The sequence below is a fragment of the Ornithorhynchus anatinus genome, chromosome 2 (genome assembly GCF_004115215.2).
Source record: "Ornithorhynchus anatinus isolate Pmale09 chromosome 2, mOrnAna1.pri.v4, whole genome shotgun sequence".
In the NCBI taxonomy this organism is placed as follows: Eukaryota; Metazoa; Chordata; class Mammalia; order Monotremata; family Ornithorhynchidae; genus Ornithorhynchus; species Ornithorhynchus anatinus.
Genome location: NC_041729.1, coordinates 78753186 through 79759361, shown reverse-complemented (window position 1 = coordinate 79759361; position 1006176 = coordinate 78753186). Strand labels below are relative to the sequence as shown.

Here is a 1006176-nt window from a genome sequence, read left to right as displayed (position 1 = left end):
CTCTACGCCATGGTGCTTCACATGCACATAGATGCAAAGGATTATTTTGGTACCCTACCTCCTCCAATCTTGTCACCACAAAATGAAACTGCCACGTAACTTCTCACTAGATGGACAATTGTTTCCTTGGTCTTGTTGTCCCAGCTCTTTCTTCTTGCCCAGTACTGCAGGATTCCCCTCACTTAGTGATTTTCTTAACCAGGCTCTAATAATCTGCAACCTTCTATGGGATACTGTACACCAAAATCTTTAGTTGTTCGTTCATTCATTCAATTGTATTTATTGAGTGCTTACTGTACGCAGAGCACTGTACTAAGCGCTTGAGAAGTCCAATTCAGCAACAAATAGAGGCAATTCCTGCCTACAATGGGCTCACAGTCTAGTTATGGCATTTATTAAGTATTTTGTGTTAAATGTGCTGGAAAATCACTCAAAATCTGTGTCATAAAAGGAACTTGTGCAGTTTTAATAAATACCTTCTGATAGCTGGATTGATGGCCCTTGGAATTCCTTCCCTTTTCCTTCCCTCCTTTCTTGAACCCCAACTTCAAGGCAAGGCCATGGCCCACTGCCTGGGCTACTCTTGGGTCTTAGCTACTTCATGTTGGTAGTAATTGGTTCTGGTTCTACAGTCAGCGAGTGAGTAAAGAGTGAATCACTGCTTCCCAGGGGATTTCAGGATCTTAGATGGCTTCTCATCTAATAGGTTGCTTACTCAAGTTCGGAAAAGAGGGAGTGATCACTGCTGATCTAGCCACACTGGGCAAGCCTCAAAACAGGACTTTGCAGGGCAACCGGACAGACTACCCAAAAGCTCTACAGTTCTGCTGAAATTGTAATGTCTGGTCATTTTGCACTTGTCCCTTTCAAGTTTCTTCTAGTTTCAGTGTTGAAATGTTTGGCATTTTTGTTAGTAGGGTCTTTTGAACTCTTGAATATCTTCTTCATTCAGACACTTTGGTTCCATTACATTATAGGCATGGGGTCTGCAGTTTTCAAGATATGTAGTGCTACAAGGCCCTACACCTAGTTGGAAAAATTGATGAAAGACCAACATTTCTAAAGCGGGAATTAAACTTCCAAATTCCCAAACTTTAAGCATTGTTTTTAATGCCATCACTGAATCAATTCTGCTCATGACACATTCTGGACACCCCCCCCCCTTGTGTTTTGAGCATGGATTGGGGACCCAAGTGGTTGGAAGTGGCCTCAGTGTGACTTCCAGCAGTGTCAGAGTATGCCCTTTCTCCTGACAATAGAGATCGAAGATATTGGAGAAGCAGCACGGCCTCGTGGAAGTTATAAGAAAATAATACAGAGCATGGGCCTGGAAGTCAGAGGACCTGAGTTCTAAACCCAGCTCTGCAACGTATATGCTGTGTGACCTTGGGCAAGTCACTTCACTTCTCTGTGTTTCAGTTACCTCATCTGTAAAATGGGGAATTAAGTTTTGAGCCCCATGAGGAACAGGCACAGTGGATAAAGCACAGGTCTAGGAGTAAGAAGGTCAAGGATTCTAATTCCGGCTCTGCCACTTGCCTACTGTGAGGCCCTGGGCAAGTCACGTCACTTCGCTGGATCTGTTACATCAGATGTCATAGAGGTTGTGATCCCCATGCAGGACAGGCACTGTATCCAACACAATTTGCTTGTATCCACCCAGTGCTTAACAAATACCGCAAGTATTATTACTATTAACTTGGACTGTGTCCAACCTGATGATCTTGTATCTACCTTAGTGCTTAGTACAGTGTCTGGCACACAGTAAGCGCTTAACAAATACTGTTGATGAGAGTCTAGAATTCAGTGGCTAACAGCTTTCCAACAAATCCCTGCAGTGGCTTGAAATTTGGTCAGCATTGCTATCGGGTTCAACACTAGCTTGGTCAGTACCAGAATACTTGCTTTGGCATTTGGTAATTCCCATTACTGACTAATCTGGATCCCTGTGGGAGTGGTAAAAATAATAATTGTGATATGAATTAAGCACTTACTATGTGCTAAGCAATGTACTAAGTGCTGGGGTAGATACAAGATAGGTTGGCACAGTCCCTGTCCCACATGGTGCTCACAGCCTAAAGACAAGGGAGGAGAACAGGTATTGAATCCACATTTCACAGATGAAACAGCAGCAACATGGAGAAGTTAAGTGACTTGCCCAAGGTCATATAGGAGGTAAGTGGTAGAGTCAGGATTAGAACCCATTTCTTCTGATGTCCAGCTCAACTTGGATGGCCTTGGGTTTCCTGACTGTTCTAATGAATTGGGTGGGGGGGTTAATTTCTGAAATCAGAGAAGGCACAAGTGGGAGCCCCTCGTAAACTTCCCAGAGCATCAGTAACTCGGTTGCCTATCGACCTCCGCTCCAAACAAAAACTCCTCACTCTAGGCTTCAAGGCTCTCCATCACCTTGCCCCTTCCTACCTCTCCTCCCTTCTCTCTTTCTACCGCCCACCCCGCACGCTCCGCTCCTCTGCCGCCCACCTCCTCACCGTCCCTCGGTCTCGCCTATCCCGCCGTCGACCCCTGGGTCATGTCCTCCCGCGGTCCTGGAACGCCCTCCCTCCTCACCTCCGCCAAACTGATTCTCTTTCCCTCTTCAAAACTTTACTTAAAAATCACCTCCTCAAGAGGCGTTCCCAGACTGAGCTCCTCTTCCCCCTCTACTCCCTCTGCCATCCCCCCTTTACCTCTCCGCAGCTAAAGCCTCATTTTCCCCTTTTCCCTCTGCTCCTCCACCTCTCCCTTCCCATCCCCACAGCACTGTACTTGTCCGCTCAACTGTATATATTTTCGTTACCCTATTTATTTTGTTAATGAATTGTACATCGCCTTGATTCTATTTAGTTGCCATTGTTTTTACGAGATGTTCTTCCCCTTGACGCTATTTAGTGCCATTGTTCTTGTCTGTCCGTCTCCCCCGATTAGACTGTAAGCCCGTCAAATGGCAGGGACTGTCTCTATCTGTTGCCGACTTGTTCATCCCAAGCGCTTAGTACAGTGCTCTGCACATAGTAAGCGCTCAATAAATACTATTGAATGAATGAATGAAAGTGGCAGAATTCCCTGAACTCCCTCATGATTGCAGGAATACTAAAATGATTCAGAAAATTCTGAACATTCGAGGTGAATTGACCCTAATTGGCCCCCAACCCAAATTGTGTAGTTTCCACAATTTCAGTGAAAAGCAGAATGGTCTAGTGAAAGGAGCATGGACCTAGTAGTCAGAGGACCTGATTTCTGGTTCCAGCTCTGCCACTTGTCTGCCGTGTGATGTTGGGCAAGTCATTTCACTCCTCTTTGCCTAAGTTACCTCACCTGTAAAATAGGGATTACGAATGTGAGCCCCATATGGGACATGGGCTGTGCCCAATCTGATGATCTTATACCTACCCCAGTGCATAGTACAGCAGTATAGCATACCTTCGCGGAGGTTACCTTAGAATTTTGATAAACTTCTCAAGCAGCTAAATTTGCTTAGTAGGCTTCCGGAAAACTGCTTTGTTATATATACAAATATCATGTAGCTGTCTTAGTGTGGCTTCCAATATCTTTCCTGTTTTTCTTGGGTAGCAGATCTCACATCCCAAGTGCCACTTTAATATCTTTGTGATTGATAACTCTTAGTTGAGGATATTTTTCAGTATACAGGCTAAATTCCTTATGGGCAGGGATCATGTGTACCATCTCTATTGTACTTTCCCAAGTGCTTAGTAGAGTGCTCTGCACACAGTAAATGCTCAATAAATACCATTGATTGAATGACTGGAGAAAAAGCTATGCCAGACTAGTTTCTGAAGAATAGTTTCTTCTGATGGTGCTTTTGAAAGCCTGTGGTGTCTTTTAAAACTTGTGTCATTTCTTTAGTATTCCATCTGCCACAAAGAGTCTATGCATCATTCACCTGAACAGTACTTTCCTCCCTGTTTATCAATCAGTCATTTATTGAGCGCTTACTGTGTGCAGAGCACTGTTCTAGGTGTTTGGGAGAGTACAATATAACAGACTTGTACATTCCCTACCCACAACAAATATCTCTATGGTGGGCAATCAGATTCTGATCTTTACCACTCTTCATTGGAATGTTGACTTCCTCAGAGTTGGAGTTAAAGAACTTTTCACCCAACTTGTCAAATTCTCCATTCTCAGATAGGCTCAATCCTGATGGTGGAAGATGTGTTAAGGAGGCTGTTGAAGTGGTTTGCCATTTTCAAGGACTTCCTCCTTGTCTGTCAGTTAATTGAAACGATTCAGCATTGCTGGAATCCTGCCATGCATTGAAGTTCTCGGGTTGATTTGTCTGCAGAGCTTTGAATCTCTTTGATGATATACATGTCTCTTTCCAGAATTTTACATTATTATATAGGCTTCAGGACTTTTCTAATTTCTCTGAGAATTCAATCATTAAGATCTGTTATTCCGTATAGTTTGCTGTTTTGGATTGTGGTCACTTCTTTGTAAACAATTTTTCTTTAGACATTTTAGTACCTTACAGATGTCCACACAAATGTTTCAGTGAAGAAGATCTCGTATTCTGAATTGTCCTGTGGAATATTCAACCAGAGTTTTAATACTCAGTGTGAATTCACTGAACATAAAGTGTTTTTTGACACTTTCTTCTCAACTTTAAATTTGGCCTTTAAATTTGAATCTCAACTCCTGAGGTTGGCCTTTTATCATCAGTCTCCATTTTGCAAATTAAACCTGTGAGCCTTTAACTTTTTTTTGAAGAAATCCTTAAATTCTTATACAATGAAGTTTATTTCCTAAATTGATCTTACTGTAGTCTTTTCAACCTGTTATAGAAACCATTCTTATTTTTTCAATCATAATCTGGTTGCATTTTTTATTAAATTTGTTCAGTTTTAATCCCCTTTTTAAAAATGTACCTTATATTTATATTCAAGATTTAAGCACGGTGGACAAACTTTTTAAAGCTTCACTGCTCTGAAACAGGTTGAAAACTACTGCCCTGGCAGAAAAATGAATGAGGATACGATAGATATGGTTCAGGAAATTTGGGAAGGACACAAGGACTAATACCTTCTTGGCATTATAAGATATTTTGATGAATCCATGATGTTTCCATAAACTGATCAGATTGACTTAAAGGTTCTGAAGGAGGCCCGAACCTTTCAGTTTGTCCTGGGCCAGATTCATTGGCCATTGCAGCAGTGGTATTTTAATTGATCTCTTAGAGACTTAAAAACACATTCCTTTGAACAGAAAGTAACCAAAGCTCTGGGAAACTATAACCCCAGTTTCAGCTTTAATTAAAAATAAATAAAGGATCACTGTAGGTTTGCAGGTTAACCTGTGTGTGTGCCTTTCAATGAAGGTTTCTCTGTTTTATGTTTTAAAGAAAAAATCCAAAGGGAAATAGAACCAGAAGATATAAATTGTCATTCTTATTCTTTCTCTGCGTTTCAGCAATAAATTAATATCTATTGCCATCCTAATATACTGTACATGATCTAATACTCCCCAGCCCACTGTTTCACCACCTCAGTATCATTTCATGCTTATTATAGGCCCTTGAAAGACCAAAAGGAGCTAGAAATGTGACAGTAAAAGAATACATCCAGTTTGATATATTCCTTTCTAATCTTTCTTTATATAAAATCTATAAAGTGGGTTTTTCCCTGCCCCTGAACATTCTGATGGGCTTAGAGTTTGTGCAGAGGCAGTTATTGGCCAGAAAGACCAGAAGGCCCATCAGCATCTAAGCATTCCACCTCCTCATGCTTTATGTCATCCTTTCAGAGGAACAGAGATAGACAAAAAATGGCTTGGGGAAGTTACCTTCCATCTCCTGGCCCCCATTAGGCTCTGCTGTCATAGCTTTGATCCCCCACAGACCAGAGTGAGACTGGGCTACTTGACTAACCCAATAGGAACTATCAAAGCTATGGCTGTGACTGTGCAATGTCATTAAGAAGTCAAGAGGAATAATGGTGGTGAGTGTCTGACTCCTTTCCTTTTCCTCTGTGGGTCTCTTTCTGTCAACTTAAAGCACAGGTCTTTACTTAGTACTCTATATGGAATGACTAAAATAAATGCAACATAGAGCGAAAATGTCATTAAAATTTTGATCTAGGGACCAGGGGAAAAACCAAGATATGACTTGGTTTCATAGTGAGATAATACCTTAGATAAAGTTACTATAAATGCCACTTCAATAGAGGAAAGAGAACATGATATAAATAAAATGGTAATATATTCTACATTCAACCAGAAGGTAAAGTGAAAACATTTTTGCATGAGATTAATAGCATACTAGGTAAAATTCCAGCTAATCTACATTGTAAACCACTTGTGCTTTGCTTAGACATGTTGCATTTTCATCTGAAAATAGTATTTTTTGTTTTTAAAGGAATACTAATGTTCTAGAATTAGACTTGTAATATGTTTGGATATAGTTTTAGACTCAAATCATATTTTTTCCAAAGCCTAGTAGGCTTAAATTAGCTACAAAAGTGTAGAATCGTGAGACATGAAGGGATCTTGAGGCTAAGGCAGTTAGGGGAATCTCCTGGAAAGGCAAAGAGAAAAAAAAAAATCTCTGTCCTGGAAGGACCCCAACTTACATTGGCCAAACCACTGGGAGATCATCCTGGTTTTGACAGGACCTGAGAGTTTCTAATCAGAGATAAAAAAGATGGAGAATGTTGGCTATGTGTCCTGCTCTCTCTTTGAAAGTGGTCCTCCACAGTATCCATTTATTCCCTATAGTCCTTGATCCATTTTCACTCCAAATGGAAACCAGAGGTATTTACTTTTACAGTAGTCCTTGATGTTTGATGAAAGCTTAACTTGTAGGCCTCAAGCTCCTTTTCTGCCAAATTCTCACACTGCCGGGGGTGGGGGGGGGCGATGGTGAGGGGAGGGAAGGTGAGGTGTAGGGAGAAGGGAGGGGTGTGTGTGTCGTTTTCCTCCTAAAATTTCAACTAAGATTCATAGTAGCCTTAATAGGAAGCGTTCTTAGCTCTCTAGAGAGAGAAATGTTGATTCAATACATTGTTCTTATTGGGTTGTTATACATCTCTGTGGCTCCATATGGTTTGCAGCTCAAACTTTTTTCATGGACAGGAAGATTTAAATATTACATCATGATGATGATGATGGTATTTGTTAAGTGCTTACTATGTGCCAAAGCACTGTTCTAAGTGCTGGGGGAGATATATAATGATCAGGCTGACAATCTTAATCCCCATTTTACAGATGAAGTTACTGAGACACAGAGAAGTTAAGTGACTTGCCTAAAGGTCACACAGCTGATAGCGGAGCCAGGATTAGAGCACACGACCTTTGACTCCCAAGCCTAGGCTCTTTCCACTAAACCATGCTGCTTCTCTATATGTGGTTCCTTTTTTCAGTCAGATTTTTGGCTCCCTGACTACCATCTCAACCACATCTTGTTCTGTTTTACCTTGAGCTGTTGGGTCTGAAGCTAACTCTGTTTGACATACATGTCAGCAAAAAGTTTTGTTTTTAAAGAGACTGAAATAAAACAATATAGTTTAGTGGGAAATGAAAATGATTCTGGAAATGACAGAACTCAACATTCTGTTATCTGCCTCTTTCCAAAATGTCTTTCTGAGGTCTTAGACATCAAACAATGGTATTTAAGTGCTAACTGTGTGCAGAGCACTATACTAAGAACATAGAATACAATGCAACAGAGCTGGTGGAAATGTTCCCTACACACAAAGAAAGTTTAGGCATCAAAGAAATTAACAATGGAAAAGGGAACCATGGAGAATAAACACATTAAGATGGCATATGCCCAATAGTTCCCATAATGAACAGTCTCTGCTGAACTACATAAAATGCCTCCCTTATATTTGCAGATTTTGTATTCCAGCACCTCAAGAGATCAGAGATTGTTTCAGAAATTACCCGGGAAAGACAGTGGATCAAATGCATAGCAAAAACTTAATTATCTTCTTCAAAATAATAATTGTAACATAGGCTTGGTGGTGGCAATCTTTCTTGTAAAATTTGCTAGCTGTGACCTACCCCCTAGTAACACAGGTTGAATATCAAAAATGTATCTAAGGAGGAGGGAATCCTCCTATGCAGAAGGTGAGGCATGCATGGGAGCTGTGGGGAAACGGGAGAAACTTTTTTAAAATCATGAAGGGAACTGGGAAGGAATAAGTTTAAAATGACAGAGCAACCATGCAACAGCTCTGACTTTGCCAGTTGCCCCATCAGATTAAAGTTGCTTTCTTGCCCCTACTTCTTTCTGTGCTTCTCCTTTCTCTGTTTTCTACTTCAGTACTCTATCTCCATCTTCTACCTCTTGTTCTTTAAGGCCTTGGGAGTATTTTAAAGGTGTTCATAAAAGTCTGTGTTCTGTACAGAATCTGGAATTCTCTGGAGAAAAGACAGTATATAAATCCTCATACTACTGATGAAGGTGCACTGCTTGGAGTCAGTGACCAAGATTGCCAATAGATCTCTGACAATGTCACCCCAAGGAGTCGAGCCCTTGCAACCTCTAGGGTGGGGCCCTGCCTTTCTGTGTGAGATTAAATTTAATTTTTGGCATTTTTCCTGTGGAACTGCCATCTTGGAGAAAATTAATGGAAAAATGCTTCAAAATAAGGCTTAACTTTAAAACAAAAAATAAGAAATCCACAGGCTTTCCCATTCTTCTTCCTTACCCCATTAAATCCCCAAGATACTGCTTTGGGGAACACTGGGGGTGGATCCCTGGGCCACTAAATGTCCAGCTCTAATTCCATTTTCAGGAAGAGTTGAGGCACCAGCCAATCCCCTGCTCTGAACCAAATTGCTTTTGTAGCAGAAAGCACAGCACTAGATCTTAATATTAAAGCTCACCTAATCTATATTAGCTAAACATTCTCATTTGTGAATGTCTGATTAAGTGAAGATGACTATTATCTAAATGAAGAGTAGCTTTCTAAGCTAAAACCAAATGCGGTTGAGCCATTCGAGTGAAATGAGAAATGACATGTTACTTTCCATCTGACAAGCTGCTCTTATTTAGGCTGTAGTTTTACTCGATAGTGTTTCACTAAAAGAAATGATCTCATGGAATACAGTAATAAGGCATTTGAAGCAGAGGTTATGGACCGCTGATGAAATAAAAACAGCCTCATTTTATTCTGATTATTCTCCACAATGGTAATCACTATTTAATTATATTAGCAGGTTTTGTGATGAGCAACAAATCAAGGAAATTAAGTCACCCAAATGATCAAGTAAATGATAGCCTTCTTAAATGCATAAATCTATTTTATGCCCCAATATAATGTGGGTACTTGATCCCTTCTGCATCAAGGACTTTTAAACAGAAACTTCAAGATTTAAGAACAAAGGTTTCTCAGCTGGGGCTGTTGGGGAAGGAAGGAATGGAAAGTGGTACACACTTACCAGTTATTCCCAGTGGCCTATCACTCAGCAATTTGTCTTATCTCCAAACTTCAGGTTTTCCTGGCAAATTTGTTCTGATTTGAAGAGAGCTCAGAGCACTGACTTGATCGGTACTTTCGAAACACTGACATGTGTGGTGTTTTTGTAGAGCTCCTGCTAGGCTCACAAGACCAAGAATGGATCATCCCCAAAAGTCTCCTGGAGCAGGTGGGTTTTTCTTCCATCTCCAAGGAATTGTCTGAACAAGGTTCCAGCCTGGTCCAATCCTTCCTGCAGTTGAGACAGCATGTCATTTTACCAGACCACATCGTAAAACAGCTGGGCAACACTTCTGCTATACTATTATTGCACCACACCTCTTGGGAGTAGAATATTGTTCCCAATGGGACAAAAGATTCAGTCTGTTAGGTCCCATTAAGAACTCTCTAATACTTAATCTCACCTATGTGAAAGTGGAGTGAGAGGATAAGAGACTGTAGTTAAAGTTCCTTGTGGTCAGGGATCATATCTACCAGCTCTTCTATTTTCCAAAGCATTTAGTCCAGTGCTCGCACACAGTAAGTGCTCAGTAAATACCATTGAGGAAGGGAGGCGTAGGCCATGATTCACTCCACTAATTAAGAAGTCTTCTAATGTCCAGTTTGCCTCCCCATTGTACTATTAATGATGGTATTTGTTAAACGCTTACTATGTGACAAGCCCTGTTCTAAGCTAATCAGATTGAATACAGTCTCTGTCCCTCAAGGGGCTCACATAGTTTTAATCTCTATTTTACAGATGAGGTAACTGGGGCACAGAAAAGTTAAGTGACTTGCCCAAGGTCACACAGCAGACTTGTGGCAGAGCTGGGATTGAAACCAGGTCCTTCTGATTTCCAGGCTTAGGTTGTATTGACTAGGCAAGATGGTGCATATGCTTCAGCTTAAACACGACATCATGAAAGTCTTGATCAAAATCATGGCAATTTGTTTAGCCTCAATCCCTTCTATCATCTCCCTTATAGAAATATGTTATAATGCAATGGCACACTGAGAAGCGGTTTGAGTTCCTTTGATTCACAGCTCAGTCCAGTAAGTAGTAACCTAAAGAATCAGGATCATCTAAGTAGTTTTCCTGTTCTTTATCTACAATCCAGTTGGCCAGGAGCAGGAGCAACTAGAAGCAAAATTTTGGCTTTGTGTGTAGCTCAGTATAATCATTCTGGGTAGAGTAGTAAATGTGTTCTGTCTTTCCAAGCCAAGACACTTAAAATTGAACAATTCCTATCCGTTGTTTCTTTATCAGTTTGTCTTGATTCAAAACTATAATAGTCCTTGTAATTAATTCATTCAATAATATTTATTGAGCGCTTACTGTGTGCAGAGCACTGTACCAAGCACTTGGAAAGTACAATTTGGCAACAGAGACAATCTCTACCCAACAATGGGCTCACAGTCTAGAAGGGGGAGACAGACAAAACAAAACAAGTATACAGACATCAATAGCATCAAAATACATAAATAGAATTATGGATATATACACGTCATTAATAAAATTGAAAAATATGTACAAATACACAAGTTCTAGGGGGAGGGGAAGCGGGTAGAGCAGAGGGAAGGAGTCAGGATGATGGGGAGGGGAGGAGGAGCAGAGGGAAAAAGGAGGGCTCAATCTGAGAAGGCCTCCTGGAGCTCTCATAGGGCTTTGAAGGGGGGAAGAGAACTAGTTTAGAGGATGTGAGGAGGGATGGCATTCCAGGATGTGAGCCAGGGATCGATGGCGGGACAGGCAAGAAGGAGGCATAGTGAGAAGGTTAGCAGCAGAGGAGCAGAGTGTGTGGGCTGGGCTGTAAAAGGGGAGAAGGGAGGTGAGGTAGGAGGGGGCCAGGTGACGGAGAGCTTTGAAACCAGTAGTGAAGAGTTTTTGCTTCAGACTAAGGTCAATAGGCAACCACTGGAGATTTTTGAGGAGGGGGATGACATGCCCAGAGTGTTTATGTAGAAAGATAATCCGGGCAGAAGAGTGAAGTATAGACTAAAGTAGGGAGAGAAAGGAGGTTGCGAGATCAGAAAGGATGCTGATGCAGATGGGAGCTTGTAGTCTGATATGTAAATATTTTGAGGGCAGGGGTTGTGTCTGTCTATTATATTCTCCCAAGCACTCAGTTCTGTGTGCAACACACAGTACCCATTCAGATACCACTGATTGATTTTCACTTCTTTACTCTATAATAATTATGGCATTTCTAAAGATAGAAGGTTTGAAAGAAGACACAGTTTCCATCCCTAATGAAATTAATAATCTAGCTAGCTCATCACCACGTTAGAGATAAGAAAAAGGAGGTCCAGAAAGGTCAAATGACTTATCATGGTCACACAGTAGACCAAGGGCAAAACTGGTGTATGATCATTGCCTGATGTGCAAAATTATCAGACACTAAAAACAATTAAAATCCAAAATTGCCTTGTTTTTAGTCTCATTTTCAAATGTTATGAACTTTGGTAATGTCTCAGTACTACCCACTTAGAGCTAAAAGCAAATCACATTGTTTCTTTTCTTATTCCATTATTCTTTAGCAGCACTTGTATTCCAAAAATATAGGATCAATCTGCTATTTCAGCAAAAATCAATTGACCAGTTTTTTTTTTCATTTCCCTGAGTTACTTTATCTGGTGTACTTTATCTAGCACTTTGTATTTAAATTAGTATGTTTCTGGGGAATAGCTTTTAAGCTGAAAAATATAGCAGGGCCTAATTTTGAACACTTTACTCATCAGGTGAGCACCGAACCACCACTCAGAGTAATAGTATAACCACTTAGCATGTGCAGAACACTATACTAAGCACTGAGAAAAATACACAGGTGGTACTTAGATATGGCCCCAGCCCCTTGGGGTAGGAAGGGGGCAATTTAAAAATAGGGAGAAGGGAACAAAACATTGACAACAAAAAGACTAAAACAAAGCTCAGTAGTGTACTGAGGCTAGAGGAGCATAATTTCAGGCTCTTCATGGCTCAGAGTCCACAGTCACAACCAAGGCCACAGTGACTCTTGCAGCAGAAGCTGCCACAGCCTGCCCAAGGTTTTGTGGAGGTGGTGCCAGGGGCTGCGGCTGCTTCCTTTTTCTTGCCTGGGTGGTAGAAGCCAGGTGAGGATGGAGGGTTCTTGGTGATGTGAAGGGAAATTGGTGCACAATCTCAGGAAGGCAGCATAGCAGTCAAGTAGAAGAGGTCATTGAGGACCCTGGAAGCTGGGCTAGGGAGCAGGAGGCAAGTACCTTGAGGAGTCTTGCAGCTGTCTGAACCAGAAGTGTGAGGCATGACCATTGGCAGTTTAGGTCCATGCAGATGTCTCAGAATGTATAGGGCAACCTGCAAATAAGGCCCTGAGACCCTCAATGGAGACAGAAGGGCACTGTGGAGGAGAGGCTGCTCTGAGCCTAAAAAGGCAGCAGAAAAGCATTGTTTCTCTTCAAGAGGTTTCTTTGAAGCATTAGGTTATGTTTTGGGAAGAGCTGAAGGCTCTTGTGGGTGGTGGAGGTGGATGGACATACCCTGAGGTTTGGCAGGAGAAAACTCTGAGATGCACCCTTATATAAGGATTTATTTTTTTTTTTGTCTCTAAAAGATAGAACCGCTTTAGCCCCAGGTGGAAGGCAAAGGGGGGAGTGTCTGTCTAGCATTAAATTAGCTGTGCAACCAGAAGACCCTTCAGATTTCACATCCAATCCGTCACTAATGCCTGCCGGTCTCACCTTTACAATATCGCCAAGATCCGCCCTTTCCTCTCCATCCAAACAGCTATCATACTGGTACAAGCTCTCATAATATCCCGGCTGGATTATTGTGTCAGTCTTCTCTCTGACCTCTCTTCTTCCTGTCTCTCCCCACTCCAATCTATTCTTTATTCCGCTGCCCGGATCCTTTTCCTGCAGAAACGCTCTGGGCATGTCACTCCCCTCCTTAAAAGCCTCCAGTGGTTGCCCATCAACCTCTGCACGAAACAAAAACTCCTCACTCTGGGCTTCAAGGCTCTCCATTACCTTGCCCCCTCCTACCTCCTACCTTAGAGAAGCAAAGTGGCTCAGTGGAAAGACCATGGGCTTGGGAGTCAGAGGTCATGGGTTCGAATCCCAGATCTGCCACTTAGCTGTGTGACTGTGGGGAAGTCACTTAACTTCTCTGTGCCTCAGTTACCTCATCTGTAAAATGGGGATTAAGACTGTGAGCTTCACTTGGGACAACCTGATGACCCTGTATCTACCCTGGGGCTTAGAACAGTGCTCTGCACATAGTAAATGCTTAACAAATACCAACATTATTATTATTATTATTACCTCACCTCCCTTCTCTCTTTCTACTGCCTTCCCCTCACTCTCTGCTCCTCTGCCGCCCACCCCCTCACCGTCCCCCGTTCACGCCTATCCCGCCGTCCACCTATGGCCCACATCCTACCGCTGTTCTGGAATGCCCTCTCTCTTCACCTCCGCCAAACTAACTCTCTTCCCCTCTTCAAAGCCCTACTGAGGGCTCACCTCCTCCAGGAGGCCTTCCCAGACTGAGCTTCCCCTTTTCCCTCTGCTCTCTCCCTGCTCCCCCTTCTCCTCCCCTCAGCTAAGTCCCCTTTCCCCCATTTCCTTCTGCTCCTCCACCTCTCCCTTCCCCTCCCCTCAGCACTGTGCTCATTTGTTTATATTTTTATTACGCTTTATTTTGTTAATGAGTGTACATCCCCTTGATTCTATTTATCTTATGTTGTCTTGTTTTTCTCCCTCTGTCTCCCCCCGATTAGACTGTAAGCCCGTCATTGAGCAGGGATTGTCTCTGTTGCTGAATTGTATAATCCAAGTGCTTAGTACAGTGCTCTACACATAGCACTCAATAAATACTATTGAATGAATGAATGATTTGTAGTTTCTCGGCAGGCAGAATGGATGAGTGAGCATCTCTGTGTCAGGGTGGAGTTCTAAGCACCCTGGGAAATCTTCCATATACATCCAGCTTCCTAAAAAGGTCAAATAGTACAGTTAGTCAATAGTTAAGCATTAAACGATTTTTGTGACCTTATCTACATCTTAATTACCTTTGACATAATCAAGCTGCAATCTGATCAAGGAAAAGTAGCAGTAATTCTGGATCCAGTTGTAGTAGAAAATAACTAAGCTAAAATATTCAGATTTTCAGTTTTGGATACTCATTCTTAGCTCCAATAATCTCATTTTCATAAAGAAAAAACTTAAGTTATAGTACTAAAAAATTTAAAGACTGTGAAATAAGCATGTAATTTGGCTTTTCATTACATAATCAAAACTATTGAGCTATTTCCTGAAGCTCAGGCAAGAAAGAAGACAAGTGTTACTTACCATGCTTCCTTACGGAGATAAAGGATACATAGTCCTCACTAATCTCTGACTGTGACATCTAGACTTTTTTTCAACATTTTATGAATAAGATTTTCTCTGATACCTTGCTGGGAATCAGTGTAATCCTTATGGTCTATTGTAAACCTACTGTGTCGTCAAATGCTTCTGCAGAGACACAATTCTGCTGACTTGCTCCATTAGTGATGCTGATTGATGGGCTTCTTTCTAGTACATATGCTGTGGGAGCAAAATTTTCAAATTGTGCTTTGTCCCATTAAGACCAAGTCATGGTGGAATTTTTGTCAAATACCGCCATTTACATTTGCCTCAATTCACTTGAGCAACTGATTTGTACCAGGTGGGAAGTTTTATCATGGAAATATAGTTCAGCATATGTTCTTAGTTTAATTTATTGGGCCTATCTTGTAGTGCCCATTCAGTCAATCATATTTGAGTGCTTACTGTGTGCAGAGTGCTTTACTAAGCACTTGGTAGAGTACAATATAATAATAATAATGTTGGAATTTGTTAAGCGCTTACTATGTGCAAAGCACTGTTCTAAGCACCGGTGAGGATACAACGTGATCAGTTGTCCCTCATGGGACTTAGTCTTAATCCCCATTTTACAGATGAGGGAACTGAGGCCCAGAAGTCAAGTGACTTGCCCAAAGTCACATAGCTGACAAGCAGCGGTCCAGGATTTGAACCCATGATCTCTGACTCCCCAGCCCATGCTCTTTCTACTGAGCCATGCTGCTTCTCTAATATAACAGAGTTGGTAGACATGGAGTTTACAGTCTAGAGGAATTGTATGCCTTGTTCATACAATGTGGAGAGTTTGTTTCAACTTTTTGGGAAAACAATGAAAAATGGGCGTGTTGCTCTCTGGGGAGACACTTTTTCTCTTGTGATGGTCCTGACTTCTGACCTTGAACCCTTTAGCCCTATTGGAGTCCCCAGAAATAGAAAGGAATCATGGAGTTTACCCATTTCTGGGGTGGAACCCTGGTCCAATTTACCAGCTTCCCTGCTCCCATGCTTCTAGTTATCACGCTGGAGCTCCATAGTGTGAAAAGATTCAAGAGGTGTGAAAGGGAGAAGAGTTTGGGGTTTCTCACTCTATCAACACAAAAAAATTTTAATAGGCTGTATAGTATTTTGTTGATTCATTCATTCATTCATTCAATAGTATTTATTGAGCGCTTACTATGTGCAGAGCACTGTACTAAGCACTTGGAATGAACAAGTCAGCAACAGATAGAGACGGTCCCTGCCGTTTGACGGGCTTACAGTCTAATCGGGGGAGACGGACAGACAAGAACAATGGCAATAAACAGAGTCAAGGGGAAGAACATCTCGTAAAAACAATGGCAACTAAATAGAATCAAGGCGATGTACAATTCATTAACAAAATAAATAGGGTAACGAAAATATATACAGTTGAGTGGACGAGTACAGTGTTGTGGGGATGGGAAGGGAGAGGTGGAGGAGCAGAGGGAAAAGGGGAAAATGAGGCTTTAGCTGCGGAGAGGTAAAGGGGGGATGGCAGAGGGAGTAGAGGGGGAAGAGGAGCTCATTCTGGGAACGCCTCTTGGAGGAGGTGAGTTTTAAGTAGGGTTTTGAAGAGGGAAAAAGAATCAGTTTGGCGGAGGTGAGGAGGGAGGGCGTTCCAGGACCGCGGGAGGACGTGACCCAGGGGTCGACGGCAGGATAGGCGAGACCGAGGGACGGCGAGGAGGTGGGCGGCAGAGGAACGGAGCGTGCGGGGTGGGCGGTAGAAAGAGAGAAGGGAGGAGAGGTAGGAAGGGGCAAGGTGATGGAGAGCCTTGAAGCCTAGAGTGAGGAGTTGATGAGAAGCAGTGATGCTTAGTGGATAGAACATGGGTCTGGAAGTCAGAAGGACCTGGGTTCTAATTCTGGCTCCACCACTTGTCGTGTGACAGTGGGCAAGTCACTTCACTTTTCTGTGCCTAAGTTACCTCTTCTGTAAAAAAAAAAAAAAAATGGGGATTAAGATTGTGAGCCCAGTGTGGGACAGGGACTTTGTCCAACCTGGTTAACTTGTATCTACGCCAGTGCTAGAATAGTGCTTGGCACATAGTAAGTGCTTAACAAACACCATTATTATTAGGGAAAGGCCAGCATGGAGTTAAATACAGTTGACTGGACATGATAATAATAACTATGGTATTTGTGTACATACATCCAGCTTCCCATCCCCAGAGGACTGTTTGATCCAGAATGTAAACCAGACCTCCCGGGAACCAAGTCACCCATGTCTGAAAAACCCTTTCTGGAAGACTGGGCTGGGACCCATTACAGGTCAAGATTATGCCCCCTTTGCTCCACTGAGACCCCATTCTCCAAAGTCACCTATGACTTCCTCAGAGTCCTCAAAGCTAAATCCAATAAGCTCTTCTCTGTCATAATCTTCTTCTACCTCTCAATTGCCTTCAGTGCTGTGAACCAACACTTTCTAAGCTAGATACTATTTGATCTTCATTTTGACTATTCATCACTCCCCCAGGTCTCCCTCTAAGCCTCCAACCATTCCTCTATTTGCTTTATTGGCTCCCAGTTCACCTCTCATCCCCTTACCCTGGGTGTCCCTCCAGAATCTGGGCTCAGTCCTTTGGTTTTCTCTTCTACACCCACTCTTTTGGGAAAGTCCTCCACACTCATGATTTAAACTACCACCTCTTTTCAGTTGATTCCCAGGTCTACCTTTCTTGCCCTCCCCTGTCACTCACCCCAGCATTTTGCCTTATCTACAAGATACTTCCATGTAGGTGGTTCACTGGCCCAATAATGAATTTTTCATCTTTCCACAAACCCTGAACCCCCAACCCTTTTTTTCTTCTTAAGTTCCCCATTTCTTTTGACAATACAACCATCCTCACTGTGATCCAAGCCCACAATCTGGATGTGATCCTTCACTCCTCACTGAAATTCCATCCTTTCATCTAAATTACCCCCCCAAATCCACCAATTTTTCCTTCCTCTTTCTTTTTCACTCATAAGACCACTATTCTGGTTCAAACACTCATTTTTTTATCACTGGTCTCCCTGCCTCTATCCTCTTCCTACTTTGGGCCATACTTAAAATCCTGCCACCTAGGATCTTCTTAAAACATCCCTCAGCAAACATCTAGGTGAGGTTGACCATATTTCTCTACATCAAGCAAAGATTCCTGATCATTGGTTTTATGACTCTGTCAACTGTTTTTTCAAGATCTCACCACTTTATCATCTCTCCTTACCCATACTACTCTGCTGGTACACTTCTCCCAAGCTCACCTTCTAGCTGAATCTCATTTTATCTAACCCACTTAGATCTCTTTATCACATTGTTCCCAGGGCCTGGAACTCCCTTCTTTGACATATCAGCCAGACCTCAGCCTTCCCCATCTTTAAGCCCTTCTAAAAGTTCCACCTTATCTAAAAAGCCTTCTCTGACTAATTTTCAGCGTCCCCATTCTTCTGCAGCCTTTCATCCCCTTTTCCAATTATGTCTTTATGCGTCTTCTCAGCACTTTTACCCATATGCATATTTGCTATTTCTATGTCTGCTCCACAGCTAAAGTGCAAGCTCCTTGTGGACAGGGAGCATGTTTTTTCCTTCTGTTATGATTCAGTAGGTGCTCAAGAAATTCCATGACTACTACTCTTTCCTGAACCAACTAGCCATTCAAGGGATGCATATATCTGTATTTTCTTTTCTTTCCTCTATTTCCATTCCAAGTGAAAGAGAATATCCACATCTTGCACTGGCTATTTTTTTTAATGGTATTTAAGTGCTTATTATGTGCCAGGCACTGTACTAAGTGCTAGGGTAGATATGAGCTAATTAGGTTGGACACAGTCCATGTCCCACATGAGGGTCACAGTCTTAATCCCTATTTTACAAATGAGGTAACTAAGGCACTGACTTAATCGGCTCCATTCGGTCTGACCAATATGGTCTCTGTTTCTTCCTGATTTCATGAATGCATGTGACAGCAGGGTGTTTGGGGTTGGTTTCACAGTACAGGAGCAGAATTATACTAGTTTAATTATCCTCTTACTAGTTTTTAAGGCTCAGTCTTGTTGACTTTAATATCCATCCTTTTTCTGATCTGTCTGATGCTTCAAGACAAAATGTCCCAATCAGCTGAGTGTAATTCCTTTCAGTGATTATAATTCTTGGGCTATATGTGTGAATATATTCTCCTGCTTCATGTTCAACCTTAAGGGTCTGTTATTCTTTAGTTTCTTAAACTAAAATTAAACTTTTATTATTTACTACTACTAAGTAGCACAATATAATATTTTTTTAAACTAGAAAACAAGACAGATATGTCCATGGAGACATTCTAAACATGCACAAGTTACCACATTTTACTTCATCTCAAATCAACCCCCTCCAAATATCCCTCCCATAAATTAGGTCCTTGAATGTTTTATAGGAGTAAAAAAATTAGGGGAGCATTATCTTACACCAATTTGCTTTAAACCTCTTCAGGGAATTCAGTAAAATGAGTCCATATATTTAGAGTTACCTTATATACCTACAAGAATTCCCTCATTTATAGTTTAAAATCCAGGCTTTCTTTCTCTATCCTCTGGACTGTAAACTCATTGTGGACAGAAAACGTATCCGCCAACTCTGTTGTATTTAACTCTCCTGAGCACATAATCCAGTCCTCTGCACACAGTAAGTGCTCAGTCAGTATAATTGATTGACTAATTACCTTCCTCTACAACCTCATTTTTTTTCTCCAAACCTTAGGGTTGAGCAGGGCTGGAAACACCCCACTGAAATTACGTCATGAAGAAAGAAAAATTGGGCAACAAGCCATACTTTCCTGGCCAGTGAGCTGCTCTCAAGAGGTTTTCCTTTTTGTATACTGGGAGGAATTCACAGTATCGCCATGTAGACTGTCACTAGAAGTAAAATTCTCTTTGCACCCCATGCTGTGGGCTCACCTGAACTACAGTTTCAGCTTTTGTGAAGGCATATCTTCCTGACAATGAGCGTTTCAATCAGCAAGTGGTATTTACTGAGTGCTTACTGTTTGCAGAACACTGTACTGTGTGACTGGGAGAGTACAATACAACAGAGTTGGTGGAAACGTTCCCTGCCTACCTACAATCTTACAGCCTAGAAGTGTGTTCATAGATCTTAGATAATGATCAAATGTTGATCATTAAGATAGGATAGGGCACCAACTTAGTTTAGCAGAAAGATTACTAAGAAAGAAAACACATGGTGTTAATTCTCAGCATCTTTAAGCGTATTTTGTGCTAATTCTTCCCGCCTCATTTAACACTGCATTCTGTATTACCAGTAAAGGAATAGATCTCTTCTCATTAAAATGACTATAGATTTGGGGGATTGTTGTACCATTGCTGAAACTGAACCGTTTCTGAATGAATCATGGGTGAAGAGGCTGTACTCTTAAAGTGTACACCAGAAAATTTAATGGCCTAGAATGGGGTTGACAGTCTCCCTCCAGGGGAAGCCTGGGGGATCTTAAAGCTACAGTGTCTGACGGCTAACTAAATGGGTTTATGTGTAATGGGGCTTCCACTGGTGAAATAGCTCAGTATTCCAGCCAGAGTTTAGGCCCTTATTTACCCAAGGGCTTAGTGCTAGAATTTCTCTCAGCTCCATGTGTGCCTCATTTGGGCACTAAGTACTTGTGACTGCTCTCTGAATTGCTTTCAAATGTTCATATCTTCGAAAGAAAAGTTGAAATGCCTCTTCTGTCCCACCTACCCATAAAAGGGTTAAGGACTGTCTCTTTTTTTTTGCATCAGCAAAGTTTGGGAGGACTTGTTTTGATATTATCACATTCTTTTAGCTAAAGGAGGATAAATATGACTGTTTTCTAGGGGTCTGGAGTCTGAACACTGACATCTTTCCTGGGTTAATGAAAGATGAAAACTCAGGGTGAAAACTCCACTGAATTCATTCATTCAGTCATATTTATTGAGCACTTACTGTGTGCAGAGCACTGTATTAAGCACTTGGCAAATACAATTCACCAACAAATAGAGACAATCCCTGCCCATAATGGGCTCACAGTCTCTGACCCCAAATGAGATTTGATCCACCCCTAGTGCAGTTAGAGATCCCTATCATCCTTAATTTCTCATATCTATCTTTCCTATCATTCAGTATTTCAGCAGCTTTTTCTTCCCTGTCTCTCTGAATCTCATTATCAGTTCACCAGATACGAACGTCTGCTAATGAAATGGAAAAAAACACGACAGAGAAGTAGCTGTTGGCCAGCTTCAGAAAATAGGTATTGGAGAAGATGGTAGCTCTTCCACCAAATGCATAGCACTTCTAATGTTCCACTGGACTTTTCGTATTAGACCATTTCCTCAAATCTCTTTGGGATTTGGAATAAAGAGATCCTTTCTTCACTCCACCCATTTTTACACATCTCAGATTTTAGGGTTTAAAAGTCAATCCCATGACTCGCTTCATTTAATGCTCCCCTCTAATCAAAGCCCCATGGTTCTCTGCTTACTTGTTGTTGTTTTCTCAGCACTGAGGACAGGATTTAGGCCAGAAGGCTGGAAATACTGTAATATGACTATGCTGTTTGTATGATTCCCATTACACAGTCATTTAGGATTGGGAGGAAAACTCACTTTTCTCAAGTGGCAGTGCAGAATGCCCCCACCCAATGATCAAGCAAGTAACCTTGGAAGATTCCTATAATGATAAACAGAAGGGGGATGTAAAATCAAAAAGAGACAAAAGGTCATCAAATCTCCCAATTCTGCTCCCACATTTCGAGCCATGCATGGAAAAAGAATAATGATAATTATGGTAGTAAAGCGCTCATTATGTAGTAAGCACGAGGATAAATAATCAAGTCAGACACAGTCATTGTCCCACATAGGGCACATGATTTAAGTAGGGGGAAGAACAGGTAAATGAACCCCCACTATATGGATGAGGAAACTGAGGCACAGAGAAATTAAGTGACTTGCCCCAAGCATCACAGCAGGCCAATAACAGTGCAGGATTAGAACCCCAGTGCAGGATTAGAACCCAGTCCTCTAAATCCCAGGCCTATGCTCTTTCCACTTTAGACTATAGTTTCCTGCAATGGTTGGAAGAAATGAAACCATCAGGTTGAACTTAATGACTACTTTGGAATAAGATCTATTAGAGTTTGAATAAACACAGAATGAAAATTCAGAAATTATAAAGCAATTTTGTTTGGTACAAAAACAGTTTCAAAAGCACCTTCAATTTTCTCTCTTTTGATGTCAAATCATAAGCTAGGTGATGATTAACATCCTTTCATGTCTCTCTATGCTTTGAGAATTATCCCCCTCCCCCAAAAGGCAAACTCTAAATTGTCTACAGTGACTGAAAGGGAAAGGTTGCATTGACATGAATGCTCAGTTCACCTCTGGGAAAGTTGGAATTGTGAGTGACCCATGTGTATTCCTTGGCTTCATTCTCGAACTTCCAGCAGCAACTTTCTGGCCTTGGAGTAATGAAATGCATCGAGACAGTGCAAAATACATTTATTCAGCTTCTCGCCACCATAATGTGATTTAAATTGTTTTCCGTTTCATTATCCTCAGCTCTTAGGCCCTTTAGTTGAGGCAGATTTATGAGTATTTCATAATTAACAAGGATATCTAAGAGGCTATTCCCTGGAACAAAGGACTGTGTTTTGGCTTTTTGCGTGGGTGGAGGCAGGGGGCTTCTGCCCTTCCTTGCACCTGCGGGTTCCTCTTCAACACTTTTGACCACATCTCCATTAACTTTCAGAGTCAATTAGGAGTCTATTCTCCAAGCTGTTCCCACTTTCCTCAATTCTAAAAGCATTAATTAGTTAGCTGCCACGTTGTTCCATGGGCAGCCAGAGAAATGAAAGCGAACCACACTGAGACCTTGATCCAACCCCGGGTGAGTTGGATAAGATTTTATAAACGGAAATTACATTCAGCTTTGCAGTTCACGGCTGGGCCAGGTCCCATGGCCTTGGGCAGAGCTTGCCAGCTATTTACTTCTCATTCTCTTTTGCCTTTCCTTTCTCGGAATTTTTCAAATCCCCAAGGTTGCCTGGATTAGGCCATTGGGCTCTTTTCAACAAAATCCAGTTTTGTGATTCCTTTTCCTAACATGTTTTCTGAGATGCCTCCTGGAGTGAGAGAAAAGGAAAAGGAGGTGCCCAAGGTATAGGGTTGGATGGGTCTCACCAAGGTTTTTGAAAGCTGGTTGGATTTGGGATTGACGTGAGGGGCTTGTAGCTTAAGTAAAATGTGTTTTCCAGTTTGGGAGAGAAGGTTGTTCTTTATCAAGTCACAGCAACAGATCTGCTGTTATACCTTCTCAATCTACTGACTTTCAGGACTGGGCTCTGTTTCTATGTGAACTGAACCAGGTGCTGACATCTGGAGAAACCCCATCCCATCCTCCTGCAGCTTGGAAGTGCTAGACTTAACAGAAAGATACAACTCTATCAGTCATCCATACAGAGTACATTGTACCTATTTGTTAAAAAACAATTAATCCAGGATATTAATTATCTTCGAGATGTTAGATTGACACTGGTTTGTTAGATTTATTCCTACTTTGGGACCTTAGAGCGATCTCAGTGGAATGAAGGGAGTTGGAGGAAAGGGACTGAGGGCAGTGGGTGTCTACAGCACACTGGAAAAGTTAAAACAGGACAGGGAGGAGAGCCTGTAGACTGTAAACTCCTTGTGGTTGTGAATCCTTTTTTTACCAGCTCTTTTGTATTGTACTCTACCAAATGCTTAGTTATGGTGTTCTGCCCACAGCAAATTCTCAATAAGTACCACTGACTGATAGAAATAAGTGATAGCTGAATGTGCAATGAGGTCCAGGGAAATTATAATAGTAGCAGTAGTTAAAGAGATGAGAGATGGAATCAAAGCAATTATATCAAGTGTATCCAGAGCTCCTCGAAATATCAGAAGGGTTAAATGTATTTGGAGTAGCAAATGGAATTTTTAGGGGTCAGTTTCAAAATAGCCAGTGCCCATATTTTTATTTATTGCACAATTTTATTCATCCTGTATTTGTTGGCTTTGCAGGAACTCTGTTTACATGCAGGTCTTATTCTAATGTAGTCTTAGAAGTGAGTGAAGTTCTGGTAGGCTCAGAAGCTCCCAGTTACTTGAAATAAAGATACAGGTAGTAATTGTGGTGTTTAATCTGAATATAAAAATGATCTCTACCATAATTTGACTCCACATTTTTCAAGAATTCAAAATAGTAATCTGGTAACAACTCTAATTTTCAATATAATTCATGCATTATTTTTATGCTGTCCTTCTCTATGGGTGTTTGTAGCTTGAAAGACCCTCACCATTGGTCTGAGTGGCATTTTTATAAAAGAAGTAATAATTATGTTACTTGTTAAGAGCTTATTATGTGCCATGCACTGTTCTAAGCGCTGGGGTAGATACAAGTTAATCAGGTTGGACACAGTCCCTATCCCACATGGGGCTCACACTCTTAATCCCCATTTTACAGATGAATTGAGGCACAGAGTAATTAAGTGACCTGCCCAAGGTCACTACAGCAGGCAGGCGGTGGAGCCAGGATTTAGAACCCAGGTGCTCTGACTCCCAGGCCTGTGCTCTATCCCCTAGGCCCCGCTGCTTAATCTCTAAAGTAATCAAATGTCAAGATTGAGACTGTCCATCATAAGAAGACACAAAAAAATAATTTGGGGGCCAGGAAGATGTGTAATATGATTACTAGAATATCTCATTCTAAGTCTAGAGAATGTGCCAAGTTTACCAGTCAGATAATAACACTGATGGTGATGAGAAAGAGGATTCCTGTTGTTGGGTAGGGATTGTCTCTATCTGTTGCCGAATTGTAATTTCCAAACGCTTAGTACAGTGCTCTGCACACAGTGCTCAATAAATATGATTGAATGAATGAATGAATGATTCATGACTATTAGTCCTGTGAACCATATCCAAAATATCAGGACTCTTCCCTGTGAACCCCAATCCTAAAATATGCATTAATGCAATATTGCAGAAACATTTAAAGATTATCACTTGGCTTTTTCACTTCATTCTGAAAGACTACTTCCTCTTTTGCCCTTAGCAATTACTGTTTGAACAGCCACATTTGCAATAAAAATACATTAAGTGGCTTTGTTATAATGAAATAAAATGTTTCATGGTAAATTGAGTGTGAAAACCAAATGCCTAAGAAATACTTGTTTAAATATTTTAAATGTAATAACTCCATGTCACAAGTTGTCCAGTCTGAACATTATAATTTAAATCCAGTCAAGTAAGTCATGAATTTGTTGAGATATGGATAAAATATTTTAGCAATGTACATTACTAATTTATGAAATGATTCACTCTAAAAAATACAAAGCATGTCTTGGGAAGATTTGTATGTAACTCAAACTCATTTCTGATATAAATGATTTAATAACCACACAGGTTTTTTAAAATTCCATCTCCTTTATCAAATTTTTGGACTAACTTTTTTCTTTAAGCTATTAAAGAACAACAAAATGCTATTTTTACCAGCAGGTCTTCCTGCATTTTTAATATTATTTTTTTGAAATCCACCACAACAAAATGGTAAAGAAAGTTTCATTTTGAATCTTGTTTATCCTTAAAGTTAAGGTTTTGTGTTTTTTTTTAAAAAAAAACTCTCGTGAAGATATAACCAGAAGGGCAGAGTATGTTGAGACATTGTACAAGACTTAGAAAAATCATCATCATCATTAACATCTAATTCCCACAGTAAATCAAGAAAAGTAAAGAGTCTAATCTGCATCTTTTTGTATCTTTCTTACTGGTCTCTTCTATTCTTTTTCTCATGTAAAGTATTGCTCAACTCTGATCCCCAAAGATTTCTGAATTTGCCTCTGGGATTTAGTTCCTTTTCAAAGACATTAGTCAATCATTTTCAGAGATCTATGATTTCTGACTTGACCTTGTGATTAGTCCAGTACATTGCAGACAGTAAACTGTTAAGCACATTTTCCGTACAATTCTTAACCCTGGGAATGAGTGAAACAAGGGCAATAAAGAACTAAGATTAATAAATATTTCCATCTTCCTACACTATGCACTATCCTTCTAGACTGTCAGCTCCTTGTGGACAGGAAATGTGTCTACCAACTCTGTTACATTGTACTCTCCCAAGTGCTTAATATACTGCTCTGCACACAGTAAGTGGTCGGCAAATACCATTGATTGATCGACTCCTGAAAGTTGATAAAAACGTTATTCCTTTAATCCCTCGATCTAGAACTTCTGCCTCTTTACAACATACCAGTTTGAGTCAAATGTGTTGTTGAAATTTGTGCAGGTAAATCAGGTCACCACTTGGTGATTCTAGAAGACATTATCAAATCAGTCACTGTTTGTTGAACACTTGTGTGCAGAACATTGTACAAGAAGCCCTTGGGAGAGTACATTAGATGCGAAAGGCAGGTCCTACTTGCATGATATTGATATTACAGCAAAATCATTTAGAAACCAGTTGATTCCTTGCAAAACACTTCTTTGTTGGCTTCTAGAACTTGAGCTAGAGCGAATTTCCCTCTGGCCAAAAGTAGACTAGAACAAAGTAAACATAGATTGAAGACTAGCACTGTGGGTGCCTAAAATCATTTCTAAACCTCTTTTCAACAGTATCTTATCAAGTAAGAGAATGATCATAAATTACACTCTGATCTAATATTTTTCATCCAGGAAGAGTAAGATGGGAATAAATCCTGTCAGATTTTCTTCAGTTTATGTACTATGATAAAGGCACAGTTAAAACACTTAGAAATGCAATAAAGTGATTTGGGTTCATTTTTTTCCCCAACACCTTCTATTTTACAGTGCATTTTACCTATAATGTGATGTATCATAATGAAATATCTCATAGCTGCTACATTAAGATAACTAGCTCTCAATCACTGGATTCTGATCCATTCAGGGGCTCCAACACTTGCCTGCTGTGTGACCCTGAGCAAGTCATTTTACTTCATCTGTAAAATGAGGATAAAACATTTGACTTCACTCCCTCTTATACTGTGAACCCAGGTGGGACAGGGGATGTGTCTGAATTGCGTATAGTGTAAGTGCAGTATTTGGCACATACTAAATGCTTAAATACCACAATTATAATTACTTTATTAGTAGTAATAGTAGTAGTATTGTTAATAGTAAAATGTTTTAGAGGGAAATCCTGCTCACCGATCTACACAAGGGCTGATCTTCATCCTAATCAATCAATCAAAAGTGTTTATGGAACAGAAAACTGTAGTAAGTGTTTGCAGGACAACAATAAATTTAGACATGGAAAAACCTAAGGTATTTGTGTTGAATTATAAGGGAAAAAAAGGCCCGTTCAGAAATCCCAAAATCAAAATGACACTGGAAATATTATTGATGTTAATTATCAGGCAAACATACTCATTTTAATATTATAAACCTCCATCACATCTACTTTTTGGAAATATATATGTCTTTTTCACTATTTATGCTCTTGTAATCTGGAAAGGATTGTTTCTTTCTGAGCAGAGGTTCCAAGCAGAAAACCAAGAGTTAAGGATGAGAGAGAAAATAGCACTGAACCTATAGGCACCAACCAAGGAATTGGATTCGCAAGTGCTCAGTAGGAAGAGGACTGATGGTTATACATTGGCCTTTTCAGCAACATTCACACACAAAGACAGTGATCACTGTCAATAGAGTTTTCTTCAAATTCCCCAAACCATTCTATACATGCATAGAGAAGCAGCATGGCTCAGTGGAAAGAGCCCGGGCTTGGGAGTCAGAGTTCATGGGTTCGAATCCCGGCTCTGACACTTGTCAGCTGTGTGACGGTGGGCAAGTCACTTAACTTCTCTCTGCCTCAGTTTCCTCATCTGTAAAATGGGGATGAACTGTGAGCCTCACATGGGACAACCTGATTACCCTGTATCTACCCCAGTGCTTAGAACAGTGCTCTGCACATAGTAAGCGCTTAAATACCAACATTATTATTATTATTATAAGCCCGACTCATGCATTTTGTGTGACCAAGGCACAGAAAGAGTTGTGAAGAAGTGAGAGAAACATGGAAACACTGATGAGAGAAACAGCCCAGGGAAAAGGCAGATATTGCTTCTGCTTCTCTCTTTCAGTGCTCCCACCTCCAGTCTTGCTAGATTCACCATCATAATAAAAATAATAATAATAATTATGGTTTTTCTTAGCACTTACTATGTGCCAGGCACTGTACTTAAGTACTGGGGAGGATAAAAGCAAATTGGGTTAGACAAAGTACACCTGTCCCACATAGAGCTAATGGTATTAATCCCCATTTTACAGATGAGATAACTGAGGCATAGAAAAATGAAGTGACTTGCCCAAGGCCACACACAATACAAGTGGTGGAATTGGGATTAGAACCCATGACATTCTGAGTCCCAGGCCCTTGTTCTAGCAACTATGCCATGCTGTTTCCCATATCATTCTTATGTCATACATACCTCTGTATTAGAGAAGCAGCGTGGCTCAATGCAAAGAGCCCAGGTTTGGGAGTCAGAGATCATGGGTTCTAATCCTGACTCCGCCACTTGTCAGCTGTGTGACTTTGGGCAAGTCACTTCACTTCTCTGGGCCTCAGTTCCCTTAGGCCTGACAACCTGATCACCTGGTATCCCCTCCAATGCTTAGAACAGTTCTTTGCACAAAGTAAGCGCTTAACAAATGCCATTAGTATTATTGTTATTATTATCCCCTCTAGACTGTAAACTCAATGGGAACAGCATATGTGTCTACCAACCCTGTTGTATTGTACTCTCCCAATTAGTGATATCATGTGGTATTACTATGTGGTACAGTGCTCTGTGCACAGTAAAGCACAGAATAAATACTATTGACTGATTCTTTCTGGAGCTGGGGCCAAAATCAAGCCTGGAAAGTAGCTGAGATTGGAAAAAAATGTCTCCTTCTGGATTATTTTTGATCCATTTCCTGTTCTCCAAGAACTCCACCTGTCCTTCCCTTCCCCAGCCCACTCTTTTATCACTGATCTTCCTATTTAGCTAATCCCCACTTGCATACTTTATTTTCTAACAGTATTTCTACATAGTGCTTACTGTGTGCCAGACACTGTTTTAAGTGCTGCAGTAGATGCAAATTAATCAGGTTGGACACAGTCCATGTCCCTTGTAGGGCTCACAATCTTAACCCCCATTTTACTACTGAAGTAACTGAGACCCAGAGAAGCTGAGTGATTTGCCCAAAGTCACACAGCAGACAACTGATAGAGCTGTGATGAGAACTCAGGACCTTCTGTCTCCCAAGCCTGTTCTCCATCCACCAGGCCACGCTGTGAGCTGATCAGAACACTTGGAGGTGGGCCCCTGATGATAATAAGTTCTTTTAGTGCTTTTTCATGATGTTGCATTTTAATGCAGGTCTTTCTTATGGCACTCTTGTATACTGATATGGCACTCCAGTTTTGCTGTACATGTGCTCTGAACATATATTTACTCTAGGTGCTGAGCATACACAGGCCTTCTGGGAAGCCCTCGTGCACCACCACACCTAGCTGCCATGTTTTGAAGGAGTCACTCCTCAAATAAAGAAGCAGCGTGGCTCAGTGGAAAGAGCCTAGGCTTGGGGGTCAGAGGTCATGGGTTCAAATCCCGGCTCCGCCACTTGTCAGCTGTGTGACAGTGGGCAAGTCACTTCACTTCTCTGGGCCTCAGTTACCTTATCTGTAAAATGGGGATTAAGACTGTGAGCATCACGTGGGACAACCTGCTTACCCTATAGCTAGCCCAGCGCTTACAACAGTGCTCTGCCCATAGTAAGCACTTAACAAATACCAACATTATTATTATTAGATAGAAGTAATTCAGGATCTGACATAATGTGATTCTGCCACGTGTCTGCTGTGTGACTTTAGGCAAGCCACAACTTTTCTGTCACCTCATCTGTAAAATGGGGATTAAGAGTGTGAGCCCCACGTGGGACAATCTGATTACCTTATATCTACCCCAGTGCTTAGAACAGTGCTTGGCACATAGTAAGCACTTAAATACTATAATTATCATTAATATCTTAGTAACAGTGCACTGGGGACCAACAGGATGATACAACCATAACGCAGCAATCAGGAGGCCCTTTGAGCAAAAGATGTGGGAAACGATGAATAGACTTCAATAGAGGCAAAACTGAAACCAGTGTCAGGTGCTCCAAGTAGCAAACATCATAAGAGAAGCAGCGTGGCTCAAGGGAAAAAGCATGGGCTTGGGAGTCAAAGGTCATGGGTTCTAATCCCAGCTCTGCCACTTCTCAGCTGTGTGACTTTGAGCAAGTCACTTCACTTCTCTGGACCTCAGTTACCTCATCTGTAAAATGGGGATGAAGACTTTGAGCCCCACGTGGGACAACCTGATCACCCTGTATCCCCCCCAGCGCTTAGAACAGTGCTTTGCACATAGTAAGCACTTAACAAATACCATCACTATTATTATTATTATAAGAAATGAAGTCTAACGGTTAAGTGTGGTCAAGTATCTGGACTCAGGTAAACATCAGAGGTAAATGATGACCTTCTTCTCACTAAATCTAATGGCCTCTATCTACTCTGTCCTGATCCTCCTAGATCTCTCAGTTGCTTTAGACCCTCTAGAGCACTCTCTTCTCCTTGAAACTTTATCCAACCTTGGCTTCACTGACATGACACTGTCCTCTCTCGGGTCTCCTCATATCTCTCTGACCGCTTCTTCTCAGTCTCTTTTTCAGGCTTCTCTTCTGCCTCCCACCCTCTGAAAGTGGGGTGTCTTTCAAGGCTCAGTTCTAGATCCCCTTTTATTTTCCAACTACACCCACTGCCTTGGAGAACTCATTCCCTCACATTGCTTCAACTACCATCTCTATGTGGATTATTCCCAAATCTACGCCTCCAGCCCTGACATCTCCTGAAATCACGCATTTCCTCCTATCTTCAGGACATCTCTTCCTGGATGCCTCACTGATGACACATGTCCAAAACTGAACTCCATATCTTCCTCCCAAACCCTGTTCTCCCCTTGTCTTTCCCATCATCGTAGACAATATCACTATCCTCTCTGTCTCACAGGCCCTACCTTGGCATCATTCTCAATTAATCTCTCTCATTACATCCACATATGCCAAATCCTGTCAGTTCTATCTTCACAACATTGGTAAAATCCACCTTTTCTTCTCCATCCAAACTGGTACCATGCTGATCCAAGCACTTATCCTATCCCACCATGACTACTGCATCTGACTCCCTGCCTCTTGTCTCTCCCCATTCCAATCTACACTACACCCTGGTGTATGGATCATTTTTGTAAAAAAAAAAAAAGCTCAGTCCATGTCTCCCGCTCCTCAAGAAACAACAATGGTTTCCCATACACCTCCATATCAAAGAGAAACTTCTTACTGTTGGATAAAAGCAATCATCTTGGCCCCTCCTACTTCATCTCACTAATGTCCAGCTACAGCCAAGCCCACACTCTTCACTCTCATAGGGCCAGCTTCTTTGCTGTGCCCTGATCTGTCTATCTCACTGCCAAGTCTTTTCCACATCCTCTCTCTAGCCTGGAACGCCCTCTCTCTCAGTATATGCCAGACTCTCCCCACCTTCGAAGCACTATTAAAGTCATATCTACCTCCAAGAGGCTTTCCCAGATTAAGCCCTCTTTTCCCCAGTTCCCTCTCCTTCCTGTGTCATCTATGTACTTGGATCTGTGACCTTTGGGCATTTGATATTTTCCCCACCATCAAATTCATGGCACTTATGTACATATCTTTATATTTTATAAATTACATATAGGTCAATATCTGTCTAGACTAAGCTCATTGAAGGCAAGGAATACGTCTGCCAATTGTGCTCTCCCAAGTGCTTAGTAAAGTGCTCTGCAGACTGTAAGTGCTCAGTAAATATGATTGATATGGTAGCCCAATTCTTGCTTCTGAAGTCTTCCTTCCCCTGCTTCCTGCCTCTGGCTTCTGTGAGAAGGTTGGAATTTGGATTCCTACTATGGTGAAGTGGGCAGGGTAAATAGACATCTTTAGCATGGAAAGACATGATCTGTAAAATTAACTTTAAATTTGAAGCTCACTATCTAACCTCTACCTTGGATTAAATACGTAGTGAATCATTCAAAATTTGTTTGTACCTGACATCACTATTTTAAATTTTACCAGAGGGAGATGATTTGGGTGGAGAGCAATTCTCCAAAAAAAAACCCCTAGTTAGCAGTGTCATCTCAATTTCTTGGGGTAGCTTGTCCTTGCTATGATATATCACTTCTGACAGCATCAGTTGTACACTTCACTACATAACATTAGTAATCCAGTGAGACATGATGAAAATGACCAAAAACTGTCACTCCTTTTGGCAGTGATTTTAAAAAGACTTGACTTGCAAAAAAAAAAAATCAAGCAATATGGCTTACTGAGCATCTACTGTGTACAGAGCCCTGTACTAAGTGCTTGGGAAAGTAGAACAGAGGTAGAAAACCTGATTTCTGCCCACAAGGGGGCACAGTAAGAAGAGGTTAAAGCCATAGTTTGAAATTAAAGGATCATGTTATTTCTCTATCTACTTGCTCTAAATCATATTTTTATTTCCTCTTACTCAGATATGATAAATCCACCATTATGAGCATATCAGGAAACTGAGGATTGGCCTGTCCCGAATAGTTCAGAGGAAATATAGAGGAAGTGCATTGTTTATTAACGTAGTTACAAAAATCTCTTTTCCCTCACGTTCTTGAAAAGAATAGTTATGAACAGGTCTGATCACATTTAAACATTATTGTGTGGCACATTCTCTTCAATTCTGAGGATTACAGAACTTCTCCATCACAGTCAACATCATATATATTTTCCTATTCCTTCTTTCATTATCAGGGCTTTACCTGTGTATTCTGCGTCTGTGGCAGGACAAAACTGATCTCTTATGATATTTCTTTTTTCTTCTCAATTCTCCCAAACTTCTTTCTCCTCCTCCACCTCCTCTTCCTCCCCTCCCTATCCGCTGTTGGCAAGTAGAGTTTCCCACACCCAGTGCCAATTCACCAACATGAAATAAAGTGTCAATCCTTCCTGATTTTCCCAGGAAAATCCAAATATTTGAGACTTGCTGGCCAGCCTGCCAAAGACCGAGATATATTAAGCCAAATCCACTTGGAGCTGCAGATCTCAGAGCACACCCTTAGACTCTCCTAGGCCACTAGACTCCCTCTAGACTATAAACTCGACAGTAGCTCATGTAAGCTCGCTATGGGCAGGGAATATGTATTTTTACTGTTATATTGTAATCTCTCAAGTGCTTAGTACAGTGCTTTGCACACAGCAAGCATTCAGTTCATACAAATTGAATGAATGAATGAATGAATGAATGAATGAATGAATGAATGAACTGCCCTAGGAATGCTAGCCACACACCTGGTGCAGCGCCATTTATTATTTACTCATTCAGGGGTAGATTTGGGCTAGATCGATAGGGTCCAAGCTCAGGGAGCAGCTTTTTGATGGTGACAAATATCCAGGCCCCTTTCTGCCACAACTCCCTCCCTGGGGGTCCCTTCTCTCAGCCCTCTGGGGATCCAGACAGTAGTCATAGTCATTGTCTACTTAAAACTCACCTCCTCCAAGAGGTCTTCCCAGACTGAGCTCCTCTTCTCCCTCTACTCCCTCTACCACCCCCCCTTCACCTCTCCGCAGCTAAACCCTCTTTTCCCCCTTTCCCTCTGCTCCTCCCCCTCTCCCTTCCCATCCCCTCAGCACTGTACTCGTCCGCTCAACTGTATATATTCCCATTACCCTATTTATCTTGTTAATGAATTGTACATCGCCTTGATTCTATTTAGTTGCTATTGTTTTTACGAGATGTTCTTCCCCTTGACTCTATTTATCGCCATTGTTCTTGTCTGTCCGTCTCCCCCGATTAGACTGTAAGCCCGTCAAACGGCAGGGACTGTCTCTATCTGTTGCCGACTTGTTCATTCCAAGCGCTTAGTACAGTGCTCTGCACATAGTAAGCGCTCAATAAATACTATTAAATGAATGAATGAATGAAAGATGTGGCTTTTCAAGTGGGGAGAGTGATAGTCTGTTCATTTATTCATTCAATTCATTCAATCGTATTTATTGAGTGCTTACTGTGTGCAGAGCATTGTATTAAGCACTTAGAAAGTACAAGTCGGCCATGAAAAGGGAGGGTTTCCAGGCCAGAGGCAGGATGTGGGCAAGAAATCCGTGGGAAGAGAGACCAAAGTCTTCTCCCCCAAAATGGCAGGGGAAACACGATTCTACACAATCTCCCTTCTATATTATCCCCTGAAACGATGCTTGCACTCAGAAAATGGGAAGAATCCTCTGGCCATGCTTAGGAAATGTTTTCTAGGCTTCACACTAAGAGCTGGATGTCTGTGCATAGAGAGAGAGAGACAAAAAGAGAGAGAGAGACAAAAAGAGTGTGTATGTGTGATGGTGGGGGGTGTGGGGAGTAGAGACACCTTACATTCAAAGGTGAAGGTAGGTGAAATACGGTGCTCATATGTAAGTCCATCCTGCCTTGCTAAACACCCCCGAGAACCATGTTCACAGATTGAATTACATCTGTATCATATCCATCATATCCATATCCTCAGTGGGGAGGATTTTTACAGTGATCTGGTCTCCCAGGGGAGAGGTGTAGAATTGGGCTTGATCTTTATCTATGAGGACATTGACCGACATCAGAATTTCATTATCTCAGTCATTTAGTACTTCTCATCTCATACAGGCTTTGCTGTATTTTAGTCCTATTTATTATAAACTCCTGCTGTAGTCTGTAAACCCCCTCTCAGGATCGCACGTGGAGAGTTTTCAGTACTCTACCAGTCTTGGCTGCAGGAGGGTCAGCAGAGGCCTACCCATTCTATTCCTAGCTTGGGCAATGGCTAGCAAGTAGAAGCCAATCTGCTGCAAGTCAAAACTCACCTATGCTGGGCAGCAGCGGCACAGGAGAGAGTTGAAGGTGGAGACTCAAGTTTGCTGTATGGAAGAAGGTAATAGTAAACCACTTCCATATTTTTTACCATGAAAAGTCTCTGGATTCACTATCAAAATGATTGCAGGTGGAGGTGGCCTGTTCTGGGAGAGATGTGTTCCATGGAGTAGTTATGGGTCAGAAACGACCTGACAGATAAGACTGTACTGTAAACTCTTGGTGGCCAGCTTTGTTTTAACACTGTACTTTCCCAAGTGCAGAGTCTAGTGCTCTAAATACAATAAGTTCTCAATGAATACTACTGATTGATTGATTTACTTAGAGGTTGTTGCACCGAAGAACGTTTAAAGTTAACGTTTAAAGTTAGTTTCTTTGATGGTTCATTTTTGTTACAGGTGTATGAACATATATATTTATATATATATATATACACATATATATATATACACACATATATATATATATACACACAAACCTACACATATGAATACTGACACCAAGTCTTGGCCAAATTTCCATCCTGTAAGTACAACCATGTAAGAGTTCTCTTTGAAGTTAGCAGGGATTGTGTGGGTTTAGAGGGAACCATATGACTACTGCGTATCAGAAAAATCCCATTTACTTCAAAAGAATGTTTTCTGGAACAATATTAGCTAGGAAATCATTTTTCTGTAAGTTCACAAAATATTCTCAGCAGAGTCTTGTATCTTGAAATAGTTTTCTTTCTTCTATTTTAATTAAATGTCACCCTCTGAATTTTCAATTTAATGGAGATTTCAAATTCTCTGCCAAACTGTACCAATGAGAAGTTGGGGAGAATTTCTGTTCCCTGGCCAGCCTCAAAAACTTGCCAGTTGTCCTGTAACGGGTGCTTCTGGGCACAGAGGAGCTTGGGAAGAGCATGGATGATAAGTGCAAGTCAAAGTTCATTGTGGGCAGGGAATGGGTCTACCAACTCTGTTCTATTTTACTCCCCCAAGTGCTTAGTATAGGGCACATCACATAATAAGCGCTTAATAACTACCATAGACGGAACACTACTATTGCAAAAACAAATCAATTCCATGTCTTGCTGAGGGCAGGGTGCTTTTACAACCTCCTCCAGCACTAAACAAAAGACTTATAAAACTCAGTCAGCCTCGTTCTGGATTTTTGTTGTGAAGCAGCAAGACCATTCAACAGGACCACTGATGTGTAAGCAGCCTTACTTTTGGGTTGCAGTATTTGCTTCCAAAGTCCTTGGTGTCCTAGTATTTTGTGGGGCAGGGAGGGATTACACCAGCCAAGAGATGATCTCTTTGGTTCTCAGATGGAAATATACCATGGGCAGAAACATTCTCAGATGGAAATATACCATGGGCAGAAACATCAAACATAAAGGATGGCTTAATATATTGTTTCATTGTCTTTCTATCCTTACATCCAGCATTTCTCTCCTTTTCAGGAGATGTTTTATAGTTTATAAATTTGCCAACATTTGTTATATGATATTCTTTTCCTTTTTAGTTATAAATGCTTTCATTTTTTATTCAGGAAACATAAGCCTTCAAAACTTTCTGAAAAGAAAAACAATTTTATTCCCCCTCCATCATTTCCAGATGTAAAATTAAATTAACCCAATAAAATTTAAATTAAAGAAATTCCTCCACTCATACGGATTTCTTTATAGGTTTGGTACATTAAATTTATGTATTCCTTTTCCAGCAGTCAGCTGCTTGTAAATTGTTCTTTTATTTACTCTATTGCTTTTCAAGCTCTAGAGAAAGTTTTCTCTTCCTTGTGATTTATTTTTTAATTTTATGAAACCTTCCATGGAAAAAAACCCGAGTATTTTGAGGCAAATATAATTACTTTTTATAACAGATTTTTCTCTTGACATGTTAAACTGGTTTGGTTTTTTTTTTTTGGTTTTGTTCCTTTTTTTTTTTTGGCTTACAGCCTATGTTTCTCTGTGATTCTAATCTTATCCGAAGATTCTCTTCCAGTTTTATATTTCCGTTTATACACCACTGATATCTTGGACATTGCACTCATTCATTGTGAGAGTATAGTTTTTTTTCAATACCTCAAAAACGTTGCTACTGCTACTGAGATCTCCTTGGGAATTAAATTATCTTGAATTTCCAGGCTTGGCAGACTCTCTTTTGCTATCTTGGGGACTTTATTCTCATTGAAATGCCTTAGAATTTTCAACATTTTAGATTATGAAATGTTCTCAGATGGCACATTGGTGGTTTTGTTTATTTTTTCATTGAAAGCAAATTTTGCGATTGGAGATTTTTGTTCCATCATGATAGGATATTTTGAGTTGACTTCATTTTATTGTCTCTAGTTACTATAGCTTCTCTGTGATGCTTAAATATTTTAGTGCCCTCTAGGTCACCAACTCTTGAAACATTTTTTTCCAATCCTTTGTTCCTTTATGAAAGAAGAAGAAAGAGAAAAAAACTGGAATAATAATGATGATAATCTAATGGTCTACTGCTGCTACTCCCTGCTGTTCCCATTTTTTCCATATATATATATACACACACACATATATAATCATCCACCTGCATAATATGTGCAACTTCGCCATGTTAACAGACATCCATTCCTCTTTGGCTGTATTTAAGCTTTCAACCTTGTTGTTCCCTTAGAGCTGTACTCTAATAGATTGCTTGAAATATCACATGCCCATTAGTTTGATCCACCAATATCTCACCAAAATTAATTCTTCACCCTTTTAGCTCTTGGAAAGAAAAGACATGATACTGATTCTGGAGCGATAATTTTTATAATGCATTGCATTTTATGTAAGATGAATAAAATGTATCTTTAATTTTGTGCATTGTTATGCATCTTTAGATTCATGATAGTTATTTATTATATTACAGTTTTACACAGTGTCTTGAAAAAGATTCTTGAACTTGTCAAAATACAATATTTTGTATAGCATGAGAGAAAATTTCAAATAATACTCTGCCCTCCACTGACTGCTACAAATTTTGAAATTGAAGAAAATATAGGAAAATCGTATTTTGATATTTAGTTCCATTACAATGAGTAATCTTCATTATAATTGCAAAAATTGTATGTCTCCAGTAAGCACTCAGTGTTCAAGTAAATGGATGTCTAGCTATAATTTATTATAGAATCTCAGTAAGAGAATTGGGAAGTGGAAGCAGAACTTCTGTCTGAAGCACCTCTTTAACTGGCTCCAAGTGACTGATCCCTCTGACCTCGGGATACGGAATTACATGTACAAAACCAGATGTGTCCCAGAGCAGCCCTTGTGGATCTGTCCGTGTCTTTGGACAACAGTTTATCCCCAGTTCTCATGACTACCACTGCTTCAGAAAGTCTAGCTATGCATCCTTTAAAAACATGAGCAGCCTGGCATTAGATGGTCCCCTACAGGACCGCTGCCTGGGATCCCTGCCAAGGAAGACGTCTCTCTTTTGCCCATCCGGGGCCACTGATATTTGGGGACCAGCAGTCAGAAAAACTCCTGTATGGGTCCCCCAGAAATGAGAGATCTGGCAAGTCATTTTAAGAAGTGAAAACACTGAATTGTCAAGTAGTTCTGCTCCATAGATTGCCCTCTTCCTGTCAGAAGCAATCTGTGCTTGGGAATCCCACTTGCTTATTGCCATTCCTGTGGCTTTGGGGATGCATGGAAGCAGTTTATCCTAGAAGTCCTAAATATCATTATAATACTCAGCAAACCAGTAATACTACCAATTAATCAGCAGTATTTATTAAGCACAAACTGTGTGCAGAACACTGTATTCATGGCAGGGAGTGTATCTCTTCTGAGTATCGTACTTTCCCAAGCACTTAGTACAGTACACTGAACCCAGAGAATATTCAGTAAGTAACCTTACTATTACTATTACTTTTTGGACAAGTACAGCTTGGTCTAGCGGAAAGAGCATCGGCTTGGGAGTCAGAGGACCTGGGTTCTAATCGCTGCTCTTCCATATATCTGCTGGGTGATGTTGGGCAAGTCACTTCACTTCTCTATGCCTCAGTTACCTCATCTGTAAAATGGGGATGAAGACTGTGAGTCCTATGTAGACAAATTGATTACCTTGTATCTATCCCAGGGCTTAGAACAGTGCTTGGCACATAGTAAGCTCTTATCAAATAGCCCAATTATTATTATTATTGCAATAGAGGTAGGAGATTTGATTCCTCCCTGCCTCAAGGAACTTAGAATCTAATGAGGGAGATAGAAACATAATTATATAAAGATAAGAAGAATTTGAATGTAAATCAATTTTTACCGAATTGCTTGAGGGGCTGGGTATGCATAAACTCTGACATGATGCCTAGTCAGGCAGTCATGAAATCGGATCGGCTCTACCGTCACAGCATCTCTAAAATCCACCCCACTCCCCATCCGAATTGCCACCATGCTGATCCACGTACTTGTCATATCTGCCTCGAATGTTGCAACAGCCTCCTCACTTATCTTCCTGCCTTCTATCTAGTACCTGATTTACTCTGCTGCCTGGAACATTTTTCTAAAACAAAACAAAACATTGTACACATGGTTCCCCACTCCTCAAAAATCTCCAGTCGTTACCCATTCATTTCTCTACCAAATAGAAACTCCTTACCCTCAGCTTTAAGTCATTCAATCACCTTTCCACTTCACACCTAACCGCACTCCTTTCCCTCTACAATCCAGGCTGCACACTTACTTCCTCTAACACCAATCTACTTTCTGTGCCTCAGTCTCACAATCCACATCTTGCTCATGCCCTGCCTCCTGCCTGGAACTCCATCCCCCTTTATATCTGAAAAACCACCACTATCCCCACGTTAAAAGGTCTACTAAAATCACATTTCTTCGAAGAAGCCTTCCCTACCTACTCTCCCATCTCCTGACCCTTGTTTATTCATTCAGTCGTATTTCTTGAGCACTTACTGTGTGCAGAGCACTGTACAAAGTGCTTATCTTCTGCACCGCCTATACGTTCGTGTTCATACCCCAAGACATTTTGATACCTACCCCATCTCTTTCCCCTCAACACATTCATTCACTCATTCAATCAAATTTATTGAGCACTTATTGTGTGCAGATCACTGTACTAAGAGCATGGAAAAAACAATTCAGCAATGAAGAGAGACAATCCCTGCCCAAATCGGGCTTAGTCTAGAAGGGGAAAGACAGACATCAAAACAGGAAAACAGGCATCAATATTAATAAATAGAATTATAGATATATATGAAAATAATCTGATACTCTGTAACTTCCCTCTCTATAATTTAGTTTTCCCTCCACCTAGAGTGTAAGCTCCTTGAGGGGAGGGATCATATCTACCAACTCTATTGTACTCTCTCTCAAGTACTTAGTACAGTGCTCTAACTGCAGTAAGCATTCAATAAATACTATTGAGTAGTTAAGTGGATATGAGTTGGAACACAGGAAAAATAATTAGGGAAAGCCCCTCGGTGGAGATGGAATTTCAAGAGGGTTGTGAAGTTGCGGACAACTTGTCTGGTGGATCATATCCCGACTGGATTACTGCATCAGCATCCTTTCTCAGCAGCCAACCTCCTGTCTCTTCCCCCTTCAATCTAGACTTCACTCAGCTGCCCGGATTATCTTTCTACAGAAACGTTCTGGGCATGTCACTCCCCTCCTCAAAACCCTCCAGTGGTTGCCTATCAACCTTCCCATGAAACAAAAACTCCTCACTCTTGGCTTCAAAGCTGTCCATCACCTGGACCCCTCCTAACTCACCTCCCTTCTCTCCTTGTACAGCCCAGCACGCACACTCCACGCCACTGCCGCTCACCTCCTCACTGTGACGTCGACTCCTGGCCCATGTCCTACCTCTGGACTGGAATGCCCTCCTTCCTCACATCTCCCAAACTATCACACTTCCCCTCTTCAAAGCCCTATTGAAGGCTCACCTCCTCCAGGAGGCCTTCCCAGACTAAGTCTCCCTTTTCCTCTGCTCCCTCTCCCCTCCCCATCTCCCCTACTCCCTCCCTCTGCTATTGATGCCACGGATACCTGTTTACCTGTTTTCATGGCTTTCTCTCCCCTTTTAGACTGTGAGCCCGCTGTGGGCAGGGATTGTCTATATTTGTTGCTGAATTGTACTTTCCAAGCAATTAAGACAATGCTTGGCAGACAGTAAGCACTCAATAAATGTGGTTGAACGATTGAATGAATGAATGGAGTGGGGAAGGAGTTCCAGATAGGAGAAAGGATGTGATCTAAGGGTCTGAAATAGGAGTGCCTAGAAGGAGCCAAAACGAAAAATTTAACTGGGCAGAAATGAAGTGTGAAGACGACATGAATGGAATAATAATAATAATAATGTTGGTATTTGTTAAGCGCTTACTATATGCACAGCACTGTTCTAAGCACTGGGCGGATACAGGGTCATCAGGTTGTCCCACATGAGGCTCACCGTCTTCATCCCCATTTTACAGATGAGGTAACTGAGGCACAGAGAAGTTAAGTGACTTGCCTACACACAGCTGACAAGTGGCAGAGCCGGGATTCGAACCCATTATCTCTGACTCCCAAGCCTGTGCTCTTTCCACTGAGCCACGCTGGAAGAAAAGAGGAGTTTAGGAGAGGGAGAGAGCTGATAAAGTATCTCAAAGCAAACTGTCAGGTAAATCTGCTTGCAGTCAGCCAATCAAGGGTAATTATTGAGTACTTATGTGCAGAACACTCTAGTAACCTCTTGGGAGAGTACGCTATAACAGAATTAACAGACACATAGTGAAAAGATTTGTGTACTACATTTTCGAAAAATGGACAGCAATGTGTAAGTACAGACTTGAGAGGTGAGAGGCTGGAGGAAAGTAGGGCATTAAGGATATGATATGGATTTCGTTCATGGATATGATGAGCCCTTGGGTCCTTGGACCATAGTAGTGATCATTCGGGTGGAGAGGAAGGGGGTAAATCTGGGAAATGTTGTGGAGAAGACCAAGATCTAGAAATGGATTGAATGTGAGAGATGAAAGAACAAGAAGTGGAAAACAAGACCAAGTCTGCAGACTTTGGATCTAAGGAAGATGGTGTTGTCAATTGTGATGGGAAAGTCAGGTGGAGAAATGGATTTTGGAAGGAAAATGAGGAGTTTGGTCTAGACATCAGTACTGGTGGAACATAATAATAATTATAATTATGGTAATAATTATAATGATGGTATTTATTAAGCACTTACTATGTGCCAAACACTGTTCTAAATGCTGGGGTAGATACAAGGTAATCTGGTTGTCCCACGTGGGGCTCACAGTCTTCATTCCCATTTTACAGGTGAGGTAACTGAGGCACAGAGAAGGTAAGTGACTTGCCCAAAGTCACACAGCTGACAAGTGGGGGGAGCTGGGATTAGAACTCACGTCCTCTGAGTCCCCAGCCCATGCTCTTTCCTCTTCTTATTCCTAATTTCCTAATGGTGTTTATTAAGCGCTTACTGTGTGCACAGCACCGTACTAAGCATTTGGGAAAGTACAATACAGCAATAAAGAGAGACAATCCCTGACCTCAGCAAGCTCACACTCCGGGGGATGGGTTCGTTCATTCATTCATTCGATCATTCCATCGTATTTATTGAGCGCTTACTGTGTGCAGAGAGAGCACTGTACTAGGCGCTTGGAATGGTCAATTCGGCAATGGATAGAGACAATCCCTGCCCAACAACGGGTTCACAGTCCAGAAGGGGAGAGACAAGACAGCAAAACAAAACAAGTAGTCAGGCATCGATACCATCAAGATAAATAGAATCATAGATACACATCATGAATAAAATAAAGTAATAAATAATATCTTCAAATGTACACAAGTGCTGTGCGGAGGGCAAAGGGGTAGAGCAGAAGAAGGGAGTAGGGGGAATGGGGAGGAGAGAAGGAGCAGAGGGAAACTGTGAGCCCGTCATTGGACAGGGATTGTCTCTATCTGCTGTCGAACTGTCCATTCCAAGCGCTTAGTCCAGCGAGCGCTCAATAAACACGACGGAATGAATGAAAGGGAGGGCTCAGCCCGGGCAGGCCTCCTGGAGGAGGTGAGCTCTCAGTCGGGCTGTGAAGAGGGAAAGAGAGCTGGGGTGGGGAGACGGTCAGGCCCTGGACTTTGGGACAGGTCCTGGAGTCAAGAGGAAATGGGAAGGTTGCGGGAAGAGAGGAATCGGGGCTCCTGGGAGGAATTTGATATTCCTTGTCTGTTCTCCCGGTGAAGGCAGGTTTGAGGTCGGGAGGGGGCGCTCCGAGTCCGGGATTGGAAACGGGAAGAGTCTCCCGGCCGACCGCCAAAACGGGAGAAAAATCCAGGGAAGAGGGAGGGATTCCCAGCTCAGTTTCTCCTGCCCTCTTATAATTAATAATAACAATGACAATAATAATAATAATAATAGATAACAGATAATTATTAATAATAACAATAATGATAATAACAGTAACAATAATGATAATGTTGGCATTTGTAATAATAATAATAATGTTGGTATTTGTTAAACGCTTACTAGGTGCAGAGCACTGTCCTAAACTCCGGGATAGATAAAGTCTTCCCCTTGACTCTATTTATTGCCATTGTTCTTGTCTGTCCGTCTCCCCCGATTAGACTGTAAGCCCGTCAAACGGCAGGGACTGTCTCTACCTGTGGCCCACTGGTTCATTCCAAGCGCTTAGTCCAGTGCTCTGCACATAGGAAGCGCTCAATAAATACTATTGAATAAAGGGTCATTAGGTTGTCCCACGTGAGGCTCACAGTTAATCCCCATTTTACAGATGAGGGAACTGAGGCCCAGAGAAGTAAAGGGACTAGCCCACCGTCCCACAGCTGCCAACTGGCAGAGTCGGGATTCGAACCCATGAGCTCTGACTCCCAAGCCCGGGCTCTTTCCACTGAGCCACAATGTAATGGTGGTATTTGTTAATGTTGGTATTTGTTAAGCGCTTACTATGTGCCGAGCACTGTTCTAAGCGCTGGGGGAGATACAGGGGAATCAGGTTGTCCCACATGAGGCTCACAGTTAATCCCCATTTTACAGATGAGGGAACTGAGGCCCAGAGAAGTAAAGGGACTAGCCCACAGTCCCACAGCTGCCAACTGGCAGAGTCGGGATTCGAACCCATGAGCTCTGACTCCCAAGCCTGGGGTCTTTCCACTGAGCCACTGTAATGGTGGTATTTGTTAAGCGCTTACTATGTGCCAAGCACTGTTCTAAGCGCTGGAGGGGATACAAGGTGATCAGGTTGTCCCACTTGGGGCTCACGGTTTTCATCCCCATTTTCCAGATGAGGTCACTGAGGCCCAGAGAAGTGACCTGCCCAAAGTCCCACAGCTGGCAAGCGGCGGCGTCGGGATTAGCTTTGGGCAAGTCACTTCACTTCTCGGTGCCTCAGTTCCCTCATCTGTAAAATGGGGATGAAGACTGGGAGCCCCACGTGGGACAACCTGATTCCCCTGTGTCTACCCCAGCGTTTAGAACAGTGCTCGGCACATAGTAAGCGCTTAACAAATACCAACAAATACCAACATTATTATTAGAACCCACGACCTCTGACTCCCAAGCCCGGGCTCTTGCCACTGAGCCACGCTAATAGTAATAATAATAATAATAATGTTGGTATTTGTTAAGCGTTTACTATGTGCAGAGCACTGCTCTAAGCGTTGGGGTAGATACAGGGTAATCAGGTTGTCCCACGTGGGGCTCACAGTCTTCATCCCCGTTTTACAGATGAGGTAACTGAGGCACAGAGAAGTGAAGTGATTTGCCCACAGTCACACAGCTGACAAATGGCAGAGCCGGGATAATGATGGTATTTGTTCAACGCTTACTATGTGCCAAGCACTGTTCTAAGCGCTGGTGGGATGGGGGATACAAGGTGATTAGGTTGTCCCATGTGGGGCTCACAGTCTTCATCCCCCTTTTCCAGATGAGGTCACTGAGGCCCAAAGATGTGAGGTGACTTGCACAAAGTCACACAGCTGACAAGCGGCGGGGTCGGGATTAGAACCCAGGGCCTCCGACTCCCAAACCCGGGCTCTTTCCACTGGGCCACGCTGCTAATAACAATAATAATAATAATAATAATAATAATGGTAGAGAAGCAGCGTGGCTCAGTGGAATAAACCCGGGTTTGGGAATCAAAGGTCCTGGGTTCTAATTCCTGCCCCGCCACTTGTCAGCTGTGTGACTTTGGGCAAGTCGCTTCACTTCTCTGTACCTCAGTTCCTTCATCTGTAAAATGGGGATGAAGACTGCGAGCTCCATGGGCGACAACCTGATCACCTTGATTCCCCGCCTCCCCCAGTTCTTAGAACAGTGCTTCGCACATAGTAAATGCTTCACAAATGCTATTATTATTATTTAATGACAGCAATAATAACAGTGAAGCAGCTGGGCTCCATGGAAAGAGCCCGGCCTTGGGAATCGGAGGTCCTGGGTTCTAATTGCGCTCCCAAACTGGTCTGCTGGGTGACCTTGGGCAAGTCACTTCACTTCACTGTGCCTCAACGTCCTCCTCCGCAAAATGGGGCCTAAGACTGGAAGCCCCACGGGGGACAACCTGATGACCTTGTATCTAGCCCAGCGCATTGAACCGTGCTTGGCACCTAGTGAGTGCTTCCCAAATGCCATCATTATTAATGGTAACAATTATTATTATGGTATTGGGGAAGCACTTCCTATGTGCTGGGCAGTGTACTGAGCGCTGGTTGCAACCTAAACCGGTTCCCTGCCGCAGACCTCGCCACGTCCCTCCCGCTTCAGGCCACGGCCAATCATCTCATGTGGGACCACCTGATTCCCCTGTCTCTCCCCCAGCGCTTAGAACAGTGCTCGGCACATAGGAAGCGCTTCACAAATACCAACATTAGTATTAGAAAAGCAGCGTGGCTCAGTGGCAAGAGCCCGGGCTTGGGAGTCAGAGGTCATGAGTTCAAATCCCGACTCAGCCGCTTGTCGGCTGTGTGACTCTGGGCAAGTCACTTCACTTCTCTGGGCCCCAGTCACCTCATCTGTAAAATGGGGATGAAGACCGTGAGCCCCACGTGGGACATCCTGATTCCCCTGTGTCTACCCCAGCGCTTAGAACAGTGCTCGGCACATAGAAAGCGCTTAACAAATACTATAATTAGTAGTAGTAGTAGTATTGTTAATATTCTTATTATTTAACACCACACAACACCCACCTCAGGCCACGCCCCTCGCCTTAAACCACACGCCTCCAAACTCCCACTACGCCCTGCCCGCCTTCCTGTTACACCCCTCCTGTCGTCCAGCTACGCCCCTCCCCTCTTCCTATAACGCCCCTCCCGTATTCCTATTACGCCCCTCTCGTCTTCCTATGAACGCCCCTCCCGTGTTCCTATTACTCCCCTTCTGCCTTCCTATTACGCCCCTCCCGTCTTTCTATTATGCTCCTCCCGTGTTCCTATTACGCCCCTCTCGTCTTCCTATAACGCCCCTCCCATGTTCCCACTACGCCCCTCTTCCTATTACGCCCCTCTCGTCTTCCTATAACGCCCCTCCCATGTTCCCACTACGCCCCTCCCCTCTTATTACCCCCCTCTCGTCTTCCTATAACGCCCCTCCCCTCTTCCTATTACGCCCCTCCCATGTTCCCACTACGCCCCTCCCCTCTTCCTATTACGCCCCTCCCGTCTTCCTGTAACGCCCCACCCGTGTTCCCACTACGCCCCTCTCGTCTTCCTATAACGCCCATCCCGTGTTCCTATTACGCACCCTCGTCTTCCTATAACGCCCATCCCCTCTTCCTATTACACCCCTCCCATGTTCCCACTACGCCCCTCCCGTCTTCCTATGAACGCCCCTCTCGTCTTCCTGTAACGCCCCACCCGTGTTCCCACTACGCCCCTCTCATCTTCCTATAACGCCCTTCCCTTTTTCCTATTACGCTCCTCTCGTCTTCCTATAACGCCCTTCCCATCTTCCTATTACGCCCCTCCCATGTTCCCACTACGCCCCTCCCCTCTTCCTATTACGCCCCTTCCGTCTTCCTATAACGCCCCTCTCGTCTTCCAATAACGCCCCACCCATGTTCCCACCACGCCCCTCTCATCTTCCTATAACGCCCTTCCCTTCTTCCTATTACGCTCCTCCCCTCTTCCTATAACTCCCCTCTGCTCTTCCTATTACGCCCCTCCCGTGTTCCCACTACGCCCCTTCCCTCTTCCTATTACGCCCCTTCTGTCTTCCTACAACGCCCCTCTTGTCTTCCTACAACGCCCTTACCTTCTTCCTATAACGCCCCCTCTCGTCTTTCTACAACGCCCTCCCGTGTTCCTACAACGCCCCTCCCGTGTTCCCACTACGCCCCTCCCCTCTTCCTATAACGCCCCTCCCGTGTTCCTATTACGCCCCTCCCCTCTTCCTATAACGCCCCTTCCGTCTTCCTATAACGCCCTCCCGTGTTCCTATTACGCCCCCTCTCGTCTTCCTATATCGCCCCTCCCGTGTTCCTATTACGCCCCCTCTCGTCTTCCTATTACGCCCCTCTCATCTTCCTATAACGCCCCTCCCCTCTTCCTACTACGCCCCTCCCCTCTTCCCATTACGCCCCTCCCCTCTTCCTATAACGCCCCTCCCGTGTTCCTATTACGCCCCCTCTCGTCTTCCTATAGCGCCCCTCTTCCTATTACGCTGCACCCATGTTCCCACTACGCCCCTCCCCTCTTCCTATAACGCCCCTTCCGTCTTCCTACAACGCCCCTCCCGTGTTCCCACTACGCCCCTCCCATGTTCTCACTACGCCCCTCCCCTCTTCCTATAACGCCCCTCCCCTCTTCCTATTACGCCCTCCCGTGCTCCTATTACGCCCCCTTCCGTCTTCCTATAACGCCCCCTCCCATCTTCCTATTACGCTCATCTCGTCTTCCCATAACGCCCCTCCCCTCTTACTATTACGCCCCTCCCGTGCTCCCACTATGCCCTTCCCCTCTTTGTATTACGCCCCTTCCGTCTTCCTATAACGCCCCTCCCCTCTTCCTATTACGCCCCTCCCGTGTTCCCATTACGCCCCTTCTGTCTTCCTATAACGCCCCTCTCGTCTTCCTATTACGTCCCTCCCGTGTTCCCATTACGCCCCTTCTGTCTTTCTATAACGCCCCTCTCATCTTCCCATAACGCCCCTCCCCTCTTACTATTACGCCCCTCCCGTGCTCCCACTACGCCCTTCCCCTCTTCCTATTACGCCCCTTCCGTGTTCCTATTACGCCCCTCCCGTGTTCCCATTACGCCCCTTCCGTCTTCCTATAACGCCCCCTCTCGTCTTCCTATTACGCCCCTCCCGTGTTCCCATTACGCCCCTTCCGTCTTCCTATAATGCCCCATCTCGTCTTCCTATAACGCCCCCTCTCGTCTTCCTATAACTCCCCTCCCATTTTCCTGTTACGCCCCTCCCATGTTCCCACTTTGACCCTCCCCTCTTTCTATTACGCTCGTCTCGTGTTTCTATAACGCCTCTCCCTTCTTCCTATGAAAGTCCCTCCCGTGTTCCTATTACGCCCCTCTTGGCTTCCTTCAACACCCCTTCCGTCTTCCTATTACGCCCCTCCCGTGTTCCCACAACGCCCCGCCCGTCTTCCTATTACGCCCCCTCATCTTCCTATAACGCCTCTCTCTTCTTCCTATGAAAGCCCCTCACGTGATCCTATTACGCCCCCTCGTCTTCCTATAACGCCCCTCCCCTCTTCCTATTACGCCCCCTCGTCTTCCTATAACGCCCCTCCCCTCTTCCTATTACGCCCCTCCCATCTCCCTATGAACACCCCTCTCGTCTTCCTGTAATGCCCCACCCATGTTCCTACTGCGCCCCTCTCATCTTCCTATAACGCCCCTCCCTTTTTCCTATTACGCCCCTTCCGTCTTCCTATAACGCCCTTTCCGTCTTCCTATAACGCCACTCTCATCTTCCAATAACGCCCCACCCATGTTCCCACCACACCCCTCTCATCTTCCTATAACGCCCTTCCCTTCTTCCTATTACGCTCCTCCCCTCTTCCTATAACGCCCCTCTCCTCTTCCTATTACGCCCCTCCCGTGTTCCCACTACGCCCCTTCCCTCTTCCTATTACGCCCCTTCTATCTTCCTACAACGCCCCTCTCCTCTTCCTATTACGCCCCTACCATGTTCTCACTACGCTCCTCCCCTCTTCCTATAACGCCACCCTCTTCCTATAACGCCCCTTCCGTCTTCCTATAACGCCCCTCTCGTCTTCCTACAACGCCCCCTCCCGTGTTCCTACAACGCCCCTCCCGTGTTCCCACTACGCCCCTCCCGTGTTTCTATAACGCCCCTCCCGTGTTCCTATTACACCCCTCTCCTCTTCCTATAACGCCCCCTTCCTATTACGCCCTTTCCGTCTTCCTATAACGCCCCTCCCGTGTTCCTATTACACCCCCTCCCCTCTTCCTATAACGCCCTTCCCCTCTTCCTATTACGCCCTTCTGTCTTCCTATAACGCCCTTCCCCTCTTCCTATTACGCCCCTCTCCTCTTCCTATTACTCCCCACCCATGTTCCCACTACGCCCCTCCCCTCTTCCTATAAGGCCCCTCCCCTCTTCCTATAACGCCCTTCCCCTCTTCCTATTCCGCCCCGCCCTTCTTCCTATAACGCCCCTCCCGTGTTCCTATTACGCCCCTTCCGTCTTCCTATAACGCCCCTCTTGTCTTCCTACAACGCCCCTCCCGTGTTCCTACAACGCCCCTCCCATGTTCCCACTTTGACCCTCCCCTCTTTCTATTACGCCCGTCTCGTGTTTCTATAACGCCTCTCCCTTCTTCCTATGAAAGTCCCTCCCGTGTTCCCACAACACCCCGCCCGTCTTCCTATTACGCCCCTCTCATCTTCCTATAACGCCTCTCCCTTCTTCCTATGAAAGCCCCTCCCGTGTTCCTATTACGCCCCTCTTGCCTTCCTACTAACGCCCCTTCCGTCTTCCTATTACGCCCCTCCCGTGTTCCCACAACGCCCCATCTGTCTTCCTATAACGCCCACCCGTCTCCCCGTTACGCCGCGCCCATCTTCCCGTAACGCCCCTCCCTTCTTCCTATCACGCCCCCCGTGTCTTCCTATAACGCCCCGCCCATTTCCCTATTACGTCCCTCCCGTCTTCCTATTAACGCCCCACCCGTGTTCCTATAACGCCCCGGTCTTCGTATTACGCCTCTCCCTTCTTCCTATGAAAGCCCCTCCCGTCTTCCTACTACGCCCCTCTTGCCTTCCTATTCCGCCCCGCCCTTCTTCCTAGAACGCCCGTCCCGTCCTCCTATTGCGCCCCGTCCGCCCCTAGGGCCCTCCCGCCTGACAGCCCGCCCACCCCTGAAAGCCGCGCCCCTCCCGCCTCCCAAAACGCCCCCTCCAGCGGAGACCTCGCCCCCTCTTACGTCACGCCCCGCCCCTCTTACGTCACGCCCCGGCCCCGGCCCCGGCCCCGGCCCCCGCCCCCTCCCCCCCGCCGCCGGCCAGCGGGCAGGTGCGGCGATGTGGGGGGGGGGGGGGGGGGGGAGGAGGAGGAGGAGGAGGCTCCGAAGGGGTTCGTGGCGTGCGGACTGAGGGTCCGCGGGCCGCCCCCCGCCCGGCCCCCGGGCTTCCCCTCCCCGGGAGCGGGGTCCGAGCCGGCCACGGGGAAAACCTGCCAGGAGCCCCCAGAGGGTGGGCCGCCGCACTAGTTTTAGGGAGGTGGGAGACGCCCCTAAGGATGGCCGGTGCCCCCGCACCTCTGAACGCGCGTCTCCGCGGTCTCGCACCCCGAGCTTCCCGGGCATCCCGAGCCCCCTGAGCCCCCCCCCCCCCCGGGCATCCCGAGCCCCCCGAGCCCTCCAGGGCATCCCGACCCTTCTGAGCCCCCCGGGCATCCCAAGCCCTCTGAGCCCCTCGGGCATCCCGAGCCCCCTTGGGCACCCCTTGCCCTCTTGGGCACCCCAGCCCTCTTGAGCCCCCCGGGCACCCTGAGCCCCCCCGGGCATCCCGAGCACTTTAAGCCCCCCGTGCACCCCGAGCCTCCTGAGCCCCCCGGGCTGCCCGAGCCTCCTGAGCCCCGGGCATCCCGAGCCCCCTAAGCCCCCTGGGCACCCCGAGTCCCCCGGGCATCCCGTTCCTCCAACCCCCGGGCATCCCGAGCCCTCTGAGCCCCCCCGGGCATCCCGACCCCTCTGACCCCCCCCCCCCCCGGGCATCCTGACCCCCCCGTGTCCCCCGAGTCCTCCTTGTCCCCCGTGCCCCCCATGCCGGGCGTCCCGGGAGAGAGGAGAGAAACGTCTGAGTTTTCGGTCGGGCCCGGTGTGGGAGTCCGATTCGGGGAACCCCACGGTGCTCCGGACTCTGGGCGGGAGAGAGGAATAGGATCTGAAGGGTCATCCCTCGTCCGCCTCCACTTCCCCACCCTCTCCTCCCACTTAGTCATCCTCTCCCCCATTCCTCTTCCACTTCCCCGTCCTTTCCCTTTCCCATTTCCTCCTCCACTTCCCCGTCCTTTTCCTCCTCCACTTCCCCATCCTTTTCCTCTTCCCCCTCTTCCCCGTCCTTTTTCTCTTCCTCCTCTTCCCCGTCCTTTTCCTCTTCGACCTCCACTTCTCTGTCCATTTCTTCCTCCTCCACTTCCCCATCCTTTTCCTCTTCCTCCACTTCCCCATCCTTTTCCTCTTCCTCCACTTCCCCATCCTTTTCCTCCTCCACATCCCCATCCTTTTCCTCTTCCTCCACTTCCCCATCCTTTTCCTCTTCCTCCACATCCCCATCCTTTTCCTCTTCCTCCACTTCCCCGTCCTTTTCCTCTTCCTCCACTTCCCCGTCCTTTTCCTCTTCCTCCTCTTCCCCGTCCTTTTCCTCTTCCCTCCTCCACTTTTCCGTCCTTTTCCTCCTTCCTCCTCCCCTTCCTCGTCCTCCTCTGTCCGGGCGCTGCGCGCTAGGAAAGCAAGCGAGTGGCGCTGGTTAGCGCCGCAGCACCGGCCCCGGCAACCCCAGCTCCGGATCCAGCCCCAGCTCCAATATCAGCCCTCCCCAGGACCGGAGGGGAGAGAGAAGGAGAGGAGGGGAGGAAAGAAGAGGGGAGAAGAGGAGAAGAGAGGAGAGGAGAGGGAAGAGAAGGAGAGAAAAGGAGAGGAGAGAAGGGGAGAGGAGAGGAGAAGAGAGGATAGGAGGGGAGAGAAGGAGAGGAAAGGAGGGGAGAGGGGAGAAGAGGAGAGAAGGAGGGGGGAGGAGAGAAGGAGAGGAGAGAAGGAGAGGGGAGAGAAGGAGAAGAGAGGATAGGAGGGGAGAAAAGGAGAGGAGAAGGGAAAGAAGGAGAAGAGAGGAGGGGAGGGGAGAGGGGAGAGAAAAAGGAGAGGAAAGGAAGGGAGAGGAGGAGAGAGGATAGGAGGGGAGAGAAGGAGAGGAGAGGATAGAAGGGGGGAGGAGAGGAGGGGAGAGGAGAGAAAAAGAGGGGAGAGAGGAGGGGAGTGAAGGAGAGAAAAAGAGGGGAGGGGAGAGAGGAGGGGAGTGAAGGAGAGAAAAGGAGGGGAGAGGGGGAGAGGAGAGGAGGGGAGTGAAGGAGGAGAGGCTGCGGCCGGGCAGAAGCGGACAGAAGAGAAAGTAAAGGAGCAGGCGAGGGAGGCGGGGCGGCCCAGTGCCTTCCCGGGGCCGGACCTTGCGGGCCCTGCCGCCGTGGGGGCTGTCAGTCAGTCAGTCAGTCAGTCAGTCAGTCAGTCAGTCAGTCAGTCAGTCATTTATCCCTGCCTGCCTGCGTGCCTGCCTCCCTGCCTGCCTGCCTGCCTGCCTGCCTGCCTGCCTGCCTTGTCTCCTCTCCCGTCCCTCTCTCTCTCCCCTGCCTCCTCCCCGGCTCCGGCGACACCAATCCATCAGCGCCCCGGATCTGCGGGCGCCGGTCCGGGGACCCCATTTTCCTCCTTTCTAAGTGCATTTTTCTCTTCTCCCTGCCTCCCTGCCTCCCTGCCTCCCTGCCTCCCTGCCTCCCTCCCCCCGCCTGTCAGCCTCGACGGCCGGCCTCCGGGCCTGCCCCCCTCCCCGCGCCCTCTGGTCCCCCGGGAGAAGAGGAGGCTCCCAAGTTGCGGGGCGTCCCGCGGGCCGGGTGGGGGTGTCCGGCCATGTGCGCCCACGTAGTGTACGAGTGGCTGAAGACCCTGCGGCTGCCCCAGTACGCGGAGTCCTTCGTGGACAACGGCTACGACGACCTGGAGGTGTGCAAGGAGATCGGGGACCCCGACCTCGACGCCATCGGGGTGTCGGCCCCCCGACACCGGCGCCGCATCCAGCAGGCGGTGCGGAGGCTCCGGCTGGACGGAGAGAGGGCCTCCGGCCTCTACTTCACCCTGGAGCCCCCCCGGGACCCCCCGGAGCCCCCGGAGCCCCCCGACGGCCTCCGGTCCTGCCCCCGGGCCCCGCTGACCTACCCCAAATTGAGACTGAAGATCATGATCAGGGATAAGCTGGTCCGGGACGGCATCCACCTGAGCAAGCCTCCCTACTCCCACAAGGTAAGAACCGACCCCCGACCCCCCCCCTTGGAGTTGGAGGCATCCACGGATCGATCGATTGACTGATCGGTGGGCTGATCGATTGGACTGACCCACCTGGAGGGGAAGGGGGACGGTGGTGGCTCCCGGACGGCCGGGGGGGAGCATTCAGCTTCATTCAATAGCGTTGATTGATTCGTTGACTGATCGATCGATTGACTGATCGACTGATTGACTGACCTGGAGGGGAAGGGGGGCGGTGGTGGCGGCTCCCGGACGCCCGGGGAGGAGCACTCGGCTTCATTCAATAGTATTGATTGATTCATTGACTGATCGATCGATTGACTGATCGACTGATTGACTGACCTGGAGGGGAAGGGGGGCGGTGGTGGCTCCCGGACGCCCGGGGAGGAGCACTCAGCTTCATTCACTAGTATTGATTGATTCATTGACCGATCGACCGATTGATCGATTGATTGAATCGATTAGACTGTAACCCCGTCAATGGGCAGGGATTGTCCCTATCTGTTGCCGAATTGTACGTTCCAAGCGCTTAGTACAGTGCTCTGCACATAGTAAGCGCTCAATAAATACTATTGAACGAATGACTGACCGACCTGGAGGGGAGGGGGAGCGGGGTGGTGTCTCCCGGAGGCCCGGGGAGCAGCACTCAGCTTCCTTCAGTAGTATTGACTGATTGACTGATCGATTGATTGATTGATCGATTGATTGATCGACTGACCGACCTGGAGGGGAGGGGGGACGGTGGTGTCTCCCGGACGCCCGGGGAGGAGCACTCAGCTTCATTCAATAGTATTGATTGACTGATCGATTGATTGAATGACTGACCGACCTGTGGGGGGGGGGGGAGTGGTGTCTCCCGGACGCCCGAGGAGAAGCACTCAGCTTCATTCAATAGTATTGATTGATTGACTTACCGATCGATTGAGGGGGCGTGGGTCTCCCGGACTCCCAGGGAGGAGCACTCAGCGTATTTATTGATCGATTGATTGAATGACTCATCGACCGGGGGGAAGGGAGGGGTCTCCCGGACGCCCGGGGAGGATCACTCAGCTTCATTCAATAGTATTGATTGATTGACTGACTGATTGACTGATTGACTGACTGACCTGGAGGGGGGAGGCGTTTCCGGACACCCGGGGAGGAGCACTTGGAAAGTACAATTCAGCAATCAAGAAAGGCAATCCCTGCCCTACAACGGGCTCACGGTCTCAGCTTCATTCCTTCAGTCGGGTCTATTGAGCGCTTCCTGTGTGCAGAGCGCTGTACTAAGCGCTTGGACTTCAATCCTCTCGCTGGAGCTTGGCAAACTCCCCGGGGGTCAGGGAAGGCCGCGGCTCCGGGGTTGGGGGTTGGAGGTGCGGGATCTTTAAGTTCCCTCCCTCTTCCTCCCCTCGGGATCATTGCTATCGGATCCTTCATCCCGTCTTTCCCTCCCGGAGCCCGGGTCGAGGGAAGACCCGAATTTGGGACCCGGCTTGATGACTTCCAATTTGGGGCTTTCTCACCGGTGCATCAGGGATTCAGAAGCCCCTGCACTTGGCCATCCTCCAAGTGGACGTTTGAGCCTCGCCCATAAAGGGTCTCCCAAAGACAATGAATAAATATTTCTGTTAACACCTCTGATGCCCACCCTCCCCTATTTTCTTTCTTTTTTTTTTCTTGGCAAGTTACCATAGAAAAGTGGCAAGCGCTCAGTTCTTGCGTAAATGAGGCAAACTATTTAAAGACGAGGAGGGAGGGAGAATGCATTCAGATGCTACTGTGCATCTAAAGAAGAGAACAAAGTCCTTCACGACCTTCACCCGATAAGGAAAACCTCAGGGAGGCTTCCACAAACCAGAAAACCATACCTTAGTTGCCTCACGACAGCCTTGGGCAAGTGTTTGATTAAACATCCGAAAAAGATGACTCATTGGACGTACGTGGCTTAAACTTTCAAATACTTTTGATTTCATGGAAAGGAAAAAAATAACCCTGCTTAAGTCTATCGGGCCTGGGGGAGATTTTAGAGGAGAATGTTGTGGCACGGGTTGCTGAGTAATATGTGTCAACCCTGGAAGCTGCAGAAGGAGAGTTGGTTCAGTAAATAAAAACTTGGAATTGCGTGAAATTCTACGGGGGATTCACTTAAGGAGTTGGGAATAAGTGCAATGAAATTATTCAACTTGAATAAATCTGCGGTAAAATACTTCAGCAAAAATAGGTCATATACCCTGATGAGCTCTAAATTTATGAGCGCCTGTGGAAAGTGAATTGGGAGTTATTACAGATTAGTATTCTCTTGGGCAGCAGTGAACACCTTTATTAAAATCCAAATGGTAGGTGGGTCTATTAAAGGTTAACTAACTGAAGGTATCATACATACCATTATCTCACCATGAGCTTCACCGAGAAAGCTCTGTCCAATTTGGGTTGCTTCACCTCTAAGGATGGTGGGTGCTGAAATCGAAGACTTAAGACTTGTCAGAGGTTTAAAGATGGGTAAAGGTCACTTTGTAGCTACAGGTAAACATGAGGTTGGAATGGAGTGCCAGAGAAGGATATACCGACAGATACAATGTTGCTATTTTGTAACTTATCAGAAAAGTGGATCTGAAGCTTTTGTCAAAAGGAAGTTATCGTCGAGAATAAATACAATTGAATTCTTCTGAACAGTCAACCAGTATTGCCAGAGTTTATTAAATTGGGTAAATGTTCCTGGATTTTAAAACAGGTTGAATAACACAAACTTGGGTTCAAGGCTTGAGGCCTGGGCTTCTTCCCTCCCGGGAATGCCCCCTGCCATCCTGGCATCCTGGCCTGCCCACACTTCCTCCCCCCCCCCCCCCACTTTTTTAAAATAATCTTTAGTCCACTGGGACCACTGCTGCTTCTGGACTAGAAGTAGGTGAGGAGTTGATCAGTGTTACTGTTGGTATGTTATCTTTCTGTGTTTGTCTCTATCATCAGCCCAGCCCTGGAGTTTAAACCTCTAGGCAGTAATACAAACTTCAATTGATGTGTTTTTTTTGTATATCATTGAGTACCTAATCCAGTGTTATACATAGAATAGGTGCTTCGCAAATATAATCTCAATCATTAATAGTGTTTCTGATTCTTTCAAGTTAAACAGAAGTAACTCACCTACCTGCTTAGGGTGTAAATTGATTACAAAACAGATGGGCAAGACCGTTGCTGGATATGGGTGCAACTGTGGCCTTGAGCACTCTATCTTTTTCCCTCATTGCTGTATCTGCCCAGCTGAGATCTGGGATGGGGCTGCTGTGTGGGGAGGAATGTTAAATCCCTATTATTGTCTGCAACCAAGGTACCAATAATAATAATTGAGGCACTTGAGTGTTTACTGAGTGCCAGGTACTCTTCTAAATTTTGGGGTAGGTAGAGTGTTGTCAGTTGGGTCACAATCCCTGTCCCACATAGGGTTGACAGTCCAGGAGGAAGAAGAGGAATTGACTCCTCATTGCACATATGAGGGAACTGAGGCACAGAGAAGTGAAGTGACTTGATAAAGGTCACACAGCAGCCAAGTGGTGGAAACAAAATTAGAACCCAGGTCTTGTGACTCTCAGGACTCTACTCTTTCCACCAGACCACATTGCTTCCCATTCATTTTTCTAGCCACTTTCCTCTCTAGTGCCCACTCTACGGGTTTAGCTATGGAGAAGCCTCAGAGCATGGTAAAAGAATGGCTGGCTGCATATGCATTAATAGTTAATCAAATTCATTTCAAATGTATTTGCTTTCTTGGATTTTTTTTATATTGTTGCCAGGTTTGCATTTGATACCATTCAAGACCTACTGTGCCTGTGGAGTCCCATGCCCTGCCATGATTAAGATGTGTACCAGTCAATACGAGTTGGAGTTTTTCTCATTTCAATTCATCTTTTACTTTTCCATTGTAGTCATTTAAATCAGCAGTATCTGTGATGCAGGACTGCTAGATGAGTTTTTCATTCTCACAGTAGGTCAAATCAAAGGAGATTAAGGAGGAAAAGGTAAAAAGCCAATGGGGGTAGACAGGTTGATAAAAGATTGCAGACAATTATCTGGAATAATTACCTGACTAGCCCCAGCTGTTAAGAACCCTTAGTCAAAAGAGGCAATAAGTCATTGATGATGCTCTATCCAGCAACAGCAATTCTAAGCAGCTCCTCCCTGTCTCATACTGAAAAATGGACAAACCGTGAATCCTCCTGAAGAATTAAGGAAACTGTAAACTTCGGAGTTTGTTAAAATTCAAGGGGGATGGGGGACTGAAATGTGGGTCTAAAGGTATCATTTGTGTTGACAAATTACCGAATAAAGACTAGAGAAAATCAAGATGTTAAATTGCACCAAACCCTGTGCAAACTGCTTAGTTGCTGTGCTCAAAATTGTAAGAGTTTTGGATATGTCTGAAAAGTGCTTGCGGGGCAACTTTCCAAGCTAAGGAAGTCTGGTTTCCATGGCTTAAGGAAAACTTGGAAATTATTTCATCAGGTCACAATAATATTGTAGTACTACAGCGTGTGTAGAAAAATATTCTAGTGTAAGCTTGTTTTGGGCAAGGAGTGTGGCAACTCTGTTATAATGTACTCTCCCAAGTGCTTAGTACAGTGCTCTGCACACAGTGAGCACTCAGTAAAGAGGATTGATTGACAGTGCTTCGCACGTAGTAACGCTTAACGAATATCAGCATTATTAGATACTATATTTTAGTATTGCAGATCTTCCCTGCTTGGTATTCTTTCAGGAAGAAGAGGCTATTTTGATGTGTCGGTTTATCCACGATAAGGTCAAACAGTTTTCACGAGCAGTATTTTCGGAAGATCCTTAACCTGCTTTGGAACATCAAGGAGATGATGCTTAGGAACAAAAATTAATGGAAATTTGGGGTAAAAGATCTTGCATTTATGAATTGAACCATTTGAGGATCCTCTGTTAGTTTTGCAATCACTTACTGGGCTGATGATATATATAGAGAAGCAGCGTGGCTCAGTGGAAAGAGCACAGGCTTGGGAGTCAGCGGTTATGGGTTTGAATCCCTGCTCTGCCACTTGTCAGCTGTGTGACTGTGGGCAAGTCACTTAACTTCTCTGTGCCGCAGTTACCTCATCTATAAAATGGGGATTGACTGTGAGCCTCACGTGGGACAATCTGATTACCCTGTATCTACCCCAGCGCTTAGAACAGTGCTCTGCACATAGTAAGAGCTTAACAAATACCAACATCATCATCATATTTGTAGATGCTGTAAATCTTTTGAATAATCTGGATGACTGATGTGGGGTGATACCCAGTGGAAGGAGCACAGGCTTGGAAGTCAGAGGACAGAGGTTCTAATTCTGGGTCCACCACTTGTCTGCTGTGTAATCTTGGGCAAGACACTTACTTCTCTGGGCCTCAGTTAACTCATCTGTAAAATGGGGATTAAGACTGTGAGTGAGCCCCATATGGGACAACTGATTACCTTGTATCTACCCCAGGGCTTAGAAAAGTGCTTGGCACAGAGTAAGCGCTTAACCAATACCATCATTATTATTGGATGACACCTCTCTGCAACTCTCAGACCTCTCTGGAAGGAGTTTTGCTTGGAGCAAAAAGGTTCTGTGTCGTCCCCCTAGAGTTTTTCCAGCAAACACTGCAAACAACTTTTCCCCCAGGAGTCTAAAAGGAACACAGCTTCAATTGAGAGTGCTTTGTTAATATTGTCCTCTTCAACATCTATCATTACCTGACAAATGTATTAGTTGGGTAAGATAATGGCAATATATTAATACTGGGAAAATATGTCTTTTTTCTTAAAATTCACCACCTAAAAGAAGTATTCAGCCCTTTCCTTACCCGGCTCCGGATTCTCTCCTATAGACCTACAAGCAGGTGTTCCGGGCTTATCAAAATTGCCATATCATACTATTATTTCCCATTCTGTATGATCAGAAACACAGCAGCTATCCTAAGCAAGGTGGGTTTTCCTCATCAGGAGGTGCGGAGAAATCCTAGTGTCTCATAAAGGGCAGTCACTACTGCCTGCTTCAGTGAGGTCAGGGACAGAACATGTAATGGAAATGTGCAGTCATCAATAAGTTCATTTGGAGGCTCACAGGAATCCTTGCTCTGCCCACATTTAGAGCACTGGCATCTCTGTGCTCAGGTGCTGGGAGAAGTTCTTAATGGACAGTACTGAGCCTGCCTTTTTCCGGTCTCCCTTCCTATCATTCTTAGTCTGAGAAAGCTAATCATGAAGGCCCACATCCTTTATACACCAATTTTTTCTTGTATTCTCTTACATCCTCAGGCCCAACCTATTACCAATGTGGGTTAAAAACCTGGTACTGTAAATTATATTCCTTTCCCAGAGAGCCGCCAGGCCTGATAGACATGTATATCACCCTTCTTGTTCCTATCTATCTCCTCCTCCACTTCCCTCATCTCTTCCTATTCCTCTCTTCAGGTCTCTGTTTTGGGATAGTTGTTTCTATCCATGCACCTACCCTTGTGGATTGTTCTTTAACAACAATAATTTTGGCATTAAGTGTTAACTTGTGTGTGAACAACTGTACCAAACACTGGGATAGATACAAGACAATCATGGGAAATCGGCCCTGTCCTACATGGAGATCGTAGTCTATCCTTCAGTCAATAATTTCTGAGTGCTTTCTACGTGCCAAGTACTGTACTAGGCACTTGGGTGAATAAAGTATCAATCAATCATTCATATTTATTGACCGCTTACTATATTAGGCACTATATTGAGCTCTTGGGAAAGTACCATACAACAGAATTAGCAGATACGATCCCTGCCCAAAATGAGCTTTCAGTCAAGAGGAAGCTTGCAGTCCACAGTTACGTTGAAGACGTTCCCTGATCACAAGGAGCTTACAGTCTAGACGGGGAGACAGCCATGAAAATAGCCTACACAAAAGGAAATGGGAGTGTATTGAATTTCCAAGTTACAGTTGATGGAACTGAGAAACAGAGAAGTTAAGTGACATTGTGGCACAGGAGACAAGTGGTAGAAGCCTCTGATTCCCTGTCCCGGGCTTTTTTTCCACTAAACCAGGCTGCTTGCCTTTTCATTTTTCCATCTTTGGATAGCTCTGTGGCCTTTTCTAAATTGCCTTATTCCCTTTGAGGACATGGGAGTTGTTCCCCACAGCCTCCAATTAATTTTAGTTCCTGACTCCCCTGCCAGACTGTAAGATCCTCAAGGGCAGGGTTCCTGACCTAACTTGATTATACTCTCCCAAGTGATTAGTCTAGTAAGTGCTCAGTACATACCTCTGATTAGGAAGAGTGGCCAAGTGTTTAGAGTACTAAGAGGCATGGCTTCCCCTTGAATCCCCATCCCCCTTCCTATTTTTCTCCTGGTGCCCCCCATGACTTCCCATAACCCAAATCTCAGGCATTCATTATTAGATGTCAAAGTCACAGGCAATTTACTACAAAACATATTTAATTTTCATACAGTTGAACAGACAATTTCAATTGTTGACCTCATCAAAATGTTTCTCATCCCTACCAATTTGGCATAATGGCTGGCCTTTTATGTGTAGAGAACGATATACTGTTCTGAAGGGATAATAGGATCCATACGTTTCAGTGAAAGGGAAACATTTCTCATTCATCCATTTCTGAGAATGAGGCAACAGGAAGGAATGTATTTTTCCTGCTTAACCTAAGATTGATGTTATGGTATGAGTCTGAAGTAAACTCTTGAGGAACTCAAGTAGGGTAGAGGGGTCATGGGCAAGAATTCCTTTGCAGACATTATGGAAAACTGTGAAGAGCTTTACATTCTGGCTATAAAGAACACATGGCATCATTAAAGCAGTTTTCAATAGAGAAGAGACAGCTTATTAAGCCAAAACCCAGTATAGCTTATTTGAAAATAATTGAACCCACTGCAAGGAGATTTGTGACCAAATTAAAGGAATGTCACTATCAGCCAAATTTTAAGGTCTTTGCCATTCGTTATGCCACGTAAATTTTATGAAGAAATCCTTTTTTAAACAAACCGCCGAATACCACTCTGAAATAATCCTTTTTTTTTTGTCAATAGAAAGATAATTAAGGGCAAATAACTGTGGAACATGTCAAGAAACATTAAGAATACTATCGGTCTTATGTATAGACTAAGTGACATCTAATAGTTTAGAGAAATTTCATTACTGCATCTAATTGAAATGAATGGTCTAGCCCACTCCTGAAGAATCTTATTCATCCACTCTTATTTCAGCTACACTCCAGATTTTATTCATATGTAAGATTCTTTGTGTTAGCATGTGTATTTGTATATGTGTGTGTGTGTCTATATGTATATACATAGAGAGAGGAAGAGAGAGAGAGAGAGAGAGAGAGAATGTGAGCATTTACTGCATAACAATTAGAAATAGAATAATATCTTCTAAAAACACTTTCATGGAATTCATGGGGGACTGGGGAATTTCAAATTCATCTAAATAAGGATAATTTGTTTAAGCTCATTGTGGGCAAGGAATGTGGCTGTTATATTTTGTGTGGTGTTCTCCCAAGTGCTTAGTACCATGGCCTGAACACAGTCAACACTCAATCAGAACGATTGATTGAATGATTAAAAGGCTGAGTGTTCAAAGGAGCAGTATTTCCATATTTATTAAAATACAACTCCTATAGAAACTACAGCCTGCCACTGAAATCAACAAATGTGATCCTTTCCATTAGAGAGAGTTAATTAAAAAGTGATGCTGGACACTTTAAAGGAATCCACTTAAAGTCATGATTTATGCACAATATTTTTAAAGTCAAGAAGGCATTCATTTGTTTGGATAATTGGCTTTGAGGAATAGTACCAAACCCACGTGAGGAAGATTAAAATTTAGAAATTCCATATAAAAAATTTAGAATTTATATATAATGATAATAACAATTGTGGTATTTGAGGCGCAGCATGGCTCAGTGGAAAGAACTCGGGCTTGGGAGTCAGAGGTCATGGGTTCTAATGCCGACTCCACCACTTAGCTATGTGACTTTGGGCAAGTCACTTGACTTCTCTATGCCACAGTTACCTCATCTGGAAAATGGGGATTAAAACTGTGAGCCCCACGTGGGACTTATCTTGTATCTACCCAGTGCTTAGAACGGTGCTTGGCGCATACTAAGCACTAAACAAATACCAAATTATTACTATTATTATTAAGTGCTTACTATGTGCCAAGTACTGTTCTAAGCACTGGAGTGGATACAAGCAAATGGGTTTGGACACAGTCCCTGTCCCACATGGGGCTCACAATCTTAATCCCAATTTTACAGATAAAATAATGGAGGCCCAGAGAAGTTAAGTGACTTGGTCATGGTCACAGAGCAGGCACATGGCAGAGCCAGGATTAGAAGACAGATCCTTCTGACTCCCAGGACTGTATTCTATCCACTAGACTATGCTGCTTCTCTCCCTCTCTCCCTCCCCACTTCAATCATGTTAAAGGAAATTGCCTTATAAGTAGAATGACCGATTGTCTCATTATGGGTGGGGTAAAACCCTGCTAACTTGTAGGATCTGAGGCTTTCCATCTGGGAAACGTTTTTTCATATCAGTTTTGTTGAGGAGCTCTGGATCCAGCAGAGGAAATAGGTAGGTAATATCTGCAGAGCCTTATGGGAAATATAGTTTCACATGGAGCCCATTAATAGCCAAGATGTCCATCAGCCATTTTCAAAAGCTATCTGAACTCGATGTAGAATTACATCTATTATAAGGTTTCTTCTTCTCAATTCCTCATCATCGTGATCATCTGTGTTTGTGAGCCATTTTGGCAGATCCTCGAACTCGATGCTCTACAATTAATGTTAAATGTCAACCCTCACTAAAGATATGGCCATGTTAGGACTGCTCCCTAGTCCTTGTAATATCTTGTAATAGTAAAGAGTTAGCAACATACCCTGGGGAAATTTGCCCAGGGACCAAGTAGTAATACATTAACAACAGTAGCTTTATGATTATAAACACGTTTATTTTTTATAGTATTTGTTAAGTGCTTACTGTATGCCAGCTACTGTTCTAAGCACTGGGGTAGATACAAGCTAATCACGTTGGACATAGTCCCTATCTCCCGTGGGGCTCACAATCTTAATTCCCATTCTACAGATGAGGGAACTGAGGTACAGAGAAGTGAAGTGATTGCCCAGGGTCACACAGCAGACAAGTGGTGGAGACAGAATTAGAATCCAGGTCTTTCTGACTCCCAGGTCCATGCTCTATCCATGTGGACACACTGCTTCTCTATAGCTGTAGAACTATACATGTATAGCTGTACTGTATAGGCAGTAATAATGAAGAGAATAGAGGTGTACGAAAGGATCCTCTAATTATTTCTTTTGATTTTTGTGTGCTGACTATTTTCCTGTTTTGAAGTATTTAAGAATTGGCAACTCATTCATTTTATTTAAATTCACATTAAAATGAGAGGTCATGCCAGTAAAATGTAAAAGGAAAAACCACTACTGTATTTTGACAACTAATAAAACAATTCATTCAAGGTCAGGATCCTGCTTACTGTCCATTACAGGCATACAGGGCAATAATGGGTTGAATTTCAAACTTCTGAGGCTACAGTCTGCAGACCTGAGACTTGGGCTGGTGTAAGCATGAGAACTAATGACATTTTCAAGATATTCATACTGCCATTTAAATTAGACTGTGCTGGATGGTAGGTCCTTTGGGACCCTCTTTAATACTGAGGGACAGCGAGTGTGGCAGGATAGGGTGAAAGCATTAGCTTGGATTTTATTGCCTTGTGTCTTTTTAAATTAGATCTTTTACATTTTTTTCCTTTCAAACATTGCTATTTGGGTCAGCCTCTTTGTCTATGCTAATATGACATCTTGCATTGATCTACTTATCTTGACAAATGTGGTAGATTGTATCTTCAAATGCTCTTTGGGGAATATCATCTATTCAAAATGCAGCAGAGCTATGTTTAGCTGTTCTATATTAAAATTACTCTGTTAACAGGAAGTGGTGCATAACTTAGTCACCTCCAACACTGTTGTCCTCCCTGGATGCATAAATGGAAATACACGGGTGTTTATATTTTATTTGGAAAGATGGAGATATGGGATTCTTTTGTGGTGAAGGATGTGAAGAAAGCTGAGAGGTGGTGGAAAAGTGAACTAGTAATGGGCTATGTTCACAGCTTGTGTTGTGGTTTGTAGTGCTGAACTTGGGAGGCATTTTCTGAATCTAGGCAACCAGATGTTCGTTAGCTATGAATACCGACTTTTGTTTTCTGTCAGAATTTGAAATTGGAATGCATTTCAAAGGAATTGAAGAAAATGATTGATTTAAGTATCTATTTATGTCTACAGTTCTGAACATGCGTAATTAATTTGCATTTTCCCATAGGTTTTGAGGGATGAAAAAAGGATGTGAGAATGTGAAATTATGGTCAACAAGAATAGCATAGAAAACATAAACAATTCGTATTTAAACTCTGTGGAAATGATGCCATCCAGAGTGCCTGCCTCACTAAGTTGTTTATATGATCTCCTTAAGCAATGCTATTTACACAGAGAGTTAACTTTTTTATATTCATTCTTTAGGAAGGAGAATGGAGGGTAGGATCGGCTAGGTCTCATGAAGCAAATAGCCACAAATTAAAAACACAGTGCCAGAGAGAGCCATAGAATAACAGGAACCAAAATATCCTTCAACTGGAAGGGTGAGAAGGAATTCTGGAGGGAGATGGAGGTGGAGAGTGAGCAGCCCCGATGAGAAGAGGAAGCTGGTGTTGGGCTCCACCTCCACCTGATTCCAGGCCTTCCTAGAAAGAACTGCCGAATATGCATATCTATCTACCTACCTATCTATGCATATATCCATGTACACATAGGTAGGTAGATAGGTAGGGTAGGCACCTTATTTCTGAGGGTAGGCAGAAATAAGTGCAAAAGGTGAGTGGAAATACTTCTGTAGTGAGCCTCACCAAAAATAAGATGTGTGAAAATCAATCATCACTTTCTCCACTGTCCAGTTTTCTGTGAACTCTGAATAGGCTGGCTTTTTTTAAGTCTTAGAATTGTTGATTGTCAGTTGAAAAAAAAAGTACTTAGCTTTTTTCCTATATGAAGCGGAGCATTTGCATATCTCACTGGGACAGGTGTTAAGCTCACAGAAGGGGCTGGTTAAATATTAACAGACCACAACAAAGGGCAGAGTGTGTGGGAACAAGTAGTGGTAACAGGATTTATTAAGTGCTTACTACAGTGAGTAGCCCTAAACTAAGTCATGGGAAAGAATACACACCATTGTTTTGTTAGGTTTTGTTTCCATTGAGAAGAGGCTTCTAAAATTCCCTGATGAACAGCCCCCAAATGCTAACGGCCCCAAATGCTAACAGTCTCAAGGATCTTATCTTCTAACTCTGTTGAACTCTCCGGTAGTGCTTTATTGGGTGCTCTGGGGACACCTTTTCATGGTATTACTAGTGATTACTACTGACAGAGGTCTTTTCATTGACAAGGTAATGATTGAAGCCTCATCTTCCCCAAGGGTCCTAGTCCTCAAAGAGGAAACACCAGGGGCCCACTCTCTAGGTTAGGTTAAGATAGCTTCAGAGTGAAGTGGAACTTCCAAGGAAGTGCTCCATCTGTAGCTTTGGAGATGAGCCCAAACCTGGAGCCGACCCAACTCCTTTCTATCACCTCTACCTGCTTTCTCTCCCATAGCACCAGGCTGACTCTGAACTAGAGCAAGCCTCATATGCGTTCCCTCTGGGATCCCGGATCAGTCCAGAATTCTAGGGATGCCCTAAGGCACGGAGCTAGGGACTGTGGTGTTCTTTGCCGAAAATGTTGTGCCTTCCTCTGGAAAGGTTAAGGAATTGATCCTCATAATTGTTGCATTCATCAGGGTCATAATCTAATGTAAGAGGAGCAGTATGGCCTAGTGGCAAGAGCACAGACTTGGGAGTCAGAGGTCGTGGGTTGTGATCCAGGCTCCGCCACTTGTCCGCTGTGTGACCTTGGGCAAGTCACTTAACTTCTCTGTGCCTCAGTTACCTCATTTGGAAAATGGGGATATCAGACTGTGAGCCCCACATGGGACAACCTGATTATTTTGTATTTACCTCAGTGCTTAGAACAGTGTTTGGCACATAGTTAGCACTTAACAAACACCATCATCATTATTATTATTATTATGAGGAACAAAGAAGGGGCTAGAGTGGGGTTTTAGTATAGGGTTGGAGTACTTAGGTAGCGGGTTATATCGTACCTGCCAAAATGTTTTTGTCAAAACCCAGAGAAGCATTTCTTTTTTCCCCTTAGATTATCATGTGGAAAAGGAAAACTGTGTGGGTTCCTCCCCTACTACTCTAGCTAAGAATCTGATTTCTTGACCTCAGTATTATTTATTCACAAATAGGAATCTTTTGGCATGAAGTGTTTTATCTCTTTAAATTAGAAATTGTAAAATGGAATTGTAGTTTCAAAATGGAATTCTTAATCTTGTATTTGACAGTTATGTATATATGCAAATAAATTATTCCTTTATGCCTTTCTATTCCCAAACATTAAATGACTGGATGCTATTATCATTTCCTTACAGAGAACCCCATAGGATGCCTTTCAGGAGGTATGCATAAAGGAGATAGCTCTCCTTGGAAAATATTGAATAAACTCATCAGCATTAGTTCTCTTGGACCTTTTGTACTTTCTGCCTACTTCATCTGCATTTCAAAGTAATGGAGGCAGACTATTAAAATGCCTTTCATCCAATTTATTTAATTTTAGGTGCTGGGTTGGTGTGTGTTGGACTATCATCTCTGATAATATCAAAAGGCCCCTATCTAAATTTGGTAACTTACTGCAGAGTCTTTGAAGTATAATAATTAAAACTTATCAGAGTTTGCAGTTTATTTACATACACAGTTTGAATAGCAATGAGAAAAGTGGCACATAGTATAGCATAAGAATAAGGAGCAGCATGGCTTAGTGGAAAGAGCATGGACTTGGGAGTCGGATGTCATGGGTTCTAATCCCGGCTCCACCACTTGTTGGCTGTGTGATCTTGGGCAAGTCACTTAAGTTCTCTGTGACTCAGTGACCTCATCTGTAAAATGGGGATTAAGACTGTGAGCCCCACATGGGACAACCTGATTACCATGTATCTACCCCAGTGCTTAGAACAGTGCTTGGCACATAGTAAGTGCTAAATAAATACCATAATTATTATAGTATACAGAAATAATATGATCAATGATTGTAGTTTGAATGTTTTATGAGAGTGAGCCAGAGGTCAGGAAAATTTTTTACATGTTGTAAAATAATTTTCGATAGTTTGCAGGAGGAAAATTCTTCAGAACGCCTATTCTCCCAAAAGATGAAAAACACTGAAGCGATGAAGATCTAGTGTTCTCCTTGGGGTGGTCTGCTATAATGGGCTTTGGTTGCCATCCTCTCCAGCAGGTGGAAACTGAATCTTATTTTGTTTCATTTTGTCTTCATTACAATGAGATCAATATCTCTTAATTTTTCAATACAGACAGTACAAAATAGGTTTGATCAATAATTTTTAAGCCCCTTCTACATCAGATTATCGACTAATTGCCTCGTTTGTCAGATGTTTCCAAGTAGATATGACTGTATTCGCTACTCATGACATGAATGAGGCATTTCTAGATAGTGCTGTCTATCTATTGATGGTTTTGCTAAGGCTATACGGAAAGTCAATAGGATCCATTGGGTAGTACTTGAGTTTGGCTTCTCTGCTATGTCAGTTCTAACAGCATTATGGTAGTCAATCAATCAGTGGTATTTATTGAGTTCTTACAGAATAGTTTTCAGTTATAGCACATACGCCAGTTTTCTCCTCCACCGTGATATTGAAGGATGCCCGTGGGCGTAGAGACTAGATGAGAAGCTGCAAGTCTTCTTGTTGGTAATCCAGCGCTCTGTTGTCCTTTGAGACTTAGTTCAAGCACAAAAAACATGTTGGCTCTTTGCTACTACCACAAGAATCCTGAAATTTTTTCTGAGCTATATGTGTTGAACTGTAGTGGCCGGTAGCAGACCACCTAAGTCTCTACTTCTGGTTTGCCTGGGAACTGGAAGTGAGCATGGCCCAGTAAGCAGCCTTCACAGAAAAACAGAAAACCCTTTTGTCATCTGCCTTTCTGCTGCTGCCGCTGCTGGGCAATTTCTCCTGATAACTAAAGTGGCTATTTAAGGCATTGGATCTCCTCCCAGGCACCCTGACCCCCAAGTAGTTTCAAAACTGATATAGTCAGTGAATCCGAAATGACCAATTCTTCACGTATCTCAGGAAGCAAGGCTCCAGGGTTTGCATGTTTGCTTACTCTTGCCTTCTTAATTAATCTTTCATCAATCCATCCCTATCTTGTTTTCCCCCTTCACTTTTCTTTCCACCTTTCCGTCTCAGGTGTTGTTGCGTGTTCCATGGTTGATCTTTTTTCAAAAGACTGCCATAAAAAAGCCCTTTAAAAGCTTCCATATCTGGTGTCCCTTGTTATTTCATTTCTCTGCTCAGCTAATATTAGCTTTAGGAACTACAAAGCACCGACACACAATTCTTGTGTGTTACAAGCTAATCCTAATTAAATGTCTGAACTTTTAAGTGGTACTTTTACTTGGTATTTGAAATTACTTATACCATGCAGTACTGGAAGTATTAATAAATTAAACCAGGCAGTAATGTAAGTATTAATAAATTATTTTTCTCCCACTTAAAAATATTGAAATCTACTGTCTCCAGGGGACACAGTTAAACAGTCAAAATCATTCCAGGCTCCAGAGATTTACTAAAAAAACTTGCTTGGAAGCTGGGGATAGGTTCGGAGCACTTTCAGCTTCCCATCGGGAAATGTGAGACAGCAGAGAGGGAGAGCATCAGGCCTGAAGAGGTAGATTTGGGAATAGACCCAGATGGTGATTGAAACCATGGGAGCAAATGAGCTCTCTAAGGGAGTGGATGTTGATGGAGAATAGAAGGGCACCCAGCACTGAACCTTGAGACAGCCACACAGTTAGCGGGTGGGCAGCAAAGCAGGAGCTGGAGAGAGAGTCTGAGGAGCCACCAGAGGTATAGGAGAACCAGCAGAAAACAGTTTCATCGAAGTCAAGGTTAGATAATGTTTTCAGGAGAAGGGGATGGTTCACTGTGTTGAATGCAACTGAGGGATCAAGGAGTAATAGGAGATAATCAGATATAGGGTCTGTGCCACATGGACTTTACAGTCTGAGACAGAGGGAGAACAGGTATTTAATCCCCACTTTACATGAGAAGGAACGTGACCTACTGGAAAGAGAACGGGATTCTAGGACCTGGGTTGTAGTCTCAGCTCTGTGTGACTTTATGTGGCCTTATGTGACAGAGGTGTTTGTCACAGGCAGGGAATGTCTGTTTGTTGTTGTATTCTTCTCTCCCAAGTGCTTAGTGCAGTGCTTTGCACACAGTAAGTGCTCAGTAAATATAAATGAATGAGTTTAGTGACTTCATTAAGTTCAGACAGTAGGAAATGATGGAACCGGAATTAGTACAAGGTTTCTTGACTCCTTTTCTTGTACTCTTACCACTTGGCCATGATGTGTCATAGTTGTGTGTTTTCTCCGGTCCTCACTTTTCCTTGTATTTATCTGCATAAAGGTAGCTTTCACACTTCTCCATTGTCTACCATTATGGACTGGCAAGCTATTCCTTCCTTTTTCCCTGACTTCAATCAATCAATCAATCATATTTATTTAGTGCTCGCAAGCAGCGGTTAAGTGGGAAGATCTGTCCATGGGGCTGACAGTAGTTTAGTCATCATAGTTGATGAGCTAAGGAGGAAGAAGAAAAAAATTGAAGAAAAATAAAGTTCCTCAACCCAACCAACAATTGCTAGACAGGATGTAATATTAGAGCTGCATCAAGGAAATGCACTCCTCACTATTGGCTTCAAAGCTCTCCATCACCTTGCCCCCTCCTACCTCACCTTCCTTCTCTTCTCCTACAGCCCAGACTGCACACTCCGCTCCTCTGCTGCTAACTTTCTCCTTGGGCCTCGTTCTCTCCTGTCCTGCCATCGACCCCTGGCCTACATCCTACCTATGGCCTGGAATAATAATAATAATAATAATGTTGGTATTTGTTAAGCGCTTACTATGTGCCGAGCACTGTTCTAAGCGCTGGGGTAGACATAGGGGAATCAGGTTGTCCCACGTGGGGCTCACAGTCTTAATCCCCATTTTACAGATGAGGGAACTGAGGCACAGAGAAGTTAAGTGACTTGCCCAGAGTCACACAGCCGACAAGTGGCAGAGCTGGGATTCGAACTCATGAGCCCTGACTCCAAAGCCCGTGCTCTTTCCACTGAGCCACGCTGCTTCTCCGATGTTCTCCCTCCTCTCATCCACCAAACTAACTCTCTTCCCCTCTTCCAAGACCTACTGAGAGTTCACCTCCTCCAGGAGGCCTTCCCAGACTGAGCCTCCCTTTTCCTCTGCTCCTCCTCCCAACCCCAAAGCACTTGCATATATATGTACATATTTATTGCTCTATTTATTTTATTAATCACATGAATTTATCTGTAGTTCTATTTATCTATTTTAATGGTATTGATGCCTGTGTTCCTCATCCCTCCCCATTGCCCCTACTCATCGTGGCTCAGAGGAAAGAGCCTGGGCTTCGGAGTCAGAGGTCATGAGTTCGACTCCCGGCTCTGCCGCCTGTCAGCTGTGTGACTGTGGGCAAGTCACTTAACTTCTCTGTGCCTCAGTTACCTCATCTGTAAAATGGGGATTAACTGTGAGCCTCACGTGGGACAACCCGATTACCCTGTATCTACCCCAGCGCTTAGAACAGTGCTCTGCACATAGTAAGCGCTTAACAAATACCAACATTATTATTATTATTATTACTCCCTCCCTTTACTTCCCCTCCCCATAGCGCTTATATTTTTACATAGTTATAGCTCTATTTTATTAATGATATACATTTACCTAAGGTTCAATTTATCTGTTTTGATGGTATTGTTGCCTGTCTACTTGTTTTGTTTTGTTATCTCTCTCCCCCTTCTATCTGTTGCCGAATTGCACTTTTCAAGCACTTAGTACAGTGCACTGCACATAGTAAATGCTCATTAAATATGAATGAATGAATGAAGGAAGGAAATGAACTTGGCCACAAGAAGTCAACATTCTTTCTCCCTGAGCTTTGGAAAAACTGACTAAGCAAGTTGACTGTTTCTACATTGCTCTGCACACAGTAAGTGCTCAATAAATATGGTTGAATAAATAACTGTACTAAAAAAATTTCCAAGGCACAGGTCTTTTGGATTCTCATGTTTTGTTTTTTTTTTTGAGGGCTAAGAAGAATAGAGGTCTTGCTCTTTCCTGATTTTGACTCTATTTGTCGTGTTGCCAAGGTCCTATCTGCTGTGTTCACAACTTGTTCTGAATCCATATTGTGATTTTAGGTTGCCAACAGGGAGAAAAGAACCAAAACAAGTTTCACTGCCAGCCCCACCACCTGTGGCAGTATCTGGTGATGGTGGGAGGTACTGTGTAAGAGTGGGAGGAGGTGGAAGTGGGAATAGTTCACTTGCAGGATCACCCTACATGGGCCATGTCCTGTCAACGGAGGGCAAGGCTTAGAAGTCCACCCAGGCAGGTGTCTTTCCACCCAGGCAGGTGTCTTAGAGTGGTGTCACAGTGGGAAAGGCAGAGCGTGGCTACTGGCCACAGAAGGACTGAAGGAACTGGAGATGGGGCCAGGCCCATGGGGGCATCACCCTCTGACTGCCTTTGCAACAAAACAGTCTTCATACTGGATCCTTCTTTCAGTCGATCAATGGTATTCATTGAGTGCTAACTGTGAAGAGAGCATTGTACTAAACGCTTTGGATAGTACGACAGAGCTGGTAGTCTCATTCCCTGCCCACAGTGAGCTTACGGTTTCAAGTAGGAGTCAGATATTAAAATATGGATATGTACCTAAACGCTGTGGGGCCGAGGACGGGGTGAATGGGATATAGATCCAAATGCAGAGGCGATTCTCTCCCAGTCCCTTCTTTTACCAGGACTGAATTTGACCAGTTCTGGTTTACCTTCAGCTCTGGTAGTGCGTGGTAAACTCTATTCTTCAGTAATCTGGCCAGAAGTCTTCTGGTGGCAATAGAACTACATCCACAGAGAAATAGTGAAACCAAAAATCAGGGCAAACTATTTGAAGAGCTCTGCTAAAGAGTTCCTAATTTAAGGACCAAAAAGAACTTTTATAGAGAGGCTTACTAACTTAGTGAGTGAGGATCTATTTGGGAAGAATTAATTTCATCTTAAATGATGTATGCACTGGATACAGAGCCATGCTATTCCAAAATTAAAAGTGCTGAGAGATGGGGAAGATGTCGCAATTAAAGTAAAAAATCTTTGACCTCTAGTATTTTTTTTTTAAATACAGGCTTAATGCCTTTGATTAAAGAAATATAGGGATAAGTTTTCTAAATACTCAATATTCCTAGAGCTCAGTGAAATTAATGTCAAAATATATGTACATAGTACATGGTGAGATATACAGGAGGATGGTGTGACCTTGCTACAAGTTTAGGTGAATTTATCAAAGGAGCATAGTGATACTTTTAAGTCTATCCTTCATTAGCCACTGAAAGCACACCAGTTATGTTCCCTTTTTTGTTAGCCATAATGCAAGGCATCATGGATTATTTCACATTCACTGTGGTACTACAAAAGAATATTATCCTTTTTGATTCAATAGTATTCAATTGTCCTGTAACATCTTTCTAATTAAATTGCATGTCTTGGTGGCATGTGACATTCTGTTGTATGTAATTCATAAGAATAATGACAATAATAATCATCATGGTATTTGTTAAGCACTTACTATGTGCCAGGCATTGTACTAAATGCTGGTGTGGATACAAGCAAATCAGATTGGACACCGTCCCTGACCCATGTGAGGCTCACAGTCTCAATCCCCATTTTACAGATGAGTTAACTGAGGCACTGAGAAGTGAAGTGATTTGCCCAGGGTCACACAGTCAAGAGATAGAATCAAGATTAGAGCCCATGACCATCTGACTCCCAGGCTCAGGCTCTAATAGGCCACATTGCTTCCCATATTACATATTCATCTGTTCGTGTGTCTTTTTAGTCTTCGCTTAGTGTACTTTTTGGGAAATTAGGTAAAGAAAAAACAAGCATAGATTCTTGCCCTTGGATCTATTCTTATATTAAGTTTAGCAAAGGGTTTCTGTTATTAAGCTGGATAAAGTAAATACTTTCAAGGCTAATTCTACATAGTTGAAATTCTTGGCAACGAAATAATTCTGAATAGCACAATTTATGGATTTCAATTAGGGATTGTAGTGTATCATAATTTCAGTTTTATATACCATGCAGTTCAGTGTTTTGGATTTTTAATAGTGCAGTAATAGTAAAAGTGATTCAGAATGCTCTCAGTAATTACAGAGATTTGCTATTGCCCTTGCATTAAAAATGATGATGATTTATTCTTGAGAAAATTACTATCTTGGGCTGGATTTAGGATATGTTTCTATTAGGCTCCTTACCAGTTGCTATGGTCAGTGACTTAAAGTTTAAGAACTGCATATTTAAAGTCTTGTAAAATTATTTATTCCTTAATAGATAACAGTGAATGTGAAACAGATGTTATGCTAATTATAATATTATACTTTAAAGAGTTCATTTGTAGTTCTTTGTCTTTCATTTGGTAGCATGAAATTAATTTCAAGCCAAAGAAAGGTGATTGGATTAGTAGACAATTCCATTCCTTCACTGTTGTCTCTGGATTTATGTTTGGTTTGCAATTTATATGACTGCCTGTGCAATTCAATTCTGCTTCCCATTGAAAGTGAATTCTTTCCCCCATAAGCAATTGAACAAATGTTAGGTTGTATTTTGAATGCTCATCTGAGGGGACAGGGTTTAATTTGGCATAGTTTTGAGATGAATGCTGAGAGGAGGATGTCACAGGATCTCAGTCTAGGTGTATTTTTAAAGAGAGTGGTGGCAAGAGAAGTAGCTGGAACAATGTACAAGCACTTGACAAGCATGGGTTATAATTTTTTTAGGAATCTTTAAAATTCTGTAAGAGATAGGTTTTAGTGAGACAGCAGGCTATATCTGAAAATACAAACTGCATTTTCAAATCTATGTTGAGGTCTATTGCATTTTTACATGACATAGATTCCTTCCAAAGTGAATAGTGGAAAAAAATATGAGACTTTCATCACCTTTATGATAAGTTTAGTGTTCAGCCTCCTGTGCTAGAGTTTTGTGTTGCTCTGAGAGGGATATGCTATATTAAGCAAAAATCTGTGAGCAGCTGACTCTGGATAAGCTTGTTAATGCAGATGCCTGATTTTGAATTTATGCAAAATTGCAATTGGAAGGAGATCAAGTGGGCATGGCACTTTTTAGTTGGCTCTTAGTCAGGGATAATAGTCTTCCCATTGGCATAAAAGTTGTGAGGAAAATGAGATTGCAGGATCCCAAATTAAGTTTGCTATGAGAGAAGCAAGTCATTTTTCTAAATAACAACTGCTTTCCCTCTGGGTGCCAGGTTGTTGGCAGGAAGTGCTGAGCCTACTGCAGGAGAAGGGCAGGAATTCCGTGCCCCAAGTGTCCCTTGGGGCCTAGTAGAAGCTCTCTACTCAAAGCGAGTCCTATATTAGAAGGTTATAAAGCCCCTTACCTGAGAAGTTCAGCTATGGGTTGGATCATTATCGGGTAGGAAGTAACTTCAATACAGAGACCCTTACTGCTTTTCTGGTATCTTGACATAAAGTGCTCTTCTAGGCAGGATATAGGACCTGCATTTTCAGAGCAAGGTTATAGGTGATGTCAGCACAAGAGAGTCCCAGCAATGGGCATTATTTTCCTGCCATTTAATAATATATTGTAGAGCTTGGTACAAAGTCATTGGGACAGAACAATGGAAGTATGAGAGACAATATCTGACTTCCAGCTGCTATAAAATTGAGAAGATTTTTTGGGCATTGTGTTAGTCCTCCAATTTGGGAGCAGTGTGGCCTGGGGGTCAGAAAACCTGGACCTGGGTTCTAAACCTGGCTCTGCCACGTCTCTGCTGTGTGACCTTGGGCAAATCCTTAACTCTCTGTCCCTTTTTGGGACCTGGTCTAACCTGATTATCTTGTATTTACCCCAGTGCTTAGTATATTGGCTGATACATAGTAAGAACTTTATAGGTATAAAACAAACAACAAAATGCACGTGGGAAAATGATGCTTTGCCCATCAAGATTTATTGTTTTTCAATTAGTAATCTCAGACTCATAAATCTGTGGTGATCCCCAGTACTCAGATTCAACAGAGCATGATCATAGGTGGATTTTGGTCAGGTTTACTGGCCAACTATAGGAACCATGTTTTAGAGAGTAGTGACCCTCATAGACTATGAACCCTGAAACATTTCTGCCTCTCTCAGTGGCATCAGTGCTTAGAACCGTGCTTGGCACATAGTAAGTGCTTAACAAATACCAGAATCATTATTATTATTATCATCAAGCTTTCCCTCAGGCTGCTCTTTCATTTGCTCAGTATGACCCGCCAGAGTCCCTTTGATCAGAGTTGAGTTTCTCTGCTGACTGAGTAATCTTGAACACCAAAAAAACACCCTAGCCTCCAATTCTGTTTGTCTACTCTCAGGGCAGACATCCTGGGACTGGGTCCTGCTGGAAGTTACTCTTGTCCTTCCTGCAGCATCTTCAGGAAATGGTTGGGCCATTTCCAGATGGACCTTCAACTCCTGGTTCCTGAATATCTTAGTATCCCCCATTCTCTTCTCAGGACTATGGACTGCCCATCTCCATTTTCTCACATGTTAACAGGGCGATATCAAACACAGGGTATTCAGGTCTCAAAGAAAGCATAATGGCACTACTGATAATAATAATAATGGTACTTGTTAAGAGCTTACTATGTGCCAAGCACTATACTAAGTGCTGGGTCAGGTTCAAGATAATCAGGTCAGACAGTGTCTGTCCCACATAGGGGTTACAGTGTAAGGGGGAAGTAGAATGTATATTTTATCGCCATTTTATGGAGGAGGAAATGGAGACACAGAGAAGTTAAATGACTTATCTGAGGTCATGCAGCAAATAAGAGGATCCATGTCCTCTGACTTCCAGTCTCATGCTCTTTCTGCCAGGCCATTCTGCTTCTCAATTTTTTGATGTTATTTTATTTTTTATAGAATTTAAGTGCTTAGTGTGTGCCAGGCATTGTACTAATCCCTGAGGTAGATATAAGCTAATCATTGTTTACCAACTCTGTCATATCAGAGTCTCCCAAGCATTTAGTACAGTGCTCTGCACACAGTAGGGCGCAATAAATACCATTGATTGATTGATGCAGTCCATGTCCCACATAGGGCTCACAGTCTTAATCCAACTTTACAGATGAGATAACTAAGGCCCAGAGAAGTTAAGTGACTTGTCCAAGGTCACACAGACAGGTGGAACAGCTGAGTTGAGAAGCCAGGTCCCTCTATCTCCCAGCTTTCCCTCTAATCCACTAGGTCACGCTGCTTCCCTACTATTGACATATTGACTATGTTTTTACTGTGCTCTCATACAAAAGGCAGTCTACTTCCTCCACATAAAAATACACAGGTCCAACATGCGCATAGACATTCAACACTCTCCAGTACGTCTTTAAAATAGAGGGAGTGCTAATGTTTATTAAGGGTGTAGTCATGGTCAGGCATCCAGTAGGTCAAGAGCCTCTATTTCATATCAGGGTTTTTTCATGGAACAGAAAGAAGCTTAGAAATGTTGGTAAGTGGAGAGCAAGATAGAATTCCCTGTTACTAAAAAAAAAAATCTTTAAACAGTTACAATGCAAGTGCAATTTAAACTGAAACTTAAAAATCTGACTGAGGTGGCAGGTGTGATTCTATTCTTAGATTCTATTTTCAGAAATAAGGAAAGTGTTTTAGTTTAGATGAGCTATGAAAATTGGTTAAAACAGCAAATTTTTCCACACCAAATGTTCTGATGTCAACACTGTCTTCTCCCCCTAACTCCCACACCTCCCTCTCCCCACTTTTAAGGCAACAGTGCAAGCTGTTAAAAATTGTTTATTATTTGAAAAATAAATGAACAACATGAAGGAAGACATTTAGGACCTACAAACTAAACAGTTAAAAAAATCACGGTTGTTCATTTAAATACCTCATTTAGTTATTAAAACTCACTTACTTAAAGCTCAGTGCCTGTTTGGGGTGAATCCTTATGGGGAAATAGTACCTTAGCTCTAAGAATCTTGGATCTCCCTGAAAGAGGGCCTGGCCCTCAGCCTCCTTATCTGTACTTGGAGGTGCTTCCATAAATCAGAATTAATTTCCGGGGGGACAAAAATTTCCTTCTGTTAACTCTGGGGTGGCAGTTCATGTAGAAACCAGGTATATTTGTCTGCCATACCAGAACAATTGTAATGACTCGATAATGATGGGTCATGGGTCATATGGTGGTTTAAAAAAAAAATCAGGTTCAATTTTGGAAAAAAAAACAAGCATGCAGAAGACAGTGCCTGTACCCATTAAAAGTAATCTCAAATTCAACTCTTTCTTGATAAGAGCAATATTTTCAGGCACATATTCATGGTGAGGCTTTATTTTATTTTGAACAGATCAAATGAAATCTGATGACAATCTCAAAGTCCCGATATTTTTTCCCTGTGAATTTACATGTTCAGGCATGGCTCTTAATGGGTCTTCATGGCCTAAGTTGGTAAAGCGCAGGCCTGGGAGGCAGAGGACTTGGGTTCTAATCCTGGGTCTGCTACTTGCCTGTTGTGACCTGGGATAAGTCACTTGTTTTTTCATCTGTAAAATGGGGATTCAGCACCTGTTTTCCCTCCTACTTAGACTATGAACATCATGTGGAACAGGAGCAGCAGCTGGCCTGATTAACTTGTATCTGTCCCAGTGCTTAGATGTCATCTACTTGAACTACTCTCGGAATCTCCAACTAGAGATGGTAGTTGAAGTCCTGGGAGTGAGTGAGTTCTCCAAGGGAGTGGGAGTAGATGAAGAATAATAAGGGACCCAGAATTAGTCTTGAGAGACTCCTCCAGTTAAGGGGTAGGAGACTTAGGAAGAGTTCAGGCAAGAGACTGAGAATGAGTGAATAGAGAGATAGGAAGAGAACCAGGAGAGGACGGACACACACTTCTCTCAAGTCACTATGCGTTGTTATAGGCCCTCTCCCCACTGACCACTTGCTCACACCTTTCCTTCTGTTTGAAAGTTCCTTTCATTTCATTTCTGGCAGACCACTGGTCTCCTCATCTGGTAGACCCTTCTGAAATTATGTCTTCTAGGATGCCTTCCCTGATTAATATCTCATTTCAAGTCTTAACTACACTTCAGTATCATCCAAGCTCCTATGTAAAGCTCCTACTTACATTGCCCCCTTAACCTTTATAGCACTTATGTATGTGTCATTAAACTATTTTGCTTTCCCCCACCTGTAATTTATTTTTGTGTCCTCTCCCCAGCTAGATGGTAAACTCTTGGAAGGCAAGGATAGTATCTATTTTTTCTAATGTAGTTTCACCATCACAATTATACATTGATTCTGCTTAGAGTAAAGGTCAATAAATGCCATTGCTTGAGAGGCAGAATCCCTTGAATTAAGACAGTGAGCTAATTTGGATCTAATGATAATAATAATCATGGTAATTGTTAAGCACCATTTGTTATGTGCCAGCCACTGTGCTAAGCGCTCGTCTGGATCCAAGCAAATCGGGTTGGACGCAGTCCCTGTCCCACCTAGGGCTTATACTCTCAATTCCCATTTTACAGATGAGGGAACTGAGGCCCAGGGAAGTGAAGTGACTTGTCCAAGGTCATACAGACAAGTGGTAGAGCAGGAATTAGAACCCATGATCTTCTGACTTCCAGGCCCATGATCTATCTACTTCACCATGCTGCTTCTCTGAGATCTCTAAGATCTCTCTGCTTCTCTAAGATCCTGCAATGCAGATAAACATTTTAGTCATCTATTTTCCTTCCATTTGTTATAATTTCTCTTCCCTTTACAGTTTTATGCATGTATTTCTTCTGCTCATGCCTGGGCAAACACCATATCTCCTATCTTCCGTTTCCATTCTCCATTCAATCTCCTCCATTGATCCCCACTCCATACTAATTTTCTCTTACTCTGCTTTTTTATTTCCCTGCTGCCACAGCAAGAGAGTGAAGAGGAAAAAAAAGAGCCAAAAGATCTAAAAGATAGAGCTTTTCAATTCTGTCAGCCATAGGACTTAGCACAGTGTATGATCTGAAGCTATGATAAAGAAATTGTCTATGAATAAATGCTGTATTGAAATGGGGAAGCAGAAGGCAAGCACTGGACCTAGTGGAAAAGGGTGTGCCTGGGTGTAGGAGTCAGACAACTTGGGTTCTAATGCCATCTTTGCCACTTACCTGCTGTGACCTTGGGTAAATCATTTAACTTCTCTATGCCTGTTTTCTCATCTGTGAAATTGGGATTAAGCACTTATTTTTTCCTCAGTCTTACTCTGTGAGCACCATTTGGGACAGGGTTTGTGTCTGATCAGCAGGAGAGGTCTGTACGAGGCTCGATGAATTATTTGGCTATCCTCATGCCACCACAGAGACCATTTGTGCAGGAGTCAAGACTGGGTTGTAAGTGTTTTTCTCTAGGGTTGAATTCCTGTGAAGACCCAGACTATCGGCCTAGTGAATAGCGCGCAGGCCTGGGGCTCAGACCATCAGATAGGTCTGTGGATGGCAGAGTGGCTGGGGTTTTAAAAATTTTTTTAAATGGTATTTTTTAAGCACTTACTATGTATCAAACACTGGATACTGTATCAAACACTGGAGCACTGGAGTTAGTCTAAATTAATTAGATTGAGTTTGGAGTTGGGACTCACTATTAGCCTCTAAGCCCTCCATCACCTTGCCCCCTCCTACCTCACCTTGCTTCTCTCCTTCTCCATCCCAGCTTGCACACTCCACTCCTCTAGTGCCGCTAACCTTCTCCTTGGGCCTCGTTCTCTCCTGTCCAACCTTTGACTGCTGGCCCACCTCCTACCTCTGGCCTGGAATGCTCTCCCTCCTCTCATCCACCTAACTAGCTCTCTTCCTCCCTTTAAAGCCCTACTGAGAGCTCATCTCCTCCAGGAGGCCTTCCCAGACTGAGCCTCCCTTTTCCTCTGCTCCTCGTCCCCTCCCAATTGCTCCTACTCCATCTCTCTGTTCTACCCCCTTCCCTGCCCTACAACACTTGTGTATATTTGTACATATTTATTATTCTATTTATTTTATTAATGATGTGTATATATCTATAATTCTATTTATTTTGATGCTATTGATGCCTGTCTACTTGTTTTGTTTTGTTGTCTGTCTCCCCCTTCTAGACTGTGAGCATGTTGTTGGGTAGGGATTGCCTCTATCTGTTGCCGAATTGTACTTTCCAAGCGCTTAGTACAGTGCTCTGCACACAGTAAGTGCTCAATCAGTACGATTGAATGAATGAATGAATGACTTGATCAGCTTGAATCTAGCCCAGTGTTTAGTGCAATATGTGGAACATAGTAAGCATTTAACAAATAGCAGTATTATTATTATTTTGATGATGGTGAGGAAGGTGTGCAGATATCAGAATTCCAGGGCTGAGACCTAGAAATGCTTTAAAAAATTAATTTTTAGACACACTGAAAGCATATAGTCCTATCTAAATAGCAAGAACTGTACGCTCATTCTGCTCTAAATCATTTTCACTGTGTGGTGTAACTGGAACTCTGGGGAATTCGGTAGTGTTCTTCCAACAGCAGTCAGCCGGTGGTATTTCTTGAATTCTTACTGCGTGCAGAGCATTGTACTAAACTCAGTACAGCAGAGTGGGTAGACAGGTTCCCTGTCCACAGTGATTTTGCAGTGTAGAAGAAGGAGAAGTGTAGGAGAAGCAGCGTGGCTCAGTGGAAAGTGCACGGGCTTTGGAGTCAGGGCTCATGAGTTCGAATCCCAGCTCTGCCACTTGTCGGCTGTGTGACTGTGGGCAAGTCACTTAACTTCTCTGTGCCTCAGTTCCCTCATCTGTAAAATGGGGATTAAGACTGTGAGCCCCACGTGGGACAACCTGATTCCCCTATGTCTGCCCCAGCGCTTAGAACAGTGCTCGGCACATAGTAAGCGCTTAACAAATACCAACATTATTATTATTATTAGAGGACTGTAGCCTGAGCCGATTTGGATGCTGTGCAACATATTGTCCATTGAGACAGTTCTGCGTGGGTGTGTGCATGTGTATGTATGCAAGTTGTCAGACATATAACACTGAGGTATCACAGTCCATGTTTTTATTAACACTCAGCTTTTGCAAGAATGAAAATCATTTGTTTCAGCAGAACTTTACACTCGTATGGGAAAAGGCGTTTCAAAATTTAACCCACTATGTAAATATGCTATAGCCCCATTCTATGTAATGGTCCTGCCATGCTATCTTTCCTTTCCAGTCCACTTTCACTTCAAAAGCAGTAATATGTGCTTGTGTTCTCTCCTATCGTTATTTTTAAAAGTCTCTCCTACTTGTGGATTTCTTTTTCTGTCAGTCAAATGGAAGCACTATTTCTGAGTAAGCTTCCTTGCCACTAAGCCTGGGCTTGGGAGTCAGAGGTCATGGGTTCCACTCTCAGCTCTGCCACTTGTCAGCTGTGTGACTTTGGGCAAGACACAACTTCTCTGAGCCTCAGTTACCTCATCTGGAAAATGGGGATTAAGACTGCTTGTCCCACGTGGAACAACTGATTACCTTGTTTTTACCCTTCCACTTAGAACAGTGCTTGGCACAAAGTAAGCGCTTAACAAATACCATTATTACTATTAGTATTATACCACTGATAATAGTTTTGTTTTTAGATAAGCAGCATGACTCAATGGAAAGAGCATGGGCTTAGGAGTCAGAGGTCATGGGTTCTAACCCAGGCTCCACCACCTGTCAGCTGTGTGACTTTGGGCAAGTCACTTAACTTCTCGGTACCTTAGTTATCTCATATGTAAAATGGGGATTAAGGCTGTGAGCCTCACGTGGGACAACTTGAATACCCTTTATCTACCCCAGTACTTAGAACAGTGCTCTGCACATAGTAAGCACTTAACAAATACCAACATTATTATTATTATTGCCAGACTGAGGATTATTCAATATTTTTACCCCAAAGCAAGATTCATTTGTGATACCTGTAGAACTGTAAATTTTCACTGAACTCACTAATAAAATATTGAGAATTGTACCATTTTTTAACCACTCTTGATTTTAGTAAATAATCAGATTTTAGCCTAAATATTTTATTTGCATTGGATATACATGTTTGGTAACTTTGACTCTGTAAGACAAACACAAAACTATAGTTGACATCATAAGTACTTAGTACAGTGCTTTGCACACAGTAAGCGTTCAATAAATATGATTGAATAAGTAAAGACTTTAAAAAGTAGATCATTTCTGTTTTAGGCTGGTGAAATTTGCAACTGACTCATCGACTTAATGCGCTAGGCACCACTGTTTCACCTGCACTTTCATTAATGATGGTTAATAGTTTGAGTCATTTTGAGGCAATTATTGTACCAGGTCAACTCCAGGTTTTACTACTTAAATGACACTGTGGGCATGAATAAGGAAAGGAGGGCAGGCTGAGAATGGAATGCTATATCTGGATATAGGCTTAGCTGGGTTTGTTTGGGCTGGAGCATAATTGCCGATGTACCACTATGTGTTGGCATTGCCCAAGGCCAAGGGGTGGTGGGGAAGAGGAGGATTTGGAAGCTCTTGCTGCACACTTTCACATAGGGACTATCTATTAATTAGTATCTAGTGCTAATGTGTGTATGTGGGAAAAGGGAGAGGGTAGGAAGAGGCAGAGGGGAAGGTTGCGAGTGAGGGAGGGAGATAAATGTCTTGAGACTACCAGTCCCTAGATACAGGGACAGTTGAGCACAAGCAGGGATTCTTCATGATTTCATCATGATTGCTCCCTTCCCTCTACCAGGAATCTGGTTAATGCTAGTCTGGGTCTGGGCAAAGCTCTAATTCAAGATGGATCAGGATAGAGAGCCTGAGAGAAAAGAGGAGCAAAGAGAAGCAAATAGTGTCGGTAGGTTGTGAAAATATTCAGGCCCCAGTTGGAGGTGAAACAGTAATCATCATCTTCTCTCATGGGCACTGAACATGGCTAGTAATTCAGTTCTCAAGTGCTTAGTACAGTGTTCTACATATAGTAAGCTCTCAATAAATACCACTGATTGATGGATTTTCATCATTATCATCAATGGTATTTATTGAATGTTTACTGTACTAAGCACCAAATTAAAGGAGTAGACGTCTGATTCCTTTATCCCTTTCCTGGTAGTCTCTTTCCAAAGATCCAGGCAGTGGATAGGTGGGGGGTTATATTTCCCGTGATATTTGTATGGATTGGAACTTTCTGGAGGGAAGGGCACCAGCCACTCGCAAGCAGACAGATTTTTACATATAGTAGAGGAGGGACTTCAGCTTCATCTTTGTCTCTGTTTTTTCAGCCTTTGATGTATGAGCTTTTTCTACACTTCACTTTTTTTTAATGGAAGTTGAGATATTGTTTGAAGCTTGTATAATTGGGGGAATAAAGACATTTGTTGGTCCTTTCCTTTTTCTTCTACCTTTGTATTTAAACTAAACTCCTATGTATGTGCCCTTTGTGGTGATGTAGGGATAGACTAGAGCTACAAAGAATTATTCCCACCTTCCTCTCTGGTGCCCCACATCAACTAGCTTTCACTCAATGCCTTGTAGATAATTGGTGTGAAACCTAGATCCCAGCCACTTAAAGGAAAAGAGCCTTGAATGCTAATAACCCAAAGAATACCTTCTTTAAAAATAATTGTATGAAGTGAGAATGTCAGTAATTATTTAATTTGTGTTCTGTGCTAGATACCCAAATGTACTGGGAGGACTCTTAAATTGAGAAATGTGCATTGTGAAGGTGACTAAGTACTGAATAGCTTCTAAAGGTACCTGCCTTATAATTCAAATAGCATGGACATGCAGAGAATGCAATTAAAATTATCTAGAGAAAGTAATCTTTCCTGAAAGTTTATTTTGTGAATTGTTGCAGCTAGCAGTGTCCTGAAGATGTAACCATCAGTGTTTTTGTTTTTTAAATAACAGGAATTTGTTGATACCTATATGACATGATTAGGGGAGACTGTTTTATGTTTATACTCATGATTGATTTACTAGTGAACAGGTGCGAACATTCCACTTGCCCTGATAAAGCTTTTCTAGCATATCTTCCATCAGTTGAAACAAAGTGGATAAGTGATGAGTGAAGATTAAAAGCCACGTGGGTAGGGAGACAAGGAGTTGAAAATCACTGTAATTTATTACAGTCCATTTAATTTGTTCTTGGGACAGATGTAGTAAATCAGTAGTTACCCTTAGTACATGCCAAGAATGAGGACAAATTTGATATGTTAAACGGTAAGAACAGGCTTCAATTTTAACAAAATTTGAATGTTAGGGAGCAGCAATAGGATAATATATACTTCTTGTTGTCTATAAGGATCCCCAGAATTTATGAATATGTTTTCATATGTTGCTTTGGACTCTGCTTTCTCCTGCAAATATACTATCTTTTATACTTATGCACATGGGGCCTTAGGAAACGTAGTATGCTTCACTGAAAAGGCTCTGCTTTAAATGCCCATTTAGTTCCTATTAGGTTCTGGAAGAATGATTGTGAGCTTTCTGCCCATTAGAAATGATCCATTTGTATTTTCTTCTCTTTATAGCCTCACAACACCCTTCTCCTTGCAGCAGGTTAGTCCTAGGCTGTAATTGTCCACTGTCTTTCTATTACTTGCATATCTTGCAGTTGACCCCTCATCCATGTCCTGCCTCTGGCCTGGAACTCCCTCCCACTTCTTATCTGATAGACCATCAGTCTTCCCCCCCCCCCACACCCCCGCACCCCAACCAAAGCCTTATTAAAATCACACCTTCCCCAACTAAGTTCTCATTTCCCCTACTCCCTCTCCCTTCTCCATCACCCTGGATTTGTACCCTCTAGACTGCACGCAAGGAACGTTTCTGTGAACTCTTTTGTATTGTAGCCTCCCACAGTGCTCTGTGCAGAGTAAGTGCTCAATAAATATCATTCATTGATTTACTCACTCTGCCCTCAACCTCACAGCACTTCTGAACATATCTAATTACTTGTATTAATGTCTATCTCTCCCTGTAGACCATAAGCTCCTGATGGGCAGGGAATGTGTTTATCAATTCTGTTATATTGTACACTCCTAAGTGCTTAGTACAGTGCTCTGCACACAGAAAGCACTCAATAATACAGTTGATTGATATTCAGGGTTGTGACAGGGGAGTATCTTTAATTTTTTTTGCCACATTGCACTGTCTGTTGTAGTGTTCTGATTCCTTCTTACTGAGGAAAAAATTCCCACATCACTTGCCATAATAAAGTTTTCTGGATCTATCACCTGTGAATTTTTCTCTGTAATATGGGACTTGGGTAAAGCCTTTTTAAGTAAGAAAGAATTCAGCATCCTCTACTTTGGTAATCAGTAATGCTTATTCTAAATATCAGTCATTGCATAATTAATTGGAATCAGCAATAAATATTGAGCATAAATACTCTTTGTAGAGAACTGCTTTAGGCTTAGGGTAACATACTAAAGAAGTTAGAATTCATGCCATCATTGGCATAAGCTTATGGAGGTGAAAGAGTGGGTGCAAACAGATGAATCTACCAGTTAGAAATGTGATCATTTATAGTGATACAAGGGAATAAAAATTTAAATTCATGAATTCTGAGATGGTTGATGGAATAGTAGGATTAGTTAGGGACTGTCTCCTGGAGGAAGGGGCTTTGGCAAAGGGCTAAAAAGGAGGCCAGGTTCATGACAGATTTGCAAAGCTAAGGAAGGAGAGCACATCTTGTGGATGTAAGCAATCGATCAGAGGTGGGAGAGTTGAGAACTCAGCACAGTTGGGTACACATGGATGCCATAGAACATGGAACTCCTCTTTGCAGCTCCAGTGGGTGTGTATTGAATTATGCCGTCGAGTCGTCTCCAACCCAGAATGACGTATGGACACATCTCTCCCAGAGTGCCCCTCCTCCATCTGCAGTCATTCTGTTAGTTTATCCACAGAGCTTTCTTGGTAAAATTATGGAAGTGGTTTACCATTGCCTACTTCCATACAGAGAAGCAGTGCGGTGAGGTGGATAGAACATGGGCCTATGAGAAGGTCATTGGTTCTAATCCCAACTCTGCCACTTGTCTACTTGTCTGCTGTATGGCCTTGCACAAGTCACTTCACTTCTCTGTGTCTCAGTTATCTCATCTGTAACATGGGGATGAGACTGGAAGCTCCATGTGGGACAAGGACTGTGTCCATCCCTACTTGTTTGTATCCACCCAAGTGCTTACTACAGTGCCCGGTACACAGTAAGTATTTAATACATACCACAGTTATTATTATTATTATTGTTATTATTAATAAACTTGAGTCTCCTTCCTTGACTCTCTCCCATGCCACTACTGCCCAGCACAGGTGAATTTGACTTGTAGGAGATCTCCTTCCACTTGCTAACCACTGCCCAAGCTAGGAATGGAATGGATATGCCTCTGCTCGACTCTCTCTCCTGTAGTCGGACCCTGCTTGAGTACTGAAAACTCTTCAGGTACACCCATGAAAGGGGTAGGTACTGTGCCTAAATAAAATAATTGGTTCATTTGACCCAACCTCAACCCAGGACCTGTCACCTGCCAGAAGGTGGCAGGGTCGGCATATGTCCTTTTGACACCGTCAACTGACCAAGTAAGTGAGAACTTCAGTGAAGCTGATGTCAGGGAAGCCCCCAGATCCCTGGAGTTTTTGCTCTTGCTGTTGCTGCTGCTTCTGCCCAGGGCAAAAAAAAAAAGTCGACTTTTTTTATATCCTTTTCCCATTTGAGCCTGATTCCTTATGGATTGTGGCATTTTCATCAATACAGCAAAACCCTGTACTAGCTAGGGGTTTGTGAGTGTGCAATAGTAAAGATGTGTCCCCTGTCCTTGAGGATCATACAATAAGTGTGCCTCTGTGTGTCTGTGTTTCCTGCTTTTCTTGCAGCCTCTCTTTCCTGCCTTTGTTTCTCCACCCACCTTTGGCCTCTTCCCTAAATCTCAGCGACTTCTTGGGTTTCTGGCCCCTCCCCATGGAAGCTCCCTCCTCTAATAATCACCTTTTGGATTCAAAGCCCCGTTCCTGGGAAATGGGAAAAAGTGTAATGGTGGAAATTAGATGTAGTTCCTGGCCTCCAAAAGGCACACAGCTGAAGAATTAGTTAGGAAAGGAGAGGGCCGGTAACAGACACAGAAGGAATAATGCAACATCTCAGGCACTTCATGACTCAGATTTCCAGTCATGGGAACACCTTGGGAACTGCCTCAGCAGCTGCCTCAGCCTTCCCATGGTCTAAACCTTGGGGAGAGTTCATCCTGCCCCTGTGTCTGCCCTTCTTCCTACCTGACTGGCTCAGGGCAGGATGGGCACAAAGCCTCAGGATGGCATGGACTGGGGTTGACTACTGACAGTCTGGTGGGGTGGCCCACTGGCCCACTTTAGAAGCTAGAAGAACTGATTATTTTAAATATGCTTTCTTTTTTTGCCTATATCTTTGAATATCAGTTTGGAAAATTCTTAAAAAAAAAAGAGGTGTGCTTTCAGGGCACCAAAGATTGAGAGCTTGTTAAAATTCTGAGAAGGTAGCAGAGGAAAATTGAGCCTCTTTAATACTTAATAAATTGCAACTAGAGTTAACTATTTCACAATTCATCATGCTTGACATTTCCCTGCTTCCAATGCACATTGCCTGGTGAAGACTGGGCTGCTTGCAGGCTCTGGATTCAGTTATTGTGGCTCTGAGTGAAGGGCAGTGTGATGCTATGCTATGATTGAAAAAGGGAGAGTGAAAATGGGCAGTATGTTTCTGCACTTCCCTTTTGCTCTTTATTAAATAATAATAATAATAATGGCTTTTATTAAGCACTTACTATGTGCAAAGCACTGTTCTAATCAGTGGGGGGTGGTACAAGGTGATAAGGTTGTTCCACATGGGGCTCACGGTCTTCATCCCCATTTTACAAATGAGGTAACTGAGGCCCAGAGAAGTGACTTGCCCAAGGTCACACAGCAGACAAGTGGCAAAGCCAGAATTAGAACCCATGACCTCTGACTCCCAAGCCCGGGCTCTTTCCACTGAGCCATGCTGCTTCTCTAGCCATTCTACTTCTCTGTTATTCTGTTATCAGATTTAATCCCTCTGGACTGCGAGCTCCTTGCAGGCCAGGAATGTGTCTACTAATTCTCTTATACTGTACTCTCCCAAGACCTTAGTACATTGCTTGGCACACAGTAAGACTGTCTGGTAAACTGTTGCTCCCAGATCATTAGGGAGGGAGAAGAAAAACTAGCTGGGGTAGACAAAGTTTTATCAAAGCTTTCCTACAGGGGTAAATGTGCATTTTCTGAGTTCCTCTGCTTTTTTCTAAAGATTATTCCTGACAAACTCTATGTATTTTAGTTAAAAAAATTAAAAGCCATTCAGAACTAGATATCTAAAACTATATTTAATTAATGTTGCAGCAGTTGAATTTCCTGGGATTTCCTGGACCAGTCTTGAATTAATTACTTTCTTGGCTTCTAAACCAGGCCAGCCATGTATTGAAGGAAGAATTCATATACCCAATGATCAAATTATTGTTTTTCTTGGCTAAGTGGAAAAAAGTTGCATTAATTTTCTTTTCAGGAGAATTGAAGGTGATATGAAAAAAAAGTATTTCAAACTGGTAGGTGGAGGAGGCTGTCATCTGAAGATAGTATTTGTCAGTAGGAAGTGAAGAATTTTCCCTTCCTAGTAAAGTCTAAGAATTATTCCAAAAAGACTCTCAAAATCCTTGTTGAAATCAGAAGTGTTAGCTTCTATTCCACTTGCAGAGTAGAATCAAGAGAACATTAGAAATATTAGGTCTCATTGTGAGGGCAGACCAAACATTCTGTTAGTTACACAACGAGATTACTGAAATATATTTTATTACTGTGAATCAATATCATAAGGCTTATCATTTCTGATCCCACTGTGGGAATGAGATTCCACCGTAACCTTCATATGCCATTTGTGGAAGCCCAACAAATGAAATCCATTTTGAGGTAACCTAATGTGTTTTCTAATTTTATTCCTAGTGAAACCACAGACCAGTAGATGCTAGTGGCTGTCAATGTCCCACGAAACTTGAGAAACCAATTTACCTCAACCTCAGACCAACTTAATTTGCAGAGTTGTTTCTCACTGTCTAAATTAAAGTGGGGATTATTTTCTTCAAGTTTGTCATAGAGTTATAGGGTTGGATATATAATTTATTCCTTGCTTTCAGGCAAGAACCCTCCTGAACCAACCTACAAGGGATGAAAATCTTTTAAAGAAAAGGAGTATAGTGTTAGTTCTGAATATCAGGAAATGCTTACCATGTGCCCAGTGCTAAGTGTTCAATCAATCAGTCAATCTTATTTATTGAGTTCTTACTGTGTGCAGAGTACTTTACTAAGTACTTGGGAAAGTACAATATAATAGACACATTCCCTGCCACATTAAGCTTACAGTCTAGATGGGGAGACATTAATAAATAAATTACAGGTATATACATAAAGTGCTGTAGTAGAGCCATTCTTTTCTACCATCAGGTGTCTTCAGTACATGGTTTGGCGAGAACATTAAGGGAGTTCAGGAGAGCCTTTCCAACTAAGTGAAACTGCTTTGGTTCAGCATGAAGTGTTATCAGACAGACTGTGTATATGTACATGCTGGCATCATGAAGACATATGAGTTCTAAATGCAAGTTTTCCTTAGTGCAAGATTTTGCCAGACCATGAGAACTTGATGTTTTAACCACTTGTGTTTTAACAGCTGTCAGAAAAATTTTCCTCCCGTCTAATCTGAATTCCTTATTCTATAACTTAAATCCCATTTCTCTTATTCTTTCCTACTGAGAGAGACAGCTGCAGGTCCTAATCTTCTTTAAAATAAAAAATAACTCTCAATTTAATTATAAACTCCTCAAGGGCAAAGATCACTCACTTCTTTTATTTCTACTGCATGTTCCCAAGTACCTAGTAAAATGTTCTGAACACTATAGGCACTCAGTAAATACCATAGATGCTGAAGTAATTCTTTCCTTTAACCCAGATTTGGGTTTTTTTTTCTTATTGTGGTTTCTTCTGTTTTTTAATTCTTGTGTTTCCCATATATCATATATATTTCCATATATTTCCATATATATCTCCTATTGTGGTAAAATAAGGATGTCAATATTTTTGTAATGCATGTGACAATCTTAGTTTGCTGAACATTTGTGACTCGGGATTGGTTTAGATATAGTTTTATTTTTATTTTTTGAAAACTCCATTTGATTTGTGGCAGAGTTTCACTTTTTGATAGTGATTAATTTTTTAACAAGGAAAGTAACATCTAGAAATAAATATGAATGTCTTAGGTATGAAGCAGGAAAGAAAAGGTCTTTGTGGCCAGGGAATATGTCTGTTTATTGTTGTACTCTACTCTCCTTAATTAAGTGCTTAATACAGTGCTCTCTACACAGTAAGCACTCAATAAATATGATTGAATGAAAACCATCTAATCCCAAGAGGGAAAATGAGGGGAACATGTAGAAAACATATACTGTTAGCATCCATCCATTTTTGAAGAAGAGTTTTAGGCCAGTGTCCCACTGGAATTGAGCACAGGTGGGCAGGGGAATGAAGCGAGGAGAGGTGTGAGGAACCAGGAGGTGAGGCTTTGGGGTCCTGGTAGGTGTAAACCCCTCGGGAACAGCCTGGCTCAGGAGGCTATGCCAGACTATGCCTGTTCAGTTTCATTTTTTTGATGACAGAAGCCGGAAGAGAGGATGAGTACTATTTTTGACCATAAAATGAGATTTAGTTGGCTTTGTACCCTTTAAGAACTTTTATACTCACCCCAACCCCACAGCACTTATGTAAATTTTCTTATACACTACCATTTATTAATTGATTTTAATGTCTCCCCCAGTAGACTGCAAGCTCCTTATCAGCAGAGATCGTATCTACCAACTCTGTCATGTTGTACTTTCCCCAGGCACTTAGTACAGTACTCTGTACATAGTGAGCACTCAATAAATACCATTAATTGGGAAGCAGTGATGCCTAGTAGGTAGAGTCAGAGGGCCTAAAATAAATCCTGGCTCTGCCACTTTTCTGCCATATAAACTCGGGTAAGTCTTTTAACTTCACTGTGCCTCAGTAACATGTGTATAATGGGGATTAAGACTGTGAGCCCTTGTGGGACATGGACTGTGTCCAAAGCTGATTAGCTTGTATCTACCCCAGTGCTTAGGCACATAGTAAGTGCTTAAAAAATAGCATACAAAACCAAAACCAAAACCAAAAAAAAACCAACACTTCTCTGGGCCTCAGTTCCATCATCTGCAAAATGGGGATTCAATACCTGTTCGTTTTCCTTTGTTCTTAGACTGTGAGCCCCATGTGGGACCTGATTATCTTGTCTCTAACGGCACATAAGTGCTTAAAGCCCCCTTCCCCCCAACCTTCCCCCCCAAAACAAAACAAAACAAATTAAAAAAATTGATTGAACCTCTTTCTCAGTGTCAGAATGGGGGTCCAGACCCACCCTTAACTTTCAGTTCTTTCATCCTTTGCTAAAGTTATAATCTGGAAGTGGAGTAAATCCTACTCCCTTCCTTCAAATGGCATTGTAATAGGAATTTATTAAATTTGCCTGCAACAGGTGGATATTTTAGCAGGATTTTACATGGATAAAAATAATTTCAGCCTACTGGAAAAAAAAGCCATTTTGGAGAATTTTGGATGCCTGGCATGCATATAATTTTGCAAATGTATTACAAGTCTTTAGTATTGATGAAAAATGGGGTCTGGAAAACACATCAATTTTATTTTGGTATATTTATGACTATTCCAATCAATCTCTCTAGGTAGTTTGAATAATATTAAAAATCCTAGGTAACAGTTGGACTCATTCTCTATTTTCTGTCATTTCCCTCTGTTGGTACCTCTGCGGAAATGTTAAGGAACCATAACATAAGTATCAGCTTTGACAGATGGGAAATGCATTGTGAACCGCTGCTTGAATTCAATTTTGTAGTGATCGTAGTATCAGAGAAGGGGTTAAGACTGTCAACACCTAATAGTACTTGGAGATAATGAATGTAATATAAACCTGAGAACATCAATGCTGACAAAAACAGGACAGATGAATTATGCAAGATGTCTTTTTTTTTTTTAAAGCTTGTTGATTCCCTTTTAATCCCCCAAAATGTGATATAAGAAGAAATTACAATGCATTATAAACATTATTAGAAAGCACATTCATGAAAATGAAGCATTTGGAAGTATTATATCAAGGCAAGCAATTTATGCCTCACTTCTTAGTAGTGCAGTTAAAATTGCAGTTAAAATTTTTACTTCTTAGTAGTGCAGTTAAAATTGCACTTGAGTTAAAGCAAGGGTGAAGAGAACAGAGGAGTCTCTTGTAGATTTTTTTCCCCAACATGTTTTAAAAACTATTCTCCACCCATTCTGATTGTGCCTTTTCTGGTCTAGTGTGCACTTGATTTCCCACCATCACTCTGAAGAAGTACAAAGCACCTACTGGTTAAAGTCTGAAGTGAAAAGAGCATGGGGCCTTGAGGAATTCTCATAAATAAGATCAAAATGATAACAGAGATACCTTGACATTGAATTGGAAATAAAGATAAAAAGAAAATTTTTCCTCTTAACTAAATAGGGAAAGCTAATACCAAATGAAATTGAAAAGAAGAAATTTTAAATAGTTTTATCAAAAAATGTCAAGAAAAGTAGTGGAATATGAAAACAAGGCAAGTCAGTGCATGGATGCTGAACTGGAAGAGAGAAATAATTTATGAAAGACATTTAATAATCCAGATGCGTACAAATCCACTTTTCCCCGTGGTTTGTAATCAGCACATTGCTCATCATTACCATGGAGCTACTAGCCTACATTTTTAATCATTCATAGAAGACTGGTAAGGGAAAAACGATGGCTATCCTTCAAAAAGAGGGAAAAAAAATGATCTTGAAACAGTAGATCATCCTGATTTAACTTGCATGCATGAAAAAATACTAGAATAATTAACCAATTTAGTAATTTGCATTTGTAATAACTTATTTTTATAGATGAAAATTAGTGAAATGTCACATTATTAAAGGCAAAACATGTCAAAGAAAAACATCCATGAATTTTAAGTATTTTCCTACAAGCTCTTATAACAAAGAATGAAAATAAGTAAAATGTATATGTCAGGTTGGTCAAGGATTTTGTTAATCGATCATTGGTATGTACTGAGCATGTACTAAGTGCAGAGCACTGCACTAAGCTCTTGAGAGAGTACAATACCATAGAATTAGTAGGCATGTTCCCTGCCCATATGTCCCTTTATTTTATTAACACTTATTCCAGGCAAACAAGTTTATAACCAGATCACTTCTAAGTGGACCATTACCATGAAATTGATAGGCAATATTTTGTATTTTTGAATGAGTTTTTTCTTATAAAAAACCTTGAAAGCACAACATTATTTGAAGTTATCATAGCAATTATTATTATTATTGTTATGGTATTTAAGTGCTTACAGTATTCCAAACACTCTCCTAAGTTCTGGAGTAGATAACAAGATAATCAGTTCGGACAGAGTCCTGCCCTGTAGTGGGAAGAGCAGGTATTAAATACCTATTTTACGGATGAGAAAATGGAGGCACAGATAATTTAAATTCATTCTCCCCATCTTTAAAGACTTAATGAAAGGATACCTCCTCCAGGAAGCTTCCCTAAGTCCTCATTTCCTCTTCTCCCACTCCCTTCTGCTTCATCCTTGCATTTGGATTTGCACTCTTTATTCACCCTGTCCTCAGCCCCACAACACTTATCTACATATTCATAATTTATTCTTATTAATGTTTGTCTCTCCCCCCACCCCATACTGTAAGCTCACTGTGGACAGGGAATGTGTCTGCCAACTGTGTTACATTGTTCTTTCCCAAGGACTTGTTATAGTATATATTATTATATATTATATTATTATATTATATACTTGGGTCATAATGCTTTTCCTAGGACTGTAAGGTGCATACCAATGTAGTATTCAATCTTTTAGACAACCATTAATGACATTAAAAGACAGAGAGTCCTGTTGAAAATATATTTTCTTTCATCCAATTAAAATTTAGTGGTGGTGTTGATTTCTGATTCTAAAACATTAATGCTGATTTTTCTGCATATGAAGAATCCAGAAAAGAGACTGGGGCTCTTCTGTACACAGTCTGGGTTCAAAAATGGGGTTGCATGGCTCAAAGGAACAGAGCATGGAGTCAGGCAGGTGTGAGACTTGGATACTGTTAACCAATTTTTGTTTTAAGCCAGAAAAATATTAATCAGTATTTTTCTTTGTCAACATCCTTATCTGATACTTTTCTTTCATTTCTTGCAAACTGTACTACAAATTTATTTCAACGTTGGAAGGAGTACATAATGTCTGTGTGTAAAAAAAGCACGTATTTTTATACTGTATATCATCAATGGTACTTAAGTGCTTACTGTGTGCAGAGTACTGTGCTAAGTGTTGTTCTTGTCTGTCCGTCTCCCCGATTAGACTGTAAGCCCCTCAAACGGCAGGGACTGTCTCTATCTGTTGCCGACTTGTTCATTCCAAGCGCTTAGTACAGTGCTCTGCACATAGTAAGCGCTCAATAAATACTATTGAATGAATGAATGAAAGTGCTGATAGACATATTCCCTGCTCAAAGTGAGGATACTGTCTAGATGTATGTATAAACTCATCTGTGTTTATATATGCATGCATACACACAAGCATAGCTTTATATGTACATTTGCATAATTATACATGTTTTTTGCCACAACAAAGGTTTTTACTGCACATTTTGGCTAGAACATCATTATAGAGAAGTGTGGAATGTTCATCTGACAATGTGAACCTGTATGGAAACGGTCAATTGTGATACTGGAAGAAGCAGTTTCTGTGTGTGCCTGCAACATCAGTATGGTAAAAACCTCAGCATGAGTTTCTCTTAATAACTACAATGGAGAATCAGTGTATATGCTAGCAGAGAATTGAAGAAATGTTTATTAAGGAGAGATGAAGGAAGACTGGAACAAACACTGGCTCAGTCAATCATATTTATTGAGCTCTTACTGTGTGTGCAGAGCACTGTAATAAGCACTTGGGAGAGTACAGTATAACAACATAACAGGAGCATTCCCCGCTCACAATGTACTTCAATGATGGCTCTTTTGATGATGTGTGCTGATTGGCCAGCATCTGTCTCCTTTTAGCTGATGGAAAACTTATTCAACACCTGAACACATCATGATGAGTCTTGGTGGTAACTTGCCTTTGGTAGTGTTTGGTGTCTTTTCACTTCTGTATATTGAGATTAATATCTTCCTGAACCTGAACTCTGAAAGGTTCATTGGTTAGAAAACATTCAACGCCAATATTTGGATTGAGCTTCCAAGGATGGCACAGATAGCTTTGAGAGATAATAATAATAATAATGTTGGTATTTGTTAAGCGCTTACTATGTGCAGAGCACTGTTCTAAGCGCTGGGGTAGACACAGGGGAATCAGGTTGTCCCACGTGGGGCTCACAGTCTTAATCCCCATTTTACAGATGAGGGAACTGAGGCACAGAGAAGTTAAGTGACTTGCCCACAGTCACACAGCTGACAAGTGGCAGAGCTGGGATTCGAACTCATGAGCCCTGACTCCAAAGCCCGTGCTCTATGAGATATGGAGAGATATCTATGAGATATCTATGAGATATCTATGAGATATCTATGAGATATGGAGAGATATGGAGGAAAGGACATTTTAGGTAGGGAACACATCTACCAACTCCGTTATATTGTACTTTCCCAAGCAAGAGCACACAGTAAATGCTCAGTAAATAATATTGATTAGGAAAATCTCTTTCTGCCCTTCTTGTAGTTGTCAACTAGGAGCAGGCACACACTTGCTTCCAGTCTTCTGTCAGAACACATAAGGTAGCCAAGTGGAGGGATGATGCCTCCTGAAAAACCATTCCATCCTCCAACTTGCCCCCAGTGCACATTTAATAATAATTGTGGTATTTGTTAAGCACTTACTAGCACTTACTATGTGCCAGACACCCTACTGGGGTAGATTTAGGATAATTGGGTTGGCCACAGTTCCTGTCCCATGTAGGACTCCTAGTCTCAACCCCCATTTTACAGATGAGGTAACAGAGGCACAGAGAAGTTAAGTGACTTGCCCAAGGTCGCGGAGCAGACAGGTGGCAGAGCCAGGATTCAAAACCAGGTCTCTCTTACTCCCAGACCCATACTCTATCCACTAGGCCATGGTGCTTCTCACATTTGATGAAAAGTAGAAGAACTGAGTAGTCACACATCTGGTCTTTCCTTCTACTGCAACCTACAGTGATTTCTTCCTTCTTCTGTTATGGGATGGAGGGAGAGAGAGAGAGAGGAAACTAGACTCACTCTGCATTATTTTGCTATCTACTTAAAGTTTTACAGGCATAAGTTAGGGACATGTGCTTTTCATAAATCAGCTTCATCCATTGCAGCTCCAAGGGTGTGGCATCCTCTTCTCCCCACGCTCTCCAATTTTACAAATGAGACAGGCTGAATCCAGCTTGAAGTTGCTCATATAAGAGACTTTCCCAGACTTGCCTCCCGACTTTCTTTTTCTCCCACTCCCTTCTACATCACTCTGACTTGCCCCCTTTGTTCTTCCACCCTCTCAGCCCCATAGCATTTATGTACATATCTGTAATTTATACATATTGATATCAATGTGTGTCCCCCCATCCCCATACTGTAAGCTCATTATGAGCAGGGAATGAATCTGTTTATGATTGTATTGTACTCTTCCAGGTGCTTAGTACAGTGTTCTGCACCCAGTTAGTGGTCAATAAATACGATTAAATGAATGAATGATTCATTTCTGGCCGAGTCACCTAGGGAAGATCTTAGGCTCAGGGAGGTTGCTGATTGCTTTGAAAGGGCTGGCATAAGAGAACTGAATCTTTCAAGGTACTCACTAAGGGTTCAGTAGTTTGCAGGTACCGTATGCTCAACCTATTTTCTCAAGGGAAAAAATAATTATTGAAAAGTTTCAGGACTAGCCTCACACAAAAGACAAAATTTATTGTGGTGATAAAAGGCTTCATGTTTAAGGTCTCGTTTCCAAGTGAAATATATTTTATCTTCTTACAGACGTGCCTTAGTGGAACTGGTTGCTATGCAAGAATTAATTTCTGAAAAAGCCAATATTCTCATCAGAGTCTAGAAAAGATCCCTGCTTTGCATCCATTTCAAGTTGTTTGTGCTGCTTGAAAAAAAAAAAACTCTGCAATCAGCTGAAGTACTGCCTCTTCTCTTTGCTGCTGCTATTGGAATAATCCAGTGACCTCCCTAATGTCAGAGTTATAATAAAAAAAAGAGTAAAACATCTGATGTAGGATTTAATGGAAGCTTGAAAACTGCCTCAGACTAAGTCAGTGAAGAGAAAAACTGGAGGATTTGAAATTGGTTAATTCTTTCCTCATTATGAGTAGGGAATGTGTCTGCTAATTCTGCTGTAGTGTACTCTCCGCGCTTAGTACAATGCTCTATGCATAGTGTTCAGTGGACATGATTGATGAACTCAAATTTATGTCAGTGGGGATATTAGAGAAATCAATCTCTTCTGTTTACTCTCAGAAACTGCATTTGGGAGGTAAGGATAAATCTTAGGAGAATGTTTTACTTCTTTCTATATCCTTTTAATTTGGGAGAGGAAAGAAAATGGCAATATGTTAGGGTGACAAGGTGCTAGGGTAGAAGAACCATATAGTTGAAGTTTCCTTAATTATCTAGAGAGTGGCAGCAGATATGTGCATTTTTCTTTAATAAAAATGAGGGGTTTGGAATATAGAGGATTTAAAGCCAGGTGCACTTGCCCTACTTCTAAGCAGAGTGCAAGTATGTTCACATTAAACATACCAGATCTTTGCCTGACTTCGGGGCAAGAGAAAATGTCTACCAAATTATTTATTTCTCTGGGAGATTGATGACATTTATTAAGTGCTTACTTACTGCAAAACACTGTTCTAAGCTCTGGGGGGATACAAGGTGATCACATCATCCCACGTGTGGCTCACAGTCTTGATCCCCATTTTACAGATGAGGGAACTGTGGCACAGAGAAGTTAAGTGGCTTGTCCAAAGTCACACAGCTGACAAGTGGCAGAGCTGGGATTAGAACCCATGATCTCTGACTCCCAAGCCCGGGCTCTTTCCACTGAGCCACGTTGCTTCCCTAACAGAGATATACTCTGTTATGCTGTGAAATGTGTGAACATGTAGCAACTGCTTGTATGGTGGCTATAGTTAAAGCCCCTTTTGTTATGACCAGGAAAAGGGACAGTAGTGCCCGTTTACTGAAACAGTATTGTTGTCCGACTTGCCTCCTTGAAGGGGCAGCTGGTTGCTTTCTCTTTTTGTGTTTTGGATTCATTGCCAGAGCCATCTATTTTTTTCTCCTTCCATGAAAGATGAAAACAAAGCATGCATCTTATGAGACTATTTCATTTTCCTAAACAACCAATTTTCACATTGGTATGTGAAATCAAGGGAAGTGCTTCTTTCAAGTACTTCTTTTTGTTAGAAGCAAATATTTTAAAGACAAATGTTCCAGTTCATTACTGGTGTGTGGAGGTTTTGATCTGTGGGAATTATGGCACTGGGTAAGGAGGAGTGAACCTAAATGAGGACAAAATGGGGTTAGGAGAAGTAATCACAGAGGAAGAAAAATTGTATGTTTTTAGGGTCTGAAAAAGTCATTTTCTAGCTGGGAGGGCTTTTTTGTTTTGTTCCCTTGCATTGAAAAAGTTGATTGAAATGATCCATTTAGCAAAATGGTGGGAAAAGGATTAGGAAAATTAAATTCTAGGAAAAATTTTTCCTTTACTACCTGGATTTTTTTTCCCCCGCACATATCAGATTCACGTGCTGCTCAGGTGGTAGAAGTGAAAGTTTGAATGAAGTACTCGCACAGGACTGTGTGCAATTCAAGAGTTCTAGAATCTCCACTCAAACTCAATTGGTCAATGTAATATCTAATTTTAGGATTCCATAACGAAGCTGTAAAAGGAAAGCTTGAGGCACAACAAACAAATAAATGGTGTTCTAGATGATGAATGCCTAATTAGGTTCCTAAAATCCCTTATTAGCTTATAAGAATAACAATATAGTTTGTCATACCAAAGCAGACCAACATGGTTTTTCCATTGTCTTTCAAATTCATTCATTCAATTGTTTTTATTAAGTACTTACTGTATGCAGAACACTGTAATAAGCACTTGGGAGAGTATAGTACAACAATAACGAGTGACAATCCCTGCCCACAATGAGCTCACTGTTTAGAAGGGGGAAACAGATATCAATACAAATACAGAGACATCAAGTTTTGGACTAGCTGGTGAGTAGAGTTGTGATCATTTGTATTCACTCCCCAGTCATACTAAATGTTTCCTTTACAGCTCAATGACATGGCTGGCTATCATGAAATACGAGCAATTTTTCCTCAACACGGACAGTTTTTTACAATGAAAAAGAGGCTGTTAGATGGACTCTCCTTCCTTCATCTCTAATAAATGCAAATAAAAAGTGATCAAATGTTTATCTCCTTTAGTGAATAGTTGATAATGTTTTAGATATATTCATACCTGACAAAATAAAAGCATATGAAGGATAAGGAATGGAGGGGAAGGAAGCAAGGTGAGAACTTTTGAAGCTTTCTCTGTATTTAATAATAGGTCATCTCATATCTTCCAAGTGTTAAAAGTTTCTGGATGTAGAGGGGTTTTTAAACAATTTTAGGTTATGAAAGAAAGGTGATTTTTTAAAAGAAAGGAATGTAATGAGTTAATTTCTACATTAAGAACTGGTTTTTACTTTCCAACTAGATTTGCCAAAAGGTCTTTCCCTGGAACATGAGGAAGGAAATAAACTTTTAAACATAATTTAAGACGGGAAATTGCTTTTATAGGAACATTCAGGCTCATGTTTTTAAAGGTAACTTTTTACTACAATTCCACAAATTAAGTGCTCATTTTAAAATGTGGAATTAAAAATGGTGCATTGCCAGGACCAAATGGGTGGAATTTCAATGTTGTTTGTAACTGTTTTACTGTTTCCAAAGCTCAACTACATTTTAAATAACTACTTAGGCCACTAAAGTTTACATTAAAAAGATCTGTAAATGAAGAGGAATGTGTGAGGACCGAAAAGTCAACATCTGTGGGCACTGATTTCGTGATTCAAAACTACAATATTTTGTTTTGGATATATGACTTGTAACAGAGTGTTTTACAGTAATAGAATAAAGGGAGAAGAACACACCCAGTTAAAAGCACAATTAGAGCAATGTAAACCAAGTTAAACTTTGTTTGCAAAAGATACATATGTGCAGAGCACTGTTTTAAGCTCTTGTGGGACTACAATACAAGAGAATTACATATTCATCACTAAATATTGTATATTCCACTGAAAGCCTGACTTGGACTTTAGGAACTGCAGTGATATTTTTTACTTCTAATAATTAGTGGAATTTATTGAATGCTGACTGTGTGCAGAACACTATACACCATGCTAAGGAGAGTACAATACACATTACCTGCCACAGGGAGCTTATGGTCTTGTTGGGGAGCAGATATTAAAATAAATTGTGGGCATCTACATAAGTGCAGTGGGACTGAGGGTAGGGTGAATTATAAGTGCTTAAAGGGCACAGATCCAGGTGAGAGGGAGTAGGGGAAATGAGGGCTTAGTAGAGGAAGTCCTTTTGAAGATGATGTGATTTTAGTAAGGCTTTGAAGGTGGGAAGAGTGGTTGTCTGTGGAATATGAACAGGGTGCAGTTTAAATTTAGTCTGTGAACAGGAAAAGGTTATTACTGCTATCATGGAAATTAAGTCCTCATTTTTAAATGAAGTCCATAGCAACCACATTTAATTAAAAAAATAAATAAATTCACTTATAGGCATGAATACCTTGAGGTATATAATACCTACCTCAGTGCAGCTCCAGAGATAGCACCTTTTGGGCATACGATCTTCTTACCAAGTCACACTATTAGAAATTAAGAAAGTTAGAAATTGTATAAAGTATATGCAAACTCAGCAATTAAAGGAAATTCTCCCTAAGGTACCATGCCCAAAGCACTTATGCCACCCCACATTTCCTCCCTTGCCCCCATGCCATATCACTTCAGCTCATTTCCAACCCCTTCCCACTCTTCATTCACTCTTCCCCCTCTGCCCCTCAACCTCCCCCCCCCAGCCTCAGCCAGGTGCAGCCTGTAGAACCCCCATTCCATCATGGTGAAGCTTCCTTTCATCCTTAGCCTGTTTCTGATGCAGTCATTTGTCTTCCTTGCCATTGCTGAAACCTGGCTTTCCCCAGATGATCTGACAACCCACCTCTCTCTCCAGAGAGGGCCTCATCTTCTCTGATTCCCCTAGAGTCACAGGGAAAGGGAAAGGAGTTGGCTTCCTTCTTGCTCCCACAAAAAATATAATAATTAAGATATTTGTTAAGTGCTTACTGTGTGCCAGGAACTATACTAAACTCTCGGGTGGATACAAGCAAATTGGGTTGAACACAGTCCCTGTCCCATGTGGGACTCACAGTCTCAATCCCCATTTTACAGATGAGATAACTCAGGTACAGAGAAGTGAAGTGACTTGCCCAAGCTCACAGAGAACATACGTAGCAGAGGCAGGGTTAGAGCCCATGGCCACCTGACTTCCAAGTCTGTGCTCTTTCCATTACACCATATTCAGTCTGTTACCAATCCTGTCAGGTCTACCTTTGCATTTGCAACATTGCTAAAATCTGCCCTTTCCTCACCATCCAATACGATTGATTGATCTGAATTGCTACTATGTTGTTCCAAGCACTTATCCTATCCCATCTTGACTATTGTATCTACTTTCTTTCTGACCTCCCTACCTTCTGTTTCTCCCCACTCCAGGCAATGTTTCACTCTGCTGCCCAGATCATTTTTTCTTAAAAAAATTATTTTTATTGTTATGGTATTTGTTAGGTGATTACTATGTAATAATAATGTTGGTATTTGTTAAGCGCTTACTATGTGCCGAGCACTGTTCTAAGCGCTGGGGTAGATACAGGGGAATCAGGTTGTCCCATGTGAGGCTCACAGTTAATCCCCATTTTACAGATGAGGTAACTGAGGCACAGAGAAGTTAAGTGACTTGCCCACAGTCACACAGCTGACAAGTGGCAAAGCCGGGATTCGAACTCATGACCTCTGACTCCCAAGCCCGTGCTCTTTCCACTGAGCCATGCTGCTTCCAAGCACTGTTCTAAGCGCTGGGATAGCTACAAGGTAATCAGGTTGTCCCATGTGAGGCTCAGAATCTTAATCCCCATTTTACAGATGAGGTAACTGTGACACAGAGAAGTTAAGTGACTTCCCCAAGGTCACACAGCAGAAAAGTGGATGAGATGGGATTAGAACCTGCATCCCCTGATTCCCAAACCCATGGTCTTTCCACTAAGCCACGCTCCTTCACATTTCCCTACTCCTCAAGAACCTCAAGCAGTTTCCCATCTACCTTTGCATCAAACAGAAACACCTTATTATTGGCTTTAAAGCAGGGAATCAGCTCTATCCTCTTATCTTAACTCACTGATTTCTTACTACAACTCAGTATGCACACTTTGCTCTTCTAATAGCAACCTACTCTGTCTTGATCTTGTCTGTCTCACCACCAACCCCTTGCAAATATTCTCCCTCTGTCTTGGAAATCCCTCACACCACATATCCAACAGACCACAACTCTCCACATCTTCCAACCCTTATTAACATCACATCTTATCCAGAAGGCTTTTCCCCACTAACCCCTCGTTTTCCCTATTACTTCTCCTTTCTGTGTCACTTATGCATTTGAATTAATACCCCTTATGCCCTTGATATTCAACCCACCCTCAACCCCATAGCACTGAATGTATATATCTATAATTAATTGTAATGGATTTCTCTCCCGCTAGCTGTAAACTCACTGTGGGGAGAGAAAGCTTCTGACAAGTCCGTCGTGTTGTCCTTTCCCAAGCACTTGGAACAGTGCTGTGAGCACACAGTAAGCTGTCTGTAAATATCATTAATGGATTGATCAATTCTTGTTTGAAATTGAAGACCGAAATAGTTTCTAAATTCACAGAAAACAATAGAATCTTTTAAATCATAACATTTCCCTATATAATTAGAGCACAATATAATTATAATTAGACTCTCTTCTCTCCTTCTACAGCCCAGCCTGCACACTCCACTCCTTTTGTGCTAACCTTCTCACTGTGCCTCGTTCTTGCCTGTCCCTCAGTCGACCCCTGGCCCACATCCTACTTCTGGCCTGGAATGCCCTCCCTTGTCACATCCTCCAATCCTCCACACTTCCCCCCTTCAAAGCCCTACTAAAAGCTCACCTCCTCCAGGAGGCCTTCCCAGACTAAGCCCCCCTTTTCCTTTGCTCCTCTTCCCCTCCCCTTCGTGCCGACTCCCTCCCTCTGCTCTACCCGCCCCGTCCCAAAGCACTTGTGTATATATGTACTTATTTATTGTTCTATTTATTTTATTAATGATGTGTATATATCTATAATTCTATTTATATTGATGATATTGATGCCTGTTTACTTGTTTTGTTTTGCTGTCTGTCTCCCCCCTTCTAAACTGTGAGCCCATTGTTGTGTAGGAGTTGTTTCTATTTGTTGTTGAACTGTACTTTCCAAGAACTTAGTACAGTGCCCTGTGCACAATAAGCGTTCAATAAATACGACAATGAATGAATGAATGAATAAAAGACTGAGAATGAGCAAAAGACATGTTCAAAATTCCATAATAAACATAAGCCTAGTGCTGTCTTAGCAATGACCAGTTCTTATTTTCTCTAAGGACAGGATAAGATTAAATTATTTTAAATTACTATCAGAAGCATTTATATTAGTAAAAAATTTATGATTTTATAAGGAGTTTGAGAACCTATAAAACATTTCCAAAGAGAACTTAGAGTTTCTTTTTTTAGGAAATTCTTTAGGAAAAAGTGGAAAATTTCTCTTTGATATGGGTAAAGCACAGTTCTGCCAGGAAGCTGGTGGATAAGATAAAAGACCTTATAAGCTACCTTTTAGACCCTTTATTGTATGAATCAGGACTTTTATTCTTAATTCTGCCTCAGCAGTGTGAAATGCTCTTGTCCAGCACCTTTTTCAAGGATCTTGCGGTCTTTTTTCACCTTTCTAGGTTTGTTCCTGTTCAGTTTTTTTTTCTTTAACTTTTCAATTTTTTGTGGGAATGTTAAAAGAGACTCTAAAACTTTATGCATATAATGAACCTAGGGTTAAGAATCTTTAATTCAGTTATGTGGAAGGTATTTTTCTTTAGTTAAAACTGCTGACAACCTGGGCCTAACATGAAATATAAGCAATCTTATGAATCCTGAATAATAATTAATTAAAAAATAATATATACCTAAGCAGGAAACCTATTTTGATGGATTATACATTGGTATATATGGTGTAGAAGGCAAGATTTAATAAGCGATTAAATTCTAGCTTGTATTACTTTTGTTTTCATCATTATTTCAAAACAATGGAGCAAAATTTTTCAGGTGCACTAGGACCCTTTTGTGTCGGACATAGGCATAGTTGCACTTGAATGTCATAATTATTTATGATCTCTATTTGGTAAATTGTATGAATATAGTTATCCTGTAGATCCAGACTTAGAACATTGTTTTTCTCCCCAGATGACCACATTCTTTGTTTAAATTTGGCTAATGACTACTGTATATGGTGCATGAAAAACAGCATAATTCTGTGTTTAATGTGATTTCCGTTATCCATCATATAGGCCTCCCAGGCCTTTTTGGGGAATTTGAACATTTTAGTGGATGTAACTGAAAGTGGCTTTCAAACTAAATTAGTTGAAAATGGGTGGATGGGATAACACTAATAAATTGTGGCTAAACAACAATCAATATAATTTATCAATTTTCACCTAATTTAGTCATTGTAGAGAGCCAGTCAGATTATTCAGCCCTCAAATGAATTTTCTGACTAAAGTACCCATTGATGAATTATTGATTATTGGCTGTCAACATTGATAATATGAAGTGTATAATTACCCAAAATGTGTTCCACTTGATATTTGTAAACACAGTTCAAAAAATGAGATTATTTTATAGCTATAGTGACATGGTTGGCATTATTTAACAACCTGAATTATTAAACAATCATCTGAGTGCCATCCCTAGACTGCAAGTTCACTCTGGGAAGGAAATGTGTATACCAGTTCATGTTGTAATATCACAAAAACTTAGTACAGTGCTCTGACACAGTAAGTGCTTAGTAAATACCATTGCTTTTAGTCCATTCTATGATTGTTTTATATTAAATGTTCCCTTATTAACAACAGTGCTTTGCTGTGAAAGAGGTGTTTTGAACAATTTGTGAGTGTTTATTCTCTAGTTTGCCCTGAGAACTGAGTGTATTGTGTATATAAACAAGGGCACACATTGGACCAATCAACCCCACTTTAAAAATACATTCAGAAGACAAAAAACAAGATAGCTTTGAGTCTCTTTTGCTTCCAACCTGAAAGATGAACTGGATTAATTCAGAATATTGTAGTTTAAATCAATTCAATTAATCAATTTAATTTCAACTTATATTTTATGAGTACTAAGACAGAACTGCCTGATTCTGGGGAAGACTGCATATCCCCAGATCTTCTATGTGGTGGTGATCGCATTTTGTGCTGCAGTAATTAGCCATTTTGGTAGCCCACTGTATTCAAACAGACTTGTGCAGTTTAATGAACATTCCCTAATTCCCTAAAAAGAGTCAAGCCAAATCTTTTAGTTAAAACCCATGTTATGGCAGAAATGAGTATATTTTAGTATAAAGGATCAGGAGACAGGAACCTGGAATTCCAGGCCTGATCCTATGACTGGAAAGCGAGGTAACCCTAGGAGGTCCCTAAACTACCATAGGGTATTAGTTTTTTCATTTTTAAAAAGTGGGAAAATGATCCCCACCTCCTATGTGGAAAAACCTTGATCATCTAAGGGAGAAAGTTGCTATGCATTTAAGTTAGTAAGAGTGTCATAAAAATCTCTAGTCCATGCTATTTCAGTAAATGCTAATGGCATGAATTGGTTTCTGCCTCTGTGCCTCCCCCTAACCCAGCCCAGCTCACCCAGAGAGATCTGAGTCAATTTCTTCATGGCTAGCAGGAGGGGAGAGCCATTCCTTCTTATGGGTTCCATACCCACATTCCACTTTGGAGGAATGAGGGAGTGGAGCATGGGTTGATGCAATTCTATTGCCATTCAGGTTCTTTGGCATTCCTGATGCCATCTAGGTGGAGTCTGCCCAGCTGGCTGTACAGACTCTTCCTCTTCCACAGGTGTGGTGGATAGTAAAAGAGAAAAACTCCCCAGGACATATCATCCTATTATTCCCTACTGGCCCTCATTTCTCTCCCTCTTGTAATTCACCTTTCCAGTGTAGGGGAAGAGTGCTGCCTGGTAGCAGCAAAACCATTAGTTGCATTGAAGAATCAACTAATCATATTTATTATGTGCTTACTGTATGCCGAACAGGTACTAAGCTCTTGGGAAAATACAACATAACAGAGTTGGTAGATGCGTTCTATCACCTTTTTCTCTGACCCGCTTCCTTGCTGTGGTCAAAATACGTCTCTCTACAATTGAGAAGCAGCATGGTGTAGTGGATAGAGCACTGGCCTGACAGACCGAAGGTCTTGAGTTCTAATCTTTTACTCTGCCACTTTTCTGCTGTGTGACCTTCTTCACACTTCTTCATTTCTCTGTGCCTCAGTTGCCTTATCTGTAAAATGAGGCTTGAGACTGTGAGCCTTATTTGGGATAGGGTCTGATTTGATTGTATCCATCCAGTGTTTAGTACAGTGCCTGAAAGAAAGCAAGCACTTAACAAAAACCACAATTATTTTTACTACAATTTGTCAGTGGTTTTCAAGTGATAATTCATTGACTTTAGGTACCTCTTCAGGAGTGATATGAATTGTAAGATTTCTTGTTAGTGTTTGAAGGTATGCAGTTAAATGGGCTTATGAAATGTAGAGGTTCAAAATATCCTTTGGTGTCATTCAGTTGGGTTATAAAAGATGTTTGAAAACTTCTAAAACATCTTGTAAATTGGGAAGATGGGTAGAGGGATTATCAGTGTTTTTTGTGGTATTTGTTAGGTGTTTACTGTGTGTCAAGCACTGTTCTAACCACTGGGGTAGATTCAAGTTAATCAGGTGGGAGATGGCCCCTGTCCTGCGTGGGGCTCAGTCTAAATAGGGGGAAGAAGTGAAGAAGCAATATGGCAAAAAGGATAAGATCTGGAATTCAGTAAATCATAGGTTCTAATTCTGGCTCTGCCACTTGTCTGCTGTGTCTCCATGGGCAATTCACTTCACTTCTCTGTGCCTCAGTTGCCTCATCTGTAAAATGGGGATTGAGACTGTGAACCACATGTGGGACAGGGACTGTGTCTCTTCTGATTAACTTGTATCTACCTCAGTGCTTAGAACAGTGCTTGGCACATAGTAAGTGCTTAACAAGTACCATTATGTTATTGTTATTATTATGATCATTATTATGATTTAATCTCCATTTTACTGAAGAGGCAACTACTTGGTAGTGTGTGGTAGAGGGAGTTTATATTTTTTCTTCTGTGCTCTTAGAAAAGGGGTTTGTACCTTTACCAAAGTATTTGACATTGCATTCAATCTACCTGGAGGTAACACAGAAAAATGGGAAGAAAAGCCTTACGCTGTGGTCTTCTGAGAGTTGAAAATGGCAGGTGCATCTCAAAATTAGCTAATAATGCCTTGAATTTTTCCAAAGCACTTTTACCACAGCCATTTCATTTTCTTTTCTATCTTCATGACAGACCTCTGACTTTCCTAACCCCACTTTCCATACAGAGTACCTCTGTTGTGCCTCCCTTGAGTTTCTATCTTGTCTGTCTCTTGTAGAGGTCTAGTAGAGTCTTTAGAGAACTCTCCCATTTTACAGATGAGAAAGCTAAGGCAGAGTGGTTATGCAACTTGCCCATGGTCATATAGCAGATCATTGGCAGATCTGGGCCTAGGCCCTCTGGTCTCTTGACCCCCAGCCCCTTCTGGTAAACCGTGTTTTCTCTCTGGGCCCTGTTGCATGACGCTGATTATTTAGATGACAAATTCATTCAAATTGAGGGTATTTTCACATTTCTGCTTCTTTCCATTTCTAACATCTGAGTTAGTTTACTTGGAGTTGAGCTTAAGCCAGTTGGATTTAGTCCAAATGTGCATACAGCACAAGTAAATCAAATTAAGTGTCTTTAATGCAAAGTTAAATTTCAAATGTTGTAGTTTCAGTTGTAATGATGTTGTTAAACAAAGAAAGCAACAATAAGCAACATTTCCTCAGGGAATGTGAAAACTCAAAAATGACACATTGTTTGAATCTAGTTAGTGAGTTTCTGTTCTGATCATACTTCCCTTAACTGTAATTTGATTAGTGGGAAAATACCTGGAAGGAGCTGCTTGAAATGCCAGAAAAGCTGTTAAACATGCTTCATCTTAATTTATCTGTGAGTTCACTTTTCCTTTCCCTTCCATTTAGGTCTTCAGGATGTGTGTGTGATATTGAAAGAATCTACTTACTCCAGATAAATACTACAGTCCCTTGAAAAATAATGGTCTTTATGTCCCTCGTTTTAGACCTTAAAGTTTGTTAAACACAGATATTCCCAAGTGCTAGAGGAGATGTACATATGAAAACTGTTATAATCACAAGATTGGAAAAGAAAGGATGGAGAGGGAAGGGCTGTGCATCATAACCATTCACAGTATATACTTCTACTTGTGGTTTGCTGAGGAAAGTTAACTTGTGAAAAGGAGAAATTTGAATTCCCTTGTAAGCTTGTGATTGTTTCTGTGTGTGTGTGTGTTTCTGTGTGTGTGTGTTGTATTTCTAGAAGATCACTGGGCTGCAGCAACGGGAGATTTAAAAGGTTGCTGTATCTAAGCTTCTGCTACAGTCATAGATGGGTATGACATATGTTAGTACTCCAAAGCATAAGTACATCTGCCTCCATCCTCCTCATATGAATGGAGGTGGGTGGGGAATGTGTCTACCAACAATTATATTGTGTGTTCTCAGGCATTTAGTACAGTGTTCTGCACACAGTAAACACTTAAATATGATTGATTGATTGAAAGAAATGGGGAAAAGAAGAGGACAAGAAGGGGGAACTTGGAGATTAGAAATGTGGGCTAGAAGTGTGAGCTAGAGTTTCTGAGTGATCAAATCACAGATGTTTATGTCCTAAGAGTGGAAGAGGGCCATAAAGGGAAAAAGAGAACATGTGAGAGAAAATATAGGAGTGGATAAAGTTGGGAGGGGTTGGAGGAGAATAGGGAGACGGGATGAGGGAATAGGGAAAACATTTCATGGATTGATTCCTTCTTCTTCACCAATACAGCTCTACACTGAGTGCTCATCAGATCATAATTTTGGAATATTACATCAGTCTTCTCTCTGGCCACCCCTACTCCAGCATCTCTGCCTTCAGTTCATAGCGCTCTCTCAGTCCATAGCTCCACATTGCTGCCCAGATCATTCAAAATCCAATCTCTTCGAAGCCTTCCAGTTTTGTCCATCGCCCCCTGCCTGAAAAGAAAACTGCTTACCAATGGCTTTAAGTCTCTCCACTAGCTCTCTTGCCTCACCCCAAACTGTCCTGCTCATGCTCTTTGCTCCTCACAAGTCCAATAAGTCATTAGCATTGAGTGCTTATTGTATGCAGAGCACTGTACTGAGTAAACTCTTGAGGGAGTACAATACAACAGAGTAGGTAGACAGGATCCCTACTCTAAAGAAGCTTACAAGCTAGTGGAGGAGTACCCCTCTGTCATCTTGTCCAATTCTGACTCCTTGTTCACACTGTTCCCATAGTTTGGAATTCCTTCCCTTACCATATCCACCAGACCTCAGCCCCCTTTACCTAAAAGAACCCTCCTAAAATCCTATCTCCTCTAATTGCTTCTTGTAATAATAATAATAATGATGATTGTTTTTATTAAGCACTTGCCATGTGCCTGGCACTGTTCTAAGCGCTGGGATAACTACAAGGTTATCAGGCTGTCCCACACAGGACTCACAGTCTTAAACTATCAGTGCTCCACCTTCTATCAGTGCCCTGCCTTGTAACTATCAGTGCCCTGCATCAGCCATTTCTTGAACTTAGGTATTTATTTATGCTCATTTTCAGCTCTTTGTATAGTCAACTGAGTATTCAATTTTATTCTGATTCCATAGCTTGTGAAGATTTCTATGTCTTCTTCCTTGTTAGATTGTAAGTTCTCTGTGAGCAGGGAACATGTCTGTTGAACTTCCCAAGCTCAATGAAGTGCATTACACTCAGGCATTTAGTAAATACCATTTCTACAACTACATAGATAGAGAAAAGTGTTGGGTTGTGAAACTAGGACCTTTTCACTGACCTACACACCATAGGAGGCAAAAAGATTAGCCTTCTTATTCAGAAGCATTCAGGAGGTATAGTGGGTGAGGCTGGTCAAGATCTGAGAAGCCCTACTAAAGCTCTGCCCATGGATGAAAATAGACAGAACGTTGGTCAATAAGTAATTCAATCAAATTACAATGGAAAAAAATGCAAGTGGAAATTCAAATGGGATTGAAGAATAGGGCTTCTTATTTAATGAAAGCACCTTACTATGTGTTGAGAATGCATAGGGTGCCTTTTTTTTTGGAAAAGAAATGGATTTCGACTACTTAAACTGTGCACTTTGTAGGAGCAGGGCCTGTGTCCGTGCTATATATACTATAGCTACCCCAGCACTTTGTACAGTACTTGGCACATAGTAAGTGCTTCACAGATACCCCTGATTATTAAATTGAATGTAACCCTAATTTAAATTTCTGCCCAACCTATTTCACCACAATATTGACTAAGCAGAGAGAGAAAACTTACCACATGCCCCTTGAGCCAGCCTGGAAGCATAATGCTTAGTATCAGAGGGTAAAGCAGCAAGCAAAATGTCGGGTCCGGAAGGAGAGACAGATAGACACATTATGGAGTGCTGCACCTACTTATGGAGGCTTAACTTCACACAGAAGTGAGTGTAGATGTTATTCTTGTTAGTGAGGGCAATTTCTCCCATAACAAACCAAATGGTACTGGGATATTTAATTGCTCCATTTACTTCTTGGGACATGTAGCTTTCTCTTCTTCTTCTCTATAATTCCTATTCAACTGGACCAGCTTCTCAGTCAGTCAATGGTATTTATTGAGCACTTACTATGTGCAAAGCACCGTACTAAACTCTTGCGAGAGTACAATACAACAGAGTTGGTAGAGCTATTCCCTGGACACAAGAACCTTACAGTCTAGAGGGGGAGATAGTCATTAAAATAAATTATGAATCTGTACATAACTTATGTGGGGCTGAGGGTAGAGTGAATATCAAGTGCTTAAACGGTACAGATTCAAGTACTTAGGCCATGCGGAAGGAGGAGAAGGGACATGTGGACTTAGTTGGGGAAGGGCTGCTGCTGGAGGAAATGGAGTTGTTAATAAGGATTTGAGGATGAGGAGGGCAGCGGTCTATTGTATATAAAAGGGGAGGGAGTTGCAGGCCAGAGGGTGGACATGGGCAAAGTGTTGGTGCAAGGCAGACAAGACTGATGTGCAGTGAATATAGAGGAGCAAACTGTGTGGACTAGGTTGTACTAGGAAATTAGTGAGGTAAAATAGGGGGGCAAGCTGACTGAGTGCTCTAAAGCCGGTGGTAAGAGGTTTGTTTGACCTGGAGCTTCTTAAGGAGTGGGGAGATGAGGACTGAATGATTTTTTTTTTTAACATCACCCTGAGCAGCAGGGTGAAGTATGGACTGTTGTGGGTAGAGGCAGGAGGTAAGGGATGTCTGTGAGAAGGCCGGTATACTAGTGAAGCTGGGAAATGATGACCCAATTATTTAGCAGGCAGAAGAAATGGGAGAGGGGATTGTGGAAGGAAAAAAAAGAGGAGAGAGAGGAGGATTGGTAGGGAGTGGGTAAAGAACAGCTGAAAGAGAGAGAAAGGGAAACAAAAACTCCTCACCATTGCGTCTAAAATAGTCCACAATTTTGCTCTCTCCTACCTCACCTAGCTATTCTTCTACAACCCAGCCGACACACTTCACACTTCACTTCTAGTGCTAGCTTTCTCATCTCACTGTGCCTCAGTCTCGCCTTTCCCGCCATCAATCCCTGGCCCACATCCTACCTCTGGCCTGGAATGCCCTCCCTCCTCAAATCTAACAGACAGTTACTCTCCCCTCCTTCAAAGCCTTAATGAAGGCACATCTTCTCCAAGAGGCCTTCTCAGACTAGCCTCTCCATTTCCTCTTCTTCCACTCCTTTCTGCACTGCCCTGACTTGCTCCCTTTGTTTTTCTCCCCTCCCAGCCCCACAGCTCTTATGTACATATCTGAAATTTATTTGTGTAATGATTTCTGACTCTCCCCTCTAGACTGTAAGCTGTTTGTGGGTGGGGAATGTATCTGTTTATTAATGTATTGTACTTTCTCAAGCGCTTAGTATAATGCTCTGCACCCAGTAAGTACTCAATGAATATGATTGAATGAATGAAAGGGAAAAGGGAATGGGGGACAAGTAAAGGTAAAGGAGGGAATGAGGAAGACAAAATAGGAGGGAGGAAGGAGAAGCAGATAGGGAAGTAGAGAGATGTGAAAAGGGTGGTTTTTGGGGGGGAAGAGGAAGAGATGGACAGGGCAATAGATTTATCTTTGTCATTGGAAGCTCAACCACCTGCTGATTCTTGGTGGCATAAGACTGCCACTGTCATTACTCCGGCCACTCTGCCTAAGATGGAAGGCTTGAAAGTTGGAAGTTATCAGTCATCACCAGCAAAGCTGCCACTAAATCAATCTATCAGTCATATTTATGGAATGCTTACTGTGCAGAACACTGTACTAAGCACTTGGGAGAATTCAGTAAAACAGAGTCGGAGTCACATTTCTGGCCTACGAGCCAAGCAGCAGCAGTAAGTAGAAGGGCATTGTCAGGCAGCCTGTCCTGCTGCAGACAAATGGCTCCTTTGGACCGAACAAAGGATGAAGAAGAGTAGGAATCCTCCTCTTCCCTTTTCTCTTGACAAGAGCAGTTATTATTCCTGTTGTTGCTGCCACGATGCCACTACCAGTATAATCTGCTCTAAGGGGTTGTGGGAATCACAGCCTCTGGCAATTCATGTGCTGAGACAAAACCCCAAAGAACGTGGCCATTCTTGCCTAATGCAGGTGTCTGCTCACCTGGCATCAATCACTATTATTCCTAGTAATCGAAAAGTGGCTTGAGGCCTGGGCACCTAGAGGACACAAAATAAAAATATGAAATTTTAAATCTTTCTAGAAACTCTTTATGCTGATTATCTCTGCCTCCCCCCAATTCTCTAAGCCATTTGAGCACTAGACTGTCCCTGAATGTCTGCATCTGGGTGACAAATGCATCGTATTTTTGACAGAAGAGTCCTTGGATGTTGCCGGCAACTGAAAATGGTGTGATCTCCTATTGCATTAACTTCTCTTCCTTTTCCCAAGGTGATTAATGATATTTTTCTCCTAAGGGCCATTAGCTAGGTTCATCGCCAATCCATTGTTCTCTGGTTGCTTTTGGAAATTTTCCTCTGGTTCCTAGCTATAATCTAAGCATTAGCAAGGAATGCCTTTTCTTCTTGAAACTATACTTATGAGTCCTTAGAGGACACCTGGATAAGGTAACTTAATTATCTCTCTGTTTCCAGTGACCCGGATTCCATCAGTAATCTTGGCGGAATGGATAGTACAATATTCTTCAGCCTAGTATCCCAATATGTATTTTTATTTCCTTTATTGAAAAAGGAGCAGTGAATTATTTTCTCGTATGATCCTCATCAAAAAGAGTGGATATGCCGTGATTTAAAACATCCTTTCTCAAAAAAAGTATAGTTCATTTTAGAAAATGAATTCAGCTGCCTAAAGCACAATTTTTAGATAGGAAAAATTTTGATTTGTACTACTGAGCCCTAGAAACTACTTTCCATTCTCAATTCATCTGATTTTTGAACTGGCAGGCAGATGGATTCAGTCATTAAATATATCTTTAATTGCAAATATTTGATTAGCTGACTTTCTGTAATTTTTTTCTTAATCTCCATCAAAGTAAACTCAGAGACTGCATATGAAAAAATTAATTATTATTACTAATAATAATTATTATTGTTATTGTTAGGCACTTACTATGCCCAAGCACTGAACTAAAGAGCTGGAGTACATCCAATACAATCAGATCAGACACAGTCCCTGTCTAACATGGGGCTCACATAAAGCACAGAGAAGTTAAGTAACATTTCCAAGGTCTCACACAGTGGAGTTAGGACTAGAATTTAGGCTTCCTGTCTCCCAGTCCTGTGTTCTTAACACTAGGCCATGTACCTTCAGAGAGGATTTCCCATAACTGGAACATCTCACCTAGGAAATAAAGCTAGAATTCATGGCAAGGAGAATGTGCAGGCAACCAAATTTTGTAAAATCATCTACAACAGGTCCCACCCCATACCTTTCTGTGGGTTCCTTTTTGTCATCAGAACCACCTAGTTTATCGGCATTATTTCATGCCCATCCAGCTCCAACCCTACCCCTCTCACTCTATTGACGATTTTGGATAGCATCAGCTGTAGCATCAGCTCTCATAATATCCTGACTGGATTATTGTGTTAGCCTCCTCTCTGATCTCCCTTCCTCCTGCCTCTCCCCTCTGCAGTGTATTCTTCATTCCACGGCTCAGATCATCTTCCTGCAGAAATGTTCTGGGAATGTCACTCCCCTCCTCAAAACCCTCCAGTGGTTACCTATCAACTTTTGCATGAAACAAAAACTCCTCACTCTTGGCTTCAAAGCTCTCCATCATCTTGCCCCCTCCTACCTCACCTCCCTTCTCTCTTTCTACTGCCCATCCCGTACACTCCGCTTCTCTGCTGATCACCTCCTCACGATCCTGGCCTACCATGGACCTGGAATGCCCTCCCTCTTCACATCCGCCAAACTAACTCTCTTCCCCTCTTGAAAGCCCTACTGAGAGCTCACCTCCTCCAGGAGGCCTTCCCAGATTGAGCCCCCCCTTTCCCTCTACTCCTCCTCCCCTGCTCATTCCCCCTTCTCCCTCCCTCGGCTCTTCCCCCTTCCCCTCCCCTCAGCACTGGGCATATTTGTATATATTATTTATTCTCTATTTCATTAATGATGTATATATATCTACGATTCTATTTATCTTGATGATGTCTACGTCAGACTACTTGTTTTGTTTTGTTCCGTTTTACTTTGCTGTCTGTCTCCCCCCTTTAGACTGAGCCCATTGTTGGGCAGGGATTGTCTCTATCTGTTGCTCAATTGTACATTCCAAGTGCTTAGTACAGTGCTCTGCACATAGTAAGCGCTCAATAAATACGATTGAATGAATGAATACCCAAAGTACAGGAGGCTAGCAGAGGGGTGAAGTGGTAGCAGTAGTAATAGCATTAATCAAGTGTTTTCTATGTGATAAGCTCTGGGCTATGCAGTGTGTGATATATTTACAGGCTATCTGGTCTCAGACTAAGTGGCAATAAACTGCAGGACCAATATATTGGAAAATAAAATGGATTACAAAATTACCAATCCAAGATAACATTATACAAGAAAGTAGCTAGAGAATTCCTGGACAGAGGACTTCTCACCCTGTCCACAGCCTGAGGCACAGGGTTGGTTGTTTGCACACCAGCAGGCTGGATCAGTGCAGCAAGGACCCAGGCAGCAGCAAGGATCCAGGATCACCCAGTTTTATGGCAAACTCTGGCCATATATGCCCTCCCCAACTCCTGCTGGGTGGCAGAAATTCTGTTCCTCAAGATCCCGTAGGAACATGGAGCATGGCGGTTCTGGGTTCTAATTTCGATTCTGCCACTTGTCTGATCTGTGGCCTTGGGCAAATCACTTCAGTTCTCAGTGCCAGTGCCTCAGTTACCTCCTCTGTAAAATGGGTATTAAGACAGAGAGCCCCATGTGGGACAGGGACGATGAACAATTCCAATTTGCTTATACCCAGCCCAGAACTTAATACAGTGTCTGGCACATAGTAAGTGCTTAACAGATACCACAATTATTATTATGGTCAAGCAGCTTCAGACATTGGGACATATATGAGCATTTGAGTGACTGCCCCAACCTGGCTGTCTACACCAGTCTTGTTTGATGGTCTTCTTCATTATGAGCCAGTGAATTATTTTTTGAACAACATTTTTTAATCCAACATTTCCATATGACTAGGGCTTTTCAATGGTGCCCTCTCTCATGTATCTGTTGGCACTCCCCTCTTCCATTTAGAAGCAATGCTTATCATGTGCAGATCACTGTATTGAGCACTTGGAAGAGCACAAGACAGCAGAATTAGCAGATATTTTCCCTGCCAACAACAAACACTCCCTGTCTCTATGGGTCTGTCTCTCTACCCCTCGTGACTGTCTCTTCATCTCTGACCATTTCTGTGGCTTCCTCGCTCTAATAATAATAACCATGAAATTTGTTCAGCATCTACTATGTGCCAAGTACTCTACTAAGATGGAGATAAATTCAAAATAATCTCTCCGTCCCTCTTCCTCTCTCTTCATCTCCATCTCCCTGACTCTCTGAATGTCTCTCTAACTCTACCCCATCTCTGTAATTCACTCTGTCTCTCTTAATGTACAAAGAGAAGCATTGTGGCTTAGTGGAAAGATCACTGGCTTGGGAGTTAGAGGAAATGGTTTCTAATCTGACTCTGCCACTTGTGTGCTGTGTGACCTCGGGCAAGCCACTTAACTTCTCTGTGCCTTAGTTATCTCATCTGTAAAATGGGAATTAAGACTGTGAGCCCCACATGGAACAACTTGATTACCTTGCCTCTACCCCAGCACTTAGAACAGTGCATGGCACATAGTAAGCGCTTAAATGCCATAATTATTATTATTACAACTGTTGCTACTACTGGACCAAACTTCAGGATGAACAAAGAGAAGAATGCAGTTTTAGAGAAGCAGCATGGCTTAGAGGATAGAGCACAGACCTGGGAGTCAGAAGAAACTGGCTTCTAAGCCCCGCTCCGCTACTTGTATGCTTTGAGATAGGCAAGTGTCATCTGTCATGCGGGACAGGTTCGAGGATTGGCATGACGAGATGGAGAGACTGGAGTCAGGATGACCCGTGCAAAATTTATTCAATGTGGTGAATTGAACTTCCGTCTTGGGAGGGAATACACTTATGTGTTACTTGCATATGGCGAAGAATCTAGCTCCCACCCAAGAACGCTTTCCTATTGGGAGGAATACATTTATGCATTTATCACATGTGGCTCAGCACCTACCTCCTGCCCATGAACACTTCCCACTCAGAAGGAGGACCTCACTTATATGTTATACACAGAGTGAAGCACCTAGCTTCTAGCCCCATGAATGCTCAGCAGAACACTCACCTCACATAGCCCCTTACTTGGTGCAGACAGAGAGGGCATCCCATGCTTTGGGCAGAGGCGACACCCAGCCGGTTGCTGGAGGTCTCAATCCATCACACAGAATGTCGCAGAGGTCAAGTATATATTACCTGTCAGTCTGGGTCATTTGGACCTCCAGTTTCCTCTTATCTGGTTTCCGTTCCCCTGCCCCCACCTTCATCATACCCTATTTGGTTGGCACAGGAGCGGCACGAGGGATACCTTCTTCTGCATTCCTGGCCTGCGATGTCTAGCGGTTTTGGTTGAGGGAGTAGTGTCTTGCCTGTACTTCTGAGTACTGCTTTGCTAGTCCAGGCAGTCACGAAATAGCTTTTTGACCTTGAGATGGTGGGTGTCCTGGTTCACTTTGGAACAGCAAGTCATTTAACTTCCTTGTGCCTCAGTTACCTCATCTGTAAAATGGGGATTAAAACTGTGAGCCCTATGTGGGACATGGACTAGGTCCAACCTGATTAGCTCATATCTATCCCAGTGCTTAGAACAGTGCCTGGCACATAAGAGCTTAACAGATATGCCCCCCACACCCACCCCAAACACACACACACAGATTTATCTTTAAAGGCTCAAGCACACAACCTCTGAGACAATGCCAAGAAAATCTCCAAATAGAGAGACAAATATATTTCCCAATTATTCTCTTGGTTATCATGATTAGGGCTTAGGATATTGTGAAACAAAGAAATATCAGGGTTTGTTGTTTTTAGAGAATAGTGATGCTTAATTCATACACAGCTACAGAATAATACAGAATACAGAATTTAACAATGGGAAAGCTCTTTGTCCTTGTGATTTTCTATTTCTTAGCTCTTAGTTGAGCACAAGAATTTTTACCTTATAACTAAACATTATAAACCATAGGTTGACTTTGACTGAGATCACTTTTAGTTCAAAGGAAAATGGCAGTCTAAAGTTGAAATAAAATAAAATTATAGCATCTATGAATACATATTTAAAATTTGTATTTTAAATATTGCTTAATTTCAAACGAATCTAAGCTTTATCAGAAGTCCTGATAGCTATAGACTGCTATTAAAAATGAATACAAAAAGTTTGTCCATCAAAATAATAGATCTATTAAATAAATGAAATTTTAGTGGAATGGATGGGCTTTCACAGCTCTTTATTATGTGAAGAATTTTGAAATACAGTTATTACCAAGCAAGCTGAGATGTTGTATACAAGTAATTCAAGGAGCCACAATAAAATGTTACAAAATGAGTTTAGCGCTTGTCAGCATATATTGGTTTTCACTCAGTTTTATTTTAGTACAGTATTTCCCGAACTATTTAGTTTTAACTATTCAAATAGACCCTGATACGGTCAGTTCTTTAGTCTAATATTAGAATTGATTTCTTTTTGTATTCAGTTTTAAAGTAGCATTCTCAAATAGATGATTTTTGCTTTACTTTAAAACATACTAACATCCTTGTTCCATAAAAGGGTAAAAACCATGAATTAATAAATGGAAAAGCAGTGTTAATTGATTAGGAAACCCATTGTTTGAGATCAGCAACCTTCTTGGAGTCACCTATCTACTAGCATTAAAGAAGGGTAAAAATCGTCAAACTAAGGTATGATACAGGTACTTTAAGTGCTTGGCATATAGTAAATGCTTGACAAATATCATTGTTATTATTATTATTATTATTAGGCCATTAATGTTTTAATTACTTTTAATTTGAATGAATTAGGAAACACTTTTATTCAGAATACAACTGTGTTACTGGTTTAGATTATGTGGAAAAAAGTAACACTAGCTGGAGAAGTTTTATCTAACTAAGGAAAAAAAACTACATGGAATATCTGTGTGCTAAATTTTCTATTGAAAAATAAAGGTGGTAACAATGTACAAACAGAAACATGATTAAAACAGGACCTTAATCCTTTATCAAAGGTTATTTTTTTCTGGTTCTTGTGAAGAGTTTTGCAGGAAGGATGTTTTAATTACTAAATGCTTTAAGCCATATATCAAATCCTGTGATCTGACAACAGCATGCTTTTGGATCTCAAAGAGAGTTCATCTACAGAGCACTTAAAGAAAACACAAATATAGGCTTTTAATTGCTGGCTCAAAAGGAATAACGGGTGGAAGTGGTGGAAATGGATAGTCTTTAGACTTGGTCCTTTCTAGAAGGATATTGAGGGAACCCATGTGGTGAAGAGGCAGAAACACAAACTACAATAAATTTTGTACATACCATGCACAGGTGCTAACCATAGACAAACTATGTATGTGCTCAGAAAGGAAAAGACAGCTGAAATCAATCAATAGCATTTATTGAGTGCTTACTGTGTGCAGAGCACTTGGGAGAGTACAATCCAACAGAGGGGGTAGGCATGTTTTTTTCCTACCTACAAAGAACTCACAGTCAGAGTTCTTACTGACTTCATGGTAGCTTAAAAAAAAAAAAAGAGGAAGTTTCATCAACACCTTTCCCCACTCTTAATATCTTTTTTTCATGACTTCAGCAGGCACACTAATCTATCCCTTCTCACCCTTTTCCTTTATTTCTCTCCCCCTATTCCTCTTCACTGTTGGTGTTTTGGAAGAAAAATCTTACTCTTGTGACAGTGAATGTATAAACTATTTGTAGTGCTCCCTGCAAAAGCATGAGCCTAAAAGTATTTGATCCTGAAAACAGATACCACTGCAGCCCCATTTATTTCCTTTCTCAGCATTCTTTCTGGTCCTAAACTTCCTAGATGATATTTATGGACTTCTGAATAGTTGTTGAAATTACTTTTAAATTTGTTTAAAAGAATAAACTCTTTTTTCAAAAATCTTTTCTGTCAAAATCAATTATACTCTGAAGAGTGGGATTATAGTTGAGGAAAGCTGTTTTTAAAAGCATCAAGAGACTAAAGGATTTTTCAGCAGTAAGCTATTTTTTGAAGTCCTAAATGAGGGGGATTTTCAGGTTCCACCTTTGATTAAAAGCATATAACAAACAGAATAATTGATCTCATCTCTCCTCTGTGCTTTTTCAGAATGCTACACTGCTTTAATGAGAAACCTATGAAGTCTTGTCCTTGCTCATATAAAGTGCACAAGGACAAGGGGTGGTGACAAATTTTATGAAGAGATGTTTAACATTCATTTTCTACTAACAGTGTTTGGTTTGGGTGGTACTGATCCACAATGTTTGTGTCTCTAACTGGGCGACAATGAGACAGATTTTGCAAGTGGGGTATGATAGGACTTCCAAAGCCTCAGCTACTCCCTAGTAAAGCATGTCTTCAGTTAGGAAGAATGAAAAGGCAAGTAAACATTAAAATGTCTGAATGCATTGGGAAAGTCATAAACCCTTTCATTAAATAAAAAGCAGGATGATTAAAATTCATATTCAGCTTTTATCATGAGCATTTCATTACACGAGTATTCCTAAAGTAGGCAACCAAACAGATGTCTCTCCAGATGTCATCACATCAGAACTCAGATGGGAATAGTTGCTAAATCTAATTCTGCAGATAGATTTTTTGGAAAAAAAAATGGTACAAGATGTGTCGGGACTAATCACTAGCATTCAGTGATTGAAAACTTCTACACAGAGCATGGATCCAGTGTGAGAATTCAAATTGCTTCCTAAACAAATGAAAAAGGAATTTGTGAGACTTTTGGATTCAAAGTATTATTGTTGCGCATTTATTAAGGACCCACCATAAGCTCCCTGTGTAAAACATTATAAACTAGATGCCGTTTGTTTTTCTTTTAGTCATTTGTGATTGTGGGAGCTGAATGCTTTCAGTGAAAAGTTTAAACATATTTTTTATTTGCATGGAAAAGTGGATGTACAAAGTATAGTCATCGGCCTGACTTGGTAAGTTAAATCAGCATGCTGAATGAATAGGCTTTTTTTTCAAGTACCTTGAACTCAGGAACTCATAGGTGATTTTTCCTACTGAAAATGTTGTCTGTACGCAGAAAGTGAAAGACAACTCATAGCCTAATACTATCCCCTAGTAGGTGCTTATGAAACTACCAGCAAAAGTTATTTGCTATTCATTCTTTATTCATCTGCCTTTCTCCCTCTTCAGTGTTAGACTATTGGATGATGAAAGAAGAGCAAGAGGCCAAATTTACGTGCTTCTGGGTTAAAATAAATGATTCGGTCATCTAGAAATTGTACAAGGTAGGCATATCATTTTTCCACTGCACAAATGAGTTGTAATGGAAACAGACTCACCAGAATTCCCTTAAATGTATTTTTGCATCTACCTCATTCTAATAACAGTGGGAGAAATCATACTAGCATTGTTTTAGGCAAATTGTTTTTTCTATTTTCTATTCAGTTTTTTATTTTCTTCTGTTATTTCCTTTGAGAGGGCAATATCTTTGAAATTTTCCTCAAGTTGCTATTCATTAAGAATTGACACTGTGGACCATCCTTTTCTCCTCAGTGCATTATCCAATCTTGGCTTCACAAACTCTCCAACCTTGGCTTCCTGGACTCCGTCCTCTCCTGATTCTCCTCTTATCTCTCTGGCCATTCATTCTCAGTCTCCTTTGTGGACTCTTCATCCCCCTCCTTTCCCCTAACGATTGGGGTCCCTCAAGGTTCAGTTCTTGTTCCCCTTCTATTCTCCATATATACTCACTCCCTTGGAGATCTCATTTGCTTCCTTGGTTTCACCTACCATCTCTATGCAGATGACACCCAAATCTATATCTCCTCCCCCTGTTATCTCTTCACCTTCCAGGCTTGCATCTCCTCCTGCCCTCAGGATATCTCTACTTGGATGTCCTCCCACCACCTAAAGTTCAACATGTCCAAGGCAGAGCTCCTTATCCTCTCTCCCAAACCCTGTCCTCTCCTGAACTTTCATTCAATCATATTTATTGAGCACTTAACGTGTGTAGAGCACTGTACTAAGTGCTTGGAATGTACAATAAGGCAACAGATAAAGACAATCCCTGCCCAAAAATGGGCTCACAGTCTAAAAGGGGGAGACAGACAAAAAACAAAAAAAGAAGTCAGGCATCAAAGCCATCAAGATAAATAGAATCATAGATATGTACACATTAATAAAATAGAGTAATAAATAATATATACAAATATACACAAGTGCTTTGGGGAGGAGAAGGGGTAGAGCAGAGGGAGGGAGTAGGGGGAATGGGGACGGGATATGATGAGCCCTTGGGTCCTTGGACCATAGTAGTGATCATTCGGGTGGAGAGGAAGGGGGTAAATCTGGGAAATGTTGTGGAGAAGACCAAGATGTAGAAATGGATTGAATGTGAGAGATGAAAGAACAAGAAGTGGAAAACAAGACCAAGTCTGCAGACTTTGGACCTAAGGAAGATGGTGTTGTCAATTGTGATGGGAACGTCAGGTGGAGAAATGGATTTTGGAAGGAAAATGAGGAGTTTGGTTTAGACATCAGTACTGGTGGTACATAATAATTATAATTATGGTAATAATTATAATGATGGTATTTACTAAGCACTTACTATGTGCCAAACACTGTTCTAAATGCTGGGGTAGATACAAGATAATCTGGTTGTCCCATGTGGGGCTCACAGTCTTCATTCCCATTTTACAGGTGAGGTAACTGAGGCACAGAGAAGGTAAGTGACTTGCCCAAAGTCACACAGCTAAGCGCTGGGGTAGATACAGGGGAATCAGTTTGTCCCACATGAGATGATTGGGCGTGGCCTGAGGCGGGAGGGGCGTGGTGGGATCTGCAGCAGGGGACCAGTTTAGGTTGCAACCAGCGCTCAGTACACTGCCCGGCACATAGTAAATGCTTCCCAAATACCATAATAATAATTATTACAATTAATAATGATGGATTTGGGAAGTGCTCACTATGTGCCAAGCACTGTTCAATGTGCTGGGGTAGATGCCAGGTCATCAGGTTGTCCCCCGTGGGGCTCCCAGACTTAGTCCCCATTTTATGGATGAGGATGTTGAGGCACAGTGAAGTGAAGTGACTTGCCCAAGGTCACACAGCAGACCAGTTTGGGAGTCAGAATTAGAACCCAGGACCTCTGACTCCCAAGGCCGGGCTCTTTCCATGGAGCCCAGCTGCTTCACTATTATTACTGCTGTCATTAAATGATAATAATAGCATTTGTTAAGCATTTACTATGTGCGAAGCACTGTTCTAAGAACTTGGGGAGGCGGGGAATCAAGGTGATCAGGTTGTCTCCCATGGAGCTCGCAGTCTTCATCCCCATTTTACAGATGAGGGAACTGAGGTACAGAGAAGTGAAGTGACTTGCCCAAAGTCACACAGCTGACAAGTGGCGGGGCAGGAATTAGAACCCAGGACCTCTGATTCCCAAGCCCGGGTTTATTCCACTGAGCCACGCTGCTTCTCTACCATTATTATTATTATTATTGCTATTAGCAGGGTGGCCCAGTGGAAAGAGCCCGGGCTTGGGAGTCGGAGGCCCTGGGTTCTAATCCTGACCCCGCCGCTTGTCAGCTGTGTGACTTTGTGCGAGTCACCTCACATCTCTGGGCCTCAGTGACCTCATCTGGAAAAGGGGGATGAAGACTGTGACCCCCACGTGGGACAACCTGATCACCTTGTAACCCCACAACCAGTGCTTAGAACAGTGCTTGGCACATAGTAAGCGCTTAACAAATACCATCATTATCCCGGCTCTGCCACTTGTCAGCTGTGTGACTGTGGGCAAGTCACTTCACTTCTCTGTGCCTCAGTTACCTCACCTGTAAACGGGGATGAAGACTGTGAGCCCCACGTGGGACAACCTGATTACCCTGTATCTATCCCAGCGCTTAGAGCAGTGCTCTGCACATAGTAAGCGCTTAACAAATACCAACATTATTATTATTATTACTATTAGCGTGGCTCAGTGGCAAGAGCCCAGGCTTGGGAGTCAGAGGTCGTGGGTTCTAATCCCGACTCCGCTGTGGGACTTTGGGCAGGTCACTTCTCTGGGCCTCAGTGACCTCATCTGGATAATAGGGATGAAAACCGTGAGCCCCCAAGTGGGACAACCTGATCACCTTGTATCCCCTCCAGCGCTTAGAACAGTGCTTGGCACATAGTAAGCGCTTAACAAATACTACCATTACAGTGGCTCAGTGGAAAGACCCCAGGCTTGGGAGTCAGAGCTCATGGGTTCGAATTCCGACTCTGCCAGTTAGCAGCTGTGTGACTGTGGGCTAGTCCCTTTACTTCTCTGGGCCTCAGTTCCCTCATCTGTAAAATGGGGATTAACTGTGAGCTTCACGTAGGATGTTCTCTTCATCCTTCCAGGCTTGCATCTCCTCCTGCCCTCAGGATATCTCTACTTGGATGTCCTCCCACCACCTAAAGTTCAACATGTCCAAGGCAGAGCTCCTTATCTTCTCTCCCAAACCCTGTCCTCTCCTGAACTTTCATTCATTCAATCATATTTATTGAGCACTTAACATGTGCAGAGCACTGTACTAAGCACTTGGAATGTACAATAAGGCAACAGATAGAGACAATCCCTGCCCAAAAATGGGCTCACAGTCTAAAAGGGGGAGACAGACAAAAAAAACAAAAAAAGAAGTCAGGCATCAAAGCCATCAAGATAAACAGAATCATAGCTATGTACACATTAATAAAATAGAGTAATAAATAATATATACAAATATACACAAGTGCTGTGGGGAAGAGAAGGGGTAGAGCAGAGGGAGGGAGTAGGCAGGAGGGGCAGAGGGAAAGGGGGGCTCAATCTGGGAAGGCCTCCTGGAGGAGGTGAGCTCTCAGTAGGGCTTTGAAGAGGGAAAGAGAGTTAGTTTGGCAGATGTGAGGAGGGAGGGCATTCCAAGACAGTGGTAAGACGTGGGCCGGGGGTCGACGTTGGGACAGGTGAGAACGAGGCACTGTGAGGAGGTTAGCGGCAGAGGAGCGAAGTATATGGGGTGGGCTGTAGAAGGAGAGAAGGGAGGTGAGGTAGGAAGAGGCCAGATGATTGACAGCTTTGAAGGCACAAGTGAAGAGTTTTTGTTTCTTGCGAAGGTTGATAAGCAACACACTGGAGGTTTTTGAGGAGGGGAGTGACATGCCCAGAGTGTTTCTGTACAAAGATAATCTGGGCAGTGAAATGAAGTATAGACTGGACTGGGGAGAGACAGGAGGATGGGAGATCAGAGAGGAGGCTAATGCAATAATCCAGTTGGTATATTATTATGAGAGCTTGTACCAGCAAGGTAGCAGTTTGGATGGAGAGGAAAGAGCAGATCTTGGTGATGTTGTCCCATCACTGTGGATGCCACAACCATCCTTCCTGTCTCCCAAGCCCACAACCTTGGTGTCATCCTTGACTCTGTTCTCTCTTTCATCCCACATATCCAGTCTGTCAGCAAATCCTGCCAGTCTCACCATCACAACATTGCCAAGATCCACCCTTTCCTCTCCATCCAAACCTCTACCACGTTAGTACAATCACTCATAATTGCTGTTATCATTATTCCTTATGAGAAACAGGTATATATACGTTCTTCAACTGCTCAGTCTTTCGCTAGCCTCAAGATAACTTTACTCTGCTGACTCTACTGTTCCATCTCCATACCTCACTTTATGCCTTTTATCCTTCCTGGAACTCCCTCCCCTTTCAGATATCCCAACCACATCCCTTCTTATCTTTAAGGTCTTCCTGAAATTCCACTTCCACCAGGAAAGCATTCATTTGCTCATGTTATCCCAATGGCCACCCTTAACATGAATGAACATATCTATTTGCAAACACCATTTATCTGCTTGTTTTATTTGCATTATTGTTGTTCCCCGTTGCATCTGGACTTTTCCTCCTGTCTCAGTGTGTGTCTACAGTTTGTGGCTGCCAGACCTCATTAAATTGTAAGATCCACAAGGGCAGCTCTGCTCACATTAGGTACTAAATACATGTTACTGAATGAGTAATTGATGATACCCAATTATAGCACATATTACCTCCAGATTCTAAATAGGCTAGATAGTCTTCAAACTGGCATACATCAGGGACTCAGTTTTTCTAGAATAAAGTTACTAGAAGACAAAAATGATAGAGATAAATTTTAAAAAGCATAATGAATATCCCCAATATCCTAAGCCTTAAGAGACATATAACTGCAAATTATTGGTTTATTAAGTTTACACCTGTTTAAAGCAATGCAAACACTTACATAAATTTATCACAAATTTCCTTTTACATAAAATTTTAAAGTAGTTATACCAAGCTTTCCTATAACAAGGTGGTTGCATTCTTGCAAAATCTTGCATTCAGGAAAACTTGTGTGATAGTATTCATTCAACCAGTCCAATGCTGGGCACGTGGGCATGAGGAGAGGGAGTTTCTTCTTGTCACACTAAGCCCAAACAAGCTTGTTCTATCAGGAGAACCTTTTCTAATTCCCTAATTATGTTAGAGTTAAAATGAGTATTGAAAACTCGCTTGATAGCAGAATGGAAGGCATGATTTTTGACTGTGGTACAAGCCAAGCCCTGAAATTAGTCATTCCTTATTGATATAGATTTTCCATTCTTAAATGTTTTTTAAGGATGCTATAGGACATGTAAAAGACATTGTCCAAGTCTTTCAGGGGTTTAAATATTTTCCATTTCATTACTATTGACAATCTCGTTTCATGTTTATGGGAAATACATATCCTCTCCCAGATCCACTTGCTAAAGTGGGGTTCCTGGAAGAGTTAGAAAATAGAGTTTGAAGAAAGGTGGCTGCTGGGTGAATGGGATAAGGAAACTCTATGAGGCATAATGGGTGGCATTGTACATTAGACAAAAAACACAGACGTGGCCATGACAAAGTACACTTGGGGCAAAGGAGCTTATGAAGAAACAGAGTTGAACAAGGGCTTAACTAACTAGTATATCAACACATTCCATAGGTGTCTGTAAGTACTTCCCCATTCTTGACACTACATTAGAACAGTGCTTGGCACATAGTAAGCACTTAACAAATACCATCATTATTATTATTATTTCTTGTCATGGTCTCCATTTCCTCATCAGACCCAAATGCAGAGAATTTTACAATAGTGCATTTGCCATGAGGTGAAAAGAGAAGGTTGGATGCTGTCAGAGAGAAGAAATGTCTAGAAATTGTACTTCTTGCAGCCCATTGTATCAGTTGTGCAGGCTCTAAAATACTGTACTTCTACAGCAGGTCCCCAGCCATAGGGCAGTAGGTCACTTTATAGGGGGAGATGCAGGCACAGAAGGGAGCCTAGCTAAATCTGGCCCTGCAGGCCTTTGTGTAACCTGGTGCATAGATTCCAGGGACTGATCCAAGCCTTTGTTTGGCAGGTTGGTCTTTCCTTTTTCTGTTAAACAGGCAACAATAAAAAGAGGAGTTGTACTCTTTGAATGGGAATTTCAGTCTTTACCTCAGACACTGACTACACTCCCTTCCTCCATGCCATAATTGCATTTGCAACATCTATTTAAGTAGTGTATGGCTTTTCCCAGAAAGTCAGAGATAACACAATTGATGACAAGATTGTCTCCCTGAGGTTGAGTGTAGAAGAATGACCAAGGTGTGACCAACATTCATCGTTTGACTTAAGGATAATTGTGATATTTAAGTCCTCACTATATACCAAACAATGGACTATTTGGCATATAAAGGGAATATAGATGAAAAAATACTGCTTAGAATTTTTGTGGGTAGCATCGCAAATATTTCTCAGGTCAGCCCAGCTAAAGAGATTGAGTTATTTTTTTGTTTCCCCAAACCAGTGCATTTCATATTGAGGCCAGAAGTTTATAAATAAAAATGAATTGTTGGATTTAAGCACTTAGTATACACCATGCACCATACTAAGCACTAGGGTAGATACAGAATGATCAGGTCCCACATGGAGTTCACACAGACTAAGTAGAACCAAGGAGGTCAGACTTTGGGATTTCAGGATTTTGGAGTTATAATAAGCATGGATTACTAGGGAGAGAGAGAAAATTGCTCCAAAGTCTCTCTCCAACCACTAAGAAGGGATTTAATCGGTGATCACTTTGATCCATTGGTTCTGGACCTGATCTGTAGAACCAGTAAAAGTGGCATGGGGAAAGACAATAATATGTTACCATGTACAGCAAAGACTTGACTCAGGCAGTCTGGGAGGATAAGACTTCTATAGCAACTTGATTAATTAAGGGACCTGCCAGTCTTATGGGTTTGCAGAAGTTCTGTTGAAAAGGGCACAAGCCACTGATGTTTACATAGGGATCATATAATTATAGTTAGTGCTGTCACTGCTTTTCTTGGCAATGTCTGGCTTGTTGGCAAAGCATCTTCAATTATGGGCAAAGTGCCTGTCCCCATATCTTCACATATCAATTTGTCAATGTGCATGCTTTTGAAGGAGGGAAAATCAGAAATACTTTACTATTTTTAAATGATGAAAATAAAAATTAAATGATTTTTCTAGATTAGACACTATGGAGAACATCAGAGACTACTCAACTGCTATCACCAAGGACACATAGCACAGAAGCTGGAACAAAATACATTGCGTTTTAGGTCAAATAGACTCCATTATTCTGTAACATGGGAATTCTGATGTTAATGAGCCCCTTGGTTTAAGGAAAACTCTGTGTGCACATACACGCACATAATCTTTTATTTTGATGTAAACTCCTTATGGGCAGGAATGTGCCTTCTAGCTCTGTCATAATGTGCTCTCCCAAGTGCTTAGTACTGAGTTCTGAACACAGAAAGTGCTCAATAAATACGATTGATAATGATAATGTTGGTATTTGTTAAGCGCTTACTATGTGCAGAGCACTGTTCTAAGTGCTGGGGTAGATACAGGGTAATCAGGTTGTCCCATGTGAGGCTCACAGTCTTAATCCCCATTTTACAGATGAGGTAACTGAGGCACAGAGAAGTTAAGTGACTTGCCCACAGTCACACAACTGACAAATGACAGAGCTGGGATTCAAACCCATGACCTCTGACTCCCAAGCCCGGGCTCTTTCCAATGAGCCACACTGATCAATACTGCATTTTACTGTGTACAGATGAATATGCATTGTTGGAAGAATGTTCCAATTCACTAACGTCTTATCCAAATTCAGAATGAGAACATGTGTTATGGAAGAACTAAATAGACTTCAATTATGATTCTAAATACTTCTGGTTATTTAGCAACCATTGAAAAGTTTGGGAAGGTAGGGAGCAGAATGCTTAAAAAAAAAACAACTAAAATTCTATGTTAGCCATTAACACTGATAAATATGTTTAGAATGGATGTCTCCAAAGAAGGATTTCCCACCCTGACTCCATATTCTCAGGGATAATTATTGGAAGTAAGGTCTACTATGTAGATGTGGTAGGAAGCATTAAATAGCCGAACATTGAATAAAAGGAATTTGATGAAAGAGGAAAGTAAAATTGCAAAGAAATGTTTAAAACTAACTTTGCCACTTATAAGGCAATATTCTTTTCCTTCTCCAGCATTTAACAAAGAGAATGTGATGTGCAGTTTTCCTTTTGTCATCAATATTTATCGAGTGCTTACAGTGCATAGAGGACTGAACTAGACGGTTATGAGAATGCTGTAAATCAGAAATCATGAACCCTTCCCCTGAATTTACAATCCCATAAACCTTCTTCCTTATGATTCCAAACAGTATGGTGACTGGTTAAATTATAGGCTAGCACATATATCTAGCAGAGTGTGAATTTAATTTTTTTAGCACCTTTCACATTTGGCAGAGACCAAAAGAAGTATACTGAATTATAATGCACTAATTGGCAAGATTGATAATCCAGCAGTTGAAGGTGACTTCATTTAAGTGTCAATTATTCCTTTATGGAAGTCCAAGAATCTTTCTTCCTTCTGGGAGTTTACTGTTGTAATTAGGGGCAATGTTGCAAAGTCACATTTGGTCCTGGCTGGAAGAGTGTCTGGAGATATGATAGGGCTCTCAATCCTAAAAAACCCTCCTGTGATCCTACAGTTCTCTCCAGATATCATCCCACCTCCCTCCTATCACTTCTCTCCAACTCCTTGAGAGAGTTGCCTACACCTGCTGTCTCCACTTCCTCTCCTCCAATTCTCTCCTTTTAACCCCCTTCTGTCCCCTTCACTCCATGGATACTGCCCTTTCAGAGGTCACCAGTGATATCCTTCTTGCCAAATGCAACGGCCTCTACTCCGTCTTAATCCTCCTTGACCTCTCAGCAGCCTTTGACACTGACAATCACCCCTCTTCCCCCCTTCCTGGAAAAAACACAAAACATTGTCTAACCTTGGCTTCACTGACACTGTCCTCTCCTCCTCCTCCTCCAATTTCTCTGTCTGCTATTTCTCAATCTTTTCTGCAGGTTCCTCCTCTGCCTCTGACTTGCTAACTGTGGAAGGTCCCTCAGTGCTCAGTTCTGGGTTCCCTTGTTTTCTCTGTCTACACCCACTCCCTTGGAAAACACATGGATAGGGATTGGCTCTCTTTATTGCTGAATTGTATTTTCCAAGTGCTTAATACGTGGTCTGCACACAGTAGGTGCTTAATAAATACGACTGAATGAATGAATGATGATTCCCAAATCTGCAACTCCAGCCCTGTTATTTCTCTTTGTCTACAGTTCCATATTTCCTCCTATCTTGAGGACATCTCTACTTGGATGCCCCATCAACACCACAAATTTAACATATTAAAAACAGAAATCCTTGTCTTTCCACCCAATCCTGTCATCACTGTAACGTTCCCATCACTGTACACACCACCACCATCCTCCCTGTCAGCTTGGCATTATCCTCAACTCATCTTTCTTATTCTATGTGCATATTCAAACTGTCACTAAATCCTGTCAGTTCAACCGTCCTAATGTTGCTAAAATTCACCCTTTCCTTTCCATCCAAACCGCCACCATGTTAATCCAAGCACTTATTCCATCCCTTCTTAACTATTCCAACAGCCTCCTTAGTGACCTGCCTACCTCTAGTTTCTCCCCTACTTCACTCTTCTGCCCAGATCATTTTTCTACAAAACCTACTTTTCCCCACTCCTAAAGAACCTCCAGTGGTTGCCTATTCAACTCTGCAACAAACAGAAACTCCTTATCTTGAGTTTTAAAACACTCAATCACCTTGCCCCCTCCTACCTTACCTAGCTGTTTCCCTATTACAATCCAGTCCCTATTCTGCACTCCTCTAATGCCAACCTTGTCACTGTACCTTGATCTTATCTGTCGTGCCACTGAGTCCTTGCCCCCATCCTGCCTGTGGCCTGGAAGTTCCGCATGACCTAATGGCTAGATTACAGGCTTGGGAATCAGAGGTCATGGGTTCTAATCTCAGTTCTGCCACCTGTCCGCTGTAAGACCTTGGTCAAGTCACTTCATTTCTCTGTGCCTCAGTCAGCATGACTTAGTGGCAAGAGCACGGTCTTGGGAGTCAAAGGTTGTAGGTTCTAATCCTGGCTCTGTCATTTATCAGCTGTGTGACTTTAGGGAAGTCACTTAACTTCTCTGTGCCTCAGTTGCCTCAACTGTAAAATGGGGATTAAGACTGTGAGCCTCACGTGGGACAACCTGACTACCTTGTATCTCCCTCAGTGCATAGTAAGTGTTTAACAAATACCATCATTATAATTATCATTAAAGTGGGGATTGAGATCGTGAGCCCTATGTAGGACAGGATCTGTGTCCAATCTGCTTACCTTGAATCTAGGCCAGTGTTTAGAACAGTGCTTGGCTCATAGTAAGTGCTCAACAAATATCATAATAATCATAATTATTATTATTTTCTTACTCTTCCCACCTTTAAAGCCTTATTCAAAACATATCTCCTCCAAGAGGCCTTCCCTGACTAAGCCCTCAAATTTTCTCTTGTCCTCTTGGATATGCACTGTTTATTCACCCTCCTTCAGCTCCACAGCACTTATGTACCTATCTGTAACTCATTTATTAATGTCTGTCTCCCCCTCTAGACAGTAATAGTGTTGTGGGCAGGGATTGTGTCTACTAATATTGTTAAACTGTTCTCTCCTACATGCTTAGTACAGTGCACACTTGGCTCCCCTACTGCTAAACTTCTCACCCTACCTCGATCTAGTCTATCTTATTGTCGACCTCTGACCCACTTCCTGCCCTTGGCCTGGACCTCCCTCCCTCCTCATATCTGACAGATAATTACTCTCTCCCACCTTAAAAACTTATTGAGAGGGCAAATATCCTCCAAGAAGCCTTCCCTGACTAGGGCCTCTTTTCCTTTTCTTCAACTCCCGTCTGTGTCACCCTGACTTGATCCATTTATTCATCCTCCCTCCCAGCCCCACAGCACTTATGTACATATCTGTAATTTATTTATATTAATGTATGCCTCCCTTTCTAGACTGTAAGCTCGTTGTGGGCAGAGAATGTGTCTGTTACATTATTACTGTACTCTCCCAAGCACTTAGCATAATGCACTGTACACAGTAATAACTTAATACACACAATTGACCGACTAAGTCCATTAATTCAATAGTATTTATTGAGCACTTTCTATGTGCAGAACACTGCTTCACATAGTAAGTACTCACATACGATTGATTCCCTTGAATCAGGATAGTGCCACATCTTGGCGGGAACCTCAGATTTAAGCTGGAGCAGCACTATATTGGAGATAGAGGCCTGCACCATTACTTCCCTGAGAAGATTGCTTCAGCCAAGGATTTTCCCTGCTACTGCCCAACAGCTTTCTTGGCACCAGAACAGAACTGTCTGCCAAGGCCAGTGTCATCTGTTGGATCAATTAGTTGCATAGCAAAGGCCCCAGGGCTCACCTAGGGGAGGCATTGTGCTCATCACAGCAGGGGAAGGGCCTGTACTAGTGGAAGGCCTGGGACAACAGTCCCACTCCCTTCCTATTTCCTTTCACCTTCCTGGGGTCCTGCTCCACTGCAAATTCCAGAGGAAGCAAACTTAGGTGGCTGAAAAATTCTTACCTCTATAGTTAGAAGAAAAGAGAGAGATTCATATGCCAAGAACATGATTTGTCCTTCAATTTTATTTAATGAAAAAAATTACATTTGTTTTATTGAGATGCATGCTTTTGGGAAAAATTGAATTGAATTGAGAAGCAGCGTGGCTCAGTGGAAAGAGCACGGGCTTTGGAGTCAGAGGTCATGGGTTCGAATCCCGGCTTTGCCACTTGTCAGCTGTGTGACTTTGGGCAAGTCACTTAACTTCTTGGTGCCTCAGTTACCCCATCTGTAAAATGGGGATTAAGACTGTGAGCCCCACGTGGGACAACCTGATTCCCCTCTGTCTACCCCAGCGCTTAGAACAGTGCTCGGCACATAGTAAGCGCTTAACAAATACCAACATTATTATTATTATTATTATTAATTTATGATCAGATTAAGTAAAATTTTGTAATTTAGAGTTGATTAGATAGAAACCATAATTTAGCAATATATCTTAATGGTTATGGATTGTTGATCAAGTTTATTGATGTTCTAAATTCATGAATTGAAGAAGTTTTGCTAAATAAATAGTTTCACCTATAAAGAGCTTATTGTGTACCAAGTATTCTTCCAAGTTCTGGGGAAGATTCAAGACAATCAGGTTAGACGCAGTCCCTGCCCGACATGGGGTTTACAATCTAAGTAGGAGGGAGAATAGTTGGAGTTAGTATAACCTAAAACTTTAACTGTGGAACTAACCAATGGGAAATGTCTTTTTGTCTTGTTAAATCATAAATTGCCTATTTCAAAAAAAAAAAGGAGGAGGCAGGGAATATAATATAGTATACATGTTGCTGATTATTTTATTTGAATGCCATTTTCCCCCACTAGAGAGAGGGGAATTTAGAGTTTGGATCAGTGAGGGGCTACAGAAAATGATTTCATTTAGGTAAAGGGTATGGCAGGTGCCACATTTAGCCTTCTACATTTTTCTGACACATCTTCTTTTATCTGCGTTATCTTGTTAAAAGTCTGGTGTCATGCTCCATTAAATTAGAGCTGATCAGATTTATTAAATAATTCCATCAGAGTTCAGTTGAAACAACTAATGGTATAAGAGCCTTACTTGTTCCAGTGATTATGTCCTAGAGCTACTAAAATCGTGTAATCCCTTGCACTGTTAGGACTTTGATTTTCCCCTTATATTTATTGTTATTAAAGTTCTAGTTCAAGACAATGTCTAATGCTTTAGAAGATTAGCAAATAGTACACTGATACTGATCAATTATGAATTACTATCCATTCCATTTCAGGAAAATTATAATTTAAAGGTTTTCTGTCCGTGAATAAGTCTCACATGTAATTTTTCAAACAGTCGTATTAGGTTGATCACATTTTCCGTACTCCCTTGTGGGCAGGGAACATAGTCTTCCAGCTCTGTTATATTGTAGTCTCCCAAGTACTTAGGACAATGCTGTGCATACAGTAAACACTTAGTAAATGCGACTGATATATTTTTTTTTACTGACATCGCCCTCTACTTTACCAGTGCTCACAGTTAGACAGCCATGTCTCTACTACAACAGGCTTGACTGGAAAATAGCAGGGAAGGGAACAGGACAACCACCCCCACTTTTCCTCCTGAAGCTACTGGGGCATTCTTGGGGCGGGGGGACTGGCTCCTCTGCCAATAGTAACAAAGCCCCATCTCCCTAGGGCAAGACTGGGTTTTCAGGGAGAAGTCGGAGAGGAAATTCCATTATAAGATGCTGTGCTGCCTATGCTGATTATGCTGGTCAGCTCCTGACTGGGATGACACCATGAAAATAATTTTCCCTAGTAATGTACTTCCATTTAAGCTACACCTAGGGTAAAAGGGAAGCTAATTTAGGGTTAATTTTAGACTGAACCCCTTATTCTAGCCACTTTACCCAAGCAAAGCCGGCAGGTAGCCCTGTAGCCAGGCACATAGCCACTGGTTTCTAGTAAACAGGGAGTTGATCTGGGCATTTGGAGTGTTAAACCTCAGTGACTTTAAATATCTTGCAAAACCTCAGATTTGTATTTCTCTATCGTTGTGACTTTGAATATTCATTAAATCTTGACACTGCACATTGTCCCAATCAGTTCTGGAGCCATCCCAGAGCTATCAACAATACAGGTTTTCATCTGGTGATTTGGGAGTTTTTAATCCCACACATTCTTTGGATTGTTCTATATACAGGCTGGGAACTGTCTGTCAGATTTTAGTGTTTTGCAGCCAAGAAGCTTGATCTCAACCTTGTGAAGGTTGAGGAAGGTATATTTGGGCTGCACAGAGGAGACAGGAAAGCCTCAGTCCTGGGAACTCCTGGTTTTACCATTCAAACCCCTTCCTCCCACTGACATTCATTCATTCAGTTGTATTTATGCATTCAATCATATTCAATTGTATATGTTGGTATTTGTTAAGCGCTTACTATGTGCAGAGCACTGTTCTAAGTGCTGGAGTAGATACAGGGTAATCAGGTTGTCCCACATGAGGCTCACAGTCTTAATCCCCATTTTCCATATGAGGCAACTGAGGCACAGAGAAGCTAAGTGACTTGCCCAGAGTCACACAGCTGACAAGTGGCAGAGCTGGGATTCGAACCCATGATCTCTGACTCCAAAGCCCGGGCTCTTTCCACTGAGCCACGCTGAAGTGGCTTGTCTTAGTGGAAAGAGCACAGGCTTGGGAGTCAGAGGTCGTGGGTTCTAATCTCGGCTCCGCCACTTGTCAGCTGTGTGACCTCCACTCTACTGAGACTGCTCTCTTGAAGGTCACCTATGACCTCCTTCTTGCCAAATCCAATGGCTCCTACTCCATTCTAATCCTCCTTGACTTCTCTGCTGCCTTTGACACTGTCGACCATCCCCTCCTCCTCCATACCTGATCTCACCTTGGCTTCACGGACTCCATCCTCTCCTGGTTCTCCTCTTATCTCTCTGGCCGATCATTCTCGGTCTCCTTTGCAGGCGCCTCCTCCCCCTCCCATCCTTTAACTGTTGGAGTTCCTCAAGGGTCAGTTCTTGGCCCTCTTCTGTTCTCCATTTACACTCACTCCCTTGGTGAACTCGTTCGCTCTCACGGCTTTGACTACCATCTCTACGCAGATGACACACAGATCTACATCTCTGCCCCTGTCCTCTCCCCCTCCCTTCAGGCTCGCATCTCCTCCTGCCTCCAGGATGTCTCCACCTGGATGTCGACCCGCCACCTAAAACTTAACATGAGCAAGACTGACCTCCTCATCTTCCCTCCCAAACCCGGTCCTCTCCCAGACTTCCCTATCACCGTGGATGGCACGACTATCCTTCCTGTCTCTCAGGCTCGCAATCTCGGTGTCATCCTTGACTCGTCTTTCTCGTTCACCCCACACATCCTATCTGTTACCAAGACCTGCCGGTTTCACTTTTACAATATCGCCAAGATCTGCCCTTTCCTCTCCACCCAAACGGCTACCTTACTGCTGCGGGCTCTTGTTATATCCCAGCTAGACTACTGTGTCAGCCTTCTCTCTGATCTCCCTTCCTCCTTTCTCGCCCTGCTCCAGTCTATTCTTCACTCCGCTGCCCGGCTCATCTTCCTGCAGAAACGATCTGGGCATGTCACTCCCCTTCTTAAACACCTCCAGTGGTTGCCTATCGACCTCCGCTCCAAACAAAAACTCCTCACTCTAGGCTTCAAGGCTCTCCATCACCTTGCCCCTTCCTACCTCTCCTCCCTTCTCTCTTTCTACCGCCCACCCCTCATGCTCCGCTCCTCTGCCGCCCACCTCCTCACCGTCCTCGGTCTCGCCTATCCCACCGTCGACCCCTGGGCCACGTCCTCCCACGGTCCTGGAATGCCCTCCCTCCTCACCTCCGCCAAACTAATTCTCTTCCCCTCTTCAAAACCCTACTTAAAACTCACCTCCTCCAAGAGGCCTTCCCAGACTGAGCTCCCCTTCTCCCTCTACTCCCTCTACCGCCCCCCTTCACCTCTCCGCAGCTAAACCCTCTTTTCCCCCTTTCCCTCTGCTCCTCCCCCTCTTCCTTCCCATCCCCTCAGCACTGTCCTTGTCCGCTCAACTGTATATATTTTCATTACCCTATTTATTTTGTTAATGAAATGTACATCGCCTTGATTCTATTTAGCTGCCATTGTTTTTACGAGATGTTCTTCCCCTCGACTCTATTTATTGCCATTGTTCTTGTCTGTCTGTCTCTCCCGATTAGACTGTAAGCCCGTCAAAGGGCAGGGACTGTCTCTATCTGTTGCCGACTTGTTCATTCCAAGCACTTAGTACAGTGCTCTGCACATAGTAAGTGCTCAATAAATACTATTGAATGAATGAATGAATGAATGAATTAACTTTGGGTAAGTCACTTAACTTTTCTGTGCCTCAGTTGCCTCATCTGTAAAATGGGGATTAAGACTGTGAGCCAAATTGGGACAACCTGATTACCTTGTATCTACCCCAGCACTTGAACAGTGCTTGGCACATAGTAAGTGCTTAACAAATATCGTGATTTTTTTCATTATTATTTATTGAGCACTTACTGTGTGCAAACCACTGTACTAAGTACTTAGGAGAGTACAATATAACAACTAACTGACATCTTCCTGCCCTCAACAAGCTCACAATCTAGAGAGGGTGACAGTGCTAAGAACAGTGTCTGGCACATAGTAAGCACTTAACATATAACAAAAAAAAAATCTAGCATTTACTCTTTCCATCCAAACTGCTGCCACTGTGGTCCAGTCACGCTGGTCCTCTTCTGCTTCAGGTTCCTCCCCAACCTCTGTCTTTTCCTACTCCAGTCCATACTTTAATCTCTTGCATGGATCATTTTTCTAATAAAAAATTCTGCATATGTCTTCCCATTCCTTAAACACCTCCAAAAGTTGCCCATTCATCTCTGCATCAAACAGAACTCCTTACCATCAAGTTCAGGGTATTCAAAAGCTCTCCCCCTCCTACCTAACCTCACTTTCCCTCACTACAACCAGCTCTCATACTTCTCTCCTCTAACACCATCCTAATTACTGAAACTTAATCTCATCCGTCTATTTCTCCTATCCTCTCTTTGGCCTGGAGCTCTCTCCTTCTTGACATTGGGTAAGCCATCACTCTCCTTTCAAAACCCTCCTAAAATTACACCTCCAAAAGACCTTCCCTGACACATCTCTCATTTCCTCACTCTATTCTAGACTCTAAGCTCATAATGAGCAGGGAATATCTATACTAATTCCACTATATTTTACTCTCCAAGTGCTTCGAACAGTGCTCTGCGCGTAGTAAGTACTCAAAAACATCAATTGATAACCAATTTGCTGTTTCTTCTGGATTGCACTTGGTACCTCTTAAACACCTCGATACTCACCCCAGCCCAGCCCCAAAGCACATAAGAGATTCTTATACTCTGCTGCTTTCCCTTTCTGTAATTCATTTTAATATCTTTCCCAACCACTAGATTGTAAGCTTCCTGAGGGCAGAGATCATGTCTACCAACTCTATTGTATTTTACTCTCCTAAGTGCTTAGCAGAGTGTGCTGGGTCACCACTGACACCCTCGGGTAATAAGACTGTTCCACTAAATAGCCATTACTGCTGGCTTCACATGCCAGGATGCACCATCCCAGCATAGTCCCTCTAGACTGTTTGACCACACTGATCAACTTTGTTATATGCTACTTTCCCAAGCACTTAGCACAGTGCTCTGCACACAGTAAGCACTCAATAAATATGATTGATCGGTAGACACACACTTTTGCAGCAAAGGCCTGTGCCTTATATAAATAAAGAATTCCAAGCTCCCAGATGCTTCCTAGACTTCGACCCTTAGTTCCCAGTCCAACAGAGTCCTGCATGATAAGCAAGTTTCTCCCTTCTTTAGATGATCTTATGTGAGAACTCAAGGGAACTCCTTCTGGAAGAAATTCCTCTTTTGATGACATAGAGTATCGACAACTCCACTTTTGTTACTAGTGTGTGGAATCATTTTCCTTTGAGAGATCTCTGTTGTGATGCTAATGTGAATGAATCTCCTTGAGCAGTTCCAGAAGTGACCAGATTGTCTGCCCAGGTGCAATCTCTGTGCTGGTATCTCACTGCAATTATTCTGCAGCTGGCATGTCATGGTACCTGGTAACACCCTGCTGCACATTGTAAACTCTTAAAACCATTCATTGATTGGCAAGGATGAGTTAGAGGGATATAGACGGGGTGGGGTTTAGCAGAAAGGTGGTCATGTTCTTTGGGCTTTGCCAAGCAATATAGCAATGGGTACCTCTGTGGAGAAAATGAGAGAATTCATAGGAAAGTACTTTGAAAGTAAGAAGTCCTGTCTGGGGTGTCACATTCTAGGGCTTCCCCATATCATTAGAGAACATTCACATCTGTTTAGCAAGCATTCTGTTACCCTACAAGCTCAGGTTATCATGAAAAGTTGGAAATGAAAGGTAGCACAGATTGCATTCACTTAATCATTAAACTCTAATTCGTGCACCTTTTTTGGGAAACTTTACTTCATTACTTTCTTTCCCCTTTAAAAAATCTTTGTTATTTTAAATTAAAATATAAAATCTTAGTAGTTAGAGAATTTGTATGAATAAACTTTAATATTCTATTTATTCATTCATTTAATCGTATTTATTGAGTGCTTACTGTGTGCAGAACACTGTACTAAGCGCTTGGGAAGTACAATTCAGCAACAGAGACAATGCCTGCCCACAATGGGTTCAGTCTAGAATGCGGCGAGATACACATCAAAACAAGTAAACAGGCATCAGTTGCAGTTGCCTCATTATAAAGAAATAGAATTATATATATGCACATCATTCATAAATATAAATAGAATTATAATTATAAATATGTACATGTGCTGTGAGGCAGGGAGTGGGATAGAGCAAAGGGAACAGGCAATGGGAAGGGCAGGTAGCAGAGAAAAACCGGGGCTTAGTCTGGGAAGCTCTCAATATACTCTAGTATTCAAACCCCTTAAAGCACAATAAGAAGTACTTAGAACGATTGTTACTCTATAGTGGCTAGGATCAATTTAATATACAGAAGTGTATTAGGGGATTTAAATTTTAAGATAATTTAACATTGAGACTGATGCAGAAAGGATTGACTTGAACACCTTTTTCATTTGAATTGAGATATTAGTTGTTTTTTCCCTCCATTTTTCCTATCCCCTGATCAGCACTTTATCACTGTATTCATATTCATGCTAATCATTACACTATATAAAAGAACACTGAACCAGAACCTCTCAAGATGTCTTCCCTTGGGATCTCATCAGGGAAGCATTAAGTTATGTTAGTTAAAAAAAAAAATAGGATAATAGGCAGGAAAGCATCCTGACTGAATGAAAATGTTCATTATAAAAAAAAATTTCAAATTTTTAGTAGGACTAATAAACGTGTCTATGTGTATATTTATTTTATATGTATATGTGTATATACTAATAAATGTGTATATGTGTTATATTTAATACATACATAGTTGTGAACTAGTCAATTAAACAGTGGTCAATTAACTAGATATTTAATTTTTACCATTTGATATATGTTAGGGTTCCTTTTCTATTGCTTATAGGTGTTCTACAGGAGATTGCGAATCTGTAATTAAAAATTATATAGTCTTTCTCAATGTGCAATAATACCTATAATGCTATGTAAAAGACATGTGAGTGGCTTTCTTTATGTAACCAGTTAATTTCCTTGGAAATGCTTGTAACTAAATCATGTACCACAAGAATTCAGTTTCTCACCAAAGGTTGTATCACCCATGTGTATCATTATACCTCTTCTTAGTCATGATTCCTCACCCCTACAAACACCCTACATATCTCTTTGTTCCCTTTAGGAATATGCTAAGTATCGTAGAGTTTATATCTGCTAATTTTAACAAATCTGGATTCTTAGTCTAGAAAACTTTTAGCAATCTACTTTTACAGCATGTGTGTATATATATGTGTGTGTGTGTGTGTGTGTGTGTACATATATAAATTCATCTAATTTTAAAATATATTTTCCTTTGAAGCATGTACCAAATTTTCTTCCCCACCTAAATTGTCATTGCAAAGGCATCTCAGAGCAGGGTTTTTCATATGTATCTCCCTAGAAATCCTCATTATTAAGTGAGGTAGAATCTGAAATCTTCGAAGTATCCATCTCTTTACCAGCTGCTGACTGCCTCCTCAGCTTGTTCCCACTCTGGAATCCAAATTAAGGGTGATTATATGCTAGTCACAATGATCCATCCTGTGCTTCAATGACATTTGGCCTATTTTCAAATTGCTCTGGGGATTTCTTGGTGTTTACTATCTTTATTCATATGAGCTTATCATTTCTATGACATCCTAATAATAATAATAATGCTGGTATTTGTTAAGCGCTTACTATGTGCAGAGCACTGTTCTAAGCGCTGGGGTAGACACACAGGGGAATCAGGTTGTCCCACGTGGGGCTCACAGTCTCAATCCCCATTTTACAGATGAGGGAACTGAGGCCCAGAGAAGTGAAGTGACTTGTCCACAGTCACACAGCTGACAAGTGGCAAAGCCGGAATTTGAACTCATGACCTCTGACTCCAAAGCCCGTGCTCTTTCCACTGAGCCACGCTGCTTCTCTTGGCTGGCATAGTCTCTGTCTGATGAGATCACTAGAAAGGAGGTGCCCAGATTGTAGTGACATATTTGCATTTTCCTTATTTTGTATTGTGCCAGTTGTAAGGCGGGGTCAACATTAGGATCTTTAAAAAGCCCTTTCCTGAATGATCTAGCCTGAGGAGTACAATGATGCTTGAATTGCAAGATAAATTTGCAGGAGCCTCTCAAAAAACCAAACAGTTGGAAAAAAGAAAAATAATTTGGTACCAATTCAGGGGTACCAAAGATAGTGTTTAGTTTATCACTGGAAATGCATCATGCATGAACTGAAATTAGGGGACCAGACGGGCTGACTCTGATCACAGAATCAGAGAAGAAGCCAATTAAAGGAGGCAGTAAGCAGCTCAGCCATTTTTATGAAATGATTATAAAAGGGCATATATGCCCACATTTAAGATGTTTAAGGATTTTTTTAAGTATGAACAAAGGAGGGGAGCCTAAATTTAAAATCACTGGAGTGCAAGTGCTTAGTACAGTGCTCGGCACACAGTAAACGCTCAATAAATACGATTGAGTTGCTTGATTTATGCATTGATTTAAGTAGTGACTGCACCTATGTCCCCTTGGTAAACTTCACTATAAATAGCACTGCCTTTGAGTGCAAAGGACAGTCTGTAAACAATGCACACACATTTACAGACATCCTAAATGACTTACAAAGTCTCTCACGTGCAAAAGTAGAGCAGGATAGTGCATGAGAAGGAAGTGCCACGAGCTCCTGAGAATTGAAGCATTCTGGTGACACTACAGCAGGGAAAGGGGGGAAGAGGAGGGGGGAGAGTGGCCCAACAGTGACAGTTGTCTGTCCCCTAAAACGTGCTTCAGTGTGGGGCAGGCCGACAGCAAGGCCGAGTCACAAATAAGGAGGAATTGTCACCGTCCATCTTCCCGTCACTGAAGCAATGTTCATTGCTGGGTGGGAGAATAGATGACAGTGGGATATTCACTCTGCTGCTGTGTGGTGAGCTGAAGTGAGGCGACCACATGCAGGGAGGCCAGAGGAATGTTTAAAGATTCAGTGGAGCATAGCTTCAAAAGAAGCAACATCAGAGTGGCCTGCTGGGACACAGCAGCAGCCAACAGAAATGCCTGGCGTGAAACAATTCGCAATGGAGTGATTCTCCCCAAGCAGAATGTTTGGGGCAATTATGATTATAAAAACATAGGAACATAAGAACTGCCATTACTAGGCCAGACCAATGGTCCATCTAGGCCAGTATTCTGACTCTGACAGTCGCAACAAGATGATTAGAGGCACTGTGAAGTGGTTGCCCTCTGTGACAACCACACTAATGGTTATGGATGTCTCCTCTAATGACTGAAACATTTCTCTCTGAATCTCTGACTTTCCCCAATGCTAACATCCTCATCCATGAATTTAGCCAAACCCTCTATGAACCTCCTGATATTTCAGTTTCCACAACTTCTTAAGGGAACAAATTCCATATGCTTACCACTTACTATGTGAATCATTCTTTCCTTTGAATTTTTCCAGGTTTCAATTTGTATCCCCCTCTCTCCCCACCAATCTATGTATGCCAGAATAGGGGACCGATCCTTGTTCACACTGCCGGTACACTTTACCGTCTTAAACTTCAATCGTGTCCCCCTTCAGTATTTCTTTTTCCAGTCCTTAGACTCCTATGTTTTCAGTCCTATCTCATATTGAAGCATATCCATGTCCCTGACCAACTTGTTTTCCCTTCTGTGCGTCGTTTTTCAATTCCACATAAATATTTCCTTGGATATCATGATAAGAACTTCATACAGTTTTCCAGGTGCAGAGAAACCCTACCTTTATCTTGGCTTTTTTGGTCCATTCTGTTCATGCACAATATTAAAACTGCATGATTTACCACCAATTAATATATCAGTGGAGTCTCCCATCCAAAATGATGAGCGAGCTTTGGTCCGAGAACCTGCCCCAAAGGAATTGACTAGTCAGAGTATTTGTGCAGCTACCATATACTCAATTTTATCCCCATCAGTCATGTCCCTGTGTTCTTGTTAGCACCTAGAATGCAATGAGCAAATAGGCACTGCAAATAATAATCTTTACATGTGCCCAGTATGGAAAGTACTGTGTGTCCTACTTCGGTTTTCTCAGTCACACTAATGAATGTGGTATCTCCACTACTGTAAACTCCTCTAGACTGTCATCGTGGGCAGGAAATGTCTGTTATATTGTGGTGGTGTACTCTCCCAAGCATATAGTACAATGTTCTGCACACAGGAAGTGCTCAATAAATACAATTGATTGATGGATTACCCACTCCCATACACACTCCTGTATTCTGTTCTAATGTCTGTGTGTTTGGTAACTTTTGCATTTTAATTATTCTTAATTATTTGAACATAAAACTTAGTCTTCTTTAAACTGCACAGGTCCATTTGAGGTGGTTTTGGTCTGCTAAAGTATCCATTTTAGATCGGGCCAGAAAATAATTTGATATCATTTTGAGAAGCAGTATGGCCTATTGGAAAGAGCACAGGCCTAGAAGGCAAAGGATCTGGATTCTAATCCTGTTCCCACCACTTGTCTGCTGTGTGACCTTGGGCAAGTTGCTTAACTTCTCTGTGCCTCAGTTGTCTCATCTATAAAATAGTGATTAAGACACTGACCTCCAAGTGGAAATAGAATTGCATCCCACCTGACTGCCTTATATCTACTCCAGCTCCCAGTACAGTGCTTAAATCAATTTAACTTTTCAAACCCACCTTAATCCCTCTGCCCTGCAAATGCTCACTATATCCGTCTTATATTATTGGAGATGGTGACCCTTATCAAAATTCAAACGTCATCTTATTGAAGGTAATGATCTTATTTTATAGGACGAAGACCATGCAAACTAAGGTGCTTAATGGATACCATCAAGTGATGTCACAGCTGAATACTAGGAGTTCCTTAGGTTTCTGGGGAGCATTTTCTAACAATGCTTCCATTGTATCTACTGTACTGTCAGTTGTAGTTAGTGTGCTTTCAGAACTATATTAATTACACAGATGGGCATTTGGCTCTCAGCAATTTTTCAAGAGTAAGATTGATGATTTTCTTAGGACTAATTAAAAGGGTTATTAATCCAAACAAATTCTCTCCTAACCGTACAACTATCTAATGTATTAATCAGTGGAGTTCCAAATGTCTTTTGAGATACTGTCTCTTGAGCACTGGCATTTTTATGAGTATACCATGAATTAGTCTCTTGTATTTATTTAACTTCATAGTAAAAAAAAGAGCAGATTTATTAATGAAATAGTGGTTAACTTTTTAGTGATTAAAATTTATTTTTAATTGTTCTGGGTCACTCTTCTAGTCATGCGTCTGACTCCCATTTTTCAAATGAATGGATAATATATGGTAAGATCTAAATAACTATTCAAATGTCTTTCCTTTCACCATATGAAAAAAATATTTATGAAGATTAGTGCTAAGGTGAAAATACAGTGGTTGAATTTGCTTTCCATATTTCAGTACAGCAAGCATATTACTTTGACACTTTTAAAATCTGAACTTTCTATTTCAACATTTCTTAGTTTTTTTCATCAGCATTTGTGGTTTCTAATGGAGATTTTCTAGGCATCTTATTTATAGAAGTCACAATTAAATTTACTCTACTTGGGTTCATAATTTCAATAGAATCCTCTAGGCAAAGGAAAATAGTTTGTGTAGGAAGAAGTCATGATGTGTTTTCAGTGTGAATAATTTTTGACACACAATAAACCTGAGTATGTAATCAAAATGATGATTAATTTTTCTGTACTCTCTGGGAATTAAAAATAATCCACCTGGTCAATTTTAATTAATTTCAAATATAGTATCTTATAAATTTTGAACTATTCTAGCTTTGCTACTTGGGTCATAGAAAATGAAGCTTAAACTGGGAAAAAGAAAATAAAATAACAAATTTTCCCTATTTACTGAAGAATTCTGGGGAAAATTACTCTTGTTTGAAAGTACAGACTTTATCTTATAGCACTCTTGTTCCAGAACTGTTAATGTACTTGGATGGAGTTTCTAGTTCCAGCCTTTATTCTTCACTGTCAATGGTACTGCTTCTTCATACACCACCTCGTGCCTTTTCTGGTGAAGAGAACTACCTTTTGAGGATGATGGATTTACATATAAAAGTGGATGGAAAGTAGGCAAACTATTTACATAGATGTAGGCAGCATCGATTTTTGAGGCATGATCCTTTAATAATAACAGCAAATGTATTAAGTGCTTACTGAGTGTAGAGCACTGTATTAACCTATAGGAGAGAGTACACAGGCAAGAACAGAAATGAAAGTGAAAAGGAAAAGATCTTCTTGAGAAACACTGTGGCTTAGTGGTTAGAGCATGGGCCTGAGGTCAGAGGACCAGGGTTCTAATTCCAGCGCAGCCTCTTATCTGTGGTGTGACCTTGGGCAATTCATTTAACTTCTCTTTGCTTCAGTTCCCTCATCTGCAAAATGGGGATTCAATTCCTGTTTTCCCTCCTACTTGGAATGAAAGCCCTATGTGGAATCTGATTATCTTGTATCTATCCCAGTGCTTAGCACAGTGCTTGGTGCTTGGTAAGAGCTTAACAAACACTATTATTATTACTGTTATGACGATCACATTGTTGACTTCCAAGGTTTTCTAGGAGTACTGCCAAGTCTATCAACCTTGAGGCCAAGGGGTTGAATTATTCTCCTATATGGCTCTGACTCCCCCTCTCATTTTTTAATGGTATTTGTTAAGAACTTACTATTTGTCAAACACTGTTCTAAACACTGGGGTAGATAGACGTTAATTAGGTTGGACATATTCCCTCTCTCCTTCCCCCAGTCCTGTGGCCCAATCCCTAGTGCCTGCCCCCTGGAGTATTTAAAGTTTTGTTCACTAAAGTGTCAAGATGAGTCAGTTAGTGATCTATATTTATTTATTAATGTCTGTGTTCCCTCTAGACTGTAAGATTCTTGTGGGCAGGGAACGTTTCCCAACTCTGTTATGGTGTACTCTCCCACGTGCTCAGTACAGTGTTCTGCACAAGGAAAGCGCTCAGTAAATGCCACTGACTTACTGAAATTTTTGAGTATTTGGAAATCAATAGGATACTTCAATACTTTAAGCCAACTCTGGCTTCTAAAAGTTATCAATCATTTTATCATGAGGAAACTGAGGCTTCTTGCTTCTCTCTCACTACATCCCAGCTAACAATCCCATTCCCACCCCCCCGACCCACTGCATTTACCCAGATGTTAGTGCAGTGCTCCTTAAGTGCTCATTTCTTGATTGATCTGAGTGGCCCTAAAATTTTCAGCAGGAAGCTGGATAGAATTGGAGGTGGAGGTTGGGGTGGGTGGAGGAGGCAAATAGAAAAACAAAGATCCTACCCAGCTGGTAATTATTTTTCCGCACTTCTTGTAAGAGGGAGGCCTTGTGTCTGCTTGCACCTTCTCCCTCTCCTAAAGTCCCACCTCTGCTTGGAGAAGGCCTGTTAAGTAGTATGGAGCACTGACAACAGAGAGGAGAGATGGGAGATGGTACCAGACCTCCCCCCTTCCAGCCCCCCAAGGGATGAAAGCTGCTCTCTCCCAAAATACATTTTGAAGAAGTGATTAGGTAGGTAGGGTCTTTGATTTTCAAGCTTCTTCTCCCACATTGGAAGAACAGAAGTTTATCTTGTTGACTGATGGATATGAAACTCAGGGACTGCTTTATCAATTCTTTTATCATGAGGAAACTGAGGCACAATGAAGTTAAGTGACTTGTAGAGTGTAAGTTTGTTGTGGACAGGGGACACATTAAGTACAGTCCTCTGCACGCAGTAAGTATTCAATAAATACGATTGATTGTTCCTTGCTTCTCACTATACCCAGCTAGCAATCCCACTCCCACCACCCACAAATATTTAAGATATTTTCTCTTCCATATTGCCATATACTAACGTTTCATGTTCTAAAGTTTCTTCCAACCAGCTGCAAGGTTTTTATCCCCCAACACTGGGATCCCGACTCTGCCACTTGTCAGCTGTGTGACTGTGGGCAAGTCACTTAACTTCTCTGTGCCTCAGTTGCCTCATCTGGAAAATGGGGATTAAGACTGTGAGTCTCACGAGGAACAACCTGATTACCCTGTATCTACCCCAGCGCTTAGAACTGTGCTCTGCACATAGTAAGCGCTTAACAAATGCCAACATTATTATTATTATACAGAGATTCTCAGCCATTGGTAGGTCATTTGATAATTTGGTTTACCAATGAGAAGGTACTTTGTATGTGTTCATTCCCTCAAACGTTTTGGAAGTTATTTTGAGGGGTTTTTTTTTGAAAACTTCTGGGATGTAAAAAAGGTGTGCCTTTTCACAGTGCACATTCGCATCAGAGTGCTGGTGGAGGCAGGGAAGGACAATAATCAAACAAACTCCTTACTATCTGCTTTAAAACATTCAATCACTTTGGCCTCTCCCACCTCACCTCTCTACTCTCCCTCCTAAACCCAGCCACACTTTACACACTTTACTCCTGTAATGCCAACCTATGCAATATGCCTCAACCTCGTCTATCTCACCACCGACCTTTAGCCCACATCCAGCCTCTGGCCTGGGACACCCACCCTCTTCATTTCAGACAGACAATTACTCTCCCTATCTTCAAAGCCTTATTGAAGGTCCATCTCCTCCAAGAGATCTTCCCTATCCTTTTCTCCCACTCCTTTCTGTGGCATACTGATTTGCTCCCCTTATTCTCCTCACCCCTCAACCCCACAATACGCACATACTGTAATTGATTTATTTAGATTAATGTCTGCCCCTCCCCTTAGCTCATTGTGGGCAAGGAGTGTGTCTGTTATATTTTTATGTTGTACTCTCCAAAGTGCTTAGTACAGTGCAGAGCACACAGAAATCACTCTATCAATATGATTGATTGAAATAAAGCAATTGCATTGCTCCCCGGAGTGAGGGGGTCTGAGTCACAACTACATTATGGGGGAGGGCCCCTGAAATTCAGGCAACCTTGCAATATGAAGTTTGAAAAGATCTTGTGGGTAACTCCACAAACCACTGCCTAATGGGATCATCTCAAAAGATTATGCTTCATTAACATGTTGTAGAACAAAGTCTGGAAAAATGCCGTGTAGCTGAGCTTTTAAGAAAAAAATGAATTAACTTCTTAAAGCCCTTCTGAAATGCCGTCTCCACCAGGCCTTACCTTGTTTTTTTTCCCATGTTCGATCTTACCTAATACTGTCTCAGCACCCCTGTGCTAATTACACACTAGTGCACTCACAACCACTGCATTCCTATACATATTTTACATTCCTGATTACTTAAGCATTAACATTTTTAAAAATCAATTTCGCCCTCTTATCTGGAAATTATTTTTTTGTGTCTATCCCACTAAATTTTAAGCTCCTTCAGGTTAGGGAATTAATTTCTCTCAATTTAAGTCAATGATTGTATTTACTGAATGGTTTCTGGGTGCAGAGCACTGTACTAAGCACTGGGGAATGTACAATTTAGTATAGTTGGTAGACATGATCCCTGCCCACAAGGATCTTCCTTTGTACATTGGTACAGTAGCCCAATATATTATGCTAGTTGCTAGTATTTTAAAATCTCCCCCTTTCCTGAAAGTTTCTAATACTGCCACTGTGATAGTTTAGGATGCATGAACTATCCAGGATACTTCTGTTGACAGTGGGGAGACCTGCCATCAGGAAGTAAACACTTCTTGCTGAAGCATGAGGTGGAAATATAATCTTTACAAGATAAAAAAGGGAAAAAAACTGGTAAGGAAGATAATTCATTTCAGACATCTAAGAGATCAGTCTAATCATTACAGTTTATTGGATGCCTATGGCATGTGGAACATTGCACTATCAGCCTGAGAAGGAAGTTCCATCCATCATCATCATTGACTGCGGAAGTGAATATTGAGAGGAGCAGGCCAAGGCTTGAGTCCAATGCTATTATAGACCTGAACCATGCCAGAGCCCACTCACTGATGGAGGAGTTTGGCTGTTCATTCACATTTGGACAGAACAGCACTGTGGGTTAAGGGCTCCTCTAAAAACTAGTCCAATCTTTGCCTGGGAAGTCTGTCACTGTCCATCATAAAGGACATGCCTGGTCTCTCCGGCTCCTCGATGAAAAAAAAATAACTGATACTGAATCTGACCTCATTTATTTCTGTTGATTTTCAGGACAAATGAAAGAGATAGTTGGTAATTTGGGGTGGAGGGGAGTTGGGAGGCTCAGGGTGGAGAAGAGATGGGAGAAAGAGCCATTATATCAGCTCTTACATAAAATGACTTTGCATGATTAAAGGGAGTGTGCAGTGAGGGAAAGGTTTCTCAGTTCTTCTCCTTGATAAGTTCTTTGGGGAGCAAAGAATACCGTAAGGATTAATAGCATTGATTCCTGTATTCATTGATTCCTGTATTCTTTGTTCCAGAGTATCTGCTTTCATATCAACCCTACTGTTGGGTCCCATCCTATATCCTCTGTGTTTTTATATAAGGTCTCTTTAGGAGTCCATAGTAGGAGTGCACTACCCACTTTCTTCACTTTGTAGGCCAGGATTGTGCCTTTCTATTCTGTTGTATTCTCCCAAGTGCTTGGTGCAGTGCTCTCCACACATAATTAAGAGCTCCATAAATACCACCGTTTGATTGATTTGGCTTTAATCTCATACCCCATCTCTTATTGGCAGATAAACTCCCCTCTGTTCCCACTGCTTTCTCCAACTTATTTATTCCTACCTGTGAATAGGATAGATCCACATGTAAGCTCTCTCCTGGCCATTCTCTTTAATTCAAGGTAACAGAAGCATCACATCTATACTTGGATGTGTGTAACTCCCTCTCCTTTTCCTCCCTTCTCCCCCTTTGGAAACATATATGTTTTGACATCGTTTATCATGGGTTTGACAAATGTGTCACCCTTGATGATTAAAAAAGCATTAATGAGATGAGGCTTGTCAAGGCTGGAGCACAGCAGTCTCTATGTTCAGTCAAATGGTAATGGATGGCTTCAAGAGACATACAGAAAGCACAAAGTGTTGGAACAAATTACTGATTCTTACAGAGTGGAGCAGGAGGTAGAGGGGTGGAGGAAAGCCGGAGTTGAATACAGAAAATCAGAATCCCTTAAGGAAATCAAATACCAACATGACAACACGATTCTCGGTTGAGAGTTTGAATAGCGTATCAAGCAATCTGGGTAAAATGGAAAGACTAGAAAAAGCTTTTACCACAAGGATTCTTTATTTTAGCAGAATTGGGCTGTGAAAAAGCAGTGCTTACGGTTTTATTTATTTGGCAAATTGCAGCATGAATGGGCCATTCAGACACAATAGTGTGCCAGCAGGGCACTCCATGTGAAATAGGGAAGACCACCCTTTGAGGCAAACTGGCTGGGGTTCAGTAAAAATGCTCATTTAACTTTACATCTTGCTTTGGTCCTAATCTTTGTTTCTTGATCAGTGAAGCAAACTTGACATGTTTGGCAATAGTTGAATAAGAAGTTTGCAATGAAGATAAATGAATTACATAAAAAGAAATGAGGAATGTGGATTTATAATATACAAGACCAATACACTTTACTAACTTTGTCAATACTGATTTGATAGTTGGAGGCTTTCTGTTTCTAGTTTTGTGAAGGATCTTGCTGCCTTTGTTCCTTCACCTATGTAAATACAGAACTCTCTATAATTGAAGAAAAATATCCACTTTGTCCTAACAGAGAATACTGTAAATTGGTAAATGGTCTCTCTAAAACTCAGGAATCTAGCAAAATAGATTTAGTATTAAGCCGTTGAGAAGGACACTAATCATCCTTGGGTATGCACATATATCCTATTAGAATCCAGGGTCACAGAAACTACTTCCTAAGTACAACGTTATACAGTTTGTTTTTATGGTATTTTCTAAGCACTTAATAATAATAATAATAATTATGATATTTGTTAAGTGCTTACTATGTACAAAGCACTGTTCTAAGTGCTGGGGTTTATACAAGGTAATCAGGTTGTCCCACGTGGGGCTCACAGTCTTAATCCCCATTTTAGAGATGAGGTAAATGAAGCACAGAGAAGTTAAGGGACTTGCCCAAAGTCACACAGCTGATAAGTGGTGGAGCCAGAATTAGAACCCATGACCTCTGACTCCTACGCCCGTGCTCTTTCCAATAAGCCAGCTGATGCTCTATGTTCCAGGCAACACCAAGTGGTGGGGTAGATACGAGCTAATCAGGTTGGGCACAGTCCCTGTCCTACATGGGGGTCAGAGTCTTAATCTCCAATTTACAGATGAGGTAACTGAGGCACAGAGAAATGAAGTGACTTGCCCAGGGTCACACAGCGGACAAATGGCAGAGCCAGGACTGGAACCCAACTCTTTCTGACTCCTAGGCCTGTGGTCTATCCACTAGACCACGCTGCTTCTCTACACATGCCCAACTACACATGCCCAGCACAGTGTTCCTCACCCAACAGGTGTCTGCCTACTCTTGGTAGCAAACTAAGTTACGCAGCCTTTGCTTAAATGGTTCTAAGAATGAACCATTTAACTCAGACTCTAACATTGCTTCACTATCAATAATATTGATTGAGTGGTTACTGTGTGCAGAGCACTGTACTAAGTGCTTGAAAGTGTACAATGCAACAATATAACAAGACACATTCCCTACCCACAATGAGCTTAAAGTCTAGAGGAGACAGACTTTATGTGTTGTTAGAGTGTACTCACCCAAGTGCTTGGTACAGTGCTTTGCAACCAGTAAACACTCAATAAATATGATTGAATGAATAAATAAATAAATTATGGATATGTACATAAGCAATTTAGTCTGAGCAAATTGCTTCCAGAATACAAGGGAGATGGGGGAAAGTGGAACTAGGGTTCTGTTTGCATTAGAGGCTATTTCAAGAATTCCCTTTGCCGCCTTCAGTGGGACTAACACTGAATTACCCGAAAGAGAGTAGGTTCACTGAACAGGGGAGTCAAATCAGCAGAGTTTTCAAAGCACAGTGGCAGCCAGTTTCCTTTCTTTCTGACTGTGGGCTTACCCCTGAGATGGGAAAAGCAAAATCTGAAGTTTACAAACTGAATTTCAATCCTCTGTACTCATAGCCTCTGGGTTTGGGGCTAATTAAATATGCATCTAATACACACTTAAATTCGGAGCTATAACTTGAATTGAGGGCAGGAAGATAATTCCACATTCCAAAAATCTTTTTTTTTCCCATTTGAGATAGAAGGCATTGATGATACCAACTTTCTTGCTGACTTTTATTATGCAAATTCTACCATAGATTTTTGAAACAGCATTTTGACGGTAGTGCAAAATCACTGTAATTGAATGATATTGCAGTGTTAAGTTTGTGCAATTAATACTACCTTTTATTGTTGTTAAAATACAATGATTATATGCTGTCATTCCTTTTGCAATTTCATATGATAGGTTCCTATTTGCTCCCAGCCACTTAACAAGCACTTACTCTGTGGCATAAGGATAATTTTAAGCATAAGCAAAATTGGTAATTAAATTTTTAAAAAATGTTCCAAAGATGAAACAAATAAGGGTCTGAAATATGTAATTAATAGGTGCGTTGTTAAGTGTAACTCAAGGGGTCTTCTAAAAAGGATTAAATAAAATTCTAAAACAAGCTTAGCTATAGAAAAGCCAATTTTAGGGAGAAAATTCAAAAGCTGTATCAAAAAGCTAGGAAGATGGGACAAATTACGAACAGCTAGATTTATATTAACTTGCATAGAAAGACTTATGCACTCATTGTAGTAAAGTGAGCTTACTCAGCTCCTTCCAGGGGATTGTATCAGCCTAAGTTTAAGAGAATCACCTCCAAGATGTGTGCAATAGACCTAATATTTTGATTTAGAAAAGCATTTTCATTATGAAATATAGTTATTTTTGGTGATATTTAATTTAAACCTGATTCCAATGTAATCATGATCTTAGGTGCATCATGCATGCAGGTTATAAGTATTTTGTAATACACAAAGTTCTGCTAAAACACATGCTTCCATTATGCGTTTTGGCTAGAAATTAGGGAACAGTCATTCAGCAGTGCAAACTGGTTTGGATACAGCACAATAAGGTCCGAAGAACTGACTTGTTCGCACATCCATATATTGGATAATTACTACAGAATGAATTTTCCTTCACATGGTATTTTGCCAAAACTAATGTAACACCTGTAACAGACACTGCTTTTCAGTTTCATTAGCACCATCCAGCTTTGGGACCTACTACCTTTCATTCATTCATTCATTCAATCATATTTATTGAGCACTTACTTTGTGCAGAGCACTGTACTAAGTGGTGGGAATGTACAATTCAGCAACAGATAGAGACAATCCCTGCCCAACAACGGGCTCATAGTCTAAATGGGGGAGGCAGACAGCAAAGCAAAACAGAACAAGACAAAACAAGTAGTCTGGAGTAGAAATCATCAAGATAAATGGAATCATAAATATATATATACATCATTAACAAAATGAATAGAGTAATCAGTTATATATACAAATAGGCACAAGTGCTGTGGGGAGGGGAAGGGGGAAGAGCAGAGAGAGGAAGAAGGGGGAATGGGGAGGGGAGGAGGAACAGAGGGAAAGGGAGGGCTTAGTCTGGGAAGGCCTCCTCGAGGAAGTAAGCTTTCAATAGAGATTTGAAGATGGGAAGAGAGAGAGTTAGGCAAATAATAATAATGATAATGATGGCATTTGTTAAGCCATGAGAAGAAGCCTGGCTCAGTGGAAAGAGCCTGGGCTTGGGAGTCAGAGGTCATGAGTTCCAATCCCGGCTCTGCTGCCTGTCAGCTGTGTGACCCTGGGCAAGTCACTTAACCTCTCTGGGCCTCAGCCACCCCATCTTCAAAGTGAGGATGAAGACTGTGATCCCCACGTGGGACAACCTGACCACCTTGCATCTACCCCACCACTCAGAACAGTTGCTGGCACATAGTAACTGCTTAACGAATACCAACATTATTATCATTATTATTATTATTATTATTATTAAGCACTTAGTATATGCAAAGCACTGTTCCAAGCTCTGGGGAGGATACAAGGCGATCAGGTTGTCCCACGTGGGGCTCACAGTCCTCATCCCCACCTCACAGATGAGGCAACTGTGGCACAGAGAAGCAAAATGACCTGCCCCAAATCACACAGCTGACAAGCGGTGGACCCAGGATTTGAACCCATGACCTCTGAGTCCCAAGCCTGGGCTCTTGCCACCGAGCCATGCTGCTTCTCTTGGGCCCCCCAAGAGGGGTCCCCGATCTGCTCCTTCCCCTACTGTATGCCATACCCCAATTATACCATAAGCATTACTGCCTAATGCTTATGGTATAATGACTTACCTAAAGTTTAAGATAGAGGGTCATTCAGCACCCAGTAATTCCAACCAGGTACTCATAGGTTGACTCAAGTTCATTATTACTGCCAAATCCAGGTGCAAACCTGTTCAATCTTGGCTGGCTTCTAGTGAAAACAAGACCTTCTTTCATCTGTCAATGAATTTCAATATACCGATGATTCCCTAATGAGTGCTCACGCAGATGCCAATCTCCAAATCAGGGCTGACTTTTTAACTGAGGCATATTAAATTGGGGTTGCTATTTAGCATCCAAAAAGACTGTCACGTCATTAAAAATCTCCAAATGAGCACACTCCAACCCTAGCAGTTCAAAGTTATAGTGAGGAGTCCCCCCACACCCCACCTAGATTGTGAGCTTGTTGTGGGCAGAGGTTGTCTCTCTTTATTGCTGTATTGTACTTTTCCAAGCGCTTAGTACAGTGCTCTGCACACTATAATTGCTCAGTAAATAAGACTGAATGAATAAATGAGCTTGCTCCTTTCCAGATAGCTGACATGATGAAGGAATTACCCCCAAATGAATATGTGCATGTCCAGCCTTCAGACACCTGAAGAAATAAATGTTGAAAGGCTGGGGCAATAGACTTGACATCAAACTTGTGATTTATCAGTGATCTTTCCCTAACCTTATGCAGAGCAATATCAATAATTCTATTTATCTATTTTGATACTATTGAGACCTGTCTACTTGCTTTATTGTCTGTTTACCCCTCTAGACTGTGAGCCTATTGTTGGGTAGGGATTGTCCCTATCTGTTGCCGAACTGTACATTCCAAGCACTTAGGACAGTGCTCTCCACACAGTAAGCACTCAATAAATATGATTGAATGAATATAATAATAATATCATAATAGTAAATAATAGCTGTGGTATTTAAGTGCTTACTTTGTGCCAGGCACAGTACTAAATGCTGGGGTAGATTCAAAATAATCGGGATGGACACAGTCCCTGGTCCACATAGGGCTCATAGTCTTAATCCCCATTTTAAAGATGAGGTAACTGAGGTTCAGAGAATAATAATAATAATTATGGTATTTGTTAAAGGGTTACTATGTGCCAGGCACTATACTAGGTGCTGGGGTAGATACAAGCTAATTGGGTTGGACGCAGTACCTGTCCAAAATGGGGCTCACAGTCTTAAATCCCATTTTACAGATGAGTGAAGTGATTTTCCCAAAGTCACACAGCAGACCAGTGGTGGAGCCAGGATTAGAACTCAGGTCCTTCCGACTCCCAGGCTCTTTCTCTATCCACTAGCCCTCACTGTAGTGAAGTGACTTGACCAAGGTCACACAGCAGAAAAATGGTGGAGCCAGTACTAGAACTCAGGTCCTCTGACTCCCTGGTCCGTATTCTTTCCACTAAGCCATGCTGCTTCCCCGTATAGAATACATCTTAAGTTTCCAGGGGAAAAGATTTTTTTGTTGCAGGTGGATAGTTGTCTTTTTGATGTCAAATAGAGTAAGCATCACCTTGGCCTCCGAACACTCTATTGTCAGTGCCAGAAGCGGAACGTTAGTCTGGATGGATCATGTTAATACAAACACCCATCCTAGCCTGCCTGAATTACTGCATCAGCCTCCTTGCTGACCTCCCAGAACCCTGTCTCTCTCCATTCCAGTCCATACTTCTCAGCCATCTGGATCATTTTTTTTTTTTCAAAAATGTTCAGGATGTGTCATCCGGCTCCTCAAAAAACTCTAGTGGTTTCCCATCCACTTCCGCATCAAACAAAAACTCCTCACCACTGGTTTTAAAGTACTCCACTACCTTGCCCCATTCTACCTCACCTCACCTCTCTCTTTCTACATTTCAGCTCTCACACTTTGCTCCTCCACAGCTAACCTTCTCACTGTGCCTCTATCTCTCCTGTCTCACCATCAACCCCTAGCCCACATCCTGCCTCTGGCCTGGAACCCCCTCCCTCCTCAAATCCCACAATTTCTCTTTCCCCCTTCAGTGCCTTATGGAAGGCACATCTCCAAGTGTTCTTCCCAGACTAAGCCCCACTTTTCCTCTCCCAATCCCTTCTACATTGCCCTGACTTGCTCCCCTTTTCTCTTCCTCCCTCCCACCCCCACAGCAATTATGTACATGTCTGTAATTTTATTCAATTGTATTGATGTCTGTCTCCCCCACTCTCACCATCCCAGACTGTAAGCTCACTGTGGACAGGGAATGTGACTGTTTATTGTTAAAATGTACTCTCCAAAGTGCTTAATACATTTCTCTGCACACAGTAAGTGCTCAATAAATACAGTTGAATGAATGAATGAATGGTTGTGACCTGTTACATTTTCTCAAGGTCTTGTGTATTATAAGTTATATAGCAGGAGAAGTGTGATACTGTGAAATTTCAGCAGGCATTAAGGTTTTAAGGCAGCGATTAGTAAAACATCAGAACTGCTTATAGTTAGGGACCATGTCACTTCTTCTCTACCTTCCAAGTGCCCAATACAGTGCTCTGCACCAAAGTGAATGCTCAATAAATACTAATCCTAGTAGGTAGGTGTGAATTAGCATGTCTGATTTCAAAGTCCCAAAGCTACTCAAGCAATACCCAAGAAGAGGACAGAGATCTTAACTTTTTAAAGGGGTTCTCAAGTTTCCATTCAAAATAAATGACTCATGTCTTGGAAACAGGAAGCAAGTTCCATTTCCCATGAAAATCTAATCTAATCCGAGAAGACCAGTTTGGACACCTAATTGAACCACTGATAGGAAAGAGTGAGAAAAGAGAGCTAGGAAAGGAAAATTGAGAGCTCTGAACCACCCTCATCTGACATAGAAATGTTTTACCAAAAGGTGCAGCAAATACTGCTAGCTTTTGTTTCAGTCTTATAAATACACATGAAGTCATAAATAGCCCATGTAGAAAGACAAACTGATGATAGTTCATGAAATACTGCTGTTGATGACAGTAATTATGTGAGTGTGCATCTGTCATTCTGTGCTTTTACAGATATGCATACCCAGGATTTTCTCTATTAGGTACCACTGTTCTTTTCTTTATGCCTGACATTGTTGTGGTGCCAAGCTTTAACCAACGGCAGACACTTCAGAAATCTACAATCTGTCCTAGGATGAAGGTATGAGTTTGGTTTTAGAAAAAAAAACCCCAACAAACAACTCTAGACAGCTCTTAATCATCCAGTTTGAATTTATATATGTGCTAGACTTCTCCTTTACTAAATTGTTTTATGCCTTTTGGCCATTTCTGGGATTGAATGCCATTCTTTCAGCAGGGAGGAGTATGTCTCGATGTGCCAATATTGTTCCAAGTAATTCTTATTTGAATTGGGTAAGGGAAGGGAAGCAGTTTCAGCAATGGCTGACGTGAACATTTCAGTGGAAGATTTCACTTACATACACACTTTACTATTGCTTTATCACAGCTATTGAAAACTTAGACTGCAAATAGTTGTAAATGTAAATATATCATTTGCTGAAATTTAATGCAAGGCTCAAAGAGCTATCCTAATAGCAACTATTTGTGGTTCTCACAAAATCGGTCATTTAAATGCTTACATGGAGCTAAAATAGCCTAATAGGGTTTGATGTGGGAAGAGGGGAGCATGTGATCCTGTTGTTTTGTTTTAAAAAGGCACATCCTTAGTTTAAAAAGAGAAGCAACTGAGGTCTAGTGGCTTGGGAGTCAGAGGACCTGGGTTCTTATCTTGTCCGATGTGTGACATTGGGTAAGTCCCTTAACTTCTCTGTGCCTCGGTTACTTCATCTTGGTAAAATGAGGATTAAGACTGTGAGCTCCATGTACGACAGAGACTGTGTCCAACCTAATGTGTATCTATCCCAGCTCTTAGTACAATGCCAGGCATACAGCACACTCTGTTTATTGTTATATTGTACTCTCCCAAGTGCTTAGTACAGTGCTTTGCACTCACTAAGTCTTCAATATATTTGATTGAATGAATGAATGAACAAATACCATTAAAAACAATAAAGTAGAGAGGTCATCTAATTTAAAATAAAAATGTTGAAGTTTCTTGTGTGCTCTCCAGTGAAAGTTTACATTATTTTGAAAAGCAGTTTAGGTGGTTTGTCGTTTGAAAGAAAGAAGAGCTAGAGCAGGACAACAGAATAGCTTAAGAGGAGATTTTTGTTTGAAAGGGATATTTGGTATGAGAAAAATTAATGAAGTATCACCATACCTTCTGGCAACAGCTTGAGGTGAGATGACTCTAGCAATAGAATTTCAACAGTAGGATATGAGAAATTCTTGTGAAGGAAAAGTATGTTGAGGAGAGACATAAAATGGCTGCTGTTTGAAACTAGTACACTCTTACCCACTAACATTTTCCTTTCCCAGTAATATAGGGCATGTGATCCAATTCAGTTTCGTTCTGTTCATCCGTCATTCATGTAACAGACATGCTAATTTCTCACGATGAATGGAGAACTTATTTTTATGATACCAGGTTTACTCTGGTTAAATAGCTCCTGAGGGGATTCAAACTGCTTTGTTCACTGGGAGGCCTTTTAAACTAAAACAAGGTTTTCAATTTTTTTTATTTTGGAGGGGATGGGTGATGGGAGAATTATGGGTAACCTCAATCTCTGGAAAATAAATTTGTAGCTACCTAGAAGAACATGAAATGCTAAAAATTCTAAAAAGCACCTAGTCTAACTTTGTGTAGAGCAAATGATAGATTCATTTAATATCAATCAATTTTATATATTGAGCACTTACTGTGTGCAGAGCGCTGTAGTAAGTTCTGGGTTAGTACAAAATAACATTCTTCTGTGGCTGAATGACAGGCTATGTTTACGATAGGAAAACAATAAATATTAGAATCAAAGTATTGAGGGCTGGAAGAAAGCAGGGTATTGTGGAACTTTGGCTCATCCTCCGAAATCTAAATAAAATAAAATACAATTTTAAAAATAAAAATGTTGAAGTTTCTTGTGTGCTCTCCAGTGAAAGTTTACATTATTTTGAAAAGCAGTTTAAGTGGTTTGTCATTCGAAAGAAAGAAGAGCAGGACAACAGAATAGCTTAAGAAGAGATTTTTGTTTGTCTTTGTGTGCGGTCTTCTTTGGTCTCTAGAATATCCGTGCCACAACCCCACTGTTCTGTTGCAGTTCTATCAGCCTACCTTCAAGTATGACGCTAGGGAAGGTGCACAAAAGGGACGAAAACCCCAACCCTGTCCACAGTGGGCCTGAAGAGCCTCCATTATCACAGAGATGGTAGGCCAAGCTGTTCTAAGGCTAGGAGACACAGCAGCAGCAGACTCTTCTTCAGGGCTAGAATAGTCCTGCTCACTAGCTGTACATATTAAGTCTGTCATATCTGTTGAAGCTTCACCTCATCGATTGCTAAAATTCACCCTTATCTCTCCTTGCACTTAGATCTGTTGATGGTCGGACATTCGATCTTTGCCCCACCCCCAACCCCACAGCACTTGTGTACATATCTTTAAATTACATATTATAAATTATTCATATTAATGTCTGTCTCCCCCTCTAGCCTGTAAGTGTTAAATTTCAAATTTGAGTTGTCTGTGTGACATCCAAGTAGAGATGCCCCGAAGGCAGGAGAAAGTGCAAGACTTCAGAGGAGAATGGTAGGCGCTGAAGAGGTGGATTTGGGAGTCATCCCTTAAAGCCATAGAAGTGAATGAGTTCCCCAAGGGACTGGGTAAGATGGAGAGTAGCAAGGAACCCAGAACTGAGTCTTGAGGGACTCTCACAATTAGGGAGTGGGAGGTTGAAGACCAGTGAAAGAGACTGAGAAGGAACAGCCAGAGAGATAGGAGGAAAACCAGGAGAGGAGAATGCCAGCAAAGCTAAGGTTAGATAAGTTTTCAGGTAAAAGAGTTGGTCCACAATGTTGAAGGTAGCAAGATATTAAGGAGGATCAGGATGGACCCCTTGCTTATACGCTCCTTCCTGCCTGGAACTCCCTTCCCTTGCATGTCTGACAGACCACCATTCTCCCTATCTTCAAAGCCCTACTAAAGTCTTATGTGCTCCTATTCAGAGTATTATCAGTTATCCTATTAGTTTAAGAGCTGTGTAACTACAAAATTGCCTTCCGGAGTTTAACAAAAACATTTGGTGAGAAAACTGGAGTTTTTTCCCGGTGGCATTTATTCTGGTACATTTAAAAACTGCATTGACCTAAAGGCTTTGTGCTTGGAAAGTGAGTTGGAAGAATAATTTTAACTATTGAGCTGATAGATTTAATTCAGTTTTAGCATCATGGAATTTATGAATGAAAGTTGGCATCATATTAATTCATCTTGCACATCCTGCCTTCCCATGCAGTTTATCTGTTTCTTTCACATGTGCTGTTGCTAACGGACCAAAGACAAGAGTGGGAGTACCATCAGTGAACACTAGCAAGTGCTAATGAGATGTTTTCATTTTTACTTTAAGTGGTTAGACCTTTCAAAAAAATTGTAGAATATTGGGAAAGTGAAACAACCTATGGAATGAATTTATTGGTTTGTGCTTCCCAAGGTTTGAAGAGCCTTCTTCATATTTTATTTCAGTACATTATGCATGCCATACTTTTAGGAAGGAAGAAATAAATACTGAGCAATAATTGCTTTAGTCATGGACCTGCTGGTCCATTTAATTGAAGAGTGAGATCATAACTTTTTAAATGGTATTTGCTAAGTGCTTACTATGTGCCAGGCACAAGCAGCGTGGCTCACTGGAAAGAGCACGGGCTTTGGAGTGAGAGGTCATGGGTTCGAACCCCGGCTCTGCCACTTGCCAGCTGTGTGACTTTGGGCAAGTCACTTAACTTCTCTGGGCCTCAGTTCCCTCATCTGTAAAATGGGGATTAAGACTGTGAGCCCCACGTGGGACAACCTGATTCCCTTGTGTCTACCCCAGCGCTTAGAACAGTGCTCGGCACATAGTAAGCGCTTAACAAATACCAACATTATTATTATTATTATTATTTCGCACTGAGATAGATACAAATTAATCAAGTTGGACACAGTTCATGTCCCATAAGGGACTCATAGTTTTAATACCCATTTGACAGATGAGGTAAGTGAGGGAAAGGGAAGTTAAATGCCAGCAGACAAGTGACACAAGTGAGGATTAGAACCTAGGTCTTTCTGACTTCCACCGGACCATGCTGCTTCCCCATATGATTAAATCACTGGGAGTGACCTAGCTCTAGAGATACCTAATTTGTGTTTGGTAAAGTGGTTTCGTGCACACATTGTTTAGTACATGTTGAAAATAGATTGGTAATGGCAGAGTCATCAATGACTTTCAAAGGATGCCAAAAGTATGTTAGCCTGGGACAAGGACCTCAATCAATTATACTAAAAGTGTCAGATTTCTGAAGGGCAATTCTATTTTATCACACCTAATAAGGACTAAAGAACTAACCTGACTGGGAGATATCTATATATGTCTATATATCTATTATGAAGATCTGTTAGGATTTTGTTAAATAACTCCCAGAGACAAAATCTGACAATAATGTCCCAAAGTTATTGAAAAACTTATACCAATATCATAAACATAATGTAGTTAGTAATTTAAGAACTTTATTTGAATCTCTGTAGAAGTACCATTAAATGACCAAAACATTTTGAAATCATATGATTTTTAGAATTAGTGTTATTTTAACGTTATTTTCCTTAACTATTTAGTAACATGCTCCAGAACCATCTCCAAAATGATGACTGTCTCACACCAGTGAGCAAAAATGTACTGTAAAGCCATCTTTTCATTCTCTTTCTCCTTGTTCATTTTTTCCCCTTTTCCTAGGAGCTTCCTTGCCCCCTTTACCTGAAAATTGTTCCCCTCCTCTCTGTCTCCCCAACCTCATGCTCCAGTATTTTTAGTATTTGATTCAGCTCCTCTTCCAGCTTGAGCTCTTGGAGGGCAGGGCTTATATCTGCCAATTCTAGTGCATGATACTCTGCCAAGTGTTTACTACAGTGCTCTGCACACAATAAATACTATTAATTGCAAACTTAGTAATAGCTGTTGCCATAATCAATCAATTAATTCTCATCTTTTCCCCCCACCCCTCCTCATGTCCCAGTCCCAGCACCCACATCAGTATTGTTGTTCCCATCCTGTTTAGGTCTGTCCCTGTGGGTAAAGGGAGAAGGGGCCACAGGAGAGATATGAGGGGAGGTTGGGGGAGAGTGTTCTGCAGGGCACAGTCATTGTTGGTGATCTGACTGTGTTCTGCAGGGCACAGTCATTGTTGGTGATCTGACTGTGTCCTTGGTCCTTAATTATTGGTGAACCTACCCTGGAATTTGAGTATAGCTTGAAGATGACACTTATGAAACTGCTGTAAAAGCTGAATATGCTTTCTCTAGTAGGCCTCATTGCTATAAGTTTGTACATTACCGCAGCACTGAAGACTATCAATTTGGTGTGGAATGTAATGATAATAAATTATGGTATTTGTTAAGTGCTTACTATGTGCCAGGCTCTGTACTAAGCACTGGGGTGGATGCAAGCAAATTGGATTGGACACAGTCCCTGTCCCACATGAGGCTCACAGTCTGGATCCCCATTTTATGGAAAACCCTACTTAAAGCTCACCTCCTTCATTCATTCAATAGTATTTATTGAGCGCTTACTATGTGCAGAGCACTGTACTAAGTGCTTGGAATGAACAAGTCGGCAAGAGATAGAGTCAGTCCCTGCCGTTTGACGGGCTTACAGTCTAATCGGGGGAGACGGACAGACAAGAACAATGGCAATAAATAGAGTCAAGGGGAAGAACATCTCGTAAAAACAATGGCAACTAAATAGAATCAAGGCAATGTACAATTCATTAACAAAATAAATAGGGTAATGGAAATATATACTCCAAGAGGCCTTCTCAGACTGAGCTCCCCTTTTCCTTCTGCTCCCTCTACCCACCCCCCTTCACCTCTCCACAGCTAAACCCTCTTCTCCCCCTTTTCCCTCTGCTCCTTCCCCTCTCCCGTCCCATCCCCTCAGCACTGTACTCGTCCGCTCAACTGTATATATCTTCATTACCCTATTTATTTTGTTAATGAGATGTACATCACCTTGATTCTATTTATTTGCTATTGTTTTAATGAGATGTTCTTCCCCTTGATTCTATTTATTGCCATTATTCTTGTCTGTCTGTCTCCCCCGATTAGACTGTAAGCCCGTCAAAGGGCAGGGACTGTCTCTATCTGTTACCAATTTATACATTCCAAGCACTTAGTACAGTGCTCTGCATATAGTAAGCCCTCAATAAATACTATTGAATGAATGAATGAGGGAACTGAGGCACAGAGAAGTTAAGTGACACTCCTAGTGTCATACATCATATAAGTGGCAGATCCAGGATTAGAACCCATGACCTTCTTACTCCCAGCCTTGTACTTTATCCAGTGTGCCATTTGATGCCCTGTTGTTCCTCAAAAGAAGTATCTACTAAATATTCAGTTTGAAAAAGTCCAGGATTAACGTACACACAATAATTACAAAGGTAGTTCTTTATAAAAGAATTGGAAGATTATAAAAGCATAAGTAGTCAGAATCACCAGTGATTTTTACCATGCTGGAATTCTACCCACACCTCAATAGAGGAATCTCCAGGTCCAAGAGCAGACTCTTTGAGATTTGGCATTGAGCCCCATGTGAGACATGGACAGAATCCAACTTAATTAGCTTGTATCTACCCCAGGGCTTAGAACAGTACTTGACACGCAGACATTGACACTTAACCAATACCACAATAATGATAGTAGCAAACTTAACATTCCAAATGTGTTTCTGTGTCACGAAACTCTTAGAATCTTAATGGATAATTATGATAATAATGATAATTATGGTATTTGTTAAACACTTACCATGTGCCAGACACTCTTCTAAGCATGGGGGTAGATACAAGATAATCGGGTTGCACACAATCCTTGTCCCTCATGAGGCTCACAGTCTTCATCCCCATTTTACAGTTAAGGAAACTGAGTCCCAGAGAAGTAAAGTGACTTGCCCAAGGTCACACAACAGACAACTGGTGAAGCTGGTAGTTAAACCCATGACCTTAAAACTCCTCACTTTTGGCTTCAGAGCTCTCCACCACCTTGCCCCTTCTTACCTCACCTCTCTTCTCCCCTTCTACATCCCAGCCACATACTCTGCTCCTCTGGTGCTAACTTTGTCATTGTGCCTTGATCTTGCCTGTCCCACTGTTGACTCCTGGCCCATGCCCTACCTCTGGCCTGGAACACCCTCCCTCCTCAAATCCTCCAATCACTCTTCACCGCTTCAAAACCCTCCTGATGTCTCACCTCCTACAAGAAGCCTTTCCAAACTAAGCCCCCCATTTCCTAAGCTCCCCCTCCCTTCCACAACACCGCAACTCTCTCCCTTTTCCCTTCCCCCTCCCCGCCCCACAACACTTATGGATATATATATAGCTATAATTTTATTAATTTATATTGATGACTTTTACTTGTTTTGATGTCTATCTCCCCCCTTCTATAATGTAAGCCCGGTGTGGGCAGGGACTGTCTCTTTATTGCTGAAATGTACTTTTCAAGTGCTTAGTACAGTGCTCTTCCCCCAGTAAGCACTCAATAAATACGATCAAATGAATGAGTGAATGACCTTCTGATTCCCAGGATCGTGCTCTATCCACTAGTTCATGCTGCTGCTCCTATATAAAATTCTACTTTCACTAGACAATGAAAGGTAAGGGCAGATAAAAACATTTGACGAGTATACTATATTGCACAAACGTCCAACCTCTACATGGACTTGCCCAGCAGGCTTTAGCTACTGGCAATGATATACATTTTCGTTCCTCTTCTCAGATAACTTTATAGTGATGGTAAAGAACTGCTATAAAGGAATCGGTGAATCTGGGCCATGGAGTATATCTAACTGGCCCAGTGGTTTACCTAAAGATGTAATTATCACCCCCAAATCTTTCATTTCTTTGAGATGAGGACTCATTTTTATAAGGACATTTTCCTTCTATTTTTGCTCCAGTGAAACAGGAACAGCAGCAACCTACCCAAACAGGTTTATTATAAATCCTCTATAGCATTTCTATCAGCCATCCAACACATTTTGTTCAGACAAAACAGTATTATAAATTAAAATGGAAATAAGGACACCTGCAATGTAAGATGCATGATAAGAGGTCTGTGCACAGCATGGAAAGTATCTCATAAGTGCACAAATTATGTTCTTAGGTCACAGTGCACAGTCTTCAGCATATGTCATGAGCATCACATTGTATTGGTGGATATTTTCCAGTCTATTTTTGAAAACATTAAAACCTAACATAAGTTGCTAGAGAAAACTTTATTGGACTCATAGGGAAATCAAAATCTGTAAATGTTTTGAAGAAACCTATTCTGTCATCGACTCCATTTTCATTCAGTTCCTTTTTAAAAATAAAGTCCCACTGCATCATGTGGACTGCAGGCTGCACCAAGTATTGATTTTAATGGCTCTTCATTAAATCGAATGGTTTTTTTGTAAAAAAAAAAGAAAAACTACACACACACAATTTTCTCATAAGGGTATTAGTACATGATGAGCAGATGTTCTAGAGATTATCAAAATGCAAAGAATGACTCTAAGCATAAAGAAAACCATGCTTATGTATCGCTCTAGATCTGGAAGTGTTGTTGTTGTTGTCTTATGCTGTCAAGTCATGTCTGACCCATAGTGTCAGCATGGACACATCTCTCTCAGAGCCCCATCTCCAGTGCAATCATTCTGGTAGTGTATCCATAGAGTTTTCTTGGTACAAATACAGAAGCGGTTTACCATTGCCTCCTTCCACACAGTAAACCTGAGTTTCTGCCCTCGACTCTCTCCCATGCTGCTGCTGCCCAGCGCAGGTGAGTTTTTTCTTGTAATAGATTGCCTTCCTCTCGCTAGCCACTGCCCAAGCTAGGAATGAAATGAATATGCCTTTGCTTGACTCTCCCTCCTGTAGTCGAGACTGGTAGAGTACTGGAAACTCTCCAGGTGGACCCATAGAGGTGAGATCTGGAATATCCAATGTGTAATCAATGATTTTCATCAGTACAAAAGGTAGTGTTATTACCAAATTCTATTACCTATGCGATGAATTATCCTCTAGACTGTAAGCTCCCTCTTGACTGCAAGCTCATTGTAGGCAGGGAATGTGTCTGTTTATTGTTATGTTACAAGTGCTTAGTACAGTGCTCTGCACACAGTAAGCACTCAGTACAATTCCTTGACAATTACATAAATATACTTAATGTTATTATTAGTATTAATAACTTTTGTAATTAGTATTATGTGGGCAAGCCATTTTTCTACCAATGTGAGCCTGTTTCGATTGAATCAAACAGCCCCAAAGCAATAGTCAGTTACTGAAGATCAGGCAAGTCCAAGATTTTTCTGGGATTTGATGTCTGTAGTCAGAGTCTAGAGGTAGCAGCTGGCCACAGAACATAATATGCCTAGCTCCTATAGTGCTGGAGTTGTGCTTTTGCAAGAACTTACATTAAGGAAAACTGTGGCTGAAGTATTTACTCATTCTGACACTGGGCACGTGCAAACGTGCTGATTTTTCCAACAGTGTAGTATGTTGTATCCAAACAGACTTGTAGTCTGGATGAATTTTCCCAATTCTGAAGGAAAGTTCTAGCCAAAATGCCCATGTGTTACAGCAGAACTGGGTGTAGTTTTCAAGCAATCACTAAACAGTGCTGAAAGGATTCAAAGAACAGTGACTAAGTGCCAAATCTCTGATTTTCCTGTGACCTTCATGCTAGAAAAATTCCTACATGCCTCAGACCATATATGTGCTGAATCTCATGACCAATTCACGAAGGTCCACTAAGATTGTGAAACTAGTTTACATTAATCTTCTGACCAACACTTCTATATCTGACAGGTGAACTCAGGAAATCAAAGCAAATGTGGAGGAAAAAAGAAGATTGGAGGTGTGAAGGGGATTTTGTAGGTTTTCAAGGCCACTGGGTCTGTGCCAGGCAGAAATTATTCTACAGCTTAGGTCCTGCATAACAGCAGGCTGACTGATTTATATTCCCTGTTCTACGTCAGGGAGCTGAAAAGGATGGGAGAGAAGACAAATAGCTCCAAATACTCACTGCACAAATGTGGACTTTTAGTCAGGAGACCTGGTTTCTAATCCTGGCTTAATAATGATGGTATCTGTTAAATGCTTACCATGTGTCAAGCACTGTTCTCAGTGCTGGGGTAGATACAAGGTAATCAGGTTGTCCCATTTGGGGCTCACAGTTTTAATCCTCATTTTACAGATGAGGTAACTGAGGCACAGGGAAGTTAAGTGACTTGTCCATGGTCACACAGTAGACAAGTGGCAGAGAAGGGATTAGAGAACCCACAACCTCTGACTGCCTAGCCCGTGCTCTTTCCACTAAGCCACGCTGCTTCTACTTGTGGCTTGGGCACTTGTCTGCCATGTGATCTTGAGCAAGTCACTTAACTTCTCTGCATCTGTTTCCTTATCTGTAAAAGCGGGATTAAAAATCTCTTTTCCTCCCTCCATACTATTATCATTATTATTATAATCAGTAATAATAATAAAAAGCACAACTGCATACCTATGTAAAAGTAAAAAACAAGGAAGACTGCAATCCATGATTGAAAATGACTGATGCAAAATAGCAATAAAGCCTAATTTACCTAAAAGCAGCTCAAGTACCTAGGCATAAATATTCTTCGTCACCACTGCCTTGTGGCTGGAGGGAGGAATGAGTCTTTTTTTTTGAGTGGTTATGAAAATCCTTATAAGATGTCAATCTTATTATAGGAAGGAGAGACATGCCAGTTATGGGCAGGAACTCCATTACATCCACATGAATTGAAATTAAAAATTCAGTTTCTTTATGACAAATATGAGTGAATATGTTGAATTTGCATATGTAAATTTTAGAGAGGGTGAACAAAGGGCTTCATTTTCGTCCATTTTCAACTGGACTCACTTCTTGACCAAAGGTGAGAGCAGGGAATTTGAGTCCCTGTAGCCCTCTGGAATGAACATGTGTTTATTGAGCACATATTGTGTGCGGAGCACTGTACTAAGTGCTTGGAAAGTACAATTCAGCAACAAATAGAGACAATCCCTGCCCACAGTGGGCTCACAGTGTAGAATGGGGAAGGCAGGCATCAAAACAAGTAAAAAGGCATCAATAGCACCAATAATAATAATAATAATGGCATTTGTTAAGCACTTACTATGTCCAAAGCTCTGTTCTAAGTGCTGGGGAGGATACAAGGTGTTCAAGTTGTCCCACGTGGGGCTCACAGTCTTAAGGTCCATTTTACAGATGAGGTAACTGAGGCACAAAGTCACACAGCTGACAAGTGGAAGAGCTGGGATTTGAACCCATGACCTCTGACTCCCCAGCCCGTGCTCTTTCCACTGAGCCACGTGTCAATGTAACTAAATATAATTATAGATATATATAAATCGTTAATGTAAATAAGTAGAATTATAAATATGTACATATATACACAAATGCTGTGGAGTTGGGGGAGGGTGGTACAGCAAAGGAAGTGAGTTGGAGGGATGGAGAGGGAAGGGGGAGCAGAGGCAAAGGGGGTTTTATTCTGGGGAATATGAGTGGCACAGTGCCGCAGCAAGCACACACCCTCTCATTCTAACACTGTTTTTTTAAGGTGATTTTTTTTTTGCAGGGGTTGGGTTTTTTTGGTGGTTTTTTTTTTTTTTGGTAGTATTTGTTACGTGCTTGCTATGTGCCAAGTCCTGTTCTAAACCACGGGGTAAATAAAAGATAATCAAGTCAGATAGAATCCCTCTCTCATGTGGGACTCATAGTCTAAGTAGGCCTATAGAGGAAGATTTAGGGTTGCAGTGCTGAGGAAGGGGCTGAGCCTGGTCCTAACCTCAGAAAATCTAATTTAGGACCAACCCAAAACAACGTGTGATCTTATAACCTCTGGTTCTGAACTCCAGGCAATCTTCTATTTCCTTGTCTTTGGTTTTGAAGCATCAATATCCTTTTTAACAAAATACCTTAGATGTGTTTGAAAGGGGTGTTTCAGTAAAAATCTTTAAAGGAGGGTTTGGTGGGTATAAAAGAAGCTTTATTCAAGTGTTTTTGAGTGATTCTTAGTTTTGTTATATATAGATTAATCAGTGGTATTTATTGAACCTTTACTGAATGCAGAGCACTGTGCTAAGCACTTGAGAAAGTACAGTGTAATAAAGTTCATGGCATGATTCTTGCCCACAAGGAGCTTATAGCCTACTGTGTGCAGAGTACTGTGCTACTGGTCTATCAAGTGAAGCAGGCCCTTGGGTCTAAATCCCCTAACAGTTTACTCATTCTCCATTTATTCTCATTTAACCCACACAGTCAATCTGTCACCAAATTCTGTTGGTTCATCTTTCACAGCATCACTAAAGTCCACCCTTTCCATGCCCTGTAAACCGTTACCTCATTAATGCAAGCACTATCCTAATTTGATTACTGCATTAGCCTCCTTGCTGACCTCCCTGCTTCATGTCTCTCCCCAGTTCAGTCCATACTTCAGTTTGCTGCCTGGATCATTTTTCTACCCAACTGTTAGTCCATCTTTCTTCACTTCTCAAGAACCTCCAGGTGTTGCCCAGCTAAATCTGCATCAAGCAGAGACTCCTTACCATGGGCTTTAAAGCACTCAGTCACTCTACCCACCAACCCGCCCACAGCTCTGATTTCCTACTACAGTCCAGCTCACACACTTCACTCCCCTGATTCCAACCTACTCGTACCTCAGTTTCATCTATCTCACTGCTGACCCCTTGCCCGCATCCTGCCTCTGGCCTGAAATTCCCTCTTTTTTCATATCTGACAGACGATCACTCTTCCCACCTTCAAAGCCATTTTAAAAGCACATTTTCTCCAAGATGCCGTCCCCAACTAGGCCCTCATTTCCTCTTCTCCCATTCGTTTCTGTGTCATCCTTCTTAGCCCCGTAGCACTTATGTACGTAGCCATAATTTAATTTATTTGGTGAACCTACTCTGTGTGTGTGTGTGGTGTGTGTGTGTGTTTGTGTGGGTATGAAACTATACTTTTATGCTAACAGTTTGCTTAGGTGACTGGGAAATGTGACTTCTGGTTCACTGGCCTTTGGAATTGAATTCTGACTTCTGCAACTCCTCCTAGAATGTAATCAAATCTTTCCCGTTTTCTGAAGCTTCACATACTCAAATTTGAAATGCACGGATAGCGTTAAGGCATGAAATTGCTCCAGAAATTTTTTAAACTAAAGCTGTGGCATCAGTTACGTAAACATTTCTGCTCTGGTTGCTAAATTAAACTGTACCAAACTGGACAAAATGAGAAACCGGATTGGGTCATATAAGGACAAATAAATTGGCTAACAGTCTTCTTTGAGCCAGTTGATTTATTCACTGAGTGAGTGATTGAGGTTTTGACTGTCTTTTTGCTTGGTACTATTACTAGAACTTAACTAGTTGTTTTAATAAGTATTTTTTTCAGCAAAACATTTGAAACACTTATTAGGTCATTCCCCTTCCCTTTCCAATATCTGTCTGTAAATTGTCAGCAGTGCTTTCTTCCCAATAGTCTTCTTTACCTTTTCAGTGTCCTGGCTGCTTTCTGTTCTCCTCCAGCCCTTTCTTTTTAAATTATCTTCAGGTTTGTGAAGGGAGCGTGACTTCCTCTGGCAAATGATGGGAAGTGGGAGTTTTTTCCAGGAAAGAGTTGAATGGCTGAGAGTAAGAGTTTTTATCATTCTTGGAGCACAATGCCTTTTATATAAATTATTTTTCATTAAGCCATAACATTTATAGATGAGGTCAGGTCAAATGTCATTTTGCAGAAGGGGAAACTGGGACATAGAGAGAAATTAAATGGCTTTCTTAAATTCACTACTCACTGACAAATCCAGGAATAAAAACTGCCTTCTCATTCAATGGTCTTTCTAAAAGACTATAGGACTTCTTGTCTTTTATAACTTATGACAGTGTGAACCTGTTTCTGCTGTTGTGTTTAATTATTTCTCCAATAAGCTTCCAATGTTCAACCTAGAGAAACTTTTTATTTTAGTGTCATAAAGGCAATCCTAGATTTACGACTTTCTGCATTATGACAAATGTATAACCTATGCTCCTAAATTTACACCCTGTTTCAGCTTTACAGCACATTAGTTTTGACATATTGACGCCAGTTAAGAAACCCTGTCCCTTCCATCCTCTGACTGCTACCAAGTCCTCCCAGTTTCCAGCCTGCAGCTTTCCTGTTCCTTCTCCGCATGCTCCAATCCCACTTCCTGGTTCTGCTTGTACCTGTTCTCTTTCCTCTATTAAACTACTCTTATTTTTACTTCTAATAATAATAATAATGATAATTGTGGTATTTGTTAAGCACTTACTATATGCCAGGCACTCTGCTAAGCACTGGGTTGGATATGCTTAAATTAGGTTGGACAGAGTCCCTGTCCCACAAGGGGCTCATAATCCTAACCCCCATTTTACATATTGTGTAACTGAGACACAGAAAAGTTAAGCGACTTGCTCATGGTCACACAGCAGACAAGTGGCAGAGCTGGGATTAGAACCCAGGTCCTTCTGATTCCAAGGCCCATGTTCTGTCCACTGGCCCACACTGCTTCTATTTGTTAGCTACTCCTAACCCTGTTGCTCTTGCCATCGCCAACCTCACCACCACACAGCCCCCAACAACTTCCTTCTGAAGCCATATACGGGAACTAGGGCTGGAGAGGGTAAAGGTGGAAGGCATAGATAGGACAAGGGGCCTGTCACCTCAGGACCAAGCCCCTGTTAATCCCACCTCCTCTACCTCCACCACCTGCTGTCCCCAGTGTCACCCTTCTCCAGCCCTAGGGAGCAGGGGTGCAGGCCAGGGAGAAGGCTGATGATCAGCAGCTGCCAAATCAAATAATAGAAACTAAAAGGGTGGAGGAGAGGGCATGAAACAGGGAAACTAAGGAGTTGGCAGGGGTGGCGAGTTGAGGATATGGAGACAGGAATGCACAGAGACAGGGTAAAATAGGATCAGGAACCTGAGCGAGGAGCAAGAATGTACATTTATTAATGCCTAGTTTTTAGCTCACATGTGGACATGTATTTGACTACTCAGATTCCAACTGCGATCAAGCAGTAGACCTATTAGCAGTTTGAAGTACTCTGAATCATCTTCCTATAAGTCTTTACACTGATTTTTCAAGACAAGCTGGTTTCATGAGGGAACTCTGAGTCTAATGCTTGTGCTTTCGTAGTTAAGTGACCAAGGCAGGGCTAGTAGTGGAAAAGGAGGCAGAATAGTCTGGTCAGTGTGAGTGCTTTTATAAAACTATTTGCAGAAGTGACTTAGTTCTAGGTAGCCACAGAGATCTGCACATATCATGGATCCCGGTGGTAAGTAACTGGTTGGGCACTTTGCAAAGGGCAGTGAGATCAAAGTGATAGTTTTTATTGGAAATTTTAAGTTTAAAAAGAATGCTATTTGAAATTTAAGAACACTAATGTTGCTGTATTACCTATCCAGACTTCTGGTTAAGCCAAATATGTGACAACTTTGCAAAAGTAATACAGCCAACCTTGGTTTGGGAGCTAATTTTCCATTTGTTCTCATGGGAAAATTGGTTCTGGCTTGCATTTGATTTAAAGTGCAATTTTCAGGAACCAACTGTGTTGTACATTCAAGAGCTGGATGCATTATATTATTATTAGTGATATTCAGGGAGGAGCTATTCTTGTGATAATAATACTTTTTTCTAAGCAACTTAAACATATAGGAATTCAGCTGACAATGGCAAAAGTTATGTTAATTGCCTGATCTTTTCGAGGCACAGTTAGAGGAAGGACTAGGGTGGAGAGAGTAGCGGAACATGCTCTCTTCTCTGGTTTTCCCATGATTCATTTTCCTATTAGAAAGCGATGTAACTTCTTGCAATAGTTCCCTCAACAAAAAAAAAAAGAAAAAATATTTTCCTCCTAACAGTAACAGTACTGTGTAAGTGAATCTGTAGTTTTAAACCCTACAAAATTATTCATTAGAAAGATTTTAAAATAAAATCAAATGGAAAAAAATTCCCATTTCCAGTGGTTCAGGATGTTACCTTCTGGGATAAAGCTTTGAGATTTCTGCAGTAACCTACCAGCCACTTCCAAAGCAACTTCCCTGCTGTATTCCTAGAACCAGCTGTGACACTGGGTAATGATGAGAGTCTCCCATTGAAAATGATAGACAAGCCATCAAAAATGATAGATGAGCTTTGGGTCTGTCACTTCTAGTCTTGTCAAGAAGACTTCAGACCAAACACTTCAGACCATGGACAAGTCACTTACCTGCTCTGTGCTTCAGTTTCCTCACCTATAAAACAGGGGTAGAATATTTGTCCTCCCACCCCTTTGGCTATGTGTCCTGGGTGGGCTGACCATAGTAACTTATATTTACCAAGGTGCTTGTGTTTAACAAATGCTATAATTATTATGTGAGTGATTTGCATGCTCTGATGCATACCAGTTGTACTTCTACTGAGTCACAGCATGTAACAGGTGAGAGTAAGCAGGTAGAGTTGCCATCCATTGCATGCAGAACCCATTTACAGCTGAAATGGGTACAAGGTAGTGGGATGTTATGCTAGAGTGCCTTGATGAACAGGTGCCATGAACTTTGCCACATTTACTAGCTACTTTGAGGATTTCCAGGTAGGATGATGATGTGGTGTGAGAAAGAGAGCGTCTCTAGAATACCAGCGAACCCCAAAAGAAGGGGCCATTACCAAACGTAAGTCAAATGTTGCAATTTATGGTGTGGCATGTGCTCTGTCTCTTTCACTGCAGAGACCTCCCATGGAATGTTGAGGAGAGAATATTTTTAATGCCTGGACTAGAAAATATGCAAGAAATAACAGTTTTATTAAAACTTAGCTGGAAGTTTTCATTTAAAGGTGCTTATACTTTTTACTTATATCAAGATAAATAACATGGCTTAGTAAGAAGCAGTGTGACCTAGTGGAAAGAACACAGACCTGGGAGTCAAAGGACCTGGGTTCTAATCCCAGCTCCACACTTGCCACTTACCTGCTGTGTGGCCTTGAGCAAGTCACTTAACTTCTCTGTTACTCAGTTTCCTCATCTACCAAATGGGGATTCAATACCTGTTCTCCATCCTGTTTATACTGTGAGTCCCGTGTGGGACCTGATTACTTTGTATCTGTCTCAGTGCTTAATACAATACTGTGGTTGCCAAATACCACAATTTTTAAAAATTATTATTATTATAGTCTTCTGTGTGATCTTAAGCAAGTCAGTTAACTTCTCTGTATCTCAATTACCTAATCTGTAAAATAAAGATTAAGACTATGAGCCCTGTGTGGGACAGGAACAGGGACTAAATTATCTTGTATCTATGCCCCCACTTATTACAGTGCCTGGAACATAGTGTAAGTGCTTACCAAATACCATTAATAATGATATTTTAAAAAAAATTAAGCTCAAAATTAACTGGGAAGATATTCCTAGATAGTAGAATGTGGAGAGCAGTTTTAAAGTAGAAGAGCAGCATATGTGGGCCAGATCTGTCCATTACAATGAGGTTCTCTATCCTGTCTGGGAGAAACTGACTTACTCTGGTGTTACAGAAGAACTTAAGTAATGCTGTATTGAAAGACTAGTGGCCCACTTAGCCTAGTCCACTCTTATCAACATCTCACAATCAGCTTCCAGATCTTTACCAACTCTCTATCTTACATACTAGTCCTCTTGCCTGACTCCTTTCCAGCTTGCTCTTTTTCTTTCTCGGAAGCCAAACTTCTATCTGCCTCCACCCCTCCGTCACATGGTTTTCCCTACGAAGACCAAGCTGTCTTTTTTCCTAACAGGTGCATTCCTATGTTCACTGGACTATAGATACTACCACTTTACTAGATACAGAAGTTAAACTTGCTGGCATATATTTCCCCATGTCAACCACTTACATAGAGAATTTACACAGGAGGTAAAAATGGGTTAATTCTCATGATCAATTAACCAAAGTATTGAAGGGGAAATGTATTGGAATATCTCAAAGTATAAGATAAAAATGAAAGCCAAATATATTTTGAATTTTATTTGAGATAATATGAAGAGTTTGAGAAGCGATGTGATTTGCTGATCTGCCAATCTTGTGACACAGTGGTGATTTACAATACCTTTTACCCCCTACCAAGTATTCCCCAGCTTCACCAAATTATAAAATAGATTGCAAAACAATTTTTTTTAAGATCAGTTTCTTCTACTTTTAAAATATCCCCTTATTCCACCTCATCTTTTCCCAAAACATTGCCATTCTATCAATCTTGGATGTCTGCCTAATTTCTCTACTCCATATTGCATAAATCTCTTCTTCAGTTTTCTATAAATACCAAGTAATCATCCATGTCAGTTGTTTGGATCACTTCACTCCTCAAAACTCTTCACAGTGTCTCACATAAAATTCAAAATATCTTTGGGCTTGAATTTTTTATCTTATATTTGAAGATAACTTAATACATTTCTCCTTCAATCTTTTGAATAGCTGACAATGAAAATTAACCCATTTTTACCTCCTGTTTGCTGAACACTGTATTAATCATCTGAATGAACAGTTGAGGAAAAAAAAGCACAGTTTTCACCATCAAGGAATTTGCAGTCTAATAGGGAGACTGACAGAAAGTTACTTACAACTAGTGGTATTCATAAGAGGATAAAGATACAACTCGAATTATAAGAATAATGAATATTGGATAGGAAATGAATGAATTAGTATATAAAGCACTATACATGCATAAATAATAAGCTCTAACAATTTGCCCCACTTCTTCAGAGACAGTGATCAGAGCAGTGGTAATGATTCTCATTTCCCACAATAGTATAAATAGTTTGAAGTGATATTTTTATTGTTTTCAATTCCAGTCACTTGCTAGATGACTAACTTTAGGGAAGTAATATTCACTGTCAAGAAAATGGTTCCTGTGACTATCTTTCTTATATTTAATACAGTATAATGGCTCTGAAAAATCTGTGTGATAGGCCAACAGTGCTGTATATTTCATGAAACTATTTTTATTTTACCAATTTCTGTTATGCATAAATAACCCTTGGGGGATCTGAAAGAGAAAAATGAATTTAGTAAATTAGAAAAAAGAATCTCTCTTTTTAAAAAAAGTGCTTAAAGATAAGGAAAAAAATTATTGCAATAAATCATCCTTTTGCCTGTCTTATATTCCTCTAAATCCCTATTCTGAATAGGATCATTAAGCAGTCTCCGATGTGAATTTTAATGTGAGGAGAAATTTACTGTCCCTCTACAACAAATTCAGGTATTTACTAAACCTAATCACAATTTCTTTATCCTTTCTTTCTTTTTCTGATGTCCAATCTAAATTTCCTAAGGTTGCAGTTGGATAACTATTTTCAAGTCTGGTTCTAGACTCAAATTAGAATGTTCAAAAAATAAATGAGGTTATAGGCAAAGAAAACGCTTCAAAAAAAACTTGACTTGTTTTGTAGTTGCCAACTTCATGAGTTGAGAGTCATCGCTCAATTGGCCCCCCATTTTTATGAGCTGAACTTCTTGTCTTGCTGCTCCCAGGTCACTGACAAGACCTGAGGTTTACCTATCAGGACTGAAAAGCCTCAAAATATGAGTTTTCTGGCCTTTTCTTTAAAACTTATCCCTGCCACTCTCCAGCGCTTCCTAAATCCCTGTCCCTGTACTCAGAATGAAACTTTTGCATCCATAATCTCTAGTCCAGATGAACCCTGGGTTCCAGATGACTTCAATACAGAAAGTCTGGAGTTGCATCATATTTGGTGCTCAGAATCCATAAACCCTACCCAGCACTGAGAAGCAGGGAGGCCTGGTGGAAAGAGTCTGGACTAGGGAGTCAAGAGACCTAGGTTCTAATTCTAGCTCCACCACTTGCCTGCTATGTGAACTTGGGCAAGTCACTTTCCCAAGTTCAGTTGTGTCAATTTCCTCATCTGTAAAATGGATATCCAATACCAGTTCTGCCTCCTACTTAAACTGTGAACCCCATGTGTGATAGGAATTGGGTCCAATCTGCATATCTAGTATCTACCCCAGCACCTAGTATAGTGCCTGGCACATAGTAGGTGTGTAACAAATACCTCAATTATTAATAATTATTGACATTGCATCCAATCACTCCTGGAAAATCAATCGTTTGTGTACCACCCACCTCTCCACCACACAAACACACACACACCATTCCATTCCCACTCTTCCCTGTTCTGAGCTGTTTTCCTCCCCGTCAGACTCCTCATTCTGCTGCTCCGTGCCTGTCATCCCTAACTCATTGCTTAAAAAAAAAATAAAGTGACTAGCAGGGCCCTGTTCCAGCTGCTCTGTAAATTCTCACCTCTCTCACAGCTTCTGCCATTCTTTAGCAGCAGCCAGCATGGTCTCCATGGAGACAAGGGAGTGGTAAATCCCAGGACTGATGATTCTCAGCCATCAGCAGGAACAGAGCCACCATGGGAGGAGAGGAAAAAGGAAGAAAGGGAGCATGGTGATGTTGGCATCTGCAGGAGGACCCTGGAGGTCCTGGGGACCTGAGGCTGAGCAGGTGCCAAGCAGAGATCTAAATATTGGCTGCAGAGCCTGTGGAACCTGGGCACTGAGGGATAGAGACAGTTTAACAGATAGACACAGTTTTTATTGGGGGACCAGGGCAGAGACAGGAGAACTGCCTGCACCCAGCCAGAATCAGAAAAATGGCATCTTCACAATCTCTCATTCCTCCTTCACCACTCCTCAGCTTTTTCATCAGGCCAGGGTGGCGGCTGCTCTTGGGCTCGAACCTCCTTCCCAATGTGCTGCTTATCCATGGACGCTCCAGGTTAGATGGCCTGCTTTACACTGCAGGCTGTCCACTAGATTGCAAGCTTCTGGAGAGAAACGATCTTGTCTACTTAATCATTGGCATGGGAGTGGTGAAGGGGGTGGATCCCCTCCACAGGTTCCGGGAAAGGAAGAGCAACAGCTGCAGAGTCCCCAGCAGCTTAGAGAAGCAGCGTGGCTCAGTGGAAAGAGCCCGGGCTTGGGAGTCATAGGTCATAGGTTCTAATCCAGACTCCGCCACTTGACAACTGGGTGTCTTTGGGCAAGTCACTTAACTTCTCTGGGCCTCAGTTCCCTCATCTGTAAATGGGGATTAAGACTGTGAGCCCCACATGGGACAACCTGATTACCTTGTATCCCCCCAGTGCTTAGAACAGTACTTGGCACCTAGTAAGCGCTTAACAAATGCTATCATTGTCATCATTATTATTAGTCCCAGGAGGATGATCACTCAGGCATTGCAGGCTGGGTTCTCAGCCTGCCAAAGCAGTGCCAGGATAATAATGTTGGTATTTATTAAGCGCTTACTATGTGCAGAGCACTGTTCTAAGTGCTGGGGTAGATACAGGTTAATCAGGTTGTCCCACGTGAGGCTCACAGTTAATCCCCATTTTACAGATGAGGTAACTGAGGCACAGAGAGTGAAGTGACTTGCCCATAGTCACACAGCTGACAAGTGGCAGAGCTGGGAGTCGAACCCATGACCTCTGTCTCCAAAGCCCAGGCTCTTTCCACTGAGCCACGCTCCTTCCCCATGGTGGTCATCTTGGCTCCCCTCCCCTCCCTTTCTGGCTCCAAGGGATGGGATAGGCTATCTAGAGTGACCCTTCTGCCCAAAAGCTGTGAGGCCAAGTGTAATGGCATCATCCACCCTATGCCAGGACAGCAGGTGCCATCATCCCCTTGGCCCCAATGGTATTGGCCCCTGTAAGTGGAAGACACACTTTGCACCATTAAAGAAGCACATAAGATTCATCAGTCTTTTTTTTTGCCTTTTATTCGATCTGCTCTGCAGTTTTCCTCATTAGACAAATGTCAGTGCTTTCTGGATAAGTCTTTTTTCCTGTATGAGAAAAGCCAAAAAGCAAGGGTTTGGAAGTAGTTTGGACCAGAAAAGAAAACTAGCAGAAGGAGAGAAGAGGAAAAGTAGAACAGTGGGTTCTAATGGTGAGAACAATGCTATGGAAACATTTTCATTACTGGTCCTGATTTCACTTTGGGCACTGAATGGGATTTGAAATAAGCTCATATCACTGTTGGTGGGCCTTTCTGACAATCAGCAGAAGAAAGAATGCAGCTATATCATCAGTATCATCTGTTTGATGCTGGAGGGGGCAGGGGGCTTTGAAATATAGCTACTGCAGTCTTGAATTTTTAAAGCAGGCCAATAAAACAGTGTTTGAAAGTGATTTAAAATGTAGTCCATTTCACAGGGGTGGCATTCAATAATATTTCCTAATTATTAATGACAGCTAATGTTCTAGATACTTTATAACAATGGCATGTCTCATAAAGTAAAAGAAATTAATCTAGGCTACGAATTCAAAAGTGAATCTTTATAGTAAAGGGATTGAACTCCGCCCCTCCAAACCCTCACCCCATCCCTCACCCCTTCCTCCCTCCCAACCTGGGTTTAAATGCCATTCTTTCCAAAATGCACTGAATTGAGTATATTTTAGTTAAATGTAAAACTTAGCAGCATGTCTAGCATTATGATCCATTCAAATACAGGCTTAATTAAAGCATAAACTCCACTAGGCATATAGGCCTTTGCCTCATTTCTGATAGCACTATTTTTGCTATTGGGAGACACATATTTTGACACAACTGTCTTGTTTTACTTTGGAAGGAGTCTGTCTTTGTTAGCCAAAGAGTTGATGTGACCATGACTTGGTGTGCCCTCTTGGTGTCATAATTAAAAAAAAACCCAAATCTAGTGGGGCTTTACTCAGTGAATTGGAGTTACTGACATCATCTTAGACCTGACAACTCTATTTTCCTAAATAACTCCCTCGATGGAGGAATATCTTTTATGAGCAATTACTGTGAATTCTAAATGAGGGAAAATAATATTACTTCAATTGATTATTAAAGAAAACAGATATTCCCTTATAATAAGTTGTTTGGCTTCTAATTCATGGAGTAACTTGTCCCATCATTTGTATTTTAACCAATATTTGTCATAGTCCTATTTCTTGTCTTTATTCCCATTAAAAGTACAAGAGGGTGACCCAACGCCTGGATTTGGTGAAAAGAAAGCATAAATATCAATGCCTACAGTAATGTCTATGAAACCTAATATATGTATGTCTATTTCTCTGGATGGAATGCACTGTGCTGAGAAAGTGAAGAATACCATTTAATGAGTCAGCTAACATGACCCAGCAAGAAAATAACCGCCATCACTGGAAAGCAGTCCAACAATTCATCATTCTTGCAAGGGAATGCCAGGCTGTTCAGGAAAGCTTTCTGCCCAGTGAGTAAAAGGGAGCCAGCCGTTTTGAAAATGAGGAGGAGAGTTTGTGCTGAACAGGACTACAAGGAATTAGGAATATATGAAACTGTAGGGCACACATTTTTACATTCTACTCTATCATCCTTCCCTCCTCAAGTAAAAATCCTCATCCTTAATATGCTCTAATTTATGATTCTCCTTCTCCTATGAAGAGAGGAGGGAGAAGGGCCAGACATGGTTTTCTCATAGAAATATGATCCTTTAGCAATATAATCTGGATTTGAGCTAGTGAGATCTTTATCCCTTCATTTTCTTCTGCTTTTCCCACCAGAGCAGCTGCTTCAGGGAAATTAATGCCACCCCAGCCTGAAAATGCATTCGGGATACAGTTGCTCTTCAGACCCAAGACTCTTCATTGCTTTAATGCCAGTTAAAACTACATTCAAAACTAATTACATACATTTTTGTACTATCCCAGCCATTATTATCTTTCCCGGCAGTATCTCACAAGAGATCAATCATCTACTCTGAAAATCTTTCCCCTACTACCTGCACCTCTGGCCTCAGCCCTTCACACCACATCGAAACACTTTTCCCTTCCTGTCTTCTCTCCTTGATGGGCCCTCTTCAACGATTAACTTTCAGATGGCTTTTTCTCCACTGTTTTCATACATGCTTGTGTATCTTCTATTTTAAAAAACCCCACCCTTGACCCCACAGCTTCCTCGAGTTTTCGCCCCATCTCCTCACTACCACTCCTCTCCAAACTCTTTGAGGGAGTTGTGTACACCCGCTGCTTTCATTCCTTCTGTTCTAATCCTCCGATCTGGTTTCTGCACATCTTATCTCCACAGAAACTGCCCTCTCTGTCAACAACCTTCTTGCCAAATCCAATCCTCCATGACCTCACAGCTGCCTCTGATATTGTAGACTATCTCCTAATCTTTAAAATATTATTCAAGCTTGGCTTTACTGACACTGTCCTCTCCTCTTTTTTTAATGGCATTTGTTAAGCACTTACTATGTGTCATGCACTGCTGTAAACTCTGGGGTGGATCCAAGTTAATAGGTCAGACATGGTCTCTTTCCCACATGGGGTTCACAGTCTAGTTAGGAGGGAGAACAGGTATTGAATCCCCATTTTGCACTTGAGGAAACTGAGGCACAGAGAAGTAAAATGACTTGCCCAAGGTCACACAGGCAAGCAATGGAGCTGGGATTAGAACCTAGGTTCCCTGGCTCCCAGGACCATTCTTTATCCACGAGGCACATGGCTTCTTGGTTCTTCTCCTGTCTCTCTGAACACTCTTTCTCAATCTCTTTCACAGATTCCTCCTAATGCCTTCCACCCTCTAAAGGCTCAGTTCTGGATCCCCTCCTACTCTCCACACCCTTGGCTTCGTGGAAAGAGCATGGGCTTGGGAGTCAGAGGTCATGGGTTCTAATCCGGACTCCGCCGCTTGCCAACTGTGTGACTTTGGGCAAGTCACTTCTCTGTGCCTCGGTTCCCTCATCTGTAAAATGGGGATTAAAACTGTGAGCCCCACGTGGGACAACCTGATCACCTTGTATCCCCCAGTGCTTAGAACAGTGCTTTGCACATAGTAAGCGCTTAACAAATACCACCATTATTATTATTATTATTACCATCTCTACAAGGCTGATACCCGATTTACCTTTCTAGCCCTGATCTTTCTCCTTCTCTGCAGACTCATATTTCCACCTGCTTTCATACATCTCTACCTGGATGTACCTCTGGCACTTCAAACTAAATATATCCAAAACAGAAATCTTCATCTTCTCACCCAAAGTCTCTCCTCCCCCTGCCTTTCCAATCACTAAAGAAAATACCACTATCCACCCCCTTCTCCCCCCGTCTCACAAGCCTGTAACCTTGGCATTCATTATCCTCAACTCATTTCTTTCAATCAATCAACATATTCAGTGTATCACCAAATCCCTGTTGGTCCTCCACCCTTTCCTCTCCATCCAAACTGCTATTATGCTGTTTGAAGCACTTACCATATTCTACCTTGACTACTGTATCAGTCTCCTTGCTGACCTCCCTGCCTCCTGTCTCTTCCCTTGGAAGTGAAATTCCTATTCACTCTGTTGCCCATATCGTCTTTCTAAAAAACTTTCAGGCCATGTCTCAAAAACTTCTAGTGGTAACCCTTCCTCCTCCATTTCAAACAGAAACTCCTTACCATTAGATTTAAAACATTCAGGCACATTGCCCACTCCTTACTTCAATTGAATTCCTACTACAACCCAGCCTACACACTTCACTCCTCTAACACCAACCTATTCACTGCATTTCAATTTCATCTATCATACCACAGACCTTTAGCCCATGTTTTCTCTCTGGCTTGTAGCTCCCTCCCCTTTCAAATATGACAGACCACCACTCTCCCTGGCTTCAAAGTTTTATTAAAATCACATCTCCAAGAGATTTCCCCTATTGGGTCCTCATTTCTCCAACTCCCTTTCCCTTCTGTGAAGTCTATGCACTTGGCTTTGTACCCTTTAAGCACTTTGATCACTTTAGCTCCCATGGCTTTAATAACCATCTATAAATGGATAATTCCCCAATCTACATCAGCAGCCCTGACCACTCTCCTTCCCTGTAATCTCACATTTCCTCCTGCCTTAAGGATATATCTACTTGGATGTCCTGTCAACACCACAAATTAAACATGTCCAGAATTGAACTCCTTATCTTTCCATCCAAACCCTGTCCTCCCCTTGTCTTTGCCTTGACTGTAGGCAAAACCATCTCACAAGCCTGTAACCTTGGCGTTGTTCTTAATTCATCTATCTCATTTCAGCCATATATTCAATGTCACCAAATCCTGTTGGTTCTACTTTAATAACATGTTCTACCTTGATAAAATTGCTAAAAATGCACCATTTCCTTTTTATCTAAACTGATATCATGCTGATCCAAGCACTTATTCTGTCCCATCTTGACTACTACATCTGCCTCCTTGCTGATCTCCTGGCAACCCGGTCTTTCCCCACTCCAGTCCACACTTCACTCTGCTGCATGGATCATTTATCTACTAAAACATTCAGTCCACATCTTGCCACTCCTCAAGAACCTCCAATGGCTGCCCATCCTCCTCCACATTAAACAGAAACTAATTACCACTGGCTTTAAAGCACTCAATCAGCTTTCCCCAGTCTATTTTACCTCACTAATCTTCTACAGCCCAGCTCACACACTCCACTCTATCACCAGCTTACTCACAATGCCGTGATCTCATCTATCTAGCCACCGATCCCTTTCCCATGTCTTTTCCCTAGCCTGGACCTCCCTCCCCCTCCATATATGCCAGACCACCACCTTTTCTCCTTCAAAGCATTAAGGTGATATCTTCTCCAAGAAGCTTTCCCCAATTAAGCCTTCCTTTTCCTGGCTCACTCTCCCTTTTGTGTTACCTGTGCATTTGGATCTGTGACCTGTGGACATTTGATATTCACCCCAACCAACTCCACAGCACTTAAGTACATATCTGTAAAGTATATATTAGAAATTCCTTATTCATATTAATGTTTGTCTCTTCCTCTAGATTGTAACCTCATTATGGGCAAGGAAAATATATGCTAATTCTATTGTACTCCACTAAGTACTTAGTACTGTGCTCTGCACACAGTAAGGGCTCAGTAAATACCATTGGTTGATAGTCACCCCACCCTCAACCCCACCAAACTTATACATGTATCCATAATTAATTTGTTTTAATGTCTGTCTCCTCTTCTAGTCCATAAGTTCCTGTGAGCAAAGAGCATGTCTACCAACTCTGTTGTAGTTTACATTCCTAAGCAATTAGCACAGTCCTCTGCACACAGAAAATGTTCAATAAATACCACTGATTCACTGAATCTAGGGCATTCATTTCCAGTTCCTCTTTCAGAAAATTTGAATGTGAGAGATCATTTACCTTCTGAAAACTCCTTATACTCTGTTTTATTAATTTATGCTAACATGGAAATTTTTCAGAGGAAATGGCATTTTTGCCAGCAGAATCTTTGAAGAAGATATCTCAAATGAAGGAATTGCCGAAATGTGACATTCCTGAAAATAAATTGCTGGCTGAAATTATACTTGTGGTATATTTAATCTTATTTGTCTTTCAGCAATATTGGCCCAAGTATTTCCTCCTCTGGAATTTATTTCTTTTCAAAATAAGAAAATCAAAAGATTATATAAATAATTCCTTTCCTTAATGTACAGCTTGGCAATTTGATTTTGCTTGAAGGTAGCATAATTGCAAATTAAAAAAACATTTTCTGTGAATGGTAGCTACCTTTGGGGATTCCTCTGCAAATCTTGATAATGAATGGAAGATGCGAGTGACTGATGTGTGACTGTGTTGATGTTTTCCATGGCTCATACCTGGTTTGAAGTGCAGCTCCTCACAGAAGGAATTGCTTTGAGCTGCATGTAACTATTTTGAGAATTTTGTGCTTGAGCAACTGTGTATGCCATAGCCAATGGGCAACAGCCTGCCATCACTGCTTTTAGGTAAGTAAAACACCTGGATCACAATACTCCTAGTTAGTCACATATTTTATACTTATAATGACATTGTGTTACCATGTTTTCCAGAGGGTGACATTAGGATAGGGGCAATAAAGTTACCTCTGTATTTAATTTATTTATTTGATCCACGCATTTAGTCATCTCTCTACCCTTTAGACCACCCTTTGCTTCATTCTCTACCCACCTTATCTCATAGGGCTCTGTGTTTGTGGGAAAAGAATAAGGATATAAACCAATCAACAGTAAAATCAAGCTAAGATTAAAGAATTTAAACCAAATTAAAGAGTAGTTAGCGGAGAGAGTGCTTGAGCACCTCATTGATGTGATAAAATGGTCATTACTGAGAAACTACTATGGTCTTCCCAACATTTTAAACATTATAAAGACTATAAACTCATTATGGACAGGGAACGTGTCTACTAATTCTGTTGTATTCTACCAAGCTCTTAGTACTGTGCACTGCACGTAGAAAGTGTTCAATAAGTACCATTGATTGATTGATTGAAGGTGCTCATGCTTTCTCTATTTGCCCTTGGTAGTGGTGCTGATAGTTGGGGGCGAAGAGGCTGGGTTGGGGGAAGGGATATTTGCTCCTGGGGTACAGAATAGGGCGGTCTGCACCCATTACCCTCATTTTGTGGCCACAATTTTTAAGTGTCTATAGTGAGGTTAAGTGGAATGCTAAGGGCCAGAAAGCTGCTTAGATTTCAGGCAGATTTATTCCCAATCCAGAATTATCTTCTTTCATAAAACTATATGCATGCCTGTCCTATTGGATTCAAGAAAAATAATCTTAGGAAAAAACACAGAATGCACAGATTGCTTTTTATGATGGTTCGGATCCTTAATTTTTAAGACTTTTGTATATGATTCCCATCCAACTGTCTCAAATGCAGCTTTTAGCCCTCTTTGTATTCTACTCAACAAACAGCCACAATGCCTGTATGGTCCATTTATAATTTTGGTGGGAGGGAAGAAACGGAGAATTTGGTAATCTTTTACCTATAAACGTACAATGCATTATTTTTATGATTTTGTAATAAAAATTATTTGTTTCACTGAGGGTTTGAATTCATGTTTTATCTGGATATGGAGCAGTTTCCCCCTTCATTTGATGATAAAATAGTGTGCTTAGGGTGAAAGTAGTCTCCTGGGATACTCGTTTCTCTTTACTTTATCTGAAAGCAGTTTAGCACCAAGACATTTTATTTATTCTCCTTTATGATTGTTTTATTTTAACTTAGTAAGATCTAGAAATAGTCAATTATTCTTTCCTTCGTTTCCATTTTGTGTAGTGTATTGCTAAGTACTGGCATGAGTACATCTATCTTTTGTGGGATAGACTTCTTTTTGCTTTAGCTCTGAGAGACTCCAGATTATCTAAAGAAAATAGCCTTGGAAGGAAAATATAACATTTTAACCTAATTTTAATTTTTGGAAAAAACATGATTGTTTCTTCAACTTTAGCTTCTCATTACTCTGAAATACAGTCAGACAATTATTTGTTTCTAGCCTTTCTTCTTCATCTTCCTTTGTCCCTGGTGCATTACAAACTAGAAATGGAACGAGGTGGCTTGAAGTCTCAGGGTTTGTGCAATGGGGAAAGACTGTGCTGATGTCATCTAGTTGTCGGTGGATTGGCTGCTTTGTGGCCTTGGGCAAATTACTTAATTTCTCTATTCCTCATCTTTAAAATGGGGATTAAATACCTGTTCTCCCTCTTACTTAGACTGAACATGGACCTTAGTCCAGGGGATGACAGAGTCTCCCATAATGAATGAAGACAAGCTTTGGTCCAGTCATGAAGCCAGTGGGGACAACAACCTGTGCAAAGAAATGAGTTAGAACATCTAAATCTTACTTAGACTTAAACATGGACCCTGTTAGATAGGGTCTGTGTCTGACCTGATTAACTAGTATCTTCCAGAATGCTTAGAACTGTGATTGACACATAAGTGCTTAACAAATACAATGATAATAATAACAAAAATTGCTAGGTTCTTGTAAGCTCTAGGATGTAAGCTCATTGTGAGCAGGAAATGTGTCTGTTTATTGTTGTACTCTCCCAAGTGCTTAGTATTCATTCATTCATTCAGTAGTATTTATTGAGTGCTTACTATGTGCGGAGCACTGTACTAAGCACTTGGAATGTACAATTTGGCAACAGATAGAGACAATCCCTGCCCATCGATGGGCTTACAGTCTAACTGGGGGAGACAGACGGACAAAAACAAGACAACTTAATCACAATAAATAGAATCAAGGGGCTGTACACCTCATTAACAAAATGAATAGGGTAATAAAATAAATAGGGTAATAAAATATATACAAATGAGCAAAGTGCTGAGGGGAAGGGAGAGGGGGAGGAGCAGAGGGAAAGGAGGGAAAGGGGGCTTAGCTGAGGGGAGGTGATGGGGGAGCGGAGAGGGAGCAGAGGGAGCAGAGGGAAAAGGGGAAGCTCAGTCTGGGAAGGCCTCTTGGAGGAGGTGAGTTCTCAGTAGGGCTTTGAAGAGGGGAAGAGAGTTAGTTTGGTGGAGGTGAGTGGGGAGGGCATTCCAGGACAGTGGGAGGACATGGAACAGACGTAGGCAGCGGGATCGGCGTGACCGGGGGATGGTGAGGAGGAGAGTGGCAGAGGAGCGGAGCGTGTGGGGTGGGCAGAAGAAATAAGGGAGGAGAGGTAGGAGGGGGCAAGGTGATGGAGAGCCTTGAAGCCCAGAGTGAGAAGTTTTTGTTTCCTGCGGAGGTTGATAGGCAACCACTGGAGAATTTTAAGGAGAGGAGTGACATGCCCAGAGCGCTTCTGCAGGAAGATGATCTGGGCAGCAGAATGAAGACTAGGCTGGAGTGGGGAGAGACAGGAGGAAGGGAGATCAGAGAGAAGGCTGACATTAATCCAGCCGGGATATTATGAGAGCCTGTACCAGTAAGAATACAGGGGTCTGTGCACACTAAACATTCAGTAAATACAATTGAATGAATGACTAGGTCTCCTGTGACAGGGCCCAGTAATTAAAAGAAAGCCAAAAACCCGTAGACATGGCGCTCACTGTAGCAAGAGATTGTATAATTAAGTATATTTTATTTTTGTTTATAATTTCTGAGGTCTGCCCTTTGCCTTCCTGCTTCTTCTGTGTAATGAAATACAGTCTCCTAAAATTTACAGAAACTTCTAGGATAGCAACATTAATTGACAGTCTGTGTCCTTTCTTCTGGACTATTATATTTCATTTTTAAAAGGGAGTTTTTTTAAACAGCAAAAATAATTGGCAGCAGATGCAACCACTCTGTGGATAGTGTCAAATGTTTTAATGAGAGGTCAGAAATGATTGTCAAAAACAATAAGCTCCCTTACATCAATTTCTATTTCTCCCTATTTTTGTGAATTTCCAGCCAGTGATCTTTTAAGGTCTCTACTTGTGTGGCTATCAATGCTTAATGAAAAATTGGGTTTCAGATGCTGCCCACTTGAAACAATTAATTGTTGTGAAGTCAGTATGAGTTCACTGCCTGCATAATTAAGGAAGGCCAGTAACAAGGCCTTGGTTTGAAAAAGACCACTTTGATTTTGGTCATTAACTCTGCCTATTCCCTTTGCTAATGGGAACTAAATTCCACAGAATCATTCCTACCAAAGTAGCTAACCTAGCAACCAACAACTGGTCTATGATGCTAAGACTCAGCAGTGGCCCTATGCTGTGCTGTGCTCACTCTGACCATGGAGACGATTTGTGCATAGCGTCTTGTTTGCAATTGCTGCTCCACCCCACTACTTCCTTGATACAGACCATCCCCAGTCATGAATATGACTGTTAGTGAAGAGATAGTGAAATTAGGTCTTCACAAATTTTAGTGTTCTAATCCATTTCTTTGCACAGGTTGTCCCCAGTGGCTCAATGACTGGACCAAAGCTTTTCTTCATTCATAACTGGAGACTCAGTCACCATTATTATGCCACCACATTCAGATCCTAGATTCTTGACCTGTGACTTATATGAGTCTAAGTCGTCAGTTTTTGAAGGGTATCATCTTAATGCATGCCTTTCCTCATAGGTTTAATTGCTCTCAGCCCGACTTTCATCAAAAAGGAATGCGTCACTTTGGTGTGGCTAATGCATGTAGGAGTCCTGGGGTTGGATGAGGGATTAGGTAACAATCAATCAGTAGTATTTATTGCACGCTTGCTGTGTGCAGAACACTGTACTAAGCACTTGGGAGAGCACAGTACAACAGAGCTCGTAGATACATCCCCTGTCCACAAGATGCTTTAAGACCATCATTAATATTTTTTTCTTCCTTGGTATATTCCATGACTAGAATTCAGGAGACTCACGTGTTTTATACAGAAACAAATACATTCAAAGTGTTCTGGGCTCATGAGAGTTAATATAACAGTTTCCAGATAAACTGAGAAAATAGCTTGCGGGTTGTGATATACGACATGTTAGCTCTCAACTTGTGACTCACACATAGTACTTGCACTGTGCTATATAAAAGTGAGAAGAAGAGGTGCATCAGCTGTGAAGTAAAACAACATTTGAAAGTGCAAAATTTAATTACTTGTGTAATATTAACTGGTAAGTACCACTCAGTCCATAAAAGATAATGATAGGTTCTTACTTCAGTCTTGCTACAGCCAGGTATTGAAATAAAGTAATACTTTATCCTGGGGGTTGTTTTGAGGTCTAGCACCTTGAATTAATCAATTAATCAATTGTATTTACGGAGCACTTACTGTGTGCAGAGCACTGTAGTACATTCTAGTTGAAATAAATGTACTAAACAAATTTATATATAGTTGCAGAGTGGAATGATTCGATGACTGTTTTTGAGGAATGGCTATCATCACGTTAGTCAATTTGAAATCTACTTCATTGCCTCGAGATTGCTCCATTCCTGAGTCCCTTGTTTTACCCTGCTCCATCTTTAAATTACATATTTTTTTTTGTTTCATAAATTGGATGTCCCTTCTCACTTACTAATCATAACCTCAGACCACCATAGTTGTGGTGACTGGGGCTGGGAAGAGGCTGGGAGAGGACCACCACTATGGCCACAGTCATGGGGCTGGTCTGGAAGGGGAAGGCAAGAAGACAGTCTGCTTCCAGTTTTTGTCTCCAAGTCTGCCTGGCTGCATGGCTGGAGCAGACTTGGGAGTGACATTGTGTCTGTAGCCAGAAGAAGGCAGTCCTTTGTACCTAGGAGCTGTCCAATAAATACCATTGGTTGATTTATTGGAAAGGGTCTGGTTCTGCTGTGAAATGAAATAAAGCAAAAATCCTCAAAGAGACTCTGGGTTGGAGAGTGGGTTCATTCATCCTTTTCAACTGGACCTTCTATCACTTGGGACAGGGGCTGTGTACAACCCTATTGCTTCATTCATTCATTCAATCATATTTATTGAGTGCTTACTGTGTGCAGAGCACTGTACTAAGCACTTGGAAAGTACATTTCAGCAACTGATAGAGACAATCCCTACCCAACAATGGGCTCACAGTGTAGAAGTGGGGAGATAGACAACAAAACAAGTAGATGGGCATCAATAGCATAGACTGGCATCATTTGCTTGTATCCACCCCAGAGCTTAGAACAGTTTCTGGAACATAGTAAGTTCTTAACAAATACTATATTACTGTATGCAGAGCACTTAATAAGAGCTTGGGAGAGTACAATATAACAGAATCGGTATATACGTTCCCTGACTACATAAATGAAAGAAATAAATTTGTACATAATTGCTAAGGGTGGCATTTGGGAATATTTGATTAGGGGCAGTGGAAATCAGTAAAGAAATGCCTTCTGGAAAAGTGAATTTCAGGAGAGCTTTGACTAAGGTGAAGACTAGGGCCTGTTGAGTTTGAAATGAGAGGAACTTCTAGGCAGTTCAAGGATGTAAGCAATCAGTCTATGTTAGAGGAGTCAAGAGCAAGGTTGTTAAGAAGGTTAATTGTGGGATCTGGGATGCTAGCAGATGAACAGAGTGGATATTTAAGCAGACAGAACTAGTGGAGAGCCTTGAAATTGGGCAGTCATTCCTAAATAATTAGTGTTATCTGTGGTACTGAGGAGAAGCAGCTTAAGGTAAACCAGAAAACAAATTGAAGTCATTTTTTGGATTTTATTGTCTTAACATTTCTAGTGATCTGTGGCCCAGCATTAAAAAGGTATGGTAAGGAGCAGGTGAGGTTTTTTTTTAATACTACCATTATTCTCTGGCATTCCTTTTCCTTGGCCCGGATGTCTGCCTGATTGCTAGGGACTTTCTAGGACATGACAGCTTTTGAGAACTATTTTCAGTGTCCACTTTAGCTAGTCAACTTTATTCAGATTCAAGACTACATATATATTCACTGGACTCTACTTAGCAGTGTGCCAGAGAACTCATTCTGTCACCTCAATGTCAATGGCTTACAATTCTGTTACTCTAGTCTTGTCCTTTCATCATCTTTACCATCTTCTGGCTCCTCCTCCCTCTGTTCATGGTCACTTGGATGCTCTACTGGACCTCTAAACTCAATGCCAAAAAAATGAACTCACTTCCTTAATAAACCTCCTCTTGCAAATTTTTCCAACATGGTTAATGATATCATCATGCCCCCTGACTTAGAAGTTTTCAATGCTGTATCATCATCAGTGGCTGGCTTCTCTAACACTTACATAAAATCTGTTTTATGGTTCTTCATCTATAATGGTTCATTAGAACCATCTCCTCTTCATCTGTATTATTCCCACTGTAGTTCAAGCCCTCATCACCTTCTTATGGCCAAATCTAATGGGCTCTATTCTATCCTAAACCTCATTGACCTCTTGACTGCCCTCAACATAGTGGAATAATTCCAACTGCTTGAAACACTTGCAGGCTTCAGTTTTGCTGGTACATGGCAAACCAGGTTATACCCTCCTCTCTGACCGATCCCCAGTTTAATTTGCTGGCTCCTTTTATGCCTCTCATCTAGTAACTGGCAGCTTCTGGCAAGGTGGTTGGTGCACTGGTTCTCTGTAATCTTCTTGCTCTATACTCACTCTTCTGGAGTTGTAATTTGCCACAAGGCTCCTCACCACTTCACCCGACCTTAAACATCTACTCTCGTGATCCACTATTTCCCCAACCTGCTTCCTTGTTCCTCCTAAGCTAACTTTCTAACTGTACTACACTTCCTCCTTTTCCACCTCTGTCTCTCACTCTCACTCTTCCCCCAGTTTGGAACTCCCTTAGGCCCTGGATTCAACAGATCATAACTCTCTCCATTTTCAAAGCTGTCCTGAAATCTACTTCCTCCAGAATGGCTTCCCCAATTAAACTCCAGCATCCCTAGACAAGAACACCACACTTATGGACTTATACCCAGGCTCAGCAGTTATGTATATGTTTTTTCAATTATACGTTCAGTTATTTATTTTTTCCTTCATGCTTGCCTCCCTCCTAGGAGTGTAAACTCCACCTGGGCAGGACATGCATCACTTGCCTGTTTTGTACTAATGTGGCTTAGTGGAAAGAGCACGGGCTTGGGAGTCAGCGGTCACAGTCAGAGGTGTGGGTTCTAATCCCAGCTCTGCCACCTTTCTGCTGTGTGACTTTAGACAAGCCACTTAACTTCTCTGTGCCTCAGTTACCTCATCTGTAAAATGGGGATTAAGACTATGAGCCCCATGTGGGACAACCTGATTCCCCTGTGCCTCCCCCAGTGCTTAGAACAGTGCTTGGTACATAGTAAGTGCTTAACAAATTCCATTTAGAGAAGCAGCATGTCTTAGTGGAAAGAGCACGGGTTTGGGAGTCAGAGGTTGTGGGTTCTAATCCCGGCTCTAACATTTGTCAGCTATGTGACTTGGGGCAAGTCAGTTAACTTCTCAGTGCCTCAGTTACTTCATCTGTAAAATGGGGATTAAGACTGTGAGCTCTATGTGGGACAACCTGATAACCTTGTATCTACCAGCGCTTAGAACAGTGCTTGGCACATAGTAAACACTTAACAAATAACATAATTATTATTATTATTATTGTACTTCCCAAACTCTTACATCACGGGGTGTTAAATAATGATACCTCAACTTCTACCATTCAGTCTGTGCCATTACTCCCCATATCAAAAGACAATCCACTTCTCATATAAAACAAAAACTCCTTTCCATCTCAAAGTATTTTGAAGTTATCCACCATAACACTTAGTACAGTGCTTAGCACATAGTAATCATGTAAAAAATACCACAATTATTATCATTGTTAGCAGCGTGGCTCAGTGGAAAGAGCATGGGCTTGGGAGTCAGAGGTCATGGTTTCGAATCCCTGCTCAGTCACTTGTCTGCTGTGTGACCTTGGCAAGCCACTTAACTTCTCTGTGCCTCAGTTACCTCATCTGTAAAATGGGGTTTGACTGTGAGCCCCATGTGGGACAACCTGATTACCTTGTATCTACCTCAGCACTTAGAACAGTGCCTGGCACATAGTAAGCGCCTAACGAATACCATCATTATTAAATCCCCATATCAAAGTTAAGGAAACTTAGGCACAAAGAAGTTAAATTACATGCTCAAGGTCACACAGCAGGCAAGCGCCTAACAAATACCATCATTGTCATCATTATCAGCTGGGATTAGAACCCAAGTTCTCTGACTCCCAGGCCCATGTTCTTTCCACTAGCCCATGCTGCTTTTATGTGTTCCAGGATCTCATTGTTGGTAACTTTTTCCTGCTCTTTAATGCTAATTATGTTTCACCAGTGTTGCTATCGAAATTGCTGAAAAGGTCAAATATCCATGAAAAGTCCCAGTTTCACATCCAAATAAGAAAGTTGGACCTTTCCAGTGCTCTGAAGATTTTCAGTAGGGAGTTTTATGCTATGATTGTCCACACTTCTATCTGTCAGCCTTCCAAAGACAGGCTGGTTCTACTGCTTTGTCATTTAAGATGTCTTAGGCTACATTCTGTCTAATGTGGCAGAATTTCATGATAGCCTTCAGCAAAGTGCTGTCAGTGAAAATCATTGACTATGTTTTGTAGTTTACATATTATTTGCTGGTACTAACCCCAATTGTCTTCAGGCTTGTAATCAGTTCAGAGGGCTGTGCTGGCAGTTCAAAATGGTTCATAACCAATTTTATGTCTCTTTGCTTGCATACTTCTAGAGAGTGCAACTGTCAGCTCCTACATCCCCAATCCGAATGTTCAATGTCATGCACATCAAACTCTTTAATTGTAACCTGGCCCTTTTCTAGGGTTCATTTCTTCAGCAAAATAGAGAACAATTGGCCAATAGCCTATTAAAGCCCTTCCTATTCTGGAAGACAATAAACCACCGCTTGGCCTTCCCATCTAAAATTCAAACAATCCCAATTATTTGACTTCTTGCATAGCTCATTTCCCAATTTTATACCCATTTTGAATGGTATGAACTTTCTTAAGTTGCTCATAGTGATTCATAGAATGAGGCATGTAAAGTCAAATATATCAATACTGAAGTTTTTTAAAATGGTATTGGTGAAGTGCTTTACATGTTCCAGGCACTGTTCTAAGCAATGGGGTATATGCAAAGTACTCAGGTTGGACACAGTCCATTTCCCACATGGGGTTTACAGTCTTAATGCCCATTTTACAGATGAGGTAACTGAGACACAGATAAGGCAAGTGATGTGCCCAAGGTCATACAGCAGGCAAGTGACAGAGTCAGGATTAGAACTCAGTTCCTTCTGGCTCCCAGGCTTATGATCTATATGGTAGGCCACACTCCTTCTCCAACAGTAATTACTACCAATGATAAGTAAAATGTACCTAAATGCTTTATCAAATGCTTTATCAAATTTCGACCCCCACAGATTTATATTTTGCACATTTCTTCAACAAAGGGCATATATGTGGTTTCCTCATAAATTGGTTTTCCTTTGATAATCTTTTTGACACATCAACAAGTGCAGTGAATGAGAGAAAATAAGGAAAAGTAATCGGTATGTAACTTTGACATTTTAAAGTAAATTGGGTGCCAAAATTTCCCAGTAAATCCTTAAAGTTGGAACTGTCTGATCAAGATATTTCCCATTATTTTTCTTCCAGCAGAAAATTTGCCTGCTATAAAACATTTGATAGCAAACATGATCATTTTTCTTGTGTGGTGGCATTCAATCGAGCTTTAGCTGACCCTGTTGTTTACTAATAAAGACTGTGTCTAAGGTATTTGAGTTTAAGATGGGATGTGCCTCTATAGAAAGGGATGGTTTTTATAGATGAGGTTGGTTGTATTCTGACAAGCATTGTTTACATTCCATTTAATGTCTTCCATATGCCTATAACTTTTTGGATGTTAAATACTGTGCACTAACTCCCATTACCAGCTGTGCAATTTTAAGATCTGGGTAATAAAATGTTCTGCTCCTTCAACTCAAACAACTGGTTAGAGTAGAACCATAAAAGCTCAGATTCTGAGATATACATGAATTTAATTCATTGATTATTTGCTTTTTTAGATTAAAAAATTTGGAAACTAATATTTTATGGTGTTGAGAGCCAATATAAACTATATTTGTCATTTGGATACAGATGATTTGTACATTATATCTTGATTTAGAAAGTTCTTGATTGCTCTTGACAAATTTCAAACTGGATGATATAAAATTTAAAAATTCCTGAAAAAAATCCTAAGGCCATTATGTTTAATGACAAAAGCTATGTTAAAATATGTTTTTTTCCCCTCTTGAGACTTTAGGGTAGTTTTATTGTAATAGTGTTACATGGGAGATTGCTGCAGCAGACAGCAGACAGCCTGGCAGGTAGCAATTTGAAGAGGGGTTGCTCTCTTGGAGCAGGGGCTTTGTGAAGATAAGGAAGAAAGATATTAGAAAACCTCAAGGATTTGCTACCAACATTTTACAGGCAATTTTTTTTAACTTTTAGACTCATTTTCTATCATGAATTTTATGAATTTTAAAATAGTGGATTTGTTAAGATAGTGGATTTGTAAATGAATGCTTGGAATGAACTGAAGCTAAATTTTGAAAATTCCTACATCCATTCACCTCAGCCCATGCTTATGAAAGAAACTAGTAGTTAGGGTCTTTCAAATTCCACATTACACATTTTTTTTTTGTCAAATAAAATGGCCCATACAGAGTCATGCTTTAGATGGATTTTTGAGAATATGGGGACCATATTTTAAAATGGTCCGATGTGGCGATCAATCAGTGGTATTTATTGAGCACTTAATATGTGCTGAGCAATGTACTAGCACTTGGGAAAGTACACTAAGCAGATGTGATCTCTGCCCACAAAAGAAATTGAAGTTTGCTAGTTAATTTACAGTGAGTTCTGAATTTTCTGTGGTACTTGTATAAATGGACAGGATTAATAAGGATAATTTAAATTTTCAGATTCATTCATTCATTAACATTCATTCATTCAATAGCATTTATTGAGCTCTTACCATGTGCAGAGCACTGTACTAAGCGCTTGGAATGAACAAGTCGGCAACAGATAGAGACAGTCCCTGCTGTTTGACGGGCTTACAGTCTAATCGGGGGAGACAGACAGACAAGAACAATGGCAATAAATAGAGTCGAGGGGAAGAACATCTCGTAAAAACAATAGCAACTAAATAGAATCGAGGTGAGGTACATTTCATTAACAAAATAAATAGGGTAATATATACAGTTGAGCAGACAAGTACAGTGCTGAGGGGATGGGAAGGGAGAGGAGGAGGAGCAGAGGGAAATGGGGGGAAAAGAGGGTTAAGCTGCGGAGAAGTGAAGGGGGGGCGGTAGAGGGAGAAGGGGAGCTCAGTCTGGGAAGGCCTCTTGGAGGAGGTGAGTTTTAAGTAGGGTTTTGAAGAGGGGAAGAGAATCAGTTTGGCGGAGGTGAGGAGGGAGGGCGTTCCAGGACCGCGGGAGGACGTGGCCCAGGGGTCGACGGCGGGATAGGCGAGGCCGAGGGACGGTGAGGAGGTGGGCGGCAGAGGAGCAGAGCGTGAGGGGTGGCTGGTAGAAAGAGAGAAGGGAGGAGAGGTAGGAAGGGGCAAGGTGATGTAGAGCCTTGAAGCCTAGAGTGAGGAGTTTTTGTTTGGAGCGGAGGTTGATAGGCAACCACTGGAGGTATTTAAGAAGGGGAGTGACATGCCCAGATCGTTTCTGCAGGAAGATGAGCTGGGCAGCGGAGTGAAGAATAGACTGGAGCGGGGCGAAAGAGGAGGAAGGGAGATCAGAGAGAAGGCTGACACAGTAGTCTAGCCAGGATATAACAAGAGCCCGCAACACTAAGGTAGCCGTTTGGGTGGAGAGGAAAGGGCGGATCTTGGCGATATTGTAATGGTGAAACCAGCAGGTCTCGGTAACGGATAGGGTGTGTGGGGTGAACGAGAGAGACGAGTCAAGGATGACACTGAGATTGCGGGCCTGAGAGACAGGAAGGATGGTCGTGCCATCCACAGTGATAGAGAAGTCGGGGAGAGGACCGGGTTTGGGAGGGAAGATGAGGAGCTCAGTCTCGCTCATGTTGAGTTTTAGGTGGTGGGCCGACATCCAGGTAGAGACATCCCGGAGGCAGGAGGGGATGCGAGCCTGAAGGGAGGGGGAGAGGACAGGGGCGGAGATGTAGATCTGCGTGTCATCTGCGTAGAGTTGGTAGTCAAAGCCGTGAGAGCGAATGAGTTCACCAAGGGAGTGAGTGTAAATGGAGAACAGAAGAGGGCCAAGACCTGACCCTTGAGGAACTCCAACAGTTAAAGGATGGGAGGGGGAGGAGGCGCCAGCGAAGGAGACCGAGAATGACCGGCCAGAGAGGTAAGAGGACAACCAGGAGAGGACGGAGTCTGTGAAGCCAAGGTGAGATCAGGTATGGAGGAGGAGGGGTTGGTCGACAGTGTCAAAGGCAGCAGAGGGGTCAAGGAGGATTAGAATGGAGAGGAGCCATTGGATTTGGCAAGAAGGAGGTCATGGGTGACCTTAGAGAGAGCAGTCTTGGTAGAGTGGAGGGGAAGGAAGCCAGATTGGAGGGGGTCTAGGAGAGATTGGGAGTTAAGGAATTCTAAGCATCAATTGTAGACCACTCGTTCTAGGATTTTGGAAAGGAAGGGTAGTAGGGAGATAGGGCGATAACTGGAGGGGGAAATGGGGTCAAGAGCGGGTTTTTTTAGGATGGGGGAGACGTGGGCATGTTTGAAGGCAGAGGGGAAGGAGCCATTGGAGATTGAGTGGTTAAAAATAGAAGTTAAGGAAGGGAGGAGGGCAGGGACGATGGTTTTAATAAGGTGAGAGGGAATGGGGTCTGAGGCGCAGGTGGAGGGGGTGGCACTTGCGAGGAGGGAGGAGATCTCCTCTGAGGATACTGCAGGGAAGGATGGGAAAGTAGGGGAGAGGGTTGGTGGGGGGGGAGGGGAGAAGCGGAGGGGTGACTTTGGGGAGCTCAGATCAGATTGTGTTGATTTTCGTGAGGAAAAAGGTGGCCGGATCATTGGGGGTGAGAGATGGGGGAGGGGGAGGAATAGGGGCCTAAAGAGAGAGTTAAAGGTCTGGAACAATCGGGGGGGTGACGGGCATGGGTGTCGATGAGGGAGGAGAAGAAGTTTTGCCTGGCAGAGGAGAGGGCAGAGTTAAGGCAGGAAAGGATAAATTTGAAGTGTGTGAGGTCGCCTTGGTGCTTGGACTTAGGCCAGCAGCGCTCAGATAAACCCTCCACCTAGTTTTAAAAAGTATGTTAGGCTGTCTCCCTATACAAACCTTTTACTGGAGTGACTTTCAATTGGCAACAACTGAACAGTTTGAATTTCCTCTGTATACTTGTGATTAAATAGTCAAAGAAGACAGTAGGAGATAAAAACGGAAGTAGCAACAGAACTCAGTAAGGTGAAATTTGGATAAATATACCAGAATGCTTTTGCTGGATAACCATACATAATCAAACTCCAGTGTTATGAGGATAGGCTTTGAGCTATCAGTCACGAGTCAGGAAAGAACTATTTGGCATCATTATCGACTGTATTCTCAAATCATTGGTGTAATGATGGGAACAGCTAAGTAGGCCTGACAGATTCTGGACACCTTTAGGAAGGGATTAGAAAGCACAGCAAGAAAGAGAGTTGGCCACTTCCTAAAAAACATGTTACATTTGCACTGGAATGCTGATTGCTGCCTCTCAGAAAAAGCACATAATAGAATTTAAAAAGGCACATAGCATAAGGGTAGTAATTAAGGATCCCAGCTTTTACACTAGTCCCTCAACAAACAGTTGGATACAGAATACTGATCTGGATGAACATTATCTGTCCTAGTATTGCATTTTTTAAGATGTTAGTTGGGATGAAGCACATAAAGGAATATTCAGATAATTTTTCTGGTAATGAAAAGCTAAGGTTGTTTTAAAAAATAACTGTAAAGGAAGTCGAATTCTTTAACTAGATGATGATTACCTAAAAAGTGGGAATGTTAGAATATGAAAAGAATATTTCTGTCAGGGAAGTTTTTTAAGAACAAAAATGAAATTGTCCAACCGTTAGTAACTTTGATCAAAGCAAACAATATAATTCTCAAAATGCAACTGAAATTATGCAGAAGAAACTTCAGTAAACTGATTTTATATGAATTCATCTCTAGCCCCAACTATTGATCCTTTTTTCAGTTCGTGCTGTAGTAATTTTGTCTCATTGATCATTAGGATAAATATAATACCAATTATTTCTACCTGCCTAATTTCAAATGATTGAGGCACCTAAGATAAAAAGAAATAAAATCAGGATTATAATGGTACCTACCAATTTAGAGAATAGTAAGTGAGGAATCAACACAAACATCTTTTTACTTTTGACCATAACATTTTAACTCAGCCTGAAATTGTTAAGGGTATTATTACCTATGCAAGGAAACTGATTGTAAATCAGTTAATTGGTGATATTTATTGAGCACTTGCTTTGTGCAGAGCACTTTGCTCAGCACTTGGGAAAGTAAAATACAATAGAGTTGGTAGATATGATCCATTCATTCATTCATTCAGTAGTATTTATTGAGCGCTTACTATGTGCAGAGCACTGTACTAAGCGCTTGGGATGAACAAGTCGGCAACAGATAGAGACAGTCCCTGCCGTTTGACGGGCTTACAGTCTAATCGGGGGAGACAGACAGACAAGAACAATGGCACTAAACAGCGTCAAGGGGAAGAACATCTCGTAAAAACAATGGCAACTAAATAGAATCAAGGCGGTGTACAATTCATTAGCAAAATGAATAGGGTAACGAAAATATATACAGTTGAGCGGACGAGTACAGTGCTGTGGGGATGGGAAGGGAGAGGTGGAGGAGCAGAGGGAAAAGGGGAAAATGAGGCTTTAGCTGCGGAGAGGTAAAGGGGGGATGGCAGAGGGAGTAGAGGGGGAAGAGGAGCTCAGTCTGGGAACGCCTCTTGGAGGAGGTGATTTTTAAGTAAGGTTTTGAAGAGGGAAAGAGAACCAGTTTGGCGGAGGTGAGGAGGGAGGGCGTTCCAGGACCGTGGGAGGACGTGACCCAGGGGTCGACGGCGGGATAGGCGAGACCGAGGGACGGTGAGGAGGTGGGCGGCAGAGGAGCGGAGCGTGCGGGGTGGGCGGTAGAAAGAGAGAAGGGAGGAGAGGTAGGAAGGGGCAAGGTGATAGAGAGCCTTGAAGCCTAGAGTGAGGAGTTTTTGTTTGGAGCGGAGGTCGATAGGCAACCACTGGAGTTGTTTAAGAAGGGGAGTGACATGCCCAGATCGTTTCTGCAGGAAGATGAGCCGGGCAGCAGAGTGAAGAATAGACCGGAGTGGGGCGAGAGAGGAGGAAGGGAGGTCAGAGAGAAGGCTGACACAGTAGTCTAGCCGGGATATAACGAGAGCCCGTAATAGTAAGGTAGCCGTTTGGGTGGAGAGGAAAGGGCGGATCTTGGCGATATTGTAGAGGTGAAACCGGCAGGTCTTGGTAACGGATAGGATGTGTGGGGTGAACGAGAGGGACGAGTCAAGGATGACACCGAGATTGCGGTCCTGAGGGACGGGAAGGATGGTCGTGCCATCCACGGTGATAGAGAAGTCTGGGAGAGGACCGGGTTTGGGAGGGAAGATGAGGAGCTCAGTCTTGCTCATGTTGAGTTTTAGGTGGCGGGCCGACATCCAGGTGGAGACGTCCCGGAGGCAGGAGGAGATGCGAGCCTGAAGGGAGGGGGAGAGGACAGGGGCGGAGATGTAGATCTGCGTGTCATCTGCGTAGAGATGGTAGTCAAAGCCGTGAGAGCGGATGAGTTCACCGAGGGAGTGAGTGTAAATGGAGAACAGAAGAGGGCCAAGAACTGACCCTTGAGGAACTCCAACAGTTAAAGGATGGGAGGGGGAGGAGGCGCCAGCGTAGGAGACCGAGAATGATCGGCCAGAGAGGTAAGAGGAGAACCAGGAGAGGACAGAGTCCGTGAAGCCAAGGTGAGATAAGGTATGGAGGAGGAGGGGATGGTTGACAGTGTCAAAGGCAGCAGAGAGGTCAAGGAGGATCAGAATGGAGTAGGAGCCATTGGATTTGGCAAGAAGGAGGTCATGGGTGACCTTAGAGAGAGCAGTCTCGGTAGAGTGGAGGGGACGGAAGCCAGATTGGAGGGGGTCTAGGAGAGAATGGGAGTTAAGGAATTCTAGGCATCGATTGTAGACGACTCGTTCTAGGATTTTGGAAAGGAAGGGTAGTAGGGAGATAGGACGATAACTGGAGGGGGAAGTGGGGTCAAGAGCGGGTTTTTTTAGGATGGGGGAGACGTGGGCATGTTTGAAGGCAGAGGGGAAGGAGCCCTTGGAGATTGAGTGGTTAAAAATAGAAGCAGGTACATCTAGAGGGGAAGGCAGACATTAAAATAAATTACCCACAAGGGAAATCTAAACTCCTCAAATATGGGAATGCGGCTTTAGCTTTAGTGAATTCTCCCTAGTATTTAGTGCAGTGCTTGGCATCAATATGATTGATTTACCTATGTAAATGTTAATCTTTTGAATTAAATTTACAGCTAATGAATTTCTCCAAAATTCCATCCAAGACAGGATATGCATTCTAAACCTAATAAACACTGACAGAGGGTGGGTGGTCTTAATCCCCGGACCACCCCTTTATCCCCATGTCACCCAGACTGAAAAATAAATCATGTCAGGATTCATCATTCTCCATTCTTGCTTCATATCCTTATGTAACCTCAGGGCCTCCCCTAGAAAACAGCTTGGCTGACCTTGGTTCTTGCAAGTATCCCTTGGTCTTTCTGCATTCCTGTTCTTTACAAACTCAGTTACTGCCAGCAATTCTGCCTCCAGGAGCTCAATTTGAACAAAGGTGGGAGGAGGACAATAGGAAGGGCAATGAAAGAAGAAAAAGGGAAAACACTTAATACATCCAGCCTTGGGACACTGCTCACATTTCATGGAGGTGCACATTCTATTTTCTGGCTCTATACACATTCAGTGGTGCTTTGGACATCATTAAAACTTGAAAGTATCCATGCATCAGTGGTCCTCAGGGGAGCCAGAAGAGTTTCAGTATTACTAGTATTACTTTAAGATTCAAGATTCAAGTGCTGGGGTAATGCTGAAGGAAAAACTGTTAGAAACTGTAGAATGCCAGATCATTTGGTCTAGTTGCAGGTCCCTTCTTTGTTTTGATCTTCCCAAGTGTTTAATACAGCGCAGTGGACCAAGTGTGAAGTCAGCAAATACTATCACCACCACTACTGCTAGACTCTTTAATGGCTCTGCCACTTGCCTCCTGTGTGACCTTGGGCAAGTCACTTTACTTTTCTGTGCCTCAGTTACCTCATCTGTAAAATGGGGATTGAGACTGTGAGGCCCATGTGGGACAGGGACTGTGTACAACTCTATTTGCTTGTATCCACTCCAGTGCTTAGGACAGTGCCTGGCACATAGCAAGCACTTGACAAATCCTATTATTGTTATTATTATCATGAAGAAAATAACCATAAGAAAGTCACTGTCACTTGTGGCTGCCATTATGATATTCACGATCTTATTATTTGAACATTGCTCCTTGGTGCTCATTGAGACCAAAGGATGTGTCTGTTATATTGTTATATTGTACTCTCCCAAGCACTTAGTACAGAGTTCTGCACATAATAAGCACTCAGAAAATATGGTTGACTGACTAATATCAGACTATTGAATTTTTACCTTTTCAACTCATTTCATAACCTGGTGAATTTTTTTATTGAAATACCTCCATTTATTGAAATGTGCAGAAAGTTTGGAATAGGCAAAGTGTTGCCTCAAGCAATAAGTGGGAGAGGTCAAAGTTTATGCATATATTGAACTAACAAATATGCACATAACAGATAGTGCCAGTATATACATAAAGGTTCACATACTTCACATACTCTGCTTCACAGAGAAGCAGCGTGGCTCAGTGGAAAGAGCACTGGCTTTGGAGTCAGAGTCATGAGTTCGAATCCCGGCTCTGCCACTTGTCAGCTGTGTGACTGTGGGCAAGTCACTTAACTTCTCTGTGCCTCAGTTACCTCATTCGTAAAATGGGGATTAAGACTATGAGCCCCACGTGTGACAAGCTGATTCCCCTGTGTCTACCCCAGTGCTTAGAACAGTGCTCTGCACATAGTAAGCACTTAACAAATACCAACATTATTATTATTATACTTGTTGGTGTGTTACTTATTAGTTCCATATTGGATTAGTCAAATTGACTTCTTCATCTATTCAATAGTCAGACATTGATCTTTACTTTCTTTAGATAGCTGTTCAAAAGATTTATCATCAGTTAAAAAAAGTCTGGTAATGAGATTCTGTTGCATTATGCTAATACTTTGAGTTCTTGGAATTATTTGTCTGGTGTATAGCACATAAAATATAAAGGATTTTTCTTCTTTAATCTTTTTAAACTAGCTTCTATTCTCTGCATTTCTTGAATCTTTACAAACTGCAGAGCTCGTTTTCTATTGTTATATGAAAGTGTTGTGTGCATTTCTTGACAGCCAACTAATTGGATAGCTTTCCATTATTTAACCAAGCAGAAGCATAACCAGTCTTCTTTAGCTCCCTGCATATTCTATGATAAGTAGCATAGTTTCTGAAAAGAGGGAGTTGGTTGTCTGGCCTTCTTGTTCCATGCTCTTCACATCAGCTGTCATTAAAGAGAAGACCCCAGAGAGGCACAGGAGGGAGTTACTAAGAGAGTGTAATTAGTAGTTCAGTGTAATATTCACAATTAAGATGGAATAGTTTGCAATCAGCCCATTTTTGCCATTTCCCTTCATTTGTCGCCTGGATCTCCTCATTTATTAAGAAAAAGTTAAAGCAATCCTAATGGAGTTTGCAATGTACTTGATTTGGTGTTCTTATCTTAGGTGTTCCTGTTAATCTAAAACATATTTAATGAAATGTTGATATTCAAAGAAAAAATACCATTTTTTCTGGAAAGGATTTCTTTAGGAATTTAATTAGTGACCCAAGAAAAATGTATTCCTCCTCAGAGCTCCATTTTAGATCCTGTTATCTTTCTTTGTTCTTATACGTATAGGTTTCTGCTTGGGTGTAACTAGTCTGAGCATTTTGGGAAACTCTTTTTTCATGACTTTTAGCAGAATGATTTTCTGCCCCACCAGCCTGACCTGTTTGTTGAAAAGTGTATTGCCAATAATAAAAAATGCACCCAGGAGTCTTGACTTTCTTTCCTCTCAGAGATCATCAAAGATATATTTGCTAATCCATGATATTTGTTTAGTGCTTACTGTGTGCAGAGTATTGTACTTAACCATTTATCCATCCTTCTACCTGCACCATTTGGCAGGACCAGATTGGCAGTATCAATGCAGGAATGGTATTGGCTAACTCTAAAGAATTCGATGTTAATTGAATTTCCTAATAACTTACTGGTCTCCATCAGACTAAAAATAATTTAAGTACAAAGATTTTACATTCTGCCAGGGAAATTCATTTACTCCCTTTTTTCCTATATTACTCTTGCTCTTCCCTTTGTATTTTGAGAAACTAAATGTGTTTCTAGCACTTTATTTCTCCTTTAAAATATCTGCAAAGTATTATACATAGGATTGATAAAAATAAAGGATCTGGGCCCCTCATATGAATGTGTGAAACATGAATTTTTTTCCACTGCTAGCATAATTACAGCATAAAAGTACTGAAACTAATTTGGCCTATTCCAGAACGAGTCTTGAGCAGCAACCCCCTTGTAAGGATAATATGTCTTAGCATATAAATCCAGTTTGACTCATCTCCACCATTTTTTAGTGCTGCTTAAGAAATGAATATAACTAAATTGACAGAACATCCCCTTCTCAGCAAGATCTCAGAGCCACTATGCTGAGTACAATTTGTGTAACTAAATCAACTTTTGCAGGACCTAATTATCAGCATCATAGCATTTATGTAGTTTGTTAATTGCCGTTCGCAGCTGAAAATCCCTACAGTTCCCATGTCAGGTAATAGAAGAGTTTGCAAATGCTTCCAAAGTAAACAGTTAGCAATTTCTCATGATGATTCAGCAGTAGAATTCTGCACAATGATCAAATAGTGTTAAGAGATGTGCATCCCAAATTTGTAACGGTTTTGTATAAAATGAGGGCTTGTAGAATCGTCGTCACTATTGTTGAAGTGTCCACTGATGGAAAGGCCTGGGCCAAGATACCATTTGGATCCAATGTTCTATACTGCTGTGCTGGCATCCAATCAATCAATAGTATTTATTGAGTGCTTACTGTTTGCAGCTCACAGTCCAATAGATTCCGTAGATACAATCCCTGTCCTTAATGATTTTATAATCTATTTCCTGCTCTCCCTTCTGCTTTCATCTTTGACTCAAGCAATGAGGGCCCCAAGTGTATAGGTGGCTGGATGACAGCTGTGTATACAACCAAGATTTTGACTTGCAATCCAGCCTTTCCTTTTATACTCCACTTAGCTCAGCATGACCACTATAGACAAACTTGCCATTACATTCATCAATCAATCAAAGATATTAATTGAGCTCTTACTGTGCAATGTATTAAGCACTTGGAAAAGTACAATACAATAGTGTTAGTAGATGCTGTACATATGCTCATGATTTCATCATCTTCAGTGGTACTTGAGAAGCCCTTTCTGTGTTCAGAGCACTATAGTGACCACTTGGAGAGTACAATACAACAGAGTTGGTAGACACATTTCTTGCCCACAAGGAGCTTAGATGCCAGCATCCTCATATTTTTAATAAACACTTTGCTAATGACCACAGGTTCTCCATTTTTTATATTCACATTAAGGCCTTTTCCTCCTTACATTTATTTATTTTTCTGCCATGCAATTGCCCTATCAAGCGTCAATTGTTCTGTTCCTCCCCAGTATTCAATTGTTCTTGGTTGTGTTGGATATCTAATGCAGATATATCTAGGGAAGGGTCCTTTTGAATATTTCTGCATTTCATAAGCGCATTCTCTACACTGCCTCTTATCCAAGTCTTTGAAAAAGGTCAAGTAAATTAAGTTCTGTGCATTTACAGTTCATAACATTTGTCTCATTAAAAAAAATCAACAGTATTTGTCCAATTTAAAATGTCATAGCTATATGAAGTACTATACTAAGAAATAGTCCTATGCTTGTTCAATTGAAAGCAAATTCAGATATACTGAAATGACATTTTCATTGTTGATCGGTTTTCTGTTATTTAAAATGGCTCTGTGATGAAGTTCATATATTGGGAAATATAAAAAATAAAATTCAGTGTAAATGCTTATAGCAAATTGAGAGAAACAGATAAAGACATTAAATTCTCAAAGTGGTAAAACTACTGATTGAAGAAATATTATATGTGGGAAATATTAATTTGTATTTTCTAGTGGATTATTGAAGTTTGGGAAAACAGTAGGAAAAAGACAGACCAATCCCTTCAATTAAAAAGCAAGCACCCTTCTTTAAATATAATCTAAAATGCATTCATTCTATGAAAAGAAAAGACTGATTTCAACAGGTTTGACAGTAACACACAGTCACAGGCAAAGACATTTAAAAAGATCAGAAACAGACATGAAGGAGCAAGGTCTAGGGAAACTCCAAAAGGCATGGAGGGAAGGGATCAGAAAGATGGTGGGATGGGAGAGGAGACGCAGAGGGCTATTCACAGTGGAGAGAAGGCAAGATATGGGGAAAGAGCAAGAAATTTCCTTTATCTACTCCTGCTTCCTCCATAACAAAATGCAAAGAGCACAGACTTGGGAGTCAGAGGACCTGGGTTCTAATGCCAGCTCTGCCACTTTCCTACTGTGTGATTGTGGGCAAATCACTGAACCTCTCTGCCTCAGTTTCTTCTACTGTCAAATGGAGATTAAATACCAGTTCTCCCTCCTACGTATGCTCATCTGCATCAACCTCATCACTGACCTCCCTGCCTCTTGTCTCTCTCCATCCCGATCCATTCTTCACTCTACTGCCTAGATCATTTTTTAAAAAAAATTTAGTCATCTCCCCTCAAGAACCTCCAGTGCTTGCCTGTCCAGCTCTGCATCAAACAGAAACCTCTTACCATTGGCTTTGAAGACTCAGTCAGCTCACATGCCACCACTGCCCACTGCCCTCTAACACACACACATAAGCACCTTATCTTACTGATTTCCTACTACAATACGTACGCACTCTTCCTTCCTAAATAGAGCATGGCCTGGGAATCAGAAAGACCTGGGTCCTAATCCCAGCTCCACCACTTGTCTGCTGTATGATCTTGGGCAAGTCACTTCTCTGTGCTTCAGTTACTTCTTCTGTAAAATGGAGATTTAGTGTGAGGTCCATGTGGAATAGAGACCATATCCAACCCTGCACTTAATAAAGTGCCGGGCACAGAGTAAAGCACTTAATAAAGACCATTAAAAAAAAACTTACTGTACCTGAATCTTGTTTATCTTTCCCCCGACCCCTTGCCCATGTCCTCTCTCTCACCTGGAATTCCCTCTTCCTCTTCCATGATGCACCCTATCTTTCCCAATTGGATCTTGCCTGACTGAGTTTTTTGTGAGTGTATTGTGTTAATTCAGATTGTGTTTAGGTCAATTTGCTTCTGTAGTACAAACTGACAGGCCTGACAAAGCGATCCATAATTACGTGTAAAAATGTTTTCAAATGTTAGGGTTTTTATTAGCATATCAATATATAATTTTTCATTGTTTTCAGTTTGCAGTTGCCCAGACTTTTGAAAGTTTAAAAGAAATCTAGGCGTGCACTGAAAAGTATTATATGGAGAGCATTCTTGTTTTAGCCATGAAAGTGGGCAGGAGAAGTAAAGGAAGAAGTTGACTAGATGACCTAATAGACCATTTTCTACCCTTTACCTGTAATTATATTCAATCACTTGGCAATCATGATGCCATTAAAAGTAGAGTGACAGAGGGCTGTAAAGCTCTTAGCAAATGGCTCTAACAACTTTGACAGAGAGCTTAGGGGGAATAATTTTTGATGGGTTCTGAGAGCATGGATTCAGAACTGGAGCTGGAGTGATGAAATGTTAGAGTTGCAGAGCTGCTGTTAAGGGAGGTCTTACAAGATTTACTGCCACGTTTGGAATTTCTTGCGATGCCATATGTTTTCTGATATTGTAGAAGCACCTCTACCATTACTTATTGCTCACCGCTTTGGTAATGTGGAATGTTTATAAGATTTAAATCTTCATGTATTACAAAAGGGGCAGATTTATTTTGAAGTGTCTTTGTCTCTTATTAAAGAAAGGATGATACAGCTCACCCCCTCTACTTATTCATTCAGGCATATTTATTGAGCACCTAATGTGTGCAAAGCACTGTACTAAACAGTTGGGAGAGTACAATATAACAATGAAGAGACATATTCCCTGCCCACAATCAGTTTCCCCATCTCCCAGCCCTCTTTACCCCTTATCCACCCAACAGCTACACAGTTTTAATATATTCAGATGACCATTTGGAGAATCAGGCGCACTCTTATGCTTCTATCTTCAGTAGAAGCCAGGCATTCAGGGACGGTTTGGCATTGGGTCGACTAGCCTGGGGCTGTGAAATTCTCTTATGAAAGATGGTTCCTTTCAGTACCTCCTGTTCCACATTGGTAATATGTAGGAACATATATGTTCCTGGAAGTGAGCTCTCCTATTTAATCCTTAATCAGAGACTATAAACCCAGTGGGAAATAATAATTATTTAGATAAGATGTAAAATACCTTCTGGGTTACTTCAGAGAGTTGTAGAGCAGTTGCCATTATGGCAGTGGCAAGGACAGGTACACCTGTTGCTCTCAAAGTCAGTCATAATTACTGAGTGCTTTCTCTGTGCAGAGCACTGAACTAAGCACTTGGGAGAGTACAGTATAACAGTAGAACAGAGTCATTCACTGCCCACAAAGAGCTTACAGTCTAGAGAGGGAGATGTACATTAATATAAATAAATAAATGAAAGTGCTATGGGGCTGAGATGGGGGAATGAATAAAGAGAGCAAGTGAGGGGACACAGAAGGCCTTTGACACTGTCGACCATGCCCTCCTCCTCCATACCTTATCTCACTTTGGCTTCACGGATTCTGTCCTCTCCTGGTTCTCCTCTTATCTCTCTGGCTGGTCATTCTCGGTCTCCTTCGCAGGCGCCTCCTCCCCCTCCCATCCTTTAACTGTTGGAGTTTCGCAAGGGTCAGTTCTTGGCCCTCTTCTGTTCTCCATTTACACTCACTCCCTTGGTGAACTCATTCGCTCTCACGGCTTTGACTACCATCTCTATGCAGATGACACGCAGATCTACATCTCCGCCCCTGTCCTCTTCCCCTCCCTTCGGGCTCGCATCTCCTCCTGCCTCCAGGACGTCTCCACCTGGATGTCGGCCCGCCACCTAAAACTCAACCATGAGCAAGACTGAGCCCCTCATCTTCCCTCCCAAGCCCGGTCCTCTCCCAGACTTCCCTATCACCGTGGATGGCACGACCATCCTTCCCGTCTCTCAGGCCCGCAATCTCGGTGTCATCCTTGACTCGTCTCTCTCGTTCACCCCACACATCCTATCCGTTACCGAGACCTGCTGGTTTCACCTTTACAATATCGTCAAGATCCGCCCTTTCCTCTCCACCCAAATGGCTACCTTAGTGCTGCGGGCTCTTGTTATATCCTGGCTAGACTACTGTGTCAGCCTTCTCTCTGATCTCCCTTCCTCCTCTCTTGCCCTGCTCCAGTCTATTCTTCACTCCGCTGCCCAGCTCATCTTCCTGCAGAAGCGATCTGGGCATGTCACTCCCCTTCTTAAACACCTCCAGTGGTTGCCTATCAACCTCCGCTCCAAACAAAAACTCCTCACTCTAGGCTTCAAGGCTCTCCATCACCTTGCCCCTTCCTACCTCTCCTCCCTTCTCTCTTTCTACCACCCACCCTGCACGCTCTGCTCCTCTGCCACCCACCTCCTCACCATCCCTCGGTCTCGCCTATCCCGCCGTCGACCCCTGGGCCACATCCTCCCGCGGTCCTGGAATGCCCTCCCTCCTCACCTCTGCCAAACTGATTCTCTTCCCCTCTTCAAAACCCTACTTAAAACTCACCTCCTCCAAAAGGCCTTCCCAGACTGAGCTCCCCTTCTCCCTCTACTCCCTCTACCGCCCCCCTTTACCTCTCCGCAGCTTAACCCTCTTTTCCCCCCATTTCCCTCTGCTCCTCCCCCTCTCCCTTCCCATCCCCTCAGCACTGTACTCGTCTGCTCAACTGTATATATTTTCATTACCCTATTTATTTTGTTAATGAAACGTACATCGCCTTGATTCTATTTAGTTGCCATTGTTTTTACGAGATGTTCTTCCCCTTGACTCAATTTATTGCCATTGTTCTTGTCTGTCTGTCTCCCCCGATTAGACTGTAAGCCCGTCAAATGGCAGGGACTGTCTCTATCTGTTGCTGACTTGTTCATTCCAAGCGCTTAGTACAGTGCTCTGCACATAGTAAGCGCTCAATAAATACTATTGAATGAATGAAAGAAGGTGGGGGAAAGTAATTGTTTTTTGGATATGAGGAAGAAAGGCATTCCAGGCCAGAGACAGGACGTGGGCGAGAAATAGGTGGTGAGATAGATGAGATCGAGGTACCGTGAGAAGCGTTAAAGCATTAAAGGTTAACATTGAAGGAGCAAAGCATGTGGCCTGGGTTATAGAAGGTTGTTTGCTTAGGTTCTTGATGAGGTGAGGACTGCCAGGAGCCCAGTAAGAAGCAAAGTGGCATCTGCTTTGCCAGTAACACAGCAAGAAATGGTCTCTGAATCCTAGGTGCATTTACCTTGAAGAATTGCCAGTTTCTAAGCAGCATGGTATAGTGGATAGAGCAGAGGCCTGCAAGTCAGGGTTCTAACCCCGGCTCCACCACTTGTCTGCTGTGTAACCTTGGGCAAGTCATTTACCTCTCGGGGTCTCAGTTACCTCACCTGTAAAAAATGGGGATTAAGAGTATGAACCCAATGTGGGACAGGGCCATTGTCCAACCTGATTAACTTGTATCTACCCGAGCTCTTAGAGAGGTTCTTGGCACGTAGTAAGCACTTAACAAGTACCATAATAATAAGAAGAAGAATCTACTCTTGGTTGCCATTGTTCTGCCATCTCATCTCCAATCTAGTCAATCCCTTCTCAAACACACAGAGATTGAGTGGGGGTGGGGGGAGGAGGGGCGGGCCTGGGGAAGACAGGAGGGATTCTGTTTACTAAGTGACTAAAAAACCCCAGTTTAGATAACAAACCTAGTTTTGTAATTGATCCAAGTACGGCAAACAGAAACTTTTGCTGTATAACCTTTTTTATGGTATTTGTTAAGTGCTTACTATGTGCCAGACACTGTACTAAATGCTGGGGTAGAGACAAGCTAATCAGGTTGGACACAGTCCATATTTCACATGGAACTCACAGATGATCCACATTTTACAGATGAGGTAGCTGAGGCACAGAGAAGTCAAGTGACTACCCCAGTATCCCACAGCAGTGGAAAGAGCAGAGCAGTGGCTTGGGAGTCAGAGGTCATGGGTTCAAATCCTGGCTCTGCCACTTGTCAGCTGTGTGACTGTGGGCAAGTCACTTAACTTCTCTGTGCCTCAGTCACCTCATCTGTAAAATGGGGATGAAGACTGTGAGCCTCACGTGGGACAACCTGTTTACCCTGTATCTATCCCAGATTTTAGAAAAGTGCTCTGCACATAGTATGTGCTTAACAAATACCAACATTATTATTATTATTAAGTGGAAGATCTGGGATTAGAACCCAGGTTCTTCTGACTCCTTGGCCCAAACTCTATACACTAGCCTGCACTGCTTCACCAGAAACTTTTCTGTAACTGTTTTCAATCTGTAATCATTTAGAATATTTTTATAAATTTTTTTCCCACAAAAATCAAAAGTTAGGTCTTGATGTGAATTTTATGCATGGGGATTAAAGTGTATACAGTTAGACTTCTATTTATACATTATCTTTACTATATTATATATGAATTATATTGAATATAAGTATATAACTTTCCTTCATTTTTGAAGATGACATACCTGATAGTCAATCCTGTCCATTTATGCAAGTGTGGCTGAAAAGACTGTTGAACTGAAGGTTCCCCCAACTCTCTGCATATATAAATCCCTGCTGTCAGAGATGTTGAGAGTGTCTTCCTATTAAGAGACATGACATCGATATCTTTGCTACAGTTTAGACGATTCCAAATTTAACTAGGGGCAGTAGTAATCATATAATCACTTGTAACCTGAATCTTTCCTTTAGGAAAAGAGGCGGAATCTAGCATCACTCATACTGGTTAAATAGAAACAATCTCTCCATATGGAAATCTTCTCAAACAGGAAGAAAGAGCAGAGAGTCACTTACCAGAAAAGGCAAAAACGGCAAACAGGATGAGCCTTTCCTCTGAGCAATCCTTTGGGAAAAACTTTGCACCTCTTCGGGTCTACTCAGGCGGGTAGAGTTCTCCACTTATGGGAGAAGAAGAAAAGTCCTCCTAGAAGGCCTCTGGGAAATGTAGGCGCACCATCACTTTGGCTCTCTGGATGATGTAGTTTCTATCCTTTCCTTCCTTGCCAGTTTTCAGCCAAACCTGTTAGGGAGGTTTGGGACCATGCTGCTTCAGCCAAGAGATTGACTGTGACCCAGCTATGCAATCGACTTTCTCTCTCAGTTCTTATGAGTTATTTTGGATCTTAAATCCTACCTAAGGAAAGAGGGGAGGTTTTACACTTTGGTCACTTCAAATATATGACTCACAGTCCTGGTACTGCCTTTTTTTCAGTTAACTAATTTGGGAGTTGCTAAGGTGTGTGTGGTCTGATAATATTATCTAGTCCTCATTGTTAGATTTCAGTGAGATTTGGAAAGCTCATTGCTACTCAGTGCTCCTAATTGATGGGTTGCAAAGGATGGGTTGGTAACATGATAATGGAGATAAAGTTATGGGGCTGCAAGAGGGTTGGTTCTAAGAGGCACCACTTGGGGCGGGTGGGAAAGTGAGAAATAAACGATAATTCAGTGCTATTACTCATCTCCCATCATCCCCCATTTCAATGAAAGTAATCTTGGTGTCCTCCAAGAGGCCTTCCCTGAGCCTCCCTCTTTTCACCTTCCTATCCACCTTTTTGTATAGATTATGCTTTTGGCTGTGGACTCATTAAGCACTTTGATACACTTCCTTCATGGCATTTATGTATATATACTTACCATTTCTACCATTTCTTCTACCTGTAATTTACTTCAATGTCTGTCTCCCCCTATAGACTGTTAGCTTCTTTTTCATTAAAGGGCTTACTATGTGCGAGGCACTCTACTAAATGATTCTTGATTCTATTCTTGATTCTTGATTCTATTTAGTTGCCATTGTTTTTACGAGATGTTCTTCCCCTTGACGCTGTTTAGTGCCATTGTTCTTGTCTGTCCGTCTCCCCCGATTAGACTGTAAGCCCGTCAAACGGCAGGGACTGTCTCTATCTGTTGCCGACTTGTTCATCCCAAGCGCTTAGTACAGTGCTCTGCACATAGTAAGCGCTCAATAAATACTATTGAATGAATAAATGCTGGATTAGCAATATGCTGATCAGGTTGAACACCATCCATGACACATATGGGGCTTGCGGTCTTAATCCCCATTTTACAGATGAAGTAACTGAGGCACAGATAAGTTCCAGGACTTGCTCAAGGCCACACAGCAGACAAGTGTTGGAATCAGGATTAGAACCCAGGTCCTCCTGTCTTCCAAGTCTGTGCTCTAACTCTCTAGGTCACGCTGCTTCTCCCTGTGGACAGGGATCATGTCTACTAACCCAATTATGTTGTAATATCCCAAGTGCTTAATTCAGTGCTCTGCACTTAGTAAGCACTCAATAAATACATTCACTGATTAAGAGGTCCCTTTTTGTAGAAGATATTCACCTTCTCTGACATCTGTAGGTCTGCTTAGTTAACCACCTATATCTGTTCAACCCAAACACATTTCCGTGCCCGTGACCATACTATATCTGTATTTCAAATGTGACTTTTCTGTTTCATGGTCTAGATCAGTTTTTCCTCCCTCTCCCAAATTCAGCTTTCACCCAGCTTCTGTTGGTAGTGACACCACATGTGGGGCTTGTGATCTTTCCAGACTTCCTTCACTTTCAGACTCCTTCTTCTTTTTTCTTTTCTTCCTACACCTTCCCCTCATTTCCCATTTCTTCCCCGACTTTGCTCCTCCTCCTAACACACTTATGCACTACACTGCCCACTCTGAAATTCACACAGTCAATAGTATTATTGAGCACCTAATGTATGCAGAGTCCTCTACTGAGTGCTTAGGAAAGTATGATAAAAGAAAATGACACAAATACTATGAGGCAAAGTAGAGCTTCAAATTTTTGGCATCCCCAAACTCGTAACATTACATTTCTAGGGTCTCTTTAGGATCTCACCAATTCCACTTATCTGCCTATCCCTCTCCATCTAAATAGCTACTACATCAATACAAGCACTAATAGTATTCCACCTTGACTACTTCATTTGCCTCCTAGCTGACATCCCTGCCACCAGTTTCTCCCCACTTCATCCAAACTTCACTCTTCTGCCTGTTTCATTTTTCTAAAAAGAGTTCATTCCACACTTCCCCACTCCTCAAGAAGCTCCAGTGGTTGCTCATCCATCTTCATATCTAATGAAACTCCTTTTACCATTGACTTTAAAGTACTCAATCACCTTTCCCCCTCCTACCTTGCCTCACTGATTTCTTACTACAATGTCTGATTTCTTACTACAGTGTCTGTCACGTCACTCCTTTAATGCCAATTTATCATACCTTGATCTTGTCTTTCTTGCCGCTGACCTCTTGGCCACCTCCTCCATCTGACTCCAGCTCCCCCTCCCTTCTGTATCACCTCATGTTGCTTCCTTTGCTCTCCTCCCCCTCCACCCCATAGCACTTCTGAATACATGTTTATATCTATAATTCTATTTATATTGATGTCTGTTTACTTGTTTTAATGTCTGTCTCCTTCTAGACACCCTGGGGTGGGCAAGAATTGTCTCTCTTTACTGCTGAATTGTTCTTTCCAAGTGCTTAGTACAGTGCTCTACACACAGTAAGCGCTCAATGAATACAATTGAATGAGTGAAAGACTAAATCTGACTGGGAACTCACTCCCTTCTATATGTGACCCTCCCCATCTTCAAGTCCTATTAAAATCACATCTTCTCCAAAAGACCTTCCCTAATGAAACCCTCTTTTCTCCTACTCCCTCTCCCTTCTACATCACTCAATCTGTATCCTTTAAGCACTTAATAATAATAATAATAATAATAATAATGATGGTATTTAAGTGCTTACTATGTGCCCAGCACTGTTCTAGGTTCTGGGGTAGTTATAAGCTAATCAGGTTGTCCCACATGGGTATCACAGTCTTATTCTCCATTTTATAGATGAGGTAACTGAGGCACAGAGAAGTTAAGTGCCTTGCCCAAGGTCACACAGCAGAAAAGTGGTAGAGCCGGGATTAGAGCCCCATCCTTTGACTCCTAAATCGGTGTGTTTGCCACTAAGCCATGCAGCTTCTCCAGTCACCCCACCTTCAGTCCCACATTCCATATGTACACATCTGTAATTTATAATAATGTCTGTCTCCCTGCCTAGACTGTAAACTCCTTGTAGACAGGGAATATGTCTACCAACCCTTTTGTATTTTACTCTTCCAAACACTTAGTAGAATGTTTTGCACACAATAAGTATTCAGTAAATACCGCTGATTGATATCCCTATTTTAGTGATCATTCCAACTCAACAGACTGTGAGCTATTTTTGTTTCCAATTCAACCACTCTGGGGATTTTCCTAATTGGGATAATTTCAGAAGCAGAAGGCTAAACAATTCAAAGCCACCTTGTCCCACTGCAATTGTGTTGTCTCCTTATGCTTGTCATCTTTTAAAATTTATCTCATTGTTTTTATTTGTAACAATTTTCAGGTCCTAGGCCTGTGTATCTAAAATTCTGCCATAATTGTGTGTTATATCTTTTAGAAGGAATTAGAGTCAAAGAATGATGCAAATGGAATGGAAATTACAGTTGTAAAGTAAAAAGCTTTGAAGCACTTCAAGGTTTTTTTTTCCATGTATTATTTCCTCCAGTTTAGTATGGAAATGAAAAAAAAAAGCTTTCTTTAAAATGATGACATGAATCATATGAGAGTTGAGGGATAGGATAAGATGGGATGCTACATACAATTTTATCAACTTCCTAATTAAACTTAGCCTGGAGGTTCATCTACCTTTCAACTTCTAAATTAGATGAAGAAAATTAATGGTAAACCCAACCATGCTTGGACACAAATTATTCTTTTTGACTTCTGCTCCTCTTCTACTTCCTGTTCCTCTTCTTTCACAGTTCAGGGAAACACTGTATTTTTTAAATTCTGAGGACAAAGCAAACTTTAACAGTACCTAAAGTTGAAAGGTCTACCCTGGTTAACACAATTTTTCATGAATTCAAGTTTCATGGCTGTCTAAAGTAGGACCACTGAACTCTAAAGTGAGCAGAAAGTCTCTCCCAGCATTAGTGCTGGTGTGACAATATCGGGTATTGAGCAGAACTGCATACAGTATTCAAGGGCAGGAGGGGACCAGTGGTAACTGTGGCTTTTCTTTCATGTCTAACTCCCTTCTGGATAATTCTCATCTTTATCATCTTTATTGGCTGGCTTCATTAAAGCAATAACAATGAATCTAAGACTTTTTTGCTGAATTACTAGGGAGGCCACCATTGACCGTAAAAAATTCCAGGCCTTCTTTTGTTGGTTCTCCCACGGTTTTATTTAAATAAAGATTAAATGTCAAATTTAAAACCAGTGTTTTTTACCTTGAAAGAATGATCAGTATTTGCACTGCTGTCATGGGGGCCTACTCGGATGAGGGTGATGGGGTGAAGGCCCCCACAGCTTTTTGAGCTGGGCTCCCATACTTGCTCATCCCAGGCCTCTGACAAGACCAGAATTTTCAAATAGAGTTCATATGACCCTCAGTGGTGCTCTGTTAACTCTTTGAAGTTTATTCCCTCCTAATGCTGCCATCCTGTTTAGTTCCTTGCACTCAAAATGAAAACTGACATATATGCTTCAGTCTTTTCCTGATCCCATGAAATTAATTAAATATTTCTTTTGTTTTTGGAAACTGATAAGGTGATTACCATTGTCCTGTCTGTCCAGGTACAAGCAGCAGGCGTAACATAACTTTTGCTACTCAAAGACGCATACCAAAATGTTCTTTGCAGAAATTCACAAAACCAATGCATTACTAAGTGTATGGCTGGAAGGATTTCTTATCTATATTGCTTTGGAGCAGGTGAATTCCCTTCCCAGGACTCTGTAACCTCCGGTAATGCTTTGAAGCAATAGGACTCTGTCAGGAGCTAAGGTGGAGGAAAACTGAGGATTTAAAAATAGCAAAATTGGACATAAAGTTGTCTGATGCCATATCTGTATTAGTCAGGATACAGACCCACTAAAAAAATGCAGTGACACAAGTAAACCTAAATGAATGTTTTCCTAGTTGTGATATAACTGAAAACTCCTCATTTTCTAATGTTGATTTGCTTATCTGTTCCTGATTTGGCTCCTTTTTTTATGTTATGGCTTTCTCTGTGCCAGGCACTATACTAAGCACTGGATCTAGCGTGGCTCAGTGGAAAGAGCCCGGGCTTGGGAGTCACAGGTCATGGATTAGAATTCCGACTCTGCCCCTTGTCAACTGTGTGACTGTGGGCAAGTCACTTCACTTCTCTGTGCCTCAGTTCCCTCATCTGTAAAGTGGGGGTGAAGACTGTGAGCCTCAAGTGGGACAACCTCATTTCCCTGTATCTACCCCAGTGCTTAGAACAGTGCTCTGCACATAGTAAGCGCTTAACAAACACCAACATTATTATTATTATTATTATCTAGGGAAAGTGCTTCATTTGGGGATTCAGTAAACCTCGATTCTAGTTCTAATTGTTCCCGCTGGGGCTATGTGAATATTTTTGATTGAAAGACCATGTAGATATCCTTTGAGGTGGACAAGCCCTGCAGGAGTCTTAAACAATAGCTGACTTGTCGGCAGCAAAGGCCTTCAAGGCTGCCAAGGCAACTACCTGCTGGGTCATGGCACTGTGACCCACAATTGGCACTAGGCTGCAGTGACTTCAGCCTTAAATGGGTCCAGTGTGTAAAAACCTGGGCCTGCCCCATCCATTCAATGTGATTATGGTACATTGGTATGTTGAACATATATGTTACAGCATAACATATATCAGTGTCATACACTATGTCATACAAAACATTTTGTGGTGACCATTTCTCCCCCGCTGCTTGTATGATAGCCCCTAGGCCCAATGTCTTGGGCTTCAATATCCTCATCATCAGTGGTGAGCTCTTTCTTTGTGCAGAGCACTGTATTAAGCTCTTGGTAGATACAACAGAGTTGGCAGACATGATCCCTGCCCACAACGAGCTTACCGTCCAGAGGGAATATTCTCATCTGTGCCGTCTAAACAGATCCCTTCGGTCTTGCTTCCATCTCTGTGAGGAGTACCAGCACCACCATTATCTTTGAAAAGGCCCTGGTGTCATCATATTTGGAAAGTTGCAGTCAGACATTATTTTGGGGTGTCCTGAGGTGACGGTGTACCCCAACCATCTGAATATGGTCCAGCCTCTTCTTATTATGGTGTGCTCTATCCACTGGTATTGATGATACTGTCATTAATGTGCATATAATATATAATATGGATTCTTCATTTCAAACATCTCAAAGTATTCACTTATAGCATCTTTTATTCTATTTGCTTGAAAATTTGGAAATCTGTTTTCTATAATTTATAGGTAGTTACAGTAATTGAGATGCCAGATTTTCAGGCAGTTGCTTTGCCATTAGATAACACACCAAATAATGACCTAGTATCAGGTGAAAGTAAATGAGGAAGGACTGGAAAGGGGTACCAGTAAAAGGGTACCAATGCACCTGCACTTTTTACTAGTATCATTACTATTATTGTTAATATTATTGCATTTGTTAAGGGATTACTATGTATCAAAAGCACTTTTCCAAGTGCTGGGATACATACAGCATGGCTCAGTGGAAAGAGCCCAGGCTGGGGAGTCAGAGGTCATGGGTTCTAATCCCAGCTCCACCGCTTGTCAGCTGTGTGAACCTTGGGTAAGTCACTTAACTTCTCTGTGCCTCAGTTACCTCATCTGTAAAATGGGGATGAAGACTGTGAGCCCTACATGGAAGAACTTGATTACCTTGTATCTACCCTAGGGCTTAGAACAGTGCTTGGCACATAATAAGCACTTAGCAAATACCAGCATTATTATTATCGTTATTATTATTATTATACAAATTGAGCAGGTTGACACAGTCCTGGTTCCACAGTCCCAGGTTCACAGTCTAAGTAAGAGGGAGAACAAGCATTGAATCCCCATTTTACTGAGGAGAAAATTGAGGCACAGAGTGACTTGCTCCAGGTCACCCAACCGCAACTGGCAGAGATGAGATTAGAACCCTAGTCCTCTCACTCCCAAGCCAGTGGTCTTTTCACTAAGCCATGCTGCTCCATGTACCTGGATGCTTTTTTTTTTTAGTTGCTGAATTGTGACTGGTAACTCCATGATGAGGTAGGGAGTGGGCTTCCCCTTGCTGGCATGTGCTAGGAGCTGATATGACTCTGACACAATGCCACAGTGTGCAGCTCGAACTACCTGTATTCTAGGCTGTTGAGTATGTTTCTGCACCTGGTCAGGATGACTTCTGGGTAAAGCGAGGGGCCTATTCCAGGTTGTGAACCACCTCTCCCTGTTCTGGTGGGAATGTAGCAGCATGGCTTAATGGATAAAGCACAGGCTTGGGAGTCAGAAGGACCTGGGTTCTAATCCTGGCTCTGCCACTTGATAATAATACTTAAAATAATAATAATTATGGTATTTGTTAGTGCTTACTATTATCCAGGCACTGTTCTGAGCTCTGGGATAGATACAAGATAATCAGGGAGGACATAGGGGTGGACATAGGACCACATAGGGGTCACAGTCTTAATCCTTTTTACAGATGAGGGAACTGAGGCACGGAGAAGTTAAGTGACTTGCCCAAGGTCACACAGCAGAGAAGTGGCAGAGCCATGATTACAAACTGCTTTTATCCACTAGGCCATGCTGCTTCTGAGCCACTTGTCTCCTGTGTGACCTTGGGGAAATCACTTTACTTTTCATTTCCTCAGTTACCTCAGCTGTAAAATGGGGATTAAGACTGTGAGCCCCATGTGAGCCCCATGTAAGCTCATTGTGGGCAGGGAATGTGTTTATTTATTGTTATATAGTACTCTCCCAAGCTCTTAGTACAGTGCTTTGCATACGGTAATCACTCAATAAATATGAATGAATGAATGTGGGACAGGGAATGTTTCCAACCCAATTTACTGGTACCCACCTCAGTGCTTAGTATAGCACCAGCACATAGTAAGCACTTAATATATGCCACAATTGTTATCATTATCATTATCATCATTTTTATTGCATCACCAGGGGTATGGGGAGGTGAGCAGTGGGACCAGTCACTGTTGTTGGCTCCACCTATCTTGGCTGCATATAGCAAGGAAAGGAAGAAATTGGGGCAAGTGGTGAAGAGAAGGCAGGTAGGAGTGAGCAAAGGTTGTGAGGGGAAAGGCAAGGGGTGAGATGTTGCTAAACCTATTATGAGCTGGACCAGTAGGACACCTCATAATGCAAATCTCCTTCCCTATGATAGCCCTCCCCAGAGCTGCTCTCCCTCTTTGAGGCCCGACCTCCAACTCTCCTCTGGTAATGGCCATTATTCCAGGATCAGGAAGAGAGATCAGGTCAGAGCAACAACATCTTGAAGGCAGGGAAGCAAGGGATGAGTGTGGGAAGTCCTGCTTCCAGGCTTAGAGCTCACCCAGCATCCGTTCTGTGCCCTCTCCTTGACCTCACCCACCCACCTCTGCCATTACAGGCAAAGTCCTCAAGTCATTCTGGAAAAATTACCATTTTTTAGGATCACTCTTGCCTAGTAAATGCATTTTTTTCTTGGTATTGATTCATAAAACTTTATAGCAATTCTAACAGACGTGTACCTTTTTCAAGGACATTAGTATTCTTGTCTAATTTTAGTTTGAGAAATCTTTTTGGTGATGTCTAAAATCGAGTTCATTTGCAAAAGAAATCAGTAAGAAGAAAGTTAAAGACAAAATTCCTCCCTTGCCCGACTCCTGCCACTCTTTTAGATAAAGATTTTTCTTGCCTTAAATTATATTCTGCGATGTCAGTCCTATCAAAGTAAAGGGCATCTCTGCTAATGGTAACCATTATAGCAAGCTGAGATAAATACACTATAAGCTAACTTCAGAGTGAGGATGCTTAAGCTCATGTTTTAAGATCAGTTTTTTTTTAACAAAAAGGACATTTTCTCCTACTGTAGTTCTAGTTGTTCTGTTGACCTCCAAATGGGCACATACGTTGATTATTTTGTACAAAGTACTTGATCCAGTGTGCATTCAACATTGGATTGGATGCATAGTTGTGGCAATCATACACATTTGATGGGAAATTTCAGGCACCTGCAAAATGAAAGTTTTGGCCCATTAAATTTTTTTTCCCCCAAAATTGACATTGTCAATGTAATAATACTTTTTAAAAGGAGAAAGGCTTCAGTGATGATCTCTCAAGTCATATTGACTCAGGTGCTTACAGATTTATATTTGAGTGCTGTGGGGCTCGGAGTGGGGATTAATAAAGTCAAGATGATGCAGAAGGGGGAATGGCTTAGTCAGGGAAGGCCATATACAGGAGATGTGCCTTCAATTAGGCTTTGAAAAGGGGGAGAGTAATTGTCTGTTGGATATGAGGAGGAAGGACGTTCCAGGCAAGAGGAAGGACATGGGCAAGAGGTCGACAGTGAGATAGACGAGATTGAGGTACAGTGAGTAGGTTAGCAATAGAGGAGCGATTTTGCTTGCTGAGTTGTAGTAGGAAAGTACCAAGGTGAGGTACGAAGTGGAAAGGTGAATGAGTGCTGTAAAGCTGGTGATGAGGAACTTCTGTTTGAAGTGGGGGTGGAGGTGGATTTTTGAGGAATGGGGAAATGTGTCCTGAATGTTTTGTACAAAAATGATCTGGGCAGCAGAGTGAAGTATGGTCAGGCGTAGGGAGGGACAGGAGGCAGGGTGGTCAGCAAAGAGACTCATACAGTAATAATAATAATAATGTTGGTATTTGTTAAGCGCTTACTGTGTGCAGAGCACTGTTCTAAGCGCTGGGGTAGACACAGGGGAATAAGGTTATCCCACGTGGGGCTCACAGTCTTAATCCCCACTTTACAGATGAGGGAACTGAGGCACAGAGAAGTTAAGTGACTTGCCCACAGTCACATAGCTGACAAGTGGCAGAACTGGGATTCAAACTCATGACCTCTGATTCCAAAGCCCTTGCTCTTTCCACTGAGCCACGCTGCTTCTCAGTAATTAAGGTGGGATAGAATAAATCCTTGGATTAACCTGGTAGCAGTTTGGTTGGAGATTATAGTGCTTTGCACATTTAGAACAGTGTACACTTAGTACACTTTCCTTAGTACAGTGCTTTGCATGCAGTTAGCGCTCAATAAATGTTTGAATGAATGAATGAATAATTTTATTTATTGATATTAATGTCTGTCTCACCCATTCTAAACTGTGAGCTCATTGTGGGCAAGGACTGTCACCATTAATTGTATTTTCTTTTCCAAGTGCTTAGTACAGTAAGTGCTCTGCACACAGTAAGTGCTTAATAAATATGATTATATAATAAACAATTGAATGGAGAGGAAAGAGCAGATTTTAGACTTTTAGTAGACTTCACATTTAGACTGTGAGCCCATCATTGGGCAGGGATTGTCTCTAACTGTTGCCGAATTGTACATTCCAAGCACTTAGTACGGTGCTCTGCACATAGTAGGCGCTCAATAAATACTATTGAATGAATGAATGAATTTTAACAATGTTGTTAAGGTCAAACTGACAGGATTAAGTGATGGATTGAATAGCTCGGTTAAATGAGAGAGAGCAGTGAAAGATAATGCCAAGGTTATGGGCTTGTGAGACAGGAAGGATGGTGGTGTCATCTACAGTGATGGGAAAGTAAGGGGTAGGATAGGGTTTGAGTGAGAGATTAGGAGTCTATTTTAGACAAGTTAAGTTTGAGGTTTTGGAGGGACATCCAGGTAGAGATGTCTTGAAAGCAGGAGGAAATGTGAAACTGCAGAGAGGGAGAGAGATCGGGCTAGAGATATAGAATTGGGAATCATCCGTATAGTGGTGGTAGGTGAAGCCATGTGAGTGAATGAGTTGTCCTAGAGACTGGGGTGTAGATGGAAAATAAAAGGGACCTAGAACTGACCCTTAAGGAACACCCAGAGTAAGGGGATAGGAGGCAGAGGAGGAGCCCGCCAAAGAGACAGAAAAAGAGTGGCCAGAGAGATCGGAGGAGAACCAGGAGAGGACAGTTTCAGTGAAGCTGAGGTTGGATAATGTTTCCAGGAGAAGGGGATTCATTCATTCATTCAGTTGTATTTGTTGAGCACTTACTGTGTGCAGGACACTGTACTAAGTACTTGGAAAGTACAAGTCGGCAACAGAGACAAACCCTACCCAACAACAGGCTCACAGTCTAGAAGGGGGAGACAGACAACAAAACAAAACGAGTAGACAGGCATCACTACCATCAAAATAGATAAATAGAACCATAGATAAATGCACTTCATTACATTAATAAAATAAATGGAGTAATAAATGTACAAATATATACAAGTGCTGTGGGGAGGGGAAGAGGGTAGAGGAGAAGAAGAGAGTAGGGGCAATGGGGAGGGGAGGAGGATCAGAGAAGCCTCAGTCTGGGAAGGCCTCCTGGAGGAGGTGAGCCCTCAGTAGGGCTTTGAAGAGGGAAAGAGACTTAGTTTGGTGGAGATGAGGAGGGAGGGCATTCCAGGACAGCGGGAGGATAATAATAATAATAATGTTGGTATTTGTTAAGCGCTTACTATGTGCAGAAGCACTGTCCTAAGCGCTGGGGTAGACACAGGGGAATCGGGTTGTCCCACGTGGGGCTCAGAATCTTCATCCCCATTTTACAGATGAGGTAACTGAGGCCCAGAGAAGTGAAGTGACTTGCCCACAGTCACACAGCTGACAAGAGGCAGAGCCGGGATTCGAACCCATGACCTCTGACTCCAAAGCCTGTGCTCTTTCCACTGAGCCACGCTACTTCTCCATGTGTGGGCCAGAGGTCGAGGGTGGGATAGGTGTGAACGGGGGAGAGTGAGGAGGTGAGCAACAGAGGAGTAGAGTGTGTCGGCTGGGGCCCCTGTCCTCTCCCCCTCCCTTCAGGCTCGCGTCTCCTCCTGCCTCCGGGACGTCTCCACCTGGATGTCGGCCCGCCACCTAAAACTCAACATGAGCAAGACTGAGCTCCTCATCTTCCCTCCCAAACCCGGTCCTCTCCCAGACTTCTCTATCACCGTGGATGGCACAACCATCCTTCCCGTCTCTCAGGCCTACAATCTTGGTGTCATCCTTGACTCGTCTCTCTCGTTCACCCCACACATCCTATCCGTTACCAAGACCTTCCAGTTTCACCTTTACAATATCGCCAAGATCCTCCCTTTCCTCTCCACCCAAAAGTCTACCTTACTGCTACGGGCTTTCGTTATATCCCGGCTAGACTACTGTGTCAGCCTTCTCTCTGACCTCCCTTCCTCCTCTCTTGCCCTGCTCCAGTCTATTCTTCACTCCGCTGCCCGGCTCATCTTCCTGCAGAAACAATCTGGGCATGTCACTCCCCTTCTTAAACAACTCCAGTGGTTGCCTATCAACCTCCGCTCCAAACAAAAACTCCTCACTCTAGGCTTCGAGGCTCTCCATCACCTTGCCCCTTCCTACCTCTCCTCCCTTCTCTCTTTCTACCGCCCACCCCGTACGCTCCGCTCCTCTGCCGCCCACCTCCTCACCGTCCCTCGGTCTCGCCTATCCCGCCGTCGACCCCTGGGTCACGTCCTCCCGCGGTCCTGGAACGCCCTCCCTCCTCACCTCCGCCAAACTGATTCTCTTCCCCTCTTCAAAACCCTACTTAAAACTCACCTCCTCCAAGAGGCCTTCCCAGACTGAGCTCCCCTTCTCCCTCTACTCCCTCTACCGCCCCCCTTCACCTCTCCGCAGCTAAACCCTCTTTTCCCCCTTTCCCTCTGCTCCTCCACCTCTCCCTTCCCGTCCCCACAGCACTGTACTCGTCTGCTCAACTGTATATATTTCCATTACCCTATTTATTTTGTTAATGAATTGTACATTGCCTTGATTCTATTTAGTTGCCATTGTTTTTACGAGATGTTCTTCCCCTTGACTCTATTTATTGCCATTGTTCTTGTCTGTCCGTCTCCCCGATTAGACTGTAAGCCCGTCAAACGGCAGGGACTGTCTCTATCTGTTGCCGACTTGTTCATCCCAAGCGCTTAGTACAGTGCTCTGCACATAGTAAGCGCTCAGTAAATACTATTTAATGAATGAATGAATGAAAGAGAAAGCAGGTCAACAGTGTCAAAGCAGCTGAGAGGTCGAGGAGGATTTGGATTAGATTAGGATTATATTCTCTATCATAACCTGTTTGAAGATGATATGGTGGTGAGAATATACTGAAAAGAAAATGCCCATGGACATCAACAAGGGAAATGAATAGGCTTCTTGTAATAAATACCTAATTTTAAATATATATATGTATATAAATAATACCAACTTTATTGCACATACAGATAAAAACAAACATAGTTTAATGCACATATTATCACTCTACACATCTTACAAATTTTTACCATTTTGCTTTGTATTGAGCCTCTCTCTTTTTTATTCTGGCTGCTATTAGCATTCCTGTTATAAAAATAAAATACAGGTTGTGGAAGAATTCAAGTGTTTAATCTTCTGTATTTCATAATCACTCTGATTTTTATTTTAGGTGATATAGAGTATTAATAGTCTTATTTTGGGGGTGAAAAAAACTTGTCTATGATTTAGCTGGCATTGTTTTCCCAGTAATTTTGTTTTCTAACTCCTAATCTTAGATTTCCTTTTTGGCAACTGATGCAGCATTGTACTTAGTAGTGGATTTGACCAGTAAGAACACTGTTTAGATTTAAAGTTCCTCGAGGGTAGAGGCTGCTATTTTTTCCCAATGCAGTGCCACAGAACACAGCCTTGTTCAATAAATGTAGTCACTACTGCAGCTGCTGCTGACATGTAAGACTTACTACGACATCCCTACCTTTTAGGATTAGAATTTTTTTTTGAAACATCATATAGATCTTTCTTTATATAGTGTACTATAACTCAAACGTTGCTGTCATTTTTTATTGTGATAAAAGTAGGGAAGGTGAAGTTGGAAAACCTTTTCATTTTTATTTTGATGATTTTTCAAGAGCCCTGGTTGACATTTTGCACCACTGTATAAACAGATGGGAGCTACCAACAGGGTCTACTCATTTACAATAGAGCAGGTCTGTTGTCCCTAGTCTGACATTATACAAGCCCTTTTAAATCACACTTGATGGTTGTGCCAAAATGGAAAAGTAAAAAAGACAAAAGAAACTGAAATTCAAAAACCATGTTGGTAAAGCAAGTTAATCTTGAACATAAGAATTAGACATTTTTCTGCTATAACTTTTTCTTCTTTAGTATTGTGGCACATATTTGTCGTACCTAGTTATGGTAATCAGAATGATTGTTTCAGAAAAGCCATAGTAGTTTATCACGTAGTAGTAGTCTTAAAAAATTCAAAACGGCAATAGTCATCAGTGATACTGAATTATTCCTTGGATGCTAAAGATCTCTCAGCTACTCACTGATATCATCTCATTAAAAGCAAGCCCTGCCTTGCCTTGTTTTGTGACACTCATTTTAACACATTTGATGATTTTTCTCTGTAAATGTTGTTGCATATCACTTGGTGGTTCGTGATTTATTCTCATCAAGAAATAGGCAAGAAATGTATCAGGGAGTGCTCAGAATAATAATCACCAAGGAGGAGAGCTCCCTTGAAAGACAGAATGATTTTTTGTCATACTGGATTTTGAGACATTCAAATTGTATTTAAGGAACAGAGACAAATATGAGTGATGCTAAAATAAAACACCAACTCTTAAATTTCACTCCATTCAGTATATTTAATACCATATTCAAACCACTTTGTGCTATAATACAATTTGAATATAAATTCTATTCCCAAAAATTGAGTAGGAAGAGACAGAATGGGGGAGAATTTATGCTTGTTGTTTTAAATGCACATAACAGCAATTTTCTAATAATGTGACAGTACAAAGACTCTCTAAATTTAAGGCATAATAAATTTCTATGCAATCGCTGGTTATTTAGCACTAATAAATTAAACAAAAAGCAATAAATGTACTCTTTTATCAGCTATTTAATACATGCTTGTAAGAGTATGATAGCAAGCCAAGGGATTTAGCATGAAGGGACATTATATCAACTCCTGGGAGGTATGACCTTTTAACTGTTTATTTTACTACAACTGCTGACAGCATGAACTGCTTGCTCTTTTATGGTAATTGAAATTTATTGCCATCGTCATTCTTTCCTCGCTCTGTTGCCTATTTGTAAAATTACCAAAGTGAGAAAAGTTACCTGGACTTTTAAAGCAACAGAAGAGAGAAAGTGTTCTCTGAAACTGTGTACCTGTATGGGGCTTGAGGGCAAAGAATTTAGATAATGAAATATTTCCCCAAATGGAGATGCTTCCCTTTTTAGAGAGTTCAGTTACAGAAAGCAAGTAGCTTTCACAGATTGAGAGTATGAACTTTCCTTGCTCTCTGTAGACCTGATTCTTACCATATGCTAAACCTTCAAAACTGCCACAGAGTTTAATTTTTTCTTTTGTGGTAGCAAACTAAATAAAGCTATATTTATTACAGTAAGTGAAATGATCCTTGATAGGACTCCAACTTTGTAGGGCATAACTTATTTTACAGTTATTTCCCACAGCTGTGGTACTTTAGGTTCTCTTTTGAAGAAGGATTATTCTCATTATTCCAGCTACAAAATGGGAGGAATCCTGAACAGATGAGGGTTTTTTTTCTTCTTTTCTGAATGAGAACTCTGCTGAATTAATTCCTTTAAGAATCTGCAAATAGGAGTCTACTTTGAAAGTCGTCCTAAAGAAAAGTGATTGGAGATGAATGAGTGTCTGCTATAGCAACCTTTCATAGGAGTAAAATTCAATATTCTAATGGAGTTTCAGCTGTTGAGTGCTATAATGTACTACTATAGTAAGTATGTGCTTAATACGGATGCTTGGGATGCTTGCTTGGTTTTGGCAGGCATGTAGCAAAGAGAGAAGAAAGAAATGACTTATGTCTAAAATTCACTTAGTAGGCTAGGAATCTTTGTTGCCTGGTAGTTAGTAGTTTCTAACACAATTATGTAAACCCTGAGAAAAATTTAACTGTCTGCTGATGGGAATAATGCTGAGTGACCCAAGAAATCCTCAGGAAGTTTTGACAGTAAATTTATTAGCTAAATACACAATAGATAAGTCCAAATCAAATCCTAAAAGAACAACTAAAATGTAAATAATGCATACACAGGAGTAAAGAAGCAAATTATGTTTATATCTCTCTAATTATCTGGGTAGTCAGACTAAAGGCATTTTTTTGGGGGGGCGGGGGGAATAACTGGAAAATTCAAGCCCAAATCAATTTGGAACTTAATTTATGTGGATGATTAGTTAATGACCGCATCATCCATAATTCCAATAACCATTCCTTTTTACAACTCTGAATATTCATCATTATGAGTTGTTGCGTCATTACAAGTAGCTGTTTATATACTTCCATCATTGTAGCTTATTGTACTTTTTTTATTTGTATTGTCCAACCCATTATATTGTAGACTTCATAAACACAAAGATTATGCTTTTTCTTTGTCCTTGCGAAACTTAGTGCCAAATATATAGCCCTTCATTCAGTAAAAAAGACTAAAAAAATGCTGATGAATACTTCACAAACTAACATAGACTTTAATGTCCTAAATTTCTTGGAAACTCCTAATCCCCCAAAAGCTCAAAATAGGATTTTTTCCACTTTCTCTTTTAATTTATTACATTTGATTTTACAGGTAGGTGTGTTTTCCTTTTCCCTATGTCTTTTTACAGTAGGTATAGTGTACACATTTAATAACTGTAATAATTGTTCTTTTCATTATATTTAATTTTCATCCATCACAATTCTTCATGTCTCAGAAGCCTGCGATTCTGGTGTTACCTTCAATTCCTTTCTGTCCTTCAAGTCTCATATTGTCTATGGTCAAATCTTGCTAGTTCTTCCTGCACAACATCTCTCGGCTCCTCCCCTTCCTTGCTACCCAGACTAGCTGCTATGCTAGTATCAGCTTTAGTCTTATTGTGGCTAGGTGACTGCATTGGACTCAAGCTCCCTGAGGGCTGGGATCATGTATACCATTTCTAGGTTACTGTCTGAGGTACTCAGTAAAATGCTTTGCACACAGTAAGTGTAAGTGAGGAAAATATCACTGATGGATTAGTCTCCCAGTAGCCAGGCTTTGCTGCTTTTAAACAATATTACAAACAGTTGTACTGATCATCTTCCTGAAGATTCACCAGAGCCGTATCTCTCCTCTCCTCAAAGCCATCCATGTCTCTTCAGTCAAACAAAAACTTCTCAAAATTGGCTTCATGGCTTTCTAACCAACTTGACCTACCTCACCTATCTGCTTTCTTCACACTATTTACCTTGATCTCTTCACTCCTCCAAAACCAACCTTCTAGTTATACCTTGTTCTCATCTCTCCAACATTCTTCCCCTAATTCACACTATTCCCTTATCTTGGAACTCCCTGATTCCCAAGTCAGCAGACCACAGCTCTCCCCACATTCAAATCCCTGTTAAAATCCCACTTCCTTTAGCAAGCCTTCCTCAGTTAATTTCTCACCACCCTGAGCCAAATACACCCATGCAGCACTTAACTTATTTACACCCATGCTTGGTACTTATGTTTTATTTTTATTTGATTATACGTTTCATTGTTTTATTTTTACACTATAATATTTTTAGGTTTGCCACCCCTATTTGAGCGAAAACTCCTTGTGGACAAAGAATATGTCACTGATTTATTTTGTACTTCCCAAGAACCTAGTACAATGCAGTGCACCAAATTATCACTCAGAAGTGGCTACGATAAGTGAGTTCTGAACTCAATCAGTTGAAAGGAAGAGAAAATTGGTACAGTATGAAATTGGCATTGTGAAAACCTGAACTTGGCTAGAATCACTGACGTTTCTTCTGAGTGTAGTCATACTTCATGATCTGTTGTTCTTATTAAGGACTCTGATTATTTTGAATAGTACTCATTGCCAAGTAGCACACTGCAAGATTCAACTGTGGAAATTTTTAAATCAGGATTGAAGTAAATTGGTCAGTTTCTCTTTTCTTCAAAAGCACATTTATCTCTAAGCATTCCTGAAAGATGTGATGAAGGCTTGGAGAAGCAGCATGGCCTAGTGGAAAGATCATGGGCCAGAGAGTCAGAGGATTTGGGTTCTAATCCCAGCTCTGCCACTTGTCTGATGTGTGACCTTGGGCAGGTCACTTAATTATCTGTGCCTCAGTTATCTCATCTGTAAAATGAGGATTAAGATTATGAGAACCCATCTGGACATGGACTGTAGCCAACCTGATTAGATTGTATGTACCACAGTGCTTAGTACAGTGCCTGTCCTATAGTAAGTGCTTTAAAATATTACTCTAAAACGGTTTGGGAAAGATTGATTTCCAATTCTCAAGGTGTGATTTTCAATCCAATAGTTTTAATTGGTGAGCAAATTATACAAAATAGTGAATCTATTTTTTGAAAAATAGTGTCCAGAGGTGAACAAAAATAAAACACTACAATCAGTTAATCATAATAAAGATAATGAGTCCAAATTCCTGATCTATGCAGACCTTTTCTGGGAAACTTTATTTGTCTATCCCCACCGCCCACACCTAGATTGAAAGGGATAATTTAGCCATTGATAACTATCCTTTAAGAATTACAATTTCTCACTCTGCTGAAAAGAACTTTTCAGATTTTTTCAATCTCATTATCTTTTTATAGGACTACTCTCAAACTGTTCATATTATACAACTTAATTAACTATGCCTAAAATACACATGCAAGGCTTATAAACTCCTTATGGGCAGGGATTGCATCTACCAACTCTATTGTATTATACTCTCCCAAGAGTTTAGGTCCAGTGCTCAGTACACAGTAAGCACTCAACAAATACCAGTAATGGATTGATAATATAGAATACATAGAATAATTTTTAGTGAGAAAAAAGTCACCAAATTTTCCCTTCTCTTAAAGGTGCTTTGTGGTGGTATTAGCTAGAAATATGTGATTTCTGACCAGGACCTTTCTACATCATTAACAGTGTTTCCTTTCAATTCATCTCAAAGGAAGGAAAAGGCTCAATTAATTTGTAGAAAGAAGGTGTTTTTCTCACAAAGCTGCATCCTTATTCATTACGTTTGATTGAACCAGAGGCCCGCTGGATTGATAGCTACTGCCTGGTGGTTCTCTTGATGCTGCCAACAATCCTCTTGGATTCTGGGAATTACCCAAATGCAAAGTGTCAATCAAGGAAACTACATCAAAATTCCTGGCTCTGCATTAGCATATAGGGATTAGTGGAACATAGCCATAAAAACATCCATTATGTGTGTAAGGTTATTTCAGCAGTTAGTTTTGGCTCATCCAGTGTACCCTGTTTGGGTTTCACACATATTTTTCCGTTGCAAAACAATTTTTAGAAAATGCAGTTGTCTCCTGCAGGTATGGTCAGTGTCTAAGGTGGCCAACTGTCATGTTTCATACCTGAATTTCTGAAAACAGTCCTGCTTTCATCTGGCCAATTGTTTTTCTTACAGTCCTGGATGCCTTTATTTTGCTTTTACTTTTGTTTTGCAGGGGGCAAGCGACTTTTTCTGGTGTGGCACCTACAGAGAGTTCCACAGGTCAAACACTGTGCCCCACTTAACATTGATATTGGGTGGGAGGGGCGATGGGGAGGCTCTGAAACAAGTAAGGGTCTTAGGGCTCCCCCAGAAAGATGTTATAGGATGGTGCAAAATTCCCATACTGCCAACATCCCAAAATTCCCATACTGCCAACATGCCATATTGCTGTGCATAACGTGTGATATCAAGTGTGTTTCCTCATCCATTTCACAGAGACACATCAGAGGGCACCTTACCAGTTTCTGAGAGAATGCTGAGCGATCTCATGAACATATTTTGTGGATATGTATTCTTTGTTTAGCATTGCCCTGTTCATAGGAGCTGGGCAGGGAAACTTTTATCATTAGGAAAGGATGCTCATTAAAAAAAAATCAACTTAGAAAGAGATTCAATCCTTTATGTATAAAAAAACATTATTTACAATCCATTTCCAAACAGATCTAATGGTGGTTCATTCTAGTGTACACTTATAAACTATGATACGGTCATGATCTTCTCTGCCATAAGTGGACTGGAACCCATCAGCCCAGCACACTTCCAGGTGATTGAAGTACACTTGCCTTATCTTAAGGGTCATCTTATGTGATACTCAAAATCCCTAGTCATAGGGTTGGATTTTACCAAGCTCCAGCAAAAATGAAAAAAAAAAGGCATAATCTTTCTCTCATCTACACCTTTATGCAGGAGCCAGAACTCCTGCATAAGGGAGTGTGGTATGTGTAATTTGTAGTAAATTAACATAGACATTTATGGATACATTTTACTTTGTAACATTGTCTTGTTGGCATTTCCTATACTCGATTTACACCTCTCAAAGCAAACAAGACCACACTTATCTTTTCATATTCATTTCAATTCATACATATTCATTTATATTAAAATAGCATCTGTAATATTTCACAATTTATTATTAAAATGTGGAATTTATATAGGAATAAATTTTATGACTAAAACCTACTCGTCCTTAACCGTTACACCGTTAGAGCTTTTTTGTTGTTAAAATTTTAGTCTTATAAAATATATTGAACTTGATAGGTTCCGTTATATGATTGCAGAATATTTCATACACCTGGTGAAAGGATTGCATTTTTTTCTATTTGGCAGGCTAACTGCAGGTTTCTTTTCCTGTCAAAATGCTTGCTTCTAATGTATGTAAAAAGCTTAATGCTATGGCCTTCCTTTTGAGGCTTTTTTCCCTTTTTTGGTGGGGGAAGGGTGCTGGATATTCTATATGCAGATTTTTTTCCTTTGAACCTATATTTTTATTCATGGTGGCATTGCTATTTCTTTTTTATATTTTTCAAATCAGTGTACCATTTATGAAGAAGCTTAAATAAGGCGTCAGAAAAACAGTACAAAACCAAACAAGCACCTGCATATTATTTATCACAATTTTGCTGTTTTGTATTTAAATAAGGGTTCCTTTAAATCAAATCACTGTCTCTTTTGTTCTCACTGTATATTTGAAGAAGTTCAATTAGACCATAAGCATATGCAGTGGCCCTTCTGTTTTCGAAGATGACACTATTAATGGTGAGATCAGAGCCATATGTGTGTCACTGAAAAAAACAATGCGTGACCATGTTGAGATGGCTTTCTGAACAGTTAGCACATAAAGCTGCAACTCTACTGATACTCACCCCTACAAGTCCTGTCTGATTTTGAGCTTCCAGTTGGGATTGGAGGCTGGTGACAGGATTCAAAAAGTCCCTGAGAACACATGTTATAATGTTGGTATTTATTAAGCGCTTACTATGTGCCGAGTACTGTTCTAAGCGCTGGGGTAGACAGAAGGGAATCAGGTTGTCCCACGTGGGGCTCACAGTCTCAATCCCCATTTTACAGATGAGGTAACTGAGGCGCAGAGAAGTTAAGTGACTTGCCCACAGTCACACAGCTGACAAGTGGCAGAGCTGGGATTCGAACTCATGACCTCTGACTCCAAAGCCCGTGCCCTTTCCACTGAGCCACGCTGCTTCTCATGTTGTTAAAAGTGGGACACTGGCATGCAGTTGAATATGATGTCATATGTTGAAACATGGCCTAATGGAAAGAGCACGCGGTTGGGAATAAGAGGACCTGAGTTCTCTTCCTGGCTCTGCCACCTGTCTGCTGAGTGATCTTGGGCAAGCCATTTTCTTTTTCTGTGCCTTAATTACCTTATCTATAAAATGGGAATTAAGACTGTGAGCCCCATTTGGGATATGGACTGTTCATTCATTCATTCATTCAATAGTATTTATTGAGCGCTTACTATGTGCAGAGCACTGTACTAAGCGCTTGGGATGAACAAGTCGGCAACAGATAGAGACAGTCCCTGCCGTTTGATGGGCTTACAGTCTAATCAGGGGAGACGGACAGACAAGAACAATGGCAATAAATAGAGTCAAGGGGAAGAACAACTCGTAAAAACAATGGCAACTAAATAGAATCGAGGCGATGTACAATTCATTAACAAAATAAATAGGGTAACAAAAATATATACAGTTGAGCGGACGAGTACAGTGCTGTGGGGATGGGAAGGGAGAGGTGGAGGAGCAGAGAGAAAAGGGGAAAAAGAGGGTTAAGCTGCGGAGAGGTAAAGGGGGCATGGCAGAGGGAGTAGAGGGAGAAGAGGAGCTCAGTCTGGGAACGCCTCTTGGAGGAGGTGAGTTTTAAGTAGGGTTTTGAAGAGGGAAAGAGAATCAGTTTGGCGGAGGTGACTGTGTTCAACCTGGTTAGCTTGCATCCACTGCAGCAATTAGTACAGTGCCTGGGACATAGTAAGTGACTACAGATACCACAAATATTTTTTTTTTTTGCCATTTGCTAGAAATCCATTCATTTTGCCCCAAATGGACTAAACTCAAAAGGTTTTCTCTGGGGGTAATCTGGCCCTCCCAATTTTTCTACATCCTTTACATTCACTTTAACTTTTCCTTATTTTTTTTTCACTTTTCTTTGACTATCATTTCCCTTGCAGTCTTTTGCAGGAGTGAAATGTTTCCAAAGTTCTTGTGATGATATTGGAGTCTCCCACTGGGAACAAGGGGTGAGCCTTCATCCTGATGGTCATGAACAGTGGTAGTAGTAGTGTAGTAAGTATTTACTGGGCATGGTGCACCGTGCTAGAGACTTCATTCATTCAGTAGTATTTTTGAGCGCTTACTATGTGCAGAGCACTGTACTAAGTGCTTGGAATGTACAATTCGGCAACAGATAGAGACCATCCCTGCCCAATGACGGGCTTACAGTCTAATCGGGGGAGACAGACGGACAAAAACAAGACAACATAATCACAATAAATAGAATCAAGGGGATGTACACCTCATTAACAAAATAAATAGGGTAATAAAATATATATACAAATGAGCACAGTGTTGAGGGGAGGGGGAGAGGGGGAGGAGCAGAAGGAAAGGGGGCTTAGCTGAGGGGAGGTGAAGGGGGGAAGAGGGAGGGAGCTGATGGCAGAGGGGGAGCAGAGAGGGAGCAGAGGGAGCAGAGGGAAAAGGGGAAGCTCAGTCTGGGAAGGCCTCTTGGAAGAGGTGAGTTCTCAGTAGACTTGGGAACTGCAGAATATGGAATAATGAATTCTCATGGCCTAGTGGAAAGAGCACAGACCTAGGAGTCAGAGTACCAGGGTTCTAATCCTGGCTCCACCAATTGTCTGCTCCTTTGAACTTTGTGACCACTTAACTTGTCTGTGACTCAGTTTCTTTAATGGTAAAATGGAGTATAAATACCTGTTTTCCTTCCTACATAGACTGTAAGCACCAGGTGGGATTGGGACTGTGTCTGACCTAATTTACTTGTGTCTACCCTAGCCCTTAGAACGGTGTTTAACACATAGTAAGGGCTTAATAAATACCATTAAACAAAAGTTGAACTTTTCAGAGCAAATGAGTTCTCCAAGGGAGTGGATATAGATGGAGAATTGGAGGGAACCTGAACTGAGCCTTGAGTGAAACCCACAGTTAGCAGATGGGAGGCAAAAGAGGAACCTGTAAAGAAACTGAAGAGGGGTCAGAGAAATGGGAGGAGAACCAGGAGAGGACAGCATCAGTGAAGCCAAGGTTAGATTATGTTTCCAGGAAAATGGCATTGTCCACAGTGTTGAAGGAAGCTGAGGGGTTGAGAAGGACAAGAATGGAGTAGAGGTCATTTGATCTGGCAAGAAGGAGGTCATTGGTAACTTTTGAGAGGGTAGTTTCCCATCACATCTTTGCCATATTCTTCTTTACCCCGTATTTAGTAATAGAGAAGAGCAATTTACTGTCACTTAGACAATGTCTTTCTTTTGGTAGGTTCCGGACTTCTTTGGCTGTGTTTGTCTCACTTTATTTAGAATTAACTCCAGGGCTAAGTAAAAAATTGCTTTTGAGTGTATCAAGCATGGGAAGAGTGCAGAAGAAGCTGGGCTAGTATTGGCATGATCACATGTACATAGGAAACCCATTCAGTAACTCCTTTTGATTTTCCATTTCACATGGAAATAAGTGCTTGCTCCTGCCCTGCTAGGCAAACCCTGAGACTTGTTTTGTTGGGCAGTGTTGACCTTCTGAGGGCAGGGATTGGCAGCATGTTTTCCTCAGGAAAACAGATCTTTCGTTAGCTCTCTAGCAGGGAGGAAGCTAACAAAGGAGGTTGTGGAGTTTTATTTTGAGAGGGAAGAAGACACCTTAAAATAAATGTTGGAGAAACATTTACCCAGAATAAACCATTCATCTGTCCAGTGGTAAGGAAATAGATCAAAGAACTCTTTAATGGCTTTGTTTGTCCGATTCCAAGTGAAAACAGTGATTCCTGCTGAGATTCAAAGGGTCTATTTGCCACCTGAAGAAAGTTGTGTCCCAAATTATCCTTCAGCTCAGATTTCCCACAAGATATCACACTGAGCCTCTATCATGAAACTATAAGAACTTGTATATTAATCATCTGAAAGATGTGATAACAAGCACTGGCCCAGCATCAGTGAATGGAGATTGCCCAGATTCCCCAACCACATTTCAGAAACTCATCTTCAGCAAATGAAACCACCACAGCAATTCAAAAACTTTATTGGGATTTAAATCTGAGGTAGCTCAAATCATAATTGGGCTCAACTGGAGACAATCAGAAAGGATATAACTGCTCCCTAAAAATAGGTAAGTTATGTAAGCTCATCGTGGTCAGGGAACTTTCTATACAAACTCTGTTATGGTGTACTCTCCCAAGCACTTAGTCCAGTGTTCAACAGTCTGATAACACATATTTGGAGAGGAATTTTGGAAACGCTTAAACTGTAAGCTCATTATGGTCAGGGAACGTATCTGCTATTTTGCCTTGTACTCTTTTAAATGCTTAGTACAGGGCTCTGCACATAATAAATTCTCAACGAATACCATTGATTGATTGATTATGTAATCGCACTGGCGCCTGTCTTTGCCTGCTGGCACATTTCCTCTTTTTAATTTTCACCTTAGTTTTTTCCTTTAACCAGTCATTGACCTATCCGGAATCTTTAACAAATCCCTTTCAGTTTGAATGTGTGTCTCACATTCTATATTGTAATGGAAATGCAGTATTGGATTGGAGGATGCTGGTATACAATCTTTCACCTCTGACAGCATGTACTGCTTTCTGCACACAGCTGTCAGAGTAATGACAGGACTAGTGCAGCAGGATAATTGGGTACTTGAAGAAGATTCATAAGGCAATATGCTGTGGAGCACTGTGTTGTGCCCTGGGGCAGGAGGGGAGAAAAAGAGGGTACCAGAAGAGGATGGATAGAAATCTGTTCTTGGTAAATAATAATCTAGTTATCCAAGGAAATGAAGAGGCTTCCTGGTTTAACAAAGGAGGCTTTCCTTTTTCACACTTAGGAATTATTTTGTAAGGTTTCAAAGTATAGTACATGTAAGGTGAAATCAAGCTGAGTTGGTAAGTAATAGAATCAAAATTATTCAAACATACCACTTGAAAAAGGAATGAGTTCTGTTTCTATTATGTGCCTTTCAATATGAAGAAGGCTCATGTCAAAGAAAGCTCTAGTCCTACATTGTGGCAACTCATTTTTAAGAAACAAGAATTGACTTTAACATTGTACCATTGAGTTGGTTCATCTGAAAATAAAGTTATTCTTTCATTTGTGACAGTTCGCTAATGAGGTATTTGTCATAGGCTAAGTGTTATATAACATTTTAAAATGTAATCTGATAACAATTAACTTTTTTTCTCCTGATGATCTCTTTCAATTTTATTTTTAAAATGATTAATGAAAAGTGATGGAGATGAAAGTCTAGGAATTTATTTTAAATGTACTCTTTCATATAATGTGATTATCAAGCAAAGTTTGGTATACATTCCTTCAAATTTATATGACCATGTATCTAACATGTAACGATCCTGAGGTTAAAAATTCCTTAAAATGTCCAGATATTCATTCATTCAATAGTATTTATTGAGTGCTTACTATGTGCAGAGCACTGTACTAAGCTCTTGGAATGAACAAGTTGGCAACAGATAGAGACAGTCCCTGCCGTTTGACGGGCTCACAGTCTAATCGGGGGAGACGGACAGACAAGAACAATGGCAATAAATAGAGTCAAGGGGAAGAACATCTCATAAAAACAATGGCAACTAAATAGAATCAAGGTATTTAAAGTGCTTTTAGTATTTCCATTAGCATTCTCATTGAGTCTATAGTGAAACAGTCTATTCACTATACAACTAAATGTATATTTGGAAGCTTAAATAAGAATTGAAACTACTGTGTTAAGTGGATATAAAGTGAAAGATGCTTTGAAATTGGGACATTTCATTTCTCTTGATCCATGTGCAGGGATCATGTTTACCATCTCTCTTGTACTCTCCCAAGCACTTTATTCAGTGCTCTGCACACAGTAAGCACTCAATAAGTGCTACTGACCGATTGATCCCAAGAAATCTGGAATTTCCATATCCCAAGAGCCTAAAATGAGTCCATTTAACAATTTGTCAAGGCAGTGAATATTTAACAAACTAATACCAACAAAGGAGAGAATTAGAACTTGGAGAGCCTTGTTCTAGTCCCTAGTTTGAATTATTATGTACAATTTCACTTTCACCCAACACTTTGCCTCTTACTCTCTTTCTCCTCATAAACATTAAACTTCATTTAGCCTTAAAACTATATAAGAAATTCTCTGTGAATTCACCACATGAATGATTTGTATTCCTCTTTGGATAGAATGAAAATTTTTGTATCTTTTTAATGGTTCTGTCTCTAAGGTATCAATTAAATCAAAAAGAGAGATCTTTTTCTCAAGGTTATTCCTATAATTGTGTGGTCAATTTATTTAAAGAAGATGGTTTACTTTGAAAACCTGAAGGCAGAAAATATGTTTTTATGAAATAGGTTAGCTTTTAACTCACTAAAGAAGTTTTGAAAACAACAAAACGATAAATTGTTGAAAATAACCCTCGTCAATTGACTCATTGAACTGTGGGTTAATTTAGGCAGGTTGAAGGAAAATAATCCATCTAACCCTTTCCCCACCTCCTGCTGCAGTAATAATAATAATAACAATAATAATAATAATGATAACATCTTTGTTAAGCACTTAATATGATCCAAACATTCTACTAAGAGCTGAGGTAACTACAATATAATTGAATTAGAAAGAATTCCTGTTCCATAGAGGCTCACATTCTAAATCATCAATAGAATTAATTGAGCAATTACTGAGTGCAGAACGTTGTACTAAGTGCTTGAGAGAACACAGTTTGATAGGCCTGATTCCTGTCCTCAAGGATCTTAAAGTCTAATAAGGGAACTTACATTGTAAGGGGGAGAGAGAATAGATATCTAATCCCCATTTTATAGATGAGGAAGCTGAGGCACAGAGACATTAAGTGGCTTGCCCAAGATCACACAACAGGTAAATGGCAGAGCTGGAATTAGATCCCAGGTCTAATTTGATTATTCTTGAAGAGATCAGTTCTGACTTTCAGTAGTCTTCCTTTCCTCAGCTGTCTCCTTCTATTGTTTTGCTGCTTTTTTGCATAACCCCAAATTCTGCTGCTTATCCCCTGTCCCCACCTCTTCTCACTTCTCCTTCATGGGATGATAACCTCATCTTTCTCCTTGAGTTAGTTGTCTTATGCATTAGGCCACCAAAACTGCCCCCTCTCCTCTTCTCACTTCTTTTAAGGAACATCAGATGCCCTTGCTACTCCTCTCTTAGCCAGTGTCATTTTCTAGGTTGAATATGCTTTTATCTGCCTTGGAATAGCCTTGAAAATAGCTAAAGAGTAGGAAGAAAAGGAAGAAAGGGAGGAAAGGTAATGGAGGGAGGGAAGGGAGAGGTAGGAGGGAGGACTTTGAAGGTGGGGAGTGATTGCCCACTGTATATGAAGAGGTAGGGGCTTCCAGGCTAGAAGCAGGACTTGGTGAGTGGTCCGTGACAAGATAGACAAGATCAAGTCACAAAAAGTAGGTTGGCATTATAGGAATGAAGTGGGTGGGCTAGGTTGTAGTAGAAAAGCAGGGAGGTAAAGTAGGAGGGGGCAAGGTAATGAAGAGCCTTAAAGCCAATTGTAAGGACTTTTTGCTTGATATGGAGGTGGTGGGCAACCACTGATGGTTCTTGAGGAGTGGGGAGATATGGGCTGAATGGGTTTTTGTAAAAAAATAATCTGGGTAGCAGAGGAAAGTACGGACTTGAGTTAGGAGAGATAAGAGTCAGGGAGATCAGCATTGAGGCCGATGTGGTAGTCAAGGTGGAACAGGATAAATGCTTAGATCAAAGTGGTAATAGTTTTGGTGGAGAGGTTGTTGCTACTCTGTGTGAGAGAAAAGGGAAGATGTAACCAAAAGCAAGGAGAGGAGGGGAAATATTTTAAGACCGTGGTAAGACAAAGCCTCAGAGAGAGATAGTGCTGCATCTGTGCTGTAAACTGGGAGTCCATTGCTTAGGACAGACTTGCATGGCCCACTAACATCAATAAAGATTTGACTCTCTTCAAGGTAAAGCTTTGAAAAGAATGAGAGACAGGAGGTCACAGGAGAAAACAGTGTCAGGCACCACAAACATAGAACATGACCACAATAAAGAACAACTTTTTTTAATGGTATTTGTTAAACACTTACTATATAGCAGGCACTGTATTAAGCATTGAGGTAGATATAAGATAATCAGGTTGGACACTGTCCCTGTCTCATCCCTGTGAGGTTGATGCTAATGTGGCATGTATGAGTCATCCTCATAGAAACTGCATCTGAAGCCACATTACAGAATGTATAATGAGAAGAGTAGAGGACCTAACTGTTCATTAGTCAGTTTCTAGCCCCTAAAACTAAGTTTCTCAAGAAAAAGGAGCAAAACTTTCACTTGTATACTCCCCAAGCAGCCACTGCAGAACTCTTCACACAATAGAGGTTTACAGTATTAGTAATCGTGATATTTGTTAACTACTTACTATGTGTCAAGAATCGTGCTATGCATTTACATACAGGTAGATAAAGATCCCAGACACCTGGGATGAATACCATGATTGATTAATGGGGACTCATAGAGAAGGGGGAGGGAGAACACATATTTAATCCTCATTTTACAGTTGAGGTAACTCAGGCACAGAAAAGGTAGGTGACTTGCTCAAGACAAACAGTAGGCAAATGGCAGAGCTGGGATTCAAACCATGTGCTCTTTCCTCTAGATCATGTGACTTCTTTATCCTCTCTCTATAAATATCTTTGAGGATCAATCATTTATTAAGATTTATTGTGTGTACAAAACACTGTACTAAGCGCTTGGGAGAGGGCAATATAATAGAGTTGGTATACATGATCCCTGCCCTCAAGGATGATGATGATGATGATGATAAGGATGATGAAGAAATCTTTGAACTGTGAGCCCGTTGCAGGAGAAGCTCTGTGCTTGGCTTCACAAATACCGGACCTATAATTCTTGTGAGAAGAAACAGACCTCTTCTGAGTCCCTCCAGAAAATGTTATGCTTGAGTTGATCCTACCCCAGCAATATTAGGAACAATATATAAGTTGTTACCTTTGAGAATTCTTAAATGCCACTTAGCACGGAGTAAAATGATTGGGTTTTTTCACTCCTAATTATAATCATACAAGCAGTGAACTAAACAGTTGGGGGTGAAATAAAGCCTGATGATGTTATATATGCAAATAGTTTTCACACCAAATTAATTCATTTAACTAATAGCCCTGATCTTTAAACATTAAATGTTTGGGTGTGAAACATTTTATTCACAGGGGTAATGGTACCCATGAGGCTGTTCAGAAGCTCACTGTTAAAAAGGGATTTTAAAGTCAACAGGATGCATGTTGTTAAAGGAGCTTCGTTGGTGGCAAAATCGTTCAAACATTCCCTGAGGTAATTTACATTATGCACAACTAGCGCATCACAGAATTCTTTTTGGTTTTTTTTGCAAAATCCAAATTTCAAAAGTGGTGTTTTTTTTAAAGTTTAGAATAAGGGTTTTAAATTCAATTAAGGAAAGGTTGAAATTATAATGGGTGTTCAATATTGGAGCAGAGTCATTCAGTACTGGATTGTTAGTGATACGTAACCTCTTCAGTTTCAACACCAAATCCAACTTCCTTCTGCTTTGGAAGTCTGTTTCCAGGTGGGGAAAATAGTCTATCCTCAGTGCAGGTCTGGGATGCACTTTGGAGGGTATTTACAATGCATTACACTTGGCTGCTATGAAGCAAGAAATCCCAAATCCCGTCCATCCAGATTTGGCTCAGAAAGTAAGAGAGTATTTCAAATAGTTCTGGAAAATTTTAGGAATAAACAAACAAAAATACCCTCATGTGGACTCTGACTAAAGCTCTCAGTCTGACTTCACCAACCCTAAGTTATGTACCTCACAATTCCTTTCATTTTGTTTTGAAATTCCATTTTAATGTTCAGTTTTTAATCTCAGTTTCACCCCTCCTTAAAGGTTCTTTGTCTTCTTAGCAGTAGCGGAAGGTTCTAATTCCCAAGAGCCAGTGAATCCTGTTACGATCATCCTACTACACGATAGACTCTAAAAAGTAATAGAAATTGATTTTTTGAAGCCGTGGTGCATTCTTTTATTACAGGCTAAAGTCTCAGCCTTCGTAGCTGGCACTGTTCAAGAAGTGCTTCCAAGGGAGACCCAGCATAGAACTGCAGCTTAAAAAAAACAAAAAAACAGTAATATTAGAAATGATGATGGCAAATGTGATTTGCTGGTGGCAAATTGAAATCACAGATTAAATTACACCTCTGGTTAATAAATTCACTGGGAAGAGCAGTCCACAGCAAGTGCCAGCAGAGCACAGCCCTAAGGCATAAATAAAGGTTATCTGATTGATGAGGAAGATAAATCAGAGTAGAAGTAAGTGGCTTATTAATGTGCTTGTGTGGGATTGTTTGTAGACCCTTGAATCTCCCCCATCCACACACAGCCCAAACCAACCCATTAGCACACTGAGGTCCAGCAGTGAGGGTGGTTGAAGGGAATCCCAGTGAAGTGACTTGTAATAATCACCAATGATCAAAGGCACTGAGCATGGATGATGCTGTCCTGATCTATTAAGGATGTAACATTCCTTCTCATGAAATTAACAAACCATTCAATCACCCACTTGCTAATAATGGGAGTTCAGTGCCTAATCCTTGGCACTGGGAGAAACATAGACACTTTGGGAGGAACTTTGGCAATTTTCACTGCTTTTGGACTCCTTGAATATTTCAGTAGTGTGTGCAAAATAGTACCAAAATAGCACTTTGGGAAGATGAAGTGCTTTCCAGGAAGACCCAGCATAGAACTGCAGCTTTTAATAAAACAAAAGACAAAAAACACACAAATATTTGAAATGATGAGAACTTTGAGAGTTAGACAACTTGTATGTGATAAGATATTTTGACATTATTGTAAGAAAGATGTAACGCTAACCAATAAAGATGCTATAGAGGAAAAAGTGAAATTTAGCTATGATATGAATGTTGCCAAGAAGTAAGAAATCAAGTGTGGCCCATGCAGTGAATTCTTAGGAGGCAAGTGATGTAATTTCTCTCCAGTGGTGATAAAGTGTTAGGAAGGAAGATAACTTCACTGTGAGAGCTGGGATTTATGTTTTTTATGGTATTTGTTAAGTGCTAACTATGTGCCAGGCACCGTACTAAGTTCTGGGGCAGGTACAAGATAATCAGTTTGTACACAGTCCATATCCCACATGGGGCTCAGAGTATTAATCACCATGATGAGGTAACTGAGGCACAGGGAAGTTGAGACTTGCTCCAGGTCACACAGCCGACAAGTGGCAGAGCTGAAATTAGAACCCAATTCTAATCTTATCCTATTGAGATAAAGAGGAATGCGGGAGGAGATGCATGAAAAAACAAGGACTTTTCATCCTAAAGAGTATTAAATGAAAACCAAAGCCTGCTATTGATGATATCATATCATCTATATGTTAGTACCTAGAGTTTTTGTTTTTCACAAAGAAAGTAAAGAGAATACCATATATTCCATATATATATACTTTTTTTCCCAGGAGGGGTGATGATGAGGCAGGTAATAAAGCTTTGAATATTTACTTTTTTGTAACAGTAACTTTTATGTCTTTTCATGCCATCTAAACATTTCCCATCTTACTTTTTAAAAATTTTATCTCTATGAAGTCAAATTCTTAAATATGCATGTCAAGGACAGGCTGATGAAAACCAAATTAAGCTTCTCTGTTAATGTTCACTGTGTTTTAAACCAACTATTCATTTTTATATCAGATTATAGACCTTCCGCATCCCCTTAAATCAGAGATGTCTGATTTTGACAGCTTGGGTGGAGGAATAATATAATTATTGCTCTTATTCCTATCAACTTTGAAAAGTAGAACAGAATCTTCCTCAGTTGACATTGTAGAGCTTCAAAAGGCCCTGCAAAACTCACTCTTGGCATTTAGGATTTCCATATGATTTCTCGTATGGATTTCAAGTATGGATACGTGAGGGAGGAAAAACGGAAGACAGAATTTTTTGAAAGAACAGAAGGAGCTGGTGGCCCCAAATTCTGAAGGAAGTGCTGCAATAGATTGTTCCCAGCTCTCAGCGGAATAGTCTGAGAAAAGAAGCTTACTTTTATTGGCAGAGACCTATTCTTCCTCGGGGATAGGAAGTCATAGGATCAAAGCAACCTTACTGAATCACTTTGCCCCCTTGTTTAGATAGCACATCAGTTAAGTGGATACTTGTCAACAAGGCAAGACTCTCAGCAGTGTTTCTCTGCATTTTGTCACCAATAAGTGTGTCTGAAGACTCTGAGAAAGTGACATGGGGATTGTAGGGCAATAATTTAGGAGGGGAGGAAAATGAGAGAACCAGAATGCAAAAGAAGCTTCTTTTTCCACACTAGACAAATAGCATACAGGCAAACCATACAATAGAGAGGAAAAGCATTATTTTGCTACCCAATGAAGTTAGTTTTAGTGCTCTAAACAGTTTCATTTTTTTCATCCATGTACAACTCACCCTTGAATGTTGCCACTGTGTCTTGCTATTGAATGTATAAAAAACCAATGCATTAATACTGATGAAGTTGTTCCTTCAGAGCTAAATGTATTCTTTATAGTAAATGACAGCTTTATCGTATCTCCGGGGATTATTGTCAGGGTTAGACATAGTTATATGCCTCAACGATGTTACAGAAGGGATTAGATCTACAGTAAGAATTCTTAATGAGTTTACTGAATTGAAAAAGCAGATTAGAGTTTTCACTTTTAAAATAAATTAAACAAGGTTCTCTTTTAAAAATGCTAATGTTTTACTGAATAATTAGGATAAACTTCCAATAATAAATGGTAAGGGAACTTGTGTTTGTTGTCTTGTATAAAACAAGAATTTTGCATTACAAATGGGAAAAATGCTTAGGTGTATCGTGTATTAATCAATGAAAATGCAAAAAGTAGCAGGACAACTCTCCATAATAGAGAGACTATTCCTTAGAGGGGTGTTGCATTGAATTGTTTGGGTTTTGACACAGAAAAATCCAGCTGTCCAGCTACTGATTTGGACACAATTATCTCCTGTTTAATAAATTTTTCATATGCTTTGGAAAACGTTTCAGTGAACTATTAGTGAGATTAAGGGAAGTAGACAACTGTCAGAACTGAAATTAGGACTCCCTGAGGTAAGACACATCCTAATATAGTTTGGACTTTTGAATGACTCAAAACTATGACTCTATTCACCTATATTTTTAAGGGTGGGGACTAATAATAGGTGTGGCATTTGTTAAGTGCCTACTGTGTGCCAAGCACGATACTAAATGCTCTCATAGATAGAAAATAGGTCCCAAATGGGATTCATAGTTTAAGTGGGAGGCTGAACAGGCAGTGAATCCCCATTCTCTGGATGAGGGAACTGAGACACAAAAAAATTAAGTGATTTGCTGAAAGCCACACAGTAAGTGGTGGAGCTAGGATTAGAACCCAGGTCCTCTGTATCCCTTTCCACTAGGTCATGTTGGGAAAGTTTTTGGGGTTTATTTATGGTATTTTTTAAGTGCTTGCTATGTGTCACGCACTGTTCTAAGTACTGGGGTAGATACAAGTTAATCAGGATGGATTCAGTCCCTGTCCCTCATGAGTCTCACAGTCTTAATCCCCATTTTACATATGAGATAACTGAAGTACAGAAGAGTGAAATGACTTGCCCAAGGTCACACAGCAGGCAAGGTCCTTCTGACTCCTAGGCCCATGCTGTATTCACTAGGCCGTGCTTTCCCCAAGCAGAAAGATATTACAAACTAGAAAATACTGAGTTGTATGTTTATACACTCATTCCTAAACCTTCCCAACTTCCAAGCAAGGGAGAATCAGTGGTGTTAAGCCTGATCTCAAGAACTGTGCAATGGTTGAATGTATTGCAAATCATTCCCCATCCCAACTAGACTGACTTCAGGCCTGTGTACATCAGGCTGCTGGGAGGCCATGGGAACTGTAGTTTTGGCACATTCCTGGCTATTTAATCTATGAGTGAAATCGTTTCTTCTCTGGCCACTCAGGCACAACAGGGTATGGGAGAATCATGGAGCAGGGTTAGATAGTCAAGACCCAGACATAACTGGAATGGAGTAGAAGGTTACAGTGGAAGATATGAGAGGAGATCGGTGGATCTTCTCCTTGCTACATATCCACTGCTACACATCTGGAGGTGCAAGAGAGAATCAAGCTCCCTCTGTTTTAGCTTCTCTCTTACCCATTGCAGAGTGGGAAAGAAATGACAGCCTCTAGAAAGCTTTTCAAGTTAGTGATAAACTGCACTGCAGAACTGACTTTTGTTCAGTCATATTCCATAGACATAAATGAATTTTGGTCATAAGTGTTTCATGGCCATATTTGCTAAATAAATAATTGCCTTCACAAGTCTTTCATTTCGATAAACAGGGTAATGAAGAGCCCATTAAGAAAGGTTTTAACATAGGCCTAAAACCAGCATTTCAGAATTTGACATAGCAGCATGATTTGTACAAATTAAGGATGTCCCTATTTTAGAAACAAGTTGTGAATAATTAAAAATAATAAGATGAGGTTTATTTTCTGCAGGATTATTATTCCCTTTTGTGCCTCTCTTGATAGGTCCAGAGGTTCATCTAATCAACAGCTGTTTCTTAGAGAGGCTGGTGACTCCACAGTGCTCTTCTATCCCAGGGCTAGTTTGCCTGGATCCTGGGGACTTTTTTGGTCATCCCTGTCCATCTTCTGACCTGCCCCACTTCCCCAAACCACATAACATGGAATGCCTGCAGTATAATCAATGAATGAGGAGGTCAAGCTGATGTTTGGGTTCCTGTGGCAGGCTTTGAGGAAGAACAGAGAGTATGTGGTCCCAAAACCCTAAGGTAGTGTGACCACCAGACTGTTCCCCTTAATTTTAACTTGTCAGGTAGCATTTGTTCTGTCCCACACAGATTCAGGTCCAAAAGCAGAATTTTCCACTTGGAAAATTCCTTCCAATAATCTCCCTCCATCTCATATATCCTGCTGTTGAGAGAAGAGAAAAGTAGCAGCTAAAACTCTCGCTGCCATAAAGTCATTCATGATGACTTTAAAACAAAGTGCTAATTTCCCTTGACCTCACACTGTTTTAAATGCGACTCTTATGACTCACCCAGCTTCCTACCTAATGCACTTTGTCTAAACATAATCTCAGTGCCTATCTCTGTAATTAAATTACCCCTTCACTGTTGTCCAGCTCAGATTAGAAACTCCCTCAGTGACAGTGACCTTGTTTATTTAAATCATTTTGCAATAGCATCATGAGCAAATAGATATTTAATAAATGTTTAAAATAATAATGATTAAGAAGTCAATGATTTAATTTTTATTTTTGTTCCTTCTTCCTTCATTAAGAAGATATAATTCCCGATAACTGCGCAGCCATAGCTTGCTGCAATAGCCTACTGATCCAGGTAAAAAAGCAGTTGGGGGAGGCTCCCCATCTTTCAGATTTCAGGGTAAACCTGAATGGAAACTCCAGTCATACACTTCCCCTTGTTTATTTGGAAGAACTCTTAGCAATTCTAAATCATAGGCTTATACTAGGTTGTTTATAAATGGGTCCCTTTTGGGCCGATAAGGCGGGAGTTTAAAGGGCTAAATTCTGCTGTGTGATGTTGGGCAAGACAACTTCTCTGTGCCTCAATTACTTCATCTGTAAAATGGAGATTAAGCCTGTGAGCCCCATGTGGGACAGGGACTGTGTCCAACCCAATATGCTTCTATCCACCCAGCACTTAGTACAGTGCCTGTCTCATGGTAAATGCTGAACAAATACCATTAAAATAAAGCCCAACATAAGGGGTGGAGTGAGGGAAGCTGTCGTAAAGCCAACATTATGTACTATCATCAGTAATGAGGGTAAGAGTTGCCCAGTCCCAAAGGTTTATAACAGGGAAAGGGGTCAAGGAATGGAGACAGGGTGGAAGTGAGAGGCAAGAGGGAATGGAGAGCACAGGGAAGAAGAGAAGCATCTGGCCTATCTACACTGTCATTAATTTGAATCCCACAGGGACTCAAAAACATGTTTAATACAATGACACCATCAGACCCCCAAACACATCTGGCATTAATTGCTTCTGAGAGCCGGAGGACTGAGATGGAGGCTGAAGGGGAGGTGGGGATTGGATCTACACTATCACACTATTAAAGCAAGAGGTGGTGTTGGTCATGGGTCTTTCTAGATGGGAGCCTGTTCTTGATTCCCCACTCTTAGCTGTACCCCCAACTCCTAATTAAAGCCACTTTTTGACTCTACCTTGAACAGAAAGGAACACAAATGTAGAATCTTTCCTATTAGAAAATCATATATTTATCTTCTTTCCATTCCCAAGTGTGAATTGAGGGATCCTATCCTTCATTCTTAGTAGAAATATGTACTTGGAATAAAAATGCTAACACATGTTGCTGTTTTAAGGGTAAAGGCAGATATCAATTTGCCCCCTCTCCATTTTTTTAATTGCCACTGATTAAGCAGGGAGGCCAAAACATTAACATCCTTTGACAACATAACAACGAAGTTCCAGGACTAGAACCACCTCTTTTTTATGGAAAAAAACCCAAAAATACTTATACCCTCCATAAATTAATATGAAAAAAATAAAGGAAGAACCTAATGGAGTATCATGGCCTAGTGTGAAGGCCCAGGTGTTGCTCCATTTCAAAGGATTCTACCTCTACCATATTGAACCTTAAACTATGTTTGGATAGCTAAGAGAACTGCCATCCTGAAAGAATATTAATCGTACTTATACTGAGCATTTACTGTTCATTTAATTGTATTTATTGAGCACTACTGGGTACAGAGTACTGTACTAAGTGCTTGGGAGAGTACAATACAACAATAAACAGACATATTCCCTGCCCACCAACAGCTTACAGGCTAAAGGCAGGGAGACAGACATGAATACAAATAAATACAATTACATGTATAATAAATAAAATTGCAGATTACAGATTACAAATTGCTGTTTGCAGAGCACTACATAAAGTCCTTGTGAAAGTACAATATAACAAAGTTGGTAAATACATTCCTTGCCCAAAATGAGCTTGTGCCTCGTGGGGTGGACAGATGTTAATATAAATAAATAAATTACAGATATTTATAAAAGTGCTGTGGGGATGAGGAAGGGATGGATAAAGGGAATAAATCCAAGTGTAAGGTTGACACAGAAGGTAGTGGGAAAAGAGGAATTGAGGTTTTAGTCAAGAAAGGCCTACTGGAGGAGATATACCTTTGAGGTGGAAAGTAATATGGGAAAGGAGGGTGTTCCAGGCCAGAGGCAGGTCATGGGCAAGAGGTCAGTGGCAAGATAGATGAGATTGAGGTATGGTAAAGAGATTAGCGTTAGAGTATGTTGGCATTAGAATATGGAGAAATTGGCCAACCATGTCTAGGAGATACATTCATTCATTCAATTAATTAAACTGTGTTTATTGAGCACTTACTGAGTGCTGAGCACTTACTGTGTGCAGAGCACTGTACTAAGCACTTGGGAGAGAACAATATAACAACAAACAGACACATTCCCTGCCCACAATGAGCTGGAGATGACTGAACCTGTGAGAGAATGCTCCCTCTCCAAGAAAGTGGCTATATTAAATGGAGTCTGAAGCTGAAGAAATTGTTGGTGGTCATCTACAATGTGGCAACTGAGTTGAAGAAGGAGAAGGCATAGAAGAAGAATCAGTTAAGGACACCCCAAATGAGTACTTAGAAAGGTAGAAGGAGAACCAGCAGGAAACAGACCCATGGAACCAAGGCTGAGTTGCTGGAGAATAATTACCTATCCAGAAATACCAAACCATTTAATGTGGCACTGGTGTCCCAAAGATTTTGGTTTATGGAAGTTTTTCACCACCCCATAGCTTTCTGGTGGGCAGAACAAAGGCAGGAGAAGCAGCGTGGCTCAGTGGAAAGAGCACGGGCTTTGGAGTCAGGGCTCATGAGTTCGAATCCCAGCTCTGCCACTTGGCTGTGTGACTCTGGGCAAGTCACTTAACTTCTCTGTGCCTCAGTTCCCTCATCTGTAAAATGGGGATTAAGACTGTGAGCCCCACGTGGGACAACCTGATTCCCCTATGTCTACCCCAGCGCTTAGAACAGTGCTCGGCACATAGTAAGCGCTTAACAAATACCAACATTATTATTATTATTATTACTTAGGGAAGGTAGCATGGTTTTCAGGTTCTGTTTTAAATGATCTTAAAATAGTTTTCTTATAAAAATCCATCAATCATTGGTATTTACTGAATGTTCACTGCATGCTGGGCACTGTCCTAAGCATTTGGGGGAATGCAACAGAGTTGGTAGACACGTTCTCTGTCCACGAGGAGCTCACAATCTAATATACAAGGCACAATAACGTTAAACATTCTGAACCATGTTAAAAGTGCTAAAGGATCTGGTACTGAGTGTTTTGTGAACTTGGAACAGAAGGCAACAGGGATTCTTCTTGCTAGGCATATACTTTAGGGACCATAATGATTGAATGGCTGATCACAAACCTTGCTTGCTTGCTTTGCTTCAAAACTCTCCATTTTGATTATGTGAACAGCTGCCATTTTCCTTACACAAGACAATAAAAAGGTATGTTTTAACAGCTGAAACATTTGACTAATCCAGATTTTGGAGGGCTTTCACAAATATGGTAATCAGGCAAATCTCTTTTAATGATATATGACCACCATCATCATCAAATTATATTTAAGTGCTGTACCTTTCTGCACATAATATTGTCCTAGGCACTACACAAGCCATTCAAGAGACATGCTTCCTTGACTTCCAGACGTCCACAGTATTCTTCCTTGACTGACATTCATTACAGAACAGCTATCAAAATTCACATATCTTCTGTACTACTAGTAATCCAGAAAATGTATGCAAATTGGCTATATCAGTCATTTCTTTCTTCAGCATCAACAATATTGTCTATATCATAAAGTGCATGAGTAAGTTTTGCTTCAGCAAGCAATTTACATCGATTAAAACAAAGGCTATTGGATTTGTGTGACTAAGGTATATTTTAGACTTGAAAAGAAATCCAAAGTTAATAGGCATCAGACGAAAAAGCTGCATGAATACACATCATTATTCCAACTGGATAAGAACTCCAGAAAGTAAACTGGGTGGTAGATGGTGTGACCTTCTATCTGTTTGCCCATATTTGCTTGGTTTAGAAACCTTTATTTACTTACTGATTTAGATTTTCAGTTGCCATAAACTAGAGAGCAGTGAAAGTAGCCAACTATACAATGGGAGAGAGTAACAATCTTTATTTAAAATCTCCAGCTGGTCAAACAGGCTAACCACCTTTTCTGCTTTGCTGGGTGTTAATAATCTACCTGCCTAAGTACCAGTCATTACTACTTACAATGTCCCTTTGTGATTCATTGTGTTGAAGCTAGAGTTATGGTCCAGTTGATGATTGCTGGGGAGTTCCTTCCCTAGGTGGTGATCCAGAATTCTTGTTGCTTTTCAGTGTGTCAGGAGAGCTTTCTTTACACAATTGACTTTTTGCCTGATTAGCCTTCTGCAAAGTCTAAATGATAAAGGCTTAATAGTAGAAAACGCCTTTCATCATCCAAGGCTTCCTTTCCTTTAATGAATAACCCTGCTACCATCCCCTGTCTCAGGAAGACCTATTATTGTTTAATAAAACACTTTATGTGCTGAAAGGCAAAATGATCTAAGTGTTCTGGTATTGCATTCAATTTAAATATGCTGACATGTAATTGGAAAACACACACTAGACTCACAGTAAAACTTAGAAGGATTCATGAGCTCACTGTGGAAACAAAGCCAGGTCACAATACCTCCTCAGAGCAGATCCTGCAAGTGTTCACAGAAATGTCGGAGGGTGGTAGTGGGAGATTCAGAGGCTCAGAGCATGCTTTTCTTTCCCCCTGCACTTCTCTCTTGCATGTTGTAGAAGAGTTATTTTCACCACAGAAAGACCTCTGTAGCAGCCATTGTTGAGTCAGTCATTGCTATTATTGGTTTTAGTTTAAACATAGTAATGAAGATAATGATAATAATCAATAATTATGGTATTTGTTCAATGCTTACTATATGTCAGGCACCATTCTAAGTGCTGGGGTAGAACAGGTTAATTGGGTCAGATCCACAGTCCCTGTTCCATATGTAGATTAAAGTTTAAGTAAGAAGGAGGCACAGAGAAGTGAGGTAACTAGGCCTTGAGGTAACTAGGCCTGGGTCACAGGTAAGTGGCAGAGCGAGAATTAGAACTCAGGCCCTTTGACTGCCAGGTCCATGCTGTTTCCATGGAAACATGTGGCCATGTTGCCTTCAGACTAGTTTCAAGTTTTTAGGCCTACACAGATGCCCAAGAGAATTATACTGGGCCAAGGCCAGACTGTGAAGAGATTGATAAGACCAGGAGTCTGGTCATGATGGTTTGGGGCAGAAGAATCTGGCCAGGTTAGGAGCTAACAGGCACTTGTTTTAGGGATCGGTGATCTAGTCCAGTCCCAGCCAGAAGACAGAATTTAATGCTCAGAGGTCTAGAGGAATATAATAATTCCTCTAGAGGAATGTCAGTAATTAAATGAAAAATATTAAATGGAAAGAAGAACAGTTAATCCCATATTCATATTCAGGAGTTGGTAATCACCTTAAAAAAGCATCAACATCAGCTATGTGAAGAGGAAGCTAAAAGAAAGAGGGAATTTTCTAGTTTCCAGTCTCAGATTTAGAGCCCACTGTTTTGTCATCTCCTTGTAAGGCCATAAGAAGATGCCACTTTTTCATTGTAATGCAGGTAATAGTACCTATAACAATCACAGTAATGATAATAATTCCCAAATGTTTCAGAACAATAATGCCATTTTACCTTCCCTCACAGCATTCCTGTTAAGATTGTAGAAGCAGGAATTGCTATTCCCATTTTACAAATGAGCACAGTGAATCATGGAGAGGTTGTGACTTGCCTTTTGTTTCACAGCAAGCCAATGGCAAATCTGGAACTAGAATCCAGGTATTAGTCAAAAACATTTCTATATAGTACACATTCTGTTTGCAGACCACTCAACAAAAGTCTTAGGAAAGAACAACAGAGGTTAAGACATAATTCTTTCCCTCAAATAGTTTACAGTCTAATGGGAGAGGCAGGCTTAAAATGAATTACAGATTGAATGAAGAAGAGAAGAGAAAGATGGATAGGTGAATAAATAATATTACATATTGATTTGTACAAAAGTGCTATGGGGATTGTAAGGGCATGAGTGCTGAAGTGTCAGTAGGGTATGACTGGGGAGAAACAAAGTTAATTGGAAAAAACTTCCTAACAGACATGAAATTTTGTGGGTAGGAAATGGGTCTATCGACTCTGTTATTTTGTACTCTCCCAAATGCTTAGTACAGTACTCTGCACACAGTAAGTGCTCAATAAATGCAATTGATTAATTGGAGAAGGAGACTCCTGGTTTAGTTGGATTTAAAGAGAGAGAGAGTTCTGGGCAGAAGGATGGGCATGAGCAATAATGTCTATGTCCCCCTGAAGACTTTAAGCTCATTATGGGCAGGGACCATGTCTGCTAATTCTACTGTATTATACTCTCCCAAGTGCTTAGTACAGTGCTCTGCACATAGTAAGTGTTTAATAAATATCACTGATTGATTGATTGGAAGAGTTGGGAACGAGGTCCAATGAGAAGGTTAACTTGGGAGAAATCAAGTATGAGAGCCTGTTCAGGAGTTTCTGCTTGAGGTAGAGAGGATTAGTTAATCATTCTGGAAGCCGCTTGTTTTCCACATGGGGCTCACAGGCTTGTCATTTTACAGATGAGGTAACTGAAGTAAAGAGAATATAAATGACTTGCCCAAGGTCACACAGCAGACAGGTGGCAGAGCCAAGATTAGAACCCAGGTCCCCTGACTCCCAGGCTCATGCTCTTTCCACCAGGCTATGTTGCTTCTCCTCAAATATCAGTGTCAAACTCTCACCTGGGATTGCTCAATTTCTTCTTGCCAAATCAGCAGCAAAACTTGCCTGCAGGCACCAAGCAGCCTTATTGGAAAATTATGAACAATATTGGGGATAATTAAACTATTTAAATGACTTGCATTTGGATAAAAAGAACAGATGTAGAATTTTATAATTTTTGTTTTGTTTAGCAAGGCCAGAGAAACCCGTGCTCCTTGTGGTGCCCCCACCCCTTCCTGGGACGTTTTCACAAGCAGAGTCCTATTGAACTCCCAGAGAACTCTAGGGTTGATGAAGCAGTCAGGGGCTGGTAAATTAGATGCCATATTTTCCATTGTGAGTTAACACAAGTCAGGCTTGGGCTGAGTTGGTTCAGGGCAAGTTGGGTTCCAACAGTTCAGCCAATGCATTCACCCCTTGCTTGGGGAAAGCCCCTGGAGATAGATCTATACTCACTCCTTTGGTGAACTCATTCGCTCCCACAGCTTCAGCTATCATCTCTATACAGATGACACCCAAATCTATATCTCCTCCCCTGTTCTCTCCCCCTCCCTCCAGGCTTGTATCTCCTCCTGCCTCCAGGACATCTCCACCTGGATCTCTGCCCACCACCTAAAACTCAACATGTTTAAAACAGCTCCTTATCTTCCCTCCCAAAGCCTGTCCTCTCCCTGACTTCCCTATCACTGTGGACGGCACTACCATCCTTCTCATCTCACAGGCCCGCAACCTTGGTGTCATCCATGGACTCTGCTCTCTCATTCACCCCACACATCCAATCCATCACGAACACCTGCCAGTCTCACCTTCACAATATCACCAAGACCCTCCCTTTCTTCTCCACCCAAACTGCTACCTTGCTGGTACAAGCTCTCATAATATCCCGACTGGATTTTTGTGCCCACCTCCTCTTTGATCTCCTTTCCTCCTGTCTCTCCCTGCTCCAGTCTATTCTTCATTCCGCCGCGTGGATCATCTTTCTACAGAAACACTCTGGGCATGTCACTCCCCTCTTAAAAACCTCCCGTGGTTGCCTATCAGCCTCCCCATGAAACAAAAACTCCTCACTGTTGGCTTCAAAGCTCTCCATCACCTTCCCCCTCCTACCCCACCTCCCTTCTCTCTTTCTACTGCCCACCTCGTACACTCTGGTCCTCTGCCGCTCACCTCCTCACCGTCCCTCATTCCCGGCTGTCCTGCCGTCGACCCCTGGCCCACGTCCTACCACTGACCTGGAATGCCCTCCCTCCTCACCTCCGCCAAACCAACTCTCTTCCCCTCTTCAAAGCCCTACTGAGAGCTCACCTCCTCCAGGAGGCCTTCCCAGCCTGAGCCTCCCCTTTCCCTCTGGTCCTCTTCCTTTCCCTTCCCCCCCACCCTCTGCTCTTCCCTCTTCCCCTCCCCTCAGCACTGTGCTTATTTGTATATATTATTTATTACCCTATTTATTTTGTTAATGAGGTGTATATCTCCATGATTCTGTTTATCTTGATGATGTTGTCTTGTTTTGTTTTCTTCTGTTTTGCTTTGCTGTCTGTCTCCCCAGTTTAGACTGTGAGCCCGTTATTGGTCAGGGATTCTCTCTATCTGTTGCCGAATTGTACATTCCAAGTGCTTAATACAGTGCTCTGCACATAGTAAGCACTCAATAAATACTATTGAATTTATGAAAGAGTTGGCAGTAGCCCCAGTTTTTGGCCTGTTCTGAACTTGTCAGCTGCCTTTAAGGCTCCTACCAAGGGTTACTTCAGGGTTACTCCTTGAGGCAGCAACATCAGCAGCAGAAAACAGAGTCCAGAGTCTATAGTCCAGAGTTCTATTGTATAGCCACTGGCCAAAATCACTGCCTACATTTGTCTTTTCAAGGGGTGGAACCAGACCATAATTTCAGAGGTTGCACTTTTGTCCTTTCTTCCCCTCATCTGTGTCTGTGAGGACAGTACCCAGCACTAGACTCCTGGTCTCCCACTGGTTCCCTCCTAGCCTGAGGCACAGTGGAGTGGGGAGACATGCTTGGAGAGGCACAGGGAGGGATTCCTCTCTCTTGAGTCAAATTCACCAATTCTGCTTCTTGTTCATAAGGGCCAGTTGCCTGTGAAAAATTGGATATCAACACATCCAATTTTCTGACAGCATGATGCTACATTCTTGTGAACCCTTCCATTAGGGAAAATTTATGCCATTAGGAGTAACTTGTTCCGACATTGAATTTTTAGCCATTTCTTCTGCTAAAATGGCAGACCAAACCTGTGTGGATGTGCATTTTCTGAAGAATTTTCTTTAAATCCCCAATAGCATTATAGTCAGAATGTGGATAAAGAAGACAGGCTAGGATGAAGTGGTTTCTGCATTTCCAGAAGTTAATTTTTTTTCTATTTTATGTCTCTGTCCCCTCTCACCCTCCACTCTGAATCTTTTAGCTTGCAGTGGAAAATTGCTTTTTTTTTTTTTTTGAGTGACCGCATGATTATAGAGACCAGCATTTTCTTACTTCTTTCAAAGAAGTGTTGTGGGTTCTCATCTTTGTAATTGTTTCACAAGGTGAATTTATCTTATTATGATGTACACTGCAGGAGATCATGTCAACCCTCAAGAATGGGTTATCTACCAAATCATTATTCATTCATTCATTTATACATTCATTCAATCATATTTATTAAGTGCTTATTGTGTGCAGAACACTGTACTAAGCATTTGGGAAAGTACAGTACAACAAGGAACAATGACATTCCCTGCCCACAAGTAGATCGCAGTCTAGAGGGGGAGAGACAGACTTGATGTGCAAGGAATGGGGAGTTGAGAACTTGCACTGGTTACCCTCTGGGGGAGGGTCCTGCGGGCATCCACAGAAAAGGCATCCTTGCTGGCCTTAGAAAGGGATATGGAAAGTGATTATTTCTAGAATTTCTTTCCTTGTTCATGGAAGACTCTTCTTATTTGATCTTTGTAATGTGTTTTTCACAGCCTGCTGCAGGAGCTTGATCTGGATTGGACAGTTAAAGATGACCAGAGATTAGGGCAGGCATTGAGGGGGCAAATTGGTTCTGCAAATTGTTATTGGATTTCATTATTTTTTTCCTACCTCTGAAACAGTGGGTTTTTTTTTTAATGTTGACTAAGGTAGAACAACCACTTTCCTCGAGGTTGCTCAAAGCTTACACAGGTAACAACAATTAAGCAGTTGGGTTTAAACTAAGGATCCAAATGATATGCCTAACTATCATGCAGCTCATACCATGTAGCTAAATTTAGGCATTCCTGGTTGGTACATCAGTAGGGTGGGAAAAGGGGGCGTGGACAGCAGGGAAACATTGATTACAACCTCCCAGGAATGATGTGAAAATTGATTATCATTTATGCAGTGCCATAACCTATTCAAAGAAAGTAACGCCATAAAGATAACATTTCATTTTTAACCAAAAAGCAACAAAAACAATTGCATGAAAAGTTATGTACATAACTCTATGATTTTATCAGTATAAATGAAATGCAAGTAACCCACCTTTGTTTCCTGTTGAATTGAAAAATGATGAAAAAAAAACTTAGTAAACACCCAGTGGACTGTTTGTGATAACTTTAAATGTAGGAACTAATTACCATTAATTTGAAGTGCTACACATTTGAAAAGATTCTTAATTTATTTTTCCAGTAGGATAAGAAAAAAAGTTTAATAATGTTTCCTTTGAATAGAATGCTGCTGGCAATTTATGTAAATGTATGCCAATGTGTCCATTGTTTTGCTGATTTCCTGTCTTAGAAGTACTTTATAGGTGTCGGTGATTACAGGTGTTTTCATTTAAAAATATCATTTCCCCTAAAATAGCAGCAATCACCAGCAGCAGCAAAACAAAGACGCGACATGCCAGCAGTATAAATGAGCTCAAGGGCACTCAAGGGACCTTCTCCCTGGGATTAACAGTGATAGGAAGTTGTTCTCTTCTGGCACTTCTGATTTATTTTATTGTCTTTAATAGGAAATTAGCAGTAGGCAGTTCTGCTCCTAGATACTGTGAAAGGCTCTGCACAGTGATAAAGTTGCTAATTCCATCTTCTCTCAAAAAGCTGCTTTTTTACCTGCTTTGGCAGTGGGACAAAAAATGAATGATTCGCTCCCCGCCCCCCTGTCTTTTCCTATCCTTCTTCTAACTCATTCTCAGGGAGGATTTCCCAGTGAGCTTTTACTTGTTAATTTTAGGTGATGTTTTTCCGCTAAAGATTCAAGGTGCCCAAGGAGACTTTAAATCCTTAACAAATATGGGGTTCAAATCTCCTCTTAGATTCAGCGAGAGAGCTCTAGAGATGGCTCCCTCATGGCTTCCCTGCTCAACTCTCTCCTTCAGAGCTGAACTGACTCCTGATGAGGGGAGGAATTGTTATTTTATAAACAATATTCTTTCTAGAAAACTCACTGAAATCTGTGGCAGAGATTCAGCAGTAGTCATGGCAAAGACTGACAAATCACAAGGTCGCAGATGGTCACCTGCCCTGCACCAGAATCCCTAGCAGTGGGTGGGGTTAATAAATAGCCTCCAAGAATACTAGATGGGGAGGAACACATGACATTATGTGCTTTTGCTGAGCATGCAGTGTGACATAACACCATTTGGGGACCATTCTGCAGAAGCACACTTGGGGACACTTGAGCAGCGTAGGTCAGTGGCCAGAGCCCGGGTTTAGGAGTCAGAGGTCATGGGTTTGAATCCTGGCTCTGCCACTTGGCAGCTGTGTGACTCTGGGCGAGACACTTAACTTCTCTGTGCCTCGTTACCTCATCTGTAAAATGGGGGTTAAGACTGTGAGACTCACGTGGGACAACCTCATTCCCCTATACCTACCCCAGCGCTTAGGACAGTGCTCTGCACATAGTAAGCGCTTAACAAATACCAACATTATTATCAGAGTATTTTAGTGGAAGATTCTCCAACCCCTACATGTTCCAGAGTACTTCCATTTCCTTCTCTCACCCCTCTGACCCCACTTCTGAACTCAGGAGTTGAGCAGTAGGTACCAAGGCAGAGGGAGACAGAGGGCTGAAAATAAAAATACTGGACATAAAGGGCATGTGAAGCCTTGTCTGTACCAGACAGGGGCAAACCAGACTTTTCAGTACAAAACCAGAGGACTGGTCACTGTCCTTTTAGAGGGTAAATGCCAAAGAAATTAACCAAATATGGAAAGGCTTTGACCTCCTTTTCTAGCACTTACTTATACAGGTTGACTGCCCACCTCTGCAAGAAGTAAACATTGCAAAACATCAGAGTAGCAACGGAGATGTATTATACTCAGTTAACCTACATTTGTGGGGTGCTGAAACCCAGATATAGGAAATCCTAAATTTGAGAGGGAAGATAGCCTACTGGAATAGAGCATGGACTTGGGAATCAGAGGACCTGGGTTCTAAACCCAGCACCACCAGTGGTCTGCTGTGACTTTGGACAAGTCACTTAAATTCCCTGTGCCTCAGTTACCTAATCTGTAAAATGGGGATTAAAATTGTGAGCCCCATGTAGGACAGGGACTGTGTCCAGTCTGATTAGCTTGATTCTTCCCCAGCACTTAGTACAGTGCCTGGCACACAGTAAGTGTTTAACAGATACTATAAAAATAAATCCTGCCCCAGACTCTTGTCGAATACAATGCAGTTTTGCACAACTATTACCTCTCACCATGTCTGGACAGACACATCATGTCAGGAGTATATCCCAATTTTGGTGTCACTCTATCCAAAAATGTAAAGTGCAAATGCCCATTTTATCAGAACTGAGTATACACATGCTATTTTAAAGCAAGCAGAAGTAACAACTTTCTCTTCCTCTCAGTCTGCAGTGACCATGGCTGTCAACATTATTGGTATAATTAAACCATTCTTTTAGACAGTAAAAAAATAAAATCATTTTGATATACTATATAAAATGAATCACTTCACCACAATCTCCCCTGTTGAAGCACTCAAAATTACCAGATAAAATAATTTTCACACTGATTACCTTTGCATTTTTTTTGGCCTCCACTACAGTGCACTTTATAATGCTGAGGAAAAGTGGAAGCCTAGTTTCTCTCCTGCAGTTGAGGAAAAAATCAATTTTCATCTACAAAAGATGTAACTGCTAAGCAAGATATTGACGTAGAAATAAAGTATGCTTCCCAAATATGTTCCACATCCTGTAAATGTCATATTCAAAAATCTAGATTTTGATGATTTCAGGTTTATTACCAATTTCTGAGTAGACATATATCTGTGTTTAGATAATTTAATTATTACTGCCATGGAAGAAAACCACCACTGTTTATGCACTGCATTTTCCATATCTACTGGTTAAAATTGATAGCATCGCAGGGTAGGAGCCATCAAAACTTCCAAAAAGTAAATATGGAAAGCATTTTGTCCTTCACATCCAGCTTTTGCAATGTGCCCAACTGTGTCTTTAAGTCTTTTTGAAAGTACTGTATATTTTTAACAGTGATGACTATGCTACTACTAAAGTGCAGAATGTATCTAGGAGTGAGACTTCAAAGTAGGAGAAGCACATGGTACCCAGAGAGAATTTTCAAGGTCATAGTGTCATAAGTGTTTGCTTGAATTAAACAGTAGTAAAAAGAAAATTAATCTCCAGATATTAGTGAAATACTTTAATTTAACCTTCAGTTGCACAACAGAATGTGATCTAATAGCTCACTTCATTTAAAGCTTCTGGTTTTAGTTTCTATCAATCTTCACTCTGCATGCCCTCCTTTTAAACTCTCCACTCATGATCATTTTGTATTGTTGCTACACTCATTTTATCAAAGCTCATGTCTTTCTTTTCTAGTTATGTGTTTGGTTAGAAAGCATGCTAAATTGCAACTGTGGCTACAGAAGGAATCTGTACCGATTCAGATAGTATGCAGTATTTTTGAAAGACACATTATCTGCCCACAAGAAGAAGCAGTGAAGCCTAGTGGAAAGAGCACAGGCCTGGCAGTCAGAGGACCTGGGTTCTAATCCCAGCTCTGCCACTTTTATGCTGTGTGACCTTGGGCAAGTCAATAACTACTCTGTGCCTCAGGTACCTCATCTGTAAAATGGGGACTTCAACTTTTCCCCAGCATGATTAAAGACGGAGGTGGGGCATCGTAGGAGAGATGTGTCCATGCCATCACTATGGGTTGGAGACTACTCGATGGCATAAGACATTAAAGTGCACTGAGTGCAGGTCGAAAAAAATGCAAGGGTGGTAAGTATGAAAATTATTTTATCTGAAAATCTTGAGTGCATCAACAGGAGAGACTCTGGTGAAGTGACACTCACTTTATATACTATATAAAATGATTTTATTTTTCCACTGTCTAAAAGAATGGTTTAATTATGCCAATGATGTTGACAGCCACAGTCATTCCAGTCTGAGAGGTTGAGAAAGGCATTACTTTTGCTTGTTGTAAAATAACATGTGTATACTCAGTTCTGACAGAATGGACATTTTCACTTTGTATTTTGGATGGAGTGACACCAAAATTGGGATAAACCCTGACAACATGTGGTATGAGACACTGAGTATGAGGCAAGATTTTTTTTTATGGTATCTATTAAACGCTTACTCTGTGCCAGGCATTGTACTAAGTGCTGGGGTAGATACAAGCTAATCAGGTTGGACACAGTCCCTGTCCCCCTGGGGCTCACAATTTTAATCCCCATTTTACAGATGAGGTAACTGAGGCACAAAGAAGTTAAGTGACTTGTCCAAGGTCACACAGCAGGCAACTGAGTGCACTGATTAGAACTCAGGTCCTTCTGACACCCAGGCCTATTCTCTTTCCACTAGGCCTTACTGTTTCTCTGTGGGCAGAGAATGTGCCATTCAATGATGCAGCTTTGGGGTTCAGGTAAAGCAAAGGGGAGCACACAGGGGGTGTATTATGGATGGGAGAGAGGGGATAAAGGAAGATGAGGAGGCTAGGTAAGAAAAGAAAAATCAAATGAAGGACTTAACTGCTTTGCCTTAGATTGTGAGGCCCTTGTCAAAGAGGGACTGTGTCTGACCAAATAATATTGCATCTACCGGAATTCTTGACACAAAGTAGGCATTTAATAAAAGTCATAATTAATGAATTACATGGATGACAGTTTATTAAAGAGTCATATTTTATCTATATTTTCAAAAGAATATTTTGTTTACTCAATTTCAAAGCCAAAAAGTCCCTAAAAAGTTTTAGCAGGTCCAGTTTTTGAAGGAGAAGTCCCTTAAAATCATCGAAGATATGTGGTCTTCCTACAGTCAGGACACTTGATTATTTGATACTGGAGGAAAAATCAGCCACATAAATAAATACATTATAGCAATAATGAGTTTTTTAATTAATAAATGGAAAAGGAAAACCTAAAATATTACTGTTAAACAGAGATTTGATGGAAAGCAATTATTTGAATTGAATACATTTTATCAGAAGCACAGTTTAAAAAAAAATCCACAGGAATACCTCATTTTGCTTTGTAATTGTAATTTCTAGGCTATCTGAACAATTGTGTGACCCTCAAGAAGAGAATTAGTGATTGCAATCATATTCACCTAATCATGCATCTTGTTAGGAGCAGTACTTGAAAATCTTCCATATTTCATAGGGCATATCAATTGGGTTTTTCATGTTTTTTTCTCAATTTTCTGCTAGAAAGTCAGTTTTTTACATTGCTAATTGCTTTCGGTGAGTGAATCAAATGTAAAAGTGAAGTCAGAGAGACGAATAGAAAATGTGGAAGCTTCAGTTTAACACTTTTGCAGCAAATGTTCCATCACCTCCTTTTGGAAGGAGTGTTTCAAGATGAGAGGTTGGTATTCCAGGTTGGGCTAAAGCAGGAGAGTTGGGAACACTTCTTGAATTACCTTAAAAACAATGCTGGCCTTAGCACCCCCATTTGATATTCTTATATAAGAATATTTGTTACTGAACATTTCATAGGACACATGTCTAAGATTCATACACTAAAGATCTTTCCTTTCCTCTCTCCTCATATAATCAGTCATTCTCACATAGCAGCAAAAGAGCAATTTATATGGATAAGCACCTGTTATTTGGCACAGTATTTTAAATCAGTTGTTATAATGGAAGACTGAACTTGCGAGTGAATTATTCACCATAAAATGGAAAGCTGAACTAGGTGGTTACAATTTGGAATTTACCAGGGTACTTTCCTTAAAAGATGCTATGCCTGTTAACTCTTTCATTTAAGAAGGGCCTTTAGCATTCCTAAAGGCAGAGCATCTTTTCTCATTCACAGGAATGATGTAAAATGTCATTTTATTTAATTTTTTTACTCTACAGCATACCAGGATTACTGACATTTGACTGAGTCATTTTGTCATTTTTGGTTCAAGTGATTTCATGTGAAAGGCAGGAATTTGCAAGCAATATTTAGCCTCTTTTGAGAAGAACAGTAAGTTGGATCAGATAAATTCTTTACCCCTTTTGATTATTCTAAGCCAAGTCTTTACTGTGGATGAAGCAGAGAATTGAGTCAGTTCTACATATTCATCCAAAACCCCAACATTCTTTTTTTCGATTTTGCATTTCTTATCACTAGTCTAAATTTGCCTAAACATAATGGTTTTTGTAAGCTTTGTGTTATAAAATAATTAAGAGTCTATTTGAATTTTATTTATGGTATTTGTTGTGCTTAAGATGTGCTAGGCATTGTTCTAAGCCTGGAGTAGATATGAGCAAATAAGGTTGGGCACAATCCATGTCCCCCTCTAGACTGTAAGCTCACTGTTGGCAGGGAATATATTTATTATTGTATCGTACTCTCCCAAGCACTTAGTACAGTGCTCTGCACACAGTAAGTACTCAATAAATATGATTGAATGAATGAATGGGGCTCACAGTCTTAATCCCCATTTTACAAATGACGTAACTGAGGCACAGATATGTTAAGTGTCTTACCCAAGGTCATACAGCCAACAAGTGGTGGAGCTGGCATTAGAATCCAGATCCTTCTGAGTTCCAGGCCTGTAATCTATCCACTATGACATACTGCTTCTTTATCACTTGAAATAGTTCCTTATAAATTATGTACTGTGGATTACATGTTTTAATAACCCCTAACATTTTATTTTGCTCTCCTTTTGTCTTTTATGTCAGTGTTCTTTTCTGTTTGTGATTTAAAATACAATACTGCAAGAACTGAACTGTGACCACCAAACTAATTTCACTTTGGTCTTTTTTCACATCAGTGATCAGAATTACTTTCAGTCACTCCAGTCAGGAGTTAAATCCAGCCATATTCTCAAAGGTGAAAAGTCAGTGAGTTATCTATTTAGCCTCCCAGTCCTCTGGGTAACATTTTGATAACAGGAACAATTATTATCATTCTCTTCTCCCTCCTTCCTATAGTTGATTTCTTTTCATAGCTTTGTAGTAAATTATATGTTGAGGGAGGGGAGGGAGGTTAAATTTGTTCTTAAAACAAGAAATGAGCATTGAAGTTCGTAACAGTGAAGATAAGCAGCATGACTTAATAGAAAGAGCACAGGTCTGGGTGTCAGAAACTGAATTCTAATTCTGGCTTTACCATTTGCCTTCTGGGTGACCGTAAGTAAGTCACTTCACTTCTGTTTCTCAGTTTCCTCATCTGTAAAATTGGGAATAAATTATACTCCCTCCTCCTTAGACTCTGAGCCACAAATGGGATAAGGACTGTGACCAGTTTGACTATCTTATATCTAAACCAGTGCTTAGCACAGTGCGTTACATAGTAGACACGTAACAAATGTAATAATGATAATAAAATAAACAGAACAGCTTCTTTTACAGCCAATTTAGAAAGGTTTTGCTAAAGGTTTAAAAATATATATTGTGTAGCAAAGGATGAAGACTGACTTTTAAAGATAAAATGTCAATTGTGGATTTCCAATTTTCTCTAAAAAATGAGGTTACTATCATAAATCTGATCAATGCTTTATTTTTTTTCTTCAAACTGTGGATTTTCAGTTCTGAGCCTGAAAGTGACAGGGAGAGAGGTTATAAGAGTCTTCGATCAGTGATCATGTCTGTTTCTTTGTTGTTTTTTTAAATTAAAGAATCAGCTGTGTGTGTCAAGCACTGTACTAAGCACTGGGGGCATATGCACACTAATCTGGCTGGACACAGTCCATGTCCCATGTGGGGCTCACAGTCTTAATCCCCCTTTTACAGATGAGGTACCTGTGGCATGGAGAAGTTAAGTGACTTGCCTAAGGTCACCAAACAGACATGTGGCAGAGCCCGGAGTAGAACTCAGGTCCTTTGACTCCCAGGCCTGGGCTCTATCCACTAGGTCATGCTGCTCTCTTATTCTGCCCTGTGTGATTCCAAATCTCTAATGCAGTTCTCTGCATACAATAGCTGCTCAGTACATGCTGTTAATGATGATAATTATTGTTTCAGAGATCGGTGCCAGAAGCTATGAATAGCTGTTTGGGAGTGGTCAGGTCAGAGTGGCTCTTTAAAAAAAAAAATCCTTTCTGTCTGCTTTGTCCTGCAGTGGATGCTATTCTCTCATTGTTACTGCAAGCATTTTTTGAGAAGATATTGTATTATTTAGCCAACCAGTTAGAGAGAAAAGTGAGCGTTTTTTACCTTCCTGTTCCAAAGAAAAAAATATCGACATAGTATGATGGTATAAACCATTATATTATTTTCATGCAGCTTTTTGTCCTGAAATTTCTAATGTAACATAAAGACTTTTAATTGAAATTACATGACTTGATTTGGTTTCTTTGAATTATTCAAGTGTGAGTTTGCAAACAGTGATGATGATGGCATTTGTTAAGTGCTTAGTATGTGCCAAGGACTGTTCTAAGCACTGGGTTAATCAGGTTGGAGGCAGTCCCTGTACCACGTAGGGCTCACAGTCATAATCCCCATTTTACAGGTAAAGCAACTGAGGCACAGAGAAGTGAAGCGACTTGCCCAAGGTCATACAGCAGACAAATGGCAGTGCTTTGATTGGAACCCAGGTTCTTCTGACTTCAGGCCCATGCTCTAGCCACTACGCCATGAATCCATCCACAGTACTTATTGAGTGCTCAGTCTGTGCAGAGCATTGTACTAAGAATTTGGGAGAGTTCAATGGAGTAAATAGGCATAATCCCTGCCTTCAAGGAGCTAAACAATCTGGTGCCTTATACAATATTTTAATTTCCTATTGACCCTACTTTTTCCAAGATACAAATTATACATGCTAACAAGTTCAGTGGTTCCCTGAGGATTATTGTGGATGGGGTTTTTATAAAATTTTTTTCACTGAGAAATAAGAAAAATTAACTTACAAGATATTACAGAAAAAATCAGAGCCAAATAGTAGTACTTCAAAAACCTAGGCACATAAAATATCTCTATCATGATCATTTTTCATATCAATCAATCAGTGGTTTTTATTGAGCTCTTACTGTATGCTGAGCACTGTAACATTTGGGAGAGTACAGTAGAACAGAGTTTGACAATGAAATGATCCACATCTGGGATATGTCCACAAAACCACAGTTTTTATTTCATGAAGCCACCACAATTGAGAACCCAGTATTTGAACTATATTTATTTATTGGAAAGTTGATACATAATGGAAAAGCTGTCAAGACATTCCTGATATAAAAGTCTAGTGTTTGCGAGGAATCTGTAAAATTGTCTCCTTGCCTTCTATAATGACATGGTTTCAATTATGTTAAAGTTGACAAACTGTAATCAATACATGGTTATTGGTGTGGTAATTAGCAGGTGATAGCTTGTCTCTATTGATGGCAACTTTTGCATTAATTAATATTTGTTTTGATTGCTTGGTCCCTAGTTGAAAGAGATTCCTATTATGAAAACATATGGCAAGAGATGATGATCTTTTTAAAGCTTTGAATTACTAACTGAATGAGCTAATTCTTCTATCTTTGAGATGTCTGATTTCTCTTGATATTGGGTTTTCAAATACTTCCCATTATGTGGGCTTAGTGTGAGGTAGGTCCTTAAGTATTTCTTACTATTAATTTAGCTAATGAGTTATGTTTGTCAGTTTAGTGGGAGAAAGATAAGGCTTTAATATTCCATTTTCTATATTTAAGGTTTATAACATGTGACTCCTGAACAAGGTCCAAGGGGCCTGATTGTGCTTCCTCTTTATATTTTGATGATGAAAATGATCTGCACTTGTTTATTTTCTCATTTCATTTTTTGAAGCTGGAAAAGTTGCACACACTGATGTCACTGTCAGGCAATGTAGTGCTTAAAAGGCAAAATTCCAAATTTAGAGTGGAATGTTGAGCTGATGTCTATTATCAGAGGCCCTGATGATTTAGGCAGAAAGAATATCAATGCAGAGTTAATGACTTGGAACAGAACTGTGTATTCCATCAGGAGTTTTCTGCTAGGTTCGATCAGAGCACAGAAGGGTCAAATCCCACTCCGCTTCTCTCATTCCCTTGTTTCTCTCCCTGACCCCCAGTCTAGTCAAAGCTCTGGCTTGATTATCCAGTGCTTAGAACAATGCTTGTCACACAGTAAGTCCTTAACAAATACCATAATTATTATTCATTATTATTGTAAGCTTAGGGGCCCCTCAAAATATCACAGTGTTCTCATTTGTACAGTTCATTCAGAGATTTTTCACCTGGATGCCTTTCCCAAATCTATATTCTTCCCACTTCACTGTACCTTCTCCCTATGATTTTGCTGGGCAACACTTAATTAAACTTCATTTCCTTTCTTTACGCTTCAGGTATTATTATGTGGTTCCCTTCAAGAGGTAATTTGTGTGCTGTTTATTGAAGCTGTGAATTTAATCATCTCAACCCCATGCTTGCAGAATGGCTATACTAAGATGTATTGACATGTCTTAGGAAAATAACTATTTTTCCTCCATAGCATGTTGTTATGCCAATGTCTTAAAGGTAGTGTTTGTATTACAACCTTTCAGAATGAAAAGTAGTGCCTCTTCTTAGCACAGTGAGGCATTTGACTCACTTGCCTCCATAAATATACTGAAATCCAACTCTCCTCCACCACTGGTTCTATAGCTCCAGTGGAAAATTGATAGATCCTGCCCCTTCAACTGTCCCACATTTCCCAGCACTAAATAGAGGTAATATCCTGCCTTCTTTCAAAATCCACCCCCTCAACCTGTGTATCTAACCCCATTCCTTTGTACCTTATCAAAACGCTTGCCCCCTCCCTTTTTCCCACCCCGTCATCTCCAACTGTTCACTCTCCAGTGGCTTCTTCCCCATTGCTTTTAAACATGCCCATTTCTCCCCATCCTTAAAAAAAAACTTCTCTCAACTCCACAGCTCCCTCCAGTTATCACTCCGTCTCCCTCCTACCATTTCTCTCCAAAATCCTTGAGCGAGCTGTCTACACCCACTGCCTCAAGTTCCTATCCTCCAATTCTCTCCTTTATGCCCTCCAATCCAGCTTCCATCCTCTTCATTCCACAGAAATCACCCTTTTAAAAGTTACCAATAACTTCCTCCTCCCAGATCCAACTACCTCTACCCCATCGTAATCCTCTTCAACCTCTCTTCTGCCTTTGACACTGTCAACCACTCCCTTCTCCTGGAAACATCATCCACCTTGGTTTCAATATCACTGTCCTCTCCTGGTTCTCCTCCTGTCTCTCTGGCTGCTCATTTTCAGTCTCTTTTGCAGGTTCCTCCTCTGCCTCCCATCCCCTGACTGTGGGTGTCCCTCAAGGTTCAGTTCTGGGTCCACTTCTTTTCTCCATCTAGCTAGACCCACTCCCTTGGAAAACCCATTCACTCACATGGTTTCAACTATCACCTTTATGTTGATAACATCCAAATCTACATCTCCAGCCCTGATCTTTCTCTCTCTCTGCAGTCTTGCCTTCAAGACATCTCTACTTGGATGTCCTCTAGTCACCTCAAATTTAATATGGCTAAAACTGAACTTCTTATCTTCCCACCCAAACCCTGTCCTGCTGTTCACTTTCCCATCACTGCTGTCAGTATCACCATCCTTTCTCTTACAAACCAGTAACCTTGGCATTATCCTTGACTCCTCTCTCTCTTTCCACTCACATATTCAAGTCATCCATTAGTAGAAGGATGAAAGTCAAGGATCTTGAGAGAAAGATACCATTTAATTTAAAATATTCTTTAACTGTTAGGTTGTATATAATATATAAATGAGGGTAACTATCACACAGTTTCTTCAGTAATGGTGATATTTACTAAACACTTACTAGGTGCCAAGCACTGATTTAAACACAGGAAAGATACATAACCTTATAAAACACATAGGGCTCACAGTCTATGAGGGAGGGAGAGCAGATTTAATGTCCCATTTTTCATATGAGGAATTTGAAGAATCTGACTTGCACAAGGTTACAGAGAAGGACAGTGGCAGAGCTAGGATTAGATGATTCCCATACACTTGCTCTTTCTACGAGGCCATTCTGTCTGCATACTGCTGCCACTTTCAGAAGCCATATTTGGGGCTGCTTTGCCTATTTAAAAATGATAGTATATATCATATTTGTATTGTTGTGGCCTGTTGTTTCACCTCTACTCAGTTCTTCTAATACTGTGAGGTTGTGTTCTCGCAAATCCTCCATTGAAATTCATGCTGTGATACGGCATCCGATGCCCCCTCCCCTTCCCAACACACACACACACACACACACACACACACGCACACACGCGCTGTTTCTTATGACTCTGCAGCATCCTGAATCAAAGAGGCCTAAGTTGTCAGAGTTTCACTCCTTACCTCCTCAACATCTTTCTGGAGAACATATGTACTTCTGACTGAGCTAGTGTTTTTGCATTTGGCAGTTTTCTTTGGTTTTTGCCCTACAAATTGTACATCCTCTGGTTAGTCTGCTTTCAGTGACACTGCTAAGATTAGGGTTGCCTCTTCTATTCTCATCCCTTTCTGATCAGTTTGTACCTAAACAGGACTCTACAGATGTCTAGGCATTTGGAGCTATGATCAATCAATGAAATTTACTGAGTGCTTTCTATGTGCAGAGCACTGTACTATGTGCTTGGGAGAGTACAATACAACAGAATTAGTGGACACATTCCCTTCCCATAACAAGTTAATCTAGAAGATGCAGGTATTCTCGGCCCCATTTTCCTTATGCCAAGAATACAGATAGTGATAGGGCTAGCCAGGATATGGTGTGGTGCCTGATGCAAAATAAGATATCTCCATCATTTCCCCTTAGCAGCAGTTCCTGTTACACCATCACCAAAGCCATTGTTGAGAGTGGTATTTACTTCTGACAGCCAAATCAGTGGAGTTTTAGCAACTTAACTGAACTAGGTGTCAGAAAGTGACCTGGATGTTGCACATTAAAAGCCCTCACACAAATATAAAAAAAGTACACAGAGGATAGGGGATAGAGTCCAAGAAGTACAGATGAGCAAAACTAGGAAGTTGGCGGTATAAATTAGGAGGTAAATATTGTAAGAACACAGTGAATTTAAGAGTGGAAATAGAGAAGGGGTCAGATGAGAGAGAGGCTCAGGTGGCTGGATTGTACAGTTGGGAATGGTAAAATTTTAAAGAGAGAAAAGGTAAACAAAGTAAGTTTATGATGGGACCAAAGATGCTATGGCTTAAATAAAGCAGATGCCACCAAAGCTGCAGAGAATAAAATTCCAATGAGATAGGCTTGGAGTACTAACTTGAAGAATCTTCTTTTGGATTGCTTTTGAAGTAGATGTTATATTCCCTTTTTCCCTCCACTCCCTCTACCCCCCCCCCCGCTTCACCGCTCCGCAGCTAACCCCTCTTCTCCCCCCTTTCCCTCTCCTCCTCCCGCTCTCCCGTCCCACCCCCTCAGCACTGTACTAGTCTGCTCAACTGTATATATCTTCATCACCCTATTTATTTTGTTTATTTTGTTTAATGAGATGTACTTTACCCTGATAATATTTATTTGGCATTGTTTTTATGAGATGTTCTTCTCCTTGACTCTATTTATTGCCATTGTTCTTGTCTGCCTGTCTCCCCCAATTAAACTGTAAGACTATCAAAGTGCAGGGACTGTCTATCTGTTGCCGACTTGTACATTCCAAATGCTTAGTACAGTGCTCTGCACATAGTAAGCGTTCAATAAATACTATTGAATTAATGAATTCCCTTTTTCCCTTTGTATACATGTATAACTCTCCATGTATACTACAACTACCATTTATGTGGATTGAAAATTTATCACCTGGGTCTCTGGATCACATTAGTTTTATATCATTACTCTGAGATGGTTCTTAGACATGCTGGAAGACTAACCAATAATAATTTTCATATGAATTGCACAGTTGAAGGGAAACTGTCCTGAGGCTATTTCCGTATGATGATAGATCCAGCAGGCAATTTCTATCACACTACAAATTATTTTCAGATAAGAACAAATAATCATCCAAGGGAAAATGTTTGAATTTTTTGTTGTAGAAGCTGGAGTTCAAATTTTTTCTTCACCTAGACTTATGTTTGAAAGCACTAGGGGTGACTATAAAAGAACAAAAAAAAATTGAACAACCATCAATTTTAAGTTAGCTGGAGGGAAAAAAAAGTGTGAAAAAAGTAATTTCCTACTTCCAGAAAGTGGATGAATTTGGACCACCAAACCTAAAAGTGTAACTAGTGATATTCAAACATATGAAAAGGGAGGAAGTGTTCTTAAAACATAGAAAGAAGCTTTTTGCTATCTACCTCGTATATTATCTGGTGTAATAAATAATGTAACATAATATTCTGAACTTCACAATAGCACACTGAAAACTTAATCTTTTTACAAAATGAGATAAGTACATAATAGAACAGTCAACTCTAATACCATTTTTTTCATGAACGTTTTGGTAGTTCCTTAAATTGCATATTGAGGAAAAACTGAAATGCATTTAAATTAGGGAGTAGCCATAAGTTGTGTGTTTCTTTTAAAAAATATAGGCTATAAACAACAAAAAAGGCTGAGATAATTAATGTGATATTGTGTAGTAGTACGGGTTGAGAATCTTACTTCACATGTGGGCTTGCAAACTGTGAAGACAAGATCTATATTGTGTAAATCAACTAGATGGATGCAGCCATAGACAAATGACTTTAAAGCAAAATCAGCAAGTCGAATGGGGCCTTTAAGAGTCCTACAGATTGAGGTACCACTCAATCAATCAGTCAGTCACATTTCTTGAGTGCTTACTGTGTGCAGAGGACTCTACTAAGCTTTTTGGAGAGTACAGTATAACATTACAGACACTTCCCTGCCCACAACAGTATTGAGATTCAGACCAATCTAACAGTCTGCAGAGCAATTGAAGTGCCCAGCCAGCTACATGGCTGTGAAACTTCAATTCACCACAGATCTGACATATGACTTCCAGATGAATTCCAAACTGCCATCTCCACTTCCTCTCCTCCAAATCCTTCCTGACCCTCTACAATTCCATTTCCTCAGTAAGTGCTACTGATAATAATGAGTTCCATCAATGTTACATCTGTGTCAAACTTAACGACAAGTCAGGATCACAAACCCTGAAGTCCCAGAATCAATCAGTGCAGCATTACATATTGTGAGCAACATAATGTATTTGTACCTACCTTTGTATTATTTCTCAAGGTTTAGTACAGTGCTCTGCACATAGTAAGCCTTAATAAATACTATCACTACTGCTGACATTCTCACTCAGTTCACTAATGACCTTTGTCTTGCCAATCAAATGGACTTTATTTTGTCCTAATCCTCCTCAACCTCTATACTGTCTTCCACCCCATGGACCACTCCTTTCTTCTTGAAATGGTAACTAACCTTGGGTTTCCTGGCACAGTTCTCTACTGACCCTCCCCAGTCCCTTTTGCCAGCTCTTCTTCCTCCCATTCCTTGTTTCTGGGTGTTACTCAAGGATCTGTTCTTGGGCCCCTGGTCTGCTCAATTCACACCCACTCAGTTGATAATTCATTCATTAGTATTTATTGAAGGCTTAAAGAGTGCAGAACACTGTAATAAACATTTGGAAAGTACAATTCAGCAATAGAGACAATCCTTGCCCACAACGGATTTACAGTCTAGAAGGGGGGAGACCGACATCAAAACAAGTAAATAGGCATCAGTAGCATCAGTACAAATAAATAGAATTATAGATATATACACATCAAAACAAGTAAACAAGCATTAATGTAAATAAATAGAATTATAGATAGGTCCATATATGCACAAGTGCTGTGGGGCAGGTAGAGCAAAGAGAGTGTGTCAAGGGAATGGGAAGGGGACAGGGAACTGAGGAAAACGGGGCCATAGTCTGGGAAGGCCTCTTGGAGGAGGTGAGCCTTCAGTAGGGCTGCTGGGGATGGGGGGTTTCACATAACTCCCCAAATATTTCATCTGCCCATCTCCTTCTCTCAGTCTTACATTTCCCCCTGCCTCTAGCCTATGTATGTTCTGCTAGCACCTCAAGCTTAACACATGTTTACAGCATTTCCAGTACCCATTCTTTTTTTTAAATGATATTTTTTAAGCACTTATTTTGTGCCAGGTACTGTTCTAAGTGCTAGGGTAGGTAGAAGAATATCAAGTTGTACACAGTCTATGTCCCACATTGAGCTCACATTTTAAATCCCCATTTTACAGATGAGGTAACTGAGTCACAGAGATGTTAAGTGACTTGCTAAAGGTCACATAGCAGACAAGTGGTGGAGCCGGAATTAGAACCCAGAACCTTATGATTCCCAGGCCTGTGCTCTATCCTCCTTCCTCTCTGTCCATATGGCCAAACTGTCCAGCTCATTTTCATATCCTGGTTTGAGAAGCAGCGTGGCTCAGTGGAAAGAGCATGGGCTTGGGAGTCAGAGGTCATGGGTTCAAATCCCGGCTCAGCCGCTTGTCAGCTGTGTGACTTTGGGCAAGTCACTTAACCTCTCTGTGCCTCAGTTCCCCCATCTGTAAAATGGGGATGAAGACTGTGAGCCCCACGTGGGACAACCCGATCACCTTGTATCCTCCCCAGTGCTTAGCTTAGAACAGTGCTTTGCACATAGTAAGCGCTTAACAAATGCCATTATTATTATTATTATTATTCCTGTATCAGTGTTTATTCTCCCTGTCTCTTTTCTCTCCCCTCTCCAGTCCATACTACACACTTCTTGGTGGAACATTTTTCTAACCCATCATCTACACGTTTCTCTCTACTAAAGAACAATGGTTCCAATGGTTTCCTATACTTCTGTGTATTAAGCGGAAGCTCCTAATTTGCTTTAGAGCATTTAATCAGGTCTCTTCCTCCTACTTATTTCTTCTATTATACCACTACATCACTGTTCAAAATCTTCATTCCTCTCTAACCTACTACTGTGCCTTGTTTTCATCTGTTTCACCGTCGACCTCTTGCTCATGACCTCCCTGCTCCCTATAATTCCATCTTCCCTTCATATCCTCATACCTCATATCATATGAGAAGCAGCAGCCTGTGGGAAAGGGCAAGGGCTTGGGATTCAGAAGGACCTCAGTCAGTCCATCAGTCAGTCAGTTGTATTTATTGACAGCTTACTGTCTGCAGAGCACTGTACTAAGCACTTGGGAGAGTACACACACATTCCCTGCCTACATAGAGTTTACAGCCTAGAGAGTACTAATTCCAGCTCCATCACTTTACTGCTGTGTGACCTCAGACAAGTCATTTAATTTCTCTGTGCCTCAGTTATCTCATCTGTAAAATGGGAATTAAAACTGTGATCTCCATGTGGCAAATGGACTTCATCCAACTTTGTATCTACCCCAGCTATTAGTCCAGTGCCTGGCACATAGTAAGAGCTTAAAAAACTGTCATTAAAAAAAAATGACAGACCACAGTCCTCCCCATCTGTTCATATCCTTCAGGAAGCATTCCCCAAGTAATCTCTAATCTCACCTTGGGTCCTTGAATTGCCACTTTAGCCCCGCTGCACCACCTAAGCCCACAATTAACTATCTTATTACTCCCCTTAGCTGCAATTTCTTTGTCTGCCTCCCCTGCCAGATTTTAAAGGTATCAATTTCTGTGGTGCTTCCCAAAGACTCATAGTGCTGTGCACACAGGCTCTCAATAAATGCTAAATATGTTGACAGGTTCCATCAGTGTTACGCCTGTGTCAGGAACCCAAGCATGGAAGTCCCAGAATGAATAATCACAACAACAATGAAACACAGCAGCACTGAAGCAGATCTCATCAGACCTGCCTCGCTATGAAGGCCATGTGGAGAGAATGGGCAAGAACAGGCCAACTAAACAGCTATTGTACATTAAAGAGGGGAAGGAGTTCACAAGAAGACACAATCCAACCAACTTCAACCTTAGTCATATAAAGCAAGGAGGGGTAGCAGAAAATGGGCCAGGCTAGCATTAAGCAAGTAGACATAGATGTTTCTCTTTGAATAGGAGATTTAAGAAGATAGTGACACAAAATGGGAGAAAGAGAAATGTCAGGCTCGAGGAGAACAAATATGAAATTGCAGCAAGGGCTAATCTTTAATGTGTGCCCCTTGACAATCATCTGCCACACAGAGATCTTATCAGACACATCTACACACTGTGATCACAACCTCCCTATTGGAAATATCTTTGAACTTCAATAAGTATATATGTATTGATATATGCATACATATAGATCTAAGTATGTATCTATATCTGTATATATAATCACTCCAAAAGAAACATTGGTGCCTGAATTGCTGTGTTTTTTAGCAATCCTAAATATGAAGACAATTATTCTAACAATATTTGTGCTATTTTAATAATCAATTCATCAATATACATGACTTTCAGCTTCAGATGCATCTTACCCTGGGTAAACATCAACATATTATGAAAAATGTACAGTAAAGGTCCACTCCAGTTTTCAGAAAAATTAAGGATTATTTCATCATCTGAGAGAGACCTTTTTTTCACAGTCATGATATAACCAGAAAAGCAGATATCTCTTGCCATCTGCAAATAACTACTATCTACCTTTTAAGCAATCGTGTTGCCTAGTTGCAATAGCAGATTTCTCCACAGCCAGAGGGCAAAAACTCATTACTCTGTCCTTTTCGATACAGGGTCCAGCTGTTGTGTTGCTCTTTTACTTCGGACTTCGTTTTTCATTGCTGGTATCTAGAAAATGAGTGGCAGTCTCTGAAAGCATAAGACATTTACTGTTTTTTCTGTTCTAACATTAAATGGATTTGCTAGTACTAGCACTGATTCTTGGAACTGACTTTCTAGCCCCAAAACCTGATTATAGTATTGAGTTGGAACTATCTTCTGCTACCACAGGGTGGACAGAGCCAAACTCAGGGTTTTGCTTAATAAATATTGTCTGTTGATTGATTCATTCATTCCATCATATTTATTGAGCGCTTACTGTGTGCAAAGCCATGGACTAAGTGCTTGAGAGAGTATAATACAACAACAAATACACACATTTCCTACCCACAATGAGCTCACAGTCTAGAGATGATGAAGATGATGATGCTGGTAGTGGTGAATTAGAAACTCAGTTTTCTGTGTATCTAAATGCTTCCCCCAATGATTGGAATGTGTTCTTGAAATTTTTATGTGGATTCAGATTTTCAGCCATTAAATCAGGTAATGATAAGTAAAATACCTTCTGTTTCTATGGCCTTCTCTTCCATGTGAGTCTGATTTTAGTGTGGTTGGAGCCCTGAGCAGATTATCTCCAAAGGGCTTCTTTAATAGTCATTAGCATAGGCTCCTTGTTTTAATAGGGGTCTTGAAGTTGCAGAATCAGGGCCTGCTGGAACAGCCATAATATAATCTGGAGCAGGTCTAGAGAAAAGGAAAGACATGTGGGGCAATTTTTCAATCAGTGATTTTTTTTGAGTGCTTATTGTGTGCATCACACTCTGCTAAGCACTTGGGAGAGTACAATATAACAGAGTTGGCTGTTATCCCTGATTCCAGATTTCATGTCAAGGGACTTCATGTGATTTAGGAGCCTCAATTCCCCTATCCATGGAACAGGAAAAGCAGTAACTTGGATACTTTGAACTTGAAAGCCTTATCCAAATCATAAGTCCTCCAAAAGACCTTCCTGTCTAAACCCATATCTCCTCTTCACCCACTCCCTCCTGCATCACACTTTTAGGATTTTCACCCTTTATTCATCCCACCCTTAACACTATAACAGTGATTATGTACATATCTTCAATTCATTTGTATGATTGCTTTCCTCCCCTATGGACTGTAAGCTTGTTATGAGCAGGGAATGTGCCTACCAACTCTATTATATTGTACTCTCCCAAGCGCTGAGCACAGAAAGTGCACAATAAATACCACTGATTTACCTATAGATAATAATAATGATAAATGTGGTATTTGTTAAGCGCTTACTAAGTGCCAGTCACTAAACTGGGTGCTGGGGTAGATACAAATTAACCATGTTGGACATAGTCCCTGTTCCACATTGGGCTCACAGTCTCAATCCCCATTTTACAGATGTGGTAACTGAGGCACAGAGAAGCAAAGCAACTTGTCCAGTGTCAAACAGCAGGCAAGTGGCTGAGCCGGTATTAGAACCCAGGTCCTTCTGACTCCCAGGCCCTTGCTATGCCCACCAGACCACACTGCTTCTCAAACTAATACTTAGGCTGTGATCCCCATGTCCGACCTACTTATCATGGATTTATTCCTGTGCTTAGCACAGTGCTAAACATATAGTAAGCACTCAGTGAATAATGTGACCGTCATTACTTCTTGGACCAAGGCCCCCTCAGTGCTGCCTCTGTCATGGAGCCCCATTTATGAAGTGCTGAGAGTGGCAGGATGACATCAACTCTTCCTGCTGCTGCTGTAGTGTGGCTCAGTGGAAAGAGCACGGGCTTTGGAGTCAGGGGTCATGAGTTCGAATCCCAGCTCTGCCACTTGTCAGCTGTGTGACTGTGGGCAAGTCACTTAACTTCTCTGGGCCTCAGTTACCTCATCTGTAAAATGGGGATTAAGACTGTGAGCCCCACGTGGGACAACCTGATTCCCCTATGTCTACCCCAGCGCTTAGAACAGTGCTCTGCACATAGTAAGCGCTTAACAAATACCAACATTATTATTATTATTATTGCTCCTTTTAAGTTCTCTGATACTGTTATGGTGGCACTATAATTTGGTGGCCACTGTGATTTTCCCTTGGACATGTTTCTCTGGCTTTTGAGGTCTCTGGCCCATAGGCACTAAACCTAGGCTCTCTAGTCTGTGGAACCATCACCTTGTTCTCCAGGTGGTGGGACTTTATCTCCAAGGCCTGAGTTAGGCTTAGTTTAAGGACTGAGTGTCAACAGCTAGGGAACAGGCCACAGCAGTGTGGGCCCTGCTGGGTCATTGCCATGAGAAACGTGGCTTTGTCAAGCCAGGGAGAACTGGTCTGGAGGGGAACAAGATGGTGGAACCACAGAAGCCAAAAGTTCTCCCATCTCCTTCCAAGGCATAGGGTGTCCTCAAGGAAGCTGTGATATATCTATAGAGATGCGTGTGTGTGTGTTTGTGTAACCTGCGCTGGGAAAATGACAATAATTTAATCACTACCATGAAAATAAACAATGCTGAAGTAACATAATTATACTGCAAGAATAACACTTAAAATAACAGTGCACCTGTTATCTGTGTGAATGCACATCTTTACTGAGGCGTTTTGTAGCTCAGTCATGTTTGCTTCATTTGTTAAATCTGTGCTAAGTGCCAATGAAGTTGTGGAATAGAACCTATGAGAAGCAGTGTGGCCTAGTAGAAAGAGCATGGGCCTGGAAGTCAGAGGGTGGCCTAAGAGTCAGAGGGCCTGGATTTTATTTCCAGCTTTACTACTTACCAGCTGTGTGACCTTTGGTAAGTCACTTAAACTGTGTGCCTCAGTTTTCTCCCTTTCAAAGCAGGGATTCAGTACTTGTTCTCCATCCTATTTAGACTGTGAGCCCCATGTGAGATGCTATTCTCTTGTGACTTCCCCAGTACTTATACAGTGCTTGGCACATAGTAAGCACTTAACAGATATAATAATAATAATTGCTATTATTACTATAAGAATTGAAAAAAATGGTATTTGATATTGCATTTTATTTGTCCATATTCATAAGAAATGTGTTCAACTTTAATGTGACCCATCACGTATTGTTTTTATTGTCTATAATAGCTAGTAATTTAACATGAATTCCTCTAATCATCATTTTTGTTATTGTGAGGGAAGGGGAACACCTTTATTTTCTGCCCTTATCAGACAATGGCCTTGTTTTTTATTCCGTGTAGGCTGCCGTCAGCTAACCCTAACCCTAAAACTAGCCCTAAACCTCTAAACTGTAAGCTCACTGTAGGCAGGGAACATGTCTACCAACTCTGTTATATTGCTATATTGTACTTTCCCAAGTGCTCTGCACACAATAATCACTCAATAAATACTATTGATTTTTCAGCTTCCTAGGATCCCATGCCAAATGTAACAGGGGCTAATTTTGCTGTCGCTGGATCACTGGTTCCTCCACAAATGCCTCTGCTGCTTCCCTTAATTAAGGAACCATTGAGGACATATAAAGGTTCTTTTATGTCTCATACAGGCCCTGGGTAGTGCTTCCTCCCGGGATCAGCTCTGACCTAGAGACCAGTGAAAACACCACTCGATCTTTGCTACTTATGGATTCTCTTAAGAGAATCCATTGCCTTCATACGCAAGGAAATGGAATAATATTATGCACTTTGCAAAATGTAAAAGAGGCACAGTCTCCCCCTCTGGGAACTCACTTGTTGAAACTCAGTAATATTTTAAAAAGGGATAATAATCTTGCTGACTAGATTCAAAGACTTAGTAGTGGTAATTTGAATTTTAGTTAATATGCTGCAAATTATAGACCCTATTCTTATTCATTCATATCTTATTCTCTCTTTGACACTTGCCTCTGTGCCCTTGTAATATCCTGAAGCTAAGATTAATAATGTAACATAAAAAAAAAAGAATTGTCGGGCACTCTAAATTTGTTCCCTTCATTTCTTTGACACATCCTTTAGTTTCACCATTGGGAATCATCTTATTTTTCCAATGTACTAATTAGTAAGCATCATCAGTTATAATTTTAAGTACTTCCCTACATATAATATGTTGTTGGGTGCTATGCAAAATAATGAAACTGATATGGTTCCGGCCTTCCGGGAGGTGATCTGAAACAGGAAACATCAATGTAGATGCACAAACATATACGTTATACGTTGCTGGTGTAATGATTAGAGAGAGAAAATGAATATGCAATGATCTTTTAAATCTTTATATTAAGTTCTGGAAAGTGCAAAAGACCAACTTGGAAAGGGAAAATGTAGGCTTTATTGAACAGTGATGCTTAGAAAAGATAGGGTTTTATAATGACTGGGTATGATGCAGCAAGATTGATTTTATACCAGAGGGAGTAATTTCTTTCTGAGGCTTGGGGCAGAGTGTGGAGAGAGCTTTGGTATGGGAACACTGGAGCACTGAAGAGGTGAGGGCTCTGAGGAAGTGTGGCATGGAGAGAGAGAAATGGAAAGAAGGGAAAAGGAGGTAAAAGGGGTAGGAAGACCAAGTGTGGCCTAGTATTTACAACATAGGTCTTGGAACCAGAAGATCTGGGTTCTAATCCTGATTCTAGCATGCTGTGTGATGACCTTGGTCAAGTCTCTTAGCTTCTGTGTGCCTCAGTTTCCTCAGCTGTAAAATGGGGATTCCATACCTGTCCTCACTCCTCTTTGACTGTGAGCCTCATGTGGAAAAGGCCTGTATCTGGCCCAGTGAACTTGTATCTACTCCAATCAGTCATATTTATTAAGTACTTAAGATGGCAGAGCCCTGAACTGATTGCTCGGGAGAATACTACCAAAGAGTTGTTATATACGTTCCCTGCCCACATGAACTTACAGTCTAGTGGGAGAGAACAACATTAGTAAAGATAAATAAATTATGGATATGTGCGTAAGTGCTGTGGGGCTGAGGAAGAGGTGAATAAAGGGATCAAATCCAAGTACAAGGACAATGGAGAAGGGAGTGGTTGAAGCAGAAATGAGGGCCTAGGTGGGGAAGGCCTTTTGGAGGAGATGTAAGGCTTTGAATCCTCTTGGATATAAAGAGAAAGGGCATTCCAAGCCAAATAATAATAATAATAATAATAATGGTATTTGTTAAGCGCTTCCTATGTGCTGAGCACTGTTCCAAGCTCTGGGGTTGATACAAGGTAATCAGGTTGTCCCATGTGGGGCTCACAGTCTTCATCCCCATTTTACAGATGAGGGAACTGAGGCCCAGAGAAGTCACGTGACTTACCCTATGTCACATAGCAGACAAATGGCAGAGTCGGGATTTGAACCTATGACCTCTGACTCCCAAGTCCACATTCATTTCCACTAAGCCACATTGCTTCTCAGGCAGGACATGGATGAGAGGCGAGCAGCGAGATGGAGATGATTGAAATACAGTGAATAGGTTGGTGTTATAGGAGCGATGTGTGCCGGCTGGGTTGTAGTAGGAGAATAGTGAAGGAAGGTAGGATGGGGAAAGCCGATGGATGCTATAAAGCCGATGATAAGGAGTTTTTGTTTGATGTTGATGTGGATGGGCAACACATTAGAAATTATTAAGGAGTGGGGAAATATAGACTGAGTGAAGTGTGTACTGGAGTGGGGAGAGACAGGAGGCAGAGAGGTCAGTAAGGAGTGAAGACAGAATAAGATAAATGCTTGAATAAGTGGTAGCAGTTTGGGTGGAGAGGAAAGCGTGTGACCTTGGGCATGTCACTTCACTTCTCTGTACCTCATCTGTACAATGAGGATTGAGACTGTGAGCCCCACGGGACTCTGTCCAACCTGATTTGCTTGTGTCGACCCCAGCACTTAGCACATTGAGTGGCACATCGTAAGCGCATAAAAAATACCATAATTACTGTTATTATTATTTAGCATTATCATGAAGGTTGAACTGACAGGATTTGGTGACAGATTGAATATGTGGGTTGAATGAGAGAGAGGAATCAAGAATAATGCCAAAGTTATGGGTTTGTGAGACAGGGAGGATGACGGTGCTGTCTACAGAGACAGGAAAATCGCGGGGAGGACAGGATTTGAGTAGGAATATAAGGAGTTCTGTTTTGGATATGTTAAGTTTGAAGTGTCAGTGGGAAATCCAAGCAGAGATGTCCTGAAGACAGCAGGAAATGTGAGACTGCAGAGGAGGAAGGAGATCAGGATTGGGGATATAGATTTGGGAATCATCCACTTAGAGATGGTAGTTGAAGCCTTGGGAGTGAATAAGTTATCCAAGGGCGTGGGGGTAGATGGAGAATTAAAGGGGACCCAAAACTGAGCCTTGAGAACGGTGCTTGATACATAGTAATGCCTCACAAACAAACCAACATAAAAGGAAACAGTGTGGTCTACTGGAAAATTTATGAGTTTAGGAGTCAGAAGTCTTGGGTTTTAACCCCAGCTTCACAATTAATAATAACGTTGGTGTTTGTTAAGCACTTACTATGTGCAGAGCACTGTTCTAAGCACTGGGGTAGACACAGGGTAATCAGGTTGTCCCACGTGGGGCTCACAGTTTTAATCCCCATTTTACAGATGAGGTAACTGAGGCCCAGAGAAGTTAAGTGACTTGCTCACAGTCACACAGCTGACATGTGGCAGAGCCGGGATTCGAATTCATGACCTCTGGCTCCAAAGCCCATGCTCTTTCCACTGAGCCACGCTGCTTCTCGTGCTGTGTTAGCCTGCTATGTAACCTTGGTTAAGTCACTTAATGTCTCTGGGCCTCATCTTCCTTCTCTGTAAAATGGAGATGGAATAATTGATGCCCTCCCCCTTAGACAGTGAGCCCCAGTGGGACAGGGACTGTATCTGACTTGATTATCTTGAACGTACTGTAGCATTTAGAACACCGTTTGATGCCCAGTAAGCACTTAACAGATACCACAGTTAATATTACTATTAGGAGAAGATAGGGAGGGAGCAATGGGAGAGATGATGAAAGGGTAAGGAAGGTAAAAAGAGGTGTCACTGAATTGGCCCTACCACGTAACTCTGTTATAGTGTACTCTCCCAAGTGCTCAGTACAGTAAGTGCTCAATAAATAAGATTGATTGATTGATTGATTGATTGATTGATTGATTCCTCCATCTCCTTTGCTACTGCAGAGGGTTCTCTTGTCATCACCAAGCTGTGAGTTTGGGCAGAGGCTCCTCACAGTTCGAGTCCCTGACACTCCTTTTTCCACATTCAGCAGCAAAAATTATTTTTCTAAAAGCCTCAATCTGATGACATTATTCCACGCCTCCCAAATCTCATTTTCTTCCCACATCAAATCAATGGTGGACTTCATTCAAGTTTCAAGACTCTACTTTGAAGACACTCTACATTCTGTTCAAGCAGGCCAGGCCAGCCTGGAAACCGACTTATCATACCTTGGCCAAAATTCTCCCCTGCCAAGCCACCTTCATGTCATCCTCCCTACCTGAAAAGTTTTTCTCTCTTCTCTCCTGTCCTCTAAAATTCTCCTTAAATTCCTCCTTCCTGGAGCCTTCCCAAATTAACTGTTCAACTCCTGTCACTTGTCATACTTGCAGCTCTATATTTCAAGTTTTGTGTACTTGCATGTATTTCTTTTTTGGTTCTAATGAGCATCCTTAATATTTTTTGCCTCTGTCCCTAGCATGTTGTGTGCACTTGCAGTTCTTCCATAACATATGTTTTTATGATATACTTTTGGTAGAGATAGATTAGGAAATTAGCTTACTTATATGGCTAGAACACTTGGTCGTCACATTGAAAGGATGGTGGTCCTCTGCGCGTAGCACCTTTCCACACTTGCTTACCAATAACGGGACTTTTACTTAAAGCAGAATTTGTAAGGACTGTAACCTCCTGCATTAGAGAATTGAATCAACTTTTATATTTCTGCTTTTATTTGACCTTTCATTCCTATTTCACTGTAATCTCTTGGAGGTCGGGAACCCTAACAATCATTGAAGTATTTAAATGCTTATTATGCGCAAATATAGAACTGGCCTGATCATCTTATATATAAAACTTGGGACATCTTTCCCACCTTTGGCTTCCTCCAGTGGGCAGAGGAGTGAATCACTGCTACTGCTGCCTTACCTGAAATCAAACCCCTACCATAGGCTGGGCCCACACAACAGCAGGGTAAATAGATTTGCATGTGAACATCTACTATGCTCTAACAGTTACCAAAAGAAGTACAAATAGAAGTATATATGGGCCATGTACAAAAGCAACATCCGGGACTACTAAGGATAGAGAAACACAGAAAAACACACAAATGGTCACAAGTATATAAGGGTCCTCACTGATTGACCCAGAGCTAAACAGATACAAATGGTGACATAAAAATATATACATAAATCCTCTGTAAATACGTGGGCACACACACACACACACACACACACACACACACACACACACACACTCAGGATCCTTTCTCTTTACCCATGAAGGGAAGGGGATACATATTGATAAGACTATGAATCTCTTGTCCCGTATCACCACTCTCTGAGATAAACCTGCACTTCATCAACATTTTTGCTTTACCTTTTTTCCTTTGAGGATTTTGGCAATATACATTTCCTGAAGAACATTAAAACAGCTAAAGGGTAGAACTCAAATTTTGGGGACAATCCTCAAACATCCAGCTGTCTAGTGATGTTAGATTTAACTTTCCTTGAAAGCTTGCTTTGCCAAAGTTTTAATTTCAAAATTTAAATATAGCATCTCTGTTTACAGTTCATTCATGAGAAGCAGCATATGTTAGTGGAAAACGCATAGCCTAAGAGTAAGAAGGATCTGGGTTCTAATCCCAGCTTTGCTACTTTTCTGCTGTGTGACCTTGGGCAAGTCACTTAACTTCTCTGTGCCTCAGGTAACCTCCTCACTCTGCCTCGTTCTCGCCTGTCTAACCGTCGACCCTTAGCCCACGTCCTACTTCTAACCTGGAATGCCCTTCCTCCCCACATCTGCCAAACTAACTTACTTCCCCCCTTCAAAGCCCCAATGAAAGCTCACCTCCTCCAGGAGGCCTTCCCAGAATGAGCCCCCCTTTTCCTCTGCTCCTCCTCCTTTCCCCTTCACCTCTATTCCTCCCTCTGCTCTACCCCCTCCCCTTTGCACTATGCCACATGGCTTCCCATATGAATGTTATCCTTGATTGTACTCTTAAAGTTTTTCAATCAATTGCTTTCATAGAAATTTGGGGAAAATGGGAAAAAATGTTCCTAATTCTGTTGACATTTGCTCCAATATTTCCAAGCCCCTTTCCTAGAAACTTTTCAAAGACATGTAGGTAATTATTATGATACTTAAAAAATAGCATCCAGTGTGTAAGCCATGCACTTTGATTGCAAACTTGTAAATTATGGCTCTGAGCTGCTTGTATATGAAGCTAAAGAGATGTCCCAATTAAGAAGTTCCAGATTGTATTTCACAATAGGGGACAGGGCATAAAGGAGCTCAAAATACAATGTATCTCTGTGGAAGAACTGAGCAAATTAAAACACAAAGTACTGCAATTCAAACCAGTGGTCCATTCATTCCAGTATTCTCTCCCTGAGAGTGGCAATAGCATGTTTGTAGGAACAGTGGGATTGTTGTCCCTTTTGACATCCTTCCTAATGTTTTGGAATATATCACTCAAAAATCCCTACTACTTCCACAACTCTTTGTTTAACATGCCATCTGCTAACCTATTATGGGATGCTTCTCCATGAATTTATCCAAGCCCTTCTTTAATCTGCTCTCATTTTTTGGCCTGCACAATGCCCTGGGCAAAACATTCCATGTGTTTACCACCCTCTGTGGGAATAACGGTGGCATTCCCTCATCCTGCTGTTGTGCAACTGGGTGAACATCAGAAAACTCCTCATTCTCTCTGACTATACAATTCAAAGTTTAGTAACATGATGTAGTTATGAAATAAACATAAAGAGGTATGTTAAGAGGCAATTTGAAACTTGTCGAGATTTGTTTGGAATTCAGTTTTTGTAGTGCTACCTCGTTTATGGTTAGAGTCCTGGCATATATTGCAGCAATTTGTGAATTTCTACCTTTTATTTTTAATGACAGCCCTGAAGCTAGTAAATTACCTGTAGTACAACAATATTGGCATGTGGTGCATGTTTAGTTTTATTTTAGAGGTAACATGACCAATTTGACAGTGATAAAGCTAACGTTACAGGCAATACACTCACTGAAACATTAATATTATGGTTTTCTCTAATTCAGGTATTCAGTAAATCAACACTACTTTCCTCTGGTACTGGAATATTGACTCCATGCATGTCCTGGTAAATTTTATAATCATATGCCAAAGAGAATACTTTAGTCATTTCTATATTTGATAAATTAACAGTATTCATTGAACACCAACTGAAAGCACTGCACTGAACTGAACACTAAGAAGAATACAATAGATGCCCTTAAGGAATTTGTAATCTAATGGGGAAATAAGCACAAATTGACATGCAGGCAGAAGGGTGGAAGAAGGTCACAGTGTGGAAATCTATATGTACAAAAATGCTGTGGAAGTTTGTAAATATAGAAATTCATTCATTCATTCATTCATTCATTCCTTCAATAGTATTTATTGAGCGCTTACTATGTGCAGAGCACTGTACTAAGCACTTGGGATGAATGGGGCAAAATTCTTAGTAATCAATAATGATAACTGTGGTATTTGTTGAACATTGCTATGTGCCAAACACTGTTCTGAACACTGGGGTAGATAGACTATAACAATAATAATCGTTATTATTATTATTACGGTAGTCGTTAAGCGCTTACTATGTGCCAGGCACTATAGGAAACTGCTGGGGTGGATACAAACAAAACACGTTGGGCACAGTCTCTGTCCCATAGGGGCTTCACAGTCTCAATCCCCATTTTATAGATGAATTAACTGAGGCACAGAGAAGTATAGTGACCTTTTGACTCCCAGGCCTGTGATCTATCCACTAAGCCATGCCAGCTCCAGTCTAGTGAATCGAGCAGGGGCCTGGGAGTCAGAGTGCCTGGGTTCTAATCCCAGCTCTGCCACTTGTCTCCTGTGTGACCTTGGGCAAGTCACTACACTTCTCTGTGCCTCAGTTACCTCATCTGTAAAATGGGAATTAAATCCTACTCCCTCTTATTTCCTAGTAGATTGTGAGTCCCACGTGGGGCAGGGACTGTGTCCAATCTGATTATCTTGTATCTACCCAGCGCTTAGTACAGTTCTTGGTTCATAGTAAGCACTTAACAGGTACCATAATGAAAAAAAAATATAAGCACATCAGCCATAGTCCCTGCCTGACATGAGGCTCATAATCTGTGAGGGAGGAAGAGAGAACAGATATTTTAAAGACATTTTGCAAGATATGCAAAATGAGAAGCAGCGTGGCTCAGTGGAAAGAGCACGGGCTTTGGAGTCAAAGGTCATGGAGGTTCGAATCCCAGCTCTGCCACTCATCAGCTGTGTGACTTTGGGCAAGTCACTTCACTTCTCGGTGCCTCAGTTATCTCATCTGTAAAATGGGGATTAAGACTGTGAGCCCCACATGGGACAACCTGATTCCCCTGTGTCTACCCCAGAGCTTAGAACAGTGCTCGGCACATAGTAAGCGCTTCACAAATACCAACATTATTATTATTATTATTAAGATGAGGTAACTGAGCTGAATGAGGGCAAAGGAGCTGACTGTGGTGGCAAGGACTATGTTGAAGCAATGGATATGGGGACCAAAGAGAGAGGATAGGGAATTCATTCAATCATATTTATCGTATCTATTGAGTGCTTACTGTGTGCAGAACACTGTACTAAGTGCTTGGAAAGTACAATTTCATAACAGAGACAATCCCTATCCAACATTGGGCTCACAGTTTAGAAGGGAGAGACAGACAACAAAACCAAACTAGTAAACAGGCATCAAAACCAACAATATAGGTAAATAGAACCATAGATTCATTCAATAGTATTTATTGAGCACTTACTATGTGCAGAGCACTGTAGTAAGCTCTTGGAATAAATGCACATCATTAATAAAATGAATAAAGCAATAAATATGTACAAATATACACAAGTGCTCTGGGGAGGGGAAGAGGGTAGAGCAGAGGGAGGGAGTAGGGGCAATGGGGAGGGGAAGAGGAGCAGAGGAAAAGGGGGGCTCAGTCTGGGAAGGCCTCCTGGAGGAGGTGAGCTCTCAGTAGGACTTTGAAGAAGGGAAAAGAGTTAGTTTGGCGGATGTGAGGAGGGAGGACATTCCAGGTCAGAGGTAGGATGTGGGCCAGGGGTCGACAGCAGGACAGGCAGGAACGAGGCACAGTGAGGAGGTGAGCGGCAGAGGAGCAGAGTGTATGGGGTGGGCTGTAGAAGGAGAGAAGGGAGGTGAGACAGGAGCGGGCAAGGTGATAGAGAGCTTTGAAGCCAAATCCAGTTAGGTTGGTTTAGGTGGAGGCTGCCTAAGGATCAAAGAGGTTTTGGAGAATGGAAAACAGTGTTGTGGGGAGGGGAGAGGCCTATGTGATTTGCCCAAGAACACACAGCAGGCAAATAACTGAGATGGGGATAGAATCTAGGTCCTCTGACTCCCAGATCCATATTACTAGTAAGAAGATTAGGCCAGACCACTTGGAAAGATAGTTGGAAGGATGAAATCTGGAAAGAAGATAACTTAATTGGAGATAAATACCTGAAAGAGGTGAGATTTCAGAAGGACTTCAAAATAGGAGTAAGCTATGGATGGCATGTATTGAGGGAAAAAGTTCCGGGTGTGAACTAGTGGTGGGAAGTGTAAGAGTCAGGATTGAATCACAGTGAAAAGGAGAGCTTGGAACAACCAAAGTTTCTAAACTGACCTCGTAGTAAACTGAGATATAGTAAAGAGGGTGGATAGGTAATAAGAGATTCTGTCTGTTTCATAGAAGAATGGGTAACCATTGAAAGTGTCTGAGAAGTGGAAAGATGTGTGCAGAATGCTGCATTAGAATGAAACCTGCTGCAACAGAATGAAGTGTAAACTGCAGTGGCAGAGGCTGGAGGCAGCAAGACTAATGAAGAGATTGATGAAGTAGTCTAGTCAGGGTACAAGGAGCACCCAGACCAGGGTGATGGTGGTTTAGATGTGGAGGAAAGGGCGGATTCAGGAAATGCTGCGAAAGAAGAACGAAACAAGACTTAGTCCCAGCTTATTATGATAGTTGAAAGAAAGTGAGGTCATCCATTCAATCATATCTATCTTGTGTTTATTGTGTGCAAAGCACTATTCTGAGCACTTGGGGGAGTACACTATAATAATAAACAGACACACACACATTCCCTGCCCAAAACGAGCTTACAGTCTACAGATGAGCTTTATTGCAACTCTGATGGGGCCTCTGATGAAGGTGGTGGAGCCAGATTTTGTAAACAAGATGAATTCACTTGTCATCTTATTGAGCTTAAAGTGCTGGTGGAACATCCAAGTAGGAAAGAAGAAATTAGAGATTTCAAGGGAGGAGAGATTTTGGGCTAGGACGATAGATTTGGGAGTCATCCTCATAGAGGTAGTAGCTGAAGCCATAGGAGTGGAGGAGTTTCCCAAGAGGCCTGAGGATAAAGCGAGACAAGAAGGGAACCCAAAACTAACCCTTGAGGACATCCATGTACAGCTAAGGGATGAGTAGTAGAGTCATAAAAATAGACTGAGAACAAATGATCAGATAAAAGGCAAGAAGCCAGAAGAAAACTTATTGGTCAAACCAAGATTAGGTAGTTTCCAGGGGGAGGGAGTGATCTACAGTGTAAAAAGCAGCTGAAAGGTCAAGAATGATTTGGGTAGAGTGGAGACCTTTCTATCTGCCAAGGAGAAGGTCATTTCAGCAGCATGAAAATGGAGCAAATCAGTTGATAGGTGTTATAGGACTTTGGGAATGAATGGGAAGCAATAGAATGAGACAGATGAAGAGTGCAGAAAAGCATTTCTGGATATTCGAGCAAGTTGGAAGGGAGAAGGAAATGCCTTATCTGAGGGAACAATTCAAGATGAAGGTTAGGAAAGGAAGAAGGATGGGAAGAGGTTGTGAGAGGGTGGGGTTAGAGGTACAGTTAGAGGGAGTTATATTCTGAGAGAAGGAAGGAGTTCGTGAGAGACAGCTAGAAAGGTTGGTAGACTAGATGTTCAGGAGAGTGACGGGGGAACTTTGGGGAGCTCAGGCAAGATAGCCTTCAAATCTGTTGAGAGTTGTTAAAGAAACTGTCCAGGGGCATTAGAAGCTAAAGAGTAGGGAGGAGGGGACTTTGGGGACCTGAGAAGGGTGTTATGGTCTAGAGACAGTGGACTTGGAGTCAAGGGAGAAAAAGTAATGTTGCTGAGCAGAAGAAAGAGTACGCTGGGGTGAATTCATCTGGATTTCCACCAGCAACATTCTGCAGCCCAAACGCAGGTGTGGATGCAATGAATTTGTTGGGGTGATCCAGGGATAGTATTGGTGGTATTAAATCTATGGGAGGATAGGAGAACGAGGGCAAAAGAGTCAAGACTGGCAAGGGCCATGTTGAAAGGATGGATCTGTGCACCAAAGAGGGAGGACAGTAGGGGATCCAGGTAAGTTGGGGTAAGTGGAGGTTGTTTAAAGATCAGAGATATCTGAGAGCATAGAAATTGGTATTAGGAGTAGGGGAAAGGGTTGAGGTTGTGATTGGAAAGCTGAATTTCAGAATTATCAAGGTGAAAAATATTGTGGTGACTTGTGATAGTGAGATCCACGTGTATTCTGTATCCAAGTTGATAGGTGGATGACGTGGGGTACAGCAGAATGGAGTGGAAGCTCGGCAAAGTTGAGAAGGGCGAGGAAGCAGAGATGGAGGTGGCATTGGGAACATGCACATAGATGAATGCTGCAGTCCCAAAATCAGTGTGGGAGAGAGAAGGCAGGAGGTATGGTGTTCCCAGAGAATCAGTGTAAGAGAAAGATAAAGTAGGAGACAGAGTGCCTAGCTCATAGAAAGCACTTAGCAAATACCACGATCATCATCAGATAGCCTCAAAGTTGCTCAGAAAAGCAGAGATGGGACCCAAGTGGTGGTAGAGGACTGCAACTCGTGGTTGTAGCAGGTTGTGGAGGTGGTTGACAGGCTATGAAAGAGCAGAGGGTGAGGAATAGAGGCAGTGAGACCTATCAGTCAATCAGTGATATTTAGTAATAATGATGGTATTTGTTAAGCACTTGCTATGTGCCGAGCATTGTTCTAAGCGCTGAGCACTGTTCTAAGTGCTTACTGTTTGCAGATCACTGTGCTAAGTGCTTGGTAGAGAAATATACAACAGAGTTGGTAGACATGCTCCCTGGCCAAAACAAAGTCTAGAGGAGACAGTGACAAGGGGCCATTGGAAGGCAAGGAGAAGGCAATCTTCTCCTTTACATGTAATGTGGGGGGAAGACACCTCAGGAGAAAGCAGCAGGGAGCGCAGTATCACATGGAATGAACCAGAGGGTCTCAGTGACTTGGAGGGGGAGGAATGAATAGCAATAGGAGAATACAGTATAATAAAGTAGACAGCCACATTCCCCGCTAACAACGAGTTTACAGTCTAGAGGGGCAAGAATATGACAGAAAGAGGTCAAGGGTGAAGAGGGCTTCCACAGACCAAATCTAAATGGGGTATCGATGTGGGCAGGGAATGTGACTTCTTATTGTTGTAGTGTACTCTCCCAAGTGCTCTGTACACAGTAAGCACTCAATAAATACCAGTGAATGAAGGAATAAAAGAATGAATGAACTGTAGGATGGGGGATTGGAAAGGGGAGGGCACAGAGAAGGGAGCTGATGCTCTGTGTTGCCGCAGAAAGGAGGGAGAGGATGAGGTGAGTGGATGTGGTGTGTGTGGGTGGGGAGGGCTGCTGTTGAACTCATGAGCCTTCAGGAATGCGGCTTTTCAACCTTCTAAAAGCCGTGAAGTCTCCATGGGTGGCAGAGATTGAGGTGAGAAACAGGTTGTGAGCTGATGTCTAAGTCCCTCCAGGGTGGCTGCTGGGGATTTATTTCAAGACTCTAATGTAGTTGTAATTGCAGTATCATTTCAGTGGGTTCACTATATAAATAGTTGGCCAGTGTATTGATGCACACAGGTGGCTGAAATGAATGGTACACACCTGGCTCTGCCACATGTCTGCTGTGTGACCTTAGGCAAGTCACTTCACTTCTCTGCACCTCTGTTATCTCGTTGAAAATGGGGATTAAGGCTGGGAGCCCCACGTGGGAAACTTGACTACCTTGTATCTACCCAGTGCTTAGAACAGTGCTTGGCTTATAGTAAGCGCTTAACCAATAACATCATTATCATTTTTATGACTGACATTTCCCAGGGTACACATCAACAAAGTGCCGCATGTCACCCCTTCAAAACCCTATTGAAAGCTCACCTCCTCCAGGAGGCCTTCCCAGACTAAGGCCTTCTTTTCCTCTGCTCCTCCACCCCTCCCCATCTCCCCTACTCCCTCCCTCTGCTCTATCTCCTTCCCCTGCCCCACAGCACTTGTGTATATTTGTACATATTTATAATTCTATTTATTTTACTAATGATGTGCATATATCTATAAATCTATTCATATTGATGCTATTGATGCCTGTCAACTCGTTTTGTTTTGTTTGTTTTGTTGTCTGTCTCCCCCTTCTAGACTGTGAGCCCTTTGTTGGGTAGAGATAGTCCCTGTTGCCGAATTGTACTTTCCAAGCACTTAGTACAGTGCTCTGCACACAGTAAGTGCTCAGTAAATACAATTAAATAAATGAATGAATGAATGAATGAACTGGACCCTACTGTGCTCTGGGACTACTTTCCCATTAGAGGACCCATTTTCATTTTTTAGGTGGCTTTCTGGCACCCCTGTCTTTGAGAAGCTTTTGTTCATGGGGAGGAACCCTTCTCCCACTGACCCTTGTCTGTTTTATGTGTGTTTGGGTGGTCTTCCAGCTGTTTAGTCACAGCATTTGACCACATGTACACAAATGCACATTTAGACATGCTGTACCATTTGAACTCAAAGGACTCATACCGTTATACCTAAGACCATTTCTCTCTCAAAGACGGGTAGTGATCAGAAAAACAACAAAAGAGTTTATTCAGTAATTGATGTTGGTTAATGCTCTGCCTCAGAAAATTCCTATTTCACATATTTTCCCACTCAAATCTCAACAGTATCAGTTCCCTTAGTGTATTGCTTTTACTCTCCTGCCATCAGTGGAATTTTAATTTTTGCACTTAAAGGAGAATAGGGTAAAATGCAGTCTATTCTTTCATTTAAGCTCCTCGAGAGCAGATATTGTGTTTATTTCCTCTACTGTACCTTTCAGAGTGCTATATCTGTACTCTGCAAATGTTAAGCACTAAACAAATACCTTGATTTATTGTTAATTTGTTGCAGTGGCACTGCAAAAGATGACCCACACTCTAATCAATCCCTTTACATGAGCTGTCCGGTCTGAAGTTTCAGAGCCAAGACTCATCGGTCATTCTCGACATGAGACTTCAATGTTCTCATAGGCCAAAAACACTGAAGAGTGAACTGAACTATAAAATCTAATAAACGACCCCAAACAGAGCCTCAAAATAAAGATGGGATAATCACATATGCTGATTTAGCTACCTTAGGTTCATGTTTTGGTAGGTTTCAGGGCAATTTAAGAAAAATATATACATTCCCCCAAAATTAAACAATTCTAGCTAAGCTGAACCACACCAATCAACACCTGCTTTCCCTCCCATTCAGTATTTGGCCTGAAAGATATTCACTCCATGCTCAGCCTATGTACCGCATAGTGTGGACAGCCCAGAATGGTGGGGGACTGAAACAACAAATGTGTTATCATTTCCCTCCCTTCAGAGTCACTAAGTGAAAATAAAATGTGCAGGCAAAAATATCATAGCCCTCCAATTCAGAGAATAATTTGCTTACTATCTGTAGGCTGTGGAGTCCCTCAAATCAAAGCAGGGCATATACAAGCCACTCATTTCTCCTACTCTCTGCCTTCTGAGTCATTTAGATCTGAACCTTTAAAATGTTTGATATTCATCCCACCCTCAGCCCCACAGTTCTAATGTACATATCTATAGTTTATTTCAATCTCTGTCTCCCCCATCTAGATTGTAAACTCCTGTGGGCAGTGAGCATATCCACCAACTCTATTGTTTTGAATGCTCCCAAGCACTCAGTATAGTGTTGTGCACACAGTAAACATTTGATAAATACCAGTGATTGATTCCTCCTCCCCGCCACCATTCCCTTCCTGGACCCAGTCGGTCTACAAGCAGCATTGCTCAGTGGAAGGAGCCTGGGCTTGGGAGTCAGAGGTCATGGATTATAATCTCGGCTCCGCCACTTGCCAGCTGTGTGACTTTGGGCAAGTCACTTAAATTCTCTGTGCCTCAGTTATCTGTAAAATGGGGATTAAAACTGTGAACCCCATGTGGGACAACCTGATCACCTTGTATCCCCCAGAGCTTAGAACAGTGCTTTGCACATAGTAAGCACTTAACAAATACCACAATTTATTTATTTATTTATTTACAAGCAATATGGTCTAGTGGATAGAGCATGAGTCTGGGAGTTAGAGGACCTAGGTTCTAATCACAGCTCCACCCCTTGCCTGCTGGGTGACTTTGGGCAAGTCACTTCACTGCCCTGTGCTTCAGTTACCTCATCTGTAAAATGGGCATTAAGACTGTGAGCCCCATGTGGGATGTGGACTGTGTCCAACCTGACCAGCTTGTATCTATCCCAGCACTTAGTACAGTGCTTGGCACATTGTAAGCACTTAAATATCATTGTTAAAAAAGTTTTCAGTATGCATTTTAAAAACAAAAAACCTGACATTATTTTCTTTAGAGATTCTAAGACATTTTTATGAAACACCTAATTCCTTCCTGGAAAAGGCGGCTCTTGCCATTGCCATTTCCTTCTTCCCCATCTTCTTCCTTCTCCCTCCCCCTACACCCCCTCCTGCCAGTCTGATCCTCAGCAGGCAGATTGGCAGATGTGTCACCAAGCATATTCTGTCCAGGGGACTCAATCAGAGGAAGTGATCCATAAATGCCCTCTAAAGAAATACTTTTAATTGGTGAAATAAATATGATCAGAGAAGATCTCCCATGGTCCAATCATTTTGTAGTCCTTATTACCTTAGCAAAGTGCCTATCATGTGCCCTTCAGTATTTCTTTCTGAAATGCAACAGAGGCCACGAGTTTTGTTGACCACCCCTCCAGGTGAATCAAGTGAAAATTTGAGTCTTATTTTAGTAGCAGAAACCTCCTCCTGGAAAGCAACCTACCTCTGATTTCATAAATACTAGAAAATCAGTGTAAGTGGTGTAATTTAAATTCTTGATGAATGTTTAAGTTCTCCGAGCTCTCTCCATTTTCACTTTACCAGTAACAATCTGGAGTCTTCAACCTTTAGTCAAAAAAGTGGATTGCCGTCCAACAGAACACCTTAACCCTGAGTAAGAAGACAAGCTGTAAAATTAAATAAACCTGAGAACTTTTTCGTAACAAGACACCACCTGTTTATTTTTTCAGGACTTTCTCCAGTGTGGAGGAGGGAAATCAAATTATTGGGCCAGTCTTGTAGGGAATGTTGGCTGTGTGTGCTCCGATTTAGATTGTTTATCTCTAAGTCTATGCTAACTTAACCTTTTCACCATAGCTTTCATTTCCCCTTTCCAGAAAGTGCTAGAAATGCAAAAAGAGTAAATGGGCAATGCAAACTAGAACATTTTTCTCAATCTTGCTATCTTTGGCACCGATCGTCACAATTTTCTTGAGGTCATTAAAAGCCACAGGAGTCTATATTTTTCTCACACTCAAGCAATTTCCTGCTTGTATTTCAAGGAGGGAGATCAATGAATCAATAGTTTTTATTGAATGCATTCTGTGGGCAGAACACTGTACTAAGTGTCTGGGTGAGTACAGTGGAGATTGGTAGATGGTTTAAATTAGAATGGTCACAAACACTGCATGTCTTGCGAGGTTCTGTGTTTTGCTGTCTTGTTAGCTCGATAGAATTCAGGACTGGATCTGTGTTTAATTCTATGCCTAAAGAATATCCTTTAATTTGTTCTATAAATGGATTGAACCAAACAAGTAATTAAAATTGAATGCAATTGTTATGAGATAAGTACTCTTACACTGCCAGGATCACGTAAATGCTCCAAATGGCCAATAGTGTATCTGATGCATTCTGATTTCCTTGTTAGCTGTTGTGTCAACAGGACAGTGGTATTAAAACGTGAGATTCATGTCACCAGTGAATGATGATGAGTCTCATTTTTGTTCTCATTATGCTTATATGTGTCTTACTGGGCAAAGATTATTAACACTCAGAAAACTCAGCATCCACCTCCCTACCAACTATTTTCTCTTTATCATTTGTTGAAATCTGTAGATAATTCCAATTTTTTGGTTAAACCTAAAGACATACTTTGGAGCAGCAGGTCTCTTTTCTGATACAGCCTATTTCCCTCTGTGGAGTTTCCATTCTAGCAGTCCCCTTGTTCCTTTGATTCTTTAAATGAGTTTCAGCTTCATACATCTGTGGCCACCAGCATATAAAAGCTGTGAATTCTAACTTGTGTCTCTGCATCTCAACCTAAAAGAGAGGCACATCACCTGTCACCTGGACAGATTAGAGGACGGGAAAAATCTCTACAAGAAATTCTAACCCTGTGAGCTGTCTTTCCACCTTTCATTCCCCATAGGGTTTCTTCCATTCTTCCTCCAATCTTTAGTAGTGTTTCACTGCTGCAATATTCCAGACACCTTGCCAGGATTACACTCCCCTCTTCCTGCTGGTGAAATGTCTCTGGACTGACATGTTTACTTTCTAGCAAGAATAGCGTACTTAGGGGCAGCATATTTCTCTTCCAGCAAAACCATATAGAAACCCTCTAATCCTACCAGCAACCCTAGAGATCAACATCTTCAGTGACATTTCATATATATGCTCACAGGGCCATTTAAGTGCTTACTTAGTACATTGCTCTGCATACAGTAAGCACTCAATAAATATGATTAAATGAATGAATTTTAACAAGTATGTGTGTGCTTGTGTGTGTGTACTACTGTATGTGTTTGTGTATATATGGAGTGACTAAATGAACATCATAAAAACAGATATCATTTGGAACATGCAAGAAGTGTATGAAGTCTTCTTTTATAGAGTGTTCAAACAACAAGCTGAGGAGCATGTATCTGAAATCTGCAGTGCTTCATTGTTTGACTCCAGTGATTTGTGTTGTGTTTTGGACCTTCATGAATATGTATTTTTCCATACTTGGATTTCTTTATATTCTCTTTGATAAATATTTTTCATATGTATAGCTAGATGTTATTTATACTTACAATCTTGTGGTTACTGCATTGAATTTAGCACCTATGTTGTGCAAAGCACTCCACTATGTGCTGGGAAATAAAACCTGCATGAAGATTAGACATAGTTCTTAGCCCTTTGTGTTTATCTTCTCTCCCTGTTGAGATTGAAAACTCTTTGACTGCAGCAGCTACGTCTTGTACTTCCTTTGTAACTCCCTACATCATAGAGTGCAGTGCTCAGAACATGGTTGGTGCACATTAAATATATGACTGACTGATGTGCATCGATGTTTGTTTTATTGCACTTTGTTACAACATAATGTGCAAATTTCCTAAGGATTTTCAAGTCATCCTAGCAGGATAAGAGCATGTTCACTAAATAATTGCATATAAGTATTAAGCACAAAGTGGGAATAGAGGTAAGAGGGGAAGAGAAGAGGATCTAGATTTATTCGGAGGTAGTGTTGATGCACTTCAGTTGTTTAATTTTAATCTTTATAAGAGGTCCCCCATAGACCAGAGTCAGAGAGCAATACTGATAATTAAATGCGATCCAAAGTGAAATATTGGCTCAGGCATCTTGGCCTTTTTGATTTGCTTTGGTTCAAGGCAAAATTTTATGCATCACCTCTGCACAGCCGGAGATTGTATTTAAAAACTACAAGCAGCCTTACTAGGTGACAGGTTTGTATAACAGAGTCATAATTTATGGTCATTAATATGAAGATGTTATATCAATTACCTAAGCAAAAATACCCTGCTGAATTTATATCCTATAGTTATTAAAAAGGTGGCAGCTATCTTAAATTAGTTATTGAAAAATAAAGAATTTAGTGATGGGAATTCATCACTGTCAGATCACGAACATGAGCTCTGTTTTGTGATTCTAGGCAGTGCATTTGTTTAGCAAAGGAAAATTGCTATTATGGTCACCTTAATGAAAACAGACAATCAAACAAATCTTAATTTCAAGATTTCACACAGTCATAAATCACAATGGCACTGAGCTTTAAGGCGCACAAACTTCCATAAGGCCATGGTAGGAGCCGAGAATGACTAGTATCTACATCTGGTAAACCAATTCCAAACCCCAGTTTTTCCAATGCCAAAAACGTTTTGCTTTCTTGGCTCCTAAACTCAAGTGGTGAAACCATGGTTGTAGTTCTGCCCAGAATTGTGTTTGATCTGTTGTCCTGAGGTTATCTTTTTTACTAGACACTGACAGAATTTATACGCCATGCTCCTAAAGTGCACCTAAACAACATCTTTGTGGATATGTCTCTGCCTGGCTACATTTATATCAGCAAGGCTAAAAGTTTTTTTTAAAAAAATCAAACTGGAATGCTGATGAACCTCTCCCACTGCCCCAGGACAGGGAAATACAGATAGCAGTGCAAATAAATAAAATTACAGATATATACATAAGTGCTGTAAAGCTGGTGGGGAAGGGAAAAGAACAAAGGGAGCAAGTCAGGGTGTCACAGAAAGGAGTGGTAGATGAGGAATAGTGGGGCTTAGTCTGGGAAGCCCTCTTGGAGGAAATGTGCCTTCAATAAGGATTTGAAGAAGGGGAGAGTAATTGTCAGTCGGATTTGGGGACAGAGGGTGTTCCAGGTCAGAGGCAGGATGTGTGCCAGAGGTCAGCAGAGAGACAGGAGAGATCAAGGCACAGTAAGAAGGCTAGCACAAGAGTGAAGTATGCAGGCTATATTGTAGAAAGAGAGCAGTGAGGTGAGGTAGGAGTGGGCGAGGTGAGGTAGGCACGGGCAAGGTGATGGACTTCTTTAAAGGAAATGGTGTGGAGTTTTAGTTTGCTGTGAAGGTGGATGTCCTGAATGTTTCTGTAGAAAGATGATCCGGGCAGAGGAGTGAAGTAGGCACAGCCCCTCCCTGACCCAGCTCCACCACTGCTTATGGGCTGAGGCGTTGCACCCCGTCCCCTTCCCTGCCAACCTGGGACATCCACTCTGTGACTCTTGTACTGGGGCTGAGTTACATCAGAACCCTGTATACCTCCAGTGCTGTCTGTGTATTGGTTCCATCAGCTTTCAGCCCTAGAAATAATGTGAAGAAATTGTACTCAGTTTAGCATTCTCTTCGCATGATCACTCGTTTCCCGATCATATTGACAAGGAGAATAAGGGGCAGAAGGGTTCTTGGAAAACCTGCAATGGAGAGAGAGAGAGAAAGAGAGAGAGAGAAAGAGAGAGAGAGAGAAAGAAAGAAAGCACGTATGTGCATGTGCCCTGGGAGCAAGTCTTTTTTCTATTTTTCTGTTCTCTGGTTTTTGAGTGTGTCTTTGGATGATTCATTTGTTCTGAATTCCTCAATCCATCCACTTCCAAATGGTATTTCTCTGCTGGAAATGATTAAATTGGGGAGATATTTAGTTAAGAAAGGTGTAGTTTCTTAGTAGTCAGAGGTATCCTGTCAGCCTTATTCCTGGAATCTTTGAATCCCTCATTGGATTGGCTAAGAGTTGGTAAAAGCCTCAGAGTGGGAAATGGCTAAATTTGGGGAACCATTCCCTTATCCTAATTAGCCACAGCATTCTGCTATGTTTTTCCAGTTGTTATAATTCCTTAAAATTTTACTATAGGCAAATTCGATCATTATTGAGTCAAAAGAAATATTTGTTTATAATTCCCTAAAATTTTACTGTAGGCATATTTGATTATTATTGAGTCAAAAGAAAAATTTGTGATGGATAAGGACAATTGGTAGGTGTTGCCAATTCTTGGATACTAGTTTTTGTTAGAAAAGGAAATGGTCTTCATCTGCATTGCCTAAAATTGCCTTTTTTCTCTTAGGTTTTACTACCTGTCATTCATTCATTCAATCATCTTTATTGAGCGCTTACTATGTGCAAAGCACTGTACTAAGCACTTGAGAGAGTAAAAAGAAAAACAAGTCCTCCTAACTTCCATTGAACAGTGAAAGGTGAAGGTGGCTTTAGACCAAACGGAGTCATTCTAATTGACTTTCAAAAGTGGAAACCAGAATTACCAACTGAAACTGAAGCTTTGCCAAAGACAAGCATGGAAACACTTCATTGTCAAAGAGCTCATATTTTAGACTTAATGAGGATCTGGCAACATTAATTATAGCAAATTAAAAAGCTACTCTCTACCTACCAGAGAATCATGGCCTTCTGCTGGAACACCAATTATGACTGAATCCTCCTCCCAGCAAGACTTCCAATTTAAGAGTCGTGGGGGTTACTGAATGAGTGCAAGGAAGTGAGTCTTGGTCAACTAGATACTGAAATTGCCTAGAGGGAGCAAAGAGTATTTTTGAATTCTTCATACTGACTCCTTCCCTGCCAACTTTCTCTGTAGCCTAAGGCAAGCAGAAAAATACCATCCTAGGGTTCAAAAACAGACCCAGATATGCCTCCATATGAAACACTTCATAGCATATTATGTCCCCAGTCAGTGTTCTTTGCTGTTATTTTGGGCAAAAATAAATGGAAATAGCAACATTTATATTGGAAAACAAATAATCTGCTACCCAGGGCTAGCATGAGATGTTTTCATGAAAAGAAGCTGGAATTGAAATCAGTAGGAATTGCTAGCCAAAGAATGCCCCAGACAATTTCCTGATTTGCCTATATGGCAGAGCCAGCATTACTGCCAATCGCTATTGCAAGCGTTCTCAGTTGCAACTTGGGAAAAGCGAGACTCAAGGATCCACTTCAATTCGAAGTCATTGAATTGAATTTTTCACATCAATAAAACAAACCTAAGTAAAGCACTGATGCTAACAGAAATATATGTATATATGTAATTTGCTTTTGGACATCATGTAGAATGCGATATTTTTCCTGAACTGATTTTTGCTCTTTCCCAGCATAAGTGGCAACTCATTCAAATTGTCATGGGTCCACTGTGATGCCATGCATCCACAATACTGTAGAGGCAAATATGCATCACTGGGTTTGAACAAAGCTCTAACCTGGATTGAAGACCCTAGCCAACTGATGTCAGGCTGTGGAACAACAAAAGCAAAGGCTTAGGGGTGTCACTGATTAATTTTTGTTTCTATTCAAGAGTGCAGGCTTAAGCATTAATCATATTTAATTGAATGTCTTAAATGGTACTCTATTTGATAGGAGGGTAATGCTGTTTTTAGTTCATAAGAACTCCATTTCATGAGATGTAGGAGCCAAGCCTATATTACAGTTGAGAAAGTGCTGAAATGTGGATATCCACCTGGCCAATCGTGACACAGAATAGACCAATCTCCTATCTCCATATTCATAGCCAACTCCTTTGACTTTCATACTGTTTCTTTGGCTATATTTCATAAAAGGAAATACAAATCACATTTAATGTCTGAAAATAGTTTGTCATTTTACAATTTGAATGTAGGGTGTTAATTGTTTGTACCTGATGGTATTTATTATAATAATTTCTGGACCACATGATGACCACCCCCTTACCCACATCTGCCCTCTGGCACATCTCCCACCCCCTTCATATGTGACAGTCCACCCCATCTTTGAAACTATATAAAAGTCACATCTTCTCCAAGAGGTCTTCCCTGACTAAATCCTAATTTCCCTCCTCCTTCTCCTTTCTGTGTCACCTACACCCTTGGATCTGTACTCCATCCTCTGCCTTACAGCACTTTTGTACATTTCCACAATGTATTTTAATATCTGTCTCCCTTTTAGACTGTAAGCTCCTGAGGGCAGGGAACATGCCTACCAATTCTATTATATTGCACACTCCCAATTACTTAATGAAATGCTCTGCACGGAGTAAGTGATTGATAAATACTATTGATTAACATTTAACACTTTGAGTAATATTATGATGTTCTATCATGCCCATACAATTAGACTTATTATCGAGTCACTGCAACATGACTGTAAGTATCCATAATTTACAAAAGCCATTATTCCTGGCAAAGTAGTAATTCTACCTGATGAATACAAACGTGCACATACACATAAACACCTCTCTTTCCCTCTTCCTGCATTTCTTTCCCTGCTAAATTCTTCTGCTATTACTATTATGTTTTAATTCTTCCTTAAAATAAGATCTAATTTTCTGTGCGGATGGTAGTTTTTATTTTCTGTTCATATGTCTTGTACTTGAAACAATTTAATCATGTAATCCATGTCTTCCAATTATTTTGCTGATTGCTTCTGATGTGGAGAATGGGCCCTTACAATCCTCTATGAATGCTCAGTGGTTGACTCCTTCTTTTAGTTTGTTTCTGTTTGCTTTGCGTGGAATACTGGAGTTTCAGTTTATAGCCATAACTCCTTGGAGATATTTGCCTGAGGGCAAATAACTCACATTTCCTTGTCTGAATTTCCCCAGGTGAGCACAACAATATTTTTGCTAACATGGTTTATTTTGTCAACTTGATGAAGTAATCTTTTATTATTTTTGTAGCATTGGCCAACAATTTTACAAGTTGGTCCCAACTCTGCCCCTGTAAAGAAGTTATTTTTAATATTTACCTTGAACCGCCTCCTGCGTGGTTCTCATTTTCTCATAGCAAAAAGAAACTCAAATTTCTATGCTAAATTGATAAATTGGATAAGCAAAGATAGATATCAATTTTGATTTGAAATTTTGGATCTATGTGGGTTACACATGTTTTTCTGGAAAAGCCTACCATACCACAGTTTTTGTATATTAATAGGGCAGTTAAAAACACAGTAAATGCTCAGTAAATGGCCACAGTAGCAGCAGGAGAGCCAACTAGTCTAGGAGGATAAAAGTCAAAGCAGCCACCCTGACTTTGTCACCAGAAAATAAGTCCATATTCCAAAATTGAAGTGATTATGGAATCTTCCCATCCTTCACTCAACTCTCACTCCCAGCATCAAATCTGGAAATTGACTGTTCCAAGATCTTTTTAGTAGAAAGAAAGTGCCAGCCACAAGTAAAGTGAGGCAACTCACACTAGGTAAATTGGGGCCCTGGACTACCATAATTGATAAATGATTTGATGAGCCAGTGTGGCTTAGTGGAAAGAGCCCAGACTCAGACTTGGTAGAGTTCATGGGTTCTAATCCTGGCTCCTCCACTCGTCAGCTGTGTGACTTTGGTCAAGTCACTTATCTTTGCTGTGCCTCAGTTACCTCATCTGTAAAATAGGGATGAAGACTGTGAGTCCTACGTGGGACAACCTGATAACCTTGTATTTATCCCAGTGCTTAGAACAGTGCTTGGCACATAATAAGTGCTTAACAAATAACATCATCATCATTATTATTATTATCTAATCTGATACCCCAGGAAGAGAATAAGCAAATGACATTTCTTTTAGGTAAACATTAAAAACTTTTAAGGGTGAGGTTTTTTAATGTCAAGAATGTGAATTTTCATTTTAAATTTTCCTGTTTTATTACAATATAAATGGTGCTTGGGAACAGATCAGTTTAGTCTCTGAAAAATTCTCCTGTGAAGAATTCCCCTGCTTGCTGGCTAAGTAGAGATGCTATTTCTTTGGAGCAAAGGTGAAAATATGGTACTGCATAAAAATCTCAGGTCTGATACAAATTCATGAGTTCTTTAGGAGTGTATAATTGTCAGGAACAGGAATGATATTTATAAAGGATTATTTTTGTACAGCACAGTCTGAGATCTTCCTTTGACCACAGTCAAGTTCTAAAGGCAGAAAGTCCTCTAAGTATAAAGATTTTGTCAGCTTAAAGGAATCCAAATTGTCTGGCTGCACAAAAAGAAAATCCATAGGAAAATGATTTTTAAAGTACAGTTTCTCGAGCTTAAGGTCATTCTGTTCAGGCTAGAAGAAACAAGATTTTGAAATGGGTGTGCAATCCTTGCAGATGGGAATGCTGGTAGAAAAAGGAACTTTGTAGATACTATTCTAGGAAATTCCTCAGTCTTTTCAATTGCAGTCCTTATCCACTTGTTTTCTCCTTTCCCCCATTTTTTTAATCTTAATATAGAAACATAAAGATAAGTGGAATTAAAGTTACTTGAACATGGCATTTAGACAAAGTTGCTATTGATTAGGAACAATCATTTTTCCTCTCAGATTTACTGTTGAGTGCCTTTAAGTGATGGTTAGAACCAGGTGTAATATCACTGTCACTGCTGTATCTTGGAAGAAACATTGCTGATAAATTATTAAGGGCTCTATATATGTTAAAGTCATATTTTCTTCTGTTAAAAGGTTATGTCATCAAATCAAGCTGCTATGCTTATCTTAACAGTGTTATTAATTGCCAAACTATAATGATTATACAGTGTAGTATTTCTATAAATGAGACTTTCTCTCAACTTCAGAGTGGTGAGGGAAACATTAAAAAAGACCAAACAAACACCCAAAAACACCCAGCAGAAAAGACAAAGACATTACGTAGAAGGAAAGCAAAAGGAGTAATAGGGCATTGTGGCTAAAGGAGCAGAATTTCAGGCTCCTAGAGGCTCACAGTTAATGGTCATATAGCTGTAGCCACAGTAGCTGCAGAGAAAAAATGTGGCCTAATGGAAAGAGCTCGGGTCTGGGCATCAGTGGACCTGGCTTGTAATCTTGATGCCACCACTTATCTGCTGTGTGACCTTAGGCAAGTCATTTAACTTCTCTGTGCCTCAGTTACTTCATCTGTAAAATAGGTTTTAAGAGAAATATAATAATAATAATTGTGATATTTGTTAAGCTCCTACTATGTGCCAGGCCCTGTACTAAGTGCTGGAGTGGATATGAGCAAATCAGGTTGGATGCAGTCCCTGTTCCACATGGGGCTCACAGTCTTAACCCCATTTTATAGATAAGGTAGCAGCGTGGCTCAGTGGAAAGAGCCCGAGCTTGGGAGTCAGAGGTCTTGGGTTCAAATCCTGGCTCTCCAACTTGTCAGCTGTGTGACTGTGGGCAAGTCACTTCACTTCTCTGTGCCTCAGTTACCTCATCTGTAAAATGGGGATTAACTGTGAGCCTGACGTGGGACAACCTGATGACCCTGTATCTCCCCCAGCGCTTAGATCAGTGCTCTGCACATAGTAAGCACTTAACAAATACCAACATTGTTATTATTATTATAAGGTAACTAAGGCATAGAGAAGTGAAGTGACTTGCCCAAGGTCACACAATAGATAAGTGGGGAGCTGGGATTAGAACCAGCATTTAGTAGAGTGTCTGGTATATAGTAAGCAGTTAACTAATACCATAAAAAGAGGAACTTGTTTAGCCAAAATACTGTGACCAATTATTGTGATTTCAGTGGGAAGCCACACAGTGCCTAAGGATTACTTCACCGCTGTCTCCTCTAGCAACAAAATTATCTGAAGCAAATTGCTTACCTACAGTTTGGGCACCTATCAGGGTACCAAAAAATGAAATATGGTCTGGTCTCCTCCCTTTCACTCCCCACTACCTAACACACAACACAGAAAACAAAGTTTCAATCAGAGAGCCTCTTCTGGGATGAGAGAGCATAGATCTTTATTTTCAGGGGTGTATAGGCCTAAACAGTAATATTTATTGAATGGGTACTGTGTGAACTGCCTTGAACTAAACATACAGTAGAGTACAATAGAAGTAAAAGACATAATCCCTGCCCTCAAGAGCTTTACACCAAACACTCAGTTCTGACATTGCTGTTTGTACTTAACTGTGACACGGCTGAAAAGATAAATGGAATATTTGTAGCTGCCCTGCTTCTACTGCAGAAGAATGTTATTAATGTAATCTTATGTGAAGAGTAGTGTTTCGGGTCAATAAAAAGATATGGTATTCAATAGTAGGTTTTTCCACGTGTTCCACAATTTCGAGACTTCAGACTACATTTCATTCATTCATTCAATAGTATTTATTGATCGCTCACTATGTGAAGAGCACTGTACTAAGCACTTGGAATGTACAACTCAGCAACAGATAAAGACAATCCCTGCACAACGATGGGCTCACAGTCTAATCAGGGGAGACAGACGGACAAAACTAGACAACATAATCACGATAAATAGAATCAAGGGGATGTTCACCTCATTAACAAAATAAATAGGGTAATAAAAATATATACAAATGAGCACAGTGCTGAGGGGAGGGGAAGGGAGAGGGGGAGCAGCAAGGGAAGGGGAGGAAGGGGGTTTAGCTGAGGGAAAGGGAAGGGAGGAGGGGGAGGGAGCAGAGGGCAGAGGGGGAGCAGAGAGGGAGAGCAGAGGGAGCAGAGGGAAAAGGGGTGGCTAAGTCTGGGAAGGCCTCCTGGAGGAGGTGAGCTCTCAGTAGGGCTTTGAAGAGGGGAAGAGAGTTAGATTGGAGGAGGTGAGGAGGGAGGGCATTCCAGGACAGCAGGAGGACGTGGGCCAGAGGTCAAGGGCGGGATAGGCGTGAACGGGGGATGGTGAGGAGGTGAGCAGCAGAGGAGCAGAGTGTATGGAGTGGGCAGTAGAAAGAGAGAAGGGCGGTGTGATTGGAGGGGTCAAGGTGATGGAGAGCCTTGAAGCCTAGAGTGTGAAGTTTTTGTTTCATGTGGAGGTTGATAGGCAACCACTGGAGGATTTTAAGGAGGGGAGTGACATGCCCAGAGCGTTTCTGCAGGAAGATGAGCCGGGCAACGGAATGAAGAATAGACTGGAGCAGGGAGAGACAGAAGGAAGAGAGATCAGAGAGAAGGCTGACACAATAATCCAACCGGGATATTTTGAGAGCCTGTATCAGTAAGATAGCCGTTTGGATGGAGAGGAAACGGTGGATCTTGGTGATATTATAAAGGTGAGACCGGCAGGGATTGGTGATGGATTGGATGTGTGGGGTGAATGAGAGAGCTGAGTCAAGGATGACACCAAGGTTGTGGGCTTGAGAGACTGGAAGGATGGTCGTACCATCCACAGTGACAGTGAAGTCAGGAAGAGGACAGGGCTTGGGAGGGAAGATAAGGAGCTCAGTTTTGGACATGTTGAGTTTTAGGTGGCGGGCAGACATCCAGGTAGAGACGTCCTGGAGGCAGGAGGAGATACAAGCCTGAGGGAAGGGGAGAGAACAGGGGAGGAGATGTAGATTTGGGTGTCAACTGCATAGAGATGATAGTTGAAGCCGTGGGAGTGAATGAGTTCACCAAGGGTGTGAGTATAGATGGAAAACAGAAGAGGGCCAAGAACTGACCCTTGAGGAACCCCTACAGTTAGTGGATGGGAGGGGGAGGAGGACCCTGCAAATTGATTGACTAACAATAATCAGAAAGTTTGCCCACTGTTAAAGAATCTGGCTTCTAGAGTTCTAGGGGGAGGATTTTACCCATGCCTTTTTGAATGGCCATACTGCTATTTGGTGAAATTTTTAAAGACTCGGCACCCTGCAGCTGGCATAGTGGACTCACTCATGCTTTTCCAAGTCAGATTTTTGTTTTAAAATGTGCATAGTAAAAAACATTGCAGTCTATATGGGGAATCGGGGAGACTTTCAGATTAAAACTCACTCTTGGGTTGGGAGGTGATGTGGCAGTAGCTCTAGCGTTTGTTGGGAATTTCTTGTTTCTTGTTTTATGTTAAAACTGGCCTATAATCCCTGAACTAGACAAGTTCGGTTTTTTGTTGCTGTTGTTGTTGTTAAAATGTGCAGAGTGAAAACTTTGCAGTCCATCTGAAACCAGGTGGGGAACCAGCCCAACTCAATACAGAGTGGTCCCCGATGTGGTTGTGTAGCTGCCGTCCTATTTTAGCAAGGCGTGAGCCTCTTGTGTATCCAGGGGAAGAACTACTTTCCATTGTCAGAGAATGTGCCAGGGTCCTGGCTTTCATCACAGAGGGTCGGTATGGGTGTTTTATTGAATTCTTCCCCCAGGATCAGTAAACAGGATATTTCCTATATCTTTAGAATCCCTCTGGAGAACCAGGCTGAGATGAGCCCCTCACAACCTGACAGTTTAGGTGACATTAGCACCAGACTTCATGGTTGCCCTCTAGGTCATCCTGAAATATTGGCAACTTCTGTGGACCGTCTCATATGAAGCTGTTTTGAATTTGAATTCCCAAGTTACTTTTTTTCTCGTGAAATAATTGTGGTGTTCTTTGTTAGATTTTCCTCAAGAACATACTAGTAAGTGGGGACTACAACATTTTGGAAACTACTTTGCAGTCACTTTTTAAAATTAGTGCTTAAAACCATTACACTGGCCTCCTGAGGCTTTTGTGGTTGGTGTTTAGCCCACTGGAACAAACAACCAAATTCATTAATTATCTTAAATAAAAAGAAAGAGTTGGAGTAGCAAGCAGCACGGCCCAGTAGATAGAACACAGGCTTGGAGTCAGAAGGACCTGGGTTCTAGTCCTACCTCTGACATGTGTGCTCTGTGACCTTGGACAAGTCACTTAACCTCTCTGTGCCTCAGTTACCTCATCAATAAAATGGGGGTGAAGACTGTGAGCTCCATGTGGGACATGGACTGTGTCCAATCTGATTACTTTGTATCTACCTCAGTGCTTAGAACAGTGCCTGGCACATAGTAAATGCTCAACAGATACCATTAAAAAAAATGTACTTAAATTATAACACACTGATTGTATAGCCCAGGAAAATTATGAATCACAGCAGATTCCCTTTCAATGTGTTGTTTTAGTTAATTGCATTATAGCAGTCCTCCCACACAGGCTGATTACAAACAAATTGTTTTGATATGACCTTTTCTAGGTAAATGCCCTGAGGAATGTGGCTGATGCCACTGACTGGTGCTTGTCCCTGTAGACTACTTGCTAGAGAAAGGAAGAGAGAAATAGCATGCTAGTGCTCGAATTCTGCTGTTTACAGTGCCCCTGTGAAATGCACTTTTATAAAACTGTCATCTTATACTCCTAAGGAATCTTCGAAAGTCTAATTGCTACTCTAACCCAGTTTTCTGACTTAGAGACAAGTGCTCTCTGCACTAACAGACTGCTAAATCACATATAATGAGTTGCATAATGATTGCTATTTTTTCTTAAGTATATAAAACTTATGAAAATTTGAACACTCCATGTAAGAAAGGAATCTCGTCAATGTTTACATAACCCTGTAGTCCTACGATTAAAATCAAATGATATTTAAGAATTTGGAGAGTCCAAAGACTACCCCCAGCATCTCCTGTGTTTGAGGGCATGGAAATCATTTGAAATGTACTTGAGTTATTCAGCAGTGCTAGTCACCAACCATGGGCATGACAAGCCAGTCTAGGTGGCATACCTGCTGTGACATGGGCATTGAGTGCTTTGCCTTCACCCAGTTCCCTGACACTTGGGACAAGGAGATGGAGCATCTGGCCAGTGGGAGGATTCCAGCCAGGACCCCACAGTCACTGGCAGCAGAGGCACAGAACTTGACAGAGCAGGGCACCAAGAATAGAGCGGGAACAGAGCGAGAGTGCTTGGTACAAGGAAGTGCTCAGTAGAAACCGATGATGATGATGACTTCCAAACTGCCCAGTCCTCCTACCCCTATACACACTGTTGTGCCCCCTTTCCACCTGTGAGGCCCAGCCCATCCCACTGTTCCTATGTGGAGAGCAGAAACAGAATGGCATGAGGTGAAGATGGAGCAAAGAGGGAATTGATTTGCCAGGAGAGACTAGATACAACTTGTATCTACCTTGGAGTGTAGAACAGTGTTAATAAGTCTTAACAAATGCCATAATAAATTTAAAAAAAAATTGAATGGGAAGAAGTGCTTATGGATCTTGAGGTACTTCAATAATTTGTGCATGCCATCAATATGTATTTTACCTATTATGTAGTAGTCTAGGGGCATTAACAAAGAAAATGAATAGGTGTGGTGATAGTTTAATTGGCATTGTTGCTCTAGGAAGATGGCTCCTTGCAGTAAAGATCTAATTGTAAAATAATATTTTGTCATACTTTACATTTTTAGATTTTTAGATTTTTAGATTGAGCCCCCGAGAGTCAGGTACCATATATAGTTCCCACCTGTGTGTTCTTTCTTATGTACAGTGCTCCGCATACACTAAGCTCTCAATACCATTGATTGACTGATACTACTAGACAAAACCTGAACTATGCCTGTACTTTGCTAAGAGGTTTTCTTTAAAAAGTTTCATCATGTTTAAATATGCAGGAATATCAACTCGCCATGGTAATATGACAATAACACTGCTATGCATTTAAAGTCATAGCAAATTAAAAATGTAAAATTTAATAATCTCTTGAGCTTAAATCACTGTGACATTGCAAGTTAAGCGCTGACTTTTCCCCATCACCCAACTCTTGCACACTAAAGCAGAAGGTAAAGAAACGGCCCTGCTAAACCATGATCTCAGAAAGGCCTAGAACATGTGTTTATAAAATTTCTCTTTTGTGGACATGCTTAAAAAATTAAAGCTGCCCAAAATGGATGTTTTTAGTAAATTTCTCTGACCTTAAATGAAAGAAAAATATAAATTGCTCTTTTAAAAAAAATATATATATATATATATATATGTTAACGGGGGCTCAAAAGAAACAGCTATTTGAAAGGACATTTCCTGGAAAAACTTTGAACTGAGAGAGGTTAATGTCCAGAGGTAATGGACTTTCCCAGTGGGTCATTAATTCTGAGGAATTGGCCCAAGCTGCAAATGCTATTGCTTAAGCAAACAATAAATAACATCAAACAGATATGTAATGAACTATAAAATGACCAGTTGTGAACCTCTGCTATAGATATGCCTGCGGCAAACACAAGACCAGCTTATTTTAATCACCTCCCAACATGATTGATTAGCCTCAGTCAGCAGCCTGTCACACTTTTTTGTTTCAAAGTAGATTAATTTTGAATTCATGAGATGAGGAAATGGAAATATTAATTTAATCATAATACAAATGGTCTTTATGAATTGTAGTGCATACAAAAAAGTCAATCAATCATATGTATTGACCACTTATTGTGTACAGACAAACATACTAAGCGCTTGGGAGTGTACAGTATAACAGTATGAACGACACATTCCCTGCTCACAATTAGCTTACAGTCTAGAAGGGAAGACACACATTAATATAAATAAATACAATTACGAATATCCGCATAAGCATTATAGGGCTGGGTTGGGAGAGGGGCATATATAAAGGGAGCAAGGCAGGGAGATGCAGAAGGGAGTGGAAGAAAAGGAAAAGAGAGCTTATTCAGGGAAGGCCTCTTGAAGATGTGCCTTCAATAAGGCTTTGAACCTGGGGAGAGTAACTGTCTTTCAGATAGAGAAGCAGCGTGGCTCAGTGGAAAGAACACGGGCTTGGGAGTCAGAGGTCATGGGTTCGAATCCTGACTCTGCCACTTGTCAGCTGTGTGACTGTGGGCAAGTCACTTAACTTCTCTGTGCCTCAGTTACCTCATCTGTAAAATGGGGATTAAGACTGTGAGCCCCACGTGGAACAACCTGATTCCCCTGTGTCTACCCCAGTGCTTAGAACGGTGCTCTGCACATAGTAAGCGCTTAACAAATACCAAAATTATTATATAAAGAGTGAAGGCATTCCAGGCCAGAGGCAGGATGTGGGTTGGAGGTTGGTGGTGAGATAGATGAGCTCAAGGTACCATGAATAGGTGGCATAAGAGGAGTGAAGTATGCGGGTTGGGCTGTAGTAGGAAAGTTGTGAGGTAGAATGGGGTATGGTGACTGAGTGCTTTAAATCAAATTGTAAGGAGTTTCTCTTTGATGTAGAGGTGGATGGGCAACTCCTGGAGGTTCTTTAGGAATGGGGAAACATAGCCTGAACATTTTTGTAGAAAAATGCCCACAGAGTGAAATGTGGACTGGAGTCAAAAGAGACAGGAGACAGGTAGGTCAGCAAAGAGGCTGTTACAGTAATCAAGGCAGAAGAGGATAGGTGCTTGGATTAATATGGAAGCAGTTTAGATGGAGAGGAAAAGGAGGATTTTAGCCATGTTGTAAAGGCTGAACCAACAGGATTTAGTGATGGATTGAATATGTGGGTTGAATGAGAAAGAGGAGTCAAGGGTAATGCCAAGGTTATGGGCTTGTGAGACAGGAAGGATGGATGTACCATCTATAGTGATGGGAAAATCAAGGGAAGGACAGAGTTTGGGAGGCAAGATAAAGAGTTACGTTATAGACATATTAAGTTTGAGGTGATGGAAGGACATCCAAGTAGAGATGTTTTGAAGACAGGAGAAAAAGCAAGACTGCAGAGAGAGAGATCAGGGCTGGAGATATAGATGTAAATAATAATAATAATTCTGGTATTTGTAAGTGCATACTATGTACAAAACACTGTACTAAGCACTAGGATAGATACGAGGAAATTTGTTTGGACACAGTTCCAGTCCCACTTGGGGATCACGGTCCTGATCCCCATTTTCAGATGAAGTAACTGAGGCACGGAGAAGTGAGGTGACTTGCCCAGGGTCACACAGCAGATAGGTGGTGGAGGTGGAATTAGAACCCATGACCTTTGGACTCCCAGGCCTGTGTTCTACTCACTGCACCATGCTGCTCCTCATCCAAAAAAACTACATCCAAAAATTGTAGATGGAGATGTAAAAAAAGAAAGACTAAGGTAGAAAAATAGGCAGCATTCTGAAATATTCCTGTCTTGCAACTGCTTTACTAAATTTGATATTTTGGTGGAATACTGGGCATATCTACTTAGCTAAATAAATTAATGTCTGTCTCCTCTTCTAGACTGTAAGCTCATTATGGGCTGGGAACATGTTTACCAACTCTGTTTTACTGTACTCTCCCAAGCTCTTAGTACAGTGTTCTACACACTGTAAGCACTCTGTAAAAAAAATACAATTGATTGCTTGATTTTCATTAGATTTCAGTATCAAATGATTTCTGGGCCTATATCTGTAAGTCTACCTTTAAAAGTAATGAAGGACTCTTTTAGATTGAGAGCAGCATGATCTGCAAGCCAGAAGAACCTGGATTCTAATCTTGGCTCTTCCACTTGTTGCTGTGTGATCTTAGGCAAGTAACTTCTCTGTGCTTCAGTAACCTCATCTGTAAAATGAGGATTAATTGTGAGCTCTGTGTGTTACATGGATTAGATCCCACCTGATTATCTTGTATCTACCTCAGTGCTTAGTATAGTGCCTGGCACATAGTGAGTCTTAACAAATACTATTAAAAAAAATTGTGAATTTTGTTCACAATAGTCTTAATATATCATTTGTTAAATTGATCATAATATCTTTACCTTTTATAAAGCTGAGATAAATTGATTGTATGTTTGATTTAAGGAGAGAATTCTTTAATTTTTCAGGTACTTGGTGTTTGTTTTCAGAAGATATTATTTTAGTTGAAGAAATGAACAATATATTACCTCTTTAAACTTTTCAAATTCCAATGAAAATTTTAAAATACCTTGTAGAGCCTTAGTTTTAAGTTTTAATTCTCTAAATTCCCTTTAGCAATTATTTTTGGACCCCACTCTCATCTTACTCTGGACAGCAGCCTTTAAGTAGAAGCCTAAACACAGTTGCACCTATAGCCCTGTAAATATAGATTTATATATGTATGTAATATGTAAATTAAATATATAATTCTTAAACAGGGGTTTCAGAAGTGCTTAGAGAAACTTACTCTGACAAAAAATGAATATTGATTAATTTACATTTCAACAGCAAAGAATTATGGGAGGGCACTTTTAGAAGGCATAATTGTTTCATAATGAAGGAAACTGAGACACTGTTTAAACAATATTCTTTAATCTACCAAGACTTTTAGTGATTTTAATTTTAGTTAATTTCATGAACTGGAACAAGAAAATTGGGATTTTTTTTTCAATTGATGCCACTAGTTTTCCTAAATCATTGGGCCATTGCAGTAGCCAGCTTTTGCATAATCATGAAATCAGGAAAAATCAGGTATTTTTGTTTTCTGTGGGTTATTCAGACCCTACTTTAACCACTGCTACTTTACTGAATCAAAGTGATGGTGATGATTTTCTTAGTTCTGTTTTGATTTTAACACACCTGTGGTTTATCCCATGACTTTTTCAATAGAATATTTTTAATCTTGAATTTCAGAATTAAAAAAAAGGTTTAAAGTGACTTCAGTACTTCACCTCATTTATATTCAGAAGTAGAGAAAAGTAAAGTAGTGGTTGCCAAGAAGTAAAATAGAATAAAGATGCATGGTTCAAAAGTCATGTAAAGATACATACATTTCTGCTATAATGTTGTTTTCACTAACCATTTTGGCTAGTACACTACTAGGGAATTAGGTAACCCTACGTTAATGCAAGCCCATTTCCACAGAGTGTGCCCCAGTGTCAGAAGAGCATACGTGGACGTTTAAGTGTGGCGTCCAATTCAGTGAGCAGTATTGTTTGAGTTTTCCATTTAACATAAGGATTTACAACAGCCCAGGCTATTTTTAGACAAAATAGGCAGACTGATGTTGCTTGTTCCTTTCAGTTTTTATGTTCTCCAATTTATAGGCACAGATTTAATCTGGATTTGAATTTCTAATCAGAGTTCTTTAATTTGTCCTGAAATGGATACCATCTTCCCCCAGACCTCAGATGGTAACAGATCTTGTCTCAATCTGTTTTAAGGGGTGGGTGGCAGAAATGACCACCAAAATTCACAAAACCAGAATGGCACCAGCGTCTTTGCCAGGGATTTGGTGGTTCAGTCCGTACTCCTGCCAATCACAGGGTCTTGAGTGATTGAGGAGAAATTCTATGTGGACTCCTTAGTGCCACTCAAATTTCTATTTTATCAAGTTTCCATTTTGGAGTGAGTATAGCGAAGGTGCCAAAGATTCCACTGCATTCCTGGGGCACCCTTTGTACCAGCCTCCCTCTTTCAGCACATCTTCATGGCAGCCAAGATTGAAGTGAAAACTCACGTTAACCTTCTAAAATTCATTATTTGGAGAAGAAGATCAGAGTGCATCTCTCCGCCTTTGAAATTCCCATCGCCTTCTTCCTTCTCACTGAGGCTCAGTCTGTTATTCTTCAGGACATGATACAACTAATCTTTCTTCAGTTGCCACTACGGATGAGTAAAGAGTACCTTGTTAGACTGGCTTTAAACTTTAGGATCATCGACAAAATGCATTTTGTAGTAAAACATCTTTTTTGAATTAAAGTTCTTGTCACATAAAACATGTTTTTATTAATTTACAGAAACCTCTAAGTGAGCAGATGTAAATCTTAAAAGGAAAGAATAGGCAAATAGGTCACAGATTGAAGTAATTCAAAGAGATTGCGATTTGTATTGTATTTCAAGATTGAACAAGCTCATTTCAGTGGTACCATGTAGATGAAGTAACAAAGTTTCAACAAAGACGTATGTGCAGTAGTAGTCTCTCTTCATTTTTATCTAGGAAATAGTAGTAATTCCATGTACACACTTTGAAGGCAGGATATGTTTTATGAATGACCCTATCCAGGTTTAACTTTCCTATGGATTAGAGTGCAATAAAATAATAATCCATCTGGGGTTTAAAAGCTGTGCTTTGTAATTCAGATGTGAAATTCTGTATGGTGATGCTTACTCTGTACCTTTTTATCATTATAGATCTGTAATTCACAGTTGGTGGAAGTGAAGTTTTACCAATATGGTTGTATTGATCCTTGTGATTAAAAGGATTGTTGATTTGCTTGCCCAGAAAAAATTAACACAGGCACAAAGGGGCTGTTTAAAAAGTCATGTCCTATAACTCCTCAGTGTTGGGGGAGAGAGAAGAGAGCTAAAATAATCTGGGATTTCTGCAAATACTACTACTAATAATGAAATTTATTAAGCACATATTATGTGCCTAGTATTATTATGAGTTCTAGGGAAGGTTCCAGATAGTTAGATCAGACACAGCCTCTATCCCACATGAGACTTTCAATCTAAAAGGTAGGGGAGCAAATATTTTATTTCTAATGTACATATGAAGAAAAAGAGGCAAAGAGAGGTTAAGTGACTTGCCAAGTGTCACCTAGCAGGCAAGTGGTGGAGCCCAGACTAGAACCTGGGTCTTTTCACTAAGTCACATTACTGTACTTTTTATAGAGAGCCCTTACATACAAATTCCTAATTGAGCAATTGGACCATCCTAATGAATTTTTATAAAAGACACATTTTTGACAGGTTATCAACAGATATGTAATAGTAATATATAGTCCTGGTCTTAATAATAATAATGATGATGATGGTATTAAGCGCTTACTATGTGCCAAGCATTGTTCTAAGCACTGGGATAGATACAAGGTAATCAGGTTGTCCCATGTGGGGCTCACAGTCTTAATCCTCATTTTGAAGATGAGGTACCTGAAGCACAGAGAAGTTGAGTGTCTTGCCCAAAGTCACACAGCTGACTAGTGGCGGACCTGGGATTAGAACCCATGACTTCTGACTCTCAAGCCTGTGTGTTTTCCAGTAAACCACACTGCTTCTCTTCTTTTCAGAGGAGTACCGATGGATTTTGCAAATAGTATATGTGTCTCATTAATTGAAACATATATATTTTATTTGTAAAATAAATGATAAGTTCCTAAATCCTGTTCTGTGCGCTTCTGGTAGTATATATTAGTTGTCCTTTGTATTCAAAGACACCACTGGTGATAAAGTTTACCTATGAGTGCATGTGTGGCTGAAAAGGCCAGTGTGGGACTCACAGTCTTGACCACTTTGGGCCTGCCAAAAGGTTTGTTTTGCTTCACGTTTGGAGCATCTGGCTCTATTTTCTCTTTTGCCTCCTTGTCTCTTTTTAAACAAAGCTTTTGCCCAAAGAAAGTCATTTCCTATTTGCAGTGCGTTGTGTCGATCTGTCTTCAGCAGTTGATGTCTGTTTTCAGGTGGGATGCAGCACTGTCTATGGTTTTGGGTCATTGACAAGCTTCCTGTGCCCTCCTTGCTTTCAGTTTCCCAGTTCAGAGCCCCATACAGCGGCTGTTGGGTTATCCTGATTTTGCTCTTTCTTCTTTGTCCCACCAACATAGCTTTGTTTAGGTGAGCATTACTTTCTTAGTAAAAGTGGTAAAAACAAATGATATTTAATTCCTAAGAACCAGGAAAGCAGTTTTACCTGTTATGTTACTATATAACATTCCTCCTTACTTAGTATTTGGTTTTCTTCCCTCCTTGCTTTCAGTTTCCCAGTTCAGAGCCCCATACAGCAGCTGTTGGGTTATCCTGATTTTGCTCTTTCTCCATTGTCCCACCAACATAGCTGTGTTTAGGTGAGCATTACTTTCTTAGTAAAAGTGGTAAAAACAAATGATATTTAATTCCTATGAACCAGGAAAGCAGTTTTACCTGTTATGTTACTATATAACATTCCTCCTTACTTAGTATTTGGTTTTCTTTTCTTCAGTCATTGAATAGTCCCCTCCTAATCAAATGAGGTGGAGCCAACCACCACTTTACTCTGCTTTGTTAATATCTTCAGGTTGGGCTCTGGATAAAAGGAAGAAATAAAAGGAGATGGAGGAAAAAGATTTAAGGAGGGATTCAAAGAAGAAGAAAATAAATTTAAGGAGAAGAGGAAAAGAGGGAGAAATGATTATACTCTCCCAAGCACTTAGTACAGTGCTCTGCCCTCTGAAATACCATCAGTTGTTTGAAAAGTAGTACAGGACACACTGAAAAAGAAAGAAAAATAGCAAGGTTTCCTTTACATGCATGTAGGCAGAAGGAAAGTAGGAAGGATAAAAAGGATAGGAGAGACCAGGGGAGGCAAAAGAGAATGAGGAGGGAAGAGTACAAACAAAATCCACATCTACGGTAATTCTCATGGGTACTGAGAAATGACCCCATCTTTTTTCTCTTTTCTTTGGACTAGTTGGAGATGGAATATATTTTATGCAAATTTGTTGTGATTTAAATTAGGTTCTCCCTGGACCCTTGCTTAGTTTTAGTCTTAAATTACACACTATTGGAACCTGGTTGACTCCTCAGGCTGTTTTATTGCTCTTTATGGATAGCACCTTAGTGGCTTCAAGGTAATAAATAGTAGCACGGTCAGGATCCAAAGATTCAGTGCAGCTTTCTAATGTGCTTAAATTGGGGTTTGGGGGAGTAGTGTGACTTAATTAGCCAAAAACTGTGATTGATCAGGGTTTAAGTTTACCTAACCTGACTTGCAAGTATAGGATCCTGTGCAATAGATTCTGTTTTTATCAAGTAGTGGAGAGCAATTTGCTACAAACTCCCTCCACTGCCTCTCCTGCCATCAGGTCCTATAGTTTGGGAGTTGTGTCTGAATGAGATCACAAGGGAGGGAGTCAGCTACACAGTCAGCAACTCTCTCTGTTCTGTGAATTTCCACAAATGATCTTTTATGTGCATACTTAAAACACTCAAGTTAACAACTCTGGTTCAGTGATGAAGGTGTGAGCATTCCTCCTCTCATTTTCAAAACAAAAAACTTAATGTCAACAAGAATGGATAAAAGTACAAATGCAAGTGATTTCCACCTGGTAAAAAGCACGATGGTTTAATTGTTGATGTGTTTATAGTAATTCATTTTTTAAAAGAAAGTTATGGGAAAGTATCAGCAATGGAGTGTCTATATTTCATTTGTTGCCCTCAGTAGCCACCCTATGGACAACTGTTACCAGTTACAATTTTGGTTTAACAAACTATATTCTACCTCCCACATGCACACATTATTTCAACTGGACAGATTATTTTCTTTTTCATTCTCTTTTTCTGCTGTGGGGTGACAATACATAAAGTTGAAATGTTTGGCTTTTCAAAAAGCAGCATGACTTAATGGAACGAGCATGGGCTTGGGAGTCAGAGGACATGAGTGCTAATCCCGGCTCTGCCACCTATCTGCTGTGGAACCTAGGGCAAGCCACCTCCAGGCCTCAGGTACCTCATCTGTAAAATGGGGATTGAAACTGTGAGCCCCACTTGATTACCTTGTATCTACCCTGGATCTTGGAACAGTGTTTGGCACATAGTAAGCACTTAACAAATACCATAATTATTATTATTTTTATTTGAGCACTACTCATGCAGAACATTAAGTTCAAAAGAGACCTAAATTATAATTTCTGCCCAAATGGAGTTTACACTTTAACATAACGACGTGGCGCAGTGGAAAGAGCACGGGCTTTGGAGTCAGGGCTCATGAGTTCGAATCCCAGCTCTGCCACTTGTCAGCTGTGTGACTGTGGGCAAGTCACTTCACTTCTCTGGGCCTCAATTCCCTCATCTGTAAAATGGGGATTAAGACTGTGAGCCCTACGTGGGACGACCCGATTCCCCTGTGTCTACCCCAGCGCATAGAACAGTGCTCTGCACATAGTAAGCGCTTAACAAATACCAACATTATTATTATTATTAGTAGTACAGGTCCTTCTCTGGCCAGTAAAGTAAGCAGCTCTATCTTGCTTAAAGTGATAAACTGAATCAAAAAAATTTATATATCCTTTGGGAAACTGACCAACAGCATGTGGTGCCAACAGAACCAATGTGGCCTAGTGGATAGAGCATGGGCCTGGGCATTGGAAGGATTTGGGTTCTAAACCTGGCTCTGCCCCTTTTTTTCAATTATGTTATTTGTTAAGGACTTACTATATGCCAAGCACTGTTCTAAATGCTAAGGTAGATACAAGGTAATCAGGTTGTCCCATGTGGGGTTTACAATCTTAATCCCCATTTTACAGATGAGGCAACAAAGGCCCAGAGAAGTTAAGTGACTTGCCCCAGGTCATACAGCAGTCAAGTGGTGGAGCTGGGATTAAAACCCACAACCTCTCACTCCCAAGCCCCTGCTCTTACCACGCAGCGTGGCTCAGTGGAAAGAGCATGGCTTTGGGAGCCAGAGGTCATGGGTTCGAATCCCAGCTCTGCCACTTGTAGCTGTGTGACTGTAGGCAAGTCACTTCACTTCTCTGGGGCTCAGTTCCTTCATCTGTAAAATGGGGATTAAGACTGTGAGCCTGATGTGGAACAACCTGATTACCCTGTTTCCACCCCAGCACTTAGAACAGTGCTCTGCACATAGTAAGTGCTTAACAAATACCAACATTATTAAGCCATGCACTTATCTGCTATGTGCCTTAGGCAAGTCACTTCACTTCTCTGGGCCTCAGTTACTTCATCTGTAAAATGAGAATTAAAACTGTTAGTCCCATGTGGAACATGGACTTGCTCTAACCTGATTAGCTTGTATTTACCCCAGTGTTTAGTACAGTGCCTGGCATATAGTAAGCACTTAGCAAATGCCAAAAAAAAATAAAGCATCAAGATTCAACTGAAATTTTCTAAGACAATTTGAGTATGCAATCTCCTTTATGACTCTGAGTGGATCCTGTCAAATGTGAGAACCCGTTATTGGGCAGGAATTGGCTCTATTTGTTGCCCAATTGCACATTCCAAGCACTTAGTATAGTGCTCTGCCCATAGAAAGCGGTCAATGAATACGACTGAATGAATGAATGAATGTGACTTCTAGAGCAGTTCCATCCACGTTACCCATCTGCAAGTTAGTCAACATCAAATTGTGAGACAGGATCACAAACCACAAGGTATTCTTCACTTTAAATTTTTCCTTGACAGGCCTATGAGGAGGATGGACAGTAGTAGGTTATTCAAACTCCTGCTTTATGGTGAGCTGAAATAGAGTAACAATTAACAAAGCAGACAGAAGAAACACTCAAGATAGTGAAGGAACACCTTAAGTGATGTGACATAGGAGAACACAGATGGGAGACATGCAGAGTAGCAGGATAAGGCAGTGTAGTCTAACATTCAGTTGTGAGAAATAAGGTGACTTTCCTAGAATAGAGGCAGCAGGATGATTCTGACATGAAGATAAAGAAACAAAAAGTCATCAGACAACTGTATTTAGGGACAATCTTTACATGTTTAAAATGGGAACAGGGTTTTTTGGGTCAAGTGTTGGTCCTATCAGTTACACTTGCAAACCCATCGATAACAAAATAATATCAGTACTGTTAACCTTGAACCCGGAAGAGAGGTATATATTTAGCTATATCACATATGCGTGCATGTGTGTATGTGTGTGTGTGTGTGTGTATATGTATAATATATGAATAAATGTTATTTCCCATATTATGCAAGCCATACAATTTTGAATCTTGAATTCTTCAAAAATTCACTTTGATTTAAAAATGATTAGAGCTTGCACATTTTAGTTTTATTTTAACATTTCAAACATAGACAGTTATCCTAAAAATTTAGTGTTATGTTAAAAAAGAGCAACTTCAAATATATATTTAGTTTCTCTTTGATACATTTCATCAAGGCGTATCATTCCCCTACAGAGACCCACATGTTTGCCCAATTCTGAGTTGCAGTGTTAAACTGGTAATCTTCCAAAATGATCCTGACAATTTTATTTGACCCATATCCTGATTTTTGAGGAAGAAATAAAAGACTTGGGGTGGGTGGGGGAGGGTGTTTGCTTTTTTAAGGAGTGATAGTGATGTGTGCCACTGTAGGAAAAAAGTTAGGCTTAGGATTCTCAGAATCATGCTCCAGCCTGTTTTTTTGGTGAGGAATGTGTACCTGAGTATGACAGCATAGGAGGAGAAGGATAGGGCAGGGTCACTGTAAATAATTGAATAGCTACTGTTTGCAGCACTTGGGAAAATGCACAAGAAATGTGTCCTTTTCGTTATCCGCTCCTTTCCTCTGCCTTTTATTCCTTCTCCCCTTTTTTCCTGCTCCCCTTATTACTTAGTAGATTTGACTGCCTGCCAAATAGCTGCTCCCCTGATTTTAACGTGCAGAAATTAAACAAAAAGGTGAGGCAATTAGTAAATAAGGTCACCACTATTTTGTCTTGTGAGCTACAGTCTCAAGTGGGAAAGTCCTTTTGAGGTGGTGAATTAATTTCTGCGTGTCATTCATTAAAATGGATTATATTTCATCAGCTTGAAATAGAATGAAGGTCAGTGGAGTGGGTAGCATGGAACTCACCTGAATGCAAGGAAAGCAAAGGGTTTGCCAAAAATTGCTTTATAAATCTTACTTTTTGATCATTTCTGAAATTGAATTCAGTTGAGCTGAAGCCTTTATGGCAGTGAATTTCCATGTGAGTCAAGGACCAACAGACATGAATAAGAATTAAAGAGATGCAAGGAAGTATCCTTAATAAAAAAACACAGTACTTGGATATACCTCCGTTAGATTGAGTCCTGAATTGTCCTTGATGGGTTTCTCAATCTTGTCAGTAATGATGGTCTCCCATGGTGCCAGCAAACAGCGAGCAATTTTCTGCAGTAGCTGCTGTGACCAGATTGAATTAAGATGAAATGTTGTCATGAGACAAATATTTGAAAGGTTGCACTTGCTTCTGCCTGATGCAAGGCAAAAGACATTTTTTCTCTGCTTTGCCAAGTGAGAAGATCCTCCCTAAAATGGGATTGAAGAAAACAAAAAAACAAAAACAACATATTAGTGTTTGAGTTGCAAGGTGTTAATCCTGCCTTTGTTACAGATGTGGTGTTCCAAGAGCTTGACTGTTTACAAGGCATTAGAGGTCACTGGAGCATTTGGAAAGACTCTCGGGGCACCTTAACCCTTGCGGGATGATAACACTTTATTTGGTTGGTTGCCCAAATTTAGAATTAATAATAAGTGATCATGCTTCCTGATGTCTGTCTGAAATGCATATTTCAAAAATCTGAGCTTGAAATAAAATTTAGCCAGTTCAAGTTTCTATAGAATTTTGGAGTTCAGGTTGCAGGCATAGTTTATTCAAATTAGCAGATGGAGCTGAGTGACAGATGTCTGCCCCAAGTGGGCAACCGGATTCCCCTGTGCCTACCCCAGCGCTTAGAACAGTGCTCGGCACATAGTAAGCGCTTAACAAATACCAACATTATTATGCATCTTTTGTTTCTGGATTATTAGGAAGACAGTGCTTAAGATGCAGTGGCTCACTAGGAGAGGTTTCCCTGAATTTTGATTCCTTACCATAGAACTTCTAATATTTGTCAATTCCAGAGGAATTTCAACGTGACTTCTTAAGTGAACATTTCTCAAGATTTTTGGGATACCAATTCCTTAAACTGGAATTTAGAGATGTAGTAATATGCAACTACAAGGATTCGTATTTTGCCTCAAATTCCCATAAAGGTTAGAAATGCATATTCTGTCACTTCTGCCAGAATGTAATAATAATAATAGTAATGATAGTTGCAGTATTTGTTAAGCACTTACTCTGTGCCAATTACATAGTATGTAAGCAGATTGGGTTGACCCAGTCCCTGACCCACATGGGACTCACAGTATCAATCCCCATTTTACAGATGAGGTAACAGGCACAGAGAATAATAATTCATATTAACTGTGGTACTTACTGAATACTAAGCACTGGGGCAGACAGAGTAGGTCGGGTTGGACACAGGCTCTGTCCCACATGGAGTTTGCAGTCCGAATCCTCATTTTACAGATGAGGTAACTGCTGTCCAGAGAAGTGAAGTGACTTGCCCAGGGTCATACAGCAGACAGGTGGCAGAGCAGGGATTAGAACCGATGACTTTCTTACTCCCAGGCCTGTGCTCTATCTTCTACGCCATGCTAGAAGTGAAGTGATTTGCCCCAGGTCACACAGCAGACTTGTGGCAGAGCCGGGATTAGAACCCCTGACCTTCTGACTCCCAGACCCATGCTCTATCCACTACACCATGCTGCTTCTCATATCTTGTCTTCTCAGTACGGTTTGGACAGAATGGGATGGCAAAATTGGGGACCATCCTATAAAGCACATGAAGCAGTACTGAAAGAAAAGTTTTTGCCCTAGTATAGAGCATTAGGCAGAGAATATAAACATGAATCTTCTGCAATGTGAGGCTTTCAAGAACACAGTCTCCCCCCCCATGTCATAAAAGAGCTAACAATACTGTTAAATATAAAGCATTATGAGATCTTTCCTTTTACTCTTCTAAAGACCACACAAGCTCAGATCTTGCATTACATTTTCTCACCTTCTATTAAAATCCTTCCTTGATTAAACCCAGAAGAGCCTACTATGGTTTTACATGAGATTCATTACCCATTAGCAGTTGTGTGAATTCTACCCTATAGTACACCCTAATGAGAAAGTTTTCCACCGATAGATGCGTTTCATTTCCACATAGTATGAAATGAAGCACAATGAATATTGGTGAATGGAAGCATTTTTAAATATTTTTTTCCTTTATGTGAATTATATGTCTATAAAATACATTAAAGATAAGTGAAATATTGATTAAGCAAATGAATTGGTCATGTGGAGAAGGTAGGTTTCCCTATCTTTGATCTCAACATTAAGGATGTCATAAATGACATGAAAATTTGAGTACTTATCCTCAGGAATATCAGCTTACTCCCAGTGTCCCAGCAATTAGTACTAAGTTGTGGAGTTTATTCCATTCATATTGTATTCCTTGTTTTCATTAAGTACTCAGTTTTTAAGGAAGAATGTTAGGGGAGGGACAGGAAGCATTCCCACCCATGTTTTTAGTCTGTAAAAAACCTAACATTCCTGAGTCAGATGACAGGGTCATGCTTATGATCCATTAATTAATCTATTTGATGTTTGATTTGAAGGTGTTAGTGTCAGGAATGGAAAAGTTCATTATTTGAGCCTGAACTGTAATACTGCTATATTTGTTTGTATTCTAAGGTGGGAATTACAGTGTGGCTTAGTGGAAAGAGCCCTGGCTTGGGAGTCAGAGGTCATGGGTTCGAATCCCGGCTCTGCCACTTGTCAGCTGTGTGACCTTGGGAAAGTCGCTTAAATTCTCTGTGTCTCAGTTACCTCATCTGTAAAATGGGGATTAACTGTGAGCCTCACGTAGGACAACCTGATGACCCTGTATCTCCCCAGTGCTTAGAACAGTCCTCTGCACATAGTAAGCGCTTAACAAATGCCAACATTATTATTGTTATTATTATCTATTTGTTCCCGCTTTATTTCTACACCTTTGCTACTGCTGAATTGAGAGGCTTTCCAGACAAAAACCTCTTGGTTGGCACTCAGTGAGTTAGCACTGTACTACTGCTTTAGGTCTAATGAAGAAAGAAAAATAGTTACAGTCAAAATAATAGAGTAGAACTTGGAAATACTTGACTCATGCAAATCAGTTCAAACTGGTCTCCAAATCAATTTCCTTGCTATGACTACATGTAATAATATCGGCCTCCACCTGTCTGCTCAGAATATAAATGGGATTTAAAAAAAAAGTAAAGAATTTGAGCTCTTGAAGGCTTAAGGGTATTATTTTTATGGTGTTTAAAGCCCAAACATTTGATTGAAGACAAAATAATTAAGCAAGCCCAAAAAGTCACTGCAATACAGAATTCATTGTTGTACAGCATTGAAAATATTTATAGAAATCAATGAAAATAGACACCAGATGGTGATAATCCTTATTTTAGCATAAAAAACGGTCTTACAGTAATCTGACCCTATTAAAATCTTGATAGACTCTACTTAATTTTTAATAAAAAAGAATGGCTGACAATAAACACTTCTGCTCACTATTAACATCTGCCAGACATTCACTCAAGTCTATAGATGGCAACCAATATGGTATTCTGAAGGAAAAATAATCGGAGCAGAAAATGCCTTTTGCTTAACAGCTTTTGTGGTTCCAATTTCATTTTTAACCTCAAGGAAGAAGTAGTGATAGCTACATTTTTGAGGTCACAAATTTATTATGATCCAACTTAGCAACAAGAGTTATAGTTTTGCTTTGTGTGTTTCCTCTGTGCTATCACAATTAATACCTGATAGCCACTGGTTCTAGAATCCTGATGCTTTCCCTGTTGTGGCTCTCCTTGATTCATGGGAACAGGCCAACTTCCCACAAAGATGGTAGGGTGAAAATGGGAAAGGCCAAAAAGGGGTTATTGAAAAGTATGTCATTTGCTGAGTGCTTACAGAGCACTGTACAGAGAGCTGGGGTGGATACTATGCAATCAGGACAGATACAGTGCCTGCCCCATGTGGAGCTCCCAGTGTGAGGGAAGGTGAACAAGCATTAAGTCCCTGTTTCACAGATGAGGAAACTGAGCTGTTTAGTGCCATTGTTCTTGTCTGTCCGTCTCCCCCGATTAGACTGTAAGCCCGTCAAACGGCAGGGACCGTCTCTATCTGTTGCCGACTTGTTCATCCCAAGCGCTTAGTACAGTGCTCTGCACATAGTAAGCACTCAATAAATACTATTGAATGAATGAATGAATGAGACGCACAGAAGATAAATGACTTGCCCAAAGTGACACGCGGGCAAGTCATAGAACTAGGATTACAGCCCAAGGCCTCTAGCTCCCAGGCCTGCGCTCTTTCTACTAGGTCACATTGTTTCTCAGGTGGAAGCCTGAAAACTTGTACATCAGTCAGACTCAGGTACTCATGAACAAGAGGTGGGATTCATGAAGGGTGTTTCCCTAAAAGACTGTTGCATGCATGCAATCCAAACATCCCTAGTGTTAGGTGAATGCTAACTATCATATTCATGCTGCATAGAATAGAAGCTCAAGAAATTCCAGTTGGAAAAATGATGAACTACTGTATTATTGAGAGTTTCTAAAATTCTCCAAAATGCTTATAATGAGGGGTTGTCATTTCCAAAGCAACACCACCATCCTGCCTGTCAAGCCTAAAAACTTGGCATTATCCTGGACTCATCACTCTCTTTCAACTCGTATTCAGCCAGTCACAGAACTGACAAGATTTAATCATCACAACCTCTCCAGGCTTTGTTCCTTCCTTTTCCATCCAAACTGCTACCACACTGGTTCAAGCACTTTTTTTATCCCACCTCGACTATATCATTAGCTGCTTCTCTGTCCTCTCTGTTTCCTGTCTTTCCCCTTTCCATCCTATACTTCACTCTGCTGCTTTTGCTTGGCACAGTGCTCTGTACAGATAAATTGCTCAATAAATGCTACTGATTGACTGATTCAAAGACAACAATGTGGCTACAAATCACAATGGTGCTTTTGCTTCCTCTAGCTAAAATGAGATCTACCCTAGGCTGTATATCTTCCATGTCCTAAAGTTAGCACCATAATTTTTGAAAAATTTTTACTTGAGAGGCAAAAGACATGCTTAATTTCAAATTTGGAAATCCTTTCAAGAAAATTTCATGCTTTCAAAGTTTTGAGAAATTGCTCACAATATAAACTTATAATAAAGACTACTACATTTCTTTCCTATTTATTGTACAATACCTGGCTGTAGAATATAGGCCAATTATCCTTTCTGAAACATTTAATACAGTAACTGAAAATAGTTGTTTTTTGTGTAGAAAGCCAGTATAAAGAGGGTTATCTGGCATCTTTTCAAAATGAGAGCACCTGGAATCAATGGAAAAAGCCATTCCTGGATTTTCAGATATTGACTGGCTAAGCAATTTGGATCCTGCAGTGTAACAGTAAATGTAATTATAAAATGTATATCTCATTATTTCTTGAACTTCCCTCTGCTGCTGGCACAGTTACTTTATGAATGAACAATTGTGGTTGACAGACCAATGCTTGAGTAGCAGTACTGTCATACTTAATTCCCTATTTCTCCTTACAAGTTAGAATGGTCACTGATGGCACCTGCAAAATACTTGATGTACCTTTGTCAATCCAGAAGTGTAAAACAAGCAAGGATTACGTGCATACATTACACTAGTTAGAAACGTAATGTGAGTGCGATACATGTGATTTTGGAAATCGGCAGAACCTAGTGCTTGACCCCTGACCTCCCTCTTTGCTCCAGAGCTATTTTATTCCCTTCCTATGTTCCTAAAAATATGGTCCCACTTTGAGGCCATAGAACTCAGCAGTAGGAACTGAAGTGATGGGAAGTGTGCAGTTTAGCATTTCTGCCTGCCCTCAGTACATCTCTACTTAATGTCCTATTGATACTTAAGACCTAACATGTCCAAAACAGAACTCCATATCTTCCCACCCAAACTCTGTCCTCTTCCAGACTTTCCCATTACTGTGGACAGCACAACCATCCTCCCAGTTATGTGTCCTTGGCATTATTCTTGACAAATCTCTCTTATTCAACCAAAATATTCAATTTGTCACCATATCATTCATTCATTCATTCAATTCAATAGTATTTATTGAGCGCTTACTATGTGCAGAGCACTGTACTAAGCGCTTGGGATGAACAAGTCGGCAACAGATAGAGACAGTCCCTGCCGTTTGACGGGCTTACAGTCTAATCGGGGGAGACGGACAGACAAGAACAATGGCACTAAACAGCGTCAAGGGGAAGAACATCTCATAAAAACAATGGCAACTAAATAGAATCAAGGCGATGTACAATTCATTAACAAAATAAATAGGGTAACGAAAATATATACAGTTGAGCGGACGGGTACAGTGCTGCGGGGATGGGAAGGGAGAGGTGGAGGAGCAGAGGGAAAAGGGGAAAATGAGGCTTTAGCTGCGGAGAGGTAAAGGGGGGATGGCAGAGGGAGTAGAGGGGGAAGAGGAGCTCAGTCTGGGAAGGCCTCTTGGAGGAGGTGATTTTTAAGTAAGGTTTTGAAGAGGGAAAGAGAATCAGTTTGGCGGAGGTGAGGAGGGAGGGCGTTCCAGGACCGCGGGAGGACGTGACCCAGGGGTCGACGGCGGGATAGGCGAGACCGAGGGACGGCAAGGAGGTGGGCGGCAGAGGAGCGGAGCGTGCGGGGTGGGCGGTAGAAAGAGAGAAGGGAGGAGAGGTAGGAAGGGGCAAGGTGATGGAGAGCCTTGAAGCCTAGAGTGAGGAGTTTTTGTTTGGAGCGGAGGTCGATAGGCAACCACTGGAGTTGTTTAAGAAGGGGAGTGACATGCCCAGATCGTTTCTGCAGGAAGATGAGCCGGGCAGCGGAGTGAAGAATAGACCGGAGCGGGGCGAGAGAGGAGGAAGGGAGGTCAGAGAGAAGGCTGACACAGTAGTCTAGCCGGGATATAACGTATTACCTCCACGACAACTCTAGAATCTACCCCTTCCTCTCTATCCAAACTGTTATACAGCGTGATCCAAGCACTCCTCATTTGCCACCTTGACTACTACATCAGCATCCTTTTTTGCCTCCTGTCTCTCCCTCCTCCAGTCCATGCTATTCCTCTGCTGCCCAAATCATTTTTCTGAAACAAACATTCAGTCCATGACACCCCACACTCCAAAAACCTCCAAACGTTGCCCTTCCACCCCCATTTCAAACAGAAGCTCCTTACCATTGACTTTCAGGTAATCAATCAGCTCACCTTGTCCTACCTATGTGGGTTGAATGAGAGAGAAGAGTCAAGGATAACACCAAGGTAATGGACTTGTGAGACAGGAAGGATGGTGGTGCCATCTACGGTGATGGGAAATTCTAGGGCAGGGGGAGACAGTTTACTATTACCCCTGTCTGTAATATCTTTTAATTTTTGTAGGCCAGGGAGGGATTTTGTCCTCTGTTGTATTCAACTGTCCCAAGGACTTAGTACCATGCTCTGCACACAGTAAGCACTCAATAAATACTAGTGATTAATTGATAAAAAATCTGATGCCATACCAGTACTGGATGGCAGACGGGCAAGTGTAAACTGGACTGACCATTGTACAAGTGGTCTGATGGCCTGCCTATTTACAATCCTCCAAGAGTCGTTCCACCAACTCTTGAGTGAAGGACTGTCAGGCTATTGAAGTAATCACATAAAAGGTATCTAACAAGTTCACTCCTTTTCTCCCTTTCTAGTTTTCTTTTTTAGCCAAGTGATCGCTCAGCGTGGCTCACTGGAAAGAGCACGGGCTTTGGAGTCAGAGGTCATGGGTTCGAACTCCAGCTCAGCCACTTGCCAGCTGTGTGACTTTGGGCAAGTCACTTAGCTTCTTGGTGCCTCAGTTCCCTCATCTGTAAAATGGGGATTAAGACTGTGAGCCCCACGTGGGACAACCTGATTCCCCTGTGTCTACCCCAGCACTTAGAACAGTGCTCGGCACATAGTAAGCGCTTAACAAATACCAACATTATTATTAATATCGCTCCTACTGCCATACTCCCACTCATCCTTGGGCTCTTAGCCTTCTCCATACATTTCTCCATGACCATTTCCTCCATGCCAAAAGGCATTTTGTGTGAGTTGGTCACCTTTTGTACTACCCTCCCTCAGTGAGGGAAACGTATTGTTTCTGCCAATATTATTTTAAATTTGCTTTCAAGGATCTGCCTCCATCTTTTACTGTGCAAACGTTTGTACATTGTACTACTCAAAAGAATTAAAGAATGAAACGGTCTGCTTTCTGCACTAAATTTGAGGTTTCCATAATTTGGGGTGCTCTTTCTGTTCTCTCCCCCTAACTATTTTTCTTTTACTTTGCTTCCATTTCCTCCACTTGAGCAGAAATAAGTGCTTGAGAAGACTGAAAGTCTCAAAACAAATTTTTATGTATATTGTTACATTGATCTTTTTCAAGGAGCATATGATTTAAATTGAACTTTGTTAAAAAATAGCACAATATTGGTTTTCTTTTTTGACTTTGACCTTTAAAAGTAGGAATACTTTGACTTGAAATTCAGTTCAGAAAATGAAACCACGGTTCCTCTTAAGCCAAATAAAAGTAAATCTTTTATCAAAAAACGCCCCAAAACCAAACCAAAAATCCAAAGTTGTATGGATACAATAAGCTCCTTGTAGTTAGGGATAATATCTACCAACTCTATTGTATGGTGCTTTCCTAAGTGCTTAGTACAGTGCTCTGCACATGGTAAGCATTCAATAAATATCATTGATAAAGTATACCATTGTGTTTCTAAAGTTAGTTGGTAGTAGTATGTGTCTAGAATACTTAGTCTTCGAGTGAATGAAACGATTGTCCAAGATATTAAACTGCTCTTCCAGCTACTTGAAATCATTATGGTCTCAGTATCTAATGAACTACCATCATATGCCTAGGAAATCCTTGCCCCTAAAATGGAGTGTTTGATTAGAAGGCAGGAATGGAGAAGAAATTATTGTAATGAGCAAGAAATTGAGGTTAAGGAGAGGAATGAAGTAACTGCCTGCAGAAGATGAAAATATTCTTACCATTACTACATAAGATGCGAGAAGAATTTAAAGTGTTAGTGCTATAGGGCACCTAAAAGTGAACCCTGATTTAGGCAATCCCTCACTTTTCTCTGCTTTAGATAATATACAATATTAGAGAAGGAAATTCAGGTGCATAATTCTAATTAGGAAATAAAAACCAAGTCATCTTTTAAGATACGATCCCACCAGTAAATCATGAGATCAGATTTTCCTAAGTATAAGGCTATGATTTGGAGACAAAAAGAAAATAATAACTTACATGAGTAAGGATGGGATGCTCTGGGTCAGGAATGTATTTTCTTCTATTTTCTTCCTTCTTTTTAATTTTTCTGTATCATCTGAGAGGAAGTTACCCAGAATGGCAGAATTACTGAGAGAAACAGAGTGACTCAGTAGAAAGAACACGGTCCTGGGAGTCAGAGGACTTGGGTTTGAATCCCAACTCTGCCATCTGTCTGCTGTGTAACTTTGGGCATGTCACTTAAGTTCTCTGTGCCCCATTTTCCTCTTCTTTAAAATGAGGGTTAAATGCTATTTCCTTTTACTCTGAGAGTCACATTTGGATAGGGGTTGTGTCCAACCTATCTTGTGTCTACCCCCATTGCCTAGTATAATGCTTGGCATGCAGTAAATGCTTAACATGCCACCATTATTAATTGCTGTCAATCTTGTACTACACTTGGTCTCTTCAATATACTAATTGTCAGACTACAAATAATAGTAGTAGTGTTTTTCTTGACATGCAAAAGTGACAGTGCTGATTGTGAAAGCTCATGATCAGTGACTATGAAAGCCTTATCCATGCATGTCGTCATGGACTGTAAGCTTGTCTTCTAGATTGTAAGTGTGTTGTGGGAAAGGACTGTGTCTGTTATATTGTTATATTGTACTCTCCCAAGGACTTAGTACAGTGCTCTGCACACTGTAAGTGCTCAATAAATACAATTAACTGACCAACTGACTGACTGCAATAACTGACGTCTGGGCCAGGGGAAGGACCAGCTAATCAGCACAGTTTAGTGGATAGAGCATGGGCCTGGAAGTCAGAAGGTCATAGATTCTAATTCCGGCTCTACCACTCATCTACTGTGTGACCTTGTGCAAATCACTTCTCTGAGCCCCAGTTACCTCATCTGTCAAATAGGAACCGAGACTGTGAACTCCATGTAGGTCAGGGACTATGTCCAACCTAATTATCTTGTTTCTACCCCAGTGCTTAGAACAATGCCTGGAACATAGTAAGTGCTTAACAAATGCTGTAATTATTATTATTTTTTTCTTTCTGATAATCGATTCACTTTGATTAGAACCTCATTTATGCATTGATTGTCCAAGGATCTTTTTTTAATATATTAGCCAGAAGATCACTGCTGAAACAATGTTCTTTAAAGCCCTTTCAAAGAAGTCTTTTTTAAAAAAATGTATTTGTTAAGTGCTTACTTTGTACTAGGCACTGTACTAAACATTGGGGTAGATACAAGCCTATCAGGTTGGACACAGTCTCTGTCCCAGGGGCTCACACTCTTAATCCCCATTTTACAGATGAGGTAACTGAAGTACCGAGAAGTTCAGTGACTTCCCCAAGGTCACACAGCAGACAAGTGGTGGAGATGGACCTAGAAGCCAGGTCCTTCTGACTCCCAAACCCATACTCTATCCACTAGGCCATGCTGCTACTCAATGGCTCACTTTCCTCATTTGTAAAATGAAGATTGACAGCAGAATTGTCAGAAAAGGAGCAGAAACAGACTTTCCCTCAATCAACAATGGTATTTATTGAGTGCTTACTTTATGGAAAGCACGACTAAGCACTTGTGAGACTACAGTATAGCAGGCACAATCTCTGCCCTAAAGGAGCTACAGTCTAACTGGAAAGGCAGATGTTAATATAAATTATGGATAAGTGAAGGGAAGTATAAGAATATGTTCATAAGTGTTATGGGGGTAGGGTTGGGTGGGGCAGGTAAGTGCTTAGGGAGTGGGACTGAATGCATAGAAAAGACGGTGGAAGGCAAAGAGATTGTGGGATGGGAATTTAGTTCTTGAGGATTTCCTGGGGAAGATATGATTTCAATAGGGCTTCACATATGGAGAAAGAGCTGGTTTTCTAGGCAATAGAGAGGGTAGGAGCAAGGGGTTGAAAGCAGGTGAGATGAGAGTGAGGCACAGTGAGATTACTCTTATGCAGTAAGGGTTGTAGTGAGAGAGGAGTGCGGATAAGGACAACTAGCTTTGGTCTTGGTATAGTGTTATACTGTAAGCCCATCAAACGGCAGGGACTGTCTCTATCTGTTGCCGACTTGTTCATTCCAAGCGCTTAGTACAGTGCTCTGCACATAGTAAGCGCTCTATAAATACTATTGAATGAATGAATGAATGGTCCTGATCTCAACCTTGTGAAGCAAAAGCTTCTGTGTCTTTATCACCTAAAAGCGTGCATTAATAACCTCTATGCAGCCTATGCACTAGCTGTCCCCTAAACCAAATTGATGAGTACAAGTCCCTAAAATAAGTCAAAAGAGAAGAAGAGTGGATATGCCACTGAATACAGGATCTTGGGTGGGTTGGAAATTAATACTGATGGGTCAAAATACTTTACCCTATTTTCTCCTGTACAATTAACTTGAGTGCTGTAATAATCAACAACAGAAGGTTATTTCTCTCTTCTTCCTAATATACATCTGTAATTGAACCTGAAAGGGAACACACTTAATTTGGAAGTACTCCCCATATCAGCGAAGTGATTGCTGATGCCCATTTTCTTTTCTGTCAGGTTTAACCATATCCAGGCTCTTCCACCTCCTCCAGGAAACCTTCTGCAAATAAACGGAGGTGAAGTTCAGCTAATTCCTCCCCCAACAACCACTTCCCTTGCCACAACATCCACATTCTGTATTTACGTTTTTATTCTTCATTCATTTCTGATGTGTATAACCACAGGTGATTAATACATTTTATTTATTTATGATAATGCTTTCACTGGGATTAAGAAATGATGAGCAAATAGAAAAAGGAAGAAAAGGGAACCCCTTCTGATGTTTCCCTTGGCCTGTCTTCTCTGCAATAGATAGCAGCCTCTGCAGGGAAGTCAGTCACCAGGTCTTTTTCTAAGGTTCTGATTAGATTGTAAATGAGAGCCAGAGGCAAGATATTTGCTTATACTTCTACAGTATTGTAAATATGTGTTTGAGGATTGACACCAGCTGCATTAAAGGTAGTGTCCTTCAGCAGGCAGGTAGCATCTCAAGGACATTGTTGGCTTCATTCTATCCTGTGCTTCCAATTACTTAAAAGGAGTCAGCATTAACATGGTGACTTCACCAATGGTAACAGGACATTTTGATATTAGATGAAAGTTAAACTAAGGTATCTATGAGTCGGGATGCTTATGAAAATCTTCCTGAAATATTTTCATTTGAACTCAGACTTTGGGATTTGAGAGGTTTATTTTTCCATTTAAAAACGGATAAATGAAAAGGAAATAGTACTTTGTCAAAACTATTTCTTAATTTTACTAATGATATATGCACCTGTACTGTCAATTAATCAATATAATTTATTGAGTTATTGCTCTGTGAGATTCATTGTAATAAGCACTTTGAAGAGTGCAATAGAGTTGGCAGACATAGTCCACGCCCTCAAGGAGTTTATAACCTAGTGGGGAGACAGGAACTAAAATAAGTTACAGATGAGAGGAAAGAAAGGGGAATATATTTATGAGTCTTCGCTTACATAATAGGATATAAAAGATATATACTTAAGTGCTGTGGGAGGTTGGGGGTACTTAGGGACTCGGTTGGCACCAAAGAGCTGGAGTGGCATTAAAAAGACTATAAGCAGGAAGGATTAGGAGAAGCAGTGTGGCCTAGTGGATGGAGCATAGACCAGGGAGACAGAATGATCTGGGTTGTATTCCTGGCTCTGCCAAGTTGCTGTGTGATCTTGGGAAAGTCACTTAACTCTTCTGGCTTCAGTTACCTTATCTGTAAAAAGGGGATTAAAACTGTTAGCCCCTTATGGGACAGAGACTGCATCCAACCCAATTTGCTTGTCTCATCTCCAGTGCTTATGACAGTACCTGGAACATAGTAAACTCTTAACAAATGCCACAATTAATATTATTATAATAAAATAATCAAAGAAGTTCTCCTAAAGGAGATGAGATGCCAGAGATTTGAATATGTGAACTGTCAAATTTGAATCAATCAATGATGTTTATTGACTGCTTACTCTGTGCAAAGCATTGTACTATGCACTTGGGAGAGTACAAAACAACTGACTTGGCAGATACGGTCTCTGTCCACAACAAGCTTACAGGCAAGAGACAAGCTTTCAGTTTAGGGGGAGGAAATACATATGCAAGAGGGTTGTGGAAGAAGAATCAAGAAGAAAGCAGTGAGTAGATATTGAATGAAGAGTGTGAACAGAGGTATCTTGGGAGAAAAGCTTGATTACATAGGATGAGAAGAACAGATTCTGTGTCTTACAGCCAATGGTCTGGAATTTCTGCCTAATGTAGGGGGATAGGCAGGCATTTGAGGATTTTAAGGAGTCTTGCAGTATGGAATTCAAGAAAAGTAATCTGGGCAATAGAATCAATTATAGACTGGAGAGAGGAAGGACTGGCAGCAGGAAGGCAAGTGAAGAGCCTGATGTAAGAATCTGGTGGGATGTGGCAAAAGGAGTGAACTAGCATGATGACCACATGGATAGAGATGAAGGTGCAAAGAGATTCTAGAAATGTTGAGAAGGAACATTCACAATTCATCCACTACCATTGTCTCTTCGAGACAGCCATACTCATGGATGGAAGGAGCTGGAAAAGGAGCTTTGCCTTTGAGTAATCTATTTGTCCAAAGCAAAATCTAAATTTACCCACTTTTGCATTCAATGACTGAATTATCATCTTGAGCTAAATTTTTTTTTAAAAGTATTTAATCAGGAAGAGTTTTGTGGTGTGGGTTAGTGAGAGATGTGGCTTATTTTTAAAATGAATCTTAGTTCCCTGTCCTGTTTGGTGGGCTATTTGCACTCAGAGTTAAGGGTGAAAAGTTTGAACTGGGAATTTCTTCTGAAACAGGAGGTCTTATGTCATGACTGTTTTCTCCAAAGTCCTAACAGAGGCATTCATTTCACTTGCCCACAGCAGGTGCTGTCTTTTGAATCCAAAATCATGGTGCTCTCCCTGATTTGAAAACAAGGCATTTAGATATTTTCCAAGAAACCACTTCTACTCTAGGTTAGGTGGCTTCCAGGAGACAGTCTGCAGATCTGGCTTTTTCAAATCTAAAGGGAACAGAGTGCCTCAACTGAAGCTGCCTGCTGTGATTAATTTGTCTCACAGTCGTGCCCTTGAATCCCAGGCAATCAGTGGAGCATGGTTTCGGGAGATGATGATCATAAGAGAGAAACCTTGGGGAAAATAATTTTCCAGACCATTTTATTTCAATAGAACCAATGTAGTCAATTCAAATATAGCATTGTGAATGGAAAGTCACATTCTCTTCGTTTATAAAATTTGAGAATACACTAAAGTCTGAATTTAAACAAGTAAGCAATATCTATCTCTTTGTCACTGGGAACCTCATTATGATTTTTTTTTGCTTTTTTCATGGGTATTGTTTTTTTCCATGCTTCCTTGTTGCCTTTCTCATTGTTATTCTATCAAGGGGAATCAAGTCAATGCATTTTGGAGGCTAAAAATTAGAAATGAACAACTCTACCTACCTGAGTGTATCTCCTTGGGTTTGTGCCAGTATTAATAAATCAGTGTACAATCTTTTTCAGGAGGGAAACTCGGAGCAAGTTTTTCCTTAAGTAACTTTTCCTTTTGCTTATCTAAAATGTATTTTATACTTCACGATAGTCACTCAGTGTTCACTATAGAAGGGACCTGGCCTGTGGATGACTACACAATCACCTGTGGAATAGACCTTAATTATGGGGGTGCTGATTGAACTTGGCCCAGGACAATCAAAAGAGGCTTTTATAATGCAGTTGCATCTTCTAGAATGGAGGAAGGCTGGAAAGGAGCTCCAGAGAACATAGCTGCTCGTTCTGTTGTATTGTACTCTTCTAACTGCTTAGTACAGTGCTCTGCATACAATAAGCCCTCAATAAATACCAGTGATTGATTGATAACTGCAGAGCTTGGCCATTTCATATTCATACTGTAGAAGGAAACTTTGGCCACCCTTCTGTCTCTTTAACCAAACCCACACACTTGTATACAGTCTCATCTTCAAAAGCATCATCTTTGACTCTAGAGGATAGCTGTTGACATATGTGCCAATGAAAGTGTCAATAGCAGCAGCATCTGTGATTTCTGCAGCTGCCTGAATTGTCCTTTCCTCCTCTCCAAGTTCTTGGTTGCATACAGAGGCAGTTACTGGATTTCTGAGAAGTCAGAGAGGACAAGAGAGGAATGTAAGGTGGCTCTGCACTGCAGAGGTCTTAATCCCCTTAAAAATAGCCAATGCAGAGTGGCCTAGTGGATAGAGCATGGGACTGGGAGTCAGAAGGACCTGGGTTCTAATCCCAGCTCTGCCACTTGTTTTTTGTGTTGGTGGAGTCACTTGACTTCTCTGTGCCTCAGTTACCTCATCTGTAAAATGGGGATTAAGGCTATGAGTCCCAAGTGGGACATGGACTGTGTCCAACCTGATTAACTTGTACCTACCCCAGTGCTTAGTATAATGGCACATAGTAAATGCTTAACAAATACCATTTTAAAAGCAAACAACAACAACAAAACTAAAGGCTAACAGGTCTGCAGGCCAAGGGCCTCAAGTTTAATGGAGCTATGGTCGCCCCTCAATCATGCCTCCTCTTAATCTTACTAATGGCTGCTACTTGGGGAATTACAAAGTTGGTACCCTAAATATATTTTTCAAAATGGGTGCCCAAAGTATGTCTGGTTCATAAAGGGAATTTCGCCCCTTAAAGTGGTTATCTGGCTTGGGGCAGGCAGGAAAGAACCTGTATACCCAAGAGTTCACGCCAGAATGTCTTTGTATTATGGATTGTTGGTTTAAAATCTTTGATGCCTCTACTTTCGTCTTCTCCTTCTCAGTCCACCAGAGATGGATAGTAATTAACACAAAAGTGCTAACCATTATCCCCACTCCCTCGATATCCATTTCAGTGCCTCAGGATGGAATGTTGTTGATTTTTGGTTGTGGAAGGTCATTAAGCAGATAGTGGAGAGGGGGGAAATTGGGTTTGCAGCTAAGAGGAAGTTTTTAAGGATAAATCAGATAGAGCAGAGGTGACTGTGTGTGTATGTGAGTCAACTAGAGCAGACAGAGGATTGGAGGTGTGTGTGCATATTTTTGTGTTAATTCAGGGTGTTGCTCTACAGGCTGCCCCTCTGACAAAGGTGTGGGAGGGACTCCCCAGCTTTCCTGCTTCCAACTCCCTCACCATGCACCACAGCACACTTTGCTTTTGGGAGAACAAGGTGGAGAAGGAATGGGGAAGAAAGCCTACTTGGTCACAGTGAGGACTTCCAGATGTGAGTCCCCTTACTCCTGCTCCCCTGATGACCCTCCCTCTCCGACAGACAAAAGACTGCCCAGCTTCAGCTGCCCAGCTAGGTCTGCATGGCAACCCAAGGCCACCCACAGTTCCCTTCATCTTTGCTGCCATTCCAGATGGTGGCCCTGAAATGATGTCATCACACAGCTCTCTGTGAGATGTAATCTGCATCATGACTCATGTGAGTGGGTAGTCCTGCTAGCTCTGGTACTTGGTTTTGTTGGCATGCCTCTGAAATTGACTTCCACTGGGAAGTCAAAGGTGCCTACCACTTAGCTCCCCTTGCTCCCAGTGAAATCCCCTCTACTCATCTGCAATACTGGTACAGCTGTGCTGGTGTATGTCTGTGACAGGCAGTTCCACTGGCCCCACACTTTGGAGAGGGAGAAGGAAGCCAGGAGAGTCACCCCATGGTGTCACTCCCCAAGCCAATCAAAGAAAAAGACTGGGGATAAAGGAGGGAACCAGGTAGTTGGAGAAGATGAACCTTGGCCACCTTGAGGTAAGATTATAGTGACCTGCGTGTCTCGAAGAATGGGACACAGGAAAAGTTGATGTAGTGGACCATGAACACATGCAGAGCACATGGAGAGTTTGGAAAAGATCCCAGATTTGGGTTAGGACACCCTGATGTGCCTGGTCCACAGTTAGGACTCCAGAAGAGGTTCCTGCATCTGAGGGGCAGAAAGGACACTAAGATAACCTGCACCCTAAGGACTCAGAGAGGGTGAAAATGGGACCTGGGCTGCCCTGAGAGAATATGGTAAAGGACCTGAGGAACATGAACCTCTGATGCCTACATGGGAGTTCAGAGGGTTCTGGGGCAAAATGTATTAGATCCAGAGGAAGGCAGTTTGAGCTATATTTGTTTTCATAGTTACTGAGTAAAGAAACAATTTAATATAATTTTGATTTCAGATCTTGGGGTCTGCCTGAAGAAGGGGCTGGAGGAGAAGCTCCAGACACCAGGGAGACAGGTAGACCAGTGAGCTGTGGGAGAGGAAGAGAACGTTTGCTCTTCAAGCTTCCTTTAGGCAGTCTCAGGAGGGGATGGTAGACTGTAGATGTTCAAGGACTTGGGGAGCACTAAGTAGAGGTTTTAAAATTTAGAATGAAAGAGTTGAAGGGCTTTAGAACCCAGAGGAGGCTTATCGGGGTCCTGGTGCTCCTAAAGTGACTTTGGGGGCTCTTTTGGGCTTGAGTTAGTGCTGAGAACTCCTTGTAAGATCAAAAGAGCCCATAAAAATGTTATGGCAAGAGTAAAGTTCTGTGACATTTGTATGGCTATTTTACAATCATTCATCTGGATCTGTTGCTGTTTTTCTGCCATCGAGATTATCTTTCTAACACCAGACATTTGCCAGTGTGATTGGGTATGTGGCATTTTTCACTGCTATGACAGAGGCCTATTGAGTAGTTCATAAGCATTGAGTTTGGTAGTAATATGACAGATACTCATGATATGGACATGTATATGAAATATATGCAATGGACTTTATGTTTAATTTCATTTTGCCCATATGTTCTGTAGCTTGTCTGTCTTGTGGACTCTCTACTTACCTGCCCCAGGGTGGCCTAAGTACTCACTATTACTTCCCAACACACCTCCGAATTGAACATTCCAAGCACTTAGTACAGTGCTGTGCACATAGTAAGTGCTCAATAAATACTATTGAATGAATGAACCTCCAATTAGGCTGATCTGGAATCGAAAGTAGCTTAAAACCAGTTTTCAGAAACTCAAAGTGAACTATAAAGGCTATTTTGGAGATGAAGATAGCGGCCAAAATGACCATGAAGCCACATTTAATATCATTGACAGATAGACTCTCCACTGACTGTACTCCAGGAACAAATAGCAAGAGAGGTGCTGGCTACCGAATAGTAAACACTTTACAGTCTGTGAATAGGAACCTCTGATACAATGATTCATGTATTTCTGGCCATATAGGGAACTAATCCACAACTTAGATAGTGCAGCCCAGTCCTAAGTAGTGCAAGTGACTGCAAGGGCCAGAACTATTGCCATCGCTGTAGAAAAGAAAGGTGTGTTCAAACTTATCCCTTCAGGCACAGCCTCATCTGCTCCCATCCTCTCCTGTGCTGCTGTAGCTTTGTGGCCTACTACTACCTAGACTATTTTTGGGTGGCCGGCCAGAACCCCGAAGGTGAGATGCACAGGCAAATGTAGCAACAATCTGAGCTTCATCATCCTGACTCTGAGCCTACTCCTTCCAGTTCTCCCTATCTGCACCCTCTTCACTTAGGGCAACAAGCTCAGCAGTCACTCGCTATGCTCCTCCCCCTTAGCTATATTCAGTGCCAAAATATCACATACCCTCTCCCTTCCCCCAAAATTAGTGAAATCAAACTTTTTTTAAGCTTTGGAGAAAGCAACTTCTTTTCTGTGTGTATCAGCATGGGTATACTTTATCACTTTAAGCTTAATTCTTTATAAGTGTACATATAGTAGAGTTGCCTGGGATAACTTGTTTGAAATCTTAAGTTGTGTCCTTTTTGAAGATTGCCTCTCAGGTCTTTGTGGCCTTATCCTCAACACTAGCTCAACCTATTTACTATACTTTGATCTCATCTATCCCATTACTGATCCTTGCCCAACATACTCTCTATGACCTGGAACATTATCTCCATTGCATATATGGCAGACCACTGCTCTCCCTACCTTCAAAGCCTTATTAAAATCATAACTCCTCTGAAAGATCTTCCCTGACTAAGCCCTCATTTCTCATACCCCCTCTCCCTTCTGTGTCACCAGTGCACTTGGATAGGTACCTTTTATGTACATATCTGTATTATATTTAAATATTTGCCCTCCCCCCAAACTGCAAACTCTTTGTGGCCAGGGATTGTGTCTACCAACTCTGTTACATTGTACTCTCCCATGCAGAGTACTCCACATAGAGTAGGTGCTCAATAAATATGATTGATTGATTGATTCCAAGACCTACCACAGGCCACCATGAAACTGAATTTTTGACAGAATACCAAACTATTAGTGGGTAGCTCCTGAAGTCAATACAGTTACAGTCAGTCCTGACATAAGGCATGTTTATTCCCTATCTGATTATGATGTGGCAGAAGAAATAATGGAGAGAATGTATGTAGTAACAGTTAAGGCGTAATTGCTAAAGTGCAATTTCTCCTTAGCACGAGTTTCTGCTAACATTAAACAGAAAGTTTTGCTTCAAGAGATGGAGATTACGGCTTAGCAGAATTGCAGACTAAGAACAAGTTTGTAATCCAAGAAAAATGCATAATTAGAAATTCCAGCCAGGACCTAATAGATAACTCTATGAGGGCCCTAGTAATCATGTTTGAACCAGATTCCCAAGTAGATTAATAACTAAAGTTGAGAATCCATCAATTCTACAAATTGCAAAAAATAGCAACAGAAAGATACCAGAATGATATTTAAAGCCATTGTGGTTTAAAGTTTCAAATACCAAACTTGATGGCCTGATTACCAGAAACCAGTTACCATGTGCTTGCCTGCATTGCCACCTCAAGCTTTGCTTGAGGGAGTGGTTTTAAAAGGATTTAGGCTAAAAGAAAATTCCAAATTATTCTCTGTACTTTCCCTGGAGAGTACCCCATAAGCCCAAAACATGCTTCCTTGAGGCTTTCTTATCCAAAATGCTCCAATGTCATGGTAAAAAAAAATGGTAAAACTCATTCAATTGTATTTATTGAGCACTTACTGTTTGCAGAGCACTGTACTAAGCACTTGAGCACTGTACTAAGCACTTAATGCATCCCAATCATTTGTAATAGTGGCAGAAAATGAATAAATGGCATTTCTTTTCCAAAAATGAATTATGTATGTGAAAAGTTTTTCTTTTCTTTTCAGTATTCTATTTTTTAGGAGAGAATATTTTCCTTTGAAACTCCAACATACAGCCTTAACATCTGTTTTGAAGTGTGTTAAAATCGAGCTATGCAATGTCAATTTGATCTGACTTTATGGTATTGCTTGCTTGATTATGGCTCTCACTGGGGGAGTGGAGCTTTCCGATATCACACAAACCCCCTGAGCACAATTCTAAACAGCTGGTGTTCTATATATTACATAATTATGAAGCACACGGTGTAGTTTAGAATAGTTAAGAGGCACTGGGGGACCACTTCTCAAAATATTTACAGCTCTTTATTCTTCTAAAAACAATAATTTGCATGCTAAAAATGATGTATACATCCTCACTATGCAAATGTATTTTATTCTATGATTTTTAGAAAACGTGCCTTCAAAGTATCACTGTTTAGCAGTGAGTGGGCCAGAGGGAAAACAAGATGCCAAAATAAAAGGCCTTTAATGCTTCCAAAAGAGCTTGGAATGTTCAAGGATCTATGTGGAAAATCATGACAAGGGGAAGGATGGTGTAGTAGAGACTGGGCACGCTAGATGAAGAATTACTTTAAGAACCAGGTGCAAGACCAAAAGAGAGGAGTCACTTTTGGAGTCTTTTAACCTTGGGGTCCTTGAGGGAGCCATGCTGACTGATTTACTGATATCTTCTCAACTGTTTCTCACTGTCTATTAGAGCCAAAGCAAAGAAAAATATAAATGAAGGACTAGTTGCGGGCTCTCTGCTACACTGAAGAATAAGATATTGGATCCATATTTGGGTCGGAGTGACCTCTCCGTGCCCCTCCTTCCTCTTCTAGATTAGTCCACTGCCTGGTGCCAATGGGGTAGAGGTACAACAGCCTCCCTGAATCCAGTCACCGGTGCCAGAGCCTAAGAAGTTCACAGAGTGGGTTACTGGTTTCTGTGCCAGAAAGTCAGCAGCTCTCCTTAGATTTCTAACATTATCTGTTTTGCCAGAGAGTTGTCGACACCCCAATTCTTCAGCATTATAATCAGTCGATACTTACTGCATGGCACGGTGTCCTAGGTCAGGTGTGAAACCATTAATTCTCTTCCTCTCTGCCACAGATGGAATCTTGGAGTCTGTCCCTTGTCCTGGAAATATCCATCTCCACTATTCCTAACCATCACCATCTTTCTGCCACATTCTTAGAGGAATATAGATATAAAAGTTTAACATAACACGGAGTGGCTTAGTGGATAGAGCAAGGGCCTGATGGTCAGAAGGTCCTGAGTACAAATCCCGGCTCCACCAGATGTCTGCTAGGTATCCTTGGGCAAGTCACTTAACTTCTCTGGGCCTCAGTTACCTCATCTGTAAAATGGGGATTAAGACTGTGAGCCCCATGTGGGACAGGAACTTTGTCCAACCTGATTAACTTGTTGTATCTAAGTGCTTAGAACAGTGCTTGGAACATAGTAAGTGCTTAACAAGTACCGTAATAATAATACCAGCTCCAAGAGTTGTGAGTTATTGTTACATTTGATCCGAATGGAACATCGTCTCCCCCAACATCTAAATTTGCCTGACTTGGCTTTTTTTTTTTGAGAAGCAGCGTGGCTTAGTGGAAAGAGCACAGGTTTGGGAGCCAGAGTTCGTGGGTTCTAATCCCTGCTCTGCCTCTTGTCAGCTGTGTGTCTTTGGGCAAGTCACTTAAATTCTCTGGGCCTCAATTACCTCATCTGTAAATGGGGATTAAGACTGTGAGGCCTACATGGGAAAACCTGATTACCTTGTGTCTGTCTACTCCAGTGCTTAGAATAGTGCTTGGCACATAATAAGTGCTTAACAAATACCATCATTATTATCATTTTATTTGCCATTTATAAAGCAGTGAGGCTCTGGGGCTGTTTAGGAGACTTTGTAATCTATGCAGAAAGCACAGTCCCTGCTCTCTTGGCACGTTTGTCATCATAATAATAGTAATAATGGCATTTATTAACACTGGGTGCTCAGTGCTTGGGTAGATAAAAGTTTATTCAGTCAGGTACTGTCCTTGCCTTAGCATGGGGCCCACAATCTTTTATCAACCAATCAGTGGTATTTATTGGAGTGCTTACTATGTGCAGAGCACCTCATTAAATCCTTGGAAGAGTACAGTACAGTAGAATTAGCAGACACATCTAGAGTTATCTCCAGATATCCTTGAACTGGTACCCACAGAGGTTGTGACTTGCCCAAGATGACACAGCCAGCTAGTAGCAGAGCTGGGACTATAACCCAGGACAACTAAACTCCCAGTCTTGGGGTAAATATTTGATTTATCTCAGTTTATTAAATATCCTTCATGTATATGATATTACCATAAAGTCTTTCATGCCATTTATCTATTCCTTTTTTAGTCTGTGTTCCTAATAATATGAATGTGTGATATTTGTTAAGTACTTACTGTGTGGCAAGCACTATGGTAAATACTAAGGAAGATACTATACAATCAGATAAGAGTCCATCTCTGTGCCAAGGTCACACAAGAAGGAGAATGGCCTAGTGGATAGATTACGGGCCTGGGAGTCAGAAGGGCCTGGGTTCTAATCCTAGCTCTACCACTTGTCTGCTCTGGGACCTTAGGCAAGTCACTTCACTTCTCAGTGTCTCAGTTACTTCATCTGTAAAATGCAGATTAAGTCTATGAGCCTCATGCTATACAGCTATACAGACTGATTCCAACTTAATTAACTTCTATCTACCCAAGTGCTTAGTACAGTGCCTGGTGGCACAGAGTAAGAACATGGCTGGTGCTTTTACTGATTCTTTGTGAAATGGAAGAGATTTATTTATAAGGCAGTTTGCCTGATTGCTTTTACAATTTTTTTCCAATAAACAGGCATACTGTTCAGCAGCTTATATTATGCTATTTATGGAACAGAAAGAAAAAAATCTTGTTTCAACCAAAGGAAGGCAAGGACCTATCTTGTGTTCTGAGTATTGCTGAAAAGGTGCTATGGAGAAAGCAATTAGTTGTGGAGAGAGGATATGGTCAAATGATTATAATCACTATAGGGAGTCTGGCTTTGACATAGGGTCCAGGAAATGAATGGTTAGGAGAGTCTCGATGATTATCTCACAGTGCTCTACTCCCCCCATGAAAGTGTTATCATTCAATTTTCTAACAGCGGGGGTTACCATAGCTAATTGTTTAGATCCTGTTTGTCCCCCCAACCCAGTTGAAGTTGACCATTTTACATAATAACCTAAATAATAGAAGAGGGTCTTATAAATGTAGTTTGAAATCCTGCAACTGATGAGGTTGTCTTAACTGCTCCATAGAGTACAAATAAATTACATTGCAACTAAGACATCTTTTTGGCATGACTCATTCTAGGAAGCAATATAGCTTATTTTCATTGAGCCACTACTGCTCTTATATCACAATCTCTTTAAAAGTGTTGTTCATGGGATTTCAAGAATGAAGGACTTCAGCTACAGCGAGGCACTTTCTGTGAGTGGTAGGGTGTATCACCTCAAATCAGGATCTAAAATGTGACCTTAAATTTATTTGAAATTTAAGAGTTGTCCTATAAGATTGCTCTTTAGAGTAGGTCCAATAGTAGGAATAATATTTATTAACCAGCCACATGGTGTGGTGTGTTGTACTGGGTGCTCAGGAAACTGAGAATTAAGTGACACATTCCTTGTCCACAAGGAGCTTACACTCTAACTGGGGAGACAAACGTACCCATATTTACAACTTGGGAGCTCACAGAAGAGCAAATGACAGTTTCTAGCAATATTGGACTAGAAAGCATCATCAGTTTGATTCATGTTTCCCCTGGGAAACCCACTTTCTACTACTATTCCAGTTATGATGAAAATACTTTTCTCATCTGTGTCTTCATTTTTTCTTGCCTCTTCCTCTTCTCCACCTCTTGACGTTTATTTTTTGTTTGTTTTTTTCTTTTTTGGCACCGTTCTACCCATTAGGTGTTTTTAGGAACTGATTGCTTCCTGAAATAACCGGCAGTAACTCACAAAGTATGTTAAAAAAAACTTTGGACTTAAAGAAATTATAAATATTATTTGCTTTCAAATGATTTTATTTCATCCTGTTAAAATCTGCAATACTAATGATACATGAAGATAATTCCATGAATTAGCATATCTATGTTACAAAGTTAGGCAGAACTTTTAAAGTATCAAATTTCATATGATTCTTTTCCTCAAAAATCTCAAAGATGGGAAACCCTCATTATTCTTTGTGCGCATAGCATATCCTGATGTAATTAACTTCAATCCATACTAAATAGCCTTTTAATCTTTTTTTTTTTTAAAAAAAAGAAAAGCAGGGTTTTGCACAGCTTTAGTGATTTCAGGTAGGTCCTGCTAATTTTTTTTTAACCCTTACACAGATGCAAACGATACTGAGGCTATTTTGGTGAATTTAAAATTCATATTCAGAGCATTAACTCTATAAAGGAAGTTACCCTGCAGTAGCCCATAATAGCCTGGAACAAAAAGACTTCTATTGTCCAAAACCAATTTTCATCTAATCAAGTTGGGTGATGGCCTATGTTCTCTTGAGTGGTATTTGTCCAACTTTAGGTATGATTGAACCTGGACACAAAAGCCAGGAATTCTATACCTATCCTGTATACTCAAGCATTATGTAAAATTGTAGGTTGGAATTGTGCATATTGGATGTTTCAGAAAATTATACAGCTTTATAAAGTCCATGACTGCTAGTATAATTTTCTAAAATTAAAAACCATTGAAGAATATGCCTCACTGAAGTGACTTCCTTAAAAAAGCTTAAGGGTTCTTGTCAAGTAGTCAAGTTTCTAAATTTCAGTTGTAGGATTTGGATATGTTACTGTTGCTTTTTCTCTGGATGTTTCATAAAGAGGCAGTTATAAGACAGTGCACTGCAGATGTCATTTCATTTGGGTAACTGAAATTGAAAAGAAGATAGAGAGCATTATTTTAAGCACGTTTACAGAAGCATATTGCCTGCTGTGGAGCAGCATGCTTTAGTCTGATTTAAAATAAACCTGTTTTCTATAGACTTCCTGAAATCCAAAATAGAAGCTAAGATAAGACTTTCTTCTAAGGATAACAATCAGATAATTTATTTAAAAAGATATTTTTGGCTAATGTGTGTTTTTATAAAGCAGAAAATAGAATTTTGTTTTATATGAAATTAGAGACCAACAATGCAATGCTACCCAAGGAAATAGAAATCAGAATCAAGAAGGCTGGTAACATATTATCCAGCAAATATCACACTGCCCTGCCCTGAACACTTCACTACAGCGTTATCATGTTCTTATGAAAAGCAGCGTGGCTCAGTGGAAAGAGCACAGGCTTGGGAGTCAGAGGTCATGGGTTCGATCCCGGCTCTGGCACTTGTCAGCTGTGTGACTATGGGCAAGTCACTCAACTTCTCTCTGTCTCAGTTACCTCATCTGTAAAATAGGGATTAAGACTGTGACCCTCATGTGGGGCAATCTGACTACCCTGTATCTACCCCAGTTCTTAGAACAGTGCTCTGCACATAATAAGCGCTTAACAAATACCAACATCATTATTATTATTATTAACTTTCTCCTCCTTTGACTTACACCTTTATCACTGCTTCAATTTATGGGCCACAAAAAATATATTTTATTTCTTCCACAATAATGTGAGCTGGACAATGATGTGGTGGAGGCAATTATATAAGCAAAATCGATAGCTCCACTCCAAGTCCTTCTCAGAATAAATTCAGTGTATCATGTATACTTGCAGTATAGGGCTCTGCACGCAGGAAGCACTCCATAAATACAATTGACTAACAGGCTGTGGGTTCTAAGATTATAGAAATAAGACACTTCCATCATTCAAAAGCCTTTCTTCTCAGCCTGATGAGCTAATAATTTGATCTATGGCAGTTAACTAAAAATATCTGACAATTATTACAACTCTGCTCCTTTATAGCATTTCTAGACCTCTTCAAACATTCTCACTTATTTTTCCCACTCTAGTCTATAATGCTATTTTTGTTTTTTGTGTGGATTTTCTTTTACAAGGATTCCATTGTATGCCTCTCATATAATGAAAAACAATGTTTTACCATTTTAGAGTGTCCCTCATATAAACTCCTACATTCCAATCTGTGTGTTCCCTATCAGAAAGTTTTAAAAAGGTAGCAATGAATCCCAATAGTTAATCGTGGTATTTTTGTTGATTGCTTGATATATGCTGCTGAACAATGTGATAATTTTGTTTTGTAAAATTATAATAATGGCTTGGTGTTGGTTGAGCACTTACCGTTTGCCAAGCACTGGCCTCAAGACTGGCGTAGACATAAGATATCAAGTAGGACACAGTTCCAGTGTCATGTAGGGCTCAGAGTCTAAGGTAGGGAAAACCAGTATTTAATAGCCCATTTTAAAGACTAGAAAACTGAAGCAGGGTGAGGTTAAGTGATTTGCCCAAGGTCACACAACAGGTAAGCCGAGAAGCAAAGCCAGGAATATCAAAGTGTTCAGTGACTGCCATGTTTTCAAATTCTTTCATTCACTCCCTATTTTGACTCCATTTTGTACTTTGGTTATATTATCTGTGTAATGTATTTGATTTGATCAATGTCATATTAAAGTTTTCGTTCATTCTGGAGATGTTTTAGAAATGTATAAAGAAGGTTTTGTACTTTGTGACTGATCCTCACTGTAAATATCTGGTCAGGAACATAGTGTTGCAGGCGAACTGCTGTAACATTTTATCCTTTTTCTGCCAGTTCACCATAATAATTGGCTATGCGAGTATATGCACTGGCAGAGGGGTGATAAGTAGATTCTTTGAAAGTTTGAGTTGAAATTCCACAAGTGAGTTTTGCTAGGATTTAAGGGAAATTGTTGTAATGCAGCTTAAATGTTGCTAAATGGATTTGGCTTCAGAACTTTACTAGAAGTTCCCTGTTTCATCATTGCAGTGAAAATGTAAATTTATATTTATTCATATACAGTAAATTCCACTGTAATGTGGTGGTGTTAATGTAAAATATGACTAAAGAAAGATCATGTTGTTTTATTCATTCTTGAGATACTATTAAACTTCTCAGGCTCTCCAGGGCTAATAGGTTTTATGGAGCCCTCACGTGACATGTGCTGTCATTGCCTACCCCCTGCATAGGACACTAGGCTTTACCCAAGCCAGCCTCCACCCTCTATTTGGAGGGCAAGACCATGTGGTGCTAAGTTATTTTTGCAGTGACAGTCTCCACCAGCCTCATGCCGACTCTCAATTCTATTCTCCCATCCTTCCAAGGGGCCTTCCCTAACTAAGCCCCCCTTTCCTCTTCTCCCACTCCCTTCTGCGTCACCCTGACTTCCTCCCTCTACTCATTCCGTTCTCACCTATCCCGCCGTCGACCCCTGGGCCATGTCCTCCCGCGGTCCTGAAATGCCCTCCCTCCTTACCTCTGCCAAACTAATTCTCTTCCCCTCTTCAAAACCCTATTTAAAGCTCACCTCCTCCAAGAGGCCTTCCCAGACTGAGCTGCCCTTTTCCCTCTGCGCCCTCTACCCCACCCTTCACCTCTCCGCAGCTAAACCCTCCTTTCCCCCCTTACCCTCTGCTCCTCCCCTCTCCCTTCCCATCCCCTCAGCACTGTACTCGTCCGCTCAGCTGTATATATTTTCATTACCCTATTTATTTTGTTAATGAGATGTACATCACCTTGATTCTATTTATTTGCTATTGTTTTAATGAGATGTTCATCCCCTTGATTCTATTTATTGCTATTGTTCTTGTCTGTCTGTCTCCCCCGATAAGACTGTAAGCCCGTCAAAGGGGAGGGACTGTCTCTATCTGTTACTGATTTGTACATTCCAAGCGCTTAGTACAGTGCTCTGCACATAGTAAGCGCTCAATAAATACTATTGAATGAATGAATGAATGAATTCCCCATCCCAGCTCCACAGCACTTATGCATCTAAATGTCCATATTTATATTAATATCTGTCTTCCCTTCTAGACTATAAGCTCACTGTAGGCAGAGAATGTGTCTGTTTATTGCTGTACTGTACTCTTCCAAATGCTTAGTACAGTGCTCTTCATTCATTCATTCAATCGTATTTATTGAACATTTACTATGTGCAGAGCACGGGACTAAGCTTTTGAGAAAGTACAATACAACAATAAACAGTGGCATTCCCTGCCCACAGCATAAATCATCAATAAATACGATTGAATAAATCTTTGTCCTGCCTCTCCTCAGGCCATTTGAGTGAAGAAGAGCCAGCTGAGGGAAACTGGCAAATATTCTTGGGCTTCTTTGGGTCCTCCCAATCTTGTTCCTTCACCCAGTCTCTGAGACAGGGAGGGAGCAACGGCCACCCATCAAATGCTACCCTGCTCCCATTTCCCCCTCATCCCACAGGCCTTTTGGGTGGTCTGTGCTTGGTACACCCCTAACCCCATGCTTGAACATGCACTCCCACCTGGTGTCATTGTACGCTAGGACAGAATCAGTGTCTTCTGATTCCCACTCCCTTGAGAGGAGAATTTCTGGAGAAATCAAAAGTAGCTGCCTTCCAGCATGGCACTAATACTTGCAGGGGAGTGGATGTGAGCCGGGTGAGGCACCTTAACCCCAGCCCTACCCTCTCTCACATTGCACACAGGCAGCAGCTATTTTATAGTTCTCATGCAAGTTCCTCGTTAGACTATCCCAAGCAACAGCCATCTTTTTTTTATGGTATTTGTTAAGTGCTTAGTATGTGCCAGGCACTGTTCCAAGCTCTGGGCTAGATACAAACTAATCAGGTTGGATACAGTCCCTGTACCACATGGAGCTCCCAGTCTTAATCCCCATTTTACAGATGAGGTAATTGAGGCCCAGAGAAGTGAAATGATATGCCCAAAGTCACACAACAAACAGGTGTCGGAGCAAGGATTAGCACCCAGGTCCTTCTGACTCCCATGCCTGTGCTCTATCCACTAAGTCATGCCACTTCACTTTGGTAGTGTCAGGAGGGGTCAGGCAATTTATCACTTGAAGTGGCAGATCCTGTCCTTTGGTTGGAACTCCCTCCTCCCCCCTGCCCTTTAGCCTGGGATTGAGGGCTGCAGTCCTTATAGTCCTTGCTATTAATCCAGTTCTGCTCACACTGTGTCCATTATTGCCCATATGCACAAAACTACCTCTTTCCACATAACATTGCAGTGTACTCAGAGAACCATGTTTGTGGAAAGACTGTTTACTAATGCCCAATTTACTGTAGCTGAGAGAAATATTACTCCTTTAATATCCCCCTAACCTTCCTGAGAAAATGGTGTAGAAAATGTTTTAAAATATGTGAGCTGCCAATGATTGGCAGCAGAAGACGACAAAGTGGTTTCTTGGAACCACTGGCACCTTGTTCAGCATGGCAAAGCAGGCTTTAGAGAGACACTCACTCCCTTTGTAATTCCCCTCTCCTAGGCTCACAGGACTAGTATACATATCTGTAATTTATTTGTTTCTATTAATGTCTGTCCTCCCCCTTCTATAATATAAGCTCATTATGGGCAGAGAATGTGTCTGTTTATTGTTGTAGTGTACTCTGCCAAATGCTTAGTACAGTGCTCTGCACATAGTAACCACTCAATAAATACAATTGAATGAATATTCTAAGCTGAGGCAAGAAAAGTATTGGGATAAAACAGCTACAGCAACAGTAGTGATTTACAACTTGCTGAGCAGTAAGAGATATAAAGCAGATTAGAAAGGCGTAGGAAACAGAGACGTTCAGGCCAGAGACGTGTGAGATAGCAGCTCCTGTATTGTTTGGAGCAATATGAAAGGGAAAAATCTACCTCACCTGTGAGGTAGGGTTTCAAGAGCCCAAGCTTCAGGAGCAGTGGATCAATACGAGACTGTAAAAAAGTCTGTAAGCTCCTTGAAGGCGGGGTTCTTCTACCTCCATTGTACTCTCTCATACAATTGGTTCAGTGCTCCATGTAACTGTTGATTCCCAACCTGGATAGCATTTGGGGGTGGGGGCATAATGGCAGATAGAATTTGCTTGTCATAAGTTAATACTGGTTTGATCTAGCCCTCTAGGCTGCGAGCTCGTTTTGGGGAAGGAATGTGTCTACCAACTCTTGTCATATTTTACTCTCCCAAGAGCTTAGTACAGTGCTCTGCACACAGTAAGCGCTCAATATATACAATTGATTGATTGATCGGTTTCAACCACTAAGCCCATCATACCTAGTAATATTCTTGTAGTTATTTTATGTATTATAAATCAATTTGTTTTCTCCATTTACTCAGCCTGTGCATAATTTTCTACGGAATAAACCTGAGGAAGGCCATCTGATTTAGTCTCAGAAGTCTGAATGATAATTAAGGAGTTATAATGTGCTAATTAGAGTTTTCCCTCTGCTTTTAATGCCTTCTTTCCTCCTCCAGTGACTGGTGGAAAATATCATCAGTTGGAAACCCTAAGGAATATGAGGATCTCAGAACCCCACCTCTTAATAAGAAGGTTCCACAAAGAGGGGAAAGAGACAATTCATAGCATCATATTTGCAACTTTTAATTGAACAAATATTGAACTTTGTTCATTTCACCTGCAAGTCCTGTTAGACAAAAAATGTGTGGCAGCATTTAGTTCAGGATTTCAGACTTTGAACAAAAATGTTGCCATGGGAACCTGAATTTGCACCCCCACTGTCCTTTACATGAGTGTACCTGCCTTATGCTACAGGTTTCCATGGTAACATTTTTGTTCTGAGAATGTAGATCTTGAACAGAACATGCCACAAGGCTTTTTTAAATATGTGTATTAAAGGTGGCAATATAAGTTTGCTGAGTGCATACAGTGGAAATACAGGTGGGTTCCTGGTGGGTAGTAATGATGTTCTCACATCTAGTGACAGGGACCCCTACTGAGCCCGATGGCCACAATGCATCTGATTTTGAAATTACAGCAATTTTTGGTCTTTGTGCCCCTTTCCATTCCCCCGTGTGGTGAACTGGCCCTCGGTGGCTGTCATTACTGGAATATTACTTCATTATGCTGTTTTGCAAGAAAAAAGCACGTCAGTTTCAATTTTGTACCCTCCGTGTCTTTCTTTTTCAAGGGAACTTTAACCGTGGAGCCTCTAATTCTGCCAAACATGCTGCTAATTATTTTTCCACTTCCCAAGGCAGGTTTTGTCATACATTATTTGAAAGAGGTCAGAGGTTCCAGTAAACAGAACATGACGAGAAGAGGTTCAAACATTCTTTCCTTGTTCCCTCTGAACCACACTTTGGCACCCTCACCTCTTATAATAACAATCACCCTAAAAAAAATGAGGTGAGCAACTCCCATATTAAAGCAGTCCATATTTTTCTCTGCAAGCCATTCATTGGTGTCATATTGCATTAGGAGTTTAGTCCATGCAGGCAGAAGTGTGCTCTTGCTTTGCAATAAGTAATTTTAGGTTATCAGCATTGTTTTATTACAGTGCTATCATATCAGCTTTTCTATTTACTCCCATCCATCAGCGAATGCACTTTTATTGCTGCCAGGTATGTGGGCACATTTTTGCTTCTCTACATGTTTGCAAACATTGGCAGCTCTCTCTGCATCAGCCGTCTCTACTGCTGGCAGTTTGGAGAGTAGGTGTACTGTGTGGCCTATTATTAATGTCAATCATATTCAGCTGGCAAAGGTACAAAAGAAACCTTTAACCAACACATTGCTACTTTTAACAGGAATCATAATCAAATCACCTTCCTTGGTCTGGGAAAAGGAATTTGAAGGAAAATGAGATGGGTTAAAAGAATCCAGGCAAGTAAATGCATTCTGAGTGCATTTCTGACAAATTAGTTCAGCTAGAGATTGATTTGTTCTACCAAGTCAGATCATTACTCAGAAACAGAAGGTTAGGTTTCCCCTGGTGAATGGTTGCAAACACCAGGTGGGAAAATTTCAAATTTCAGGGCAGGTTTGCTAAGCAGTTCCTCCTCTCCACACTTATGTCAATGATTTGGGCCAGAAGTTGGAACTAAACTTTTGTATAAACCTTGCAGCAGGGAATCGATCACATCATCTCTCATGAGGATAGTCCTGATCCAGCAGCAGAGATCAGGTCTTCAAGTGACTAAGTGACTTAGATGTTCAGCCTCGGTGCTCAGCAAGGGTATCCCCAGACTGGATAGGTCCCCAGACAGGGGCAGGCAAAGAAGACCCAGGACCTTCTTCCCATGTTGATGCTGGCCTGATTCTTTCATTCATTCAATCGTATTTATGGAACAACCTCGCTGCTGTGTCTGGATACTCAGACTAGACTATACTAGATTGGGAAGAATCTGAATGAAACCTATTTTCCTATATTCACTTCATCTTCACCATGGTAAGGGATGTTGATATTTGAGAAAGTTATTTTAGTCTGATGCCAATGTTGTCTTGTGCTGTTTGTTCATCAAGACAGTACCATACACAGACAAGGAAATAAATATTCCACAGGAAGCTCTAGAGCTCCAGTACCCAGACATTAGTACTAGACAAGGGATGGTAATGCTATTCTAAGGGGAAGGACTCCACAATCTAAAAAAACAAACAAACCAAAATTACCCTGAAAATTTTTATCCTACAGGAATCAATAACAATAATAGTAATAATGATGGTATTTGTTAAGTGATTACTATGTGCCAAGCACTGTTCTAAGCACTGGGGTAGGTCATCCAGTTAAATCTCTAAGGTTTCAAAGGTTTCAGAGATCCTGCCCAAATCACCAAAGACACAGCAACTCCCTCAGAGAGACACACCCACACAGACATGCACCCTCATCTTACTAAGCAAATATCAAACATTCATTAAATTTCCCCACAAATACAGTCCAAATAATTACATAGACCTTCACTCCCCCAAAATATGTGCATAAATGCTTATTCACGCACAAACACACACTATTTCTTTACATAAGACTTTCTTGAGTAGTTTGCAGAGTGAGAAAAAGAGGAGCATATCGGAACAGAATTCCTCATATTCCCACCCAAACTCTGTCCTCCCACTGACTTTCCCATCACTGTAGACAACATCACAATCCTCCTTGTCTCACAAACCTATAACCTTAGCATTATCCTCAGTTAATCTCTGGTATCCTCAATTGGTTTTTTTATGATATTTGTTAACTGCTGACTATGTTCCAGGCACTGTAATAAGTTCTGGGGTAGATAAGAGCTAATCAGGTTAGACCCAGCCTAAATCCCATGTGGGGCTCACAGTCTTAATCCCCATTTAAAAGTTGAGGTAATTGAGGCATTGAGAAGTAATGTGACTTTCCCAAGGTGATGCAGCTGGCAAGTGGTGGAGCAAAAATTAGAACACCTTTCTCTCTTCTTTCCACTCATGCTCTTTCCATTATCCCATCCCGCTTCTCATTCAATCCACATTTTCAATCCGTCACCAAATCTTGTTGGTTCTACCTTCACAACATTGCTAAAATCTTCCATTTCCTCTCCACCCTAACTGCTACCATGTTCATCCAAGCACTAGTCATATCCCATTTCGACTATTACATCAGCCCCCTTGCTGACCTCCCTGCCTTCTGTTTTTCTTCACTTCAATCCATACTTTACTCTGTGGACTGGATCATTTTTCTACAGAACCATTCAGCCCATGTTTCCCAACTCCTCAAGAAGCTCCAGGAGTTGCCCATCCACCTCCATATAAAAGAAAAACTCCTTATCATTGGCTTTAAAAAACTCAATCAATTCATTCCTTCCTACCATACGTCTCTGATTCCTGCTAGAACCCACCCTGCAAACTTCACTCCTCTAACGTCAACCTTTTCACTGTCCCTCAATCAATAAATTAATCAATCATATTTATTAAGTGCCTTACTAGGCACTTGGGAGAGTACAACACAGCAATGTAACGGATATACTCCCTGCCCACAGTGAGCTTAAGGTCTACTGAGGGAAAAAGACATTAAAATTTAAAAAAATGATGGATATGTACATAAGTGCTATGGGCCTGGGCACAGTGGGTGGTGAATAAAAAATCACCCTTCCCCCCTTCAAAGTCCTACTCTCCAGGAGGCCTTCCCAGACTAAACCCCCGCTTTTCCTCAGCTCCCCTTCCCCTCCCCATCACCTCTACTTGCTCCCTATGCTCTACCACCCCCGCCCCACAGCACTTGTGTATATATTTACATATCTATAATTCTATTTATTTATACTAATGCCTGTTTACCTATTCTGATGTGTATATATATATATGTATATATATATATATGTATATATAATTCTATTTATTTATATTGATGCTATTGATGCCTGTTCACTTGTTTTAATATCTGTCTCTCCCCTTCTAGATTGTGAGCCCGTTGTGGGCAGCGATTGTCTCTGTTGCAGAATTGTACTTTTCAGGTGCTTAGTACAGTGCTCTGCACACAGTAAAAGCTCAGTAAATATGATTGAATGAATAAAGGGAGCATGTCAGGGCGGCATTCAACCTCATCTATCTCGCTGCCAACTCTTCACCCTTAGCCTGCCTCTTGTCTGAAACTCTCTCCCTCTTAAATACCACAGAGGATTACTCTCCCCACCTTCAAAGCTTCATTAAAAGCGCATCTCTTTGAGATCGAGGCCTTCCCCAACTAAACCGTCATTCCCTCATCTCCCACACCTCTCGTTGTCACCTTTGCACTTCGATTTGCACTCTTTATTCACCGCTGTTTTAGAACCAGAGCACCTATGTACATATATGTAATTTGTTCATGATATTGTCCCCCTCTAGACTGAAAGCTCACTGAGGGCGGGGAACATAGCTAACAACTCTATTGTAATACTCTCCTGAGCACTTAGTACAGTGCTCTGACACAGTAAAAGCTCAATAAATATGATTGATTGATTTAATTATATTAAGTTCTTGAGACCACATTAGGGTTGGTAGACATGATCTTTGCCCTCAAGGAGCTTATGATATAGTGGCTATTATAATTTAAACATTAAAAAAAGATTTATTGACTTCTATATTATTAATTGGACAAACCTCTGGGTCCTTTCTGTCAAGATTCATGGATTACTTTAGAATTAAAAACGGACTCTTATCTGGTGCCCTGTCTTACAAAGCTTGACTCCTGAAGGAAAATGTATTTAGAAATAAAATTAAAAAAACATAAAATTCACAATGCACAGCAAACATTCCTGAAGCTGGCTTGGAGAAAAGGAAGGATGTTTTCAGAAATTTTAAGAAGCTAACTGACTAACAGTGACAAGGTCATTGAGTAATCACTCTGGGTTTGTGTTTTGACTTGCTAACATTTAAAGTGTAAGGAAAAACACTTTAATTATGGTATATTAAGCACTTACTATTTGTCAAGCACTGTTCTAAACACTGGAGTAGATGTCAGTTTGGTTTGACATGGTCTCTTTTTCCACATCTGGCTCACAATCTAAATTGGAAAGAGAACAGGTATTTAGATTGTGGCTCAGTGGAAAGTGCACTTGGGAGTCAGAGATCATGGGTTCAAAATCTGGCTCTGCCACTGTCAGCTATGTGACTGTGGGCAAGTCATTTAACTTCTCTGTGCTTCAGTTACCTCATCTGTAAAATGGGGATGAAGACTGTGACCCTCATGTGGGACAATCTGATTACCCTGTATCTACCCCAGCGCTTAGAACAGTGCTCTGCACATAGTAAGCTCTTAACAAATACCAACATTATTATTTTTATTATTTATAGATGACTTGCTCAAGGTTACATAACATGCAATTGACCGACTCAGGATTAGAATCTATATCCTCTCGCTCCCAGGCCATTGTTCTTTCTGTTAGGCCATGGTGCTTCTCAAGCAATGTGGAATTTTTCAGTAACAAGGAAGCAGTTCTTTTTAAATTTTATGAATCACTTACTGAAAAGTACAAAATTCCCATTTGATTTCCACCCCAAACAGCATTCACTGAACACTTTGTAGGTGCAGAGTACTTAGCAGGAGCTTGCCATAAGTAAGGGATGCTTTTCCTTCAGTCAAAAACTTTGTTTACCCAAGTTTGTAGTTCAAAGGGAAACACATTTCATCTCCAGTTTTTCAAAACCTAAATGCATTATTTGGTACTTTATTTATTCCACATGATGTCTTTAGTCATTTTTTTCCTAGTTTAATGAATGTTCAATTCATAGATCATAGTGGTTTTAATAAAAACATTTTAGGTGGAATATTTGTTTCAAAAGAATCTGCTGCATTCTCCCCATTTCATGGAGTAAACTATGCTAAATCTATGTTGGTGCAGCCAGTATGGATTTATGACGGCAGGAGGGAAATCAATTCTTGCCTATTCAGGAGTGGAGAGATGCTGTGCTGAGTTTCTCCACTCCCTCAGATCCCTAGTGCGCAATCCCAAAATGGAGAGGGAAAAGAAGGAACAGCAGAATCAGCAGCAAGCGTATCTGATTATTCTCCAGGGCAAACTGCTGGCTACATTATGCTCCGTACACACTCCATATGGCCTTGTTAAAAGAGCCATTGGTATCTATGTTTAACTCAGTGGGACTATGGGACAAGATCAGAATGTGGGAGAGGGAAGGAAATTTTGTCTACTTACTCAACCAAGGCAGTGCATGCTTCCCAACATGAAGAATGCTTGAAGCTTAATTCCTTTCTTTGACTACTGCAAAACCAATGTTACAAAATTCAGTTGTTAGATGAGAAGAAGCACATTTCCATCTAAGAAACCTCATGCAGTTAATGTAATGCAAACACAAAATGAAGTTTCATCAGAGTGATTTCTTGAATAGTAAAAATTATTGAACTTTCATATTAAAGCCCAAGCATTTTTTTAGTAGAAATAAAGGAGATAAGTCAAGTTAGTGAGGAAAGAATGCTGTAGAGGTGTCCAAAATCAGATTTTAAGATGCTAAAGTAGCCAGTAAACAACTCTTGAGAAATGTCGAGTGCCATTTTTCAGGAATAAAATGTTTGAATGGAACTTAATAGCATATTTACTAGAAAATCATAAATGTAAGAAATGCTTTTCGTTTAAAATTCAATTGGATATATTTAATTTTCTTCCTAAAATAACAAGGTGACCTGCAAGTGACTGTTATTTTCCTGTACCTGAAGTTATAAGATTTTATGATGCTAAAATAAAATGAGAAAATATGTTGTTTATACCTAATCCATTTTGCTGTGGTAATAGCAGCCAGGTTTCTAGAAAGTGCTGGAGAGTGAAGCCAAACTGACAGGGGCAGGCAGAAGTAGAGCAAATATCCATCCATCCGTTCATTCATTGTCAAACGTATTGAGAGCTTACTGTGTGCAAAGCACTTTATTAAGCATTTAGGAGAGTACAGTATAACAATAAACTGACATATTCCCTGTCCACAGTGAGTTTACAATATAAAAATGAGTTTGCAGTCTAGAGACAAACTCACTGCATTAAGAATATTATGCATTCATGCATTCAGTTTGGCCTATTGGAAAGGGCACAGGACAGGGTCTCAGAGACCCAAGTTCTAATCCCAGCTCTGTCACTGGGCTTTGGACAAGTCACTTAATTTCTCTATGCTTTGAGATCCTTATCTGAAAGATGGGGATTCAGTGTCGCTTCTTCCTCCTCCTTAGACTGTGAGCTCTGTATGGGACAAAAACTATCTCCAACCCGATTATTATGTATCTACTCCAGTGCTTAGCACAGAGCTTGGTACATAGTAAAAGCTTAAGATACATTATTATTATTTTATCAATATTATTAATATTGCTATTAGATTCACATGCAGAATCCACTTCTTTGGTCACTTGGTCACTGCTTAGAGGTCAGCATAGCACTTACAGGAAAAGATGATAATTACCAAAAGTTGCCAGAAAATATTAGGAAGCCAGAAAGTGCATATCAAATTCTTTGACAGGGATGCTCTCTCTAGCGATTCCCCTGCATGGACTATGTACCCAAGCAAGTTGAGACCCCTGGCAGTTTAGGTGATAATACTGCTGCCATCTATGATGGAATTGCCCAACGGCAACATCTGATGAGCCTTTGTCCTGAAGCATCAGAACCAAGAAACCACTGGAATTAATTATAGATGATTGGGGTTTATGCAACCTGGAATTTGTGCCTATAGGTCAGGTTTCTCCTGGGGCATGGAGTGGTACTAACAAGTAAATGGGTATAAGAGTGCACAGTGAGAAGTGCATGCGAGAGGTTCGCATACAAAGCCCACTTGCCTGAAGTTACTCATGCTGAAGTGTAGGTAATTGTCCCAGTCTTCATAAACTACAAAATGTATTTTTGCTAGTTTGCTTTTCCCTAAACCAAGGTATTTGGGTCATTAGAATTCAGATAACTAGTATCTAATAATAGAAAGAAATTATTAGATTGTATAAAATAACCTGTGGCATAAGAATTTATACATAAAATTCCCAGAAATTGTGAAAAGATATTCTGCATTCAATTGGACATTTAGAGGCAGTCTAAGCACTTATCCTGTCGTGCCTTCACTATTTATTGCCATTGTTCTTGTCTGTCCGTCTCCCCCGCTTAGACTGTAAGCCCGTCAAACGGCAGGGACTGTCTCTACCTGTTGCCGACTTGTTCATCCCAAGCACTTAGTACAGTGCTCTGCACATAGTAAGCGCTCAATAAATACTATTGAATGAATGAATGAATGAATGAATGAATGAATACTGCATCTGTCTCCTTGCTGACCTCTAGGCTTCCTGTCTCTTCCCACTCTAATCCACACTTCATTCTGCGACATGGATCAACTATCAACACAAATGTTCAGTCCATGTCTCCTCACTCCTCAAGAACCTCCAGTGCCTGTCCACTTACCTCTGCATCGATCAGAAACTCCTTCCCATTGACTTTAAAGCATTAAATCAGCTTGCCCCATCCTTCCTCAGTTCATTAATCTCCCACTACAGCTCAGCCTGCAAACCCCACTCATTTGGCACCAGTTTGCTCACTGTACACTGATCTCATCTGATCTTGCTGCTGACCCTTTTCCCACATCTCCCCAAGCCTGGGACTTCTTCTCCCTCCAAATAAGCCAGACCATCAGTCTCTCCACCGTCAAAGCACAATTAAGCTCACATCTTCTCCGTGAGACCTTCCCTGTTTAAACCCTCTTTAGTCTTGCTCACTCTCCCTTCTGTGTTGTCTATACACTTGGATCTGTGACCTTCGGACATTTTATATCTGCCACAGCCCCACAGCACTTATGGTTATACCTTTGAAGTATTTATTTTAAATTATTTATTCATATTAATGTCATTCTCTCCCTCTTGACTGTCAGCTCCTTATGGGCAGGGAATGAGCAGTGTGGCTCAGTGGAAAGAGCGCGGGCTTGGTTGGGAGTCAGAGGTCATGGGTTCTAATCCCAGCTCCGTCGCTTGTCAGTGTGTGACTTTGAGCAAGTCACTTACCTTCTCTGTTCCTCAGTTACCTCATCTGTAAAATGGGGATTAAGACTATGAGCCCCAAGTGGGACAACTTGATCACCTTGTATCCCCCCCAGTGCTTAGAACAGTGCTTTGCACATAGTAAGTGCCTAATAAATGCCATCGTTACTATTATTATTATTTCTCTTGTACTCTCCTAAGTGCTTAGGAAGAGTGCTCTGCACATAGTAAGTGCTCAATAAAGCCCATTGATTGATCGATTGATGATAATATTTTTAAGCATTTACTATGTGCCAAATACTATATTAAGCACTGGGGTAGATACAAGGCAGCTGGACACAGTCCCTGTCGCATATAAGGCCCACAGTTTAAGGAGGAGAAAGAGCAGGTATTGACTTTCCACATGGGAGGGAACTGAGGCACAGAGAAGTTAAGTGACTTGCCCAACGTCTCACACAGCCAAAAGGTGGAGCTGATATTAGAACTGGATTTGGCATGTTTCAGTCCATTAAGGCTAAGCAAAAGTGTTTTGCACTTGTAGGTCAACTCTGATTTTATGAATCTTTTCACCACCCCAGATAGTGTGTGAAAGAAAGGACTGAAGAAATATTGGTAGAATGGAATTCTGTCCTCTACTTTCCTTCATCACCTGAGGAACACCTATCCCACTTCAACAGGAATGGGCCAGTGTTGCCTTTTCTGCCCCTGAAAGCACTAAACTTCCCAGACATCAGGATAGCTCATAGTTCCAGTGATATGTGTACTGGTAATCTCCGCTGAGGTGAAAGAATTAGAATTCTTTCAGGAGTATTACCATATAGAAAAAGTAATGTACTTTTTAAGACATTGTTAAAAGAAATATTAAAAATTGTGTCCTTTTCCACTAAATAGCACTCTCCATTAGTAAATATCTGCTCAATATCTGCTATCTGCTATTTGCTTCGAGGAAAGCACACATTGAAGTAAGTGGACTATGGCATCATACATATACACTGATATTTCTTTGACTGTTGCATTCCATTCTATTCAAATATATGCACACTGTTGGAACATCATATCCTAATTCCTTAACATCATTCTATCCAATATGAGTTGTGAAACAAGAATTGCTGAGGAACTCTGTGGGTTTATGTGGATAATATGTATATATGCATAGTCATTTCAATATGTAAAAAGGCAAATGCCAATAAAAAGTTCTTATTTCATGAAGCATTTTCTGCTGGGCACTGTGAAATTCAATAAGGGAGTGAATCTTTATTGATGCTTAGTTTTTGTGACCTTTTCAGTCTTGTGTTAGTGACATATTGGCCCTCCATCTCCAATGCATTGGGAATCGAATAGATAGAATGGAACGGGTCAGATAATGAAAGTCCTTGGTACATTAACTTTCAATTTCATGAATGTCTGAATTTTTCAGAGAAGATGAATAACAGGACTTTCTCTGCATTTATATTTTAGTATTTATAAGCTGGTTATTTTTTTCTATTACTTCAAGCAAGCTTACTTTATGACATTAAAATGTAATTTTGCATTTTTGACCAATATTATATGGTTTTGTATTTGGATAAACAGAAGGAGAGTCAACTTGTTGTTAAGCTGTATACCGATAAAGAAAGGATTTCATACCAAATGCAAACTTTCCACTTAAACGTATCATCCCTTCTGGCCTTTTTCTATTGACATGAGAGTAGTTTGACTTAGTGGGCTTTAGCCCACCTGATCCTTTATCAGTTGGATAAAAGAATATTTTAAAACCAACTTCATTGGTATGAGAAAGCATTAATCAATTCTGTAGACATAATAGTCAGCAGTACATACAAGAGATTGATGAATCTAATTAGAGATTCAAAAATTACAAGGTTATTGGAAATCAGCAGCAGCCAGTGAGCTGTTGGGAGAGGAGGATAGGGATGAGAAGATACACAGCTGTTAGTTCGATTGTTGGGGTTAGGATGATGAAATGTGAACTCATTTGTATTCCTTTGGGTTATTTTAGAGTCATTTCCTCATCTGCTCTGGTTCTCTTCCATTGTAACTACTGTATTGATGACATCTACTTTTGTAAAATAGGACTGGAATTAAACTTTCCAGGTTTGTCATTTAAATTTGATGTTCTTCCATTTGTCTTTGAAAGTGAGAGCTATTTGCAATATTTGAAAATATTTTTGGAGTAAAATATGTTCCTAATGAGAAATTAAACCATTAGCATGATGCCATAAACATTCCCTTTTGGCAACTCACCTGGACCAGATGGGAGGAAAAAAAATACTGAAACAGTTTATTACAAGTGTCCAGTCAGTAGCTTCCCTTTTTTTAACTGAAGAAGGCATTATTCCACTAGGAAAATATTCTCTTTGCTCTGTGATGCATTTCAGGTAGATCACATATAATAAAAATAATGATATTTTTGGCACAAAAGCTAAAAGAGCATTTCCATATAAATAATAATCTATTACCTGGTCTTAGGTTATGCTACTTGTTGTTTCAGTGGATACTGACTACAGCAGTGAAAGAAGACATAGCATCATGTAGTTAGACATGGAGAAACCATGTTAGAACAGAGAAGCAGCATGGTCAGAGTCAGAGTCCGGGAGTCAGAAGGACCTGTATTCTAATCTTCGCTCTGCCAATTCTCTGCTCTGTGACCTTAGGCAAGTGACTTAACTTAATAATGTTGGTATTTGTTAAGCGCTTACTATGTGCCGAGCACTGTTCTAAGCACTGGGGTAGACATAGGGGAATCAGGTTGTCCCACGTGGGGCTCACAGTCTTAATCCCCATTTTACAGATGATGGAACTGAGGCACAGAGAAGTTAAGTGACTTGCCCACAGTCACACAGCCGACAAGTGGCAGAGCTGGGATTCGAACTCATGAGCCCTGACTCCAAAGCCCATGCTCTTTCCACTGAGCCACGCTGCTTCTCCGTGTGCTCCGTGTAACTTCCCTGTGCCTCAGTTACCTCATTTGTATAATGGGGATTAACACTGTGATCCCCATGTGGGACAGAGACTGTGTCCAAACTGATAAGCTTGTATCTACCCCAGCACTTAGAACAGGGCTTGATACATAGTAAATGCATAACAAATGCCATCATGGTAATTATTATTATTACTATTATTATCAGAGGCTGCTGAGAATCTCCTGACAACAGAAAAAAGGAATGAAAATTAATCAAATTAGTATGGGTTACTCTAGTAACAAATATTGCACTATAACAGGGGGTGATCTTATCTCAGAAGCCACCCTTAGCACTTAGGTATATGTTGATTTATTTGTCCCATTTATATATATTCACATTATTTTTCCATACTTTTACTGTTGCCAATATCTGTCCTCCTGCTCCCACTGTACATATATAATTTGCATCTGCCTGTCTACCCCATTATTAGATTTAAGTTGCTCAAGGAAATGCAGATCATGTCTTTTACTTTCATTGTACATTTCCAAATTCCTATTAAATCATTAGGCACACAGATAATAATAATAATAATTTAAAAAAAAACTATGAAATTAATTAATGGAGGGCACGTTAGTCACATTCCTGTAGATTATAAGTTCCTCCTGGGCAGGAGTCACATCTACCAATTCTTTTGAATTGTACTTTCCCACGAGCTTATAGTTTAGTGGTGTACATACTGGGCAAAATGATTTTTTTTCACTCACACATACACCTGGATGATAATTCACATGATCCCATTGGGGGAGATGTATTGACATGTATTTATATAGTAGGCTCATATCAAAGCTCAGTTGGTATGTTTTACTACCTGTTTGATAGTACCTTTCATGGCAGCAATAACTTCTCATTTCCTAGTAAGAAGATTACTGTTTTTGATTTCCTTAATGACATGCTGACATAGTAATCGCTGTTGGTTTGGAAGCAAAAGAGCCTTTTAAAAGAAGTTTTTAGAATACAGTAAAAAGCTATTCTCTCTGACAAATGTTTTCCCTTCCCTAAGTAGTGTATATCAGAATATTTAATCATCTTGTGGTTTGGGCAGTTCAAATTGATTCGTAGTAAATTGCTGAGGTTAATTCTCCTCTCTGACCACTATTCAGATTTACACCTTGCTAAATTGCAAATGTCTAAACTACTGCCATCATCCTGAGCCTTACCCAATCTTCAGGAAGACATGATCTGTGCAAAGAGATAATGAGTCTCTTTCTGCATACAAGTGTGTCTTGGGAGTCCTTGAAAACTTTTAAAATATTTTACTTCCTTACTCTATAAGTTAAATAATGATTGGGCCAATTGTATGAAAAAGATTCCTTTGAACACACCAGCAAAATTTATAATACTGAATGAAGAATTTGAAGCATGCCAGGCTGGGAAGCATTCACTGTCCCTTACAATCATACCGCATTCTTTAAGAACAGCCACTTTAATTCAGAAGTGGAGGAATGTGTGCTTGCATACATATGTATGTGAATGTAGGTAGGTGTATAGGACACAGTGTATTCACAGTCAACAAATCATTTATGGCCCACAGAATACTTTAGGAGAAAGTTGGACATACAAATCATGTGAGTTTGGGTGGAAGAATCTGCTCTTGAACAGGGAAAGTTGCTGGCTTGAAGGAACCTTAATTGAATCTACAATGAGGGAAGCCCATGGTGTTCTTCATTTTCATTTGGTAACACTCTGAGATCCAGGAGCAGAAGCTGCAGAAACAAGGTGAGATTGGGGGAGGGCAGAGGTTTAAAGACAAATAAAGGAATGATATGGGTATCAAGTAGTAGGTCCTTATTTACAGATTTAAGAAGGCAGGTGTAGTTAGGCATGGTTAGATTGCAACAGAACCCAGAACACAAGCTCAACTTTCCACACTTTGGACCTAGCCTATAGTGATTGCTAAGGGTGAAGTTTGAGTCGAAAAAGAAAAAGGATTTGGGAATGAATAAAATATTTGCAAAATGTAATGAGTGAGGTTTAGTCCCACTCCACTCATCCCTGGTAAGGTCCTTAATGAAATAATGTGTTTAGTTTGAAGTGGTACAGTCTTAGAAGGGTAGGGAGAATTTGAGAAGGTCCAGAGAGATGAAACCAAAATGGTTAAAGATTCCTAAGGTAGGATGCCCAAAGGAAAAGTGAACAGAGTAGTTTGGAGAAAAGTTTTCTGGATGTAAATAAATGATTACATCAAAATCTGCAATGTGGTGAAAATGGGCATGCTGATCCCCATCTCCTCTGGAAACAGAAATAGAATGAAGAAATAATAATAATAACAGTGGTATTTAAGTGATTTCTGTGTGCCAGGCACTATACTAAACTCTGGGATGGATAAAAGCAAATCAGGTTGGATACAGTTCCTGTCCCACATGGGGCTCACAGTCTTAATTCCCATATTACAGATGAAGTAACTGAGGCACAGAGCAATGAAGTGACTTGCCCAAGTCACACAATGGACAAGTGGTGGAGCCGGGATTAGAACTCAGGTCCTTCTGACTACCAACCCTGTGCTCTATCCACTAGGCCACGCTGCTTCTCATTAGGTAATATTTCCTTCCTTGATAGTGAATTATTTTCATATACCTACTAAATTGTCCTGATACCTTGCAAGCGTTCTTTTGGATTTATATTTAACAATTTGAGAACTCTCATTTCTTTTACTCACATCATATTAGTTCTAAAGGCAATCTACAAGGGAGAATTTCAGGTATAGTAAAGAATGCTCTGAAATAGGATCTGGTTATACTGGATAAAGACTAAAAAGGGAAGTTGTAAGATTCTCTGAGGATCTTGAACATAATTTCAAAATGTTTTAGGCGAGGCTGACTCTGAGGTAGAGAGGAACTGATTGATCTATATGTGTATCTCCTGGTTCACTGATTCCTTGAGACAGGAAAATATGGAATCAGGAAAGGTTGGTTATCATTTGTCAATTCAGTAGTTCTGGATTTTTTTATCTGGGTATTCAACAAAGTTTCAATTTACCTGGGTACCTCAGTAAAAATTGTAAATCTCCTTGGCTTTATGTTATATTGTAAGTTCCTCAAGGGCATGAATCATGCCCAACTCTGTTGTGCACCCTGAAGTGCTTAATATAGTGCTCTACCTACAATAAACAACCAATAAATACCATTGATTGACTTATCTTGGGGTTGCATTGAAATCAAGGCAATGTAAAGCAGATGAGCTTAAAGTAAACCCAGATCCACTTTGAAAATTGGAGTTAGGTTCCAGTCTTCTTTAGTTTGAATTGAAACTCCCATTCCAACCACCTTTATCCACAGCTGAGTTGCATTTGTACCTAGTGGATAGAGCATCGGTCTGGGTGGGTCAGAAGGACCTGGATTCTAATTAGGACTCTGCCACTTGTCTGCTCTGTTACCCTGAGCAAGTCACTTAACTTAATGCTTTATTTTCTTTTTCGTTAAAATGGGGATTAAGACTGTGAGCCCCATGTGAGACATGGACTCTGTGCAACCTGATTAGCTTGTACTCTAGTGCTTTTTCAGTCGCTCTCTAATGCATTAATAAAAACCCTTAAATTCAACAAATGCATATACATATTTCTTTCCTTGATAGTGAATTATCTACATATATGCACTCAATTGCCTGATACCTTATAAGTTTTCTTTTGGATTTATATTTAACAATTTGAGAACTCTCGTTTCTTTTACTCACATCATATTAGATCTAAGGGCCAATAAAAAAATTCAAAAAAATCTAGTCAGGAGGCAAATTGCTTTTCCCTGAGATCAGTTTATTTTGCATCATCAGAAGAAAGTGATAATAGACAATCCTGTGACAGTAATCACATTTTTCTTTAGCCTTGTTGGAAAGTCACAGTAATCCATATTAATATTTCACACTAGTTAAGAGGGAGAAGTAAAACGATTCATTGAAACTCTTCAAGGAGGTGAGAGACTGAAAGTGAGAATTGATTTGATAGGAAAGCCACCTGGTATTAGAAAGTGTCTCTTCCTGGGGAAAGACCTTAGTAATGGATTTAACATAGAAACTACATAAACTATTTCAGACAATCTTTAAATAATGTAAGAATAAAAAGCAAGAGACATTTTATGTAGCAAAGGATCTGAGTTGGTTGAAATTTTTAGGCTTTCTCTTTTGTCTTAGATTAATTTAAGAGTATTAATGAAAAGAAGGGTAGAGTGGGCCCCAACCATATTGTTCTGTGAGTGATCTATTCCAGATATTGCAGTCATTTTTTAAATCATTCAGTTTTTTTTACTAAACATGGTTGGGTTCCCATATAGCCTTAAATATACTAAACTAGTTCTTCATTCAAAAGGCACACATTTTCAGGAAGTGGATTTAAAGTTTCTTCCCCTAAAGAGGGTTATATTTGAATGTCTTTACTCTTCATTAAATAAAACTTCTTTTGGAATTGAATATCAACTTTTGTAAATCAGCTTTGAAAAGTAGGAACAGATTTTCAATTTTCATTTCCTCTCTGAGTTAAGCATTTCAGAGATCCTCAGCTGGAAGTCATGGAGAAAGTTGTCACGTAGTTTTTCCCCAGATGTTTCTGTGTAAAAAAAAATAAAAATACTAGATTTCAATCTACCACAGCAATGGTAAAGAAAACCGCAGGCCAGTCCCATTGTGTAAGGTTCACTGGGAAAGGCTGAGATATTCACTATGTCATTATTTTTAAGTAGCTTGTTTAGCTGGTTGGCTGTCATTTGTTTTTGTTTTTCAATAGTGACTCATAATTCAGTAAGTACTTTTTTTTACCTTCTCCTCTAAAGGTTACATAGCTACTTAATGCACTTGAAAAGACTTCTTTTTTTCTTTAACCCCAGGTCTTTTTTACAAAGACAATTAAAGATACTAGGACATAGAGTTATTCACCTAAGATGTCGAGGTCATATTTTAATGTTATTAGTAGAGTGTCATGTTAGAACAAAAATGCTTAATGGAACTTAAGTTTTCTTTTAACGTGACTGAATACTGGCATTACATTTTTGCCATGCTTTAAAATTAGTCCTCCCAATTAGTATTAGTGATTCCAGCGTTCTACACAAGCATAATCATGTAAATGAACTGCAAAGTAATACAGATACCGGCCCCCCACAGTTCAAAGCTACTGTAACAGCTAATGGTTGTCCTTCCTATTACCTTACATTTTGTGTGTTGTGTAAATCTCCAGAAATGGTGAAATGTTTTATGTATGCTATTTGGGAAGTAAGGTAGGCACACTGTTTTGAGTCAAATGACAGGGGCATGAGTTTGTAGATAAGGTTGATGCTCCAACTTTAATTCTTTACTCATGCTGGGATGAAAATGAGAGCACCAAGAGGGTGCAATTTGAGAGTAAGCTGCTGCCCTGTTAGCTCATTAATGTCTTAGCTTTCATCTAGATTTAATTTTCACTTTCTACCTAAGGATTAGCTTCCTCCTACCAAGTAGTAGCATATAAATCAATCAATAAGTGATATTTATTGAGCACTTACTATGTGCACAGCACTGTTCAAAGCACTTGGAAGAGTACAATTCAAGAGAGTTTGCAGGCACATTCCCTGCTCATAATGGGCTTACAGTCTAGAGATAAGCATATTCAATAAAAGCCCAAAGAGTCAAATTAAAAAGAGCTGTTTGTTGGAAATAGAAAGTTTCTCAGAATAAAACTGGAAGTCTGAAGTCAAATGTAGTAATGTATTCATCCATTCATTCATTCATACATACATTCAATCGTATTTATTGAGTGCTTACTGTGTGCAGAGCACTGTACTAAGCGCTTGGAAAGTACAATTGGCAACAGATAGAGACAATCCCTACCCAACAATGGATTCACAGTCTAAAAGGGGGAGACAACAAAACAAAACAAGTAGACAGGCATCAATAGCATCAAAATAGATAGAATTATAGAATTATACACTTAATAAAATAAATAGAATAATAAATATTTACAAAGATACACAAGTGTTGTGGGGCAGGGAAGGGGATAGAGCATAGGGAGGAGTAAGGGTAATGGGGAGGGGAGGAGGAGCAGAGGGAAAGGGGGGCCTGGGAAGGCGTCGTGGAGGAGGTGAGCTCTCAATAGAGCTTTGAAGGGGGGAAGAGAGTTAGTTTGGTGGATCTGAGGAGGGAGGGCATTCCAGGCCAGAGGTAGGATGTGGGCCAGGGGTCATTGGTGGGAAGCTTCATGCTTAGAAGTATCTCATTAGGGAGACAAATTGGAGAAACAGCATGGCATAGTGGATAGAGCAAGGGCCTGGAAGTTAGAAACTCATGGGTTCTAGTCCCAACTCCACCACTTCTCTACTGTGTGAACTTAAGCAATTCACTTCACTTATCTGTACCTTAGTTACCTCATCTGTAAAATGGGGTATTATGACTGTGAGTATCACATGAAACAGAGACTGTGTCCCACTCGATTTGCTTGTACTCACCTCAGTGCTTAGTACAGTACCTGGCACATAGTAAGGACTTAATAAATAGCACAATCATTATTATTAAAGCAAGTTCATTTAATGTGAACAAGCTAAACAACTTATTCTGAATATCAAAAAAGCAGTCAATGAATGCTGGGTAGATATTTTTGCTTATTCATTTGAAAAATGATTCTTTTACATTTCCTAGAGATCATCTAAGTGGGAGACAGACATTATAATAAAATACAGGTAGGGGAAGTGGGAGAGTATAAGTGTATTTATGTAAGTGCTGTGGGGCTGGGACAGAATGAATAACAAGACCATAAGGGGTACAGATCCAAATACATAGGCGATGCAGAAGGGAGGGCGGATAGGAGAAATGCAGAGAGGCTTTTTGGAAAAGATATAATTTTATTTGAAGATGGGGGAGACGTGGTCTGTTACATATGATGGAGGAAAAAGGGAGAAAGGGCTTGGACAGTGGGAGACAGATGAGTTTGAGTTACGGTGAATGAATAGGCATTAGAGAAGTGAAGTGTGTGATCTGGATTGTGTAGTAGGAGATAAACAAGGTTAGGTAGGTTGGGAAAGAAGATTGAATGACTAAAAGTTAATGGTCAGGAGTTTCTTTTTGATGAGGAAGTAGATCGACAGCCATTGGAGGGCTTTGAAGACGGGGGAGGATATAAACTGAATGTGGTTTTAGTGAAATGAACCATGAAGCAGAGTGAAGTATGTAGGAGAGGGAAGAGACAGGAGTCAGGTAGGTCAGCAAGGACCTGATGCAGACATCAAGGTGAGATAGGAAAGGACTTGAGCCATATGGTTCCTAGCCCTTACTTTGGATTTGCATTCATTCACCCCATCCTCTTCCCCTCAGCACTTATATACATACATATTCAAAATTTATTTTGTATATGGAAGTCTGCTTCCCCCTCTAGACTGTATGCACTTTGTGGGCAGGAAATTTGTTTACCAACTCTGTTGTATTGTAACCCTCTTAAATGCTTAGTATGGTGCTCTGCCCAAGTAAGCACTTAATAAATACAATTGATTGATTGGTTACAATTTGGATGGAGATGAAAGCGTGGATTCTAGAGATGTTGTGAAGAAGGTAGAACTGACAGGTTGGGTGATATAATTTAATATGTCGGTTGAATGAGAGAGATGAGTCGAATGCCAAAGTTTCACACTTAAAAGAGAGGATGGTAGTGTTTGTAGTGCTTGAAAGTCTGAAAGGGACAGTGTTTAATTAGGAAGATGAGAAGTACTGATTCAGACATAAACTATCTTAAAATCTATATTTATTCAATCTTTTATCAGTTTTGCTATTAATTCTTTGCTAACTCTTTCTATGAATACATTTGCCTGAGTTTCAAGCTGACTCTTCTGATTGTAAATCCTGTCCATATATGAGTGTGTGACTGAAAAGCTATGAATACAACTAATATCTCCTCCCATAATACTTAATCTCCAAGAAGTACAAGTAGTGTTTTTTGCTGATATCAGAGCCCTGACCAAATACAGTGGAAGTAACATATGAAGCAAATTACATTCGATGGCTGTGTCTGCATAGAATGAAGCTAATGGGGCTTTAAAAAATAGCAGACATTGAAGAAACTTCATTGATTTTCACCTCAATAGGCTGAGAGTATCAGCAAAAAGCATTCAGTCAGTCAAATAGTCATCAGGAATGGCTGAATGCTGATGACTGTGTTCTCCGTGCACATATACAAAAATGCATGCAGGTGATAGTGAATTGCTTCTCAGATTAGAACTGTCTGAAGGAAAAATTATGTATTAGCCAACACCTGGCTAACCCAACCTGCTCCAAATTTTCTTTGGCAAGATAAAACTTAGAGTTTTATCCAATTCTGCACCTAAACCAGGACACTGTCCAATAAGGCGCAGAAACAGATAAAACAGGCCCACAAGGCTTTTTGGGAGGTAAGTCTACCCTCTGTAAGTTTTCAAGTTTTCAGGTTTCATGCCAAACTGAAGGTCCTCTATAAAGCTGAAGCAGCATCAACCTTCTAAACCTCAGTGTCACCTGGATTTGTGACAGAAGGCACATACAAATTCTTGAGCAGCTTCAACGGTGTCACTCTGAAGCCACCCTAACAGCAAATAGCAGTAGAAGATATCCAACAATGAGCTTCTGGAGCACAGTCACCTCTTTAGCACTGAAGCAATCCTCTTTGCTAATGGGATATATGAGGAATATAGAGATTGATTTTAAAACCAGCAAAAATTTAATGTAGGCATAAACTACTGAAACAGAATATGTTTATAATGTGGAATGGATTATTAGATATACATTGAGCAATTAGAAATGGGGTGACTGTATTAGAACAGAAGTACTAAGAGGATATGGCAACAAGAGGGACAAACAAAAATGTCAGGAGACCCTCTGAGTAACATGCAACAGCGATGATGATGGTATTTTTTAAGCACTTACTGTACTAAGCACGCTACTAAGCACTGGGGTATATACAGGCTAGACATGAAGCCTGTTCCAAATGGGGCTTACAGTCTAAGTGGGAGGAAGAACAGGCATTGAATCCCCATTTTACAGATGAGGAAACTGAGTCACAGAGAAACTGAATGAGCACCAAGAAGTTAAGCAACTTTCCCAAGATCACACAGCAGGCAGGTGACAGAAATGAGATTAGAACCCAGGTCACACCTGACTCCCAGACCTGTGCTCTTTCTACTAGGCCACACTGCTTCCCAATGTAGCCAGGAGTCATTTATATGTACATAGAATATGTAAAGGATCATTAGTCATACACTTATCTCATATCCTACTTCAACCCCACAATAAAAAAACTCAAAATCCTTTGTGCATCTTCCCAACCTAAACAACAACTATATATTGCATATCATACTTGGTATAATACTGGGTGTAATACATTACGTATGTAGGCATTGATTATAAGTCATAGCCTATGACAATTTCCCTTGGCCTTTCCTCGTCATTCTTTGCCTGTCTTTATGAGATTATGTGATCCCAGTGCATCGCTGGAAAAACTTTTCTCCTGCAAGTGAACAGACAAATTAAAATAATATTTTCCTGTAATGACTCGTTGGGCCAGTACAATTCTACTCTTAAGAAATCAACAAATGAACCAACCTGATGTAAATCAGAGTATGGCCCTTGTATACAGATTTACCCTTAGCCATTCAATTACTCTTTTTTTAAAGGGGAATAGACATTCAGGAGTGGGCTGAAGACTTTTGCAACAAGGCCAAGCTTTTTTCTGAACTGCTTGCCAAATAAAGTGCATTCTCATTTCCTTTGTCATGAATTAAAGGACAAACAAGTCCACTCTTTCACCCTTCTCACTCATTGGCCTAAATTCTGGAAAATAAACCAAGTTGAATCTAAGGTTTTTCTGATTCTTTAAATTCTGATGCCTCCATCAGTTTTATTCCAAAGAATGGGGAGGTGTGAATTGATGCTATATGACAGATCAAATCTGTTGAAGCCAAATAACATATACTGATGCTTTAATGCAGAAATTCCTCCCACTCCATATTTCCTTTGATTGTCAGAAATAGATCTGTCACTCAAAATCATGCCACTGGAGCCTCAAGAACCAACCTTTGACTTTTTCCAAGAGAGATCGAAATGGGAGTGAAAACTGCCTCGAATTGTCTATGCCCAGAATAGTGAGCTTTGTGATTTGAAATAAGCTGGCAGTATCTTCTTTTATGATTTTAGAGCTAGTGTCATAGAGTGTGACCTTCCATATGTACAGGCTGACTTCGCAATGACTTTTAGGGGCAATACAAGGTGTTTCAGCCATCCAATGGTCTAGAGTCACTTTTTATCAGAAACTGTTTTTATGACACAGCCTCACCATTCAATTTGCCATGGATAATAGTAACAGCACTGCACAGGATAGATGTTTGTAGTCTGTTTAAACCTGGCTTGGACCCAAACCTAGTTAAAGTTGACTCGGGCAGGAAATTAGAATTGGCCAAAGTGGAAGCAACCCAGGCTTCCCTTCCAAAGGATATAGCAGAGAAGCAGCATAGCCTAATCGAAAGAGCATAGGCCTGGGAATCAGGAGACCTGGTGCCTAGTTCTGACTGCAATTTCTCTACAGTGTGAACTGGGGAAACACAAATTTTCTGTGCTTCTGTTTCCTCATCTGTAAAATGGAAACGAAATTTTCCTTCTCCCTCCTGCTTAGGCTGTGAGCTCTATGTGGAACTCTGTCTTTTTCTTGTATCTATCCCAAAATTTAGCACAATAATAAATATATAATAAGCACTTAATAATAACACATTTTTAATTATTAACATTATTGTGCAGTTAGGGCCATAGGTTGTTGGGAATTTTAATCCCAACACTGGAGATGCAACATAACATAGTGGATAGAGCACATGCCTGGGAGTCAGAAGGTCATGGGTTCAGTCCTGGCTCTGCTACTTGTCTGCTGTGTGGCCTTGGGCAGGTCACTTTACTTCTCTGTGCCTCAGTTATCTCACCTGTAAAATGGGGATTAAGACTGTGAGCCCTGTGTTGGAGAAGGGCTATGTTCAAATGTTTTGGTTTTATCTATCCCCACACTTAGTACAGTATCTGGCATATAGTAAGTGCTTAACAAATACCATAATAATTATTATTAATTATCATTATTATTATCCTATGGGACAAAATAAGTTAATGCGAAACTACATTCATGCCTTTTGCCATTTTGGTTGGGAACTGCACTCAATCCTGGCCAACCTCCATACAGTCCCTGGCCCTAACCAAGGAGAAGATAGGGATGATAAAAATGGCAGTGGAAGAGGCAAGTGGACAAGATGGTGCCAGTAAAGCATCTGAACTCTACCCAGCTTACCCAGTGGTTAGCTTTGTGCCATCCCTTCCTGCTCCTGAGCTTGTGGGATCTCTAGCCTCAGGTTAGCCTATAAAGGGTTCTATCTAGTGCCTGGCACTCTGTTAGATATTCTGGGAATTGTATCTAATGTGGATAAAGTGTAAACCCTGTCATTAAAGATCATGCAATCAAATATTTGCTGTTGAATCAGCAATATCTTGTAAATCTCTAGGCTTTCTTAGAGAAGGGGATTAACCCTCCTAAATCACCCCTTTGAGCATTAGGGTAGCTCCAAAGACTGAAGGCTTCACGTTTATGCTTTGGATTCGGTTAATGTTTTGGGGGAATTTAGCAAGGATTGTTCAATTTGGCATTTATTGTTTTAGTACCTTCAGCAGTTTATTAAACATTAATTAAGAGCCTTGAAGGCACATAACCCCTCCATGAGTGATTTATGAAGCTTTAACATATTGTGGATATATTGATGCTATAAGCAAACAAACTGTAGATCTAGCAGTTTAAGAGAATCGATTTTTGAAAATGATAAAATGCTTGTAAATTGTACAGTTGATGACAGATCCACGATTAAGAGCTCTGGAGAAGAAATCACCCATCAACAGAAAAGCCAGGGGCACTGCTTTCCCATGTGAATCCTCCAAGATGCCTGTTTCTGTGTTTGGCTGGATCTTTCTGCAGAGGATTCATTGTCCCCTTAATCTCAAAACCTGCTAAATCTTTCACCCCTGGAGGACAGTGAAGATTAGGCCAGAAATTCATCCAGTTTTACAAAGCCCAATCTGGTTTTCAGCTGGCCAGCTCCCTGGCAAGTTCATATGTGGCACTAGATGGTTTCATTTTCAATTTTCAGCGTCTGATCTCAGAACTCTGAAGCTTGGACACAGACTCGAGTTCACACAAACCTGAGAAGAGAAAAGAAAAGTCCAGGAGAAAATTAGGGAGCTAGAGACTTCCTGAAGAGATGCCCTAGGATTGCCCAAACTTAGTAGGTTTCCATAAAATAGCATATGAGACATCATCACGTAATGCTGTGAGCCTGGTAGAAGGCATACGATGCCACAGATATCTCCTAGACCAGGATTTACTAGGGCTGTCGGTAGCCACTCTAGTGAACACCCCTCAAGAGCTAACATACTGCATCTCTTCGTGCTTATCCTGGTAGTGGTAAAGGCAATGATTTTTCCTCTTTTTGTGAGATATTGTGGTAAGAGGAAGTCAGCTTAACAAAGGAAGTTACAGTAGAAATTATAGTCTAGATTTCACTCAGTTTGGCAGATTCATTTTAGGCTCTGTAAGGATCTTTTTTTATTATTTTATGGTATTTGTTAAACCCTTACTTTGTTTCAAAAATTGTTCTAAGTGCTGGACTAGGTACAAGCTAATTTGGCTGGACACAGTCCCTGTCCTGCATGGGACTCACAGCCTAAGTAGGAGGGAGAACAGGCATCCCCATTTTACAGTTGAGAAAAATGAGGCACAGAGATCTTGGAATGAGCAGTTCCGTATTCTGCTCCCACCCCATCCAGTGTCACCCTTAAGTACACATTTCCACAGGCAGAGTGAATTTAGTTAGTCTTTTTCACCCTGGGACACCATGGATCTCAGAGAGGAAGGATCAGCCATTGATGGTTTCTATTCTTTCCATACAGTTAGAACACATTACTGTGTTCATCAACATGAAACCATATCATCTGCTAAATAGATAAGCAATATATCATGCAAATCCCAAGTCCCTGTGTATCTGAAAAGTCTTATTTTTTTTTTCCTTTCCTTGATGGAAACGTTACAGCATTCATATCAGTTTAGAATTCACGGGAATTATACTGTACTTCACACAAATTGCATTGTACTTCACAGAAAAAGTGCTGTGCCTATGGAAAAACCATCTATTTTATAGGAACTACAAAGTTTCTTGGGAAGAAACAATAAATTGAAATATCTACTGAACATACCATTTTCAATATTAGAAAACATGTGCTGGAAAGAAAGTTGTAAGAAAACATAAGATAGAGAGGTAAAATGATATTGACTCTCCTATTCATATTTGCAGAAAATTATGCAGCAAGTTGGTAGGCGATAGATAAAATGGTTGCCAAATGAGAGATCAACTATCTTTGTATTTATTCACCTTGAATGTCACCTAACAGCTCTGGAGTAACTAAAATATTGATTCTTAATTCACAACCGTAAGGATATTTTCTTCAAAAGGATTGTGTTTCAAGTCTTAGGATATGTTGACAGTGTTTGGTGCCATGTGCTAACGAGTTCAGATATTTTTCTCATCTTAAATTCTGAAATCTATTTTTAGCAGGAATCCCATTAATGATAATTATCAGGGGTCAGAAAGTAGTTTGTGATCATCCTGATAGACTGCTAAAATGACTTAAAAAATCAGATGCTAATGAAGAAGCCACAATTCTTTTAGAGCAGATTAACAAATTGTATGTGAAATTCTAGGGGTATTATCTTGATTAATGACCCTGCTGTGTTAACAGGCAGATTATCAATTGATGGGGTTTTTTTGAAGGTTAAATATTTTAAAGGAGACATTTAAATTTATCCATGCAAACTATCAATTACTATGATATCCTTGGAATTAGCATTATGCCTGGGTGGTTTTGAACTGCCATGATTTCATTAATTGCCTTTTAAAGATATCAGACCCATAATTCCTTTGGCTGGAACTGTAATGGATCTTGAAGCGTGGCACATAGTCATTAGCAGACTGCCACTCACTTAGGATGATCAGAAAAAGAGATGGATGGAATTGCCTTAAGCAAAATGCTGATGGTCAGTTTGACTCACATCCTTAACATATTTATTTCATTATATGTTCACAAAATAAAATTCATAAAGTTTAGAGAACTGAATAATAGGCCACACCAATAATACTGACCTAGTGTGTGACCAGCGGGTTTCTTCAAAGAGCCAAATTGTAAGTTATCTGAGCATTTCATGGTACATTCTGTTGAATTATTTATCATCATTAGAAGCATAAGCACTGACTGAACACCTATGGTGTGTACTGAGAACTATGCTAGGTTTTTAAAAAATTATTTTAATGGTAATTTTTAAGCACTTACTATGTACAAGGTCCCGTACTAAGCCCAGGGGTAGATATAGGCTAATCAGGTTGGACACAACCCATGTCCCACACAGAGCTCACAGTGTTAATCCTCATTATACAGATGAGATAACTGAGGCACAGGGAAATTAAATAACTCCCAGGCCTGGGCTCTATCCCCTAGGCCATGCTGCTTCTCTAAGTCCTTGGAAGGGTACACAAAACTGAACCCAGAAGTAAAGGAGAAAATAAAAAACTAAAATATCTTCAATTTTCCATTAGCTTCTAAATAAAAAAGAAAATGTGGGCTATGTGGTCATGTTTTGGACTTTCAACACATTACTCAGTATTTATTTCACTATATATTCACAAGACAAAACTCAGTATAATTTTCTAAAAACAATCATATAATGCCTTAATATTCCTATTCTTCACTTAAGGTTTCAGTGGTTGAGAGCGTCGAGCATCAGTTTGTGTATTTAAGCTTTGCAATCTAATTGCTTTTTGAATAATCACCAATTTTGTTTTTTTAAGAATTAAGACCTTATTTTGAATATGCCTCTAATCTCTGCTACATCACTGATTTCTGCTTTTAGTCTAGGACAGATGTTGGCAAGCCCTGACACACATCGTGGCTCAGTGGAAAGAGCCCGGGCTTGAGAGTCAGAGGTCATGGGTTCTAATCCCAGCGTGGCTCAGTGGAAAGAGCACGGGCTTGGGAGTCAGAGGTCATAAGTTCGAATTCCGGCTCTGCCACTTGGCAGCTGTGTGACTGTGGGCAAGTCACTTAACTTCTCTGGGCCTCAGTTCCCTCATCTGTAAAATGGGGATTAACTGTGAGCCTCACGTGGGACAACCCGATTCCCCTGTGTCTACCCCAGCGCTTAGAACAGTGCTTGGCACATAGTAAGCGCTTAACAAATACCAACATTATTATTAATCCCAGCCCTGCCACCTGTCAGCTGTGTGACTGTAGGCAAGTCACTTAACTTCTCTGTGCCTCAGTTCCCTCATCTGTAAAATGTGGATTAAGACTGTGAGCCTCATCTGGGACAACCTGATGACCCTGTATATACCCCAGCGCCTAGAACAGTGCTCTGCACATAGTGAGTGCTTAACAAATACCAACATTATTATGACCAACCAGGCCATGAGAGCCAGTTATAGTGACTCCAACCCAACACAATTGCAATATTACTGCCAGAGGCCCAGCAGGCGCTTGGGCCCAGCAATGCCATTAGTCATGGCATTTACTGGGTGAGAGCCCACTGAGTGCTGTGCACTGTATTAAGTACTTGGAAAGTTCCAGAGAATCACAAGACATGATCTCTGCCTACAAATGAGCTCACGTTGTAATGGGGAGAGACAGATAGAAATATTTACAGATAGTGGTGGGTAGTCAGTCAGTCAATCATATTTACTGAGCACTTAATGTGAGCAGAGAGCATTGTACTAAGCACTTGGAAGAGTACAATATGACAATGTAGCAGAAACATTCCTTGCCTGCAGTGAGCTTACAGTCTGAAGGTGGGGGAAAGAGACATGAATATAAATAAATTCTGGTAACAGAATAAGTAATTATAAAGTAATAATAATAATAGTAATTATTATTATTATCATTATTATTATTATGGTATTTGTTAAAAGCTTCCTTTGAGCCAAACACTTTATTAGTACCTGGGGTAGGCATGTGCTAATCAGATCAGACATGGTCCCTGTCCCATCAGCGTATGGGCATTCAATATCTGCTCTTCCTTCTTAGAATGTGAACCCCATGTTGAAAAGGAACTGTGCCTAACCTTAGTACTGTGCTTGGCACCTGGTAAGTGCTTAGTAAATACCACAATTACTTTTAATGATCATTTTTCTCTATCAATTGCTATGATCTCAAGAACTCATACTATGTCAATTACTGGGCTCACAGCACTTACATACGTATCCGTAAATTATTTACTCATATTAATGTCTGTCTCCCCCTCTAGACTGTAAGCTTGTTGTGGGTAGAGAATGTGTCTACCAACTTTGTGGTATTGCACTTTTCCAAGTGCTTAGATCAGTGGTCTGCACACAGTAAGCTTTCAATAAATTCCATTTTAAGTTACTCTCTTCAGAGTATGCAGCCACAGTCAGTCTCTCAACAATAGTATCAGTATCCAAGAGAAGAGAAGCAGTAACTGTTAATATGAATTTGGTCTGATTAGTCAGTCATATTTATTGAGCACTTACTTTGTGCAGAGCACTGTAGTAGTCACTCAGGAGAGTACAACAGTATAATAGATGCAATTCCTGCCCATAATGAGATTGGGGGGCTAGGGTATGGGTTTCGTTTTGACTGTAGTTTGGTGAGAATTTGTTCACATGCCTAGATAGGCTGGAAACATGCAAATTTTGGGGAATGTGGATTGGGATTATTATGGTGATTTGGTCCAGAAGTTTGGAAGTTGAAAAAGTAATGCATATGATGTTTAGAAACAACTTTATTGAGCACTACTTTTGTTAAAAATGAAAATGGTGATAAAGGTTTGAGGTTTGTGGGGTTTTTCTCTGTTTATTGAGGGAGAAGGTACTGTTCTAAGCACTGGGATAGATACAGGTTTATCAGTGGGGGACAGTTCTTTCCTATATGGCCTCAGAGTCTAAAGGACAGAGACGAAGAATTTAATCCCCAATTCATAGATGAGGAAACTAAGGTACATATCCTTTCCTCTTCATTCAAACAGTTACTTTGTTGATCTAAGCACTTATCCTATCCCACCTTGATTACTTCATTGGCCATCTTGCTGACATCCCTGCCTCTGATCTCTCCCCATTCTAGTCCTTACTTCACTCTCCTGCCCACATCATTAAAAAAAATAATCAGTCCACATCTCCCCATTTCTCAAGAGCCTCCACTGGTTGCCCATCCACCACCTCATCAAACAGAAACTTCTTACCACTGGCTTTAAAGCACTCAATCATCTTGCCCCCTCTTACCTTACCTCACTGATGCTTTATGGCAGCCCAGCCTGCACGCTTCATTCCCCTAGCGCCAGCTTCCACATATAGATGTGATCCGCTGATCACACCTATCTCACCACCAACCCTTTTCCCACGTCCTCCTTCTGGTCTGGAACTTCCTCACCTTCCATATACACTAGACAGATATTCTTCCCTCCTCCAAAACCTTATTAGGGTCACATCTCCTCTGAAAGGTCTTTCTCAATTGACTCTACTTTTTCCCAACTCCCTCTTTCTAGTGTGGTATCCATGCATCTGAATCTGTGACTTTGGGACCTTTGATACTCACTCCACCCAAAGCCCCACAGCACTTATGCACATATCTATAAATTATACATTACAAATTGCTCATATTAATGTCTATCTCACCTTCTAAACTTTAAGCTCATTATGGGCAGGGAATGTATCTTCCATCTCTGTTGTACTGCACTCTCCCAAGCACTTAATACATTGCTTGGCACACAGTAAGCACTCAATAAATACCTTTGATGATGATGATGATGATGATGATGAAGAATTGTCCAAGAACAAACAACAAGCAAGTGGCAAATTTGTCTTCAAACTAGGTCCCCTGACTCCTAGGCCCATGCTTTATTCAATTAGGCCACACTTCCTCTTATAAACACATCTTATACCTCTTTGAGGTAACATATTCTTGTCTTGTCTTATGCTGTCGAGGTAACATATACCAAATAATAAAATTTATTTTCTAATGTGCTATCAAGAAGTACTAGCAGCACATGGATAAAGGATGTACAAATGATTACAAATTATTTTGGAGATTTAACAGTGTGCTAAAGCCTACAGACTAGCACAGATTTTCATCAGTTAGTGCTGAATGTTGTCACTAAATGAATTCATCTGCATAGACAACCCACTATCCAACAATACACAAGTACACAGTGTAGATAATGAAGTGAAAAAGTACAAACTGAAAAGTTCTGCTGGTCTTTGAGAAACTGAAGGTAACACCAATATTTTGTAATACTTTGAATGAAACTGAAGGTCTACAGATCTGTGGTTATATCCTATCTTCTGCAGAACCATGAAATTTGGCCTTCCATTGAACTACCCCAATAAAATTTTCTGGGTATGAAAGAATAAAGAATACCAGCGAACCTTCACAGGTGTATCCAAAGAAGGCATAATACTTTAAAAATATATTTAGTGGCCTGCTGGCAATAGCCATACTAGACTGTCATACAAAAATAAAGGAAGAGGTTTAAAAAAAGACTTGGGGTTTTTGTAGTTCTTGGCTCTGTTTTGGATTCTGTGTTTTGAAATCAAATGAGAGTCCCCCTAAGTGTATAATTTGGAAGGGATTTTTACTCATGCATTAGTCTTTTTAGCCAAACCCACATGTGCATAAAATCTTATCAGCATTACATTCAAACCCAAACAACAGCTGGATATATTTATAAATGGGTGTTGTGTTACTGGAGGATAATGATGAACTTGCCACATTTAGAATTTGATTTAGGGTAAATATGCTGATTTTTGGAAATGTCAGTGTAAGAACATAACTTATAAATGTTGTTCTGGGCTTTTAAAATACTTCCCTTGAATAACAAAGGAAAAAGTCTGTATCTAATGTCCTTATAAATTTATAAATTGGAAATTCTCATGATATGAACAAGGCTTCAAGATACAATGTACTCGAATCTATTTTCTTTTCCCTTTTCAAATTGATCTTACCAACAAGGCTTTTAGAAAAGAGAGTCTTCACTTAGCAGGATCAGTCACAATGAGGGGTCATTTCTCATTTTGGAAGTCATATTTCTTGAAATACTGATGTAGTAAGTCAAAGAATGAGTACTCAGAAAATGTTTATCCTTGTTAAAATTAGGGTTAAAGGACTTGGATTTGTATTTTCCGAGACTGATTTATGCAGTTAGGGGCAAGCATAACAAATGTGAATGTCTGATTTAAAAAGCTAAAATCAAAGACTCAAGGATTGATTTTGTCATTAAATTGTATTTTTTGGACTACCAAAGGTAGACTAAGATTTAGGACACTCAGTCAGCTCTTTTCCTCCTACCTAAGCTTCCTGAACTCCTTCTACAACCCAACCAAACAGCATGGCCTAGTTGATAGAACATGAGCCTGAGAGACAGAAGGACTTGGGTCCTAATTCTGGCCCTGCCACTTGTCTGTTGTGTGACCTTGGGCAAGTCACTTAACTTCTCTCTACCTCAGTTACCTAATCTGTAAAATGATGATTAAGATTGTGAGCCCCATGTGGGGCAGGCACTGTGTCTAACTTGATTAGAGTGTATCTGTAACAGTGCTTAGTACAATGCCTGGCACACAGTAAGTGCTTAACAAATTCCTTAAAAAAAACAAAAACACAAAAAAAAAAACCCCACACATTCTGTTCCTCTTGTACGAACCCTCTCCTGTACCTCAATCTCGTCTGTCCTGATACCCACATCTTACCCAAAGTTCCTTGCCTGAGACTCCCCCCACTTCATATCCAAGTGTCCACTCTCCTCACCTTCAAATCTTCCTAAAAATCTAAGACGCCTTACCTGACAAAGCATTTTATTTCTCCTATTTGCCCTTCCTGCTGCATCTACTATATACTTACCTGTGTACCCTTTAAGGACTTTAATACTTACAGCCACCTAGCAATACTTATGAAAATATTCTTATATTATTCATCTGATCCCTAATCTATTTCAATGTCTGTCTCCCCCTCTAGACTATAAACTCCTTGTGGGAAGGGATCATGTCTACCAACTCTGTTGCATTGTTTTTTCCAAAGCACTTAATACATTCTCAGTCTCCTTCGCAGGCTCCTCCTCCCCCTCCCATCCTCTAACTGTAGGGGTTCCTCAAGGGTCAGTTCTTGGCCCTCTGCTGTTCTCCATTTACACTCACTCCCTTGGTGAACTCATTTGCTCCCACAGCTTCAACTATCATCTCTATGCAGATGACACCCAAATCTACATATCCGTCCCTGTTCTCTCCCCCTCCCTTCAGGCTCGTATTTCCTCCTGCCTCCAGGACATCTCCACTTGGATGTCTACCCACCACCTAAAACTCAACATGTCCAAAACTGAGCTCCTTATCTTCCCTCCCAAGCCCTGTCCTCTTCCTGACTTCCCTGTCACTGTGGATGTACGACCATCCTTCCCCTCTCTCAAGCCCACAACCTTGGGGTCATCCTTGACTCAGCTCTCTCATTCACCCCACACATCCTATCCATCACCAAGGCCTGCTGGTCTTACCTTTATAATATCGTCAAGATCTGCCCTTTCCTCTCCACCCAAATGGCTATTTTACTGGTACAGGCTCTCATAATATCCTGGCTGGATTATTGTGTCAGCCTTCTCTCTGATCTCCCTTCCTCCTGTTTCTCCCTGCTCCAGTCTATTTTTCATTCGCTGCCCGGCTCATCTTCCTGCAGAAGTGCTCTGGGCATGTCATTCCCCTCCTTAAAATCCTCCAGTGGTTGCCTATCAACCTCCGCATGAAACAAAAATTTCTCACTCTAGGCTTCAAGGTTCTCCATCACCTTGCCCCTCCTACCTCTCCTCCCTTCTCTCTTTCTATTGCCCACCCCGTAGGCTCCGCTCCGCTGCCGCCCATCTCCTCACCGTCCCTCCTTCTCGCCTATCCTGTCATCGACCCCTGGTCCACGTCCTCCCGCTGTCTTGGAATGCCCTCCCCCCTCACCTCCCCCAAACTAACTCTTTTCCCTTCTTTAAAGCCCTACTGAGAGCTCACCTCCTCCAAGAGGCCTTTCCAGACTGAGCTTCCCCTTTTCCCTATGCTTCCTCTGCTGCCTCTCTGCTCCCCCCTTCACCTCCCCTCAGCTAAGCCCCATTTCCCCCCTTTCCCTCCCCTCAGCACTGTGCTCATTTGCTCATTTGTATCTATATTTATTACCCTATTTATTTTGTTAATGAGGTGTATATACCCTTGATTCTATTTATTGCTATTGTTTTTGTCTGTCTCCCCCGATTAGACTGTAAACCCGTCAATGGGCAGGGATTGTCTCTATCTGTTGCCGAATTGTACATCTGAAGTGCTTAGTACAGTGCTCAGCACATAGTAAGTGCTCAATAAATACCATTGAACGAATGAATGAATGGAGTGCTTTGGACACAGTAAGTACTAAATAAATAACATTCATTGACTGATAGAAGTCCCCTTGCTATGAAAAGTTACTGGGATTATCTCATGTTTGATCAAGCAGAGAACTTTCAAATATGCATTTTATTTCACATGCTGAAGTCTCCTTAAATAAACCCCTGCGTAGGATCAATTAAATTACAATCCGTAAATATGTTTCTATCCAAAAGGCTTATTTAGATGAGATACATAAGGATGTGTGAGACAGAGGAGTTTATAAATTAGAATATAGTAGTGATATGTTTCAGCAGTGTTGGATGTTTATCCATTTCCAAATATCAAAATCTAGTTCATTATTGTATCTTCTTCAATAGAAAAAGCTTGACTTTTCTCTTGACTTTATAATTGTTTTTTTCTAAAAGCACAAGTGTAAATGAAAGCAAAAATTTTACTTGAAGGTCAAAGGAAATTTTATCTCCGTATTTCCAAGGAAACATATCATATTATAGTGAGAAAATATAGGATCAAACATGAAACAGTATTAACTTCTATATTATGAGGATATTAGACTGAATTATACTCTGACTTTCAGAAGCTGTTTAAGCTACAATTTATATGAGAAAATCAGTCTCTATCTTATTTTAAAATTGCAAGTATGAAAAGATTGCAAATAAGGAAGTTTTAAAAATGAGTACAAATAAAAATTGTAAGGTTTTTCCTCTTTGCATTTTGTGTAGTATCTTCTACGTGGAGTCTTTCAGAACACATATATTCCCTTTCCATTTCAAATGGAATCTGAAAGCCTCCCTTTCACCATTTAACTGTCATTATAACCCTTTATGAGCCCATTCTGTCTCACATCAATTTTGGTCTAATATCTGTCTTCGTAGCACTTTATTCTGCAGGAGTATATAAGTAACTTCCTCCAAGGCCCTTTTCAGTGTTCAGTAAGAATTGGCTTTTATGTATGTTAGAAGCACATACGTCTACCATTCTCCAGTATAAATGTCACCTTTGGGAAGCTCCACTTCCCTGGAGAAACTTTTCTTGACCTGACCTCTAGTCTCAGAGGCTGGGCAATGTGGATCCATCAAAATGTAGTCTCCCATAATCCTGCACTGCTCATTAGATACAATTTTCCTGTTTATTTAAAATACTCAGGGTAAACTGTTTATTTGTATCATATGAAATGAATGCAGTTACGTAGTCTTTATAAGTTCAAGTTTATTGTCTCATTTGCAGATTATTTTAAAAAAACAAGGTGGATTTTATTCAGGACATGCTTGCAAAGCTTGGAGCAGGTCATAGCAAAATCTGAAGCAGGATGAGTTTTTGCAGAACAGCCTGATGCAGCAGGTGAAAGTCTATTGTGAAGCCAGCTAAGCTTTTCCTTCTCAGAAGAGTCATACCCAGAATGGTTATCAGACAGGAGCATCATTGTGATTATACTGGAACTCACCACCTTTCTAGATCTAGGTGCCATTCACCTTTCTAGATCTACCATTTCCCCTTGGCCCCGCTGCAGTAGGGAGCTGTAGCGTACTGGGTTCTACAACCTTAGACTTTCCCCAGAAGAAAAAAGTGAAGCCAGAGCTCCACCATCCCTTCTGCTGCCCTAGAGTTTCCGAAGAAATGATTATGATAGCCAACTTACAAAACACTGCAGCGGAACTGTAGGGGCAGGAAGTACTCAAAAGAAATGAGCTACACATTATAACTATTTTTACACTGGTCATTTTCAGAGTCCCTGTTGTGCATGTTTTCTGAAAATTTTGGAAGCAGCAGTTGTTGGCTGGGATAAGTAGAACAGGCAGATTTTCTTCCACTTTGCTTGAAGTATAATAAAATACACAACCATTCTAAGAAAAATGGCCTTGCAAATTTTGTGCTCCATTGTAGTTTCAGGTTAGAAGGAATAGTTTGTTTTGCCTCTCAATTTTTTTTCCTCTGCCTGCTGCTGTGAGTTAATTCATTCAATTGTATTTACTGAGCACATTCTGGGTGCAGAGTACTGTACTAAGCACTTGGGAGTGGCCAATATAACAGTAAATAGACATATTCCCTGCCCACAATGACCTTTTGTCTTAAAAATCTAGCAATATTCAAACATTTTCACCTGACTGGTTTTATACAGATAATGAGTGTCAAACCTACATTCATATTCTCATGTTACCTAGAATGTTACTAATGACTTAAAAGAAAAATCACTTTTAAAAAGCTACACACACACCGATGTTCAAATTGGGTTAAATAAAACTAGAGCTGTTCACCAACAAGGAAGCAAAGGAAGGTTTAAGGTTTCCATTTAAAAGAGAAAAGATATTGAGTTTTCCCCCTGCTCAACTCTGCTTTTTCCTTCCCCTCACATTAAGAAATCTAATCGGTATAGTTCACATGTCCCCATTTCCAGTGTCCGTCAGGTACATGACACCTCATTGATTTTTTTTTTAATAGTGTCATAGAAATTAGAGCTGGAGGAGGCCCATTAGGTCACTTAATGCCAGTGCAAGATTGCTTTCCTCTAGTCAGCTTCCTAGCCTGACTTTAATGACCTCGGTGATGTGCCGTCCATCAGCTCTTCTGGGAGATCATTCTAAATCATTATGAAAATTCTCCTCTGTTAACTCCCGAATGATCTTTCCTTAATGTTATCTGAGAACACATACTCTTCATAACGTGCTGTAAACACTCTCCTTTTTCATCAACCCAAATACATCCTTAGAAGTTTGTTCACAGCATAAATTAATTCATATGCTTATTTTCAACGTTTGATTCAACTGTGCACATTTACTTCATTTCATATATATCCAAATCCTTTTTGCTCATCTTATTGCACTGTGTGAATTTATTCAGTTTGTTTTTACCAGGTGGTGAGCACAGGTAGGCTTTCGTTAAGCACTTAATGTTCAATGGATTCCTTTTTGGTCACAGCAAGTTTTTAAAGCATGCTGAAGATCGTGTAAATGAATGTAAATTCTTGGGGGTAAATGTGTGCTTCATTGTGCTTTCAAATGGTTTCTTGGATTATATAAATTTAGTTTGAGGTCATTATACGGATAATTTGTTACTAAGTAAAGTAGTTTGTCAGGTTACGAGACATTAATCTTCCAATATGTCTTTAATTAGGACAGATGCCCTAAATAATTCATAGCAAGACTTGGCCTGAAAACATTTATAATACTCAATTATACCATTTTACAGGCAATGGCAAATTGTTTCTTGTGTAGTCTGGACATTGTGGGACTTAATTAATTACCTTCAATGTTTTAAACATCTGTTATGCACTCCTTAAATGCATTAAATTGGCGACTCATGGAATGGCTAAAAATAGAGTTCACATTCTCCAGTTTTCATGGGGTGAAGATGAACTGTGAACTAACAAATAGATTCTATTGTGCCTGGGAAACCTGAAAAGTATTATAGATCTAACAACATTTGGCATGGATAGAGTTCACAATGTGTTGAGAATTTTCAGGATGGGAAATTTTCAGGATTTACAATTGTTTTCTCTTAAACACACTCCTCTTTCCTTTGCCAAGATTAGATACAGCAAGCAAAATGAGAAACTTATGAGGATGCAATTATAATAAAGAAGAGTCAATCTCTCATGAAAACACTGTACTGTTCAACATGTCCAAATGACGGTGGAACTTGATTGCTGTAAATTCCTTTGATTCCTCTCCTCTGCCCTCCCCAGCCCCCCAAAAAACTTGTCAGAAAAACAAGACAAAAAAAGACTACTGTTGCACTACATAACTCTCTCTGCTCATTTAAATGTTATGCATTCTGAAATGAAACAAATGAGAGAAGTTTACTGCATTTGTAATTAGATAGTGGAACAGATGGAGATAGCTTAGGACAGTATTCAAAGATGTGGTCATTTAAATAAACAATGAAATAAGTAAATGTTAACTTGATACTTCATTCTACAAGACTAAACCCTTCTGCCAACTATGTAAAATAGTTAATTTGGCATGGTTTTATAGGCAGTACTTAAAGCATCATGTATTAAAGAGTGGAGCCACTGGAAGCAAACTGTAGGGAAAAAGTTCTTGTACTTACAATTAAATTTACTTCCATGAGGCTGCCCATTTTCTGTCTAGAATTTCTCTTTCTCTCACCACCAAAAATTCTCCTTTTCATAAACATTAGTTACAGGCCCAAAGTAAAGAGAAGATTTGGCCATTATCTCTTTAACTTGATTCCTATTAAACAAAGAAGATCTCCTCCAGGGACCAGTTATGCATATGGACTGTCTACATGGAGAAAATTACTTGGAAAACGACCAACTTTCCACTTCCCACTGTTCAACAGAGAACTAGCCATAATGTAGCAATAGTTTGTGTTTAGCACTCTTTTCTACAAATTCCAATCTTCTAAACATATACACAACCATAATTTTTCTAATTGGATTTGTAGAATAAAAATTTTGGCAGTTCATAAAATAAGAAATTATAAGAATAATTTAAAATGTATTATAGACTAGTTCAAGCCCCACATAACTAAATCAGCTTTTAACACTTTATTTCACCCATATTTTAGTTTTTAGTCTTTTATAATAATAATAATAATGATGGTATTTGTTTCAAGTACTGTTCTAAGCTCTGGTTAGATAACCACAAGGTTATCAGGTTGTCCCATGTGGGGCTCACAGATGAGGTAACTGAGGCAGAGAAGTTAAGTGACTTGCCCAGTCACACAGCTGACGAGTGGTGGAGCCAGGATTAGAACCCATGGCCTCTGACTCCCAAGCCCGTGCTCTTTCCACTAAGCCACGCTGATTCACTATTTATACTATAAATGCTTGCACATGTAAGTATACATATGCTGGCTGCGAATCAGATAGTGGTATTTATTAAATGCTTACTGTGTACAGAGCATTGTACTAAGCGCTTGGGAGAGTACAATAAAGCAGAGGTGGTAGACATGTTCCTTGTCCACAAGGAGCTTGCAGTATAGAAACCTTTCTCTGTGAAGGGTCCCAGGGATTGGCTGTAATTCAGTAGACATAGTTTAGAAAATTCACACCCATGGCATGTGCCCAATATAATGCTACCTATCTTACTCCCTTTAACTTTACTGAAATCCAGATTTTTTCTGACCTCCCATTCTCTTTACATTATTTCCATTTTTCCATGCTTACTTTTCTAAGGTTAGTTTTCTAAGGTAATTTTTCGTATGCCTTTTTGAGTAATAATTATGGGTTTTGTTATTTACAAAAAATCTTTTCATTCTCCCACCCCCTTAGACTATGAGTCCCATGTGGGACAGGGATCGTATCCAACCTGATTGACTTGTACTTACTCAGTGTGTAAGTGCTTAACAAATAATGTAATAGTGATAATGTTTCTTTCTAAATAATAGTAATAGTATTTTTCTTTCTAACTGATAATATTTTCTGATATTATGGCCCAGATTTGCAAATTTGGGGATTCCAGTACATTGACAATTTCTCCCAGAAGATTTTAGCAATCTAGTTACAAAATTCCATTCTTATATGTGGCCTCATGGTATCTTGGAAATATGCAGACACCAAATTTAGTATCATCATTACTTTAACAACTGGAAAGTTGGGAAAAGGAAACTGAAATGTTTCTCCCACTTAGTGAGTCTCCCCCGCCCCCCAGTGCCTCCTGTCCCTATTAAGGGGAGTAAGGGGAACCTAAAATCTTTTGTAAACACGTGAAGTAACTAGGAGAAGACTGATAAATCTATATCCAGTGCAGAACTAGTGATTCTGTGGATTGTCTGTGAACCGGCTTGCAAATGGCACCTAAAACTGTTTGGAAACGTGGCAGGAGGTGTACTCATGGAAATTCTGCCAACAATTTATCTCCAGCTATTTTGGTCCTCCTCCAATATCTCATCAGCTCCTCTGAGTGTAGTTGGTTGGGGAGGGAAAGACCCAGCAGCCATATTGGTAGTAAAATAGGCATCTCCTACCTAAGGAATAATTCCTCCCCAGAAACATATTTGAAATTCCAGCAGAGATGTAATCGTGGATGAGAGCAGGCTGAATTCTGAGGGGATATTGAAGCTCAACAATAATAATACACATAACGAAACACACAATGTAAAGTTGGAGACTAGGACTCATTATTTTATTTGAGTAGGAAACACCTTCTCGTTAATATTTTAGACATTTTTAAAGGCTGCATAAGATTTTTTAGGCCACTGGGCTGCTTGACATGTGTATTAGACTTGCTGTAAAGTAAAATCCAGTAATTGATAATTCATTCCTTTTCGAGTCAGTCAATTGTATTTATTGAGTGCTTACTTTGTGCAGAGCACTGCACTAAGCGCTTCGAGAAAATGACCATAACAGTAATAATATTTGATTTTTTTAAAACACTTACTTTGTGCCAAGCCCTATCTGTGTTGCTTTTCATTCATATTTCTTTAACTTAACTGGTTCTGTTCCCAAGAAAATCAATTCTTGAAGCAGGTATTTTTTCATTTATAAATACTCAGATTATTCCAATCCAAGAAAATAAAAATCTTTGAGCCTTACTTAAAAGAAATTATTCTGCCAATTAATTCCACAGATTAGAGTTTATTTTATATAATGTATGTTCTGACAGTGTATTATTTTTGATTGTTGTTGAAATCCACATTTAGTGGAATTTTGAGTGAATGATCTGAATTTAACTGTCCTTGAAAAATACAATTGTCATGGGGAAGATTGAACTGGTAATTTATGAAAACATAACTTAATGGGAAGCAGGCCAGCCTAATGGAAAGAGCATAGGCCTAGAATTCTGAGGACCTGGGTTCTAATCATGACCCACCACAGGCCTACTGTGAGATCTTGGGCAAGTCACTTAACTGCTCTGTGCCTCAGTTTCCTCTATAAAATGGAGATTAAATACCAGTTCCTTTTCTACTTATAACATGAACCCCAGATAGGACAGGGACTGGGTCTGATTTGATTATCTCATATTTACCTCAGTGCTTACTACAATGGTTCACATATTGTAAGCACTTAAGAAATAGTTATTATCCTTAGGATTATGAATAATAAATGTCATTTCCAAGAGTCACATAAATATAATGTAGTAATACAAATTTCACATGCTGGCTTGGTTTACTTCATTTAGTTTTTTTTTCCCTTTGGCTTGTGTGGTCAAGGAACATCTGTTAAATCACTACCTCTACATCCTTACTGTTATGGAAAGGAAGATCAGGAAAAAGAGATTGTCTATCTCTTCCAGTGAGTTCTCCTTTCCTCCCTTTTACCTCCCTTTTGCTACTGAGTAAAACTCAATATCCTTTTATCTCATTTCATTTATTGTACTCCTGACTGCCCAAGGCAACTGATAGAAAAGGAACATTACCTTAAAAACTGTATGGGAAACTCTAACAGAGTATTAAGAACATACACTAAGTACTAGAGTAAATTTGGTTTGTAATGCAGTCACTTTGGTTCTCAACACTAATTCAAGGTGCTGATCATTTTCAAATATTACCAAAATCAATCAATATCAATCTGTTTTGGCTTTTTATCCCCAAATTCAAAAAAATTCAAGTACTAAAGACTTGAAAAGTAATATAAATGTAGTATAAATATGTTGATTCTGATGGTGCTTTATTTTATAGATTTTAATGGGAGATGAAAGCAGAGGAAAACAATATAATCTAGTACATATAAATATGATTTTAAAGGTCTTCACTGAGAGGGAAGTATAATAAGTGTATGTATATATGTGTAAGTATATAATAAGTATATGTGTTTTAAACACATTTCATTTATGACTATTTCATAAAATAAGTGTAAATTTCTTGGCAGTGGTTTTAATTCTATTAAGAGTTGTGAAGTTCCCTAAGTTAAAAAAATGTGGTGTTTTGTCTGACTGCCTTATAATTACAAATTCAATGATTCCTTGTAGTAAGATATTTCCACCTACTTCATTATATTAATTGATCCATTTCATAGTAATAGTTTCTTTTATTGTCTAGTAGACTTCATTGAACAATTATACATTTCTACTTCAGGAAAACAGGAATAGAGGTAGTTTTCAGTACGGAAAGGGTAACGGGTGAACTGTGCATTTCTCTTGTGCACTGGATAAAATTGCTATAGCACTTCTAATCCATTCTACCATACTTAAAGTGGTAATATTGTCTACTTGTTTGCCAAAAGTAGAGGAAACAATCACCTAAAGTTATCATTTTAAAATGCTCAAAAAGTGAGATACTTTTTGTTTTCTGTTGAGGAAATAATCTTCTCTTTTGCCTTTCAAATCCCATGCAAATAGATTTGCCATTTTTCGATTACCCAAATGTCTTTACTCATAGTAGTCTCCTTCGCTTTTCTCCATCCATTATATGTAAGACCTTAGAAACATTTCTCCATCCCAACATTGATCTAAACTGTCTCTAGCTCTCAAGGGTGAAGGACGAACATGTCCATGGGTTGCATTAGATAATTCCTATTATTGCACAGCTATGTTCAATCTAAAATGACCTTTTCATGTATTTATTGCTGGTCTAGCTTTACAACACATTAAATTGAAGCTTTTGTGCAAAGACTGAAAAGCATGTTGTTCTGCGGAGAATGACGCTCTTCAGTTTGTTTGCTCGGTTCAACCCGTTGAACAGACAGCTGGCTGCAAGACCCAGTGCGTTTTGGCAAACTCTCTAGCCGTCCATTCTCTGCTGCTTGTTATTAAGTCAATAGAAAAATAAAAGCCCTTTTGTCTAATTTGTGACTCCAAAGAAGGATGGAAAAGTGATTATACGCAATGAAAGTCCTTCCATGAAGAAGGGGGCCTATACTGTACTTACGCTTTATGGACAAAGTGAGGACTTCCGTACTTTTGAAGGTGTATAACAAGAAATCTTTTTTTGGCTGTAACAGAGACCCTTGGACTTTTGTAAGGGAAAAGTCCAAAGCACATAATGGCCTGAGTTCGAGTTTGTTTCCAATCTAGTATTCATTCTTTCTAACTCGATGGCAGCCATTTATAACTTTGGAATGTTTCAAACATCCTTTGGGGTTTATGTGTTTGGAAAAGTATTGCTTTCAGATCAACTTTATGGAGGATATATTGTCAGCTTTATTTAATTTTGTTGTGGGGAAAATGCCCATAATGTAATGGATTTAGCACTGATGCTTGGCACCAGTATTGTTTTAAATCATGTAGACTATATCCATTTATCTTTTAGTTTGCAATTTAAAAGTTGAACTCAATGAATATCTCTTAAAAGACCTACTGAATCATTTCCAGTCAATCCTATTTATTGAGTGCTTACTTTGTGCAGAGCACTGTAGAAAGCACTCTACCACTTGTCTGCTGTGTGACCCTGGGCAAATCACTTCACTTCGCTGTGCCTCAGTTACCTCATCTGTAAAATGGGGATTGAGGCTGTGAATCCCACGTGGGACAGGGACTGTGTCCAACCCAATTTACTTGTACCCAGCCCAGCGCTTAGTAGAGAAGCAGCGTGGCTCAGTGGAAAGAGCACGGGCTTTGGAGTCAGGGCTCATGAGTTCGAATCCCAGCTCTGCCACTTGTCGGCTGTGTGACTGTGGGCAAGTCACTTAACTTCTCTGTGCCTCAGTTCCCTCATCTGTAAAATGGGGATTAAGACTGTGAGCCCCACGTGGGACAACCTGATTCCCCTATGTCTACCCCAGCGCTTAGAACAGTGCTTGGCACATAGTAAGCGCTTAACAAATACCAACATTATTATTATTGTTATTACATTGCCTGGCACATAGTAAGTGCTTAATACCAAATTATTATTATTATTATTATTATTATTATTATTATTACAGTATAACAAAGTTTGTAGACATGTTCCCTGCCCATAACGAGTTTACAGTATAGAGGCGGGGACCAAATCTCTACTAAGCAAGAAAGCGACTCAAATTGAGGCTATTTATCCATAATAATAATAATGTTGATGGCATTTGCTAAGCACTTACTATGTGCTAAGCACTGTTCTAAGCACTGGGGAGGATACAAGGTGATCAGGTTGTCCCATGTGAGATTCACAGTCTTAATCCCCATTTTACAGATAAGGTAACTGAGACACAGAGAAGTTAAGTGACTTGCCCAAAGTTACACAGCTGACACAGCAGAGCAGGATTAAAACTCACGACCTCTGATTCCCAAGCCCGTGCTCTTTCCACTGAGCCATGCCGCTCCTGAATTAGGAGTTCATTTGATTCATTTTTGGCTAGGGTTAATGATCTTGGTTGTTCATCCCTCCCCATCTTCTTCACCCTATGCATGAGCATTATGACTCTGGTGCTGACACAGATTATGACTCTCTAAAATTAAAGTCCTTCTTATAGCTTCCAGTGCAAATCTCCTGAAGAGGGCACGGCTGGTGGCCTGTTCAGGGAGTTACCAGTAGTTGCATGCAAACTGGTTTCTGCTGCTTGGGAGAAGACACACTGTCTTACCCCAACTCTCACACCACAGTATAGAAGTTTCATTACATTACTCTATAGCAGAGTCACAAAATTTCCCCCCCAAAGCTGCACAGCTAATGTGCTGATCCAACTCTTATTCTCTAATTCAGCCAGACACAGGACACTGGCAAAAGAATTGGGTGTAGGGTCTGTCTCCTTTGCCTGCCGGATGGATATAGATAACTGATTCTCTACTGACATCGAAGAGGTTAACCGAGCTTAGTTTCAAAGTGAATTCATCCATAAAGTGGTCTCTGGGATGATTTATCCTGTTAGCATGTAATCTTGGGCCATGCGAATAGCTTTTTTTTTTTCAGGAAATCACAAAACGCATTTAAGGTGTCCTAGAGGAGGTTGTAGTTATTGTCTTCAGGAAACTGCCTGAAAACTGTTTAAAGAAATGGAGGAAAAAGAAAAAGCAAACTGCTATTTCCCAGAAATCACCTGGAAGGAAAAATGACTAATTTAAGATCTATCTGTTAGTAACACAGTTTTGTACTTTCCTCCCCAAATGCTAATTCCTAAATTTCAGGCTAGTTGGAGAAGTATCATGGCCTAGTGGAAAGAGTATAGCCTGAGAATCAAAGAATCACCATTCTAATCCCTGCTCTCCCACTTGCCTGCCGTTTTATCTAGGACAAATCACAACTTCTCTGTGCCTCATTTTTCTCACCTGTAAAATAGGGATTCAATATATGTTCTCCCTCCTACTACTTAGACTTTGAGCCCCATGTGTGACAGGGCTACATTTGGCCTGATTGTCTCGTTGCAATACTAATGATAATAATTATAACAATAACAACAACAATAGCAATAGTAGTATCAATTAAGTGCTTCCTATGTGCCAAGCACTATTTTAAGCACTGGAGTACAAAATAATCAGGTTGGACACAATCCCCGCCAAGATGGGGCTCACAGTCTTAACTGAAGAGGGAGAACGGGTACTCTATCCATCCCAGAACTATTGTATATATAGTATCCATCCCAATGGAGTGCTTGGAACAGATTAAGTGTTTAACAGATTAATTAGGAGATGAAGCTGAAATGTTTTTATTGCTTTTCTGACCAGCAACTCTGGTCTGTTCCACCAATCTCAAAAAGAAACACAGAAGCCTGATATTGATCAAATATTGGATAAACTTTCACCACATCTTTGGATGAAGAACAGCACACTAGACATTCTTCCTCTTGAGCTCTTGAGGTTAGAAGTGACTGCATCTCTTCCTGCTTTCAGGACATCTCTACTTGGACATCTCACTGACTCTTGAAACTTAACGTGACCAAAATAGAATTCCTTATCTTCCCACCCAAATCCTGTCCTCCCCATGATTTTTCCATCACTGTAGACAGCACCTTCCATCCTTCCTGTCTCACAAGCCCATAACCTTGGCTTTATCTTCAACTCAGCTATCATGCAAGTCACATAATCAATCACTAAATCCTGTCAGTTCAACCTTCACAACATCACTAAAATCTGCCCTTCCTCTCATTACAAATTGCTACCACGTTAATCCAAGCACTTATTCCATCCTGCCTTGATTACTGTATCAGCCTCCTTGCTGACTTCCCCACCTCCTGTCTTTCCCCACTCCAATTCACAGTTCACTCTGTTGCCTGGATCATTTTTCTTTAGAAACATTCAGTCCATGTTCCCCCATTCCTCAGGAATCTTCAGTGGTTGCCTATCCACCTCTCTATCAAACAGAAACTCCTTCCCATCAGCTTTAAAGCTCTCAGTCACCTTGCCCCCTCCTATCTTACCTGACTGGTCTCCTATTATGTCCTGCCTTTGGCCTGGGATGCCCTCTCTCTTCATTTATGACAATTACTCTCCTTATCTTAAGAGCCTTATTGAAGCCACATCTTCTCAAAAAGGCCTTCCTCAACTAAGTCCTCATTTCCTCTTTTCGCACCCCATTCTCTGTTGCCCATGCACTTGGTTTTTCCCTTTTTATTCACCCCTCCCTCAGGCCCACAGCACTTATGTATATATTTGTAATTCATTTATTTATATTAATGTCTGTCTCCCTCTCTACACTTTAGCAAGCTTGTTGTAAGCAGGGAACATGTCTACCAACGTTCTTATATTATACTCTCCCAAGCACATAATACTGTGCTCTGCACATAGTAAGTGCTCAATAAATATGATTGATTGATTACTATGCCTTGCTTCCATTCGCCCCTCTTCCCACACACTTTGTGCTTCTAGTGTGACTTTTTTGTCCCCCATTTCTGACATCTTGAACTCGCCCTCTTCCTTCCCCTCTCCTCTTGGTCCTCTTTGGGATCCTCTCTACTTCTCTCTACTTCCCAGTCTCAACAGGCCATTTATTTTTTTACTCAGTGGCTCCACGAGCACCATAGATGCTTCCCACCTTGCAACCCCATCTCTCAGAACTGTCAAAAATAGGAATTTGAGGCAGGGCAATGCGGGAGGGAGAAAAGGTGGTCGTCCTTCCAGTGCCTATTTAAACAAAACAAAAATTGCAAAAGAATGAAACAAGTCAGCGTCCATTATGGGGCCTGGCTTGGTGTAGGTGTGCCGGGTGGAAGTTAGAATACAAGAGTCCCCAGAGGATAAGTTAATATGGAAAGAAGTTGAGGCACAAAAGCTGAGATGGAGACTCATAGGGTACTATCTGGTTACAGTTACACTGAGTAATAAATACTGACCAAAAAAGTGAAATTGCCAAGCTCTTATGGTAACATTTAATTTTTATTGCATTTCAATGAGATTGTAATGATTACACAGTCCTAATTATAATAAAACTTGATCATATATGCTGTTACCGTCCAATTCAGGCATCAGCTCTAATAACTGTGACATTTTAATAATCAATATGTGCCAAGCACAGTGCTAAACTAGGATAGATATGAGATAATCATATCACACAGTCCACATCCAACATGAATCTCACAATATAAGAGGCAGAAAGAACACAAATCTTATCCCCATTTTCCACAAATAATTGCATTTGTTAAGCACTTACTAAGTGCTAACCACTATACCAAGTGGGTACAAGATAATCAGATAAAGTGAGGGGCCCAGGAAATTTAAATGAATTTTGCAAGGTCACATACCAGGCTAGTAGCAGAGATGGAATTAGAACCTGGGTCTCCTGACTCCCAGCTCTCCAGCTCTGTGGTTATCAACAATCTTTTCTTGTTGCTCTTCCACAATAGTGGACTTGAGGAAAGTGGATTGATTGTTTGTCAAGCTCTCAGAGAGAGTCTGGTTCAGAGTCCACCACTACTGCCACTAATTTGGTGCTGTGATTACCATTCCAGAGAACCAGACTTCCATTCTGAGTCCCCCTCAGAGCCCCTGCCATCTTCTCAAAGGCATGAAAGGACTGGGAAGAGATGGGGAGGAGATTGGGAGCTGGATGATGCACCAGGCTAATTACCTCCTTGACCCTCTTCCAATCTGGCTTCCATTCCCTTCATTCCACAGAAACCACCCTCTCAAAAGTCACCAGTGATCTCCTTCTTGCCAAATCCAACGACCTCTACTCCATCTTAATCCTCCTCGACCTCTCAGCTGCCTTCGATACTGTGGACCACCCCCTGTTCCTGGAAACTTTATCCAACCTTGGCTTCACAAAATCTGTCCTCGCCTGGTTCTCCTCTTATCAATCTGGCTGTTCATTCTCAGTGTTCTTCGCGAGCTCTTCCTCTGCCTCCCTCCCGCTAACTGTGGGAGTCCCGCTAGGTTCAGTGCTGGGTCCTCTTCTTTTCTCCATCTACATACACTCCTTTGGAGAACTCATTCGCTCCCATGGCTTCAACTACCACCTCTACATGAGTGATACCCAAATCTACATCTCCAGCCCTGATCTCTCTCCTTCTCTCCAGTCTCACATCTCTTCCTTCCATCAAGACATCTCTACTTGGCTGTCCTCCCATCACCTCGAACTTAACATGTCCAAAACAGAGCTGCTTATCTTCCCACCCAAACCCTGTCCTCCTGACTTTCCCATCACTGTAGACAGCACTATCATCCTTCCTGTTTCACAAGCCCGAAATCTTTGGTTATCCTTGATTCCTCTCTATCATTCAACCCATCACTAAATCTGCCCTTTTCTCTGCATCCAAACTGCTACCACGTTAATACATCACTCATCTTATCCCACCTGGATTACTGCATTGGACTTCTTGCTGACTTCCCAGCCTTTTGTCTCTCCCCGCTCCAGTCCATAACTCACTCTGCTGGCCAGATCATTTTTCTACAAAAATGTTCAGAACGCATCACCCCCTTTGTCAAAAAAACTCCAGTAGTTGCCCATCTACCTCTGCATCAAACAAAAACTCCTCACCCTTGACTTTAAAGCATTCCATCACCTTGTCCCCTCTTACCTCACCTGACTTCTCAACTTCTACAACCCAGCCCTCTTCTAGGACTAACCTTCTAACTGTGCCTCAATCTCATTCATCTCACTGCCAAACCATACCTCTCGCCTGGAACACCCTCCCTCCTCAAATCTGACAGACAATTACTCTCTCCCCCTCAAAGCCTTATTGAAGGCACATCTCTTCCAAGAGGCCTTCGCAGAGCCCCACTTTTCCTCATCTCCCACTCCCTTCTGTATTTCCCTGACTTGCTCCCATTGCTCCCTCCCCCCGCACCCACAATCCCAGCCCCACAGCACTTATGTACATACCTGTAATTTAATGTATTTGTATAACTCCCTGCTTTTAGACTGTAAGCTTGTAGGCAGGGAATGTGACTGTTTACTGTTGCACTGTACTCTCCCAAGGGCTTAGTACAGTGCTCTGCACACAGTGAGCACTCAATGACTCTGATTGAATGAATGAATGAATGAATGAATGAATGGAGTAGCCCACTTTAAACCAGAAGTGGCTTTGTGCTCCCCATAGTGGGCTTTGGGCCCCTTATTATAACCTGGAACTGGCCTGCTAGCCTAAAGGGCTTGGCAAACTCTCTTCACCATATGAGGTAGGTGTTTAAGGTGGCACTAACCATTGGAATAAATGAGCAATTATCCTTGCCAATGTACACCAGCTTACTACTCCAATGTTGGTGTCTGCATGCTCACAGTGAAAAATGAATACAGCTGGCTTATAACAGGCTCAGTGAGCAGCAGATACTCAAGAGATCATCTGGCCCTACTCCTTTGCCAGCTCACATAGGCAAACAACTAAATCTTACAACCTCGAGCAGTGACATAGTGAAGCAGAACAATCACCATGCAGCCCACTGTTCTGACTCCCTCAATAGCATTATATATTTATTTCAATTGTTTTATCTCAAGGTTTTCTATTTTATGTTTCTGTTGCACTGTTAGAGCAAACCTACTAATAAGTAACATTTTGTAATAAGAGTTCTTCCAGCCTCCCATCTTCCAAAGAAGAGTTGTTTTGTTACATAAAATGTGAAAGTTCACCCTTCCAAATTTTATCAGGAAAGCAGTACTTCCATACTAAAGTAATTAAATGCAAACATATGATTGGCATTGCATCTCAGACACTTTACAAACATTAGCTAATGGGATCACAGCCCTCACAACTGACCCCAGAGTCTTCTCTTCCCTAAAATTCAGATGTTTCTCAATGTACCCAAGCAAGAGTTAATAGCAGGAAACAAAAGAAAATCAGATTTTCTATACTCGGTACAAAGGATAGCAACAAATCCTAATAAGGCAAACATTTTATATGGTTATTATGAAAATGGTCTAGCTCTGCCATAGCTCAGAGGATCTCATTCCTTGAGCAAAGAAAGGACAAAATTAGGACAAAGAATATGTAAAAGCAGGCAAATTCTATACGGGTCAAGCCCATTACCAGAGCAAGAGTCCTAAAGGTGTTAACGATGTGTCAGGGGTTGTCAGTTTTTCACCATATTTTCATGTGTAGATACAATCTTACTTCCATCTTCAAAAAGGGACAGATATGTGTTTGTGTGTTGTGTGTGTGTGTGAATTCAGAGGGAATTTTAGTCTTCACTTGTGTCCATGTGTTATATATGCTTGAAGTGGCCAAGGAAGAGTTTCATGATGTAGCTGAAAATTGCAAATGTGTAGGTGTGCCCAAATGCAGTTGACTATACCCAGGGGATAGATACATCCCTGCAGCCTATGTTAGTGGCGATGTCTTATCCATGGCAGGGTTTGGTGGGGTCACTGTACAGAATAGCACATGGTTTAGTGAGAAGCATCGTGACTTAGCGGAAAGAGCACGGGTTTGGGAATCAAAGGATGCGGGTTCTAATCCCAGGTGCGGCACTTGCCTGCTGTGTAATCTTGAGGAAACCACTTAGCTCTGTGCCTCAGTTTCCTCATCTGTAAAATAGGGATTAGCACTGTGAGCCCCAAGTGGGACAATCTGATTACCTTGCATCTACCCCAGTGCTTGGCACATAGGAAGTGCTTAACAAATACCATTATTATTATTATTTTTAATAATAATAGCCCTTGGATCTGTGGCTGAGCTCCAAATGTGGTCCTATAAGGTCTTCCCCTGGGCACATAACGCAGTGGAGATAGTGGCCAGGAGAGTTGACCTTAGACTCTAGGCTGTAGCCCTTAAAGCAGGTGTTTAAGGGCAGCAGAGGTGGCAGAGACCAGAGTCTTGGTTGGGAGATGGTAAGTAATGGCAGTGATTGGGAGATGGTAAGTAATGGCAGTGAACAAGAGACTCCAGGGCAGGATTGAGTGGGGCCGGGCAGTGCATTTCTCCCCACCACGAGCCCCGTGGATAGGGGATTTCCGATGCTGCTGCCAAAATGGCTAGAGCCTGCCTTTTCTGTGGCCAAATGTTAATGTACACATGCGGCATAGTCCACAGGTGAAGACGAGTTGCAACCACTTGGTCATCCGTGGTCACGCTGTCCCTTTTGGTTCTATATGGGACACACCCCAAACATTTTTGATTCCCAGGGCAATGTTAAAGCCGGTTGCTATAGCTAAGAGACTACTGGAATACAACATGTGCAGTTCAATCGGAGACACGGAGATCCTAGAAGAATGGTTACAATTCCATAGCTATAACCCCAAAATGCCTGACAGATTATCTGTCCAATGTAGGAGCAGATTTTAATGCATCAAGTTTACATGCAACCTATCGCCCATGAAAATGTCAAAATCAAATCCAAAGTGTCAAGAAAATCAGGGCTTTTCACATTATGACAGAAAGGTTGTTTCTATTTAGGCATAACGGTATTGATCAGAATCTCATTAATTTACCATAACAAAAGGGAGACCAATTTCAAATTAGTGAGTAAGCAAGCATGCAGGTACAAGTGCATGTATGTGTGAAGGACAAGAATGTGGCATCCAAATATATTTGGCTCATTTATTTTGACAAGTGTAATTTAGCTTTAATTACTTATTATAATATTTTATCACAAGCCAACAAATGTCCAGTTGGGTATTAGTCTCACGCAAATGACCCGTTTGTAGACTGTGGCCTCACTTGTGAACCTCAACCATTAAATCATTACCCTGAATTTGAGAGGAAAAGCTCTTTTCTGGAGTTAAAAATACACCAGCTACTGAGAAGTAAAATATGTGTTTGGGTATTACATGCCTAATTGTGCCTGGTCTAATGATCTCTCTACTCCATCCAGCACATAGTGCAGTGCTTGGAACATAGTAAGGATGTAAGAAAAATCATATCCATTATAATTATTGCCATCATTATCATTATTGGAATTTGCACTCAGTTCTTTCCATTGCCCAAACACAGTACCGTCTTAAAACGTTTCTAAGAGTTGAGAATTGAGTTCAGATGTTCCTTTTCGACAAGCCTCATTTTGAAAAGAATTGGACCAATTTATAGAATGGTTCAGCTGAAGTCATTATTTTTCTGAGCAATCTGCTGACCTCAGGTTGATTCCTGTGAAGCTGGAAAGGGTGGTGATTGATAGATAAGGTAACATGTCACCCTGGAAAAACAGCCTGTTCCTAATGAAGCATCTAAACTCAAACCTATGCTTTCTAAGAGGATCAGGCTTCAGCCAGTAGAATATTGTTCAAACAGTCACAAATGCCATTTACCTCCTGTTTGGAGTCCATGTACTCCCCATACCAGAGCTTTGATGTGTTCCTTGAAAATGTGGGTATTTGCGAATAGTTTATTTTGGGCTACACTATCCCATAGACATTGGAATAATCCTGTCCCTATTTGAACTTTCCCCTCTATGAGAACTCATTTCTGCAAATCCATCTACTTTCTTTTAGAGATAACATACGGTCCATTTATTGTTGCTTAGTCTCAGACCAGATGGGCTTTTCTTGCTTCCGTCTGATGCTCACATGACTTTTCCGAGTGGTTGGGCTATAGTATAGAGTTAGGCATTAAACAGTTAAGTGGCCTCACCAGGATAGTTGTAACCTGAGTTTAAATATCAGTCAATACTGGATGTATTCCCAGGCTGTATGTATACTGGAGTGTCTGTAATGTGGGGAATTACACAGTGCCCTGTATTTCCATGGGCACTCTCTGTGGCGAGAGCTGAGGAAAATATCATCCATGCATTGCCCTTATAGTTTTGATTAGAAGTTGGTTCGTAGTTTAAAGTTCTGCATGTGGTATAATTTCAGAGGCTTTGGAAACTGTAATTTGAAAATACAGCATGGTCTCTGTTTACCATCTCTCTCTCATCTGGAAACATGGGTTTTTATGCCCTCCAATTTGTATCTGGAGTGTTTCCACTATCATGTAAATATCAGTTAGTTCAGTTTAACCTGTAGCAGAGTATGCTCAGACCTGTGATTGCCATGGTTCTTGAGAAGGAAAACAAGGACTGCCTCTTCGTCACCTGCACAGCCTGGTCTGGACTTTCCCCCTGCCCTTCCTTTATATTTCCCTCTTCTGGTACATGTCCTCAAAAATTCTTTTCAGGAGTGCCAATTTGAGGTGGGAGTCAAGAGATTAAGGCATAGAGAGAGCATGGCTTTGATTAAATCGTGAAGAAAAAGGAGAAAGGGGGAGAAAGATGGGAAAGACAAGACAGGAAGAAAAGGAAAACCAAGGGAAGGGACAAGAAAGAAGGGGGAGAAGAGGAAATGGAGGTGGTCTAAAAGTTCATAAGATCTTAGGCCAGTTATGCTTCTTGCCATGGAAAGCAGGGTAGAGGCTTTGAAAGTCCCAGTGTCTAGGAGAATGGCAGCTTCTCTTTCTCAGATTGCAGAGCTCTGATATGGTGGCAAAGTTTCCTATAAATGCTGTCACTGTTGTTGTTGTTGTTTCTTCCTGTCTGCTGGTCCATAAAAGCTGTGAGAATGAAATCATTAGCTTCACCTCTTCTGTGCCGTCCCATGGGGACAGTAAGACTCCTAAGCTTTAATCAGCATGGGGCTGGGAGACAGAGGACAAGGTTCTAATCCTCTTTTCCACCACTTGTGACCCTAGGCTAGTCACTTAACTTCTCTGTGTTTCAGTTTCCTCATCTGTAAAAAGGTGATTCAATATCTGTCCTCCTTCCTTCTTAGTCCATATGGAACAGGGACTGTATCCAACCTTTTATCTATTCCAGCTCATAGTATAGTGCTTGTCAGCTCCCTCTCAGTCATATTTATTGAGTGCTTACTGTGTGCAGAGCACTGTACTAAGAAGTTGGGATAGTGCAGTATAACAATATAGCAGTTATATTCCCCGGACACAATGAGCTTACAGCCTACAGGGGGAGGCAGACATTAATATAAATAAATAAATTACAGATATGTACATATATGCTGTGGGGCTGAGAGGGGGAATGAATGAAGGGAGCAAGTCAGGGTGAAACAGAAGGGAGAGGGAGAAGATGAAAAGAAGATTTAGTCAGGGAAGGCCTCCAGGAGGAAATTTGCTTTCAATAAGGTTTTGAAGCAGGGGAGAGTAATTGTCAGATTTGAGCTCTCCCTTCTCCATTGTGTATGCACTTTGATCTGTGATCTGTGGTCATTTGATATTTGCACCACTCTCAACTCCACAGTACTTATGTATGTATCTTTAAATTATATATTATAAATTATTTATATTGTGCGTCTCCCCCCCAGACTCTATGCTCCTTGTGGGCTGGGAACATATCTACCAACTCGGTTCTATTTTACATTCTCAAGTGTTTAGTACAGTGCTCTTCACATAGTAAACGTTTAGTAAATACCACTATTGATGTTAATAATGATACTTGCCCAACCATTTAGTACAGCTTTTTCACTTTGTAGGCACTCAACAAATGGCCCTTGATTGAATGACTGATTAGCCTAAATCCATTGGCTTTTTAAAACTTCTAAAGATCCAATATTGAAGTAGTGAAATTTTTGACACAAATTTAGTTGTTTTCAGGGGTAGGTTGATTATAGGATTATAGTGAAGAGTCAAATTTTGTCAGACTTTTAGGGAAAGACTAAGTGCTGGGATGGTGTCTTTCCTCAGTAAGAGCAACTAATGCAACACTCTAGACAAAATAGCCTATAAATATTAATTGGAAAAAAGTTTTCAACTGAAAATGACTTTTTTCCACAACTTTTCTTATCTGTAGAAATTTTCTAATCCCACCATTACAGTGCCACTGTCCAGTTTGCTACTCTGTCAAGAGTACTGGGAGCACTGTCTGTGATAGGCAAAAGTGCATACTACACAGCCATACAAATTAGCAGAGGCTTGGAGCCTAGAAGAAACCAGGCAGTATGGAAAGAAGAATTTTGTTGGGATTCAGATACTATCCATGGCACTGTTACTTCTGCAGGGTACCAGTGTCCATTGTTACCCAGAGATACTAATATGTGTGGGAGCGAAAGACAAAAAAACTATTTTCTGGGGTAATCAAGTCTTTTAATATGTCTGCAAGGCCGCTCTACTCCCTGAGAAGTATAGTATCCACACTGAAGGAAATATATACTGTCATTTTCAAAAATCTAACTCTAGGGCAGAAGGATTTATTAGTGTTTTACATGACTAGATCATCTGCCAATCTGCCTGAGTAATTATGAGCATTAATCACTGTCAGATAAGCATTCCTAGGGAGGCTCAACATTGCGGTATGCAACAGTAGTCCCACTTGGCTCTTCTTCATTTTCTCCAATTTAGCCCCAGTTGGCTCTTCTTCATTTTCTCCAGCTTATCAGTTGGGTTCTGTATCTCTGTGCATTATTTACCATTTGAAGTGTGGATTTTTATTGTTCTGGTAAGAGCCATTGCTTTCAAGGGACAAAACATTTTGTAAATTACAAGTAAATGTTTTTACTTGGATAGTTCTTTTGCGTCTGTGCAGAGGATCATTATAATTTACAAAAGAAAGAAGGTTTTTTTGGTGATTGAATGCAGCATAAGGGCTTGCGTTCCTAATTTCCACTTCATTTATATAGAATTCTAGCAGACGCAAGGGGACTTTTCTTATAATGGAAGTGCTATTTAAAAAGAAAATAAAATTACAATAAAAACCTAAGAATTAGTGTGCCATTTCTAATTCTGTTTCAGAGCTGCCCTTCCTATTGAGGTGGAATGGAACTGAGTGAGGTAATTTGATGGTGTGATGCTCCAAAGCTGCAAGCAATAAAGGCTTTACCCTAGTGACAGAAGCCAGATGAAGCTCGGAATTGTGCTTGACCAGACACAGTGAAATGAGTCTACCTCTTCCTCACATCTATGCACGTCAGATCATAATGCATGTTTTCAAATTTCATTCCTGCCCACAAAAAATATATACAGTTCTTTTTTCTCAGTGGGATTTGACTCTTTTCCATGATGGGCTACGTGGAAATGCACAGTTGTTGAATATTCCAATCATTCAATTTGGTCCTTTTTTGCCAGTAGAATATTTCCATGACAGAAACTACTACAAGTCTGTGTTGCATTGATAGTGAAATGGATGTGACATCTTGACACTAATCAGTTGCTAGGTGAAGAGAGGAATTCTGATTAAGGTGTTGTAATCTTACTTTTTTATCCCTGAAAATACAATAACAAAAGCCACTACTGGAATGTGAAAGGTTATACATATATTAGCCTTTCTCTAAGTTCTAAGTTCTTAACTCCAGGTTTGTACATTTTTCTCATCTATTCAATCTATAATTGTCTTATTTAGCGTACATATATACTAAATATATTTTTCTCAGTGCCCTTTTGCTTAGTGATTTACTGGTATAGAGGCCAGGAAATTGATCATTTTTACTCTGGGCTACTTCATTCTCCTTTACAATCATTTTATTGCACAGTAATTTATAGAGTTACAAAATGCTGTACAGTAATTGTTTTTATCACTTAAACCTTACCTTGTAGGGAAAAAAAAGGATTGCTTGAACACCCACTAATCACAGGTCCTAAATTTCCAGTTTGTTGCTTGCATGCTGAGTTACACTGCTTCCCATAATTAATAACATTCTTGTAAACACAAATTAGTTTAAATCTAAAGCACCCAAACTCATGTAATTAGCAGAAGTGCACGTGAGGAGTACTGTTTGTCATATTCTGCTTTGAAATGTAAGGAAATAGGTCAGACATATGATAAAAATCTAATATTTACTCTGCCTTGTTCCTGGAGTCCTACATACATACTGTGTTGCATGTATTTCATGCTGAGAAATCGCCCAAATCTTTCAGGAATCCTTATTGTTTTAATTACTGGATAAAGAGTGTGGAAGAAAAATGAGATGGACTGGTGATTCCTTAATGTATTTTCATTTTCCTGATTTTATATTAGACATGTAAATTATATGGGACCTGGAATCATCTCAATCTCATTTAGTTCCAATTCCATTGAGGGTCGAGTGAGTGCTGCGTAGTGGCTTGGAATGACAAAGTTCATTCATTCAATCACATTTATGTTCATTCATTAAATTACAAGTATTGAGCACTTACTGTGTGCAGAGCACTGTACTAAGCACTTGGGAGAGTACAATATAACAATAAACAGACACACTTCCTGTCCACAATGAGCTTACCGTCTAGTGGGGAATATGAATATGGCCATCCACTTTTTGAGTATTTAAGGGAGGGCAAGTAATTTAAGTTCAGAAAAGACCAGCATCTGTATCAGCAGATAAAATTCATCAACATTTCCTTATTGTCATCTCAAATAGTTTTCAGTAATGATGAAAGTGTTGGAGATGAGCGTGTTTTAGCAAAGACCGAATATATTCTGCCTAAAAACCTAATTTGGTTTGGATAACTCCCCTCTCCTCCTCTTTTCTTCTTCTTCCAACCCCTATTTTTCTCCACTGTACTGTGCATGATGATGGTTAATTACAGTAACAGAATACCAATGTATCTCAGAGAAGGTTAGCGTATTCCTTTCCAGTCTAATCTTTTTCAAGCTGATATGCTCCTAAAGGATTTTTATAATGCTTTTCAAGCACCCTAGAAATAAAGTTCATAGAAACATTATTATCAACCAGTCAATAAGTGATATTGATTAAATGATTAATCTGTGCAGAGCATTATTCTAAGCACTTGGGAGAGTACAGAGACTTAGCTAAAGAGAGCTCCTCTTGTAAATTTCCCTTTTATTAATTACTGGAATTACTTTGGTCAAATGAACTGTGTTGAGATTGGGGAAAATCTGCTGGCATTTGCAGACTTGTTTATGTAGGCATATTAAGCATTTCAGCAAAGGAACGGGATTTCCACCATCCCGTCCGACATTTGGTCAATTAATAGGAATGAATGGTCGATATGGGGCTGTATGATGAGATTGTATTTATTTGTGAAAAATGATTTAGCTTAGGAAATAAAGTTCTACATTTATCAACTCTAACACCCATGTATCAAAATGAGAGGGAACAGTTTGTTCGTTTGGCTTAATGTGTTTCCCATCAGAGTACTGGTTTTTAATCTTATTCTTTGCTGTAATAAAACTTCTTATTTTAGGTGTTACAGATAGTGATCCTGCCTACTTTTCTAACACTAATTGGAATAGTATTTGGAAATTGTCTATATCCTTTGACTATAGCTCTTCTGCTCCCTTGACCACACATGCCCACAAACATGCCTCCCCCTACGTGTGCATACACACAGAAACACACATAAACACACTGCTTTCAAATAATCTACATTATTCCTCAAATAACAAAAAGAAAACATGGTGCTACAAGATTTTCACATTGTTGAAAATGGGAGTACAGTAGTAGAGCTAGAAACTTTCTAAGGCTTTCCTAGGAGTGGAGAGATTAAATGGGTTAATGATGAGCAAGGAGATAATACTCAAGGAGTTGATGAAAGGAAGGGGCGGGCAGGAAAGCAATGATGATGCCAAGGGAGAAGATATTGAGCATTGACCCACTGCTGCCACTTACACATAGCAATTCAGAATGTTTTCCATGTTCCATTGTAACTCCTCCCAATGTTCCCCAGAGAATTGGGCCCTTCCATCCTGGATCATAGAAAATTGCCCCTAAGAGGATGAAAAGTTGGTTACAATGCTTCTTTGTTTTCTCAGCTCTTTCCAGGCTAGTAGCTCAAAGGAGACACTGTAACAACAGACCAATGTCAATGTTATTAACATTATTGATTAAACTCCCGTCTGTCCATTGCACCATACAAATTGGACAGGTTCGATGCAAGTGGGATGGTTTGTTTTCCTATTTGCAGGCCATTGATGAAAATAGTTGTAAGGGAAGTAATTGCTCTTAAATGAGCAACTCTCCTCAAACCAGTAACACAGAGTTTAGTAATTGACTTGCTGGGTGGAGGGCGGAGCTGCCCAAGTGAGCAAGGGACAGTCAACTTCACTTCTATCTCTTGCAAATTCCAAAGCACTCTCCTTCAGGCGTTATCATTTAGAATTAACAGTTGGAAAAACTGTTGATGTAACAGCAAAAACATTATTTTCCTATAGTTTCTTGAAAATACCTTTGTTTAAGCACAAAAAAAATGAATTAAGGACTTCTTTTGTGCCCCTTTAAACCTTTAACAAAAATATATTCAGGCCTCTTGGAGGCTAGATGTATTTTTGTCGGATCTAGTCACTGAAACAGGCTCACAAAGTGAAACTTGAGAATGGCAGTGAAAACAGAATCTGGAACTGGCACATTTTCTGAAAGTACCTAGAGCGAGAAAGACATTGCTAGCAATAACTGAAGTCGAGAATGTAGACCCAGAGAGGATATCGCTTGTGGCATCTGGTGCACCTTACTTAATCCTGCCATTATTCAACTGTAAAGCTGAGAAGAGAGTAATAAAAGATCTGATTATGCCAGACAGCCTATCATACCCCCAATCTGTCAATCACTTATCTCCAAAAAATTAATCATAGAGGGCAAATGACCTGACCTCAGTTGATGGAAAATAGAAGAAAGGTGGTGATTGCTTTGACCTACAAGACACTGAAAAATCAATTGACTATATTGTCACTATTTTGGGGTAATATAGATCTTTTTAAATATTGACAAGCAAAAATAAAAATGGCATAAATAAGAAGACAGATTTAGGAAACTTGAGCTGGGAAGTATATTCAAAAGGTTATTGAACTTCTGATAGTATAAATTCAAATTATATGTATATATATATAATCCTGGTTCTCCTCTTACCTCTCTGGCCGGTCATTCTCGGTCTCCTTCGCTGGCGCCTCCTCACCCTCCCATCCTTTAACTGTTGGAGTTCCTCAAGGGTCAGTTCTTGGCCCTCTTCTGTTCTCCATTTACACTCACTCCCTCGGTGAACTCATTCGCTCTCACGGCTTTGACTACCATCTCTACGCAGATGACACGCAGATCTACATCTCCACCCCTGTCCTCTCCCCCTCCCTTCAGGCTCGCATCTCCTCCTGCCTCCAGGATGTCTCCTGGATGTCGGCCTGCCACCTAAAACTCAACATGAGCAAGACTGAGCTCCTCATCTTCCCTCCCAAACCCGGTCCTCTCCCAGACTTCCCTATCACCGTGGATGGCACGACCATCCTTCCCGTCTCTCAGGCCCGCAATCTCGGTGTAATCCTTGACTCATCTCTCTCGTTCACCCCACACATCCTATCCATTACCGAGACCTGCCAGTTTCACCTTTACAATATCGCCAAGATCCGCCCTCTCCACCCAAACGGCTACCTTACTGCTACTGGCTCTCGTTATATCCCGGCTAGACTACTGTGTCAGCCTTCTCTCTGATCTCCCTTCCTCCTCTCTCTCCCCGCTCCGGTCTGTTCTTCACTCCGCTTCCCGGCTCATCTTCCTGCAGAAATGATCTGGGCATGTCACTCCCCTTCTTAAACAACTCCAGTGGTTGCCTATCAACCTCCGCTCCAAACAAAAACTCCTCACTCTAGGCTTCACGGCTCTACATCACCTTGCCCCTTCCTACCTCTCCTCCCTTCTTTCTACCGCCCACCCTGCACGCTCCACTCCTCCGCCGCCCACCTCCTCACCGTCCCTCGGTCTCGCCTATCCCGCCGTCAACCCCTGGGCCATGTCCTCCCGCGGTCCTGGAACGCCCTCCCTCCTCACCTCCTCCAAACTGGTTCTCTTCCCCTCTTCAAAACCCTACTTAAAACTCACCTCCTCCAAGAGGCCTTCCCAGACTGAGCTCCTCTTCTCCCTCTACTCCCTCTACCACCCCCCCTTCACCTCTCCACAGCTTAACCCTCTTTTCCCCCATTTCCCTCTGCTCCTCCTCCTCTCCCTTCCCATCCCCACAGCATTGTATTCGTCTACTCAACTGTATATATTTATTACCCTATTTATTTTGTTAATGAAATGTACATCGCCTTGATTCTATTTAGTTGCCATTGTTTTTATGAGATGTTCTTCCCCTTGACTCTATTTATTGCCATTGTTCTTGTCTGTCCGTCTCCCCCGATTAGACTATAAGCCCGTCAAACGGCAGGGACTGTCTCTATCTGTTGCCGACTTGTTCATTCCAAGTGCTTAGTACAGTGCTCTGCACATAGTAAGCGCTCAATAAATACTATTGAATGAATATATGTGCATCTTTTAAATAAAAAAATCTTAGATACACTGTCAATTGGCTTTGTGCTGTAGAGTTAGATTGAAGCTGGGAAAAAAAGACCCAGAGCTTCCCCAAAACTACTGTAAACATATTTACTTATTGTTTATAAGATTGTAGACTATAAACTCACTGTGGAGAGGAAACATATCTACCAACTCTGTTGTATTGTACTGTTTCAAGAAATCAGTGCAGTACTCTGCACATAGTAAATTCTCTATTAAATTCCATTGATTGACTGATTATTAATTAACTTCATGAAAAGCAGGGGAACCATGTCTCTCTCCTCAATCACATAAGGCATGGAAATCAGGAGTAGAACAGATTAGAATATTTGTTCCTGGTAATGAAACAATTTGACAAAAAATAAGCAAAAAGCATAAATATTCAGTAGAAACTTGCTAATAGTTTCATTTAATTCTTAATTAAATTTAATTTAATTAAATTGAGAAGCGCCATGGTTTAATGGAAAGACCATGGGCCTGGGAGTCAGAAGACCTGACTTCTAATCCCATCCCCACCACTTTTCTGCTGTGTGACTGTGGGTAAATCACCTAACTTCTCTGTGCCTCAATAATCTCATCTGTAAAATGGGGATTAAGACTGTGAACTTTACGTGGGGCCAGGGTCAATGTCTAACCTGATTATCTTGATTCTATCCCATAGTTAAGTACACTGCCTGGCACATAGGAATCACTTAACAAATATCATTAAAACAAAATGGCAGCATGAAATAGTCTCAGTGACTAGTGAACTTTTATCGGCAGTCAAATTTGCTAAGTAATGTCTAGATCCCAGATCTATTATGGAATCAAATGTTTTATAAGGTTTATGAAAACTGTATAGAAGGTCTTGGGGGCAGTTCCTTGTGCTTTTTCTCTATTCTTTAGACGTCAAATAGGAGTACTCTTGATTGGATCTTTCTGGCAATGGAGAGAAATTGGATGCTACTATAATAATAATGGTATTATGGTATTTGTCTGTACTAAGCTCTGGGGGAGATATTTGTTCTCTCACCTTTCTTCTTGAAGGTGGTGATAATTTGGGTGTTTTTGAGATTCTGTGCCATTTCCCCAAGGACAACTATGATGAGGAAGGGGCTTGTGTCAGTTTTTAAGGAGCTTCTCCCCTCTGTACTTGTAGATCTCAGCAAGTATGCTATCAGATCCCAGTTCTTTGTCATTCTTCATGTCTCTGATGACTACAGAGACTTACTGATATATCATATAAGGGCCTCATTTTCACATGTTTGAAGGTTTTATATCTTTTGAAAGGCCTTATCTTAAAAAGTAAAAGCAGGATTGAGGAGAACCTTGAAATATCTTGCCTGTGATGAGACTGGAGGTATTTTCATTCTCAAAAGATTCCGTGATGAAATGAACCAAGGCCAAATAATGTATTAAGCATTCTGCAATAAACTATTTAATTTCAGTGAGCCCCAACTGATTTCCCTTCCCCATCACTTACTCCATTTCTACAATCTTTCCCACCTGGTTCTTTTTTACTGAATGAATTCCAGTCCATTTTGATTCTGATGTGTTTGTTTTCTGTCTTGACACAAAATGTTCTCCTTCATAACTTAAACTTTATAAATGGACTTCAGTTCTTCCTCTCCAGATACCTCAGTCTCCTTTGTCCTCTGTTATTTCTAGTTAAGAATGCTACTGTTTCCATTTATAGTTATTTCATTGTAAAACAGAATCCTTTCTTGTACAAACTGTTTTCATTTATAGGCTTTCTATATAATCTTCAAAACTGAGGAAAGACTGAAACCCTAAGCTCTGCTTGGTGAAAATAACTCAGTACTCTTCCAGTGATGGAAACAAGTAATACTTGTTTGAACTACCAAGAAACATGACACATATATCTGTGGGCAATTGAAAAGGACTGGTAGTAAACAAACTCACAAGACAACTAAGGATTCATTTCCATTTGCAAAGTAATTGGCAAAATTCTGAACATGGGCAAAGTTATGGCAATGCTGCAGTTAATCAAGTTTAACCCTTTCAGAGTGCCTCACAAACTAGTCAAGGTTAAAAATCTGTGATGAAATAATGCACGTTTTATTGTGTTGGTTTTTTATGTCATATTTCCATATTCCTAATACATGGTTTTGGTTCTAAAGGATGTGACTCGAAATATATAGTCCCTCTAGACTCACTGTGGGCAAGGAATACATCTTCCAACTCTGTTGTATTGTACTTTCCCAAATGCTAGTACAGTGTTCTGCATACTGTAATTGCTCTGTATGTACCACTGATTGATTGGTTGATCATAGTAATAGTGATATTAATCAATCAATCCTATTTATTGAGTGCTTAATGTGTGCAGAGGACTGTATTAAGCACTTGGGAGAGTACATATAACAATATAGCAGACACATTCCATGCCCACAATGAGCTTACAGACCAGAGTGGGGAGACAGACATTAATATAAATAAATTACAGATATGTACATAAGTGTGGTGGAGCTGGGAGGGGGTGATGAATAAAGGGAGCAAGTTAAGGCAGCACAGAAGGCAGTGGGATAAGAGGGAAGGAGGGCTTAGTCAGGGAAGACGTCTTGGAGAAAATGTGCCTTCAATAAAGCTTTTAGGGAATGGAGAGTGGACTCTGTCAGATATGAAGAGAGAGGGCGTTTCAGGCCAGAGGCAGGACATGGGGGAGCAGTCAGCAGTGAAATTTACAAGATCGAGATACTGTGAGTTAGGCTGGCATTGGAGAAGCAAAATGTGTGGGCTGGGTTATAGTAGGAAAACAAGAGGTGAGGTAGGAGGAGGCAAGGATATTGAGTGCCTTAAAGTCGATGGTAAGGAGTTTCTGTTTGATGTGGAGGGGTTGGGTAACCACTTGAGGTTCTTGAGAAGTGGGGAAACATGGACTGAATGTATTTGTAGAAAAATGATCTAGGCAGCAGAGTGAACTATGAACTGGAGTGGAGAAAGATAGGAGACAGGGAGGTCAGCAAGGAGGCTGATAGAGTAATCAAGGTGGAAAAGGATAAGTGCCTGTATTAACATGATAGCAGTTTGGGTGGAGAGGAAAGAGCAGATTTTAGCAATTTTTTGAAGGCTGAGCCAACAGGATTTAATGAGAGATTAAATATGTGAGTTGAATGAGAGGGAGGAGTCAAGGATAACACCAAAGTTATGGGCTTGTGAGACAGCTTGTGTTAAGCACTTATTATGTAGCAAGCACTTTGCTAAGCAGTGAGGTATAGTCATTAAACCATATTTATTGAGTGCTTACTGTGTGCAAAGTACTGTACTAAGTGCTTGGGAGAGTACAATATAAAAATAAACAGACACATTCCCTGCCCAATGAGCTTACAGTCTAGAAGACGGGTATAAAATTAGATATATCTCTGTCCCACATAAGGCTCATAGTTTAAAGAGGAAAGAGAAAAAATATTTAATTCCCATTTTATAGGTTGGGAAACTGAGGCAAGGAGAAGTCAAGCAACTTGTGTAAGGTCACACAGCAGGCAATGATTAGATCCCAGACCTCCGACACCCAGTCCTGTGTTCTCTCCACTAGTCCATACTGCTGCTTCTAAGCAGCAGAATTCTGAACAGAATTGTATGATGGCATTTAAAATGTTTATTATTGTAGAATAAAAATAAAATGGAATGCAATTATAGGTGGTCTCCAAAACTTTAACATTTTAACTTTTCTCTGTGAGCTTCCCTGTTTTTCTATGATTTATTATGCATTTCTATAATTGTGCAATTATGCCCAATTATGTAATTTGCATAAATTGTATCATTATGAACGTTATTTAACTAAATGAAGAAAAATACCTGATGTAGCTACGATTTACTATTTTTTAAGTTCACAATGTCTCCCATTCTATGAACACATTTTCAAAATGACAAAAATGATTAGCTTAGCAAGGGTCATATAGCTGTAAAAAATGAGCTGAATTTCTTTTCTCCCTCCCGATTCGTGTAGCATGTAGCTGAAGCTAGCTTTCTCTTGGAGACTCTCTCTGTTCCAAAGAAACCTGATTTTAATTTCTCAGGAAAGCTTTCTTCAATTAAGCTCTTTTTGGAAGAAGTTATTCCCACCCTATTCACCCTCCCCTCTGTGTTTGTCTATGCATTTAGGTCTGAATCACTTCAAAAGCACTTTGATATTCACCCTACCCCCATCAAACTACAGTTAATATGTATACTCTATACTCTGCCACTTCCACTATCCATGATTTATACTAGCACCCTTCCCCCTCACCAGATAATAAACTCCTTGAGGGCAGGGATTATGTCTACCAACCTTATTGTATTGTACTCACTTAGGACGGTGCTCTGCCCACAATAAGAGATCAATGCATGCTACTGATGGATCAAAGTTTTGAAAAATAATTCTTTTCTTTAGGGCTTTGTAATTGGTCAATCTTTATCCAAGTTAACCTCCAGCTCTGTTTAACAGAAGCATCCCAAATATGGCAGCCATACATACTACAATATCAGTTTCTGCTCCCCAGTGCAAGACAAGAAGGATTGGTAAACAGCTCCATAGTGTAGAGGCAGAAAAAATGTTTGGGGCCAAACCACATCATACAGTTTGGAAATGTTGCCCAACACCAGATGATGCCCTGGAATTTACCTCAAACAGCAATTCCCATAAAGAAAGCATTAAACAGACTGTGACTCTTTTAACTTCTTTTAGTCTAGCCACTTACTATACTGGGCCCAGGCACTTCTGTTTTTGCTAATATGTGTGACTGTGGTAAATTGCTATGTAAATCCTGATAATTGCTAATAATCATCATCATATGTCAGAGACAAATATATCAGGTCTTTTCAGCAAATTCACTTTCCTAAATTATCTGAATTCTTTAATCAGGAGTGAAAGAGAGATGCCTCTTAAGTCCCTGGAGTTTACTATATTGATCCAAATTTGTTTCTTCCGCTGTAGTGCCTCTCTTTGTCTTCTTATTCATTTATTGACAATATTGACAAAATCCAGAGGGTGATTAAAAGAATGAATTTTAACTTTGTTTTCTTCAAAATAATTAATCTTCTTTACAATCTCTTTACAGTCTTTTGAAGGAAAGTGTGTTGGGTTATTTTATTTGTAAGATTGATAGGTATAAACACAAGCATACACCCTTCTCTGACCAAGCAGGAGAATTACTTTTGGAGATTAACAGAAGAAAGAGCCAGAGGTGAAGAAGAAATTCATTGAGGATTTCAAGTGACAAGTTCCTGTAGCAGTAAATCATTTTCGAAAGGGTATATTCTGGTCCTAGTAACATTTCCTTAGGCATTGAGTGTTGCTGGGAAAGGCAAACTAGATTAATAGTAAATTTTGTTTGGTAGGAGTCCAGTAATCAGCATTAGTAATCACAAAAGGACTATATAATTGCATGGGGAAAAACCTTTTAAGTACAACAGGGCTTTGTGTTTGGAATGCAGCATCATATAACATGGAGAAGGTGTCAGACTTCAGAATTTTTCTCTTAAAGGATCAAATGAATCCCTCTTAGCAATTGTTGGAGGTTATTGATGTCTTGCTCTTGCATAAATAAAACTGTTTTAGGTCCATATTGAGAAAACTGGAAAAAGTTGAAGAACTGGTTTCATGACAAAAACTTGACCAGTTTATTCCCAGTCCATGACTTCCACAGGTGGGATATTTGGGGGGGCCTTAGTAAGGGTTCCAAAGTTCCTGGGAATCTTGCCTTGAATCAGCCTTCCGGGTTTACGTTGTATCCCAAGATGCCACAGAATCCACCTGACTTGCCAGACAACCTCTAGGCAGAGGTTGGAGTGATCAGGTCAGACCTTCTAGGGCCATCTGGGGTCTGACACCCATCTAGCCTTCTCTCCCAGAGTTTGGACATAACCTAATGACCTGTGTGGAGATGTAGAGAAGGGGGTCTAAGGACTCAGCGTATCAATCAATCAATGTTATTTACTGAGCACTTACAGCATGCAGCACACTGTACTAAGTACAACGTAACAGAGTTGGTAGACGTAATCCCGGCCCATAAGGAACTTACACTTTAGAGGGGAGACAGACATTATAATAAATTTCCAATGTGTACATAAATGCTGAGGGTGGAGGGGAATAAAGGTTGTAAATCCAAGTTCAAGGGTGATTAGGAAGAGAGAGGGAGTAGGGGAAATGAGGGCTTAGACGGGGAAGTCGCCTTGGAGTAGATGTGATTTTACTTGGGCTCTGGTGGCGGTGAGTGGAGTGGTAGTGTATAGGATATGAAGGGGGAAGGAGTTCTAGGGCAGAGGCATGATGTGGGCAAGGGGTCAGCAGCAAGATATAAGAGATTGAGGTATAGTAGTAGGTTGGCATTAGGGGAGATAGGAGGAGGCAAGGTTATTGAATGCTTTAAAGCCAATTGTAAGGAGTTTCTGTTTGATGTGCAGCTGGACTGGCAACCACTGGAGGTGCTTGAGGAGTGGGGAAACTTGGCCTGAATGGTTTTATAGGAAAATGATCTGGTCACCAGAGTGAAATATGGACTAGGTTCAATAGAGACAGGAGGCGGGGGACCAGCAAAGAGACTGATGCAGTAGTCAAGGAGGGTTAGGGTAAGTGCTTGAATCAAGCACTATAAGTACTGTAATAGCAGTTTGATTGTCAAGGGAAGGGTTGAGTTTAGTGATGTGAATATGTGGACTAAATGAGAGAGAGAAGTTGAGGATAATGCCAAGGTTATGGGCTTGTGAGACAGGGAAGATGGTGGTGCTGTCTACAGTAATGGGAAAGTCAAGGGAAGGACAGGGTTTGGGTGGGAAAGTGAGGAGTTCTGTTTTGGATTTATTAAGTTTGAGGTGTCGGCAGGACATCCAAGTACAGGTGCCCTGAAGGCAGGAAGAAATAGGAGACTGTGGAGAAGGAGAGAGATAGGGGTGGAGCTGTAGATTTGGGAGTCATCTCTGTAGTGATGGTTGAAGCCATGGGAGAGAATGAGTTTTCCAAGGGAGAGGATGTAGAAGGAGCATTGAATTGAACCTAGAAATAAGCCTTGAGGGATTTTCACAGGTAGGGGCTGGGAGGTGGAGGAGGAGCCTGTTAAAGATACTGAGAATGAGTGTCCAGAGAGCTACAAAGAGAAGCAGCATTTGTTTGTTACATTCATCACACTATACTACCATTCACCAAATCACTCTCTGGACCAAATAAGTTTGGTATATTCAGTCACAGATAGCATTCACTCCTCAAATTCCTCTTGTGAATTGCTGGCTTGCTGCCTGCCATAAAAATCCTCTTAGTTTCTTTGTCAGACTCCTAGAGCAGATGAAGTGTCTTTAAGAAATACAACATGGCCTAGGGGAAAGAGCACAGGCTTGGAAGTCAGAGGAGCTGGGTTCTAATCCCAGCTTCCCCATGTGCCTGCTGTATGACCTTGGATAAGTCACTTAACTTCTCTGTGAATCAGTTTCACATCTGCAAAGTGGGGAGTCAATATCTTTTCTCCTTCCTACTTAAACTGGGAGTCTCATGTGGGACCTGATTATCTTGTATCTACCCCAGTGCTTAGTACAGCATCTGGCACATAGTAAGTGCTTAACAAATACCACAATTATTATTATTTTCATTATTATTATTAGGAATCTGTTGTTCATGGGACAAATCTTTTACAATATCAACCTGTGGCAAGCTTGCAACAGCATGAGCATGGCCTGACCAGATGGTAAAGGAGACTGAGAGCTGCTGGATAATTGCCCACCATCAGCAGGTCACGAGCGCCAACAAATCTGTGGGATTTATTTGCCATGATTTCTATGGACTTTTATGAAAAAGTATTTGGAGAGAGGAGGTTTTAATGAATTAAAACAACAGAACTTAAAGCTGTTGCATAAATCTTTGGTAAGAAATCCTAATTGTCACCCCCGATCAGTCACATAGTTATGAGACATTGGAGGATGCAGGCAGTTTAAGGTTTTAGATTTCATTTTACCAGATTACTGCTCTGATTTCCTACTACAACTCAGTCCACACACTTTGCTCCTCTATTGTCAATCTACTCACTGTACTTCAATCTCGTCTATCTTGCCACTTACACTTTGCCCACATCCTGCTTCTGGCCTGGGAGTCTCCCTTCATATCTGACAGATGATCACTCTCCCCCATCTTCAAAGCCTTCCCTGAAAAAGCCCTCATTTCCTCTTCTCCCACTCTTTTCTGCATTCATTCATTCATTCATTCATTCATTCAATCATTTATTGAGCGCTTAATGTGTGCAGAGCACTGTCCTAAGCACTTGTGGAGTACAATTCAGCAACAAATTGAGACAATCCCTGCCCACAATAAACTCACAATCTAGAAGGGAGGAGAAAGACATCAAAACAAGTAAACAGGCATCAGTGACCTTGGACCTCCATTTGTACCCTTTATTCCACAGCACTTTTATACATATGTGTAATTAATTTATTCATATTAAAATTATAGTGAGCTTTTTTGGCATAATGTCTTTACATCTAAAAATTGGGTTCCTCAAGAACTTTCAACCCATGCCTTCAAGATTACCATAGAATATTTAGAATGTGGTATGACTCAAACCTTGGGCTCTCAGAGGCATTTCTTTGGTTTGTAAAGAAATTTGAAGTGGATAATCTGAACAACTGAGAATTATTTAGCAGCAGTTTGGGAGGTGGTCCTGAGTTTAGCTATAAATTACTATTTTTGCTATTCATGGCAGGTGGCTCTCGATCATCAACAACTGTGATCTAACTAAAGACTCCCTTGCCTCTATAAATATGCAGATTGCTAAAATTACTAGTTTATTGCTATTCCTGCCAGCAAGATTCTTATTATTTCTATATGCTGGAGAAGCAGAGTGACCTAGTGGAAAGAGCAGGAACCTGGGAGACAGAGGTCCTGGGTTCTAGAGTTGGGATTAGAGCAGGCCACTTGAACAAAACACAATTTCTCTGTGCCTCAGTTCTTTCTCTGTAAACTGAGGATTAAATCCTACTTAGGGACCCAAATGGGACAAGGATCATGACCACCCTAATTATCTTGTATCTGCCTAGGCACTTATAGTGCTTGACACATAGTAAACACTAAACAAATACCATGATCATTAATTATTAGTATTTTGGTAGCACAATATATGGTGTTGGCAATAGTTTGGATTTGCTATTGAAGAAGATCTGTTCAGCCGCTACATATTTGTAAGCTTCCAGGTCTCCCCTAAAATGGAAAGGGGTGACAGTTTCATTGATATATTACCTAAGAAAATCTCAGACCCAGCACCAACATTGTTTATCCAGACCAGTCTAAGCAAACACTTTATGAACAGAAGCTTTCAAGCTTGAAGCTGTTGCACAGATCTTTGGTAAGAAATCCAAATTGCCACCCACTGATCAGTAGCATAGTTATGAGATGCTGGAGCACTCAGGCAGTTTAAAGGTTTCAGGTTTCAGCTCTGATTTCCTACTTCAACCCAGTCAACATACTTCTCTAATGCCAGCCTATTCACTGTACCTCAGTCTTGTCGATCTTGCCCCGACCTCTTGCTCATGTCCTGTCTCTTGCCTGTAACTCTCCATTCATATCCGACAGATCAATATCTCCATCTTCAAAATCTTCTCTGACTAAACCCTCATTTCCTCTTTTCCCACTCCTTTCTGCATCACCCTTGGACTAGTATTTGTACCCTTTATTCTATCCACCTCAGCCACACAGCACACACATAGATAGATAGATAGATAGATAGATAGATAGATAGATAGATAGATAGATAGATAGATAGATATTAAAGTCTGTTTCCCCCCTGTAGACTGTAAGCTTGTTGTGGGCCGGAAACATATCTACTAACTCTGTTATATTGTGCTCTCCCAAGTGCTTAGTACACTCAACAAATATGATTAATAGGTTACCTTGAGTAGAAGACAAGATAGAGCAGGGGTGAAGCCTCCAGTGGGGTGGAACTAAAAACAGAAGTGGAAAAAAGAGGAGTGCTAAACAGAAACATATAGAGAATTTGTATATTAGAGCACTCAGTTGCTCATCAAAAATCAAAACTTAGATGACAATTTACTTATTCCAGCTTTTAGAACAATGCTTGGCACATAGTAAGCACTTAACAAATGCCATTATTATTATTATTATTATTATTATTATTATCATTACTATTAAATCCCCAATTCTCATTTTAAGTTCTGAAATATGTGTGTGTTCTAATAACTATCTTTTAAAAGTTTAATGGTGACTTTCATTAGTTCCCCTTCCATGGCTCTATGCATCTAATCTTCCTGTTCACATTTTCTATTATTTTTAATGAAGTCTTCATTCTGGGGCTTCATTCTAAATCCAAAAATGTTCCTTTAATATTGAAACCAAGGCATTTGGTTGGAAATGTTGAAAGGTATTTTTGATGTAGACAGCAACTCAGTGTCATTCAGTGTTCAGTGCCCTAGCCTCTCCGTCACACCTATGTGGCTGGCACAGCAATGGACAGTGAGTGGCATCATAAGAGGCTGAAGGCACAGGCTCTTCTGCACCATACTTCATTCATTCATACATACATTCATTCATTCATTCATCCATTCAGGCATATTTATTGAGCACTGACTGTGTGCAGAGCATTGTAATAAGAGCTTGGGAGAGTACACTATTACAGTAAACAGACACATTCCGTGCCCGCAATGAGTTTATGGTCTAGCAGGGAGTCAGACATAAATAAAAATAAATAAATTATATATAGGTACAAAAGTGCTGTGGGGCTGAGAAAGGGGATAAATAAAGGGAGCAAGCCAGGGTAACGGAGTTGGGAGCATGAGTCCATTGTTTGGTAGGGATTGTCTCTGTTGCCAAATTGTACTTTCCAAGCACTTAGTATAGTGCTCTGCACACAGTCAGTGATCAGTAAATACGATTGAATGAATAAATGGGCACCTTAGAACCATAGCAGCAGCCCTTCAATCTCTGTTAACTATTCATTATCTCTTTCTATGACAAGCACATCCCTGACAGTGAAACAGGGGTACTGAGCAATGCCGAAAGAAAAGGAAATAGATGTGCCGCAGGACCCGTAAGTGTTTAGGTATAATACTACTTTGCTACTAGTCGTAGTAATGATACAGAATACCTTCGGAGAGTAATGCACTGTAATAAATGCTTGGGAAGGTACAAGCAGTAGTATCACTAATACTAGTTGAAATTAACTATAATAAGCTGGGGAATATGTAATAAGGAAGCACACTCAGATCTGCCCTAATGTGTTTTTTTCACTGTGGTTTTGGCTATAAAGTTGTCTAGGCAATCAGGGGAATGTTCATCTGAAAGCGTGAGCCTGTTTGCTCTCCGAGCTGTCAGAATAACTGATTTGTGTGCGTGTGCATGGTGTTCAATATGGTGAGTAATACAATCTGAGATTTCAGTAATGCAGGATTTTACAAGAACACAATCCTGGTGTTTTAAAAGAGCTGAATGTAGTAATCAAGAGGGCCCAGAAGAAAAAGAATTCTTACACGCATACACAAGAGAAGCAATGATGAACGAATGCCCTTGATTATTTGAGTGGAGATTCCCTATCTGTTGAAAGAGAGTTGGCTAAGTAGTGTGAGAGTTTCTATAGCGGTGATCATGTAGTACTTCCAATGTCATCCAGTACCACAATCTTTCCAATGATAAGGTATTCACAGCTCATACTTATTCCTTTTACTGAAAAATGTTCTTCGTTGTAATTGGTGTGTGTACCAGTCTTCAGCTTCCCAGTTGGTACAACTTAATTATCATGGTGGTCACTTAATATTATTAATAATAATAATAATGGCATTTGTTAAGCACTTACTATGTGCCAAGCACTGTGCTAAGGGCTGGGGAGGATACAATGTAATCAGGTTGTCCCATGTGGAATTCACAGTCTTAATCCCCATTTTACAGATAAGGTAACCGAGGCACAGAGAAGTGAATCAACTTGCCCAAAGTCACACAGCTAACAAGTGCCGGGGCCGGGATTAGGACCCATGACCTCTGACCTCCAAGCCCGTGCTCTTTCCACTGAGCCATGCTGCTTCTCTTCACTTGTAAGGTCCATGCCCAGATAAATGTGAGATTGCTGGTTGGCATTGCCTTTTAAGTGCCACACCCTAGAACAGATGGGAGGCTGGATAGCTACCAGATTTGGGGCACAAATTCACAATCCCAAAGACCTGGTTTGGCTCAGGGTGGTATCAGGGGTAGATAGCCATGGTGGCAGAAGGGAATCCAGCAGGATGAGCAGCAATTCAAACGAGCCGAAGATGCAACAGCTGTAGGGACAGGGCCACGCCCATTACCACCCTGTTCACTCCTTCTGCCGCTGCTCCGCTTTCCTCGTCTTTCTGCCACAACCACAGACTGTGTTTTCCCAGGAAATTTGCACTGAAAAAGACCTTGGAAATAAGGGATGTGCAGATGTCCACTATATGTGGGCATTGAGGCAGTTGCTCCCACACTATTTTGAGGTAAGACTCTGACTTGCTATTTCATGCCTCTGACAAGACCTGGCAGTTTCCCATCAGGGCTGAAAAGACCCAGAATGGAGAATTTCTGGCCAATTAGCTCTTTGAAGCCCTTCTCTTCCCCAGTCCACTTTTCATTCCAACCCTCAAAAATGAAAAGTTGGCATCTCTGAAAGTCTGTGGCATTGAGCAAGGCAGCAACAAGGTAATGAGGCCAGTGCTCTGTTGGCTCATTTCTTCTTCATTGCTGCTTCTGCTACTGTGTCTGAGCCTCTTTGTGAGGGCATATGCATATATACATCCTTTTCTGCTCCACCTTAATTGCCTGAAGACAACAAATGTAGCCTAGTGTAAAAAGCATGAGCCTTGGTTGTCAGAGGATCTGGGTTCTGATAAATTTTCCCCTAAACTTTTTTACAGAAAATCCGTTTCCACAAAAAATTCAATCCCTCTGTGAAAGAAAAGATTTTCTAGTAAAATAGTGTACCCCACCTATTAATTATGGAGGGTATTGCCTGCTTGGTATTTATAATTTTCATGTCTACAGCAGTGAATATTAGCTGCCATTTCTGAAGCACTTGAACATCATAAATTATTGAGGTTCCATTTCCTGTTGATTGGCAAGGACCAGCGATACTGGAAGAAAACAGTAATGGGAGAAGGGCATGAGTTCTGTACCATTAAGTTTTTCTGGTGTAAATTTCAGTTCAGTGTATTATACTGGCTTTTAACAAGTACTTATTGACATCAGCATTTGGAATTATATAGAACTAGTGTATATACTGTAGTTTTAAATATGTCAAATTTGCCATTTGGGCGAAGAAGTCAGAATCCTACCCTGCTTTCCCAGCCTCTGTGATGCTATTTTTTTTTTGTCTTTAGTCTTTCCAGTCTGTACTGCACAGAATATCTGTACAAAATGTCTCACATTCTTTCTGCTCTCATGGCTCCATTCTTCCAAACCTCCCAAGAAAGATCTGGCCATTTTTAATCTTTTCCGGCTTGCAAAGGTATGGACTTTGTTATAATTTTGAAAGGAGACTTTTGGTGAAGGTCTACTGGAAGGAGTGGATTTCCAGAAGGACTCTGAAGATGGGTATAGCTATGTTGAGGTGGCTACATTCTTGTGGACACTGATTTTATTCATTCAATAGTATTTATTCAGTGCTTACTATGTGGAGAGCACTGTACTAAGCGCTTGGAATGTACAAATCGGCAACAGATAGAGACAGTCCCTGCCCATTGACGGGCTTACAGTCTAATCAATTTTAGTATTCATTGTCTTCAGTACCTCTCACAAGCATGAGCACAGTTATTTCTTACTATGCAGCTTCACCCCACATCCAGATTGGCTCATGCTGTCAACAGAGCATTCCCTCATTTTGTTGCCACCTTTTTCAAAATGCCCAGTGAAAACATGCCTTTATTTTCTTAATGGTATTTGTCAAGTGTTACTATGTGCCAGGCACTGTACTAAGTGGTGGGGTAGGGACAAGCTAATCAGTTTGGACACTGTCCATGTCCCGCATAGAGTTCAGAGTCTTAATCCCCATTTTACAGATGTGGGAACTGAAGCACAGAGAAGATAATTTACTATCCCAAGGTTGCACAGCAGACAAGTAGCGGTACTGGGATTAGTTCCCAGATCCTTCTAACTCCCAGGCCCCCTGCTTTATCCATTAGGCCATGCTGTTTTCTGCATTCTGGCAGATCTACATACTTTATAAAAATGGACTGGAATTTGATCCCACAAGTGGGGTAAATCAGTCAATCACTGGTATTTATTGAGCCCTTACAGCATGCAGAAAGTACTGTACAACAGAGTTGGTAGGCACAATCTCTTTACATAAGGTGCTTATACTGTACAGGGAGAGACATACATTAAAATATATTAGGACTATGGGAAATAGCTGAGTAATAAAATAAACATTTGCTTTTTGTGTTATTTCCAAGAAATCTAGGGCTAGTATGTCAGATAATTATCACTTTTAGATTCATATAATAAAAATTAGGAGAGTTATGGACTGACTGAAGATTCTATTTTTACTGCCTTGCTGAATCTCTAGCTAAGCGAGATATCCAAAAAACTTATCTGTACCCACTATGAGATTTTCGTGAGAAAGAAGGGTAATGTGGATATGAGTGGGGGAGGAAATATTTTCAGCATAGGGAAAGAGAATTCAGCAATCAGTTCTCTGTAATTAATGCAGAATTGAAAGCTCAAAATCCAGACGGTCAATGATGTGTTCAATAACTCGTGGCGAGATCTCTTTCTCAGTAATGCTTATCTTTCCAAGGGGCATAGTTAATTTCTTCAGTAGTCTGTGAATTATTACAGAAATTACAAATCTACTAGAAAATCTATACAACTAATTGTAAATTAATAGATTTCTAAGTGTGAAGGAGCACGTAATAATGTAGATGAGTTCTTTAAAGAACACACACTTCTGTTATCAGGGACTCAGGGTCTCCAGCTGTTTTATATGACATCTTCAAGTGTAAACACATTTCTTTCTTTCCCCCCCACTACTGACTTAGTCTGCCACTGCAGTGCATAACATTTCCATTAGCCTCCTACTGTTAAATCATGGAGTAGCCATAATCAGGAAAAATATCCAGCATGCAAACAAACTAATAGAACAGCAACTGGGGCTACTGCCCATATCACAGGCATTTTAATGGGAGCCACTGGCCTTCAGGGTCAAGGAGGAAAACTTTACAATAACTGCAACATGATAGCTAGCCTGGATGTGTGTGTATATGTGTGTGTGTGAAAGAGAAAGAATGCATGTGTTTGTATGTACGTGCTCATCTTCTTATGTTGGAGATATAAAGACGGAGTTTGTAACTATCAGTGTTTCTAATATATCTCAGTCTCAGGTTCAGTAGCAGTTTTTATACAAATCCTGTTCTTTCCAGGTGATTTATGAAATCATAGGATTGTGGGTAAAGGACCAGTAATAATAATAATGGGCTTACTTCTATATTTTAGAGAGTTTCTATAGGATTACATAAAGCAAAGGCGATATATCAACAGTGATCAGTTTGACACTTCTGTCACATAGTAACCTATGTATGTGAACTCATCACACACTTTAGAAAAAAGGAGAATCAAGCTCAAGTTTACCAACTAAACTAGTGTAATTTTCCTACAGATACTGAATTTTCCTGTTGACTGATTATATGCATTTCAATTTGATTGTATTACTAGTTGAAATCAATCAATCATATTTATTGAGTACTTACTATGTGCAGAACACAGTACTGAGCACTTGGGAGAGGACAATATAATAGAGTTGATCAATATGTTCCCTGCCCATAGCAACCTTACGGGCTAGACAGAGAGACAGACATTTGTAGTAAGTGCTGTGGGCCTGAGGGAGGGGGTGAATGGAGGGATAAATCCCAATGCAAGGGAGTCACAGAAGGGAGTGGGAGAAGAAGAAATGAGGGTTTAGTTGGGGAAAGCCTCTTGGAGGAGATGAGATTTTACTAAAGCTGTGATAATCTGTAGGATATGAAAAGAGAGGGCATTCCAGGCCAGAAGTAGGATGTGGGTGAGGATTCAGCAGATAGGCAAGATTGAGGTACAGTGAGTAGACCGACATTAGAGGAATGAAGTGTATGTGTTAGCTGTAGTAGGAAATCAGGTGCAACAAACCAGATATAAAAGAGGTTTTTGTACATTACTTTTGTCCTGTGTGGTTTCAGAATATGACAGGCTGAATATATGAGTGGTCATTTCAACCACAAGTCAATAAAGGTAAATCTTTTTGATACGATGTAATTTTAAAGATTCCATAATTAACTATTATTGTTTTGTGGTTATGGAGCACCCAGCAAGTACTTGGTGAGGTAGCAAAAACCTCACAGCCTCTCCATGGTAAGCTTCTTGAGAACAGAGATCATATGTATATATATATATATACATACTTTACTGCTGTATTCTCCCATGTGCTTAACAAGTGTTTCCCTCACAGTAAGCACTTGATAATTGATTGATTGACTGGTTCCTTCCCTCTGTGTGCTTTCATTCTTCAGAATAGTGTCATACCAACAGGTTAAAACTCCCTGGCAGTCAAGCCTTGGGGCTGTCCAGATGATCATTTTACTGAAATTTCACTAGCTCAGAATGGTCCTCTTCCTCTTTCTCATTCTCATCCTGAGTACTCTCTTTAGGCTCAGGGGAAAGAGCACGGGCTTTGGAGTCAGAGGTCATGGGTTCGAATCCCGGGTCTGCCACTTGTCAGCTGTGTGACTGTGGGCGTCACTTAATTTCTCTGTGCCTCAGTTGCCTCATCGGTAAAATGGGGATTAAGACTGTGAGTCCCACGTGGGACAACCAGATTCCCCTATGTCTACCCCAGCACTTAGAACAGTGCTCTGCACATAGTAAGCGCTTAACAAATACCAACATTATTATTATTACTAAGGATGTCCAGAACTGACCTGATCAGAATCCCCATGTCTTTGAAAAATTTGCTCAGAACTCCACCTGTCATTTTCTGCATGTCCCCATGAGAAGCAGCATGGCCAAATAGAAAAAAAACAACCAGGCCTTAGAGTCATAGGACCTGGGTTCTAATCCTGGCTCTGTCACTTACTTGCTTGGACAAGTCACTTGATTTCTCTCAGCCTCAGTTTCCTTAACCATAAAATGGGGATCCAATGCCTGTCCTTCCTCCTACATTGACTGTGAGTCCCATATGGGACAGGGACTGTGTCTGACCTTTTTATCTGGTATCTACCAAAAGTAGCCTCAATTGCACAAGTCAAAGAGCTTTCTGGACAGGGAGAAGGCCCCAAGGGCTGGACAACCTCCCCTACGCCTCCCCACCCAACCCGCACAGTTTCATCAAATGACACCTAGCAGGGTGACAGAGGACTCATTTAGCCCCTGAATAACAGAAGCAAATGACTTCCTGCATCTGGCTGTGGTTGCACTCCATACTAATGCCCCAAACATTCAATTATTCAGTGACAATCATTGATATTTTTTAAATGCTTACTGTTTGCAGATTATTCCCAAATCCTTCCTATTATCTTCTGTCACATAATCACTCTCTTCCCTGCTCCCAAAAAATTGGGTTTCCCCACCTGGAAACTCCAACAACTTTCTTTCAGGACCTCCAACCCACATACTTTCCCAGAAGCCACTGAGGCAGCACCTGTTTCAGAAACTTCCACACCAGAGCAGCTCAGGTTAGGCTGGGTGATTACTTGAGAAACTAGGATGTCTCTAAGGTCACCACTGTCCTCCTGCTAGTCAAATCCACAGGTCTTTAAAACAGTCTGTCCTAATTCTCCTTGACTCTTTAACTGCTTCTGCCACCAGGGATCACTATCTCCTCTTTGAAACACTAGCAGGCTTCAGTTTTGGGGACGAGGTATTTATCTGACTGCTCCCCATTTTCATTCATTGGCTCCTCTTCTACCTTTTTATCCTGAATTGTAGGTGTCATACAGGCTCTGTTCAGGGTCCCCGGATTATGTCTCATGTCTTGAGCTTCCACTTGCAGGCAGGTGGATCTAATCTACCCCTACAGCACTTACCTCTCATCTTCATTCATTCAGTCTTATTTATTGAGAACTTACTGTGTGCAAAGCACTGTACTGAGCACTTACCTGACCTGCAATCTCATATCACCTCTTGCCTCAAACACTACTACACTTGGATGTTTTGTTCAAAATTAGCATGTCTAAAACAGACCTAATCATCTTCCCTCTGAAATCTCCTCTTCCTCCTCCTAACGCTCCTGTCTCTATCCTAACACCACCATCCTCCCTGTCTCTTAAGCCCTAACCTCGCCATCATCCTTATCACTGCCATCATCACCACCCTTTTGCTCTCTCAGTCTACTGCCAAATCATCCCAGGTCATCCCACACACATCTCCCTGATTGACTCCTATATTTTCATTCGAACAGCCACCTCTGGGGCACAAACTCTGATCGTAGCAGAGCTGGACTCTTGTATCAGCCTCCTCTCTTTCCTTCCTTCGGCACCTAGCAAAAATCATCTCATGTAGCCAATCTGTTCTCTTAATCCTGCTGTAACTCAACTTGCTCACTTCATCCCTCTAACCTACACTTACTTCACGCTGGCTGTTCCCCCCAGATTGAAACCAAATTACAGTGACTAGATTTTAAGATGCTTGAGAGCAGGGATCATGTCTATTTATTATTTTCTCCCAAGTGCTCAATACACAGTAAACACCGTTGATTGATTGTCTCATTAAAACTCCCTTCCCAAATATGACAGATTGCAGCTCTCCCTATATTCAAAACTCTTTCGAAATAATAATGATGGTATTTGTTAAGTGCTTACTATGTGCCAAACACTGTTCTAAACACTACAATCCCACCTTATCCACTAAACTTTGTGAATAATTCCCAGCATACCAAGTTGAATAAACCCATCAGCCATGTTTTAACACATTCATATTTATTTGTATCCATCTACTGCACTTCTGGGCTCCTCTCAGGGTGGCAACTAGAGAGTTTCCAGTACTCTACCAGTCTCAGCTATGGGAGGGAGAGTCCTGCAGAGACATACCCATTCCATTCCTAGCTTGGCCAATGGCTAGCAAGTGGAAGGCAATCTGCTATAAGTCAGAACTCACCTGTGCTGGTAAGCAGCAGCATGGGAGAAAGTTGAGGGCAAAGATTCAGGTTTACTGCGCAGAAGAAGGCAATGGTAAACCACTTCCATATTTTTACCAAGAAAACTCTATGGATACACTATCAGAATGATTGCAGATGGACGTGGAGCATTCTGGAAGAAATATGTCCATGGAGTCACTATGGGTCAGAAACGACTCGACAGCATAAGACAAAACTAGACTGCACTTCTGTAAATAAGTGTATGTAACATTGACATTCAGTTATTTTGATTTCTCTGTTTGTTAATACCTCTGTGTCTGCCTCCCCCCCTTAGAAAATAAGCTCCCTGTGGACAGAGGGTGTGTTACTTCATTGTTCAACATTTTCCAGGTGTTTAGTACAATGCATTGCACCTAGTGGGTGCTAAATAACTACTATTACCATTACTGTGTAGCCAAGCAAGAGCAATTTGAGCTGTGTTTTTTCACTCAGGACTTCAGTAGGAGTAGAAACCTCCCATCACTTCATCTCCCTCTTCAGATGGAGAGGACTCCCAATCCTCCTCAGATGCCTAGTGATGAAAATAAAATGATAGTAATAACTGTGGTGTTTGTTAAGCCCTTACTATGTGCCGGACAGTGTACTATGCACTAGAATAGATACAAGATAATCGGGTTGGACATAGTCCCTGTCCCACAAAGGGCTCACAGTCTTAATCCCCATTTTACAGATGAGGGAACTGAGGCCCTACATCACATACCAGACAGGTGGTGGGTGCGAGATTAGAACCCAGGTCCGCCGATTCCCAGCCCCATGGTATTTCCATTAGACCTAGCTGCTTCTCAATTATGTAGTGTCTCTAATACTGGGACCTAATTGCCCATGGGTTTTCTAGAGGACAAAGGAGGGGTCAGAGAGAAGAAAAAGGAATGTCTTCAATGTGCTGGTGTGCCAGCCAATTATACAGAGCTGTCTATATTTGAATAGAATACCCATATTTGAGGAAAAGGCAACCACAACTTTAGGACTAAGGATTCACAGTGTATTTTCACCTTGGATTTTCAACCAGAATTAATAATTTTTGTTACAGAGAGAGTTTTGTGATACTGGTATTTAGTGGGGAGGGATGACTCCTAGCTCACTCAGGCAATGTATTTAAATAGATTGCTTTTATGATTAATTTATACTTGTTGGGTATTTATGTCCTTTTTCCATTGACATAGCAAATACTGGAAGGCTGTGGGAGACAGGAATCCTTGTCTAATCTATCTAATTTCAGAGAACTTCCTATGTGCTACTACATTGCACTTTTTAGCCACTTTCACATGAAAAGCAACTACAGTAGCCATGTCATCTTCAGAAATGTAGACTAAGTATCTTCACCAGTTCTAATAGTGCTATTCGTTGAGTTCCTACTATGTGCCCAGCACTTGTGTAGATACAAGACAGGCATGTGGGACAGAGTCAGTCAGACAGGCATGTGGGACAGAGTCAGTCCCACATGAAATTCACAATGTTAAGTAAGGAGGAACAACAGGAATTAGATCCTTCCATTTTACATATGAGGAAACTGAGACTTGAAGAATTTAAGTGACTTGGGCCAAGGTTACACAGAAGGCACGTGACCAAACCAAGATTAGAACCCAAGTCCTCGGACTCCTAGAAGACACAAAATATTGTATGGAATAATCTGTGGTTCATCTGTCCTTATGTGCAATATCTAGTACAATACTCTGTACCTAGTAGGCCCTCATTAAGTGCTATTTGATGGTAATGATGAAATGCACAATGATCTGAAAGAAGTACTGGGATGGCACAAGCCTTTCTCTTTCTTCAAACATTCAATCGATGGTATTTATTGAGCACTGACTGTGCAGAGCACTGTTCTAAGTGCTTGGAAGAATACAATATAACAGAGTTGGTAGATATGTTCCCTGCCCACAAGGAGCTTACTCTCCCTCTAATCACACACATACTTGGAGCACATATTGGCTGACTTGGATCAGTTTTTGTTTTTCTAAAAATCTTCCTTTCAAATAACCTTCATCTCTTTGTGAAATCATACTGAATGAAAGCCCAAATCTAGTCTACCTCTTATAATTCCCTTTTTGACAATAATGGTCTTGTGCTATTCTCCATGCTACAATTCACATTTTTAAAAGGAACAACCTAGGGATTAAATTTTGGCCATTAAAAATGCATTGACAAGTACATCACCATCTCTGATGCCTTCTTTCACTGGGGGGTTTTAAATGGAGAAAATCCATATATTCCTATTTAACTAGCAGGATGGTTCCAAAACAGTGTGCTGTGAGCAGAAGTACCATTCTAGCTGGTCTGTTCTTTGTGATAAGAGCATCCTTCTTGGAATAGAAATTTTAACATGTATTTATCTTTATTATGCAAAAGCCCCTGGCAAGGAAAGGATGTTTGCATCTTTGGCTTTATGGGACTTTGCATGTCAAAAATATGCAATAATGTGGTGATAGATTGCTGAGAAATATACAGTTCAATAAGCATAACACTGATCCTAGCATGCCTGGACTGATAAGAGGATTTAAAGCAGTACCTTTTCCTGGTTTGACTTACAATATGCTTTAAAGTGAACTTTTTTATTTCTGCGATGGATTGCTGTGAAATTTTACATTGAAAGGCAGAGGAATGTTGTAATTTAACAATTTTGTACATCAGCATGTAGTCAATATTGTAAATATACCTCTCTACAATAATACATGGCTTATTCATTTCACAGACTGAGTTCCAAATACTAATGGCCAAGCTGTTTCATACTGTACACATTTTTTTGAACATAATGGATTTTGTATATGCAAGTTTAAATGAAACCATGATTCAGATTTACTTTGAAACCACCCCCGGGATTATTCCAGATGGAAAGACTGAAGTAGTAAGAAAAAATAATTCTCATTTCAGCCTCTCAAAAAGGAAAAATTAGCTTGACCAAAATGCCATTTTACATTTAATTTAACTCAACGTGACAAACCCAGAATTTTGTAAATCCCTCCTGCTGACTTCCACATTCATACCCGAATGCTTTATTCAAATGATGCCATGGAATTCAATTACAAAACTGAAGACATAAAAGGATCTCTGATTCCATAGATAGAAGACAGGACAAGCTAAGGTCACGGGTGAACAATCCTCCACAATGGAAAGATCTTGTGGAAATCCCAGTCCTGCAAAATGAATGACAAGGCAAAAATGATCTCCTAATAGACACAGCCACATGCCATTTGCATGAGGGAAAAAGCCAGGGGCTCCAGTATCCATTGTTCAAAAAGTAATACTATTGAGAAAAAGGATATGAGATAGCTAACTGGCTTCCTGAAAGGCACCACCATTCAGAGAATTCCTCCAGGATTAAATACTAAATGCTAGAGACACATTTTACTTAATGTTTGTAATACAAAAAAATTTTAGGGAAACGTTGCTAAAGGTATGTTGTAGTTTTGTCAAGGGATTGTTTTTAATGATATTTATTAAGTACTTTCTATGTATCAAGCACTGTACTAAACACTGGGTAGATGAAAATTCATCAGATCAGACACAGTTTCTGTCCCTCATTGAGTTTGCAGTCTAAAGGGGAGGGAGGACATGGGTATTCAACTTTTCATACAGTGTCAAGCATTCCCATACATTCAAATTGCAAAGAGATTTACATTTAGTCCTCTCCAACTGTCACAGAACCACAAAGAAGTGCCAACTGTCAACTAGCTCAGCATCTGCTGAAATAGAAAATATGTTTCTAGTAGCTGATGACCTTTAGTAACAGTAAGCTAACACTCTAGTTATGCTGTCTCATAACTTCCTACTACCCTTTAAAGGTCATTCACATGGGTATCCCATTTCCACAGGAATAAAATATGCCTATACTTTACCATTTTGACATCAAGCAAACTGTGCTGGAGAGGGACAATGATGCCCATACTCTGCACTGGAACACCTATACCCAAATATTTCAGGATTGTTATATATAGATGTAGTGTAGTGAAAAGAACCTTTGAAGTAATAAAGGAAGTCATAGTGGTGGATGTATTGAAAATAAATTGGACCTGGGTTCTAATTCCTCTTCCACACTTGTCTGCTGTTTGACCTTAATTTTAGTGGAATTAGGAGGATTTGTGCAAAAAAGGCATCTGTATGATGACATCACATTATGCTGTATAACAATCTAACAGGTGTCATCATGTGACTCAATGCAGTCTCTGAATGTCATTGCTGGCCACCTTAGTACTGCCAAGACCCTGATTTTCAGTGCCTCCAGATCCAGCTAAAAAGGTCAACTAAATTCTGGGCATCATTAGAAATGGAATGGGGAAACAACACAAAATGCATAGTTTTAAAACAGCATAAAACCAGGGCACATCTGCCCCTAGATTATTACTTGCAATTCTGATTACTAGGAAAATATAAACAGACAAGAAAAGATACTGAAGAGGGATGGAGGAACTTTGATGTAAAATGCTAGATTTTCAGTTGGATAAAACAGAATCTGAAACAACTATGACTGAAGTTTACAAAGTCATGAAAGGTTTAAGTCAAACCAAAGGAAATACTCATTATAATAATAATAATGATGGTATATGTTAAGCATGTACTATGTAAAATGGGAATTAAGACTGAGCCCCACATGGGACATCCTGATTCCCCTGTGTCTACCCCAGCACTTAGAACAGTGCTTGGCACATAGTAAGTGCTTAACAAATACCAACATTATTATTATTATGTGCCAAGCGCTGTTCTAAGTGTTGCGGGAGATACAAGGTAATCAGGTTGTCCCACGTGGGGCTCACCGTCTTAATCCCCATTTTACAGCAGACAAGTGGCTTGCCCAAGTTCACACAGCAGACAAGTGGCAGAGCCGAGATGAGAATCTACGACCTCTGACTCCCAAGCCCGTGCTCTTTCCACTGAGCCACACTGTGAACAGTAAGCATTCAAAATTTGGTATTACAGGAAGTTGTATCTCTAAACTAAGATCTAAATTCTAAGAAACATTCAAGTAAACTCCTGATTGGAGAGTTGTCCATGATGAGTTATTAGGAGGAAAAAATAGGAATGTTAGAGGTACATCTAATATTGAAGATAAGGGCAACCACCCCACTTTTTTCAAGAACTGATACAAGATAATGGGGACACAAGATAATCAGGTTGGACACTGTCCCTGTACCATATGGGACTCACAATATGAGGGGATATGATTTAATCCCCATTTTACAGATGAGGTAACTGAGGCACAGAGAAGTGAAGTGACTTGCCCACAGTCACACAGCTGACAAGTGGCAGAGCCAGGATTCAAACCCATGACCTCTGACTCCCAAGCCCGGGCTCTTTCCACTGAGCCATGCTGCTTCCCGACTTGGCAACAGAAGCTCCAGCAGAAGGGGATTGAGTACCGAAAAATTAGAATACTGGACATTATAGATACCTGCTTGCAATTCCATTCCACAATGGACAGTCTATTATAATACTAAATGACTGGCTACCTAGGTGGATAAACACAGCTATATTTTTAAAAGGCCTTCTTTATCCACTTGAATTTTCCCAAACTAAAGATTGTCTTTCCTCTTGCATGCTGATACATTTTTGAGCTCCCAACTGGATTTTCAGAACTTTTGTTTCCTGAGTTACTGAAACTCTGTTGTCATAAATTTCTACATAAGAGGAGCCTGGGTGTGCATTATAATCTAATAATAATTGTGGTATTTGTTAAGTGCTTACTATGTACTAAACACTGTACTAAGCACTGGGGTAAACACAAGGTAATCAGGTCAGACACTGTCTGACAGTCCATGATTTCAAATATGGCAGGTGGACCCGTATGGAAGTAATATTGTGACAGACACTCACAACCTGTTCTAGAGAACTTAGTCTCACCTTTAAGGCTTTCCTCCATTCTAAGTCTTAATAATAATAATGATGGCATTTGTTAAGCGCTTACTATGTGCCAAGTACTGGAGAGGTAAGCGATGGAGGGGTACAAGGTTACCTTGGGGATCACAGTCTTAATCCCCATTTTACAGATGAGGGAAGTGAGGCACAGAGAAGTTAAGTGACTTGCCCAAAATCACACAGCTAAGTGGCAGAGCTGGGATTAGACCCCATGACCTCTGACCCCCAAGCCCGGGCTCTTTCCACTGAGCCATGCTGCTTCCCTAGTAGGTTACAGCCTTCTTTAGGTTTGTTATTTCAAGTGATCAGTCAATCATATTTATTTAGTGCTTACAGTGTGAAGAGCACTGTAGTAAGTGCTTGGGAAAATACAATATAACAGAGTTGGTAGATATGTTCCCTACCAACAGTGAACTTACATTCTGGGTGGGGGGGAGGGGGGGACCCAGATATCAGTAAAAATAAATAAATTACAGATATGCATGTAATTGTTGTGGGGCTGAGGGAGGGGTGAATAAAGGGTGCAAAGTGACCTAGGTAATGTTTCAGGTGTTTCAGTGGGAAATTCATGGCTGGTTAAATTAAGTAATTCCTGAGCAATACTGAAGCTGGAAGCTAAGTAGGGCTTCCTAAGAATACAATGATTAAATGCTTGTAAAGCTATACCTTCTGTTAAACTTCTAAGAAATACTGGCTTAAACAAGGAGATTTCTATATTTAGGAGTACATGAATCAAATTAGTGAGTGGTTTCACTTATTATTTTGCAGATGAAAAAGATGTTTTTCCTCTATTATTTGTTGTGACAATAGACAATAAGACAGTAGAAATTAAATATTAGTAATAAAAGCCATGATGACATACCTATTTTTCAGGATCTTTATATTAGAAAATTTTAAACACTGGCTCAGGAAAGGTGACATTTTGCTTGGCATTTGCAAATAGAAACCTTATGCTTGGGCAAGAGAGGGTGATGGCACTAGAAGCTTGTGCCAGGGATTTGTTCAGAGTTGCTGCACTCTAATCCATCTTCCAGACCATAGCAGTTAGTTCACTTTCCATTCTAATTCATCTCATATTTAAGCCTCATACACTGTCATTTTAAACATGAAATATTTTGTTGGGATTGTTACTTACCAAATGTCTAGCATTTTTACAAAGTCTGCAAGTACATATGCAGGTGTTGTATTGTGAGGTGAGGGAAGAGTCGATGCATTATTTTTCAAGATGAAGTCAGTGCCTTCAGAAAAGAACAGAACCTTAAACTCTTAAAGGGTAACAAAAGCAATTTCTGGAAAAGAAAATTATCCTGAGAATTCAAGCCAAAAAAATATGATTGGCTTCTAACCAGATGTTTTGCTTGAATTATCGTAAGAGCAATGCTCAAGAGAATTGTCAGATGTTGAATTAATGCCACATACTCTGTGTATCAATCTTCCAAAAGATATGCTAGCTCCCTTGATTTATTTCTATTTTTATTTCTTTCAGCACATTATTGGCTGGTGTGCTATCTGGGAAACAAAATTCAGTGCTAGCTTTCAGATCTATACTACTAAAGAAAGCCCAAGCATGACCTTATGAAGGGTTTCCTGGTGTATGCTAGTAATATGACCTCAGTCTTCTGTACCTGTTATTGTTATTATTATTAGAGAAGCAGCATGGCTCAGTGGAAGGAGCACGGGCTGGGGAGTCAAAGGTAATGGGTTCAAATCCCAACTCCAACGCTTGTCAGCTGTGTGACTTTGGGCAAGTCACTTCTCAGTGGAAAGAGCACGGGCTTTGGAGTCAGAGGTCATGGGTTCAAATCCCACCTCTGCCACTTGTCAGCTGTGTGACTGTGGGCAAGTCATTTCACTTCTCGGTGCCTCAGTGACCTCATCTGTAAAATGGGGATTAAGACTGTGAGCCCCACGTGGGACAACCTGGTTCCCCTGTGTCTACCCCAGCGCTTAGAACAGTGCTCGGCACATAGTAAGCGCTTAACAAACGCCAACATTATTATTATTATTACTTAACGTCTCCGTGCCTCAGTTGTCTCAACTATAAAATGAGGATTAAGACTGTGAGCCCCACGTGGGACAACCTGATCACCTTGTATCCTCTCCAGCGCTTAGAACAGTGCTTTGCACATAGTAAGTGCTTTACAAATGCCATTATTATTATTATTATTAACTGCTTACTATGTGTCAAGCACTGCTCTTAGGGCTGGGATAAATTCAAATTGATCACTTGGGACACAGTCCCTGGCCCACATGGGCCTAACAGTCTAAGTAGGAGGCAGAACAGGCATTGAATCACCATTTTACAGATGAAGAAACTGAGGCACAGAAAAGTTAAATGAGTTGTGCAAGGTCACAGAGCAGACAACTGACAGACTCAGAATTAGACTGCCAGGCCCATGTCCTTTCCACTCAGTAGTTCACACACTGCTCCATCTCATGGTTCTCATAGTATTCTACCATTCCGCTAGGCTACAAGGTCTTTGTGGGCAGGGAATGTTTCCACCAACTCTGTTATATTGTACTCTTCCAAGTGCTTAGTACAGTGCTCTGCACACAGTAAGTGCTCAGTAAATACCATTGATTGATACTTGAACCTCTGCATACAGTATTTTCCATGTCTTTTGTGGGGGTGTGTGTGTTTAGAGATATAGTCGAAGTTACCAATGCTGTTATATTGTACTCTCTCAAGTGCTTAGTTCAGTGCTTTGAGCTCACAAAGTGCTCAGTAAATATGATTGATTGATTCTTGAGGTCTTTTTATGATGTTTGCATTCTCTTTAGTTAAAATAATTAGAGGTTCTCAAAATAGAAACACTAGTTTCTAGGAGTTTTATTGCACCACCCAGAATGGCTGCCTTAAGTAAATGGAATAATGCTGGATCTGGTTATAGCATTACTTCACTCTATGCAGTTGCCCATTCCTCTCTTTTTCAAGCAGAAATTCCTGATCATTGCCTTTAAGACACCCATTTAGCTCTCTCCCTACCCTATTTATATTTGCTCCTCTCCCTGCACACTTTGGTTCTCTAATGCTAGCCTGCCATTGACCTCTTGCTCACACCCTTCCTCCTGCCAGAAGCTCCCTCCTATTTCACCTCCACCACTGTCTCTATTTTCAAAGCCTTCTAAAATCACATCTCTCCCTGGAAGCCTTCCCTGACTAATGTCTCATTTCCCCACCCTATTTACACCACTGTAAGATCACCAAAGTATTTGATTAAAGCTCACCTCCTCCAAGAGGCCTTCCCAGACTGAGCTCCCCTTTTCCCTCTGCTTCTTCTACCCCCCCTTCACCTCTCCGCAGTTAAACCCTCTTCTCCTCCCTTTCCCTCTGCTCCTCCCCTTCTCCTGTCCCATCCCCTCAGCACTGTACTCGTCCGCTCAGCTGTATATATCTTCATCACCCTATTTATTTTGTTTAATGAGATGTACATCACCCTGATTCTATTTATTTGCTATTGTTTTAATGAGATGTTCTTCCCCTTGACTCTATTTATTGCCATTGTTCTTGTCTGCCTGACTCCCCCGATTAGACTGTAAGCCCATCAAAGGGCAGGGACTGTCTCTATCTGTTGCCGATTTGTACATTCCAAGCACTTAGTACAGTGCTCTGCACATAGTAAGCGCTCAATAAATACTATTGAATGAATGAATGAATTCCTCACTCCCTAGGTACTTACCTACTCACCCACTCTCTCCCCCCTCAACATTTATGTACATGCCTTTAAATCATTTGCTTCCCTCTATCTGCTTACATGTCTACTTTTCCCACTAAATTCTAAGATCTTTTAGGGCAGGGAAGGGGTCTACTATCTCTTTTGTAGTCTCACAGGCACTTTAATGTGTACTTTAGAGTGAGAAGCAGTGTGGCCTAGGGATAGATCACGGGCCTTGGAGTCAGAAGGACTTGGGTTCTAATCCCAGCTCCACCACTTGTCTGCTGTGTGACCTTGGGCAAGTTGCTTAACTTCTCTGTGCCTCTGTTCCCTCATTTGTAAAATGGGGATTAAGACTGTGAGCCTCATGTGGAAGAAGAATTTTGTCCAACTTATAGCTACCCCAGCACGTAGTACAATGTTTGACACATAGTAAGCACTTAACAAATACCACAATTATAATTATTATTACCAATTTTGCTTGTCACACAATAAATACTAATAATTGCTGAATTATTCTATTGATTAGAATTGGATCAGAAATTACGATATCAATGATGATATGACCAGCCATATCAGTATGAAATAGCTTTAAAATTTATATGAGTTTCTGAGAGAAGTCAAACATTCTAAGTAGCTGCTAGAACCTGGGATATTAATGATGTCACAGACTTTTCCAAGTAGCGTCATCTTTCAACCTGGACAGTCTTGTGTAAAGTTGATGAAGCCAGTATTGTGGGTTTGACTTTTGTTTTTTTGAAACTTCTCCTCCTGCCCCACAAAGACCATGCTTTCCAAACCCCCCTCCTCCCACCTCTGTTGCATTCTAAATCCACATTGCTATTCTGAAAGTGCACAGTTGATACTGATCATGATTCTCTGTCAGTGTTTGGTGCCATAATAATTGCTATAGCCAGAATCTTGTATTTCCCTTGATAGTGATATAATTTTTGAAGTCTTGACACATGAGGCATTTTAGATATCTAAATGCCTTGGCTTCCACCACTGTATGTTTCGTTTGCACCACTATTTGTTTACAAATATAAACTCTAGAGGGCAGGGATTAGGCCTGTGATTTGTATAATGCCTAGCACAGTGTCTGAGTACTTGGGGCTTAATGTACTGTTTGCTGATATACTGATATGTTGACTATTATTTAACACCATATTAATTGTAAATCATTTTTCCCAAGTTTCTTTCATTTTTGTTTTGCTTCCCGCCTCAGGAAAGGGCTGGTGACAATGCATACTGTGGACCTCATGTTTGACAAAAACAGGGTCCCTCTATTCCCTGTGTTGGCCCCTGCCCTGCTTAGCCAAAATGGGGCTGAAGTAAAGCGGGATCATTGGCTCACAATAGTCCAGGCAATTTCCCTGGACTAGACAGTACAGACAGCCAAATCCCAAATATCCAAAATTCCACGTCTTCAATTTTATTCCATATAGGAGATATTTAAAAGGATGTGCCTGCCACAAAAACACAAAAAGGGTAATGAAAAAAGTGTTCTTTGTTGACCTTGTCCAAGATGTACTCTCAGAGCCACCAAGTGACCAAGACTAAAAACTTCAAAGAGCTTTTTAACAGTAGTTTCATTTTCCTTTTTATAAACTTCTAGAATAAAAAAGCTGATTACAAGGACACAATTGCTCCCATAAAACATTAATATTGATCTGTACAGTTGTGTCTAAGAGTTCTCTATGGAAGTACAAAGACTCATAATAATCCTGACACATTTAAAATCTTCACTGTGAAAGCTCCAATCAGGATGAAGGATTAGGGGACACTTAATTCATCTTTCCTTTCTCCCTTTTTAGTGAAATAGAGAAATAAATTGTTGTACTTTCCTGAGAAAGAGATTTCATTTTCAATTTAAACTATATTTTATAAAGAATATTAGGTTTTTCTTGTTCTATATTTGATTTACTGTTTTCAAATTATAGTCTATTATAGGTGGGAAAATAAGTAATCTTCCATGGAAGTATTTAGATCCATCCGTATTTTACCATTTGACATATTGTCTATTGTAAATGGAGCTGGATGATCCCAGTGGTTCTGGAATATTTGAAATTTGGGAGTTCCCCATAAGATGCATGGTGCCATTACATCACTGTGCATTGCAATCAACTGACATTTTGATGCCTCTCTTCCTTCTCCACCTTCAAACCACAGCCTCAGCTTCTCTACTTCTTTTTTGTTGTCCCTGGCCTTGCACCCCAGCCAAGAAATATGAGGGGTGTCCAGGACTCAGCTTCAGGAGGCCTGCTGCCAGGAGCCGATTCTAATCTGCTACTGCCTGTCCTTGCTCAGGAGAGAAATACTTCCCCTCCTTCTCAAGCACAGCTGGGCAGGCCAAGCCAGGCATGCTTCCCTCCCCACTTCCATAGCAATGCTGAGGGAAAAGAGGGAGACTTGGACTCCGGCAGTCCCCAGAAGACATGACTTGGTATCCAAACCCAGGTTTGTCTGTGTTTCTGTCTCTGCTCTCTCTCCCCTGTGGTAACAAACAGGATGGTGAGGAGAGAAGAGGTGAGAGATGAAGAGAAAGTTGTGTGGGAACATGTGAATGAATGAGAAAGTGGGATACATAGAGTCAGGTTAAGCTTCCTGCTTATGGAAATTAAGCCCTCCATACCTCCTACCAACTGGGAGAAGGTCTCCCTGGGAATCTTCAGGTACTCCCCTCTCCAACTGATCCCTCTATGCCCAGGCTCCCACGTCATAGAGGTAGAGGAACTCCTACAGGTATGTACACCAGCTCCCATGGAAGCAGCATAGTGATAGTGTAGTGGATAGCACAGACCTGGGAGTCAAAAGGTCATGGGGTCTAATCCCCGCTCTGCCGCTTGTCTGCTGTGTGACCTTAGGCAAGTTACTTCATTTTCTGTGCTTCAGTTACATCATCTCTAAAATGGTGACTAAAACTGTGAGCCCCACATGGGACAATCTAATTATCTTTTATCTCCCCCAGCACTTAGAACAGTGCTTGGCACATAGTAAGCAATTAACAAATACCATCATTATTCTTATTATTCAGGCTGCAGCCCCTCTGTCCTGCAGACTGACCACATGGGCTGCAAGCTCATCCCTGGGGTACAATATGAAGGAGGGCTGTAGAGTTATTCAGGGTCATACTGAGGAGCCAGGATCAGTCAGGGCCAGGCCAAAGCAACACCATATTGCCGAGCCATAAAGCATCTGGGGAACTGGAGCTAAGATGGAGAAATGAAAGATGGCATCAGTGAAAGAGGGGAGCAGAGCAGGAGGGCGGGCAGAGTTTAGTTATGAGGTGCCCTACCCTTCTCTGATCCTGAGAAGGGACTGATACCATCTGGTTAGGGCTCCATTTTACAATGTCCCGTTCTTAAGCTCGTCCTCTAAACAGTATGCTTGTTGTGGATAGGGAATGTGTCTATTTATTGTTATATAGTACTCTCCCAAGAGCTTAATAATAATAATGTTGGTATTTGTAAAGCGCTTACTATGTGTCAAGCACTGTTCTAAGCGCTGGGGGAGATATAGGGTAATCAGGCTGTCCCTCGTGAGGCTCACAGTCGTAATCCCCATTTTACAGATGAGGTAACTGAGGCACCGAGAAATTAAGTGACTTGCCCAAAGTCACACAGTTGATAAGGGGCAGATCCGGGATTAGAACCTATGACCTCTGACTCCCAAGCCCTTGCTCTTTCCACCGAGCCATGCTGCTTAGTACAGGGCTCTGCACACAGTAAGCACTCAAGAAATACAATTGGATGAATGAATTAATTAATTAAGCCCTTTGAGAGTGGGAATTGTTTCTACCAACTTTGCTGTATTATACTCTGTCAAGTACCCTAGTATAGTATGGCCTCAAGAAGCATGGTATAAGGGATAAAGCACAAACCTGGAAATCAGAAGGTCATGGGTTCTAATCCTAGCTCTGCCACTGGTCTGCTTTGTGGCCTTGGGGAAGTCACTTCACTTCTCTGTACCTCAGTTACCTCCTCTGTAAAATGGGATCAAAACTGTGAGTCGCATGTGGGACAGGGACTGTGCTCAACCTGATTAAGCACTTACTACAGTGCTCTGCACAAAGTAAGTGCTAAATAAATATGAATTAATGAAATGTTCAAAATATACCATTGATTGACAGCCATACTGGTAGGGTCAGGTGGTGTGTGGTCCCCATCTGAAGCAACAGTGACTCGGGTCACGTGGCTGTGAATGGCAACTGGGTCCCCCATCTTAGTCCAGTGTTTAGGACTTGAGCCCCTAAAGTCTCTGCATTAATCCAGCCCTGACTACTGGGCACACATTTTCTATTCAGCCTGAGTGTTCAATGCTGAATCTAATTTGTTTTCTGTGAGAAATAAAATGTTACTCCTATGTGTAGATCTTTGCCTAACACTTCTATTGACCTTGTAGGGAGGGTGGTTAAATTGGCAATTTAACCATAAAGGAATTTTTTTATTAATATGTGCTTATTCTGATTCTCAGAGTTTCTGTAGGCTTAGCTTTTATAGCCTATGTGTCTTTCCAAGACAGCTGCGCTGTTTGCAACAGAAATAATTTTATGTGATGGAAATGCAAACGCACTGGGAGAGTTGATTGAGTGGACACATTTTTCCCTACAGGGTGTGGAAGGGAGCGTTTTAAATTTTCTGAAGAGCTCTTTCTACATCTGGAAAACTGTAAAGTCTACTGGGTTCAAGACAGTTAAAGATGCAGAATTGTGAAACCTAGTCTAATCACAATATGTATTTTCTCTTCAGAATTTTTAGTCTCAGGAATATGAACAGTATGAGGTTTATCAACTTGCAAAACAAAGGTTGAGAGAGTGTGCAATGTAAGATATAATATGAGAGTATGAATACAAATTCATATGGGGAAATAAAGTGGTTTGATAAATCTACATGTAAGATATTGGTCATTTCATTCTATTCACCAATACTGTTTATAAAGAAATTTATTCCATTCCAACTATAGGCCTGCTTTTTCCTGTGATCTGATGATGTTTGTTTTAAATGAACTCATATTTATTCTTTCCTTTATTGTGCTGCTTTCAGCTTTTCCCAACTACTACAACACAGAGGTGAATTCTTCACATAAACATCAGACTCGACTCTTGCTCATATTCTTTGACTTTTCAGTCTGTGAGGTCAGGTTTGGACTCCAGGGTTGAATTGACCCTGAGCAGCGCACCAAGAAATCCTGATCTGGAGGTTTGAGAATCCTGGCCCTAAGTGACTCTCATGAGCCGTGGTCCTCGGGGTTTTCTCAGTATCCCAACAAACCATCCATCCTTGCTTGACTCTGTCTGGAAGGCCAAATGCATGTTTTGTTTTTTCCTGAAGGTTGAGACAATCTGGGGAAATCATGTCTTAGATGATCCTCATCTCCTTGCTAAATACAAATTTTAGTTCTGTAAACAGCTGCCAGAGCTTGACTATTCACCTGAGAATGATCCAATTTGTGAATTATCCTTCCATTTTGTCTGCCTCTGGGATATTTCACTGATCATTAGCACCTCCACCAGAAGGAAGGCAGAGAAGAGAGAAATGTAAACTCAAATCCATCCATGTCACATAGAGTCTTGTGTTTTATATGGGTTCTACTCTTTTCTTGATTGTAGCACGCCAGTCTGTTCCATTGGCCACAGTTGTTTCCTTATCAGCCATCAGTAAGTCGATCATATTTACTAAGTGTTTACCACGTGCAGACCACTTTACTAAGCACTTGAGAAAGTACAGTATAACAGAGTTGGTAGACACTTTCCTGCCCACAGTGAGGTTACAGTCTAGAGGTGGTAACAGACATTACTCTAAATAAATCGCAGAGATATTAATATAAGTAAATCTGTAATATAAATGAATTTAAACATCTGTAATGTAATGTAATGTAGCTAGTTGATGTTATGAGTCGCTCTTACTGAGCAGAAACTTCAGAAGAAGTTTAAGATATAGAGGCGAGAATACAGAAGCTACACATAAGGAACATTTAATTGAGTACAGTAGGGACCATATATTGCCGTGCTCCAAACACAGTCGAGTACACTGCTCTCAATTATTCCTCAATTAATACCATTACTACTATAGAGTTTGGGGAAGCATGGTGTGGGTATGGACTTCTAGGCCCAAACTGGCCACTTCAGCATCTTTGGGTAAATTTCACCTTCTGTAGTTCCATCTTCAAATACACATAACGTGTATAGATATTAATCCATCACCATGCAGAACTACTCAAACACTTTCTAGACAGTTTGGAACAAGTAGGCATCCTTGATTTTAGAAGTTGTTTTTACAGAACAGCTATATAACTAAGCAAAAAAGGAAATCCACTTATGGTTTAAAAAATAAGACCAATGAACTGTGGTTAAGAAATGGCTTTTGTTGTAATGGAGTAAAAAACCCGAAGTGTTTCCAAAATATTATACATTATTACTTTGTTTCTTCCTTTGAAGATAATAGAATGGTGGGAAATAAAATTTTAGATAAATTCAAGATAATACTGTAGCAGAATTAGCATTTCAGTAGCTGCAACTTTTTCATCTATGCTCAACAGTATCCTGTGTATTTGACTCATGTGGTGACTTCTATAATTCTATCATCTTGCATTTTCAATAGAAATTTGCACTTCTGCTATAAATGGTGCCTAATTTTCATATTAGGTTATTTTGTTAATTCACACCCATTACCCTAAGTGTTCAAGAACTCTCCATAATTGTTTTTAATATCATCTTAATGTATCTCTATTTTCTTTCCCTAGGTAAGTGGAAATTTTTTTCTTCATTGCTACTGGGAGTGTTTGACTTATCTGGTAAGTTCTCTATTTGGACGAGTGATTATGATGATGTTCCTGGACTATTTATGAATTGACTGTCAGCACAAAAGGCAAACCTCACTCTTTTAGTTCAGAAACATTGCATATTCATCCTATTGAACTTTTCAGTGCATTGATATTTGCAATTTTAAAATCCTTTCTTCTGAGTTGTTTAGCGAATCTCATGTGGTTGGGTGAATGTTTCAGAAGGGTAATGTTTCAGAAAACTATTTACCTAGCTTTGCTTCATTTATGGGAAATCCAAACTTTTTTTCATTTATATGGCTACTGTGGAATTCTTCAAATTGTTTTCACCTTTGATTTTGTAACCTCCATGATTGACTATTGCTTAATTTATATTTTTTTGCTTTAAATAGTTAATTACATGTAGTTGCTATTTGAATGCCAATAGTTCAGCCCACTGCTTTTCCAAAGTCCCCAAAAGGATTTCTTTTCAGCCACTAACTTTAATGTATTGTAAAGAATGAGTGTTCTAGAAATTACTAAGTACCATAACACTGAAGGATTTCTTGGACTCCCATACCCTATATGTAATGGGCCCCATTTAATGTAACCTTTCAGATCCATGTTTTTCTACAATAGTTACTTTGGTTTTCATTTCTTGCCAATATTTACATATTCGATAAAAACAGGCAAGAGTAGAAAGAATACTTTTTTAAAAAGCTACTTTTGAATGAGAAGTCAAAGTCCATTTTAAAACTTACCTTTCTTAGGGTACATATTTATTTTTCATTCACATAATTATAGTTAGATGAAGCCAGAATAATGTTCAAGGCAAGATAGTCTGGGAGTAGGTCATTACTTTTTCTCTTGACAGGACTGTCTTCCAAGTTTCAAAGATAATATGGAAAAAAAATTTCCATTTCTCTGTGAATATTCATTTATTTTGTAAGTCAGTATTCTTTTATGTAACAGCATCTCTAGGCTTCAATAGCACATGGTTGGAATTCAAGCAATTCAGTCTCTAAATCCTGGTTACACCATGCTCTCCCTTTTGTGGCTTTGATGGTGTTGTTGATAGCCACTGGTTAATCAGAAATCATGTCTGCATCATAAAGTATGTGTGGAAATTTTCCAGGCTTTCCTCTTGGATTCTAGGAATTTTAAACCTTCCATTGGCTGAATTATCCTGAACTTGTGTAGTTTGTCATTTATAATTTACTTTAAGCTTAGAGTTGCCAGATAATTTTTCTATCATTTTTGATCATCTAACCTTTAAAGGCTGTCTACCTGGTGTGTTTTTTTATAACATGTATAAAAAAGATTACCCTGAGGTCAAGCAAATTGTTCTTGAAATGTTCAAAAGATGGCAGGTGTTGCTTTAAATAACCTGTGTGGGTTTTTGACCCCATGCTGTTTTCAGTTGTGCAACAGAATTTTTCTATTAAAGATTCTGGATTAAAAAGATCAAGAAGCAGGAGGTAGAAAGAAGGAAAGGTGAAGGAGGTTAGATTTCAAACTTGTGTAGGCTTTTCTCTTTGCTTTAAAGCATATATAGACATATACAGATGTGAGTCGAGATGTTATTTGAACAGCTTGCTCAACAAAGCATTGGTTGTGAACCACACTTTGAATTGACAAAGTCAACTCAAACTGTGACTTTCTTCTTGGATCCCTGGCCTTACTGGGTTTGACAACTGAATTACAGTAAAGTATAATTTTAACAGTCATATGTCTTTACACAACTTTTATTCTTTAGGAACAATGTTTCAGTATGATAGTATTTATATTTCCCCCATGAGTTTGAACAAGTATAATTAATAATCCCTGATTAATTTAATTTTCAATCTAGTATTTATTTATGATTTTTACCTGATCATTTAAAATTTTAAAAATTATATTTCTTAGTGCTAAAGTTAGGGAAGCCATGATGATAACACCACTCCCTTATATTTGATCATAATTAACTCTGTTCTACTTTCACTATGGATGGGATTTTAGCAAAGGGCACATCTGTGTGTGGGGAGTTGTCTAAAAGTCTAACAATAGTAGATATTTTAGTAATGAAAGCAAAATGAGCATTATGGAGGCACAATAGCTCTGATTCCTCTTCTATGCCTGCCATAGAAAGCCAGGAATCATCCTCTCCGCCTGTTCCACCTATCTTTTTTCTCCCCACCTCTTGCTGCTGTTCAGCCTGGTCCAGGACAGTGTCCAGAGTCCAGGGAGGCTGGCAATGCATGGAGGGTGAGGGGAGTAGGGAGTGGCGGGGCAGAAGAGGAGAACTAGGCAGAGAAGTGAAGTTGAGAGGGAAGAGGCATCCAATACACAGGCAGACTCTGTCAATTTTTCAGGCTCCTGTCTCAATCATGAAGGGCCCACAAAGAGTTCAATTTCTCCTTTACCCTCCTTTACTCCCACCAGATATATTCCAGCCTGAGTGTGATGAATTTCAACAGTTCCCATTCTTTTGGTGGAAAATGAGTAGGAACGTCGTCATCTTTGAAAAAAGTGTCATTTTCCCCAGCCAAGGTTTACAGGTGTCCCATCAAAGTAAACAGGTCTGTACCATGATTTCTGGATGAAGTTTCATATCAAAATGGATGAAATAATCTTTCTTAGGAACCTAAAAAGGCCTGTCTAGGAACCAGGGTCTAAAATGGCTCTTTATTTTTCAGACTGCTGTCAGATTCTTCCAACACTGTGTAGTGTGCTCATTCTTATTCTGTCTCCTTTACCATCCCATCTCCATCTCTTTCTCCCTGGATACCCAGGCAGTATTCTTTCTTACTCTGTGGTCAATTACTTTAAATCAAATTTAAAGACATAAAGCCCTAGTCCTCTACACACCAGTGACTGTGCATGCAGATTGCTTCTCCTCTGTTACTAATAAGGAGCCATTAGATCATGTTATTAATTTCATTTCATTTCACTAGTTCTCTCTTTTAGGTATTGGTACTGGTTTATTTCATCCTGAGGACAAAGATCAAGAATACTCCCTTACTCATTAAAGAATTAATACTTGTAAACTTAAAAAACACAAGAGAGAGCAGGAGAACATGCATGTTTGTGTGTGTGACTTTATGTGCTGTGTGTGTTTGTGTGTGTGTCTGTCTTGGCTTTTGGTTCAAAGGCAGTGGTAGTGACAAATAGAATCTATGGAGTGTTACAACTGAGAATCATTTGCATGCTATGACCATGAAATACAGTAGAGCACTTTTTCTGGCCTCTTGCTATTTGAGGTGAGCACTGCTTGGACACTAGGGGTATAAGAAGAAAAGGTATGTCCTACCAAAGGCGAGACAGGTATTTGAATTGATTTATAGTACTGGTAGTGATTTGCATCAATCCACCTAAACTCCATTGCCCAATCCGCCATGCCCTCCACTGTGCCCTCGGCCTCTCTGTGTGGTAGTCAGAGTGACTTAGCAAAGGTTGGGCAGTCTATTCGACTCCTTGCAAAAGTCAGGGGAAAAGCTTTATGGGGAGTCCACACCCCCATCTCCATCTCTTTCTCCCTGGATACCCAGGCAGTATTCTTTCTTACTCTGTGGTCAATTACTTTAAATCAAATTTAAAGACATAAAGCCCTAGTCCTCTACACACCAGTGACTGTGCATGCGGATTGCTTCTCCTCTGTTACTGATAAGGAGCCGTTAGATCATTAGATCATTAGCCATTAGAAAGTATCCCAGACACTTTCACTTCGATATGGGACTATGGCCCTTCACTTTTGACCCTTTCCCAGGATATTTTGGGTGCTGTTTTTACAGTAAGAATATTTTCACCTGTTCTCAGGAGGTGCATCAGGCCATTTGTCCAGCTAAAGTTGCCCTGAAACCAAAAGATTTGAAATATTGCGATCTAGAGATTGGCTTAAATGGCTTGATTTTGATTTATAGTAGCTAATCCAGGTTTTAGGTTTGGGTTCAGAGAGTTTTTGCAAGTTTTCCACTAAAATGTTTCCTGGCAAGTTCAGTTAGTCACAATTTCCTCTGGGACCAACCTGATGTTGAATGCCTTACTACCATGCATAGATGTGGACCTGTGAAAGGTGGCTCCACCAGGCATGCTAAATGTATGTGATAAGGGGCATAGATTTTATGAGCGATGAGAACTTCAAGGGGACCTGAGATGAGCAAGCCTGGTTTTCCATCTCTGTTAGCTGTAGGTAATAATAATGATGGCATTTCTTAAGCATTTACTATGTGCAAAGCACTGTTCTAAGTGCTGGGGGGGTTACAAGGTGATCAGGTTGTTCCAGGTGGGGCTCACAGTTTTAATCCCCATTTTACAGATGAGGTAACTGAGGCACAGAGAAGTTAAGTGACTTGCCCAAAGTCACACAGCTGATAAGCGGCAGAGCCCATGACCCTCTGACTCCCAAGCCCGGGCTCTTTCCACTGAGCCAGGCTGCTGGTCACCCCTATGGAGTTGGCACACCTCTACTCTTACATGTGAGCCCACTTGTGAGTTAGAGTAACTGCTTAATTGACAGAAAATCTCAAGCTCCTCCACCTCTTTCCATCAATCCCTTATTACCTGTTTTTCCCATCTTTCTCCCCATCCCAAGTGTTGTCTTGAATGACCTTAGGGTAGTCTCCAAAGTCCTGGAAAACCAGGAGCCCATGGCCAAGGTAACAGGAAGGCTGACCTCCAAGAGAATGGGGCCGGTAGACAGGAAGACCCACAGCACTTACCCAAGCAGCATGGTATAGTGGATAGAGCCCAGACCTGGGAGTCTCAAAGGCCTGCGTTCTAATTCTGGCTCCACCACTTATATGCTGTGTGACCTTGGGACCTTGGGCAAGTCACTTAATTTCTCCATGCCTCAGTTACCTCATCTGTAAAATGGGGATTAAGATTGTGAGCCCCATGTGGGACAGGGATTCTGTCCAACCTGATTAGCTTGTATCTTCCCCAGAGCTTAGTATAGTGCCTGGCACATAGTAAGCACTTAACAAATATCATCATTATTATACTGGTAATTTATTATACTGTCTCTCTCTCTCTCTCCCTCTAGATTGTAAACTCCTTGTGGGAAGAATTGCATGTACCAACTCTGTTGTATTGTACCCTCCCAAGTGTTTAGTACAGTGCTCTGCACAAAGTAAGCACTCACAAAATACTAGTGATTGATTGATCAATGGATTGATTCTATTCCTGGCTCTACCACTTGCCTGCTGTGTGATCTTCATTCATTCCTTCCATCCTATTTATTGAACACTTACTGTGTGCAGATCACTGTACTAAGCACTTGGAATGTACAATACAGCAACAGATAGAGACAATCCCTCCCCAACAACGGGCTAACAGTCTCAAAGGGTGGGGGTAGGATCTTGGGCAGGTCCCTTAGTTTCTCTGAACCTCAGTTTCCTCATATATAAAATGGGGATAAAATGCTTGCTCATCCTCTCTCTTAGATTACAGAGCATATGAGAAACAGGGACTGTGCACAATCTGATAATCTTGTATCTATCCCTGAGCTAAGCACAATGCCTGACACAAAAACAGGTAATTAATTACTTTATTATGATGATACTGATGGTGATGATTAAGGTCAGTCAGGAGACACACCCAGTGAAGGACAACCCACAGAGTTGTTTCTCTGTTTCCAAGAGTGCAACCCAGAGTTTTTCAGTGAAACAATCTTTTTTCTAAGGAATATACATTACCAACAAGAGGTGGCAAATTTTGATTGTAAGCGTGGAGTGAAAAAGATGCAAATATTTTAGGAGAGTGTTGAAGATTGGGAAATAAAAAAGACTTCAAATTGTTACAGGGACAAACCTCTGAGGCTTGTCATGGATGTCGAAAAAGTAAGTCTGAGAGTACAGCCCAGAAAACACCCTCAATAACCCTCACTCATTCCCTTGGAGTGCACTTCCTCCAGTCTCACAGGGTTTAATTTGAAGGAACCAAACTATAGACCTGAAATCCTTTGGGCAGAGAACATGTCTACCAACTCTGTTAGATTGTACTCTCCCAAGTGCTTAGTACAGTGCTGTACGAGATTTGGGAATTCCTTTTGTTTCCAATGAAAAATTGGAAATTGTGGTGGAAATTCAAAAAATTGAATACTTTGTAATTTTTTCTTTCAGAATGATGAGACAGATGCTTCTTAATACAGACAAGATATCACATATCACTTGTTTTTATTTTTCTGAGCTCATTTAATAAAAAAAAGTTAATTTGGGGGCTCAGCTATGAATGAGTTCTATTTAAATACTTTTAACCTATTTCTCATTAATTGGAAATGGCTAAAAGAATGCTTAGCTGCCTTCAGGTGCAGTCATTAACTAGCTACACCATCTGTCATGCTTATGTATTAAACCTTTGTATCACCGACATATAGCCCTCAAAAATGTCAGCCATCCCTCATAGACCTAGGTGGACAGATGTACATTTATTACTCAATCAGTCAATTGTAATTATTGAGTGCTTACTGTGTGCAGGGCACTGAACTAAAGACTTGGGAGAGTATATTATAACAATATGAGACACATTCTCTGCCCTCAATGGTCTTACAGTTTACTGACTATAGCATCATGTAATGACATCAGAAGGACTCACCAAAAGTTTCTTTGTGGAAATCAGCAGAACTAGAGTATGTCACGAAAGGGACTCCTGCCCCCTATTTGCTCCAGAGTCATTGCACTCTCTTCCAGGTCCCTGTAGACTTGGGCACTGCTTCTGGGATGAGGGTTCTAATCCCAGCTCCGCCACTCATCAGCTGTGTGACTTTGGGCAAGTCACTGAACTTCTCTGTGCCTCAGTTACCTCATCTGTAAAATGGGGATTAAGACTGTGAGCCCCAAGTGGGACAATCTGATTACTTTGAATCTACCCCAGCACTTAGAACAGTGTGTGGCACATAGTAAGTGCTTAACAAATCATTATCGTCATCATTCTGAACTGTGGGGGCCTAGCTTAGCAGCCAAGGCAGGCTGGGCATTTAACATTAAAATACTGGGCATGGAGGTGGGACACCTGCTCCCATAAATGGGCAAACCAGCTGTAAATATTGTCCGATATCAAACTGGATGAGCAGCCTCCCTCCTTTTGACTAGAGGGAGAAGAACTCTGTGTGAATCTGCAGAGGCACCATCAGTACAGTACCTGAATGTTCACGGACATGCATCGCCATACCTCCACACCTTCCACAGATCAAGGCAGATCCAGGGGATCTACTCCTGGTGAAACCTAATCCATCAATCAGTGGCACTCATTAAATGATTTCTGTGTGCAGAGCACTGTACTAAGCACTTGGGAGAGCACAATATAAGTTGGTAGACACAATCCCTGCCCTCAGGGTGTTTACGATCTAGTGGATCATTCAATATCTGGGAGTACTGTGCTAAATAAGTCCTTCATACAATAGACTTAATAGATATGATCCCTACTCTCAGGGAGCTTATTCATTCATTCATTCATTCATTCATTCATTCATTCAGAAGTATTTATTGAACGCTTGCTATGTGCAGAGTACTGTACTAAGCACTTGGAATGTACAATTCGGCAGTAGATAGAGACAATCCCTGCCCAATGATGGGCTCACAGTCTAATTGGGGGAGACAGATGGACAAAAACAAGACAAAATAATCAAGATAAATAGAATCAAGGGGATGTACACTTCATTAAAAAAAATAAATAGGGTAATAAAAATATATACAAATGAGCACAGTGCTGAGGGGAGAAGAAGGGAGAGGGGGAGGAGCAGAGGGAAAGGGGGGAAAGGGGGCTTAGCTGAGGGGAGGTGAAGGGGGGAAGGGGGAGGGAGCAGAGGGCAGAGGGGGAGCAGAGGAGCTGAGGGAAAAGGGGAAGCTCACTCTGGGAAGGCCTCTTGGAGGAGGTGAGCTCTCAGTAGGGCTTTGAAGAAGGGAAGAGAGTTAGTTCGGCAGATGTGAGGAGGGAGGGCATTTCAGGACAGCGGTAGGACGTGGGCCAGAGGTCGACGGCGGGATAGGCATGAACGGGGAACGGTGAGGAGGTGAGCAGCAGAGAAGCAGAGCGTGCGGGGTGGGCAGTAGAAAGGAAGAAGGGAGGAGAGGTAGGAAGGGGCAAGGGGATGGAGAGCCTTGAAGCCCAGAGTGAGAAGTTTTTGTTTCGTGCGGAGGTTGATAGGCAACCACTGTAGGTTTTTAAGGAGGGAAAAGACATGCCCAGAGCGTTTCTGCAGGAAGATGATCCGGGCAGCAGAGTGAAGAATAAACTGGAATGGGGAGAGATAGTGGAGACAGACACTAAAATGAATTACAGGTAGGTAAAGATTTGTACATAAGTACTGTTGGAGTAACTGGAGGATGGAGGAATGAGTAACCAACTGCGTAAATGTTGCTGAAATACTCACTGGTTTGTCCTTTGTGGAGCATACCTATAGGTGCCAGCTGCCCAACAGAAGCCCAACAAGGCTACCCCAAGCCTAAAGGCCTCCGATACTATAGATCAAGCCTATGGTCAGTCAGTCATATTCACTGAGATCTTGCTGTGCAAAGCACTGTACTAAGTGCTTGGGAGAGTACAATATAACAACATAAGAACATTTTCTGTCCACAGTGAGCTTACAGTCTAGAGAGTATGGGTCTCTGTCTTCCAGGAGCTGTGATTCAACAATGAAAGCAGACCTGTGCCTTCTGTCACCAAACTGGAAGTGGGGGTAGAGAAAAGTTGAGTCTCTTAAGGGACCTTACCTTTAATGATTTAATATTTATAGTCATTATTATTTAAATAAAACAAAGACATTTATATTTGCAATAGCAAGGAAAAGTAAGAATGTTCAGTTTTCGGGTGAAGGAATATAAAATGCATTTTAAATTTTTTAGAAAATTAATCTTATTTATTGAGAGCTTACTTTGTGCAGAGCAGTATACTAAGGTCTTGGGAGAGTACAGTGCAACAGAGTTGGTAGACACATTCCCAGCCCATAACGAGTTTATAGATTAGAAGGGATGAAAAGATACATCACTATCCTAGCACTAAATTGAGATCTGATAATTGCATATATGATATGTTTAAGTTTTTTTACTGAGTGCTCTTGTTACCCTCTTCGAAAAATGTTTCATAATTTCTGAAAATCTTACATACCTAGAAATGGTCTCCCATCTCCCATCTCCCATCATTGCATCTGCACAAATTCTTCCTTTTTGCATTTAAACTGCCACGCCATTACCTGATGTTGACTCAGTAATTTTCTGTTTTCTTACTGTATTAACCTTGACTGCATGTGCTCAAGTGTGATTCTAAACAGCTTTATTGTAGAGCGCTGATATGTAGAACTGATTTTATGCTTGAATCTTGTTGCTTTTCCAGTGAACACATTTGACACAGAATTCCTCTTAGGGAAAGTTAGGATCCTCTGGAAATTGAACTATTCTTCTTGGGGGAGCCTGTATTTTCTTAAAATAGATTTTAGGCCTCTTCTCTCTAGAGGAGCTAAATGAAAAGATTCAGAATGGCTAAGACCTCCTGGAGATTGTTCATTCGTACTTGTTATTTCTCAGAATATATTCATGGGAAAGGGTTGTTATTTATGGCTTCGTTTCCCTTTGATAAAGGCTTTTGTTCTACCAGGATTACTTAAAAATGAACACAGTGCAGTTTCCCTCTTGGAGATCAATGGATCGTTGAATTGCAGTCAATGGCCTGAATACCTGTTGTGATGCATATTACCTACCATATTTCACTGGCTGATCATGGTAGTTATATTTAGTCAAGGATTTTAGGTTCCTCTTTATTTGTTCTCACATTCCAAAAATGATGCGAATAGGAGAAAGCCAAAATTAGTTTCTTGAAAGAAAAACTTGGCTTGTTTTCCTTTTGCAAAAAGGAAGAAGGGAGGAGAGGTAGGAAGGTGTGTGGGGTGGGGGTCGGAGGGGGGGAGGGGATTGGGAATCTCCATTATAAGCATATTTTCAGTCAGAACACTTTTATAAAAAGCAGTTTTATAAAACTGCTGGAAATATTGCTGATCAACGGACATGACAAATATATTTATTCACCCAGATATTTGGAGTTCCCATTACCATGGCACCTGGTCTCAACACATAGTTTAAAATCCACAATTAAAAGAACAATATTATCTTCATAGTGCTGTCAATCCCTGTGATTTTGTTGCACAGCAGCTACATTGTTAGCACACAAGGAGCTGCCTCTGTGCCATATAAAAATTCAATTAAAAGCTGCAGATAAAGCCTTAATTAAAAGACGGCTGGAACAAATGCACCTTGCTCTGCGCCTTGTAGCCTGCCAAATTCTAGCTCTGATGAACCACCAGAGGGAGTGAATTCCATAGGCAAAGTGGCCCCTCTAACAGATTATGTCTGCCAACAGCTGAAGCTCCCCCAAAGTAATTTTGGCCCAGACATGCACATCTGGGAGGAGAGGCAGATTTTCATGTAAGCTGGTCCCCAACGTCTAATTTTTGAAGGGTGATACCCACCTTCTACACAATCCCCTGGAAATGAATAGACATCTAAGACAAAGAATAGCAGATTGGATATCTTTGCTCTTGAATTTGGTTCAAACTGGTCACCAAGGCAGTTGGCTGCAATCTGTGTTTAGCTGCAAGATCCAATTGGGGTTCAATCAAAACAATTTACTGTCTCAGTCAGTCAATTGTATTAATGGAGCGGAGACTGTGTGCAGAGCACTGTACTGAGTGCTTGGGACAGTACAACAATGTAACAGGCACATTCCCTGACCACAGCGAGCTTACACTCTAGAGGGGGAGGCAGATATTCATATAAATGAATAAATTACATATATGTACATAAGTGCTGTGGGGTTGGGAGGAGGAATGAATAAAGGGAAGCGAGTCAGGATAATGCAGAAGGGAGTGGAAGAGAGAGTTTAGTTAGGGCAGTCTCTTGGAGGTGATGTACCTTGAAAAAGTCTTTGAAGTGGGGGAGAGTAATTTTCTGTAGTTTATGAGGAGGGAGGGTATTCCAGGTCAGAAGCAGGGTATGGGCAAAATGTCAGTAGTGAGATAGATGAGATTGAGAGCCAAAACTATCCAAATCTCATGTACCTTAGGAGAAACAAGGGCAGAATTTAAAGCTACAATAATGATGTTGGTATTTGTTAATAAGGTTGGTATTTGTTGAGCACTTACTATGTGCAGAGCACTGTTCTAAGTGCTGGGGTAGGTACAGGGTAATCAGGTTGTCCCACGTGAGGCTCACAGTCTTAATCCCCATGTTACAGATGAGGGAACTGAGGCACAGATAAGTTAAGTGACTTGCCCACAGTAACGCAGCTGACAAGTGGCAGAGCCAGGATTCGAACCCATGACCTCTGACTCCCAAGCCCGTGCTCTTTCCACTGAGCTACGCTACATACCCACCACTGCCCCCTCAATGAGAAATAATGAGAAATATGTATATTTCAATTTAGACAGTAGTTCTATAGAATGTTTATCTTATTTTGTTTGGCTGTGTCGATGCTATCGGTTTATCATGAACTCTTTAGTTATATATTCAATTATTTATTCAGCTACTTCACCTTGGTATGGTTTTTACTATTCCCTTTTACCTCCTTGTTTCTTGTAAAAGTAAGTTTTGTCTTTCTCTTTCTCCCTGTACATAAGGTCATTAAAGCCTGAGAACGTCGCACCTCTTTTGTAGTATCCCAAGCACATAATATAGTGCTTCATACTCCGGAGCTCAGTAAATACTGTTAATTGACTGATTAATTTATTTATAGACTAGGGCTAAATTTGCTTAATTTGTCTGACTCCCAACCAGAGGATACCTAACAAATGCCATTTTAAGGAGGATAAACTCCATGAAAGTTTGTTGCCATAAATTAGCCTGGAGATGACAGAAACATGCAAATGGCATCAAGGCAAGCCAGGGGAAATCCCAAATGTACGGGCATCCTGAAGGGGAAGAATAGCAGGAGAGGCAAGCCCAGCGTGCTATGTGTCACTGCCCTAACAGAAGGTATAATTAACAGGCTTCTGACCTCTTTTTCCTCACAAGGAATACCGAAAAGGGGTTAGTTCTGCCTAAACTCATTAGATTTGAAAAGGAACTACAGCAGTTTGAGACTTCCTGAGAGGCATGCCTATGCCCCGAGGATCCAGACAGGGTCAACTCAAGGCACTACAGACCTCATGGAGGCTGGCGGTTCTGCCCCGCCTAGAGAAATTTGGGAAACTGCTTTGTTCAGACCCAGATTAATCCATGATCTAGTAGGTAACCTTCCCAACCAGAGCACAACATAGAAAGTACTGGCTGAAAAAGGCACATGAATTGACGTAGAATAACAGAGAAGTGGTGGATAAGAGCAAAATACTCTTTTTCTCTGCAGGATGTGGGTGAGAGAGCTGAGGCTAGATAGACAGCATTGAGGTACAGTGAGAAGGTTCTCATTAGAGAAGCAAAGTGTGCAGGTTGGTTTGTAGTAGGAGTGTAGACAGGTGCGGTAGGAGGAGGCAAGGTGATTTAGTGCTTTAAAGACTTAGGTCAGGAGTTTATGTTTGATGAGGAGGTGAATGGGCAACCGTTGGAGCTTTTTGAGGAGTGGGGAAAATAACCTGAACGTTTTGGTAGAAAAATAAAAGGCATCCCCCTTATTCCTTCCCATTTTTTGCCCCTGAATATTTTATCCCAATCAGTAAGGATCATGGTAATCTTCTGCAGCATCTTCGAAGTCCTATGGAATGGGGAAAATAATTTGAGTGAAAGGTCAGGGAGTGAAGGGAAAATGACTCTCCCAATTTCCTGGGTTTCTCCAAGATAATAATACTGAGTAATCAAAATACAGTTGTCTCTAACCATTATCTTCTTCAAGTGTCAGTAATTCATGACCTCCCAGCAAAGAGATGCTGGGGTAGATACAAGGTTATCAGATTGGACTCAGTTCCTAGCACACATGTAGCTCACAATGTACCATCACCATTTTGCATGGGGAAAATGAGGTTCAGAGAGGGTAAGTGACTTGCCTAAGGTCAAATATCAGGACAGGGAAAGATTATAACCAGGTCCCCTGGCTCTCAGTCCCCAGCTAAGGGTCATGCTAAGATTAATAAAATGTGATGGTCAGTTTACTGTTCACACTTTTCTGAAAGAAATCTGGAGCCCTAGTTAGCAGTTTAGTTTCCATCTTAAAACCCTGACCCATCTTGATATAGGGAATTTTAGTGTAGTTGATATTTTAGGGAATTAGCTTCCTTAGGAGTATTTGCAAAATTATTGTTTGTTCTAGAGCTACACACATAAATACTTGAGATTGTGATCTCTTTCAGTATCATTTTCAAACATGACAAAGCTAAAAGAACAAGAAACTGTGAAATATTTTACATGAAGTATATTTTACACACATGAAAAATAGTGTGGAAGTTAGATTTGGCAGGATGAGCAATGGCACACGGCTATGGCCACAGGATATGGCAGGATGTGGGTGAGAGATCTGAGGCTAGATAGACAGCATTTAGGTACAGTGAGAAGGTTCGCATTAGAGAAGTGAAGTGTGCAGGTTGGGTTATAGTAGGAGCATAGCAAGGTGAGGTAGGAGGGGGAAAATTGATTTAGTGCTTTAAAGACAATGGTGAGGAGTTTGTGTTTGATGAGGCAGTGGATGGGCAACTACTGGAGCTATTTGAGGAGTGGGGAAAATAACTTGAATGTTTATAGAAAAAAGCATATCTTATCCTATCCCACCTTATCATCATGGTATGACATGCCAGTATTGTCAACTTTGTCCCAGTGCATCTTTCCTACCGAAAAGGTTTCAAAACTGTCAGTTTCTGGATCCAAGCCAGGTAATGAAACATGGGTAAAAAGAGGAATATTTTTGGGTTATTTGTCTGGTCACTCTGAACAGCTATTGGAGACAAATGATGTGAGTGGCTCTTAAGAAAACTTCTCCCCATCTCGTCTTTTCCTAAACTGTTTGATCTCTTGCCCCCCTCTTTGTTTTTGACCTTACTGAGCACTTATTCTTTCCCAGATTGGAATGTTTCATGCTCTGATGTTGATTCTTTATTCAGTTTTGCTCAGATGAATAGAAAGTATCATTCAGTAACACTATCATGAAATCCAACAGCCTTTACTAGCTGTTTTTCACCTTCACCTAGCAAGGTGTCTTTACTATGTAATCCAATAGAAAAACAAAAAGGGGTGCTTTTTTAGGATAGACCACAGGAAGTTACCCTCACATGATCAACTTAGTTTAGCAATGTTATATGGCTGGTGTTGGAATCATCCAATAAACTTCCTTCTGCAGTGACATTGATCCATTGCTTGGATAAGGATTGGCATTTTATATGGTCATGGAATTATAGGCCTGGAAGGGGCCTCTAGAGATCACTTGGTCTACTTTCTTGCCTCATGCAAAGTCAATAACCAGCTCCCTCAGGGCAGAGAGAAGTCTATTTTTTTCCTTCAAGATTTTCCATGGTGGAAAATCTGCACTTCCCTATGTGACTTATTTCTAGGTTTATCATTACTTCAGTCAAAAGTTTCTTCCAGTTGCTTTCTTTACACAGAGGTAGTCGTACATTTTTTTTTTATGAATGAAATATACCAACATGGCTTCAGGGTTTTTCCAGCAAAATAATTCAGATGCTTTGAAATACAGTGTATACTATGAATGTAAATTATTCATATTATCACTCTATGGGGCTTTGTCTGGCGTTCTCAGCTATAGTCACAAACTAATCAGAAGGGTCTCAGATTTCCTTTAGCAAACTATATAAAGTCCCCTTCATCATGATTATTTCCCGGCGATTGCTTTTGACATTGGCTATTAACATCTCCTACTGTGAATTCAGTTTGAATTTTGAGAAATCACGTCCCTCAGGTGTTTTGTATACCTTTGCAAAAAAAAATTACCTACTGCTAGAGGAAACATTTAGTTTATTCATGAGTTTTAAAAACAAGGACAGAACACTATTCTGTTTGGCTTTGCCAAATTCAAACCCCAGTAAATACTGTCTTTGTATAATACTACTGCCTTTACTGCCTTTAAAGTGATTCCCTTGTCAGGATTGCACCTGGAGAGTTTCCAGTACTCTACTAGTCTCGGCTCACTACCAGAATGACTGCAGATGGGGATGGGGTGTTCTGGGAGAGATGTGTCCATGGAATCACTATGGACTCAAATATGGCTCAACAGCCTAAGGCAAGTAAAGTGATTTCTAGAATTATACCAACCTTTTCCATTGTTTCCAGCCAGAAGTGCATCTGAATATTTCAGATCAATCAGTAGCTCTTATTCTTGAGAAAAGTCATAGAGAGATCAATCAATCAGTGGTATTTATTGAGAACTTACTGTGTGCAAAGCACTGTACTAAGCACCTGGGAGAGTACAGTATAAAAGACTGGGTATTCACATTTCCTGCCCACATTGAGCTTACTAAGAGGGAGCTTGTAGTCTAGAGGGAATTCTTCAACCCTCAGTAAACTATTCCAAAGCTATGGAAAACTCATTAGAACATTCTTCCTTATACTCAGTGTAGCCTAAATTCTTTGTAGATATTTCAAATTTTCCTGAGAACTAAATCTTTTCTAAGGGACATCTTGAATGAAACAAAAAGGAAGTTCATATATTTTCATTATGTTATTGCCAAAGTGCATATTTCTACAAAACAGATCTCCTTCTATTAATGGCATGTTTCTAGAAGTAACATAAAACAATCACTTCTCTCATTTTCAAGATCAAAACTCAAAATGCTATCAGTGACAAAGAAAATGATCACATAAGGTTTTTAGTCTGGAAATTACTGACCTTTTCCTGTTAATTTACTTCCCCTCAACCATGGCCAAGGAGTTGTCTTTGGGTTTTTTTTCCCGATTTATTAAAATTTAGCAACATCTCATTATAATGGTCTTTTTTCAACTTAATTTCCATTTCTGTGGCCTGTAGTCCAGAGAGATTTTAAAAAATCAGGAAGGGAATTTTTAATTGAGAAAACACATTTTAACATCTTGATCGTATATTTAATGAACCAGGTTCTAAAAGTAAGTAGTTGTGGGACAAAGAACTTAGCAAAAATATTATATTAGCCCACCTCCTTTCTTAGATTGACTCAAAAAAGATGAGCATTTTTAGAAAAGCTGGCTCAGGCCTTCAGAAACTGTCAAGCAAGCTTGCTCAGGATGTGGAGTGTAGCGTATTGATTCAGATGTCATAATTAAATGAGCTTGGCACAGAGCTCAGAAAGGAGCTGCTTGGAAAGATGGGTACAAAGTCAGGTAGAAATGTGAATTGGAATCAGTTTCCCTAATAGCTCTTGTCAGAATTTCAAGGGTGAGAGACTCTATCAATTGGAACAAGAACTGTGCGAGTGTGATGGGGTTTGGCATTCTATCAATTCATGGCCTTCCAAGAGAGCATGTGTGTGACAGCTGAGATTTATTTCCGATCTACCAGGCTTGTGAGCATGAGTCTTGAGGCCGATGCCAAATTACTGTACTGCTCTACATGTTAAAAGACTGCTGCCTCATTTTCCAGAGAAGGTCAAAAATGTGTCAGTTTGGTAGGGAATTCTAAAGTGGCAACACGATGGTAGTGTTTTGATTTTAACTTATAAAAAGAGGTGGATGCTACTTTCCATGATACTCCCTCAAATTTTACTCATACAAACAAATTTTATTCTTGAAATTGCTTCTTTTTTCCAATAAGAATAACTCTTTCTAAAAGATAAGTGCTTGTTGTTGTTTTTTTTATCAGCATTCATCTTGCACAATAATTGGCTCTCTTTTGGAGGCAGCTGGTTCTAGTAGGTGACCAAATCAGATCTGCAAGGAAGAGAAAGAGAGCAACAGAGCAAACTATGAAACCAAGAGAAAGAATCCACTGGCATGATACAGAGAGACAGGAGATGAGGAAAAGACTTATGTGTGAGAAAAGAATAGATTCTTTTAGATTCATTAGGCACTCTGGATACCTGCCCTCTGTGTACCTGCCCTTATGTAGCTTTTGAGATTGAATGTATAGGGCCAAGCTTCAGACCAGACTGAGGTTCTGTGAAGCAAGTGAATAATCGAGGAATGTTGATTTGCCTGGATGGCTCATTATTTCTATTTATTTATTTTGTTTGTTTGTTAAGCACTTACTATGTTCAAGGCACTGTACTAAACTCTGGGATTAATCACTTTGGGCACAGTCCATGTGGGGCTCACAGTACTGATCCATATTTTACAGATGTGGTAACTGAGGTGCAGACAATAATAATAATAATGATAATAATGTTGGTGTTTGTTAATCACTTACTATGTGCAGAGCACTGTTCTAAGCGCTGGGGTAGACACAGGGGAATCAGGTTGTCCCACATGGGGCTCACAGTCTTAATCCCCATTTTACAGATGAGGTAACAGGCACAGAGAAGTGAAGTGACTTGCCCACAGTCACACTGCTGACAAGTGGCAGAGCTGGGATTCGAGACAAGTTCAGTGACCTCCCCAAGGTCACGCAGCAGACAAGTGGCTGAACTGGGGTTAGGTCCCAGGTCCTTCTGATTCCCAGGCCCGTGCTCTATCCACTAGGCCATGCTACTTCTCGAGATTTCTAGAGCTGCTCCAGTAACACAGCCTAAGTGGCATTCCTAATATCAAATGGCAAGGCAGGCTAACAAACCATAAAGTTCTGAAATGCAGTCAGTTCACTGGTATCAAAGCAATACTTGTCACATCACACCTTCACCGTATGGGACAAATGAAGAAAATGGATAACAGCAGGGGACATGCCAACAGCTGTGTAAAAAGAGATGTAAACAAGGAGACAGAAGGAAGATTGTGAAGACACAAAGAGGCAAATTCCCCGATGATGTGTCATAGAGTGGACAGGTCAGAGGTAGCAGCGGAAGATAGGCCAGCCCATAAGGCAGCAATTGCAATGGACTGTAAAATAGAGCAGATGTTGGACAAGAGCATAGCCCCAAGAGGTGAAAATTAACTCAGCACCAGGCACAGAAGGGGGCAAGTGCAGGGACAGTTGTTACATTTGCAAAGTGTGGAAGCTATTGTCAATCACCCATCATTGATGTCACACAGTGGGAATTTTACTTATAAGAAGCAGCATAAGAACTACTATATAGAAGACTGTGCTAAATATTGCATGGGTGATCAATAGAAATTTGAGTAACTGATTATCAGCAATACAGATAATTGGGATGGAAACTTTGTACTGACTGATGAAAAGTATTGCAAGATGGAGCAGATTTCTAGCATTTGTGTAACCCCTTCTGGAAGACATGGTCATTGCCTGCATATCTTCTTTAGTCTTGTGATCTGTTTTTTCCTCTTTAGTAGGCAAGTAGCCCAGTCCTTGGAATCTTTTAATGAATCTCAGTCAATCAGTCATATTCACACCATCTACATGCACTGCCCTGGAGAATTTAATCACTCCCACGGCTTCAACTACCATCTCTATGGAGATGATTCCCAAATCTACCTCTCCAACCCTGATCTCTCTCCTTCTCTGCAGTCTCACATTTTCTCCTGCTTTCAGGACAGCTCTACTTTGATGTGCTGCTGACACCTCAAACTTAACATGTCCAAAATGGAATTCCTTATCTTCCCACCCAACCCTGTCCTCCCTATGATTTTCATACTCTTGTAAACAACGCCACCATCCTTCTTGTCACATAAGCCTGTATCTTGGACATTATCTCTCAACTCATCTCTCTCATTCAACCCAAATATTCAATCTATCACCAAATCTATTCAGTTCAACTTCATACCATTTCTAAAATCCACCCTTTCCTCTCTATCCAAACTGCTATTATGTTAATTCACACACTTATTCTGTTCTGCCTTGATTACTGTTTCAGCCTTCTTGTTGACCTACCTGTCTCCAGTCTTGCCCATTCCAGTCCATACTTCACTCTGCTGCATGGATCACTTTTCTCCAAAAATATTCACTCCATATTTCCTCACTCCTCAAGAGCTTCCAGTGGTTGTCTATCCACCTCTGCATCAAACAGAAACTTATCTCTCTCCTACTAAATTGTAAGGTCATTGTGGGCAGGGAATGTGTCTGTTTATTGTTGTACTCTTTCAAGCACTTAGTAAAGTGCTTTGCACATAGTAAACCCTCAATAAATATAATTGAATTGAACTGAATCTGCTTTAAATCACTCAATCACCTTGCCACTTCTTACCTTGCCTTGCTTCTTTCTTACTTATAGTCTAGCCCACACACTTCATCCTCTAGTACCAACCTGCTCAATGTGCCTTGATCTTGTCTATCTCCCTGCTGAGCTCCTGCCTATGTCCTGCCTTTCCCTTAAATTGCCCTCTCCCTTTTTATCTGACAATCACTCTCCCCACCTTCAAAGCTTTACTGAAGCCACATCTCCTGCAAGAAGCCTTCCCTGACTAAACCCTCATTTCCTCTTTTCCCTCTCCCTCTGCATCACCCTTGCACTTAGATTTGCACCCTTTATTCACCCTTGCCTCAGCCCCATAGCAATTATGTATATATCCATGATTTATTATATTAATGACTATCTCCCTCTCTAGAATTTAAGCTTATTTTGGGCAGGGAGCATGTTTACCAACTCTATTATATTCTGTTCTCCCAAATGCTTAGTACAGTGCTCTGAACAGAGTAAGTAATAAATATAGCTGATTGATTACTTACCATATGCAGAGCACTGTACTAAGTACTTGGGAGAGTACAATATACCAGAGTTGGTAGACATAAGGAGTTTACAGTCCAGGGTAGTGTTTACATCTGTTTAACTATCACCTCAGTCTCTTTAACCATTTGATTCTAGACATCCTGCTTGAAGTAGTTGGACTGAACAAACAACATAAGATGTTAGTCACGACAAGTGTTTTCTATATCCACCCCACTCTTAGGAGGATTATAATTCAGCTAAAATAAACATAGTGATGATTATCATTGATACTTATTTGCACATGATACTTTTCCCTGTTTATCCTTCTTTGAACCTGGGGACAAATGTGAAATTCACAAGGATATTGAATTCCAGCCACTTCCTAGAATGTCACTACCTAAATGTAAAGATTATACCGAAAGGTACAATGAAGGCAAATACTATGAACAAGCATAAGCTGAATCTACAGCCTGGTTTCAATGAGTACTTTAGAAAAGGATCCAGCTTTTTGGGATAAAACACTTAGGATTTCTTCATTTCATCAGATTCAGAAATGCCACAAGAATAGATTTTGTAGGACACTTTAGTACCATCCAGGCCAAATCTGAGAATGAGAAAACAAACAATAATCGACCTAGGAATGTATTAGGTTTGTTCAAATGATTGTCCTGTTTAGATTTTCTAGTAAGAAAACATACCCATATGAGTGCTTGCTCTTGTCAGCTTTTCAAATTTCACCTACTCCTGTATTAATATATATTGATAAAGACAAGCTAACCTGTTTATATTATTTTTATTTAATTCATTCTTAAGCAGTATTTGATACTAACCTTATTGGTTGGCATCTGAATTTTACTTTGTTTCTTTGTTTGTTACTTACTTACTTACTTTGTTTACTTTGAGAAGCAGCTTGGCTCAGTGGAAAGAGCATGGGCTTTGGAGTCAGGGCTCATGAGTTCGAATCCCAGCTCTGCCACTTATTGGCTGTGTGACTGTGGGCAAGTCACTTAACTTCTCTGTGCCTCAGTTCCCTCATCTGTAAAATGGGGATTAAGACTGTGAGCCCCACATGGGACAACCTGATTCCCCTATGTCTACCCCAGCGCTTAGAACAGTGCTCGGCACATAGTAAGCGCTTAACAAATACCAACATTATTATTATTATTCTGTTATATTGGAGATTCTTGGCCTACTCATTTACCATGTGTAGAAAAACAAAAGACCTAATAATTCTAATTGTGGTATTTACGTGCATACTATATGCCAAGCATTGTGCTACAGCTCTGAGATAGATACATTGTGGCTACATTAGACACTGTAACCTTTCCCACATGAGGATCACAGTCTAAGAGGGAGGAAGAACAAGTATGTAATCCCCATTTTGCAGATGGGGAAACTGAGACTCAGAGAAGTCAAGTGATTGACCCAAGGTCACAAAGCAGGGAAATGGCATAGTCAGGATCTGGAATCGAGGCCTCCTGACTTCCAATCCTGTGCTATTTCTAATGGCAAAGCTGGTCTATAAAAGAACAGAGAAAAGAGATAGTTACCATATGCACATACATTTGATTCTTCCTCTGAGAAAAACTACTTCAAGCATCTTAAAGTAGCATAGATGTTGGCAGCACACAAATCCCCAAACTTTTTCAATAGAATCCAAACTAAATTGTCTTTGTATGAAATTTAATTTCTGGCATATACAGTTCTTACAGTACCCAGAAAAAAATGGCTTTCTTCTTTAGCCTATTGAACCCACCAGGAGATGGTTCTATTTAATTTTGGTTCCTGCAGCCAGTGATAGAAAATAGCATTTGTAGCTTGGATATTTGAGATAAATTTCACAAGAAGCAAGGAGTTTGCCATTGAAGGAAGATTACAAGTAGCTTTTAAATCTAAGAATATGATTTTTCTGTTTATTTCATTTATTTACTCTTCTTTTGCCCTATGCTTAACTTGGAAATAAGGTATGTGACCACAGTGAATTCCACACTTCCACATACAACACAGTTAGGTTTTATAGCCTTTTAGTGAACTGATTTATACCCAGTGCTCTTATGACCCCTGTTTTCATTTTACAATTTCTAAATAACATGATGGAAGAATTTTAGGGTATGTTTTTCCCAGAACATGAGGTTCCTCTAGTGTAACACAGCCCACAAGTTTGTGTAGTTAGATCTGATACAGGAAGAAATGGTTGAGCACATGGCTTTAGTCAAGGAGTGATGCTCCTACATTTCTCCACCTCTACATCTGCCTTACTAGACTGTAAAATACTTTGTGTTTCCTTGTTTTTACAACTTTACATCATTTAATACAGCAAAATAGTAATGAGTATCAAAGGTGTAAAGCATTCTGCTAGTGGTGGACATAACAATAATACATCCCTTTAGTCTGTAAGCTAATTAAGAGCAGGGAGCAATTCTTTCAACTCTGTTGTATTGTATTCTTTACAAACACGTAGTACAGTGTTCTGCACACAGTAAGCACTCAACAAATACCATTGATTGAAATATAGAAATTTATGGAGAAAAATGTCAGTTTTAGTGGAAGCTTTGAAACAACCTACCTCATAACCCATTAATTCGAAATGAATCAATGGTTACTATAATGTGAGATTCTTTAAAAACGCTACCTCCCCATCCGATGTTATAGAAGAGCTACATTCTCTTGGCCCATTGAGGAACTAGTTTAATGGGCAGAGAAAAAAACAATATAGCAACAAAAATATTTAAACCCTGTTGACTGTGATTCCTCTGCTTTTTATCAGACAAATTGTGACCAAATGGTTACATCACAGATGAAAATTGTTAGATGAAAATGAAATGTGTAGTATCAGAATCCATTTATCATGCTTAAAGGAAATTTTAACAATTCTTCCTGTTCTATGAAGGAAAATGTTCATAGTATTATTAGAATTCCTTCTAAATTGGCACAGTGTGTGAACTTGAAGGGTCTGTGCATGTGCAAGGAAAATCTGTGAAACTCTGAGACATACCAAAATCTTCATCAGATTGCTAACATTGTGTGCAGGAAAAAACAGTTTTGCAAGGAGAACTGTTTTGCTTACAGCCTTATTATAGAGAGTTCCTGTCTGTTGCGGGCTAGCACAGTAGGAAGTGAATAATTGCCGAGCAGATGTATTATCTCTAGAAGTAAAACGATCCACAGCACCTGCTTTTCCCCATGTAGAAAAAATAAAAACACAGGATATTGCCCAAATTAGGACCTTAACAGATAAGCAAGGGCAGAATAGATGAAACGAGGAGAATTGGTACTCCCAGTCAGCAATGCCAATGAGGCAAGTTTCCAATGCACATGAAGACTCATCTATGTTCTGCCTCAAACAAATAACTTTGATATAAATTTTGAAAAAAAAATGGTCGACTGCAAGCATTCATTTCCTTTGAAAACACTGTCTTCTTTAAAGAAATGATGTGGAAATTTTTAATCCAAAATGAATTGGTCTTGTCCCATGTAGAACATAGTGTCTTAATGCAGCAGTGAGTTGCCCATACATGATGCTGGTGCATCGGAAACACTGTATCAATTTATTAACATGGTACAGGGCACTCATAAGTATTTAAAGGTCACTGTTACCATAGCTTTAATGGAAACTGAAACCTAAGCTTTTAGAGATTAGTTCTTTGTATAATGCAAACAAACTGGTATTTTGGATTCAAAAATGCAAAGCAGTCTGCTGAAGCCCAGAGATCACTACCTCACTCTCTGTGCCATTTCAATTGTTTTCAAATCTTTGTCTCCCTTAATCAGTGCTGGAAGTGAACTGGGATGGCCCGGAATTGACTCCAGTAAAAGAAAAAGTATTGGAAAAACCACTGAGGTATTAAAAATTGCTCAGTTGGAGCAAGCATGTCAGCTGGTAGGCCCAGACAAGGCAGGGGTTCCTAAGTTGGGACCAAAAGGGTCTTCTGAGTTGGGACAGGTTGGGGATACTAGGGCAGGCCAGACAAGAGCAGCTGTGCCAGCTGCCAAAGCAGGAAGCCGGAAAAAGTGGGAATTTATTGCTGGCAGGCCACATGTTGGGGTGCAACCCATGATCTTGGCCAGTGCGTGGGTTGACTCCAGTCACACCTTCCCTGTCTCCCCACCCCTCTGGCTTCCAACACCATTCATTCATTCATTCATTCAATAGTATTTATTGAGCGCTTACTATGTGCAGAGCACTGTACTAAGCGCTTGGGATGAACAAGTCGGCAACAGATAGAGACAGTCCCTGCCGTTTGACGGGCTTACTGTCTAATGTGGCTATTAGAAAATGGGCCTGCTTTCAACCCTGCTCCGAGCTCCTTACTTACCACTGAAATAGTGTGTGTTTCCAAGAGTTCAGCTCTCCATCTGTAACAGGAATGACTGGAGAGGATTTCAGGAAATCTGATGGCTGGCACTGTTTTAGCCTTGAGCCTTACTGTTATTTCTACCTGAAGCAAATAGCTTCAGTTCCCACCCCTGTACCAGCTCTCCATCTTAATTTCTGTGGAGCCTTTTAGCTTCAAGCTGTGTACACTCTTCAGATGCATTTTTTTTTTGTTGGTTTTTTTAATGTTGTTTTTTACTACGTGTCGAGCACTGTTCCAAGCACTGGGGTAGGTACAAGTTAGTCATATCGAACACAGTCTCTGTCCCATATGACTTAAATTCTAAGTGAGTGTTCTATGAAGACTCTCTCTCCCAGAGCTCTGTCAGGGCAATCTTCCATTTATCTTGCACAAAGCAGGGTTTGATATTGATCTAAAATAATGGGCAAACAGTTCTCTGAAGGTAAACAGGGCCATAGTTCAGTCACAGACTTTCTCAGCTTTGGAGAGGTCTGTGTGTCCAACCTAGCACATCCTAGCTGCAAACCCATTGGGAGTTCCCCTTCTCTTAAAGAATGAGATTTAGAACCAAAAAAAAAATTCTGTGTTTCTTTATCACAGTGAAGCCTAGTGCTGTTTCATTTCTCCTAAAGCTTCTTCCCCAGTCTTTGATGTTACAGTCTTTCAGCATTCCAGTCCTAGCCAGGATTACGTTTCCCGTACCATTTGCTAATCTGAAGAGATCTCAAGGGAGTGATGCACTTCTTTCTATGTGACTATGCGAGGCAAAACTCTGACTTTTAGGTAAAAGGTTTTTTTGATTAAAGGTGCTCTCCCTTTCCCGATTATGCCATATGTACATTTATACAAGTATCTAGATATAGCATATATTGATATGTTTATGCTCAAATGTATATATGTATACACATATGGATATACACATATATGTATATATAATACATACCTGTAAGCACAAGGAAAATACACTCATAAACTCACACAAGTTAGAGCCAGCGCATCGTTAGCACTGAAGTAGCAAAACCTTTTAGTTTAAATCTCACTTCTCTAGTCACAACAAAAAGAAGTGGAAAAAAGCCAGGAACAAAATGCAAAGCACTTTTGACATCTGTCAGCTCTTCACTTTAGGAAAGAAAGCAAACTTTTCCTGCAAATTAGGACTTGTATTTCTGCCTCTGAAATGAACAAAGCACATCGAATATTGAGACAGCCCCTGTCTCAATACATTGCCAGGGATTAATAAACTGTCAGGCAGCAAATGATTCATCTATCATCCATTCAGGTGACATCTGGTTTAAGTGTGATGAATAAATGTTTATATAAATCATGAGCAATGGTGATAGGTGTTTGACAGAGATGTTTGCAAATATTGTGAGACTCCCAGGAGTGCTTGCTACTGAAACGTTGAGTTGGCTAAAAAGCATCCAACTTCTGTCCACCAAATTAGCGTATATCTCGGGGTCTTGGGCCCTCAGTCCCTTCAGCTTGTAGGATTTTTACTGTGCCTGCCAAACCATAGAAAGATTATGTGATGGAGCTACAGTACATTTTCAGGGCTTGTAATTGGTGTTGGCATGCTGATATGGAAGCAATGGCAGCAGAATTAACCATTTCTCAGCTTAAAAAAGGCATTCAACTTTATTTCTATGCTCTGGGTGATTGCTTTTTTTCTATTATTTCCTATTTAAACTCTATCTCAGCACTTTCATTACATATGACATTTCAAACTCCCTAATATTCAGAACAGTGCTGCAAATAACCCAGAAAAGGCTGGAACTTTGGCTGAGTTTTAAAAAAAAAAAAGCAAGTCCTAGAATGGCTATTCCAGTATGAATGTTGATTTTGCTCAGGCAAGATGCCCTCTAAGCTCTTTTGGTCACCAGGAGTACATCCCACCTGACTCATTTTTAGTTCAGACTGTGTCACTGGGCTGTGTCCTTGGAGCCAGGAGAAGCTGGTTTGGAGGTGGTCAGGGTGACTGCTCCACTCCTTCCCCTCTGATGGCAGGAAGTGGCCCACAACCTGGCCCAGAAACCTGTGAGATGATCTAGGTTCTTGCCCTAGTGATGGGCTGAATCCCCACCTCACCTCCTCCTTGCCCTTCTCCCCTCCCCTTCGCCATCCTCCTCCCTCTTTCCCACATCATGGAATGTCTACTTTCCCCACACTGAATTTTAGTGAGGGCCTGTCAAGTCTGAAGAGTCATCAGAGGTCCTCAGCTGTCTACCCAAAAGCCCAAATTCCAGCAAGCTAACTCCAAAGGTTAGGAGAGAATTGAGTTGGAACACCCCAAGATGAACCACTGAACTTTGGCAGCCCTCTGTCGGTCACCTCAAGCAATCCACTTCCCAAAGAGGAGGCCAGAGAGGAGCCGGGTAACATCTCCTTCACAGGATAGTGTAGGGCCATGTGATCAGAGAGCCCTATAGCAGTGGACTGTTATGGAATAGTTTTTATCCTTCCAGAAGGATCTGGGGATTGGGGGATTATTCTAGGAATGATCTCTAGTCAGAAAGGACCCTGGCCTAGTAGAAAGATCATGAGCCTAAAAGTCACAGAATCTGGGTTCTAATCCCAGGTCCACCACTTGCCTGCTGTGTAACTTTGGGCAAGTCACTTAATTTCTCTGTGCTTCAGGTTCCTTAACTGTAAAATTGGGATGAAATCATTTTTCTCCTCCCTCCTATTTAGAATTTGAGCCACATGTTGACTATAAGCTCACTGTGGGCAGGGAATGGCCTACCAACTCTGTTGCATTATACTCTCCCAAGCACATAGTACAACGTTCTGTGCACAGTAAACGCTCAATGAGTACCATTGATGATGATGATATGAGACTAAGTCTGACATGACAAAGTGCAGTCCATGTTTCTCATCTTCTAAAACCTCCAGTGGTTGCCTCTCTACCTTCTCCTCAAAGAGAAACTCCTTATCCTCCACTTTAAAGCAATCAATCACCTTGCCCCCACCTCCTTTCCTCACCAGCCCACACACTTCACTCCTCTAATGCCGATTTACACACTGTACCTCAATCTAGTCCACCTCACTACCAGCGGCTCACCCATATCCTGCCTCTGGCCTGAAATGTCCTCCCTCTTAATATCTATCCTCCCTCTTAATATCTAACAGACAATCACTCTCCTCACCTTCAAAACCTTATTAAAAGCACATCTCCTGACAGAGGCCTTCCCTGACAAAACCCTCAGTTTCTCTTCTCCCACTTCCTTCTGCATCAGCCTTGCACTTGGATATGCATCCTTTATTAACCCCTCCCTAAGCCCAAGGGCATAATGTCTGTCTTGCCCTCTTGACTCTAAACTTGTTTTGGTCAGGGAATGTGTCTCTTGATTCTGATATTTTGTATTCTCCCAAATGCTTAATATAATGCTCTGCACACAGTAAGCATTCAATAAATATAATTGATTGATTAACTTGTATCTACCCTAGGGCTTAGAAAAGTGCTTGATACATAGCAATTGCCTAACAAATGCCATAAAATAAAATAAAAAATGTCCAGGAGAGCCAAGCAGATGTGATCTGGGAATGTTGCTAATTCCCTTTACATCCCCAACCCCAGAGTTCCATCTGTAATCAGTAATGTGCTTCTAGATTTTTTAATGTCATGTTTATTTTCATTTAATAGTTGGTTTGTTTTAAAAACCAAATCAAATCTTTGACAATATTTGAAGAAACTCAGTTGTCATACACTACCCTGCCTTAGGTGCTCTGAGAAGTACATATTAGTCCAAGGCAGCCAATCTTTTTTTTTACATTTTTTTTAGTGAGGGTATTTTTTAAACACTTACTATGTGCCAGGCACTGTTCTAAATGCTAGGATAGATGCAAGATAGTCAGGTTTTACACAATCCATGTCCTACATGGGGCATATAGTAATTGGTAATGGCAAAATGACAGGTGGCACTTTAATCATCGGATACATTTTTTCTCATAAATATTTTGCTTCATCTCCATCAATGCCCCCCTCCTGTAAAATGGTTATGTTAATTATCTATCTCAGCTCACATTTATTCAAGTGTCTTTTCTCCTCATAAATGGTATTTATTGAGATTTACTGTGCTCAGAGCACTGTACTTAGCATTTGGAAGAGTCCAGTACAACTGAATTGGCAGGCACATTCTCTGCCCATAACAAGCTTACAGTCTTCCTACTTCTGTCTCTCAATGGGAGACCTCTTCTCTCCCACTAATGCTACTGCTGACAGGGGACCCACTTCAGCCAGCAGGTGGATCTGACAACTCTCAAGACCAATTCTGGTGAATTTAGAATCTTCTTCTCTCCCTGCATTTTTTCTGCTGAGTTCCCAGCAACTGAAAATAGCTGTAATCCAGCCAAAGGAGGACAAGGAGCGGAGAAGCAGCATGGCCTAGTGGAGAGAGCACAGGTCTGGGAGGCAGAAGAACCTGGATTTACTCCAGGGTCTTCTACTTGTCTGCTGTGTGTCCTTGGGCAAGTCACTTAACTTCTCTGGGCCTCAGTTCCCTCACCCATAAAATGGGGATTAAGACTATGAGCTCCATGTGGGTTATGAACTGTGTTCAACCTGATTATCTACCTTGCATCTACCCCAGTACTTAACACAGTTCCTGGCATATAGTAAGCTCTTGAGAAATGCCATATATGAAAAAAAGGAGCTGAGCAAGGGTGAGGTTTGGTCTAGGTGTCTACTAGTGTTCATGCTCAGGCCCCATAGAGTCCCAGAGTGATTTTGCCTTTGGCCTATATGCAACTTGAAGGGATGGGGATGGAATTTTTGTTTGTTGAGATGGAAATTATGTAGAATGGAGAGCCAGGAAGGATTTGAGAAGCAGTGACATGAAACCTACTGCCACTGAGGTCACCATGCACCTCTTCATCTTCTTAGCAATGGCTACTCATTTACAGCCACCTGAAGGCTTGGCACTATGGGCATCACATGGACCTTTGGAGAAGGGGCACAAACAAGACTTGCCTCTGCATGGTGTAACCATTCCATTGTGGGGGCAGGAGACCCTCTTCAGAGCTGCTGTGGCAGGGGCCCCAAGGCCTGGGGAGGGTTGCAGAGGGCTGTGCAGTTGCTGCTTGTGCAGCAGTAATGGTGCCAGGAGCAATAGACTTGGGCGTGGCTGACCGGCTCCAGATGTTCATAAGCAGTGTAGCCTAGTGGCTAGAACCCGGTTCTGGGAGTCACAAGGACCTGGATTCTAACTGCAGCTCTGCCACTTGTCTGCTGTGTGACCTTGGGCAACTCTCTGAGACTCTGTTACCCCATCTGTAAAATGGGCATTAAGACCATGAACTCCATGTGAGAAAGGGACTGTGTCCAACCCAATTTGCATGTACCCACCCCAGTGTTTAGTACAGTGCCTGGCATATAGTAAGCACTTAACAAATATCAGAGATATTATTATTATTATTATTATTTCTAACACTACCAGCACCACTGGCATCCCTCTGTAGCCTGCCCATCTATGCCAAGCAGTCGGCCTTCATTCCTGCAGGTGCGCACAGCAGCCAGCCTCACTGCCTCACAGAGGCAGCAGCCAGCCTTATGGCCTCACAGTGCTGCCCTGACAGGGACAGGTGTCACAGCAGCTCCAGACCCTCCACCCCTATTCACCAGTGGCTCAGCTGTTCAAGGCCAAACCAATCCTAGTTGGGGTTGGGGAGGGAGAAGCCCCACCACTCACATACAGACCCAGAGAGGGTGCCGTTAAGACCCAGAACAACCCAAAGTCACTGACCCAACAACAAGACCGGCAAATGGGAAATGCTCTTCTACAAAATTGTCAGATGGCATGATGACATCCCACCAAACAACGTGGGCTGGCCTATTTTACCACTAGTCATCAGGAAAGAAGCTTAATAGATAGATATCACAGTTTCTATCTTTGTTTATGATCAAGTTCATATCTACATTTTGCCTATGGATTGATTAATCAATCACTGGTATTTCTTGAATGCTTACTGCACGCGAAGCACAGTTCTAAGTGCTTGGGAAAGTACAATACAACTGACGGTAGATGTGATCCCTGCTCAAAAGGATCTTACTCTCTACAGGTATTAAAATACATTAGGGATAGGGGAAACCTATGTAAGAATACTTATATAAGTCTTATGGGTCAGGGATAAGGGTCGAAGTTCCTGTTCAGTCAATTGCATTTATTGAGCACTTACTATGTGCAAAGCACTGCACTAAGTAATTGGAAGAGTACTAGTGTGCAATAAGTGAACTATCACCCAAGTAGCTAAAAATAAACCAAATGACTTTAGAGAGGGTAATCCAGGGGAATTTATTGGCTTAATTTAGACATTATTATAATAAACTTAAATGCATATCTGTATGGAGTTTGAGACCAGGTGAACGACTAACTCTAGTGGATATTCAACAGCAAGGTTGTTGTGTTGGGATGCTTCTCAGAAAGTTCTGACATTCTTAGCATGCCATGGGCCAGAATGGCATGGCACACCTCAGGTGGACTGTGTGCTGGATTTTGTGTCATGCCGTGGCTCAGTCCTTTTATGCCCTTTTAAAATCGGGTGAGAGCAAAGAGATGAGATGAGAAGTTGTGCTCACTAAATGTTGAATAACTCCCTGTAAACCCAGACCACATTAAAGTTAAGGGAATGTATTCATTGGGCAATCTGTGGAATTCACCAGGAGAAATGCGCAACATATAAACTTCATAGGATCCCTTTATTACATTCCCATTTCTTCTTGTCTCCAAAGTGAGTGTAGCTTGGACACAATTCACAGAGGTTGTTTTTACAGTGACAAAGTGGTAGAAACATCAGGGAACATAATCTTTCCTTCACCCTGATGGATAATATTGACAGTCATCTTCATTTACATCTCCAGCTAATTGTCATAATGGCTTCGTTAAATGGCCTGCAAGATGCCATGCACTGTATTAGGGAAGACATAATGTCATCCAACGAGCATGATCCCTATTGCCTTCAAGGCTCTCATAAAGTGGCACACCCTCCATGAGTCAATCTCTCCAAAACCAAGTCCAAAATATCCCAAGTACAATGACTATGTACCTCACCATACTATAGCGTACCCCCACTTCTAAAATAGTTCAAACAATTAACAACAACTCCGGGACAAACAGCCCATTCTTAGACCCAAGGGACTTCTGTTCACTGATGTTCCTGACCGATATCCTAGTATTATTTATAATAATAATGACAGTAATTATTGTATATGTACATGGATAACTCTGGGGTGGTTGCAAGGTAATCAGATCAGACACAGTCCATGTCCCACAGGGCTTTCACAGTCTGAGAGAGAGAAGACAGGAATTTTATCCACATTGTACAGAAACAAGGGCCCAAGAGATTAAGAGATTACTGCCTTGCCCAAGGTCAAATTGCAGGCCGGTGCCGAATCTGGGGCTAGAACCCAGGACTCCCGATTTACCATCCTGTGTTTTCTGCTTTCCCTCTACTAAACTAGGAAAATATGAAGTCCACATGGTCAGAACCTTGTTGCACTTGCTGCCACTGCAAAAGGTACAGTCTCTTCTTCCAGGTCATGGTGGGATGATTTGGAGGGGCTGGTCTCAAGTCTCACCCACATTAATCAGGATCTCTGCCATCAAGTGGATCCCGGATTGTTTGGCTAGTTCCTCTTTTCAGTACAAGAGAGGAATCATTTTTCCAAGAGCTTTTCAGCAAATAATTTGCTTCTCTCTGCCAGCAAAAATGGTAATGCCTCTAGAGTCAAAATAAATCCCTTTAATAGAATAAAATACCCAAGGGATGTGGAAATTACCATATTTGATGCTTTTCATTCATTCACATCCTTTCAAATAGGAACTGAGATGTGCTGATAAATGGATTGAAAGGCAACCTAATTTCAGTAGCTTCTGAAAATGGCTTTTGAAGGCAGAGGAGAAAACTTACGTTTCACAGTAAAACTTCCCCATAAATGACAGCAGGTTTCATTGATCTTCTGCCAGCCCCTACCCCATAGAGTCAATGCTTTTATGGCACTCTAACTTCTTGGGTTGTAGATATCCCATTATAGAAAAACCATCAATGCATGAGGCATTTGAGCCAAGATGATGCAAGGAATGTACAAAAATGCATTTTACTTCAGAAACCTAGAAAATTGGTAAGGAATGAGGTTTTATCTAAGTTAGGGACATAAAGTTCCCTAGAACCATCTTGGGAAATTCAAGACAAGACAAATCAATCAGAGAATAGTCTCCAGCCCCCATGAGTGTTGTAAGTGATAAAGGGCTCATACCTTAAATGATTCAGACACCTCAAACAGAAATCGAATCCTCAGAAGGACCTTTGAAAATCAAGTGGAGTAGAAAGAAAGCGATGAAGGCCTTTGTCTGATTAAGAGGAATCCAGACAAAAGGAAGATCTCCTAAACAGAAGTCAAAAGGGTGTAAAGGATAATGAAGGTGATGACCTGCAATGCAGACAAATATGGAAACAGATTACACTTTCTGACCTAACCCTACCCTGAACATAGAAATTCAAAAATGGCAAACCTGAACTGCTTCTTTTGAGGACTGTTGTCAGGTAGGAAAAATGCTAAATTATCCTCTTCCTACCATACATCACCAATTCCTTCTAACTCAAAAGTTCAGCACCATGTTCAAATCCTGGACATTAAAATTTGCTGGGTATTTTCTAACTCCTATATTATAGCCTGTGCCTGGCAATTAAAGTCTCATATACAAAAGGAACTTCTAATACCAGTCGGAGTTATTGTTTGAAGTCAGGGAGAATGGAAGTCTTTTTATACATTAAAAGAGACACAGCACTTAAGAAGATCATTTATCTGGTCTACCCTTCTGGCTTCAGGCAGAGTTACATGAAACGTCCTAAGATTTCAGACCTTCTCTTTGAAACACAGGCCAGGATTTATTCCCTGCTTTTTGAACACCCACTATGTGCACAGCCTTATAGTAGGCACTGTGGGGAATGACACAGGATCAAACAAGACCCAGCCTCCCACCTTTGAAGGATTTGCCATCTCTTGGTAGAGACAGCATTAGCACAAACATAGAAGCCTACAAAGATCACAAGTTACAGAAGTGTAGAGCTTGAAAGATACTTAAATGTAGAGGTGAACAGGGAAGCAATGGAGCATTTGGAGAGATTAAAATGCTCAGCAGATCTGTTTTACAATTTTCCATATTTGTGCTTAATAAACATTTCAGTTTCAGTGAATCAATAAAGGATTTTGATCACATTGTTTGCAGAGCACTATACTATACACGTAAGGAATACAATTGAGTTAGTGAAAGCACTATGCCCATTGGCTTTAAAGCACACAATCAGCTTGTCCCATTCTACCTCACCTCACTAATCTCCTGCTAAAGTCCAGGCAACACACTTGGCTCCTCTAGCACCGGCTTAATCACTGTGCCTCGATCTTGTCTATCTCACCACCGACTCCTCTCCCACATCCTTCCCTTCGCCTGAAACTCCCTCCCCATCCATAGACGCCAGACCACCACTTTCTCCACTTTCAAAGAATTATTAAGATCACATATTCATTCAATCGTATTTATTGAGCACTTACTATGTGCAGAGCACTGTACTAAGCGCTTGGAATGTACAATTCGGCAACAGATAGAATCTCTGCCCAATAATGGGCTCACAGTCTAAACACCAAGAGACCTTCCCTGATTAAGCCCTCTTTTCCCAGGCTTGTTCTCCCTTCTGCATTATCTATGTACTTGGATCTGACGCCTTTGGATATTTGATTTCACCACACCCTCAACCCCCACAGCACTTATATATTGTCAATTATTTATATATATCAATGTCTGTCTCCCCCTCTAGACTGTAAATTTTTTTCTTTTTTTCATGGTATTTATAAGGTGCTAACTATATGCCAGGCACTGTACTAAATCCTGGGGGAGATACAGGCAAATCCAGTTGGTCACATTCCCTGTCCCACATGAGGTTCACAGACTTAATCCCCATTTTACAAATGAGGGAACTGAGGCACAGGGAAGTGAAGTGACTTGCCCAAAGTCACACAGCAAACATGGCAGCGCTGGGATTAGATTCCAGGTCTTTCTGACTCCTAAATCCATATTCTAGCCAATATGCCATGCTGCTTCCCTTCTAATGGGCAGGGAATGTGTCAGTTAATTCTGTTGTACTCTCCCAAGAGCTTAGTTCAGTGTTTTGCACATAGTAAGCCCTCTGTAAATATGATTGATTGATCAATTGCTGGAAAAGATCTCTGCTCTCAAGAAGCTTACAATCTAGTGGTAGAGACAGGCATTAAAATCATTTCCAGATAGGAGGAAGAATAAATTAGTATTTAGACAGGATATGTAAGTCTGTACAGAAGTTCTATACATATTTGTGACTACATAAGCATATCCTTGGGGCAGAAATGCTAGTTGCTTAAAGTGGTAGTTGGGGAGATAAAACCTGGTGGGAAAAGTTATTAATTGGGAGAGCTTTCCTGGAGAAGGTGTGACTATAGAAATGCTGTGAAGATGGGAAGAGCAGTGATCTACTGCATGGGAAAAGGTGTGAGGAAGAATTTGGAGTTGGGAAAGATGAGAACAAGGCACAGTGAGTGTGTTAGCTTGAGAGGAATAAAGAGAGCAAGCTGGGGTGTAGTGGAAGAAAAGTGGATAAGTAGGAGAGAGCTGATAGAGTGTCCTATAGCCAATGGCTAACAATTCTGTGGGTCCTGTTAAGTCTCTTTGGTCTCATATTTCCTCGCTCCATCTCCCCAGATCATGCCTTTCTTTTTTCTTATAGAAAAATTCTTATTATCTGAACGCCACACATTCCCTCAGCCCCTACTTCCTTCAACCTCTGTCTTTCCAGTCCCCAAGTTTTCCCAACTTCTAACTTCTCTGGCCCTTAGCCTCCATCTTCCCAGCTCTTCTTTTCTTTCAATTCACCCTCCATTCAGCTTCTGGCCATTCCTTACCATAGCTCCCTAGTGATCCCTATCTTTTCTGTAGCCTAGTAATCCTAGAACTCCATCTCATGCTATGACCTTAAGTGCTAAATTAATTCCTTAATTAATTAATGACCCATCTCAGGGTCATACCTGGAGAGTTTCCAGTACTCTACCCATCTCAACTATGGGAGGGAGAGTCAAGCAGAGGCCTACCCATTCCATTCCTAGCTTGGACAGTGGTCAGTGAACGGAAGGCAATCTGATACAAGTCAAAACCTACTTGTGCTAGGCAGCAGCAGCATGGGAGAGAGTCAAGGGTGGATACTCAAGTTTACTGCAAGGAGGAGGCAATGGTAAACCACTTTTTTTTTTTTATCAAGAAAACTACCAGAACAATTGCAGATGGAGTTGGGGCACTCTGGGAGAGATATGTCCATGGCCTTGCTAAGGGTCGGAGATGACTCTACAGCATAAGATAAGATAAGCACACAGTAAGCACTCAGTAAATCTCGCTGATGAGGATGACCTTGTGTCTACCATGGTGCTTTCTTCCACATGGCTATCTTCGCTAATCCTATTTCTTCTAACCCTTGCTCCTCTAAGTCTGTCTCCCCTGGATATATGCAGGAATATGTCTGTGAAGATATCAATATTTTTCACTAATTCAATCCTGGTCCATCTTTTTAGTATGTCTGTTTATATAATCAGTGATTTCAATGAAGGTGGAGCAGTTAGGAGGAGGTCAGGGCTTAAATAGTGAAGGTAAATAAGCCAAATTTTTCAAACATTATCCCTTAAATATGGTAGGGAATCTGGGTACAGATGTCTAGGAAATACAGGATTAGAAAGAGGATGAGAGGACAGGACTGGAAATTTAAAGACAAAAGAAATACTATTACAAATTCAGACCAATAGACCACTCTGCCTGTTCCTATCAGTGGAGGATTTAGCACTAGAAGTCATCCCTATATAACATGGATGTGGTCACTGAAATTGTGGGAGTAAAAAAGTTCTCCAAGAGAGTCACTATAAGGAGAAAATTGCTGAGACTTTAGGACAGAGCATTTGGAGTTGCTAATAGTTGAATCAAGAAACCTCACTTTTCTTCCAATGCATCCCTTTTCTGAGCCAAGCCACTTGAGAAGCATATTTTACCTGCTGCCCTACCTCTGCCTGCCTGCCTGCTTTTTCATTCATTCATCCAATCGTATCTATTCAATCTTTGTGCAGAGCACTGTACTAAGTGCATGAAAAATACAATTCAGCAATAAAGAGATGATCCCTGCCCATACAGGGCTTACAGTCTGGAATGGGGGAGACAGACATCAAAACAAATAAACAGGCATAAATATAAATGAATATAATTATAGATATACACACATCAAAACAAGTAAACAAGCATTAATATAAATAATAGAATTATAGATATTATAATTATAGAATCATAATAATTATAATTGTAGAATTATAGATATGTATATATGTTCATATATAGTAGGTGTTAAATCGAATCCTTGGCCCAAAGGGCACCTAGAGGTTAAATTTATACATGCACACCCATATGCATATATAAGAAACTATATGTTTATACATATATTAATTTACATGCATAAACCTATGTGTACATGTAGGATACAAAAAATCTAATTAAAATAGAAATATTTGAGTAGTTCTTTGATCAATTATTTTTCACAATTTCATTTTATCAAAGGGTTCCATTTGTATCGTGGAGAACTTGTAAAGTGCATTTTAGGAACTTGGGTATCAATCTGTACTTGAAAAATCTGTTCAGAACCTGAAGGTAATTAAGATTCCAGAACATCATCTTTAAACTCTGCCTAAACAAATCACTCCAGAATGACAACAGGAACAGTTGGGTTGTTTACATGTCAGGCAGTCAGTACAGCTTCTTAGCATATCTATTATTTTGGGTCACAGAATTGAATGGGTGAGCCTAATATGAATGTCTGTCACTAAGAAAGCAAAGAACCAACCAAACCATATGTTCCCTCAGCTCATTACCATCAATATTGAACTGCAAAATCATGAATATTCTGCTGCATTTTCACTTTTCTTTCATGACTTGTCCTATATGGATGCGAATGAACCAGTTTCACTCGTTTGTTTGTGTGCCCTCTTATTTCTGTAAATATGCGCAGGAAAGTAAGAGTTAAAAGAGTGAATCCAGTGCTTGAAGAAAGACTTGCATGTAGAATATAATGGCCTCACTGTATTTACTAGCATAATTGCTTTACTCCGATTTTTGAGGAGGAAAGGACACAAAAGATTGTTTTGTGTGGCCGGGGGGGGGTGGGGGGTGTCATAATTGTAAGTGAAAGCAGTGCGTGCCAGGTTAAGAGGAAGAGGAAAAGAAGCCAACAAGCAGCAGAGAAGGGATAGCACTGAGGAAAGGGGAGTTTGTTCATAGAGATGGGTGCATTCTAGGATAGGAGAAAGCGGCAGGGAAGTTAATTCATCCTGTGCCTATTGAATGCCTATTGTATGAGGGTATGCAATAGAAGAAAGAGACCCAGACTCAAGTGCCCTCTTGCCTTCAGCTCTCTTCTACCTCCTTTTCTCCCCCTTTTCCATTCCACTTTATTCTCCTCCTCCCCTTATTGTTAAACATAAATCTTTCATGACCCATATAATAGGACCACTCCTATTTTGGTGCCACAGAACTTATGCAACCAAGTGGGCCAATGGTGTAAGTAAATACGGCATTTCTGGAATCTGTCGATTTTTCATTTTTCCAGCCCTTAGGTTATGTTGATGAAACTGACAGGCATTGAAAAACCTTCTGCTGTCTTTTCCAGTTCCAACTTAGATTTTACCTGGAAGACATTGGTATTAATCAGTAAACATTTGTCTTGGCTGAAACCCGGAAGCCAATTTTCAGTGCAGCCCTTCATTCTTTTGATAGCATAATCCTAGTTAAAGCTAAAAGTCTGACTTTTCTGCTCAGCATCAACATCTAAGCAGAATGTAAAAAGGACTAGAGTCCCCATTAGCCTCCAGTGCTTTTCTGGGTGAATTTGTAAAACTTTTTTCAGGACCCCATTTGTAAATCCATCTTCCTTTGCCTCAGAAGTATTAAGATACACAGTGTGTTGCTGTGCAGAGAGTGGTTTAAGAAGCTTGGGAGGATTTCAGTGACTGCAGCCTTGCCTGAGACACTAGCACTGCTGCTAACAGTTCCTGTCAGCAAAGATTCAGGCTAGGAGAGAACTGGCAGATGATTTGTAGATTAAGAAGTACACAAATCTCTGGTTAATTCCTCTAAGAAAAAGAGCATTAAAATGGAGATTTAAATAGTTTGCTACCAGGGAAGCGTGGGAAAAAAACAAAAACCTGCCTTTAGTATAGCACTGTCTGCAACCCTTGAATCTATGGAAAAGATGATTCTTCAACTCAAGGAGCACAGGTTTTTAAAATAAGAAAGAGCAGAATCTGTTCACACACATCCCATTACAGTTCCCATTAAACTGGTTAAAATTCTAAAGAAATCCAATTAATTGTGAAGCAGATGTTTCTAGAGGTTACCACCCAGGCCCATTTTTAATTTGAAAGTGAGTTGTTATAGCAACAAGAGTAAAGCAAGTGAATATTTCTGGGCAAAATGTTGTGTGTCCCTTTCTGTCTGAAAAGAGCCATGGAAGAGGAATATCGGCCATGCAGATCCCCAAAACAAAAGAATCCAACTCTTTTCAAGGAGGGGAATCGAGTTTTAATTGTGCAGGCTTGCAAAAAAAAAAAGGCATTCCTCCTACCAAAGTTCATTTCAATTAACCTTATTTCCCAGTGCAAGAATCATAAATGTTCTAGCAGGATAAGAGTGAACAATGTGCAGTCTGATGAAGATGACCTTAGAAAAATATAGTGCCTTGTATTCAGCACTGAAGAATAGCAGCCATCCCGAAAGTGTCACAGGCCCAGGTAATGGTTCCTAAAGCCTTTCACCTCTAAAACTCTGGTTTTAATCTAGTACAGATTGGTAGCAGCTGAAAGACTTTGCCATTTTACAATCGTTCTGTGACCTGTAAGAAATTAGGTGCTGATCAAAGTCCAGACAAATATCTGCGGGATGATTGCCACTCCTATGCAGGTTTCTCTGGAGTGGCTTTGAGCTGCGTGGAACTAGAGACTGCACTGATGTCGTCCCTTCAGAACACAGAATCAGCTTCCATATGTGAGCAGATAGAAATGCTGTGATTTGTCCTTTAGGCCCAGACCATTATTAGAGAAGTCTTCATCAAACCTATCATTCTTGGGCAGCATTTCAGTTGAATATTTATAGCAAATAATGCATATTTGTAATAAATTTAAAAATGTTCATCCAGCTTAGTTGCTTAAATTTAAAACAGCCAAAAACGGAAGCTGTAAATTCTAGTTCATCCTGATCATTTTTCCTTTAATCGTCTTGGCTACAGAAAACCTATTTTACCCTAATATCTTCCTATTGTTTGGTACTAATCGCTATGTTAAATGCACACTCAGTCAGGTAGAGTCAGCACAGCCACGTATAGTGGGGGATTGAGCAAAAATAGTCCAATCAAATGCTTCAAAGCCCCAAGTGGATTTTAGCTAGCAAATCCAACTGAACTGTCCACAAGGAGCAAATCAATGGCATAAGTGTTCAGCGATCACATCAGTATGCAGGTCCAACTCCTGACTTTTGCAGTCTAAGGCATCTCCAGTTTACAGGTGAAGAGATTTTCATGGCTCTTCCAGCAACGTAGAAGAAGTTCATGGCAAAGCCACCGAAAAATGTGATTTAGCATTTCTAGTGTGTCTTTAAATTGTTTCCTATTTTCAATCCCGAGTAAACCATGAGAAGCAACATGGAGCAGTGGAAAGAGCATAGGCCTGGGAGTCAGAAGGTCATGGGTTCTAATATTGGTTCTGCCACTTGTCTGCTGTGTGACCTTGAACAAGTCACATTACTTCTCTAGGCCTCAGTTACCTCATCTCTAAAATTGCCCAGCTCTTAGTACATTGCCTGGTAAGTGTTCAAGAAATGCCATTATTATTTTTTAGAGAAGCAGCTTGGCTTAGTGGAAAGAACCCAGGCTTGGGAGTCAGAGGTTGTGGGTTCTAATCCCTACTCTGCCACTTATCAGCTGGGTGACTTTGGACAAGTCACATAACTTCTCTGTGCCTCAGTTACCTCATTTGTAAAATGGAGATTAAGACTGTGAGCCCCACGTGGAACAACCTGATTAACTTGTATTTACTCCAGCGCTTAGAACAGTGCTTGGCACATAGTAAGCGTTTAACAAATACCATCACTATCATTATTATTATTATTATGTGAACCAACTGGGGTCGCTTAAATATCCCACAGGCTAGCATGAACTCAATCGAGCACACTGCAAATAGAACTTGAAAACTCCTTCCTGAAGTCATCAATTAATTGATCAACAGTTTACTGAGAGTACCTTCTGCATGCAAAGCACTGTAGTAAGCCCTTAAGAAATTAGGGCAGAGTTAGTAGAAACCATCCCTGCCCTCAAGGAATTTGTAATCTAGAAAGAGATTACAGACATGAACAAAATTTACCAGTAGGAGGAAGAAGAAAGTGGATTTATGGATGGAGAGTGCTTAAGTAATAGGGAGTATAAGTTGATCTGTAGATAAGTATTACAGGTGGGTTTGAGTATAAGAGGAGTGTGTAATTGGCTCAGAAGAGCTGAAATTATATCCAGGGGAGATATAACCTAGGGAGAAAAGGAATTAATTGAGGATGGTCTACTGGAGTAGATGTGATTTTTAAAAGAAGACTTTTAAGATGGAGAGAATTGTTGTCCAGCAGATATGAATGGGGAGGGAGTTTGAGATAGGAAAAGGGACATGAGCAAAAGGTCAGAAGTGGGAGAGGTGAGTGTGAAGCAAAGAAGTAGACTGTCTTGAGAAGAATGAGCTCATGTACAGTGGCAGAAGAGAATGGGCAAGTAAGGGGGAAAAATGAGTGCTTAAAGCCAACATTCAGGAGTTTCTGCTTGATGCAGAGAAGGGCGACCTTCAGAGGTTTTTGAACAGTAAGGAGATGTATGCAAAACAATGTTTTAGAGGAATGATTCAATCAGCAGAATGAAGTATGGACTATATGTGAGGGAGACTAGACGTAGGACGCCAGTGAAACCAGAGGTCATCTCTGCGACTGCAGGTCTCAGTCGGTTTGACCTGTGAGAAGCTGGTTAATTGTGGGACCCAGTTGTAGATTTTTTATCCTCAGGAGAGTGGTTTAGTCTGACTGCCATAAGAACATCCCCACAAAACACAATCTCCCAGTAGGGTCAACAAAATGGAAAGTATGATCTCTACTGCCAAAACTAGCCTGAAGGTCAGGAATACCCCACAACCAATGTGATGATCGGCGTACATACATACTATAACCCTAAAGCACTTATGTGGCTTCTGGTTCCCATCAAATGCCAAATGCTAAGTATCTTTGGGAACCACTTAAATAATATAGACCTCCACTGCTAAAATGGTTACCCCATTTTTGAGGCATACTGCCTGACAACAGGATTACTCCAAAACAGAAAAGTGATGTGAAGTGGCATTACCATGCGAAGTAAGAAGAGTATATAACAGTAAGAAACAGTGCTTGTTTCAAAATTTCACTGGTATCTGGAAGGATGCATGTGAAGTCACATTGGAAGCAAAATCCATCAGAGGTAGTTATTGAGCCTTTACTAGGTACAGAGTACTGTACTAAACGCTCGGGAGAATACAGTGCAATAGAGTTGCTAGACACTCTCCTTGTCCATAAAGAGTTTTCAGCCTAGAAAAACAAGTAACTCTATGGAAAGCAGATTACAATTTGAAATTCCAGTGACTCTAACCCCTGATTATTCTATCACTTTCTGTACATGAGCAACTATTGCCTTTTGACAGAATCTGTTCTCATTAAATTCTAATTTTCACTTGAATTGTATTTTAAAGAAGGACAAAAAATTGGATCATTTGAAAGCATTCTAATGTGAGTATTTAATGAAATGAAAGTCACAACCTGATATGCCAGGAATACAAATATAATGGAATGGAATCTTTTTTAAATGACAATCCACGGCCTGTCAAGATGTTCATCCACATTTCTTTCATTTAATTCTAATGGTGGCAAAGCAGATGTGATTATTACTAGACCCATGGTATTAACTGCACTGTGAATGAAGCAAGTGTGAGTTCATCAAACAGATGTCCAGTTTTTTGGTGAATGTGGGCTACTTATTAATAATAATTGTATTTGTTAAGTGCTTACTATGTGCCAGGCACTGTACTAAGCGCTGGGTGTATATAAGCAAATTGGAATAGACACAGTCCCTGTCCCACATAGGGCTCACAGTGTTAATCCCCATTTTACAGATGAGGTTACTGAGGTCCAGAGAAGTGAACTGACTTGCCCAAAGCCACACAGGAGGCAAGTGGCAAAGCTGGGATTAGAACCCATCACCTTTTAACTCCCAGGCCCGGGTTCTATCGACTCACCATGCTGTTTCCCTCAGTCACCTTTGTACTGTTGCAAGTAGAATAAAGTTTAGGAGCATTTGTTATGTGCTTACTCCGCACAACAACACAGTGTCAACAAAAAAATACTCTCATGTCAGAGGCTGACTTATAGTAACTCAGAAAGAGGTTGTGAAGAGAATGAGAAATGAGAAGTTCCAAGAGGCAAAAAATTTCAATATGCACAAAGCAATCAAAGGCATTACAGCAAGTGCTCAGTAAACACCACTGATGGCTTGCTTGGTTGAGCGCTTAGTGTGCAGAGCACTGTCCTAAGTGCTTGGGAAAGTATAACAACAAAGTAGTTGGACCTGATCCCTATAATACTGACCTAAAAAAAAGAATTCATAATTTGGGTGGATGTTTGCTTTAATTCTTCCCTCTTGTATACCTTTTTATAATAATAATTATAATGATAATAATTGGGATATTTGTTAAGTATTTACTATGTTCCAGGAACTGTACTAAGCTCCGGGGTGAACACAGGAATATATGGTTAGGCATGGTCCCTGTCCCACGTGGGTCTCAGAGTCTCATTCCCCATTTTGCCGTTGAGGTAACTGTGGAACAGAGAAGTGATCTGACTTGCCCAAGGTCATGCAGCAGACAAGTGGTGGAGCCAGGATTAATACCCACGTCTTTCTGACTCCCAGGCCCATGTGCTATCCATTATGTCATCCTGCTTCTCTTTTCTGAAACGTGTTGGTTAACTAGTTTAACTCTGCCAAACATGAAATATCTAAGATAGTCAAGTCCAGAGGCAGTTTAAACATTTCACTGTTATTGTTGAAAAAGTTTTAAAATAAATTTCCTGAAACCAAACCCACACTCACTTCCCAAACAATAATGTGGTATTGCTTTATTTGTTTGTTGATCTTTTTTCAGTTGGGAGTTATTTTTTTAAGCACAGCTATGCATAAGAGTTGAAACAGCTTATGGAGATTCAGAAATCAACTGTCCCCCCTTTGATGTCTTTATCTGACAAAATCTATATGCTGCCGCATCTCCATGGCAACAAAGTAGGGTTGTAATTGTAGCCTTGGAAAGCTAATTTTTTTACTCAAATTGTGGCATTCCTTTAACCTGTCTGGAGTTTCAACGAACCATCTTTTCATGACAAGTGTTTTGAAAACCCCAATTCAACTTGCTTCCTTGATGGTACTTTTCTCCTGACTTCAGCTTACCGAACTAGATTTGCTGCTTTTCTCTCCCCGCCCCAGAGTCCCATGTTTTCTGACCTCACCAAGTTAAATCTGGCAGTTTATATTTGATGATAGATAGGTGTTCAGCAGACCCATATCTAACATTCTCTGCCTTTCTGTGCAGCAGGAGAGTGCAGCCTAGTCAGGGGATTCATTCATTCATTCAGTAGTATTATTGAGCGCTTACTATGTGCAGAGCACTATACTAAGCGCTTGGAATGTACAAATCGGTAACAGATTCTCAGGTTGCCTTTATGTCAGGGTGTGGAATTATAATGAAGGTCTTTCAGGGTGTCTATCAACTCTGTTATATCATATGCTTACAAGCACTTAGTACAGTGCTCTGCAGACATTCATTCATTCAGTAGTATTTATTGAGCGCTTACTATGTGCAGAGCACTGTACTAAGCGCTTGGAATGAACAAGTCGGCAACAGATAGAGACAGTCCCTGCCGTTTGACGGGCTTACAGTCTAATCGGGGGAGACAGGCAGACAAGAACAATGGCAATAAATAGAGTCAAGGGGAAGAACAGACAGCAAATGCTGAATAAATACCATTAAATGATTAAGGAGAAAAGTAGTTATTTATGGCCACTACCACTCACCAGCCTGAATCTAGTCTTTCCTAAATCCCCCAACTCGATTTTTCTCTGTCTGCTTCCAGATAATGGCAGCCCTCCCACCCTCCTGGGGCATAGGCTTTTCTGGCCTGTCGACACTGGCCCCGTGCACAGGAAATACAGCCCTGGCCTATGAACACATTCTGACTTGAATTCAAAACCCCCCCCAAAAAAATTAATTTATATTGGGAGCCCAGTTTCACTTCTGGGTGCTATCCAACAAAAATCAAATTTTCAGCATTCACCTATGCTATGTCAGCAGGATATTATGTTGATAGTATGGTTCTGTGTGTTTTAGATAGACACTATTAGAAGATGCATTAGGAAGTCTAAATACCTATGATGATTTCAGAAGGACAAATCTTAGTGACAGTCACAGGTGTAAGGTTAGTGTCAAACCTGATTAACTTGTATATATCCCAGTACTTTGTACAGTGCTTGGCACATAGTAAACACTTAAATACCACAGTTATTGCTTTATTATAATAATTATTATTATTTAATGTGTGGATCAGTTTTAGCCACTTGAAGTTATTCAGAGGGAAGGTGGATTTTTTTTCTCTGTATTTCTTCTTTCCGAAGAACAATGTTTAGACCTGTAAAGGAAACAGTAACATATGGAATCTTGAAGCATTATGTTGCCATTGGTAATTCAGAGCTTGCACTTAGTGAAGTTTCATTTAAAGTATGCCCAGTAAGATTTAGTTCCTACTCTGTCTGGAAAGCCAGGGGCATTTTTCTATTAACGTGCATTCTACCTAAATATACATTTTTTTCTGCACATAGTAGAAGAAACAGTAGCATCATTGGTATAGTCTATTGCTTTTACCATGGTGTTTCCCATGAACCATGAAGTGTGATATTTGTGGGAGATTTAGCAGTTAAATCTCAGAAACAACTAAGGTTCATGAGTTAGTGAGCAGTGAACCTCAGAGTAACTGAATTGCCTGATATCAGCTTCCATGATTCCTCGACAAATGACCAAATTGTGTGGCAGCACGTCTTATTAAGTGAGTGCCTATACTTCACTTTCATTACCTGCAAGTATTACTTCTTTTATCTGTTTCATGTATGAAAATGTCAAGGATGGTTTTCAGGTGTTAAATGCTATTATCTGGTAATATGCCTAAAGCAGGCACAGTATTAACCTTTAATTTTTATTGTATTAGCCTGTGCGGGAAAATCCACTGAAACCCACTTCCTGTTTATTGCCTTAGGTCCTGTCTATTGCTTCGCAATACTTCCATTTTAAGGAAAACAAGTCATTTATTTCTGTAGCATATACAACTATGAGACTAAAGGGGGCATTGAGCACTGAGTGGCCAACTTGAAATTCAAGATCTGTTACTTTGTTCCAGCAAAGGGTGTAAACAATAAAACAGCATGGCCTAGTAGAAAGAGCTTGGGCCCTGGAGATAGAGGACCTATATTCTAATCCTGGCTCTGCCAATTCTCTGCTTTGTGACCTTAGGTAAGTCACTTAACTTCTCTGTGCCTTGGTCACCTCACCTGTAAAATGGGGATTAAGATTGCATGTCCCATGTGGGACAGGGACTGTGCCTAACCTGATTATCTTGTATCGACCCTAGCATCTAGTACAGTGCCTGGTACAGAGTAAGCTCTTTACAAATGCCATATTTTTTAAAATTAACATTAAAAATGCTTCTCTTGGATGTTTTATTATTTGTTCATTTTTATTGACCAGGATACTTGGTCATTATCAATCAGTCGATTAATGGTATTCACAAACACTTAGTTTATGGAAAGAACTGCACTTAATGCTTGGGAGAATACAATGCAACAGGGTTGGTAGATATGTTCCCCGCTCATGAGAAACCAACAGTCTAGAAGGGGAGACAAAAATTAAAATAAATTATGGGTAAGGGAATAGAGCATAAGAATATTTACATAAGTACTGTGCGTCTAGATGAGTCACAGAGTTCTTAAACAGTAGACAGACAAGTGCCTTGTCAATGCAGAAAGTGGAGAGGGGAAATAATAGGCTTAATCTGGGAAGACCTCTTGGAGGAGATGTGATTTGTAGGAGGGGTTTAAAGGTGGAGGAAATGGTGGACTATTGGATATGCAGCATGGCTCAGTGGAAAGAGCCCGGGCTTGGGAGTCAGAGGTCATAGGTTCGAATTCCAGTTTTCAGCTGTGTGACTGTGGGCAAGTCACTTAACTTCTCTGTGCCTCAATTACCTCATCTGTAAAATGGGGATTAAGACTGTGAGCCTCACGTGGGACAACTTGATTACCCTGTATCTACCCCAGCGCTTAGAACAGTGGTCTGCACATAGTAAACGCTTAACAAATACCAACGTTATTATTATTATTATTATTACATGAAGGGGAAGGGAGTTCCAGGGCCAAGAGTAAAGGTGGGAAAGAGGTTGGTAGCAGGATAGATGAGATTAAGGTGCACAAAGTGAGTTGGTGTTAGAGGAGTCAGTGTGTGAACTGGGTTGTAGTAGAGCAATGAAGATAGGTAGGTGGGAGAGAGTTGACTGATTCCCTTAAAGCTGAGGATAAGGAGCTCTTGTTTGAAGTACTTCACTTCTCTGTGCCTCAGTTCCCTCATCTGTAAAATGGGAACTAAGATTTTGTGCCCTATGATTTTGTGCCCTATGTGGGACAGGGGCTATGTTCAACTTAATTATCTTGTATCTACCCCAGCACTTAGAGCAGTGCCTAGCACAGAATAAGTGCTTAAGAGAGTAAGCGCTCCACTAAGCAGTATGGCTTAGTGGAAAGAGCACAGGCTTGGGAGCAGAGGACATGGGTTCTAATCCCAGCTCTGCCTCTTGTCTGCTCTATGACCTTGGGCAAGTCACAACTTCTCAGCGTGGCTCAGTGGAAAGAGCACGGGCTTGGGAGTCAGAGATCATGGGTTCAAATCCCGGCTCTGCCACTTGTTAGTTGTGTGACTGTGGGAAAGTCATTTAACATCTCTGTGCCTCAGTTACCTCATCTGTAAAATGAGGATTAACTGTGAGCCTCACGTGGGACAACCTGATGACCCTGTATCTTCCCCAGCGCTTAGAATAGTGCTCTGCACATTGTAAGCACTTAACAAATACCAACATTATTATTATTATTCTCTGTGCCTCAGTTACCCCATCTATAAAATGGGAATTAAGACATGAGTCCCACGGGACACAACCTGATTACCTTATATCTACCCCAGTGCTTAGAACAGTGCTTAGCACATAGTAAGGACTTAATTATTATTTAGAGGTGGATTGGATGTAAAGGAGGATGGACAACCACCCAAGCTTTCTGAGGAGTGGAAAGGTATGGACTGAATGGAATTTCAGAAAAATGATCCAGGCAGCAGAATGAAGTATGGACTAGAGAGGTGAGAAATAGCAGGCCGGTGCAGTAATCAAGGTGGGGATAATAAGTGCTTGGATCAGCATGGTAGCAGTTTGGATGGAGAGGAAAGGGTGGATTCTATAGATGTTGTGAAAGTAGAAACAATGGGATTTCATGACAGATGGAATGTGTGGGTTGAAGGAGAGATGAGTCAAGGATATTGCCAATTTTACAGACTTGTGAGACTGAGGATGGTGGTGCTGTCTGCACTGATAAGGAAGTCTTGAGAAGGAAAGGTTTATGTGGGAAGATAAGAAATTCTGTTTTCGAAATGTCAGATTTGAAGTGTTGGCAGGACATTCAAATAGAGATGTCCAGAGGGCAGGAAGAAAGGAAAGAGTGCAGAAGAGAAGTAGAGGCTGGAGAGATAGATTTCAGAATCATCCCCATAGAGATAGTAGTTGAAGCCATGAGGAGTGAATGAGTTCTCCAAGGGAGTGATTGTATATGGAGAATAGAAGGGAACCCACAACTGAACTAGTTGCTGAAGCTCATTGCCTCTAATGACATCACCAAGCCTGAAAATTTCTACCCCTGAATGCCCTCTGAAAATCCCTTGTTCTAGTCTCTCATCATTGTAAATTTGCTAGCATGCTGAAAATAATGATAATTATCACAATTATTATTATTAGTATTATTATCACATTTGTTCAATGTTTACTTTGTGTCCAGCACTATGCTAAGCACTCAGGTAAATAAAAGATAATCAAGTTCACAGTCCCTGCCCCATATGGGGCTCAACAGTCTAAGAGGCAGGGAGAACACACATATAATTCCAGTTTTACAAATGAGGAAACTGAGGTCCAGAAAAGTTAAGTGACGTGCCCGAGATAACACAACAGGTAAGTAGCATTACCGAGATTAGAACCCTGGTCTCCTGACTCCCAGGCTCATCCTCTTTCCATTAGGCCATGTGCTAATTCCTGCTTAAGCACTCAGGAAATATGATTGATTAATTGATCACTGTCAGCATTACTATTTGAGGAAATGTACATGTGAATAAACTGTCTCTAAATCATTATAATTCAGGATTTTTTTGTATGAATCCAGCCTATAAACAACCAGATTCAGAGGCCCCCAGATGCAGTGGACCTAGGTAGCTGCCATTTTCCCTTCTAGGTAGCTAATTCAAGAAGGCCTTATCAAATCAGAATGGGGACAAGACCTTCTGACATGCTGTACACACACATTATGTACAAATATGTGCATGAATACATAGGCATAAGCAGGGACAGGCTAAATACCTCACCCAGTCTTCCCTGTTGTGATCATCTTTGCCATGCCCCTCCTTAAAAAATCTCCAGTGGTTGCCTATCAACCTCCGCATCAAACAAAACTCCTCACTATCGACTTCAAAACTCTGCATCACCTTGCCCCCTCCTACCTCACCTCCCTTCTCTCCTTCTACAGCCCAGCCCGTACACTCCACTCCTCTGGTGCTAACCTTCTCACTGTGCCTCCATCTCGCCTGTCCCACCATCAGCCCCTAGCCCACATCTTGCCTCTGGCCTGGAATGCCCTCTCTCCTCAAATCCTCCAATCACTATTCCCCTGTTCAGAGCCCTACTGAAGGCTCACCTCCTCCAAGAGGTCTTCTGAAACTAAGTCAGTCTTTTGCTCAGCTCCACCTCCCTTCCGCGTCACCTTGATTTGCTCCTTTTGCTCTTCTCTCCCTCTCCCAGCCCAACAGCACTTATGTATATTGCTGCCTGTTTACTTGTTTTGATGTCCCCACTTCTAGACTGTAAGCCCTGTGTGGGCAGGGATTGTCTCTCTTTACTGCTGAATTGTACCTTCCAAGTGCTTTGTACAGTGCTCTGCACACAGTAAGCCCTCAATAAATACGATTGAATGAATGAATGAATGATTGCTGCAGTGGGCCCCACAACCAGTGCTCATGTCATTCATTCATTCAATCATATTTATTGAGCGCTTACTGTATGCAGAGCACTGTACTAAGTGCTGTTCATGGTGAATCAATGCAAGTTACTACATCCTGGAGGTTTCTGGTGCGATTAGAAGCACCTCAACTTGGTCACGTTGGGAAAGACTACTTAGGCTGTGGGGATGGTAGCAGCAGCAGATCCTGTTGGGGAAGAGCAGGAAGAAGGTAGCCTTCTCCATTCCTTCATCACTCCCCTGCTGAATCACCATTCCTGGGCTGCACCTCTACTGTCCAAATGGTACCCTAATGGATCCTACCAGATGGGACATAATCCCAAATTTGTTACCATCCTATCTAGTACAGGATGTTTAATGCTCTGCACATAGTAAGCGCTCAATAAATAAAAGTGAATGAATGAATGAATGAGTCCCATTAAGCTTTTAATAAATACAGGGCAAATAATGAGGAGTAAGACACAGAGGAGATCTTTAAATTATACCCACAGCATTTAGGTACATATATTTAAACTATAAACTGTAACAACATTTCTATAGGAAATTTATCTTCCTAATTTTTACTACTAGGCAGTCAATCATTCATTTTTTTGGAGTGCTTACTGTGTGCAGATTACTATACTAAGTGCTTGAGATGATAAAATATAATAGAGTTAGTAGATTTGTTCACCGCATACTGAGCTTATCCAAGAAAGGCATTACAAAAAACTTACCCTGCTAGACTGATTTTCTCCAATATTTTGTCTGCCTAATAATTCTCTTGAACAATCCAGCTGTGAGCCCCCCGACCCATCCACCGCACTTTCCACTAAAAATTTAATAGCAAAGAATCTTTGCAAAGTTTCATGTTACTGAGACTTCATTGTTTTGACAAGGTAAGATCAGAATGATTAGAAACTAAATGACAATGTCAAAATAAATGCAACAAGCTTCATTTTCTTCTGCCATCATCTGGATGATTTCCGTTCATCTGTCTACACATTAATGGTGATTCACAATGGGCCTGTAAGTATAAAAGGTTATAGTTTACTTGGCAGTAACTCTCCTAGGATTCACTCACCCAAGAATTAACTGATACAATGATTTTTCGTAGGTGAAGCAGACAATGAAGAGGTATTGATCTAAGTAAACTTGAGCAGGACTAGCTGGTACAATTTTTAGTTTGCTCATTTTCACTTACTGCAGGTGGGCTCTCTGTTTTCCATTAAGTCTTTCACCATCTCACTGCTGAATTTCAGAGCCTTAATGCGCTTACTAATTGCATTGTGCTTAGTTACCTCTGTATTTGGAATGGTTGAAGGACAAGTGACTGATTAAAATGAGGAGTTTGGAAATGACTTCCTTTTCCTTTGTGTATAGGTCAATCAGTAGTTTTTATTGAGCACACATCTTATGTAGAGTACTGTTCTACACAACTGAGGGAGTACAGTACAATTTATAAACATGATTCCTGTCCTCATGGAGTTTACAGTTAGACAAGGAGGTAGATACTAAAATGCATTTCAAGAAGGAGGAAACAAGAGAGTGCATAATTACTGTGGAGGGGTGTGGGTATCCAAGTGCCTAGATGACATGGAATCACTAAAGTGGCAGTAGGTGGGGAAATAGGGAGATTGAGTGATTAATCAGGGAAGATCAACTGGAGGAGGTGGGATTTCAGAAGGGGCTCAAAGATGGGGAGAGCAGTGGTTTGCCTTATGTGAGGAGGGAGGGATTTCCAGGCAGGTAAGAGGGCATGAGCTAGAGTTTGGTGGTGGCAGGGACAAAAATGAGGCACAGTGAATAGGTTGTCTAGAGAGGTGCGAGTGAGGAAAAGTAAGGGTAAAGTGCTGATTGAATGCCTTAAAACCAATGGTCAGGAGTTTCTGCTTGATGTGGAGATGGATAAGCAGCCATTGGACGTTTTTGAGGAATGGGGAGGCACGTATAGAACAATGTTTTGGAAAAACGATCTGGGCTGCCAAGTGAAACGTAGATCTATGAAGTGGGAGGGAGGGAAGTCAGCAAGGAGGCTGATGCACTATTCATTCAATAGTATTTATTGAGCGCTTACTATGTGCAGAGCACTGTACTAAGCGCTTGGAATTAACAAGTCGGCAACAGATAGAGACAGTCCCTGCCGTCTGACGGGCTTACCAAGCCAGGATTTGACAGGTGCCTGGACCAGCATGCAGGTAGTTTGGATAGAAGGAGCAAATTGTGGAAATGCTGTAAAGGAAGAACTGACAAACATTGATGACAGACTGATTATGGGGGCTGAAATAGTGGAAGGAGCAAAGGATAATGCCATATTTCTGGACTTGAGAAATGGAGAGGATGTGGTATTAAAATTGACTCTTTTAATCAACTAACATTTTAATTGTGTTCCTGTGCAACTTTGTATACAATTTTGGTCACTGAAAGCCCATTTATTACCACTGAAAGGCTTTACCAATCACGTTGGGCTTCGTACCATTGATTTCAAGTAAAAATGCTCACATAAATTCATTTTAAGTGTCAGCATTTTGTTAGGTTTGGTGGAATGTCAATTTGAAATGCAGTACTCTGTTAAAAAAATTGTAGTTGAAAAATGTGTAGTTTGGATGAACTATTTGCTGACCTTACCAACTATTCAAATGCATCTGTACAAACTTCTTCAGAAAACTTGTTTCTGTGTATAAGGGGACTGGAGTAATAAAAGCATTGCTTCCAGATATATACAGAATGGAGCCTATAAAAAAGCAGTTAAATAAAAGAGGAGCAAAGATGGTTGATTTATTCTCCTTATACAGTGAAAATTACCTCCATGCACTATACGAAAATAAGTATATAGCATTTGAGGACTTCTTATTCTGTAGAATCCCTCCTACTTAGACTGTGAGCCCCATATGGGCCCCAATCATCTTGTGTCTATCCCAGGTCTTAGTAGAGTGCATGAAATGTAGTAAGCACTTAACAAATACCACAGTTGTGAATTTTAACCCAGACTTTCACCGTATTTGTGAAATGATATGATTATTTTAGAATGATATCAGCAAAATTAAATTGTATTATTTTAGTGTCTCCTTAAGCATAATTTCCTCATGAATGCAGGAGTGTGGAGTGATTTAGTCATCCTAATAGGAAAGAAGAGAAAATAATTTGGGAGATTAAAATATCAGGCAGAAATGAATTTAAAAACCTGAATTTTATAGCACAGAGAAGGTGTCATCTCTATCCTGATGATTTCCAAATCTACCTCTCCAGCCCTGATCTCTCTCCTTTTCTTCAGCCTCACATATCCTCCTGCCTTTGTGACATTTCTACTTGATATCCAACACCTAAAACTTAATATGTCCAAAACAGAAGTCCTAATATTTCCACCCAAACCCCGTCTTCCTCTGTCTTTCCCATAAGGAGCTGCATATAGTTAATGCTTAGGCTTTTTAGTCCTCCTATATCATAAGCTCACAGAAGGTAGGTATCCTCTACTAATTCTACTCTGTGCACCCAGATGTTTAGATCAGTGCATTGCACATGTTAGGGGCTTAATAAGTACTCTTGATCGATTGATTGATTGATTCAAAAGGACTCTGGAGATGAGGTCTGGCAAATTTAAAGGGGGAGGAAGTTTCTGGCAATAGGAAGGGATTGTAAGAGTGAAGTCAGCAATGAGCTGGTGGATGCAAGCAAATCGTATTGGACAGTCTGTATGCCACGTTCATTCATTCATTCAATAGTATTTATTGAGCGCTTATTATGTGTGGAGCACTGTACTAAGAGCTTGGAATGTACAATTTGGCAACAGATAGAGACAATCCCTGGCCAATGATGGGCTCACAGTTTAATTGGGGGAGACAGATAGCAAAGCAAAACAGAACAAAACAAAAACAAGACAACATTATCACGATAAATAGAATCAAGGGGATGTACATCTCATTAACAGAATAAATACGGTAATAAATAATATATACAAATGAGGACAGTACTGAGGGGAGGGGAAGGGAGGAGGGGAGGAGGAGAGGGTGGGGTGGAGAAGGGAGGGGGAGCAGAGGGGAAGGGGGCTCAGCCTAAGGGAGGTGAAGAGGGAAAGGGGAGGAGCAGAGGGTGGAGGGGAGAAGAGGGAAAAGGGGGGGAGCTCAGTACGGGAAGGCCTCTTGGAGGAGGTGAGCTCTCAATAGGGCTTTGAAAAGGGGAAGAGAGTTTGGCGGACGTGAGGAGGGAGGGCATTCCAGGACAGCGGGAGGATGTAGGCCAGGGGTCGATGGCGGGATTGGCATGAACTGGGGACAGTGAGGAGGTGAGCGGCAGAGGACCAGATTGTATGGGGTGAGTAGTAGAAAGAGAGAAGGGAGGTGAGGTAGGAGGGAGCAAGGTGATGGAGAGCTTAGAAGCCAAGAGTGAGGAGTTTTTGTTTCATGCAGAGGTTGATAGGCAACCACTGGAGGTTTTCAAGGAGGGAAGTGACATGTCCAGAGCATTTCTGTAGGAAGATGATCCGGGCAGCGGAATGAAGAATAGTCTGGAGTGGGGAGAGACAGGAGGAAGGGAGAACAGAGAGAAAACTGACACAATAATCCAGTTGGGACATTATGAGAGCTTGTACCAGCACGATAGCCTTTTGGATGGAGAGGAAAGGGCGGATCTTGGCGATATTGAAAAGGTGAGACCGGCAGGCATTGGTGACGGATTGGATGTGTGGGGTGAATGAGAGCTGAGTCAAGGATGACACCAAGTTTGCGGGCCTGTGAGACAGGAAGGATGGTCGTGCCGTCCACAGTGATAGGGAAGTCAGGGAGAGGACAGGCTTTGGGGGGGAAGATAAGGAGCTCAGTTTTAGACATGTTGAGTTTTAGGTGGCGGGTAGACATCCAGGTGGAGACGTCCTGGTGGCAGGAGGAGCTATGAACCTGAAGGGAGGAGGAGAGAACAGGGGAGGAGATATAGATTTGGGTGTCATCTGCGTAGAGATGATAGTTGAAGCCGTGGGGGCGAATGAGTTCACCAAGGGAGTGAGTATAGGTGGAGAACAGAAGAAGGCCAAGAACTGACCCTTGAGAAACCCCTACAGTTAGTGGATGAGAGGGGGAGGAGGAGCCCACAAAGGAGATCGAGAAAGAATGGCTCAAATGGAGCTCCCAGTCTCAAATCCCATTTTACAGATGAGGTAATAGGCACAGAGTACTGAAGTGACTTCCCCAAGGTCACACAGCAGAGAAGTGGCAGAGCTGGGATTAGAACTCATAACTTTCTGACTCCCAGGCCCATCCTCTATCCACTAGACCATGCTGCTTCTCTACACCATGCTGCTTTTCTGATAGCAGAATGAAATATGAACTGGAGAGGGGAGAGACTGGAGGCAAATAAACTGGTAAGAAGGCTGATGCAGTAGTCAAGCTGGGGTTTGACAAGAATCTGAACTACTATGGTGGCTCTTTGGATGAAGAGAATTGGGAAGATCCTGGAAATGTTGTGAAGGAAAAACTAATAAGATTGGGTGACAGACTGAATATGGTGGATTAGTGACAGGGAGGAGTTAAGGCTGATCCCAAAATTGCTATTCTAAAATTACAATACTTCATTGTACCAACCTACATCATTTAGTTGGTTTTTAGAGCATTTTACCTTTTCTATCTTGCCCTATGCTCAATAGAACAGTGCTTGGCACATAGTAAGCGCTTAACAAATACCATTATTATTATTTTTATTATTAATAATAATAATGAATAGCTCATTATTTGCTCATACAATAAAACTTAAATGGACTTAAAGACCATTAGCTCCTTTCTGTCTCTCAATCTTTGCTTCTTGAGGCTTAATTAACCCAACTCTTTTTAGTTTTCAGTCAAATAGCCTAATAATAATAATAATGTTGGTATTTGTTAAGCACTTACTATGTGCAGAGCACTGTTCTAAGCGCTGGGGTAGACATAGGGGAATCAGGGTGTCCCACATGGGGCTCACAGTCTTAATCCCCATTTTACAGATGAGGTAACTGAGGCCCAGAGAAGTTAAGTGACTTGCCCACAGTCACACAGCTGACAAGTGGCAGAGCTGGGATTCAAGCTTATGACCTCTGTCTCCAAAGCCCGTGCTCTTTCCACTGAGCCACGCTGCTTCTCTAAGCTTCTCTAAGCCTAAGAAAATTCACCCATCATCCATTTTTCTCTCTTGACTGCATTGCATTTTGTGTGGCTTCTATAGTATTATTTTATGATGACATGTTGAATTCTTATCTTAAATAGAAAATGAGATTGATGGGAACATAAGCTTAAAGAAAGAAAAGCTTTATTTATCCGGATTGAGTTAGTTTGTAGTTTTTAATATAAGATCGAGGTAGTTCTAACAACCTTAAGATAAGCTTCTGTAACAGGATGTATATGATAATGGTTGGAGATGCAAGAATTAAATTCAGAACCTTGGGGTTTCAGAGATTATTATTTTTGAAGCTGAATTTAGGTCTTAGAATTTTCCACCCATTTTTCTTTTTTTTTTGTTTGTTGTTTCTAATTGACCTTGGGTAAGTCACTTAAGTTCTCTGTGTCTCAGTTATATCATCTGTAAAATGGGAGTAAGATTTGTGAGCCCCATGGGGGACATGGACAGTTTTCAACCAGATTAGCTTATATCCTTAATACTTGGCACTTAGTCAGTGCTTAGTAAGTGCTTAAAAATACCATTAAAAAATTAAAATCTGGTAGAATTCACTCCTTGCCTTATTGTTAAATGTGCAAGCCATCAGTAGGCATAAATCAATAGTTAAGTGTCCAGGGATGAGATTACTCAGTGGAGACATAAACCATCCAACCATCCATACAGAGGAGAGTAGTCCACCATGCTCTAACTTCTTGACACTGGCCCTAAATTTTCTGAGTATCACAACGATTTAGTCAGACAACCCCTGTTGACTTTAATGAAGTAAAACCTCATGTAGCACAATGGAAAATTTAGGATATAGAGTATAAATCTGTTTTCTGCTTATGCGAAACACCAGGCTGTGCTGTGATTTTTCTGCATATTTTATAGCTTTATTTTGTCTGGTCCCTTTTGTCACAGTTGCATGCTGCTACGGGATTCAGTGCCAAACTTCTGTAATTGATCACCCCTTCCATTCATAATTCCATGTCCCATAGAACCTAAGCAGAGGTCCAGGCTCCCTTTGTTCCTTCCAGTAGACAAATAGGCCCTTATGTTGCCCTAAGAATAAGCATCCAGTGTCCTTTGTGATTGAACTCTGCAGCACTATGCATCGAGTGTTCCCCCAGAGATCGCTCGCCCTGAAGCATCTATCCTATGGCACTAAATGGAGCAGCAGTGCTTCACTTTACGTTCATGCCTCTGACTCTGGGAACTCTAAATATAATGTAGGAACTTTTATATTGCTCATGCTCTCCTTCACTTTTACAATTCCCTTGTTCCAATACTAGGCTAAATTCATTAGCTTTAGCCTCATCATCTGATGATTATTCACCATGTTTTAAGTTTCCAGAGCCACTCACATGAAGTCAGTCAGTCAGTCAGTTGCATTTATTGAACACTTACTATGTGCAGAGCAGTGTACTAAGTGCTTGGGAGAGTACAATATAACAATATATCAGATTCCCTGCCCACAACAAGTGCCAAATAACAGAACTTGTACCCTAAGCATTCCTAACAAATCTATATGGAAAATATTTGTATGAATTTTTTTTTTCTTAAATGGTACTTGCGAAGTGCTTACTATGTGCCAGCCAGTGTTCTAAGCTCTACAGCAGATACAAGCTTGGGCACAGTTCCTGTCCCACATTGAGCACGCAATCTTAATGTCCATTCTACGGATGAGGTAACTGAGGCTCACAGCAGTTAAGTGACTTGCCCCAAGTCACACAGCATGAAAAGTGACAGAGGTGGGATTAGAACGCAGGTCTTCTGACTTCTAGGCCCATGTTCTTTCCACTAGGCCACATTGCTTCTCCAGTTGTAGTGTGAATTATGTGGTTTTAAATGTAAAGCAGTAGTGTTACTACCACTCTGTTGTCTTTAAGCCGGTTGGTTGTTTCTGTTCAGTTGAGAGGCAGAATAAAAGTAGAATGGAGGAAGAGAGACTTTCTCCTTTCTTGGCTTCAGCTGCAACTGGATTAAAATGTTAATGAAGTAATCCTAATCACGCTACTACATTCATAAAAAAATTAATTATTAGCCACCTTGCTAAGCACTGGGGTAGACGTAAGCATAAAAGATCAGACTCAGCCCTAATGCCACTTTGACTCACAACCTTAGTGGGCGGAGGGTTAGACAGATAAAGACAATGAAACAATGGTTTGCAATAAGTAATAGTGAACAAGTCAGGACAACAATATGGAGACACTTTAAAAAATGGGTTTTTAGGATGGAGTCCTCAGACTCTCCACTGCCCTAGGCAGACTTTCTTCTTTACAGACTATCTGCAGCCTCCTCAGGGCTCTAAACATCACGCAGTCATCTTTACATAGATGGTGTACCTCAGCCCTGGGAGCTAGGGCAGATCCCGGAACTCCAGTCTCAAGGGGTTCCGAGCCATGCTCGACTCAGTCTCTGCCATGCAGCAAACGGGGCTTCCAGCACATGGTGTCTGGGAGCGCTGGGTAAGGCTCAGCTACAGTCGCAGACTTCCCAACATTTTTCAAAATGGAAAGACCGCACGCCGCCACTGCATTCTCCCTCTGCTGTTTAGAGAGAGGTTCTGAGAGCCCGGATGGTGTAGGGGTTGCCTGTTCTCACCTCAGGATGGCAGGGGAACAGCTAAGGCTCAGGCTGCTGCCATTGCTGGTTGTTCATCATCTACCTCCAACAAAGGGGAAGCAGGGAGGTTTAGTGGTTAGAGCACGGGCCTGGGAGTCAGAAGGACATGGGTTCTAATCCCAGCTCTGCCACGTCTCTGCTGTGTGACCTAGGGCAAGTTACTTCACTTCTCTGGTCCTCAGTTACCTCATCTGTAAAATGGGGATTAAGAAAGAGTGTGAGCCCCAGGAAGAGTGTGAGCCCCATGTGGGACAGGGACTGTGTCCAACCTAATTAACTTGTATCTCCTCTAGTGCTTAGAACAATGCTTGGCACATAGTAAATGCTTAACAGGTACCATCATTATTATTGTTAAGACAAGGTTGACCCTCCTATCTCAGGGAGATAAGAAGGCATTATTGCACAAGTAGTGGAGAGAAGCTGTTCTAACTTTACAGAAAACAAAATAAGAGTAATCAAGATCAAGTTGCAGCTGGAGAGATTTAAGTTAGACACTAGAAGAGACCACCAGAGGATGAACTCTTGAATGTGTTTCCAGAAAAGGCTGAGGGAAACTGCCTTTGGTAAATGTGGTCACTCTTACCAGGGTGATTAATGCTGTTTTACCTGGTGGGTCAAAGAAGAATCCTTAAAGCTGCTCATGTTCCCTTCCCAGCTCAATGATTCCATAATTGTTCCTGCATCTGCTTCATTCTAGAAGACTCTGTAGGTCAATGTAAAATGACATTGGCATCAAAGTCTTCAACACGCAGTGAGATCACACTATCACTGTAAATCTTGTAAATTGCTTTAATGCTTTATTAAATGAAATTCCATATTTCCCAAATGATCCTTTTTACCTGAGCAAAACTATAAACCAATAGTTTTATGTCCCGTGACAAAATGAGATATAGTTATAATACCGTTCATTATAATTATGTAGTTATAATTTTGCAGGACCTGGCTCATATCATTAAATGCTTTTTTTTACAATTTAGTATTTCAGCATTGCATTATTTGCTGCTTCCCAAAATACACTACTGTAAAAGGTAATGTTTGCCACTTTTGATAAAAATATGTGTTTGAAAACTTTGAGATAAATGTATTCATCATTAGTGCCAGTCTATTAGAAGGGTACCCAAGGCTAATGAAGGGAAGAACTGCAAATCAAAAATATAATATGGCCAAGAGCCACAGATCAAAATACATTAGTTTATCTGGAACAGCAAGTAGGCAGCCCAGGGTCTGTCTGTCTCCCCCTGTAGAACATAAGCTCCTTGTGGTCAGAGAATATATCTGCTAATTCTGTTGAATTGCCCTCTCCCAAGTGTTTAGTACAGTGCTCTGCACAAAGTCACCACTCCATCAGTGCAATTGATTAATAGATCAGGGCATTTGGGGCGAGTGACCTGGTAAGACATTCCTAAAGTGGGAAGAGTTGGTAGTTGAGTGGCAGGAAAGGGCTGGCCCAGTGGTACCCTGCAATCCAATCAATCAGATGAGGGTATTTTTTTGCCCTTACTATGTGCAAAGCACTAAGCACTATGTGCTTGGCATAGTGCAGTGAAATGGATTTAATAGGCCTGTTCCCTACCCACAAGGAACTTACAGTCTACAGTCCACCATCAATGACATAATAAATAATCAAGCATAAGTTAACCAGCTTGTCACCAGAAATTGCACAGCAAGGAGGATTGGCTCAATAGTTGCACTTCTTTTCTATTAGAATGAACTAAAACGGGTGTGCAGCCATACGTGCAGAGGGAGCCACATGAAGTGAAACCTTTGAATAGTCAGTGCCCTGAAAATGAACCATACAATTTATGGGCCCAACATAACAAGTGGCATTGTTTTGTCATGCTGGGCGTGGCGTCATATCATGATGGCATTTTACCTGCCACTGTTGCCTGAACCTGGGTTGCTATTGTTGCCAACTGGGAAGGAAAAGAAACAGGAGGCAGGACCAGGGAGAAAAAAAGAGGATGGCAGAGGGAGAGGGGAGGGATGAGGGATCGAACTGACAGTGGTTACTGTCTTGCCCCTAACTTCTCATCCTCTCCCCACCCACCAGTGTACGAGGGCATCATGAGTGCAGCGTCCCTCTGTCTTTTTCCTCTCCCCCAGGGACTACAGTAAGCTCTCCAGGGCCAGGAGGGTTCTGATCTCCTTAGCTCAGAACAAGACACTCATTAAGTCTTCCCACCCCACAGCCGCTGAGGACGTTCAACTGTGTGGCTCTGGGCCCAAGGCTAGGTCCTGCTCCTGCCTGCAGCCCCCACATCCCTCCTTCTTTCATCCTCCACAGAGTTGCTGAGCCCATGGGAGCCTCCAGGGAGGGCGGGGATTCATGCTGACTGGGCAGTCAGAGCTGCATAGGTCTGGTCCCACCTGGGGCCACCTAAGGGACGTAGGCGACCCCTGAGACAGGGCACTGCGTTGGTGCTCACCTCTGTCACCAGAGGTGGCACACCTCCATCCCTCTCCTCCTCTTTTCCTCCCCGCCACCTGAAGTATGGTATCGATAGCAACTTGGTGGCCCTGTACCATCTGATACAGCTGCAGTGCTGTGTGTGCGGAAGCAGCGGCTAGAGTTGTGGAATGTTTGCTGGGACAACCCCTTAGCCCAATCCCTTGCTTAATCAATCACTCATATTTATTGAACACTTACTGTGTGCAGAGCACAGTACTAAGCACTTGGAAGAGTACAATATAAGAGAGTTGGTTGGCAGAGATGTTCACTGCCCACAGGGAGCTTACAGTCCAGAGGGAGAGATAGATATTATTTAAATAAATAAATTACATACCTGACAAATGAATTATAAATAATGAGTCCCTTTAGACTCCAAATAGAGACTGGAATGGCTCAAGAGCCTCAGATGGCTGACTCCTAAACTAAAGCAATGTATTGAAGAGCTTGCTCGTTATCTGCACTTAAAGGAACATAATGTCATTGCCATGCATTCCTTAAAAGCTTCAGTTTATCATACATCTCATCATGCCAGTGCTTTGGACACTCCAATTTCTGTTTGTGGTCCTTACTCTTGAAACAGAGTCTGGTCTGGTTTTTGAACTGATAGATATTTAGATGACCTGGAACTTGTAATGAATCACTTTCAGGGGCATCATAAAGTAACTGTGCCTCTAGACTGTACGCTCGTCCTCTAGACTTTATGCTCATCTTCTAGACTGCTATCTTGTTGTGTGCAGGAAACCTGTCTACCGATTCTGTTATATTGTATAACATCTCAACTGCTAACCTCTCACAACTGCTTAGGATAGTGCTCTGCATACGGTAAGTCCTCAATAAATACGAATGATTGATTTATGAACAGCAGTGCTGCCATTTGGAGAGTCCTTAAAGATTGATGGCCATGAGTACCTCATATTGGTCCAACTCACTTGTTCCCATCCCCTTTGAGTGTCATTTTGGCCAGTGCTAGGAAATGGGGATGGAGCAAGGTGAAGAAGCAAGTAGTGTCAGATCTTCCTTTTGCCTCCACCTGTCTTCCCTCAGTTCCCCCACCTCCTCTCCTCTTCTCTCAATCCCTTTACAACCCCCCCACCCACCAAATTTGACCACGTCATCCCCTCCGGAGAATGATCTTTAAATTTGACCTGTGCTAGGGAACTCCACCTTCCCCACCACTGCCCACACTGCAGAGTTTTCACTATGCATGTTTTAAAACAAAAATCCTATCTTTTTTACTTCAGGGATTCTGGGACATTTTTAATTATGGAATAAAAGAAAAAAATCCGCATGGGAATCCTAATCCAAACTGGGCTAGGGAAGCCCCCATTCCCTATAAAGTCTGGCTTCCGCCACTGCAGTTTTGTCACCCTCCCAAAATTGAGCTTTTCTTATTGTAAAACAAAACTTTATCTGTTTTCCTCAAGAATTCTGGAATATTTTAAATTAAGAAACATGGATTCTCCAGCTGTTTCCAACATTTTCTCCCTCCTTTCTCCTCCCCTCCCCGCTGCATGCCCTGCCGTCTCCCTTATACACACTCCGCCAATCAGATTCTTTCTTGGGGAACCAATCAGGGGAAGTGCCCCATAAACGCCCTGTAAAACAATGCTTTCAACTAGTAAAATATGATCAAAGAGGATGTCCCAGGGACCAATCACTTTATAGTCTTCCATACCTCAGCAAAGCCCATCTTTCTCGTATACTCCTTTCAGGCACTCCTACAAAGGAAATGTGACCTTGTGGCCTCCTCGCTCTGTAAAAACAGGAATTTCTGCAGACATTTGGAAGACTTTACAAGTAGCTTGGCCAATTCACTTAACCTCAAATGCCCTTGAAGTTGCCTTGCTAGCCCAAGACAGCCAATCAGATTACATTGGTTGGAGAGTTTGTGATGAAGGCTAACATCCACCAGAGACTAGTAAGAGACCACAGATAAGCATTTCTTGTGATCTGAGGCAGATTGGATGCCAAGCCTCAAAAACTGAAAGACTAGTACACCAGTTTATGCCTCAGCTTTGGAACTCTCTCTCTCACTTGCTAGACATAGTTCCTGGATTACATTAAGTGATAAGGCATTTCAGAATGGCTAGGATTAAGTAACTTGGCTAACAAGTGTTTCATTAAAGAGAATAAAAAAGATAGACCGAGATATTCCAATAAAAGTTGTTATAGGATTTTAAATGCTTTAGAATAACTTCACAATATCTTGCTTTAAAAAAGATGGGTCCTTTGTGGAAGGTATTATTAGTGCAGTCCTTGAAGCAAGTGGTGAAAAATGAGTTTTTCATTACTTCACAGGCAATATTAAAGGACCATGAAGTTCAGAGCTCCTGATTCTATCACAGCTATTTTTATGTCAAAATTTAAACATCTTCTTATCAGACATTCTTCTATCCACTGGAGTTTAAGAAAAAAGAATTTAAATAATTGTACTTGGGTACTGGAACAGAGTCCATAGAATTGCATTGTGGTAGTAGTAATAATATTTTTTGAGCCCTTACCTTCTGTAGAGCACTGTACTAAGCTTTGGGAAAGAGTAGACAAGTGGAAATTAAACACAGAGCTTGTCCCTTGGGAGGTTTACGATCTACGAATATAGGTGGGGGCTAGGACTGGAGACAGACCCATCAAAAGCATTCAAACAATAAAAGCAATGAAACAGCATAAAAGAAAATGGCAAATACATAATGCACCAAAAAAAGTCAGTAGGGTCCTATGGCTAGAGGAGCAGAATTTCGGTTACCTCGTGATTCATAGTCCAAGATGCACCCAAAGCCTCAGCAACAATGTCTACAGCCACTGGCTGGACGCCTCATGCTGCAGGTGCTGTCCTCTTCCTAATAGGGGTGATGGAAAACAGGACAGGATGAGGTTTCCTCGATGGTATCCAAGGGAGTCAGTGCCAGTTCTCAGGGAGGCCATGTGGCTAGCTCATGCTGGGAGCAGTGGCCCTGGCAGGAGGGAAGGAAGGCAGTTTCCTCAGCCGTGATGGAGGGGAATGTCAAGACGGCTCTGCAGCAAGTTTTAGTATGTAGCTTGTAGTATGAAGTAGTTGTAGTTATAAATGAATCCTCAAAATGACACTATTCATGTTACAGAGAGGAAAAGTGTCTGATTTTAATTAAATGAGTAAAATATAGAATGTTGCATTGGGGAACAAGCTGTGAATTTGTGTTTATTTGTTGGTTCATTGGAACAGATATCTAGGTTTTAATCGTAAATCTATCTAATAGAATTTAAGTAATTGACAACTGCATGTTCCATACACTCTAAAAGAGGAAAACACAATTATCCTTTTTTTAAATCCTATTAATATGCTTCATGTACTGAGAGTGAGATTGTGCCAGACCTCTCCCCTTCTTTGAAGTCTCACATTTCCTCCTGCCTCCAGGAAATCTATACATGAATGTTCTGATGGGATCTCAAGATGATAAAGTTCAAAACTAAATGCCTCACCTTCTCTCCCAAATCCTCTTTGCCATACAACTTTCCCATCACAATTGACAGCTCCGACATTCTCCTTATCTCTCTTGACCTCCTTCTCTTTAAACTGCCATATTCAGGATGTCATCAAATTCTGCAGATTGTTCCTCCAAAATATTTCCAGAATCCACCCCATCCTCTCCATCCACACTGCCATCATGCTGACCCAATCATATTTCTGTCCCAACTCAAAAGACTGTGTCAATGACCTCACGGACTTTACTTGCTTCCGGATCTCCCCTCTCCAGTCCATTATTCTCTCTGCCGCCCTGCTGGTTTTTTTAATAAAAAAAATCATACTGTGCACATTTTCCTATCAATTCCTCTCTCCACAAGGAGCAGAAACTCCTGACCATTGGTTTTAAGGCACCAAATCAGCTTTCGCCCTCTGTGCCCCATTCTCATCTCTCCTCCAGTGGACTTCCTGTTCACACCATACCCATTTTTGGAAACTCCCTGCGCTTTAAGATCCAGGTCTTCAAAGTTTTTTGGAAATCAAATCTCCTCTGGGAGGTCTTCCCTGAGCAATTCCTTATGTCCCTAACCTATATCCCCTGCATTTGCCATTTTGGTACTTTGGTATCTGAGCACTTTTGCACTCACATGTGCCTGTAACACTCATATAGATAGCTTCAAATTCTCTTTCACCTAACTGTAATTTATTATAGGATCTGCCTCTCCCACTAGATTGGAAACTCCTCGAGGGGTATGGATCAGGTCTTCTAGTTTTATTGTATTCTTTCAATTGTATAGGACAGCATTCTGCCCACAGAAGGCACTCAATTACCACTGATGGATTGATTTACTGCTTGCTTAGATCCAGATGTTGACTATTCTTGTGCCACTTTCAGTAAGAAAAAAATAATTGCAGTTTAGTGGTGGTGGTGTGGTGTGTGTGTGTGGTTATATTTAGTGAAAAGCAGGATAAATGATAGCGGTATATTAGATGGAAGAATAATCTATTGTATTGGGCACAAAGACTTTTGGCAGCAGCATTTTATCATAGACTTAATAATCAAGGAGATGGTTGGAAGAGTTTATATTAACACACCCTCATATGCTTATTAGCTACCGTATTCTCTTCCGAATAAGCCTAAAACAGGCTGGAAAATCATCCTCTCAAATGAGACAGCTAAATGTTCACGTGGGAAAGTGCCTAAAAGGGGAGAGTTCGATGTGCAGTAAAGAGGGAGGAGAAATGTGAAACGAGGAGAAAGAATAGAAGAGAGGAGAGAAAAAGAAGGAAAGAGGGAAGGAGGGGGTGCTGAAGGGAAGATAATAATGATGACTATGGCTTTTGTTAAGGGCTTAGCACAGTGGAAGCCACGTAGTCTAGTGGGAAAAGCATGGACCTAAGAGTCAGAAGACCTGGGCTCGAATCCCAACTTTATTACTTGTCCACTGTGTGACCTTCAGCAAGTCACTTAACTTACCTGTGCCTCATCTGGAAAATGGTATTCAATGCCTGTTCTCCCTCCTATTTAGATTGGTAACCCCATGTAGGTAGGGTAGGGACTGTGTCCAACCAGAATGTCTTGCACAGTGCTTTGCACATAGTAAGCACTCAATAAATATGAATTAAGGAAGGAAAAAAAGTCAGGGGAATGATGGCTTAATTGGGCAAGGCCTCTTGGAGCAGATGTGACTTTAATAAGGCTATGAAGGTGGTGAGATTGGTGATCTGGCAAATACAGATTTGGGGTGGGGGGGGGGGTGGAAATCTAAGGCGAGAAGGAAGATATGAGAAAGGGGTCAATGGCGAGATAGACGAGATCAAGGTACAAGGAGTCAGTTGGCATTTGAAGAGCAAACTGTGGGCTGTAGTAGGAGATTACTGAGGTAGGGTAGAAAGAGGTGAGCTGATTGAGTGTTTTAAAACCAATGGTAAGGAGATTCTGCTTGATGTAGATGTCGAGGGGTAACCACTGGGTCTTGAAGAGTGAAGGAACATGGACTGAATGGTTTTATAGAATAATGATCTGGGTATCAGAGTGAAGTATGGACTGAAGTGGGGAGAGAAATGAGTAAGGAAGGTCAGCAAGGAGGCTGATTCAATAGTCGAGATGGAATAGGGTAAGTGCTTGGATCAGTGAAGTTGCAGTTTGGATGGAGAGGAAAGGGCAGATTGTAGTGATGTTGTGAATGTAGAACTAACTGGACTTGGTGACAAATTGAATATATGGGTTGAATGAGAGAGATAAGTTGAATATAATGCCAAGTTTATAGGCTTGTGAGATAGGGAGGATAGTGGTATTGTCTATACTGTCTGGAAGGACGGAAAGGAGAGGGGTTGGGTGAGAAGATGAGGAGTTCTGGTTTGGACATGTTTAGGTTAAGGTGTCAGCGGGACATTCACGTAGAGATGTCCTGAAGGCAAGAGAAGCAGAATTGAAAGAGCACAGGCCTGGGAATCAGGGGACCTGCATTCTAATCCTGACTCTGCCACATACCTGTTCTGAGACCCTGGTTAAATCAGGTAACCTCTTTTCCTTAGTTCCCTCTCTTGCAAAATGTATATTCAAAACCTGATCTTCCTATTACATAGATTGGGAGCCCCATGTGGGACCTGATTATCTTGTATCCAACCCCACACTTAGTACAAATCTTGGCACATAGTAAGCCCTTAAAAATATCATTATGATGATGATGAGCAGGAGGAGGAGGAGGACAAGGAAATGCAAGACTGAAGAAGAGGAGAGGTCAGGGCTGGAAAGGAAAATTTGGGGATCATTTTTATAAAGATGGTAGTTGAAATCATGGAACTAAATGAGCTCCCCAAGAGAGTAGATGCAGTTGAAGAATAAAAAGGGACCCAAGGACCCCCACTAGTAGAAGGTGAACAGCATAGGAGAAGCCTGCAAAGAAAACTCAGAATGAGCAATCAGAATGAGAGGAAGAGAACCAGGAAAGGACAGTGTCAATAAAGCCAATGTTGGGTGATGTTTCAAGGAGAAGGGGATGGCCCACAGTGTCAAAGGCAGCTGAGAGGGCTAGAAGGATTTGGATGGAGTAGAGGATATTGGATTTGCCAAGATGAAGGTCATCTGTGGCCTTAGAGAGTGCAGTTTCCATGAAAAAGCAGTTTCTGTAGAAGAGCAGTTTCTGTGGAATCTTCCTGGGCCATTCTCATATGTAAAGGACCCAAAATTATTCAGAATCATTAGCTTCCTGATGATTTCCTTCATATATAAGCTTGCATTTTATGACATTCTGGGCATCTTTCCAGATTCTGGTGCTTTGTGTTTGGATTCAGGATGCTTAGCTGACTGGGAAGAAACTTATCTCTGTCCATTTTTTTTTTCTTTTAATTTTACAGTGTCACTTAGAATCTTTCTGACACTTTAGTTTTAAACTGCCCTGAATGTGAGCCTCTCATTTGACCAGGAAAAGATAAGGCATGACATTCCTTATTAATGGGAAGAAAACCTTGGGAAAGCAGGATTCTTAGAAAAAGTCTAAGGGTTAATGAAGAGTAAATCAGGTAGGAGCTCACAGTGCCCCATGGCAGAAAGAACATAACAATGAGATGTTTTCTTTTCATTTCATACTGCTCCAATTTCAGCCCAAGGAAACAATAGTCTCTAGTGAGGCCCATACTACAATTCTCTAGTAATCTAAATATTGTTATTTAGAAGATGGGGTTGGGAAGGGGAGGGGGAGTTTAAAGAGAATCACCTGGAAAAAGCATTTAAAGCTGGATTGACTGACACTTACAATGATATACCCATTTTCATATCGAAAGATAAAACTTGGCTAAATAATGTCTAAAATGCAGTGATTATAGAAAAGAAAATGAAGGGTGCAAATTAAATGAGTATGTAATAACATTTGTTTATGTGTCATTATTTAGTTTGGGTTTCCAAAGGAGTGTAACCAGGAGAAACGAGTTCTATTTAAACGCAGGCCTATTTGAGCTCACTGTCAAAAAATATTGACTAATGAGGAAGTCTAATACATTGTGGAATAACTTTGAAGAGAAAATGATAGAAAATCTGTCATTTGATTCTTAAAATTACTAAACCACATGAGGTTCCTGAGAACTTATTTTAAGAATATTCTTTTAGCATTGACTAAGGATATATTTAATCATTAAATGTTTTATCATTTCCAGCTTCCAGGATTTCTTTTAGGAGCTATAGTTCCATTTCTAGAAAATAAATTAAAAAAAACTTGATGTTGAAAAGAAAGCAAGTTTCTTATTTTAGACTTCCAGAAGCCATCATTATCTGCCTAGAATTGTACAGTTTCATTTGGACATATTTTTCCCAATATTCTCTAAATTCATGGATTGGGGAGGCAGTATAATCTAATAATGTTGGTATTTGTTAAGCGCTTACTATGTGCAGAGCACTGTTCTAAGCGCTGGGGTAGAGACAGGGTCATCAGGTTGTCCCACGTGAGGCTCACAGTCTTCATCCCCCTTTTTACAGATGAGGGAACTGAGGCCCAGAGAAGTGAAGTGACTTGCCCACAGTCACACGGCTGAAAAGTGGCAGAGCGGGTATTCAAACCCATGACCTCTGCCTCCCAAGCCCAGGCTCTTTCCATTGAGCCATGCTAGTTGAAAGAAAATTGGATTGGGAGTCAGGAGACCTAAAATCTAATCCTACTTCTTCCACTGACCTGCTGTGAGACCTTAGGCAAGTTCCTTCACCTATTTCATCTCTCAGTGTTTCAGTCTTCTCCTCTGTAAAATCATGATAAGATATCTGCTCTCCCTACCTTTAATATCTTGACCCAGGGATTGTGTCTATGACTATATATCTACCATAGTTTTTGGCATTTAAGCACTTAATAAATGCCATAGTAAGAACAGTGATGCTAATAATGTTCTGAAGCAACCTCAATTTTCAGAACACTATGGGGTGAAAATTCATTTCACTCAATCATAGACAATCTAGAAGCACACTGAGGGAAACCACAGGAATCTGAAACATCAGCATCAATGTTCTCTGTAGAGGCTGTTATAAATCTTTTAGTAAAAATATTTTGAGGGCTTCAAATAAGATAATCATTAAAGGATTTTTGTGAATGTCATGTCCAAATTTTTTAATGATTGAAAAATCAGCTAGCACCAGATGCACTTTAAATTTCTTAAATCAATGTTTTGCAATCTAAGTAAGATGAGACCTTGAGTGTTCACGTAAGGAATAATATCACACCTGGGTTAAATCTGTGTTTCAACTGACTATAAAATGATAATGGTATTTAAGTGCTTACTATGTACCAAGCACCCTTCTAAGCGCTGAATAATGGTATTTGTTAAGTACTTCCTATGTGCCAAGCACTGTTGTAAGTGCTGGCGTAGATACAAGGTAATCAGGTTGTCCCACATGGGGCTCACGGTCTTAGTCTACATTTTACAGATGAGGTAACTATGGCACAGAGAAGTGAAGTGACTTGCCCCTTTGGGCACACAGCAGACAAGTGGAAGAGTCAGGATTCGAACCCATGATCTCTGACTCCCAAGCCCATGCTCTTTTCACTAAACCACGCTGCTAAGGGATAAATGAATAATGTTAATCCAAAATTATCCAACTCCAAACTGTTTTTAGTAAAAGTATAACCATGCCGTTTATCATATACTTTTTATGTATACTTTTTTATATATACTTTTATGATAGACATCATATCATATCAGACCTTAATCATATACAGTGGAATCCAACCTGATCATATCATTACTTCCCCAGTGCTTAGTCTAGTATTTGGCAAATAATAATCAATCGGTCACTGGGTTTTATTGAACACTTACTGTGTGCAGAGCAGTGTGAGAAGCAATGAGAAGCAGCCTCACCACTAGGAGAGAGCACAGACCTGAGAGTCAGAAAGACCTGAGTTTTAATCCTGGATATACCACATACCAGATGTGTGACCTTGGAAAGTCACTTAACTTCTCTGTGCCTCAGTAACCTCATCTGTGAAATGGGGATAGACCATGAACCCCATGTGAAACAGGAACTATATATAATCCAATTAGTTTATATCTACCCTATCACTTGGTATAGTGCCTGGCACAGTGAGTGCTTAGCAAATACCATAAAAAGATTAAAAAGACTCTGAGCCCCATGTGGGACATGGACTGAGCCCAACTTGATTAGGTTGTATCTACTCAGCTCTTAGTACAGTGCCTGGCACATAGTAAACAATAAATACCACAGAAAAAATAGCACTTGGGAAAGTACCTACAATAGAGTTGGTGCTATGTTCCCTCCCCACAAGGATTTAGATGGGAAGACAGGCAATAAAATAAATTATAGATAGGGGAAATGACAGAGGGTAAGAATATGTATATAAGTGCTTTGGTCCTGATAGTGAGGTGAATATCAAGTGTTTAAAGGGTGTATATCCAAGTGCTTAGGCCAAGTAGAGGACCAGGCAGATAGGGGAGGTGAGGGCTTAATCGTGGAAGGTCTCTTGGAAGAGATGTGATGTTAGGAGGACTTTGAAGGTAGGGAGAGAGTTAAGCACTTAATGAATACCACAATTATCATTACTATTAATAATATTAAGTGATCTTTCAAGAAGTATAATAAACTGAAGAATTTAAACTACAGAAAGCTATCATTTCTAAACCACTTGAATCACAATATCATTTGCTTTGGTTTTTGTTTTCTTTTTATGGTATCTGTTAAGCACTTACTATGTGCCAGGGACAGTACTAAGCGCTGGGGTACATACAGGCTAATCAGTTTAGTTAGACACAGTCCACGACCCACATGGGGTTCATAGTGTTAATCCTTGCTTTACAGATGAGAAAACTGAGGCACAGAACAGTTAGTTTCCCTACCCAAGGTCACACAACAGTCAAGCGGCAGCGTCTGGATTAGAACCCAGGTTCTTCTGACTCTCAGGCCTGTGCTCTATCCACTAGACCATGCTGCTTCTCATATTTTTATGAAGTAATCTTCACTTCTTATTTTGGGGAAATAGAGTCAAAATCATAGCCATAAAATGGCTGTGCTTTTATTAGCTTTAAAAAGCATTGTGTGTCGGAGGAAATAATTGTGCTCATGTACACAATGTTAGCCAAGGCACAGGAATTACAACCTAACTTTGCACTGATGCAAGCGTTCGGCAAGAATGTAAAGTCCTAATGTTTAAGTAATAAATCAGTAGTATTTGTAGAGTGTTTATTCAGCACAATATACCAAGCACTAGGAAGAGTACAGTAGAGTTAGTAGAAATGAATGATACCTGTCTGCAATGAAATACAGAATTATGGGAGAGATACTACTATAAATTTGAAGGAGGAAGGAGAAGAAAAAGAGGAAATGTATATAACTTAGTGCTTAATTAATAGAGTATGCAGAATATCTACAAATGTGCTATAGGAGATTGTGAAAATGCACACATAGGACAGAAGTGCTAAACAGGCAGCAGGGATATATAACCAAGGGAGAAACAGCAGCATGACATAGTGGAAAGTGGACTGGCCTGGGAATCAGAGGATCTGGGTTATAATCCTGGCTCCACCACTTGTCTGCTATGAGATTTACTCTGCACGTAGTAAGCTCTCTATAAGAACGACTGATTGACTGACTGACTGACTGATTTGGGCAAGTCACTTAGACTTGTAAGTTTGTTGTGGGCAGGGGATGTGTCTGCTGCATTGTCATAGTGTACTCTTCCAAGTGCTTAGTATAGTGGTCTGCACACAGTACACTCTCAATAAATATGATTGACTTAAGTTCTCTGTGCCTCAGTTACCTCATCTGTAAAATGGCGAGTAAGACTGTGAGCCCCATATGGAACAGGGAATATGTCCAACCTGAACAGCTTGCATCTACCTCAGACCTCAGTACAGTCTCTGGCACATAGTAAGTGGTTAAAAATGCCATTTTAAAAAAAGGGGGTGGGCGGGGAGGTTAGAATGTAGTAGGGAAAGCCTCCTGGAGGAGATGGGATTTCAGAAGGGAAATAAATATGGGGGGAGAACAGTGGTCTGTCAGATGTGAAGGAGTAGGAAGTTCCAGGCAGGAGGGAGGGTATGAGCAAGAGGTCTGTGGTAGGACTGATGAGAATGAGGGACTGTGAATAATTTCTCTTGAGAGGAAAAATATGTAGAAGCTGGACTTCAATGGGAAGAGAGAAGAATGCACTTAGTTTTCCTCTAATGTTCAGCCAACACCTTGAATCTATCAGCTAGTCTTTAATAGAAATGGTGTTGACTACTTTTTCAATTCAACCTCTTTATATGCAAGTGGGCATTCCATCTGAGGAGTGACTTATGATGGAGAGGGGCCAAAATGCATATAAAGAAGGAAGATCAATGCAAGGGGTGCTTGGCATGCCTTGAAGGGGCTTGCTGAGAATAATTAATTTTAAGCGAGTGGAATCACCTTGTTTTATGGCAAAGTAGTAATCTCAAGGTCTACGCATTAAGGTTTTTTTATTATTATTAAAGAAAGATTCAGAAGTAATTCAAATTATGGGATGTTGGAACACTTCAGTGTGCAAAACCTGTTTGCAGAAATTGTGTTATAAATCATTATTCATTATGTGATTGTGATCAGAATGTAGTTCAGAAAATTCACCTTTTCCAAGTATGTTATAATTTTCCTTTTATGGAAATAGATTGCTTTTACTGATTTTATTCTGAACCTTATTTTAATGATCCAATTTATGGCACTGCTGTGGATTAACTATGAAGAGAATTTAAAATAAAGTATTAGCCATTTATTTCAAGGTTTAGAGAATAATCTCCAATATTCATATGGTTGAAGGCAGGGGGCTGAATCAAGTAATCCCTCAAATTCCCTTCCATATCTGTTATTTAGTGATAATCACACCTTCCCCCTCATATTGGACTTTTTTCTCAAATAAAACAATCATGTAGGCAAGAGTGATTTTTTTTACCAAAAAAAAATCTTGTCTCATGATAATGATGATGGTGTTTGTTAAGCACTTACTATGTGCCAAGCACTGTTCTAGGTGCCAGGGTAGATACGAGGTAATTGGGCTGTCCCATGTGGGGCTCCCAGTCTTAGTCCCCATTTTACAGATGGGGGTAACTTAGGCACAGAGAAGTTATGTGACTTGCCTAAGGTCACACAGCAGACACATGGCAAAGGTAACCACTTCCTTATTTTACCAAGAAAACTATGGATAAACTACCAGAATGATTGCAGATGGAGGTGGGGCATTCTGGGAGAGATATGTCCATGGCGTCGCTATGGATCAGAGTTAACTTGACAGCTTAAGACAAGTAAGGCCTACCATTTGGGACACAGCAGCAGCAAAAGAGAAAAAAGAAAGAAAAAAACTTTCCCTACCGATCTCCTGCAGTCACTATGTTCCCACTCGCCACTGACTGTCCTTAATACCTGAGATTACTTCTGCTGTGACTCCAAAATGCACCTAGGAAGTCAAGGTGAAATTGACTTTATTGGTCAAGTTTAGCAACTAAGGAAAATGGAAACTTTCTTCGCAGTATATCAAGAAGAAATATTTTCTTCACTGGTTTCCTCCAATACTATTATCATCTATAGTATTTATTGAGAAGTTACTATGTTCATTCATTCAATCGTGTAAGAAGAGTACTATACTGGGAAAGTACTGTACAATAGAGTTGTTATTCATTCATTCATTCAATAGTATTTATTGAGCACTTTCTATGTGTAGAGCACTGTTCTAAGCACTTGGAATGTACAATTTAGTAACAGATAGAGACAATCCCTGCCCAGTAACGGGCTCACAGTCTAAATGGGGGAGACAGACAGCAAAGCAAAACAGAACAAAACAAAAAAAGACATCATCAAGAGAGGATGGAGTCCGTGAAGCCAAGGTGAGATAAAGTGTAGAGGAGAAGGGATGGTCGACAGTGTCAGAGGCAGCTGAGAGGTCGAGGAGGATTAGGATAGAGTAGGAGCCACTCGATTTGGCAAGAAGGAAGTCATGGGTGACCTTTGAGAGAGCAGTTTCAGTGGAGTGGAGGGGAGGGGACAGAAGCCAGGTTGGAGGGGGACCAGGAGAGAGTTGGAGTTGAGGAATTCAAGGCAGTGAGTGTAGATGACTCATTCTAGGAGTTTGGAAAGGAAGGGTAGGAGGGAGATAGAACGATAACTGGAAGAGGAAGTGGGGTCAAGCAGGGTTTTTTTTAGGATGGGGGAGACATGGACATGTTTGAAGGCAGAGAGGAAGAAGCCATTGGAAAGTGAGTGGTTAAAGATAGAAGTTAAAGAGGGGAGGAGGAAAGGGGCAATAGTTTTTATAAGGTGAGAGGGAATGGGGTTCAAAGCACAGGTGGAGGGAGTAGTACTTGCGAGGGGGGAGGAGATCACCTCTGAGGATACTGCAGGGAAGGATGGGAAAGTAGGGGAGAGGGTTGGGAGCGGGGGGGATGGAGAAGGGGAAGGGGTGACTTTGGGAAGCTCAGACATGATAATTTTATATGCTGTTGATTTATACATGCTCCCTGCCCACAGTGAGTTCAGTCTAGAGGGAGAATTTCATGATGGGGAAGGAATCCAAAGAAAGGTGAGGCATTGTCAAGAGAAGGGAATTAGGTGGGAGGAAAGGTAAAAGGGGAGAATGCTTCTCATGCCGAACATCTCACATTAAAGGGGGCAGAATGATGGGCTCAAGTTCCTCCTCCACCTCCCTTATCTCTCTGATCTCCTACTACAACCCAGGCCACACACTCCGCTCCTAATGCCAACCTACCCATCCTACCTCGATATCATCCATTTCATCATCGACCCCTTGCCCACGTCTCTGGAGTGGAACGCCCTCCCTCTTCATATCCAACAGACAATCACATGGAGCCTTCAGAGCCTTATTAAAAGTACATCTCCTCTAATAGGTCTTCCCCAACTAAGCCCTCATTTCCTCATTTCCCACTGCCTTCTCTGTTGCCCTTACACTTAGATTTACATCCTTTATTCACCCCTCCCTCAGCCTCACAGCACATAAGTACATATCTGTAATTTAATCAATTTATAATAATGTGCAGTAACATAGTAATGTATAGTAATGTCTCAAGTGCTTAGTACAGTGCTTTGCACACAGTAAGTGCTCAATAAACACCATTGATTGATTGATTGATTAATTGATAGTTTGGGGATTTGAGATCCCAGATGGGAGGAGGAAGGTGGGAAGGGTTGTTTTCACCTACAATAATAATAATAATGATATTTGTTAAGTGCTTACTATGTGTCAAATGCTTTTCTAAGCACTGGGGTAGATACAGGGTAATCAGGTTGTCCCACATGGGGGGGGTCACACTTTTAGTCCCCATTTTACAGATGAGGTAACTGAGGCATAGAGAAATTAAGTGACTTGCCTAAAGTCACACAGCAGACAGGTGGCAGAGATGGGATTAGAACCCACGTCCTCTGATTCCCAAGCCCATGCTCTTTCCACTAAGCCACACTGCTTCACTACCATACTACCATATTTTCTAACAGTCAATTATGGTACTTATTGAGCATGCTGTTGGCAAAGCCTTGCATTAAGCACTTGGGAGAGTACAATAGAGAAATTAAATCCCTATCTTCAAGGATCTTAAAATTTAACATAAGTTACAGTTGGGAAATGACACAGTATAAGGATTAAGTATAAAAATATTAAGTGCTGGTTAGGGGGTGTTGGGGGTGCTTAAAGGGTACAGTTTCAATCAGTGGGGAGTGAAAATGTCCACAGATCATCAGCCATGGACTAATTAAATGTGAGATAGAGTATCCAAGAGAAAGCCTGTCTGATGGGCAAGAAGAATTCAAAATGGTTCTAGTTCAGGGACCCAGTGTGACCCAGCAGACAGATAAGCACGTCTATAGATAAATTTTCAGTTGAAATTACTCCTTGAGGCTATTTCCTGATTTCTCAAAAGTTTCTACACTAAAAACTGTCAGAACCAACATAAACTTGGGTGGGACAGTAGTCCATTCTATGGGACATTCTGATTTAGAAATTTTGGCATTTTTCCCAAACCCTGTGCAGCACATGGGAAATTTGCACAGATTGGAGAGTCTAAAGATGAAATGGTCCAGCCAAGCAACCTGATGGATGGATTCACTTTGCTCTACCAAGAAATAAAATATTAATCCATTCCTTTTGCACCTGTACCTTTACCTTTATCTCATCTGTCTTGTCTCCAATTCCTTGCCCAAGGCCTGTGTCTGGCCTGAACTCCCTCTCCCATCGTTTTCAACAGACTTTCCGTCCCCCCACTTCAAAGCCTTATTAAAATCACATCTACTCCAAGAGGCCTTTCCCACTTAAGTTATTTCTCCTACTCCCTCTCTCTTCTGCATCACCCTAGCACTTGGATCTGTACCCTTATCCACCAAACTCTCAGCCCCAAGCACTTACATATACATCTGTAATGTATTTCAGTGTCTGTCTCCCCTTCTAGACTCTCACCTCCTTGTTAACGGGGACCATGTCCACCAACTCTTTCATATTGTATTCTCCCAAGCACTTATAGTAAGTGTTCAATAAATAAATATCTTTGACTGCCCTGCACACAGTAAGATCTCAATAATTACCATTGATTGATTGATGATTGATTGATTATTGTAAATCCCCTGGGGAGCACATTTCAATTATTTGCTATTTACTGTCTCTAAAATTTTTCATGCATTTGGACATCACCTGCCATCTTTCATCTAATCTTTCCACTTCCACGATGTCATTTCTTTGACCACCCCTGAGGGCACACAGTATGATCATCAAGGAGTCTTGCTCATTGAATCAGTGAATGGCTTGGCATACATTGGATGGCTTCATGAACTGTCCTAGCGGACTTGCCAAATATGAAGGATCTTCAGCAGCTTCATTTTTCATCACAACAAGCCTCTTATTTGAAGAGGCCATCAACTGTTAAAACAACTCAAAGTTCACCTGCTAAGATCAGAATAGGATAATAAAACAAAGGACCCACAGGGGAGTGGGAAGTGAGATATGTCCTCATAACTCAAGGTGATTGAATTTAGCACTCGGAACTGAGATCATCTTTCCCTGTGAGTAAAATGAATTTTGAGTTCAAGAGAAGCTTGTAACTAGATGGATTCTCTTTGCTCTACCAGGAACTAAAATATTAATCCATTCTTTTTGTTCTGTTTATTCTAAGATCCATTATAGCTGTCACAAAGATGTGCCTACTTCACTGACATTCCTGAGATTGAATCTTAATGTCAAAATGAAAGGCAGCTCAAGGTCCATCTTTCCTTCCTTTCTTACACCCTTCGTTCTTACAGCCTGTCAAGTGACTAGAACCTTATCTGCAGGGGGCAAGTAACTTTTTGAAAAACATTTTCTAGAAAAGAAAATCCTCTTTTGACCCCAAAATGCATGTCAAACCCAATCCCCAGGCCCAGCTAATCTTTGCAGAGATTACCTCCTGCAGACTAGAGAAATTTTGGAATCTTACATCACTGTCCCATCTCAGAGCCTAGGCGGGATGTGATAGCTTGTCAACCCGATTGGCAAGGGGTTGCTCAGCCATCTTATCTCACCTAGCCACAGAGCTGGGATCTCAGCACCTTTGGTCTTGTGGTCCCAGAGGGCAAAATATCATGTGGATGGATTGAGGGAGGAGACAAATGGCATTCATTCAATCATATTTACTGAGCGCTTACCGTGTGCAGAGTACTGTACTAAGTGCTTGAAAAGTTCAACTCAGTAACAGGTAGAGGCAATTCCTACCCAACAACGGGGCTCACAATCTAGAAGGGAGGAGACAGACAACAAAACAAAACAAGTTGACAGGCATCAGTAGCATCAAAATAAATAGACTTATAAGCATCATCCCAACTGAGACATGAACCCTGATGCAGCAATCTATCTGCCCCATTGACACAATAATTTGCTGCTATTGATCTCTGGACATAACTTGAATGTCTCTTAAGCATCATTTATCATTAGGGAGTGTTAAGATATGGGCAAGAGTTCGGCAGTGTGATAGTCGAGATGGAGGGACATTGAGTGGGGTTTACATTAGAGAGTGAAGTGTGTGGTCTGGGTTGTAATAAGAAAGCAGCAAAGTAAGGTAGGACCGGACAAGGTGATTGAATGGTTTAAAACCCATGGTAAGGAGTTACTGTTTGATGCAGGGCTTTATAGACAACCACTTGAAGAGCGGGAAAATGTGGACTGAATATTCTTGTAGAAAAATAATCTGGGTAGCAGAGTGAAGTATCGATTAAAGTGGGGAGAGACAGGAGGCAGGGAGGTCAGCAAAGAGGCTGTTATAGTAATCAAGGCAGGAGAGGATAAGTGCTTGATTAATAATGATAATAACAGCAATGGTTAAATACTACGTGCCAAGCAGTGTGCTAAGCACTCGGGTAGAAACAAGGTAATCACTTTGGAGACAGTCCCATCTAAGTAGGAATGTCCTAGAGGCAAGATGAAATACAAGGTTTTTTTGTTCACTTTTTTATGGAATTTGTTAAGCATTTACTACGTACCAGGCACTGTACTAAGCTCTGGGGTAGATACAAGCTAATCCAGTTGGACACATTCCCTATCCCATGTGAGGCTCACAGTCTTAATCCCCATTTTGCAGATGAAGAAACTGAGGCCCAGAGAAGCTACATGACTTGCCCAAGGTCACACAGCAGACAAGTGGCAGAGTCAGGATTAGAACCCAAGACCTTCTGACTCCCGGGTCCATGCAATATCCGTTAAGCCATGTTGCTACTCAGGGTGGTAAAGTAAGAAAGAGTTTGGAGATGATGAATTATATGATCTTCTGCAGGGGTTATCCTCCTGGGAGGCTCCAGACTAAGTAATTGAGATAATTATCTTGAGATAATTAGTTCTAATCTCCCCCCCCACACCACTTGTACTTGTTGCTCCCCTCCTGGGAAAGCTCTAGAAATTCTTCATCATCCTATTTGGTAGAAAGGAATCCCATTAAATTAAGCAAGTGAATCATCTTTTCTGGTCACTCCCAAGGATCTCAGAGACGTGTCTAGTAGGCCGATGGATGGAGAAACACTTTCCCTTCTCTCCTGATGGATGGGAATAAGAAATCTCCTCAATCCCAGACAGAGATAATCAGCACAACCCCTCCCATTCCAGGAGGAAGGCATAGGCTCAGCACCATCATAGTCATTCTCTTATTGGAGGGTCTTTGACTAATGCAGAGAAAGCGCATTCTGCTGCCATCTCGAACAGAAGCAGCGATGCCAGTCTGGAACCTTACTTTTTCATGTCAGTCAGTCAATCACATTTATTGAGTGCTTACTTTGTACAGAGCACTGTACTAAGAGCTTGGGAAAGTACATTATAATAGTATTAAACAATTATAATAGTATTTCTTAAGCACCTACTATGTGCAAAGCACTTCACTAAATGCTGAGAGAGAACACACTTGGGGAAATTAAATATGGTCCCCATCCCTCAAGGGAGCTCACAGTGTAAGGGTTTATGGGGGAAGATAGATTGGACACAGAAACATCAGGAATGAAATAATGACAACATTCCATTCTTGGTCATCTCATAGTTAATTTTACTGACAAAGTCATTAGATAAATTAAAAAAAAAAGGCCCTATAGGCATTATGGTGATTTTTAAGATAGGCGTATTATTTCTTTTTCTGTCGAGTATAGCTGATACCAATCAGGACCTATACTGATATATGTCATTAAAATTCCATAGGATTGAAGAAGGAATTTATATTCATTAGTACTATTTGATAGCAATTGTATGAGGGTGAAATTAGACCAAAAGTGAAAGAAGGATTAGTATTTTTTCCTAGCACTGCCAACTTATTTGCTTACCCCATTGTATGTATTAGAGAAATTGGTGACTGGAAAATTGTTTTTATTGTTCTGGTTTGATAAGAGATTAATTTCGATTTGAAACTATTATCATAATTTATTGAGGGCCTCCTCCATAAATATTAATGTCTGTTTCCCCCTCTTGACCATAAGATCTATATGGGCAGGAAATGTGTCTACCAACTCTTTTGTATTGTACTTTCCCAAGTGCTTAGTGCAGTGCTCTGAACATAGTAAGTGCACAGTAAATATGATTGGTTGCTTAGTACAGTGCTCTACACTCAGTAAGAATTCAGTAAATATGACTGATTACTCCTAAATCCATGAAGGTAACATAAAGGCACAGATCATATAGAAGCACAGTGATAAAGGAAGGGAAAATAAGGATAAAATGGGTAACAATGAAATTAAACAAAAAAGAATAAATTAATATATAAAGAGTTAATAAATCAGTATCCTCTTCATCATCAATGATATTTTTTAAACAATAATTGTATTAAACGTTTGGGAGAGTTCACTAAAACAGATTTGGCAGACACATTCCCTGCCCAGAGTGAGTTTATCGTCTAGAGGGGGAGAGAGACATTAGTATAAATTAATATCTTAAAAGATGATTTAATCACAGCACACCTCAGATTCTGAGCAACTACAATACACAAAATCTGAAAATACAAGATGCATTAATTGCTGAAATATCCAAAAGCCCTTCCAACATTCTGTGCAAATAATTCAATTCTTTCCCCTGTCCCTATCCTTTCACTATTCAGTTTCCTCTCTGCCCTGTTCTGAGCAGCTAACTCCAAATTTCTAACTCCACCCAAACTCCAACTGTGTCATCCCTCATTTTTTTTTAAAGAATCATTATTATTATCAAGTGTCGTTTAGTCATTTCCGATTCATAGCAACTCTATGGATATATTTTCTCCAGAAAGTCCTGTCTTCTACCATAATCCATAACCTTTCTAACGGTTCTTCCATTATTGTTGTTAAGGTCTGTATCCGTCTAGCTGCTGGCCTGGCTCTCCCACATTTTCCCTGGGCTTTTCCTAGAATTAGTGTCTTCTCCAGAGAGTTAGTCCTCCTGATTATATGTCCAAAATATGCTAATATAAGTTGAAATCACTTTGCCTTCCAAAGACCACTTTGGCTTAATTTGCTCCAAAACCCATTTGTTTGTTTTTCAGGTGGTCCAGGCATTTGCAAAAGCCTTCTCCAACACCACATTTCAAAAGAATCAGTGCTCTTTCTATCCTGTTTTTTCACTGTCCAGCTTTTGGATCCATACCTAGTCACTGGATAGCCATAGAATCCCTTACTCGGTGCCTGATTCAAGTTGTGTTGATAAGCTCACCTCACTCCCAGCCTCTGTTGGTTTATAGGAGCAACTGTGGCAAGCACACGCTCATGAAGACAGTAGCATAGTAGTGAGAGTTTTTATTAAGTGCCCATTTTGTACCGTGCATGGTATTAGGCACATAGGAAGAACTGATTAATAAAGAAACATATTCCCCACCCCTAAGGAGCTTGCCCTCTAATGGAGGAAGACAAACATAAAAATATTTACAATTAGCGAGGTCAGAAATAAAATGGCCATAATAATGTCAGTATTTGTTAAGCGCTTACTATGTGCCACGCACTGTTCTAAGCACTGGGGGAGATACAAGGTAATCAGGTTGTCCCACATAGGGCGCACAGTCTTCATCCCCATTTTACAGATGAGGTCACTAAGGCACAGAGAAGTTGTGACTTGCCCAAGGTCACACAGCTGACAAGCGGCAAAGCCGAGATTAGAACCCATGAACTCTGACTACCAAGCCCGGGTTCTTTCCACTGAGCCATGCTGCTTCTCATGCCATACATACTTGAGTGCTGAAGCCAGTGTAAATAGTTTGTAAGTGGTAGAATTGGCTAAGGCATGGTATAGTTCTTTTGCTGGGAACTGAATAAGGTAAAACTAGGAGGAGGCAAAATTTTTTTTGGAAAGGTTTTGAATGTGGAGAGATCTGTTTTCCCCTTTAGACATATGAAGCTTAGCTGATTTAATTTTCAACACTGATACTAATTTTAGGTTTTTTTTTTAATCAGGACTACTTGAAATTAAATTTTAGCAACTGTTGAAGAAGCAGCCCCTTAGGATATTATGTTTAAAATCATTTCACTGAATAGTCTTTTAAATGATGAGTAACTTATAAAAGGAGTTTCAGAGATAGAGGGAAAGGAGAGCTTGTCACAGCCAAAAGGAATTTATAATCCTCTTAAGGATTTCAGTAAAAAAAATCCAAACTTCCTATTCAACTACATTTCAATATATTCATTGTTTTAATTTTACTCTCAGATATAGGGAGGTGAGTTGCCCCCTATTTTGCTGTGTTGGTAAATTCATCTAGACTGTAAACTTATTGTAGGCAGGGATTATGTCTGTTAAATTGTTATATTGTACTCTCTCAAATACTGTTATGCACACAGTAAGCACTCAGTAAATATCGTGGCTCAGTGGAAAGAGCGCGGGCTTTGGAGTCAGGGTTCATGAGTTCGAATCCCAGCTCTGCCACTTGTCAGCTGTGTGACTGTGGGCAAGTCACTTAACTTCTCTGTGCCTCAGTTCCCTCATCTGTAAAATGGGGATTAAGACTGTGAGCCCCACGTGGGACAACCTGATTCCCCTATGTCTACCCCAGCGCTTAGAACAGTGCTCGGCACATAGTAAGCGCTTAACAAATACCAACATTATTATTATTATTATTAATTGATTGATTGTGGGACAAGCCGGGTTGACTAATGGATAGAGCATGGTCCTAGTAGTCAAAAGAACCTGGGTTCTAATTCCAGCTCCACCATTTGTCTGCTGTGTGATCTTGGGCAAGTCACTTAACTTTCTTTTCCTCGGTTACCTCATCTTGAAAATGGGGTTTAAGACTGTGAGCCCTATGTAGGACATGGACTGTTTCCAATCAAATTAGCTTGCATCAACCTCAGGACTTAGAAGAATGCCTGGAACCTATTAAGTTCTTAACAAATACCACTAACAAATTAAATTAATTAAAGGTGCCCTCACATATTCCATCTTAAAGGCTCCCCTACAGCTATTGATCATTTTTCACCCCATGTAGCTATATACAGTGTGCCATTGATGATTAACCCAGGAGGTTTTGAATATTTACAATAAAGAAATCTGAATATTAAGGTAGTGTTCTTTCCATCTTACATCTTCATCATTGGATCAGCATTGAAAGTGTTACCAGTGAGATCTGCAGTTTTCATGACCACATTTAAATGTATGGGCACAGTGTGCTTTGAGTTATAATTGTTCTAACAATCTACATTTCATTCCCACAATTTTATGCAGTTAACAGCTCATTGATGGTGTTACATTAATATTATTTTTTTAATTGCTATGTTTCCAAAATGTGCATAACACCTATAAAACAGAAAATAATATTGGGTTGCCCTTCAATTATCTCTGGATTCTAGTGACCTTGAAATCAGAGAGAACTAGCTAAAATATGTTTATGAGTAATCCATTCCTGATTGCTAGTGTGACTATTTAAAATGCTTATTAATAATTGTTTCATTGGTTACTAATGTAGTCATTCAAAGAAATACTTATAATGTGGAGTTTCTGACGTACTCCACAACCAAGCTTAGATAATATTCAAAGCCTGAATTTACATAAGTGAAAGTGTGCAGCAAGTTCTTCTAAGATGTGTAAAAATATATCTCTAAGATCCAGAACTGAAAGTGCATGTTGGATTATATTGCTTCTCAGAACACATTCCTGTTTTTGCATTAAACCTATAGAAGCACTTAGCCTCATGTGGTATAATATTATAAGAAAAAAAGTTGCATATGTAAAGATTATTTCTTGCCCATGCATCACCTCTAACCTCTTGTGTAAAATGTCTTTTACATCAGCATAAATATTAAGCAGATGCCATTTCTGCTATATATAGGCCTGCCTTCAGCTAATCAGTTTTTCATGCATTTAAATAGGAATATTAGAATGATGGTAATTACTTCAGTTTTTCATGAGTGATCCATCAAGACATTGACTTTCACTGGTTATTGTTGTGCAGGACAACTAGGACACAGTTAAATGATTAGCTGTGCTGGAATTTCTTCAGTGTTTTGTTGATGACATTGATTCATTCACATGCTTAAACAGATTATCTTAATGTGAAAAATACAAGTGCTCCTTTAAGGAGACTTAGGAAATCTGAAGAGGAGCAAAAATAATAAAAAACCCTAAAATATAGAGATCTACTGTGAATCAGACCTATTATCTTAAATGTTTAATGAAAAATTGGCCTTATTCTCATCCATAGTGAAAGTGTGTTAGCATTGATTGAGCCTAAGAGAAAGCTGAAAAAGAAAAAAAAGATAGGCTTTTGTGAGAAAGACTAGTTGGAAGCTGAAGAATCTGCTCCTTAACCTAAAAATATTTCAGTAACCATATAGGTATCGGAGATATTTGTAACACAAAAGGAGAAGGCACTATTTCTTTCTGGGAGGGAGTTCCAGGCCAGAGGGTGAAAGTGGGAAGTGGTCGGTGGTGAGATAGAGGAGAACAGGACACAGTAAACAAACTAGTGCAAGAGACCTAAATTCTAATCATGACTCCACCACTCGCCTTTGCGTAGCACTGGAAAATCATTTCACTTCTCCATGCCTCAGTTTACTCATCTATAAAATGGGAGTAAACACCTGTTGTCCCTCCCCTGTGTCAGATAGGGAATATCTTCTAATAGCGTATTATATCGATTTCAAAGCTTAGTTCAGTGCTTGACTCACAGCAAGTGCTTAAAAATGCATTATCATTATTATTAGTGAGAACAAGTATTTAATCAGAATTTTACATATGAAGAAAATTCTTATTAGTTCCTGATATTGGATGTTGGTAAGTAGTTTCTTTTGGATACTTTTGGTTAAATTATACAAGTTCTTTTGTACAGAGCCACCTAAAAACTAAAAGATGATAAAAAAATCTGTGAATAAGCAGACATTGAATTAGCAAATTTTATCCAGCTTCCAAATAATTGTTCCTGGATTAAGACTCAAATATTTGCCAATCAGCTCTTTGGCTACATTACAGGTTTCAGTAGAAGTTAAACTCAAAGAATACAGGTTGAGTGCCAATATACAGTATTAGAGAAATGGCTTTACATGCTTACACAGGTCTCATACCATCAGCATAATATTCTAACACTTGGAAAAAAGTCTAAGTAGATATTGGCTTTTGTTGCCAATAACAAGATTTATTGGCTCAAGTGTTATTGACCCTGGCCAAATCTAGGCCATTATTAGATCTTGAGGACAAATAAATCTTGCTATCAGCTGTACACCAGAGTCAATATTATTATGCTTCAATTATGCATATCTTTTTTTCCCGAAGTATATTGGTTTTTCAACAAAATAATGAAATATCAGAGCCATAAGTACGGAGACAGCTTTGAGAAATTATGTCAGAATGTCAGGATTCATATTACTTTTAGATTTTTAAGATGAATTAAGTTAAAAGATATCTGCTAACTATGAGCATTAATAGTGATGGTATTTGTTGTTAAGTGCTTACTATGTGCCAAGCACTGTTGTAAACACTGAGGTAGATACAAGGTTATCAGGTTGTCCCTCGTGGGGCTCACAGATGAGGCAACTGAGGCACCAAGAAGTTAAGTGACTTGCCCAAAGTCACACAGCGGACAAGTGGTGGAGCTGGGATTAGAACCCATGACTTCTGACTCCCAATCCCATGCTCTTTCCACCAAGCCATGCTGCTTGTGCCTAAGACATCCTACTGGATTCAAACATCTAGTTTTTATGGTTCTGTATCTATTTTACAAGAACTTCTAAGAATGTGGGTTGTTGAGCATTGTTTATTCCTCTGGACAAATCCTCCTGCATTGATTGTTTACATGTCTCTCTTCAACAGTAGGGTCTTTAGCTACCACCTAGTTAGTATAAGCTGGAAGCTATTACACATACACTGAAAGCTTTTTTTAGTGTCACATGTTAGTTATGGACCCATCTTGGTATTTGTTTCCCATTTGATAGACCAGGAATTTACAGCAAAGTGCCAGGGTTTGGGAAGATACTGCCCCTTTCTAACTGTTCATTCATTAATTCATTTATTCATTCATTCATTCAATCATATTCATTGAGTGCTTACTGTGTGCAGAGCACTGTACTAAGCGCTTGGGAAGTACAATTCACCAACAGAGACAGTCCCTACCTTACAATGGGCTCAAGATTTCAGAGACAATTACGGAGGGAAATGTTTCTGAAAGCACTTGTTAATTGACTCAATTGTATTTATTGAGCACTTACTGCGTGCAAAGCACTGTACTAAGCACTTGGGAGAGTACAATATAATAATATAACTGACACATTCCCACCCCAAAGAAAGCTTACAGTCTAGAGGACGAGCTTACATTGCTGCTATTTAAATGAGCTGAAGTTCAGGCATCCTCTTAGTCTTTGTGCAAGAATATTTATTTTTGAAGATATATTGAATATGTAGCTGGAATGCACTGCAAGTTGCCCAGAAGCAAGCTGGAATGGTTGACAAGATAAGACACTGTAACCAAGCTTTAGAAACAAAAGCTTTTCTTCTAAAGCCAAGTCAGTGAGTAGTTCAGTTATTCTTGCTTTATTAAGCATGAAATGGAATTGAAAGACAGTATTCAGCCAGTTATTTAACTTTAAGTCACGGTTCTTGTGATCTTTTCCACCAAAATCCCTTTCTTTAAGATTTAGTCATTTGTAAATGGAAGCTCCAACTCTGAAAGAATTAAAATAATGGAGTATAAAGGGTCTATTCCCCTTAAGCACTTTGTTACTCACCCCCAGTCCCACAGCACATATATACATAACCTGCTTCCCCATCTGTAATTTAACATCATTCTCCTCACCTAGACTAAGCTCCTGGAAGACCAGGGTCTTGTCTATGAACTCTTTGAATGTATTCTCAATTCTGTTGTACTCTTCCAAGCACTTAGAACTGTGCTCAATAAAGCCCCTATTGATTGATTGAATGCCTGGTCACTTGGTTGTGTGAAAGGCATCAGTGTGATGCTTCTCAGAAATCCCTAGGAGCTTCCACCCACACATGTAGTTGGGAGTAGGCAATAAGTGAGAATATACTGTCACTGAGCAGACAGAATATAATCACTTTGTGATCTGAACCACAGGCCAGAGCACTTTCAGGGCTCCCTGGGTAATTGCCCTAAAATGTGAGGGCTCCCTCACAGGGGAATAGCTAACTCCCCTTATGTTCCACTGGGGTTTTAACTAATGAAGAGGATGGTAGAGGGTTTCAGTTCCCCATCTAGGTTGGAGTATTGATGCTTTCCACTTGTAGGCAGATACTTATCAGTTTTGGCTATTTTCTTCCAGTCCTCATAGGCCTTAGCATGCCAGGAATCAAACTGGCAGGATGATGTACCAACTCTCACTTTAAAAAGGGGCATCTGAACTGTACTGTAGTCCTAATTATAGTAGTTCTGATCAATTATTTAGGAGAAGAGTATAGTTTGGTAACTTTGGCAAGCCACATGATTAGAATTGATAATGGAGTGGGAACTCTGTATTATAAATAGCCTTGGAGCACGAATACATTTGAATGGGATTAAAGATATTTATCAGCAGTGAGGGCTGCAGTTCACAGTCTGATTTGCTTTGCTATGCAACTATCTGCACGAGGCAGACCTTCTGACTCAACTTTCCAGACTTTCAAAATTTATGGTTGAAACCCCTACAAGCACCAACATTATCATTAGACACAAAACTTTCCACAAAACATTAACATCAGCAGAAAAGCTAGATTAAAAACATAATTTTAGAAATCATGTTGCTTTCTGGTCAGTCTGAAACATCTTTGCATTTATATAAATGTATGTGTTTGAGTAGTACTTTTGTTATAAAACAACTGCACTTTGTGAGATTTACTATGATGGATTTTGAGGTTTTATGCACCACTGGTGTTTTCCTTGAGGAAAAAATATTCAGATAATCTCTGGCTCTTATTTATCTGAACCTAAATTTATATAGTTTGAGTGGATTTTCTCTTTATCCCACTATAGTTCTTAGAAATCTTTTGAACACTACTGATCTAATATGTGTAAACCATTTATTAGTTTCTACCATCTGCTCTAATTAAGCACACGTACTCACACACCAACACATACAGGTTGCCAAATTCATTTAACATGGCACTGGCATTTAGGAAGTAGACATTCATTACTGACTTTATCAAACTTAAATTCATTGAAGTAAGTTGAAGAGTTCGGGGTCAGAGGAGAATAGTAATCTCAGGAGGTACATGGTAGTGTTTCTTAGCCTTGCACAGCTGTGACTTGAATCATAAGTATGAACAGTTCAGGATGCTAAGTGAGAATGTAATGAAATCCATCATACCCATAGTGAATAGGTGATGCCAAACAGTAATTCTCTTCACTCATCCATGTGCATCATTCCTGCACTACTCTTCCTAAAAAATCTTTTTTTGGAAGAAAAGGAGAGCACTGAACAAGCACATCACTCTGGTTAACCTTCCCTTACTTCCCCTCTTATCCATCTTCCGTTCCAATCAGGAGAAGGAAAACATCCTAAAACCCACAAGTCATTCAGTGATTGTTAGTCAAGCCTGGTACATGTCTCACTAGAGGTCATGGCTATTTGTCCATCTCACGTTCTCTAGCCAGAGAGGTAGCTACTGGGCTGCCTTTCCTGTTGAGCAATGATTTACTGTTGTTTGAACGGCTTTAAAGTGGATGTTTGTCTTCAGCTATTTACCAATCTGAATGACTCTGCTGAGACCTGTTAGTAAAAGACAACAAAGATCTTTTCCTTCCTTTTTCCTGATAGATGACAGTCCTAGTACAATTTGAAAACTCTAAGCAGCCTTCCTAGGATAAATTTCAATGGTACAATAGAACGATGATGATTTTAAATGAGCTGCTTTGGAAGTCTAAGGAAAACAATATCCCCTGAACGTTGCTCTATAATATTCATACTTAAAAGTATCTTATGTTTATAGCTCTTAGAATATTTTAGTGGAGATCACAAAGGCCTGAATTCACTTAGCTTCCCTGCAATTTGGCAGAGGGAAATGTGAAATCAAATTAGGCATGACTGTCCTGCTGGGGAAATAAAATCTCCATCTCTGAATGATAACCTTAGTGGCATTAAACAATCCAGTGCTTTGTTTTAGGGATATGATACATGATCATTAAAAAGCAAAACCAACAAAAGTGATGTTATAGTTTAGTTGTATCAAAGTGTCCCTGAATTCTGAAGCCACATGTTTATCAAGATGTATACCCCTGTCATTGCATCCAGCAGCCGAGACCTTGCATTGCCTTGAACTGCAAAGGAAGACAAGGAGTGATTGAGAGGGTTTTTTTTTTCCTGCTCCCATATTGTACCTGGATTTCTTCTCAGTCTGCTTCCTAAATAGAATAATCAATGCCATTATCTCTTCCTCCCTTATCTAAATCACATCAGGATTCTACAGTAGATCAATAGTTACAACAAAGGAGGCTAGAGCTTTCATTCCATGGGGACTCATTACTCTGCGGCTGAAGATCTGGATATAGATTCCCAGTAAGGTTATCTACTGTTCCATAGTAGTTAACAACAACTGTCAGTTATTCATTCTGCACTGTGACCCCACCTTTACAGTGTTGCTGCTGATAATAGGGCATGTCTATAATAAAATGAGTGTGTTCTTTGATTTCTCATTTTATTTTTTCCCCTTTTTCATTTCCATTGCCTTCTAAACTGGCATGGTTAGGAGTCAAAAATATTTGGGGCTTCATTGGGATTCTTAGCAAGTAAAGGTTGGCTTTGAAGCAGACTAACATCTGCTGTGGTATCACAAAGACTAATTAAAATAAATTCAGATCTTAAATCAGACCCTTCCTTAGCATTTATTGCCCTAGCCACTAGGTAATAAAGTAAATAACATGTGTAAACAGAAAGGAAAAGTGCTCCTTTGATTATTTTGCTGGATTGTTCCAAAAAAAAGGAAAAAAATCCATTTATGCACAAATTTCTTTACATAAGCCAATAGTGAGTTTCTCAGCAATTTTTTAGCATTTGTTAATATGTTAAGCCTTGATCAATTTAAAAAAACACTATTTAGTCAATTCTTGTTTTCTGGCAATCACAGCCACTACCAATTCTGGATAAATGATTTGGACAAATCAGGTCCACATTCTTATTGCTATCCCCTGACTTTCACAAGTAATAGGCTTTGTGGCCAGAGCTGAAATTCTGATTGGACACACTTCAGGACTGACAATGAGGTTGAGGAGCATTTTGCCATTCAAAAGGAGGAGCCAAAATTTACCCATCTGTACACTTGGAGATCCTAAACTTAGCTTTCTTTTTCATAGTAGAGTTATGTCGAGGACCAAATACCAGCTGCTCCTTTCTTGGGTTGGAGAGACAGCATGGCCTAGTAGAAAAAGTGAAGAACTGGGAGTCAGTAAACATAAATTTTAATCCCAACTATAGCATTCTCTGGCTGTGTGACCTTGGGAAATTAACATAACAGCTCGTTGCTTCAGTTTCCTCATTTGTAAAATGGGGATAAGGTACCTGTTCTCCTCTCTTCTTAATCAGTGATATCCATATGGGATAGGGACTGTGTCCAATCTGATTATCTTGTATCTATAATAATAATGATAATGATGGTATTTGTTAAGCACTTACTATGTGCCAAGCACTGTTCTAAGCTCTTGGGGGGATACAAGGTAATCAGGTTGTACCACATGGGGCTCACAGTCTTAATCCCCAATTTACAGATGAGGTAACTGAGGCACAGAGAAGTGAAATGACTTGCCCAAACTCACCCAGCTGACAAGTGGTGGAGCCAGGATTAGAACCCATGACCTCTGACTCCCAAGTCTGTGCTCTTTGAACTGAGCCATGCTGCTATCTTAGCTCTTAGCACAGTGCTAGGTACATAGTAAGTGATTTAAACAAATACAACAATTATTAAATTATTGTTTTTGTTATTATTAATAATGATAATAATAACTTTTTAAAAGGAAAATACAAGCTAGAAATGGAAAGTCCACAAAAGAAGCTCGTCAGCTCCCAGCTGTGGATCCGACAGCAATAAGGATGTCATTATGATCTATTACCCCAAAAGATTTTTTAAATTGAAATTTTCAAGAGATCATTCCCAAATCTAAATAATTCCTCAACAACCCAGTGGTCCAATCCAAATCCCAGCAGGTGGCAGCCTTATTTTAGTCTAATTCCTCTTTTAAAACATTAGGAAACATTTGATTTGGGGATTGGAAATTTACAAACTGTGTTCATACACCTTTCCAAGAGCCAAGTGAGGCAGCCAGCTAATAGGTATTTGAATGTCCACAGGGTGTGTGGCTATGTTCTCCTCTACTCAAAACACAGTCTATTCCTGCAAGTAGCTTTCAATCTAATTGAATAAGCTAATAGGTAGGCCTCATACATGTGTATATATAAATTCAGCAATATATGAGTTGTCAGTGACTTGGATGCTAGGCTGAGGAATAAAAAGGATTAATGGTGGAAAATAATCTCAAAATTTGTCACAATAATTTTTATTCTGTAATTTTTTGCTATTTATTGAATAATTCATTTAGTGCTGCTAAATGACTATCTTCCTTATTCTAAATGTGTTGATATTGCATTTTGGTTTATTACTTTGAAATGTATTTTGCAGACTACCCATACTGTCTTCTGTAGAAAATATTTTTTTCTGTGATGCATGGCATAGTTATTATTTTTTGCTTGAATGCATCCTCCAAGAGTTCTCTATTAATATTTTTATTTAGTTACCTGTAGGTTTTACATTTGTCAAAAATGGTCATTGTATGTGTCACATTTTAAAGGTGCACTGTTAGGACTCAGTAAATCCTTAAGGCTCAAGTATTGACCTCCTGCCGTGACTCAACCTCATCCAAACGACACCCCAAACCTAATTTGGAACAAAGCAGCAGAATTTTTTTTTTTTTTGCATTTACCTGTTCAATTGTTTCTTGATATGTTTCGGCATGCTTAGGGGCTCAGTGGTGTCTCAGTGATTCCTTCCATTAGCGACAGCGCATTTGACGTGCAGCACACGTTGGCCACAGCTACTCTCCGTTTTATTTCTTTAAGTGTCTTAGACTACTTTTGTTAGACATTTTTCTCTGAACGACAATGAAGCCATTTCTAATTAATCACTCGGCACCTGCTCTGGTATTGAAAGATATTACCTCCCTTCCAGTGTTCGGAAAAATAGATTAATTGGCAAGAGCTTACATTTTTTGTGCACTCATTGACTCCTTCTTTCAAGACTGAATTAAAACCGATTTTAAATCCTCTCCTCTCATCTTCTTTGGATTTACTGCTTAATGGTGATTTAAGGCTTTTTGAGTTGCAGGTAAAAGATGTGAATCTTTGAAAAAGGTGCATATAGCATTAAAAAGCATAAGACATGCAGTATTCTAGTGTCCCTGTTATTTTATCTTCCATTGTCCCTGGTTGTAACAAGCAGTGGCCACCCACAAGGCATTTTAGAGATTTTTCAGGGAGATCAAACTACAAAAGCTGTCCATCAACCCCCACGACAGCCGAAAACATCAAAAAAGCCAATATCAACAGAAAAGAAGCTGTGATTGCACCACAATGATTGAGATTGTCTGACTAGAAAGATTTAAAGGCAAATGGAAGTGTTTGTCTTTAATGTATCAAGAAAAACTGGGAGCTCCAGGGTAAAAACTCACATTTACAGGGTGGCAAGGGAATTACCCATTTCTTAGGTGCATTTTGTCCATTTATGAAAGATCTTTATACTTATTAAATCTTTTGTAAACTAGTGCCCTGATTTCTATAGGATTCCTTGAATTCCATTCCAAATGGTGATGAAATGCTCCAAACTTTGAGAAATCCCTGATCTTACTGCAATTTGTTGGACATTTTGAGCTTACTCCGTCTGACCCTCGAGCAGTTTCCTAGCTCAAATGACCATCTGGACCCAGCTTTACTACCTCTGTTATTATTTCCAGACACCTAGGAAGGGCCCTGAGCAAGCCACTTGTTCCTTTAAATCAAAATGTGATCGTTGAGCAACATAAGCCAAGTATCCTTGTCATATAAAACTGGAAAGTCACATTAGGTGTTTCATTTTAACCTTTGCCATGTTAAAAGGTAATGGTATCAGAAGCTGGATTCCATTCCTTCAGGACCCATAAATACACAGTGCAAAATCCAATGTTGTAGTTTGTAGGCTTAAACTGCTCTCTGCATTCACCAGCTCCATCATTTCAGAAAGGCCACTACTCAGATGCAGAACAGAATGGATTACTGAACCTTTGCAATTCTGTCCCCATTATAGTTTTTCATCAGGTGATTTGAGCAGGGGGTTCAAAGTCAGTGCTGTTCCTTATGCCCCATTCTACTTATATGCCTTTGTAACAGTCAGGACTTGTTTAAGCTGTGGATTATGAGAGAGAGAGAAAGTGGCAGGGTTTTCATTGAATAATATCTGCTTCCACCTCTCTGTACCTGCTGATGCCTGTGGTGCAGTGTGTTTCTCTTCCCAGGGCCTGTGTCAGGGGAGTGTAGGGGACTGTCTATTTACATGATGGAAATAGTAAAAGTTATAGTCGCCTCACAGGGGAAATCTTAGGGCATGACAGAAGCATAATTGAAAAATGCCCCTTGCATATATCTCTGAGTAAAGGGATGAAATGGACTAAGGGAAATATAAGCAGAATATCAGGGAAATTTGCTTGGCAGTGCCGTTAGTTTATTAGTCATTAAAATAGCCCAATCTCCCCAAGGAATTGACATGTCAGATCACCTCAGTTTAAATGAAACTGAACAGAACACTTGAGAATACACTTTAGAATCCAATGCCATGCTGGCAGGCAAGAGACACGAGGATTTACTGACCTTTTAATCTGTGATTTCAGGGATGCAGAATTCACGGAGCAGGAAGTATCTGAAATGTACCAGGTCCATCCTGGGAATGTCCCATCCCTCCTTCAGCAAATTCTTGGCAATTTTATTTTTCAATTTCAGGAAGAATTTTAGAAAGCATTTTATCTCTTTAGAGGAGTCATTCAATTCAATCTCATTTGATTGTATTTATTGAGTACTTACTGAGTCACTGATTCTGTGACAAGATCCCCAAAACAAAAGCCATCACCTCCTGTATAGGAATGCCTAACATTTTTTCACTCAAGGCACTTTCACTGTGGTGACCTCCTTAGCCAAACTTTTCCTCATCATCTCAGCAGTTCATTCATTCATTCAATAGCATTTATTGAGCACTTACTATATGCAGAGCACTGTACTAAGCGCTTGGAATGTACAATTCGGTAACAGATAGAGACAATCCCTGCCCATTGATGGGCTTGGTACATGCAAGTGATTTTAGGGTGGAAAAATACAAGAAACCAAGGTTTTCCCCTGTTTTACTATTATTTCTCTTTTCTAATAATTCTCTTGGTGAGGTCTTGTCTCTCAGTACTCCCTTATTTAGGATAACAGTCTATTTCTATTTGACAGCAAAAAATGTAACAAAATGGATAAGCTTAGCTACTAAAGCTACGAAGGGAGCTGCTGATCTAGCCACATTAGTCAAAAATGAGACTCTCGGCTACAAGTGAATTATAACCCTATGAGTCTCTGGTTAGGCACTTGGGGAGAATTATTGGTAGTGGGTTAGGTGGAGCATTAATGCCTTCAGGCCACGGAGAACATATACTGTGGAGGCAGCAATGTCCTGAACAGGCCCTAGGTGGTCAGAAAGAGTTAACTGTCAGCCAAGGGGTAAAGTCAGAGAGTGAGAGATTAGGGTTTGTTGGTTAAAGGAGAGCGAAGTGTATAGATCTCACCATGCACTGTGTGTATGTATGTCTGTGAGATTTCTAAGGTACCGTTCACCCAAACCTCTTTCATCTGGTTATGTTTCATCTTAGATCAGCTACCCAGCTGTGTTTCTCTCCAAACCTCTTTGTCCTCATGTTTTCAATGTTCCAGAAACATTTCAGATTTTTTTAAAAAGCATATTACAATGGGTATTGCATTTTTACTAATAGCCAATTGTAATTTGTTGAATGGGGCTGCTTTTGAGTTAAGAACAAGAGATCACCTATCCCTGGTAACCTTTGTAGAGACTGGAATTTTTAAATGATAACCTTCTTTCCTCTGGGGGCAAAAAAACCCAAAAAGCCCACTCATTCCATTAGAGTAGCTGAGAATCATGTGAGACACAGCCTTACAGATGTCGTTAATTTTTTTTTGAGAGGGAGGAGGGAGGAATGGTGGGGGTAAAAATCAAGAAAGATGCTATTGTGCCTGGATTCCCTTTTACTCCAAATTTCATTGCAGACACTTTCTCCATCAACTGCATTGTATGGGGTCACATGTTTTTTCACAGATGTTATTTCAGATTAAACTACAGGCAGCAGAGAGTGAAAGTGGCATGCATTTTCCTCCTCACTTGGTAAAATTACATCTCCTAGCAGTCATTTGAACAGCAACACTGCTTGCATAACAATTGAGCTGATCTGATATTTTAGGTTATGATGTCAAAATACATTATACTGTAGTATGCTGACTTGAAAAAAAAATGAAAGGAAGAGAATGATTAGGGCAGATTTGGGAATGAAAAGGACCTAAGAGTATGTCATCCATTACAAGGACCTTAAAAGCTTCTAATGACCTGTTGTTCACAAGAGGTTACTTTTAGAGGATGATGGCTTTTAATTTTTTTTATTGTATCATATTTTCATTTTGTGGGGTTGTCTTCCTATTCAAAGGCACATAATCATTTATTTTCCTGAATGGAATGATTGGTGCAGGAGGAGAGTGATTCAGAACCTAAGAGCTCCAAAAATGGTTGTGATTATTTTTCACATATTATTTATCTCAATTTAGTGTAATTTCATGTTAAACCTTGCATCCCGGGTATGATTTACCCCCCCAAACATGCATTTTCTCTATTTAAAAGAATCTATTCAGAGTCTCTACACCAATTATCAGAAGGGAGGTCACCTGTAAACTTTACAGTTATTCCTATGGACATTTTCGAAGGGCTTATTTAAGGCCACAGTATTCAGTTACACATTATGAAGAGCACAACATAGAATGTTGAAAAGAACCTTGAATATGACTGTACAAGTTTTGTTTTAGGGCAGTCCCAAGGAGCCATATCTTCCTAGAGAGAACAAGATCCTCCTCTACTTAACCTAGATGTTTGTCAGTGGTTTTGCCCCCATGCATGTTTCTTCCAATAATAGTAATAGTACTACCTATTGAACATTCACTGGTGCAATTTTTCTATAGCCCCAGTTTCTGAGCTAAACTGTTTGTTTTGAACTCTGCCTGTCTAGAACCAACTTTCCTTTTCATTCGTTTTATGGGTGGTCCACCCAGTAACTGGAAAGGAATATACCAATGTCTATCAGCGTGGCTCAGTGGAAAGAGCACAGGCTTAAGAGTCAGAGGTCATGGGTTCTAATCCCAACTCTGCCACCTGTCAGCTGTATGACTTTGGGCAAGTCACATCACTTCTCGGTGCCTCAGTTATCTCATCTGTAAAATGGGGATTAAGATTGTGAGCCCCACGAGGGACAACCTGATTACCCTGTATCTCCCCCAGCGCTTAGAACAGTACTCGGCACATAGTAAGCATTTAACAAATACCAACATTTTTTTTTTAATCAACACATAGCTTGAAAGATTTTTGCCCAAAGAGCTCAAGTGAAATTTGGAATTGGTTTCAAAAGATGTGTAATTGTTCTTTGAAAACCCAGTTCCAAATATGGAGTTGTTTTTCTTCTGGCTTAGTATTTGTAATGAATGACCGGTAGCCTGAGAATTTTGGGCTAGTAACCAGGAGTGTAACATTAGCACAAAGGGAAAAGGACAACTGTCCGTCTTTTTCTGAGAAACAGCGTGAAAGAGTAGGGGTCTGAGAGTCAGAGAACTGGCCTAGTGGAAAGAGTCAGGGGTCTAGTTCTAATCCCACCTCTGCCACTAACCTGCTATGTGACCTTGGGCAAGTCACTTCACTTCTCTGGGCCTCCTTCATCTGCCCAATGAAGATTCAATACCTGCTTTCCCTCCTACTTTGACTATAAGCCTCATGTGGGACTGGATTATCTTGTATCTACCTCAGTGCTTAGTACAGTTGGCCTATTGGATAGAGCATGGGCCTGGGAGTCAGAAGGACCTGGGTTCTAATCCCAGCTCAACCATTAGTCTGCTGTGTGACCTTGGGGGAGTCACTTCACTTCTCTGTGCATCATTTACCTCATCTGTGAAATGGGGATTAAGACTGTGAGCACCATGTGGGATAGGGACTGTGTCTTGGATTTGCTTGTATCTACCCCAGTACCTAGTGCAGTGCCATGCACTTAGTAAGCACTTAACAAAAACCTTAATTATTATTATTATTACAGTGCTTGGCACATAGTAAGCACTTGATAAATACCACAATTATTTTGGATGGTCAGCCACGTCTATTTGGAGGCTAGTAGAATTATTCCTGTAAAAGCGTAAAGGAGCTTGTTAGGTTCATATCTAGGAAGGTAGAGAATAGGGAAAGAGGAAAAAAAATGATTTGTTATGCACTAAACTTTGCAGAAATTTTGGTCAGAATGAGTAAATACATTTAACATTAGCCTTATTTTAACACCCTTATTGAGGGTAATGGCCTTTTTCTCTTGGACAGGAATGAATGTAGCAGAGTTTGTAACTATAGCCTAACAAAAGCTATTTTCCATCATATTTCTTGCAGCCCATTTCCCACGAGTTGATGAGATGTGATAGTAATACTGATTCCACTGTTACGATGCCATCTGATCTACGGGGAGAGCTGGTAGATTCAAATCAACGTCAGAGCATGCCTTCTAGGCAGCCGTCTTTCAGTGTGGGATTTGCCATATAGATCAGGAAAACAGCTGGCAACTAGCAATCTGTTATACCAAAGACCTCTTAAGTGTTTCTGTTGTTTCCAGGCATGATAGAGTGTGATTCACTTCAAATATTAGCTATTGAATTTGCAAACCTGTTCAATGGACCACAATCCTGTTAGGCAACTGGTGAAATCTAATGCCAGCCTGAACTGTTTATTGATGCGTTCAGACGTGCAGATGCCTGGGGATAAAACTAAACCTTAATCATTTTTTTTTCCATTAAGTTTTACCCAAGGAAAGTATTTACTGCCAGCCCAGTTCTGGGACTGCCTGTAAAGCATAACCATATGGGCAAGCTATTGTGAGCTTTTCTCAATTCTTGGATATAGATCGAGTTATTTTGCCGAGTCAAGAGTGAGTTGTTCGTTGCCAATGTGCTTTTTTAGTCTGGACCATAAGCCAGGTTTCTAACACTACACACTCTTCCTTGAGACCACATTTATTTCCGAGGAAGATATGGAACAATTCAAATTGCTCCTGCTGCGGAAAATGAAAAGCACATTGGACAATTTGAAGCTGTACTTGCTTGGTTAACACCTTTTAGCCCAGGAGGGTGGGGAAATGTATATTAGCTGTAAATGACCAGGGCTCTTAAAATGGGACTGAGAATTTCCAAGTTTCCAGAGAATTTAGTCAGCTCATTCATATGGAAATCTTCATAAAGATTTTGGATGATTAACCAAATTGTGCTTCAAGTGGAAACTACCAGAGGAAGAACAATAATGGGACCACTGAATGCACCTTAATGTCAAATTCTCTGATCCATTGCATTTATTTAGCATCCTAGTGGAACTGTGCGATGGACAGAGAGATGGAATCAAGTAATCAATTGTATTTATTGAGTGCTTATTGTGTGCAGAGTCTTGTATTAAGCATTTGGGAGAGCACAATATGATAGAATTGGCAGATACAGTCCTTGCCCATAAGGAGCTTATGTTTTAGAGGAAGAAACTTACATTAAACTAAATAACTGATAGGGGAAATTACAGAGTGTAAGTATAAGTATATCTGTGTGAGGTGGGACTGAGGATGGGGTGAATATCAAGTGCTTATGGAGTACAAATCCAAGTGCACAGACAATGCCAAAGGAAGGGAAGTAGTATGAACCAGTGGATAGAGGATGGGCCTGGGAGTTAGACGACCAAGGTTTTACTCCCAAACCCACCATTGCTGTCTGCTGTGTGACCTTGGGCAAGTCACTTAACGTTTCTGTGCCTCAGTTTCTTCATCTGTAAAATGGATATTAAGATTTTGAGCTTGATGTGGAACATGGACTGTGTTCATTCTGATTGTCTTATAATTACTGCTTAGTTCAGTGCTTGGGACATGGCCTGGCACATAATAAGTGCTTAACAAATTAATCAATTATATTTATTGAGTGCTTACTATGTGCAGAGCACTGTGCTAAACTCTTGGACAAGTACAATATAACTATATAACCAAGTTAGTAATCATGTTCCTTAGCCACAAAAAGCTTACAGTCTGGTGGGGGGAGAGACATTAGTATAAATAAATAAATTATGGATAAATAAATTGCAGATAGGTACATAAATTCTGTGGAGCTGGGAAGGGGGGAAGTACAAAGGGAGCAAGTCAGGGTGATGCAGAATGGACTGGGAGAAGAGGAAAGAGGGAGCTTAGTCAGGGAAGGCCTCCTGGAGGAGATGTGCCTTCAATAAAGTTTTGAAGGGGGAAGAGTAATTTTCTTTTGGATTGGAGGACATTCTAGGCCAGAGGCAGAATGTGGGCCAAGGGTCAATGGTGGGACAGGTGAGAACGAGGCATAGTGAGGAGGTTAGTGGCAGAGGAGCGGAGTTTACAGGGTGGGTTGTAGAAGGAGAGAAGGGAGGTAAAGTAGGAGGATGCAAGGTGATGGCAAGAGTGAGGAGTTTTTGCTTCATGAAAAGGTTGATAAGCAACCACTGGAGGTTTTTGAGGAGGGGAGTGACATGCCCAGAGCATTTCTGTAGAAAAATAATTTGGCAGCAGAGTGAAGTATAGAATGAAGTGGGGAGAGACAAAAGGTTGGGAGATCAGAAAGGATGCTGATGTAGTAATTCAGTCAGGATATGATGAGTGATTGTAATAACAAGGTAGCAGTTCAGATGGAGAGGAAAGGGTGGATCTTGGCGATGTTATGAAGGTGAGACTGGCAGGTTTTGGTAACAGATTGGATGTGTCGGGTAAATGAGAGAGCCAGTCAAGGATAACACCAAGGTTGTGGGTCTGTGAAGGAAGGAAGGTAGTTCCATCCACAGTGATGACAAAGTCAGGGAGAGGACAGGGTTTGGGAGGGAGGATGAGATCAAGAATCAGTAAACAGGTTGGCATTAGAGGAGTGAAATATATGGACTGGCTTATAGTAGATTGGTGAGGTTTGGGTAGGAGAAAGAATGCTTTAAAGCCACTGGTAAGAAGTCTCTGATTGATGCTAGTGGTGATGGGAAACCACTGGAAGTTTTTGAGGAGTGGAGATAAAGGGGCTAAACAATATTTATAAAAACTATCTGGGCAGCAGAATGAATTACAAACTGAAGGAGGAAGAGACAGGAGGTAGAGAGGTTAGCGAGGAGGCTGGTGCAGGAGTCAAGGTAGGATATTCAATTTGATAATCAGTCAATGGGGTGCTTACTGTGTGCAGAACATTGAAGTAAGCAACTGGGAGAGTACAATATAATAAAGTTAGTAGATTTATTCCCTGCTCACAAGAAACTCACAGTTTAGAGGGGGAGGCAGACATTAAATAAATTGCAGATATATGCATAAGTGCTGTGAGGCTCAGGGTGGAGTAAATATCTAGTGCTCAACAGAGCTGAATGTGTAGATGAGGCAGAAAGGAGAAGGAGTTGGGGAAAAAATGGCCTAATTAGAGGATACCCCTTAAAGGCCATGTGATTTTAATTAGGCTTTAAGGGAGAGAGGTGGTCTGTCAGACGTGAAAGGAGACAGTGTTCCAGGCCACAGGGAGGATGTGGGCAAGGGGTTGGTGGTAAGATAGATCAAGGAACAGTAAGTTGGCTTAGAGAAATAAGTGAACAGACTGGGTTGTAGAAGAAAATCAGCGAGGTAAGGTAGGAGGGTTCGAGCTTATTGAGTGATTTAAAGCCAATCATAAGGAGTTTCTGTTTGAAGTGGAGGTGGACAGACAACTACTGGAGGTTCTTGAAGAGTGGTGATCATGAACTGGGTGTTTTTTTAGAAAACTGATCTGGGAAGCAGAGTGAAGTAAAAACTGGACTAGGGAAAGACAGGTGGCAGCGAGGTCAGTGAGGAGGCTGATGCCAAAGTCAAGGTGAGATAAGTTAAGTGCTTGGATGAGCATAGTAGCAGAAAAGGGCTGATTTTACCAAGTGTTGCGAAGGGAGAATATATCAGGATTTGGTGACAGATTGAATATGTGGATTGAGTGAGAGAGGTGAGTCTAGGATAAAGCCAATTTTACAGACTTGTGATATTGGGAGGCTAATGGTGTTACCTACGGTGATGGGAAAGACAGGACAGGGCTTGGGTGGGACAATGAGGAATTCTGTTTTGGATATGTTTATTTTGAGGTGTCCATGGAACATCCAGATAGAGCTGTCCTGAAGGCAAGAGGAAATGTGAGACTGCAAAGGAGAAAGATCAGGGAGAGGTAGGTTTGAGAATTAACTGCAGAGACAGCAATTGAAGCCATAGAAGCACATGAGATCTTCAAGTGACTAAATGGAGAAAAGAAGAGGAACCAGAACTAAGCCAAGAGAAGGGAAGCCCACAAGCAGGATATTAAAATAGTTTATTAATCCATACAAGTAACCAGGAATATCTAAAGCTGAAAACAATGATTTCCATTTTGTTCTTTCCAACCTATCAATTTCAATTTCATTGGACACTTGTCTATGAAAAGGTCTCTGTGCTCTTGGGTTAGTTATGGTATTTACCAGTGATTTCCCATGTGATAAGTGCTGTGCTATGCACAAAGACAACTGAACTTCTCATTTTGCCTCATTCTCACCTTTCCCACTGGTGACCTCTTGCTTACTTCATCCCCTTTCCCTGGAACTCCTACCCACTTTATATCTGACCAAACACAGCTCTCCCTATCTTCAAAGCCCTTCTAAAATCTCCTCCAGAAAGCCTTCCCTGATTATTTCTTCCACTCCCTAGATCCCCTCACAAGCCACCTAAGCAGTTAGGTACTCTAGATTGTAAACTCATTGTGGACAGGGAATATGTCTGTTTATTGTTGTATTGCATGCACCCAAGCACTTAGTACAGTGCTCTGAACACATTAAGTGCTCAATAAATACAAGTGAATGAATGAATGAACTCACAACCCCCTTACTGCATTTAGCAGAACTGATCATTTCCATCTCTCATGGGGTAAACAATTTAAGGGGAAAGAAGAACAGGTCTTGTCTTGTCTTCTGTTGCCGTCTCATCTCATACCCAAAGCATCTCCATGGACTCATCTCTCCCAGAATGTCTCACCTCCATATGCAATCGTTCTGGTAATGTATCCATAGAGTTTTCTTGGTAAAAATGCGGAACTGATTTACCATTGCTTTCTTCCATGCAGTAAACTTGAGTCTCTGCCCTCAACTCTCTTCCATTATACTCCCACAGATGAGTTTTGACATGTAGCAGATTGCCTTCCACTCGCTAGCCACTGCCCAAGCTAGAAATGGAATGAGTATGCCTCTGTTGACACTCCCTTTCCTAGTCAAGACTGGTAGAATACTGGAAACTCTCCAGGTCCGATCCTGAGAGGGGAGAAGAGCAGGCATCTCACACTAATTTTATAGATGAGGAAATGAGCCCTCTGAGGCCCGTAGAGCTCTTGCCGGGACAGAGTAGGGTAGAATCCTGGTCTCTTGGTGACCAGTTCTGTGCCCTTTCCACTAGGCCATGCTGCCTTGTAACTTGCATTTGAAAAAAAAATAAGTGGGGGAAGATGTACATAAAAATAATATGTTTATAATCCTTGGCCTTGGGAAGTTTCTTTGAGGTGGAGAGTTTATCTAAATGAAAGGGATGAAGAGGTGAGATCAGTAGACAGAAGTCGCTTCTGCAAGATCTCTTGAAATAGATGGAACACATGCAATTTCACACTGAGAGCTGCATGCTGACCTTGTTTTCTGGTTGCAAATATGGAATAGCAATAATCCATCTGCCTCCCTGACATCTTTTTATGCCTCCTTTCTATCATTTGTAGCAAAATCTTTCTTTTCAGGTTTATTCTCAACTGGAAGATTTGTATCTCCTATCACTGGAGAGAAGTTGAAAGATAGTGTTCTGATTTCATTTTCTCTGAGCTTGCAGGTTTTCCAAGTTGCCTACCCAATCCAGTAAAACCTGCTCTCAAGTTTTGATTAATGAGTAAAGCAAACTGTAGCTTTCAAATGAAATAGGAGATAGGAAATGCTTCCTGGAGTTGAATAGGAATGGGGCTCAAATTTGAGTGGAAGGAAAGTTGGCAGAAAACATTTGATGACTAGGAAGTATGTTATTATTTCAGGAAGTGATTAAAAGAAAGAAGGCCAGAGAAAAACCAACAGAGAGGGTAAAGAAAGAGGGTAGGGACACTTAGAAAACTCTTATAGCTAATTGTGAGAACAAAGGCATCAAATGGAAAATGAGGAAAATGATTTGGTAATTATTTGGAAAAGGTAGAGAAAAAGAGGCCCAGGAAAAGAAAAGATGAGAGGTCCAAGTTTAGGGGTTTCACTATGATGATGCATAGGAGGGAAAAAAAACAAAAGTAAAAAAATTTTGTAACAACCTGATTGTTGGGTCAAGGAAAGTGAAGAGTCTAATTCCATGCTTGGGAGGCAAATGTCTGGTTTCCAATTGTGGTGGACGTGAGAGACATCAGTAGGAAGGGCAATACTAACGTACATGGATTCAACATGGTGTGACCAAGAGACTGTCGAATAAAGATGTCTGAGAAAGTAAAAGAGGAGCAGTGAGGAGACAGAGAAACTGAGGGTGCATTTATGTATGTGCCTAGATAGGGTGTTTTGCATTTCTCTATATCTTTGTCAGATAGCATTTAAACATGATGCTTTTTTTAATGATATTTGTTAAGTACTTTGTGTCAAAGCACTACTCTAAGCACTAGGGTAGATGTAAGTTAATAAAGCGGACAGAGTCCCTATCCCACATGGAGCTCACAGCCTAAGTAGGAGGAAGAATAGGTATTTAATCCTCATTTTTTAGTTGAGGAAATTGAGACACAGAGAAATGACTTGCCTAAGGTCACACAGCAAGAAAGTGGCAGAACTGGCATTAAAATCCAAGTCCTCTGACTCCCAGGCTTTCCCTATCTCTTTCCCAAGGCCATGCTACTTTTGATGGTAAGATTTTAAAAAAGGTCCATGTGAATGGTTTTCCTTTCCACAAAATGTGCCTATAAAGATTGACTCCTCTGTGGCTATATCTGATATATATATTATATATATATATGTGCAGTCACTGACACAATTTCAGATTTTGCTTTTTGTTGCTGTCTTTTCAGGTTCTCCACTCCAAGCAAGCCCTCACCATTTCTAATGGTCACGTCCTATTCCTTTCTTCTCCCATACCCCTTTTCTTTCAAAAATGCAATGCTTAATCAGCTAGAATTAAGGTTTGTTGTTTATTTAGATAGAAATAGTGCTGCCAGGGGATAAGAACTATTTATAGAGCTAGTAATTATTTTTTGGCAATTTAATTTTAGCTCTAATGGTGTCATAGGCAAAGCAAAATCTCCAAGTCTGTAAATTGGTCAAGTGGTCTCTTTCAGAGGTGTAGTTACATTTTTCTTATTTTTAAGGAAAATCTTAGTTTTCTCTCTCACACACACACACGCACACACACTCAAAAATGCGTAACCATTTTAACAGAAAACATAGCTCAGTATTTACTTTCTACATTAGAACTTTTCAGTCACTTCCAAATTAGCTAACCAACTCCTCCCTAAAAAGTTAGCTAATATTGCTGAACTAATTTGGATAATAGAGCAACTCTCATGAAAGCTTAGTGCTTAACCTAAAGTTGAATAATAAATCCACCTCCACCTTTTCATCAATGCCCATATACATGGATTAACTGTGAGCCTCACGTGGGACAACCTGATTACCCTGTATCTACCCCAGCGCTTAGAACAGTGCTCTGCACATAGTAAGTGCTTAACAAATACCAACATTATTATTATGGATCAAATGTCAGTCAGTAGCTTTGCTTTTACGAAAAGGACATTGAACAACAATGCATGGAATTTATAGAGCACTTATGTTTTTCTAAAGTTCTTTCACCTCACTTATGTCACTGGCCCCTCAAAATCAGCAGTAGCCTTTCACTTTCAGAGAAGGTGCTACTGACAGTGAAAACCCATTTCATCCTTGACTCAGCTCTCTCTTTCACCCCACACATCCAGTCCGTTACCAAAACCTGCCGGTCTCACCTGCGCAACATCGCAAAGATCCGTCCTTTCCTCTCCATCCAAACTGCTACCTTGCTGGTACAATCTCTCATAATATCCCAACTGGATTATTGCATCAGCCTCCTCTCTGATATCCCATCCTCCTGTCTCTCCCCGCTTCAGTCTCTACTTCAGTCCGCTGCACAGATTATCTTTCTACAGAAACACTCTGGGCATGTCACTCCCCTCCTCAAAAACCTCCAGTGGTTGCCTATCAACCTTCTCATGAAGAAAAAACTTCTCACTCTTGGCTTCAGAGCTCTCCATCACCTTACCCCCTCCTACCTCACCTCATGTCTCCTTCTACAGCCCACCCCGTATACTCAGCCCCTCTGCCACTACCTCCTCACTGTGCCTCATTCTCGCCTGTCCCGCCGTCGAACCCTGGCCTATGTCTTACCACTAACCTGGAATGCCCTCCATCCTCACATCCGCCAAACTAACTCTCTTCTCCTCTTCAAAGCCCTACTGAGAGCTCACCTCCTCCAGTAGCCCTTCCCAGACTAAGCCCTCCCTTTCCCTCCACCCCTCCTCCCCTCCCCATTCCTCCTACTCCCTCCCTCTGCTCTACCCCCTTCCCCTCCCCACAGTACTTGGGTATATTTGTATATATTATTTATTATTCTATTTTATTAATGATGTGTATATATGTATGATTCTATTTATCTATTTTGATGGTATTGCTGCCTATTTGTTTTGTTTTGCTTTCTCTCTCCCCCTTTTAGACTATGAGTCCATTGTTGGGCAGGGATTGTCTCTACCTGTTGCCGAATTGTACATTCCAAGTGCTTAGTACAGTGCTCTGCACACAGTAAGCACTCAATAAATACAATTGAATGAATGAATGAATGTGTCTGAAAAGATTAAGACATGACCAAGCAATTATTTTCTGTATCATGCACAGTTTTTGAAATTGCCTCTTGGAATCCTGATGTTTTAAGGCCTCCACTCAAGGAGACCAACCTCTCACTCAATCACTGCTCACCCAGCTGACCTTCCTGTTGCAGTGGTCTCTCAGTAGTCCATTGTTATGTCTCATGGTTCAGAACTGTGCTTCATTATGCAGCTGTGGTAATGGAACATATTAATCCCCTGCTGAGTGCAGTGCCCTGTACTTAGTGCTTAGGAAAGAATAATAGGAGAACAAGATATGTTACCTGCTCACAGGAAGCTTGGAATGTCTTTAGATTATTTATTTTGCCCTCTGTGTTTGCATATGTGCCCCCTTTCATTGAACCACAAAGCAGCTGTTTAACTATCCTCTCTACATGCTGTCTAGTGAACTGCTAGTGCTAGTGAACTGACTGCATTCCAGAGTCTCTTTGCTACTCAACGTTTCCCGCCATTGATGTTGACTCTAGTTTGTTGATGGCACTGATGAAACTACTCTAGATGCTGGGTGTGTCTTCACAGGTAGGCCAGAGCTCCCAGTGTAATAAAAGGTTTGGATGCTCACAGCATTGATGAGCTCCAACTTGGAGAAAGCTGATTGCCAACCACTGTGTATGTATTTCTAGAAAGTCATGCTGCCTTTTTAATTCTGTTTTGCCTTTGTTTTACCTCACAAGTGTGGGCTTGTAAGGTGCCTAGGTGCCTGAGATCTATGCTGCTGATAAAAATCTTTGGCTGTTTGTAGGATTTCCTGGGTGCTCTTGACTCATTACCTCAGGTTTCCTTGGCTCAATGTCAGTCCACTCAGTGGGAAAATGCTGAGAAATGATCTAAGATCATTTGTAAGTTGTCTTGTGTATTATCATGAAGAACAAAGTTATCAGTATACAGCATTTCCTGGGTGACTGTCACAGTGATTTTTGATAATGCTCATTGCTTAGTTGAGTTGAAAGATTATCCCCCTGGATCAGAAGCATACTGCATTTATTAGCATAATTGCTTCCCTCTTTTGCATAATTTTTGTAGCATTAGAACAGAGGTGGGGCTATTATACTAATCATATAAGAATTAAGACTAGCATTATGGGGAGGAAGAGAAAGGAGAGGAGATTGGAAAGAAGGAGGGAGAAGGAAGTGGAAGGTAAGGGGGCCTTTGAGACACTAGGCACACAATGAATTTTCTCCCCAGCTTCCCATTTTGCCTTGCTAGCATTTCACCCTTCTGCTCCTCCTTTCCTCCGTTATGTACGGCTGCCACTACTTACAATTATGTGCTACAAAAAATAACGTATTTTCTCCTCAAAAATTGGGGTGGGACAATTATGCAAAGGAGGAGATTACAATAATAATAATTATTTGTTATTTTTTAGGTGCTTATTAGGTGTCAAGCACTCTTCTAAGTGCTGGAGTAGATACTAAGATAATCAGGTTGAGTGCAGTCCTTGTCCTACAGGGGCCTTACAACCTAAGAGGAGGGAGATCGGGTATTCGATCCCCATTTTACAGATGAGGAAACTGAGGCAAGAAAAGTGAAGTGACATGTCCAGGATTCCTCTACAGACAAGTGGCAGAGCCAGGATTAGAACTCAAGTCCTCTGACTCCCAGGCCTGTACTCCTTCCATTAGGTCACACTGCTGTTCATGTAAGTTCATACAGTAATTTGATTCCAGCTTCTGCAGCATTTGTTCCATCCTGAAGAGCCACAGTACTAAAACATTCCTTGCCCACGATGAATTAGACCATAGAAATATTGGCCCTGCTTTACTACAGTTGTTAGTGATAGACATGGTACTTCCAATTGTTTAAGAGCCCAGTACTTCTCCACTGGAGCACATCAATTGCCCTAAACAAAGGCCAATTTATCACTTTATCTAAAAGAAGTATATTCATTCATTCATTCATTCAATAGTATTTATTGAGCACTTACTATGTGCAGAGCACTGTACTAAGCACTTGGAATGAACAAGTCGGCAACAGATAGAGACAGTCCCTGCCATTTGACGGGCTTACAGTCTAATCGGGGGAGACAGGCAGACGAGAACAATGGCAATAAATAGAGTTAAGGGGAAGAACATCTCATAAAAACAATGGCAAATAAATAGAATCAGGGTGATGTACATCTCATTAAACAAAATAAACAAAATAAATAGGATGGTAAAGATATATACAGTTGAGCGGACGAGTACAGTGCTGAGGAGGTGGGATGGGAGAGGGGGAGGAGGAGAGGGAAGGGGGGAGAAGAGGGTTTAGCTTCGGAGAGGGGTAGAGGGAGCAGAGGGAAATGGGGGAGCTCAGTCTTGGAAGGCCTCTTGGAGGAGGTGAGTTTTAAGTAGGGATTTGAAGAGGGGAAGAGAATTAGATTGTCTGAGGTGAGGAGGGAGGGCATTCCAGGACCGCAGGAGGACGTGGCCCAGGGGTCGACGGCGGGATAGGCGAGACCGAGGGACGGTGAGGAGGTGGGCGGCAGAGGAGCGGAGCGTGCGGGGTGGGCAGTAGAAAGAGACAAGGGAGGAGAGGTAGGAAGGGGCAAGGTGACGGAGAGCCTTGAAGCCTAGAGTGAGGAGTTTTTGTTTGGAGCGGAGGTTGATAGGCAACCACTGGAGGTGTTTAAGAAGGGGAGTGACATGCCCAGATCGTTTCTGCAGGAAGATGAGCCCGGCAGCGGAGTGAAGAATAGACTGGAGCAGGGCGAGAGAGGAGGAAGGGAGATCAGAGAGAAGGCTGACACAGTAGTCTAGCCGGGTTATAACAAGAGCCTGTAGCAGTAAGGTATTATTTTCTAGGTAAATAGTGCCCCCACTGATATTCAAGCATAGGGAGTGGAGTTTTATTCAGAAATTGGATCAGATTGTTGTAAACCTAAGAACAATTTTTTATAGTCCTCTCCTGTTGCCCTTGACAGTGGAAGGAAAGATTTCTCTTGATCAGTTCTGGCCACCATTACGACACTATTTTATTGCAAGAAATAGGTCACTTCAAGACACTTTATGGCCTTCAATAAAACTACAGGGTATTTTATTTTATTCTTTTTTTTCATTAATTAGGTCACCTCTGGAATCATTTTGGTCCCTTTATAATCTCTTAATACATTTTTTTCTTATTCTGAAGGGAAACAATTTTCCATTGGTGGTCAAAATAATTATATCTTATAAAGCACCAACTATAGACCTGAAAGCTTGCACTAATCAGTTAATCGATCAGTGGCATATATTGGCATATATTGAGAGTTTACAGTGTGCAGAGCACTGTACTAAGTGCTTGGGAAAGTACAGTGCAATAGAGTTGGTAGAAATGGTCCCTGCTTACAAGGAACACAGAGACTAGAAGGGGCTATAGCCATTAAGGGCACAGGTGAGGACAAATACAGGAGATGAGGGTTTAGTCAAGGAAAGAAAGCTTCTAGGTGTAGATGTGATTCAATAGGAGGTGAAAGGTAGGGAAAATGGTAGTTGTCAGATTTGAGTGGAAAAGGAGTTTCAGGCTAGAGGGAGGACATATGCAAGGGGTTGGTCGCAGGAAAGACAGGATGGAGGTAAGGAGTGTAAGTTGGCATTAGAGAAGCAAAGTGTGTCTGTAGGGTTATAAAAGGAGATCAGCAAGGTAAGGTAGAAGGTAGAGAACTGATTAAATGCCTTTAAAGTAAATTATAACAATTTTGCTACAAAGGTGGATGGGCAACCACTGGAGCTTTTAAAGGACTAGGAAACATAAGGTGAACTTTTTTTTCAGAGAGGGAAATTGATCGGGGCAGCAGAGTGAAGCACTGACTGGAGAGGGAAGAAACCAGAGACAGGGAGGTCAGCAAAAAGGCAAACATAGGCAGTAGATAAGGTGGAATATGATAAATGGGCTCACCTCCTCCAGAAGGCCTTCCCAGACTGAGCCCTTTCTTTTCCTCTGCCCCTCCTCTCCTCCCCATTCCCCCTACTCCCTCCCTCTGCTCTACCCCCTTCCCTCGCAACAACACTTGTGTATATTTGTATATATTATTTATTATTCTCTTTTATTAATGATGTATATACATCTATGATTCTATTTATCTATTTTGATGGAATTGATGCGTGATCACTTGTTTTGTTTTGCTGTCTGTCTCCCCCTTTTAGACTGTGAGCCCATTGTTGGGCAGGGATTGTCTCTATCTGTTGCCAAATTGTACATTCCAAATGCTTAGTACAGTGCTCTGCACACATATATACTATGGGCAGGAAATATCTGTTTATTGTTGTAGTGTACTCTCCCAAGTTCTTAGTACAGTGCTCAGCACACAGTAAGTGTTCAATAAATACAATTGAATGAGTCTGCATGGTAGCTAGATGCAGCAGTGGGGTGGATTCTAAAGATGTTGTGAATTTAGCATCCAGTTACCATCATAAACTATCTCTCTTTCCTATCTGGCTAACACTGACACATTTAAAATTTTCCTCAAACAAACAATGGTAGAGAAAACCTTACCTTGTTAAATATGATTACATTTTATGTGAGCTGATGACTTTCCCGCTGTTTTCTGTTAAAGTTCATTTCTACAAAGTGAAGACTCCTTTAGCAAACTCTAGAGAGAAGGTGTATTAATAAAACATTAAGAGGATTTGTTTTCCATAATAACAAGTTTCGCATTTACATAATCGACAACAAGATTCTTCAGTCATAAATTTTACTGTGGAAAAAGGACAAAAAAATTCAAGCATAAGAAGAAAAAAAAAGATTATTCTCCTCTAGGTATTCCTGAAGGATTAAAAAACAATCTTTTAATTAAGGACAGCCCTTGGGGCATTGAGCAGTTGTTAATTAAAACAAGGAAAAGGGAAGAGCAAATAGTCAAGGGGCCTTAGATGAACAGTTTTCCTTTTTGCTATAGAGGGAGCATTAAATAAGTAAAGTTGCTAATAAACATGGCTATAATTTTTGAAAGAAAATGGAAAGAAGAAAATTCAAGGTGGAGATATGGGACATGACAAGTGAATGCAGCGGTGGGCTCAGGAGCTTATCAGATTTCAGCTCCTTGAGGACAGGGATTATGTCTATCAACTCATTGTATTTTCCCAAATCATGCAGAATAACTGCTCAAAAAATTCTACGAGTTGACTAACTAAATTGATTTATTAGACAGACTCTCCCATAACTTAAGTCCAAAAGATTCCATCCACCCTCATTCCAGCCCATTGAATAATTTGTGGGTTTTGTCATCATCATCATCCCAAATCATATACTGAGCAATTACAATGTGCACAGTTTTTGCCCAGTACATTTATTTATTGTTTTAGTCTTCACACAAGCTCCTTTAGCTTTGTTTTTATCAAATGCATTAATGAATTGGTTGAATTCATATCAGTTTGTTTTCCTTGTTAGATTGTAAACTTCTCGGGGTGGATAATAGTACCTACTTCTTCTGTCGGTATCTCAAGCATCTATGCCAGTGCTCTGCACATTTTATGTGCTCACTGAGTACCGTTAATGACAGTGTTGAAGCCAACTAAGACATACATGCCACAGTCCCTCTTTTGAACAGTTCCCAGGTCCATGGCCCTTTCCCTTACAGAAGAGAAAAGGATTCCGTCATGACTTTTTAGACCTTCCTGCATTCATATAATTTGGAGAAATTTCCTTCAAGGCTTTAGGGAAAAGCTAAAACTACAGATTTCACCCAGGTTTTCCTTCCTTCTCTCTGGATTTCATTCTTCCCACCTTCAAAACCTTATGAAAAACACATCTCCTCCAAGAAGCCTTCCCTGACTAAGCCCTCATTTCCTCTTCTCCCACTCCCTTTTGCACAACCCTTGTACTTGCATTCGCACCTTTTATTCCCTCCTCCATCAGTCTGTAGCACTTATGTACATAACCGTAATTTATTCATTCATATTAATGTCTGACTCTCCCTCTAGTCTATAAATTCCTTTTGGGTAGAGAGTGTGTCTACCAACTCTGCTTCTCTCCCAAATGCTTAGTACAGTGTTCTGCAGAGTAAACACTCAATGAATACAATTGACTGATTGATTGATTTTTTTTACTGTGTTTAGAATGTTCAAGATAGGGACTCAGGTCCTCATGATTTCTTATTGCCTTCAGTCTCCATATACCACGCCCTTTGTTGTCCTGAATAATGGAAGCCGTGTGTAGGATTCAGGGTATCACACTGACTGCAGTACCTTTTAACAGTGTTGCAAATGCCAGTTAATATAAGCAGCCTAGCCTGAACTTTGAATTTTACTTTTCTCTTTTCTGTCAGAACATTCTCAGTCATTTCATCCTTCACTGTTTCTAGTTTCTTGGCACTTTTTTCTTTTGAAAAGTTATACAGGCAGTAATTTAACTACCCCATACTGTAAAAATGGCAATGCCTCTACCAAGTATAGCTGATAACTTTTGTATCATAGATATAGGAGGGAAAAAATGGTTGATATTTCTTCTTTTCATTGGGATAATAATATTTATTGCAGCATTCCTGTTTTCCCACATCCTTATTTTCCTTAAAATCACTCTCATAATTTATTCATGATGTGACGTGAGATTCCTGCTCAGTCTGCTCTAACTGAGAGGCAGAAAGAGCTAAGGGACAAATGAAAAATTCCTAAGCCATCAAACAATATAGCACTGTTTGCTTTCTTCATATGGTGCTATATCCACCAATAGCAATTTTGTACAGAGTACACAGTGACTGCTAAGGAAAAATGGATTAACTGAAATTGGAAACTTTTTTTTTGGTCTAGCAAACAATGTATAGCTTAAGGAAAGCAATTTTATCTGTTTTGCCACTGGGGAAACCAGACAAAAAGAGGTAAAGACTTGCCCAGGTTTCCAAATTTCAGCAGTAGAAAGATCAGGATATAAACCCAGATTTACTCATTTGCAGGCTAGCACTCTTTCCAGAAGACTGTGAATGCCATCTAGCCATGGCCATGGGGTTCAGAGAGGCTTAATGAAGTGCAGTTTCAACAGAAAATTGGAATGGCTCTGTTATCGTAGATTCAGAAAGGTGGAAATGTAATCTCTCTTTAAAAACTTTCTGAATAGTTTTACCAGACTAAGTTTTTATTTCTTTGAAGCTATTCTTTCTAGACTTTTGGAGTTAGTCTGGACTCAGTGACAGTTTAAAGAAAAAAAACACTGGACTTGGAAAGACATTGGCGTATCAGTTAAGTATTTATAGATGCTGACCACATGCCATGAGCTCTATTAGTTCTTCCACTAAAAGAGAGTGATGTCTTCTGAAGTTTAATTTTCCATTATTTTTATGATTGTTTAAAATCTTCATCATTTAAGAAGTAATTTTTATTTAACAATGCTTGTTTGTGACACTTCATTGTGCAGTTTATGAGTTCAGTTGTTTTAAGAGGTGGCTGACATAATAAGGGCAGACTTTTTCAGTGGTGTTTGTTAAGCTCCTTCTATGTGCCAGACACTGTACTAAGCACTGAATTAGACTGTGAGCCCATCACTGGGCAGAGATTGCCTCTATCTGTGGGCGAATTGTACATTCTAAGTGCTTACTACAGTGCTCTGCACATAGTAAGCACTCAATAAATACTATTGAATGAATAAAAGCAAATTAAGTTGGACACAGTCCCTGTCCCACATGGGGCGCACAGTCCCTGTCCCACGTGGGGCTCATAATCTTAATCCCAGTTATACAAATGAGGAACAGAGAAGTTAAACAACTTGCCCAATGGACACAACAGACAAGCGGCAAAGAAGGAATTAGAACCCGGGTCCTTCAGACTCCCAAACTCGTGCTCTATCCATTAGGCTATGCTGCTTCTCATGTAGCCTTAGCTTTTTGATTGAGTACAGGGGTGAAATTGGGGTGGGATTTTGTGGGTCCAATTTTCAGGGGTAGACAGCCAGGAGGCAAGAGTGGAGAGTTGTACCGAATGGCTGGGGGAGCAGAATGGCCTAATGGAAAGAGCACAGAACTGGCCATTTGGCCACCTGGGTTCCAATCCCAGCTCCACAACTTGCCTGTTTTGTAACCTTGGGCAGATCATTTAACTTGTCTATGTTTCAGTTTCCTCAACTGAAAATGAGAATTTGATACCTGTTCTCTCTTTTCACAGGTAGGGATTATGAATGATCTGATTGAAGTTGTATCTCCTCCAGTGCCTAGTCCAGTGCTTGACACATAGTAAGCACTTGAAAAATGCTGTTATTTTCATTATTATTACTATTATTAATTGAAGGCATAGACATAGGCATGACCATCCAAAATTAAGACGAAGTGAGAGACAAGACTCAAAAAAACCTGCACAGTTTCTTCTATCATGCCATTATTATTAGTGATAATAATAATAATGATCATGATGAAATCACTACTCTCAATGGGTCACCCAACTGCCACATGCAAGAGCAATCTTCCTTCCTCTCTAGATGAACACAGCTATCAATCAGTCCATCACAGCTATGCCACATCATTCCAGACCTCACCTAACTGATCTGATCTTTTAAATGTTCCTTCATCCTTCCTTGTTTACATTTCCCCCAGTTTCAGTTCACCATTTAGAAGTTACTTGGGATGCTCTTTATCCATTTCTGCCTGGGTTCTATCTTGGCCATGTGTTTCAATCACTAGATTCTAAACCTTTGGGGTCGGGAACTGTGTCTTCCTAATGTTATTTAGTATGTATTTGCTACTGCTTTTTTCTTAGCACCTACTTTGGCAAAGTGATTGGCCACATGGGAAGCAGCATGGTATAGTGAATGATAGAGCAAAGGCCTAGAAGTCAGGCGGGTCATGGTTTCTAATCCCAGCTCTGCCACTTGTCTGCTGTGTGACCTTGGAGAAGTCACTTCACTTCTCTGTGCCTTAGTGACCTCTTCTGTAAAATGGGGATTGAGACTGTGAGCCCCTTTTGGGACAGGGACTGTGTCCAACTGGATTCTTGCATCCACCCCAGCACTTAGTACAGTGCCTGGCATGTAGTAAGTGTTTAACAAATACCATGATTACTATTATTATTATTATTATGGGACACACTATTGCATAGTGGTAAGAGCACTGGTTTTTAATGTGAATCCACCATTTGCCTGCTGTGTGACCTTGGGCAAGTCACTTTACTTCTCTGTGCCTGTTTCCTCAGCTGGAGAATGGGGTTTTCTATCTGTTCTCCTTTCCTCTTAGATTACAAGCCTCATGTGGGACAAAGACTGTGTCTGACCTGATTATCTTGTAAATACTCCAGCACTTAATACATTGCTTGACCCATAGTAAGGGCCTAATGAATAATATTATTATTATTATTTACATGCTCAGGAAGAACTAGAAACTAAATAACTAATTTAAACCTTTTTCGAATAGTAATATTTGTTGAGTGCTATGTGACAAGCACTATCCTAAGCACTGGGGTCGATACAGTATAAAGGCTCAGATACTGTCTCTATTTCCCATGGAGTTTATTCCAGTAAGAGAACAGCCCTAACTCCAGTTGTGGTTTCTTCACCCTCTGCTGCAGGGAGGGGGCAGGATTCAAATGCCGCAGTGCTGCCCCATGTTCTGGGAGCACCTCAAATGCACGTCTTGTTACATCCATTAGAGAAGCAGCGTGGCTCAGTGGAAAGACCACGGGCTGGAGAGTCAGAGGTCATGGGTTCAAATGCCAGCTCCACCGCTTGTCAGCTGTGTGACTTTGGGCAGGTCACTTAACTTCTCTGGGCCTCAGTTACCTCATCTGTAAGATGGGGATGAAGACTGTGAGCTCCACGTGGGACAACATGATCACCTTGTATCCCCCCAGCACTTAGAACAGTGCTTTGCACATAGGAAGCGCTTAACAAATGCCATCATTATTATTATTGTTATTATTTTCCATCTGATACTCCAGCTGGTGGGGTTTTTTCTAGGAGTTTTTGCATGATTCAGTGGTAAACGGACACCTACTAGAGAGTTTTGGGGAATGGAGAGGTGTTTATTATTATTAACAATAATAATAATAATGATGGTATTTGTTAAGCACTTACTATGTGCCAAGCACTGTTCTAACCATTGGATAAATACAAAGGCTCACAGTCTTAATTCCCATTTTACAGATGAGATAACTGAGGCACAGAGAAGTTTAGTGACTTGCTCAAATTCACACAACTGACAAGTGGTGGACCTAGGATTAGAACCCATAACCTCTCACTCCCAAGCCCGGGCTCTTTCCACTATGCTACGGAAGAAAGTTGATCCATGTAAAAGAGGGTAGACTAGACTGCAGGGAGTGAGGTTTGGGGACAGGGATTTTTCTTCATCTCCCACTCCCTTCTGCATTGCCCTGACTTGCTCCCTTTGCTCTTTCACTCTTTCCTCTCCCCAAAGCACTTATGTATATATCTGTAATTTTATTTATTAATATTGATGTCTGCTTACTTGTATTGATATCTGTCGTTTCTCCTCCCCCTGCCCCCCGGCCCCCCGCCTCTAGAATATGAGCTCGTTATGGGCAGGGATTGTCACTCTTTGTTACTGCATTGTACTTTCCCAAGTGCTTAGTACAGTGCTCTGCACACAGTAAGAGCTCAATAAATATAATTGAATTAACAATTTGGTGGGACAGGGAGTCCAGTTAGGAGGCCGATACTTTTAACTTTTCTGACCATACCTAGTTTTTGGAAAGTAGGACTCAACTGATCAGGAAATGATGAATGCTTGAAGCCAGGTAACAACCATGTGAATTGTGAGGGAGCGGCAGACCTGGAAAATATTGTGGAGGAAAAAACAGTGAAATTTAACAACAGACAAAACGTGACACTAAGGTAAGCATTATTAGAGATAGCACTAAGGCTTAGGAGTCCAGGCTCATGTTGTTGGTGAGCCTACCTTGCTTGCCATTCAGTGTTGTCTGCCGAATAATGACTACTCATGAAACTGCTCAAGAAATTAAGGGTTTCATCAGGGGTAGATCAAAACTAGGTTCACTCATGCATTCTATAAATCGTATTGGTTGAACACTTACTGTGTGCAGAGCACTGTACTAAGTGCTTGGGAAAGTACAATACAGCAATAAAGAGAGACAGTCCCTGCCCATAACAACCTCACAGTCTAGAGGCGGAACTCAGCACAGGCAGGGACTTTGCCTGCCAACTCTGTTGTATTCTTCCAAGGGCTTAGCACAGTGCTCTGCACACAGTAAGTGCTCAAAGAATGCCACTGATTGATGGACTGTGTAGACCTTTTCTTGGAAACGTGGTGTCCAGTGGTGCTGCATTGTAAGTGTCCCAAAGAATCTGCTCCGTAATCTTGATTGTGAACTCCTTTGTCTACCATATGTTATTGAATACAGATGTGGAGGCAGAATTCAGAGGCTGTTTCAAATCCTTGAACTTCAAATAAAATCTTTGTGTGTATTCAACTGGAAGCAGGTTGATTCATGGTGTAAAGTATATTTATTGCCAAATATTCCTGATGTTAAAACATTGAAGTAAAATAGCCTATGATATCAAAATCTAAAATAATACCAAATCAAGTAGGGAAAAAAAGTAAGTTTTTTAATGTAGATTTAAAAAAAAAATTTCAGTGTTCTTTAATAATAATTATGGTATTTGTTAAGCACTTACTATGTGCCAAGCACAGTAGTAAGCACTGGAGTTGATACAAGATAATCAGGTGAATAATCCCACATATTTTTGGTTAGCTCTTCCGCCTTTGCCGAGATATAAAAATCATTCATGTAATGATAGTGAGAGTAGAAAGTTCAAACCTAGTACTATGGGTCATGATTTTATTAATACTTTTCTAAGGCATGAATCTAATTTATTTTGATCTATGGACCTGCACTGATTTAATGAGTACAATAACCATACATGTGTGAGTACTTAATGAATGGTGGTGGTGATTACAAAAGATAAATAATATTTGATCTACTGTGCAACTTGTATAGCATTCCCTAATATCCAAAGAAATTTCAATTGGAAAAAAACCAGAAGTTTTAGATTTAGATTTAGGTTTAGTTTGGAAAATGGATCCAAAAATAGTATATAGTATATTCAAAGTGCTATAGTGATAGCCAACATATAGATAGTAATAGTCACTATAAATCCTAACGAGAACTAGGTTCATAAGTTCAAACAATAAATGATATATGTAATGCGATTCCAACTAGAGATTTTTATAATGCACATTGACACTTTGAAAGAGACATTTAATTATCGATGTACCATTACAGGGTATTAATCAAAAGAGTATGTAGAAGTGAACAGATAATGTAGCTTATAATGGCATTTCACCAAGAATCCAGTTTAGTAATCGTGCTGGTTTTAACAATTAGTGACATAAATGGCAATATTAACTTTTAATCGAATAACCAAAGATTCCAGGATGTCAGTTTAGATGGTTGATGTTGACCCCATCAACAAATTTACTTCCCATGGGTTCCTGCCTGCTGTATATGTTTTTCTAGGTCTTTCATTCATTCAATTCATTCAATCATATTTATTGAGCACGTACATAGAGCAGTGCTTGATACATAGTAAGCACTTAGTAAATACCATCATTATTATTATTATAATATGCCCCCAATAGCAGCTCCTGATTGGGAATGTGTGGCTCAGGAGACTCTCCATAAGGTTATAGCAGTCCTGGGACCATGAGAGAGAAGTGTTCATGCATTATGTCACACTTGAGGACTTCTCATCTGTGATAGCAGGATTGCCCAATTCTAGGACCTCCTTCCATTTGGCCTGGCTATCATTGCTCCATTTGGACTGGTCACTTTAGTGTCCCAATTGACATAGTTCTAAGGGAGAATGGTACTCAGGTGGGTGGCCACAGAATTTTATTTGTTCATCTGCTTTGGGATCCAGGGAAAAGGAGTGCCTGTTGGATTTTTTAAGTTCTTTAAATTGTCAGCTGTTGCTGCTTCCATATCACAAGATAATATCTACCCTCTGGCTGACGTTGTATGAAAGGATGTCACTCATTAATAATGGCAAAGGAATACAGATTCTGCCTCCTCTCAAATCACACACAGTCATCCCTAGTCATAGGAATCAGAATTCAGTAGTGGTAGAGGAAAAAGAGGAGGGAAGTTCAACTTGTGATCTTTCAGTTCTTTATTTAAGCAAAGTTTCTTGGCCTGAGCACAGTTGCTTTGTCTAGTGGCTTCTTCACTAAGCAGAATAAAACTATACACATATTCTCAAATAACAGAGTGCAGTGACATCATTCAAAGCTGTGTTGCTGATATTGATACTGTGGAACACCTCTTCTCCTGGAAACATTATTCTTGGCTTCACTGACACTGTCTTCTCCTGTTTCTCCTCCTATCTCTCTGACTGTTCCTTCTCAGTGTCCTTTGCAGGCTCCTTCTCTGCCTTCCACCCTCTGTCAGCTGGGGGTCCCTCAAGGCTCAGTTGTGGGTACCCTTCTATTTTCCATCTATACCCACTCCCTTGGAAAGCTCATTCATTCCCGTGGCTTCAACTCCCATCTCTACAGGAATGATTCCCAAATTTACCTCTCCACCTCTGACCTCTCTCCTTTTCTGCAGCCCCACATTTCCTCCTACCTTCAGGGCACCTCTACTTGGATGATAATAATAATAACAATGGTATTTTTTAAGTGCTTACTATGTGCCAAGCACTGATTTAAGCACTGGGGTAGATACAAGGTAATCAGATTTTACCATATGGGACTCACAGTCTTAATCCCCATTTTACAGATGAGGTAACTGAGGCCCAGAGAAGTGAAGTGACTTGTCCAAGTTCACACCCAGAGAAGTGAAGTGACTTGCCCAAGGTCATATAGCAAACCAGTGGTGTGGCTGGGATTAGAACCCATTACCTTCTGACTCCCGGACCTGTGCTCTATCCACTACACCATGCTGCTTCTCACCAACATCTCAAACTAAAAATGTCAAAAACAGAATAATAATGTTGGTATTTGTTAAGCACTTACTATGTGCAGAGCACTGTTCTAAGTGCTGGAGTAGATACAGGGTAATCAGGTTGTCCCACTTGGGGCTCACAGTCTTAATCCCCATTTTACAGATGAGGTAACTGAGGCACCGAGAAGTCAAGTGACTTGCCCAAAGTCACACAGCTCTCTCATTCAACCCAATATTCAATCCATCACAAAATCCTGTTGGTTTTACCTACACGACATTACTAAAATCCTCCCTTTCCTCTCCAACCAAAGAGCTACTATGTTGATTCAGGCACTTTTCATCTCCCACCTTTACTACTGCATCACCCTCCTCCCTGTCTCCTGGCTCTCCCCATTCCAGTCCATACTCTAAGAGCAGCGTGGCTCAGTGGAAAGAGCACACATGGGCTTGGGGGTCAGAGATCATGAGATCAAATCCTGGCTCAGCCACTTGTCAGCTGTTTGACTTTGGGCAAGTCACTTAAGTTATCCATGCCTCAGTTACCCCATTTGTAAAATGGGGATTAAGATTGTGAGCCCCATGTGGGACAACTGATCACCTTGTATCCTACCCAGCACTTAGAACAGTGCTTTGCACATAGTAAGCGCTTAACAAATGACATCATTATTATTATTATTATTTTAAAAATTCACATCTCCCTCCACATCCGCACTCAATCCACATCGCCCCATTCTTCAAGAACATCCAGTGGCTGTCCTCCATCTCCACATCAAGCAGGAACTCCTTACTACAGGCTTTAAAGCACTCAATCAGCTTGTCCCGTCCTACCTTGCCTTGCTGATTTCCTACTACAACCCAGTCTACACACTTCACTTCTATAATTCAAACTAACTTTTGTACCTCAATCTCATCTATGCTGCTAATCCCTGTCCCACATCTTCCCTCTGACCTGGAGCTCTCTCCCTCTCAACCACCACTCTCTCCACCTTCAAAGCCTTATAAAAGTCATATCTACTCCAAGAGGCCTTCCTTGATTAACCTTCTGTTCCCCTACCCCCCTCCAGGTATGTCACCTACTCACTTGGATCTGTATGTACCCTTTGAGCACTCGATAATCACCACACTCTAGCACTTGTATAAATATATGTAATTAATGTATTTACATTAATGTCTGTCTCCCCATCTAGATTGAAAGCACTTTGTGGGCAGGGAACATGTATACCAACTGTATTTTATTGTGGTCTCCCAAGCATTTAGTTCAGTGCTCTGCACAGTAAGGGGTCAGAAATTCCAATGATTGATTAATTGATTGATTGAAGCAGCATAGCTTAGTGGATAATGCATGGGCCTGGGAGTCAGAAGAACCTGGATTCTAATCCCACCTCTGCCTCTTGTCTGTTGTGTGACTTTGGGTAAGCCACTTCACTGCTCTGTGCCTTAGTTACCTCATCTGTAAAATGGGGATTATGACTGTGAACCCCATGTGGGACACAGACTGTGTCCAATCTGAATGATTTGTATCAACCTCAGCTCTTAGTACAATGCCTGGCACATAGTATGTCCCTAACAAATGCCATAAAAAAAGAAAAGTCTTCATGAGCAAAAATGCTTACTTGTAATGTGCTATTTGATGTGAATTCCACCATCATGCTCTCTACAGACCAATTTTGATTAATTCAATACCCCAAATTAGACATAGATGCTAAATATTTCAAGATTTTTATTTTGGAATGAAATATTAGAGATTCAACATTTTATATAAATGTACCTGATTACCTGATTAGTATTCCTAAACCCATTGTTGTGGAAAAAAATGGTTGTAATCAGCCATTTTCTCTCTTGGTTTGTTGAACTTTTTAGGAGAATTATTACTTTGTTAATGATATTTTTGATAACAACAAAGAGAGCTCCATTATGGAAACATTTCCTCCAACTCCCAGTGAGATGTAGTGTAGAAAAACCTCAAACTGCCAACTCACTCCAGGTTAAGTACCTTTGTTTCCTTTCAATCCTAGATTTCTTAGAAATTGTCCAAAGGCCCACGGATTAGGCACAATTTTCTTGCAGATCTGTACTTTCATCAGTTTGCCCATTCACATTTTCCCACTCCAGACCTGATTATCTTGTGTCTTCTCCAGCGATTAGAACAGTGTTAGACATAGTAAGTGCTTAACAAATACCACAATTATTATTACTATGGCTGTTGTTATTATTAAAATGGGAATTAAATACCTGTTTTCTCTCCTACTTAAAATAGGAACCCCATAAGGGACAAGGACTCTGATCTGATTGTATTGTATCTATTTTAATTTCCCCAGCACTTATAACCATGTTTGGCACAATAGCAATGGCTTAACAAATGCCACAATCATTATTATTATTGTCCAATTGTAGACCACATGAGGAGGGGCGAATGGAGAGAGTCATGGCCATAGTCATCATTGCTATGAAATCCAATGCCTAGGGTCCAGGTGTCAGGGGAATGCAGGGGGCCAGGATTGGTTTTGCCATGGAGCCTAACCCCGAAGTTATGTGAGGAGGGTGCTGGAGGCGTTCCATGATGACTGTTGCTTCACACAGGGCTGCAGCATCCAGTTTGGGGACTGGGTTTGGGGCAGGAGTGTCGCGGCCCCTCGGCAGTTCCCAGCTTGGGGGAGGGAGGGCAAGCTGGTTCTATGATGGAAAAGGATGGGTGGGGATGTGGGCATCTTAGGGCTTCACATGTCACTGCAGAGCCCCATTCTAGGGTGGGGATGGAGGCGGGGTTGCAGCTGGAGCTGTCACCAGTCAGAGATCACTGGGCAGAGCCTGTCTTCCTAAGAAACAATCTTTTAGTCATTTTCTATCCCTATTCCAAATCAGCCTTCCCTTCTAGTATTCTAGTTTTCATCTAAAAGTGGAGATACTGCTAACGGTGTTACCTGTTCTTCTGGAATCATCCCAAGAAACATGACTGTAGAGTACAGGGAAGATAGAGAATAAAGACTTTTAGAGCATAAATATCCCTTGTAATTTTCCACTGACTCATAGGTTCAAGGCCTAAGAAATAGTGGTCTTGCTAAAAATCATTCTGGGATCATATAAAATATTTAATAACAATGGAGGCTCTGGTCCACATCATAAACATCATATTTCTGTAGTTTCCTGCCAAAGGACGTCTTAATTGATTGCATCAGTGAAAATTGTTAGTGGGCTGGTGAAAAGTTTTACTGGCATAGAGGTGCCAACTCCAGAGGGCTGGAGGTAAGACATCACCCCCATGGAACTTAGAATGATGAGGACATTTGGGTCACTAGCCTTTTCCTCACATTGCGGTGGGGCTGGCAAGATCCCAGAGTTGCAAAAGGATTATGGGCTACAGCTCTCTCCAGTCCCGAGTCTTGGTGGGAAATGGGAGTTCCAGGCCATTGCTGACCTAGGTCTCCCTAGGTAATAGGCTTCCTGCCAAGATCCAACTTCTTTCCCAGTGTGTCATTCCCTATATGTTTCTGTGTTTGTGTGCAAGTGCACCCATTTATTGGTTCACTGTTTGGGGGGAGAGGTGGGAGGGAAGGGAAGGTGACTGGTAAACATTGCCATCTCCCTGGCTTATTGAATCTGTGAGTCTGTATCTCATTTTTTTTATGGTATTGGTCAAATGCTTACAATGTACCAGGACTGTACTAAGCAGTGGGGTAGGTACAAGGTTGTCAGGTTGGACACAGCCCCTGTCCCATATTGACTTGCCCAAGGTCACACAGCAGACAAATGGCAGAGCCGGGATTAGAACCCATGTCCTTCTGACTCCTATGCCTGTGTTCTATCCACTAGGCCTTGGTGGCCCTGCCCCCTGGTCACCCACTCACACAAAATGAGAAGTTGTCCTTTTACGCCCTCTCAAGCCTGAAAATGCATCTCAAAGACCTTTTGTACAACATATATCTTTTGATGGAATTAAATTTCAAGGTGATATGGCTTCTTTAGTAATGCTGCCTGTTGTAGCTAAAAATCTACTGAGATCTGTCAGGCCTCAAAGGTAATTTGTCAATCTAATGAGAAGTTTTCTAACTTGGTTTTAATTCCCATTACACATTATTAATTGCTTATTAACAACTATAAATTTTTGAGAGGTATTTAGCATTTTGTTTATTGTTAAACATTTTAATGAGCTAAGTAATGAAATGTGGACTTTAAATTGCTGAGCAGTTTGAATACCAAGGGAAGTTTTAGAAGAATTAAATGGAACCTAAGTGATCTTTTAAATTGACTCGAGAGAGAGTCATTATTTCAACGATTACCAGGTGCTAATCCAGGCTATTTTATTGCTTTAGATGACTCTCTTTAAGGGGGAGAAGGGAGAGGGGTGGGAGGGGGCACTGAGATGTTTGTCAATGTTGTGAGACAGGGGCAACATGGCTTAATGGATAGAGCATGGGCCTGGGAGGCAGAAGGTCCTGAGTTCTAATCCTAGATCTGCCATTAGTCTGCACTTAACAAATGCCATAATTATTATTATTAAAGACAATCCAGAGACTGGACTGCTCCAGGGGCTGCTGTGGGAGTTAGATCCAAGATGGACTCAAAGGTAGTTGACTCCTAAATCAACCCACAGCAGAAATACTAGCACAACCACTCCAAAACAGGTACTATTTTCTCTAGTCTTTTATGCTAGGACAGCCTGGGGACCAGAATGAACTTTCTTCCCCAGCCCTCATTTCATCATCTTCATCACCATTATCATCATTATCGATGGTATTATTGAGGGCCTAAGCTCCTGGAAGAGTTCTTCACATGATCATGCATGATCACTGCCCTCCATAAGCTTACAGTCTAATGAGGTGGACGGACAAATATTATAATCATTTATAAATACCGTGAGCAGGAAGAAGAGCAAGAATTTAATATAAAGCACCACTGCTGTACAAATTTAAGATGAAAAAGGACTAGGTGTTTGAAGTGTAAAAGAGAAAGATGTAGGGATCAGAGTGTGGAACAAGCTAAGAATAAGCAATATAGATTTTCATGATGCAAATGTGATCATGGCATGCAAAAGTAAGAGTCTAGAATGTAAGAATTATGCATAACTGTCCCATTATACTCAGCACTGTTAAATCCTTATTACTACTGATTCCACACCTGGATGCATAATGAAAGTGGAGAACTGGGAGAAGGTCCAGAGAATAGCCACATCGATGAATGATGGTTGGAAAGTAAGATAGATGATGACAGGAATAGGGAAATTGAAGCTTGGGGGCTAGTTAATAATGGGTTTCAAAGGTACAAGGGGCTCTTTAAAGAGGATGGTTGCCAGTTATTCTTTGTCTCCTTGGAGGCGAGAGCAAGGAGGAAGTAGGCTGAAACTGGAGTTTGGGTTCAGTAGATAAATACAAGGAAAGTTTTCTTAGCAATGAAGATCTTGAACAGTATTATGAATAGCTGTGAGAGGCTCTCTGATCTCTGAAGAGCCTTACAAAAAAGAGAAATTACGATTTGTCTAAATTAGCTGTAAGTCAGATTGAAGTCAAAAGGGTGAACCTGATGACTTATCCAGCCAGATTAGCTGGTTTTATAATTTGAAATAGAAGAAAACTCTGCATTTTCAAGGTATTCTTATTTCATGGAGGAACATTCCAACATTTTGAATATCTGGGTGATGAGAGAGTTGCTACACATCAACTGCTGTCTCTTGATTGCTTATAGCACTTGTGTATCTTTGTGTTCTATTAGTTTCTTTGCTCTGTGACTTAGTGTCTGTCTTCCCTTTATAAATGGTGAGCTCCTCGAGGGTAGGGATCATTCATGACTCCTACCACTCTTGTACTCTGGCAGCTTTTAATTTTGAATACAGAGTCAAAAAGAGGGCAGGAATTTTAGGGGGAATGAAGATTAGGAAGAGACAGTTTTCAAAGAACTATTAGGTCAGGAAAGAAGCCATTTGGAGGTCTTTCCAATCCAGACTGGAAATTCTCAAGATTTGTCAGATGGCTGAGATGACCAAAATATGAAATGCAGCTCAAAATGTAATGGGGGTCATTGCGCTTTCACCTCCCATGGAATAGGCACTTAGATTCCACAATACTATTTATCGATTTAGTAATGGATTGCCTGTTTCAGCTCTTAGGAAAGTTCCATCGCACCATGCGAGGTTGGTGGGGAGGGCCGTGTCAAGTGGATCTGGGACATTAGTGCAGGATGTTGGTGTCCGATTAGACTGTAAGCCCGTCAGACGGCAGGGACTGTCTCTATCTGTTGCCAACTTGTTCATCCCAAGCGCTTAGTTCAGTGCTCTGCACATAGTAAGCGCTCAATAAATACTATTGAATGAATGAATGAATTTGTGATTTTTTTTTCCTAAAAGCTGATATGATTAATCAGTGATGAAGGTCTGATTAATCCTGGAGTAATATATTAAAGGGAAAATAAAGAATCATTTCCAGATTTGCACACAGGCTAGAAAGTACCACCTGAAATCATGATGCTTCTGCAAATATTGATGCAAGAGAAAAAGATGTTCACTGGATTGGATATTGAAAGATATAAATGCATCCTTTGGCTTACATGGGCCAGGCCAGGGACCTAACTATGAAATCTAATGTTTCTTTGGATAAAGATGATTATCAGATCAGTCTCTTGGGGGAATTTGTTTTAATTATGGAAAAGTTGCAATTTGATAGGTAGTAGTGCTTTTTATTTGCATAATTCTGTGTTAACTCAAGAATTTTAAAATCATGATTCGAGTAAACTGTGGGGTAGCATTTTCATTTTGAGAGTTTAACTGGTCACTGAGGATTTGTTCTCCCAAACCACACCCTCTAAGCATAATTAGAGGGGGATTCAGCCAGCTAGTGAGACTTTACAAGTCTGTCGTGAATAATCTACTCTGGGGCAATCAAATATTTACAGCTCTGAATGAAGTTAAAAACTGACAAAACTTAGTCCCCTTTTCTTCTGCTACTCCTCCCCTCCCCCTCGCCCCTACTCCCTCCCTCTGCTCTACTCCCTTCCCCCCAGCACTTGTGTATATTTGTACATATTATTCCATTTTCTTTTATTAATGATGTGTATATGTCTATAATTCTATTTATCTATTTTGATGCTGCTTATGTCTGTCTACTGGTTTTGTTTTGTTGTCTGTATCCCCCCTCTAGACTGTGAGCCCATTGTTGGGTAGGGATTGTCTCTGTTGCCAATTTGATGTACTGCACACAGTGAATGCTCAGGAAATACAATTGAATGAATGAATAATAGTTTTTGGAGAGAATTGATCCTGCCATTTTTAAGAGCTGGTAAGATGCTGTGTCTGTGATACCCCCATTGTGATTTGGGGATTTTAGACAAGTTTTCCCTGTCTCTTCAGGGTCAAATGTGAATAAACAGGCATCTACCTGGTTGAAATGGGATATCTGATATATAGTATGTGGCAATTTAATGATGATAACTCTAGAGTAACTTAAAAATTTGTAAGATCCTGAAGAGGTAGCTTCATTAATATTAAATCAGTTTTCTCTTTTACAAAGATGCTAGCTCATTGTCTCATCTGAATTCCATACGTTAAATCCAGGAAAGAAGAATGCACAATAGACACTCTCTGTTTGGCCTATAATTCTTCATCAGGTCAGGTAAAGTGCAGATAAGAGGTCTCCCTTTGCAAAGGAGCCTTCTTGGCACTAACTGAACTAGTTAAGTTCTTTCAAGTATCCATATTTCAGCTCCACCTAAGGCAAAAGGTTTTTCTGCCACAGGTTGAAACTGTATCAAGATGGGTGTTCAATTGTAGGTTTTGAAGCTTTTTTTTTTTAAATGATTCTTTTAAAGCATAGTTTAAGGTAGGAGTACCTCTCAGGGTTTCCAGTACTCCAGTACTGGAGAGTTTCCAGTACTCTACCAGTCTTGAATATGGGAAGTACAGTCAAGCAGAGTCATACCCATTCCATTCCTAGCTTGGGCAGTGACTAGCGAGTGAAAGACAATCTGCTATAAGTCAAAACTCACCCATACTGGGAAGCAGTGGCATAGGAGAGTCGAAACCAGAGACTCAAGTTTACTGCATGGAGGGAGGCATTGGTAAGCCGCTTTCGTATTTTTACCAAGAGAACTCTATGTATACACTGCCAGAACGATTGCAGATGGAGGTGGGGCATTCTAGGAGAGATGTGATCATGGCATCACTATGGGTCAAACACAACTCAAAAGCATAAGACGAGAAAGGTAGGAGAGTAGATAAAAATTGGTCTTCACCCTTTTAGTTCTTTCCACTGATTGCAAAGAGTGAAAGTAGAATTGCCTGACAGTTAAAGACAACAGGGTGTTACAGGGACCAAAAGTCCCCACATAGATAATAATGTTGGTATTTGTAAAGCGCTTACTATGTGCGGAGCACTGTTCTAAGCGCTGGGGTAGATACAGGGAAATTGGGTTGTTCCACATGAGGCTCAAACTTAATCCCCATTTTACAGATGAGGTAACTGAGGCACGGAGAAGTAAAGTGACTTGCCCACAGTCACACAGCTGACAAGTGGCAGAGCAAGATTCGAACCCATGACCTCTGACTCCCAAGCCCAGGCTCTTTCCACTGCGCCACGAGAAGATAGTCATAATTTTCAGGGTTCCATCTGGCCACCCGAATTGCCAAAGTTTGTAACCTTTTCCCAGTATGGGACTTCAAAAGAACAGCAGGACATGGGCAGAGAATATGTCTGTTTGATGTTGTGTTGTATTCTTCCAAGCTCTTAGTACAGTGCTCTGCACTGTATGTGCTCAATAAATATGGTTGAATGAATAAATGAATGAATGAATGAGTGAGTGAGTGAATAACATTGAATCAACCCAATCTCTCTTTCAGGAGCTTTTCCATGTTTTTTAAAACAACTCTTTTTGGGTAGGTGATTTATTAGCTTTAAGTCCTTCCATCCAGAAGTCAGTCCTCCCCATATAAGCTGGGTGGGGACGGAGATGAGCACTGACTGTGTTTCAGACCTGGGAGTCCTTATTAACAGTGACCAGGCTGTGTGGGGCTATTCTAAAGGCAAGAAAAAACAATGTCATTCTTGGTTGGAAGGAACAAAAAGAAACCCAAGGTAGAGCTGGGGTGTGGGAACCACAGCTATCAGCCAAACAGGCAGATGAGTTTCTGACAAGGGCTTGAAGGAGGAATTAGTATGTAGCTCCTAAAATGCTGTTCTTTATTGCATGGTCCATGTCCCACATATTGTCTGTTTAGGCATAGCTAAGTCCATCCTCTATGCAGTTTCAACCCAAAACAAAGTTTTCATCTGAAAATTTTTCTTCAAGTTATCTTTGCCCCATGTTTAGGTTAAAGAACACTTTGGATTAAAGGAGAACTTTCAGTGTGCAATGAGAAAGATCAATGATCTAGAAAAATCAGAATTGAAGAATTTGCACCTGGGGTCTTCAAATATTCCTGAGGCAATAGGGAGCTAAATGGTTACTTAGTTTATTGAATTTCCACCCAGCATATACTTGAGTGAAACAGAGAGGGAAATGATCTTTGAAGCTACCTGGCCTCTTTAAAGAAGAAAATATGCTAAAATCTTTCAAGGTCAGGAACTCACCAAAGACTGGGGAGAATATAAAAATTTCTTTGAGGGATAATATTAGCAGTAGCTTGAAATGGTATAGTGCTTAAAATAAAAGCTTTATAGAGTAAGTTTTCCTATGCAGCAAGTTGTGACTTGCCTAAGGTCACACAACAGACAATGACTGACTCCCAGGCCCGTGCTCTATCCACTAAGCCATTCTACTTCAAAACCTGTTCCCTCCTACTTAGTGAGCCCCATGTGAGACCTGATTATCATGTATTTACCCCAGCATTTAGTACAGTGCTTGACACATAGTAAATGCTTACCAAATGTTGCTATTATTAATAATAATGTTAATGTTGGTATTTGTTAAGCACTTACTATGTGCAGAGCACTGTTCTAAGCGCTGGTGTAGATACAGGGTAATCAGGTTGTCCCACATGAGGCTCACAGTCTTAATCCCCATTTTACAGATGGGGTAACTGAGGCACAGAGAAGTGAAGTGACTTGCCCACAGTCACACAGCTGACAAGCGGCAGATGCGGGATTCAAACCCATGACCTCTGACTCCCAAGCCCATGCTCTTTCCACTGAGCCATGCTGCTTCTCTTATTATTATATGCTGAATTTTCCCATCTTTCCATCCAATTGAGAACATGAAGAATGAGTTTCCAGAAGGCAAAAGAAAGACTTCATTTCAGTGATCACTGCAAGAAGGAAAACAACCTTGTAATATATAACCAGAACAAAGGGTGACTGATTTATACAACTCCTTTCAGCGATCAGAACTTCCTTTTTCTTGGCCTGCCCTATTATACCTGCTTTTCCATCCACAGTCCCTTGTTGCCCTTAATGGTATTTGAGTTCTCCTTGGAGTGCCATTCAAACATCAAGGGTTGATTATATCTTCTGAGATCATTTGCAAAATAAACAGGGAAGTTATTAGGCTTTATCTAGAAGCTTTGATACTATAAAGTCAGTTATAGCTTACTAAAACTCTACTTGCAAATAAAATTCCTTCCCATTAAATGCAAATTGTCCAAAATACGTAAAAAAAAAAGGTTTTCCCTACTCAGAAATGAATTGGTTAAAGGGCACTAGAAGTTATAGAAGGTGACGACGGTCTTAGAAATAGGAAGCCCTGGTTGAGTGTGTGTGTGTGTGTGGTGTGTGTGTGTGTGGTGTGTGTGTGTGTGTCTGTGTGTGTGGTTGAAAAAGAGAGATTGGGAGTGCACAACTTATTACTGTCAAGAGAATTTAGCCGTGGTTCTCTAAATCTATCTGCCTCTGGATGAACGTTTAACATCATTCACACTGTTCAAGTGAGAGCTCCCAGTGGAAAAGACTGAAAATCAATTTTTTTCCTGCAATTAAATTGATAACATTTGGTCCACAAGAAAAGCTTCACAATAAACATTTTTTTTCCAGAAGCTAACAAGGAATCCAGGCATCCTTTTGTGTACTATGTACAAAAGGTAATGGAAAAGTTATTGGGAGCATCACCCAAGATTAATTGATGTGCAATGAGAATGCTAATTACTGTTAAAATTACTGTTTCTCTGAGGGGGAAAAAACACTAATAACTTTTTGAGTTTTTGTAGAATGAGGCATTTACCTTTCTCATGAATCTTTTTAGTAATAGTAAACTAATCAGTCCTCATTCTCTGTCAAAATTTGTATCTGTTCTAATTGTAAGTTCAAACAGGATATTTTGAAAGCACCTTTTCTCTATAGATGTTAATGTCCATTTAGAACATTCATTTAGTAGTAAGTGTGATGTTCATTTACTGTTATTTTACAGAAACAACTGAAATAGAGAGGTTGTAATTTGCTCACGATTAATATCGGAGAGTCAGACATACCAATTCAAGCTAGAAATCAGCCTTTTTTGACCTTAGATTTACCTCTGGTGATAGTTTCCAAACCCATTTTAGTGTCAATAACTGAAATCAAGCACCACTAACTTTAGTTAGATTCCTTTTGCTTGATGTTTTTCCTGAGACCTTACTTTTTAAGTAAGCATATTCATTCTGTTGAAAAATAGTTCTTTTTGTGGAATTCTAATAGGTCATAATCACATCTTGCATGCCCTCTCACCTAAATTAGTTCTTGATGTTGATTTTAAGCTGTATTCAAAGTATGTGACAAACTGTCTGATAGTCTTCTTTACAGTGTAGCTCAAAATTTGGGAACAGCAATTTAATCAATTACAATAATTGTGCCATTTCTCAAGTGCTTACTCTGTGTCAGTACTAAGCGCAGGAGTGGATACAAGAAACCAGGTTGGACACAGTTCCTGTTCCAAATCAGGCTCACAGTCTTAACCCCCATTTTATAGATGAGGTATCTGAGGCACAGACAAGTGAAATGATTTGCCCAAGGTCACACAGCAGACAACAGATGAAGCTGGAATTAGAACCCATGACCTCTTGACTCCCAGGCCCATGCTCTATTCACTAGACCATGCTGCTTCAGAGCTATACATTTGAGGTTTTTCCATGGTGATAAATACCATGTGAATATTTTGCTTCTGGGTAATGCAAAGTGTGTTGTTGGCCTTTAACTTCCTCTCCAATAGTTGCTCATATCCAGTTCACTAATCCAGCATGTAGTCATGAAAGCCAACAATGCTGGATTAAAACATGACACTAATGATACTTTTGTGAATAGCTTTTTCATAGTGTTATAAAGCTTTCTGTAGAATATGTTAGAAAATCTGAGTGATTTAGCTGAAGATCAATTCTAGTAGAAAAAATAAGTGCAATTTGTTATTCTATAAGAAATGATTACAAATGAGATGATTACTTTTTCTGGAAACTGCAACCGTATATAAAGTACCATATTTACTTGCTTAAATGCCTCCACCATCTAAGTGCCCTACCCTCATTTTTGAGGAAATAAAAGACTATTGTAAGAAGTGATAGTGGAGTGTGCCAGGGGAAGAAAAGGAGGGAGGAGGAGGAAGACAGGAGTAAGAATGTGATATGCCATAAAGACAGGCTTGTGCTGAGGAGTGGAGAATATTTTTATTGAAATGTTGCACTTCAGAGTAGGAAAAGATGGGTCAGAATGCAACACTGCAGCAAAGATAGGGGAGAGTGAATTGAAAGTGAGGGACACAATCTCAAATTCCCTCTTTCCTCTTTATTCCTTTCTCCGCCTGTCCTCCTCCATTTTGAAATTCTCTTATTTTTCTTATATGACTTGAATAATAGACTCACTCTAGCTTTGATGTTACAAAAAATATGGGGAAAAAAACTGGGATAATTATGCAGTCAATACTTTACCTTGTTTTTCTGTTGTGCCTTTCTCAGGCTTGACTCTACAGTAGTTTATTTCATTTTTATTTGGAGTTCCCTAACAAACTCAGAGAGGTTTGTTAGTGAAAATCATCCTGCTCCACCATATAAGCCATCCAGGATATAAATCATTCAGGCCTTCCTGTGGCTGCTTGGATTATAAATAAACAGCTTTCCCACTTTAGCTGTGCCAATCATGAAATTTGGGATTCCAAGCCTCCCAAACCTAAAGCCCCAAATCAAAACCCATAAGGATCCTGTTTTTAAACTGGGAGATGGGATCTTCAGCCATAGAGGTGTTGGCATTGGAAGCAGCGTGGCTCAGTGGAAAGAGCACGGGCTTGGGAGTCAGAGGTCATGAGTTTGAATCCCGGCTCTGCCACTTGTCAGCTATGTGACTGTGGGCAAGTCACTTAACTTCTCTGTGCCTCAGTTACCTCATCTGTAAAATGGGGATTAACTGTGAGCCTCACGTGGGACAACCTGATTACCCTGTATCTATCCCAGCGCTTAGAACAGTGCTCTGCACATAGTAAGCGCTTAACAAATACCACATTGGTGTGGCGGAGGAGGATTAGAAGGAGGTGGGTGGGGAGAGAATACTGCTTAGGTCCTGCTTCATCATTTCCTCACCTCCTCCAGGAGGTCTTCCCAGACTGAGCTCCCCTTTCCCTCTGCTCCTCCTCCCTCCCCATTCCCCCTTATCCTGCCCTCTGCTCTTCCACCTTCCCCTTCTCACAGCACTATGTATATTTGTATATATTATTTATTACTCTATTCATTTTGTTAATTATGTGTATATATCTATGATTCTATTTATCTTGATGATATTTACGCCAGACTACTTGTTTTGTTTAGTTCTGTTTTGTTTTGCTGTCTCCCCCGTTCAGACTGTGAGCCCGCTATTGGGCAGGGATTGTCTCTGTTGCCGAATTATACATTCCAAGTGCTTAGTACAGTGCTCTGCACATAGTAAGCACTGTCAATAAATGTGACTGACTGAATGAATTTCTTTCTTAAGTAGCAGCGACCCCCACTGCCAATACCACTACTATAACCACCACTGTTCTATCCATCAGTCAGTCAATCAGTGGTACTTACTGAGCACTCACTGTGTTTGGAGCACTGTACTAAGCACTTGGGAGAGTTTGATATGTTAGTTCTGGGGCTATGCATCAGTGGAAGCTTCTGGCATAGTAAGAAAAGAACTGTTTTCAGGTGTTCTGTAAATTCCCAGTCAATCATTCAATCGATAATATATCTTGAGCACTTGCTCTGGGCAGACCACTGTACTGAGCACTTACGAGAATATAGTAGAATTTATAAACATGACTTCTACTCTCTAATAACTTTCAATCTAGGGGGAAAGACAGACCTCAAAAGAAAATTGCAGACAGATAAATGGAGGTTAAAGGAGGGCCTCCTAGAGGAGATGTGATTTTAGAAGGTCTTGGAAGATGGGGAGAACAGTGATCTGACAGATATGAAGTGATGTGTGACAGAGTGCCAGGTAAAAATCAGGGCCTGAGAAAGGGGCTGGTGGCAAATGAGAAGAGGGACAGTGAGTAGGGAAGCTTCTGAGAAAGGAAGCTTGAGAGGTGGAATATATTGGAAAAGGAGACAGGATAAATACTGATGGCCAGGAGTTTCTACTTAATGAGAAGAGAAATGGGCAACCATTTGAAATTTTTGAGAATTGGGGAGACATGCACAGAATATTGTTTCAGAAAAATGATCCAGGTAGCAGAGTGTATTGGAGAGGGGAGCGAGTAGAGGCACAAAAAGCGTAAAGAAGTGGTTGAGTTGGGATTAAACGATCAGTGTTTTTTATTGAGAGCATACTGTATGTGTCCAGATCACTATAAGAAGTGCGAATGACAAATCCTTGGGTCAGTGTGGCACATGGTAGCAATTTAGAAGGCAAGAGATGGGTGGATTCTAGGAGATGTTGTGGAAGGAGGATTTGCTGACTGCATATGCAGGTTGAAAGAGATAGTGGAGCTCGGATAATATCAGAGTTACGGGCTGGATGACAGAGAGGTTGATGGTAGTGCAGCAGTGATGGGAAAGTTAGGAGGAGGAGATGATTTGGAAGAGAAAGTGAGAAGTTCAGTTTTGGACATTGGTGAGTTTACAGTGCAAGTAGAGAGATGTCCTAGAGGCAGGGAGAGAGGTCGGAACAGGAGAGATAGATTTCATAGTTGCCTGCATGGAGGTGGTAGTTGGAAGCTGATGAGCTCTCCAAAAAGTTGCATGTAGAAAGAGACCAGAAAAGGACCCAGAACTGAACCTAGATGGTCACCTACAGTCAGGGACTGGGAGGCAGAGGAACAGCAGGTGATAGAGACCAAGTATGAGCTGCCAGATAGGAGAGGATGAGCTAAGAAAAGCCAAGGTTAGATAATGCTTTCAGAAAAATGGAGCGATATCCAGGTTCAAAGGCAGATGAAAAGTTAAGGATTATGATGGAGTCTGTTAGATATGGCGAGAAAGTCATTGGTCATCTTGGAGAGAGCAGTCTCAGTGGAGTGAAGGTGGTGGAAACCACCTCCAAGAGTCTCATAGAGGGAGTTAGAAGAGAGAAAGCGAAGGCAATAGGTGGAAAAATTCTGTTTGAGGAAAACGGACAGGAGATGGGGTGATAGATATCCAAATGGTGCAGTGGGACAACGGAAGATATTTTTCAATAAGTGAAGTTTGGGCCATTCACACAAGACCCCAGAGAAGTAGCGTGATCTGATGGAAAGAACACTGGCCTGGGAGTCTGAGGGCCTGGGTTCTGACCCTAGGTCTGCCATTTGCCTTCTGTGTCACCTGTGTAAGTGACTAACTTCTCTGAGCCTCACTTCCCCCATCTGTAAACTGGAGATTCAGTATCTGTTCTCCCTCCTACTTAGACTGAGCCCCATTTGTTTGATTGTATTTATTGAGCACATACTGTGTGCAGAGCACTGTACTAAGGGCTCAGGAAAGTACAAAGCAACAACAGACACATTCCCTGCCTACAATGAGCTTACAGCCCCATGTGGGACAGGGACCGTTTCTGATAATATTGTATCTAAATCAATTAATCAGTAGTATTTATTGAGCACTTGCTGTGTGAACAGCACTGTACTAAGCACTTGGGAGAGTATAACAGAGCTATTGGTAGAAGTGTTCCCTGCCCACAAAAAGCTTAGGATCTCAAGTGATAGACCAATCGTAAGATTGCTGATAGTGCTTTTTATGGTACTTGGCAGAGAGTAAGTACTTAACAAATACCAGTTATTATTATTATTGTTGTTATTATTATTATTAGAATATCCAGTGCACCCACCATGGCTATCACTGCTTCAGCCAGGACCATGTCTGCTCTTCCCCAGCTGAACTGGCTAAACCTGAGGCAGTCTCCACTGCTGGGGCCAGTGGAGGCAGGTGAGCTTTGACCCTGCCTCGCCTTTTACATGACTTTGTCAAATTTCAGCTCTGCCCTCCTCATAGCTCACTTCCATTTAAGCTCTACTTTGTCAACTTTTTACTGTATTGATTGTATTTTGATACTTTATTGTATCAACTATAATGAGCTCTTTAATTATAACCTTCACTGTGGGCTGATCAAAAATCTTAAGCCACATTTAGTGTGTTGTCCCAAAAGATATATGATTAATTTTTACAAGACAAATTATGATTCCATTGGCACCTTCCTTTCTCTGAGTCCCTAGGAGGGGAAATGTGGCCCAATCACCAGACTGCAGATTATAGCCAGGTTGCCAAAATATGTTTTTATCATTTCCTGGTTTAGAGTCAAATAAATGCCTTCTGTTCAGCAGAAAATGGTGAGTCAGGAACTTTGGGTTCTGTTCTTAAATGTGTCAGGGGCTGTGAACAAGTCCTGTAATAACTGAACTCCAACTTCCCAAGCTAGAAAAATGGGGACACGCTGACTGTGTAGCCATTTGAATTCCCGTAAATCACTCAGTTCATATAAGTTTAAAGCAAGTTACTAATGGCTGTAATACCAAGCACATAATTTCCTAAATATGGATAAGCCTTATTGAAGCCTAATATGGCTACCCTAAAAGTGAAATAAATCTTGTCTGTGCTGTATAACTGGTCATGCAGTGAGGTGGCCTTGGGGCAAGTTGAGATGCATTAAGTTGTAATCCTAAATGGGCTTCTTGTCTGCAGCCATTGCACACACACTGCATTGTTCCTCACTTGGTTAGAAAATCTTTTGAGATGGCTTGAACAGAAAAGAGACTATGTTGCTATATAAAACTAATTTCTTTTCAATTCTCCAGGCCTAGTGTATTAGATGCTACATCTCTGTTCCTGCTATCACTTATTTACAAAAAAGAATATTTAAGTCTCGGTTGACCTTCAGTAATTGAGATTCTATTTTTTATTGGGACACATAAAGCAGTGCTAAATTTAATTTATTGTTCCGTAACAAACAAGGAAAAAAAGATATAGAGATACTAATTTTGAGAAAAATGTTAATTATCTTAAGCTTAATTACAGATAAGATCATGATGGAAATACATTAAAGACTTGAAATGCAACAACAAATTTCCCAATGAATCTTAAAAAGATGATTGTGTGAGTTTCACAAATCACCTAGTCTAAAATTGAGGTGGGGAAAGTAGATAAGGAAATGAGAATTAGCCATATTTTCCAAAATATAGTACTGAGGAGAAGTATATGCTGTGAATAACATTTTCTAAGTATTCCATTCCCTCTTTCAAAAAGGTGATATACAATACAAATGAAATCCCGCTTAATTTCAGGGGAGCTAAACTAATCCAAATAAGAATAAATAAATTATTAAGAATAAACTTGATTGATAGACTGAGAGGAATTTGTAGACTGGTACTTGGACACTTGCTCATTAGAAATTTAATTAAGAGAAAGTCAATTTGAAATCATATCCCATTAGAACTGAATCCAGTCATACCTACCACTCCCTATGTCTTTTAATCTGAGCCTTGTTTTTGAATAGAACAAAGTGTTCATAAAGTTGCTTTACTAAGAAATTGTAATTCTTGCTACTCGATATTTACAGATGTTCCCAACTAGGATCTCTTCACCACCGAAGTACAATTAGAGGTTTAGAGACACATTTACAGAGGAGAGAATCTGCTACTGGAGTTCAGAAGAGTCTGCTTTTCATGAACTGAAAAGAGAATTGTGTAAACTGGATAGTTCCAACGAAAAGTGAAAGAGGTTTGGAAAGCTGCTTGCAAAGGCTGTAGCCATATATACTGTTGGTAAAGTCGTGGTACTGAGTCATAGAATTCATTAGACAGTGTCCAACCCTACAAAATTGCAGGAGTCTGGATCCTAACAGGCTGTGTAACAGATGGTGTTATTTTAGGAGGCAGGTGTTGAAGCTTCTTCCAGTGATATTAGAGTTATAGCCAACAGATTCTAAAGGCTTGTACGTGGCCATAAGAGGGGAAATCTATTGCTTGTTTATATAAAGGCAGGATTTGATCTTTGGGATCCCAGAATCATCTGCTGCTGGGGAATTCAAAGCTAGGGTAATAATTAGGCACACTAAACCTTTTAGAAAATACATTTAAAAAAATATTTTTAATGGCATTTGTTAAGTGTTCACTACATTCAATTGTATTTATTGAGCACTTACTGTGTGCAGAGCACTGTACTAAGCACTTGGAGTGTACAATTCAGAAATAAAGAGAGATAATCCCTGCCCACAATGGGATGCCAGACACTGTACTAAGTGCTGAGGTAGATACAAGCTGGTCAGGTTGGACACAGTCCATGTCCTGCATGGGCCTCACAGTCTTAATTCCTGTTTTACAGATGAGGGAACTGAGGTATAAAGAAGTTAAAGTGACTTGCCCAAGGTCACACAGCAGACAAGTGGCAGAGCTGGGATCAGAATCCAGGTCCTTCTGACTCTCAGGCCCATGCTCTATCCAGTAGGCCATGATGCCTCTCAATTTTTTAAAGAGATTAACAACTTGCCTTTGAGAATAGGCCATGAGCCAGTAGGATGATACATAAATGTTCATTCAAGCCACTGCAGATCCTCATGGTGGCAGAATAACCGATGAAAGTGTTTAATAATGTTGGTATTTGTTAAGCGCTTACTATGTGCAGAGCACTGTTCTAAGCGCTGGGGTAGATGCAGAGTAATCAGGTTGTCCCACATGAGGCTCACAGGTAATCCCCATTTTACAGATGAGGTACCTGAGGCACAGAGAAGTTAAGTGACTTGCCCACAGTCACCCAGCTGACAAGTGGCAGAGCCGGGAGTCGAACCTATGACCTCTGACTCTGAAGCCCAGGGTCTTTCCACTGAGCCATGCTGCTTCTCAGATTTTGCAGGTCAGTCAAGCAAAAAATAGTAATTATTGAATGTCATTACAGAGCACCATACTAAGCATTTGGGAGAGTGCAATAACGTTACTAGCATGATATCCCTCCTGAGGAAGCTTCCAATCTAGCAGGGGAGAGATGTTCTAAAATAATTCACAGATCAAAGGAAAGGAATAGAGCATAAAGACATGCACACAAGTGCTCTGGGACTAGAGAGTACTAGTGCACAGAAATGGTCAAGTCTCAGTTGGAGGACATAGAGTGGGGAAATTAGAAATCAATTGAGGAAGGCCTTCTTGAAAAGATGTGATTTCAGGAGCGCTTTGAAGATGGGGAGAGCAAGTCTAATGTGAAGGGGGAGGGTTTGAACAAGAGATTGGCTGTGGGAGAGATGAGATCGAGGTACACACCGTGAGCAGGTGTGCTTGGGAAGAACGAAGAGAACAAAGGGGGTGAGGTGGGAGAAGAGAGTGGATAAGGAGGAGAGAGAGAGCTGATTGAGTTACTTAAAGTCAGTCATCAAGAGATTCTGTTGGATGCAGGGAGGAATGAACAACCATCAAAAGAAAATCCCTTAGGATCAGTTTGAGGAATAGAAGGAAGGAAGGAAGGTAAGCAAGGCATCAAAACTTCACAGAAAATTGAAAGTGGGGGAGGAGGTGAAAGGGAGCAATGGATGCCTATGATAAATCATTGTAGGAGTGGTAGAGATGGATGACATGGGCTTTATTGGAAAAGCAGGTGAGGAATGGAAGGAGTGCAGTGGTGCGAAAGAGGCATTGGTAGGCTAGGTCGATTCCTCCCTTTGTCCTGAGGAGACAGGGAAAGTGTCAGAAGGTGAAACCCCTCAGGAGAGAACAGGAGGAGACAGAGTGTCATCTGGAGAGAAAGTGAGATGGGTGATCACCAGTCTTCTATTGACAGGATTTTTTCCAGTTCCTACATTCTTCATTCTTCTAAGCCATCAGTAATATTGTTAACTGTTTCCCTGGTTCCATTGACTCTGTTTAATTTTACTCTTTTAAAGCCATTTTTTTTCCTTTGCAAGTTGGACTTAAACCATCGTGGCTCTGGGCTTTTGTCCAGGAGGTGAATAGGGTCTTTGTCAGTTAGGATGGAGGCTGCATCGCCCAGCAGAAAAAGCACGGGACTTAGTATAAGAGAAATAGATTCTAATTCTAGCTTTGCCACTTGCCTGCTGTGTGAACTTGGACAAATTACTTAACTTCTCTGTGCCTCAGTTTCTTCCTCTGTAAAATGGGAATAAAATACGCATTCTGCCTCGCTCTTAGGACGTGAGCCTCATGCAAAGCAGCCACTGTGTCTGATCTGATTATCTTGTATCTGCTCCAGTGCTTAGCCTGACGTTTGGCACATAGGAAGCACTTAATAAATATCATTATTATTATTATGTCGACATTCAGGGCTTGAAGGATGCTGGCACTGCCCCTGTTTGGGTCTTATTGGAGCAGCAGCTGTATCAACGCGTCCAGTGCAAAGATACCTAATCATAGGACTTTTGAACCTGTAGTGGAGAAGTGAAGTGTTATTTCTCTATAGTTAAATTCCTCATATTTTGATGAATAATCTAATCTATTTCCAGAAGTTTCTGGGTGATGGTCTGTAGTAATGGATGCAAGAATATGACCGTTAGTTCAGGTCTCTTTGACACTATCATTTTGGTCTAGAGATTCTAAATGAACATTTGAAAACAGATGTGAATTTGCACAACTGTTCCTGATGTTCAACTGCTTAAAGCACGTCAGGGCACTAATCCAGGTCCAAATTTGTGGACTGGACAGTTAGTGCTACCAGTGCTCAGAGAGAGGAACACATCCAAAAATTCTCTGTTCGATTGAAATTTCAGGTTGAAACAAGTGCCCCAGTTTGAGCTTTTTGTTTGTTGGAACATTGGGAATATACTTCTAATCAATCATGCAATCATTGGTATTTCATTATTCTTGAGTCATAAGTAGCTATAGTAGGAAAATGGCTAGAGACTTGGTATCTGGGAGAGGTTTTCCTGGGCTGTTAATACCCCTGTTCATAAATCCTGCCCCACCCCTGTATGACCACCTAGACCAGCTCCCAAGGTTAATTTCATCCTTTTGGGTTTAAGGAGTTAATCCAGGCTGGATCTGGAGTTGAAGTGCACTCCATATTTAGCACCATAGTTAAGTCAAAGATTTCTTCCATTAAGGTAAAATAGATGAAGGAAGAGTCTATCAGGCAATGAAAAATTGATTCCTTTCACACACTCATAACAGTTTTACCACATTTTACACTTGAATGGACAACTAAGGTAGATGTAAATAGGTTCTGAGCACCTAAGGAAATGGGATTTGATTAGAAAAAAATTACCAAATAAGTTCCTATCCAATCTGTTTTTCTTAATCAACTGAGAGTACTATTGCAACATTTTTTGGTAAATAAATTTTCTTAATACTTAATTCCTAAATTCTTAAGCGTTAGAATATTTCAAGCTAATTTGAAAAGCACTGAATATAGAGTTTCAGAATTCTTAAGAGAATTGCAAAAATGTTATTCAGAAAAATAGTGATAATTTAAAAGAAGGTTAAAACACAAGTAGTAGGTTAAATATTGGGGTTATATAGTATAATAGGAGTCTTTAGTCATGTGTCATCTATTAAGGGACAAATAATGCTATTGTTTTTTGTGGAAATAGAGAAGCAATGTGGCTTAATGGAAAAAAACATGGGCCTGGGAGTCAGGAGACCTGGGTTCTAATCCTGGCTCCGCCATTTACCTGCTGTGTGATCTTGGGCAAGTCACTTAATTTCTATGGGCCTCATCCCTCAATCTCTCATCTCCAAATGGGAATTAAATAACCGTTTTCCTGCCTATTTAAGCCGAGAGCCCCATGTGGCACCTGATTATCTCTATCTATCCCAGCACTTAGTAGAGTGTTCAGCACATACTGAATGCTCAACTAAAACCACAGTTTAATTAAGTACATTTTTGATAGAATTGTCAACATTAACTTAGTGTCATAAAATTGAATGAATATATTTATCATTAGATTGCTAGTCTTCAAGAATTGTGTAAAGGTTTTTCTTTCCCTCTCTGTTGTACCTCCTTTGGGAGGTGGAAAAGAAGGCTAAACTTTATATTATAATTATTTCAATTAAACACTTATATGACATGCTTTACATATAGTTTTATGTGATCCATCAAAATCTCTATTCAGGTAATTCTTTTTCATTTAAACAGAGAGACTGAGGGCATCAGACCCAAAGTTAAATGACACTCCCAGGCCATTTTGCTAATTACCATATGTGCAAGAGCTGGGAATGCACATATACATTCCTGATTCCCACCTTTATTTTCACAGAACTGGACTTGGTGTTGTTTTTCAAAGATCATAATCATAATTATACCTTGGATTTGTATAAATGCTTCTTCTTCTGAGAAACTCCAACATGGAATTATTAAAATGCTTATGCAATGTTTATAGAGTAAGACAATGTTTTCAAAGGGTAGCAGCACAGTCTGACCTCAGCTTACTATCTTCTGAAGATGTGGGTTTTAAATCATTTCATGTGGGCAGGTAGATTGGGAATCTTCACATCCTTTTACTCACTTCCTGTTGGGTCCCTCGAGGTGGGTGGTAGGAATGGAAAGCAGTCATTCCAATGAGATTCTCATTTGTTTCATGTACATACGAGTGTTAAATGAGCATTTTCTCTTGGGCATGTAGTGATAGGCAAAGAGAGAGAAATCCTATAAGATGTCTAGCTGGGATAAGGCTAGCAAAAAAAGTCTAAAAAAATATAATTAATTTCTCAAAGCAATTTAGTCTTTTCCCCAGTGGCATTACATGTTCATCATAGAATCACCCTGTAGGCAGTGATGCAGTCCCAAGCTTTCAGAGAAGCCTTGCGTACAATACATTTCTTTTTATGACTGTACAAAAGCAGTGCATCCTGTTTTAGCTCAAGTCTAAAAGCAAGCAGGAGTGCCAGAAAAATGAAGGGAGAGGCTAGGAAGAAGGGGAAATAGATCTGTGACAGCATAATGGATACCTGTGGACCATCCTGCAATCAAGATAAGAAGCCAGATCTCATGTTCTCCGGCACCCCCATCCTTCAGTTTAATGAGGTCTGGAAAATGTATTTATTCTCAAGTGGGTCAGTTAAACATAATAATTATATTCCATCCTAAAGAAATGACAGTGAGACATGTTCAACACCCACATTATATTTTTTCTTCCTGATCATAACAAGAGATTTAGACTGATTTCTATTCACGGGAGATCAGAAAAAAGGAAAGGGAGTGGGGAGGCTATGGAGAGGGAAGGGAGCATTAGCAGGGTTCTCTGACTGACCTTCCGCAAATTATGCATCTTTTTTCCCTCTTTTCCCCTTTATGGGTGTAAGGAACCACAGACATTTTCCATTTAATAAACAGGTGCATAGCCAGACCTGTCTACCATAAAGATGTAATTGATTGGGACAATAGTGCCCTTAATCTGACAGCTGCTTTTGTTGCCAGTGAATAGGAAAATAACTATTACTGCCAGTCATATCTGAGAAATAGTCATTAAATATTTGCTGAGCAATGAGCCTAAAGCATGTGACTTGAAATGCTAATTTTTTGAAAAGTCTCAATATTTAAAAAAGACTGGTAACCTAGAAAAGGTGCAGCTTAATTACCTTTGGCATTCAGTATAGTTCCCGGCACCAGCTCTAAATGGAAATAGAATATAGAAGGTAAATGACATTCAGTAGATTTAGACTTTAGAATTTCAACAAACAGAAACACTAGTGGATAGGGTTAGGATTAGGAAAATACTTAATGCTGTGAAGGAAGACTTAGTGAAGACTGAATTCACTGGCAACACATGCACAGATCGGCCATGTGTCAATTAGTTTTAAAATAGCAGTAGATTCATTCATTCATTCAATCAGATTTATTGAGCGCTTACTGTGTGCAGAGCACTGTAATAAGTGCTTGGAAGTAGATGCAGTTTAAACCTTCGATGGAAGAAGATTACCTTTAGAACAGACTCTAGACTGTGAGCTCATTGTGGGCAGGGAATATATCTATTTACTGTTATACTGTATTCTCCCAAGTGCTTAGTAGGGTGTTTTGTACACATTAAGCTCTCAATAAATATGACTGAATGAATGAATGATTGAACATTCATGTTTGAACCAAATGTATGACAACATCTCTTAGGGGAAATCAGAGACACACCTGGTCAAAAAAGGAAGTCAGGTGACCTAATGAAAAGAGCATGGGACCAGAGATCATTGCCCCGTGGCATGACTTGGAACTTCTGTGCCTCAGTTTTCTCATCTGTGAAAGGGTGATAAATAATACCAGTTGTCCCTACCTCTTAGACTGTGAGTTCCATGTAGGGCAGTGACCATATCCATTCTGGTTATCTTATATCTACCCCATCACTTAGCAAAATGCTTGTCAAATGGGAAATGCTTATGGCATCATTATAAATGTTGTAACAATAATAATTATTATTATAATAATAATAAAATATATTGAGTCATGCCATTTGAGAAAGTGCAGGTGCATTTTGAAAATTATGAGTCAATTATGAGGGCTCTATAAGATGACTTTTCTGTAAGTGTGCATCAGACTTGTTGGTATATATTCAGATTGGTAGTTAGAAGACGAATGGAATAATATAGCATTTTGTGTGCCTCCAAGTGAGCTGTATAGCATTATCAAATATAAAAATCCAAGACTTTCAAAAATTGCTCTCAAGTGGAACCAAACACTTTGGGGGAAACTATAAAGTATCCACAATTATTATAGCATCCACCTTATTTTTCTTTTGGGTGAGTAGGGAGGAAAAAATCAATAAATAACCCTGTTGACTTTTACAAACGTTCATTAAAAGAGACCTCGGGCCATTTTTTTAAAAGCTGTTTATTGTATTGAGATTTACTGAGTTCCACAGTAGGAGATGATGACAGCCCGGCTCTGATGCAAAGCAACAGTTAGTTTTTTAAAACCAAGCATTGCTTGCATGGTGCCCTCTGCACCCAGCAACCACCAGCTCATCATCAGTGAGGTATTTCTACTCTGCTGAAAGGCCCAGGGACCCAGGATTAAGTGTCTTCATCAGGTTCCCTTGGTCACAGTTGAGAGTGTGGAACCTATGTCCATGGGTCAGCTACAGGGCTGGGGCTAGAACCAAGAGAAGTTTAATCATTTTTCCAAGATAACCCAGCAGGTCAGGGACAGGGCTAGGGCCATAACCAAGGTCTTTCTGACCTGCTGAGTGACCTTGGACAAGTTACTGAACTTCTCTGCTTCAGTTTCTGCATCTGTAAAACAAGGATGGTACAATACCTTGCCCCACCCATCCCCTTCACCCCCTCCCAAGATGTAAGGAGAAATGAGGACAGTGATGGGAAAATGCCTTGAAATAAAAAAGCAATGTGCAATTTCAAATTTGTTGCTATAATTAGCATGGAGTTTCTTTCCTCTTCCTTCTCTAGAAACTTCATAGAGATTCCCTTGTCAAAGCCAAATTATTCAGTACAATTTGTAGGCTTTATTTACCAAATGGGAATTAAGGGCATTGTGCCAATCTACCTCCTCCGCCTCAAACAAAAATCAACCAATAGGTGGTATTTGATTTGCTTTGTGTGTAGAGCACTGTACTAAGCTCTTTGGGGAGGGCAGTACAACAGAGTTGGTAGACACATGCCCTGCTCACGGAGGAGGCAGTCAGGGAGCCAGCTGTCTCCAAGACTAACTACTCAGTGATCCCTGTTCTTGTACATATTTATTTTTATTATTCTATAAGACCACAACAATCATTATGAAGAGGTTCTGGCAGTGAAGAAGAAACTTTACATACTAGTATATGTCCGTTGTCCCAAGAATGATTCTTCCAGCCCGTGACAGAAAAAAATCTAGTAATTTCAATGTGTGCATGGCAGACTTGGATTGACCTACTAAGGGAGTACTGTCAACATGCTTTAAAGTGCCTTTTCTGAGTCAGGGAATGAATCATGGAATGGACAATAACGTGCAGAACCCTCCCAAAGACTACTGATCCAAATGTATTTTTGTCTTGGATGAGGACGTTAAAGAAAAGTAAATTAACTTTATATGTTTTTTAAGCACTTGTTATATGCCAGGAAGTGTACTAAGCACTGGGGAAGATATAAGCTAATCAAGTTGGACCCAGTCCTTGTGCCACATGATACTCAGTTTTTTAATCCCTATTTTACAGATGAGTTAACTGAGGTACAGAGAAGTTAAGGTCACACGGCAGATAAGTGACAGAGACAGGATCAGAACACAGGTCCTTCTGACTCCCAGCCCCATGCTCTATCCATCGGGCCATGTTGTTAGTAAAAATAGATATTTCTATTTTCCCTCTTTAAAAATTGTCCAGGTCTCAATTCATTAAACATCTTTTGTGGCCATTGTTGAAGCAGAATGGGATACTGGGTGGACCCAGAATGGCACTGCTTATGGCCTTATTATAATGGTAGAAACAGGGGTATTTTATAATCAGATTTACAGTATGTTCTCTGGGTGTATGGAGGGCTTTGGAAATTCTGATATTGGAACACAAATGAAAAATGGGAACTAGGAAGATCCTAGAGATGAATACTTGTGTGTGCCTGGTGTGGCCAAGTATGCCAGTGTGTAACCTCTGCTCCCTTCTTCACTGACCAAATAGTTTCATGACCTGCCCAAACTAGGAGTATTAGGTGGAGGAGCATTTTTTCAACAACCACTTGGTGTGGTGTACTGTATTAGGTACTTGGCAAGTTCAGACTAAAGAAGCTTCACATTCCTCACCACAAAGAATTAACACTCTAATATGGGAGACAAACATAAATATATTTACAGTAGTTTCATACACATATTTGCATGAGTGCTACGAAAGATTTAAATAAATTCATGATTGCCGGAGTAGGCTGAGGGGATGAGATTGCTTAGGGTGCTGGGAAATGGATCAGGAAAAGTTTGTTGGAGAAGGTTGGATTTTTGAAGGGTTTTGAATGTGGGCAGGGAGTCAATTCCTAAGCCTCTAGTTAAAAACAGTCACCCAAATTCTCATTGCATAATAATAATAATAATAGGTATTTGTTAAGCTCTTACTATGTTCCAGGAACTGTACTAAGTGCATAGTAAGCACTCAATAAATACTATTGAATGAATGAATGAATGCAGAGCACTGTACTAAGCACAGGGGAGAGTACAATACAACAATAAGCAGGCACATTCCCTACCCACAGTGAGCTTCAGCACTTCCAATCCACAGTCAATAAATTAATCAATCATATGTATTGACTGCTTACTGTGTGCAGCACTGTACTAAGCACTTGGGAGAGTACAGTAAAACAGAGTTGTTAGACATGTCCTCCGCCCACAACAGGTTTATGGGCTAGAGGGAGGAAACACCTAAGCAAGAGATACACTGTCGTCGTCCCCTCACCCGCCACCACCGCCCCATGGCACTCATGCACACATCTTTTTAGTCTATTACTTCTTTTTTCCTGTCATTTATTTCTGTCTCCATTGTGTTGTGCAGTGCTCTGCAATAATACTATTGATCCATCATTTAGCAGGGACATTTATTTTCTCATATTACTAACCAATGGTTACATCTGTCACTTGCCAACCCTATTTCCAATTCCAGGAAATTGATGAGACAGAGGAAGTTAAACATGTCATCTAACTTCTCCAACCAGTATACCAGTCAGTCAATCAGTTGTATGTATTAAGCACTTCCTGAGTGCCGAGCATTGTACTAAGCATTTGGGAGAATAATAATAATTTTGGTATTTGTTAAGTGCTTGCTATGTGCCAAGGGTTGTTCTAAGCACTGGAGCACTCTTCTGAGAATACAATATAAAAATATAGTGGACACTAATAGTATAGAAATAAATCCTTTTAAATTACTCTTCCTGCAATCTAGCAGTTCCTGGACAATAATTGGAAGGTAGTAAGAGAAGGTAGGATGAGTAAAGGTCTGATGGAAATGTGAACCTTAAATGAGGGATGTCTAATTAAACTGATGCCTAGTATACTGTTTGGGAAAGGGAAACCCTCTTAAAGTAAAACAATCTCAGAGCAATGCATAATCTAAACGTATTGGTACCAAGGGCCCAATATATGAAGCTATGTGCTGGTGTTATGCTTGTGCTTGTGTTTAAAAAGGCACTGAAGACAAATGTTCGAAAGAACTGACAGAGTACTGGAAAGTGAGAAAGCAAAAATTGGAATTTCGTTCCCACAGAGCTGAGTTCAGTAATGATTATGAAGCACGAGTGGAACCACAGAAATGATTTCCACAGTGCAAAGAATCCCCTTTCAGTTCCTCGAACCATTTAAACAGGCTCTGTGATCAAGTCTCCAGTAGCTCTGGTGCGAATCAGTTGCTCCCTCACTGGTGGTAGGAATTTGACAGACAGTGAACCCAAGAGAATGCTGGAAATCATTGCTTACCTTTAAGTAAAACGGCAATAGGCAGTTAGCCAGGGTTATAGATTGAAGCCCTGAGGGTATAGTTGGCACAGCATGCGCTTAAGCTTGACTGAGTTTGTGGTTAAGCTAACTTGGTAAGTCTTCTGTGGCGTGTTGTTTGTTCTAAAGTGGCACTGAGAATGAAAATGAACTGTGTTAAAGGAAAGATGATTAAGAAGTGTGTTAATAAATTGAGAATGCATCTGACCTTATCCGTTCATGCCTTCGAGGTGTCTTTATTTTCCTTTTATCTGTTTTTTGCCCAAAATGGGTTCTCCCCAGTGATCCTATCCTCATTAATGCGCTTCTTCCTGGTGTGTGTGTGGGGGGTGTGTGTGTGTGTGTGTGTGTGTGTGTGTGTGAAACTGGAAGAATGAGAGATTTCAAATACTGGAGACAGTGCTGCTCCTTACATCCCTGGGGAAACTGTCGGGAATGAGGCATTTAAAAGTCCCTCCCTTCCAACCCACCAAATCTCTAGTCAGACCTATTCCCTAATCAGAAAAGTGTTTCTCTTCAGCTTAATTCACAGTCAGTAGACTGGAAACTCTATCAAGGAGTTTGGGGTTTTAAATAACCATTCGGTTGGGGAAGAACTAACCAACCAGCTCATTTAGCTCTGATGCATCCGTTTTGATGAGAAGCTTATGCCATGCATTGTGAATAAGAAGCTTGTTATGCACAACCTCCTCCCCCAACACTTGGCAGCTATTACAATCTGAATTTAATTTCCCAGAAGAAATTCCTGGACCTACTACTCTCCGTAAGATTCCTCTTTGGCTTCCAACTCTTGATACAGAATGTTCATTTGTCTGTTAGGAGAGGTTAATATGTTTCAATATAAATTTAGCAAATGACTCCTTGTAATACAGTACTCATCTCTCGCCCATTTCTCCCCCTCACCCCAGCAGGGTTACCTTTTGTAATTGGCCCTTAATCAGTCCTGAGCATGCCAATAGGAAAATGTATCCACAGGGCTATGCACTTGATAGGATTAGAGCAAATTAGCTCTATGACCCACTGACACGTTCACATTGTATGATTAGTTTAGAATGCACAATTCTTTGGACAGGAGCAACTTCAGGAAGAGAAAATGCTACAAAACTGCTGACATGAGAAAATGTCATTTGTCAACTCTAGTTCAGATATGGATGGTAGTATGAACAGTCTCTTAACTGAAAAGTAAAACCAACTTTAGACTGCATTTAATTTTCCGAGTCCCAAATTCCATGAATGAATGAAATTATTTAAGACATAGCTGGCCTGCTTTTACACGATTTTCCCAAAATTTAATCATTCCAACTAAACAGTTAGCCACTAACAAACCCTGCCCACCTCTGATGGAGCAGAAGAGGTTTCTAAATGACTCATAATTAAAATTTAAATTTCTATAGCCCTTCTTTTTATTTTCTTAAAGCTGTGTGATTCCAATATTTTATTCTCCCAACATCCCTGAGGAGTTGGGAAGTGTGGGTATTGTTTTCATGCCCATTTTAGAGATGAAGAGCTGAGGCAAAGAGGATTAGTAATTTGTTTTCCTTATTTGTAAAAGGAGGATAAAATAGATTGTGAGACTCATGTGGAATGGGGGATGGCCAATCTCAGAACCTCATTCTATTCCAGCACTTAACACATAGTAAACACTAAATGTCATTACTGTTAGTAGTAGTAGAGAAGCAGCATGGCTAAATGGATAGAGCACGGGCCTGGGAGCAGAAGGGCCTGGGTTCTAAACCTGGCTCCACCACTTGTCTGATTTGTGACCTTGGGCAAGTCACTTAATTTCTCTGTGGCTGTTACCTCCTCTGAAAAATGAGGATTAAGATTGTGAGCCCCATGTAGCACATGGGCTGTGTCCAGTGAGTAGTTTTATCTACCCCAGCGCTTAGTATAGTGCCTGTCACATGGTAAACACTTGACAAATGCCATAAAAATGAAAAATTACTATTGCTGTCTGAGGTTACCCAGTATGCCAGGGGAAGAACCATGAACAGAATGCTAATATACCAGACCAGATCTCCAATATCAAGGAGCAGTGTGACCTAGTGGAAAAAAACATGGGCCTGGGAGTCAGAGGACTTGGGTTCTAAATGTGGCTGTGCCACTAGCCTGCAGTGAGACTTTGGACAAGTCCCCTTACTCATTTCCTCCTCAGTTTCCTTATCCGTAAGATAGGAATGAAATACCTGTCCTCCCTCACTTTAAGATTGTGGAGCAGGGACTCTATCTGATTTGATGATCTTGTATCTACCCTGGTATTTAGTATGGTGATTGGTACATAATAAATTTTTAACAAATATCATATGATTATTGTTATTATGCTCAAGTTAATTCTTCATTCAATTCAATCACATTTATTGAGCACTTACTGTGTGCAAACTGCTATACTAAGTGCTTGGGAGAGTGCAATACAACAACAGTCACATTACCTTCCCACAGTGAATTCTTGACACCACCACCCCCAATTCCATGTTCTTTACACTAAACCAATCTGAGGAAACAAAGGCAAGTGGATGAGGAGGTAGGGTGCAGACTTTTTCATTCTGGCTCCAGAAGATCCATTCCAGCTCTTATTTTATCCCAGAAGTGATGCCAGAACTCTAAATACTATTGCCACTGACTGCGAGAATCAGGAGGATGTGGGATACACACTCTTCCAGCATTGCTCCACCTGGTTCTAGGTTTTAAGATGTCCCAGAATGTGCCCCAAGGTCCTAATTCCCAACAAACCCAAAGAGTAAGTACTCAACAAATACCATTAAGCAACTGATTTATTGACTATTTTCTCTGTATATCAGTTGTGCCTCCCTCTCCCTTTTCCCTTTTGCCTCCATTTTCACTCTGTCCATTTTTCCCTTCTCTCCATTCTTTTTCTCCCACCCCTACTTTCCCCCTTTTCCCTCCCCTGCTTCCCCCTTCTCCTTTTTTCCTCCTATCTCCCCTACTTTCTTTTCTCCTTCTCCTTCTCTTTTTGGCCTTCCCCTTTGACTCTGCCCCCAAGCCGCCTAAGGTGACCAGGGCTTCCGTAGAAAGTGCTTCTCTCACTAGTGAAGAAGATATACCAACAGGCCTCAGGAAAAAATTTAGGAAGTGCAGTTAGCTATTTAATTAATTGTGATATTTCTTAATCACTTTATTAGACTGTGAGCCCCATGTGGGACAGGGACTGGGTCTGACCTGATTAACTTGTATCTACCCCAGCGCTAAGAACAGGACTTGACACACTTAAGTGCTTAACAAATAATATTAATAATAATAAGTGCTTTCTGTATACCAAGCACCTTATTGAGTACTGAGATAGATGCAAGATAATTAGATCAGACACAGTCCCTGTACCACATGGGGTTTACAGTCAAATGGGAATGGATAACAGACATCTTATCTCTATTTTTACAGATGAGGAAACTGAAGTACAGAGAAATTAAATGACTTACCCAAGGTCACACAGCACACACGTGACAGAGCTGAGATTAGAATCCAAGTCTACTCTCAGGGCCCTGCTCTTTCCACTAGACTTCTATTGCTTCCTCGGGTAAACAATCTAGTGTTTTGTCAATTTGGATTATGAATTTGGACCTGTAAAATCATTCTCCCAGGGCAAGGGGCTTTGTTTAGAACCCCTACTGAAATAGTATGACTACTTCTGAGCTCCAGAGCTTAAGGAGGATCTGGAGACCTTTGAAATTGGCCTGAGCAGAGCCAAGATAATACTTAAAGAGCCTATGAGGAACAGTTGAAGTAACTGGGATAATTCTGCCTAGAGGATGAGGTGGGACTTAATAATGTCTTTAAGCATAGGAGGATTTCTTTCAGGAAAGATGATGCCCTGCTGCTATCCATCTACTTTGGAAGCACAGTGAAAACAGGATTTAAAGAGGAAATGAGCTTAAACGGCAACAAAAGGAGAATTAGGTTAAATATAAGAAAGAATTTCCTGACTCAGAGAGTTACTAAACTCCAGCCAGTTGCCAAGGGAATGGGTGAAATCTCCTTTAAAAATAGTGTTGATATTTATCTGTCCTGGATGCTGAAGGTGACCTCCTGCCTGGGGGAAGGAGGATGGACTAGACAGCCGCACAGATGTCCTTACAGTTCTATAAATTTGCACTGCTGATGATGATTGGAGTATTATTGGAAGCTTTCCCTAAAAGACACCTGTCTTCTGGGGAGTATAAGAAAAAAAGTGGGGAGAAACAAATTAGTAATGAATACAAACTGACTCCATGCTAGTAGTGGAGTCCAGAGAAGCAGCGTGGCTCAGTGGAAAGAGCACGGGCTTGGGAGTCAGAGGTCATGGGTTCTAATCCTGCCTCTGCCACTCGTCTGCTGTGTGACCTTGGGCAAGCCACTTAACTTCTCTGTGCCTCAGTTACTTCATCTGCAAAATAGGGATTAAAACTGTGAGTCCCCCTCATGGGACAATCTGATTACCTTGTATCTACCCCATTGCTTAGAACAGTGCTCAGCACATAGAAAGCACTTAACAAATATCATAATTATCATTATTATTATTATTCCCACCTGTTGGTGGTTCCAGCCCTTCTTTCACATAGTTTAGGGGGTGTTCATCATCTCCATCCATTTTAGATATGTCAGTCGAATGTAGTGCCATGGGTGAGAACAATACAGTCTTTAATGAATGATATCTCCTTGGGGTCAGAATCAGCAACATTAGTCATTTAAGAGATAGCATTAATTGCCAATTTCATAATTATTTTATGCTAGAAATGTTCAGGGAGGGTACCACAGTCGTTCTGTTAGTGCTTGAAATAAAATACCATTCCTTGCTCTGCCTTCCTGCTTGAGATTTCAATAGTTCTCTAAAAAGAAAGGTAGATCCCTGTATCCTAAAGGTTTGGTCGGTAAATAATCTGCAGACATTTTTTCTTAAATGGTTAACATTTGAATTGTATTCTCCAACTGGAGAGAAGACATGGAGCAGATAAAACAATGAGTAAATTACTTGGTTCATGCAAGGCTTTTGACAGGGGATGGAGAAGTCTCATTATTATTTTTTTTTTCAGAACTGTCTAACCCAAGAACACTTACCTCATTAACAGGATCTGGCCTGCTGTTCTTTTTTGAACAACATGCCAGTCCTAAGGGGAAAAAACATCGATTTTTTTTTTCCTAACCTAATTTTCTAATGGAAAGTTTTTCTCTGGTAATTTTTCCTTTAAAAAACTTTGGCCTAATAGAGCACTCCATAATTGGGCTCTGAAAGGTTTCACTGTGCAGGTTTCCTGTATGCAATTTCAGTTTATTATAGCATAAATGTGACTGTTACTGTAACACATAAAATGTTACATTAAAATGTTAGTCCAGGTTCACTCCTCAACCCTCAGTCTTTCAAGCATGATCGTGTGTGTGTGTGTGTGTGTGTGTGTAAATATATATATAAATATAGAGAGAGACCATATATATATGGTCTTACTAAATCTATATATATATGATCTTACTAAATATAGACTCTATATTTGATTTATTTTGGAGTGGTTTGGGGAAGTGCTAAAATAATACATGTCTAATGCTAATACCTATACATCTCATGCACTTTAAATTATATTGAGCCTTTATCTCTTGTATTCCAAAGGGAAGTAAGATGTTTCTGGTGTGAAAAGCATAATGATGTGAAATAAGAAAAAGGTTGCCATTCAGAGATTACAACATGCACTTTTCACCTTGCCATTCTGTGAAAAGAGGATAAATCTTTGTGGGTTTTTTTAGAAAATGAAAATTTTAAAAATCATTTTTCTGAAACGTCTTTGTATGTCAGTTAATTCCAAGTTATCTGGAGTAAAAGGGTACAAGGATGTCAAGTGATGATTAAAATCTCCAGATAATGCGATGTTTCATTTTAGCTAAGAGTTTAAACCTGCTCTTCCCCCCTTCATGCCTGTCTAGTTGAACATAACTACAAGCTCTATAGATTTCATTTGGTCAAAAGGCTAATGCCACTATGCATTTCAAAAATTGAGTAGGACTGGACCTGCAAAACAGCCCTGGTTTCTCTACTGGCAAAAGGGAATGTATCACACAGGGCAGCCTCAGCTTTCACATGGTCATCTATGGCACTGGAAAGTAATCTTCATTCATTCATTCATTCAGTAGTATTTATTGAGCACTTACTATGTGCAGAGCACTGTACTAAGTTCTTGGAATTCAAATCTCAATGACTTTCTCAGCCCCTGTCAAATTCACAAAGTAATCACAAGTACCCAGACATTGTGATGATGTCAAATGATTTTATAAAATATATGAAATGGAAAAGAGTTCTTGAATCCACCCTTTACTTCTTTCCAATCTAATGCACTACAGAGAAGATCGCATCTACTCTGCCATTCAAGATTCAAAATTTCTTTGCAAATCTGGAAGTGTACAGATAATGTTCTTCAGAGTCAGGTCTCTGGCCAGAATCTTTAAGAGCAGTTTTGATAGCAAAGCCTGATCTTTCAACTTCCTTCTTAGTTATGGTAATTATTCGGTGCTCACTATATTCCCCCACTAGATTGTGTCCACATTAAGTGCTCAGTTAAGACTATCAGTTGACGGGTTTCTATCAAACCCCGGAATAGAAAAAGGATGATCAGATCAGATACGGTCCCTGACCCACACGGACAAGAGAGACAGGGAAGATGATTGTGATGGAAGTTAAGGATTATTGTGTACTAGGATAGGGACCAGGATGCTTGGCAGAGTAGATAGAGCATGGGCCTGGGAATCAGAAAGTTATGGGTTCTAATCCTGACTCCTCCTCTTGTCTGCTGTGTGATCTTGGGCAAATCACTTCACTTCTCTGTGTCTCAGTTACCTCATCTGTAAAATGGGGATTAAGACTGTGAGCCCTGTGGACACAGAGACTGTGTCCAACTCTTTATTTGCTTGTATCCAACCCAGCACTTAGTACAATGTCTGACACATAGTAAGCAGCATGGCTCAGTGGAAAGAGCCCGGGCTGGGGAGTCAGAAGTCATGAACTCTAATCCCAGCTCTGCCGCTTGCCAGCCTTGTGACTTTGGGCAAGTCACTTCATTTCTCTGTGCCTCAATTACCTCATCTGTAAAATGAGGTCCCATTCTCTCCTGGACCCCCTCCAATCTGGCTTCCGTCCCCTCCACTCTACCGAGACTGCTCTCTCTAAGGTCACCCATGACCTTCTTCTTGCCAAATCCAATGGCTCCTACTCCATTCTAATCCTCCTTGACCTCTCTGCTGCCTTTGACACTGTCGACCATCCCCTCCTCCTCTATACCTTATCTCTCCTGGTTCTCCTCTTACCTCTCTGGCCGGTCATTCTCGGTCTCCTTCGCTGGTGCCTCCTCCCCCTCCCATCCTTTAACTGTTGGAGTTCCTCAAGGGTCAGTTCTTGTCCCTCTTCTGTTCTCCATTTACACTCACTCCCTCGGTGAACTCATTCGCTCTCACGGCTTTGACTACCATCTCTACGCAGATGACACGCAGATCTACATCTCCGCCCCTGTCCTCTCCCCCTCCCTTCAGGCTCGCATCTCCTCCTGCCTCCGGGACGTCTCCACCTGGATGTCGACCCGCCCCCTAAAACTCAACATGAGCAAGACTGAGCTCCTCATCTTCCCTCCCAAACCCGGTCCTCTCCCAGACTTCTCTATCACCGTGGATGGCACGACCATCCTTCCCGTCTCTCAGGCCCGCGATCTTGGTGTCATCCTTGACTCGTCTCTCTCGTTCACCCCACACATCCTGTCCGTTACCAAGACCTGCCGGTTTCACCTCTACAATATCGCCAAGATCCGCCCTTTCCTCTCCACCCAAACGGCTACCTTACTGTTACAGGCTCTCGTTATATCCCGGCTAGACTACTGTGTCAGCCTTCTCTCTGACCTCCCTTCCTCCTCTCTCGCCCCGCTCCGGTCTATTCTTCACTCCACTGCCCGGCTCATCTTCCTGCAGAAACGATCTGGGCATGTCACTCCCCTTCTTAAACAACTCCAGTGGTTGCCTATCAACCTCCGCTCCAAACAAAAACTCCTCACTCTAGGCTTCAAGGCTCTCCATCACCTTGCCCCTTCCTACCTCTCCTCCCTTCTCTCTTTCTACCGCCCACGCCGCACGCTCCGCTGCCGCCCACCTCCTCACTGTCCCTCGGTCTCGCCTATCCCGCCGTCGACCCCTGGGCCACGTCCTCCCGCGGTCCTGGAACGCTCTCCCTCCTCACCTCCACCAAACTGATTCTCTTTCCCTCTTCAAAACCCTACTTAAAACTCACCTCCTCCAAGAGGCCTTCCCAGACTGAGCTCCTCTTCTCCCTCTACTCCCTCTACGTGGTGCAGTGGAAAGAGCATGGGCTTTGGAGTCAGGGCTCATGAGTTCGAATCCCAGCTCTGCTACTTGTCAGCTGTGTGACTGTGGGCAAGTCACTTAACTTCTCTGTGCCTCAGTTCCCTCATCTGTAAAATGGGGATTAAGACTGTGAGCCCTGCGTGGGACAACCTGATTCCCCTGTGTTTACCCCAGCGCTTAGAACAGTGCTCTGCACATAGTAAGCACTTAACAAATACCAACATTATTATTATTATTACCACCCCCCTTCACCTCTCTGCAGCTTAACCCTCTTTAACCCCAATTCCCTCTGCTCCTCCTCCTCTCCCTTCCCATCCCCTCAGCACTGTACTCGTCTACTCAACTGTATATATTTATTACCCTATTTATTTTGTTAATGAAATGTACATCACCTTGATTCTATTTAGTTGCCATTGTTTTTACGAGATGTTCTTCCCTTTGACTCTATTTATTGCCATTGTTCTTGTCTGTCTGTCTCCCCCGATTAGACTGTAAGCCCGTCAAACGGCAGGGACTGTCTCTATCTGTTGCCGACTTGTTCATTCCAAGTGCTTAGTACAGTGCTCTGCACATAGTAAGCGCTCAATAAATACTATTGAATGAATAAAATGGGGATTAAGACTGGGAGCCCCACTTGGAAAAACCCTATCACCTTGTATCCGCCCAGCACTTAGAACAGTGTTTGCACATAGTAAGCGTTTAACAAATACCATTTAAGCACTTCACAGATATTATTATTATTATTATGTAATAGTAGTAGCAAAACAGTTGGTTTGGCAGTGATGGATCAATGTCTGAATCAGTACTCTCTTGGGAAGCTTGAGAATCAGGGAAAGGGCAAGAGGGACAGAAGGTAGAGGGGCAGGAAGATAAGTTCTGTTTCTTCTAGCCATCTCTATTCCTTCTCATATCTGCGATTCCTATTGGCTCTAGCTCTCTGACCTCATGGTGAACTGAGAGAGACTCAGTTAGCACCTCTCCCGAGGCTAACAGATATGGGAGCTCTACCCAGAGGGGTCAAGGATTTGGAAAATGTCGCAGGGCTGAACCCGAGCATAAAATAAAGAATGATAGCATCTTCGGGACCTAGTATCATCTCCTCTGGATTCCACAGATTGAGGAACAGCTTGTGTAAATGCTTAGGGAGTGGACCCTCACCATGCTTAGAGATCTTGGCGTGTACTTCACTGTTTTTCATGGCTCTTAACTCTGGTGGTGATTTCCTTGATCACCTGAATTAGTGCCATGTCTTCACATTTTGGCTGATTCTCTTTAGGTTTTATAAGCCATCTCTGTGATAGTGTGGGTGGGGCCGAATTGCTTTTTTAAGGAATGTCTGTAAGTCTTTGCTTTGATAGAGGACTGCCAAGATAAGTCCTGACTGTCTTCCCCTTAAGAGAAATGGATCTATGTCTTACTAAATAAGCACTGATGCAATCCCTAGTATGTCTTTAAGGAATTCAGCTTGAGCATAAATGAGGTTTTCCTTTCATCTGACCTCAAAAGTAGAAGGAAAATTTGACTCCAGTAATTGTTTTAACTGTGGTCATTGCCAGTTTTGCCAGTTTTTAAAGACAGAGGTACAGTGTGGTTCTTCATGCTCCCTAAAAACAAAAAACCATGCTACATTTTTTATAAAACTTCTATTTAATTGGAGTAAATTTTAAAATATAATAATAATAATAATAATAATAATGGTGGTATTTGTTAAGTGCTTACTATGTGCAAAGCACTGTTCTAAGCACTGGGAGGATGCAAGGTGATCAGGTTGTCCCACGTGGGGGCTCATAGTTTTAATCCCCATTTTACAGATGAGGTAACTGAGGCACAGAGAAATTAAGTGACTTACCCAAAGTCATAAAGCTGGCAAGCGGCGGAGCTGGGATTAGAACCCATGACCTCTGACTCCCCAGCCCGGTATCTTTCCACTGAGCCACGCTGCTTCTCCTATCATTTGCAGGTGAATTTAGTAGCTCTGATAGAGGAAAAAAACTCATTTTCATATTTCTCTAATGAGACCAACTGAGGTATTTATTGTTCTGGCTATCTTGCCATAGCACTCTTTTGAATATTAAATTCGTCTCTTTCTGTCATGCAGAGCAGCTGTTTAAATGAAGTATGCACGTTATAGTTACAACCTAAAGAATGGCTATTCATAAATGGAAAATGAGGAAATTAACTCTGAGTCAAAGATGAGCAAATATAAGTGTACAGTAATAAGAATAAGGTAACAAGCAACCTTTGCTTTCACAAGTAGCCACCCTCATTATCGTAGAAACCTATCAAACGTTTACTGCCATCTCATGGACAGATTTAGATGATCCAGAAGCTCTATGCGAGCAGATTTATTTTCATCTTACAGGCCTGCCTTTCTGAGCATGCTCTGCCAAAGCGTTACACGATTAGCTGAACGAAAGAGCTCATTCATTAATTAAGCCACATACTAGGAAAATGGTCAGCCTAAGTCACTCAAGCCTTTATTAATTGTTCTTTATTTTTACAGGGCTCTAAAATGCTTGTCAGAAATGTGCATATAAATGATCCTAATTTTCTCATTCTCACTAGATGAGTGCACTATGTCAGGAAAAATAGTCTGGGTGGCTTTAAAATGTACTGCCTGAAGTGCAGAAATGCAAGGGGTTTTTTAATTAATTCATTAGCAATTAGTATTTTGCTCCCAAAGTACCCATTTTTCAGTTGATGACATGCAGTTTCTCCCTTTTAACCCTGTTGTTTTGCTCAGAATATAGGAGGGCACAAATTCCTGCACATTATCGTAAAATTAGTAATCCATAGTCTAGACTAGCTAAAGGCTATATTACTCTACTTAAATATTTGAATAAAATTTAAATATTGTGAAATGAAGGAGGGAGAAATGACATGGTACCAAAACAAGTTGTTTTAATTAATCAAGAAGAAAAAACCTGTATAATTTTTTTTTTATTTCCTGTTGTGTGACAAATGCAGTGAAATGCCTTTCCACCTCGAGTTTAAAATGTTTGCAGTCTCTGAATGACACACTCAAAATAATTTCCCTCTCCATTTAAGTGTTGTCCTCCTTATTCAGAGAATGCCAAGCTGACTTGGCCACCTGTGTGAAGCAAAAATAAACAAAAACTTTCATTTGCCCCAAGATGTCTTTTCCCTGCTTTATTTTGAGAGTTTAAAATGCCTAGCGATGAAAATGAGAAGAAAATTAGTGCATGGAGCATTCTAATAATAATAATAATTGTGTTGTTTCCTAAATGCTTACTTATGTGCCAAACTCTGTATTAAGCACTGGGGTAGATACAGAATAATAGGGTCAAACACAGTCTCTATCCCACATGACGCTCACAGTCTAAGTGGGAGGGAGGACAGGTATTTAATCCCCAAATAACGGATTAGGAAATTGAAACACAGAGAAGTAAAGTGACTTGCCCAAGGTCACACAGCAGGCAAGAGGCTGAGCCAGGATTAGAACCTAAGGCCTCTTATTCCCAGGCTTTGCATTTTCCACTAGACCAAACTGCTTCTGTTGACATAAAGAAGCAGGACTGCATGGCAGCAGAAGTAAATTTAGGCTTGTAGGCTTTAAATATTGACTGGTTAACAGACAGATTCCGGGAGAGAGGAAATGAGTTAAAGGTGGAAAGGAGTTGGGGCAGAAATGGGGATGAGTACTTGATTCAGCACAAACACTGAAAAAGAAAGAGTGTGTTAGTAATGCTTTCCCCAATGTCCCCAATCTCCTTCCATGCCCCTGGCACTTTACAGATTGAGTTCCTGTGGAAAAAACCTGTCTTTGCTCTTTCCAATTCTTGCCTTTCTGTCAGCTCAGAAAGGATTGAAATTAGCTGTCAGAGTTGGGAATGTCCAGTACCTACAAAGAGGGTGTGGCTCAGAAGTAAAAATGAGGACAATTCCCTCTTTGTGATGATTTCATTGTCTGCACAGAAGCAATCAACTGCATCTACAAGTGGGACTCCACACACTGTGAAAGAAGGGACAAATTCAGACAGAAAGATTCAGGAAAATGATTTGCTGGAACACTGTAGATTTGCTATGAAGAAAGCACCTCCCTTGCCCACTTGCCTTGTTTGACAGGAGTGTGTGATTTCTAGACCAGGGCATCATTGCCACCCAGCTGCAAAGGTTGAGTGGCTGCAAAGCCCCAGGGGTGACTGTCATCCTTTTTATTAGCCCATTAGAAGAGCATCAGGATTAAGCCACCTATGTCTGGTCACCTGGCTGCGTGAACTCACTGAATTTTGCTCCTATGAGACCTCTCCTCTGATATCCTTGAATTCATACCTCAGCCTTTGCTCTCCTTTTCAGGTTCTGTGTCATAACTAGCCATCAGAGCTCTTCCCGTTTTACTTTTCTTCTTTCTCTTCCTATTCCTTCTTCTTCCTCACCCATTTAGTATATTTACCTTGCAAACTCGCACCCATATCACCACATATCACAACTGGTTTTGTGACATCTGGTGTACGGCCCCTGAGAATGCCTTAGAGATGTTTTGCTCTAAAAGAAAAAACAGTGTAAATAGGGACAGCTGGAAGGCCTCAGTGACAGAAAGACCAATTCTGGTGACCACGTTCAGGAGTGGGATGATCCTTTTTAGGCAGAAATTTCATCCTGAATACAGCCAGGGAAGACCAGCTATGCAAGCTGCAACTGCAGTCACAAATCAGGGGCGAGATTTTGTGTCAGCACTGTGAGGTAGAAGCTGGTAATTACTCATTTTGGGTTTGTTTGGGGGGTTTTTTGGTGGGGGCCATTGATTCATACTTGCCGAGGGAGGACATGAATCACCCTAAATAGCAGCCATGGAATTGGTGAAAGATGGGGTGAGGGTGGGGTAAATAAAAAAAAAAATGAATGGCCTACCTTGGCGACAGGGGCCAGCACCAAGATGATTTGTATTGGATTTATCTGTAACAGCGAGCAGAAATGCCTCTCTAGGATGCACGGCATCATCTTCAACTTGGCTATCTGTGTCTGCATGTTCGTGTGCCTGCACCTTTGTATGTGTGTGATTACATTTTCAAAGAATGTTATTAGGATTTGTTTAGCTCATTGTGGGCAGAAAACACGATTACAACTCTGTTGAGTACAGTGCTCTGCACACAGTAAGCATTCAATAAATAATTGATTGTGAGTTTCAAAGACAATTTTTGTTGCAATTGCTCCTTTGTGCTCTCCAAAGTTTGCTCTGGTTTTAACTTCAACTATGTGACGCAGTTCTCTGAGGAATTGCTTTTTCTTTGGGAGGAAGAACTGGGGAGTTTTATTTTTAGTGGATAAGACGAGACCCTTTATTTACCCTCCAGATTTTGGTGCATCCTGAGTTCACTCTGCACAGCTCTGGCAGCATCAGGTTCTGGATGGCATTGGTGGGAGCTCACCTTCAAGGGTGAACAGGCAGTTCATTTTATGTGGTCTCTTCACTCAGAGTTTAGCATAGCTGCCAAGGGGGCTAATTATTTAGCAGCTAATATATATGTCCAGCTTTTTAATGTGGAGGCCAGGCTGTGAAGAACTGGATTGAGATCAATAGCCAACAGATGGCACTGATTTGGAAGCATAATGAGCATAAGTTGGATTTTCAAGGAGGGCTAAGGTGGGTATAGCCCTAACCTGACCATAGTGGCTCCTGTGAACCATTTTATCATGAAGGAATTGTGACAGGAAAGCAGTTCCAAATGTGTTTTGCCTAACAGCCCCAGAGATAAGCCCATGGAACTCAGAACTATCCATTTTAAAAGACTTTTGGTGCAGCACCCTACTTCTAGGTGCTTGGGAGAGTACAGTACAACAGAGTTGGTAGATATGATCTCTGACCTCAAGAAACTCGAATCTTTGGTGAATTCTATGTATACATGTGTCTTTAGGTATGTTCATGCGTTTCTCCCTCTCTGATTTTTCCTTTTCCCTATGCCTCTTTGTTCCTCATTATCTCTCTTGCTCTCTGTCTCTTTCTTGCTGGGTTTTTCTCTGCTTGTCTCTTCTGGGTCTCTTTCCTGTCAATCTCTCCATTAACTAGGAGCTACTAGCCCTTGGGCTCATGGCAGCATGACCTAGTGGAAAGAGCCTGGGAGTCAGAGGACCTGGGCTCTAATCTCAGCTCCACCATGTGTCTGCTGCAGGTGACCTTGGGCAAGTCACTTAACGTCTCTGTGCCTCAGTTTCCTCATCTGTAAAATGGGGATTAAGATTGTGAGTGCCATGTGGGACAGGGACTCTGACAGGGACAGGGATTATCTTGCATCTGTCCTAGCACTTAGTACAATGTCTGGCACTTGGTAAGCACTATACAAATACCACAATAATTATTATCATTATTACCTTAAATCCTGTTCGTACCCTACATGGAGGTCCAAAAAATATTGTCAATTTATGTAAAATATTTTATTAAGTTAAAAAGCATTTTAAAATATTTTTGAAAATCAGTTTTAAGACGTTCCTGTCTTTACCATCAGTGTATTTCCCTTCTTTCTTCCAACCCATTCCCATTAAGGGCCACAAAGTGGATCCCAGTCTTTACATAAGCCATGAGTGTCGGGACCTCAAAGACATCCTGCAATGGGTGCATCCATCTGGACTAATGCAAATAACACAGCAGGTTTGAATTGCATTTAATATATCCTGCCACCTCTTTCATTCCCTTCATGTTGTTTAGTTTACATAGGATCCTGGGTCTGGGAGGGAATTGTGAATGTGCTAGCTGCAGGCAAATCAGACCCCAGCAATTTTATTTTGTTCCTATGTTATTTCAGGAAAGTCTGCAGGGGTGAGGAGAGGGAAGCCTATCAACACTACAGTAATAACTTTATTTCTGCTTCTCCGATGCAGAACCTATTCCCACATTCCCACATTCTGCAGCCCCTTTGCTATTGCTCTTGCCCCCGGGGTTGCAGAAGTTAAAGGAGAATCTTGGGGAAAGTGGACATCCCTATCACCCAGGCCAAAGGTTGATAGTCTGACAGCATATTTTGGCATACATGTCAGGGGGAGAAACCTGGTGCCAAAACCTACTTGTTTTCTCTTAGCCAAATGCCCTGAGGAGCAGGAAGAGAAAGGAGGTAAGGTGGGAAAGTGGAAAGAAGAAATTGTGGCATTGGTAAATACGAGTGAAGCCAATGTAAATTTGGTGTGCCAAATAAAAAGTTTATGGACATAATGATCTTTGAAAAACTATTTTGGATGATCTTGAACTGCTCCATAAGTCTGGCTGATCCACAAGGTCCTGTGAGGTTTTTCCTTGTATTTTAGCTTCCTTGTGTGAAACTCATTGATATGAAGATATTGGCTTTTAGCATTAATAATGTTTGAGCACCTACTTGGTACATCACACTATACTAGGCACTTCAGGAAATTCAAAAGCAAGAAGTGGCATGTTCCCTGCCCACAAGGGGCAAACACTGTGAAAGGGGAGACAAACACAAACCTATTTACAGAAATAGTCAAACTAAGTAATCGAATGTATGATTGAATAGACATACATAAAACAGTGATGAGGATGGCTATAAATAAGTCCTTAAGTGCAGGAGTTGGCTGATGGGGGATGTGCATCTAATGGATGTGTCTGAATTTTCAACAGAGCTGCCCACCTGCCAGCTCAGACCATCTCACTCACTCAGTTATTTATATTGTTTGCCTTAGCCCTGCTGTTGGTCTAATGTAAGGAGAGAATGTAAAGGTGGACAGAAGGATGATTAAGTGCTTAAATAGTAGGGAATGTAAGTTGTATGGAAGTACCACGGGTGCTTGGGAAGGCATACATGCTGAAGGGGGCAATCATGCTGCAGGGGTACTTTCATTCAATTGTGTTTATTGAGTGCTTACTGTGTGCATAGCACTGTACTAAGTCATAATTGTGGTATTTGTTAAGCGCTTACTTTGTGCCAGGTACTATACTAAGCGCTAGAGTACATACAAGCAAATCAGGTTGGATACAGTCCCTGTCCCACTTGGATCCTCATAATCTCAATTCCTATTTTACAGATGAGGTAACTAAGGCACAGAGAAGTGAAGTGACTTGCCCAAGGTCACAGCAGACAAATAGTGGAGTCGGGATTAGAACCCAAGCCCTCCTGACTCCAAGATCTGTGGTCTATCCATTACACCATGCTGCTTCTCTACTTGGGAGCCTATCAATCAGTCAATTTCCTGTTTGCAGAGCACTGTCAGAAGCACTTTGCTCTGCACTACATGACCCAGAGAGAAGAAAACATAGCTGGGTGAGTATCCAGAAGGATTTTGAGTTGAGGAAAGAGATGAGTTTGGTGGATTTTGAAGATGGTAAAAGAGTCTCAGGAAAGAGGAAGAGCATGAACAAGGGATTGGAAGCAGGAGAACCCCTCCTCGAAGAAGAATGAGTAGGTCAGAGAGGAATGAATTCCATACCCCAGTGGGAATATGAGTATGAGTGCTGCTATGTAAAACCATTAGCATTGTAATAAGTTCTTCTTTGCAGGTTCTAGATCCTGAAGTCTCAGGACCTAGCTCACCTTTCTTTCCTAGTGGGTGACTCCATTATCATGGAGGAATAGGAAGCCAATGATGTTATAGAAAAATGATCTGGGCAGCAGTGTGAAATATAGACTGGAGAGAGGAGAGACTTGGAGGCAGGGAGGCCAATGAGGAACCTCTTGAGATTTGGACAGGATTTATCTGTCTCAAGATTTATCCTAGGGTGGCTATTCTTATAGACAACAGATCCAGTGTTTTGGTCACCCTGGTAGACCCACATTCATGAGAACCCAGTTGAGACTGGGTTCAGAATGCACTTCATAGCTCTCTGGCACTAAATCAGTCCAGGAACTCCAGGGCTCAAATAGCAACCCAAAATTGGATCCTTCTGTATCTTTCCCTTCTACTATACATACACATATTCTCTCTCTCTTTCTCTCTCTCTTTCTCTCTCTCTCTCTTTATTTCTCTCTCTCTCTCCCATTTCCTGCATCTACTCTTACCCCCATCACCCCCTTTCTTTCTCTCCTCATTGGGCCTCAGCATAATCAATACCAGTCTAGTGACCATTTGTCCTTTACCTACCTGTGGTATAAACCAGCTAGACTCTGACTCAGGTCCTTGGTTTTTAGGATAAAGATCTACTTCACATTCTGTCTCACACACACACACACACACACACACACACACACATCAGCCCACCTATCCTGTCCCTTTTTGAGAAGGAAGTAGATGTTTAATTTAGTTCGCAAAGTTGGTTTGAGAAGAGGCAAGGGAGACCCCAAGTATTTCTGGCTGTCTTGCCCAACCTGAAAGGTGTATGAGGCCAGCACAAAGCAAGACCACTCTGGCCAGAAGTCAGCTTAGATAGGATCCCTGGCTTATAGAGATATTTTCTCCATTTCATCCCTGAGTTTTAAGTGCAAACCTACTCAAAGTCATGGACCTTCATTGTGTTCTGACCTAATGCTATACCAGCCTAAATTGGAGACTTTTTTTTTCCTTTGCGATACTTACACCTGTTGAATATTGCTTATTCCTGGAGACCAAGGAATGCATTTTACTCTCAGTGGTGCAGAAGACTGGCTGGTGTTTTACCAGCTTCCTGAGGGTCAGGTTTTGGGGTTTTTTTTAATAGTTCAGTCAATTCTGCTGTAACTTCTGTTGGGAAAGCAGGGAACATTCTTCACATGATGTAAACCTCTTTGTAGACTGTAAGCTTGTGGTGGGCAGGGAACGTGTTCACCAACTCTGTTGCATTGTACTTGCCCAGGCACTTAGTACAGTGCTCTGCCCACAATAAGAGCTCATTAAATAGCGTTGACTGATATATACAGCCTGACTGAGCGCATGTGTGAATATGTGCAGCTTTGGACTTGATGAAGAAGAAAATGAGTACTACAAGGTACGTGTTTTCTACAAGACAGGGTTCTGCACTTAGTGGATAGAGCTCAGACCTGGTAGTCAGAAGCACCGGTTCTAATCCCGGCTCTGCCACTTGTCTGCTGTGTGACCTTGCTCAAGTCACCTAGCTTTTCTTTACCTCAGTTACCTCATCTGTAAAATGGAGATTAAGACTGTGAGCCCCATGTGGGACTTGGGCTCTGTCCAACTTGATTACCTTGTATCTACCCCATTGCTTAGAACAGTGCCTGACAAATAGTAAGTGCTTAATAGATAGCATAAAAAAGTTCATACTTCTGAAATAGGGGAGCTGGATGAAGTATGAAAAGAGTATTCAGGAATTTCAGGATTAACCCTTTCTACAAATTACCAAACCCCGAGTAGCCTCTCACATTGTATTGTCATGGAGTCTGGTAAATATCTTGCTGATAATTTCTATGATGCTCAGTGTATTTGGCAGGTTTATTCCATTAATTCCTGCAACCTAAATTTTGTTATAAATATCTTTCCATGGTTCTCTATTGCTATGTTAAATTGATAGTACTGAATTTCTCCCATGGGGACAGAAGAAAAGGGTTCTCTAAGAAACAAAGTGGAAAGCAAGAAAGGAATCGAATATCGCCAAGATCCGCCCTTTCCTCTCCACCCAAACGGCTACCTTACTATTACGGGCTCTCGTTATATCCCGGCTAGACTACTGTGTCAGCCTTCTCTCTGACCTCCCTTCCTCCTCTCTCGCCCCGCTCCGGTCTATTCTTCACTCCGCTGCCCGGCTCATCTTCCTGCAGAAACGATCTGGGCATGTCACTCCCCTTCTTAAACAACTCCAGTGGTTGCCTATCGACCTCCGCTCCAAACAAAAACTCCTCACTCTAGGCTTCAAGGCTCTCCATCACCTTGCCCCTTCCTACCTCTCCTCCCTTCTCTCTTTCTACCGCCCACCCCGCACGCTCCGCTCCTCTGCCGCCCACCTCCTCGCCGTCCCTCGGTCTCGCCTATCCCGCCGTCGACCCCTGGGTCACGTCCTCCCGCGGTCCTGGAACGCCCTCCCTCCTCACCTCCGCCAAACTGATTCTCTTTCCCTCTTCAAAACCTTACTTAAAAATCACCTCCTCCAAGAGGCCTTCCCAGACTGAGCTCCTCTTCCCCCTCTACTCCCTCTGCCATCCCCCCTTTACCTCTCCGCAGCTAAAGCCTCATTTTCCCCTTTTCCCTCTGCTCCTCCACCTCTCCCTTCCCATCCCCACAGCACTGTACCCGTCCGCTCAACTGTATATATTTTCGTTACCCTATTTATTTTGTTAATGAATTGTACATCGCCTCGATTCTATTTAGTTGCCATTGTTTTTATGAGATGTTCTTCCCCTTGACGCTGTTTAGTGCCATTGTTCTTGTCTGTCCGTCTCCCCCGATTAGACTGTAAGCCCGTCAAACGGCAGGGACTGTCTCTATCTGTTGCCGACTTGTTCATCCCAAGCGCTTAGTACAGTGCTCTGCACATAGTAAGCGCTCAATAAATACTATTGAATGAATGAATGAATATTTAAAAAATTTCCACGAATGTAATTGTTCCTTCTGTCAGGTTGCCTCTTGTTGATTGTAAACTGCTTTAACTTCTTGGATCAATAAAGGCCAAAGCCTGGGGATAGTAATTATGATAATTGGTAGAAGTCACTGGAAAGGGGGCAAGCTTTGTGATAAGCAGACAGTTCAGTTGCAGAAAATAGGCACATTCATTAAGGAAGTAGAAATTAGATACCTTCATGGGGCTATTCCAGTCAATCAGTAAATCAAATATTGGTGTTTACTGAGCCCTTACTATGTACAGAGCATTATTCTAAGTGCTTGGGAAAGTACAGTACAAAAGATTTGGAAGAAACAATCCCTGCCCACATGGGACTAGTAGAGGTGGACTAAAACAATAAAATACCTTTCAGGGAGGTGAAATGGCAAAGTGTATGGTTATGTACGTAAGTGCTGAAGAGCTGAGCGATGGGTGAATATCAAGTATATAAAGGGCTACAGTTGCAAGGGCATAGAAGGGAGGGTGGGTAGAGGAAATGTGGGCTTAGGTAGGTAAGACCTTTTGGAGGATGTGATTTTAAGAGGGCTCTGATGGTGGGGTGAATGATGGTCTGTCAGATATGAAGATTCAAGGAGTTCCAGGCTAGAGGGAAGAGGTGGGCAAAGGGTTGACAGCAGGAGAGATGAGAATGAGGTATAGGTAGTACACTGATATGCCCATGGTGTCTCACCAAATGAGGAAGATCAAATTAAATGATAATGTAAAAATACAAAGCAAAGCCATCTTGAATTCCATTCACTGTGTGGGCATTTAAGAATTAACTCAAGGGCCACTTCTTCTTTATTAATATCTCTTGGGATGTAGAACTCCTAACAAATCTTTCCTGCAGGGACAGGATTTGGGGGATAATATCATGGTCACAGTCCAAGTTTTCCATCTTGGTCCAGTTCAGTTGTCTAAGGAGCTTGGTGAATACTGCTGAGAAAGACCAGCTGCCTTGCCTTCGTTGTCAATCCCTTACCTGCTAATGCATATAACTCTGTAACAAAGATGGAGCACACAACTCCTTCATCTAAAAAAAATGCCTAAATCCTTTTCCAACACTGCAATTACAGCCATCAGGCAGCACAAATGAAAAATCCTCTTCATTTAAATCCACACCAAGAAAACACGGAACCTGGGAAAAGGTCTTGTCAACTTCCCTGACTGCATACTATCTTACATGAGCATTCTAAAAATGGAAAGCAATCCAGGTCTTGATGGGGATTTTTCCTCTCCAATTCCAAGAGGTATTTTTTTCCTCATCCACTCAGCCAATCCGTCACATTTATTGAGAATTTACTGTGTGCAAAGCACTATATTAAGCACTTGGAAGAGAACAACATTGGAGACACATTCCTTGTCCCCAGTGAGCTTACAGCTTAGACGGGGAGACAGACATTAATATAAATAAATAAATTACAGGTAGGTGCATGGTCCATTTATATGTGCCTGATCCATAAGGAGCAAACTCCCGACCATAGAACGGTTCATTTGAAATGCTACCGTGAAATGAGGTGTGTGGAACTCCTAGACCTCCTCAGGTATCATGGGACATTCTGTTTTCATCTGAAAGGGGAAGAGGGACATGGACTTAGAGAGTTTGATTTGTATAGCAGAGAAGAGACCTTAGGGTTTTAGGTTGACATCATATATAGAGAAGCAGCATGGCTAGGTGCAAAGAGCACGGGCTTGGGAGACAGAAGTCATGGGTTCGAATCCCAGCTCTGCCACTTAGCTGTGACTGTGGCCAAGTCACTTAACTTCTCTGTGCCTCAGTTCCCTCATCTGTAAACTGGGGATTAAGACTATGAGCCTCACATGGGACAACCTGATTACCCTGTATCTACCCCAGTGCTTAGAAAAGTGCTCTGCACATAGTAAGAGCTTAACAAATACCAACATTATTATTATATGTTTCAGAATACAAATACTTATACTATTATCAATACTACTGCTATTATAATAATAATACTGCTTCTAAAGTGCTTACTATGTTCTATGCACTATACTAAGCACTAGGCTAGATTCAAGATAGATTGGAAACAGTCCCTGTGGTTTGATCTCCACAACGACATTCATTCATTCATTCATTCATTCAATAGTATTTATTGAGCGCTTACTAGGTGCAGAGCACTGTACTAAGCACTTGGAATGTACAAATCAGTAACAGAGACAGTCCCTGCCCTTATGGAGCCCCTTGTATTTTTCTTTCAAATTCAAATTGTATTTTTCTTTCAAATTCTTCCAAATCTTAATTCAAGTGCAGTAAAACCCAGCAGCAGTTAATTTAGTGCCCAGAACCCAGGGGGTGTTCAGTGAATACTAGTTGGTGATCAAATACATGTATAAAATAGCATAAGACTTCCTAGGTTTGCATATTTTCTACTGCAGGGGGCAGTACTGGTTAGAGAATGACGGGGCTCTGCCCTTTTCCAGTTCTTTAAGGAAAGTTCACTGAAGCATGGGTCTCTTCCACCCTTCAACTTGTTAATGTTTCATGACTCCTAAGCATACTTGGCAGTGTACTCATCTCATCCACTCAGACTCCCAGACCGTCTTCTAGGGCAGCCAGCAGCTTCCTCCAGAAGAAAGGACCAAGAGTGGTGAGGTACACTATTTCTCCCAAGGCCCCGCAATGCTAACCCAACCCCTTCTTTGGGCCGGAACCCAGATCTGATCTCAAAAGTGGGGACTCTTGGCCAGAGGGGATGGGTCCGACTCAGTCTTTATGTTGGCTGCCCCCTGCCCGTATATGGCCTCCTCAGTCTGGTATTCTATTTATTGCTTGATTCTATTTATTGCTATCCTTGATTCTAATTATTGCTATTGTTCTTGTCTGTCCGTCTCCCCCGATTAGACTGTAAGCCCGTCAAAGGGCAAGGACTATCTCTATCTGTTACCGATTTGTACATTCCAAGCGCTTAGTACAGTGCTCTGCAGATAGTAAGCGCTCAATAAATACTATTGAATGAATGAATGAATAGTAAAGATTGTATCATAATAATAATAACAATAATTATTATTACCATGGTACTTGTTAAGCGCTTACTACCTGCCAAGCACTGTTCTAAGCACTGGGGTAGATACAAGTTAGGTTGGACACAGTTCCTCTCCCACTCTGAATCTCCATTTTACAGATGAGGTAACTGAGTACCAGAGAAGTGAAGTGACACACAACAGACAAGATCACACAGCAGACAAGTGGCAGAATCAGGATTAGAACTCTGGTCCTTCTGACTCCCAGGCCCATTCTCTATCCATTTAGCCATGCTGCTTCTCTTGAAGTATTAATGTACAGTTCCATGCTTGAGAAGCAGAGTGGCTTAGTGGAAAGAGCCCCGGCTTGGGAGTTAGAGGTCGTGGGTTCTAATCACGGCTCTGCCACTTCTCTGCTGTGTGACCGTGGACAAGTCACTTAACTTCTCTGGGCCTCAGCTCCCTCATCTGTAAAATGGGGATGAAGACTGTGAGCCCCATGTGGGACCCCCACTGCTTAGAACCGTGCTTGACACATTCATTCATTCAATAGTATTTATTGAGCGCTTACTATGTGCAGAGCACTGTACTAAGCGCTTAGAATGTACAAATCGGTAACAGATAGAGACAGTCCCTGCCCTTTGACAGGCTTACGATCTAATCGGGGGAGACATTCAGACAAGAACAATGGCAATAAATAGAATAAAGGGAAAGAACATCTCATTAAAGCAATAGCAAATAAATAGAATTAGGGTGATGTACATCTCATTAACAAAATAAATAGGGCAATGAAGATATATACAGTTGAGCGAATGAGTACAGTGCTGAGGGGATGGGACAGGAGAGGGGGAGGAGCAGAGGGGCCATCATTATTATTATTATGCTTTCTGCATGTAGAAGTTCATGTGTGCATTCTGGGGCTACAAAGTTCTCCAACACACTGGAATGAGTGCCTGTGGTAGACTCTCTGCCCCATGAGCCCTCCCCTCCCCTGCCCTTCTTTGGACCCAGGTGGACCGAGAACCCCATGGCCAGAAGGAAACCATAGAGCAGCCCTATAGCAGCAAGATCATGATGGAAAAAAACCCTTGGAATTCAGTAGCCAGATAAGATGTGTCAGCTTCCTAGTAGAAACCAGAAACTATTGCTCCAAAGACAGAGAACTTCCTGCCTTAACCCTTCCTTCTACCCCTGGAAACAGCACAGGAAAGAGAGCTCCTTGCCAATGCTGCCTCCAGAATCTTAGGGTTTTAGGTTGACATCGTATGTTTCAGAATACAAATACTTATTATTATTACTACTGCTAGTATAATAATAAAAATACTGCTTCTTAAGTGCTTACTATGTTCTATACACTATACTAGGCACTAGAGCTGATTCAAGATAGTTTGGAAACAGTCCCTGTCCCACACAGGACTCACATTATAAGTCGGAGGGAGTAGGACTTAATCCCCATTTTACAGATGAGGAAACTGAAGCTCAGAGAAGTTAAATGATTTGCCCAAGGTCACACCGCAGAAAAGTGGCAGAGCCAGGATTAAAACCCAGGACCTAAGCGTATTGATTTTTGGCATTCTGATTTCTAATTTTTGTGACCGTCAACGGCATTCATTGCTTGTATACTGAATATTGTACAAGTAGTATTGTTATGACATTTAGCTGTTTGAGGATCAAAGTAAAAGATGGACTTACTGAACTCAAGTAGTTTACAATCTAACGATGAGAACAGCAAGTAGAAATTGCCAAACAGGTAACAGGTAAAAATGTAGAAGTGTAGACACATATGATAAAGACAAAAAATGATAAACTACACAGTAAACAATAAATAAGTGAACAGTTAAACAAATGAGTGCTCAGGGTTCTGATTGTATACCATCTTCAGGAAGATAGAAATTTTTTATGGTATATCTTAAATGTTTACTGTGTGTCAAGCACTGTTCTAAGCGCTGGGGTAGATGCAATTAATCAAGTCGGACACAGTCCCCAATCCACATGGGGCTCACAGCCTAAGAGAAGCAGCGTGGCTCAGTGGAAAGAGCACGGGTTTGGGAGTCAGAGGTCAGGGGTTCAAATCTCAGCTCTGCAACTTGTCAGCTGTGTGACTGTGGGCAAGTCACTTAACTTCTCTGGGCCTCAGTTACCTCATCTGTAAAATGGGGATTAAGACTGTGAGCCTCACATGGGACAACTTGATTACCCTGTACCTACCCCAGTGCTTAGAACAGTACTCTGCACATAGTAAGTGCTTAACAAATACCAGCATCATCTTTATTATTATTAAGTAGATGAGAAAACAGATATTGAATCCCCATTTTGTAGTTGAGGGAACTGAGGCACAGAGAAATGAAGTAGCTTGCCCAAAGTCATACAGCTGGCAAGTTGTGGAGCTGAGATTAAAATCCATTTCCTCTGGCTCCCAGGCCTATGTTTTATCCACTAGGCCACACTGCTTCCCTTAGTTATTTAATAGTTTTGGAAGGGAGGGTACATGATTTGCCAGTTAGATAGGTGAAGGAGTGTTTGGCAAAGGGGAAGCCATGATCAATGGATCTGATATGGAAAAGTAATGAGTAAGATACAGTTGGTAAATGGGCTTGTTAGCAGCAAAGAGTATAAGCTGGGGTGTAGCAGGAGAAGAGAGTAGAGGAAAACGGAAGCCCACTAGAAGAGAGACCTAAAGCTAATGGTAGGAGATCATAATAATAATAATAATTGTGGTATTTGTTAAGTACTGACTATGTGCCAGACTCTGTACTAACCACTGAGAAAGATACAAGATAATTGGGTTGGACACAGTCCCTGTCCCACATGAGGCTTGAAGTCTTAATCCCCATGTTATAGATGAGGTAACTGAGGCATGGAGAAGTTAAGTGACTTGTCCAAGGTCATACAGTAGACAAGTGGCGAAGTATGGATTAGAAATTAAGTCTTTCTGGAAGTCAGAAGGACTCTATCCATTAGACTATGAGGAGTTCCTATTTTATACTGAGAGAATTAAGTAACCATTGGAAGTTTTGGAGGAGAAGCGTGATTCGTTTCAACAGAATTTAGTGACAGAAGCGGCATATCTAATGGTAGAGAGGGCAACTGCTGGGGGGAAATTTGGGAGAGATGAGAGTTTCATCTATCTAATCTGAGAAGGCATTCTCCATGAGGTAGAATTGGGAAATGAGGGATTTTGTCTACCAACTTTATTGTACTGTACTCTCCAAGCGCTGAGTACAAGAAGCACTCAGTGAATATCAGTGAATACCATGGATTGATTGACTGGTTATATGAAGGGAGCACTGTAAAGTTTCGTGTGGAAATCAGAGACCAAAGATGGAAGAGAATGGGGCAAAATAAGGAGAAAGTGGAATCCGTACATATGTACATATCTGTAACAAGAGTGATTTATTTGTATTATTGTCTGTAAGCTTGTTGTGGGCAGGGAACACGCCTACTAACTCTATCATACTCTACTCTCCCAATTGTTTAGTACTCTGCACATAGTGAGCGCTTAATTAATACAACTGATTGATTGATTGAATTTATGTTGAGAAAGATGGAGCCCAAGGGAGCATAGGCCTCAGCCTTTCAAGAACATTTGTATTGTTGTCTCTCTTAGTACCCAAAAAGCACATGCAACAGGTGTGAAGATATCTCTTTGAACTATTTTAAAAAACCTTACTTTGGGAAACAAGAGTTATTTTACCAGTGTTATCTTGTATTCTGTCAACAAAGAAAAGGACTAGGCAACTTGGTTCCTTTAGTGTTGTACTCCTATGGTTTAAATATAAAAGTGTAATTCCTAATGTACTTTAAACCATCACAGCCTTTTATATATTGCCCCAGTCCTACAAATAAACAAACTCTAATTCATTTATTCCAAATGGGAATATATTTATAGGCCTTGCTCATATACAATAAGTGCATTCTTTTTCATTGAAAAGGTATTTTGAAAATGGAAAAGAGAATATGGTTGGGAATGGTGACAGGTTTTACTCTCCCATAGCAGAGTCATTGAAATAATTCAAAAAACGATTTTGCTTGTCTCATCTGTGTGGTAAAGGCACTGTAATTTCATTCTCCTCTATAAAAATACCCTAAATTCATATGCTATGTAATATTAATTGAATTTAATTTCTTCCACACAAAGTATAAATGATCCAGATTCAAATTTAGGTACATAAAGCAGATAAGTAAAGTCACCACTTTACAGGACATAGCTTTGTTATCAAATTATTTTTGTTGATTATCCAGCTTCGTAAGTGTAAAAACCAATCTGCTCCTAATACTCTACTGTAGCAGATACTCTGTATTTATCTCCTCCCAGAGACTATAGGAAAATAAGAAAATCTAGTTTGAACTATCTCAAATCCATTTAAAACATGCCTCTTTTTTTTTCTTCTGTGAAATTGCATTTATTGTAAATTGCATGGCCTTGCCACCCTAGGAAGCCACTGCAGGGTTGGAATTCCTCATAAACTTGCCTGGATTAGTCAGTGAGATGATATCCTTCCCTGTTGACATTTTGAAGAGCAGTATTCACCGTGTGTGATGTGACACTGGGGACAAGGGGAGGTGCAGTTGATATGCCTCGCTATCAGTGCTGTTAATTCACTCTCCCTGGAAGAAATGTGGAAGCGTAGATTGCTTAGCTTGCGAGCCACGGAAACAGATCAAACCAGACTATTTTCTTCAGGATCCTAGATAAGCATCTCTGTGGAGCCTGTCCAGTGGACGAAGTCAGGCAGAATCTGCAGCAGAGATTATTATTGTTATTGTTGTCGTCATTATCATTATTGTTGTAATTATTATTATTATTATATTTGTTCAGCCCTTACTATCTATCAGGCACTGTTCCAAGTACTGGGGTATATGCAGGTTCATCTGGTCAGACACAGACCTTTTTCCTCATGAGGTTCACAGTCCAAGTAGAAGGAAGAACGGGCCTCGAATTCCTATTTTACGATGCGGAACCTGAGGCACAGAGAAGTTATGTGACTTCTCTGAGGTCACATAGTGGGCAACTGGCAGAGCTGGGATTAGAACCCAGAGGCTCTGACTCCCAGGCCCGGGCTCTACCCATTAGACCGCACTGCTCCTCCCAGGGAATCGGCCTGCGCACCCAAGACATGCTGCGTTCCCTATCAAGGTCCGGTGGAAACCTCACCATCCACTCCCAAAGACAACTCATTTTGAAATGAGTAGCGAGACGAAGGATGAATAAACTTTCTGCATCCTTTGGAACTTTCCCTTTGAGTCAGCTTTTTGGAAACACCAGAACTGTGTACACATGGAGCAAAAACCATAGAGACTTGAAGTAATTTACTAGGCTTCTCATCCATGAATCATTACCTAGTAGCCTAGAGGGTTGACATTTATATTAGGAAGCTTTTCATGTTTGAAACTACTATGACCATTTGAAAACTTTCCCCAGTGCAAAATTTGAACTAATTCTAAAATTTTAGCTCTAGATATATTGAAATTGCATTAAAGGTATGCATAGAGAATTATATTTAATACGTATTTAATGTTGCGTTTGGCACATTTGTGATGATCTAATAATAATAAGAATAATGGTGGTATTTGTTAAACGCTTATTATGTGCTGAGCACTGTTCCAAGTGCTGGGGTGGATATAAGGTTATCAGGTTGTCCTATGTGGGGCTCCCACTCTTCATACCCATTTTACAGATGAGGTAACTGAGGCACGGAGAATTCAGGTGACTGGCCCAAAGTCACACAGCTGACAAGTGGCGGAGCTGGCATTATAACCCATGACCCATGCTTCAGAGAGAAGCAGCGTGGCTAGAGAGAAGCAGCGTGGCTCAGTGGAAAGAGCACGGGCTTTGGAGTCAGAGGTCATGAGTTCGAATCCCAGCTCTGCCACTTGTCAGCTGTGTGACTGTGGGCAAGTCACTTAACTTCTCTGTGCCTCAGTTGCCTCATCTGTAAAATGGGGATTAAGACTGTGAGCCCCACGTGGGACATCCTGATTCCCCTTTGTCTACCCCAGCGCTTAGAACAGTGCTCGGCACATAGTAAGCGCTTAACAAATACCAACAGTATTATTATTATGACCTCTGACTCCCAACCTGTGCTCTTTCCACTGAGTCACGTGGCTTCTTCTTAATCTGTTAATCAACCAATGGCATTTATTGAGCACTTCTCTGTGCAGAGCACTGTTTTCAGTGGTTGGGAAAGTGTAATAAAATAGAGTAGGTAAGCACAATCTCTGCCCACAAGGAACTTACAATCTTTTAGTATATAGAACCTACAAATTTCAGATTGTATACACTAGACAGAGATGTACAGTAGACTGATGCATCATAGCACATTTCATGCATAATAAAGCTAAAACTCATTACATTACCCAACACCAAATGCTCAGTTCTCCAGCAGGACCGGGGTTCTAATTCTGGCTCTGCCAAGAGTCTGCTGTGTGACCTTGGATGAGTCATTTAACTTCTCTGGGCCTTGGTCACCTCATCTGTACAATGTGTATTAAAACTATGAGCCCCATATGTGACATGGACTATGTCCAACCTGATTAGCTTGTATCTACCCCAATGCTTAGTACAGTGCCTAGTACATAATAAGAGCTTAACAAATACCATTACAAAAAAATAATAATAATGTACTAATCTTAGCAAACTTTTTTTTTACTTAATATCTCTCCTTTTCTTGGAAAATGTGCTTTTGGACACAACAGAAGTGAACCATATCAACCCAAGTGATGTGGAAGCAGGAGAAGGTAGGAGTAAAAGAACAGGCAGGTAAAAATGTTCAAAACCCCATTTTCAGGAGGATCAATATAAAAGTACTTGAGTAGAGGTGCATAAAGATGATTTACTCTTCCCTTTTTTCTAGTTTACTGCAAAAAATGTAATTGAACTTCAAAATGTTCCCTGAATTATTTGGGCTACTGCTAAGGGAACATAGAAGGATCTTTGATGGATATTGATTATTATGATCCCAATGGCAGATTCAAGGGCCTCGTCAAAAATGTTCAGACTACAAAGGGGCAGAGTGGCTCCCGTGGCTTTATCTGTGCACCAATCCCTGAAGTCCTGGAGTTCAGTGTGTCCCCTGCCTTAATAAACAAAATATTACAAGAAAGTCTGTAAATGTTGTTCAAACAAAGGTCTCATGGTTTCTTCTGAGCAGGCTCACCATATGCCAGGATGCCAGGCCATTAGGGGGCAGTTGTTTCAAATGGATGGAACATCATTGAGAAGCAGTGTGGCTCAGTGGAAAGAGCATGGGCTTTGGAGTCAGAGGTCATGAGTTTGAATCCCAGCTCTGCCACTTGTCAGCTGTGTGACTGTGGGCAAGTCACTTAACTTCTCTGTGCCTCAGTTAACTCATCTGGAAAATGGGGATTAACTGTGAGCCCCACGTGGGACAACCTGATTCCCCTGTGTCTACCCCAGCGCTTAGAACAGTGCTCTGCACATAGTAAGCGCTTAACAAATACCAACATTATTAACATTATTAGATGCTTCTTCTGAGGGTCCCTGGCCAAATCCCACCACCCTGCCACCCTGCTGCTTTTGCCCATTTCCCCAGCCAGGGGAGTGTGCCAAGAAGGGGCTGACAAGAGTGACTCCTGGTACCCTTTCCCGTCCCCATGCCCCCAAGCAGTCCATCTCTCCTTGTTCTCTCACTCTTTCCTCATTGGCAGTTGAGGAACACTAACTGTAGGGAAGGGGAATGCTGCTGGGAATGATGATCTCACCCTTCGATAGCCACTTGCTCTCCCTCCCTCCAACCAGCTCTAAAATGAGCAGGGGGAGTGATGTGAGGAAGAGGACTCTAATGATAAATAATAATAATTTACTCATTCAATCATATTTATTGAGTGCTTACTGTGTGCAGAGCACTGTACTAAGTGCTTGAGAGACTACAGTGCAACAATAAACAGATGCATCCCCTGCCCGCAGTGAGTTTACAGTGTAGAGGGAGCTTATAGTCTAGAGGGATAGTGGTATATCTGAAGTGCCTGCTGTGTGCTAAGCGCTGGGGTACGTACAAGGTAATCACAAGAGAAGCAGTGTGGTGTAGTGGATAAAGCATGGGCCTCGGAGCCAGAAGGATCTGGGCTATAATCCCAGCTCTGCCACTTGTCTGTTACGTGAAGTGCAAGTCATTTCACTTCTTAGTGCCTCGGTTATGTCATCTGTAAAATGGGGATTAAGACTAAGCACCACATGGGACAGGGACTGCATCCAAACTGACAACCTTCTATCTACCCCAGCGCTTAGAATAGTGCTTGGCACATAGTAAGCACTTAACAAATACTATTATTATAATTATTCTTATTATATTATCATTACAGCAAATGTAGTCCCTGTCCCACATGGTGATCACAGTCTAAGTACAAGGAAGAACAGATATTTAGTACCCATTTTACAGATGAAGAAACATGCCCAGAGAAGATAAGTGAGTTGCTCAAGGTCACATATTAGGCACATGGTGGATCTGACATTAGAACCCAGGTCCTCTGACTACCAGGCCCATGCTCTTTCCACTAAGTGTTGCTGGTCCTCAGTAGAGACACTGAACCTGACACATGTAGACTCCTATCATTCCTTTCTCACTCTCCTCTCAGCAGAGGGGTTGGCGAGGTCATGACTGTACCTCCCGAGGGAGTGTGCTCATGGCAAGTTCTCAACCCGTCACACCCATTGCACTGCTGAGCCTGTAATTTTCTGAACTGATTTTCCTCTTAAAATGAGTTGAAGGGCTTAAGTGAGGCTTTGAAAAGTCACCCAAGGCTTAAAAAAGCAATCTTGACTCTCTGACCCCTGTAGCAAGAGTTCCAGTGTTCAGAGAAGTAGAAGGAATAGCCAGGTAGGAAAGAAATTTGGATAGAAATGAAAAGAGGCTGTGTGCAATGCATCTCTTGCCCAGACTTTCTCGACTTTCTCCTCCCCTTTTTCCCTTGGTTCCTTTCTTCCCCCTCTCCTCAGTGTGAACTTTCTCTTTCCTTACCTTTTTGTCCCTCAATTCTTTCCAACTCCAAATCTTGTTGGTAAGTCTCGCTGATCTTGGTGCACAAATAGGAATTCTGCTACGGGACCACAGCGGAGATGGGTGGCAGGAATGATGTGAGCCAGTCATTGAGCAGGGATTATCTCTATCTGTTGCCGAATTGTACATTCCAAGCCCTTAGTACAGTGCTCTGCACATAGTAAACACTCAGTAAATACTATTGAATGATTAAGCTGTTTGTCACCCTCTTCCCCCAAACACCATAATCATCTAAGTGGTTTACCACCATTTTTTATGTTAAGCGCTTACTATGTGCCAGGCACTGTACTAAGCGCTGGGGTAAATACAAGATAATCAGGTTGGACGCAGTCCTTGTCCCACATGGGGTTTGCAGTCTATTCCCCATTTTACAGATGAGGAAACTGAGGCCCAGAGAAGTTAAATGACTTGCCCAAGGTCACAGAGCAGATGTGGTAAAACTGGAATTAGAACCCAGGTCCTCTGACTCCCAGGCCCGGGTTCTTTCCACTAGGCCATGCTGCTTCACTTCCATATTTTCACTAGAGGATGGAGGAAGCAGCGTGGCCTAAAGGAAAGAGCATGGGCCAACCCCAGGTCTGCCACCTGTCTGCTGTGTAACCTTGGACAAGTCACTTAACTTCTCTGTGCCCCAGTTTTCTCATCTGTATAATGGGGATTAGGACTGTGAGCCACAAGCAGGACATGGACTGTGTCCAACCTGTCTAGCTTGTATCTACCCCAGCACTTGGTACAGTGTCTGGCATATAGTAAGCACTTTACAAATGCCACCGTTATTATTAACATTATTATTATTATTATCCTAGTCAATCAATGACATTTAAGAGTGCCCTCTGTGGACTGAGCACTCACTGTACTAAGTGCTTTAGAGATCCCAATAGAGAAAGTACTCTTCCAGGTGCACTTGGTACTTCGGATGTGAATAATGCTCCCAAGAGGGTACTGTCATTCCCATCCCCCCTTGGCAACTTGACCCAGAGCACAAGCAGTGACCTGACTACTGTAATTACAGGAGTTTTCAAGGAACGGCAGAAACATTATACTAAATCCACAAGTCTATACAATTCATTCTCTCCTCCACTAGCTGCCTCTGCCAGGAACTCCATGCCCGGGAGCAAAACTTCATCTTTCTAAATTCTCAGCACTAAATATTCCCAAGGGAAAAGAGTAGGCCCCTGTGGAAGGATATGCATGTGTGGCTTCATGATTTCATATTTTACACCAGATTGTTGGGTTCATTTGACGGGTTTTATCTATGCACATTTCTCTGGATAATTTGGGAAAGTTTGGGCAATATCTTTTATGTTGTCAAATCGATTTCAAACCATGAAGACAGGGGCTGTCTATTTTTTTTTAATTACATTTGTAAATAGGCCCAGAGGCTTTGGCGTAATGGACACATCCAGTAAGTATAATACATTTTCAGTAACTGCCATTCTTGTGTTGGAAAAACACAGGCAAGGCCAGATTTACTAAATGGGGCTGCTATTTGATGCTGCTAACCCTAGGGCAGCTCTAATCACTGATCCTTAAAGAGATTTACTCTCACCGAATAGAATTTTATTTTGTCAAAAAGTACCCTGTATCTTTTGTGGCTGCAAGAGCTAGAATTATAGTTCTGCTAAAATATAACTACACTCAGTAATCCTTTAACAGTGGGGTTCCATTCCTGGCAAGTCTCACATTAAGGAAAACTCGCATTATAGTAAGTGTAATTTAACCTGCATTGCACACCTGCTGAGCACAACTGCCTCTACCAACATTGCAACCTGTTCTATTCAGACGGAATCAATCAACTGTATATACTGAGCTCTAGCCGTGTGCAGAGCACTGTACTAAGCACTTGGGAGAGTACAATATAATAGAGGCGGTAGGCACGTTCTCCGCCCACAATGAGCTTACAGTCTAGAGGGGGAGATAGACAAGAATATAAATAAATGAATGAATTAAAGCTATGTACATGTGTTGTGGGGCCGAGGGAGGATGAATAAAGGCAGCGAATCCAAGTTCAAGGGTGACGCGGAAGGGAGTGGGTGAAGACGGAAGTGCACTATCACATGAGTATTCCTTAATTCCCTAAACAGCATTATAGCCAAAATGCAAAGTAAAAACATATGTTATGATAGAACTAAGTATTCACCTATATTAGAAAATCTAGCACATTTTATTTTGCTTATTCTTGACAGCCCTGGGACAGGGTCCTTACCAAGACTAGACTGGTGGCTGACCTGTACAGTGCTCTGCACACAGTAAGCGCTTAATCAGTACAATTGAATGGATGAATGAATGGATGAATGAACGAGACATCCAAAAATCCTGAGGGGACTGACTTAGACTTCCCCTGATTCCAAGTGGCTTTCAGAAGTTCTTCTTTTGTCCTCCAGCTTGGTGTCCTTGTATGCCTCAATGTGGGGGAAGCAGTTAGTGTGAAATGCAAAGTGCCAAGGGTCTTCACCTATGCTCCCTGACACTCCACTTTATTATGAGGCAGCTCGGGTTCCCAAACCTTCTGCGCTACCTCCCTCCCCCGGAGTAACCAGCCCACTAGGAGAAGGGCCTTGGTTCCCTTTCATTCAGTTTTATTTATTGAGAGCTTACTGTGTGCAGAGCCCTGTACTAAGCACTTAGGAAAGTACAGTACAACAGTCAACAGTGACATTCCCTGCCCATAATGAGCTTCCCTTCTGGGTCAAAGAGTCACTCAGTATGCAGTCACTCTCTGGGCAGAGAATCTAGGTTATTATAAAGACCTGCAGGTACCATGCATCCATTGGTTGTGTGATAGATGTTTGGCTAAGCCCTAGGAAGAGGTACACCCACTTACCCTGCCTGAAGGTAGTTTACATGCCTTTCAATCCATATCACTTACTTTCAAACTAAACTCACCTCTACTCCCAAATGGCTCTGTTCCCTGCCTCCTTTCCCAAATCAGGGGCCCCACCTCTTGCTTCCTTCCACTCAGTGGAGTGGGACAGGAACTGTGTCCAACTCCATTTGCTTGTATTTCCCCACCCCAGCGCTTAGTACAGTGCCTGGCACAAAGTGTTTAATCAAGACCACAATCATTATTATTATCATTGTTATCTTGCTTACAAGCCGTATTATTTTCAAACTGGATCCACCCCAGTACAGCCACCCACTAAGCCCCCTTCCCATATCCTGGGGATCAGTTTGTTTATTTTTTATGGTATTTATTAAGTGCTTCCTATTTGTCAGGCACTGTACTAAGTACTGGAGTAAATTCAAACTTATAAGTTTGGATACAGTCCTTGTCCCACATGGGGCCCATCATCTTAATCCCCATTTTACAGATGAGGTGACTGAGACACAGAGAAGTGATTTGCCTAAAGTCACATAGCAGACAAGCATTAGAACCCAGGTCCTTCAGACTTTCAGAGCCACGTTCTATCCATTAAGTCACACTGCTTCTTAATTTGTTGCCTCATTAGTCATCTTACCTCAGGGTTGAGACTTCTAGGTGGAAAGAATCCTTTTCCATCCCACCCAGGCCCAGTCACATTGTTCATAACTAGGTTGGAGCGGTGGGGAGACCCCCCTGCCCCCCGATTCCCATCAGCTTGCCCCTTACATGTCATTTTGTTTTCTCCTCATTTATGGTTTGAGACTTAGTCTGCTCAGTGACCTCTGGGATGGTAGCTTTCCCTTACAGCTGGAAGAGCCACACCACAAATGGAAATAGAAGAATTTCTGCTCCTTCGATCTCCCATTCCATGGTCTTCCCAGTGGAAATAGAGGAATGATTGCTGCTTTTATTTCCCATCCCATGCTCCTGCCAAACTTTGCTGAAATAATTTTGAAGCCAGTCAACTCTAGTTTCACCTACCTGTTTGAGTGCCAGATTATCCTTTTCACAGCTGCCCTCAAATTTTAGTCAGTTGGTATGATCCTTGCTGGGTACAAAGGTAATCAATCTCCTTTGAAACCATTTTGGTCAGCTATGGGGAGGAATATTTTTCCACATCATTTTTCTTGTAAAATGAATGTTCTGATAAAGAGCCCCAACTACTATGAAATGCTTTTATATTTTTCTGGGGATGAAGAGGAAGTTCAAGTCAAAGTTAAGGCTTGGGGCTTGGGGCTTGGGGCTTGGGCTTGGGGCTCTTGGGACCAATCTCAGGTTAACTTCATCAGGATATTTGGGCTTTGGAGAAGGGAGAGAGGAAGATGTTGGGGAAAATCTTTTCTATTTTTTCTGTAGGAAGCCATATGGCCTAGAAGAAGAGCTCAGGCCTAGGACTCAGAGGACTTGGATTCTAATCCTGCCTCTTCTATTTGCCTGCTGTATGACCTTGGTAAAGTTACAACTTCTCTGGGCCTCAGTTTCCTCATCCATAAAATGGGGATTCAATACTTACTCTTCCTTCTACTTAGATTGTGAGCCCCATAGGGGAAAGGGACTATTTACAACCTGATTATCTTGTGTCTACCCCAGGATTTAGTTTAGTACTTATACCAATATCACAATTACTATTATTTTAAAAGTTGGAAGAAGAATTTTCTTTTCAGAGGATGTGAAAGCATTAAGGAAGTACATTAGGTAAAAGATGATATTTCAAGCCACCACTAGGTCAGTCACCTCTCGTTTTACCCTTCCACTGCTCTATTGACTCACCATCATCACCTCATCCCTCTAGACTTGTAAGTTTGTTGTGGGCAGGGAATGTTTCTGTTATATTGCTATACTCTACTCTCCCAAACACTTAGTACAGTCTTCTGCACACAGTAAGCACTCCATAAACACAACTGACTGACTGACTGTCTCTGCCCCAAAATGTGCTGTGTTTAGGGAGTTGCTGCTTGCCTCCTTATTACCACCAAAAAAATTGTCAGGGGGTTGAAAGTAGAGAATTTCATCCTACCTCCGGTTGGTGGGGAAAGAGATAAACCCCATCACATCTCCTCCATGAGCCCTTTCCAGACTAAGCCCTTGTTTCCCCTACTCCTTCGTCCTTTTGCATCACCCAAGTACTTGGATCTGTACCCTTTAAGCACTTGATATTGACCACACTCTCAGCCCCCCAGGGACTTTTATACATATCCTTATACCCTGCCATGTCCCCTAGCTGTAATTCATTTTAATGTCTGTCTTCCCCTCAAGACAGTAAACTCCTTGAAGATAAGGAACTTGTCTATCAACCGTTGTATTTTACTCTCCTAAATGCTTAGTCCAGTGCTCTGCAAACAGTAAGAGCTTAATTAATATCATAGATTGATTGATAACATAATTCCTCTCAAATAGGTGATTCTACTGTTTTATTTTGCACACCAGCTCTTTTCTTTGTTCTGCCTTTATTTGAGCTAGTTGACACCCTCCATTAGTTATTTTCAGTTTTTGTTGTTTTTCCATGAAATCATGATATTTGTTTTCATTTTGTATGGAAAAAGGGACAAAGGTATATGTTTCTGCCTTAGCAGGACAGGACTTGATAAAGCCAAAAGGAAGATTAACAAACCTGAATCCATTTGTGAACTGTATTCCTGTGAAAAAAGATTCTTTCACAACAAATGGTTTGACCATAGAGCATGTGAAGCCAAAACAGTTGTATTGCCCTTTTATTTTCCACCAAACTTGGCAGGTTTTTTCCATAAAGTCCCACTGGCCTATAAATTTTAAATAGGTAAAAGCAGGAAAAGAAAAGGATAACTTGTTGGGAAACACCATGGTAAGCTTATTTAAGGATATGCACCAATTCATGGAATTTCTTTTGTTTTGGTCTGTTAATTCTCATTTTATGGGAAGCAGCATGGCTCTAATGGATAGAGCATGGGCCAGGGACTCAGAAGGTCATGGGTTCTAATGCTGGCTCCACCACTTGTCTGCTGTGTGACCTTGGGAAAGTCATTTCACTTCTCTGTGCCTCAGTTACCTCATCTGTAAAATGGGGATTGAGACTATGAGCCCTGTGTGGTTCAGGGACTGTGTCCAACCCAATTTGCTGGTATTCAACCCAATGCTTAGTACAGTGCCTGGCACATAGTAAGCGCTAAGAAATACCACAATTATTATTATCATTACATCTTGTAAACTTCGTCAACTTCACTAGATCCAAATGCAAGAGTATGAAGTAGAAAGTTTTAAAGGTCATGTAAGCACAACATAGAAGTTTCCAGTTTTTCATTCATTCAATAGTATTTATTTCTTTTGAACTCCCTACCAACTTAAACTAGAATTTACCTTTGTACTTTTTGTTTTGCCAGAATTGTTATGCACTTAGAAGTATTTATGACCCTAAGTATGAAATATATTGCCTTGCTGAGTCTTATGATGTTTCCATTAAGGGAAATATTACATATCTTCTTTCATCTCAAAGACTTTTCTCACTTACTAGAAAATACCCACCATATCCCTCATCAGAGATGCCAGTTGAATTCAAAGAGAAATGGGAGGGGCTTTCCATTTGGGAGAGTGGAACTTTTGTGAGATGGACTACAAAATAGCCCAACCTCAAAGTGGCTCAAAAAATAAGTGAGACCAAGGGCTGCCAGGCCAAGGACATCAGACCAAAACACTTTCATTAGACACCTCTTTTTGGTCATCACTGTCTGTCACCTATATTCCCCACTTATCCCACTCCACCACTCATTCCTTATGCGCTCCATCAGCTAACACCCGATCTCTCTTCCATTCTTTCCACCATTCCTCTGCTAGCACCCAATTTTCTCTCAGGTAGCCATATCTTTCCATTCTAGGTCTTCTATCTGCAGGAGCCACTCCAGCTTCCCTGGATACCCAAACCCTTGCCAAACAGCAAATGTGCTCAATTCTTAAGGGCAATGATTCCCAGTTTGCACAGAAGCATAGAAGTAGCAAGAAGGACCTCAGCAGGGACTAGGTTGGCCTCCTTCTTAGAACCCTTAAACCTGCAAACAACACCCTACAAGATTGGTGTTCTACAGTGAATGAGATCAGGGGAAGCAGCATGGCATAGTGGGTAGAGCAAAAGCCTGGGAGTCAGAATGACCTGTGTTCTAATCCCAGCTCCACCACTAGTCTGCTGTGTGACTTGGGCAAATCACTTCAGTTCCCTGTGCTTCAATTACCTCACCTGTAAAATGAAGATTAAGACTGTGAGCCCATGAGGTACAGGAACTATGTTCAACCCAATTTGCTTGTACTCACCCCAGTGTTTAGTACAGTGCATGGCACACAGTAAGCACTTATTAATATCAACACTTCCTCAGCTATGACACCCATTTCACGTGTGTGTTTCCTCTCTTTCCCTGCCACTTATGTACCCTTTCTCTGTGTCCCTGCCATTCACATCTCTCCATTTCCCCTCTCTCCCTCTCCTCATCTCTGTCCATGGGGCCGACACTATCTCTTTCTTACTTGTATCTTCAACTCTGCACTCATCTGCTCCTGTGCTGTGCTGGACTAGCCAGGCTCAACCCCTGGACCCTGGAGCAGGTGGAGGTGACAGGTGGAGTCATAAAGAGTTGAGAATTTAGGATTGGGAGAGGAAAGTTGCAGCTTGGGGGCCTTTTCTGGGGGAGGAGGACAGTCACCCTTCAAGTAGATTCCTGCCCCTCAGTGGTGAACCAAGACATAAGAGGGTTGGCACCCAACCCAAAAAGCAGTCTGACTGCATGGAGGGTAGGAGGCAATTGCTTCGCATTGTCCCTCTTTTTCCCTCCACCCAACTCAGTCCCCACATGTTAGTTCATCAATGAAAAATTGAGCGGCACAGCTGCAATTTCGAAGAAATGGTAGAAGGTAAGACCTGGCCTGCTCTATGCACCTTCCCACGGCACTCTTTTACCGCTGTCACTGCCGCGTTGTAGAACAAAGTGAAGGGCTTCTCTTGAAATCCAAACACCAGAACTTGTAAGCCAGGTCATGGTAGCAGGGGTGCCGTCAGAGAGGAAAGTAGCAAGAGTCTGTCAGCCTCTCCCCCAAGATGGTTCCTCTTACAGAGTTTCCAGGGTTACTCACCTGGACTGACCCTTTGGAATGGCAACATTGCAAGCACATCCACTTTGCAATGGCTGTGGTTTTTTCCCCCACAAAATATCTATTTTAAAAGTGCCACGTGAAAATGTGATAGCTTGTAGCAGTTTGGTTATTTTTATAGGCCAAAAATGATCTCATTTTCCCTCATAAACATATACTTAGGGTCCAAATGTCTATTCCTGTGTTACTGGGGCACACCTTTAAAAATGTGCCTATCGAGACTTATAATTACTAGAGTTAGCCTTGAAAATATGCCTGAAGCTATGCACACCACCCATACAAGACTGTACTTGGCATTGTCTTTGAGGTGTGGTGGAGTTGCATATGGAAATATGAGCTGTCTTTTTATAAATGGCAATAATGCCAGGGGACACTTTACTTCTTGGAGTTATATTATTATCTACTTGAGTGAGACATATCTCAGGTTTGAATCACAACTGTGGGAAATGCCACCACCCCACTCCAAACTATGTAAATTCAATTTCTTCCGAGACTCTCGACTACGCAAATACAGCATTCAAGATTATGAAAGGTGCTGGCAGGGAAATGTTTTCTTTCCTGTGCTCAGTCAGTTGAGCAGTTTAAGTGACACATTTGACAAGGCAGAACAAGGAATTTATCTTTTCAATATGGAGCATTTTGCAAGCGAGGCTGAGTTTTGGAGCAAACTAATGGTAAGTGAAAACGGAGTGTTTAAGTGTTTAAATATAGAGATTACCCTGCTGGGCTTTTTCCTTAGGGTTGTTTTTCAAAAATGGAACTGAAATTGGATGTTAATAGAAAAAGATAGAAGATACATTATTTTAAAACAAAACATTCATAGTACATAAAAGATAGTTCAGAATGTCCTAGTGACTGAAATAGGAGGTTATAAATTCTTTAAATTTCATTGGCAAATAGCATTGTACAATTTGCTGATTAGTGTAACATTATGATTTATTAAAATGAAACTTGGAGTTGGCAACATAGATTTCAAAACTCAGCTAGATTCTTATCCCCAACTAATCATCCTGGATTTTCAGAATTCTTTATTGCCTTGCTACTTTTTATTTTAAGATTTATTTTTCCCTTTGTTTCATCAGCAGAAAATCACCTGTTCCTGCTGTAAGAAAAGCATGATTAATGATCGAGTGGATGATTTCTTTCTTTCTCTCTCTCTCTCTCTCGCTCTCTCTCACACGCACACACAGTTCTCTTTTGTAATAATCTGTAGGCTTGGCAAACACCTGGAACTGCAGTTCCCTGCTTTGTCACTTGAGATAGCTGATGGACTATCAGCTTCAGCTATAATGGATGTGGATAGTCTCACTCGATTCCTTGCTTTCCTCATTTCCATTTAAAACTACATTAACAGAAACAAGCACAGACCAATCAATCAGTCATATTTATTGAGTGCTTACTGTGTGCAGGGCACTGTACTAAGTGCCTAGGAGAGTAACAATAAAACAGAGTTGATAGAAACATTTCCTACCCACATTGAGCTTACAGTCTAGAGGGGGAGGCAGACATTAATATAAATAAATAAATTACTGATATGTGAATAAGTCCTGTGGGGCTGAGGGAGTAGTGAATAAATCAATCTACTGATCATATTTATTGAGTGTTTATTGTGTGCAGAGCACTGTACTAAGCGGTTGGGAGAGTTCAACAGATTAACAGATATGTTCCCTTCCCATAACGAGTTTACAGTCCAGAGTGGGAGACAGACAGTTATATTAATTAATAAATAATTTATAGTATATAAAGATATGTACCCAAGTGCTGTGTGGCTACACAGTAAGTGCTCAATAAATATGATTGAAAAAATTATCCAAAGGTCATAGGTTGAAGTGCATAGATGATGTAGAAAGGAGAGTGAGTCGGGGAAAATAAGACTTAATTGAGGAAGGCCTCTTGGAGGAGTTGTGACCTTACTAGTGCCTTGAAGGTGGTGAGAGTGGTGGTCTATCTTATATGGAGGGGGAGGGAGTTCCAGGCTGGGGGAGGATGTGGGAAAGAGGTCGGCAGTAAGATAGATGAGATAGGCACAGTGAGTAAGCTGACACTAGAGAAGCGAAGTTCATTCAATAGTATTTATTGAGCGCTTACTATGTGCAGATCACTGTACTAAGCGCTTGGAATGAACAAGTCGGCAACAGATAGAGACAGTCCCTGCCGTTTGACGGGCTTACAGTCTAATCGGGGGAGACAGACAGACAAGAACAATGGCAATAAATAGAGACAAGGGGAAGAACATCTCGTAAAAACAATGGCAACTAAATAGAATCAAGGTGATGTACAATTCATTAACAAAATAAATAGGGTAATGGAAATATATACAGTTGAGCGGACGAGTACAGTGCTGAGGGGATGGGAAGGGAGAGGGGGAGGAGCGGAGGGAAAGGGTGTGTGGGCTGGGCTATAGTAGATTAGTGAGGTGAGGTAGGATGGGGAGAGCTGATTTAGTGCTTTAAAGCCAGTGGTAAGGATTTTTTGTTTGATGCAGAGGTGACTGGGCTAGCTTTAGAGGTTCTTGAGGTGTGGGAAGACGTGAACTGAATATGGCCTAGTGGATAGAGCACAGGCCAGGGAGTCAGAAGGATGTGGGTTCTAATCCTGGCTCTTCCACTCGCCTGCTGGGCTTTGGGCAAGTCACTTTAACTTCTCTGTGCCACAGTTACCTCATTTGTAAAACGGAGATTAAGACTGTGAGCCCCATGTGGGTCAGGAACCATGTCCAACCTGATTAGCTTGTATCTACCCCAAAGCTTAGAATAGTGCTTGACATGTAGTAAGTGCTTAACAAATACCATTATTATTATTATTATTATTATTATAAATGATTCATGAAGCAGAGTGAAGTGTGGATTGGAGTGGGGAGCTGGGTGGTCAGGGAGGAGGCAGATGCAAAATATACAAAGTGGGGTTAGGATAAGTGGGGATGGAAGATAAAGAGTTCAATTTAGGGCATGTTGAATTTGAGGCTTTGGTGGGACATCCAAGTAGCTATTTTTTGAAGGCAGGAGGAAATGTGAGATTGCAGAGGAGATAGGTTAGGGCTGGAGATGTAAAGGAGGTAATTGAAGCCATGGGAGTGAATGAGTTCTCCAAGGGTGGGTTTAGAGGGAGAATAGAAGGGGACCTAGAACTGAGTCTTGAGAGTTCCTGATTTTCAGAAGGCGGGGGGAGCAGCGAAGGAATCAGCAGAAAAGGCTGAGAAGAAGTAGTCAGAGGAATAGGAAGAGAGCCAAAAGAGGACAGTCTCAGTGAATCCAAGGTTGGATAAAGTTACAAGAAGGGGGGGTCTGTAGTGTCAAAGGTGGCTGAGAGGTCTAAAAGGATTAGGATGGAGTAGAGGCTATCAAATTTGGTGAGAAGGTCATTATTTACCTTAGAGAGATCTGTTTCTGTGGACTTGAAGGGGTGAAAGCCAGATTGGAGGGGATCTAAAAGAGAATTGGAGGTTAGGAAATGGAGACAGCAGATATAAACAACTCTTATTACAAGTTTGGAGAGAAATGGTAGGAGGGAGATGGGACAATAACTGGAGGGAGCCATGGGGTCAAGAGAAGGGGTTTTTTTAGGATAGGGGATATATAAACATGTTTGAAAGTGGTGGGGAAGAGCCATTAGAAAGTGAACAGTTGAAGACGGCAGTCAAGGAGGGATGGGGCGAGTGTTTTAAAATGGTTTGAAGGGATGGGGTCAAAAGAATGGGTGGAAGGGGAAGATTTAGAGAGGAGTTAGATTTCATGCAGGGAACATAGGGAGAGTCAATGAGGGTGGAAAAGGAGGGAGGGATTGAAGAGGAGCAAGGCAGATTTAGTGAGATCATGCCTTATAGTTTCAATTTTGTTGACAAAGTATGTAGCCAGGTCATTAGGGGAAAGAGATGGAGGGGGAGGGGGAACAGGAGCTTTAAGAAGGAAGTTAAATGTCTGGAACAGCTGGAGGAAACAGGGGGCATTGAAAGTGTATTAGGAAGAAGTATTGTTGTCAAGTAATGGAGAGGGTTGAATTGAAGCAGATAAGCATGAATTTAAGGTGGTCAAGTTCAGAGAGATGTCTGGATTTCCTCCAACTGCACTCCACAGCTCGGGCACAGGAGCGGAGGAAGCGGACTGTGGAGGTTCATTCATTCATTCACTCGTATTTATTGAGCGCTCACTGCATGCAGAGCATTGTACTAAGTGCTTGGAATGTACAATTCGGCAGTGGTATGAAACTACTAACCCGGTGGAACAGGGGAACAAGAGAGTTCAGTTAAATGAAGAGGATGGTGTTGAGTGTGTCAATCTTTCAGGAGAAGGTAATTTGAGTATGGAGAACAAATAGGGTAGGATGACTGAAGAAAATTGGAGGAGGTCAAAAGAATGAAGGTCTTCGTGGGGGAAAAGGATAGATTTGCAGCAGGTGGGTGTCTGGGAAAGAAAGCAGGTGAGGAGGTTGTGGTCAGATAGAGGAATTTCAGAACTGGTGAGGGTAGAAACTGAACAGTTACTGGAGATTATAGGATCAAGTATGTGCCCAAGTTTATGAGTGTGTGAGGTGGGGTGAAGCAGGAGCTCTTTGGAGTAGGGGAGTGAGAAGAGGTGGACAGTGGAAAGATCAGTGAGAATATCCACATGAATATTGAAGTCCCCAAAGATCAATGTAGGGTTGGAGAATGAGAGAAGGAATATGAGAAAAGGATCAAAATGGTTCAGAAAGTTGGAAGTGAGGCCTGGTTGGGGGCAGTAGTTGACCATGACTAGTAATTGCAATGGGTGGTAAAAGTGGATGCTATGGGCTTCAAAGGAAGGGAAAGAGAGGGATAAGGGACGAGGGATGGTATGAAAGCAGCAAGCACTGGAAAGCAAGAAGAACACTGACTCCTCCCCCTTTCCCAGCGAGTCTCGGGGAGTGGGAGATGATAAAGGGTGCAAGGGTGATGCAGAAGAGAGTGGAAGAAGAGGAAATGAGGGCTCGAGGAGATATGCTCTTTTCAATGAGGCTTTGAAGGTGGGGAGAGTGATTGGCTGTTGGATATGAAGAGGGATGTGTTCCATACCAGAAGCAGGACATGGGCAAAAGGTCAGGAGTGAGGTAGGTAAGATTGAGGTACACTGAGTAGGTTGACATTAGAGGAGCAGAGTGTGAAGATTGGATTGTAGTGGAAAGCAGTGAGGTAAGGTAGAAGGGGCCAAGGTGATTTAGTGCTTTAAAGTTGATGGTAAGAAATTCTGTTTGATGCAAGGTGGATGGGTAACCTCTGGAGGAGTAGAGAAACATGGACTGAACATTTCTGTTGGAAAAACGATATGAGCAGCAAAGTGAAGTATGGACTGGAGATGGGGGAGACAGGAGGCAGGCAGGTCAGCAAGGAGGCGGATGCAGTAATCAAGGCAGATTAGGATAAATGCTTGGATTAATGTGGTAGCAGTTTTGAATGGAGAGGAAAGGTGGATTTTAGCGATGTTATGAAGGTTAAACCAAAAGGATTTGGTGACAGATTGAATATGTGGGTTGAATGTGAGAGATAAGTCAAGGATAATGCCAACGTTATGGGCTTGTGAAGTAGGGAGGATGGTGGTGCTGTCTACAGTGATGGGAAAGTCAGGGGGAGGACAGGATTTGGGTGGGAATAGGAGTTCTGTTTTGGAACTGATACATCATGATAAGACCACTGAAGAAAAGGACCAGTAAACCACCACCTGTAAGAATGGGAATATACTACCTGTGCATTTCTTTGGCATTACCTAGTTTGGAACTGCACACTCCTTTGGTTCCAAAGCAAACAATGTCTAATACAGTCATGAGAAGATTGAAAGTCCCAAAGAAAATTAAGGAGTTTCCTTATTCACAGGTTGCAATTTTCAATCTATCAATTTATTATAAGCACTTATTGTGTTCAGAACACTGTACTATGGACTTTAAAGAGTACAGTATAACACAGTTAGCAGACACATTCCCTGCCCACAAAGAGAGAATTAGCATGGTCTAGTGACAAGAGTGTGGGCCTGGGAGTCAGAGGACCTGGGTTCTAATCCCAGGTCTGCCAATTACTTGCTGTGTGACCTTGGGCCAGTCAAGTAACTTGTCTGTGCCTCAACTGTAAAATGGGGATTAGATCTACTCCCCCTACATAAACTGTGAGCCCCATGTGGGACAAGGATTGTGTTTCAACCTGATAAACTTCTATCTACCCCAGTGCTTAGAACAGTGCTTGACACACTAAATGCTTAATAAATACCATAAAAAACAACAAAAAAGGGTCTAGAGTTTCGATCCTTAAACAACCAAGGTCTATTGCCTCTAAACCTAAAATGAAATATGCTGTCTGAGCCACAAAGTACCCTTACTATAGAGAAAAGTCAAGAAAACACACTGGGGCATAAAGGGAAATAAACCCAAAGGGAACTTTTAATAAACCCGTGGGAAAGATTCATTTAGCATAAAAAGTAAGATTCAGAAATTAAATATTTAAAAATGTATCTAAATTCTGCAATACAGCAAAGCTTTTTTAGTAAAAATATTCAATATGCACTATCTCATATTGCAATAGCTGGATTTATTTTTCATTCTCTCTGTTCTGTCAACTTGTCACAACCACCTGTTCTGCCTCTGCTGTAGCTGTTACTGCTTCAGGTTTCCAAACAGAGCTTAAAGGGAGACAGTGGCTCCAATAATAGGGGCCAGGTCAACCATGGTTAAGGTTAGCCAGCTCTGGCATAAAAACAGCATTTGGATTCATCTGATCTACACAGGGGATGTGACACCAACCTCTGCTGACCCCCAATTTTGGGTCCAGGCTAGGATGGGTGTGATGAGCATCATTATCATCTATTGTCCGCCCCGTGGCCTATGTGAAGTAATAATAGTAATAGAGAAATAATCATAGCATTTGGCATGGCACTTTATAGTTTCCAAACACTTTACCATTCCAATTAATCCAGACCACATTCCAGTGGGGTCAGTAAGTGTCATTATCTTAATTTGTTAGGTGTAAAATTGGAGCCAGAGGTGAAATGGCCTGGGGCTCTGCAGGGTGACAGGGTCAGGTGAGAACTGGAGTCCTTGCCTTGAGATGGTGGCTTGCACTGGTAATTCTCAGTCCAGTCCTATAAGGAAAGAAGACTTTCAGCAGATAAGGAAGGTGTCTACAAGGGTTGGGAATATTATACTTGTGGAGAAAAATATTTAGTAAGAGAAATTTTTTTATCTATATAGAAAATTATCTACTCATTCCGATATTTTTACATTTTATCTAGTGCCTTTCTTCTAAATGAGCCTTCCAGGCAGTCATTTTTTAATTTTTCCAGTGTATTAATGGGCATCTAGAAGAGTTGAATGGGTTTTCATATTTGTGGCACCAAGAAATGAAACATCTGAATTCCTGACTCCTCCCAGGTGTCCAGACGACTTATCCTTGGTACTTTCCCTTGCCAGTTCCATGACAGATTGGCACGTTTTGTGGTACAAATTGTTAATCCCACAAAACCCTTCAAGATAATCCCAGAAAGAAGCAGTTTATAGCATCTCCTGTTCCGCCATCTGCATGCTTTAAATTCTGAAGTCATCCAAACTTCCAACCAAGGAGCAGCACTGGGGAAGAGGGAGGTGGGCCTTTCCTCCACAACTGACTGCTGCGGCAGGAGTGTGGGGACCCCAGTCTGGGATTGTTCTTGTCTGTCCGTCTCCCCCGATTAGACTGTAAGCCCGTCAAACGGCAGGGACTGTATCTGTTGCCGACTTGTTCATCCCAAGCGCTTAGTACAGTGCTCTGCACATAGTAAGCGCTCAATAAATACTATTGAATGAATGAACATCCCAGAGTCTCCCTGTGGGACATGGAGAGCTGCCACTGCTGCCTTCACCACTTCCAGTGCTGCATTTGGAACTGCTGGAAGGGTGGGAGCCGGGCTGCGTTCTCCCAGTGGGGCCATGCTTGGGACTCCGGGAGGGGTGGGGCAAAAAAAATACATCCTCTGGGTTTCCGGAGAGGCAGCTGGACTGGGGAAAGCGAGAAAAGGGGAAAGCTACTTGTGCCTGCTTACCAGGACCGGAGGAGTGCTGCACAGGCCGGGGAGCACTGCCTGGCGTCAGAATGCATCACGTGACTGGCAGGGGAAGGTGGTATCGTGTCGGATCATGTAGTTCAACCCTTTTGCCTTGAGATTTGTAGAACAGATAGGATGCCCAGACAAATTTGTGAAACAATCAAACTCCTCTCATACAAATCATATCCCCATTGTGGACCCCTCTTGCCTACCTCATCGCCAACATAACGGCAAGGTTATTTACCATCTTTAGCAAGACCCTCTGCTTTTCCTGTTTTTCTTTTAATTGAAATGATATTTATATTGACATTTATAGTTCCATAAAGGAATATATGAATGTGCAATTGCATTTTATTAATAAGAAAAGTGTTTCTTCATTGGATCTTTTTTAAGTCTCAGAAAAGTGGCCCAGTATTTGGAGGACAAGTTGATCACCCTAGTCAGACAAGAAGGTAATTTATTAAAGAATATTTTCAAGGCTTTTCTCCCTTCATTCTTCACTTACTCCCTCCACCACACATCACTTCAAGTTCATGAGTTAAGACCACTGGAATAGGCTACTGAAACAGCCTTAACCTCTAATACTTTAAAATGACATTCCCATTTGGCTAGAAGCCCTGTAATGGTACCTCCTTCCTGAAACTCCTCCAGGTCTCTGATATCAGCCAACTCACAGTGAGAGAGTCAGCATAATAATGCTGCCTATAATTATTGATATTGCCTTGATTATTCTTGCTCTAGCTCTGTCCAGTGTCATTTGGATGTGATTCAGAAACACCTGCTGAATTACTTCCCAAGAACTAGTGTTCATTGCCAGTTTTAGGTGATTGACATCACTCATGAACAGTGTGAAGGTCACCTTTTCGGCTCTCTTTCTCTTTCTTCCACTCTCTCTCTTTTAACTGAAGTTAGAAGAACCTCTGTTCATAAGAACAATATAACCTAGCATCTACCAGCTGGATGTTTACATTAGGCTCCCTTTTAACCAGTCACATTCCAAGAAACATTTGACTCAGGAGGGCAAAATGGAAAAATAATCTGCCTGTGAGTTGGAATTGGAGGGAAAGCTAGAGAGTAATCATTCCATTGTCCTTTGAAATAAAAAAAAATGCTTTCACTCCATTGTCTCTCTCTCTCGCTCTCTCGTGAAATCCTATTAGTTCTTCCTCCATATAATTTCAAGAATCCAACCCTTCTTCTTCAAAACTGCCACAATACTGACCCCAGTACCTGTCATATTCCACCTCAAATATTCTTTTTTGACCTTCCCGCATCCAGTCTCTCCCCTCTCCAGTTCATACTTCTCTTTGCTGTCCGGATCATTTTTTTCGGAAATGTCATCCTTCATACATCTCCCCACTCCTCAAAAACATCCAACAGTTGCACATCCCTCTATACATCAAGCATAGAATTGTCTTAACACACTCAATCGGCTCTCTCCCTCCTACATATCCACTCTCTCTTCCACTACAGCCTACTTCACCCACTTTGCACACTTTGTTCCTCTCAAGCCCACCTGCTCTCTGTGTCTTGTTCTCATCTCTGCTGCCACTGTCCTATTATTGACACCCTCTTTCCTGCCTGGAATACTTCCCCCTTTACATCTGACAGATCTCAGCTCTCCCCATCTACAAGGTCTTTCTGATATCACATCTCCAGGAGGTCTTTGCCACTTAATTTCCAATCTCCCAATTTTATATTCCCCTACCTGCCACTTCAGAATTTCTATTCCATCTATGTACTGGTACTCACAGTATTTTCCCCAGTGCTTAATACAGTGCTTGACACAGTATGTAGAGTGGCTCAGTGGAAAGAGCATGGGCTTGGGACACGGAGGTCATGGGTTCAAATTCCGGATCAGCCACTTGTCAGCTGTGTTACTTTGAGCAAGTCACTTAACTTCTCTGTGCCTCAGTTACCTCATCTGTAAAAGGGGATTAAGACTGTGAGCCCCACGAGGGACAACCTGATCACCTTGTATTCTCCCCAGCACTTAGAACAGTGCTTTACACATAGTAAGCACTTCACATATACCACCATTATTATTATTATTATTACCTAACAAATCCTATTATTGTTATTACTCACAATCCAGTAGCACAGTTCTCTGCCCACAGTAGGTGGTCAGTAATTACTATTGGTGGATTGTTTCTGCTTCTGTTTCTTGTGCTCAGGCACAAGCTTTATTTCTCTGCTACCGACGCTGAGAAACAGTGCCGTTATAATCAGTTTATTTCTCTTTGGCTAGCGCAAGATGATCTTTTTTGCAAGTGTACAACAAACAAGGTGAAGTTTCTCTGATCAGATTCTTTGCACCATAGTTATTTTCAGTACCATTTGCAGCATGCACCCTTCCCAACCTAAATTATGGAGACTAGGTATAATAAGCAGCAAGATAAATCGGGTAGCCTAAAAAACTAACTAATCATGTGAGGTTTAGACCAATAAAGCCAAACTAGGCCTTTAATCAGTATAAATAATATTTGTATGTGCTCTCATTTCTAGACTGTAAGCCTGTTGAAGGAAGGGAGTGTTTCTGTTGCTGACTTGTACTTTCCAAGTGCTTAGTACATTGCTCTGCACACAATAACGCACACAATAATGTGTGTTCACAACACACATGAAGACCTAAAATAGCAGAAAACTCAAAGGTACAGTCTTTCAGAAGGAAGAAATTATTTAGCCCAGTTAGGAGGAAGAGAAGAATGAAGAGGAAAGAACGAGCAAAGGAAAATCTAATCTCTGATAAAAAGTGGAAGACTCTCTGTCCTTAAGACATTGGAAACTCTACTTAACATAGAAATAGAAAGCATGCTACGTGTTGTAGGGAATCATCCTCCATTAACAGGGAGACAAGTTAAATGGCCTGATTTTAGGTCACTTTTATCTATGATTTCATAATAGCTTGGTATGTATGACACTACTGATCTCTCTGCAAGCACACGGTTCCCATTTTGAATAGGCCCTGGAGAGCACTGAAGACCATAGTTAAAATATCTAGGAGGCACAGTTTTTTGTTGTTGTTGTTTAGCTTTCCTGTTCTTCCATTTTATGTTTAGTAAATTTCTCCTTCATTCCAACTCAATGGTGCTGAATACAGATAAGGAAACTATATTTTTGGGAAAATGGAGCTTGGATTCTTTTTCCAGGAATAACATTGGCAGGTATTTCTGCACATTCAGAAGTAACAGAAGCTGTTTTCCTTCCAAGAGAAGAGACGCTTCTATTGGCATGTTTATGCCTTGGAATAATAATATTTGTCCATGGGAAAATGTGTGATTCCCCTATACCACACCATATGGCTTATTGCTATTCATAACCCAAATAGTAGCAGCTGTAGTGGAGTGTAGGAACAAGTTTTCTTGAAGTACAAATGACCTATCTACTGAATGCCAGATGCAGACTCGACCAAATCTCTTTAGTATTCTGTTGATAACCAAAAACTTACATATTATTTTCTTCTTTTAACCTATTTGGTTTTATTGATAGCAATATCTGAAAACCTTGTAATTCAGTATATCTCCTTTGTACTCATCTATCACAGTGAGAGTGACATAAAGAGAAGATCATCGTATTTCTCTGCCAGAACAGGAAAGTGTGTTGTTGAAACCTTGGAGGATAAAAGCTGCTTTTTGTCTTTTTGGAGATGTGGCAACAGTTTGCAATTCATTTTTATCCTAATTCTCCTTCAATGCTGCTTTCCATGTTGTTCATTCATTTGCTCAGTTGTATTACTGAGTACTTACATTGTGCAAATCCTTGGGAGAGTACAGTATAACAATGAACTGACACGTTCCCTACCCACAATGAGCTTGCGGTCTAGAGATATTGTAGACCACATTCTAACTTGACAGAATTCTGGACACAAGGGAAAATTAAAATGGCAGGTTACTAACATCAGACCTACCTTCTCTAGCCCTGAGTTCTTGTCCAGAAATAGAGTTGCAGGGTGAATTCTATAGGTTTTTGTGTTGGTAGTTTCATTTTTGTTTTGAGCTTTCACCAGCAAATATGTCTGATGTTTGTGCTGCTCCAAAGAGATGGCGATTTGGAAAGAAATGAATAGTGCCTAATAATAATGATTACTGTATTTGTTAGGCACTCTATATGTGCCAGGGATTGTTCTAAGCGCTAGAGTAGTTAAAAGATAATCGGGTTGTACACAGTACCTGTCCCACATCGGGCTCTCAGTCTTAATCCCCATTTTAGAGATGAGGAAAGAGGCACGGAGAAGTTAAATGACTAGCCCCAGGTCACCCAGAAGACAAGTGGTAGAGCCAGGATTAGACTCCCAGGTCCATGCTCTTTCCACTAGCTTCTGTCTGCTTAGAGAGAAGTCTCCATTTCAGCAGCTATCTCCCAAAATAACTTCCTTTGGCATTCTGAAAGTATCATTTGCAAACTCAACCCCAGTTTTCCAAATTCTGGATCTAGTTTTATGAGTTGAGCATTGAAGGGTGTAGGTTTTCATTAGCCACACAATAGTTAGGGATTGAGGAGCCTGTTAAATTCTCCCTCTCATCCAGACAGCTGCTATCACTAATTTCCAACTTGTATCCCTTGTCTTCCTGGGTCTATTTGTCATTTTCAGGTGTCTGTTGGTCAGTTCTCTAAGTGCCTGCTGCTTTTATCACAAGTTGTAATAGGGTGATTTGTCAATGTCACTCACCTCGACAGGCAGCAAGAGACTCACTTCAAGTATGGCATCAGCCTCATATAGGGGCTTTAACCAGCAATCTGATTAGAAATGGCATTTTTTACCTCTGTGCTCCCAGCACTTGTCAGGAGGTATTTGGAACCTATGTTAACTTGCCTTTGCACTCATTTGCTCATAAGCCTTCCCTTTCAGAATGAATTAAGAAATGACTTCCCAAACTTCTTCTGCCAAGAGCACTTTTTGGGAATAATGGGCAATCATGGGTAATCATAGCCTTTGTTATCTGACTAAATTTGACAGGTCCTCTTTCAATTTTATACCTATGCTTTTTTCCCACCCACCCTCCTTCTTTTTTCCCTCTAGGCACACTGTGTTTTATCTTCAGGCCATCTCCACAATGCCTTGGCCGTTGGAAAATAACAGCCAGTTCTTGCTTTTGTCCCTTCGAACAGCCCCTTTCTTTTTTCTCCCTCCTCAATGCAACCCATCCTGCCCCCAAGCTCCCCTTGCATCCTGTGTGGGATCTAGTGATGCTCTGAAGGCATTTGCCCTCACCACTCCTAACACCCTCCATCTGCACCCTTCAAAATTCTCATTTGGGTCTCCAGCCATTTACACTGCTGTTGTTCCTGCTACTTTCCCAGACACTAGAAGAGTGGGAGTTAGGAGAATGGGCTGAGGTTCCTAATGGTCAAGGCCTCAATAACGTACCTTCCTCTGAGCCTCTATGCCATGCTCCATTGGGAGATTTCCAGAGCGGGGACACTTACAGACCCCTTAAAATTATCCACCAAAAGACTGCTCATAAATGTCATTAGGGAATGAATCCTCAAGGCTATATAAATGGCATGGAATTAGGTTTCTGTATAGTACATGAATTGGGATTCATTTTGCCAAAGTATAAGTGCATCCCCAGTGTAAAGTACGTATTTAAAGTTGTGGATATTCTCTGTGAGCAATTTGTATGGTTTAATTACACCCTTGCAGCTTCTACCACCAATTTCCCTTTCACTTTACTTGATTATTCTCCAAATGGGGATTCAAAGTTTTTCCCTGTTTTTGAAGAAATTTCTGGTTTTCAATTCATTATAAATATAATAATGCAAGGAGTCCCAACTCTGATGCTGATTCACTGTGTAACTTTGGGGCAGACCATTGTACATGAATTTTGCTTGTCCATTTTCTCATCTGTAAATGAGATTTAAAAATTAATTTAATGAAGCTTTAATAGGATTAAAAAGCTTCTCAAGAAACATTTCAAGGCTGGTGTGTCATGTAACATCAATGACTAGCTGAATAAAATAAAACAAGGACTTTATAATAGCAGTAGCAACAGAGCTTGAGCACTGGTTAGAATTAAATAGGAATGAAAGCATCTGAATTTCCCTGTAGGCCAGTATTTGTAATTATGACCTTAAAAGTATAATTTCACATGTATGTGGGAGAACCAGATTCTTTATCTGCTGAATATCATGATTTGAACATATTATTTAGTAATCATTGTTCTGTCTCCAATGTGGATAGAATACAAGGTACCAGATTCTCAGGAAAGAATCAGAGATCTCCACATCAGAGAGTACTTGAGAATGAGTTCCTCTCTTGCCCACATTCATTTATGTATTGCTGTATATGAATAATTCCCATTAATACTAATGGGATTTAATGTGCCTGTGTAAATCACTGTGATTTTCATGGTAGAATACATTCAGAATGAATTTGATATTTGATGGATATTTTCTGGAAGCTAGTTATTAGTAAGGCTTCATCCTACAACTGAATTCATAGAGTGAGCCTGAAATATTAATAAAAAGCAGTTTTCACCTGCCACCTCCACTCCACTTCCTATTCATCAGGAGAGATTAAGGAGATCATGTGAATGCATACCTACCCCACCCCCGCTTTAAAAACAAAGTGAGATTTGACAGAAAAGAAAGAACAAAATGGAGAAAGAGTAGTGTAGAGGGGACCTCAGGTGAACAAATGCTACCTGTTTTCATATACTTTATGCCTGACAAGCCCAGTCCATCAACAGCAGCCATGAATTCATCCAAGCCAAGCGTCAGGAGCTCACACACCCTCGTGTCCCTCTTTGTGCTTTCCCATTGTCAGCTATCTCAGGTGGAGATTCCCTCTCATTACCCATCACAGCATAATTCCACAAGCCAGCCTCTCTGATTTTTTTTTCTTTTCCCTTTAAGGCACATCCATAGTCAACCAGGCTGTAGTTGAAAAATACATTGTAATGCCAATCAAAGACCCTAAATCCCTTTCTGAGCAAAGTCATTCCCTGCACCTGCTGGATCATCTGTTGCCATTAATGAGGACATTTGAGGTTGAATTTCCCCTATAGCGAGCACCCTATCCCTCTATGATCCTCCTCTCATCTTGTATGACTCCCAGTAATGAAAATTGCTTGGGAAACTGGCTGCTTATATGGTGATGATTGGTGAAATTAAAGGGAAAAAGGCCACTGTGATGAGAAGTAGGTAGTTTTTTTATGGAACAGTAGATAAATAATAAATTTTAGCATCTCCTAAAAGAGAGAAGATTAGTTGGCTATCTATGCCTTGCTCTTATTTGAGTAATTTCTTTTTGCTTTATTATTTCTTTAAATAACAAATGCTAATCAATCTGTAAAACCTGTTACATTTCATTCATTTATTCTTATATTCCAGCCAATTTGTTTTAGCTTTGCCTAGCAGGAAGTTTTTCTGATCCTTTTATCCTCTGAAGAATTTCTCCACCTAGATCATTTTTCCCTCTGTAACCATCCAGTTTTATCTGGCATACAAAATTAGCACCTTGCTTAGGGCAGTACATTTATGAGAGAGGAACTAGCTGATGGGGAGGGGCAGATGAGGGCAGTTGGGGAAAGACAGACAAATAGGGACTTGGAGGCAGGAAGTGTGATGTGAAAATGGAAGAGATATAGAGAAAGCCAGAGCTCCTTTTCACTTCTTTGGTAATTAAGCCAAGCACCTAATACAGTGTACCCCCATCAAGTGTTCAATAAATACTATTACCACTACTGTATCTTCAACTGCATAGTTGAGGGAGAGACCATGAAGGAAGACAAAAATCCCATGACTATTTCAAGAATTAAATACCTTTCCATGCTTAAATCTTCCTTCAGGAAGTCTTCCATGATTAATCTTTCATCTTACCACCCTGTAGCCTCCCCCAACTACCACTTCAGCCCCTCCTATGACCTCAGGATTTGGCTACTCACGTGCCATTGCAGCACTTATGTACATATCTTTATACTCCCTTGTTTCTCCTACCTGCAATGTATGTTAATGTGTATCTTCCCCACTAGACTGTAAACTACTTGAGGGCAGGGAATCAGATCTAACCATTTTTTGTATTTTTCTAAGCACTTAAAAAGTGCTCTGCACACAGCAGTTGCTCAATAAGTACTATTTATTGAAAGAACCTAGGCTGATCAGATAAATAGCGTGGCTTAGTGGGAAGAGCATGGGTCTGAGAGTCAGGAGGACCTGGGTTCTAGCCTACAAGTGCGACCTTGGACAAGTCATTTAACTTCTCTGGACCTCAGTTACCTCATTTGTAAAATGGGAATTGAGTGGAAGCCCCATATGGGACAGGGACTGTGTCCTACCTGATTAACTCATATCTAACCCAGCACTTAGAACTGTGCTTTGCACAGTGTAAGCTCTTAAGTATCATTATTATGATGGTGATGATCAGAGAAACATGTTCACTCACTGAATCAGAATACTGCAGAATTTATAGTGATGGTATTGATTTAGTGACTCTTGCAAGCAATACACTGTCCCAAGTGCTGTGGAAAGTACAACAGAAGCAGAAGAAATGTTCCCTGACAAGAAGGAGCTTACAGATGGGAGAGACAGATATAAAAATAATTACCAATATTTTCAGGCTTCAAAGACAGTTGTTAAGCCTGGTACTGTAGTTTCCTATTAATATTTGACTCTTCCTACGGAGACAAGATGTAATCACTTAAAATAGTTGGAGACACGACAACCAACAGGGGCAATTTCTATGTTGTATTACCTTGCCCTATCATTTCTCCCTTAACTTTGGGGGTAAGAACCATATGGTAAGTTGGGGCTTTTCTTTGAAATAAGTCCTTTTCTGATGACTTGGCATTGGCTGTAATTTGAAACCATAATTAAGCAACATGATATTTCTCTGATCTTATTACTGACTTCCTTGGATTTCTTTAAGAACAGTATAAAATATTTCAGCCTAGGAGAAAGAGGGGTGAAATAGTTCCTTTTAGCTCTAACATTCAATGATTGCTGATTCCTTTCTGAGCACATGTTAGGTTCTTTCTTCATCCCCCAATTCCATCATCTTAAATTGCACTAGGATCCCATTGTTAAGAATTTCCAGCAGACGAATTAAAAGTCTCCCCCACCCCCCAACACCTCTGCCCCAGTCTCCATTGATTTTCTAGGTTTCTAGGGCATTACTTTCTATAACTAAATGTTTCCTATTTTTTATACCTGGAGTCTGGTTGTTAGTGATAAATGACTCCCAGGGGGAAGAACGAAAATGTGAAAATGATGAATGGAATAACTATAATAATGAACAGAAAATGCAGAAAATGATTCCCCCTCAAAATTTCAGAAAGTTGATAATGTCAGAGTTTGTTTTTTTAGGTGATTACCCTCATGACAGATCTGTCTCTCTATACCAATGCAGAGCATTCTGCCTTTTTTTCTTCGACAAGAGACCTGGATCAGTACTATGAGGTTGGGAAATAGCTCAGATTTGTAGGTTTGGTAATTGATATAAACTGATGGTGCATGCATTTGCAGATGAAATTAAAATACGGAGCTTGGGCTGATTTATAAAATTCCAACTATTGTCTAAGTTCCATTCCCCTTGCTAACTAAGATGGAATGTGATTGACATGTCCTCTGTGGACCCAGCCAAACCCACCAAGCTGTGCTTGAAACTAACTCACCTGCATGCTGAGGTATGTAGGTCTCCCTCTAGACTGTAAACTTGTTGTGGTCAGGGAACGTTTCTACCAACTCTGTTATATTGTACTCTGTACAGTATTCTGCACACAGAAAGTGCTCAATAAATATGATTGATCGATTGATTCCTTGGAGCCTCTTCCACACCCGAGAAAACATCAAATCATTCAGAAAACCATGATCATTCTACCAAATGATAAGGAGAAAGAAACTGTAAGTTCATCCTCTAGATTGCAAACTCATTGTAGACAGGGAACGTATCTAGCAACTCTCTTGTATTGTACTCTCCCAAGTGCTAAGTACCCTACCCTACACTGTAAGTGCACAATGAATGCCAATGTTTATGTTGAAGGAGGGTAACCATCATGCATTTCCACCCAGCAATTCGTTGCCATGATCAGGGATTAAGCACTGGCTGAATGAATAATGGTCTGATCCAGTAATGCTCTTGCTCATTTTTTAAGTTTTTAAGAATGTTTAAGGCAAGACTTGGTCTATCATGTACATCACATCCAGAGAGCAGCCTTATTCAGCCCAACCTCAAGAGCATGGGACAAAAACATGGTGATTCCAGGGAATTTTCCATGTTCTATTGCAGCCTGGCCCTGGATCAATCCTCTATCCAAAAGCATCCAAGGAATTTTAGGGCTAACTAGTGTGTTTAGCTTTACCGTCAGAAGGATCACAGAGCCACTCCAGACCTTTCTAGGGACTCACCTAAACTTCTTTGGTTCACCTAATGCATATGTTCCAGGGGTTAGGTTGGATCCTTCCCCAGTTTCAGTCCAGACTTGCCCCAGTGTGGACCACTTTCCTGAGCTCAAATGGAGCCAGAATGGATACCACAGGTGAAGTGAGCTGTCTTCATAGTCTTACATTTTTGTCCTTGTCAGATTTCCACAGGTTCTGTCACTTGGTTTGTCTTTTGTTGCTCCAAGTCTAGCAAGCATCTTGATTAAAATTATGTTAACTGCACTCTGAGATTCTTGAGGAGATCTCAATAAACAAATTCTTTCTCCTTTTGAAAATCCTGAGAGGATCTCAGTTCAGTTTGGTATAGATAAAATTTTAAAAGTAACATTATTTGATATAATCAACAGAATAGAAAGACTTGTTGGAAATATACTACCTGAAACCTGTTGTGGAAACACAAATGATGTTGCCCTGTAGCTTTGCTAATTTCTAGACTCCCTTAATTAAAGGAAGGAGACCATGTCTATTTGTGATGCTAGTCAGAAGTGACTGCTAATTAAAGATAGAGTACCTGTATTTGGAGCCGTCCTTTGGGGTTCAAAGATGCCTATACATACTTGGAGCTCTCTATGGCCTTGGCATCTCACCATTTGTCGAAAATGATCCTTAATTTGTTCAGTATGCTGTGACCTAGGTTGTAGGAGGCATCCCTTTTGTTAGAATTAGGTGGTCTGTGAGTAATGAGGAAGCTTTGATTGCTTAGCTCCAAGTAGTACTTTGCTCTTGGGGTCATTTTCATCATCTCGTCAAACCAGTCCTGATGTAGGCTCTAACAGCACACACAGTCTTAAAGGATACTTGATCGATGGAATTTCATAGAGATGCCATTCACTAGTGAAGACGAATGTGATTTCTTGCAAAAATAGGTCTACTTCAATGTTGCCTTTAAGGAAGCTTCTTTGTCCAGGAGTTTAAAATTCAGTCATTTGAATGGTCTGGATGTCACTTTGTGAACATTGGGTTTACTTGCATTGAAACTTAAAAACGTGTAGAGCAATGGCCAGAATACTACTCAACACCACATATAGTGACTGCAATCGTGTCTCCCGGTTTGACAATAACATTTACAATATGGTACCACTATTTAGCTCTTCAATACATCCTAGATACTTTTCTTTTGGTAAGTGAAATATTCTTGGTGATATAGTTATATAAAGTATATAACCCCCATTATAGAATATGCATGAGGATGGTTAAAATCTCCTTACTGTAGTACTCATCCCATGTCTGAGGCTACACACATACTCATAACCATGTTTTCCAACATCACATCATGCTGTATCCAGACAATTACATGTTGTTGGGAAAATGTTAATACCTAATTCTGCCTTTGAACTGTCACTAAATAACATTGTAGAAGCACATGTTCTGGCAGAAGGGTGAATACAAACCCCTAATGATTTTCCATCAGTCAATCAATTGTATTTATTGAGCACTTACTGTGTGCAAAACACTGTACTAAGTGCTTGGGAGAGTACAATAAAACAGAGTTAGTAGATATGTTTCCCACCTAGGATGAGCTTACAGTCTAGAGGGGGAGATAGACATTAATATGAATAAATAAATTATGGAGTCTAAGCCCCACATTTCCTCATCTCCCACTCCCTTCTGTGTCACCCTGATTTGCTCTCTTTGGTCTCTCTCCTGTCCTCCCAGCCCCACAGCACTTTTATATATATCTGTAAATTTAGTTGTATTGATGTCTGTCTCCCCCCTCTAGAATGTGAGCTCACTCTGGGCAGGGATTGTCACTGTTTATTGTTGTATTGTATTCTTGTATTGTACCTTCCCATGTGCTTAATACAGTGCTCTGCACACAGTAAGTGCTTAATAAATACGACTGAATGAATGAGTGAATAAGCACTGAGGTGATGAAGGAGAGCTGAATAAAGGATACAAATCCAAGTGCAAGGGTGATGTAGAAGGGGAAAAGAGGAAAGGAGACAGTTGTGGAAAGCCTCTTGGAGAAGATATTTCTTCAATAAAAATTTGAAGTTGGGGAGAGTGATCAGAGGCAAGACATGGGGCACAGTTCAGTGGTGAGAAAGAGGAGATCGAGGTACAGTGAATAGACTGGCATTAGAGGAGTGAAGTGTGTGGGCTGGGCTTTAGTAGGAAATCAGGGAGATAAGGGAGGACGGAGCAAGGTGATTGAGTTCTTTAGAGGTGGTGGTAAGGAGATTCTGTTTGATGGGGAAGTGGATGGGCGCCCACTGGAGGTTCTTGAGGAGTGTGGAAACATGGACTGAATGTTTTTGTAGAAAAATGATCTGGGCAGTAAAGTGAAGTATATACTGGGTTGAGGAAAGATAGGAGGCTGGGAGATCAGTTAATCAAAAAGGGACAGGATAAGTGCTTGAATGCTTGGATGTTTCCACAAGCATTAAATGTCCTTAATAAACTCTCCTTATGTAATTTTCAAAAGGTGTAAATGCTGAAAAAAGAGGGATGTGTGCATCTATACTATTCTTCTAAACTGTACAGCGAATCCATTTCTACTAAAACCTCAATTAGCTGATTGCATTTGTCATCAACTGTGGAAATGTACTAATGCATTATTTGTCATCAGTTCTTTTCACCTCAACTTTTTGGTTAGTAATCTGTTTGGGTTGAAATTTGCAAATTAGATAGCAAAAATATTTAAACCAGATGTTTTAGAAATGCTCTTGGGTAATTACTTGATCATTGCCCCAGGCAGTAATATTTTCCTCCATTCAAAACTCCTCACTGGTAGTGCATCCAAAATACTTTTAGCAGAGTATATTTGGTGCCTTCTTGATACCAAACTTTGTCCTTGAGTTTTTGCTGTGACAGTGTTGAAGGAGGTTTCACTGTGAGGTTCAAATTAAAAAAAAACTTCCTAATTTTCCTTTGGCAGTGTGTGGATAAGCACCACTGAAAGAGGAGTTGTAGTAATAAATTAAACTGTCAAATGCTTTCCACAGGGAAACCAAAATGGAACCTAAATGCACTAAAAGATACTTTTGTGCATCATGTTATTATATGATCAAGTAAAGAAACAAGTTTTGCAAAGAGTTTATAAATCAATCAGTGTACTTACTGAGTGCTTACACTGTGCAGACCAGGGTACAAAACATTTGGGAAGGAACAATGCAATACTCACCAAATGATGCAGAAGGGAGGGTGAATAGGGTGGGGAAAGGTGAGGTTATTTAAGAAATGTTTCTTGCAGGAGATATGATTTTAAATAGGGCTTTGAAGAAGGGAAAATTGTATTCTGTTAGATATGAACAGGGAGGGAGTTCCATGCAGAAGGGAGAACATGAACAAAGCATCTATGTTGAGAGAGATGAGACTGAGGTACAGGAAGCAGAGGAGATTGGATTGGAGATGAACAAGTTTAGGAAGGAGCAGTGAATTGAAGTACATTAAAGTCAATGGTGAGGAGTTTCTATTTGAAGGGCAGGTAGATGGGCAACCACTGGAGGTTTTTGAGGAGTGGGAAGACGTATGCAGAAGAATTTCCTTTTATTTTTCTTGTTTTCATCTTTTACTTGTCCTTTGCTACATGGAATTTATTCCCCAAACCCCCAAAATTGAATTAATTCCAAAATAGTTTTGCCTGAATTAAGTCTTGAGTCTGATCTCTTAGGAACATAAGAAATATCATTTCTAGGATAGACCAATAATCCATCCACCTAGCACGCTGTCCTCTAAATGCTGTGATCTCTTAAAGAGGGCTGTTTTTAAAACCAGGGGATGAATTTTTAACTTCAGCTCTAATTTTGGATACTGTTTTAAAACACAGACACTTGTCGAATTGTGTCTGCACTGCCCCAGTGCGTGCTTACTGAGCCATTCATAGGGAAAGAAGGAAACATTTTGTCAAATAACATCTTGCCGTAGTGTCAGGTTTTCTGTCTGCCAGGGGAGAATCTAGATAGAAGAAATAGGCAGTAAGAAAACTGCAACGTGCCTCATACAGGCAAATAGCAATTCCTGCAAACTCCTGCAAAGCATAGCACAACGAATCACCTTGACGCCTTAGCCAGCTTCTGCCTATAGCAGTGGTACCTACACCAGGAGTCAAGATGCTTTTGTGAGAGTGTCAATGGTTTGATCGCTCTGGAGCAGAGAGGAATCACTTCATCTTTTTTCTTTGGGTTCGAGGAGCTTCTCTCAGAGGTATATTTTTATTATGATTTCCATCAAAACCAGAGTGTTTTTCTTTTCTTGGTTTGCTTGGTTGGATTTGAGAAGCAATTCCTCAAAGCCAAAGTCACCTCAGATGGAATTATTAGAGTTTAGATGATAGATGATAATGGACCTTTCATGCTCCAAAGCTACCATGATAGATCATTTATGAGACCGTTTCTAAAAGGGTGCCAAATAAACCTTATCATCTCCAAGAACAGTTTTGTGTTTACTCGCTTTTTAAAAATAATTTGTTGAATTTTGGATTCAGTAGTATAGAGACAATATATACATGTAATTTTCCTTTTAATTAAAACTTTTTTCCCCAAGCATCGAATTAGTTGCTTTAATTCTTGCATTCAAATTCAGTTTTGTTCAACACATCAGAGAGCTTCACTGCAGATTAAAGACCTTGCTAAATTTGAAAAAGAAATCAATAAGTGGCTGAAGAAATGACTATCAATAATTTAAAATGTATTTTTATTAGCAAGGCCAATAAATCCAAGCCTATTTTATAAAACTAAATCATTTAAATTTCAAAAATTAATTTGGGAGTTGAAATCTCAACTTTAAAGGTCAACCTAAATATTTTATTTTCATTTATAATTAATATTAATGTGGTAAAGTCTCCAACCTACATCTTCCCTTCTTTCTCTGCCCTTCCTTAATAGCAATGATTCTCCCAACTCTCCTGTTTCCTATACATCTTTTTCAGCCCCTTGAAACGTTTCTTTGTCCCAACTCATGTCCTCTAGATTGTAATCTCATTTTGGGCAGGAAATGTGTCTGTTATATTGTTACATTGTACTCTCCCAAATGCTTATTATGGTGCTCTACATACAGTAAGCACTCAATAAATACAATTGATTGATAATTGATTTCACCCAGATGATCAATAAATCCTATCAGAGATCCTATAAATGCACCTAAAAATATCTACCCTTTTCTCTGAATCTTCTGGGGTTTGTCTATTTTAAAATAATAATCCCTTCTTTGACACAGAATTGTTTTTTTCTATCTTCAAAGGAAAAAAATTATAATTGTGATTAATTGTAATAATTATGATGATAATGATAATAATATAACCAAATAATACACCCACCAGGTGCTAACCACTCCAGTTGAAATTTTGCATTTTATTGCCTGTCAGGGAAATGGAAATGGGTGGATAAATGACATTCACTCATTTCATTCATTCATTCAATAGTATTTATTGAGCGCTTACTATGTGCAGAGCACTGTACTAAGCGCTTGGAATGTACAAATTGGCAACAGATAGAGACAGTCCCTGCCCTTTGACAGGCTTACAGTCTAATCGGAGGAGACAGGCAGACAAGAACAGTGGCAATTCTTACCTGATTGGAAGGGAAAGAGCTCATTTCTACTTAAAGCCCTTGCTGATTTGTGGGAACTGTAGTGGCCCAGAACTCCCTTATAAATGCCTGTGAAATGCAAGGACCCATCCAGAACATTCCAGAACCGAGACCTTCAGAGGCACTAGGGTGAATCTGTGCCTTCCTGCACATGGGAAGATCCTAGAACTCTACTGTACTCTCCCGAATTCTTCACATAGTGCTACTTCTAGGGTAAGACTCAATAAATACTATTCCCCTTGATTTACCCAGATCCCTGGAGTGATCCATAATAATAATAATTTGGTATTTGTTAAGCACTTACTATTTGCCGAGCACTGTTCTAAGCGCTGGGTAGATACAAGGTAATCAGGTTGCCCCACCTGGGGCTCACAGTTCTAATCGCCATTTTCCAGATGAGGTAACTGAGGCCCAGAGTAGTGAAGTGACTTGCCCACAGTCACACAGCTGACAAGTGGCAGAGCCAGGATTACAACCCATGACCTCTGACTCTCAAGCCCAGGCACTTTCCACTGAGCCACGCTGCCTCTCTATCCATAATGATAGCATTCAGGTCCCCCGGCCTCCCAATCCTAGTCCAGCACAACCTCAGCAAATCACAAGGAATAAAACATCATGCTAACAGTTTTGTCTGCTCCTCGGTGCCCTCTCTTTGTGACACAACCCTTTTATCCTCTTCAGATTAGCTCCAGAGTTGTTTCCCTAGTACAGAACTGTTTCTAGACAAGCCCTATAAGCAATACAGCAATAATGACACATTTGGCATCACAGATTTTCATCTCGCCCTGTGAGGTCCATTTCCAAATGCCACTATTAGACTGAAATTTCTGTATCATTGCTTCACTGCTCCACGTTCTTCTACTTTATTCTTTACCCATCCGCTTCACAATTTCTCCAATTAAATTTTGTTCCCTAGAGGTGGAGCATCCCACCACCTCTGGAAGCTGTGAGAAAGTCCACTCAGTCACACCAAGCCTTTGTGTCAACAAGATACCTCTGATTGTTTTGTGTCAGCTACAGTGCTTAACATAATGCTATTGCTTTTGCAAGATAATAACAGATAAATTTTAATAGAATTTGAAACTAGGGGTTTTGGGAAAGGTTCACTGATTCCACAGGCTCATGGAAGAGTTTCTCCGTGTTGTGGTGGGCGAATTCTAGTTCTGTAATTTCTAGAGGTCATGGGTTCAAATCCTGGATCAGCCGTTTGTCAGCTATGTGACTTTGGGTAAATCACTTAACTTCTCTGTGCCTCAGTTACCTCATCTGTAAAATGGGGATGAAGACTGTGAGCCCCATGTGGGACAACCTGATCACCTTGTAGCCTCCCCAGTGCTTAAAACAGTGCTTTGAACATAGTAAGCGCTTAACAAAAATGCCATAATTATTATTATTATTAGTCCTTGTAGATAGATTTTACTTAAAAGCATGGGAACTCAAACTGGTGAGGAAAAAAGACTTTCCAGCTGGAAATAATCCATCCATGGTATTTTTGAGCACTTACTCTATTCTGTATCAATTGATTAAATCTAGAAGTGCAAAAGTGAATTGGTGGTCAGTATCTGACACACCTCAGAATTCATCCACACTATTTCACAACGCCTAGAAAACTTCTAAAATGCATTTTACAGATTTTTCATTTTGCTGAAAATTCTCTTTACAGTCAATTTAATGATTCTGGTTAAGTAGTAGCCTTACAAAGAACAGAAATAGGTGTGGTTCACTTGCCTTGGGCTCTTCAATTATGTAGAAAAAAAGGTGATCCACACCCTTATTTTGCAAGTTCCAAAGTCAGTTTCCTTTTAATATATTTCGACATTTTTTAGGCCTGTGGAATAGTAAGAGATTGTGAAAACTTCCTTAAGTAAGTGGAATTGTGTTAAATCCTGATTTCTTGGAATATTTAACCTGATGCATGACAGATACATTTAGATGTTAGCATGATAGTCCAGCATTATTCACATGTTATAGTGCTAGATGATACAAATGTAGACATAGGATAGAATACCTATACTTCTCTCCATCAACTTTCAGGTGGCAATCATTGAGGGGGGATTTTTTTTCACAGCAATGAGTTTTTTAGATTTTTTTTCAATTTATGTCATGGGGTTAAGAAACTGTATTAGTATTTTAACGTCTTTTCTTCTCGGTAACTCATGCCAGGGAATGATCATTGTTTTGTGATGAGAGTGCAGGGCTAGGATATTTTGTTCTGTCTTTGTCTTGGACACCATGTATAATAGGAACTAAAATGCTTAACTTTTTTCCTTGTATCCTCATCTCTGGATTTAGGATAATAATACTCTTGGTAAACTGCTTTAAGATACTCAAATTAAAGGTAATAGGTAAATACTAAATGTCATATTATCGTGACCATCAACAAATAATGAAAATGGCTGGTGGGATCAAAAGAAGCAGTAAAGAGATGTAGTATCAATCTAATAAGGCTCAGTGCATCAAAACTGATGCAGCTCCTGACCATTGTTGGGAGACATTCTGCATCACCTATACACTTGGATCAGTACTCTTTAAAAACTCGATATTCACCCCATGCCACTTTTGCACATATCTATAATTTATTTCTATTAATGCTGTCTCCCCCTATAGACTGTAAACTCCTTGTAAGCAAGGAATGTGTCGCTCAACTCTACTGAATTGTACTCTCCTGAACAGTATACTGTTCTGCACACAGTAAGTTCTCAATAAATACCATTGATTAATTAACTGATAGCTCCATTTTTCTTCTAGTAAGGAAGAAGGGAAAGAAATTTGATGCCTCATTCTGGTAAAGGTGCTCTTTTTCTGCACCAATGGCAAGGCCTGGCAGACATGAGGGTGAACAAAGGATTTTCACACTAAGGAAAGAATAAATGTTGAGTGTTTTCTCAATCCTATTTCCCTCTCACCTATGCCCATCAATCCCAAATTTCCATCTTCTATAGCCCCATGTTCCATCCCTGGTCCTGTCAGTCATTCAACTATTGAGTGTATTTACCGTATGTGGAGCACTATACTAAATTCTTGGAAGAATGCAATATAACAGAGTTGATAGACACATTCTCTGCCTAGAAGAAACTTACAGTCTAGCGGGAGAGACAAACATTAAAATAGATCAATGAATTAAAGATTTGTACATAAGTGCTGTGGAGCTGAAGGAGTGGTGAATAAAGGGTGCAAATCCAAGTGCAAGGGTGACACACAAGGGAGTGGGAGAAGAGGAAATGAAGGCTTAGTCCGAGAAGGCCTCTTGAAGGCCTTCTTTGTCCCTTCTTTGTTCAGTTTCCCCATCCTCTTCACTCTTGCCTTTGCTCATAACTGTGTTGTACTGGAGATAACACGCAATAGACCCTTTGTGAGATTAGAGATGAATGGTGAATCTTGTTTGGTATTCAAAAAGTTTCTCCTATGAAGTTATTTAAAAAGTAACAAAACAAGACTGTGCATTTAATTTACTGAAAAAACTTGTTTTCTCACTATAGAATTTTAGCATTTTATTTCTTGCTTTACAAGGGGATCACAGTAGGGAATAAAATTTGAAAATGGAAGTACAGTAAGAGAAGAGAAGTATTTTCACCTTTTTCCTCAGGAACTAACATATGCCTTCTAAAGAGACCTCTTGGGAGTTGAGGGGTGGGGGGGAAGCAGGCAATTGATTTTGTGGAAAGTTCTTCATTTGTTGAAGTATTCAAAATTAGAAATATGGAAATGTTAAATATATGAAGCAAAATAGATGTATTTAATGCAATTTATGTCTCCCAGCTGTTGCAGATATAAATGTTTTTGTTTGGTTTTTTTTTTAACCAACAGTTATGAAATTACTTTTGAAATTGGAATTTAATATCCTACTGTTAACATTTTTAATTATCCTTATTCATTCAATTAAATGCAAAACTACAGTCCTTTTTAACTGGAATTACGAATGTGTGGAAAAGCAGCTTTTGAACTGCCGGTCATTTTACTAGCTGTCTGTGATGCCCATTATCACCAGTAGTATGTTGTACATCCTTGAACTGTGATCATAAGTATCAGATGTCATATGTTAATATTACATTACTACTCATTCAATCATATTTATTGAACACTTACTGTGTGCAAAGCACTGTACTAAGCACTTGGAAAAGTACAATATCCATAAACAGACATATTCCCTGCCTATCAAATCCACATTCTCAATGAGATAATTTTGTTTTCTTCACATGCAGTTGGGGAGAAAATCACTTTACAGCCTACAAAACAAGATCTCCTTGTAGCAAAAATAGAAAACATTGAACTTGATTCTCCCATACTTTGGACAGTGGATAATTCAGCTATTTGAGGCAAAGGGGGTGCTAGTACACAGTATTCCATGTCCAAAACTGAACTTGTCATCTTCCCACCTAAACCCTGTCCTCCTATTGACTTTCCCATCACTTTAGAAAGCACCACCATCTTCCTGTCTCACAAGCCTATCACCTTAGTGTTATTCATTCATTCAGTGGTATTTATTGATGCTTACTGTGTGCAGAGCACACAGTTATCCTTGACTTATCTCTGTCACTCAACCCACATATTCAGTCTGTCAGTTAAGCCTGTTGGTTCAACTTTTCCTCTCCATCCAAACTACTACCAAGTTAATCCAAGCACTTATCCTACTCCACCTTGATTACTTCATCAGCCTCCTTGCTGACCTCCCTGCCTCCTGTTTCTCCCCACTCCAGTTCATTTTTCATTCTTATACCTGGGTCATTTTCTGATTCCTGACTCAAGAGCCTCCAGTAACTGCCCATCCACCTCCGAATCAAACAGAAACTCCTTCCCATCATCTTTAAAACACTCAATCACCTTGCCCCCTCTTACTTATCTTGTTCATCTCCCACTACAATGCAGGCCATACACTTCACTCCTCTGTCAACCTCGATCTTTCTGTCTTGCCGCAGACCTCTCGCCAATGTCCTTCTGCTAACCTGGAAAGCCCTTCCTCTTCATATCTGTCAGACAATTACTCTCCCACCTTCAAAGCCTTAGTGAAGGAATATCGCTTCCAAGAGGCCCTCCCTGACTAAGCTCTCATTTCCTCTTTTCCCACTCCTTTCTGCATCATCTTTGCACTTGGATTTGCTCCCTTTTATCACCCTTCCCTCAGCCCCACAGCACTTATGTGCATATCTGTACTTTATTTAGAATGTCTGTCTTCTCATCTAGACTGTAAGCTGGTTGTAGGCAGGGAACTTGTCAAACAACTTTGTTATATTGTACTCTCCAAGTGCTTAGTACAGTGCTCTGCACATGATAAGTGCTCAATAAATACCAATGATTGATTGATCTTTTCCTAATTGATTACAAATATGTCCCTCAGGGTACTATGTATGGAATATCAAGCTTATAAGCAATACCTATATTCATTATACTGATTTACAACTCTGTTGTATTGTTGTCTCCCAAGCACACTTGTCTTGTCTTATTCTAAGTCATCCCCACCCCATAGCGACACCATGGCCACATCTCTCCCAGAACGTCCCACCTTCATCTGCAATCGTTCTGGTAGTGTATCCATAGAGTTTTCTTGGTAAAAATATGGAAGTAGTTTACCATTGCCTCCTTCTGAACAGTAAACTTGAGTGTCCACCCTGGACTCTCTCCCATGCCGCTGCTGCCCAGCACAGGTGAGTTTTGACTTGTAGTAGATTGCCTACCACTCACTAGTCACTGCCCAAGTTAGGAATAGCAGAGATGTACCTCTTCTTGACTCTCCCTCCCATAATTGAGACTAATAAGATACAGGAAACTCTCCAGATGCGACTCTAATAGGGGTCCCAAGCACACTGTAAGTGCTTAATAAATACCTTTGATTGATTGATGTAATTCTAATTCTTAGTAAGGGGTAGCATTAATACAAAATGGAAATTTCTTTAAAATCAGTGGTATTTATTGAGTGCTTATTATGTGCAGAACATAGTACTAAACTCTTCGGAGAGTACAGTACATTAGAACTAGCAGTCAAATTCTCTGCCCACAATGACCATATAGTTTAGAAGAGGCTGCAAAACTTCCAGCCAGTAACTATGACTAGCTTTGGTTTAGAAACTAAAGGTAACTACTGAAGGATATGGAGACAAAGAGGAAGAATTAGGACTGTGCTGTGATGTCCAGAATAGAATATCAAAAATTTCTAGTGACTCCCTGTGATCCTGCTGCTAAGCATAGCTCCCTTCCTCTGACAACCATAAGAGGGGTTTTGACCCTATGTGTATTTCTAGGACTAAGAGGCTCAAAATCACTTCCTTGTTCTCTCAGAATGCAAAGTAAAGTAAAGGAGGAGGACAACTCCTCCAAAAGGCCTTTCCTGACCTAGGCCTGATTTCCTCTTTTCCCACTCCCTTTTGCATTGCCCAGGCACACCGCACTTATGGACATATGCGAAACATTTATTTATATTAACGTCCATCTCTCCTTCTAAACTGTAAGCACGTTGTGGGTAGGGAGTGTGCCTGTTATATTGTTTCATTATACTCTCCCAAGTGCTTAGTACAGTGCTCTGCACACAATAAATAAGATTGAATGAATGAATGAACAAATGCTTACTATGTGCCAGACCCTGTACTAAGCTTTAGGGTAAATGCAAAATAAGTTGGACACAGTCCATGTCCCATGTGGAATTCATAGTCTTCGGCCCCATTTTACAGATGAGGTAGCTGAGGCACAGAGAAGTTAATAATAATAATAATGATGATATTTGAGAAGCAGCGTGGCTCAGTAGAGTCTGGGCTTAGGAGCCAGAGGTCATGGGTTCGAATCTTGGCTCTGCCACTTGTCAGCTGTGTGACTGTGGGCAAGTCACTTCACTTCTCTGGGCCTCAATTACCTCATCTGTAAAATGGGGATTAACTGTGAGTCTCACATGGGACAACCTGATTCCCCTGTATCTACCCCAGCGCTTAGAAGGAGAAGCAGCGTGGCTCAGTGGAAAGAGCGCGGGCTTTGGAGTCAGGGTTCATGAGTTCGAATCCCAGCTCTGCCACTTGCCAGCTGTGTGACTGTGGGCAAGTCACTTAACTTCTCTGTGCCTCAGTTCCCTCATCTGTAAAATGGGGATTAAGACTGTGAGCCCCACGTGGGACAACCTGATTCCCCTATGTCTACCCCAGCGCTTAGAACAGTGCTCGGCACATAGTAAGCACTTAACAAATACCAACATTATTATTGAGAAGCAGCGTGGCGCAGTGGAAAGAGCACGGGCTTTGGAGTCAGGGCTCATGAGTTCGAATCCCAGCTCTGCCACTTGTCAGCTGTGTGACTGTGGGCAAGTCACTTAACTTCTCTGTGCCTCAGTTCCCTCATCTGTAAAATGGGGATTAACTGTGAGCCCCACGTGGGACAACCTGATTCCCCTGTGTTTACCCCAGCGCTTAGAACAGTGCTTGGCACATAGTAAGCGCTTAACAAATACCAACATTATTATTATTATTATTGCTCTGCACATAGTAAGCGCTTAACAAATACCAGCATTATAATACATAATAATGTTGGTATTTGTTAAGCGCTTACTTTGTGCAGAGCACTGTTCTAAGCGCTGGGGTAGGTACAGGGGAATCAGGTTGTCCCACGTGGGGCTCACAATCTTAATCCCCATTTTACAGATGAGGGAACTGAGGCGCAGAGAAGTTAAATGACTTGCCCACAGTCACACAGCTGACAAGTGGCAGAACCGGGATTCATTCATTCAATAGTATTTATTTATTCAATAGTATTTATTGAGCGCTTACTATGTGCAGAGCACTGTACTAAGCGCTTGGGATGAACAAGTCGGCAACAGATAGAGACAGTCCCTGCCGTTTGACGGGCTTACAGTCTAATCGGGGGAGACGGACAGACAAGAACAATGGCAATAAACAGAGTCAAGGGGAAGAACATCTCGTAAAAACAATGGCAACTAAATAGAATCGAGGCGAGGCGAATCGAGGGATTCGAACCCATGACCTCTGACTCCAAAGCGCGTGCTCTCTTACATAACAGCCAAGTACTGTTCTAAGCACTGGAATGGGCACAAGGTAATCAGGTTGTCTCATGTGGGGCTCACAGTCTCATTCCCCATTTTACTGTTGAGATAACTGAGGCCCAGAGAAGTTAAGTGACTTGCCCAAGGACGCACAGCGAACAAGTGGCGGGGCCAGGATGAGAACTCATGTTCTTTGACTCCAAAGCCCATGCTCTTGCCTCTAGGTCATGGTGCTTCTCTTTCTTGCCCAAGGTCACACAGCAGGCTCGTGGCCAGGTCAGAATTAGAACCCAGGTCCACTGCCTGTTTAGTTTTGAAGTCATCAATTACAGTTTGTATTCAATTTTCAGGTTTATAGTGGGATTATATAGTGGGATTAGAGAAATAAAAATAAATTGTGGTATTTGTTAAGCACTTACTATGTGCAAAGCACTGTTCTAAGCGCTGGGGGATACAAGGTGATCAGGTTGTCCCACGTGAGGCTCACAGTTTTCATCCCCATTTGACAGATGAGGTAACTGAGGCACAGAGAAGTTAAGTGACTTGCCCAAGGTCACACAGCTGACTAGCTAGAGAAGCAGCGTGGCTCAGTGAAAAGAACACGGGCTTAGGAGACAGAGATAATGGGTTTGAATTCCGGCTCTGCCACTTGTCAACTGTGTGACACATGGGCGGGTCACTTAACTTCTCTGTGCCTCAGTTACCTCATCTGTAAAATGGGGATGAAGACTGTGAGCCCCCACTTGGGACAACCTGATTACCCTATATCTCCCCCAGCACTTAGAAGAGTGCTCTGCACATAGTAAGCACTTAGCAAATACCAACATTATTATTATTATTATTCTAGCCCATGATAAAAATCCCTAGATTACCCCAACGCACCCAGTTGTCATTAGGCAGAGTTGGCCGGAAGATTGTGTGGGGGCGGAGCCTGAGGCAGTTGTTATCTCAGACTGCACTTGCTCCTCCTCCCTCCCTCAACAGACGGGACTAACACCTGCTTTGCTGGAGGGCAGAAAGTGTTGGCTCAGGGCTTCAGGGAAGCAGTTGAAGGGCCTGGGGGTCCTGGAAAAGGGAACCCAGCAGCACCCATCTTGAAGTTGAGTTCTCTTCCTCCTTTACTTTACTTTGCATTCCAAGAGAACAAGGAAGTGATTTTGAGCCTCTTAGTCCTAGAAATACACAGAGGGTCAAAACCCCTCTTATGGTTGTCAGAGGAAGGGAGCTATGCTTAGCAGCAGGATCCCAGGGAGTCACTAGAAACTTTTTGATATTCTATTCTGAACATCATAGCACAGTCCTAATTCTTCCTCTTTCCCTCCATATCCTTCAGTAGTCGCCTTTAGTTTCTAATTTAAAGCTAGTCATCTTTACTGGCTGGAAGTTTTGCAGCTTCCTCTTAACTATAAGCATGTTGTGGGCAGAGAATTTGACTGCTGGTTCATCATCATCTTAAACTCTCCCAAGAGTTTAGTACTGTGTTCTGCACATAATAAGCACTCAATAAATACCATTGATTTTAAAGGGACTTCCATTTTGTACTAATGCTACCCCTCACTAAGAATGAGAATTACATCAATCAATCAAAGGTATTTATTAAGCACTTTCTGTATTCAGCACCCATCTTGAAGCAGTGAAGCCTGCTGCAGCTTAATCTTCCAGGAGACTCTTTCTATCACCTCCTCTCCTTTCCCCCTTCCGCCCATTCCCCCCACCATGCCGGTGCCTGACCCTGAGGCATTGAAGATGTTGGATTCACCCTGCTGAGGCAGCCACTAATGAATGCTCAATCCCAGCTGTTAGGCTTGGGCCCCTCACCAAAAAGAAGATTTTGTTTGTCTTGGGGCCCAGAGCAACTTATTGCTCACTCCCTCCCTTCTGCTAACTCTGTCCCTAAGATTCAGTTAGAAAGTTTTGGAAACTTAACTCTTAACTCTTTGGGCCCACTGTGAAGTGAGGGTGATGAAACAGTACTTTTCCAGATGGAGCTGTAGTGACCTGTGAATGTTAATGCAACTCCTAAAGATGCCTAAACTATTTCAAGAAATAGATTATGCACCAGTGAATCAAGGCTCATCAAGTCTCTTGCCAATAAAGTTTTTCAATGAGTCACTTAGTTTGAGAAACAACGCACCCTTTTTTTTCCTTAAAGTATTTGGGAAATATCTGAACTTTGGTCTGCGGCATCAGTACCTCCAAAGAAAGGGCGTGTATTAGTGTTGACAAGGCATGAGAAGACATGATTATTTCCCTGGCATTCAGGTTAAACTGTTTCTTTATCACAATAGCCTAGAGAATTGAGAGAAGTTTTTTTGTATCTGTAATTCACATACATATCTGTATTTTGTTTATACTATTATCTGTCTTCCCCTCTAGACCATAAGATCATTGTGGTAGGGAACCTGTCTACCAGTGGTTGTATTTACTCCCCCAAGTGCTTAGTACAGTGCTCTGCACACAGTAAGTGCTCAATAAATACTACTGATTGATTTTTTTAAGATTACTCCATTTCATACTGCAAATGGCCTTCTAGGTGACAGAGAGTCAGCAGTTCAGGACCTATCATGTCACTAGGACCATATCTTTTTAATTAGTACTAAATCCTTTCAGCAAAAAATGATTTTCTCTGGTTTTTGAGAATTGGCATGCGACGGTTGCTGACCTTATGTCATCATTTGCTCCATCTGTGCAAATGCAAGCCCTAGAACAACAACAACAACAAAAAGACAGAAATTAAAAGGCCCAGTGCCATTCGCCAGGAGCATGTCTATTCTTTTGTCTTTACAGACCTTTACTATTGTGTAGGAAGAGTTTATCATTATTATTATTTTCCCAGTAAGCTTATTTTCCATAAAGCACCACATGTTAAATTGATTAGGTACTATATAATTTTAAAAGTCTGCATTAGCACTTGGTTTTATGTATCTAGGATGAACACCAACTCAGCAATTTCCAGAATATAATGACATGTCCAAAAACCCATGCCCGGCTCTTTTATATTGTAATGAGTCAACTTCCCAACCGCTAATTTCAGCCTACTTATCCAGAGGGACTAGTACAAACATATGTTTCCAGCAATTACAATCAGTAAAGAATGATAAATAGAAATGGAAAAAAAATCAAAAGTCAAGCATTTAAATCACAGAATCTTTTTTACAATTTCTTTTCTGACCCAGTGAAAAATGACTTTGACTTGCCCCACTCATATCATTTCGCAAAGGAATTCCAGACCCTGTCTTATTTTAGAAGCTAGATGGAGTCAAGAAGCTTTGAAATGCCTCCCAGATCCAATAAAGGTGTGAGAAGTCCCATGCAAAGACCATGCTGGCCTTTCATTTTTGAAAATGATATCCTTTGGCATCTGCCTCTGGAGAGCACAGTTCAGTTACTGTGGATAATACATTATAGAGAATGATTAGTGTGTTGGTGGAGGTAGAGGGGGAAGGTAAAATTTTGGATTCTTGCAATCACAGAATACCTTGGACATTGCACTTCTAAGATGAAAAGTTTGGGTGATAATGTGGAGCCCTTTCTGGGCCCCAGACTCATTCTCCAGGTTAAGAGGACTAGGAAAATGGTAAAAACCTTGTAAGATGTTCAAGCCTTTGTTCTAGCCCTTAAAGGGATGCTCCAGGGGCAAAACTGACCAGCTCCCCATGATAATTGATACCTGGGGACCAAGTCTGGGTAGGATGGTGAAAGGATTTCTAAAGATTCAACTCAAGATACATGGGAGAAAATGGGAATAGTGCATTAGTCCCTGCTCGGGCTGGTATTAACAGTTTCTGCTCTGTGAAAAGTAGAGAGTAAATATCGTCCCTGATTTAATAATCTGAACTCCGGCGTGGGAATAAGAAATTCTGAGGTTAATATGGCGCTCCACTGACTTGCTGTTTGGCTCTGACTACTTAGCTAATGACTTAACCCTGTGCTTCAATTCTGTCTTCTGCTAAATGAGGATAACAGTTCTGACCACCTTCTCAAGAGAAGTCATGTGGACCAGCTCCTAAATGATTTTAAATCCTATGATGGCTAGGTTAATTTTCTTTTAGTATTTCCTGCCTAGTTTTGCCACCTCTGTAATTCAGAAAATTAACTGAATTTCCTCATATCTACTTAGCAGAACCGTAGTCGCTTATGGCATCTAGTCTGGGCCATGCATCTAGTAGGTGCCAATAAATAGTAAAAATGATGATTAGGTTTTCTTCCTTAACAGAATAAGGAAACATTTGCCTTTCTCATATGTTGGGTGCATTTTTGACCTAAAACAGAAATATAATGAGGAGAGCAGGAAGGTAGGGGTAAATATAAAAGTCCAAAAAGGGAAAGTCTTTTAAGAGCATATATGCATGTACAAATCCTAATTTTCTGCCTCTATCCGCTAGACTGTAAACTTGTTGTGGGCAGGAAATGTGTATATTGTGGTATTGTACCCTACCTAGTGCTTAATACAGTAAGCACTCAATAAATATGAAAACTGACTGACTGACTGACAACAGACCAGGACTCCTCTTTGCATGCATTCTGGCCCTTCTGCCTCTCTATCCCCTTAATTAAGATTTCTGGAACTGGGATTAGGATTGCCAAAGAGAGGGAAGTGAAGAGAAGAGAGAGCTTCCAGTTTTTCCCCAGGGGAATCATGATGGAATCAGAGAAGATGTCAGAGGGTCCAGGTGACAAAACAGGTCCCTCTGGATCCCCTGACAAACTGATAATCTTCCAGCCAGTCAGCTGACAAGGTGTGGGACTCCAGCCATGTGGAGGGGCTGAACCAGCTTCTCGACACTCCAGTTATGTTAGCTTAGTTCACATGTCATGATCTCTGCTGAAGCCCTGATATCCTAGATACTTCTGGAAAGTGGTTAGGGGTTGTCAGTTGGACTATCTGTTGGAACAAAGCAATACTAAACTGTAAGTGATGTCGATGAGATGAGCGAACATCCAGGGCACTTCTCCTGCACATCCTCTTTCTGGGCCTTGGAGACTCACTGGAATGTCATGAAGGAGACAGATTCTGGGCTTATTTTGGGGGGTGGATGGGGAGATATGGAGTACCAGTCTTTATAGTGTTGTTCACGGGGTAGAAAGAAGGAAGAACCACTCGACTAGATGTGCAGAGGCTACAGGTGCTAAAAGTCTGTAACAGTTGAACTGGATTTGTCACACTTTATAACCATATTTTTCTACTGATAGAATGTAGTTTCCTGAACAACTCACAGGTATAGTCACATACGACATTGTCACTTTAGCACAAGATACTCTGTTTTAGAACCTTTATATTATTCCTGACTATTGAAACTTCAGCTAAAATTAAACTGGAAAAATCAAATGCAGTTTTATTTGGATGCCCTTGGACAAATCAACTTAAATTTTTTTTTTTATTTTTAAAGGGAAAAGACAGAAAAATATTAATAAAATGAATTAAATGATTTAATGGAATAGGGTTGGTTAACACCCAGTGAAATAGCACTGCAGTTTTAGACTTCTAAGTTAGGATAAATTCAAATGCATAAATAACATTTTCATGAAATAGCTGCTAATTACAATAATTACCGTATGTTCAAATGTAATTTGTTTAATTTATGAGCTGGCAGGGAGAAAGAAAATGGCTTGCTTTTGGAATGGTTATAGCCTCGTTATTAGGGTGAGGTCATTGGCTTACAATTAAGTCTCTTTTTTTCTACAGTTTAATAATATTAATAATGGGACACTGCATCCTATAGTTGGGTCTTTGGCAAATGAAGGGAGGAAATTCTGAGAATTTTAGACTCCCCTCATTAGAGTCATAGGAATAGATTTCTACAGCCTCCGGATGAAAGACTGAGACCATTGGTGGGTGGCTGATGTGCTTTGCATTCTACATCCAGTGCCCATAGCACGGATAAATCTTCCCCACAACCATCTTCCTGCTCCCACCTCATGGCTTTAGGTTTGAGAGCAAAATCTTTCGATGAAATTGAAGAAAAAGTAATATTTCAATTCAAACACAGAATTTGACATCTGAGGGTAGGATACAGATCATTTGATTCTTCCTGGTAAAACAGAAAGGTGAAAGCATTTTTTAAAGGAAGAGGAAAATATGGCAGGCATTTCTGAGTTCTTGAGAGAACAGAAAAAACCTTCTAGGGGTCAGGAAAACCAGCTTCCTCCCCCAAGGCATCAGGTTTAATTACCCATATTGTGGTCTTTGCTTGAGTAGCTTCAAATGACTATTTTTTGTCTCTCTCTTTCCTTTGTCTAAATCCAGCACACTGGTGTTCATCTATATATCATTGAAAAGTTGTGTTTTTAAGAGTGCATTTAAAATATATAAAAAGCCATTGATTAAGCCAAAGAAATCTTTTCAATGCAGCCACTCATTTTAGTAAATGCAGAAATTTTGAAGTATCTGTTGTGCATAAAATGACCAGATTTCCTAAGCTTATTATAGGATGAAGGTAGAGCTTGGCACAGGCAAGGCTTCTGTCGGGAAAGGCGGAGGATGAGAAAGGGATGATTTCCACAGGCCCAAGAATACTAGGGGAGAAAAAGACAGGAAGGCAGGAAAACAGAAGATAGAATTGACTAAAACATTAGACTGCCAGAGAGAGAGAGAGTGACAGAAATCCTCAGAGACCGAAGCAAAGAGATAGGGACTGCAACAGTGACAGAGACAAAAACAGATTGAAAATGCTAGAAACACAGTCACACAGGCAAGGGATCATAGGAATGCAACCGGCCAATGTGCACACACACACACACACACACACACACACAACAGCACATGCAGAGAAACACTCCAGTTCATATTTCACTCTGCTGCCTGAAGCATTTTTTCTAAAACAATATTCAGCCCATATTTCCCCATTCCTCAAGAACCTTTAGTGGTTGCCCATTCACCTCCACATCAGACAGAAACTCCTTACCATATGCTTTAAAGCACTCAATCACCTGCTCCCTCTTATCTTACTTCGCAAGTTTCCTTCTACATCCCACCCTGCACTCATCACTCCTCTAACAGCAAATACTCACTGTACCTTGATCTCATCTATTTCACTGCCGACCGCTCACCCACATCTTGCCTTGTGGCTTGGAACTCCCTATGGAAAGCAGCGTGGCCTAGTGACAATTGGACGGGCTTGGGAGTCAGAGGTCATGGGTTCTAATCCCTACTCCTCCACTTTCCTGCTGTGTGACCTTGGGCAAGTCACTTCACTCCTCTGGGCTTCAGTTCCCTCATCTATAAAATGGGGATTAAGAGTGTGAATCCCATGTTTATTTTGTTAATGAAATGTACATCGCCTTGATTCTATTTATTTGCTGCTGTTTTAATGAGAAGTTCATCCCCTTGATTCTATTTATTGCTATTGTTCTTGTCTGTCTGTCTCACCAGATTAGACTGTAAGCCCGTCAAAGGGCAGGGACTGTCTCTGTTACCGATTTGTACATTCCAAGCACTTAGTACAGTGCTCTGCACATAGTAAGCACTCAGTAAATACTATTGAATGAATGAATGAATGTGGGACAGGAACGGTGTCCAACCTGATTACCTCAAACCTATCCCAGCGCTTAGTACAGTACTTGGCACATAATAAGTGCTTAACAAATATCATAATTATTATTATTATTCATAACCATCATACCATCACTCTCCCAACCTTCAAAGTCTTATTTAAATCACATCTCTTCCAAGAGGCCTTCCCTGCCCTACTCCTTCTCCTTTCTCCTTTCTACATCACCAGTACACTTGAATTTTTATCCTTTATTTACTGCACCCTCAGCCGCCCAGCACTTATGTACATATCTATAATTAATTTCTATGCCTATCTCCCCCTCTAGACTGTGAGCTCCTTGTGGGCAGGGAACGTTTCTACCAACTTGGCTATATTCTACTTTCCCAAATGTTCAGTTCAGTGCTCCATGCAGAGTAGCACTCAAAAAACAGGATTGATTCATTCATTACATACTACTTAGACTGTGAGTTCCAAAGTAAGACAGGAACTCTTTACAACCTGATTAACCTGTATATACCCCAGTGCTTAGCATAGACTGTGAAGTTCATAATGGGCAGGGAAAATGTCTGCCAACTCTGTTGTAGTATACTCTTCCAAACAGTACAGTGCTCTGCACATAGTAAGTGCACAATAAATACTATACATGATGACGATGAAGAACACTGCTTGATATATGATGGAATTATCATCACATACTTATTGATGTGATGTCCAAGTCAGGCCAGAAAGCAGCTGCAGGAACAGACAACAAAAAACAGTACCAATGCAGTGCATCATCCTCTGCACACTATTGCAGCTTCTTCAACTTCTGTCACTCCCCGAAGGTTTCCGCCTCATCCTCAGTGAATAGACCTAGAGAAAGAGAAGGGTTATCAAATACAAGGACCATTGAATAGATTTGCCTGTATAAAGCCAAGGAACTGACAGGATGAGAAACGACAGAGGAAAAGAAGCAAAGTCCAGCGTGGGGAGGGCTTTGAAGCCAAAGTTGAGTCCTAGCCCATAATGTATCAGTAGTACTTTGTCAAGGCTACCATCCTCCACCCTCAAGGTAATAATAATAACTGTGGTATTTGTTAAGTGCTTACTGTGTACCAGGCACTGTGCTAAGCTCTGTCCTAGATACCGAAAATCGGGTTGGACACAGTCCAATGGCAAAGGCAGGGCACGTAGACATGGCGACAGTGAGAGCAGAGGATGCTGCTTATACATTGGTCACTGTTTCCCTTCTCTGACACATTGTGGTCTCCCTGTCATGCCAAAAATTGGATTTGGGGGAGTCTTTTTTTGGTGGACTAAGGGAACTAAATCTCATGACTAGCTTGCCTAAAATTGGACTTGTCTTATTTGTTAAGCATGGACTATGGGCCAAGCACTGTACTAAGAGCTGGTGTAGATTCAAGGTAATCAGTTTAGACACAGTCCCCGTCTCACAGTCTATGGAGGAGAGAGAATTGGTAACTAATCCTCTTTTTATAGATGAGGAAACTGAGGTACAGAGAAGTTAAGTGACTTGCTCAGGGTCACACAACAGTCAAGTGGTCGAATTGGAATTAGAACCCAATTCCTCTGATTCCCAAGTCTTTGCTCTTTCCACCAAGCTATCTTTCATTTTGAAAATCTAACATTGTTCCCCTTGTCCGGGTCTAAAGGAAATGGAATTGTGAGCGGGCATACTTGTAAACAGTTATTGAATATTTGCGATGGCAGTGGGTTAAATTTTAGGAATAGTTGATAAAACAGACATATTTTCTATCCTGTAAGGGCTTGGAACCTGTCAAAGAAGAATATATGGACATAATACTATGATACAATGTGGGTGGTTTATGTGACATATGCATTTATAGGGACAGTAATGGATTGAATCTATTAGTAATATTTATTGAGCACCTATTGTGTGCAGAGCGCTGTACTACATGGTTGAGAAAGTTCAATAGAGTTAATAGACAAAATCCCTGATGCCAAGGATTTTACCATCTAGTGGGAGAGATGTATGCTGAAATAATTTACAGAGAGGAGAAAGAAGGAATAGGGGAAATGTTCATGAGTTAGAGCTTAAATAATAGGATAATATATATTCATATATATTATGTTTGCCAAAGGAGGTTGTGAGTACTTAAATGCTTATGTGACATAGACATACTGAAGAGGCAGTTAGGTGTTTTTACCCTAAGGAGATTTTAAACTAATAGGGCTAGACATCATGTGGAGATGTTATTTGAAGAGTGCTTAGAAGATCTGGAGAGTTTTAGCCTGTTGGATATGAATGGGGAAGGAGTTCCAGGCAGGGTAAAAGGCTTGAGCAAGAGGTTGGCAGTGGGAGGAAAGAGAATGAGGCACAATGAGTATGTTAGTTTGAGAGGAGTGAAGAGTATGATGGGGGTGAAGTAGGAGAAGTGAGAGGATGAGTAGAAAGAAGAGAGAGCTAAGTGCCTCAGAGCCAGTGGTTAGGAGTTTCTGCTTTTATTTGGAAAGAAATGGAAAACCACTAAAGGTGTTTGAGGAGTGATGGAGAAGTGGAAGCTAAATATCAGGAGGAATCACCTACTCCAGTGAGCCAGGGAAGCTTCCTGGAAGCAGTCATTTACAGTTTGGTATGGATGTTGTGAGGAAGTGGGTTGGGCATATTATGGGAGAGAGGGTACTGGGTAACAGAGTATGGTTCTGAGGAAGACCTAGAGCAAGAGAAGGGTTATCAAATACAAGGACCAATAGATTTGCCTGTATAAAGCCGAGGAACTGACAGGAAAGTGAGAAACGACAAAGGAAAAGAAGCAAAGTTCAGCATGGGGAGGGCTTGGAGCCAAAGGTGAGGACCGTAGTCCTGGCCGATAATGTATCAGTAGTACTTTGCCGAGGCTACCATTCTCAGCCCTCAAAGTAATAATAATAATTGTGGTATTTGTCAAGTGCTTGCTGTGTACCAGGCACTGAACTAAGCTCTGTCCTGGATACAGCAAATCTGGTCGGACACAGTCCCGATCCCACATGTGGCTCCAAGTCTGAGTCCCCATTTTACAGATGAGGAAACTGAGGCACAGAGAAGTGAAGTGACTTGCACAAGGTCACACAGCATATAAGTGGCAGAACCAGGATTAGAACCCAGGTTCTCCTGACTCCTAGGTCCTTGCTTTCTCCACTTGCTTTCTCTGCTGCTTCAATTCAGTTGCTCTGACATCATTTGGGCTTTGTCTAGTGTAGGTTTCTCTTTGAAATTCCTCTACTTTTTCAGAATTTAAAGCTGTAAAACACCAGATTGCCAGAGCATCAGGCTTCCAGCTGGCTCCAGCTTGACACCAACATATATTCTGCTAAAAAAAATGCATTCTCCTGAGCAATATTCTGACCAAAATAACTCCTTCCCCTAATATGTTGTATAATGTTACAATCAGTAGGTAGTAAGCCTGTGAGGGCAGGGAAGGAAACATGTATTTTGTGAGCTTACTCTCCCAAGACCTTAATACAACGCTTTGTACTTACTGACTGGTCCATTGTAGCATTTGTCACACACAAAATTCGTTCTGAATGTCCATTTCTCCATTGACCTTAATAATTTGCCGTTCACAAATCAATTAATGAATAGTTAATTGATAGTTTTTTTGAGCACTTACTCTGAGCAGTACACTGCAGTAACCTCTTGGAAGAGTATGGCAGATTTAGGAGATACGATCCCTGCACTGAGGGAGTTTACAATCTAGCAGGGGGAGACAGGCACTAAAATAAATTACAGGTAGGGAAAGCAATAGAGAATATAGTATGTGCATAGGTATTGTGGGGTTAGATACCTAAGTGCCTAGGTGCTGAAGACTCAAATGCATAGATAATGACCTAGGGAGGGAAATAGGGTGTAAAGATGAGAGATCAATCAGGGAAGGCTTCCTGGAGGAGATGTGACTTTAGCGGGACTTTGAAGATGGAGTCAGCAGTGGTCTACCTGATGTGAGGAGGAGGGAGATCCAGACAGGAGCAAGAAGTCGATGGCAAGAGAGATTAATCCACCAATCAGTTGGGTTTTTTTGAGTATTTACTGTGGGCAGAGCACTTTAATGAGTACCAGAAGAGTACAATATAACAGAGTTGGCAGACACGTTCCCTGACCACAGAGATAAAGGAGTTCAGTGAGTAGGTTGGCACTAGAGGAGCAAATTGTGCAGGCTGGACTGTAGCAGGAGAGGAATGAGGCTCTGCTCATGGTGTCTATTTTCTGGAACCCACCCTCTATAAGTGGTGGCAACAGACTGTATAGGATTTTTGCTCTGGTGTAAAAACTAATCACTGCACAAATGCAGTAGCCTTGGATCTATGTCACATGTAGATTTGGGTGAATTACTCACTCTTTAAAGTATGCACTAACCATCCAGCTAATTGGAGACATTTCCTAATCTCACCTATTAGATATAATAAAGGTAATTGTGGTATTTGTTAAGCACTTATTATGTGCCAGGCACTGTACCAAGCGCTGGGGTGGATACAGGCAAATCAGGTTGGACACAGTCCCTGTACCATACAGGGCTCACAGTCTTAATCATATTTTACAGATGAGGGAATTGAGGCAAAGAGAATTAAGTGATTTGCCCAAGGTCACAGAGGAGGCAAATGGTGGATTCGGGATTAGAACCCATGATCTTCTGACTCCCAGGCCCGTGCTCTATCCACTATGCCATACTGCTTCTCACAAACCTAAACTGGAGATGCTGTACGGGAACATATGTGTTTGTGTCGCTCATGTGATTTAGTGGGGTTTTGATGTTCTCGCAAGGATATTTTGAAACGGACCTGTTGTTGTTCTCAGTGGCATTTCCCGAGGCTGTTGTTCCCAGGCCGCCGCAGCCATGTGATGATGTGTCAGAGCTGTGCTCTTGCCAAGGCTGGCTTCCTTCCTCCCCAGTCCTGTGAACATCGGCTCTGGAGGGGGCTGCCTGACGAATGGTTCCTCCACTTGACAGAAGGGTCAACTCTACTCTTTAGCCTTGCTGGTGGACAGGAAGAGATCCCTGAGTTCAGCAGCAAGAGTTTTATTTGTGTGTGTGTGTGTGCGTGTGTGTGCATATGGAAGTGTATGTACGCACACAAACCGTGCCCTGGCATACTTCAAGCCCACATTCCATCATTCCGCATTCATCTCAGTTGTCTGACAGGAACCATCCTAAGGGACACAGCTGCCTGATGCTTAGCAGGGGAAATATTGAAAACTGTAGAGGCTCAGAGGTTTAGAATCTGCAGGGTTGCTAAGTTTCCCTCCTCCCACTTCATCAAGTAGCATTAACTCTTCCCTTTCCAAATTAAAACTCTTCTTGAGCTGTTAAAACTCTCTAGAGCAGAGGGTTGTTCCAGAACTATCATATGGTTCTTTTTTTCTTTGCAATTAGATGATAAAGGTCTTATCATTTGTTCTTTGTTGTAGATACTTAACAGGTGACATCAAAAGTTAGGGTTTCCATAGCAGTGTTGGAGTTATTTATCATTATGTCACTAGCCAAAGTTTTTCAGAGGGTCTTTGGATAATGTTTGGGAAAATTGAGTCTTTAAGTTAAGGCCCCAGTATCAGACCAGCTCAAGCAGTGGAAGCTATTGTGGATTTGAAAGTGGATTAGAGAATCAGGTTTTTCTAGTGGTTAGGGTTAGGGTTAGGGTTAGCACAGGCCTGGGAGTCAAAAGGATCTGGTTTCTAATTCCAGCTCTGCCACTCTCTGCTGGGTGATGTTGGGCAAGTCACTTAACTACTCTGTGCCTCAGTTACCTTATGTGTAAAATGGGGATTAATATCATGAGCCCCATGTGGGACATGAACTGTGTCCAGTCTGATTAGCTTGTATCTAGCCCAGAATTTAGTACAGTGCTTGGCACATAGTAAGTAGTTAGTAAATACCATTAAAAAATGCTGTGTTCCCAGAGAGCATTTTGCTCCTCCAGAAAAAGAAAAAGAATTGGTGACATTCTTCATCCCAGTTTTTACAGATAATAATAATAATAATGCTATTTGTTAAGTGTTTACTATGTTCCAGGCACTGTACTAAGCACTGGAGTGGTTACAAGCAAATCAAGTTGAATAAGTTGAATGAATCGAGTTGAATGTCCCAGTCCACTGTGGCACTCACTGTCTCAATCCCCATTTTACAGTTAAGGGAACTGAGGCACAGAGGAAGTGAAGTGACTTGCCCAAGGTCATACAGCAGACAAGTGGCAGAGCCAGGATTAAGAACCCATGACCTTCTGACTACCAGGCTTGTACTCTATCCACTCCCCCTTGCTGCTTCTCTAATGTAGAGGATGTAAAATATCAGCGTATAATGTGAGGTCTGTTTGGCAGAAAAGAGGCTAATTTGAAAATGGGAACATGACTCAAGTAGGTTCTCTAATTTGATCATTCCTTTCTCTTACAAGCTAGTTTACCAGAATGGCACAAAGGGTGGGTGGGGCAATACAGAAAACTTAAGCTGTTGTGTCTTATGATTGGGACTGATGAAAAGAGGGGTCTCCTTCATGCTAATTTTTTATTTTAAAAAAAAGATTTTTTAAAAATCCAGCATATATTTTAAACAATTTATTTAGAAACCGTAGATAATGCATTCTGGGGGATGTATATTCCCCATTTTCTAATGTTTTTTAAAATTCAGGGGAAAGACAATCAAAGATTACTTTGTGCTCTACAGAACAAGAAATGATCATGTGAAGGCTGTGGATTATTCCACTTGGCATACATGATAGAAAAGAGCAGAGGAGGTCAAACTTCATGAATTTAAAGAGTGGCCAACCAAAAATGTATTACGTCTGAAAGTCACAGGTCTAAATGGTGAACAGGAGGAAGGGGGAGGGGAAGGGGCGGCCATGGACCAAGAGCAGGCATTTCTGAGGGGGGTAGGGGAGTGGTGGTCAGTCAGTCATATTTAGTGAACACTCAGTGTGTGCACAGCACTGTATTAAGCACTTGGAAGAATACAATATAACAATAAACAGAGACATCCCCTGCCACAATGAACTTACAGTCTGGGGGGGGAACAGACATTAATATAAATAAATAAATTACAGATATAAAACAGGTGCTAGTAGTAATAGTGTACTAAGTGCTGTACTAAGTGCTGGGAAAGAAATCCCCAAATCAATCAATCAATCAATGGTATTTATTGATTGCCTACTATGTGCAGAACACTTGGGAGAGTACAGTACAACAGAATTAGCAGACACATAATAATAATAATAATGTTGGTATTTGTTAAGCGCTTACTATGTGCAGAGCACTGTTCTAAGCGCTGGGGTAGACACAGGGTCATCAGGTTGTCCCACGTGGGGCTCACAGTATTAATCCCCATTTTACAGATGGGATAACTGAGGCACAGAGAAGTGAAGTGACTTGCCCACAGTCACACAGCTGACAAGTGGCAGAACTGGGATTCGAACTCATGACCTCTGACTCCAAAGCCCGGGCTCTTTCCACTGAGCCACGCTGCTTCTCCAATTCCCTGCCCTGCCCTTAATGAGATGAGACATAGACATAGTTCCTGCTCCTCAAGAGGCTCACCATCCAAACGTTAGGTAGGAAGAAGGCTGGCAGTAACGGTTTTCATGTCAAGAGGTGCAGCCTGGAAGTCAGCGAAGGGAGTAGGGGCTGTTGTAGGCCATCCTTGAGGGGAGGCGGAAAGGCTAGGCTAGATTGGCTGAAGTCTGGGGGGCCCCTAGGCCAGAAGCTGAGGAAAGTCGGTGACTTGGAGGGAAGCGACCAACAAGCAGCCCTAATTAGGGGAGGAGGAGAGAAGGGGACCGAGTGGGAAGATCGAAGCTGGCGGATCCTCCCTGCCACAGGGAGCTAGTGGGAAGGATCAGACTGAGGACCAGGCTCTTCCAGGGTGAGTGGGTCCATTACCTTCTGGCCGAGGACAAGGGGACTCTCTCCTTGGGGAAATTAGAGGCCTAAAAATCAGTCAATCAATCACTTTCATTAATTGAATGCTTACTATGTGCAGAGCACTGTACTAAGTGCTTGAGGAAAGCACTATGCAACAGAGTTGGTAGACTTGATCCCTGCCCATCAGCTCCTGGGAGTACAGGGGCACTTTCTCCCTAGGGAAATGTGAAGTCTAGAAATCAATCAGTTAATATTTATTAAGCACTTATGAATTGCAGATCACAGTACTGAGTGTTTGAGAAAGTACAGTACAGTAAAGGTGGTTGACATGATCCCTGCCCACAAAAAGTTTACAATCTAAAGGGGAAGATAGACAATAAAATTATTTACAGATAGGGGAAATGGTAGAATGTAAGAATGTGTAGAGGAATCCTGTGAGTCTGAGGGTGGGGTGAATATCAAATGCTTAAGGGATACCGATCCACGTGCACAGGCATCGCAGAGTTGGGTGTAGGGAAAATGAGGGTTTCATCAGGGAAGGACTCTTGATTTTAGGAGGGCTTTGAAGGTGGGGAGAGTGATCGTCCATCAGATGTGAAGGGGAGGGGAGTTCCAGGCCCAAGGGAGGATATGGGTATGGAGTCAGCAGCAAGATAGAAGAGACCAAGGTATAGTAAGTAGGTTAGAGTTAGAGAAGCCAAGTTAGAGGAGATCAGCAAGTACCATTCTATAAAGCCATTGGTAAGGAGTTCCTTTTTATTTGATGCAAAGGGAGGCTTTTGAGGAATAGGACGCTGGGGGCCAGCCCAACATCACCCAACAAGCTGGGATAGACCTTTCTCTCTGTCCCTGCCATTTTAAAAGAGGAGACAGTGGTAAAGTGGCAGACTCACCAGGCCCAGAATTCCTCTCACCACTTCCCCTGAGTGACAGCCATGGTTACAGACATCCAAAAATTTTTAGAGCCTTTTTCTGCCATGACGATTTCAGCTCATTTGATAGACTGTTCATGAATTTACAGATGGTTGGCAACCATGAGTCCCACAGGTCATATGTTGCTCGTCCCTGTTCTGGATCCCCAGGATCCCTTCCATGGGAGCCATCTTGTCATCTGGAGTGCAGTTAGGAAATAAGGATGGTGTTTTTAGAAGGGTAGAAAGCAAGACGAGGTAAGAGAGTATCAAGTGGGCTTCATAGAGGTAGCTAACAGGTCTGAATGGGATTTCTTCAGCTGTGCTGGAAGACCTGGGATAAGCAAGTTTGGAAATTCTACCCCAAAAGCTGTGGGGCATGAACAATGATTTTCACCCACAGCTGGAAATTCAAGAAGGCAATTAGCCTAGTGGAGGATTCTGATCGGGAGGGTCCCTTGCTTTCTTCCCACATGGAGAAAACAGATTCTTCTCACTTCACACTGGGTTATTTTTATACAAAGTGTGACTCTTTCATCCAAACAGTCTAAATTCATGAGAGTTGGCAGGGACAGAGTAGGATTTCTTGACACTTCCTGACCTGCTTCAAATAAAACCCACCCTTGCCTTTGAATCTGTTTATCTTGATTTGAATCATTAGCATTCAAGACTTTTCCCCTTTATCCATTTCCAGTTCTCTGTTACTAGACATGGGGATGTTGTTTTTTCCCTCCCACCTTCTGACTTGCCCGTTTGGGTCCCGTTTCCATAATCTGCTGCCACTGCACTGGATAACTGTTGTTCTGCCAGGATTGGCCCTCACTCCCTACAGCCATCATCCGGCTGCCACCGTTCAAGAGATGTTTCTCTTGCCTGCCCTTCCCTGTCCCTGTGCACAGAGGGAAGGGTGGGGTAGAGAAGCAGCGTGGCTCAGTGGAAAGAGCCCAGGCTTTGGAGTCAGAGGTCATGAGTTCAAATCCTGGCTCTGCCACTTGCCAGCTGTGTGACTGTGGGCAAGTCGCTTCACTTCTCTGTGCCTCAGTTACCTCATCTGTAAAATGGGGATGAAGTCTGTGAGCCCCACGTGGGACAACCTGATTCCCCTGTGTCTACCCCAGCGCTTAGAACAGTGCTCTGCACGTAGTAAGCGCTTAACAAATACCATCATTATTATTATGAGAAGGAAGGTGTTTGTGTATACACCTCAATCCAGTTTGACATTGGGAAGCAAAAGCTATTTTTTTGCCCTGGAGCACTTTGGACCCAACTACTCTTTACCAGCTTCGCAGTGATTTTTTTTTTTCCAGTGAGCTTTCTCAGAATTCAATTCATGAAGCACTTTGAGAACTTGGTAAAAACTGATAGATAGTGAGGTGGGGACACTGCTTCTTCATTCACGAACATTATTACAGTGCTAAGGGCTTAGTACAGTGCTCTGTACACAGTAAGTGCTAAATAAATACGATTGAATGAGTACAGAAAGCAAAGTCTCCAGCTGGGTAGAAGTACCATCTTAAATGAAGCTATCTGGAAACAGGAAGCGCTCCGTACAGAGCTAGAAACTGCTTTAGTGGTGGGCAGAGACATCACCCACTGGACAAAGCTTCTGTTCCAGCCGGCCAGAGGTCCCTGCCAACTTTCACAAGGTAAAATAACTTTTTATTTGTGTTAGGAAGGTGGAAAATCCTTAGAAATCTGATCTGGAGGAGAGTCAGAGGAAGCCAGTCAGGGTCTTGCTCCAAAAAGAAGGGATATGTTCCAACTGAAGAATATTGTTTATATAATTTAGCTAAAACTTCTGGCCTTATTTAATTTAATTAATGATACTGCATTTTTGGCAGGATTAGGTATAGTTTGCTCCAGTTGCGATCTTTCCAAGTTGCCAGTGGCTAGATTTGCCACGTCTCTCAAATTTCCCAGGAAAGGTCTGGTTTTTAAAGTTTTCCTCTAGGGTCCTGAAAAGATCAAGCTGTGAAATGAAGGAAAAAGCCCCACTTTATTCCCCAAGACCCCTGACTCATGAGGAATTGAACAACTGAACTGTGTTCCTGTGGCCCTTCATTTCAAAGTTGCTGGGGGTAAGGGCTAGAATTGACCCAGGCTACCTAAGGACTAGGGGTTTGGGTTGAAGCCAGTTCAGGCATCAGGACCACTATCATCACTACAGGAGGGCTTCAGACTGTTTTTCAAGTCCCCAGACTTGGCCTCAAACTGGCCTTTCTCCCCACAGTATAGCGGTGGAGATGGGGTCCTGAGGTTCCACTGTTGAGTAACTCTCCTTATTAATGCATTATCACACTCTCAAAAAGTTGAGTCCTGTTGGCAATCTACATTAGGCCTAAAGCTTTGGAATTTCCCTTAAAGATTCAGGCTCTGGATTCCACATGCAGTAAAACAGGATTTGGGAAGTAGACCAAGGAAAAAAAAAAAAACCTGTCCTAATTGGAGAATGCTTTTATTGTTTAATACGTGAATTTTCCTAATGCAGAAAGCATGTTGTTGAAAAGACATAAGTGGCTTTCTCTTCAAACACCAAGCATAGAAATGTGTTATCTTTAGCTTCCACCGGATGAACACAGTGACCATATTGGCACTTGAATTCATTAACGTATTTTCAATCTTGATCAATTGGAAAAATGTACTTTATGGTAGTCATATTTTTCCTCATATTCCTATTGTGAAGTGAAAAGGAGCTCCATTTTGAGCTAAGCTTGGCACCGGGTTCAGAATCTCCATATAATTTGAACCACGCATTTCCCATAGGAAAGCCATCCAGAGGGTGTCAGGGAAAACGTTAAGCTGTACAGTTTTGCATATTTCAGCTCCATTTATCTTCTGACAATTGGCATCAACAGCCCTTACATCCCCTAGTGATTTTCTAAGGATGACAGAACTCAGAAATCCCTGAGGACCCAAAACATTCTGGTAGCATTCTTGTACGGTCTGCTGACTGGAGTCTTGGATGGATAGTGCTTTGCATAGTGGTGTGAGCAGGTAACAATAAAGCAGCCTTGCAAACAAACTTTTCATGCCACAGACCATTTTTATCAGCTTCTCCTTTATCCATGAGGTGTGCAGCTGGCTGATTAAATGAAATCACTCTTCTCTACTATAGAAATAATTTGGCTTATAATGGTACTTTGCCTAGGACAAATGGCTTTTTGCAGACCTAAAGTGCTGAAATCTGTATATATCTATATGTGTATATATCTATAATTCTCTTTATCTGTGTCGATGGTATTGACACCTCTCTACTTGTTTGTTTTCTTATCTGTCTTCCCCTTCTAGACTGTGAGCCCGTTGTTGGGTAAGGATTGTCACTATCTGTTGCCGAATTGTACTTTTCAAGCTCTTAGTGAAGTGCTTTGCACACAGTAAGCACTCAATACATATGATTGAATGAATGAATGAAAGTACTAATCCCAATCAATGGAATTTATTGGGGACCTGCAATGTACAGAGCACTGTACTAAATGCAATGTGCTGAATCAGAGCTTAATACAGTGCTGTGCACATAGTAAGTGCTGTAATATCATTGATTGGGTAATAATAATAATTGTGGTATTTGCTAAGCACTTACCATGTGCCAAGCACTGTACTAAGCATTGGGGTGGATACAAGGAAATAGGGTTGGACACAGCCCCTGTCTACAGGGGACTCACAGTCTCAATCCCTATTTTACAGATGAGGGAACTGAGGCACAGAGAAGTTAAATGACTTGTCCAAGGTCACACAGCAGACAAATGGTAGAGACGAGTAGCGTAGCATGGTTCATCTCATCACAAAAATGATACCGGAGAGGGTGACCATTGCTGTTCTTCATGTTGGGCGTCACACTGACAGAATACTAGCCTGGTTAAACCATTGATTGGAAACACTAGTTAAGGTGGCCAATCATCCCGTTTGCAGCCAGTGTGTCCCCATTTGGTACCAGGTTCAGCACCACTATTTTCAACTAAGAGCCTCTTTCCCCTTTGTCTCCGAGTTCAAGTCAGTCAGTCAGGTAATTATATTTATTGAGCACTTACTGTGTGCAAAGCACTGTACTAAGTGCTTGGGAAAGTGTAGTAGATAGAGCACGGGCCTGGGAGTCAGAAGGTTATGGGTTCTAATCCTGACTCCACCACTTAAGAATAATAATAATAATTAAGGTATGTGTTAAGTGCTTACTTATGTGCCAAGCACTGTTCTAAGCACTGGGGTAGATATAGGATAATCAGGTTGTCCCACGAAGGGCTCACAGTTTTAATCCCCATTTTACAGAGGAGGTAAGTAAGGCACAGAAAAGTTAAACAGCTTGCCCCAGGTCACAAAGCAGACCAAGGCAGAGCCAGGATTAGAACCCATGTCCTCTGACTCCCATGCCTGTGCTCTTTCCACTAAGCCATGCTGCTTGTCTACTGTGTGGCCTTGAGCAAATCACTTCACTTCCCTATGTCTCACTTACCTCCTGTGTAAAATGGGGATTAAGACTGAGTTCCAAGTGGCACATGGACTGTGTCCCATCTGATTTGTTTATATCCACCCCAGCGCTTAGTACAATGCCTGGCACATAGTAAGCACTTAACAAATACCATTATCATTATTATTATTATTAGAATATAACAATAAACAGGCACATTCCCTGCCCACAATGAGCTAGTGGCAGCTGTGTTCAGAGAGAGCTGGGAGGGTTATGCAATGGCCTTGGAACAGTTGTGAGGATCCGGGTGTCTCGGAGAAATATCCTAGGTTTGGCAGAATCGGGTACATTCCTGCAAAAGTGGCATCTGCCTGATGTCACCGTGGTACATGTCACCTAATGCATGTGACATTATTTGTGTATTGGCCTTTCTTTAGAGTGCTTCCATAGCTACCCTTGAGACAGAGAAAAGATCAGCTGAAAAACAGATCATCCCTAGAAAAGCAGACAAATGGCTTTCCTATCTTTCAAAAAATACTGATCAGCAAACCAGATTCTTAATAACAGAGTAAAGGCCAATGAACTTCACCGAAGGACCAAACCAATAATATACTGCTTAGATTCTTATGTGTTACAGTCCAGATGTGCTAAAGAGGAGTGAAACAGTGGGTAGTGAGGGATGAGATAGAATCAGAGATTTTTAAAAATCACCTGTAATTTTTTTTGTAAATTATTTAATATCTTCTGTGTTGGAATTGGTGTCCCATAAACTGTGGTCATTATTTTTCTTATGTATTTTTTTATGTTTTCCTTCCTCTAGACCATAAGCTCAATGTAAGCAGGGAATGTGTCTGTTATATTGTTATATTGCACTCTCCCAGTTGCTTAGTACAGTGCTCTGCACACAGTAAGCACTCAGTAAATACCATTAACTGATGGACTGGCTCCCAGTGGAACAATGGGGCAAGTTGAGAAGCACCAGCCTGCAGCTCTTGCACAAAGGTGGCTCATTTAACTTTTCTAATTGGATTTTCTGCAGGACATTTAATGGAGGGACATGTAATTCGGCTGATGGAGGACTAATATCCACTTTATTTAATTCATAATTTATTGGCACAAATTAGAGGGAATCACAGAACTTTAAAAAAATGAACAAAAATTGTTAATGAATGGACAGTGGATGAGTTAGAATTTTAATACTTTTAGATGTATCACTCCACCTACAACGAAGTAAAGAGCATACTCATTCGGGCCACTGGTGGTAATTGTCCTGCCATACCTTATTTCTATGATAATGGAATAAATTGTCACTGGTTAAATTTCTGCAGAGGGGTAGGTTTTTTAAATCCTTCTTAGCAGGCTGAATTGACTAACATCACAAATAGCTGATTCCATATCGTTGGCTTAAATACTGCATGGATTTCCTGCTTGTCAGTCCCGTGATGTGGCTCAAAGGTTGCACAGCTGGAAATGTTAAAAAACAGTTTGCTTCAAGGAATCCAGGAATTGGAACAGTTTCGGCAACTTCATGCCAGTCTCAAAAGGACATTTATGCCTTGTTTGTGATAACAAAGAATTATTCATGCAGTGTGACTGGCATACAGATTGCAGCTTTTATTGGAAACTGTAAAAGAAGCAGCCTCAATGGCTGCAGGAAATAAATTGCAAAGAAAAATTCAAAGGAGGAAAAAGAGAGACCAGGCAGCAGCTCTCTCCTTAATAATTGCATGTCACTGGAACGTCAAGTCGTTTATCCTTTCAAGGTAGCCTTTATGTGATTCTGTCGTTGTGCTCTCTGGGTGTGAATATGCCATTACTCATAGAAACTGAAGGAAATATTGCAGGCAAGCAATGATAGGATTTTGTTGGCTCACCAAATCTTATTGACCGGGCAGAGAAGCGACAATTTACAAGGCACTGTGGAGATTATATTTCCATGTCGGGAATCTGTTTGCATCTAGAGTCATTTTGCTGCTGTGTGATTCCCCAAACTTTTTACTTGAAAATCCCAGTATATTCCCTAACGTTGTCAACTTCTAATTTTATTTTCCTCCAGCACTGCTCAGCCAAGTCCAGGTTTGAGTAACATCCTGAAGATGAGCAAATGGTGTTTCTCATACAGGTCTCTGTCATTGAGGAGTATCATAAAAAAGGGATTATCTTTTACTGCCCCTTGCTGGTCAGCTTGTAGAAAAACAGATGGTTCATCAGAGCTCCTGACCTTCAGCAAATAGTGCAAAGTCAGTCTCTGTGGCATATCCTACTGATGGATGAGTAGCCGACTCACTCACTGATTTCCCCATCTGGTTTGTGGAAGTATAAACTTGCCAACTGCTAAGGGATGTTGTGGGGAATGAAGGATGGTATTGTGAAGTGTTTTGACCTTAGGTATGCAAAGTGCGGTAGATTGACAAAAGTAAATAGGGGTTGTTAGCCCGATTTTAGGTTGAATCAGGGTAAATTGAGCTTCATGCTCCCCTCTATGTGATAAACTAATTCTTTAATGGGTCCAGGTTGCTACTTCATCCAGCATCGTCTCTGAAAGTTGTTTTCCCTCTCGGGCTAGAATGGGGAAAGATGAAGGTAGCAAATCATTCTAATGGGATCTACTGCCAATAAAACATCTCCAAAACTGTGACAAACACTGCCTGATATGCTCGCTCTTTAATAAATATGCATTTAAAAGAATCTTGTCCTGATTGATGCTAAAGACTTTTGCCCTTCATTTTCTTGGAGGGTACTGTCTTTTGAGTTAAAATTGAGGACTGGGGTAGAGTTAGTTGAAGGCACCATCTCTAACCTCATTCCTCTCAGCACTGGAATAAAGCAGAGATGCAAGGGAAGTTCAGTCCTACTTAACTATTTTTTCTTCCATGCCTGAGATGTTCTACAGGACATGAGAGGTGTCAGATTTGCCCTTGATCCACCAGGAAGCATTTCTAATGCAGCAGGTACAATTCATGGGCAGAGGCGGAGTTGGTTCCTAACAGGGCCAACAGGAAGTAGTCCAAAAGCTCACTCTTGGGATGCCTTGGGGCCACACAATTGCCTTGAAGAAGTTCAAAGGGCACATCCTGCATGTCATAACAACCTCCCCCTAACTCAAGAAGATCTAGGTCGCTTCCAGTTCACTTGTGAGTTTAGGAGGCAACAGAACCATGGTGGAGGGGCAGCAGAGGATGGGAACCTCTCTGAACCTCACCTGATTTGGATTTCTGCTGACCCTTGGAACCCACAGATGGTCCTAGGTCCCTTGCCAGAGCTCTAACCTCAGGGGATATTGTGAAGTCTCCATTCCTGGAGATTTTTTCCTTTAAAGAATAGACATCCATCTGTCCTGTATGGTTTGGTCATTCTGCTTGGAGGTCTGGGTCCATAGTCCGTGATTCTTCTCTAGACTTTCCACCGTTTTTCACAGCCCCAGCACTTTTACGTAGCTCTGTCTGCGTTACCTGAATAGGAATGCAGACATTTTGGGAACCTAAGTTTTGCCTGATGTGTTTCGATACAATCTGCATAATAGGTACTGTGGTGTTGCCAAAGTGGATCCAGTAGCTTCAGGGAAGATGTCAGTAAACCAAACTTTGCAAATTTGCTCATTTCATGGTTGCTAGTTTCAGAGGATGATAATATAAAGCTTTTCTTTGAATTGCATCTGTATGGATTGTACCTCTCAGGTCCTCTCTTGGTATATAAATGGAGTTCAACTGCTAGGGTCTATTTGTATATGGACATCGGGAAATGTTGTAGAGGCAGAGTGAGTCTTAATAGATAAAGTGGAAAGAGTAGTCCACAACTAGAATAATAAAAGTTGTATGTGTCCCCTGAGCAAAATGGGCATGTGCCCACGGTCATGCCTTCATACTCTTTCAGGGAGTCTACTTGGATGGCTGCAACCTTGCCAGGACTGATGTGTGAGCCTTCCTCCCCTGCCTTGGGTTATCCTGGTGGCTATGGAACACACATAGAATGAAGAGTCCACCCCAGGCAGGCTAGTCCAGCTGGATCACAGGTTATCTTAGGGAGGGAGCACTGTGGTGTAATTGAGTAGCTAGGCAGGTGGAGACTCAGCCCCGAGATGAGATTGGTCTGGAGTAGTAACAGTAGTAAAGAATCGCTCTTGGCCCAGGATGCATTGATTGACAGCCAGAGCCCCAACCCAAGCCAGGCTGGTCTGGAAGGGTGGTGGTAGAGAGCCAGGGCTCTGAAACCAGGAAGGCTTTAGAGTATTTTTAATAATAATAGTAATATTAATTATAATGGTATCTGTTAAGTGCTTACTATGTGCCAAGAGCTGTTCTAAACGCTGGGGTAGATACAAGATAGTTGAGTTGGACACAGTTCCTGTCCCACATAGGGCTCACAGTCTCAATCTTCATTTTACAGATGAGGGAACTGAGACATAGATAAATTAAAAGACTTGCCCAAGGTCACAGAGCAGGCAAGTGGCAGGGCCGAAATTAGAATGCAGGTCCTTCTGATTCCCAGATCTGTGCTCTATCCCCTAGACAATGCTGCTTCTCTAGCCTTTTTAGCAAGCAGGGGGGCTCCATTTAGTGTGAGGCCTGGGGTAGCCATCCCAATTAAACAACAGAAGCAGTATTCCCAAGGAAGCCTGACTGTAAACAGCATAGGACCTTGTTTGTAAGCATTTTATTTCCAGTCAGTTTCGAAGATCGAAGATCGAAGCCTTTAGTAGCCTTTGATTTTGGCTTCTTCTTCTAAGCCCATTGATGATGGTACTTTCAGTCAAGTGCTAATCATTTATTCTTCTTTAGACACGGAGAAGTAGTGTGGCCTGGTAATAATAATAATTATTATGGTATTCGTGAAGCACATACTATGTGTCAAGGGCTATTCTAAGCAATGAGGTAGATACAAGATAATCAGGTTGTCCCACGTGGGGCCACAGTTTTAATCCCCCCTTTTACAGATGAGGTAAATGAGGCACAGAGAAGTTAAGCAGCTTTAACACAGCAGACCAATGGTGAAGATTAGAACTCGTGTCCTCTGATTCCCAAGCCCGTGCTCTCCCTGATTGCTGCCTATGCGATCTAGCACAGGTCTTGGAGTCAGAAGGACCTGTGTTCTAATCCCAGCTCTTCCGTATGTTGGCTACGTGACCTTGGATAAGTCACTTCACTTCTCTATGCTTTGGTTACCTTATCTGTAAAATGGGGATTAAGACAGTGAGCCCTATGTGGGACAGAGCCTGTGTCAAACCCAATTATCTTGTATCTACCCCAGCATTTAGTACAGTGCCTGGCATGTAGCAAGTGCTTAACAAATACCATTATTATTATATAAAATCATCGCTTTTCCCCAAATCCTTATGGTTTGCAAATGATATTAGTTTTCCTCTAGCTTGAGAGGGAGGAATGATGAAGCATTTATAAAGAGCACTTCTTGGGGCAGAGGACCTCAGGGATTCCACAGAAGTGGTATCACCCCAGAAAAAGAGCTCCTTCCACCCCAGAGGTTGGGGTAGGCCAATGTCTCCTAGTCCCATGTACCAATCCAACCCTTTATATGAACAGAACTGCTCTGCACACACTAAGCGCTCAATAAATACCATTGATTCCTATATAATGGGGCCTCTAGGACTTTTGAAATAATGACTCCTTTAAAAGTCCAGATGGGGCACTGGAAAAAAAAAACTCCATAGAGGAAACCCTGTAATGTTTGACAGAGATGTTGATTATTGAAGTTTTTTTCTCCCTTCTTGATTGGCTATTTTGGGTGATCCTCATAAAGTGCTGAGCCTGTTGTCAAGGGTAAGTAGAAAACATGTTAATGAACCTTGGAAATGTATAAGAAGGATAAAGATTACATGGGGGGTTGTCTTCATTACATCCCTTTCATGTAAATGAACTTTTAAGAGGCTTAACTTCTTTCTGCTAGGAAACAGTCTTTACTTCAATAGGCCTAAAAATATACATTTCAAACTACACCAGCTGCTTAAAATGACCTCTTAATCTCCTTGCATGCTGCTCTCTAAAGTAACTTTTTGACCCAATAGTATTTTTGTGTCCAAATTCATTTCACTGAGTCTCTAAAGTTTGTGGTTGTAGAAGTGCCACCTTCTAAAAACACTCTTTTTTTTTTCCTTTTTTATGGTTTTTGTTAAGCTCTTAGTATGTGCCAGGCACTCTACTGAGTGCTGGAGTAGATACAAGCCAACCAGGTTGAACCTAGTCCATACTCCCCATGGGCTCGGTCTTAATCCCCATTTTACAGACGCGGTAACTAAAGCACTGAGAAGTGAAGTGACTTGCCCCAGCTCGCACAGATAAGTGGCAGAATGGGGATTAGAACTCAGGTCCTTTAGACTCCCAGGCCCATGGTTTTTCCACTAGTCCATGCTGCTTCTCTTCTAGATTCCAAGGCACCTTCTTCATTTCCTACCATTGCAGTGATGCTGAGGGACCATAAATATAGAGAAAATAGATGGCATTTCTTACTGGGTCAGTCTGATCATTTCATTGACAACATATCTTGAGACTGAACTCAGATTCCCATCTACCTGTGAAACCATCCCATTCTACTATATGTTCCTGCCACCTCTGGGCTTCGCATGCCTTGTAGGCATCTTTCTTCATTTATCTTCCATCAGCTTCTTATTATCTCTCTTGCCTTCTTTGGCAATAAAACTAAGGGTGAATTTGCCTAAGAGGGCTGGACAAAGGCCAGAGTCATTTAAGAATCAAAAGGAACCTGAAGCAGGGAAATGAATTTGAGACATGTCAGAGGAGGGAAAATAGGGAAAAGCGAGGAGATTGAGCACATTTAGCAGTGTTTGCAAGGGATTTTGGATACAGGTGGTGGAAGCAAATTGCCTGTCAAGAGATTCATTTCATAACTAGGCCAGTCATGTAGAACAGTAACAGCCCAGTGAGCAGCCCTTGTGTGGGACCATATCCTTAATGGCCCTCTGAGCCAGCTTTCAGGAAGAGAGCACACTACTCTCCAGCAGTGTTCACATCCTACAGGGAGTGGCAGGCAAAAAAGATTAGCCATCAGCCTCCCCTTCACCCTGTCATAGCTAGGCAATCAGTCACAATAGGATAAGAAAACTAAGGAAGAGAGTGGGAGTGGCGGCCAGCTGGGGGGAAGGGGGTTTCTCTTAGAAAATTGAAAATAGGAAGATTCATTTATCTCCAGGATCTTCCCTACAATGGTTGGGTGAAATCCAAGGGGAAAATGATGGCTGGAAGGACTGGTAGATGGGGAGTACATTCATCATTCCTCACTCGATATTTTTCCAGCTGTTTGAATTAAGATGCCCCAAAATTGCAACACTAAATGGAGTGGGTTCCTTGCGAACCCACATATCAATTCCTACGGTCAGTGCTTGGTTGCTATTTCTCCTTGGTACTAATGTGGTAGTGGTTACTAGGCAGCTAGACAGCTGACCATTATCTTCACCTCATAATGACTCTCTGCTCATTGGGAATGTTCCTGAAGAGAGCAGAGAGGTGTCATTCTCAAAGGCAGGATCAATTAAGAACACTCTACCTCTCATGCTGATGAGGTGATGTTTGTCAATGACAGCAGAGTGCCCACGTAGCATCCTTGACTGCCTGATAGCCCTAACAAAGAGGACTGAGATGGAAGCAGAGCCCTCAGTGGACCCATTGCCTCCTTTCAAATCAGGTCCTCAGTCCCCAGGATGCCGGGGGGCACTGACTTTTTAATGCCCGGCCTTTGTTTGGTAGGCAGGACCTGAGTCTGAAAACCTGAAGACAAACTGAAGAGATCCCAGTGACCAAGCCTACACAACAATCAACAAAATGAATGGTGTTTCTGTGCAGAACAGGGAGGAGATGGATGAAGGCTCATTAATAAGCTGGGGATGAAGTCATTGGGTAAACAGCCAACCCTACTGAAAAATATCAGTGTTCCAGCTGGAGAAAGAAAGGAAACTGCAAGCAATCCAAAATACATTTTTAGAGTCCAGTCCTAAAGAAGGGAAGCTGAACAGGGCAGGAGTCATTTCAGAGATGTGCGTACTGAAGTAGACCTGCGATTGGAGAAACCGAACATGTAGTTGGGGGTGCGCCTGTGTAGGTTTTTTTGAATTGTTGAACTGTCTCTTTAGAGTCCAGCTTTCTTGCATCCTCCAGCTTGTTTCCTAAATGGTTGTGTCCTGGGGTAGCAGAAGGCAGTGCTCAGGCTCACTGGGCTGGAACAGCATTTTGATACAAACAACCGGGGACCCACCGAAAGAGTTATGCACTTGGCAATAACACCACCTTGAGTTCAGACCGAAATCACATCTGTGCCTCATTGATAATGTAATAACCTACATTACATTTTTGGCCGAGAGCACCTGTGCACAGCCCAGCAAGTCAGCCCAGGGCAACCATTTTGATAGAGGTGGTATTAACAGCGCTCATTAAAACTGATGACTAGAGTGGTGACCAATAGCGCTGCTGTAGTGAAACGTCTGTCAGCAATTCCATTACAAACTCCTATTTTTAGGCCTTTATAACTCAGCAATAAAAAAATTTGCTTTGCTTTGAACTGAAACCTGAAAAAGTGGCCATGCTAAAAAAAGAAAATACACAAAACTAAATTTGTAGTAGATGTGCATATCCATCACAGAGGTGCCTTATTACTCTTGAGTATTTTCCAACCCCTAACTCAACCAAGTGTGTCAACATTAATGCTTATCGTGGTAAAGTCTTTCATAAATATTTCCAGGTGAAACTCTGCAAATGTGAAGTGGCTATTTTTGTTGCTAAACTGAATAAAACAGGATTTGGAGAGGCCTCAGCCTGAGCAGGTGTGGGTTTTGTGAGGGAGGGGTCATGATTCTCTAAGAATGTTTTGGAACTGAAATGAGTAGAATAGACACTATGGAAAAACTGGGTGTCTAACATTCAGTAGTAAAGGTAATAATGATAATAACTGTGGTATTTGTTAAGCCCTCGCTATGTGCCAAGCACTGTACTAAGCACTGGGGTAGATACAAGCAAATAGGGTTGGACACAGTCCCTGTCCCTTGTGGGGCTCACAGTATCTATCCCCATTTTACAGATGAGGTAACTGAAGCACTGAGAAGTGAAGTGACTTGCCCAAAGTCACACAGCAGACAAATGGTGGAGTCAGGATTATAACCCTTGACCTTCTGAGTCCAAGGCCCATGCTCTATCCACTAGAATTGCTGCTTCTGTTTATTGAGTCATCTGAGTACAGTGTACAACAGAAGCATGAGGCACGTTCCCTGACCACAAAGAAAGGGATGTTGCAGCCATCACCCTTGTGCTGGTAAGCCTGTGTTTAACCTGAGTCTCTACAGTGGTAAGCAGTAGATCTTTCAGGTGGTCTCAACTTGTGGTTGCAAAGGCAGTGGCCACCCAGCAGTTGATGGGAACTCAGGATTGTGGGTGTCAGAACTCTCCACCAGTTGGTATGAGTCCTAAGCATACAAAGAAGGCCTTGGGGATCACCCCCTATTCCCTCCAGCAAGAGCTTGGATGTAACTGGCCACCTAAAGGAGTCCCGCAACACTTGGGCCATCAACAGGGAGTAGAGCCTCTCCTGGTTGTCTCACCTTGGCTACTTCTTTGGACGCTCCCTTGCATGGACTCCCTTTTCCTCCCACTAGAAAGTTGTTTGAGTTCCCTTTTCCCCAGGACCATATTCAGTGGGCCCACCTTGACATTTTTGTGCCCTCTCCCCCTTAATTTTTTTGCACTGCCTCAGTTACTCAGAGCTTTAGCGAGAAGATGGTATGCAAATCACTGGGTATGTTTATAACCAAGTCAGACAAGCAGTCCAGGTGAGGACTCAATTCTGTCACTAGATGGAAGCAAAATCACTCTCTCACACCTCTCTCTCCTCCCTATCCCGACAGCAAGATACCCAAGCAACTGCTGTAATTGAGTAATAAAAATTATGGTATTTGTTAAGTGCCTACTATGTGCCAAGCACTGTAGTAAACACTGGGTGAAACGGAGCATAGAGAGGGTAGAGGTCTGGAGTCTGGTGAAGCACGGTTTCAAACAATAGGAGGTAGCAGAGAACTGTTGGGAAAGCACTAAAGCAGCCTATCAGCCTGGGAAATCAATCAGGAAAAGGGCTGGTCTTGAGCAGAGGATTCAGGAAGGACGGGACTTGCAGTACAACTGGGAGGCAAACATCAACAACGCGCAAGATGATCTTTCCGTACAAGCAGTGAGGAATGCTGTTGTTTGTGTCCAAGTTTTTTTTCCAGCTTCACCACATGCACAGTTAGGGTTTCTTCAAGAATGTCGTCTCTAAGTACAAAGAACATGTGCTAGGTGTGACTTTTTAATACATGTAGGAGCACAGATAAATGAAATGGATTTTTTTGTCCTGCTAGCCATCAAAAATTGTTTCTCATTCTGGATCTCTGGCTATTTGCAAGACTGATTGCCTATGCTACTTATTCAAGAGTCCCTTTGAATCCTGAAAGGGTTAATACATTTCCAAACTGCTTAACTTGCAACCAGGAAAGTATTTACTGTATCGCAGAATCATTAATCCTCACAACCTCCAGTAATGGGAATAAACATTGGCCCATTTCTTTTTTGGACAAAAACTCTGACTTGTATAAGATGTGTATGTTAAAGTAATATGATGATGATAATGTCTCCCGTCATTTGAGAAATGAGTCTCGGTTTCTGAGGATCAGGAAGCTATGTGAAGTGATTGGTTGCAGTGATGGAGGTCTGTGTAGGGCAGCTACACTCTCTCATCCCTGCTAGTCATTTACCAGTTAGTCAAACAATGATATTTTTTGAGATCTTACTGTGTGCCTAGCACTGTACTAAGTGCTGGGGAGAGTACAGTATAACACAATAACTCCCCAGTCAGTCAGTCAATCAAATTTATTGAGCACCTGCTGTGTGCAGAGCACTATACTAAGGGCTTGGAAGAGAACAATATAAAAGCATTCAGTACAATAGATAAGCATGATCCTCGCTCACAAGGAACTTACAGGATTCCTTTCAAATATGTCCACCCTATGAAGTACCCTAGCTTTAACCTTCACCACCCGATGGCAGCTGAAAAGAGGACTATACTAAGTGCTTGGGAGAGTACGATTCAACAGAATTGGCAGGCACGATCCCTGACTATAGCGAGCTTTCAGTCTAGAGGGGAAGACAGACACTACTGTGAAAGAATAAGTAATTTATAGAATATAATTTAAAGATATGTACGTAAGTGTTGTGGGGTTGGGGGTGGTGTGATTATCAAATGTCCAGAGGTCACAGAACCAAGTGCAGAAATGAAAACTCACCCAAAGAAGCAAAACAAGGATTTCTGAGACCCAGATTGGTGTTCCAAGCCTCATGGCAATTATGCCAGCAAAAGCCCTTTAGGTTTAGAGCAGAACTTTTTATGGCACTTGTGCCAGGCTCTGTACTAAGCACTGGAGCAGATACTAGCTAATCAGGTTGGACACAGTCCATATCCGACATGGGGCTCACATTATTAATCCTCATTCTACTGTTGAGGTAACTGAGGCTTAGATAAGTTAAGTGACTTGCCCAGGGGTCACACAGCAGACAGGTGGTAGAGCCAGAATTAGAACCCAGGTCCTCCTGACTCCCAGGCCCATGCTCTGTGCACTAGGCCAAGCTGCTTCTACAACTGTGAACCCCTTGTGTTGGATATCCAAACAGTGTTTTTTCCTACTTCCTCTAGACTTTGAGCTCCTTTTGGGAAGGGAACATATCTCCCAACTCTGTTATACTCTCCCAAGCACTGAGCATAAGTGCTCTGCCCACAGTAAGTGTTATTGAATAAATACAATGATTTGATTGATTTAACCTAAGGATTGTTAGCGGAACCTCATCTCTATTACTTACAGTGTTAACAAGAAAATCCTCAGAGTAAAAATCTCTCCTTTCCATGCCAGGTCAGAAGAAATAAGCAATCTTCTTTCCTTACAAGACAGTGGAGATTATTGAAAACATATGTATATGCATTTGCACGTAAAGACCAGACTTCCACAGAACATGTACATCCTGGAGAGCTCATTTTCGATTGAAAAAATATAGCTTGGGTTTGAACAGGCACAGAGCAAGTCCAATTGTAACTCCAGGTCGAATGTTAATGGAGATTGAGTCATTTGGGGATTAGAGTCCCACTAGTGGTCCCATTTTACTGCCCAGTGAACCCTGACTCGGACACACCCAAATGATTGACAGAAATCATTTCATGCTTTTTCACCTCCATACCCTGTTACTTCCTCTCTACGGGTATTCCGGGCAGCTCCAGAGACCGAAGGGGACTAGGGAGTCAGAGAAAGATTGCAGACCTGTCAGGTCCTCTGGCAGAAGTTGTCAGTCAGGCTCACTAAATGCAAAATACCCTTCCCTGCTTGATCTCCATGGAAAGTCCCACTAGCAAAGCCTTATCTGACTGATTCAGGGATTGTTAGCCCCATTGAGATCTGGGACACTTTTTCACCCTGCTGTTAAATTCTGCTTCATTGCAAACATGGCCATAACATGTTAACGATATCCACTATCTGCTGAAATCCTCTGAAAATTCGGTAGTAAAGAAGGGAGGCCTAAAAGCTGGACTTTGCTTTCCTTTTTGAGGAAAAGCCACCAGCTTCTCTGGGATTTATAGTTTTCAATCAGTTTGTGGAATTACTTGATTACTATGAAAGGATTTCAACCACACTTCATTGTCTTACACTTGTAAGAATCAACTGCAAAGACTGAACCACTAGCATTGCTCCCAGAACAGAGAAAACTCCGTGAGAACCAGACATTTGGCCTTGTGTACAACATTCAAGTAAAAACATTAAACTTATCGAGTTAATTTAATTTCTGGATGGTACTGTGAGAAAAATCTTGCAATAGTCTCTCTTCTCTTTATCGAGCCGACAGAACTAGGAACCAGAACTTCATAATCTTAATTTGAAGAATAATGGTAGTCAGTGAGCTAGAAAGTGTAATGGTTGAGGGGATGAGGATGGTAGGGTGTGAGTGGGAATAATGTTTCTTTTTGTTGACTGAAATATTTGGAGATGTTCCTACATTTTTCCCAGAGACACTTACCGGGGCTGTTTTAAAGCCTGGGAACCTGGAAAAAGTGTCTCTGACATGGGTTTTCTATTGTACATCAGGCACTTGGAAGGAACCCCAAGTAGGCCTCGGGAAGCAGTTACTACATCCCCACCTATCATCCTGAAAGCGATTTGTTTTAAAGTCGATAATCCCCAGGGCTACAATAGTGGCCCACATCTGCTACGAATTGGAAACAGATCTAGATGAAAAAGCATTACATCAGTCCTGCAGACTTAGTAGAACTGAGTCAGATGGGAAGCTCAAATACAATTCTACGTACGGTCTGATGGAAACACAGCATTTCACTTCATGGAGGAACAAGGTTGCAGGGTATGTAGGATTCCTCTTTCCATTCTTAAAGCTGTTTCATGCTGCCCTTTAGAGAATAACAGGACTGTGGTAAAGCAGGACTTCCACAGGACCCAGGTATGAAACTATTCAAATATATAAGGATCTTTAAGTGTCATTATTAGATGAAAATCTTGAGAGGTTTGGAGTAACTCAGTGGCCATTTTCCTCTGTTGTGTTTGTATCTAAAAATTTTAAGCTGGGGGGAAAATAATTTAAAGATGTTTCTTGAATTTTTTCCTGAAAAGCAATTTATTAAAAGTAGGTTTCACTCATTATCCAGTATATTTTGTAGTTTTTGAAAAATATGTGCACATTTGCTGATTGACATGGGTTAAAGGGTACACAAAAGGAAAACAGAGGGGATCTGTATGTCCATTCCAGGGAGAAGAACCCAATGTCAAATATATTGAATTGTGTAATTACCCCCAGGTTAGTTGTTTTTCATAACCGAAAGCCCAGTGAAAGCCTGGTTCTCTTCTTCCCTTCACCCCTCTGCCTCCCCACAAAAGCTTGCCAACTAGCACTGACAAAGGGGGCTCTGAATCCCAGGGTCAATTTAGAGTTGTCCAACACTACCCAGGAGCTTTAAGGTGGGACTGCAATCTGCATCTTTCCTGGTTGTCTCTTCTGAGTTGTTGGGAGGAATCACTGGAGAATTACTGTTAGCTTGTCCCATCTCATCACACCAATTCATAACACTCTAGCCCATCTCCAAAATGTTCTCTATGTTGTTTCAGTCCTCAATTAAATGTTAGGAAAACAGAAGCAGTATAAATTAGTAGTTCTTTGGTGTTTTTATAAATGAAAAAATAACATGAATGCATGCATTTCTTAAGAGAAACATTATAGAATCTCTTAAGTAAATTTAAAGCAATTGAGTAAGCCTCAGTCTTTCTATACTCTGGACTTACACAGTGTACCACCTTCAGTGACCACCTTAAGGAAATAACCACTGTTAGTTGGCATTAGAGACAGTCCCTTGGTGACAGCATTTGGAACCAAACTACAGCCTGAACTTTGAAAGAGAATTTCCCCACCATTAACTGTCAAGTTTATCTTTTCATTGTTGTAGTATTAAAGGCGAGTGATAAACTGAAATATGAGCTTTGAGAAATAAAAATGGAACCTAAAGAAATATTTCCCACTCTTTTAAAGAACTGAGTCTGAGTAATAGTGAATGCAAAGTAACTGGTCAAGTTCTTTCTTTGAGTTTTTGCAGATGTATCCATCAGAAAGATTCTGATAGGGCAAAGGCTCTTCTCGTTCCATGTGCCTCCCTGGTTTCAGAAACAATATGTTAAGAGCAGGCCAGTTGGCAGGTAACCTTTTCAGTCAAAGTGCCAAAATCCTATTCTATCGTGAAGAGCTGCCAGCAGTGCTTGAAAAAAGGAAGGCTTTTTTGGATGCCAAAAATGGACTGCTAGCAGTGTCATGAAACAATGCCCCCTTAATCCCAGCTAGACAGTGGCTTTCTTTTGGAAGAAGAAGCACACTAGTGTATTCTCTCCTAGAGGATGTGGTAAGATTTATTGATCAAAGCAAAATAAAAAAAAAAAAGAGCAGACACAAATAAGCAAAGTTCCAAGGATGGAACTTTGAGAAATCCCACCCTGAGGGGCATGTTGGAGAACACAGGCCTAAGAACCCCTTGAAGAGGTGCCATCTGCCTGGTCACCCCCAGTATGCCTGTGTTATGCATCGTGTTCTATCCTGATAGATGCGCACTGTCAGAAAAACAATCCCAATTTCCTTAACAATGTATCTAAAATGCAGAGTGAAAACACTTGTTAATGAAAGAACTCAGTGTATCATGCTATAAAACAGCCATTTCTCAAGGACTAAGGTCCCTCCTTGGATTTAGTGTCTTATTTGTCCAACCTGAGCTTAAATGATGGTATTGACTGTCTTTTCCACCCACCTCCTTCAGGTGCATTCTGTAGTTTGAAACATTGCTATTCAAAAATGCAATTCAAAATCTGTGTGTGGCCATAGGGATTGTTCCAGAGGTTCACAGTCAGGCCCACAAGCAATAGCCAAGGGATTTCTGAAATCATGAAGGACACAGGCAGTGAGCAGTTCACTAAAGAAGACTGGATGAAAGGTCTGCACTGAGGGAAAGCTGGAGAATCCCATAAGAAATCTTCCCTTTTGGGGAATTCTTTTTTGTATACTCAAGGGAATAGGGAGATAACAATACTTGGGAGAGGTTCGTGTGCCACTCACTCTGCCAACTTGTGTTGAAATGCTAGCTTTGAACAATATAGGACTCAGGAGGAGAGCCAAAAACCAGAGGGTTATCTAGCTTCAGTTCAGGAAACAGACTTTCAGATCATGAGCTTTCCCCTGTATGTCAAAGAGCATAGAGTGCATCATCCTTTTCAGACAAGCTCATTTGCTCATTAATTGTCTAATGCTTAGTCAAATCAATCATAAGGCTGAGAAGGACTGGGTTTTATCAATCTTATCTCAGATAAATGGTGGTCTACTCCTTTTAGAAACTTTTAGCTAGAGCAGGACACACTCCCTTGGTAAGACACTTTAGCAACTTATAGCCATTACAGTCAGGAAGTCCTTCCTCTATCTTTGTCCTGCAATTTAATCCCATTTTATCCTCCCCTTTCCTTAGTTGAAACAGATAACTCACTGTAAACCTCCCTTAGCCTTCACTTTCCCAGACCATTTAAATTCACCTCTTTTACTCTCTCTTCAGGGGCCTGTTTCTCAAAGCTTTAGTCAAGTTTATTGCAACTGTCTGAATAAAGATGACCTATTTTCCAGTTTGCCAAGTGGGATGGGGACAGAACTTCTTGAAACAGGACTTGAATGGAGTCAAGGCCAGGGGTCCAAAATGAGCGGCAGAGAAAAAGGCAGGAAGGGTGGAAGATATGATTTGCATGATCCTCTCCAGCCAACCTACTCACTGTGCCTTGTTCGCATCTCTCTCAGCTCCAGCCACTTGCTCTAGCCCACCTTTCTGCCTGGAACCGCTTCATCTTTGCTACTGTGCAGTTCACTGCTTTCTCAATCTCCAAGGCCCTTCTGAAATCGCATCTCCTCCAGAGGCCTCCCCTGATTATTCTCACATCTCCCCACCCTATTCCCCCTGCTTTTGTCACTTCAGCGTTTCCAAGTCACACTAGCACTTGAGCACTCCCTGTCTTCCTCTCCCCTCCTGGTAGCCCTCTGTCGTTTCCTTCTATCCATCCTCTAGACTGTAAACTCTTTCTAGGCAGGGAACATATCTACAAACTCTGTTAAATTGTATTCTCCCAAGCACTTAGTACAGGGCTCTGCATACAGTATGCACTCAATAAATATGATTAATTGATATCTGTAGTTTATTTTAGCCTCCCTGTACCCCATATAGATTGTGAACTGAGGACAGGGATTGTTTCTCTGTGCCTCAGTTACCTCATCTTTAAAATGGAGATTGAGACTGTGAGCCCTATGTGGGACAGGGACTGTGCCCTACCTGATTATATCTACCTCAGCACTTAGTACAGTGCATGGCACAAAATAAGCACTTAACAAATACTATAATTACTAATGTATTGCACTCTCCCAAAGCTTAGTACAGTCTTCCGCTGCTCAGAGTAAGCATTCAATAAATAGTATTCATTGATTGATTTCTGGAACTCACAACTAAATTTCATTCCTCAATTGTACCCACAGTAAGTGTTTAGTATAAAAGAAAGACTATCTAATCACTTTTACATTACTGCAACAGTTTGGGTACTTTGAATGAATTCAATGGGCTTCTTTCCAGGGCACTGTCATCTTGTGCTTCTCAAGTATCAGCGGTTGTATAGAGTAGTCCATGTACTTGGTCACTAGTCAATCATTCTATGGTATTTTTTGAGTGCTTCCTTTGTGTGGAGTACTGTACTAAGCACTTGGCAGAGTACAGTAAAACAGAGTTGGTAGACATGTTCCTCGTGGGCATCATATATTTGGGAAAGTTCCTGTCCTCAAACATATACGGTCTAGCTAGGGGAGGCAGGTACTAAAGTAAATTACAGATACGAAGAAACAGCAGAGTGCTACCAGGAGGGTTAGAGAGGCAGTGAATGTCCAAGTTCTTGGGTGAAGCAGAAGTGCTGAACTGGCATTAGCAGGGGGAATAAAGTGGGGAGATGTAAGAATAATCACCTTCTTTCCTTGACATTGACACTGTAGGCTTGATGAAGTCCATGATTTCTGTTGTGCATTAAGTCACCTCAGGCAGATAGAGTGTTTGGAGACCCTACTCCTAACCTCCACCTCTGCTGGCAACTGTAGCTTTTTGCCCTGCGGCCATCTGGGGAAGCACACACAGCTGCTCCTATGCCCCTCGGGAATTTTGCCACATGCCTTCATTCCATGGGGCACGTGCCAAATGGAATTTAGACAAGACCGCTGTGTGTGTGTGTGTATATGTGTATGTGTGTGTATCTGTCTGTCTGTCTGTCTCTCTGGATGAGGGAAATTGAGAAGTTCCAGTTTTACAGAAAACAAAGAATTTTCTTGTTTGTCAAAGAAATAAAATTAAAACAGAAAGGTGCTGTCCAGAAACTTCACTTGATAGCTGTTTAAAGGAAACAACATCAGCTAGTTGGGTGAAAGTGTTATTACTTACTTCAGGAAAAACAGGATCTATACAGGCAACCCTTGAATCCAAAATAAAATTAGTTCCTGAGAGTTGCATCTTGTCAGGAACAATTTTCTCACTGAAACAATGTTATAATTCAAGGAACTGCTTCAAGAACCAAGAAGGATATTCTCTTTTTACCATAATTACAGGAATCCTAAACTCAATCAAATTATAAATGAGCAATATGGGTACAGGAATAAATTTATATTAAGTCAAAGGGAAGCAACATGGCCTAATGGATAGACTCAGAAGGACCTGGGTTCTAATCCCGGCTCTGCCACTTGTTTGCTGTGTGACCTTAGACATGTCACATAACTACTCTGTGCCTCAGTTACCTCCTCTGTAAAATGGGGATTAATAAGGTGAAACTCATGTAAAACATGGATTATGTCTTACCTAATTAGCTTGTATCTAGTTCAGTGCTTAGTAGTGCTTGGCACATAGTAAGCGCTTAACAAATACCATTAAAAAAAAGGTAAAATGGATGTTAATTCTCCCCTCTGACTCTGTCTGGTGGTTGGTAACTCTTCCATCCTTCCCCACCCAGCCTCCCAGACACCCATACATGCTTCTCCTGCTCAGTGCTGCTCCTAGCCCTACTTAAGTTCCCCCTACTTTTTTATGGTCTTTGTTAAGCATTTACTATGTGCCAGACACTGTACTAACGGCTGAGGTAGAAACAAGCTAATCATCCTGGACACAATTCAAGTCCCACATTGGGCTCACAGTCTTAATCCCTATTTTACAGTGAAGTAACTGAAGCACAGAGAAGTTAAGTGACTTATCCAGACTCACATAGCAGACTAGTGGCAGAGCCGGGATCAGAACCTAGGTTCTCCTGACTTCCAGGCTCATGCTCTTTGCACAAGGCCATGCTACTTCTCACCTCAGTTGCTGCTTTTAAAGCTCTGCATTTCTACCCACATCTGCAATTATTTCTTCCACCATCCTGCATTATTGAGTGGCTTTGTTTAATTTGTTTACCACCAGCCTGGCCCCTTTCCCAGCTGCTGCAGCCTCTTCCCCCAGCCTCCAGACCACCTCCATCATGAGGTCAGAGCCAGACCAGTCAGGGCAGGGGAGCAGGCCAGGCAAGGGACCTTCACCCCCTCATCCCCCCACAGTCCTTGCAGCTGAGGCAGCACAAGAATTGCAGCTGGGGAAGGATTGGGTCAGAGTCTCAGCCCCTAAAACTCTTAATTTTTAAGGGTGAAAACAAAATGCATCCATACACATACCACTTCTTCTCAAACAAAATGCATCCATAAACCTACCACTTCTTTTCAACTAACAGACAGAAAACCCACACCAGGAAGTTGTGGAAGTTAAGAAGTAAGGTCAAAAATGGGCCACCAATCTCTCTGACCCTCAAACACAGGAAAACCAAATAAGAAAAAAAAATGGAGCCAGACGCACAGAAGAAAGCAGAAACTAACTCCCACATAAACTCAGGAAAACACAAATGGGCAGTCATGTGAATAGGCATAGGAAAGCAGACGGACATAGATATGAGTCACAGATAGACATGAGCAGATTGAATAGACTCACACTCTTTATTGAATGGGGACATATTCTAAGGACCATACTGTGTTCGTCTAGTGATAGTGAAATCCTATCCAAATATGGCTAAAACCAATGCATGTCCAATAATCACTTTCACAACTTGGTTCACGGAAAGACTCCCTTTATGTGCTGCCATATTTGTACCTGCAGTGGTTGGAACTATTTTATATACTGCTTCCATCATCCTACAATATTATCATAACCCCAACACTTAAAAATTTATCCCATTTATACTTGCTGGATGCCAGGCCTCTCCAACTGTGCCCCTAGCTACCACACTATTGCTTAAATGTGTCTTGAAGTTGTAATGGTACTTGTTAAGCATTTACTTTGTGCCAAGACTGTTCTAGGCTCCGGGGTAGATGCAAGTTAATCATGTTGGACACAGTCCCTGTCCAACATGGGGCTCACAGTCTTAATCCCCATTTTATAGATGGGGTAACTGATGCCCAGAGAAATGAAGTGACTTGTCCAAGGTCACACAACAGACATCCTCTTTGTTTACAATACCGCTCTGCTTCTGATAGTCATATATCTGGCAGCTATGTGAATGTCTGGCTTTCCTCCCCAGTCTGGTCTTGTGCCGTCGAGACGTTTCCGGCCCATCACGACACCACGGACACATCTCCCCCAGAATGATCTGCAATCATTCTGGTAGTGTATCCATAGAATTTTCTTGGTAAAAATACAGAAGTGGTTTACCACTGCCTCCTTCCATGCAGTAAACTTGAGTTGCCCTCTACTCTGTCCCCTGCCACTGCTGACCAGCGCAGGTGAGTTTTGACTTGTAGCAGATTGTCCTCCTCTGGCTAGCCACTGGCCAAGCTAGGAATGGAATGGGTATATCTCTGCTTGACTCTCCCTCCCATAGCGGAGACTGGTAGAGTACTGGAAACTCTCCAGGTGTGACTCTGAGAGTGGGGTCTTCCCCAGTAGAAGGTGTGTTATGATAAGCATTACTTTGATGCTCTTGGAGCAACTTTTTCGATGTTTGATGTTGAGTAAGGTATATAGATGATGCTGATGGAAGTGGGATCTAGTATTGGGGAAGTCTAGGTTTCACAGGAACTGCATTGGATCTGATTATCCTTTCTCTACCCTATGTTTAGCTCCTAGGAAGCGCCTAATATCACTATTATTATTGTTATTATTACAGCCATAGAGAATATTGGATGTAACATTTGCTCTGTGGCTTTTCACTGGACAGTGAGAACATGAAACTAGATTGCCAATGAAGATTCTCAGCTGGGAGTAGCATTTTCCAGGTACTGGCTGGTACATAACCTTGGTTGTCTTCAGGCTAATTGCCAGTCCATAGTGCTCCGCTGATTATGATAAACAGTTTGTAATCATGTTGTATGGGTTTCCAGAGCACAATCATCAATCCGTAACCGCTCCCGTAAGAGTGATTCAAAGACTGTCTTGAATGTTGTTAATCTGGAGCAGTTTCCCAGGGATTCATATTCTGGCAACAGCCTCCATTTGTCATGTTGTGTTCTCAAGCATAGCTGTGGAGAAGAGAATGAACAAAACTAAACCACAGATATAGTCTGATTGGTGATGGGGCACAGGGAAAAGTGTGTGATGAGAAGAGACCGTAAACTCACTATGGCCAGAGAACACATCTCCTAATTCTGTTGTATTGTACTCTCCCAAGTGCTTAGTATAGGGCTCTGCACATAGTAAGCACTCAATGAATACAATCGATTGATTGATTGATTGAAACAATGACCACAAGAAAGTTGTCTCTGGCTCCCTGTCTTTCCCTCCCTCCTCAGGAGTGGTGCCAAGGTCATGGAGAGAAGGGGGTAAAGCTGAACCAGGATGTCATAGTTATCACTGCCTTTTATGCAGTGGGTGGGAAGGTACAGGGAGGGAAATCAATCAATCAATCAATCAATGGAATTTATTGAGTGCTTACTTTGTAAAGAACAGTGTACGAAGCGCTTGGGAGAGTACAATATAACAGAGTTGGTAGACATGCTTCCTGCCCACAAAGGGGAAGGGATGTTCAGAAACACATAATGAGTGCCTTCATCCTGGGTGCAAAATTAACATGTAATGCTACTGCTTTTGTTTTTTCTGTAGGATCCAGGATCTACACTGGTCAATCAATCAATGGTATTTATTGAGTATATGTACAGAGCTCTGTATTAAGTGGTTGGCATTATACAAGACAAGATCCCTGCCTCAAGGAGTTTACAATCTTATATAATTAAATTACAGATAGGGGAAGTAGCAAAGTATGAGGATTATATATATAAGTGCTGTGGGGCTGGGAGTGGGATATCAAAGCGCTTAGGGACTGCAGCATGGCCTAGTGGATAGAGCATAGGCCTGGGAATCAGAAGGACCTGGGTTCTAATCCTAGCTCTGCTACTTGACTGCTGTGTGACCTCGGGCAAGTCATGTAACTTCTCTATGCCTCAGTAATCTCATCTGTATAATGGGAATTTAGATTGCGAGCTCCATGCGGGACAGGAATTGTGCCCAACCTGATGTGCTTGTATCTGTTGCCGACTTGTTCATCCCAAGCGCTTAGTACAGTGCTCTGCACATAGTAAGCGCTCAATAAATACTATTGAATGAATGAATGAATACTCCAGTGCTTAGTACAGTACCTGGCACATAGTAAGCCCTTTCCTCTCCATCCAAACTGCTACCGCATTAGTACAATCATTCATCCTATCCCTCCTGAATTACTGCATCACCCTCCTTGCTAACCTCCTGTCTCTCCCCACTCCAGTCCATACTTCACACTGCTGCCCGGATCATTTTTCTACAAAAACGTTCAGGACATGGCACCCCACACCTCAAAAAACTCCAGTGGCTGCCCATCCACTTTTGAATCAAACAAAAAACTCCTCACCATTGGCTTTAAAGTCCTCAATCACTTTACACCCTCCTACCTCACTTCTGTACTCGCCTACCAGAACCCAGCCCTCATACTTCTCTGCTCTAATGCTAACCTTCTCACTGTACCTCCATCTCACACCCACATCCTGCTTCTGTCCTTGAATGCCCTCCCTCCTCAAATCTGTCAATTACTTTTCCCACCTTCAAAGCCTTATTGAAGGCACATCTTCTCCAGGTAGCCTTCCCTGACTAAGCCCCTTCCAACTTTCCTCTTCACTCACTCCCTTCTTTGTCTCCCTGACCTGATGCTTTTGTTCATCCTCCCACCCAGCCCCACAGCACTTAAGTACATATCTGTAATTTATTTATTGATATTAATGTCTGTCTCCCCAATTCTAGATTGTAAACTCGTTGTGGACAGGGAATGTGCCTGCCTATTTGTTGTATTATAATAATAATAATGTTGGTATTTGTTAAGCGCTTACTATGTGCAGAGCACTGTTCTAAGCGCTGGGGTAGACACAGGGGAATCAGGTTGTCCCACGTGGGGCTCACAGTCTTCACCCCCATTTTCCAGATGAGGGAACTGAGGCCTGGAGAAGTGAAGTGACTTGCCCAAGGTCACACAGCAGACAAGTGGCAGAGCCGGGATTCGAACTCATGACCTCTGACTCCAAAGCCCGTGCTCTTTTCCACTGAGCCACGCTGCTTCTCATTGTACTCTCCGGAGCGCCTAGAACAGTGTTCTGCACAGAGTAAGTGCTCAATAAATATAATTGAATGAATATTATTGCGTGAATGAATAAATAGGTCAAAACGAAAACTCCTTATGTTCCCAACCAAACCCTGCCTCCCACTGACTTTCTTGTCACTGAAAACAGCAACCTCAACCTTCCTGTCTCCCAAGACCTTGTCTTCTACTCCTCTCTCTCATTCAACCCACAAAACCAATCTGTCTCCAAATCCTGTCAATTCAACCTTCAGGGCATCACTAAAATGTGTCTTTTCCTCTCCATCCAAACTGTTATCACATTAATCCAAGGACTTCTCATTTCCCTCCTTGACTACTGCACCTGTCTCCATGCTTACCTCCCTGCCTCTCCCCATTCCAATCTGTACTTAACTCTGCTGCCCAAATCATTTTTTCACACACAAAAAACAAGCAAAAAGCCCATTCAATCCATGTTTCCCCATTCCTCAAGAACCTCCAGTGGTTGCCCATCCACCTACACGTCAAACAGAAACAGAAATTAGCATCAGCTTTAAAGAACTCAATCACCTTGTCCCCTCCTACTTTACCTCCCTTGTTTCCTACTGCAACCCAGCCTGCACACTTGAGTCCTCTAATGCCAATTTACTCATTGTACCTCGATCTCATCTATCTCGCTGCCTACCTATTCAGTGAACCTCGATTTCATCTATTTTGCTGCTGTCCTCTTGTCTATGTCCTGCCTCTGGCCTGGAACACACTCCTCTTTATATTCCACAGACTATCACTCTCTCCACCTTCCAAGCCTTATTGAAGGCACATCTTCTCCCAGAGGCCTGCCCTAAGTAGACACTCATTTCCTCTTCTCCCACTCCCTTCTGTGTCTCCCTCATACTTGGATTTTCAGCTTTTACTCACCCCTCCCTCAACCCCACAGCACTTGTGTACATAGTCGTAATTTATTTATCTCTTTCTAGAATGTGAGGTCACTACTGTCAGGAAACATGTCTCCCAACTCTGTTATGCTTTACTCTCCCAAGGGCTTAGTATACTGCTCTGCACCCAGTAATTGCTCAATAAATATCATTGATTGATTGATTGAGAAGGATTAGGATGGAGTAGCATCTGTTGGATTTGACAAGAAGGAGATCATTGGTAACCATCGAGAGAGCAATTTCTCTGAAATGGATAAGGTGGAAGCATCTGTTTATGCCTCTATCAGACTGGCTTACCTCTGTGTGTGGAGGCTCCAAGTCTGTTTTATTTCTTCCTATCTGAGTGCACCCAATAGAGTAATGCACCCATTTACACACTTTTGCCATTCATTCATTCATTCATTCAATCATATTTATTGAGCACTTACTATGTGCAGAGCACTGTACTAAGTGCTTGGAATGTACAGTTCGGCAACAGATAGAGAGAATCCTTGCCCAACAACGGACTCACAGTCTATACAGGAGAGACAGACAACAAAGCAAAACAGAACAAAACAAAACAAGTAGTCTGGCATAAATATGCCAGCATCTCCACTCTCCATCCCTTCCTTCCTGTGAGGCTGCCTCAGGGCCAAGTTGTCGTGGCTCAGTGGAAAGAGCACAGGCTTGGGAGTCAGAGGTCATGGGTTCAAATCCCGGCTCTGCCACTTGTCAGCTGTGTGACTGTGGGCAAGTCACTTAACTTCTCTGTGCCTCAGTTACCTCATCTGTAAAATGGGGATTAAGACTGTGAGCCTCACGTGGGACAACCTGATTTCCCTGTATCTACCCCAGCACTTAGAACAGTGCTCTGCACATAGTGGGCACTTAACAAATACCAACATCATTATTGTCCCCTAGCAAGGATGAGATCCATAACCAGGATGAGAGATACATTATTAGGCCTTCCTGGATTAAGCGCCCCTTTTCCTCTGCCCCCGCTCCCCTCCCCATTGATCCCACTCACTCCCTCTGCTCTTCTCCCCTCTGTGCCCCACAGCACTTGTGTGTATATATGTCCATATTTATAATTCTATTTATTTTATTAATGATGTGTATATACATCTATAATTCTATTTATTTATTTTGATGCTACTGATGCCTGTTTACTTTGTTTTGATGTCTCTCTCCCCTCTTCTAGACTGTAAGCCCATTTTGGGCAGGGATTGTCTCTATCTGTTGCTGAATTGTACCTTCCAAGCACTTAGTACAGTGCTCTGCACACAGTAAGTGCTCAATAAATACGATTGAATGAATGAACATTATGATTTTGCTCCCAAAGTCCTTATCCTCCAACTGCTGTTTCTCTTCTAATAATAAAAATAATAATAATTGTGGTTTTTGTTAAGTATTTATTATGTGCCAGGCACTGTACTAAGCGCTGAGGTGGATACAGTCCCTGTCTAACATGGCCATTTTATAGAGAAATGAAACAGGCACTTTACACAGTCTTAATCCCATTTTACAGAGAAGTGAAGTGACTTGCCCAGGGCCACACAGCAGACAAGTGGCAGAGCTTGGATTAGAACTCATGTCCTTTTGACTCCCAGGCCCATGTGCTCTATCCACAATGCCATGCTGCTTCCCCCATTTGGGGCTTCCTACATTCGGACCCCAGGCAGTACACATGCCCTCACCTCCCCAGTACTTTTGCACTCCAAACCAAGGGCTGCTAGTGGAGGGGGAGTGGCCTTCCAGAGATTTGCCCTTGAGATGGCATGGGGGCACAGGCCGCGAAGGATTCATTGTCACCTACCTTCCCATTCCTCTCCTCGCCCCTCCCTCCATTCACGATTTACCAAAAGGAAAAGTCACAATCCAGGCAATCGTAGATTACAGGCCATTGGATAGGGTGGTGGAGTTTGTGTTTTATAAGCAAGTTCCATTAATGGCAAGTCCATTGGTTCACAATACAACAACCTCGCCAAGTTCTAACCTGTGTAAGTTATCCATGGCCATTTTTCAGATTGTCATTAAATTGTTGTCCATTACAACTAATGGGTTTCAGCCCATACTCCTTTGAAAATTCCATGTTCAAGATTGATTTCTGTTGCTCTATCAGCTCCAGTTATTTTTTTCCAAGATGTTTATTTTCTGTTCTATTTTTAGCCTCTCTAGTTTCTCTAAGAATATATTTTTTTCTGTCTGCTACTCGAAACACCTCTCAATTGAGTATAATTGGCAAATTTTGTTAATGAGCGTTTTAACACATTCCCTTTAATGAAGCTGTTAAAACTGATTCCCTTTGGCACCCAACTGGGACACCTCCCCCATCTAAACAGTTCCTGTTTATTCTGTGTTAACCATTTGTTTATTGTTTCTTATTTATTGGCAAAATACCAAACTAACCTGTAAACTGGTGTTCTCCCTGGAAAAAGAAGTGCTTATTTTAGGTAGGAAAATGTTTAAATGAAGTTAATCTACTTTTCTTCCATTTTTGTCAAACTAAATAAACTGCAGATTAATGTGAGAGGGGGTTTCACAGAATAAACATTCCATAATTATCGTAACCAGTGATGCATGTTGTAGCTAGTCATCATCTATGGCTGTCGGCTTATGAAGCACCAAATACCGAACTCCAAAGCTGCTGGCAACAGCTGTCAGAAAGCGTTTTTGTGTATTTAATTATAACTTGATCTCTGAGGAGGGCATGCGAGTGTCAAGTGTTCATTTCAATCAGAGCAATGAGAATCAGGAGCCCACGATCTCTCAATTTCTCATATGTAGTGGGTCCTTCATTATCTCAAATCCTGACTGTAAACCCGTCAAAGGGCAGGGACTGTATCTGTTACCGATTTGTACATTCCAAGCGCTTAGTACAGTGCTCTGCACATAGTAAGCGGTCAATAAATACTATTGAATGAACGAACGAACGAACGAACGAACGAATGAATGAAGAAACAACATGGAAGTAGCAGTATGACATAGTCACAAGCTAGAAAGAGCAAACTGTGACCAGTCAGATTCATATATTTTTTTCAAAATTTTCATAAAAGGAAAAAGAACACTCCCAATTCACTGAGTGGTGTTTAAAATAAAAATAAAATAAAGTAGGACTTCGTAAGTCTGCAGTCTCTTTCTGTTCTCCGTTCAGTTGTTGCCTGGAATACTCTGCCTTGTCTTTTCTCCATTCCTTATCTGAGCTGCCCTCATCCGGGGAACAGTTTCACACTCCAAATAACTTGTTCAGTGTTTCAAGGCTTGGAGGAATCTCTTTTCCCCCAGGCTAATTGCTTTGACAAACAGCTTCCTGTTCTTCTATTCCCTTTTACCTCTCCTCCGGCTCTCTCCCACATCCTCCCTAGAAAGGTCAGGAAAAAGTTCTCAGAAACTGTAAAATTAAGATCTTAAATCTGAAACATCAGGTTTGACACCAATAAATGTGCTTTTAATTGGGATCACAGCATTTTGTCCTATTCATTTACATCAAAGCCTAGTCTCTTGGATCATTGTTATTTATTGAGTGCTTACTGTGTGCAGAGCACTGTACTGAGCCCTTGGGGGTGAGTACAGTATAATAGAATTGGTAGACACGTCACCTGCCCACAAGGAATACTCTCACTTTCTCCCTTCTACACGTACACATATCTAGAGGTTATTAATAATAATAACTCTGGCATTTATTAAGCTCTTACTATATGCCATGCATTGTTCTAAGCCCTGGGGTAGATACAAGGTAATCAGGTTGTCCCACGTGGGGCTCACAGTCTTAATCCCCATTTTACAGATGAGGTAACTTGGGCACAGAGAAGTTAAGTGGCTTGGCCAAGGTCACACAGCAGACAAGTGGTGGAGTCGGCATTAGAACCCATCTCCTCTGTCTCTCAAGCCCGTGCTCTTTTCACTAAGCCAAGCTGCTTCTCTGCAATTAATCATTCTTATACAGTGATTGATTACAGACTGTGAACCCGTTGTTGGGTAGGGATTATCGCTATTTGTTGCTGAATTGTACTTTCCAAGCGCTTAGTACAGTGCTCTGCACACAGTAAGCACAATAAATACGATTGTATGAATGAAAACAAAAATTGAAAAATGGTCATATCTTCACAGTGTATAGCACATCTCTGGTTAAAAAACTTTTTATTTTATAGGCCGTTAAGGCACCCTCCCCTTCAAGAGCATCACCAAGGTAGATATGTCTGCTTTCATTGATTAACCGTCTCCATCCTTTTGCAAACTGGTGATCTGCAAAATGAGTCTAACCAAGAGAAAATATAGGTTTAGTTCAAGTGTCAAGTCCTACTACCTCCTCCTGTCCCTCCTGCTTTGAAATGTTTCAGTCTCAAATCTATTGCGCATTAGAGCTTTGCTTTGTTGAGGTTTGGATTTCCTGTTGACTTTGGGGTATTTGCTGTGAAGTGGCACAGGGAAAGGGCTTCCATCAATTTTAATAGCCCCCGCGTTGCTCAAAATGATTTTGTTTTTAGCAGGCTCAATAGGGGGTCTTTATTGTAACCAATGGCTGTCTTCCCAGCGGGAGAGTAGGCTTAGAACTGAAGGCTTTTATGCAAAGATTTCTTTGAAAACTTAATTAACCCCTAGAGGCATAGAAGAGTGTTAACGATAAGGTTCTGTGTAACACAGATAGCATCAGGAAAGTAGGAGCTCATAAAGTATTGTGAGTTTTGAGGGGGAGAGGAAGTGATAATATCTTTTCTAACCTGAAATAGATTTAGCTGTCTTGTAGGTATTCAGCAAACTCTTTTTTTTTTTCCAGGAAATACTTGTTTTGAATGCCACACAACAAGTCTATCCTTTGGTTATCTAATTTCTAGGAATTTTATTTTAAGAATTTTTCTTGTTCAGTGGGACTTTGTGGAGAAAAAGTGATTGTTCTTGGCTTTAATGTGATTCTTTGTAGGCCTATGAATGCTACTTATTCTTCCAGTGGGTCTGATTCCTCCCATTGTCCCTTTTGCTTGTTTGCATTGCTCTACTTCCCTACCTCTGATTACAGTCACATATAATAGCCCTAGGTTACTATAGAGTAACAATCAGAACCGACACCTATTATTAATGATAGTATTTCAGAGCTACATCGTTTCCTGTATAGAGATAGTGGAGTCACAGAGGATTATTCATGCAGAAGTATCCCAAGTTGGACATTTTCTCTTAGCAGAGTTTTCTATGCTTTTAATCAATTGTAACGAAATACAGATTTTATTGTAACTTTGTGTGTTCCCTAATACAAATCGTGGACCTTTGTGAAAATTACCTAATTTTTAACATGGGATATTTTATGGGTAAATTCTTCTGAGTAGCTTGAAAGGTAACATATTTGGGCAGGGAATGTGCTTTTGCATGCACCGCTGATTGGCGAATTGGTTGTAAATGTGCAACCAATAGTCAATTATAATGGTGGTGAAATTTTGATGCTACTCACCAAATTAACAGGCTTAAAATGCAAACAGACCAGTAATAGAAATGTTTTTTTTCCTGAGGAGATGAGTAGCAATAAAATGATAAATTATCAAAGATGTGTTCAAAATGCCATCATAACAATAGAATACTATGGGAGAGGTGGGGTGAGTTGGAAAAGTTGGAGACACTAAGAGGAGGTTTTTATTTTATTCTCATTTCGACAAAATTAGTGGATGGAGATTCCAGCTGCCCCTCTGGTGAGTGGTAGAGCAAAAAATCGGAGTAAGTGTTCTTATTTGGAAGCATTTGGCCTTTTCCTTTCCATTAGTTTATTTCCTTTGTGACTGAGATTAAATCAAGCTAGTAGCTAATGAAAGGGCTGAAAGACAAACAACTGATGGGTTATTTATTCAACGAGAGAAATGAATAGAAAATAGAAAAAAAAAGAAAAGCAAACACCTTGTTCAGACCTGGGTGCCCTTGCATATAAATTCAGGAAACTCAATTATCCAGCTGTGATTGAGTTGTGCTGTTGTAGTGTGGGGGGCATTCTGTGTTCTTGGGGCGAAGAGGGGAATTTGCAAGGATGGAGGGTGCTTGCGGTCATTTCCCTGGCTGTCCTGCAATCAATCAATCAAGTGTATTTCTTGAGCACTTAATCTGCGCAGAGCACTGTATCTGTTTGGGAAAGTACAACAGAGCTGGGAGACAAGTTCCCTGCACACAAGGAGTTTACAGTTAGAGGAGGAGTTTACAATCCAGAACACTCTATAATCCAAAGAAACCTTTCAACTCGAAAGCACCACTGTAGTAGGAATACCTCCGATTGTCTGTGATGAGACATGAGAAATAGACATTCAGCCAATCCTGGCTCGGCCACTTGTCTGTTGTGTGACCTGTTGTTCTGGGTAACAAATACCATTTTTTAAAAATCCGGACAAAGGACTCACACTGCCCAGCAGCAGATGTGATGTTTTGCTTCAGCCAAAATACCTTCCAGCCTTTTGGTTTTTTGTTTGTTTGCTTTTTTATGACATTTGTTAAGCGCTTACTATGTGTCAGGCACTGTACTAAGCGCCCTGCTCCAGTCCATACTGCACTCTGCTGCCCGGATCATTTTTCTATAAAAACGTTCAGGATATGTTTCCCCACTCCTCAAGAAACTCCAATGATTGCCCATCCACCTCTGCACCAGGCAGAAACTCGTCGCCATTGGCTTTACTCAATCACTTTGACCACTCCTACCTCACTAACCTCGGTCCTCTCCTACTACAACCCAGGCCAAACCCTTCACTCCTTTGATGCCAAGCTAGTCACTGTGCCTCGATCTCATCTATCTTGCCGCCAACCCCTCACCCACGTCCTGCCTCTGGCCCCAAAAGCCCTCCCTCCTCAAATCCGACAGACAATTACTCTCCTTCTATTCAAAGCCTTATTGAGGGTTCATCTCCAAAAGACCTTCCCTGACTAAGCCCTTCTTTCCTCTTCTCCCATACCCTTTTGTGTCACCCTGACTTGCTCCCTTTATTCATTCCTCCCTTCCAGCCCCACAGGGCTTATGTACATAGCTGTAATTTATATTAATGTCTATCTCCCCTTTTAGATTGTAAGCTCGTTGTAGGAAGAGAATGTATCTGTTTATATGGCACTCCCCCAAGTGCTTAGTAGTACTGTACACTGCACGCTGTAAGCGCTCAATAAATACAATGGAATGAATGAATAAAGATACACGTTAATCAGGTTGGACATAGTCCACGTCCCACATGGGGCTCAGTCTTAATTCCCATCGTATAAATGAGGCCACTGAGGCCCAGAGAAGTGAAGTGGCTTACCCAAGGTCACTCAGCAGACAAGTGGAAGAGCCAGCATTAGAACCCTAGTCCTTCAGACTTTTAGGCCTGTGTTCTACCCACTAGGCTGCTTCTCACACTGCTTTGTTGCAAAAATCACACATGAAAACCACCTGGACATCCCAAGCCCTGTTCACCAGACAAAGATGAAAAGCCACATGGCCTAATGGAAAAACCTCAGGCCTGGGAGTCAGAGAACCTGTGTTCTAATCCAGCGTGGTACAGTGGAAAGAGCGCGGGCTGGGGAGTCAGAGTTCATGGGTTCAAATCCCGGCTCCACTACTTGCCACCTGTGTGACTTTGGGCAAGTCATTTGACTTCTCTGTGCCTCAGTTACCTCATCTGTAAAATGGGGATTAAAACTGTGAGCCCCACGTGGGACAACCCGATTACCTTGCATCCCCCAGCGCTTAGAACAGTGCTTTGCACATAGTAAGCGCTTAACAAATATCCTTGCTCCTCCACTAATCTGCCGTGTGACCTTGGGCAAATTACTTAACTTCTCTGTACCTCAGTTTCCTCACCTGCAAAATGGGGATTCAATACCTCTTCTCCCTCTAACTTAGACTGTGACCCTCATGTGAGACCTGATTATCATGTATCTACCCCACTGCTCTTTTTTTAAGATATTTGTTAAGCATTTACTATGTACCAGGCAATTTACTGAGTGCTGGGGTAGATGGCAGCTAATCAAGTTGGACACAGTCTATATCCCACATGGGATTCAGTCTTAATCCCCATTTTACAGATGAGGTAACTGAGGCTCAGAAAAGTTAAATGACTTGCCCAAGGTCACACAGCCAACTAGTGGCAGAGCCAGGTTTAGTACCTAGGTCTTTCTGACTCCCAGGCCTGTTCTCTATCCATAAGGCCACACTGCTTGACATATGATAAGCGCTTAACAAATACTATAGTTACTGTTACATGTAAAATTAGGTGATGAATTATAAAGAATTATGCCAAAACTGAAGTTTTCATTAACATTTGTTAAGATTGTGTGGAGGCTCTGCTGTTGTTTGTGTCCCACCTCCAAGGCAGAATGAGTTAATGAAACCCCTCATTTGTGAAATACTAAGGGAATGGCCTTGAGCAACTTCACATCCCAGCACTGAGGGATGGCTTTGAAATGTGGGACCATCCACTGCTTCAGCTCCTTTGAATTGCTTTCTCCTCTGTCCAAGTAGGGGAGATAGTTGGATCCTAGAATCAATGTCTCCTGCTCTCAGTCCTGGTAGGGGGTGTCAAGGGACATAATTATTGGACTTGCTAGCTCCACTTTCCAGCCCTCATCTGTCACTAATAAATTCAGGTTTACCACGGAACGCTGACCACTCCTGCGCTGTTTTTAATTTAAGTTCTTTCTCCATTCATTTAAACCCTTGTCCCCAACTTCCATAACTATAATAGTACTCTCCCAAGTTCTTAGTACAGTGCTTTGCACACAGTGCCCAATCATGTGTGATTAGCCATTCTGCCAGTTCTCCTTTTCTCATCTAGCCACTCCCGACAACTAGACTCTGCCCATTTTCAAAATTGTTTCCCATATTTGGAAAGTTTGTTGCATTACTTGTTTCAGAAAATAGTCTTATTAACATAGAAGCTGGCAGCATCTGGCAGAATTTAGTCAGATTTTGGCAGACCTGAGAAACCTATTAAACATTGCCCTGTCAGTACTTTTTCCAAGGGGAGAACCACCCAATAGCAAGGTCCTAGTTATTTTCCCCCTCTATACTGTAAGCTCCTTGTGGGCAGGGAACGTGTCTACCAATTCCACTGTATTGTATTTTCCCAAGAGCGGTCTGCACACACTATGTGTTCAATAAATACTATTGTTGATTTTCATACGGTGCTCTGCTATTCTGGCAAGAACAGGGCCAATTTAAGACTTCAGTGAAGCCACAGCTATCAGTTTGTAGCTAATCGTTTTAAAGTAAACAGCTGTAAATAATCTCACTTAATTATAAGGAGCAACCAACAAATGCAGATTAAGGAATGCAACAGTCATTGTAGCTGTTTTTTTCCCCAACATAAGGCTAATCTAAATGATCTCTTTTAGTAATAACAGTAATAGTTTCATTGGGAGCCTGCTGAGTGCAATTTACTGGACTAAGTATAGCAACAGCTAAAGATGTGTTTCCTACCCATATATGGATCCCTGTGAATTTTCCATGTATGTGTATCTCATCAGTGCTCAATATCTGAGAAATAGTAGCATTTATAAAGTACCCACTTGATGGAGTGCATAGTCTTGTCTTTATTATGCTGTTGAGTCATCTCCAACCCATAGCCACACCACGGACACAACTCCCCCAGAATGCCCCACCTCCTTCCGCAATCATTCTGGTAGTGTATCTACAGAGTTTACTTGGAAAAATTTGGAAGTGGTTTAAGTGGAAGTGGAAGTGGTTCCCTTCTAACGCTCTCCCATGCCACTGCTGCCCAGCACAGGTGAATTTTGAACTTGTAGCAGTTTGCCTACCACTCACTAGCCCCTGCCCAAGCTAGGAATGGAATGGATATGCCTCTGGTTGACTCTCCCTCCCATAGTCAAGACTGGTGGAGTACTGGAAAGTCTCCAAGTGCAACCCTAAGAGGGACACTGCACTTACTAGAATAGAATAATCAAGTTACACATCCCCTGCCCACAAGGACTTACAGTTTAGAGATACAGTGAGAAGGCTAGCATTAGAGGAGCGAAGTGTGGAGGCTGGGTTGTAGCAGAAGAGTAGTAAGGTGAAATAGGACGGGGCAAGGTGATTGTGTGCTTTGAAGCCAATGATGAGGAGTTTTTGTTTGTTGCAGGGCAACCACTGGAGTTTCCTGAGGAGTGGGGAAACAAAACGCTTTGGAGAGTACAGTATGACAATGAACAGCTATACATACACATACATTCCCTGCCTACAGTGAGCTGACAGTCTAGAAAGGGAGACAGACTAAAATGAATAAGCAAACCAAAGGGAGGCAAACAAAAAAGTTTATAACTATAGAATGTTCAAAATAAAATCAGCTGAATGGACATATATACAGAGTGTGAAGGAGGATGTAAGTTAGTAGGTGCTGCAGTTTCTGAAGGGAAGATATGCTTCAGGACACTGGGAAATTAATGAGGGAAGATTTGTTGGAAGAGGTGGGATTTAAGAAGGGATTTGAATGTGGGAAAGGCCGCGGTCTGCCTGATGTGGGGAGGGAGTTGGGGAACAGCTTAAGCAAGGTGAAGGAATAGGTGGGAGAGTTGAGAGTGAGGTACAACTTAGAAGCTTGGCTTGGTAGGAATGAAGACCACAAGTAATGGCATATCTGGTGAAGAGAACAAAAAGGAAAGGTGGGGACAGATGGTGGAGAGCCTTGAAGCTGATTGTGAGGAGTTTGGGTTTGAGTGAATTATTCCCAGTGTATTTACATTCCCTTTGACTTCTCTCAGACTGCACCTGCAGACAAACAGTACCTCTTTCATGGTCTCCCACATCACTCAAATCACCTCATTCATCTGGAATTATCTGATGTGTTACAATATATTTTCCCTACTCCTGCTCCTCTCATAGTGCAACAAACATATTAGAAAGAGCACACGTGTGGATAATGTGAGTAGGAAGAAGAGCAGAAGTAATGCTCATAATAGTTTGCCAATTACCAAAGCCCCCACCTTTGGCCTTGGTGTATATAATAAAGGAATAAAATGTGGCAAAATACATGTAATGACTTTATAAGCATATATCTGTTTGATTATAGGAATGATGCAATTTTTATAAGCTAAATAATAATTATAATTATAACTAAGTGTTTTATCACTGAAGGGCCAGCTGAAGGCCTTCATACAAATTAAAGTCATAAATTGTGAACTAAATATTGCAAAACAATGATCATTCAAGCATTGCATTTCAGCTATTTCTGTAGATATTGTGTAGTTTCACTACTTATCTCTGTCTCTGCCTTGTTAACCTTTTATAGCTCTTACAAAATGTATCGCAATTCTCCTTTATTCTTCTTGATCTTCCTATTCATTACCTTAATACCCAGGCCTGATGTCCAAATAATGTGATATTCCCAGTTACCTTTCAGATCTGTGCACAAATCTGTAACCATCCAGCCATCTTATTTCCTGACCCTCAATAGTAGTGAATTTGTTCCTTTGGCACAGTTTGTTTAAAGATCTTTCAGCTCTTTTAAACTTCATTAGAATAAACTTTTCTTCTTATAGGTCCTTCCTTCCCATGCCCTAAGCATCTGTCTTCTGAAATACATTTTTCTTCTTCTTTCCTGCTTTGTGTTTATGATCTGGTTTCTTGAGATTCCACCAAACTTGCTGTCCACCTTTAACCTCTCAAATCTCTATACCACTTGAAACAATTGTGTAACAATTGGTTTTTCTATTTATTTGCTGTGACCCAAGTAAGAATGAGGATTCACCCCCAATCCAGTTGGTAATAAGGAAGAGTGGGACCTCAAAAATAAGCTGAAATGTCAGATTTAAAAATCCATTCTTTTCATACTGGGAAAAGGCATGATACTCTGGGGTGATTGGGGTTTCCTTTATCATATGTCTGATTGAAATCATCTTGCTGATTCTGGACATAACTTAATTCTTTAGCCCTTCCATCATTGCATATAGTAATAGTGTAAGGAGAATAAAAACAGTTAAATATGATCTGTTCCAAGTTCCAATAGGCAGTGTGATAACTTCTATGATGTTATAACCATAGCCCCAGGCCTGAATGTTGGGTGTAAGTGAGTGATCCGTGAAGATGTGCTTTGTTCAATCTCTCTGCTCTCTAGGAACCATCAGCGCCAGAAATGTGCCTGGATAAATCTTTAGTTTAAAATCGGTCAGCTCAGTCTACTTGTGTGTATGGTCAAGTGTAAATAACACAGCTCTGTGAGTCCCGAGACCTGGGTTCGAATCCTAGCTCTGCAAGTCGGGGAATGCTTGCCGAGGCCTGGCTATCAATGAATGGTGAAGGTTTCTGACAGAATAACCACCTAGGGTGTCCCCATTCATTCATTCTTTCAATTCAATCATATTTATTGAGCACTTACTGTATGCAGAGCACTGTACTAAGCACTTGGAAAGTACAATACAGCAAATAGAGACAATCCCTGCTCACAACGAGCTCACACAATCTAAAAGGGGGAGACGGACATTAATACAATAAACAGGCATCAATATAAATAGAATTATAGATATATACATATATACATAAGTGCTGTGGGGTGGGGGGGAGCAAAAGGAGTGAGCCAGGGTGACACGGAAGCGAGTGGGAGCTGATGAAAAGTGGGGTTTATTCTGGGAAAGCCTCCTGGAGGAGTTGCACTTTCACTAGGGCTTTGAAGGGGGGGAGAATGACTTGTGGTTTTGAAGGGGGAGGGCATTCCAGGCCAGAGGAAGGATGTGGGCCAGGGGTCGCCAGTGAGACAAGTCAAATGGAGTCACAGTGAGAAGATTAGCACCAGAAGAATGGAGTGGGTGAACTGGGATGTAAAAGGAGAGAAGGGGGGTGAGGTAGAAGGGGGCAAGGTGATGGAGCGCTTTAAAGCCAGTAATGAATAGACCATTCATTCAATCATATTTATTGAGTACTTACTTTGTACAGAGCACGGTACTAAGCCCTTGGAAGAATACAGAATAACAACAAATAAACGTATCCCCTGCCTACGATAAATTTATAGTCTAGGTGGGGAGAACACAGCAGCTACTGAGCCAATGGCCAGTTCCATTTCATAGTTGGGCAACATGCTATGGTTCTGGGGCTATAAATAGCCTTGAACATAAAAACCATTTGTTTTTCTCCTCCTCCTACTTAACCCCCAACACAGCCACTTGCCTTTTGTGTGCCCTTGGGCAAGTCACTTAAATTCTCCATGCCTTAGTGTAAAATGGGGATTCAATTCCTGTTCTGTTCCCCCTCTTAGACTGTGTCCCACCTGCTTATCTAATATCACCCTTAATGCTTAGTACAGTGCTTGGCATGTAAACACTTAATAAATCCCACAATTATTATTGTTATCAATCAGTTATATTTATTGAGTGCTTACAATGTCCTAAGTGCTTGGAACAGTACAATTTGACAGAGTTCATAGACATGTTCCCTGCCCACAATGAGCTCAGAGTCTAGTCTAGCGAATGTTACTTATTTGCTTCTTGTAGTCCATGCCCCAGAGAGAATACAATTGGCAGGATGAAAGAGAGAGTTTGGTGGTGGCCTGCACAAACCACTATGACTGCAATTAATTACTTTGAACAGGTTCTCTATCCTGAGGTCAGTTCTGAAGTTTCAGGACTAGGCTCATCCATCACTTTCAATGAGAGACTCCCTTATCATTATCATCATCCTTGTCACGTTTAGATAGTTGTCCTTTGTATTCAGAGTTGATTCCATTCTCAATGAATCACCCACCATGTTTGCAACTATGGCTCAGAGATCTATGTGCAAAGATAGCCCTTTCCACACCATTTACATGTGAAGGATGAATTTATTGAATACTTCTCAGGGCACACAGCACTGAATAGGGCACCTGGGGGAGGGTGGGGAGGGAGAACATGTTTAAAGACACACCCCTATCCTAAATTCTCTTTCAAACTACTACAATAGCAGGGACAAAACAGACATCCAAGATAACAATTTCCATATAAATGTTGAGAATGAATGAATAAATAGTGCCTGGCAGGTTGGAGCCTGAGCGGGATCATTACAAAACTTCCAGGAGAGGGGTTTCCTTTCAATGATCAATGTTTACAAAATTTTCCTTCAGCCTGCTCATTTGTCCACTCTGCAAGTCTGGAAGCAGAGTCCCTTACAAAATTATTATTGCTGCAGTTCCAAACAAGGCAGTGAATTTAGATTCAGCATGTCTGGCTCAGGATACAGTGAGCTACTGAGAGAGAGTGCTTACCACGATGTACTCTGGCATCCTGAACCTTCCTTTGCAGCTGCTATTTCCCAGACAGCATTTCCCGAGAATTTAGTTGGAAAGACAGTTAGTTCTGGAACACAGGATGAGTGTGAAACTACTTCATACTGGTTATTTCACCAGCCTTGTAATATGGTTCACATGAGCAGGCATTTTAGCAAATGAACACCACCTTCCTGCTTTACCCCAGAGTCAGTTTGCGTGCACCAGTTAGGAGGTTGCAGTGTCCTTGGATTAGTCATAAGAACTTTAAATGGGGCTCGATTGTCTCATTCTGTTTCAATATTTTGTTTACCAAATAATAACACCCTACCAGTTTGTGTGGGGGCAGAAATGCCCGCTTTCTTTCTCAACCTGAAGAATCGATCTTATTACTTACAAATTACTTACTAGTATATATATATTATGCGTTTCATGATGGGCACTCCAGGCTTTTGACTATGAATAGTGCAAATCTGAGTGGAAATGTTCCAAATTGGAGAATGCTTTTAAATCACTATGATCTCTCCATCCAGAGTTCTCATCTCTGGTACATTAGAAAATTAGCGTAGCCTAGTGGAAAGAACACGAGCCTGGGAGTCAGAGGAGTTGGGTTCTAATCCTGACTCTGTCACATGCCTGCTGTGTGACCTTGGGGAAGTCAGTTAACTTCTCTGTGCCTCGGTTACCACATCTGTAAAATGGGAATCCAATCCAACTCCCTCCTACTTAGACTGTGAGCCCCATGCAGGGCAGAGACTGTGTCCAACCTTAATAACTTGAACCTACCCCAGCACTTAGAAGAGCACTTGACACATAGTAAGTGCTTAAAAAGTACCATAGTTGTTACTGTTATTATTATTTGATCAATAAGTGGATGTCTGTTTGTGCCTCAGCATTACCCAGCTGGGGAAAAGAGATTCAGCTCTGTAGGAAAATTTTCTATAACTATTGAAAGTGGGAAAGGGATGAAGAGACCCTCCCTTTTCAATTTTTCTTTTACTTTAATGATCAATTCTCTATTCAGTGTTTAAAGAATTGCTGTGAGCTTGGCCGTCTCCTGCCACCGAGGAATTGCAGAGGATTTAGGTCCCGGGATTTAGAGGAGCAGCTTAAAATCGGTAGTGTTAGTGAAAAGCTGACTAGCAGGGTTGTGGGGCTGGCATAAACCTGGCATCTGAGTCTTTAACTAATCCTGGCCAAAAGCAGAGGGTCAGAGCCCATTGCCCACCATTTCAAACAAACACGTGGATACCTTTGGCCTTTCTGATGTATAAGTGCTGAGGGCTAAGAAAACGCCTATGGATACAGAATGGGATTTTACTCTCAAGTCCCTGCTGGTATTGCAAAGAGTTAGAAGTTCAGGTTGTCAGGGCCCAATTTTGCTTGCTAATCCTAGGAGCTGATTCCTTTAAAGATTGCTTATATACTGCCTCAGAAAAGTACCTCTCCATCCATATAACCCTTATACCATATAGATGTGCGAAAAGCACTCTGTGCCTAGCACTCACGAATATGACCCAACTTTTTACTCTGTTCCCAATGCTCTGATCCCAGCCCCGCAGTGAAAGGGCTGAAGTAAACAAATCAACAATAAAGGCATTTTTTTTAACAGAATAGATCCATTATTCTGTGGGTTTGCAAGACCCAGATTTTGATTTCTGGGTTTAACACAGCTCTTTCTTTGCAAAGAAAAATAGAGAGACAGAGTAGAACAAGAAATTCTGCACACGAAAGCTAGGCCCCCTTCTTTTAAGTCAGATGGAGAGAAATGTTTGCTGGGATTTGGAAATGCTCGCTGGAATTTGGAATCTGTTGTTTCAGCAAGCAGCTCTGTAGCTCTGAGCGATCTTGGCCAACTTCTCTGGGCCTGGAATTCTTCCTGATGAAAAGAGATATGGAAAGCTGCTCAGTACACCATCAGTTCAGCCCCCGGAACCACTGTCTCCAGGGGCTTGTTCTGGTTTTGAGAGGAGGCAGTTAAAGGCACATCGACTAGTAATGCTGCTCTTCAAACCCTTCCTCTTCCCTCCCAGATGGGCAGCCCCTGACCCTTTTAGGTCCAACCTTGTCACTAGACTTATTTTGGCTTATAATGTGAATGACAGTCAAAATCATAACACATTCAAGGAAGTGGGATTTTAGATTTTGCCTATCTTATTCTTAGAGATAAATTGTGTTACAAAAAGAGTTCATGAGAGGAATTCAGCATTTATAAAAATAGCAAGAGAATTGTATTTTAGGATTCAGTGTCAATCTTTCTGAAGTTGTTACTCAACTTGTTTGGCCCAGTTGGGAATCTGATTGTTTTCATTTTTCTTGCACACTTTAATGACATTTGTCCCGAGATATGAAAAGTACATCTAGATAGAGTTTGTCTAGCTTTCATTTAATACTCAACAATCCCCTGTAAAAATCACTCAAAATAAACATAAGAAGAGAATTACACAGAAAGCATTCAAATTGTATAGGGATAGTAAAAACTCAATTCAGGGTGTTAACTTTCCACTAGGCCTAGTTGATAGAGCACAGGCTTGGAAGTCAGAAGGACCTGGTTTCTAAACGCACTTGGATTTGCACCTTTTCTTTACCCCATCATCAGCCCCACAGCATTTACGTACCTATTTGTAATTTATTTATTTTTAAGGTCCATATCTCCCTTTAGACTGTAAGCTCCTTGTGGGCAGGGGAGATGTCCATCAATTTTGTTGTGTTGCACTCTCCCAAGCTCTTAATATGGTGCTCTGCACACAGTAAGTGCTCAATAAATATGATTGATTGATTGATCAAGCAAAAATTTTTAAATTTCCATTGTCCAAGAAAGACTAGTGTCCTCAGTCCTTCATGAATAAAAGGAAAATTTCTTATAAACAATACGTTTGACAACAGGATAAACATTTAAGGAGGAGAAAAATGTAAAGTATTACTTGATGTAGGCTCTTAATAATCATAATAATTACGGTATTTGTTAAGTGCTTACTATGTGCCAAGTACTGTTCTATACACTGGGGTAGATACAAGATCATCAGGTTTTCTCATGTGGAGCTCACAGTCTTAATCCCCATTTTACAGATGAGGTAACTGAGGCACAGAGAAGTTAAGTGGCTTGCCCAAGGTCATACAGCAGACAAGTGGCAGAACTGGGATTAGAACCCACTTCCTCTGACTCCCAGGCCCGTGATCTTTCCACCAAACCACACTGCATAATATTTCTACCTTGAAAATGATCAGCTTCACCTCTTTATTATTATTTTAAATGGTATTTGCTAAGCTCTTACTATGTGCCAAGCACTGTACTAGGCACTGGGGTAGATACAAGGAAATCATGTCCCACATGGGGCTCACAGTCTTAATCCCCCTTTTATAGATAAGGCACAATGAAGTTAAGTGACTTGCCCAAGGTAGAAAAGTGGCGGAGCCGGGATTAGAAGCCAGGTCCTTCTGACTTCCAAGCCTGTGCTCTATCCACTAGGCTATGTTGCATAGTAAGTAAGAGTTAAGGGTTGATCATTAAAGAGGTTGCCAGAGTTATTGGGCTAGAATAGAGTATCCCAAATTATGAGCATCGTTGGCCAAAAATGGCACACCACTTCCTTCAGCTCAGCTCTCTTTCCTCTTATGGTAGGGCCTCTCATCTCCCATCCATTTCAGTCTGACTTTGTCTTCAGAGAACAGAGTGTGGTTCTGCAGTTCTGGGCTTTTTGGGGAGGGAAGGGAGGAGAGAGGAGACAGTGTGGGTGAAGAATGGGATGTTGTAGAAATTTGAGATTGTTCCTCAAATAGTAGGAGAGCTGTTCAGTCAAAGAGGAACCCTGTCAGCTTTTGAAAAGGGGCCCTTAGATTCCCCCAGAAAATTGTTCAGGCCAATTTCCCTAAATTCTAATCCCAGCTCTGCCACTTTTCTGCTCTGTGACATTGGGAAAGTCACTTAACTTCTTTGTGCCTCAGTATTCTTATCTAGGTACTTCCCCTACCTAGACTGTGAGTCCTATATGGGAAAGAGACTGTGCCCAACCTGATTATCTTTCATCTACCCCAGCACTGAGTACAGTGCTTAGCACATAGTGCTTAATGAACATCATAATAATCATAATCATAATGATAATAAAGGCAATTTCTTCTGTGCCTTTTGCTCCATCTGATTCTAGTTAACAGTAGAAGTGGATTGGAAGGGGATGGGTTAGAACATATTCCTTCCTCATCCCAGGAGACATGGCAACAGGAACCAAGTCAGAGATCCAGCACACCGAGATTCACTCTGGCTGGAAGAGTGGTGACGAAAGCAGCTTCTCTTCCTCCCGTAGCCACCTGGGCCTGACCACAGCTGCTCAACCACCCCCTCACACTGTGGCACCCAGAGCCCCTGGACACAACTGGGGCCGTGGCACAATGGGCTGCTCACTTGACACGAGGCAGACCCAACACTAGGTAGGATCTGGCTGCTGCAGGCATAACTGTGGCCCAGCTGCCTCTTCCCTCCCTTCCTCTGCTCTTTGCTCAAAAATGCAGCCTGGCATGGCTTACTAAACTTGGTAAGGGGTCCACTAGGCAAAATTTTCCAACCCTCAATCTAGGTGGGAGGGACTAGTGGTGGCGGTGCTTCTGTTTCCATAGCAAGAGACTGTGGCTGAAACCCCCACAGTACTCTTGGGAAGGTCACTGCAAGATCGTTGTTATAAGGTACTCTCCCAGGTGCTTTGTACAGGTCTTTGCACACAGTTAAGTGCTCAGTAAATATGATTGAATGAATGAATGAAAGCAAACTCAACTATAGGGGCCCCTACTGTGGACAGTGATTCTCGGAGATATGAAACAGGATGGAAAAGATAGGTAGGATACACCTTTCTTCTCTTAACCTTTGTAAGTTGACCAGGGCTCACTCCATGCACCACTGTATTTTCATGAATGTGCAAGGGAATCTCAGTCTGACATTCACATCCTTAGATACAATCTCACCCTTAGCAGAGTCACCAAAGGACAACTCTCTTTCATCTCCTCATGCCTTGAATTTCCCATCTGTTAAATGGGGATAATAATATCTGTCCCTCCTAACCTCTGGGGATGTGAGGTAGAAACATATGTCAAAAATATATATGAAAGATCTTTGAACCTGTCAGAAGAAAGGCACCATATAAATACAAGGTATTTTTATATGCGTATGTTTAACAATGTTTGACATGGCAATTAGAGATTTGAAAACTTTTACAAAGCTGCATTGGATCTTCTTAATTAGTTTTTTAAATTGGGTAATGAGAGGCTGCATTTATTTTTTCAATTCCCTAGAACTGTAATTAGCTGAACTATACAAATCTGAAGAGATACTTAGAGTTTAGTGAGAGAAAGACTGGCCCTTAGCCTCGATGAGGCTCGCAGGAGGAATGGTACCACAGAAAAAGAAATAAACTCTCATTTTTCATCCAATATTGCACAAGACTGAAAGGTATGAAGACTCTTTTTAAATCTTGAACCTATTGGTTATAACATTCTGCAGCAGAGTATAGATTACTGGCTATACTAGCTACCTTTTAAAATCTTGATTAAATTCAAATGGGCTTTGCGTGAGGAAATACTTTCCTTAACATCCATCCTCCTCGGTCCCTGTGTTTCAGAAGGATTTCTCTTTAGAGTTCACAGGTCAAATGAGGACAGGGTTTGCTTTTAAGCAGTGAAGCCAGAAGTTTATTTTCATCAAGTCTGGATCACTCTCTTGGGACGTAAAGTGAAAATGTTGTGACCGTTGGCCATTTGCAATCGGGAGTCTCTGCATCTACTTTATCTATAGAAGAGATGGTTGGATCACCCTGGCTAATCAACAGTTAGCCCCCAGAGAACAGAGTGAATGTGTGAGTTTTCATGGAAGGTGTAGCTCCTTACTTCACATTGGGCCTTTTTGATACAAACTATCCTATTATGAGAAGGGACAGAGTTGTAGGGCTAGGAGCCAAATGGTGCCTGAGGCTTTGAGGCTTGACAGTGCAGTAGAAATGCTATTTATTGAATACTCTCTGATTACCACACACTGTATTAAATACTTGGAAAGTACAACAGAAACACAAGACACATCCCTATCTTCAGAGGTGTGCTCTAATAAACTCTAGGGTCTTTCCCAGGTTCCAAGCCCATCAAGAGGAGGGGACCCAGTGGGCCCAAACTTGAGATTCTGGGCCTGGAGCACCTCAAGATGGGCAATACCAGTATGGCACATTGTTCTAACACCTACTCAAATTACTCTTTGCCATCATTTACTGCTTCCCAGACCTCACCTCCAACTTTACGAACAATTGCAACACCTTTCTCACTTTCCTTCTCTTTTTCCATCTCTACATGGATCCTTGGGGACTTCACTGTTTATGTGAATGTTCCCAATGACCTGCCCACTGCCTGCTTCCTCTCACTTCTCAACTCCACTGACCCCTGCCCCATCCTACCTCACCAACTTGGCCACATGCGCTATCTCATCATCTCTACTCACCCTACAATCCCTAACCTCACTAACTCTGAAATCTCACTCTCTGACCTCTTCACCTGCCTTCTCTCCCATACTATCCTTTCCCGAAAATACATCCTCTTCCCCTACCGAGACCTCCGGCCTTTTGATTTTATGAAGTCAACGTGCCCTATCTAGTCTCCATACCCAACCTATCTTTATACACAGAATTCCACTCTACCCTATCAAGTGAACTCAATTCCCTCATTCCCCTGACCCTTGGTCAATCTCATGCCACCTACTGCAGCCATGGATTACCTCTAAAATATGCTTCCTCTACTATTGTGCATGTGCTATGGGGTGCTGCTGGGAGTCCATCTTAATTTTATCCTCACCAGCTTTAATTCTGTCTTCTCGTCGGCCAGCAACAATACTATTCCAACCTTATTGACTCAGGCTCATTTATGGCAACAGTTGTTTCAGACTTTTAACTCCTTCCACAAATCCCCACAGTCCCCCAACTCCAATTCTTGCCCCTAATAGCCTGGCCACATTTATCATCAATAAATACCACTGACTGATTGTTCCTTGATGATACCCATCATCATTCATTCGTTATTCACTGTTAATAAATACTGTATTGATTGCTACTAAGTGTAGAGCACTATTCTAGGCACCTGGGGAACTTCTTTTTTCAATGATACTTGTTAAGCGCATACTATGTGCTAGGCACTGTACTAAGTGCTGGGTTAGATACAATCAGGTTGGACAGAGTCCTTATTCCAATTTTACAGATGAGATAACTGGTGGAGCCAGGATTAGAACCCAAGTTCTTTGGACTCCGAGGCCCGATCTATCCACAAGATCATGCTGCCTTCCCAGAAAGATAAGACATGATCTCTGCTCTCAAGGATTTTACAGTCTAAAGGAGTCAGTAACATAAATGGAGGTATCTTTGTGCTGAAACCCATCTGTGGCAGCAGTTGGAAACCCAAGGGAAGAACCAATCAGCAGCAATGAATGAGAGCTGCTCTTGATTATATGTGAAACTTCAGGAAAATGTATTCCGCAAATCTGACCACAATTAAGTCATGTCATTTACTAGGAGAGTTGGGCAGGGCCTAAACTGGCCTTCAAACCAGAAACCAAGGACTACAAGTAAGGTAGGATCTAGATATGAACTACAGAAGTATGTGAGGACACCACCAATCAATGGCTTAATTTGGGTTAGGTCTTTTGGTACTCAGCTGGCACCAGTGCCAAGATAACATATTTATTAAGCATTTACTATGTGTCAAGAACAATTCTAAATGGTGGAGTAGAAACCACATGATCTAGTGGAAAGAGCACAGGCCTGGGAGTCAGAGGTCCTAGGTTTGAATCCCTGCTCTGACATTTGTCTGCTGTGTGACCTTGGGCAAGTCACTTAGCTTCTCTGTGCCTCAATTACTTCATCTGTAAAATGGGGGGTAAGACTATGAACCATATATGGGACAGGGACTGTCTCCAATCTGATTATCTTGTATCTACCCCAGTGCTTAGTACAGAACCTGGCACATAATAAGCACTTAACAATACCATAAAAAACCCATTATATGTATGATAGCACAAGACTCACCTCCATGACAACTTTCTCCTGTCTGTAACCTTTACTCGATGGTCATTTCTGCCTAGTTACTAAGCCTCCTGGATGGAAAGTCAGTTTTTAGTCCTGTTTTCATCCTGTACCTACAGTGAAGTGGAATGCCTTCCGTCATGAAAGCATGGTGAGCATAGGATGAAATTAGCTTAACTCCAACAGAATCACTTCAAGCTGTTGATGGCACCACCATCCTTCCTGTCTCACAAGCCCTTAACCCTGACATTATCCTTGAATTCTCTCATTCAACCCACATATTCAAGCCATCACTAAATCCTATCACTTCTATCTTCACAACATTGACCAAATCTTCCCCTTTCTCTCCATTCCAACTGCTGCCACATTAATGCAACCACTTATCCTATTCCACCTTGATTATTATATCAGCCTCCTTGTGGACCTTCCTGCATCCTGTCTCTCCCCACTCCAGTCCCTATTCCATCCTACTGCCCAGATGATTTGCCTTCCAAATCATTCAAACTATGTTTCCCCACTCCTCAAGAAACTCCAGTGGTTTCCCATCCACCTCCTCATCATACAAAATCTCCCCACTGTTGGCTTTAAAGCACTGAATCGCCTTGCCCCCTCCTACCTCACCTCGCTACTCTTCCATTACAACCTAGCCTGCACATTTCATTCCTCTAATGCTAACTTCACTATGTCTATATCTCATCTATCTCGCCGCAGACATCTCGCTCACATACTACCTCCAGCCTGGAATGCCCTCCCTCTTCATATCAGACAGATAATTGCTCTCCCCCACTTCAGAGCCTTATTGAAGGCACAGCTCCTCCAAGATGCCTTCCCTATGCCCTCTTCTCCTCTTTTCCCACTGCCTTTTCCATCATCCTGACTTGCACCCTTCATTCATCCTCCTTCCCATCCCCACAGCACATATGTATATCTCTGTATATAGCTGTAATGTATTTATTTATATTAATGTCTGTCTCCCCCTCTACACTGTTAACTCGATGTGAGTAGGGAATGTGTCTGTTGTTATATTGTACTCTCCCAAGACAACTAAATATTGTTTGTGAACCTTGAAGACGTACTGGTGGTTGCAGAGAGATTAGTGGGTTGATGGAATATCCTTAGTGAGAGAGGAAGTAAGTAAAGCAGGTTTTTGAACCCTTACCCAGGAACTCTTTTCAAGTTAAAAGGGCACCAGAAACATTTTGGTGCTTGGGGAATTGCTTGGTCCCCAAGTGCCAAATGAGGAACCATCAAGTTATAAAACAAAATGTGGAAGAAAGAATAAGGGAATTACATTTTTGTATAGTGATTACAACATCATGATCCCTTGGGGTTGAGTAGCTACTTTTCATAATTTTGCCAAGACCTTAGGATGGTAAGACTTCTCTCTGAACTCTTCGAGGCCAATGCCTACCTGTTAGTTGTGATATCTGTTAAAGTGCTAATTTTTATAAGCCAAGAACTGTACTAAACGCTGGGGTAAATACAAGAAAATCAGATGAGACATGGTCCTTATCTTACATGGGGCTCACAGTCTAAGTAAGAGGGAGAACAGATATTTAATTCCCATTTTACAGATGAAGAAGTCTAGGCACAGAAGTTAAGTGTCTTGCCTCAGGTCACTTAGCAGGCAAGTGGTGGAACTGGTCTTAGAACACCAGTCCTTTTTCCAGTAGGTCATGCACTGTAAATAGCAGAACAAAATGACCATACAGTGCTTCAAAATACCTTTCAATTTGCATCATCTCTGAAAACTTTAGAAGAGTCAGGCATTGCCTTTGAACTACAAAGGGAGAAAATGACCTCTCTCGGCAGGGGATTAATGATGCAATTTGGCATTCAGTGGGCCTGCACACATACATACACACACACACACACACACACAGGAAGAATGCAAATAAACACTCTACCAAGAGGTGATGCTGGCTGACTGAATGATGTTGGCTAATCAGCATGTTGGGTTGGGTGGCAGCAGTAGCAAGAGTTGGTGTTTGAAGTTCCCATACATACCTTCCTCTTTGTCGGCGGATGGTGGAAGGGAAAACACTTTCCCACTCACATTGTTTTCCTTTGGGCTTCTCAAAGCACAAGGTTCCCATTTTTGTGACCTTTCCCCTCTCGAGTTCAATTTTGAGAAACCACTGGGATGCTGCCAAGCTCAGCTGCAGGCAGAAGTCAAGGATAATGGCTACAAACAGGTCCTTCTGGTGATTTTGGCAGGATTGTGGGAATAGATTTTTCACAAGGTGAAAATCACAGCTCCACCTTAGCCCCAGCCCACAGAAAAATACTTTTTAATTTTTTTTTTGATATTTGCTAAGCGCTTACTAGGTGTCAGTGACTTGTCTAAGTGTTGGAGATCGTTACAAGTTAATCAGATTGGATATAGTCCCTGTCCTACATGGGGCTAACAGTTTAGGGCTAGGAAGGAGGATATTTGAGTCCACATTTGGTAACTGAGGAAACCGAGCACAGAATATTTACGTGATTTGCCCAAGGTCACAGGGCAGAGAAGTTGAGAAACTGGGATTAGAATCCAGATCCTCTGGCTCCCAGGTGTGCTTTCCCCCTCTAGACTGTTAACTCACTGTGGGCAGGGCATGTGTCTGTTATATCGTATTCTCCCAAGCACTTAGTGCAGTGATCTGCTCAACAAATATGATTGACTGACTGATTTATCCTCTACCTTATGCTGCTTCCCAATACTTCTTACTCCCTGTATTTAAAATAAAAAATTGCTGCTTGGCATTTTGGCCTCTACATTCAAATCTATTCGTATGGTACATTTGCTGTCCTAACTCATGAGGAAAATCTACTGGTGCTAATTAAATCTAGCCAAAACTAAGCTGAGGCAGATTCATTCAATCATATTTATTGAGTGCTTACTGTGTGCAGAGCACTGTAATAAGCACTTGGGAAGGTACAATTTGGCAACAGATAGAGACAATCTGTACTCAACAATGGGCTCACAGTCTAGAAGTGAGAGAGACAGACAACAAAACAAAACAATTAGACAGGCTTCAATAGCATCAAAATAAATAAATAGAATTATAGATATACTCACATCATTAATAAAATAGAATAATGAATATGTACATATATATACAAGTGATGTGGGGTGGGGAGGGGGGAGAGCAAAGGGAGGGAATAGGGGCTATGGAGAAGGGAGGAGGAGCAGAGGAAAAGGTTGGCTTAGGCTGGGAAGGCCTCCTGGAGGAGGTGAGCTTTCAGTAGGGCTTTGAAGGAGAGAAGTGAGCTAGTTTGGCGGGTCTGAGGAGAAAGGGCATTCCAGACCAGAGGTAGGAGGTGGGCCAGGGGTCAATAGCGCGACAGGTGAGAAAATGGCACAGTGAGGTGGTTAGAGGCAGAGGAGTGGAGTGTGCAGGCTGGGCTATAGAAGATGAGAAGGGAGGTGATGCGGGAGGGAGCAAGGTGATGGAGAGCTTTGAAGCCAATAGTGAGGAGTTTTTGCTTCATAGTAAATGCAGACATTCTGAGAAGCAGTGTGGTCTATGAGAAAGAGTTTAGGTCTGAGAGACAGAGGACATGGGTTCTTATCCCAATTTTGCCACTTGTTTGCTGTGCAACTAACCTTGGGCAAGTCACTTAACTTCTCTGTGCCTCAGTTACTTCATTTATAAAATGGTGATTAAGACTGTGAGTCTTATTTGGGACAAGGACTGTGTCAAACCCAATTATCTTGTATATAAACCTAGTGCTTAGTCGGTGCCTGGCACATAGTAAGTGCTTAACCGATACCTTAAAAAAAAAACCCTAAACACTTTGTACCTGTCCCTAATCTGGGAGAGGTCCAGGAAGATTTCTTCCACATAAAACATTTTCCTACCTATGGTACAAACTGAGTCTTTGGGCCACTTCTGAGGCCTCCCTGCAGGACGCGGAGGAAAGAAGGGAACTGCTTTCTTTGGTGATTTTTTAAAAAATAATGTTAATTCTGCCGCATCCAAGAGTTCAGGAATCTGGAGGCCCGCACGTAACCAGGCTTCAAAGGAAAACCATTAGGAGTGCTGAGAAATTTTAGTTGGAGCACCTTTGAAAGCAAAACAATAAAGAACTTGTCTGTGCTCTAACTTCTGGCACTCAGCGAGCGTTAAAATTTTCATTAATATTATTATTACTATGGTTATCATACCTGACTTTCTGGTTCTGGGTTACCACCAATGAAAAAGGCCAGGCATGAGTGAGGTGTTCCATAGCAGAGCAATTTAACTGATTGTGAATTAGTGACATGTGTGAAGGACCAAACTTAGAAAAGAGGGTTTGATCACCCTGCCTGTGACTTTATTAAGCTCCTTCTGTGTTCTGAGCATTGTACAAAGTGCTGAGAAGATTTACAAAGGGGAGCGAGGGCCGATCCTTGCCCTCAAGTAGCTTACAATGTTGCACAATGATGACCTGCTGAAGTCTCTTCCTGTTGATGTGATTTGTACTCACCCGTTAAATCCACAAATCTGGCAAGATGAGTAAGTCTCTTGTCCCCTCCCCACATCCTCTGGTTCCTGACGTGGGTTTCCTTCCCATCTCTGCACTCCAAATGGGCTCCCCCGCACACCCTGTCTCCCTGATCCCTCCCTGGAGCCTTCCTTTCTGTATTACTCAAACAAAAAGTTTAAATTGGCATGGCCACCAGCCTCCCACACTCCATTTCCTCCCTGGCAGAAGAGGACTGAGAGAGAACCAGTACTGATCACCACCCCCACCTGGCCCTCCTCTCCTGGCTTTGGGTAGGGCTGACTGGGGCCTACAAGCTAGTGAAGAAGGTGGTACCACACCAGTTTATATTTTTTTTTATTTAAAAGCTGAGTCAATTAGTTGGGCTAAGCCGGCTAAGGGGATAGGAGAGGAGAGTAAAGGGCTGGGGTTGTGATGGCTGCACTAACTTTGAACTAAAATAAAATCAAAGCAGGAAAATTGAAAACCACAGGGGAGGAAGTAGAGGGGAAACAGGAAAAGGTTGACAAGTTTCCTTATCTTCCCTCCCAAACCCCCCGCTCCTTGACTTTCCTGTCACTGTGGACGCCACGACCATCCTTTCCATCTCACAGGCCCGCAACCTTGGTGTCATCCTTGACTCAGCTCTCTCATTCACCCCACACATCCAATCCGTCACCAACACCTGCCGGTCTCACCTTGACAGTATCGCCAAGATCCACCTTTCCTCTCCATCCAAATGGCTATCGTGCTGGTACAAGCTCTCATAATATCATGACTGGATTATTGTGTCAGCCTTCTCTCTGATCTCCCTTCCTCCTGTCTCTCCCCACTCCAGTCTATTCTTCATTCTGCTGCCCGAATCCTCTTCCTACAGAAACGCTCTGGGCATGTCACTCCCTTCCTCAAAAACCTCCAGTGGTTGCCTATCAACCTTCACACGAAACAAAGATTCCTCACTCTTGGCTTCAAAGCTCTCCATCACCTTGCCCCCTCCTATCTCACCTCCCTTCCCTCTTTCTACTGCCCACCCTGCACATTCCGCTCTTCTGCTGCTCACCTCCTCGCTGTTCCCCTTTCGCCCCTATCCCGCCGTCGACCTCTGGCCCATATCCTTTCACTGTCCTGGAATGCCCTCCCTCCTCACATCCAGCAAACTAACTCTCTTCCCCTCTTCAGAGCCCTACTGAGAGCTCACCTCCTCCAAGAGGCCTTCCCAGACTGAGACCACACTTTCCCTCTGCTCCCCCTCCCCTTCCCCCCACCTTCTGCTTCTCCCCCTTCCTCCTTCCCCTCCCCTCAGCAGTGTGCTCATTTGTATATATTTATTACCCTATTTATTTTGTTAATGAGGTGTATATCCCCTAGATTCTGTTTATCTTGATAATGTCTTGTTTTTGTTTTGTTCTGTTTTGCTTTGCTTGTCGGTCTCTCTGGTTTAGACTGTGAGCCCGTCATTGGGCAGGGATTGTCTCTATCTGTTGCCGAATTGTACATTCCAAGCGCTTAGTAGAGTGCTCTGCACATAGTAAGCGCTCCATAAATACTATTGAATGAATAAATGAAGTTTAGGGTGCAGAAAGAGGAGAGAGGAAAGCTGTGCCAGTAACCTTGAACTGGGGAGAAGCAGGGAAGAGCGGGAATCAGTACTTCAACAGGAAGAATGCTCATCAAATCATCCTCACCTTATTCCCTGATTGGTCTGAGACTTAATAATTGTCATCTCCTTCTTATTCTTTAGAGTGGGTGCAGGTGAATTTCTACCTGCTTGTTGCTAGGGTTATTACAACAATATTTTAATATGCATATTTTTAAATCCACTTAGGAAGAATTCTGGTTGTATACTGACTACTCAGTCCTTACCTTTGTATATAAAAGTATGCTTGAATACACAATTCATTCTGAATACCCCACTGGTAAATAATTTTTTCCCTCCCCATTAGAATTGTTCCTTGTGGGGCTGGAACTGTCTCTCATGGTGTCTGTTTTTCTTTACCGAGTGCTTAGTGTACCGTACCTAGTTGGCAGTAAGTCATTAAATACATTTATTACTCCTACCAAAATGTTGTCTAGCCTTTCATTTAGTCCTTGCAAAAATTTGTTCAGTTAATATCTACTGAGTACTAGGAAGTGCCCTAGCATCATTATTGGGTGGATTTTCACAGTTTAGAGGAGGTACAATCCCTACCTTCGGGAGGGAAGACAAGCAAATATGCCCCATATGGACAGCAATTAAAATAATTATATTACTTGTTAAGCACTTATTATGTACCAAACACTGTACTAAACACTGGGGTATAGATAAGATAATCAGGCTGGACACCATCCCTCTCCCTCTTCGGGCTCACGATCTAAGTGGGAAAGAGACCAGATATTGAATATCCATTCTATGGATAAATAAACTGAGGCACAAACAAGTTAATGGATTCCCAAGGTCACACACCAGGCAAGTGACAGAGCTGGAATTAGAACCCAGGTCCTCTGACTCCCATGTTCGAGGCCATTCTGCTTCTATAAGAGAGCATTCTGGAAAATACATAAGCGGTTGAAAACAGGAAAGAGGAAAAGGTAGAATGTAACATGTTTTGCACTTCTACTGTACTTTCCAAGCATTTGAGTAAAATTCACTTTTCATCTATAAAATGGGGATTAAGAATGTGAGCTCCATGTGGGATAACCTAATTAATAACCTTGTATCTACCCCAGTGCTTAGAACAGTGTTTGGCACATAGTAAGCACTTAACAAGTACCATCATCATCATCATCACCAGTGGGCATTCAGTGAATACCTATGCTATTAATAATAATAACAATAATAATAATGGTATTTGTTAGACACTATGTGTCAAAATCTGCATTAAGCATTGGGGTAGATACTATTCCTACAGTGAAAAGAGAAACAAGTGTGGCCACAGGAACTCCTGTCATGTATGGCAAAATATTAATACCCCCACCATATCCCACCAGCTTTCCTAAAGGTGTATTTTCTTTCTTGTTGTCCACAGTTTATTTAATAGCAATCTCTCCTGCTTCTTCTTTGTGTTTTGCTTTTCCCAAACAGACCAGCCAGTTAGAATGCTTTAGCCCAAACTTGGTAAAAGAAAGAAGTTATGATGTCAAGGATGCTAAATGGTGGCACCATCAAATGAACCAGGATTGGTATCCTATTTGGCCCTTTAAGGTGTAAATCAAAAATCAAGTCAAGTTGTCAAGGTGGCTTTGGCTGCTCTTAAATTGGTTCCTGCCTAGCTCCCATGGGAAAGACTAAGAGCCCCATAAAGTCATGGAGTTCAGAGTCATACAGAACTCTTGCCTCTTTTCCCTGTGTAAATAAGAAACAGTTCCAGATTAAATTCAGTCATGTTATCTGTCATATTTCCCTGACCTACCCCCACATGCTTACCTTCCCCCAAGTGCCCCTGACCTGACCTCTGACAAATAGCAAGGTCAGAGTCTGTGCTAAGTAATCGTGCCCAGGGTTGGCAGGACTTGGACATTACTGTGGAATTTTGTAGATAGAAATGTGGTAATCATTCCATTGGTAAGCAGTTACTTTGTAGTGGTATCTAGCAGATTGTTGCAGGAAAGATGCCAGCCTCCTTTATCTTGACATCAAAATGCCTAGGGCAAGGAAGCCTCCCTAGCAATTTGTCCAGGTATAAAAGTTTCAAGAGTACCCTGCCAAGCCAGCTCAAGGACTATGATGGAAGTGGAAGCCAATATGCCATCGTAGCAGGCAATCAGGACAGATGATTGTTCAAATCCTAAGAGAAAGCTCTTCCAACATGGAGCAAACCCTTTTTTGACCCGTGGTGTCCCTCAGAGCCATCCAAGGTAGTTCTGAGATACTTGGAAGTCAGGGAAGCAGTCTGGCCTAGTAGAAAGAGCACAAGTCTGGGAGTCAGAGAACCTGGGTTCTAATCCCAGCTTTGCCACTTGTGTGCTGTGTAATTTTGGGCAAGTAACTTCTCTGTGCCTCAGTTTCCTCATCTGTAAAATGGGAATTAAATCCTACTCCCTCCTACTTAGACTGCAAGTCCCATAGGAGACAGGGATTGTTTCCAACCTGAATATATTATATCTACCCCAGTGCTTAATATAGTGTTTGGCACATAGTAAGCACTTAACAAATGCCTTTATCATTATTATTATCATTATCATTATTATTATTATCAATCTCTCACTCTGAATAAGAGAAGCAGTGTGGCTCAGTGGAAAGAGCACGGGCTTTGGAGTCAGAGGTCATGGGTTCGAATCCCAGCTTGGCCACTTGTCAGCTGTGTGACTTTGGGCAAGTCACTTAACTTCTCGGTGCCTCAGTTACCTCATCTGTAAAATGGGGATTAAAACTGTGAGCCCCACGTGGGACAACCTGATTCCCCTGTGTCTACCCCAGCGCTTAGAACAGTGCTCGGCACATAGTAAGCGCTTAACAAATACCAACATTATTATTATTATTAATAACAATTGATAAGTTCCTCAGTGACTTCAGGCCATTGGATTGTAAACTTTTCAAGGGCAGGATCCTTACCCTCCACTTTTATTTTACTCTTCCAAGTGCTAAGAGCAATATTTTGCCCACAAGGAGCAATTACTAAATACTAATGATTAATTTCAAAATAATCCCAAATCACTTTAGGATAACTCTGTGGGAACCCAGCTCCCTAAGCTGCTGTTTACTCCAGTTTGGAAGGGGTGCTGAGCTTTCAGATAATAGCAGAGTATTTATTAAGGGCCTACTAGGTACAGAGCACTGGGAAAGACTACTTGGATGAGAATTTGACACTGTCCCTGGCTTCTAGGGACTCACAACCAAAGAATAAGGGGAGAAGGGAGATTGGAAGCAGATGTATGTGGAAAAAACACACATTAAAAATTGAGGCAGGACACTGATAATTACCAAAGCAGTAGGGCATTGTGGCTAGAGGAGCAGAGTTTAATTCTCCTGTGAGACTCAGTCCAAAAATTCCACTAGTCACAGTCTCAGCCTTTGCAACGCTCTAAAAACTGGAGAAGACCTCCTTCCCACTGGATGTTCCTTCTGCTTTCCAGACATGGGGAGCAGCTGCCCTCTGGCTCTTATTACTGAGCACTTACTGTGCACAAAGCACTGTACTAAGCACTTAGGGGAGTACAATATAACAATAAATAGACACATTCCCTGCCCACAATGAGCTTACAGTCCTCAAACCATTTGGGAACCTTGGGGTATTATATGGCCTTCTGGTCTGAAGATATGTGTGCCTTAACTTCTCTGTGCCTCACTTCCCTCATCTGGAAAATGGGGATTAAGATTGTGAGCCTCACGTGGGACAACCTGATAGCCCTGTATCTACCCCAGCGCTTAGAACAGTGCTCTGCACATAGTAATTGCTTAACAAATACCAACATTATTATTAGTCCAGTGACTGAATATTTACCCTCAGGGCAACAATTTCCAGTGACACAGTCCTCGTATAATGAATGTCACCAGTAGTCTGAGCAATGAGCCCAAAATAGTTCATTGCAAGACCTCCATTGTTGAGTGTGCAGAGAGTAACCCCTCATTAGCATCTTAGGTACAAGAATGATACCTCATGGGGCAGGTTGGAGACAAAAGTTTGGTTGCTTGAGTTAACTGGTTTAGTATATAAGAACTTAAAAAAGTGGTGTTACTGGATCAAACAAGTGGATTGTTGACATGGTATTCTGCCTCCAAAAATGGCATCAAAGAGTAATTGAAGAACAAAGTGAGATCACTCTCCTTGTCATCTATCCTTGTGACAATGGACGTATGATCTAACATCCTTAACTTTTCCATTAATAATCTGTTGTGGACCTTTTTATATTAATTTATCCAATCCTCTCTTAAATGTATTGAATGCCTGCACTTTTTCCAGAGGTAAGGAATTCCACATTCTTATTTCTCACTGTGTAACTGTTTCTTCCTTTTTTTTTGGTTTTTAACTACCAATTTCAAGCTTGAGGCAATCAGTGGTATTTAATGAGCACCTAATAAGTATGAAGAAGCTCTCTAGACTGTAAACTGGTTGTGGACAGGTAATGTGTCTGTTGTTGTATTCTCCTAATCGCTTAGTGTAGTGTTTTGCACACAGTAAACACTCAATAAATATGAATGAATGACAAAGCACTGTATAAGTGCTTGGGGGAGTTCAACAGTTGCTAGATACATTTTTTTTTAAATGGTATTTTTTAAGTGCTTACTATGTGCCAGGCCCCCTCTCAGGGTCGCACCTGGAGAGTTTCCAGTATTCTACCAGTCCCAACTACGGGAGGGAGAGTCAAGCAGAGGCATATCCATTCCATTCCTAGCTTGGGCAGTGGCTAACCAGTGGAAGGCAATCTGCTATAAATCAAAACTCACCTGTGCTGGGTAGCAGCAGCATGGGAGAGAGTCGAGTGGAAACTCAAGTTTACTGCATGGAAGGAGGCAATGGTAAACCACTTCCATATTTATACCAAGAAAATTATATGAATACACCACCGGAACAATTGCAGATGGAGGTGGGGTGTTTCGGGAGAGATGTGTCCATGATGTCACTATGGGTCAGACATGACTTGACAGAATAAGACAACAATAAGAACAATGTGCCAGGCACTGTACTAAGCGCTGGGGTAGATACAAGGTAATCAGTTTGGACACCATCCATGTCCCACATGGGACTTGCAGCCTAAATCCCCATTTTACAGATGAAGTGACTAAAGCACAGAGGAAGTGAAGTGACTTGCCCAATGACATACAGCAGACAAGTGACAGAGCTGGGTTTAGAACCTAGGTCCTTCTGACTTTCAGGTTCTTGCTCTATCCATTAGGCCATGCTGCTTTTCATTCATGTTCTCCAGGAATTTACCCATGAGAAGTTTTATGGGAAGAATTTTGAATTGTCAATTGTGTTCTCCAGTTATGAGGATCACCAAATCCCCAAAGAACAATTCATACTTTTGTAATCTTCAATCATGTCCCATCTCAGTTTTTATGGATGGACGAAGAATCTTAATCCTATCAGCCCCCATACAAACAACAACTATTCCATCTATTTGGCCCCTTTGCTACTACTTAAGAGAAGCAGTGTGACTCAGTGGAAAGAGCCTGGGCCCAGCTCTGCCTCTTGTCAGCTGTGTGACTCTGGGCAAGTCACTTAACTTCTCTGTGCCTCAGTTACCTCATTTGTAAAATGGGGATTAACTGTGAGCCTCACGTGGGACAAGCTGATTACCCTGTATCTACCCCAGCGCTTAGAACAGTGCTCTGCACATAGTAAGTGCTTAACAAATGCCAACACTGTTGTTATTATTACTTCTCTACCTTCTGTACCTTCTCTAGCTCTATCATGTCCTTCCCAAGATGGGGCAAAGAAAGCAATTTTAGGTACAAGTTTATCATGATGTGATTTTGTTTTCCATGCCCTTCCTGATGCAGCTTTTTCTGCCACTACACACTGAATACCTCTTCTCCCATTTCCTAAAAGAAGCAGCGGTAAGAGCAGGGGCCTGGGAATCAGAGGATATGCACTCTAATACCAGCTCTGCCACTTGTTCGGCAAGTCACTTAATTTCTCTATGCTTCAGTTTCCTCATCTGCCAAATGGGAATTCAATACCTATTCTCCCTCCCAGTTAGACTCTGAGCCCCATGTGGGAAGTGATAATTTTATATCTACTCCAGCACTTAGTATAGTGCTACATTTATAGTAAGTGCTTAACAAATAGCGCACCCCAGCTTACACTCTTCCCTCCTACTCACTGACCACCTACTCACTGACTGTGCCTCATTATCATCGATCATGCCCTGCTCCCTATCTGGAACTCTCTCTGGCTCCATACTCGACTGACCAGAACTCTCCCTTTCTTCAAAGCCCTTTTCAGCTCACATCTTCTCCATCAGGCAGGTTTTCCCTGATTAATATCTAAATTCCCTGGCTTTATATTCCCTCAGCACTTTGGTTTTTGAATGGGGAGATGATGAGCGCCCTCAGCTCTGTTAGCTCATGCCTGGTGCAGGGTCCACTCTGGGGGCGGGGGAGTGAGCATTGCAGGGATGGTGTCCTAGACCCCAGAAATGTAATCATAGCCTATTTTAAAGAGCTCGGGCCTGGAAATCAGAGAACTTAGGTTCTTCTCCCTTTCTAGATTGTAAGCTCATTGTGGGCAAGGAATGTGTCTGTTTATTGTTATATTATTATATTGTACTCTCCCAAGGTCTTAGTACAGTGTTTGCACACAGTAAGCACTCAATAAATATGATTGAATGAATGAATAATCCCAGCTCCTCCATCTACCTGCTGTATGACCTTGGATAAGTCAATTAACTATCTTAGTTTCCTCATCGGTAAAATGGGGATTCATTGCCTTTATTCACTGCCTGTTCTTCCCCTTTCATAATCAATTAATGATATTCATTGAGCACTTACTGTGTGCAGAACACTGTACTAAGTGCTTGGAAGAGTATAATAAAACAGTAATGATAAACACATTCTCTACCCAAAATGAGCTTACAGTCTAGAGAGGGAGACAGACAATATAAATAATTCATAGATATGTACAGAAGTGCTGTGGGGTTGAGGTATTAAATGTCTACCTATAGGGATTGTATAGCACTCCTCTTGCCCAGTACAATTTTTTTGTGTTTATATTTTCCTGTGCCACCCTCCCCAACCCATCATCAGAAATGTGAATGGATGAGAGTACTCCATCCCCATGGTTTGGGAAGGAATTCACCTAAACCCTCCCACATGAAACAGATGAAAATTCATATTACTTTTTAAAGCCTTCTAGAGAAGTGAATTCCTTGGCCTTTGTAACTCATTCCAATCAACTTTCACTGCCAGGAAATTTTTCCTGCTAGTAACTCAATCCCTTGTGCTGCCATTTGTCTGCTTTCTTTTGTCTGAAATCAGTGAGATACAGAATAGGTTTAGGCCGGCAATCCTAAACCAGGCTAGGCTTCTGCCATTTGAAAAGTGTGATTTTCTTCATATTTGTTTTTAACGTGGTTGTGATCTATCAGGAAGGTGGTTAAAATGGGTCATTGATGGTTTACTTAACCTCCCTCATTCCTGGGCAAAATACCACTGCAAAACTATTCCAGTGACAGCCAAAGATTTCTGTGTGTGGAAATTCTTCAAACAAGTGGTTCTTTGTTTGGTATAAGTAGCCAAACCTGTGGTAAGCCTAGTTCCCCTCCCTCCTATCCCACCCCCCACAACAGGTGCATAGGTTCTGACATTTGTAGAGCAGATGGGATGTTGAATCAATTTAGGGTCCAGTGAGAAGGGCCTTGGTGGCTAGCATTCTCCCAGTAACTATTACCCTTTCTTTTACACAGAAAAAAAAGAGTTGTAACTGATTAACCAGATGAGAAACAGAATGGGAGTCAGAGGACCTGGATTCTAATTCTGACTCTACGACGTTTCTACTCTGTGACTGTGGGCAAATTACTTAACTTCTCTGTGCCTCAATTAATCCCTGTAAAATGAGGATTAAGACTGTGAACCCCACAGGGACTGTATCCAACCCAATTATCTTATATCTACCTCAGCACTTAGTAGAGTGCTGGCACATAGTAAGCACTTAAAACAATGCCATTTTAAAAAGAAACAAAAACAGTTGCTGAACATTATGCAAATTCATACCAAGGGCTTTAATTTACTAATTTCATTTCTCTACCATCTGTTAATGGTAGAGATGATGAATATCATCAAATCTTCAATTTGGGACAAAACTTGGACTTATAAAACATATACAATTTATTCATTCAGTTATATTTATTGAGCATTTACTGTGTGCAGAGCACTGTATTAAGCACTTGGAAAATTCAGTTCATCCATAAAGAGAGACAAAGCCTGCCTACAACACATGTCTGAAATTACCCTTGATATAAACTGGGGGGGTTTCCCTATAGTATTTTCATGAGCAGCACAGACTGGAGGAGAATTACCACAGAAAGAGCATGTGTCATGCAGAAGCGGACTGAAGCAGAAGTGCAAATGAACGGAAAGTAGTCTAGAAGTCCAGCAGGTATTCTAATCAGCATCTAAACATCAGAATGGAAGTCCTTTCCCTCAGCAGCTGTAACTTATTTGATCCTTATTTTTATGGACCATATGGTGAGTGACTACATGCCTCTATGTCTTGGGCCAACCCTCTGGGGCCTCCAGGAATCATCTCCTGCCACAACTGTCTTCACTTTCCTGCCCCTAGAAAATCTGTGACCTAGCCCTTATGCCATCCCCAAAAAAGATCAGCTGACGCTTTACCAGTGAACTTAAAAAAAATGAATTAGGTCTGTTGTTCAGACAACTCTCTTCAAAACAAACAAGCTCCAGTTATTAATCATGCCCCATTAGGCCAGGCTAGAAAACAATTAGTATGGAATAATTGCTTTAGGTCCTAGGTAATTTGCTGCTAAGTGGGTCTGTGCATATAGGCCCCTGGATGAGAGTGATTGTATTACCTATTTTTTCCAGGTATCTCTAACACCCAATTATCTTGTAGCCTGCTACTTTCTAGTTGTCCAGGTGATCATTGAAAAATGCTGACACCAGATTTGTTGAATGAAATTGGCAAATTGTCACTTTGGACATGCACATTAATTGATACCTTTCATTTAGAAAAGCAGCGTGGCTCAGTGGAAAGACCCGGGCTTGGGAGTCAGAGGTCATGGGCTCGAATCCCGGCTCTGCAACTTGTCAGCTGTGTGACTGTAGGCAAGTCACTTAACTTCTCTGTGCCTCAGTTACCTCATCTGTAAAATGGGGATTAACTGTAAGCCTCACATGGGACAACCTGATTACTCTGTATCTACCCCAGCTCTTAGAACAGTGCTCTGCACATAGTAAGTGCTTAACAAATACCAAGATTATTATTTGTTTAGTTCTCATTATGAAATATAGAATGCTGTGTTATTCCAGAACTCTATTTAAGCCATTTTTTTCTATATTCCAGTCATTGTCATAGCAATTGCCATCTGAATGGCTACATTTTTAAAAAATGTATCCCTCTTTAACAATGCTCTATGCTGTACAGCACATATTTTAATCACTCTTTCTGCACTTAGCTCAGGGACCCAAGTCCAAATGTACACCAACTGGAATGATAATATATAAAGGTACCAAAACTATTCATTACTCACTGTAGCTGCAAATGCAAATGTCTGAACCTTAGAATCAGAAATTATCATAGAGAGGGAAAACTTTTTTTTACAGTATTTCTTAATCACTTACTCTGTATCAAGCACTGTTCTAAGAGCTGGGGTAGACACAGATCCATCAGGGAAGATAATTCTTCCACATGGGGCACACAGCCTAAATAAGACGAAGAATAGATATTGAATTCCCATTTTACAGTTGAGGAAACTGAGGCACAGAGAAGTTGTAGCTTGCCCAAAGTCCCACAGCAGGTAAATGGAGAAGCCAATAAGAGAACATAGCTCCTCTGACTCCCAGACTTGTACTCTTTCCACTAGGCTACACAATTTCATTGGAATAGGACAACAATTCTTTCTCTCTCCACACTGGGGGAAAAGTTCAAATGGAGGAGTGAGATTATCTTGGAATTACTCAGTAAAGCACATATAATTTTATTTCCATAAAGTATAAAGGAGTTTTTTTGTTGTTTTTTTATCAACTTACTCTTTCTGACACTGTAGCTTTAAAAAATTGATAGTGCTCCCTGGCTTCTAAGATAGTTTCAGGTACACAAACAAAATAAATTATGTTAGTATGATTTTTATTTTATGCAATGGAAATTAGTAATGCAAGACAATTCAAAGGCTTCCATTTACTTGCCAGTTCAGGTCTTTGACACAAATGGTGCCTGGACAATTTGTTTCATAAATTGAAAAACTGTTAGTTGGAACCAAATTTCCTACAGAAACAATATTATAAATGGGGTATTGGTTCAGAACTAAGGTCCAATCAATCAATCAGTGGTATTTATTGAGCACTTACTATGTGCAGAGTGTTATATTCAGAAGAGTACAATATGACAAAGACTGAGCCCGCTGGGACAGGGACTATGTCTAACCTGATTATCCTGCATCTACGCCTGCACTTAATACAATGCCTGGCACAGAGTAAGCACTTTACAAATACTTTCTTTTTTTTTTTTTAAAAAAAAAGGCAGGTTCCCTGCCTGTTCCTTTTGCCACAATTTGCAGTTTTGCACGTTTAATCAATTGTAGTTGAGTAATACGATCACATTAATGTATTTTCATTGTAAGCAGCAATCACTGTAATCACATCAAGATAAATGGTACAAGATTATATAGCATTTTACTATCAAACAATCAAAAAAGATTACCAAATTTTAAACTGTTTCATTTTAGCACACAAAATAAGGGCAGGTCTAATTGGTGAGCTCTCTGGGATTGGTCCAGCTCTTTAAGGCAAGCAGACAAGTAGGCCGATTAAAAGGTCAAAACATGTGCTTGAGTGCCAAGGTTTTTTTCTGAAATCCCTTCGGATCCAGGCCAGCAGAGCCAGTAGATTGTGAGCCCCTTGGGGACCAGAGACATATACCTTGTCTGTGTATTTTTGTCCCAGGGCTCTTATCACATGCAAAAACACTGTACTGTGCTTAATAAATACTATTTCTACTTAGTAGTAGTAACAATATTAATTAAATACTTTGTGTAGAGCAATGTACTAGTGCTAAGAGACTGCATAGGTGGGATTTATTAAGTATCATTTCTACTTAAGAGGAGGAGTAATAAAATGTATTAAATTTTTACTATGGGCTATTCTAAACTCTGAGAAAGAATATGCAGGTGGAAATTAGACACAGATCCTGGACTCAAGGGGCTCACAATCTGAGAATATCAAGTATCTTGAAAGATGATTTTTGTTCAATATCTCTATTAGTTAATCAGTATTTATTTAGTGCTTACTCTGGGTAGAGCACTGTTTTCAATTCTATTTTCAACTGTACTCTCTAGAGCGCTAAAGAGAGTGCTCTGCCTCCCTCTATATTATAAGCTTGTTGTGGGCAAGAAATGTGCCTACCAACTCCATTGTACTGTAGTGATATATTATTAGTAACATTAGTAATAATAATATTATTGGTATTGGTATTTGTTGAGTGCTTATTATGTGCCAGACACTGTTCTAAGTGCTGGGGTATATATAGTCCCTGTCCCACAAAGGGCTTAATCCCCATTGTACAGATGAAGGAACTGAGGCACAGAGAAGTTAAGTGACTTGCCCAGGGTTACACAGCAGAAAAGTAGTGGAAATAGAATTAGAACCCAGGTCCTCCTGAATTCCAGGCCCAGGCTCTGCTTCTCTCTTCTAAGCACTTAGAACAGTGTTCTGCACACAGTAAGTGCTCTATAAATGAATACCATTTAATTGATTTTACACATTAGGCACTCAATAAAAACTATTGATTAGTCTGATGAGGTCTGATCAGAACTTTGAACGTGCTCAGGTCAGCAGTGGGATGCCATTGACTCAGTGGAGGGCTTTAAGGAGTGATTGACTTGTCCAGAGCCAGTTAACGTAGAGGGTTTGGGGGCTGCAGCCCAGGGTCTTGGGGTCACGGAGGGCCCAGGATCTCCAGCTATGAAAACCATCACAGCCACAGATGGGTGCTACAGCATCAACCCTCTCTCGCCTCAATTGTGTCCCACCTGGCACCAATCCTCCCCTTCCTGGTGGGACTAAGGGTGGGGGACTAGAGGAAGGGGAAGGGTTGAGGGTTTTTGTTTGGTTTTGTTTATATGATATTTATTAAGTGCTTATTGTGTGCCATGTATTGTTCTACATGCTGGGGTAGGTACAAGTTAATCAGGTTGGACATATATGCTAATCTAGTTGGATAGAGTCCATGTCCCACATGGGCCTCACAGTCTTAATCCCCATTTTACAGATGAGGTAACTGAGGCACAGAGATGTGAAGTGATTTGCCCAAGGTCACACAGCAGACAAATGGCAGAGCTGGGATTAGAACCGAGGTCCTTCTGACTTCCAGGCCCGAGCTCTATCCACTGGGCCAGGAGGGCTTAGGGCCATCCTGAGGCATTTGGTACCTCAGCTGGGAACCGTCGAGAATCCGACCCCCAGCTCCTTCAGTTGTAGAAGTCTTTGACTAAGCAAGGAGGAGGCTTGGGACAGGAGAGGCAAACGGGACAGGGTCAAGGAAAGGAAGGCTTTTTAGGTCTCAGAGTGGAGGGGACAGTTCCCCTGGACTGCCCTTTCCTGAGCTCTGGACAGTGTCTGGTGCCCACATAGTTTCACTTTGGCCCGCAGACTTCTCCAGCATGCTCAGAACATTTATAGGGGGTGTCTGAGCCAGAGCAAGGGTGGAAGGGGTTGTCACCCCATGGGTTCACCACTTGTTGAAGCTGGAGGCTGGTGGGTAGCAAGACAGGCAGGGTCTGGTGATGTGGATCTGGGGGAGGGGCTCATGGGGCCCTGGAGCCATCTGGAGTTCCCATTTGGATGCTGGAATCCCACAGAAGGGCCCTTCGCTTTGGTGGGGCCCCAGAGGAGATGGGGTGTTTCACCCAATTTGGGGATTTTCCAGCAGAGAGGTTTGAGAGTCATGGGAGCCTCTGTCAAGAGCTCATAATGAGCATTAGCAAATTGCTCTTTCCTTGCTAATTGGATTAATCAAGGGGATGGTGTTAATGAAGACCCAGCAGGGCAGTGGAAAAGTAAGTGGGTCTGGGGTCTCCCCCGCAACAGAGAGAGCCCAGCAAGATAGGAGTTGGTTAGATTAAATTCCCTTCCATCCTTTCTCTTCCAGTCTTCCCTCCCCAACCCCCTATGGATAAAAGTGTGTGTGTGTTTGTGTGTGTATGTCTCTCTCTGTCTCCCCTTCCCTGTGCCTGCTCCAGGGAACTGTCTTATCCCCCATCCCACTTCCCCTTCCCACACTTCTGAAGTAGCAGTGAGGAGCAGGATCATTGATTCCCCCCCGCATGGAGGAGGGAGCCACTGTGTCCACATGCAAGTGCACATATGCACAGAGACATGTACACATGCACAGTCCAACCCCCACCTCTCTCTTTCTCACCCCCATACACATATCCTCCCTCCCCATCAATGCACCCCCACCTTCCTCACATCTCTGCTCTGTCCAGGTGGGACAACAGGGAGCATGAGCCAGAGCCTTGCAGGGAGTGGGATCTCTACCATTTACATGTGTCCATGCCCTCAGACACTGCCCCCTTCCCATATCCAACTTCCCAAGCCACTGACCACATATGATGGATTTTCTCAGCTAGATTCCTGCAGGACAAGCCAATGATGTCATACGATGTCATACATGATGTGGAAGCACCCATAACATCAACTAACCCCAGACTGTCATCATCATGAATGGTATTTATTGAGAGTTTACTGTATGCAGAGCACTGTACTAAGCACCTGGGAGAGTACACTACAACAGATTTGATAGACAAATTCCCTGCCCACAAGTTTACAGTCTAGATGAGTGGATGGGCTGATATGACCCCAGACATGGTTAAGAGACTGATGTGAAAGACAGCCTTAATGGCAGCCAGGAATAGAACTAGGGTCCCTAGGCAGAGGCTGTGGATCAATTACTGGTGGGTTGTCACACCTGTAAAGCCTGTTGCTGTCAAACTAAGTTCCCTACCCCAAGGCCAACATTCTGCCAGAGAGCAGCCTAGTGAGGGCATCTCCCCTCCTGATGAAATACCCCCAACCCTAACATCCTAGCCTCCCCATGGTTTCATCTGGCAGAAGGTGAGAGAGGCCAAAAATTAAGTAAAAGTCATAATTAACAGGGATGAACCAGAACTATTTGTTAAAAATATACCACCTGTTACCTCATTCCTAATGATGGCAAGTGACATTTTCTGAGACTAAAAGGTGTCAACTTTTTTTATACAGTGTCTAGGGATATGACTCTCTGTAAACCCTGAAAACAGAACTGTAAGGACAGGAGCTCAGAACCCTCACTACTGCAGTTGTTTAGAAAGCAATGTATAGCCCTTCCCACTCACACTTCCAAAGGCACAATAATCCTCCTGTTTGAAAGTTTCCTGAAGCATTAATGTTCATATTAGAATCAAAATATGCTGAGACTTGCTGATGCTTGTCCACGCTTGTCAATTAACTGTTTTAAAAAAAACACCGCAGTCTTTTTTGAAAACCATAGGAGATATGCCATTTGAGAGCTATCTTTTTTTCTTCTTGAGCTGTTAACTGGAGGCAGGTAGTTTTATTAAAATTATTGCCTTCAAGCTTCTCTTTCTATTACCTCCACTTTAATTCTGTTCCCCTAACCTCACTTTACTGAATCATCTAGTGCACTTGAATAATAGAAAAGCAGCTGGTATTCAGTCTTTGAGGAAATGAAGAACGTTTTCAAACTGCTGAAAATTAAGGGAACCACTATGTAGCTTATTAATCTAGTTAGGATCCAATAAATTCCACACATAAAATAATGTATTCTAGCCAGAGACAAACTAAGTGGACAAAGTACATAGATCCATGTCTCGCTCAAACTGCTTTCCTATCAATTAATTGATCAGGGTATTTACTGATCACTTACTGTGTGCAGAACACAGTACTAAGTGCTTGGGAGAGCACAATGAAGTAAGTAGAAAGACACATGCCTTCCCTCAAGGAATTTCCCACCTAGTCATTCAGACCACAGTGCCTGGGCTAACTGATTTCTCCCAAATGTGTCTATGATCAGTAAGCACTCTATAAATATGACTGAATGAATGATTGAATGAATGAACTAAATTCTCAGGGATTTCCCTGCAACGTGTAGTCACTCAAGGATTTATTCTCTGCTCTTGAAATGCCTTGGAGAGCAGGTTCCGGTGCCTAAATGGATGAGATTTAAAAGCTCACCATAGATGCTCAGAAAATATCAACTGTCAACAAAGGGAAGGGAGGCTAGGAACAACCTAGTGGAGGGAGGAGCCTGAGTCACGGAAAGCCGGGAGGAGGCCTGGTCAGGTCTATCCCCCTCCTCTCCTTCTTTTCTCTTCCCCCAGTTTTGGACCGCCTTGTGTCGGGAAGGACTATGCCCCCTGCCAAGCATGGCAGCTGTAGCTGCAAGTCCCAGCAGCCCACAGAGACAACATGCATAGCCTTGTTCTCCCTTTATTCTCTCCCTCCTTCCCCAGGAGTGGTGTCAGGCTGAGCCAGGTGCGGGCTGGGGCCGGGCTCCCCACTCTGGGGGCTTGGCACAGACTCTGCCCCAGATTTTCAGTCTCTACCTGCCACAACCAGCAGCTCTCAGTGCCACTCAGCTCTCATCTTTTGGACCAATGTTACTAAGGAATCTTTCCTCTCCCCTCTAGGCTGTAAGCTCATTACAGGCAAGTATCTGCTAATTCGATTGTATCATACTCTCCCAAGTGCTTAGAACAGTGCTCTGCACATAGTACGTAAATACCACTGATTGATTGATTTCCATTCCCACCTCCTGTTTCACTGCTAGGTCCTGCCCAAAGCTAGGATTTCTGAGCCTTCTTAACTTCAGTCAGAGAGGCCCCTGATTATAAGGCTGTGTTGAGAAGAATTCGATGCAGTTGGTTCATAAATTGTTTATTTATCTGGGAGATCCTTCAGGTGCAGAGTTAATTCTATGTGCCAGCATAGAACTGACTGTAGAGTAATTTCTTTCTGGAGGCTAGCTGATCAGGGTAACCTTGATCATAGTTTTATTTGGGCGTCTCTGCTCTGGGCAGTTAAAGATTAGGACAGCTTTCCAAGGAAGAATGTCTGGCACTATTTGGGCTGAATAGAAGGGAAAAAAATGAACGGAATTCTTTAGACCATCTTGAGCTACTGAAATCTCTAAACCCTCTGACTTCCATGTAGAAAGAAACTGTTTGTGCCTTGAGGTCATGGCCTGGTAATGAAGAGGGCGCCTTCAATCAATCATATTTACTGAGTGCTTACTGTGTGCAGAGCAATGTACTAAGAACTTGGGAGAGTATAATATAATAGAATTAGCAGATACTTGCCTGTAATGAGCTTACAATCTAGAGGGGAGAGAAGATTCCTTAGAAAGCTGAATGTGAATAGTTCAATATATCTCTAAGAAAAATATAGAATAAAAGTAAGTGGTGAGCCTTTGGTGAGTTCATTCAATAGTATTTATTGAGCGCTTCCTATGTGCAGAGCACTGTATTAAGCACTTGGAATGTACAATTTGGCAACAGAGACAATCCCTGCCCAATGATGGGCTCATAGTCTAAACGGGGGAGACAGCAAAACAAAGCAAGTAGTCTGGCATAAATATCATCAAGATAAATATATACAGATCATTAACAAAATAGAGTAGTAAATAATTTATACAAATATTCTGCTCTTCCCTGGGTTGCTGTGGGCAGTGTAGCCTGAGGCTATGTGAAGATGTTTGTGTGTCTGGAGGGGCAGACTGCCCCTCTGTCTCAAGATAATAAAGAGCTGGGTGGTGATGGTTTTCACTTTTGCCACTGAGGACCCTGAAACTCAGTGTGAAGCAGTCAGCACGGCCCCCTGAAGGACCCTCAGAGGCACTCAGCCAGAATGTAGGAGGAAGAGTGACAAAAGAAGTCCTTCATCAGAGGACATGGGGGTCATCAAGAAATGAACTGCCCGACCATCTCCCTCCTTCAGGTTCCGGCTGGACCTGGGAGTCTGGAGACTGGCATCTAATCCCAACTCCCTAACTTGCCTATGGTGTGACCTTGGACAAATCACTTGACTTCTCTGTGCCTCAATTTCTTCACCTATAAAATGTGGATTTCATGCCTGTTCCTTTCCCCCTTAGACTGCATGGAACAGGGACAGTGTCTGATTTTATTGTATTGAATCTTCCCCACTGCTTATCCTAGGGTTGGGCACATAGCAAATGTTTAACAAATACCACTGTTATTATTATTGCCTTCCGTCAAGAGCTCTCCTGGAGTAGATTTTCAGTAGAAGAGGAGTCATTAACCATAATGGTAGTACCCTCAGAGGATCTCCACCATCTGGCACTGAGTGAAGACAATCACAGCTGAATGTCAGGTTGCTTGGGCAGTGCTGAGAAATCCAAACAAGCCAGTAGGGAATCTGTTGCAAGGCAAGAGACCCTAGTTGGGCATCCTGCATGTGACATAAGGCAGGTTCAGAATAAAACCCTAGTGAGTGTGTGTGTGTGTATGTGTGTGTGTGCAAGCACATATGTGCAGACCCACACATGCTAATGTATATAGCATTAGAGAGTTAAGCTAGTCTCTCTTGGGATACTCACGTGACTGCAAGACTGAAGCCTACGGCTCCTTGCAATACATGTTCCCATTAGATATAAATTAAACTTCTCTACCAAATGTGTTAGGGATTATCACTAGTCCCTGACCAATTGCATATATATAATCTCAATTTGCTTCTAGGTGTACAGATCCCATAGAAGCTTAGGCAGGACTTGCCTTGGAGAGAGCTCCCTCTCTTCTGGCTATGACACCATTCTTACAGTGGAACTGAAAAGCCAAGAAAATTTGACGTGCTTTCAACTCACGAAAAAGACCTGCCTGAATATAAGCTGCAGGCAACTCTAACTATTATTAATAAGCATTATAATAAAAACCCTGGAGAGAGGTAAAGTGATGGATCTCTAAGGGTTCATGAAAATATTGAAACTGGTATTTAGAATGGTTTTGGTTTTGCTGGCTCTTTTCAGCATTATTTTGGCTTTCATTACAAAACATTTATGATTGGCTATAAAGTGTTTTTCTTACCTCAACACAGCAAGGCCCTGTGGGACACTTGAGGAGAATGAATGACAGTAGGATACCTAAATAACTTTTATATGGAGAGGTGAAATTTAGAATCAAAAGTAAGGAGGGCAATAGAGGCATTTGAAAGGCAAGGTAAAATAAGGCCTCAGACTGTATACCATCTCAGCTGAAAACTGGGGGTTAATTGTCACAGTTAGACCAGCATGGCTCACTGCTCTCAAGAAAAGAGTGACTCTATGAGAAAAGCTCTGTAAGGAACAAGAGACAAGGAGTCATAAGTGAAAACAGCAGCAGGTGCTGCGAACATCAAATCTGACAAACGTAAGAGATGACTCATTTGGGTGAACCATTTGGTAGGGGGCTGTGGGTCCTGCATTAGCCTTTTCGGTCACATATATAACTCTTAAGTGAATTTCAAAGTCATTGTCATCTTTGAATACAAACTATAGACAGACAGACAGAGCACATTAACAATCTCCTCACTGTACTGCCTGCCTCCAGGCTCTGGGTACTGGGGAAGAGAGAGCTTTCCATTTAGGAAGGAAAGATAGGGTGCAAACTGAATCTAAATGTTTCCTCAGTATGTTGGGATGCAGGGATTGCCAAATTCAGACAATTGAGGCGCAGCATAAAGGGGCCTAATGGATTGAGCAAAGACCTCAGAGTCAGTTCTAATCCCAGCTCCACAACTTGTCTGCTGTGTGACCTTGGGCCAGTCACTTCACTTCTCTGTACCTCAGTTACCTTATCTGTAAAATGGTGATTAAGACTGTGAGCCCTATTCAGGACAGGGGTAGTGTCTAACCTGATAAGCTTGCATCTACCCCAGAGCATGGTACAGTACCTGGCTCATAGTAGAGGTTTAACAAATACCAATTAAAGTCAAAAAGGTTCAGGCACTATAATAACCAGACACTTCCCTGATGTGCTCATCATTGGGCTTTACAAATGTTTTGGGGTATTTTTTGTTTTGTTTTATTTTAAAATTAAGCAGCCTAGGTAGGAAGTGAAGGGGCCCTTGAACTGAAACTAGCTCCATAATTACTTCCAAAAGAGTAATTTGAGAGTAAGATTACATGGCAATCTTTGGGGACCGGTGTATTGGAAAGGGAAAAGAGAGCAGCTTCCCTGCTGGATGGGAGACTGAACAGGCCTAGCCAGGAATAGCCTCACCTTTTCATAATCATTCATGAAGTTTCCCATGCATCTCCTGGAGCGACACAAACTCCCAGACCCATTTCACACCAAATCCACTTAGATCTGCCCACTCTAGACTGTAAAACTTCTTGTGAGCAGGGAAAGTGTCTGCCAACTCTTGTATTGTACTCTCCCTAATTGCTTAGTATGATGCTCTCCACATAGTGACTGCTCAATAAATATGATTGACTGATTCATTCTTTCATTAGCTCAGAAAGGGAGCTTGTCTCCCCCGATTAGACTGTAAGCCCATCAAAGGGCAAGGACTGTGTCTGTTGCCGATTTGTACATTCCAAGCGCTTAGTACAGTGCTCTGCACATAGTAAGCACTCAATAAATACTATTGAATGAATGAATGAATACTATATCTTTGTTCCACCATTCAGAATTACCGTTATGAAGTAAATTGAGTTGCTTTCTCAAGGTGTTTTGTTTTTTAACATCACTGAAAGGCGCTGCTTCTTTTAACCATTCCTACTGTCTGTAATAGATCCTTAACTTTTCAGTAATCAAAGATTCCTAATTGTTTTTCAGAATTTTTTCCCATGCATCTCCCATTAGATAAGGAAATTGACATTTCATCTCAGTAGACTCTGTCCAGATGTTTGTCCTCTGGCTGAAGGAATGATTTCCTGCCCTTATAGGTGACCCCAGTAAGCAAAATGAGCTTTTCATTGTAAATAGACTAGCCAGTTCAAGTGACCTCATTTCCAGAATAAGGATTATTTGTGGTTACCTTAGTACTAAAACCAATGTCATTTAAAATGGGGGCAGTCCATTTGATATAGAGTAAAATATAGGTGCTACTTAAACTATAAGGAGAGTGTTTTTTCTGAGATAATTATTTTTTCCCTCCAGAAATGAGTTAATTTTGTTTTCTAGGTACAAGAAAATCCAAGTTGTCACAAAAGCCCAGATTCTGCTTACATTAAGCATTTATGTCAGGCCTAATTTTTCATTGTTATAAATAATAATTATGGTATTTGTTAGTCATTTACTATGCACCACTGTATTAAGCACTAGAGTAGATACAAACAAATTAGGTTGGATGCAGTCCGAGTCCCACATGGGGCTCACAGTTTTAATCTCCATTTTACAGATGAGGCAATGAAACTGAGGCACAGAGAAGCTAAGTAACTTGCCCAAGGTCACCCAGCAGACAAGTAGCAGAGCCGGCATTAGAACCTAGGTCCTCCTGACTCCCCGGCCTGTGCTTTATCCAAGTTACACTGCTTGTGCTTTATCCAGGTTACACTGCTTCTCTGGTAATTTAAGCCTGCCTTGCATATTCCAGGCCAAGGTTTTAAACAGTGATTGTCATCTGTCACCCAACTTTTCAAGAGAAGGCCAGAGACCACCAAATTTCTGTCTTCATATGAAGAGGTTGCATGGGACTCTCCTGATGAGTTTGCTTCTGAGTTTATTTACACTTATATTTAATTGTTTAAGAAGTTGTGTAATCAGAAAAAGCCCAGATAAGAGTGCCTTTGTGTTTTTGTTTGCATGTGTCACAGGAAATAAGCAATTTCTAAAAACACCACGGAGGTGATAATTGCTCTTAGGGATGGAGAGAGAGCAGTGAAGCCTACTGTAGGTGTGAAGGGTGGAGTAACATGATATGAGGAAGATGTGTGTTGATCTGAATCTTTTGACAAGAATGAGGGAGACAATTTGTAATTTTCTGAAGTTGTTGCAATATTGTGAGCAATCTAGCTTCTGCAAGGCTCTCTGTAAAAAATGAAAGCAAGATAGTGTAGGACATTTTTAAGACATTTTTCTTGTAATCACAATTTCAATATTAAGTACTAACTATGCGTTAAGATCTATATAGAAAACAAATAAAATCTGGCCCCACCTTTAAGGAGTTTACATAGTAATTAAATGTCTACTTCTTTGTTCAGGGAAACCAGGATGTTGCCATTTCCTTTTTTCCAGTGAGTCAGTGAACATCAGTTTAAAAAGGTTACAACAGGCGATGTGGTCTTCGTTTAGATTTCTTTTCCTTCTGTAGTGAGTCAGATGTCCATGTCATTCAGAGTTCTAAACCCAAATCCCATCTGCCTTGATGGTACTTCCAGATCTGTGGGTAAAGTTGTAATACCCTGTAAAGTGTTTACAGTGACTTTTATAAAGCATGTTTGTTGGCCTAAGGGTGGATACTAAGGAAATTCAAAACCGAGAAAGTGAAAGATGGATGTATTAATCTAGAGTTTTCAAACCTTAATCAAAACTTTAATTCTTTATAACCACCTTCCAGTGATCAAATGATGTCAGCCAATTTATTTTGGTTCATGCTGAGGGCATGAATGCACGTTTCTAGGAATAATGTGATATTCTATAGCTAAAAGGTTAGCAATAATATTTGAAACTGGCTGCTAAACCTCTGAAATAATTAGTAAGAGATTTCTGCTTCCTTTGTGGAGCAGAATATGTGGTCTGAATGGTAATTAAAAAAAAAAAAACAACTGAATACTTATTGTCAAAGTATACAGCTTGTAAAATAGGCAAGATTAATGAAGTGATTGGATTGATGGATGGCAAGCTTTTAAATCTTCACTGGCATGAGTTGAAAATAATTTTGTTATCTTTGTCTTCCTATTAATGTGGTTTTCTCTACTCTCGCTGAACAGAAAGGATAATATTAGGGAATATAACTTAAAAGACTGTTTCTTCTCCCAACTTATTGTTCCATCGCTTTCTTTACCTTATTCCTAAATCTTCTCCCTTCCTTCCCCCTACCCTCTTCCCTCCATATAAAGTCTTTAAAATGATTTCATATACTACCTTTATAAAGCAAGGTACTCTGCTATTCTACAGGAGTGGCCTTAATCTCAACACTGATCTGGTGAGTTATAGTGAGCCAAGCTTTCATCATAAAATAACTTGGTAGCGTCTAAGTCCGAGCAAACTAGTTTCTATTGCAGTTTTCCCCTCTTTGACACTGTCAAACAGTCCTCCATGTTAACCATAATGTCAGGTGGCCTCAAATGTCCAGCATATGCTACTACTATGCACTATCGTGCAATATGAGCTAAGGTGCTTTTGCATGTCTGACAAGAAGAATTCCTGAGCAATATTCAATATTGACTTAATTTGCTTGGGACAGAAATAAAAGTTGACTAACCCTGACCACAAAGTTCCCTAACACCAAGGACACGGGAGGGAAGATGGAGTAGGTAAAGGAAATGGAAATATTGAAGTTCTATACAGACACCTTCACCTTACTAACAGCCCTTTCTTTCTCCCCCTTCTCTCCAGTACTCTTTTTCTTTGCTTGTGACTTCACACAATTTCTCCATAGCTCTGTCTCCAAACCCCCTCAGCCTTGCTTAGGTAAACACAAACTCCAAATTTAGATATGTGAACATCAGAAGATGTAAACAAAAGCCAATGCTAATAGAAGGCTTGAGGAGTAAGTTTTGAATTCAGGGGGAAAGGTAGTATTTTGTTTGGAATTGTAAAAAAAGTTTTGGCATTTCAGCCTTTCCCTTCAATGTTTTCTCCTTAATGTTGTATCATTTCCCTAACATAAAAATGTCAGAAGGTAGAACAGGCTTTTGGCAAAATGAAATCAACTTGTCTGTTTTCATTGCTCAATTTAAGTGGTAGCCAAGGAACAGTGAGATGAAAATAAATTAGATTATTGATATTCCTCAAACTCACCTATATTAGTAATTCACATGTATATTTCAGGTTACACTTGGGTTATAGTCCTTACAATTGTGATGGTATAATGCGCTTTGATTTCCTATAGACAGACATGCAATTAGTTAGGGCACACTCCATACCAACTCGGGTGTGAAAGCTGCACTCTTCAGGTATGTAAGAATGCCTTGGTAACAATGCATCTTTCTCCTGGCACCGCCTCTCACCTTTTCCCCTTCCCTGTTCCAAGCAGCTTTGTTGCTGGTCCCCTCCCTCCTGTCTCACTCCCCACCCCACCCCAGTTTTTCTTTTCTTTGTTTGAACTTTCATCATGGCAACTGATGCTACTGCAAGCCTGGTCACCACTGCCAACCCCATGTTACCTTCCTTTCCATTTCCCAGCTAGAAAACTCTGTAGGGATTGTTAGAATGGGGATAAAGATGATCTGGGCCTCATTCCCCTGACTGCTCACCTTCCCAACTCCATCCTGTCATGTTTCAATCATTCCCCAAATTGGGGCTTGGGCTGAGGCAGGAAGATGGGGCTAAAGGCTGGGAAGGGAAAAGGGAGGAGTGCTAAAATGCCACCAGGCTCTCAGCAACAACCACTGCTTTAATTACAGTTCTAACAAAAAAAAATACTAGAGTACAGGAAGTGGTTGGAGGGGGTGAGATGAATTGGTGAGACAGGTGGGGAGGAACGGGGTGAGTTCAAGATGTGGGAGGAGGGGCAGAAGTATCACTGGGAAAAGGGAGAGTAGGGAGGAGGCAGGATGGGGAAAAGAGGGAGCAGAGAGGGAATTGACTTACCTTACCTATTATCCAAGTGGGGCTTGCTTTTGCTGGGATCAGTTAGCTAATAGAGTAGTCAAGAATCATGTCTACTTATTCTGTCATACTTTCCCAAGTGCTTGATTCAATGGTCTGCACACACAAAGTGGTCAATAAATACTATTTAATGAGTGATTGATTACATATCCCTGCATTGTACATATTGTGGGGTGGTTGCAACCCAGATATACCTCTACACCTACTGAAATTTTCTTTAAAAAGAAACATTTTCACCAGGCATGATTCCAAATATTGACATTATTCCTTTTCATGACTTAGTTTCCATCCTCTAATTTTTTAGATATATGTCCCATCATGGTAGGTGACACCACTGTCCTCTCTGTCTCACAACCCTGTAAACCTGGCATTATCCTTGAACTCGTCTCTCTCATTCAACTCCCGTATTCAGTCTTTCACCAAATCCTGTCTTTCTACTTTCACATCACTAAAATCTGCCATTTCCTCTCCATCAGTGGTACTATACTGATTTCTCACCTTGACTACTGCATCAGTCTCCTCACTGACCTCTTTGCTTCTTGCTAATTAAGCAGCGTGGCTGAGAAGCAGCCGTGGCTGAGAAGCAGCGTGACTCAGTGGAAAGAGCACGGGCTTTGGAGTCAGAGGTTATGGGTTTGAATCCCTGCTCGGCCACTTGTCAGCTGTGTGACTTTGGGCAAGTCACTTAACTTCTTGGTGCCTCAGTTACCTCATCTGTAAAATGGGGATTAAGACTGTGAGCCCCATGTGGGACAACCTGATTCCCCTGTGTCTACCCCAGCTTAGAACAGTGCTCGACACATAGTAAGCGCTTAACAAATACCAACATTATTAACATTATTATTACTGTGGTCTTTACTTCACTCTGCTGCCTGGATCATTTTTCTAAAAAAAAATCATTAATAATTGTGGTATTTGTCAGTCCATGTTTCCTCACTCCTTGAAAACCTCCAGTGGTTGCCACCCACCTCCTCATCAAAAGGAAACTTCTTACCATCGGCTTTAAAACACTTAATCATCTCTCCCGCTCCTACCTTACCTCACTGGTTTTGTAGTACAACCCAGGCTGCACACTTTGCTCCTCTAATTCCAACCTACTCATTGTACCTTGATCTCATCTATCTTGCCATTGACCCCTTGCCCATGTCCTCCCTCTGGCTTGACACTCCCTCTCTCTTCATATCCAACAGATCACCACTCTTCCCACTTTCAAAGGCATATTAAAATCACATCTCTTCCAAGAGGCCTTGCCTGACTAAACCCTCATTTCTCGTTCTCCCCTCCCTTCTGCTTCACCTTTGCACTTGGATCTGTACTTTTTAAGCACCTGATCTGCACCCGGCCCTCAGCCCCACAGACATAGACATATCCATAGTTCATTGTAATGTCTTTATCCATTTCTAAACTCTAAGCTCCTTATGGGCTTGTCTAGCAACTTTGTTGTATTATACTTTCCCAAGTATTTATTGCAGTGCTCTGCCCAAAGTAAGCGCTCAGTAAATTCCATTGATATACAGGCTTTTCTGTTTTCATCTCAACAAAGGTACTTATTTCTGTTGTCCAAGATCAGATGAAAAAAAACCAAGGAAGTTGTTCTTTTAATCCAGTGTGTTTTTAGCAAGCCTAGCAGCAGGAGAGTCTATTTGAAGAAGACCTCAAACAACCTAAACAAATAAACACTCAGATAAACAGAGACAATGAAGACCACAAACAAAGTTGAATAAATAACCAGAGAACTGACAGTGGTAATTTTGTTTGATTGCTGAATCCAGGCTACCTAGTGCATCTAACCTTCCTTAAGCTTTGGTTATGTGACATAAAATACTGTGTAGGTCGGCAAGTGGCTGAAAATGCCAATGTATGGATGGCAATTCCTTTCACAGGTACAAATGTGACCATCATCCTTTGCTTTGCTATCATATCTGCCACTTGCAATATTTTGGACCATTTTTGATTTCCCTTTTTTGCTTTCCCTTTTGCTTTTGCTCTGGAAGAACCACACCATTTCTGGCTTCCGCCTGGCCGAATGTTTTGCCTGTTGCTGTTGCCTTCTGGCTGTCCACGTCTGTGCCACATTAAGATGAAGCTATATAGTGTCTTGTAGCCCCTCATCACCTCACCTTATGGCAACATCTTGGATCTCCTGCTGTCCTCCATTCTCCTCATATCACCCAGTGCAGCTGGGATGAGACATGAATGACCTCAGTGCTGGTGTGTTGACTCCAGAATCTTTTGTTCTGTCTTGAATCTGGTATTTGGGATAGTGGAGGGGATCCTGCTCACGAATTAAGATGTGACATCTGTGGAAGGCTGTTACAACTGTTCTGTAAACCTCACCTATTTGTCAATAAGTTCCTTAATCACCTACTTCTATCTTATTTCTGCCACTCAATCAATACTAGCTATTTTTATTCATCCATTCCCTCATGCTGTTCTTAATTTTTGGTCCATTCTAACCAGCGTGCCAGGAGTAGGTGTCTGATTCGGAGAGCCACAGCTCTCCACTTGCTTTTATTTCCCTCCTCACCAGCCAAAATGAACATAACTGAGGTGGGGAGGTAAGAGAAGTGGTGTGTTGGCAAATTCTCTAGTCCCATAGGACAGATTCCCTTTCCAATGTACTCAGTTCCTGCATTCCATGACACTCCTCCATTCTCACGCCACCACCACCCAGTCTCGGATCACCTCCACAAGACACTTCCTCCAGTTCTATGCTCGTGCCACGGAACTCTGTTAGTGGAAATTAAGACACCAGGACTACTTCGACCACTTTAAATTCACCCTTACCTGCTTTAATTCAGCCCTCTCTTCTATTCAGCAACACTACTTCTCCCTCATTAACTCCCATGCCCATTGTCTGCACCAAATCTTCTAGGCATTTAACTCCTTCCTGAAACCTGCAGTACCCCCACCTCTCACTTATTTCACCCCTGATGACCTAGTCATCCATATTATTAAGTTGAATCAATAGGGGTGAACTCCTCAAACTGTTCTCTCATCTCCTTCCCACTCTACATTCACTCCCATCTGTCTCATCTCTCCAGAGAAGACTGACCATCATCTTTGAAAACCAATCGCCTCCACCTGCATCTTTGATCCCATCCTTTCTCATCTTCTATAAACAATTGTGCTTACTCTTCTTCCCTTCCTGATTGCCATCTTCAACCACTTCCTCTGGAATAGCTCCCTTTTCTCAGTCTTCAAACACACCCACATATTTAAAAAACAAAACTAAATCCTTCCATAGACCTTTATAATTTGTTTTATATTTATCATCACTATTAATAATAAAGACTGTGGTATTTGTTAAGCTCTTACTGTATGCCATTCAGCTATTAGTCCATCTCTGTCCTCCTGCTTCTGTCCAAACTTCTTGAACAGATTATATACAAGAGACAGCTGTTTCTACTTCCTCCCTTCCCACTCCCTCCTTGACCCTCCACAGTTCGTTTCTGCCCCCTTCACTCCCCTGAGACTGCTTTCTTTAAGGTCACCAATAACCTCCTTCTTGCCAAATCTAATGGACTCTAATCAGTCCAAATCCCTCTCAGGTTCTCAGGTGCCTTTGATACTGTGTACCACTCTCTTCTTCTGGAAACACTACCTAAGCTTGTTTTTTTCTGGTCCAGTTTTCTGTTGGCTCTCCTTTTACCTCTGGCTGATCCTTTTGCCAGTTCTTCCTTTTGCCTTCCACCTCCAAACTATGGGGGTCCATTCTTCTCTGAATAAATACTCACTCCCTTGGCAGGCTTATTGCTCGCACTGTTTCAACTATCATCTATATGCAATAACTCTATCTTGTTATTCTGCATCTCTCTATGCAGGTCTCACATTTCCTTCTGCCCCCAAGACATCTCCACTTAGCTGTCCCATCAGCACCTCAAAAGGTTGAAAACTGAGTAGGATGGACTCTTCTTTGCATGTGACAAAACATAGAGGCACAATACTGTTAACTCCCTCTTAGTCCTGAGCTTTAGGGGGGCTTTGATAAAAACGCATCTACTATAATAACACCTTGAATTTGTAAACTATTTTATTTTTCCAAAATGCTTTGAAATCAATTTTCTCATTTTGTCTTCACACCCTATCTGGTAATAAGGAGAGGCTGGTATTATCCCCATTTTATATATGGGGAAATGAAGGCTAAGTGACTTACTTGCCAGTGGTGTCAAATTAAAGCAGTGATAGAACTGGGACCAGAACTCAGTTGTTTTCCTACATTTTGAAGGAAGCTGAAATAACTTTTTGCTTTTGTAATCATTACACCCCCATCTCCACATCAAACGGAAACTCACCCTTGGTCTTAAAACACTCAGTAGACTCTCCTCCCCTCCTACCTTCCCTTGCTGATCTCCTACTTCAACCCAGCCCGCCCACTTTGCTCATCTACCCCCATCTTGGCTTTGTTGCTACCAATCCCTTGCCCACATCCTTCCTCTGGCTTGGAACTCCCTCCCCCTTCAGATATGACAATAGACCACCTTTCTCCCCACCTTCAAAACACTACTAAAGTCACATCTTCTCCAAGAGGTCTTCCCTAACTAAGCCCTCCCTTCTACTTTGTCTATGCACTTGGATCTGTTCCCATTAAGTATTCTGACGTTCACCACTCCCCCAGCCCAAAGAACTAATGTACAAAGCCACCTGAAATTTATTTTACTGTCTATTTCCCACTCTAGTCTGTAAGTTCCTTGAGGGCAGAAAATGTCCATATGTACTCTGCTTTATTGTACTCCCCCAAGTGCTTAGTACAGCGGTCTGCACACAGTAAGCACTCAATAAATACCATTGATTGATTGAACTCTCCCAAATCCTTTCCTTCATCTAACTTTCCATCATCGTCCACATTACCTTCTTCCCCATCTCTTCAGACTGTTGACAAATCCTGTCTGTTCTTTCTCCACAACGTTTCTGAATCTGCCTCTTTCTCTCCATCCTAATGTCACCATCCTGTCCAGGCACTTGTCTTTCGTAACTACTGTTTTAGCCGCCACACCAACCTTCCTGTCTTCAGTCTTCTCCCTCTCTATCCATACTTCATTCAGCTTCCTAGATCATTTTTCTAAAACAAAGTTCTGCACATATCTTCCTAATTCAATGATTGTCCATTCCTCACTGCATCAAACAGAAACTCCTGACAGTGGTTTTAAGGCATCCAGTCAGTGGCTCTGTCCCCACTACTTATTCACTCTCGCACTCTTCATTCTAATCTCATTCTCATCTGTCCTGCTGCTGGCCTCTTACACACACCTTTCCCCACTCCCTGGAACTTTCTCTCCATTTATGTCAGACAGACCACAGCCTCTCATTCAAACTCTTTGAAATAACATCTCCTCCAGGAGTTCTTCTCTGATTAATCTCTCATGCCCTCACTTTGTAGTTCCTCCATCTACCATTTCAACAAACACATCCCGCCCCAGTAAGTATTTGGCTAATCCCAACCCCACTAGTATTTCTGTGCCTATCTTATATATATATTTTATTTACACAATATATTTATGTACATATTTTATGTATATGCCATATTCTATTTCTTCTTCTTATTTATAATGTACTTTCATGTTTATCTCCCTTGTTAGTTTGCAAACTTCTTGGGGGCAGGAGTTATGTCTACTGATTCTATTGTACTCACCCTAGCTCTGTAGGGGCTCAACAAATACTATCATTGATTTTATGAAGAGTTATCCCTCCTCCGCCTTCGGTAAATGTGTTTATTTTCCTATCCAAAGGGTGAGGGTTGTTTTATCTTGGAAAGGAACTTAAATATCTTCCCCTTGCTTGGGGAACCTTATGCCTATGGCAGAAACATGTAAAATGCCATCAAAAGGCAACTAGCCTCAAGAAGACTGACATTTTACCAGTTTGCCTGGGAAGTCCTTCTGACAGTCAAAGATACTCACAAAGCTGACAGTCCTCACTGCTACTTCAGCAGCAGAGTGAAAAATGCTAATAAACCAAGTGCTAACAAGCAATATTGAAAGCTGTATCTTAGAGGCCACTTTCTTCATTGAGAGACAATCCATCAGTGCCATTTGCCAGCTGTGTGACCTAGGGCAAGTCACTTAACTTCTCTGAGCCTCAAGTTCCTTATCTGTAAAATGAGGATCCAACACTTGATCTCTCTCCTACTTGGACTGTGAGCCCTGTAAGGAATAGGGTCTGGGTCTGGCCTGATTATCTTGGATCTACCCCATCACTTAGTACAGTCCTTGCACAGAGAGTGCATATAAAGAGCACTTAACTGATACGAAAATTATTATTACTGGGTGGTTATTATGTGCAGATCCCTCTCTCTCTCTCTATATATATATTCATTTTATCTCAGAGGGATGTGTCTGGGCACTTCTGTGCTGCAAATTTCTAAAGCACCTTTATTTTCCCAAAGTGGTTTCCCATCAGCTAGCTGATATTTGACTTCACAACATCTTGAGAATAAAGAAAAGAAAGCTCTTCGTGGGCAGGGAATGTCTTCTATCTCTGTTGAATTATACTCTCCCAAATTCTTAGTGCTCAGTCCATAGTAAGCATTCAAGAGATGCCACTGATTGATTTTTCAGATCAGGGAAAAGAAAAATGAGGCACAGTGGTAAGGATTTGCTCCTGGCCACACAGCAGAGTGAAAAAGCAGGACTGGAAACAAGGGTTTCATGGCTCCAAAGCACATAATAATAATGTTGGTATTTGTTAAGCGCTTACTATGTGCAGAGCACTGTTCTAAGCGCTGGGGTAGATACAGGGTAATCAGATTGTCCCACGTGAGGCTCACAGTTAATCCCCATTTTACAGATGAGGGAACTGAGGCACAGAGAAGTGAAGTGACTTGCCCACAGTCACACAGCTGCTAAGTGGCAGAGCCGAGATACGAACCCATGACCTCTGACTCCCAAGCCTGGGCTCTTTCCACTGAGCCATGCTGCTTCTCTAATATGCCTTTCCACAATATGCCTTTCTGCATTTCAATCCCAATTTTCTTTTACCCACTCTCTTCTGGCTCACACACTCCTCTCTTCTTCCTCCTCAACCTCTCCGCTGAGTGGCACAAGTGGTAGTTGAGGCTGTAAACTCCTTGTGGGCAGGTATCCTGTCTATCAACTCTATTGTATTGTCCTTTCCCAACCACTTAGTACAATTCTCTGTACACAGCAAGCCTCAAATGAATGCCATTGTTGACTGATTGACTGAACAAATGTAGACACCTGAAATTTAACGGCATAAGGAGGAGTCGGGGATATTGAAAAGGTTGGGAAGCTGGTGAGTAGTGGGTGAAGAGGCCAGATAAGTAAGAAGGAGAGCACATTGAAGTCAGTGGTCAAGTTATTGCTTGATGCACATGGAAAACTGTATGCTTTTGAGGAAGAGAAAGATCTGGACAGAATGAATTTAAAGAAGATGATCCAGACTGGAGAGTGTACGTAGACTGAAGAGGGGAGAAATTGGAGTCAGGGACACCAGTGAGCTGGCTGATATGGTAATCTAATCAGGAGATAAAGAGATCTTGAATGAGGATGATTAGTCTCTGACAAGACCGGAGAGTTTCCAATCCCAAGATGAAGAAATATGAAGGCTGTTAGCTCTTTGAAGTTTGACCTCCTCCCAGGCCTCACACCTCACCTGAAAATCCACATACCTTTCATCCTTACGCACAAAATGAAAAGTTGACATCTTTTATTCCATTTTAAATATTATTGTCCTAAAGCAAGAATTTTGACTGAAAATAGAATGTAAATAGCTCCAAGGGCTCCTTTTATTTCAATAATGTTGTCTGACTTGTTTGACCATAATTTTTTCTTTAAATAGTACCTATCCTCTTAGCCAGCCAAAGCATGATATCACCAGTGAGGAGGCGGGCAGTAAGTCTCATTGTACAGAGGAGGAAACTGCAATATAGAAAGGTTACACAGGCTTTGCCAAGGGTCACAGGGTGAGTCAGAGGCAAAGACAGGATTCTTCATCCTAGTTAGCCCTCTTTCTTTCACAGCTAAACAAAGTATGGTGATGTTTGAAATGGAAAAAATCACTACCGCTTACAAGGAAAGTTAATATAGGGAGTCATCATTCCTTTATAGAGCAGCAAAAAGTTATTTTACCTAGAAGATATTTTCTGCAATTTGTTGAACTCCAAAGAAAATAGCACTTTTTTTTTGGAATTCAAAAAAAAAAAAAACCCACCAAAAAACCCAAGTTATTGAAACCCAAAACTTTACAAAACTTTTCCAGGTTTACCTTTCTTCTGTATTCCTAGCCCTGTTCCCCATTACTCATATGTCATAGTGAAAAAACTTCAGTTTATTATTTATCTTGTCCTAACTGGATGTTGTTCTAATAGGTGTGTAATATTTAATTTCCTTTCTCTTCTAACAAAATCTATCATTGGAACTGAAAAAAAAAACTCAAACATAAATCAATCAAGAAAATAGTTCGTAAAATGCAGTTGCAGCGGGTGTGAACGGATGGATTGTAATTTGGAACCGCTCTTTGGTACTTTAGCAGGAAATACTCTGGTACTTTAGCAAAAGAGCTTGGGGAATTCTGTCTCCTCAAAGAGACAAGAAAGCGTGTGTCTCCTCTACCGAAGGTAGAATTTTTATTTTTTAATTTCCATCTCCCTAGGGCAACCTACATCCTTGTGCAACATACTCCCTTTCGCATGTAGGCACATGTTGACCTGTGGTTCCCTATACATGCGGTGATTAATTTACAAGCTCAAGGGTGGCACTCTTTTTAGAAAGATACAACGCAGAAACAGCAAAAATAATGACTTTTTAAAGGATCAGGAAAATCATTCCTTGCCACATATATATCCATAGGCTGCTTCCTTCAAAAAACAGTCCATCTCAGATCTTTCCCTCAGAAAAACACACACAAATAATTGACTGTTGACCGAACGCGTAGCAAACATAACATTTACATCTAAAAATAACCTTGCACGCTTCACATAAAGACACCATTGATCCCAAGTGAATGCTTGCCCAGGTTAGGTGGGGAAGGTTGACATAGCTGCGGTAATGCATGTGGGGGTGCAGCAGCAAAACAACCAACCTGATAATAAAGCCGAAGACTCCTTCCTGCGTAAGCTTTCAGTCCTTGATATTTTGCAAACGTCTTGCTCAACCAAGGCAGGGTTAGGATTCCTTAAGCGCAGAAGGTTAGGTGAGTTATGCCGTCAAGGTGGGGGAATCTCAAAGATGGAAGCTGCGTGACTTAGTGAATCCCGGCTCTGCCACTTGGCAGCTGGGTGACCGTGGGCATGTCACTTAACTTCTCTGTGCCTCAGTTACCTCATCTGTAAAATGGGGATTAACTGTGAGCCTCACGTGGGACAACCTGATGACTCTGCATCTCCCCCAGTGCTTAGAACAGTGCTCTGCACATAGCAAGCACTTAACAAATACCAACATTATTATTATTATTATTAGTGTTATTAGTGGAAAGAGCCCGGGCTTGGGAGTCAGAGGTCATGGATTCTAATCCCGCTTCTGCCACTTGTCAGCTGTGCGACTTTGGGCAAGTCACTTAACTTCTCTGTGCCACAGTTACCCCATCTGTATAATGGGGATTAAGACTGTGAGCCCCACGTGGGACAACCTGATCACCTTGTATCCCTCCAGCGCTTAGAACAGTGCTTTGCACATAGTAAGCGCTTAACAAATACCATCATCATCATCATCATCCTCTGTGCCACAGTTACCCCATCTGTAAAATGGGGATTAAGACGGTGAGCCCCACGTGGGGCAACCCGAGAATCTTGTATCTACCCCAGCTCTTGGACAAATACCGTCATCATTATTATTATTATTATCGAACGACACTAACTCCTTGTTGAGTCTGCAGGCGGTGGTAGTTTAAAGGTTCACTTTCCGCAGTCCCCGTGACCGAAAATGTTTCAAGCGAGTAGCTCGATTGGAAACTTGGGCACACCAGAGGCCGCAGCGGGGCTGCTCTTTTCAACGGGCGATCTGTTCTCCTGTCCGTGGCTCATTTCCATGCAAAGAGCCTGACATCAGACTACCTTTTGTTGCTCAAAAGCTTTCCTTAGCTGGGTGGAGGGAGAGAGGGAGCGGTGAAGTTGGAAGCGCTCATTTTGAAGACAGGGATCCTGGGGAGGAGAAGGAGGGTGGGGGGGGTACCTAAAAGTTGCAAAGGAGGCGCAGGGCACCCCCTTATTTCTCCAGGACTGGCAGGAGGGGGTGAAGAGGGGTGGCATCGGGTTTTCCTTCCAGTTTCTCGGAGGGACGCCTTGCCAGAGGCCCCCTCCCCACCCAGCCATCCCCGTGGTCCATCTTTTTGCCTCCAGCCACCCTGTCCCTCTGTGTGGCTCAGGCAGGAAAGGTTTTTTTTGGGGGGGTGGGGGATGGGGAAGGGTGGGTGGGCTTCAGGGAGCTGCCGTGCCCCAGGGGCACTCCGGCTGGGCCCGGGAGGAATTGGGGGGCTGCCCTAAGGCCGGCTGAAGGGAGGCCGGGCCTGTGTGCCTGCGTCGGTGCGCAGGGGCGTTGTGGTGCGCTTGTGCGCCCTTGGGGAGGTTGTGGTGTGTTGTGTGTTCGCGCGAGCGTAGAAGCGCTGGGGAAGAGTCGCCGGGGAAGACACCGGGGTCCCAGGGAGCTCCGGACGGGGGTCCGGGAAGGCGACCATGGACGAGGACGAGGAGGCTCGGCCGGCCCCGCAGGACCCGGCGGCCGAAGGGGTCATGTCCGAGGCTTTCTCCAGGCTCTGGACGGATGTCATGGGGATACTGGTGAGTTGTTGTGGAGGAGGAACGGGGGCGGGGGGGGGGGGGATCATTCTGCCCTCTCCCCAGCGCTTAGGGAAGTGTTCTGCACACGGTAAAGCGCTCAGCAAGTACCGGGGATGGAGAGTCCCAACAGCTCCGCACTTTTTTGGGTGGACTGCCAATTCTGTTGTATTGTAGGCTCCCGAGCGCTCAGGACAGTGTTCTGCACACTGTAAAGCGCTCAGCAAGTATTGGCATTGGAGAGTCCAAACAGCTCCGCACCCACTTTTGGACAGGGAATGTGCCTGCTAGCTCTGTTGTAGTGTGGTCTCCCGAGCGCTTAGGACAGTGTTCTGCACACTGTAAAGAGCTCAGCAAGTCCTGGAGTTGGAGAGTCCAAACAAGTCCGCACCCACCTTTTGGGCAGGGAATGTGGTTGCTAATTCTGTTGTATTGTAGTCTCCCGAGCGCTCAGGACAGTGTTCTGCACACTGTAAAGCGCTCAGCAAGTACCGGCGATGGAGAGTCCAAACAGCTCCGCGATCCGCACTCACCTTTTGGATGGTCTGCTAATTCTATTGTACTCTCCCAAGCGCTCAGTACAGTGTTCTAAACACAGTAAAGCTCTCAGCAAGTACCGGTGATGGAGAGTCCAAACAGCTCCGTGATCCGCACCCACCTTTTGGGCAGGGAATGTGTCTGCTAATTCTGTTGTGTTGTACTCTCCCAAGCGCTCAGTACAGTGTTCTGCACACAGTAAGACTGTGAGCCTAACATTGGGCAGGGATTGTCTCTATCTGTTGCCGAATTGTCCATTCCAAGCGCTTAGTACAGTGCTCTGCACAGAGGAAGCACTCAATAAATACTATTGAATGAATTAAGCACGTAATAAGTACCACTGATTGATCGAGGGGATGGAGTTCAAATATCTCCACGATCAGTACCCACCTTTTGGGCAGGGAAGGTGTCTGCTAATTCTGTGTACTCTCCCAAGCGCTCAGTACGGTGTTCTGCACACAGTAAGCGCTTAATAAGTTCCACTGATTGATCGAGGAGATGGAGTCCAAACATCTCCGAGATCACCATCCATCTTTTGGGCAAGAAATGTGCCTGGTATTTCTGTTGTAGTGCACTCTCCCACTTGCTCAGTAAGAATAATAGTAATTATGGTACTTGTTAAGTGCTTACGATGTGCCAAGCACTGTTCTAAACGCCGTGTTCAGCACACAGTAAGTGCGTAATAACTACCATTAATTAATTGAAGGAATGCAGAAGCAGCGTGGCTCAGTGGAAGGATCCCGGCCATGGGAGTCAGAGGTTGTGGGTTCTAATCTTGGCTCTGTCACTTGTCAGCTGTGTGACTCTGGACAAGTCACTTAACTTCTCTGTGCCTCAGTTACCTCATCTGTAAAATGAGGATTAAAACTGTGTGCCCCGCATGGGACAACCTGATTACCTTGCATTTCCCCCAGCGCTTAGAACAGTGCTTGGCACATAGTAAGAGCTTAACAAATACCATCGTTACTATTATTATTATCAGCACCCACGTATGGGCAGGGGCTGTGTCTGCTAATTTCTGTTGTAGTGCACTCTCCCAAGCGCTCAATACAATGTTCTGCACACAGTAAGCGTGTAATAAGTGCCATTGATTGATTGAGGGGATGGAGGGGAAATACAAACATCTCCAAGATCAGCACCACATTATGGGCAGGGAATGTCTGCTAATTCTGTTGTAGTGTACTCTCCCAAACGCTTAGTACAGTGTTCTGTACACAGTAAGCACTTAATAAGTACCACTGATTGATGAGTACAAACATCTCCTAGATCAGCACCCACATTATGGGCACGGAATGTGTCTACTAATTCTAATGTACCCTCCCAAGCTCTTAGTACAGTGCTCCGCACATAGTAAGTGCTCAATAAATACGATCGATTGATTTATATATGTAGTACTGATGCCAAAACCCATCGCTTTTCCATTCGCAGTCAGCGTGGTCATACTTTTACTTTGTTTGGAGAGCAAGATGGGCCCTTGTGAGGATTAACCAAGTGGAATTGGGTGTCTGTTTCTGAAAACTGACCAGCCTCCAAAGATCAGTGGGAGATCAGTAGGTTTAAAGGTCTTTAATGGAGTGGGAATGGAGGGTGTTTTAATCTTGCAGTACCTGCCAAGAAGTTAGTCTGGCAAAAACCAATTGTCATGTAGAAAACTCATGTAAATAAAGTGGCTTTAACTTGTTAGCAATCTCAGTTGCATTTTGATCGGGGATGACTCTATTGAAAAACCTATTCTATTTAAGTAAACAGTCCTTCAAAGAAGATATTATTTGTCAGTGAAAGTTTACTTGCTCATTTGCAGCTGTCCAAGCCAGAAGTCTTTCTCTTGTACTTTGTTTACACCCTCAAAAGACACTCAACAGTTGAATCTAATGTTTTGTTATGTATTTTGAATAACTAATACTCAAAACACCCTACAGCCTGGGGTAATCGTTGAAACTTTGTTTTATGAAGAGAGGATGAGGCCAATCTTCCGTGAACTTCGTGATCGTAGGCTTGTGGGTCTGTCGTGGGAAGGAGGAAGTAGCCGGATTTGCAGGGTGGTGTCTAATTCTCAACCAAATGACAGGTTAAATTTTAAAACTGGATAAATCCTTAGTTGTGTTTTCAAATATTTGTTTACCTGAAGAAGTTCAATGAGTTAAAGAGATTGGCATGTGTGTCATTATTTTAATCATGCTCTACATTTGGTTTCCCTCTCTCCCCCAGTCGGACTTCCATAATCCCCTCTTTCATACTGTCAATGATTTTACCAGTGTTATTATTGTACTTAATGTAAAAAAACTGAAGGATGAGTCATTTTTTTTTTACAAACTTCTTCATTGCCAATACTTATATTTTTAGAATATTCTTATGTGACACCAAGACACCTGTTTTCTAACTTTTAAGCAGTTGTGATTTTTTTGGTAAAATTCTTTTCATACCACTGCATTTAGAAAGAGTACCTTACTAGGCTGTCCTTTTTAAAAAAATTCCAAAAGCAAGAAAAACACTTCTGATATTATTGTCTTAGGTGCTACCTTGGAAATCATCACTGACTGAGCAAATCAGTTTAGCAGCACCCTAAACTACTTCCACCACTTTTCAGTCAGTGGCTTTCAGGTGTAAAAAAAAAGGATCAAAGTTAGTTAGCAAGTTTTTATGAAGCCCATTTGGCACGTTTCTGAGGAGCAGTTTTCTCTTCCCTGGCCAGTTCCAGCTTTCTGTTGGCCAGTTGTAGTGAAGAAGTGTTGGCTCACTTAAAGCCGGGGTGGGGCACAAGGAGACCAAACCTGTTATTCAATGGGCCGAAGTGTGAGGGAAGAAAATATGTACTTCTTCCACATAGTATGGGGCAGGGTTTGAAAGTATTTAAGCCCTGGCATAAACAGGATGGTTTCCTATGTGAGTTCCCTCCCTGTACGGCTTGTTTTTCGGTAGGCTCACTGAGTCATTTACATTCTGTCCTAAAGAATGATCTGGCAAATTGACTTACAACTGAGGTTCTTATTCCTTGGGTTTAGGTGTCTAAAGGGAAGGATTCAGGTTGGAGCAAAGAAGGGACATTTCAACTTGGCTGGTATCCATCATATTTTAAGGCCTGTTACATAACCTTTGCTGTCAAGAACTAATCTGCCCACTTGAAAATGTGGCGATGGGTATGGTTTGTGTGAGTCACCTTTAACCAATACCCCTGGAGCCACACTGCTCACAGATTAGCTGGAAGGCTGCAGAGGCTGCTCCCAAATTTACTGAAGTGGTGCAATGCCAGTCCCTTCCTCTCTCTTAGATTGCGAGACCCTTGAGGGACAAGGGACCGTGTGTAATTCCCACCTGTGTCCTCTCTCCCAGTGCTTCGAATAGTGCTCTGCACAAAGTAAGAACTTAATAAATACTACCACAACTTTTCTTTTCACCTATGGTGATGTTGATGCAAATGATGGCCTAGCCAGCCCTCAAAACAACATAGTTGGTTCATACTGTGTGCAGAGGACTGTACTAAGCTTTTGGAAACTGTCCACAAAGGTCTTACAGTCCAGAAGGGGATGGACAGATATCAAAACAAGTAAACAGGCATCAATAGCATTAATGTAAATAAATAGAATTAAAGATTCACACATCAAAACAAGTAAACAGGCATTAATGTAAATAAATAGAATTACAGATATGTACATATATAAACAAGTACTGTGGGGTGGGAGGGTAGAGCAGAGAGAGCGAGTCGGAGCAACGCAGAGGGGGAGCTGAGGAAAATGGGTCTTATACTGGGAAGGCCTCTTGGAGGAGGTGAGCTTCAGTAGGACTTTGAAAGGGGGAAGCGTGATTGTTTGGTCGATGTGAGGAGGCAAGACATGGGCCAGGGGTCGATGGTGGGACAATCAAGAACGTGGCACAGTGAGAAGGTTAGCACCAGAGGAGTGGAGTGAGCAGGCTGGAATGTAGGAGAGAAGGGAGGTGAGGTAGGAAGGGGCAAGGTGATGGAGAGCTTTGAAGCCAATAGTGAGGAGTTTTTGCTTGATATGGAGATTGATAGGCAACCACTGGAGATTTTTGAGGAGGGGGGTGACCTGTCCAGAACGTTTCTGTAGAAAGATAATCTGGGCCACAGAGTGAAGTATAGATTGAAGTGGGCAGAGACAGGAGGTTGGGAGGTTAGAAAAGATGCTGAAGCAGTAATCCAGTTGGGATAGGATGAATGATTATAAATTCTAGAGTTGTAATATGCATTCATTCAATCATATTTATTGAGAGCTGCTTGGAAAGTACAGTTTGTCAGCAGAGACACAATCCCTACCCAACCACAGGCTCACGGTCTAGAAGGGGGTAGACAGACAATAAGACAAAACAAAACAAGTAGATAGGCAAGTAAAAGTGTGTAAAAGGCTTACATTAGAATTTGTTTTCCAGTGATTCCAAAAAACTGTTGAGAAGATAGAAGGTCTGAGAGATAGATTTGGTAGTTCCTAACTTCAAAGAATCCCTGAAGGTGGAAGAGAACCTCAGATTTAATAATAATAATAACGTTGGTATTTGTTAAGCGCTTACTATGAGCAGAGCACTGTTCTAAGTGCTGGGGTAGATACAGGGTAATCAGGTTGTCCCACGTGAGGCTCACAGTTAATCCCCATTTTACAGATGAGGTAACTGAGGCACAGAGAAGTTAAGTGACTTGCCCACAGTCACACAGCTGACAAGTGGCAGAGTCAGGAGTCAAACCCATGACCCCTGACTCTGAAGCCCAGGCTCTTCCCACTGAGCCACGCTGCTTCCCCACTTTAGGACAGAATTTAGGACTTCTGTCATGGCTATTGTGGGGGTTATTTGCACATAGTAAACGCTTAACAAATACCAACATTATTATTATTATTGTGAACGGAATAACATAAGGTTAAGTTGTATTTCTAAAAAAAAAAAACCTTCATAGATGATGATGAATATTGTCGAAGCCTTGGATTTGAAGACAAATATATGCCTGGAGAACGTTGTGGATTGTGCTTTTAGAGAAGAATCCTGATGTATGATTACAGTCATTATATGCAACCACAAATTAGAAGAACCTTTGTCATTTATTACAAGTGGAATCTATTTGGAGTCATATTCAACTCTGCAAGGTCAAACCACTGATGCTCATAATAAATGCTAGATAGCAGAACTAAAGGTAAATAGAATTAAAAGAAAATGAAAAGCCATAGAAGTTAAAATGTCGAATCATCTGGCACAGTGGTTCTTAAAGAAAATTCTACCATGATCATATGCCATTCACCACAGCATTTTGTTGACTACATTAAAAAAAAAATTGGCTGGTAAAAAAAATCAAACTCCCCATGGAACATCCATAAAATTTCATAATGCTGTTTTTCATTTCTCTCACCGTATTTATGTTTGTGTTTCTTCATCTTTGGGTCTCAGACTGCTGTCTCCACTCTTAATTCATCCATTCAATAATTAATAATAATAATTGTGGTTTTTGTTGAACACTTACTATGTACCAAGTACTGTATTAAGCTCTGGGATAGATACAAGATCACCAGGTCCTCTTTGGGGCTCCAAGTCCAAGTGGGAGAAAGAACAGGTATTGACTCCCCATTTTGCAGATGAGGGAACTGAGGCACAGTGAAGTGAAGTGATTTGCCCAAAGTCAAATAGCAGACAAGTGGCAGAGCTGGGATTAGATCCCAGCTCCTCAGACTCCCAGGGCCTTTCTTTTCACTAGGCCCCTCTGCTTTTCTATTTCTCTGGCTCTTTCTAGGTCTCTCTTTGGTTGCATCAAAGTTATTTTAAATATGGCCACAGTAGAGAAATGCTATTAAAATTTTTTTTAGCAACATGATGATGTTTATAATTATTATTAGTAATAATAATAATGTTGGAATTTGTTAAGCGCTTACTATGTGCAGAGCATTGTTCTAAGTGCTGGGGTAGACACACGGTAATCATGTTGTCCCACGTGAGGCTCACGGTCTTAGTCCCCATTTTACTAATGAGGGAACTGGGGCACAGAGAAGTGAAGTGACTTGCCCACAGTCACACAGCTGACAAGCGGCAAATAGTTGAGAGGATGTTGGTGAAGCTATCATTTTGGCAATTTCTCAAGCAAAAGGTGGTCTTTTTGGTAGGAAAACTGAAATGGTTGTGAGTTTTGGGTAGTTGAGGAACCATACAGTGTAGGTGTAGGACTTTGGAAATGCAAGAAACCTGTGTTTTCTTAACAGTGAACTAGCTTTTTTAAGTCTGTCATTGTCTGGAACCTCTGGTTTTGAGAATGGCAGTCTCTAGGGGAACCACACTTGATTTTTTTTTACCAGATAGGTACAGATATTCCGGAATTTTCCCTAGGGAATTATTTTTAAGAGAAACTCTTATGGTAAAAAAAAATATGGTTAATTAGGAATTTTGGATTTTCAGTAATCTAGATTCTGGGAAATTAAGTGTTATCATTTGCTTTTCTTGCTCTTGCCTTTTCATCATTTCAGATTCATTGGGGAAGGAGTGAACACTCCAGTAAACCCTGTTAGCTTGGTCAGAAGTTTGGGGAGCTAGAAAAGATGGTAAGAATAAGCTAAAGAAAAAAGTTAGGATTAGCTGCAGATTTCAATTATCTATTCTTTCCTTGTTTTTTATCCCCCTTCCTACCCCAACTTTTAATGCCACAGATAATTAAGAGTTGGCAGTATTATAATCTACCATTGGCAGGCTCTTTTCCTTGCAGGGCTGCTTGGATTTCTTTAGGAATGAGGGGCAAAATCCTGGTTATTTATTTTCCTTCCTATCTCTGGATTGTGTGTAAAGAAGTCGAATGTTTCCTTGAGTGGTGTCATTACAACAAAGTACAGAAAGTAACATTTTAGCTGAAGATGTTGAGATACTTAGAGTATCAACAAAAAGAGTAGATGGCATTTGATTCTATGTATTTTAATTTCTGTTTCAAGGACGTTGAAGCAACTATAAATCTCTAGGAAGTTTATAACCAGAACATTTTGTAAAACAATAAGTAAAAGAATTATGTAGTGTATAGTCCTTTGTCGTAAAAGGAGGCAGTATCTCTGTGGAAGAAGAAAGGTCTATTTGTATCTGCCTGCCACAGATTCCAGTATTTGAATCACACCAGTGACTTTTTTTCCCCGTCAAGCTATTTTTCAAATATGTTAGGCAAAGTTTTATTAGTTTTTGAATAAAATTTTACATTTATTCCCTCTAGTACACCATTGAGTTGCTATGTGGAGAGTGGATTACTAAGTGGAATAAGTTTGTAAGACTAAAAATGAGTACAATAACTTACTGTGCAGTTCTTGTGATAAAACATATTTTTCCCAGCCTGTAGCTTTTGTGAATAAATCCCCAAATAAGTGAATTGTGACTTGCTGACCTGCTTTTGACTACTTATCTGGTCTCTGTTCTGTGGCTAGCTAATAAAATGTTAATAAAATGCCAGCACCAATCCTTTATGAGTAAAAGGGCCTCGGAGATAACCTATCTTGTATCTTTTCCTTGCTTGTCAAGTCACATAATACAGATGTCTCCATCAAAGCACCTATGAGACAGGGCTGGCAAAAGGTTGATTAGCTTTCTGTTTCAACATCTTTTTAAAAGAGACATTTCACGGGTGCCTTTCATCAGTCTCAAGAGATGGGATTAGAATAGGAATAAGGAATTTGTACCTACAGTCCCATAACCAGGATTGTTCTCCAAGCTGGTCTAAAAGTAATTCATAATACACTGATTCCTTAAGTTTCTCTGAGAGTTGATTTTCCTCTTCAGCTCTCCACTACCTTTCCTTTCTTTCTCTTTTCCCTTCCATTCCCTTCCCTTGCCTCCCTAGAGATTGGGTAGGTGAAGGGGAATATAAAATCGAGAAAAATCAGCACTCAAAGGAAGCAATAATGAAAATATATCAAGTCCTGGTTACACTTTGATTGGATTTAGGGAAACTTTGATGAAACCTAATCTGTCACTAATTGAACTTTATTTTTTATCATGGATCTAGAGGAATAGAAATGTTAATAAAACTGCTTTATTTAAATTGGAAATCTCCTCTTAAACAAATGCCTTCAAATGTGAATTTTTTTGTATCTTTTTCAGTCCCTATTTAATAGGGACAGGGAACAGGTAACACTAAAGGAACAACACATGCATGCAGTAAATATCATTGATTGATTTACTCACATCCTATTGACATGCCAAAGTTCACATGACTGTAGCTTCAGAATTTAGTGGTGACCAAAAACTTTGGATACTTATACTATGACATTTTCAAAGGGCTGTATTTTCAGAGAGATGGTATGTACAAAAGGTGTTAGATTTTTGTTGATTATAGTTGGAACTATGAAAATATCTATAATCACATGTTAGATTGCCATGGAATTAATTATTCATTTGAAATCAAATACTAATTGTGGTATTTGTTATGCACTTACTGTGTGCCAAGGACTGCTGAGTACCAGGGTAAAATAAAGTGCAATTGGATCCGATAGGGGCCCTCTCCCATATAGGTCTCCCAGACTAAGAGGGAGGGCCACAATCAGATTTTCCCCACTGATTCATCTCTTGCCCTTTCTGTGGTTGTGTTACTGAGTCTAGTTTTCCAATGTGTGAGGGTTACTTATCTTTGAAATTCTGGATTACCCTACTTTAGTTAAATGTATTTGTTTTCTTTGAACAAACCCCCTTTGAATAAAACTCATTATTTTTGTTTGTGACATTTGAAGTCCTATTACATTAAGGAATACCTACAGAAATACATATCTAGGTATAGGGTTGTTTTCCTGGTACTAAGCAGATGTTAATAAAAGAAACACATGCTCTCCATTTTAGGAAGACTTACCCCTCCCTCCTTCCTCCCAGCCAATACTGTAGTCCTATAAATCTCTATAGTTTAAAAATTCAGTTGTTAACTGAGGTGATTGGTATTCTTGATCAGTTGGGGCACAGAGTTTGTTTTGTATAATAAGCATTTAGTAAATTCACAAAGTAGCAAAAGTGGGTCACCCAATGATTTTCAATCATATATTGAGCTGCTATGTAGTTGCGCTGTCTTGAATGGAATAGTTTCCACGTTGTCTTTTGCAATAACAGATAAATCTTTCACAATTGCTATTCAAATCTTTTTTGGGTCTTGTTCCAATTAGGTGATGATCTGAAGATATCATGTTTGCTAGAGCTAGATGCGTCAGGTCCTAATCAACCTGGAAATTGTGCAGCATTGTGAAAACCCACTTCAAGGCAATAAATCTATATGTCGTCTCAAGGGTTCACAGAGCTTTACCCAATAGATTGAAATCCTCTGGAGGGCAGGGACCACGTATTTTGCTTCTCCCAAGCACTTAGCACAGGCTCTGCACACAGTATTCATTCATAACTACTATCGATCATCACACATAAAACGTGCTAAAACCAATGCTTTGATGAAATTTTCACACTTCATAGTCCGTGAAACATAAGTAGATATTATATTGTGGTTTTTCTTGGTAATTGACCTTAGAGAGAGGATTCCCAGGTGGATTTTTTTTTCTTTTTTGACCTTATCTGCTCTATTCCTCAAAGATTTCAATGCATGGAAAGACGAGTCATTTTTGTGTGTGTGACTTCACCCAGTGCTTAGGACAGTCCTCTTCAGTCCCTTCCTTTCCCTGCTCTTCTTCAATCCTGTCGTTTTTTTCAGCAGTATGCCCAGAGGGGATCTCCCACTTCCGCTCAAAATCCACCTCCTCCACCTGCACCTCCAACCCATATCTCTAGACTGTAAACTTGTTGTGGGCAGGGAACATGTTTACTGACTCTTTTATATTGTACTCTACCAAATGCCAAATCAATTTGATTGATCCCTTCTCATCTTATCAAAACATACATCCCCTTCATTCTTTCCTCCCTGACTGCCATCTTCAACTGTTCACTTTACGATGGCTTCTTCCCTACTGCTTTTAAACGTGCTCATCTAGCCCCTTGACCTCACAGCTCCCTCCAGTCATCAGTCTATCTCCATCCTTCTTTTCCTCTCCAAACTTCTTAGCCCACTGCCTGCACTTCCTCTCCTCCAGTTCTCTCCTTGAGAATCTAATCTGGCTTCCATTCCCTTCACTCCAATAAAATTGCCCACTCAAAGTGACCAATGACCTCCTTCTTGCCAAATCTAATGGCTTCTATGGCATTTTAATCCTGTTTGACCCCTCACCTGCCTTTGAAACTGTGGGCCACCTGCTTATACTGGAAACATTATCCAACCTTGCCTTCACTGACACTCTCCTCGTTTTATTCTCCTCCTGACTCTCTGGCCACTCATTCTCAGTCTCTTCTGTGGGCTCCTCCTCTGCCTCCCACCCCCAAACTGTGGGAGTCTCTCGAGGCTCAGTTCTTGGTCTCTTTCTATTCTCCATCTATTTACCCTCTCTTGGAGAACTCATTTTCTCCCTCAACTTCTACACAGATGATCTCCAATAATAATAATAATAATAATAATGTGTGTATTTGTTAAGCACTTACTATGTGCCAAACACTGTTCTAAGCGCTGGGGTAGATACAGGGAAATCAGGTTGTCCCACTTGAGGCTCACAGTCTTAATCCCCATTTTACAGATGAGGTAACTGAGGCACAGAGAAGTCAAGTGACTTGCCCAAAGTCACACAGCTGACAGGTGGTGAAACCGGGATTAGAACCCACGACCTCTGACTCCTAAGCCCGGGCTCTTTCCACTGAACCACGCTGCTTCTCCAAATCTACCTTTGGAAACAGCATGGCCTAGTGGATAGAGCATGGGCCTGGGAGTCAGAAGGCATCCAACCCAATTATCTCTACCCCAGCACTTAGAACAGTGCCTGGCACATAGTAAGCACTTACCAAATACCATAATAATAATTATTATTATTATTACCTTTCCAGCCCTGATCTCTTCTCTGCAGTTTCGCACTTCCTCCTGCCTTCAGGACATCTCGACTTGGGTGTCCTGCCGACAACTCAAACTTAATGTGTCCAAAACAGAAATCCTCATCTCCCCATCTAAGTCCCCTCCTTTTCCTGTCTTTTCCTATATTCAACACAACTATCGCCCCGGCTTACAAGCCCATAGCCTTGGCACTGTCCTTGACTGATCTTTCTCATTCAATCCACAATCTGTCACTAAGTTATTTCAGTTCTACTTTTACCACTTTGCTAAAATCTACCCTTTCCTTTCTACCCAAGGTGCTACTCTGTTGATCTAATCACTTATCCTATCCTGTCTTGATATCTACATCAGTCTCCTTGGGAGTCAGAGGTCATGGGTTCGTATCCTGGCTCTGCCCCTTGTCAGCTGTGTGACTGTGGGTAAGTCACTTTACTTCTCTGTGCCTCAGTGACCTCATCTGTAAAATGGGGATTAAGACTGTGAGCCTCATGTAGGACAACCCGATTACCCTGTATCTACCCCAGGGCTTAGAACAGTGGTCTGCACATAGTAAGCGCTTAACAAATGCCAACATTATTATTATTATTATTATTATCTTCACATTCCAGCTCATACTTCATTCTGCTGCCCCGATCATTTTTCTAAAAAAAAAATCGGTTCATGCCTTCCCACTCCTCTAAGAACCTCCAGTCATTGCCCAACCGCTTCTGCGTAGACAGAAACTCCTTATTAATGGCTTTAAAACACTCAATCAGCTTGGCCCCTCCTGTTTTACCTTGCTGACCTCCCACTACAATGCAATTCACATGCTTCACTCCTCCATGTCAACTTAATCACTGTACCTTCATCTCATCTGCCTTGCTGCCGGCCCCTCACCCATTTCTCACCTCTGGCTTGGAACTCCCTCTCCTTCATATCTAACAGACCACCACTTTCCCCACCTTCAAAGCCTTATTAAAATCACATCTCCTCCAAGACTTCTTCCCTCACTTTACCCTCATTTCTCCTACTCCCTCTCTATCTCCTTTGCACTTGGATTTGTACCCTTTTAGCCCTTAATATTCACCTCGCAATTTATGTACTTAGCTGTAATTCATTTTAATGTTTGTCTCCCCCAGTAGACTGTAGGTACCTTTTGGGTAAGAAACATGTCTACCAACTTTGTTGTACTCTTCCAAGCACTTAGTACAGTGTCCTGAACGCAGTCAACATTCAATAAAGGGGCACACAGCCAAGTGCATAGTTATCACTAAGGGAGGGATGGATCTCCTTGTCTCTTCAGTGCCTGTGGGACAAACTGTAGACTCAAGGCTTCCCCCCACAGCTGTGTGGAGAGAAGGGGTATGTATGGAAAGGAGAGTGGGAGTCAGTCAGTCATTTTTATTAAACACTTACTGTGTACAGAGCACTGTACCAAGTGCTTGGGAGAGTACAAAATAACAATAAACAGACAAATTCCCTGCCCATAGTGAGTTTACAGTCTAGAGGGAGTTTTTGAGAGCTGTGGCATTGGCCTGTTTCTTTATGTGGTTTCTGTAGAGCTGACCTCATTTGGCAGAGGGCTTGGGGTGCGGTAACCAAGTTCTCTAGCCAAAGTCACTGGTGTCAGCTACCAAACTCTTGGCACAGTTCTATCTTGTGTTCTTCCTCTTCGCTTTATGTCATAGTATGGACCAGGACTGGTTTCTGATGTTCTGGGTCTATTCATGTTCTGATGGGCGTCAAGCAGTGCTATTCATTGAGGATCAGCTGAGGGAAAATGATTGTACTAGGCAACTGGGAGAGTGCAACAGAAATAAGACATAACATTCCCTGCCCTCAAGGAGCTTAGACTGTAATGTAAGCTCGTCAAAGGCAGGGAATATGTCTGTTATATTGTACTTTCCCAAGTGTTTAGTTCAGTGTTCTGCACAGATTAATGTTCAGTAAATACAATGGATTGTTTGATTAATGGTCTTCAGGAACAGCCTTTTTTATATCATAACGAAAGTGTCCAGGCTCTGATTACCCAGGATGTCATCCAGGAGGACTGAGGTTCCCAATCTCCAAGAACACAGAGTTCCTGAAGCTCTGATTGCTCCCCCAAGGCTTTTCCCTTTGGGCTCCAGCTTCTCTCATACCACTGAACAAGGTAACATCCTTGTGTGATCTTCAGGGTCATGCTATGTTGGAACTGTGTTTCTGGACTAAGCTCCGCCTTTCCTCTGCTCCCCATCCCTTCCCCATCCCCCCCACCTGCTGCCTCTGCTCTACCCACTCCGTGCCCCACAGCACTTGTGTGTATATATGTATGTATTTATAAAATTCTATTTATTTTATTAATGATGTGTATATATCTATAAAGCTGTTTATATTGGTACTATTAATGCCTGTTTACTTGTTTTGATGTCTGTCTCCCCTCTTCTAGACTGTGAGCCCATTGTGGACAGGGATTGTCTCTATTTGTTGCTGAATTGTACTTTCCAAGCTCTTAGTACAGTGCTCTGTACACAATAAGTGCTCAATAAGTACAATTGAATGAATGAATGAACTCTAATCCTTGATCAGCATGGGGAATGCTGGGCTCTGGAAACTGGCTCTTATTTTCCTTAAACAGTCAGCTTGGACTGGTAAGGGTGTGGATCTGGATCAAAATTGTAACATGATCCCCTTACCCTCAGAGGTCCCCTACTCATTCATTAATTCAGTCATATTTACTGTGTACTTACTGTGTGCAGAGAACTGTAGTAATTGCTGGGAGAGTTCAGGATAACAATAAGCCAACATATTCCCTGGCCACAACAAGCTTACAATCTACAGAGGGAGACAGATATTAATGTAAATAAATAAATTACAGATATGTACATAAGTGATATGGGGCTGGGAGGTGAAGTTGAATAAAGGGAACGAGTCAAGGGGATGCAGAAAGGAGTGGGAGAAGAAGAAAGGAGGGCTTAGTCAGGGAAGGCCTCTTGATTCAGTTGTCTAACAGCCAGTCAAAAAAAATTGGATCCTAATTTTCATATCAAGACATAAGATATGTGGGCAAGGATTTTAAAAAAATTATGAACTTTAAAAATGTGTACTCCTTGGGGACAGGGATCTCTACCCCATTCTCTTGCATTGTACATTCCCAAATGCTTAAAACAGTGTTCTGTGCACAGAAAGCACTCAATAAATATCATTGATTGATGGATTAAGTTCCATTTCAGTAGGGACAGCTTATTTCAAGTTCTTACACATGAAAGAGGAAATCCAAGGCAGAGTAGCTTAAGGGCAAGATTTTACAGTTGATTCTATTGTATCAAAGAGACCAATCAAGCATGAGAGAGACTGAGCTTGGATTCTGATTTTACTAGTCCAGTCAAGATAAGTATGGCACTGTGTAATGCAGTTAAAATGCTGGGATAGAGTGATTCAGCAAGAAGGCTGGATGTTGTCTTGGTAGAAAATGATTGAAGAAAATGGAAGCTGGAAGAGAGAGAGAATTGTCCCATTCTCACATTAGGCTCAAATCAAACAGAGAGAGAGAGAGAGAATGCACAGATGCATGTACTTTCAGTTTTTTCTCTTCTCAGGAGAAAAAAATCATGGTGGAAAGTCCCAGGGGGCACTAAACTACATTTCAAGACTAGAAACTTTAGGGTAGCTCTGGAAACTTGCAGCAGCTCAATTGTGATGAGATTGTGAAAGTTACAATTGTCAGAGCAGAAGCTGCTGCTGATCAGTTGGCTAGCCATGTGAGAAGTGAGAGTCACCAATTGGAGAGCTCAAAACTCGGTAAGGTAACATTAGATAGAAGCCTGGCTTGGTGAATTTTTTTTCCATATTGACCAGGATTAAACCTGAAGCACAAGATGATCTGAAACTAGGGAATGGAAGGTAGAGAACTAGACCCTACGCAACCCAGAGTAATTATAATTGTGATATCTGGTAAGTGCTTACTTACTATGTACCATGCAAGGTACAAGCGCTGGGGTAGATACAAGATAATCAAGTCCTACATGGGACTCACAGTCTAAGTAGGAGGGACATCAGGAAGAAGGGGCAAGTCCCTTGAGCAGTAGCATCTGTGAGCTGCAGCTCTAGACAGGACCAACTGATATTACTCCAGAGTAGATCAAGTACCATAGTACTAGCGCCTATCATCTTGCCCTCATCTCATCCTCTGAGGGGTCAGAGTGGAAGAGAATGTACTGGGCGTATAAAGAGCTCATCTCAGGTCTGCTGCTAGGGTGCTCTGGACCTTTGTGAGTTCTAGAACTAATCCAGATTCTAGATTGTATGCTAAAAGTCCCAAGAGCTGGACTGGCTGCGTACCAGCCTGCGCCTTCTGGGCTGTCCATGTCTCCCACTATGGACTGTAAGTTCCTTGAGGATAGTGTCTACCAAGTCTATTATATTGTACTTTTCCAAGTGCTTAGTACAGTTCTGCACCCAGTAAGCAGTCATTAAATACCACTGATTGATCCGTTCATTCATTAGATTGATTGAAAAATTCCTAGGTTGCAGGGACCTCACCATGTCACTTGGTCAATTTTTGAGAATGTGGGCTAGAAAGTAAAAATATTTTTCACCACATTCATGTGATTTGCTGATGGACTACCATTAAATTCCCGCAGTTTTGCCCCTTGCAACTAAACTCTCCCATTTAGTGCTGATTTAAAGTTTTGTTTTTGAATTATAATTAGGTTTCCCAATGACTTTTCACCATGGCTTTTGGTGTTCTGTATTTGAGGCAAGCTCTCTTGGTCACTCCCTTACAAACCAGGGGGCTTGGGGAGCGGGGCCTGGAAGGAAAGGGAAGGGGGAAGCAGCATGGCTCAGTGGAAAGAGTACGGGCTTTGGAGTCAGAGGTCATGACTTCAAATCCCACTCTGCCATTTGTCAGCTGTGTGACTGTGGGCAAGTCACTTCACTTCTCTGTGCCTCAGTTACCTCATCTGTAAAATGGGGATTAAGACTGTGAGCCCCACGTGGGACAACCTGATTCCCCTGTGTTTTACCCAGCGCTTAGAACGGTGCTCTGCACATAGTAAGCACTTAACAAATACCAACATTATTATTATTAAGTGCCAGACTTCCTACAGTTCCCCAGGTCTGTCAAGATAAGATATTACCTGCCAAATGGCTCCTGACTGTCTTGTCTGGGCTCCAGTGGAATGTGCTCAGGGTACTAGATTGGGAGTACCTTGAAGGTCCAACATATTTTGGTAAATCTTCAAACTCCTAAGCCAGAGCAGCTACTGGAGAGTCCTTTTGAGGACTCACTGTGTTTAGAGTGCTGAATAAAGTGCTCAGTAAATACCATTGATTGATTCATTGGTTGATTTTTTAATGGTATTTATTAAATGCTTACTGCGTGTCAATCACTGTTCTAAGTGCTGAGGTGGATACAGATCAATCAGGTCAGCTAAAGTCCCCGTCCCGCACGGGGCTCACGTTCTAAGGAAAAAGCAGGACAGGTATTCATTCCCCATTTTACAGATGAAAAAACTGAGGCACAGAGATGCTAAGTGACTTGCCCAAGGTAACACAGCAGACAAGTGATGGAGCTGGGATTAGAATACAGGTTCTCTGACTCCCAAGTCTGTGTTCTTTCCCTTAGGTTGTCTGTTTATGCTGTCATGTCTCTTCATTGCAAAGATGGAAGTAGCTAGTCCACTGAAAGACATCAGAGAACTAGGGAGGATATCTTGGATGGTGTTTTTTTCTTTTACTGAGGCATTCCTCTGGTAAAAAAAAATGTAGACTTGGTTTGTTCATTTAGCTTCTTGAATTTCTGATATCCTTGGCACTCAGTTCCTTTTCACCAGATCTGGCTGTGAAAGAAGTATATCTTCCTTTTGTGGATGGAAGGAAAACGGGTAATAATGAAAGAGGTTTCGTGCAGACCCGAGAAACTTGGAATCCCCATTGTCAGCACATTCTTTGGACATGCCTCTTTGCTGTTTGTACACATCTCTGCATTCCACATTTCGCTAATGTTTCAGAGCCCTCTCTTAGGAAGCCAGACTACTGATCTGGGGGAAAAACAGTGATTCTGTTTTTCTTAATTATGTTTTCAACAATATTTTTTTATGCAAGGGTTGTTAATATGTTTTCATTCATGGTTGCTGATGCATTTGGGGAGAACATTTTATTTATGTTTTTTTCATTTTTTTGGCATTTTTATTTAACCTAAAAGGCCACGGCAACTCAATGTCATGTGGGGTCCAAAACAGGTCCCTGGAGCACCCAAAGAAGGGTGCTTTTCTTTTGAACCCTCAACTAGCACCCTGCATTGTTTGGCTACTTTCTGGGAGTAGGGCTGGAATGGAAGCTGTCTCTGGAATCAGGACCTGGTTGGTGGCTCAGTGGAAAGAGCCGGGATTGGGAGTCTGAGGTCTTGGGTTCTAATCCCGGCTCCGCCACTTGTCAGCTGTTGGATTTTGGGCAAGTCACTTAACTTCCCTGTGCCTCAGTTACCTCATCTATAAAATGGGGATTAAGACTGTGAGCCCCACGTGGGACAACCGGATCACCTTGTATCCCCCCCAGTGCTTAGAACAGTGCTTTGCACATAGTAAGTGCTTAACAAATACCATTATTATTATTATCCCAAGTGCAGCAGCAACAAAGTTGGCAGATCCAGTCCCTGCCCACGACGAGCCTACAGACCTCCCTTGATCAAAATCCCAGCACTCCCTGAATCCACTCTTGATCCAGTCAGTCAGTGGTATTTGTTGAGTGCTTACTGTGTGCTGAGCACTGTACTAAGCTCTTGAGAGAGTAGAATATAATAATGAACAGACACATTCCCTGTCCACAACAAGTTTACAGTTCCCCTCGCCCCTCTCAGCATGTCATGACTTCGGCAGTGGGTCAGAAAGATGGTTAGTAAAACGGCTTAATCCAGAAATCCTTCTTTTTTCCCGCCAAAGGATGGACCAGATTGGAGAAAGTACGGAGAAAACAATGTCATGCTCTGGGGATCCTGTGCAGTCAGTTCTTCAGTAATGTGACAGTTGTGCTCTCAAAGAACTTGACGTATTCGCACTCATGCCTTGACCAACACTGGATGCATACGCGAAACAATTTCTCTGGCACTGTATCGCTCTATATGTCTCAACACCGAGAAGACAATTCTATGACTGTGCACTATCCAAAATACATAATGAAAGCACATGTTAAAGAAATACTTTAACTCTTCTAAGTATTTCTTTACTTCTGTTGAATTCTGTAGAGGCTTCATTTGAAAGTATTATGGGGCAGCTGAAAACCATTTTTATTACTCTGCTTCATCATCAAAAGTTGGACACTTTCAGAGAAGCCACACCACTGGCTAAAGTGAAAATGTAAACGACCTCTTAGCTCATCTGCAGCTCTCTCTCCAAGTGTAGGACGATACCCCACAGAGTAATTTCCATCTCTCCATTACTTTTTCCAGTCCGATTTAAATGACTCAATCAAAAAGCATCATCATTTCCCCTTGTAGCTTGTTAACACAGCCCAACAGATATCCCTATTAAGTAACTTTTCCTGATCCGCGGAGGAAACGGAAGGATTCACATGAAATTTTTAGTGGGTGAGTGGGGATGATTCACTATCCCAGGAGCAAAGAGGGTCCCAAAAGTTATATGAGAGAATCAATGTCACCATGTATTTTTTACATTCACACGATCACACCCATGGCTGGAGTGTACAGAATAGCACTGTAGAGTTGGAAAGCAATTTTTTCAATGATGTGAATGGATGGAAGATGGATGTAAGATTAGAGATCTTCCAAGAAATCCTTGGGAAAGGGAAAATCAGTAGGTTAACTCTGTAAAGGGCCCCAAAGTGGTTAGGAAACTGATGAAAGTGATCGAAGTAGACTGGAAAAGCCATAAAATTGCCTTGCTTTAGTGTTCTGGGCTCCTAAAGTTTGGAGTCAGAATTCAGGAAGACCATAAAACTGGAAATTGTCATTGTTGGGACAGGAAATGAGTCTGACTAGGAAAAAGATTTCTGCATAATCAGGGTCAAGGTTAATATAAATTCTGGCCTTGTTACACAGCCAGAGATAGGCAGGTTTACTGACCAGCAAAACGAGGGAGGAAACCCCAAGTGCAGGGAGGGTCATTGCTGATGCCCAAGGTTTCTGGGTGTGGAACAATTCTAAAGTGACTGTGCAGTGCTCTGACCCTGAAACTCCAAGCAGGGGCAAAAGCTTCACAAATCACAGACCGCTTCATGATTAGCCGAATCCTTTTTCCTGCTACTTTGGGCACTTCAAGAGAAACACGAAACAAGAACTCAACTATCCCTCTCACTCTCCTGCGAGGTGCTCTCCTGAGTGGATCCATTGTAGCCGGGTCCTGAATCAAATAGCTTTACCCACTGTAGAGGCCTTAAGAGGGTAAGAATGGAGTGTTCCCATTCTCACACCCCAGGACTCAAGGCTGCTCTCTGATTTTGCAGCTGCAGTTACTTTTCAGATCCAAATGAAGCTCACAAGATGTTTAGAGGACTGCTGAAGCAGTTTGGCCCTTGAGCTTCATTATGCAGGTGCAAATGGTCAACAGCGCAGCCACTTCCGTCCTTCCCAGGCTAGGACTCTTATGGAGCCTGGAATCAGTTAATAACTTGGTATTGGGATTGGGAACCATGTGGCCCAGGGAAAAGAGTGGTGGGTCTGGGAGTCAGGAGGCCTGGGTTCTAATGTGTATTTTAGTACATGACCCTGGACAAGTCACTTAACTTTTCTGGGCCTCACTTTCCTCATCTGTAAATATTAATAAACCATCTACTTTTCCTCCTGCTTAAATTCAAGCTCCATGTGGGTCGGGGACTGCTTCTGATGTGATTATCTTGTATTGCTCCCAGTGATTAACACAATACTTGGCACATAGTAAGCACTTAACAAATATCGCAATTATTATTACTGTTTGGGTGAACTGTCATGTTGAGCCAGCCCACCCTTTTTGGAGATGGGTCCCTCATTGTCTCCATGAAGCTCTCCCTTTGAATTTTTGTTTTATGGTATTTAAAAGCTCTCTATGTGCCAGCCACTGTACTAAGCTGCCCAAGGACCACGTAGCACTCTCTTTATAGCAAGCAGAGCATGAGTACTGACCAGAGACCTGCTGCCTCTGGTCAGCCTCTGACCATGCCTCTATCATGTATAGAAAAGAGATTATCTGACCAGGAGCAAGAAAAGACTAGCTACTTAACAATTCATAACGAGTGTCCGGTAAAGCCCATGACAAGTCAGGCCCCCCTCCCCTGAATTTAGATCTTGCAGAGTCAATGATAGTCCCTCTAGACTAAGTTCCTTATGGGCAGGGATCGTGTCTGCCAGCTCTGTTCTGTAATGTACTTTCTCTCAAGTGCTTAATACAGTGTTCTGCAAACAGTAAACACTAAATAAATATCATAGTTTGAATGGTAATACATATCCCATTTTATTTTGCACTGTTTTTTCCAAATTAGTCTTTCTTGGGCACTCACTCTATACAGAGCACTGTACTAAGTTCTTGGGAGAGTACAGTAGAGCAGAATTGGCTGACATGTTTCCTACCCACAGTGAGTTTACAGTCTAAACTAAATGACAGACTGTGGGCCTGATATTCTGCCTGATTGAATCTGAACTTGGGATAGAACTTTCCTCTCTGTGACTCTTTACCTCTCCAAAGGTGCAGTGACAGCAGCAGAGACATGTAGTCCTCCTCAATCAACCAGTGGTATTTATGGAGCGCCCAGCGTGTGCAGAGCATCATACTAAGCTTTGCACATACCTCTTTCTCCAACAGCGAACTATAATGGGGAGAGGGTGTTGATGCCCCCGACCCATACCTCCTCATTCCTAAAGATTTGTCCTTTCTCCTTGCCAGCAAAGAGTGGTTGAAGCCGGCCTGTCTATTGAAATATTGCAGTGGTCATGCCCCCTTTTTTATGGTATTTGTGAAGTGATTACTATGTGCCAGGCACTGTATTAAGAGTTTGGGGAAGATACAAGATAATTGGATTTGACACAGTCCCTGTCCCACAAAAAGCACACAGTCTTGTGCCCATTTTACCGAAGTAACTGAGGCACAGGGAAGTTAAGCGACTTGTCCATGGTCACACAGCAAGTAAGTGCTGCTGAGAAGTAACGTGGTCAAGTGGATAGACCCCGGGACCTAGGAGCCAAAAGGACCTGGGATCTAATCCCAGCTCTGCCACTTGCCTGCTGTGTGACCTTGGACAGGTCACTTTACTTCTTTGTGCCTCATTTCCCTCATCTGTAAAATGGGGATTAAGACTGTGAGTCCCATGTGGGACAGGAACTGACTAGCTGGTATCTACCCCAGCACTTACTGCAGTGTCTGGCACATAGTAAGTGCTTAATAAATGCCAGAAAGAAAAAAAAGTGGGAGCCAGGATTAGAACCCAGGTCCTCTGAACACTCCAAGCACTTAGTACAGTGCTCTGCACATAGTAAGCGCTCAATAAATACTATTGAATGAATGAATGACAGGCCCATGATCTTTCCGCTAGGCTGATGCTGCTTCTTGGCACATCTATACCTCTGTCACACTATAAGATTAGTTGGGTTTCCAGGACATTAGTGGAGGTATAGAATAAAGTGCAGCGACGAAAACAAAACTATGTGCTGGCATAATCCCAGTGAGCTGTGGTAGTGATAATCAATATTCACTGATACTTGGAGCAGAGGAACTACCCTCCTGCTGCTTGGAAGCTACGCTATTTAGGCTCATTACCAGGCACTTTAGATGATGATGGAGCGGTATGGGTCAAGTGGGAATATAAAAACTCTACCTTCTAATCACATAGTCAGGAAGAAAGAGTAGAGTGCATAAATGAAAGCAGTAAATCCCAGAGTCCAATGTGTCAAAAAGGGAGTACTTTCATAATCAAATTAATATCTTTAATTGATATAAAGAAGATGCTCTGTGCAGTCTGTGCTACTGAAGGCTGTGAATCTAAATAATATTAAAACAGCCTTGAATTTTAAAACTCCTTGGGAGTAATTGTGTTGACTAAATTAAATGAAGAGAAAACCTCCCATAACTCAGTCTTACTGCTCCTAAGTGAAACACTCATCATTTGCAGGTTTCACAGGGCATTTTTATATAATCAGTTTTTCCTCCTACTAAAGTATAGCTCTGTTAATTGTTGATACCCCTGTGGTGTGGTATACCTCTACTGAGAACATGGCAGCAATGGAAATTATAGCCTGTAAAGTGATGTAGTATTTGTTCCTCTTAGATTTTCTTTGTCTTAAAGGATAGGACTGGAGGCTGTGATGGACATCTTGAGGACCAAAGTTTGGAGCAGTTCCTACACCTGGCTAAAAATCCCCAAAGTACATTAGATCCCCTTGAAGTCCTAACATTGAATCAATCTGATAAAGGGTTTGGGCCAGGAAATCCATCCCACAAGAATGCTCAGAGAAGCAAGTGGCTCAGTGGAAAGAGCCCAGGCTTGGGAGTCAGAGGTCATGGGTTCGTATCTCGGCTCTGCCACTTAGCTGTGTGAATGTGGGCAAATCACTTAACTTCTCTGTGCCTCAGTGACTTCATCTGTAAAATGAGGATTAACTGTGAGCCTCTCGTGGGACAACCTGATTACCCTGTATCTACCCCAGCACTTAGAACAGTGCTCTGCACATAGTAAGCGCTTAACAAATACCAACATTATTATTACACAAAGTGAGCGCTCAGTAAATACAATTGAATGAATGAATGAATGAATGAATGAATTTTCTTGCTGACATTGGACATTTTGAAAAAGATAGGGAGTATTATCAACAGATTAGAGTTGGGCGTAGGAGGAGGCATTCTCGATATAGCTCGTGGGGATGGTCGCTCTTGACCCTTAGTGGTAAGGAACTAAGAGTGAGGGAGTGAAGCGGAGGTGGGACATGTTAACAAAAAAAACTAACTCTTTAAAATCCCCCTCCTACCGAATCCTCTCTTTCTTCTCTCCCTCTCAGAGCACCCATTCTAGATGGGAAGAGACTGGAGAAAGGCCACCAGGCCTTTGAAGGGACTGTAGGATCTTAATAATAATAATGATAATAATTGTGGTATTGGTTAAGCACTTACTATGTGCCAAGCACTCTTCTAAGCACTGGGGTAGATACAAGGTAATAATAATGATAATGCTGGTATTTTTTAAGTGCTTACTATGTGCCAAGCACTGTTCTAAGCACTGGGGTAGATAAAGCTAATCAGGTTGTCCCACTGGGGCTCACAGTCAATCCCCATTTTACAGGTGAGGTAACTGAGACACAGAGAAGTTAAGTGACTTGCCCAAAGTCACACAACTGACAAGAGGCAGAGCTGGGATTAGAACCCGCAACCTCTGACTCCTAAGACTGTGTTTTTTCCACTAAAAATCAGGTTGGACACAGTCCCTGTCCCATATGGGGCTCACAGTCTTAATCCCCATTTTACAGATGAGGTAACTGAGGCCCAGAGAAGTGAAGTGACTTACCTGAGATCACACAGCAGACATGTGGTGAAGCTGGGATGAGAACCCATGTCCTCTGATTTGGGTGGGGAAAGTGGCTCTCAACTGTGGGGCCTGAGAAGAATGCATGGTCTATGCCCAAATGAAAATCAATCAATTGTATTTATTACAGAGCACTATACTAAGCCCTTGGGAGATATAACCGAGTTAGTAGGCAATTTCCCTGCCCACAAGGAGTTTACAGTTTAGAGGGAGGAGCTTACAGTCCAGTGCTGTGCAGTATAAAGGAAGTTGTTCAACTCCCATGGTCTCCCCTTTCGGACAAGTTTTTAGCACTATTCACTGTAATGAATCAACTCTCCCCAGATGATGCTGGAGCCAAAATATACATTTTTTTTTTTTGGAATGGTCTGCAGGGTGTTTCCTGTGTATACCTATAGTGGGGATGATGGTGCTAGATACCAAAGTGGAATACACATTTAGCCTGCCTACGATCTAAGCTCATGCATTATGAGTGGAGGAGATATTTCTAGCCTTATCTGTCTTCAACATAAAAGCTTGCACACGGTATGGTCAAAGAGTGTGGGAAATTCTGGGAGCTTTTGTGCAAGTCTAGACCAAAAAACCTTTGGGAAGTCATTTTATCCTTCTACTTTCTGCTTTGCTATCTTTTAAAGAGCTATGATAAATCTTATCTAATGATCATTAATTGCAGTGTTACTCCATGGAGCTGTTTTAGGTTGGAACTGTAAAAAGCCTCTTCAGATTTCTGGCTGAAAATGCAGTACAAGTGGCATATTTTTATTTCTATTATCGCCACTAAAATATTGAGTGAGTAACACCATCATTATCATTAAGGAACTCTGTGATCCACGGAGTCTTATTTTCTGAAAAGGCTAGTGCTAAACTGTTCAAGCCACAATTTGGTCGTGGTTTTTTATTGATCTCTCTGCCAAAGATTGTTTTTCTGGGGCCCTACCCAGGGCCCCGGGCAGCAGAATAAAACAAAGTGCTGCTGTTTACATCCTTTCACCAGAGCCACCCATTTTTCTGTAAGAGTCAGGATTTCCTCAGGAAGTGTTCATGGGAGCGGGCGGACCAAATCCAGCCAGGACACAAAGCACGGCCCTTCAAAGCCCTCCGCCGGCCCTGCTGAGTTGAGCCAGCGGGGCTGGCCTTTGCAGGTCGAACGCTTAAGGAAAGGGACTTTTGCTGTCTCTGGACTGCTGAGGAGAACTGCATTTCTGCCCCTTTCAGACTGGCTTCTTTTCAAAACATGTGACAGCAGATTACAGAGCCTGGGCATTGGGGAGGAGGGCCACCTTCGGTGGAGTTGTGCTGTTGTAAACTTAGGAGTGTATAGCTCCCTCATCCTGCCCAGTGACTAAACACTAAAACTGGTAGGTCATCTGTAAAGCGGGCTTTAGTAAGAAATGATGGATAGGACTGTTTGGCCTCTAATCCTCTCTAAGCAAACACCAGACAAGCATTTCCCTGGGTTAAAGTAAACAGAGTTCCTAGTGCTTAGGTAATAATAATAATGATCGTGTTTCTTAATTGCTTACTGTGTGCCATGCCCTGTTGTAAGCACTTGGATAGATGCAAGCTGATCATATTAGATACAGTCCCTCTTCCCCATAAGAGACAGATGAGGAAACTGAGGCAACTAAATGATGTCCCCAAGGTCACAGAGCAGGGGCAAAGAATGAAACCAGAGCTAGGCGTGTGTCTCCTGTTCTTGATCCCAGTCCCCTGCTCTCTCCACTAGGTCATGCTGCCTCTCCTGATTTAGTTACTGTAAATAGCTGCTCTAGGCTTAATGATGTTTTGGTTTTAGACTGGAGCTGAGTTTAAACTTTGAGAAGAAAACAATCCGAGCAATTGTTTTTTGTTGATGCATTTGGTCATCCTCTGGAGAAAAATGACTGTGGGCTAAGGCCCGAAACCAGGGTAGTAGAAACAAAAGACTCTTTGATCATCCTTTATATCTTTTTGACACTGATAAGTCCATCTTTTCATTTTCTTCTACAATTTTAGAACTCAGAGCTAAGTATTTCAGTGTTTCATCACTGCATGTGAATGCCAATTTGGTTTCATCATTAAAGTAATAGCAATAATGAGAATGGTGTTTAATAATAATAATGGTGGTATTTGTTACACGCTTACTATGTGCAAAGCACTGTTGTAAGCACTGGGGGAACACAGGGTTATCAGATTGTCCCACATGGGGCTCACAGTTTAAATCCCCATTTTACAGATGAGGTGACTGAGGCACAGAGAAGTAAAATGACTTGCCCTCAGTCACACACCTGACAAGTGGCAGAGCCGGAATTCGAACCCATGACCTCTGACTCCCAAGCCCGGGCTCTTTCCATTGAGCCACACTGCTTGTCCCAAGCACTATACTAAATGCTGGGATAGATAAAAGATAATTTAGTTGGACACAGTCCCTGTCCCACGTGGGGCTCACAGCCTAAGTAGAGGGAATAAGATTTAATCCGTATTTTACAGATGAATAAACTAAGTCGCAGAGAAGTTTAGTGATGTGCCCAGGGTCATCAAGCAGAATCAGGATTTGAAACTAAGTCCTCTGACTCGCAGCCCATGCTCTTGCCCCTCGACCGTGCTGCTTCCCTTGCTTCAGACTATTGATCATTAGATTATATTTCATCACCAGTATTTCCTTTAATTCAGGTCAGGAATTTTACAGTTTCTTTGGTTTCCTTTTTCATTTTGTTTTCCAAGAACCTACTCTGGCTTAGAGAACTAGAGAGGTACCCTCACTTCTGAATGACCTCAGGGCATAAAATCTGGATCTACACTATGCACTAATTGTAGCTCGGGTTCCATGAGCCCCGCTCCACGTTGCATCCAATCTGCAGAGAAGACAGTTGCCTCCTCTTCCTTCCTCCCCTCACCCTGCCTCTGCTATTGTGTTTCCCAGTCAGTGACTTGCAGGCCGGGTGCTCCAATTCTGCAGGATAATAATAATAATAATGTTGGTATTTGTTAAGCGCTTACTATGTGCCAAGCACTGTTCTAAGTGCTGGGGTAGACACAGGGGAATCAGGTTGTCCCACGAGGGGCTCACAGTCTTAATCCCCATTTTACAGATGAGGTAACGGAGGCACCAAGAAGTTAAGTGACTTGCCCAAAGTCACACAGCTGACAAGTGGCCGAGCCGGGATTCGAACCCATGACCTCTGACTCCAAAGCCCGTGCTCTTTCCACTGAGCCACGCTGGGAGGGAGGTTAAGTGGGGATGGAAGGGGTGGAAATCTGCTCTTCTCTCCTGACCTGGTCTGTGCTCCCTCTGATCCAAGAGAGACCAGACTCCTCCCTCACTGTTTCCAATTCATTACCTGCAGCCTCCTCTCCTGATCCAATTCTGTGCTGCCTTTGGTGAGGGAAGGGAGGCGGAAGCAAGAGCTTTGTGGAATTGCTGATATCAGTGCTAGCTTCCTTTCGGGTCCTGAGTAGCTGGAAATGTCTCTGGAAGTGATGTCTGGTCTTCACAGTGATGAGAGCGGGCAGGCAGCTAATGGTGGGTTCAGAGCTGCTGCTGGGAGGAAACTTGAGCTGCCAGAGGATGGCAAGAGGGATGGTGACAAGGTCAGACCAAGCTGGTATCACGCTGCTGGGGGCAAGGAGGTAGGGCCAGGACTCAGGGATCTGGCCGTCGGGGTCCCATCTGGGAACCTTAAAACAAGCACTTACTATGTACCAGCCACTGTACTAAGTGTTGGGGTACAGACACACGGGGTTCACAATCTTAATCCCCGTTTTATAGATCAGGTAACTGAGGCACAGAGAAATGAAGTGACTTCATACTTGTGATGGATCCAGTCTTTCCACTAGGCCATGCTGCTTCTCAGGTCGGGGTTTGGGCATGTGGGAATTCTATTTATATTGATGCTATTGATGCCTGTTCACTTGTTTTGATGTCTATCTCCCCCGCTTCTAGACTGTAAGCCCGTAGTGGACAGGGATTGTCTCTCTTTATTGCTGAATTGTACTTTCCAAGCACTTAGTACAGTGCTCTGCAAACAGTAAGCGCTGAATAAATGCAACTGAATAAACCCATATCCTCCTCTGAGGCCACACTGCTTCCCAGTGTAATGACTTCCCTCTGTCTTCCCCCTGTTGGATGCAACAGTGATGGCTCAGGTTGAGTGGAGAGCTTACAAGAAAAATGAATGATGGCTAATAATAATAATAATTATCGTATTTGTTAAGTGCTTACTCTGTGCCAGGCACTGTACTACTAATAATAATAATGTTGGTATTTGTTAAGTGCTTACTACGTGCTGAGCACTATTCTAAGCACTGGGGTAGATACAGGGTCATCAGGTTGTCCCACGTGAGGCTCACAGTTAATCCCCATTTTACAGATGAGGTAACTGAGGCACAGAGAAGTTAAGTGACTTGCCCACAGTCACACAGCTGACAAGTGGCAGAGCAGGGAGTCGAACCCATGACCTCTGACTCCGAAGCCCAGGTTCTTTCCACTGAGCCATGCTGCTTCCCCAAAAATTTGCACCCGAGCAGGGACTTGAACCCTGGACCCTCAGATTAAAAGTCTGATGCTCTACCGTAAGCACTGGGTAGGGTGGAGGGTCTCTTCTGGGGATATGTGGAGGTCAAGAAAGCCCCAGCAGTAGTAGAGGGTGGAAAGGACTATTCATACATATAGCTAAAACTATACCTGAATGTGACAAAAAAATGTCTTATTTACAATATGGGATTTAGGTTATTGCTATTACCAAAAAAAGTTGTTATAGTAAAATCAGGGTGGTGGAGTGGGTTGTCTTGCTTCCGATTTTATACTCCTATTTATCTCACTCTCAAATGTCCTACAGTGATTATTTTCAAGGGTTATCTCTGATATCTCTGGTTAGCTGAATTTTGGTCATTTCACTCTTTGTTATTATATTGTTTTGTGGAATTAGGTGAAACCCCAAACAAGTCAATATTACTTTCACTAGTAGTTTTGGTAGTGAGAAAATCTCTCCTTAGATTGTAAGATCTTTGTGGCCTAGGAGTGTGTCTATATTGTCATAGTGTACTCTCCTAAGCACTTAGCACAGTGCTCTGCACACAGTGCTGTGTGACCTTGGACAAGTCACTTCCCTTCCCTATGCCTTAGATCCCTCATCTGTAAAATGGGGATTTGAGTCTGTGAGCCCCCTGTGGGACAGGGACCGTATCCAACCCAATTTGCTTGTATCCACACTAGCGCTTATGTGCCTGGCACATAGCGCTTAACAAATACCATAATTGTTATTATTACAGTAGGCGCTCAATAAATACTATTGATTGATTTTGTCCGTGAAAATAGGGTAGTGCAACTTTTCTAGCCCCCTATTTGGGGTGAGTATTGTTCAGAAACTAATGGTAAGAAGGGCTAGGCAGTGAGTTGTTTTGTGGTAGTAATGATAGCTAGCACTGAATAATTCCCACCCACCCACATGCTTCTCTGAAAAATGTGTGCTGCAAGGCAGTGGTAGAGAGAGCGGGTTCAGTCCTTAATCACAGAAAGCAATCTCTCTGAGACCTCAGTGGCGGGAGCCATTATGAAATTTACTCAAGCAAAAATGAGGTTTTCAGTGTATAGATTTCAGTGAGTTCCATTTCTTTCTGTTCTATTATCACAGACTAAACACAGAAAATGTTGAGCAAACACTTTTTATAATGATAATTGAGAGATGGCTTTATTTATCTTTATTCCTAGCAGTTATTGGCCTCATGGTAAATGGCTCTTTCCAAGTCAAAAGACATATAGAAACTTAGGAATCTGCCACTAAACTTTACCCTGAAAAGTTAGTAACCACAACTACAGTTGTCTTTTGTCTTGAATTCTTGTAAATGAAACGCACACTGTCAGGTTGTCTGTGATTGGTAGACTTCTAGAATTCATTCACTAATATAATATTAGGCCTTTATGTTGTTTTGTGTTTTTAACTCTTTCATCCTTTCTTATATGTGTGTCACTCATCCCCTTTCTCCCTTATTCTCAGATTGTAAACTTTTGAGGGCCAAGGACTGTAAGCAGCGTGGCGCAGTGGAAGGAGCACGGGCTTTGGAGTCAGGGCTCAGGAGTTCGAATCCCAGCTCTGCCACTTGTCAGCTGTGTGACTATGGGCAAGTCACTTAACTTCTCTATGCCTCAGTTCCCTCATCTGTAAAATGGGGATTAAGACTGTGAGCCCCACGTGGGCAACCTGATTCCCCTGTGTTTACCCCAGCGCTTAGAACAGTGCTCTGCACATAGTAAGCGCTTAACAAATACCAACATTTTTCTTAATCAATCAATCAATCAATCAAAGGTATTTATAGGGTCCTTACCGGGTGCAGAGCACTATTCTGAGTACCCACACTATAATAGAGTTCGTAAATGCCATCCCTGTCCACAAGGAACTGACAGTCGGGATCTCTTGGGCAGGATGGTCATGAGAATGGTGGGTAATTTTCTCTAGTGTATAAAAAAATGGTGGTATTTGTTAAGCACTTACTATGTGCAAAGCACTGTTCTAAGTGCTGGGGGATACAAGGTGATCAGGTTGTCCCACGTGGGGCCTACAGTTTTTTTGTAATCCCCATATGACAGATGGGATAACTGAGGCCCAGAGAAGTCAAGTGACTTGCCCAAGGTCACACAGCTGACTAGCGGCGGAGCCGGGTTTAGAACCCATGACCTCTGACTCCTAAGCCCGTGCTCTTGAGCCGTTTCGTAGCACCCAGTAGAGTGTTTTGCGCCCAGGAAGTCCTGAATAAATATCATAGCTAGGAACTAAATTTACCTCAGTAAATAAGTTTCTATTGAAGGCCTATTTAAATCCCAGGATGGTTTTATTTGGTCTTTAAACAGACAAAATCACAGCTGTATGGTCTTCTGATTATCTATTGAACTTGAACTAAGCTAATGAAGCTTTTCAGCTTCTCAATAAAACGTTTACACTTTCAAAGGATACTGAACCACCACTCACATCCTGGCTTGTGAACACTTGTTTTGAGCTACCTCGATTTTCACTTTTAGATTTAAATAGCTGAGCTAGAAAATGCTAAGGTGGTGATTGAATTTTGCAGTGCTTTGCTTTCTGTGTTCCCTTTCCTTGGGATTTAAACAGTAATAAACAGGAACTTAAAAGAACTGTGTTGTAATTCACACCTATTCAGGTTAGTGATTTAATAAGCACACATAATTAGCACCTTGAACTTTGTTCCATTTTAGGTTTTGGTTTTTGTAGAACATAAAGTACTCAATACATGAGGAGGCCCCAGCACAACCAACTCTGGCTTCACTTATTTTAATCATGAGTGTGTTTAAGAAATTATGACTTGACAATTCACTTTTCATCATTCAGTCGTATTTATTGAGCGCTTACTGTATACAGAGCACTATACTAAGTGCTTAGAAAGTACAATTCAGCCGTAAAGAGAGAAAATGCCTGTCCACACCACTGGGCTTACAGTTTGGCAGCAGCACGGTGTAATGTATAGAGCACCGGCCTGGGAGTGAGAAGGTCATGGATTCTAATCCCAGCTCTGCTACATGTCTGCTGGGTGGCTTTAGGCAAGTCACTTCAGTTCGCTGTGACTCAGTTACCTCCTCTATTAAATGGGGATTGAGACTGTGAGTCCCGTGTGTGACATTTAGGGAAGTAGCGTGGCTTAGTGGAAAGAGCATGGGCTGGGAGTCAGAGGATGTGGGTTCTAATTCCAACTCCGCTACTTGTCTGCTGTGTGACTTGGGCAAGTCACTTAACTTCTCTGTGCTTCAGTTACCTCATCTGTAAAATGGAGATTAAGACTTTGAGCCCCAAGTTGGACAAGCTGATGATCTTTTATCTACCCCAGCGCTTAGAACAGTGTGTGGCACATAGTAAGCATTTAACAAATACCTTTATTTTTATTATTATTATAATTATAAGGGGGGGAGGCAGAAATGAAAACAAGTAAACGGGCATAGATATAAATATAATCATAGATATATATATATATATACGCATCAGAACAAGTAAACAGGCATTAATATAAATAGAATTATAGATATGTACATATATTCAAAAGTGCTTTGGAGTGGGGAGAGCGGGGTAGATCAAAGGGAGCAAGTTGGGGGCGACCTGGAGGGGGAAGCTGAGGAAAAGGGGGGCTTATTGGTGAACTCATTTGCTCCCACGGCTTCAACTATCATCTCTACGCAGATGACACCCAAATCTACATCTCCTCCCTTGTTCTCTCCCCCTTCCTCCAGGCTTGTATCTCCTCCCACCTCCAGGATGCCTCCACCTGGATGGCTGCCTGCCACCTAAAACTCAACATGTCTAAAACTGAGCTCCTTCTCTTCCTTCCCAAATCCTGTCCTCTCCCTGACTTCCCCATCACTGTGGACGGCACTACCATCCTTCCTGTCTAACAGGCCCGCAACCTTGGTGTCGTCCTTGACTCAGCTCTCTCATTCACCCCACACATCAAAAACGTCACCAACACCTGGCGGTCTCACCTTCACGATATCGCCGAGATCCGGCCTTTCCTCTCCATCCAAACTGCTACCGTGCTGGTACAAGATCCCATAATATCCCGACTGGATTATTGTGTTAGCCTCCTCTCTGTTCTGTTTTGCTTTGCTGTCTGTCTCCCCCATTTAGACTGTGAGCTTGTTATTGGGCAGGGATTGTCTCTCTCTATTGCAGAATTGTACATTCCAAGCGCTTAGTACAGTGCTCTGCACAGAGTAAGCACTCAGTAAATACTATTGAATGAATGAAATGAACACATGAAGGCCCCTTGGAGGAGGTGAGCCTTCATTAGGACTTTGAAGGGGGGAGGTATGATTCTTTGGCAGATTTGAGGAGGGAGGTTGTTCAAAGGTAGGACTTGGGCCAGGGGTCAGCGGTGGGACAGGAGAGAACGAAGCACAGTGAGAAGGTTAGCACCAGGGGATCAGAGTGTGCAGCCTGGGATTTAGAAGGAGAGAAGGGAGGTGAGGTAGGAGGGGGCGAGGTGAGGGAGAGCTTTGAAGCCAAGAGTGAAGAGTTTTTGCTTCATGCCTATCAACCACTGGAGATTTTTTAGGAGATGGGGGTGGGCGGGGCGAGGGAGGGGTTGTGACATGCCCAGAGCGTTTCTGTAGAAAGATAATCTGGGCAGCAGAGTGAACTATGGACTGAAGTGGGGAGAGACAGGAGGTTGGGAGGTCAGAAAGGAGGCTGATTTCATTTTTCACTTTTAAGTCTGAGAGCCAAGTTGTTCGAGGACTAAAAGAGCAGGAACTCAGAACTTAGGTCTCAAGTTTAACGCAGTCATAGGCTGCTGTTCTAGTTCCATGGTGAGATCTCATAGATATCTGCTTCTGATTTTCCAAGAAAAGTTCAGGAGTTTTGATGCCTTGTTTTTGACGGTGGCAAGCCATCATCTTTAACCAAATAAACCTAATTTGCAGCTCATGTGGCATGGGTTTTATGTTGGATGAAGATAAAGTCCACATCACACATCACAGACAAGAAGTGAAATGGGCACTTTTATGGAGCAATTGCCAGACCTAAAGAAGTTGGGTGAGATGATAGTCATGTTTTAACTAGATCATTTGCTTTTATGAGATTGGTTCCTTGTAAATTCAGCAGCAAAACTGGGAAGAAAGCAACTGCTCAGTCCAAGGCTGAGGAAGACAAGGCAGACAACATTTTTAAAGGAAAGTGAACTGGACAGGCTATTTGAAAAAGATGCTTTATCAAAGAGAATGAACTGGACAGTTTTTACACTGTGCACAAAAGTGATGAATTTTTTAACTCTGAGAGAGGTGGTCACATGAAAGGGCTAATTACAGCTTTGGTAAATCCCCAGCTTGTGAGAAAGTTGGCAAAATAAATGGTTTTTATGGTAGGAGGTGATTAGATCGACACATGAATTTATCTTGGATTTTTCCTTTCTCTCAGAATCAAAATCACCATCAGGATTACATTACAATTTTGACCGGGAAGTGGTTTCTCTATTCTGCAGTTTCAAGGTGTTTTTCATCTAAAAGTTAAATTGAAACAATGAATTTAATATGCTTCTGCAGAGATGTCTCATTTTGTATTCTTGGCAAAGCAAAAAGTGTTTTATGATGAAAATTGAGATCATCTTTAAGGGAAATGATGTAGTTGGGAAAGAACTTCACCTCAGAAAAAAAGTTAATATGAAAATATTGCCTTCATCTATAGATATGTGTGTGATACATATCAGCTGGATAGAGATAGATATTAGATTTTCAGATAGAGAAGCAGCGTGGCTTAATGAAAAGAGCATGGGTTTGGGAGTCAGGGGTCGTGGGTTCTAATCCCAGCTCTGCCACTTGTCTTCTGTGTGACTTGGGACAAGTCACTTAACTTCTCTGTGTCTCGTTTACCTCATCTGTAAAATGGGGATTAAGACTGTGAGCCCCATGTAGAACAACCTGATAACCTTGTATCTATCCCAGCATTTAGAACAGTGCTTGGCAATAGTAAGTGCTTAACAAATACCATTATTATTATTATGATACATGTGCACATGTGCTAGAGATCACATACATAAATAGATAATAAATTGCTCAACTTAGTGTGGAACAATCCTCTAAAAACCAATTTTCACCCACCATGGAATGATAAAACTTGTATTCAGGCTACATTCTTGCAAAAGCATTTTTCATTTCCCCATACTAAAGGATTCTTCCTGTAAGATTGCTAATGTGAAATGACACAAATCCACATGAACCTGATAGGGGAAAGTCAGAGTGGAGAAAGGAGCATAGGAGAAACTGGCTTTTAGTATATACAAATTTGTAAAAGGAAGAATTAAAAACCTAGACAAGAGTCAGGTGTGCAATATGAGTTGTTTCTCCATTCCTAGCCGAGATTCTCAAACATCACGAGATCCTCAACCCTACTCTGGGCAGAGCACCTCAGTTAGGAGAATATCAGAGAAATCAGAGCCATGGTCCTGCCCTCCAAGAACTTACAGTCTAATGATTGAGATGGACTAAGCTCTTCCTCACTTTAGGAGGAATGTGCTGGATGTCAGTTTATTTGCATTATTGTCTATCTACCCCGCTCTAGACTGAGTTTGTTGTGGGCGGGAATTGGCACTCTTTATTGTTGTATTGTACTTTCTCAAGCGCTAAATACAGTGTTCTGCACACAGTAAGTGCTTAATAAATATGATTGAATGAATGAATGAATGGAGGTGTTTCTCTCTCCTGTCCCCTTCCCCGCCCCTAGCCCCCGGCCCGACATGGACGGCGTGCTCTTTAAGAGCCACATTATATTAAATATAAAAAGAAAAACTTCCTTTCACCTTAATCTCCCTTTAACCCATAGAAGGTCAAAACATCTTTTTGATGACCTGAAGTCTGCAGTCAATGCACTTATTAGTGCAGGACCTAGCCCAAACCCATGTGTTTTCTCTCATTTACCTGTTGTTTTCTAACTCAGGTCTGTCTAATTGTGGATAGGGCAATCATTCTTGCTCCTATATTTTTGTTCACTGTTTTTGGTGTTCTCCCTGGTTTTTGCAAGAAAGATTTCTCAGCCCTTACCTGCCCCCTCTGAGTATTACACTCAACAGTGGCTTTAAGGGATAAGGGAAAGAAGGAATCTCCTGCTGTTGAGTTCTCAGAGATATCTGGTTCTGGGCTGACAGACTGCACTGATTCTCCCCACTGACTATTTTGTCCAGCATGCTGATGCCCAGAACAACCATTACCACTATTGCAAGAGCCACTTACATGGATAATAATAATTGTGGTATTTGCTAGGTTCTAGGTGCTTACTATGTGCCAAGCACTGTGATAAGAGCTGGGTACAAACAAGATAATCAGAGGAGACCCAAACCCTGTCCCATGTGGAGCTCACAGTTTCTATAGTAAGATCATTTTTTAACCTGTGAGAGTAAGAAAATTAGGTAGCAATTCTGAGCTGTGACGCATCATTTAGTGAAAATGACATTCTTGTGGTTTCTTTTTATGATATTTAAGTGTTTACTATGTGTCAGGCACTGTACTAAGCATTGGATAAATACCAGTTAATCAGGTTGGACACACAGTCCCTGTCCCACAAAGGGCTCAGAGTCTTAATCCCCATTTTACAGTTGAGATAAATGAGGCACAGAGAAGTTAAATGCCTTGCCCAAGGTCACACAGCAGACAAAGTGGCAGTGCTGGGATTAGAAACCAGCTCCTTCTGACCCCCAGGCCCATGCTCTATCCACTAGGCAACACTGCTTCTCAGTTAGTTGTCCCAGGAAACCCCATCCTTGTTCTGGGAAGTAAATACGTAATGATTTCTTCTATTATGTATTTCTGTTTCTGATCCATTATTCATTCATTCAATAGTATTTATTGAGCGCTTACTATGTGCAGATCACTGTACTAAGCGCTTGGAGTGTACAATTTGGCAACAGATAGAGACAATCCCTGCCCATTGACGGGCTTACAGTCTAATCCATTAGAAGGTTTGCGGGTGGAAACCCCTGCTGCTGATTTATTTTGGATCTCAGCACTGCAGAAATAGTGACCACTGCTGCCCAGGACAGGCAGAGCATATTTTTTGATGTCATCTTTTTAGAATAAAATATTGTATTCGGACAAACATTAAGGACTAATCTAGGGAGATAATCAGGATAAATAAGAATAAATCTGGGGAATTGAAAGACCTGCTTCTGAGCTTTTACTGGGAGCAACTCAAAGACCTGCTTGAAAATAGCTTTTCAAACTTTTCAACTTCCTAATCCCGAGTACACACTCATTGCCTCTCGAAGTCTCATCAGGGCAGTCTCATCCCCAAGTTTGGGCGAACTGGTAGCAGAGTAAAGCGTGGAGGGTACCGTTTAAGAGCCAGCCCTCCTTGGGTGAACTCTAGGGCCAATTAAAAGGCTGTGTAAAGTCGCAAACTCCCAGAAAACAGTATTGTCCAAACAACCCCAACGTATCGTTTTCAGCTCTATCAGGCTGAAAAGCTAAGGAAATCACTGGTTGCATATACACTTGCCATTAGCCAACAAATGAGTCATAGATTATTAGGGTTGTTAGGGGACAAACTCTGTGAAATTTTTTTAACCTGCTGTTTTGCCTTTTGCAAATCACAGCATCCATCTCAGAGAATGTGGTGGTATATCTATTATACTTCATGACATTATTTGGGGGGGGGGGGATATTGGGGCCTGGAGTAATGCAACTGATGTGTTCAGCTTCAGTTGTATTATAAGACTGAGAAACTGAAATTAGAAAGAAAAACTAGACTTCAGGTATGTTTGGCTAGGTTTCTTTATGTTCAAGTGGCAATTTCACCCACAAGGTTTTATAAAGCATTTACCACCACAATCTGCAATCACAACCTGAGTTGCACTGTGGCCTAGTGGGAAGAGCACAGGCCTGGGAGTTAGAGGACCTAGGTTTTAATCACAGCTCTGCCATTTGCCTGCCATGTGACCTTGGGCAAGTCACTTAATTCTCCATGCCTCAGTTTGCTCATCTGAATAATGGAGATCAAAAAATCAAATATCTCATCTCCCTTGTACTTATGGTGGGAGTCCCATGTGACAGGCAGTCCCATGTGACAGGCACAGAGTCTGACGTGATTATCTTTTATCTACCCCAATGTGCTTAACAAATATCACAAATATTATCATTATGCTACTTAAGACCCCTGCCCTCCCCACCTATCCCTATTCAGAATTATTGCATTTCCCCCCCAGTTCCTTTTTCTCACCAGGCACCGCTGATAGTTTGGGCAGAGAGAAGCTGAGCTGAGTGTCTGGGACTGCTCTCTCAGAGGCTGCACCCTGAGGCGGCTGCCTCACTGTCCGAACACGGCCACCTGGGCTTTAATCCCTGCTCTGCCACTTGACTACTGTGGGACCTTGGACAAATCACTTAACTTTTCTGTGCCTCGGTTACCTCATCTGTAAAATGGGGATTAAGATTGTGAGTGCCATGTAGGACATGGACTGTGTCCAACCTGATTAGCTAGTATTTACCCCAGTGCTTAGTATAATGACTGACATATAGTACTAAGATCCACCCTTTCCTCTCCACCCAAACGGCTACCTTACTATTACGGGCTCTCGTTATATCCCGGCTAGACTACTGTGTCAGCCTTCTCTCTGACCTCCCTTCCTCCTCTCTCGCCCCGCTCCGGTCTATTCTTCACTCCGCTGCCCGGCTCATCTTCCTGCAGAAACGATCTGGGCATGTCACTCCCCTTCTTAAACAACTCCAGTGGTTGCCTATCAACCTCCACTCCAAACAAAAACTCCTCACTCTAGGCTTCGAGGCTCTCCATCACCTTGCCCCTTCCTACCTCTCCTCCCTTCTCTCTTTCTACCGCCCACCCCGCACGCTCCGCTCCTCTGCCGCCCACCTCCTCACTGTCCCTCGGTCTCGCCTATCCCGCCGTCGACCCCTGGGTCACGTCCTCCCGCGGTCCTGGAACGCCCTCCCTCCTCACCTCCGCCAAACTGATTCTCTTTCCCTCTTCAAAACCTTACTTAAAAATCACCTCCTCCAAGAGGCGTTCCCAGACTGAGCTCCTCTTCCCCCTCTACTCCCTCTGCCATCCCCCCTTTACCTCTCCGCAGCTAAAGCCTCATTTTCCCCTTTTCCCTCTGCTCCTCCACCTCTCCCTTCCCATCCCCACAGCACCGTACTTGTCCGCTCAACTGTATATATTTTCGTTACCCTATTTATTTTGTTAATGAATTGTACATCGCCTTGATTCTATTTAGTTGCCATTGTTTTTACGAGATGTTCTTCCCCTTGACGCTGTTTAGTGCCATTGTTCTTGTCTGTCCGTCTCCCCCGATTAGACCGTAAGCCCGTCAAACGGCAGGGACTGTCTCTATCTGTTGCTGACTTGTTCATCCCAAGCGCTTAGTACAGTGCTCTGCACATAGTAAGCGCTCAATAAATACTATTGAATGAATTAACAAAAAGCTTAGTGTGCCCTAAGGACAGTGCTAAACAAAGGGGGAGCTTCAGTCCAATCAGACGAGGCACAATCCCCGTCCCACATGAGGCTCACAGTCTAAGGAGGGCGCCATATTCTAAGGGGGAGGCAGAATTATTTTGAGTTATGAGTTATTGTGTGACAATATCCAACAAATAATGCCATTGTTTTCCAAGTATTTAAGGAAAAGGATCACCAGGTCAGCTAAAAACCTCTTATACTCATCAATTTTGCATCCCTGCTAACACTCCGTGGGAGCCAAAGCACCAAGGTTTGAACTGCCTGAATAATAACTGTGGTATTTGTTAAGCACTTACTGTGCATCAGACATTGCACTAAACGCTAGGGTGGATACAAGCAAATCGGGTTGGACACAGTCTCAATCCCCATTTTACAGATGAGGGAACTGAGGCAAAGAGAAGTGAAGTGATTTACCCAAGCTCACACAGCAGACAAATGGAGCTGGGATTAGATCCCATGACCTTCTGACTCCCAGGCTCGTGCTCAATCCATTATGCCATGCTTCTACTCAGTGTTGGGAGGGGGTCTTCTTTAGAATTATACCCAAGAGCCAGATAGTTGTACGAAACATTCAAGAAGTCATAAGTTTATGTACATGTATTTTGCATATGCATAAACAGATTGTGTCTTGACTTATTTCCAGTCAATCCCTAGGACTGTCATTTCTCTTTGTCCTTCTCCATTTTTCTCCTCCTCCAATCCCCGCACAGGGCCAGATAAACTGCAGTTCCAAGCTCTTGATCCTGATCTGGCCTGTCAAATAGAGATCCAGTTAATAATAATAATAATAATAATAATAATAATAATAATCATGATATTTGTTAAGCGCTTACTATGTTCCAGGCACTGTACTAAGCACTGGGGTGGATACAAGCAAATCGGGTTGGATTTTACAGATGAGGTAACTGAGCTCCAGAGAAGATCACACAGCAGACAAATGGTGGAGCCAGGATTAGAACCCATGACCTTCTGACTTCCAGACCCATGCTTTCTTTACTAAGCCATACTACTTCAGTTAGTGTGCAGAAGGTTCTGGGTTCAAGTCCCAGTGACATACGTCATTGGCTCCCCTTTTTCATCAGAAGATGGAAAAGTTTCTGTTTGAGGATAGACTGAAACGATCAGGGCTTCTCAACGGGGGAGGAAGACCGAGGGGTGTCTTTTTCCCCCTCACAGAAGTACCTAAGCAGTGTGGCATAGTGGAAAGAGCACAAGTCTGTGGATCAGGAGATCCAGGGTCTAGGCCAACTCTTCCCCTGGCGTGCTGTTCGACCATTGACAAATAATTTCTTGATGCCTCAGTTTCTCCATCTGTAAAATGAGGAGTAAATGCCTGTTCTCCCTCCCAGATTGTGAGCCTTGTGTGGGATAGAGATAATATCTGATTTAATAATCTTGTATCTGCCCCATCACTTAGCACAGTGCTTAGCACATAGTAAGCATAGTAAGCACCACAATATTATCTCTCATTCCCCTCTGTTAAATGGGGGTGAAACCTCTCTCCCACCTCATAGATTGTGAACTCTTATGGAAGACAGAGATTGTGCCTGATCTGGTTATCTGGTATCTACCCCAATGATTAGCACATAGTTAAGTTCTTAATAAATACCAGTATCAATCGGGGAGGAGGTGCAGAATTGAGAGCCATGTGGGACTATGAGCCTGGGACTTGGATTTTGTCCAACCTGATTAGCTTGTAACATAGTAAGAGGTTAATAATAATAATAATAATGTTGGTATTTGTTAAGCGCTTACTATGTGCAGAGCACTGTTCTAAGTGCTGGGGCAGATACAGGGTAATCAGGGTAATCAGGTTGTTCCACGTGAGGCTCACAGTTAATCCCCATTTTACAGATCAGGTAACTGAAGCACAGAGAAGTTAAGTGACTTGCCCACAGTCACACAGCTGACAAGCGGCAGAGCAGGAATTCAAACCCATGACCTCTGATTCCCAAGCCCGGGCTCTTTCCACTGAGCCACGCTGCTTCTTCTCCCAAGTACTTAGAACAGTGCTGTGCACATAATAAGCACTCAGTAAATACCATTGATTGATTAACAGAAATATTGTTCACCCAAGTTTCACAAGACCAGACGATGGTTAGAGTTTGTTAATCCTTTAGCACTAGGATGGAAGCTAGAGAAGCTATCATCTGTCCCTAGCTGTCATCAATTAATCATATTTACTGAGCACGCAGTGTGTGCAGAGTATTATATTAAGTGTTTGGAAGAGTACAGTATAACAGAGTTGATAAGACACGTACTCTGCCCACAGTGAGTTTACAGTCTAGAGGGGAAGACATGCTTTAATATAAACTACGGTTGTAAACATAAATGCTATGGGGCTGAGGGAGGGATGAATAAAGGGTGGAAACCCAAGTGCAAGAGTGACGCAGAAGGGAGTGGGAGAAAAGGAAATGAAGGCTTAGTCAGGAAAGGACTCTTGGAGGAGATGTGCTTTTAATAAGACTTTGAAGGTGGGGAGAGCAATTGTCGGATATGAAGAGGGAGGACATTCCAGGCCGGAGGCAGGATATGGACAAGAAGTCATCCGTGTCCACGTATGTATGACAGTGTGAGTAGCAGTGAAGCCCATCGGTGGTAGCTGTTCTCCACCAGGTGCCATAAATTGAAACCCTTCTCACCCATCTCCCCCCCACACACTTCTCACTCCTTCTGGTGAGTGTAGAATGCTGAAGTGCTAGAAAGAGTTGGTAAATGCTCCAAGCACTGGATTTTTGTTTTCAACAAGCTATTCTGAAAAAGGAAGTTGAAAAGAGGTAAATGATAAACCTACTGTGTTATTTTGTAATGTTTAGCAATTGCAGATTCATATTAAAGCTTCTTATATAAGATCTCTCTATTTTATATATGGAGGATATTGGGCCCAGCCCCCTCCACCCTATATGGCACTATAATGTATCTCATATAGGGTACTCTTTAATAATTGATGTGACTCAAAATGTTTTTAACTTATTTTATAAATGATTTAAAAATGATTTCCTTACTGTTCCAGGACTCAAACTAGGGATGATCTCTTTCCTGAACACTAGGAAAAGAAGCAGCATGGCTTAGTGTAAAGAGCACGGGCTTGGAAGTCAGAGGTCGTGCTTTCTAATCTTGGCTCTGCCACTTGTCAGCTGTGTGATTTTGGGCAAGTCACTTCACTTCTCTGTGCCTCAGTTACCTCATCTGGAAAATAGGGATTAAGACTGTATGTCCCACATGGGACAACCTAATAAGCTTGTATCGCCCCCAGCGCTTACAACAGTGCTTTGCACATAGTAAGCACTTAACAAAAACCATTATTATTATTATGAAATTGATCAACTACATTATTAGTATCGAACTCTGCAGTGCTTGTAGTAGATTTTCCAGTAACTGGTTTTTCTTCTATTTAATGACCATACCAGTAATGAGTACTAGTTTTGAGTCACATATATATTTACAACTGTCGCTATCTTAATAAGTTCTTTCCATACAATGCCCAAAAGGCAACGCTTCTATAATCACAATCCATAGTGGCTTGTTGTAATGAAACACAGATTACGATATGCTGTCTGTGAAGTGCTTTGGTTCTTGGTAGACAAAAAGATGACCTGTAAACAAAGATGCTGTTAATAAGGAATTCTAGAAGGGATTTTTCTCTGACTTCTCTTTTTAGGGCTCGGTACGCTCTTAGGTCTGGCTGACCACGAGGTGCATGACACCTCTGTTTTGATAGATGATTTATTTAAAAGAGTTACCAGTCTAGGTGGATCCTAATATTTTCATTGAATATCTTATTGGATGACTCTAGCAAAAGCAGGTTATGTAGCATGTTGAGTCATTGTGAAAAATGCAAGGAATCACACCCGGTGATCTTAATGACCTTTGTGTAGCTCCTTCTCAGTCCCAGTATTTTGGAACCACAATTGGCCCTTTTTCAAGGGTGGCCCACTAGACTTTTCTCTTTGGGATAGGTCGTTCTGTCATTTAAATGATCAAGAGTATAGTGATAATTTTATGTGCATTTAGCTCACATCTGGAAAGCACTTTGAAAAAGCATAGTGCAGATGTTCTGCCCTTTTCAGGATTTTTATTTGCTGAGTAACTAATAGAAGTGGATATTTCAAAGTGTGAAATGTTTGCTGTCTTTGGCCAGAGTTGAGTTGCACAGCTGGGTCTTCTCATTTACAACTAAGACATTTTCCGTCCCACCAATTAAGGGGGGAGTTGTGGTTGCTGAGGGTGAGACAGGGGAAGAGAATTAAAACTTCACCAAGTGGAAGGAAATTGTTCAGTAGATAATCTTTCCCCAGTAACTTGGAAACACTAGAGAAGCAGTATGGTGGAGGGGGTAGAACTCAGGCCTGGGAGTCAGAAGATCATGGGTTCTAATTCCAGCTCTGCCACTTACCTGCTGTGTGACCTTGGGCAAGTTACTTTCCTTTTCAGGGCCTCAGTTCCCTCATCTGTAAAATGGGGATTAAGGCTGTGAGCCCCATGTGGCTTAGGGACTGTGTCCAATCTGATTTGCTTGTATCCACCCCAGCACTTAGTACATTGCCTGGCACATAGTAAGCACTTAGCAAGTACCAATATTATTAATATCATTATTATTATTAGAACTGAAGTGGTGTTCTTGTGTTTCTTTGAAAAGGACCCTTTAATCAGGTTGGGGGAAATGACCTAACAGCTCTTTGGATTAATGCTGGGGGAAGGGTTAGGGCAAGTGAGATAGTTCCTTGCAATTCAACTACAAAGAAGCTTCAGGTGTTCTTTGTAAAGAGACCTGCAACAACCTTAAGTGGAACATGGAGGGCAGGGGGAGGTCTTCACTTTGGAGTAAATTTATGAAGCACGAAAACTATTTAGACATGACCGAATGGAAATTTAGGAGAAACTTTATGTGACTTTTCTGTTTAGGGTTCAGATTGCTCTGTGGGCTGGGTAGCCACTCAGTGCATTAAACTACAAGAGGAACTCTGAGCAAGTTTCTGTCTGTGTGTATAGCTGTAAGTCCCACTAGTAAATTCATTCAGGGGTGGGATGACGTTGATTATGATCTCTGGTTTCAGGCAGGGGTATTAAGCTGGCCTTGAGTAGGGGGTGGAGTTGCAGGGAGTTTTCTTATTGTACTCGGATAATAAGTCATGCACAACGGTAACCAAGAGAGGAAAAAACAGTACGCAAAGTTCTTTGCCTGAAATCTGCAGGCATCGGTTTCAACTAACTAGACATCTCCATACCTGGTCTCAGCTGTTGAAGAGGGGAGGGTAGCCGGACTGTGATGTTTAGTGTGCTACAGAGATCCTGTATAGTCACTAATTTTTTCTTGTAAATACATTTTTGGAAAAAGCAGTATGAATTTACTGGATTGAATACTACAGAACCTTGTAGGAAATAGATGGTAGTTAAAGTTAGCATGTGGAAAAACGAGCATGTAAGTAGATCTTTTAATACTGCTTTGCATCTAATTAAATGATGTGATTTTGAGATCTTTGTGAAGTTATATTTTAATTTAGCAGAGGAAGTTATGCACTATCTTCCTTCAGATATGCTGGTAGTGCCTCAGTTTTATAGTGGTCTTTGGCTTGTTAGATTTCAGTTTCTGTTAACTTTCTTTCTTATCTCCTAAAATCATATATGAAAAGATGGTTTGTTATTTTATTTAATAAAGAACTCTGATTTCTTTAACAGATTTAAACCAGAGAACTTTAAAACCACACTTGCAAATAGGGATTTCCTGGGGTTTTTTTGTATGTTTTCCTTTTGAATGTACTCACTAGATTCTGGATCAGAGATGTGTGAATAAAAATATCCAGGTCTCTTTTTTTTATTTTTTGAAAGTAAGAAACAGAGGTAAAGGAACTAAAAAGGGACCACCTAAAATATATCTGCTGATCTATTTGGGATCTTTTGCAAAATATTAAATTCTAGACCTTTCTACATTCTGCTTCCATCAGTGGGATGGAGTTACGTGTAGTCTCACACACACACCCAATGACACACACTAGTCTGGGAAACTCTTCAGAGAGAGGCACCTGAGAGCTAGCTGAATCATATCCGGCATCTCTTGGATCCAGGTTGGATAGACCAATACGTGAAAAGCAAAAATCAGTTATCTTAGTGTTTTAGCCTGAATAGCTGGGACACTGATATAATGCTGGATAACATTTTAGCTACCCCTTTCAGCAATCACAGTCTTTTCATGCAGTCTTAAGTCCATGCCACACAAAAGTCTTTTGTGAGATTTGAATCCTTTCAACAATAGGAAACCTCCCATTACTCTGAAGTCCGTCTGTCTCATACCTGTCCAAATGGAAAGGGTATAGATAGAAACCATTTTTTAAGACCATTGAAACTGGACACACTGAGAGAGTAGTTTGGCGAAGCAAGACAATGGGTTTTCCTTTTTTTAAAAAAAGCACAGGACGTGACTTCTCTCCAGAACATGGTATTGGATTATATCATCTGTGCATTGTGTGGATTCAGATAGTCCAGGGCCAGGCCTTTCCTTTTATACTTAAACTTTGTACTGCAAGTTGATTTACTGAAAGAAGCAAGTGAAAGTCTAGCAGCCCTGACTTTCAAAACCCTTCCCTGAACTAATACCTGATTTCTAAGAAAATCAACAGCCCTAAAAGAATCAAGTTAAAAAGAAAACCCTTTAAAAAAGGGATGTTAGGTAGGTCTATCTAAATGGTCTTTAGGTACTAATCCCATAAGACACTGGAAAAATTAGCCCAAAAGACTGCCCTTATCTGCTGGAAGTATAATTTTCCTTAGTTTACTGTGGGATCCTGAACTGATTTCTGTGAAGGTTTCTATTCAGTTAGCATTGAGTTATAGGCAAACTCATTGCATGGAATAAGGAGGAAGCAGCCTAGCTGCAAACTAAAACTTTAAAACTAAACTATTAATAATGTTGGTATTTGTTAAGCACTTACTATGTGCAGAGCACTGTTCTAAGCACTGGGGTAGACACAGGGTAATCAGGTTGTCCCACGTGAGGCTCACAGTCGTCATCCCCATTTTACAGATGAGGTAACTGAGGCCCAGAGAAGTGAAGCGACTTGCCCACAGTCACACAGCTGACAGGTGGCAGAGCCGGGAATCGAACCCATGACCTCTGACTCCCAAGCCCGGGCTCTTTCCACCGAGCTAGATTATAAACTCCTTGAGGGCAGGGAATGCAAACCTTTTGCTCTTCTTGTACTCCGCTAGTAATAAGTAGTGATAGTACCTAGAATTCAGTAGGTACTCAACAATTACCATTGAACATCCTCTTAATGTGTTTCACAAGTTGACCCTTAGCCTCTGTTATTCTTTACTTGGGAGATTGGTCCATTTCATTAAAATTAAATATGTTTTACAATTGTAATTTGTAAAGTTTCTTTAGGGGGGAAATCATGCAGTTTTCACCTTTTGTTTGTGCTCTAAGGACAATGCTTTGCACAAAGAAAGTACAGGGCCTGGCACATAGTAAGTGCTTTACAGATGCCATAATAATAGAAGAAAGTGCTCAATAAATTCTGCTGACAGCACTTTGGACCTTGAGGGACTCCATTTTCTCAAGAGTCTCCTTAGAACTAGCGATGTGTAATTATGTCTCTTCCCCCGGTACACAGATTATCAATAGCAGTCTTAATTTCTTTTGGGGTCAATATTACCCTTAACGTGAGTTAATTTTTACCAGTAAAATAGTACAATATGTGCCTTCGCCCTTTTCAGTAATAGTAATAATAATAATAATTATGGTATCTGTTATGCACTTTATGTTATAAATGAAGTAAGTAAAATACATTTCAGAATTTTGGAAAGTTAATTTGAACTGTGGCTTTTCTTATGTTTCCCCTTCCTCCAGGATGGTTCCCTGGGAAACATCGATGACCTGGCCCAGCAGTATGCAGATTACTACAACACGTGTTTTACTGACGTATGTGAAAGGATGGAAGAGCTGCGCAAAAGAAGGGTTTCCCAAGACCTCGATGTGGTAAGGTGGCAGCAGTATCTGTTTAGGATTTATTCTCAGTTGCTCATTTGTGGATGTTCTTTCTGAGACAAAATTACCCACATATTAACTGAACCGAAGGCCCCAAAAGTCAAAAAAGCAGCGTGGCCTAGTGGATAGAGCACGGGCCTGGGAGTCAGAAGGACCTGGGTTCTAATGCCGGCTCTAAAACTTGTCTGCTGTGAAACCGTAGGCAAGTCATTTAACTTCTCTGTGCCTTAGCTACCTCATCTGTAAAATGGGGATTAAGGTGGGACATGGACTGTGTAAAATCTGATTAGCTTGTTTCCACCCCAGTTCTTAGTACAGTGCCTGGCACATAGTAAATTCTTTACAAATACTACATATGTATCTGTTAAGCGCTTACTATGTGCAAAGCACTGTTCTAAGCGCTGGGGGGGATACAAGGTGATCAGGTTGTCCCACGTGGGGCTCACAGTCTTCATCCCCATTTTACAGATGAGGTAACTGAGGCTCAGAGAAGTAAAGTGTCTTGCCCAAAGTCACACAGCTGCCAAGTGGCGGAGCCGGGATTAGAACCCACGATGTCTGACTCCCAAGCCCGGTCTCTTTCCACTGAGCCATGTTATATGGTAAGGGGCTAATCCAGTCACAGCCTGTTCAGTCCATCAGTTTTTTCAAGGATGGTAAACTCATATCGCTTGGAAGGAGGAGGCAGCCTCGCTGCAAACTAAAACTTTAGCAATAAATCAGAGGATTGCAAGCTCCTTGAGAGTAGGGAAAGTATTCTACAAGTGCATAGACTAGTATCTGGCATTCAGTAGGTGCTCAATAATTACCACTGAAAATCATCTTCTTATCTTTCAAAAGTCTGAGGCCCAGAGAAGTTGAGTGACTTATCCAAGGTCACACAGAAGGCAAGTTTTAGAGCTGGGGTTGGAGCCCAGGTTCTCTGATGCTCTTTCTACTAGGCCACACTGGTTCTCTCATTTATAAAGGATCTACTGTGCGTTCAAAGCAGTGTATTAAATAATGGAATAGAATATACTGGTGAAAATTAGATATGGTCCCCGGTCCCCACAGGAAGAGGGACCCGAGACAGTCATAAGGAAAGATAAAACAATAAGGACACAGGAATAACCATAAAAGACAAAGACACATATAAATACAAGAGTTAAAGAAGTGGTAGGAGACTGTGGCTAGAATAACAGAGTTTTAGGCTTCTTACTCAGAGTCCAACAGCCACAGCCACCACCAGCAATGCAGCCTTCCCAGAAGCAGCATGGCACAGTGGATAGACCATGGACTTGGGAGTCAGAAGGTCATGGGTTCTAATCCCAGCTCTGCCACATGTCAGCTGTGTGACCTTGTGCAAGTCACTTCACTTTTCGATGCCTCAGTTACCTCATCTATAAAATGAGGATTGAGACTGGGAGCCCCATGTGGGACAGGGACTGTTTCCAACTCAATTGGCTTGTATCCATCCCAGTGCTTAGTACAGTGCCTGGCACATAGTAAGTGCTTAACAAATACTATAGTATATTATTATTATTCCACATTTGGGGTAGTGGCACGCTGCTGCTGGTGTGTCTTCCACCTGTGAACAAGACAGGGGGTTCCAGGAAGGGGTTTCAGGATGGTGCTGTGTTGTGGGTGGCATGGATTTCCAGCAAGGCAGTTCAGCTATCCAGTGGCTTGAAAGCTGTTGCTGTTTCTGCTCCTTGTGCCTTTCCCAGCTTTCCCTGTGGCCTTGGTTAGCCCTGACCTGCCCCACCACCCCAGTAGGCCTTCAAATGTGCTGTCTCACTAAACCAACCCATCTTTTCCCTTGACTCCACCCTCAGGCCATTTAGCTCCTTCTCCTCCTCCTTGGGTATTATTTATGCAGGCAGGAAACTGAAATAAACGTTTATTGGGCTAGGAGGTTTTCTTTTTTGTTGATTGTACCTACAATCTTAAATATTTTAAATAGTGACACGAACTCTTAATCACAGGAAGAATTCCAACTCCATGGTGTGGTTTCTGTGCATTTCAATCCCTATCTGAGTAGAATGTAAATAGCAAATCTCCAGATCTGGAATAATATATCACATATTTGCTTCCCTTTCTTTTATTGGCAGCTTTTATAGCTATCTCTATGTATAGTTACCATTAGCAGGTTTGGCCCTGAACCATCTTTGTTGAGAACTGAGAATCAGGGTGGCCTAGCTGATAGAGTAGAGGCCTGGGAGACAGGAGGACCTGCATTCTGATCCTGATTTTGCCACTTGTCTGCTGTGTGACCTTGGGCAAGTCACTTCACTTCTCTGTGTCTCACTTACCTCATCTATAAAACATGGATTAATACTGTGAGCCCCACACAGGACATGGGCTGTTTCCAACCTTATATCTACCTTATTACCCCAGCACTTAGTATAGGGCCTGGTACATAGTAAGTACTTAACAAATACCATAAAAATACTTGTCTTTGGAGTTTGATATCATAACACAGCCAGTCACAGAGAAGTTACTATTAAAGGGGCTTCTTTTTGACTGACTCTGCTATTAAAGTTTAACATGGAAGCGGTGGGACTGTTTTGTGCTATAACTAACCTCATCTGAAAAAGGACTCCTGCCCTCAGTTAAAATTAATTTGTTACTCTTGTTGGGGCTCTTTTAATGAAAAAAGTTATTTTTTTGTGAGATAATTATATAAATAAATGTCACTTTTTTAAAAAGAAAAGAAAAGAACTTTAACTCTGCAGTTTTCAACTTGAAAACTTGCAGGGCTGTGCTCCAGGGTCCTGATGACATTCCACAGGGCAAAAACAAAAAGCCTTTTCCTGTGAATTGGTTTCATCCAATACACTGGAACACTATTCTTAAAATTACATAATTGCCAGGCCAGATAAGAGTTTGGGGGTGGGGGTTGGAGGGGGGTGGTGGTAATGAAATCATCTCCACAGCATTTGGGAATTTTAGAAGACAGCTTCTGTGTGGAGAAACGAAGCATGTCTTATGGCTGGAAGGAACTCAGTCCCATTCTAGACAGATGGGACTAATTTGGTGGGCTCTGTTTCAGAGCTGTAAAAGACAGTCTAGGGAGAAGAACCACATGAGCTTAATTAGTTCACATCAAAGGTGTAGGAACTTGGTGGTGGGTTAAATTGATGGGAGCTAATTTGAGCCAGACTTGAAATTCAACTGCTTATCTTCCAAAGTGCAGTTAGGGAAGCAAGTACCTAAAATTGGTATCTTGGACCTCACTTGCTCTCTCACTTTCATTTTCTCAACTGAGAGTAAAGTTTTGATCTTAATGTCTCATCTGTCATCCTGAGGAATAAAGGAGAAACTTATCCAAAAGGTGTTTTATACTTGCAGTTTTGGTGAACATTCAGTATTCCCTGGGAATTATTGGAGAGTATTATTATACTCATAATTCTGTGCATACAAGGAAAAATGATATTTTATGATAAACACTATAATTAATTTTTAAATTTTGGAATATTTTAGTGGTTCTGGAGCCTCATTATACATGCTTTTTCTCCAATGATTAAAATTTGATCAGTTATCTACTGCTAAAACTAATCAATATCCCCTTGTTGGGAATGAGAATCAGAAGTATATTCACATGCATGACTCCTAAAAGTTTATGTGCTTGCCCATTGTTTATTGCATGTGTCTGTATTGTACTGTCCAGACCTTATTACCACTGGAATCTTTAAATCACTCGTAAGAATAAATGATCATAATTAAATATATTAATATATTAAAATTTCCTAATACAGGTCTTTACAAAACAGGTGAAATTTGAAAAAAAAATCAGAATCAAAATTTTTGGTAAAGCTTGAATTTTTAAACATTGATATAAGCCCAAAACAAAGGATGCTTGCACCTATTCAAATGGGATTATATCTATGAAATAAGTCAGTAGCATTAGTTTGATAGTTTCAGAAAATGGAAACCTGAAATGGTAAGTGAATTATCTAACATTACTTAAAGCAGTGACAGTAACATAAAGCAGCGATGGTAATCCAGATGACAGTTCCTGTTGGTGAGAGAGGGGATGGTTCATGCTCTACAAGACTGCTACAATGGTCTCATTTAGTCCCATGGGAGGCACTAAGTAGTGAATAGAGCCCTTAAAGGGTGAAAGAGTTGATTTTCTTCCAGAAAATGGGTCTCCCCTCTTCCCTTTTTTTTAATGGTGGTAGTTAAGCTCTTACTGTGTGCCAGGCACTGTACTAAACACAGAGATAGGTACAAGATAATTGGGTTGGACACAGCCCCTGTCCAACAACGGGCTCACAGGCTTAGTCCCCATTTTATAGATGGGGTAACAGAAGCACAGAAATGAAATGATTTGCCCAAAGTCACAAAGCAGACAAATGGTGAGCCGGGAATAGAATGCTGGTCCTCTAACTCTCAGGCCCAGCCTCTTTCCAACAGGTCACGCTGTTTCACAGCGTCAGCCACAGAGAAGCAGCATGGCTAGAAAAGCAGTGTGGCTCAGTGGAAAGAGCCCGGGTTTGGGAGTCAGAAGACATGGGTTCTAATCCCCGCTCCGCCGCTTGCCAGCTGTGTGACTTTGGGCAAGTCACTTAACTTTGGGCAAGTCACTTCTCTGTGCCTCAGTTACCTCATCTGTAAAATGGGGATGAAGACTGTGAGCCCTACGTGGGACAACCTGATCACCTTGTATCCCCCAGCGCTTAGAACAGTGCTTTACACATAGTAAGCGCTTAACAAATACCACCATTTTTTTTTTCCACTGTTACCAGAATGCTCAGGTCCAGCGTTCAGTCTATCCTGTGGTCAGCCCTAACAATAGTATTTGTGAAGCATTATGCTAAGTACTGGGGTAGTAATAATGAAAGTAAATATGGCATTTGTCAAGTGCTTCCTATATGCCAAGTGGTATACCAAGCACTGGGATAGTGACAAAATAATCAAGTTCGACACAGTTCCTGTCCTACATTGAGTTCACACTCTAAAAAGAGAGATTGAACAAGTATTTAATCCTCATTTTACAGATGAGGAAACTGACACAGTTTAAATTACTTGGTTTGCTCAAGGTCACCTAGTAAACTTGCATCCCAGTATGGCAGCTTTTCTGATGATGAGTAAGAAAAGCTAGCATTAAATGCAGGGGAAGCTGATGACGTGTTAGTAGTTTTATTAACACCAGTTTGAATAAGAAGCAGTTTGTGTCCAATTTAAAAAGAAGGAAGAGAAGCTTGTTTGGTAGTTTGAATGTTATAACATTTTTTCAGAGGATTTATTCTGTTTGTTAGGGCATTTTTCACGATATAACCTAATTTCTTATACTCAGTCTCCCAATTTAAAAAGATTATATATAAGCCTGAAAACATTAATTTTTTAAAATGTTAAAATAGTTTTCAATATAAATTTAATTCAAGGTTTTAACATTTTTCACCACCAAAATGAAATTTCTACTTTATAATCTATCCTACTTCTTGCATTGTCAACTTAAATCAAATGAATATATTTGGCACATGAATCGACACGATCTAAACTGTTGTCAAAAGACTCAACATGTATTAGGTCATTTTAAGATTTTATTTTTAAATGTCATTTTATGTAATCTGTATTGTAATCTCCCAAGTCCTTAATACACTGTCGTGCACACCGAAAGTACTCAGTAACTACCACTGAACCGTTGATTGATTGACTGATTGATTAAGCATCCACTGAGTGCAATGCTTTGTATAATTGTTTGGAAAAATGCAAGAGAAGGACAAGACACTTTCCCTGCTCACAGAACTTGAACGGGAAGGCAGACATAAAATATTGAAGCAAATGGAGTCTGGATAGATAATTGAATGTACAAATTCATACACAAAGTGCAGAGGAAGGGTATTACTTGTCCGTGGTATGAACTACATGAGAGAAGTATTTTTCTTAAAGTCCAAACTCCAACAGAAGAAAAAAACCCTGCTACTTGGCACCAAGGTCTCATTTTCTTGAAAAAAAAATATTTTTTTTCACATTTTTCACTATATTTAAATTGTTGATATTGTGTGTTACTGCCTCTAAGGGGAATAAAACATAAAAATGCTTTCAAAATCAGAATAGGAGGTGTGCAGATGGGTGAACAAATGAAACCGATTAGGTGGGTGTTATTACGCAGAATTGCCCTGTGAGGAGAATATTTACTTCATCCCCCAAATGGGTCTTAAGTGACTTATCGTATTTGGCTTTAGACTTCTTCCATTGTAGGATTTGAGACATCCGTGTTTATGAACAGCAGGGGAATTACCCATATCCCCAAACATTTGGCTGATTCTTGTGCACCATGCGTTTTTTTGGCTGGGAAAAGTTGCAATCAAAATGACAGCTTTCCAAGCCCATAATGGATCTCTTTCTCGTAATTTTAAGCTTCACATCTGTCAAAGTGTCATTGTAACCGGATTAAGGACTTTGTAAAGGAGGTCCTCCTGTTACCAACTGTCTCCGCTTCCTTTGCATTTTGGAGTTGGATCTGTTTAAGTGTGGAGATGGATCTGCTGGCAAAAAAAAGTTTGTGCTGCAGTTAGTTCAACCCTGTGACCAAGATAGCGGGCTCAGGGACCACAAGCTGGGCTCTGCTATCTCATCCATCACTAACAGAAGCACTGGCCATGTTCTAATTATAAATCATCATTATTGGGGGTAATGTACAAGTTAATGAGACCTGCTTGAGATTTAGACACCCTCTTGCTCTTCCAGAACTGAAGAGTTAGGAAGAAATGTTTTGCCATATAAATGGTGCCAGAGGGGATTGGAAACTCATTACAGGAAGAGTATGTTCCATGCGGAGAGACTGTTTTTTCCAGCTATACTTCCTTTTGGTATCAGTCATTTAATCCTTTCAGGTAGCTTTTAATATTTTCAGGTTGTGGGAAGTAGTGTGGCCTAATAATAGTGATGGTATTTGTTAAGCACTTACTATGTGCTGAGCACTGTTCTAAGTGCTGGGGTAAATACAAGGTATTCAGGTTGTCCCACGTGGGGCTCACACTTTTAATCCCCATTTTACAGATGAGGTAACTGAGGCACAGAGAAGTTAAGTGACAAGAGCATGGGCCCAAGAGTTAGGTGACCTGGCTTCAAATCCTGGCTCCACCATTTGCTTGCTGTGTGATCTTGGACAGACCATTTAACTTCTCTGTGTCTTAGTTTACTCTTCTAAAAAATCCAGATAAGATAACTGCTGAGAAGCAGCGTGGCGCAGTGGAAAGAGCACGGGCTTTGGAGTCAGGGCTCATGAGTTCAAATCCCAGCTCTGCCACTTGTCAGCTGTGTGACTGTGGGCAAGTCACTTCACTTCTCTGTGCCTCAGTTCCCTCATCTGTAAAATGGGGATTAAGACTGTGAGCCCCACGTGGGACAACCTGATTCCCCTGTGTCTACCCCAGCGCTTAGAACAGTGCTCTGCACATAGTAAGCGCTTAACAAATACCAACATTATTATTATTATAACTGTACTCCCTCTCCTTTTCAGACTGTAAGCTCATTATTGTAGTGTACTATCCCAAGTGCTTAGTACAGTGCTCTCCACTTTTTAAGCAGTTAGTAAATACCATTATTTGGATGATAAAAGTGTGAGCCCCATGTGGGACAGGGGTTCTATCCAATCTGATTATCTTTTATCTGCCCCAGGGATTAGTACAATGCTTAGCACATAAAAAGCAATGTATATACATTCACTATCTCTATATGTATATGAAGAAATTTTCGGTATATTTTTGTCAGTCTTTTTTAAGGTTTTGATTTTTAACTACATCCAAAAAGCCTGTAGTAACACATTCTTGTCCTTCAGAGGGCTCCTAAAACAAGAAACAGTCTGAAACCATTGGTAATAGGATACTGTTCAAGCTCAACTTTGGTTTTTTTGTGATAGTGGAGAGGCACGTGCATGTGTCCCTGCCTAGTTGTCCTTATCTGCTCTGCTTTTTTAATCTGCTGTAGACACTTCAAGGTGTGGAAGGCAGGGTTCTTGCCTTTGACAGTCTTCCAAATGATTAAGCAGAAGAAATAATGAAATTAGGGTTACCACTGGAGTCAGTCCAGAATCACCCCAATTGCAAAAGAATGGAGGGATGGGTTTAAGAAAGTAAACTGAGCTCACAAATGGATTTCATTCTGGTCTTGGAATTTCACCAGAATTTAGCTTTTTTTCTTTAGGAAATAAGAAAATATGGCTGAACATTGTTTTTAAGTATTTAAATAATAATAATAATAATATTTGTTACCCCTTACTATATGTGAAGTACTGTAGTGAGCACTGTGGTAGATACGAAATAATCACGTCATACATTGTCCCTATCCCACATGGGGCTCATAGTATAAAGGGAGGAAGAATACGTACATGATCGTCATTTTACAGATTAGGAAACTGAGGCACAGAGAAGTTAGTGACTACTCAGCCATTGATTACTTTTGTGCGTTTTTCACTAGAACGGCTATTTGGCATTTGGAGTTTTAATGGATTGGCAGAAAATAGTAATAATTGTAGTATTTGTTACGTGCTTACTCTAGGTCTTTTATAAGCATTGGGGTAGATTCAAGATAAACAGGTTGGATACAGTCTCTGCCCCATATGGGGATCATAGTCTTAATCCCCATTTTATAGATGAGCCAACGGAAACACAGAGAATGTAAGTGATTTGCCCGAGTTCACACAGCAGACAGGGGTAGAGCCAGGATTAGAACCCACATCCTCTGACTCCCAGGCCCATGCTCTTTCCATTTTATAATATAAACACAGAAGACACAGTCCTTGTCCCAGGTGAGTCTCATAGTCTAAGGGAAAGCGAGTATTTAATTCCTGTTATGCAGATGAAGAAACTGAGTCACAGAGATGCTAACTGTAGTCCAAGGTCACACGGCCATCAAATGAAGGATCCCGGGATTAGAATTAAGGTCACCTGACTTCCAGACCCATGTTCTTTCCACTAAGCCATACTGCTTCTCACTAGTTTTGTTCCGACTCACCTTTTGAATATCCTGATAGTGGTAGGTTATAAAATGAAAATTCCTGATAAGTGGCTCCCACTTCTTCTGACAGTAAATGTTCCTAGTCCTAACTCTTGAGAAAATGTTGGTATAAAGTCTGCATAAGCCACTCAAATTTGGGGGAGTGGGGGGTGGGGTGTCACCTGGAGCAGCTACGAATCCTTCCCCTGGGCTGGAAAATGGCCATGGCTGAGGGGAGAGCAAGGCAAAAGGCCTCCTGCCTCCCCCTCACCCCTGGTGAGTCAATCCAGATCTGGGGCTCTCTGTCAATCAATTGGTGGTATTCACTGAGCACTTTTCTGTGTGCAGAGCACCACCTAACCTCGATTAGACTGTAAGCCCGTCAAATGGCAGGGACTGTCTCTATCTGTTGCCGACTTGTTCATTCCAAGCGCTTAGTACAGTGCTCTGCACATAGTAAGCGCTCAATAAATACTATTGAATGAATGAGTGGGTGAGGACAGTACAGCAGAATTGGTAAACCTGTTCCTTGACCGCACAAGCTTCCATTTTAGAGACTCTCTATCTATGGTTTTTGTCCTGCTTCTTCCAATAATAATACAACAATAATAATGGTATTTGTTAAATGCTTATGTCATGCCAGACACTATACTAAGTGCTGGGACAGATGCAAGCAAATTGAGTTGGACACAGTGCCTGACCCACTTGGGGCTCCCAGGCTCAATCCCCGTTTTACAGATGAGGTAACTGAGGCACAGAGAAGTGAAGTGACTTTCCCAAGGTCACACAGCAGACAAGTGGTGGAATCTGGATTAGAACCCATGACCTTCTGTCTCCCATGCCTGTGCTCTATTCATTACACCATGTTCCTTCTAAAGGTCTCTGAGGGCACATGTCCCGTGTCAGGAGTGATTTCACTCAATTAGGCCTGAGTGAAATACAAAAGACGATCAATCACTCTCCCCACCTTCAAAGCCTTATTAAAAAGCACATCTCCTCCAGGAGGCCTTCCCTGACTAAGCCCTCATTTCCTTTTCTCCCATTCCCTTCCGTGCCACATTTGCACTTGGATTTGCACCCTTAATTCATCCATCCCTCATCCCCACAGCACTTATGTACATATCTGTAATTTATTTATATAATAATAATAATGTTGGTATTTGTTAAGCGCTTACTATGTGCAGAGCACTGTTCTAAGTGCTAGAGTAGATACAGGGTAATCAGGTTGTCCCACGTGAGGCTCACAGTTAATCCCCATTTTACAGAGGAGGTAACTGAGGCACAGAGAAGTTAAGTGACTTGCCCACAATCACACAGCTGACAAGTGGCAGAACTGGGATTCGAACCCATGACATCTGACTCCCAAGCCCAGGCTCTTTCCACTGAGCCCACGCTGCATCTCCTCCTCTAGACTGTAAGCTCGTTGTTGGCAAAGAATTTGTCTACCAACTCTGTTATATTGTTCTCTCCCAAGTACTTAGCACACAGCAAGTGTTCAATAAATATGATTGATTGATTTGACAAATATTGATTTACCTGTATTTCAAGCATAACTTCGATTAAAATAAAGTGGATGCTAACATATGTGCATCTGCAAAATGATACATGTGGTGAGTACCACGTGTTTGTGGGTTTTTTTACTTAGAATTAGAAGAAATTCAGAATTTCAATCAAATTGACATGATTTGGAACAGCTAACGGTATAAGCAGATGGCCTGCAGAAGCATTTGTGGAAGGGACAAGAAAGACACCACTTCTCTCACGGGGAAAGGAAGGAGAGGAAAAGGGGAAAAAGGAGGGCATGTTTGATAATATCCAATAATCTTGTACGTTCTCTGGCATTTAGCACAGTTTGTGGCGTGTAATACATGCTTAATAAATACTCTAGCTCATTGCCTGAGAGGTGTTGTCACTTGTAGCCCTTCCAGATGAGCAGCAATAGGCACTTTTCCTGTCTTTGTTGTTGATTACTGCACCCTTACTGGAAATGACTACATAAACCCTAAACTTCCACAGTCCCTCCCTCCATCACATTCAAAAGTTACCAAACTTAAGCAGCTTGTCTCAGTGGAAAGATCCAGGGCTTAGGAATCAGAGGTCAGGTGTTCAAATTCCGGCTCTGCCACTAGTCAGCTGTATGACTTTGGGCAAGTCACTTAACTTCTCTGTGCCTCAGTTACCTCATCTGTAAAATGGGGATTAACTGTGAGCCTCACGTGGGACAACCTGATTACCCTGTATCTACCCAGTACTTAGAACAGTTCTCTGCACATAGTAAGCGCTTAACAAATTACCAACATTATTATTATTAAGCAAGGGTATGAGGTTAGGAAGGATAGAGGCCGAGTGGAGGGTGAGATCCTTAGGTACCTAAAGACAGCAGGATGTCAGGTGATAAACCTGGCTTTTGCTTTCCAGGCCAATATCCCTAAAAATTAGATCACTTTGAATTGAGCATAGTACTGTCATTTTTGTTTAGTTTCTACTCTTCATTTTTGTGGATGCAGTGATGCACTATCAAAGGGAAGAATGTAACAATATTTTAACTGACTTCTCTGACCTTTTGTAGACTTTTGGTATCTATAACAGCTGTGATCAGAATAAATATAAAATATATTTGTGAAATAATGCCTGACCCTCTGTCTTTTTTCTCTCTCTGCCCCCAAATCTGAATTTTCTAAAATTGTTGTCCTAATATTTCATTGTTTCTGAATATTAGCATTTTGGACTGGTGTTTAGATAATGTAACATTACCATTACATCGTAGGTTTTGAATGAATGTTAACTCCCCACCTTTTTAAGCTACTATGAGATGTGGGCATATTTTGGGGATAGTTTGAATGTGGAGGACCAGTAATTAAGATATTCTAAATTTTTAGCAATAGTGGCAGCATCAATCTCACGGACCATTGCAGAAACCGATAGAGACTAATCAAAAATAAATCAAGAGGAAGTCCAAACTGAATTGGGAGCATGTCATGAATATTCGTGAACATCTGGATGGGTTTGTGTGCGTGCATTTTTTTTTCTGTGATAGTAGGGATATGTTTTTTTAGCAGAGATGCCAAATGAAGACTGATTTCCATCTGTGATTTCAAAGGAATTGCTTTTTATGTTTCTGTCTTTTCTCCTCTGGTCTTTGCTTCTATACTAATATATTTATTCCTTTGAACTCTCTCATCTTTCAATGCCTGTTGAATACACTGCCTGCACAATACACTGCAAAAATTCAGTGGGAGCACTGTAAGGAAACCTACTTTAGTACTCTGTGAACGTTTCTTGGAGTCCCAGATAATTGCATTGTGAAAACTGAACTAAAAAAAAAAGTGTGATGGGTAATTATTTCATTACCCTTCCAGAAAGGGTTACTCTGAAGAATAATTCTATGTAGAGGAGTGAACTTATGCAGAGTGTAATGTTTAGAGGCAAAAGGTGCCATAAGTTTTGACTAGTTTTCCCCAGTAACAGCAGTTCCTTCTCACAAGGCTCTAGGAAAAATGATTGTAAATATCCCTCAAGAACAAATTGAAAAAGTTTAAAATGAACAAAAAACAAAGTCATTTGGTTCTCAAGTACTTACTGAGTACAGAGAACTGTAATAAGCACTTGGGAGAATACACTACAAAAGAGTTGATAGACACATTCCCTGTCGACAGGGAGCTTGCAGACTATCAATGTCATTTTTATTGAGTGGTTACTATGTGCAGAACACTGCACTAAGTGCTTGCGAGAGTACCATACAACAGAATTAGCAGACACGGTCCCTGCCCATAATGAAATTACAGTCTAGAGAGGAAACAGGCATTAATATAAATAAATAACTTATAATAAGTAGAGTTGTGCACATAAACTATTGTTCTTGTCCATCCGTCTCCCCCGATTAGACTGTAAGCCCGTCAAAGGGCAGGGACTGTCTCTGTTACCGATTTGTCCATTCCAAGTGCTTAGTGCAGTGCTCTGCACATAGTAAGTGCTCAATAAATACTATTGAATGAATGAATGAATGAATAAACAAGATGCAGCATGGCCTAGTAGAAAGAGTATAGGTCTGGGAATCAGAAGATCTGAGTTCTAATCCCAGTCTGCCATTTGTCTGGTGTGTGACCTTGGTAAATCATTCTCTGTGCCTCAAATACCTCATCTGTACAAGGAGGATTAAGAGTTTCAGACCTACGTGAGACAGGGACTGTGTCCTGATTAACTTGTATCTACCCCATGTCTTATTATGGTATCTGGCAAGAGGTTGATGGTGAATGCCAGAAACCCAAAAGTCAATTAAAGCAAACATTTGAAAATTAGGGCCGCTGTGACAAATTGACCAAATCTGACAACCCTAGAAAATGATGAGTTAATTTTCAGTTGAATAACTGGTTACTCCCCTGTAATGAAGCTTTACTTAAAACCAGATCATGTGTTGACACCATCTCTCTCGCACACATTTTTCCATGAAGAGGTCTGCCATTTGTTTGTATCACTCCGTTCTTTTTAAGAGTTATGTTAGGTAAAGAGGCTAGATTACTCAGTGGCAAAGCTACGGATAGTTGTGTATATATCAGAGCCATCATTTGTTAAGCACTAGCCAGCCATTTTAGCCTACAAGAAATACAGTTCAGTGTTTGATCTCTACTAATATTTTGGAGAAAGGCCAAGAGGAAGAGCATTTGCGTTATTTTCTTGTTGAAGTTCAGTGAACTGATTTAATCAAGTAATTGTGTTTTTGCCAAAACTCATCTTAGAGAAGTATGGTAGCTCATTACAGCTATTTCATCAGACATTGGAAATGTGAATGTTCCACCCTAAAAATTGTAACTGTAGTGAATGTGTGCCTCTGAACTGCATTTATGTGAATGTGAGAAACTTAAAGACAAATATCAATTACTAGAACCTATTGAGAGCCTACTATATGCAGAGCTCTGTGCTAAGCACTATGGAAAGTTAAATAGAGGAAAAACACTCAAGGATCTTAAAATTTAGTGGTCAGACATTCCGACTTGTGCCTGACTTGACTGTCTACCCCAGTGCTTAGTACAGCGCTTGGGCACTAGTAAGCACATAGCGAATACAACAGTTCCTGTGACTCTGCCAGTCTCTACCTGCCCCAGCCTCCAGAGAATGACAAACTAGACTGGAAGTGAACCCAGCCCTTTACAGAAATAAGCTTAGGTACAATCCTGTGAATGCTATTATATGTGTGTTACTGCTTCTGGGGACTCCTTCGAGATATAGTCCCAGGAGCCAGAGGAAAACTACACATGTGTAATGCAATCATTCAAATCAGTGGTCTCCATTGAGTGCTTGTTGTGTGCAGAGCACTGCGCTAAGACCTTGCCAGAAAAAATAAAGAGTTGGTAAACGCATTCCCTGCCCAAAACGAGCTAGCAGTCCATCACAAAGGAATCACATGTGAGAACACTTCCTGAATACAACGTTCACTGATGGAAGCTCTCCTGATCTAAATGCCTTAAGTGTTTGGGACCCAAATAAAGTCAAGTCTGGATAGGACATGTATCTTCTCCCCTTTATCCTTTGCCCCTTTTTAAGGTCCATCTTGTACAATTTCTGAAACTAAAATGATTATTTCTCCCTCTAAGTAGTCAATTTAACTAGAAAAGGAAATGTCTATTGGATAAAGCAATGGATCTTAAGTCTGCAGTTAAGGATATAATTATTTGTCCCTAGAGGACTGGAACAGTGTGGTGCATATGTTCTATGCACACTATGGCTACACAGTAAAAAGCAACTAAGAATACAAATAAGTCATCACTTAATCACTCAAGGTGATTTAAATTGTCAGCTCTTAACCTCACACACGATTTAGAGTCCAGGTGGTCACTCTGCAAAATGATTTCAAATGCTAAAAATTCCCATGAAGCATAGACATTTACCTGGGAAAAAAATGTTGAGAATTACTTTCTTAAATGCCTTACTTTAGCCCATCTGAGCTGCAATTTTCAGAATCTTTCAGACCATTGCTTCTTACGTACCATTGTGGAAATATCTGTAATATCTTCCCATGCCCATAAACTCAGGTACAAGTTACAGCAAGCGGTGAAAGAAAAACAATTTTAATCAGCCTTCATATTGTAAAGTGGTAATGTACAGGATCAGTAGGGCTATTATGTATCAGTGAGAAATGATAAAAGAATGATGGTTTATGAGTGTTCATAGATGTTTAGAGAATAGTAGCCAGTAATGCTCTTTGCCTGCATAATACCCTATCGTATCTTTATTTGGTAGTTACTACAGTTCTTCTAAAATGCTATTTAAGGTAACTATCTCTTATGTCAATGGTCAGTGCTTAAGTACCTGAATCTAATCTTGGCTGAAAAAAAGATACTGGGTTTTGTTCATTTTTCAAAAATGTGTTTTAAAATCTCAAAAATACCATTTCCATCTCCTCCTGCCCCTTCTTTGACTCGCCCATCTTTTCCAGCAGCATCTCAAGAAGATATCTCCCATTCCTCTTAAAATCTACTCCCATCACCTGTACCTCCGACCACATCCCTTTGTACTTGCCCTCTTCTGTCATTTCTCCCTGTCCTCTCTCCCCCTCCCTAGCAGAAGCTTCTTTCCCACTGCTTCAAAACATGCTTATGTATTCCTATCCTAAAAACAACAACCCCAAAACGCCCTTGACTGCATGGCTCCTTCCATTCAGCACCCCATCTCGCTACAGCCCAGGCCTGTGATTCAGAAGGAGCTGGGTTCTAATGCCAGCTGTGCCAGTTGTCTCCTGTGACCTCGGACAAGTCACTTAACATCTCTGTGCCTCAGTTATCTCATCTGTAAAATAGGGGTGAAGACTGTCAGCCCATGTGGGACAACCTGGTAACCTTATACCCGGCTCTTAGAACATTGCTTGGCACATAGTACGTGTTTAACCAGAACCATCATTATCATAGTTATTATTATGCAGCAGCATGGCTCAGTGGAAAGAACCCAGGCTTGAGAGTCAGAGGTTGTGGGTTCTAATCCTGACTCTGCTATTTGTCAGCTGTGTGACTTTGGGTAAGTCACGTAACTCTCTGTGCCTTAGTTACCTCATCTGTAAAATGAGGATTAAGACTGTGAGCCCCACGTAGGACAACCTGATAACCTTGTATCTGTCCCAGCATTTAGAACAGTGCTTGGCACATAGTAAGTGCTTAACAAATACTATCATTATTATTATTATTTGGATGGAGATGAAAGGGTGGATTTTAACGATGTTGTCAAGGTAGAAATGACAGGATTTGGTGAGCAATTGAATGTGCGATGAGTGAGAGATGAATCAAGGATAATGCCAAGGTTGTGGACTTCTGAGACAGAGAGGCTGTTGGTGGTATCTACAGTGATGGGGAAGTCAGGGAAAGGACATGGTTTGGTGTGAAGATGAGTTCTGTTTTGAACATATTAAGTTTTAAGTGTTGGTGAGACAGCCAAATAGAGATATCCTATTGAGGCAGGAGGAAATCTAAGACTGCAGAGGTTGAGAGAAATCACAGCTGGAGATGAAGATTTGGAAGCCATCTGATGGTAGTTGTGTCCATGGGAGTGAATGAGTTCTCCAAGGGAGTGGGTGTAGTTGGAGAATAGAAGGGGACCCAGAACTGAGCTCTGAGGGATTCCCACGTTAAGGGGTGGGAGGCCGAGGAAGAACCCATCACAGAGACTGAGAATGAGCAGCAAGAAAGATAGAAGGAGAACCAGGAGAGGACAGTGTCAGTGAAGCCAAGGTTGGATAATGTTTCCAGCAGAAGGGGATGTTTTACAGTGTCAAAGGCAGCTGAGTGCTCGAGGAGGATTAAGATGGAATAGAGGCAGTTGGATTTGGCAAGAAAGAAATCACTTGTGACCTTCAAGAGGGTGGTTTTGGTGGAGTGAAGGGGTTGGAAGTCAGATTATAGAGGGTCAAGGAGAGAATTGAAGGACAAGAAGTGGAAACAATGGGTTGGTAGAGTTAGTACGTTCGATCCTTGCCTTCAAGGAATGGACAGCTTGGAGGGAGCTTACAGTCTACTATCCCTGGGCTTTGCTCTCCAGTCACCATCTCTCATAGGCATCTATCTCACCACTGACCTCCCCCCCACGTCCTGCCTCTGGCCTGGAATGCCCTCTCTCTTCATATCTGACAGACTATCAAGTCTCCCCACCTTCAAAGCCTTATTAAAAGCACATCTCCTCAAAGAGGCCTTCCTTGACTAGGCTCTCCTCATCTCCCACACCCTTCTGTGTCACCCTGCACTGGACTTTGCACCTTTTATTCATCCTTTTCTTGGTCTCATAGCCCTTATGTACATATTCATAATTTATTCATATTAATATCTGTCTCCCCCTCTAGACTGTAAGCTCTTTGTGGGCGGTGAACGTATCTTCCAACTCTTTTAAATTGTACTCTCTCAAGTGTTTAGTACAATGCTCAGCACACAGTGAATGCTCAATAAATACGACTGACTGATTGATTGATAGGCAGGCTACTAAAGGCTGGCAAAGAGCAAGTCATGGGACTAGCCCCCACCATACAGGCCCTCTAGGGACAGCTACTAATGTTCCCCTGGCCATAAGCTTAGAAGAAGGGGAGAAAGCAGGAAGGGAACACAGAATAATTTTTTTCTCCTCTATTCCCCTGGAAGTCATATTTCCCAAAACTTCTGGTGAATGTAGTCCGTGACATGAATACTTAATGGAAACAGTCTTTAGTACTAGCAATATTAATATCAGATATTAATTTATGAGCCTCTCCAGATACATGGTGGTTTTCTCAACAATGAAAGGATTTTAGGTTTTAATACCCTGACACAAAATATAGTGTTGCTCAATGAGGATAAAGTGCTTTTTTCAGGGTATAGATGCTGACACTAAATGATTGCTCACATTAAATTAAGTAGCTTTCAGAGAAAATTGAAATTAGCTCCTAAACCCCAGAGAACTGAGTTGATGGAAATAACCTGTCCTAATTCCCAGTGGTAGTACTTGGGTAGGACTTCCTGTTGTCAAATAAATCTAGAAATTGAGAATGGGATTTTCTTGAATTGAGGAGGCAGTTAAATTTGGTCCCACCTTCATTTTCAATTTAGCCAAGCAGACTTACCTTCCTGGAGAAATGTGACACTAAGTAATGGCCAGGATTCAGCTTGAATTTTTAGTCAAACTGAATCACCTAGGGGGATCAGAACAGTCTTCTCAAGTTGACTGACACTATCAAGCATTGTTCAAACAGCCCTACTGTTGGTCCCTACCTGATGGAGATATTGTTAGAATCAAATTAACATTAGAAGCAGTGTGGCCTAGTGGGAAGAGCACAGGACCAGAAGCCTCATTTTCCCCTTTTCCCTCTGCTCCTCCACCTCTCCCTTCCCATCCCCACAGCACTGTACTCGTCCGCTCAACTGTATATATTTTCGTTACCCTATTTATTTTGTTAATGAATTGTACATCGCCTTGATTCTATTTAGTTGCCATTATTTTTACGAGATGTTCTTCCCCTTGACTCTGTTTATTGCCATTGTTCTTGTCTGTCCGTCTCCCCCGATTAGACTGTAAGCCCGTCAGACGGCAGGGACTGTCTCTATCTGTTGCTGACTTGTTCATCCCAAGCGCTTAGTACAGTGCTCTGCACATAGTAAGCGCTCAATAAATACTATTGAATGAATGAATGAAAAGCCAGGAGACCTGGATTCTAATCCCAGTTTCATCACTTGCCTGTGTGTGTCTTCAGGCAAAGTGCTGAACTTCTCTGGGCCTCAGTTCCCCATCTGTAAAATGGATATTACATACTTGTTTCCCCCCATACTTGGACTGTGAACCCTTTGTAGGACAGGGACTGTGTCTTATCAGGTTATCTTGTAATCATCCAGTGCTTGGTTCAATGCAGTGCACAGAGTAAATGCTTAATATGCCACCATTTTTTCTCCTATTTTTAACCACACAATCTTTGGAACAAAGCATTTGTCTTTTATTTATTGCTGATGCCTTTTATTCAGTGGTATTTATTGAGGGAGTATTGTGTTTTTGTGTGAAGCCCTATGCTGGATGCTGAGGGAAATTATAAGAGCGGATAGTCAGTCATATTTTTTGACGCTTATTGTGTGCAAAGCACTGTACTAAACTCTTGGGAGAGTAGAATCTAACACTATAACAGACACATTCCTTGGCCACAATGAGCTTAATGGTCTAGAAGAGGAGGCAGGACATTAATATTATTAAATAAAATTACCGTCTAGAGCAAACCCTTACTTTGGAGTTTGCAATCTAATGGATATAAAGTCTACTTTGTAAAAGTGATATTTTGGATTCAAAATAGAAACTTTAGTGAGGGAGGATTAGGATTCTTTCCTGCCCTGTGGGCATCAGAAAATGAAAGTTAATACAGGTAAGATGGGAATTGTGTGGGAACCCAAATGACAAAGCAACTGGGTAGCAGCTGTGCATTCAGAAGTCAAGATGAGATGTGGCAGCAAATGGATTCCTCCCTTGGAGGTTCTTCTCAGAAGTGGGTAAAGTACCACCACAGATCAGGAGACTGCTATCTTTTTAAAACCTGAAGCATTGAAGTATTATATGGATCCTACAAACTTCTCTAAAACATCTAAGCCAAAGGAATCTATTAGAAGAGTTCCCTTTGGCAGAAAAGAGGCTACCTTACCAAAGAAGGAATTACTGGACCCGCCCTCATTAGCTGAGAGCAAAGCTTTTTTCTTGAAGTCAAAAAAGCTTTGTGTAATTACAGTCTGTAGAGGAAAAGAATATCCCACACTTACCTTCACAAATCAAGCTGGGGTTATATACTTTGCATTCCCTGCCCAAGAAAGCAACGCCAGGATTTTAAAACCCTGGCAGTTATTTTAATAGTCTTACTCTTTAACTCAGAAGTCCCTTTTACAATGCACCACTGCACTTATAGGACCCACAATTGCACTGAATCACCATCTGTAACACTTGGGTGACTTCTCCCTAAACAGAAGGCGATTTGTTTGGGGAGGGTTTTTTTATACTTGTTAATTACTTGTTTGCTTGGGAAAAGTAGATGAAACAAAATGGGCTTTCTGTGGTCTCTAACTCTTGGAATTGATTAGTACTAGTTTTTGAAAAAATACTTTTCACAACATTATTGAGGTTTTGTCATTAAGCATCACTCGTGCTGGACTCCTTTTGTGGTGGTATCAAAATGAAGCATTTAATGTGTAATAAAAACCCACTAGTTTGAATGAGTTGTCAAGGCCCAGTTCAGCTGGCTTTTGTCTTTTAAAGTGCTGAGTACAACATAGGCCTGCCTTGTGTTCAGTATGGGATTACACTGTTTTCAAAGGTGTTTCCAAGTGTTATTTTATCAAGCTATGTAGATCCTTACATGGCAGGTCCTTCATTGGGCTTGCATGATATAGAGCAGATGGCTTCAGTGCAATTGAGGTGCCCAGACTATTCCCTTGGAGGGAAAATTGGAAAGTCTCAACAGGATGAGGCAGAAATATCTGAAAACCCCACCCTATGATACTCTGGCAAAAACATCATGTTGTGATTAAGGATTTTACAGTACAGTATTATGCGTTGGTGAGCTTTCATTAAACACTTGCTGGTGATGAGAACAAGCCGACACACTAGTTAGGCAGTGTGGGGAAGTTGCTGACTTTTATATGTACTTAATAGATCAACTTCATATATTTATATAATAGCATTTGTTAAAAACAAACAAATTTTCAAGTTTGAATTTGTTAGTTTAAAAAGAACTTTGGCTTGCTGATTCACCAGCTATGTTTTTTTCACAACTTGGAAAGTTTAATAAAAAGTATTATAGCTACTATCATTTCACTTCAAAAGAATTACCCCATAAAGAGGTTGCAAAAAGCAAGCAAATAGATATTTGAAATAAACTTAGTTTTTATTATATTTGTCACAAAATAATACATTCTATGATGGATCTTTGCTCACCTTGCTGAAAAATTTCAAATGGTTTCTAAAAAAACCAAGCTTGTCACATTTTACATTTGGAAAACATCTTTTTGGAAAACGGTCTTTTAGACTGAGCCCGTTGTTGGGCAGGGATTGTCTGTATCTGTTGCCGAATTGTACATTCCAAATGCTTAGTACAGTGCTCTGCACACAGTAAGCACTCAATAAATGTGATTGAATGAATGAAGGAGAATTGAAGGAGAGGGCTGCAAGGAGGCACACACTCTCTAATACCCCACCACCCACCAGTAAGTTTGATGCTTTGTAGGTAAGATTCCCATTGGATTGTAGTCACTTTGGGAGGAGCAGGAATTCTCTCCCATCACTAGGACCCCATCTTAAATACATAGTTCTAACGATACTTTAGCACTAATTTACTTGATGCACTAAGCCTCCTTGCTGACCTCCTTGCCTCCTGTTTCTCCCCACTCCTGTCCATTCTTCACTCTGCTGACTGGATCACTTTTCTGAAAAACCCCATTCAGTCCACATCTCTCCACTCCTCCTGAACCTCCGGTGGTTACCCATCCCTCTTCGTCAAACAGAAATTGCTTACCATTCACTTTAAATGGGAAGCAGCTTGGCATAGTGGATAGAGCACGGGCCTAGGAGTCAGAAGGTCATGGGTTCTTATCCCAGCTCCTCCACTTGTCAGCTGTGTGACCTTGGGCAAGTCACTTAACTTCTCTGTGCCTCAGTTACTTCATCTGTAAAATGGGGATGAAGGCTGTGAGCCATACATGGGACAACCTCATTACATTGTATCTATCCCAGAGCTTAGAACTGTGCTTGGCATGTAGTAAGCACTTAACAAATACCAACATTACTATTTAAAGCACATATCAGCTCACTTCCTCCTACCTTATCTCTTTGATGTTCTACTGCAACTCAACCCGCATGCATCGCTCCTCTAACCCCAATCAACCTCATCTTTTTTATGGCTAATCACTGGCCCACGTCCTTCCTCTGGACTAGAATATCCTCCCCCTTCAAACCTATTCAGACAACCACTGTCTTAGACATTAAAATACATTACAGATGGATAAGTGCTTTGGGAGTGGGATGAAAATCAAAGTTCATATGCAACACAAAAGGGAGTGTAAATACAGGAAGTGAGGGTTCAGTCAAGGAAGGCCCCTTGAAGGAGATGTGATTAGAGAAGCAGCATGGCTCAGTGGAAAGAACCCGATTTTAGGAGTCAGAGATCATGGGTTCTAATCCTGGCTCCATCACTGTCAGCTGTGTGACTTTGGGCAAATCACTTAACTTCTCGGTGCCTCAGTTACCTCATCTGTAAAATGGGGATGAAGACTGTGAGCCTCACGTGGGACAACCCGATTACTCTGTATATACCTCAGCGCTTAGAATAGTGCTCGGCACATAGTAAGCACTTAACAAATACCAACATTATTATTATTATTATTATTATTATTATTATTGTAATACTTTGAAGATGAAGACAGTTTTTCTCCCCTGGTCTTTAAGCTCCATGGAGGCAAAGATCATGTCTACTACATACCTTACTGTATTTTCCTTTTGAACACTTAGTACAGTGCTCTGCACAAAATAAACATTCTAGAAGTATCACTGATGGATTGATTGAAAAAGTCTATTGCCCCTACATCAACATAATTGTTTCACTGCCAGAGAGAACCTTTCTAGTCCAACTGAAGTTTAAAGTTCAAGTCATTGTAAAACTATTGAGCCTAAATAACCAACACTTTATTCAGAGCAGGATCCAGGAGCCCGTACACGTTTGAAGCTCAAGTTTACCCAAGAGATCACATTTGAAAGTTAGGAATCATCTGAGCTGCTTTTATCCTGAAGGAATGTGGGATCTTGATGTTCTGTCATCTCTGAGAATGGGGGTGGGGAATGTTGTTTATAAACTCAATAAACAGTTAACAGTGAAGAGCAGAATGCAAAAAATAAAGGTCACATTTAGAAACAGATATGTGGAGGAAGAGGGTTTGTAAGAACTGCCTTTTCAAACCTGTCTGTAGAGCCTCCTGGCTCTGGAACCAGTATTACTGAAGACTCTTACTCCTCCCCACCATCTCACAGTTAGGTTTGGCTCTGCGGTCATGGAGCGGCAAAAGGCGCAAGCAGTGTCATTCCTGCCTCAGGCTCACAGCTTGCCCATTATTGTATTTTGCTTCCAACAGTTGCTCCAAAAGGTGCTTAAAGGAATCTTGTGGTTATTGCCTTCCTTGGCATCCAGTCTTTCAACATCTCTAGCTTCTTTCTTCAACACCCCCTCTGTTGTCCATGGATTGAATCATAACCTTTTTTTGTATTTTTGATATTTCCAACCTGCTCCATTTCCTATGGTAACCAATTCATATCATTTTTCTATTTCAATTTTCTTTAATAACATTAATACCTAATATAATGTTTTGGTTCTAAGTTAAAAATCTAAAACCCAAATATTGAAAACATGCAGTCTGTCTTGCAGGTGCATGAAAATTGTAATTTCTGTTTAGACTTATTTATTACAATAAATGGGCAACATCTTTGGATTGTTATAAAGAGGGGTTTTTTGAATCTTTGAAATGCACAAACAGTATCATTCAGCTTTGAGCTAGTATACAAGCAAGGATCAGAAAGATCCTCTCCAATCTCCCATCTTCCCGTTTCTCCCCATTTCAGTCTATACTTCACTCTGCTGCCCGGATTGTCTTTCTACAGAAATGGTCTGGGCTTGGCCTCCTCAAAAACCTCCAGTGGTTTCCTATCAGCCTTTGCATGAAGCAAAAACTCCTCACTATTGACTTCAAAGCTTTCCATCACCTTGCCCCCTCCTATCTCACCTCCCTTCTCTCCTTCTACAGCCCAGCACACACACTCTGCTCCTCTGCCGCTAACCTCCTCACTGTGCCTCGTTCTTGCCTGTCCCGCTGTCGATCCCAGACCCACATCCCATCTCTGGCCTAGGATGCCCTCCCTCCTCACATCTACCAAACTAACTCTCTTGACCCCTTCAAAGCTCTACTGAGAACTCACCTCCTCCAGGAGACCTTCCTAAACTGAGCCCCCCTTTTCCTCTGCTCCTCCTCCCGTCCTCATTGCCCCTATTCTCTCCCTCTGCTCTACCCCCTTCCCTGCCCCACAACACTTGTGTATATTTGCACATATTTTTATTCCACTATTCATTTTTTTAATGACACATATATATTTATAATTCTATTTATCCATTTTGATGCTATTGATGCCTGTATACTTGTTTTGTTTTGTTGTCTGTCTCCCCCTTCTAGACTGTGAGCCTGTTGTTGGGTAGGGATTGTCTCTATCTGTTGCTGAATTGTACCTTCCAAGCACTTAGTACAGTGCTCTGCACAAAGTAAGTGCTCAGTAAATACGAGTGAATGAATTGAATGAATGAATGAAGTATTTAGGGGATGGGAAAATAACATCATATAATGGAGTTTAGTACAGTGCTCTGTACACTGTTTGGTAAAGATTGATTGTTTGAGAATACCTTTTAATTAAATCTGATTTTATCACAACCTATTCGGGGGACCACTTTATTTCACTAAGCATGCATTAAGCTTTTTAATAGCAAATCTATGTGTTCAGTCCTGCCATTTAATAGTCATATGGAACTATTAGGGTGTTTTCTGCTCTCTGATTCCCTAAACAAAAAATTGTGTTTAGCAGTCATCATCGCCATTACAGTTTTTCATTAAGCCCTCTACAATGTGCCAACGTGTATCCTAGACAGAAGTGGAAAAATACAGAATAAATTAGTGGGTACCATCTCTGCCTTCAAAGATATCACAGTGTAAAATGGGATGGTAACACTACTTCCTGATTTCCTACTACAACCCAGCCAGCACATTTTGCTCCTCTAATGCCAACCTACTCACTGTACCTCTATCTCATCTCTCTCACTGCTAACCTCTCACCTACATCCTAATTCTGGCCTGGAACACACTCCCTCTTCATGTCCAACAGACTCACTCTGACACCTTTAAAGTCTTATTGTAGGCACATCTCCTCCAAGAGGCCTTCCCCAAGTAGGGCCTCATTTCCTCTTCTCCTACAACCTTCTGTGTCACCCTTATACTTGGATTGGCACTCTTAATTATTCACTCTTCCCTCAGCCCCACAGCACTTATGTACATATCCATAATTTATTTATATTTAATGTCTGCCTCTCTAGACTATCAGCTTGTTATGGGCGGGAAACATGTCTACCTACTTAGTTGTAAAAAGGGTCTACTTACTTTGTTATATTGTACTTTCCCAAGCGCTTAGTATAGTGCTCTGCACCCAGTAAGCACTCAATAAATATGATTGATACCTCTAGGAAAAGGTGGGCTTTTTCTGTATCAAAAAGAGACAGATAAAAGCCATACTACCGTAGTATCAGTTAATAGACACCTTGACCTTGACACATAGCTAAATTTTCAGTAGTCTTTTTAGGGAAACTACCTGATGATGACCCCAAAGTGTCCTCTCTTTTTTTAACCATTCTAACCCCTCTTAAAGGCCTGCTTTCATACCCCCCATGGGGGCATCATTCATCCTGGTGGATTTTAAGCGTGCAATGATCCACATCTGCTAGCTGCCCAAAGCCCTAGCATACTTCCTGTTTGCACTCCAGATTGCTTTTGTTTGTTTGTATATCCTGAGATAAATGCTGCCAAAGAAAAATTGGCTCAAGTCAGTGTTTGTGTACGCACACATTTTTTGGGTCCATAAATGTATTTACAAAAAGGATTGCAAACATTTTAAGGGGATATCTTTTTTAAAGGTTTACATAGGAAAGAGTTGAACTACTTTCAACGTACTTTCAAAGCAGCGTGGCTCAGTGGAAAGAGCCTGGGCGTCGGAGTCAGAGGTCATGGGTTCAACTCCCGGCTCTGCCACTTGTCAGCAGTGTGACTGTGGGCAAGTCACATAACTTCTCTGTGCCTCAGTTACCTCATCTGTAAAATGGGGATTAACTGTGAGCCTCACATGGGACAACCTGATTACCCTGTATCTACCCCAGTGCTTAGAACAGTGCTCTGCACATAGTAAGCACTTAACAAATACCAACATTATTATTATTATTACTTTCAAGGAGTTCAGAAATGTGATCTTTTATTTGTTTTTGAAGAGGTCTTGGATTTGTAGGATTTGTTTGGGGTTTTTTTTTATGGTATTATGTCCTTATTATGTGCCAGGCAGTGTACTAAGTGTACTAAGTCCCACATGGGGCTCCCAGTCTTAAACCCCGATTTACAGATGAGGTAACTGAGACACAGAGAAGTTAAGTGACTTGATCAAGGTCACACAGCTAGGATTAGAATTAGAATAGCTGGAATTTTTTGACTTGCTTTTATATACTTTTCAAGGCATAGTTACTAAGATCCTATAATGTGGTAGATATTACTCAAAATAGAAAAGGAGGGTATGCTCTTTGTCCATGAGTCTGCACTCATCTCAATGCAACAACCTATTTGGTTGATCTGGGCCAGAGAATATCAAAACTCAGTGTCACATATTGACTTTAAATACACATTAATTCTTAGCTGCTTATATTGGCCCCATGACTTTAAAATTGTTCTTGTATAAGATCTCATCCTAAAATATATTTTGTTAAAGCAAATTCCTTTAATTGGAAAATTTCAAGTTGGTTCTGTTCATTTTGATATTAACTGGATGTAATTTCAAAGATAGATGTTTGCTAAGTGGAGCATAAGACATCATCACATTACCCTACATCCCAAGCTTACAGCAAATAACATCAGCTGAATCTAGTATCTGTGAAGCAGATCATTGGCCATCCTATTGATGATTTCTGAATCTAAACTACAAATACATTTTAATAATTGTTTTAAAAGAGCTGCAAGAAGCCTGACAACTCTGTTAATAAATTATATTTTTGATTATCAAATGGCATGCAATGGTGCATTATGGGAAAACACCAAAAGAATTGTATGCGATAGGGTAAGTCATTTTACTGGTATAATACTATGAAGATATGTATTTCAGTTGCCATGAATTTTACCTCCCATTGAAGGAATCTTGCTGAATGGAGGTCTTAAAAAATAAAAATCCATTTTTCTAAAGTACAACTAAGTGAAAGAAGAGTATGGTCTATTATTTTTACTCCCTCCATATGAACAACTGCTAATTACTTTTTTAAACAAGGATAAGTCAAAGGCATTTTTCAACTTTCAACTCAAAAAATGAATGATGCAAGGAGATGTAAGATGAAGCAATGAACCAACTTTGCTAAACAGTGAATAGAGCAACTTACAAATCACAGCAATTTCAGCATGGCAATTTTGCTGTCTATTAAATGGGTGTTTTGGATTTCATTTAGTTAGTGAAACTGGGTTCAGCAATTTATAGAGTAGGTCACTGAAAGATTAATGCTCAGAAGGGATGGAAATCACCATGTGAGAGCATAAACACATCATTTATGTATATTACATTGAAGATTGGTCTGCCAGCATTTCCATTATAAACCTAATTTTGCAAGCATTTATAGGACAGCTGTAAAAGTTTGCTCAAGGCTGAAATTTGGCACTGGTCTTAGCCTGGGAATCCATTTTTCTCTCTAGCTGTCCTATTTCCCTTCCCTCCCTCAATACAGTGTCTAAGAAATGCCATTTGGGATTTTTTTTAATATTCTCTAAAAGAAAGAAAATAGCCTTAAATATTAATTTTATCTTGAAATTAAAATTTTGCTAGTTCCATATCTGTATAAATGGGGTTGATATTGTGCTCTGTGTGATTGTCATGATTTTAGTTAAATTGGTTCAAAAAGTCACAGAAAAATATAAAAGATGGTGAAATGACTTGCTGTCCTAATAGCATGGCTATGCTACCATTTAATGTTATGTCTTAATTGGTTAACCCTTATAATAAAAATAGCTGAAAAGTATCACTTGAAGACCTAATTTTTTTAAAAAAATCCCTTAAGCATCCATCCAGTTTTATGCTACAATAAAATATTTAATTTTTTAATTACATGTTTTTTTAAAAAAAATAGGTAACATTCAAAAAACCTATACATAAAAATCTAAAGTATAAATTATAACCCTTTGATGAAAGAAAAATAAAGAAAAAAATAGTTGTCTGTTGATGTGTTTCCTGCTACCCAACTAAGCCCCTGGGTTATTTCTTCCACTGTTTCTCCCCTTTCTCTTTCTCCTCTCTCCCTTTTCCTCTTTTCTCCATTTTTCTTCCCACCTTTTGCTCCTTCCCCTTTCCCTTACTCTCACCCATTCCACCCTGCCCCTACCTCCAAGCCCTATCCTAGTGAGTCCCTTGTAAGTCAGGACCCTTGTCTGAGTGAATGTTCTTCTGCCTTTCCCTGCTTTGTACATTGTAAATCCATAGTATATATTATTATTCTTCAAAATGATATTTATAATTATCTGAGCCATACATCTTGCTGTTGACATGGGCAGTTGAGGGAACATTGTGATAATGCTATTATCCTGATTATTTTGCTGATAAATGGCATATTTAAAAGGAAATCCAATTTCAAATCAGTTGAAATTCATAAATTCATGTCATCTTCACTTTTGATCATATAAAAGGGCTAAAATCTTTTTCTAGTGCTTCATGTTGTACTTTAGCTCATTGCCAAAGAGGGTTTTAGAAGTCTTTGAGCAGGAAGATGTTACTCCTGGTTTTTAATCATCTTTGATATTAATCTGCATACTGTAACTTTTCTTCAGCTCCAATTTAATGAAAAGTGAATGAAAAGCTTAATTTTACATAAAAGTTAATTTTTCAGATTTTTATTATGTTTTGACACTAATATTGAAGTAGAAGTTGAAAATGTTATCTTTTTGAGCTGAAAAGACGTCACTGAGACATTGCAAAATAGCTTGTGTGTTTCATAGAATAGAAGTAAAGTTGGTCATAGGGACATCAAAAGGGATTAGATTGAACTGAAATGTGTTTACTCATGCCTTATTTTTGTTCCATCTCCTCGGAATAATGCATTTTTGGTGAACCATGTGCGAGGTTCTGGTCCAAGATTGTTAATACTATGGTCACTTGAACTGGTTCCTACAAATTCCATGGCTCAACCCTTCTTTCTCAGATTTACTTCATTTCCTCTGTACCCTAATCCTTCAATATTTTGTATTTGTTCTACTCTTCCTAAATTATTTTTAGTGGGAGGCTATAGAGGGAAGAGAGCATAAAAACCTCACTCTGAGACCAGAACACAGAAAAGCTCTGATGAGAGATGCTACTTGGTGTTAGAAATCACTGACTTGGTTCATTCTTTAACCCACTTGTTGAGGTAGCAGCCTTAGGAATAAATTTGAATAAATTCTATTGATTTATTCCTGGCTAGTTACAGATTAGCAGTTGTTTAATGATTTTCCATTTGGGTTACCATTTGCTGTTCAAATGTTGGTTATAATTGACTTAGTATAGCTGGGAGAAGCACTTTACAAGGTGCTGTAGAAACAATACTAAGAAATGGCAAAACAGTCTGACCTCAAGGGTCTGTCAATCAAAAAGGATAATAGCAAATACACAAACTATGGTCTTGAGTGAGGCAGGTGAGGTTAGGCTCTGGAATGACAGGGTTCTGATCCCAAACCATCCATTCAAAACAGTTGACAATTTTGTCATCAGTGATATTCTGAACCTCCAGAACTGAGGGAGTAGCTATTCCATGAATCACCCTCTTAGGGTGCCCCTCCTGTTATCTGCACCTTTTCCGCTGCCCATTCCCTTCTCTAGCCGTTCCAAGCAGCAAGCTGTCGAGTCGCTACTTGACCATCCCCCACTCTTATGGAATGACCTGACTGTGCCCCCAATTCTGGACTTTATTTGATGGCTATCAGCAAACGGTAGTGTCTGTGTGACACTGCTGCACAGCACACTCAGAGAGACTTGGCCTCAGCTTGGCTCATCTGGAATTGGGGATAAAGCCCTGTCAGGATTTTAGACCAGGAGAGGTTTCAAGGGAAGATAAAGGACCGTGAAAGTTCAAACAATGGAAGAAAACAAATGTATTTATTTGTTCTTTAATGGTATTTATTAAGTGTTTACCCTGTGCTATGTACTGTATGAAGTTCTGGGGTAGACAGAAGGTAGCAGGGTTGGACACAGTCCTTGTCCCTCATGGGGTTCACAGTCTTTAATCCTCATTTTACAGATGAGGTAACTGAGGCACAGAAAAGTTAAGTGATTTACCTGAGGTCACACAGCAGACAAATGGCAGAACTGGGATTAGAACCCAGGTCTTCTGGCCCTCAGGCCCATGTTCTATCCACTAGGCCATGCTGCTTCTCTCATTTGGAAGTTCTAGGTGGGCCAGAGTGATCAGGATGGCCAGAATTAGATGAGGTTAGTCTGGAAGGGCTTCATGAAGTTGTGGAGTTTGGGTGGAATAATGGTGAATTGGACTGCTAACCAGGACATTCTAACACTTAGTTCTAGGCTATGTCAACTGTGCATCTTTATTAAATCAGTTGGGTTAATTGAACACTTATTCCAGTCAGAGCACTTTGCTAAGCACTTGGGAGAATACAGTAGAGTTAGTAGCCCTGATCCTGGCGCTCAACGATTTTACAATATAAAGGGCAGATACAGACACAAAAGTATATCATGGGCAGGGAAAGCAACTGAGTAAGAAGCTGTGCATGTAACTGATGTGGGAAGAAAGGGATCAGTACCTAAGTGCTTACTGGGTAAGGACTCATAAATAGATAGTGAAGTAGGGAGGAGTAAAAGGATGGGAAATTGAGTATTAAATGGTGAGGTGGGCAGGGAACATGTCTACTAGCTCTATTGTATTGTGGGCAGGAAACCTGTCCCCCAACTCTGTTACGTTGTACTCTTCCAACCACTTAGTACAGTGATCTGCACACAATAAGTGTCCAATAAATACCACTGTTGATTGATGGTATAGTCTCCCAAGCGCTCAATGCACTGCTCGCCACACAGTAAGCTCTCAGTGAATACCATTAATTGACTTGATTGATTGATGAAGGATCACTCTAAACCTGGAGAAGCTGGAGTCAGAACTGGCATGAGAACATCCCGCTTCTCAAATCGCTTATTTTCCTTTGTAGAGCCTGGGAAAAGCAAGGCGGAAGAGGAAACCCCAGACCAGTAACATCTGGGGAAATGGTATTTATGGCTTGCCCCATCCACTGGAAAGTGCTACCTTTTTCTTCCAAGTTCTGCAAGGCAATGGGCATGTTGGGAATAATAATATCAGTATTAAAAATGTTTACTGAATACTTCTGTATGTGGAGCACTGTGCTAGTAGATGCTTGGGGAACATGTAGGAGTGAAATGCACATTCCCTCCCCGTAAGGAATTTGTCAACAGATATGACAAGAAAAGGTGAAGTTAAGTCCAGGAATGTGTCAAATAGAATACGCCTGGAGATTTCTCTGGGAGAATTAGCCAATATGAGCTTCTTTTACACACACCTCTTTCTCATGAAGCTATGTAGAGCTGGTGCCGTTCTAAAGGATCTTGTAAGTGAAAATGTGTATGACACTGCAGCATCTTAAAAAATTATTTATGCATCATGAATTTTAGGATTAATCTCAGCAACAGATTTTCCTTTCAAGCCTATATCCAATCAGTAGAGATATCCTGGTCTCTTCCATGCTAATGGCATGTGAAGTAACATTAGAAGAGATGTGGCAATTTGTTTTTCAGCCTGAGCGTACATGATTTACAATTGTTGGGACTTGTGAAAGTTCTTTCTCTTCTCTTCTCTTCTTCTTCTCTCCTGGTTTCATCTTCTTCCTGTACCCCATGTGGAGGAGGAGAACGTGGCATCAGAAATGTTGCTGTTTGTGTTTGGGGGCCTTGTGTGCTTCATTCCTTGCGAACCATAGGTCAGGAGAAGAGTTTATCCCTCCTGTCTCTCCAGCTGGTAGACTTATTTGGTGTCCCATAATGGTGGAAGTGACAGAATGGAGGTGTAATACCACAAAATAGATTTTCACAAAAAAGCATCAACAAAAAAAAAGTAGGAGGAGAGAATAAAAGGCTTTAGACTTTTCTACGACTTTGCTCCTTAACCTTGGGTCCATTCTTTTGGCCCTAGTACACTGGCAGAGGAGGGGTGGATGCTTTTAATGGTAGATGCATTTGTTTGGGGTTGAGATGAACTTTATATCTTTTTTCTGTTTCCTGTTGAGGTCTTGGATCGAGATTTAGGATGTTGTTTTTAGCAATTCAGAGCTTTTCTGGAAGTTTGGCTTCTTTATCTGTCTCTGTGTTAGACAAAAAGTACTCAGGTAATGCAAATGTTTGTGAAGTAGATAGAAGCAGGAAGCTTACTGTAGGAAAGAGTCTTGCATTGGTAGGAATGGATCTCTCTCCAAGTTTTCTGGGATCATTTGTCTCCTGGTTTGTTAGTTTGGAGATCATCAATGCTTAAGGCTTCCCCTAAACAGTCATAATGTAGAGATATTCCCACTTTTCCTATTTGCTATCTTCCTATTCCCCAGTCCCCTATCTTTGTTCCTCCCAAGTGTTTTCTTCCCTCATTTGAGTATAGGGTAGGGAACAGAGAATGTGTCACTTTTGTAATGCTGTACTTCTGTACTTCCCAAGCACCTAGTACAATGCACAACTATAGTGAAGGTCCAATTCCATTGCTTCCTACCTGTATTTGTCATAGGCTAACTATATATCATAAGCTTAGTGCTGTCTCTTATTATAAGAGAAAAAAATATCTTGTGGTCATAAAAGGAATCCTCTCACCTTAGGCCTTACAGGTTGTTGCTTTGTGCTCAGATTGTAGGTTGCAAATTCCACCCCTCTCCCCCAACACACACACACACACACAAAAGCATATATATTCTTAATATAAAACTTTTTAGTTTTAAAAAATTTGGTTGTTAAAAAGTTGCCATAATAATAATAAGGATGATATTTAAGCACTTACTATGTGTCAAGCACTGTTCTAAGCACTGGGGTAGATACAAGGTAATCAAGTTATCCCACATGATGCTCACAGTCTTAATCCCATTTTACAGATGAGGTACCGGAGGCACAGAGAAGTTAAGTGACTTGCCCAAAGTCACACAGCTGATTAGTGGTAGAGCCGGGATTAGAACCCATGACCTCTAACTCCCAAGCCCGGACTCTTTCCTCTAAATCATGCTGCTTCTCTGCTGCTATGCCAGGACCCGCCTCCACCACAAGAAAAGAATTGGCTACTTTAGATTGGCCCCTATAGGTTTTACCTCAAATTCACCTTGGGAAGCACCTCTGGAGTCTGATTTCCTGTAATACTGTGAGTTAACAATATATTGTTTTCAGTGGATATGCACTGTTAATGCCTAAAAAACCCTCTTCTGGCAGAGGCAGAAGAGTATTTTCATTTAGCTTTTACCCCAGTGAAACAAGTTTATAAATTTCCTGGACCTGTTTTTAGTTTCTGCTGAGAATTAAATAAGGAATTCCCCCATCCACTATACCAAGTAGCTTTTAGGAACTGAAAGTGTTGTTTTATCTCAGCTTATTCAGGAGCATCCAGAATTAGTTTTATCAAAACCAAGAGCTCTTTTTCCCACTAGTCATCAAGAGCAATCCCGGTTTTCCCATGGCAGAAGCATATTTTCCCCAACAACTGTCCTTTCACTCAAAGACAAAATGATTTCATAGTATATGTGGATAAATGTTGACCACTGTGGTCAGTCATGGAGTTTCCATTATAGGAGACATTATGTATTACAAATATTCATTCATTAATCTGAGCATCCAAGTAAAGTATACTAGTTGAAAGTCCCCTCTAGACTGTAAGCCCATTGTGGGAAGGGAACGTATCTACTAACTTGGGTGTATTGTACTCCCCAAAGTGCTTAGTTCAGTGCTCTGCACATAGTAAGCGCTCACTGAATACCATTGATCAATTGATTTCTTCTTTGAATGTCTGTTTTGTCAGTAGTTTTCACAGGAAGGGAAGATGAGTTGACTTCCCCGGTGATCATTCTTGGTATTTTTCCCTAGATGGTATTGGCCCCCACCCTCTACCCCACCAGGCTCCTCTAGGTTGAACACCTGTCCAGTTTTCAGCAGCTGGTCATCCTTCTGCCTGGTATTGATACAACACTAATCAATCAAGGGTATTTGAGCACTGTAAATAAGCCCTCAGACATCAGTGTAGCCTTCTGGAAAGAGCACAGGATTGGAAGTCAGAAGACCCAGATTCTGATTCTGGCTAAGCCAGTTGCCTACTATGTGATCATAGTCAAGTCACTTAATCTGTGTGCCTCATTTTGTAAAATTCGGTTAAAATTTCTGTTCTTCTTTCCCCTTGGACTGTGAGCCCCAAATGGAACAAGGACTTTATCCAATCTAATCTCTCATATCTTCTTCAGTACTTATGACAGTGCTTTCTACATAGTAAATTATTAGTAAATGTTATCATTGTCATCAACACCAATGGCATTTATTGAGCACTTACTGCATGCAGAGCACTGTACTAAGCAATTGGGGGAGTTGGCAGACATGTTCCCTGCCCACAACAAGCTTATAGTCTATCACTACTATAATAGAAGTAGAAGACACATTCCTTGCCTTTAAAGTGCTTAACAATGGGGAGACCAACCCAAAATAAATTACAGATAGGAGGAAAAGGAAAAAGAAAGGTTAATATGTAACAGCTCAAATAGTGGAGTATCACAGTCAATATGTAAAGAAGTGCCGGGGGGTGGTTTGAGTGTGTAAATGTTGAGGTAGTGTTGATTGTCTGATGGGTATTTTTATTTTCCGTGCTTGGCTTCCCTCCATCTCAACTCCTGTTGCCAAGCCTCTGTTTAAGAAACCCCAGTGATGAAAACAATGGCTCTAGAGTGAGGGAGGAGGTATAGAGTCTCTGGTGACTTGCCTAATGTTCTGTGGATTTCAGTGAAATGTTCTGTTTTGACGACATTATGCTGCATGGCATAACCTGTGGAATGTGACATACATCAATTTTTCCATGTTGACAGAGGAGAATCCAGTACTCTGAAGTGCCATCAGTGATCTTCCTAATTCCTGTCTGTGCCCCAGGGGCCTAGTCAAGGCAGCCTTTTCCCATCCCAGGATGGTCTTGGCACCTGGAAAGACAAGCCATCAGGACTCATGATGTAGATTAGGTCTTTATTCTTTATTGAAAACTAAAAGGCAAATGGAACTAAAGGAAATTACTTGGAATGAATGTTGGTGTCAGCAGCCTGACGACAACTTGAGCCATTCCCACTAGTTTGTGAGCCATTTTGTGTTGTACTCTCCCAAGAGCATAATACACTGCTCTGCACAAAGTAAAGTGGTCATTAATACTATTGATTCATTGATTCTACAATGTTATTTTCCCTCTTATCTCTGCCACTCTTCAGTTAGACTCCATGGGTGTTATGCAGACTGTGGTAATTTCTCCTGCGATAATCCCGTCAACAACTTTGTCTTGGGCAACTGGAACCAAAAGTGGTTCTCTTTTAAAACCTCAAGGTTCCTATTTTAAAAGTAATGTATGTACTTGAGGTTTTTTCAGAGTCATCTCTTCCATTCCGTCTCCCCTCTCCTTCCTCCCTTTCCTCAAGCCCTCCTCTGTCCCCTCTTGCCCTTGTATTTGTTGTTCTGGTGCATGCCACGTTTGGATATTTCATTAACCCAGCATCTGTTCTGTTTTAGGAGAAACCCGATGCCATCCCCACGTCACTACAGCTGCGATCCCAGATTGAAGTAAGTACAGTGACTTTCATCATCTATTTTTGCATCTGCGCTTTTTTTTTTTAAATTTGATATTCTACACAAGTCAGAAGGAGTCTGCTGTTCTTCCTGCACTTACGGACATGAATCTTCTCTTATAGGAATCGCTTGGCTTCAGTAGTGCAGTTTCAACACCAGAAGCAGAAAGAAAGTAAGTTTGCTTTTTTTCCAGGGACAGAACTTCTAAGTAAGGAGCCCTTTCTAGTCAAATGGATCTGATTTTATGTAATTCCTTTAGAACTGCTTGTTAAAAACTAAATTGACATATGCATGCAAGCATATGATATATGATTATGTAGATATTCTCCATCTGTCATTTGTATGTACATTTATGTATCTTTGTAGTTAAGGATGAGTGCCTTTTTACTTTCAGCTCAATCTGGCTGAGGATTCTGGGAAGATTAATTGATGTCACACTTGGTTTTAGATAGGACTAAAGGGGGAAAAGTCATAGGTAAATTTCCCCAAAAACATAGATAAGGGGGAAAAGTATTTCAACTACCAAAAATACTTTTCTCCTTTTTTACTCACCTTTTTGGTATAGTGAAAGTTATTCATCTTTAGTGATCGTGGACTGTAAAAAAAAATGTGGGTAACTTAAGGGAAATTGTACATACCAATGCTTCATGCTACAGGGAGTGACTGTCTTTTAGTGCATCTCAGTTTCATAGAGAATCTGAAATACATAGTAATTTAAGTTTTGCCGGTATTTCCCTTATGCAATTTAATATTCGTTAAAGAAATAGAATTTCTATATATTTCTAAGAGAGTCCCATCTCCCATATTATTCTGTCTTAAACTGGATGGTCCAGTTTTGAACCCGTTGGGGCAAGAAAAAGTCTGAAGAGAAGATACACCTTAAAATCGCTTACCAGACAGTCATTTGGGCAAAGGGCCATTTTAGTCTTTAATGCTGAGAGACAAATAAGCGGTTTAGAAATAAAAGTATTTTAGGAATGAAAGCACAGAGAGAAACAGAGAGAGACAGAGACAGAATGTGTGTGTGTTTGTTTTACAGACCAACTCTTGCTAAATCCATCCACATACGTGTGCTGTTGGCTCAGAGTCAGAACTGAATCAGGAAGTTTGCTTGGCCAGAACACAGACAATAGGCTGCACATAAAACTATCCCTTGGTTGAAAAACATCAGGAATAATAGTCCAAGGTGAAAAGCTGGAGCCCTGCACTCATTCATAGTGATAGGTTGTAGCAGTCATGGGAGTTTCACTTTACGTTGTACACCTCATGAACTCCACATCACAGTGTGCAGATTAAAGCAATTAAATTTCATTTCCTTGCAAATGGATTTCAGATTTGGGATCTTCCAGATAATTGTTCCGGATTCACTTGGATTGGATTACATTTGGTTTGTTTATTTGGGCCTCTTTCTCCCAGACAACTTCCCAAAACCTTGTAGCAGATTGATTATGTAATTTATTAAGTGTTTACTAATTTGCCAAGTTCTGGGCTTAGCACAGGGATAGATGCAGGATACTCAGACTGGCATAGTCCTTGTCCCACACTGGAGGGGTAAAGGGGAGATATGCACTTGATTCCCATGAGGAAATGACTCACTGAGTTTGGGGGCTGTTCCAAAGAGGCCTTGGATATATATTACGATCCCTAAATTGTCAAGAGTCATTCTTTCCATGGTCTTTCCTCCCACTTAATAGCAATGTTGGGTGCATCTTGTGGCCAAGGAAGACTGATGATCTCTGCTACAATTATGGTCCCCTTCGATCACACACAAACAACACCCCCCCCCGACTTTTGAACTCTTTTTAATTGCAATATACTGTGTTTTTTCCCTTCTGAGTCTATCTAGTGTTCTCTTCTTAATGCATACCCTTCAGTTTTAAAAATTTGTCCCATTTTTATTTCTCAATTTCCCTGTTGATAACTTTCAAAGATTGCTAATGGAGTACGTTTAAATTGAGGTCTTAACATTTATGGTCATTAGAACCCCCATAAGTAAAGGATCTTTCCAGGCGATAATGTTAGTCCCGGTGTCCTGGGCCGGATTCCAGATTGTGTAATTGTAATCTGCCCACCTAAATTCCCCTGAGATCTCACTTACTTCTTCCTAACATCAGCTGTTGTGTAAATGTACAGTATAAGGATATTCTGAAAGTGGATACTAAATTTTTCACCCCAGAATCATCTGTATTTCAGCTCGAATTGCAGTTTTGCCTGGAGAGTTCATCCCTAGATTCCTTTTAAAACCACTTTGGAATCCTTCATGATGAAAATAAGTGCTGTGTAAGTTCAGGGCTGGTTATTCCTCAGCCCCAAGGAAAACCAGTAGTATAATTAGTCATTTCCATTCATTTCTGCTAACCAAGGTTACTTTCGGGTAGCTCTGAGCTGGTTGATGGCACAAAGCATCTCTCAGGTGAATGAGAGGTAGTTGAAGTGGTGACCATTTGGTGCAGAGCAGTCACCAAGCCCAGGCGCTTGGGCAATACAGCATAACCAAATGACATGTTCCCTGCCCACAAGGAGTTTCTACTCTGATGGAGAGTAAAACATAAAACTATAAGTAGGATAGTCCCTGCAGCATTATCAGGATAAAATCTCTGGGGTCCATCCTTAGTACATTTGTGCCCCGCATATCTCCCCCTGTGAAGATCATCTATTATGAGGCACTTCTTATTTTTTAGATGGAACCTGGGTTGTTGCCAGGTGCACAATATACCTCATTTAGGTGTATCGTGTGACTTGTGTGGTTCAGTGGACTGAGCACAGACTTTGGTTCTGGGTTCTAGTCCCAACTCTGCCACTTTTCTGCTGTGTGAACTTGGGCAAGTCATTTAACTTCTCTGTACCTCAGTTAAGTAATCAGTCCCTGTGGGACATGGACAGTGTCCTAATTGATTAGGTTGTATCTACCTCAGCACTTAAGAACAGTGCCTGGCACATAGTAAGCACTTAACAAAATACCAGTATTATTATTATTATTAGGAGACAGAGGACCTGGTACAGTGCTAAGAGCTTAGTACAGTGCTCTGCACACAGTAAGCACTCAATAAATATGATTAAATTAATGAATGAATAATCCCAGCTCTGCAATTTATCCGCTGTTTCATCTTGGGCAAATCCCTTAACTTCTCTGTGAGTCAGTTTTCTTCTTCTGTAAAATGAAGTATGCTATAGGGCCAGTGTCCAGTATAATCATCTTGTATTCCCTTGTACCTCCCCCAACATTTAGTACAGAGCTAAGCGCTTGGTTCAGTACTAAGCACTTAGTACAGTGGTTTGCACACAGTAAGCACTTTGTAAATATGATTGAATGAATGAATGCTTGGAACACAGTAAGTACTGAATGGCTTTTGCTAAAGAAATTTATAGCTGAGTGTCAGTTAAACTTCAGTTTTTTCTGAGGAAACTCTAGTTGAGGGACAAACAAAGATCTCAATTAAGAACTTGCCCAGCAGATACCTATAAAATTCCTCTGGTATCTAAGAAATGCTTATTTCTAGATAAGCCCAGATACAACAATCTAGAAGGAAATATTATATGGACAGTTGGAAATTAGGAAGCAGCATGGTCTAGTGGATAAAGCACAGGCCTAGTAGTTAGACGGATCTGAGTTCTAATGCCGGTTCTTCCACTTGAGTGCTGTATGGCCTTGGGCAAGTCACTTTACTTCTTTGTGCCTCAGTCACCTCATCTGCAAAATGGGGATTAAGATTGTGAGCCCCATGTAGGACAGGGACTGAGGCCAACCTGATTACCTCATATCTACCCCAGTGCTTAGAACAGTGTAAACGTAGGACACTGAACATAGAACATAGACCATAGTAAACACTAAACAAATACCATCGTCATTATTATTAGGAAGAAAAAAATGCATTTTGTACAGCACATTTCCAATACAACCTCCCTTAAAAAAATGCAGCGGAAGTTTATTCCCAATAGCCTTGATACTATGCAGACTAGGACCAAGAGTTTTAATTGTGTTGATTAACATTAATGAAGTAAAATTAATTCACAAAAATCCTTAAGCTAATTAAAAAGCTGTTTTGGAAATATGGTTTCATTCAAATGAAGCTTGTTTTCCATACCTACTAGTGGGGAGAGGGAATGGTACTAGTAGGCGAAATCCACAGAAATTCCAAAAGCTTTATTTTAGGTACTAGTTTCAGCTTCCCCAACAAGCCTTCAACTAAGATACCAACCAGAAACAGAGCTGACTAATTTGATTTGACACCCTTTCCCTTCTCCTGACCATCCCCTGGAGGTAGAACTAATAAGTAGAAAAAGGGTTAATCAAAGAACAGGCATCAGTGAAGAGGAGGCAGAGATGCCAAGGACCTAGTTAGGTGGCAAACCAGGCATCCACACCCTTAAATAGTCGAGAGGATTATATCGAGTGGCAGTCAACATATTATTTACAAAGGGTAGTGGTCTGGGTGTGATCAAAACAATTACAGTGAAGCAAACCTGTTTTCTGAGCATTTCATTTCATATCCTATTGAATCAATTATGAACAGTAAGGTTTATGTTTAATGTGATATTAAAAAAACATAATCCACTTTTGACACAACCTGGATATCAGACTTACATGTGCTCAATGAAATATTGGTCCTTAGAATGGAGAGCAATGAAGGTCCAAAATCTAGAAGGGTAGAAACCGGTGACAGACATATGGAGGAAGAAATAACAAAGTAAATACAGCAATAAACATATATTATCAATGATATTTAGAATAGGGGAGTATAATTGCTCAAGGAACAAATCTTCCAGTGTTCCAATAGTTGGGAAGTCAGGCTAATGACTTTTATTTGGGGTGAGGGAGAGGGGAGGCACTGATGGAGAAGGAGCCCCAAGCCACAAGGTTGCAGCTCCACCCCTGGGAGGGAGAACATCATTCCAGGAAAACGGGCTTTAGTTTGCCTTTGGTGAGAGTGGTGGAGTGAGAATTGATCAGTTATTGAGCCTGCAGGGTGTTTCAAGTTGAAAGAAAATATAGAAAATTACAGTTAATGATCAGGTCTTTTCGACTCAATCCTCTTGTGGTTCTCTACATGCCATCCTTCCTGGTCTCTTTCACCAGCAATTCTGCTTCCCAGCCTTCTCTCTTTTCAATCTCTGAGAAGAGACTGTGTCCAACCTGATTAAGTTGTATCTACCTCAGTGCTTGACACAGAGTAAGGGCTTATTAAATATCACAATAAAGATAATAATGCCTGACTGCCTCTTTCCCCAGGTAGCAGACTTTCCAGGTCCAGTGGCCCAAATGCTCTGCCTGTTGGTGTTGATGATGATGATGATTGTGGTATTTGTTAGCGCTTACTATTTGCCGGCCAATATAGTAAGATCTGGGGTTGTGGGGCTCACAGTCTCAATCCCCATTTTGTGGACGAGGTAACTGAGGCACAGAGAAGTGGAGTGTCTTGTCCAAGGCCACACAGCAGACAGGTGGTGGAGTCGAGATTAGAACCTATGACCTACTGACTCCCAGGCCTGGGCTTTATCCACTATACCAAGTTGGTTAGGGAGGAGGCACTCCATCACCTTGCCCCCTCCTACCTCATTTCGCTACTCTCCTACTACAACTCAGCCTGCATACTTCGCTCCTCTAATGCTAACCTTCTCACTGGGCCTTGATCTCTCTATTTCACTGCTGACCCCTCGCTCACTTAGTGCCTCTAGCCAGGAGTACCATCCCTCCTCAAATCTGACACATGGTTACTCTCCCCCACTTCAAAGTTTTATTGAAGGCACATCTCTTCCAGGAGGCTTTCTCTGACTAAGCCTCCCCTTTTAATAATTTTGGTATTTGGTAAGTGCTTACTATGTGCTAGGCACTGTACTAAGAGCTTGGGTGGATACAAGTAAATCGGGTTGGACACAATCCCTGTCCCACAGTCTTCATCCCCTTTTTACAGATGAGATAACTGAGGCAAAGAGAAGTGAAGTGACTTACTCAAGGCCACACAGCAGACAAGTGGCAGAGCCGGGATTAGAACCCATGAACTTCTGACTCCCAGGCCCTGCTCTATCCCCTGCACCATGCTGCTCCTCCTTTTCTCCCACTCCTTTCTGTATCACCCTGACTTTCTCAGCTCCCTCTGTTCTTCCCTCCTGTCAGCTCCGCAGCGCTATATACATATCTGTAATTTTTTTATATTAATGTCTGTCTCCCTGCCTCAAGACTATAAGCTTGTTGTGGGCAGGGAATGTGTCTGTTTATTGTTTTATTGTACTCTCCCAAGTGCTTAATATAGTGCTCTGCACACAGAGAGCATTCAATAAATATGATTGAATGAATGAATGCTGTCTCACATTCCATTCTGCCTCTGGAACTGCTCTTCAAGGATAACCAATTGGTACCTTAATCAATCAATAGTATTTATTGATCACTTACTGTGTGCAGGGCAGAACAGTGCTCCAGTGCTTAGAACATTGCTTGGCACATACTAGGTGCTTAAATATAATCATTATTATCATTATTATTATTACTAAGCGCTTGGGAGAGTACAACACAACAATATAAGAGACACACCCCCTGCCCACAATAAACTTCCATTGAGAGGGGGAAACAGTTATTAATATAAATAAATAAATTATGGAAATGAACATAAGTGCTGTGGGGCTAGGTGACACAGAAGGGATTGGGAAAAGAGGAACTGAGGGCTTAGTCAGGGAAGACCTTTGGTTTTGAAGGTCAGGAGAGTAATTGCCTGTAGGATATGAGGAGGGAGGGCATTCCAGACCAGAGGCAGTATGTGGGCAGGAGGTTGACTATAGGATAGACAAGATCGAGGTATAGTGAGTAAATTGGCATTAGAGGAGCGAAGTGTACAGACTAGGTTGTAGTAGCAATGTAATAATAATAATTATGGTATTTGTTAAGTACTTCCTATGTGCCAAGCAGTGTTCTAAGACCGGGCTAGTTACAAGGTAATCAGGTTGTTCCATGAGGGGCTCACTGTCTTAATCCCCATTTTTAGAGATGAGGTAACTGAGACACAGAGAAGTTAAGTGGCTTGCCCAGGGTCACACAGCAGACAAGTGGCAGATGTGGGATTAGAATCCACTTCCTCAGACTCCCAGGTCCATGCTCTTTCCGCTAAGCCATGCTGCTCCTCATGAGGTGAGGTAGGAGAGAGGGCAAGGTCGTTGTGCTTTAAGGCAAGAGTGAGAAGTATCTGTTTGATGCGGAGATGGATAGGCAACCACTGGAGGTTCTTGAGGAGTGGGGAAACGTGGACTGACCATTTTTGTTAGAGGAATGATCCGGGCGGTAGAGTGAAGTATGGTCTGGAGTAAGAAGAGACAGGAGGCAGGGAGGTCAGCAAGGAGGCTGATACAGTAATCAAGGCAGGATAGGAAAAATTCTTGGATTAACATGTTAGCAGTTTGGATGGAAAATAAAAGAACAAATTTTAGTGATGTGAAGGTTGAACTGACAGGATTTAGTGAGAGAGTAGTCAAGGATAATGCCAAGGTTATGGGCTTATGAGGCAGGAAGGACGATGGTGCTGTCTGCAGTGTTGGGAAAGTTGGAGAGGACAGGGTCTGGATGGGAAGATAAGAAGTTCTGTTTTAGACATTAGGTTTGAGGTAACGGCAGGACTTCCAAGTAGAGATGTCTTGAAGGCAGGAGGAAATACGAGACTGCAGAGAGGGAGAGAGGTCAGGGCTGGAGATGTAGATTTGAGAATCATCCACATAGAGGTGGTAGTTGAAGTCATGTGAGTAAAAGAGTTCTCCAAGGGAGTGGGTGTAGATGGAGAATGGAAGGGGACCCAGAACTGGACCTTGAGGGATTCCCACAATTAGGGGGTGGGAGGCAGAGGAGGAGCCTATAGAAGAGACTGAGAATGAGTGGCCAGAGAGATAGAAGGAACACCAGGAGAGGGTAGTGTCAGTGAAGCCAAGGTTGGATGTTTCCAGGATAAGGGGATGATCAACACTGTCGAACGCAGCTGAGAGGTTATGTCAGAAGTCTCAAATCATCTCCTCCACTGAACTTTTCCACTGTAGTGGACAATATCACCATTCATCTCTTCTGCCAAGCCTGCAAACTGGGCATTATAATGCCTATATATAACTCCTACCTTTACTTCAACCTCTATATTCAGTCTTTGGTCACATTTTGTTGATTTTTCTTCTACAGCATTTCTAGGATCCTTTCTTCTCTGTTCAAACTGCCACTACTGGTCCAGACACTATCATTTCACAATTCGAATACTACATCAACCTCTACTGACCTCACGACCTCCAGACTTTCCCTTCTCTACTCCATAATTCACTTTGTTCTCTGGATCATTTTTTCTCATTTTTCTATGCTCATCTCCCCACTCTTCAGAAAACTCCCATGATTGCCAATTCCTTTCTCCATCAAGTAGAAACTCCTGAGTAGAAACTCCTGACCATTGGCTTTATGGCCCTCATGCAGCTGCCTTCCCCTATTTATCTTTGCTCTTCTGCTATACCCGTCCTTGCATGCTTCGTTCTTCTCAAGTCAACCTTCTCGTTGTGCTTCGTTCCCCTCTTTTCAGCTGGTGACTGCTTGCACACGCCTTCCCCCTCCTGTTTCATATTTGGCAGAGCAGTACTCTATCTCTCTTCAGAGCCTTCTGAAATCACATCTTTAGGAAGTCTTTCCTGATTAATCTATCCTCTCCATCTTTTATCACTCCCAAATTCCACTTGAGCACTTCCACATAAGCTAAGAAGCTTTTGTGGAAGCTCACAGACCACTCCCCACCCCCTGTTGCCCCCACACTGTAGCTCCTTTGTGCCTATCTTTTTATTTATTTTGGCATCTGTTTTCCCCGATAGACTTTAAGCTCCTTGAAGGCAGGAATCATATCTGCTAATGCTATTGTACTCTCCCAAGTGTGCAGTTCAGTGCTTTACATGTTCAGGGAACCTAAAGCCTAGTCCTTGCTCAAACAATCTTTCAATCAATGGTATTTATTGAGCCTTATTGTGTGCAGGGTACTATACTAAGCACTTGGGAGAGTACAGTGTAAGACACATTCCCTGCCCACAATGAGCTTACAGTCTAGAGAGGGAGACAGACAATATAAATAAATGGCGGGTCTATACATAAATTTTGTGGAGCTGAGGGAGGGGTGAATAAAGAGTGCAAATCTAAGTGAAGTATGACACAGAAGGGAGTGGGAGAAGAGGTAATGAGAGCCTGGATGGGGAAGGCCTAAAGTAGTCTGGAGAATCTGGATAGGTCAGTCTTCTGTGCCTCTGTGTGTCCCAAAAGTAACAACAGTCCAAGTCATCCCTGCTAGAATTAGTAACCATAGAACTCAGTTCATCACTTTTTAGGACAGTTAGAATTTTATTCACCTTTTAAACTTGGATGGTTTAATCTGAAATGTATGATCAAAGAAACATGGCTTAAGGGTAAAAGCTGCTTTGCTTTTATACTTAATTTTAAAAAACATTCCAAGAATAGAAGCAATCACAGGAAATGGATTTTATAAAATGTGTAAAGTTCACTCTTGTTGGTTTCGGCAATGTTTACCTGCTGGGTCCTTTAACTGACAGTGCATCATATAAACAGGGGCTATTTTTCTCTAGGGATGTTTAGTGAGGGCAGGGCAATTTAGGATGAGAGTGGAGGAGGGCCAAGTCAGAGCAACATAAACAATAGATGCTCTTATAACAATGGAACCTAGCTGGTTTCTAGCTTTGAATCCTCTTTATATGCCCACCAGCCTCAGCATTACTGGTTGATGATTTCTTCACATTTGCCAGGAAATTTAGGTCAAGCCCAGTTGCCTGGAACTGAGCCTGCTGCATCCTGTCTCTCATCCTGTTTGTAGTAGCATTATGGGAAAGGGGTGGGAAATAAATTGGTTCCCATGGGGAATGTGTGTGTGTATGTGTATATGTGTGTATGCGTGTGTGCATGTGTGCGTGTGCTCCTTCAAAGGATTATCCTTGCTGCCTAGTCTATGATTGTATGCACTTATGCCCCCTTAGGAGAGGTGCCTGTTAGTGATAATGATAATAATATAATAACTGTGGTATCTGTTAAGCACTTACTATGTTCCAGGCACTGCAGTAAGCACTGGGGCAGATACAAGCTAATCAGGTTGGACGCAGTCCATGTCCCACATGGGTCTCACAGTCTTTATCCCCATTTGACAGATGAGGGTACTGAGACCCAAAGAAATGACTTGCCCAGATCACACAGAAGACATTTGGAGGAGCTGAGATTAGAACCTAGGTCCTTCTGACTCCCAGGCCCATGCTCTATCCATTTGGCTACGCTGCTTCTCACAGTAGTCACAGAAAAAAAGGTAGGGGGTAGATACCCTCACAAAAACATTCTTAAGGCTGAGGAACAACATTTTCAACCAAATGGTTTTGCTCATCCTTCCCTGGGCCAAGAGAGGAGAAGGAGTAGCAGCATGTTTAAGGTTAAAAGAGGCAAGAAAATGGTAGTTTGAGTAACACAACCAACATGAACTCATTGTGCTATGATCATTCGATCAGTGGTGCTTATTGAGCGCCTATAGGATGTAAAACACTATTGTATTGACCTGGAGATGTAAAATAGATGCAGAAGATGCAGATCCTTGCCCTAAAGGAACCAAAAGGGGGGAGACAGACCCAAAATAATGTACAGATAGGAAAAAGTGCTTAAGTAGAAGAGCATGCTATTAATCAACCAATGGTAGTTACTGAGCACTAACTGTGCAGAGCACTATACTAAATGCTTAGATAGTACAGTAAAATCAAAGTGAATTGTGAATCTGTATGTGCAAAAGTACTTCAGGAAGTGTAATTTTGTAAAGTGTTGAGATGATAGTTGGTAGGATATGACCTGGGGAGAAAGTGAAACTGGGGAACTGCTCCTAGAGGAAGTGTGATCGAAGATATGGTCTGGTGGATTTGAAGAGGAGGGAGTTTTAGGCAGGAAGATGGGGTGAGCCACGGGTCAGGGGCAGAAGAATGAGCCCCAGAAACCATTTTTTCTCTCTCTAAGGTCTGTTCCCTAGTGGGTCACTTGCCTTGCCGTATGCAATATGCCTAGCTCAGTTCTTACTGCTTTGACATTTTGCTGAGGGCGTGGTGTGATCCGGCATAAAGAGGATTTGATCATGTAAATGATACGACTCATGAAATATTGATATATGAACTACAGAGTTACCCCAAATCCAACAGTAGACTCTCCCCTCCCATGCCAGGGCTCTCATTTTAAAATGAATGACTGCCACATTTTTTTCCACTTGTTTGGTCTAAATTGAGAAAATAGGAGGGATTATTCCCAAAGGGTTGCATATGATTGTATGCACATTTCCTCTCTTCCTCACGTATTGTCTCTAAAATATATATAAATAATGTATCTGCTTTCATTAACATGTAAGTTACATAAGGAGAAAGCCCATGTTGCCAGCGCTTGGGAGTCAGAGGTCATGGGTTCTAATCCCCACTCCGCCACTTGACAGCTATGTGACTTTGGGCAAGCCACTTAACTTCTCTGTGCCTCAGTTACCGCAGCTGTAAAATGGGGATTAAGACTGCCAGCCCCATGTGGGACAACCTGATTACCTTGTATCTACCCCAGAGCTTAGAACAGTGCTTGGAACATAGTAAGTGCTCAACAAATACCATCATTATTATTACACAGATTTCTATGCCACTCAAGGACCTTAATGAATATAAAATATATGTGTATTGATGTGCCACATGGTCCTGTTCGCTCACTCTTTCTCTCAAATATATACGTGAGAGAGAAAGAGAGAGTCTGTTTACACAAACTCTCTCATAATACACAAACTCTCTCATAAATGATTAGTTTCTCTTCAGAGCCTTAATTAAAGGGAGATTAGAAAACAATGACATGCTCTGTACCTTAAGGGCAGGCCCAGGAGATAAATATGCAAGTATTTATAGTTGTCTACATGAGTGTGTGATCCCCATCCTGTAACACAGCTGAGGGTCTCTGCATTCCAGATCGAAGGGCTCCTGGGCCCATAGCAGCTGTGTGCTAGAACACCCCTCTTCAGCTGTTCAGAAGTTTAAACCCCGCAGCACTTTAGGCATGTCTGGCTTGTGAGTCTCCAGCTGACCCACTCAGAGCTTGAGCCTCCACACTGTGGCTGTGTCGCTGGTCTGGAGCACTGTTGTTGTGATTGCTGGAGACAGGAGCTGCTGTCACTGGGAGTCACTTAGCATAATGCCAGAGCTGCTGCGGCTGTGTCTCATCCCCCCCCAGCAGAGGATGGGAGCCGGAGGATCTCTGTGTAAAATGAGCCCCAAAGGCAAATAAACTCTGTCCCTAAAAACCTGAAGGCCCGGAGCTTTCTGCAGGAAGATAGAAGAAAAGACACAATTGAGCCCCTCTGTGGTGTCCAGATTGATCGAGGTATTTGCTTTCTCTTGGAAACTAGTTGCTTCTCTTTCTTACCAAAAGCTCAAATTTGGCCTCCTTCATAAAGCCATTTTGGGGGCTGAATTTTCCAGTAATCTAAGCTAGAAAAGGACCTTGGAATATCCTCTTTTGCCCACCCTTCTCTGGTGAAAAAATTTCACATTTTTAAATGCATATATGTTGGGCATGGAGGAGAGGCAGGTGGGTGAAGAATGATTGTGGAGGGTACCAAATTTCAGGAACTGGTCCCTAGGATGTGGTAATCCAGTGGTTGTTGGCAGAGGTATCCCACATCAGGCTACTAATCCTCTCCCATCCCAGGTGGCCATGCATACACCAAGCACTGGAAGGGTCCCAAATGATTCTCTTCTAGGTCATTTGACCACTGTGGGGAATGGACAGCTATCATTTTTGATTGGGTAAAACTTGTCACGGTTTCCCAACGAGCATGGCCGATGATCTGGATTAACATGGAGAATTAGGAACGAAGAAGAGGGGAAGCCACCAGATAGCAGAAAGGTGAGACTGCCAGATGAAAAGACAAACAATCTGAGATTTCCAGGGTAGCACTTGATTCACTACAAAGGTTGAATATTGTTGCAACTATGTCAATTTTCAAAACTGAAATGGTTTTGAAAAGGAGACAAAGAAGAAAGAGGCTTTATCACCTAGATTTTTCACAGCATTGAGGATAAAAATTTGCCATCAGCTGTGCTCAGAGGAATCAAAAGAACTCCTCAGAAGTGGGCATGTCACTGGACTCAGTTGTTTGAGCCCAGATTCAGTGGAAGCCAAATTACTCATGCTGCCTGCAAACAGTCTTCCCTAGAGAAGTAGGGCAGGAAGCTCCCACAGTACGCTTCACAATGGAGTGAGAGGCTAACGGCATTCTCTCCAACTTGTGATGAGCGAAACCAGTGTTGTGCCCCTCCGGCAGCTGGAGGGGGGCTTCTTCTTGCCAGTTACAGCATATGATTGCCTATGGTCAGAGCTGCCCCAGAGACTGGGGGACGTGGGGAGGAGCTGGCTGGTGAGAGGTTTGCAGGGAACATGCCCCGTGAGTGGCCAAGCCTGGGACCAGGTTTCTGCCATAGAAATCGCTCTTTGGTTTGATTCGTGTCATATTCTTCCCAGAGATATCCCCTGCTTCTGCGCTCAGGAGCCCCAGGGAAGAAGGAATCTATGACTGCTGGTCCCATATATCCCCCTGCTGGTTGGGTTGTGCTCAGACTGCAGAAGCTGAGCCAACCTTGCCACCTCCGTTTGGGCAATGGTGAATGGGAGCCGGTGTTTGTTTCCACTGAGAAAGTTTTGACCTGCTTAAAGAGCCATCACCATGGAAACAGAATGAGAAGATAATTGAATGGAGCCTCTTTACCTCCCATCTCTCTCTCCCCCACCCTTTCTCTCTCCCCCTCTCTCCCTCTCCCCCCACCCCTCAGCACACACACACTCATTTTCCTTTATCCCCCTGTTCTCTCTTCCTCTCTCAAACCAGTGCCAGTAGGGTCAGGGTTCTTGCAGTCCTGCTTTCCCTTCAGGTTCATGCAAATTTGATAAGAATACTAAAGGCCCATTTTCTTCACTGTGCCAGGCTCTGTAGAGATAAATTACTGGTGTATTCACCCTGCAACAGTTATATTGACAGTCGGTTTTCACACCAATTATGGAGCTGGGTCTTGCCTCCCGCATACAGATAACCAAATGGCCTTCCAAAGGAGCATGCAAATGCTTTTTGTATTGATTCGTTCAGGGCTCAAAATGTGATCAGCATTTCCATGTAGAAAAGGTCTCCATATACTGTTCCCTTCACAAATGTGGTAAATAACTATTTTGAGGGTAGGCAGGGAAGTCACAGGGGAGAAGGAGAAAATGATATTTGATCTGCAAAATAATTAAACTAATTTCATTTTTTAATGTAACTAAATGATAGATTTAGGTTTGTGAAGCAGCTGCTTATGTTACACAAAAGATCATATGAAAAACCTAAGAGAGGATTTCATTTTCTTATGCTGGGTTAGGCTCTGTGGTTTAAATGATGTGCTTTAGAATGTCGGAATGTATTTTAACAGGACTTGGTTTGATTTTTTTTCCTCCTCACTCACATATGGTACAAACCTGGAAACAATTCAGACCTATGGGATGGGGTGATATTGATTACTCACTAACATTGATCCCAGAAACCAGAGCTTGTGGTGTCTTAGGAGAACAAGGAATAGGGGCTATGAACAGATGTTTAGTTGGTGGTTAAAAGCAGGATACATGGGAAATCTTTCCTCCCAGCATCTCTTCCTATTGTAATAATTTGCTGTTTCAAAGTTGATGCTTTTGAATTACTAGTGTGTACTCTTTTCACTGACCCATTATTGGAAGCACTATCTTCCTATAAAAAAGTCTTCTTTATATCAAAATCATAAACAAAACAAAAAAGAGAAGTTGCTCCCTAAACTCATTTTGTCTCTATACATCTTTTGCTTCAGGCCTTTGAGAAAAATCCTGTAGCACATTCAGAAATTGCTAACTGGATTCCAGGACTGAATAAAAAGCTCAAGTCTCCTGGCCCATACCTCCAGTCCCAGCCTGAGGAAAATTTGCTCCCCAGTATCTTTGTTTATAAACAAGAAGGACAAAATTATAAGCCACCAGGGAGAATAGTTAGAGATCTGGCCCAGGGATTAAATCTGGGTCTTCTTCCTGGATTCCCAATGTGGGTGTTTGAGCAAATGGAAGCAAGAGTCCCCTCCCCTCCATCTTTCCCATGGAGTTTGTGAGGATTAAAACATTTTAAAAATACCTAAAGCTCTTAGAGCTGGGTCCAGAGATGAAAGCCATCTTGCAGTAAATTAGACTCAACCTGGGTGAAGGCAGTTTCTTCTTCTTGGATGTGAATGAGCACCTCTCAGCTCCAAAACCCAACAAAATCAGTCCTGCAGTGTCTGCAGAAAATAAGCTCTGATTGTGTCCGAACTGTTTCTTCGAATGAATTGCATATTGTATTTACAGTAGAGGTAGATCATATCATCAAACTGACACCTTGTTTTGCCATCCTGGGGATGTGCTGGTTTATTCAGTACCACCCGTTCCCATCTTAGACCCAGGCGGAGATGGAGGCAACCCCTTACCTGCTGAGAATTTGACAGTTGTCGGCAATAAATTTGGTTTCTGCCTTTTATTCCCAGTCCCGCACCCCCAGATTTCTCCAGTACTGTTTGCGCTTGCAATTCTCAGGTTAGCCACACTAATGAAGTTGTAGATCAGTGCACTAGAAAACCTTCCTCACAGTGGAGTAATGGCATTTGGCTGCCTCTCAGACAAGCAGCTCTTAAACTTCTGCCAAGTGTCACTGCATCATTAACTTTCAGAACAAGCTATCAGTCTGTGAATGGAAGAACACAAATCACTCTCGATACACGTTCATGAAGGGTCTTCATGTTCAGCAGTTAGAGTGTTTCAGTTGGCAGATCACACTTGAAAGCTACTCTGAGATCCCATAGAATCTTCCCGCAAATATCCAGGTACTGAAGTACAGTTTTGATAAGTTTCAAAGGGAATTTGACACTCCAGAAGTAGATGCCACTTTGAGATGTGCACATACTAGGTTTGTCAACACCTCCAACCTTCCGATTTGGGGTGATCACTGGCTGAAATGGGCTTCACATCGCAGTGAAAAAGAGAGCATGAGTTTATCAAGTGCCGCTTGGAGGCGATAGGCTGAACAAAATTGCCTATGATGGCTCTGTCAGCTTTGTGATGTGAGTAAGGTAAGGAGATAGATGGAAACATTAGAAAGTGCCTGGATTCACTGATGCAATTGTCTGCCTCTTTTACTTCAAGTTCTTCCTATTCATTTTTTTCTCATTCTGTTTGTTTAGCCCTCATGCAAAGGTATTCTCCGTAACTCAGTGTTACGAATGGGATTTGAGCTGGATTCTTACTTGACCTTAGCTCATGTCCCTCTAGGTGCATGCCCATATCACAAACCCTCTTATCAGATAATAATAAACCTTGTTAGAAATCTAATAAGCACAATAGAAGCAAGTAGAAGGAATATGAGTCTCTGCCCTCTGGCAGATTGCAATTTAAGGACAACAGTAACACAGTCTAAGCAGCAATACAACATTATGAAGACAGTACACACTAAAAATCAAGAAATAGCTATGCTCTGCTAAGTTGCAGCATGTTTATCTGGTCAGGACTCCAAATTAGTGTTAAAGTTTCAGATCCTATTATGGCAAAATAGTAGAAGCATGAAGCGGTTGGGGATTCATAAGGGAAGTGGGGCTTACTTACTCCAGTGAGCTGGAGAAGACTCATGGAAAGACACTGGATTTTCAAAGACCTTTCAGTGAAAGAGGCAAAAGTTTGGCAAGCTGAAAGAAAGTAGATTCCAAACATGTAGTTTGAGAGAAGCTCCCAATACAGAAATGGGAAGGAATTCGGTGTAACAAGTCATTACTAAACTGGCCTTAATTGAACTTGGGTGTGGAAAGGGAGAATCAGGGAGGCAAAACGTAATGACAGTGACTCAATGAAGGGCCTTGAAACTAAAATAACCTGTCACAGGGAATATCTGAATTTTCACATGCATAAAAGAAAAAGTCCACAGACAAGGAAGCGAATGGAGAAGTAGGTACGGCATCTGTCACTGCTGTACATTCTTTGAATCATCAGTAGCGTTATTAATAATAATGTTGGTATTTGTTTAGCACTTACTATGTACAGAGCACTGTTCTAAGCACTGGGGTAGATACAGGGTAATCAGATTGTCCCTTGTGAGGCTCACAGTCTTAATCCCCATTTTACAGATGAGGGAACTGAGGCACAGAGAAGTGAAGTGACTTGCCCACAGTCACCCAGCTGTCAAGTGGCAGAGCCGGAATTCAAACCCATGACCTCTGATTCCCAAGCCCACACTCTTTTCACTGAGCCATGCTGCTTCTCTATTAACTGAACACCTGTTGGGAGCTTTGTATTTGGGAAACACACAAAATAACTAAAAGACATAATGTCTGCCCTGGAGAATTTACAATCTAATGGGGGAGAGAAAAGACATAACTTGGCAAATACAATGTAGTGAAGAGTGATGAAATAGTTATAAATAATAGACAAAATCAAAAATTAGATAAATACATGAATGCTGGTGGCTAATGGAATGGATAACTGAGAAGGTAGCCGAGGAATCAGGGAGTGCCTCTTACAGGAGGTGATTATTTTTAAGAGCGCTTTGAAAAGTGGAAGAAGCAGTAGGAAAGGCAGGACAGAGGAGGCAAGCTGCATGGCCTAGTGGATAGACTCTGGGCCTGGGAGCCAGAAGGACCTGGGTTCTAGTCTAGCTCCACCATGTGTCTATGTGAGCTTGGGCATGTCACTTAACTTCTCCGTGCCTCAGTTACCTCATTTGTAAGATGAGTAAAACTATGAGCACCATGTGGGACAATGACTGTGTCCAACCTTATTAGCTTATGTAATAATACTACTAATAATGATAATAGTGTCTGTTAAGCCTTTACCATGTGCCAGACACTGTACTAAATGCTGGAATGGGTACAAGTAAATCAGGTTGAACACAGTCCCTTGTCCCATGTGTGGCTCACAGTCTTCATCCCCATTTTACAGATGAGGTAATGGAGGCACAGAGAAATTAAGTGTTTTGCCCGAGGTCACACAGCAGAAAAGTGGTGGAGCCAGGATTAGAACACCATGACCTTGATTCTATTTATTGCTATTGTTCTTGTCTGTCCGTCTCCCCCGATTAGACTGTAAGCCCGTCAAAGGGCAGGGACTTGTCTCTATCTGTTACCGATTTGTACATTCCAAGCGCTTAGTACAGTGGTCTGCACATAGTAAGCGCTAAATTAAAAAAAAATACTATTGATGACCTTACGTTATCCCAGCACTTAGTACAATGCGTGGCATGTAGCACTTAGCAAATACCATTTTTAAAAAAGGGAGAGTTGCTAGGAAAGAGCATAGATCATGAGCCGCTCTTCGATTGTCATTTTGGGTATCTGTGTTCTCATTTAAGCTCCCTGTAGGTAGGGGCCGTGTTTTGTTTCTGGTATACTTTACCAGCTGTACACACTTGATTGGTAAGTGCTCAGTAAAGACCATTGTTTGTTTGAACAGCTATTAACAGTCTCATAGTGAAAGAATGAGCACTAATGAAAAGATTGGGAAAGGGCTAAATCTAAATAAATCAGTAATCAAAAACTATGGAGTACTCACTATTTAAGGCATTGGTTTTTATATGAAGAAATATGAGATTTATTAGACTCTAGCAAAGATGTTATGACTGTTTTAGTATTACTCTCCTGCCACATTTACTGAAGTGTGCTAGACATTGTACAGAGTAATGGGGTAGATAGCAGTGGTCCTCGCCTAGAGAGGCAATGGAGCCTAGGCTTACCCTGAAGTTCACAAACAATCACTAAGACAAAACGTTGTGATCTCTGATCTTACAGCTGGTGGTAAGAAAGAGTGGCAGAGAGAGTTATGGTGGAGCTGTAAAACTAGACCTATGAAAAATATCTTGAAATCTTTAGCTAGAATAAGGAAGGTAATATAAGTGCCCTGCCCAAATTCCATTTTGCAAAAAAATTATGTGCAGTTTACATCAATTCCCATTATTCATATTCAGTAAATTCCCTCAAGAGAAAGGTACAGTGGTGCTATCATTAGTGTGCCTGTTTACATCACGCAGAAAATGGATAGGGTTCTTGAGGAAGACAAATTTCTTGTAAAATTTTAACTAGTTACTACTAAAAGTAGTCATAACAGGTATTTTCTAAAATAGCAAAGTCGCTACAAGGACCTTAAGGTGCAGTAACAATTGTTTTAAAAATTGAAACAGAGAATTAGTTTTTCCCTCTTTGCTACTAAAATATGTAGTGCACTTCAACAGCCTTCATAAAATTCACCCTCTACTTTTTGATATTACACTGAAAGCAGGGATGATTTAATAACAAAAAACTTCCCTTTTGAGCATGTTGTTCATGTTCTGCATTTGAATCCATCTTTTGTCTCCAAGGGTAATGACTGCTAGCTCTGTTTTCTCCTTATTCTTCCAAATGTTGACCTTACCCACTGGAAGATTAGATCTGTCCACTTCCACCTGGTGCAGTCCAAATCTATAATTTGGTTACATCACTTGATTTACAGTTCTTCCTGGATTAAATTTCTCATCAGTCTGCAATGGGAAGGATATATTTCACATCCCAACTGTGACAGATTCTATTTGCCTGCATGAATTACTGAATCAAAATTAAACTTCATTTTCCCCTTTGCAAATTGATGAGCAGGGTTTTCCATGCTTGTAAATGCAGGTTTCTAATTACTTGAATAGTACAGATTTTCAACCAGGGCAGACAAACCCCCACAAAAAACTATCTGCTTTTCCTCCAGTGATTTTTCCCAAGTGAACAGAGAAACAGCAGTGTCCTCTGCTGGCAGTCTAAGAAAACACCAGAGTGAGTCAGCGCACACAAACTTTCCAAAATCTTTCAGAGGTTTCTGGAATAAAATGTGAGGGGAAATTATTTATCCTTCCTATTACCTACTGGCAGTTCCTGTCAAATGAGATCATTTAGCTCACCCTCTCATGAGAACAGCTTCTCGTTTTCATGAAATGTAGTACACTTCCTTCAAAATTATTTTCCTCATCTTTAGCTGTTTTGAATAATGTGAGTGGAGAAAAATAGAAATAATATCTCTCTTGGACTTCAGGAATAAAAGAAATCTGTGATTCCACCTAAAAGTAATAGGAGTTTCACTAGGTAATGGAAATGGCGCCAAGTAGATGGGGCCAAACCTTTGAGTTCCGCTACCATCAATCCTGTCCCAAACCTCACCTTGGAATTTGTAACATGAATGCATGTTCCTTTGACAGCTGCATTTTGGGCTTTTCCACGTCTCTGCCACTCTAGGATGACCTTGGGGCTCAGCAGAGCTCAGGTAGGGGCTGGGCATTGGGTGAGAGAAGCGCAGAGCTGTCATCTTCTCCATCCTGGAGAGCATTTGGGGGTTGGGGTCAGGTGCTGGGGAGCTGGGAGGACTCCTTGGTATGGGACTCCACAGTACAACCTCTCAGAGAAAATGCCATGTGCACCCCTCAACTTGTATTTTAGTCACACTGGTTTGAATTGACGCAAAAAGAAACAAATGTCAAATTTTTCAATTTTAGCTGATTCAAGGATGAGCCACAGCTAAGATACACATAGATTCTATGATTTTTTAAACCTCTCTTTAGATTTGGCTAATTCAGTCCAGGCCTGAATTGAGAAGTTGTGGCTTAGTGGAAAGAGCATAGGCTTGGGAGCCAGAAGACCTGGGTTCTAATCTTGGCTCCACCACTTGTATGCTGTGTGACTTTGGATAAGACACTTAACTTCTCTGTGCCTCAGTTTTCTCAACTGTAAAATGGAAATTCCGTTCTCCTCCCTACTACCTAGATTGAGCCTCATGTGGGACAGGGACTGTGTCCAAGCTGATACCTTTGTATCTAATATACCCTTGTGGTTAGAACAGTGCTTGGGATATAGTAAATGCTTAACAAACATCATAAAAAGGGCCAATGCTGCTTTTTAGGCCGTTTGCTTAAATTAGGCTAAAAAACAGGAGACTGCAGGCACGCATCCCTGTCCTCCAAATACCAAGAGATTAGGATGGGAAAGTGTTTGATTCCTGGTCTAATCCTCCTTCAGCAAACTCAACCAAGCCTCTATTTTCCGTAACTTTCTCTTCCCGCTTTCTTGTTTTTCTCCTTCCCTTCATCTTTGTTCTCATTGCCATCTACTGGCAATAAAGCTTCTATACTCTCTGTCTTCTCCCTTCAAAACTTTTCCCAAGAACCATTGCCTCCTGGTTTCCTTTACCTAATAATAATAGTTATCATAATACAGAACCATTTTGGTATTTGTTAAGGGCTTAATATGTGCCACTGGGGTAGATGCAATACAATCAGCGCAGATACAGTCCCATCCCACACAGGACTCACAGGTTAAGTAGGAGGGAGAACAAGTACTGAATCCCCATTTTATAGCTTCAGAGACTGAGGCATAGAGAAGTTAAATGACTCACCCCGGGCCACACAGCAGACAAGTGGGAGAGCCAGGATTAGAACCCAGGTCTTCTGACGCCCAGTCCTGTGAAAGGTATATTTAGTGCCCAAAACATTGTGTTCTTCAGAAAGGAGGGTACTGTCTTATTCAAAGTAAGAGCTGAACAGCAAGCAATACCCCTTTTTGCCCATACCAACCTCCCCATTCCACTTTTGGACTTTGGCTCCTTGCAGACTCTTTTCTCAGCCTGCTCGCAAAGTCTTCTCCCACATCAACCGTCCCTCCCACCTCTCAAATGTCAGTTAAGATCATTCATGTCATTATTTGGGTGGTACTACTTCCCCTAAGAGATCAGAGCTCCATGGTAATCAGCTTCCTCTTTGTGTTCTAGGCTTCCCCCTCTTCATAAGTCCAGTTCAGAAGAGGGCTCTTTCGGTAAGTATCATTTTCATGCTTTAAATCATCCTGAATTTGCTTTGTGCTTGGTCTGTAGGTGACAGGAGCAAAGAGACTTGACACTTTGCTTAATTAATTTGTTTCTTTGAATGTCCACGGTCAGAACAAGGAAGGACAAGTGTCCATTTTGACAAGCAAAAGAGGCAGGCTGGTGAGCCAGAGGCCATGTGACTTTTCCTCTGAGGAGCTCATGTCCCATCTGTAGCAGTAGCCTGTTGTTACCTGGCATCTTCAATTTAGGCATCATTGAAAGTGGTGATATAAATGGTTTGAGTGAGCCCTGCTCATTGGAGAGTCAGAGGGGCAACCACTTTTCTGGGTTTGCAGGATGACTAACATCCATGTAGTATCCAACTTAGGGAAATGGTTCCTGCTCCTGTCTATGCACACACCCACACACCCACAAACACACAAAGGCAATATAATGGACCCAACTGAGCTTGCAGCCTTGAGGGGGAGATAAACATTAAAATAAATAAATAAATTACAGGTAGTCGTACCTGTTTGTCTAGACTAGATAGGGATGGCAGTAGCTTCCTCAGTTCATGATCACTGAACACTACACAAGTGATTTTACAGTAATATTCATTCATTCAGTCACATTTATTGAGTGCTTACTGTGTGCAGAGCACTGTACTAAGCCCTTGGAAAGTGCAATTTTGCAACAGATAGAGACAATCCCTACCCAGCAATGGGCTCACAGTCTAGAAGGGGGAGAGAGACAACAAAACAAGGGACACAAGTAGGGTAGGTAGACCGATAATTTCTAATCCCACCATTGATACAGGGTGATCCTCATGATTATCATTTTTACTTGTGGTTCAGCCTTTTAACATATCTGGAGGAATGTGTCTGTTAATTGTTCTATTGTACTCTCCCAAGTGCACAGTACAGTGCTGTGCACACAGTAAGCACTCAGTAATTTTGATTAACTGACTGATTGACACTAGAGATAAAACCAGATTGGGTAGGAATAATTGGTGAAAGTATTTGTCTCATGAAGTTTGGCTAAAAAGAAAAGATTTCTTTGGGTGCAGGGAGGTGCTGGGGTGGGGTGTGTGTGTGTGTGTGAGAGAGAGAGATAGAGAGAAAGAGACAGAGAGACAGAGAGACAGACAAACACATACACACTTGGGGTTTAGTCTAAATAACTGGCTTGCTTCTACAGGGGGATGAAATACCACCACAAAAATAAGGCCAAGCTTGACATACTAGTTAAATCAATCTCAAAGTTTATATAAGTGGATATACATGCAGAATTTTTAAACTGTCGTTTTATGGTTTATCTTAACCTCTTAACCCTATGAACCTTTCTTTGCTACCAGAGAGTGTGCATTTCTCCTAGACTGCTGTGTAGGCATTTACCAGGTCTTTTTTTTTTTGAGGGGGGATGGGGGAAGGGCTGGAAATGGAAAGTTCTTTTTCAGGCCATTTACAAATACACCAGTCAAAATAAGTTTATTTTAAAATAATAAGTTTATTTCAAGTTTGAATTTTGAATGACTATCTTCTTTTCCCATTCATATATCTAACATATATCTTTTCTTTCTTTGCAGGAAAAGGGGACTGGAAGAAGAAGAATAAGTTTTTCTGGCAGAACTTCCGAAAGAACCAGAAAGGCATAATGAGACAAACTTCTAAAGGTATTATAGTGCACTTGGTAGGATAGAAGTCTTTTCAGCCTAGTAGTGTTAAGAAAATTGTTCCATTAATTAAAATGTATGCAACAAGGATATTTTGTTAGTTTTTCACGCTTTCTCTGAGGAGCATTGTACTAGGCATTCAGATCCACCAAAGAAGTTCAAAGCATGATACCCTCCCTCAAGAAGATAACAAGCTAATGTGGGAAAATAAAGAGGCATGCACTGATGCAAATGCAACTGTTAGAAGAGAGTGAAAGTACATAGAAATAATAAATCTAGGGAGATGAATCACTAACAAATAATAAATAAGTCAACAAATAAATGTCTCAGAATGCCTAGAAGGCTGTGACAGTGGTACAACTAGAAAGACAGGGGAATTGATTGGGGACTCTGTCCTGGAGGTGGGGAAGATTGGAGCAAAGAGGCATGTTTTAGCAAAGCTGAGGAGGCAGGCATTGCTAAAGAGAGTTTGGAGGTGGAGAGGAAGCCAGTTAGTGTAATTTATTTCAGAGGTCCCTAGCCTGTTCCTAAGCTTTTGACAGAAATCTTGCACCAAGGGAAGAGGCAGGTAGGAAATGGGCTGTGTTAAGCAAAGTGGCAATTGACCCTTCACATTACCCCAGAGCTTTATTGTTTAATGTCTCATTCATTCAACTTCAGAAAGGACTTTAACTTCTTCTGATCAAAATATCTTATGAAGGGACTCTTCATGACCTCAGACCCCTTTGTCATTTCTCCTGTTGGTAGAGTTTCAAATAAGGATCTGATTTCCAATTTTGATGTGTGGTAGTCCTACTTAGAACCTTCTCTGTTGCATATGACTGAACTTATGTATTCTGTTCCTGTATCAGCAGAGACTCACTTGAGATTCGAAACTAATATGGGGTCCTTTGTTGGACATGGAAAAAAAGTATAAATTTATTTACCAGACCACACAGATTTTTAGCATCCTACTCTAACCCCCAGAAGGTGCACTGGTAGTCAAATGAACATAATCAGCAGTCTAGTCATATTTATTGTCCATCTATCATACTCTGTTACATGCCTAAGATATTTTAAGGCTGTCCTGCAAAACCTTGCAAAGAAGAGTTAGACCCTAATTCCAAGGTGATTTGCTATAAAAGGGTAAGGAATAGGAGCCCAGAAGAATATCACCTCCAGGGATTTGTCCCTACAAGTTTGTAAGCACACCCTTCAGCCCTACCTTTCTGTACCAACGCCAAATTGTTGGTGTAGTTAAGACTATAGCTGGTAGTCTCAAGTTGTCACACAAATCATTAATGAATGAGAGTAGAATAAGGAAGATTGACTGGTGTAGTGGCTTGTAAAGTCCGTCAGCTTGTTAGAGTACACACAGATGATCTTTTCCCATGGACTGACGTAGGGTACAGTACATGCTAATGTGTTTCCAGTATATTAAACATGACAGGGATCTGTTTGCAATATAGAAAAGCATTTCAAAAGTAGTCTAACAAGGGAATTTTCTTTTCCTCTGCTGTTCTGGCTATTTTCTATATTCAGTAGGAACATAACAAGGTTATATTCAGAAGCTTATTCATAATACCAGTTTAAATTGATATAGTGCCTTTTTTTCTAGTGAGTTCAAAATGTTTCCCACATGAGGAAGCTGTATTCACTAAAGAAAATAACTTGTTAAGCCAACCTTCCCCTGGCACGAGATTTCCTTCTTTCTGGTCCACAAATGATACTGGCTGAATCCGCATCATGGAAGACCACCGCAGGTTTCCCCAGAAACTTCTGTTTAACACATGTTTAACAGGCACAACACTATCCAGGTTTATTGTAAATCCAACTAAGGGAAATTCAAACAGTATTTTTTTTTGTGCAATATTGGGAGTTGACTGGAAGCTGGGGTACTAAGAGGCAAGTTCATAAACAGAGACGTGCCCTATGTGAGACAAACCCTTTAGCTTATGAAGGGTTTATATGTGCAAAATATGAAAAAAGAGCCATTTGAACTACACTTGGATATTTGGACCTGTAGACTAAGCTCATTATGGGTAGGGAAAGTCTATACCAACTCTGTTATATTGTATTTTCAATATATACATAAGCTCTTAATAAAAATTATTGATTGAGATGGATAGGCCTTCTCCATCATAACATTATCACTGAATGGAAAGGAACTTTTAGATGTAAACTTTCTCCAACAGTAATGCTTAATGCCTTTTCCAAATGTTTCCTTCACACATCTTTTACTAGGAGTAAAATAAAGGCCTCCTTTGCATTTCTGATCCACCAGTAATATGTAATTGAAGAAAATGCTGCTGAATAAGATTCCTCCACCACGTCCACTGAGGTCTTCTCTTAGTGGCCTGTGGTCTCACGTCTGTTTTTCCTTCCTTCCTTCTCATCTCCAGGAGAGGATGTTGGCTACGTGGCAAGTGAGATTACAATGAGTGATGAAGAACGTATTCAGCTGATGATGATGGTCAAAGAAAAGATGATCACCATTGAGGAAGCACTTGCAAGGGTAAGCCACAGAGGATGGTCAGTCCAAATCCTCCATGCCTCCTGGATTGTTCCTGTCTGAATCTTTTGAAGGAATGGTGTTCTGTGGCTGTAAAAGATGCTTTAAATGAGAAGGACATTTTAATGGAATTGAGACCATGTGTCTGAGAAAGGCCATAGTTTAATCTCTTTATTTAGCAAAATCAGACCCCAGCAACTTAATGAAGTTCCCATTATCCTGTGGTTAAATTTGGGTAGTTCTGAGCTTAAAGGTTGCTTAGCCTTGAGGTCTAATTTTTTTGAACTCCAGTCTTGAGTATTTAAGAAGACATGCTGTTACTATTTATTATTTATTAGGCCAGATTTTCCCATATGTATGCTACTACCAGCAAGTAAATTAAGGCCCTCATCAGCTGCATTAATTCTTTTAGACCATTACACTGAAGTAGAAATTTACCCAATGGTAAACCCGTGATCTGAACTTGGCTTTGGAAAGTGTCTAAGTTACTTATACCAAATTGCTTCTATATTGGGCAATGTGGCTCAAGGAGTTTCCATGTAGTAGACAGTTTTCAAAACATAAATATAGAAATTGAAAGGGTCTTGGAGTGGGATCAGAGGACAAAAAAAGGATTTGGAAATAGGATGATTAAAATTTGGAAGGGAAGCAGCATGGCATAGTGGAAAGCAAACGGGCCTGGGAATCAGAAGATCTGAGATGTAATCCCAGCTCTTCCATTTGCCTGCTGTATGACCTAGGACAAATCACTTAATTTCTCTGGGCCTCAGTTTTCTCGTCTCTAAAATGGGGATTCATTTCAGTTCTCCCTCCTACTTAGACTGTGAGCATAACTTATATCTACCCCAATATTTAGTTCAGTGCTTGGTACAGAATAAGCAATTAACAAATTTCATTATTGTTATTATTATTAATAATAAATTATTTGTCTTCAAGAAGGGAAGAGGCTAAGGGACAGCTCAATAACTTACTTTGAATGTATGAAGGTTTTTCTTTAAATTTAGGTTTTTTAGATTTAGATTGTTCTCCAAGAGGCATTCTCGTGACTAAGCCCTCATTTCCCCTACTCCTTCTTCCTTCTGCATCACCCTTGCACTTGGATTTCTATCCTTTATTCACCCCACCATCAGCCCCACAATACTTACGTACATAGACAAAATTCATCTTAATGTCTCTCTCCCACTCTCGACTGTAAGCTCCTTGTGGGCAGGGAACATGTCTACCAATTCTGGTATACTGTATTTTCCCAAGCACATCGTAGTTATCTGCACATAGTAAAACACTCAATAAACATGATCGAGTGATTGATTGATAAAAAGGGTACTAACTAGATGGGCTTTATCTCCTCAGTGGAAGGAATAATAAATTATAGCAGAAGAGATTTAGATTAGCTATGAAGAAGAGAACTTCTAGACAGAAGGAAGTTAGAAATCTGGAGCTTCCTAGAATTACTTTCCCTGGAAATTTTAAAGACATTTCTAATGACACTCATCTGTGTGAAATTAACATCAGCCATGGGTTGAACTGGATGATTTACCAGGTCTTCCCAGACCCCTCATTTAGAACCTAAGCAAAGAGGATTTGGATGGGCAAGGCATATATGTATTCATGAAGTTTATTCAAAACTATTTATTGAGCTTATCATGTGCAGCTATACTATGCACTTAGAAAGATAGAGTAAAAGGGATATGGTCCCTGCACTTGAGGTACTCACAATCTAATGAAGGAGACAGACTGACAAAAATTGATATAGAAAAAGGATGGAAGATTGACTAATAAATGGAGTATGAAAATCAAAATATACATAAGTGCTGAGGGTGGCTGTTGGAATGAGCCAATCAAATCTGGTGGGTTTAATTGAAGAAAGGCCTTGGAGCAGCTGAGTTGTAAGAAGAACTTTGAAAATAGGAAAGGGTGTGGTCTGTGGATTTGAGTGGAGAGGGAGTCCCAGGAAGGAAAATGGCTTGAGCATTGGAGTGAAGATGGGAGAGTTGAGAGTGAGGTACAAGAACCCTCAAGACATAAATCTGAGAAGACAGAAATATACCCAGCAGAAAAAGATGTGGACGTAATCCTCTTCCAGAAAAAAAAACCTTCCTGTTTGAAAACAGATCTATTTAAATATTAGTTTGATGTTGGATATACTCAGTGATTTACCTGTTTCCTAAACAAAGGAAAGGACTGGGTGCTTCCAGAAATCATGAACAAGACCGTATTTTCACAACCAGAGAAAAAATACTTCCTCTGGCAAATTTGAAAAAAAAATGTAGTTTGGCTATTAGAAAGTCTCAGTAACTTAAAAACACTTTCTTCGTTCAATCATATTTATTGAGTGCTTACTGTGTGCAGAGCACTGTACACAGTGCTTGGAATGTACAATTTGGAAACAGGAAGAGACAATCCCTGCCCTTCAATGGGCTCACAGTCTAAAAGGGGGAGACAGATAGCAAAACAAGTAGCCGGGCATCAGTACCATCAAAATAGATAAATATATATATATATATTCATTCATTCATTCAATAGTATTTATTGAGCGCTTACTATGTGCAGAGCACTGTACTAAGCGCTTGGGATGAACAAGTCGGCAACAGATAGAGACAGTCCCTGCCGTTTGACGGGCTTACAGTCTAATCAGGGGAGACGGACAGACAAGAACAATGGCACTAAACAGCGTCAAGGGGAAGAACATCTCGTAAAAACAATGGCAACTAAATAGAATCAAGGCGATGTACAATTCATTAACAAAATAAATAGGGTAACGAAAATATATACAGTTGAGCGGACGAGTACAGTGCTGTGGGGATGGGAAGGGAGAGGTGGAGGAGCAGAGGGAAAAGGGGAAAATGAGGCTTAAGCTGCGGAGAGGTAAAGGGGGGATGGCAGAGGGAGTAGAGGGGGAAGAGGAGCTCAGTCTGGGAACGCCTCTTGGAGGAGGTGATTTTTAAGTAAGGTTTTGAAGAGGGAAAGAGAATCAGTTTGGCGGAGGTGAGGAGGGAGGGCGTTCCAGGACCGCGGGAGGACGTGACCCAGGGGTCGACGGCGGGATAGGCGAGACCGAGGGACGGTGAGGAGGTGGGCGGCAGAGAAGCGGAGCGTGCGGGGTGGGCGGTAGAAAGAGAGAAGGGAAGAGAGGGAGGAAGGGGCAAGGTGATGGAGAGCCTCGAAGCCTAGAGTGAGGAGTTTTTGTTTGGAGCGGAGGTCGATAGGCAACCACTGGAGTTGTTTAAGAAGGGGAGTGACATGCCCAGATCGTTTCTGCAGGAAGATGAACCGGGCAGCAGAGTGAAGAATAGACCGGAGCGGGGCGAGAGAGGAGGAAGGGAGGTCAGAGAGAAGGCTGACACAGTAGTCTAGCCGGGATATAACGAGAGCCCGTATATATATATGTACACATCATTAATAAAATAGAGTAATAGATAATATATACAAATATCCATAAGTGCTGTGGGGAGGGGAAGAGCAGAGGGAGGAAGTAGGGACAATGGGGAGGGGAGGAGGGACAGAGGGAAAGGGAGAGCTCAATCTGGGAAGGCCTCCTGGAGGAGGTGAGCTCTCAGTAGGGCTTTGAAGGGGGGAACAGAGCTAGTTTGTTGATGTGAGGAGGGAGGGCATTCCAGCTCAGTGGTAGGACGTGGGCCAGAGGTCGACGGTGGGACAGGCAAGAACGAGGCACAGTGAGGAGGTCAGTGGCAGAGGAGCAGAGTGTGTGGGTTGGGTTATAGAAGGAGAGAAGGGAAGTGAGGTATGAGGGGATAAGGTGATGGAGAGCTTTGAAGCCAATAGTGAGGAGTTTTTGCATCGTGCAAAGGCTGATAGGCAACCACTGGAGATTTTTGAAGAGGACAAGCCCAGAGCGTTTCTGTAGAAAGATAATCCGGGCAGCAGAGTGAAGTATAGACTGAAGTGGGGAGAGACAGGAGGAAGGGAGATCAGAGAGGATCTTTCTGATCCTTCCTTGTATACTAACTCAAAGCTGAATGAGTGCATGGAGTGGGCTGTAGAAGGAGAGAAGGAGGTGAGGTAGGAGGGGGCAAGGTGATGGAGAGCTTTGAAGCCAAGAGTGAGGAGTTTTGCTTCAGAACTAGAGAGCTGTTTATACACCCAAAAAGTTACATTTCTGGAAGGATACTTGAGATGTCTTGTAGTCTTGTTATTTTCCTTCCTATCCTCTAGGGTCTTCACAAAATTCTTTTGGAATTAGTGCCTGAATCTGAACTAGGGATGAGAGTAATCTTTAAACAGAAGGGATAGCGTTTAAGGGATTACTGAAGAAAATTAAGTGATTTGACTCGATTTCTGATTCGCTGACGAGAGTCTTCAGGTCACACTGCAGGCCTCATAATTAAAGCCTCAGGATTCAACTAAAAAAGAGTTTCATAATGGAAGTTGCAAATAATTGGGAAGAAAATCAAGAGCTTTTATGAATACAGAAGTTCCTTTATGTCTGTTTGTCATATTTAGGCTATAAGCCATGGGGTAAGGATTGTGCTCTCCTCAAAATGCCTCGTTGACTTTCAGTCATTAATAATAGCATGAAAGAGAGCCCTAAAGCGTTGATTTGACTTTCAGTGGGTGTGTCAGCCTTAACTTCAAATGTCCTTTCATTGCAGCTTAAGGAATATGAGTCCCAGCATCGGCAGTCTGGGTCCTTGGATCCTGCAGACTGGCCCGATGGCTCTTTCCCAACATTCGATGGATCGTCGAACTGCAATGTAAGTGCCCCATTCGTTGGCTAGCTATCCTCCCAGATTTTCTAAGGAAGGGCATGTCAATTGGGCACTAAGAAGTTGAAATATACAAATTATATGTGTAAATTTGCTCAGCTTGTCAGAAGAAGCCTGTGAATGTATCCCTTTACCAATCACAGGGAGAATCCTGGTCTGGGCTGGGGCCTCCAAGAGAATTTAGTAAAGGAATTTAATTTCTTCATTTCCCTGTGGCAACAAGTAATAGATTCCCTTCATCCAGCTAACTATTCTACTGACAGTTTTTCCATGGTGTGAAGGTGCCTGTACAATTTTACTTGTGTTATTATTATTAATCATTTATTTAATGCAATCAGGGGCTAGGGTCTTCTTCCACAAAGAAGAAAAGAGTGCCTATCTCAAACTTTCCTTCATTTGGGCATCTTCACCCTTTCTATTCTTCAAATCGATGTGCACAAGAGATGGGAGAGGAGTAGCTCCTGCAAAGTTTATCTCATTTCTCCCCCGGGCTGCCTCTCCTGGCCTTCTTGAGGCAAGTGAAATCCCCCAAAGTCCCAGAGGCACTGGACCATTCTACATTTCCCTGCCCATTGTCAGTACTTTTCAATACAGTGGTGCTTCTCAATCTCCTCAGTGGAAGTGGTTGGAAAAGGACCAAATGATCCTTGTTGAATGAGGTTTCTTTAGGTATATGTGGGAATGTATATTTGTCCCCTTATTCAGGCCCCCTGAAATATTAATATTATATTCTTACTAACTCTATCCATATAAAGTCTTTAGGGAAATAGCTTGAGATCTGATTCAGTGAATAGGAATCTGGGAAATTCCTGTCCTCTAGATCATCTTTTGCCAATGTGTCATATTTATATCTAGTATTCCTTTGGTGCATTTTTTAAATCTGAAAATAAAATGTTGGGGGTTCAGGGTTAAAGACTATAATTTAACCTGATAGTTGCATGAAGTTGCATTGTCATGGATAATATATTCCCCATACCAGTGACCTGAACTGATCAGGCAGTTAGTCAATCAGTGGTATTTATTGAGTGTTTTCTGGTTGCAGAGTACTATACTAAGTGTTTGGGAAAGTACAATACAATAGAGTTGTTAGACACTATAAGAATAATTATGGTATATGTTAAGTGCTTTCTATAGGTCAAACACTGTATTAAGCCCTGGGGTAGATCGAAAATAATCAGATCCCACATGGGGCTCAGCCTAAATAGAAGGGAGAACAGATATCAAATCTCTATTTGCAGATGAGGGAACTGAGGCACAGAGAAGTTGTGACTTTATAATAATAATGTTGGTATTTGTTAAGCACTTACTATGTGCTAAGCACTATTCTAAGCCCTGGGGTAGATACAAGTGAATTAGGTTGTCCCACATCGGGCTCTCAGACTTCATCCCCATTTTCCAGATGAGGTAACTGAGGCCCAGAGAAGTTAAGTGACTTACCCAAGCTCACACAGCTAACAAGTGGTGGAGCTGGGGTCTTTCCACTAAGCCACACTGCTTCCCAAGGTCACACAGCAGGAAAGTCACGAGGATGGATTAGAACCCAGATCCTCTGACTCCTAGGACTGGGCTCTTTCCACTAGACCATGCTGCTTCTCTTATGATCCCTGCTGTCAAGGAGTCTAGCGAGGGAAGAAGCAGAATAAACTGAAGCTTTTCAAACCTTTGCAAAGCAAAGTATCAGATCCCCTGGTTTTATTTTTAGCTAAAGAGAGTCAGGTATTATGGGAGCCTTTACAATTATAGCAAATTCCAGGAAAATATTTCTCTCTGCTCTTGCTGTTCAGTTGAAACCATCTTGGTAGGAAAGAGAATGCCAACACATTTGGTTGCTAAATTTTTCCTTTTCTAAGCCACCCAAGCATATTTTTCATTAGTGAAATGAATCCGCTCTAATTTGTGAAAAACTTTTTTTATGGTTAGCTCCAAAGTGGGACAGCCCTAATCCCATTGTCATGAATAATATATTGAAGCAGCATGGCTCAGTGGAAAGAGCCTGGGCTTCGGAGTCAGAGGTCATGAGTTTGAATCCCGGCTCCGCCACTTGTCAGCTGTGTGACTGTGGGCAAGTCACTTAACTTCTCTTTGCCTCAGTTCCCTCATCTGTAAAATGGGGATTAAGACTGTGAACCCCACGTGGGACAACCTGATTCCCTTGTGTCTACTCCAGCGCTTAGAACAGTGCTTAGCACATAGTAAGTGCTTAATAAATACCAACATTATTAATCCCATCTCCTGCGGAAAGTTTAGACTAAAATTTAGACTAGAGGGTATACCTTCCATGTTCTTGGGTATTTGGCGTGGACTCTGCCTTTGGATTCATTAGCCTCCCCTTCCTTTCGTCTGAAAGTACTTCTACAGTGGCCTCTCTGAATATTTTATCAATTAATAGTATTTACTGAGAGCTTAATGTGGGCAGAACACTGTAATAAAAGCTTGGGAGAGTATAAACAACAGAGTTAGTAGACAAGATCCCTGCCCAGAAGAAGTTAACATTTTACAGGGGTAGATGGTCGTGGATTAGGGAAACCCTAAACCCTAAAATGGATTAGGGGTCTCTTTGCATCTGAAAAAACAAGGAGTCTAGTTATCAGAGGTAAGTGTAATTCCCTGAGCTTCTTCAGTTTGTCTTCACTGTACCACCCCACTTTCCTGTGTTTAATACACTCTTATATGTAAACTTTCCCTTTCAACTGCAAGGAGAGAGGGCTTATTAGATGACAAGCCCTGTTTGACCCCCCCCAGAGTGAAGGAAGCTGAGTTGTTACCATTTATAATAATAGATGTCAAGTGTTAGCCAGCAATATGTCCCTGGACTATGAGGTAATCAGCGACCAGAGTTTTAAATGTTCTTTCTAGGTTTTTGTATCCCCAGATCCTAAAGTATAGTATAATGCAATCTCTTGAGCAGAAGGGAATACCATTAAATGAGTTTAGACACGTAGAGATCCAGGATGGAAAGTAATTCCTGTGGCCCCTCTCTCCAGAGGCTTGTGCTGGAGGTGTGCATGGCTAGTGATTAGGTGGGATGGGGAATAATCTAAGGAGTTAAACTAGTGACCAGTGTAGTTAATGTTGGTATTTGTTAAGCACTTACTATGTGCAGAACACTGTTCTAAGCGCTTGGGTAGATACAAGGTCAACAGGTTGTCCCCCTTGAGGCTCACCATCTTAATCCTCATTTTACAGATGAGGGAACCGAGGCACAGAGAAGTTAAGTGACTTGCCCACAGTCACACAGCTGACAAGTGGCAGAGTCGAGATTCAAACCCATGGCCTCTGACTCCCAAGCCCAGGCTCTTTCAACTGAGCCACGCTGCTTCTCCTAAGGAGTAGTTGTTTTACTCCTTAAACTGCTGCCTTGGGTCAAGCTGGATGGCACTTCTTGCTCTCAGGGATCCTGGTGTCAGATTTTTTTTTTTCTACAGTTGAGGATCCCGAGTGGCAGGGGTGACTTCATGTGGAGAAAAAATGTGTTGCTGCATCCAGTTCTGCATGATTTTAGTATGCAGTGCACATAATGACATTTATGGAAGTCTACCCAAGCCCAAAACTTTGCCTCGGAGTTGGTTTGGAATTGAGGGCAGGGCAGGGGAACCTCTGATCCTAATAATAGTCAGGTGTTGATGATACTGATTATGAGAATAGGCACAATCACTTGAGTTAACAAAACTCAGGCTTGTGGAGAAGGAACAAAGGGCTAACTCTCCCTATTGGATTGCTACGTCTCCAGATCCACCTGAGACTTCTGACATTAGCATCTGAAACCAGCATCTACCCAAACCCTGCTAAATCAGACACATGCTTGCTTCAGTTCTACTGTAACCTATTAAGGGTTCAGTCATATCAGTTTTGCTAGCAACTTTTGTTTCTGCAGAGGACTGGCTTGGAGCATTATTAATTTTATTGACAAATGTTATAAATATGGTAATAATGGTACCTGGAATTTATATTGGTAGCTCTTTCATTTTTCAAAGGACTGATCCAAACACAAGCCCCCATAGTTACCCCTGTTCCCTGGCCACACACATACCCTCTCCTCATGCTCCCAAGATCCATGTGAGGGAAGGGAAAGGGGGTATACATAGTCTTCAAAGTGCTGAGCACAGGGTGTAGCACTTCCAACCTTGCCATTCACTGTCCAAGAGCCCTCACTCCTCCTTCCCTCACCCCAATATTAAGTCAGGAAAATAGGATAGCTGGAACTTCTTAGCTGGGCTTCGTGCTGATCAGCTTGGCCACACACTGGACTCTAGTGCCCATATTTCAGGCTCCCGTTAGTATGAAGAGGCCCTGAAAAGCTGTCTGTCTTCTGCCACTGCTCTATTGTAATGTCCATGACGGCAGGAATTGTATCTACTATTTACTATTTCCCTAGTATTTAGTGCAGTGTCTTGCAAAATATCACTCAATTCTGGCACAGAGTAAGTACTTAACAAATGCTAAAAGGAAAAGAAAAGAATAGTGTTGATTGATTGCTCGATCACCAAATGAGCAGTAGGGAGGGCATCGATGACAGATGTTGCACACCAACCTGTCTCTTTCCATATGCTTACCAAATCGATAATGATAACAGTACAACTGTATTTAAGTGCGTACTATGTACTAAATACTGTACTGGGTGCTGGAGTGGGTACAGTAATAATCAGATCGGAAAAAGTCCCTGTCCCACATGGTGCTCACAGTCTTAGTAGGTAGAACAGGTATTGAACCTCCATTTTTCAGATGAGGAAATTGACGCACAGAGAAGTGAGTGACTTGCCCAAGTTCATACTACAGGCAGTTGGCAGAGCCAGGGTAAGAACCCAGGTCCTCCGACTCCCAAGTCCATGCTCTTTCTTCTAGGCCATGCTGCTTTTTCAAACAATCATTAGTATTTATTGATCACCTAGTGCTTTTTCAGAGTGCTTCAGAGAGTAAAACTGAAACAAAAGATACAGTTCCTGCCTTCAGGGTAACTGCAGTATAACGAGAAGATGCGGAAGCATGGGGGTAAACATGTTTTTTTTTACAAATAGTGAAAGCAGGAAGAAGGAAAAGGTCACAACTGTTGGTAGAAAGAATATGGAAAGATGATCCAGAAGGAACGAATGAGTGAAAAAACAATAATGAGTGAATGAGCAAGTATTTTATATAGATGGTTATAAATACATGTGCTGCTGATGAAAGTATGACTATCAATGTTAAAAGTGGCCATTGGACTGATGAAACCTGGAGTGATGGAGGTGAATTGGGGAAGGCTTTTCTGTAAGAGGTGGAATTTCAGTCAGGCTTAGACAGTGAGCCCCTACATTCCATTCTCCAACTGAACAGACTCTGTCCCATGTGGGGCAGACTGTTTTTCCGGTTATCTTGTATCTATCCCAGTGCTTCATACAGTGCCTGACATATGGTAAATCCTTAGACATGTTACTATTATTATCATTATTACATTTATTCAAAATGGCCAGAGATATGGTCTTGTAGACTTATAGAGGAAAGAAGTTTCAGGCAGAGGGAAGGGTCTGACCCAAGTGTTGGAGGAAGAGTCAAAAGTGAGGTTCAGTTAGAAGATTGGCTTGGGAGAGGCAAAGCATGTGAACTAGGGTGTAACATCCTTGACTCGTCTCTCTCGTTCACCCCACACATCCTTTCCGTTATCAAGACCTGCCGGTTTCACCTCTACAATATCGCCAAGATCCACCCTTTCCTCTCCACCCAAACGGCTACCTTACTGTTACGGGCTCTCGTTATATCCCGGCTAGACTACTGTGTCAGCCTTCTCTCTGACCTCTCTTCCACCTCTCTTGCCCCGCTCCAGTCTATTCTTCACTCCACTGCCCGGCTCATCTTCCTGCAGAAACGATCTGGGCATGTCACTCCCCTTCTTAAACAACTCCAGTGGTTGCCTATCAACCTCCGCTCCAAACAAAAACTCCTCACTCTAGGCTTCGAGGCTCTCCATCACCTTGCCCCTTCCTCCCTCTCTTCCCTTCTCTCTTTCTACCACCCACCCCGCACGCTCCGCTTCTCTGCCGCCCACCTCCTCACCGTCCCTCGGTCTCGCCTATCCCGCCGTCGACCCCTGGGTCACGTCCTCCCGCGGTCCTGGAACGCCCTCCCTCCTCACCTCCACCAAACTGATTCTCTTTCCCTCTTCAAAACCCTACTTAAAACTCACCTCCTCCAAGAGGCGTTCCCAGACTGAGCTCCTCTTCTCCCTCTACTCCCTCTGCCATCCCCCCTTTACCTCTCTGCAGCTTAACCCTCTTTTTTCCCTTTTCCCTCTGCTCCTCCACCTCTCCCTTTCCATCCCCACAGCACTGTACTCGTCCGCTCAACTGTATATATTTTCGTTACCCTATTTATTTTGTTAATGAATTGTACATCGCCTTGATTCTATTTAGTTGCCATCGGTTTTTACGAGATGTTCTTCCCCTTGACTCTATTTATTGCCATTGTTCTTGTCTGTCCGTCTCCCCCGATTAGACTGTAAGCCCGTCAAAGGGCAGGGAATGTCTCTATCTGTTGCTGACTTGTTCATCCCAAGTGCTTAGTACAGTGCTCTGCACATAGTAAGCGCTCAATAAATACTATTGAATGAATGAAAGTGTGAAGAGAGTAGAGTTGTAGGAAGGAGAATGTGGTGGAGAGCTTTGAAACTGTTAAGGACAACCTGCTTGATGAGTAGGGAAATGGAGAGCCATTAGAAAGATGATTTGGCCAGCAGCATATAGTAGAAGAGGCTGAAGAGGAGAGAGAGAGACAGTAGGCTGAGTAGGGTGGTAAAGTAGCCAGATTAGTGGATTATAAGAGTGGAAAGAGAAAGATGGAGCTAAGACATGTGGGGATAGAAAATCCACCAGGATTTCATCACTTGAGGTGAATGTAAGAGCTAAAAACAATGATACTTAAAGATGGCACTAAAAGTGTGAACTTCCAGACAGGGATGATGGCAGTGGTGGTGTAGATGGAGATGAGAAAGAGTGAATTTAGAAGAGAGGATGAATAGTAATAATATGGGATTTATTAAGTGCTTACTGTGTGCAGAGTGCTATAATAAGTTCAGTTTAGTCATGTTGAGTTTAAGCTGCTGGCAGGACATTAGGTGGAAATGTCCTGGACACAGTGGGTCAGTGAGGTAGATTTGGGAGCCATCCCACAGAAATGGTAGTTGAAGCCCTGTGAGCAGATAAACTCCCTGGGTGGAGGACAGGGAGGGGAGAGGAAGTACAAGGAGAGGGAAGGTGGAGAAAGGGAGAGAGAATGAAGAGAAGAATAAGGTACCCAGTATAGAGCCTTGTGGGAACAGCCATAGTTGATGTAGAGAGACCAAAGAAGAGTCAACTTATGAGACCTAAAAGAAGCAGATGGAGAGGTATTGTGCTGGCAAGGGTGGATAGCAGTTTCAGGAGGAGGGGGTATCAACAGTGTTGAAGGCAGTCAAATGGCCAAGGATCATTACCCCCTTTAAAAGGATGGCCTGGACACCAGAGTTGGCTCATTAAGTTTGAAAAGCGTTAGGCGTGTTACCAGGACCAAGCTCTTTCGGTCACCTTTGATGGGAAATACGGACTATAGGGGAAACAGGGAAGAGACAATAAAAGATTTGGGGCTCAGGGTCCAACAGGGATGCTGTCTCCTCCTAAATCTCATTCCTGCCTTACCCCTCCAGACCCATCCTGCCCTGCCCCTCCTAGCCTTGCCCTGACTCTCCCAACCTCATCAATCCCAGTTACACCTTTCCAAACTCAATGGTACCCTGCCTCTCTCTGCCCTGCCTCTTCAAGCCGTGCTCTGCAACTTCCTCTCCAAGCTTCACCTTGCCATGTCTCATTAAACGCTGCTATGCCCTGCACCTCTTAGCCATACTCTTTCTGGCCCAACTCTGCTCCAACCTCTCCAAGACCTGCCCTGCCCCTTCCAGCCCCTCCCTGCCTGGGCCCTTTCTACCCAATCAAAAGGACACTTGATCAGGTAGAGATACGTGATCCAGTGCTTGGCACATAGTAAGTACTTAACAAATACCATCATTATTTTGAACCCACTAGATAAAACTTATTGTGGACAGGGATTGTGTCTACCAACTGAATTGTATTGTACACTACCAAGTTTTTAGTACAGTGCTTTACGCACAGTAAGCCCTCAATAAATATCATTGATCAGATGAGTTGGAGGCACAAGCCCAAGTTGTCTTCAGTATCTGGAGCCCCCAACTGAGAGCTCAATGGACTTCAACCACATAATCTCTGCATGGTGGTTCTGGTGTTGGTAGTAATTTTTCCCTGATTCCTCTTCTGACAAAATATTCCCACTCCCTCACCTCTTGGTAAACAGTAGACCCAAGAGCTTCCTTCTCTCAGCCGCTGCTAGGCTGCTGAAAGTGGGAGCAATCCCATTGCCCTCCCAGAAGTAGGAATCTTAAGACCATGGGGTCCTGCATCGGCAAGTCCCCATTCTGGGCTTGGTGAATGATGTGTTTTAGGATTCAATTTTCATTTATTTGTTTTTCAGCAGTCTCTTTCTCATTCTTGAAATTAGGTTATTACCTGTTGTCAAATAGTATATCCAGATCCACATCACAACTCCTTGGAGAATTAGATCCTAAGGGCAGGATCAGAAACATGTCTCCCCCTCCGCGGAGCATGAGGAGAGGCTGCCCTCTCTTGTTTGTGTTTCATTAACATATCTTCTGTTGGGAGGGTTGGTGTTTGATTCCAGGCCAAATCCTTGAAATCTGGCTTTTGATCTCATATGTTGAGGTCCAGTTTGTCTTGCAAAAGGGTGACCTGCTCCCTGTGTAGCTAGAGGCAGGAAGAGATTGTTATTTTTCCAAGAGGATTTCTCGCTTTGTATGGCTTCTTTGTGCTTTGCTGTTTTTCATCTGCCCATTGGTGAAAAGATTGAAATAATTGTCTGTGTCATGTTGGTTATAAGGCTTTCCTGGAGCACACATGGCAGGTGGAAACTGAGAGGGTCAGTGATCTTTAACTTGTGCCCAAACATTAAAGAAAATACTTAAATAAAAAGGCCTTTAAGGTTGGGAGCTGTATCTTTTCCATGTTCCAAGCGTCTCTGTTGTGATGCTTTACACGTGTGATTCCTCAATCTGCATTTTTGGAGGAACATGAATCTGGAAGAGGTCTTTTACCCAGAAAAACAATTTTCTGAGAAGTGTATGTAAAATTGCATCAGTTTTCTGTTCAGTATTTTTCAGCATATTCATCCAACAATCATTGTTACTAAGATGAAGAATAAATAAGGAAAGTAGAGATGGTGTAGTACAGCAAAGTGTTTTCAAAAAAATCTCTTTATGGTGACCTTTAATAATAAAGTGCCATGGTAAAATTTATATTAATGTAAGAATACATAATAAATATTAGTAGCAGTAGTAGAGGTGAATAGTACTTATTAAGCACTTCCTGGAACCAGTTAATTGGTATAATTTATTGAGCATCTCCTCTGTGCAGCACACTGTCCTAAGTGCTTGGGAGAGAACAATACCAACAGGGCTGGTAGGAATTTTTTTAAAGGTATTTGTAAAGGATTTACTGTGTACCAGGCACTTTAACAAGTGCTGGGGCAGATACAAGCTAATCAGATTGGACGCAGTCCATGTCCCTCACTGGGGCTCACAGTCTTCATCACCATTTGACAGATGAGGGAACTGAGACCCAGACTTGCCCCAGATCACACAGCAGCCAAGTGGCAGAGTCAGAATTAGAACCCAGGTCTTTCTGATTCCCAGGCCCCTGTTCTATCCATAAACCATGCTGCTTCTCCTGTTCCCTCCCCGCAAGTATCTGATCATCTAGATTGGGGAGTCAGATATATAAATGAATTGAGTCTTGGAAAAAAATTTATAGGTAAGAGTTAGACTTTATCCCTGGCCCTCCAGGAGTTCTCAATCTAAAAATAAGGTGGGTAAGGGATTGGCAACCAATGCAAGAGAAAAGTTGAAATAATATAAGTGTAAAATGAATCTCAGTTATAAATTTGGTATTTATTAAGCACTTACTCTGTGCCAAGCATTGTTCTAAGCACAGGGATAGGTACAAGTTTATCTTTTTGGACAGAGTCCCTGTCACACATGTGCCGCACAGTCTGGGTAATTTGCTTCATAAGGTTCTATAGACCCCCTGCTTTTACTTTGGCTTTCTCTGAGGGGCAGGGGGAGAGCCTGTGGGCGACTAACACCAAATGCTCTGCATAAATAAAAGGGACGGGGCACACAAACAGATTTTTACAAGTGACTGTGTAAGGCCCTTGCCAAGGAAACTGGGGGCTTTCAAACTCTCCTTCAAAAGATCCCCAAATGCATCCTTGGTAGTATGGTTGAAGGCTGTCGTTTATATTTATGGGGCTTTGCTAAACATTCACTGTGTTTCCATAGATATATGCAATTCCTTCTGCTCCAAAGGGCGTGTATGCTTTGGGCCCCCAGTATATGGTAATCCATTCTTTCCATAGGCTTTGGTGACTACTGCAATTGCTGAGCCAGAGGCTGCAGTTTGTTGTTTTTTTCCAGTTGCCATAGCCATCATTTAAGGTAGCATTTTTTTTCTAGACAGTCACCTACCAATTCGGCTAAAATCCCCCAAACCAGACTAACGAGAAGCAAAAGTCAATTGTACATTTTATGACTTTTCCATTGCTCTTCATCATCATCATCAGTGGTTTATATTGAGGGCATATTTGATGCAGAGCACTATATAAAGCTGTCAGGAAGTACAGTACAACAGAGTTGGTAGATACATGCCCTGCTCACAGTGAGCTTAAAGTCCAGAGGGGAAGACAGACATTAGCATTAATAAATAATTTAAAATACCCACACTGAATAACTTGACTTCTGTAATACAGAATGACTTGAAGATTTAATCATTTTTTATCTGCCGGATAGTGTTGCAGCGGACCAATGGGTAGCTCAAGAGATTTTGTTGACCAACTTGCGTTTAGTCAATTGGCTATAATGTGAGTCATCTGGTCAAACCACCATTAATCCATTAGAAAGGCAGGATTGCTTAATAGATAGATCGTGAGTTCTAATCCTGGCTCCCCCACTTGTCTGGTATGTTACTTTGGGCAAGTTACTTCACTTCTCTGTGCCTCAGTTACCTCATATATAAAATTGGGATTGAGACTGTGAGCTCCATGTGGAACCTGGACTGTGTCCAACCCGATTTGCTTGAATCCACCCCAATGATTTGTACAGTGCCTGTCATATAGAAAGTGCTTAACAAATACCACAATTTTTATTATTATTGTTATTCAATGGTTTCTTTATGGTATTTATTAAGCAATTTTTATGTGCCAGTCACTCTACTAAGTGCTGGGGTAGATACAAGATAATCAGGTTGGACACAGTCCCTGTCCCACATGGAGCTCACAGTCTTAATCCCCATTCATTCATTGATTTAGTTGTATTTATTGAGCACTTGCTGTGTGCAGAGCATTATACTAAGCGCTTGAAAAGTACAATTCAGCAATAAAGAGAGAAAATCCCTGCCCACATCAGGATTACAGTTTTTACAGATGAGGTTACCAAGGCACAGAGAAGTTAAGTGACATGTCCAAGGTCACACAGGAAACAAGTGACAGATTCAGGATTAAAACCCAGGTCCTCTGACTCCAAGGCCCATATTCTTTCCACTAGGTTATGCTGCTTCCCACTGAATTTTTACACTGAATTTTGCTGATTTCAAAAAGATGATCTGGTTAGTAATATATCAAAATGTTTTTAAAATATACTCCTCCTGTTGGCCACTCACACTCTCCAAATGCTTAATTTGTTTTGTTCATCATATAAATTCAGCCATTTGGGGGTTAAATCTTGAATTATGGTATTTTAGTTACTGTTCTTTACCACAAGAGAATTGCTCAGATGTTTCGTCTTTATTTCTACTGAACTTCCATTCATTACTGTTTCTTAATAAGAGGAAACTAAAGAAAAAATAGATTTCCAGTAGAATAATAACTACCTTCTGAATAAACATTTCTCTGCATTTCTTGGAATTTTCCAGGAGGTAGTTTTTAATTTTGTGTAATCCTTAGTGTGTGGTTGTTATTTGTCATTTAGCAGGATGAATAGGGATGAATTGATTTGCTAATAAGGATTTCATTTTCTTTTTTCCTAATTTGTAGTTAAAACATGGCGTTCTTTGGAGTAGCCCTTCTAGAATGCACTAAGCACTAAACTCTGTACATGCAAGCTTTCCTTTCAGGATTTTCACTTATGAGGCTTTCTCACTCTGATCAAAAGCTTTGTTCATTTAGCTTTTTCATTTGACTAGGATAAAAGGAGGGGGAAAAATACTGAGTAATAATTTGCCAGAGCCTTGTTATGTCCTGTAGCTCAAGAATAGTCTTAACAGCGTTTTTTTTGTTCACACTATCCTCTCACACTAAAGTGATCAACATTTTTCTGCTTGTACTCAATTTTAAAAGGTACTTTATAGATTTTTACTTTTTTAAGACACCCTGAAATTTTGACATTGTTCAGATTATTATGAGTAAATTCCTATGGGAATCCCTACTTTTCAATTAGAATATAATCACAGTTCCTTGTTTTTAATAATGTAATAACTCTAAAACTAGGGTGTCATAAATATGGAGGAACTCAAGAATCTGAATTTGTAATCTGTGGTTAATATGAGGAAAAATAAATGTATTGAGAGACAGGTGATAGGTTGAACTATTGGAAATCTAATTTAGAAAACATTGTACATTGTACTAACTCAGGAAGAGAGGGTGGGTCCTCACATTTACTCTTGTAAGGCACATTTTAAAAACTGGGGAGAATGTATGTCATTATATCCTTATTGCCTGCCATTCCTCCCCATTTCCCCTATCAGCTATAATTTATTTCATTGTCCATCTCCCGTTTAGACTGTGAGCTCCTTGTAGGCAGTTACTGTGTCTAAGTATGATTGATTAATTACCAACTCATAATGTATTCTCCCAAGTGGTCTGTAAACAGTAAGAACTGTGTGCACAGTAAACCAGGGAATATGTTCAATCAGATTATCTTGTGTTTAGTGCTAGAGGGCAAGGTAGAATGGGCTGGAACTCGGCTCTCCAGGATCAGGAAAAAGACTAGACCCACCATCGCAGTCTGGTTTGACGACAGTGGTCATTTTGGCCAGTGGGGAGCATTTTTCAGCTACCAGTCTTGCATTCCCCCCCCCCCCCCCGACCCCATTATTGCCCCCTGACGCTCTCCGGAGACTAGATCCTACTCCTTCCTCAATCCTACCTTCCTGTCACTACTGGTGCCATCGCCATCCCATCGTCCAGATTAGAGAAGGGAGATAGTGGGTCCCAGCAAGAGGGTGGCTCCGGCCTGGTGGCTCCGGCCTAGTGGCCCCTGCACTCCCTGCCCAGGGGGTCCATGCCCCCACTGGGTGCAGCAGGGAGAAGCAGGGAGGAGAATTGCCTCTTTCCCATGGTTTCTGTCGCCTGCTCAGCAGCTAGCCAACAGAGTGAAGTTTTGTGGAGCCTGACCTTGGACCCCGCCTGTGACATCATCACTTTACACTGCACGCCCAGCATAGTGTGTGTGACAGTAGGGGCATTCCAGTAAAAAATATTTCTGGTTTTGCTGCTAGGATTGATCCCAGCATCTAGCACAGTCCTTGGCAAATAGAAGCACTTAGCAAATACCATCACAAACTAACTGACCATGGCTAACTTAACTAGCCAGACTATAGACTGTAGACCATGGTCTGTCAGCTATTCAAAATGCATAGTGAAGGATTGAGTATTTTCTTATAGTTTTGATTAGTTTTTTGAATCCTGGAACTGCATGAATGTTGGAACAGTAGTCCAGCCTGTAGATACAATGGGTGACTGAACCGGGATAATGACCATTTGGATGGAGGGAAGAGGGTGGATTCAGGAAATGTTGTGGAGGAAAAATGGACAGGATTTAGTAATATACAGAATGTGGGAATTGAAAGAGAAAGTTGAATCCCAACATATTGCCACAGTTGCAGGCTTCAGAGATAAGGGAAGATGGTGGTGGTGTCAGGAGCAATGGGAAAGTTAGGTAGAGTGGGGGAAATGGGAGGGAAGATAAGGAGTTCAGTTTTAAACATTCAGTTTTAGATATAGTGACTCAAAGTGCCAGTGGGATATTTTTGTTCATTCATTCAATAGTATTAATTGAGCACTTACTATGTGCAGAGCACTGTACTAAGCACTTGGAATGTACAAATTCGGCAACAGATAGCGACAATCCCTGTCCAGTAATGGGTTGTAGATATGTTCACGTAATTTTTATAATGATAATTGGAATAATGGAGGTATTAAGTGCTTACTATATGCCAACCAGTGTAGTAAGTACTTGGGTAGGTTCATGATAATCAAGTTGGACAGAGTCCCTGTCCCACATGGGGTTTAAAGTCTAAGTAGGAAGGAGAACAGATATTGAATCCCCATTTTACAGATGAGGAAACAAGCATTGAGAGATTAAGCGACTTTCCCATGGTCAAAAAACAGGCAAGTCTCAGAGCCAGGATTAGCACCGAAGTCCTCAGACTCCCAGGTCCATGCCCTTTCCATTAGGCCATGCTGCTTTTATGCAAGGAGGCTTTTTTTGTTGTTGTTGATGCAGTAAAAAGCACTTAAAATTTGACAATGAGAGTGAAATTGCTGTATTATCACTATGCCAAATGACCGTTACTGTTTTGGATGTATGAGATTGCTTCATAGACAAGAGTTTTGCAAATACAGCATCTCTCTGGCTGCCATTTAGCATCTACATTTGGCTGGATGAGGATAGAAGCTTCATGTGAATAACTCACCATGCCTACTATATGAATCAGCCTGTAGGAGATGCCATTATAGTAATTTGGTTTCTCCTCCACCACCACCCAATCCCTTCTGAGACTTATCGCTTCCGGACAAAATTTTAATCAATCCCAGAAATGGAGACAACCCCCACCCCCACCTCCACCATCCCCACACGCCTTTTTTCTACTGTAATTGCCCTACTTGGCAGCCACACTTTGAATCATCTTTTTCTGTGGTAAGCCGAAATACTTTCCATTTACCACTTTCTGCCCTAAGAAATTGATGTTTCTCTATTCTAGGTTGCAGGAGAGTTTGTAATTCAAATTACCTTCCCTCCTAAGTGAGGGAACTGTATTGTTGAAGTCAACCATCTCTGACATTTTTAGGGAGGCTCCTTCACCCTGACTTACTCCCTTTGCTCTTCCACCTTCCCAGCCCCACACACTTTTGTACATATCTGTCATTTTATTTACTTGTATTGATTTCTGTCTCCCCCACCTACACCATAAGCTTGTTGTGGACAGGGAATGCCACTGTTTATTGTTATATTGAACTTTCCCAAGCGCTTAATACAGTGCTCTGCACACAATAAGCACTCAATCAATATGATTGTATGAGTGAATGGAAAGTTCATGGGACTAGGAGTTAGAAGACTTGGTTCTTGCCCAGCCCGGTCACCCAACCTGTGGTGCAACTTTGGACAAGTTCCATAACACTTGAAAAAAACATAGTCCCAAGAGTCAAAGGATCTGGTTTCTAATCTTGCTTTGCCATTTGCCTGCTGTGTGACTTTGGGCAAGACACTTAACTTCTCTGTGCCTCAGTTGCCTCAACTGTAAAATGGGGTTTCAAAACCTGTTCTCTCTCCTATTTAGAATGTTAGCCCCATATGGGACAGGAAGAGTGACTGACCTAATTATCTTGTATCTACTGGAGCACTTAGTAGTGCTTTGTACATGGTAAATACTTAAAGCACCACAATTATTATTGTTATGAGGTTGGTGTCCCTAGGTACTCCATTCCTGGGTCTAGGATTCAGTTGTTTTGGCCCTACTCATTAGGGGGTGTTTTGAGGAGGTGAAAAGTTCAAGACCCATAAGGTTAGGTAGTGAGTGGATTTGATTGCAGCAGCTACAGTATTGAAAATATTTTTAATAGGAATGAATCCATCTGCCCTTTCCCTTGTGGTGTTTAAGTTATGAATATGCTATAAATGTACATAGAACAATCACCCTTGCCCTAAAGAGATTACAGTGTCACTAAACACTGCCATATACCCAACATAAAAACTGAACACATTTCCTGTTAGAGTTGTCTTTTTTTTACTAGCCTTCCTACAACTAGTTAAAATGTGCAGTTGCCTAAGAGATTATTTCAGCATTTCACAGAACCCCTGGGAGAGAATGGAATCTCATATTTTTCCCATATTTCTCACAAAATCTCTCCCTAATTTCTGAGGGCAATGATGTCAACAGATAATGAGCAAAATATTTCTTACTAAAGAGACTTGAATCCTTTTCTGACTCTGTAAATAACACAATGTGTTTTATATTTTGCACATTACTTCTGGTCAGAAACTTTTTTTCCCTTCCTAATTTACTTATATCAGCAGGTCTCTTTTTGGTTCAATTCATTAGTCACGTTGCTGTCCATTTTTCACTGCTGTCCCCTGCCATGGCAATCTCTTTGCTTTGTTGTCAATAACATTTGGGAAAATGATAAAGCTTCCAAGAGTTGGCTAGCCAACCATATGGTGGGATAGCAACCGGCACGCTACCCCCAAGGTAGGGTGTGACCTCGGACTTTATCACTCCTGGGACCAGGTCAGGCGTGTTGAGGAGGATTGTGAAATCAAACTTGGAAGGCAGGCTATAGGATTACTGATGGGTCTCATGGGCTATTTACTAGCAACAACACCACACCACCAGGACATCTTAGCATCAATCTTTGGGGATATCTGCGTGAGATGAATGTGTTTTGGGCAGCTAAGTTTTCAGTAGAAAATGCCATTTTGAAGCTAATCTTCAAGGGACAAGCTTCATAATTAGCACTCTCCTGACATTAGCAATGACTGAGATTTTCAAATAAACCAAACTTCAGGGAGTCATATACAAATAATAATAAATAATAATTATGGTATTTGTTAAATGCTTATTATGTACCAAGCATTGTTCTAAGCACTGGGATTGATACAAGGTAATGAGGTTGCCCCATGTGGAGCTCACAGCCTTAATCCCCATTTTACAGATGAAGTAATTGAGGCATAGAGAGTCTAAGTAACTTGCCCAAGGTCACACAACAGACAAGTGGCAGAACTGAGATTAGAACTCACATCCATCTGACTACCAGGCCCAAGGACCTGGTTTCTAATATATCTCTAGTCCCATCCAACCTATTGCCAGAGCTCTGATGTCATCCTGTGTCCCAGATTGACAGAAAACATTTTAGACTTCCTCTACCCCAGTCCTGCCTCAGGCTTGGGTAGCCTTATGTCAGTGCCCAAAGATCAGTAAGATTCAGTTTAGGAAGAGGAGAAGGAGGGATAGCAGCCATCTCTCTAGGTTACAGATATCAGCTGTGCACACATGGTCCCCATTCCTCAAAATCTTTCAGTGGTTGCCCATTTCTTCCTGCATCAAGCAGAAACTCCCAACCACTGGCTTAAACGAACTCTCCTGTGGGACAGGGACTACGTCTGATCTGATTATCTTGCATTTACCCCAGTACTTAGTGCAGAACTTGACACATAGTAAACACTTAACAAATATTATTTGTTACTATTGTTATAAACTCTCTCCCTATATTCATCAATGCTCCTTTCTTACTACATCCCAGTATCACTTTTCTCTGCCTTCAACCTAACCAACTCATTATGCCCTACTCTCATCTCTTCCTTCTGCCTGAAACTCTCTCATCTATGCCCTGCAACCCACAGCTTTCCCCATCTTCAGACCTTTCTGAAATCCTATCTTCTCTAGGATGCCTTCCCTGACTCATTTCTCCTCTCACCTTGTCTCATCTTCCCAACTGCCACCTAAGCACTGACTACACACATATGTACTCACAACCACCTTTAGCTGTCTTGAACATACCTATGACTGAAGCACTAACCTACATTTTTACTTCTCCCTGTAAATTATTTTAGCCTCTGTGCACCCCTCTGGATTGTAAACTTCTCAAAGGTAGGAACTGTATATGTGAACTATTGGCTTCTTTCAAGTGCTTAGTATAGTAGGCACTCTAATTTTTTTTGTACTTGTTAAGCATTTCCTATGTGTCAGGCACTGAACTAAGTGCTGGGGTAGATACTGGGTAATCAAATTGGACATATTCCCTTTCAATCAATCAGATTTATTGAGCACTTACTGTGTGAAGAGCATTGTGCTAAGTGCTTGGGAATGTACAGTATAACAGATTTAGTAGACACATTCCCTGTGTATATCAATTTTATAGCCTAGAGCGGGCTTACAGTCTTAAAGTCCAGTGTCCTAGGTAGGGTTCACACTCTTGATCCCAATTTTACTGATGAGGTCACTGAGGCATAGACCAGTGAAGTGACTCGCCCAAGGTCACACAGCAGGCAAGTAGCAGAGTTAGGATTAGGACCTAGGTCCTCTGACTCCCAGGTCCGTGTTCTTTACACTAAGCAACACTGCTTCTCACTGCTGCAGACTCCTTCTGCTACTGATAGATTGATTAGCTGCTGAGCCAGTAAGAATGTATTCACCAGCAAGCTACAACAAATTAATCGATGGCTTATTAAACACTTACTCTGTGCAAAGCACTGTACTAACCTTTTGTATGTAAGTAGCCATGTTCCTGCCCCAAAAAAGCCTAAAATCTAGGAGGGGAGACAGACATTAAAATAAATTACACAGAGGGGAGACAACTGAGTATAACAATATGTACAAAAGTGATTTTATTAGCTTGAAAATGATGTTGGTATGCTTAGGCTGTTAAGACAGGTGGGATTTGTTGACTTCCTCATTTTTTAATCAACCTGCAGTCAACGTTGTCCAGGCAGAAATATATGTTGTGTCTCATTGAAAATGGATGTGAAGGTAATTAGAAAGCTATTTGAGAGTTAGCAAACCTCTTGATGATGCTCTACCTCATATTTCTTTCTGTTTCCATGCCTGCAAGATGCTGGTGTCATGCTTCTTTAGTGTCTAGATGAGTTAGAGCAAAGATGAGAGTAATTGTCCATGCTCTGCACACCGTAAGTACTCAGTAAAGATGACTGATCTCTGTAGCAGTCAAACCTTGGGCATCAGTTATATTTGTTCAAGTTTGGTCATGTGCTAATATGAATGAAGATATCTGCTGAGAAGCATCGTTTGACATTTTCCAGGATCAAACTTCTAGGGTTCTGAAAGTAGTGTGGGGCTCCAGCTCCATTTTAATAGTAGTAATAATAATTGTGGTATTTGTTAAGCATTTACTATGTGCCAGGCACTGTCTTAAGTGCTCGGGTAAATACAAGGTAATTGGGTTGGATACAGTCCCTGGTCCACATAGGGCTCACAAACTTAATTCCCATTTTCCAGCTGAGATAACTGAGGCCCAGAGAAGTAAACTGACTTTCCCAAGGTCACACAGCAGACATGTGGCAGAACCAGGATTAGAACCCAGGTCCTTCTAACTTCCAGGTCCGCTAAGCCATGCTGTCTCTCTGTATGCTTGGAAATGTGTTTACCAACTCTGTGGTAATGGTCTTTCCCAAGCGCCCAGTACAATGTTTTGCACCCAGTAAGTGCTCAGTAAATGTCATTGACTGATTCGTTGATTAGTCTTTCAGAACCTGATGGGGTCATGCCAAGGAATAATGTGGAAACTAGTTCTTTCTTGTCTGAACAATTTGGGCTTGGGGAGTGGTGGGGTCAGAAGAGCAGAACAATGGGACCCAAAGAGGACAGGATGGCTGGGTTCCATTCAGTGCTTAATTTATCAATCATTGTGTCAGTCTACAGGACAGGAAGCCTAGTTCCATGTGAATCTGAAGTGTAGCTAGGGCAGCTGTGCAGGAATCCCTCTCATAGCAATAATGATAATACTATAATGATGATAATTGAGGAATTTGTTGGGCACCTGCTATCTGCCGAGCACTGTACTGTGCTTTGACACAGATACGAGATAAAAGATGATCAGGTCGCACATAGTATCTGTCCCACATGGAGCTCAGAGCCTAACAGTAGGAGGGAGTGCACCCTGGCTGAGCCTGTTTCCCCTCTCTGAAATGTATTTTCATGTCGTATTCCCTGCCTCATCTCACCACTGGACCATAAGCTTATTTGAGGGAAGGGATCAGGTCTACCAACCCTACTGTATTGTACTCTGCCAAAAGCTTAGTATAGTGCTCCGCCCACAATAAATGGTCAATACATATCTTTGCTCATTGTATGTAGATCTTACTAAGGGGAAGAGGTTGTGACCAACAGAAATGGAGTCTAAGGTCACTTATGGAGTTGCAGCCTAGAACCATCATGAGAAACAGCGAGACATAGTGGAAAGAGCACGGGTCTGGGAATCAGAGGACCTGGGTTCCAATTTTGACTCTACCAAATGCTTGCTGTGTGACCTTGTACAAGTCACTTAGCTTCTCTATGTGTCAGTTCTCTTTCTCTCCCTTCTACTTAGACTGTGAGCCCCATGCAGAACAGGGGCTGTGTCCAACCTAATACACTTGTATCTATCCCAGTGCTTAGAACAGAATGTAGCACATAGTTAAGCGCTTAACAAATGCCATTAAAAAAAAAACCCACACTAAAATAGGCTACCTCCCTAACTTGAAGAGTCCTTGGTTTGAAAAATGGATAAACTCTTGTTCTTTCCTTCTGAGGTTTGAAATTCAATTAAAGTTAGGGTAGTTGTTTTGTGTGTTGGACTTGGCTATGCGAGTCAGTCTTATGTGTACTGCTTTCAACCAAAGCAACAGTATGTGCTGGATATTCCCCAGAGGCCTTAAGGAAACGACGAGGCTGCCTCGAAGCACTGTCCCCAGACACAAACCGTAAGGGAAAAAGAGGATTCAGCAGGCTGAGAGGACAATGAGAACAGTTTTGGAGGAAGAAAACTCACTCCAAGTGAGTGTAACTATAAGAACAGAAAATGGAAAGGACGGTTTGAAAGAGTGATCGTTCTCCACAGGGATAACCAAAATCACAAGCTTTTATTTTGTCATTTCAAAAATACCCTCCGGAAGGCATCTATTTTCAACAGGCAGTTTTCCTGCAGAGGATCTTTAGGAGACTATCTGAAAAAAAGATTTTCTTTTTTTAAGTTGGTGCATTTCCTCTAGTGGTCTTCAGCAGTTCTTTTTTCAGGATTGGTCCTTGTCCTGCCTTTGCACAGATTCTCTGTCTTTCTTTCATCGAAATTCCATAGACAGTAATTAAGGAACTGGAGGCCAGCAAGAGGTCACTGAGCCTTCGTCAGTGAAAACAGGGATTGTTTGCCATGTACAACACTCCCTTTTTTCCTTGTGGTGAATAGAAGATTTGCTTAGAGCCGATGACTTATGCCTTTCTTGAAAGTTATGCAGTTAGCAAGTTACGAGGGAATCGGTCAGTGAGGAGAAAGCAGCTAATTGAGGCCAGCATCGTTGTTGTTTTCATGTCCTCTGTCTGGGCCCGTTGGATAATGTAACTCGGGAGAGGTTTTGTGTGTGGACTGGCACTCTTGTTTAACACTAAAAGGAGTGCCTGATCCGCACTTGGAAGCTACAACGCTGACGGGACAGGAGTCAGATTCAGGGAAGTTGGGGGCGCTCTTCAGCACCGAGCCTTAGGCCTACCCCATGCCGAAGCCGGTAAGTCACAAAGTGTACATGGAGGAATGCAAAGATGTGCTTCTAATTTTGGAGAGAAGAAACTTCTTCACTGTTCTTGGACATCACACTGCTCTTTCGCATCCTTGATTTATCTCTTACTTTTCTTTGATTTATCTCAGTCTGTTTTCCTGTTTATTCCTCTCTCTGACCACCTCATCCACCCTTCCTGGGTGACATTCCTGACTGTTGTTTGGCTGATGATATGGATGATTTCTTTTGGGACGTTTCTTGAGCAAAGAGAGGGTAGCCTTGGATACTAGGATTGCAGAGATGGTGTTTTGTTTTGTTGTTCTTGTTGTTGTTTTAATCCCGGAGGATCAGAAGTAACATAGGGCTATGCTGTGGCCTCATAGACACACTGTAAAGGGATTTGTTTCCCTAGTCTTCTAAAAATAGCTGCATTATTAAAGTGAACTAGACATTAGAAGCACATCCGGCTGTGTCTAAGATTTTTAAAAAATGGATGCGAACATGAAGCTACTTCCCAATGCCATTTTAAAATATTGTGCAGTTTTCTGTTTCTGGACCAGAGGAGATTAAGACAAATGATCTGGCTTTGTGTGACATTTAAACTGAGGAGCAAAGATAGAAAGTGGTGAATGAATGTATTTTGCAAACAGCATTCTTGTAAATCCCATTCAGTAAAATGTCTTGGTCAGGATTGGTCTAGAAAGTGAATTGCTACTTCATCATCATTAGTGGTATTTACTGAGCACGCATTATGTGCACGGTGCTTGGGAGAATACAGTACAATAGAGTCAGTAGACTTGTCCCCTGCCCACAATGAGCTTATAGTCTAGAGAGTGAGACAGACATTAATATAAATTAATAATTTCTAATATATTTTGTAGATATGTGCATAAGTGCTGTAAGACTGAGGGTGGGGTGATTGTCAAATGCCCAAAGGTCACAGGTCCAAGCGCATAAAGTAGCCACTGCCTCTATATGGCTCCCCGCTTGTTAGCGAGTGGTAATTCTGTGCGGGAACTGCTGTGCCATACAGGTTTGGGGGAAGAAATGTGCTGTGGCATCCTGACTGTGGGAATCGTTTGACATAAATGATTGGGGTAGCCTTGTTCCCAAACCTGCAACAGCAAGTTGAAGTTTAGCCTTTAATAGCAGTTTGGTGTGGAACAGATGCAGCTGGCTAAGTACTGTACCAATCTCAGTATTTACAGATGCTGTTGATTTTGTTCCTGTTTCCCTGTAGTCCTTCATGTGGTTGTGTAATAAAGGCTTCTCCAAGCTGGCTCAATGTCTTCTGTATTAGAACATTGCAGATGTGTTGAGGATGCACTTGTTCCAAAAGAAGCTGAGAACGAAGAAGGCTCCGCCTCAGTATTCATGCCAAATGAGCCCCATAGGTTTCTCATTCGGCACTCTGGCAGCTGAATGGTGCACTATCTCTTTAAAGCAAGTATAATTTTGCGTATTGACTTGGTCAATTTGTTATGGTTTGAAACTGTGGAGCCAGCTGTCTGCAAGCTGATGTAATGTTGCTATGGAAACAAGAAAGGAAACACTCCGGCATTTACCACAGAATTACTACATATAGCACTAGCCAAAATAATTAAAAGTTGAGCCCATGTGGACTCTCTGGTGGAAAAATCTACAGCAGTGAGGCTGAAGTTGAAGCTGTTTCTATTTACAGTACTCTACATCCCCTTTTTCTCATCGTTTGGGATATGTGGGTTACCCTTCTCTGGTGCTGCTTGGGCAGGGGGTGGTGGGGAAGGAGGTTCAGATGATGGAGCTCAATTTGTGATAGAAGGGAGCCGTACCATAGCAAAATTCAGTGTGATCCAAAAACATTATGTTGCATGCAGAGAAACCCTTCTACACAATAGCCCCTGGACTGCCAGGTGGCTCTGACCGCAGGACACCTACTATGTAGAAAATTACAAAAAGCTGTTCTTTTCCAATAGCCCAGGAGACCATTCCCTGCAGGAAGCTATTTATTGACATTCAGGTTTTCTTCATTTCCTCCTGCTCTGAAGCCTTGTTCGGGAGGAGTCCCTGGTTGAGGGAGGGAAGGAGGGAGACTGTTTCGGTATATCTTCTATTGTTTTCTAGAGTTGCTATGTCCAGAAAATAAGGCCAATGGAATGGGGAGCAGGACTTTAAGTCCTCCCATCTCAGTCACATTTAAAAATCAGATCTAAAGATGGGGATTTTAGGTTTCTTTCCCAGTGGAAAACATATGACATCAGTTGTCACATAAAAGAAGCAGCGTGACCTAGTGGAAAGAGCACAGGCCTGAGAGTTAGAGGGACTAGGTTCTAATCCTGCCTCTGCCATATGTCTGCTGTGTGCCCTTGGGCAAGCCACTTAACTTCTCTGTTTCTGTTTCCTCATCTGTAAAATGGGAATTGAATAGCTGTTCCCCCTACAGCTTACACTGTGAATCCCAAGTGGGACAGGGACTGTGTTCAAACTGATTAACTCGTGTCTTCCCTAGTACTTAGAATAGTGCTTGGCACATAGTACGGGCTTAAGAAATTCCATAATTAATTACAACTGTGATGAAGTGGTATACTTTCCGTGCTGCACCATTTCCCTTCAAAACAGTCGTGTTCTGAATTTATATTTTTCCCCTAAGGTAGAGGAGAAGCATCATCTCCTCTTTATCGGTAGACGTGCTCCTTCAGATTAATTTTGAAGCTGTCAAGAAGATACTTGGCCCGAAGGAGACCTTCCCAAAATGACTTCATATTCATTTAGCATATCTTATCTTAATCTCCTGTATAGTTGTACAGTTGCTCCTAATGTGAAAAGTTGCAGCTGGGGCAGTATTGTCTAGCATCCAAGGGCAGGGCACTGAAAGGAGAAATTTTGACTCGATTTGGAACACACACCTCCAGAATCTTTTTCGGGGAAGTAAAAATAATGTCGGTTCAAAGACCTATGGAGTTCATGTTTCGCCAAAGGAGATGCAGCGTTTGACAGATTTAGCAAGAACCTGAACTGTATAATATTTCGCAACAAAATAAATTTGGGTGGGGAAAAACGACCTCGAAAGGAGTTGTTGCCTGTAAATCTGGTGTCATGATTTAATTATGTCTACTTTCTTCTCCAGAGATTTTGCTGACATGGTGTACTGAGCTGCCATGCTTTTTGCCTTTTTAAGACATAAAACAGTTCCCATACTTGTTTCCTATAGTTCAGCCCTCCCTTCTTCTGATCTGTACATCCCTGTTACTGTACTCACTAAAACTATGATGCGCTTTAACCTTTAGTATCCCCAGCTTCATCTTGAAGAGTAATTTAATATTATTTGAAGGAACCTGCAGTTATTTCATGCTTTTTACTTCCGACTTACTGTTAAGGTTAATTTAAAAAAAAAAGGCATTGTAGAGTATTTGCAGATGTACTAGAACTGTGCAATTAGAGCATTTATGGATTGCCATGCTTACCCTTCTTTGAAATCATTTACTTTGTGACCCATGATGGGAGATTTAAGGGTTTAGATGATTGGTAATGTGGTGTCAACTCTGAATGATCATGGAGAAGGTTTTTCATTGTGGGGTTATCCAGCTTCTGCGTCGTCGTCTTCTTCCTCTATCTGCTAATCTTTGTAGCTGCTCACCTTTGATCCATGCCGTTGCTCATGAACACTACGTCAGAGAGGTTATTAGCACATCCACCTAACTGGGACCCTAGGCAGTAACAGAAAATGAGAGAATTAAGCCAGTCTCCTGTGCTTGGTGTTAAGTGTTTACCACGGATGCAACAGCAGATTGGTGCCGGGGAATCAGTGGGTGGTGGTATCCTTCAGGACTTCCAGGGATTTGTATGGTTTGGGGGTGGGGATCACGAAGCTGCCATTCCACCCAACTTACCCTCCCTCCCCTATTGCCCTGACATTTCAAGCCCTTCCCCAGCAATTAGTCAGTGGTGATTACTGAAGATTTACTGTGTGCAGACAACTGTATGGAGCACTTGGGAGAGTTCACTAGAGTAAGTAAACCCCATCCCCTCCCTAAAGGAGTGTACAATCTAGGTACCAAACCAAATAAACCTTGGGACATTAAGTTTTGCCATCATCTGAGGAGGGCTGCCAGGGGGGCCATCAGTCCTTGGGTGTTAATTTGTCATGGTATGGGGAATAAACTAGGAGGTGGAGGAGCCTGAAACTACATTATACTTTTGGAGTGTAATGTAATCAAATCCAGCTAGTGTAGAGTTTATACTTGTCCTGCACTCCTCTCTCTGCTCTACTCTTCATCTAGCCAAGCCATTCCACCCCACTCACCTTGCCAATCATATCCCCAGTGGGTGCCCATTGCCCATCTCCTATATCTAGGCCCAATCTAGGGCCGGTACCACCCTGCTGTCATTGAACCCTTCAGGAAGGCATGGAGATGGAGAGAGAGCAGTCTCTCCTTGTGAGTCAAGGCAGTGAGTTCCCCAGGAGCATCGAGCCTGACCAGACCCCTGCCAGTTTGAGCCAAAGTGATTCCATGTATTGTCCAAATTTAGTGATGTCACTAGCGTTCAAACCACTGCTTTCTTTTAGGATAGTTGGCTCCAGGGGAGAGGGGTCATTGCTGATTTTTTCATGAAAGTGGGGCTCCAGTGACCTCAGAAACTACCAAAGTGGAGGCAAGGGCAGGATAGGGAATAGAGGGGTGAAGGGGCTCAATTTTATTGAAGGGGAAAATATAGAAGGCTCACTCTGCTTTCACTCCTCCTGGCAACCCTATCCTGTATTTCCATTCACCCCCTTCCCACCTTCTTGGGCCCAGCTTTCTGTCTTGAACTCTCCCTTCTTCTTCAGCACTGAACAGCCCACAGTAAAGATGTTTGGACAAACCAGAGATCCAGATAAGTGTGGGGAAAGGGCGGGGAGAGGAAAGGCATATAAACGAGATTGTTCTGTGTTGGCTGAAATGAAGTTTTAGTATCATCCCTGGAATAAGTTAAACATCCTATTCTTGTCCCCCAGCTCACGCACAGTCAAGATTTGGTCCTAATCTTGACCATATGTAGAGCATTTCTCCAAGATTGCAAAATGCTTTGAAGATACATATTATTCCATTTCATGTTGGGAAAATGATTGATTCATGGTTGAACGGAGAATTGGCTAGGAATGAAATCCAGCACCCTTCATTCTTCATTTTTCCACTTTGTCCTTTAAACTGCTATTCTCCAACTAATTGATGTCCAACTACCGTATCCACTGCAGGATTACTACTGCTGGGCTATTTTTTGCCTTGAAAAAAAGCCTCTGCAGTCTTACTTGACTGTCCTTTAAAAGTCCTTTTTAACCCTGAAATGATGAGGGGGAGTGTGTGTTTATGGTGGATTTTTTTTGGAGGGGGAGGTGAGAGGACAATCAGGGTTTATTTTAAGGGTCTACTATATTGCCATGGCTTTGATGAACTAAGTTCATTACAAGGAAGTGGAGTAAGGATTGCCACATTTTTAGGATGTGAGGGATTAGATAGGATTGTACATAAAAAACAAAGTACGGTATACAGCTCGTGCATTCCTTCAGCTGCACTCTGCACTCCCTCACCCGGAATGTTTCGTGTACAGTGCCAGTGCTGTGCTGTCACTTGGGGAAGAGTGATTTTTTTCTTTTACATTTTGAGAAGATAAAACAGAGGAAGTCACATATTGAATGTTGGAGCTGGCTTGGAAATGAAGCTCTCATTTAGTTCACAAGGAGAGAATTGTTTTAGCCTGTGTCACTGCTGCTAGAGAGTGAATTTTTTTTGTCTCTGTAATGTTTGATACTTGAGGGAAAACAGCTGGGATGGAGCATACTTGATCAGATGTGAGACGAAACGGGATGCTGGGGAATATGGACTGTACTATATAGCCGAAAAGGTCAGCATTTTCCCTTGGTCACTGTTGGAGGAATGCTGGGTCTGGCCTCCTGCTGGCTTTTGTGCGTCTTCAGAAAGAGTCAGAAGGGGGAGAGCGGTGGCTGCAGAGTGGCAGCTCTTTCTGTCAGAGCTGGTTGAAGATTGTCTTTTGCATCTCGTCCCTTCGCCGCCCTGCTGTTTTTATTTTTCTGGGACGACTGGAAAAAGCCAACAGAGCTTGGGTTTGGAGAAGCCGTTGGTGACCACGCGAAACGACAAGTTCTGATGGGCCAGACAGATGAGTGCCTGACCCAAACCACAGCAGCCGAACTGGAATTACAAGCACAGCCCTGGAGAGGAAAGCCCTGCCCGAGCCACTTGAAAGGAGGACATGGAAGTAGTTGAGACAAAATGCATGGAATGCAAGGGGTGGAATTTATGTGTGTCAGTGCTTAGGACTTAATTTTACACAGACTTAGATGTTAAAATGGTATGTGGAGCCTGCTAGCCCCGGCCGGTCACTTAAAATCCTCTTGCGATAGTGCCTGTCAAAATCGGGGCCACCGACTCCTTGAAGAAATTGTCTTGCTTCTGATTGGTCTTGGGATGGGGTTAACTTGGTGCGGCATCAAGGATTAAGCCATGGAGCAATTATTTGATTAACGTTTCCTTTGTTTCTTTGCCAGTCAAGAGAACAATCGGATGATGAAACAGAGGAGGCGGTGAAGTTTAAGAGGTTACACAAGCTGGTTAACTCTACTCGCAGAGTCAGAAAGAAACTAATTAGGGTGGAAGAAATGAAAAAGCCCAACACTGAAGGTAAAAAGCAAACTGCACGCTGGTTGTTCCAAAATAAAACCATTTGGGTGAATGTTTCTATTAAAGAGTGTCTTTCAGGAAGAAGGACCGTGGGCCAGGCTCTGGGTAAGAGCTCTGGAGAGGGTGGAGTGTGTGAGTAAGGTGGTAGAACAATGTCATAAAAACTCTGAGAAATAGGCATTGTTATTAGAGAGGAACTGGTAGCACTCTACTTGGTTTGATTCAGAGAGAGAAATGTGTCATATGTGACATCAATATTGAAGATCCATTTATGCAAATCTGCTTCTCAATATCGGGGCTGTTCCTTACCACGTTTTGCAGCATGTTCACATTTATTTCTATGACTTTCAATAGCGTGTGAGGTCCACCATTTAGAAAAATATAATTGGACGCGGTTCCCCTCCAGCGGCCTTAATCTAAAATCTTGAAAAAAAAGTTGGGACAGCAAGAATCTGCAGCATGCAGGCATTTAAAATGTCCCTACAGATTTCTACACAGTATTTGCTCCCTTTAAAAAATTTGACATTTGAAGTCTCTCAGAACTTCAAATTCTCATGAGTCCTGACAGTGTTAAAGAGATGCAATCTTGTCTGCCTGAGATGTCAGAATGACTGAAACATATGTGCCAACTGAGATGGGAATCTCTTCTCTTCATCTTAATGAAAAGTTACTCCTTTAGACTGAATTATACTAATTTATCAATATTCCTAACCTTTCTTCCCAGTGATGTGAGGAAAGCATTTAGTGAGTGTTCCTTTTCACAACAGCTGAACATCCCATAAAACTCTAAACTCCATTTTTATAAAACGATGCCTGTCAGAAATAAAACTTTGAGTTTGCAGCATACAATAAGGGCATATGGATCACTTGGCTATTTGAGAAGATAGCTATATTGAGCATATCTGTTAAATATGCACTTATTTTGTCTAAGGGGAAAGAGTCCTTGGCCAATTAGAATGAACAAAGCCTTTTAATGAATTAATGTGTTCATAAAATCTCTGTCAAACAACTGCTAAAGTGCGGGAGTTCCTGTTGTTTTGGGGTTTTTTTTAATTTTTAATTCAAATTCCCCAGAGACATTTTGTACTAAGTTACAGAAGTCGTTGTGTTTTCAAGTACTGCTCCATGGCTAAATTCAGAAAGTTGGGGTTTTAAGGATGAAAAAGTATTTTGGAAACAGGACCGCCGGGTAAACCTGGCCTGGCCGCATAGGGGAGGAGCCACTGGGAGCCAGCAGCCCTGGGTGGGGGCTGTGGAGATGTAGGAGGGTGAAAGTCCTGAAGTCTATAGACTGTAAGCTTGTTGTGGGCAGGGGATGGCTATGTCTATTATATTATATTGTACCCTCCTAAGCGTTTAGTACAGTTCTCTGCATGCAGTAAGCACTCAGTAAATACGATTGACTGACTGACTGAAGTCAGGCCTGGGAATTTGGTGCCCCCTCCTCTGGGGTTCAGCTCGAGCCATTTCTCTGGCATAAGAACAGAGATTCCTCCATGCTCTGGAGGCTATTTGTTAGCCTTACAGCCGCATCGAACAACCCATCATGAAGAATCCCCAGAGTGACCTAGGGATCCCACTGGGGTTCTGCCTTGGCAGGGAAGGAGCCTGGATTTCCCTGCTTGGTTTGGGACATCCGTGACTATGAGAGCCCAGAAAGAGGGAGCCAGTTCCATGAAAGGGGCTCGGGCACTATCAATCTGGGACCTAGCTAGCTTCCTTCTCCCTTTTAGACCCAAAGTCCTGGCCTGAGTTGCTAAGGTCCTTTTCTGGACCTTTGTCAGCCAAGTGATTTGAGGGGAAAGTGAGCTATGGTCACTGTATTTTAGGGTTTTGTTCGTTCAATTCAGAGGCAGTTGTACATGCTGAGACGCTTGCCACTCTGAGTAGTTTACCTAAGTGCAAATCTTAGCACAGCAAGGATTATTCTTGAATCCTAAAATGCTTTCAGTTCCCCAACTCGGCAGGGGTGCTGGGAATTCCCTTTACACAACCTCTGACTGGGGATAGGGTTGCACAGCCTCAAGTGGGCTAATCCCCCCCTTGGCCCAGTGGAGCAAGGGAAATGAATTCCTTGTTCTGCCATAAACACTGACTCACTTTTAAACTGTGACTAGTCCGAGCTCTGCCATTGGCCTGCTGTATGACCTTGAGCAAGTCACTTAAACTCTCTGTGTCCTAGTTTCCTTCTCTGTAAAATGGGGATAAAATGCTGTTGTCCCTATTTTATAGAAGGTGAGCCCATATGACTGTCTGTTATGAATATCGGCTATCTCAGAGCTCAGCACAGTGTTTGGCTCATTGTGCTGAGCGCTTAATAAAAGCCATAAATGTTATATGAGCTACACTGTAGCAGGGCCAATGTAGTTTTTGAGTGTCAGCTGTACAAGAAAGCAGCATTGGGATTAAAATCCATGGAACTACTTAAGCAACATCCCAGAGGCCATTACTTCCAGAAGCTGCAGAATTCAGCCTGGTGCTTTTAAATACCACAGATTCCTTTTAACCGGAAAATTACAACTTACTAAAAATTAATTTTGTTGGCTTAAAGGATTCTTTAAGCAGTTTGTGCAGCCTAGGGCTGTAATGCAGGTTGTAATAACCTCTTGGTCTTCGAGAAGTCTAAACTTTCTCCATTTCTGTATATCCATCTCCTCCTGGTCCCTTACCTCTGGATTCATACTTGTGGCCCTCATGATAACTTTAGAACAGTTCGCTGCCCTTAGTGGGTGCAGCATGGCATAGTGGTTAGAGTACAGGTCTGGAAGTCAGAAGATCATGGATTCTAATCCTGGCTCCAGTACTTGTCTGTTGTGTGATCTTGGGCAAGGCACTTTACCTCTCTGTACCTGTTACCTCATCTGTAAATTAATAATTGTGATATTTGTTAAGCACTTACTATGTTCCAAGCACTGTACTAAATACTAGGGTGGATACAGTCAGGTCCACATTCTCAGTTCCCATTTTACAGATGAATAAATGCTATCATCGTTATTACTATAACTCAGTAGATGTCTTGGACCCTCTGGGTCACCTTGGCCATTCTGTGAGAGATCTTCAGGGCTCATCAGTAAGTGTAGATGAATGACATAACTCCTGAAATCTTAAAACTGAACAGGACTTGCTGGATTTGATCAACTACATCAGCCTCCTAAGCAATGCCTATGCCTCAACTGTTACACTTAGTGCTGTCTTTTTGTTCCAAATACTCCTGTCTGATTTTCCTCCCTAAAGTTCAGCTGGTGGAAAGCTGTGGTGCTAGAAAAGTTTCCTTCTTATAATTAGAGAAGCAGAGTCAGGCTTGGTACACCCACAGCTTGACCTACTTCTTTTCTTACGACTGTTCTCATAAAATGAGTTCCTTTCCATTGGTCCTGAAGGGCTTCATAGCTACCTGGCACCAGGGACTGCTTTAGGGCAGGGTTGCAAGTGGAAACAGTGAAACACTCAATGTGTCTGCTCACATGCCAGTAGCTAGAATACTCTTTTGTCTCACTGCTTGTATAGCAACATTGATATGGATGGGAATGTTTGGCTGTGAATGTAGGATTCCCCGAGTTGTTTTTGGTTTGCCAATTGGACCTTGTATATTCATTGAGTTGTGAGGTAGATATTACCCTTATCGGAGCCTCCATGCCAATCTCTCAGTTATGGAGGTTGTTCAAACTGTTGCCTGCTGTGTGAGTTTGGGCAAGCCATTTAACTTCTCTGTGCCTGAGCTTCCTCATCTCTGAATTGGAGATTAAACACCCATTCTCCTTACCCCATTGACTGAGAGCCCCATATGGGACAGGGTCTAAGTCCTATCTGATGATCTTGTATCTTCCCTGGTTCAAGCACAGTGTATGGCACATTAATAACAGCATAACACATACCACAATTATTATATGTGTTACTTAAATAGCATTATTAACAACTTTATGAGGGCATACCAGGATGGGTATGGACCTGAAGGAAGGGCATTTCACAAAGGAGGAATGATTCTGACTCCCAAGCATATTAGGGCTGAGCTTAATAAAAGTGGGAAATAAAGTTACTTGTTAAATAATATTAAAATACCTTGCAAACAGCTATCTTTGTATATTTTCATGGCATTTTAATAAGCGGGAATACAAGAAGCCTGCCCTTGGGTAAGGGATTAGAAGAGATCAGGGATCACCATAGGAAGTCCAGGCATCTGAGGATAATTTCACAACTAGGGAGGAATGGAAGCTTATAGATTGCAGCCATCTCTGAAAAGCCATAGACAGAGATTAGAAATAAGAGTAAGCTTGAGAGACCTCTATATTATAATGGGCTAATTAGGGAGCAATTCCAAAACACTTTGATTAGAGTTTGTTCCAGATCCTTAATGTGTTTCCCAAAAGTTTGGGTTGCTTTGTTTTTTTGTTTTGTTCTGTTTTGTTTTTCAACGTATAATCAGGATGTGTTTGGGGGAATATTAAACCGATTAGCTGTGTGTGGCCCAAGATCTAAATAGAAGGTATACACAATTTGATGTCAGTAATGTGCCAGGTCAAATTTGGGCCTGAAATAATAATAATAATGTTGGTATTTGTTAAGCGCTTACTATGTGCTGAGCACTGTTCTAAGCGCTGGGGTAGACATAGGGGAATCAGGTTGTCCCACGTGGGGCTCACAGTCTTAATCCCCATTTTACAGATGAGGGAACTGAGGCACAGAGAAGTTAAGTGACTTGCCCACAGTCACACAGCCGACAAGTGGCAGAGCTGGGATTCGAACTCATGAGCCCTGACTCCAAAGCCCGTGCTCTTTCCACTGACCACAGCCAGAAGCTGAAACAGTAGCTTGGCCTGATTACTACCAGCCAATGGCCTCTCCCTCCTGAGGTGGATAGAGAGAGGAGGCAGACAGGTCCTCTGGCGTGGCAGAGGCTGAGCAGTTGACCTGAGGCCATGTATGAAGCACAAACACTTGGCATAGCCCTTCCTGGCATGCACACTAGCGGTGCCATTCCCTTATAATTACTGTGGTAAGCACCTACTAATTGCCAAGCACCGTGCAAAGTACTGGAGTAAACAGATCAGCTACAGTTCCTGTCCTCTATGGGCCTCCCAGTCTAAGAGGGAGGGAGAAGAGGCAGTCAATCCCCATTTTTACAGATGAGGAAACTGTAGCACAGAGAGTTGAAGTGACTTGAAGATCACAGAGCAGACAAATGGCAGGGCTAAGATTAGAACCCAGGTCTCCTGACTCCCAGGCCTGTGTTTTTTTTTTCCTGAGCCTTGTCGCTTCTCAGTGTGACCCTGGTCTAGCACAGTCAATAAATTCAGTAAGTGCTCATGTTGATTTTTGTCCCTGTTTAGGTGTGGAAGAACAGCCTCTTGACAGCTGTCCAATCCTGGACGACAGGTCAGCACTTTACTCTGGAGTTCACAAGAAGCCATTCAGTTGTGATGGCTCCCCTGAACAGCCACCAGAGGAGGATTCGGACCCCCTGACCCCCTCTCCTTCGTCCAGCAGCCTAGACACCTGGAGTACCAGCCGCAAGCTGGTCAAGACCTTCAGTAAAGGAGACAGCCGGGGCCTGATTAAGCCTCCCAAGAAGATGGGGACGTTTTTCTCCTACCCAGAGGAGGAGAAGGCTCAGAAAGTCTGCCGCTCCCTCACTGATGGGGAGATGAGGAAGGGCCTTGGCTCTCTGAGCCATGGGGTAAGTACCGAGAGCGTTTGCTTTTATGACAGCAACAGACACAAGCACCACCTTCTGGTGTCCCTAGAGGAGATTCAGAGTGTCAGGAAGCAAATCCGGTTGAAGAAAATGGATACTAATTATTCCTGTTCCAGAGCTTTCCTCTGCCAGCGCCCTTCCAGGAAAGGAATATCAGCCACAACTTGTGACCTCCAGCTGCTCCGGCAGAAAGCCAAAGGAGGAGGCAGCTGTGGCTTCCCCAACAGAAGGCTGAGAGGTCGCAACTCTGTCAGTGAGTTCAATATCACCTATGTGGTGGAGAGAAGTCTGTACAGTCACCTCAACCTGACCCAGCTGGTGCGTCCTGTAACTGACAGGACCCTGAGTAAGGCTGACAAGCAGGACCTGAGGCGGTGCTTGCTGGAGGAGGAGGAGGCGGCCAAGAGAAAATGGGCCGCCACAGTGGACCGCTGTACTAAACGGGTTCTTTTGAGAATCCACCAGAAGTCTGTGAGTCAAAAACTCAGTTGTGAAGGTAGCCTTGCGGTTTCCATGGGGATGTGGCTAAGCATGATCAACTTCCTTCTGCCATTCCACCATCTCGTTTTACCTTCTCTCACCCAAGCTAACACTTTTTCTTCCTTCTTCTTCCCTACCCCCTCGGCTATACCCCAAATCAGTCATCTGACTTTAATTATCATTTTCTTCTTGGTTTTTTTCTTACCAAAGAACCTAGTGTTTTTAAATGAAAATTAAACCACGTGGGAGCTCCATTACAATTGGAAGAATTAACATCATTCTTTTGATGGTTATTTGTCCTGCCAGGGTATATCGAAAGCTACTTTGTGATGGACTAGTTATAAAAGGGCATCTTGGTGGCTTTTTTTGGGTCGGCGGGAGGAGAGGGGCTAGAAGAGAGCCTCTCATCAAATATTGAATCAGTGGAAACCAGCCTGATAGAAGCTTTCTGCAGTTTCACATACCAGTTTGGTAGGTTTTTAAAGAGAGTTCTGGTGAGCAAAGTTCCTTTATGGTGAGGAGAAAAATCCCACTTAGATCCCCGTTAGAGGGGGCAAAAAAATCCCAGTTAGAGGGGGCAAAAAAAAAAAGCCCATTAGGTTGTCAAGTATATCTAATGATTTTGGATTCTACTTTTCATTCCAAAATGTACATGATGGGTAGTTACCAGGGAGACTGAACAGTTGTTCTCCACTTCTAAAGACACACAAGAAGTGTCTGGATTAAACTGGAATAAGAGGGATATTACAAATTGAAAAAAAAACAAAAAACCATTACCACAGATTCTGACCTGTTAGAAATCTGTTGAAGAAGAGAGGGTATTTAATTGGAAATTAATGTATAATGTCAAAATCCTCCATTTTGGGAAGATTTGCTATTATTAATAATGATAATAATATATAGTGGAATTTAAGTGCTTACTATCTGTCACTGTAAGTGCTGGGGTACATTCAAGTTAAATCAGGTCAGATAGAGACCCTGTCCCATGTGGGGCTCAGAAGTCTAAGTAAATTTAAGATTTACTTTATCTAATTTTCAAGATTCCTTTAACCGGTTTGGGTTATTTTAAACTTTATGACCTTTGTAATTTCTTTAATCAAGTCCCTTTCTATTATCCTGAGAATAATCCATCATCCAAAAGGCAGCGGTCTGCCCTGACCCTGCCAGTGTGGGCCTTTCATCATGTATGAACACAGTGGTGTAGATCTGTAAAGAGACCTCAAGGTCATCTGCCTTAGCCCCCTGCCTTGGGCACATAAACATTTAACATTCAAGAGAGATGGTTGTAAATCCTATTTTTAAAGGAACAGGATTTTCCCAACATCTCTTTGTAGCCTGTTCCAATGTTTAATCACCCTTACTGGCAAGATGTTCTCCCTTATGTTGAACAGATTGTCTCTTGCTGCGTGTTTCATTCCATTTCTCCTTCTGCCTTCTGTGAAAGTGGAGAGTAACTGGTCAGGCGACTCCTTGTAATCAATCATTCTTTAAGCCCGTTAGCTTCTTCTTTGCCAACCTAATTAACTCCAACCTTTCCTTGGACATCTAGATACTATCATTTAAATTATTCATTCAGTTCATTCAATGGTATTTATTGAGAGTTTACTAAGCGTTTGGGAAGTACAGTTCAGCCACAGAGATAATCCTTGTCCACAGTGGGCTCACAGTCTCCCATCTGGATACTCTCCGGTTCCTTCTCAACTTAAAATGTGATAAGCAAACAGCTCTTTTAAGGTTGAGTACTCCATAAGGACAGTCCTCCTCCCACATTAGGTGCTCAATGAGTACAAGTGATTGCTTCCCATTCCTTGTATGACACCTACTTGTTGTACTCCGCAACTTCATGTTGTGGCATCCCACCACCGATGCCTTTTGCCAAGTCCGATTATGATCTGGCTTGAGCCCAGGTTAGCAAGTGGAGACTTGCTAGCTGCCCTGGAAGTAGGCGACGTGACAGAGAGGAGGAAGAGGAGTGAGTGGAAGATGGGCGGAGGAAGCATTTGGTGCTGCCATCTCTGCGGCTTACTGGTCCTCCCCAGGGTGATCATGGGAGGTTTGGGACCAGCATGTGTGCAGAATTTCAGTTGACATTGGAAGTTCCCCAAAAGGCCATTTCAGCCATAGAACGAGTTGGTGTGGTATTGATCCCTCCCTACCCATATTCAGCAGTGGGCAGAGGATAGCAATGCCAGATTGGTGAGTCCCTCCCCACCCCCTTCTCTTCCCCAGTCTCATTCTCCTTCTCCCTCTTTCCTCCTTTCTTCTTCCAGTTTCTTTCCATCTTACTTTTTTTTCCTCTCCGTCTCTTTGTCCCACTCTCCCCCTCTGCCCCACCTATCTAATTCTATCCTCCCTTACTCCTCCCCACTTCCTTTGAAGCCCTGTCACTGTGAGGATCTGTCACTGTTTGGGTAAACCAGAAGCCTGGACACTTGGACCCTATATTCACTAATAAATAGTCCTTGACTGTACACTCATATACAGCTTGATTTGCTGTGAGTACCTTGATGCATTCCTGAGCTTAATCAGCCCTTCCCCAACTTCTGTCTATGTCATTTATTTCTTAACCCTAGTTATCTGAATCTCTGGAACAAAATCATTTAATGTCATTAATGCAAGTGCCTCAAATTGAGGCATATAGTTTTATGATGACCAGTTTATGATGACACTAACTGTGGTGAATGACATCTGTCCAGCAAGACTGTCCCTACAAACCCAGCATTTCTAAGTTGCAGCAATTAACCAATATAGAGTGATTATTTCTTACTAACATCAAAGTGCACCTCCCGGAAAGGCAGTTTTCAAAAGCAGGGTATTCCTTGAAGATGGTCTCATTCACTAGAAGTTGCCTCACATCTCAACACACAGTCACTAGACCACAGGTTCTTATAGCCAACTGAGAAGCAGTGTGGCCTATTCAGTAGAGCGTGGACCTGGAAGTCAGAAAGACCAAAGTTCTAGACCAAAGTTTTGCCACTTATATACTGCGTGACCTTGGACAAATCACTTTACTACTCTGTGCCTCAGTTTCCTCATCTGTAAAATGGGGTTTATGACTGAGTGCCGCATTTAGGACATGGATGTGTACAACCTGATTAGCTTTTATCGGAGAAGAGAAGAGAAGCAGCGTGGCTCGGTGGAAAGAGCACAGGCCTGGGAGTCAGAGGTCATGGGTTTGAATCCCAGCTCCGCCACTTGTCAGCTGTGTGACTGGGGGCAAGTCACTTAGCTTCTCTGTGGCCTCAGTTACCTCATCTGTAAAATGGGGAGTAAGATTGTGAGCCTCACGTGGGACAACTTTATTACCCTGTATCTACCCCAGCACTTAGAACAGTGCTCTGCACATAATAAGCACTTAACAAATACCAACATTATTATTATTATTGTATCTACCCCAGCACTTTGTAAAGTGCCTGGTACATAGTAAGTGCTTAACAAATACCATAAAAAAACCCTCTTAGAAGTGAAGTGAATTAGAAATAAGGAATTGTTTTACTAGAAATCTAAAATTCAACTTGATTTCATACTGAGGTTTTTCTCCTCAAAAACAGTGTTAATGGAAGATTTATATCCACTTTAGAGAAAGAACTTTAATGAGTTTTCTCTTTTTTTAAGGGTCCATCCAAGTTTACTTCCACCGCTGGTTACTTTAAAATCTTTCCTTTCCACTCACTTTGCACCCAATTCTTTTTTTTCCTTGCCAAAAGCTGAACAACTTCTTATAACCTACAACCTAGAAAACTCTTATCTTCTAAAAATGTGGTTTGTGCTTAGCTGCAATCTCAAGGAAATCGCAAGTCCTCTGCATCTGGTAGAAATGATCACCTACGTTGTCTTCTTACCATTTTATGTGGTCATTTAAATTTTGTTTCAGTGGCCTGGGCATGCGAAACTCATGTCCATTGGGGTTTCTTTTAGTTAAAATAAAACGTGTTTTCAACTGCATGACCATTACATTGAATGGCCCTTTTCATCCCACAGGCCTTTTAGCTCAGTGAGTATCAGAAATGACCAGAATTCCTCTAAAATCTGTACAGAATTCTTGTTTTTTCCTTATTTGAAAATTGAACTCATTTTTGCTGACTTTGATGGTTCAATGCTACCCAGAGGAGCAGAGAAGCAATATGGTGTAGTCGATGGAGCACGGGCCTGGGAGCCATAACCACTTGTTGGTTATGACCTTGGACAAGTCACTTTACTTCTCTGTGCCTCAGTTTCCTCATCTGTAAAATGGGGATTGAGACTGTGAGCCCCAACGCGGGGCAGAGAGTGTGTCCAGCCCAATTTGCTTGTACCCACCCCAGGCCTTAGTACAATGTCTGGCACATAGTAAGCACTTAACAAATACCAGAATTATTATCATTATTATTAGAGGGAGGAGTGAGCTCCACCTGGTTCATAGAATAAGGACACTCTCTGGCCAGCAGTCCCAAGTCATTCCTGACAAAGTTAGACTACAAGAGGACTAAGTGAACTTCCAAAGCACTTCCTGTGCCTGACCGAGCATGAGCACATTTCTGGATAACGGAGCAGGACAAAAGAAAAAGGGGGATTTAATCATTCACATGCTTATCTGGCATATAGGAAACCTAAATGTGATTTTAAGATCTTTGGAAACTCAGGTGCATGAAAAATATCATGCTGGGTGCTGATGTCTCCATTCATTCATTCAGTTGTAACTGTTGAGTGCTTACTGTGTACAAAACACTGTACTAAGTGCTTGGGAGAGTACAGTACACAAAAAAAGGCACAATCCTTGTCCATAATGAGCTCCAACCACTGCTATAGGGGATTGGAAAATGGGATATTAGCAGGGCATTAAGCAAATGAAGCATCTGCAAGCCATACTGTGTTTGTGTAATGCCCAGTCACAGAAGAGAATATGGGAAAGTTGAAAATATCAAAGTTATATTCTCATTATTGCCTAGTTGAAAATTAATGAGATCGGCCTCAACGGGACCAATCAACCCATTGTAGAGATTGATTGATTGATTGGTGGATCTTGTTTTTGCCAATAATTAGCTCCTCCTTTTTCAGGCAACAATCGTTACTGGCTGGAAAGTACACCTCAGCTTTTTTGGGAATAGATTCTAAATTGTCATTCTGTTCAGCTCTTCCCCGTGGGCCCCAAAGAGCCCCATTTGTACCTGGATCCAGCAACTAGTTGGTTCCTTTTATTTCCCATGTTACCAGAGGCCAGCTTTTCAGACTTATGGAATCCAAACAACACACACTTCCCAAAACACCACTGAGTTAATAAAATGCCAAACAGCTGCAGGCTTTGGGGGAAAGCCTGCTTTCTGACTTTATAATGAGGCCGTAGTGCTTTCCTACAGAGTTCAAAGGGGCCAGTCCCCCTATGAACCACACTATTGGTGTTTCATAATCTCCAGAACAAAGCACTTTCTTCAATTCTTGGGAAATGTGGCTCTGGCTTGGGTCAGTGGTCCCTCTGCCCAGTGGACGATGGGGAGAAAATCGTTGTCAAGTGGGAAACAGATATTACAGCCGTGTTTCTGGCTGGGGCAGAAAAGAAATGTTGAACTGATTCATACTTTGTAGAGCTCTACTCTTCCCTCCTGAGATGATTAAAAAAAAACAGTAAGAGCATCCAGGGTCAGGACCTTTCAAGAGTTAGTCCACAACTCTTATCCTTAGCCCTCTGGATTTGATGGCACTCTTCCTAAGGGTTGTCCTGGCTTAGATTTGACCAATGAGGGCCAGACCTTGGGGCGAGACATTAAAATTAGTTTCACAGAGAGCTTGAAAATCCCTCTGTCTTCAATAAATGTAGGGTTTCCTTCTTTTAGCTGTTTTTAACCCCTTTTGGAAAACTCGAGATCCAGATAAGCTCAAAGGGTCTGTAAAAGGGCAAGTTGAATCAAGTCTCTTCAGCCATGAATCATAGTGATGGTGCTTCTTAAGCCTTAAGTTTCTCATCATTCCTCTGCCTTCCTTCATGTCTTACACACATTTGTGATTCAGTGATGTTGTGCAAATACTCAGAAATGAATTCATCATTTGGGTTAATACAGGCCTTGTTGATTTATGTTTAATTGGATTATTGCACCCTACCCTATCCTTTCCACAGAGAACCTGCAGTTTTGGAGGATTTGACTTGACAAATCGTTCTCTGCACATTGGGAATAATAATTCTGACCCAATGGTGAGTACAAGGGAGAGTAAATAAGTGATTCATCTTCAAGTGATATCAGTTATTGACAACATTTCAGATTTTATTTATAGGAGGCCTAAGCACTTTGGTGAGTGCACCTCTTATCTCGGTTGGCCCATTGCGCATTTGAGTGCCCCACACCAAATATTAATTTTTCCAAGATTAACCTTTCTCTTTTTTGGTTTGCCCCCACAGTCTTTCCTGAAAGACGAAACCAAAGACCAAACTCTCTGTCCCATCTTTTCTGGTCTGAAAAACAGAAATGATTTGTTTCCTTAGATTACTTTATACAAAATTTTCTTTATCAAACTTCTCAAAAGCATGCAGAAGAGACTGACAGAGACTAGAATTTGGTCAGATGAACAGCCATTCACTGGGGCCCTGATCTACCCGAAAGGTGTGAGTGTTTCCAGGCCAGCCCAAGGAGGGCAGGTCCAGTAAGTTCTTTATCCCTTCCCAAAACACACACACACACACACACACACACACACAACTCACTCACTCACTCACTCCCTATAAGTCACCTTGCAGCCTTGCAGTGTTCGATAGACTGATCAAGGTGGCTGGAGCAGCCAGCCTGATCTGCTGTAACTTCGCCCACAATCCAGTGGCCTCTAGGAGTTGCTAACTGCCAGTTCCTTGACCCACCTGGAACAGTTCCAGGAGAGCCAGTCTGGTGAGAGGGGTGGGCAGGACAAGAGGGCTTTTGGAGATCCATCCCAAACTGACCAGAATTTGAGCACAAGGAAAGAATGAAGGCAGCCGCCAGTCCCACTATCTCTCATTAGCCTGCCAACTCACATCCATGTAAAATAAAATCAAATATCATCTGTTTTGGCAGGGAATGTGTCTTTATGTTGTGATATTGTACTCTTCCAAGCATTTAGTACAGCACTCTGCACACAGTAAGCTCTCAGTAAGTACGATTGATTGAGCGATTTTTCTCCTAAACCAAGTCCAAGCCTACTTTTTAATAATTCCATACCTTACAGATAATAGAGTTTGGGTTAGATACAAAGCAGAGACTTGCCTATTCTGGCCAAGGAATAGCAGTTTCCACTCCCTCCTGCATAGGAGGGAGAGGAAAGGGCCATGCCATCTAGACTTGAGGAAGCATGATTGACCTGGAGGTGAGGAATAATTATTTATACAGATAGGCTGAAAAGATCAGTATTCATCCCTTAGGAAAGATGAAGGCTACTGTGAGGGGACTTGACTGACATTAACGAAATCACAATAGGAGTGAGCAGGGTGAACTCTTGATTTGTCTTTTATTGAATCTCGCAGTCATGGGATGTGGTAACCTGTGAGGTGGTAAGTTCAAAGCAAACAGAGGGTGATCACAGGCTAAAATGAGGTTTGTCTAAATCCATAGATGACAGGAGTCACTAGAAGGGTAGGTAGAGTTAAAAGGGGGAAAAAATCAGGGATGTTAGATGGTATATCCAGATGGTATTGGAGAGATTGAGAGTCCGAAAGGAAGGGGGCAATCGGGACTACCCAAATTGACCAGGGCACTATAGGAGACTTCCATTCTTCCATAGCTCACCCAAAGTCTTCTGTCTACTGAGGTATTAAAAGGGGATAAGGACAGAAGGGGGCTTAGAAGAAGGTTCCAATTGGAGATTCATTCTGATCTACTCTACTGGACTGGAGTGGGTCATAATACCTACTGCTGAATTAAATTTTTGTGAATTTTTTAAAAAACATAAGTTGTTTCATGTTTTGCAGGACAAAGGGGGAGATTTTGTGTACAAGGAAGTGATCAAATCACCCACTGCCTCCCGGATTTCTCTTGGAAAAAAGGTGAAATCAGTTAAAGAGACCATGAGGAAACGAATGTCTAAAAAATACAGCAACTCTGTCCCTGAGCAGGTATGTAAGGGAAATGTGGGTTAGTTCACACATGACTATCATCACTTAAAATAGAATCAGAACTGGTGCTGCTATATGTGTTCCCTGCCCACAAGAAATTTACAATCTAGAGGAGGAGACATACATTAAAAGAAAGTACAGATGTGTACATAGGGGTTGAGGGAGTGAGAGTGGGGTGAATAAAAGGTACAAATCCAAGTGCAAAAATGACTCAGAATGGAGAGGGAGTAGGGAAAATAAGGGCTTAGGGAAGGCTTCTTGGAAGAGATGTGATTTTAATAAGTCTTTGAAGTTAGGGAGAGTGATCGTCTGTAAGATATGAAGAGGGAGGGATTTTCTGGCCAGATGCAGGATGTGGGCAAGGGGTTGGCCACCAGTAGATGAGAATGAGGTAGGGCAAGTAGGTTAACATTAGAGGAGCATTGAGAGAATGCTGAGTTACTGTAGGAAATCATCAAGGGAAGGTAGGGGGCAAGGTGATTTGAGTGCTTTGCAGCATGTTCTAGTGGATAGAATATGGGCCTGAGAGTCAGAAGGATCTGGGTTTTAGTCTCAACTCTGCCACTTGTCTGCTGTGTGAATTTGGGCAAGTCACTTCAATTCTCTTTGCCTCAGTTACCTCATCTGTAAAATGGGGATTAAGGCTGTGAGCCTCATGAGGGACAGGGACTGTTTCCAATCTGATTAGCTTGTAATAATAATAATAATAATAATAATGTTGGTATTTGTTAAGTGCTTACTATGTGCCAAGCACTGTTCCAAGTGCTGGGGTAGATACAGGGTAATCAGGTTGTCCCATGTGGGGTTCACACACTTTTAATCCCCATTTTACAGATGAGGTAACTGAGGCACCGAGAAGTTAAGTGGCTTGCCAAAAGCCACATAGCTGACAGGTGGTGGAGCCGGGATTAGAACCCATGACCTCTGATTCCTAAGCCCGGACTCTTTCCTCTGAGCCACGCCATTCTTCTTGTATCTACCCCAGCACTTAGTACAGTGCCTGGCACACAGTAAGCACTTAACAAATACCACAATTATTATTATTATTATTATCATTAATGATAAGACTTTCCAATTGATATAGAGGTGGATGGGCAACTACTGGAAATTCTTGATGAGGGTGGAAATGTGGATTAAATTTTTTTTTAGAAAAATAATCTGAGCAACAGAGTGCTGTGTGGGCTGGAGTAGGGAGAAACAGGATGCAGGGAGGCCAGTAAGGAGGCTGATTCAGTAGTCAAAGCATTTCATAGACGTTTTCTCTGGCTATATGTAAGCCAAATATGCATTTCTCATAAATGTATTCCTAAAAAAGAAGTGTTACTAAAACTAAATTGAAAAGATTTCAGGGTAGTGAGTATCCTGTTTTGGGACAGCACGTTGATACGTTGCAGTAGATGCATCAAAATCTACCAGTGCAATATCCAGTTGAAAGGTTCATTCAGGCGTATTTATTGAGTGCTTACTGTGTGCAGAGCACTGTACTAAGTGCTTGAGAGAGTACCCTACAACAATAAACAGACACATTCCCTGTCTACAATGAACTTACAGTCTAGAGGGGGAAACAGACATTAATATAAACAAATTGTAGACATGTACATAAATGCTGTGGGGCTGGGAGCAGGGATGGAGCAGCATGGCTCTGTGGAAAGAGCGCTGGCTTGGGAGTCAGAGGTCATGGGTTCGAATCCCGGCTCTTCCACTTGTCAGCTGTGGGCAAGTCACTTAATAATAATGTTGGTATTTGTTAAGCGCATACTATCTGCAGAGCACTGTTCTAAGCGCTGGGGTAGATACAAGGTCATCAGGTTGTCCCACATGAGGCTCACAGTCTTAATCCCCATTTTACAGATGAGATAACTGAGGCCCAGAGAAGTTAAGTGACTTGCCCACAGTCACACAGCTGCCAAGTGCCAGAGCAGGGATTCAAACCCGTGACCTCTGACTCCCAAGCCCGGGCTCTTTCCACTGAGCCACGCTGCTCGGTGCCTCAGTTACCTCATCTGTAAAATGGGGATTAACTGTGAGCCTCACATGGGACAATCTGATTACTCTGTATCTCCCCCAGCACTTAGAACAGTGCTCTGCACATAGTAAGCGCCTAACAAATACCAACATTATTATCAAGGCATCAAGTCAAGGTGACACAGAAGGGAGTGGGAGAAGAGGAAAGGAGGGCTTAGCTAGGGAAGGCCTCTTGGAGGAAGCGTGCCTTCACTAAGGCTTTGAAGTTGGGGAGAGTAATTGTCTGTTGGATTTGAGGAGAGAGGGTGTCTCCCTCCCAGTCTCACAGCACTTATGTATATATCTGTAATTAATTTGTTTATGTTAATGTCTGGCTCCCCCTCTGGACTGTAAGCCTCTTGTGGGCAGGGAATGTGTCAGTTTATTACTGTATTGTACCTCGCCAATCGCTTAGTACAGTAGTCTACACACAGTAAGCGCTCAGTAAATATGATTGAATGAATGAGTTCCAGGCCAGAGGCAGTACATGGGCAGGGGTCGGCGGCAAGAAAGACGAGATTGAGGTACGGTGTGAAGGTTAGCATTAGAGGAGCAAAGTGTGCGGGCTGGGCAGCAGTGAAGTGAGGTGAGGTTGGAGGAGGCAGGGTGATTGAGTGTTTTGAAACCAGTGGTGAGGAGTTTTAGTTTGATGTGGAGGGTTTCACCGGAGTGTATTGACTCATCTTGTCGCAGCTCAGAGCCACTAATGAAGCTCAGAATTGATTTTATTTTGGTGGTCCTTTCATTCTGAGACCAGGAGCTTTGATCAGTCTCTCTCTTAATTGCAGAGGATAGAGAAATTAATTGTTGAGTTAATACCTCTGTAAAGTTGAATTTTAGACAATTCTGACCATTGCTTTTTTAAAGAAATCTCCCTCTGCCAGACTTGTAATTTGTTTCAGTGGACTGTCAAAAGTATCTCATGCATAGTTGTTTTGTTCCATCTTTCTAGTTGAAATATGTAAGTAATCGTTGTTAAACCATGAAGCAAAAGAGCTAGAAAAGCAAACTTTTTTCCTCTTCCTGACGTCGCCCCCTGGTGGACCTTGTAATTTCGCCAAGGTTCAAGCTATTGTAATTACGAGGAAAACTACTATATAAATCAATTGCAGCATCAATTTATTTTTAATTTAATGTTTAATCTTTTCGAGCTGCAGGGAAAATTTGTTCTGATTCCATAATGTCCACTCCATTCTTGTCTATCTTTTTTAAATATAACCCTGTTAGAGTAGGTGGGGATTGTGATTGTGTAATTTTCCAATTCTCAAAAATGAGGAAATCCGTGCCTGATATTACGTGAGCTTAAACTTGTGCTAAGCCATTGTAAGAGAGAACCATCCCAACTGGAAATCACCTCATTAGCAATTGGCTTTTCCTGATTAATTGGAACATTCGCAAATGAACCATTTATAAACCAAATGTCTAGAGTCACTGATTTAAGTCCACCTTATCATATCATTGTTGCATAATTTTGAAATCTTTCCTTAGTTTCATTAACAACCCTGAGAATGTCTTTAGCCTTTTATTGTAGGCAGGGACGTCTTCAGGCGGCAGTTGGGACTGAGGCCAGTTAAACTCAATCTTGGGAAATTTACCCATATACTCAGTGGTATATATTGTGCTCTTACTTGATGCAAGAATGCTAGGGATCCGGGTATATATGTTGAATATGTTTGTTGTTTGTTGTTTGTTTTTTATTGCCAAAGAAAGTAATTGGGAAGTTATATTGTGGCTGTTATTCATGGTTCTTTTTTATGGAAAAGAGTAGATAGTAAATAGCAGTGTTTCCGAAGGCATTATACATGAGGATGTAGTTGACCTGCCAATTCATTCATTCATTCAATAGTATTTATTGAGTGCTTCCTATGTGCAGAGCACTGTACTAAGTGCTTGGAATGTACAATTCGGCAACAGATAGAGACAATCCCTGCCCAATAACGGGCGCACAGTCTAAATGGGGGAGAAAGACAGCAAAGCAAAACAGAACAAAACAAAACAACATCATCAAGATAAGTAGAATCGTGGAGATATACACCTAATTAACAAAATAAATAGGGTAATAAATAATATATACAAATTGCCACAGTACTAAGGGGAGGGGAAGAGGGAAGAGCAAAGGGTGGGAGGGGGGAAAGGGAGGGGAGGAGGAGCAGAGGGAAAAGGATGTCTAAATCTGGGAAGGCCTCCTGGAGGAGGTGAGCTCTCAGTAGAGAATGCCATGTTTGTTTTTATTTGTCTCTAACTTTTTTTATGGTATATGTTAAGCACTTACTATTTACCAAACACATAGTACTGCCAAGTTCTGGAATAGATACAACAAGCTAATCAGTTTGGACACAGTCCATGTCCCATATGGGGCTGACAGTCTTAATCTCCATTTTACAAAGGAAGTAACTAAGGCAAAAAGATGGTAAGTGACTTACTTGCCCAAGGTCACACAGTAGACAAGTGGTCATACCGAAATTAGAACCCAGGTCCTTTTGACTCCCAAGCCCAAGCACTTACTATGTGCAGAGCACTGCACTAAGCACTTGGAAAGTACAGTTCAGCAATAGAGAGAGATAATCCCTGCCCACAATGGGTTTACAGTCTAGAGGGGGAGAGACCTATATCAAAGCAGGTAAACAGGCATTAATATAAATAAGTAGAATTATAGGTATATACATATATACATAAGTGCTCTGGGGCAGGGAGGAGGCGGGAAGAGCAAAGAGAATGAGTCAAGGTGAGGCGGAAGGGAGGGGAAGCTGAGGCATAAGGGGCTTAGTCTGGGAAGGCCTCTTGGAGGAGGTGCACCTTCAGTAGGTCTTTGAAGGAAGGAAGAGTGATTGTTTAGTGGGTTTGAGGAGAGAGGGCATTCCAGACAGAGGTAGGACGTGGGCCAGGGGTCGGTGGCGAGACAGGCAAGATCGAGGCATAGTGAGAATGTGCCAGAGAAGCAGAATGTGCAGGCTGAGATATAGAAGGAGCGAAGGGAGGTAAGACGGGACAAGGTGATGGAGAGCTTTGAAGCCAATAGTGAGGAGTTTTTGTTTGAGATGGAGGTTGCTAGGCAACCACTGGAGATTTTTGAGGAGGGAGGTGGCATGCCCTGAACATTTCTGTAGAAAGATAATCCGGGCAGCAAAGTAAATTATGGACTGAAGTGGAGAGAGGCAAGAGGTTGGGAGGTCACAAAGGAGGCTGATGCAGTAATCCAGTCGGGAAAGGATGAGTGATTGTACTAACGTGGTAGTGGTTTGGATGGAGAGAACAGGGTGGATCTTGATGATGTTGTGAAGGTGAGACTGGCAGGGTTTGGTGAAGGATTGGATATGTGGAGTGAATGGGAGAGCGGAGTCAAGGATGACACCAAGGTTGTGGGCTTGTGAGACGGGAAGGATGGTTGTGCTGTCCACAATGAGGGAAAAGTTTGAGAGAGGACGGAGTTTGGGAGGGAAGATAAGGAGCTCTGTCTTGATCATGTTGAGTTTGAGGTGGTGGGAGGACATCCAAGTGGAGATGTCCCAAAGGCAGGAGGAGATGCGAGCCTGGAGGGAGGAAGAGAGAACAGAGGAGGAGATACAGATTTGGGTCTCATCCACATAGAGATGATAGTTGAAGCTGTGGGAGCAAATGAGTTCTCCAAGGGAGTGAGTGTAGATGGAGAATAGAAGGGGACCAAGAACTGAAACTTGAGGGACACCTACCATTAGAGGATGGGAAAATCTCCAGTGGTTGCCTATCAACCTCCATATCAAGCAGAAACTCCTCACTATTGGCTTCAAAGCTCTCCGTCACCTTGTCCCTTCTTACCTCACCTCCCTTCTCTCCTTCTACATCTCTCAGCCCACACACTGACCTTCTCTCAGTACAGTGTTCTGTGCACAGTAAGCACTCAATAAATACAATTGAATAAATGAATGAACCTTCTCACTGTGCCTTGTTCTCACCTCTCCCACCGTCGACCTCTGGCCCACGCCCTACCTCTGGCCTGGATTGCCCTCCCTCCTCAAATCCTCCAAGCAATCACACTCCCTCCCTCAAAGCTCTACTGAAAGTTCACCTCCTCCAAGAGGCCTTCCCAGACTAAGCCCCCCTTTTCCTCAGCTCCCCTTCCCTTCCCCATTGCCCCAACTCACTCTCTTTGGTCTGCACACAGTAAGTGGAGAAGGGGTTGGTCCACATTGTCAAAAGCAGCCGAGGGGTCCAAATAGGCATATGTTATTGGACAAACATGCCCTTACATTCTTCGATCCAAAACACCTAGAGGTAGCATGTCGTAAAGCATAGGTTTTATTTTAATGATTTTAAGGTAGGTCTCAGAGACTATGCCAAATGTTTTTGAATATCTGTGTTTCACTGTCACTTCTTAAAAGTGCCACTGCCGGCCAGCCCAGGGGCAGCAGTGGCTGAGCTGACTGCTAATAGCTACCCACAGGGAAATGGATTGCTCTCTACTTCAGAAGGTCCAACTGGCTGTCAGAATTCTAATACAGCTGAGACGCTGGCAGACTGACTGGCTGTAATGTTGGGGTGAAGACAGCATTGAATAAGCACACAGTTCATTGAAGAGAATGCAAAATAATGTAAATCCAAAGCTTTGGGTTATTTCTGGGATTCATTTTTAACCATTTTTATGGTAGAGTTCCTAAGCCAACCCAAGATAATTAGTGGGGAGGTATTTTCTCAAGTTAAATTTCCTTTGTTGCAATTAAAAATGTATTCCTCTTTAAGGCATAAAAATATTTCTTGATACTATATTAGTAGATAGAAAGCATAAATGTTATCTAAAAATTTACACCCATCCAGAACGATTCTTAAAAATATTTTCTACATAGTCTACTGAATATCTGATTTGAAATAATTGTGGTATTTGCTAAGTACTTAATATGTATCATGCACTGAGGTAGATGCAAGATAGTCTAAGTAGGAGGGAGAAGAGAGATTGAATTCTCATTTTGCAACATGGAGGTGCAGAAATGTTAAAGTGACTTGCCAAGGTCACACACCAGACAGTTGGTGGAGCCAGAATTAGAACCCAGGTCCTCAGACTTCCAGGCCCATGCTGCTTCTTGTGGCCTAGATTTTTAAGGAGCGTCTGATGGAACAGACCAAATATGCCGGTAGCGATACTCAGCATAGTTCACTGACTGCAGGAAACAGTTAATTCAAGGGTACAAGTGGGGAAGAGGGTGATGTTAGACATTGACTCTAAGCAGCCTAGAGACACATCCTAAGACCTCAGCCGACAGGCTGAGGTTCCAGGAAGGACTAAATCCTTCCACCCTTGAGAACCATGTTTGCTTTGATCCATTTCAGGACTGCGGCCCTCATGGAATGCCCGGTTCCCCTCAACCTGCTCAGCCTGATACGGATTCCCTGGACAAGCCCAAGCTGAAAGCAGGTGGTTCAGTGGAGAGTCTGAGGAGTTCTCTGAGTGGGCAGAGTTCGATGAGTGAGTTCAGTTTCTAATCTACTTGCTTTTCTCGGGCTTCTACATGTTTTCCTGAGGTCTGGGATTTTGGAGTTTCCACAATAAACATCAGGCCCTAAAAGGACCATGATGCAAATCAGATATGCCCACAGCTAAGTCATTAACTGCTTAGCAGCATTGGGGATTTTAAGTTTTGTTCCAGAACTGCCATTAAGAACCAAGAGGCCAGCCCTGCTTCAAGTGTTCCTTTACCAACCCCAGGCAAGCTTGCCTCCTTCGTTCTTTCTGAAGAGGAGTTGGAAAAAAAGAATAAGAGTTGACCTCCGTGGAGCCTCTGGTGTCTCTCTAGAGCTTTCCTGAGCCTATGAGGATTCTCAGTGGTTCAATTAGAGCCATCAGTAAAATACCCAGTGAGAAAGGTCAGCGAGATTTCCTCCTGTGGGGTTGCAAGGAGTTGGCAGTAATTGGAATGAACTTCAAGGAGATCAGGTAACAGCAGACAATTTTAATAAGAATTAAAAACTGCACCCCCTCGCCCAGGAACTGCTGCTCATCAGATGCACAGCCACTGCAGACTGCTTGGGGAAGGCTGGGGTGAATTTGGTGGGCTGGCATTAAAGATGTTGGAAGCCGGTTTGGTTCTGGGAAGGGGAGGTTTCTTTTGAGTTTGTTTTTCCACTACCGACCAAGACTGCTCTTCCCAAAATAAAGTTTGGGAGGAAGACATAACTGTCTCTCAAAAACAGAGCAGTTTAACCTTAAAAAAATAAATTTGGAATTTAAAATAAGACCATCCCCATGTTTACAATACTATTATGTGCTTAATGAGTCACAAGGTGGTAGTTCAACAAGGAAGAAAAAAAGCATTCAACCCTGCCCCGTGACTTAAGGCTGGCCTCCAGAATTCCAGCATTTCCACTGCTGTGACCATTAGGTGGAGCTTCCCATCAGGAAAGGTGGCTGAGCCTCAGTTCTGGGGTTTTGGGACTAAATAGCCTGTGCAGAGGAATGGATTATAGTGGCAGTGACCTGGATAGCACCACTCATACTCTCTTATCCCTGCCAGTCATGTTCCCACGGGGATATGGACAGCCACCAATAAGTTGGTGGGCAGGCATGCAGTGTGAAATGCATGTGTGGTCTTTGCGTCATTAGCCAGGTACAGGTAGAATGGGGCCTAGACCCCAGCTTTCTTTTCACTGTACCAAGAGCTCAAGACAGAAGAGTATGTCCCAGATCTGTCTTCTGTGTTGCTTAAACACCTGGGAGAGGACTGAGTAAGAGACAAAGCAAAGTCCTTGCCCTCAACTTCTAATGGGGGATAGAATACCAGAGCACTCAGCACTTAGGAGGAGGTTGGAAAGTTGAACAGAATAAACATGTAACAATCTATGAATTGGAAAGTAGGATATAACTGATGAGAAAGTGTGTAATTAGCTAAGAGTAACGTTATATTTATTTTTCATGTCGTCTCTGATCAACTGCTCTCTGGCTGAGAATAATTAGATGGATGTTTAATCCACTCTTCCTTCCTGTTTATTTGCTCACCAGGTGGTCAGACGGTGAGCACAACAGATTCTTCAACCAGTAACAGGGAGAGCGTGAAATCTGAAGATGGAGATGAGGAAGAACCTCCCTATCGTGGGCCATTTTGTGGGCGAGCCAGGGTGCACACTGATTTTACACCCAGCCCCTACGATACAGACTCTCTGAAACTTAAGGTACTCTTTCCCAATTCCAGGGGTCATAAAACAAGCTTTTTGGGGTTTGCATTGAGTCTTTTGTTGGTTTTGTATTACCAAATGTTTAAAAAGCTGGTCTCTTCTTTAGGATGCTGTGTTTGGACTGAGTCACAGGAAAGTCTTATCCCCCCAAAAATAATAATGGTGGTATTTGTTAAGCACTCACTACGTGCCAAGCATCATACCAAGTGCTGGGGTAAATACTAGTTAATCATGTTGGACACAGTCCCTCTCCCACATGAGATCTACAGTCTAAGAAGGAGGGAGAACAGGTATTGAAACTCCACTTTAAAGATGAGGAAACTGAGGCCCATGGAAGTTAAGTGATTTACCCAAGATCATCCAGCAGGCAAGTGGCGGAGTGAGGATTAGAACCTAGGTCCTCTTACTCCCAGGCTCGACTCTTTCCATTGGGCCACACTGCTTACTTACAGCAAGAAAAAAAAATGAAACTTAATGAGTCTGTATTCACTTCATCAGCTAACTTCCTCCATCCTAGGTGACTTACCCTATAACATGGAAGTTATGTTAACCATTTCTAAGTCAATGGTATTTATTTTTTATGGTATTTATGAAGCACTCACTAGATGTCAAGCAGTGTTCTAAGTGCTGGGGTAGATATGAGTTAAGTCGGACATCTCTGTTCCACATGGGGCTCATAGTAATAGGAGGGAGAACAGGTATTGAATCCCCATTTTATAGTGGAGGAAACCGAGGCCCAGAGAAGTGAAGTGATTTGCCCATGGTCACACAACAGGCAAGTGGTGGAGTCAGGATTAGAACCCAGGTCCTCTGATTGCCAGACCCTTGCTCTTTCCACTACGCTGCACTGCTAGAGGGTTTACTGTGTGCAGAACATTGTATCTGTGGGCATGGAACGTGTCTGCCAACTCTGTTGTATTGTACTCGCCCAAGCACTTACAGTGTTCTGCACACAGTGCCCTGGGAAAAAAGAGACGAAAGACAATGGCTTGATCTTCGTAGTCCCAGAATGAGACTGACAATATGCCTTGAAGGGCAACAAGCTTCAATCCCCCAGTGCCCAACAGGTACATACATTTCTGCACATACATTTATCCGCACCAGCCTGTTGGCTTGACATGGCCTGTGTGACAATTTCAAGACTCAGACATGTACTCATCAGTTGGGTCTGGAACAGTGTCCTTTAGGAGTAGGTATTATCACAGAATCCTTTGTCAGATCATTTCACGGTTCTTGGACGCTTGCATGGATTTTGAAAGGAAGGGTTTCTAACCTGGAGGTTTTGCTCTCTGGTCTGCAGAAAGGCGACATCATTGACATTATCAGCAAGCCTCCGATGGGAACCTGGATGGGTCTGTTGAACAACAAAGTCGGTACTTTCAAATTTATCTACGTGGATGTGCTGAACGAAGAGGAGGAGAAGCCCAAGCGTCCCCATAGGAGGCGGCAGAAAGGAAGACCCCCACAGCCCAAATCCGTAGAGGACCTGCTTGACCGCATCAATTTAAAAGTCAGTTATTTTGGAGTCCATGTGGTCTGTTATGAGAAAGGGGAGGAAGAGCCAGGTGACTTCAGGAAGAGTCACTTGGGTTACTGAAGTTCATTGGACGTAGTCAATTTGTGGACAAGATGTAGCCAGTCCTTTCAGCTTTTGCTGCCTATTTGGACATGTGTATGCATGTCCTGTCAACCCAAGAGGGGAGATCAGTCCTGAGCTGGAACATTTCTTTTGGGATTCTCCGACTTCATCTCATTAATTCATTCAATTGTATTTATTGAGTGCTTACTGTGTTCAGAGCACTGTACTAAGTTCTTGGGAGAGTACAATATAACAATAGCAACAATAAGACGTATTCCCTGCCCACAACAAGCTTAGTCTCCTCACTCCACCCATTCATTGCTAGCCTCTACTCTGTGGGAGCCAGCAGCCCCTGCCTAATAGTGACCATATTGTTTGTTCAAATGGTGTGTGTAGAAAACCAATTTTTGTTAATATAGTTTGGCACTCCCCATGTTTCTCTGACAGGAGCACATGCCCACTTTCCTGTTTAATGGCTATGAAGACCTGGATACCTTCAAGCTCCTGGAGGAGGAAGACTTGGATGAGTTGAACATTAGGGACCCTGAACACCGAGCTGTTCTCTTAACTGCAGTGGAGCTGTTACAGGAATATGATAGTGAGTGAGCCATTTCTTACCTCCCCTTTAGAGTGTGGTTTACTTCATTGGTTTGTGGAATGCTACACAACTAATTTCTTGAATTTTCACTTCTTGTTTGCTTAATATTTTCTGTATTGGCCATTTTCTCAATGCCTGTTCAACATAAAAATATTTCCGGGTGATTGAACACTGAAGACTAGGGCTGTGGGTTATTTAGCTAATGCCCTTTGTTTCATGTAGGATCCCTATATTGACTTTTGGATCGTTTTGCTTGACTTTATTCTGAGAGACTGTAATTTCAGAGCAGAATGTTGTGAGGCTTATGGCTTGGGGTCATAGGTTCAAGTACCATTGCTGTCAAGAGAGAGTAATGCGTGCTTCTAACATAACTCCTTGTACAGGTAGTGGGTATCAGGAATTCTTTTGGAAAAGCAAGTCCTTTCTGCACTGTATCTTCCTTAACCAGGCTACCCCCCAGGCTGAGGAGCTCCCACTGATCCAATAGCAAAGAGGAGGTCCCGGAACCTGGTGGGGGTCAAAGTGAGCATTTTGGCTGGACCCAAGAATCGAGCAGGATAGGAATTAAGGAAGCAGCATGGCTCAGTGGAAAGAGCCCGGGATTGGAAGTCAACGGTCATGGGTTCGAATCCCGGCTTTGCCACTTGTCAGCTGTGTGACTGTGGGCAAGTCACTTCACTTCTCTGTGCCTCAGTTCCCTCATATGTAAAATGGAAATTAAGACGGTGAGCCTCACGGGGGACAACCTGATTATCCTGTATCTACCCCAGCGCTTAGAACAGTGCTCTGCACATAGTAAGCGCTTAACAAATACCAACAAATACCAACATTATTATCTCTTTCCAAGTCCCCTTTGTCCCTTCCATGGGAAGGGTAAAAGAATGAAGTGTGGTAGTACTGAAGCAGCATGGCTTACTGGAAAGTGCATGGGTCTGCGAGTCAGAGGACCCAGGTTCTAAGCTCAGCTCTGCCACTGGCTTCCTGTGTGACCTTGGGCAAGTCACTTAATTTCTCTGTGCCTCAGTTTCCTCATCTGTAAAATAGGGATTCAATACCTGTTCTCCCTCCAGCTTACACTGTAAGCCCTCTGTAAAACAGAAACTGCATCCATCCTGATTAATTTGTATCTTCCCCAGCGCTTAGTACAGTGCTTTTCACATAGTAAGCACTTAACAAATATCTTTAAAAAGCAGTCAGAAATCAGAATGACATGAATCCACCTCCTTGTGAGATCTCTCATTGTGCCAAAGCATTAGCACTCTTTCCAGCCATTTTAGGAGACCAGGATCAATGGTATTTACTCAGCAAATACTTTGTGCAGAGCACTGAACTAAGCACTTGGGAGAGAGAAGCAGCATGGCCTAATGGATAATAATAATGATGGCATTTGTTAAGTGCGTACTATGTGCAAAGCACTGTTCTAAGCCCTGGGGAGGATACAAGGTGATCAGGTCATCCCACATGGGGCTCACAGTCTTAATGCCCATTTTACAGATGAGGTAACAGGACAGAGAATTTAAGTGACTTTCCCAAAGTCATACAGCTGACAAGCAGTGGAGCTAGGATTTGAACCCATGACCTGACTCCCCAGCCTTTGCTCTTTCCACTGAGCCATGCTGCTTTAGCAAAGGCCTGGGAGTCAGAGGGACGTGGATTCTAAACCCAGATCGGCCACCTGTCTGCTGTGTGACCTTGGGTAAGTCACTTCACTTCTCTGTGCCTCTGTTCCCTCAACTGTAAATTGGGGATTAAGACTGTAAGCCCTATGTGGGGCAAGAACAATACCTGGCATATAGTAAGCACTTAACAAATACCACAAAAATAAACAAATCAGAATCAGTAGACCAGGACCAGTGACTTGGCTAAATATTTTCAGTCTGTGCATCTAAAATACATCCATCCCTTAAACAACAGGGCAGTGGCCAAAATGGCATATCATTTAAAAACAGGGAACAGCTCCAGCAAAGCCAATTAACTGGGGCTGAAACATTGAAATTCTCTCACAGCTACTGAGGGGGCATAGGCTTTATTTTAGGCCTTTCATGTCCTCAAGGAGCTCACAAACAAGATGAGAGAGAGGAACAAAGAAACCTCAATATTTTTTTTTTGGTTACAAATTTGGAAGGGAAGTGTGAAGGAGTTGCTTAGAGGCTCAGGCGGAGGGACAGGACTACAGCTCCTGAGCTCATTCACCTTTGTTGGGCTCCTTTGGTCTGGCTCAATTTTCTTGACACAAGATGCAAGCTCCAGGGCTGTTATAGCTCCTTTAAACTCCAGGGAGGAGGATGCAGGATGACAGTTGCTTTGGACTGAATCCTGGCCATTGGATGATTATTGTAGTTCTGAAGCATCTGATCCTGATCCTCTAGCCTGTAAGTTCATTGTGCACAGAGAATGTGCCTGTTTATTGTTATATTGTACTCTCCCAAGAGCTTAGTTCAGTGCTCTGCACACAGTGAGCACTCAAATACGATTGACTGACTGCTTCCTTTAATTTAGTTTTTACTCAAAATTGCTCAGAATACACACAGCCAACCCTGTCTGGGCTATAGCAAGGACAAGCCTATTGTCTAATGCAAATTCCGAAGAGTGTTGCAGTGTGCATCAATCTTTGATTCCACCATTAGGTCCAGACCCGAAGCCTTTTGGGAGCACCACTCAAGAGCAGGCTGCGATCTCCTTTACTACGTGCAAGGCTTTGGACAATACTAATTTAGCCCCAAGTTACATCCAATAAGCAACATCATTTTAGACTTTCTCCCTTCAGGAATTATAGCACTCTTTCACTTTCTCCCTTGGACCTGGATATTTAGCTCTGCATTAGTTACTTTTATAAGAGGATTCCTCCTTTGAGGCCCTCTGACTTTAGAAGTCTTATACCAGTGTGGATTTCCTCTTGATGATTCCCATATGAGAGAGATGATGGATAAATAATAAGCACAGATGGGATATGTATGGTAGGACAGCCTCCCGGGAACCGTTTTTCTAATGTATCTTGATGATCATGGATTGATGGTTCTTAATTTGTCTGAAGGAAAAGATTGCAACTCAACCAATGCTAAATGATCACAACCAGCATTTAAAAAAGGTTGAGCCAATCACTTCTCTGTGAACACAGTTACTTTTGCCCATTTCTTTGCCTCTTGAGATGTGGTTGTCAGTCCTGCTTTGGGAACTGCTGCTGAGTTAAAGAACTTGAAACAAGAGCCTTATGGGGCTCTGAAAAATCCCCAAAGGACTGATTCTTCAAGGAGGGAGGAAACTCTAAGCAGCTGCTCCTTTCTACACACTAGAAGTAATGGCCTGAATAAATTAATTCCACTCTGTCATCAAGAAGTATTACTTGACTTCCACAAAGTGCTTAGGTCACTGTAGTTGACTCCCAGTTAATGGGTACTGAAAACCTCTTTGCCTGGGGAAGTCTTGGTATTTGAATTCAAATTCTCATACATAGTATGGGTTCTTATTTTTTGTAGATTATTTTTATATGCTAAATGTCTCTGTGCCTCAGTTTCCTCATCTGTAAAGTGGGGATGTGTACAAAGAAATGCCTGTTCTTCCACCCCATTAGACTGTAAGCCCTTTGTATGTCAGGGACTATGTCCAACCTGCATATATTGTGTTTTCCCCAGTGCTTAGTACCATTCTTGGCATATAGTACCACACTTAACAAATACCACAATTATTATTACATCTCCTAATAGGGATTTTCAGATTATTTTTAAAATTCTGAGATCATCCCTTATTCCCCACTTTGTCCTCTGCTCTGATTCTAACCCAGAAGCTTTTTTCCTCAGGCATGTGAAAACATGCTAATTTCTGATTGACTTAGGACTTTAGGAGGGCTCTATTTCATTCTGGTTTTCTATCTTCCTCTAGGTAATAGTGACCAGTCTGGTTCTCAAGAGAAGCTTCTAATCGACAGCCAGGGCCTGAGTGGATGCTCGCCCAGGGACTCTGGCTGCTATGAGAGCAGTGAAAACCTGGAGAACGGTAATTGAGGCCATGGGGACCCCTGACCTACACTGCTCTGGGGTCTCGCAGCCTTTGTGCATTTGTGCTTCAGCTATCAGAATTGCTGCGTCCTTGGCTTCCTTGCTACCTTGCATGTTCTTCCCTTCCACCCCAGCCAGTGCTCTGGGCATCAGCTTGACTTCTAAATCCATCCAGATGGTATTCAAGTATTTGCAACCATCTTCAGGGGTTCTGCAGAGTTCCCAGAAACCAAAACTATGTTCAAGTAGAAAGAGAATCAGAACTCAAAACTGATGTCAAAAATTAACTACTTGTACTTTTCTATAAGAGGTAGTCAGAACTGCTCCTGAATTTAAGGTCCCTCTCTGTTTTTTGGCGTATAGGTAAGTGAGAGCATCATCATCAAGTGCTTACTCTGTGCAGAACACTACACTAAGCACTTGGGAGAGTAAAGTACAACAGAGCTGGCAGTGACAATCCCAACCCACAAAACCAGCTTACATTCTAGAGCCCACTCTCTCTTCCACTTCCAGATTGAGAAAGATCCTTTATTTTGTGCTCCCCCTTGGATTGGAAAGGGCTAGGCTAAGTCTTAGGCAAGATTACTTAGGCCCAGTCAATGTTTCCTTGTTCTAAAGGTGTATGTTCCCTCATCCTGGGACCTCAGCTTACCCTAGAGCATTTAACCATTACAAAGAAACAAAGAATTCACCTTGATTGATGACCTCAGCATGACAGTCATAGTATTTTGCACTGGTGAAATAAGTGCTATTTCGAGTACAGCTGTTAAATGTATTCTAATGAAATGTTAATAGAGACTGTAAATGTAGGAGATCCTTCCTTCTTCCCTTATATGGAAATTTGAGTGTAGGGTCCTTGTTTTGCAATTACATTTCAGAAAATATGGTTGAACTAAAATACAGTATTTGTAATGTCCTGGTATTGTTGCCTTCTAACGTTAGAAAGCTTGGTGTTGTGTGTGTGTGTCGTTTTGCATTTTGCGCTTGTGTCTTTCTTACTACCTAAGCCTTTTGTTTCTTCCACAAAATAGCCACCAGAAAAAAATGCAACTCATTACCTTGCTGTGTAAAAGTGTGATCACACTATTTTGTATAGCATTTGGCATTGCAGGCACTAAATCCAATGGAGGAGGATGGGAAACCCTCGGACTGGGGTTTTTTTCTGAGAAGAATCTCTCTTTTTACCACAGGAAAAACTTTAAAAAGTCAGTGTGAAAAAATATACCCAGGGGGAAGAGTTCATACTAATTTAAAATGAGGGGTACAGTTTTATCTCAAAGTCTATTTTGATATTTTCAGTTTCCTGCTCAATCTATTCAGCTTTCTGTTCTCCCTCCTACTTTACTCTGAGTCCGATGTGAGATCCGATTTCCTATAATCTATTCCAGTATTTAGTATAGTATTTGGCCCATAGTAAGCACGTAAATACCAGTCAATCAACTACAGGTCTTTATTGAGCATTCACAATGTGAAGAGCACTGTACTAAGCACTTGGGACAGTACAGTGCCACAGAATTAGCAGACAAATTCCCTGCCCATAATAAGTTTACACAGTTATTATTATTATGATTAGTGTTATTATTTATAACCCTGACTTTTGGTAAAGATACGTTTTACTACCTTCCAGCATTAACAGTAGCCTTTAATTTATATCTATTTTTTTCTGAAGTGAGAATATATTTATGCATACAATGCAAACATGAAAATTAGAAATAGTGAAGGCTATCTTGATATGATGAGCCCTCTCAAACCAACAAATTTATGCCTTAATGGAGTAGGGGGCCAGATGTATTGGGGCTTCAATGAGAATGTGGGCTTCAGTGAGAATGTCAAGCAGCAAAGAGCAAATACCTCTATTTTGATACGGGGATTCAAACCATATGGTTCACTTACTGAGAGTATTTTTGGATTAAAGGAGGTCGCATTTTGGAATTGCAATGAAAATGAAGGCATGCATGCTGATCTGTCCCAGGTTTCTAAATTCCCTCAAAATATCTCGTTCCTCTAACTCTCGTCTGTGTGGGGCAACCCTAACCTGGGACACAAGCTAATGCCAGCAAGAGCTGTCACCTTGCAGACAAGATTCATGGCGCCCTGTGCCCCACCTTCAAGCCTGGCCCAGAAACCCTGCCATCAGCACATCTGTGAGACTGCTGCGGTCCCACCCAGAGGAAATCACTTCCACTCTGTGTTTTCAAATTCAATTAGGAAGTGATTTCTTCAGGCTGGAAAGCAAGTCATCCTGGCTGCTTCCAAGACTGACAGGCAGCTGTAGTGCCTTATGGGACCCAGCAGGTTTGGAGCTGTAGGAAAACAGTGGGAACTAAGAACCAACATCAGGAAAGTGGTCCTGCGGGTTACATCTGAGAGGCCCTTTCCCTTAACTCCACTACCTCAAGACCGTCAGTCCCCAGCATCCGGCAGGAATAAATAATAATAATAATAATAATGGTGTTTGTTAAGTGCTTACTATCTGCAAAGCACTGTTCTGGGGGAGGATAAAAGGAGATCATGTTGTCCCACGCGGGGCTCACAGTCTTAATCCCCATTTTCCAGATGAGGTTACTAAGGCACAGAGAAGTTAAATGACTTGCCCCAAGTCCCACAGCTGACAAGTAGCAGAGTCAGGATTAGAACCCATGACTTCTGACTCCCAAGCCTGGGCTCTTTCCACTGAGCCACGCTGCTTCTCAAGGAAGGCAGGGCTGGGCTATCAGACAAGTTTGAACAAATCTGTTGTTTAGAGTTAGGGGACAAGCTGTTTTGTTGAAAATAAGGCTTCCCCTTAAGCAAGGGTTGTTCCTGTTTCCACTGGTCTCCAGCTGCTCAGACTCAATCTAAATTGCACATCCTTAGTAAAGAGTGAAGAGAATCAGCACCTCAAATAGTGGCAATGCAAGCTCTTGGGCCAGGTCAGAGTCCTAACTGAGGAAGCAACCTTAATGGAGTCTCCCTAGAGGAATGATGGAGGAGACTTGGTTCTGAAACTCCAGTTTGGAGAAACTGCCCAGAGGAATTGATTATAGCAATAGTGACTCACACAGCATCTCAGAACATGAGAACTTTATGAGATTAAAGCATAGAATCATTTTGGACTACCTTATATTAACTGAGCACTTTAAAAGCTTTCTACCAATATTTTCCAGGTCTCCGATCTTCCTCGAATCGGTCTGACCACTAAACCCTTTTTCTCAAGCACAAAACCTGTTAAAAAAATTAAAGATGAGAGATGGAGAGGTTGTTAAAGCGTGAACTGTTCTGTTGCATTTTCCTTGTGATCTAGACTGTAAACTCTAAGGTGCAGGGATCACGTCTGCCAACTCTGTGTTATATTTTCCCAAGCACTTATTACAGTGTTCCGCACTCAGTAAATGCTCCAGAAATCTCACTGATTGTTTGATCTAAGTGCCCTAATTAGGATGCATTCCTATTTAATGGTGAAAATGAGTCTGGGATGCAAGAGTCAGTTCTGAATTGCAGGCACTATTGGATTCTAATCTATTTATTTCAGATGACCACTTGCCACCTGGAAACACATTTGATTATTCTTTGCCTTAGGCAATCTCTTTATTCCTCAGTTTCTCCCCTTCTTCTCTTATTAGCTGCTCAGGAGAGATGCCAGTGTTTCATTGAGTGTGGTGGAACAAGGGGAGCTAATGGAATAGAAAGGCTTGATCTTTGGCTAATAATAATAATAATAATAATGTTGGTATTTGTTAAGCGCTTACTATGTGCCAAGCACTGTTCTAAGCGCTGGGGTAGACATGGGGAATCAGGTTGTCCCACGTGGGGCTCACAGGATCTCCATAGACTTGGGACTGGAAGGCTGAGTGCCCGGCCCAAAAAGCTGTGCAAAACTAAACAGTACTATCATGTCACCTCAGACCCCTGTGCTGCTGAGTTGTTAATTCCAGATTAAATCCCTTGCATCAATAGAGATGGTACCTTGTGTATCATTTTATCTCTATGAAGGTATTTGAGGGTTGGAACCAATGAAAACTCTATGGAGCAAGTAATCTCTTAGGCGTATTTTATGATGATCTTCACAGTAAAACCTAGATAAGAATGTGACATTTCAAGAAATAAAGTCCTTCCTTGTCCTCTTACCTAAAGCTGTAGCATTTGTTTTCAATAAAGAAGTAGTTTCTGAAAGAGACATGTCCACCCCAAACAGAATACCAAGCCATTCCTAAGGAGGAGACTACTTTCCAAGCTCTTAGTACAGTGCTCTGCACACAGTAACTGCTCGATAAATACAATTGAATGAAAGAATGAATGACTAGCAGCGGCATATCACTTTTTTTTCCTGCTCTGACCTAGCTAATACTATCTTGGAAAATGAGAGGGGAGGATAAAAACATCCTTTCTAAAGTGTATGGTTGGTTTTAAAAGATTTGAAAATTGCAGTTAAACATGCCCAGATTTCATGATTTGGTAAACAACTGCAATCAGTGTTCATTATTTAGCCCAATGCCAGATCCATAATATATCCCAGATAGATCTCTTTAATTGTACCAGAAAGTCATATCAGTAAATTGAAGTTGGGATGAAATCAAAGAAAGAAAAACTAAATGATCTCCAAACCTTCATGCAGCTATGGCATCTATAGTATTTCATTTCTTGTTGGTTCTTTTACACTACCAAGTGTAGAAGATGAACTAGATTGGGGGTTTTTTGTCAGAGAGGGTGAAGGGGGATGGGGTTTGTTGGGAATTTAATTCAGAATGTCATTCAAGAAATGGATCTCAGTAAGAATAATACATGCTTTCTGAAGATTATTGCCCAAATTACAAAACTCCAGAAGTGTCACTTTTTATTCCAATATGCTTTTAGATGTTTCACTCTAAGAGTAAAACATCATCATCATTTCAAAGTACTCATTCATTCATTCATTCAATAGTATTTATTGAGCGCTTACTATGTGCAGAGCACTGTACTAAGCGCTTGGGATGAACAAGTCGGCAACAGATAGAGACAGTCCCTGCCGTTTGACGGGCTTCCACCATTGGCTTAAGGGAAGCAGCAATGCCCAGTGGAACGATCAAGAGGCCTGTTCTAGTGTGACTCCACCACTTGCCTGCCCTGTGACAGACAATTTGCTTAACTATTCTGTGCCTCAGTTTCCTTCCATAAAATAGGGGCTAAATACCTGTTCTCCTCTGACTGTGAGACCCACCTGGGACAAGAACTTTGAGCTACATATATTGTATCCATCTCAGTGCTTGGTATAGTATGTGGTACATAATAAATGCTCAACGATAAGCATGTTTATGTGACCTTCTTGGAAAATCATTTAGCAAACTAATAGGAAAGAAAAATATGGGCATTAGGTACCTAGACCCGAGAGTTTCCACTAAGGGTTGAAAGGACTCAAATTGGTGACTTTATGGCCTATTAGTTTTTGGAAGCCAGTTCTCTTCTAGGCTCCTTCTCCGTTTTCATCCCTGCACTCAAAATGAAAACCTGGTCCCTAAGAATACAGATGCTGAGCCCACTCTCCATACATCTAATTTATTCTCTGGTAGCGAGTCAGGTACCTTAGAAGGAGCATTAACTCTTCCAGATGGCCAGGAGACTGTTTCATGAAATGCAGCAGTGCATCCTCAATGAAGTACAGAAAGTCATCCCCTTGACCTGAAAGAGTGAAGGCTCCTTCCATAGCACCTACCTTGCTAATAACAATAATAGTAACTGTGGTATTTGTTAACACTTGCTATATGCCAAGCAGTATATTAAGTAAGATCTGGGGTAGATACAAGATAATCAGGTTGGGCACAATCCGTCCCACATAGGGCTGACAGTCTAAATTGGAAATAAAACAGATACTCATTCAGTCATATTAATTGAGCTCTTACCGTATGCAGAGCACTGTACTAAGCACTTGGGAGAGTACAACAATAAACAGACACATTCCATGCCTACAACAAGCTTACATTCAACCTCCATTTTACAGATGAAGAAACTGATGCACAGAGAAGTTAAGTGATTTGGCCAAAGTCACACAGCTACCAGGGAGTAAACTTGAGCCCTGGAAGAACTGGATTCAATACTAGAATTCAGGGCAAAGTAGCTCTTATTTTCTCTCCCTAGTGCCTCACCTGTGCATTTGAGTCAGTGCCCACTAAACACTCAGGTACTCACCCCACGGCAGCTATGTACCTACCCTTATACTCAGTAGCTTCCCCTACCTGTAATTTGTCCGTCTCCCCTGCTAGACTGTAAATTCTTTGAGGCAGGGTTTGTGTCTCATGAGCAGGGAATAGATCTACCAACCCTGTTATATGAACTCTCCCAAGTGCTTAGTAAAGTGCTCTGCATATAGTAAGCACTCAGTAAATACCATTGATGATGATGATGATGATTGTATTCTCCCAAGTACTTAGTATAGTTCTCTGCACACAGTAAGTGCTCAACAAATAATAATAATAATGGTATTTGCTAAGAACTATGTGCCAAGTACTATACCAAGCAAATGGGATAGTTATCAGATAATCAATTTAGACACAGTCCTTGCCCCTTATGGGACTCACAGTCTAAGGAGGAGGGAGAACAGGTAAGAACCCCTGTTTTACAGATGAGGCACTGAGGAGTTAAGTGACTTGTCCAAAGTCACACAGCGGGTGAGTGGAAGAGGTAGGGTTAGGAACCAGGTCTTCTGACTCCCAGTCCCATTATTTTTCCATTAAGCCACAGATTGACTAAGTGTGTGAGAAGAAAGGGCAAGGTTCATGGTTGGCTTATGAGATGGGCAGGATCTTAACTTCATCCTTCTTGTCCTTACTCAGCTACGCTAGGCTGATACTGTGACCCTCAAAGCACCCACCTCAGCAACCACCTGTGAGCAAAAGAGGAAGGGTAGAAGGTTAGGAAGGGGCAGGAAGTTTACAGTGCTCTGCACATAGTAAGCACACAATAAATACCATTGATTGATTACAGACAGAGGATCATGATACTCAGTGGCTAGAGAGCCTGGGAGACCCTCTTCATCCCACTGGGAAGCTGTAGGAACATCCATGGATGTCCTTCTACTGTGGAACCCTAGTCATCCCTGAGGAGAAGGCAGGAGCAGAGTTTGGCTCCTGGCCACTCAAGATAGATGAGGAAGAGGGAAGCAGGAAGGATAAAGAATGTTATGATTGTCCCTTAGCAACAAATCTGATGACAGGTGGAAGGGGAACTGGAATTCCATCCGCTCCAAGCTCATTGTGTTGATGGGCGAACTGCTGTAGCAACTGCTCCTTGGCACTAACCTTAGAACAGCATCTCCTATATGCCCAAAGTCCAAGCTCCACTGGAGAGTTTAGACACCAATAACAATGTTCTAATTCTAGGGCTTGCCTGATTTTTATCCATTTCATTTATAGTTTGCATTAAGAACTACCAAACACTATGAAATCTGCCTTGCTTCTGAATGTATTTTTTCCAATATCAAAAACTCAAAACTTATTCTCTAGGCTTCCTTTGCTGGATACCTCATTTCCAGTTCTGGAAACAGTTGGGCGCCCATTGTCCTTAAGCAAGGGGCAGACAAGCACAGGGAAGGAAACAAATTGGGGACCTCAGAAAGGACCTGCCAGCAGATTTCACAGTAGAATCAGCTTCTGGATCTTATCTGACTTCCCGTTTGCTGAGCCAGGGAGAGGGAGAGGAGCAAGAGACAGGATGGGAGAGTAGTCCTTGAAGATGGGGGATTCTGTTTTTGGACCAAAGTGAAGTCACTGGCTGGAGTACAGTGATCTGTAGGGGAGAAAGTCTTTACTTCTAATGTGGCCAGTGGCCTAGGAAGTTGGGACTCAACTCATCTTTCCCAGAAGAGTCAAATGGCAGAAGCTCTCATTCTAGTTCTGTGACTTACAAAGTTGTGTTTCATTCTAGGGCTGATAGGGAATTCTTGAGGCCCACAAGGCCATCTCTCTAACTCAAGTTAGGAATATACGTGAATATCTAAATCCTCTCAGATAGAAAGTAAATCTAGCATGTTATGAAATATTTCTGGGGATGTGGAGTAAAGAGAGAGACAGAGAGAGAGAGAGAGAGATTGAAAAGCCATTCCACTTGGCAGTGATTTTTTCTAAAAACATGAGTTTGGGGTTAGACAAATCAACCTAAGACCAGCAATCTTCCAGCATTTCATTTTTACAAAGATGACAGTGGAGCTAGCATCCTGTGCCACAGAGACTTCAAAACGAGGCTGGTCTCACATTAAACTTTGTCCCATTGCCTCTTACAGTACATGTTGCAGTAGGTCAAAGTTACATTAATCTCCTTTCAACCACTGGGAAGCCCCTACAAATAAAACCAAAAACTCCTCATCCAGTAACTTGTGAAAGAAGGCCACTCCCCTGAAATATGTTCTGTCAGAGGGTTATTTTAAGCATTGGTTCTAGGGATTTTTTTTGGTAAAAATCAATTGAAAATGACTGTCTTGATTTGCAGGCAAGACCCGGAAGACTGGACCTCTGCCCACCAAATCATCGACCGAGCCCAATTTTAAGGACTTCAGCAGAAATCAGCTGGCCAACTACCCAACGCTGCCTTTAACAAAATCAGTAGAAGCTTTAAAAGGGGGAGAGAAGGAAACCAGACTATGTGGCATCCACACCCCTCCTGCTCCTAAGAGCAGTGTCCAGCCCCCTTGTGCCACTGTGGCAAAGAAAAACCGCAGAAGCCTACCCGTTTCCATCTGTAGGAGCTGTGAAGCCCTGGATGGCCCCCAGACAGCGGAGATCTGGCCAAGATCGCACTCCCTCGATGACCTCCAAGGGGAGCCTGATGCTGAACAAGATGGGCCTGGCAAGGAAACAGAGTCCCCCCCTCAGGGTGGGCCAGAGGTGCCCCTAAAAATGACCTCCACCGGGAAGCCTAGAACAGTTCCTGGGAACCGTGCAGTTGAGGAGGCCCCACCGCTCACCCAAAGCAAGAGATGGTCTGAACCTCAGAAGGCCCAAACAAAGAAAGTGGACTGTTCAACTGGCACTTCTGTGCATGGAACTCCTCCCCCGCTCCTGCCTAAAAGCTATGAATCCCAACCTTCTTCAGTTAAACACGCTTTAACCAGGATGCCTCTACCATGCCACCTAAAAATTCAAGGAGGAACTAATAATCTCCCGCTCCCCCCAAAAGGCATAGAAACAGAGCAGAAGGGGTCACACGAACTAAGAACTCAATCCAAAAATCCTTCCCAGCCGCCACCGGTTCCTGCCAAAAAGAGCAGGGAACGCCTCTCCAATGGGCTCCACCATCCTTCCGTGCCTCACACTGGGTCTGTTCCCTGTCCAGGTGCCCCATACCTGCCAGTTAAAAAGAGCAGCCCCAGTAGCTCTGCTGACTGTCAATCTGGGCAGGCGGGCAAGCCATCCTCAGAGCAGGAGCCCAGCCCCCCAGCAAGCATTCGGCCACCCTGGCTGTCGGAGCTCCCAGAAATGACCAGTGTTCAAGAGCACGGAGTCCGGCTGGGCCCTGCTTTGACGAGGAAGGTCTCTTGTGCCAGAGGGGTAGATCTGGAAATGCTGATTGAAAATAAGTTACAAGCTGAGGGGATCGATCTCACTGAGGAACCATATTCAGATAAGGTATGGTCAAGAGCCACCCACCATCTTAAAATACTCTGTTCCTAGCATCTTTTGGTTGTAAAGTCCTTGGGAGCCAGGATTTGTATCTGCTAACTCTGTTGCTCTCTTAGACACTAACTGCAGTGCTCTGCACAGAGTAAGCACTCAGTAAATTCAATTGTTTTTTTTTTCTTTTTTAAATCAACGGTTAAATATAAGAAAAATGATCAATTTTCCTTTATTTTCACTAATTTTACATTTGTTTTCCCATTTCAAAGACCACTAGGAAATAAAAATGATTTTGTACTGAAAGATCCCCAAAACTTCTGGAGTTCTTCTTTCCCCTTCAGCAATTGTGATCCCTTTCCGGGGTATGTCAACTCTCTCCACAAATTCATGGACTTCACTGTCCCAGCTCCAATTTTAAGTCACTCCCTGAGGAAGCTATTTCAGTGCAGTTTACTTGAAAAGAATAGGTAGCTTCAAATAGCCACCTATTTGTCATGAATTCTCTAATCCTAGATGATCTGCCTTTTGTATAGTCTTATTTGGGATTTAAAGATGAACGAGGAGATTGTGGCACACTGGGCAGAGTATCACAAAGCAACACCGTTCTTTTATTCATTTAATCGTATTTTTGTTCAACATATTTCATTTAAGAGAAAAATCCAAACATTTCCCAGAATAGGACAAGAAAAAGAAATATTCTCCCTTCTTCGACTGTGAACTAATAGTGGGATATGGACGCTGTTCAACCCAATTAGTTTGTAGCTACTGTAATGCTTAGTACAGTGTTTGGCACATATTAAGAATTTAACAAATACCAAAGTCATTATTATTATAACTAAATGTAATATCATACGAAGAATTCTACAGATGTCCGTACACTTTCAATTTGAAAATTGATTTGGAGAATTTTGAGAATACTGATTCCTAATTCCTTTCAATGAAAAAAATCACAGTAATTTAGCCTTTACTGCAAAAATTACTTTTAGTACGTAGGACAGATAGCATGTCTAAACAGTAGAATTGTCCAAAAATGATATATAATTTTGCCTGCAGCCTGTCATCATACAAATGCTCCCTAAACCGAAACGTATCCTCTAAAAAACTGCTAAAGGAGTGGAGCGACATGATTCATCTACACCTATTGCAGTCTATGGCTGTCATTTGTCTGAGAATTCCCCTCAAAATTCAGAAAGTGGAAACTAGGCAAGAGATGGTTTTATATCTTGAGGGTGATCCCGCCAAAATGTCCTTTCTAGGAGAGAAAGCATTAGATGAAGCTTTCCTTGTTCTTTGTAAGCACTTCCTCTAGACTTTAAACTCCTTGTGGACAGGGAACATGTTTACGAGCTCTATTGTATATACTCTCCCAAGCTCTTAGTACAGTGCTCTGCATTCAGTAAGCACTCAGTAAGTACCATTGCTTGGTTGATTGATTTGATCATAGCCAAGACTCAACCACCGTTATCTTTCTTTGTGTTTGGTGAGTGTATGTAGAAATATTACTTATCATCATGTCTTTCTTCATATTCCCTGGTCTCCCTACTCTGGAAATTTGCAGCATGGACGCTGTGGGATTCCTGAAGCTCTGGTCCAGAGATATGCTGAAGACTTAGATCAACCTGAGAAGGACATTGCTACAAATATGGACCAAATCCGGGTGAAGCAACTGAGGAAACAGCATCGCATGGCAGTAAGTACAGAGCTCCTACACATTTTTCTTAATGAAATATGTGACTCTGCTAGGTACTTGCTACTTAGAAACTGTCAGTATATTAACTAGCCAAACTCTGAAACAGCTGCAGTCTTCCCATATCACCTTAGCAACATGATTTAGTGTTTCATCAAAAAGACTCTGCTGAGATACATTGGCAGGAATGGACATATGTTTTATAATGAAGAGACTTGAAATCATGAGGGAAGGCATTAATAATTATAGTATTCGTTTAGCACCTATTATGTGTCCAGCACTGTTCTAAACACTAGGGCAGATACAGGTTAGTTAGATTGGACAAAGTCTCTGTCCCACGTGGCTGTCACAGTGTATATAGGAAAGAGAATAGGTATTAAATCCCCATTGTACAGATGAGGAAACTGAGGTACAGAGAAGCTGAGTGACTTGCCCAAGGTCACATAATAGGCAAGTGTCAGAGCTGGGATTAGAACACAGATCCTCTAACTTCTTGGCCTGTAATTTTCCACTAGGTCATGCTGATCTAGTTTTAGTTGTTGGTTGTTTTTTAGAACAACATTTGGCCAAGAAGGTTATCTAAGTTTTATGCTTGTGGCTATAAATGGCTCCCTGAGCCATAAAAAGCTCCAGCTTTCCTTAGAATAATGTTAGGTAGATATTGCAGCAGCATGGCTTAGTGTAAAGAGTACGGGCTTGGGAGTCAGAGGTCGTGAGTTCTAATCCTTTCTCTGCCACTTATCAGTTGTATGACTTTGGGCAAGTCACTTAACTTCTTTGTGCCTCAGTTACCTCATCTGTAAAATGGGGATTTTGACTGTGAGCCCCACGTGGGACACCCTGATTACCTTGTATCTACCCCAGCACTTAGAACAGTGCTTGGCAAATAGTAAGCACTTAATAAATACCTCTATTATTATTATTACTCCCCCCAACCTTCTCCCCTAAGTTTTGAGTCATCTTTTGAAAAGGATGAAGTGACAAGCACAAAGCTGCTATGAGAAAAGTCATTTAGGAAAACAGTTGATCATATCACCATCACACTTTGCAACTCACAAAAAACATGCTAGGAGCTCAGGAAATGCCTCAATTTATCTCATCAGAACAAAGATTGGCAGAATTCATGTTGTGGAAAAATAGGATGAAAACAATTAGCCAAGTGTCACTTTCAGTGAAAATGTTAACATTAGCCTCTCTTTCTCTATTCAGATTCCGAGTGGAGGACTCACGGAAATCTGCAGGAAGCCAGTCTCTCCCGGGTGTATAACATCCATCTCCGATTGGCTGATTTCCATCGGTCTGCCCATGTATGCCAGTACTCTAACTGAAGCAGGATTCACCACACTGAGCAAAGTGCCTTCTCTGTCACAAACTTGCCTACAGGAGGCTGGCATCACAGAGGAGAGACACCTAAGCAAGCTCATAGCAGCTGCCAGACTCTTCAAACTGCCCCTGAACCCGGAGGCCATGTAACCTGATGTGAAACTGGTGCTGCCAAAATGAGAGTCACCCTTTCACTGTGCTTATTACTCTGATGCAATTTCTCCAGATCAGGGCCCCAGTGGGAGACAACAGATGAATATGACAAAGCGAAAATCTCTTTCCTAGTGGACTGGGAATCTTCCCTCTCTCAAGAGCAGCCACCACAAGGTAAAAGAGGTGTGGTACTCTAACCCCCAAAGAATTAAGACAAATGGTTTTCTTCAAAGCACACTTGAATTAAGGTGCAACTTGTCACTGATGCTGTTCCTCAAGTTTGTCTTGTGGGGTAGGGATAAGTAAAGGGGGAGCTATCCACCTGCTTAAAACGCCCATGTCTTCATCATCCTCTTGGGTCTCAAAAAGAGGTTTAGGACCATACAGGCTGTAGCTAGGCCAAAGTAATAGACTCTGAAATTAGTTTATGGCATTGACCACTTCCAGTCATTCAGGTACAATTAAATCAGAATGCACCAGGAACTTTTTTTTTCCTTTGATAGGGAACAGAGTCATTTTATAACTGCTTCCAGCAATCGGCTTTTAGTTTCTTAAAAATAAGCTTTTGAGTGGTTGCTAACTGTTATTCCACTGATTTGTAACTATTTCCAAATCCTCAGCTTAGACTTCCGTCTAATATACTTGGAATGATTTCATAAAAAAATTTGCTTTCTGAAGAGCTTCATTTGAACACGCTCCATGTACTTAGAGGTGCTTTTCAGAGACAAGCATTATACTGGGTTTCACTTGATAGCGACTAACTACAGGTTCAATGAAGTCAATCTAAGATTTAAAGAGACATCATTCCTTGTGTGTATATATATATGTATAATAATGGCTTTTCATTTTAATCATTTTAGTACTGTTATATTGTCAATCATTATGCTCAATTTTCTGCAGCTTTGACTTGGTATCCTGACCATATCCATTCCAAATTCTTTGAGTTTTAGATAAGCCACCTGTATAAACTAATTTAATTTCCCAATAATAGATTTCAGTATTAAAAACTTTGTGGCACTTTGAATTAGACCATCAAAATATATTTAATTCCCCCATTTCTCATTTGGAGATGGCTAGTGGTTTAGAACATTGAAAAACATGAAAAGTAGTTTCAAAAGATTTAATGTAAAAGATTTCAGTTAGTTCTGTCCTCTTCAATAAACATCAAGAATTATGAGCTGCAGCTAGATGATTTTACTGTCATTAATACTCTACATTTCTTTACCCTTTACCATGAGCATTGAACCAGGCATAAAGTGTCAAGTTCAAAATACGGAAATGGTGTACTAGGGATTTGATTAAAAGTTACTAGTACTTTTAATTACTAACAAAATAAATGAGATAAAATATCCCAGTAAAGTTCACTATTGCATCTAGTGCATCTCTGCATTTGCTTTCAACCCCGTTAGGCATGTATCTCAGGAAACCAGAAGAATTTGAACGAGATGAGACAGGTTTGAAAGTTTTGTTCTGTAACAAAGAGTGTTTCCAAATAGCTAATTAAACCAGATGATATCCTGGGATAAAGACTTGGAAACAGTGTGTTTGCTCCTCAGGAACGACAACAGTTTTCAGAAATGCCACATGAAATGAAAGTTGCTGGAATATAGCATGACAGTTGTTAAAGTCACCAGATTTCCCCTGAATCTTTAAAGTTTCCCCAGCAAGCAATCTGAAGTCTTCCATTCATGTGCCTTACCCAGGGTTTACCACTTGGAATTCACAAGAGTGGGAGATTGCTCACATGATTGGGTAGATTTGACACGATGTGAGGGGACATTAAAAACATGTGTGGAGAAATCCTTCCAGCCTGCCTTGATGAAGTTTGGACATAAGAATATGAGAGTGAGAGGGAGAGAGCAAGCGAGTGAGAGAGATGACCTCTGTATAGCTGTGATAGCTACATACCAGCTATATCTATATCAAGCCAGATATATTCTATATTGAACCCTGTGAGATCCAAGAAAGAAATATAAGTTGTCAAAATTCAGGGAAGCAAGCCTCCTCATCTGAATTACTGAAGAACATTTGCTTTCCCAGAGGTTTTAAAAAATATTTACCTCTGAAGAGCAAAAGCTATTAGGATTCAAGTAATTCACAGAATCAATCTATACTTCCAGAGCCTTCTCTGCCTTTGAAACAATTGCTCTGCCTCGAAAAAGTCAAATCCGCACCCACGAGTAGTTCAGTGAGGTGGCCTTTTCAATTTGAAGATTTTTTTAAATATTACTTTTTTATGTGGTTTTGATATTTTGTATTTGTTTGGTCTCCTTTTGCACTGTACTTGATCCTACAACAGCCTTAAAATTCTCTATGTGAACTTCTACCTAGCTTTAATTGGCTAAGCCTGTAGATGTCAGACAGACAAACTATAGGAGACATCAGCAATGCTGTATCCAGGTTTCAATCAGTTTACCTAACTACAGAGTTCTGAGCAAAGGTTCAGATGGTGTTGGCTTTTGGGAAGCACAAAAAAACTCTTGAGAAGATTCTACATGTCCTTGGTGGGCAGTCTCTTACTTCAGAAGCTGAATGGCAAGGAATGCAACCAGCCCCTGATATTTCCCCCTTTGCCAAATGATTTGATAAAGCCTCATTAGTGTCTTGAGGGCCTGTTCTCCTTAATCCTGGATTTGGGTGCACAGGGAGAGCACTGCTGCATGGGAAATGATTACATGCTACAGCATAAACACGGTCTCCAAGTGCAGCAGTAGAGGTCAATTCACCAAGTCACCGCTGTCTAGACTAGTAATACTGTATTATTTGCCGACGCATAGTACTCAAAAGTCCAAGTTACCTTTACTCTCAATTGACAACTTTAGGGGAAACAAGAAGTGTCAAGCAAGTCGTATAACAACTAACAATGTTGCACTTTCTGTATATGAAATCAATATTTAAATAACTTATTTTTCTCCATTGCTGTTCTTAAACAATGTAAGTAGCTGTAATATACCAGTACCAATATGTTCTTGCAATTTGCTTCCGCCCGAGAAAGCTGTGTATTGTTAAAAAAAAAATGAATGTGTAAAGATTATTGTGCTGTTTCTTTTAGCAAAATATGGTGGACAAAAGGGTTTTCCTGTGTATCAAAACTTGTCTATAATTACGTCATACTGTTCATAGAAAAAAAAGTAAATAAATTTCTCCAGTTGCCTGTGTCTCATTCTTTTTATCAGTAGAGCTGACTTAACGGTTATCTATCAGAAATAGTGATCTTAACCCTTTCATGATGCCAAATCTATTCAACTACTCCTATACAGCGTACATTTTCACCTAAATTCCTCCAAGGGACCTTTCCCGATTAAACCCTCATTTCCTCTTCTCCCACACCCTTCGGCATCATCCTTGCACTTGGATTTGCACCCCACAGCATTTATGTACGTACTCCGTAATTTGTTAATATTAATGTCTGTTTCCCCCTCTAAACTGTCAACTCCTTGTGAGCAGGTGCATGTCTACCAACTCCCTTATATTGTACTCCCAAGTGCTTAGTATAGTACCCTGCACACAGTAAGCACTCAATAAACTGTGACTGGTTGATTTTTTTCCCCAAATAACAGTAGTTTTAACTTCAGTTTCTATACTTTGGCTTCTCCTGAACTTCAAGTTGAGGGAAAAAAAAAATAACCTAATTGTGAATAAGAGAATCAACATATTCAGAAATCAGTCCAGATGCCTGACAGTTTACTGCCTGAGGAACTGTACATTGTCATCTCCAAATGCAGATCTGGCTTTTCACTTTATTTCAAACATAATTCTTGGAAATTTTCTTCATGGATATTTATCTAGGAAACAGTAAAATTTTGCCTTTCTTTCTCACCTCACACCCACCACAACCAGAAGACAAAATACAATAATTTGACTGTCAACTTATTGAATGTTACTACCATTAAAAAAACACATATACAAATGCATACACATTTTGGAATTCCAATTTTATTCTATCTGTGACATCCTTAGCTTACAGGGCCCAATGTATGACCATTCCAAAACAGGGAAGCTTAATTTTCCTCAAACCTTTTTCCCAGTTTTGGTACATCAGATCTCACCCCAAATCTAGCAAACTCAATCAGCAATACTACCAGATTGAAAGTGTCTCTCTCTGGGAATCAGTAGACTTGGGTTCTAATCCTGGTTCAAAGACTACAGCAGCTTCCAAGGCAACCATCTGCTAGGTCACCTTGCTTAGGCACATCAGTGGCATTGTACTATGGTCACTTAGTCCTTAAATGACATAAATCACCTCCTCAGGTACTTCACCCTGTGCTGCACCCCTGCCACGTATTCACCCAATATATTCTGTGCCTCAGCAGGAAGATATCAAGCAGGAAAGAAGGCAAGCCTCCACCTAGACTTTGGACTTAAATTTGAGATTTGTCCACCATTCTCAGTTGGAGACTTCATCACCGAATTGAGAGGTTAAGGGAAGGGAGAGGGAATACGGGGAAGACCCACACACCATTTCCAAATGACAGTTTACTTATAGCAATATTACACCCCATGCACAGAGCTCTGTACTAAGCTCTAGGAGAAACTGCACAGGCAGGAATTTAAACGTGGTCTGTCCTTCACATGGTTGGTGGGGACAAGAGTCTGCGTGGTCCTGCACAAGTCAGTAGCACTCTAATCAATTCCTCCACACACATTCTTGGACCTGAACTCTCATCAGTTGTCCTGAACCAGAGACGTTGTCATCATTTTCCTGGTAGGGACCAGCTAGAGAGGCTTAAAAGGAGTGGATATGACCAACAGACTGTTTCTTTTAGGCTCTCGAACTCTGCTCCTTTTTTTCACTTTTTCTGGTTGTATGATGTGAAGTTCAAGCAGGCAGGATCTTGGGACTGGAAAACCCCCTAGCAAGACTCAAAAGCTTCACCCCAAGCTGCATACTGGAAAAGGAGATAAGAACTCGCTTTGCTTTTTGGCAAATCAGTGGGTGGAATTCTCATCTAGATGGAATAATTCCCTTGAATTCAGAGAACTTTTTCAAATATAATCTGAAGTACTGAGCTGGATTCAGCACCGCCAGTGGCCAGCTTGGGGAGCGAGGACAGCAGAGGGCACTGCTCCCCTGGCTCAGGAATAGGGCTGGGATGTAGGGGCCAGCTGGAAAACGGATAGGCCCGTTCTGCTAGGACTGTTTCCAAAGCCTGCTCGTCCTGTAAAAAAGCAGCAGTAAAACAGAACCGGAACCATCCCGCTAAAGCAACTGTAAGCCACAGCAATCATTGGTCCCAGTAGGAGCAATTCAGAGAGGGCTACTGACTTTACATTAGCTTTGTTTGTGTTTCTGATGGCCACTTGGGGTAACAGAGGGGCTGATCATCTGCATCATCTTAACCTTTTGCAATTCAAAAGCCAAGAGACAGCAGTCCAGCTGCCTATTAGAAGTCTTCACTTTGGTTAAAATAAGAAATCAAGGACAGTGGTTTTTTAGAGACATGGAAGAAGCAAAAGCTTTTTCCTGGTTTGGGAAACCTAGTTGCTCTTCCCTCACCTCCTCTATCAACCCTTTTGTCAAATTCACAATGCTTAGCAAACCTGTCCCTGGCTGCATTCTCCTGCTCAATCCTCATGGTGTAAAACAACCTAAATTTTGAAAGTGGGGACTCGAGTTGCAGAGGGAGGGAAAAGCTTGTCCAGTTTTAGGGCCAGCATTGGGAGCATGATGCAATTGGGTATTTTACTGAGGTCTCATTCCTAGCATTCACTTGCTCACCTCCAACCACATTTACCTGCATTCTATAATTGCGGCTGTGGTGCTTGTTAAGGGGAGGGAACATTTCCACTAATTATTTGTATTGCGTGCTCCCAAGCACTTAGTACAATATTCAGTATTCAGTTAGTGATTATTAAATGCCATTGATGGATTGTTTGGTGAACTCCGAGCCCTGAGCAGGGCAAGTCAGTGGGGTCTCCAAGACAAAAGTTGCTTTCTTCCCTCTGGCCACCTCTGCTGCCCAACACACCCACACAAGATGGTGCTGTTTGCATCCCAGCTCTATGTGAATGCTTCTGGGGCTAGTCTAAAATGGCAGAAGGGAGGGCAACTGTGGTGGTCATTTGCCAGTTTCATTACCAACTGTCCAGTTTCAAGCAGGTCTGTCCCCATTCTGGTTCAGATACAGCCCTGGTTACAGAACCAGATTCATATCTATGCCCAGTATTTTTTATTTTAGGCACTTAGTCTCACTCTGCCTCAATTCCTATCACTATGTACCACAGATCAGACACAGCACCCGTATTAAGGGGCAGGTGGGAGGGGGAACACAGTGGCTCTAGAAAAGAGGTAGGGTGGAAAGGCATGAGAGAACAGCTCTAAGTTTGGATGGGCTGTTGGATGCCCTCAGAACGTTGCATATATTAATACTACATCACACTGAAGGTCTGGCATAAGCAGTATGGCATAGTGGATAGAGCATGGGCTTGGAAGTCAGAGGTTATGGGTTCTAATTCCAGCTCGCCCACCCCCACCCCATCTACTGTGTAAGCTTGGGAAAGTCACTTTACTTCTCTGGGCCTCAGTACCCTCATTTGTAAAATGGGGATTGAGACTGTGAGCCCCACATGGCACAGGGACTGTGTTCAACCCAATTTGCTTATATCTATCCAAGGGCTTAGTGCAGTACCCGACCCTTAGTAAATGTTTAACAAATTCTATTATTATTATTATGTCCTGTGTATCTCATTGCTCAGTACCCGCACCCTAACATGCCATGGAGTTCCTCAAGGGTCAGTTCTTGGCCCTCTTCTGTTCTCCATTTACACTCACTCCCTCGGCGAACTCATCCGCTCTCACGGCTTCAACTATCATCTCTATGCAGATGACACACAGATCTACATCTCTGCCCCTGTCCTCTCCCCCTCACTTCAGGTTCGTATCTCCTCCTGCCTCCAGGACGTCGCTACCTGGATGTCTGCCCGCCACCTAAAACTCAACATGACCAAAACTGAGCTCCTCATCTTCCCTCCCAAGCCCGATCCTCTTCCTGACTTCCCTATCACCGTGGATGGTATGACCATCCTTTCCGTCTCTCAGGCCCGCAACTTTGGTGTCATCTTTGACTCGGCTCTCTTGTTCACCCTACATATCCGATCCGTTACCAAAACCTGCCAGTCTCACCTTTATAATATCGCCAAGATCCGCCCTTTCCTCTCCACCCAAACAGCTACTTTACTGCTACAGGCTCTCGTAATATCTCGGCTAGACTACTGTGTCAGCCTTCTCTCTGATCTCCCTTCCTGCTCTCTCGCCCCGCTCCAGTCTATTCTTCACTCCGCTGCCCGGCTCATCTTCCTGCAGAAACGCTCTGGGCATGTCACTCCCCTTCTTAAAAACCTCCGGTGGTTGCCTATCGAACTCTGCACAAAACAAAAACTTCTCACTCTAGGCTTCGAGGCTCTCCATCACCTTACCCCTTCCTACCTCTCCTCCCTTCTCTCTTTCTACTGCCCACCACCCCCCCCAGCAGCTAACCCCTCTTCTCCCCCCTTTCCCTCTGCTCCTCCAAGAGGCCTTCCCAGACTGAGCTCCCCTTTTCCCTCTGCTTCCTCTACCCCCCACCCCCGCCCGCCACCTCTCTGCAGCTAAACCCTCTTCTCCCCCCTTTCCCTTTGCTCCTCCCCCTTTCCCATCCCATCCCCTCAGCACTGTACTCGTCTGCTCAACTGTATATATCTTCATTACCCTATTTATTTTGTTAATGAGGTGTACATCATCCTGATTCTATTTATTTGCTATTCTTTTAATGATATGTTCTTCCCCTTTATTCTATTTATTGCCATTGTTCTTGTCTGCCTGTCTCCCCCAATCAGTCTGTAATCCCGTCAAAGGGCAGGGACTGTCTCTATCTGTTACCGATTTGTACATTCCAAGCGCTTAGTACAGTGCTCTGCACATAGTAAGCAGCTTGGAGAAGCAGCGTGGCTCAGTGGAAAGAGCACGGACTTTGGAGTCAGGGCTCATGAGTTCGAATCCCAGCTCTGCCACTTGTCAGCTATGTGACTGTGGGCAAGTCACTTAACTTCTCTGTGCCTCAATTCCCTCATCTGTAAAATGGGGATTAAGACTGTGAGCCCCACGTGGGACAACCTCATTCCCCTGTGTCTACCCCAGCGCTTAGAACAGTGCTTGGCACATAGTAAGCGCTTAACAAATACAAATACCAATAGTAAGCGCTCAATAAATACTATTGAATGAATGACTCTAGAGATAGCACAGAAATGTCAGCGAGTACCAGAGAAGAGAGGGACTGGCATGCTGACAAGTAAACAAAAATGGGTCTCCTGACATTTGAGGGGAGCCTGGGAGCTCCAAAGTGTCTCTCAGCACAAGGTGATTTCTGTCTATATTATTATTAGCTCAGTGATGGAAACAGAAGTACAGGAGGCTGGTCAAACTCTCCATTTGCTTAAATTTAAAATAACCTGTTTTACTTTAAAACAGGGGTCGGAGTTGAGATAGGCGAGATCGAGGGTCAGTGAGAAGGTTAGCATTAGAGGAGGAAAGTGTGTGGGTTGAGTTGTTGTAGGTGGGTAGCAAGATGAAGTAGGAGGGAGAAATATGAAGTACTGTAAACAATAATAATAATAATTATGGTATTTATTAAGCATTTACTAAGTACTTGGATTTGATATAAGGATTTGATAGCAGGTTGTCCCACTTGGGGCTCACACTTTTAATCCCCATTTTACAGATGAGGTAACTGAGGCCCAGAGAATTTGTGATTTGCCCAAGTTCACACAGCAGACAAGTGGTGAAGACAGGATTAGAACACATGTCCTCTGACTCCCAAACCCGTGCTCTTTCCATCAAGCCACATAAAGGGAACGGTGAGATTTTGTTTGAAGCAGAGGTGGATGCTCAACCATTGGAGTTTTTGGAGGAGTGAGGTGACATGTATCCTGAATCTTTTTGAAGAAAAATGATCCAGGAAGCAGAGTGAAGTATGGACTGGAGTGGGGAGAGGCAGGAGGCTGGGAAGAAAGTAAGGAAGCTGATGCTGTAATCCAGGTGGGGTAGGATAGGTGATTGTATTAATGCGGTAGCAGTTTGGATGCAGAGGAAAGGGCAGATTTTAGCGATGTTGTGAAGGTGGGACCGACAGGATTTAGTTAAGGATTGAATATGTGGGTTGAATGATGGAAAGGATTCAAGGATAATGCCAAGGTTATGGGCTTGTGAGACAGGAAGGATCAAGGTGCCATCTACAGTTCTGGGAAAGTCAGAGCAGAGACAGGGTTTAGGTGGAAAGTTAAGGAGTTCTATTTCGGACATGTTAGGCTTGAGGTGACTGGAGGCCATCTAAGTAGAGATATCTAGAAGGCAAGAGGAAATGCTAGGCTGCAATGAAGGAGAGAAATCAGGGCTGGAGATGTAGATTTGGGTATCATCCACAGAAAGGTGGTAATTGAAGCCATGGAAGTGAATAAATTCTCCAAGGGACAGGGTGTAGATGGGGCTCACAGTTTTAATCCCCATTTTACAGATGAGGAAACTGAGGCACTGAGAAGCAAAGTGACTTGCCCAAGGTCACAAAGCAGTCAAATGTCAGAGCCAGGGTGAGAACCCATGACCTTCTGACACCCAAGCTCGTGCTCTATCCACTAGGCCATGCTGTTCTGCAAAAAAACACCAGTTTCCTGCTCATTTTTTAATAAAACTCCCAAACTACAGGAAATATGAAGTTTTCTAAACCTAATAGTCACCTTGTTAGAAATTCTACTTATAAGCTATGAAACCAAGCCATGAATTAGGACTAATTGTCAGTACCATCTGGAGAAGTCAACTCAAACCAATGACACATCTGAGGAGGCTAGATTTGCTCTTAGTTCTTTTGAAAAATTTACAAATTAAGTAATTAATTTATCTGGAGGATGACAGGGAGTGGAGTGACAGATGTGCACACTTAGCATGATCCACCCTAAGGAAATGTGTTGAAAGCTCCTGCTCCATGAGAGGGCACAGTGATGCTGGCTAACTGATCATCCCGAATGACGCATGCTCCTTCCTCAGTTCAGAGGAAGAACCAGTCACTGACCAATGTTGGAATGAGCCCCAGCAGAGATATTCCAGGATTCTTATCCCACTGGGATTTCCAGCACCAACTCACAGTTAGGCCACAGGACCAATTGGTCCATACCAGCTGTTGAGCCCACGTTCTGCTAAATCTTCCTGGGGGAAAACAAATGAAACAATGACAAGAAGCTCTTTCTGGAGAAGAGGGACCTGGCCTCATGTCCTAAACCCAGTGGAGAGCCAGAAATTCATTATAAATGGGCTGCTCATGACTCAGGAACCCTGGGAAGTCTCTTTATCTCTCTCACAACTTCCTCCACCAACAATCTAGATCGAATCTCAAAGGAGCATCAAGCTAGCCCACTAATTAATCAGCTTAAAATATTTCACAGAACTTAATAGAGTGCCTATGCACTTCCTTTTTCTTTTTTATGGCTTTTGCTAAGCCCTTGCTATGTCTCAGACACTGTACTAAGCACCAGGGTAGACGGTCTAGTGGATAGAATATGGGACTGGGAGTCAGTAGGATTTGGGTTCTAATCCTAGCTCTGCCACGTGTCTGCAGTGTGACTTTGGGCAAATTACTTTACTTCTTTGTGCTTCAGTTACCTCATCTGGAAAATGGCGATTGAGACTGGGAGCCGACTGTGGGACAGGGACCGTGTCCGACCTGATTATCTTGTATCTACCCCAGGGGTTAGTCTAGTGCCTGGCAAATAGTAAACACCTAAAAAAATACTGCAATTATTGTTTTATCATTCAGGTCGGACAAAGTTCATGTTGATAGATGAGGTAACCAAGGCTCAGAGAAGTTATGACTTGCCCAAGGTCACACAGCAGACAAGTGGCAGAGCCAGGATTAAAGTGCAGATCCTTCTGCCTTCCAAGTCTATGCTCTTATCTACTTAGCCACACTGCTCCCTTTAGTTACTTCTTCCCGCTGCCGACAGTTTGAGACTCCTGTGGGAACCTTGAATGGTCCACAGCCTTATTGAGATGACCTGGTTCCATCTGGGCCACGTAAGAATCTTCCTGTGCAGATGGAGACCCGCCAGGGGTCCCCTAGGTTTACCAGAACAACTCCAGAAAGAGCAGATGTCTGGAACCAACTTAGAGTCCAGGAAGTAAACAAGTCAGTATGGCTGGCAGGCACCATCTGAGGCAAATGTCAAGCTGACGGGGTCCCCAGATAGAGGGTGCCAGGTAGTAGAAGAATGAGGGCTTACCTAGGCCCTGGCACCTCTGGGTTTGGCAGTTCTTTCATTTTTTCAATTGCCTGCAGTCTGTGCTTAGGAAATGCTGAAGACTGTGTCAACTCAGGGATCTAAAACCTATGGCTCAGACTCTTTTTGGAAATCATCATGCCTCTTAAGCCATGGGCAGTATGGAAGTGAGGCATTTTAAACTGATGCCCAGGGCCTTGGGTTAAGAGGGAGGTATCAGGGTGCCACAACAGTACCCCAGAATTGTAACCCTCCTATAATTTGTGGCAGATGAAAGGAAGCCCTAGACTTTGTGTGGCCTGCTGCTGTTGGCGGTGGAGGAGGGAGGATGGGGAAAATCAGCAGCAGGCCCTTAGAGTGCTGTCCACAGCACATGGCCCAGTAGGAACCCTCCTTCTCCTTCCTCCTCCCAAGCCCCCCAGCCCCACCAACATCCAGGCCAGAATGAATGAGCATTAATTCCTAGAAGACCACCTGTGAGAAGCCCCAGGTAGGCCCACATTGCCCAGACTGTTCCTCTACATAATTCAGACCGGGGAATCCTGGCTACATTCCACTCTTGTCCTGTTTTACAGGAGGATCCCCGACTGCCCTAGCAGCACCCTCAGGTCTCCAGAACCAAAAGGGAAGGTTGGAGGTGTATGTGTGGGTGAGGAACAGAATTCATTTCTCTTCAAAACCATTATGTCCATATTTCTCCATTCAAGAACCTCCAGTGGTTGCCCATCCACCTTCACCTCAAACAGAAACTCCTGATTAGTTTTTATCTACCCGAGTGCTTAGTAGAGTAGTCAGTGCTTAATAAATACCATAAAAAAATTTCACAATGGTTTCAAGGTTCCCCCCTTCATTTTCCTGTAATTACCAAGCAACTAATACATGAACTCACCAAATGGGTACTCAATAACGGGAAATTACGCTAACTACCACCCCTTGAAAACTTTCCAGCTTCTAGTTTCCCTATCCTTTTTTCTAGAACACTGACCTGCTTACATCTCCCCAGTCTGCTAAGACCTCCAATGGCTGCCCATTCTTCTCTGCATCAAGCAAAACCTCCTGACCATTAGCTTTAAGGCACTCAATCATCTCTCTACTTCTAATCCTCATCCTATCCCTTCATTCACTCATTCTTTCAGTCATATTTATTGAGCACTTACTATGTGCACAGCACTGTAGTAAACACTTGGGAGAATACTAAACAACAATAAACAGACATATTCCCTGCCCACAATGAGCTTACAGTAGAGGCAGGGAGACAGCAATACAAATAAATAAATTACAGATACGTTACTTAAGTGTTGTGGAGCTGGGAGTGGGGAAGAACAAAGGGAGAAAGTCAGGGCAAAACAGAAGGAAATGGGAGAAGGACAGGGTGGGGGGAAGGCCTCTTGGAGGAGATGTGCCTTCAGAAAGGCTTTGAATACTCCAGCTTCTTTGCTCCTTTCAAGACATCTCACGACACCAACCTCTTGTTCCCACCTTCTCTTCCTTCCTCCACATCTGGCTGATCATTGATCTTCCCATCTTCAAGGCTGTTCTGATATTACAACTCTACCAGGCTTTCTACGATTAATTGCTTAGCTTCCTCTTCTATTTCCCTTTCACACTGCCACATCAGTATTTGTACATTACCTACATTCTCGTGAACAAATACCTCTCCCCTTAGCACTCATTTACATAGCTATATATACTACTGCTTCCTCCTGCCTTTATTTTAGTGTTTGCCTCTCCTGAGGAGTAGTAAAGCTCCCTGAGGGTCTGGAATCAATCTTCTAACTCTACTGTACTCTTCCAAGCACATAGTTTAGGGTTCAAGTAGTACTATGTGCAGAGCACTGTACCAAGCATTTGTGAGCACTTGCTACAGGAAAGATGAGAAGCAAGCACAGTGAGCTGGTAACCTTGAGGGGACTAAGAGTCCCAACTGGGGTCATCATCATCATTATCATCACCAATGGTATTTATTCAGAGCTTATTATGTGCAGAGTACTGTATTAGGCTCTAGTGAAAATACCCTACCACAGAGGAATGTAGTGGGAGAAGCTACTATGTGATGTAAGAAGATTATCCTCTATTTCTTCAATGAGTTTCAGCCTGGATACAGCCAGACACAGACTCAGAGAAGGCATGTGATCTAGTGGAAAAAGTACAGGCCTGGGAGCCAGAGAACCTGGCCTCTAATCCTGGCTCTGCCATGTACCTGCTGTGTGATCTTGGGCAACTCACTTGACTTCTCTGTGCCTTACTTCCCTTGCCTGCAGACTGGGGATTCAGTATCTGCTCTCCTTGCAACTAAGACTGTGAGCCCCATATGGGACCTGATTATCTTTTTTTTATATAGTATTTGTTAAGTACTTACTATGTGATGGGCACTGTAGTAAGCACTGGGGTAGATACAAAATCAGGTTGGACACAGTCACTGTTCCACAAAGGGTTCAAAGTCTTAGTCCCCATTTTACAGATGAGGTAACTGAGGCAGAGAGAATAATAATAACGTTGGTATTTGTTAAGTGCTTACTATGTGCAGAGCACTGTTCTAAGCGCTGGGGAGGATACAGGGGAATTTGGTTGTCCCATGCAAGGCTCACAGCCTTAATCCCCATTTTACAGATGAGGTAACTGAGGCATCGAGAAGTTAAGTGACTTGCCCACAGTCACAAAGCTCACATGTGGCAGAGCTGGGATTCGAACCCATGACCTCTGCCTCCCAAGCCCGGGCTCTTTCCACTGAGCCATGCTGCTTCTGTGAGTGACTTGCCCAAGGTCACATTGCAGATAAGTGGCAGAGTGGAGATTAGAATCCAGATCCTCTTACTCCCAGAACTGTGCTTTTCCACTATTCAATCATTCATTCAATTATATTTATTGAATGCATGCAGAACACTTGTACTTAGCACTTGGGAGAGTACAGTACAACAATAAACAGACACATTTCCTGCTCACAATGAGTTTACAGTCTAGAGGGCCATGCTGTTTCTTCATATCTACCCCAGTGCTTAGAAAAGTGCTTGACGCACAATAAGCTTTTAACACATACCACAACTATTATTAAGAAATGGATATGCATACCACATCAGACATGGATTAGTACAAAAATGCAATTTTTCCTTAGTGCTGGTCTTCACAAGAATGCAAACTTTCTCAGTGGTATAACTGGGAGTGCACTGGTTTACAGGCTTTTACCCAGTTACAGTCACTTTTTCCTAATCTTACCATTACTGGCTCTATTTGTATTTTTCTTTCTGCTCTTAATCAGTGTTATTCTTTGAGTGTATACTGTGTGAAAAGCACTCTTCTAAGTGCTTGGAAGACTACAGTGAAGTTGACGGACACAGTCCCTGCTCACAAAGAATTTACAATCTAGTGAGGGAAACCAATATTAAAATAAATTTCAGGTAGGAGCAGAATATAAGGATATGTACATTACTGCTCTGGGGGTAGGGTGACTATCAGAGGGCTTAAGGGTATGGACCCAAGTGCATAGACCATGCAGTAGGAAGAAAGAATGGGTGGGGGGATGAGAGGTTACACAGGGAAGGCTTCCTGGAGGGGATATGATTTCCCTGGCCCCTTCACTAGTGTAACCCACTTAAGGTCAAGGACTGTGACATATTTTTATTGTGCTCTCCCAGGCAACTAGTCAAATGCTATATTTATTCATTCACATTAATGCCTTTCTCTCCCTCTAGACTGTAATATCTATGTGGGCAGAAAACATCTCTATGAACTCTATTATATGGCACTCTCCCAAGTACTTAATACAGTGCTCTACATACGGTAAGCATTCAATAAATATGGTTGATTTGGTGCCTATATCTTGCTCATTCATATTTTTAGGGTTTTACCACTGCTATTTTAAGGAGAGAACTACTACATAAGAGATCCTGACTGAAGTTATTTTTCGTGAGTTAGCTGATCACCCACATAAAGTAGACTGGCCTAGAATAGAATCTACAGATAAATGTACCCTTCATTATTTCACTCGCCAGTCACTCTTGCTTCCAGAGGAAGCAGGGGGACTCTCTTATCTGAAACTTCCTATTGGTAGTGATTAAATAGATACAAGTATGTGCGTGTGTGGGTGTATATATATATATGTATGACCCACCTCCCCACAGTGTGAAATGTACAGTTAACCATTTGGAACAAACCCCCTAAAATCATGACAAGACAAACTTCTGTGATGCAGCTGTGGCTGCTCTGGCTAAGTTTTACAAGCCATGTGAGTTAACTCAATCTAACCACACTGTGGAGCTGAATCCTTGTCCCTGGGGCCGGAGAAGCTGCTCCAGCCCAGCATCTGTGGAGTGACAGCCTTTCCAGCTGGGTCCAAGATGACAGGGAAATTTCTAAAGGAAGAAGCTGTAAAGGGATAGTATGTCTGCTGGATTGGTATGTCTGACTGGGAGGCAGTTTAAAATCTTCTGAGGGAATAAGTGAACTTATTACTCTACAAATGTTCATTTGTCCCAGTCTTACTCCATATTCTAGAAGCACATAGGCTTGGACAGTATGTTTTCTATCCTCCGTCTCTCCTGACAAATGACAAGGAATTTCAGTAAAGTTTTAACAACAGGCTTTGTTTCCAGTATTTGACAATGTGCATGGTGGGTTGATTTTTTTTTTTTTTAAATAGTGAGTGGTGGGAGTTGGGAGGATTAAGGTTAGCAAGGAAGCTTCTGCTTAAATTCTAAATGTATTTATTTTAGTGTCTTCTAACCTCATTAGACTGTAAACTCCTTGAGGTCAAGAATCCTGTCTACTAACTTAATAGTGCTCAGTACATACCATGGTTGGTTACTGTCATTCAATATTGCCAACATTGTCTCTCATTCAATCATATTTATTGAGCACTTACTGTGTGCAGACCATTGTACTAAGCACTTGGAGGAATACAACAGTAAACAGATACATTCCCTGCCCACTCTGCTTGCTCCCACATTTGCTAAATAAGCTGAAAACATCCGCTTGATGAGGTATAACAACATTTTTCATCCCTAATCTCATGCATTTATCTATTTCTTACTGATTTATCCTTTTGTGTTTATTATTTACATCTACTCTAAAACCTGGAACCTAAGTGTATGTTTGTCAGACTAACTTGTTAACACTGAGAGCAGGGATTACTCAGGATAATCAGAGAAGCCTCAAAATTGAGAAAAGTGTGGCATATTTGAAAAAGTGAGACAATAAAGAAAAGAAAAATTAAATGATTCTGTCTTAAATCACACATATGGCAAGTGGCAGAGCTGGGATTAGAACCCAGCTTCCTAACAACCATGCCCCTGTTCTTCCCACCAGGTTCTTACCACACATTGCCTGCTGTGTGACCTTGGGCAAGTAATTTAATTTCTGTACTTCAGTTTCCTCATTTGTAAAGTGGAAATTAAATACCTCTTCTCCCTTCCCCTTAGACTGTGAGCCTTATAAAGGCCAAGGACCTTGTCCATTCTGCTTAAATTGTACCTACCCCACGCCTGGCATACAGTCAGTGCTTAACAAATATGATAACAATTACTATAATTATTATTCTGCAGCAACAGCTGCCACGGTTGATGCTGGTAGACCCAAGTCAGGGTAGGGGTATAGATATAGGGTATAGCTGCGTAGATCTTAGACATAAATGCCTCATGCGATTTCAACAATGCTGCCCCCACTGGACTCGTGTCAATCTGGCAGTTACTGCACAGATGAGAAATGCTTTTCTAATAATTAAAATGATTATTGTGGTATTTAAGCTCTTAATATGGGAAAAGCACTGCCCTGAGAACTGGGGAAGATACAAATACAATGGGCTCAAAGTCTGTCATTTTTCTAAAAATGTTTTGTGATGCCATTTCATTCCATAGTATTGCATATGAGTAGTGTGATGTGATGACTATACACAGAACGAGAAGAGAGGAGCTGATCTGGCCCCATCTTAGGATGGCCAAATGACTGGAGTAAGCCTTGGGAAATGGAAAATGGGGACCACCTCCTTCAGAGGCTGTAATAAGATGCATGGGTTAATCCATAATAGTTCAATAACTTGAAATTGTATTAAAACAGTGATAATATCACATCAACTCTCATGTGGACAATCCACTGATGACTGGCAGACATGGAAATCATAATGGCAACCAATCATTTTTAGGGGTTCTTGCCTTATGTTAAAAAAACCCTGAGACAGACTATTTAGTTATTACTTTCTATTAAAAGGAAGAGCTGTAAATAATACCAACCCCACTCCTCACCAGCAAGGGGTGGAACAAGGGAAATAGAATAATAGTAATTACACTTGCTAGGGAAGCAGTATGGCTCAGTGGAAAGAGCCCGGGCTTGGGAGTCAGAGGTCATGGGTTTTAATTCCGGCTCCGCCACTTGTCAGCTGTGTGACTTTGGGCAAGTGACTTCACTTCTCTGGGCTTCAGTTACCTCATCTGTAAAATGGGGATTAAGACTGTAAGCCCCATGCGGGACAACCTGATTACCTTGTATCTCCCCCAGTACTTAGAACAGTGCTTGGCACATAGTAAGCACTTAACAAATACCATAATTATTATTATTATTACTTGCACTCACTAAGTGCCAAGCACTGTACTGAACACTGAGGATGGTACAAAATCATCAGATTATATGTAGTCCCTGTCCCACATAGTCCTCACAGCCTAACTAGGAGGAAGAATAGGTATTGAATCCCCATTTTCCAGAAGAAACTGAAGCACAGAGAAGTTAAGTGACTTGCCCAAAGTGACACAGTAGCCAAGTGGCAAAGGTAAGAATAATAATGGTATTTGTTAAGTCCCTTACTATGTGTCAAGTACTGTTCTAAGAACTGGGGTAAATGCAAGCTATTTTCACTAGCCTCTCTACTGCTTCCTAAGAATTTGCTGGGCATGTGCAAGTAACAAGGACAGTTTTAATAAACACATAATTTGGACTGAATTATGGATTAATTAATTCATCTTTATACTCACATCATGAGTACTAACTGGATATAGAACACTGTTCTAGGAGCATACAATAATAATAAAAATTGCTGACACTGCCCCTGCCCTTGAGAAGTTTGCCAATGTAATGGTGGAAGTAGGGCATAGATTACACATACATACAGTGGGAATACAAGTAGAAGAAGAGCTATACCTAGTAAGGGTAAAGGTAAAGATGAATAAACTAAATACATAAGTGCTAAGAGTGGCTAATACGATAATATGATAGGAAGGTGGGGATTAGTCAAGAAATGCCACCTGGTAGAAGCGCTTTTCATGGAGGACATTGAAGGAGGGAGTTTAAGGGGGAAAAAATTCTACTGGTGACCTCATCTTGAATACACAGGACAGGGCAACTCATCTTCATGTTCAAGATTAAAATCTATCACTCCGGAGGGATAGTGTTTGGAGCGGCTCAGGCTAATTGTAAGGTCTTAATACCATCCCATCAATACACCCTAAATTAACATTAGGTTCTTTAATTGGGCAGGACCATAGGTTTCAAGAACACACTGAAGATGAACTCAGCAGATTTCTACTCTTTTGCCAGACTGTTGCAAGGAGCAGTCTTATCAATGTACACTCACACATTTCACTGTAGTTAGTTACAGTTTTAAACCTCATTTTGGAACCTAGTCAAGCCAAATTCTGGCATACCTTGCCCTCATACTTACAAAACCACACTCTCAATAATTAACCAACTTCTCCAACTCACCTTGGTAGAAGCAGATTAATCCATAAACCTGACAAAAAATGTACCTTTTTTGTTCTTGACATATTTTTATTAGGATGTCAAAATAAAACCAAGCATTATTTACTGAGTGCTTACAAGTGTATAGTACAGTGTTAAGTGTGTGGGAGAGTACATTATAGCAGAGTTGGTAGAAACCTTCCCTGCCTACAAGGAGCAACTAGTGAATGAGGGATGTGAGGTTAGCTACTTTTCACGAAAGGAGTGTGACTCAATGGATAGAGAATGGGGCTGTGTTCTAATCCTGACTTAATTACCTACTGAAAATGTGTAACCTTGGGCAAGTCTTTTAATTAATTTGTGCCTCAGTTACCTCATCTGTAAAATGGGGATTAAGACTGTGGGAGATGGACTATGTCCTTTAGACAGCAAGATCATTGTGGGCAGGGAATGTATCTGTTTATTGTTGCACTGTATTCTCCTAAGCTCTTAATAAAGTGCTCTGCACACAGTAAGTGCTCAATAAATATGATTGACAGACAGACTGACCTGATTATGTTGTATCTATCCCAGCACTTAGAACAGTGGCTGAAACATAGTAAGTGCTTAACAAATGTCATTAAAAAAATTCCTGACAATACAGTGAGGTGAACTTTTTCATACATGGACAAAATAGGCAAAGAGTTGGGGAGATTTTTACCTTGTTAACCATCTTAGAGAGGGAGTGGAACACAGTGTAGCCTAGAGGAAAGAGTGTGGTCCTGGGAGTCAAAGGACCTGAGTTCTAACCCCGGCTCCTCCATATACCTGCTGGGTCACCTTAGGCAACTCACTTAACTTCTCTGTGCCTTAGTTCCCTCATCTACAAAATAGGGATCCAGTATATGTTCTCCCTCTTCCTTAGACTATAAGCCTCATGTGGAACCTGATTATCTTGTATATACCACAGTACTTAGTGTAGTGCTTGGCACATAGTAAGCGCTTTTTATATTATTATTATTGCTAATAAGGCAAGAGTTCTATTCACTTCCCCAGTGTCAGAGTACAAATTATTATTCCCTGAGAGACGATTTGACCCAGCCCTTCCAAATGCTGCTTTTTTAACTAGTGCATTTTCTCTGATTTGAGAAAGTAATCTGCTCCTTCATTAAATAACAAAACCATGCATTTTCAATTGATGGTCTTTGGCATGGTCTTTTCTGTAAGATTCATTCTGTAACTAATTAGGTTTTCCTCAGCTAAAAAGATGTGCCTATTATTTGGTGTAGTTGGTTGTGGTGTCTTGTTTGAATGGGATACTGCACGTTCTGTGCACATGATGTTGGGGTTGGGATTGGAGGTTTCAAATTGGCCTTTCAGACACACACACACACATACACAGACACACACACACTAACACAGTTGAAGTTTTACCAACAGTGAAGTCTTCTTTGATTATGAAGGACAACTATGTATAGCACACATTCACTCAATGTGCTTCTTATGAAGAACCTAACTTAGAGCCAAGTCTCTTGCAGGAGACAATTGCTCAGTGTCACAGTCATTATAGTCACCCAGACGCACTACCCTTACAGCTTTCGCCCTCATCATTGGACACCTGATTTTCTGGCTTTTGGCAAGAACAGTAGTTGCTGGGAAAGTGGAGTTCTGGCCAAAAGCCTGACAAATCCATCACATGCCATTTGGAGCCTTGTCACAGATGTAGTGCCATCTCCCACTAAGCTGCCTGTAGTCTCCCTCTGCTATGTTCTGGGCTACCGCCAACTGTTTACTCTTAAATTAGCTCCAGCCATAGTCTGCCTCCTGGATTTCTAGGCCCTGAGGCTGCCCAGGTTTTGAGCCCAGGCAGGGAATGGTGGCAGAGAAGGCCCAAGTCTGTGCTACGTACCTACCTATATTCTTCTATCTTTTATTAGCAAGGGTGGGGCCTGAGCAGCTGAGGGCTCATACATTCAACACATGAGTACCACTTGGCCACTCACCAGATGAATGGCAGATCACAGTATCAAGTCCAGTTCATCCAGGACTTAAAAAAACCCACAACAAACCTCCAAGCTGTATCACAAATGTCCAGGAGGGCAAACATTTTAGCATCTGGAACTAGTAGTCAAGAAATACACCAAAAGTTAATGTTAGGAAGATTTGCTACCTGGAAAGAAATCATGAAATGTGCTGATGTAACAATTGCCACAAAAATACAGATTGTCTATTCTCTGATGCTTCCAGTGACAATATATGGATCTGAAAGCTGGACAGTGAAAAAGCAAGATAGAAAGAGCATCGACTCTTTTAAAATGTGGTGCTGGAGAAAACATTTGTGAATACCATGGACTGCCTGAGAAACAAACAAAAGGATTTTGGAGCAAATTAAGCCAAGGTGGTTTTTGGAAGGACAAATGACTTGACTTAGATTAGTATATTTTGGACACATCACCAGGAGAACAAATTCTCTGGAAAAGACCCTAATGCTAGGAAGAATCCAGGGAAAATGTGGAAGAGGCAGACCAGCAGCTAGATGGATAGAAATCATAACAACGATAACAGAAAAACCGTTAGCAAGATTACGGATTATGGCAGAAGATAAGACGTCTGGAGAAAATATATCTATAAAGTTGCCAAGAATCAGAAATGCCTTGATGGCATTTGAAAATAATAATAAATAAAGCTATGTAAGTTACCAAAATGTAGTAGCTCCTACTGAACCTCAGAAAGACAACTCCAGAAACCATGAACTATGAAGTTTTCAATGGAACTCACTCCCCATAAGAAAATGACAACTTTCCACCCCCGTAAGTGCCGTGTCATTTTTCCATTTAACTGGGCCTGATTAATGTGTGTGCTTGGGAATGCTTTCCAAAGTTTGAGCAATCCATCTGGCAGCTGCATTTCACACTATGGGATTTGTTATTGTGGTGCAGAATCTGAGCCAAGATTTATTTAATTGCATTAGTCATCCAGTACCAGGACCACTAATCTTGGATTTTAGTGAGTGGTGTCTAGTTTATGCATTTGAAAAACCAAATAAAACAGAATAACTAGTGAAAATCCCTAACCCTTCTGCAAACTTTGACAATGACCTAGCCCCCTAACTGCTCTCTTACAATGCAGCTTAATGGCATATAAAGGCTAGCCTCCAGCATGGGTTGCTAGGGTCTTCCCAGACTATTCTTGTCAGTTGTCTTTCTAGAAATTTGCTCAATAAAGGCAGATTCTCCAATTCTATAGATGCCTAAAAATAAAGTTAAAAGCCAGGATGGAGAAATGTTTTGTTTTTTAAAAAATCTCTCAACAAATTCTCCACAGATACCCAACTCCATTTAGAGAAGCAGCATGGCTCAGTGGAAAGAGCCCGGGCTTGGGAGTCAGAGGTCATGGGTTCAAATTCTGCCTCTGCCACTTGTCTACTGTGTGACCATGGGCAAGTCACAACTTCTCTGTGCCTCAGTTACCTCATCGGTAAAATGGGGATTAAGACTGTGAGCCTCACGTGGGACAACCTAATTACCCTGTATCTACCCCAGCACTTAGAACAATGCTCTGCACATAGTTAAGTGCTAAACAAATACCAACATTATTATTATTAGGTTAGATACAGAGTGAGACAAAATTCACTGTAGAATGTATATATAGACAAATGTTTAGTCTTCCACAGAGATTTCAATATTTGTTTTTTCTTCACCTTACAAGTGATGAAAGGCAAGATGAAATAAAATGAGTATCTAAGCTTTCGCACCACAGTAATACAATGGCAGTTTTACCGACCAATGTATAATAGATGAATAGAAATGTATTGAGTATATTAGCAATGAATCAATACATTCCCAACTATGCAACCTAAAAATAAATGTCCTCAGACTACATTTTTTTTCACTGGACGATAAAAAAAATCATTCCTTCATGGAACTGTGAAGAAAACTGAAGCCACTAAACCAGAACACAGGAACAGTTTCCTGGCCTATCAACTTTTCAAAATGAAAATGAAATCAATGGATCCCCTTGCATTTCCCTGTAACTGGGCTGTGAAAGCACATCCTACCATGACACAGTGCTGCAGAAGTGAAGCAGAATCTGCTCAATCTGCCTAGAGATAAAGATTTTATTTCTCTGCCAGATGACTGGACCCAAATGCAGTTTAAGATCTGGACTTTATCGGACCCTGAGAGTGATGGGCCCTGGGTACCCTGGTGGCTCTCAAATAATAACTATGGAATTTGTTAAGCAAGGCAAGCATGGGATTAAGCACTGGGATAGATACTAATCAGGTTGTACATAGTCCCAATCCCACATGGAGTTTACAAGCAAGGCAGAACAGATACTTAATCTCCACTTTAAAGATGAAGAAAGTGAGGCACTGGAAAGCTAAGTGACTTGTCTAAGATCACACAACAGAGAAATGATGGAGCTGGGATTTGAACACCGGTTCTCTGACCCCCAGGCCTATACTCTTTCCAATAGGCTGTCACTTCTCCTTGGGGGACCCTGGGGGAGATGTGAAGGGGGTCTCGGGGACCCATCTACACATAGCAATCCTGCCACAGGAGGTAGAGGGAGGAGGAAGGAAAGAGAAAATGGCGTGTTGGGGAAGAAGTTTCAGGGAAACAAAGGAAAGGCTTGGAGAGAGCCTAGGTCAGGATCCTGGAGCCAGCTCTCTCCCTTTTCCAATGGGGAGAAGGAGAGAAGAGGTGGTGGACTGTGCCTCAGGAGAAAAGCAAGTAAAAAGCAGGCAGTGGGCTCCAGGCCCCATGCTGCCATCAGAACAAAGACTTAATTACCTACTGAAAAGCAATCATTCTTCCTACTCCAGCACCAGAAAAAGTCCTGGGACTGAGCCTGATTGACTTTTTCCCAGGGAGACCCCAACCACCCCCACCACACTAGTGTCCTTTCTGCCCTATCAGTGAATTTTGTCAAGGTAAGACAACCCCGTTTTACCTTGTTCTTGCTCCTCACAGGCTTTTCAGGCTTCTATTGTAGCTTCTTGTTTGGGACAATGAATCACATTTTCTCCCTACTCATTCTTCTCCCAGCCTCCTTGCCATCCCTCAAAAGCTACTTATTTTGTCTATGACCATAACCCCATGATTCCCTGCTTCTCCTCTGTGGAATTTTCCCTACTTGGGCTTGCTTAACTCACCCTTCCTCTCTAGCCTCTCAGGTGACTAAGCTGACTATCAATCAATCAATCAATTATATTTATTGAGTGCTTACTGTGTGAGAGCTCTGTACTAAGGACTTGGGAGAGTACAATATAACGGAGCTGGTAGACATGATACTTCCCCACGATGAATTTACAGCCTAGAGGAGGGGAGAGACATTGATATAAAGAAATAAATTATGGATATGTACATAAGTGCTGTGGGGCTGAATGAAGGGTACAAGGACAACACAGAAGCGAGTGGGAGAAGAGGACATGAGAGCCTGGTGGCATTCGGTATTTTGGAGATGTGCCTTCAACAATAATAATAATAATTATGGTACTTGTTAAGTGCTTACAGTGTGCCAAGCACTGTTCTAAGCACTGAAGCAAATAAGACTTTGAAGGTGGGGCGAGTGATCATCTGTCGGCTATGAAGAGGGAAGGTGTTCCAGGCCAGAGACATGAAGTGAGTGAGAGATCAGCTGTGAGATAGAAGAGATCCAGGTACAGTGCGTAGGTTGGCATTAGAGGAGCAAAGGGTGTGGACTGGGAGGTAAGGTAAGAGGAAGCAAGTTATGGAATGTTTTAAAGCCTGTGGTAAGGAGTTTCTGTTTAATGCAAAGGTGGATGGGTAACCACTGGGAAATCTTGAGAAGTGGGGAAGCATGCACTGAACAATTTTGTAGATTAAAAATAATGGTGGTATTTGTTAAGTGCTTACTTTGTGCAAAGCACTGTTCTAAGTGCAGGGGGTATACAAGGTGATCAGGTTGTCCCACGTGGGGCTCACATTTTTAATCCCCATTTTACAGATGAGGTAAATGAGGCACAGAGAAGTTAAGTGACTTGCCCAAAGTCACACAGCTGGCAAGCGGCAGAGCCAACATTAGAACCCATGACCTCTGACTCCCAAGCTCGGGCTCTTTCCACTGAGCCAAGAGATCTCCTGAAGGCAGGAGTAAATATGAAACTACAGAGAAGGAGAGAGATCATGGCTGGAAATGTAGATTTGGGAATCATCCATACAAAGATGGTAGCTGAAACCACAGGAGTGAGTGAGTTCTCCAAGTGAGTGGGTGAAGATGGAGAATAGAAGGGGACCCAGAACTGAGCCTTTCGGGACTCCCACAGTTAAGGTGTGGAGGCAGAGAAGGAACCCACAAAAGAGACTGAGAATGAGCAGCCAGAGAGCAAGAAAGAAGAGTCAGGAGAGGACAGTGTCTGCCAAAGTAAGTTTGGGTAATGTTTCCAGGAGAAGGTGGTGATCAACAGTGTCAAAGGCAGCTGAGAGATCGAGGAGGATTTGGATGGAGTAGAGGCCTCTGGATTCGGCAAGGAAGAGACCATCAGTGACCTTGAGAGGGCAGTTTTCCGGGATTGAAGACTACAAGTGAGATTGGTGATCTGACATCACTACCACCTGCAACTGAGGTTAGTCTGATGAGGGAAAATTGCAACTGGGCTGCAAGCTTGGGCCACATTTTGGTGGAGGGAGAGAGTGGAAAAGGAGGTTAAGCAGAACCTGGCCGTCCAGGGAGGAACTAGCTGATTTCAGAAAGACAAGGGGCACAGCTGCTTGGTACAATTTGGGAACCACTTCAATTTAGCAACCCTTTTTTCTTCTCAGCTTTATGGCCATTTTAAATAAGAACAAAATTCTTGGTCTTTTACCATGTTTTCTTGAAGACGGATCACACTTACAGCATACATTAAATAGTTATTAGCAATCAATTTCTTATTCCTGCTGGCTGAATCGATGGGTGAAATCTTTAGCCACAAGTTATAGGAAGTAGTAATGCACACTCCAAGTTACAGAGTTTCTGGGAAAAAAATGTTTTTCATGTTGGCTTGGTTCTCCAAGGTCTTTAGAGTGAAAACGATAGTACAGAAGAAATATTGACAGTAACAATGACAACTTGGCTTTGCTTTCAAGGATCTTAACTGACTGAATTAGGTTATGCAATGAAATCTTGAACAAGAAAGGAATAAAGACGGAAATCCAAATTCCTCAGCCAGATGTTCCACTTGTTTCTACCAGATCCATTCCCCAATTCCTCTCTCAGCCTGGGCCGAGGGACTCATTTCAGGCAGCTGCATTTTCTGCATTAACTGTTGTGTGACAACCAGGGGTGCTTAAATCCTCAAGACAACAAACAATATCTCCTCCAAATCTGCAGATATTTTGTTTCTTGGATTGAGGAAAGAGCCAAAAGGTCAGGAGACAATTGCTACAGCTTTAGAGGTTTAGGGAGAACCTGGTTAAAATACAATATTCACTTCAGTTATTTTCAGATGGAGTTCCCCAAATGCCAAAGTTTCACAAGGAGATTTTGGAAACCAAGCTTGGCAATGCTGGATGCATTTAATGTATTTATGCTCTATCAACTCCTGGACCTACCACTAAAAGTTAGCTAGTATGTGGCATAGAAAAAAATGTAGGAAGGAGTCTATTATCTAAAACACATATTTAAAAAAAAGGAAAAGAACCTCAAAAGTCTGATCTAATTGAGAGAACACTGACCAAGAGTCAATCATCCTGACTACATGATCGGTCAATCAGTGGTATTTATTGAACACTTACTCTGTGCAGAACACTATATTAAGCACTTTTAATGGTACTGGTTAAATGCTTACTATTTGTCAAACACTATTCTAAGCAGTGGGGAAGATACTCGTTAATTAGGTTGGACACAGTCCCTGTCCCATATGGGATTCACAATTTTAATCCTCATTTTAAAGATGAGGTACTGAGACACAGAAAAGTGAAGCAACTTGCCCAAGGTCACACAGCAGACAAATGGCAGAGCCGGGATTAGATCCCAGGTCCTTCTGACTCCAAGGCCTGTGCTTTATCCACTAGGCCATGAGGGAGAGTTATTATTATGAAGTGCCATAGAGTTGTTTCATTCAATCGTACTTATTGAGCGCTTACTGTGTGCAGAGCACTATACTAAGTGCTTGGAAAGTACAATTTAGCAACAGAGACAATTCCTACCCAAAAATGGGAATGGTTCTTCCCTTATCGTTGTTATGGTCTCTATCCATCTAGCTACTAGCATTAGTGTCTTCCCCAGAGAATTAGTCCTCCTGATTATGCGTCCAAAATATGCTAATCTAAGTCGAGTCATTTGGCCTTCCAAAGACCACTTTCATTCAATTTGCTCTAAAATCCATTTGTTTGTCCTTCTGGCAGTCCATGCTATTTACAAAAGCCTTCTCCAAAACGACATTTCAAAAGAATCGATGTTCTTTCTATCCTGTTTTTTCACTGTTCAACTTTGGGATCCATACATTGTCACTGGATACACCATAGAGTTGACAAGGGAGAGTACAATACAACAAAGTTGGCATGCATGTTTCCTGCCCTCAGCGAGCTTACAGTCTAGCATGGAAGACAGACATTAATATAAATAAATATATTATGGCTATATACATATAAGTGCTGTGAGGCTGAGGGAAAGGTTCATTCATTCATTCAGTCATATTTATTAAGCACTTACTGTGTGCAGAGTATAGTAGGTGCTTGGAATGTACAAATCTGCAACAGACAGACAATCCCTGCCTAACAATGGGCTCACAGTCTAAAAGGGGGAGGCAGCAAAATAAAACAAGTAGTCAGGAATCAATACCTTGAAGATAAATAGAAACATAGATATATACACATCATTAATAAAATAGAGTAATAAATAATATATACAAATATACACAAGTGCTGAGGGGAGGGGAAGGGGGTAGAGCAGAGGGAAGGGGTATAGGGAGGGGAGGGGGGCAGAAGGAAAGGAAGGGCTCAGTCTGGAAAGGCCTCCTGGAGGAGTTGAGCTCTCAGTAGGGCTTTGAAGAGAAGAGAGTTAGTTTGGCGGACGTGAGGGGAGAGGGCATTCCAGGTCAGTGGTAGGAGGGGGGCCAGGGGTCTATGGCGGGACAGGTGAGAAAAAGACACCGTGAGGTTAGTGGCAGAGGAGCGGCGTGTACAGGGTGGGCTGTGGAAGGAGACAATGGAGGTGAGGTAGGAGGGAGCAAGGTGATAGAGAGCTTTGAAGCCAAGAGTGAGGAGTTGGTGTTTCATGCGAAGGTTGATAGACATCCGCTGGAGGTTTTTGAGGAGCAAAGTGACATGCCCAGAGTGTTTCTGTAGAAAGATCATCCGGGCAGCGGAGTGAAGTATAGACTGGAGTAGGGAGAGACAGAAGGATGGGAGATCAGAGAGGAGTCTGATGCAATAATCCAGTCAGGATATTATGATAGCTTGTACCAGCAAGGTAGCAGTTTGGATGGGGAGGAAAGGGCGGAACTTGGCATTGTTGTGAAGGTGAGACCGGCAGGTTTTGGTGATGGATTGGATGTGAGGGGTGAATGAGAGAGCAGAATCAAAGATGACACCAAGGTTATGGGCTTGGGAGATGGGAAGGATGGTAGTGCCATCCACCGTGATGGGAAAGTCAGGAAGAGGACAGTGTTTGGGAGGGAAGATAAGGAGCTCGGTCTTGGACACGTTGAACTTTAGTTGGCAAGCAGACATCCAGGTGAAGATGTCCTGAAGTCAGGAGGAGATGTGAGCCTGGAGGGAGGGAGAGAGAATAGGGGAGGAGATGTAGATTTGGGTGTCATGTGCACCTGTGTACTTCTAAACACTTGTAGTACTTCTGTACATACTAACTTACATGCTTACCCTTTAGTATTAACTCATATATATAATTCCCTTTATTTCTCCTACATTATTTTAGTGTATTGCACACAGGGATTTTGTTAACTTTATTGAACTTTCCCAAGCATTTAGTACAGTCTACTGCACATTGTAGGTGCTCGATAAATAGAATCAATCAACAATAAAAATCGTGGTATGTGGCACTACACGCTAAGCACTATACTAAGCACTGAGATCATCAGGTCCCACATAGAGCCCATAGTCTAAGTAGAAGAGAGAAGAGGTATTGAATCCCCATTTTGCAGATAAGGGAACTAAGGTACAGAGAAGTTAAGTGACTTGCCCAAGGTCACACAGCAGTTATGTAGCAGTCAGGATTAGAACCCAGGACCTCTAACGTCTAGGCCCGTGCTCTTTCCAGTAGCCTAAGCTGTTTCTCAATTTGGTTCCCCCAGTTTACTGAGAAAACAGGGACCCCTGGATTTTGCTGTCAGCCTCTCACTTTCCTGCATTGAAATTCACCCAGCAGGAAAGACTTTTAAAGGGGCTTTCAGTGAATCATTCTCCAGTACTGTCTTCTTCAGCCAGGATGAACTGGGTGCTTTTGGAGTTGGAGTTTCTAATTCCATTAGGACATTTCCCTGAAAGTTGGCCATGCATCACCACTTTGGGGAACCTGTGTTTTCCACTTTCCAATTTCTCAGCCTCAGTCCCACCCAAGGGCTAGTGGAGGGCATCTGAAAACTGTCAATCAATGGTATTTATTGAGCTCTTACTGTGTGGAAGCAATGTATTAAGTGCTTTAGGAGAGTACCATACAGCAGACTTGGTAGACATGTTCCTTGCCCACAAGGAGCTTTCAGTCTCGAGATGGGGAGACATTAAAATAAATTACAGGTAAGTACGTAAGTGCTGTGGAATTGCATATGTACAATACAATAGAATGAGTAGACATGACAAGAAGTTCATGAACTAGAGATGGATGGGCAATGACTGGTGGTCTTTATGGCGTGGGGAGATATTCAGCACCAGGCAAACCCAAACAGCTTCAGCTTGCAGGACTAGCTCAGGGCCAAGAGGCCGAGTGAGAAGAGCGTGGGGTTGGGAATCCGAGGATCTGAGTTCTAATCCTCACTTTGCCATTTACTTGCTGTGTGAACTTGGGCAACTCACTTAACTTCTCTGTACCCAGTTCCCTTATCTGCAAAATAGAGATTCAATGCCTCTTATTAACAATAATAATAATAATGGTACTTATGAATGGCTTATTATGTGCCAAGTACTATTCTAAGCACTGGAGTCGATACAAGTAAATCAGGTCATCTTTCAAAAGGATGAAGGAAGAATGATCATATCACTTCTATTTTAGCCAGGAATCTTCAAGGAAGAGGTACGACTTCGAGAGAGGTCTTTGTGGGGCCTTTGGGGATAGTGAACAGAAAGGAGCCATTGGAAGGAAGGATAGGACTTTTTACTCTCTCCTATCCATCATCTCCCGGGAGAAGCTCTGAGCCATAGCAAGGAAGGCAGCCCTTCTCACTAGAGAGAAGCCCTTTAACTATAATGTAATAATAATAACAATGCTCACTGCTGTTCTTGTTAAGTGCCAAGCACTGTACTAATTACTGGGGAAGATACAAGGTAAGTTAAGTGACTTATCCACCAGATACGTGGCAGAACTGAAATTAGAACCCAGATCCTCTGACTCCTCAGGACCAAGCTCTTCCCTCTAGGCCCACACTGCTTCCCCATTTATGTATTTTCACTTCTGTCTTGTCTTATGCTATTGAGTCGTCTCCAACCCATAGCGACTCCATGGCCACATCTCTCCCAGAACGCCCCACCTCCATCTGCAATCGTCCTGGTAGTGTAACTATAGAGTTTTCATGGTAAAAATCCAGAAGTGGTTTATCATTGCCTCCTGTGCAGTAGGCTTGAGTCTCCGCCCTTGACTCTCTCCAAAGCTGCTGCTGCCCAGCATGGGTAAGTTTTGACTTGTAGCAGATTGTTTTGCACTTTCTAGCCACTGCCCAAGCTAGGAATTGAATTGAATAGGCCTCCGCTTGGCTCTTCCTCCCATAGTTGAGACTGGTAGAGTAGTGGAAACTCTCCAGGTGTGACCCTGAGAGGGGCTTTTCGTTTCTCCATTTTGTTATTTCGTTCTTTGTGGAACTCTCACCACTTCCCCACACCCTTTTAAATTGTGAATTCTCTTTAGGTCAAGGATTATGTCCATTCATCTTCTTCTTGTCGTTATTCTTATAAAGTGAAGGGTTGTATTTTTGCAAAATCCCAAGTGTAGGAAAACTCACATTATACTAGTTATCCATGGGACAGATGAGTAATTAAAAGGAAGAGTGGGTACCTAGGAATAGAAGAATTGATGAAATTATCATAAAGGACAAATGCGACATGCTGATGGAAGCAAATAAAAATGAACTTTTTATTTGTGTCACTGTCTGGCATTAGAATTGGCAAACATTTCTGATGGTTTGTGGGCTCTTCAGGCTTCATGTTTAACACGTATTAAATATATGCATAGGCAAGATTGAGAGTTTCTGGATGCCTTTCTATTTGGTGTTGGGTAGTATTAAATAGTAATATTTTTATTAAGCACTTTTGTTCTAAATTCCCACCACGGTATTTTTTCCCAGCATTGAGTACAGTGGTCGGCAGACAGTAAGTGCTTAATAAATACAACCAATACTATTACTACTATCATCACTACTTTGCAAAAAGCATTATACTATGCACTGATAAAAAAAGAAATATGTACATGGACGATCACATACAAGGTCTCGGGTTCCCGAGGGCTCACAAGCTAAAACCGTGGGTTGGTGACAGACATATCTCTAGTCTGTAAGCTTTTTGTGGAGAGGGAGCATGTCCACCACCCTACTGTACTGTATTCTCTCAAGTGTTTAGTACATTGCTCTGCATGTGGTAATCACTGAATGCATACATTTATTAATTGAAAGATGAAATGATAAAAGCAATCAGTCAGTCAATTCTATTTATTAAGCACTATACTAAGTACTTGGGAGAGTAAAATATAACATAACAGACACATTTCTTGCCCACAATGAGTTTACAGACTTGAGGAAGGGACAGACATTAATATAAATAAATAAATTGCAGATATGTACACAAGTGCTGTGGGGATGAATAAAGGGAGCAAGTCAGAGTGATACAGAAGGGAGTTGAAGAAAAGGAAAAGAGAGCTTAACTAGGGAAGGCCTCTTGAACGAGATAATAATAATAATAATGTTGGTATTGGTTAAGTGCTTACTATGTGCAGAGCACTCTTCTAAGCGCTGCGGTAGATACAGGGTAATCAGGTTGTCCCATTAAGGCTTACAGTCTTAATCCCCCTTTTACAGATGAGGGAACTGAGGCACGGAGAAGATAAGTGACTTGCCCACAGTCACACAGCTGACAAGTGGCAGAGCTGGGATTCAAACCCGTGACCTCTGACTCCCAAGCCCGGCCTCGTTCCACTGAGCCACGCCGCTTCTCTAATCGAAGGTGTGCCTTCAATAAGGCTCTGAAGGCTTTGTCTGTCATAAAAGAAGAGAAAGGGTTTTCCAGGCCAGAGGTAGAATGTGGACGAGAGGTCCATGGAGAGATAGACGAGAACGAGGTACATGGGGAAAGTTAGCATTAGAGGAGCAAAGTGTGTGGAGACAAGGACAATGAATGATAAATTCAATCAGAGCAGTGGTGTGTTCCAAGTGCTTAATAATAATAATAATGTTGGTATTTGTTAAGCGCTTACTATGTGCCGAGCACTGTTCTAAGCGCTGCGGTAGACACAGGGGAATCAGGTTGTCCCACGTGGGGCTCACAGTCTTCATCTCCATTTTACAGATGAGGGAACTGAGGCACAGAGAAGTTAAGTGACTTGCCCACAGTCACACAGCCGACAAGTGGCAGAGCTGGGATTCGAACTCATGAGCCCTGACTCCAAAGCCCATGCTCTTTCCACTTAGCCACGCTGCTTCTCCAGTGCTCTGCACCCAGTAAGCACTCAATAAATATTCTTGACTGATTGATTGAGAGAAACTCCAGGATCTCCCATTGGGAGGTTAGCAAGATGTCCCAGTGGTTTCCTCAATCAATTGATCAAGCAATCAGATTTATTAAGCACTTACCATGGGCAGAACACTTTACTAAGTGCTTGGGAGAGTTAGATATAACAGAGTTGTTGGACACATTCTCTGCCCACAAAGAGCTTACAAGGAGCTTAGGGGGGAAAGAGACATTAAAATAAATTACGTTTATGTACATAAAATGCTGTGGGGCTGAGAGTGTGCTTAAAGGGTACAGCTCCAAGTACATAGGTGAATCAGAAAGGAGAGGGAGTAGGGCAAATAAGGACTTAGTTGGGGAAGACCTCCTGGAGGAGATAATAATGTTGGTATTTGTTAAACACTTACTATGTTTTAATAATAATAATAATGTTGGTGTTTGTTAAGCACTTACTATGTGCCGAGCACTGTTCTAAGCGCTGGGGTAGACACAGGGGAATCAGGATGTCCAACGTGGGGCTCACAGTCTTAATCCCCATTTTACAGATGAGGTAACTGAGGCACAGAGAAGTTAAGTGACTTGCCCACAGTCACACAGCTGACAAGTGGCAGAGCTGGGATTCAAACTCATGACCTCTGACTCCAAAGCCCGTGCTCTTTCCACTGAGCCACGCTGCTTCTCTATGTTGGCATTTGTTAAGTACTGTTCTAAACGCTGGGGTAGATACAAGGCAATTAGGATGTTCCACAGGGCGGTCACCATTTTCATCCCCATTTTACAGATGAGGTCACTGAGGCACAGATAAGTGAAGTGACTTGCCCAAAGTCACACAGCTGACAAGTGGAGGAGCTGGGATTAGAACCCATGACCTCTGACTCCCAAGCCCATGCTCTTTCCACTCATCCATGCTGCTTCTCTAATCCCTATACTTCTTCTAACTGAGATGCTGCTTACCTATAATATTTCCCAAGGCCCATACTGCTTGCTCACAGACATTCTGATGCGGTGAACTGAGAAGTCACAAAAAAAGAGGTACTGCATCTAAAATTAAAAAATATTAGATTCACATTACACACACCAGGAAACTGCATCCAAGAGTCCAGGCTGAAGAGATTACTTAAAAGCATGATTTTAATAAGGCTATGCAGGTGGTTAGAGGGATGGTCTGTCAGACCTGAAGGGGGAGGGAGTTCCAGGCCAGAGGCAGGATCTGAGGATGGGATTGGCGGTGAGGTAGACGACCTCAAAGTACAGTTAGTAAGTTGGTGTTCTAACTGGAACAAAGTGATCATACTGTGCTTTAGTAGGAAATCAGGGAGGTAAGATAGGAAGGAGCAAGGTGATTAAAGGCTTGAAAACCTATTTTAAGGAATCTCTGTTTGATGCAGAGGAGGATGAACAGCCACTGGTGGTTCTTGAGAAGTGGGGAAAAATGATTCGGGTAGCAGAGTGAAGTATGGACTGGATAGGGAAAAACAGGAGGCAGGGAGGTCGACAAGGAGGCCGATGCAGGGGTCAAGGCAGGATAGGATTAGGATCAGTGTAATAGCAATATGGATGGAGACAAGGGTGGATTTTATTCATTCATTCAATCATATTTACTAAGCACTTACAACATCATTTTAATGATATTGTGAAGGTGGAACAGACAGGATTTGGTATCAGACTGAATATGTGGGTTGAATTAGAGAGGTTGAGGATAATGCCAAGGTTACAGACTTGTGAGACAGGGAGGATAGCAATGCTGTTTAGGGTGATGGAAAGTCAGGGGGAGGGCAGGATTTGCAAGGGAAGATGAGGAATTCTTTTTTGGGTATGTTTATATCTACAGTGTTTATGCTCTCATATAAATAAATCATCTAAATAGCATGCATCATTTGGTGTGTGAAGTATTATCTGAATATAGCCTAGGGGGCAGTGAGAGAGTTTACAGCTAACATTCATTTTTTCTTGTAAATTGCTCCAAATAGGACTTGAAATTCCAAGAAAATGAATCTCAAATCTAATAAAAGTTTCTTAGCATTCTGGTTCTGGCTCCATGCAAATGAATCCCCTTCATCTTGAGTGTTGTTGAAGATTATTCAGTAGCTGTCAGTTTTCTATGATATTGGTGATCTGTATTCTGAGATGCCATATGTTAAGTATTGTCGCTGTTAGGGGGACATATATTTCTAAATGGGCATCATTAATGCTCAGCATAAACCATCAGCGCCCTACAAAAACAACTTAATCATATATCAAGCTGGTGAGGGGACGCCTTTGTCCCATTAGCCATTGGTGTCTGAACAGTGTTCATCCTGAAGGTCAGAAGGCCAGAAGACATTTACATCTTTATTTTCATGAATAAAGTGTGCAACTGTGTAAGAGATTTTTCTCAAAGACAGTCACACGCTTAGCTGCACATCTCACCATTGGTAACATCATCTTTGAAATAAAAGAACAAAAGAACAACTCTATTATTAGTCTTTATGATGCATTGCCTAGTGGAAAGAGCGTTATCCTGGGAGTCAGAGGATCTGGGTTCTAAACCCTGCTCCACCACTTAACCTGCTGGTCACCTTGGGCAAATCACTTCACTTCTCTGGGACTTTCGTGAAGTGGGGGGCAGCAGGGGCTGGCTGCAGATGGACCTTTTGTGGGTCCAGCAGGGTGGCTCAGTGGAAAGAGCATGGGCTTGGGAGTCAGAGGTTGTGGGTTCTAATCCCAGCTCTGCCACTTGTCAGCTGTGTGACTTTGGGCAAGGCACTTAACTTCTTTGTGCCTCAGTTGCCTCATCTGTAAAATGGGGATTAAGACTGTGAGACATGATTACCTTGTATCTCCCCCAGTGCTTATAGCAGTGCTTGGCACAAAGCAAGCGCTTGACAAATACCATTATTATTTTTCTCTGTGCCTCAGTTCCCTCATCTGAAAAATGGGAATTCAATAGCTGTTCTCCCTTCCACTTAGACTGTGAACTCCATGTGGGACCTGATTATTGGGTATCTAACCCAGTACTTAATACATTGCTTGGCACAATTATTATGGCATCTTGTTAATTCGTAGCCTCATTAATGGACACCAGCCACCACATTGAGGTATATTCAATAGTATTTATTGAGTGCTTACTATGTGCAGAGCACTGTACTAAGCGCTTGGAATGTACTGATCGGTAACAGATAGAGACAGTCCCTGCCCTTTGACAGGCTTACAGTCTAATCTGCACTTAAAAGAAAGATGAATAGATAAAATAGTTTCTGTCTGACCCAAGTACCTATAGGGATAACACTTCCATCAGACCAAATTAAACCCAGAGAGACCCACCTAGTCCTACTCTAAAAGGCCCATAATCCAACAGCATCATGTAGCCCCTGCTAAACCCAAACCTTTCCTTTACTTCCCTTGAGAGATCTTTGGTCCATTGCATCTGAGCTTGCACTTTTATCTTCAGTACCTGGCTCTGGTACTCTGAATCCAAAAGCAAAGGACTGGAGGGGACTCTGACCATCTATATGCAGTCCAAAATTATCTTTTTTCTTTTCATGCTATTTTTCCTTTTTGTCTCCTAGCACCCCCCACTGATCCCCTTCTTCCCAAGACCTCATATGACCGGTTCTCTTCTCTGTTTCTAAACTAAACTGTCCTAACCTTCTGGGTGGCTGTCCTTGGGAGGGGCAGTAACTTAAAAATTTTTAAACTGTTATTTTATGTTCCAGACTACCTCCTCTTACCTCTAAGGGTCTTCATTTAAGAATAGCCCAAACTAGCCTATGACTCTTCGGGACCTAAGAAGTCCTTTCTTGTCTCTTCCTATCACGGCTCTCAGGCAGTCAGTCAACTGTATCTATCTTGCTATTGATCTCTTACCCACATCCTGCCTCTGGCTTGAAATGCCCTCCCTCTTCATATCTAACAATTACTCTCCCCACCTTCAAAGCTGTATTGAAGGCCCATCTCCTTCAAGAGTCCTTCTCTGGCTAAGCCCTCATTTCCTCTTCTTTCACTCCCTTCTGTGTCACCCTTGTCCTTGGATTTGCTCCCTTTTTTCACCCCTCCCTCAACCCCAAAGCACTTATGTACATATCCATAATTTATATTAATGTCTGTCTCCCCCTCTAGATTGAAAGTTTACTGTGGACAGGGAATGCATCTACCATTTCTGTTATACTATTATACTGTACCTTCCCAAATGCTTAATACAGTGCTCTGCACACACTAAGCACTCAATAAATACAATTGATTGATTGATTAATCTCCGTTTTACAGATGAAGTAACTGAAGCACAGGGAAGTTAAGTAACTTTCCCAAGGTCACACAGTGGACAAGTGGCCCAGCTGGGATTAGCATCTGGATCCTCTTACTCTCAGGCCTTTGCTCTTTCCACTAGACCAGGCTGCCTCTATTAAAGGAGCAAAGTGAGCTTAATGGCTTGTAGTAGGAAAACTGGTTCCCAGGGGCTGCCGTGTTGGGAGTCCTACCTAGAATTTAACCTAATCCTCAAATTCCCTCCTAAGGCTGTCAGAAGAAAAAAATGCTTGCCCAAAATAGTTAGTTAAGCCACCTGGAAAGAAGCGGAAGTCAACAAGGCAAAAGAGGGGCCCTTAGATGAATAATACCTCTAATGGTATTTATAGTTTTCCTTCATCCTCTAGACTGTAAGCTTCTTGTCTACTAACTCTGTTTTTTTGTACTCTCCGAAGTTGTTAATTCAGTGCTCTGCCCTCAGTAAGTGTTCAATAAACAATACCACTGATCATTATTCAAAGAGACCAATATGTTTGAGCAAGGCTGAAGACACAGCCCTGCTCTTTTCTCCTTTCCCTTCAACCTGAGTCATGCTCTGTCTGATGGTAAGCCCATCAGGGTTGCTTATATTTTCTTGATCAAAAGAAAATCAAAATTAAGTTTGCATAATCTTGTTCCAAAAATAGAAATGAGTCCAAGCATTTGAAATAGTAGTGGTGATGTGTCATTCTTCCACAAAACTAGTTCCAGCAAGAAAAAATGGCCACTGCTATTGTGGTCACCAAATGGGCTTGTAAATTAATTATCAAGGCCACTTTACAAATAAATAATTGTCTTCTAAGTAGATTTCATCCTTTAAAACATTAAGACTCGCATTTGTCCATTAAGTGGGAAAAATCAGCTCTTTTTCTACAAAAAGCCTTAATTCTCTGAAATGGGGATGAGGTTCCTGACATGAATCCAGAGTAAATCTAATCAACCATCATAAATCAAAATGGCTGCTGGCAGATGAATCCCCTAACAGATTAAGGAATGCAGAGTATTTGGTTAGTTTACACTGTTTTACCAGAAGACTTACGATGACTTTGCCCAAGAGAGATCTGCTGTCCAAGGACATTGCGTGTAACCAAGAACTCCTGAGCTGGAACTGTGGTTTTACCTGACCTTAGACAAGTCATTTTAACTGAATTTGGTTACAATTGCTTTTGGTGAGAATACTGCAATTTGTTTAGTAAAAATATAGCCTTTCTTAATTTTAACTTATGTTCCAAGGGGATAAAATAACTTTTAGTCTTTCCAAGTTCCTTCCCTTTAGTTGTGGCTAACAGTAATGCCTGTCACGTGTGTATACGGTAAAACCTTGATGGTTCAATAATAAATCATTTTCATTCCATCATACTTAAAATTAATCACTCTCCATCTAAAATGAGCAATCCCTATATGCTTGACAATATTGATCATTTGTCCCTGTGACAGACGCACAGAATTAGGAAGAACCTTAATAAAATAATTTCATTCATTCCCCAGTTCCCCACAACTTCCAGACCAGGCAAAAATTAATTTATTGTATTTAAAAGATCTCCAGATGAGGGAATTCCCCAATTTCTTTCAGCAAATGCTCTCTATTGTGTAACAGCCCTTATTTCCCAAATGGGCAGTGCCTAGGGGAAGAGCACAGGCCTGGGAGTCAGAGGACCAGGATTCTAATCCCACCTCTGCCACTTGCCTGCTGTATGGCCTTGGGCAAGTCAGTTAACTTGTCAGTTCCTCTGTTTCCTCATCTGTATGCTTGCCCACAAAGGGCTTACAGTCTAAGGAATAATTATGGTATTTGTTAAGGGCTTATTATGTGCCAGGCACTGTTCTAAGTGCTGGGGTAGATACAAGATAATTAAGTTGCCCCACGTGGGGCTCACAGTCTTAATCCTCATTTTACAGGTGGCCTCTTTCAATGTGGAGAAAATGGTGCCACTATTATTTAAATAAATTTTCATGTTAAACTGTCTCTGTCCCTTTAACCTTTCCTTGTAAATAACAGATATGGAATTTATTTCAAAATGAATTGTGAGCTGTTAACAACTCTACTTGCTTTTCAAAGCTGTCAATTCCCAAATTCTGGTACTACTTGTCCCATGTATACATTACTCAAATCTCTTATCTGCTTCTGATCCTTCACCCTGTTGTTTCTATTTTCCAGTATGTTGAAGCATGTCATAATCACCTCCCTAGCAGAGTGGGCAGGGAAAAGAGATGCAAACTAGGCCATTTTGATCGATCTTCCGCTCTGTTCTCTCATTGAATTATATTTTCTGGGAGTGGGAGTGGAGGAAAAAGGAAGAGAAAAGAGGAGGAAATACAGGAAATAAAGTGTGGCCTAGTGTATAAAGCATGGGGCTGGAAGTTGGCAAGACCTGGGCTCTAATCCCAGCTCCATCACTAGTTTGCTGTGTGACCTTGGGCAAGTCACTTACCTTTTCTGGGCCTCAGTTACCTCATCTGTAAAATGGAGACCAATACTGTGAGCACAATGTGAGACTTGGACTGTGTACAACCTGATGATCTTGTGTCTACCCCAGTGCTTATTGCAGTGCTCGGAACATAGTCAGTGCTTAACAAATGCCATTAATAAAGGAAATAAAGGAAGTAAAAGAATGAGAGGAGAGAGAAGGAAACATTATTATTATTATGGCACTTATTAAGCACTAACTATGTTCATTCATTCAATTGTATTTATTGAGAGCTGAGTGCAGAGCATTGTACTAAGCGCTTGGAAAGTGACAAATAGAGACAATCCCTATCCAACAACGGGCTCACAGTCTAGAAGCACTAGCACAGCCTAGTGCTTGAGAGAGTACAATATAACAATAAACAGACACATTTCCTGCCCACAGAGAGCTTACAGTCTACAGGCTTTTGATATCCCCAGTACAATGATGCAAACCTGTAGCCTGAGAGTTTCCAGGGGAGTCAGACAATCATATTTATAGAGTGCTTACTATGTGCCAAGCATTGTATTAAAGTGCAGTAAAATATCAGTGCTTAGAACAGAGCCTTGCACATAAGTGCTTAACAAATGCCATTAAAAAAAATAGAGTTGGTTGATATGTTCCCCGACCTCAAGGTTCTTATGATTTAGTAGGAGGGACAGATATTAAAATAACTGTTAGGAAATGCAGCAGAGCATAAGACATCAAAACAAGTAAACAGGTGATGATTACTAAGTGCCAAGCAATATACTAAACACCAGGGTAGATGAGATAATCAAATTGGACACAGTTCCTTCCTTTTCCCACATGAAGCTTACTCACAGTCTACATAAGGGAGGGGAAACATTTATGAAGGTGATAGCTGTGGTGACCTGCTGTTCTCCTTACTGAATTTCTCTCTTTCATTCATTCAGTCACATTTATTGAATGCTTACTGTATGAAAAGCACTGTACTAAGCACTTCGGAGAGTACAATATAACAATGAGTAGTCTCATTCCATGCCCACAGTGAGTTGTCCCTTCTGTCTGGGATTATGATGCCCTGAGAGCTTAGTACTTAGCGCTTAGTTCAGTGTTCTGCACAAAGCAAGTGCTCAATAAATATTATTGAGTGTATGAGAGGTTTATTAGATCCCGAGATTGCTCAAGATCCTGAGTCAAGTCAGAGTTTCAGGTTCCCTGTCAGACCCTCTCTCCTTCCCTATCCTAGTGTACTATGGCTATGGGATAGTTGAACAGGACCAGACCCATTTTATGCTATTATGGTTAAGGATGTGGCAAGGAGCCTGGAAGCTGGAGTCAATTTATGCTTCCAACTGAACAGACTGTTACCCGCATCAGAATTCTTTAAGGCAGCCATCCAGGAACTGTTGTATTCTGATGACTTTGCTATCAGGGCACAAAAACACAAGACACCACGGGACTAAGAATTGCTTCACAGAGTCAAGGCTAAGCGTTGAACTAACAATAAATTTAAAGAAAAATGACTGCTTCTTGGATTCTAATCAATAGAGTAGTTGTTGTCCTTTAAGTGAGAGGTTTTCTCAGAGATTAGGATACAAGGAGAAACAGGCCTTGCAAGCAACAAACACATCAGCATAGAAAAGAGTTCTTTTTGTATACCCGTTGTGGAATATTTGAAACATAAGGATATTGTAAGGATTAAGAAAATAATATGTGATCATTAAACATTCCAAAATATGAATAATAATATTTTGTGCCAAGCATTGTACTAATTGCTGGAGTAGATACGAGATAATCAGGTTGGACACAATCTCTGTCCCACGGGGGCTCATGAAGGAGTGAGAACTCCTAAAGAATACCAACTTGTCATTATAACCTTGAACCTAGTCATTCAAATTCTTCCCCTCAATTTCTTTGCTGTCAAGTTAAAGTCCCAAAATACTGTAGCTACTCCTTAAATACGAGTGGATACAGAAACTATTATTGCCTAATGCTAATTAGGATAAGCAGTGACCTTCATAAAATAGTTGTATTAAATTCTATCAGTAGAAAACTTGAGATGCGTTTTGGACTCATAATATATTTACCTCAACATTAAATCTCAAGTGTGACTTTGGTCTTCGCTTTGTAGGCTTCAGCTGCTGACCCTAACTTCGATTCTTCAGTCAGTCACTTTGATGGCAGTGTTTTGGGCTAATGTAAACTTTCTGATTTCCACTCAGATGTTTTTTATGGTAATCCACTCCTACAAACATGCATATTGTTTTGGTCTCTGTGGTTAAAGTAGAGAAACACATGAACCAAGGAACATGAGTATTGAGTGGTTAAGGTCATTTAATAATATTCAGCAATGGGAATCAGTAATGGGAAGTATGATATGCTATTCCTATTAAATGTTTGAGTAAACAAATTTTTCAGAATAACTAGGACATTTCTTTCTGTGATTACCCAAAAGTGACAATTCTCTGACTCAGTGAAAAATCTCTAATTTGTGCCAGAATCCTATGACATTTTAAAGATGATGTGATCACCATGTGAATGTTTCTTAGGAGAGCTCTTGTTGCAAGAATTCATCTGTTGAACCCAGATTTCTTCCATTTCTCATTGTCCCTTAAAGTCAAATAAGAAGCTGGGGGGGTGCGGGGGGAGAAGCTTTTGAGTGCCACCACGTGTACCTTTAATCAGGGAATCAAAAAAAAAGAAGCATAAAAATTAGCATTTTCCAGCCTGAAGCCATGTGCACTTTCATGAGATTTAACTGTGTGTCATTCTCTGGATTTTGAAAACTTTTTTTTATCTATTGTCATCTTGGTGCTTTCTGACAAACCAAACGGAGGCAGGCAACAATGGCCAGGAGCTTTTTTTTCTGCTTTAAGGAAGATGAGTTTTTAGTGCAATGCTTGGAGCTAATTCAATGGACAAATTTACTGAATGTTTCCAAAAAATGCGGTAAATCAACTCCTTCAAAAGGATCACTGGTTTGTGGTTTATTTGATGCTTACAGATACATTTTTAACCTAAATGAAAAGCTTTTTAACATCTCCTTAGTTTCCTCCCTTGTTTTATGAAGTTCTTATTAGTGACCTCTATGGTACCACAGAGATCGTTACCTTCCTCATTGGGCTAGATCTAAATCTCACCACATGCCCTCAGGCAGTCTGATGCAAGAATAATCTTCCATTAATGATCCAGTTTGGCCCATCTGACCCCGTAAGAACACCTCCTCCTGTTTCTACCAGTCCGTTGCTTGGTAAATCTTGGCATTTTCTTCTTGGTTGTAGCTCACAGTGGGCACTACTATTAAAACATCTGCAGGAAAATGAAGTAATGCTCCAGCTAATGTGTTTTAATGGTTCTAATAGCATTTGCAACTAATGTACGTAATTCTCATTTCATTTACAGATGCCTTTGGCATTCTAAATGGCAGGGCTGTGAATAGGCTGAGAAACAAATGGCCCAAATTACATGTCGAGTTTGAAGTATGAAACGAAAAGAAAACCAGCAGGAATCATTTTGGTCAATTCAGGTCCATTTTCATTTGAAAGAAGTGTCTTACATCAGTGATGGAGCATCCAACAAGGAGACTTCCTCAAC

The 1006176-nt window shown here is 41.4% G+C and overlaps 1 protein-coding gene and 4 non-coding genes across 11 annotated transcripts; 4 read left to right on the top strand and 1 right to left on the bottom strand.

Annotated features, from left to right (window-relative positions):
- The first annotated feature begins 52726 nt into the window (after positions 1–52726).
- On the top strand, positions 52727–966349 carry SASH1 (SAM and SH3 domain containing 1). Of its 7 annotated transcripts, none has more exons than XM_029056623.2 (20): positions 52729–53191; positions 826300–826428; positions 861910–861960; positions 862089–862138; positions 883790–883833; positions 885411–885497; positions 887879–887991; positions 892599–892700; positions 920804–920936; positions 926264–927099; positions 933200–933274; positions 935015–935158; positions 942464–942599; positions 944130–944299; positions 945603–945812; positions 946329–946479; positions 950359–950472; positions 958911–960046; positions 961593–961724; positions 962931–966349. In XM_029056623.2, the coding sequence occupies exons 1-20, from the start codon at positions 52802–52804 to the stop codon at positions 963192–963194; spliced, it is 4467 nt and encodes a 1488-aa protein (XP_028912456.1). In that variant the 5' UTR covers positions 52729–52801; the 3' UTR covers positions 963195–966349. The 7 variants fall into 7 exon arrangements, with proteins under 7 accessions (XP_028912466.1, XP_028912456.1, XP_028912484.1 ...); XM_029056651.2 differs by having other exon boundaries at positions 52734–53191; positions 926264–926610; XM_029056641.2 differs by lacking the exon at positions 52729–53191 and adding an exon at positions 779347–779666.
- On the top strand, positions 435657–435794 carry LOC114809742. The gene has a single exon (XR_003757519.1). It is a non-coding gene; the product is annotated as a small nucleolar RNA SNORA7 (small nucleolar RNA).
- On the bottom strand, positions 554464–554600 carry LOC114809940. The gene has a single exon (XR_003757711.1). It is a non-coding gene; the product is annotated as a small nucleolar RNA SNORA7 (small nucleolar RNA).
- LOC114809813 lies at positions 749789–749926 on the top strand. The gene has a single exon (XR_003757589.1). It is a non-coding gene; the product is annotated as a small nucleolar RNA SNORA7 (small nucleolar RNA).
- Positions 952609–952723, top strand: MIR1334 (microRNA mir-1334). The gene has a single exon (NR_034639.1). It is a non-coding gene; the product is annotated as a microRNA mir-1334 (primary transcript).
- Positions 966350–1006176: the final 39827 nt, after the last annotated feature.

What these genes read in the sequence shown, in the direction of transcription:
- SASH1 (XM_029056623.2), top strand. Translation starts at nt 52,802, where the DNA reads ATGTGCGCCCACGTAGTGTACGAGTGGCTGAAGACCCTGCGGCTGCCC. An exon ending in TTTCCCAAGACCTCGATGTG is followed by an intron (nt 826,429 to 861,909) that starts GTAAGGTGGCAG and finishes GTTCTGTTTTAG; the next exon opens with GAGAAACCCGATGCCATCCC. An exon ending in TTCAGAAGAGGGCTCTTTCG is followed by an intron (nt 883,834 to 885,410) that starts GTAAGTATCATT and finishes CTTTCTTTGCAG; the next exon opens with GAAAAGGGGACTGGAAGAAG.